We start from the raw sequence: 1153433 nt of genomic DNA on the forward strand, positions 1-1153433 counted from the left end.
GTTTCCCCCACCGCGGACGCTGTTGCGCTCTAACACTCAGCTCACCAGTTAGCGCCCCCTAGCCCCCGGCCGGCGACTGCGGTCCTCCTCCCCAGGCTCCACTCTTCTTCTCGCTACTGCTCTCTCTTCCTCCGACTTTTTCTCCTTTCCTACTTGCCGCCTTGGCTTCCGCCCCTCTATGGGGTAGTTTGGGCCCCGTTGGGCCTTTGGAAAACGTGACACCACTGCCTTTACTCCCACACGCGCCTCCCCCACACAACGTTACAACATCAGCGTGTGATTGCCTTCGGCCATCGTTGCCCCTAAGCCACGCGGCCGGCCCCTCCTGGGGTTGTAGGCTGGGCGCTGTGTTAATACCTCGTCCTCCCCTGGTTCCTTATGCCTATCCATTTTTTTACTGCGCGGCCGGCCCCAGCACGCGGTTGTAGGCTTATCGCTGTGTTCACAATAAAAACAGATTTGAAAAAAAAAAAAAAAAATCAGGTTTAAACATCATGTTATTCTGTCAAATCTCCGGTGCCTACAAACTAATGTGCCCTTATGTAATCTAATCGGTGTTCCTGGCACTCTGGTTTTGTTCAGAAACTAGTGATAAATGAAGGCGTCCAAAGGTATTAATGTAAATTTAAGAAACTTAGAATGTGAGGTCAGTTTTTCATTATTCACCATAGTCCTTTCCCGATGCTGCAAAAGTGCTCCATTTTCCAAAGGCTTCTGCCTTCATTTTATTAGGGACTTTTGCCGAAGTGTAAACCACACCCAGAGCGGGGAAGGTGTCATATTATTTTTTTTTAGACTGGGTGGGCTGCCTGCTCTTCTGTCACTGTAAAATGCTGACTCAGCAAATATAGGAGTCAATAACAAAGGTTTTACAGATCCAAACATTTGCCCATTTTCACATGTTTTAAGCATAGATGATTTAAATGTATGGTTTGCGACGGTGAGAGGTATGCATGTTTGTGTTGTTGTAGCAACTTGTGATGTCATTGGATTTATGTGAGTTCCTACTCTGTGCATATGATGTGGCATGTGTGCGTGATGGTCTGTGTGTATATGAGGGTGCATCTTTATGTGATTATGTATGATGTAGGGTGACCAACCGTCCATAAATTTCACCGTCTGCCCGTAATTTGGACCTCACGTCCGTTGTCCGTGAGGATCCCTTTTGTCCATAATTTTGGGCATTGCAGGGAACAGCACTGTTTCCTGCATGAAGCCTCAACTTCGTGATGGGGCTGCCTTGTACTCCTCCTCAGAGCACAAGAGCAGCCCCACCTGCCCATTGTCATTCTGTATGCCGGTTAATTGCCACATACAGAATGACAATGGTCCAGTCTGGGCTGGTAAAGCATGTGGTGGGTCTCCCCAGCCTCTGTCTAGGGCAGGGCCTTCTGTCAGACAGAACAAATGTGCAAAAACGTCAATATTGTTACATGAGAATCCAGCTCAAGAAAAGGAGCTGGTTAAACAAGTTAAAAAGAAGGGGCTAGAGTTCTTTCACAGTCTCGTCATTTTAGAACTGATGCATTTTCAATACTATATTCAAGGAAGCCATGGTTGCTACTTTTTTAATTTATGCCACTAACAACCTTTGACAAAGCCAATAATTCTGGCTTGTTGCAGGTGTTACGTTACTTGTTTTAACATATCTGGATACACCGACAGAAGAGGCAAAATACCAGTTGGGCGGCACACTATACTAAGCACAGATTTTTAGCTTGGGTGTTTTAACCCTTTAGGTGCTGCCGTCGGCCAACGGTCGTCACGGGCACTACCTCCCCAGTGCTGCGTGCGACCGCTGGACGTCCAGTTCAGCACTGGATAATGGACAGCGCAGCACTGGGGAGGTTTGTTTACGAGCTCCTAAGGTGTTAAGCCACGTCCTTATTTACATCCAACACCCACTTTGGAGAGACTCCCCCAGTTTGTTCATCCCACTTTAAGCCCTGGAAACAACACCATGTCACAGTCACCTCATGGCCTGGCACTGTGCATCATGCATGACTCCTGACTCTGATTGCCTATGTTCAAGGGCATAGTGAGCCCTCCCCCCGCCCCACCCCTTGCTTTAGGAACTACAGAAAGGGTGAAATTCCTGATGGGCCTCTTTTATCTGCAACTCTGCAGACAAAGGCTCAACTCATAATTAATATGAAAAGGTGGACGAGTCAGTAAGTGAAGGGATGGGTGGATGGCTGGATAGATTAGTGAAAGGGTGAATGGATGAATGAAAGGGTGAATGGATGGATAATGAGAGAAAGGATGGATGGATGAGTGAGTGTAAGGATGGATGAGAGAAACTGTAAAAGAATGTATGTATGGGTGGAAGGGTAGATTGATGGATAAACGGGTGGCTGGATGAGTGAAAGGACGGATGGATGAAGTGCATGTCAGATTATAATGAATGTCTTCTGCCTGTGGGTAGAGGATATGAATCTCAATTCATGCTGGTTTTACAGGTCATGCATTTTGCACATCTGAAAAAAAACTTGTGTTCTATGTATCTCTAAAATGACTAGCTTGAAGTGTCTTCTTCAAAGAGTGTGTTTCGCTATTAGTAATAGTGGGATGTTGGTTCAAGCCGCTAATAATATGCCAATGTTTTTAAATGATCCATAATGTCATTTCCCGCCTTCCAATATGTTCATATTATCTTTGGTTGCTGACTTTCAGATCTCTTCTTTTTGCTGAATAAGCATTGCTCTCTAGTTAGTAATTCATTTTTTATTTATTGGTTCCCTTAAAACCTTTTTGTGATGCTCATTTTTTTAAACTCCTCTCCATAGTGCCATTTAATATTTTGTATATAGTAGATGTTCTGCAGCTACGGTTGGCTCCGAGGAGATCACCTTAAGGAATGCACCATTTAAACTTCATAGGCCAAGTACTGGCATGTAAAATGGTATTTCCCACACGCTTTCATGCTGCTAGATATGGTCAGTTTCTGCCTAATACACTAACAAAATGATCCCATGCCAGACTTTTAATGTCTTAGCGAACACTGGTTCATCATTTAAATCTCACCCTGCTGGCAATGAAATATATATATTTTTTCTTTGTTAGACCCTCAACCACTCTAGTAGTGGCATACTTCATCTTCTGACCTCATCCTGGTCCCTAAAAATCAGGATGGGTTCAACAATGTTTCAGGGAGAACTTTAAGTGTTTATTAAGCCAAGGCTTTCACCAGGATACGCAAACAGCCTCGGAGTTTATTCCAGATTAGATACTACATGCAACACTTCCATGCATGCATTGTAAGATAATACTTGCCTAAACTTGCTGCTGTGAGTCTTGATACCTGTATTGAAAGAGAACGTACAACACAAACAGTTGTGAAAAGGTTAATGTAAAAGAACATAAATTTAATTATGGTGAAGTTCATCCAAGAATACATATCATTTATGCCAACTCCACACATCTCAAAAGAACAGGCATACATGCGCTAGAATTTGTATGTAGACAAACATATTAAGTAAACATTTGGGCCAAGGATGCCATCTATAGAACATGCAGTCGTGCTATACATAGCAAACCGTGACTAGTGGGGATATTCTCCCATCCTTTTTTGTGCAAATGTATGTAAATGATGAGGACTTACCTAACTTGGGAATCCTCTATTGCCACATGGGAGGAGGATTGGGGGAGTGGTGTCTCTGTAGTCGCACACTGCATATGCAAGTAGTCAAAAGGAGGAGGTGCCGATGATCCTGTTTAATTACAGGAACCAGAGAGTAAACCACAATAGTTATGAAAGTATGGGCCGATATCAAGTATTCGAGAAGTAAGGGCATAAGACCCCCAGAGTAGTCACTTAATTCATCAATAGTAATATTCCCATGGTTAACCTACTTCCAGTCCCCCACTCCAGCAGTATTTGTAAATTCTGCAGTTTTTTTGTTTAGGCCCCATGCACAGAGACATAATGACGTTATAGCTGCATGCGCTGACAAGGGCACATGGGGTTTGTAGTTATTAAATAATTGTGTCTCGATTAGTTGATGTGGGGGAGTCCACCCTCATCGCCGGGCATTCTATAATGACTTGCATGGTTAAAAGAACAAAAAAGAAAAATGAAAAAGCTTTGTACTCGCTGGGTCTATGTGGAATCATATTTTGATGTTTACGACTAATTGGGCCGTGGATTCCCTCCTTGGTCCTCACCTACTCAGTCGGTCTTTAGACAGACTTCCTTTCATCTCTACGGTTGTATCTTCCCTTATCCTCACACTCTCTCCTCCCCTATCCCCCACTACTTTCTCTCTCCTTTCTCTACTCCGCTAATGTATTGCCGACTGTTTGATTTAATGTTTACTTGTTCTTTTTCTGGTATATTGTTGAACCACATTGTTGCGCTTCCTTTTGTCTCCCCTGTCGTCTCCTCCCGCATCCTCCCTCTATTTATGTCTCTCCTTCCCTCCTCTCTCAATGTATTGAGACTGAACTATTTTGTCTGATGCCCGATGGAGCTACCTGATTTAGCTAAAGGGGAGATGGGCCGTGGACTCCCTCCTTGTTCGTCACCTACCCAGTCGGTCTTTAGAAAGACTTCCTTTCGTCCCTACGGTTTTTCTCTTCCCTTATCCTCACTTTCCCTCCTCCCCTACCCCCACTACGCTCTCTCTCCTTTCTCTCCTCCCCTAATGTATTGCTGATTGTTTGATATATTGTTTACTTGTTGATCTTTTTCTGGTATATTGTTGAACCACATTGTTGCACTTCCTTTCGTCTCTCCTGTCGTCTCCTACCGCATCCTCCCTCTATTTATGTCTCTCCTTCCCTCCTCTCTCAATGTATTGAGACTGAACTATTTTGTCTGATGCCCGATGGAGCTACTTGGTTTAGCTATAGGGGAGATGGGCCTTGGATTCCCTCCTTGGTCGTCACCTACCCAGTCGGTCTTTAGGAAGACTTCTTTTCGTCTCTCCTTATTGTCTCTCCCCTAGCGACTATCCTCTCTCCCCTGAATCTCTCCCCTGCCTGCTACTCAGCCTACCCCCTGTCCTTTGTGCCCTTTGACTAAGCACTCCTCCTCCCCTTGTTGGGGAAAGATACAATATTTATACTCTGGAGTCTCAGCGAACCCGCTGAGTGAGTCCACTGCGCCGAGGGAGCCACTCACACTTGTGGTATGGTATGCCACCCCTTGCCAAAGCACTCTTTCTCCCCTTTTTGGGGAAGGATCCAGTGTGTAGGCCTTGAAGTCTCAGAGACCCCTCTGAGAGAGTCCACTGCGTAAAGGGAGCCTCTCGCAACAGAGATAGGGAAGTGATACCACTTCCCCAGGGATCACAGCTTACTGGACTGGACGTTGCCTTGACTCGTCTACCGGTTTGTGTCCCCGTCACCCTTCCCCTCCTCTTCCCATGCTGTGTCTCTCACCCTCCCCTCCTCTTTCCCGCCTTCATTACCTGTCTACTTCCCCTGCTCCAACCCCCCTCCCCTGAATCTCTCACCTTGCCTGCTGTTTCCCCTTACGTATTTGTGCTTATTGTTTATCTCTACCTTACAAGTAACTATGTTGCCATGCTCTAAGAACTGTGTAACCTTTGTAACGATGTAACCTGTAACTATGATCTGATGCTCATGTAAAGCGCTCTGATACCTCCGGGTCTAGCCAGCGCTATATAAAACTTTAAATAAATAAATAAATGAGTGAACGGATGGATGATGGGTGAGTTAATGGGTGGATGGATGAGTGAAATGATGGATGAATTGATGAGTGAAAGGGTGACTGGATGGATGGATGGATGGATGAGTAAATGGGTGGATGTAAGGATGAATGAGTGAGTGAAAGGGAGGCTAGATGGACAAAAAGATGGATAGATGAGTGAAGGAGTGAACGGGTGGATGGATGGCTGATAGGGTCAATGGATGGATTCATGAGTGGATGAGTAGATGGATGGGTGGAAGGATGGCTAAGTGAAAGGGTCGATGGAGAAAGAGAGGATGGATTGATGACTGAAACGGTGAATGGGTGGAAGGATGAGTGACTGGGTGGATGGATGAGTACGTGAAAGGATGGCTGGATGGGTGAAAGGATAAAAGGCTGGATGGATGAGTGAATGGATGGCTGAATGGAAGAGTGGATGGATGAGTGTACCGATGGATAGGGTGAAAGGGTGGGTGGATGGATGATTGAAAGGGTAGATGGATGGATGAGTGAAATGATGGATGGAAGGATACATGATGGATAGGTTTGCAAATGATTGAATATGTTTGGATATGGATGGGCTAGATTATATTCTATTGCGCGACCTCCTCTGATGTGTCTGTAAAACTTACCTTTTGTCCTTAAGTTTTGTCCTGAATTTTGACCTCCTGTCCTGAAGTTTTGTCCTGAATTTTGACCCTTTGTCCTGAATTTTTACACTCACCGTCCTGAATTCTCACCCATGCCAATTGGTCACCCTAAGTGCGCCATCTAAAAGGTGGCTCACTGTCAGTGCGCCCCCAGGTGGCCGCAGTCTGCAGGGAGTAAAATGAGTCCCATTGACCCCCCCAGACATCCCCTTGCAGTCGTGCAGTCACTCACTGTACCTGACTGCAAGGGGATCTCTAATCTCCCTTCATAGTGCAGGCGAGTTACCGTCTGCACCGTGAAAACACGGAGCTGCTTTAAAGGAGCTACTCTGTTTTTCACCCGAGTGCGCTGACCCCAGGGCAGCACGAGTTCGTGGCAGATGGGGGCGGGTCATTCATCCTAATCCGGCGCATTATCATTGTTTGCCCGGCACAAACAGTGAAAATGCTCCTTTTGTGTAATTCAGCCCCTAGTGTTCCTTGTGGCTCCTGAACCTATACTTACACCTAGTATTCAGCAAATTAATAACAATTATAACCATAATTAGCGTTCAGTTTAGGAAACACATCCATCTTTCATTCTGCCGCTATTAGGGATGTATGCCAAAGAACCCTCTCCCTTCTTTCTCCTATGCAGTCTGCTCAGAATTCTGACATATTGTCTGTGGTGCAAGGTCCATTGCCTTTCTAAACAGTCCCGGTAAAATAATCTTCTGTGTAGCTCTCTAAAACATGAGGATTTTATTCTGTTGTACCGTATAAACCTAGTGAGACTGGCACGGTGTGGTCAGCAATTAGTTGTGAGAATTACAAATGCATGGGAAACGTACACGTGAAAACAAAATGCAATAATGAGAAATCCTTCTTTCACGATGGCTGAACTTAACATCAGTACAGAAGCTTAAATAAATGAAAGTCTGCATAGAGAAATATCAACAGTAAACAAAAAACGCAAAATAAAAAAAAACAGCAACGCATAATAAAAACACAGTAACAAAGTTATATACTGCATTGCACTGAGTGTGCAAGTATTCCAAGAGCTATAAGGTCACAGGTCACGACCATCAAATTATAGGTCCTAAATATGTCTGTATGCCACATGTTGGTAGCTAAGGAAATAAGCTACTGGCTGACAGCTTATATTTTGTGACTGTCACAAACCAGCATGGACAAGGGATCACTGCTGCAAGTACAAAATGCAGAAATGGAGGTCTCCATCCCTGCATTAATCAGCATTTGGCAGAATTCACAAATAGAATCCTGACTCATTAATAATAATTAGGCAGAGGTTCAATGAGTCCCACCGAATGTCTCTTTGGTACTGTGATTGCCAAATTCCAGATGCTGCTCTCACATTGCAACTGTATATAGCCCAAATTAAGGCTGCAGCCACTAATTCATGTTTATGAAAGTATAAAGCAGAGTGAGTCACTTCCTTGACTAACTATATCTTAGGGGTGTTCAACCGAGAACCAGAAGGCTTACCTCCATGCAGGATATTTAGGATATCTATAGGCACATTTGGACACCGATGGTCAGCTGACTGCGAAGGTGCCTTTTGGGCCTTCACAGAAAAATGTTCATAATACTAGTCCAAGCCACCTGCCCGTTAATCTCATTCTTAAAGGGTTGGGAGCAATATTGTCTCAAGGAGGAAAAAAATCTACAAGTCCTGTTGCCTGCGTCTGCCAAAGCATTCAAGAAGGAGAAAAACGACACTGCCCAGAACATTGAAGTCCTTGCCTTGAAACGGCTGTGTTAGAGATGTATGGTGGCAAATTTACCTCAAGGATAGGGAGCAACCTTTTAACCTGTAAAACTACGCCAGTGTCGTCGATTCGAAGGAGAAGATGGCGGCTGACTAAGAAGCTCAGCCGCGAGCTCCTTGTCACAGAACCTTGAATATTGAAACTTCCCACTATAATGCAGGCAAAGTAAAAAAAAATATGTAGCACAATCTAAGGTGCTCTTACCGAGGGTGTTGAGCTGAAAATCACGGAGGAGTCGTCGCGGTGGACTGCGGGACTGCGGGACTGAGGAGAGAGATCTCGACGCTTTGGGAATTGGCGCTCCCTACAGCGGAGGACGAGTCGGAGGACGAGTCGCGGTAAACTTGGGCAGGTCGCCTGGCCGGGAGTAGTGAAGGGCCCTCGGAGGACTAAGAGGCGGCGCTCCTCGAGGAGGTTGTCGTTACCCGCGGGCTTCTGGCTCCGTGCTCGAGTGCTCGCTGTTGTCCCTTGCTGCCCGGAGCAGAGGTGGAGGAGGCGGCTGGAGCAGCCCGGGAGGCTGGTGCTGCCGCTGCCGCTCAAGACCGACGGAGCATAGAGGTGGTGGCGGCGGGTAGAGCGGAGCTGCAAGGGGAACGCTCCACAGCGCCACAGCAGGGGGAAGAATTCACGGGAGGTGCGCTGGAGACACCAGAGTGTCAGAATCCGGCGGAGCCCCTTGGAGCAAAGAGGAGCTCACCAGTGGTATGGGCAGAAGCAGCCCGAGCCCACAGAAAAAACAGAAAAGCTGCCCATCGTGTTGCATCCAGAGGGGGAATAACACCGGACTACAAAACAGGAAAGAGAGGCTGCTTTCCCAGTAATCAAAGCATCATGTTGGCAAGAACTAGGAGCATTGAAGGGGAGAAAAGGCGGAGTGAAGCGGGAAATCCACTGAGACCCCCGGTAAGTGCTACCTCTATTTGCTCTTATACTTCAAGTTGGGAGGCTGGGTGCTCTGGGGGTGATCTAAGGACTGCAGCAGGGAGTACTGAGGGTGAAGGAGTGGGGGAGGAAGCGCCTAACCTGGTAAAACTGGATAGATCCAAAGTGCCCCTCACGGAAAAGAAGTGTCTGAGAGAGGGGAGACCCACTGGGGGGGGGGGGGTACAGTTTGAGAAGTCTGAAAAACAGTCATCAGGAACCCAAGGATACCAGGGGATTAAAAAGCACAAAAGTTATAAATACTCCTGCAAACCTAGCCAGAGACGGTGAAAAGGATAAAGACAAGGACCAAGACCAAGATAAAGATACAGGAAAAGGCAAGACCTACGCCACCCCGAGAGAGTTCAAAAAGAGAAGCAAGAAGTGTGCTGCACCCCTATCACGGGCCACCAGGCTTAGTCTAACAAAGCCAGGAGGTACAAGTGCTCAAAAAATCACCCCATCACTCCGTTCTTTTTAAAAGGTACAGGAGAAGAAGAGCACCAGTGAAGAGAGAAATAGATAACCTGAAATATCAGCTGCTATACAAAAGCGTTCAAATATGGCGGAGAAATCAAAAGAAGGAGGTTATGGAATACCAATGAGTAACCAATATCAAGCTCTCGAAACTCTGGAATCCCAAGATATAGAGTGTGGTGGCGAATCCTCGGAAGTGGCAAACCACCCAAGAGTAACTCAAGGTCTAGCATCTTCCTCTAAAGCAGTACCAGGACTAGAGTCAATTCATATAAACAGGTCTAATACCGATGACACGGGAGGATCTCAAGCAGAAAAAATCTTGGGAGAGATGATGAAAGAATTAAGAGACAAATTCGCGACATCTGAAAGGAACCAGACCAAGATCCAGGAGACGTGTGAAACGTTAGATCAAAAAATTAACACTCTGATTGAAAGGGTCACCCACGTAGAAGGAGAGATAGTAGCCCTGAACAGAAAAACAGAGGCGAACCTGAAAGAAATAAACAAACTCAAAACCAGAGAGGCAGAGATCAGTGAGAGAATGGAGTCCCTGGAGAACCATGCTAGAAGAAATAATCTTAAAATCTTAAATATTCCAGAAGGCTTGGAAGCGGAGGACATAAAGAGATTTACAATCCAGCTCCTGGAAGAACTAATCCCCTGGACCAAATCATCAAATCTAGCCGAAGAGATCCAAAGGATACAACGTGACCCATTCAGGAAAGGCAAACAAAGGAAAAATCCAAGAAAAATACTGATCAACTTCATGACGTACGCACTAAAGGAAAAGATCCTGAGCGAAGGTCTAAAAGCGGCGTCTTTTTCCAAAGATGGATGGACCTGCAGGATTAGATCGGATATTTCTAGAACTACCCAGGATAGGCAGTGGGAGTTGGGCCAATTTATGCCACAGCTTAGGTCACTAGGCGCAAGTGTCCAAATGCGTTTCCCAGCCTCTCTAAGGATCATGTGGAGCAATAAAATGTTCAATATAAGAGACCCAAAGGAAGTGGAAAAACTCATGGAGCAAATCAAGACCCAGCAGGAAGACCGTGCCCATACACACCCTCACCCATAACAAAGCTCACATGTTAAAAATAAAGGGCTGATAACCTTCAGCAGTTTTATAAAGGTGGGAATACAAGGATCACTAAACTAACATTACAAGACTCAAAAATCAAAAATGCCCAGAGGAAGAAAGAAGAGTTAGACTTCTCCAGGGGGGCGGGGGGGGGGGGGGGGGGGGCACCACAGATCTTCTCACCAAAAAAACTCGAAAAAAACTAAAAAAAAAAAAAAAGTCTTCACAGGGTGGGGAGCAAATTGAGGAAAAAAAAAAAAAAGTCCTAAAAGCAAGCCAAGAGGAGTTCAGTGGCCGCCAATTAAGATACAAGAAAATGACCAAGAATGACGAATACAAAAATAGGAGGGAAAGGAAAAAAGCTTAACGTTCTAACATGGAGTGTAAATGGGCTGCGAATTAGAAAACTTAGATCAAGAATCCTGGATTATCTAAAAAACAGTGACTGTTAGATAATAATAATCCAAGAATCTCACTTAACTAAAGAAGAATGGGAGCTTTTGTGTAAAAATCAAAACTGGATAGAGCACTGCATTTGTACAAATCAAGACTGCAATGTTAAAGGATTGGCGATCATATTTAAGAAATCCCTCAAAGCAGTGATTGAGAGATCAGAAGTAGATAAGAAGGGAAGATGGGTATGCGTAAGGGCAAAAATCCATAACAACTTATACACGGTGGTGGGTTATTATGGGCCTAATGTGAACGACCCTGAACCGCTTCAAAACCTGTATTCCCATCTACTGTTAGTTGATTCACCCATAATAATGGGAGGCGATTTCAATATCTTATTAAACCCAAAAGAAGATAGACACCTGATAGGAAAACTACCATCAGCTCCAAAAATGAGAGAGTGGATCGGAAACTGTATGAGGGACCTTGGGATTGTAGATATCTGGAAAGAAAAAGGGAATAAACAGCACAAATTCACGTTTAAAAACAAAAGGCTTGGACACGACTCCAGAATCGACTTTTTTCTAATAAGCAGTGGCATTGCTGAACTTACAATAAATGTGGAACACATTCCGGAACATATCTCAGACCACTCCGCTGTAAAATTAAACCTGATGTTACCTGAATTACCCACTCCACAAAGGTGGACAGCGGATAAGAAGATTCTACTAGATGAATCTTTTGTGGCTAACCTAGTGGAAGAAACTCAGCAGTTCTTTGTTCTAAACAAAGAACGAACAACAAAAAAATGACGTGGGACGCATATAAAGCATATATAAGGGGGACAATTACGAGTATAATGGCCCATAAAAATAAGGAGAAAAAAGCTTTCTTAAAAAAAATTGAAAATGATCTGAAAGGGCTCAATGTAGAAATGAAAAGGGCCACGACTACTCAAGAGAGCGAAGAAATAGGAGAAAAAATAAAAACCAAGAAGATGGAAATGAATGATTCCTGGAAACAATAGTTAGAGAACGATGGGAGGCCAGCAAACTCTCGTACTATGAATACGGTGAAGGATGTGGAAAGATTCTCGCTTGGAAGGCAAGAACGGAGCGAACCAGAAACCGGGTAAACAAAATAGAAAAGGAAGGCCATGAGGGACAGTTCTCAGAAAACCATGAAATAAGGAAAGTATTCGCAGAATTTTTTCAAAGCTGTATAAGGAAAAATCCACCTGTTCCGGCGCACAAATACAGTGCCTGCTTGATAAAATAGAGATTCCTAAAACCTCCCAGGAACACAAAACAGGTCTGAACCAAAAAATAACTGAGAAGGAGGTCCTAGATGCAATAAAATCCTTGAAAAGGGGGAAGACCGCAGGCCCAGACTCCATACCAAATGAATTATATCTGGCTCTCCAAGATAGTGTTTTGACTCCACTAACAGATCTCTTTAACGAAAATTTTGTCAACAATGAAGATCTCTCTAAATCATGGAATGAAGCTACAGTCAGCATTCTATTAAAACCAGGAAAAGACCCAACCAAATGCGAGTCATGTAGACCTATTTCACTCCTGAACTGTGACTACAAGATCCATACACAGATTTTAGCAAAAAAGACTAGGGGCAGTGGCAGGGTCCCTAATCCATTCAAACCAAAAGGGATGTATTAAGGGCAGACAAATATCTGAACTATCTCATGAATTTATAGCTACTATAGACATCGCGACCCAACATAATATACCTTTGGCAGTCATAACATTTGACGCTGCCAAAGCTTTTGACAGGGTCAGTTGGCCATTCCTGAGTGCCACTTTGGCTAAGTTTGATCTAGGGAATAACTTTGAAAATGCGGTTAAGAACATCTATAAAAATCCATCAGCTAGAATATTGGTAAATGAGGCACTTACAGAAAGCTTCCAAATAAAAAGAAGAACCAGACAGGGTTGTCCCTTGTCCCCCCTATTATTTAATTTCTACATAGAACACTTAGCATGTCTTTTAAGAAGTAATGAAGAGATTATTCCTTTCACATATCAAGGATGGGAGATGAGAGTTGCATTGTTTGCAGATGGCCTAATGATATTTACAGGAAACCTAGCCACCTCCCTTCCAAAGATAGATAATATCATAAGTAAATATGGGGTGGTCTCTGGCTACCAGGTAAATCAATTAAAATCTGAAATAATGGAGTGGAATGGCGAGTCTGGGAACCCTCTAATAAAGAACAAAATAAAGTATCTGGGAATTGAGTATATCAAAAACATCGAAGGAGTAGCTAGTTTAAACTTCAAGAGAATACACAAGGAAATAAGCATTCTCTTAAAGGCTTGGTCGGGCCTTAATCTCTCTTTCTTAGGTAAGTCCAACCTAATAAAAATTACAGTATTGCCAAAATGCACTTATCTGTTTAATTCACTCCCTCTAGCGTTTAACAAGGTAGAGGTCAAGAAGCTGCAAGGGGAGATATCTGGTTTTATATGGGCCTCAAAAGGAGTAAGGATTATCTGGAAAAAATTGAGAAGAAGTAAGATGCAAGGTGGCATAGCCAGCCCTGACATATTGGAGTACTATAAAGCCTTCCAGTTCAAAAATATAAGGATTCTGCTAGGCAAAAGTGAAAAGTGGCCTATGCACTGGAGAGTTTTAATCGGATCTGGAAAAGATTACTACCTATACAAATTTGGTCATCCCAAATACTTTAAAAAAATCAAACTAAAAATTATAAGATCAGCAGCAAGAACCTGGTACGATACAAGAAACACCCTGGCAATACCTTATTATAGTAAATCTTCCCCAATCTGGGAATCCCCGGGCACACCGGAATGTCTAAAAGACAGCTCAATAAACCCTCTAAAGGAAGCCAACATAAACTTCTGGGGCCAATTGATAAAAGGCAACGAGATCATAGACTGGGGGATCCTAGATAGAGAAACCCAGGGGAAGCTATCTAGATTTAAATACTTCCAATTAAGCAGCTGGCTTAAAGGAGTATAAGAAGATTTACAAGGAGATTAAATCATCGAACAAAAGCTCTTGAATACAGAACCATTCAAAAAAGAGATATCTTACTGGTATTGGGCTCTGATAAGATCAGGCGAGGAACATTACAAAGTACCTCAAGAAATCTGGGAAAAATCAATGCCAGACCTTGACCTTGCAAACCTTTGGGAATCCTCGAACATCATTGCTAGCAGAGTGGTAAAATCTGCTCCACTGGAAAAAAAACACTTGTTCACAATACACAGAGCGTATTGGACCCCAAAAAAGCTATCAAAATTTTAAAACAGTACAGTAAAGAAGTGTCCAAAGTGTGGAACAGAGAAAGTGGACGACTTACATATGTTCAAAGAGTGCGTGATGTTGGAGGATTACTGGGACCAGATCGGTAAGACTCTTTCTGAGGTACTAAAACAACACATCGAGGTAAGCATTGAATTAATTATCTTTGGGGCCAGAAATAACTTGCATAATATCACAATGTCCAAGGGCCAAGAAAATATCCTTTTTTTAATTTATCCTCTTAGCCAGGAGGGAAATATGTATAAATTGGATAAAACAAACACCTCCATGTCATTCTGAATGATAAACTCAATGTTAAGGGTATACAAACTGGATAAACAAGGGAGGCAGAGCAAGATAAACAAGTTCTGGAGTGTTTGGGAAACATACATTTCGGCAACCGAAAGGGGGTCCAATGATTAAGGCAAAGGCAACATTGATTTCAAGCTGAGTCTTGAACAGACTAGTCATAATGACTAGCTCCCCCCAACAATCATGTGCCTAGATATGGACAAAAGGGGACCCCAGAAAACAAGTTAAACCGCTCCCCCCCCCAGAGAAGAATGGGTCGAAACCAGAAACGGGGCCTCTGACTCCTCCACAATCTAAATCTTTTTTGCTTGATGAGGACTAATATAAATTAAAAAATAAATAAATAAATTTTAAAAAACTATGCCAGTGTCAGGAAAGAGGAACTTATGCCGGGAGCCAGTAATTCTCCACTCCATTGGATACAAATGTAAACCAAAAGGGCATATGTACAAGGACTTAACGCCACCAGAACGTCACTTTTTAAGACATTCTGGTGGCATCAAGTTCATCGACTTAATGTGGCTTAACACTGCCTTGCAAATAAGGCCCCCTTTCAGGCCACACTTATTGTGAAAGGTCCAGGCAATGGGTGTTGCGTTGGGCGTTCCGCCGCAACACCCTTTAATTTTGACGCTGTCCCCTATTTACAAGTGTGGTATAAATATGGGGCAGCCCCAAAATTAAGACAAAAAAAACTGGTCTTAACATAGCGAAATGAGGAGAAATGTTTAATTTCCCCTCGTTTTTTCTGTTTTTATATGTGCGGCATTGTGCAGCACACATAAAAACAGCAAATCACCATGAATGATTGTTTATGTGTAGTAAGGTGACACCTTCCTACACATAAACAATCATTCCCCAAACACAGGCACCCTTGCACTATGGTGCAAGGGTGCTTGTGTTGGCGCTAGGCAGTTTTACTAGCGCTTGCTCTAGAAGAAGCGCAGCGGTCTTCCATATCATTGTAGATATGGAGCATCCCTGCATTTTTTAACTGACAGAGCACTGCGTTACCAATTTTGGAGCTAACCCAAGCTCCGCCAGTTCATTTTTCATATGCCCCAAAATAGGGTATCACTAGGAACTAGATCGATATATCAATACAAACAAATTCCACAAACGCTGTGTACAATATTCACAAGAAAAACGAGCCTCAGATTGTCAAAGTGCTCCTCAAGAACCATCTTCTGCCTGTAGGACAACTGATTGAATTTCCCGAGCAAAACTTACAGCAGCATGGCCAACCGCCTGCTACCAAGAGCACATCAAGTACCTGTGCCTAAGGGGAACCCAGGTCTGATTCCAAATTTCATGGTTTGGCTGAAGCAGAATTTGATAAGGAGAGGTGGACAATATTTCAGGAAGATGTTCCTGTAACACCGAAAACTCTCCCTTCAACTGTCTGGATGCTGGAGCAAAGTCAAGACATTGTATAGCATGATAGTACCCTATTAATGGGCATTTCAGAAGCAGCATACACTATGCCACCTGATCCCCAATTAGGATTGGCACCTGGTCAGGATTTTACCGACATGGCTGGTAAAATATGGCAAAATCAGAAAAAGCGAGAGGAGGAGCTTAGCGCGCATCCAAGATGGTCGCGTGAGCACAGGGCTCCCGAGACCCTCGCCGCCTCCCGCATATATCCTGCCACTAATCCTGCCACAGATGATGGGTTATTGAAGATTTATCCCTGCTGATCTGAATGCTCTTTTCCGAATTTGATTTGGATGCCGGGAACCGGACTTACTCCGTTTGCAAGTTGGCGGCCTACGACGGGGAGCAGCCTGGGACTCAGGTCCCCGAAGCACCCGGGTGGTAATTGAACAACAACGGCCAGTGGAGGTTGTCTTGTGCCCCCGTGGTACTTTCGGTTTCGTTTTCGGACTCTCTGGGCTGAACCCAGCCTCCATCTTACTCCAGTCTCCCGAGGTCTACACTTGGCTTGTGCGCTGGCCCGCCACTCTTCGTGCTTTAGACTTTTCGGAGATTGACCTGAAGAGGAGCCATTCATACCAGGTCTCAAAGGGCCCTCAGGGGCACGTTGCACACTATGGCGGGCAAGCCTGAAGGCGAGAAGCGGATGACCAAGAACACGCACCGAGGGGGTGCCTCTCAATCGAACATCATGGATCGCTACACCCGTCCTAAAGGTTCCCCCAGTGGTGCGTGCAACGCACCGGACGAGACCAGAGATGGTTCTGCGTCGACGGCGGAGCTGACCCTGCGAGACGTCATGGGCGCCATTGCGGAGATCAAGACTTCCGTGGGCCACCAGTATGAGACACTGGCCTTGAAGTTAGACACGGTGGCGATCGACATTAACTTGATCAGGACAGATCTGGCGAAGACCAATGAAAGGGTCAAGTCTTTGGACATCAAGACCGCCAGTCTTACAACCGACATGTCTGATCTTTAAACTGAGGTCCGAAACCTATGCTCCACTAACGACTTGTTCGCCCGCCGGTTGGAAGACTCCGAGAGTCGTGCAAGGCGCAACAATGTCCGCATTATCGGGGTTCCGGAGAAGTCCTCTGAGATGACTACAGATCTCCTTGTGGAGGACCTGATACTGCACCATCTGGCCCCCAAAGGCCTCAGTAACTTTTTTGCAGTTGAGCGAGCCCACCGTGTTCCGGGTGGAACTCATAAGCCAGGCGCTCCGTCGTGACCCCTAATAGCTAGAATTTTCAACTTCAGGGACAGGGACGCTATTCTACAGGCATCACGAACCGGAGGTCCCACGAAATTTGAGAATGCAACCGTCAGCTTTTACCCCGACTTTACCCAAGCAGTTCAGAAGCAGAGAATGGAATTTATGGGGGTCAAGCGGAGGATGCGGGACATGGGAGTGAAGTACTCTATGCTCTTTCCTGCCCGGCTTCGAGTTGAGTACAACGAGCGAACGCTTTTCTTTGATCGGCCTGAGGTCGTCAGTGACTGGCTAGACACTATACCGGCGCGTCCAGATCGCCCGGATCTCTCGGAGGGCGCAGAAGGTGGCCTGCAGGAACAGGAGTGAGAGGTGACTCCGGCACGCCAAGTGAATGGACTTTGCAGCAGTGGTTTGATGATTTCCTATGTGTATACTCTTGTTTGCTGATTCCGGGGGTGGCGGGGGGTACAGAACTCTTCCTCCTCCTGGGGTTTCTTTCTTTTTGTAGACTAGTTTCTGGTGAGGGCGACAGGCACACTGCAAGTTGGGGTGGTTCATTGGACTAGCGCAGGGGTGCAGGGTGGGGGATATGTTTTAGGGGTTTTCTTGGGGGTGGGCTGGGGAACTTTGTTAGGCTTTGTTGGGTTTAGAGGCAATGTTTCACGATTTGTTTTGTTTTTGATGTCTGCTTCGCCGGAAGGGGGAGTCGATCCTTACTGTTGGGATGGGGGGTAGGGGGCTGAGGGTCATCAGTTGGAGCGTCAATGGCCTGGGGGATGGCATCAAACGGGGTATAGTGTTGCAATTCCTGAAACGTTTCTCCCCTGATGTGGTGTTGTTACAAGAAACGCATTTGATTGGGAACACATGTCGTGCAATGAACCGCCGAGGGTATCGTCTGGTCGCCCACTCCCAATTCACCACTGGGTCGAGAGGGGCGGGGATTCTAGTCAGAAGCTCCCTCCCCCTTGCAATAGACGTGACCACTCTAGATGATAGAGGTAGATATGCTGTTGTTTCCGGCAGATGGGAGGGGAAGACGATCTCCATACTTTCTGTTTATGTCCCGCCTGGCTTACAAACTACAATATTTGCAGACCTGGGGGAGGTAATACTGGGACTCTCAGAGGGTATTTTAATTGTGGGCGGGGACTTTAACTCGGTGGTCTGTGGCTCAGAGGATCGTAGCCCCCCTAGAGACCTTACGAAATCACAGTCTTGGTTGAGTAACTTCTTGGAGACGCTGGGTCTTGTGGATTGCTGGAGGTTGATGCACCCTGGGCAGGCACAGTACACCTTTCATTCTGGAGCACACGGGAGCCTCTCCCGACTTGATTACATACTTGTGCCGGCGGCGCAGGCCATCTCGGTTAGGGAAGTTAGACACCTGGCCCGGGGTATATCCGATCACTCCCCAGTGTGGCTCTCCATTGCTGCTCAGTCTGGGGCGGAGGGTAGAGTGGCCCCGATTAATCCCTGGCACTTTCGTAATCCCAAAACCAGGGCGGGTATGGTCAAGTCCATTGATCAGTACTTTGCTGAGAATGTGGGGTCAGTGTCCTCTTCTGTTTCCTTGTGGGAGGCTTTTAAGACTGTGATCCGTGGTCAAGCCCTCTCTCTGATTGCCGATGCTAAGAAAAGGAAGAATGAGGAGGTTGAAAGATTGGAGGCTGACCTCAGTAGCTTGGAGAGAGGGTTGGAGTTGGGTGCGACACAAGAAAGACGGCATGCGCTGCACCTTAAACAGTCGGATTATCGTGCTCTGGTGACAGACGCTGCCAAGGCTATGAGCCGAGAGCAGCGGGGACGATTGTATGATGTGGGAGATAAAGCGGGAACGTTGATTGCCTGGTTGGATAAGAAAGAAAGGGTGAGTCGTGTTGTGCCTGTGATAGAACGTGCTGATGGAGTGCGAGTGGTTGACCCCGTTGACATAGTAGAGAGTTTTGCGTGTTATTTCCAGAAGGTGTATGCACCAGCCTCGGACAGACCGGAGGAAGACTCGCATCTGTTGCTTAGGGATATCACCTTGCCCTGTCTGTCTGATTCGGACAAAGAGCTCATGGAATCGGAATTCTCCAATGATGAGGTGGCGCTCGCTATCCGCTCCATCCGTTCGGGCAAGGCCATGGGCCCGAATGGTATTCCCATCGAGCTGTACAAATTACGTCCGGATAAAATGGCGCCTTATCTCCGCAAGATGTTCCTGGAGTCGCGTGAGAATGGGTCACTCCCACGGGACCAGCGACTTGCATCCATCGTTGTGATTCACAAAGAGGGTAAACCCCGGGATTTATGTGGCTCATATAGACCGATATCACTTTTAAATGCCGAACCCAAAATCTTGGCAAAATTGTTGGCTAATCGCCTCATAAAGGTGATTGGCGACTTGATACACCCGGATCAGTCCGGATTTATTTCGCACCGCAACACAGCGCTCAACTTACGTCGTCTTCATGGCGTCCTGGCCAGGGCGAGGTCCTTACGTGAGCCGGCCATCTTGGTGTCCTTGGATGCCACGATGGCCTTTGACACCGTAGAATGGCCGTATTTGTGGGCCGCCCTCACGAAATTTGGGTTCGGCCCCGGGTTTATCGGTTGGGTTAAACTCCTGTATGCGGAGCCGCTTGCCCAGGTTGTGGTTAATGGTAGGGTCTCGAAGTCCTTTGTGCTTGGGAGGGGTACACGACAGGGATGCCCGTTATCTCCTTTGATGTTCGTGCTCGCCCTGGAACCCCTAGCTGCTTGGCTGCGATGGGAACCGTCACTTAAGGGAATCAGATGGACCCCTGACTTTGAGGACCGCCTATCGTTATACGCAGATGATATTCTGCTATACCTCACCTCCCCACGGAAATCGTTGGGAGTGCTGTTTGATGTCCTCAGCTCATTTGGCAAAAACTCCAGCCTGGTGATTAATTGGGCTAAATCCTGCGTCTATGCACTCACTGGTGATGTGCCCCCGCTGCCGCGCAATTGCCCGATACAGATAACGCAGATTGGATTCAAATATTTAGGGATCTTTATATCATTAGACCCCGCGGTACGTTATGAGCGCAACCTGCTCCCCCCGCTGCTCCGGCTTAGATTTGATGTAGCGGCCTGGAGTGGCCTGCCGTTGTCCCCGCTCGGAAGGGCTGCCCTTTTAAAGATGATGTCCCTGCCCCGGTTCTTATACGCCCATCAGAATACACTTGATCTCGTACCAGCACGATACTTCCGTGAGGTAGAGGAGCTGCAGAGGCAATTAGTTTGGGGCGGGCGTTCTCGTATCGCTTTTGCAAAATTGACACTTCCTTGGTACGACGGGGGCATTGCCGGACATCAGGCGCTACTATTGGGCATCTCAATTGAGTGCCATTAACCATGCCATGTATGGCCCAACGCCGAACCCTGCGTTTGAAATGGACAGATGGCAGTTGCCGGGAGGGAATTATAACAGGGCACTGTATTCTACATCGAATTGCAAAGTACTGTCAGGGCCCACCGCGGTGGCCGTGCGGGTGTGGAGAAGTGCGAACGCAGCCATGGGATGGTCTGACAAATTGACCAGGGCGACCCCGCTTTATGCGGCGGAGAGACTGGGTAACCTGTGGACGACGAAGGGCTTAGAGAAGTGGGACCTTATCGGTATCAGTACGATTGGGGATCTGTGGGTCAAAGATAGGATCAAGACCTTTGAGGAGCTGCAGTCGGAATATGCTCTTAGTAATAGGGAGCATTTTCGCTATATACAGATCCGACATGCGCTCCACTCGGTCTTCCCGACCGGAACTGTCATTTCGGAATCCTCCCCCCTTGAGGATAGAGTGCTTGATGGCTATACTCCTGATAGCACCATATCTCTCATATATAAAAAACTGATTAACGACCGAACGGATCTGCTTCTGCAGCTCCGTGAGGCGTGGACCGGTGATGGACTGGAATTGGACGATGAAGATTGGTAGGCGGCGGTATCCTCCCCGAAAGAGGTCGCGATCCCGGCCCGTCTCCGGCTGGTGCAACTGAAGATCCTACACCGTATCTATGTAACTGGTCCCCGTCTGGTTCGTATGGGTCTCGCTGTGGATGGAATGTGTAGGCGTGGCTGTGGTGTGCTGGGTACCTTCCTACATGTTATATGGGAATGCCCGGCTGTGGCTCTGTTCTGGAACCGTGTGCATGTGATTATGGAGGAGGTTACTGGAGTTTCTCTGCTGCCTGAGGCCCGCCATTGTTTGCTGAATATATGGGAGCCGAATGACTACACTGTGGCACAAACACAATGGGCTACGCTCGGCAACATGGTGGCTAAAAGAAACATAGCACAGTTATGGGGGTCCCAGAGGGCACCTACGACTTCTGTGTGGGAAGAAAATATGGACTGGTGCATGTTCAGGGAAAAAACTGTATATGTTGCACGTGGTAGACCCAAGAAGTGGGGTAAGGTCTGGGACCAATGGAATTCGTATCGTGGGGAGATTTGTGCCCCCCCCCCGTTCGCGGGGGCCCCGGTACTGCCACAGTCCCCGTGACCTGACGTACCTACAAACATTTAGATTTTTGTATTATGTGCCCGATTACCCAGGGCCCCCCCCTCCCGCTTTTCATTTCATCCTTATTTCTATATGTACGTTTGATATGACTCTCCCCCACGAGAAGCATGTTTGCCGCATTGCCTCTTGTTTCGAGTGTTATTGTTGTTTCTTCTTGTTTTCATAAATAATTAAAATAGCAAGACCTTCACTATGTCCTACACCACTATTCTGCTCCTGTCGAAACGATACGTTGAATTGCTGCTGGGCCCCCGGGCTGTCAGATGAAAGCTGTGTAAATTGGCAATACTAACTGCTCTCTATTGTTTTAGCGACTGCCGGCCCCTGTGGTTGTAGGCTCGCAAATGTAATACTGCAATTGAAATAAAGGTTTTAAAAAAAAAAAATCAGAAAAAGCCAGTATTTTCCACCTTTCGAAAAACACTTAAAAAGAAAGCACAGCATAAGTATTTAGCAGCAGTCTACACAGTCCCTGTGGCAATCATAGACGATTGCCAAACGTAAACAGTGCTTCTCTTCACATTTTCACCCAGCATATAGCTACCCTGCTATATCATGTTTAAATATTAGCTCCCGGCACTTCCAGAATCTAAAAACAGAAACAAATGCCTGGCATTGGCCACCTCCCCGTAATCCCAGTTCTTGCTCCAGTGCAGCAACAAGCGCGCCCTCTGGTGGAAAACCTCCACTTTTAAGGGGTGAGTGAGAATGCGCTAGCCCCCTCTTGTGTTCATTTATGACACAACTCGCACCTGTAGAGATGAACTGCTGTGTTCATCACTCATGTACAGTACCCCCTTACTTTTTCGGCAAGGATTGGAAGATTATCTTCCAGGCGAAATAAGCGGGAACATCTACTAGTGCTATCTAGTTGTTAGTTCTAGGAAATCTACAGTTATCAGTTATGTTTCATGGCATCTATTTACATTGACTGTTGTGCATCACTTTCATCCACTGAGGGTGAAGGGTGTCTCACCTGGGGGGTGGGGGTGTATGAGTCCGTTCCTTTCCATGACGTGGGCCGTTGTACTCCAATAGCCCACCTCCTCCTTTAAGTGAAGCTTGGCTCACATTTTTCCAGCGAGGCGCCATGCAAAGCACACGCGCCAGCGAACCCACTGCAGGAGCATGGCTGACTTGCACACTGAAGTCATGTGTATGAGTGGAGCAGTCTACACCGGGCCTCAAGTTAAGCCCCAAGGATTAACTGCTCTCATCTAAGTCCTGCAGGGTTGGAGGAGCACATGGCTGCTGTCATCGTCCTCAACCCTACCCGACACCAAGGCATGTGAAGGGGTTCAAAGGAAGCAGAGGGGACCAGTAGATCTCCTGCCAGGCAGGACAGAGCCGATTGCAGCGCCCCTGGACCAGGGCATGTAGGGGCCAAGAAAGCCTTGCAGTCAGGCTGGATGGGTCGTGTTGCAGCTCCTCTGTCCTACTGCACACCAGTAGGACCAAAAGCAACTTGCATCAGGGCAAGGCAAGACCCCTTCTGCCAGCTGCTTTAAGTTAGGCCACGCATTTATGTATGTGCATTCATATATTTCTTATACGTGCAATTGGTGAAGGGGAGGGTGAAACTGAAAATGTGTACCGATCAATCAATCAAGGGCTTTTAAAGCACGCTACTCACCCGTGAGGGTCTCAAGGCACTGGGTGGATGGTGGGGAGGGATGCAGTAAGTGAAATGAAGCATTAATGGCTATGTGTAGTAACAAGAGTTTTCCAATTTTCTGTAGATAGGCATGCACCACTATTTCCTGCTACACTCCTGGGGGAATCCGGAGAATGAGAAGGGACACCTGCTGCTGGTTCCTCTCTCCATCCTGCCCAGATTTCCTGTCGAGCCATGTCTCTGTATATATGTGTCTGCTTGTGTTTCACCTTGCCAGCCTTTAGCTGCTGATCTGCCTCAGATTGACTGGAAGAATGTTTATACTTTTATGGCCCCAAGTTTGGTGAATCATGCGGGCTGAGCGATAAGGCCTGTGTACTGTGGATTCCTCAGGAGTGTCTAGCCATCACCCCAGGGATGGGCTGAGCTGTTGGATCTTGCTCTTATAGGAACATGGCTAGATTGCTTATGGTTGTATTTGCTTCTTCAGGGGACTTTTGAGTCCTGATACCAGGAAGAATTTCTGTATTGTGAATGTTCTTCCTTTGAACACTGCAAACCTATGCCTACCGTCTGAGATCAATACACAAGCCCCAGAGTTATTATGGCACTCTTAGAATGTGTTTTGCCACCACTGCAGAGTTCATACAGTTGTGATGTGGCCTCACCCGCTTGTCGGCTCACTGAGAGGTGTCAGTGTATTCCTTCCTGGAGGGGAGGGGGAGCTATTTAAACCCTATTGGTCCTACATTGCTTCAAGCTTGGATCATGGGAGTCGCTTCAGCTAGGTCTTGGTATGTTCTTATCACACACCGTCCTGCCACCTAGCACGGGCACTTGTAGGCCCCGCGTTTCAGTGCACCCTTCCAGAGTGCACTTGGGGATGGCACCTCTGGGACTCTGCCCAGGAACCAGGATCTATTTGCACAGCATCCATTAGGTGATATATTTTATTGTATTGTAATTGCATTTATATAGCGCTTACTTCCCCTGACGAGGCGTCGAAGTGTTTTTCCGGCAAGTAGAACGCTACTCCGGGACCCATAGAGGATTAGTGTTGAATTAGTATAGTGAAACATGCAAGTACATTTTAAGTGATGGATAGGTTAGTCAGTTATTTGGATTTGGAATGATAGCAGAAGGATTGAGGAGGACAAAGGTATGTATTTATATAGCGCTTGTTGACGCACGCTATTCAGGAAGCCTTTAAAGGATTAGTGGTGAATTAATATGGTGAAATATGAAGAAATTTCAGTGGTGGATATTAGTCAGTTATTTGGAGTGAGAAGGATAACGGAGGGATAAAAGAGGGAATATATGGTGTAGGTGCGTGAATGTCCTCTCCAGGGCTGAGTAGAGTGTGTACGTCTGCCATTAGTTCCCCTCACTGCAGCCTCTATGGGGCCTTCTGTGAAATAGGTTGAAACAAGTACCGTGCTCTGTGGTGCGGAGGAGCACACTAAGCGCTCCACTCCTGTCTCAGAGTGACTAGTCACTGGGCTGAAAAGAACTGGCAGTGGCTATGACAAATGACAACAGCAGAAGGAGGCGGCCTGTTTTTTCCAGTGCCTTCCAAGAGACTGCTGTGGACTGTCCTCTCCTATTTCAAAAGTTATGCCAGGATCTTTTATGCCAGCTCTTTCGAGCCTTCTATGCTGGAAATGTATGGAGAATGAATGTTTGCGCTGCATATATGAGGCAGCGTTGGTGTGTGCTGTGACTGTGTGAGGCATCACTCTGTGGGACTCGAATCCATTCTGGAACTCCATTGTATGGATTGGCTAGCAACATGGATGCTGGGCAGTGGGGATGCCGCACAGAGATATGATTAGGTGAAAGGCTCCAGAAAATTCCTGGGCATCATTAAAGTGAGTCTGGCTTCTGTGAATGGATAGTGTGGGACACATGCTCCTTTTAAAAAGCAGCGACTATCTTTTCCCAATACAACTTATTTTCCCCCAGAGGTTTACTGCAGACAGTTTTGTGAAGAAGAAGCCATCGCCTCTGTTTTTGTGACATTGATTAATATTTCCTTCTAGAAACACCCAACTGCTCTCCTGTTCCTTCTCAATCGACAGAGCAAAGGGCACGTGCTCTGAGGATCAAGCTACCTCTCTTATCACTCATTGACTGTGGGCGTGCCTTTGTACCAGGTATTGCACTCTGCATATTTTTGGCTAGTTTCATGCTGTACGAATTCCCGAACATACTGGCATACGTACATGCATATATACATACCTTTATATGACAGCCTGTGTTAAAAGCTGTCAAATTCCCTGAAACCAGACATCATCCAAAACAGAGAAGGGCATTGAAATTCACATTTCCATTTTTCACCCAGGGATTAACACAGAGTGAAATTCCCAGTTCAGTGTCAAGATACATTTCAACAAGGAACCATGCAGCAGTGTGCCCAGAGGTATCTTCTCTACTCCAGGACTGGAGCAACGGGCGACCAGCCTACTCACTATGCCAGGGACAAGCCTTGAGAATCATGCACTCTGCTAGCTGTGCTAATCTGATGGAGGAAAGACATTGATGTGGATAGGAGATGCAAGACCGTGCCTCTGCAGGTGGAAGACTGCAGACCAACCAACTGAAATTGGTGGAACCTTTGCAAAGGGATTCAAGACTGTAACGACAGTGAAAGGCCTGTGGGGAGAGGGGTTGTCTCTACCAGGAACTAGCCTTGAAGCTCCAGTGTGTGTGTGTGTGCCCTTGTTCACCCCTGATGTAGAGTCAGCTTTCTCAGTCATGTTCCCAGTACTGGAAAAACCATAGGGCTACCAGCACAGCCAGAACTCTAAATGTACCACAAACGGCATCATATACCAATGAACCAATGAAGAAGTGTGGAAATATCATTCCCAAAGGACCTACTCTGTGGACGCATGTGGCGCCCTGAAACTGTGATCAAAGAGACATAGTTTTAGGGTGGTGGTGGGGGTATTCTTGGTTTAGTACTTGTGTCTGGGGGCCCGAGTCAGGTTTACTATCTTTGTGTCGGTTTTTCTCATCATGAGCTATGAATAAAAGACAAACAGGGATCTTTGATGCAAACGAGAGAGAGACATATATGCTTTCTAGTGGCTGAATTTCGAAATATGAAACCAGATAACCTGTAATAATTACCGGCTTCCAAATTGTGTGATCATAGGCACATATTTTATTTCAAAGAGGATCCTTTTTTTTTTTTTTTATTGACAAATTCATAGTTAATACAGAAATTTAAAAAGAAACAAGATTAAGTATAGCAGTTGATCGCGTAGCTTAATTAACAAAACAATTTATACAGTATCAGGTGGCATAATTACACCAAACTAAGAAATAAATATAGTCAGATAAAACGATCCAGAATCTGAAAAGAAATGTACATTAATTATTGGCAGAATCTAATTGGCGCACCTCATTTGTGTACCATCTAGTAATGGGATCCCAAATCTGTGCTCCTATTACTTTCATTTTTCTACCCCTAGTAGCATATATTGCAATTTCTTGTTTATAGATTGCAAGAAATCGACTTAGCCACATATGAAAAGTAGGGGGGTCCGGGTCTTTCCAGCGGGCTGCCAAAATGATACGAAGTACGGCATACCCCAGGAAGACTACCGCTTGTTCCTCTTTATTATGACCCAGTGAGTCATCATGGCCTAGTATATACAGAGTTAATGAATCTCTTATCTGATGTCCAAAGACCTGGGCCCAAAACTCCAGTATCATGGTCTTTAACCTCATCAGTTCAGAGCATTCTGAGAACATATGTAGCAGATTGGCAAGTGGTTGTTTGCATCTTGGGCAGTTGTCGTCGGCCCGAAGACCCCAAGCAAATAATTTTGCAGGTGTATAGTATAGATTGTATACTATTCTATAATATTGTGCTCTTAAATTGGAGGCTATAAAGTATTTTGCAGATAGTGCTAATGAAAGATCAATATCGACATTAGGATTTGCCAATTTTACAGCCCAAGATTGTTCTGTTCGTTCGATATCATCAGGAAAATTACCTATTAAAATCTGATACAGAGCCCCTATTCTTGTCGTTTTCTTACCAATAGCTTCCAGAAGTGGGAGTTTGTCTCGTATTATTATTGGTAAAGCATTGCGGATACACTACAGAATTTGAAAATATTTAAGAAAATCCTGCGTAGGAACACAGTATTTTTCTTGAAAATATTCAAAAGATATAGGGATATTATGTCCTAGTATGTCACCAACTGTATTGATACCTAGATGTTCCCACCTCTGCGAGGTAGTATCATTAAGAGATGAGGGGATGATCTTACTATGCCACAGAGGAGTATATCTTGCAAAAATGGGAATAGATAAGTATTTAGAGATTGCTTTCCACCCAACCCATGCGTCTAAAACTGTCTTCAATTTGATTTTTTTATAATACGAAGGCTCTACCTGTCTTAAGAAAAGCCCTTTACAATTGTCACCAAGGCTAAGTTCGTAGATCGAAGGAATATATAGATCTGGGGGCGTAGGGGTATTGATTTTTTTATCAGTAAGCAGGGGATCCATAGATTGTATCAGTGTTGCCCATAGATATAATTTTAGATTAGGGATAGCTAGTCCTCCTCTATCCTGTGGAAGCGACATTAAGCGGAAGGATCTTCTTATCTTTCCGTAGCTCCATATAAATTTAGATATAGCAGACTCAATGGTCTTAATGAAGTTATCTCCCGCTAACAACGGGATCGCTCTAAAAAGGTGGAGAACCCTTGGAAAAATATTCATTTTAATATAGTTAGCCCTTCCAATTATAGATAGATGTAAGTTGTCTATTCTTTTAAGGTCTTTTTTGATTTTATCAATGAGGGGAGTATAGTTCAAATGGATAATTTTCTCCACTTTAGTAGTGAGGCGTATACCTAAGTATGTAGCTTCTTTAACTTTAAGAGCACTTTCATATTGGATATTATCAGTAGCTAACACCATGGTTTTCTCCTTATTTAAAGAGTATCCTGAATATGTACCAAAGGCCTGGGTAATTGATTCGATTTCCAGGATTGCATCCGTAGGATTGTTGGATCCTTTTTAGGTCAAGCCTGGGCAGCGCATGCGCTGCTATGCAAGCCATGCTGTATTAAGGTTAGGCATTGAAGCCCCGCCCATTTCAAGCCCATCTTTTCAATTGGCTCCTGTTACTTTCCTTGCGAACTCATTGCTTTTCATTCGTGAATTGGTTTAGTAGTCCCTCCTTGGAACCGGCTTGTTCTTTATTATCACATAGGAGGACACTTTTAAATACTTGAGTTTAGTATGTGCATATATGATCATCTCTCATGTATGATTTAATAGACTGTTATTTTGCTCTATCTATACTAAGAATTTAGGCCACATTTATGGTTTACTTGATAACTGATCTGCCTCTTAGATCGCTAATGGCATCGTTGTTGGAGGGGCGAGCCATGAACGCGTCTAAGTACTATCACGTTTGATAAATGTTTGTCTATGCAGTGAAATAATGTGTGGTACTAAAGTCAAACGCTTCCCAGATATCAAAGACGCAACACTTTTTGAATTTTGAAGAAATTGAATCATATTTTTACATTATGTTTGTTGCACGATATACATGCCAAACGTTTCATGGCTCAGCTCATGCACAGACTCTGATAGCCAAGCCAGACCCATGGCTCAGCTGTGGCTAGGCTCCTCCTATTCATTTGGTTGTGTGCCTGCCTCTAGTTGCAACTTGGGTTTAGAAAACATGGCCATCAGTAACTTGATAAAATGATTTGTAAAAGGCGAGGATTAGAAACAAGGAGCCCTGCCCACATGCACTGATTTGACAACTCTAACACCAAGTCTTCTTGTAGCAGAAACGAAGAAGAGTGCGTAGAGTGAAAATACATTTAAAATAAGTGGTCCTAGGGCAGGGGCTCCAGGCCATTGACCGTACTCATAAGTTCCCATGAAGAACTACCAGCAGGCCAAGGTGGGGTGAATAGGGGTGCAGCTTCAGTAGGGGTGTTTGGGGTGTGATACTCCTCAAATGCATCTTGGTTTGCTAGTTGGGTCTGGGGGCTCTGAGTCAGGTCTGCTATGTTTGTATCAGTTTTTTTCATCATTTTCATTACACTAGGAGGTTTTAACTTGTTCAATTTTTGTATTGGATATTAAATATATATATAGATTGGTTTATTAAAAATTTAGTAAATCTGCACCCATTAAACTACACCTTGAATGCATGCAAATTTACTTTTTAGAATTCACAAGCATTTTCAGTAGTAGGCTGGAAAAGCTGCACCAGTCTCAAGTTTCCAGGCACACCACCCAAAAGTTGATTGGATGAAAGCTTGCAAATAGCCTACCCAGTGGCAATCGCTTGAGGGTAGCATTGCAACCCACAGTTTGTCGCCCAATGTGCCACTCTAGACAGGGTCCTACCTGATGTAAATCAGTATTGAGCCTGTTCCTCATGGAAACAGTGCATCCCAAACCTAAGTGATCTCACCCCTCCACTCTGCAACCCACTTCTCTTTCAGTAGGGAAATTTGTGATTCACACCACTGAATCTCAGTGACTAAGCTACACCCCAGTGTGATCACACAGTCTCAAAGCACTGTGTAGCACCGGCTCCCTGTGTTCTGCGTACTAAAGGTCCTGTGTGCCATTAGACAAATTAGTGTTGGGCCAAGGAAGACAGCATGTGGCATCAATTGCATCATTAGTGCCCCACTATCAGATCCTTTACTTATTGGCAAAAGACAACCATCCCAGGACATTTAATTCTGACAATTGAGATGCCTCAGCTGAAACGAAAGGGAGGGAATCTCTTGTGCTGTGAAGGCAAAAGGAGAAAGAGAGATAGCCGAACAAAAAACAAGCCTTCGTGCCAGGGTGCCTGCTGCCAGAAAGAAATGTAAACTTGTGCAATTGGTTAAGCTGAAAATGAAAATGCTGCTTGGAAGCCGATAGAGGCTTTATTTGATGGAGTCACTTGATACTTTGTGATAAGAAAGATTTATTCTTTTAGAGAGATATTGGAAGGGTATTACAGAGCTGTGAAGTGTGTGCTTTTAATGGACATTTTAACGGTGGCTCTTAGTCCGGAATGAAACTTGAGTACTTTATTTACAAGAACAGCCTCCAAGGAAGGACGAACCATCTCATCTCGTCCTCTGACTCCCTTTCACTCATCCTTCTGAACATCCTGTAGGACTTCACACTCCCAAGCTTCTAGAATGCCTGTTAGGTTTACATCATATCTCTGTACATACACAGTATTAAGTGCAATGTGACTGCATGTAGCCCCCTACACACATTCCCATTTTTGTCTTAAACCAACACCTTGAGGATAAAGAAGAAAGACAAAAAATAAATAATAAAATTAGCTCTAAAATGTTAACATTATCTGTTCATGATGTATTTTTGTAACTTGGCTAGTGTATTTATAATTCAACCACATTTACTGACTTTAAATCAATTAATGAAGCAGGATGATGTAGAGTGGGACTACTCAACCATAAGGGTCTCAATGTGCTGAGAAGGGTGGGGGTGACTGCTGTTCAGTCAAAGAGCCAGATCTTGAGGTCCTTCCTGAATTGAGGCAGAAAGTAATTGCTTGAGATGCAGAGGACAGAAGTTCTAGGCCCTTGCAGTGAGGTAGGAGAAGGATCTTCCTCCAGCAGTGGTCCTGCGGAACCGTGGCTTTAAGTGATGGCGCTGAATTTGAGTGATTGGACTAGACATTCAATCCAGTTTTCTGTAGAGCACTAAACAAATTCCTTTCACTGTTTGTAGAGGTTTCGGAGCAAACTTGTAGAGAGTTTACAAGATTCAAATTATTATTGCATTTAGGAGATTCTGATGGGGACACCATACCACCGTGTACATCCACACAGGCCGTCACAGGTGAATTGCCATCAGCAAAACGTCTAACAACACAATCATCCTCAATGAACCACCCAAAAATCATTTCAGAGAATTTTCCTGTTTTTTAACTCTGTAAGCCCATTCTTGGCTACAGAAATGCAACTGGTGATGCACAGTTCCATCATCTAACACTACAGTGTTTCTGAGTACTTTTGATAACCTGGTTGGCTTTCCTGTATACACGTTCTCCTTTACATACTTTTTCCATGTTTATTTCATCCACTGACCGACAAACATATGTGTCCTTGACACTATGTTGCATGTCATAGTAATTCATATATTTTCTTTGTGCCACTTCAACCAAACATCTAACATCATCTAAACTCCATTTAGCCATAATTTTTCTTTTTGTCCAGCCGGATTCGTTTTGGAATGAGGCATGCACCCTCTCATGAGACTAAAATAACGTAATCCTTTAGAATCTACTATGGTGGTCCTTTATGCCCCTAACTTTCCTCTAGTTCAAGCAATGGATCTTTCATGGCAGCATGCATCCCGCTGGGATGATTTAACAAGGTAAATGTATATTTTATCCTAGAACATTTTTAACATTTTGACATTTCTTGTTTATTTAAATTGCACCCAATTCACAGTTAATGATGCACTGGGACAGTAAATTGTACACAAAGGAGTATTCAAACCGTTCTATGACTTGTCAGATCTTTCACATTCCACGCAAGCTCTCACACATCTTAGCATGTCTATGTCAATTCCTTGCCACAGTATATCTCTTTAATTCAACTTTTAATTTTGATAGTGCAAGAATGGCCTTCGCGTGAGTGCACAATAATATTTCCTCTTACCTCTGGGAGGAATAATCCAATTGTCTCTCATTAAGAAAGCTGTTGTATACACAAAGGCACTTACACGATATATGTAAACAAAGGTTGTATCTTTAGTCCAGTATACAGGAACAGTGGGACCACACTACCATATTCCCAAGCATCAGCTCAGTATCTGACCATGTCAGATTTCACACCTGATGTCATACATTCCAATTCCCCTCTAGAATGGTCAGTCAAGGGACTGCCCAGCCACAAATGAAAAGGTTCAACCATGACACATCTTCCCCCCTATAAAACACAACTAAATATTGAAACAGAAAAATAAAATAACAACTATACAACCCAGAGATATGAGAACCCATAACACAACGTGCTTATAACTGTTTAATTTTTTGCAGCAAAACACATCTTATACACCTCTACCTACCATATAATTTTTCCACCACATAATTCTCATAGTGTACCTTTTCCCACCTTCCCCATCACGGACATGACTTTCTACCTGACCAGATGTGACATGCTCCACACCTCCTCGGAATCCATCACCACCACATTCTTCTTTACTTTCTTTATTCTGAATGCTCCAATGAACCTGGACCTACCCTTCTTGACAAATCCAGGCTTCTTCACCAACACTATGTCCCCAACACTCCACTTCACATTCGTCACCTGCTTTCTCTCATCATACTTTGCCTTGTACGTGTTTTGATAACCTTCGCTTTTTCCTGCAACCACTCGGCTCCTTCTTTTTTCCTGACCCCTCTTGCCTAGCTGCCAACAACATCCATGCGGGTGTGAGTTCTGAACAAGAAACTCTACCGTTCAACATTAGAAAGGGCAATTTTAAAGTGACTGCATTTGGAGTGTTCCTGTGCACCCACCATGTTTCTCTCAAGACTTCTTTCAAGGGGACTTCATATCCACTGCTCCCTGCAAACATGATTTAACTACCCTATTCATTTCTCTGCAAGTCTATTTTCCTGGGGCATAAAAAGGGCTGTTTAATGATGGTAAATAGCCAGGCAGTCAAGAATTCTTTAATCTCTACAGCTGTAAACTATACTCCATTATCTGTGACAATCTCGCCAGGGATACCTTCCCTTTTGAACTCATCTTTTAGGAAATCAATCGCCACCCTAGTGTTAACCTCACGCACAAAATGAGTCACACCCCATTTCGTGTTATAATGTGCCAGCAGAAGAACAGAATGCTCATACAATGACGACAATTCAAACGGGCCAATTATGTCTAAACCCAGTCTCTTCCAGAGTTCCGCAGGTACCTCAACTGGAGAAAGCGGTGCAGCACAGGTTACCTTGCTTTTATCACTCCTAGCACACAACCATGACACAGCACAGGCTCCTGTTAGGCTCCTGTTAGCTCCCACACTACTAGCTTGTTGCTATTTTTAACTCTGCCCGCTGTATTTCATTTTTCTTTGGTGTGTGTGAAGGGAATTTGGGGGGGGAGTGCTTGCCAGTTATCTTTTATTTTTGCACCACTTCGATGTGCTAAATACTGTATTTTAAAGTTTGCCAATACCTTTTGTTGCTCGGCATTGCTCGGGGCTCTATCCTTGCTGCCACGACTCCGTAGCACTCCTGTCCTCATTTTCGTCCGGGTAGCGGCCATATTGGACGTGACACGCGCTCGGCTCGGTCAGCGGTCCAGTCGTTCGACGCATCTCCCCGGCACTGGCCCCACCCTATTTAAATGTGTCTGTGTCCGAACGCGCAGCGGGCGCGCCTAAGGCAAGCCCGTCTGCGCCCGTCAGCGCCAAGGCAGGGCTCAGGGCGAGTCATGCTGCTGGATTCCCCTCCACCTGTCGTAATGGCAAGCTCATTCAGTACTCTAGCACTGTCTTAAGGTCATTGAGAGTTCCGTGCTGCCCCTCCTACTCCACTAGCACTGCCATCCCCGAGATTACCTCTGCTTGCCCGGACTGTGGCTTTTTGTCATCCACACAACTCCCCTTGGCTGCGCAGAGGGCTGACCCCTGCCCCCAGGGCTCTTTCAAAGCCTGCCTCATTAATTCCAGATCCCTGAAGCGGCATCATGCTGACATTGCCGACCTAGTGTTGGACAATGATTTCGATCTATTGTTCATCACGGAGACTTGGCTTGATGAGTTCTCTAATCCCATCGTTGCTCTTGCCACCCCCTCGGGTTATAAAATCCATCGAACTGACTGCCCTCTGGGGAGAGGGGGGGGCGTTTCTATTATTTATAGAGAACGCTGGGCTCTTCAATGTGAGTCCTCCACTATATGGGGAGGCTGTGAGGCTATGGATTTCAATCTCCAATTGTCACCTCACTTCACATTGGGGGGCTCATTACTTTACCGCCCACCGGGCCCAGCGGGCGCCTTTTTGGATGCCTGCGGAGATGCTCTAGCTGATAGAGTATTAAGGTTTTCCAACTACCTTCTCCTGGGGGATTTTAATTTACATCTTGACTCCGTGGAGTCTGCTGACTCCGCGGCCTTCATGGAAAATCTCCAGTTGGCCATGCTCTCCCAATGGGTGACGGATCCGGCTCACAAGGGGGGTCACATTTTTGATCCTATCTGCTCCAACTTCCCGGCGCTGGTCCGAAAGCCTCTCCCGATCACCTGGTCGGACCACTTTCCTATAATCTTTACATGGTCCGCCCTGAGCCAACGGCAATCAGTCAACTGCCACCGCCCCCCCACGGCCAGGAAGTTGGACGCTGGTCTTCTCGGCGCCCATCTGGCGGCCTCTCGTCCAACCCTCTTAGGTGATCTGCAGGACAATCTCACTACATTCTCTAGCTGGATTAATGGTTCAGTGACTGCCCTTTCGACACCGGCTGCCTGCAAACTGGGGAGAGAGACCCCCTCTAAGCCTTGGTTCACACCGGAGCTTAAGGCTCTCAAGCATGCCTGCAAGGTGTTGGAGAGAGCGTGGCGGGTCAGCGGCTATCGCCTCACTGCCAAGCAGGCTCTCAGAGTTAAACAAAAAACCTATTACTCAGCCATCGCCATGGATAAGGGCCAACACTTTGCTACTCGCATCGACCGGGTGAATAACAATTCCAAGGAAATGTTCGCTATCGTGCAGAGTTTCGTAACGCCTCGCGCCCAGGAGGTGGTGGTTCCCCCCTATGACACCTGGTGCAACACCTTGGCAAAACACTTTATGGACATTCAAGAATCTTTTCTGGAAAACCCTACGCCGACCCTCGGAGAGGGCTTTGGTCCATTCTCTTTCGGCTTTTAGCCCTATTGACCCACTGGCCTCCCGCCGAATCCTAGGAGCACTGAAATCGGGGTCCCCTAAGGATCCTTGTGCGGCTAGGTTGTTGGCCGAGCTGTCCGATGTGATTAATCCAGAAGTTAACCTTCTGGTTAATCGGTCGCTCCGCGATGCCTGTGTCCCGCTTTCCTGGAAGCAGGCTCTCATACTGCCCCTCCTCAAGAAGCCCACCTTGGATCCGTCGGTTCCCGCCAACTACCGGCCTATTTCGCTCCTGCCTAGCCTACCGAAGGTCTGCGAAAAAGCAGTTACCTCTCAGCTTACCAACTTTGTTGAGAAGGAGGGTTTGCTGCACCCGGCACAATCGGGGTTCCGTGCTTCTTATAGCACGGAGTCAGCCTTGCTGGAGGTGGTGGAAGCTATACGGGACTGTTTGGATGCCGGTGGGAGAGCAGCCTTGGTGATGCTGGATCTCTCGGCGACATTCGATATGGTGCCCCACTCTCTCCTTCTTGACCGTCTCACTGCTATTGGCATTGTAGGCTCAGCCTGGAGCTGGCTCAGATCCTTTTTAGAGGACAAGCCACAGCAAGTTTGGCTGCCCCCTTGCTCTTCGGCGCCCACGTCCCTATCCACCGGCGTCCCGCAAGGCTCCTCACTTAGCCCCCTACTGTTCAACATCTACGTGACTCCCCTGGTTTATCTGGCGGAGTCATTGGGGGCTAAGGTGATGGCCTATCCGGACGACACACAGCTGTTGTTCTCCTGGAAGCGTGGTGAGGACTTGGTCAGTTCAGCGCAGCACTGTTTGGCAGCTGTGTTTCGCTGACTGGCTAATGCACAGCTAAAGTGCAACGAAGAGAAATCAGAGGTTCTCTTGTTTGGCACGTTCCCGGTGGACTTAAGAGCTAGGCTGTGGCCGCCTGACTTCCTGCCCCCTTTATCCAATAAGGGCCTCGCTGAAAATTTGGAGGTCTGGTTCGAGGAAAATGTAAACTTTGCCGCACATGTCAAGAAGCTAACAGGGACATGTTTTGGCACGCTAAAAATTCGGAGGAAATTCCTTCCCCTCTTGCCAGCCCGTGCTAAAGAGACGGTTGTCCGGGCGCTGATCCTCTCTCGCCTGGACTATGCCAATGCTCTCCTGCTAGGATGCCCTGGCTATCTGACCAGGAAGCTGCAGGTAGTCCAGAATGCGGCGGCGAGACTCCTCCTGGGACTTTCTACCAGGCAGAGCGTGCGGTTCCATCTTCGTCACCTGCACTGGCTCCCAGTTGAGTCCCGTCTCAAATTCAAAATGCTGTCCATTGTCCAACGGGCTGTGTATGGACTGGGCCCGCTCTATCTTCAGAAGCGATTTGCCTTTTATAGACCTTCTAGGCAATTGCGGTCCTCCGACCAACTCCTGATTCAGAACCCTCGGTTCTGTCGCCACAGGCTGGGTGGCTGCTCTTTCACCCGTAAAGCAGGTCTTGCCTGGAATGAGCTCCCTTTGGCCCTTCGGAGGATACCGGGCCCGGTTGTTTTCAAGAAGAAGCTAAAAACTTTGCTTTTTTGAGGGTTTTTTCTTCCTGTCTCTCCTCTGATAGTTATGTGTCTGTGTCTTTCCTGGAATAGTTATGTGGGGGGCTTTCTTGGAAAGCAGCGCCGGGATACTTTGAGTAGCCGTGCGCTTTACAAATATAGTATAACATAACATAACATAACATAACCAACAATCCTTGACCATGTGTTTCACTTGCCTGCTGAAATTCGGCCCCCAATATATCTTCCATATGCGTGACTTTGTTAAGTTCCTCTCCAAGTACCCCTCATGTCCAAAGTTCATAATCCTCCCTTGCAAGTCCGTTGGTGGTTCCAAGCGTGTACCCCTGACCAAATCATCATCAATAAAACTTAGCTCTCCTCTCACATTCCATAAGCAACTTAGTGGGGTGGGAACATCCTTCATTTCCGGCCATCCCTTCACCGCAAATTCTGATAACACCTTCCTGACTTCAGCTGTACTTCTAACCTGTTTTCACTCCTGCTCTGTAATCACACCTTCCTTCACCGATTCCACCTTAGTGACATCCTTGTTCAAAATCAGTTCCTTAAATTCATCACCACCTTCCACAGGCAGCCTCGAGGAGCAGTCTGCTGCAACATTACGCTCCTTGGTAAATATTCCACATAGAAATTATAATTCATCAAACCTTGCATCCACCTTTTAACTCTGGGCGTCACACTCTCCTGATCACGACAGGTAAACACCTACACCAATGGGCAATGATCAGACCTCACCATGAAAGGTATTCCCCACATGTAAAACGTAAAATGTTGTACAGCCCAAGCAAATGCCAACGCTTTGTGCTCTATTACAGAGTATTGCTCTTCTACACCCATTGAAGATCATGATGCAAAAGCCACAATCCTATTTTCACCCTCAACAACCTGTGACAACACCGTGGCTAGTCCCCTCAAACTGGAATCAAGTCAACACAACCGTTTTTTTACAAACATCAAAATGTCCCAGAGTAGGTAGTTTGCCAATTGCCAACTGGAACGCCTCTTTAGATTCAGATGACCATGAAACACTGCCCTTTTCTGAGTAAGTTTTCTCAATGGTTGAACCACACTCGCACATTTTGTTGTGAACTTAGAACAGAATTCAACCAGCACAAAAAAAGACCTGGCCTGATCCCAGTTCACTGGAGTGCGGGCCCCCACTATACCCTTTGCCAGATCCAACTTAGGACTTACACCTTCTCCGGAGATGGTATGTCCAAGCTATGAGACTGCTTTGATTGAAAACCTGCAGTTATTCTTCTTTAAAGTCAGTCCTGATGCCTGAAATCTCTCCAACACCTGCTTCAAAACCTTATCAGGATCATCACTATCCCTGCCGTGCACAAGTATGTCATCCTGGAAAAACAACACCTGTGGAATCCCTTCTAATACCCTTTTCATCACTCTTTGAAAACAGGCAGCCGCAGAAGCTAGTCCGAAGGTCATTCTCAAATCCAGAATGCTCCTAAATGAGGTAAGATGCTGTGACTCTACATGCAATGGAGCCTGGTGGTAAGCAGCGGCCAAATCCATCGTGCTAAATAACTTGCACCCCTAAGGACTCCTAAAGTTTCAGAAATATTGGGCAGAGGTTGACAATCAACCCAAATATATTTGTTGAGCCACCTGAGGTCCACGCACATACAGATATTATTCCATCATCCTTGGGGGTCAACACAACCAGAGCAAGACACTGAGGACTCCATCTCCTCAACACCACCATTTTCAATAGTCTCTCTAGCTCATTCTTCAGGGATTCCCTCTTAAAATTTGGTACCTTCCTTACCGTAAACACATATGGCACTGCATTCCCCTTCAGCACAATTTTGTGCTCAAATCGTCACAACAAACCGAACTCTTCTTCAAACACCTTGGAGAAATTATCAATCAAACTGCACTCATTCCCATTGTTCACCACTAACATGATAGGCTCAGAACAATTACGCCTATGTGTGATCCCATGTCTCCCTGATTCCGCCAACCCAGAAAATTGGCTCCCTGCCATGCAACATACACCTCGCCCACTATCTTTTTATCGCGGAACTGAATATCCAATACTGTGTAACCCAACACATCAATTCTCGCCCCACTGTAACCCACCGGGTTAATATCAGAGGGAATCCATTTAATGCGTTTATACCCAAAGTGTTCATTCCAATGCTGGTCACTCAACAAGGTGTACGGAGACCCAGAACCCATTAGAACCTTCAAGGTTTGACCCCAATGGCCACAGAATCTTTTGGCTTCTTCAATTTCCCCAATCAATGGAACTTCCATCCGTCACTATTAAAACATATTTTCCTCCCATCTCACCCATGTCTTCAGCACTTTTTGACCCTTGCATACCCTGGCATAATGTCCCTCCTTGCCACTGTCTGGCATAGCAATTCAAACTGACGGGCAGATTCGATGTGCTCCCACAACATCTCCTTATTGTCCAAGTTCAATGTCAAAGTTTAACTACCATGATTTGGAGTTGTGTAAGTCACCTCACTGTTTTTTTCTGTCCTATCCTTCATTGCATCTATCACACTAGTGTGCTCCTCAACCTTTGTTTCACTGATCTCACAAATCCACCTGGAAGCATTTTCCATAGCTTCCATCAATGCACCCGCTTCCCTGAAGTCTGGGTCCTTGACTAGTAGTAGCTCTCTTGCACGCTCCGATCATTAGTACACCTTACCAACTGATCCCTAATCAATAAATCAGTTCACTCACCAAAGTCGCATGTGCGAGATAGTGTTCTCAAAGATACAATATAATTAACTACTCTCTCTGTTTTGCTCTGCACCCTCGAAAAAAAAGTGTGCCTTTCCAACACAATATTAAATCTGCTGCCAAAGTGCTTCTCAAGCGTCATTAATGACATATCAGATTCATCCCTCGATTCCCCATCACCTGCACCCACATGTAATTCCTCCAAATTTCGTAAATGTTCCACCCCTCTAAACCAAGATAGTGTAGCTAAACAGCTTGCTTCCTGGCTGAGGAAAACTATTCTTCTCCCATTACTATTAAATAGGAATTAAATACTTCCTTCCATTGTTTCCATAAAAGCAGTGGTTCACCATTCTCTGACAAGAATGATGGAGGATAACACATGTTAGAGGTAGTCATGGTTTCCAACTCTTTTCATGAACACACCCTTTGACTGTTTCTACCACTACAGGACCCCTTAGTCTGTTGTTATGATATGGAATAGTTATTTTCCTCTTCACTTTGTTTTCCCCCAGACCACCCCAAGTCTTGAAACACACTCCAAATCCAAACAAAAATGCGCAAAATTGTAAATACTCCAAATTTTCCCCAGTGTGCGTTTTCCTCCTTGCACACTGCTTCACTCACCATCGAGTCTCACTGGTAGTAGCCAGGGGTTGGTAACAGCTGTTTTCTGTTGGCCGTCTTTGTTAGACCATTTCCATGCCGATGAGAAACTTACCCAAACAAAAATTGGGGCAGCCTGCATAGGACGTCATATGCACGCTACGCACGTGGTGCAGACGTCACAAGGAGCTTCCACCAAATGCGCCGCAGTGCACCACATGCTGGAATCCTAGAGGCGCATTGAATGGCCAGTCACATGCCATAGTTTGAGTATTGAGGGTACAATGACCAGTCGCGTCTGACGGCCTGAAGCAATGCTTGTAGCGGGTAGTAATTTTACAATAGTCAAAGCTGTTAAAGAAAACTAGACAAATTTCACCAATACAGGAGAAACGACTCTCATATTTTCCTCCAGCACATTCAAGATAGTAAAAGTGCATACAGTAGTAATTCCGCTATTCATGCAGCGATCCTTTTCAAACACACTGATATACCATAGCTTTAGCTTGCTTTGTAGCTCAGTCTGATGATCCCCCAAAAGAAACCACCACTTGGTTCACCAGCACCTCCAATACTAGCACGCCAGACACTGTCCACCACATCTGTCTCCTAAAACAAAGGATTTGTCACTGCAACTCACAACAACTCAGCCAGTGGTCCCATAACTGGTTCATAGGACAACTTGTTGCCAACATTTGTGGCGGTGTACCAGCTCAGTATATGACCATGTCAGATTCCACACCTGAAGTCATACATTCCAATGCCCCCCTAGAATGGTCAGTCAAGGGACTGCCTAGCAACTAATGAAAAGGTTAAACCATAACGCATGTACAATCACTTGATTAATTTCTTGCTTCTCAGGATCTGCTAAGGTTCGGATTCACTTTACATTCTAGCGTCAAGCGCTAACTTATGTATTCTTTCACTTTCTTCAAACTGTTATTAGAGTCATATTTCAAATTCCATTCTTGTTCCGAAATCATCTGCTCACATTCTTGCAGATTCATTAGCAACACTGAAATCATTCCATTCATTGTTGTCAAATCCAACTAAAGGTACTAAAATGTGGCTAAAAAAATCAACAATGATATTTTTTACACAATGTACATACAGTACATCATAAATGAAATCTGTAAACACATCATAACCTACCATAATTCTGGGACACCCTACAAGTAACCCGTCAGTGGTAGGTAGTTTCATTAAATGTTTGTGATCTCTGCGAATAGTGAATTTATGTAATTATTCCATGGCCCAAACACATGCAAGAGTTTCCATCCTTATGACAGAGTATCTTTCTTCACAAAATGAGTGTGATTGTAAAACACAGGCTACTATTTTGTTGTCTTTACCTGTCTCATCCAGTTGAGTTAAGACTGCCCTAAGCGCTTTACCAAAGGCATCAGTAGTGAAAACATTAGGTGCAGTAGAATCATACCTGTTGAACTCTACAGGGTCACCCTTCCCCCCCACCCCCAATATTTTCCCTTTACCCTCCATTTTTTTGCTGAGTTAAATTTTGTTGGCCTTAGGCCTCTGTACTTTACCACTGCTTAAGTGCTCTCCTTTAAACGTGGTAAAATTTGTTTACACCTGATTGGCACATTTAATTTACTTATAAGTCCTTTGTAGAGTGGTATAGCATAAACCCAGTGTCAGCATGACAAATCCTCAGGAACGATTCAAGGCTCAAAAATGTCCACCTCTCTATAGCCTCAATTCAGTAATGTCATAATAGCTCAGAAGATTGAGGTGGTCAAGTGAGGGAAGGAATGGGGAGGGAACAGCAGGGAAGGAACCCTGTAGAACAGACAAAAAGATAGCAATTATCATGAAACTTTTTCCTTCCAAACTGTAATGCCCTAATTACTTGTAAAGGGAAAAAAACAGACGTTGTTCCTAGGTGGAATGGAATAAGCCATATTCCTGTCCTGGCTATTTCCACTGATTATTCTCTGCGAAGTCACAAATGGAGAATCATTTAATACTTCAGTATGGCCAGATCCAAGAATTAGACACTCTAAACAGAATGTGTTGCGGAAGTCATTATACCCTACTCAACAACAAAGTCACTAGCCATGCATCACAAGGGAAAAGCTAACTCCTGGACTCTTGAAATCCTCTATTGAATGGCAAATAAATAGTTCAATACGGTTAATACAATCCACCTTGTCACAGTGCTTACTACCTTATTCATATCGCACCAAGCAAGCGTTTAGGAATTAATTTCAAAATGTTATCATATACAAACAAGCATTGGCATAGCCAATAGGTCTCACCTTCGGGATCTTATAAATGTTTAGTCATGCAACAGTTGACGTTGTTGCACCAAGGATATTGTGCTGCATAACTAAATACTTATAAGGTCCCAAAAGCGAGACCTATTGGCTATGCCAATGCTTGTTTACCCATGTGTTTTGGATTGGAGTGGATGTATATGGTGTGGAGTGGAATTATGTGGCTTGGAATTTTTAGTTTGGGAATTGTATGTGGTGGAATTGTGTGCTATGGGTTTGTGTAGTGGAATTATGTGGCATGGTGTGTAATTGAAAAATGTGGATAGTAATTAAGTGGTATTAAGTGTACTTGAATTATGTGGAGTGGGATTGTGTGTTACAGTGTAATTGTGTGAAATGGCATTTTGTGTGGGGGAGTGATATGTTGTGGAGTTTAATTATGTGGTGTGTTGAATTATGTGGCATGATGTGGAATTCTGTGGTGTGGTTTGGATGTATGTAGTCGTGTTGTTGAGTTAAAATATGTGGTCTGTTGTCAAATTATGTGGTTTGGAATGGAAATGTGTAGAGTTAAATTGTGTGGTGTGGAAGTGTGTGGCGCTGAGTGACATTTCTGTTAATACATTTTATGGGGGGCTTGAACAATGCACATTTACAGGGGATATTCTTCCAGTAGGGAACATGTTGGCCTGAGTCTCAAACCAATAAGAAGAGAGTTTGAACTCCTCAGCCAGCAGCCAAGCACACAACCAGATGGTGCTAATGGATGGGAGGGAAAGGAATTAATAAAAACAGATGTGGGAAGTAAGGGGCTAGTTCGAAAAGGCCTTCCCCAATGCTATCCTACTGGGTAAAAAGGGGAAGTGGAGAAAGATGGCCTTTTTTGTCCGTTTGGGAGGCCTTAGAGCTTGTGCTTTTTGCCATAGCAGTATTTTCAAATCCTGGTCAGTATTATAAATGTACGCTTCCCCTAGTTTCTTAGCAGCTATGGGTGCAACAAAGGACAGATGACTGTGTGCAAACCTAGGCTGCTTAGCATACAAAAAGTTAAAACTGGGGGAAACTCCATCAAAAAGAAAGTAGGCTCATGTATTTGTACATGGAAGTTTAAATCCTTCTGACATGCCAAATTTAACATATACATGTGTTTTTCTTATACCTTCAAATTTTAAAGTATGCAGACCTTCCATGTTATTTCCAAATTAATTTCCGTACCTTTATCAAAATATAATTGATTGCTTCAGATAATTTATTGCAGACACACCAGTAGTAGTTTGCGATAAGGTATATTAATTACAGAAAGTCTTTTTAAAAACCATCTGCACATTTGACCTCTATATACAGATAAGCCACTTTCGGTTTATGCTGAAATCATTGAAGGGAAGCATAGTAATTCTTGTTCAAAAGGAGAGAACGAAATACATATCCAATTGCCCTGGGAAGATCCTGGCAAAAATGAGCTTGCTTGAGTTAATTTGCATGTGATGGAAAGCAGGTAGAATGTTCCCGGATATGGTCTGAAAAAAAAACACTTTTGTCACACAAAAAACTGTAACTTTGTAATTAGGCTTTAATGTCCAACTTGGAAGCGTATTAGTAAACAAAAAACATCTTAGGCCCTAATCCTCTGTTTCCGTAGTAACACTTTGAGCAGTAGGATGTATTTTGGAGAACTAATATGGCATATCTACTACACCAGCAAAGAAGGCACAAGTAAGTGTACAATTCGCGAGTCTATGTAAGTCAGTAAGTACATATTTTAAAGAAATATTTAACAAAACCAGTACTCACATGCATCTGGTTCCGGCAGCCACACAACTCGTTCTGGTGTGGTGGGCTGCTAATCAGCTGCTGTAGAGGAGGAGGGAAGGGGGGCAAGTTGGAGCCCGGCACTGCATCTCATTACTATAGGTGGAAGAGGCTTCTGCCGGTGAAGACGTGGGAGTGGCATCAAATGAGCAGGCTGTTTTTGGTGGCTGGAAGGGAAGCAGATGAAGCTGCAAATATAATTAAAGCGAATCGCTTGTAACATCAGCACTGTGCTGATATATATTAAAGCATTTAAAAAAAGGTTGGCAAGCAATTGCGAAAAAAGTGCAGCGCCCGCAGATACAATTAAAGCGCTGCGCTTCGAAGCTGTAAATAAAATTAAGCGATACAAAAGGGGATGATGGACGGAGCGTTTGAGCAAATCAAACACTCACCCCCAGTCAAATGATCTGGGTTTAATCCATCACCATTCTTTAGCTCACTCCGCCACCCCAGTTCAGACATGGCTATGTGCAAATCAGTCTGACCCTGTGCCTCATGGGAACAGTCCAGCCCGAACTGCCAAGCCATATCTTCCCTGGACCGGAAACAAGCATCCTGGGACCAGTTTCGGATTCATAATCCTCATCAGCCAGGCTATCTTGAATTCAGTGACAAAGTGAGCAAGGGACTCACGTCTGAGCATACCCTGCCACACTTAGGGCGAACAAAGCGATACAAAAGGGGATGATGGACGCAGCCTTTGAGCAAATCAAACACTCACCCCCAGTCAAATGAACTGGGTTTAATTCGTCACCATTCTTTAGCTCACTCCGCCACCCCAGTTCAGACATGGCTATATGCAAATCAGTCTGACCCTGAGCATCATGGGAACAGTCCAGCCCGAACTGCTAAGCCATATCTTCCCTGGACCAGAAACAAGCATCCTGGGACCGGTTTCGGATTTATAATCCTCATCAGCCAGGCTATCTTGAGTCCAGTGACAAAGTGAGCAAGGGACTCACGTCTGAGCATACCCTGCCACACTTAGGGCGAACAAAGCGATACAAAAGGGGATGATGGACGGAGCGTTTGAGCAAATCAAACACTCACCCCCAGTCAAATGATCTGGGTTTAATCCATCACCATTCTTTAGCTCACTCCGCCACCCCAGTTCAGACATGGCTATATGCAAATCAGTCTGACCCTGTGCCTCATGGGAACAGTCCAGCCCGAACTGAAAAGCCATATCTTCCCTGGACCGGAAACAAGCATCCTGGGACCGGTTTCGGATTCATAATCCTCATCAGCCAGGCAGTTCGGGCTGGACTGTTCCCATGAGGCACAGGGTCAGACTGATTTGCATATAGCCATGTCTGAACTGGGGTGGCAGAGTGGGCTAAAGAACGGTGATGGATCAAACCCAGATCTTTTGACTGGGTGCGAGTGTTTGATTGATTCAGATGCTCTGTCCATCACCACCCCATTTTGTACCGCTTTGGCCGCCATAAGTGTGGCAGGGTATGCTCAGACGTGAGTCCCTTGCTCACTTAGCCACTGGATTCAAGCAAGCCGGGCTGAAGACGGCTGGAATAGCAGAAACCGGTCCTCGGAAGCTTGTTTCCGGTCCAGGGAAGGCATGGCTTGGCAGTTCGGGCTGGACTGTTCCCATGAGGCACAGGGTCAGACTGATTTGCATATAGCCATGTCTGAACTGGGGTGGCAGAGTGGGCTAAAGAACGGTGATGGATCAAACCCAGATCTTTTGACTGGGTGTGAGTGTTTGATTGATTCAGATGCTCTGTCCATCACCACCCCCTTTTGTACCACTTTGGCTGCCATAAGTGTGGCAGGGTATGCTCAGACGTGAGTCCCTTGCTCACTTTGCCACTGGATTCAAGCAAGCCGGGCTGAAGACGGCTGGAATGCCAGAAACCGGTCCTCGGAAGCTTGTTTCCGGTCCAGGGAAGGCATGGCTTGGCAGTTTGGGCTGGACTGTTCCCATGAGGCACAGGGTCAGACTGATTTGCATATAGCCATGTCTGAACTGGGGTGGCAGAGTGGGCTAAAGAACGGTGATGGATCAAACCCAGATCTTTTGACTGGGTGTGAGTGTTTGATTGATTCAGATGCTCTGTCCATCACCACCCCCTTTTGTACCGCTTTGGCCGCCATAAGTATGGCAGGGTATGCTCAGACGTGAGTCCCTTGCTCACTTTGCCACTGGATTCCAGCAAGCCGGGCTGAAGACGGCTGAAATGCCAGAAACCGGTCCTCGGAAGCTTGTTTCCGGTCCAGGGAAGGCATAGCTTGGCAGTTCGGGCTGGACTGTTCCAATGAGGCACAGGGTCAGACTGATTTGCATATAGACATGTCTGAACTGGGGTGGCAGAGTGGGCTAAAGAACGTGATGGATCAAACCCAGATCTTTTGACTGGGTGTGAGTGTTTGATTGATTCAGATGCTCTGTCCATCACCACCCCCTTTTGTAAATAAAATTAAAGCGCTTATAAAACCAGCGCCACATTGATTTTAAATGAAGCATTTTTAGGTCAAACAGCAATGGTAAACAAGCATTGGTCGTGCGGAATGCATAGATGGGGCTGCAGCGGGAGAAAGGGAGGAGGGAGTTGTGTGCGCAAGCGCTGCGCGCGAAAGCACTTACTTAATGAGCCATGGTGGCTTGTTACTGTAAAACAAGGCTTAATGAGATAAGAAAGGCAGATGGCGGCTGCGCGCGTTCATGCGCACATGCATGCAAGCTTTAGGCCAGGAAAATCTTGTGGGTAGCACTTTGAAAAGCCCCTTACTAAAAGTCGAGCAAGCAGCGCATGCGCTGCTCTAGGCTCGACCTAAAGATAGTCAAGAGCACTCTGTTGCTTAACAGAGCCTTTCTTTCCAGTCAATTTAGAAACAATTCTTTTTGAATGTGGTTCAGAGGATGAAGAAAATCTCTCTTATATCACTGGAACCAGTAGAGGTTTGCCTGACGACCGCAGCGCGAAGGGAGGGAGCGGAAGCTCACATGGATTACTAAATCACAACTTAAGCCGCAGGACAGACACACAAGTGCCCGCTGATAAATACCTAACACCATTGCACGAACAAGCGATGTGGGAGAGGGAGGGGGAGGGGGGCTGGTGTCAAAGCCCAGCTCACCTGAGTTTCTGTTCAGCTCTGATGGAGGTTGAAGACAGTCCGACCCCACCCTGAAACTGCTTGTTCCAGCACACTAGTTTTAGACAGTGAACTAAGAACCAGAAGCTCAAGGGAAGGGGGAAGTGGATAAAATAAAAAAAGAGAGACAACACCGTTCTTGCGTTTCCACTGTTGAAGTGCTGCTAAAATCTGCGGCCCTCACTGACTTCTGTAGAAACTGGTGCCTAATGAAACGTAAACAAAGAACAGGTAAGTGCAACCTATTCCTAAATGTGTTCCTTACTATCCCTTTATCTATTAGAAATTCTCTTCTAAAAGTACCTCTCGGATCCTGGTCTCTAGCTTCCAGGTTTGGAATGTGTTACTGTTCTGGGATGTGCTTTCTATTACTGTAAAGCTTCTATAAAATTAAACGAATACCATTATCAAAATTACCAATATCAAACATTCACCTAAATAGAACTAAAGCCTAAATTCTTAATAGCAAACTCACTTTTCACACATTTCCAGAATTTTTATAAAACGAATACTGTACTTTTACATTAAATAAAGCAGGTGATTTGTGCAAGTCCTTGATTTACTGTTTGCCTTGCTGTCAATGGTTTCCACTGTTCGATTCTTAAAAGTTCCATGTAAAACAATGTTTATTTCACAAAGTTCCACAAAGTATTCTTGTAACAAAGGGTTTGAATCACAATGTTCGTGGGAGGTATCTTGTTCCAAATTGTCTATACACGAATCCAGAAATCGCTGTCAAAGTTCTTTCAGGTAATAAAAAGTTTTGCACTTACTTGTTGCTGGAAAGGGATACTGATCAGTCTAACCTTGTCCTCTTTCTCTTTTGCAGGTCGATTGTATTGGACAGGAGAGGGGCTGAGGCGAGGAGGAGCCGGAAACCAGAAGAAGGAAGAGCCAGCAGCTGCGCCCGTTGAAGCCGATGAAGGTCTGTAGAGAGCAGGAGTGCCAGCGCCGAAGGATCTGTTCTCAGGTAAGCGGGAGGTAGATGAGCACAAGCACTGGGTGAGACTCGGGGGCTGCCTTTTATAGACAGGGCTGGGTGTGGTTCGAAGAGCTGGGTGTGGTTCGAAGAGCTGGGTGTGGTTCGAAGATCTGGGTGTGGTTCTCACATGCTGCACATGTTCTTGAAAGGTGTGCAGAGCTTCAGTTATTATGCAAATGAGTTGAATTAACACATGGCTTAGGGAGGGGTGCTCTAAAGAAGCCTTGGTAAAAGCAAGGTCCAATGTTTAAAAAAGACAGCAATGTCCAAACTTGTGAGTACATTGAGCAACATACACAGAAGCCTAAGGGGGGGCTGAGATAACAAGAAAGGCTTTCAATAGTATGTTTAAAAGAGAGCTATTACAGAGACCACTAGTGCAATGAGAGGGGACATGATCTTTGTTGTGCACAAACCCTAACAGTCGCCCCCCTCAAAGGCCCTCCTACTGGACGGGGTTTCCCTGGATTTTTTAGATAAAACCGTCTAATCAACCGTGGGGCATGTACATAGGACGCTGGTTCCCATGAATTCTCAGTTTCGTCATATCCTTTCCATTCTACTAAATAAAACAGACGTCCATGAATTCTTTTTGCGTCTTTTATGCTTTTCACTTCATATTCTAGATTTTCCTTAATTGGTATGGGTGGAGGTGGTGGTTCGGGTCGGGTTTTTGGGTTGTACGGCTTAAGCAAGGACACATGGAATGTAGTATGTACTGGGTATTCTTTTGGTAAGTCCAATTTTACTGTTACCGGGTTTACTATGGCAGTTATACTAAAGGGTCCAATGAAACGTGGTTGCAGCTTTCGGGATCCCTCTATATGTAGGTTCTTTGTGGAGAGCCATACCTTGTCACCGATATTATACATTGGGGCCTCAGATCTGTGTTTGTCTGCTTGTCTTTTCACGCTTTCTTTGTACTTTAATAAATGTTTCCTGGCCTTGTCTTGTATGTCACTTAATCTCATTAGTCTATCCGTTACTGTAGGCAACAGGGAATCTTCTAACAAAATGGGTATAGCTCTTGGATGATACCCCTGCATGAAATAGAATGGTGAGCAAAGTAGAGCTGCATGCTCAGTATTATTATAAACAAACTCCGCTACAGGGAGAGCTTCCAACCATTCACTAGAATAATCAGCCAATAAACAACGTAGCATTTGAAGTAAGGTTTGGTTCAGTCGTTCAGGTTGTCCATCTGTTTCTGGATGGAAAGCAGTGGATAACGCCATATCTATTTTCAGTTTTCACATAGATTTTTCCAAAATCTAGAGTTGAACTGGCTACCTCGGTCTGACACCACTTTGCTTGGCAAACCATGTAAACGCACAATTTCTCTTATAAAAATATCTGCAAATTCTGGCGCAGTTGGCAATTTCCGTAATGGTACAAAATGTGCCATTTTAGATAAAAAATCCATTATCACTAACACTGTTGTGAAGGATTTTACTGGTGGTAAAACTACAATAAAGTCTACACTCACAGTGTGCCAAGGTTGTTTGGGTGATGGCATTGGTATTAACAAGCCGTCAGGAGCCTTATGAGAAGATTTATGTCTTGCACAAATTGGACAGGTAGTGACAAATTGCTTAATGTCCTTACTCATATTGTCCCACCAAAAGTGTTTTCGCACATTTTCCAGGGTTTTTACCCAGCCAGGATGACCTGCCAACGGTGAGGCGTGATGCCAAATTATCACCTGTGTTTGTAATTCTGTGGTGGGCACTAACAGCATGTTGTCGTGATACAATAAACCACGTTGTATTGTGTTATGGGAATCCTTTAACCAATCTTGAGGTACTATTTGCATGTGTGCATTATATAGATCTGTGATGAAATCCTTCTGTTGTACTGGTGCCAAAGGTTTTTGGGGAGGAATAATGGGTTCTCCTATTTTGTCTTGTTTCATGTCTGAGGTATGTTCGTATCTAGATAACACATCAGATTGAATTTGTTGTGCACCTGGTCTATAGGTTATAACAAAGTCAAATGTACTAAAAAAAAATTAACCAGCGCATCTGCCGTGGTGTTAGTGCTTTAAGTGATCCAAAAAACTGTAGGTTCTTATGGTCAGAAAAGATGGTAACAGGGTACTTGGCTCCCATTAAATGGTGCCTCGATTCAGAAAAGGCTACTTTGATAGCTAATAGTTCTCTTTCAGCCACAGTGTAATTTTATTCAGCTGGTAATAACTTTTTGAAATAGAAGGCTATAGGATGTAATTGGCTATCTACTGCATCTCGTTGAGAGAGAACTCCTCCTGAAGCTACTTGTGAAGCATCCGCTTCAACAAAAAATGGCAAGTCAGGATCAGGATGTTTCAGAATTGGGGCTGAAGTGAACTTTTGTTTCAGGAGTTGAAAGGCGTGTGCCGCCCCATCAGTCCAAAGAAATCGTTGCCCTTTCCGCACCAAGGTGGTTATTGGGGCCGCAATGTCTGCAAAATGAGAAATAAACCTCCTATAAAAATTGGCGAAACCCAGAAATTTCTGAACATCTTTTACAGATGATGGTTCTGGCCAATCAGTAATAGCATTGATTTTCTTTACATCCATAGTTATTCCTTGAGGTGACAGAGAGTATCCTAAAAAGTCCACCTTGCTGACATTAAAAGTAAACTTTTCTAATTTAGCAAAAAGATGATTTTCTTTTAACTTTGATAATACTGCACGAACATGTTGGGTATGTTCTTCCGGGTTCTTAGAGTAAATGAGGATGTCGTCTATGTATACTATGACACAAACGTCCAGGAATTCGTGTAGGACCTCATTTATAAAGAATTGAAAGGCCGCAGGGGCATTACACAACCCAAAGGGCATTACTGTGTACTCAAATAGACCAAACTTTGTCTTGAAAGCTGTCTTCCACTCATCCCCCTCTTTTATTCGGACCAGGTGGTAAGCTCCCCGCAGATCTAGTTTAGTGTATACAGTAGAATGTCTTAATTGATCCAACAACACAGGTATTAGAGGAAGAGGATATTTATTTTTTATCGTAGCCTTATTTAGTCCTCTATAGTCGATACACGCGCGCAGGGATTTATCCGGCTTCGGGATAAAAAAGAGTGGAGATGACACTGAAGATGTGGAATGTTGGATGAACCCAGACTGTAGTAGGTCGTCTAGGTAGGTTCTTAAATATTTGGTCTCTTCGTCAGTCAAAGCATATACTCTGTTATTAGGTAAAGGGGCCCCTGGGATAAGATCTATACGGCAGTCATAAGACCGATGTGGGGGCAGCACACTAGCCTTCACTGGACCAAAGACGTCTTTAAAGTCAGAATATTCAGGAGGGAGACTTGGTTCGTCTTGTGTAACACTAGCACAGTGTATTACTGTGCTCTATTCTGTACCTGCTTCTTGATAGCAATTGGTTCTACAAAAAGAGGAATCCAAAGTAACTGTTCGATTCACCCAATCAATTTTTGGGTTATGAGTTGTTAACCAGGGTACCCCGAGAATCAAGCCAAAATTAGGGATATCTATCAGATCAAAGCTAATCACCTCTGTGTGCCCGTTTTGACAGACCATAACAAGTGGACTTGTTTGTTTTGTGATTAATCCAGAGGTCAATTCTGACCCATCCACTGCACATACTGTTTCTGGACAAGGCTTTAGACACATAGGAAGACCTAATTTTTCAGCTAACTTATTATCCACAAAATTTCCTGTCGCTCCTGAGTCCAGTAGGACAGGGAGAGAATGTCTAACTTGGGTAGTAACAATTAAAAAGATCTGAATAATGAAATGTCTAGGAATGTGCGGTACCATGAAGGCTGCAGAATTAGAGGTTTGATTAAGATGTTTTCTCTAACAAGTAACCTCCCCCCTTGTCGAGCTTAATCGTTTCCCGATTCAGTTGAGGAGGTTGAGGAAACAGCACCCTTTCGTGAAGTTTTAGGTTTTACTGGACATTCTCTGGCAAAGTGACCTGCCTTGCCACAATATAAACATAATTGAAGTTTTCTCCTTCTTTCTTTTTCCTCTGATGTGAGTGGACCTCTGAGTGTCCCTATTTGCATAGGCTCAGGTTCAGGGAGTTTATTATTTGTGTCTTTCTTCTTGTGTCTAATAAAAGTTAACCGTGATTCCAGTTTGGATTTATCGCCCTTTCTTTCTCCTAGTCTGTGTTCCAATTTCAACACTAAATCTACAAAGTCAGAATAGTCTTCTGGCAAATCAACGATATGAGCCAGCGCGTCTTTTAACTCGTCTCTCAAACCTTTATGAAAAAGGGAGATACGCTTTTCTTCTGGCCACTTTGTCTCGGTGAGTAAACGATTAAAACTAGTGAGATAGGTCAATAAATCCTTGTTACCTTGTTTAAGATTTAAAAGCTCATTATCACTTGCCTGCATGAAAGTGTGTTTTGCAAAAAGGCTGGTCATAGTACGTTTAAATTGATTCCAATTATGGAGGATGGGTACATCTCTATCCACGAAAGGAATTGACCAATTGGCTGCTGTGCCACCCAAATAAGACAAGACGAATGCCACTTTCGTAGCATCAGTACGGAACTGTTGCGGCTTACAAACCGAAGTGTAATTGACATTGATTGATAAAAACATGGAATTTGTTACTATCTCCATGAAAACGTTCAGGTGCTGCTAAAGGCACAGCATTAGGAACATTAACAGTAACCTCAACTGGGGGAGGCAAAGTTGTATCTTTTGATCGCGCCCTGTCTCTGAGGAGGTTTTAAACAAAGGCGTAAAAGCTGTGTTCCACTGAGATCCCCTAGGTTTATACCTGCTTAAATCCTGTTTTAAAGAGGTGTTCTCCATCTTTAATTTCTCTATTTCCTCTTGCATATGTTGCAAGATGTCAGACACTGATTGATTATGGGCCAAGTCCTCATTTAGGGCCTGCGCCATATCCGTGGCGTCAATGCCCTCTATTTCTTCCCCGGCATTCATCGTCCAACAGAACTGAATATTTTAAGGCTTGTGCTTCTGTCAAAGCCCAGCTCACCTGAGTTTCTGTTCAGTTCTGATGGAGGTTGAAGACAGTCCGACCCCACCCTGAAACTGCTTGTTCCAGCACACTAGTTTTAGGCAGTGCACTAAGAACCAGAAGCTCAAGGGAAGGGGGAAGTGGATAAAATAAAAAAAGAGAGACAACACCGTTCTTGCGTTTCCACTGTTGAAGTGCTGCTAAAATCTGCGGCCCTCACTGACTTCTGTAGAAACTGGTGCCTAATGAAACATAAACAAAGAACAGGTAAGTGCAACCTATTCCTAAATGTGTTCCTGACTATCCCTTTATCTATTAGAAATTCTCTTCTAAAAGTACCTCTTGGATCCTGGGCTCTAGCTTCCAGGTTTGGAATGTGTTACTGTTCTGGGATGTGCTTTCTATTACTGTAAAGCTTCTATAAAATTAAACGAATACCATTATCAGAATTACCAATATCAAACATTCACCTTAATATAACTAAAGCCTAAATTCTTAATAGCAAACTCACTTTTCACACATTTCCAGAATTTTTATAAAACGAATACTGTACTTTTACATCAAAATACAGCAGGTAATTTGTGCAAGTCCTTGATTTACTGTTTGCCTTGCTGTCAATGGTTTCCACTGTTCGATTCTTAAAAGTTCCATGTAAAACAATGTTTATTTCACAAAGTTCCACAAAGTATTCTTGTAACAAAGGGTTTGAATCACAATGTTCGTGGGAGGTATCTTGTTCCAAATTGGCTATACACGAATCCAAAAATCGCTGTCAAAGTTCTTTCAGGTAATAAAAAGTTTTTCACTTACTTGTTGCTGAAAAGGGATACTGATCAGTCTAACCTTGTCCTCTTTCTCTTTTGCAGGTCGATTGTATTGGACAGGAGAGGGGCTGAGGCAAGGAGGAGCCGGAAACCGGAAGAAGGAAGAGCCAGCAGCCGCGCCCGTTGAAGCAGATGAAGGTCTGTAGAGAGCAGGAGTGCCAGTGCCGAAGGATCTGTTCTCAGGTAAGCGGGAGGTAGACGAGCACAAGCACTGGGTGAGACTCGGGGGCTGCCTTTTATAGACAGGGCTGGGTGTGGTTCGAAGAGCTGGGTGTGGTTCGAAGAGCTGGGTGTGGTTCTCACATGCTGCACATGTTCTTGAAAGGTGTGCAGAGCTTCAGTTATTATGCAAATGAGTTGAATTAACACATGGCTTAGGGAGGGGTGCTCTAAAGAAGCCTTGGTAAAAGCAAGGTCCAATGTGTAAACAAGACAGCAATGTCCAAACTTGTGAGTACTTTGAGCAACATACACAGAAGCCTAAGGGGGGGGGGGCTGAGATAACAAGAAAGGCTTTCAATAGTATGTTTAAAAGAGAGCTATTACAGAGACCACTAGTGCAATGAGAGGGGACATGCTCTTTGCTGTGCACAAACCCTAACAGCTGGTGCTGATGCTTGTGCACCCTTACCGCTCCTGCCAGGGTTGTGGTAACTTTGGTGAAATGCTGGATTCTCCTGAATAATCTGCAGCATGATGCATGCCTCAGTAAGCCTTTTGGCCTGCCGTCCTGCCATCACCCCACTGTTGTGAATGCTGCATGCGAGCAAACACTCGAGCCATTTGTGACATTCAGGGCCTGTAAATTAAATGCTACTAATGTGGCTGCAGCAAAATTTGGGACACCCACTTCAGTAGCCCCTTAAAACATGTCAGAGATCTGCAATTTTCACCTGAATGCAGTTTTATATTGTCAATGCGACTTGGCAATATACCCCCTTGCCAAGCCTAAAACTCTCTTTCTTTTATGTATAAGTCACCCCTAAAGTAGGCCCTACATAGCCCATGGAGCAGGGTGCATTGCATTTAAAATGTTGGACATCTACTTTTGAGTTTTACGTGTCCTGGTAGTTTTTTACTACTGTGAGGCCTACCTGTCCCATAAGATAACATTGGGTTGCCTTATTTCATTCAATCAGTGCCAATGTTGGATGAGGACAGCTAGGCATTTCAAGTTTGGTCTCTATGAAATTGTAATTAAAAAGCCTCTTAAATGATAAGTTGGGATTTAAAATTACAAATTAGAAAATTATACTTTCAGAAGGTTTGCATTTTCCTGCCCGTAGCCATTTGATGCCTACAATCGTCCTGAGTCACATGACTGGGTGTTACTGACAGTTAGACTTTGTGAATTCCGCCTAGACAGTCACACAGTAGAGGGATTAGGTGTGCCTAAATGGGACATCTGCTGGCTGGATGTGGGGCAGAGCTGGGCACAGCCTCACTTGCAACTGAATAGGCTGTGCTCTGCCTTCACACAAAGGGCTTATCCTCTCCACATTGTCTCTGCAGCCAGCTTGGAGTCACAGCAGGAGAGTCAGGAAATTCCAAACACTTCAATCAGAAACCTCTAGAAATTTCTCCCAACTTAAAAGACGTCACAGGCTATAAATATAGGGCCCTCAATCCCACTCTTCATTTCACTTTCAGGACCTGTGAAAGGACTCTCAGAGGACTGCCTGCTGCTGTGGCATACTGTGTACTCCACAAGACTGCTCTGCTGCTCATGGAAATAATTATTTTCTGCCTGTAGCCTGCTTTCAAACCTCAGAGGTCAGCTCTGCTGTTAAATATTAAAAGCCCTGGGCTAGAGGGCGCACAAGCGAAATGGCTGCTTAGTTGAGTAGCTCCCGCTCCTTGGTAATTGATCCGTTAAATATCCTCTACCACAGGGTGAGAAATCATCGGATTCACCCCCCAACTGCAGCAGGGGGGTGCCCTCCACACTCAACCTGAGTTTGGGGCCGCTGTATGATCCGGAACCGGCGTTGGCGCCGATTGAAATTTCACCGCAAGCCTGCACGGAGACCGTGAGCGGAGGTGCCCGGCTGTGGAAGACAACGCGATCCCGCGGCTGGTCACGAGGGGATAGGCCAGACTCGCGGGTGACTGCTCGGAGCCCGGGCGGCCTCTGTGTGGGACCTTGAGGCCGTAGTACGGCGATATTATCCTTCCATGCGCCTCGCCCCCGGATGGAGGACTGACTCGGGGCTCCCTGACTAGAGGTGAGACGCTGCACGGAGCGGGAGAGCTTAGGTTGGTGTGGTAGCCCCTGAGGCTACGGCGGGAGGCCGGACTCGAGCGGCGCCGTCTACGGAGCAGCGCGAGCTGTGAGGTGCCCGAGCCGGGAGGAGACTGCCGCCTCTGCGATCACTGTGGCCTGCGGGGGAGCCGAGGGCGGCCGCGCTTACTGGCCCTCCGGACTGCGGGAGGGCCTCCTGCTGACCCGTTATTTCGCGCGCTCCCTACCTTGCGCTGGAGGTGGCGCTGACCCCCGGGGGCCTTGTGAGCTGCTTCACCCCCTGCTGGCGGATTGTGGAGCCTGGCTGTGTCCCGTGTTTGGACCGCAGGGAGATCTATGACTCTGTTCTAGCTACAGTGGACGCTGCCTTCCAAGCTAGCCACGAGCTGACGGCCTGTGCATCTGCCCTCACGAACTGAGGCTGACTTTGGAGCCTACTTTTCCCACAAGGTGACTGTCTCTTTACCACTGCTGCCACTGGGCCTCGTAACCCATCCCCACCGGAGGGGCTACTGGCGCGAAGGCTGTCGGACGGACTATAACCCCCCCAAGCTGTGCTCATCGTACAATAGAGGTGCCTCGTCCGACACATACCACGCGGCATTGTATCTGCACATTTACGCGCCTCCTTTCTGAGACTGTATCGCTTCCCCCTCGGCGGACATCTTGGCGCACATTAGCGTTCGGGCGCGTGACGGCGAAGAGGCCGCGTCCAGCCACCAACATGGTGCGACCAGAAAATTGCCAACCGAAACTGAGCTTTGATGGTGCCAAAAAAGGCGCAAAATCGGTGCCTGCCGATTCCGGGCCCAGCGATACGTCCTCGAGGGCCGTTGCCACTCCTGCTAAAGACATTGACTTACACAGCCTGTTTCAGGAGATGAGGCAGGGGTTTGCCACTGTGGTGGAAAAGGTTGACGGCGTCACCGCCAGGCTAGATGCCCTGGTTCATAAAGTGGATCGTCACGAGGAGCGGCTGACAGCTACGGAGCAACGCATATCCAACCAATAACGACGATATCACTTCGACTCACACCACACAATTGGCCAGGATGGACAACCTGCTCAGGGTCATAGCTGCCAAGAACGAGGATTTGGAAGCTCGCAGCCGACGCAACAACATACGCGTCACGGGCATTCCAGAATCCACGGACACGGGCAGGATGGAGCTCTATGTTGAAAAACTGCTTAAGGGCTCGATCGGAGAGGACACCTTTTCTCCTCAATTTATCATCGAGAGAGCACACCGCTCATTGGCACCTGTTCCTAAACCCGGACTGCCGCCTAGGCCAATTATTGCTAAATTGTTAAATTATCGGGACCGAGATGTCGCGCTGAGGGCGGCCCGATCTAAGCAGACCCTACAATATAATGGTGTTAACTTCTCCATATATCCGGACTTCACCCACCTGGTGCAGGAGGAGCGACGTAAGTTCAGCCCTGTGAAAAAGAAGCTGCGAGAAGCTCAACTGGACTATGCCCTACTCTACCCGGCAAAGCTGCGAATCACACATCAGGGGAAGCAGCGTTTCTTTACGAACCCTCAAAAAGTTGAAGATTTCCTAAAGTCGATCCGTAAAGCACGTAGGGAGGAACGCAATGATGCGGCGGACCTGGAGGACGAAGACCCATCCTCGGCAGCGGACGGACACTGATCGCTCGTATCTACTGTACTCTTTGTTTCACCTGCGCTGTCATACACTGATTCTTGCTTCGAGAGCACGGAAACAGAGACGACCATACACGATGGACCCACACTGCCTCATCACTCCTGTGGTAACGTAATCCAAGGACCACTCTCCTGACCCGGGCCTCCACCAAGGGCGGTACAGACTTGGAGGCCACGGGCGGATAAAGTGGCTGTGCGTACTTTATGTTGTATCCCTACAGGGTGTTCCCCATGCGAATCTTTATGTTGTTGACGTTGTTGCAGAGGTTGGGGGGAAGGGGGAGGAGGGAGGGACAATGGGTGGGGAAAGGTGGCTACTGGCATGATTGGGATGCTGGGGTGGGAGGGGGGTTGGGCTGGTTCCGAAAGAGGCTCTTATCGCTTGGAATGTTTGTTCGAATTATGCATGGGCATGATTATATATATCGGCTACTTAGAGTGGGCTCTGTCTCATCGCACAGGCTGGAACTGGTATACTTGTTATTCTACTACCTATGGCTGCTTTGAATACTGATGCGCAATTGACCTGTATGTCATGGAATGTTAGAGGTCGCAATGATGCTAGAAAATGTCGCAATGTCCTCGCTTATCTCAATAGACACCGTGTCCAGGTAGCCATGTTGCAGGAAACCCATCTGTCACCACAAGGGAAAAACACATTTGCGAGCAAGTGGGCTGAAGTCCGCACCTTCTCCTCATACTCCACCTATGCGAGAGGAGTCACCATCCTTATAGCACGTAGCGTGCCGTTCCATAAATACGGTGATCTGGTGGATGGTGAGGGGCGGTATGCTTTATTGTGGGGCAGACTGGGCCGGGACACATTCACATTTGTTGTCAGCTATGCCCCTAATGTGGATACACCCACTTTCTTTACCACATTATGGGGAAGGTTCATGGATGTAGGCTCGCGCCACGTTATCTGGGGTGGCGATTTCAATCTAGCGTTGATACCTCATCTAGATAGGGCGGATGGAGTTAGCAGCTATAAGCCCAGGGCGCATGAGGCGCTGGAGGGAGTGATCACGGAGGGCGAACTGATGGACATATGGCGGCACTTACATCCCCATGGGAGGGAAGGCACACACTTTACCTCACACACGGGAACATGGGCGTGACTGGATTACTTTCTCCTTACCAGAGGGATTACCGCAGAAGTGTTACGGGCGACACACTTGCCAAGAACATACTCTGATCACAGTCCGGTTCTACTACACCTCCGCGTTCCTGGGTGGGATAGCCCCAGACCACATTGGAGACTCCGGCCTGAGATCCTGTTAGATAGTCTGTTTCGGACTGAGTTGGGCGAAGAGATAGCTGCCTTTTTCCCCAGGAATAAGGGATCAGTGGATTCCATCGAACACATCTGGGAAGCCTTTAAGGTGACCATTAGAGGATACTGCATCTCCAAAAGCTTTGGGGTACTGAGAGATATTAAAAACACAATTCCACATTAGAGAGGGAACTGCGAACACTGGAACTCCGCATGGCGGCGGACGGTAGCCCTGATTTACACGCTGCTTTTCGGGAAACATTGTCACAGTATGAGGAAGAGGCTGCTAGGGAGGCTAAGTTCCGTGGGAAACACTGGCAGGCCAGAAAATACTGTGAGGGAGATAGGCCTGGAAGGGTCCTTGCTACACTCACGCGTGCCTCACGGGAGCGCAACACCATACTCGAACTTACTGACACGGGACCACGGTCAGGGACTCGGACGAGCTGCTTACTGCCTTTACATCTCACTACCACACACTTTATACCTCTGACACTGTGCCCGATACACCTTATGCTGCCTATCAGAGGGATGTGGCGCTCTGCTGGCTCAGCGATGGTGACAGGGCGTTCCTGGCGGCTCCCTTTGAGCTGGACGAAATTCGCGAGGCCATTATGTCCCTCAAGAACGGCAAGGCCCCCGGCCTCGATGGCATCCCTGCTGAATTCTATAAGGCATACATAGATATTATGGCCCCTGTCCTCCGAGAGGTTTACGAGGAGTCGCTGTGCGATGGCGCTCTCCCTGGCTCTATGCGAGAGGTGGTTATTACTTCCCTCTTGAAACCCGACAAGGATCCCAGCTCCTGCAATTCTTATCGCCCGCTTTCCCTTCTAAATTGCGATGTCAAGTTACTCGCTAAGGTCCTGGCTACCCGTCTCTCACTAATCATGTCCCGGATCGTACTGCCCGATAAATCTGGGTTCGTGGCTGGCCGCTCCACCTCACATAACCTCCGCACTTTATTCTCCCTACTCCGCACTGTGCACTCCGACATGCCGGTCGCAGCCATCTTCCTTGATGCTTCCAAAGCATTCAACTCGGTTGAATGGCCTTACTTATTCTCTGTATTAGATGGTATGGGGTTCCCGACACTCTTCATATCCTGGGTCCGCCTGCTCTATACTCGACCCACGGCGAGAGTACTTATGAATGGCCGTCTTTCGCAGCCCATTGACATCACTAGAGGCACACGCCAGGGATGCCCCCTATCTCCCCTCTTGTTCGCTATAGCCGTTGAGCCTCTTGCATGTCGCTTGCGTCAACTGCACCGGGAGGGGGCGATACAATGCTTGCAGCGGCAAATGGATGTGTCCCTCTACGCGGATGACATCACGCTTTATGTTAAACACCCCGAGGTGCACCTTAACCCCCTACTCCGAGAATTCGTTGTGTTCGGCAGAATGTCAGGTGTACACATTAATTGGTCCAAGTCGCGGTTTTTCCCCTTAACGGAGGCGGTTACAGTTTTTCCCCTTGACTATCCGCTGGAGTGGTGTCGGACCGAACTTCGATACCTGGGGATACAAATTTCCCGAGATAGGAGCGAAACTCTACGATCCAATTACGGAGTAGCCATCACTAAATTAGCTGCCACAGTTGATCGTTGGATAACCCTGCCGCTCTCCATGGCCGGAAGGGCATCCCTTATAAAGATGGTGATTCTCCCCCGCTTCCTATATCTTTTCCTAAATATCCCCTATTATCCTGGGGCTTTCTTCTTCAAAACCCTGTGGTCGGAACTGCGTTGGCTGTTCTGGGGGGGGTAGGAACCCACGGTTGAAATGGTCCACGCTCACCCTTCCATATGACAGGGGAGGCTTTGATGTCCCTGACTTTGAAGCGTACTATCAATGTGCGCAGGCACAATTTGCCTACCACTGGCTGGCCCCTACCCCTTTCATGCCTCACATCGCGGTGGAAGATTGGATTGTACATCCTATTCCACTCAGTGGGCTGCTTCACTGCCCGGAGTCGTCCATACCTACATCGAACACCTCGGTATTGTGTACACTTGACGCGTGGCGTCGTATTGCCAAGAGCCTGTCCTGCCGCCTGCCGTATTCACCCAAGCTACCGCTGACTTTTCATCCTGATCTTGCCCTGCTGCAGGAACAGGGTTTTCGCACCCTTTGTGCGACGGTACGAATTGCTTGCTGGGGTGACCTATTCTCGAACGGTCAGCTTAAATCTGCAGAGTTATTTTTTGCATCTCATAGTCGCACTCCACTTGAAGTTTTCTATTATATACGTCTGCGTGCGGGGATGAGGGACATATTACCTGATTTCCCCAATGAACCCGAAATCCTACTCCCACTTCATTTCCTACTCTGCTTGCAGGATGGGACACATTTGGTCTCTGGCCTATACCATCAGCTTAGGGTTGCAGCTCCAATGCCTGAAACTGGTGCCCGGGAACATTGGAGTGATGAGCTGACTGCTGAACTCACTGATGAGCAATGGCAGTACTGCTGCACCCTCACGTCCCGTATCTCCGCAAGCAGTAGACTGAAAATCATACATTACAAATTCCTACAACGGATATATTAGACACCTGTGCGGAAACACAGATTCGGACTAGCGGACGATGATCGATGTTGGCGCTGCCGCGCCGAACACGCAGACTTTCTGCACTTGGCGTGGGGATGTCCTCAAGTTCTGCATTACTGGCAACAGGTGACGGACGCCCTCGCGGCGATGACGAAGGGCACCGTGCCTATGGACCCCCTGCTGGCACTCCTTGGGCATACTCCGCATATTCCTAAATCTTGTCCGAAATTTGTCGATACTGCATTGCTCTTGGCTAAGAGACGGGTGGCGTGCCGATGGGGCCGAGGCAGAGCGCCTAAATTTAAGGATTGGCTAGCAGACTTGACCTATTGTCAAGAGCAGTATACTACCTTCGCTGAATTGTTGCCGGTCCTGAGTCGGCCTAAGGATATCTGGGGCCCCCTAGTAGGCTACATACTCGCACAGACAGATGGCGACGATGCACCTGAGGGGGAACGTACTAGTAATTAGCGACACTGCGGAGATTCCAAGTGTGACCACAATACCCGTCAATACATGTGCACTTTCCCTCCGTGCTGATGGGGGATATCTCTCTGTTCCCAAACCATGGGTTCCCGCCCTGCTCAGTGCACCACATACGTTGCTTACACCCGCAGACCTCCCCATTGGTAACGCCTGTCCTCCTTGCTCTATCTGGGGTCCTGCCATGCCACCCATGACATATACTCGCCCCTCACATATTCACTGCCACTCCGCGACACCATACATGTTGCTTACTATAGCGTTGATTATATGCTGCCAGGTCTCTTGTTCTATGACTGTTAAGATGAGTACGATCTTGCCTATCTATATCACCCTATTGGCACGGGCCTTCATATCCGAGCTTGACTATAACGCCTCTTAGTTTGTTGAATGTTGGGAAGTTTTTTCAACCTAAACACTAATAACTGAAAACACTGTTCTGCTGCAGTACATCCTCAAATGCTTGACAATGCCGGCTGTGCTGTGACTATTGCCTGATCCTATGTTATGCTGCCGGGCCTCTGGGATGCCGGTCACAAGGCTGTGTTATATTTGATTATCACGCTGCCAGCCTCCGGGTTGTAGGCGCATGAAGCTGTGTACTGTTTTTTTTTTTTTCCTATACAATAAAGCAGTTTTGAACACAAAAAAAAAAAATATATATATATATATATATATATATATATTAAAAGCCCTGGCAGAGAACCTTCAGCCCAGAGGTGGATGACAAGTTCGAAGGACCCTTTCCTACTACGTACACCGAAGATTTGTCAGGGTGCATCTGCAGTCCTGTAAAGTCTCCAAAGATCTGTAATATCTGGAGAGCCTGTGTTCCCAAGTGTGGGAGGTCTATCAGAAAGATCAGCATGTTGTCTGCATACTGGGTTTTTAGTTCCTCAGTCCCGGATTCCCATACAAACCCCTGTAGTTGTGCATCTGTCCTAATCCAGGCAGCCAGGGGCTTGATGACCAGGCAAATAATAGCAGTGAGAGAGGACATCCCTGTCTCATCTCCTGTCTAATCTGGCAAGTTTTTATGACAGAGGCAGGCATGGCTAAACCATGCATGCCTCTACAATGCAGCCCTAACAACAAATTTGTCTGAACAAGGCATTCCTTTACTACGCATACCTTTACCACACAATTTCATGGAAAAGGCATGATGTGTGGTAAAGATTATACCCCAGCCCCTCCACCCTCAGCCCTAAAACCGTGGCCCTTGCCCTATAAACAATCCAACCCCTCCAGCCCTAAAAACAACCCCACCTCTAAAACCTAAAACTATCAGACCACCCCTACACTGATCCCTAAAACCCTGGCCCCTATCCTATAAACAATCCGACCCCCCAAGCCCTAAAACCTACCCCACCCCGAAAACCTAAAACTACCTGACACCCCTGACCTAAACCCTAAAACCTGGCCCCTTGCCCTATAAACAACCTGACCCTCTGGGAGCCATAAAAACTACCTCCACCCCCAAACCCGGCCCCAGCCCCTCTTACCAATCCGCTTCAAGCTTTCTGGACCAACGCTACCTCTTTCTGTTCTTGCCCATCCAGACATCTAGACCCCGCACTGCCTTACCCGCGCATATGCATGGTTATGGCAAGCGTGGTCGTGCTTGCAGGGAAACAGCACGCATGGCTCAACCTACGTTGTAAAGGCTGTTTCCCATGCAGAAGACGGTAACACCACTCCCCCCACTCGCACCTGGGCAAAGAGGTCGGTGTGAAGTAGCCTTACAGAACCATTGAACGAGGTTCAAAGTTCAACTGTTCTAGGAGGGAAAAGAGATTTGGCCAGCTGACAGAGTAGAAGGTCTTGCAGAAATCGACCTGTAACAGAGCGCCATCTTAGTGGTAGTGTCGGGACAAGGCAATTGCATTACACGCCCGGCAATTGCATTACACACTCTTCTGATATTGTGTCGCATAGCCCTATCTGGTATAAAACCGGACTGCTCTGGCTGGACCAATTTAGCAATGAGCTCAAGTAAGCATATGGCCAACACCTTGGCCCACACCTTAACTTCTATGCTCAGAAAAGATATTGGCGGGTATGAGTCACATTGTTCTGGTGACTGCCAGGGCTTAGGGATAGCCATAATGTCTGTGGTTCATAGGTTCAAAGGTAGCGGACGCCTGTCCAGGGCTTCCTGGAAGACTTTCACATATGCGGACCTGTAAGTGCCCAAGTGACCTTGTGAAATTCTGCTGGGAATCTGTATAAGCCTGTGGATTTACCCAGTTAGAGCATCCAGAGTGCTCCCTCCAATACATCCACAGTTATATCGAGATCTAAGTCCAGTATGCCTGCGTTGGAGAAAGAACAGTCCCAGAGGGCCCGCACAAATGTCTACATCTCCCCAGGGAGAGTCCCCTTCTGATGGGCGGATTATGTACTGTCATAGGTCGCAAAGGTCTGGCAATATGTTGGTCTTCTAGCATTTGTTCTCCGCCGTTTGTCCAGGATTATGGAATGGGGTTTCAGGGGGCTGCCCTGGAGCATAGCCAATGCAGACTTTTGCTGGATTTATCTCCCCATTGATAGGTATTGCTTTGGGTGGCGGACCAAGCCAACCGAGTATCATTGAGCATGATCTTGTTCAGGGTAAACCCTCTAAAAAGCGAGTCTCTGAGTATCACAGGCACAGGGAAATCTGAGTATTGTGTATCGGGTGCCAAGAGTCATGTTTCCATCTTTGCTACCTCAGTATCCTCTGGGTTAGGGTGTACTTTGCAATAGCTGTTAATAAAGCTGCATAAAGATACCTTCATCCCAGCCAACAGAGTATCCAGGGAAGACACAGAGTGTACGTTGTGGTGGAGGTATTCTTTGGTAGCCTAGTGGAGGGCTGCCATGAGGTCGGCATCCGCCAGGGTCCCGTAATTGAGGCGCCACCGATAAGGGCCCCCTCTTTTACCAATGGCTATCACCAGTTCAACTGGAGAATGAATAGACAGTCCATGTGCTTGAATGTTTGCTGCTCATATAGAGTGTCCCTGGACCCTGAGAAGGAGGAAGAAGTCCAACCTGGAGGGGGTTTTATGCACTCTGGAAAGGAAGGTGTACCCTCTCTCCAGAGGATGGTGATGGCACCACATGTCAAGCAAGCCCATTTCGTGCATGAAATGGGGCAGGATTGTGTCGTGCAATGTCAGCCCAAACCTTCGGAAGAGCGGTCCATCGGCGTGGAGGCCACACAATTCATATCACCCCCTAAAAGCCATAGGCCTTCTGGGAATTTTAAAATTACACCCTGCAAGACATGTGTGAAGGGCTTCCAAGAAAGCTTTCAAGACGGTCTTCTCTTCACCTTATCAAGTAACCCATTAACATTCCAGGTGAGGAATCTTGGGTATCTCCTGATCCTCCCAGGCCTAGGCCCGTTGGTCACAGGGTCATGTCACTGTGTGCCTGTGGGTCAAGTCAGCGGGCAGTGCAAAAAGACCATTGTGTGATTACGTGAAGTGGGTACAACAAAAAACAATGCAAACAGAAAAACAAAAACCATATTGTCAAAAACCTGAAATACAAACTCCTTCCCCCACCCACCACCCTATACTTCTGAAACTGGAAGTACCTGCCACAGTTCTGGTGTCCCCATCATGGTGTACTGGAGTCCATACCTCTACCAGGCTGCCGGTCCAACATCCCCAAACTAAAACCCTACCCTGAAAGTGGGGAGTGTAGTTCAAGGGTCACTGATGACTGAGTGGCACTAGCCCCACTGAAAAGGAAACATAGCAGGAATTGCAATCTAAGTTAAAAACATACACAGCAGCATGTCATAGGCATGGGATCTGGGAGCTGCAAGAAGAGCAGCATAAAATCACTTACAGTCAGGTAGGGTCATAGCGGGATGGTGTAGCCTGGGCTGGGTCAGGAACCAGAGAAGACTCCCATTCTGATGCGGCCCTGTAGTCTCATATCTCTGCAGATGCCCCCTACCATTTGGCTTTACCCCCACGGGTGCCCCTTTTCCTAGGCCATCTCCTCACCCCCTCAAGTAGGGCTCCATGATCTGATGCTGAGTTCTTGCCAGTCCTTGCTATTCAGTTCCGCAGTCTGGGGCACACCTCTGCCCATTCCCAAGCCACCACCGGAGTATCAAAGAACAAGGAATTACCTCCGACCAGAGCCTTGAAGCGGGCAGGAAAAGTAGCATACACCAAATGTTCAGCCTCCGCAGTTTCGGTTTGACACCCTAGAAGGAGCAAAGCTGTTGTGGGACTTTTAAAGTGTAGTCGGGAAAAATCATGACCTGTGCAGCTTTGCTGTATAAGGAGTCCTGGGTGTGAGAGGCTAGCAATATGGCTTCTTGATCAGCAAAGTTCATTATACAGGCAATGATGGGTCTTGGGGGGGACCACCAGGAGGGGGATGCAAATTCAGGGACTGATGAGCACACTCTACTATAAAGCATGAAGAGACTGCATCCGATGGCAGCCAGGACCGGAACCAGGTGGTGATGAAAGTGGTTGTGTTAGAAACCACTGCTCCCTCAGGAAGTCCCACAACCCTGACCTTGTTCATCTGGGAGCAGCCATCTGTATCTTCTGCCCTCGCCACCAGCTGTGCCACAGTGCCCCGCAGGGTCTTCACCTCAACTTGGCAGGTCTTCAGGGAGTCCTCTGCCTCTGGGAGTCTAGTTTTGTTACTGGTGGCCCTTTCAGCAGCTTTACAGAGATCCTGGTGGATAAGGGACAGGTTGGTATGAAGTTCTCCAATCTTCCACTCTATGGGGGATCAGAGGTCTTGAATAGTTTGGAGGATGGGGATCCCCACGGAGGGGGGGGGGTTGCCTGATGCTGCTTCCGCTCCCAGGGTCATGAATGCCGCCACTGCAGTAGGTTTGGTGAATTTGTTTAGTTTGCCCTGCAGAGAGGCTTGGGTGGCTTGTCCTTCACTCTGGCGGGCAATACTTCAGGAGGCCCTTAGGGAGCCACCCAGCCTGCAGCAAGTGTCAGGAAGGGGTGACCGGTTTACCATTGTTTTAAGTTGGGGCTACCGGTGCATGGGTAAGGGGCGAGGGGGTATGCCAAAAAGGCGAGTTCCTCAAGTCAGGCACAGAATCAATGTGGATCAGGCATCTAGAAAAGGCCCGAAAGTCACCACAAATTTGAGCTTGATATCATGGCCTCGCAGTGGGCCCACAGTCAGGGGCTATGAGGGTACATCATTTTTACAGCACACACTCATCAACAGTCTCTGCCGGGTTTACAATTCCGCTGGGCTGGGCATCGGCGAGCACCTTCCACTCACCTCACAAGCTGTTTACTTGGGATCTGTATTCGTCACGACGAGTGGGTCATCAGCCATGAGTATGGTTTTGAGGATGGGCATAGGTTTTGAAGCAAAGAGGTGTCCTTCTCTACTCACTGCTGTGTGGCGAAAGGTGGCGCCAGAGGCCTGTGGGAATATTCTGGCCTCATAGTGCAGGAAGAGAGCCAGGCCAGATTGCCCACTCTAGTACTGCAGTGGTTTGCTCCTGTATCGGTCCAGCCACAGACCCCGAAGGTGGGCCCCAACAAAACAGGCTTGGGTGGGTGGGCCTCATTTCTTTGTGTGGGCCTGATGAAACCACAGAGGTTATGGGATCCAGAAAAGAGTGTGACACAACCCGCGCCTTCACCTCTTCCCATTGCGCAGACCGACCCAGCCACAGATCGCTTTGGTTATGAGGGTTGGGGCCCCTGTCCCTCCTTTAGGGAATTTTGTGCTGGCACTCATCGGAGGCCATTGGTGATGAGAGGCGGAGTGCAGGTTTCTTGTTTGAGGGCTCCAAGCACCGTCAACAACTCCAACCACACCCGTGGAGATCTGAGCAGGCTGCAACTTGTTGCTTTAAGAAGGGGCCCCATGAGGGTAGGACAATACGGCACACCCTGCTGCAGTCCGGCCCGCATTTAAGTCAGGGTTCCATCCAGTTGCCCGACTCTGCCAATAGGCCCCCACACACTGTTAGGCCCACACTTCTGGACAGTCAGATCTTTTACTCCTCTGGGGCCTGGAAGCGGGCGCTTAAACCCTTCCCCCTCGCGTGGTCCGACACAGCCCCCAATCCATTTGGTTAGTGGTGGACTTCCATCCCTCCTTTAGAGGATTCTGCACTGGCACTCACCTGGGGGCACTTGTGATGAGAGACAACAGGGTGGCTTCTTATTCGAGGACTCCCTGCCCTGTCTCCATCTCCAGCAATGCCCATGGAGGACTGAGCAGGCTGCAGCTCATTGTGGCAAAAAGGGGCTCTGAAGTGGTAAGACAACATGGCTCACTGTGACGCATCAGGCCCACATGGAAACCAGGTGCCCCCACTGTGGCCTGAGAAGGCCACTGGGCATCCCATGCCATCACGTTCACACCTCCAGACGGTCAAATCCTTTTCCAGCTGCTATTATGTCTTATTATGGCCATCCAACCCTCAAACGTCTGTATCTAGGTGCTGCCCAAGCACGCCAAGCTTCTGTGTATCAGCGGGCTATGGGGGCTGCAATTCCTGTTGCATCAGGACGGATAGCTGATTGCGGGGCCACTGGATTTCAAGCAAGAGCAACCTCTATGTTTGGTGGCTAGTCCACACCCCTCTCTTAAAGTATTATTAAGGTTCTTAGCAATTGGGAACTGGCCCATTGCCGGGAAAACCTTGCCACCAGCGTGAAGTTCCAGTTAACCACCTCTTCATGCTACAGCATTGACCGTTCTCTGTGGCTACCAACACGAAGATCCAGCCCCAACCATCTGTGTTGCGCATCTGTGCCCTAAAGCGCCAACCATCCATGATTCCAGGTCTGCTCTTTGTACTACTTCGACGGCCAACCGCATCGCTCTTCCTTCTCCTTGCGGCCTTTTCCACCTCCAATGGAACTCTTTGTGCTGGACTGTGACAGTAACTCTCTCAGCAGGACTAACCTGGTCCCTGTACCCGGCCAAAGCTCCAAAACCATTGGCCTGAACTTGTGCCTTTTACCCAGCCTTGCATGGCTAGATAGCCGCGAGTGGCACTTTGTGCTTTTGAGTGCTATTTTCCCTTAAATCTTTACAAATTCATAACTCTGATTCTACTGATTGGATTTTGTCATTTTGGTGTCAAATAATACATAAAAAATTACTCCATTTGTCTAAATTGGTGTCGTTTTTTTTTTACTGTGTTTTCACCTTATTACTGCTTGTGTGCCTCATAAATATTTTACACATTGCCTCTAAGAAAAGCCTGACTGCGTTTGTGCCAAGCTAATCAGGGTTAAGCGTAGGTTATTAAGTGACTTTTTGTGGTTCACCCTGCCAAGGATTGTGGCTGTTGCTTGACCAGGGCTCCCATCCCAGTCAACCAACAACCAAATTTCGCACAATACCCATGTAGATCAGGGGTGCTAATATTGGCATCTTTCATATATAGAAACATTTTACCACTCAAACATTTGACTTATTTTTAAGTACACCTCATAAATGAAATGTTTTGTTAAATTCATTCTGTACAAATGTAACATAGTATTCTTCCATACCTAGGAAATATCTGACATTATCTTTTGTTTGGGGCGAAGGAGCATTCCTTATTAATTCTACTAACTTTGGGCTAATATCATCCCCACTAATCACATGACCAAGTTAAGTAACTTGTTGTTCAGCAAATTTACACTTAGTGATTTTAGCAGTGAGCCCTTTAACTTTTAACAGGTTTATCACCTTTAATAATTTAGAATCATTTTTTCCTTGGCAAAAAAAAAATGTTATCTTGGAAGCACACTACCCCTGACATATCACAAACTAATTCTCATGGGAGCCTTTGAAAAATGGCCACAGCCAAGGTTAGTCCAAATGACATGTGGTGGACCTGATAACTCCCAAAAGGGGTGATAAATGCGGTCAAAGGTTTACTTTAGGTATGAAGAGGAATTTGGTGACATGCTGAGTAATAAATCAGCTGTGAAAAACCACTTGGCATTTCTAGTCATTTCCCTAATTTCATCTATTCTTGGCAAGGCAAATTGGTCTATCAATGGTATTATCAAAACTCCTAAGATCTATGCATGAGCAAGTTTTGCTACTGGTGTATCGAGTGATGACCAATTGTGAAATCCAGTTGTTTTTGAGCCTCAACTTACCTTTATCCCTGACAATGAATGGAGGTCAATGCTCTGTTTTTATACACGATTGCGGGATGATTTTTTGTAAAAAATCTTTAACTTTTGCTTTTTTTATGGTAGGGAAGTTCTTCATAAGGTAACATTTGGTATCTTCACTGTCACACACTACAAGTACCAGTTCTGGCTGTTAGAATCAAGTCCAATATTTAGAGAATGTTGATCCTTCAAAGTTTGCACAAGATATGTCTGCCTTGGAGGTTGATTAGAGGCATTCTATAGGCAATCATAGTATTAGTAATTTCGGTATAGCTTTCAGGCTTAATATCAAGATGATTCAGATGCTCACCAATTCTTCCTACAAACTTCTGATCCCAGATCTTTTTCCAATAATAGTGTAAGGGTATCCCAAGTCAGCAGCTACTTGTAAAGAAATAACCACAAAAGGTACTCAACACAGAGGTTTGCTGGATTCTCTGCTGGTGATGTTAAGAACAATCCTTTTTTCAAAACTGTCTTTGTTTCTTTAATCACTTGAAGGATAAGTGTTGTCAGTGTCAGTAATGCATTTCACCAGGTGTTTCTTAGCATTCCTTCTCCAGACTCTTGCAAAATCTACCACCATGACACACTCTATGCACTTTATGCTTCTTAATGGCCATTTTGGAAAATTGACTGAATCTTGATCATTACCACATCTGTAGCACTTAACTACAAATGTATTCACTTGTGATAGTTATTTTATGATTCCCTCTTTCTCCTTGTCAGTTCCTGATCAGAAATGTTGATGAAAGATTCTTCTGGAACTTTGTTATTGTCCTGAACTGCAGCTTTAGCACATCTTTCTGATGGTTCGGCTTTTTGCATTAATGCAACAATCTGTTTTAAATCTGCATAACAAATAATCCTTAACTTTTCTTTTATTTCTTGGTCAGTTTGTTATGCACTTGTCCAAATTTACAAGATCTAAAATAAGTTGAATAGCTGATACAAACTCTTCAACATTTTCAGTTTTAAGTTTTTTGAGTTGAAAAAAATGTAATCTTGTGATCACAATGCACATGGTAAGTGAATAATGTTGCTCTAAATCCTTTAGTATTTCAGCAAAAACATCTATATCAACCCCACTTCCTGTTGCCTTCGGTAATCAATTATAAAGAATAAGTAAGGGATTTAGTTGATCCAGAGAGTATTTCGAAATTAAACAGTTTTAAGTTTAAAAGGAAGAATAACACGGAGCAAGGTAGAGGCTGGCAATCCAAATCATTAATGCATTTTCCGTTCCAAAAATTATATTAAAATATTTAAATAATTAAAACCTAGACATAGAGTTTTAAAAAAACAACAACAAAAAACACAATACACTTAGTACAAAAGTCATTATGTCTTAATCTAGTCCATACTTATCCATGATTTTATAAAATTCAACATTAATTCTACATAGGCATACCACTTCCAATAATTTCAAATAGGCACATATTTTTATGCGTCAGACATTTACCTAGAGTAAGAAAGGGAAACATTTACAAAGTGGAAAGACAGGGGGAGAAAAAGACGGAACAAAGTCATAGAGGAAGAGAGCAGGAGTCTTCATGCGTGAGATAATGGGGCTGGTACTAAATTAAACAGGTATGAGGTGGACTCAACACTACGCAGCCTTGGTATCTGGAGGGCTGATATTTAATCGCATTGGCTGTGGGCTTCTGAGAACAGCATTGGGCAATGGCAGTCCTTCTTTTACAAACTAAGCACTGGTCTCTAGCCTCCACCACCTCCTTGAGTCAGCCTTGGTCCTGCTCTGGTCACTTTCCTGAGGATCAAGGGCTACAGGGGTTTACTTGCTTCTCTGTTTTGGAGCAATTATAAGGGCAGAGCTTCAGTAGTAAAATTACCAGGTTGATGCAATCGGAGCCCAAGATCTTCTGTTTTCCCTGTGGCCTGGAATCAGTGTTAAGTACAGTGCACTTTGTCCCATCTAACCTGATTTTACAACCGTAGTAAGTGCAATAAATATTTGTTGTTGGTTACAGACTCCAGGGAGTGGTGCTTGCAGATGATGTGAGTTTCTCTGATTTGCTGCACTTCAGGTTATTTTAGGTGCTAAGGAAGGGTTGTTCATTCCCTTGTGCATGTCTCTGCCCTGCGCTGTCCCACTTGGCTACACTGTTTCTATGAGGGAAGGCAAAATAGAGTCCAGCCCCGGGAAACGGCCTCTACAACGAAGCCGTTTCCACGAAATCATTTACCACGCATGCACTACAACGCATGCGTGGTTACAACTAAAGGCTTTACCACGCATACCTTTACTACGAAATACGTAGTAAAGGCATGTGTGGTAAATGAAAAGAAAAACGAAGGGGGGTTTGGGGGGTCTCCCCCATAAAAAAAAATAATAATAAAGCGCTGGGATAAAAAGGGGGGCCGGGGGGGTCTCCCCCCCCAAAAAACAAAACTAACCTGAGGAGCCGAAGCTAAAGCCGAAGCTGAAGCAATCAACGTCGTTAGGGAGGAAACGGAAAGTAACTTCCGCTTCCTCTTAACGACGTACGACCAACGTAACCAGAGAAGATGGAGGGAAGGCGAGTTAAAAGGTAAAGGGTATTTTAGTAAAATACATAAATATATATATTAAGTGTTAAGGGTAAATATAAGGAATGAGGCTGGGGGAATGTAAGGGGAGAGTTTTAATCTTTATCAAGAGTATGCCCTCACCATGCATACATTTACAACAAAAAACGGTGTAAATGTATGCGTGGTAAAGGAATATTCGAGGTAAAGGTTAAGCGTGGAAAACGAATTCCGTTGTAACGCATGCGTGGTAAAGGCATGCGTTGCAACGGAATTCGTTGTAACGTCATACCTTCCACACGAACTAATGTCTAAGCACCTTTCACTGCAAATCAGCAAATAAGGCAATATATGGGCCATCATGTTTCTTTAAAACATTGAAATATGACTTTCTATACGTGAATAGATCTGTATATGTCTGTTTAAGATGCGCATATGTACATGTATATTTTGTAAATGTATTTGTAAATATATGTATGTGCTTAAGTTAATTAAAACCATTGCATTGCAATAAAATAACATTGTTCGTGAAAGTAAAAGCTCAGATAAGTTGCAATTGTGTTGTGCATGTATATATATTTATAAAAAACACGCAATTCACGATTTCCAGTTATAAGTAGCCCCACCACTTTCATCTGTGTCCCATTGGGTACCCCCATAAAAATCATTACTAGAGACGCCACTGCTCTTCTGGTTGTTTTGCTCGCAGGATTGACTCTATCTACACTAGGGTGGGGACTCCTTTCATCCAACCCACCCCGAATGACAACTTTTCCTCATCACACAACTCCAGCAGTGAATACGAGATGCACAGGCTCCCTTCTCTAAATGTCCGCAGGGAGAGCCAGTAATTTCTACTGGGTATCTGACAGCACCCCTCTGCTACACCTATTACAAGTGTTTATACAATAGTCCTAATTGTATTAGGGGAGGGATTTTATGTCCTACGTAAAGGGAATTGTGTCCCTGTGCGCTCACATACAAAGATGCTTTAATAATAATAATAATAATAATAATAGAGTTTATAAAGCGCCTGGTTACACTTAAAGCAGTGTGTCCCCGCGCTGCAGATACAGACCATAAAAGAGCTTCAACAACTGTCAGGCTGGAGGCAGAAGTGGGGGCCAACTGGACATCGGGCCTACTACTTAGGAAATAGGTGAGTCTTTAATTTCTGACGGAACCTCACCTCAGACGGTTCCATACGGAGCTCAATAGGAAGTGTGTTCCATTGATTACTGGCTAAATATCTAAATGAGCGGCCGCCCATCCGTGCTTTGTAAATACATGGAACCTGGAATTGCATACTTTCTAGGGATCTCAGAAGCCGCTTAGGACGATACATGGTCAGGATATTTTGTAAGTATATAGGTCCCTTTCCCTGCGCAATGCACTGAGCCATACACATAGTTTTAAACAAAATACGTTCCCGGATGGGAAGCCAATGCAAGGTGGCTAAGGCACGGCTCCCAGATGACTTCCGGGGGAGATTCAATGCCAACCTAGCAGCCGCATTCTAAACACATTGGAGTTGATGCAGTCTTTCTTACTCAAACCGATATACAGTGAGTTCCCATAGCCAGATGGGAGGTGACTAGGATGTGTATTAACGTTTTCCTCCTAGTAACGGGGAGTAAGTCTAAAGTTTTGCGAAGACTTTTCAGAATGCCGTAGCATTTGCCTGCAACCCCTCTAATATGATGTTCAAAGGAGAGATTAGCATCCAATCGTACACCCAGGTTTTTCACCTGCTCGGAGGGATTGGGAGTGGGACCTAGTTCAGGTGGCCACCAAGCTGAAGACCAAATTGATGGTGTTTTCCCCATCACTAGAAGCTCTGTTGTGCTACCATTCAGGCGGAGACAGTTATTGTTCATCCAGCCTGCTAATTCCGCTAGACAGGCAGAGAAGTTAGCCGCCGCCTCTTCCAGGAGTTGAGATAGGGTCACCACCAGTTGAGTGTCATCAGCGTAGGACACAATCTCAACCCCATAGGTCCCCACAATCTTCGCAAGGGGTTCCATGTAGAGATGGAATAAAGTAGGGCTCAGAATAGAGCCCTGCGGAACCCCCTGCTTTAGGGACCGAGATTCAGATTTAAAGGGGGGACAGTAGACTTCAAACCTTCTATCCGCAAGGAATGAGCACAGCCAGTCGTGAGCCGGCCCCACAACCCCTGCCTCCCTTAGACGAGCGAGCAGTAAAGGATGCGAGACGGTATCAAATGCCGCACTAAGGTCCGGCAACAGCAAGGCAGCAGTCCGACCTTCATCTACTTTTCTTCGAAGCAGCTCTGTAGAAAAAAGCAGAGCCGATTCCATGGAATGGTTGGCTCTAAAGCCTGATTGTGAGGGGTGGAGAAGTTGACATTCATCCATATATTTCACTATCTGGCATTGACTATTTTCTCCACCTCTTTAGCACAAAAAGGTAGGAGAGAAATAGCGCGAAAATTGTCCAAATGGGACAAGTTCAGATTGGCCTTTTTTTTAATCGGAATTACCTGAGCTATTTTCAAACCACATGGCACATAGCTTGCCTGAAAGGATAGCTCTGCCAAACGTCTTATATGATTTATAAGGAGTTCCAGCTGGTTCCTAAAGATCTTAGGCGGCGCAGCATCCGTTGGGGAGTCTGACTGAATACTCAGTTTTAGGCACTTATCCTCCATCAACCTCATTTTCCCTGCTCGACCTGATTTTACCTCACCGACCCCGTCGGAAAAGACAAATATATAGTCTCAACCTTCTTCACAAAGTAGTCCGGGAGAGCCTCGCAGACCTCTTTGGAGTAGGTGTCCGGAGCCAGTGTTCTGTTAAGTAAAGTAAGCTCCTTATATATGGAGAAAAGTTCCTTAGAGTAATTCTCTGCTAACTCAATTTTCTCATTTAAAAATTCTCTTCTTGAGGGGAGGAGCTATGCGCGCATCCAGGATGGCCGCGTGAGCACAGGGCTCCCGAGTCCCTCGCTGCCCTCCGCATATATCCTGAAAGATATCCTGACTTTGACCACGGGTTCTTGTAGATGAACCTCAGCTGACACCTTAGCTGTTTTCAAAATTTCATTTGGACTTCGGGAACCGCAGATACGCCGACCGGAGTTTTGGAGGCCCGCCCCACGGCGACACCGGGGGCTGGCACACCAAGACGCCGGGGAGTAATTGAACAACAGCGGCCTGAGGGTTTTCCCCTGTTGCCCTGAGTTGACTTTCGGTTTCGTTTCTGGGCCGCTGCCTTCTCCGACTGCGTGATTGCCTCGCTCCTCCATCGGGGTCCAGCCTCACTTTGCTACCTGACTATACGCCAACTGTTCTGAGGGTTTGGGTGTTGGGCTGAGCTGCTGCTTCTGCCCTTTCAGCCCACCTTCGTTATCTGCAGTGGTCTGGGGGTGAGCGGCCATTTTCACCAGGTCTCGCGGGCCCCCTCGGGGCTCACCATTCAACATGACCACCAGGCATGACAACGAGAAGCGGAAGACTAAAACGCCTCTACGCGGGGGACCGATTCAAACCAACGTCATGGATCGCTATACCCAACCCAAGGGGTCCCCCGGTGGTGCCAGTCGAGCTTTTGAGGGCCCCACTGAAGATCCGACTACGTTGGCCGAATTGACTTTGCAGGACGTCATGGGCGCCATTGTCAACATGCAGACTTCCATTGGTCAGCAATATGAGGCTCTCGCTCTCAAAATAGACACTGTAGCAGTTGATGTTACCTTGATCAGAGCTGATTTGTCGAAGACCAATGAAAGGGTCAAGTCTCTGGACCTGAAGACTTCTAGCCTCACGACCAATGTCTCTGATCTGCAGACGGAAGTTGGACGCTTGCGCTCCTCCAACGATCTCATGGTCCATCGCCTGGAGGATTTTGAAAATAGGGCCCGGCGCAACAACATACGCCTTGTCGGGGTCCCTGAAACCTCTGGTGCCTCGGCAACTGATCTTCTTGTGGAAGACATCGTCTTGAATCACCTGGCCCCCACAGGCCTGAGTAAATTCTCCGCTGTGGAGCGTGCCCATCGAGTGCCGGGCGGAAAGCCGAAGTCGGGCGCTACGCCGAGACCTATCATCGCCAGGATCTTCAATTTTAGGAACAGAGACACCATCGTACAGGCCTCGAGAGTAAGTGGCCCCGTCAAATTCGAGAACACAACGGTGAGTTTCTACCCGGACTTCACGCAGCTTGTTCAGAGACAAAGGATGGGGTTTCAAGGAGTGAAACGAAGGCTGAGAGACTTGGGCCTGAAATACGCAATGCTCTTTCCAACCAGGCTGCGTGTCGAATATGAAGACCGGACTTTCTTCTTTGATCGACCTGACGGAGTTAGTGACTGGCTGGATACCCTCCCCAAACAGACTGACTCGACCGGGCATCCGGGTGGAGCCGAGGGCGGCGTATCGGAACAAGAGTGACATTATGTTTCCTGATTTCTGAACATTCACGTACTATTCGGCTGGGTTCGATATTTCTTCTATTACTGTGTCCTATTGCTATGTACCCGAGGGTGGCGGGGGGAGTGGGACTCTTTGGTGGCTTTTGAGTCTAACACAGGGGTGCAGGGTGGGGGGCGTTGTAACGGGTTCTCGTTGGGGGGTGGTGGGGGTTCTTGGGTGTTTGTGGGTTTCTTTCAAGGCAACGTATCGTATTTCTTCTTGATTAGGTCATTGTGTTCGTTGTGGGGTGGACTCTGCACATCTTTTTGGGATGGGGGTTAGTGGGTTGAAACTAATGTGTTGGAATGTCAATGGGTTGTGGGATAGGATAAAACGGGGTGTGGTGTTGCAGCTACTGCGGCGCCTCTCCCCCGATATTGTGTTGTTGCAGGAAACGCATCTGGTTGGGAACACGTGCCATGCCATGAATCGGCGAGGGTATCGTCTGGTGGCACACTCTGGCTTCACCTCTGGTTCTAGGGGTGTGGGTATCCTCGTCAGGTCCTCCCTCCCCTTGGCAATTGATGATGTGCTTTTTGACGATAGGGGGCGCTATGCCGCTCTCACTGGTAGATGGGAGGGGAGGACGATCTCATTTGTCACTGTCTATGTTCCACCGGGTCTACAGACCTCGACTTTTGCTGATCTTGGGCGTGTGGTACTGGGGCTCCCTGAGGGCATTTTGGTGATAGGCGGAGACTTCAATTTGGTTGTCTCCGGTGACATAGATCGCTACCCCCCCAGGGATCTCCCCAAGTCGCAATCCTGGTTAAGTGGGTTCCTGGAGACACTTGGTCTGGTGGACTGTTGGAGGTTGCTGCACCCGAAACAGGCGCAATACACCTTTCACTCTGGGGCCCATGGCAGTCTGTCCAGACTCAACTATATTCTGTTGCCGGCGGTGCTGTCCTCCTCCGTTGGGGAGGTGAGGCACCTCGCCCGGGGCATATCTGACCACTCCCCAGTCTGGCTTAGCATGGATACTACCATGAGTAATGAGGGACGGGTCGCACCTATAAACCCCTGGTTTCTTCGCAATCCCAAGACCCGTTCCGAATTGGTGAAATCCCTTGATCATTATTTTGTAGAAAATGTGGGGTCTGTGTCATCTTCTGTATCGTTGTGGGAGGCGTTTAAGACTGTGATACGTGGGCGGGCTTTATCTTTGATCGCCACCGCTAAGAAACGTAAGAATGAAGAGGTGGAGATAACCGCACTGGAGAGTGACTTGGAGCGCGGTGCATCCCGTGCCAAACTTCATTCCCTCAGCCTCAAACAATTAGATTATAAGGCCCTGGTTACTGATGCTGCGAAGGTCATGAGCAGGGAACAGCAGGGCAGACTGTATGATGTTGGGGATAAGGCGGGTAAATTGATTGCGTGGCTGGACAAGAAAGAAAGGGCGAGTCGTGTAGTTCCTGTGATTGAGAACCTTGATGGAGTGTGCGTGACTGATCCGGCTGCGATTGTTGAATGCTTTGCGGAACACTTCCGAACAGTGTATGCTCCGGTCTCTGACAGACCGGAGGCTGACTCTCATTTGTTGCTTCGCGATATTACTTTGCCCTGCCTGTCTGCGGCTGACAGAGACCTGATGGACGCGGTGCTGTCGGCTGATGAGGTGGCTACTGCCATTCGTTCAATCCGCTCTGGCAAGGCCATGGGCCCTAATGGTCTGCCCATTGAACTGTATAAATTGTGCCCAGACAAACTGGCTCCATATCTTCGTGATATGTTTCTAGAGTCCCGCGACTCTGGCTCCCTCACACGTGACCAGCGTCTCGTTACTATCGTAGTGATCCACAAGGAAGGGAAGCCACGGGACCGCTGTTCATCTTATAGACCGATCTCGCTTCTAAACGCTGAACCAGAAATTCTGGCTAAGGTAGTAGCTAACCGCCTGACGAACGTTATCAGCGACCTGGTCCATCCGGATCAGTCCGGTTTTATCCCGCATCGTAACACGGCGCTTAACCTGCGGCGCTTGCACAGTGTTCTCGCGAGGGTGGCGTCACTTCATGAACCGGCCATCTTGGCTTCCTTGGATGCTACGATGGCCTTCGATACTCTTGAGTGGCCTTATCTCTGGGCCGCTCTTGTGAAATTCGGATTCGGCCCCGGGTCCATCGGCTGGGTGAAACTGTTGTATGCGGAGCCGCTGGCGCAGGTGGTTGTGAATGGTCGGGTCTCAGCGTCTTTTGTTCTCGGGAGGGGCACGCGACAGGGCTGCCCGTTGTCACCACTGCTTTTCGCACTCGCCCTTGAGCCGCTGGCTGCCTGGTTGCGCTGGGAGCCCTCGCTTAAGGGTATCCGGTTGTCCCCGGACTTTGAGGATCGCGTCTCGCTCTACGCGGATGATATTTTCTTGTACCTTACGTCCCCTCGAAAATCTCTTAATGTTTTGTTCGATGTGCTCACTTCGTTTGGGAAAAATTTGGGCCTTGTTATCAACTGGGCTAAATCCTGTGTATACGTGCTCTCGGGCGGTCCCCCTCCCTTCCCTCGCAGATGCCCCATTCGGGTCTCTCCGACGGGCTTTAAGTACCTGGGGATCTTTATATCTTTAGACACTGTGGCTCGCTACGCACATAATCTGCTCCCCCCTTCAAAAGTTGAGACTTGACGTTGAGCGCTGGCGCGGGTTGCCGCTATCGCCGCTCGGGCGCGCAGCCCTTTTTAAAATGATGGCCCTACCGAGGTTTTTGTACGATCTTCAGAATACGTTCGCTATTATTCCGGCGAGGTACTTTAGGGAGGTTGAGAGCCTATAGAGAAGGTTAATTTGGGATGGACGTTCGCGTATTTCCCTCGCTAAACTCACTCTTCCCTGGTATGATGGGGGTATAGCATTGCCGGATATTAGGCGTTACTATTGGGCCTCGCAACTGAGTGCGATCAATCATGCGACATATGCGCCTGCTCCTAACCCGGCGTTCGAGATGGATAAGTATTTGCTACCGGGCGGAGACTACAGGAGGGCGCTCTACTCCAAGGCGGCGGGCAAGGACTTATCTGGACCTACCAAGATTGCTGTACGAGTGTGGCATGCTGTGAATGCGTCTGTGGGTTGGGAAGATCGATTGACTCGTGCGACCCCCTTGTATGCTTCTGAAAGGTTGGGATGTCTCTGTAAAACGAAAGGGTTTGAAAAATGGAATATGATTGGTATTAGCTGCGTGGGAGATCTTCGGGTCAAGGGCAAAATCAAGACCTTTGCGGCACTACAGACAGAATATGAATTGGGTGACAGGGAATTCTTCCAATACACACAGATTCACCATGCCTTGAGTTTGGTTCTCCCTGCAGGTAATGTCGTCCCTGAGGCCTCCCCCCTTGAAGATAGGCTCCTTGACGGCCACGTCCCCGACAGTACCATTTCCCTGATATATAAGAAGTTGATCAACACCCGAGTGGATCTGTTAGTGCGTCTTAGGGAGGTCTGGACCGGCGATGGTTTGGAGCTGGACGACGAGGATTGGCAAGGTGCATTATCCTCGCCTAAGGAAGTCACGATTCCTGCCCGTCTCCGTTTCGTTCAGCTCAAAATCTTACATCGTGTATATATCACTGGTCCGCACTTGATTCGCATGGGTTATTCCTCGGACGGGTTATGTAAGCGTGGTTGTGGGATGCTTGGTACTTTCCTCCATATACTTTGGGAGTGTCCGGAGGTGGTGCAGTTCTGGAATAATGTGCATGCAGTGATGGGTAGAGTCACGGGGGTGGTGCTGCAGCCCGAGGCCAGGCGGTGCCTGTTGAATGTGTGGGAGCCGAATGATTATAGTGTGGCCCAGACGCAGTGGGCGACCCTGGGGAATATGATTGCCAAAAGAGATGTAGCGCAGTTGTGGGGTTCCCAGCGCCCGCCCACGGTATCGGTGTGGAAGGAGAATATGGACTGGTGTATGTTCAGAGAGAAGACTGTGTATGTGGCGCGGGGCAAACCTAGAAAATGGAATAGTATCTGGAGCCAATGGAACGCGTACCGTGGAAATCTATGTGCGCCTCCATTCGTGGACAACCCCTCTGTCCCTCTGTCCCCCTGATCCGGCATTCCATGTCTTGTGTGCTTTTTGTTATCCTTAAATTTGTTTCCCGACTGGCCCCCTCCCCACAATATGTACTATTGATCTGTTGTATAATATTGTGCCTAGGTGTCCTCCTATGTGAACACATGTCCATGTATACTGTCTCCTTTTTGCCTTGTACTTTGTTTTTTCTTCTTTCAATAAAAAATTAAAAAAAAAAAAAATTCTCTTCTTGTTTTCCTTATCAGACCATGGTACTCTTTCATGTTGTTATTATATTCCAGCTTAAGAGTCGTACAGTAGTTTTTACGCCAAGCGCGCTCTAGGCATTTGCATGCAGACTTGGCTACTCTTAATTCATCATTGAACCACGGCGCCGTCTTAGTGCGTCTCGCCAGGGCACTGTTCGTCCACGGCGCCACCCTATCTAGAGCCCTGGTCATCCAGTCCTCATACTCTTTCCAAGCTTCATCCAAATTCTCTCTCAGCGGGGGACAACCTTGCTTCAAGGCAAGCTCCAAGGCTGCCTGAGTAAGTTTCCCCCATTTCCTTTGTTTGTACGCCACCGGTCTAGTTTGTGTTAAAATAGTTACAAGAAGTTCCTACAGCGCTCTCACCATGTACCGAGGTATTAGCCTCACAAATGGATCCATATGTCTCTGCCACCGACAGACCTGTATCCACTGGGTGGATGGTGGTTTGGGATAAATAAACCTAGATTCTCCACTCTTGGACAGTACAGTAGCCACACCCAACCCAGAACTGTGAATGCTTATTAGCATGTGCTGCACCCTGGAATTTGTATAAGACCTCAGGAGGTATTGATGGGCCAGTGCGTCCCCACACTGACCTAACATCAACAAATATGACACTACTTCTAGTTTCTTGTCTCCCTTTCTCTGGTAAAAGGAAAGGCCGTTCCCGTTTTTGCTTCAGTAAAAGAGGTATAATGTTAAAAAAAAAGCTTATTGTAATTGGTATAGCCTCTTTTTCCCCGGTTGGGACATTATTTTCATACCATTTTCTTGTAACTTTTTTGTTTCGATTACAAGTTTTGTTTGTACTGATGTTTTACATTGTTTATTATATTCAATAAAGCTTTTTAAACTTAAAAAGAGGTATAATGTGTTCCGTTTGTCAATATGGGTGAAATCTAGCAGTTTGGCACACATTAAGTGAAACATCAAGATTTTTTAAAACGAGATCCCCTATAAAGCCAATAGTCATCGAGTAATGCTGTGCTCCAGGGTATGAAACATGCTAGGCAGTTCTCCCAGATATTACCAGATATGTATGCTGCCAAACTAGGTGTAATGTACGCATGACTTTCCCTGACTCACAGCAGGAGAGGTCATTCAAGCAAGCGTTCCAAGGCTATGTCCCGCCGCTCCCAGTGATGCCCAGCCGTGGGCGGGACCATGCTGATCTGTCGGCACACAGACCAATCACAGGCGAGCCTGGGCGGGGGGATCTGTCCTGAAGGCTGTCAGCGGCTCTCGCAGCTCTGCGGGTCGGCGGCGGCGCGGCTGGTCTGTGTGTGCTGCTGGTGCGGGCTGCGAGCCGAGCTCCCCTCTGACAGCCTGCCACCCCCACCTCCAGCTTTGTAAACTCGCCCAAGCCCCGCAGAGTGCAGCACGCAACGCCCCGGACAATCACCTGCCGCTTTACCGGGAAAGGGTCACCGGCGCTGCCAGCACAGCCAGAGGGATCCAGTCTCTGGCAGGGGCTGAGGTGAGTGCCACTCCGCTGCTGGGGCTATTTTTGTGGCGTTAGCTAGCTTCAACTACATAATCTGTGCGTATGCAAAATGAGGTCATGGGAGGGATCAGGGCTGCTGGTGCCTGCCTTCAGTCGGTTAATGCACCTGCTGCAGGGCATCCGCATGTAGTCAGCTGTCCATGCGTTCCAATACTACAAAAAACCTAGATGATGTATGGACCTGCTACTCAGGTCTGTTCCTGGCCTGCCGCGCACTGCTTCCATCTTTCTGAGCTCGTTCTCATTGCTGTTGCGGAGAGTAATACTGATAGTTGCCAAAATATGAAATAAAAGAGTTTAATTCGAAAACATTCTAAAAATAGGCGCTTTAAATGGGCGGGTACTGGCTGGACTTCTTTAATTTGAAGGGGAAAGTACCTGCACTTCTCAGCACTGCTGCAATACATTTAATGGGAGAGCACCACTGGAGCAAATACATCATCTGAATAGCGATGGTCCAGCACTTCTGTATTTTCATATAAAGCACTGAAGGAAAGTGCATTCATTTTGGGATCTCTTGTGCTCTGTTTACATTGTACGTGAAGGCGTTCTTTCCCTGTGAATGAATTGGTGCGTCTATCAGCTTTGCAAAATTTCTGTTGCAACATTTTGCCGTCTTAGTAGTGACAAGATTTAGAAGTGCTACCGGCCCTGGAATGTTTTGCTCAAGGCTGTACAAAATATATTTGTGGTGTTGTTGATTCTCGGACACAGTGGCACGTTTTGAGGGGTGTTGGAGGCTCAACTCCATTCCTTAATACTCTGCGTGGGATTGGCACCTGTGTTCTAAGTGTTACCTGTGTGTTTATTGCTGGTGTTTAACTTCCACATACAGCCTGTGTACCCTGTACACTACACGCGCTCCTTTAAGCTCCACAGCCCCCCCCCCTCCACCCCCAAGGGGTGCTGCTACTATTGGTGCAGCAGGTGCAGTGCACCGGGCCCCGATGCGCCATCGAACCATGATGTTTGCAGTATTTACTTCTACAGCAGCAGTCAAAGGGTCCTTTTCCTTGTTTGCGCCATGGGACACGGCACCCAATCCCCTCTCCCCTGGTCCGCCCCCTCCCCGGCTTCTGAAGCTGCTCTCCCCGGTGCACACCCGGACATGCACCGTTCATCCGTCACCAGCTTCCTCCCTCTGCGTGAGCCCCCCCGGTGATTTATCCCTTTCCCTTCAGCCGCTCGCGCATTTAGCAATCCCCCCTGACACAAATGTCATTAATCCGGTGCGTGCCAGCGACGGAAGACTCCGCGATCCCTCTTCAGAGACTTTGCTGACGAGCTGGGCTTTCATGTTTAGCCGCGGGGTTCGGAAGTGTGTGCCTGGCGTGGGTGGGGGCGGCTGCATTTGTATCCCACGGGCCCCCTCCCGTCCCGGTGATGCAGTTTTCAGCCCGCTAGCCGTGGCCGTATTCGTGGTGTTTGCCATTGCACGCGTGTGCCGGTGCTTGTCTTGAGTGCTGGGTGATTTGGGGGCAGGGCCCGCTGCAGTCTCTGCTCTGTTAGTTTTCTTCATTGAAGCCACAGAAGAAAGTCCTCGGTCTTCATGAAATCAGTGTAACATTTTGACATATGGGACGGGGGAGTAGATCTGTATGAGTATTTATTGACAGTGGGTCTGCGTGTTTGCGTGTTTTGGTTATCTCCATTGCAGGTTTTTTTCTGCATTTTCTTGTGTACTGTGTTGCAGGCGGTTTTTGTGCTGGATTTAATTGAGACAGATGTGCCTATTTCTGGATTATGTCGGTGAATACAGATGTCACTGATTCTTGCTTGTGTAGTGGCAGCAGTTGTTGACTGCGCTGTGTGTTGCAGAGCTCTCTACTACAGTGTGTTTGTGTTGTGGGAGCGGTTACTGCCAACTGGAGTGTGTTGCAGGGGTTGTCTGTTCAAGCCTGTGTTGTTATGCTTTGGTTTCTAAGCTAGCTTTGTTTAGGCTGCAGGGGATAATGTTGCTAGTTTGTGCTATAGAGCGGGTGTTTCCGTCTTGTGTGTGTATGTGGTTTGCTGTATACCGTCCCTGTGTGCATTGTAAAAGGCAACATTGCTAGCTTGCTAGGGTTGCTCGTGCTGGCTCTCGCATGTTGCATGGCTGACCTGTGATGGCTCGTGCCAGTTGCTGTGCTTTCAGGTCGTGCGTGCTGTATTGGTGGTCGTTGCTCTTTTGCCATGTGTGAACCCGTGCATCCTGGGCTGTTGTTTAGGCCGCTGTAAAAGTAGATCTATGAATCCCAGAATGCAAAGAATTAAAAAAGCCAGGTTCTGACTGAATGTGTCACACTTGGCACGGACTGCAGGAATGCCACGTGTTGCCTCGTGTTTGCTGGTGATGATGGCTCGTGTGTTGCAGTAGCTGCTGCTAGTGGAAGTTGCATGGCTTGCTGCATATACATATGTGTGGGTTTAGCAGGGGGTTGCTGTTGCTGACTCCTGTATGTGGTTTTTCTTCTTGGAGTTTTATATAGCGCAAACTCGACCCGAAGGTATCACACGCAGCGCTATACATGAGCACCAGTTGCATTACAGGCGGACACATGCATGTTGTCAGGCACGGGACATTAAGTGATTTGCCGCGAATCACAGGATGCTGAGCGTCCCTGCTGGGACTCGAAGCCGGTTCCCCAGCTTCGAGGTCGACCGTTCTAGGCGCCTCTAGTCACTGCACGTTGCTGTCAGTGTGTTATCCGGTTATAAAGTCGTTATTTTTGTACTTCTGCCTCGGCGGCGGATTATAGCGCCGATAATAGCAGCACGCTCTCCAAGCGCCCCGCTTTGACATGCAATGACGTGAAGTGGCCGTGGCTTGGTCCCTTGTCCTGGTGGATGGATGAGGTCGGTTGCTCGTGCGCCACCAGGGGTGTCTCAGGCGGGAGGTCAGCTGCTCACTGTTAAATGGCCAACGATGACTAAAAGGCTGCCTCGGCTAATGGGCCCATTGATTGCCGGGGTGTTTTGCAGAGATTAAGCACTGCGCCCTTAGGCTTTGCAGCGCGAGATAATTTCATCATTGCTTTTAGGCTGACCCGCGGAGGGCGGGGCAGGGGCACCATGCATTAGCTGGCACAGCAGACAGATAAGGGCTTTTGCCGGTGGGAACTTTGCGCCCCCTCCCCCCACCAGTACAGGTTTATCAACGACTGATTATAGAGAGCAGAGTCCAGGCGCACAAGCGGAGGAGGTCAGCAGATTCAGAGATGGGTGTGGGGCAGCAAAGACGCGCCGCAGGTGTCTGTAGGTGCTTTGAATGGTTTGACTTTGCATGCATTCACGTCATTTGCCTGCAGGAGCTGAACGTGCCTGTCGCGCTGGGCCTCTTGCACACAGCACTTCGGAAACGGAGAGCACATGGAGGGTTCACACACTTTCTAAACCTGCACTGCCCTCAAATAATAAGCCAGAGATCTTGGGCTGTAGAGACTGTGTTAGGTTGAAAGTGTGGTTAAGTATGAGTATACGTTCCTTTAGGGCCCGGATCCCCCAGCATGTTCCACGCCCGCCCTACCCACCAATTAGTCAAAACTTTGAGATAAGGTGGGTGTAAAAAAGGCCATGTTTTATGACAACACTCATAAACATGACAATACATGATTAATAGAAAACCCATCAAAACATTAATAACAGCTATTATTGAAGCATATCATCGAAATTGAAATTGCATTGTTCATTATTAAAGCTGCATTTGCTCTTAAAATATTCTTCTTTCCCCCCAGCACCAAGGGGCCCTCTGGTTCGCATCCCCCAGGCCGAGATGCCCACGCAAGGTGCAACCCACCTACGCCCCTGAGTGATGGGCCCCAGCCCTCGGGTCCTTGTCCGCCATTTCCAGGGCCCCACCTCTCATCCACCAGGCTGCCCAGGATCCCAGGAGGCTCGTACCTGTCGCCCTAGCCTCCCCAACCGGTGGCCTCCATCCCCCTGCGGAGAGCTTACCTTCTCTCCCCTCAGTGCTGGCCTAGGGAGTGCGCTAGGCGGACTCCCGTCCATTTTGTAAGTCGATATCAATGGTCCAATGTCTCTTTTCCGCCACAAGGGTGACTAGGGCCCACAGGTCCGTCGCCCTTCCCCCCCTTGCAACAATTTCAGCACAAAAGACCTTAACCCCTTGCTCCATGTATCCGTACTAGTGGCAGATAAATGAACTCCATCATGGTGACACATTGCAGCTCCTGAAATCATCTTTGTGTGGGAGGTGCAGCAAGCGGCCCTTCGCTGAGCACCACTGTGCCATCTCCCCATTGAGACGTCTCACTGACACATTCACACCGTGAAATTCGACGATCTCAGTCACGCTCTGGGTCCATCCTTGTGATAAAACACCTCTCTGGAAACCATTTGGTGTGTGATGCGACACGGTCGGCCCTTCGCTGAGCCCAACCCGGCGCTCCGCCCCGCGAGGTATCATACCTAACCATACAATTTCTATCTGGGGAAATACGCTTCCCAGCCAGGCAAACACGGTTAGCGGCGCCTCTTTGACCGTCAGGGACGAATGCCCCAGCACACCTACCACTTTGGCAGGGCACCCTAATGCACAGGAGAGAAATGGAAAAGTCAGGCACAGTCATGACCAAATTGCAGGCATCATTTAACAGTCACAGCCACCCAGGCTGGATATGAAGATAAAACCAGTGGATCGGCAGTATCCCCCTTTTTCCCCAGCGGTGTCAGACGACGAACCTGCCCCTCATTGCTAAGGCTGACGACCCCAATCTATAGGAAACCCCTGAGGCCGTCCATTCCTTAGTGCAAAATGTTTCGGCACCCACCGATGGAGCACCACCTGCCGCAGTTATACCCGTAGGGCAATCAGGTCGCCCCGACGGCCGGAACTAGCTTGCTCAACTCAAGCGTAAGAAATGCACTGCCACAATCGTAATACTGGTTACATAGTACAATGTATATACGAACAGTACTATAAAGTAGTACTGCACCAGCATTACAAGTTTTCCCTGCCATAAGTTGTCTAAAACATACAAGGCATCAACCGTGCTAAAGGATGACGACCCGTACCCAACTCGTGCAACCACCCTATGTCAACCCAGAACCACCCAACCTAAGCACATTACGAGGGAATGCGTAAGATAGGAGTAGCTCAAGTCGCTCAAGTTTGAGTCATTCTCGGCCACTATCCAAAAATATTTAGGGGTTGATCCAGCTCTGTCCCAATAGATCCCTTGGGTTTTGGAATGAAAGGTACCTCGTAGCTTATCTATGGAACTTGATATCCCAGTCACCCGCAAAGGGGGGGGGGGGGCGTAACCACTGGAGCTGGATGTCTCGAACGGCGAGAAAACAGCCTCCCTCAGTGAGTCAGCTGGAGGGAGCTTCCTTCGGCACTTGTAGCTGCGAGGCATCGGCAAGTAGTAAGTTGACCTGCTTGTCAGGATAAATCTGAACCTATTTAAACTACGGAGGGACCGAGTTAGCTGTGTGATTCTCCTCGCTAATGTCGTATGAGGACTCCCGTCCCAGCCCAAACCCAGATTCCTAGAGAAATTAGCATATAGGCAAGGGGAAGACCCGAGCTGCTGAACGCAGGTTTCTCTACGAAACAGTCATAGATTCTAAGCACTTAGCGTAAGACAGGTAATGCTTTCTGTGGCTCTATGAGGTTAAGATGCCCATATAAGGTGGGGGGGGAATCGTGAAAACTGCACTAAGGGGCCTCGATTCCTTACCCACAACAGTATGTTCCCCTATCCTGTGGGCCCCCCCATCCGGGATGGGCCAGCCTCCAACGGGTGAATCACACCCTCTGGTACCTTTGCAGCGATGACACCCATCCTGCTTGTATGCCTGCCATAAAATACCAACATCCCTGAGGAAGCCACACTGCACCCCTCACTTCTTCATCAGTAAACACAGCATTTTCTTTTCCTTTGGAGCCTTCTATGTTCTAGCAGACGTGTACCTCTCCTTCACACACTTTCACATAACATGGCAATTACCTTTGGAACAAGTGACATTTGCTAAGCGCCCCCTGCCACGAGGCCAATGATTGCATGACAGTCTGAGCGCCTGATTCCCTTACTCACAGGCATTTTTATCGTTACCCTTCAATGTTTTAGCCGTCGTGTACCTCCCCTTCACACTCTTGCACATAAAATGGCAATTACCTTCGGCACATGTGACATTTGTTGTCTATACACACGACATAAAAGGCAACAACTCGGGCTCCGTCACACCTACAGCAGATCGGAAAATAACATGCAGCAAGACTTAACACCATTGCAGCGCTCAAGTTCAGGATAGCTTAGTAATGAGGGTGGCTTCACGATTGCTTTTGCACTGAGTTTTGTATGACTAGCATGTGCAGTTTAAACACCACCCAATGCTCAAATGTTCCTCTCACTGAAGCCCGCAACGAACTTGCTCCCGCCCCCCTGGCCTTGGGTCCAGAGCTAAAGTGCCGGAGAGTGCCCAAACCATTTTTTCGGGACAAAAACCCCCTGGCAGCCACGGGCGGTAGGAGATGCCCTTGCCACTGCGACCTACGCCCTTGCCCCTCCCCGCCTCCCATGGCTGCCCGAGGCCCCTAGGGACACCCGACACCTCACCTCCCGAGCCAGCCTCTCGTTCCAAAACTCCCACTTAAAATCGGCCCTCGCATCCCATCGCCGATCAAAATCCGCGCCGACTGCCCCGGATCTGCTGCAGTCGAAAACACGAGGCGCAGTCCAGGGGTCATTCCGGTGTAGGCGGGGAAAAGTTAACTTCTTAATCTAAGGCGAGGGGTATGGGGTCCGGCAGGGTGAGAGCAGGTCCGGTGCAGGCGAAGGAAGAGGCCGAGATCGCTGTGTTACTGACCTAAATAGGTCACAGCCTCTGCCCCCGCCCCCCACCGGACGTGCGTCACCTCCCGCCCCGGAAGCACTTCCTCTGGCTGGCCTCCCATAGGGCGGCCGGTCACCTACACTGACCAATGGCGTTGCGTGGGCCGGGGGGCCGGGCCCTAAGGCGTGCTCCTCTAGCCTCGCACTTGGTATTCTGTGAGTAGGTGAGTTATTCACGTATAAGGCTAAATCCGTCTTCTCTTCATTGCAATCACCATTCAAATACTAAAAAATCATTCCATCTTCGTTGAATTTATCCAAGAAGTTGCTTTATTAATTCAACAAGGATCTAACAACAGCTGACACGTGTTTCACCCTATGTGGCGAGTAGCGCCAGGGCTTTCTCAAGGCTAAATCAATTTGATTACCTAATTATTTAACTTTTTCCAGTTTTGCCGATGCACAGTAACATCAAAGATTATATTCCACGTTCAATTATTTAGAGGTAAATCTCCAGTAGTAGCGATGTCCTACGAGTAATTCGGTATGCGGCGCGGGTCCCATGTCAACGAAGATGGAATTCATTTTTAGTATTTGAATGGTGATTGCAATGAAGACAAGAAGGATTTAGCCTTATACGTGAATAACTCATCTACTCACAAAAAAGGAACGTATACTCATATTTAACCTTAACTTGAAACTTTGAAGCTGTTAGGGTCCAGAGCTTTGAGTATGGTTCCCTCGCTCCTTCAATAATCACGAAGAAAGATATTGGTCTGGGATCCCTGGACCGTTTTACCCTTGTTGAAATTCTAGGTTGAAAGTGTGTTTGTGGTGTAACCTAGCTCTGTGTGGTCAGGAGTCAGGACATCATGTGTCAAGTCCTGGGCCCTTCATTTAGAAATGATTGTTATCAGGGGGTCTATCTAGTTGGTTATTTTGAAGCTACCCCCGGTGGCCACTCCCAGAGCACATCAACAGAGCACATTATCTGACAAATGAAAGACAACAACTGGATAAATGTTATCCCAACGAGCTAGCAGCACGTGTGTGAGTGTGTTTGTTCTCACCTTTGGCTAACTAATGTGTGTGGATATCTATATGCATAATTCCCCATCATTTTGTGCACTGGTCTGCTGTTCTGCAAATGTTGTGTGTACGCATCTGCTTCTCTGGTTTTTGTGAGCCCCTGTGTGTTTGACTCTACCTGGTTCAGCTGCAAGTTTGCTATTTGAAGTAGTTGCACACAACTGTGAGGTTGTGTTTTTGAGTAGTCAAATGGCTGTGGCAACAGATAAAGAATCTGTATCACCTTATTGTATTCGTTTCTAAGCCACAAGGTCAACTCAATTTACCCTCGGCCTAGGCTACACATAGATATTACAGGTTGGTGCAAAGTTGTAACATTACAAGCAGCAGTAATTTCATTGGTGTTTGTTAATTCTTCTTAGTTTCAATTCACTTTTGCTATTTACTTAAAGCAGGCAATCATTTTGATGCTTTCCTGCTATGCTTTTACCAAACAAGAAGGAAGCAGATCTGTTAAAAGTAAATTCTATCGCAAGTGTGTTGGCATCGTGCTCTGAGAGCAGGCCTTGGTCAGGCGGAAGTGACACAGCTAAGTAAAGAGGCCTGCAGAATGCTGTAAACATGGATGACATCACAAATGTGCAGGGTGCATCTTATGTCATTCTACCAGGCACAGAGAGAATGAATGAGAAGGGTCTTATGTACCTGAAGTCGGTCATTCCGTGTGCGTGGATCCTCATTACCTTTGCTTCGAAGCACAAAATCACAAATCACCAGCCATCTGCATCATGAACATTTATGCTCCTCCAATAAGGAAAGAGGCAGAGTTCAAGTGGAATAAATATACATTACCTTGAACCAAGGTAAAGATCTCTCTTGGTGCGCACCCACATGTGCATTCATATGGCCTCACATGTCAAAGGCAAGTGCTCATAGACCGCTGAATATGGCCCGTAAAGCAGCTGTACTCACCAAGTCATGTGACTGAGCAAAATTTAACTCGAGTACACAAAAGAAAATATTACAGTGGCTCCAAATTATCTTTGAGAGTGGCAGCACTGTGTAGGAGTTCTATAACTTCATTATAGAACACTTACATAGTGCTCTAATCTTCAAATTGTCTCTTGACCTGAATGTACTAAAGACATATTGTAATTCTGTTTTACCAAACCTGTATTACCTAAACCTGTAGAGCACTCTGATACTCTTGGGTCCAGCCAGCGCTATATAAACCTTTTAAATAAAATTGCGTTTCTATGCATCAAACTCATGTCTCTTAGTCAATTGGAATATGTTAGATAAAATCAATACCAACATACATGGTGCTGGTACTGGACAGTTTCCTGCGAAGCACCTTGATACCTTTAAAGGCTAAAAGGACTATCGAAGCACTCAGTTGTTTCTTGGCACGTATGCACGCAGTCACAAGAATACTTGATACGCCTATTTAAAGTGCACACCGATTGCCAACATTTAACTCATGTGTTGCTCAAAAATTTCGTTCATTTACATTTTGGAATGTTTGGTGTTTACTCTGCAGATGAAAATAAAATTAATATTTCTGTAAATTTAAATTAGAGCAGCATTCGTATTGTGCATTTATTGTATTGTACAATCATTGTATTATTTCTGATTTGTGTACTTTTTTTTTCGTTTTCTTCCTGTTTTATGAACCAATGGGGAAATACTGTGGATTGCATCATTTGGATCTGCACCACTCCTGATCTGGGGGCTAATGCGCATCGGTGAGTAAGGGCATTTATGTATTCCTACCGATGATGATATGCTACAAAGAAACTGCAACATGGAGTTATTTTTTATGATCACTTTTGGAAACCAGAAGTAGCAGTAATTGAATGAATTTGCTTAATTTTGGTTTAAGTTATGGTACCAAATGCTGGTTTAAGATTAAGTGAACTGAGGCAAACATTCCTCTATTTGTTTATTTACCTTTCTTTAATGTGTTCATCTTAGGGGACTCAGTATATTACATTTTGATAACAACAATATTGTCAAAGACTTGAGAATGTGATATGCTGTGTCGATGATACTGAATGTAATAATACATTTATTTATAAAAGTGTTTCTAAAGTAAGGAAAATAGGCAAGTGAAACCAGAACCCTGGTGCAAAACATCATTTTGCATCATTCTTGCTGCTTATGTATCAAGGAATGAGGCAAATAGGTTTTGCTGTTGGGCTATGTCATGTAAAGATTCTGCACCATGCAAACTTAAAGATTTTATCTTAGAATGAATCCTTTTTTGGCATTTACAGTGTGAAGTACATTTACCCTTCTATATTTTTAAGCTGTAAAACATTCAAAATCAACTTGCATCATTGTTTGACTCCTTTCCAAATTTGATGAAATTGTTTACAGGCTAAAAATTGGAGCAAAACCTGACAACCACACTACTTATTACATAATTAATGAATATGCACCCTTATAAGTTGGCTCAGTATTTAGTGCTCTAATATACACAAATCATTGCAAATAATATTCCAGTTATTACATGGCCTATTGTTCTTTCATAAAATACCAATGACATACATGGGGCATAGAGATAAACATTAATAAGAAATAATCCTAGTTGCTTTCGTGCCTATAATTTGGTAATACAATTTAAACCGATTAAACAAATTCTACTAGATTGACATACTCAAAATGTTCTATCATAGGAATTGAATTGTAAGTGTTGTAGCGAGTTGAAACTCTGTATTGGTGCTAAGAGCATAATTGTTTAATATCTTGAAAAACCTGGAAGTGCAATGACATTTTTTGTTCACCTGTCTTAAGGTGCTGTCCATACAGTCTCTTTGGGTGAAGTATGGTTGCTGGCAATTACTCACACTTGTACAAGGATGATGGCGGTGCTGACTTGGGTTAGGCTATTGCAAGTTTGTGGCTGTGACAACTTGTGTTAGTTTGTTGAATTCCTGATATTGCATAGGTTCTTTGAAAGGTTATTTGCTTGTACTGGTGCAGTGTTTGGCGGCCTGCGCAATGGAAACCTCCTAGCCTAGTCTTTTCTGGACCATTCACAACGTGGCTGTTGTCATACTTTTTCTTGTTTTGGTGGAATGCTCACAATTTACATACAACAGCAATTTGTTTATGAAGTCTTTTCTTACCTTGTTTGGTAGTAAACAAATGTCGTCTAATGACACAATTACATATCAAGTATTTTCACGGGGGTGGGGGTATGCATGCATGTGTGTATGCACACCACTACGTACCACCCATGTTTTGACCACACTGATCACAAAAAAGGCTCAGAATAATGTCAGCCATCTCTCTGGAAGTCACAGACTTCATTGTTAATTTGCCAGATGAACACTGGCCACTTCCATTGGACTACTTAAAAACCTCAGATCTTGTTTGACACAATGTGTGCCCTTATTGCCCCCTTTAAGGTTACGGATCGTTAGAGCAACCACCAAAGGGCAATCAACTAGCACAGAAACCCTATTCATTTATTTCTCTGTATATGGTCTTAGGCTTCCAGTTGCTCTCAAATGTCCTTCTGAATCATTGGCTATCCTTCTACACTGAATACGATCTGGTTTTACCCATCTACATTAACTCATCTACCCACCTCCCAGCCCTGTGTTGATCTTGGAATAAGACATCACCTGCCACTGCTTTTGCTGAAAATCATTGACTTTAACCAGATTTGTCACATCCCTTCCATTCTTAACATATGTTTCTACAGCAATTCACCCTATGCAGTGTTGCGTAAGGAGCATTGGTGATATTTTTTACACATGGATGCATTACTAGCAACAAATGAAATGGCCTTTTTTGCGGTATAGCTGAACACAGCTTCATGACCACAAGCTATCTTGGAATGTTCTTGAGCGCTAATCTACACACAGTTTTACCAGGATATGTAGATCCAGGCGAATGACATTGTGCAATTGCAGAGGCCAAAACTGTATGTTGTGAATATCTGTTAATAGTTTGCTTGCATACTTAGGTGCATGCAAAAATGCACTTTCAAAATGAGCCTTTTCCTAATATCTGTTTTTGTCTAATTTCTGGGATGAAAATCATAAAAGAGGAAAGAAAAGAAAACAGCTCTCTTAACGCTGCATCATTACTAACCATTAGTTGCCATTTCTGAATTCTCCTTTGTTTGAGGATGTCTTCTTGGGTATTAAGACCTATTGTGACAGTACTCGCCAGATGGACTTTTAAAGGGCAGTTTTTTAGTAGTGTGGTGGGTAGATGATTATGAACAAGGCCTTGCTTCAGCTGCACTTTACAGTGGATTGGTTTGCATAATTTTTGTTATTCTAGATAGCACTGAAATGATGTAGTAACTTGTTTTTAAAAACAATCTAACATACCCACGATAACGTTGTTTTATGGTGTGGTATGAATGTTAAAATGTGTACACGTTGTACTTTTGAAACAAATGTTGTTCAGTGCCTCAATATGGCACTTTAAAGAATTCTAAATACATGGGTATCAATACAGATGAGCATTCATAAATGCATTAATGTAGTAATATGTTTATCTGCAGTGTTGACTTTTCACCAGGTTTAAAGCCCATCAACATGAAACAAAAGTGCTGCTAAGACACAAACATATACCAAGCATTTGTATTTTAAGTATTGGGGAGGGAATGTTAATACTTGAAAAATCAGTTTCTTAGTACCAAATTCACAGAACTAACTTAAGACAAAATCCTAAACTTACTACCATTTTAGTATTCACAGAAGGCACTTACTCATTTCGTTATCCACAGAAGTTAGGACTCCTAACTTTAGGACTCCTAAATGCCTTCTTTGAGTACCAAAAGTTTTAAAGTTAGGATTTTTCTCAGTTTAGGAGTAGTAAAGTTAGGATTCCTAACTTTAGGACTTTTAAATGCCTTCTGTGAATACCGAAAGCCTTAAAGTAAGGATTTTTCTCAGTTTAGGAGTAGTAAAGTTAGGAATCCTAACTTTAGGACTCCTAAACTGAGACAAATCCTAACTTTAAGATTTTCGGTATTCACTGAAGGCATTTAGGAGTCCTAAAGTTAGGAGTCCTAACTTTACTACTCCTAAACTGAGAAAAATCCTAACTTTAAAACTTTTGGTATTCACAGAAGGCATTTAGGAGTCCTAAAGTTAGGAGTCCTAACTTCTCTGAATACCGAAATGAGTAAGTGCCTTCTGTGAATACCAAAATGGTAGTAAGTTAAGGATTTTGTCTTATGTTAGTTCTGTGAATCGGGCCCAGAGATTGCAGGTTGTTTATGTGCCAGAAGGTCCACCACAGATAGGGTTGGCTTTAGGGAGGTGCGACTGGTGCAGCCACACTTGTCACTAAGCTGGAGGGGTAGGGGTTGTGTTTAGAAATAATTATAGGGTTAAAAGCACATGCTTCAGAGTTCTTTGTGTGTCCAGCAGTCTTCAGGAAACAGTAGAAATGTCAAGATAACTCTGGTGATTAACAATCATGCTGGAGAGAGATCAGTTTTGTCTAGAGGCAGTTTTGACTCATCATAAAGTAGCCTGCTGCCTGCTGCAAAGAACATTAACCATGCAAATCACAGAAATGTATTTTGTGTGGATAGCTCAGTGTGTTACTGCTCTTGTCATAAAGATTCTTTGTTACTTGCAATTATTCAGTTACAATCCCAATATAGCACAGTGACCTATCAACTGTTGTCATCAGAGTTGCACGCTAACTGCATGGTATAAGTTATAATGGTGTTTATTTCCCCAATCTTTCATTAATCTAATTTTGCTAAAACGTGTTACTTTGTATAGAAATACATTGTTATGTTTGGCTCTTATAGAGATCCTCTATCGTTATTTCAGTTTCTGTATTTCATAACTCACTGCTATGACATAGCAATAGTTGATAACAAAACTGGTTACCCACTGTTGTGATGTCATATTGGCCTTCCAGGCCACACAACAGGACTCTTTGAAAGGGAGAGTCAGGAGCATTATCTTTCAAACATCCCTTTTGCAGAGTTTTGAAGACAGAATTAATTTACGTACTCTTTCTTCTTTTGTTCCCAAAGTCAATTCCACTTTTCATTAGGAACACGAGATTATTTCACCATCATTTTTTGATTCTACTACCTCCGAAGAGGAGATTAGACTACATCATCTTGATGTTTGGAGAGCTCTCTTGATTAATTTGGATAGAACAGCTTCGCTTCGGCTCTCAGATTCATTGTTTGTGAATTTTAGGTCGGTTAAGAAAAGGCTAAAGCCTTCCACTTCTTCTTTCAGTAGGTGGGTTAGGCCCTTGATCTCCTTAACTTATCAATCGGTAGGTCAGGATTCTCCTTTAGGAGTTCAAGGTAGGTCTACTGTGAGCATGGCTACCTCTGAAGCTGAGCTTCAGGGAGCAACCAAAGCTGAAATATGTAGGGCAGCTACTTGGTTTTCTCCACTAACCTTTACTTCTCACTATAGGATCTCAGTGAAGTTTTTGGTTCTAGAGTTTTATCCACTATGTTGTAATAGTGTTATTTTCTTTCATAGCTGATGTAATTAGAAAAGTTGGACTTGTTAGCAGCAACTTATGGTTGTCCTGATTTAGCTTTGTATATCTCATTTTTAATGAGTGGATGCTAGGGTGAAGGGCGATTAAGCAATGCTCCTATTACTTACCAGTAATTACATTACTCTTGAGTCCTTACCCCTCACTTTCAATTATGACATCCCTTCCCACCCTCCCTGTTGTTTCAGATCAGCCAAAGTTGAGTCGGTCGTAGCATGTGACTAAACAGAAAGAGGGGAGGGGCCTTTTATTCTTCAGAATGTGACACGGTAGTTGATTTCTGTTGAGGCAGAAGGCCTCATTTGTAATGATTGGAAGCCAGGGGGGACTCAGAGTAAAGCAATTACTGGTAAGTAATAAGAGCATTAGTAGAGCCAGCCCCAACCAATATGGTATGTTTTAAATCCTGAGTTTGTGCTCATCCAGAACAAATACTCTTAAAAAATACTGCCTATTAGTATAGATAATATGTGATTCATATACTTTCTAATCCTTATTGTTTTATGGAACATTTCTTATAGACTGCTTTACGCACTTATGATTAGGGCTCCCATTTTTATAGTATTTTTTTTAACATTTCTGTCTGTATTTATCCAAATAAAATTTTTGGTCATTTCATCTGTATTTATCCACATTTATTTTTGGCGCAAGCAAAAGAAGACATTGCAGTTAGTACAACAACAACAACTTTATTCGATTTGATAGACAAACCATAAAAACACATAAATAGCAATCATAAAAAAGGGATATTTCACAGGAATACATTTGGCTAAACCTTGGTTCAAGAAAAATTGTTGTGTACATTATTTCATCTTTTAATGTGAGTCACAGGGGGTAATATAAGTACATCATGGATTCAGTTCCCTCTCGTTAATCGTAGCTGTAGGGCGGCTCTTAAGAAATTGATCACACAAAACAGAGTAAAAACATCAGTTGACAACTTTAAAAACCACAAGGCTACCCGTGCCTGCCTAAATCTGGCTTTCCTTAACAGGTCCTTCAAAAACATTTTCTTGGGGTAGGCATAATACGGGCAGAGTAAAACTAGATGAAGGGTATCCTGTGGAGACCTACTGTCGCAGCCGCAGGGCCCTCTATCTTCCGGGTTTATAATAAAACCTGCCAGAACTGCCAGTAAATGATGGATAACATTTAATCTAAAAAGGGTCATCAAGAACCTTTCATGAGCACTTGTCATTAGAGTTAGATATGGTTCTGTACCCTGAGATGTTTTAAGTACAGCGCTTTAATGTCACCCTTATCTTTTGACCTTATTGTCTCCGGTTTATCAAACAGGTCTGCCTGCGCGCCCTAAATTAACAAAAGAATCCCTGTCATATTTTATCCGTGGAATTTTCTGCGCTTATTCTAAGGAGAGAAAATCCTGCATTACCAGCCTTGTCAAATCCACCTCTGCATTGGTCCAGATATTCAGCCAGCAGACTAAGGTCTTGCAGCTAGTATTTTTTCACATTTATTTAAATAGACAATGCACGCTTGCACTCAGTTATTATAGGTTAAGATATATTTAAATATACGCCAAATTAAGTCAACACAATACATTCATCTGAAAACTGTGTCATTGTAGTTCAAGCACATTTGCATTTCAAGAGAATTCAAGGATATTGAGGAGCTTTCTGGTTTGTTAATTAAATGAAGACCACTGGAATCTCGTTCAATCGTTGCAGATGAATTTCAAACGGCCATGAGATTCAAGGAAAGATTACAAAGTGTTGCCCATTCTTGCTTCTGAAAATGCCAGGATCAGTGGCGTCTGGCATCTACTGAAGGTGAGGTGGTGGGCAAACAAAAGATTTTAAAAAGAAATGCACTGACTACGGTGATGACGTCCTCCTCACTCTGACCTTGCCTGCTGCTGGGATTTCAATGCAGGCCCCAGCAAACTTCCTCGACCAATCCAGGACGGCTCGTGTGCTGATAACAAGCATGTGAGCAGTGCCCTGATTGGTGGGAGCAGCCTCTGTTGCCACTTCCGAGGGTAATGAATGCCTGCACTTGATCTCAACCTAGCTGTCTTTAGAAAGCTGGGTAGGGAGGTTTAAAGTGAGAATGTATGCTAGCCATCTCAAGATGGCCGGCCAAAGACACATGCGCTGTTTAAACAGGCCCCACCCCGTCCTGACGCTCGGTTCAGGACAGGACGATAGTGAATAAAACGGGAATGAATTACCATTTTATTTTTTATCCCTGGGTTTTGAGGGTACATAAGTGCGGCAACACTCCTCCACTTGAATGGAGGAGCTGCCAGTATGTCATTGCACTGATATCTTTTTTGTGAAATATTGTGCATTAAATATTTGTTGAATTATTTTTCAACAACATTCATTATGTCCTCAGAAGCTCCAACCAACCTAAATAAATCTTTTTCATCATTAAAAAGTGTCAAGTGGCATTCTGGGCAAGACAAACAGTTATAATTTTATCTCAACATTATTGTACAATAAAAATACAAGAGAGTAACATAATAACTTAAAGAGAACATGGGCCTAAACCGATCTTGAGTAATTTGCAATAAATAAACCTTAATTGTGGGTCTGTACACCCTGGGACCAGAGGGAATGATAGAACACGCTTTCTGTAAACAGGCCTATAAATCTTGTTCTTTTCTTGTCACATTTTCTGTGCATGCAAAGGCAGAGGTCAAATGTCAAGCTGTGTCTTCAAGGGAGCAACCCTTTCTGTTTTTTTTTCATTGTTGAACAACTGCACTGGGATTATTTAGACATACATAAGAATTCTTTTAGCAGATTTATCTTCTTCTGTTGTTTTAAACAGAGGAGATAATTATTTTCCAGCATACACTAAGATAAATATCTATTTATAAATTGCTAAAATGCAAGTTGAGTGTTCATATTGTTGAGGGCAGGAGGAGGGTGCTAAACGCTTTGTTTCACATCGGAAATATTCTTCCCCCAGAGTGAACAAGAAGAACAATGGAATTAAAGGTCTTTGAGCTCTTTACCTGGGAGCCAGTTACATTTCAACTGGTCATATGCATTGTTAGGAGGCTTGTGGAAATTGAATGATAAGCCCAAAATCACATGATGCTTTCCCAATGCAGCTTTCTAGACTCCCTAATGAAAGCATTTTAATTGATTACCCTGCGAAAGTGTTTCCCCTGCCACAGCACCGCGTCTTGCACGCCAATTAAAGGTAACCTGCAGCCCCTGGTTTCACATCGGCTGTGCAGGCTATTCACAGTAGCGGTCGGTGGTGAGAGTAGCTGCCAGCAGTGACGTGGGGAGGGGCAGGGTGGGGGGTAGTAATTTTTTGATTACGGAGGATTACAGGTAAGTAAACATATAAATAAATAAAACGAATTTTGTTGCGCGCACTGCATCCCCAAATGCGATGCAGTGTACGCAACAGAATTTGTTTTATTTATTTGTATGTTTACTTACCTGTAATCTTCCGTAATCCATAGATTACTACCCCCCCCCCACCCTGCCCCTCCCCATCCCTACGTCACCGCCCGGCAGCTACTCCCACCACCGACCGCTACTGTCTATTCATGAAATTCTAATGTTGCAGCAAACATTAAAAAAACCTTCTTGCCCCGGAGCAGACACGAAGAACAAACGTGCAGCGAAAATGCGCAGCCAAAAAAGCAATGCACAATTTCCCCCCAGGAGCGGACCCAAAAACAATGGGCCGCTGTAAGTGCGGGAACTCCGGTACAGCACTACACATTCAATGTGGGGAGGGCACCCGGACGCAGGAGCGATAGGCTCCAACAACGCACATGGATTGGGGTGGGGGGGCAAAGAAGGCAGCACCTGGACGGGCAAGTATAAAAAGCTGGGCCCCGCGCCTTCCTGGTGCCGGAAGTGACACGAGACGAGCGCCCCGGATGAGGATGAGTTCATCAGGCTCCCCTAGGGGGTCCTGATAAGCGGCCTGCGGGAGAGTGCGCTACTTATAAAGGAATGTAGCACTGAGGGCAACTTCATTCCTTTATGCACCAGAGCAGGCAACCCTGGGCTGGAGCATGGCTGTGAAGCACAATTGTCTGAATCCGTTTTGACAGTATTTTTCTGTTTGTATTTATAGATACATACGAAGGAAAAAAGTTTTCTGTCTGTATTTATATGTAAAAATCTATTTAAACGGAAACCCGGGAGCCTTACTTATGATGTATTGTTTCTGTATAATGGGAGTGTGATTTAAAGTGCTCTGGCATCCTACACTGGTATGAGTAGTGATATAAAACAAATAATACATGTGAGAGAAGGGCTATCGAGAGGTGAGAGGCACTATTGGAGGGTGGTAATGAGGGAATCCTTGGAGACAGAGGTCATCATGGAGGGCTCTAAAAATGATTGTAACACCTGACGCCACCACAGCTAAAGCCTGCCTTGAAAATAGCGCTGCTTACTTAAAAGATGTATTATCCAATATGTTTTCCATTGAAAAGCAAAAGGGAAGCTTTTTTGCCATTAAGTAACTTTTGTTGGTTATGTGCTTTACAAAGATGCTTTAGTCTGCCTGCTGCTGACTGCCTACTTCTCTGTTTCTGCTGTAGTATTTACATTGTTAATATCATGTCATCAAATACATTTTTTGTAAAGGGCCTAAATACTCTACAAGGTACAGGAACACTTTATAAAACTGTTAAATAAGATTGAATGGATTAGAATCTGTAGAATTAAATATCTGCTAACCAAAGGACGAGAAGACCTTCTTGTACGCAAGCTTCACTAATAGCGTTCTACGGACCAAGTCATTCACACTGTATGTGGAAAGTGGTGGCTTTGCTCTTTAGAATGTTTATTTTTTCCACAGCAGATGGATGTTTTTCATACTTCTTTACATGCCAGAATAATGAAAAAATGGGCCCTTGGGGTACATATTGAAGTGATGGTGGTCTTAGGATAATAAAGTTATGTCACAAGAGGTGGCTTTAGAAGTTAAAATGAACTTAGAGGATTGAAGCTAAAAAAGTGAGAATTTGCACTCCAGCAGCTTCCACTAACATCAATTCTAAAAAACAAATTTCTAAGGACAGATATGCATGCTGGTTATCCTGAGAAAAAATGTTTTTCTCCTATGCATGCATTTTTTTTTTTTTTTTTTAGATCTAGTGTTACCCTAGAACTTTTGATTTTACTACTACTTTCTATATATAATATACAAACGCTTGGGGCCTTCGGCCAGTTCTCTTTTGTCCATTGGTCCTTTACAACATTTACATGTTTCTTCTGCCCCTACAGCACATAGCTTGGGGCAATTGATCATCTCACTTTGGCCACTGGCTAACTTCACTCTGAGTGACGTCATTCTGACCTTTCAGGAGCACATCCAAATACAAAGTGGTTCCCTTCAGTGCCAGCCACGTCTATGGCAGTGTGTGCTTTTTGAGACCAAGAACAAAGTTTTAGTGTCAAAATGAGCATGGGCAAAAAAGCAAGACTGTCAGCCAAAACCAGACCTTTGGCTTTTCAATGCTTGTTTTTATTTGCTCTTGCCATTTGCACCTGATAAATAGTTGCGCTTTTTTTTCTCATCGTCCCACATCAGCCTAACATATTTGAAAGGCTGACAAGTCTGCTCTGTAAAGCTCCCTAAAACCAGCGGCGACTTCCCTCCATTGTGGGCTGTTATCAGAGCCGCGCAGTGAGTGTCGTCTGCGGCTTGAATGCGGCCTCGGCCGGCTGGCGGAGACGGTGTGGCATTGTTTCAGCCGCCCTGGCGAGCACTTGTGCGGCTAATTGCGCTGTTTAACGGAGTATTTAGCCAGGCGCGCAGGGGGCTTACTTAGCAGTGGAGAAAATGAGGCGTGTCGAATCACAAAAGCAAAACTTTCCAAATGAGCTTTCATGGCAAGGTGCGCGCGATAAGCGAGCCGTTACACATTCATAGGCTCGGGGAAATCATTACCGACTCGGCCTCTGTTCCAAACGCGTCAGCGGAAGGGGGACGCTTCTCACACGCAAAGGTCAGCGAAGTATTAATGTTTTTTTTGCTGAGAGCAACGTTTCAACAGATTCCTTTTGGTGTAGCCCGAGCTGTACGGCAAAGCAGCAGGTGTCCTTTTTTTTGTTTTTGTTTTAACTAATCCCCTTTTAATTATTTTGTGTATTCAGGAAGAGTTAACATGCGAGGGCTTTCATTTGTGTTTCTTTTAATTTAAAACAGACAGGCTCAAGATATGTTGTCAATTGAGGTAAAACCAGTGCTTAATTTGTAAAATTGTAAGTGCCAGGGCCCTCCCCAAGAAGCGACCACAGACCGCACTACCATTGCCCCTGCCAGTTCATCCAATGACAGTACCAACACAATTACTAACCATCACACACCTACAACTGTGACATTTCAGACTATTCCAGGACCCCCAAGGCTATAAGAATGGCAGCAGGTATTAGTAATATTTAATGTATTTTGAATTAATAAACAACTGTTGTGCTCATCTCTAAATCAGACGAACAGTGCCACCATGTGGCAGACAGTCAGCCGGTACTGACCACCAGAAACCACTGGTGCAAATTAAGTACTGGGTAAAACTTTGAGCCCCTTAGTGAAATAGGCCAAACTTTGCAAAGATTTTGCGGCAGTTGCGCTGCCTTGATGTACTTTGCAGCAAGGGGGCGTTCCATGGTTGGCGCCTGGACGTTCCAGTGGTGACCCTGAGGCAGACACCCTTGCGCTATGATGTCAGGGTGCCTGGACAGAGAGTGTGCAGAACTACACCACTTCTTTGTACTTATAGCGCGGTTCGGCTCTCTCCAGCTCATGCAACTCAGTGCAGCAACTTTGCTTGCTGTTCTATGTTGGGTCTTCTCTTCCCCTTATCAAATCTAGGCCTTTACGTCCTTGTGCTTTCCTTCAACATGGGAGGTGCTTGGAGATCACTCATCAGGGTGGATTTTGGATATTTGCACCCCCCCATGAAGCCCTCCTTTGGAAGGATGTTTCCAGTTCCCAAGCTTGGCATTCACTCTGTTGTTTCTGTAGGCAGGCAGACTTTCGCCCGCTTCCCACCGAGATTTCTCTTGGTTATATGAGAAAATCATGTTGAAATACTGAAATTCAGTTTTACAGCATGCAGGGTGTGTTCTGCTTTGTTTTTTAGCTGAGGGGTTTTGAGTGTTCTATTTGTTTCATAGCCACCACTTTAACACATACCATATTTTTTACATACCCTATGGATTTTTGCTCCTTGCTAAGAAGAGACCAGGACATCATTGTTTTTTTTCGACATCACCTATATATAATAAACGGTTTTTCGAACAACCTATATATACGTTATTCTGAATGTGGGCAAGCACATGGCCAACCAGTGAAGAGACTTCATCAAACATCAAACATGAGGTGAGCTGGAAGTGTGTTTGAAGAGCCTGCCCCATCCCAAATCGCTGCTGGTTTTGGAAGCCCCAAAGGACATGGGAGGCTGCCCCAGATACCTGCTCTGTTGGGAACCACAGGTATTGCCACTCAGGCGGAGCTGATGTTCGAACTTCCAACCCCACTTACCAACATCTTGAAAAACCTTTCGCCATTGTTCCTGGTAGCATCACAGAGTAATAAGCATTGGCAAAGTCAATAATTCAGACTTGCATTTTTATTTCTGCTTAAAAAGTTTAAAACGTTTGTTGCAGTAAAAAACAAACAGGGACAATCAAAAACGGTTGCTCTCTCTTTACAGTGTGTCTATGCAAGCCAAAGCCACTTTATATCTATTTAGAAGTGAATGTAACAGTATGCCTTGGCAACAGCTATACTGTCAAGCCAGGCCTAAACATGATTATAGGGTTAGAAGAGCTAGAGGCTAGAGACTGCTATGAGGCCCATGGCCGTGGCAAAGAAGATTGATCTATCCTTCATCTGATTTTCATAGTTTTGCTGCTCTGTACATTTATCTCTCCACATGTTCAAACTCTTTCTGATCCGAGAACCCCTCATGTGTGTCTGTAAACTGTCAAGGCTATTTATTATGTCACTCTTCCAACCACAACTCTGTTAAGCTGTATAATATTTTATGATATGTCCTCAGTACAAAAAGTTGTGGCAATGATTAAGTGTAGATCCTGGAACTAAATGTTCAGTATTGGTAGAAGCATTCTAGGAAATGGACAGAGTTCAAGGTTGAGTTGTTGTGCAACTACCATTAACCACTTGAGTGCACAAGAAGTGTAGAAACCAGAGTAACACAGGAGATATAACATTGGTGGGTACTAAAATCTATAAAGTATGATAAAGTATTGCTCAAATTCTGCTATTTGGTTACAGAAAGTCATGGTTTGCCTCCTGGTTCTGCAATCGTATTTTGAAAGTACCACTATTTTTACTGGCGGTCCGTGCAGGCAAGCATAGTGGGCGGTGGGGGTGGGGGGGAGTGATACATGACGGAATAGGGCAAATTAAATAAATCCTATTCTGTTATCCGTCAACATGTCCTTCCCCCTGCCCCACCGCGCTTATCTGCACAGACCGCTGCTGACCATTTTCAACATAGTGATGTTCATTGTTCATGAGTTGAAATCAGTAGAAGTTTAATTTCAAATGTATGATGAGGTCACCTTTCAGTATTTTCTCATGTATTACTGCAGGTAGCCTTCAAAAGGTATTGATGTTTTATGTGCTTTCCATACTCAGAATATGATGGAGGCACATATGTGTGCACTTCTTTATAGCTGGGATTTAAGCCACATTTTAGTGAAGGTTAACAAATGTTAGGAGGGTGCTTTTTTAAAAATTTCCTGCTGGAAGGCACTATTTGAGTCTGGCGTGACAGCGCGCATGCTGCTAGACATAAAGTGAGCAACCTAAAAAGAGCTTTCGGTAGTACTATAGGCAGTGACTTTGCCTCCTCCCAGATGTTGGCAGTCAGGAGTACATGTTTTGATTGGGTAGAAATTGTGTGTTTCCATGGAAAAAGTGCTTCCCTTCCATGCAGCTGTGATTTATTATATTTATCCAGCTGCCTGAGCCACCAGCAGTGTAGTTGCCTGAGCTTGAACTTTCAGGTGGACACAAATGACATGGCAATGCTGTTGACGTGTAATAAATAAATAAATAAGATAACTAGATAAATACAGTGTTTATTGTTCTCTGACAGCAGCCCAGATTCCCATCATGGCACTAATGAGGAATGTATTTTACTCCCAGCACCCTCCCCTTCCATTATTACTGTTGGGGCACTACTGGTTGGGAGATGAAGTCCCCTTGCCTCCGGAGGACCTCAGGACTAAAATTGACTTTTTCCTCCCATCCAGTAGTGCACCAGGAGGGGTGTTTGCAGAGTGGTAGAGAAAGGGGGCATGGCCTCCAACAACCTCCTAGCAATCTAGCTGTGTGGGACTTACTGGCGGTAACAGGAGGGGTAATTGGCCCCAAAGGACCCTCAGAAGCAAAGTGGACTTCATCCACCAATCAGTAGTGTGCCAGAAAGCGCGTTTGCAGAGTGGTGGAAATAGGGAGCATGGCCTCCTAAAACCTCTCAGCACTCGCACTGTGTGGGGCTTACTGGAGGTAACAGGAGGGGTAGTTGACCCCCAGAGACCCTCTGGAGCCAAGGGGACATCATCCCCTAGCCAGCAGTGCACCAGGAGGTGCGTTTGCAGAGTGGTGGAGAAAGTGGGTGTAGCCTCCGAAGACCTCGCAGCAATCCCAATGTGTGGGCCTTCCTGGAGGTAACTAGCTTTTTTCTGTCATTGGTTTGCCTGAGTGCCATTTACTTTTGGCTTCCATCCATGATAGTATACTTCTTGGGATAATTGTTCAGCCCTCATGAGTCATTAGGCCTCTTGCCCTCTGAATGCTGACATTTTCTGATCACATGTGTATATCCACTTGAAAATGAATGAGCTTCAGTGGCAGGACAGTCCTTTAGTTTTCAATTTTCTACTTTTATAGTTTCCCTTTCATTTCTTTGCTTCTCCATTTTATAAAAAAGTTTCCTGAGAGGAAACTACTGCTATCCAGGAACAGTTAATGGGTTGCTTACTTGCCACTCATTTCATCTGTAGTGCATCCCATCCAATGTTGCCACTTCCTCTAAACCCGTCGACCATTATGGTATTCTGTTGTCCATATTGTACCGTTGTTATTCCTTTCCAATATGGCAATCATGTTGTTTTCTAAATGTGGCAAGAATGGGCTATTTACAACACCTCTGTAAAACACACCTGGTGCTATAATAAGTTCCATTATTGCAAGCTTATGCCCACCGTTTTTAGATGGGAACATGTTTTCTTTTTTCTACTAGCATTTTTTAAATTTATCTTGCATATGTTCTTGAGTTAGTGTTTATATTATTGTTGTTGTTTCAGATGGCAAATGCAGGAATGAGCCAGTGGATGGGTGAATAGATGCATGATGAGTGACATAGTGCATGTATGAAGTCTCATTGAGTGCCTTAAACCATTCATGACACAAAAGACATTACATTTATAAGCCAGACCTGTTGACATTGGCAATGCTTGTTTATCTTTTAAGGACTAATCTAAACTTTAATACTCGTGAGCCGGCACACCCTAAGTGTTATTGAGTTGGGTTCTAATTAATTCTTGTTTACAAGTGTGAAAGAAAAAAAAACAAATCTATTGTATTGTGTGTTATATATATGTATATACACACATATTATATACATATATACACACACACACACATATATATATATATATATTAAATAGCCATTATTAGTATAATTATTCATATAGACCTCCATACCTATAAAATATTAAATAAATGTGCAATAAGTAGATCATGCTGTTTCTTCGGCTATGGTAAGCATAGCTCACATCTCTCTCTCTCTCTCTCTATCGTTTATCTCCTCCATTATGAAATGGGTACAAATAAAGAAATCACTACTGTACAAGTAGTAGAAAAAAGGCACTCAGGGCTTGGGCTATGGCCAAGTTTTGCAAAGTGTATCCAGTCATGTTCCTTTCATGCAGTAAATGCAGGGCCAAAGGAACACAACTATATGTAGTGTGCTCATGGGCATAGAGGGCATATCCGGCTGCCATGCCTTTTATGTTGCTCAGAAAAGGCAGGAGTACACTTTTAGGACTGAGTTGTATTCCCTACGATGTCAACTGCGATTGCACTTTACTGGCAAGAGCTGAAGTTCCAGCGAGCATTTAGAAAGTTTCAAAGCAGCAGTTTTTGGAATCAAGCAGATAAATATACTCGATGGTTTAGTTTGGTATCCTGTCACGTGCACCACAAACCCACACTAATAGTTCCTGCTGGTGTTTTGGGGAAAAACAGCACCATAAACATCTTTGAAGACAGGCTGTATCCTTGTTCTGTTATGCAAGTCTGCCTTGTAAAAGGATTGCAAATTCAGCAGTACAAGTCCAAAAGTCTAAATTATTGATCAAACACTTGACTTTATCTGCCCAAGCCGGTAATTGCATTGTTTATTTTATTGTTACGCTTTGATTATTTTAATAAATTATCACAAGCCTGGTTCATTGGTTCTTGTATGTATTTTTAAAATGTCCTTCCTTGTGATCTCATTTTTTATCAGACCAGGCAATGTTCCAGATTCCAGAAAGTAGACTGCAATGTAGTATTCACTGGAGAATGAACCTTTTGGCTTTTATAAAGGATGAAACATACCATCAAACTGGCAGAAATTACAAAGAGGCTGAGATATCGCTGATAAGGGTTTTCTGTTACTGTCTCGCTGAGATTTTTCAGAAAATGCTTAGAGACATTTAAGGAAAATGTTTAAAGATCTTACTTGAACAGGTCAGGTGTTTCTTGGCCAAAAAAGGATTGAGCATGCTTTGGTATGTTTTATGCCTATCGCGAGGGACACATTAGACCTTCCCTGACTGTTTACAGTCTGAACTCCCCTACATTGTCATGTGGCCTTTGGACAACCCCTCTATTTAATCGACGGTCTTATGCTGTCACTTGATATGGTTTAGTCCATCCCTGAATTAGGGGGTCATGCTTGGGCAACTAAGTCAAGCGTTGGTGACAGCGCTCCTAAATCGAAAGGCAGGAGCAAATGCCACTCCTGTGTGATTTTATTAAAAAAAATAGATATATTTGGACTGTATTGTACAATAATCCCAAATAAATAAATAAAATAAATAAATATCTGGCCGAGCTGGACCCAGGAAAAGTTAATAGATCAGGCCGACTGTGATTGAGTGAAGAAGGCTGGCTACGAGATCCACACAGGCCCCAGTAAACAAGTTACCCTATCCTGGTCACAACAGTGAAATGCTGGGCACAGACAAGCGATGCTTCGAGAGATGCGTCAATGTCGATTCCTCAGTGGCGGTGATGCGCTGGTTCTGTAGATGCAGTCCTGAGCCGAGAGGCATTGGTTTCGAAGTGCATTTCGTCGGGTCCTCTATACAGTCGATGGATGCATTGATCTCTCCACAGTGCCGCAGCTGCGATTCGCGGTTCTGATGATTTGGGCTCTCAAGGCAATGCATTGGTTCCGAGAGTGATAAACTGATTTTACTCCTACAACCTGGTCGATGCACCGGTTCTGCTACACACAGGCTGGAGATGCGTCAGTTACTGTGATGCAAGAATCTGGGTTCACTTCCAGTGAACCTTGCACAGGAGCAGGGGTGGAAACTTCAATATTCGCAGGCATCAAGCAACAGGAAGCAAGCCAAGAAGCCCTTAGAGATCAATTTGGTAAAAAAGAAAAGTCCAGCTCTCCAAAGCAGAGTCAGAGAGCAGCAGGCAGCAGTGCAGCACTAGAGAAAATCAGGTCAGCAGCCCAGCAGAGTGTCAGTCCTTGATGCAACACAGCAATTCTTCTGACAGAGTCCGTTGTAGGTCCAGATGTGTCTGCCTTGGTAGGGTAAGGGACTCAGTACTTATACCCAATTTGTGCCTTTGAAGTAGGAGTGACTTCAAAGAAGGGTCTCTGAAGTGCACAGAAGCCCTTTCTTCCCAGACCTGGTCTGAGATTATCAGTAGGGGGTAATGACCCCTTTGTGTGGGATCAGGATACTACCTACACAGTTGCAAGTATCAGCTGCTCCCTCACTTCCTTCCCAGGAAGGGCCATTAGAATGCAGATGAGTGCTCAGACACATCAAACGTCCTGTGTTTGTGGCTGTCTAGAGGGAATGCACAAAGTGAAGCTGTCACCCACACGAGAAATTTATTGGAGACAGTCTTCAAGCACAAGGAGCAGGAAGAGCTGAGAAATACCCACTTTCTAATAGCGGCATTTCTAAAATAGTCATGTTAAATCCAACTTCCTTAGTAAAGAGGATTTATCATTACTATTCCAATTGTATAATACTTGAAAAAGCTACTCCTTTCTAATCAGGAATTACATCTTAAAATTGTATTAAGGAAGACATATTGGAGACATGCTGAAAGTTCCCCAAGGAATACATTGAACTCATTGGTTACCATTGGCATGGTAACTCACATTAGCTTGCTTCCTATTTGCTGGCTTTGTTTTAGGCTGTCCAGCATGTCTTTGTCCCTCCCGTGGCACATAGACTTTTTACCATCTCTCTGACTGGCAATTTGTAATCTTCCACAAGTGCTCTCTTTCTGGGAACTCTTTTTTTTCTTTTTTCTGAGGCACTCAATGACAGTACTTGCTTTCAGTTTTCTCCCTTATGCTAGTTCACAGAAGCAAATGTGCTGTATTCCTCTGAAGATGTTCTCCGCCTCCTATCTTCCTGCTCAATTGATTCTCCTTATCTCTGTTACTACCACACATCGACTTCACATACCTAAGGAAAAACGTTCTGCCTACCAGCTTATTTATTTTGGTCAGTGCTCCTTGCTAAATGCCTCATTTAAGAAATCCTCTTCCTTAATTTCACACCGATGCCATAAGCAGGGGGGGGGGCTGCTGAAGTAAGCATGCTGTTCAGAAGTAAATGAGCCATAAACCTTTACATTTTGTTTTTATCTTATCACATTTGCAGTGCATTCAACAACAGAGGTCAAATGTTAGGCTCTGTGGTCTGAGGGAGGTTGATGTTTACTTTTCTTTCTCTGATTCAAAGTGAGAGGATTTATGTGACAATTTTGCTGGGTCCTGGTGGTTGAAAAAAAAGGCAGTGGGGTGTTGTTTTTTTCTTGCCCACAACAACATTTAAATACCAGTAAATTAACTGTAGAAATAATTTCGAATCTATCAGAATTAGGAAATCACAAATGAATCAATGTCAGTTTAGCTTTATTCGATTTTGATTAAAAACCATAAAAGCATACAATTAAAAACACTCAAGACAAAAAATTACATACAAAAGCACAGAATGACAAGAGGATAAAATCATTTGTCTATGCTACATCAATAAACTCCTTTGTTTCATAATCGCAATCATGATTTTCCATACCCATGACCAAAGTACATTGTTTCGGGGTGGTTGAGGGCGGAAAAGCCATGGCCACAGAGTACACGGGTAATTCTGCCCTTCGATTGAGCTGACTCTGTCCTTGATTTTAGGCGAGTGGTATATGCCATACTTGGGTAAAAGTCGCGGAGGTCCCAAACGGATATAGGGCCAACACCTTCACGAGGGTACAAAGTTCGTATGTAGGGAACAACTGAACTGCTTCTAAATTTTATTAAAACAAGGTCACCGTCAATGTCTTTTTTGAGGGGACCTAGCCAGCCCACCCTTCTAACAGCCATGATGGTACCGTCCAATCCTAGGGGCAGGGGCCTGTTTTTAGTTAGCCAGTGCGTGGCTTTGTTACGTAAGTCTTCATCCCGCTCAATTTTCCCACGCTTGAGTACTGGAACTCCCGCAAGAACACACACAAAGGGTGCAGCCTCCGGTGGTAACTCTATGTGTGCTGTATTATTAGGCTCTACTCTTGTAGCAGTATGTTGTATAGGGCCAGATTTGAGGTTAACTTTAGGGGCATTAGGGGGTGAAAGGATAGGGACTACATGATGACCAGGTGGGTTGGGACAGATTGATGTTACAGGTTTTTGGTTGGACTTAATACATTTCTCTATTCCCAGCAACCTATCCTCTAGGGTGGAAATTTTAACAATCAGTGGAGAAATGAGTGAGCCAACCATTTGTTCAATCTGGGACAAAAGGGTTGAATTGAAGATTGTTACCAATTGATCCATTTTTTCTTCCAGTTTCAGAAAGGGGTTAGTTGGAGTCAGTGGGGGGCTAAAACACAGTTTTTGTTGTTTGGATTTGTCCCTGTGGGGTTAACCCCATCCCACTTCCCTTTACTAATTGCAGACTGGGGATAGACTATAGTTGGTGTATTAACATTTTTGGATCGGGGAAGGTGTACCAGAGGACTAACGAGTGGGGTTGACATAACAGGGCAAGGTGAGGGTATTTTAGTTTCGTTTATCGGTACCAGAGTGGCATACCTTGTGTTACAAAGGGAATTTAACTCGTCCAACAACGAGAGTTGTTGCGCTATGCCATTAGTTGGGTCGAGCGGTTGGATGGTGGATATGCTAGACTTTGCAGGTTCACTCGTTTGGGCGGTGGGCGGGGATGGTGTGCAAAGAACTTGTGACCCTGGGTGCAGACCTCTCTGGCTGATGGATTTATTAGTCATTCCCTTGTGAGTCATAGTAAGGTGTGCAAAGTTAGGCTCTAACAAGGCCTGCAGGAAATTCAGAGGGTATAAAAAAAAAAAAAAAAAAAAAAAAAAAATTTGCAACTTAAGTCCAGTGGCTATTCCCTTGCCAGAATGTCAGAGAGATCATACAGTTATTACCTTGGCAATGTAATGGAGTCAAGGGTGATAGGCCCGTCCCGTCCTCCGCGTGCCTCAGAGGGCCTCAGTGGGCCCACCCTTTGCCCGGGCTTCGCCCGGCGCTCACCCGCGTGCGGTCCCGCGTCGCGGAGGCTCTGGCCCGTTTTTGTACGCCTCCAGGCGTGATTAGTGGCGTCAGCGGCCGCAAAGGATGCCGGTAAATGTAGTCTGCAGCCGCGCCTCCCTCCACCCGGCGGCCACAGGATGGTATGCTGCGGCGGCGGGAGGGAGGTCAGGGGACGAGTCTGCTGCCAGGAAAGGTAGGGTGAAGGTTCTCAGGGCCCACCCCAGTGTCCGAACCCAGTTCCGAGGTGACCCGCTCTGCCGAGGCTCTGGCCCGTTTTTGTACGCCTCCAGGCGTGATTAGCGGCGTCAGCGGCCGCAAAGGATGCCGGTAAATGTAGTCTGCAGCCGCGCCTCCAATGAATCACATTTCTGGTAATTCTGAAGCGTGGTGTAAACAAATATTTTAATACAATCAAAACAAATCAATAGACAGGTCAATTTCCACACATTATATTTGTGCGTTCTAAAATATTTTTGGTAATTTCAATTGAAAACCTGTTTTCTGTAATGGCAGTGTGCTACCACACCATGCATGCTCTACTCTATGAAACTCCACTCTAATCCACTCCACTCTACAAAACTCTGCTCCACTCTTCACCACTCTATGTAACTCCACTCTACGACACTCTACTCCACTCTATGCCACTCCACTCTTCAACACTCAATCTATGCCGTTTCGCTCTATGCCACAACCCACACCTCTACTCCACTCTACGCCACTCTACAACACTCAAATCAACTTTGCTCCACTCTACGCCACTCCACTCTATGCTACTCCACAATATTTTGCTGCACTCTAAGCAGCTCCACTCTGCTCCATGCCACTCTACTCTATTTGAGTCTACTCCACTCTGCTCTACTACACCTTACTCTACGACACTCCACTCTGTATCACTCCCCTCTACTATACTCCCCTCTATGATGTTCTACGCCACCCCACTCCACTCAACAGCACACTACACTCTATTCCTCCCTTTGACATTTTCCTCCACTCTATGCCACTCCACTCTGATGCTCTGTTCCAATCTATTCCACTCCACTCTACAACACTCTATGCCACTCTTCTGAACTCCACTCTACAACACTCCACTCCACTTCACTCCACAACACTCTACTCCACTCTATGCCACTCAACTCTATGACACTACCCCTTCTATGCCACTCCACTCTACGACACGACACTCCACAATACCTTACTCTATTCTATGCTGCTCTACGCCCCTCAACGCTATGCCACTCTACTCCACTCCACTCTATTCTACAACACTCTACGCCACCCAACTCTATGACACTCTACTCTATGACACTCCACTCCATTTCACTTTACTCTACTCTACGCCTCTCCACTTTACGCCACTCCACTCTACTTCACTCTAGTCTGTAAAACTCTACTCCATGCCACTCCACTCTAGGACACTCTATGCCACTCTACGCTACTCCACTCTGCGCTGCTCCACTCTACACGACTCCACTCTACTTCATTCTACGTCACTCCATGCCACTTTACTCCACTCCACAGCACTCCACTCTATGACGCTCCACTCTATGCCACTCCAACCTTTAATACTCCACCCTACGCCACGGCATTGTACGCCACTCTACTCCACTCTGTACCACTCCACTCTATGCCACCACACTCTATGACACTCAACTCTACAACAACCCACTCTATGACATTTTACTCTACTCCACTCTGCGTCTCTCGATGTTATGCCTCTCCACTGTATTCCAGTCCACCCTACAACACACCGGCAATCCAGCACTATGCCAATCTACTCTGTGCCACTCAACGCTGCTCCACTCTGCACCACTACACACCACTCTACTCCACTCCAGGCCATTTCACATCAATCTACCCCACTCTATAGCACTACTCTCCAGACTACGACACTCCATTCCACTCTACAACACTCCACTCTGTACCACTCCATCCCACTGTACTTCACTCTACTCTATGCCACCCCATGACACTCTACTCCACTCTACGCCACTTCACTCTACGGCACTCTACAACACTCAACTCTATATCTCTCGACTCTATGCCACTCCAATCTGTGCCACTCTCCAACACTTTACTCCAGTGTATGACGCTCTACTCTACGACACTCCACACCACACCACTCCACACTACTAGCCTCTATGCAACTAGCTTTAAGCCATGTTGAACAGCAGCCACACTGTTATACAAAATGGCTAAAACATATTGGCAAAGCCAATAGCTATTGTATAGGTGACACCTATCTACCTTGAAAATGCTTGTTACTGTTGATTTTCTTAATAGTAAAGTAACCAATGCTTGCAGCAAGCTAAAAGCCATGAAGACTTCAGTATCGTTCAAAACACTTATACAGCATGTCTTAACAAGGTCAACATTAACTCAATTTGTAAACATGAGCCACTTTTCTAGCTATCTAATTCAGTAATGGGGGCCACATTTTTTTGGGGTTCGCAGGCCTATTTTCTGTACCAGTTCGACTCTGTCTACTTACCTCTGCATTCCCATCTCCTTTAGAGCATGGTGGATGATGTTCCTGATTGGGGCCCGGTCACTGACTTCACAATTAGGAACTACTTTTTGGGTCCTTTTTGCTCATAGGAATGGAAAAGGAGGGACACCGTCTCAAGATTACCAGTAAACAGTTCTTTATTTAGACATGTATTATCTGATACTGAGTACCTGTGTAGGAAGGTGGATACCTGACTATGGTTACCCCAGATTTTTTGCCTTGTGTTTAGCTGGTTTTCGACTTAGTTGGCCTGGGATCCTGCTAATCAGGGCCCCAGGCTATCTGCTCTCTCTATAAAATGGACTCCATGTACCTTAGGTACATACCTAATTGGATATTGGGTCACCTTATGAGCCCCTGTATAGTGTACTATAGGTACCCAGGGCATAGGTGCATCCAAGGCCTACCAGGGGCTGCAGCATATCTTTTGCCACCCCTGGCTGGCCATCCAAACTGACACAACTGGCTGATCACTCAGCTGGGGCAAGGTCGTGTAATCACCCCTTGCTTAGATATAGTATTCCTATGTCTAACCCTATACCTGGACACATATACACCTATAAGTCACTCCTATGGCAGGCCTTAACAATCCTGAAGGCAGAGTGCTTGGTTTTATGTGGGATGGTGCTCTAGCATGAGCTGAGACTGTCTGCAGCTTTCGGAACCATGTCCTTATCGCTGTTCTAGGATAATGCCATACCATATACTCTTAAGTGCATTATGAACCTCGCGGTTAAATGCTATCTTTGGTTTGGCTTTATCAAAACATGTTGTGTAAGGTGTCATACGCTTTGGAATACTACCCCCTCGCCAGTTCTGGTGACGGGGGCGGCATTCCACCCTTCTAGAGGGAGAAGACATGTTACTTCCATTAATCCCAGTTAAAGTTAACCAGAGCCACAGCATCGCAAAATGGATGCTGCTGCCACAAGACACAAGTCTGACCTCCTGCTGCTGGGAGTCCTTCCAGCGAGGGAGGCTTGGACAATAGGTTTCCTGTCACAGGGAGGTGCTAGCACCACCCCAGACAGGCTATAGTGTATTGGGGCAGGGAGGGCTGAATGAAAGGAGACACTACCTGGGGCACCCAAGGTGTCCCATGCATAGGCCAGTTCAAACCGGTGCTGGGGCACTCCAGCCCCAGCTCTGGCGCGAAACTGGACAAAGGGAAAGGGGTGTAACCACCCCGTTCCTGGGTCCCACCCATAGGAGGGACCTAGCAGGTAATCCAGCCCCTAGATTTGGTTTATAGGTAGGAGCTGAGTCCCACGACTTTAGATAATCCTGACTGAAACTCTGATACGAAACTCTGGACCCTTCGACATCTTACTCGACGTAGAAGACTGAAGAATCTCCCTTGTGGTCAAGGAGTGACCACCCTGTGCAAGCAGGCACCATCAAGCGCACAACGGTTTGCTTTGTCGTTGCTCCCGCCTGACAAGAACTGGACTTCCAGACATCCAACAGCCCGATCTACAGCCTCAGAAAAGCTGAGACCCGTGGAGGCGACGAGAGACGTGGGACCGGCCATCTTGGAAAGCCAGCAAATTGCTTTCCGTGCAACTTCTGAGGCACCCTCGAAGTTGTGCATTGGGGATTGGGAAGCCCAGCCCCGAGCACCAACTGCACCTAAGATCACCTCTCCACACTCACCGAGTGCTGCGTGGAGCCATTTTGTATTTTCCTGCTTGACGCGTCTGTCCGGTCACTTGCCCGTTGGCTAGTGGCCTCTGTGACGACGAAAACTTGAATTTCCAACACTGGTCTGTTTGCTCCAGACTGGCCCTTGCTCCCCTGAAAAGGAGCAGCCCATCAGACCTTGCTGGTCTGATCCAGAAGCCATCTTTGATTCTTGTGTGGGTTGCATTTTCCAAGGCCTGTTGATTCCGAAGCGAGAACCGACACCGCCGACAGCGAGAGCCTTTGTGGGACAGTCCGTGCCCAGCTCCTGGTTGTCGTCGACACCTCCTGGTTCATGTGGCAGTGGAGACAAGCTCCTCGACATCACCTGATTGCTTCGCGACATCGCGTGGTTCCTTCCTGGTTCCATCCTGGTTACTGGCTAGTGACCCAGAATCTGTCCCCTCTGCTTTCAGATACTCTTCATCCTCGATCCGCCCTTGGATCCAACCGGACTCTTCTCTCCTGGTTGCCTGCAGCATCTTTTCTCCAAGGCTCCATAGAACTCCACGACGAAACCCGACACACTTTGACACCTATGCACCCGCTTCCTGTGGGTGAGGTAACGCGAGTACTGCGGTGCTCCTGTAAAGGTTTACACTCCTAGTTTCAAGTGGTTAGCTTCTAGTCCAGTCGGAAGACTCCTAAAACTTTAACTTTCTAACTTTACGCACCCATTGACTTATATGTGTGCACGCGTGTGCATTTAGACACTGCACCCGCATCCCTTGGGCCTCCTGCTCCCTAACAACTGTTAGTCCAGTGTAGCACCAGTGATTCCCAAGGCCCTAGGCCTTACCATTGTTCGTGACGTGGTTCTTATACCACTATTTTGGTATATGGTTTTACGGGCTACCAGGGCCTATCCATATTTGTGCAACTTTTGTATGTTATATTAAGTTACTTGTTATGCGCTTGTGCTTCTGTGCTCATAAAGAGTTCAGAGGGTTGTTTTAGAAATAAATACATATATATTTTGAATATATAACCTGTGTGGTGTCCTTTCATTTGGTATTAAAAGGTTTGCATATGGTAAAACAGCTGGCTTCACATGCCCTCTTGAGTTTAGCCTAAGACTGCTTTTGTCCATGCTACCCCTAGGATAGCTGGTCTATAAGGTTGACTTTACAACCATCACCATAAGGGTTGTTTGAACTGGTGCAAGGTGCTCACTAGAATAGTGAACATCATATACCAGGCCAACTTCTCACAACCTGCACAACTCTAATTTAAAAGGGAAAGTACCAGCAGTTCTCAGCACTCCTACAATGCATTTAAAGGGAGAGTACCAGCACTTTTTAGGAGTAAGCAGGTACTATAAATAGTGAGTAGCAGCACTTCTATTTTTCCACTTAACCCCTTCCACGCCGATGACGAGCTCAGCTCGTCATGAGGTACACCTCTTGTACGCTCATGACGAGCTGAGCTCGTCATGTAACGCGGTATTTACAAAACTTCAGCGCACAGCGGGAATACCGCTAGCGCTGATGCGGTTACTGCCAGTATTTACCACACAGTCATACCTGCTCTCTAGATATTCCTGCCAATTTAAATCTCAGAACGTATAATTATTAAATACAATATATAACAGATTCGTTTTTGGCATCTGTAAAGACAAAAATTTGAGGCGCGAATAAATGGTTATGCTAATTTATGTTTTTAAGCAGAAACTTGGGAGAAAGGCATATTGTCTTGCTTTGGAGATCTTGCAGAGAGTGAGCCGATTTTAAAAGCCAGCTCTTGAAGTTTGTTCCAGCCTTGCATGATTCTGTCTTGTGGAGTGATATTTTAACATAAATGGCATTGGGCAAATTTGACAGATGAATTGTCCTATGGTTTAAATAGTTCAGATCTTATTGGACACCGATTCACCAAAACACTAGGGTAGCAGCAGTGATATTTTGCTCCTATGGATCTCTGATAAAATCACCTAACTGATCCCATCCGTAGCCTCTCAACAGCATCTTTTTTGCTGCTGAGGATCCGGCAGAAAGACAAGCTGTGGAAAGTATAGAAACTAAACAAAGTCTTGTTTACTTTTTGTTGCTGCCCTTGCCCCTGTGAAGCCCAAGGTACCAGAGGCCAAATGATGGGTGGTAGCTGGTACCGCTAAGGGCTGTCCATGAAATGTCACTCCCTCATCCCACATCCTTGTTCTTACCATATTCCCATTTGAATCAGAATGTTTCAGTATTAAGCTTAAGGCATCGTACAGCATTTTTCCAAACCAGCCCCACTCATATTATGCTCGTAGCAGTCGCGGCCCGTCCCCTGCTAAAGCGGCAGGGCGGGACAAAGGAGGGAGCTGGGGGAGGGGGGATGGGGAGTCAGGGACAAAAGAAAAAAAATATAATAAAATGTTACTTACCTGATGGCCGCCACCTCTGCTGTCTGCTCTATTGCACTCTTCCTGCTACTGAAACAGGCTCCCAGACTGTACTACAGCCAATCATGCTGCTGCAGGAAAGCAGTGTCAGGATTGGCCTGAGCGCTAAGACTTTGCGCTCTCAGGCAGAGTGGAAGCCTGTGCCTGCTTTCTACAGCCCCAGCAACGCTGGGACTGGAGAAAGATTCACTGCGCATCAGACGTTTGGCCGTCCGAACACCACATGCGCAGGGAAGGGACAAGAGTGCACTAACACTCCCCCGCCACAGTGTCATCTCGCTGGACCCGCCCCCAAGACTCGTCATAGTCCTGGGAGCGGGTCAAGGGGGATTAAAATAAAACTATAATAAAACGGGTTTCTAACCTGTATTATTATCATGTTATTTGCAGGTTGTGGTGGGGTGGCGCTCCTCCGCCCTAATGGAGGGGCCGCCGCTGGCTCATAAGTATGAAGTAGAGAACTCAGCATATTCGACTCAGCACTTCTGATATGTTCAGCTACTCAACTTTAATTCTACAGGGGGGGCTACTGTTTTTCTTGCCCTATGCTTGGTAGACCCTGAGTTTAAGATCCTAGTGGTTATGGGAGTGATCTGTGTTTCCAAAGTTCAAGAAACGTAGAACATTCAGGTAATGTTCCACCTAGTAATTAGTCTGCCCAGCACACATGTTAGACATGCCTTAATTTCAAGCAGTACCTCACTTCATACCAGAATCCCCATTTTGATGATGACGGTGAAGCACTGTAGATTGCCTTTCCACACACCTTTGTCATCTGTCCCACTGGTTACCTGATTTCCAGAACAAAGCACTGGTGATTGAAATAGGGGAAAGTTAAGAGTAAGGGCCTGTGTCAAGGGTATGTATCAGCCATGGAAAAACCTATGCTTTTTTTATTCGCTCTGAACCGTCAGTTACTGTTCACACTAGCAGAGGCCATTGGGTTTGTACTACACAGAGCTGCCCTGCAGTATTCCAGTTGACTCTAGCTAAGCCCATAGGCAGCTGTCCTATGTTTAGCTGCATAGTAACAGATTGTTCTTAGTATGTGTCTCGTTTGGTGAAGGGTAGGGTAGGGGTGTTTTCGACATTCCTCTTCTGAGGCGAGTGATGATTGACTGTCAGAATTGTAAATTTGTTGTGGGCACCCTGGGTTATATGATAGCTGATGTAATCCTGCACGCATCTGAAATAGCAAACAGAGCTAGTGCTCTTTGCGCACTAGCAAGAATTTCACACCCCTTGCAGGCCCTATTGTACCAGTTGTCCTTCTAGGGAGAGTAATACCTTATCGGAGAACTGACTCAGAAGTGTTTTCTAAAGCATAATCTGTGCCTAAACTCCTGGGGGGAGATTTACTAAGATTTTACGATGTGCGTTGCACATCGGCGCAAAATCACTTTTCTCTGATTTACTTTTCAGAGCTAAACTTGTTTAGCACTGAAAATAAAGTAAAAGTGACGTGGAGCAGCGCATAGTGTTGCTTTGCATTACTTAGCGCCAAGGGGGCGTACCATGGGTGGAGCTTGGGCGTTCCCTTGCAACCACCCAAGGTTTCTGACGCTTAACCATATTTACTAAATAAAGTAGACAGCGTTTAGCGTCAGAAAACTGTGCCTTTCGAAGTAGGCTCAACGAAGGAAAATGCTTTAATTTCACCTTCCTTTCCGAATTTGTACATGTGCTGCACTTTACAGCACACATAAACGAGGGAGAAGTGTTAAAGTCAGTCAATGCATAGAATTTTGTACTCGAAGGGTACCCTTCCAGTACAAATTATATTCTAGACTCACAGAGACACCCCTGCATTATGGCACAAAGCTGTGTCCATGGCACACGGCGGCTGATTTCATCGCTGGTGCTAGGAAAAGGGGACTAGAGTGCCATATTTCTGTAAATATAGCTCTCTTTTTCATGCAGCGCTCAGGGCCAGACTGGCCATAACGGGCACCGGGCAATCCCCCGGTGCGCCGCACGGGTGGGGGCCGGTTTTGGGCCCCTGGGGGCCGTTTTTGTTACAGGGCCGTTTTTGCAGCATAGCTGCAAAATCGGCCCTGTAACAAAAGCGGCCGAAACCGGCCCCGGCAAGGGCTCGGCGGCACCTCCAACCCCCCGAGTGTGGGGGGGGGGGGGCGGCCGAGGACTTTGCCAGGGCCAGTTGTGGTTCCCAGTCCGGCCCTGGCAGCGCTGCGTGAGTAAGTGGTAAATCTGGCCCTTAGTGCTTTACAGTAGAGCACCAGAACAATGGCTGCCTAAAACCAACAGCAGTACTGTCTAGGCTTAAAAAAAAAAAAAAAAGACACAGCCTAAAGTTTAAAAACTAAAATAAATCTCGTTTCATAAACCAAGCACAACATTGCTCTCAACATTTTTATCAAAATTGTCAAAGAATCATTCAAGTTCACCAATATTGGTAGGGAAGTTTATACTGTCGTGGCTATATGTGTAAATGTGTGCAAAAGTCCTAGGCAGTCTAAATCATAGACAACAAGTAATGGAACCCACTAATGACTAGGAACAGGCGAGCCAAAAATACATAATCATACGTAAAGTACAGACATGTTTTTAATAACGATAATAAAAAAATTTATAAGATACTAACATTGTACAAATCACATGACAATACAAAATTAAAAATATTATATACACTTGTAGTTATTCTTCTTCAATTGTTTTTGGACACCTAGCAACCATCAACTGTGGTGTAATTTTTAATTGGTTGTTATTATGTACAACAAGTGTATATAATATTTTTAATGTTGTATTGTCATGTGATTTGTACAATGTTAGTCTCTTATGAATTTTTTATTATCGTTATTAAAAACATGTCTGTACTTTACGTATGATTATGTATTTTTTGCTCGCCTGTTCCTAGTCATTAGTGGGTTCCATTACTTGTTGTCTATGATTTAGACTGCCTAGGACTTTTGCACACATTTGTTCTTCCCTGCCCTAGGAGTTCTTCATATTTACTACCCAGGGGGTCCTTGTTTCTCTCACAGTGGCTATATGTGTAAACAGCTTTTCTACAGACTGACAATTTAAATCTCTTTGCAGCCAGTCAGCCCTACTAAAAAGTCCTCTGCTTTGATCAAACGGAAATCATCAAGGACAAGCCGAAACCCAAGCAAAGGATTTTGATTAGCCATATCTAGTTCTTCACAGAGCTTGGTCTAGGAGTTTCTTGTGAATGATATCTGCCCATAACCTTGTCGAGGGAGGCAATGAATGGAGCCACATAACCACAGCAAGGGTTAAAGTGCGCACGCCCGTACTTCAGCTGCCAATATTTCACGTTCAGTTTCACGCAAGCTCCAAAGTTTTTACTCATTAAGCTACAGGCCTGATAATGTGTCTGTCAGCGAAAACATCTGCGGATTGGTCAAAGGTGAGCCTTATTTCTGATATCCCTCCGCACGTCCTTTAAGAGGGAGGGGCTGCAGTACTGCAGAGGTTGCAGACTTGGCATTGCTGAGATAGCTGGTGGGTTTGTTATCTGCTAGCTGAGAGTCACAGCCGAGGGAGGGAGGGTTATCGCCGAGCTGTTCCCTGTCGCTCTGGTTCTCCTCAGAGAAGTGGACTCTGACGTCCTATTTTTAACGCCATGTTCATTTCGCCCGAGGAGGTATTTTTAGGGTAATGGCCGTGCTTTAATCGGAGCCTGCTGAGCCTGTTGTGGGTATCTCGATTGATTACAGCTGGCTTATCAGTCGCACATTAGTAAAAGGCTGAGTGTTTGTGCTGCCCGAAGCAGCATCTGTTCGAGTCCAATGAACTTTGGTAATTTATTTGACTAGTTTACAAAAAGACCTCGAACAGGTCTCAGTCAACATGTTCATTTGTTAAGCAGAAGCAGTGATTATATGTGTAAATCAGACGAAACCCTGAGAATTTGGACATTACTACTTTTCATTTGGGGTGAAAGCAGGGCTGTAGCTTCCATTGGTGCAGCAGGTGCAGTGGCCGCGAGGCCAGAGGAGCCCACTAAACTCCGTTTATTGCTGTATTTCATAATTCAAATAGTGGACAAGGAGTCAATTTCCTTCCATCCACTTGGGCCTGTGAAACACTATCTACGTCATTGGTGAAGGTTCATGGGGGGCCTAAAAGACTAATAATGGTTGTGGTCAAACCATCTAGTGCACCTGGGCTAGTGGGCTATTTAGCTAGCTTCCAATTTTGTATATCTAGATCTCTGAATCGCTGTATCTTTGGACTCACAAGTTGCATTTGAAGCAAATTTACTAGGTCATGCTTCTGGGAGAACAGCTGATCTCCGTGAAGGTTGAAGACTTCCTGAATTTTGGGATTGCTTAGACTTTATAAATGATAGCTGAAATGATTCAATGATTCTTGTTTCAGGCCATTGCCTCATAGTGACGGATAGAGTTAGGGCATGTTTGAGCTCCGAACTACAGTTTTCTTAAAAATGATGCAAGGGCAAGTCGTGTGCTGAACCATGGCACAGTCTGGCAAGTCAAGGTGGAGCCTGAAGTCTATCTTGGTACATGCTTCTGTTACACTGACTGGTGGAGTCTCATGCTCATACTGATCCAAATGGAGGATACAGAGTGATGTGTGATGAGAAGGGAATAGTCTCAATGAATGCAGTGGCAATCAGGGACGCAAGGCAGCATGTTCATCAGACACTCTCATATCTGCGGAGTCAGCTCGCCTGCGCTTTGTTGTTGTTGCTGCTCTGTATAATCTCTGGTGAGGGCCTTTAATCTTTAAGGTAGTCTTGGTGGCTCCACTGGTCTTCCTGGACTGCCAGGGAGGGACTTCTATCAGGCAACACTTTCAGACAGGCAGTGGTCAGACAGACTGCACCACAGTTATAGGGAGAACATCAGACTTTTTCCCAGACTGGGAGGACAGTCAGTGTACATCTTTGGTCCAGCAAGCAATAACAGGTTCTTGCAGGTCCTATTCTGGTACAGCTCTTCAGATTATTGGAAAACATTTCCTGCCCAGGCACGGCTGGCACAGCTAAGAGCAGAGGAGCGGGAGGGGGGGGAGTCGACAGACGACGAGATAACTAAAATTAAATAAAAGATAAATAAATACACTTATCTGGCGCTCACTGCATCGCCAAGTTGGTGATGCGGCGAGCGCAAGGCAAGTCGTTTTATTTATTTTAATATTTAATTTAACCTATCCTGTCATCTGTCCACTCGCCCAAGCTCCTTCGCTCTTACCTCTCCCGGCCACGCCTGCCTATTGTCCTAGTTTGCACCACTTCAGCCATGTGATTCGTGATTCGTGATTCGTGGGGGTATTTGTAAAGCGCGGCGGTCGCTCCGGAAGGAGCATCATGGCGCTGAATTTCCAGGTCGAGGAGCAGAAAACAAATCGTGGTGGCCGTGGAATTTAGATGGCTGCCTTGGTGTGGTCATCCGGGAGGTTAAAAATCCACGTTTTTAGCAGTTTTCTGAAGGGTTTTTCATGTTGCACTGCTCACATGGGATAGTTACAAACAATTATGCTGACTACATGTTTGTGGGATTTCTTGAAAAGGTCAAATGTGTTTGGCTAAGTTTCAGACCAGACTAACAGAGCTTGCATGATCTGTTGCTGGCCATCTCAAAAAATGATTTAAGGTTCTGTGGTATTGTAGCTTTGCAGATCAAATAACTTCCTTTCGTAAAAGATTTCTTTTACGAAAAAGTGTTAAATCCTCTCAGAAAGTGGAGAGAAATAATTGAGGTTCCATAGGAATTAACCTGGGTGATTTGTGGACACATAGTTGACTCCACATTTGCAGGGTCAACACACATTTGCAGAGAATGACATGAGAGTTCCTTTACCATAGGGCTAGTAGACAGTTCAAGAGATTTCTGTAGGCCTTGCCACTAGGGTATCTAGGGTATCTCTATGTTTTACTTCCAGAGATGATTTTTGCTATTAGCCAGTAGGCTCATGTACATATTGCACTGGAGTCTATGACTTTGTAACCATGGACAATAACTTTTACAGAGTCCCTCATATAATTCCAGCTGGCTCATAAAACCACCATTACCTCATCGTCTTCCTCATCACATTACTTGTGTGATGAGGAGAGACTCACATATCAGAGACCATCTCCCCAAACAAGGCTTTCTTTTAAACAATACCCCCTTGAAAAAGGAGTTTCACCATCCTTCCTTAGTAGGCCTTACGTGGCCCCTAGAAAGGGGTTGGTGCACAGAACACTTCCTGACCAGCCTGACTGTAAGGCATACCGAAATCCAAGTAATGCAAAACCATATTCATATTAGTACATCACTCACAATAAAAGCCCCATTATATTAAAAATGCCATACACGAGCGACTAGTTTGAAAAAACATTTCCATAGACACCAACCACGTCAAAGCCAAAGTCATGGCACCACCACTTTGTTCACTTCACAAGGTTGGCAATTTGCCTGTGAACTGATTGTGAAAACTTTCAGGAAGAGGTAATCTGGCTTCATAGTCCAGAGATATGACATGTTACATCTAGTGGCCCAGAGTGGGAGAAGGTCTATGACCCTCCAAGAGATATGAAAAATAATTCTTATTTATTGTTTTTTCCGAACTCAGATCACCTACTTAAGTAGGGTCATCCAACACGTAAGATCTTGGAATTTAGTAAAAACAACATCACATTTCTTGGGAAAAGTTAGAAGAAGAACAGATAAACTTCCTTCTTAAGCATTGAAGAGTTAATTAAGGGACTCAAATCTGGACCCAACTTTACTTCGCCCTTCTAGTAAATTTTCCCATAGTAAAAATGCATGCTCTAAACAGAGTTTGTCTTATTCAAAGCATGTGTGTATGATAATAATGATGAAACAGATAAACACTTTAGAGCATAATAACCTCCTCAAAGGTTGCAAAAGAAAATTCCATCAGGCAGAAAGCTGTCAACAAGCGGCAACTTGAAAAAGAAATAGGTCAAATTCTCAGTTGCCTCAAGTGACAAAATTCTTGGAGAAGTATTTAGAATGCCAATGAAGGAATCCCACCCCAAGGATCTTAATCTCAAATAAGCCTCTCAATGTAATCAGAAAAACGAACATTGAAGGCACACCTCAAGAACTCGAGTACTAATAGAGATACACTTACGGCAATGGAGAAGGTAGAAGGGTGATCATATACTCAAACCCTGGTATGTTTCCTTTAAGCTTGAATCATCTATGAATAAAGCATACCCTTCTTCCCTACCTCCGCACACAAAGGCAGGATGTTGACACACTGTTTTTCAGGGGAGTATTGTTAAAAAGAGAGCTTTGCATGAAGTGCTAGTCTTCTCCTCCTCCTCCTTCAGGTAGTGGGAAAGGAAGGAAATATCAGAGTAAAGTATATGACCGATTACCAGTACGTAATATAAACATTCTGCAGTGACACCTGTTTAGGGCTATCAGGACCAGTAGGGAGCCATGAGTTACCAAAGCCCTCCAAACTGCCATGTTAGCCTCTTCTCAAGTCAAGCATACTAGTGCAACCCGCCGATTCTGAGTTTGTGGCTGCAAAAGTGCATTTTCTAAAGAACCAGTCCCATTTTAAGAGTCGGTAATCTTCGACTGGCTCCAACAATGGGATTGTACCCCCATTACAATTCGATATTTTGAAAGTGCATGTTGTGGGCATGGCTTCTAAACACCGAATTGGTATGTAATGTATCAAAGTTTTGCATTTAATCCGGTTGCAAAACACTGAAAAGTTACAGACTCTTAAATTGGGGTGATAACCTATTTCTTTAAACTAAATAGGTCCCCTGGCTACCCTTCCACCTTTAGTAATGTAAAATAAAGTTTGTTGGAGAGCACGTGGTGGTCCAGGGAATCACTTCCAGCTCTCGAACTGTATAGAAAAGTAAACGTCTTTTAAAAACACAGCACTGTTCCCTTCAAGGAAGGTGGACTGCATTTAAAAAAAGATTTAATTTATTTAAAGTCAATCACAGACATGAGGTTTTGCTGACCATAGCAGGGCACCATGCTTATGATCACGATGAATCAGAATAAGTTGCAATTGTTATCCTGAAGTAGGTCTGATTACAACCCGCTTCAGATCGGAATAGCTACAAAGCTGACTTATTAGTACACAGGTCAGTTTGTAAAATTCTATACTTTAGTACACCTGGCTTTAAGAGTTTGAGCTGTTAACCCTTAAGTTTCATATTGTGACATATTTGTGCAGTAAAGTAAATGCTGTGGAATTGAGTAAATTCGCACATGAACTATTCTATGTCAAACAGAAGATTCCCTGGAAGGTAATGGATTGCCAAGCAAACACAACGTACTGGACAAACCTGGTTGTATCTAAGTATGACATGATGCAGTACTCTTTGCATTGGATCTCCTGATTCACATTGTTTGATCACCCAATGTTTTTGTTTAAAAGTCCCTCAAGACATTTAAAACCTGTGTATAGTCTGATCTGTTAACACTTTTAACTTTCATATGTAATTAGAACCTCGAGAACAGGAATCTCCACAGTCAGTCCTGGAGGGCCAGATCCATGCCAGGTTTTTAAGTTAACTACATTTATCTAAATGGGGATATGCTAAAAATCTGGCATAGACCCAGCCCTCCAGGACCGACTTTGTAGAACCCTGCTCCAAAACTTTTAAAGAGATGTTCGAATAATAGGCATTAATAAAATTCATGGTTCTGACTTTTGTTGAGTGGAAACATGGTGTTGAACTAGTAATGACTAAGTTTGGGCTCGAGTTCCAGAGTAGCGTGCTACCCGCCAAAAAAGCGCTTCAAAACCCCATCAGAGGTAGCAAGCGCTATATAAATGCAAACCTTTTTCCATCTTCTATCCTGCTGCTACCTTTCTCTATCCAAATAACTGAATAACATATCCACCACTCAAATTACTTTCATAATTCACTATACTAATTCAACACTAATCCTTTATGGGTTCCCGAGTAGCATGCTACTAACCAAAGAAGCACTTCAACACCCCATCAGGGGTAACAAGCGCTATATAAATGCAAACCTTTTTTCCCTCTTCTATCCCTCCACTATCCTTCTCACTCCAAATAACTGACTAATATCCACCATTCAAATTACTTTCATATTTCACTATACTAATTTAACACTAATCCTTTATGGGTTTCCAGAGAAGCATGCTGCTCGCCAAAAAAAGCGCTTCAACACCCCATCAGGGGTAACAAGCGCTATATAAATACTAACCTTTTTTTCCCTCTCCTGTCCTTCCGCTATCCTTCTGCATCCAAATAATTGACTAACCTATCCACCACTTAAATTACTTTCATATTTCACTATATTAGTTCAACACTAATCCTTTATGGGTTACGGAGTAGCGCGCTACTCGCCAAAAAAGTGCTTCGACACCTCGTCGGGGGTAGTAAGCGCTATATAAATGCAATTACAATTACATTACAATACAATTAAAAGTTGAGTTGTAAAGTTGGTGTGGTCAATAGCTATCAACGTGTCAAGGTTGTCAGCCCCACACTACACAAGACTGCAGCTATAGTGTGATCATGCTTGGGTCTTAGCAGCTCGTCTTGCTCTGAAACCAGCCCCAGAGCCTGCAGCCTACCAGGTAAATGCTAGAGTGGTCAAATGTCCAGCCCGGTCTTGTTCATACTTGAACCCACTGAAAGTCTGCAATTCAGAAGCATTTCTTTGATTAATTTTGGATTTGCTTCCTGGTAACAGTCCAACATCTGCTGTATAATTTTGCAGGTTACAACAAAAAATGTTTTAGCTGAAAGAGTTAAAGCGTTAGCAAATAAAATGTGGCCATTTGGTGCAGTGCAGTGAAAAACACTTTGGAAAAGCTAGCAGGTCACTATTTAGTCCTGTTTGCTCCATTCAGAGCGCCGGGACACTTCTGACTGAGGTAACTGTTCGCGCTTTATAAATGTCGGTATTATTATTATTATTCAGGTACTAAAGAGCTTTTCCAGAAAGAATTAATGCAAGTGGTGTAACACAAAACGTGGGCCACCCTACAGAATATGAGGATAGCCCCCCAAGTCTCCTGTATTCCATACACTCTCAATGGCAGTGAGCTGAATGGGGCCTCTTCGAAAGAGTTGGGGTCCCCTTGCACCAGAAGGGCTGCAGGGGCTGTTTTACGCCCCAGCTTAATGCCCCCAATTCATGGGGTGGAGAAAGACTTGCAATATGAAAAAATCTTTTTCCATTTAAATGAAGTTCAAGTAGGTCGAAAACATGTTTTTATTATTCTTGAATATTCATAGTACACGACATACACTGTCCCCAGGGAGCAGTTATTTTAACACGGTACGCAAAGTTTAAATAAATCCCAATATTTTACTTCTCTTTTCAAGGTCTCTTTTACTGCTCTATTTAAGGTATGATATTTTTAGTCATATGTAATAAAGAAATCATTGCAATTTCCAAATAGCAAATTTGTAGAAATCGCTATTAGGGAATCGTAAAATGTATATGCGAGAGTATTCCACTAATAGCGATTCCTACAAATCCACAAACGCAATAAGAAAATTGGTATTTTGGAAAACACAAAGTACTGGTTTCCAAATAAGACATCACAATTTAGGAAAAGTTTCATTTGATGCAGAATGATGATGCCAGACCAGGAAGTTTAGAAATACAGGGTGTGGCACAACCCAGAAGCCTAGGAAGGCACTGAATGGAAGGAGTGCTTGTGCCTAGCTACTGGCAGTGTTTTGCACAATTCCTAGAGAACACCATGTCCAAGGGTTCTGGCAGCAGGAAGTGCAAAGTCAAATTCTCTGAAAAGGAGATGGAGCTTCAAACTGAAGAATGTGTGGCACGCATGTACCAGCTCTTTGGCAAGGCATCATTAACTGATGCCCAGAGAAACAAGATATGGAACAGCATCATGGAAAACATCACCTTGGTCTCACCTAGAGGATCATACCAGATATCAGGAAACACTGGTATGACTTAAGATCCCGCAAAAAAAGAGAAGGTGGCCAGCAGAATATTTGAGAATTGTCCCTCCCTCGCTTCACCCCTTTGCTATTTTGAGCCCTAATATCGCTATTCGCCACGATGATAATTAATATGGGAACACTGCCTTCTTATATTCACAACAACCGCGGTAGTGCCGGGAGTGGTTTTATCAAATATGTTTTTTTCCTCCTTACAGTTTACAAGAGTACCCCATACTTTCTCTTGTTGCTGTGTTTTCTATCCCGCCCGCTTTTATCGCTATGGCAGATAATACGATAGAAGTTGAGACGTGCCAGTGTTTCTATGTTTATCACTGGGTGTTTACTTCGTCCGCCTTCCCCCATTGGTCGTCCACACGTAAACGCGCCTTTGGCCACGCCCATTCCCGGAAAAGCGCGCCCTGGTGACAGAGCCCCGGCTTCATATACAGCCTGACCCTTCCGCCTCTTGATCGTCGAGACGCGGACGTGAGGGCTGGCCAGGTTTACAAACGGGTGCCTGGCGTTGTGGGCGTGAGTGTGGTTTCGGCTGCATCCTTCTTTTCACCGGCTTGAGCTAAGTACCTTGCGAGGCCTCCCCATTAAGTTTGTCTTGTGTTTGTTTGTCTTTCCTAAATTTTACAGGATGTGCCAAATACGCCGTCACCCCCCCCCCCCGCAGTCTATGGGGTGAAATTTTCTCTCCTTGCAAGTGAGAACCATTAAACGAGCATTTCGTTTTCCTGGTGATACTGGGCACTGGCCCTTGGCCCATTGATTGTTTAGTTCTTACCTAAAAACGCGGTATAGACTGGGATCCGCAGTGTTACGCCCATCCCCCACCATTCCACGCAGTTTCTATGCGCCGCATGAAATGACACATGCTCACTGGTGGGCATCAATGTAGTTCGCCCATCGACACTGGCACTACTTGATAATTATATTACACTGATAATGCTATCATGTTGTTTGATAATAGATAGCCACAGGCAGAACCACACACCTCTGCGATTTAGTCGTGTGTTGTGCACTTGCCTGTACACATGAGCACTAGTCACCACTGTATGTCCGGTGGCCTGCAGAACAATAACTAATTGTGTATTTGTCTGTTCATGTCTGTCTGTACCCTTTATCTTTACAGGTGCATCTAATTTTTGAGTCTCCGAATCTGAGACTAGAAGGGTTGTGCCTCCCGTTTTTTGATCGGTGAAGCCACCTTTTCAGTGCACTTCGACAGATCTTTTTACTTTCACGTCCCTTGGTAGGGTGGGCCTTAGCGCGCTCATACCGCCGGGGTTTAGTCACTCTAGGTCCTGACGAATGCCAGGTTAATTATACCATGCTACGCACAGCTATCAGGCAAACATGCCTCAAAAAATTATAAGTACATCATTTCAACCAGCATTCATGGATGTTGAACATATTCATTATACACATTTATTAGAAAAAATTTCACATGATTAATCTGAAGCAAAATGTAAATCCATTCATAAATATTCAGAATACGACTCTGTGATTCATGAAAGTAAAAGAATAATAATCAAATCAAAAACAACCCAATGCATTTCGGGTTCTACTGAACCCTTTTTCAAGGGTTAATTTTAAACTTTTTCTGTTCTGATTCTCCGGGCTGGTTCAGATGCCGAATCTACAACAAAAATGCACAATATACACATTTCAAAAATATTGCATGCGTGTCACATGTTTAGTAATCTATTCAACTATAACCTTAGGGTTTTGCATTCACCTGTAGTACCATAGTCTCCGTGAAAAGAGAAATGAAAAAAGTCCAACGAACCCAAGCAGGTATCTATATGAGTCCATGTATGTCATAATTAGAACATCTTGTGCAAATGAAAGGTGAAACAGAGCAAAGGCATAGTCCACCGTGAGTAATTCAAAAAGGTGTTTAAAAAGAATCCAATATAAATAACACGTGTAAAATGTAACCATTATAAATGGTCCAAATCAGGAATAACACGAGCCTGTATGTGATACATTGAACCTAATGGTGAATACATATTTAATATACCTAGGTTCTTGTTATTTTTGAATAGTTGGTGACACACGAAGTTCACTTAAGGGTACCTGGCAACATATGAGTTGGAATTCGGCTTTTTACTGTGTTGGTAGGCGCATTACTTTTCATTTCTCATTTTAAGAACCTAGGTATATTAAATATGTATTCACCATTAGGTTCAATGTATCACATACAGGCTCGTGTTATTCCTGATTTGGACCATTTATTCTTCGAGCTAGTACAGCAGAGGCACTCAGGTATTCATTAGTTAAGCACACAATAACTGATTCTTTGAGCACGATAATGGTTACATTTTACACGTGTTATTTATATTGGATTCTTTTTAAACACCTTTTTGAATTACTCACGGTGGACTATGCCTTTGCTCTGTTTCACCTTTCATTTGCACAAGATGTTCTAATTATGACATACATGGACTCATATAGATACCTGCTTGGGTTCGTTGGACTTTTTTCATTTCTCTTTTCACGGAGACTATGGTACTACAGGTGAATGCAAAACCCTAAGGTTATAGTTGAATAGATTACTAAACATGTGACACGCATGCAATATTTTTGAAATGTGTATATTGTGCATTTTTGTTGTAGATTCGGCATCTGAACCAGCCCGGAGAATCAGAACAGAAAAAGTTTAAAATTAACCCTTGAAAAAGGGTTCAGTAGAACCCGAAATGCATTGGGTTGTTTTTGATTTGATTATTATTCTTTTACTTTCATGAATCACAGAGTCGTATTCTGAATATTTATGAATGGATTTACATTTTGCTTCAGATTAATCATGTGAAATTTTTTCTAATAAATGTGTATAATGAATATGTTCAACATCCATGAATGCTGGTTGAAATGATGTACTTATAATTTTTTGAGGCATGTTTGCCTGATAGCTGTGCGTAGCATAGTCCTTGTCTTCAAGTACTCTATTTACACATTATACCTAGGAAGGGTGGTACCCCCTCCCAATGCTTCGCACGCATACACTTTGATAACTTAGTTATAAGTTTGATTATATTGATTACATTTAGGTGTGCAGATCCACCTCTTTTTCAGGTTAATTATACCAACATTTGGCTGAAACATGTTGACCGCTCACATAATGTTATTGGAAACAGGTCATCCAATTTAGTTGACCTTGTTTACCAACACATTTTTTAATATGCCCTTGGTGATCAACCATTAAATGAATTTTTGATACACCCAAGCCATTTTTAAATCACCACCTCACACCATTCACGTAAATCTATCACCTAGCCTTCACATCTTCACATTACCCGCTCCGCAGTAAATCTGGCGTTGAAGCACACTGGGGTGACATTCGGTCACACCCAGTGGGGCCCGATGATGAAGCATGTCACCGACTAGGTCGGTGAGTGAGGGCTTTCTAAAACACACCTAATTGGTGTTGTTGACTTCTAGTGCTCAGCTACCTTTTTGTTTTTCATCAAGTAGCACTCTTTTGTTGTTATTTTTCTATTTGAGAATTGTGGCATAGGTTTTGGTCACTCCAAACACCCCCTCCCACCCCAATGGAATAACTGATTGATGGAACCAGATAGTGTGGTGGGAGTGTCAGATATTGACACCTTCAATTCTGCAGACTCCAGCCAGGGTAAGCCATCTTCCGTTTAATTACTTAACATAATATATTGTTTGTAATTCCTTAAGTATAACATTTTAGCTAGTAAAACTCCAGTGCAATGTATGGCAATGCATTATGGGGTTTGAAGTAGATCTAAGTTACATGCTGTACTGTGTGCTGATATATACACTACACATAGCTGTACATTATATACATACTACAAACACATAAGTCACAGTTTACAACAATATTGTGAACAAACATTATCTGTTTATTTACATTAACTATATATAAAAACATGTCCACAGATCACACAAAGGACATTTAAAAAACAATTGAGGTTGATGAAGTTACTGACACATGTGGAAATGGAGGACAGCACAATTGCAACTCCTACTCCCATTACTCCAACTCCAAACATTAGGACAGCAAATGTGGCACCACTACCAAACTTTGAGGGAGGACCACTGCCCACTCTTAAAAAACGAAAGTAAACCTAAACACGCCCCTTCCTAATACTGAATCACAAACCCTAATTGTGATTGATACATGTGAAAAGCCTTTTCTGCATTCGCAAATTTGCCGATTCTGCGAATCGCCCCGTTTGCGACCTCAAAAAGGCTTCATACATGTGGCCCATAGTGCATTATTGTTAGACACTGAAAGTGTATTTACATTTGTATATTGTAGAATGCTTCAATAACTTACCTGGCAATTGCATTGCTCCAAGTTCTACTTCCTTGCTTCAATTCATTAGGATATGATATGTATGAATTGAAGCGAGGGAGGGACCATGGAGTAATGATATTATCCAGTACATTGTAATAAGGGGAAAGAGTTACATCCAGAAGCCCATGGCGTGAACATGAATACATCTGAAACCCTACAAACTCTGTTAAAATCTTTATGGGAGGCAAACTTTTCAGTAAAAGCTGTGTGAAAATGTAGGTTTGTTTTAACCTAAATGCAACATTGCATATATCATACTCATTATTTTATTCTGGGAGTTAGAAAGGTTGGTGTAAATGAAAGGGTCTTTCTCTGCAAGCCAAAATCATTATTTGTTGGTGAATAACATTTTGAATAGGATCAGCTAAATATTTACAGTGTTTGCGCTTATGAAAACTTTGTATTTCCTGTAAAATTGGAAGTCCTTCTGAATCAATGTCTATTAATATATCAAAATAGCAAGAAGATAATGCCAACGAGTGTTCTGCATAATTTTGCATATAAATGCAAATCCTCTACACACGTGTGATAATTACAAACATGAGTGGTAGATTGATAAAATCACAGTTCGTTTTCTTGAGATTTTTCAGGGTAGTTTATTTGAGTTCTTCTATAAGTGAAGTCCATTCTGCACTTCACTTATCCTGTTTCTTAGCCAACACGTGTTTCGTCGCTCTTACATGGGATTACCCTGCAACTTCTTCAGGGCTATGTGTTGTATCTCAAGGTTTCTTAATTTCGGTGATACTTCCAACCCGAAAGGGTTTCTGTTAGCAGTTGTGTTTTTCAATAGTTGCTAGAGTTGTCGTCATTTATTGTGCTAGTTTCTTCCTATTTTTTGCGATAATCCCATGTTACAGCGACGAAACACGTGTTGGCTAAGAAACAGGATAAGTGAAGTGCAGAATGGACTTCGCTTACAGAAGAACTCAAATAAACTACTTTGAAAAAGCACAAGAAAATGAACTGTAATTAATCTGAAAGTCTGAATATTCCACCTTAAATTCAGATTTCCGATTATTGAGGTAGTAATGGCATCCAACTTCTGCCTTATTCTCAATGAAAATCTACATCAGTTTGTGATCACCAGTATGTAAGGTCGCCTTGGTCTAGGCGATTAAACTTTCATTCCTTGACTTAGTCAATTTAGTGTATATGGAGCACACTGCTTGCACCCAATGATAATGCTGAATCTCCTGACCTTTGATCAGCCTCTCGATGCTAGATGATTAAATTGAAGATTTTGTGTCTCCCAGACAGATACTTTTGGAGAAAAAGACAATTTTTATCTGCAAACACTTTACCCCAGAATCGAGATGTCAAGATCATTGAAAGGAGGTTCAAGCACTTAGATATGAACCGAAAAATGTTCAAACTCATAAGTGCTGTGCATTAGTGAAAGGCATTATTTTGAAGCTGCTGATCTGCTTTTCAATGTGTGGGCGGCAACCTGGCCTCCATTTGAAAGGGGGCATGCCATAGATGCCCCCTGCAGGTGGGTGCATTGAGTGACCGCACCTGCCTGCAAGGAGATGACTGAGGAGTACATGGCACCTGTAGTATGGCACAAGCATAGAGGTGAATTGCTTCCTTAAGTTAGTGGCACCACTCCCGTATGCAAATTATGTAAAGTTCCCTGGAGACCATGTTGGTGCTAAATGTGTGCTGGCCTGATCTGCATTACACACACGGTTGCACAAACATCTGCAGGCCCTTGTGCAATTCCCAAGTGTTCACAACGACTAGTACGAAGCTCCCCCTATCAGAGGGGAAGACTCCTCCGTGCACTGCTGTGGAGACTAAAAAGTCTGTATACAGACTTTTTAGTCTCCACAGCAGTGCACGGAGGAGTCTTCCCCTCTGATAGGGGGAGCTTCGTACTAGTCGTTGTGATCATTTACGCTGTGAGGTTCAGACAGCGATTCCACCAGAGCACGCAAACGAACTAACCTTTTCAGGATAACTAGAGTACACTATAGCGGTGCTAGTCTCACCCTCAACTTTTGTCTACACACAATTCCCAAGTGTTCCGGGGGCTCAAAAAGCCAGCACACACAGTGACAGCCGGTGTAGGTAAGAGCCGTGGGGCAGGTGGAGGGGGTAGTCGGCAAACAATGACCAGGGGGAAACGATATTCACTTACCTTGTGCTCGCTGCATCGCCTTGGCGATAAGGCGAACTCAAGGTAAGTCTTTTTCTTTTTTTGTATTTTCCCTCGTCATCGGTCTACTCCCCGCCCCTCCGCTCTTACCTGCACCGGCCGCAACTGACTGTGCACACACCTAATCCGAACCCCATTACAATTTTGATAATATGGCCTCTGAGTTTAGAAGGTGTCTGAAAAATCTCCTTGCCCGGAGGCTGGATAGTTGGATGTATGAGCACGCTTTAAATGTGTTATGCCACTGCTCTTTTTCTGTTTCAACCCTCCTCCTACCCCTCACGTTTATCTTTGTTCTGTGACCATTTCGAGCCTTGGCCCTGAGGATTTAGAGCACCATTTGAAAATGATACACAGAGGCCTATAGCATGGAGCAGAAAACCTACCTAAAACATAACAACAAAACAGGACACAGCCAAGAGAGGTCGTTTCATCCTTCTGAGGCTGATAAAAGAAGTTTCATTTCCTGTAAATCACCCCCAGCAAACACCAGAGGCAGCATTGTCCAAGGTGCAACTATCCATAATATAGTTAAATTGAATCGTACATACTATTCCAAACCTAAAAAGACCCTTCTATCGTTGTAAGTTTGGTGCTGTTCTTTCAAATAAGCACCTTTGCTTCTGTTTTTTTAAGTTAAATTATTATTGTTAATTGAAGGTCACAGGAGCAGGCCATCGACGGAAGACGCGAGCTGCAGTGTAGACGACGCTTCTCGGCTGCAGATGAGTGGCTAGAAAGATCATTTCTTTCCCACTACCCCTGGCACCTGAGCCCCGGGGCGCATTAATCCGGGGAACGCTTTGCGTGCGAATGCACTGTCTGGGACTGACTTCCCAGCAAGGCCACTCCAGAGAGAGGCACCGCCGAGCGCACAGGATTTTATAGCGCTGAAAGAATGGCAGAAACATTGTCCAATTTATTTTAATGCTTGGTTAAGCTGCTTGAAGGATATTTCAGACCCGAAATATATCTCTTCGTCGACCGGCAGGGCCGCAGTCGTATGCAGTAAGCTCTCGGCGATTGCCTAGCACCTCTGCAGAGACTGACATACACAGGATATTATCGTTGGGGATATTTGAGGCACTGGTTTCTATTAGACTTCCTAATTTGAGTTTTTCGTTTGTCTGTATTAACAAAATTATAACCCCAACTTGTCCCTGGTTGGATTGCTAAATAGGGCAAATTGTCTTTTTGACGAATTTATCAAATGAAGAATTCATCCTGAGGAGAATAGGCTGACGAAACTTCATTTTAAGAGAAAAGTTAAAAGGAAGAAATACTTTTTCCATGAAAAAAAGATTGTTTTTGGTGGAAAAGGTCAATTGTTCGAGTTAAAGGAAAGGAGACAAAGAGGTAAGAAGTAGGTGGGTATACAGGACAGTGGGAGGTGAGAATAAAGTGGAGGTGGTGAGGGGTTTCTAAAACAAAAAAAAAGAGGCTGTAAAGTGGGCGGAGGAATAAGGCATTTGTGAAAAAAAAGTCTAGAGGAAAGTGTAAGTGGAAGTAAGGTGTTGCTAAAAAGGGAGTACAGTGGGATGGGCAGTAAGTGGTTTGTAAAAAAAACAAGCATAAGAAATGCAATCGGGCTCGGATTTATTTGAGTTTGAGCTAATGGCATTGTAAATGCCAATGTCTTTTTGCCATGTGTTATGGAGTGTGTGCATGTGGTGTGTAGTGGAAGTATGTTGGTTGAATTGTAATTTTACCAATGGTGGCATGCTGTGCTTTATATGAATATGTTTAAAAGTAAAGTGTACCATACTGCGATTGCTTGGTGGAAAAGTGCACTGCCGGCTGGAGGTGTGTGTGCCTGGTGGAAGGGTGCACTGACGGCTGGTGGGTGTGTGCTTGGTAAAAGCGTGCACAGATGGATGATGGTTGTTGGTGTTTGTGCATGGTGAAAGCATTCATTGACGGCTGGGGGTGTGTTGTTGTGTGTGTTGTTTTCTGTGTGCTGGTGAGTGTGTGGTGGTGAGTCTGTGGGGGTGAGCCTGGGGAGTGAGTGTGGTGGTGAGTGTGTTGTGTTGAGTGGTGACAAGTGTGTGGTGTTGAGAGACTGAGGTGTGTGGTTTGTGTGTGCGTTATGTGTGTGTGGTGTATGTGTGTGTGGTGTTTTCTGCACACTCACACACTGCCCCTACACATTCACACACTGCTCACCCGCACACTCCCAATTTCACCCTGCATAGTCACACACTGTTTACCCTGCACACTCATTCTGCACACTCACACAATGTGCATCCTGACACACTGTCTCTGCAGTCACTCTGCACTCACTGTCACTCTGCACTCACTGTCACTCTGCACTCACTGTCACTCTGCACTCACTGTCACTCTGCACTCACTGTCACTCTGCTGTCACTCTGCACTCACTGTCACTCTGCACTCACTGTCACTCTGCTGTCACTCTGCACTCACTGTCACTCTGCACTCACTGTCACTCTGCTGTCACTCTGCACTCACTGTCACTCTGCACTCACTGTCACTCTGCACTCACTGTCACTCTGCTGTCACTCTGCACTCACTGTCACTCTGCACTCACTGTCACTCTGCTGTCACTCTGCACTCACTGTCACTCTGCACTCACTGTCACTCTGCACTCACTGTCACTCTGCACTCACTGTCACTCTGCTGTCACTCTGCACTCACTGTCACTCTGCACTCACTGTCACTCTGCACTCACTCTGCACTCACTCTACAGTCACTCTGCACTCACTGTCACTCTGCACTCTACAGTCACTCTGCACTCTACAGTCACTCTGCACTCACTGTCACTCTGCACTCTACAGTCACTCTGCACTCACTGTCACTCTGCACTCACTGTCACTCTGCACTCACTCTGCACTCACTGTCACTCTGCACTCACTCTGCACTCACTCTACAGTCACTCTGCACTCACTGTCACTCTGCACTCACTGTCACTCTGCACTCACTGTCACTCTGCTGTCACTCTGCACTCACTATCACTCTGCTGTCACTCTGCACTCACTGTCACTCTGCACTCACTCACTCTGCTGTCACTCTGCACTCACTGTCACTCTGCTGTCACTCTGCACTCACTGTCACTCTGCACTCACTGTCACTCTGCTGTCACTCTGCACTCACTGTCACTCTGCACTCACTGTCACTCTGCACTCACTGTCACTCTGCACTCACCGCCACTCTGCACCGCCACTCTGCACCGCCACTCTGCACCCCCACTCTGCACTCTGCACCGCCACTCTGCACCGCCACTCTGCACCGCCACTCTGCACTCTGCACCGCCACTCTGCACCGCCACTCTGCACCGCCACTCTGCACCGCCACTCTGCACTGCCACTCTGCACTGCCACTCTGCACCGCCGCACTGCCACTCTGCACCGCCACTCTGCACCGCCACTCTGCACCGCCACTCTGCACTCTGCACTGCCACTCTGCACCGCCGCACCGCCACTCTGCACCGCCACTCTGCACTGCCACTCTGCACCCCCACTCTGCACTCTGCACCGCCACTCTGCACCCCCACTCTGCACCGCCACTCTGCACCGCCACTCTGCACTCTGCACCGCCACTCTGCACTGCCACTCTGCACCGCCACTCTGCACCGCCACTCTGCACCGCCACTCTGCACCGCCACTCTGCACTGCCCCTCTGCACTGCCACTCTGCACTGCCACTCTGCACCGCCACTCTGCACCGCCACTCTGCACTCTGCACCGCCACTCTACACCGCCACTCTGCACCGCCACTCTGCACCGCCACTCTGCACCGCCACTCTGCACCGCCACTCTGCACCACCACTCTGCACCGCCACTCTGCACCGCCACTCTGCACCGCCACTCTGCACTGCCACTCTGCACCACCACTCTGCACCGCCACTATGCACCACCACTCTGCACCGCCACTCTGCACCGCCACTCTGCACTCTGCACCGCCACTCTGCACCGCCACTCTGCACCACCACTCTGCACTGCCACTCTGCACCACCGCACCGCCACTCTGCACTGCCACTCTGCACCGCCACTCTGCACCGCCACTCTGCACCGCCACTCTGCACTCTGCACCGCCACTCTGCACCGTCGCACTGCCACTCTGCACCGCCACTCTGCACCGCCACTCTGCACCGCCACTCTGCACTCTGCACCGCCACTCTGCACCCCCACTCTGCACCCCCACTCTGCACCGCCACTCTGCACCGCCACTCTGCATCGCCACTCTGCACCGCCACTCTGCACCGCCACTCTGCACCGCCACTCTGCACCGCCACTCTGCACCGCCACTATGCACCACCACTCTGCACCGCCACTATGCACCACCAATCTGCACCGCCACTCTGCACCGCCACTCTGCACTCTGCACCGCCACTCTGCACTGCCACTCTGCACCACCGCACTGCCACTCTGCACTGCCACTCTGCACCGCCACTCTGCACCGCCACTCTGCACCGCCACTCTGCACCCCCACTCTGCACCCCCACTCTGCACCGCCACTCTGCACCGCCACTCTGCATCGCCACTCTGCACCGCCACTCTGCACCGCCACTCTGCACCGCCACTCTGCACCGCCACTCTGCACCGCCACTCTGCACCGCCACTATGCACCGCCACTCTGCACCACCACTCTGCACCACCACTCTGCACTCTGCACCGCCACTCTGCACCGCCACTCTGCACTGCCACTCTGCACCACCGCACTGCCACTCTGCACCGCCACTCTGCACCGCCACTCTGCACTCTGCACCGCCACTCTGCACCGCCGCACTGCCACTCTGCACCGCCACTCTGCACCGCCACTCTGCACCACCACTCTGCACTCTGCACCGCCACTCTGCACCGCCACTCTGCACTGCCACTCTGCACCGCCACTCTGCACCGCCACTCTGCACCGCCACTCTGCACTCTGCACCGCCACTCTGCACCGCCACTCTGCACCGCCACTCTGCACCGCCACTCTGCACTCTGCACTGCCACTCTGCACCACCACTCTGCACCGCCGCACTGCCACTCTGCACCGCCACTCTGCACCACCACTCTGCACCGCCTCTCTGCACTCTGCACCGCCACTCTGCACCGCCACTCTGCACCGCCACTCGGCACCACCACTCTGCACCGCCACTCTGCACTCTGCACTGCCACTCTGCACCGCCACTCTGCACCGCCGCACTGCCACTCTGCACCGCCACTCTGCACCACCACTTTGCACCGCCACTCTGCACCGCCACTCTGCACCGCCACTCTGCACCGCCACTCTGCACCGCCACTCTGCACCACTGCACCAACTCTGCACCTCACCGCCACTCTGCACCGCCACTCTGCACCGCCACTCTGCACCACTGCACCGCCACTCTGCACTGCACCGCCACTCTGCACCGCCACTCTGCACCGCCACTCTGCACCGCCACTCTGCACCGCCACTCTGCACCACCGCACCGCCACTCTGCACCGCCACTCTGCACCACCACTCTGCACCGCCACTCTGCACCGCCACTCAGCACCGCCGCACTGCCACTCTGCACCGCCACTCTGCACCGCCACTCTGCACCGCCACTCTGCACTCTGCACCGCCACTCTGCACCGCCGCACCGCCACTCTGCACCGCCACTCTGCACCCCCACTCTGCACTCTGCACCGCCACTCTGCACTCTGCACCGCCACTCTGCACCGCCACTCTGCACCGCCACTCTGCACCGCCACTCTGCACCGCCACTCTGCACTGCCACTCTGCACCGCCACTCTGCACCGCCACTATGCACCACCACTCTGCACCGCCACTCTGCACCGCCACTCTGCACTCTGCACTGCCACTCTGCACCGCCACTCTGCACCACCACACCGCCACTCTGCACTGCCACTCTGCACCGCCACTCTGCACCGCCACTCTGCACCGCCACTCTGCACTCTGCACCGCCACTCTGCACCGCCACTCTGCACCGCCACTCTGCACCACCACTCTGCACCGCCACTCTGCACTCTGCACCGCCACTCTGCACTCTGCACCGCCACTCTGCACCCCCACTCTGCACCCCCACTCTGCACCGCCACTCTGCACTCTGCACCACCACTCTGCACCGCCACTCTGCACCGCCACTCTGCATCGCCACTCTGCATCGCCACTCTGCACCGCCTCTCTGCACCGCCACTCTGCACCGCCACTCTGCACCGCCACTCTGCACTGCCACTCTGCACCGCCACTCTGCACTGCCACTCTGCACCGCCACTCTGCACCGCTACTCTGCACCGCCACTCTGCACTCTGCACCGCCACTCTACACCGCCACTCTGCACCGCCACTCTGCACCGCCACTCTGCACCGCCACTCTGCACCGCCACTCTGCACCGCCACTCTGCACCGCCACTCTGCACCGCCACTCTGCACTGCCACTCTGCACCGCCACCCTGCACCGCCACTCTGCACCGCCACTATGCACCACCACTCTGCACCGCCACTCTGCACCGCCACTCTGCACTCTGCACCGCCACTCTGCACCGCCACTCTGCACTGCCACTCTGCACCACCGCACCGCCACTCTGCACTGCCACTCTGCACCGCCACTCTGCATCGCCACTTTGCACCGCCACTCTGCACTCTGCACCGCCACTCTGCACCGCCGCACTGCCACTCTGCACCGCCACTCTGCACCGCCACTCTGCACCGCCACTCTGCACTCTGCACCGCCACTCTGCAACCCCACTCTGCACCGCCACTCTGCACCGCCACTCTGCACTCTGCACCGCCACTCTGCACCGCCACTCTGCACCGCCACTCTGCACCGCCACTCTGTACCGCCACTCTGCACCGCCACTCTGCACCGCCACTCTGCACCGCTACTCTGCACCGCCACTCTGCACTGCCACTATGCACCACCACTCTGCACCGCCACTCTGCACCGCCACTCTGCACTCTGCACTCTGCACCGCCACTCTGCACCGCCACTCTGCACCGCCACTCTGCACTGCCACTCTGCACCACCGCACCGCCACTCTACACTGCCACTCTGCACCGCCACTCTGCACCGCCACTCTGCACCGCCACTCTGCACTCTGCACCGCCACTCTGCACCGCCGCACTGCCACTCTGCACCGCCACTCTGCACCGCCACTCTGCACCACCACTCTGCACTCTGCACCGCCACTCTGCACCGCCACTCTGCACTCTGCACTGCCACTCTGCACCGCCACTCTGCACCGCCGCACCGCCACTCTGCACCGCCACTCTGCACCGCCACTCTGCACCGCCACTCTACACTCTGCACCGCCACTCTGCACCGCCACTCTCTACCGCCACTCTGCACCGCCACTCTGCACCGCCACTCTGCACTGCCACTCTGCACTGCCACTCTGCACCGCCACTCTGCACCGCCACTCTGTACCGCCACTCTGCACCGCCACTCTGCACCGTCAATCTGCACCGCCACTCTGCACTGCCACTCTGCACCGCCACTCTGCACTCTGCACCGCCACTCTGCACCGCCACTCTGCACCGCCGCACCGCCACTCTGCACCGCCACTCTGCACCGCCACTCTGCACCGCCACTCTGCACCGCCACTCTCTACCGCCACTCTGCACCGCCACTCTGCACCGCCACTCTGCACTGCCACTCTGCACTGCCACTCTGCACCGCCACTCGGCACCGCCACTCTGTACCGCCACTCTGCACCGCCACTCTGCACCGCCACTCTGCAACCCCACTCTGCACCGCCACTCTGCACCGCCACTCTGCACTCTGCACCGCCACTCTGCACCGCCACTCTGCACCGCCACTCTGCACCGCCACTCTGTACCGCCACTCTGCACCGCCACTCTGCACCGCCACTCTGCACTGCCACTCTGCACCACCACTCTGCACCGCCACTCTGCACCGCCACTATGCACCGCCACTCTGCACCGCCACTCTGCAACGCCACTCTGCACTCTGCACCGCCACTCTGCACCGCCACTCTGCACCGCCACTCTGCACCGCCACTCTGCACCGCCACTCTGCACTCTGCACCGCCACTCTGCACCGCCGCACTGCCACTCTGCACCGCCACTCTGCACCGCCACTCTGCACCACCACTCTGCACTGCCACGCTGCACCACCGCACCGCCACTCTGCACTGCCACTCTGCACCGCCACTCTGCATCGCCACTTTGCACCGCCACTCTGCACTCTGCACCGCCACTCTGCACCGCCGCACTGCCACTCTGCACCGCCACTCTGCACCGCCACTCTGCACCGCCACTCTGCACTCTGCACCGCCACTCTGCAACTCCACTCTGCACCGCCACTCTGCACCGCCACTCTGCACTCTGCACCGCCACTCTGCACCGCCACTCTGCACCGCCACTCTGCACCGCCACTCTGTACCGCCACTCTGCACCGCCACTCTGCACCGCCACTCTGCACCGCCACTCTGCACCGCCACTCTGCACCGCCACTATGCACCACCACTCTGCACCGCCACTCTGCACCGCCACTCTGCACTCTGCACTCTGCACCGCCACTCTGCACCGCCACTCTGCACCGCCACTCTGCACTGCCACTCTGCACCACCGCACCGCCACTCTACACTGCCACTCTGCACCGCCACTCTGCACCGCCACTCTGCACCGCCACTCTGCACCGCCACTCTGCACCGCCACTCTGCACTCTGCACCGCCACTCTGCACCGCCGCACTGCCACTCTGCACCGCCACTCTGCACCGCCACTCTGCACCACCACTCTGCACTCTGCACCGCCACTCTGCACCGCCACTCTGCACTCTGCACTGCCACTCTGCACCGCCACTCTGCACCGCCGCACCGCCACTCTGCACCGCCACTCTGCACCGCCACTCTGCACCGCCACTCTGCACTCTGCACCGCCACTCTGCACCGCCACTCTCTACCGCCACTCTGCACCGCCACTCTGCACCGCCACTCTGCACTGCCACTCTGCACTGCCACTCTGCACCGCCACTCTGCACCGCCACTCTGTACCGCCACTCTGCACCGCCACTCTGCACCGTCAATCTGCACCGCCACTCTGCACTGCCACTCTGCACCGCCACTCTGCACTCTGCACCGCCACTCTGCACCGCCACTCTGCACCGCCGCACCGCCACTCTGCACCGCCACTCTGCACCGCCACTCTGCACCGCCACTCTGCACCGCCACTCTCTACCGCCACTCTGCACCGCCACTCTGCACCGCCACTCTGCACTGCCACTCTGCACTGCCACTCTGCACCGCCACTCGGCACCGCCACTCTGTACCGCCACTCTGCACCGCCACTCTGCACCGCCACTCTGCAACCCCACTCTGCACCGCCACTCTGCACCGCCACTCTGCACTCTGCACCGCCACTCTGCACCGCCACTCTGCACCGCCACTCTGCACCGCCACTCTGTACCGCCACTCTGCACCGCCACTCTGCACCGCCACTCTGCACTGCCACTCTGCACCACCACTCTGCACCGCCACTCTGCACCGCCACTATGCACCGCCACTCTGCACCGCCACTCTGCACCGCCACTCTGCAACGCCACTCTGCACTCTGCACCGCCACTCTGCACCGCCACTCTGCACCGCCACTCTGCACCGCCACTCTGCACCGCCACTCTGCACTCTGCACCGCCACTCTGCACCGCCGCACTGCCACTCTGCACCGCCACTCTGCACCGCCACTCTGCACCACCACTCTGCACTCCGCACCGCCACTCTGCACCGCCACTCTGCACTCTGCACTGCCACTCTGCACCGCCACTCTGCACCGCCGCACCGCCACTCTGCACCACCACTCTGCACCGCCACTCTGCACTCTGCACCGCCACTCTGCACCGCCACTCTCTACCGCCACTCTGCACCGCCACTCTGCACCGCCACTCTGCACTGCCACTCTGCACTGCCACTCTGCACCGCCACTCTGCACCACCACTCTGCACTCTGCATCGCCACTCTGCACCGCCACTCTGCACTCTACACCGCCACTCCGCACCGCCACTCTGCACCGCCACTCTGCACCACCACTCTGCACCGCCACTCTGCACCGCCACTCTGCACCGCCACTCTGCACCGCCACTCTGCACCGCCACTATGCACCGCCACTCTGCACCGCCACTCTGCACCGCCACTCTGCACTCTGCACCGCCACTCTGCACTCTGCACCGCCACTCTGCACTGCCACTCTGCACCGCCACTCTGCACTGCCACTCTGCACCACCGCTCTGCCACTCTGCACTGCCACTCTGCACCGCCACTCTGCACCGCCACTCTGCACCGCCACTCTGCACTCTGCACCGCCACTCTGCACCGCCGCACTGCCACTCTGCACCACCACTCTGCACCGCCACTCTGCACTGCCATGAAATTCGCACTCTTTACCTCTTACTGAACTCGCCACCCGTTGAAATAAGTTGAATGTTCAATATCATCCGAAATTGCACTTTCCCACTTATTTTTGTCGCACATCAGTGCTCTAAAACAAACTCGCTTTACATTCCGTGTTCAAACAAGGAGGTGCAAGGTAGCTGAAAACTGTAAACGTTTTATTCCAAACAAACATTTTTAATTTCGGTAAAAGCATTTCAGCTATTCAAACATTGAAATTAGCCGAGTAAACTTGAATGGACTGCCGTGCGCGAAAGGTAAATGTTAAACGCGCACATAATACATGCAATGCTATGGTGAACGCGCTCGCACCATCTGGATTGCATTACACGGGCACTCTGACAGCTCCTAATTAAGATTAATCACTCTGCCGTGCTCGTTCTCGCACAAAATATGCCACATCGGGCACGCGTAAATTACTTACAGCCTATCACATCAACGCTACAAAATACCCAGCACAGCGAAGACGAATCACTAGGCAGATGCCAGAAAACACTAAGGAATGTGTCTGGAATGTGTCTGGCCAGAGCCCTAGAGATACTTTTTTTTTCTCTTTAACATTAGGAGCTCGAAACTCCACCCACTTCGTGGGCGTAGGCCGAGCCCTAAAAAGGGGTAGAGCGGAAGGAGGAGTAAGGGGTTTGGAAAAAAGGAGCAAAGGGGGAGAGGGAGTAAGGGGATTGTAAGAAAGGCAGTAAACTGGGCAGGGAGTGTAGGGTTGTGAGGAGTAGTAGGGTTTGCAAAAAAGAGTAAAACGGGAGTTAGAGTAAGGGGATGTAAAAGGGGAGTAAAGTGCGGAAGTGAGGGGTTTATAAAAGAAAAGAGGAGTAAAGCAGGAGGGTGAGTGAGCAGTTTGTAAAAAAAACAGAATTAACTTGAGAGGGGGAGTGAGGGGGTTGTTAACAGAAGGGGGGGGGCATGAAACCCAGGGAAAGGGGCCTGTAAAAAAGTGAAAAAAGGAACAAGGAAGTAGGTTAGAAACCCTCCCCCTTAAAGGAGCCAAAAAAGGAACTTAAAAATGATTTTTTTCATCAGGGTTGGTTTCATCACTCTGATGAAAAACCCATTCTTGATTAAAAAAATTGTCAACATTGGTTCGATGAACTTTCATTAAGCCAAATTTTCATCCAAAGCACAAACAACCACTAAACATTGGCAGTAGTGTATTAAAGACGCCTTGGTGCTGGAAGAAGCCAGAAATAGTCCAGGTAGAGAAACCAGGGAAAGAGATGCAGAGAGACTGGAGTCAGTGGATGAGGATGTTGCTAAATATTCGGGATTCTAGATTGGCAAGAGACAATCAAAGATTTAAAAAAAAAATTATATCAATATGCAGAATCATAACGAAGGGAAGAACACATCAGAAGCCAACTGATTCCACATCAGGAATTAGAAAAGAGACATGCTTAGTAAAAATCTCCATCCTACCCAAAAAATTAAGGCACCAGATAGGGTGATCAGATGTCCCGTGTTTCCCTGAACAGTCTCATTTTGTGAAAGCCCAGTGCCTGGTTTTTGAGAGAGAGGTGGGTGAGCAGGCACAATAAATACAGTGCTACGTAGGCTAACGCTTTAACCAGCCCTCATCACATCCTGGACGAAAGTTCACTTCTTCAAAACGTCATCTCATGTGCCATGTCCCATCATTGATGCAGCTAGGCAGATTATAACATGGGGTGAATCATCTTACAGTAGCCCACCAGTAGCCCATTAGCGAAGGCCAAGTCTGCCTCTGGGGCTTTCTACAGAATGGGGGTGAGAATGTTGTTTTCTGGATGGTACTGTTGCAGTCTTTCAGCATCCCCGATCAGTGACAACATTTAGCCCTAGTTCTTTCAGTGGCTGTAACGGTTTTTGGTTCTGAAAATATAATCACATTTGAACAAGAGGAAGAGGGAACTATTGTTATGCAGCCTTTCATTGAAAAAATTGAAGTGCTCGCTTCGGAGAGCCCAAGAAAATACTACCAACAAGCATCAGGTTACTGTTGGGCACTGTCAAGCCAGATCTAAAAATCCCTGTAGGTTAATGTGTGTGCCCTTGACAGTTCAAGCTCAGCCCGCTGGATAAATAAATACAATTTTCACAGCTGTGTGGAGGGCAAGCACTTTGTTTGTGGAAGCATACAACTTATGCCCAAACAAAACATGTACTCCTGGCTCCTGACATGTGGGCGGAGCCAAAGTCTTTCTCTAGTGATGCTGACATAATTGTCTGGAAACAGCTGTGCTGTCATTCCAGACCATATAAATAAATGTCTGCAAGCAGCATCATTTTAGGCATGCTATACCACAGAGAGGTGCAGGAGGGCCAGAGCCCTACATTTTGAGCAGCAGCTGGCTAGGTCAATTTTATGGGAAATGTATATTTTCCTCTCCACTTTGAAATGAATTGATTTGGCTTAGCATTATTTTTTTTATACTCGTCACATCATTAAAATGCAAGTGAGACGAAGTGCCACACGTTGGATTATTTGCTCACTGCAAACTCAATCATCAGAGGGCATTTTTTAGAATTCAGGGGGTAAATTTGTTGCTAGTAAAAGATGTCCTGGTGAGAACCTTGCATCCAGATTTTTTTTTTAGCAGCAGCGAGTTCCTGAATTAGAGGCCAGCAATTTAAAATTGATTTGTATTGCACACCTTTGGTCTTGCAGCCTTTCATACCCAAAACTATTTACATGAGTTAGGCTCATTTAAAACAAACATTTGCAATTCAATCGTTCTAGCCTTTGGGACCTTATAAGTGTTTAGTCATGCAGCACATTATCGCACATTACTGCAATGGACTGTGTCGCAGTAATAATGGGTCTGGCAGTAGATTTGGCAGCAGATAAGTGAACATTGAATTTGAGCTCTTAGGGTTGGTTTGAAGACTAATATATTAAATTATTGATACATTTTAATTACATTTGTAAACAAGTGGAGCCTACAAAGAAGTCTGTGTATGTTTCTGTAAATTAAAATGCATATCTTTCAGTGCTTGAGGTGCACACTTATGCCACATGCTCCCCAATCGGGTACGGGAGATCACCCAGCCGAAACGCCGATATCCGTGCAATACTAGAAACCCCTTGGTCGTTGGAATTGCCAGCTGGTTCGGAAAGAAATTACACATGTGAAATCTTTGCCTATGCACCGATTAAGGAGGCCTAACCCGAATGCGGGAGTCTTAGCCTAACCATGATGGACACCAGGTAACTTCTCCACAGTGGTGGCAATTGCAGCCCATCAGAGGAACTGGTGTTCAGTTGCTTGTGTCATGACCAATACAGCCTAGATAGGAAATGAGGGAGTGGAGTTGATTTCGGTTTCGCATATGTCTCTGCGGTGATGGCAACCCTGCCAGCAACCTGCAGCCAGCATGTGGCCAACAGAACACTGCAAGCCTCCGCCATCACCGCACCGTGACCCCAGTTACCCGCAAAAGAAACCACACCGCAATGCTCTGGAGACTGTCCACACAATCAGGTGCGGCCTTAGGCATGTTCACGCTGTGCACCTACACAGGGCCTCCAAACCCCAGGGGCCACCCCGCCAATATATATCCTTAATATAATAATCCTCTGAGGATGGATACATATTTGCGTGGCAGCCCCTGGCCGGGATTTGGCAGCCTCCGGGTCTGTTCCACTTCCAAACACCCTACCCTCCCCCCTCTTCACTGTCCTCCGCGCTCCGCCCCGCCCGGACCCCCTCTTCCAGGGCCCCCTACCTATGCTCCCTGCCCAGGGCCACCATGAGCCTAGAGCCGCCCCTGACACAATGGGCAGCACTAATGATCGCTAAACTTTGAAACATTTGGCAAACACACAGGCCTTTATCTAGGCACAGGAGAGTTGAACCCTTAACATTGTAAATGCAGTCTTTTCCACTGTACAACAAAAACATATCAAACACTTTTTTTCTTTTCAATGCACCTCAAGAAAGTACAGAAGACAAAGTTAAATGTGGACATAAATATTGCTTCAAAAATTGCAAACGCACCTAAGCTTTCTACCTATTTGTTTAGATGGTTCATCAATATTATGTGAAGCCCGAGGCTCGCCTTGCCTCCATGTTGTCTCTGAGTGATTACATTGTAGCATCATTGTTTATCACCTCATCTCTCCCCACATAGGTTACAAGGCATGGCCACTGTGAGAAGGGCAGTTCACATTTAAATGGGTGGCATTTTGCAGTATGTTGTTTTTTTTAAATACACGTAACCACACGTGTTGTCTTGCACCAGTGACTTCACTGCGATTATTTATTTCTGCAATACTGTTGGGGTAATTATTACAGTATGGAGCACTAGAACTGTCTTCTAAGGCTTGATAAGCAGCACAGATGTTTTATATATTTATTTTACCCGCCTGTGCCGATTCAGGACTAATGGGAATATAATTTTGACAGATGCCTGTGATTTATGGACAGTATGGGGATGTTGCGTCTAGACCTACTTGACAGCAGCAAATGAACAGCACACGAGTGCCCAGGGCAATATGATCCATCCTTTTAGAAGTCCAGTTGTAGCGTGAGGTAGGGTACAAGAAAGGTGGGCACCAAGCACCTTTTATCTACGTACCTGGGCTGAATGAATTTACACTCGCAGCACACATGCGAGCTCTGGTGCTACCTACTGCATTCCGCAAAGTACCCAGACTTGCAGTTAAAACAAAGGCTGGCTTCAACTTCCACCACATAGGACGAGGCCTGCAGACTGACTCGATCACCTCCAATGGTGCATCAAAAGAAGGACTGAATTGGACATTCTGTGTTTTGAGTCGGGCACGATTTTGAGTGCCTACCTCCCATTCGCACTTCTGACCTGTGCTAAAGTCAGCGTCTGAGACCCTGCCTGATGTGTGGCCAGCTGATGGTGCATCACAGGGTAGAATGGGAGAGGCATTCCGTGTCCTGAGTCAGACACGATTCTCCCACTCGCGCCGCTGACCGTTGCTAATGTCGGTGCCTAAAACCCCACCTGATGCATGGCCCATGGGAGGCTTACACAGAAGGTGTAAATTGTATTGTTGTGTGGACATCGTGGGGCACAATGTGTGGGTTGAGGTCAAGCACTTACCCTTTGTCACAGCCTGGGTGCCCTGGTTGGTATCAGACCTTAGGTAGGGACTTTGCTCCCCAAACCCTGTTGCCCTACGCTCACCTCCTAACACACGATTCACCACCTCCATGTGACCCGCCGCCCTCTGCAATCACGATACGGTGTCCCTGTGTGTTCAGCTTACCTGGCATGGGTTAATTAACTGAACCTCAAGTAGCATTGTGTGCCAGCGAGCTTCAGGAGGGAAATGAAAGAAAAAGTAGTGCACTCAAACAAAACATATAGACCATATCGATAGGATCCACATAGCAGGGGCAGTAGCCAGGGTGGAAGCAAAACAGCCACACAGCGGGACAGGTGTGTACTAGTCACCAACCAAAACTATGGAATTTGTAAAGGCAGACCAAGCAACCACTGAAAAGTGGTGGGCGTGTTCAATATCCACAGAGGGAATATAGCATGCCTAGCAGAGAAACGCATGGCCTCTGCCTCTAAGCCCAACCTAAAAAAACACAAAAAATTATTGATTACAAAAATGATAAAATATACAGTGGCATCTCCTTTTATTCATTAGTTTGATTAACTTTTCTTAAATAAGCTGTTTTTTCGTCCAAGGCACATACAACTGCTAAACAAAGGCAATGATGTAATGAACACAGAAAATGAAGGAATCCCAAATCAGAAAAGACTAATGTTCTCAAACTAATCATAAATTTATAAATTTACAAAAAACATAATTCAGAAAAACGCCCAAAACGATTAGAATAAATGCTCCACTGTGAGAGACAACATATGGAAAAAAACAGAGAGACAATATAAATGAAAAGGTCTTGTACAGTTTTAACATTCGAGAAGTAGAAGACTTCGATTTCTCGAATGTAAAACTGTACAAACTATGTGATTTTATTGTGATTTTACTCATTGTGTCTCATGATACAAATAAGATTTTGTGTACATTGTATCTGAATAAAACAAAGAAGACCTTTTAACTTATATTTGAAGACATTAGTCTTTTCTGATTTGGGAATCCTTCATTTTCTGTGTATTTTGCCCCTGTCCCACATTGGATTAGTAAGGGGACCTCCCTCCTTTTATTATAAATGATGTAATGAAGACACTTTGGTGCTGAAAAAAACAAACCATCTGTTCCAGTCATGCTTGAAGGAGAATATACACCATTAACATGGGGAGCATTCGTGGTTCTAGGCAAAACCAGCAGTTTATTAATAGGGGGCTAGCAGGAAGAAGGCAAAGATGGAGGCACTACAGAGTGTGGTCATGGTAGGGGCTTGCAGGAATTGACTACTTCAGTGATTGAAAAAGGGGATTGGGTGGTGGTGAAGGCTCCTCGATTGCTGGGGATTATATTTTGAACATTTTTGGGGAAGATGGGAATTTTTACTTTTGTAGGCCTTTAGGAATGTAGTTAATTCAGTAAGGAATATGCAACAATATTGCTCAAAATACTGAAAATTCTGGTCTCAAAAAACAAAGAGCGGGGTAGTTCCCCCTAAAATTTGTACTGCCTTTTTCTTTGGGTGCTAGCTTCTAGAGGTGAACCAACTCCTAAGGTAGTAGGCATTTTACAGATACTCACCTCACTGGTGCTTACATTATTTATGCTAGCAAAACTAAAGACTAATTTGGGGCTGTAATATGTGACCTTCAGACTGCCCTTAGCTTTACCCATAGTAAGGACTATTAAACCCTAAAGGGTATATTTATAAGAGGACTGTGCCACCGGAACGTCATTTTAACAGATGTTCCAGTCTTGCAATGCCCTGCAACATATTTACAAAGTGGCGTGAAGCCACCTTTTGTGGCTTAACGCCGCTTTGTAAATATGGTACCCTTTCAAACAAGTATCTGCGTGAAAAGGACATGCAATGGGTGTTGCTATGAGCGTTTCACCACAACATCCATTGCTTTTTGCCGCTGCCGCAGATTAACAAGGATCTGTAAATCTGAGGCAGCACCAAAAACTAACGCCATGCAATAGCAGGCGTTAGAATGGCACAGCGACAAGATATACTTTTATTTTTCCTCGTTTTTGCTTTTTCTATGTGTGCTGCTCAGGCACATACAAAGAGCAAAACACCATTAATGATTGTTTATATGAAGCAAGGTATTCCTGCACATAAACAATTATTAAATGATGATGATTTGCTACTTCTATGTGTGCTGCATAATGCAGCACACAGAAATAACAACTCGCCATTATCGATTTTTTATGTTTGAGAAGGGACACCTTCCAGCACATAAATAATCATTCCCTGCAATGCAGGCACCCTTGCACTATAGGGCAGGGGTGTCTGTGTTGGTGCTAGGCAGCTATTTTCAGCGCCAGTGCTAGGGTAAACACAGGGGTGTGCCCTATTGTTGTAAATACGGCGCATCCCCGCATTTTGGAAATGATGGGCGTGGCACTCCTAAATTTGCCTCAGCGATCTGCCATTTCCTTTTAAATATGCCCCTAAGCTTTCTCACAAACTATACTCATGGATTCTGCGGGTGCTACGTTTTTTTTACATACTTATGAATTTAATGCATTTAACCAGAGGGGTTGGGGAGAGGGGTTGGCCTAACGGCTAAGGCGCTCGACCTCGGACCTGGAGGAACTGGGTTCGAGTCTCGGTAACGACGCCAAAAACCTCCTGTGATTCTGGGCAAATCACTTAATCTCCCCGTGCCTAAAATGAAAGTGTGTCCTCATGTAACGTAACTGGTGCTATGTAAAGCGCTCTGATAACTGATTCGGTTCGGTTCTAGTTCGCGCTATATAAAAACTCTGCAAAAAAAAAAAACACATATTCTCCTATTTACTGCAGAATGTGGTGATCTTTTCAAAAATGTCGCTGCTAGCTCAAACAGATCATACCTTACCAAAAGGATAACAGGTCACCTTTCAGTAGCTTATTGCTGTATGGTAGTGGTCATTTGTACTAATGGGTTGAAACATTTTCTTGAACAAAATTAGTATGTGTTAAAACGACAAAAGAGCAAAATGATACTGCAAAAGAATGCGTGCATTATTCCACATAATTTGCTTTGTCTGTTCAAATAATTTAGTAAACCGTGCTACATAATTTGGCCCTCCATTGCAACATAATTCCAGTGAGCCTGGCTATACCAACTGGCCAAGGTGTTTGCTAGTACGGTGGCTTATGGTGTTAAACGACTTGCACCAGATACCTGTGTGAGTCTGGCAGCTCTCAGGGTATAACACTTGCAGGATCACCCAGGTGGCTAAAACACTTTCTTGTGTGATCTTCATGTAACTTTAATCAATCTTAAATGTGACCTTCAGGTCATATATTCGAATACTGGTAACAAAGTTCAATGGGTCGCAGAGTTCCTTTGCAGAAATACTTCTTTGAACTGCAGATGACAAGCTCCTTTCCTAGTTTGACGAACAGTGTGACACCTAGAAGGAAAAATTGAATCCCTGCAGATCTGACTCACAATAAAAAATGTGCGAACATTCGTGACAAGAATGTTCAATTCTATTAAGGACACGGAGGTGAGGATTATGATTAAGTTGATCCCACAAAAGCACATATCACTTTGGTCCTGAATATTTTGCCCTCCATCACTACTTCTGGTCTGGTTTACAGGACTGTAAACAACTTTCAGTCAGCCATCTCAGCAGGGCATGATCCAGTGGATGGCAGACCAGTAGAGCATCCCCTGGTGTCCAAACAGCTCAGGGGTATTCCGATGATCAAACCCCCTTGTCCTAAGTATTCTGCATTATGGGATGTGTCTATCGTCCTGAGATTCTTGGAGCCCTGGCCTTCCAATAGGTATTTATCAAGAAAGCAACTATCTGCCAAATTAACCATGTTGCTATGTCTGGTTTCATGCAAGCGAGTCTCGGATGTCCGAGCTTTAGATCTAGCAGGACATAGATTTTCCCCTGCAGGAGTAACATTTGCTATCACAAAATGGATTAAATGCAATATCTCTTTGGTATCATACCCAGCTTTCCCAGAAAACCCTAAGCTGTGTGTTGTGCAATGTATAAAAGAGTATGAGGTAAGTACTGCTGAAATTTGACATAAAAGGCCAATTATTGATTGCCCTGCAAAAACCTTTTTGGCCAGTGACCCAGCCACCTTTTCGAGATGGGTGCAATGGCTCATGGGCGAAACAGGCATTGATGTGACAGAGTTTGGAGCCCACTCAGCTCGAGGGGCTAAGGCATCCAAGTCTTTCTCTTCAGGAGTCAGCCTCACAGATATTATGAATGCAACTGACTGTCCAACAGAGACCACTTTTAAATCATTCTACTATAAGCCTATTGTTGATGTGGCATCTGTGGTGGTGGCTAAGCTTTGAACAAGCATAATCAGAGCATCAGTTTCTGACATAGAATTAAAAATTTGCAAATATTTGTGACAAGAATGTTCAATTCTATTAAGGACACAGAGGGGAGGATTATCCTACCCGACACTGTTGCCTTGGTCAGAGCTTATATAGGGTTATACTCTATGGTTGGTCATGTGACAATGAGGTGTTCACGGGTAATGTACTGTTTTTAACTTTTCTTTTTATTGGCTGCTGTGAATAAACAGTAAAGAAATGAGCAGCATAATCTGAGCCTCCGGTCCTGATATAGAATTTCAGACGCTTGAGGGTGATACACTGAGTGACATTTAGTTCGGTAATATAAGACACCTATTTATAAGTTCAGCTTTTTGCTTCATGACTGATAATTATTGGAATAATTGTAAATGAACACCTGCATACATATGGTGAAATACAGTGAATTTTAATTTAATTTCCTCTGTTGAAAACTCTGTGCAACACGTCTTACAGCAGGCAATTGCTACCGTCTATCTTTGTTCTTCTGGTATGGTAATTTGAGATTCCCTTTGAGTCCCTTTGTATTTTTTACAGATCTGGAAAATGAGATAATTTTCATATCGTGTAAACATAATTTATCTTTGTTTACCCTAGTGTTCTACTGAGTCACTGAATGAGTGCCAAGTACCCTTCTGTTTTCATTTCCCTCAGCTATTTGCGGACACAATTCTTTCTAAAAGAGAAAGGGGCAGCCCATCATTTTATGCAACTTCACAGTCTTTCAATTGCCTTTTTGTTCACTAATTTCTGGTCAGTTTAGGTTCTTATTGTCTGTTAATTATGATAAACATCAATGTTAAAATTCTTTCTAAGATCTCGGCTACTAGATTGAGGGTAGTTATTGGGCAGCTCGCACATTAAGATCAGTGTAGGTTTATCCCACAGAGAAGTCCCCTCATGAACATCTGTAGGCTCACACATGTCATGCACTCCGTGAAGGATTCGAGGTCGGGGATGGTGATGGTAGAACTTGACGTAGAAAAAGCTTTTGACATGGTTAGCTTTCATTGCACATGGGCGGTCTTGTCACATGTAGGATTTGGTGTGAGCCTACTATAATGGACAGCCCTTCTTTACTCGGGCCCTCGGCCAGGGCCCGGACTAGAAGGCATGTCTCCAACCATCTGGGGATACAGAGGGGGACCAGGCAGGGTTGCCTCCGTCCCCTTTCCTGTTTGTACTGACCATAAATCAGCTGGCAGCATAATTATGGACCCCATTGCAAAAGATGGGAATCCAAGTGGGAGACACTGAGCAGATAGTGTCCCTGTATGCTGATGACGCCCTGGTATACTAGCGTAGGCCGATGTGCACGGTTCCGCTCCTTCTGGATGCTCTACCTACCTTTGAGAGGCTGTTGGGTCTCAGGGTAAATGGGGCTAAATTCCTGGTGTTTCCTGTCACAGGGTGGGTCTGGGGTATCGCTAACCACCTTCTGGACCTGGGTTTGAGTTGGGATTTAGATAGCTTAAGGTATCCGGGCATGCAATTGACACATGGGATTGACAATCAGTATAAATAGAATATGGGTAGAGTATTGACTGGCCTGCAGGTCTCGTTGGCATTTTGGAACAAACTAACATTGTCAGTTGCTGGCAGGGTGGCAGTCGCCAAAATGATGTTTTTTCACCGCTGCCTAAGCGTTCTGCAGAACACGCAGTGTCACTCAGGTCTCTTGATGTTTAAATCACTGGACAGCCTCTTGATTGCACTTGTCTGGGCAAGAAAGCGTAGCTGAGTAGCTATCCAAGCCCTTAAACTGGACATGGAGGAGGGAGGATTTGGCGCCAGAAATGGAATTGTACTATATGGCAGCGCAGCCAGCATGCAGAGCAATGGTGGTCAGAGGGTTATGGCAGTGAGAGGCAGATGTTGGCGGGAATGAGAGGAGTAAACAATCACTCCGCAGCCTCATGGAGGGAGCTAATTTAAGTCAAGACTACCCGTACATAGTTTGATGGAAATGCGAGAACATGATAGTTGGTGATTAAAACTATACTATGCCGACCCCCGTTCTCAACACAGCTGCCGCTTTGGTGGTTGAAGCCTTTCTTGCACATCAAACAGGTTATGTCAGCATTGGCTGGGATTGCTGCGGGTTGCAAGACCTTAGGGGACCTTTATCAATTTTCCAGACTTACCAAAACAGACAGTAAAATCTGGACTAGCTTTCCAGAGACCCCCATAGCAACCCACAAGCTGGAAGCTTTTCGGGATGGGGGCTCCACTCAAGGGCGGCTCACCCATTTATATAGCTCACTAAGACGTGACAGGCCTTGTACCCTGATGGCGAGATGCGCTGTGACAATGAACTAGTGGTGCCCTTGACATACAGGAAATGGGAGAAGGCCTGTGCATTCATGCAGGGAGTCTTCTGTAATGTATGCTTCAAAACACTGCTATGTCCTACATCATGCCTATCTTTTGCCAAACATGTTGCCTGGTACATATAGGTCTAGATCTGAAGCTTGTCCTCAGTGCGAAGAGGCTGAAGCAGATTCCTACACATGGCCTGGGGTGCACGGGCTGATGACATACTAGGGCATGATTGTATGCCGCTTTCTGGAGGTGATGGATGTACATATAGATCTTACGGTCCACCTCTGTTTGTTGCACCTCATACCATGCCCTAGCAGGAGTAAGGTAATTATAAATTTGCATTGCTGGTCTAATGTTAGCCAATAGAAGAATTGCCATCAGATGGATGTCATCTAGGGGGTCCATAGATGACCAGTGGAGCACGGACATGGGTGAGTGGGCGCTGGCTGAGGAACTTCGGATGCAGGCAGTCCGGACAAACGGTAGGGTGGAGGAGGACTGTTTTGAGTGGGCAGGAATGTTGTAGGAATTGCTGGCTTTGGTCCTGGAGTGGGGCACAGCTGCTGACTCGGAGATGGATATAATGCTTAGCAGACCTGCAGGCCCTCTGTTTCTGAGTATTTTGTTGTTGGGGCCTGCTCTATGTTGGACACCTGGCGTGGAGATAGGACGGGGAGGCACCTCTGACTGTGCGGGATTTGTGCTTTATTGTTTGTTGTCCTGCCTGAAGTTCTATACTGCCATTACTACTCTGGAAAAATTTAAAATAAAGATATTAATTTCTGGTCTGTTGTCACTTCAATGTTTACAGTAAATTGTACTTCTAGAGCGTTCTTACATCCAAGGGTCTCTTGGCTAGGGTATAACACAGTTTTGCAAGGTGAAGTATATCTTATTTAGTAAACGAAGAGTTTGAACCGCTCTCTAGAAACAACAGAGGAAGATATGGCTTTAATGATCAAGGAAAAGAAATTCCAGAGTCTGGGGTCCAAGAATGAAAACGCTTGATCCCAATTGAGAGTTTGCGAAAAACGTGATCTCTGGGGCAGCTGTGTTGTGCCAGAGATTACGAGGAAGATATCTACCCAGTTTTGCAGACAAATAGTCACTTCTGAACCAAGGAAAGAATCTTAAAACAAACTCCACCCTGAATTGGAAGCTAATGCACATGTGCCAGGATAGGCTTGGCAATAGCCAAAAAAGAAGGAGTGGGGTCTGAAATAGTCAACCGAGCTGCTTGGTTTTGCATTACTTGTATTCAGTGTAGAGATGATTTAGTTATACTAAAGTATTGTAGCATTACAGCAATTCAGTCTAGAGGAGTAAAATAGCTCACTTCAGGCATAAGAAAGAGGAGAATGTGCTTGATCTTGTGCACCTGAAAAGCGCAGAAAGAAATTACATTTGAGGCTTGATGCTCCCTATTTAGCTGGAGGTCTGTTTTAAACTCCTAAACCTTTTGATGGCTACCAGGGTTTTGAAAAGACTAACAAGAAATGAGACAGATATGCACTGACCATAATGAAGGATTTCCATTTACAATCAAGGTTTCAGTTTTATCATGATTCACCTTAAATCATTGCAAGTCCATCCATTCTTTAAAAATTGCAAAGGCACTTTTTAAAGTAGAAGAGTTGGATTGGAAGTCTGTTAAAAGGAAAATCAATCATAAGCATAAGTATAAAAGCTGACTCCACAATCAGCAGCCAATGGTTGGATATACATTTTAAGTTGATGCAGTGACAAAATCGAGCCCTGTGGATCTCCAGTGATTGGTAATAAACATGAAAGTGGCTTAAGATTCTTCTTTGGTATTGATACCTTTGTTTCTTGAAGAAGCGAGTCAAATTTGAAGAATTAGGAATCAGTAGAGCACACAGGATATCCTAGGTGACTGCTTTCTACTACCCAACGGTCAAGTGGCTGGCCTCAAAAAGTCAAAGGTAAAATCATCTTGTACAGCTTCCACTTTGAGAAATCAATGCCTGCCTTGGCCAGGTACTTAAAGTGTAGGAGTTGTTGTAAATATTTGTTTTCATTCACTCGCAGTCTTTTAATATGTGAGTGTATGTATCACACCTATTTCTGATTCCCGAAGAAATGTTTACATATGTTTTTAATCTATAAGAATTGTCTGTTTTCTACATTTGGGCCATGTGGCATATCTTATGCTGCTGTGATTTAGGTTAATGCAGGCAAAGTAATCTGACTGTAGTTGATGAGTACCAAGCTCATCATTCTACCCACTACACACAAACTTATGATTACCATATTATCATTTGTTTCTGGGGTGAATGTATGACATTGTTCTGCATTCTGTCCATCAACTGTTGTTTTTGCATTTGTCACCCCGAGTGGGACGGGTATGCCCAGATGTGGGTCCTGTGCTCCTCATGCCACTGGAATCAAGCTATCCTGGCTGAAGATGGGTGAAACCCCGAAACCGGTTCGTGGATGCTTGTTTCCAGTCCAGGGAGAACCTGTCTTGGCAGTTCGGGCTGGACTGGTCCCATGAGGCACAGGTTCAAGTCTGATTTGCATATGGCTGGGTTCAAACTGGAATGGCATGGTGAGCAAAAAAACGATGGATTTAGGCCCATATCTCTGTACTGGGGTGAATGTATGACATTGTTCTGCATTCTGTCCATTAACTGTTGTTTTTGTAGGCTGTTCTTTCCCCTTGAGTAGAGATAAAGGCCTAGATATAGGTAAATGTGATTTACCGATTCATATATACCGAATTTTACCGATTCGGTATTCATGAATCGGTAAATTATATGTAGGTAGAAATTCAGTAAAAAATACCGAATCGGTATGATTCGGTATTTACCGATTCGGTAATTACCGAATCGGTATTTGCCATTGATTCCTATGGGCCTTGAAGCCCATAGGAATCAATGGCAAATACCGATTCGGTAATTACCGAATCTGTAAAAATACCGAATTGCCAAGGGGGACAGGGTGTCACTTTGGCACCCTGTTGCACCCTTGTTTCTGGCTTGTGTGCCATGTGACACACATACATGCCCTTAGGGCATGTCTGTGTGCCACATGGCACAGGCGTACATGCACAGATGTGCATGTACACTGGAATTCGTTATTTACCATGTAATTGTATTACACGGTAAATACAGAATCGGTAAGTGCCACCTACATATTAATTTACCGATTCTGTAAATTTACAGAATCGGTATTTTACCGAATCAGTAACTTTACCGATTCGGTAAATATACAGATTCTGTAAATTTTAAGGCCCCTACATCTCCATTTGTAAATACCGGTCGGTAACGGCCGAAATCGGCCGTTACCGACCGGTATTTGCCGACCTACATCTGGCCCAAAGAGTCTATCGGAGATATGCTCATTACCTCTAACACAGATTAATTCATCTAAGTTCCTGTCGATCTATCGCTCAGGGCCGTGACAAAGGCCGCAGCAGTTCCTGCGGTGCGGGTGCCCCCCCAGGCTTACCCATAAAGGAGGGAGGGTGCCCCTCCGCCCCTGCTGATGTGAGGGGCCCCTTCGGCATATCTCGCAGGGGGGACCTCTCACGTTTTTAACGCCTCTTCTTTCACTATAAAGAGAGCATTTTAATTTCTGCTTTAGACAATTTTTTAAAGAGATTCTCCCACCCCTCCTGTATTCAAGGTTTCCTTCATATGGTATATTTGTTCACTTTATGAAACACGTTTACATAATCCATGATTCTGGTTCTGACAGGGGGTACATTCATTCATTCAGACATAAAGCATAAGTCAATTCTAGTGACTAGCAACTATTGTTGACTATTTACTCAGTTTGTCCCGTTTATGTAGGTATAATGGATGTGCCCTATTTTAGTTACTCCCTTCTACCCCAGCATTTTTATTGATTCTACCTCTTTTTAACCTAAATTGGGTCGTTGCTGACAATTCTCTTGGTATGTGTGGCCTGCTTTACTTGAGACTGCAGTGGCGCCGGTCACACATTAGGCAGACGTAGTGCAGAATGTGTGCAATGCCAGTTTTTATTATAAAAGTGGACTGACGGCAGCCTGCACCTCTGAGCAATAATAAAACTCTGAAGACACAATAGAGATACAGTAAAAAAAAATGATAATGTGTGTGCGTTATTCATCCACAGTTCAAGGTAACATGAAGGGCTCTTGGCCAACTGCCTGTGTATTTCCTCATCTCGTCTACTTACACACAAAAATATGAGTGAAAGTAGAATTTGTGAATGTACATTTGACTCCAAAAAAGCCATACAGAGTTGGATTATGCATGGTTGATTCTTCATGATCCCAAATTATTTTTCTCTCGGTGAGGTGAAAAACAGCTTTTTTCTGTGTGCACGTCAAAAGGTTCTATTATTTTATGCTAAACGACTGTCTTTACTGATGTATTGCATGTATTCCATTCCCGTGAAATTTGGACCGCAGATGATTTGCCTCAATGTTTCATTTTTCAATCCTTTTCAGTCAACCTCATTCCATTCCTCAACTGGAGATCCTCTAGTTCAAACCTGTTGAAGCAATTTTTAACCGACACATCACAGAATTCGAAATTGTGATTCAAACTGCTCTGTGCCCCTCAAGGAGCTGTAAAACGTATTCTCTGGGAACCAAAGTGACGGAAGCCATCAGCTGCAGTAAGCCATGTTTTGATATGCTCCTGGAGGGATGATAGGGTGACCAAATGTTGAAAAACAAAACCAAGACATTCCACAAACATAGAAGGACTACAATTTTGCACTGACCGAGGACATAGTATGACTAAGTTGACAGTGCTCCAAAAACTAGAAAATAGAGAAACTGTGTCACCATGATACAATGTTTACCGGCGGTATCATCTTTGTTAATTAAAATGCTTCTGCTAAAGGCTTCTGACTAATCTTGTACTGTATCACATGAAAACGTGCCTCTGTGTTCAGCTGACCCGCTCTGGAAACCGGGCTGAACTGTGCCAGGACAGATGGTGAAAAAGCAAATCCAGGACACAGGGTCACCCTGGGTGATGAAGATATGTCTACCAATACCTCCTCCTCCCAGTTTGAGGCAGCTGCAGATCTGCTCATTCAAATGAGGCCACAGTTGTGGCACTCTTGGCACTGCCTTCCAGTCAAGAGGCATAGTCTCACGTTCAACAGTAAGATATGATGGACTCCTGAGACAGATTCGGGTTTCCAGGACTTTTTAGATAATCTGCACTATTGGAACACATCTCCGCTTTACACTACCCACATTTCCTCACCCCTAAACAAACGTGGAAGACTAGCCCAGTGACGGCGTTGTGGAGGGTAGGTGTGGGTACTCATGTACCCAGATACAGCAGTTGCTTCAAAGACCTAGTTACACTATGACCACACCCCACGCAGCACTTTCTTCTCCTCCACTGTCCCATTACACAGTCAAAATTATTCCCAGGTTGGCAGGTGTGCTGTTGTCCAGCAGAGTTTTTTTTTTTTGTCGAGTTTTATATAGCGTGAACCAGACCCGAGACATCGGGTATCAGAGCGCTCTACATAAGCACCAGTTTCGTTACATGAGGACACATTCATTTTTATTAGGCACGGGGCAGATTAAGCGATTTGCCCAGAATCACAAGATGTTGAGCGCAGTTGCCGCGACTCGAACCTGGTCCCCCAGCTTCGAGGTCCACCGCTCTAGCCGTAAGGCTACATCCTCTCCCCAAAGGGTTAGTGCTATTTCATTTCAGAGTGACTTTTCAGATTTCACAAGCAAGAAAGATTCTTGGCATTTTATTGACTTCTAGGTCCCTATAAAAAAATATATATATATATATATATTACCTACTGGCGATAGCCAGTAGGTATATATAGTTAGGATTTTTTTCCTATGGGATTTTTGAAAATTCTATGTCGAATAACTTTGGCGTTTGAGGACAGAATTGGCTGAAATTTTCAGGAAAATGGAACATTTTGTTTCTGAGCAGCCACTGAAAATTTGGGGGGGTTTCGTCAAGGGGGGGCCGAGAAAAAAGGGGATTTACACCAAACTTGGCAAAATTGTAGGGACTGGTAGCCCGATGTGCCTTTGCTATGTCTCAAGATATAGGCTCCAGTGGTTTTTACGAAACTTAACTTTGAAAAATATATACTGGGCTACATTGGGCTATATATATGTTGGAGCCCAAATGTAGCCCAATGTAGCCCAAAGATGGCCACCAGAGACAAAAAAAAACAAATGTAGCCCAAATATCAGCCAGATGTAGCCCAACTAAAGCCCAATGACAGAATGTCCCAGAGTGTTCTAAAGAACAACTAGAGTGCTAACAGTCCTACTTATTACAAAGGTATGGCACACCTGAAGCCATCTTGATTGGAATAAAGTGGTAACTCTTAAAACATTTAATTTAAAAAGGAACAAAATGAGGGGGTTCATTTTGCCATAGAAAGTATGATTAGCGAATATATGACGAAATCCCGCATACCATCAGTCCGCAAAAACAATCCTGCATGTACTATTAGGCCGCAAATTAAAATAACAAAAACTTTTAGAACGAATATGCCTTTAGCATACACTAAACAACTAAACTACCCTAAACCCTAAAACACTACCCCCAGCATGACCCTACACTACGCAAACAGTACAACACTACCCTAAACCCTAAAACACTACCCCCAGCATGACCCTACACTACGCAAACACTACAACACTACCCTAAACCCTAAAACACTACCCCCAGCATGACCCTACACTACGCAAACACTACAACACTACCCTAAACCCTAAAACACTACCCCCAGCATGACCCTACACTACGCAAACACTACAACACTACCCTAAACCCTAAAACACTACCCCCAGCATGACCCTACACTACGCAAACACTACAACACTACCCAAAACCCTAAAACACTACCCCCAGCATGACCCTACACTACGCAAACACTACAACACTACCCTAAACCCTAAAACACTACCCCCAGCATGACCCTACACTACGCAAACACTACAACACTACCCTAAACCCTAAAACACTACACCCAGCATGACCCTACACTACGCAAACACTACAACACTACCCTAAACCCTAAAACACTACCCCCCAGCATGACCCTACACTACGCAAACACTACAACACTACCCTAAACCCTAAAACACTACCCCCAGCATGACCCTACACTACGCAAACACTACAACACTACCCAAAACCCTAAAACACTACACCCCAGCATGACCCTACACTACGCAAACACTACAACACTACCCTAAACCCTAAAACACTACCCCCAGCATGACCCTACACTACGCAAACACTACAACACTACCCTAAACCCTAAAACACTACCCCCAGCATGACCCTACACTACGCAAACACTACAACACTACCCTAAACCCTAAAACACTACCCCCAGCATGACCCTACACTACGCAAACACTACAACACTACCCAAAACTCTAAAACACTACACCCCAGCATGACCCTACACTACGCAAACACTACAACACTACCCTAAACCCTAAAACACTACCCCCAGCATGACCCTACACTACGCAAACACTACAACACTACCCTAAACCCTAAAACACAACCCCCAGCATGACCCTACACTACGCAAACACTACAACACTACCCTAAACCCTAAAACACTACCCCCAGCATGACCCTACACTACGCAAACACTACAACACTACCCTAAACCCTAAAACACTACCCCCAGCATGACCCTACACTACGCAAACACTACAACACTACCCTAAACCCTAAAACACTACACCCCAGCATGACCCTACACTACGCAAACACTACAACACTACCCTACACCCTAAAACACTACCCCCAGCATGACCCTACACTACGCAAACACTACAACACTACCCTAAACCCTAAAACACTACACCCAGCATGACCCTACACTACGCAAACACTACAACACTACCCTAAACCCTAAAACACTACCCCCCAGCATGACCCTACACTACGCAAACACTACAACACTACCCTAAACCCTAAAACACTACCCCCAGCATGACCCTACACTACGCAAACACTACAACACTACCCAAAACCCTAAAACACTACCCCCAGCATGACCCTACACTACGCAAACACTACAACACTACCCTACACCCTAAAACACTACCCCCAGCATGACCCTACACTACAACACTACCCTAAACCCTAAAACACTAGCCCCAGCATGACTCTACACTACGCAAACACTACAACACAATCCTAAACCCTAAAACACTACCCCCAGCATGACCCTACACTAAACAACCACCACAACTCTACACTACACTAACACAACACTACACTACACAACACTACACTACACAATCACTAACCCACGAAAAAATTAACACAAACCCACTTACCTCTCTCGTCATCGTGGTTTTCACAACGCAAATGCATTTACCATACATGCCTTTAAAACGTAATTCTTTGTAAAGGCATGCGCGATAAATGCACATGCGTTTTGAAAAAATGCGGGATAATGGTATGCGAGGTCAATGACCTTGCGGGATAATGGTATGCGGACTGAAAGTCTGCGGGATAAAAAATGCGGGAAAATGGCTGCAAACCATGATTAGCAGCAGACTTCCCTGGTGAGCACTAGCTTTACTACAGTGATCTAATGAGCAACTAGAGTGCTAACATTCAGAATTTATGGCAAATGTGTGACACATCTGAATGCCTTCTTGATAGAACCAAAGTAAACAAGCATTGAAAATGCAATAGATCTCGCCCTCGTTTAAGTTAAAGCCATTCTGTTTGTAATGAGGTGGCTTTTTAGCTTTGCTTTTATTAGTGTTTTTAAAACTTTCATGTAAATAACATGCATATGTATGCATATATGTATATGTATGCATGCAGTTATATTTATATAGATATGCAGATTGTATATGTTTATATATGTATATTACCTACTGGCGATAGCCAGTGGGTATATATAGTTAGGATTTTTTCTCTATGGGATTTCTGAAAATTCTATCTCTAATAACTTTGGCGTTTGTGGACGAAATTGGCTGAAATTTTCAGGAAAATGGCACATTTCGTTTCTGAGCAGCCCCTGAAAATTTGGGGGGGTTTCGTCAAGGGGGGGCTGAGAAAAAAGGGGGGTCCCAAAACGCGTTTTTCACATTCATTTTTCCATAGGGCGGTTGGACTCACTTTTAGCTCGAACGGCTGAATAGATTTACATGAAACTTGGCAAAATTGTAGATATGGTTTGCCCGACGTGCCTTTGCTATGTCTCAATATATGTGCTCCAGTGGATTTTGAGAAATTAACGTTTAAAAAAAAATATATATCTGTGACAGCGCTCCGGTTAGCGCCCCGGTTCGCGTACCTGACGCGTAACGCAACTTCGCGAAGCGAAGCTGATTGGCTCTCTGGTGTCTGTCAACATTCTAAACAGTCCGGAGCGGCCGCCATATTGTCTCTCGGTAGGATCGAGAGACAAGATGTGGTGAAAAACGAAGGGGGAAATGAAGGAAAGGGGGCAAGGTAGACCCCTCCTGACCCCCTAGGATTGATGAGGGGGATATTAAAGTGCCCCGCGGGGCAAAAAATAAAAAAATTTTTTTTTTGCGATTTTACGCCGTAGAGGCGTGTTCCGGTACGCGAACCGGGCAGCTCACCGGGCAGCTAACCGGGCAGCTAACCGGCAGCGTAGCTGTCAACATTGTAAACAGTCCGGAGCGGTCGCCATCTTGTCTCTCGGTAGGTTCGAGAGACAAGATGTGGTGAAAAAAGAAGGGGGAAATGAAGGAAAGGGGGCAAGGTAAACCCCTCCTGACCCCCTAGGATTGATGAGGGGGATATTAAAGTCCCCCGCGATTTTTCGCGGTAGAGACGCTTCCCAGGTACGCGAACCGGGCAGCTAACCGGCAGCGTAACGGGAGTCCGCCATCTTGTGTTTTTGGAGCGTCCGGTTCGCGTACCGGGTAGCGTCCCGGTAAGCGTAACAAGGGGAAAACCAAGAGAAACAGTAAAAAAAAAATGAAGGGAATAGATTTCCAGCAAACTTTGCAAAATTGTAGGGACTGTTTGTTTGATGTGCCTTTGCAAGGCCTCAAGATATGTGCACGTGTGGATTTTGTCTAATTAAGGTTAAAAAAAAATATATATATATCTGTAAGCGTGCTCCGGCACGCTTACGTTATGGGTTTTGTTTGCGCTGCAGAGCCGATACGTCACGGTTATGCGATGCGTCATGAGGCGTCTCACGTGGCTACGTGATACGTCACGTAATAAAGAATATATTTTACAGCTATAGATATTAGCTTTTAAAAAACCAATGAAATTCACTGAAAACACCATAGGTTATAGACCATATATAGTTAGGAATTTGCATTTACAAAACCTTGAAAATTCACTGAAAAAACCATAGGTTAGAGACCATATATAGTTAGCTGGACATTTTATTGACATAAAACCAATGAAATTCCATATATAGTTAGTTGCACTAACTATATATCGCGCACCCGCAATCCACTGCTGATGATGTCACATATTACATCATTCATGACATGGTCAGTGACATCACTGATGACATCACTGATGACATCTCAAATGACATCACTGATGACATCACTGATGACATCTCAAATGACATCACTGATGACATCATGACACACCAATACCAGTTACTACATACGCACTCACTGATTCCTACGTCTACACACACATTCACTCATTCACCCATACAATCACTCATACATACAGTCACTCATTATTACAACACTATCATATGCACTCATACACCTATGCAGACACTCACACACTGCCACTCATCCATGGAGTTACTCACACACCTAGTCAGTCCTGTAAAGAATCAATCACACTTCCATTTCCTCATCTATACAGTTAAACACAGAACACCATACTTCAGTGACATCACTGATGACATCACTGATGATATCTCAAATGACATCACTGATGACATCTCAAATGACATCACTGATGACATCATGACACACCAATACCAGTTACTACATACGCACTCACTGATTCCTACGTCTACACACACATTCACTCATTCACCCATACAATCACTCATACATACAGTCACTCATTATTACAACACTATCATATGCACTCATACACCTAGTCCGTCCTGTGAAGAATCAATCACACTTCGATTTCCTCATCTATACAGTTAAGCACAGAACACCATACTTTTTCACACATATACTAACACATACTTACTCTCTTATACAATCACTGATACAAGTACACATTGATATGCACAGAGTCACACACCTCCCAGCCAGCCACACACACACTCAGTCTTCCATACATCCACTCATTCTTCAATATGTAAAACATATTTAAACTTTACAAAAACACACAGACACTAGATGATGTCATCAGTGATGTCATCATTGATGTCACTGACCATGTCATGAATGATGTAATATGTGACATCATCAGCAGTGGATTGCGGGTGCGCGATATATAGTTAGTGCAACTAACTATATATGGAATTTCATTGGTTTTATGTCAATAAAATGTCCAGCTAACTATATATGGTCTCTAACCTATGGTTTTTTCAGTGAATATATATATATATATATATATATATATATATATATATATATATATATACATGTGTGTGTGTGTGTGTGTGTGTGTGTTGTTTTCCGCACAACCTAGAATCAACTGTTTTCCCTTGAGATTTCTTCATTAGACCCTCTTAGTTTTTGGGGCTGGCTTATCTGAAGCAATCATTGACCAACAACATCTGTAGACGTTTCTGTTACTGTAGTAGCAAGGTGGATGGGTGGACCAGCAAGAAATTCAAAGTCCAAAGAATATCCAATATGTAAATTCCAAATATGCTTATTTATTTTTATGCATCAAGTTCAACAATTTCCAGCCAACGCCTTTCGTTCCAACAACTTTTAGACCTTCGTCAGGGCTTAATGTGATAACATGTAGGTGCTTCCATATAGTGCATAGTAAATTAATGCAATTCCATCCAAGTCATGGTTAAAGGTAACTCATGAGATAGACTATTTCACAATCTATCCCTATAAAAAGGGGAGTACGCCAGGGATGCGTGCTGGCTCCTACACTCTTCTCCCTTTTTGTTAATGACATCCCGTCCTATATGGAGAAGTGTGATAATGATTCACCTAGATTGGGGGGTGAACGGGTTCCCTCATTCCTTTTTGCGGACGACACCATCCTCATTTCACAAACACCGCGGGGTCTCCAGAATCTATTAGAAAGGTTCCAGTCATATTGCAATCTTAAAGGGTTAGAAATTAACATTAAAAAAAACAAAATATATGGCACTGAGCCCGCACAAAAGTGTTAGAAAAAACCTAATGCCAAATGGTCACAAATTAGATCATGAGCAGAATTTGACATATTTAGGTGTATTAATTGATTCAGTACTAGCATGGATACCGCAGCTAGAAAAAACGAAAATAGTGTTCAAACAAAACTGCCTCCCAATTTTAAAAAGACATAATAAATGTCTGAATAAGGCAGTTACCCCAGCTTTAGAGATCTTTAGGTATAAGGTCCAATCAGCAGTACTATATGGAGCAGAATTATGGGGACCAGCATGTAGGAAAACCTTTGAAACTCTTGAGAACAAGTTTTTTAGGGGATTATTAAAAGTGCCCATTAACACCCCACTGACACCACTATTTTTGGATCTGAATATTAAACGTACTGACCAACATGCAATGCTGAGACCATTATTGCTGTGGGTCAGATTATGGACAACCCCCGAACTGAAGGAATATAAAAACGGGTTGAAAGAAGTCATGGATCTAGATAGTGGCAGCAAAATTTACTGGTTAAAGCATGTAAGATCCTGGCTAGTTAAACTAGGACTAGCCCATTTTTGGAGCGAGCCAGAATCGATGAGTGTGGGTTCAAGAAAAATTGTTAAAATGTCTTTCTGGTCCTATATAAGTTATGATTCAGCATACATAAAAATCCATGGCCCCTTAACTGAAAATTTTAATGGTTAAAGATGTGGCACACTTTGAGACATTTTTGGATGAGGTACAGCCGCCACTAGCTAAAACCTTGTATATAAAAAACAGGTATGGAACATTGAGAACTAAAGCCCTTGAGAAAAGTTGGGTGAAGACAAACAGTGATCTCTGCACTCTATGCTCTAACAATGCAAGGGAAGATGTCTTACATATATTATTTTTCTGCCCCAGTTATGCGAAGTCAAGGAAAAAGTGGATAGTGCCGCTATGTCGCATTATTGGTTTGAATTCCTATAAGGAGGCTGGTAGAATCTTAAAAAGAGACACCAATCAAGTAGTTGTGTTTGGCATCAGTAGATTTGTTCTTGCTGCTAATTTTATTAGATTAAAAATGGGTCTTCATTTCTAACCATATAAACTCATGAGGCCCTCTTAAAACTAATATTATCTTGATCATTATATATGCCATAATCAAAGGATGACCGAGTACCCAACTTTATGGTTGGGTATACCAACCATGTATTATTTTTTACCACTTCATTGTAATTTTTAATTATTATGCCATGGTGGTTATAAATGTAATTGTTCTTTTAGCTTGTAAATATGTTGATTACTTTTAATTCTATATTTATTCAAAATGTGCGATGACTTTTTGGCCTTAATACCATGACTCAAATAAGATGATGTATACCGGGATGAACTGAACTGATAATGTAATGTAATTCTGAGCAGACACCCCATATCCCACCTGTGTTTTTGATTATTACAAAATTTTATTTAATGAATTTTAATTGTATATCTTTTATGATGCAATTGCAACGAAATAAAGATTATTGAATTGAATTGACTGTGTCACTATATCCCGACATATAGTGGTCGAGATAATGTAGTTCACGGGTCAATACCGTGATAATTATTTACTCTTCCAGATGGTGACGGAGCATGCCCACGCTGTGTTACTGTAGACTGAAATCTTGTAGCCATAAGCCATATTTTGTGCTTTAGCCCAGATTTAGATTGTGAAATAAGGGATTTGTTCAAAATCTTCAATAAATGCTGAAGGAATCCACTCTTGTAAAACTGCTACTCTGACTTGTTTGAGTGGGAAGTTTCTCAGTTAATTGGGAGACTCGTCAAATTAATGGGCGCTCTATCTTCACATCTTTGATTATAACTTTGCATTACATTTTATCATTGGTACACAATCTCTGCTTTCAGGAATGTACATCTTATTTTAATTGGATAAAAGCATACTTTTGTCTTCTTTATATTCGCTGTTGTAGTTGGTTCCAACATAGTTCATCTGATATATGGCTTTGTGCAAGGGTGGTGATTAGGTCTGCCCAGAGAATGCTTCAGCTGTCAGGGAGTTGTTTCCAGTTCTTTTAAATATAGATAAAGGGACCTTGGCTCTGCCTCAGAGATATATTATTGTCTCGCCTCATGCTATTATCTGATTGGTATCGCTCCACCGCTATGGTGTGCTGCCATTAAACTGAAAGAGATATATTATTTTTCATCACAAAGGTACACTGAACCATCAGATATTAAATTCTTTATCTCATACATGCATTGGATACAGAAGGCATTTATCCTGAATGAATGAATGAATTATATCTTGTACCGCGCTAACTTAGCCCAATGGGCGTCAAGGCGCCTAACATAAAAGGAACAAGCCAGGTCAGACAGCAATATCTCATTGGTAGGCTCTGATGAAGTACAGAGTTTTAAGGGCCTTTTTAAACAGGTCAATGGAGGGAAGGGTTTTGATCTCCACCGGGAGGGAGTTCCAAAGCTGAGGAGCAGCAACAGAAAAAGCTCTCGCTCCCCATCTGGTCAACCTAGCGCGGGGCACTACCAATTGGTGTAGCCCGGCCGATCGTAGGCATCTCGTGGGTACATAGCGGGTGAGCAGGGTACCAAGTGCGTCCGCAGGGCCAGCCGCAAGTGCTCTATATGTGAGACATAGGAGCTTAAAGGAGATTCTAAACTGGACGGGGAGCCAGTGAAGATCTCTCCTGGCAGTGGTGGCAGATGATGCTATGGGAAGGGCCAGGACGAAGCGCGCTGTTTTTCTTTCACTGCCGTAGGCTTTTTTCCTGTTTCAGGGCTCACATGAGCCCGACTATAAGAGGCCCATCCCACAGTTTGTCCATTTCCAATTCAGGACAGCCTGGCCAGTGCTAGCACTGATGGTGCACACTTTATATTTGTACGTACTTCTACTATGACATGTAATAAATAGAATGCATTTGGCGGAACTGGTGCTGACATAACAGCAGCATGCCAGCCACCCCTGTACAAGTTCAATTGCTGCCATATACCCAGTGGCTCCTTTAACCTGCCCAGTTCTCTGCTTCCACCGGTGTGGTGGTCACAGGTGAGCTGTTCTGCCAGCACCTTTCCCCGGCTGCTGATACTCTGCTCACAAAGTGAGCACGCCTGACTTCTTTGCTGTACTATCAAGCTAAAGCATGACCCACCTCATGCATTGCCACTTGTGGAATGCCAGGAGAGCACTAAACTGTCTTCCTCTATTGTCTGTCACCCTAAACTGAACATTCCGTATCAGAAAACCGATTTCATATCAGGGACCACAGGTGTACTTTTTGTTCCCAAGCAATGTTGAAGTTTATTAGCAATTGTGTTATCGCCGACACAATTGTATCATAAAGTGGTGTAACAATAGTCCCAGCAGCCCTGCGGTGTGGGGGGACCAAATTCCTTGGGACCCCAAGAGCACTGTGCACGGATGGGCCTGAGTGCTCCTGACTGGGTCCAGAGTATGGGTTGGGGGCACTTCATGTACTTTGCAGGGGGGGCTCAAGTTTTATTATGCCACTGGTATCATAGCCAATAGGCAAACTTCAAGGAAGACAAGCTAACTACATTGGCTCTGACTGACTTACTCGCCTCAATTCATGTTTCCTATGTAGTACCTTTACCTCTCTTTATTTATCCAAAAAAAGGCCATATTGGGATACGCATGTAGATATTTGACTATCTTTTCAGTGACTTGTTTCGTAGGTGGGATGGCTTGAATGGCAGTGGTGGCTGCTATGGGGCCATGGGGGTGGGAGGCGGGGGGCAAGTGGAAGGGGGCAAAAAAAAGAAAGAAAATGACACTTACCTTCCCGCCACCTCTCCTCCGTTCTTCTTCCGTCGGCAACAAAGGAACAGGAAGCACCCAGGCTCCCAGTCTCTCCCAGCCAATCACAGCGATGCTGATAGCAGTGTCGTGATTGGACTGAGCGTCTGGTTCGGTGCTCAGAGAGGATGTGGGAGCCTGGGCGTGTTCTTCACCCAGGCTTTAATACAGCCTGGGGGAAGAACATGCAAAATGCATATGACGGTTTGGCAGACCCAAGACGGCTGGCTAAATCATCATATACACTTTAGTGCACATACCACTCCTCCCCCTGCAGGATGAAAGCCTTGCCCAGCCCTGTCTCACCCCTTAAACAAAACTGGACCAGTACCATAAAAATAAAATGATAATAACGTTATGTTATTATCATTTTATTTTTTATATGGGGCGCTGCTCCTTCGCCTTATCGAAGGAACCGCCGCTGTTTAATGGCCCAACACATGGAAACAAAAGTATGCATACGGGCGCATTTAGGATGTCTGTGTTTGCCTTCATTGGCATATTAAAACCAGTCATATTGGCGTCCCACTGCTTACTTTTTCTGCAACGTTTTACATTTAAATGGCCTGAAAGGTCCACTGATTGTACAACATGTCTATTTAACAACTTTGCAATTGTGCAAATGGTGTTTAATGCATGTTTAATTTTTGCTGAAAGGGCCTATTTCGCACAAATGTCATCTATATATTAGACTTTTAACACATTTCATTCTGTTATTTATGATTTCGAAATTGCGATGATTTTTATTAATCCTATCAATAACATTTTCGATATGCCCTCATCAGGGTTATGAACCGATCTACAAATGTATAATACGGAAAGATTACCTACTCGACAATCCAGAATGTGCTTTGGGTCTCACAAGGGTTAGGAAAGCTCTATAAATGGCAATAAAATACAATACTTAGCTCTTTTTTATGAGACAGGCCATAAGTTTTTTTCTATGCTGATAGAGGAGCCAGCATCTGGATAGACGGATAGATACACTTTATTGTGTCAAGTTATTTAAAAGCCTCACGATATGAAAACAGCAATCTAGATAAAACAAATACCACAAAGCTAAAAACATAGTGCAACGCAATCAATCTATACATCAAGCAGCACTCAATTCCCTTGTGAAACTGGTCCGCTAAAGTGCAAAAAGCTAAAGTGCCAGCAGCGGAAGGATTTACCAGGATGCGCCGGAATGCTTTGAAGTAGATGGCGGAAAACTTTGCAGGGAGATAGAGATTCTTCTTGTGAGCCCTCCAAGAAACCACCCAGAAAGTGCTGTGTGACTGCAAGTGTGTTTAGGCTATTCTCATGAAATTACCAAGTACCATAGAATGAGATAAACAAACATTTACAATGCAATAGGTCTCGCATTAATTAAGTTTGAGCTATTGGCATTGCTAAATATTGCAACACCAATTGCAACAAAAGTCTATAAATTGTAGGCCCAAAAAATGTGCATTTATTTTTGTAGCAATGGTGGCATGCCGCGCTTTAGATGAACATGTTTAAAAGTAAAGTGCGCCATACTGTGATTGCTACAATAGTTAATTGTGGATGCGTTAACAATTGATGTGTGCACTGATGACTGGTGGTGTGTGTGCCTGTAGAAATTGTGCACTGATGGCTGGTGGTGTGTGTGCCTGGTGGAAGTGTGCACTGCCGGCTGGTGGTGTGTGTGCCTGGTGTAAGCGTGCACTGATGGCTGGTGGTGTGTGTGCCTGGTGTAAGCGTGGACTGACGGCTGGTGGTGTGTTTGCCTGGTGAAAGCGTGCACTGACGGCTGGTGATGTGTGTGTGCCTGGTGAGTGAAAGCGTGCACTGACGGCTGGTGGTGTGTGTGTGCCTGGTTAAAGCATGCACTGACGGCTGGTGGTGTGTGCCTGGTGGAAGCGTGCACTGACGGCTGGTGGTGTTTGTGCCCGGTGAAAGCGTGTACTGATGGCTGGTGGTGTTTATGCCCGTGAAAGCGTGCACTGACGACTGATGGTGTCTGTGCCTGGTGAAAGTGTACACTGATGGTGTGGTTGTGTGTGTGTGGTTGTGTGTGGTTGTATGTGTGGTTGTATGTGTGGTTGTGGTTGTGTGTGTGGTTGTGTGTGTGTTGTGTTGTGTGTGTGGTTGTGTGGTGGTGTGTGTGGTTGTGTGTGTGCCTGTGGTTGTGTTTGTGTATGTGTGTGTGTGTGGTTGTATGTGTGTGCGGTTGTGTGTGTGTAGTTGTGTGTGTGGCTCCTCCCTACACAATGGATCCAATCGCCAGCCCAACTGTCCGCACTGTCTGCTGGCCAAGCCCTGGCGCGCCAGTGATAGGGGAAACCTGGAAGGCAGAAACACAAGCTCACATCCCTGGAGTACCCTACCTCAACCCATACTCACAGGTGCTAAGGACGCCTCTTAAATTAGAATAGATATGTAAACACTGCACAAAAAACAGCTTCCATGGATTGCATTGTGACAAGACTTTACAGCAACTGCACCGAAGTTCCTTTTCTGTGTCATGCCATCTGGGTCCAGTGGTTTTCACCACGCTGAGTGTGAAACTATAGGTTTCGAAAGTGAGCCGCGGCCACATCTGGCCCGAGTTGCTGGTGACTCAAGTCCTCCCTGGCAGCGAGAACTGCAGGGTCAGCCTGTTTGTGAAGAGTCGAGCGGAGAAGTCAACCTGCGGTTGGGCGAAATGACATTAGTGCAATCTGAAACTGAAAGCAACCACTTTTAAATGCATTTTGTAGCAGACAAGCATGACTGCACTCTGAAAAGTCACTTGGGGTGTTTTATTGTGAGCCAGAGATAGAGACATGTGTCGGCCGCAAGGCCCGGCTGCAGAGGCTCCTATCTGGGAGCAGGGCGGTGAGCGGCGTCCCAGCATCTCCCGAGCCCTGCAGAGGCCGGTCCAGCGCGGGGGAGGGGGATAGGAAGGTAGTCCTATGACACAGCGGCAGAGAGGAGGGGGCAGGGGGGAGGGGACCAAAGGGGAGTGGGGAGGGAGGAGAAAGGTGATTGCGAAACCGAATGTGATCACCTTTGTGAAAAACAAAGCCACAAGGGGTGCGCGCGCGCCATATGCTTTCAATTATCGCGACCATGTTTGGGCATGATCATTGAAACCATATGCCGGAAATGCGCGTAATAGACACCAATAGGCCAGGGGCGGAGCTATGCGCCCGCCTCTTACCTATTTCGTGCTCTTTTTAAACCGAACAAGCAGGCAAAGGCCAATAGCAGGCCGCAGAACTAAAAAAACACGCACAAGCGTGTTCATTTCCAGGGTCCATTTCGAAAACCCGGACAAAAGAACTCTCGCTGCGTGAACACTGCTGCGCAGTGTAACGCTAGGCGCGAGACCTAAAAAAGCACAAGAATCAAAAAGACCCACCACTGGCTAGTTGTCAGGCTAGAAATCCTCACAAATTATGCAGCTGAATTTCTCTATATAATGCCAAGGGCTGTTCCACTACACTGTAACACCTTTCTTGGGACATTTTTGCTTATTTTCCAAGAAGCATTAGATACAGGACTGGTAGATTGAAGATTAGTTCCAGAACGGGGCAAGCCGGTTCTAGACCACAGTTCAGTGGCACATAATGTGGACTTTGGTCTTAATTTTGGCCAATAGACATTGAAGGACTGAGAGCAAAGATTGTTAGGATGCTTAGTCTCCCAGAACAATAGGGGTCAAGATGAACTAATCAATCATCAATCATGGACATTTGTATAGCGCGCTACTCACCCGGAAGGGTCTCAAGGCGCTGGGGGGAGGGGTCCGCTACTGCTCGTAGAGCCAGGTCTTGAGGAGCTTCCTGAATGAAAGGTGATCCTGGGTCAGTCGAAGGTGGATGGGGAGGGAGTTCCATGCCTTGGCCGCCAGGTAGGAGAAGGATCTTCCCCCGGCGGTGGCTTTGCGGATGCGTGGTACGGCGGCGAGGGCGAGGCTGGTCGATCGTAGCTGGCGGGTGAGTACGTAGAAGGTCAGGCGGTTGTTGAGGTACTTGGGGCCCAGGTCGTGGAGGGCCTTGTGTGCGTGGGTGAGGAGCCTGAACGTGATCCTCTTGCTGACGGGGAACCAGTGCAGGTCTCTCAGGTGGCCGGAGATGTGGCTGTGTCAGGGGACGTCCAGGAAGAGTCGTGCGGAGGCATTCTGGATGCGCTGGAGTCTTTTCTGAAGTTTGGCTGTGGTTCTGGCGTAGAGGGTGTTTCCGTAGTCCAGTCGGCTGGTGACGAGTGCCTGGGTAACCGTCTTCCTGGTTTCTGTAGGGATCCATCGGAAGATCTTACGGAGCATGCGCAGGGTGTTGAAGCATGATGATGAAACGGCGTTGACTTGTCTGGTCATCGAGAGGGAGGAGTCCAAGATGAAGCCCAGGTTGCGTGCATGGTCCGTTGGCTTGGGAGTGGTGCCCAGGGCAAGGGGCCAGCAGGAGTCATCCCAGGCGGAGGGCGATGATCCCAGGATGAGGACTTCCGTCTTGTCTGAGTTCAGTTTCAGGCGGCTGTTCTTTATCCACTCGGCGACGTCTTTCATCCCTTCGTGTAGGCTGGTTCTGGCGGTGGCGGGGTCGTTGGTGAAGGCATGAGATCTCTTGAAGAGACCAAATCAAAGTAGTCCAGAGATATTATCTCAATTTTTTTTAAATCAGAAACATATAGGAGGTGGACTTTGACAAAATACATGTTGACCCTTTGACATTTTCAGCAAAGTCTGAAGAAAAAGTGTGAAAAAATGCATGAGAACTAAAAATTTGACTAGGAAACTAGTTAAGTCAAGTTGAGGACAACATCACTTCATCCAAAAAGCTAACCTGTTTTTCTGGTCAGATACCCTTGCATCAACAGAAAAAGAGTGGTCATGGTCAGAATGTTGCATCGATTCAAGAACCTTCCATGTTGCTTCGGTCTTAGCAGTGCATTTTGCTGCCTGTAACATTTTCTTCATCTCATGAACTCTTCACCACCAGGTTTATTTCAGGCTGTGGCGGCTCCTCCGCTATGGGGGAGTTGCGTCGCCCCACTGCTTTTAAGCAGTGTGTAGTGTAAACATAAAATGATAATATCTTTGCATTATTATCATATGCTTCGTGCTGCTTTGCAGGTGGGTGGGTGGGCGTGGCTGCTCTGCTCTCGGAGCAGGGCAGGGGAGAAGTGGTTTACCCACTCCTAAGTGCGCAATGACTGTTTGGTCGGTCCTCTTGGGCTTCCCAAACAGTCATGCGCACTTTCCCCGTTCTCCATGCAGGCTGCATTACAGACTGCGTGAAGAACATGCCCAGGCCCCCATTCCATTGCTCAGCGTCGAACTAGGATGCTCAAAACCAATCACAATGCCGCACTGCATTGTTGTGATTGGTATGGGGAGCTTGGGTGCTTACCAATCACAACGCTTCATTGCAGCGTTGTGATTTGTCTGTGGGGGCTGCTGTGCTTTCTGTTCTACGAGGAGAGCAGAGACGAGGGACCTGGCGGCATGGTAAGTTAATTTTTTTTTCTTCATATTCGCTATATTCGCTGCCCCAGCGCGCCCCCTGCCCCCCACGCACCCCCCGAATCCCTCCTTGCCCCGCCACCCGCGAGCCATGCCAGCCACCACAGATTTCAGGAGATCTTGGGCAGTAGAACCCTGTGTTAGCTAAATATGCAACCCCGTACTTTGTAGAAGTTACATTTTTTATGTACAGCTCTCAATCAAAGGACGTATTAGGAGAAAACTAGTGGTGGATGTAGTTTGCGTAATTTCGTATAACGCAATCAATCGGAAGTACTTATGAATTCTACAAGATTATGCAGAATTATGCAAGAAGAGTAATTCTGCATTTATTTTCTCAGTGCAAAAGCCCCCCTCGCATCCAAAATGGACACAAGGATTAATTTACCAGTGCGAGCAGCCACTGATGCTTGCTAAATGTGCTCTTGGCATTTAGAACTAGTTTCATAGCACAAAATGCATCATTATACAATTTTTCACCAAGAATTTTGAGCCAGATGTAAAACAGCACAAACAGCAGCGCAAGGAGCCACTCGTGCTCGTGAAAATAGCAGTTTGTGTGCCAATTCTCCCCTCCCCCAAAATACTCTTAAATACGCGGGCTGGTATAATTGTGCAATTATTGGCAATTCCGCTTTAAAATATACCAGAGAATTACTGAAATTACAAAAACTACTACATGAATCAGACACCCAGGTAATCTGACCTGTGGAGGCACCTTGCCTTTCCTAGAGAGTTTTTAAACTCAAGATAATTTTTAATCAGGGTAGAGACCTCTACATTTAAGTGATTTGAGCTCCAGTTTCTTTTAAGACAGAGGAGGTCTATTGCTGCTGTTGATAGACATTTATTGCTACCCAACATTACTTACGTTATTAGCTTCAGAAGGATGAAAGACTGAGTGAAGCAGCTGGAATTTAAACCTGTGATCATAGGATCAAACCAATAGCGGCTGCTACCAAACAGGGGTGGGGGGCGGGGCTCTGAGAGGGGTGACAGAGGGAGGGGGTGGAAAAGAATAAAATATTTGAAAAAACACTTTTTTATACTGCCTCTTCTTCCTCCTTCCTCCATCCTCCTTCCCAGGAAGCACACAGCCTCCCAGAATCCCCTGACCAATCACAATGCTGCCTTAGCATCATTGTGATTGGTCTGAGCACCGTGGTTTGGCGCTTAGAAAGGGGCTGGTAGGCTGTGCATGTTCTCCACTCAGGCTGTGATACAGCCTTGCATGGAGAACATGCAGAGTGCGCATGATGCTTAGGCCAGCCCAGACAGCCGGCCAAAGTACCATGCGCACTTTAGGTGCTGCCACCACTCCTCCCCTTGTGGCGTGGGGAGCCCAGACCCGCCCCCTGGCTTCAGCTGAAGAACATACGTTATTATAATTTTATTTTCTGTATTTAGCTTGCAGTTCAAGCAGTGGGGAGAGACTCGCGGAGGAGCCGCCTCTGGCATCAAACACAACTCTCAGCAATGGATGCATTAGTCCACTGAGCAACCAGACCCGGCCACTGGGCACAGTCACGTGCACACTGATCACGTGACCGTGAATGCTGTTACCAGAAGGTACATGCTCCTTTAACTGTCAAAGACAAGGCTGTGAACAGAATGTCCCCTGCATGCAAAACTCGCATCTGGCCAATTTATAGTTATGTCTTTAACAAAATCTTGTCATCAGCTGTTACTGGTACAATTTCTTCCCAGGGTGACCTTCTGTCTTTAAATTGAATTATGTTCTTTCAATTGACTATTTTCCAGAAACAGAAAGAAAATATTAACTGAAAGTGTTTTGTTGTCTTGACCTAATCGGTATCCTTGGCTTTCACCAAGAGATTAAATCAGCACCGTTTCTGCTGACAGGAGCAATTTCACTTCGTTTGTTAATTACGGAAGTACATTTTCGAAGGCCCCTTTGGACCGCGAGCGCGCGCGCATCCCTTGCACAACTTTCAGAAGGCAAAGGTAATGGAATAGCCTGGTCACAAGGCCGGAAGTTCAGCACGCTTCGGGTGCACGGGGAGACCGAATTAAAAGTCAAGGGAACATCATTAAATGAAACGCTGATTGCGTTGATGAAAGTTTCATGAAACTCAAATTATATTGATTGCCTGTGTGTGTGTGGTAAATAATAAATCTGCTGGGTTTAACCTTCGACCTCTGAGTCGACACGTCAAGTGCTATTTACTTTCTCGGGCGTATGAAAAACTACAACATAATAAGGACGGACATTGTTAAGAATTGTATATCTAGTCAGAGCAGGGAGAGCATGCAAGCCAGTGGGTGGGCGCAGCAGAGGGAGGAGGGAGAGCATGAAGGCCAGTGGGTGGGTGCAGCAGAGGGAGGAGGGAGAGCATGAAGGCCAGTGGGTGGGTGCAGCAGAGGGAGGAGGGAGAGCATGCAGGCCTGTGGGTGGGAGCAGCAGAGGGGGAAGGGAGAGCATGCAGGCCAGTGGGTGGGTGCATCTGAGGGAGCAGGGAGAGCATGCATGCCAGTGGGTGGGTGCAGCAGAAGTGGAAGGGAGAGCATGCAGGCCAGTGGGTGGGTGCAGCATAGGGAGGAGGGAGAGCATGCAGGCCAGTGGGTGGGTGCATCTGAGGGAGCAGGGAGAGCATGCATGCCAGTGGGTGGGTGCAGCAGAAGTGGAAGGGAGAGCATGCAGGCCAGTGGGTGGGCGCAGCAGAGGTGGAAGCGAGAGCATGCAGGCCAGTGGGTGGGCGCAGCAGAGGGGGAAGAGAGAGCATGCAGGCCAGTGGGTGTGCGCAGCAGAGGTGGAAGGGAGAGCATGCAGGCCAGTGAGTGGGCGCAGCAGAGGTGGAAGCAAGAGCATGCAGGCCAGTGGGTGGGCGCAGCAGAGGAGGAAGGGTGAGCATGCAGGCCAGTGGGTGGGCGCAGCAGAGGAGGAAGGGTGAGCATGCAGGCATGTGGGTGGGCACAGCAGAGGGGGAAGGGAGAGCATGCAGGACTGTGGGTGGGCGCAGCAGAGGGTGATGGGAGAGCATGCAGGCCAGTGGGTGGGCGCAGCAGAGGGAGCAGGGAGAGCATGCAGGACTGTGGGTGGGCGCAACAGAGGGAGACGGGAGAGCATGCAGGCCTGTGGGTGGGAGCAGCAGAGGGGGAAGGGAGAGCATGCAGGCCTGTGGGTGGGCGCAGCAGAGGGAGCAGGGAGAGCATGAAGGCCAGTGGGTGGGTGCAGCAGAGGGAGGAGGGAGAGCATGCAGGCCAGTGGGTGGGTGCATCTGAGGGAGCAGGGAGAGCATACATGCCAGGGGGTGGGTGCAGCAGAAGTGGAAAGGGAGAGCATGCAGGCCTGTGGGTGGGCGCAGCAGAGGGGGAGGTGAGAGAATGCAGGCATGTGGGTGGGCACAGCAGAGGGAGCAGGGAGAGTATGCAGCCCTGTGGGTGGGAGCGGCAGAGGGGGGAGGGAGAGAATGCAGGCATTTATGGTGGGCACTGCAGAGGGAGCAGGGAGAGCATGCAGGCCTGTGGGTGGGAGCAGCAGAGGGAGACGGGAGAGCATGCAGGCCTGTGGGTGGGCACAGCAGAGGGGGAAGGGAGAGCATGCAGGCCAGTGGTGGGCGCAGCAGAGGGGGAAGGGAGAGCATGCAGGCCTGTGGGTGGGCGCAGCAGAGGGAGCAGGGAGAGCATGCAGGCCAGTGGGTGGGCACATCAGAGGGAGCAGGGAGAGCATGCAGGCCTGTAGGTGGGAGCAGCAGAGGGGGAAGGGAGAGCATGCAGGCCTGTGGGTGGGCGCAGCAGAGGGAGGAGGGAGAGCATGCAGGCCTGGGGGTGGGCACAGCAGAGCGAGCAGGGAAAGCATGCATGCCTGTGGGTGAGCGCAGCAAAGGGCGAAGGGAGAGCATGCAGGCCAGTGGGTGGGCACAGCAGAGGGAGCAGGGAGAGCATGCAGGCCAGTGGGTGGGCACATCAGAGGGAGCAGGGAGAGCATACAGGCCTGTGGGTGGGCACAGCAGAGGGAGCAGGGAGAGCATGCAGGCCAGTGGGTGGGCACATCAGAGGGAGCAGGGAGAGCATGCAGGCCTGTGGGTGGGCACAGCAGAGGGAGCAGGGAGAGCATGCAAGCCTGTGGGTGGGAGCAGCAGAGGGGGAAGGGAGAGAATGCAGGCCTGTGAGTGGGCACAGCAGAGGGAGCAGGGAGAGCATGCAAGCCTGTGGGTGGGAGCATCAGAGGGGGAAGGGAGAGCATGCAGGCCTGTGGGTGGGTGCCGCAGGGAGAGCATGCAGGCCTGTGTGTGGGAGCAGCAGAGGGGGAAGGGAGAGCATGCAGGGCAGTGGGTGGGCACAGCAGAGGGAGCAGGGAGAGCATGCAGGCCTGCGTGTGGGAGCAGCAGAGGGGGAAGGGAGAGCATGCAGGGCAGTGGGTGGGCACAGCAGAGGGAGCAGGGAGAGCATGCAGGCCTGTGGGTGGGCACAGCAGAGGGGGAGGGAGAGCATGCAGGCCTGTGGGTGGGCATAGCAGAGGGAGCAGGGAGAGCATGCAGGCCTGTGGTTGGAGCAGCAGAGGGGGAAGGGAGAGCATGCAGGCCTGTGGGTGGGCGCAGCAGAGGGAGCAGGGAGAGCCACGCAACAGGACTCCACTGGACGGACCAAAGCTGCGTCCACTTCACCTTCAGAAGAACGACGATCCACCACCACCAGCAACAGGTTGCCCGAAGAAGCTGGAACAAGATCACAGCCGACCAGCTCACCGCTTCCCTGAGCCAGCACCCTCCCGCCAGCTCAGCGAACCCCAGCCAGGCCGCCGACAACCTCACGAAGTGGATCAACAACTGCGCGGACGAACTCGCCCCTCTGAGAACCCCACCCAGCAGACCCTGCAGCAGAAAAACACCATGGTTCACCGACGAACTCAAGAGCTCCAAGAAGAACTGTCGAGCCCTCGAGAAAGTCTGGAGAAGGGAACCAACTACGGACAACATGACCACCCTCAAGCTCGCCACCCGGAAACACCACCAACTGATCCGCGCCACCAAGAAAAATACATACAAGGACCGACTGGACAACAACGCACACAACTGCAAGGAACTCTTCAACATCGTGAAAGAGCTCTCCAACCCCAACGCCGGAAACAATGACATCACCCCGTCGCAAGACCTCTGCAACTCCCTCGCGTCCTACTTCCACAACAAGATCACGGACATACACAACAGCTTCAGCAACCAACCAACGCAAGCCACAACCGCAACAACGCCACCCACCACCACCCTCCGCACCTGGACTCCGATCAGCACCGAAGACACCATCCGCACAATGAACTCCATCCATTCCGGATCTCCGACTGACCCCTGCCCTCACCACGTCTTCAACAAGGCCGACGCTGTCATCGCACCCCACCTGCGGGACATCATCAACACCTCCTTCGACACCGCCACCTTCCCTGAGAGCTGGAAGCACGCCGAACTCAGCGCTCTTCTCAAGAAACCCACAGCAGACCCCACCGACCTCAAGAACTACCGTCCCATCTCGCTCCTCCCGTTCCCGGCCAAAGTCATCGAGAAGACCGTCAACAAACAGCTGGCCGCCTTCCTCGAGACGAATGGATCCCTCGACCCCTCACAGTCGGGCTACCGAGCGAACCACAGCACCGAGACCGCCCTCATCGCTGCCACCGATGACATTCGAACTCTGATGGACAACGGAGAAACAGCGGCCCTCATCCTCCTGGACCTCTCCGCGGCGTTCGACACTGTCTGCCACCGCACCCTAGTACAGCACCTCGGCAACATCGGAATCCAGGACAAGGCACTGGAATGGATCACCTCCTTCCTCGACGGAAGAACACAGAGAGTCCGCCTACCACCGTACAAGTCAGAGGCCACCAAAGTCATCTGCGGCGTCCCTCAAGGATCCTCACTGAGCCCCACCCTCTTCAACGTCTACATGAGCCCCCTCGCGGCCATCGCACGCCAACACAACCTCAACATAATCTCCTACGCCGACGACACCCAGCTGATCCTCTCCCTGACCAACGACCCCGCCACCGCCAGAGCCAACCTGCACGAAGGGATGAGAGATGTAGCCGAATGGATGACGACCAGCCGCCTGAAACTGAACTCGGACAAAACGGAGGTCCTCATCCTGGGCTCCTCACCCTCCGCCTGGGACGACTCCTGGTGGCCCCCCGCCCTGGGCACCGCACCCAAACCGACGGACCACGCACGCAACCTGGGCTTCATCCTGGACTCCTCCCTCTCCATGACCAGACAAGTAAACGCCGTCTCCTCGTCCTGCTTCAACATCCTGCGCATGCTACGTAAGATCTTCCGGTGGATCCCCACCGAGACGAGGCAGACGGTCACCCAGGCCCTCGTCACCAGCCGACTGGACTACGGCAACGCCCTCTACGCCGGAACCACCGCCAAGCTCCAGAAGAGACTCCAGCGGATCCAGAACGCCTCGGCCAGACTCATCCTCGACATCCCCCGACGCAGCCACATCTCCGGACACCTCAGAGATCTGCACTGGCTCCCGATCAACAAGAGAATCACCTTCCGTCTCCTCACCCACGCGCACAAAGCCCTACACGACCAAGGCCCGAGCTACCTCAACAACCGGATCAACTTCTACACTCCCAAGCGCCTCCTCAGATCAACCAACCACGCCCTCACCGCCGTCCCCCGCATCCGAAGAGCGACAACAGGAGGAAGGTCCTTCTCCTACCTGGCCGCCAAGACCTGGAACTCACTCCCGACCGACCTGCGCCTGACCCAAGACCACCTCTCCTTCAGGAAGAAGCTCAAGACCTGGCTGTTCGAGCAGTAACGGCACCCCCCTCCCACCCAGCGCCTTGAGACCCTACGGGTGAGTAGTGTGCTCTATAAATGACCTGATTGATTGATTGATTGATGCAGGCCAGTGGGTGGGCACATCAGAGGGAGCAGGGAGAGTATACAGCCCTGTGGCTGGGAGCAGCAGAGGGGGAAGGGAGAGCATGGAGGCCTTTGGGTGGGCACAGCAGACGGAGCAGGGAGAGCATGCAGGCCTGTGGTTGGAGCAGCAGAGGGGGAAGGGGCAGCATGCAGGTCAGTGGGTGGGAGCAGCAGACGGGGAACGGGAGAGAATGCAGGCCTGTGTTTGGGAGCAGCAGAGGGGGAAGGGAGAGTGTGCAGGCCTGTGGGTGGGAGCAGCAGAGGGAGACGGGAGAGCATGCAGGCCTGTGGTTGGAGCAGCAGAGGGGGAAGGGAGAGCATGCAGGTCTGTGCGTGGGAGCAGCAGAGGGGGAAGGGAGAGCATGCAGGCCTGTGTGTGGGCGCAGCAGAGGGAGCAGGGAGAGCATGCAGGCCTGTAAATGGGCCCAGCAGAGGGAGCAGGGAGAGCATTCAGGCCTGTGGGTGGGCACAGCAGAGGGAGAAGGGAGAGCATGCAGGGCTGTGGGTGGTAGCGGCAGAGGGGGAAGGGAGAGCATGCAGGCCTGTGGGTGGGCGCAGCAGAGGGAGCAGGGAGAGCATGCAGGTGTGTGGGTGGGAGCAGCAGAGGGGGAAGGGAGAGCATGCAGGCCTGTGGGTGGGCATAGCAGAGGGAGCAGGGAGAGCATGCAGGCCTGTGGGTGGGCGCAGCAGAGGGAGCAGGGGGAGCATGCAGGCCAGTGGATGGGCACATCAGAGGGAGCAGGGAGAGCATGCAGGCCTGTGGGTGGGAGCAGCCGAGGGGGAACTGAGAGCATGCAGGCATGTGGGTGGGCACAGCAGAGGGGGAACTGAGAGCATGCAGGCATGTGGGTGGGCACAGCAGAGGGGGAACTGAGAGCATGCAGGCATGTGGGTGGGCACAGCAGAGGGGGAACTGAGAGCATGCAGGCATGTGGGTGGGCGCAGCAGAGGAGGAAAGGAGAGAATGCAGGCCTGTGGGTGGGCACAGCAGAGGGGGAAGTGAAAGCATACAGGCCTATGGGTGGGTGCAGCAGAGCGAGAAGGGAGACCATGTAGGCCTGTGGGTGGGCACAGCAGAGGGGGAAGTGAGAGCATGCAGGCCAGTGGTTGGGCGCAGCAGAGGGGGAAGTGAGAGCATGCAGGCCTGTGGGTGGGCACAGCAGAGGGGGTAGTGAGAGCATGTAGGCCTGTGGGTGGGCACAGCAGAGGGGGAAGTGAGAGCATGCAGGCCAGTGGGTGGGCGCAGCAAAGGGGGAAGTGAGAGCATGTAGGCCTGTGGGTGGGCACAGCAGAGTGGGTAGTGAGAGCATGTAGGCCTGTGGGTGGGCACAGCAGAGGGGGTAGTGAGAGCATGCAGGCCAGTGGGTGGACGCAGCAGAGGGGGAAGTGAGAGCATGTAGGCCTGTGGGTGGGCACAGCAGAGGGGGTAGTGAGAGCATGTAGGCCTGTGGGTGGGCACAGCAGAGGGGGAAGTGAGCGCATGCAGGCCTGTGGGTGGGCACAGCAGAGGGTGAAGTGAGAGCATGCAGGCCAGTGGGTGGGCGCAGCAAAGGGGGAAGTGAGAGCATGTAGGCCTGTGGGTGGGCACAGCAGAGCGAGAAGGGAGACCATGTAGGCCTGTGGGTGGGCACAGCAGAGGGGGAAGTGAGCGCATGCAGGCCTGTGGGTGGGCACAGCAGTGGGTGAAGTGAGCGCATGCAGGCCAGTGGGTGGGCGCAGCAGAGAGGGTAGTGAGAGCATGTAGGCCTGTGGGTGGGCACAGCAGAGGGGGAAGTGAGAGCATGTAGGCCTGTGGGTGGGCACAGCAGAGGGGGTAGTGAGAGCATGTAGGCCTGTGGGTGGGCACAGCAGAGGGGGAAGTGAGCGCATGTAGGCCAGTGGGTGGGCGCAGCAGAGAGGGTAGTGAGAGCATGTAGGCCTGTGGGTGGGCGCAGCAGAGGGGGAAGTGAGAGCATGTAGGCCTGTGGGTGGGCACAGCAGAGGGGGAAGTGAGCGCATGCAGGCCAGTGGGTGGGCGCAGCAGAGGGGGTAGTGAGAGCATGTAGGCCTGTGGGTGGGCACAGCAGAGGGGGAAGTGAGCGCATGCAGGCCTGTGGGTGGGCACAGCAGAGGGGGAAGTGAGCGCATGCAGGCCAGTGGGTGGGTGCAGCAGAGCGAGAAGGGAGCCCATGTAAGCCTGCGGGTGGGCGCAGCAGAGGGGGTAGTGAGAGCATGTAGGCCTGTGGGTGGGCACAGCAGAGGGGGAAGTGAGCGCATGCAGGCCTGTGGGTGGGCACAGCAGAGGGGGAAGTGAGCGCATGCAGGCCAGTGGGTGGGTGCAGCAGAGCGAGAAGGGAGCCCATGTAAGCCTGCGGGTGGGCACAGCAGAGGGGGAAGTGAGAGCATGCAGGCCAGTAGGTGGGCACCTTAAGACTCTGAGAAGGGGAGTGTGGGAAGAGGTAGTTGAAGGCCACACCCTGAGTGTAGAGTCTGCTAAGCGTGGCAGTAGGCCACGCACTGTTGTTCTTTTCTTTGGCCAGAGGCAAAAGTATATCTATGACAGGGGCAGCTCCGCCACTAAGGTGAATAAGCAACCTCCCACTGCCTTTTAGCACTGCAAAAAAAGGAAAAGAAAATGATAATAACGCAATGTTATTATAATTTTATTTTTCCATGTTGGGGCAGTTTTGCTGGGCGGGGCTGAGCTGGGTAGAGCAGGGGGAGGGAGGAGTGGTGGCACTCTCTAAGTGCACATGACTGTTTGGCCAACCATCTTGGGCTGGCCAAGCAGGAATGCACACTTTGCATGTTCTCCACAAGCTTTATTGTGCAGTCTGGGAGGAGAAGATGCCCAGGCTCCCAGTCTCTGTCTGAGCCCCGAGCCACAGTGCTCAGACTAATCACAATGCTGCATTGCAGTGTTGTGATTGGCTTAGGAGAACCTGGGTGCTTCCTGCTCCCACAGATGGAAGAGGACAGAGGAGAGGTGGTGGCCAGCCAGCCAGCTGGCAGGTAAGTGATCTATTTTTTTAATCTCTTCCACCTCCCTGCCACAGTACTGGTACCCGGGAGCAGCCGTCACTGATCTACAATACTAAAACATGTTTGCTAAAGTGAAATTATGGTGCAATACCGAGATTAGAAAAAGTGCTTATTCTGAGTAACCAATAAATTGAGTTGTAGTGTGGGATGCATGCATACTCTTCTCACTTTGCATTGCTCATGATCTTACATGTGAGGTTACATATGATGTCACACATGAGCATCAGTGTTGTCAGTGAAGCTGCTATGAGGACTGACCTGCATAAGCATAGAAGGCTGTGGGGGAATAGGTGTAGAGTGCATTTCCGGATTGTAGGCTTTGAACCCAGTGAGATTATAAGGGGCTGGAGGTTTAAACTGCAGTGCTTGGACAAAGGCCAGCATCAATACCCAGCGATCACTAGAAATGGTTGGAGGCCATGTGACTGGACTTTGGGAGTATGGATGTTCAGTGCAGGCCCTGGGCAGCGCAGCACCAAGAGTGAGTTGGTCATCACCAGTTAAGCTGTGGAGTCTGCACCTTTTCGCACAATCCACAGAGGCAATGTGAGGCAAGGCCCTACACCCACAGCCTGCTAGGTCTAGAAAGGCAGATCAGGTATTGGCTACTGAGAACTTTCAGTGAAACCAATGCCACTGGCTGGTAATATATTTAGCACCACAAGTGATATCATCAACGTCATTTGTGAGCGTTGTGCATGGGGAAAGATATAGCTGTAGAGCTCACCTTGGTGGGGGCATTTCAGTGGATTGTAGGTTTTAGATCATAACAAGATTTCCTTCAGATTACTTTTTTATGTGTATATCTATGTATTATAACAAACACAATTTTCTCATCTGAGTAATTTTTCATAGTGTGTTGTGGTGCCTCTGTGGTTATGGTTGAGCTCCTTTTTGTATCTGTCAAAAAATGCACTCGCTATAAGTGCAGCAATAGTGTGACGGTTTGGTCCACAAGTACCCGTGGAATTCATTATTCAACTAAGAACTCTAATTCTGATTGGCCAGGAAGAGTAATAATTTTGTGCTGTATACCCTTGTGAAGGTCCACAAATCCCTTACAGAAATGTTTTTCCTGGGGATTATATGATGCAAGTAGTAGGATTAGCAGCTCTTGTCCAATTCAGTGGCAGGGCAAGCTACAAAAGAAAGTATACTGATGACAACAGTATTGGGCACTATTGTTAGGGCTACAGGGCATAGGCCATAGCCAAATGTAACACACTGTTCACTGAGTGCTGCAAGTTTGTGGGAAAATGGTCCTTACTGGTTTCAATTTTCAACTCATCCTTTCTGATTTGAGATTGACCTTAAATGCCTGTTGGTTTTAATCTAGCTGCCCTAAATTCTACGTATACTTATTGGTTTCAAATAGCTCCGACTGGTTTCGAGTGGTTAACGTTGAATAAAATGGTCCATACTGGATTTAATTGGCCCTTACTTGATTTAACTGGTTCTTAACAGTTTTAGTTGGTTCCAGCAGGTTCTTACAATTTCAACTGGTCATACTGCTTTTGACTGTTTTCAGCTGGTGTCTACTAGTTACGGCTGCTGCTTACTATTCTTGGCTTGTGCTTAGTGGTTTTGGCTGGTGTTTACTGGTTCCATACAGTTCATAGTGGTCCCAATGTTTTTTTGCCTAGTATGAAGAAAGGGGCATAAGTTATGGCCAACGATCAGGGCCTGTGACTATTCCCTGAATGGAAAGTCAAAGGTAGTGACATGTGGTTCCTGAGAGAATGTGTTCTACAAGCAGGCCATTACCTTTTGGATAGATTCTCTGCTCAGTACTTAGTAGGTTCTTTTATATGTTTCCAAGGCAGAGGGCTTGACTGAAGGCCTGCTCTGTGTATGCTGGGAGTCACATCATGCTTTATCCAAGATGTACCACAGGCCAGTATTTTTGGAACAGTTGGTGGGCAGTGCATGCCTACACTTAGTGAGCACTTTGGACAGCAGAGGTACAAATTGGGAAGGAAAAGATGAAGGAACATTACAAGACACGCTGTGCTTACAAACTATGCTAGAAAAGCAAACATTTGAGATGAGCAAATTCAGAGTGTTGCTGGTGTTGTAGGTTGCTCTAAACAGATGCTGCTCTCCACATAAACTTGGGAACTACCCAGAGGTCTGTGCTTCTTTTTTGCATTTAAACTGGGTAGTTATAGTTAGGAACCTGTTCCCATAGCAAATGCATTTTTTGTGTCACTAATACCTTTGACACCGTTAGATAAGGGGCCCGTGGAAACAGATCATCATCTTTCGTATCTCACTCATGCTTGCCTTTAGTAACGAAGGAAAGACACAATGAAAGTTTACAATACATTTATTGAAACTATCGTTGTCTAGTATGAAGCAAATGTGCTACAATTAGTAGACCAACACAACTAAGCAAAGTAATCAACATTACTAGCAGACTGTTTAGAATGAGCAGACTGTTTAGAATGAACAACCCAACCATGGCAAATTATCTATCTGTCTAGACCTATTCTTACTGTGTGAGCAAAGGGATATATTAGTGATCTTGTGGATTAGCAATGGACCGCATACTTGGCGTTCCAGGACAGGTCTCTCTGCCGGAATTCTCCTTTCTGACCAGAAATGGAGAAAACACAGTTTAAATGATACAAGTATTCTGTTGGAAAGCTGCAGCTGTGCTGCCGTGCTATGTCTAGAATGTTAAGAGCTGTTGCAAACCAAGCAGAAAACAGTACAACATGGTGTTATGTATGCTATACGAACTTGCACAAGTTCAGACTTAATCCCAAGAAGAAGCACTTAATAGCAAAAAAACACATACAGCATTTTTCTAAGCATAGTTCTAAAATAATGTCACAAAAACAAAAGTGTTTTGTGCCGCAATGCAAGCAGATGCAGCCTAAAACATCTAATATGTTAAACTAAGGGAGAAACAAAGTGGGCTCAAAAGGGACATCACTACACCCCTGATTAGATTCACACCACATTTTGGCAGAAAGCTAAATCTAGGCCAAGAAAGAGTGTATTTTGTGTTTTGGTGTAACTCGGTTCAGTAGTTTTTGAGCAATTAATGCTAAAAGTCTTTGTATATCTAGAGGTGCAGAGGTTCCACAGATCCCGCCAGATCTAAAACAGAGATCTGATTGGCTGCCACCACCTCAACCATGAAATGGTGGCAGCCATCTTAGTATGTCATCAGTGTTATCCGTGATGTCAGTGTCTTGAATGATGTCATTTGAGATGTCATAAATGATGTAATAGAACATGTCATTAGTGATGTCATATACGAGGTCATAAGCAGTGCATAGCGAGGGCGCAAGTTATAGTCAGCGCTGCTAAATATAACGTGAATTTCTATGTTTTTTTGTTCAAAACGTTTATGTTGTCACTGACAAATTCACATAACTATAGCATTACTTAAACCTTTGTTTTTTTCAGTGAATATATATATTGTATTATATCGAGATATTTTAATTGGCAGCAGCAGTCATACGGAGCATCAGAAACAGCAACAACACCCCACATCCCCCATCCATAAAATCAAAACCAAAAAAACGAATCTCTTGAAAACCACCAACAAAAAACAATGAAAGGGCTTGCCTATATTAACTCTTGTTCACTGTATGTGTGCCTGTGTTGGAATGGCTGCAGGGCCTGTCCAAATTCCAGGCCCTGCTTCCAACCCCCACTGAAGAGTGGGCATAGGCAGGAATTGGCCAACTGAGATTGGTGAAGTGGTTGACCTGGCCATATGCTAGGCCCTTTGGCTAACCCCTGATGTGCACAGCTGAAGGCTATATGTAGTTTGGGTTTGTTGTCCATCCATCGTGGATTGGCCGAAGGGCCTGGCCATAGGTCATGTTCTGTGGCCAACGATACTGCACACAGCCAAAGACATGCACAGTGAGGAAGAGACAAAGTTCAAAGATGTTGGATGTAGTAGAGCAACAGGAAAAAACCTGGAAATTCACTGAAAAGGCTACAGTTAAATTGAAGTATTGATTACAGTTGGTTATTACACCTTCTGGACTTTGAACCTTTTTGCATGGTCACCGCTAATTTGTGCTGCATTTTGTTTCAGATTTTTAAACTCAGTACACTGGGATGCTACTGTCTAGTGCACATTGTGTGTGCTCTGACCTCTAAAACATGTACAAAATGGGTAATCCCTGCTAGTGTTTATAGCTATCCTGTCTGGACATGGTTTATGGTGGTTCAGAATTTATTGTGCCATCCACTAGTGTGAGAAATAAAACATGGCTTCAGGCCTACCAATGCAGCCTCACTGCTGTAATTTAAATCTGCAGGCCGACCTGTAAATGGGCCTTGAAGCCCGCAAGGTAGTGTACCTAAAAAAGTGGTGCATGTAGAAATTTTATTTTATCATGTACCTACAGTGACAAGCCCCCAAAAGCTATTTTCTGTATGGAAGGCTTTGGCTGTCCTATGAGGAAAACAAAAGTGCAGATTAATATATTATTTTTGATAACCCAGGTTTGGGACCAACTAGAGAAATGGTTAAACTACATTTAAATATTTAATAAACCTCTAGTTTGATAGCAAAGTTAGACTTTTTATACATTTTTAGGAAAAGTAACTTTTAGAAAGTTACCTTCTCTTGGCCTGAAGCTCCTTGTGGCTAACTTGCATTATGCACAACCAAAGCGGAAAGGAGGAAGTCACCCTCCGGGCAGACCCCATCACTATAATTACATTAAAAAAAAATAGTGCCCAGAGGAAAGTGACAGGGATATCTTGTATGTCCTGTGTGTAAAGAAGCCTGCCAGTTATAAGACAGAAGCCCTCCCCCACCCAGAGGTGACATTATAAACCATATGTCCGAAAGCAAAGTAGTTTGTATGTGTCATCAGAACCCTGCGATTGCTATAGAGATCATGTTACATGTATCCTGTTATGTATTTTTAAATAATTTTTATTTTGGGGGTAGTTAGCTTGAAAACGATTCTTTGTTCAAAGTGTAGCTAACAATGGTCACTGATTAGAATTTGATTATTTAGGTTTTGATTACCTTTCATGACATGTTCATAAAATAGCGGACAGTGGGGAGTGCCAGTGGATTTCTGCAATTCTGTGACCATAGCTTTTACCGCATCATTAGATTTGCCATATAATTTGCAAATGTAAATTGAATTTTTTTTCTAGCTCAAAAGGATCAAAATAATACTGCATAAGGCTGCATCATTTGCATTTTTCATGATGACGAAATCTGTATTTCAGAGAGAACCATGAAATAACACATTTGAAATATGTATTTTATACCACTCCAGTTTGTGAAATGAAAGCACTTAAACATTATATATATATATATATATATATATATATATATATATATATATATATATATATATAGATAACACGAATAAATGTCAGTGCGCCGGGTGTCGAAACGCGTAGCGGTAATCTGGAATAAATTGGTGATTGCTTTACCTTCTCTGAGTGCGCATTGACATTTATTTGTGTTTGGTTGAAATCCATACCGGCGTTGGGGCTATGCCGGTTGTTTGCGCCACCTGACATTGGGAGTGATTCAAGAAGGACCCTGCTCTGTTCGAAATATATATAATATATATATATATTGCCATTTAAGATAATCATTCAAGGAACTGGCACAAACGTGAAGTCACACAACTGTCATTGTGGCATATATTTAGCCCAATGTTTCTACTTTTTCTTTTAATTTTTTTTATTTACTTTAAAGGCCATCATCTATTGCAGATCACAAATGCTTAAACTTTATATGCATTTTCAGCTTGTATCATAAGTGCTAGTTAGTACATACACTATGTATTTGTTCCTGGCTTCAGTGCAGTGAGGGAGCAGTTATAAGTATTATTTTCACGGTCGAAGGTCACCGGTCTGGCTTATGAAAACAGTTATTTCATTTTTCAGAGACGGATAAGTATTCCCTGATGTGTGTACTGAAAAAGACGACTGGTACCCAATTAATATTTATTTTCATTTGTATCGCATTGAATGTTAATGTATGATGACATTAGCGGGGAAAGGTCAGGATATAAACAGACTATTTTAGTCGTAATAGTCGCACTGATATTTGGAGGGTAGGCATGAGTCACCAGATGTATTTGTTGTCATTGCACTCCCAAATTAATAGCTCTTTTACAATAGCACACACCAGCCTAGACTCTAAATTATTGAAAGGCGCATAGAACGCTCTAAATCTCTTGGGTCCAATATGGCGCCGGTAGTTAAGGGCCTCCTCCTTTTGAACTGAGATGAGATGAATTCATCTTTAAGGCATGGCTGGCTGCCCTGCAAGCAGACGTCTATTGATCTGCACTTACAAAGAGATTAAGCCTCGAATTCGACCTCATAAAGTCATCCCCATCTCAAAAGGGAAAACGTTTTGTGCTTTGTCTTTTTTCCTCACCACAAAGATTGGACTTGAACATTACAACAATGAGAAAATGGGAAAGTTCCAAACTACGTTCTTGTTGAGTTTAATTATGAAAAACAATATTCTGCACATGTTTTCCTATTTGCACAATGTATGTGTTTTGTCCATTTTTCTCTTGTGTTAAAATACGCTCATGAAACCCAGTCCTTATGGGCTCTTACATGAAGCGTGCAAAAACGGACTTGGGGCAATTGAATTAAAGTAATGGGTGTATTTTATCATCTGACTATGACCTCCTTGGTACATAGCCATACCATAATCAAAGGTATTTGGTACACGTATCACCCCTGTTATCACCCCTTGCACACAGTTTCCAGTTGGCAGTTACACCTGGAACCGTGTTATATATCAGGCGCACTGTTAATATTTGCGCCATGGCGCACCTTTAAACAGGTGTGTTGGGTGAAGACGTGAACAGTACACCAGAATACAATGAATGCACTGCCCTCACGACAGCCATGAACTCAGGGCTGCCCTGGCGCAGCGCATTTAGTGAAATATGGAGCGGCTGCTTTAATCAGCCACTCTGTGTTCCGCTGTGCAAGCGCACCTGCCTACACTTTTGAGAAGGGGCAGAAATTCCCTTGTAGGCGGGTGCGGTGAGTGACTGCACCCGCTTGCAGGGGGATGTTTGGTGTGTCCATGAGACCCCCTTTTTCCCCTCCAGAAGACTGCCCTCAGGAGGCACACTGACAGTGTGCCAACTTATTGTGGCACACTATGAGTGCGCATCTTGACGGCTTCTTTGTGTATGTGTTCACATCCCTAATATGGCACAGGTGCAAAGGCAAAGAGATTCCCTCGTTTGCATGAGGCCATGCTCCTTGCAAATGAGCGAATGCCCTATCGAGGTAGCTGACTCTACATGTGCACCAGCGCTATCAGTATTACAGAAGGGGCTGCACAAGCTTCTGCCCACCTTTCTGCAATACCAAAGTGCCCTTAGGTCGCACCAGCTGGGCTCACCTGCCCGTTGTGCCCCCATGGTGGTTGTGTAATACCTTCTGAGGGTGGTACATGCAGATGTGAAAACAAGAGCATGTTTGGGCACACTTGCTGTTGCGAGCACATGCATAAGCCATTGCAGAATTTTATTTTCAAAAAGTTTTGTCCTTCATGAATCTACTTAACCTCTTTAGTATGCCTCCTCTTTTATTGGAGTAGTGCACACAGAAGGAGGCAATGTTCCGGTTGCTTTGTTGCCAGAATTAGTCCTTGGTGCATTCTGCTTTTTATATCTTCAAGAGGTTCACGGAATAGTGCTCCGATGTACTTTTGTTGGATTGTATGAAGGCAGTTTAGTCCCCATCCATTAGTAATGTACATCTCTGATTCTGTAGGTGACACGCTGCTTAACTTTCTATTAGTGTTATAATTGAAAATGTTGAAACCCCTCACCACCCCCTAACAAATCTTCATCCTAAATTCTACACCCCAAACTTCTGGAGTCGTGAACTGCTGCCAGTCGACTTTTAAATGGATCTCTTTGGAAAAAGAACTGAGAAACTGCAGTAGTAAATAATTAATGCCCAAACGTTGACCAGCTAATAATAGACACAGAGAACAGAGCAGCAATGATGGAAAAAGCATGAGTAAGCAGACCTATTCATTTACTTGAGTGACTTACGGTTCTAGAGTTCAGGCTTCGCCCTCAAGCAGTCTGAGTTAGGTTGTGGTGATGAGTGGGTCTGGCTGGGAAACGTGGGAGCATGCTCTACTCTTCTGTCCCCGTCTGTGCTTTTTTGGTGCCCGACAGGTACATTTTAGGTCTAGTGTTAGCCAAGGCCTTTTGATTTGACAAAAGTTGCATATATGAGATACTTATTTGTAGGGGCTTTCACCCATATCTCTTCATCCATTGGGCTGTTGTGCCATTCATATTTTTCTTCCACCCACTACAGCATGGAGCAGTGGGTCAGCTGACTTCACTCTGAGTGACTGCATTCTGCTCTTTCAGAGGTGCACATCCACACACAAAGTAGTTCATTCAGTGTTAGAAACTACTAAGGCAAGGCATGATTTTTTTTAACTAAAACAGTATTTTGCTTTTGGCCAAAGTTTTATTTTTATTTTTTGACAACTGTAAGGCCCAGCAGCTGACCAACAAGTTGTTTCCCCCCCAAAAAACAAGCATTGACAAAGCCAAAAGACTGGTACTCAGAGCCAGATCTAGTGGCTTTTCAAGTGTGTCTTTACATTGTTGCACATTTGTCAAGCTGTTAGCTGTTCTATCACCTTGAGTTCAGTAGTATGCTAAAGTGGTTGGTACTTAACTAAATTACCAGTTTACAGGATTGCAGGATTCACCGTACTCCTTCCGTAGTTAGCTTTTGCTTACACTAATTCAAGATAACACAGAGATTATCCTTATAGGGACTCCCCAACTGCAGACATCAAGTTTATAAATCCCTGTTCTAACCTTCGCAGTAAGTGACAGGAACTTCCTTTAATTGCCACTAATTGTGCTCCTCATGATCAATGCATCTGTAAGTAAATTAACCTTTTCACGTTAAGTGGTTGAGGATTGCCAGGGACCCAAAAACAGACCTTGAGAAATGTTTAATACCAGCTAAATCTTGCACAGATCAAATGAGTGCAACAAGTTTTCAAGAGGGGGAAGAGGGTGGGGTCTCCACAGAGAAGTATTTGAAGAGTGGATCCTAGTCCTGCACTTTTCTAAGTATTAGCTAAAAAGCCATTGGCTTTACCAACAGATCTGAAAGTAACTAATGAACTAATCCAATTTACCAGGGTGTGCCACGGCCCACATGAACACTATTACAGCATGTTGTGCTGTGTCTAGAGCAAAGCAGTGCTTAAATTGTAAAAACAAAATAATTGCCAGGGCTCTCCTCAGTAGGCCAATGCAGTTTGCACCACTCTGCTTCTGCCACTACTGTCAATGATAGTAAAAATACACATGCTAACCAGCTATTCCAGACCCCCAAAGCTATAAGAATGGCTGGGACAGCAGGTAAATGTAATTGTTAATGTATATTGAATTAATAATTAACTGTTGTTGTGCTTTCCAAATTAGACAGTGCCACCTTGTGGAAGGCTGTCACAAGCGCCTATGTTGACAAATAAGTGCCGGTGCCGAGCACTGAAAACCACCGGCTCAAATTAAGCACTGGAAGAAAGTGATGTGCCCAACAAACAGCGCTGAAGTTGCAGCATGCAAATATTTGTGCCACAGGAGTAGTGGTGCCTGATGCAATTAAAGAAATGTCCATCAGGAATCTATGCCAAGACACATGCCATCAGATTTAAATTATCTGCTTGTGAGTGTGTTTGTGGGGTCCAAAATCTTTCATTTTTCCAAATACCATTGAAATAATGATCTCAAACAGACAACAATGCTGAGTAAACGTCCAGCAACTGGTGCAGGCATGTAGTGTTTACCTGCATTTGGATCTTTTCCTGGTTTGGTTAGTTCTTGTCTCTCCGTCATTGAGTAAGCAAATCTGAAGAGGCCAATGTGCTGGTAGCTGTGCTGAATATGCCTGAAAATGACTGTGATCACCAAATAGTACTTTGCACTTTGTGGCATGTTGGGGGAGGGTAATTCTATGCAGAGGAGGGGATTACTTCTAGTTTACTAGGGATCTCCTGATGTGGGTACTAGCTATTTTCTAAAAATCACGGCAGAAGAAGTGGGGCAAGGGCATTTCTTGGTACCACACAATGTGAGTCTCACTTCTCCACAAAGCAACAACGATGGAAGGGGGTGCAACGAATGATGATGGAAGAATCAGCAACAACGATAGGAAGGAGCAAAGAACAATGACAGGCGGCCGGTCGTGCAAACAACAACGCGCAAGCAACAACGACAAGGAAACCTCGACACAGCATTAAACAGAGTAAATGTTTTGGGGTTTTCTAAAAAATATTCCTTCTTTTTCATGTTTTCTGATCTTAAATTCTAAAGCACATACAAATTGCAGTTCCTAATTTACCCTGTTCATTCAAGAGAGGGAGAGCAATCCCTGTAAAACAAACAGAAATTGCACAAAGTCAAGCATGTAAAGGAAACTTCAAGGTAATACATAATAAATTGCAGTTAGTAAATAGTAATTACTTGGGGTTGCTGGTGAGGTTGGGGTGTATGGGCGGTTTTCTTGAAAGTATCTTATAGCTTACGGTAACTTTTGATTTGTTTTACTTGGTGTCCAAGGTAGACGCTCCCAAATGTCAGCAATGTCCCTTTCTTCCTTGTATCAAGGGGAATGAATGCCTAGTACTTGTGCTATTACGTAATACAAAATTATTTATTATTATTTTTTCACATGTCGGTCTTATAAGCGGAACAGTTGGCTTTAATTTTGTGTAGACTTTGTCTAGTGCTAAAATCATGAGTTCATCATCATCATCATCATCATCAATTAATGCAAAAAAACAAAGCACATTTCACAATACATTAAAGCATGCTGATGACAAACTGGGTTGTTGTTTGAGTGGGATCTGATCCCCTCTCAGGTAACAGCCCTTGTCCCTTTCAGGGTGAACCAGATAAGTCACTAAATTAACCTGTGCTTAACCGTCTGGTAGCTTGGCACAAAGGCAGTAAGTTTTAACTTGGAAGCAATCCTCCCTTCCACCTCTCTGATCTTTTGCTAGCGCTTTGAGACCTTTGGGTGAAATGTGCGTGTAGTAAAATCTAATGACTTGACTTGACATGGTAAAGTATTTAGGAAGCATTTAAAAAGTAATAAAGAGAAAACATAAAACATAAACAATCACACTAATTTAGAGAAATATACTGGAATTTAATAAACTATTTGAAACCAAAATTACAAAAATCATATCAGTGGAAGTATAGCGCCTAAAAGCACAATGAGCCACTCACAGCTATCTTGTTAAGCACAGCAGGGTGGAAATCACTAGTTCAGGCTCACTGTGATGGAGCAGGGGTCTGGTTAGTCCCGCTAAAAAAACGCAAAGAGATCTATTCACAGTGGAGGAGGCCATGAGGAGCAGGGAAAGCGTTTTGTACGGTCCGAGCAGTAGCGCGAACATCCTGTCAGGCTTGGCAGATGGTTGTGGCTGCAGAGTCACGTTGACGTTCCCCCCGGGCTGCTCATGCTGTAGCACAAAGTGCAGACCTCATGCTGCCGGTCGTAGCACCAAGAATCGCGTTCATCAGAGCTTCGCATTCATGGTTGGCACCGGTTTCAAGATCTTAACACTAGCTGACCCGTTCGCAGTTGCAAAGAGCCCAAAACTTCAGGGTTTCTTCTTTTCTTTGAGGAGAATCTCAACTGGTGCCACGCCAAGCATTCAGGACCCAGGAGGCACCTGTTGGGGAATCACAAACACACTCCAGCAGAGGCCAGCAGGGCTCAGGCAGGTCTAATAATTGGCCCAGGAAGGCCCAGTTGCAGCTGATCAGCTAGGCAGTTGCAGAGAGGCCTCTGGAGCCTGTTATGTCCCTGTAGCTCAAAACAGGAAGTCAGTCAGCTGGCCCTTGAAGTGACTTCTGCCTGGTATGAATGGAGTGGGTCCAGTCTTCCTTCTCAGCAAGCAGAGCAAGCCTCAAGCAGTAGGAAAGCAGGGTGTCCTTATTCTGTAGTATGCACAGGTCCAGGAATGTACTGAAGGGTTGGTTTGAGGGTCCCCTTTTTTATACCTGGTGCCCACTTTAAGGCAGGAAAAGCTTTTGGAGTTTCTCCCTACAGAGATGTCTACAATTTCCTACTTTCCAGCCCTGGTTCCGGTCTGTTTGGGGGCACAGTGGGATAGTGTGAAGTCTTTCTGGAGTGAGCTAAGCTAGAGCCTTTGAAGTGCAAGTGTGTTAGTTGACAGCTCCACCTCCCTCTATTAAGCCAGGGTGGCCCAATCTGCAAAACTCAGCACCTCTATTGTGATGCTGTCTGAGAGGAATACACAAAGGCCAAATGCCAACTACACCTAGTCTTGTGACCCAGGAATAGGCAGCAGGCACCAAAATGGCAACTTTCTAAAAGTGGCTTTTTCAGAATTGTGACTTAAAATATGACATTGCCATTAAAGAGAGCTTTAAATTGCAGTTCTTCATACACCAAACATGATCTTTATACCTGCTCCCAATCAAATGGTATCACTTATAGTAAATTTATTAATGTAACCCAATGTTATACAACAGTAGAGGTAGGCGTTGCAGTAGTGAAAAACAAATGTAGCAGTTTTTCACTACCCGGACATGTAGAACTAAAAAGTACATGTTCAACTTTGAATACAATGCATCTGGCCCTCTGCGCTGTTTAGGGCCCACCCTAGGGGTGACATAACAAGGTCTACGCCTGAGAAAAGGTTTATATTGCCACATAGAAATGACAGTTTGAAAGTGCACACACAGGCAGCAATGGCAGGCCTGGGACATGTTTTAAAATTCTACTTAAGTGGGTGGTACAATCAGCGCTGCCCTCCCACATTATGGATATTGTCCCCAAGCACACTTTTAACTTAATCGGTATTGCTTTGTAGTTTGTACATATCATGGTTGGGACGTTGCAATCCACAATGCCTCTTTCCCTCTCCTTTGTCCATGTACACACAATGATGTTTTCCCCACATTCAAAGCCATTAGCAATATCACAACCATAGTATGATACCAAAGATGATGGTCTACAGTCTTGGTTCCTACAATTAGACGTGTCCAATGTGTTTTACATAGTGGGTGTTAGAAATTGGGTCTCTAGTTGGCAGAGGTATGCACCCGATCCAAGTAGGGGCCACAATCCTAGTCAGATATACACCATAAGTTAACCTGTGCTTGCCCTCTGGTAGCTTGGCAGAGAGCAATCAGGCTTAACTGAAGAAAAAATGTGTAAAGTATTTGTACAACACTTCAAAACACTAAAAGAGAGAAAACACCACACAAAAATAATCCACATCTGGTTAGACGAATACAGCTTAATTTAATGAACAAAACAAGACCAAAATCCAATAATTTGGACTGGAGTTATTAATTTTTCAAGTACATCTGCAAATCTATGCCTCATAAGCTTAAAATGCCAACCGGGGCTATCTAGTCACACTTGGTGGGGTCAACCCCAAAGGTTTAGGCCAACAACTATGGATATCGCGTCAGATGCAGGGAGCAACCTTGACCTGCTGAAAAAGTATCTTGTTGCTCAGTCGACAGAGATCGAGGCTTGGAGCAGCAGAGGTGAGGCATTGTCGTTGATTCCTCTGAAAGTAGGCGATGTTTTGGTTCCAAGCCGCGCAACTTGGGATGCGTCGGCTCCCTTAGATGTAGGCGATGCGTCATCGTCGAGCTGTACAGCCGGCGATGCGATGTATTCATCCTTGGTGGCAGCGACGTACATCAGAATCGAGGAGAGATACTTCGGTTCTGACCAGCACAACGACCGCAATGCACGGATTTTGATGGATACCGCACAGAATCCCCATTTCCAAGGGCCCAGGACTGGATTGGCACCACTTGGCACGGCAAGACTCACAGTTGACAAAGTCCAAGTGCGCTAGCAGGGTTGTTGTAATTTATTGCTGTCCCTGAGACTACAGAATAGGAGGCAAGCCAGCAAGACCTTTGAGTCACTTTGATTCCGGGGTGTAGAGATGCCGACCCAGTCCTTCTCACTCCCTGGCAAGAAGGCAGCAGGCAGATGGGCAGATACAGCAGAACAGAGCAGGAGTCTAGCAATGTCCAGCAGATTCCAGCTGAATGGTAGTCCTCTCAGCAGCACAGCAGTCCTTCTCCCTAGCAGAGTATCCTCAGGTCCAGAAGTGTTTGGAAGTGGTGGTGTTTGAGGTCCAGTGCTTGTATCCAGCTGTGCCTTTGAAGTAGCGGGAACTTCATAGAGAGGCCTTGAAGTGCACATGGTCCCTACCCTTCCTGTCCTGTCTCCAGACTCACTACAGGGGTGTGTAAATCTCTTTGTGTGGGACTGGCACAGCTTATCCAGGTGTAAGTGGCAGTTCCTCCCTCCCATTCTGCCCAGGATGGTCCATCAGTCACACCTAAGCTCACTTTGTGTGTATGGGTGTGTGGAGGGAATGTACAAAGCCCATCTGTCACCCACCCAAGACTTGTATTCAGAGACAGGCAGAAGGCACAGAATGGTTAAAAGTGGCATTTTCAGACTTGCAACTTAAAATCCAACTTTACCATAAGTTGTGATTTTAAATTGTAAGTCCAGAGACACCAAACTTGAAATTTCCATCCTTTCCCAATTGGAAATTACACGTATAAAGTGATATAAGGTAATCCCAATGTTAGCCTACGGAGGATAGGCCTTTCAGAAGTGAAAAATGAATCTAAGAGTTTTTCACTACCAGGGCATGTGAAAATGCAAAGTACATGTCCAGCTTTTTTAATACACTTCACTCTGCCCTTGGGGCTGTCCAGGGCCTACCATAAGTGTGTCTTATATGTATACAAAGGAAGGTTTGGACCTGGCAAGAGGTTTAACTTGCCAGGTCAACATGGTAGTTTGAAACTGCCCATACAGGTCCTGCAGTGGCAGGCCTAATACATGTTTAAAGGGCAACTGAAATGGGTGGCACAATCAGTGCTGCAAGCCCAATAGTAGGGTTTCATGTAGTGCATTTCATTAGGTACTTATAAGTAAATTAAATATGGCAAATGTGGATAAGCCAGTTACCATATTTTAAGTAGAGATCACATGCACTTTACAAAAACAGGAGGTCAGAAGTCAAAAAGTCAGACAAAACCACACCAAGGATGCCAGGTCTAACAATGGACCATTCTACTCTGTTTATTTGCAGCAGAGGGGATATCAATTCAACCTATTTTAGTGGTTCTGATACTTCCTCAGTGACTGAACACAAGTGGTCTTTCTCTCTCCCACCTTTGCACTCATCTGTGATGCCTGGCAACTGTAGAGTCCTGGAGGAGTCCATGATCCTCCTCTATCCAATGTAACCTCTATTTTGAACGTCTCAAGAAGCTCATTTAACCTGTTTACTTCAAGGTCTTCTCTTATATTGATGACAGACAGATTTTGTTGAGATTTGACAATCCGTCTCCCAATCAGACCCTCCAGGATATCGCGATTTCGCGATTTGCCGCGAAATCGGCACTTTTGTAAAAATGCCGCGATTTTTACATAAGTGCCCGCGAAATCGGCACTTATGTAGAAATTGCAGCATTTTTCCAAAAGCCGCTATATCCTGTGGGGTCTGATTAAAGCACTTCACATTGACAGACTCAATGGCATGGAGTAGCAGGAGCGCGCTCGGAAGTACGGAGGACCATTGGACAAAACAAATAAATATTATGGAAAGTCAGTTTTAAAAAACCTGGAGCACATAGATGAAATATGAAACTAAGAACGGTCGTCGTTCTTTGCAGATGGAAGGAACACGACTGGTCAGAAGGTGGTACCCACACCCGCCACAAATGTATAAGTAGTGTTTCTTCTCGGCCTATAACAGCTGCATAATGTGCGTCACAAAAAAACAACAGCCCGAAATACAAGTTGTTTCAGTTATCAGTCAAGCAACTGAACTGCCACCGGCAGGCACACTTCTCAAAAGGGAAACAAATACTTCATGCTCACCCACGTTCAGATTTCCGTTCTCCCCTACAGTCAGAATCTCCCGAAGAAGTACCCTGGGACTCGTAGTTTTCTTCTAAGGATTCCTTCCCTGCGTTATGTGATACAAGCCCCTTTCTTCATGACATAATAGAAGGACTACAAATGAGGAGCCTGCTTAGGCGGCCACCTTTGAATGGGAGGAGATGTGACGGGGCGCTTTCAGTCAAGCAGTGAAAGTTTTAATTGTGTTTGTAGGACAGTCGTGCTGTGTTTGTATTTGCCTTTTTATATTATAATGTTACATACATATTTAAAATCAGCTCAATCACCAGCGTGAGCAAAGCAAGTTCCTACGCCATGCTGTATGTTATGGGACACTCGTCTGGTAGTCAACGTGATGTGTCTTTCTGAATGACATTTCATCATACGTGTAGAACTGTATCTTTCCGTTGCATCGAGAGTAGAGCCACCATCACAGTTTTTCCTGAAGGTTCACGCTGATAAACCATCTGCAATTTTATGTAGCGAAGTCACCAGCGCGTTACAACAGTAGCAGGATAAATTGGTGTATTGTAAGTGCATTTATATAGCGCTTACTACTCCTGAGAAGGCGTCGAAGCACACAGGATTAGTTGGGAATTACTACAGGGGAAATACGAAATTTAATTGAGCAGTGTACATGCGAGTCTTTTGGATTGAAAAGAGTTGTGGAGGGATAGAAGAGGGAAGGGTTTCTTTGGAGATTATAGCAATAGGAGGAGGTTTGGATGAGTAAAGGGGAGATGGAGGGGGAAGAGTCAGAGGGAAGGCTATAGAAAGGCTTGTTTGCCACACGCCTTACGCCTGCTTCAAGCAGGGGCAGGGTTTTGACGCAGCATGGGCCCAAAAGTGACTGAGTGAAATCTTGTAGATTTCACTCAGCCACTTTTAGGAGGCGTTTCTGCGCAGGAACGCCTCCTTCTGGCGCAGGGCTTTACAACGTGACGCATCTCCCAGATGCGTCACGTTGTAAGTACCCCGCACCATGCCGCTGCGTCACAAAAGTGATGCAACGGTGGTGTAAAAGGGGCGCAAGGGGCTTGTAAATCTGCCCCAAAGTGTCTACATTGTAATTAAACCAAATATATATAGCTTCATGTTGTTAATTAACTCAAAAAACAAAGATATCTGTATTTGTTGTAGGAAAAATGGCCAAATAAAATGCCGCAAAATTGCCGCAAAATTTCCATATTTGTGCCGCTAAATTTCCATTTTTGTGCCGCTAAATTTGCTAATCCATGCCGCTATATCCTGGGGGGTCTGCCCAATGTCACTGCCCTGTAGTAGAGCATCTGACTGCTATTTACAAGTGGATGGCAAAGCAATCCATTTTCTTAAAATGAATTGATATAAGACTGGTTTGGTCATTGGGACTGCTGAACCCTGCCGGACTAACAAGCTTTGTAACAAACTGCTAAAACATTTTCAATTTTGGCATTTGAAAACCTCAGTGTCATGTCTGACAAAGGTCCCTCCTTGTCCCCCCAGATTCAAGGATCTGGCTGATTTTATCCCACAATTTCGCCTTTAATGGAAAATATGTCCTTCCATTCCACCACAGATGATGTCCATGGCCATTGTGGGTGTTTTTTCTTGTGCTTGAACTATGGTAATTTCTTGTGCCTCGCCTTCCTAAATTCTTGATTACAGGCTCTAGGGAAATCACCATATGGCTGTTCCACTGGCCCGTGCCCTTTGCACATTGAACCACATGTCAGATGGTCTCCCTGTGAAACTCAGGGTATTTTTCAAACTACTGTATTTGTTCACTGCGTCTATTATAAGTCAATGCCTTTTTTCCGGACTACTGTCTTCACCACAGACACCACAGTAAGGCTGGTAAGTACGGCTTTGCCCTGGCTCTTAAAATTCGTTTCTTCAGTAGCCTTCCAAATACTCCATCTAAGCTATGGATGGTCTGCTGTAACTTCGCCCATGGAAGGTCTCAGTTAGTTTGATAGGGCACTGAAGATTTACCCATTTTGTTACTGCTCTTTAAGTCTTATATTTGTTTTTCCTCCCTGTATGTTTGTTTAGTTTCCTAATTGATTCTTGGCACCATGATTCATGCCTATGGGGGACAGCTGTGCTATATAGGTTAACAAATAAAATGCATTCGGGTTGGTAACAGTATTACAATTGGTCTGGGTTTTATGTAGTATTAGTCTTGTGGCCAAGTAATTCCGATGAATTAAAACACCCTTAAGGAACCATTTTTTACTAAAGAGTAAATGTGGATATTAAGAGGTAATCAGACGACTGATTGTTTGGTCTCTTTTTGTGACTTGTAATCACAAGTAAGCCCTTCCAGAAGAGCTGAATGACAGAGTCACCATAATAGTGGCAAAAGAACAGCTGACTGGCATCTTGGGTAAAATTTCAAAGCCACTTTGGGCAAACGATTTGGTTCCAGAGCTGCAGGAGAAGTCAAGCCCTTAATGATGCGCGTTTTATAACTGCAGACCAAACCTCGTGTAGATAATCGGATAATACTCGGTTTGAATAATCTTAAATATATGTTTGTATTTCTGTTTGCAAGATCTCGGGTTTCCTACATTGAATCAAAAATGTAAATCACTGTTGTGGTCTATTCAACTCCTTTTCCAGTATTCCATTGACAAGCCCTTTTTGGGTTTTTGGGGGGGGGGTTTCTCGGAGAACAGCCGCTTCCTTGGCCTTGTTAAGTGGCTCCCAGTGCAGGACAGTCACTCCTACGAAGTCCTTCTCTTTTTCCAGTATTGCCAAATGTCCAGCCTCTTGGACCAGCCTTGATTATGCCTTTGGTCCCCAGTCTCCCTTTGTACAGCTTAGTTGGCATTGCCATAGCATTTGTACATTAGTAGTAAAATTGTTTAGCAATTCTTTTCTACACCTAAGTCATTGGGCTTGTTTCTTTTAACGGGTGATTTAATTGAAAAATTGACATTGTTCAAAATAACTGAATTTATAGACACAGTCAAGTGGTCATTTATAACTAGTTTTACTGTTCATCATGCAACATCCAGCTTCGGGAGCAACTAAATAGCCCAAGGAGGAAGTGCAGATATTGTGGTGCAAAAACACACAATGAGACATTACGGACATATAGCATAAAAACAACCACTCAGATATATCAGAATGCAATCCCACTGCAGCATGAGGCTTGAGAAGGGGGTTGTAACAGATCTGTCGTTATAACACTAAGAACTGTTCCAAATTTCCAATTATTGTTCCACCTCTTGCTTAGGGCTTATCGCCTGTTACTGAAGCCCAGAATCAAAAAAAGGAGCTCTAACTGGCTTTACTGGCCTCTTCTATTGCCAGGCATGTGGCGTCAACATATTTATGGTACTCCAGGAGACTGTTTAGTAGCATTGTTGAGCGTATGGTTCAAGGATGCAGTAGTCAGCTGTTTGAACTTGATTGACTGTTTGACTTTAGATGTACCTAACTGCCTCAATGCTGTGTTCATCAAAAGACAGTTTGGAAGAGTGTTGTTGACTGGCGTTGAGGGTTAGGGTAGGGGTTGGTGTGGGACAATTTTTCCTGGACTTCTGTCCCTCTAGACATCTTCAACTTGCAGAGAATTCGGAACAATTCATTAATGTTGGCGTAGAAACAATTGTAATGCTCTAGCTGGGCAATATTCAACAACCTGGTAAGTTGCAACCTATGGTGCATTAAAGGAGGGAAAAATTACTTTTTCTGACGGGCTCATTTACTTGTTTCAGCAGACACCAGGGAAATGGCACATGTTACCACAAAATCCTGCATGTTTTTAGGAGGAACAAAGTTACTGCAGATCCCTGAACATAACCAAACCACCAATACTTCCTACTTGGGGCAAGAGTGACCAAGTGGCAAGCAGGCCCATTGTGATAGCTTTCAACCAATTGGGTCCGATATTTAAGGGGTAAGCCAATCAAAATTAATGAAGGACAAACCATTTTTGAAGGGGGGTGCATGTTAAGGAGCGGTCCTATAGATGTCTGTGGAAACATGTTGATTTTTGGTAGGGTGAATATCCTTGAAAAGACTGTGCCACCCGTGAAGAGGGTGAGTAGAATGGCATACATTGCCATTTATTGTCAACAGTTCTCACAGTGATGTCTGAGAAAGAATATTTTAATTGGGCACCATGCCCTGTTATGAAACATGGGGGCATATTATCAAGGACCGGTGTTAAAATTATCGCCGTTTTATCGGCAGGAAACTGCCAATAAAACGGAGATAATGAGCTTGATTATACGCCCTTGTTAATTCCCATAGAAGCCCATGTTAACACCATAACATGGGCTTCTATGGGAATTAACAAGGGCGTATTATCAAGCCCACTATCGCCGTTTAATCGGAAGTTTCCTGCCTATAAAACGGCGATAATTTTAACACCCGTCCTTGATAATATGCCCCACAGAAACAAGTCACATTCGTTAAATAAATTTTTGTTGTGACCCAGAACGCACATCTTCCAACATTGCTTTACATGTATTTTAAAATATTCTGAGAGCCCACATGAAGGCCTGCTCTCTAAAGTGCAGCTTAATGTTAAAATAAAGTCATGTAAGAGCCTATTCGGCTCACAAATGTTTCTTCCTCTGCTTTGCCGTTGAGGTACATTTAGAGGAAAATATTTCCTAGAAAATTCAACTTGTGTGATGGCAGCAGCTTTCCCAAGCTCATTACGCTTGCTGCACTAAAGCGGTTCACTCAGTTCTTAAAATGAAGGGGATGGTAAAAGTGTACGTCCAAAGCTAATCCATTGTTAAGAGTTTTATTTAAAAAAAAGGCATTCGGGGAAATGTATCCGCAGCTTTTCTCTTCTAGCTGTGCAACAATGCTCCAAAATCGGAAGAACAAACTGCTTTGTTTGAAAGGATGAAGAATGCGCCAAACATGTTTGGTGAATCAATTAATAAAACACATACATTTAGCTTTTCAGAGAGAGCACTAAAAGAACCAAAATATGAAAGGCCTGAGACTTTCAAAGGACAGTAATAGCCCTAAGTATAGGTTCTGACTGCTACAAGAGGTAGGAAATTAACTCAGTGGACCATTCTCTTACTGTCATTACTTTGTATTTACAAATCTATTCCCAAATTTACCAAACTTTCACACAACACAATGCAGCAAGGGAACTTGCTGCACTACATTCTGATAAAGGGAGAGAGCTGAAATGTTCTATATTTACTAAGATATGGCCCACCTCAGCTGGTGCACTTGCCGCAGCTCAGTGCCAACGCAGACACGCTTATGTCATGTTGTAAAGATACTTGTGTTGTGGATACCTTCCTGCACAAAAACTATCCTTAGAGGCGTATTCCTCTTTGCATGGGTGTTGTAGGATGCTGCTCACATGCAAGGAGGAAATAATGACGAGATATATAGCTATTTCTCCTCTTTACAACAAGGTTGGGAAGGCGCACTATTTAGGTGCAAATTCAGGTATACTGACTTTAATAATTCTGGGTCTGTGTCAAAATACATGGGTGGATGCACTGCAGCGCCCATGCTCAAACTTATATTATGCCTCCCCGATGCAGGATAATTCAAGGCACCACATGGGACTGCTTTGCATTACTTTGCTGGTGAAAAGTGACGCATGGCCACATACATTTCCATTTGCATGGCTTTGTAAATGTCACTTAAGCACCTGTTACGGCGGGATTTCTGATCTATTGCTATAGGTCTAGATCCCAACTCAGGTCGACTGAACCGTTGATACCTGTCATAGAGTAAAAGGCAATCCACTACTAGGTCAATCGGTTAAGGACTTACACCACTCTAAAGAACCACTTACTACGAATATGTTTTAAAAGTTTATTATAAAGCCAAAGTCAACTGGAGATACAAACATCTCAAAATAAGGTTCAAAAGATATACTGGTATCAATACAAACATACATTTTCTAAATGCTCTTAGTCGACAGAAGAATGTCACCAAAACCAATTCAAAAATCATCAGAGTTGCAAGAATAGACACAAGCTGTAACTTGTGGGTCATTTACAGAAAGGATGAAAATCCAGGTTAGACTGTCCCTACACTAGACTAAGTGACATCCCTACTTAGTAAAATCTTAACCTAAAAAGGTGTCAGCCGTGGTGACTTCCAAAGAAGATCACTCACTTCCCTTAGTCTTCGTTGTGAATCGGTGTCTCGCAGTTACCCTATCTGCCTACCCATCCGCTCTCTTGGGTTCCTCAGACCATCTGCCCTAACTCCACCCAGGGGTGCTGTCCCTAATACAAAAATCACATTTACAATAGAAACGCCCTTTAGAGACGCCCCTCACGTGGTGTCGGGTCTGGCATTTTCCATGCTGATACTCCTCTGGGCCCATCGTTAGCGTTGACCTTGCTTCTCAGGCTCTTCTCCGGCAGGACGGTACCCCCCAGGAAATTCCTGAAGCCTCCTCCAGGCCTGTGCCTGGCTCACTGAACAAAACTCTATTCATCACTCTCTTGATTGGAACCTCCTCGCACCTGCAAACAGACACTTGTACAGTGGGCCCCAAATTCCGGCCTCCACCGTATCTTCTAAGTCGTAAACCTTTGAGCAGGCTCCGCAATTTATGCTTAACATGACATTCCTCTAACTAACACATGCAGATCAAAAGAAATGACCTTATCTATTCAGGCCTATTAGAATTACATGAAACGGGCCTGTGCACTCTGTAAACCTTTAATTTCTTAGTCTAAACAGTATTCTAACTTATTACACACAATGGTTATATGAAACACTTCTATAAAACATATATTTCAGTTCTATGATCAGCAATACTTTGAATTACAACAACGTTAAAAATCCATATCATGTGAGAGTGTAACGGCACCTTTCATTCTCTGTGAACTGCCATGTGGCCTACACATTTCTACGTTTAGCAGCATTACATTCTCCTCTCCAACAGCCACATAACATGGGATTTCAACATCGTTCTAACATCTCTACACACTGCTACATTAGCTTTTCACACTGATATATGCATTCTATTTTAATTAAACACTCTTATGTATTTTCTTTACTAAACTGATGCAACGTGCTTGTAAATATGGTGCACTTCTATTTTTTCTCGATTTGCGCTCTCTCAGTCCCCCCCTTTGATGACTTTTAGTAGTCATCACCATCACAACACCATCCCTGAGGTATGAACTGAATCAAACAGAACTCATTGCAGTACTCTCTCGTTTCATCATCTCTAGAGCCCTCAGACTCCTGTACTGATTATCCTGCATCGCAGCTAATCTCCTCTCCTGCTCTCTCATGGATCTCTGCAACCTATTTGATCTATACCATTGGTACAGCCGCACCAATCCCCACAAGGTGATTATACAAATCACTATTATGATGATAGGTTTCAGTATGTACCAAATGAAACCCTTTCCTAGGTTGGCAAACCAACCTCCAACTTTACCCATTCCATGACCTACTTTTTCCCACACATTTACCTGTGTCAAATCCTCAATCTCATGATGAATTTCAGTGATGTTCTGTATATACTTTTCTAGAGGTTTTGAATTGTCTGGAATGTAAGTACAACATTCCTGAACCTTCAAAGCCTTACAGACTCCTCCCTCTTTGGCTAACAGAACGTCTAGAGCAAGTCGGTTCTGAAGAACCATTGCCCTTATCGATTGCATCTCTCCCTCCACCAGCATTAATGATCTAGCAGTACTGGCGGACAACCTATCTACAACTGTTGCCAATCTTCTAATCTTGACATCATTCAGTGCTATCCCTAAAAGAGGAAATACAGCACCAAATACGTCTCCAACTACCTCCTCATAGTTTACATCCCTTCTTCCCCTAGCTTGAGTTCCTCCCTCTATAATTTCTAAATCCTTAGCATGGTATATTTTGGGGAAGACAATTGCTAAATAACATGATCCATACCAATTATCCGGTAGTTTCACGTATGCATTTCTTCCACAAACAAAATATACATTCGGGATCACCTGCATTCCCTTCAAGAAATCCTTGGTATAATATTCTAATTGGAAAGCATGTTCACAATTTACTTCTCCCACAAACACATTCTCATAATAGGTTTTACCCCTATATATACACAGTTTCCCTTTTTGCTCTCGATCTAAAGCTATTGGACCATTACTACCCTTTCTTTTGTGTGACCTTTCTTCCTCGGTCCAATCTGTTTTCCATTGGCCTGAAGCCTTTAAGATCTTCTGTCTCCTATACCGATCATCCACCTGCCCTATAAACCTTTTCTCAATTTCTGACACTTTACAAGTCAAATTATTTCTTCGGGCATGTGAAGTATCCAACGTTTTCCAAGGAATGAAAAATGTCTTTAATCTATCTTCACTCTTATAATAATCCCACTTGTTCATGTGCTTGTAGTTTGGAACTTCTGGTAAAACAGCATCAAAATTTGAAAAATAATACTCAAAACCATCACGTTCATAAAATATACTAAGCAACAAACTACATGTGATTCCATAAGTCAATGGAAGATGATGATATCTAATACCTTCGTCTACAGAGGCTGGCAATTGCATGCACACGTAGCAATTCTTTGCCTCCATAGCATCAATATATTCATAAAGCAACTTAGCATATGCATTTGATTTGAAATTTCCCTGTGATTCATCCACATGCAACCTACGAGTCTCTGCTGCTAGTAAAGCTTTATCTTTCTCTGTATTGTCCCCCCTTTGACCAGCAGTAGTAGGTTTCTGTATCGATACAATTTTTGCTTCCTTTGTTGCCTTCTCTTCATTTTCATGTCCCACTACATATGATATAGTAACTACTAAAACTATAAGAAAAATTACTCCCACTAAAAGTGTGCCTACTATGCATTTTGTCTTGCGGTTTGGGTTGCCGGCCTCCATGATCTCAAGACAGTGTAGTTCTGATTTCCTTTCACAACATAAAGTCTCTTTTCTTTGCTTATTCAGCCTTTCCGAACCACACCTGGAAGCTGATAATCCCTTCTGCAAGATCAGTCTTTGAGTTCTATAGCAACAGACAACCCTAGCCCTTCTCCGTCTACTAAATAGGAAGTCCCTAAATTTCTTCTTCTTCCACTTGGCGCTAGGTTATCTTTCAATCTGTTTATTTACAAAGTCTTTAGCAATCTGGAATCATACGTGTTCCAGCGGCTCTAATCACGTATTCTAATATTTCTAAACGAAGAATGATCTCCTCAAGTGTTGGCATCGTTGAACAAAAAGTCGGAAATTCTATTCTGTTTCAAACCATTTCTCTTATCCTGCTCAGATAAGGAGGATTGGGGATAGTGAGTGTCAGCAACCCTTCGACCTCCACTCCTGGTACCAACAACACTACTTCCAATGTTATGATTGGGTCAGTACTGGTCACTGTCACTTCCCTCACCCTCCCGGATCTCCGTGCACTGGACATCTGCTGCTAGGTAGGTCCACTCAGGAGTAGCGTACCTTCTGCAGGGCACTCGCACCCTCCTCGATCTTCTCGGACCTTCCTGTTCCTGTCTTTGTGCACCTTCGTCCAGATCCGAGTCTTCAGATATAGGAGCAAGAGTTCTCTCAGGAGTTGGCTTTAAGCTCGGCCTCTTCTTTCTCTCAGGCCAACTAGCTTCTCCACACCCTGTTCTCCTATTTCTTGTCCTCACACTCGGTTCTTGATCACTCTTGTCTTGATCCGTGTCTGAGCCGTATTCACAGCAACTTTCTCCTTCGGTAGCAACTTCAGTTTCACTGTCGTCCTGTCTTTCTTCTGCTGGATCTGTAGCACTCCCAACCTCTTCCGACACCCCCACAGCTTGACTGATCCCCTCTAGTGGTTTGCCGTCCACAGCTGGATTTTCATCTGTGAGAGGAGCTGTTTCTTCTAAGGGTGCTGGAACTCTTCGAGTATGGGAAGCATGAATCCAGTTTGGCAGCCCTCCACACTTTACAGCAGTATTCGTTGTCAGGATTATTTGATAGGGCCCCTTCCAACGCACATCTAGGCAGTTCTTCCGGACGTGTTTTTTCACAAGCACCCAATCACCAGGGCACAATCGTGACATAGGTCTCTTGAAGATGGAACTTCAGCAGCCTGCACCTGAAGAGACACAGAATGAATGACATCAGAAAGTCCCTTGCAATAATCCAGGATCAAGTCATCTGTAATATTCAACAAAGCTGTAGTTGGAACAGATGGAAGCCTCATTGCCCTCCCCATTAAGACCTCATGTGGGGAGAGACCTGTCCTCCTGTCTGGTGTGCTACGCATACTCATGAGTACCAAGGGCAGAGCGTCAGGCCAGCTTAACCGCATGCGTGCGGACGGAATTCCGCTCGCACACTGAGAATTTGTAAAGCGCATGTTACATGACGAGCTGGGCTCGTCATGAGCGTGCGAGGAGGCTACCTCATGACGAGCCCAGCTCGTCATGAGCGTCGAAGGGGTTAAGGACGTCGATGAACATACTTTGGCCATTCGAGACTTTAGAGTTCCGTTTATCTGCTCCACGATACCTGAAGCCTCTGGTCGATAGTTACAGTGCAACTTCTGATCAATGTTTAATGCAGAGCAAAGCATCTTCACAACTTCACTGTTGAAATGAGTTCCTCTGTCTGATTCCAAGGAGGTCGGCACCCCAAAGCGCGGGATCAACTCTCTAAGCAACAACTTTGCTACTGTGAGTTTATCGCACCTGCGTGTAGGGTATGCTTCGACCCATCTGGAAAATATGCATACAACCACCAGAACATACCTGAGGCGGTTGATTTTTGGCATCTCAATAAAATCTAATTGCATTCGGTTGAAAGGCCCCCCAGACCTCCCAATGTGACTCCTTGTAACTGGTGTTCTTTTCCCTACATTCAATTGCTGACATGTGACACATCTTCGACACACTGCTTCTGCTGCAATCCTGAACCTTGGATTATACCAAGTCTGCCTAAATAACCTCAGCATGGCATCTCTTCCTAAGTGTACTGGACCATGTATCTGTCGTGCCATTGGACTCACTAATTCATCAGGTAATACTGCCCTTCCATCTGCTGAAACCCACAAATCCATTTCGCTTTTCACACAACCTGCTGTTTCCCATGCCTTTTTCTCTGAATCAGATGCGTTCTCTTGCATGTCTTTTAAATCCTCCCAAGTATCAACTGTTTCTAGCATCATGTTTAACTCTGTCTTTTCCTGAGTCCCACCTACTTCCACTTCCGTGAAAGAATATCCTTGCTCCGCGCAATAGCGAGCAACTTCGTCTGCATATCGATTACCTTGCGACACAAAATCTGTATTTTTGGTGTGGGCTACACATTTAACAATCGCAATTGCTGCTGGACCTTGTAATGCTTCTAACAACAGTCGCACAAATTCCCCATTTCGAATAGGCGAACCAGAGGAGGTCATGTAACCTCTCTGAGACCACAATTGCCCAAAATCATGAACTACACCAAAACCATATTGGCTATCGGTATAAATGGTGACTCTAATTTTGCTACCTGCTAAACAGGCACGTGTCAATGCAATGATTTCGGCTACCTGTGCGGAGTGTACTCCTTCCAGGCAAGCGGCTTCCACAACTCCAGTAATGGTGCAAACAGCATAAGCTGCTCTCAACCGACCAGTATCGTCTCTTAAACATGAGCCATCAACAAAGAAAATTTCATCAGGGTCAGTCAACGGCTCATCCACAATATCTGGTCTTGGCTTGGTGCATAGTTCAGTCACATCAAGGCAATCGTGATCTTCACATTCTTCGCCTTCTATATCATTAGGAAGTGGCATCAATGTAGCAGGATTCAAAACAGAGCACCTCTTAAGGGTCACGTTCTCCGCAGCAAGAATAACTTGCTCGTAGCGCGTGAGCTTATTATTGGTTAAGTGCTGTGTCTTGGTCCTGGTCATTAACAGTTCTACAGAATGAGGTACATACACCACTAATTGGTGTCCCATTACTATATTTTCACACTTTTCAATGCTGACACCTGTTGCCGCAACGGATTTGAGACATCCGGGCAACGCTGCGGCAACCGGATCTAAAGTAGCCGAAAAGTATGCAACTGGTCTACGGGCATTTTCATGAGTTTGTACTAAAACTGACAAAGCACAACCCTCTCTTTCGCAGCAGTAAAGTGAAAATGGTTTTTCGTAATCAGGCATCCCCAAAGCTGGAGCACGGCACAGGTCCTCTCTCAGCTGTAGGAACGACATCAAACAATCCTTGTCCCATGGTACCGGATCACTCACCTCCTTGTGCGTCAGTTTTTGTAAGGGTTTTGCCTTCAGGGAAAAGTTAGCTATCCACTGTCGGCAATATCCGACCATTCCTATGAATATCCTGACTTCTCTCTGTGTCGTAGGCGAGTTCATCTTCATTATCGCCTCTATCCTATCTGGTGACACCTTGCGCTTTCCTTTTTCTATCCGGTGACCCAAGTACTGTACTTCTGTCAGACAGTACTGCAATTTGCTCGGAGATACCTTATGCCCATTTTCAGCTAAATGGTTCAGCAAGGCGATGGTATCTATCTTACAAGCTTCTTTCGTTCCTGACGCAACAAGTAGGTCGTCTATGTACTGGACCAGAACCGAGTTCTGTGGCAGTACTAGACTTTCAAGATTTTTCTTCAATAGCTGGTTGAAAATTGATGGGCTTTCTGTATACCCCTGTGGGATACGACACCATGTTAGGACACGATTTTCCAGCTTAAAAGCGAAAAGAAACTGGCTCTCCTCATCTAATGGAATTGAAAAGAAAGCCTGACAGAGATCTATCACTGTGAACCACTCAGCTTGGAATGGTATCTGAAACAATATCACTGATGGATTCGGTACCACTGGACAACATGAAACAACTATGTTATTAATCCTTCGAAGATCTTGTACTATTCTAAATTTCCCACTAGGTTTCTGCAAACCCATAATCGGGGAGTTGCATGGACTACCCACGATTTCCTTTAGTATTCCCTGTTGAATCATAGAGTCGATTACGGGTTTTATTCCTGCAATCGTCTCCGGGGTCAATTTGTATTGAGGCGTTCTTGGATATTCAACATTTGGTTTTACCATGATCTTCACTGGTTCTACTCCTTTGATCAATCCTATCTCTTCTCCAGTAAAATCCCATACCTCTGATGACACTGTATCTCGTAAGTCCCAAGGAAGCTCCTCCACAGTCAGGGTAGGATACAGTTCTACGCATACTCTCGAATTTGCAACCTTAAAGGTGGCATCATCGTCTGTAGTCTGTATCTCCACTCCCTGAGGTGTGCAGTATATTGTGCAGTTCAGTTTGCACAATAAGTCTCTTCCTAACAGACACACAGGACTAGAATCACATACTACAAACTGATGTTCATCGGTGTAGTTTCCTATTCTCACTAGCACTGGTTCCGTCAAAGGGTTAGTCATTCTCCTATTTGCGACTCCTACCACTTGAATTGTTTCCCCCGACATTGGTAGATCTGGAACCACTGTCGATCTCAAAGTTGATCGAGTAGCTCCGGTATCTACTAAGAATGTTGTAGGACACCCTGCCACTTCAGCCTCGACAAACGGCCCTCTTTGATCCACCTCTAGAACTGCCCCGAGGGTACAGTCCTCCTCTCTACTTACACGTCGTCCCGTCAATGGATCAACGTAGTAACACTCTTCTTCGTCTATAAAAAGAGGCATTTGTCTATAGATCTTTCCCCCTGTCGTAATCTTTGGTGGCTGCGGGAACTGAGCTCGTGGAGCCGAAGTCCCCCCTTTGGCCACCTTACTCTTTGGCACTGTCACCCCTTGAACTGGAACTTCTTGAACTTCCTCCTCCTCTACTTCTAGGTCTCCGTTCTCAGGGTTATAGGGACACTCGCGTTTCCAATGTCCCACCCGGTGACACTGGTGACACTTTGTCGTTTATTTCAATGTAGCAACGTCTATTCTAGGTCTCGGGTTTTCCTCGTTATCCTTATTCTGACTATTTGATTTCCTTCCCATCGTCCCTGTTCCCTGTTGCTGCTGTCCACCCTTTCCAGCCGACTGCATCTGCACCATCATCAGTTTCTCCTTTAGTTTCTTTGCTTTGGAATCTATTTCATCACTGCAATACCTTGCATATCTCAAAATTTCATCCAATGGTTTGTTTTGCCAACAAATTAAATGTTGCTGAATCATCAAACAAATATCAGGTCTCAACCCCAAAACGAACTTCGATACAAACTGTCCTATCTCTTTGGGATCCATTACATCTAATCCACTGTATTGTTTGAACGTTTTCAGCAATCGCTCATAAAACTCATGAACTGTCTCCTTGGGTTCCTATCTTGTTCGGTCTATTTTTACCCAATCTATATCTTGTGGTGGCACCTTCTCCTTCAGCCATGTCATCACCCTTTCATATTTTAACATTACTATTTCTGACGGTCCATTAGTACGAGCATCCCTTTCTGGTTCTGCAGTTGGCCATTCGACACTAACCTTGCATGCTATCCACAAGTCTCCTGGGACCACAATGTCGAATAAGGTGTTCAAATCAATCCACAATACTTTTGAAATCTTTACAAACCTCTCTACCTGCTTGTACCACTCTACGGGACATTCCCTTAACTTCGAAAATGAGTTAGTAAATGCAGCCAAATCTCCCCTACTCCAGGGCACGTGTACATAACTCCCATTCGCTATTTCTCGCAAAGGGAATGCCTCCATCTGCAGTAGCCTTCCCTCCGGAGACATCACATTCGCGCTCCGCCTAACAGTTCCCTTTTTGGACCACCTCTCTTCCCATTTGTCCAGATCTCTCCATGCTCTTATTCCTGTGATCAGTTCCCTTATGTGTGTCTTTAATCCAGTTGTCCTCCTCTCTTCTAGGTCCTGATCTGAATAGTGCAACCTATGGTTACCCTGCAATGCCTTTGTTGTGGACAAATCTACGATATACTTGTCTGCCAGTTCAGACAGTTTCTCATGAGTTGCTCTTGCCTTTCGAGTAATATCCTTTGCTATAAACAGCAGCTCATCTTGTTCGTACATGTCAATCCTTTCTAAAGGCAACGCACCATCTATTATCTCGTCCAGGTCAGATTTTAAGCTGGTCACATCGAGTCTTTTGGCTTTTATCACAGCTTTCTGTATGCTATCTCTAGAGAGTCCATTTACATCCCTCCCATCACAGCTCTGAGTCCTACGTCTGGGCTCAGGCGTGTTATGGGGAGTCCTCCCATGCTCCCATCTCTCCAGGTCCCATGCAGTTCCATCCTCTCTGGGTGTATAGTGAAACACTTCTCTATTTCCCATAGTCCCACATTTCCCATTCTGCCTGGTTTCTCTAGGTGCATGATAAGACATTCCATTATTCCCCATGCCTTCACAATTTGCCTGTGATCTCTGATTACTCGACGCATGGCAAGATCCTTCGCGGTTCCCCATGTTCCCACGATTCCAGTGCTGTACGTTATCATCCGGTGCGTGGAGAGTGCACTTAAACCTATCCCTGTACTCTTGTGTCCTTCGGTCTCCCTCACTTTGAATGAGACGAGACGTCTCTCCACACTCCGTACTTCTACCTTTTCGCTCCTGCCCATTTCCACCGTCAATATGACGTGTAACTCCTCTACTCTCCTGACTTTTACCGTCCCACTCCTGGCTGCTTTCGCTAGCCCCGCAGTGAGATAATGTCCCATTGCCTCGACTTCCCCATTCAGCTTCTACTCTTGACCTGTTGCTCGGTGCTTCTGTGGACCTATCCCATTCCTTCAAGTCAGCCCTCAACTCTTTATAGGATTTCGGCCGTGGTCCCCTCAGGTCCATCGGTCCTCTCTGACCCCCCTGTTCTGTTACGGGATCCACTGCTGAATCCAATGGGGTGCTCCACGTTATCGGTCCTGGCAATTGTCTCCAGGCATTTGTCGTGTTATTCCTTCTTTCCATCTCAACTCTTTCTCTGTCTAACCGTACCTGTTCTTCCTCTCTCCCTTTCTCTGGGTGATAAACCAACACTATAGGACCTATGGTAACTGGTACTTGAAGAGCATCTGGCAATCCATAAGACTCAACCCTCTCTGTTGCTGGCATCTTCTGCACCACAACCCTTCCGACTACTCTCTGTACAGAACTATGTTGAGGTGTCTCCTCACCTTTGGTAGGTACCCAATTCGTTATAGGGAGTGGCCTATTCCCTTCTGTGTCAACCCTATCTTCCCTTGGGAGCTCAGTACCTTCTATCTCCCTATTGTCCGGAGGTGGTCTATCTATCAACAACCTATTTATTAGGCCATCCTCCGAATCGCTCTCGTCATCCTCTTCTATGGGTCTCTTTTCTCCTGTAACCTCTCTCACTGGGTACAACTTATCCACTTCAATCGTCTGTACCCTCCATTTCTTGGCTTCCGCATCCCATTTGGCATCTTGCACTGCCCTTACTGATCGCCTTACCCTTTCTTGGCGGCTGTTCTGATTCCTGTCGTGCGCCGCCCTAATCCACGCATTAAGGGCCTCAAACTGTGTTGGTCTAGGCAAAGGTCTCAATGAGGACATAACTGCTTTCAGCTGATGCAACACTTCTAGTCTAAACGTTCCGTATTTCGGAAAAGTCAGTTCCTCATTCCCTTCTGTAATCTTACTCCAAGTATCAAGCCACAGTATAGTATGCAACCCAACGTTCGTTGCCATATAATGAGCTGGTGTACCCTCTGGCGGTGCCTCTTCCCCGTAATAGGATTCTCTTATTTTCCTCTTAAAGATCGCTCTCAAACATTTAAAACACTTCATGTTCAAAATTTACAAAATTTCTATTTTCTCCGCGTTCGTTTATTTCCTGATGACAATCCACCAATCTCAGCGCGGTTCTCGCTAACCGGCCTATCACAGCGCGGCTTCACACCAACCGGCCTATCACAGCGTGGCTCTCGCTGACGTCACACCAACCGGCCTATCACAGCGCGGCTTCACACCAACCGGCCTATCACAGCGCGGCTCTCGCTGACGTCACTCGTCTCCCCTTCGCAGCAGTTCCCCTCCTTTCTCAGCTCGTCTCCCGGTCATGCATGCGTCCCATTCATACTCTGAAAAATGATTACTTCCGACCAAGCGATCACTTTCCTTGACTGTACGCCCACAGTCTAACTGTAATTGTCACCTTAACTGACGAAATGTCTTCCCGTATACGTCCAGACAATCGCCTTAACTGATAGGTTACTTACACACGGTAACTTTCGACCTGCGTCCGTTACCCACACACTCACTCTTGCGTTCCCCCTATCTCGGTCCTGCGGGCGATCAATGGTACCTCATGACCCCCTTTACTCTGGTCGACAACTACTCTGGACGTTCGATACACCCGAACCAGTTAAGCTCTTCTCCGAACTTAAGATTTTCACCAGTTCACCGGTTCACCAGTTTGCCCGGTTGCCAGGTTGCGCGCGCTCACAACCCTCTCTCAATCACACTACAGGCATTCAACTCCGCATGACATTACAATACAGATACAACACAAAACACCGCAATCTGTCGACGCATGACCCTTGTTATACTCACTCTCGTCCGGCCCTGCTGCTTTTCTCTCGCACCGTCAGCACCTTCTTCGGCAGGCGATTCTTCCGCTGCTCATCTCTCGATTTCTAGGGACCGTGGGGTAATCTTAACCTAGTCTAGATCACCTTCCTCTAGAAGGTAACCATCCTTCTCTGCTACCAACTGTTACGGCGGGATTTCTGATCTATTGCTGTAGGTCTAGATCCCAACTCAGGTCGACTGAACCGTTGATACCTGTCATAGAGTAAAAGGCAATCCACTACTAGGTCAATCGGTTAAGGACTTACACCACTCTAAAGAACCACTTACTACGAATAAGTTTTAAAAGTTTATTATAAAGCCAAAGTCAACTGGAGATACAAACATCTCAAAATAAGGTTCAAAAGATATACTGGTATCAATACAAACATACATTTTCTAAATGCTCTTAGTCGACAGAAGAATGTCACCAAAACCAATTAAAAAATCATCAGAGTTGCAAGAATAGACACAAGCTGTAACTTGTGGGTCATTTACAGAAAGGAAGAAAATCCAGGTTAGACTGTCCCTACACTAGACTAAGTGACATCCCTACTTAGTAAAATCTTAACCTAACAAGCATTTGCAATGCAATAGGTCTCGCATTAGGAAAGTTTGAGCTATTGGTATTGTAAATCACAAATCTTTTTTTTATGTTTTGGTTTTGAAAATAGCTAAATTAATAGCTTTCTCATTTACAATGCCAATAGTTTTAACTTTCGCAACTGTGACACCTATAGCATTTGTAATGCAATATGTGTTGTATTTACGTGACTTAGATGTATTGATATTACAAATAACAATGGCTTAATAATTCATACTTAAATGAAAGTTATTGTAATTTATAATGGCAATAGCTTAAACTTTTGTAAATAACTTTCCAAAAACCTGGTGAAAGCAAAAAATCTGGGTGGATTAAAAGGATGGAACCCATTTGCATTATGACGTAGTAACAGTTGTTCCTTAGTTTTGTCCTATATACTTTCTAGGTGGTGGTGAAGTTAGCACATCAACATGAATTTGACACTGATTCGACATTGACTGAACTAAACCTCAAGAACTACGGCTTTTAAAAAGTTGTAAGAGTAGGATAGCACAAAGGAGTGATAAAGTTGTGAGACCTTATCCAGGGCAGTGAATAAGTGTGCACTTGAAATACCAAGGACCCACTGAATTCAGAAAAGAAAATCAAAATTCAACAAAGAAGTACCTTCCATCAAATTTTCAAAGCACTTTACAGGTAGGAACAGCAGGCATTATCAACATGTAGGCCGTGCCCTAAACAAAAGAGGGAATGCCCTCTGATGATAGCACTGTTTCTAATTGTGCGCCAGTGCTAGCTGTATTACAGAATGGGCCGCTAAAGGATCTGCGGCCTCTTTTATATTACCAAAAGTGCCTCAGGGCTGCGCAAAGCGAGAGCGAAAACATATTGTGCCCCCACCAGGGCTCTGTGTATAATACGACTCCAGTTGTTCAAGTGTGGCATGAGCATGTTATCTCTACCATTGACCATGACTGGTGTTATTGTAATGCTGTTGTTCACTTTTAGAATGGCTGAATGTGTCATTCCACATGTGAGTGCGCACTTATTAGCTGGATTGTGGTGCCTGGCCCCAAAGAATAAACTTCTTTCAACACCAATAGAAGAAGTCTGTGTGATCTATTGCCATCACATAACATTAGGTAATACTTCAGCTATTAGCATGCTTGCTCTACTCCTTGTTCTCTGCAGCATCTAAAGATGTCCACAAACAGTTCTGAACATTTGCATGTACAAGCATTGCTTCCGTTGAAACGCTTGGAGGTGTGCAAAAACTGATGAAGAACACTACAGAATCCTTATAATAATAATTCATGCCATGTTTAATCACGTGACTGTGCTTTGCAGTTCTTGATGGACCAACATGCATCACCGGGGAAAGTCAATAGATGTAAAGTAGTAAGCAAAAATGTATACATTTAGCATTTTATTTTTTTAGGGCTGGTCGTTTGTTTAGTCTTAATGTACTGGAAATGTACTCATATTTAATATCATCAAGACTCATGACTTTAGGCTGCTTTGCTGAATATTTCTCTTTTGACCTTAATAGAAATGCTGTAATGAATGTTTATATACTATCCATTTACACGTTCAATGTTTTCTTTCATGGGTATGAAAATCCGAATAAAGAATATTTGACTGACTCACTGACTCCAAGAAACCTATGATTAATCTTGGCTTCCTCAGCTCAGTTGAACAAACTGTGTGACCCTAAGCAATATTTAATTTTACTGAACCTCCTTTCCTTTTCCTTCATCAGTGCATTTGGCAGCACCTTGAACTACCTTGGTTTAGGATAAGTGGTCAATAAAATCCTCTCTTGTACGTTGGTTAGAAATAGAAGGCAGATAGATGCCACCTGCCTTTTTGACTTCGTTCTCTACTGGCATCGTCATCAGGGCATGGCAGTGGGTGGCATGAATGCTTCTAAATTCATGTTAACAAATTACCGTTTATAACAAATTACAACAAGGAAATGTTTTGGAAATGTGAAACTTCTGTTTTTTTCTGTGTTTAAATGATGCTCGTTGCACGATTGACTTGCCAATATTTTCCTAGCTCGGCTCGTGCTAGAGTGAAAAAAAATGCATAAATACATGAATAAATAAATACCGCCTTCGGGTAAAGTCCGCGCTATATAAAAATGCATAAATACATAAATAAATAAATACCGCCTTCGGGTAAAGTCCGCGCTATATAAAAATGCATAAATAACTAAATAAATAAATACCGCAAATCACCGCCGTCACTCTGCCGGCCTGCGACCAGGAAGTCAGGCAGGCCGGCGCGACAACCGGAAACAGGAAGTAGGAGGGCGGGAGCCTACCCCGCCTCCCACGGAAGAGCCGGAAGAGCCGCGATTGGTTGCAGCACCGGAGCAGGCAGGAGCCTACCCTGCACCCCGGTGCCGAAGAATGGAGGAAGAGTCCTGCTGCCGGTGAGTGGGGCTTCGCTTTGTGGCTGGCCTGCGAGGGCGGGGGGGGGGCATGTGTGGGCGCGCGCGTGGCGGCGGGCTGTGTATGTGTGTGAGCGTGCGTGTGTCTTGGAGTCTGTGTGTATGCGTGTGTGACTGTGGGGGAGGAGGAGGGGGTTGCCTGTCTGTGTGCCTGCGTGTCTGTGTAAGTGTAAGTGCGTGTGCGCGTGTGTGTGTGTGTGTGTGTCTGTCTGTCTGCGTGCATGCACGCGCGTTAGGCTGGGAGTATGGGAGGGCGGCGCAGGACGGAACGTGCGCGTTCGCGCACACGAATCCAGAAAGAAAAGCTCGTGCACCCTCTTGTCTTCCTTCCCCCCAGAGTGATCGCTATTGGTCTCCAGCTGGACAAATGCATCCTTGCGGATGCATTGCCAGCGAGACCCAAAAAGGTGTCAGCCGTGGTGACTTCCAAAGAAGATCACTCACTTCCCTTAGTCTTCGTTGTGAATCGGTGTCTCGTAGTTACCCTATCTGCCTACCCATCCGCTCTCTTAGGTTCCTCAGACCATCTGCCCTAACTCCACCCAGGGGTGCTGTCCCTAATACAAAAATCACATTTACAATAGAAACGCCCTTTAGAGACGCCCCTCACGTGGTGTCGGGTCTGGCATTTTCCATGCTGATACTCCTCTGGGCCCATCGTTAGCGTTGACCTTGCTTCTCAGGCTCTTCTCCGGCAGGACGGTACCCCCCAGGAAATTCCTGAAGCCTCCTCCAGGCCTGTGCCTGGCTCACTGAACAAAACTCTATTCATCACTCTCTTGATTGGAACCTCCTCGCACCTGCAAACAGACACTTGTACAGTGGGCCCCAAATTCCGGCCTCCACCGTATCTTCTAAGTCGTAAACCTTTGAACAGGCTCCGCAATTTATGCTTAACATGACATTCCTCTAACTAACACATGCAGATCAAAAGAAATGACCTTATCTATTCAGGCCTATTAGAATTACATGAAACGGGCCTGTGCACTCTGTAAACCTTTAATTTCTTAGTCTAAACAGTATTCTAACTTATTACACACAATGGTTATATGAAACACTTCTATAAAACATATATTTCAGTTCTATGATCAGCAATACGAGCGCGGCAATGGCGGTCGCAGCTTCCTAGAGCTCCCGCTTGCCCGAGCCTTATCCGCCCATTTATCCTGTCCCCGAGCCTCTGCCACACTCCCTAAGCGAGGCGATTGCTGCGGGGAGCTCTGGTCATCCTCCGGTGCGGTCACTGGAGACGTCGGCGCCTTGACTGGTGCGGGGCGCTTGAAGACGGAGAGCGGCCTGGTGCGGCGCTGAAGCCGGGTCCTCAATTTTGGCGCCCCCCGCCCGGGAGACACCTGAGTGGCGCGGCGGCCTTGCCGCAGTCCTGGGCTGCTAACGACCCTGCAAGACGAGCGGGGGCGGGTTCGTTCCCCCCCCATGACCCGACTGCGGTGCCACTGCCTTGAAGGGGCGAGGGTCGCCCACAGCCTACGAGGGGCCTAGCGGACCCGGCGGAGCCGGGGCCTCAATTTTCGCGGCTCCCGCCCGGGGTTGGCTGGGTGCAGCTCCTGACCGTGGAGGACACCTGGCTGCTGCCTCTCTGCGTTGGAGGCTCACTTCGCGGCGGGGTGTCGGTCGGCGGACCCTGTGGCGGGCGGAGAGTTGTGGACGCCCCCTCCTGGACCCCCAGACAACGCTGGCAGAGACAACTGGCCCCGGGTGGGCAGCAAGTGGACGGGCCCCATCGATCGCCCTGGGGCCACGAGTGGTGAGGGGGTGTTTCCCGGTGCCTGCTATACCTTGCCTGGACTGAGACGTGAAGGGGGACGCCGACTGCCCGCTTCTGGTGGAGGGTCGTGCCTGGTGGACGGAGTCCCCACTGGAGTGGAAGAAGAGCGTGGGGATCCCCATTGCCACGGCTGTGTCGATTGTTGGAGGCCCGTGGACAGGCGGCGATCATGACCCGAGGTGGGGGCAGCCAATCTAAGCAACCGACCATCGACAAATACACGGGGCCAACTGGGGGACCGGGCCCGTCGGGGGGGGGGTCAGCATCCGCCGCCCCCCCCCGGATAATACCGCGCTCATGGCCGCCATCACCCAATCCCGGGACACGCTGGACGCTAAAATTGGCGCGGTGGGCGCAGATGTTACCCTGATCCGCCAAGACCTGCGGAATGCGGTGGCGCGGATTACTGAGGCGGAGTCCAGAATATCTGTCGTGGAGGACGATGTTGGGTCCCTGAAGAAACGGCTGGCGGTGGTGGAATCGGTGCAGAAGAATCTGGCGCTGCGAGCTGAGGATGCTGAAGGTCGCGCCCGCCGCAACAACCTCCGATTTGTTGGTTTTCCGGAACGGTGCGAGAAGGGGGACATGGCGCAATTCCTTACCCAGTGGCTGCTGAGCTGGATGCCTCCGGAGGGCCTGTCCTCGTGCTTCATCATTGAGCTCGCCCATCGCGCCTTGACCCAACGGCCGCCGGAGGGTGAGCGGCCCAGGGCGGTGATCGCTCGGATACTGAACTACCACGATCGCGACGCTATCCTGAGGGAGGCGAGGTCCAAAGATGCCATCCTCTATGAAAATCACAAGATCATGGTGTTCCCCGACTATACCAGAATCGTACAGCAGAAACGTCAATCCTTCATGAATGCCAAGGCGAAGCTCCGCGGTCTGGGTCTCCAATACTCTCTGCTGTACCCGGCCCGTCTGAGAGTGATTTTCCAGTCCAAGACATTGTTTTTTGATACTCCGGAGGAGTTGTTTCGTTGGACGGATGAAACTGTGGCGCTGCGGCCGCATGACCAGCCGGGATTGAATCCTGGGTCCTCGAGGGGTTCCTCACCGGAACGCAGAGATCACCCTTCCAAGGGCAGTGGCCCGGCGCCTTGGACGCTTTCCTGATGCCTCGATGTCTTCTTGTTTCTAAGTTCGTGAGATTGAGTGGGGTGGTGGGTACTGGCTCGGGTACAGCCGATTGGGGGCTGTCCCACTCCTACCTTGTAGGAGTTTGTTTTTGGGGGGGGGTAGTGAAGATGGGCCTGAGGGAGTTGGGATCCATTGGCATGGTAGGTTCTGTGCCCTCTGTTTTGGGCTCGGGATCGCCCATGCCGCGACAGATGCTTCATGGTTCTGTGAGGTGTAGGGGAGGGGGGTTGGGGGTGTGGGGAGTTGGAAGGGGACTGGCTTTAGCAGCCCCTACAGTTTTTGGGTGTTTGGGTGGCAAGGGGGGGATGCACATGCTTTTTATGAATATGCGACTGCTGTTGAGTGGTGGGTGGTGTGGACACGAGGGGCCCTCCTGGCGGACTCCATCAGACTATGGTTGATACTATGCACAGACTCCCTGTGGAGTCCCTAAGAGTTGTCACGTGGAATGTCAGGGGGTTGTTAGACAAGGTGAAACGGGGGCGGTCTTGCGCTGGGGGAAGAGGGCCTCTGCCGATGTGCTTCTGCTTCAGGAGACTCATATGATGGGGTCGAAAGCACTCAGTTTGCAGCGATTGGGCTATCACCAGGTGTACCATGCCGGCTTTACCCGGGGGTCCAGAGGGGTGGCTGTGCTGATCCACCGCAGGGTGCACTTCGTACATGTGAAGACGTGGGCGGACCCGCAGGGTCGCTATTTGTTTGTCAGGGGCACGGTGGGTACAGAGCCCGTAATTCTTGGGAGTGTGTATGCCCCCCCCCCCTGCAATGGGCCCTGGCTGAGAGGATTTTCCAAGTATGGGGGGATGTCCAAGAGTCCCTGGCGGTGGTTGGGGGTGACTGGAACGAGGTGATGGATGCTTGCATGGACCGCAGGGGGCGCCGAGGACCGGGAGGGCTAGACCCCCCTCTTCCCGTCTCCCCTCCCTCTACGAAGCTGCGAGCGATGTGTGATGCCCTGGGCTGGATGGATGCTTGGCGACATATGCACCCTACTGCACGTGAATATACGTTTGTGTCAGCGGTGCATGGTTCCTTTTCTCGCCTAGATTACTTGTTTGTTCCCCGAGTGTGCATGAGCAGAGTGCTTGCGGTGGAGATTTTGCCTAGGGGGCTGTCTGATCATTCCCCGGTTTCGCTCGACGTAGAACTTTTCAAGCCACGACAGCCCTTTCGATGGAGGATGTCCTCTTGGCATCTCCAGCAACCTGGCTATGTTAAGCACCTCCGGGAAGCTATTGATCACTACTGGCGGGAGAACCTGGTTGATGATATCGACGCGGTCGTAGTGTGGGAGGCCTTGAAGCCCACAATGAGGGGGGTGGATATCGCTTGGGCCTCGGCGGCTCGTCGGGATCGTCGCGAGGCGATCGTGGCAGCTGCGGCACAAGTGGAGTCTTTGGAACGGCGGAGTCGTGGGGGGGGTGACGATACCGGGGTGCGACTGCTACTCCAAGCGCAACAATCCTACGCGTCAGTCCTGCTGGACGAGGCCAGACAGGCGTGGCTGGCCACACGGAGCAGGATTTGCCAGTGGGGTGACAAGTCGAGTTCTATGCTTTATAGACTCTGCCAATATAACATCAACCCTGTCACCCTGCCCGGTCTTCTGGCGGAAGATGGCACAGCCATTACTGACCCTGTCCGCCTAGCGGCGAGTTTTGCCGCCTACTTCGGAGCACAGTATGCCCCATGTGATAAGTTGACGGGTGAGGATGTTGCCAAGTTCATCGATGACCTACCTCCTAAAATGGTGTCGGATGATGTCAGGGAATCTCTGGATGCTCCTCTCACGGCGGAGGAACTTGGGGAGGCCCTGGGACAGCTCAATGCGGGTAAAGCCCCCGGGCCGAGCGGTTATCCCTGTGAATTTTATAAGAAATTCTACACGCAATTGGGACCCCATTTTCGGTGTGCCCTGGAAGCGGCACGTACTCGGGGCAGGCTACCGCCTGATTGGCGCCATGCTGAAATCGTGGTTTTTCCGAAGCCAGGTAAGCCCCCTGATAGTCACGACTCGTATCGCCCCATCTCGCTGCTCAATATAGAAGCCAAGATACTGGCTAAAGCCCTGGCGAATCGGTTGCTTCCTTACATAGTGGACCTGGTACACCCCGACCAATCGGGCTTCATGTCCGGCAGGGCTACACGCCATAATATTCGGCGAGCATGGGCTGCGATCGGGGCCATGGGAGCCATGGGTGAGCAGGCTGCTCTGTTGCTTGCAGACATTAATAAGGCGTTCGACTCGGTGAGCTGGACTTACCTGTTTGCGCTCCTACCCCGTCTCAACCTCGGCCCTGTTTTTCTATCCTATATTAAACTACTGTACACAGACATCACGGCCACTGTGCGTGTTGCAGGGGCTGTCTCGGAGACATTCCGTATTGGCCGGGGTACCCGACAGGGATGCCCTCTCTCCCCCTATCTTTTCGCCCTGGCTATGGAGCCGTTGGCCGCCTGGGTGCGTATAGATGCGCAACTCCGAGGATTTATGTGGCCCCAGGGCCTCTCCGATAGGATCGCGTTGTACGCGGATGACGTCCTTTTCTTCCTGACCGACCTGCGTCGCTCTGGGCCGCGGGTATTGGAAATAATGCGGGTTTTTGGTGACGTATCCGGCTTATACCTCAACCTCAGCAAATCCACCTTGTGGGTCCTGGGTGGTGGTGCAGTATCGGACCCCTGGACGCTGGACCTGCAAGTGGCCACTGGAGGCCTGCAGTACCTAGGGGTGTTCCTGTCTGAATCCGCGACCCTCGCGTGGGAACGCTCGGTGCTGCCGGTATGGGAGCGGGTGCAGACCGACGTTAAAACATGGTCCCGGATGCCTCTTAACATCTTTGGCCGGTCCGCCATCTTTAAGATGGTGGCGCTTCCACGCCTTTTATACCAATTGCAAAATTATCCCCACTCGGTGCCGGCTTCCTGGTTTCGGCGAGTGAACTCGGTCCTGGGGCAATTCCTGTGGGCCGGGGGTTCGGCCAAGGTGGCGTTACGCACGTGCTTCCTCTCTACATACTGTGGGGGACTCGCCACCTCGGACCTTCTGTCCTACTACCAGGCAGCTCATCTCCTCGTCCTTAATGACTGGTGGTATGGTGATAGAGGCGACCCGGCATATGCATTAGAGCGTGCACTTATGGGCGATAATACCCTCCATATGCTTCTCTACTCCGCCCGGCTGCGTCGGGGCTTGCCTAGTGTTACGAAGACAGTCTTCCTTGTTTGGCGTCAGGCATTGCGACGCATGGGCTGGTGGGGTAGGCTGACGGCGGAAACGCCGCTGTGGCGTAATGGTAGGTTGCCAGCCCTGGCCTCCTTGCCGGGTTTTGGTGGCTGGGATGCAATCGGGATATCGTCGCTGGGTGATGTGCTGTCTGGTGCTGCTCTTAAGTCGTTCCAGGTCCTAAGTGAGGAGTTCCACTTGCCGCGGACTCAGTTCTTCCGTTACCTACAGCTGCGGCATGCACTCACACCGTACATTGCCGACCTGGAGTCGCTCCCCGACTTTAGCCCCATTGAGGCGAAGCTGTTCATGGGGGAGATTGGGGAAAAAAAGGTGTCCCGCATTTACCAGACTATGGTCACCCACTGCGCCTCCGACCTTCTTCCCCTGCGGACGGCATGGGAGGCTGATGTCGGGTCACTAGACGAAGATGACTGGCGAGAGGCCCTGGAATCCCCGCGTGGGACGGCGATCGCGATGAGGCTCAGGTTCATCCAATTTAAGGTCCTCCACAGGGCCTACTTTACGCGTGAACGCCTCTGGAAGGCTGGACTGATTGCATCGCCGGAATGCTTGCGTTGTGGTGCGGAGGTTGGCTCGCTGCTCCATACCCTGTGGCTGTGTCCTAGGCTTGCTGGCTTTTGGAGAGGTGTGTGGAGCTGTTTGTCTGAAGTGTTAGGATGGGACTTGCCCCGAACACATCGCTTAGGTTTGCTTCATATTCTCGAGGGGGTGGGAGGGAATCGCTATAAGCGCCACCTACTGCTGTTGGGGTTGGTACTGGCCAAGAGAGACCTAGCGCGGGCGTGGAAGGATGAACGGGCTCCCCCCCTGTGTGTTTGGAGGGCGGGTCTGGACTTTTGCATGGGCCTGGAGCGCCCTATCTTTGAAGCGCGTGGGTGCCCCCGCAAACACTTTCGGATTTGGAAAAGATGGGCTGAGTATAGAGACTTGCCGCTTGACCCCCCCGTTGACCCTGAGGAAGAACTCTGAGCTTCCCCCTTAGTGTAGGCCTGTGTCTGGTGCCGGACCGACCACTCCATACGTCTTTACAGCTGTTTCTTCTTCGCATGTGCATGGGGTTAGGGAGGGATTGCGGGGTGGGATTGGTTGAGGGCGGTTGGGTGTTGGGGATGGGAATGGGTGGGAGTGGGTTGCTTAAAAGCGATTGCAATATGTTTGACTCAGATTCCAATCCTGTTTTATGTGATGTCTTCATCTGCGTGGTGGTTTCTCCTGACTGTGGGGTACCACATTCATTGCCTTGCTTGATTATTCAATAAAATCTGTTGTGAAAAAAAAAAAAAAAATCCATATCATGTGAGAGTGTAACGGCACCTTTCATTCTCTGTGAACTGCCATGTGGCCTACACATTTGTATGTTTAGCAGCATTACATTCTCCTCTCCAACAGCCACATAACATGGGATTTCAACATCGTTCTAACATCTCTACACACTTCTACATTAGCTTTTCACACTGATATATGCATTCTATTTTAATTAAACACTCTTATGTATTTTCTTTACTAAACTGATGCAACGTGCTTGTAAATATGGTGCACTTCTATTTTTTCTCGATTTGCGCTCTCTCACACCTATGTTGTCTTTTATCAACTTGTCTGATGCAGGGGCAATACAAGTGCTTACTACATTTCTCCCTAGTGTATATTCATTTGTTTGTTTACATGTGGCTGTAGACTTAGCTCTGATTTTGATGTTTCAAAAACATTTTGCAGTGATCCATGAAGTGTAACTAGACAGGCATCAACTACCACACGAAGAGACGTGTGTCTACAAAATGTTTGATATAAAATAAGATTCCAGATCATGAATGCCTGCTACCTTTTACTGATTGATTAAAAGGAAGTTATGCACTTTTGCAGTACTAAGCATTTTTCAAAGGTTTGCTTTCTTACTGGGATCTCATTTATTTCTTTGATCTAAAGTGGCCTGGAAGCTCAGTTGCAGATAAAAGCTCAGGCAGTATGGGTAAACATGAAAAATGCTAGATGCGTTAAAGGACGCTTTAATAGACTGGTCAGCAAAGGAACATCTACTGGCATATAGTCTCAGTGACTTACAGAAGCCTCGCTTCAATAATACCCTAATGTCACGACTCCCCTGCCTCACCTTTAAAGTCCCACCATTACTCCATTGTGCACAAGCCTTTAAAACTCTGAACACTACCCCTATTACTACCAGGCCTTATTGACTTCCTCCCTCTTTCAGGGTCTTGCTCCCATCCACCCCCAGCTTACCTCTCTACTCCCCACCCCAGAGCTGGCTTGTCCATCTAGGAACGTAGCCAACCCCTCTACAAACCCGCGACTTGCACTGGATGTGCGTGGGAAGCCTTCTCCTACTAAACCCACTACAGTCTCTTGCTTGCTCCTTTTCTTCTCCTTTTGGACAATAGATTCCCTAAGCAACTTAACAGCCAATACCACCTCCCAAACCACCTGCCAGAAAATCCCAGGGGGTGAGAACAAAGAAGCCCACTTCCCCCAGGCCTCCATGTATAGGTCTGTGGAAATCTGTATGATTACGTGAGGCGAATACGCAGTTCGAAACACGTCTAAACCATTTTCATACCTGGTTGACCTTTTAAAGGCTATCTATACTAGTAGCTGGTCCATGAACATGGAAACAGGATAGGTTGTGTTAATCTGCAGTTTATATTTGCTTTTGTCTCTTAGCGATCTTGTTGACCTCTTGAAGGAAACACCTGCATCCTGCATTTATGACAGCAGTTGTGTTCTGCCATGTAGTGCGTGCATAATCATAGAGCCAGAAACCAAGAAATAATTTTTTTTTTTGTAGAAACTGTTGTGTAATGGCGCTCCCAAAAAATATCCTGAATCTGGTTAGAGACACCCTTTTAAATGATCTTTTCCAGGAACAGTAGCTTGACTAATTAGCTGGTTTTCAATGAGACACCTTCAAGATTTTTTCAGGAGTGGTAAGGACTTAGCAGTCTAGAGAGAAACTTGGAATGTGGCTTACAGAAGGGACAGGTGGATGGGTTGCCAATATTTAGTAGTGGGGTCAGATATTCCCTTGTGTGAAGGAGTCTTTATGAACTGTAGCATAAGCATGTCGCCTGTGGGCAGGTGTTGAAGTGTGGATCACTTAGGAGCTTTTGATGGAATGGTTGTGCAGGGAGCGCGCATGCATGAACGTGTGCTGTTCAATCGTGTCTAACCTGTCCTCGAAGAACGTGTTAATGGCTGAACACTTCTCATTGAACTGCATGGGTGTGGATGTTGTTTGGTTGAAGCAGTCTTTGATGGCCTTGAACAAAGTTCTCCTTGTGTTTGAGGCTTTGCTGATGATGTCTCTTTAATAGGTAGACCTAGCCTGTGCGAGAATCACTGGTGGGTGAAGCAGAGTAGTTTCATGGGTGACAGTAATAACTGGCATCTATATGTGAAACCGGTTTTCTTCCTAACATGTGAGGGCTTATACATTGTCGATGAGCAACCAGCTACAGCCAGGGTGGCAGGGTTTAGCTGACATGGGTGGGGTTTGGATGCAGCTGTGGCCAGCACAGAAAAGTACGGTGGGTCAGGGCGTGGTGGGGGTCGTGGCCGGCAGATGGCTGAATAGGTATTATTTATTTATTTAATTATACCTACTCTGCCGTCTATCGACTTCCCCACCTCCCATCCCGCCCCTGCCCTGCACAACCACCCCACCACGTTTAGCTGTACTGGCCACCGCTCCTCTGTCCTACTTGAAGGGTGCTACTGAATTCACAAAAAAGGTTCTCAACCCCAGTGATTGGATCTGATAAGGCAGCTAGGGCTTTCAGGTGTTCATGTACATTTAAATGAGTCTCCCTTCTAACACATTTTATACACAGCATCAAGTGATACTTTAAGGCAGGTTGAAGATACATTAATCTCAGCTTACTATGATAGTGAGACGAGGGCTCATATACAGATCAACCCCGATTTCTTAATGAACAACTATCTTTTAAATGACCCTTCATTAAATTGACTATTCTGATAAACTAATTAACTATCAGATACATGATATGTCAATTTTCTGCCCTTTTGTGTAATTTATTGTGCAGCTCCTCACCCGTTTACTTACGAGTACACTTTAACATCTTCATCAAATAGCAAACGTATGCATCTGTTTCTGTGCCACAGGTATTTTACAGGCAGATGTTTAACCTGTAAAGCTCAGAGTCCACTGATAGTGAATTTGTAATCAGCCACTTTTGGCAGCAGGGTGCCATCTCCTGTTTCATTGTGCTCAGTGCACTTGCCTAGCCATCTGGGTTTATGCCACACTGTCTGTGCTCTCTCGACTAAAATAGCAACATTGGCAGCAATATTTGTGTTAGGGCCTGGTACACACTGGTTTTCAGCTAATCATTTGTGGTTCTGACAATAAACATTGTTTTCTATTTTGACAGTGGTCTCATAGCTTTTAGTGAGATATATGCCATTTTGTAAACGGCAGCTGTAAAAAGGACTCATTTGTGTGATGATGCTGAAGTATTGTTTTTTATGAATTACATTTAGCTATAGGTGTTTGTTCACCTCTTTGTTTTTGCAGCGAGTCTACTTGTATTATTACTGTGATAATTCCGCCTTCGCCTATTTTGCTCCTCTGGGCACCTGCCCTTATTGAGAATCATAGCTTCTCTCCCAAATGTTCACCCTGTTTTGTCTTTAGTCATAGTTAAAGACACATTTTCCAACAACAAGGGCTAACAGTGCTTAATTTGAGCCAGTGATTCCCGGTGCTCAGCACCAGCAGTTAATAATCAACACCTGCACTTTTTACGAGCACCAGTTAATGTCACATTCATTTATGGGGAGATTAAGTGATTTGCCCAGAATCACAGGATGTTGAGCCAATGCTGAGACTTGAACCTGGTTCCCCAGCTCCGAAGTCGGTAGTTCTGGCCATTACACCACATCCTCTCCCCACTTTCATGGTTAGTAGTTGGTTCTGTTTTAGGCGGCGCTAACAGGAGTTGCAAGCTGCCTCCTGAGGAGAGCCCCAGCACTTATTTTTTACAAATTAATCACTGGCTAAGCATGTCCTTGCAAGAAGATTTGCTGCGCTTGTGCTGTGCTGTATTTGATTCTTGTCAAGGGAACTGTATGCAAACACATATCACAATGAGGCGTCCAGGAGCACTGATATTGCACCATCTTGAGCGGTACTATCATATGTTTTTCAGCTATGTAAAAATCCCTGTAAAAGGACAACCAATGAACCTAGTATGGCTCCCTTATGGTCAATCCATGATGTACAATGTTCCTCCAGCCAACACCCCCTCTCTGTTCCTCAGTTTGTCATATTTATATTACACCTCCACAACCCCTTAAGGTTCTCATTATGAATGGCTCTAGTAATCATGATGGAACCAGAAACAGAAAATCCCACAACTTGTAACAGGGATCAAAGTTGTGTTATTATACCAGCAGACAAAATCTCGCTTTGAAACACCTGGAAACAACACAAAAACACAGATTGTTTATCTCCCAAAAATATGTATTTGCTGTTTTCCACCCCCAGTAATTACAGGGATACAGGGAACCAGGGTAACTGTAATTCTGAGGTTGCCACTGGATAGTTACAGTTAGGACCATGTTTCCATAGAAAAATCATTTTTGGGTTTGCTCTTAACTTTAATGCTGTTTGATGAATACTCACAAAACATTTTTAAAATGTCTCACCCAACTTGGCCCCTTCCTGGAAATGTTCAGAGAGATTCCTCAAGCCGGGGCCGAGGAAAAGGGGGGGTGTCACAAAACATTTGTTCATTTAAAATGGTATGTTTTAACTGACATTTCACATACATTCTCCCCTAACTCTAACGTTCATTTAACCTTATGTATATAAATATATTAACGTACGTGTGTGGTGTGTGTTGTACAGATGTATATTCACGTGTGTTCTTTAATTTGTATGTATCTTTTTGTAGTTCGAATAGCTATTGTTGATATTAGTCTTACTGTTATTCTGTGACTGGAATGCCAGACCCCAACAGATATTTTGGGAATCCCTGAGCCATCTCTCTCAAGGTTTGACTCTGAATGATAGCAGAAATCCTACTTTTTGCGCATTAATGATAGAATTGAGCGGTCTGTCTAGATCTTCTTGTTAGTGTCTCTAAACTCAGAACACCCAGTTCACTGCTGGTTTGTATTGGCTTTGGAATGAAAATATTAACAATTATTAAAAAATAAAAATAAAGGATACACTTGGTTACTCAGGAATTAAAAGATGCCTATATTCATGAGATCGGTGGCTAAGCGGTAGGGAAATGCTAACCTGCACCTAACAATGCTTAAACAACAGTAATATTGAACGGTCGACATTCCATCGTTTCCCATTTTGCGATGGCACAATTAATATTTCTTCGAAACTGTATTTTCACTTAATGGTTTTGAAAGAAAGGTGAACACAGGCAGGTAACTTCAAATAGAACCCTGACGAAGAAAGAAATGGTTTGCTTCTGGAGGGTTTAGCTGCAGACACCAAATGTCGTCAGAAGGTTCTCACTGACAATCAGCTTAGGTGCCCTCTGGGTAAGAGCTTAACCTGAGACAGAATAGCGGAAAGTCACGTTTGCTAAAATGCCTGTTTATGTATTAGGACTCACTGTGAAAATACCTCTAATTGGTTTTAGTGGTATAGATTGTGTCTCAGTGTTTATCCTGAGGAGTATTGACTTGGAGTGCAAAATTGGTGAGCGCCTTACTGTGTAGCGTTTCCAACCAGTGCGGAATAAGCCACTGGCGGAACAATAGGCCTCGCAGCTCCAGCGATGCGGGGAGGCCCCCGACCTCCAGCACTGTGCACAGGTGGTAGGCCCCTGGACTGAGAGCTTCTGACTGGGTCCAGAGCGTGGGGAGCCCCCCCCCCCCATGTCCTTTGCAGAGGGGCCCACTTAAGTTTCGTAACACCACTGCTGTAAGCAGTTATGTAGACCAGCCTGGCCCATTCCGCTATCGTTATTATTCACTACACACATTATGCATTGGTGGTTACAGTATGGAGTGTGTTCCCTCTGGACTGATGAACACCCCAAAGATAAGGAAAGCAAGATGTGGGGGAAGAGCCTTTTCACACCTTGTCCCAAAACTTTGGAATGCAATGGACCCAGCTAAGACTAATCAAGAATGAAAAGTGTTTCAGAAAAAAATCAAAACCTGGCTTTTCCCATGAGACGTCACATTATGTCTGCTCCTCTCGGCAGCCCTGGGAAGCCCGCGGGCAGCCATGCGCTTTATAAATCCCTTAAACAGAAACATAAACCGCGTCACTGTCCTTTTGGCAGTATCTATGAGCTGCAGTTTCACTCTGTTCAACATTTTAACTATTTCTAAGTTCTAACTTAGCATTTAGGAATTTAAGAACTGGTGGTGCCTGTTCCTTAAGGCTCCAAATTTTGGTAGATTCTGGGTATAATTGGAGTTTCTTACACAAGTTGAATGGCTGATTTTTGGGTATGTTTTTGAAAAAAAAAAGTTTGAAAATGCAGTTTAATCTGTAGTATGCAAACATAGGCCCTGTTTTCCTATCTTGGTTTTCATAATATTATTCAGGTTTGGAGTTTAATGTGAAAAGGAGTATCATAGATGGATATCGTGCTACAACAATAAGTGTTACTTATTACAAACACTTTGCACTTGATAGAAATAGTGACACATTTACACTATCTTTATATGCGCCTATTAGCCCTTTGTACTTGGCCAAATAGCCACAGCTATACAGTCACTGTGTTTCTCGTTGCATTATGGGTGCCCCAAATTATGTAATTTTTCCATTTTTAAATTCTTGCTAGAATTACATTTTTTACTCCTATTACACAAGGTCAGCCATCTGTTTGAAAATCCTACAGGAGATACGCCCTCGTGTATAAAAGGCGCATGAGATACTAACTCTGATGTATGGTGCATCTGTTTTCTAAAGTCACATGGTGAATGGCGCTCTGGCAGCTTCGACTTGCATCTGACTTCATGGTTCCTGCAAGACATTATATGCCAAATGACCTGGGGTGGCTGGTGTTAAAGAGCGTAGGGGAGATGAAAAAAAACACTGAGCAGCTGGAAACAAATGACCACTTGCTGCTTGGTAAGAAAGTGGGCCGAATCTTTGTCTTTCTCCTAGGGGAGAAGGAAGACGAATTTTGGACATGTCCTGCTGCTCTTGTGCCAGAAGGGCGACATATTTCTTGACCTGCAGGCACAAGCTATAGCAGTGACATCACATTAGAGGGCGTGGTGAATTCCAGTGCCATCTATAAGGTTCCATTTGGGGAGCACAGACAGAAGCCATGGGAAGAGTTAACAAAACTCCATTCATTTCAATGGGAGGGGCGGGCGGGGCAGGCCGAAGGGGACATAGGGAAGTGGGCTGTCCTCACGAGAGGGGGTAGGCTGTAAGAGAAGTGTCTCGCTTTTGATTAATTTGCTGCATTAATAATGCATGCTTTCCCTTTTGAAAACAACTTTCTAAAACGCAGCCTGAGACTGAGGCTGCTGCTGCTGCTTCAGATGGCGCCTCATCTCGTTTCTTGCAGCAGAGGCCAGAGAGATGGAAGGAGCCAATTGTGGGCAATATATAATAAATGTTGGCAGACATGGGTCACCAGGAGGCTCATTGATCGGTTTCATCTGCCTGCGACACACACTGAACACAGTGTTTCAAATTGTAGCACGCATCAGGTCAGAAGCATCATCACACTTTTTCTAACTGTTATTTTTTTTAGATGGAGGAAAATTATGCAACAAGTACGAGGTGAGAAGATAAAAAGGTGTCTTCAAAACTCCAAAAATCTGTATTTCTTTTACACATTGAAGAATTTCAACCTAATACATCTGATTTTGTGAACGTTATTAAAAGTGTGAGTTTTTAACCTCAACTGAGTACCATCCCTGCACAAGGACCTGCCCTGATGACAATGGCACCAGTGCTTAAGTTATGCCGTTGGCTGCTGGTGGGGGCACTGTCATTTTGAGACAGGCGCTAATTTTAATTTTGCTGAATGCTCAGCCCCAATGTGCATTAGGCTGCCGCTGATATTGGGTAAGGTCTGTTGTCATGCGGCACGGGCACAGACAGTACTGTGCAGTACAAGGAAGTGTTGTACTGCCTGCCCCGCTAGTCTCCCATTACATGCCACCTGAGTCGCCGGTAGCCCCTGACTGCTGTGTCGGACCATGAGCTAAACGATGCCCAGAGACTGGTTTTGGTGCAGTGGCACAGTGGACTCACTGGTGGAGTTGACCCAACCTGTGGATTCAGTCCATTTTGAGCTCAGACTGCATGCTGAGGTGCCTAGTAGCAATAGGCAGTTACAATGGCCATCTCACAGAGGCTCAGACTGTCCCTGAGCTATGCACAGGGACCACAGCAGACTGCATAGAAGTGACTCAGGAGGGGTTATCTACACAAGCAGTCACAAGATATGCTGAAGCGATCCTCTTTGTATGGAAAGAGTGACCTTGCTAACTAATGCCTCTTTCCTGCTCTACTATCACCAAATAAAAACTTGCCATGATGAAAAGGAAATGCTGTCCCGCCTCAGGGCCAGCACCGTCCCTGGCAACAGCACTGAAGCGATTTTCTTTGGCCATAAATCAAATGACATAGACACCTGCTCTGTCCAGGGTTTACCAGATACAGTAAGTTACTTTACTGAGTTCTTAAATACTTCTGGGCATTTTTAATAATTGCGATTTTGTCACATTTTAAATTCTACATGTAAAAAAGAATGTGTTGAAAATCGAATACACGTAAAATTAAAGCCTGTTTTAAAGTCTTTACATTTTCTTCTGAAATTCTTTATCATAATTACGTGTTTTTTCTAGATGTGGAAATGTGCATCTGTAAGATCACTATGATTAAAGGGGGGGCTATTAGAGGATATTTCTTGGTGTATGCTTCTCACTTTCTGGTACATTATTTCATGCCTCCATCTCTTCGTTCTCATCCTCGGAACTAAAGTGCCTAACAGTACAATGATGAGCGATATGAACCACCCTAAAAATTATTTAAAAGTTGAAGAAGGAATCAATGTTTCTGTGGGACTCTTCTATTCAGGCCCTCAGAGTGTTAGTCTATTGACCAGATGAGATGCATAGGCCTGAGAAAGGAGAGCGAGCTGTGGTCAAGGTGAGAGACGAAAGAAGGCAGGCCCAGAAGTGAAAGAGGTGAAAGGAATGTCAACGAGATGAAGGGAAAGAGAGGAGCCACCCAAATATAGCAGGGAAGAGAAGACACACCCAGTGTGAAGGAGCAGTGGCGGCTGGTGACATTTGAAAGAGGTGCGCCGTAAACATTTGGCATTCTTTTGATATAGCAAATGATGTGAAGAAGTTCAATGGACAAACCTGGGGTCCAGGGGGAGTCCCTCTCCTGAGAAAGAAATGAAAAAAAAGTTGGGAAAAAGTGCATTTTAAAGAAAATTCATGTAGCGATAAAGCAAGGCTTATTAAGTAGTGGGAACCTATAGGCTTGAAATATTAAACACATATAAAACTGCCACATATCTTTTTGCATTAATTTGTTCAACGGTTACTGCAATGTGTAAATTGTTCTGCAAGACAACTTTAGCCCTTTAAAAAATGTATGCTTGCCATGTGTCTTGCACTGCATGCAGCATTAATTTGGAAAAATATGCTCTAACCAGACTTCACGAAGCAGCCACAGATACTAGCTGAAACTAGTCATATAGAAATATGTGCAGACAGCTGTGAGATGGAAAAAGTGGGTGCTTTCTATAAAAGAACATGCCATACATTTCTGTGATTCCAATAGTGTGCCATCAGACCAATATTTTGGTTTCTGTCTGAGATGTAATTTTATTTAGATAAATGGCACAGCAACTGACATACTCCTAAAGCCGGTCAGTATGATTGACTTTGTCACTGGGTGTTAGCTGTTTAAGATAAATGAGTAACAACAATGATTTCTTATAAATAATTAACATCGGGAAATATTTAAATTCTGAAATAGTGAGTCTGTGAATTAAATAGCATTGAGGCATGTGGAAGGAGTTTTGGCCTTCAATTATATGCGCTTTATGTTAGATATGTATCCTCCTTTTCTCTGCAAATCTTGTCTATCTGCACTTCTTCAACCCCCTCTCTTTCCTCTTCAGCATCCTCCTTTCACTCTTCCCTGAATGCCCTTCCTCGCATCTCTGTCACTTCACCGCCCCCAACATGCACTGCACTCCCTCAAATTTAAACACTTTAATTTCTCTTACTTTTGCCTTGTACATATTTTGACATCAGTCTACCCCTTCACACACATATCCACAGAATTTCAGTTGCAAATGGAATATACAAACATTGTTCTGTGTGCTCTGCAGAGAGGCCAACCCACTGACCGGCACTTTGTTTAGCTTTAGCCTTAGCTCCTGAGCACTCAATCGAAGCCCATAATAAACACCGGGCATGGCGCAAGCTTCAAAGTATGCGCAGAAAAAAATACAGATAAACAACAACATTATAAAATATTTAACTGGTGGGGAATGCAAGCTTAAGTAAAGCTTGTAAAACAAGCCAGGAACTAAATCGCTGAAATGCATTCCCTCGACGTTTTTAACATTCATTGTTTGCAAGTCAATCCATGTTTTTAGCATCAGTGTTAACTTGGGCATATACACAGGACCAGTTTTAATGCCTACGTCAAATAACTGGCCATTGTAAGCACATGTTACACAGTAGCACATATCTCTCGCTTTGGGCATGATGCGGATATTTGAATCCATTTCGCAAGGGAACAAGAGCGAACCCTGCTCCTTATTTGGACCCATTTCACAAGGGAGCAAATGCCGCAGCTCCACTTCTAAAGGAGGTAGCAATCTGCAGCGAGGGCCTGTGGTGTCACAGTGGGGGTGGCTAGAGTGATGAGGGATCTCGGAACAATATACAGAACACAGCATTAGCTTGCAAACACTTACCATTACCGTCAACAAGGCACCGGATCAGAAGTGCCTCTTTGAAACTATGTTGGTGGGCTGTGTTGTTCTGGCCCTTGTGCTTTCCTTGCCTGTTTTGCTTTGGCAGGCCACTTGGCCACTTCTCGCGGCCCCCGCATCGCGGAAGCCGCTCGTCGGTCCCGAACTTTGTGACTGACACCTGCTGGGACCCCGAGGACTTGCTTCAATCTTTTGCCCCACACACGGACAGAGGCGGGACTGCGAGGACCAGCTTGCTCAGCGGCGCTGATCGACCGCAGCTGGTCCTCTTCCCACCCCCTCCTGCACTAAAGACCTGCGGCGAGTGCATTTGCTGGGAGCCTCTTTGAAGCTACGTTGGTGGGCTGTGTTGTTCTGGCCCTTGTGCTTTCCTTGCCTGTTTTGCTTTGGCAGGCCACTTTGCAACTTCTTGCGGCCCCCGCTTCGCGGGAGCCGCTCGTCGGTCCCGAACTTTGTGACTGACACCTGCTGGGACCCCGAGGACTTGCTTCAATCTTTTGCCCTGCACACAGGCAGAGGCGGGACTGCGAGGACCAGCTTGCTCAGCGGCGCTGATCGGCCTCAGCTGGTCCTCTTCCCGCCCCCTCCTGCACTAAAGACCTGCGGCGAGTGCATTTGCTGGGAGCCTATTTGAAGCTACGTTGGTGGGCTGTGTTGTTCTGGCCCTTGTGCTTTCCTTGCCTGTTTTGCTTTGGCAGGTCACTTTGCTACTTCTCGCGGCCCCCGCTTCGCGGGAGCCGCTCGTCGGTCCCGAACTTTGTGACTGACACCTGCTGGGACCCCGAGGACTTGCTTCAATCTTTTGCCCCGCACACGGACAGAGGCGGGACTGCGAGGACCAGCTTGCTCAGCGGCACTGATCGGCCGCAGCTGGTCCTCTTCCCGCCCCTTCCTGAGTATTCCTTTAAATAGGAGCAACTACGACACGAACGCGGGACACGCGCGGGACTAAGCGCGGGGCTAAGCCCGGGCCAAGGGCGGGCCCGTTTGAGCCCGTTAGAGACCGGGTAAGACCGGACCGGGCTCTCCCTCCAAGTCCTTTGATTTTACGTTATAAGGTCTTGTGTTTATGTTTTTCTATTGTAACATACGTTCTTTGCACATTGCTGTTATATAGTTAGGGGGCTGGTTGTTCCTTTGAGTAACAATGTCCACACGAGGATCCAGGAGCAAAACTGCGGCTGAAGGGTGTCAAATAGTTGGACCCATAGATAATTTTTTAATAAAGGCAAATTCCTTTATCGACCAAGGCATCGCTGATCTTGAACGCAGAGTCTCTCAAGATCTAGCTGTTGCCTACCAAAAACGATCTTCCTTGGGTAACCTAGCTACTGCCAAAACCCCGGATAGGCCTAGAAAATCCTCTCTGATAGAGGTGCGTGCTGATGTACATAGTCTACCAAATGTGGTGGACCTGTCGGCGTCAGTATGCCTCTCAGACTCTCAGATTAGTTTGGAGCTGGAAAAATCTCCAGACTTATCTTTGCATATTACACCAGATGCAACTAGACAGTTGAGAGGTAAGAGGGAGGGGGCCGTTAAGAAAAGAAAGAACCAACGGAAAACTAAAAGGGCAAAAAATTCACATGAGCGCCAGGGAAATAATTCAAATAATCTTGGACAGAAGAAGGGGGGTAATAGAATTCAAAATATATCAGATGAGTTACCGGGAATTATGTCCACTGATATTTTGGCCACCCAAGCAGGGGGAGAAAAGGTAAATGAAACCGATACTGAAAGAGGGATAGATAACCAGCTCTTAACAAGAGTGGGTGAGTTAATTAAATTCCATCTCTTACCGCTAGAAACCAGTTTGCTACGTATTGAAAAACAACTAGTTGAATTATTCAGTGTCTCCAAAAGGAAAGACCCACTACCATCAGGGTTACCAAAATCAGGGGGGGCCAATTTATTAACAAATAAACCTGCTGTTTCGCAGGTAACAAAAGTAGTGGCTGCAGGGCAAATAACTTCGAAATCTCCGGCTGTAGTAGTAGTAGCAGAGAAGAAAACTACTGATAAACCCAACGATCCGGCTGTTCGGGATAAGGTGACCACCAATACCCCCTTAGTTCCCATGAAGAATGATAATAGGGACCTTTATAGGAATACGTCTCATAATAGATTTCCTGCTAATCTCCCCCCTGAGGTAAGTCCCTTTGTGGTAGTATTGACCGGTGTCCCCGTATTGTCGGATACCTCAGACGAACCTCCTTGGGCACTAAGGAATAAAGTCTTACACTGGCTCAATAAGAATCGCCCTCTACCACCTTACTGGCCTAGTCAGATTTTAACAGTTCGTAGAGTCCCTTGGGTGGGTCATGGGAAAAAACTGATTGAGGGAGATTGTATACTGGTTAATTTCAAGGACCCCGGTACAGTGAATCACATTTGCTCATGGGGCCCTCGGTATACCATTGAAGGGATAGACACAAAACGTCTCTCCTTTTTTTATCCCCCTGGGACGCATTACGACTTAGGCCACGAACAAAATTGGCAAAGAGTAGGCCATCGAGCTCCTGATAGAGAGTGGGAGGACTGGGGCAGAAATCCCATCAGACATACTCCTAGGGCCGACTGGGGGGGAAACCCCAATAGAAACCCCAATAGATATCCCACACAGGAACCATCTTTCAGGGACCAGTGGAGAGGAACCCCAACCTCGAATAGATATAGCTGCCTGGAGATGGTGGATTGACCACCAACTCCAACCGGTTGTCAGACAGATGTCTGGAAGCAGAGGGTGGATATTTCACCCCAGGGTGAAAGAAATAGCCCCCGCCAGATAGAATCTACCTCATTGGCTTCAGGTAGTAACTTACAGGCAGTGATACTGAGAGCTGATGAGGTAAATGAGTCACATATTATTACACATATGGAGAACCAGGACGGTAAGATTGATGGCCACCTTTTCCGTTTGATCTCGTGGAATATAGCCGGTCTATCACAGAGATTAGAGGATTCGGTCTGGTTAAAACTTGTGGAATCGTTCGATATAGCCTGTTTTCAGGAGACATGGAGCAGGGGGTCCCCCGGTCTGGATGGCTACCAATCTTTTAATGTTGCAGCAGAACCTTCGCAATTCGGACGAGCTAAGGGTGGTCTTATGACAGCCATTTCTATAAAACATGATAATCTAAAAATTGATTCAATGATGTCGTGCCCTTGGTTCCAACTATTAATTATTAAGGATTTATTCTTAATTCCCTTACTTTTAATCAATTGGTATTACAACATATTTGACCCTCAAACCACAGTGGTTATACAAAAACTACAAGAAGAGATTGTTAAAATAACAAATAGTATATCTCCTCTTTGCATTATGTGGGTAGGCGATTTTAATTGTTGTTTATGTAAGTTTAGTGGTTCTAGAGTCTGTGGCCTGGAAGATCTAAACGGGCAACCGCTTGCACATTTCAAACACTCAAAGCAAGGGGAGGCCCTAAACAATATTATAATTATTAATGATCTTTGTGTTTTAGATATGCTCAGTTTCACAAGACCTGCGAGCATTCCTACCTTTCATGGAGTGGGAGGCCAGACGAGTGTTATAGATTTTGCATTAGCCTCCAGAAAATATATCCATCTTATTAACGACTTTCAGATCCAGGTCAATCCAGCAAGTGACCATAACCCCCTTGTCCTGAGTTTGTCCCCCGCGTTCAAGAGACCACTGGTTGTAGAGCATCCAATTAAGTATAGTAAGAACAAAGGGGTTACCCTAAGATGGGATAGGGTGGATGCAAAACTTTTGGAGATGGTGATCTTTAAGACGAACAAGGAAAAAATAGAAGCTTGCCTAACGCCCCTAAATGAGCCAGACGTAATAATTGACAGCTTCGAAGCTCTTTTAATAAATGTGGCCTCCCATCTTCTGAAACCTATGGGGGGAAAAAGGGCAACACACATAAATGGTTTGACTCCGAATGCTCCAAAGCACAATCTAGCTTAACGAAAGCTTTAAGTCTAGTGCCTCGTGATAGGGGTTTGATTAGAATAGCAAGGAAAACTTATAGAGATGCCATCACCAAACGTAAAAGTGAACTGAAAAGACAGGCATGGGAGGATCTGGGTAGAGCTTCAGATCTAAAGGATAGTCGTTTATTCTGGGAGGTCATAAATCGTCCTTTTTTAAAAAGCGATGAAAAAGACACTTTGCAGACTCACATTCCAGGGGGTATATGGGAGGCTCATTATGGGGGAATTTTTAACCCAAAGGGTTCCTCTTGTAACTTGTCCTGAAGGGCTCCCCGATATAAGGAGGGAATCAGCAGTTACACTTAGCCTCTCACTGACCCTTTCTGAGGTAGAGGCCGCACTTAGAAAGGGTATAGCGCTAAAAGCCCCAGGGCCGGATGCAGTGCCACTGGACTTTTTTAAATATAACACTGATGTATGGGCCCCGCTTTTATTACTCCTGTTCAAAGCAGTTGTGGTTGGTCGCATCCCGAGTTCATGGCAAGAGGCGTTGTTGGTCCCAATATTTAAAAAAGGCAACAAATGTGACCCCAGTTGCTATAGACCAATATCCCTAATAGACGCGTCCTGCAAATTGATGGGTAGAGTAATTTTGGCACGTTTAGAATCCTGGTCCGAATCTAACGGTATTATTGTCGAGTCCCAATACGGTTTCAGGAGGGGAAAGGGCACTAATGAGCAGTGCCTAAATTTGGCGCTGATCATGGGTAAGTACATGAAGGCCAAGCGTGGTTGTATTCACCTGGCTTTCATGGACTTATCTAGTGCCTTTGACACTGTTTGTAGGGGAAAATTATGGCAGATGATGGAGTCCATGGGGTTTGAGGAGCCTTTAGTCACCTTACTTCGTAGACTCCACGCTGCTACCACAGTAAAGGTTAGATTCGGTCCCACTGGCGAGATGACAAAGCCCATCCCTTCGACTGAGGGTGTCCGCCAGGGGTGTATACTGGCTCCTTTTTTGTTCTTGGTTTATACCAACGGGTTGGAAGCCTTTTTGTTGGAAACTGGTGCAGATTTTCCCCAGGTGAATGGTAAACGCATACCGATGTTATCTTATGCGGATGACACGGTTTTAATGGCCCTAACTGCAAATAGCATGCAAATTTGCTTAAATGCTTTTGAAAACTTTATGCAGGGGTTAGACCAAAGGGTAAATTTTGCCAAGTCCTTTGCTATGGTCTGTGGCCCGAAAGGGGTAAAAACCCGCAGGCTTGTGGTAAAGGACTATTGCGAAAGTTGACAGCTTCAATTACCTGGGGAATTTATTCAACAAAACTTTAAACTGGGATCCATTGACATCAACGCGTGCCCAAAAAGCTACTCAAATTGTTGAGGCAATCTTCCGTTTTTCCAGCAAATTGGGGCAGAGACCGGTTGCAGAATTGAAATCCCTATACAATGCAAAATGTATCCTGGTTGTAATATACGGTAAGGGTGTATGGGGTACGCAATTGTGCAACAATATCCAAGTGATAGAAAACAAGTTCATAAAACGCCTCTTATGTGTTCCAACAAGTACTGTCAACACCTTTTGTCACATGGAGGTAGGCTTAGAATTTGTGAGTGACATCATCCATGTCTCCCCTTTACTGCTTTGGATTAAGGTTTGGCGCTCCAATGACCTGAAACTAACTAGGGAAATATTGCTAGACTGTTTTAAGCTTGAGCACTATGAGAAGATCCCATGGTTATCATTTGTTAAGGATACTTTCCATAGGATAGGTTTGGGACAGTTCTTTTCAAATACTGAATCTATTGGCGTCGAAACAAAGCAATTAACCAAAGAGGCCTATCGCTCAAACTTAGGCATGCTGCGAAGCAGTGAGAGTGCGACCTACCATAGGGGGAAGTTGTATCATCAACCTTATCTTACATATATAGGGCAGACACAATGGCAATTTTACTTAACTAGGTTTCGTTTAGAAACATTACATTTTTTATTTGCGTTTCCACAACAGGCGGGTTGGTGTGAGAGTTTACCCTTCTGTGCTTGTAACAATAAAGTCTCCCAAAACACTCTCCATTTAATACTTTTTTGTTCCTTGTACAAAGATTCAAGGAGTAGATTTATTAAACCAATTTTGTTATCTCTTGGATCTCAATATTACAAAGAGGGATACGAACATCTACTCTCACTATCCACCCCAGCAATATGCAATGCTGTTCTTAGTTTTATCAGAGTAGCACTTAGCATCAGAAACCGCTATTAATTAATGTCATGGACTGTTGACCCCCTCAAATGTGATTAGTCTGGAGCTGGGCATTAATATTCATTTATCGTATCTGTATCGATAAATTGTCTCTTTTTATATGAAATTTTTTTAATCGATTTGTAAACCATGTATTGAAATTTATGATGTTTGAAAGATTATTGTACAGTCAAATTGTATTATATGTTATGCCATACTTTTATGATTCTGTTTTTATGAATCGAAATAAAGTTTCATTCGAGTGCTTACATCCACTCTCATGTTTGGCGAAAGGGTGGGATCTATTAAATGACGGACGTCTGAAATAACGCAGGGCTGTAATCTCCTACGCCCGAAACCGTGATGCGTATTGGATCACTGGCCTACAATGTGCATACAATTAGAGACCACAATGGCAATGAAGGGCTTTAAAACAGAAAGCCCTCTGTCATGCGTCAAGTTAAGAAAGTTGATTTACTGCCTGTCTTTCGTCTCCTGTTTCAGAGCGAGGCGGGTCAGGCAGCGTGAAACAGACAACCCAGACTTAAATACATCAATTTATTTAGAGATACAATCATATCTCTAAATAAATCGATCTATTTTATATTTTTTAATGTAAATGTGTAGGAGTTTTCAGAAGGGCGCAGCCCCACAACCCTAATGGAGAAACTGCACCTGTGGAGGAGAGAAAGCGAGAGATAGATGTGACAATAGGGTAACAAAAGCAGGAATGGAGAGAAGCGATCAAAACAGCTGAGAAAGGGTAGAAAGAAAAACGAGAAGAGATAAAGTAGAGAGAACTGATAAGGATTACTATATAGACAGTAAAGAGCTGTGTTAGAGGGGAGAGGGAGCAGGGCATAGACAAAAAGGTCAAAGTGAATAGAATGAAGATGAGGTACAAAACAAGTTATAAATGGTGGGTGACAGGTAACAGATCATGGGAGCACAAAGGAAGGAGAGAAGGATTTCAAAGGAGTGAGGATGGACAGTGGAGCAAGGATAGAGTAGATTAGAGTTGCACGGGTGGAAGCTGTGGCCATTAGGCATCATCACTTCCATAAATTAAGAAACATGGGTCACAGCAGCAGCAATGCCCAGGTGGCTTCTGCAGACAGGGAGAAGCAGGTCACTTGTATGACCAAACTTAGATTGTATTGAGGATCTCAGTAGGAAATGGTTTGTATGAATGGTATAAAACATTGAGAGTGCAATAGATAGGTATTGCAAGCAGTAAGGTATCTCTATTACTGGGGTGTGAGCTTAGTATGAGGGAAGCTTGCTTGTCTGATTCTGGCCTTGATGTCTTTTGAGTTGTGTAAAGGCCAAAATAGACAATAGAACTGTCGAAAGACACTGCTGGCTGAAAGTATTGTATATAAATGCAACTTTTCTACTGTTATCTTAATTGTTCTTAAGGCAGTGCAGACTTGTATTTGTAAGCAGTTATGTCTAGGTGAAAATAACATGCACTGTGCTACTGCTCTACGCGTTACTTTAAAATGCAAAGTTTTACATGACTGGCAGTGTGCTGCAAAATCTATAATATGAATCTGTTTTGTTAAAAAAAAAATCTTTTTTGAGGGTGTATCTCCTCACACCTCTTTTCGAAATTGGCTCGCTCGCAGCACTCACACATTTTCATCAGGTCTACACGTTCCAACTCACCATGTTTAAAATCCACCAGCCACCACTGGCCAAATCAAGTCTCATCTGAGAGTAAGTTAAACCATCAGCATAAGTAAAACAGAAATTAGTCATTCATTCAGTCATGAGTCTTGTATAGCGCAAAAAACAAAACAAAAATGGCAACAACGACCTGGGAAAGAACTTATTTGACCTTTGACGTGCAGAGCCCAAGTGATCAGATTTTCAGCGAGATTACAGTTGCATACATTAAAGACGCACACCAGACACAGATTTAGAGGTGAGAAGCAGACCTAATGACTTTTTCAATCTTTGCCCTTACTGTTCTTACTTTGGGTGACATTACGAATGCAGGCTCTAGTTGAAGTGGCGCTGGCAGCATCCCTGTTTATTTCACACAATGGACACTTAATCAAGAAAAATCAACAGTCTGTTTTCTATGTCCCTCCACGCCAGCCAGCTTCAAGAACAAGAGCTCTTTATTTAGCAGCTCGCGCAGAGCTGATCAGCACCATACTTGAATGCTCGTTAAGGGCGTTTGCCCAGTCTAGGGTCTCTCTCTGTCATGCATGGGATTACAACATCTGGGAAAAGAATAAAATGATAATCACATGTTATTTTTTTAAATCTCTGTATATAATCTGAATATGTTTGAAAGAAGGCCTCTGGACTAGTCAAGAGGCTCTTCCCTCAAGGGCCTTCTGCCAAGGGAGATAGAACAGCTAAGTTCAGATTCAGTGGAGCAGAAATCTAATCTTTGTGCTTGCAATAACGATTCTTGCTAATGTTACTCTAAAAACACAGAATAATATGGCTCTCACAAGCTAGAACCAATCAGGGTGCGGCCCAGTGACGTAACAAAATTCGAGGGGGCCCCTCTGCAAGGTGCATGGAGTGGCCCCCGTTCCAGATTTTATCAGGAGCTCTCGGATGAGAGTACTGTGCTGAGGGGTCCCCTGCAGCTTGGGCCGCCCCGTATAGCGGGAGCAGTGTGGGCCTGTGTTGCGCCACGGATGCGGCCTTTTGCCATAGAAAACTAAACAAGAAATTGTGCAGTGTTATGTCACTGCTCTTATGGCTTCTTACAAGTAATCGCTGATGTAGGGGTTGGACACACAGGCCCTCATTACAAGTTTGTCGAAATAGAGTGAGGTATTTACTACATGTGGTAAAAACCATAACCCCACGGTGATGTATTTATTAAGTGTGGTAAATTCCCCCTATTCCGAGCTTTTAAAAAGTAAATGGGTTATAACATACAGAATTAATTTTTAACATACCAAATTTATTATGTTTTGCCTTTTTTCAAGCCACTGTTTGACCTAATGGAATTTATCAGGGGAAAACTGTGAGAGTGTGATGAAAAGGTGATGAAAAGTACAATACAGGGGCAGAGAGAGGATATTGTTGGATGAAAGAGAAAGGAGGGGAAATAAAGAATAAACAGCCTTGGTATTCAGCCAGCCTGACATTTGTCAGCGGTACTGGCAGGCTTCTTAGGGGTCTGACATTTATTCTTTTACAAATTAAGCACTGGACCAATTTATCAACAATCTTAGAGACAAAATGTACACACCATAATTGAGAGTTTAATATTGTTATAGTAGTCCTTGTTTACGGCTCACTAAACTGAATAATCATAATGACAAATAGGGTGACCTACAGACTGAAAGCCTTGCAAGTCAGCCATCCATCCAACCATCATACGTCAGCAAACGGAGTACCATAAATCGGGTCTTAAAACATCTGGTATTTGCTGTGCTTAGCAATGACTGAAGTGTGGCATGAAAAGTTATATATAAAGAACATTTAGAAAACATATATTACCTACTGGCGGTCTCCACTAGGTAGTTATAGTTAGAACCTAGTTTCCAATATCTTTGGCGCCATTTGGTGAATCCTCACGAAATTTTCAAAATTCGAACAAAGCTCAGTTCAGCTGCTATGTTGAAAGTTTTGAAGTGATCCGTCACGCGGGGTTGAGAAAAGGCGGGGGGCCTTAACACTCCTCACCATGTTAATTCTCATAGAGATTTTAGACACAACTACAGCCCGAACTGCTGATCAGAATTACAACAAATATGGCAGAAAGATAACTCTTGGTCCAGAGAGAGCCCTTTTTCGTTATTTGGTGTAGTAGTTTTGGAGATATTAAATGAAAACCAAATTTGTATAAGCATCTGACAGTCCCTATGCTGATATCTGATTGCCTGCCAACACTTCAACCAGGAAGGGTTGGCAGCCATCTTGAGACTTGGCTTCAGTCGAGTCTCCAAATTAAACGTTAAACCGCCTGGGCAAAAAAGAATTAAAAAACAAAAGTTGCCACAAAATACATGGGGAAAACAAAATAACAAGCCAGGTCTCCCACACCTATTAACTACATAGCCCACTGGTGGGCCAAGTCCCGGGCATGTAAAAAAAAATTAGAGGGACGCATGTGGGTCCCCTCTTACGGCTCTTTTACGCCCCGGGAACCACCACCACCACCCCGGAGCTTTTTGTCAATATGGGAGGTGGGTTGTGCAGACCCTCCTCCTTTGGGCTGATTGAGCCCCGGGGACCACCACCTCCCCAGGGCTTTATTTTTAAAATGAAGGCGGCCGCTCAGAGCCCCTCCTGGGGCTGTTTGAAGCCCGGGGGACCCCAACCTACCCTGGGCTAAAATTAGGCTTTTGTTTCTTTACTGCTGTTATAATCTCTTTATGTATCAACACAACAGAAGAAATACTGGTTTCAACAATAATTCTGAGAAGGTGGTACAACTGAAAAACTATAGAGATGTTTGGAAACTCTCCATGGTGAACATCAGTCAGTAGTTGGCATTGTTACCTTAAGAATTTCCACTTGCTCACTAGCAGCACGCATTTCCTACTAATTACAGGGCAAAAATTACAATACTCTTATGCACGTAAGATAAACTGAGGTGCACAAAAGACAGTTCCTGACTGATAGAATCAGAATCTGTGGACAATTACACCTACAAATCAAAATAATGACAGAGGAAAAACCACAGTCATAAATTCCGAAGCAGAAAATCTTAGGGATTAAAAGAGATGGTATACCAGCCTCAGAGCCAATCACTTTCTGTTCACCTCAGATGCGATGGATCTTTGTTTTTGTTTTAAAGTAGATGAGGATTTATGCAATACATCAAATAATCTTCACAAGAACTATTCTAATTCTTATTCAGTTACAAGAGTTGGTAAAGGCTTAAAGGGTTGTATTAATAAAATCATTTGGTAGATCATTTTTATTTTCTCAACTAGCAGCACGCATTTCCTACTAATTACAGGGCAAAAATTACAATACTTTTATGCACGTAAGATAAACTGATGTACACAAAAGACAGTTCCTGACTGATAGAATCAGAATCTGTGGACAATTACACCTACAAATCAAAATTATGACAGAGAAAAAACCACAGTCATAAATTTCGAAGCAAAACATCTTAGGGATTAAAAGAGATGGTATACCAGCCTCAGAGCTAATCACTTTCTGTTCACCTCAGATGCGATGGATCTTTGTTTTTGTTTTAAAGAAGATGAGGATTTATGCAATACATCAAATAATCTTCACAAGAACTATTCTAATATAGCCTTATAGCCCGCCGTAGAGGGCTATACCAGCTATTAAAGGCCCTCTCCAGCGTTAAAGGCCCCGAGCCGAAGGCGAGGGCCTTTAACAAGGGAGAGGGACTTTATTAGCCGGTATAGCCCAGTTACGAAGGGCTATAAGGCTATTAGAACATTCTGCCACTAGAGGGCAGAATGTTCTAACAAAAAAGAACAAAGCCTTATGGGAGCGTGAGGGGATTGGAATCCCCTCAGGGTCCTTGAAGCCTTTATTTACAGCCAGAGCTCTGAAAAAAGAATCATTGGAATGTTGGAGCTCCAGGCTTATACCAGCCATTATAAGCTCGGAGCACTCCATTGTTTTCAATGGAGCTCCCAACATTCCAATGTTCTAATTCTTATTCAGTTACAAGAGTTGGTAAAGGCTTAAAGGGTTGTATTAATAAAATCATTTGGTAGATCATTTTTATTAGAAATCTCAAGTTAAATTCAGATTAATCTCAATGGTCAGTATATGACTGAAATATAAAATAATTATTGGTTAACCAAATCTTATAATAAATGGATTAAAGCATGTTCCATAAATGAAAGAATCCCTATTCTAAGAATCGGGTGAAAATGGAGTTAATAAGAGTCCATAAAGTGTTCTAGGTGAGAGTGTGAGTGAGAGAAAAGCAAAAGCTTTAGCATTTAAATCAGCTAAAAAAGATCAAAAATATTGAAGCAAAGAACTTCCCATAAAGAGAAGTTTGAGAAACTCAATAGAGTCTCAAAGCAATGTGGCATAAAGTCTGAGTCTGGGTTTAGGGGTCTGAAAAATGGGTGAAGTGGTAACCTACTACAGGAACGCGCAAATTTAGACTACACATTTTGCAAAGATTCATGTTTCTTTTCTCGTCTCCATCAGCTAATCATCGTCTGATGCTTTACTGGGAACAGGATCCATCCTCATCTTCTTACACAAATGCAATAGTCCTTCAACGGCAATGTTATGTTTGCAACTAAATGATATTAACTACGCTCTCATGTGGACTCAGCTCCATTCAGACTTGCTTTCTCACATATATACAAAGTTTTTAACTTTCCAATATTAGTTTTCTAACCAGATAACTATGTAAAAGTCGAAAAATCCATGTTAATGAACAGAAAACATTTCTGCAGGATCATCATTAGGAGGAAAAAACAAGTGGGTTAGAAAGTCTAATTCTCGTTTCAAACTCTTCATTTCAATGAATGAACACTTCATTACTGCGTTAAACTACAGATAAAGTAGTTACGTGCAACAGTGCTCTTTGAGTAGAAACATTCTGCTTGAATAATTGGAACTATAAGTGCAACTTATTAATTATTAGGAAAACAGGTTCATGGGGTGGTAAAAAATCAACCTTTTTATATGCATTCAGCATTTTCTATTCAAGCTTGTTTTTCAAGCAGCATTGATTCAGTCATTCTGACGCCTAGTACAAATAAATAGAACTGCTAACAGTTTTATGCATTCGGAGTACATTTTTCTTTCTAAAGCTTGCACATTAATTCTATATATTTAATTACAACTGAGGTACTGGGTTTTTAAGAACCGGTACAGAACCGGTAACCCAGCGGTGCCAGGGGATCAACACCCAGAGACCTCGGGTTCTCCTGAGTCAGACCTACAGAAACTTCAGAGTCTTCCAGGTGAAGTCAAAGATTAGTTTATTGGCTGCAACCAAGGTGACAGGGTCCTAGAAGTACGATACGAGTATATTCAGGAGACTGCACACTTTCACGAAGTTAGGCTTCTCTTCTTATACATAATATTCAGCCTTGGGCAAAACATTCCTTGGATTCGTGGTATTTCATTTATGGTTACTGATTACAAAAGAAAAGCAGAGTCATGATGACATGTACATATTGCACGTTGTGCTGCCCATAACAAATCATCCGGCAAGGCCCAACATTTCATCAGATATCGCTGGACCCCTAATAAAAATGGTCACCTCCCCATCATAAAGCAAGTGAAGAAAAGGAGTGGAGAAAGATGTGAGCGAGATATGGCAGGTGTGCGCGCTGAAATGGTTTTATGGCTGGTTGGGCCTAGATGCTATCTTGCTCGGCCACTGGGAGGGAACTGACCTAACGAGTTCGGCCTGGGGCAATGGTTCTAACTTGTACTGGGGTCAGGAAGAAGTCGATTAAGGAGTATGTGTCCTTGTGGAATCAAATTCAACTGGATTAAGGCCTATGTAAAGGGCAACATGCAGCTAAGGGTTTAGAAGGTAAATGACGATTTCGAGGTGAAATCGTCACTCGAATATGCCGAAAATACATGTACTTGATGTACTCGTCATTCTCGGTCTTTTGATACCAAATTCGTCCTATTTCAACGAAGTTTTTATTCTCGGGTCCAGAACTATTATGAATCTAGATTTTTCAGAACCACAGACCCTCCTTTTGCCCTTACATAGGCAATTAATCTATCCTCATGTTAATCTGAGTCCAGATCTATATTCCTAAAGTCATTGAGATGTTGCTGCAACATCATTCTAGTGCTGAGCTCATGTCTTGACACAGGCTTCCTTACACATGATGTGACACAGAGGCCACATATTGCAGGAGCACACTGTATGCATAGACAGAACAGGAAAAGAATGGCTAAGACCATCCCAATGACCATCAGAATTTTCCATCCCCAGGCAGATATCAGTCCCCAGAACCATCCCATTAATGACCAATCTCCTTTATCCACATGAATAGAGTCGGAAATTTTATGTAGTTTGGAGATGGCCCCGTATACTGTTGGAGCATTATCTGGAATAAAAATGCAACAACTGGACTGGATCAATTTGCATACTCCACCTCGGTCCGCAAGTATTACATCCAAAGCGACCCGGTTCTGAAGGGTCATCAGTCGATCCGACTGGAGCTCAGCAGTCAGGTTACTAAGGGCACCAGCAGTTTCAATCATGGTGGATTCAACTACCCTTGTCAATTGCCTTATGTTTCTGCTGTTAGCCATGGCTCCCCAGAACGGCAGAACACCCATTGCAAAGTCACCAAATTCCTGACCTGCAGTGTCTTCTTTACTCAAAACACCTCTAACTACCCTTGTCCGATGGTAATCCGCCGCTGCTGTGTAGGTGGGAGGTAACAGGAATGAAACAAAACATGAGCCCGAGAAGTCAGGGGGCAACCATGTATAGGCTCTATCATGGCAGATGAAATAAGTAACCTTAGCGGCTAAAAAGGCAGGGGAAGTCTGGGATCCAAAAACGTACGTTTCTGTACAGACACTCTTCCCTAGCTGAGCTCTGGGATTCCTACCAATACCTTGCAGACACAGGTGACCTTGATGGGGTACGATCCAGATAGGGGACGATCTCTTGGCTTGCTGTTTCTCACTTAATGTAGTGCCATATCCGGTCACATTCCAACCTACATATGCAAGTATCTCATCATCCGGGGTATCTTCGTAAGAAGTTACTTCCTTGATCATGTCAACTATACCCTTGACTAGGGCGCTAGTCTTGAGGTTGTCTTTCACAGAACGTAGGGGTTGGATTTCTCGTGCATATATGAACATTGTCCTATATGCCCATACTGACCCATTGCGACTAAATGGCAGGACCAAATAGGGGATACCTCTATCCGTGGTGTGGGGCATGAGACCACACACCCAACAGTTGGTTGTGTTCATTACAAGTTGGTGTTGGTGCAATAACTGAACGAAGGAGTTATTAATGAACTCTAATCTCCTATTTGATTCGTGGTCAGGCAAAGGGTGGAAAGAATGAGAGGAAACAGTAGGAGGAGGTATGGGTGATGTAGTGGGCGCAAATGTCACATGAAAAGAGAATAAAACATAGCTTATCAAAAAGACCATTACGCTAAATAGCATAAAAATACACATTATTATAAAAATTTTCTTCGTCATTGTTTTCAAAAGTCTCTGCTTAAAGTTCATTTGTTTGGCAGGCCTCTCCACATCAGGAAACTCCATCCTCTCTAAGGTGCTGCCCGCGGCGGTAGGTTGTTTCTGCTAAAGGATGCTTCCGTCAGTCTAGGGCAGCTCCCTTGGACCAACTGGAACCAGCGACCTATCGTCGTCAGCTGCACCCAAAAGTCTTTAATCAACCGCGACCCTAGCAGCGGAACCCGGATGGCGGTTCGAAAAAAACAAAAATAAGCAAGTTACCTAGATGGGAGAATCTGCACTTTCAAAAATAGGATTTGGGGAAAAACACACATTTTTATTAGTCCACAGGTTTCTCTCTCGGATCATAAAATAAATCACTTTTACTTTAGTCTGTTTTTCTTGGACGTAAATTGTAGCGTCTTTTCCCGGGTACTGTCTGGTCCAGAAATAGTAGCTCAGGTTCCACAGAGTTCAATTGTTCTGGTGGTGGCGCAGTTTCTTGAAAAATGTTCCCGCTTTCACAATCAGGATTGGCTTCTTTTACACGTTCATCAGTTGTGCGCTTTGAGTCAGTGCCTCCTTTCCGGACCCATTGGTCATGTGGCAGAGGGAAGGGTATCTTCTTACAATGGATCCCGTGGACCCAATTGGCCTTCCCCTCCACCCTAACAGTCGACCTTGTAGACAGGAGGACGAGGTGAGGCCCGGTCCATCTGGGCTGGTCGTTTCTTGTTCTTCGGAAATTTCGGACAAGCACCCAGGAACCGGGGTCAATGGAGTGACCCGGTGTCTCAGAGACCGGAGGCAAGGTGTTGTGGACCTGTTGATATAAAACACGCAATTTAGCCGTCAATTCATACAAATAGTCAAGCAAAATGGGGTGTTGCAGCTCGCTAAACTTCGTGGGCCTAGGCACTCCCCATATGTTGGCTGGCCGACCAAAGATTATTTCATAGGGGCTGAGTTTCATTCGCAAATGCACAGTCATTCTGGTGGATAGGAGTGCTAAGGGTAGAGCGTCAGGCCATTTAAGACCTGTGCTCGCTTGGATTTTGGCCAATTTAAGTTTAAGCGTGCCATTGTAACATTCCACTAATCCAGCTGATTGGGGGTGATTTGCAGCGTGGAACTTCTGCCTAATGCCAGCCCTTCACACACTCTTTTCATCACACAACCCACAAATTCACTTCCGTTGTCCGACCAGACCATTCTAGGCATTCCGAACCTGGGGAAGAACTCTTTCACAAGGGCTTTCGCTGTGGACAAGGCAGTATTGTCCCTTAGGGGATAGGCTTCTACCCATCTTGAGAAGGCACAAACAACCACGAGCACATATTTTAAGTTGTTGCACCTCTCCATGTGTATGAAATCTAGCTGCAAAACCTCGAACGGATACGTAGGAGGTGCAAAATGACCAGCTGGAGTTGGGGTTACCCTACCAGGATTGTGCTTCAGACATACCATGCAATTCTTGACAACATTCTCTGCACACTTGGGAATCCCTGAATTCTTCCACACTGGGGCCAACAACTCGCAAATCCCTTTCTCGCCGATATGGGCCATCCCATGAGCCATTGTAACCACTGCAGGCACATATGCATCGGGTAACAACCATCTCTGTTGCTCTGTCGATTCAATCCAACAACCATTTGCATCCATTCTCCCTGTACTTTCTCTCCACATGCTTAACTCTTTCTCCGTGGCCTCAGCTTGGATGGACTTCACACTTTCTATCGTGTCTTCACATATTCCAACATCACCAGTCCATCTTTCTGGGCTCACAACATACATTCGGCTCATCATATTCTTTGCAGTTTCCTTAGCAGTTTCATCAGCGAATGCATTTCCACGACCAACATCATCAATCACTTTCTTGTGAGCACTACATTTCACGATCGCTACTTTCAGGGGCAACGTCAGTGATTCAAGAAGCTCATTCACCAACTGACCATGCTGAATCTTAGCTCCATGCGAAGTCAGGAACCCACGTTCTCTCCACAATCGTCCAAAACTGTGAGCCACTCCAAAAGCATACTGACTGTCGGTATAGACAGTCACTTTCATTCCTTTAGATAACACACATGCTCTCGTCAGTGCCACAAGTTCAGCGGCTTGAGCTGAACCATGTGGTATTCGCGCAGTTTCAATGATTGTGTGCAAAGTTGTGACAGCATATGCTGTAGTCACATTACCATTTGGGAGTTTAAAGCATGAACCATCCACCCATAATGTACCATCACATTCAGCAAGAGGAGTGTCGAATAAATCAACTCTCCCTTTCGTCTCTTCCTCTGTTCTGAGGACACAATCGTGCTGTTCTGAAGCATCTGATTCCTCTGTAATTGGTAACAATGTGGCTATGTTCAAGGTACTGCACCTTTTTATGTGCACATGGCTCGCTAGTAGCGTCAATTCATAACTGGACAGTCGAGCACTAGTTAAATGCTGTGTCTTGGTCCTATTTAACAACGTGTCTACTGCATGCGGGACCATCACGATTAGTGTATTATTCATTACTAGACCTGCAGACTGTCGAATAGAAACAGCTGCTGCTGCTGTGGCCCTTAAACAACTTGGCAATGCTCGTGCTACCGGATCCAAAGTTGACGAAAAATAGGCGCATGGCCGCTGTCTATCTCCGTATAACTGAGTCAGTACAGACAATGCACAGCCCTCCTTCTCGTGGACATATAATGTGAAAGGCTTACTGTAGTTGGGGTTACCTAACACAGGGGCCGAACATAATGCTGTGCGTAATTCGAGAAAACTTTTCTGACACTCATCAGACCAAGGAATGGGATTGGGTGTATTTGTACACGTTAGTGCCAATAAGGGTTTGGCTAATAACGAAAAATTTGGAATCCACTGTCTACAGTACGATGTAATGCCCAAGAAAGCACATACTTCTCTCTGCGTTCTTGGCACATTCAATTTAGCTATTGCCTGAATTCTTTCTGGGGTCAGTTTCCTTCCCTCCTTCGATAAGAGATGACCTAAGTAGGTCACTTCTTGTCGGCAATATTGAAGCTTGGAAAGTGACACCTTGTGATGCAGATCACATAGATGGCGCAGTAATGTCAACGTGGCCATTTTACAGATTTTCTCAGTATCCGCAGCGATGAGCAAATCGTCCACGTACTGTACGAGAGTGGCACCTTTGGGCAAAACCATTGTGTCAAGCTGACTTCTCAGAGCTTGACTGTATATTGAGGGGCTTTCACAGTAGCCTTGAGGAGCGCGTTTAAAGCGGAAGCTGCGACCTCCTAAACTAAAGGAAAAAATATCCCTGCTTTCCTCAGCAATCGGGATACTGAAGAAAGCATTCTTCAGGTCAATCACCGAAAACCAGGAGGCAGAGGCTGGAATCATAGTCAATAATGTTGTAATGTCGGGGACAACTGGGAATTGTGGCACCACTATCTTATTTACTTCTCTAAGATCAATCATGAATCTATACACAGGTGGCTGAGAAGGGTCAGTTCGTTTTAAAACAGGCAGAACAGGACTATTGCAAACATTGCCTCGTGTTTCCTCAATTACCTCTTTTTCAATCAACTCGTAAACAATCGCTAGCAAAGCTTTTTCGCCCTCATTGGATATTCTGTATTGGGGAATTCGTGGCATTTTGACATTCGACTTCAATGTTACAACATATGGTGGAATTTCTAAAAGACCTACATCATTCGGACCAGTAGCCCAAAGAATATCTGGAAGAAGTGCCAATTCTGCTGGAAGTGCATTTCTCGACAAATACATGGGAGAAACCACTTTCTTACCTAAAGTAAGTTGTACTCCTGAGGGAGAACAGTACAAAGTCGCATACAATCTTTTTAGCAAATCTAATCCTAGCAAATTTTCACCACAACCTGTTGTCAAAATAAGGGGTGCTTCGAATTCACAAGGACCAACAGAAAGAGATAAAGGGTCAGAAATCGGATTTCTAACCGGGGCGCCAGAAAAACCTACAGAAACGTTCATTTCGCCAGACAAAGGTGCGCCAGGGAGTTTGGAGTGCATAATAGAACTCTTTGTAGCACCAGTATCCAACAGAAAAGGTTCTGACACACCCGATGTAATCACCTCAACGTAAGGTCCACTCTGATCTACTGGAACTGAAACAACTCCCTCTCCTTGTCTAAGGCTGTCCTAGCAATCATTATTCTCCCATTGCTCATTTTCTGTGTAATACTCATCAACGTAGTATTGAGCTGTCCTGTCAGATACGTTATTTTGCTGGTCAAACCTGTTCATGGAGTTTTGTGGTGGAAGGGGACGTGCGTCCTGAGGGGCGTTTCCACGCCCTCTACCTCTAGGCGCATGCTGACTACCACGACCTCTTACGCCAGAAATTCCATTTGCACGTTGTGGCAGGGCAGGACAGTCATAATTGTAATGACCCTCTTGTTTGCAGTATAAACACTGGTTAGGACCTACTCGGTTTTGATTGTAATCGAATCTCTGCAAGTTTCTCTGAGGCTGCTGAAAAGTGTTCTGGTAGTGATTCGGACCATTATTATTTTTATTACCACCACCACGTGGCGGATAGGCTTGCTGTAGCAAAACCTTCATTTTGAGTTCTCTAGTTTTCTTCTCTACTTTATCTTTCTCATCTTTGTCTCTATTCTCGTAGGACTGTGCGGTAGCTAATATCTGAGCTGAAGATGAGACTGCCCAAGAACTTTCCGAATCTTTTAATTTCCTACACAAATCTGGAAGCAGATTGTGGACAAATTTATCGACAAACAATCTCTGGCCACCTTCTGTGGTCATATCTTGACCGCTGTGGTCAATGAATGTTTCTTCAAATCTGGTGAAGAAATCTGAAACAGTTTCTTCTTTCTTTTGCTTGCATGCAGATAACTTATCCCAATTTACGCGTATTGCAGGCATTATCGTTTTCATGTAATCTACTATTCTACCAGGTAGTTCTGCTATCAGAGGCTCAGGCTTGGCACCACCAACTTGTCGCGCATCTGCAGCAGTAATATTAGCCCACGTGTCACCTAATTCCTGGTCATGATCTACATGACGAATTTTTCCCCATAAAGGCTGTGGAACAACGTTCCCGAATAACATATCGATATCGGCCAAATTCATTATACATGACCCAGCAGTTTGCGACAATTCTTTGTAGTACCCTGCAGGATTTTTACGCGGATCTGGTAGTGTTTGTTTGAGTGCTAAAACTTCAGCTCGCTTCCATGGGACATGTACCCATACACGGTGAAAGTGGGGCAGGACAGGTGGGACAGCTGTCGCGTCACCCTCTCTCCATTGTGGGGGAACTTCTCTCATAGGGTATTGTCGTGCTTTTTTCCTACTAGATGCACTAAATTCCGATGGTGACCCAGAACTGCTTCCCTTACTCCGATATGATAATAGCATTTCAACTGCTTTTTCCACATCGGGACCTACAATCATACCCTCTCCAAACTTAAATCGTACACGACACATCTCTAGCGGGATGCATTCTTGATCATTGTCTTCTAAATCCTCGCCAAGAAAGACACACATTTGTTCGAACACATATCTCTGTGTCGCTGCTTCCCATTGATGGAAGACTTCTATGACAGACTAAATCATATTTTGCAGTGTCCATGACCCATTTCCGAGCTAAACTATTCAGGGAATCTCTCTCTTGATAATCAGGCAGTTGACTTTGCAACTGTCTTCTACCTATGTTAGGGGTCGTAGCAGGCGACCCGAAAAGAGGTAAAAGAAGATTAGTAACAGTGCTGGCCATTTTCTGCCGCAGGGAAGGTGAAACTGAAGGACAAACAGATGAAAAAACGGGGTGAGATAAGACGGGGGTAGAGATGGCAGAAGAGGTATCAGGAATAATAGATGTGGTACTAGTCAAAATCATAGAGGGGGCATTAGGAGATGTAGAAAGTACAGTAGGCAAAATCGTAGAAAACATAGGTGAAACAGAAGTGGTCGGTGGGCCTGGAGGAGGCTGCACCGAAGAAGTAGGAGCCAGCTGAAGAACAGCTGGTGGGTGCTGTGGAAGAGCCAGAGGCGCAGCTTGTGCAACTAAAGGTTGCGGGGGTGCTGTAGCATTCTGCGCATAGGGGGGTGGCGAAGTTAATAATTGCGACATTAATGGATCTTTTTCACGCTCTTTTGCTGTCCCTTGCTGAAGAGACGGCAAAACTGGATAACACTTATCTATTGCCATTTTACGTTGCCTGTGCAACTGCTCATTTATCTGCTCTTCCTCATTATCTTTAAACTGCACGGCAGCTTGCATTACTGTAAGTCCCCCTTCTCTCTTATTTTTCTTAGCTAATTTAATTTCTTTTTGTTTGGCTTCTTTGCGCCATAAGCGGAAAGAGTCAAACATCGCCGGCCGGGCTTTCTTTTTGAAGAGCTTAACTTCAAGGTTGTCTAAGATTTCAGAATCGAAGCTACCATACTGGGGCCATTTTAAAACACCATCTTTCCTAGTGTATTTAATCCATACCTCGTTGTAAACGATGGGGCCTACCCCATGTTTAACGTACAGCTCGTAAGTCGGAGTTCCAACTGGAGGAACTGGACATGAGTCCTCCAATCGGGAGTCCCTATTATTACTACCAGGACAAAACCAATTCCCGAGTCTAAGACTAGGCATCCTCGCTCTCTAGTCTAGTTCCAAAACTTCAAAGGATTTATCGATTACGATATTTCTCGTGAATACACGAGTCCTTCGGTTATGGTGCTTGCAAGAACCAATAAAAACCTTATGTATCTCCAAGATACCACAAAGTAAGTCCAACTAAGGACTGGGAGACGCTCCACTTATACTTAACTGAAAATATCGATGGCTTCACCAGAAGACTCGTCTCAGCGTTTCGCTCTACCGAAAATTTCAAGGGTCCAACATCAGGGCGATAGCCAGGGCAGCAGTCCTTGTAGCCGTCGGGAAGCGGGGAACCTCGCAGTAAAGACCTTCGGACCACGTCGACATGCAGGGGTCGATGAGGTGGTGGGTCCTCCTCCGGAATTTTCACACGAAGCTCCTCACGATCTTCAGGCTGATTGGTACCACTGGAATCGCCCCAAACGCTGGGCGCCAATTGAGGTACTGGGTTTTTAAGAACCGGTACAGAACCGGTAACCCAGCGGTGCCAGGGGATCAACACCCAGAGACCTCGGGTTCTCCTGAGTCAGACCTACAGAAACTTCAGAGTCTTCCAGGTGAAGTCAAAGATTAGTTTATTGGCTGCAACCAAGGTGACAGGGTCCTAGAAGTACGATACGAGTATATTCAGGAGACTGCACACTTTCACGAAGTTAGGCTTCTCTTCTTATACATAATATTCAGCCTTGGGCAAAACATTCCTTGGATTCGTGGTATTTCATTTATGGTTACTGATTACAAAAGAAAAGCAGAGTCATGATGACATGTACATATTTCACGTTGTGCTGCCCATAACAAATCATCCGGCAAGGCCCAACATTTCATCAGATATCGCTGGACCCCTAATAAAAATGGTCACCTCCCCATCATAAAGCAAGTGAAGAAAAGGAGTGGAGAAAGATGTGAGCGAGATATGGCAGGTGTGCGCGCTGAAATGGTTTTATGGCTGGTTGGGCCTAGATGCTATCTTGCTCGGCCACTGGGAGGGAACTGACCTAACGAGTTCGGCCTGGGGCAATGGTTCTAACTTGTACTGGGGTCAGGAAGAAGTCGATTAAGGAGTATGTGTCCTTGTGGAATCAAATTCAACTGGATTAAGGCCTATGTAAAGGGCAACATGCAGCTAAGGGTTTAGAAGGTAAATGACGATTTCGAGGTGAAATCGTCACTTGAATATGCCGAAAATACATGTACTTGATGTACTCGTCATTCTCGGTCTTTTGATACCAAATTCGTCCTATTTCGGCGAAGTTTTTATTCTCGGGTCCAGAACTATTATGAATCTAGATTTTTCAGAACCACACAACCACCTGTCATTTCTTGTTCAATCAATCATTCAAGTTGTACTTGTAGAGTGCGGCTTATCACCCTAAAGGGTATCCAGGCACTCAATTCAATTCAATTCAAAAAAGCTTTATTCGATATACACTGTAATATCATAAAAGCATACATTTGTTAAAAAAAACATATATGACCAGAAACAGATATAAGTCACAAAAAGCCAGTACATTGCCATTTTAGTAGGAACAAACATTTTAAAAAAGACAGGGGTAGTATAAAATCACTAGTGCATTTATATAAAAAGAGAATTAAATTTTACATATTTAAAATCTTACGCATGTTAAAAATTTCTAAAATTCATATAAACATTTAATATATTACATCGAGTTCCTAAACTTTACCAAAAGTTTCAAAAATGTGACTAGAGTGTGGATCACTTCCAAGGTTTCCAGCCGTTGTAGTCTAAGGAAAGCATTTCTACAAGACCGGAGGCCCCACTCCTTGAGAATTGGTTTAAGTAGGATCTTTCTTGGAACCTGATAAAACTTGCAGAATAAAATGCAATGCAGATTAGATTGAGGGGCGAGATCATCACAGGGACAAGGCGACATTTCTCTCGACCAGTCATTACAGATTGGGAAAGTGATTAAACGATAAAAAGAACCCAATCTAAACCTTGCGAGAAGCATTCTGGCATAACAATTAGTGTCACTAACAAGGTACAATTGCAGACCCTGTTCCGTTGTAATTTGTTGGTAGGCTAGCACTGATTTTTTCGATTTTTCAGCGGACCATCTTTTATTCGCTAGATGGTCCATAGCCAATTTACGTAACACTTTCCTTGGCATTATTTCCATACTAGATGGATTTTAAAAAAACTCAGGGTGGCCAATCTCGTTCAACATTTTTTCCACAAAAGACAGCCATTTAATTTGCTTTACACCGTCAAGTTGTAAGCAATCAGATATTATTTTACGATTAAAGACTGTCTCTGGGGTTAGCCACAACTTATGCCATAACAGAATGGGCTCGGTCATTATGATATCGGAGATATAGGGGAGACCCAGTTCTATGTGTGCAAAATAACTAGGTGTTGATTTGGGGACCCCCAGGAGGTATCTGAGGAAGCAATTTTCAGTTTGTTGAATTGAAATTGAGGAATCAATCCCCCAGATACCAGATCCATAGGTGGCCGTGGCAACACATTTCGCCTTATATATAACAATCAACTCCTTAACGGGTCTACCCCCAATTTTAGTCGCAAAGTTGTGCATAGGCACTCAGTGGCGTAACGAACCTTGAGGGGGCACCCTTGCAGGGTACGTGAAGGGCCCCCCTCCGGACTCAATCTAGAGCTCCCCAGCAGAAGTGCGGTGCTGACGGGGCCCCCTGGAGGGTGAGGGCCCCCTGCACCGCGGGGGCTGCAGGGGCCTGTGTTACGCCCCTGCAGGCACTGTGCTGCAGTTATCAGTCGAAAAGCCAAGTCTTGAGTCCTTTCTTGAAGTGGGTCAGTGAGGGTGCGGTGTGGAGGTGAAGTGGAAGGGTGTTTCAGACTTTTGCAGCAGGGTGGGAGAAGGAGAGTCCTCCAGAGCATCAGTGGCCAATGCGTAGTGTCTGTCTGATCGTGAGGTGTGTGAAACAGAGATTCCTGGGAGGTCAATGGAAATGCAGGTAGTGGTTCAAGTAGGCGGGTCCTTGGTCGTTTAGGGCTTAGTAGACGTGGGTCAGAAGCTTGAATTGGCATATCTTCTGGAGAGGGAGCCAATGGAGGTCCTTTAGGTGGTGCGTGCTGTGGGTCAGGTTGAGGATCAGTCTAGCAGCTGCGTTCTGGATCATCTGGAGTCTTTGCATGAGTTTGGTGGTGGTGCTTGCATAAAGTGTGTTGTCGTTGTCCAGTCAGCTGGTGAAGAGGGCCTTCATCACTGTTTTCCTGGTGCTGATGGGGAGTCACTTAAAAATCTTGCAGAGCATGCCGAGTGTGTGGAAGCAGGCTGAGGAGACAGCATTGACCTGATGGTTCATGGAGAGTTCATGGTTCAGGATGATGCTGAGGTTGCAGGTGTGATCTTTTGGTGTGGTGGTGTGACCGAGCTCTGACAGCCACCGGAAGTCATTACAGAGGGCAGTGTGTCTGCTGACGATCAGAACTTTGGATTTGTCCATGTTGAGCTTCAGGCAGTTGTCCTTCATCCAGGCTGAGAGTGGTGGAAGTTGGTCTCCATCAAGGTGGGGTTCATTGAGAACAAGAGGACGAGCTGGGTATCATCGGTGTAGGAGATGATGTTGATGTGGTAAGATCTGATGATGTCTGCGAGTGGTGTCATGTAGATGTTGAATAGGGTAGGACTGAGCAATGAGCCTTGAGGTACTCTGCAGATGGGTTCGGTTGAGAGATGAAGGGAGGGAGGTGGACACTCTGGTTGCACCCCATAAGAAAAGGTTTCATCTAGTTGAGCGCATCGTCTGTGATGTCGTGGGAGACTGTGTCGAAGGCTGCAGAGAGGTCAAGCAGGATCAGGGTGGCTGATTCTCCTCTGTCGAGAAAGGTGTCATCTGTTGCCTTGATCAAGGGCTGTCTCAGTGCTCTGGTTGGCCCTGAAACCTGGTTGAGAAGGGTCCAGTAGATTGTTTCTCTCCAGGTGTTCGGTGAGTTGGAGGTTGATGGCCTTCTCCAGGACTTTGGTGGGGAACGGGAGCAGAGAGATGGGACAGTAGTTCTGGAGCTTGCTGAGGTCTGCCAAAGGTTTCTTGAGGAGGGGGTTTCACCTCCACGTGTTTCCAGTTGTCAGGAAAGGTGGATGTGGTTGCGGAGGCATTGAGGATAGTGGTGAGCAGGTGGCTGATCTTGTCTCTGTCGAGGTTGAAAAGTCGCTAGGGGCATGGATCGGTTGGTGCTTCCAAGTTGATGGAGTTCATAAGGGTGGTTGTGTTCGGTGTGCTGAGCTGTTCCCATGCGAGAACGGGTGGTCTGCAATGGTGGTCGATGGGATGCAGAATAGATTGCAGGGTTGAAGATCGAAGTTTCTATAGATGGTTTCTATCTGATTGTATAAGTGGTTGACAATGGGGTTTCAGAGTTCCTGTGAGGAGGGGATCGAGTTTTCAGTTGCTGACTGGCAGGTGAGCTCTCTGATGATGGTGAAGAGTTCCTTGGTTTGGTTGGTGCTGGTCTCAATCTGGAGGGTCAGGGCCTCCTTTTTCGTGGCTTTGAGCTGGCAGTAGTAGTCATTGAGGGTGATTTAAAGGTGTATGGCCGGTGTGGTTCCTGCTGGTGTGCCAACTTCTCTCCAGTTGTTTGCACCTGCGCTTTGTTGTGCTGAGTTCCGAAATGTACTAGCTGGCTGTTTTGGTGAGTTTGTGCACCTGGCTCGTTTAGTAGGAGTGGCTCGGTTGGCAGCACTTGTGATCCAGGGGTTGAATTTCTCTATTGCCTGGTCCAGATTGGTGATGATGTTGGGCTGTGTGTTGCTGGGGGCGTCTGGCCATTGTTGCTGAGTGACTGAGCTGTGGTAGGCAGCACTGTGGTAGGTGGGGGCAGTTAATTTAAACTGCCTTTACATCATTTTACAACTATGGAGGAGAAAATGGGTGTTCCTCTTCTGGAGGGGGCACAGGGGGTAACAATTGAGAAGTAGAGTGGACCCAAAAAGTGTGAACCTATGGGTCTGTTCAAATCACCCCAATCATTTCTCATACTTTGTGCCATTAAAGGCTCAAGTAAGTGTGCAAATTAGCCTCTTATTTTATGGGGATTGTTAGAAATGAGGGTCTCGAATTGGCAGAGGTAGGTACCATTGTCCTAATAGGGACACTTGCTTCTAGTCAGGGTAGGGGGATATACACCTTAGGTAACCTCTACTCATCCCCTGGGTAGCTTGGCACGAGCAGACGTACTTATCCAAAAGGGAATGTGTCAAGTATTTGTACTCACAACACACAGTAATACAGTGATAACACCACACCAGTTTAGAAAAATAAAGTATCTTCATTTAAACTCAAAAAGACCAAAATGATGAAAAATCAACAACATGTAATAGGAATGTGACCTTTCCAATGTTTCAAGTAACTGGATCCATAGAAAAAATGGATGCCTGATTCTACACAAAGTACCTATAGATGGATCAAATTTCACAAGGCCAAACAGCCGCAGAGACGGGAAGAGTCGAGAAACAAAGAGATGTGTCAGTTCCTGAGTCCTTGGGGAGGCGATGGAACAGTTCTGCTGCACGCAGGTGAAGTGATGCGTCAAATCCAGACTGTAGGGGGAAGTGATGCATCTACTCCAAGACGGTTCTGGTCCGTGGGTGATGCATTGGGGAAACTTGCCGCACAGGTGCGATGCTTGGAAATCCGGGATGATTCGGCAACCGATGAGGCAGCAACAGGCAGCGCTGCGTCAGTTTCTTCAGCCATGATCCCACAATATGTTGGTTCCTGCAGCTGCGACTAACGCTGCGACGTCTCAGCAGTGGCGCAGATTTGCATGGAGATTCTTCTTGCACGGCGGTGCTGTGTCGGGAAAAATAATGACAAGAATAGCGATGCATCCATTTTTTCAGTTCTTCAGGTTTCTTCCAGCTCCCAACAGCAGGAACAACCTCCAGAGGCCCAAAACTGGAACAGGCACCTCCTTGCAGGTCAGACCTCTCAGCAGCAGAGTTCAGGGGAGCTGGGAGTGATGTCTTTGTGTCCCTGAGACTTCAGAACAGGAGGCCAGCACACACAGGCCCTTGAAGATTCTTCTTCTAGCAGGTTTACAGCTAAATTCAAGCCTTTGTCCTTTCCTTGACAGAAACAGCAAGTGCAAGCCAACCCCACACAGCACACTGCGAAGGGGCAGTACTCCTCCTCACAGCTCTTCAACTCTTCTTCTTGACAAAGGTTCCTCATGAGTCCAGAAGTGATCTAAAGTTCTGGGGTTTAAGGTCTACTACTTATACCCCATTTTGCCTTTTTTCTCTTTGTGCAAGGGTCTCTGAGCCCAGTCCAGATCAGATCTGTCCTCACTGGTGCAGTATGACCATAGGGAGTGGAGACAGCATAGTGTAAGAAAGACAGGCTCTCTTCAGGTGCAAGGAAATCTCCTCCCACTACTCGAAATGCTGCGAAGCCCCATTCAGCTTATCTCTGAGTCATCCAGGAAGGGCCAGGAACACCTCAACTCCACCAGTGGCTGTCTACAGTGAATGCCCATCCCCAGCCCCTGTCACTACAAAATCGGACAGTAAATCCGCAAACAGGCAGAGGCACACAGAAGGGTTATACAAGCACAGACCTACAAGTGGTATTTTCAAACACACAATTAAAAACCATCTTTATTAAAAGATGTGTTATAAAATTCTGAGTTCAGAGAGCCTAAACGTTATTACTCTATCTTGTCCCAATCCGAAGTTATTTCCCACTAAGCATTTCCCATTCTATCCTATGGGACAGATAGCCTTTCAATAGTGAAAACAAAATTATTTGGCAGTAGTTCACTATCAGGACATGTCACACACACCAGTACTCGTCCTACCTTTCACATACACTGCACCCTGCCAGGGGGTACCTTGGGCCTACAATAGGGGTGTCTTGCATGTAAGAAAAGGGTAGGTTAGGGCCTGGCAAGTGGGTGCACTTACCGGGGCGACATGGCAGTTTAAAACTGCAAGAAGACACAGCAGTGGCAGGTATGAGATACCCTTTCAGGGCTACTGTTGTGGGTGGCACAATGAGTGCTGCAGGCCCACTGGTAGCATTTGAATAACAGGCCCTGGGCACACACACTGCACTGCTCAAGGGACTTGTCAGTTAATCAAACAGCCAATCATAGAAACACTAATCCATAAACACAATTTTACCCAGAGAGAATATGCACTGATCAGCAATGGTAAAGTGCCCAGAGTCCTATAGCCAACAAGCGCAGGGTCAAATACAGGAGTCCAAGCAGCAAAAGGTTTGGGGTGAACCCGTTGAAAAGCCAAGTCAAATAGTATAAAGAAAGTTCCAGACCTGGAAGAATAATTTCTTGGTGTAGAGAAAAAGCCCATGCCCATATGCACACTTTCATTAAACTTTGATCTGTGGATTAACTACCAGTCAATAATACACATGAGTAAGTTTAGGGCAGGAGTATGCATTTAAATATACACATGGTACTGAATTCACTTTTCTAGGCGATTTGTGAATTACATGTTGAGTTTTCGTACTTGTTGCCACCGCGTCTGTGCTTTTGATGATAAATGACCCACCTATGCAAGTGGGCGTGGCCTCTCCTGCTAACCTTCCGGGGAAGGGGTGGTAAGTGACTGAATGGGAAGCTCCCCCCCTTTCTCTGTTTATTCCTTCAGACTAAAAAATCAGACTCCTCAAGACATCTGACCTTTTAATGTGAAATTTACAAGCATAATTCAATAATGTTTTTAAAAAAACAATAAAAAAGGAAAAAGCTACTCGTTTATTTATAAATGTAAAAGCACTGATATTTATGTATGCTAGAGGCAATATGCTGGCTGCGCAGCAGGACGTGATTGTGATTATTAGTTGCAGGCACTTATCTGCCAACCGCCTATGAGAAATACTGCTCAGTGAACAGGAGAATTGACTCTGCTACGCTTCTATTGCAGAAGGAATATTCTCCCCTGTACATTTCCAGAGACTAGTGCCACAAAAGGCTCGCTACAGGCAGAGAAACACACGCACACATCTCGAATATCGAGTAAACCTAATCTTTCTGTCAAGGACCAAAAATTGAAGATGGCTGAGATAGCGTGCAATGCGTTTCACATCATGGCTGAAGAAGCTAAGCTGTCTTTGAGAGTTTCAGGCTCTGTTTTTAGATTGGCTTCATCCATAGACGTGTTGAAGGCTACTTTTTATTGCCAATACTTAGCATATAAAACAAGCATTGGCAAACCAATGGGTGTGATGTTGGTTGTCAGCATTTTGGATTTGTCAGTACTTATGTTTTTTGTCATGGTTTTTGTAAAACATTACTGTTAGAGGAGTTGTCTGGCCCTCACCAGCTGGTTGGTGGGAGTAATGTCTTTATTGTATAGTTCCAAGTTGATGGGAGTAATGTCTTTATTGCATAGTTCTAATGTACTCTGGGGCCGTAAGCAGCCATACACATCTTTTCTTGTAGCTCTCTTTGTAAGCAGCAGCACTTTGCTTCTGTTTACTTTTTGGGGTCGATGACAATGACGATTTAAGGAAATATGGAAGGACAATATAGAAGATGTGTATGCATTTTTGTTGGCATCATTAAAAACGTGAGAATGTATTATAACACTTGATAATACTTATATATACTGATATATAACTGTTGCTTTTGAAACAAATCTTCTATGATGAGTCGAAGTGTGTTTTTCTGATATGTGTTAACTGGGTCTCAGTTTAGAAATAAGCGCCTTCTTTTCCAAGATTAAAATCACCCCTGTTATTCATTTTGCGCCCTCTGTCTATTTCTCTCCTTGTAAACTCTATGGCACAGTCAAGCTGAAATTCACTTGTTAATTTTCATTGTTTCTGTTATTGTGCATTTCCGGGGTCACTCCATTGGTTCATTGTGACTTACTCATTCATATAACATGTTATTGTTCATGTATCCAATTTGCTTCTGCCATCTCTGGACAACATTAGTATAAAGTGTGGTGAACAATCTTTCATTTGTGGGTTAGTGCTTAGATGTTATGGCAAAAAGGCTTTAATTTTCCATAAGCTCTGATTTACTGATGAAATCCTACATTCTCTTACACCAAAGCGAGCCGCAAATCTTTTCATTTCATTTGCGAACATAATATATAAAAAGCCTCGATTTTGGGAGTGTGCTAGAAGACTTTCTTGTTCTATAGTGATGCTGTCTGTTAATCTCTCGTTTATGCAACCACCTTGGGACTTCAAGTAATTTCTGATTTTCCATTTTGTGCAAAATGTTACATCAAGAACCCTCATGACATTAACCCAGTATCACCAATTTTTTGAATTTGTAAAAAGAATCTTGAACTGTTATTTGATCTTGAACTCAGTTATTGACTGGACCGTTTATTGAAGTGACTGGATTCACTGATTTACATGCATTGGAGGTGCCTTAAAGCGGGGACACATTGCCCCATAAAATTAAGGTTAAACACTGTCTCAGATCCAGTAAAATGTGGGCTTTCTGATTGAAGCTATTTTGGGGTGTCTAAAATTTCAAAGTACCTGGCTCGCACAACAGTGTAAGCTTAAGTGAGCCCTTGGAGAAGCACTTCCCAAAGCCCGGGAAATGATAAACAAGAGCTGTGAATATGTTCTAGTTAGGGTTTAATTGAAGGTTTATTGGGATTATGGAGCTGCTGCATTTAAGTCTCATTTCCAATTTAGGTTTAGAAACACGTTTCTCTTCTGAGACACTAATAGAATGAATGTGGAAGCCTCCTGAACAGGCAGAGGAGGTATCGTAAACCAGGATGGCCTGCCCTGAAGCCCTTACATTAGTGAAATTGAGGTAATGGCCCATCCAAGGGTTAGTGATCAAGTCCCCAGACACCATTTGTTGTGCAGAGTCATGAATGTAGCCAGTTTTACAGTCTGTACGTGGAAGTAAAATAAAACTTTTTGACTTCAGGAATCGATTTTCTATAACAACTATATTAGAAGGTGGAATTTCCACAGAGCCTTGTCAGCATAGTGTGTTTTAGGAGACAAGATGTGACTATAAACAACAATATTAATTATGTGTATTTGTCATATAGCCACTCTTCTTATACTTCTCTTGTTTCAAAGCACTGTAAATATTGTATGTAACTATTAACTAACTCATGTTGCAGTGGCGTAACACAGGCCCTGCAGCCCCCGCGGTGCAGCGGGGCCCCGGTGCTGCAGGGGGCCCCTCTGCACAGTATTCAGAACTGAGAGCTCCGGATTAAATCTGGAACGGGGCCCCTCCATGTACTTTGCAAGGGGATCCCTCAAATTTTGTTACGCCACTGTAATGTTGCCCAATTTACCAGTCCCTGAAGGATGGAAAGCAGAGTCTGCCTTGCATGCATTAGAACTCTAAGAGCCTTATTTATGAAGGCCTTACGCTGCCGTTGCGTCAGTGATGCAGTGGCGGCGTAATCAATGCACCATACTGCCCTTATTTACAAAGTGACGCATCAAGGCAGAAACGTTGCTTTGTAAATGCCTGCGCTAAATTATGCCTGCATCAGGAATAATGTTTGCAGGATGGGCGTTCCCACGTAAAAAAGGATCATAGAAGTGGCGCTGTGAATCTATGAGATTTCACTGCGCCACTTCTATGACTTGACTGCGTCAAATCCTTACGCCTGATTCAAGCAGGCGTAAGGGGTGACGCAGAGCCTTTCACATGGGACTCGCCATATGTGTATTGGCATATTGCTGGAGTTTCGTCAGGTAACAACACACTCCAGCAATGCAGTCATTACTGCGCCACCAAACATGTCAGGATTCCTGAAGTATCTGGTACATCCTTGTAACATGGTGCGCCGTAGTTTAAATACAAATCATCCATGGTGTCACAAGGAGGACGCAATGAAACTGTTGCTTTGCTGTTTTTCCTTAGCGATGTGACACTTTCCATAAATGAGGCCCTAGATCTTCAAACTACCGTGTTTTTCAGTGGTGACTGTTCAATTTACAGAGGCATCTTGCCATCTAATGAGTTGTGGTCCGGGAGGTCATTACCTATCTACTTAACCATGATAATGATGATACAAAATGGAATGGCATTGGAAGCAAAAACAATGGATTTAGGCCCAGATCTCTGTCCTGGTGTGAATGTTTGACATTGTTCAACACTGTCCATCAATTATTCTTTTTGCATTTGTCACCCTGACTGGGACGGGAATGTCCAGACTTGGGTCCCGTGCTCTCCATGCCACTGGAGTCAAACTAGCCTTGCTGAAGAGAAGTGAAACCCTGAAACCGGTCCCAGGATGCTTGTTTCCAGTCCAGGGAGGGCCGAGCAGTTCGGGCTGGGCTGTTCCCATGGAGAACAGGTTCAAAACTGATTTGCATATGGCTGAGTTTAATCTGGAATGGCATGGTGAGCAAAAAAACAAGGGATTTAGGCCCAGATATCTGTACTGCGGTGAATGTATGAATTTGTTCAACATTCTGTCCATCAATTGTTCTTTTTACAAAATGTATTCAGAGCACAAGTACTTCAAACTGATGAGTCCCAGCACTCAAGAGAGGGTAAGAGCAGGGGGGCTATCCCAGGCACAGACCTTGACTCAGACCTTAACGTCGATTTAACCATGAAACTGCTTAAAACATGAATACATATAGGACAACTGAATAGGAACATGGGTTATAGCCAATGTGGGTTGGGTTTCAGTACAGTTTTATTATCACACATTTACTACCAGTGCTTATTATACTTCAAAGAACATCCAATAGTTGCAAAGTAAAAAAACAGGAGCTGAGGAATACGTTCAAAAAGTGATTGCCAAAGAACACAGAGTCTGGCAACATGGTGAAGCTGGGATAAAAAAACAAATCTTCATTCTGCAATAACTAGCTTGTTCACAACACTGCACTTTGGATGGGGATGGGTCCATGAGGAAGACCAGTAACTGTCCTCAATGTATATGCCACTGTGTTGCGGGGAGGAGCAGATTTGTAATACAGTGTTTACCACCAGCATATTTCCGCAAAGAGGTAAAGTTAGGATTAGATATCAAGTCTACAAGTACCATGACTAAATCCTACCCACTGGACTGCATCTTGTGGTGGAAGTGGGGTTGCAGAGCCGGTATACCTATGAATTGCCCACCTTGTTGGGAGTCCTGCCTGTGTGTTTGCTTTTGCACTCATTAACCTAATAAAGTTTTCTTCTAAGTACTTTTAACGTTTCAAAGTTAAGAAAATAAGGTTAAAATGTGGTTGTGAGGCTTTTTTCTCCATGGCAGTAGGTGGTTAACATACAGCATTCTTGGAGTATACCATTGCATGCATTGATGTTCCACCACTCCTTAGTTTCAATTGGTCAATCAAGCTCAGGTGCACCTGGAGGAAGCTTTGAGGCATGTAATCTCTTAACAAAGTCCACACGTAACACCCTATCACTGGTCTCCTGGAATGTGGCTTGCTAATAAATTCTTAACCTACCACAATATGAAACCCTGTGTTCAGGTGAGCTAATTCGATATCCAGGGCCACGATGAAGCTTGAAAATATATTTATATTGATACATGCATCAAAAACAAAGAACCCATTATAAAAGTTAATAAAAATAATATTAATGTCACTAGGCCACATCAGAAGAAGTGCTTGGACAGTGGAACTCCCAAGACAAATAAGGGAGATTTTACACCACCGTGTGACTAGAATATATGCAATTAGACCACCCTTGGCTCTGCCAGAGGTAGAAGGAGTTGCTGGGACCATATAGGCAACAAACCCATTGGGTTTATAACTTCTATAACCCAAGTCTCTTGCAAGAATATCAAATCATGGTTTGAAATGAGTGCAGTCCAATCATCGTCATCCATTTTGTTGGCTAACTCAGCGACATTCCAGGAGAGCATTTTCACCTAGTAAGTAGTTAGGCATCATTATCATCATTGTCACTGGGTGCAAATGTGAAAAATGATGGTAGATCAGGGATTTCACACAAGGATATACCACTTATTTCAAGAGGAAGAGAAGTGAGGGGCGGTGAGCTTACCAGAGCTGGTCTCAGGCCGTGCTCAACAGGGTGCCTACCCATGCCCAGCCGGGCCGGTAGTAGGTGTAACTGTAGGGCGGTGACATGGGGAGGGGGAGGGGCAGGGTGGGGGGTAGTAATGTATGGATTACGGACTTTAACAGGTAAGTAAACATATACATAAATAAAACGAATTTCGTTGTGTGCACTGCATCACCAAATGCGATGCAGTGCGTGCAACGAAATTCGTTTTATTTATTTATATGTTTACTTATCTGTTAAAGTCCGTAATCTATACATTACTACCCCCCACCCTGCCCCTCCCCCTCCCCACGTCACCGCCCTGCAGTTACACCTACTACCGGCCGTGGCTGCCCATGCCATCATCCAATAGGGCACAAACATGCTTACACATATCAGGCGCAAGTCAATCCACATCTGTCAACCTCCCCAAGGGCACAAAGCAATTCTGAACCTGGATATTAAAGAGATGTGGATAGTCTTGCTTGAGGCCCTAAGCAGCCCCCGAATTGGCTGTGTTAAGTAGCTTGTTAACCACAGGCCTAAGGGGTATAACCTTACTGGCCTTGTGCCAGTCCTGAGAAAAGAGCCTAATCAAATTCCCTGCTACTCTTGGGTTACGGAAAGTAATTATGATACTCACCTGGGAATTCCTTGTGCAAGTTCCCTACCAAGCCTACTCTTCTGGCAATCAGCACTTTGTTGAAGAGCTTGTCTTAGCACCAGATATTGTCATGAAGCCAGTGGGTAAATCTATTAATTAAATCCATGTTTGACTCCTCTGCACCATGTCGAAGAGTTGGCACATCGGAGTGCACGATGATATAAGGGCAGGCTGCAGGTGGCAAGTCACACCTTGAAGTGGGACCAACAGCGAAACCAAAATTGCAGCTAGGAGTGAAGATATTACAGCATTCAGAGAGATACCCCTCTCAGCACCCCTGTGGTTTTTGGACTGATATTGTACAGTTGGTGCGCCTTCTTCCAAGCCATCACCAAGACCAAAGGATTTGTACGTATTCACTGTCTCAGGAGGGAGGCGATTTTTCTGGGGGCTGGGTGTAGGGTTGTTAGAACATGTGCTAGATGGTCTGCTACACCCAGAATCCTGCTTATGAGCGAGACTAGTAAGTTGCACTTCAATGGACTCCAGGCAATCGAACAGGCCTTCAAGGATTGTTTTAACAATCATGACCAGATTATCTGCCATACTCTCAGTCCACCGCTAAGTGCAAGCTCACTCTCCCTGGGGCCCATTTGTGATCTAGAGTTATATGATTTCCAAGTGATACCTTTTTTGGATTTGAGGCTAAGAGGTTATGCTGGTTTGGGGGAGCTTTAATTGGGCGGGGTTACTTGGAGAGGGCAGAACTATGGGCGATAGGGCCTGTACTTGGGGCGGGCTCCCAACGCTATTGGTCACAGGAACAGCCACATCTGGCTGGCTGGTGGGGGTAGGATGTAAATCAGGTGTAAGATCCGAATTACCGCTGAGGCTGTGGGGAGAAGGGAAAGCCTTTTTCCAACATTCAGAATTTCTTTGTTGAGTTCTCCCACAACCTTATTGATATATCCACCGAGGGTGCTGGTCTTTCTTTTGCCACTTCGGCCATTGAGCCCCCCCATTCTGGAATCTAGTTTCCATTTAGACATCCTTTCAGTCCTCCTTTAGAATGCAGGACAGCAAACCTCGTAGAGCTGAAATTATTTGATTGTTCGCCCCACCTTCCTGGCAGTAGTTTACTGTTGGTTAACCACTCATACCCAATATAAACAGCAATGTGGCAAGGTTATGTCAGTGTGAGATGAAGTGAGGGAAAAACTGAAAAGTTGCTAACACCCAGGCAGCTGGTGTTAGAGAGGTAGCCCAGCCCTCCAGGGCCACCTGCAGAAGCCCTGAAGATGATGAGACTTGTATGTCCCGCTGAAGTTTTCCTCCCCTGGAGCGAGGACTCAGTCACATTAGGACCCCATAATGTATAGGATTCACGCCCCCCCCCCTGCCACTTCAGGGCAACCAAGTAACCAAGTCACCAAGTGCCACTGCGAGTGTTTGCTGGGCGCCTCTTCCTCTGTCATGTCCGACGCTGTGTGTTCTGGCCTTAGGGCCTCCCCTGCTGTGCAGGCCTCAGCCGGCATAAACAGGATCCTATTCTGCACAGGGGTGGTCCAGCGCTGCTCTGAGCCAACTGCCCTGTGGCCTCACATCCAGCCGAGGCCTTGGGGTCCATCAGAGGGTGGCCCCTGCCGTCACCTCGATCTCCGGCCACCACAACAGGGTGGTCCGGGTTACAGCACCAGGACGCCGCACTGCTTCCAGGTGTTCCGCAGTAGCCATGTGATTTTCTTTCATTACCTGTGATAGTCCAAGAACAAATTTTATGAAGAGATTTAGAGGATGTAGAATCCAATATAGTTACAGCAAGAATCTTTGATGGTTCTTTAGTGGGAGAAGCCGGAGAGGGTGATTACAAACTCACTGCATTTTGCAGAATTGCTTTAAGTATGCACACATCCTTTGACCAGAACTCGGCACACTTAGCACTAATTGGTCAACCTCATTCGAGAATGAGACCTCTATGCCATTTATAAGACATCCACCCCTCAGGCTTACTGAGTGATGGTAAGTTTGTAGGTCTTAAAATTGAAAGACAGTTGGTTTTGGTAACCTTATATGCTATGATCCCCATAGCCAAAAGGAGTGATTGTTTTTCACCATATTTTTGTTGACGTAGGAACGGCATACCCAAGATAGACTGTTTCTATCGTTAGATGGTGACTGACTTGCAGTAAAGTCTATCCTTAAGAGATCTTTCTGTTTTAAGCCTTTAAACTCAGGACATGAGGACAATAGTTTTATGATGTTGCATATATTTAGGATGTTTGGTAATCCTTCAGACTAATTCAAGGGAGAAAGATCAGTTTGGGTGATGACCCAGTCTCCAGTCACACACTGGATGGAGCATCAGGATCAAAATTAATGCACTTAATGAATTGGCCACTCAAGCGGGTTGTGGGCTTACGAATAATCCTGAGAACTGTGGAATATGGCAGTTTAGCAAATCCAAGTTGCAATTTATAGGTACTTAGGTCAGCTGATGTATAGCCTTGTCTTGTTTCTTATTTAATGTACGTCTTTGTCTGGAGACCTTACATGCCAAAAAGCACTTTGGAATCAGATTAACTGATTGATCTTCCTCAGGTCTAAGTTTATCACAACTTTCAGTAGTGTTTCCACTGTTGCTGTTAAAATTATAATTAAATATACCATCTTAATTGTGCTTTTCATCTCAGATTCTGTATGAGCCTCATTCTTGGTACTATTGCCATTTTCATGTTAAAATTGAGATAAGATTTAAGAGTTGTGGTGGAAGTGTCATGTTTCAAAGTAAGATCAGTTTTTACCTTGTTTTTTTGCATTTTTAGTTTAATTTTTTAAGCTTTTTTAGTCGGTGTTTACATATACATGGTTTGGCTGAAAAGGACCTAAATCTTCTTGTTCACAGTGAACAAATATCTGTTCTTCCAGTGCAGGTTCTTGTTGCATGCCCCTGCCAAAACTTTTGGAATTTGGGAGATTAATTTCATTCACCTCGTGATTCTCAGGTTGAAGTCTTGGTTGAGGTATAGTTGATTGATCAGTAGCATTACTCAAGTTTATATTATAAGGGCAGAGGTCTTCAGACTGTGGAGCCCGCCCCCATGAGGATCAATGGCTGTATTGCAAGGGGGGTTGCAAATGCCACTGTAAGAACTTGTAAATGAAGATGGCCTGGAAGGGCAAGTTTGTTTATTTGGTGCTTTTCCAGGTAGTCTTCATTAAGCAGCAATTGAAGTGCATACAGAAATTAATGAGAACTGTGATCCTGAACACCGTGGTGACGGGTTCAAAGACATGACAAAAAAGAACAACTATTTTGTTGTCTTCTTTCACCTCCAGGTAACTGCAGACAAATTAACTCACAAATCTTAAATGAAAAATAAATGGAAGTTAAACTAATAAGTAAAAAATGCACCCTTTTATGTTATGAAACCTCATGTGGTTAATTTAATCACTGCAGGTGTCTGCGTGTGAGGTAAGAGAGTCACAGAATTGAATCCTGGTTGGTTTGTTCAGTGGGGAACAGAGGGGTATAGTGTTACGAGGCCCCAGCTTGAACCAGAAAGCACTGTAAATATGTAAGTCTATATTTTAAAAATGTATTATACACAATATAAGATAGGCTGGCACAAAATGATTTAGTGTTTAAAATAAAACAAGTGCTTTCAAAGTATATATGCACCTAGTATAGCCATTAAAATGACACTTTCCAGAACTCAAAACCCTTATGTTATCTTTCAAAAAGGTTAAATATTTTCATAATAAAACTTCAAGTGACTACATGAGATACAGCCTAAGCTGGATCCCACACAGCCTTTGTGTTTGGTGATTAGCCAATTGCACACATTTACATTTCTTCCAGTTAGCAGGCAACTTGGTGAAAAGGCCTATTTCTTCTTTAAATATGCGTCCCTCCCTTGACTGCGCAGCGCATGAGACCCCCATCCCCACCCCTTTAACCCAGTGACACCTCATAGCCCACAAAACCATTCGCGGATGGTTATTTTTTTTAACAAATGTATGAGAACTGTTTTTGTAAAACTAAAAAAGCATGGACAAGGAGGCCTGTAGGGTCAAATTCAGAAACAGAACTTTGATTGCCCGGATCCCTAGATCCTCAGAGTAATTGCTGCGGAAAAACAGGAAAGGATTGGGATCCATGGATAGCGTCAGAGATATGGCCCCATAGGAGGGGATGCTATCTGGGGGGGTTTTCAATAGACGACAATGAGGGAATATTAAATAAATAATTCATTTTCCCTCCTCGTCGTCCCTCTGCCGATCTTACCTGCATTTACCGTGGGTGGCCACTGCAACCTAATTATGGCTGCCTTACTACCAAAAAAGAGACCCATTTTCATTCCTAGTATTAGTCCCAAGTCACCCTTGTTGCACAGGCAAAAGGGCAAAAGCAACAAGGGGAGAGAGAAGATGTGAGGCTTTTTCCCTTTTTTATTACTCAAAGGGACAGACAGACAAATTTGGTTCCTAGGCATAGGAGTGATGGCACTGGGAGTGGGTAAAGGAGGAGCCCTGTTTTGATGACCATGGGTATCATTGGTGTTGCAGGTACAGTGGCCCTTAGGCCGAGGGTTGTGAGGGGCCACCTAAACCCCAAATATGGCTTGCTTGCATTAGGGCAGAGTGCACCTTTGCTGTACCATTGTTGCTTTGGGCCCCGAACCAATGGCCCAAGGTAGGAAAACATTTAAGCACAGAAGACACCTTAGCTTGGATCTCAGAGATATAACATAGAGGGGGGCGGGGCAAGATCATGGGCCATGTTATAAACAAAGAGCGAGGAGACTGCCCGCTTCGCAAAGCAGTAGCTGTCATTAGTGAAGCAGGTAAAAGGGCACTGGTGTCCAGGGATGTGAGGGATCCACTGCATCACAATCATGACTGTCTTACTTTCCAAGAGATGCATGGGGCTTTGCTGGAATTAGAGCTAAGGAAACCCCTGCTACAAAGTAGTGGCAAAACGTGGGGGCTCCTTCTTTCTGAGAGGGACAAAGAGTCAGTTTCAGGATTGGAGGAATGGCCATGCTTGGCGGGGAATGGTGAAAGATAAAGAAAAGAGAGCCTGCTACTCAGGGCTGTAACTGTCATTAGTGCAGCAGGAGCAGTTGCATTGGGGCCCAGGAGTGTAAGGGGCTCATAGCAGCCCAGTTATGTGGGGTACTGTTTTTGATCAATTTGTTTTTGTTTGACATACTTGCTATTTTATAATGCTCATATTTAGTGAAGATTTTGAACTACAGAAAAGTATCCCTGAAATTATATCATAAACCCCACCCCCTGTGCTCACCTTGCCACTCCCCAAGATCTTGCCATTTTTTAGGGAGGCCAGAGCAAAGGGGTTTGAAGGCCTGTGCATTAGAGGGTGGTCTGATGTAATTAAGTTTGAAATTTGTGGATACTTGAATAGATGCCATCGGTCAAATCAGTAATTGAAGATGTCTCTTAGTTGTTTATGATAGAACCAATTTTAATAGGAAAAAGTCATATTTGATCAATTAAATCATGAATATGAATATTAAGAATTGTGCCATTTTATACAGCAGTGTTACTTAACTTCAGACTTTGTTTACGGGTTTTGCACTTGATTTGGTGTCCTTCAAAGAAGTTACTTGGTTATTTAACAGTGAAGTATGATGTAACAAAATGTCACTTGTTTTCGATAAGGTAGCAGAAATAGCTTACATAGCAGTCAGAGTGGAATATGATGGCAGGCGTTTGTCATGACCCAAAATAGGAAGGAAAGTGGTAATTACATTTTGGAGTACTTCCTTCTTTAAGTTTGATATCAGAGTTAGAGGGAAGTTGTGCTAGTTCTTAGAAGAGTCATTCACATCATATTTAAAACTGGATAGTCAGGATTGTCAGAACAAATTGAACATATATTATTAGATCCATCATTTTGAAGATCATCCCAGCCCTAAATGGATTCCAAAGCAGATAATTGATAATCTTGTGTTAAGGGACCAGTAAGCGAATTTGCAGAATTGACTAGTGAAGTCGTAACAATACTACTGTTCGGCTTCGATAAGTCAGGTTTCTGATAAGTGGCCCCTGCAAGACTATTTTTTTTATATTGCAGACTTCTTAACTATATTAGACAAACGCGATTTAATTGTTTGTTGTTTGCAGTGGGAAGTACTGATTGAGAGTTGACTGTTGTCTTGAGTAATTTGTTTTTGATATCTCAGGGGCTGAAGGTATAAATTTGAATTTAAATTTCGTTTTGGAGTTGTAGATTACTCAAAGTAGAAAATGTACACTTCAAGGTTCAAAACCAGACGTTTCCTGGACCTTCAATTGTCTTTCCAACTGTTGCAGTATTTAAAAGCTGCTAATTGGATTTTATGGCCACCACACCTCCAGTGCAGTATAAATACCGTAAAAAACAATGTGATATCGTTGTTCACTTACCTAATCCCCTCAAACAAACTCCAGTTCTGCCATCACTGCTGCCTCCACCCAAAGCTCAAGCAGTGCATTGATTCATATGATCCTTTACTCTTTCCTTTGGTCTTTGCGTTTCCAACTACTCATTCCTTTTTTAAGGTAAAGAAGATGAATATAGCCCGGCTTGAATGTGGAACTTTCAAAAGAGTATTCAAAAGAAATGTTACGTCCTGAAATGTGTAGCGCCACCACTCCAGGCCCAATGAAGAACATGCAAAACATGGACCAGCAGCTCACCCACTCTTGACAACCTGCTGCATGGCCAACCCTCCCTGGCACCCAAGGTGGGAGAGGCACAGTTGAGGGGTGTGAGTACCTGGGGCCAAATTACAGTAAGTGCCCCCGGGGGCACAATGGGCGTTTGTGTCCGCTTTGCGCACCCCCCGGGGCACTTTGGTATTATGGAAGGGGGCACAGACACTTGTGCGTCCCCTTCTATAATACTGATAGCGCTGGTGCACTTAATGTGCCAGCGCTACCTTCAGAGGGTGTTCCCTCATTTGCATTGGGGCGTGCCCTACGCAAATGAGGGAATTCCTTTGACTCTGCACCTATGCCATATTACAGACGTGGGCGCAGAGTCAAGGCAGCTCTCAGGAGGTGCACTGACAGTGCACCATTTAAATGGTGGCACACTGTCAGTGCGCCTCCTGAGAGCAGCCCTCTGCAGGGGGTAAAGGGGGTCCCTTGGACCCCCCCAGACATCCCCTTGCAGGCAGGTGCAGTCACTGACTGCACCCGCCCGCTAAGGGATCTCTAAAAGTAGAGGCGGGTGCTGCCTGCACTGTAAAAACCCAGAGCAGCTGCTCCGTGTTTTCACATGTATGCGCTGCCCCCAGGGCAGCGCGAGTTCACGGCTGCCCTAGGAGTAGCGCATACATCATAATAGGGTGCATTGTTATTGTTTGTGCCAAGCGCACCTTTTCAAAGGTGCGCCGGGCGCAAACAATCACAATGCATAATACGGCCCCGGGTAGGCAAGTAGGCCTGTGAGAATCAGTAATTGAAGGCCAAAGGATCTAGGTTCTCCAACCTGATGGAGCCTGATGGAGGACCTCTATTAGCTGAATCTGTGCCAATGAGGCAACTCACATTTCAAACTCTGGGTGCATCCCATGGCTTCAACCAGTTTCAGACTCCGACGATGTCTAACGTCTTGTAGCAGCATCAAAAGCGCTGCAATTTCTCTCACTGTCGGCTGCTGAGGGCATGCATGAGAATGGTATTGTGTAGTGTAACAGGAAGAGCAACCCATACGCCTCTACCATAGCACTCACCAATATAAAAGACATTTGCTAAAAGCTAAAATATTGTTTTCGGTCTGGAAACATACACATTGCCATAGTTGTCTCTGGCACTGTGTGCAGATTTGCTCCTTGTGAAAGAACAGAATAGTGCCACTTACAGTGAAGTTAGCCAATGGCTGAGGTGGGTTGACATATTTCCACATGCTGTATGCTCTAGTGAGCACAAGAAAAATGTGACTAGCACAACAGACCAATGGATGAAAAGGGCTAGCCAGACCTAACCAAGCATTGGCAAAGCTTCTAGACCTGTTGTTGGACTTTGTCAGAGTTTCTTTTGTTTTTTCATGGTTTTTGCAAAGAATTGTTGTTGAAGAAGCTTCCGGGCCCTCATCAATCTAAAAACCAAATTTGGGGAAAACAGAAATATTTTTTTGTGTCTAAAAGCACACATTTCCATAGAAGTCTCTGGCACTTAACTGAACTACTTTATGGATGAATGTGCTTCTTGTGAAAAGGGAAAATGCAATCACTGGCAGTGAAGTTAACCAGTGGCTGAAATGGGCTGACCCATTGCTTCACCCTACATAATCTAGTGAGCTGATGAGGTTGATGAAGATGGTTGGCTAAAAGTCCCTATAACTAAGACTGTCACACTTATAGTTTTAGTGAAATCAATGACAGACCTAAAAATAACTGCAGTTGTTTAAACTTTTTCCAAGGAAGACTGCAGCCGGGGCTGCGGAACACCAATGCTGCCTAGACTTCATTAAAGCTCCTGCATCTTCCACCCTGCACTATCCTTCTCTTTACCTCACACATGCAGGTGTTTTCTCATCCCTACTTTCTTTATGTCTCAGGTTTTTTTCTCTTTCTCCTACTTTCATCCCTTTTGCCTTTCTGTCTCGAAATCTGGATTCCTCTGATTTTGAAAAATAAGCTGGTGTCCCCAGAAAGGACTGCCAGTGCCCCCTCCCCTCCCCCCCCACATACCGGCATAAGTTAAACACTAGTTTTTGCAACTAACCCTTTGGTTTATGTTATCTCAGTTATTGAGCAACGGGCAGGAATCCCCCATTTCAAGGAGGTGCCACACCAACCAATTCATCTTGCATTCATTTCCTATGTTGGTCTAAATTTCACTTTTTGCATAAGAATACAATTTAAAAAATAGTGCTTGTTTCAACTCTGCTGCTGAATGAAAAGTGTTTTCAATCAGTAAAACAAAATTAATACAAACACGGCCAGAGTCTTTTTGACATAATGGCGCCGTTGGTCAGAGATGACAATCCGAGATCACTGGGTTTTTTCTTTGCTACACCAAAATGTCAAAACTCCTAATTCTTTGTTGCCTAAGGAAATGCCTGGTCTTTGAGATTTGCAGGGGCGGGTCTGGGAGGGATAATGATGGTTTTAAAGTAAATATTCTAAGAATACTGCCTGCGAGCTTCTCACTCTAGGCACAGTCTTAGGCGACGGGACTCTCTTGCCACTGAATATGGTTTAGGGTTAGGTCTGCCTCGAATGCTTCATTCAGAGAGTGGGTATGTTGAGGTGGAGTGATCATGGGTTGGAGCAGAGATATAGCACCTTTTTGACCAACCACAAGGACCGTATCACAGCTATGCTCTCCTCAATGTTCACCAACCTATTTTTAAGGAGATAATATATAAATGTAAATGTTTTTGAGCTTGTAAAGCGCACTGCTACCCGTCCATAGGTCTCCTGGCGCTGTAAAACTCTGGGGAACCCGTCCTGGCTTTCCCTGTGGGATGGTCCCTTGCTGGTAGTCCCCAAGGTGGAGCCAGGCATCCCCAGAATTGGTGGAGCCGTTGTGGAGATTAGGCAAGCTAATGCCCAGAATTGCTGAGAGGAACCCCTGATTAGAGTAAGCACCGAAGCGAGAATTATCGAGTCTGCTGACCAAGGTCCACGACCCTGCCGCGTCGGGAATTGAACCCTGGTCCCGAGCCGACTTCTGCTCTCGGGCCTGCCGCCTCTAACCAGTGAGCCACACTACTCAACATATATGAATGACTTTTCCAATAATTACTGCGCTGTTTGTGGTACCTGTTCACTAATGCTGGTAGATTTACTTTTTGGAATGATGGTTTTTAATATGTCTTTTTATTAGTCTGCAATTATTCACCAATTGGGGGTGGGTAATGGTGATCTTTATTGCTGCCTTATTGTCATCAGTTGGTGAGGGAGAAAGTGTGTGTGATCAAGATTTACCGTTTTTGTAACCCATGCTTCTAAAAAATACTCTAATTGGTGTATAGTCATTTTCATTATATAATCCTGTACAGTGTTTGTTGTAAGGTATAGATGGAACAACAGCTATTTATCCTAATTATTTTGACTGAATCATAGCTCTAGGCTTTATTGATTTATATTTCTACATTATCTGCTCTTTAGACTTTGTGTCTCCCCATCTGTGAATTAAATGCGTGAAGTGCTGCAAGAGATTAGTGCAAATTGTTTTTTGAAAGGCCATCTGCAAATGTGCCATCTCATTGCAGGAAATGATGATTTAAGCTAATCTGCAAGCTTTAGACAAGCACTTTGCATTGCTTGTTTGTACACAGGGCTTTGGATAATTACTGAAATACATTGCTTAGATGCCTTCAAAATGTTCCATTTTAAAGACCTTCTCTGTGATTGGAAAGGAGGAGATCAAGTTTGGGTTGGGTAGCAACATGTGTGTTTAGAGGAGATGAGTGTTTGAGATTCATACCGCCAAAGATGAAAGGCTATCAGTGAAGTATTGAACACCTTTGATTCTCAAGTCACTCCTCCCGGATGATTCACAGACATGTATAACGACAGCACAGATGCATACCGGCTTAGTTATTACAACTTTACTTCTTACAAGTAGGCCCTACGTTTTCTCCCAGAGTTTGGGCATCATTTGTGATCTGTATGTGACTGCCAGGTTTTACCTAGACAGTGATGGACAGAAAAAAAGTAAAGAACGAAACGATTGCCAGTACTGAGCTAAACTCACCAAATATTTATTACTAGACCTTATGAATGAAACATGAAGATCCACTTTTTATTCCACCATTAACTGGTTTATTTCACAGTTTTCTCTAGATTTATTTGATCAGAAAAGGTTTTTTCTGCATGTATAATCATATAATACAAAATGAACGGACAATGTACACTAAATACAAAACATTTACACTAGACACCTATACCCACTGAATGTACACCAACATACGTACCCCTCACAAATTTGGCCAAACACTAATCTCACACACTCTCACACCATACATACAAGACTCTTAATTCCTCAATGAACCAAACACCTGATTTGACAAATCATTGCGGTAATCGAGCAGATTAATGAAGGAATACGCCCGACATTGAATCAAAGAGTTCGAGTAAACACACGGATATAACCAGTCTGCTGCTCGTTTAAGCGGCAGTTCAGACACCAACGGAGACCGAGCCGCCAGCAGGATACTGCTGCTTGCAGCTTTGGAATGCTGGCACATGAGTAATTTTTTCAAGAGGTGTTTGGTTCATTGGGGAATTAAGAGTCTTATGGTCCTGAGGAGAACCCCGAAATCAGCCGGGTACGAAACGCGTCGACCTTGTTTATCTCATGTCAAATATAAATTCATCCAAATTGTGACTAGCTAACAATTTACTGTTTTGTTGTGACTATGGCAAATCATATCTACATTGTATTTGGAATGAATTGTATTTAGTAGTTTAGTTGAAATTGGCATTAGGAAGTTTGATGACCAGGTTGTGGGTTGTGGGTTACGCAACAGCGAGCCTGACCCACACTGGCATGTTTCATTCATAAGGTCTAGTAATAAATGTTTGGTGAGTTTAGCTCAGTACTGGCAATCGTTTTGTTCTTTAGTTATATGGACTCAGCCTTATTGAGTTGAGTCAAGGCCCTTCGGTGTTTTCTCGGACAGAGAAAAAGAACACCAGGCCGTCTGCTCTAAATATGGCAGGTCATCTGATGCCCTTACCCCAATGGACCCTACTCCATTGGACTGTTGGAGTAAGCGTTCCGATGGCCGAGTCAGCAAGGGAGCAACTGTCGGAAAATGACAGTCTGCCTGACTCAAAAAAGTGCACAACGGAGGCCGGCCTAGGTAACGTGGTGTGGAGGGGAAGGGCAGCATGGGGGAAGCCGTCAGACAATGGAATAGCAATTACTTATTCATTTAATTATATCTATTCCGCCGTCTGTCGACTCCCACAACGTCCTGCCCACACCTGCCCACCGCGTTTACCTGTGCAGGCCGCCGCTGGCAGTGCATGCAGATTGAAGATTTGGCGAACAGTGGACACTGTCGCATTAATGAGGCAGTAGCCTGTCCACCGAACTCTAAATCAGGCCCTTTGTTTTATAAAGTGGATACGGAGGTTGAGAGCATGAAAGGGCTAAAGAACTACTATAGAGGTAGAGGAAAAACACATGCTACTACTTTGCTTTGAGCTGTGCAGTGGAAGAAACTTTATGTATGTATGAAAAAACGCCCACCAGCAGAAGAATCATCAGCCTTTGTAGGAGGCCAGTGCTGGAGACATAAAGAGTGGGAGGTGGCAACACGCTTACGGTGTGGTGCGAGAGACCTGGAAAGTAGCAGGATAAATTAAAACACGGGTGAATGCGTGACTGTAGTTAAGCTCCATGAACAGCGCACTGGAGAATCCATTAAAAATAGATGTCGCTCATTGATTGGAACTGGATCATGTTTAAATAATGTAAATTGACTTACTCGATTTAAATGCCTCCAGTGTTGAGAAATCGGGATTCGTAGCACTCGATTACGAAAATGAGCCATGAATAGTGAATTCCCTAGAGGTACCATGGACGCCCTGCCCTCTACATAGCTCTTAGACAGTAGAGTTAGAAACTGGAATGGTTTCTGCCTATCATTAATTTATCAGTTTTCATGACGTTTCGTACATGTTTTGCATGCTTAATAAATATGTAAAATCCTGTCAGGATGCTGGAGCAAGTGAAAAGAGGCGTGTGATAGACTACTTTTGTGAAAATGTAAAGAACGTAAAATATATCCCCTTCTCCGACCCTTCTGGAATATTTGGTCTGTGCATGGCCTTCATTGCTTTCACACCACAAGTCATGCTCGTGCACGCAGAACCTCTGCATTTTGCATTTCATCCTTGTGCACTTCTCCCCAGCAGCATACATAAATATTAACGTTCTAATGGAAGCCGTCAGTGACATTCATACTTATCGGTGCATTCTAGGGTGAATACATTATGCAATCTCAAAATTAATATTTAAGAGCCTCGAGATGAATTATTTGTGCAGGTAAAATAAAATGTAAGTGCAAAAAGGCATTCTATGTTGGGGGCAGCATTTAGGCTTTACGTCCCTCATTATGCCAATATGAGGCCAATGCCTTATCCATGACAATGCTATCGTTAGCAGTACTTCTGTCTGCAATGTGTGAAGTTTGTAACTCAGTACTTTCAGACGATTGGCTGATGCTTAAGTAGTGCACCAAACTATGAACCATCTTGCATTTGGCAATTTACATCAATGTGAAGTACTTTGCTGATGTAAATTCTCTACACACCATACTTGATTTCATTTGATATATTTACCTCTCATGTTTTATCATATCATTTTATTTGAATTATTGTATTTTTTTTAACGTATTTTAGTTCTGGCTCTACGAACGTCCTAAATCTGCATTTGAACTGATGTTGTTGCACGTTTACAAATACATATTACGAGTGTTACTACTTGTACTACAGAAAAACCAGTACAGGTTGTGGTACAGTACTGAGAGGACAAACAGAATTAGTATGCCATGACATATTATCAATATTACTAACAGCACAATTTGTGATGTAAATATGAGGGGAGTGGAGGAAAGGTGGTCATGGCTACAGCAGCTTCGGGGCCTTACAGTAATACAGAAAGGCTGACTGGGCAAATCTAGCTTCTAAAACAGACCCCCTGGTCACCAATGTTACTTGGCAGACCTCTAATTGTCGTTTGTGGTATGCAATTCTTGCTGCCCACTATGTATATAGTCAATATGTATATTCTCTGAAAAAAACGAATGCTAAAGTGATATTATTGTTAGGTGAGATAAAAAGATTTTTTTAGGGGGCGTGGCCAAGATGGCGCCGGAGTAGGACGCTTTCTCGAGCCTCTCCGACGCCGATCCTGCACAGCGGCTTATAGCGGGGTCCTGAGGCGTTCTCCCAGTGCTGCTTGTTCGGCGGGGGCTGCCGCTTGCTTGCGGAGTGTTCCGGTGTCGCCACCTCGGTGAGGGGTGCCCGACAGGAGCTGTCCGGAGGGAGCCGAGCCGAGGCCTGTGAAGCAGCGGCCTCGCGTGCCCGGGAGGCCGGGGACGGCGGAGCGGTCCTGGGCTCCGAAGCGGCTTTGGCGTGCACCCTACTACGCTGAACAGGTGCGGTGGGCCGCGGACCACGCCGGCCGGGGAATACCGGCTGATCGCCGTGTGAAGGTGCTTTGAGGGACCGCACCGGGGACTGGAGCCGCCGGGAGTGGACGGGGAAGCCGGCGACGAGCTTGAGGGCAGCCCCTGAGACCTCCACTGTCGGACACTGTGCACGGACCAGGCGGGGGTAGAGTGAGCGGATTTCCCCCCCCCCTCGGTGAGCCGCGGACTGGTGAACGTGTCGGCGGGGGTGGAACAGCGGAGCACCATAGTGGCGAGGCCCGGTCCCTCCCTGAGCCACGTGCCATACTGAGGCCTTCCATACTTGGGCCGGGGGGCTACGAGTGGCGAGGAGACCGGCGCGAGATCTCTACGCGCCGACATACCGCCAGCTGAATGGGAGGCTGCACCGTGGTGGTAAAGGGGCTTTAATTCATCTGTGGCCTGCTAATGGACCGTGTGGAGTGACCTGCCTGTGCGACTGTGACGCAGCCCCCCGGGGGAAGCCCCGCCGGCGCGGCTGCGACCTTCGACTACACACTGGCGCCAGGGGAAGCGGAGGCCTTGCGGCTCGCTGGCGCGATTCTGGAGGCCGGGGGCGCTTGATCCGCTGGCCCCCCTAGGGTTTGGGCCTCCATAGGGCTTGAGGGCCCCTGAGTACTGGCGGCATCACTGCCTTGCAGAGGCCTGGTGGAAGAAGAACCGCTCTTTGGCCGGTGCTCTCTTATCGGAGAGTGCGAACAGTGTCTTCAGCGGACCGCTCCGGTGCGGTGCATCGCCGGTCCACGTCTCGGCCTCCCGGCTGCGGTTGTCCTGGGCCCAGGTGGCAGTGCGTGGGAGCAGACCGCGACCATGTCCAACTCGCAGCGCAGGGGGGGGAAGGCGGGGAAGGAAGTCGCCCCCAAATCATCGCAGCAACCGGCGTCGCCAGGGGCCGGTGGTCCCTCCAGGTCATCGGACGATGAGGCGCCAGCGACTAAAGCCTTCATGAAGGAACTTTTCGCGACTATCAAAGAGGACATCTCAGAGCTTCGTACCCAGCTGGCCTCGGATCTCAGGGAGGTGCGGAGAGATGTGGATGGGATTGGAGAGAGAGTGGCGACGTTGGAGGACCATGACCTTAGCATTGCGAACGATGTGCACCAACTCCAACAGGATATCATACGCCTCACGGAGCAAAATCTGGACTTGCAATCCCATGCAGAGGATTTGGAGAACCGCTCCAGACGAAATAACATTCGCATCAAGGCAGTGCCATGGGACGGGGAAGCGGGAGACCTGCGTGAGTATGTCCTAGCGCTGTTTCTCCAGATCCTGGAGGACGAGGAGATGCGTGACGTCCAGATGGATAGGGTGCACAGAGTGGGACTGCCCAGGAGGGGAGGGGGTCCACCGCCAGATATCCTCGTCTGCGTACATGATTTCCAATTGAAGGAAAAGATATTGCGGAAAGCGAGAACCACTGCTTCGCTGCACTTCAGGGGCCATCACCCCCAGCTTTACCAGGACCTGGCGGCGTCGACCTTGCAGAAACGACGGGACTTCCGTCCTGTGACCGCCTTTCTCCGGGAGCGTGACATATCCTACTCCTGGGGACATCCTTTCCGGATCATCTTTCGTTGGGAGAATCGGTTGCGTCAGATCCGTTCCCTGCGGGAGGCGACGGAGCTTCTGGGCATTGAGGACACAGAGCCATCACAGGAGCCGCGGGGCTCCCCATTCCGGAGACGGCGTCGTTCTTCCTCGTGGCACAGAGTGGGCCCGTCCCAGGAGCGGCGGCGGCCTGATCCGGCAGCTAGGGAGCAGGAGAGAGGGGAGGCAGTAGCTTCGGTGGCCTCCGTCACTATGACGGAATCTCAGGCGAGCTCTGGAGCAGCGTAACCCCGTTCTTATGGAGTGGCGTCGGAGGGGCTCTTGGCCTAAGGTCCCTGGGGTACTATAGTACTTTTGGAGAAGACACCCCAGACCTTGGACCTGGGGGTCCCTAGAAGGGCCCCCCTGCCCCAACCCCGGACCGACGGGGAACTTTTGGACCTGGACCTTCTGGAACTGAAGATCGCGCTGTTCAGGTTCAATGCATTGACTTGCATTTTGTTTTTCTTTGTTCTTGGGGGGGTTAGGGGTGGGATTGTTGGCGCTCTAACCTTGGGTGCTGTGGTGGGATTTTTTGGGTTGGGGAGGGAAGTTCGGGGAGTGGCGGCGACGGTGTGTGGCGAATGGATGTGGAGAGTGCCTTGGGCAATGGTCTTGGTTTTTTTTTTGTTTGTGACTTGTATATGGCTTAGGGACCCACCCTTGTTACTCCTTGCATTACCTGGGACTATGGGTGACACACGGGACTTGCGGTCTGCACGGACGGGCCTTCTGGGTTGGTCGGGGCTGGGGTTCTTCCCTGGGGTCCCTGTATTTATCTACCTCCTCTGGACTTGGCTTGAGGGGCGCGTGTGGGTCCGATGCGAGCACCGTGGCTGTTTGGCTGTGAGCATGGCGTGGAGTCTGTATACTTCCCTATGTCTGTCAGCATAGGAACATGGAACGTGAAGGGTCTTAACTCTCCGCAGAAGAGACAGAAACTCTGGAAGTACGTCATAGATCACCATTTGGATGTGGTGGCTCTCCAGGAGACCCACCTGGCTAGGAAGGATGAGTTGAGGCTACGACATCGGCAGTTCCCCCTTATCTATAGGGCCTCTGCGGCCACAAAGCACAGGGGGGTGGCCCTACTCTTTCGGGCCTCCCTGCATTTTCAGCCCATGGGAGTGAGTGTGGATAGGGACGGCCGGTGGCTATTGGTGAAGGGATTGTTGCGGGGGCGCGTGTGTACCTTTGCTGTGTTGTATGCCCCTAATGCGGGACAGAATGCCTTTCTGCGGGATCTGTTGGACAGGATGGGGGACTTTGTGGAGGGCCATTTACTCTTGCTAGGCGATTTCAATATGGTGTGGGACAAGGGCTTGGATAGCTCTGGAGGTCATAGAGCGGACGCTGGCATCTTTTCAGACGATACTAAAAAGCAGTTGGGTGACCTAGGGCTGATCGACAGTTGGCGCTTTCTCCACACGCAGACCAGAGACTACACCTTTTTTTCCAACGTACACCACTCGTATTCCCGCATAGATTATATCCTGATGAGTCAGGCCCTTCGAGGGAACGTCCAATTGGCTAGCATTTTCCCACTCTCGTTATCGGATCATAGCCTTGTGGTTCTGGGACTGCATTGGGCCGCCGGGGGGGATGGTTGGCGCAAGTGGTATTTCCCAGCGGCACTAGTGCGAGATGAGGTGTCGTGTAAGGCCTTACGCAAAGCAATTGGTGATTTTTTCCTTCTTAATCCGCCGTCGGACACATCGGTGTATACCACATGGGATGCGTGCAAGGCCTCCTTACGGGGCACGTGCCTCGCTCTCAACGCGAATCTGAACAGGCTGCGCCGCGCAGAGAGGGAGGCTCTGGAATTGGAGTTGGCTACTTTGGAGCAGGCCCACAAGGCGAATCCCTCCAGGGTGACACTTCGCCCTCTAACGGCGGTCCGTGGAAAACTGAGGGCCCATTATAATAACAGGGCGGAATTCACGCTTTTGCGACTCCGACGCACCTCCTATTCCCAGGGCAACAAGATCGGACGCCATCTTGCCCGGCAGCTCCGGGACAAACGCGAGAAGGAATATATCGGGGGCATTCGGGATCCTGCGGGCTCTGTTCAGCATACAGATGCGGAAAAAGCGGCCATCTTCGGGCGCTTTTATGCGGCGCTCTACTCAAGCGATGCTCTCGATCCTGACGCACAATCCAGATTCCTGGAGGGCCTGTCTCTCCCGCAAGTCTCTAGGGAGTGGAACGAGTCTCTATCCTCTCCCATCACTAGGGAGGAAGTTTTGGATGCCATTGGGGGTCTGAAGCTGCACAAGGCCCCCGGGCCTGACGGCTACACGGCCCTTTTTTACAAAACGTTTGCCTCTGAAATATGCGACTACCTAGTCTCCCTCTTCAATGCAATGGCGATTGACGGCAGGACCACGGATTCTATGGCTGAGGCCTTGATCAGTGTTATTCCCAAACCGGGGAAGGACCCTGCTTTTTGTACGTCCTACCGCCCGATAGCACTTCTCAACCTGGACGCCAAATTGTATTCTTCTATCTTGGCGGGCAGGCTGCGGGATCTGATGCCTGCCCTGATTCATCCTGATCAATCGGGATTTATTAAGGGCAGACAGACCCACGATAACCTACGTCGCGTCATACACCTCATCGAAAAGGCGGAGCGCTTACGCATGCCCGCGGTGCTGGTGGGGCTCGACGCAGAGAAGGCTTTCGACCGCGTCGACTGGGGGTTTCTGCACCAGACGCTGTTGGCCTTCGGCTTCTCGCCTTCTTTTGTGAGGATGATTGAGGCTAATTACAGTGGGCCCACGTCCCGTGTGCTTATCAACGGCCATAGGTCCGCGAGTTTTCGCCACTCCCGAGGGACGCGCCAGGGCTGCCCCCTCTCGCCCCTTCTCTTTGCTCTTAGCATTGAGCCATTGGCGTTAGCGGTGCGAGACAACGAGGGGATTCTGGGTCTTCCCTTTACGGGCGAGCAGCACAAAATCTCGCTCTTTGCGGACGATGTCTTACTGTCTATCCAGGAACCGGCACTGTCGCTGCCGCATGTCCACTCTGTGCTTTCTGCTTACGAGGCGGTCGCGGGATTTAAGGTTAATTTTGATAAATCCTTCATCCTGAACCTGACCCTCTCGGCCAGGGAGGTACAGGTGACCAGGCAGCTCACTCCGTTAGCTTGGGCGACGGACTCCTTGATATACCTGGGCGTGCGGTTGACTGCATCCGTGAATGCCCTATTCCCCGCTAATTTCCCCCCGATGCTTTCCTCGATGCGGACTGAGTTGGATCGTTGGAAGCCTAAATTCATCTCGTGGCTGGGCAGGATTCACGCCTTAAAAATGGTGCTCCTTCCCAAACTGTTGTATTTATTTCAGGCCTTGCCTATTCCGATAGGGCTAGACTATTTCCGCCGATTGAAGACCATGATGCTGCGATTTGTCTGGCAGGGAGGCCGAGCACGGCTTCCATTCCACGTCCTGAGGCGCCCACGCTTGGAAGGGGGAGTAGGCTTCCCAGACACGCATCTGTATTACAAGGCTGCTCAACTAAGGATCATTGTGGAGTGGTCCCAACAGGAATCGGAAAAACATTGGCTCCACATGGACCGTAGCGTTGCGGGCCGCTCCGTCTGGGATCTGGTTTGGAAGCCTAAGGCGGACCGCCCCAAGAATGCTTACATTAGCACCCCCACGAGTTCGGTGCTGAAGGTGTGGGACACGGTAAGTGGTGACGATCGTTGGACCACGTTCCCGTCCCCATTCACCCCGATTCACTGCAATCCGGCCTTCCCCCCGGCCCTCGCGGAGGGTCCCTTCGACGTTTGGAGGAAAGGGGGCTGTAGGGCCCTCACCCACCTGTTTCATGGCGCCGTACCCCTCACTTTCCACAACTGTATGAGGGACTACGGTGTCCTCCCGACGGAACGCTTTCGGCATCTCCAACTCCTACATTGGGCGACGTCACCTGCCGTGATAGATGCAGCCACCAGACCCTTGTCGCGATTTGAGTCCTTTCTTCTCCGCACTGCTACCATGAGGGGTACGATTTCTTTTCTGTACAAATTATTATTGGATACTGCCGTGTCTCCGCGTCCCCGTTATCTAGACCATTGGGAAGCCACTCTGGGGAGGGATATCTCTGCTACCGAATGGCGGGCCCTATGGAGAGATGTTACAGCGCACAATCACTCTACTGACCTCAGAGAAGCCCATATGAAACTCATCTTTGATTGGTACATGTACCCCGCCAAATTGCACCGCATATTCCCGGCCACCTCGGATAGATGCTGGCGGGGCTGTGGGATGCTGGGAGACTTTAAGCATATTTGGTGGGATTGCCCCTCCATTCAGCCGTTCTGGGCTGAGATTCTGTCCCACATTAGAGACATTTTGGGGTATCCGGTTCCGAATTCCTTGGACTTTGTCCTATTAGGACTTAGGGATCCACTACTTGAATACCAGACCAGGGCGGATAAGCGTGTCATGTGGTTGTGTTTGGGTGCGGCCAAGGTGACTCTGGCTGCAGCGTGGAAGTCTCCGTCTACCCCGGCTATCTCCTTGTGGCATGCTCGACTGTGGCGTCTGTTGAGCATGGAACGCCTCTCTGACATCTTCCTGGGGAACTACAAGAATTTCATGTACAATTGGGGCTCACTTGTACGATTTCTGTCCCGAGGTTTGCCCTCGGCTGTATGCCCGTCAACGCTGCGGTCTCTCCATCTCTTCCAAATTTGATTTCCAGGATGTCTGGATTGTTTGGTATGTTTGTTGGTCGCCGCCACTGGGGGGTGGGTGATGTTGGGGAGGGACGAGGGTGGGGGGGAGTTGGGGTAAGTGTCTTTCGTTCTTCCTCCTTGCTGCTCTCTTGCGGCGACTAGCTATGCTTTGGGACGGTCACTGGCCGTGAGCGGAGTTCGGGCGGTCTTGTCGACCTGAGAGTGCCTATATTGGACTTGACCTTCTTATTGCTTGCGGACTATGGAACTATACCACCCTTCCTCTTCGGATGAGCCCTCTCCCCCCCTTATTTTTGCACCCCCTGTGTGGGGTTTTGTGGCGGCGTGTCGCCTATCTTTCTTTTCCTTTCTGTTTCCCTTCTTACTGTCTACCCTCCCTTCTATTTTCGATTGATATATTGCAAAAATAAAAATTTTATTAAAAAAAAAGATTTTTTTATTTAAAAAAAAAAACTAAGAAATTCACTGAAAAAATGTTATCGTTTGGTCAATTTGTCAGTGACAACATTAACGTTTTGATCTAAAAAAACACAAATTCTATGACATTCCAAATCCAAATAACTGACTAACCTACCCACCACTTAAAATGTACTTGCATGTTTCACTATACTAATTCAACACTAATCCTCTATGGGTCCCGGAGTAGCGTGCTACCCGCCGAAAAAGCGCTTCGACGCCTCGTCAGGGGTAGTAAGCGCTATATAAATGCAATTACAATACAATACTACATGAACTATAGCTCGCCCTTCCCCCATGCACATTGTTCTCATAAATTATGCCATATGAGATGTCATCAGTTTTGCTATAAATGCTTTGATTTAACATGGTATACATGATGTGATATGTAAGTCTATAAGCAGTGCATGGAGATGGCACGAGTTATAGTTAATATTGTGTTGCTGCCGAGTTCACAACACTGTGAGCGGAGATGTATGGGTTATGGGATGTTTCAGAGGGGGCACAAGTCATAATTGTACGTTATATCTTTAACTTTAGAATTTGTAAGGTTTGTGTAGTTTAAGTTGGTTTTGTATAGAAAGAATAAATGGTGTGTCATACAGAGGAGTGCAATAGAGTGTCATATAATGTAGTAGAGTAGCATAAAGTGGAAGGGCATACAGTGAAGTAGATTGTCGCAGGGTTGCACTGAGTGCAGTAGATTGTTTTGTAAACTGTGTTATCACACGTAACCCTTGTTCTTGGAGGAAGAGAATCTCACAACATGTTCACAAATTGCCTTCCTGAAATATTAAGTTAATAACATGGCTAATATAACATCTCAGTTGAAGGGGTTCCTTCCCTTAACAGTACAGGACGCGGTCTCATCTGCTTCTTTGGTAACAGCACCTAATCAGTGGGAAATGTGGATCCATTCCACGCTGTGTTCAAGGTGTACTGTAAAATGTAAATCCGTATTTGTAAAGCGCAAACTACTCACCCTTACGGGTCTCAATGCGCTGGGGGCCACCGTGGAAATTAAGTGAGCGATTGCCCAGAATCACATGGTGCTGAGCTGCACTGCCGCCTGAGCTGGGGATCGCCCGTGAACCCTGTGCTTCGAAGTCAGCTGCCCTGGCCGCTACACCACACCTCTCTACTCTGTGGTGTGCCCACATAACTGACTAAGGTGATGGTGTGTCAGTTGGTCTTTTGCTTCATTTCATTTCACCTGCAACTGAGCTGTTTATAATAAACTCAAGGATTAACCACTATGTGCGATCACTATCTTCTTCATGATAGCCCATAAAGAGCCCCAATCAACCCAACCAAAAACTTCCTCTCATCGAGAAGCTTTCCCAGGTGGTGGAAGGGATGTTAGATACCAATTTACTAACACATTTTGATTGGGCTTTTTGCTCGAAGTGCCTGGAGCTATTATTGCTAAACCTAAATGGAGCCCTTGTTTACACTACTTCATGAAGTAGTATTATGGGTCATAAAGCGCCCTTATTGATAGTAGCACCTGGTGGGCTCATTGTGCTGGAAATGCTGCATGATGGGTTATGGCCCGGCAAAATTGGATATGTAATAACTACTTTGCAGGATGATTTGCTGTTGTCTGAGTAACGAGGCAAGACACTGTCTTCAATTACTCACGTTTTCAAATAAAATAAATACATATTTGGTTGTAGTCAACCATGCAAGAACGAACCGTTCGTACTATGTAACTTTCTCTTTCAGCTTGTGCTGGCCGTGGTGATTCCCTGTCACTGCGACATATCGCACTTGTATCCAAAATACCTGGAAATAGAGGGGAGGAGTTGAAAATGGAAACATTTTGGTTGTTTTCTTCTAAAGTCATGCAATGAAATTTCCATAAATCCTTGCCGGATTTTAGACATCAATCCCACCAGAATCATTACCACCAATTTCATGCATCCTCCACACTTATTTAGACAATATTTAAACAGTAGTTTGGTCATGTTTGATTGAAATGTTATTGTCTTTGTGCCTTTGATATCACACTAAGGCAGAAATGTTTATATTTTAAAAAGTATACTGTTAAACTTGCAAATGTATGTCTGTCATTGCAAAGAGTAACAGGCAGAAATGATTTAGTTTGTATTGTGTTCTTGACTAGTGCATTCCTTGTGCATTGATAGATGGACAGCCATTCGACCGATGTATGTTATTCTGTGGTGTTGATTATCATATTCCAACCAGCCAACACACTGTGGAGAGTGTTGTCAGCGTTTCAGCGTTAGAGATGACGTACTGTGACGCAGTTCCTCGTGCCTCAGTTTCCTCCTTCCATAAAACAAGGAACAAGCTGACCTCTCACTCCTAAATATTCTTTGCTGACACGAATAATAGTGCCCACGTGTTCCTCTTTCTGAAGAGTGAATGTGCGAGCATTTATTCCTGGGCTGAGGCATCTGTTGCTCTGGCAACCATGACTGTTGTGTTGAAACAGAAGCATCAGTCCCCAAAGTGAACGGTTGCTTGTGTACACCAAACAATTTCCGTACACATGTTGGTGTGAGAAACTCAGTAAAGGGATATTAAACACCAGTACTGTGACTTGAGGTGCCGTAAAGATTTAGGAAATACAGATGTATGACATAGCAAGTATGTGTTCGATGCAAGTAATCACATGAAGTCAAAAGACCAAGGACTCAATTTGTCACAAATGGAGATGACATTCTTAGGGGATCTGTAGCCGTGTAGGTTAGATCAGGTCAGAAAACAACTTAATGTAGGTTTAGGGCCTGGATAGGACATTGAGTTAGACATCGGTGATAGAAGATGGTGGACCGCAGGCATAATTAAATGTTGATGCTGCCATATGTGTTTTATTACAGTGACCAGGTCATTAAAATTCTGTATGTGATTCAGAAGTAAGGAATATAAATGTGATTTAGGATTAAGTACCATGAGTAGTGATGTTTAACTATTATTAGAACATTGGAATGTTGGGAGCTCCTTTTAAGACAATGGAGCGCTCCCTGCTTCTACGAGCCGGTAAAGGCCCACAGAGCAACGTTCCAAAGTTTTACAAAGGCCTCTCGGAGCTCGAGGGGATTTAAATCCCCTCAAGCTTCGAGAAGGCTTTGTTTTATTTGTTAGAACATTGTGCCCTCAAGGGGCAGAATGTTCTAATAGCATTAGAGCCCTCCGTAGCGTACTCTACCGGCCGTTAAAGCCCCACTCCCTTGGTTAAATGCCCTCGCCTTCGGCTCAGGTCTTTAACGCTGGAGCGGGCATTAAATTGCTGGTAGAGCCCGCTACGGTGGGCTCTAAGGCTATATTACAACAATTGAATGTTGAGAGATCCATTGAAGACAATAGAGTTTTTCGGGCTAATAATGGTTGGTATAGGACTTCTGCTCCAACATTCCAATGTTTGTCGCAGTATTTCTGCCCTCAATAGATTACATTTTCTAATAGCCTTTATGTCTCAGGCTACACCGGTTTTTAAATGCCCTCTCCCTTGTCATAGGTTTATTGGGTTCAGGGCCTTTAATAACTGGTATAGCCCTCGGCTACGGGCTGTATGGCTATATTCAGCCCTGGCAACAGCTCTATGAAGCCATTGTAATCCCCCCTTTTGCATAGCAACGGGTGAGCAGAAAGCTCCAGAAAGAGATGTGCACTGTGAGCCTGTCATCTCACCGCCTTACTGTCACTGCACTGGAGTATCCAACTTCTCTGAAGCCAACCCTCTTTTTGAAACTGCACTGGAGATGCTTGTACTGTGGTTAAAAATTGAAGTGACTGTGTATATCAGGTGCCTGGAGTGAGGACAACTGTAATGTCCCTCCTTGCTATAAGGATGGAAATGGCTTCATTTGAAGGGAACCAGCGTATAATACAAAAATGAATAATCAGAGTATAGAAAACCCTAGCCCTGTACAATGTGACCAACTCAACAAGCCAAGAATATCACATCATATTAAAATGAATCACCATGTCTCATTCTTTATGTGGAAAAGCTCAGCAGACCTGGTCGAGGCCTGTCAGCTTGAAGGACTGACAGCTCTACAGAGATAAAGGAAGAAAGTTTATACAAGAAAATCCTAAACATAGCCCTGCTGGATATGAATGTGAAGAGATGGCGGCAGCACAGCTATAATAAAAGATTTCCAGTTGAAATCTATAAAGGTTTTGTGAAGAATTTGTTGAGTTAAGCAAGCAAGGAGGATAGGTAAAGAGATTTCTGAATAGGAAATATGAAGAAATATCAAAATGGAATTCTTCGGATAGTAATGATTAGCTAGTTTACACATGATAAGAACATGTTAAAGAACTTTGCAAACTGTTGTAACACAGGCAACTGTAGCAAATGTATTTTAAAAGTGTACTATTTTTTTTAACTGGTTACATTTATGACAATACATACCCTACTAGACCACATCAGCATATAAAACTCATTTAGTTTTGACTACCCACTAAAGAGAAAGACACCATGATAACATACTAGGCATAACTACAATATTATTCTAATTAAGGCTCTCCATAGTGCTCCTTCCCCTTTACCATTAGTTTAAATTCATTATAATGTCCTACTCCTACTATGTTTAAAGAAAATGTGAATCAGGAGTCCTGCACATACAGTGCCAAGATGTATTCCATAAACATTGTTCCATATATTTTAGCGTCTTTGTGCAAATATGTGACATTTGGCATATTAAAAAACACACTCAAGTTATTGTCGACATATTAAATCAGAAAGTAGTTCTTGAGATTTGTAGTGGTGATAAATGAAGACAACTTAAGTCAGAGAGAGAATTATCTCGCCATCTACCAGCTGTGTTACGGCTCAATTCCAATCCTTGTAGTGACATCAGATAATGGTATCTATTGTCGGTACAAGGTGTGGCAGTCTTTCAAAAGAAACAACTAAGTAGGTTTGTAGAAACTGTACTCTACAGAAAAAACATTAGTTGTATTTTGATTTTGTGAGGTGAAGAAATTGATGAAAGAGTAGCTACAACAACTCAAGCATGCATGTGAGCAATTGTCTGAATTGTTCAACGGCCAACAGTATGGTCCACAGAAATAAGCAGATTTCAATTACGGTAACTTTTGCTCTGCTAGATAACTTATTTTTAACAACGAGGCTACCCTGTAAGTAGGTGCAGTTCTTAATTAACACACATTAGAAATGAATTAATTACCGGTTTTTTAATGAAAAGAATTACATTTATTTAGATAAAGTTGCCCAAAATGAGGCAAAATGAATATGAAATTCAAATGACTTAGGTAAAAGTATAACAACAGCAGTAAACATTTAGTGGAAAACAGTTGTTGCATTCGAATTTAGTAGCAAACCAAAAACAGTGAATCATTAGGAAAGTGTATGTGAAAAATTGTATCAGAGAACATCAGTACAATTTAAAATAATTAATCGATGTCCCCAATGAAAACCCATGGTAACACTAATAATTAAGGGGAATCAACCAAAATTCCCAGTATCCCGGAGGTATACAACTATAACTATGCTGATCTAAAAATCAGCAGGGAAAAAATATGATAACATTTTCCTCACAGACATTTAGGGCCCTAATTATGATGTCGATCGGACTTGAGTCCACCTGACAACATTATGGTGGGGAACTGCCTGACCGTAGGTCAGCGGTCCCAAACACTGTATAGTGATGCGACCCCACATGGTGCAGTTATGTTATGTTATGTTAAATTTAGCTTATAAAGCGCACGTACGCCCGTAGGCTTCATGGCGCTGTAGGAAGTTTTCATAAGCACAACACAACAACAGGAAGACAGTTTAGAACATCTAAGGATAGGCTTCCCTAAAAAGCCAGGTCTTAAAAGCTAGTCTAAAGGCTAGGATATCCTCGTGTGACCTTAAAGAAGCTGGCAAGGAGTTCCAGAGGGAGGCAGCAAGAAAATGAAAGGAGCTGCCGCCCTGACGTAGTTTCCTAACAACCGGCACCGTGAGCAAGCTTTTGTGACCAGAACGGAGGTTGCGAGAGGGGATGTATCTGGCAAGCAGGTTAATGATAAATTTAGGGCCCTTACCTTGTAGTGCCCTAAAGATAATGCAGCCGGTTTTAAAGGCCGCCCTCTGGGCTACCGGCAGCCAATGCAGATCTGCCAGGCCTAGCCTGATGGACTGCCATTTAGGAAGCCCACAGATCAGCCTGGCCGCCTGATTTTGAACCAGCTGCAGCCTCTTGAGCTGCCCGGCTGGAAGGCCCAAATATAAACTGTTTGAGTAGTCCAGCCTAGACAGCACAAGGGCGATGGTCACCTGTATCAGGGCAGAATGGGTAAGGAAATGAGCAATCTTTCTAATCTTGCGCAGCTGAAAGAAGCATGCGGAGACAACTGACCCTACCTGACTTTTCAAGGAGAGGTCTTCACTAAAGGTGACTCCAAGGCTCTTGACCGTGCGGGATTTGGAGGGGGGATTTCCCATCTCCGGAGGCCAAAATTGAGGTCCCCAGCTGAGTTCGCTCTTCCCAGGCAAGATCAGTTCAGTCTTGCCTGGGTTAAGTTTTAGGTGGTTGAGGCCCATCCATCTCTGGATATGAGCCATGGCCTCCCTAAACTCAGTGACAGCATCTGGCGACCCTAGGGGGAAGATCAATTGCAGATCATCTGCGTAGTTAAAGATCCACACTTTGAACTTCCTCAAGGAGTACAAGAGGGGACGCAAGTATAAATTAAATAAAAGGGGAGACAGGGAGGAACCCTGCGGGACGCCACAGTCGTTCTTAATTCTAGGGGCTGTGAAGGTGCCCAGTCTCACTGCTTGAGTTCGGTCAGACAAAAATGATTCCACCCAGCTCAGGGCAGTACCTCTGAGGCCTGCCTGCCCGACACGGCCGACCAAAATAGTGTGGTCGACCGTGTCGAATGCAGCAGACAGGTCAAGAAGCACCAGTGCCTGGTGGACGTCCCTGTCTGCATTACACCGAAGTGTATTCTGGACTGCCAGGGTTACCGTCTCGGTCGAATGGCCTGGACGGAACCCAGCTTGATTTGGCTCCAGAAACCCAGTGGTTTCCACAAAGTTGGAAAGGCAATTGGAGACATGAGCCTCCAATATCTTGGATAAGAACGGCAACAGGGATATGGGACGATAATTTGATGAGTCCCGGGGGTCCAGACCTGGTTTTTTTATTAGAGGGATAAGCAGGGCGTGTTTAAAGCCAGTAGGTACCTTGCCCTGAACCAGTGATTTATTTAATAGGGGTAAAATACCCTGAGGGATGGTCTGACCGATTTCCGAGAAGATATGGGGGGGGCAGATGTCATTGGGGGATCCGGACTTTACCCTCGTCAGAAGTGAAGAAAAGGTTTTATCATCAATGGCCGGGAAGGCATCTAGTACAGAGGGATTATAAAAGACGTCATCCAAAGGAAGTGACGTTGGGGAACTGGCGATACTCGATTTAATAGTGACAATTTTTTCTCTGAAAAAATTATTCAGGGAATCACATAGCTGCTGCGTAGGGGCTATTGAAGGGGCTGTCCTGTCGTTGTCACAGAGTTCGTTGACTATATTAAAAATATCTTTGGACTTGTTAGATGAAGATAAAATTTTTGTGGAAAAGTAATTGAGTTTGTGTTGACTTAAAATTTTTTGATATTTTTTCCTAGTAACACAGAAGGTTTCCCTGTCCTGTGAGGAGTAGGTGGCTCTCCACTGTCTTTCTTTCTGTCGTACCCCTAATTTAAGTGCTCTAAGTTCCTGGGTGAACCATTTGTGGGCATCATTGCCTCTAATGTTAGATAAGTATACAGAGGGGGCGAACAGATCTGCTGCGTGGAGAAGCCAGGAGGACAGTGCCCTCTCATCAACCTCCAGGTCTTCGCCTAATGGGGGAAGGGTGTTGTTCAACGTGTCCATGAACCCAAGGTGGTCCATGGATTTCCATTTACGGAACTCTTTTCCCATAGGAGGTTTGGCCTTATGCTGCCCTTGGATTTCTAGCGGGAACTGGATGAGATAATGGTCTGACCAAATACAAGGGCTTATAATAGGGGAAAATGGTGGTAAGTTATATGTCCAAATTTGGTCCAGGCTATGACCCTTCTGGTGAGTAGGAAAGTGAATATGTTGGACCAGGTTTAGATCTGTAAGCAGATCCTTCAGTTCTCCAGCCTGGGTGTCTGTCTCTGTTCTATCGAACCAATAATTTAAATCCCCGACTAGGACAGTTTTAGAGTACTTTATTACATGGGAGGCCAGTTGTTCTGCCAAAAGTACTGGATAATTGGCCATGTATTGGGGAGGGCGGTATAACAGAATTAGAGTAAGGGCCCCACTCTCTGAGTCTAGTGTAATTACCAAGTTTTCGGTGTTGGGGAGAGTGAGAGAAGGTAATTCCCGGAAATGAAAAGATTTCAAAATGATTGCTGCTACCCCACCTCCAGCCTTCCCTTGTGCACGATTGGCAGTCAAAATATAATAGTCTGAGGGAAGTGATGCCAGAATGTCCGGCAAGGAATGAGGATTGGTCCATGTTTCGGTCAACAACAGAAGATCTGGTTTTTCTTCCGTCAGGAAAAGAAAGATGTTGACCTGGTTCTTAATTAGGGACCTTGTATTGAGGTAGTAGCATCTCATATTATGTGTTAATAAAGGAGCCGATCGAGGTTCATTCGGCAGTGGTGGAATAGACTGAATATCATCAGCCAGCAGGGGAAGGCGGGAGAGCCCCAGTGTTTGAATACGTGAGCAGGTGTGCGAGGGGAGTGAAGAGAGGGCTATTCCTGAGGGGGAGCTAGGTTGTAATGATAATAGATCAAAAGAGGAGTACTTCAAAAAATGGCCAGGGGGTGTGGGCCCGGGTCCCGGTCGGCCGCGGACGGCGTCGCGCCCGCTGCGCTCGTCCGCTGCGCCGACACATATGGACCGTTTAAGTAGGGGCGGGACTCGGGGGTGTGGCGGTGATGTCACTGGCCTCGCCTCCCACCTCACCCGAGCAACCCGGCCCAAGATGGCGGCCCCTGCCGCTGAAAGTCCGCTGAAGCGATCAACGCTCAGTCGAGCGCCGGTGCACTCAGGAGGAGTGATCAGGTAGGTGTCCTGGAGTCCGGGGGAGAGACTAGGATCGCGAGTTGGTTCCAAAGTTAAAAAGCGCTCCTCTGCGCTAAATGCGGCGAAGTGTAGATAAAATGATCCAACAATGTCTTTCCGAGTTATGGATGCTGCTGCTAACCTCCTTAGCTGCAGGCGGAGACCCCCTGCCACAGAGTCGTCAGCCTGTGAATGCCAAGGGTAGATTCCAGTCAGCCCTCCTAAGTAGGGGCGGGACTCGGGGGTGTGGCGGTGATGTCACTGGCCTCGCCTCCCACCTCACCCGAGCAACCCGGCCCAAGATGGCGGCCCCTGCCGCTGAAAGTCCGCTGAAGCGATCAACGCTCAGCCGAGCGCCGGTGCACTCAGGAGGAGTGATCAGGTAGGTGTCCTGGAGTCCGTGGGAGAGACTAGGATCGCGAGTTGGTTCCAAAGTTAAAAAGCGCTCCTCTGCGCTAAATGCGGCGAAGTGTAGATAAAATGATCCAACAATGTCTTTCCGAGTTATGGATGCTGCTGCTAACCTCCTTAGCTGCAGGCGGAGACCCCCTGCCACAGGGTCGTCAGCCTGTGAATGCTGTCACAAACTCCTGTTTCTCTATGGGAGCTGGTGCTGCGGGCGGTTTCTCCCATAGAGAAATTAGAGTTTATGTAAATCCCTGCACCGTGTGGCAGGCATCCAACAGGAGTCCTTTGATAGATGGGAGCCCTGCTAGGGGCCATACGTAAGGGATTATATGGTGGTTTCCAACTGGCCAACGGGCTCCTTGAGCCCCTCAGAAGCCAGCTGGAATGACCGGTCGGTTTAAACTCTGACCACCTATATTGTAATTAGGTGGTTAGAGTTTAAACCATGGATGGCTTTCCAACGGACATGCAGGTCGGAGGCTTTTCCGACCGACATCCTAATGAACCCCTTAATTGTAAAAAAGATCATGTTATAAATCTATGATTCACACTGTAATTAATTTCTGAAAAATAACAATGCAAACAATAATACATTATAACTTAATTTGGTATAAATCAACAGTAGGAAACTACTGAATAAAATTAAAAATAGAAAGTTTATAAAGTCACATGTCACCCAGGCAACCCTTTATACTACGTTTGTGCTCTCTCAATCAGATACAAGTTTGTCTTTGTCCACTGAAGAATTCTTAACATTAAATAATCTCCATGCACTATCCAATTATGGTTCCACCAGCCATGGTAGTTCCAGAGTGAGGTCTTGGTAAACTAATAATTTCAGTCTCAAAATTTCCGATTGGTAAAACTTACAGAAAGGTACAACTTGATTTGGACTCAGCATATTTAGACACTTTTCTCTGGAGCTGTGGGTCAACCAGTGAAGTTGAGGAATAAAGCATTTTGTTTGATCCCAAGTCTACATTCAAGTTGGGATTCTGATTGTTTTCTGTGATTTGATTTTCTGGCTTTACCATGTCCAGATGTTGAGGTTTTAGGTGAATTTTGAAAAAAGGAACAATGGTGTTCTATTTCAAAATGATTTCCCAAATCATTAGAACTAGTGTCCAGTGACCCTGTTCACTCACAAAAACTTGCAAGATGGGTTCATAGCAGTAACCTAGTCCACACAGATAAATTTTACTTCCAACAGCTGGTTGCAGCCTGATTAAGGAATCCAGCACACCAATCAACTGGCCATACAGTTCAGATCAGAAGCTTCCTCTGGGCACACAGGATGGTTACCAAGCCACAGCTTTATTGTTCCAAAAGGATACCAGGTAGGCAGCATACTCTCAGCGTGCATGGAGTCTTGCTCGGGAGATGGGCAAAACAGTCCTGCATGGGTCCTTTCCAACAGAAGATTTCAGTTTCCCATCTAAGCATCCCCACAAATATTTCTTGCCCCAGGGAAATGATAGCTCAGTGCATCCCCTGTTTGAATACTTACACAGGGATCAGTCCATTTTAAGTCAAAATCTATAAGACGTTGGATCAAGGAAACTGGCAAATGTAAAGTAGCTTCCACAAAAGAAACCCCATCTGAAGCTTGGATATTTTTGTGGGATTTACCTTTAACTACTCAAATTCCCAGAGAATTGCAGCATTCTAAATGTTTCAGCTAATTCTTGGAACTATTGTCAAACTTTTAAAATATTTGTCTTTTCATATTTATTACTGTATTAATTTGTATAAATGAAAAATTGTGTTTTTACCTTAAATGCACTCTTCTTAATATTCAGCAATGAATGTGGCCTGTCATAGTTTCCGTTGACTGGAATATAATAGAAGAGTGGTGTAAGAGAGGTATGGACAACTATCTTCAGGCCCGCTGCTCTGTCTACTGTATCATGATTTACTGACTTTTGCTGGGTAAAATTGCCTTCTCTTAGGGAGTAAAACCATCCACCTACCCTAAAGCAATGTTTATCTCACAGCAAGCCATGGCTCTGGCTTGCTTTACTGAGCAACCAATTAGATTTGCCTCTGCCACCAGCTTGGAGGGCTCTACTCTTCTTATGCCAAAGTTTTGTGGTCTTGGCTGCAACTTTTCAAACACTGGCACTAGGCATGACTCACTTGCTGTGTTTATTTTTTATTTTAAATGTTTTCTTTTTTTACTTGTATTTGGTGGTCTCCAGTAATTTGCAAGCAGTCAAACTATCATATAGGTCCAGGGCTACTGAAATGTACATGAACTAAGTGTTCCTGGTAAAATGACTACCATGCATTTAATTAATAGTTAGTGTGCTTCTAGATGGGGCTCTTGCCCACGCTGAAGACGGCCAAGGCCACTGAATATGTGTTATTTAGCGTGTCATGTATCTGGCAGACATTCAGACACTGTTTGTTAGGGCTGACCTTAGTTAAAGGTTGCTTGAGACAAATTAAACGTGGGTAATTTTGAAGTGAGGTAATGTTGAGTCTTTTCTTGAACTTTTGCTTAGGTTTTGCTTGATTTTTCTTTGCATTTTTGGGTCGCAAGCCACAACTCTAAAGAAAAAAAAATGAGCAGAAAGTGAAGGGGAAACATCCTTTACGACGCAACTTTTACCACGCAGTACCTTAACAACGCAGGATTTACAACGCAAGTCATTACAACAACTTGCGCTGGAGGGCGCTGTAGGATAGGTGATAGTTTAATTTACTATCCAAAACCTTCCCTACTATCCACGGGGACTGGAGTTGGAATAGTAAATTAAACTATTCACTATCCAGCGCCCCCCAACCTGCGTTATAAAGGCATGCGTGGTAAAAGCATGCGTTGTAACGACATACATCCAAGTGGAGTATTTCTTTTGTTCGCCTTTATAAGGCATGTTTATGCTTGAACTCTAGCACATTAGACGGTATTCATTTATTTTTGCAGGTTGACCCAACCAGGAACGGCAACAAACATGATTTTCACATTAAATATTTGATTGCAGAAATTCCCCTATTTGGAAATTACACTTGCGAGGAAGAACTTGAAGCAGGCCATACTTGGGAATCGTGATTGGGAATTAGCCCTCACATTTGTTTCTTAGTGCAAACAAGTACCACAAACGTAAGATTAAAAAACAAACACGTTTCCATCTAAACGTGGTGGTCTGATGCTTGTATTAGAAATGTTACATAAAAGAGGACAATTGCTAGCACAAAAATGGGGGGGGGTGGAGGTGCCTACTCTAGCAGCGTGGGGTAAAGATATGGATGCAGCCATGATAGCTGAAAGGGCAATATTCAGTAGGAGGGGGTGCCCTAAAAAGTTGAGTAAAATCTGGGGGGCGTGGAATAAATACAGAGGTGATATTTGTGATCCAACACCGAAACGAGATGAGAGTGATTCGGATTCGGAGGGAGTATGACGACCCAGGAATGAGTAAGGGGAGTTGGGTCTCGATTGTTGAGGAACTGCATAATTGCGACTTTTTAATACTTGAAGGAGTTTATGATAATGATGTGATGTGCTATACTGCTTTTTTATGCTCAAGATTGTTTTCCTGTTTTGCTAGAATGGAAATGAATAAAACGTTTTTTTTTTTTAAAAGAGGACAATTGCATATCTGTTTAATAGCGCAGTACATGTGCTTACCAGAACTGAGATTTGCTTATAACAGGCACAAAACCTTTTTAATATCTAAATGCACAACACAGGAAAATATGATTCTTAATGGTTCAAAGGAAAGGTAGTATTGGCTTTCTATCACTGTAACCTGAACATGCTACAAAAATGTAAGAAAGACTTAAAATATGTAAAATATGACAAAAGAATGGGAGAAAAAGATTTGCTGAGTAAAGTACTGGCAAACGTACTCCTGTGCTAAGGTAAACTGCTGTCACTGACAATGCAAGAAAACCAATAGATATAGTAGGCTTACCCTTTGGTTCATGCTGGAGCGGGCAAAAACAAAATACGAATGACAGTTGTATAGACCAGTAAATGAAGAGACCTGACCCAAAACTCCTCTGTGTAAGTCTACGTATATGCATTTCTTATGATTGTTTTATTACATGAGTATAGTGAATAAAAAAGTTACCTAAATGTGTTTACTTGGAGGTAGAAAAATATGCGCGAGCTACGTCAGTCAGGATAGCATAAATAAAGGGTTCGAATCTAATCGCTCCATCGCCTGCCTAGTAATACAGATCAGCTGCCAAATAAAACTGCGCTCACTGTTCTTCACAGTCAGCTGTCCAGTGAGATGTGTACATTGCAGAAACATCCTAATTTATCATTTGTTCCAGCCTGCCCAATTTATTCAGTAGCATTGCTATAAAACATTATGACACTAACAATTTATGGTTATAGAACATGGCAGTAATATATACAGCAGTTTATATTCAATTACCTGATTATTCAAAGTAGACAAGTTTTCTTAGTCACTCTCAGCACTTACACATGGTTGTTTGATCCACAGTATAGGCTTGTTTTCTGCAGGAGATTGCCCTGCCAGGAGATGGATACACAACTAAATTCTACAAAGGAAATGAATTAACATCTTATTCACACGCATGATGAGAACTATGGTTGTGAGAAGTAGCAAATGTTGCTGTTTAAAGAAAAAAAAATGTTTGTGAATTTCAAATACTTAAACACAAATAGCATGCGTTGACTAGCAAAAATTTGATTTTACAGGGAAAAATTAAAACCGACTTGTAGATTGGAATTTTCATATACATGTTTCTGTGGGAAATGTTTACAGAAATAACTTTTGAGGATTTTATGCCTATAAGTGAAGTTTGGCAAAGTTTACAAAGTGGTGTGTGTCAGTTTCACCAACTTTTTTGGCACATTTTTCATCCCTCATGTAGGAGAGTAGGGTCTGCAATCCTATGATCACCCAGATTTTTGCTTTTTGCTGCACTGGTTTACGACTTTCCCTGGCTGTGGGCCTGCTAATCAGACCCACAGCCTAGCTGTTCTCTCTATCCAAATTGTACTCAGGTACTGAATTGGCACTGGGCCCTCTCCAAGTCCCTGTACCCAGGGCTGAGGTGCACCCAGAAGTCTCCCAGGGGCTGAAGCATGTATTATGCCACCCCTGGATTGACTAACTAAAACTGACACAACTGGCTGCACGACAGCTGGGGCAAGGTGGTGTACTCACCCTTTGCTTTAGATATAGTACACCTATATCTAACCCTAAAATGGACACACAGATCTCCTATCAGTCACTCCTATGGCAGGCCTTAACAATCCTGAAGGCAGAGTGCTTGGAATCGTGTGAGATGGTGCTCTGGCATGAGCTGAGCCTGTCTGCGGCTTTCGGGATCTATCCCTTAGCCGTTTCCATGATATCGCATACCATATACTCTTAAGTGCATTATAATCCTCGCGGTTAAATGCCAACTCTGGTATCGCTTTATCAAAACATGTCGAGTAAGGTGTCATACGAATTGGAATACTAACCCCTCGCCAATTCTGGCGACGGGGTTAGCATTCCACCCTTCTAGAGGGACACGACATGCATGTAACCTATAACCCGGTTAAAAGTCAGACAGAGCCTTAGCATCCACAAAATGGATGCTGCCACCGAGACACAAGTCTGCCCTCCTGCTGCTGGGAGTCCTCCCAGAGCAGGAGATAAGGACAAAGGGTTTCCTGCCAGGGGCGGTGCCAGCACCGTCCCAGACAGGGTTTTGTGTATTGTAGGTAGGCAGGGCTTTAGAGGAAGGTGACTGCACGTGGCACCCCGGTGCTCACTGTGCATAGGCTGGCTGGAACCAGTTCCAGGGGCACTCCAGCCCCTGGCCTGGGGAAAAGCCCGCCAAGGAAGTGGGTGTAACCACCCCCCTCCTGGTCCCACCCATAGGGCAGGACCTAGTCGCGTGCCAGCCCCCTTTTCCCAGATAAAGGTAGAGACTGGCCCCCTTCCAAATCAGATCATCTTTGGAATCAAGACACGACTTTCTGCGAAAGGACTTCAAGATTTCCTTCTTCAAGATTCTCCCTTGTGACTAAGGAGTAGTCACCCTGCATCCGCAGGCACCATCTAAAGAACACTGCGGTCTGCTGTAAGTCCTTCCTCCGGAATCCGACTGCCCAGCTCGACGAGAACCGGCTTCCCTGGCACCTCTGACCTCTACCCGCCTCTACAGCCCAGCTGAGAACCGTGGGTGCGACGAGACCTCAAGGGACCGGCCATCTTCAAGACTGCACGACTTCTTTCCAGCAAGCCCGCCGAGTAATCTACTGGTGAGTGCTTTGGGGTCCGAGAAGCCCCGACTCTGAGCAGCTCCAGCTCCGAAGTGCAGCCCCCCAGCATCTCCACGATCTGCGTGGGGCCCTTCTGCTTTCCGCTGCTCACCGCGTTGTTTGGCTACTAGCCCGTTGGCTTGTGGCCTTCCTGACGACGCCCGACGACATTTCTGCTGCTGGTCTGGTTGCTCCAGACTGGCCCTTGCTCCCTTCCAGAAGAGGAGCACCCCGGACCCTCCTGGTCCACTCAAGACGCCATTTTGAGTCCACCGCGTGGGCTTGAATTAGCCAAGGCTTGTTGCCCAATCCTGGGTAACTTCGACGCCGACGACTTCATCCTTCGTGGGACAGCTCGCACCTCCATCCTGGTCGCCGACAACGCCTCCTGGTCCGAGAGACTGCAGAGCCCAGCAGCGCCCACTCACCTGACTGCGGTGACTTCGCCCGGTGCCATCCTGGTGCCCACTTAATCACTGGCTAGTGATTCAAGAACTTGGTCCCCTCTGCTTTCAGGTTTTCTTCTTCCTTGATCCAGGCTTGGATCCATCGAACTTTTCTTCACTGGTCGCCTGCCAGCAACTTCTTCCTTCCAGGCTCCTGGTCCGGCAACGAGATCCCCGACGTCTTTTCAGACCTATGCAGCTGCAGCCCCTGGGCTAGGTAACTTCGGCACTTCGGTGTCCCAGCATAGCCTCACTATCCAAGGGTCAGGATCCACTGTCGTTTTCTCCCTACCAGGTCGGGTTCGCCCGTGAACACTAACTTTGTGAATTCTAGCTTCCATAGACTTTGTCCCGCATCCCGCGTGAGAGTGCACACTCTGCACCCGAGTCCCCTGGGCCTCCTAGTAGTAATCTAACGATTCCCTAGTCCAGTCCTAGCGATTCCAAAGCCTATTAGAACTGTTACTTACCTGCTAGTAATTCGCATTCCACTTTTAGAGTATATGGTTTTTTTTCGTGCCCCTCGGGCATTTGTGTAACGTGCTAACTTAAAAGTATTTTCGTAAGAGTTGTGTTGTGTGCTTAGCTCCCTGTCTCATAAAGAGCCAGGGTAGTCTTGTTATAAATAAATACACTGTTTATTTTCATAACAACTTGTGTGGTGTCCTTTCACTGGGTGTTCAAGGGGTAATGTGATGGTAAAACAGCTGGCTTAACACGCCCTCTAGAGTCTTAGCCTTAGACTGCTCGTATCCATGCTACTAGGATAGCTGGTCTATAAGGTTGACTTACAACCAATCATCAATAAGGGTTGTTTGGACTGATATATAGTGATCACTAGAATAGTGAGCACTGCACATCAGGCCAACTTCTCACATTGGTGGCAGCGGTGGGATTTGAGCTTGCTGTTGTTTTACCACACATGCCCTAAGAATATCTTGTGAAAGATCACATAAGTACTAAAGGTACATATAACTTAGCTTAGAATACTCTGGGTTCTACTGAACCAGCTGTTGTAGCTCCTAGGGCCTAGCACACCCTAAACTACAACTCTAGCAAGGGATCAGTAGGCAAACATATAGTGTAGGTAAGTGCACCACTTACACCTCACTAGAAAAGCATGTCGACTCAGGGGGACTCTACTGAGACTCCCCTGGTCAGTGTTGACCCTCCACAGGTCACTTCAAGATATGCAGCTCTCAGTTTTCATGAGATGAGGCAAATCTGTGTCTCAAGGAAACTGAAGCAGGGGTCTAACCCCACCATTCCCTTTCTGATAGGTCTCTTAGAGACTTATGATGCGAGAAAGCTTTCTCAGCTAGATGGGAATATGCCAGCCTTAGAGGGTACCTCTGGGGATCCAGACCTCCCCAACATTGCCAATGCAGTTGAGGAGGAGGAGGATCAGGAGGAACTCTCTGGGGATGAGGTAGACAAAGGTCTTGAGGTAGTCAGAAGGCTAACTAGGACCAACTTAGACTTACTTGGGCTAGGATCTGGGGGCCCCCCAGTACTAACCCGAAGTGGGCCTAACCTTGGAGTTAGGAGAGATAGATCTCTTTCTAGGGACTCCAATAGATCTCTGCACTCTAATGCCTCTTCTCAGGGGAGAAGGAATCCTCCACAGAGGAGATTTACTTCCCCTCAGAGAAGGGAGCATGAAGCTAGGATGAGACAAGCTGAACTGAGGATTGAAAGGGAAGAAATTGCCCTGGCCAAAGAGAAGCTTGCCCTGGCAAGAGAGCAGCAGATGAGTGGGCTAGCTCCCACTGGTGGCAGCAATCTCCCAAGAGATAGAGAGAAGGGTTTAGATACTAAACACCTGACTAAAATAGTGCCCCCCTTTAAGCAAGGGGATGACATCCAGAAATGGATGGCTGCTCTGGAGAGGGCCTGCACTGTGCAGGGCATTCCCCAGAGTCAGTGGGCAGCTATACTGTGGCTCTCCTTTGATGGTAAAGGTAGAGATAAGCTCCTCACTACAAGAGTGGAGGATGCTAACAATTACCAGGTCCTGAAGAATACACTGGTTGATGGGTTTGGTTTAACCACTGAGCAGTACAGGTTGCTGTTCAGAGACACCCAGAAAACTCAGTCTCAGGACTGGTCTGATTTTGTGGATTGTGCCACTAAGGCTTTGGAGGGCTGGTTGCTGGGTAGCAAGGTTACAGATTACACAGGATTGTATAATCTAATGATGAGAGAACAAATTTTGAACAATTGTCAGAACCAGTTGCTGCACCAGCACCTTGTTGATTCAGATCTGACCTCTCCCCAAGAATTGGGAAAGAAGGCAGACAAATGGGTCAGGACAAGGATCAAGCAGAACCAGAACCAGAACCAGGGTGGTCAGAAGAAAGCAGACCAGAAGGGTAATGTTAAGAATGAGCAAAATGACCAGAAGTCTTCACCAGGTCCCCAACAAACCAAAGAGGGTGGGGGTCAGGCTTCCCAGAAGAAGAAGACTCAAGAAGGCCAGTCGAAAAGGTGGTGCCAGTACTGCAAAAGTAAATCTCACTGGTTTAGTGAGTGCACCAAAAGAGGAGGACAAACTCCTGCCACTACAGCTCCTAAAGCAACTGCACCCCCTAGTACAGTCAGTAGTGGTAGTGTCACTCCCAAGGCATTAGTTGGGTTAACCTTGGGTACTGAGGGGTCTGACAACTTAGTTGGCACACTCACTCAGGCTGTCCTTGTCTGTACAGGGGATATGGATATGTCCCCTGAAATAAGTCCCAATACTTTGGGCAAATACAGGCAGACACCTTTGATTAATGGCAAAATGGCTCAGGCCTATAGGGACACTTGTGCCAGTGTCACCATGGTGACACCTAACTTTGTGGACCCTGGACAGATCATGCCAGGTACTGATTTCCTGGTGACCAATGCCAGCAATGTCACTACTAGTCATAGTGTGGCAATTGTGGCTTTCTCCTGGGGTGGAGTGAAGGGACAAAAGAAAGTTGTAGTCAGTTCAGACCTCCCAGTTGATTGTTTGTTGGGCAATGATTTGGAGTCATCACGATGGTCAGAAGTGGAGCAGAGGACTCACATGGAGATGTTAGGCTTGCCAGCACATGTGCTTGCTGTGACTAGGTCACAGGCCAGAAGATGCCCCACTGAACAGGTGCTGGATCCTGAAACTATGGACCAGACACCTCCCAAGAAGAAGAGCAGTAAGGGTAAGGCTTTGCCTTCCCCCTTGCCCCAGGTTGAGGATCAAGTCTCTGAGGAGGCTGATCTAGAAGAGCTGAGGGAAACTGAGCCTAAAGAGCTTGAACTTGATCAAGTTGAGTTTCTGGGCTCAGGGGGACCCTCCAGAGCAGACCTGGGGAAGGAACAGTTGAGCTGCCCTTCCCTTGAACCCCTCAGACAGCAGGCTGCTGCTGAGGCTGCAGGGAATGCCACAGGTGCCCACAGGGTATACTGGGAAGATGGACTCCTGTACTCTGAGTCAAGAGACCCCAAGCCTGGTGCAACCAGGAGGCTGGTCATCCCCTTGTCTCTGAGAGGTTTCCTTCTCACCTTGGCCCATGAGATTCCCCTTGCAGGTCATTTAGGTCAGACAAAGACTTGGGACAGGCTTGTCTCACACTTTCACTGGCCAAGCCAGTGGTAAGTCAGGTGGCACAACAAAGGCCCCCCTCATACCACTACCTGTGGTGGGGGTTCCCTTTGAAAGAGTGGGGATTGACATTGTTGGTCCAATGGAACCCCAGACAGCATCAGGACACAAATTTATACTGGTGGTGGTGGACCATGCCACCAGGTATCCTGAGGCTATTCCCCTTAGGACCACTACAGCCCCTGTAGTGGCAAGAGCCCTAGTTGGAGTGTTCTCCAGAGTGGGTTTCCCTAAGGAGGTCGTTTCTGACAGAGGTACAAACTTCATGTCAGGATATCTGACTGCCATGTGGAAAGAGTGTGGTGTGAACTACAAGTTCACCACACCCTATCATCCACAATGCAATGGGCTTGTTGAGAGATTCAACAGGACCCTGAAAGGGATGATTCATGGACTACCTGAACCTCTTAGGAGAAGATGGGATGTCCTGATCCCCTGCCTCTTGTTTGCTTACAGAGAGGTCCCACAGAAGGGGGTTGGCTACAGCCCTTTTGAGCTTCTGTATGGGCATCCTGTAAGGGGACCCCTGTGTTTGGTGAAGGAAGGATGGGAGAGACCTCTCAAAAAGCCTGCAACCAACATAGTGGACTATGTACTTGGTCTCCGCTCCAGGATGGCTGAGTATATGGAAAAGGCATCTAAAAACCTTGAGGCCAGCCAGGAACTTCAAAAAGCTTGGCATGACCAAAAGGCTGTACTGACTGTGTACCAGCCAGGACAGAAGGTGTGGGTGCTGGAGCCAGTGGCCCCAGCAGCTCTGAAAGACAAATGGTCTGGGCCCCACACCATCATTGAGCAAAAGGGAGAGGTTACCTACTTGGTGGACCTTGGAACTCCCAGGAGCCCTCTCAGAGTGCTCCATGTTAACAGGCTCAAGGCATATGTTGACAGGAAGGACATGAGCTTGCTCATGGCCACAGATGAGGGACAGGAGGAAGAGAGTGACCCTCTCCCAGACCTGCTCACTCAGAATCCTGATGATGGGTCAGTTGATGGTGTTGTCTTTTGTGGCAGCCTCACTGAACATCAGCAACAGGATTGCAGGCAAGTTCTGCAATCCTTTCGACATATGTTCTCTCTGACACCCAGCCAAACTGATTGGTGTACCCATGATGTTGACACTGGAGACAGTCTGCCTGTCAAGAGTAAAATCTACAGACAGCCTGATCATGTTAGAGACTGCATCAAAACTGAAGTGCAGAAAATGTTGGAACTGGGAGTCATTGAGCCCTCAGATAGCCCTTGGGCTAGCCCAGTAGTTCTAGTGCCAAAACCTCACACCCAGGGTGGTAAGAGAGAGATGAGGTTTTGCGTAGACTACAGAGGCCTCAATGCAGTCACTAAGACTGATGCCCACCCAATACCAAGAGCAGATGAGCTTATAGATAGATTGGCTTCTGCCAACTTCTTAAGCACATTTGATTTGACAGCTGGGTATTGGCAAATCAGGTTAGCTGAGGAAGCCAAACCCAAGACAGCATTTTCTACCCCTGGAGGGCATTATCAATTTGTGGTAATGCCCTTTGGACTGAAAAATGCACCTGCCACCTTCCAAAGGTTGGTGAATCAAGTCCTCACTGGGCTGGATGACTTCTGTGCAGCTTATCTTGACGATATTGCTGTCTTTAGCTCCACCTGGGAGGATCACCTGGTCCACCTGAGGAAAGTGTTAGAGGCCCTGCAAAAGGCAGGCCTCACTATCAAGGCCACAAAGTGCCAGATAGGGCAGTCACATGTTGTATACCTGGGCCACCTTGTAGGTGGAGGCCAGGTTCAGCCACTGGAGAGTAAGATACAGGCCATCAAGGACTGGACTCCTCCAATCACCCAGACTCAGGTTCGAGCTTTCTTGGGCCTGACTGGGTACTATAGGAAGTTTGTCAGAAATTATGGGTCCATAGTGACCCCCCTTAATGACCTGACAAGCAAGAAGATGCCAAAGAAAGTTCAGTGGACAGCAAGCTGTCAGAAAGCATTCAATGACCTAAAGCAGGCCATGTGCACAGCACCTATCCTCAAGAGTCCAGATTACTCCAAGCCATTCATTGTCCAAACAGATGCTTCTGAGTTGGGTGTGGGAGCTGTTCTGTCTCAACTGAATTTTGATGGTAATGATCAGCCTATTGCTTTCATTAGTAGAAGGTTGACACCCAGAGAGAAAAATTGGTCAGCTATTGAGAGGGAGGCCTTTGCTGTGGTCTGGGCCCTGAAGAAGCTGAGGGCCTACTTGTTTGGCACTCACTTCACCATTCAGACAGACCATAAGCCCCTCTTGTGGCTAAATCAGATGAAGGGTGAAAACCCCAAACTGCTTAGGTGGTCCATTTCCCTACAGGGGATGGATTTTACAGTGGAGCATAGACCTGGGACTGATCACAGCAATGCTGATGGGCTCTCCAGGTATTTCCACTTAGAGCAAGAAGACTCACCTGGTCAAGGTTAGTTTATTGTCCCAAAGTTTGGGGGGGGGGTCATGTAGGAGAGTAGGGTCTGCAATCCTATGATCACCCAGATTTTTGCTTTTTGCTGCACTGGTTTACGACTTTCCCTGGCTGTGGGCCTGCTAATCAGACCCACAGCCTAGCTGTTCTCTCTATCCAAATTGTACTCAGGTACTGAATTGGCACTGGGCCCTCTCCAAGTCCCTGTACCCAGGGCTGAGGTGCACCCAGAAGTCTCCCAGGGGCTGAAGCATGTATTATGCCACCCCTGGATTGACTAACTAAAACTGACACAACTGGCTGCACGACAGCTGGGGCAAGGTGGTGTACTCACCCTTTGCTTTAGATATAGTACACCTATATCTAACCCTAAAATGGACACACAGATCTCCTATCAGTCACTCCTATGGCAGGCCTTAACAATCCTGAAGGCAGAGTGCTTGGAATCGTGTGAGATGGTGCTCTGGCATGAGCTGAGCCTGTCTGCGGCTTTCGGGATCTATCCCTTAGCCGTTTCCATGATATCGCATACCATATACTCTTAAGTGCATTATAATCCTCGCGGTTAAATGCCAACTCTGGTATCGCTTTATCAAAACATGTCGAGTAAGGTGTCATACGAATTGGAATACTAACCCCTCGCCAATTCTGGCGACGGGGTTAGCATTCCACCCTTCTAGAGGGACACGACATGCATGTAACCTATAACCCGGTTAAAAGTCAGACAGAGCCTTAGCATCCACAAAATGGATGCTGCCACCGAGACACAAGTCTGCCCTCCTGCTGCTGGGAGTCCTCCCAGAGCAGGAGATAAGGACAAAGGGTTTCCTGCCAGGGGCGGTGCCAGCACCGTCCCAGACAGGGTTTTGTGTATTGTAGGTAGGCAGGGCTTTAGAGGAAGGTGACTGCACGTGGCACCCCGGTGCTCACTGTGCATAGGCTGGCTGGAACCAGTTCCAGGGGCACTCCAGCCCCTGGCCTGGGGAAAAGCCCGCCAAGGAAGTGGGTGTAACCACCCCCCTCCTGGTCCCACCCATAGGGCAGGACCTAGTCGCGTGCCAGCCCCCTTTTCCCAGATAAAGGTAGAGACTGGCCCCCTTCCAAATCAGATCATCTTTGGAATCAAGACACGACTTTCTGCGAAAGGACTTCAAGATTTCCTTCTTCAAGATTCTCCCTTGTGACTAAGGAGTAGTCACCCTGCATCCGCAGGCACCATCTAAAGAACACTGCGGTCTGCTGTAAGTCCTTCCTCCGGAATCCGACTGCCCAGCTCGACGAGAACCGGCTTCCCTGGCACCTCTGACCTCTACCCGCCTCTACAGCCCAGCTGAGAACCGTGGGTGCGACGAGACCTCAAGGGACCGGCCATCTTCAAGACTGCACTACTTCTTTCCAGCAAGCCCGCCGAGTAATCTACTGGTGAGTGCTTTGGGGTCCGAGAAGCCCCGACTCTGAGCAGCTCCAGCTCCGAAGTGCAGCCCCCCAGCATCTCCACGATCTGCGTGGGGCCCTTCTGCTTTCCGCTGCTCACCGCGTTGTTTGGCTACTAGCCCGTTGGCTTGTGGCCTTCCTGACGACGCCCGACGACATTTCTGCTGCTGGTCTGGTTGCTCCAGACTGGCCCTTGCTCCCTTCCAGAAGAGGAGCACCCCGGACCCTCCTGGTCCACTCAAGACGCCATTTTGAGTCCACCGCGTGGGCTTGAATTAGCCAAGGCTTGTTGCCCAATCCTGGGTAACTTCGACGCCGACGACTTCATCCTTCGTGGGACAGCTCGCACCTCCATCCTGGTCGCCGACAACGCCTCCTGGTCCGAGAGACTGCAGAGCCCAGCAGCGCCCACTCACCTGACTGCGGTGACTTCGCCCGGTGCCATCCTGGTGCCCACTTAATCACTGGCTAGTGATTCAAGAACTTGGTCCCCTCTGCTTTCAGGTTTTCTTCTTCCTTGATCCAGGCTTGGATCCATCGAACTTTTCTTCACTGGTCGCCTGCCAGCAACTTCTTCCTTCCAGGCTCCTGGTCCGGCAACGAGATCCCCGACGTCTTTTCAGACCTATGCAGCTGCAGCCCCTGGGCTAGGTAACTTCGGCACTTCGGTGTCCCAGCATAGCCTCACTATCCAAGGGTCAGGATCCACTGTCGTTTTCTCCCTACCAGGTCGGGTTCGCCCGTGAACACTAACTTTGTGAATTCTAGCTTCCATAGACTTTGTCCCGCATCCCGCGTGAGAGTGCACACTCTGCACCCGAGTCCCCTGGGCCTCCTAGTAGTAATCTAACGATTCCCTAGTCCAGTCCTAGCGATTCCAAAGCCTATTAGAACTGTTACTTACCTGCTAGTAATTCGCATTCCACTTTTAGAGTATATGGTTTTTTTTCGTGCCCCTCGGGCATTTGTGTAACGTGCTAACTTAAAAGTATTTTCGTAAGAGTTGTGTTGTGTGCTTAGCTCCCTGTCTCATAAAGAGCCAGGGTAGTCTTGTTATAAATAAATACACTGTTTATTTTCATAACAACTTGTGTGGTGTCCTTTCACTGGGTGTTCAAGGGGTAATGTGATGGTAAAACAGCTGGCTTAACACGCCCTCTAGAGTCTTAGCCTTAGACTGCTCGTATCCATGCTACTAGGATAGCTGGTCTATAAGGTTGACTTACAACCAATCATCAATAAGGGTTGTTTGGACTGATATATAGTGATCACTAGAATAGTGAGCACTGCACATCAGGCCAACTTCTCACATTGGTGGCAGCGGTGGGATTTGAGCTTGCTGTTGTTTTACCACACATGCCCTAAGAATATCTTGTGAAAGATCACATAAGTACTAAAGGTACATATAACTTAGCTTAGAATACTCTGGGTTCTACTGAACCAGCTGTTGTAGCTCCTAGGGCCTAGCACACCCTAAACTACAACTCTAGCAAGGGATCAGTAGGCAAACATATAGTGTAGGTAAGTGCACCACTTACACCTCACTAGAAAAGCATGTCGACTCAGGGGGACTCTACTGAGACTCCCCTGGTCAGTGTTGACCCTCCACAGGTCACTTCAAGATATGCAGCTCTCAGTTTTCATGAGATGAGGCAAATCTGTGTCTCAAGGAAACTGAAGCAGGGGTCTAACCCCACCATTCCCTTTCTGATAGGTCTCTTAGAGACTTATGATGCGAGAAAGCTTTCTCAGCTAGATGGGAATATGCCAGCCTTAGAGGGTACCTCTGGGGATCCAGACCTCCCCAACATTGCCAATGCAGTTGAGGAGGAGGAGGATCAGGAGGAACTCTCTGGGGATGAGGTAGACAAAGGTCTTGAGGTAGTCAGAAGGCTAACTAGGACCAACTTAGACTTACTTGGGCTAGGATCTGGGGGCCCCCCAGTACTAACCCGAAGTGGGCCTAACCTTGGAGTTAGGAGAGATAGATCTCTTTCTAGGGACTCCAATAGATCTCTGCACTCTAATGCCTCTTCTCAGGGGAGAAGGAATCCTCCACAGAGGAGATTTACTTCCCCTCAGAGAAGGGAGCATGAAGCTAGGATGAGACAAGCTGAACTGAGGATTGAAAGGGAAGAAATTGCCCTGGCCAAAGAGAAGCTTGCCCTGGCAAGAGAGCAGCAGATGAGTGGGCTAGCTCCCACTGGTGGCAGCAATCTCCCAAGAGATAGAGAGAAGGGTTTAGATACTAAACACCTGACTAAAATAGTGCCCCCCTTTAAGCAAGGGGATGACATCCAGAAATGGATGGCTGCTCTGGAGAGGGCCTGCACTGTGCAGGGCATTCCCCAGAGTCAGTGGGCAGCTATACTGTGGCTCTCCTTTGATGGTAAAGGTAGAGATAAGCTCCTCACTACAAGAGTGGAGGATGCTAACAATTACCAGGTCCTGAAGAATACACTGGTTGATGGGTTTGGTTTAACCACTGAGCAGTACAGGTTGCTGTTCAGAGACACCCAGAAAACTCAGTCTCAGGACTGGTCTGATTTTGTGGATTGTGCCACTAAGGCTTTGGAGGGCTGGTTGCTGGGTAGCAAGGTTACAGATTACACAGGATTGTATAATCTAATGATGAGAGAACAAATTTTGAACAATTGTCAGAACCAGTTGCTGCACCAGCACCTTGTTGATTCAGATCTGACCTCTCCCCAAGAATTGGGAAAGAAGGCAGACAAATGGGTCAGGACAAGGATCAAGCAGAACCAGAACCAGAACCAGGGTGGTCAGAAGAAAGCAGACCAGAAGGGTAATGTTAAGAATGAGCAAAATGACCAGAAGTCTTCACCAGGTCCCCAACAAACCAAAGAGGGTGGGGGTCAGGCTTCCCAGAAGAAGAAGACTCAAGAAGGCCAGTCGAAAAGGTGGTGCCAGTACTGCAAAAGTAAATCTCACTGGTTTAGTGAGTGCACCAAAAGAGGAGGACAAACTCCTGCCACTACAGCTCCTAAAGCAACTGCACCCCCTAGTACAGTCAGTAGTGGTAGTGTCACTCCCAAGGCATTAGTTGGGTTAACCTTGGGTACTGAGGGGTCTGACAACTTAGTTGGCACACTCACTCAGGCTGTCCTTGTCTGTACAGGGGATATGGATATGTCCCCTGAAATAAGTCCCAATACTTTGGGCAAATACAGGCAGACACCTTTGATTAATGGCAAAATGGCTCAGGCCTATAGGGACACTTGTGCCAGTGTCACCATGGTGACACCTAACTTTGTGGACCCTGGACAGATCATGCCAGGTACTGATTTCCTGGTGACCAATGCCAGCAATGTCACTACTAGTCATAGTGTGGCAATTGTGGCTTTCTCCTGGGGTGGAGTGAAGGGACAAAAGAAAGTTGTAGTCAGTTCAGACCTCCCAGTTGATTGTTTGTTGGGCAATGATTTGGAGTCATCACGATGGTCAGAAGTGGAGCAGAGGACTCACATGGAGATGTTAGGCTTGCCAGCACATGTGCTTGCTGTGACTAGGTCACAGGCCAGAAGATGCCCCACTGAACAGGTGCTGGATCCTGAAACTATGGACCAGACACCTCCCAAGAAGAAGAGCAGTAAGGGTAAGGCTTTGCCTTCCCCCTTGCCCCAGGTTGAGGATCAAGTCTCTGAGGAGGCTGATCTAGAAGAGCTGAGGGAAACTGAGCCTAAAGAGCTTGAACTTGATCAAGTTGAGTTTCTGGGCTCAGGGGGACCCTCCAGAGCAGACCTGGGGAAGGAACAGTTGAGCTGCCCTTCCCTTGAACCCCTCAGACAGCAGGCTGCTGCTGAGGCTGCAGGGAATGCCACAGGTGCCCACAGGGTATACTGGGAAGATGGACTCCTGTACTCTGAGTCAAGAGACCCCAAGCCTGGTGCAACCAGGAGGCTGGTCATCCCCTTGTCTCTGAGAGGTTTCCTTCTCACCTTGGCCCATGAGATTCCCCTTGCAGGTCATTTAGGTCAGACAAAGACTTGGGACAGGCTTGTCTCACACTTTCACTGGCCAAGCCAGTGGTAAGTCAGGTGGCACAACAAAGGCCCCCCTCATACCACTACCTGTGGTGGGGGTTCCCTTTGAAAGAGTGGGGATTGACATTGTTGGTCCAATGGAACCCCAGACAGCATCAGGACACAAATTTATACTGGTGGTGGTGGACCATGCCACCAGGTATCCTGAGGCTATTCCCCTTAGGACCACTACAGCCCCTGTAGTGGCAAGAGCCCTAGTTGGAGTGTTCTCCAGAGTGGGTTTCCCTAAGGAGGTCGTTTCTGACAGAGGTACAAACTTCATGTCAGGATATCTGACTGCCATGTGGAAAGAGTGTGGTGTGAACTACAAGTTCACCACACCCTATCATCCACAATGCAATGGGCTTGTTGAGAGATTCAACAGGACCCTGAAAGGGATGATTCATGGACTACCTGAACCTCTTAGGAGAAGATGGGATGTCCTGATCCCCTGCCTCTTGTTTGCTTACAGAGAGGTCCCACAGAAGGGGGTTGGCTACAGCCCTTTTGAGCTTCTGTATGGGCATCCTGTAAGGGGACCCCTGTGTTTGGTGAAGGAAGGATGGGAGAGACCTCTCAAAAAGCCTGCAACCAACATAGTGGACTATGTACTTGGTCTCCGCTCCAGGATGGCTGAGTATATGGAAAAGGCATCTAAAAACCTTGAGGCCAGCCAGGAACTTCAAAAAGCTTGGCATGACCAAAAGGCTGTACTGACTGTGTACCAGCCAGGACAGAAGGTGTGGGTGCTGGAGCCAGTGGCCCCAGCAGCTCTGAAAGACAAATGGTCTGGGCCCCACACCATCATTGAGCAAAAGGGAGAGGTTACCTACTTGGTGGACCTTGGAACTCCCAGGAGCCCTCTCAGAGTGCTCCATGTTAACAGGCTCAAGGCATATGTTGACAGGAAGGACATGAGCTTGCTCATGGCCACAGATGAGGGACAGGAGGAAGAGAGTGACCCTCTCCCAGACCTGCTCACTCAGAATCCTGATGATGGGTCAGTTGATGGTGTTGTCTTTTGTGGCAGCCTCACTGAACATCAGCAACAGGATTGCAGGCAAGTTCTGCAATCCTTTCGACATATGTTCTCTCTGACACCCAGCCAAACTGATTGGTGTACCCATGATGTTGACACTGGAGACAGTCTGCCTGTCAAGAGTAAAATCTACAGACAGCCTGATCATGTTAGAGACTGCATCAAAACTGAAGTGCAGAAAATGTTGGAACTGGGAGTCATTGAGCCCTCAGATAGCCCTTGGGCTAGCCCAGTAGTTCTAGTGCCAAAACCTCACACCCAGGGTGGTAAGAGAGAGATGAGGTTTTGCGTAGACTACAGAGGCCTCAATGCAGTCACTAAGACTGATGCCCACCCAATACCAAGAGCAGATGAGCTTATAGATAGATTGGCTTCTGCCAACTTCTTAAGCACATTTGATTTGACAGCTGGGTATTGGCAAATCAGGTTAGCTGAGGAAGCCAAACCCAAGACAGCATTTTCTACCCCTGGAGGGCATTATCAATTTGTGGTAATGCCCTTTGGACTGAAAAATGCACCTGCCACCTTCCAAAGGTTGGTGAATCAAGTCCTCACTGGGCTGGATGACTTCTGTGCAGCTTATCTTGACGATATTGCTGTCTTTAGCTCCACCTGGGAGGATCACCTGGTCCACCTGAGGAAAGTGTTAGAGGCCCTGCAAAAGGCAGGCCTCACTATCAAGGCCACAAAGTGCCAGATAGGGCAGTCACATGTTGTATACCTGGGCCACCTTGTAGGTGGAGGCCAGGTTCAGCCACTGGAGAGTAAGATACAGGCCATCAAGGACTGGACTCCTCCAATCACCCAGACTCAGGTTCGAGCTTTCTTGGGCCTGACTGGGTACTATAGGAAGTTTGTCAGAAATTATGGGTCCATAGTGACCCCCCTTAATGACCTGACAAGCAAGAAGATGCCAAAGAAAGTTCAGTGGACAGCAAGCTGTCAGAAAGCATTCAATGACCTAAAGCAGGCCATGTGCACAGCACCTATCCTCAAGAGTCCAGATTACTCCAAGCCATTCATTGTCCAAACAGATGCTTCTGAGTTGGGTGTGGGAGCTGTTCTGTCTCAACTGAATTTTGATGGTAATGATCAGCCTATTGCTTTCATTAGTAGAAGGTTGACACCCAGAGAGAAAAATTGGTCAGCTATTGAGAGGGAGGCCTTTGCTGTGGTCTGGGCCCTGAAGAAGCTGAGGGCCTACTTGTTTGGCACTCACTTCACCATTCAGACAGACCATAAGCCCCTCTTGTGGCTAAATCAGATGAAGGGTGAAAACCCCAAACTGCTTAGGTGGTCCATTTCCCTACAGGGGATGGATTTTACAGTGGAGCATAGACCTGGGACTGATCACAGCAATGCTGATGGGCTCTCCAGGTATTTCCACTTAGAGCAAGAAGACTCACCTGGTCAAGGTTAGTTTATTGTCCCAAAGTTTGGGGGGGGGGTCATGTAGGAGAGTAGGGTCTGCAATCCTATGATCACCCAGATTTTTGCTTTTTGCTGCACTGGTTTACGACTTTCCCTGGCTGTGGGCCTGCTAATCAGACCCACAGCCTAGCTGTTCTCTCTATCCAAATTGTACTCAGGTACTGAATTGGCACTGGGCCCTCTCCAAGTCCCTGTACCCAGGGCTGAGGTGCACCCAGAAGTCTCCCAGGGGCTGAAGCATGTATTATGCCACCCCTGGATTGACTAACTAAAACTGACACAACTGGCTGCACGACAGCTGGGGCAAGGTGGTGTACTCACCCTTTGCTTTAGATATAGTACACCTATATCTAACCCTAAAATGGACACACAGATCTCCTATCAGTCACTCCTATGGCAGGCCTTAACAATCCTGAAGGCAGAGTGCTTGGAATCGTGTGAGATGGTGCTCTGGCATGAGCTGAGCCTGTCTGCGGCTTTCGGGATCTATCCCTTAGCCGTTTCCATGATATCGCATACCATATACTCTTAAGTGCATTATAATCCTCGCGGTTAAATGCCAACTCTGGTATCGCTTTATCAAAACATGTCGAGTAAGGTGTCATACGAATTGGAATACTAACCCCTCGCCAATTCTGGCGACGGGGTTAGCATTCCACCCTTCTAGAGGGACACGACATGCATGTAACCTATAACCCGGTTAAAAGTCAGACAGAGCCTTAGCATCCACAAAATGGATGCTGCCACCGAGACACAAGTCTGCCCTCCTGCTGCTGGGAGTCCTCCCAGAGCAGGAGATAAGGACAAAGGGTTTCCTGCCAGGGGCGGTGCCAGCACCGTCCCAGACAGGGTTTTGTGTATTGTAGGTAGGCAGGGCTTTAGAGGAAGGTGACTGCACGTGGCACCCCGGTGCTCACTGTGCATAGGCTGGCTGGAACCAGTTCCAGGGGCACTCCAGCCCCTGGCCTGGGGAAAAGCCCGCCAAGGAAGTGGGTGTAACCACCCCCCTCCTGGTCCCACCCATAGGGCAGGACCTAGTCGCGTGCCAGCCCCCTTTTCCCAGATAAAGGTAGAGACTGGCCCCCTTCCAAATCAGATCATCTTTGGAATCAAGACACGACTTTCTGCGAAAGGACTTCAAGATTTCCTTCTTCAAGATTCTCCCTTGTGACTAAGGAGTAGTCACCCTGCATCCGCAGGCACCATCTAAAGAACACTGCGGTCTGCTGTAAGTCCTTCCTCCGGAATCCGACTGCCCAGCTCGACGAGAACCGGCTTCCCTGGCACCTCTGACCTCTACCCGCCTCTACAGCCCAGCTGAGAACCGTGGGTGCGACGAGACCTCAAGGGACCGGCCATCTTCAAGACTGCACTACTTCTTTCCAGCAAGCCCGCCGAGTAATCTACTGGTGAGTGCTTTGGGGTCCGAGAAGCCCCGACTCTGAGCAGCTCCAGCTCCGAAGTGCAGCCCCCCAGCATCTCCACGATCTGCGTGGGGCCCTTCTGCTTTCCGCTGCTCACCGCGTTGTTTGGCTACTAGCCCGTTGGCTTGTGGCCTTCCTGACGACGCCCGACGACATTTCTGCTGCTGGTCTGGTTGCTCCAGACTGGCCCTTGCTCCCTTCCAGAAGAGGAGCACCCCGGACCCTCCTGGTCCACTCAAGACGCCATTTTGAGTCCACCGCGTGGGCTTGAATTAGCCAAGGCTTGTTGCCCAATCCTGGGTAACTTCGACGCCGACGACTTCATCCTTCGTGGGACAGCTCGCACCTCCATCCTGGTCGCCGACAACGCCTCCTGGTCCGAGAGACTGCAGAGCCCAGCAGCGCCCACTCACCTGACTGCGGTGACTTCGCCCGGTGCCATCCTGGTGCCCACTTAATCACTGGCTAGTGATTCAAGAACTTGGTCCCCTCTGCTTTCAGGTTTTCTTCTTCCTTGATCCAGGCTTGGATCCATCGAACTTTTCTTCACTGGTCGCCTGCCAGCAACTTCTTCCTTCCAGGCTCCTGGTCCGGCAACGAGATCCCCGACGTCTTTTCAGACCTATGCAGCTGCAGCCCCTGGGCTAGGTAACTTCGGCACTTCGGTGTCCCAGCATAGCCTCACTATCCAAGGGTCAGGATCCACTGTCGTTTTCTCCCTACCAGGTCGGGTTCGCCCGTGAACACTAACTTTGTGAATTCTAGCTTCCATAGACTTTGTCCCGCATCCCGCGTGAGAGTGCACACTCTGCACCCGAGTCCCCTGGGCCTCCTAGTAGTAATCTAACGATTCCCTAGTCCAGTCCTAGCGATTCCAAAGCCTATTAGAACTGTTACTTACCTGCTAGTAATTCGCATTCCACTTTTAGAGTATATGGTTTTTTTTCGTGCCCCTCGGGCATTTGTGTAACGTGCTAACTTAAAAGTATTTTCGTAAGAGTTGTGTTGTGTGCTTAGCTCCCTGTCTCATAAAGAGCCAGGGTAGTCTTGTTATAAATAAATACACTGTTTATTTTCATAACAACTTGTGTGGTGTCCTTTCACTGGGTGTTCAAGGGGTAATGTGATGGTAAAACAGCTGGCTTAACACGCCCTCTAGAGTCTTAGCCTTAGACTGCTCGTATCCATGCTACTAGGATAGCTGGTCTATAAGGTTGACTTACAACCAATCATCAATAAGGGTTGTTTGGACTGATATATAGTGATCACTAGAATAGTGAGCACTGCACATCAGGCCAACTTCTCACACCTCTCATCTCCAAGTAAAGACCTTGAACATAAGGAATACATATTTTTGATTGCTAAATTCTTTTCACAGCATTTTTTTGCTACACATGGTGATATGGATGCTGGACAACTTCAGCATGTTAATTTCAAAATATAAGCACCACAGAATATCTTTTGAATGTGTGTTAGCATGGTTTTGTCTCAATTTTCGTCTATTAGTCAGACCAGTGTTTTATAATTCGATTTATAGTCTATAGTTTTAATGAGGGGGGTTTCCAGGAGTTCCAAAGTGAACTTGCATCATTGCTTATCATACCACCCAGACGTGGTTAGTCAGCTTTGTCTTTCTTTTGGAGGTCACACTTTTCTTATGGTTGACATCACACATGTGAATCCTTTGGGATTGGAGGTTAGATCCAGCTGTTACAGCTGTTAGATTTTTTTGAGACTATCACTGCCAACAACAGGGCCTTCTTTCAGTAGATGATGATATTAAAGTTTCAAATGTAAAAGTATGTGTGTGCCCGTGTGTGTTTTTATATATTCATTTACTCAAAATATGAGATTGTGAGCACTATAAGAATATAACTCTCTAATTAAAACAATGTTTCCAGGATAATGCATTCAAAGTATTTGTTTATTTTCAATAACCAATCACAGCATAGAACCCAATAACCCTCAACTAGCCAAAATATCTGATGGACTCTGAGAAGATAACAGCCTCTGGGTAATGTACACATAGGAGATGGAACAAAAAGGAAACCTTGCTGACTAGCTCAGACCAGTCCCTATCAATTTAGCGTCACATGAGGTTCACAGGTGGGCTGGCAAAGGGTCCAGGAAGTAATCTTTATAGGATCTACTGCTATTAAATCCTACATCTATTAAAGTAAGATCTTGTGTGCCTTATTGTTGCACACGATCATGGTGAAACGCCAATCTGACATTCATTCAACAGTACCACCTGGAAAGTTTGAAAACTTTCTGTTCTGTAGTAGTAGGCATATTTCCATTCATGAAAAACCCACAAGAGCACAGGTATTGTTTACGGTATAAAAGTCTGACAGCCACAACCAGCGTAGGTATCATTCTGCAGGCACTGAAGAAACTTCAAATTGGCTATTTTTAGACTCTATTATTATTATTATTATTATTATTTGAAAGTTTTATATAGCGAGAACAAGATCTTTGCAGATATCAGAGCGCTTTACAAAGAGAGGGTACGGGCCGATTCACAGCACTAACTTAGAACAAAATCCCAAACTTACTACCATGTTGGCATTCACAGAAGGCACTTACTCATTTTGGTGTTCACAGAAAGCACTTACTCATGTTGGTATTCACAGAATGTACTTACTCATTTTGGTATTCACAGAATACACTTACTCATACTAACTTTATGTCCGCACTCGGGCCGAAGATTCCGGCCCGGTGGTGGAGATTCTGGCCCGGTGGCAGAATCCGCCTCCAGCCGGAATAATTCCGCCACCGACTGTAATCTCCACCACCGGGCCAGAATCTCCACCACAGGGCCTAAATCTCCGGCCCGAGTGCGGACAAAAAGTTAGTATGAGTAAGTGCATTCTGTGAATATCAAAATGAGTAAGTGCATTCTGTGAATACCAAAATGAGTAAGTACCTTCTGTGAATACCAAAATGGTAGTAAGTTTAGGATTTAGTAGTAAGTTAGTTCTGTGATTCGTGCCCGGACACTTTTATATTTCTTCATATTGCTTAACCTGGAGCTAGAACTGGTCAAGATCTGACATCAAAGAAGGTTATTGTAGTGTTATCTCATTTGAGCATGTATGTTACTTTAACTGCTAGACATTCCGTTACAACAACTGAATTCTTTATTCCTAATTGTAATTTAATTGCTTCAGTTTTACAAGTTTATATATCGATCCATAATGCCACAAAACATTTACTTTCGGTGACATAAAGTAATTATTATTTACATCAACGCCCTTGTTTACACCACCTCAAAATTATTATTGGAATTATAATCACTTAATATAAACTTTCATTAATCAACATTGTCTGTAACATGGAAACACTACCTTAGTTTAATCTCCTTTCTCAAAAACGGTGAGGCCTTGCTACTAATATCTGCATTAAACTTGAATATTAAAGTTTTGAACTCCGCAAGGGAGGTACCACTTTTATTTTTTCTACAGTCAATATATGGAGTACCTTGGGATTTTTTGGATAATACCGCCTGTTGTTTGGCAAGTTGTAGTCAAACGTTCTACATAAAAATATTTATATTACTAATAATATCACCATATTGGTATCACTTCAGCGTATTCTAAATTAATTCCTTTCATCTCTGAATTTGTTGCCTCTATTGATGAGACATAGAATTATCTTACACTTCTAATCTGGTACTACATTAATATTATTGTTATTATGTCAAGTGCTTCAGTGCATAGGAAACTTTAACCCACCATAAAATGTGAACGGATGCTCATTTCGTTCTGTACATTGCTTTATTTAATTAGGAAGTATGATGGAACCACGCAAACCATTACCACTCGTGGCTTCACAATGCGGTCATTACAACGATCTCAACACTACCACGCAAGTCTTTACCACCCAAATGCCTTTACCACGCATGCCTTTACAATTAAATGTGCATTCATTGTTAGGCTTGTATGGTAAAGGCACATGCATGGTAAAAACTTACCAGGTAAGTGTAACCCCAAATAATTTTTATGAATATATATTTTTTAATAAATAAACAATTCTATATATAAACACACATATGCATACACCCTTGCCACCCCAAATCCATACCCACCCTAAACCCTAAACACCCTTACCACCCAAAATCCCACACCCACCCTAAACACTAAAACACCCTAGCACCCAAAACCCCATACCCGTCCTAAACCCTAAATATACCCTTGCCATCGAAAAACTTATACCCATCCTAAATCTTACAAACTTTCTTTGCCACCTAAAAACCCATACCTACCGTAAACCTTGCCACCCAAAAGCCCATACCTAACCTAAACCCTAAAAAACCCTTACCATCCAAGAACCCATACCTACCCTGACCCCTAAAAGTAACCTTGCCATCCACAAACCTATACCTACCCTAAACCTTAAAAATACCTTTAACACCCAAAACCCCATGCCCACCCTAAACCCTACAAACAACCTTGCCACCCAAAACCCATACCACCCTAAATGCTAAAACCCTTAGCATCCAAAATCCCAAACCCACCTAAACCCTAAAAATACCCTTGCCACCAAACATCCCAAATGCACCCAGGACCCTAAAATTTCCCTTGCCACCCAAAACCCCAAATTCACCCTAAACCCAAAAAATATCCTTACTACAAATAAACCCATACCCACCATAAACACTAAAAATTACCTTGGCACACAAAAACTCATACCCACCCTAAACCCTAAAAATTCACTTACCATCAAAACACCAATCTCACCCTAAAAACCAAAACCCATATTTTCTTGCCCAACCTAAACCCTAAAAATAATCCTTTCCCATATATATATATATATATATATATATATATATATATATATATATATATATATATATATACACATATGTATACACACAAGAGTGGGTCCATGCAATTTTCAACGTCATCCTCTCAAACAAGGATGACAACGCCGTGTTGTGATGTATTCCTATAGGTTCTGTATCGATCCCCCTATTCCTGACCCTATTCTGGTTAGCAAGCTAACAAGTTAACTAGCAGTCAGCCCATGAGGCAGAAAACCCCCATGATGCAGGAACCGTTATCTGATAAAGCCACACTACGGCACAGGAACGTGTTATCTGATTAGGTCATAACGCTTGCCATCTAATTAGACAAGCGATATTCCTCCAGCCCCTGATAAGGCATACGGAGTTCTCATAACAAATCAAACCTATGACAGACCTGGGAAAAACCCTGCGGCCATTGTTTTGATTTCACCGAGAACTTCAGCAAAAGAATGTGCTAACGACCTGGTCGTATGACATCCTTATTGACGTATCTATGTCCATCCTTACGTCAATCTCGGCACCTTAAAGGTATAAATATTACCGATATTGCCCTATGCAAACACACGCGGTGGTGACGAGGACGGAGCAGCCAGACTTGCCGAAGCCCAGAGCAGAGCAGACCCCGCTGGCGCAGCCCCGCCTTCTTCACGCGCTGAAATCGAGCAGCTGCCTATTTCTCCTGCCGAGAAATCCAGCTCCGGCGTTTCCGGGTAGCCCTCGCAGGCAGCCTGGAATATCGAGACCAGAGACGAGAGATACCATCCCTCATTCATCCTAACTTCCAGGTACAGAACTGAATAACCCCTCACAGAGAATTCTTTAGTCAGTCACTTGGCAAAAACAAACTTAACTTAAACTGTAACTTTCTATTCCCGCCCACGTATTAGGCTTAGGTCAGGTACACGGGGTAGGCGTATCTAGAAACACCAGTTGAGTACGTTTAGTCAAATGTATATGTGTATGTAATATATTTTAATCGTTTTAAACCTTCATATGGCTTAGAAACCATATCAATGTTTTTACAGTATTATTTTATACTTCTGCTTTTAATGTATGCACTTTACTTAACTATAAGTATTGCAATAATATCGATCCATTTCTCTTGTACGAGAAAAGAGACTGATCAATAAATAACATCTTTTATTGAACACGCCCGTCTCTTCCTTTTCTCTACATTCTGATGAGACTAAGAATGCACGTACTGACTGAGTAAAATAAATTGCCTTTTGTTCACACGACTCTCGAGATACACTCTTGATTAGGGGAGAGCAAAGTTGTCATGTTCTATGGTTGTCAGAAACTAAATCCCTTCTTGTCTAATCAGGGAAGTTAATTCCTTCCTGAACATTCGAGAAAGTTTCTAGTGAACTCTGAGCTAGCTGGCAAACCCAAAACTTTAAGTCTAATATCGACAGTAGTAGACCTAGTTAACGTCTGGTCTAGGCCTATACTATTGAAGGTATTATTCCAATGCGCAGAGCCTATTGGGATACTAGGAACTACACTACATGGCGCCCAACGCGTTTGGAAAGGGCGATAAAACTAACGTAAGACATTTAGAGTAACTCAGTCGTGCTTTCTCACTCAGACCCCTTTTCCCCATAATACTCCAAAGACGTCTGGAGTGGGTGAAAGGTAAATATCCGCCAGACCTCGCAGGAGGGAACTCCTATGTATGGTTCTTGGTTTAGTCAACGTTGAAGGATACACTGTTCCAAAATATTGTGCATCTAATCTTTGTTTCCATAAGAAACCTAATCTGTAAACAAAAGAAATAACCATCCTGTCAGTAAAATGGGAGACAGTGATGAAGAAAGAGAGGCAGTTAGATTAGCAGCTGACATAGCAGAAGCTGATACTGCACTACAAAATGCAGACCCGGAGATAATACTCATCCCGGTCATCAAAAGGAAATCTATAACCTTAAAACTTATAGAAAATGGACTGACACCTAGAGGTGGTACAGTCATATTAGTAATTGAGGCACACGAATATCGGCAGACAGAGGTATACTATTCATGGATAAACTTTCCAGCAGCAAATGCTGTAACAAAGTACTTCCACTATTACAAAATAGAGGAACCTCCTGAAACGTACACTCCTTTCGAGGAGGTGGAAGTACCACTCCAATTTCAAGAGCACCTGCTCTTAATTGATGGCGCCCTAAAACATAATAATCACATCACCAGGCTCGGTCCTTTAGGTAGACCAGGAGCAACGTGGCCGGTCCTAGCCGGATACACACCACATCCAGACATCAATGGGATGTCTACAGCAGAGCTGTTAACACAGCTAAAACAATTAATGAAAATACATAGACAATTAGTCCAGTATGTGATGCGGACTTCAACAATTCAGCCAGCGATTAAAATTCCACAGCTGACCCCTCACCAGGGGAACACAAATAAAATTACACCACAGAACATACAGTCCTGCCTAGGTAAAGTACCGGCTAAACAGGAACAAATACCATTCTGGTTGGCACAGAAAATCACCCAAATAGAGGCGGTGTTTCCTGACACCACCCCATTAGAAAAACACAGGATTCTGACTATCTGTCTTCCAATGGGAATCGCACCACACATTGAGGACTGTGACACTTGGGGTACAGTCTTTGCTTCCATCTACACAAAAACGCACGGTGTTCCATCCATTTCGGTAATACCAGATGTGCTAAAACAAATTCAAGACGAATACGGTCCAGAACCCGCTTTAACTCTTGGTATGAAATTACTAAAAGACTTCAAGCAGGTCTCGGCTATATTACTAGCCAACATAAAGGGAGAAGCAGCAAACGTGGCGATCCGCCAGAGGTTAAAAGAGACAGATATAGCAGACCAACCACCTGAAATTGCCAGAATCATAGAAAAATCCTATGAGGAACTAGGTAGAGATAGTTTAGGTGGAATACCAGTAAAACCACAACTGATTGAAAGTCCTGAAAAAATATTTTTTAATAATAATTCAACATCACAGAAAAAGAACTGGGATGGAAACAAACAATCCAATCCTAAAGAAAAGAAATTCCAGTCCAGAGGAAGGTCTCCTAGGCGGAGAGAAAAATCTCCGAACCAAAGACACAGGTCACCCCAGAGTGACCCCTCTGGGAAAAGATATAACCTTAGAAATAGGGATAATATAAAAAAGCCTGATAGATATCAAGACATTGATACACGTCCCTCTCAATCTTTTCAGACTTCCTCGCAGAAATCGGAAAGAAGAGGACGATCAGAACAAAGAGAAGAGCACGCCAAGTCCAAAGACAAGGAACCTGCTCAGCTAAAAAAGAAATTACAATTTCCAAAAAAGAAGGTAGCCAGTATCAAGGTAGTTAACAATGCCGAGAATACTGAGGACACAACTGAAAAACGGAGAATGGGCTCAGACAATGCTAGACAGCGCAGCAGAAGTGAGCATAGCTCGCAAAGTCCTTATGAATCATCTGGAGACAGTGGACACGAATGAATATCTTCAAGTGGAAACTGCAGACACCAGCATTAGCAAACCTCACAAAATATACGAAATAACATTACGTATAGAGGGGGATAAGACTAGAAAAATAAGGGGGCTATTTTGGGATAATCTCTCCAAGGGCTATGATATTCTTCTAGCTGAAAAAGACTGGCCACCAGAGTTTGTCAGGGAGTGCCCTCATGGCGAAGAAATAATTATGCCTGCCTTCTCAAATCACATCCCAATTCATAAAAAATACACACTTGCCAGAAAGTGGGCAGTAGCTCTAGCTCCTGCTTTATATAAAAATCACGTGGGATGGGATGAGGACTCTCCTCCTCACAAAATCCAGTTAAAATCACAACCTACTGCCCAAAGGCAGTACCCAATTAAGCAAGAAGCTAAAAAACAGGTAAAAGAAATTCTAGATCAGCTAGAATACCAGGGGGTGATTGAAACTTGCACCTCACAAATGAACAACCCTTTGTTTCCGGTCTCCAAACCAGACAATTCATATCGTCTAGTTTTGGATTACCGACACCTTAACTCATGTTGCAAAACTTTTGCAGTGCAAAACTCGCATAGTGCTGCACTAATGAATAACATAGTGCGCAAAAAATACAAAACAACATTAGACATCTCTAATGGATTCTTTTGTCAAAACATAGCACCAGAGAGCAGATACTTGTCTGCATTCTCAATAAATGGCACTCAAAAGCAATTCTGTCGGTTAGCCCAGGGGTACAAGAACAGCCCGGGAGTATTCTCAGCGAGAGTAACAGAATTATTACAAATATATGACGACGAAGCATTATCGTATGTCGATGACATATACTTAACAGATGATGACTTGGAGACTCACTTGAAGAGAGTGAACACCATAATACTTGGGTTCGCAGCAGAGGGTTACAAATTCAACTTTAAAAAATCCAGAATTGCCCATCTGACAGTCCTGTTCTTAGGATATGAATTATCAAGTGAAGGCAAAAGCCTGGCTGACACTTTTCTAGAAAAATACGCCGTACTCCAAGCACCTAGAACACTAAAAAATCTACAGTCAATTCTAGGCTTCCTAAATTTCGGAAGAACATACATTGCAAATTACGCAGAAAGGGTCAAACCCCTTTATGATCTAATTAAACCTGATTTTAAAAGAACCAATTGGACTCAAATACACACAGAAATTTTGAGATCCTTACAAACAGACATGCTAATTAAAACAAAATTAGAAACATGTGATTACACACGCAATCTTGTGATTCGAGTCATCCCAGGGAGATGCGGATTCACATACCTGACCTCTAATGAGGGAGAAAAGGTACCAATTGCATTCAAATCACACTTGTACACAGAAGCTGAACAGAAATTCAGCATTAAAGAAAAAATTGTTCATGCAGTTCAAACCGCAATAGCTGGAGAAAAAGATCAAGCGGACGGTAGACACATCACAGTCAGAACAGCTGAATCAGCCTTTGAGGCATTAACAACACCGTGTAATTTACCAACAACAACATTGAATCCGGAATGGATACAATGGGTGAATTCAATCACGACGGACAAAGTGTACTACTACTTTGATCCAGAACTAGAGGATTTAAAAAATCTAGAATATGAAAGAACATTCCCTCTGCCAATCGACATTCTGCCCTTACGACACTACGCCTGTGTAATCTATACAGACGGACATGCTCAACCCTCCGTTTGGGGGGAACAAGCATACAACCCGACATGTGGGATTACAAAAGAAGTGTGGCGCGGAGGTAAACTAAAACCTCTATTAACAAAAACACACTCAGTAGAAACTAATTCAGAACAACAGACTGAAATAATGGCATTGAAAATGGCTCTAGATAATGCGGATCGCGAATTCCCGACACTTATAGTGTCAGATTCATATTACTGCGTCAAATCATATAACAACGATTTGCAGACATGGATTCAAAACGGTTACAAAGATGACACAGATGCAATAATAAAGCTGAAACTGCTCTGGGAACAAATAGCTCTTTTACAAAAAGAACTACCAAAGACTCACGTGATACATTCACTGAGTCATCAGCGTGATGGCGTTCACGTTGCAGGGAATTCATTGGCTGACACAGCCACAGCGGTAGCAACTAAATCGGCTCCCGTAGTTCGAAAAAAGCGTACATTAAAATACATTGACGGTGAAACAGTGCTGGCGGTGAAAACGTCATTAAAAGGCGACTGCTCAGCGCTACCGATCAACTATCCACTCAATTATACATACATAATCGATGCAAACTCCGTCCCTTTTGCTCGAATCCCTGGAGTGGGGGATAGAGTGATTCCAAACATGGACAGGAGAAACTTGTTAATCGCAGACGCACATATGGGCGAGGGTCTCAGACACCTCAAACTAAAAGATTCTCTGGAAGAATTACAATCAAGGTACTGGTAGCCAGGCATGAGCTTGCATCACACCATGTTTGTAAAAAACTGCCCAAACTGCAACAGAAATCGCAGTGGGGAGAGAAACAGTGTAATACCTCGTCGTTTCACTCCAGAAAAAATCAAGAGTAAAAAGCAATGATTGCGATTAACATATACAGGCTAGTTTCCACTTATAATGTAGATCACCAGCACTCGGCTGACGTCTGGACTGTTATACAAAGATTTGCGAGTCTAAATGGCATATACGCTAAGAGCATGCTACGTCTGATCATTGTTTTCACTCTAGCCCTCCAGCCTGATGGGAAACGTGACCAAATGAGCATAGCACAGCGGGAATCTTCTCACTTCCTTCCTGAGGGATACGGGATGGTGTAAAGAAAAAACCAAGGCATAAAGCAATCTATAACAGAAAGGATATTAGGTTCGGGAGCTGGGTGGGTCAAACATCTAATAAGTGTCCAACGTAGTCTAAATAACTTGCCAAGAAATTCTCTGAAGGGATTCAGTCCGTACGAATTATTATTTGGAACTAGGATGTTGATCTCTGACCTTGACAGTCAAACTTCAGTGGTGAAGGAAAAAAGCTTTGATATCAAAGATCGTTTGGCTATTTTGCAGGACTTAAATGAAACAAGAAAAGACCTGAGCAACATAAAGTTGAAACAACAGCCAACAACCACTGAAGAACCACCACCTGTCCCAGCAAGACCTGTCTGGATTCCAAAAGTCGGGGATCTAGTCAGAGAAAAGATCGCGGTAAAGAAGGAATTTGGGCCTTCTTACAGAAAAGCAGTTCCTGTCTTGTCTGTCAACGGGACAAGATCAGTTGTACTACCGCCACTTGCTGGTAAAAAGGAGAACCGAGTTGTATCCATCGACCTGGTAAAACCGCAATCATGTGGCCGATAACAAATAGTAGGCCAAGTGGACTCCCAATAAGTAGCAGAACACCAAGGTTTGCTACCAGTACAGAGGTTCTAACAAAGAGGTTAATCACTTTCGAAACACCTACAGAAGAACAACAAGGACTATGCAACAATGCAATAGAACTTAGACCTCTGAAAACCCAAATAAAAACATTTAGCAGAGACACACCAATCTATAATGAAGTACCAAATGATAATGCAAGAAACATTAATCCTGAAGCAATTGGAACTATTGACAGAACTGTATCTGGCTACTTCATAAACTTCGATGATTCCTCTGAAGGCTTCAGTGAATCAAAGACACAGCCATCATCAAAAACCTTTAAAGATAAAGCTAAAGAACTTTTGAAACAACTGAAAGAAACATATCTGATTTCTCCATGGATCGAATTTTGGGTGGGTTTTGGTGCATTTATCCTCATACTTTGGCTCATCATGATACTAACTTTGGGACGCTTCATTGAGGGAAAATATGCTAAAATGGACACAGCAAGTCAGAAAATCAACTTGATCCTCAAACCACACATATCTTCACACGTCGAGAAAAGAGAACTTTCTTCAGCCAACTTCACAGCCAATCCTATACCGGGTGGGGTAGCATGGGACAACACAGATTACGAAATATATGGTCCGGTTGAAATCCTGAAATATCCACACCAAATTAAGATCTTTTTGAGTGACTTTGTAAAACCGAGCTCATTTGCTGATGATTGGGACTTCGAAAGCATTAATAATATGATGTCTGACTTAGTAATGTCTGCTAAATTTACCAAACATGATTATTTGCAGGGTTCTACAAATTATGATAGTATGTACTGTTATAACCACTATGGTAACCATTTTCTACATAGATCTGCACAACCTAGAAAAGTTTTAAATTATAATCAATGGGAACATTGTGCAACACCTCCAAGAGGAAGCTCAAGAACCGTTTACGACAAATATTCATACTTTTCAGGTTTTAACACAAGTAATGCTGAAACATTTTATTTCAAATTGTCAAACAAGACAGGGACAAAGACCATGATAACCAACACAAAATTGATATATTCAGACTCATTCTTTGAACAAATGAATACTTTTGGTTTTGATTATTGGGACAAAAATGTTGAATTGAAAAGTGTTTGGGGCACAAAAGAATGGCAAGTACAGGGTATAGAATCTTTGTTTAGAGCCTGCATGATCCCAGAACAAATTATATTTTTAAATGACACTGTTCAACAAACTACCTGTCTTGGCCTAGCCAAAATCAAAGATTTAAATAAACCGTCTATTCCAAAGCCAACAATGAACAGCAATAGCTCTACAGATGAGGAGATAGACGTAAACTATGTATTAAACCAAAACAGAACACATCCTGATTGGAAACAGTGGTTGATCTGGCCCACAGATACTAATAACTGTCAAAACAGATTCCTGAACAAAACACAGGGGTTCAAAATGACCAAGCCAGACCCAAGATATCCTCAAAGACATCACCCAGGGATAATAACCACCTACAGTGTGGGCAAATTATGCCTTCATTGGCTACAAACTTCCACACTGGCAGAAATTAAGCAACACCTAACTTTACTTACTGATGGTGCTGACTTGCGTGATTTCACTATGGGACCACGCAAACAGCGTCAAAAGCGTTTCATAGCAGCCTCTGTATATGCAGCATACAATGAGGCCTGGAAGGTTACTCAAATTGAAACAGCAGAGAGAATACGGGAAATTGACCGTATTAATTTGGAAAAATCACTTTCTGTAGTGGACAATGGGTTAATGACTCTGTCCTCCAGAATTTTTTCTTTGGACAGCATTGTGTCTTCAGCAATCGACATATTATCGCAAGACTTACTGTTATTACAACACGGTCAGTCCCAATTGCGTTCTATTGTACAGCTTGGCTGGACGTTACAAAATCTGCGTTCAGGCTATGTGCCTTGGCGTTTAATCAACACAACGTCACTATTCTATATCTTTAACCTTACTGATAGACAAATCAGTATGGCCCAAAAGGGAGCTGATTATACAATCCTGAGCATTGAGAAACTTGAGAGATTACCAGTGACAATGTCAGAACGACCTGTCAGTGAATGGATAATACATGGAATAATAAATATTCCAATATCAACCCTCAGGTTTCAATACTGCCAAAAATATATACAGGCTGGCATGTACGAAAAATTGGGAAAAGGGTACATAAAAACAACATGGAACCTGCCCTATTCACATGCATGTGTCAGTAATAAAGGACAGAAAGTGTTTCTTAGTGGCAATAATTGTGCAATGTCACTAAGCGGTACACTTCTGTGTAACGGAATTAGTTTGCATGGAGCCTGTGAAGGGAACTCAAATAACCTTTCATGTCACCAGCAAGGCGCACCTGCAACAGAGATTGAACCTTTCTTTCAAAGACTCTATAATGGGAGTTACATTCTAATTGTAGATCGCAGATGTTGTAGTCTTATGCCCGGGACTCCTTATCTCGTAACTACGACTGCGAAGGTCAAGTGCTGTGGACACTCATTGTTCCCCAGCTCCTTTCCAGACAGGGAGGCAAGGGCATGGCCCAACTTGAAAATTACTTCTATTCGAATAGATACTTTAAGCAGAATGAAAACAGTGCTTCTTCAGACGCCGACAAGGCTCACGTCATCAAAAGAAACGTATGATCTCCAAGTCGCAAGGACGACTGCAGAGATACATTCATTGTTATCAACTAATTCCCCCATACATTTCGCAGAAATCCTGAATGAAATCTTAAATATTTCTGATACCAGCGGTGTCTCAAAAGTATTTAAGACAGTATTTTCGATGGCATTAACACCATTCAAAGCCATACTGGGTATTTTTCCAGATTTCGTCCATTCGATTTTTGGCGGACTTCCCCTCATTCTAGGACTGATTGCAGGAATCCTATTCCTAGTCCTTATATTTCGTTATGGCAAACCATGTCACAGACAGAACACCTGCGACAAGGGAAGAAACAATCCTAGCCATTGGATACCGGGACCGGATATCAAAAATCCTGGGACTATCCCGGCTTAGAGACCTGAACATGACTTGGTTTCTATCCTTTCGACCAAAGTGGCAACGATGTGTTTTACCTGTATTAAGGTGCCTGCTATGCGGAGAAGAATGCGTGTTAGACACCTGTCTGACGCTACAATCGGATGCGCCAATGGATGCAGAAACATTGTTGAGTCCAATCAAGGCTCACGCTTTGTGCTGCCCTCAAAGGCTACCAATCCTGATGACGGCATTCGTGGAAGCTTCACCACTACGATTAAGGGGTTGTGAAGTACAAGATGAAAGCAGCATCGATCAGGTACGACCTTCTGTCAGCAATCCAAATCAGAATGTCAATGGAGACAATCATGCGCACGAATGCATGGTTACACCTATTTCCGAGTTAGTGGAACTCTCCCAGGAAGCTGTTGACAACTTTTTCGAAAGCCTAAATGATATGATGTTCTCACCAGAGCAGAAATAGAGACTTTTGAACAAACTCGTACACGGCGTTCCCTGAATTTGGCCTTCAACTTTAATAATAAAGTCACATGAACAATTTTCCCTCCAGTTCACGGACAGCAATTTTTTCAGCAGCCCCAAAATATTTTTGCATATTTTTCGGGACACTATCTTCTCCTTAAAGTAAGAACTATTCTTAGAGAACTAAAATTTCTAATTTTAGATAGCTTATAGACATTAGCTGCCCGCTGGTATGTTCATAAATATTTTATTCTGTGATGAAATGGTCTCGAACTTTTTTTCTGTATTAAGAGCCATTTCATGTGTAAATTTTCATATACCAAATAGCAATAATGTATACAAATGCGTGCTTACTTTAGCATTGTTCTACAGCTTGAGTGCATACTATACATATGACTGCATTTTTTCCGTATACTTGATAAATTTCAAAATGCATTTATGTATTTTGGGGTGGTACGGTATACACAATACTCTACAGTATGTTGTACTATGCATAGATTAGTAAATATGACCATAGTTAGCGTGGAGTGGGTGTGATGTATTCCTATAGGTTCTGTATCGATCCCCCTATTCCTGACCCTATTCTGGTTAGCAAGCTAACAAGTTAACTAGCAGTCAGCCCATGAGGCAGAAAACCCCCATGATGCAGGAACCGTTATCTGATAAAGCCACACTACGGCACAGGAACGTGTTATCTGATTAGGTCATAACGCTTGCCATCTAATTAGACAAGCGATATTCCTCCAGCCCCTGATAAGGCATACGGAGTTCTCATAACAAATCAAACCTATGACAGACCTGGGAAAAACCCTGCGGCCATTGTTTTGATTTCACCGAGAACTTCAGCAAAAGAATGTGCTAACGACCTGGTCGTATGACATCCTTATTGACGTATCTATGTCCATCCTTACGTCAATCTCGGCACCTTAAAGGTATAAATATTACCGATATTGCCCTATGCAAACACACGCGGTGGTGACGAGGACGGAGCAGCCAGACTTGCCGAAGCCCAGAGCAGAGCAGACCCCGCTGGCGCAGCCCCGCCTTCTTCACGCGCTGAAATCGAGCAGCTGCCTATTTCTCCTGCCGAGAAATCCAGCTCTGGCGTTTCCGGGTAGCCCTCGCAGGCAGCCTGGAATATCGAGACCAGAGACGAGAGATACCATCCCTCATTCATCCTAACTTCCAGGTACAGAACTGAATAACCCCTCACAGAGAATTCTTTAGTCAGTCACTTGGCAAAAACAAACTTAACTTAAACTGTAACTTTCTATTCCCGCCCACGTATTAGGCTTAGGTCAGGTACACGGGGTAGGCGTATCTAGAAACACCAGTTGAGTACGTTTAGTCAAATGTATATGTGTATGTAATATATTTTAATCGTTTTAAACCTTCATATGGCTTAGAAACCATATCAATGTTTTTACAGTATTATTTTATACTTCTGCTTTTAATGTATGCACTTTACTTAACTATAAGTATTGCAATAATATCGATCCATTTCTCTTGTACGAGAAAAGAGACTGATCAATAAATAACATCTTTTATTGAACACGCCCGTCTCTTCCTTTTCTCTACATTCTGATGAGACTAAGAATGCACGTACTGACTGAGTAAAATAAATTGCCTTTTGTTCACACGACTCTCGAGATACACTCTTGATTAGGAGAGAGCAAAGTTGTCATGTTCTATGGTTGTCAGAAACTAAATCCCTTCTTGTCTAATCAGGGAAGTTAATTCCTTCCTGAACATTCGAGAAAGTTTCTAGTGAACTCTGAGCTAGCTGGCAAACCCAAAACTTTAAGTCTAATATCGACAGTAGTAGACCTAGTTAACGTCTGGTCTAGGCCTATACTATTGAAGGTATTATTCCAATGCGCAGAGCCTATTGGGATAATAGGAACTACACTACAGTGTGCAGTTGAATATTATGTTATTCGGCCACCATCGAACGCGTTTCGGCTGCGCCGCAGCCTTGCTCACCCATAACCGTTTGTTTTGCTTGTAGTTGATGCTCACTGGTTCATAAGTAATGGTTTGCCTTCCTTTTTCTCCCCCTTTTGAATCGCTCAAGGAAAGTGGAAAGAAAGCTGTTAGTCACAAATATATTTATTATTAAATGAAAGGTTTAATGGTCTGGAAAATTAAAATAAAAAAATGTACGAGGCTGCATGAATAGACAGTCACTGTTGGATTTAAACAAGCATTGGCAAAACCTATAGGTGTGGTCTTGGCAAGCTGGTACGATGGTAAATTTTTAAATTTCTTGCTGCGCGCATATGACATAAATATAATATAGGAATAAAAGACAATGTGCCACCTTAAAAATGTGGCAACCGTATTATTGCAATCATTTATAAATTCAGCCATTGCAAATAATTTTAATATAAACACAGTAGACGTGCCTCTTAGCAGGCATGTGTCATTAAAACATAATTTAAACTCCTTTTTAGCTTTAATGCATATAGCATAAAACTATGATTGTTATTCACATAAGGAAAGGTACTCTTGGATTGCAATTACTGTAACCTGAAGATGAATTTCAAACACATAAGCGTCACTAAAAATTGTTATAAAAATGGATATTAAATGGAAAGCAAACATTCATTGTCAAAATAAAGTATTGGCTCATCAGCTCTGGTACTGATGTGTGACAAACATGTGATCAGGCAAAAAAGCTGACACTCACGAAGCAAGAAAGAAATGGATAAAGTGGACTCCCCTGTGTCCTTGCTGTAGTGTGAAGCGCAAAAAGTGGATGACAGTTTAACAGACCAGTAGTTGAAGAAGCTGGCCCAAAGCTCCTCTACAGATGTATAAGTATGTATTTTTGATGTTTTTTTTTATTACATAAGATTTGTAAGACAGTTAAGATTCTTTCTATGCCAGACTTAAAAAGAGGGACAAAAACATGTTTGGCTTCAGTGAGGTGTTTTTTGAGGCCCAATTTTCTGAGATGTATTGGCAATCTTCACTTCTTCTATCAAATGTTTTTTCTTTTTAATTTGGGCATATAACCATTTAAAAATGTATTTTTGTAAGTCGGAAAATCTAAGGGTGAGTCAAAGGTGCAATCCTTTTCATATATCGCAAGTGTTTCTATTGTGAGACCTATGGGTTTTACAGATGTTTTTTATCGAGGGTGTCAAATTACCACCATTTGTTACAAGCGTTAATTAACTCAATTAACTTTCCTCTCTGACGGTCCATTGGTCCTAGGCAAAAGAGGAACATACAGGGTAGATGATGGTGTAAGGAAAACAGGAAATCACATGAGGTACAGGCAGCCCAATCATTTTGGTCTACACAAGATTACACTTAGGGCCTGATTTCGATATATAGGGCAGAATTCCTTCTACCCAACACTGCCTCGGTCCTGGGACCAACCTACGCCAAGTCGTCTGTCTCGACCGCCTCATTAGGATGCGACCGAACACTGTTCGGTCAAATTCCCACATTTCACTATGAGAGCATGCATTATGACCGTAAACCAGCCGTAATGCATGCTCCCATAGTGAAATGGGAGGTGTGGTTCAACACTTGTCAATAATACGCTGCACCACCGGTGGGACTTAAATTCAAGATAACTCTATTTAGTTATAGGAGGAAAGAGAAGATAGTGGGGTTGATGATGCGGGTTCAGGGCAGTGAGACCTGTTTGTAGGTCGCCCGCCTATTTTGTGCAAAATAGTGTAAAAATATGTGGATTGTGACACAGTGATAGGTACTGGTTGGCAAAGACGAGCAGAAGGTTGTAGAGTGTTATTCCTCTGTAATATTTATTTTAGAGCCTTTCAATGGGAGGAGCATTTGCCTTTTCAGGTCAGACATGCTAAGGTTAGGGCCTGCTGCAAGGAGGTTAGGAAGGAAACGCTTTTTGTTTAAAAATAATACTGTACTTCCAATTTACGATCATTAGAAACATTAAAGATGCATACAAATATGCTAAATGCATTGCTGCTTTTCTTTGTTCGCTCTAGATACCTCATACAAAAGTATATCTGTTAATAATTATTAAGATTAAAACCCAGTAAATGTAGCGACCATCTTCAAGTGCACCTCCTGGCGTTTATGTAAAATATATTTTTTCAGAAGGCTTTATTTTATGTGATGCGAGTAGATTCTGCTTTCCCTTGCACGATGAATTTCCTTCTCCACACATTTTCCCCTTTTGACTTTTAGACTTTTAGAGGGCCTAAGGCAGCCAGTAAGCAGCACAGCATGCTATATTTTCAGGTACTGCTTGCAGACTCAACATTTGTTTTGTCAGTGAAAAAAAAAAAAAAGTGGTTTATGGCCTATATTTTTTAAGACTGGTTTGACAGTCCAACTTAAACATACCTGAAATGGGCGGTTGCTCTGTCCAGAGGAGTATCACTTGTTCAACACATACTGTTGAGGTTTGGTGTATTATGTTGCCTTCTATTGACTGCTTTAGAATGCATGAGGGAATACTTTCTATTCTAAAAATACAGTTAGTGCTTTATCACTTACATACATTGTACTCATTACCAAAACTATTATCTCCACAATTATGAGTACCACAGCCACCATTAGCACAATCACTTTTACTACCACCACAATTACAAACATTACAATAACGATCATCATTACCACTACCATTATAACCTCCACCACCAGCATCCCAATTTCCACCATCATTATACTACCACCAGACACACATCCTGCTGTCCTAGCATCGACCAAGAAAACGACTGGACCTCTTAATTAACTGTGCAATTCTCGCTGTAAAGCCTGAGACTGGCCTTAGTGGTACCATTCCACAGCTACTCTTCTTCGCCAGATTAGTTAAAGCCAGACGCAAGGTTTGGTGCAGTGGGTATACACAGATTGATCCCTTCCTCATTTAGCAGTGTAGCTAGTCCAATCCTGCTTACATCTATTTGTCGTGTTTATCATTAGTGGCTTATGAGCCCCAGGAATTTAGAATCCTTGTCTACAATAGACGTTTAACACTGCTTATTGACATTATAGAAAGGACCAACTTTTATATAGTGCTTCATCCTGGAAATTTAGACTCCTGAACAATCAGAGATCACACTACTAGGACAACTGAAATAAAGCACGATCATAAATAAATAAATTGGGAGCCGAAGGAAGTGTTCTTGTTCTACTATTGATTGTTATTTTTGCCCTGTTTCTCTTACTTGTGGATTCATCATGCACTAAACCCACATCACTTCCAGATGCACAGATGGATGAATACTGTATTCATGAACATGAAAAGCTTCCTTTATTATTAGATAGTTGCTTTATTATCAAATGCATGACATGAGTTATGGCATGATCCTCGACTGGAAATATTTTGAGGTATGTATAAGTATATTTAATGTATATTTATCTGGTAGTAAGACCTGTCGAGACAGACTCAGCATCTTAAGACTCTTTGCTGTCTGTTCTTGCTGAATAATTGCATGCTTGTTTGTAATCTTTGATGAAATGCCAAGAAAAACAAATGTAATAAATAAGTTAATAAACTGAGAAATAAAGCACAACATTGATTTTTGTGCTTATGCAAACAATTCAAGACGTTTCTTAAATATTAAATAATGATTCTTGCACTTCTCGGGCCATGAAATCTTGCACGGCGTGCCCTAGAGTACAGTTGGTGGTTGTTTGATGAAGTATCTCTCACAAAAATATAATTGACAAAAATATCACCCAAAAAATATTGAGGACATAAATATCGACTTCACATATTTTGTAAATAGAGCAAAAAATATCAAAAGTAAAATATAGGCCAAACTATTGTCGAAAACTGTGTAAATAAATTGAATTTGAACTATTTTACACTATATTAACTTGAAAATGTATATAAACTTTAAAAATAATATTACATTTTAAAAATGAAACTTCTAAAAAAAATAAAAAATGCATATGTACAAACATTAAATAAAAAACTTTAAAATGGGTGTAAACAATAAATGTAATATTTAAAAAAATAAAATGATTATTTAAACATGAGTGCAAAAATACTATTAAAATTAACTAACTACACACACACTAGATATTACCTTATTTAAAAATATATACGATAACAACATTAAAAATTAAGTTATATATATATATTAAAAATATATATTAAAGCAACCTAAAAAAGGGCTACTCTTTCTCTAATGCAAGCAGTATTAGTAGGGAAAGTGTTGGACTTTGGAGTGGTTAGATTTACTATTCCCACTCCAGCTTAGGTAACAGTAGATAAATGTTAAACTTTACAAAAACTCACATTTCTGATTTTCTAAATAAGCTTAAAATATATTTTCCAAGAACAAATTGAAAACATATTGTTAACATCATATAATTTATTAAAAATCAAAAATATTAAATTAACATAAATTATACAGAAATTGATATTACAAATTATACTAATTAAAAAATAAAAAATATATTGAAAATACTTCCTAACCTATGAACCTAAACTTCCAACAACCACAAAAACAAATGACATTAATGGCAAAATGTAACTATACACATTCCTAAAAAATATAATTATGCTCTAAAATTAATTATTAAACACCAAAATATAAATATAATATAAATATGTAATATCCAAATGATTAGGATTTCTTAATTTGTTTACAGTCTTCTAATTAAACAAATAACAAAAACACATTACAATATTTTTAGTTTTATATATTAAATCACTAAAATAAATTACATGAATATCTAATGAAAAATGTGATCTTATAGAAAACTGTTTTACACAATTAAGATATAATTACTTTATGCAAATTCACACCCTATTCCCCTACAAACTCAACAATCCACCAAATAAATATTGACATAAAATATAAAAACTAAAAGTGTATTACCAAATTAAGAAAACCACACTAAGTAGAATTAAACATGCTTGACATTAAATTAGGAACAGCTCGTAACACGAAAACTAATAAAAATCAACCAAACAGTTAAAAAAAAAAACATTATCTATAACTGGATTTAGAATTATATAAAAAAACGTCGAAATGTATATTCTTACCTTCTGTCTTCTGTCCCATGATATTTTTGACACCACAATATTTTTCACACAATTTTTGTGTCTCATGATATTTTTAAAACAATATTTTGTTGAACTACCATAATTGAAGCAGCTGGAGCAGCACTTAGATCTGGATAGCTAGATGTTTCAATTGCCAGATGGGCACTATGCGGTGCCAAAGAGAATCTGACAGTAGGAGTGTCAGTCTGGAGCTCTAAATATTTGAGTTTCTCATCTAAAGAAACATTCAGGTTGGAAAAGGTGAACTAATGAAAGGCAAGACGGATGCCTGACATTTGAACTAATTCTGTGAGCTCCACTCGTACATGCTGTTTCTCTTTCAAATATTCCATAATGGACAAGTTTATACATGTTCCCTCACTGTCCCAGCCACTCACTCATGCTCTTGCTCACCTCTAATAGTCACTCATGCACTGCACGACACACATGGAGGGAATTCGGCATCACATGTTAAAAGTGAGCACTTTGTGCTCATTCAACACTGCACAGCTATTCCCTATGGCTATAAATGTTCCCAACAACACCCACTAGTAATACAAGATGTGCAATCTGTTCCATCTGACTGGCCCTGGCCAAGAATGCCAGCATAGACTATATTTTAGAAACTGTATAAACCCGTCCAGTCTGATACCATCAGACATCAAGATCATAATCTCACGTCATTAAACAAGTAAGTCACAGTCACCTTACTAAGGAACTGCATATTCACAATACTGGCATCATCATTATTTACTGATTCAGACACTAGTCTGTGATGGAAACCTCAAGAAAAAGTTTGACAGACATCTGAACCTTCGACAGTATGAAAAATTCATAATATTAGTTGCTAGTTGAGTAACTGGGTGGGTTGAGCACATGCTATTGAGATGTGATTGCAACCTGCAAGAAAGAGGGGAATCCTAATAGGGCCTAGCTATGACCAGGAGGTCGACTTAATAAAATCCAGATTTTTTTCCTATAACAAACAAGCTTCAGCAATGCTTTTTGGTCTGGGTTTAATGTGTAGATGCATGCAATATAAGCACATTAAAACCAGACATAAAAATAAAAGGCCGGCTAGGCATACTTGCCTTCTATACAATCCTGGTATCGTTTTTATTTCAAGTAAAGATTGGGTGATCAGAGAGACTTCATTATAATCCTCCTTTAGGTTCTATGACATAACATATGAGAAAGGATAATATTAAAAGTTCCCTTGTCACTCTTCCTTCTATTAACAAAGAAACAAAATAAGAACTGCTTAGAATGATAGCGAGTCTGCAGTACACCCTGGTTTTGGGTTGTATGAAACAGAAACAAATAACAGTTGGTCGCCGGGGAACTTTTGAGAATTGCTGGAGGGAAGAGTGTGTGAGGAAATTAAAGGTGCACAGGGAAACGGTGAACTGGAGGGACACAGAAGAGTGTGGCAGGCGGAGCTAACGAGGAATTCACAGAGGAAAGGGTAAGGCTCAAGAGTGAATATAGGGAAGGCACAAAAAAAGAAAAGAGTGAAACAGATGGAAGCTAGCCAGAAGGGATGGCCGGAGAGGTCCACAATTGAATAGTCCAGTATGCATGTCAATGTAAGCACTCTAGTGAAGGCTGGAGGATTCACTCAAACAACCAATAGGATTAGGTGAGAGGTGTAGTCTCCATTGGGCTGGGAAAATACGTGTTTAACAAAGCTGAAAGATGCTTGGTGAAGCCAGTGGTTGAAAGTGGCAGACCCAGAGTCCACTCTATGGATATTGTTAGCAATAGGTCTGTTTGATAGCTGCACTGTCAAAAAACAAGCTTAAACGTGTAATAAAGAAGATATATAAAATTGCATTCAAATTTCAAACCCCAGAGATTCTACAGTGTTCAAAAAAGAAAGTCAGCCATTACTCAAAAGAAAATAGGTGGTTAATTCTTATCAATAAAACTAAAATGATGATCGTTGGAAGGGTAGCATCAATAAGTAAAGCTAGGGCTGGAGGCCATTGAAGATGTACTTGGCTTTAAGTTCAACGGAGTCGATTTCAGTTTGTCAGAAAGATGGAAGAAGTTCATAAGCATATCAATTACTTAAGTTAGGAATGTGTTGATTGCAGAATTTAGTTCAGCTTTACTAGTGGTAACAACAATATATCACCAGTAAATTTGTATTTTTGTAAGTATGCTTCTGTTGTGCTCTGTGAAGCGCAAACAAGGGGATTCCCATTTTTAAAAATGTTTTGATACATTTTAAATAAATAGTGGTCATTGGAAGTGAGCCTGTTCCAAAATATTCTGAGGGAGGTAATTTGATGAGAGCTGGAGCTTATTCATCTTTTAGGATGAAAGTACTATGGCAGGGGAAAGTATAAAGCAGCTTAAAACCCCTGAGGTCCACATGTATCTATCACTGATATGCTGAAAAGGATTTGGAAAAGAATCAAACAAAAATTACTCTTTTAGATGATACAAATGGATCTGTAATGTTGCCGAATAATGTTAACACCACATATGGTACAACGAAACCACTCCTGTATAGAGTGTTGGGTAAATACGCCGATTTGAAGCAGAGTCATGGTATACTTTTTCACATCTCAAGAGTCCGATCTCTGTATATGATGTTGTACTGAAAGGGCTCATGACACTGAAAGGTATCTAAAGAAAATAATATATGATAACACTGGCGGCACTCAACATTATGAACACCTGCAGTACCGGGGCTGGAATTTGGCAGCATCTAGTGCATGCACATTTAAAACTGTTCTGAAGAGGTTGCCACCTATGGGCCTGTATGTAGCATAGTTAATTAGACTGTGAATGGACTGCTCCAAATAGCAATGACCTGGTATGTAACTGCTACTTCTCAATATGTGGAAATCTTGGGACTTTCAGGATGTTGATGTGGAGTTTCTACTGTAGGGGAAATATCACATTTTTTATCTGCGCACCTTGTGAGGAGAAAGAATTGTGTATCAAAAAGATTGTGGAAATCTGAGCACATCATAGGCGCAGGCAAATTTTTTGAGAATCGATAGTCATTTTCAAAAGTTTACCAGATTCTATTAGCAACTGTAGGGCAAACCAGGCACATACTGTAGCATTTGCGTACTTAAACAACCCAAATTCAGATATTGCTCCTGGCCTATGACATGGTAATACTCAGATTCGTATGACGAGTCAAGTAACAGAATTAAATAATGTTGATTCAAGAAAGGACATTGTTTTTCCAAATTCCTTACTTGACACTAGGCCCATGTAAGCAACAGAACAGGCAGACACACCACAGTGTGCACTGCAGTTGTACACAAGGGCTTTACATCGTGCTTCATGAAGGATCAATAAGATACTTATATTATTAATGTTATATAAATACGTCCAGTGTTTACTAGCGCCCTTAATATTTTAGGCAGCCTGTGTTAATAAAGTTGGTAGACGAGGGAATTAGGACAAGGGGAAGTAACTTGTATTTGCCAAGTCTTGTAAAATGTTGGCCCTGTGACGAAAGCAGGAATATTGTCTGTTTTTTAAGTCAAGAGTCTTGATGCTAGACCACTCCACTTCACCAATGACCGCCGACTCCAATGCTTAGTGTAGAGCTTCATTATTGACTCTGTGACTCTCACCCCCTTTCAAAGTTACTGACCACCCTCTTACAGTGGTAGTTCCTACTATGAGCACCTTGTTTATCAGAATGCCACTTATGAATGGATGGAAGAGTGCTGCACTGAAGTCCCCACTTGTTACAGTTGCTTACTCAGAATGGGAACAATTACCTCGACTCTTGTGGTCAGCTGTGCGCGCTCTCTCTACCTGATTCCCATTTCAAATCAGTTTCATTTTAAAAGGTTTTCTTTCATGTAGACAAAGTAGATCACATCCATTGCTTTTTCCTCATATGTCACTGGGTTGTATCATGAAAGTGTTATTATCTTTGTATGGAAAGCATGCTGGAGTGGCTGTTTAGCCTGCAGTTTTAAAGATTAAGTAAGGACGTTTCCTCTAAAATTGTTCTTTGTCCCGTTCATTTAAGGGCATTGCAGATGATAGTGTTTTGATCAACAGAGACAAAAGCCTCATTCAGTAGATAAGTGCTGTGCCGTCAACAAATTCTTCATAGAGTAGACTGACAAGATAAAACAGTCCACTAACAAGGACAAAGCGAGCCACCAAAACACCACCATTCCCATTATGCAACATACTTAAATGTTCTCCTTCAGACTGCTCTCAGTAGAACCAACAGTGCAGATCTGCAGATAAACATTTACCAAGTTAAACCCTCAGGATGTAGCAAAGTATGGACCAGATACTCACCTATTATACATTGATTGAAATAATCTTAGAAAATTCTGTAACCGTGCAAATACAAGGGGAAATCAACAACCGCACCAACCACTGAGTGCGTGGATGATGCACTTGTTGTCGCTGACAGATGCATCTTGCCGCCATGTTCAATTAACCTCTGTGCTGCCTTTCATACATCATGCATCTTTGATACATTTAAACAGTCTATCTAAACAGAAGGCGAAGCCCCTCCAGAAAGGACGATTAACAACCAGAGAGAGGTTTTGGCCTCATCAGAGAGGTATACCTTAAACATAGACACAGCGAGCCAAGGGACCCATGCCTGGGCATACCCTTAGTCTTTTAGGGCATTACATCACACAAAAGGTAATGGGAGTTATGCTTGCAAAAAGACTATCTACTGGTAATTGGTCGGGGTAGGACCATTGTTTATCATCCGCGGTGCCACTCAAGTCGAGGCCTGCCTTTTCCAAATAAGCACTGACCCTGCTACTCATGGGAACTATCCATCCTCAACTGTCAGCCGATGCCTCCTTCACAAGGGACCAGAAGAAACTCTAGACTGTTTCGGGCCTTGCACCCACCTGACAGTGACTGTCTATTTTACCAGCTTATTAGGGACACTGGACTGTCACAGCAGGTCCATGTCCTACTGATGGCCAGTCTGAGGCTTCCTTTCCCCTGTGCACTCCTCCCGGCCTGTCACAGTCCATGCACGTATTTTGTCTCTTAGATCCAAGCTGTACCCCGGGTTTGGCTCGGAGTCAGTTCTTATGTATTCATTTTGTATTCTATGCACTGCAGTGCACAGGTTTAAAACTACATCCTGCCCCGACTCTTAGAGTATATCCATTTGTATCTCTTCCTTGAGTGACTTTACTTCTTGTCATTTTCAATTTTTTCTGTTTGTACCTTTTATGTAACGCATGTAATCCTAAATCCTTATGTTTTGCAACTGGTTCTTATGTAAAGCCGCTCTGACGCCTTCGGGTAAAGTTCGCGCTATATAAAATCGCATTAAATAAATAAATAAAATGCTCCTCTTAATGTTTCTATGTGTTAGTTTTTCTTGAGGGATTTTTAAAACCTAGACTGAGCCAAATAACAGTATACGTTTTGCTTGCCTCTGCCAAACTGCAAGGCGCTGGCTCCTTAATGGCCAATTGAAATCTGTATATCTGATCATGGTAAACGCGTTTGATGCTGGCATGACCCTAAATAGGACTAGGTTGACGTTTGATGCTCTGGGATGTCGTACCCGGGGATTTATTCTATGCCAGGTATATGTCTAGGTAGGAGGCGACCCCAGGTATTCCGGGCATATCCAAGCGGTGGAAAGGTCACCACCTCCATCGTGCCGCTCTCTGTGCTGCTATTGGCCATCATTTTCCTGCGGGTGGGGTCTGCCGACCCCTCGGCGTCCCCCATTGGTTACACCGGCGGCAGGAGGCGGGCGCAGTGACGTGCGCCCCCGCTGCCAGGGCTGGGCTTCCCGGCGGCTGTAGTAGCGGAGGAGGCGCGGAAGGAGGCGGCGGCTGGCTGGAGCGAGCCCGGCACCAGGTACGCATCCCTGACATGTCCTTGGTGGCGGGTGGAGCGAGGCTGCATCCGTGACACGCACAATGTTGGACTGGCAACGTATATGCGCCCTTGTGGAGGGCGCCATGTTGTGGGTGCCAGAGGTGGGCTGATATATAAAACCGGAGCGGAGAGGAGGCGCGTGCATCGCTGGCTCGTCTTCTTGGCCGTGATTTCCCAGGGGGCAGGGAAGGGTCGCGGTGTGCACGTCTCTTCTGTCTGGGAGCTTGTGCTCACCTTAAATATTTCATTAGACAACCCGAGGTCCATAGTACTAAGGTTGCATTCGTTTGTGTATGTATATGTTAGTATGTTATATGCTTATTATGTATATCCTGTGTATGTCCGTACGCATGTCCATAGGCTGTGCAGGGGGATGGTAGGGCGGCTGGCGTCACTGCGCATCCTGCCTCGCTCGCTCTTGGAGGAGGCCAAGGGAGCATGCTGATGTGATGCATCTGGATGGGGCGTGGGGGAGGGGTGCCCACCTACACTGGCAGACTGCGTGCGTGCGCGCGCTCTGGAGAAGTCAGCACCTGCCTGGTCGAGTGGCACCCCCAGATTGGGTGTGTCGCCATGGCACCGCACATCTGGGCGCGCCCGATCCGAGGCATCCACTAAAGGCTGGCCGTGCCCTCTACATGTGCCCTCCGACCATGGCATACCCCTGGATCGGGGTATGCCATGGTCGGAGGGCATCCCCATACTGATTTCTTGCGCTGGCGTGGCTCTGTGCGGGTTGTAAAGGCAGTGTGCTCTCCCGGCTGCAGATGGCCCGTGTGCATGTGTGTGATGGTTTCCTCCCCTGTTGGATTCTGCAATGCGGTGGGTGTGGTGCCCTGGTACATGCAATACTCAGAGCGCTGCAGCCTCCAGCAGGTCCACTTCCCCGTCTCTCGCCAGACTTTCACCCAAAGTGTCTCCTCGGCTGCAGCAGGCAGGGGTGAAGGGGCTCCAGGCTGAGCCGGGGACTGTGCGGAACATATGGTATGTATTAGAGGTACTAGGGGAGAGCCGAGGAGGGGGAGAGGGCAGGACTTTTGTTTTCCCTTTCTTGTAAAACCATTAGTTCTCTCACGGCAGTCATCTGATGCCGGGTGTTGAGTTACACAGTGCTGGAGTGTTTTTTTTTTCGTTCCGATGTATCATTTTATTTCTGTTTCATTCAAACTAACCGCACACATTTCTCTGGAACTTAATTGTGACGAGGGTGTTAATGTTAACACTTTAACAGACTGAACATTTAAGGGGAGCGTGTTTTAGACCCCGTTTTTACTCTGTTACCGCACCAGCATTGCTTTAATCTCCTGTATTTCTTAGTCAACCCACTCACCCCGGCCTTGTTTTTTTTGTTACAAAGTAATGGAAAAGTTCCCTCTGTACCACGTTTGATGCAACCTTGATTCACTCCGTCTGCTTCACACCGTGGACGTGCAAACATGACTACCGCCCGTGTTTAGGCTGTCGGCGTTTACAGACACACGTAGTATTTATCACTGGGGGTGTCTATGGTGCAAATCTACCACCAAGGGGCAGCGGGGCATTCTGTCTCACAGGGGTCACATCCCAGTGTGTGCGGGTTAGAGAAACACACACTGATGTTTATTTGCACCGGGCTCTGCGGGAAGGCTAGAGTGCACGTGCACACAACGACGCCTCGTCGGGGGTATTAGGCGCTATATAAATGCAATTTAAACAGAAAAGGACACCCGCGAAATGCGTGTTTTGGTTGCTGCATCTGTGCTGAAACGTCTTTACGGGCAGGTAACGTGTGCCCAGAGTAAGAAAACGGTATGCTAATGCTCGAATTAATAGCAACAGGGAAGAGAAAGCTAGATGATGGGGTAAATGCAGAATACGCTTTACCTATGCTCTGAACATTACATAACCAGCAATCTCAATTGCCACATGCCATATTCAAATTTCATTTATTGCATAAATTGTTAACCAAGTTTGTTCTTTAAAATACCCTGAAACTTTTTTCTGAAAATCTGTTTTCAAGTGAATTCGATGTTTGGTAAACGCTCATGCTTTTTTTTTTTTAAATGGTGGTCACAATGATTTAGTTCTACTGCAAGTATCCAGACAGTGGCCAGCCCCGCACAGCCCCCTCAGTGCGCCTGTCTGTCCTGTTTGAGATTCAGATGCACGGCACAGAGGAGGCCCTGCCAGGCCCCACTTCCGCCTCTGTTGCTTCGTTCTTTGGCAGGCCTGAGCCAGAGCTGTTTTCCAGGCAGTTAGCCTTTTGGCTGACTTTCTCCTCTTTGGTGGAAAGAAATGCTGAAATGTGATTTTGTACTGTTTGCAGTACCTCCAAGGCGTATTCATTGCAGCAGAGTGTAGCCAAAGGACAGCACTATGTTCCATTGTGTGTTTGCTCTAATGCTTTTATTAGGAGCAAATAACATAATTGGGTCTTGATATAGTGCTTGCTAGTTGGATGTGCGCTTTGTATCGCTGTACATAGCAAGTGACCCCACCCAGTGGTATTCAGTTTACTGCAGTGCTTTAAATGGGCCTGTACTGCCTGGTACGGAGTACTGGTACTTTTTTATTTTAGAGGGAGAATACCGGCACTTCTCAAGAGGGACGTAATACTTTTCATTCAAGAGTACTGGCACTTCTCAAGAGAGATATAATACTTTTAATTGGAGAGTAGCAGCACTTCTCAGAAACAAGCAGGTACTCTGGCACAGAGTACCTGCACTTCTATTTTTCCATTTCAAGTACTGGTTTACTGGCACTGAAAGCTTTGTTGAGAGATCCGTTTATGTTTACAAGTGGGTCTGCGCAGGCAGTGCTGAACCCGCTGAGCTATCATAAGTTTATTACAGTTGTAGTATTTATCGCATTATTTACAATTGCTGAAGAGAAGTGCTGGTTCTCAATGTCTCAAGAGAATGGGCTAAGATGTGTTTTGGCCCATCAACTGTTTTCACTTTTTATAGCGGACCTAGCCTCAATATTGGGCAAAGCAAAGGGGGCTAGCCCTAAGATAAACGGGGAACATATAGCATGTCTCTTATACGCAGACAATCTGGTAATTTTTTTTTTTTTTTTTTAAAGACCTTTAATGAATGTATTTGCAGAGTTGATAATTACATGTCGGGGCCTACAACCCACCGGGCCGGCCGCTTCAGACATACACATCAATACAACTGTACATTGGTACACAGCCGTATGGCCGACAACCCTGGGGTCCGGCTGCACACCCTAAAATCATCTCCTACATATCATCTTCCAATATGTGTTTATCAGTTGTTAGGTCTTTACCATTTTATATTTTATTTTGTCTTGTCTGTGTCATTAACCATAACTCAAAACTTCGGCCAAGATAATACTCACACTCAGCGGTTATTGCCATGTCTACTTCTGTCCACTGCTTAACGCCATTGTACACAGTGGTTTAATCACGAGCTATGTCACAATCACGGTGTTACACTTAGTCCCTCTTTTGAGCTGTATCACCCACCCGCGCCCTCTAGACACCCTCCTCGTCCTCATCTGAGCTTACTTCATCATTCTCTGGTAAGGGTTCACACAACTCTCCTCTGGATCTGGTATTTTTGGACCAAACAGAGATCGGGTTACAAAGAAAGTTGAACAGTTTCCATGAGTATTGTAAGGCGAAAAAGTTAGTAGTCAACATGGACAAAATAAAGATTTTATGTTTTTGGAGAAGGGAAATAAGATTTAGCTGGTACCTAGGCCCTGAGGAAGTTAGAAAGTGTAGAAGAATACAGGTATCTGGGTATGTGGTTCCAGAAAAACCTTAAATGGACAACCCACCTAGATGCATGTAGAACAAGGACAGCAGCGTCAATAAATGGCCTGAGGAAATTTAATGGAAGTTACGGAGAAAAATCGGAAAGGCCGGTTTTGAGGGCATATCTGGCTATGGTGCCCCCGCAATTCCTATATGGGGCAGAGATATTGTTTCTAGGTGGTAAACATGGTTGGGACGTAGAGGAGGGAAAAGCCTTGAAAAATCTGCTCTCGCTCCCTAAATGTTCAGTGGTGCAAGCTGTAAGGTTAGAAACATGTGTAACCTCATGGAAGATCACAGTCTGCATGGCCCTAGTTAGATTTTGGCAGCGCTTGGGCACCGAGGAAGATCAAAAAATCTCGTAATGGTGTAAGAGGGAAGCCCTGACGAGTGAGCGTTCATGGGCTAAGGGGGTCAGAAATTCTCTCAAGATGGTTGGCAAACTGTTGAGCCTGGGTGTAAGTCCAGTGACCTTCCAAATGGAAGTTACAAGGAAGGCTCTTAGGGAGGTAGGATACGAAGTATCCCGAGCCGAGGACCAAGATTACTTGGCGATGAAAAAATCGGTACAGTTTATGGCCCAGGCCTGGCTAAAAGATACATACTTTCCATATATTGATAGACTACCGAATAGATGGCTGAGGAGAGAAGTTCTAAGACTAAGAACTGGACTGAATCCTTATTATTGTAATTCCAGAGTAAAATCGGAGATGATAGATAGCATTGGAAACTGTAAGTGTATATTGGGAACTACATGCGATATGATGCATATTTTATTGGATTGTACAAAGCTTTTAGAACTACGAAAAGAGATTTTATGTCCCATTTTTAGATTTGCTGCTAGTGTCCTCTTAACAGAAATGGTGAATTTAGATACTACCTGTGCACTGGCGAGATTTATGCAAAAAGTTAAACAAATTATGAATTGTGAGTAGCTCAAGTCGTGTTAACACCCTTTTAATGAGTTATAAGTTATATATGGTTTTTAAGTTTTTATGTAACAATGAATTGTTTTTAAATGTTTTATCTGTTTAAGGACAATGGTCCGAATAAACTCTGATTTTGAACTGAACTAATGCTTTTCTCTGATTAGGAGCAAATAACATAATTGGGTCTTGATATAGTGCTTGCTAGTTAGATGTGCGCTTTGTATCGCTGTACATAGCAAGTGACCCCACCCAGTGGTATTCAGTTTACTGCAGTGCTTTAAATGGGCTTGTTCTGCCTGGTACGGAGTACTGGTACTTTTTTCATATTGAGAGGGAGAATACCGGCACTTCTCAAGAGGGACGTAATACTTTTCATTCAAGAGTACTGGCACTTCTCAAGAGAGATATAATACTTTTAATTGGAGAGTAGCAGCACTTCTCAGAAACAAGCAGGTACTCTGGCACAGAGTACCTGCACTTCTATTTTTTCCATTTCAAGTAGTGGTTTACTTGCACTGAAGGCTTTGTTGAGAGATCCGTTTATGTTTACAAGTGGGTCTGCACAGGCAGTGCTGAACCCGCTGAGCTATCATAAGTTGATTACAGTTGTAGTATTTATCGCATTATTTACAATTGCTGAAGAGAAGTGCTGGTTCTCAATGTCGTCGCCAACCTGCTTCCAGCTGAGAAGTCCAGTATCCTCATGACAGTAATGCCTCCATGTTGAGAAGGGCTGACATTCATCTAGTCATAAACATATCAGTGCATTTAATCAGATCTCAACAGTACCTGCTCATTTAAAGTGCGGGTAAAAAAGCTATGGAAGCTTGTCCAGCGGAACAGCACTTGTGTAGGGCAACTGGCTTAGAAGTACGGGGCATAGCTACCTTTGTTGTAGCAGGTCCAGTGACACTGGGGCCGGGAGCCCTAAGGAGTCCTTTGAGCCCTGCCAGTGCTGTATTCTACTACCCTTGTAGCAGTCATGATGGCCATTTTCCTTGCTTGCACCAGAACCCATGGCATTCTTGCTACCGTACTGCATAGAAGACTGCCCTCCCCATGATGCACCTCCAAAGCCTCCTGAGGTTTGACCTTACCAGAGGGTGCTGGGTTGGATGACGCCTGAATGCTTCTGTCTTTTTTTCCTATATTTAGGAGAGCACTTAGAATTCTGCAGAAACTAAGATCCAAACCAAAGTGGTCTAAGATAACTGTCTAGAGTGGCTCATTGTGGAAACATGGTTCATATTCACATAGATTTTGCTGTGACTTACCCTTGTAGTCAGCGCTTGAAATGGAAAAATAGAAGTGCAGGTACTCTGTACCATAGTAGCTGCTTACTTCTGAGAAGTGCTAGTACTCTCCAATTAAAAGTAATACGTCATTCTTGAGATTTGCTGAGTACTCTTGCTGTCAAAATAAAAAAGTGTAGGTACTTCATACCAGACAGTACTGGCCCATTTAAGCACTGCTTGTAGTACTTCTGGATCTTTCCTGAATTCCGGGAGTAAGTCAGGCATATTCTTGCCTTACTCATGAGGAATACTACAAAAGGAACTCACACTTACTTAAAGCAAATTCTTTGTGAATCGTTCCTTTGTTTAATTAACACCATATGTCACACCTGAACTTAAGTTTCTGCGCTGAGAGGGCTTTTGCTCTGTTTGTCTTTTGTTTAACTTTTGGTAGGAATTTTTTTTGACTTCGAAGGATTTGGACAAAAAGTCCTGAAAATACATCTTGCACAGTTTTGTATGACTCAGTACCTATTTGGCGAAACTAATTTAAGGTGCGCCCCTGTTTATAGTCTCAGACTTTAGTTAAAATGTACACCGCTTTGTGGTGCTGTGATGTAGGAAAGCAGCGGTGGCAGCCCTGCTTTACTCTGCACATTGCTTGTCCCAGTGCCCCTCGAGCGCTCGCAGCTGGCCTTTTCGCGCCGGGCTCCACTGTGTGGGAATTTTTGCCGACCACGATAAATCGTCGTGGTTTCCTTTGACTCAGGGTGTCACGTTTTTGAAAAGATGCCACATCAGCTGCTAATGTTTAGAACGCTGCCCATTTCCCTTTGCCTCTTGGCATGCAGACGCAAGGAAGCCGCGCGCCTTTCCCGCCGAGTTGAGAAGCACTGATTTGCAAATATTTCTTGAATAGTCAGCAGGAAAGTGTGAGTAAATGGTTAGTGGTGCCAGTGTGTGGTGAAATAAGAGGGGCCAATGCTTGCTGCGCGTGCTGTGTTCGAGTTCACCCTCCTTCCTCCTCTTGCTCCATTTCTGCCAGTCATGCACTGCAGTGCAGAAGTAGCTCTGTGGAGAGCGACCATAATGCACCCTGGTATGTGATTGGCTAAAATTTAGTGCATTGGCTTCACTGTGCTTGGAAGCAACTGGGAAGAACTGGATATAGCAAGACTTTTAATGCACTGATCACACAGCTTTGCACGTGCACAGCAGGGTAAGTTTACATGTCTTTGGCATCGCAGAAATTAGGCAGCATCTCCTTCTGAAAACACCTTTTCTATCATAGCTTTGCCTTCCTGACATGCAGTGGTACCCTCTGTACTTGGTATATGCAGGCTGTTGTCTTAGGAACAGGTGCATTCCTGCCCTGTGCAGTGGCTTTGCTGGGGCAGAAGAAAAGAGGGTGTGGCAGTACATACTCAAACATCATCAAAGGTAGAATTTTCCTTTGCTTTTTAGGTGGAGCCTATTAGACAGCTTATGCTCTGTCTGTTGCGAGACTTATTGTGGACTTACCAAGAACAGAGGCGGCTTGGAGCCAGCCCATTGCTTACCATTGGTTGTCATTCCTGTCTCTGCCATTTGCTTCTTATTCAAAGGCTTTCCTTGTATGTATTATGTCTTCCCCCCCTCTTGAGTATTGTCCCTTTACATATATACTTCCACTGCTCTCTTTTAGGGACTTCTTTTTTCTTTTGACTTAAGCAGTCCACATAAATGCATGTATTTTTCAGCTAGCTTCCTCGTGTACTTCTTTTTACTCCTCCCACACCCATGTGCTTCTCTCTGCCTCACTCTCTGAAGTGATTGGCGGTGTATGCTTTTTCCCTGCCATATTGTATTCTGACAGGTGAGAAAGCAGTACACCAGCGATTCCACCCTCTCCTTAGTTCTCTTTCTATATACCTGTTTGCTCCCTTCGTGCTCCACTTTGCTGTATCGTGCCCATTGTCTCCTCTCCCCGCACTGTGTTGCTTCTGCCCCCCCCCCCCCAATGGTACAGCCCTCCCCCGCCCTCCAAGTTGCTTTCTCCAGCCATGTCCTCTTTCTCTCTCTTGCATGTTGCTTCTGAACCCCCAGAAGTGTTTCCTCGCCCATCCTGGCTCCCTGTGTTTCTCGCCCCCCCAACTGGTGCTTCAATTTAAAAAAACACATGCCTCATTATGTAGGCCGATGTATGCATGTGGCATGCCTAAGGAATGATGTAATGTCTGTTTATAGCGCCTTTTAAACATTTTATTGGCTTTAGTCATGCTGCACAGCATGAGGGATGCAGCATGAGTAGAAGCCACTGGCAAAGCCAATAGGCCCCAATAGACTTTGCCAGTGCTTGTTTCTCCTTATTCTTAAAATGTTTGCTTTGATCGCGTAACGATACCCAGACGTAAGGTAAAGTCCATATCAGAAATTCAAGCAATGCTTTTTCACCAAGTAGGCGTTCTTGGGATGTTAATTCTAGTTATTGTATGTCTTTTGACAGTGTCAATATGTACATTTATATTAATGGCCTCTGTTTTATTTCTCATCTTCCTATATTTCACCTAAATGTCAATGTACCACCCAAAGTAGGTACATTCCTTGAGTTCCGTGCACCGATAATGTACGAAATGTTCCTACCTCTCTGCATAGCTGCCAAGGTTTCAGATTGCTATGTGTGACATTTTTGAGTGACGTTTCAACAACTATGAGTGACACTTTCTCACGAGCAAAAACAAGCAATGAAGGCGAGGGAAACATATACTTAGCAAAAATTACACCCTAAACAATTACTCCTGCCAGATGTACCCAGCCTGGTACGCCGACTCATTGGGCCTCCGACTGCTCCCTGTCAGTCAATCAAATAAATGCAGCAGATGAGCATCAGGATTGCAGGCCACTCTCTCTGTCCCACATTGAGACCTAGCCGAGTCTGTATCAGGTTTGAGAGGCCAGGCAGCCTTAGCCTATATCATAATAATTATTGAGTCAGCTGACTTGCGGACTCCAGCCACCGCAGTCAGGACGGCATGATTGGGCAAGCCTTTGGAGAGGCTCTGGCACACATAGCGGTCACAGCCAGGCAGGCAGTATTACTTCAAAAAGAGACACCGAGTCACAGCTCACTATAAAAACAAATATTTTAAGGGAGCGGCCAACGTGCTACCAGCGAGTTGCAATAATGGCTTGTTATTTAAAAAATACTTAGGTCAGTGAGTTACTTATAAAAATGATCAGTAAGGATTTACCTGAGTGAGCGACTGCCCTGGTGTCCGTCCGGTGCACCGATGTACCCGCTATATGTGGGTTCACTAAGTACAGTGTTGGTTTTTTCAATATGGTTGTACTGAATTGACACTGGGTCAGGTTAGCGCGAAGCAAATAAAGTAACAGAACTTTTGTGTAACACGAATACCTATTCAGCAAATATAATTGTAACTGAAATAAATGAATAAATAACCATGTTGAAACTACTAAGTTCAGTAGTTGCATGACAGTGTTCTAAGTGTACCCACCCCCACCACTAGTTAGACTAATGCACTAGTGAGCTCAGCTGTGAGGAGATGGACTGCGCAACTACAGTTCTCGGTATGCTGGTGCACAGTCATGACAGGCAGACTCAGCTCAGAAGACAAATCTATCTCATTCTTTGACGCATGCCAACAAAAACAAATTTCATAGCATTATCAGTGCAGCACTGATTATAGCAAGTTCAGACACTTACATTCCGGAGCCGGCGCTGTTCGTAGTAACACTCAGGCACGCACCCCGTGGTCAGTCTTCTACAACTGGAGGATACGGAGCAGGGCCGGACTGGGAACCAAAACCGGCCCTGGCAAAGTGCTTGGCCGGCCCCCCCGCCCCCCGGGCGGGAGGGGGGCGAGCGCTTTGCCAGGGCAGCTTTTCAGCCGATTTTGTTACAGGGCCGATTTTGCAGCTATGCTGCAAAACCGGCTCTGCAACAAAAACGGCCCCCAGGGCCCAAAACCGGCCCCACCCTTGCGGCCGACCGGGGGATTGCCCGGTGCCCACAACGGCCAGTCCGGGCCAGATACGGAGTCCGGCAGCACAGCAACAGGAACACCACACTTTCTGCTTGCACAGAGCTTCCTCACTGTGACATAAATGGTGAGACAGTACGAACCCCTTCTTCACACTCCAGCAGCATGGCCGACGGTGCTGGCGGGTCCTAGTCGGTTGGCCAGAGGTCTGTGGGATCATACTGCTGCGGCAAAAACGGCAACTTAGTCAGGAGGCTCACGGTGACTGAGGGGGTGAGGACGGCTGAGCTTGAGGGTCGTGCGTCCGTCTAGCAATTAACTTGGAATGCCCGTCAGCTGGCGCCGTGGCGGGAAGTAGGACTGACCCGACACTCACCTATTAAAGTGAGTTGAACAAACTCAGACTCACACTCTTGTCTCCACAATAGTCAGCCATCGGGCAGTGACTGAGACTCCTCCTGACATCACTAGCCGCATGGTGTGTTGTATATTACATTGTAACACATTAGTTGAAGCTAGCGAGCAGATGAGCCAGCAACCTGCTGGGGGCAGCACGCACAGACACTGCAGCCTTCGGGGCATTATAGCAGTGCTCGGCTTGACACCCGATTGCAGAGGCACAATAATGCTAGAGTTTGCATTTCAGTGCGGTGATGTGGACTACCACACTGAATTGCGTTAATGCATGGGACTTCGCAGGGCTGTCTCTGAAAATAAAGTGACATCTTAAAAAAATATATTACTAAAAGTAAATGCAAGGTAATTGCATATTTATGAAATAAGACCTCCCAGATTAATTCTCATCTGCTAGTGTCAGCAGTTTTAAAATTACATTTGAATTTTGTTCATGGACGGTTCTCAGCAACTCCATCTTGTCAGCCACTTTCTTGCACTGACATACAAATCGTTTCCTACATAGAGATCCGCTCCAAGTCTCACTTAATGCTGAAGCAGTTGCTTTCAAGTTTCATTTCACTTATTTACTTGTCTATTCAGTTTATCAAGTGCTATCGTAATATGTAGACAGGTTTACATTTAAAAATGTTGCTCTGGCAGATCTATCTGTTATAAATATATTTTCTCCTTGGCGGGTTTAGAACCCACATTCTTGCAAATTCAGTAAAATCGCCTCATTGTTTGGCTTACTTCTCCATGAATTTGTATTTCTCCGCCAAAACCTTTCCAGGCTTCTTTGCTCTCCTCCATAAGGACCTCACTTACCCTGGGACCTTAAAATGACACACAGGGCTTCTGAGGACCCCCTTACTAACTGTGATAGGTACAGCAAATGTAGAGCTCACCATATCCAGCACCAGCTCACTTGGGTTTTGCAATAATTCTTCATGCTGCTAGCAGCTCATCTCAATCTTCATACTATAAACGCTTTTAGGAGATGTTCCACTTGTGCTCTTGATCTGACTTCTGTGCCACAACAAAGAGCTTACAGCTAGATTCATCAAGCTTAATTGCGCTCGCAAATGGCCAGATTCTGAGAATCTGGCCCTTTGCGAGTGCAATTTTTGCATTTGGGATTCATCATCCCAAATGCAAAATTCGCTAATAAAAAATTCGCACATTTGCGAGGAATTGCATTTAAGGAATCTCTATTTGAGATTACTTAAATGCAATTCATGAACCATTTTGAAATTGCGAAATCGCAATTTAGGACCGCTATTTACCACGAAGTCAAACCTCGTGGTAAATAGCTAAAACTTAGAAAAATGCATTTAAATGCATTTTTCTAAGTTGCATGTTACACACACACATGTCCTTTGGACATGTGTGTGCACAACATCAGTGTAAATTCACATTTCAGGGGTGCTACAGGGTGTCCTTTGGACACCCCTGCACCCTTGAAATCGCATCCTTATTTGCGATTAGCAAATTGCTAATCGCAAATAAGGAATAACTCCCCATTCATTCCTATGGGCCTTTGGAATGTGTAGGAATCGCAATTTATTTAGCAATTCCTACATGAATCCCGTTTTGCAAGTCCTTAATAGCGATTCCTTATGAATCGCTATTAAAGACTCGCAAAACGGCCCTTTCATGAATCTAGCTGTAAGCCTACACCTGTTAGTTGCTTTCTCAATAAACCGTCACAAACTGTGCTCTTGTTGCCATCCAGGCTTTGTAACAGACTCCTTTTATTTAGTATTCAGTGTGTCTCATATTCACCCTTCTAAACAAAATACCAAACAAAATATGTTTGTGAGTAAGCTACTCCACAGTTGTCAGTCACTGTGGCGTCCAACCCCATCCACAGCACGTTTTTCCCATTAATCTCTGCTGGAACATGGGGTTCCGCTCGTCACTTTACTCATCACCTAGAACCCTGCGTACCAATGTCGATGGATCTGTGCTCTCAGCTGAGAAGTGGAAGCTACATCTCAACATAAATCATTACCGATTGTTATTTCTTTACCGCAGTCAATAGAGCTAAGTTGAGTTAAAAGGATTATTTAAATCTATTTGTTGTTCACTCGTTTATTAAAGTGTTATTTGCCAGAGATCATCAACAAAGGTTAGCAATCAATACATCGATGTTCAGTAATAGGATTCAATTTAGTTAATCAAAAATAAGCATTAATACAATAAATGTTAAAAGCGCGGAGAACAACGTTACCTATAGTAATGTAATGACGATGTGCCGGGAAAGGGCTTATCTGTATGTAGTGCAATATGATGTGTTTTAACTAACTACAGATGGAGATGGTTAATGAAGTTTATGATGTTTGTGATTGTATGACTACGAAATGAAAATAAAAAAAATTATAATGAAAATAAAAAAAATGTTAAAAGCTTGTTCCATTAAGAAACATGCCTATTCTAAGCTAGGTAGATATAAATGAGGGAAAAGTTAAAAGTGGTCTGTACAGAAACTCGGAATAGTTCTGATGAGAGATTCAAGCATAAGTGTAAAACATTAACAACATAATTTGGAAAGTATTCTCAGCTCAAATAACAGCAATTCAAGGAATAACTAAGACTTCCCATAAAGAGATGTCGAAGAAACTCAGTGCAGAGTCTCCTCTCAGAGAGTCGGGGAAAAGGGAATCAGTGTGCTGTGCATTGAAGGGTGCCTAACTAGCTAGGAGCATGCACAACTATTAAACACTCAATTTCTCTGTAGCAACATTAATGGTCTTCACCAGAGTACAATCGTCTTTCCACTATGTGCCCTTTAAAGTTGGGTGCACAAACTTTCTTATTTGTGATAATATCCTCTCAAGAATCACCCTACCTGTCGTCTACATGTTCTGTGATGTGAACGTCACTATCAGTCGTGTAATACATCAAAACCTATTCATTAACTAATAAACAGCTGATTCCAAAGTTGCAATGTCAGCAGCAATAAGAAGAAAAACAACTTGCACAATTCTCGGTTAAAGGGAAAAACAAGCATTTCAGTATTAACCGCACGCGTGCGGGCGGAATTCCGCTCGTACGCGGAGATTTTCAAAAGCGCATGTTACGTGACGAGCTGGGCTCGTCATCAGCGTAGCAGGAGGCTACCTCATGACGAGCCAAGCTCGTCATCAGCGTGGAAGGGGTTAATGGGCCTTCACGTTAAAACATGATTTCTTTACATATGTCATCTTAAAAACCCAGGCCGTACTTTTATGTTACAGGCCTAAATATTCTGCTTCGACGCCTCGTCAGGGGTAGTAAGCGCTATACAAACACAACGACAATACAATTTATTTATTTATTTATTTTTTCCATTTGTGAGGCGCACAGCTACCCAAAAAGGGTTTCCCGGCGCCCAGGCACAGCACAAAAGAAGATGGACATAAGGCAGTGTGGTTCGGGTTATTGTTCGAACAACCAGGTTTTGATGTTTTTTCCTGAACCTGGCGTAGTTGTCTTCTTTGCGAATATGTAAAGGGAGGGCATTCCAAAGTTTGGGTCCTAGCTGGGCAAAGGATTTCCCTCCCATTCTTGCAAGTTTAAACCGGGGTACACAGAAATTGGCAGCTGCTTGTGACCATAAACTGCGCTTAGGTATGTAAGGGTGGGCTAGAGCTTGTAGGTATTTGGGAGCGGTGCCTGCCTTGATTTTAAACATGTAACTGAGGGCCTTGAATCTGACCCGGTTTGCTACTCTGAGCCAGTGTAGGTCACGCAGGTATTTAGACACACTGGCAGTTTTTGGAATTTGACAAAGCAGCCTGGCAGCAGCATTTTGAACAAGTTGCAGCCGCTGTACTACCTCTTTGTTTGAACCAAGATACAAGATGTTTCCGTAGTCAAGCTTGGATGTAATGAGGGCATTGACCACGTTTTTTTGGATGGAGGTCGGTAGCATCCACAGGATTTTTTTAAGCCACTTTATGATTGTAAAGCAAAGGCCGGCCACTTTGTTGGCTTGTTGCTTCATTGAGAGTGACCTGTCCAGAGTAAACCCCAGATTACGTACCTGGTCGGTAGGTGACGGGAGATTTCCCATCTGGAAGGCCAGTGGTAGGAGGCCCATAGATCACTTTGTTTATCCAGCAGGAGGATCTCCGTTTTATCCCTGTTCAGTTTCAACTGGTTGGTGGTCATCCAGCTGAAAATGTTATGTAGACCCTGTTTAAGAATGGAAGGGGCTGGTGGGCCAGAATCGGACAACGAGAAAATGATCTGCGAGTCGTCAGCGTAGGTCATAAGGGTGAGTCCAGAACGGTCCGCAAGGTCAGCCAGGGGTCTTAGGTAGAGATTGAAAAACAGCGGGCTGAGTATAGAGCCCTGGGGCACGTTGTGGGGGGCATGGAACACTTCAGAGTGTGCAGCGGAGGATGCAATCTGGAAAGTTCGGTGGGTCAGAAAGGACCTGATCCACTCCAACGCTGCACCACAAATCCCATTATTCTCTAGTGTGGTTAGTAGACCTTCATGGGATATAGTGTCAAAGGCCGCACTCAGATCTAACAGAATGAGTGCGACCGTTTGACCATCATCAAGGAGTTTGCGAATGTTCTCGGTAACTCCCAGCAAAGCTGTCTCAGTTGAAAACCCCGCTCGAAAACCGGACTGTGACGGGTGAAGAAGGGAGTTTACTTCCGTGAAGTGAGTGAGGGAAGCGTGAACATGTCTTTCCAATAACTTGGAAAACGCAGGAAGAAGTGATATAGGCCTGTAGTTAGATAGTATTTCTGGGTTAGCCATGGGTTTCTTCAGAAGTGGTCTGATCATGGCGTGCTTCCAGAGTGCGGGAACAGTAGACAATTCGAGGGAGGAATTTAGCGTGTTAACAATAATATCCAGAGAGGGATCATCCAGTTGCTTCAGTACTTTTATGGGGATAGGATCGCAAGGGGAGCCAGATTTAATTGTTTTGAACATTGATTTAAGTGTGTCGATAGTGATGAGAGGCCAGCGATCCAAGGTGTTTTTAATGGTCGGGACAGAGTCCACGAGATCGTGTGGGGAGGTGTCCAACTTATTGCTATTGATGTCAGTGATTATTTTGTCAATTTTTTCAGAGAAGATCTTGACATTGTTGTTTATTTAAAGGACAGGCAATAGCAATGGTTTGAGCACCAGCTAGTTCCTTCACAGTATTGAACAATGCTTTTGACCTATTCGTTGCATTCATGATAGTGGTGTTTACATACAGGACACGGGCTTTGGTGCAGGCTGCGTGGTATTTATTTCTTGCACTCTGATAGCCCACTTTTTTGTCAGGTGCGTACTCTTTCCTCCACTGTCTCTCTAAATCTTTACATTTAGATTTCTCCATTTTTAATTGGTCATTGAACCATGGGGCTGGGGGGCGGTGGCTGTTTCTTCTAGTGTCGAAGGAAGGAAGACAAGAATCAGCGGCATTATTAAGCCATTGTTGTGTTGTATTAGCAATGCTTTCCATGCTAGTGTCTGGTTTAGGTGGATTCTTGCTGAGGGCTTGATTGAATAGTCCAATATTAAGATTTTTTCAATTTTTCCTCGATGTGGCAGCAGAAACAGACAGCAAGAGAGCTGTTTCTGGTAGTCTAAGACTAACATTTATTAGATAGTGGTCTGACCAACAGGTCGGGGTTGTGTCTTGCCATATTAGTTCGGGGAGATTAGTAATGACCGGGTCTAATAAATGCCCCGCCTCATGGGTAGGTCCAGTGTTTAGAAGTGTCATGTTTAAGGCTGTGAGGTCATCTAGCGTATTGGAACATGTGTAATTAGTAGCGTCGTCCAAGTGCAAATTTAAATCTCCGATTACTGAGATATTTTTGGAGGCAAGGATGAAAGGGGCGATGTTATTCGCCAATGTGGAGGCCCATAGGGTAGAATTCCCGGGAGGTCTGTAAATCAGTATGCCTGATAATGTAAAGTTAGGGTTTATGGTTAATTTAAACAGGCCAGCTTCACAATCGGGAATATCTACGGGCTCAAAACTGCATTTTAGCTCTTCGCTGAAGATGATAGCTATACCGCCACCGATTTTTTTCAATCTATCTTGCCTCACAATCGCATAATTGGAGGGAAGGGCTGTAGCAATACAATATATGCTTGCCTACTACACATTTTGACATTAAACATTTGTCTTTTATAAGCGTAAATTCTGCACATTTGTATTTTTATTAAAGCACGTGGTAAGTCATTACATTTGCGTTAGCATCTCCAGGGTGAGTCTTTGCCCATCCATGGTGCAGTTGGGGTGATCGAGGTGGCTCGGAGGTCCACCACAGGCCACAGCATGATGATGAGTCTAGAAACTTGATTGACCTGATTTTTCTTGCAAGGCCATACTCTGAACAGTACCCGAGCAGTAGCGGCCATGAAAATGTCTTCACTGTCCAAAGAAGTTATTGAGGCTGGGAAATATGGCCGGAGTATGTGGACTTTATCCTCTTCAGTTTTTTTGAGCGATTGCACTGAAGATGATCTTTTGTCCAAAGATGTCTAACCAGAAAGCATAGGTGAATGGCAGAGAACAGGAGAGGATGTAGCCTTACGGCTAGAGCGGACGACCGCGGAGCTGGGGAACGCGGTTTGAGTCTCGGCAACAACGCTCGACATTCTGGGCAAATCACTTAATCTCCCTGTGCCTAACAAAAAATGAACGTGTCCTTCTGTAACGAAACTGGTACTCGTGTAAAGCGCTCTGATACCCGATTCGGGTCTAGTTCGCGCTATATAAAACTCTATAATAAAATTAATCTGAAGCGCTTTAAATTTCAAGTGAAAAACACTGTACTGTTGTTAGCACTTAAAGTGACTCTGAAGGCGAATTCTGCAGGAGCCATCCTAAATTCGGAATTTAGCTTCACTTTTTTAATGAAGAAAATCTTTGGCTTTGGTGGGCTAATCAAAGGTTATAGGTCCTACTGTTCAAGCACTTTGTGGCAGCAGTTGGCAACATTTGCTCCCTCTTGTCCAACCCTTGGTAGCTCGTGGGTGTTCTAGACACTGACTCCCAAACCCTACCAACTTCAGAGGTTTCCTCGCGTCGCTTAACATTTTGTGATCACTGAGTATATTCTAATCTGACTTAGAATACAGCATTTAAATTAAATACGTGGATTAACCACTAGGCATTTTGCTAGAGTCCATTACGTGAAAGATAACTCTCAGCAGGCACTGAGAACTTTCTGACTCTTGACTGTTTAAGTCACTGCAAACATTCGTTCCAGTAACTGCTAATAGTTATGTAATGTCAAGAACCAACGTTTCAGTCACAAGACCTTCCAGGTCAGTGTATAATACTGATGTCATTATTACTTAAGAAAATTGTAGTTGTTAGTTGTTTTAATGTGTAGCAGCTGTTACTTTAAAATCTCTCTTGCAACACAAGTTTGAGGTCTCTATATAAAGAAAGTCACGTACACTTCTTGTTTAACATACGTTCCGCAAAATTTGTACACTACATATCTGTTTTAACATTAGTTTTGTGCATCTTTGCCTGAAATTCTTATATATTAAACCATATTCAGTTAAAGAAATCCATTTGTAATCTATTTTCGCATTTTATGTATGTATTTATTTTCTTCTTTTATCTTGTATGTGATTGGTCGAGCGTGAAACTGAAAAGGGGGTTGCAGTTTCCTGAAGTAATAACTGATCATTTCAAGATTTCCTGCTTAGGTTTTCCAGTTCATACAATGTTTGCTATACTCTATAATTGGCAATCTAGTTCGAACTGTAGTTTATAAACAAAGTTTAAAAAATGATCTGTGACAATAAAAGTGGAACAAGATGATTTACGGGATGGAGGCAAAATCCAGATGTTGAAAATAGTCTATGTGGTTGGAACCAATTACAAAGAACATAAAAGTTCTAAATGTTAGAACCCCATTAAAGGAAACCTGTTTCACAGTACACTTGTCAGTTTCACCAATGGCTCTATCACTCTCTAGCAGACTTGGTTACTGTAAACTGAATATGAGAACTCCTATGGAGCTGTGCTCTCAGTGGATCATGATTCGGCATTCTCTGGTTGCTTGTCCGAAAGGACTTAGTTGAGAGGAATGAAGTCTCTAAAAGGAGTCGAGGAAAACAAGCTTTAGAAGCTCCAAGGGAATGTCAGCCCTCTCTGTATTTTGGTTGGATGCGCAATACTGGTTGCTGCTATCGAACTTTCTCCAAAGGGATTCAGGCGATGGAGTGAGGGGGAAGAATCTCTATGGAGCTACCTTGATGATGATGATGGTGTGCTTTCACTGAATACTGGTGATAATTGCTTCCACTGGACCTGCATGAAAGGATCACAGCAATGAAAATTCATATTACAGCCAGTGTACTGAGCCTGTGTCTAGCCTTTTTCTTAATTCCCACTAGAGCACTGGTTTAGTGTAGCAGCCTGTTATCTTTGGTTTTAACCATCCAACGTCCTTGTTGGTTAGATTTGTTAAATTTTTAAGTGTAACCAGGACAGCTACTTTGTGGGGTTGTGTTACCTGTAAAACCAGAGCTGCCTTAGGTAAGCGTTTTAGGATTGTTGCCAAGACATTCTTGTGCAGTGCTGACATTCACTGACTTGTAAGAGATTTCATTCATTTTTACTTCACATTGTCCAAATCTGGGAGCTTGATTCCCGGAATGTTATCCTCTTTCCCCAATTGTCCTAACTAATGCAGAACAGCCCAGGACTTTGGAACCTTCAGACATTCCTGGGTAAACCAAAAGAATACCAGGCTATTGCTACAAAGATGCCCTATGCAATCCTAGACTCAGGACAGGTCCTTGCAGTTTTAAAATTGCCAATATGGTAGCCCGGATCAAACATCTAGTTCCCTTTATTGGAAAATTGTGGTTTGGGCTTGAATTTTGGCTGACTAAGTATCAATCACGGCTATTAGGTGCAGGAACATGGACAGAGAGATGAAGGGGTGCTCGTTTGGAACACTGAAACATCTCTGAAAAAGTTCCTGTTCTGATTTTTAGACCGGGGAAATAAGACATGGAGATGTGGAGCAGAAAGGTCTAGCTTTAATGACCATGTTGACATGCACACTTCACTCTAGACTTTTGTATGTTGGGGAACTTGTATAGCGCAAACCTACATGGGTAGCAAAGGGCAGTGCACAGAGAGATGTGAGCCTAAGGAACCCTTACAGACAACCAAGTAGAGAAGGGTATCTAACAGTTGCGTTCGCATCGAGCAATGACCTTTTGTATGTATTTCTGTAGAGGGCTTCGTTACCACGCACATTTTACTGCAGCAGAGTGCTGTGCATAAGAAAATAATATAAAGAAGGGGTTTAATAGCTGGGGGGGGGGTCTCTTTAATTGCTCTCTTATAAGAACGGGAGGTTGTGTCCGGGTTATGAAAATTCATCTATAAAACCCAGATCTCAGTGGACCTCCACCACATCTGCATGCCACTAAAATGTTCCCCAGTATACACTCTAACATACAGTAGAAGTTAGACTCTTTTAGTCCTTTCTCCTGACAGATCAAAGATACCCCTTTAGAGATCAAAGATTTGAAACTAAGAAGTAGAGAAGGCAGGATGCCCACTCCAACTTGCCGCAGGTGGGTAAAGATCTAACATAACACCTCTCGCTGCTGGGTCACAGAGAAGCGAGTGAGACTTTCTTTCTGCCGTGTAAAGCTAATGTGGGTAGGTAATCGTTGGGGCTTAACGTGGTAGTAGGAATCAAAGTTAATATCCCTCGAGACACTACATAAATGGCCCTATTGCTTACTGCTTAGATTTATTACTCCTAGTTTAGGGAATCTCACTTTAGTCGTAAACCTCACCTGCCCATTTCCCAGGATGCCCTCCTTCCATGCCCTGGCTGTCTTAGTATTGTACAAGATATAGAAGTTACAGGGTTCCCTGATGTAACCATCACAGGCACCGCTACACAACTTATTTGTGAGTATAAATGTAATTCTCTCTCTGTTATGCAGCCCATCCTCGTAGATTTAGGTTCTGGGAGGAGGAGGACAGGCCAGTATTTTTTGACTGACTGCTGGGGAAGCCATCCTATTTTTGAACCTGTTAAACTATTGGTACCCAGCTGACATTTAATAGGATTGCAACCTTTGCCTGGAGTCTACCTATAGTCTGAACACATATTAAGCCTCATAAATGGTTATGGAACCGTACAAATAATTAAGACATGTTGCAGTTAGAACGACAGGAAGCAGAAGACAGGCTCCTTTGCCAGCCCAGATTCAGATCATGGATGTTGGCTAAGACCTTTTGATTTTGCCAAATTTATATGTATAACTGGGCATCCTTTTGTTCGGAAATGAGAAGGCAATCATACTTTTATGTCTGATGTTTTGTCTGCATTTGATTAAGTGAAATTGAGAATCTGCACATTCAGAGACAAGCCACTCCGTTTTTGTCTTTGCTTTCCAGTGTAAAGCTCTTCATTGTTATGTGAGAAGAACTACTGACTAATGACTCTGTGTTATATTCCCCCAAGCACTCATGTCACGCGTCCCTTTTTCCTATTAGCTATTATGGCTGCCTGCAGTGCTGTTCCAAATTATTTGTTAATTTTTTTAAGTTGCAGAAGCATGCACAAATTAGAATATGCCGTTGAAGAAAAATAGATACTGGATGGATATCTGTGTGCGGGGGCATAGTTAACACACTTACCCAGTTTGACTTGGACTTAAGTGGTTCCTCTAAATGAAATGGAACTCTTAAGCGATGGGTAGTGCCTGCCATAGCTAGAGCCATAACACGCTAAGTTTGCTGCAGGGTGTGATTGCCATGTGTCATTCTTTCTTTCGTCATCTAATCCATCAGTACAAAAGTACATCCTCTTAACCTCACAACGTGGTACTATTTTGGCTGTGCGTGTACCTTGATTACCTTTAAAGCTTTATAGTTTCTGGCCGTTACAAGTTAGTTGCTAGATCTGGCACTAATGGAAGTAAAGCTTGTGAAGCTGTCGTCCACCTTTGTGCCACTGAGACATAGCACCAGTGAGAGGCTAGCAATTAATGGAAGTGTAATTTGAGACACGTATTGGGACTTTAACAGCCAGAGGTTAACACTGTTCTAGCCTGAAATGGTCTCTGGGGGCTAATCAGCTAGTGTAATGTTTCCTCTTAGGAGTACTTTCCAGAGATTTTGAAAATTGAGGTATGTCATTTTCTAAAACGCCACTGCTCTGGGTCCAATAAAAAAGTTCTGTAAAGAAGTTAATCTGTAATTGCAGCTCTTGACATGTCCACCTTTCCCAAACTGGTGCATTTTTGCTTTTTAGGTTTCGCCTGGGGCACGGAGCTTTAGCTCCGCCCCCAGGAGAAATCTTATGTCTCTACCGTGTACTGCTTAGTCCCGCCCTCTGTTCCATTGACTAGCTCCATAAATGGAGGCTAGCCATTGGAACAGAGATCTGTCCGTCATGGCCGGACCAGATTCGTGGGCGTTCCTGCATTTTTTTCGCTCTCCACCCTTTTTGCATCGTCATTGGGCGGTGGGCGGAGTTTCGTTTTCTTTTTTTTTGGTGTTTGTTTTCCTCATTTCATGCCGACCACGGCCGCCGGAAGAAGTCCAGGTGAGTGCGTTCCCCCCCCCCCTCCCGCTGTCCGTGTCTTTCCCGCCCCCCCCCTGTCCGTGTCTTTCCCGCCCCCCCTCCCGCTTCCGTGTCTTTCCCGCCCCCCTCCCGCTGTCCGTTCCTTTCAGGAAGGGAGCAGCAAAAAATAGGCCCATTACAGAGTGGACCTTGAGGGCCACAAATAAATTGAATACATAAAAGCATTAATTTCCATATAAAGAGGTTAGAAGAATCTGCAATTGTGGTTGCATGCATAGAGTGACCTGATCCTTCGTGCAAGATTCTCATTGGATCATTGAAAACTTGCCAAAAAGACTAGCACGCAACCTTCCTGAAAAGCCTCATTTGATCTCACTAAACGTTCGGCCATGCTTGAAAGGCGACACTGTTCAATCATTTCATTGTGATACCCTCAAAGATGTATCATTGGTATAATAGAAAATGTTTTACTTTTTAATATTGCACATATATTCATGGCGAAAAAAATGTGTAACACACTCGGCATTCTTTTATGAAGTGTTTTTAGGTCGAAGCACGACCTGCATTCAATGCGTAAGCATTGATTGCAGTGTGCTTCGACAACTATTGCTACCCGTTTTTGGGAATGTGGACAGGAGAGGGTGCACGAGCGCAGATCTGCTCAGTTTTGACTTCGTGAGCGCGCACGGCGCCGTGCCCCTCTCCTGCCTCATTCCCTTGTGCAAACACTCTACACTCACGCATGCGCACATACACACACTGCATACACACACGCACCCTCCCTTAAACAGACACACGCGCACACAGACAGACAGACGCACGCACAGACACACTCAAACAGACACACACGCGTACACCCCACCCCCACTCACCCCTCCTCTCCTTCAACACACTCACCTGTTCTCGCGGTGCTCGGCGGCGGTTCTGCCTCTCGGGCGGCGGTAGCGCTTTGCGGGGCTCTCTCACCACATGAGAGCCCCGCCTTCCCCATGCGCCAGGCCGCTCTTCACCCGGTCCCCCATCTCGGGACCGGGACTGAATCCGGAGACTTCGTGGCTCTCTCTCGCTCTCTCCGCGATGGGGCGGGACTTCCGGTTGGGGCCGCGATGGGATTCGCCGGCTGCCCAACCGCTTCCGGGTCGTCGCAGGCAGCGCGGCGGCCCGGCGGGGACTTTCTGGACTTCCAGTCAAACGCTGACGTGGCGGGATACATAAGCATATATAGATTTTATTTGCACGTGATAGCAGCGTGTGATGTAACTCGTGAAAGCACGCCGTCGCAGGGTGACCTCATGGGGAGGCCCGGAACAGAGGCACTGCCTTCAGTGGACTATTCGTGTCACTCAGTTCTGTGGCCGCTCGAGGGAGGACGGCAGCGTGACAGCCAGTGCTACCCAGAGACACGTTAAAGACATGGGCAAGTGCTACAGGACGCTTCAGCAGTGGCCCAAATGAGAGTTCTGGCCCCAGGAGACGCGCATCAGCACCGGAGAGTTATGATATGGCATAAGGGCTTGCAGATATGGAAACTATGCATGCTGGGATTGAGGTGCCTTACCAGAGCTGTGCCGTTGCCCCAAGGGCTGCAGGCCAGGGTTGGGGCACACTGGAAGGGCTGCGTGTGGATGCCGTGCTGGACTAACAAGGCTGCTACAGGGTGCGGCTGAGATGCAGTGACAAGAGATGAGTGCACGTTCGCGCGTGCTCTGGGACTGCAGGAGGTGCTTCAGATCAGGACTGGTCTCAGCACTGGAACCGCAAGGGGGGATGCTTTGGCAGGTGCGTATTGGCCCTCAGCTGAGAAACAGCAGGGGGCGCTCTGGTGAGAACTGAGATGCACGTCGATGGCAAGATGCTAGCATAGCAAGTGGTGCTGTAGGACAGACTCGGTTGTAGGGGGGGGCTGGAGAGCGTGTCATTAAACCTATAGGGTGACCCTACAAGTCTTACAGAACCATTCAAGTCCTGCACTGGGCGCACAGGGGGTTTCTCTCTGGAGGATGTCTCCTCTAAATATCTGTGCACAAGTCCGAGGTTGCAAGAATTGCACAGTGTGTAGTACACGATTTGGAAAGCACTGCATACCTGTGGCGAGGCCTCGAGGCGCTGTCCTAGGTATGACCCCTCTCGCGTCGCTTCTGCTATGTACCCACTTTAACAAACACATACAACTCGTCCTCCCTGGTCTCCGGCCCCACCCCGGGCAGTCTCCTGTAGCCATCACCGGTCTGACTACATGGTGCCCCAGGTCATGACCTGATTACACTCTCTCACGTCACGTGGTGAGTACGATGTATCATCCCGAGGACCGAGTCACCACTCTTAATGCAAAGTGATGGGCCTGGCCTGGAAGAGGTGGAACACGCGAGTGAAGGGACACGACGCCACCTGAGCCCCCCTCTATCGCCGGCGACCTTTATCTGCTCCCGGGGACTGCCCTTGATTACCTCGGGCCGCCCGCGCGTGCCGTGTCAGGGCCAGCTCAGCGGCCTGCGATAATGGCGGGAACCGCTCTCCATAACGAGGTGTCAGCAGAGCTGGGAATATATATATATAAATAAAATGGGAGCGAGGCGCGGGAATCTGCTGACCCCGTGGAGAGGCACGACTGAGATAACGAACCATAAATCTGGGCGCGCGCGAGGGTGAAGCCGGATTCTAAATGAAGGGACTGACCCGAGCGCAATGCCACGCGAGTCCAGCAGGGGGAGCCATGCGACGGGAACCAGGCATAGATGGGCAAAGGAGACAGGAAGGCACTGCCAGTGGGAGGAAGGGATCCTGGAAGAGGTAAGCAGGATGAGGGATCCAGGCAAAGAGGAGTATAGGCGGTTTAGTTAGATAGAGGATGTGGCTTAAGGGCTAGAGCGGCCAACTTTGATGGGGGAACCATGTTCCGAGTCTGGCAGGAGGCTCAAACATTATGTGATTCTGGGCAAATCACGTAATCTCCCTGTGCCTGAAAATGAATGTGTCTGTAATTGCAACTAGTGTTCGTGTAAAGCGCTCTGATACCTTTGAGTTGAGTTCGTGCTATATAAAACTGCCAAAAAATGTTTTTTTTAAAAATGAACTAAAGGCCGAGGGGTAATCGGAGCATACGAGTGCAACTGAAGCCAGAGAAAGTGAAATAGGAGGGAGTTAGGTGAATCCCCCGTAGGGTGACCACGGTTATAAGAGCCAGGCACAGAAAAAGAACGGAGGGTAACATGCCCTGCTGCGGGACCCTGGGTATGGGGGGAGCACGAAGAAGCATGGATGTATTGGGAAGCTGGTAAACGCAAGGTGCTTGGTAGAGCTGCTGTTTTAGATATGGACACATTTTATACGTCTATAAAGCAAAGGTTTCATGGTCACTGGACCGTTGACCATGCCATGTGCATAGCAGGCAATGCACGCTGTAAGCAGGGGTACTGAGCACAGGAGATGGGTGCAAACCATATCCAACACCCATTGCCCACTGGACGCAGCTGCAGGAAGTACCAAAAGATAAAGGTGATAGGTTATTGGGACATGCCGTGCCCTCCGTCCAGTGAGATTATCCAAGTCACGGGCATTTTGGCTGCAGATAATGTCTGAACTGCATGAACTGAGAAGGCAAGAAAGAGTATAGAGTACGACCACATACAGCAGTATCACGCAGAATTGTTTTCAGTAGACATTTTCATATTTCAAAATATGCAATACAGCCTAGATAATATTGTGGACTGTTGGTGACCTTTACTTCGAGACTTATTATCACGCCACAATAATCCACATTGACATTACAGAACCAGGTGCGTAAGAATTAAAAACTTGTCCCACATAATTCTCCATTATCGTCTTCCTGTTCGCTGCAGTTGGAAGTTCTGCTGTACATCTGGTCGCTCAGGGCTGGCCCACCTGAATTACTGCAGGGGATACAGTGGGTGCCTCCCAGGAAGCCACACACTCCCCCTTCCCTCATACTGGAACTTTTAGCATGTGGGAAGCCAGAGTATGTGACTCCCCAGAACTGGTAAGGGGCAGCACACTCATGGACTTCTGTGATCGTGGAAATGCACCTTCTGCTGCAGGTACACTGCTCGCCTTTTTTGCTATCCTTTATGTTTTTAGGTCTCGCTGGTACTGCATCCGAAGGATGCGTCCAGCTGGAGACTTATAGCTGCCCTTCTCGGGGTAATGAGGGACAAGAGGGTGCCACGTGCTTCTCTTGTGCTGGATTTGACTGCGTGCACGCGCACCCACACTCACGCATGCGCACATACACAGCCGCACGCATACACAGGCACACCCCCCCCCGTCGCCGCCGCACCTACACACACACTAGCGCACCTACACGCACACACAGAGACCCCCCCACACACACACCAGCGCACCTACACACACGCACGCACACATACAAAGACCCCCCTCCCCCCGCCGCCATCGCACACACACACACACACACACACGAGCGCACCCCCCTCCCCCCTAGAACTAAGCCCCACTTACCGCCATTCAGGACTTCTGTAGCCGGGGCTCTCCCTCGGGCATGGGAGCCCCGCTCTCAGGCACTCCGTGGGCGCGTGTACGGGACTTCCGAAGACGGAAGTCCCGCCCAAAGGAACTGGCTCAAACGTGCATGCGCAGTGACCAGACGCTCCAGCCAAAGCAGCTCTGCGCCTCCACGCACCTGGCCCATACGAAACTTGTCTTTATTGAAGTAAGAGCAAGACAAGAAGATGACTTAATAAAGCAAAATAGCATTGTGTGTCATAAACGCACCGCATTGTCTCAATTGTTTCAAAAGTTTTTCTTGTCTCAGGGTTCAGCCGCCTTCTTCCTCCGTTTTGTCGTGGTTGCTGTGAATCGGGATGGGGTAGAGTAGCTTGTCCTGGACCCGGCTTCCTTGTGCCTCGGTGACACTGATCACTGCACACCATTCAGATCTAGGCTGCTGCGCGCGCTGCTCTGGGCTCTGCTTGTGGGAGGTGTCGGTGGGTGGGGCTGTGCTGCCTTCTAGCGAAGGTGCTTTGCTGTACCACAGCATCACTCAGCACCACCACAGCATCACTCAGCACCACCACAGCATCACTCAGCACCACTACAGCACCACTCAGCACCACCCCAGCATCACTCAGCACCATCCCAGTATAACTCAGCACCACCACAGCACCACTCAGCATCACCACAGCACCACTCAGCACCACCACAGCACCACTCAGCACCACCCCAGCACGACTCAGCACCACCCCAGCATCAATCTGTGCAACCATTCAACAACAACTGGTTCAAATATGTTCTCTCAATGTTTCAAACTTTATTACAAATGTCACAAAAAGATGTTAATATTTCACTTCTGTTCTTGGATTTTCGTCACAATAAAATACACTGAACATAATCTTCACAAACGTTTTGTACAAAAGTTTAAGCTATTGCCATTATAAATTAAAATCACTTTTATTTAAGTATTAATTATTTAAAAAAATTAAAAGCCATTGTAATTTGTAATATCAATACAGCTAAATCACGTAAATACAAAACATGTTGCATTACAAATGCTATAGGTGTCACATTTGTGAAAGTTAAAACTATTGGCATTGTAAATGACAAAGCGATTAATTTAACTATTTTCAAAACCAACACATAAATAAAAAAAATTGTCATTTACAAGACCAATAGCTCAAACTTTCCTAATGCGAGACCTATTGCATTGCAAATGCTTGTTTAAATTTCCCTTTAATTTAATGTTTAAAATAAAAATTATAATAGATTTCAGTGGATCAATAACATACAAATTCGACTAAAATATGGATTCAAGTGACAAGCCTTTTCCCAACCAATGGCCGTGCGGTGTTTCTAACATGGCGGCGCTATGCTCTGCTGAGGCACCGCCATGTGGTGTATCGTCTCTGTCGATGAGACGGGGTGTGCACGCGAGCGATGGTGACGCGCCTCGCGCGCTCTGAAGCAGCTGTTGCGGAGGCCGGGTGCTAGCGGTGCAGGATGTCCTTCTGCAGCCCCGCCATGTCTCTGGAGAGATGCCGGGCGGACTGGGGGGAGTTGGAGGACGAGTTCCAGCAGCTGCAGGTAAAGTCCCTGTCGAGGTTGGGTGGGGGGCAGTGCGGTGCCCCTTGGAATCCTTCCCAACCTGGAGGTCAGAAAGCAACCTGTGTATAAAGTCCGCACATGGCCCATTGTGGTTATTCTGTACAATTAGTTTCATGGTGACCATGTGCAGCCAGCCTCCCCCAGCCCTTATTCGCACTCTGCAGACCATACGCCTAGTGTTCAATGGGTTAGAGGAGTCGCAGGGATTGTGCAAAGTGTAGAGCGCTGCAGTCTAGAATTAATAAATCCGAAAATGTAGCCTGTAATGCAGTTAATCACTTTTTAAGCATATCTATTCAGCGGGCCGCCGTGGATTTGCTGATTACCAAAACCTCTAGTTTTTGCATAGTTGTGTCTAAAGGGATATTCAGCGGGTTAAAGACCTTACAGAGTGTTCATTACCACATGTCGTAGGTTTCAGTGATCTACAGGAGTGAGATAAGATCAAGCCTTGCACGAAAAACAGTAATTCTCCATAATTCCAGATTCTAACCTTACTGTCATGAGAGGCGAACTCGCCTATCCATAAACCAAGAGTAGCCCTGCCTTTTTATCAAAAGCTTAGGAACCCTTTGTAAACCTCATATTGAATTAAATGTGAGTAAAGTGTTGCTGTTTCTCTCGGCAATAGCACCAGCAAAGCAGCTGAGTGCTAATGAAACCCAAGCAAAGCATTTAGTTTTTGAAGACGTCATGAGTGACACTGGTATAGGCTGTCATCGTTGTTGTGGTAGGTGACATCACCTGATAAGCACCTAGATCGAGACTGGCCAGCTTTCTTGCAGCTCTGAAAATATTGCCATGTTAGGTAGGACATGAGCGATCGCCTCTGGCTTGCAGACAGTGCAGAGCAAAACACTGCATTATTTTGCTTTCAACATCTTTATACCAGTATCCCCTTGCCTGCTATATAGTTCCTGATTTTTTTTGTTTGCATGTTAGTTTGTCTGTCTAGAGCAATGCTGGTATTATGTAGTCACTAACAACATGTCGCAATTGCCTGATGAGTGCTTTGGTTGTACAGAAGCATTTCTGCCCCCGCTTTATGTCATGTTCAGGTAATCTGGTTGCGCATGTGAACAATAGAGTGGGCATAAGGCAGTGTTTCTAGGTGGACTCCATATGTTTGGCAGCTTCTCATGTTTGTTGATATTTCATTAAGAGCTGTGGAACTGTTTGCTTAACTGTGTTTTAGCCTTCTAACCATAACAAATAGAAAATACCTGGATGCCTTCTAAGATTGAATGCTCCTCTCTTTAATGGAATTCTCCTGGAAACTGTAGGCAGAATACCACTGTAGGCAGAATACCTGGCTCCCCTACCACCGGCTGGTGTCCACAGATACTAGGCTGTACTGTACGTCTTAACACTGCAGAAATCAGGACAACCAACCCCACTATAATATTAAAAAAGAAAATTAAAAAAGAAGCTGTAAAAAAATACTTAATAATGGTCAGACCTCTCTCCTTCTCTCTTCTTTAGTTCCAGTCACAATAATGTCAGCAGACTTTGCCGGAAATGCTTCATGACATAAGTAACCCTTCACCTCCCACAGACAGTCGAACATCACAGTAAATCTGTGGATCTCTCTTGCTCTTGACTACCACTTGTTTCTTTTCCTGGTCATATTCTTGGCCACCCATATGCACCACTGGAGTGAATGTCAACTCAGTAAATGATCCGGTGGTCTGAATTTCTTATGGTGTCCGTTTTTAACAGTAGACTCAAGAAAGCACTTTAAATACCCCAATTCAAATATCCTTTTCAGAAAATCAGAATGACGAGACGCCAAGACCTCTACTAATAGAAAATTTTTTGTAATCCAGGGCATAACGAATCCGTCCTCTAAGATGTGTAGCTTTTTTTACATTGTGATGTTGTGCAAGTTTATTTTTTTTTAAATACACTATTGGCTGACTGTTGCATTGGATCCGCTGTGAATAACAACATGCAATAGAATGTGAATAATAACATGCAATAAAATGTGTTTTTCTGTACTCTGACACGATGTTTCGTTACAAATACACTTCGAGCTAATTGAAGATATCTTGCTGTCTGTTTGGCGCATCTGACCCTGTTGCATGACATTCTCTAATGCACAACACAATGCTTGCCAGTAGGGTTTTGCACGATGAACACATAAAAGTTACACATGATCGTGCATTTAATGTGATTATAATAGCAGTTGCAAGTGTGTGTGGGGCTCTTGTGTGGTGTGTGTGGGGGGGCTCTTGTGTGGTGTGTGTGGGGGGCTCTTGTGTGGTGTGTGTGGGGGGCTCCTGTGTGGTGTGTGTGTGTGCAAATGCAATACGTCTCGCATTTGCGACAGAGTAAGCTATTGGCATTGTAAATGACAATGCCATTTATTTATCTGTTTTCAAAACCAACACATAAATAAAAAGTTTGTCATTTACAATGCCAATAGCTCTAACTTTTCCGAAGGCGAAACCGTTGCATTGTAAATGCTTGTTTTTTCTTGGGTGGGAAACTACCTTCAAACTTTTGGTACATACCCACAGCCTTGAAGGCGGGTGAATCTTCCACAAGTACAAGTGCTATTCCAGATACTGGGTTTTCCAAAGTCGGAAGCGCAATTTGGGATGTAACAATGATATATATATATATTAATTAACTTGTTTATAAAGAGTTGTGGATAGAGCTGCCACGTCCTTTCTGCCACTTCGGGGTGTTAGAAGGAAACAGAACACAGAAAATAAGCCCACGTCTAAATTGAGGGAGTTTGGCTACAGTCTGGAAAAAGCAAGATCACAGAATATCAGTCACTCACCATGGGATGGGATGTATTTGAATTCTGCCAAGAAAAGTTGAGTTTCCACGAGTTTCTTAAATCAAAGTGGTTACACTGCATTCTCATTCTCAGAGTCGAGGGCTGTGAGTGATGCCCGCCTGGATTCTTGTGGGAGGGCAGGTCGGATATACAGACGCGGAGGCTGAATATATTGTCGAACAGCACTTTTATTATCAGGAATCAAAGTCTTAGGTTTCACAATGGGGACCGCAATTCCTCCCTCAGCAACTGTCTCTTCACTATTGAAAGGGTTGGCCGTGGTACTCAGAGTTGTTTCTCCCTCTTCTGCCAGACGATGTATTTCCTGGGGCGATGAGGGCTCCGTGGCGTTGGTTTACCCGGAGGTACCGAGAGGAAAAGAGAAAAGGGGCCGTCAGTTGGTCTATTCGAAAGTAACCCTTGTTCTTACACCCGGAGGTAGTGCGCGACAGATGGAATGGTGATGGGTTGTGCACAAAGGTTCGGGATGTGAAGGTTGGTGAGAGGGAGTAGATTGGAGACGCCAGGGAGATAAGGTAGGAGATAGGGAATAGCCGTAGACCAAGTACTATTCCCCAGATAGACAACCAGAGTGCCGCTTTTAATCACTACTTTCTAACAACCTGTGTGAATGTGCAGTTCTCTCCCCTTAAGCAATTCCACCCTCCTCCCACGACATACGCACCACCACCCACCACCCGTAACACAGAACAATCCCAGAATGTTCCCCGGACCAGTTTACTCACCGGCCCCGCCGTAACTCTCCTGAGTCACGGCACGCTCTCCAGCCTCCTCCGGGGGACACCACCACTCCTCCGTCCAGCTGTCTTCGGCCTCCCCCGCCTCTTCCTCACGCTCAGCAACGCTGTCTTGACTCTCGGCGTTCAGCTCCGGCTCCCGGCTCCGAGATTCGGCGTCTTCCGCGTGGTCCGTCCCAGGTTCCGCCTCCTCGACGTTCTGCCACCCCTCTTCCGGCGTGGCGTCCGTTTTCACTCGTCCATTCCCTGTAGCTCCTCCTCTCGACGTTGTCCCTCGCTGTGGAAAGAGAGGAGAGACATGGATCGCCGTCCGTGGTTCCTGTATGACGTGACTCATAGGACAGCGTCCTGTTCGTGCAGGGTAGTCTGGGTCCCGTAGTCCGACCCTACGGTGAGTTCCGCCAGGTCCCTTCTCACAATTCCTAAATATGGTCCACTATGTTTTACTCTCAGTTGGGTCAGACATAAAGGTGCTGATCACAACTGCATGAATGGGATTCAGTAGCTGGCCAGTTTTTCCAGGATGTGGAATTTACTAACACAAAAAGATTTGTTTGCACCACGAAGTTTGATTTAATGTAATATCGCTTCTGCAATTGATGTCTCTCAATGTGGGGTGAGTTTATGTTCCTCCAGGCGCTTTAACCTGCATTGCGTATGGTATATTTGTGGTTATTCTCAAAGAGCCCGACAGTCAGCCCAGAAAAGGGTGAGAAATGTCTCATACCTAATATATTCCAAAACTTGTGGGATCAGAAAATACCCAGTGTGATAAATAGCACCTAGTTACAAATACTGTCCTATAAACGACATTTATTGTTCCAAAATCCGCATGTCCCCTTTTTATTGGGAATTTGTGCCCCAGTAAATTTTGTCAGGGTTTACATGCTGAAATTTATGCTTGTGAGGGTGTGTTCGAGATCCATTTCTCGCCTTGTACTATATGCTTTAACAGTTGCTCATATCGCAATTAATCGAGCCATCCGTAATCGGGCCTAAGTGTTGCTTATTAAATTAGTTAATTGCCCATGCCATGATCTGGGAAGGCTGTGCAAATTCTATATTCTCACCACATACAACCACGTTGGCATGGTGAATGATGAGGCACATCTATAATTTTGGTTTGACTCCATTGCTTTTATTAAATGCAGTTTAACGTTGAATATTTTTCCTTCTTATTCCTACAGTGAGCTTCCTTTCAGGGTATCAAAATGTAGAGTTATCCATGATTCAACACCTTTGTCTTTTGAGCTAACCCACTAAACCCACAGCCTTGTTTCCCGCTATTTCCTGTGAGGCATCGGTCCTTTCCTCAAGTGCCCTTACATCTCCAAGGTTTCTTTAACCATTCTTAGTTCTGGGGTGTAACTTGTGTCAAAATTATTTTTGTTGCACCATCTTTATTTCTCGTTAGTAGTCTCAAGTAATTTTCGGTAATCTACCAAAGAGTACACCAGTTAAGCCTCCTCACTATTGCAATATTATTATTGGTATACAATGAAAGTGAGGTTCTGTGGATTGGAGTTTTTTTAACCCTGCATAGTTGCTTCGTGATAATAATCTTGGAAAGTATAGATTCCACTGTCACACAGTCTCTACTGAGTTGTAGAGGTAGCTTGTAGTCTGGCTTCTCCCTGAACTCTATTACAAAACCTCCTTAAGCTTCAGATTTCAAATGAGTCTGAGCATAGCTGTCACATTTTGTATAGAACACCTTTGTATCTGGAAATTATTGTTGAGCCTGAAATGAATACAAATCACATATTCTCTTTATAGGTATGAAATAAGCCAAAGATTTGTATTGTATAAAAAAAGAGTTTAATTACTGAAGATCCATAGCCATGTTCAAGTTCCCTTTTCACCCATTTCAACACAGATATTACATTTTTAATTATGTATTGTTGTTTTAGTACAGAGTTTGAGTTCTTGATCCAAGAATTTCACTGCTGGGGCACCATGATGATTTCCGTTCTCTAGTCTGTTGCTATATCTCAAGTCTGTCATTACCACCCAACTGTGCATCCCTTAAAGGAATGAATGTAACCCCTGCTCTTGCCTCCCGTTTTTCGATCATCCTATCGCTTCACCAACCATTTCCATGATTTCTGCCTAACATTATGTCATCTCTGTGCCTTGTAGTGCCTGTACTGCACATTCCCCCAACACCTTCTTTCTCACACAAATTAAAGCGAATGGTTCCCATAACTGACTGTACCACCTCTTAGGTTACAAATATAACAATGTACAAAAGGCTGACAGTACTATGAAGTATTTCGCCATGTCAGTCTTGCATATCTTTATTGGGCTGCCACTGACATTCCTTGGGCTCCGTAGTATGTTGCAATGATTTGTTAGTCTGGAACAGAGATGTGATGACCATCTTGGCATCATCCAAATAAATCAACCTTAAAACTCCCACCATACCAAATACAATTCAGCTGCTCCCATTCGCCGCCACATCTCAATTCAAAAGGCCCTACCCTGATACTGTTTAAAGAATTGAATGCAGGAATAGTTCATGAATCAGTTCTACCTCCTATAAGTGGATAATTTCCCTCCTGCATCTAGAGTACTTGAACTGGTTCCACTGAAGCTTTCTGAATGAAAGTGGCGCTATTGCCTGCAGACAGGTGTAGCTAACTGGACGTTCACAGAGGTCCAATCACTTCCTGACAAGCTCTGCTAGACCGTAGTGGTTCCCTTGAAATGTCACAGCTGAAGGCTATCAGACCGTAGTTTCAACTTGGACTTGGCAGTGTGTTCCTGACCTGAAAACAAAGCCTTCTTTAAACATGCAATAAAATATGCTAACCATAGTTTGCTACTACAGTTCATAAAGTGCCAGCCAGCCCTGCGCAGGCATCACAAGTCAAACACACAGGTAGTGTTAGACTGGCCTAAATGGAAACAGGCAGTGCCTGATGGGTTGATCTGACAGGTAAGTGTGTTGGCCATTTTTAGGTTTAGCCTGGGCAGCGCATGCGCTGCTCTGTGAGGCATGCTGTATTCGAGTTTAGACCTCAAACCCCGCCCACTCTCCACCCATATTTGTCATTGGCTTATGTCATTGTCCTTCGTAAATGCTGGCTTCTGATTCGTTAATAGGTTTGTTAGTCCCTCCTTAGCAGAGCCTTGTCTTCATTTGTTACCTCTCATGATGACTGGCCCTCTTACTTTTGTTGTTACACGGTATGTCTTATTTAGTCTGCAAACACTATTTTCTTTAATGAGTTTCTCCTACTGCAGGCACGACACGCTGTCCTGCAACACTCAGCGCACCATGTGTGCTTCTTCTTTTATGTGACATAGGTCATGCATTTACAAGAGTTTGAGCTATTGGCATTGTAAGTGACAATTCCTTTAATTCATGTGTTAATTAGCAAAACATAAATAAAAGGCACTGTCATTAACAATGCAAATGGCTTAAACTCTCGCAAATGCGATACCTAGTGCATTGCAAATGCTTGTTTGTCTATTTGTGGGCATGGTTCATGGTTTGGTGGGCCGGTTTTACTATTGATTTCCCTAATATTTGCCACAATCGTTACTTGCAGCAAGCAGAAGTGCATGCACTTTCCACTACCTTGCAGAGCACCTTTACAGCTTGCCTTTACTAGTTCCAAACTTCCCCAATTTGCAAATGCGTGCCACTTTTGTGGCTTTTTGGTTCACTAATGGGGGGCACTTTTATTTTGATGCTCTGCCCTATTTTCTATCCCAGTCCGACTCTGCCACACAGCATCCCTTGCAGTGAGCCAGGCCTCCATCGTAAGAAATCTTTCTGCTTCACCCAGGATTTTCATTTTCAACACCTTAGCTCTCTCCAGTCAGTTTAAGTGGCTTTGTGAAGCACAGCACATCTTGGAAACTTCTCTTTTAAATTGTGAGCTTGGAAGAGAACGCTTTAAGCCCTCGTCTGTTTTTGTAGCACCAGCAGCTGCGGTAATCAAGCGAGCCCCCTCTGACGTGTTTCCACACCCCTGGTGACAGCGGTTCCATGGAATCCGTGCCTCCGTCCCGCCCTCGCGCTGCAGTAATGATACTCTGCCATTGTGCGTGGCTGGCATCGCATGTCCTCCTGCTCGCGCGCAGGCTGTGTTTATCTCCGTGATTGCCGAGCACGCTGTCCCCGGGTGCCGGTTCACCCCCCGCCCCGTTCTTCTGCCTCGGGGGCGTGCCTCTCTGCGAACCTGTCAGGCCTGCGCCACTGAAAACCCTTTCCGGAGTTTGCCAGCTAAAGTTACACGTTTAAAAACAGTTACTTATTGCTTTACGCAGTACACTCATACCGTATTTTTTCATTATTTTATTTAAATCTGTGCAGTAATACTTTTTTATTTTTTTTTATTTTTACTTACGCCGTGTTTTATCTCACTAAAACTATTTTCCAGTGAAAAGGAAATATAACGTCTGCCTATTTTGGAGCTTTGGGTTGAATTCAAAACCGATTTAGCATGACACTGTTTAGCTTAAAAACTGACTTTTTGTTTTATTGACGTTATTAGAACAACGATGCGCCAGACCGGGCTTAAAATAACAGTATTTCCCAAAGTGTTTTGTGTGTTCAGTATTGTAACACAGCTCACTAACATTACTGCAAATAATCTCTGTCACACCCTCCAATTTCTAATATGTGAGGCCCTGTATTGACCTTAAAGAAACTTTTTATATGGAAGTTGCATGAAACAAACACATTTTGTCTGCAAAATGTCGGATAAAGACTTTCACATGTTATTAATAATTGAAAGAAAACGCAATTTACAACAATCTGTTTACAAATTATTTAAGATCATCAGGGCAAGAACATGGCTGTCTATATCAAGGGGGTCTCCTTAAAGGCGGGGGCCCTGGACTAGAGCCCACTTTACCCATGTCTTAAAGCGTCTCTGATTTGGAGGGTCAAAGGCAACCAGAGATCATTACAGCAGCCAATATTTACCTGTCAGTGACTCTTCCATTGTAACCTAGTGAGAGGCTCTGGCTCAAACACCACAGTGAGAATGTGTTTATTTATGTGGGATGGGGGGCGAAGTGTTGTAAAATGCCCCGGCCACCCAAGTTACTAATGGTTCGTAGGGAGGGGTATGAGAAGTTGCCAAGTTTTTCCCTCACAAACTTTGCAAAGTTTTTTATAACTAGATGTCGATAGCTTTTTAACTTCGCAAAATGTGAATTGCGAGCAAAATTAGCATTTGCAATGCCAAAAGGTCTGGCGCTGGCTTCCAGCATTTTTGGCTCTGTTATTCCTTGTTTTACTTGGTTTTTTGAAACTTTATTGCTGGGAGAGCTTCCTGGCCATCACAAATATGAAAAAAAAAAAAATTAAATACATTTTTTTGGTCTTTGAACGCCTTTGCCCTGTAGCATGGAACATGAACACATGATGGCAATAGTTGGCACATGTGAAAAATGTTTATCTATCTGTATATGCATATAGCTGCCTTTTCCTCTTGATAGATAGATTAGATAGATAGATTAGATAGACGAACAGATAGATAGATAGATAGATAGATAGATAGATAGATAGATAGATAGATAGATAGATAGATAGATAGATAGATTCTATTTCATGATTCTGGTACATGTATTTCTTGATATATATATATTTTTTTTTTATGTCCATATCACCACATCTAACTGCTTTCGGCATCATGATCCAATAAGACTGGTATATGCTAAATAGAATTCTTGAGCTTTAAAGATACGTCTAACCTGGAGAGGTAGTTCTGTGAGCTTTACGTGGGCTGGGTCCGTGCGGGTCTCAGTGTTTTAGAAAGGGCATTGAAACGGGTCTCTATCGAGCCCTGTATTCACATTCTTATCTTTACTGAGAAAAAACACTGATGATTTCTGTACAATGAATGTAATAAATGTAAGGTGTTTCCTGTCAGGGATTTAGTTCCTGTTTACATTTCACACTTTACTGAATCTTGCACTTCATTAGTGTGTTAGCTATTTCCAACATGATGTGTTTTTGTATTTTTTTTTTGTTCAGCATATTACTCTTGTATCATGCGTGCTTCAAACAGGTGCAATTGAGAGCTCTGGGGCTCAGCCTTCGTGCAAGTTTCGTGCAGTGCTGGCAAGTAGGTCAAAAAGGTATTTCGAATACATGGTCTTCCAAACCTTTGCCTCTCTGCAGAGCACACAGAGGCAATCATTGACAAAGCCAATAGTCCAGGGTGGTTGTGTATGCATGTCAATTGCTGTGTTATTATATCTGGATGCAATAGCAAAAAAGCTCAGAGAGACACCAAATTACTGGTCGGACGGCTCACTATGAAAATCTCAGAAATTCAGTTTGAGTGTTTAATTCCTATAGACTCTCCCTATTTTTTTCATCCCACTTAACAGCCATGTCGTTAATTGAATTAAATAATATTACCAAAGGATCCTTGGGAGTTGAAGTTCTACTGTGCTTTTTATGGCTGTTTTAGTGATGTGAGCAGTTCAGTACAGTAAACTACGAAGTTGAATTCAATGAAATTATTTTATGTAACATTAATTGGGAAATCATCAATTCACTATTGCGTCCCTTCCAAATGTAGTCTCAGTCCCATTCAAATTACTGGTGTATACTTTGAAGGGGGAGTGTACACAAATGAAAGTATATGGGAAGTAGAAAGTAACTAAGATAGTTTATACATTTAAAAAGACTGAGCAACTACATCACATTTCATATTCAAATAATTTTTATTGGCTACAATGCCTATGATTTTTAGCCTATTCGCCTATTCATTTGTACAATTAGGTTTTCATTTATTTCCCTATTTCCAAATCAATGGAAAGCCCCATAAACACTGCAGGGGAGGGAGATTCAGGCTTGCCAGTAGGCCAAGAGCTGTCACAATATTTGATGAGTGCCATTTTTAACTGCTTGTAAAGCCCATAGATTTATTTGTACAACTGTATTTCAAAAGGAACTATTTGGCCCATTTTTAGGTTTGACACGTAATGGTGCTTGCAGCATTGGTGGCAAACATTTTATTCTATATGTTGTACTCCAAGTAGCTTTGGTTCCGAGTTTTTCAGCCTTTGCCTTCTTCGGATAAGGCAACTTCAACCAGTGTTTTGGAATAACTCACAGTAATTTGTTTTCAACTTTGTTCTATTGGATGTTTTAGTATATCCTTCCACTACCAATGAAATGTGTACGGGCCTATTTCACAATCGAAAAGTACACTCTACTCCCATTTAATTCTTTATTTAGTTCATGCATTATTTTGCATTTGTTTTGCACTGTAGCGTGCAGTTTTGTTTTGCTTTTCTCATCTATTGAGTGAGAACAGCTAAGGTTCTCTACCTTTCTGCTCCTTCCCTTACCATCTGCTCCTGGAAGTTTCTGGGACAGTCAAGTTTCATTCCCAACTTTTTCATAACTCATTGTTGTACTACACTTTTTTTTCCAGGATATTCCACAATACCCAACATGCAATTCTGTTACTTTTCCACTTTTAAATACTAAACATGTTCATAATTTTTTGAGCTTCAGGAAGTAGGATCTTAAAAACTGCTTTAATTTATTTCAATTTGTAAGTTATAAAAGAGTGCACATTTTTAATCTGCTATAGAATTGGAAATCAGGGAACTACGAAGAGTAGATAAATGGAGCCTTAGTATAACATGCATGAGTAACAGTGGTTTAGTACCAGATGAGGCTACAAGGCACATCTGATGCTCTGTTATCAAATTGTTTATTATGATTTTTACCAGTTTTCTCTCCCACAGCTTGAATGTGAATATTGCTCTATTACAGTCTTAGTGTTGCCTAGTTACAGGCATATGTTGGGCACATTTCTACTTACAATATTGGTTCAACGTACTATACATAATGTGGTGGCCTTCCAAACAGTATTAGAGATTCCTTGAAGGCCGCTTTCGTGGTGACTATTGCCTTTGAATATTTTGTTCTCTGCATTCCAACCAGCTGCAATTCACTGAGGGACTACACAAGTGTTTATCTTCAACCACTGGGCACATTTAAAAGTGAGGTTTTTTAAAATACATTATGATGTCAATACCTAAATTATTTTGGAGGTGAATCAAGTATCCAGATCCTCCTTCAGGAGCCTCTTTTTGCTTAGTCTTTGGTAGCCCATGAGTGGGCATTTCAGAGCAACCTGAAATCCACTGTCTAAACATAATGTTTCCATTATCCTGACCCATCCAGCATGTTTTGCATCTTACATTAGATAGCTTTACTTTCTTCCCTTTTCTACAATGGGGAAGAATGTGAGGAATCAGAAGTGACTCCGTACTTTTCAAGTCGTCTGACATTTTCAGCTGTATTCCCATTTGCTACGGTGTGTAATAAAAATGCTTGCGAAATGGGCTCTTTGTGTTTAGGAGAACAAGTCCCATAATTGCGACTCTTTGATCCATTACTGCACTATTACACATATTTTTGATTATTTTTAACATGTTCTTTCTGGCTTGAATTCAAGCAAAGCGTTTGATTTTGTTTGTAGAGCATTGCTACTGTGTAATGCCTCTTTCCCATTTGACGTATGATATTGTTTACATTTAGAGTTTTAGAGATCTGTTCGAGATGTATGAGTTTTTCATGTTTAATGCTCTCCATCTTTTGAAAACGTTTTTTTCAGACTTATGGTAGCTTGTAGAACTTGCCCTGCTTACTTCGGCCCGTTCTTGAATTGATTGTAAGCAAATTCGTGCTGTAAAATCAAGAACAGCAGTAAGTAACTCTGCAGGAAAGTAAAACGTAGGATTGTTGATTTTTATGAGGTCCCCCTTGCTGAGGATGATCGATCGATAGTACTAGATGTGAAAACCACGGATATGTCACATTAGCTGGCCTCATTTCAGAGGATTCATCTGGCTGCACTCTTCAGTAGATAGAGTACTTTTTCAAGCTCCACTCTTCCAACCCTGAGAGATATCGATATAGAGTACCTGTAATATGTAAAGAAAATAAGTACTGGAGCTATTTTCTTATATACAAGCTTGAGGTTTAGGCTCCAATATCTATTATTTTTTAGGTTCAGTGTGACTCATGTACCACTAAAGGGTCTTTGTGACAGTGCTTGTTGAGCTGCCTTTAACTGGGTTAAGTTGGTTAGGTGTTTAGGCTTGGCTTTCAGAGAAGTTTTTACAAACAAGCAACAATCTGCAAAACTCTTGAGTGCAGTGTGGCAGCGCACCTTCCTGACAAACAAAGTGTGCAGCATAGGGTATTCCAAAATCAGGTGACAATGCAGTTTCGAGACAGCCTGCAGCTCTAACAGGACACACTACTGGAAAATGGGTGCTATATATACAATTTAATTTAATTTAATTATAAAGTGTTATATGCTAATGCAGGTGCAAAAAGCGTACTATTAAATAATACTGGGGTTATCATCAGGCTTAATTCCTGAAATATGAATACCAAAAACCGATTGTCGACCTAGGAAAAGGCCAGCCCTGTTTGTGGCACAGCCCCATTGCATTCTTGGGTTCGCTCCTGCACTTTTCTTGTTGCCATTGCAGTTGTACATATTTTTGCCCAGAGACCCTTTTGCCCGAGTGATCGAGGGGAGTAACCATACCCCTCATGTCATAGTCTCAGCTCGCAGGCATCCCGCATTTGAAGACCCTGTCATTATGTGTGGTTAATGAACAATCATTTTGCCACTGTGGAATGTTTGCACTGTCTAAGACCTGTAAATGGACTTGCCATATTAGCCCATCGTTTCTGCGTACAGGATGTTCAGTACACACTTGGGAGGTTAGGCAGCAAACTCATTGACTAGTACAGTGTTCTTGACCAAGCAGCGTTTGATCTTGAACAAGTAGCCATGTGACTCTGGCCCACAAAGATTCTTCATTATTTGATCTCCGCTGTATATATAGAAGCACCTGATCTGGACCAGGAGTGTTTTATTCAGCAGCGACTGCACTGTGCCATAATTCCTATATAAGCCCTGCTGAGAAATGTTCATTTTATGTTGTACACAATATAAATCTATATGAAGAGAGGCATAGCTGTTTCCTGCTTACAAATTCTGAAAGCATCTTAATGGTTGATTTTCTGTGTGTGCATACGGTCTGTGACTGCTCATAGAGCAAAGATATTTCTTGATACTTCATCGCTGTACCGGGCGTAGATAATTGACAACAGTCCTTCCTTCAAGGTGTGTGCTTTTGTATGCACACACACACTTGCACCAATTAAAATGCAAAACTAGTTGGCGTGGTCAGTGCTTGTTAATTTTAAAGGGCAAACAATTTTTTCGCATTTTACAACTCTTGTAACTTTGTTTACTCATTTTTGGAAGTTTAGATTACTACAAATGTGACCCTTAAGTGTTGAAATAGTATTAAATATTTCCATATTTCTCTCTGCTGTTAAATATAAGACCAGCATCTTTGAACATATTAAGCAAGTCATGTATTCGACTGGGCACACGTAATTCATACAGGATCATACGTACCTTTTATGCCTCCAAAAATTAAATTACCTGTTTTAAACCCTTTCCGAAATAATTCCAAGTTTTAATACCGCCTTCCTTCCTCTTATTTAAGAAATGTGTTTACATCTTACTCACTATCAATAGGCGTATTGGAATAGGTGAGCGAAATAAAGGTGAAACATTGGTCTTACTTTAGTTCACATTTACGCAATGAATTAATTAATTTGTGCTACATGCTGTTACTGTTAGAATCCAGGAGTTTACAGAAAAAATGCACATTTAAAATTTCTGCCAAAAAAATTTAATTGGATGCTCCGTATTGTGCATCCAGGGTAAAGTAGCCCATATTGTTGGATATCAGCCTCACAAGAGTGTTTAGTTATTGTAGAAAAGCAGATAACTAAAGGCCTTTGCTATTAGTCTCCACTGAAAAATATGAAGTTTTGTGTGTGTATGAATGGTCATCAGTGTAGTGAGGGCTTGAACCAAACAACGAATTGCTGTGTGAAGAAATAAAATGTTCACCACTTCATGGTATTGGAAACAGGAAATATGTTTTCTCCACTTGGATGTTCTGTACTCATCTTTAATTGCACATCATAGGAGCAAACCTGTATTTTTATTTTTGAGAGGTGTGCTGCTGTAGATAACCCCCTTTATGCTCTTCGTGTGTGTCTCTCGGACGGGCTTCCCTATGTACAGACAAGAAGCCTCCACTGATTTCCCAGCCTTTAATTCAAGCAGCGCTTTCTACATAGCAACTGCAAACATACCTTATACAATGTAAGTCTATGTTTGAGAAGGATCACACAGCTTGCTTCGACTTAAATCTAATGAAACAGTTTGGATGATAATAGATTTTGTCTACTTGGACAACTCGTGTGTTACCAGGAGAGAGAGAGATGCTATGTCACAGGAGTACTGGGTGTTTTCCAGTTTCTGAGAACTTGGAACTTTTTAACCTTGATAATTCATGAAGGTGGACATTTTAGTATTTAGCCAAAGGGATTCATAGATGGGTAAAGGACCATCAATCTAGTTTATTGCGCTGTCAGAGCAGCTGAAATGCTTTCCATCTTTGTAATTCATTACATAAAGGCATGTTCACGTGACTCTTCTTACTCTGAGTAATGTTACTGCATTTCAGAAATACTTTCTTCACGTACCTCGTAGAAGTCCAAATGGAGCACTAAAAAACACAAATTTAAAAGAAGGAAAAATGCTTTTAAATTCGCTATCAGCTCAGAGAGTCTGCAAATATGCCCGTCACATAGTTGCCCTGGTACATCTTTACGCTTTGTTAAATACTTTGATGGGTTATTGTTACTGGTTCTTCAACAGCAGCTTCAGCAAGAAAATTGTTTTAGTCTGTTTCATATGTGTGAACCAGCTGTTTACATTTAGTGGAAGAAGATACAAAACTGTTGAGCTTGTATTTATAATACCAATATTTAACATGTAACATTATGAATAACTATGTGGCAGGATAGCTTTCCCTATTAAGTCCCTCTCCATTCGAGAAACGTAAAGAAACCATAGTGCATTGCAGCATGCTTGCCCTTCTTTGTTTATAGAGGTAAAATGCCTTATTACAAGATGGACGCACCCTTGGTTGTGAGCACTGGAAACTGAATACCACTACATTGTGTATGCTACCTTTAACTGATTGCTCGGCACTTAGTTCACAATCCAGAGTGTAAAATGAAAGAAGAAGCCTCTGTGCTCTTAAATTCATTGGCCTTTAATGGCAGACCGCCATCAAGAGTGCAATGTGCACTACTAGTTTTGTGTAGAAAAGTACAGAGAAAGTATGATCAGTATGGTAGACTGGAAAAAGGAATGGCTATTTTAGTCAAGGAGAAAGGATGAGCTTATGGTGGAAGACCGTGTGAGAGTTAGAGGACCTCAACTTTTGTCAAACTTCCCTATCTAAGATCCATCTGCCGCAGGAATAACGGAAATCCATTGGGTAAGCTGGAAAATGTAGTTACATGCGGACAATATTGATAGGGCATTTCAAAAGCAATTGTGAAGTGAAAATTTGTGAACGAAGAAACACTTTTCCAAAATGTTGTTAGGCTAGATTACCATACATAAAAACTGAAAATAGGAAGGCACAACTGATATATTTCTCCAGAAAGAGTGACTTTCTGGATAATAATCAGCCCAGATGTCAGTGTTTAGGGAGAGTGATCAACTGTTATGTTGAGCTCAGAGCTGGGTCCTAGCAGAAAACCTTAGACTCACTTTGATCACTTTCATCTTATACAGGCACATGTCTTGAGCAAAAGTCTAACCAATGGCAAACGAGTCCCCGTTGGTTGAGATCCCACATTAAGGAAAGTCAGTGAGGACTTCCCTCTGACAATGGTATGATTAAATGGCCTGATCCTAGCCTGACAGGCCAGGATCCCTAAATGGTAGTGCATAACTCAAAGTCAATTACTTGAAGATACTTATTTGAATTTAGGGTAAGGATTGACTGCTTGTGACAGATGATAGATTGAGGAGCGGATCCTGAACTTCTCCATAGCAAACTTCATGCTTACTGTGTTGAATGTCTGCTTCGTGTGCTGTGGGCTGGGCTTTAAGTGGGCCGGGTCTCACCGGTACAGGGCACCAGCAGTTTTTTAAATAGGGGCTCAAAACGGGTCTCTATTGGGATCTGTTTTGGGCCCGGGCCCAGAGGTCCGTTTTTTTCGGACTGCAGTGACAGGCTCCCCGATGTGCACATGCTCACACTGCTCATTTCTAACTAGTGGAGAAGTTACGGAATGATGTCATGCCAGGTGAGCGTTGTATGGGAAGGGAAATCCTTCAAAGAGAGTCATTTTCTCTCTGGAGTACCCTTCTCTTTTTGAAACTCAGGAGCAGGAACATTGTTGTGGTGCCACCAAGGCTTTTTGATGGAAGCTTTTTCAATATTATATACAATCCATACTTGCTGCTTATTTTTCTTGTGCAACCAACTACCATTGAGAAACCCAATAGTCCTGACTTGTTGTAGGTATGATGTTACTTGTATCATATTTCTGGGTGTAATAACAGAAACAGCAAAATACCAGTCGGGGTGTCACATTATGCTGAGCACATATTTTTAGCTTACGTCTTTTAATCCACGCCCTTTATTACAGTGGCCGTGCTCCTTTGAGAGGCCACCACGTTGTTTCATCCCACTTAAGGCCCTGGCTGTGGGTGTTTGTGTTAAAGATTTGTTCACATTCAGTTAAACTTGTGAGCCTTACACACAGTCATGATTTTTCCATTAAGTGGTGTATACCACAAATAAACCTTGCAATTCCTTGTCCTTCACTCATACAAAAAGCCAACTGCTCAATGAACATCTAGTCATGGAAGCCGGGTGCTGTCGTACCATTTATCCAAATGGCCAAGCATGTGAAAGACCCGATTTTCAGGGAAATCCAACAAATGTAGGCGGATGCTGTAGTTGCATTCGAGACTATCATAGAAATGGTCGATTTGGTGTAGTAGTTACTGTGATAAAGGATACAGTCTATCCAGTAGGGATAGAAATTAAAGATATATTCTATCCAACAGGTTTGCGATGAAGGCTTGCTGCTCGATTCATTGGCTAGCCACATTTAAAGAATCAATTCAAAGTTCGAAAAAAGGTTTGCGAGGAAGGCTTGCTGCTGGATTCATTGGCTAGCCAAATTTAAAGAATCAATTCAAAGTTCTAAAAAGTACAGCATTGTTTTTTTATGGTGGTTCAAAATCTTTGAAAATATGGTGCCTAAAAATGGCAGTTGAACAGTAAATAAACTTGGTTGATCTCACCAGCATTTAGTATGTATAGCTTGTGAACTTCTGAATGTTTTTCACTTAGCTTACATCCATAACACTTCTATAAGTATATATAACATACAAAGTTATTCATGCTGCCAGTGTGCAAAATGTATTTGAATTATGTCGACTGTAAATAATTCGGAGCGGCACAGACAAGTGTGTTTACAGGACATTTTACGTGTTCCACCTCAAGTGTGTTAAAATTAACTAACCTTTTGACTTCTGAGGACCCCCATTAAATCATTACTAGAACCTGGGGACCCCCCACTGAATCACTATTCAAATCCAGAGACTGAAAGCCAGGGACACCATGCCTACACACTTTAAAAGATTTAAACCACAAAATAGTAGACCCAATGTACAGAAGAAAGCATTCATCAAACAAATACAAAAATGATGAAATCGTTTAATTCACAAACAAACTTTTAAAAACAAATAACATTTTAATAGGAATGTTAGAGTTTTGTAAATTTATTTGAGGCCACGCCATTCATTATTCAAACTATGTTCTGTTTGATGCATTTGCACTGCTCCTACAAATCATTTTGAGGATACTAACTTAAGTATTAGCCATCAATTTCAAATTCCTTCACATTTGCAGAATGTTTTAAAATTTGCAATTGTACATGTTGCTTCTTTATTTTTATACACTCTATTCATCTGTAAATATTAGGTAATTTTCTGAGCAGTTACAGGCCCCCTAAGTAGGCTTTGTGGACCCCTGGGGTCCACTGACCAAATGTTAAGGACCACTAAACTGAGCAATATGTTAAGAATTGCAAAAACATTTACACTTTTGAGGGGAGGGGCGTCATCTGTAACCTCCATTGTGAAAGTTCGTTGAAGGACATTTGACATGACAATGCTGAATAACACACCTTAAATCGAATTAATGTTTGGAATCTCATCGAAATCTGTATCTTATAACCATGATTCTCTTCTGTTTAAAACCAGAAGTATGAAATTGATCTTTGTAAAAATTAATCTAATCAGATAAAAACAGGAACATTCAAGCGATGGTTTTTCATTGGTCGTTCAATACAGTAATATATTAATTCACATAGTTTACCCTTAGCAAGGAGAGGGGTGGCATTCCTTTCAAGCATAGAAAGCGATTAGCCGAGTAATTACAGAGAAGAAAGCATAACAGACTAACATATCCATAAAAGAAGAAGGGACAAAGCAAAACTACATCACCCAGAGAAGACTGAAGGAATGTAACAGAGGATGTAGTTATCCCTTGCTGTTTTCTTTCATCTGGATTGTTTTCCATTTTCTTCTCTTTCTTATGGAGACAATGCTACAGCTATGCACATGTCATCAGATAATGAGTTTGGGACCTTGAGGCAGACCAGGAGAACACTTGCCATATATTTTTCTTCTTTACTTTCTTTTTGTGAGGTGTTTAGTTACTCCGTACTTCTCATCAGTCACAAACTTATGTCCAAAAGTTTGTCCAGTGGGCACAGAAGAATATTGAAGTAAAGGAACTTGTGCGTAGTAGAGCAGACACATTAAATTGAATGCGCAGTTGGAGGGAAGACAATGGAAATAGGTCTGAAGATGGAATGTTGGTCTGACTTTCAATGCACATTGTAGATTATTTGGAATAGAAGATAAATTATTCTGTTTTAGATTTATTCTAGTTAGACTAAAACATCTCAAGTTTCATATTGGAGAGAATTCTCTACGGTGTTGCTGCCATATTATGAATTCCTCTAGTGGAACTGGGAGACATCCTTGTATATGCAAATTGAAACATTTCAGATATTAAAACCCCCATAAATTCAATACATGGCTGTTCGATGGCCCAGCGGCACATTTTATAAGGGAACACAGGGGAAAACCAAATGAGTCAGTTTTGACATTTTTAGCATATTCAAGAGAAGGAAAGAGATGAGAACCGTTCCATAACTTTGCTGAATAGTGAGGAGTGGCCCATCGTGGGTCTGAGGTCATCTTAAGGTCCAGCGGTATCAGTTAACTGGAGGCACCATCATCTGTTATGGTGAGATCTTCATCTACTGTCACTGCTTCTGTGCTACCTCGTTGCTGGACACCGGCCATGTAAAGATTGAGATGGTTGAGTTAATATGACTTGGGAGTTATGCATCAATATATAGCACAATGGATTAATTTAGCAAGGGTAATGTTTTGATTGGTTTAAGGGCAGCAATGGCCGATCTCTCTAGTTTTGGTTTTTAAGAAATGCATGACTTGACCACCTTTGAGCAATTTACTGAAGCACATTGTTTAATTGGAGTATTCACTGAGTAAAACTGGTGTACTACTTTTGGGAGAGTCACTCCTTTAAATTATTTGTGCATGCAAAATTCTTGAGTTGAGTGACTGCTTCTAGCATAGAAAATATATATTTTATGGCGATAATTGTGCCCTGAAACGTTTTGCTGATGTTAGTGCCAAATTACAGAAAATGAGATTAAGGAGGAATCATTGGGTAGATATAGTGGAGAAGTACATGAAGGTTTAAAGGATGACTTAACCCTATTTTTGAGTTAGATGGGTTCACTGGTTAAAATCAATGATTAGTGATTTGTCCTTGGATGCCGCAAGCTTGGAAATGCTGTCTGACATGTGTGCCACTGTTTCTGTTCTCTAATTGTATTTGATTTTGCTTGCTTCTTATGTTTACTTCAGGGTGATATTTGGTTCTTCCTAATTTTCATTACAAGCAAATATCACTGCTCATGACATTTTTACCTTTTTAGGTTACTTGACTTTGCATGGAGCATGTATGATTGGATTCTTTAAATACATTTTTCGAAGATTTGGTGAACATTTGTAAATGCTGGGTTAAGGAGAACAGGTGGTGAGTGAAGGAGAGTAAAGCAGGCGATGTGGTCTGCTCAAACTGAGCTGATGCGGAAGTGTACATGGAGGATGCTTTTACATGTGAAAATGTAGTCGCCAATTTTTCCATTTGTTAGGGGTTCAACTGATGAGTTAAGTGCATGGGTGTATTAAGAGCTGCAAATATGTTTTAATGTTATGGTTGGTGCAGGTACTTTTATTGTTTTGCAGTGCCAATGGGTTCTTTTCAGGTGGCAGTTTTTTTTTTTTCTGGATTGAGAGTGTAGATGTGTGCAGTACCTATTGTTACTAACACTTTAAAAAAATACTTAGTGTGAGCTTTGACTCCACCTACGGCAGAATTTTCTCTCACTTTATTCTATCGGTGAATCGGTCCCTCTGCTACATAGTGTTGCATTACAATGACTAGAGACTGTTTAACATCTCAGAAGGAAACTGAATCATCACACATGAAGTTCTTTATCTCCTGTGATCCATTGTATATGGAAAATAATTGATATTGCTTTGTTTTTGTCTCTGCAGCATGCTTTATAAAACGTTTTACTCAAAATGCACCCACATGTACTGGCTTTGCAAATGTTTCTTTATTTTGACTACTTCTGTTGAGTATTGAAGTTTAACGAAAGATTATTGAAGTAGTTGAACTTAGTGAACCTGGTAAGGTTAGTGAGTTTCTTTGAACATTCTATCCTCTACAAGTGATTGTAAGAGGAAGTAAATGGATGTATTCGGATATGGTCTGTAGAAAAAAAAAGTTGGTAAAGGGATGAGGGGGCTATGATTGCTCATTTTAAGATATGCAAATTATTGCTATTTCTTTTTTGCTGTTTTGAGGGTCTGTTCAATCAAATTTTGTAGTGACTTGGAGCAAGAATCTCACAATTGTGTGTTGAGACTGTGAGGTCATTAACGTATTAATGTATTATAGTGATAATGTATATATTACTTCTCGGCTTTTGGCTAAGATCAAGTGTAGTATCTGTTCTTGTCAGTTGGATGTCTGGTGTGTCCTCTTGTCTTAGGACCATGTATTGAATTGGTTTTTGAAGCAGGAAGATGGAGTGGGAGCTTGCTCTGTTTACTCCGCGCATAGGCCTGATGTTGCGGTGCCTCCAAAAATTGTGCATCAAAAAAAAAATGTATTACTCATAAAGAGAATATCCATGTTGATCGGAAGTCTGAATCTGAAGATAAGTGCAAGCACTGAACTGTGTTTGTTGCACTTTCTATATAATGCAGTTTGAGTTTGCATACAAGATGGCATGAAACTGAGGGATAAAAGTGAGATGTCCCTGAAGTTGCTGATGACAGGGTTTGGTGGATGTATATTGTTTTTTTTCCTCAATAGATAGTTTGTGGCACGGAGTATATCAGACAAGCATGTGATTGTAGTTTAAAAATTGTACATCAAAACAGTTAAAATATGAAGAGACAGATGTTTTCAAATCCAGAAGAGAAAGTTTGTAAGTTTTCTCCCCAATGGGTAGTATTTCACATCAGTGGCATAACATAAAATGAAGGGGCAGAATATGAGGAGGGTCTCGATACGGCTACATCTTATCACCAGCCATAGGTTCTATACAGTGCTTAATTTGAGCCAGGGGTTTCTGGTTCTCGGCACCAGGACTTAGTTGTCAGCATCAGCTCTAGCGCCAGTCCACCACATGGTGGCACTGACTGTCTTATTTTGATATCAGCACAACAACAGTATTTAATAAATCGATACACATTAACAATTAATAATACCTGCTGCTCTTTTAGTGTTGAAGGCCTAAAAAAGTCTGAATTGTCAAACTTGCAGTATTGTGATGGATAGTAGTTACGTTGATCCTTTCATTGGCAGTGCATCCAGGGACAATGAGTGGTGCAGGCTGCAGTGGCCTTCTGAGAAGGACCCTGTCGCTTACCTTTTCACAAATTAAGCACTGGTTTTAAACTAAGTGGGTGCCCCCTAAAGGGTGGGTGTCCACCTCCACCACAGGGTCCTATGGTACACCCCTGTTTCTCATATATAAAGAAAACGAATATTGAGCAATGACAGAAGTTGCAGTCAGTGTGATGTCGCAGTATCTGTCCAGGGCACCTGAAGATGGCGGCAGGTCACACGAGACCTTTTCTAATAAACGAAAGGGTGGTGAACTGTTTATGCTTTGGTCACTAAGAGTTTATTGTGTACCAGGCACCAAGTTGTATTTTTTGAGAGGCACCCTTGATTTGTTTTTTTGACCTTTTCAAGAGGGAGTTGGAGTGGATGAATGTTGCACTTTCAGGAAATCAGCAGCGAATAGAGAATGACAAAATACCAAGATCAGTGATTACCAGCACGTAAGTACGCATGAGGGGATCCTGTGTTTGAAGGCAGTAATGGCACGTTAGAATGCAGCTTATGAAAACCATGATGCTAAGGCTCCGAGCTGATCAGGAGCATAGGTGGGCATGGGTTCTTTAGTCCAACACACATTTTATTATACAAAGAACAGATGCCACATGGTGGCAGCTACAGCACTTATGCTGAGGCCACCACATGCAGTCTAAACCAGGTTAGGGTGAGGGTGGCCGAGCAATGATCTATATGTTATTACAGAACAAATTGTAGGTATTCATTGAACTGCCGATCACGCTTCATTTTGTGGAACTGTCTTGGACTTGCACACAAAGGTCGAATGTTTCCTGAATCTAAAATGCTAATTAGAGCAATAGTCATGCATGCCTATAACCACACTGAATTTAAGATATTTTGAAGGCAGTTTTAGTGGTGCATGCTACTATGCCCCGTGCAGACTCCTTTGGAAGCCAGCAAAAGATGCTGTGTATTGTCACCATCCTGTTGCCCAATCAATTGCCCTTCAAGGAATGTGGCTCTGTGACGAAGCTGGGCCTTTAAAGTATTCTTTTTGGGGCGTTGTCTATTCCTGAGTCTTAAGTGACAATGTCCACAATCATGAGCAAGGGAGTGATTTTTAAAAAATTGGAATTATAGAATCCTTATTTTGTAGCCTTGAGGTGGGTTTTGATTGCCAGATATAAGATTCCATGTACGTCAAGGGGCTACAAGGTGGTGCAAAGAGAGTAATAGTATTCATACTCAGCAGTGGGAAGCGTGTGTGGTTTTGTGAAGTACCGTGTCGATTTGTTGTCTGTGGGGTGTTTGTGGTTGACAGCAAACCAGCAACGTAAATGCCTAAGTAAGTGCGAGATGACTGGCCGAGGGCTCATGTAAGTGGTGATTCACCAAGATGCATCTTTTTATGTTCACTTTTATAGACAACCATTGGCAAAGTTGATAGGTCTCGGCAATCCGAGGGCTATTGGTGTTGTCAATGTTTTTTTAGCCATGATGACTATAAGCACAGCTGGTGTTTAGCATGGCTGAAAATCTTGCAAAAAAGTCACGGAAAAAACGCAATGGCGCAGCCAGCGCTGGCCGCATGATAGCGCTACTGTTTAACAGCGCTGCTCTTTGACTTGAGAGTAGCTGTGAAGTATAGAACAACTACCAGTGTGAACCCCTGTTTAATGTGCTGCATTGGCGCTTGTACTGCTTGTAGTTTGTGTGTCTGTGGTGGGTGTGTCCTTGCGTTTGTCTTATGTACATTCAGCTGTACTGAGTATAATATGTGCTACGTGACAATGTTGCGAGTGGACAGGATCAGAACTAAGAATGCAACGCTAAGTGCTCATATGGAGTGCTTGAGACAAATAAAAAAAAGTAGCTCCAAAAATGGGAGCAGTGGAAGGAGACAAGTAGTTGGTCTGTGCTCTAGGGTAGGCCCAAACACAAGAGAAAGGCATGACACCTGCGTGCCATGACGAATGCAAAGAAAGCAAATGAGAGTGATGCTGATGTTTTCCACTGGTAAGCTATAGCTGGAAGCCCACTGATTGAAAACAGGTCTCAAAGAGAGCTCATGCCTGTCTAGCCAAGACCTAAAAAGAGAAGCTTTCAAGGAAGGAAGACTTGTATTCACTTCCTCCTTGAAGTTAGTCTGAAGAGGTAGAGAGGTATGAGACAGGCCACTGTGTTCGAGGGGGACCCCCAACAATGGCGCCTGCCTCGGAACACGCGTGGTGAGGCAGGGAGGATGGATTAACACTTAAAAAAAAATCTAACCTCCACCGCACGCCTCTCCCTCTGCAGCACGCCTCTCATCCATTCTTTGTCTGCTGGAAGCCCCGTAGCACCCAGGCTTCCGGACTCTCCCAGCCAATCACGAGGCTGCAGGAGTAGAATCGTGATTGGTCTGAGCGTCCTGTTTGGACGCTCAGCAGTGTCTCGGAGACTGTTCATGTTCTCCAAGGGAAGAAATGCCCAACACAGCCCAATGGAGAACCTACCAAGTGTGCAAGACAGTTAGAGGAGTGCAAACCACTCCCCCCTGCTCTAGTGTCACAGATCCCAGCCCCACCTCAACTCCCGCATAGGAAAAATAAAATCATTTTATTTTTATTTTGTGCACTCCTCCGCCTCAGTGGAGGAGCAGCCACTGCCCCCCAACCTTCAGCCCCCCCCCCTTTTTAGCCCAAGTCTTATGAATATCTGTGAGATATGGGGGAGTTAGGGGTCCCTCGTCACATTATGCATGAGCCCCATCATTTTACGTTACGTCACTGTAAAGAGACCTTTGTGCCTTAAATGAAACAGAACAAAAAACAATATATACGTGTATTTACTAGACTCCGTAAATCACATTTGTGGGAAAATGCAAAAAGACGAATTATGTAGCGTTGCTAAGGACGTCCCCTTAAGGGAACGCTGAGCATCTACGACGGGTAGCAGTTAGAAATATGACTCCGCCTGCAATTATTTTCTTCCACTGCTCTGTCTTGGAAGGGATTCGGCCCAGCATGTGTGGTCCAAAGTGTTATAGGCTCCTCTAAGAGGATTTTCCATAATTATTTATCAGACGTTTCCATTTTTTTCCAGTTGGCAGCATGTTGAGGCGTGTCCACGCTGCGCCCCCACGTGACTCCAGCCCTCCCTTTGTTTTATGTCTGTGTCCTGGTTTGTCCCTGTTGTTAGTGGATTGGAAAGCGTGCTACGAATCCAGCGCACCACGTGTAACCGTTCACACGGTCAGAGAACGCATCCCGCATTCCTCTGGCCCGAAAGATGTCACGTTATGTGTCACCCGAGGACAATATTGAGTCACATTGAAGAGAACAGTTTTCAGCATTGTGCCGTGTGTGGAGGAATGTCGTGCTGCGTCGGCTCGCTGCTGATCAAAAGCGTCTGCCCGCTGCTTCCTGAACCCGGGCAGCCCCACTGGGAGGGGTGGTGGGGGGCCTCAAAGATAGACGTTGAGCTCGTCGCCACTTACATATATAGACAAAGCCTTTGAAGACCAAGGAGCAATAGAAAAAAACAGAAAGAAAATGATATGAATGTGTTAAAAAATAACCGTTCAGCGTTAAAATGCGAAAAGACACACGTTCTGCAAAAATGTAACTTTTATCGAAAACGGAGAGGTTTATGTACGTGGGTCATCGTGGAATGATAAGGGGGGTTTGGGGGGCAGCCGAGCCGCGAGGTCTGCCCCCCGGGCAAATTTGGGAGGGGGAGGGGGGCTAGCCGGACGCGGCCATTTTGGCACTTTGGGCTGCCTGGGAATAGCCCAAAGGCAGCCCAATCTGGCAGGAGGTAGCCCAAAGGCAGCCCAGGTATTTAAGGGCTTGCGACACTCCCCCAGCCACCATTTTAGGTATTACGACCTGGTGGCTGGGGGGAGAGCTTAGGGTTTTTTGTCCCCGCCCACCCTCCCTGTTTCTTGGAGTTTTGGGGAGGCGTTTTTTGGGGGGGGGGGGGTTTGTTTTGGGTGTTAGGAGGCGGTATTGGGCCAGGTGCACTGGGGGAAGATATTTGTACTTTGTCGCTTGGAACAGGTGCAGGCGGAGTTGTTTTGGATGTTGGCCAAGTTTGGCTGGAGTTCGGTATTTTGTCGTTGAGTTGGGGAGCGGGAGCAGGGAAAGGGTAACCAGTTTGGGGGGTTACATTAGAGGGTAGTGGTTACTGTTGCAAGAACAGATAGGAATGGAGGTCTTGGGAGGTTTTTGGAGTAGGAGGGATGGGAGAAAATTGGATACCAAGGAGGGAATGATTTATATATTGCTATGTTATAGGGTGGGGGATTTGAACATGTGGGGATCGTAGGGGTGGGGGGGGGATAAACAAAAGGGGGTCAGGTAACTCGATGTTCAGAGAGGTGTTTAGTTTTGTAAGGCGGTGAGCCAGTTTTAATATATATGTGATGTGCACCTGTTTCAATAAAGCGGCCTTTTACACACAAAATGGTAGTCGGTCGTGCTTGCCACCCCTCACTCCCTCCCAAGAAACAGTTTTGGAAGCGGCGTCTAGATAGGTTGAGATATGCGTCTCGGCTTGAGAGACTTTCTTTGGTGACTTTGCCTATGCCCCGTGGTTGCCATGTGTGGCAGCTGGGAGGTTTAATTATAGGTCGTGCAGCCTTATAGAGATTAAGGGAAATGTAAGCAGAAGGGGAGGCTGCCAGTGACAGCTGCGCGCTTTAGGCACCGAGTGGTTAAAATGCATATAAGGGAAAACGTAAAAATAAGAAGCGCTGAACATAATTTTTGATATACATATTTTAACCCCTGGCCTATTTTCGCTCCGTGAATGGAAGTATATTAGTCCCATGATGATGTATTTGTCGTGTGAAGAGAATAGTTATTAAGGACAAAAGCAGGGAAAAAAATAGCGGCCTCAAATTCTAAAATCATTAAATGTGTATGTCGAAAAGTAGATAAGAGATTGATTGTAGAGAATCCCAACACATTTTAATGTCAGTTGTAAAAAGTGCAGTATTAGTAGGATGCAATGAGGAAACCAGTGTTACATTTGTAAAAAATATAAGTGCCGGGGCTCTCCAGGAGGCCACAGCAGCTTGCACCAGACATTGCTACTGCCAACGCTGCGAATAATAGTAGTTACACCACAATTACTAACCATCACAGTCCTACAGGTGTGACAGTTCTAACTGAGGCCCACATAGCTTTAAGAAGGCGTGATCAGCAGATAATAGTATTTTTTAATCTATACTGAAGTAATAATTACCTGTTGTTGTGGTCCTCTATAGGCAGCGCCACCTTGTGGCAGACTGCCACAAGCGCCAGTGTTGACAATTAAGACCCGTCTCAAATTAAGCCCGGAGGAAGCCCCAATCTTAAGGTTGTGTGTATCCTCAGAATCCTAAAAAACCCTCCTGTTGTGCGCTGCTCAGTTCCCTGCTGCTTCTTAAGCATCCACACCACAGTCTTGGGTAGGAGTGGCAGGTTTCGTGAGTGAAGGTCAGGTGGCTGAGGTGTGCACGGTGCAGGGTTGCAGGTTCAAACCTCAGGCAAGGCTTTTAGATATGTTGAGCTCAGTCAGAAGGCCGATGGATGGTAATTTTGGTCCTTTTTTTTGGTGAGTGGGGGGATCACAGCTCACTACGTTTAAATGTAACACATTTACTAGAGTTTCTTACTTGTCAAGTCTGCTTGGGGCAGGCGTTCTGTTGGTATTAAACTGCACTGGGCCTTCAACAGCACATGGAATGCTGTAAATATGTAAATCCATAATAATCACCTACAGAAGCTGTTAGCATGGTCTTTGGCCAACTTCACCATTTTAGGCTTTTAAAACATAAGGTTGAACATTGAGCTACAACAGTAAATTTTGATTCAAAGTTACGTACAAAGGAATACACAAAGTGTAGTTATTTAGTGGCCTGTGGTCAAAAGGTTCATGAGGTTGCCTAGAGCTGGTGATTCATTCTACCGGTTCAGAAGCGTGGCTATTTAAAATGCATGAACACTCACAAGTGCAAAGATTTGTGGGAATTCAGAAACCTTATGCATTGTCTTTCCTGTAAATGCACTGCAGAAAAAGTGGGAGTATGTTTCCAGGATAGGGTAGTTGAAGCAATATCTCTAAGTATGACAAAGACAGCCTTCCGTAGAATGTATTGGAAATGGAAAAACGTGCTCATCCTGGTGAGTTGAAACAATGTAATCTCAATTTTCCAAGGACACAAGCTGTGTGGTGTAGGTGAATAGAGCGAAAGAATTGAGGGGTCTCAACTACACCACAACTGACGCTGGCTCTTGAAGCGTCTTTGGAAGTAAATACAGAGATGTGGATGAAATATTCCTTTGAGCTCTGTGTTCGTTTTGTGCTTAGGCAGACTCGAGTAAAGTTGTACTTGCAAGTTTAATAACATCTCTTAAAGAGATAAATTAGTCTTTTAGGACTTTGAAGAAGTGCAAGACTATAGGAAGGTGGGAACGCGAATGTTGGTAAAATTGGTTTGACTTTTTGGTGAAGTTAGGATATTATCAGTTTTAACTGTGCCACCAACTTCTCCTTCCCATCCAGTAATAATTTATTTTATTTTAGTTCACTGATAATAGTTGAAGATCAGTACCAGAATTAAAGCCTAATCACAGCCAGTGTCAACCAGTAACCAATTACATTTATGGCTCAATCAAATGCTAGTAAGGTGTTTATAGCAGCGGGCTACCACATCTCAAGATAAAAACCTCAGTGTTAAAAGCATTAGTAAACACGGCTTATATACTATATCAAAGATTGCACTTTCCCCAGTTCTATGCTGAGGCAGCTCAGCTGGTCCATTTTTTCACATTATTGGATTTGTAGATGGGACTACAGGCCCCAGAATTCAAGGACTACACCTAGATTGGGCAAAGGACGAAAGCATTGACGTGCAAAACGTGAGATCTCCGATATAGTAAACAACCTCCTTTCTCTGGCTTTTATGTCTTCCTATCACCTTTTTTAGCTCAAATTGGATAATCAATTGAAGTTTACTCTTTTGCATGTGCCAGCTAGAAAATTAGATTCATGCATTTTCAACAGTTGAGCCAACTGTTTTGATGTGTATAGAGGTCGCTGGAGGTACTAAACAAACAGGAAGTATAAAACACACAGTACAGATACTTCCTGTTTCTCTAGACCACGCACATTGCTCCAAGTTCCTCTGATGATAGTGCACTATGCTGATTTCTGCTGTGAAAACAGCTGCATCTTGATGCATCATGCGAAGAGCAAGTCGACCACGTTGAGTAATGTGAACTGGGACTACCGTAGGCTGTTTTGCATGTCCCGCTCAGAGGCAGAGAGAGAGAGCTCTGCCATACCATTGCCACACACTAAGATCCTCCATGGCTGGGACTGTTAATAGCAGGTCTCGCAACACTAGTCAGTGGTATACAAGGGTGGAGGTATGGTAGTGTTTGTGTGTGTGTCTGTAGACATGTTTGCTATCAGCAGCCTTTTTTGGGGGTCGCAAGATTTACCAGAATTCCAGTTTGCTTGAACAATATTATGCATTACAAGCTTCAACAGAAAAGTTTGGTCAGCAGGACAAATGACAAATATATATATATATATATATATATTTTTTTTTTTAAATCTTGATTTTATATCATACCTACCGCCGTTAAAAGGGGGCATTTAAAAAAGCGAGTTAATGAACAAAGTATACTTTAAACATATCCACTTGAACTGTAACGCTTGGCAAAAAGTTATAATTTTGATGTGTACCCAGTTAGTAATTGCTTAAAACCATGGTTACACATAATTCAAAACCAAAGGAAGTACGGTCAGTACTCCATGTAGAGAACTCGATAGACCCAGTGTGCACGGTGAAGCACAACAACCACATCAAAGGCAAGCGTTTATTGCTTTAAAATATCCGGGTTTTTATATATCTGCTGGAAATTTGTCTATTCACATTAAAGCTACGGCAACAGTAACAAGATGGTAGCTGTGTCACAAACGTGGGAGAGTTGTTCCCAATCCAAGATGTGAAAACCTTGACCGTGCCTGGTCTATCAGATTTATTTTTCCGAGGGACTTTGCTTAGGGTGGGCATTCAAAAGTGCGAAGAGCTGGAAATGAAGAACATATTGAGGCAGATGGCCCAGGTGTGTTAATATTCTAGTTATGCTTCCCTGAAGCTGTTTCCTCTACACACATTCCTGGGATAGCTATTGTTGCATCAAAACTTCCTGCAACCTTACAAATCCTCCCGAAGTTGTGTAAAAGAGAAGACTTCATTAAAAATGACAAATGTTCCTTTTGGAAGTGGGGCATGTAGGATAGTGGACCTTCTTGACCATGCGCTCCTTCAATTAAGTTTTCAAATCTTCGGTTACCTTCTTTATTTAAAAGTTGAACAGTGATGGTTCTGATCAAAAAATGGGGTTAAGAAGCTTGAAGGCGGGGTTGTGTTATAAATCCCATTTTCCTTCTCCTGTAGAGTTGCAGAGCGGTATGGAAAGTCATAGCAGACATGTTTGCATGCTCCAGTGGTCAAATTCTGTGTAGGCTCCAGATTGAAAAAAAACAGTTCTTCAACCTCTCGTCCAGTGGCAGCTTCCAAACAAATCTTGCCTCAAATATAGTCTGTTTAGGCAGTGATTCCAAATCATCAGCTAAAAATCTGTTTTTCTAACCTTTGCTGTTCATGCACTATTTCTTTCTTTCTTGTTTTCTTTCTTTCTTTCTTTCTTTCTTTCTTTCTTTCTTTCTTTCTTTCTTTCTTTCTTTCTTTCTTTCTTTCTTTTTTTCTTTCTTTCCCATAACCCTGCTAAAGAATGTTCTTTTAACTGGGCTAACTATATATTGGTCCTTATAATGGAAGACTCTCCTTCTAATGGAAGACTCTCCGTTTCGTAACACTGCTATCCTCTTTCACTTCTCAGCTAGGATGTTCATGAGCTCGCAGAAATGACACGGGCATTGACATTCCTTTCCGACAGTCGAGAGCTTGGTCTCCTCTCCCTTCCTTACAACGGCAATAGTTTTATTAAGTGTTTTCCATTTTCGAGTATGGGAACAACTGTGAAAAGTGTAGGCACTGATTGTCTCTCGAGGCATTCGCGTTTGCCCTTGGCTCTTAGATCTTTTCGTTGAAGGATTCGTTGACTGAACAGCCTTAGAACAATACAAAGGTACGCAGCTGCCCTTTTAGACATATGGAATTCTAGTCTTATGTGCTTCCGACCAAACATTAGTAGCCCAAGTGATGCAACAATTATACAAGGATGAAACAGAACATTGTAAACAGTGAATAATCACTCACTATGGTAACCGTGCATGCAATTCTACATTGTGCACGCCTGCTATCCAAAACTTAATCTTGCCCATTTACACCTAAAGGTAGATCTTATCTTCTCATTAAGCTTCATATAATGCTTTCATCTAGTGGGTGGAGCAGTAGAAACAAGATTGGAAGCGCCTGAATAAGATACGAGTTTTTACACTCTGCACGACAGTAGAAAGGAGCTGAAGCTGGATTTGTTTTATGAAAGTCGTCTGTTTTGGTTATCTGTGCATGTATCAGTCAAATGAAGACTGATACATTCTCACAAGCAGCATTGATATCACAACAAAATGGCTGACTTGCATTTCTTCATGAAGGTCAAAACCTTTCATATGCCTATTCTGGAATATATTGTAGGCGGTTTGTTTTTCCGTTGAATTAGTTGCTGCAGGTTTTGTCAGTCTGGATTAAGTGATTGAAAGACTAAGGAATTTTTTGGGACTTCCCAATTTTTTTACGCAGTCTGCTAAGCCTCAAGTCACACACCAGTGACCATTGCTACTGACCCGATTACTAATTGCTTTCAAAAACTATCCTCCTACTGTTGAGGACGAGTTGTATAAAGGAGTCCACCAGAATGTATCGTTGCACTTAACTTGCCAGTTTCCTTCCATTTTTTGTAGATAATATTTATTGAAATCACAAGTTAAAATCGGATTAATCTGAATCATCAATAAATGAGAGAAATATAAAATCTATAATGGTTAAGCAATTCAGTTAAATGTTGCATAAAGCACATTCCATAAAGGAATAAATCCCTATTCTAAGAATCAGGCAGAAAATTGCATTAGTCAGAGCCCATAAAGGATCTAACTCGAGGGAGTGAGAGAAAGCATAAGGCTTTAGTGTTTAAATCAGCTCAAATAGATCAAACACATCAAAGCAAGAACTTCAAGAACTTCCTGTAAAGAGTATTTCAAGAACTTCAGCAGAGTTTCAGTGCAATAAGATCCGGGTCTAGCTGGAAAAAAGTATGGAACGGCAGAGGGTAAAAGTGTAGGAAGGGGAACCTACTCTAGGAACACGCACTATTATAGACTTCACATTTCAATACTTTGCAACATGATTCTCTTCTCGTCTCCCGTCAGCCAATCATCATTCGATGCTCTCCTGGGAACAGGATCCACTCCTCATCCTCTCACACGAATAAAATGGCCCTTAGACGTTAATGCTGCACTCTCAATAATATGTTAACACTTATACTTTCACATGGAGTCCTCTAGCTTCAGGCTAGCTTTCTCACGTATGTACAATGTTATTTAATTCTGTAATATCCGCTTCTAACTATTGAATTATGCAAGAGTCAAAACATCTATTTAATAAAAGAAAAACATTTCAGCAGAATCATCATGAAGCGGAAAATAAGTTGGTTAGAAAGTCAAATTCACATTTTAAACTTTGCAATTTAATGCTTCAACTATTCATTACCTCACCAATCGACAAAAAATAGTTATATTTTCCAAGAATCTTTACAGATGTGGAAACATTCTGCTAGAATACTTAAAACTACGTAAGCAACTTATTTGTTCATTAATACAAAAGTTCATGGTGTGGTCAAGAAGCAAACTTTTAATGTACATTCAGCATTTTCTATTCAAGCTTGTTTTCCAAGCCGCATTGCTTTTAGCCATAATTAAAGCCTAGTACGAGAAAATGAGCATTTTACAGTTTTGTGCAGTCTAATTACGTTATTTCATGAAGCTTTGCATATTGTTTCTGTATATTAATTTAGAAACAGTATTCATTTCTTGTTAATTATACATCTGCTCTTCCACATATATCATCCCTGCATTTCCAAATGCACTTTTTTCCACATATGGAAAAAAGTGACTTATTCGTTGACTTAGATATGACTTATTCGTTGAATTGACAGCTATGGAAAGCTGTACTTTGGCGCCTTCTGCTCTGTTTGCAGAGGCTTCAGTGGAAATTGTAGGGTAGTATGGATGTGCAAGCAAGGCTATGTCGATATGGGTTGTTTCTCTATGATGTTTTTGATAAAATGAAGGTGCTCGACTGATTGGACAGTGATTGGTTTGTGACCGAAGTGACAAAGAGCAGAGGCCGATGCAAAGGATATGACGTGCAGTGAACAGTGATGTAACGCAAAGTTATGTGGCCTCCCTGTGGAATGTGATATGGGGCCAGAGTAGCCAATTTATCACTAATATTCATATGCTTTGCGCTGAATAGGGGCCCCCTGAATTGTTGGGGCCTCCCTGCTCCACAGGGGCCTAAAGCACCCCTGGCAGTGAAGCCACCTAAGCTGAGAGCTTTTGTCCCTCAATACTGCCCTCGCTGGCGATTCTCCTCATTGCCCTACCTTTTGCTGGCTGGGCAGTTCCAGTAGTGACTGGTTCCAGATGTCTCTGAGGGTATTGGGGCAATCTGGATATTATGCTAATAGCCCCTGAGCTATTACATGCTTCCCTCAGGGTATGGTGGTCACGTTGTTATTGGAGAAGATGAAACTTGTAAATCCCTTTGATGTGGAACTGTACAAAATGTTATGATCTGGAAGTGCTTATAGAATACAGAATCGTAAAGCAGGCTACTTCAAATATTTCAGACATAGGGATATTTCGAACATAACCCTACTGTAGTCACCCATTTGTCAAACTGACACTCGGTTCTGCCATCCTCTCAAAGTCGTGTTTAATTAATGCTGTGACTTCATCCGAAAGAGGGCCTTTTTGGCATCCAATTATGGGCCTGGATTCACAGCTGTTCAAGAAGTCATGACATGGTTATATTTCAAATGCCTTCAGTTACCATAGCATCCAAATGTCATTTAAGTTTCAACAGCTTAAACCAATGTTCCTTTTGCATTACATTGTTGCCTGGCTTTTTGCATGACATCAAATGGTACCTCACACGAGGTCCTTACCAATCATATCCAGATGTTAGAGTAGTTTATGAAAATCCCATCAGTTAACTTTGCTGCTCTAAAAACATCCACATTTCCTTTTTTTGTCAAAGATGATCGAAATACTATTTTAATGTTTCTGAATAAATATAAAATGATCTTCCCTATGCCAGTATTCCTAATAACTGTTCACAAGTGAAAATAAAAAAGGCATACAACTTTTAAAGGCTGGTTGAAAAGACATTTTGAAATGTATTTTTTTCTGAGAGAGATAGAATGAGGCTGCGGGTCACTTTAGAGGCAGAGAGCAGCTAGACCCATACAAAAATCACAATCTAGACTAGAGCAGAGTAACCAGACAAGCACTGGGAAAGCCAACAGGTCTCACACTGTCGATCAAGGCCAAGGCTATGCAGCAATGGTAAAGGTCAAATTGCTTTCTGCTAATACCATGAAAGAGTACAGATCAGAAAAATCAAAAGCATGGTAAAGAGGTTGTGCTGCAGGGGAGGGGCAAACACAAATAGAGGGAGGCAAGTCAACAAATAAGAAGAAAAGCAAATGAGAGTGACATTAAGACAACCAATGTAATCAAAGGAGGTGGTGGCTCACAGTCCACTGTAAGTTTTTTAGGTTTCGCCTGGCGTCCGCTGCGCAGCAGCGTTCGCGCAGGCGAAATCTGTTGATCTACACTATGTGGCTATGTCCCGCCTCAGTCTACCATTGGCTAGCTCCATAAATGGTGGCTAGCCATTGGAAGACATTGTTGTCCGTCACTCTTTCTCCGTCAGGACGCGAATCGGGGGCGTTCCCGTGCGTTTTTTAAGTCCCGCCCCCTTTTGTCGTCACCCGCCCCTTTTTTCGTCACGGCATTTTGCGATCCATTTGTTTATCATCCCCGTCCCTCACGTTGGCCGTGCCTTCTCCTTCCCTCCAGCCCGCCCACTGTCTGTGCCTCCTCCCTCCCGCCCACTCCTCTCGCAGAGGAGTTATCCCGCCGTCAGTGATCCATTTGTTTGTCCCCACCCTCCCTCCCGTGGTCCGTGCCTTCTCCCTCCCTCCAGCCCGCCCACTGTCTGGGCCGACAAAGGCGGAGACCCAGAGGCGGTGCCGGAAACCCAGCGCAAGCTGTTCAAGGATCCGGGGCTGGTGGACCGACTGCTGCAGGCTGACGGTGTCTGGAGGCGGAGTGACTGGGTCTGCGGCCGCTGTGGCGCTGCCAGAACTCTGGCATAGGCACGCTTCTATGTACAGGAGGCTTCTATGTTTCGTTGCTTGGTGTAGTGAGGGTGGGGGTTTCACGTTTCGTTCACACCTTTATGTCCGAGGGACGTTACGTCCGAAGCCGGGCCTGTGGCGTACTGGGGAATCGCAGCCCTGGTCTCTGCCCCACCTCCCGCAGAGGCTTAGTGATCTTCTGGGTTTTGCAGGTGTTAAAACTCTGTGGTTTCAGACAATTGCGCAGTCGGGTTGTCAAAATGGCGCCCCCCAGTCCGTGGTTTCGCTTTTCCTTTACCTCCCACGGGGTTGGCTTGAGTTGGCGGCGGGGGGGGGGGGGGTTGGCAGAGCGCTCCTGTGGGGGGGCGGGTGTGTGGGGTGTTGGCAGAGCGCTCCGGTGGGGGGGGCGGGTGTGTGCCCCTTCCTTCAGCTGCACTGACCTTGTATCTGACGATTTTACTCATTGGCCGGTTCGCTCGGCTTTTGGTGAAGTTGGTGTTTCTCCCGTTGAGCGCTTTTTAATTCCTTGGCCTTGTGTCCGGCCTGTTTTACCCCTCGGTAAGGTTTGTGCTGGAGTTCGCTATGTCTAGGTCCCCCTCTCTTCTCGAGTGCATCTGCTGGTTCTGTGCCTCTTTGTTTATGCTCTAGCGGTCTTTAAGTGCACCCTTGATTTTTTGATTGCCTCATTGGCTGCGAGTCTCCCCTTGGGGCTTCTCAAAATGGTGGCTCCCTCTTATCGGTTTCGGTTTCAACTTAGCTTACTTCCTTCACGTCCAGTTTTTAGGGGGGTCTGTAGGGCTTCGCTCGAGCGGGCGCTTATTGTTTTCCGAAGCAGCATTTGGTTACCTCTTTAGCTTTTGATGTTTAAAGCCAAAGCGCTGGTGCCGCCATTGTGTATCTACCCCACGAGAGTCAGTGCAAGGTACCTCTGCCTGCCTGTATAAAATGTGTCCATATAACGCCTGCTTAAAATGGGACTGCGGTGCATGTGTAACACGGGTGCCTGCCCCGCGAGGGTCAGGTCTGTGCACTTTCCATCTGGGTAAAATGCATTTCTAACCTACCCTCGTGAATTACACACTAATTCGGCTTGTTTGGCATGCACACACCCGCCGTGCTTGTGTGAAATGTACCTCAAACCTGTATGTGTGACGTGACATTCTGTCCTGTCTGTGTGAAGTGCACCTCTTCCCTGCCTCTGTAAAGTGCACTTCTGCCCTGCCTGTGATGTGCACCTCTGCCCTGCCTGTGATGTGCACCTCTGCCCTGCCTGTGATCTGCACCTCATCCCTGCATGTGTGAAGTTCACCTTTTCCTGTTTGACGTGCATCTCTGGCCAGACTGTAACGTTTACCTCATCCCTGCATGAGTGAAGTGTCCCTCTACCCTGTCTATATGGAATGTATCTGTGTGAAGTGCACCTCTGTCCTGTCTGTGAAGTGCACCCCTGCCCTGGCTCCCTTTCTGTGTGAAGTGCACCTCTGCCCTGCCTCTGTGCGAAGTGCACCTCTGCCCTGTCTGTGAAGTGCATCTCTACCCTGCCTGTGTGAAGTGCAATGTCTGTATAAAATGTGCCTCAGTGCTGCCTGTGTGAAATGAATCTATGTCCTGTCTGTTGAATGTACCTCAGCCCTGCCTATGTGAAATGTTTTTTAAACATTTGTCTGTGAAATATACCCAACCTTACCTGTCTGAAGTGCACCTCTGCCCTGACTGTGTGAAGTTTACTTCTGCATGTCTGTATCAAATGTGCCCAGCCTGTGTTTAGTGCGTCTATGCCCTGTCTGTTAAATGCACCTCTGGCTTGTCTGTGTGAAATGCACACGAGCCCTGTCTGTGGGAAGTAAACCTTTGTCCTGTCTGTTTAATGTCCCGCAGCCCTGCCTTGTGAAAATGTTCTATGTCCCATGTGAAATATACCTCAGCCCTGCCTGTGTGAAATGTACCTCTGCCCTGTCTATTTCAAGTGTACCTCAGCCCTTTCATAGGCCATTGTACAGCAAAAGAATGTACAGCGCCAGACTTCATCCTCCGCTTTCTCATGGGAACGCGTAAAGAAAACTCAACTGGTGGGTGCGCCCTTGCACTGCGAAGTTGGAGAGATCACCTCGGGATCTCCGTTTATTGCGATTTCTCTTGGTTTTGATTCAGGCGACCTCTGCTGTACATCGTCTTGAACGTATAAACGTGTAAAGCAACCAAAAATAGCTGCCAATTTTAAAATGTGCTCAGTATGACATTGCTGTGCCTGCAGAGAGCTTTGTGGCTCTGTGTGTGTGTGTGGCTCTGTGTGTGTGTGTGGCTCTGTGTGTGTGTGTATGTGTGGCTCTGTGTGTGTGGCTCTGTGTGTAGCTCTGTGTGTGTGTGTGTGTGCGAAAATGCAATAGGTCTCACATTTGCGAGAGATTAAGCTATTGGCATTGTAAATAACAATGCCATTTATTTATCTGTTTTCAAAACCAACATATAAATAAAAAGTTTGTCATTTACAATGCCAATAGCTCTAACTGTTGCAAAGGCGAAACCGTTGCATTGTAAATGCTTGTTTAGTTTGGTCCACAAGAGGGTTTCGCCTATAGACAGCTGTCTGCCAGATGAAATTTTAAAAGGTGAATGTGCTCAAACAAGGCTTACAGTGCAACACCATGTTTGTTGTCTCTTAAACCAACTCCTACTGATGCTATGTGTTTTAGGCTTAGATGAAGGGCAGTTTTATTAATGGCAATCTGATCATTCACTGAACCCCATCCGAGGTGCACAAACACGTGGCGGTCGTTCCTAGAAAGCAGCATTTTGTTTAACCTTGAAGCACAATATGTACAGTCAATCTGTGTGTGAATGCCCAGTAGCACACAAAACAAATATAGTGATGCAGTGGTCTGTCTGTGTCCCTGCTTAAGCAAGCACAATATGCGAAGACATTTGTGCAACAATTAAGTGCTTACACTCTGCATGACTGCGTACAGAAAACACATTAGATAAATGCAATAGTTCACTGTGTATAGTCTGTGTATCTGCCTACGCTAAGCACATCATAAATAATAGTGCAATAAGTTCATCTGCCTACACAATTAATTCCAAAGTCAGCAGTTTGCCTTCTGTCTGTGTGTATGTCTACACTATTGGCCTTGAAGCCCATCCTGCCAGAAAAGAGCTACTTGGCTTCTTTAAATACAAAACAAACAGGAAAACAGTGAATGCGAGTGTGGGCTGGAAAGTGCTCACAACACTGTACTGCAAATGCTGGCTGAGTGCTTCCCAACTAACAACACAGCAAGCAGCCCAAAAAAGGTTACTGTAGCCCGATCTCCAAGTCAACGGACAGCATGTGTAATGGCAAAAAGTCATGTACAGATCTACGCTAAAAACAAGAATGGGATTTTCAACTTGTGTGCTATGGCCGAAAAGTTGATGTTTTAACAAATAAGGATGAGACATTTGTGTGATAAAAGACAGGCATAGGGGCGACAGGGGGGAATGGTTGAAAATACTTCAGGCTGCAATAGTGGATTGCAGTGGAGCAGCCTCATAATGTTTCCTATCATTGTATCTGCAATGACAAACCCTTTACAGAGGTAAAGGTGGTTTTGACAATATTGGCTTACAAATGCCACTTATAGAAAGTGTCTATTTCTCTGCTCCATAACTCTTTATGTTCCTTTTTTCTTAGCTCTATTCCACATTGGAGGCTGGGGAGCACATCTGGGCATTCCCTAGTGACTGCTCTGAAACAGTGGGCATGCAACTGGAACAACAGCCCTCTGCCATTTGAGGGCCTGGTCGGATAGATTTGAGGAAGAGGTTGGGACACTTGGCCTCTGGAGCCAGTTTTTGGCCCTACTAAAGATTAAGATCTGCATTCCACTGCCTCATGGCAGACAGTATTGAAATTTAAGGGAGACATCTGTCACCCCAATTTCAAAGGCACGCTACATATAACTACAGGTGCTGTACTTCAGAAGGGGAGAGATCCACTTGTGAGGACGTAGGATAGGAGAACCAGTTACTGCATGGTGCCAGAGGAATCTGTTGTGCACAAGGAGGCTTATTGCCATTTAAAGGGACCAGGTGCTCTTCCTGAATAGTGTCTGGCCTGGGTTGACTACCTGAAGCTGTGTGGCACGCTGTAGTGGGCTCTCCAAGGGCTTGTTTGCTTGCCCCTGTTCCTATGGAAGTCTAAGGGACATTAAAGCTCTCCTACAAGGGACCCACACTGTCTACTTGTGACACCTGGAGAGCAGTGCCCTCTTAAGTGCCCACATTGTCTGCTGAATCTCAACTAGTAGCGCGGCGTGAACGTGGAACTAGGAATTGTGCCTGGAGACCGGATTTCCTTGTGCGGAGCCCCTGAGGTCTTGTACGCATCCAAGGCTTATGGACCCTGCATCGTGGAGACCTCAGTACGCATAAGTGTCTTGTTGGTTGTGAGTGGATTCACCCACCAGTTGTGGGATCCAGGTTGGCTCGCTTCGTCGATCATGCCTTATCACTCTCGTGGCAACACGCCAACTGCATGCTCATTGCGTGTGGTGTCTGATTCACATGTTATGACCCTTAGAAGTGGCGGTGTAACCATTGTAGTGACTTATTCAACCTCATGAGACATGGCTAAACTTGCTCCTGTTTGTGTGACTGTATTTGCCTGGTGCGGCCCATACTAACTCTCACTGGACAGTGTGCCTCATTTTCAGGGAGGTAAGGAATTTATAACTCTTCATTGTGTGTCACTGAAACGAGGCGCGCAACGCCCATTAGGATCAAAGGGCTTCTCTCCCCCCCCCCCGTGTGTGGCAGCCCGGGCTGAGACAGCTTCCCGGGCACACACACACCAGAGCACCGAGTACTTCAAAGGTCTTTAAAATACCATTTGCATGTTAACGAGGCTTTGTTGTTTTTTCACTGCTTCTTAGAGCCCTTGCCTCTCCACACTTCCTACTACTGGAAGAATTAGCCCCCCTGAATTTTTTTCTTAGCCCCCCTCCTACGCCCCCAAATGTTGCTCTTGGTCCGCCTCTGACTGGAACGGTCTGGTGCAACCCGTATCAACACATTCCAGACACTGTGCCCGGATTGCCGGGGTGGGACTCTGATTGACGTGTCCCTGACAGGGTGCCTCATTTTTCCAAGAGGATCCCCTGCTTCCTTCTCCATTCATCGATTGCTGCCTATTTGTCCCTCAGTACAGTGGACCAACTGCGCTCTCCTCACCCGGCCCCTGACAACATTGTGATGCCCGGTGGTATTGCCTGGCTCAGGCTTGTGTACGGAGAGTGATTGACTGGGCTGAAGGAACTCTTCCAAGAGCAATTGGAAGTGGATAAAGAAACCCTGTAACCCCCCCCCCCCCCCCCCCCCCCCCCCCCCCTGCCCGGACTTTGCAGAACTGGGCTGGTGCCGGAAAGCCTTTGTGGAACCCTTTTGAGTGACTGAATATTGCCCTCATCCTGCTTCTGCTCCACATCCTGTGGATGAACTTCTCGAGTGGTGGCAAAACCACCATTTGACGACTGCCTCCTAATTAGTCCTGCTATCTACCTGCTTCCTTGGGGCCCTGATTAGGCGAATCAGTCAAAGTCCAGATTAACCAGAAAAGGCAGAAGAGGGCAGCAGGAGGCAGACAGGGCCAGGAAAAGCCAGTGCAACACTACAGCTGCAAGAGAAGAAGGCTGGCAGCATGCACAAATATGAATCAGGGGCCACAAGCCAGACTGGTTTGACCACAAGACCAAGCTGAAATCAAAAACCCCTAAAAATTCAAGGACAGTGAGAAAGCACAGAGGAACAGGCACGCAGTCTGGAGCTGGAACATTGGAACACTCAGCGACCCCAGCAGAAGGACATTGGCACTAGGACCAGACCACACCCAGCACCAGACCAGGGAGCAAGATACAGATACAACACCCTGCAAAGAGACATCAAACCGAGCTCCGCTGCCAATCACAGGTAGATACAAAAGGGGATGATGGACGGAGCGTTTGAGCAAATCAAACACTCACCCCCAGTCAACTGATCTGGGTTTAATCCATCACCATTCTTTAGCCCACTCAGCCACCCCATTTCAGACATGGCCATATGCAAATCAGTCTGACCCTGTGCCTCATGGGAACAGTCCAGCCCGAACTGCCAAGCCATGTCTTCCATGGACCGGAAACAAGCAACCTGGGAGCGGTTTCGGATTCATAATCCTCATCAGCCAGGCTATATTGAATCCAGTGGCCAAGTGAGCAAGGGACTCACGTCTGAGCATACCCTGCCACACTTAGGGCGAACAAAGCGATACAAAAGGGGATGATGGACGGAGCGTTTGAGCAAATCAAACACTCACCCCCAGTCAACTGATCTGGGTTTAATCCATCACCATTCTATAGCCCACTCAGCCACCCCATTTCAGACATGGCCATATGCAAATCAGTCTGACCCTGTGCCTCATGGGAACAGTCCAGCCCGAACTGCCAAGCCATGTCTTCCATGGACCGGAAACAAGCATCCTGGCACCGGTTTCGGATTCATAATCCTCATCAGCTAGGCTATCTTGAATCCAGTGGCCAAGTGAGCAAGGGACTCACGTCTGAGCATACCCTGCCACACTTAGGGCGAACAAAGCGATACAAAAGGGGATGATGGACGGAGCGTTTGAGCAAATCAAACACTCACCCCCAGTCAACTGATCTGGGTTTAATCCATCACCATTCTTTAGCCCACTCAGCCACCCCATTTCAGACATGGCCATATAAAAATCAGTCTGACCCTGTGCCTCATGGGAACAGTCCAGCCCGAACTGCCAAGCCATGTCTTCCATGGACCGGAAACAAGCATCCTGGGACCGGTTTCGGATTCATAATCCTCATCAGCCAGGCTATCTTGAATCCAGTGACCAAGTGAGCAAGGGACTCACGTCTGAGCATACCCTGCCACACTTAGGGCGAACAAAGCGATACAAAAGGGGATGATGGACGGAGCGTTTGAGCAAATCAAACACTCACCCCCAGTCAACTGATCTGGGTTTAATCCATCACCATTCTTTAGCCCACTCAGCCACCCCATTTCAGACATGGCCATATGCAAATCAGTCTGACCTTGTGCCTCATGGGAACAGTCCAGCCCGAACTGCCAAGCCATGTCTTCCATGGACCGGAAACAAGCATCCTGGGACCGGTTTCGGATTCATAATCCTCATCAGCCAGGCTAATCACAGGTAGGCAGGGTAACCACCAACAGGAAATAAAACAAGGAACTCACTGGGAAAATACAGATGGTTCTGAAGATGCCAGTAAAAGAAAAAGTGCGAAAAGAAGAAACCTGTAGGAGAATCAGCAAAGACGCACAGCGAGCTAAACAGCCACAGAAACAAACAAGCACAAAGCCTGAGACCCAAAGCATAGTCACCCCGTAAGATAAGTGCACAATTAAAGCAGATGGGCAGAGTCCCTAAAGGAACAACCTGGAAAAGTTAAAACATCAAAAAGCTGTGTAGAATTTAGAAACAAGAAGAGCATGACCCGTACATCAAAACAAAACTAACCAGGATTATAAATTAGAATTCCCACCACTGACCAGTGCAGATTGGGGTAGTCTGTCTGTCTTTGGACGGAGACGAACAAAAACAACAAAACAAGCATTTGCAATGCAATAGGTCTCGCATTTACGCGAGTTTGAGCTATTGACATTGCAAATGACAATGCCTTTTATTTTAGTTTTCGTTTTTAAAACATAAATAAAAGGCAGTGTCATTTACAATGTCAATAGCTTAAACTCGGGTAAATGCGAGACCTATTGCATTGCAAATGCTTGTTTTTAGAGGGGGGGGGGGGGAGTCTCCCGGGACAAATCTCTTGTCACATTTTTTCTCTACTAAACTTTCCCTTTGCATTTAATGAAAAGCAAATGTGAGCTGGGAGCAGAGAAGGGGCAGGATTGGGGGAGTGCCCCCTTCTTAGAGGGGCAGCCACTGACTGCCAGGGGTGCACACATGCACACTCCAGTGATACGGTGACATTGGGTACAGACAGTGAATATATTCAACATCTGCATTTCTGCTGGCGAACTAAAGCGAAAATATAATTATAACAGATCGGGAAAGAAAAGCGCAGCGGACCCCGCTCTGCAGCTGGGGCGTGAGATTGTGGAGAAAGTCTGGGGGAGTGACGGGGCGGGACTGCACACTTCATAAGATGGAATGGGGGACTTTTGGGAGTCTCGGAGAGGGACTGGCGGGGAACGCTTTGGTGACACAGGCTCGTTACAAAGCCTCTCTTCAAGAAAAGATTCATTCCCTGCATAACTTGTACACACCATTTAACCTCCTCTCGAGGACACTGTATAGTTCAGTCCAGCTGTGGAAGTACTCACAAGATCGCTGTTTTAATGTGTCTGTCAGTAAAAACGAAAAAAAACAGCCTTTTAACCCAATCTTGGCGCCACCCTCAGAAATCATGAACAAATCATGTCCCTTCCTCTGTGGAGTCTGGCTACGTTTTAAGCATAGCTGTGACGTCATTCACTAGATGCCTTTATTAAACTGTGTCTCTAGTAGCAAGAATGAAAAACAGTTTCCTAACCCAATCCAGAGCCACCAAAGATCAATCAATATGTTTTTCACAAAGTGTTTATTCTTTGATGACGTCTACTTAATGCTAACATATGCCTGCCCTGACGTCATTCGCTAGATGCATCATTTGTTCGGACAGTCTAGTGAAAAAACATGGTTCTTTTAACCCAGTCATTGTTTAGAAAACGTCGGGCCTGTCCCATTAATTGATGAGGTCTGTTAGGGAAATGGATCCTATTGTGATGTCAATCATTAGCGGACCCTGTCATCAGTTCTAAAATACAAGTACCAGTGAGGTCAGGGTGTGCCTCTATGACGTATGCCAGACCTTGACATCATTGTGTCGTAATTGACTTAAGAGCCATTTACTCAATCCTGCATCACCAGCAATCAATAATGGGCATGTTACAGCTGCTGAACGGGCACCGTGCTGCCAGCCGGCACAGGTAAGGATGGGCGCATAGCATCGTACTGGGGAGCGAACCGCTTCTAATCGCTTCTTGCTCGAGGAAATGGAGGGGCGGGCAAAGCCCCTGGGTGAGTGCGTGAGTGAGGAACTGGAGTAATGTCCTTTAAGAAATGTGCCACTTCTAAGCGCTTGGTTCTAAAAGAAGTGCGGGCCGCTTCCAAGCGATTCGTACTGGAAGAAGTGCGGGAACAGGTAAAGCCCCTGGGCGAGTGCGTGAGTGAGGAACTTAAAGGCAGCCGCTTGTTTACATTTGCATCGCACTTTTACTTTACAATAGCTGCTGTCCCACCCCGCAAGTGCCGTGTGGTGCGGCAGCTACTGTAAAGTGGAAGCGTGATGCAAATATAAACACTGTTACCATGTGTAAATACAGCAAGGCACTGAACTGCCAGAGTGCCGTGGTGCGTTATAGCAACAGCTGCAACCACTGCCTAAAAAAGACTTTTGGATAAATAAAAATAAAAAAGATCAGCCTCGGCCGGTGCGGTCGGGTCCGGTCCCGGGTTACCGTGTCCCCCAACAGCAATAACAAAAACGGAAGTCAGGCACTTTTGCCTGAGACGGGGGCGGGGCCTGCAATCCAGCAGGAAGTCCCGCCCGCCGCCACAGCCGCCGCCGCCGAGGAAGAAGTGGAGCGATGAGACACTGAACACGCCGAAAGAGCCCGGTAAGTGGTGGGGATGGGGGTCACGCGCGTGTGTATGTGTCTGGAGTGCGTGTGTGTGACTGTGGGGGAGGGGGGTGTGTGTGAGCGAGTGTCTGCCGTGTGCCTGCGTGTGCATGCGCTCGCCTGTGTGTGCGCATGCAGAGGGGTGGGGGGTGGGGGCTGCCTATATGTGAAGCGCTCTGATACCTGATTCGGTTCGGGGCTGGGAAATAAAAAAATAAAATAAAATAAAAAATGCTGAGTTACTCTGCGCATGCGCGGGTGAGACGCGCGCTCCCGCTGTCAAATCCGACACTGGGAAAGCTCGTGACACTTTGGTGTCCACTCTCCCAAATACGGATAGCATTAGTTGGCGAGCTGACAGCATTCATGCTTCGCATGAATGCTAACGTCAGCTCGCCCTAAAAAGGCGGTCATGTGGAGATTTACGGACTTGAAAGGGTAGGAGCCAAAAGCAGTGAAATTAAAAAAAAAAACTACACGTTCTAGAGGAATGGGATTCTAAAATATACATTGCGTAGGTAGGGGCATTACCTGCCCCGTGGGTCAGGACTCTTCCTCACATGGTTAGGACTGTAACGATGAAGGCCGACATTCGCCCTTCCTTAAAACTGGTTCGGATACCATTGCTGTCTGCATTTGAATACAACAGCGTGTACAGCTGCCAAATGCATTTTATTGTGATGTAAGCACCACAGTCACATGTTTTTGTGAAGTAACGGGAGATCACGCTTCCTTATGAGCTTCTGTCTAAAATACCTGCCTCGTCTCTAAAACCTCACTGTTTTTGTTACACAACAGTAACGCTATAATGGAAGTGTCAGACAGTTTAACTGCCTGTCTCATTGTCTGCATCATTTCTAACGAATCTGTGTCTTCCACGAAATAGTGTTGCCCCATACTGCGCTTCAAAGGCACTCATGCAATTCAGGCTTTAAACCGGAAAATAAATGTATTTCTTTCCCTGAGAAATTCAGCAGTCTCCGAGGTCAGATGGTATGTGCGCGAGAGAATGAAGACGCAAGCCGGGTTCTTACGAGAAATGTTTTTACGAGTCTCCTGGAATCTGAAAGGGTGAGGTAATGCCTGCTGGCACCGCCCGAGTCCATTTTGTTCTATTGATCGAGATGCGCTTTTAGACTCCTGTCCTGACTGCACCCTGGAGCTTGTGACGCAGCCAATGTTTCGGCGCAATGCAGTGAGCCCGTCCAGAGCTGAAGGCGTCAGAAGTGCTCATTTGGATTTGTGCCTGTTGGCAGCAGTGGCGTAACACATCATGATGCCCTACCCAGAATGGGATGAGCGCCCTCCAAGTCTCCCATGCCATGTCTCACAGATATTGATTGGTCTTGGGCTGCAGCCTGCATAGAGCCTCCCTTGAAGGTTTAGGGGTGGGGGTCCCTGGAAGGTTGAACATCCCCCCTCCTCCCCCCGCGCTGCAGGGGCCCTTGTTACACGCCTCAGTGGCACACAACCAGGACTTTTGTGGTGGTCGTCACCTGGAGCTGCATGGATCGCTTGCTGCCTATGCCGGAAGCAGGCTCCTGGAACTCGCTTTTTGTTGTCAATTATTAGTAAGTGTTACAAGTTACTATGCATATTGTTTTGCAAATAAAAGTGTTTTAAAAAGCTTTGCAAGGCTGTCTTCGGCGATAGATGCGCATTACCTGTTTTATTTATTGGCTTTATTGGAATGTCGAATATATATTGTTATTCCACGTGGTTCATGATCGACGAAGAGATATGTATTAGGTCAAGACTGTGCAGTACTGAAAACAACCCGTTTATTTTAGCAGTAACCAGTAATCTGTTTTGAGCTGTAAAACCATGTCGTTGTTTTACAACTCATTTTGAATTTTACACAGACTTCTTTTCCCGGGTAACATAAAACAATCCTCGGAGAGGAGTTTACAAGTTAGTGTCTTTTTTGTCAACACAGAACCTGGTATTGAATGAACCTTGTTGACAGGCTTGAGGTCAGGCATGGAAATGGCGTTGTTTACACAGTCCACCAGTGCATTGCAGCGATTATTGCTCCAGGGATTTGGAGGTTTGTTTTGCTCGTGCCTTGGGGGAGGGGCGTGTGCGGAGTCCGCAGAACATTGTCTGCTCTGCCGCCTGCCACACGTAAACGCGGGAAAGTCAAGTGAGGACTGAATGCGTGGTGTGTGTGCAGGTGTAAAAAAAACACAAAAAAACAAGCTCTCCATCTGGCGCGCTGCTAAGTAGGCCATTATCTGGGACTTGTGGGGAATCTGTCATACTGCTTAACCACCAACATTTGTTCTCCCTTTCTGTTTACATCTCGGACCACGCAGTCAGCATATTTCCCACAGAGGAGGAACCAATTTCCTGTTTTTTTGAGTGACTTTCGTGCAAGACATCTGTAGCTGGTCTGGGCTCATGGTAGATTACAAACCAAGGTTTTATTTAAAGGGAGTGATTGCTAGACAGCTGCACAAGGTATACGACTCCCCTAATTGTTTGCTCTTGGTAAGTGGTAAATTGCGCGATATGCAGACCGGTGAGACTGATAATTATCAAAAAATAATAAGGATGCGAGAGACACCCGTGTAAAATGATAAACATTGCTTGAAGTGTGGTTGAGAAGAACCGATAAGTGCGGTGGCAGAGCAATGGAGGTGGTTGCTGTGCCAGGCCCCATTCATGGATAGCTGCTCTCCTTTACGACATTGCATCATGCCTCTACCTCCCACTAAGAAATTGGGGAGAGGATGTCAAAGTGGGAAAAAGTATGAGGGCAAGGAAAGGGTGACACACAAAGACAAGCAGGCTCACTTTTGAGCCATCCCATAGAGCATGTGAAAGGGTGTCTTTTTCACAGTGAATAGTTCTAGAACTTATCCAGAGGTGTGAGTGGCAAGGATTATAGGTTTGTGGTTTAAGACAACTGTGTAGAACTCCAAGGACACACGCGTCTCCTGCTCCACAATCTCCTCGCCCCAACTGATGCCTGAAAGACCAATCCTAGAGGACCAAGTAGGGTTTGCTTTTGTATCCAAGGCCTGACCAGTAGGCTCAGGCACGAACAGCGGCTATTCATATGAACTTAAAGAGCATCACAGAAACCTGTCCTGTCCAGCTAATTCTAGTTGAACATACATTGCATAGGAGGCAATGACCTCTTGTGGAAAGCAAGCAGGAGTTTATCACAAGTTCACAACATATCTCCTAAGGGATATTGATTCCCTCTTTGCAGTGTCACTGAATCAGAGGGCATGTCAAGTCTTGTAGTCTTGTGTTTCAGATCTTCCCTCTTCGCATGGCTGTGGTGTTTGAGAGATTCAGATCGCTTGCCTACAGGTCTTTCTAAATTGCTGAACTGAGTTATAATGGTTGCTGTCTTTGGTGCTATGTAAAACATTGGAGGCAAAAAAAGTTAAGTGACTGGTCTTCCCAGATGAGCAATGCAGAGGTGTGATATATTTTTAAACATTCCAAATTCTGAAATTGACAGCAAAAAGTTTGTTGATTGTTTGTTAGGAACCCTGACACACGGACTATTGGAGAATTTGCTGACTTTTCCAAGAACAGAGACATTCCTGCTACAACCTGTTCTACATTATGAACAGACCTGGTCATGCGCCTCTGAGTAATCTGTTCTTGTGAGTTATCGTCCCGCTTGCCACAAATCCTGGTGTGAACCTTGGCCAAGATCGTGAAGTGAGGCATTATCTTTAAAGCATTGCTGTCCACCTTCTTCTGGTCTCGTGGAAACATTGCAGCATGAAGACACCAGTATTCAGTTTGTGTCATCTGCATCAGAAATATCCTGCAAGTTTGCCTAATGGGCTTTTCTCCCGTTAGTATATATGTCTCTGATTGTAAGACTTTTAAACAGGGAGAGTGGTGCAATATGACTTTTCTCACCAGATTGTGGCAGGGGTCCTGTTCCAAAACACGTATTACAGGACTTCATAGACTCATTCAGTTCTACAGAATTCTTCTGTTTACAGATATTTTCGATCTTTCTCTGCAAGGAGCTGTTTTTCTCACTCATTTGATTTTTCTTTCCCTTCAGTGAGAAATAAACTTTTTGGCTTCGCCATTTATTATTTTATTCAGGAATGTTTTTTGTATGAATGCACACGAGTCACGAGCGGCCCTGTGGAAGTGTTGGTGCCTGAGTAAAACGAGAATGGTTTAAAAGCCAATACATTTATATTTTTTATTGTAAAAACACACGTTGCACCACTAGTTGCTGGTTCTGAAGGGAACTACTTTTTTTGTGCAGATGTGCACCTTGTGCAAGAGTGCAAGCCGTTACTCAGTCGGTTAAACCAATGGCTGAAATGGGCTGAACCTATGGCCCATGCTGTATGCTATGGTGGGTGGATGCCAAATGTGGATGACAGTAGAGTAGACTTATGTAATCTTGGAGATATATATATATATATATATATATATATATATATATATATATATACATCGCAAATGTCCGAAGCTTTTGACAGGGCACACGACTTCACCCCAGCCATCCGGCATACTTCAGCTCGCCGTGATTCACCTTTTTGATTCATTTTCGCAGACGCGTTTCAGGGCACTGCGGCCCCTTCTTCCTGGGCTGCTTACAATCAAAACTGAGGCTTGTAATTGACTCTTTCCTCGGTTTATTAATACCACATGTCCCTGCAGCGGCCCCTCCCATTTTGTGCTGCTGCAGTGTTTGATGGGACATGTATGCACCGAATTACAAGCAAAATATTCTTTAAGTAAGTTCAGTAATTGTTTGTATATATAAAAGCCCATTACAATCCTTAAGTAGGATGAGGATCCTCTTTGGCGCGCTGTTTTTGTTTAAATTGGGGCGAGGTGCAGACGGCGAAGAACAGTTCCTCTACCTTGCCTCTTCTTGTTCGAGATGGTGCCCCATCCACGGCAGGGACCGGCCGTGTAAAAACATACATCGCAAATGTCCGAAGCTTTTGACAGAGCACACGACTTCACCCCAGCCATCCGGCATACTTCAGCTCGCCGTGATTCACCTTTTTGATTCATTTTCGCCGACGCGTTTCAGGGCACTGCGGCCCCATCTTCCTGGGCTGCTTACAATCAAAACTGAGGCTTGTAATTGACTCTTTCCTCGGTTTATTAATACCACATGTCCCTGCAGCGGCCCCTCCCATCTTGTGCTGCTGCAGTGTTTGATGGGACATGTATGCACCGAATTACAAGCAAAATATTCTTTAAGTAAGTTCAGTAATTGTTTGTATATATAAAAGCACATTGCAATCCTTAAGTAGGATGAGGATCCCCTTTGGCGCGCTGTTTTTGTTTAAATTGGGGCGAGTTGCAGTTTTGATTGTAAGCATCCCAGGAAGAAGGGGCCGCAGTGCCCTGAAACGCGTCGGCGAAAATGAATCAAAAAGGTGAATCACGGCGAGCTGAAGTATGCCGGATGGCTGGGGTGAAGTCGTGTGCCCTGTCAAAAGCTTCGGACATTTGCGATGTATGTTTTTACACGGCCGGTCCCTGCCGTGGATGGGGCACCATCTCGAACAAGAAGAGGCAAGGTAGAGGAACTGTTCTTCGCCGTCTGCACCTCGCCCCAATTTAAACAAAAACAGCGCGCCAAAGAGGATCCTCATCCTACTTAAGGATTGTAATGTGCTTTTATATATACAAACAATTACTGAACTTACTTAAAGAATATTTTGCTTGTAATTCAGTGCAAACATGTCCCATAAAACACTGCAGCAGCACAAGATGGGAGGGGCCGCTGCAGGGACATGTGGTATTAATAAACCGAGGAAAGAGTCAATTACAAGCCTCAGTTTTGATTGTAGGCAGCCCGGGAAGAAGGGGCCGCAGTGCCCTGAAACGCGTCGGCGAAAATGAATCAAAAAGGTGAATCACGGCGAGCTGAAGTATGCCGGATGGCTGAGGTGAAGTCGTGTGCCCTGTCAAAAGCTTCGGACATTTGCGATGTATGTTTTTACACGGCCGGTCCCTGCTGTGGATGGGGCACCATCTCGAACAAGGAGAGGCAAGGTAGAGGAACTGTTCTTCGCCGTCTGCACCTCGCCCCAATTTAAACAAAAACAGCGTGCCAAAGAGGATCCTCATCCTACTTAAGGATTGTAATGTGCTTTTATATATATAAACAATTACTGAACTTACTTAAAGAATATTTTGCTTGTAATTCGGTGCATACATGTCCCATCAAACACTGCAGCAGCACAAGATGGGAGGGGCCGCTGCAGGGACATGTGGTATTAATAAACCAAGGAAAGAGTCAATTACAAGCCTCAGTTTTGATTGTAAGCAGCCCAGGAAGAAGGGGCCGCAGTGCCCTGAAACGCGTCGGCGAAAATGAATCAAAAAGGTGAATCACGGCGAGCTGAAGTATGCCGGATGGCTGGGGTGAAGTCGTGTGCCCTGTCAAAAGCTTCGGACATTTACGATGTGTATATATATATATATATATATATATATATATGTGATCAAGGGCTCAGTGAAACCCGAAACGCGTCATGGCGGCCAATGCACAAATAAAATAATGAAGCACAAAACAAGTGGTGTCCGTTCCGTTTTTCTTTGGGAAATCGACAAGAAAAAGGAGTATAAAAAAAATATATATATATATATATATATTTACAAACTAAAGGTCTTGGCAAACATCAAATCTAAAAGTGCACTACAGAGTTTAGGCTTCGATTGAAAAGTAACCAGTAATATAGAAGGGCCCTCATTACGAGTTTGTCGGAAGAGGGTGGCGTGTTTACCATATGGCCCATATGGGGTTAGTACCTCCTATTTCGAGTTTTTAAAGGAAAATGGAGCATGCTAGAGGAATCTTTTTTCAACACAGTGGTTTCTGTATGCTTTGCCTTTTTTTCCAGGCTTTCTGTCTCCACTACATTTCGACTGGTTTATCAGGACAAAACTGCATGGGTGTTATACTATCAAACAATCATAGTTACGATCCGTATGCAAAAAAACTCGTTTGCACAGGGATCGGAATTAAGTCCTCAACTCGTAATGAGGACCAGGCGCGCAACACCCATTGGGCTCACGGGGCTTCAGCCCCCCCTGTCGTGTGTGTCAGCCCGGGCGGAGACAGCTTCGCGGGCTGGCGAGCATCTAGTTGCAGCCGCACCCGAGTACTTAACAGGTCTTTAAAAGACCATTTACTTGTAAATTAGGTTTTTGTTGTGTGTTCACCCCTTCTTACAGACACTGTCTATGGTTGGAAGAAATAGCCCCCCCAAAATATTTTTCAGCCCCCCTGAAATTTGGCTCTAGTTGCCCGCCTGATGAGGACCATACAGAATTTGAAATGTTGACAAGGACCAACTCCATGGACGCATACCCTTCTGTACGGTTCGCTGCAATAGCTTCAGAGAACTGGAAATCTCAGAGGGGGAAGTCTTCTCTGGCAAGGTTAAAGGTGAGAACTTAGTAGAGCAAACTGCCACAGGAGCCCTGCTGTTATTCGCTGAGCCGCCCCTGCCCTTTTCACTAGATCTTAGATTTCAAGCCCTGTTTTGTCATGTTTCTATACCAGTTTGACTTCCAAACCTTTCAATCTCATTCTGTTAAAGATGAAAAAGGGGGAGAAGGCTCGATGAGCATTGACTTGTTTTACTTTCCTTTTGAATGTTATCCACCTGGGAAAGACTTGTCTAAATTATAGAAGACAAAGAAACTCCTGCATATCATCTTCTGTGCTTTGGAAGTGAAAACTATGCTACAATTTTCAAATCTGTCTCACCTTTGGGTGGTATTTGCTGTTTTGCCGCCTGACTTCTTTAACATAGGCAGAAAATGTGTAGGTGTTTCGTTCTACCTAGGCCAAGTGAAACTGTGCATTTGCATATCTCTATAGATGCAGTCTAGAATTTGTTAGCCCACCCTCCCTTTTAGGTGGACTTGAGCCATTTTGGAATCTGTCAGCTTCCACTTTCAAGTTTGTCAGAGGATTTGTGTCAATTGGGCTGCTTCGCTAGGCTTTGATCAAGTGAACTGGGTTAGTTTGATTACATCTTTGTCACAGGAAGGAGAATAATAAATTTTTGATGACATTGAGTCACTTACAAGATCTATATTTAAATTCTAAGCCTCAAGTCCATGGGTTTAATTTCCACCTCTTGACCATATATTGAAGGCACAGGGTGATAAAGCGACTTGCCCACGATCGTTGTCGAGCTGGCGCTGAGACTTGAAACTTGTTCATCAACTCAAAACCAACAGCTCTGGCAGTTATGCCACATCCTTTCTAACTTCAAGGCATAGCAATATATCCCATATCAAGGCATATTAATAGTCTGAAAGTTTGTTACAGGACCCATAGATTATTTATTTCCTCCATCCTTGATAGATGCCATAATACAAATTATATCTGAGACCCCACTTGCTACCAAGGATAACAAATATTGCTGAGCTTCTCAAAGTGTCTGGCCTGCAGTCAGACAACTAGTCCATCTTTCTGAACGCTCACTGTGCACTCACTGCGATCACACTGTATTTCCAACAATCACCATGTACTCACGTCATTCACCCTCCTCTATCTCTGCACCCACAGTAGCACACCACTCAGCCTGCACTCACATGATACTCCACTCACCTGTCACTCTCACCCTGCAGTCTCATCACTCACCCTGCACTCACAGCGATCACACTGTGCTTGCACCGCTCACCATGCCCTCATGCCATTCACCGTGCACACATTGTGTACCCTGCACTCACATGATACTCCAATCACCTGTCACTCTTACTGCTCACCCTGCAGTCTTACTACTCACCTCTGCACTTTCACCCGCACCCAAACTCAAATGGGCACATCGCTCACCGTGCACTAACATCACTCACTCCTCTCACCCTACTTTTACTCAGGCACATAACTCATCCTGCACTTACATAGACACTCCAGTCACTCACACAGCTTACCCTTCACTCAAATGGACACACACTCACCCTACACTCACAACACTCAAACAGACTCAACACTTGCCCTGAACTCACACCAACCACCCTGTACTCCCTTCTCTCACCCTGCACTCTCACAGGCACACTGTCACCCTGCCTTCACACAGGCACTGCATTCACCCATCACTTATGCAGTTCACTCGTCTTGCACACAGGCACAATAGTTTGCCAGAACTCACAGGGACACACGACTCACCCTACACTAACTTCTCTCACCATGTGCTCAGTATCCCACGTCACCCTTCACTCTTTCCGCTCTCCCGGCACTCACACAGGCACACAGGCCCCCCAGTACACACACAGGCACGTCACTCACTCTGCATTTACACTGCTCACACCACCCACCCTGCACTCATTCCTCTCACTCTATATGCGATTCCTCTCACCCAGCACTCACATGGGCCCTTCTCTCACTTTGCACTCGTGTAGCTCGCCCTGCACTCACATCGGCACACCTTTCACCCTACGCTCTCAATACTCATGCTGCATTCACTCACACTGTTCACAATCACTCAACATTTACATGAGCTCACCTCTTATGCTCCACACATAACAAGCATTGGCAAAGCCCCTTGTTGTATAACATATGTCTTGCAAGCTAGAGTGCATGCGCAGGCAGCAGATACTCTTTCATGGGCAAGACCTAAAAATGACCCAACTGTCTTAAATATAGAAATTTCTACAATGCACCTGCAAAATATCCGTTCTTTCTGCAAAACTAGGGGCCTCTTTTACGAAAAAAATGTGCTGCGCCGCAAGCCATTTTGCTGTGGTGAGCTTTGTCACTGTAAAAGCACAGGGATACGTTGTATTAACAACAATACAATGCATCTGAGTGCTTTCCCCTGCGCTGGAGCACAATTGGCTGCCATGTGCCAGTGCAGGCACCCTTGCGTCTTTTTGCAACGGTGCCTGCATTGTGGCGATGATTGTTTTTGTACAAAAACAATAATTGATGCTTTTTCCTCTTTCTATGCATGCTGCAGAGTGCAGAATGCATAGAAAGAGGAAAGACGATTGCACCACTCCTACACGTTCCCTGGGGAGGCGTAGGATTCTGACGCATTCCCAGCTTTACAAAAATATGTAAATCTGGGAATGTGTCTGGTTCGATGGATGTTGCGTGGTAACACCCACAGCAACACCCATGGAACACCCTTTTCATGCAGAGTAATGTGTGAAATAGGCCCACATTTACAAGGCCATGAAAGGTCTCACAGGGTGACTTTACATGGCCTTGTAAATAGGAACAGGCACACTGCGCTGCCGGTGAGTCTTGAAAAAATGACGCACTGGTGGAGCAATGGCCTTGTAAATGAGGCCCTAGATACGTAGTCAGTCCCATCTATTACTACGTGGCCGGTGCAAGAGGGAAGAGTGGTGTCGAAAGGAGGGAGAACAGGGCTGAGGCTTTAGGGGATGTGAGCGACTGAGGATCAGTCTGAGGCTGTGGGGATAAGCTGGGAGCAAGTGTTCATTTGGTACAGGAGGAGAAAGTAGGCAAATGCTGCAAGGGGGTAGCAGGTACAGGAGACTAAGGATGAAGCAATACGACGAGGCTGTGAGCTAGTGATGGAATAGAGTGGGGACTTAGGTCAACGGTGCATTGCTGGTGGTGAAGTAGCACTTGCTCCTGAGTAAATTTGTAATCCTTCATCTGAGTTCCCTTGGGCTGCAGGGTGAGCAGGTGTTTTCGCTGTAGCTGAAGTCACTGCGTAGATCAGTGTTTGAACCTGTTGGCCTGCGTGGCGGAGGTGTTCTGTGGCTGCAGGTACCACATTGGAGAAGTGTCTGAGGCTGTGCTCACCAGCCCCAGCTTCTTTAACCCCTTCCGTGCTGCCGTCGGCCAACGGCCGACGAAGCCCCGCCCACCCTTTAGAACGCCCACGCAGCGGTGGAAAAACCGCCGCGGTTAAGGCGTTAAGACACATGGGCTCACGTTTCAACAATATTTCAGCTGAGTGGCTGGGGCTTGTGAAAGCACACCAAATTTTAGCTGTGCATGTGAACACAGGCACCAGCATTGAGGTTTTCTGTTTATCTTCTCATGTCAGACACATTCAGTTGCTGTACCATTCAGCATAACCAAAGGGTTGCAAGTGATGGTATACAACTGGTCCAATAGCCCTTGGACCCGTCACTGTGTTCTATGTTCTGTACAAATGACCTGTGGCCTGAAGAGTAGACCGTGGTTGAGAGGCCTAAACATGAGAGAGGCGATCTAAACAGGGGGAGGTGACGATGGGCCGCTAGATGACAGCCCCAATGGAAGTGTTCACAGGTAAAAGGATCGTCAAACCACAGTAACTGAAGTGGCATACCTTAGAAAATCCTGATGCCTTGGCAACACAGTCAAAGGCCTCTGGACCTTCCCTTGCTGTGTGCCTGACACACCTGCATTACTTCAAACCTCCAAATGATTTTAGCCCCCTCCATCCCTCTCCAGTGCTCAATCACAATTCCGACAGTGCTGCAGAGTAGAAAACAAATGATGAAAACAACCATCAGTCACTCACCTTTAACCCCTGACCACACACAACTTCAATAACGCTGCAAAAGCTTGTCAACCAGCACCATCACTGGTAGAAATACGTCCTACTCATATATGCAAGAATATCCTCATTAATAGCTCTGCAACTGATCTAGCCAGAAAAATCAACAACTCCTTGGATAAAGGTTTCTTCTCAAAATAACTCCCTAAAACAAAGCAGCTTTCAAAGAAGGCCTCCTTCCATCTTCTAGAGAGTAACAAACTGTTATTAGGCAAATAGATTGAAAGCTCAGCATCAAGATAAATACCTACATTCATTGAAGAGAGTAACCTTCTCTTAGATTACCAAAACAGATTCTGATATGGCTGTGGCACGAAAGCAGCACTGACTTCCACAGAGGTTGATTTAAACACTGAAATGGATTTAAATGGAGTACGGGCACACCTATTACTTGACCTCTCTCTTGGCTTAGATTTGGTCCATCTCTACAAGGACTTGGAATTGGACAAATCTTCCGAAAAAATAACATTGTATCTGTAGTTATCTAGGCCTCAGCCACTGAGAATGGCACCTCAGCCCATAAAACTCCCAACAAATCAACTTTTCTGCCAGCTCGTCGACAACCGCCTGGTGCATTCACTCTGAATGTGGCTCAATATTTTTACATATATGGGAACTGTTCAATGTGGTGTGCTAACAATAACCATTGTTCTTTTTTTGTGTAGCAGAGGTGTGTGGAAGCGAGCGCATTTACATGCAGTAATATTACCAACTCATCAGGCACTCCCTGCCCCCTTACTTATCTCACTCTGCAGGTTCTTTGTAGTTTTTGCTTTCTTGTTTTGTCATAATTTTTCCATCTTTCCATTTCGCCTTTCCCACTTTTGTGTTTTTCTCTCTCTTGTTCTGGAGCAAAGTTTGATGCAGAAAAATTAGTGCAGGACCCCAAAAATGAGTGCAAGTGGGCTCCACCTGTAACCGCCGGCGCAAATTAGGCACTGCCACTAAGCCTAACATCTTGAGACCTGTACGTAAGGGCAGCCTCTCCCATGAATATTCTGTAACATCCAATAGTAGGGTAAACTAAATTGTGCCTTCAGTCATTTAGGGGGAAAAAGCATATTTCTGGGCTTTGAATTATAAATATTTCACAAGCAAATTGTCCTGCACAGAAGAAATCAGGGAATTGGCAATAAGGGTGCTGTCTTAAAATATCTTTGTGAAAATATGTCTTATGTGCTTTGCATTCAAATTTATAGATGCTGATTGTATTTGTCAATGCACTCAATCGGTTTTTCCAAGATCACTGTAAGTAGCCTAGGAACTGTGTAAAATCTACAAAAACATGCTTTCTATAATATCACGTGTGTCCAATATGTTTAAATTGCAATGTTTGTCACTTGCTATTCTCATATTGGCTATGAGGATAGCTCGGTCCCCACTTATGGAAAATCGTGTCCTGCCCCATTGCTGGAAGTATTAGCGTCCCCCCCTCCCCTCTTCGAAATCTGGCTCTAGTTGCGCCCCTGATGCTTCCTGAACTTTCAGGCTATTGTGTGACATTTCAAACGTCTGTTTTTTTAGTGCTTTGGTTGGTCCAGATCGCAGGCATTTTAGTATATTGTGAATAAAATGAGGCTCTTTTTGGTGTCAGCGAGCAGAGCGAATGGAGAACGCAAGCTCAGCAGATCTTTTTTTTTAAAATGTTATTATTTTATTCGCAGTAAACTCGTCTGTCCCAGTAACTGCATTGTTTTTTGGCTGAACTCTGCTACGCGGGCGGTTTTCTAAACCGACGAAGCTCGGTGAAGTGCTGACATTAGCCTCCACCTTCGTTTGACAAAATCTATTCGTGTTTCTCTTTGAGTGTTTTGTATTACTCAAACAGGAGTGCCTTCAAGGTGACATCGCAGTTAATGCAGACGCCCGGATGTAGTAAACGTTGACAAAGCGCCTACCCAGGAGTTGTGGGGGCCAAGCAAGCAATGGCTTTGGGCACATGCTGATCCGTGGTCGTAATGTCGCAGAAGGCGGCTAGTTGCCTTAGATGCCCTCACCTTTGTCGCAGAGAGATACTATGTTTAGTTACGTACGTCTTTGCCAGTAAGGCAACCTTTGCTAAAACATGCATGGTTTACAGGAACGCTCTTCTGTTTGAGGTTGACATTGGTAGTCAGACCTCTAGCGCAGTCCTTGCTCACAATATTAATACATAGTGATGCTCTTCCATTACGGGGTCTAAGGACCCATCCTGTTCTTGTATTCCCCTTCCTCTCCCGTCACTAACGTTTGCATGCGGTCATTTCTCTGATCAGATTCCATGATTCCTTTCTCTAAATGCCGTTCTGAAAAGATACATGCATTTTCTACTTACTCTAAAATTTTGGGTAAATTCTTCTCCTTTTTTCGAATTCCCCAAAAAGTACAAGAGTACTACTAGAAATCTGCAAATGTTGCAGATTCACAGGAGTTCCTCCAACAAAAACACTTCAGAAATATCATACTGCAAGACATTGGCACTTTCAAACTTTCTTGGGTTTTCCATAAGGAATATTAATTTTCCTTCTGGAAAAGGCCCTTCTATTCATCTGTACTGTAATCTAGGGTGATTTTTCCTCCCATTCCTACCCAGATAACCATTCTGGGTATGCACTTTAAAGGTATACATTTCTGACTGCTTTGAGGTGGGAAACTACTTGGAAAAGGTCTGTGAACTTATACATTTATTGGTAAGTAGTGTGTCCTGGTAATAAATAAAATGATTTGTTGTCCTAAATGTCACTCAGGGGCACAGACACCTTTAAAAACCACCCCCTTCTCTGTTCTGGTTCCAAGGTAGTGGAGTTTGACAGCATGATCTAAATGTCACAAGTCATTAGGTCGAGCCTAGGCAGCGCATGTGCTATCGCAAAACCAGTAGTAAACAGAATATGGAGGGGAATTTCTTCTACCACTTGCTGTTGGTTAACTCTGGCATTGCTCTTCTTATCTGGCTTTTTGTTGGCTGGTGATCTGATACGTCACTTCCGTTTTTGGAGGAAGCAGCATTGACCAATTACAGTTTAGTAACGCTGCTGGGCTGTTATCTTTTCATTTAGGCACTACTTCTTTGTCTCTTACTGCAGGCAGCACATGGGCGCCTGCTTTCACTTAAACGCGTGCAATAGCATTATTTCAATCTCCCACACCCTGGCTGCTTAATGTCTCTTCCTGTACCCATGCTTCTCTGTGCCCTTCTTTCACGCCACCGCTCTTCTAATCCTTTTCTCCTCAGCTCAGGGACTGCTCTCCTTCTGGCTCGCCTTCCCAGCTTCTCACCCAGCACTGCCCTTCCCCCTCCGGCTTGCTTTCTTCTCAGACCCCCGTCCCTCTGCGCCAGGCCATGTCATGCAGCAGCCGGCGCTGGTGGCAGGCCCTGGCCTGGTTGCAGACGGCCTGCCTGTTGATGAGCTTGGTGGCTTGCAATGACGTGCCCCTCCATCCCTGAGGTCTGCCGACTTAGTACACTACCACTACCACAGACGGCACCAAGTTCGACCAGGCCCGGACTGGCCATTGCGGGCACCAGGCAATCCCCCGGTGCGCCGCAAGGGTGGGGGCCGGTTTTGGGCCCCTGGGGGCCGTTTTTGTTACAGGGCCGTTTTTGCAGCGTTGCTGCAAAAACGGCCCTGTAACAAAATCGGCCGAAAATCGGCCCTGGCAACGAGCGCAGGTGCACCCCCTCCCAGGGGGGCGGGGGGGCCGGACGAGCACTTTGCCAGGGCCGGTTTTGGTTCTCAGTCCGGCCCTGAGTTCGACTCTAGGTGAGGAGGGGAAGCGGACATGCTCGGTAAATGAATATGTATTTATAGTCTGATTTCATGAACTGCGTCACAGTGCAAGGGTAAGGACTCAATTAGACATGTAAATTGTTCCCACAGAATCATCCCAGCTATAGGTTGAAGCTGTTAAAACCAACATGATCTCCTCTCCCCATTAATAATTTTGCTGCCACATACCAAGCCCACCCCTATTCCTCTGCCCCCTTCTCATCACCTCATACTCCTGTGCTTCCAGACTGTAGTTAGTCATCAGATAATCATTCTTCTACAATTACAAGCTGCACGCAAACTAAACAGAAAATTGAAAACACTCATTCTGAAATTTAACGACATGCCTTGAATTCATTTAAATAGTGAAACTCATCCGTCCAAACAGACCGTCGTCCGCTCCATGTACACCTAAAAAAAATGCACGTATTCAGACCCCTCTCAACAGCCGGACTCCTAGGCCCTCTTTCGCAATCACTCACATAATTTTCACTTATTAAAACAAAATATGTTTTCTCATTTTAGGTGCTCACAGGGGTACAGCACGCTTCGTTTTGTAAATGACAATGCCTTTTATTTATGTTTTGGTTTTTCACACAAACAAAAACGCATTGTCATTTACAATCCCAATAGCTTAAACTTGTGTAAATGCGAGACCTATTGCATTGCAAATGCTTGTTTTTTCTAGAATTTACTCTCCCAGTCATGTCTAGCCACTTAGCCCACTCTGCCAAAGAAAGTAGCTTTTAAGGGCGTCTTCACACATGAACAGAACAAAGGATAAAAAAACACAGTCCCCTTTGGAGCTATTGCGTATAGTGAAAGTTATGTTAATAATATGCCTTATGTTGCCAAAAGTATGTCCCATTTTGCCCTTTTTATTTGCTTACCAAAAGGGAGAGAGAGTTATCTTATATGGAAAGGTTATTCACATCACCTACACTTTCTTTTTTTCTTTTCCAGATATTGAGCTTATATTGTATGGCAGCATTGAACATCTGTGATAGAAATTATTCTGCCCCTATGCCTCGGTTCTTCTTGGGCTAAAGACCTATATCTGTTCAACTGTAGTCAGGCTAGTTATCAAGGTCTGGTTTGGTGGTGAATCGATTGGAATACCGAATTGTCGATGTAGAAAAGGTGGGGGAGGGCTATCTAATAGAACTCCACTGTGATCGATTCAGTCTGTCATCATGTATGGTTTTGCAGCCGTTTATTATTATTATTGTTTATTTGGCAACCTCTGAATAGTCGGCAAGTGCCCCATATCAAGTTAGCTTAAGATGCTTTCTAGCTTTCTAAGATGATAGTTGACAGCCTGTCAGTCATGAACATATGCAGTTCCTTGAAGAATGAACCACCAAAAAAACAAACTGGCGTATTTGCTTCCTAAAATATCTTGGTTTCTGGTCTTTACTTACATCAGCAGGACTGAAGCTTCTGATGCAGTTGTTGTTGCTGACTTGTACCAGTTAATTGTTGCTTGTTTAGGCTGAGACAATTGTGCTTCATACAAATTGTTGTCAAAGATCTCTTTTGAAGATGGATGAATAGCTGTTCACTTGACCCATGCAGTTAAGGCTTTGTGGCAGGCTGTCTCCATACTTATGAAATCTAACATCAAAGTTGGGCTGCCAATCAAGGAGTTGCTTGCAGCATGTTAAACAGAAGCAATGGAATGCTGATATCTGAGGGACGTAGCATGGAATGTGCTGAGATTGAGCAATATACTCCTTAAAAAATTAGTTCCCCTGGGGTCATATGTATCTGGATTCAGAATAGGTTATGGCAATCAAACTACCTTATACAAAGGACTGGATGATATCCATGGGTTGTTGGATGACTGTGACTCCTGCCTCCTATTTGTGCTCAGCTGCACAACAGTGCCCACTGCAGTTGTCCATAAACGTCTGCTGTCCCTACTTGAACAACTCTGTGAGACTAAGGATATACCACTAAATTAGTATGCCCCATTTTCATCCACATGATCCCAAATTGTAGCAAGCATTGGCAAAGCAAATACGTCTCGCTTGGCTACTGCACAGCATGGCTAAAAGTTGGTGGTGTAGTAGAGTGGAGTGACGTAGAGTACAATGGTGTAGAGTGGCATATACTGGAGTGGCGTATAGTGGCATGGACTAGAGTGGCGTACAGTAGAGTAGCATAGAGTAGAGTGCTGTAGACTGGAGTGGATTGGCATAAAGTGGAGTGGAGTGGTGTAGATTGCGTACAGTAGAGTGGAGCGGCGTAGAGTGGAGTGACATACAGTAGAGTAGAGTGGAGTAGCATAGAGTGGAGTGGCGTAGAGTAGAGTGTAGTGGCCTAGAGTGGAGTGGCGAAGAGTAGAGTGACATAAAGTAGACTGACATAGAGTATAGAGTGGAGTGTCATGGAGTGGTGTAGAGTAGCATGGTGTAGCACTGTATGGATTGAGGTAGAATATAGTGGCAGAGTGTGTAGTGGTGATGAAGGGAGTTGAGTAGAGTAGAGCAGATCGGAGCAGTGTGGAATGGCATAGAGTTCAGTGGAGTGGCGTAGAGTAGAATGGCTTAGAGTGGAGTGACATAGGCTAGAGTTGAATAGAGAGGAGTGGCATTGTGTGATGTTGAGTGGAGTGGCATTGAGTGAAGTGGAGTGACATTGTGTGTCATGGAGTGGAATGGCATTGTGTGGTATGAAAAGTTACCTGAGTTGGTCCTGAATTGACCTATAGCACTGCAAACCCTCATCAGCGCAAGCAAGTTCTATTTAAATGCAATTAGAACGCAATACAATAGTTTACCAATTAGCTCGACCTAGGATGCATCTAAGCATCTGTGCAGGAGCTTGTTAGTATGTACAAGCTTTTGCAAGAACAGCTTTGTTTATAATAAATGCATTTTAGATCAGGCGGGTCTAGTGGATGAGCGAACAAGATATATTGTACCAGTTGGGGATAAAGTGGATGGAGCCAGATGGCAGCAGTGAAAGAAATAGTACCTAAATCACAGCACGATCAGCAACTAATAAAGTTGAATCAATCTGTACCTAATCCATGCTCCACGTAAAGAAAAATAAGTGGCACTCAGCATGCACTGGCCAATTAGGAGGCAGCATAGAAGAGTGACAATGAAGTCTACAAAAGTTATGCAATGGGCAGACTCCAACACTTTATTGTAAATAATGCCCATCCTAAGCACAGTGCATGCTCTGTGCAGGTGAGACCAAAATTTAGAGCAATGGGAGGCAATATCTTTGAGACGGCTCCCATTTTATTTGGGGTCCACCAAGGCTGTATTTTAGCCCTAATAGTTTTCAATTTATACATAGAATTGCACTCAAGAATGTGAAGAAACTGGTGTTTCAATCCATCAGTATGCAAATGACACTCAAACCTACTTCAAAACCTCATCACTGCTTGAAAAACTCACTTTCTTAACTGTACTTCTAGACATTCAGGCATCTATGTCCTATAACTTCTTACTCCCTGATCCCAATAACTGCCTTCATTGTGTTCTAACCTAAACACAGATATTTTGGACTGTCTACTTCAAGCGCCACAAGCTGTAACTTCACTCGAGATCATGCTGGGCTTCTTCTTATCCATGATTTTTCCTATAAATAACATTTCCAGAATTGCAAACTTTCACCTATGAGCCTGTCAGAAAATTCAGTCGTTTTTATCCCCTCTTCTTCTGTAAAAAGCAGCCCATGCCATAATCCGACCATGCCTGAACTTTGGTAACACTGTCCGAGGAGTATCAGTCCTGCCTCTCTTAACATACTTCCTGTTGTCCTTCCTTCTCACTGGTTCCCTCTCTCCCCCACTGTGCTTCTCTCTCTCAGTTGACTTCTACCCTTCCTCATTTCTCTGAACTCCTCTTGATCCCTACACTTCTGTTACTTCATATCCTTCTGCTGAGTTTTCACTCACTCATATTGATTATTATTCGATGTAAGACATTAACGTCTCTGCTATTGGTTTATTGTAAAGCATCCCTATACCTCATGGTGCATGAGTAATATAAATATATGTTAAATAAATATATGTAGAATGGCATCTCTTGTAGAAATAAGCTCCAGCTTGATGTTATGTCACTTTATACCTCACAGTTTTGCCAAGTAGTTAAATATTTAGCAAAAAGTATGTGATTACTATCATGAATGCCAGCTCCCAAAGAGTATAGTGCCATATGTAAGCAAGCATTGGCAATAGCAACAGGTCTGGCTTTAAAAGAATGGTGTATGGTATTGTGAAGCATTACAAGTAAGTAGCATGGGAATGGATATGTATTTGTGTGGAAGCAAAGAACTCTAGGATAAAATTGGTGTAGGTTAAAATGTCATGCGACAGTTACACTGTCAAGCCAGACCTAAACATTTATGTATGTTAATGACTGCCCTTCTCCCATCTGTGCTGCTGCCAGAGAAAAACATCATACATTATGTACTTACCTAAGACACTTTGGGTCTAATTCATACATGGCCTCCACTCTCGTGGCGGAGGCCCCGCAGTCGTGGCGGAGTCTTCGCACTCGGGGCAAAATCTCCACAATGAGAATTCTCATTGCGGAGATTCCGCCTCGAATGCGAAGACTCCGCCCAATACTGAGGGACCTCCACCACGAGTGCGAAGGGTCTTTGTGAATCAGGATTATCAGTCATAGCTGCTCCATGGTTTAATTTCCTTCGCCTATGGACAATTTCCACGGTCCTGGCATGCCTTTCACGCAGGCTTGCAATTTATTTTTCAGGCATTCTATTTCTATACACACATGCTTTCCAATGTGTTTTATCTGTGTGCTAACTATGTATGGATAGCTGTAAAATGCCTTATTCCTAATAATTAGCATCCATTTTCGTTCTGCCTGAATATTTCCATTTTGTTGTATTGTTCTTTTGTTTCTTATGTTTTGGATACAGGAGTGTATCCGACTGTATTCTTTCGCCCTGAAAATTCTTTTATACCATTTACTAAATTAAGTATCGTGTCCGGCTGGACACTTTTTGTCTTATAGCTCACATTGTTGACTATATTTCTTTGAATTACTGCTACTTAATGTGTTAAGGACCATTGTTATGTTCACAAATTGCTACCCCAGGTCCTTAACTACCTAAAGGGTTCCCTTGTTTAACTATAACTGGAGTGTCAAAGCAGCCCGCTCCAGCCAATCCCGGCGCTGCTCTCATGCTGCTCATCTGTAGCATGAGAGCAGTGTTGGGATTTGCAGAAAGGGGGTTCCCTGAGGCTCCATGAGGTGCAGTCGCCAGAAGAATGAAGAAAACAGGGAGAGTGAAACACGGGACGGTACATTATACTTTATTTTTTATTATCTTTTTGCCCCCCAGCCCACTGGGTTTGTCTCTTGGTACAACCCGACGCCCCTCCAGTTTTGAGGTTCACCGCCCCTCACTGCTTTCATAATCTTTTTTAAAGTGTAACACATTTGAAGCTGGGCTTCTTGGACCAGCTGTTGCCTTCCTAAACTTCTTGATTAAATACATGCAACCATTTACCATACAGTGCCATCAATAACCGTAATGCTATTACCTCATCTCCTCTCACTTTCGGATGACTCAGAGCCTCATTTCCTATTTATAGATTGACTTTGAGAGATAATCTCCTTTTACATTTCATGTCCACATTATTGCCCATTCCTCATGAATTTGTTGAGTTCTGAAAAGAACCTGGAAGAAGTCCATGTGCCTCTCTCTGCTGTCGCTCCCAGGTGGGCCAATTATGGCGTACCTGTGCTTCTTTGGTACTCAGGTGGGAAATGGTTACATTTGTGTACAACTCCCCGGCGCGTTATAAGATAACACTTACTGTGGCAAGAGACGTTAGCATAACCCGAGCCATAATTTACCCCCTAGAGGCTACTTAGAGTCTGGGTTTGTAGTTTGTTTTGCTGTTGGAGTCTAAACGAGTTGCAATTGAACTTAAGAAACAAGTGTATTACATATTTATGTGTCACAGTCCCCACGACTGTTCATAATTACTTGTTTTTGTATAGTGTTTCTTGCCTTAGTTCTTTTCCATTGCCCTTCAGGTATGTGTTGCCATTACCGCCGTTTATTAGTACCCAGTTTACCAATCTTGGATGGTTGGAAGGCTGAGGCATCCTTGCTGGAATTTGAACTTGGAACCTCATGATAACTGCATTTGTCAGTGGCGAGCATTCAACTCATTAAGTGATGCTGTCTACCGGCTAGGTTTAGTCAAATAAATAACTTTAAAAACATCTCGTTTAACTTTTGCATGAAGTCAGCTTATTTGACCGTTTTATTATCCTGTATGACTGGGCTGCAATTTATTCAAATGGTTTTATTTATGAAAAATGTGCTTCTTTCATGGTTTCCTTTCGAACCACTCAGAATAGTGATACAAATGCAGGGAAATTAGACATATTTTCCTCACGACCATGTCAACTAAAATTGTGAAAAAAATATATAAATATTTTAGCACGTGGAAATGCCGGTGGCATCTGTCTTATGTATGTGAAGTTAATTCTTGGAACAACTGCATCACACTGTATGTGTGAATGGTCTACCAACCAGCACAGTCAGTCCAGCATTCCACTCCTTGTTTCTTAGAATGAGCCTAATTACAGCTGGTCCATTAAATAGCAAACCCCGAGTAAACACCTCTTTGGTGCAGCAATTTTAGCTATGTGTACAGTAGTGTTAATTGTGTCCAATAATTTCCAAACGAGACTAATTTCACACTATTTGTTACATTTCTCTATGTAGGCCAGTTATTTGTTGATTTTAGTGCAAGAATCGCCAGAATCCTTCTGTTATGTCCCAAAACCTGGAATAATCAATAATTATTGCATCAATATTCTCATAAATGGGTATAACTCTGCATTTCCTTGACCTCACACAAGAAACTGTCAATTTCAGGGTCCTTATTGGAAGGTGGTCATCTGGCTATCTTGTGCTTAGTGGATGTGTAATGGACTTGTGGGTGGTATATGATAACCTCTGCAGATTGGGCGTCTTTCTGGAGGGCTGAATGAGAGTGTCGGCACAGCACTGGCCTGGTTTTTAACCAGCCCCAAATAGTGGGTAAATTAGTAACTGAGTGTGCATGGGGGTAACATGATCTGTTTTGGATCACAAAATAGGATCATTTCGGAAGGTGGGATTTGAACTCTGGTCTCATAGCTTCCCAACCAGTAACCTACTCTGTAGATCACATCTCTGTGAACCGTTGCATGACGCTTGGGAGATCTCATTTGACCTGATATGTACATCTTGTATTTAAAAATGTTTGACCAGAAAATTGACGCAAAATTCCTATTACAACGTTTACCTGCTTTGTGGTTGCTCTTTGCTGTTCACGTTTTTAGGTCGAGCTGACGTTAGCATTCATGCGAAGTATGAATGCTGTCAGCTCGACAACTAATGTGATCCGTATTTAGGAGAGTGGACACCAAAGTGTTACGAGCGTTTTCAGTGTCGGATTTCACCTCGGGAGCGAGCGTCTGGTAGCTGCGCATGCGCAGTGCAAATCCCTTGCTCACACACAGACACAGGCAGCCCCCACCCCTCTGCATGCACGCACGCACGCACACAGGCACGCGCATGCACACGCAGGCATACGGCACACAAACAGGCACACATACAGGCACACTATCCCCTACCTCGCATTCTCTCTCAATCACACACAGTCACGCATGCGCACACACATTCCCTCGCGCACACACGCACGCACATACACTCCCCCCCCCACCCCCAGGCATACACACAGGCACGCACGCACTTCACATCAGCCCTGGGCCCCACTCACCGACTGCGCTCTTCCGGCGGGGCTCCTCTCGTTCTCAGCGTCTCGTCTCCTCTCCTCTCCTCTTCTGAATCGGGGCTCCCTCAGGTCAGAGGAGCCCCACAACAGGCGCCACACTCCTCCTTCTCCCTGGCCCCCTCCTGGGGACCCGGGCTACCCCGGACCGGCAGGGCGCTCCATGCGCCGGCATGCCTGTTCACGGACCTCGGGAGGCGGGACTTCCGGTCGTCCGCGAGCGGATTGGCCGGGCCTGCCCTCAGAAGTGATTGCCGTGTACTGGCTGTGACTGCGCAGGAAGAGGGGGGATCTATGCAGACTGTGTATTTATTATTCCTGGCCTCCCGTGAGGACTCAAACCCCCTTCAGTGCATTGGACCCTCCAGACCATCAAACATAGAATGTCAACAGCTCGGTGCGTCAGCCCTGGGACCCGGCGATAAACAAATTCACATTCGAGACCCTGGCTCACCTGAGAGGGTTCTGGAAGGGGGAGGGGCTTCTTGTTCCCCAGATAGCAGCGGTAGGCCAGCTCAGCGGAGGAAGATGTGCCCCTCTGCACGCGCTGACTCCGAGAGCCGTCTCGAGCGCAGCTGCGGGTGCTTCCTACCGTGTCCTAATGCCCCAATTATCAGCTTATTGTTTTACAGTAGCTGAGAAAAACCTTTTAATATTGCCAAAGGACACGGTGCAGCAGAGAGTCCGCAACAGAGGTTTATACATTTCATTCGAAAACAGTGCTGGGCCGACAGGATAAGCGCCAGGGTGGACAAACTCTTGGTTTATTAAGGATTTCGCTCCTCCTAACCTCTCGCTGCCCTCCAGAGGCGACGGGACCTCAGGACGTCCCCTCGGATTAGCAAACTCCCACTGCGCGCCAAAACTTTGAAAGTAGCAAAAATAACCAGGTTTCGTGTTCCTTGTTAGCTGGCTGACAGGCAGCTGAGGGTGCTAATTCTGAAGGGGCTAACAACCGCGCTAGGGTCCTATCTGGCACGTGCCCTACAGGGCACTTATATGTGGCACTGCTGAGAGCCGAGCCACAGAGATGCTTATCTGCGGATGACACTGATGAGGTGTACCTCGGAGGAAATGAAGAACTGACTCTCCCACCCACTCACTGACTCTCCCACCCACTCACTGACTCTCCCACCCACTCACTGACTCTCCCACCGGCTCACTGACTCTCTCACCAGCTCACTGACTCTCCCACCCACGCACTGACACTCCCACCCACGCACTGACTCTCCCACCCACGCACTGACTCTCCCACCCACTCACTGACTCTCCCTCCCATTCACTGACTCTCCCTCCCACTCACTCTACCTCACACTCACTCTCCCTCCCACTCACTATCCCTCCCACCCACTCACCCTCCCACCCACCCACCCACTCACTCTCCCTCCCACCCACCCACCCACTCACTCTCCCACCCACCCACCCACTCACTCTCCCACCCACCCACCCACTCACTCTCCCACCCACCCACTCACTCTCCCACCCACTCACTGACTCTCCCACCCACTCACTGACTCTCCCACCCACTCACTGACTCTCCCACCCACTCAATAACTCTCCCACCCACTCACTAACTCTCCCACCCACTCACTGACTCTTCCACCCACCCACTCACTGACTCTCCCACCCACCTACTCCACCCACCCACTCACTCACTGACTCTCCCACCCACCCACTCACTGACTCTCCCACTGTCACGCTCTCCCACTCTCAACAATACATATAGTGCATTACAAATGCAATAGGTGTCACATTTGCGAAAGTATAAGCTATTGGCATTGTAAATAACAATGCTATTAATTTATCCATTTTCAAAACCAACACATAAAAAAATATTGTCATTTACAATGCCAATAGCTCAAACTTTCCTAATGCGAGACCTATTGCATTGCAAATGCTTGTTTATTTCTACTAGTTATGACGCACTGCGCTAGACTGTCTGTCTGTTAATTTAAATTGCAGAAGAGTAATCCATGCGGCAGCGCAGAAGAAAGACATCATAAAGGTTTTTTGCATGAGTTTGTAATTGCTCAGTTCCCAAGGTTACCGGATTTGGGAAAATTATGACTTGATAATTGAAAAATATAGGCAAGTGTGATTTTTGTGTGTGACTAGTGTTTGATCAAGATTCAGGAGGGTTGCTAGGCTGTCAGGGGAGGCAGATGTTTCTTCTTTCTTTTCCCGATGCAATCAGCAAAGTTTGTCCGTGTGTAGTTTATCAGATATTTAACAATAACAACTCTCTATGTTCTAGAAAATTGTTCCTGATGAAATAGTTCTTGAGAAAGGGCAATCGAGCTTGATTTGCACTAATCAATATCTAACTTATATTGGTTTGCGTATTGCCACTCATCAATAGTACCACAAGTTTCTTCCTTGTCATAGGTCTAGCTTGACAGCGCAGCTGTCCCCCGACCTTATTTGATAAACAGAAAAAGAGTATTCAGAAGCACCACTGAAAGAATGTCTTTACTCCCCCCTATATCGCTTCCCTTGAGTACAGCATTTGCTTTGGCAGAAGTTGTGGGCTTCAATGGAAAAAGAGTGCTTGCCTTGCACTTTTTGCCATATGGGAAGGCTTGTATTCAGCGTTGCAGAACTAAGATGGTTACAGTGCCAATGAACTTATCAAGGCTTTCTTATTTTACAGCTAAGGGAGTAGACCTGGTGTATTTATTATGAAAAGAATATATTAGATCCTGTAGACATTTAAGAGTGGATTGATTGTCCAGTGTTATAGCCTGTAGGGAGTTATTTTGATACATCTAATATCTCAGACTACCATAGCAGGGAAGGGTTTTGTGCTGGTTACTCCTATCAACATACCCTGTAGGGATAGATGTCCACTGTGGTAATTCCTGTTAGGCCTTCTTAAGGTGGAATGACGACTGTGATTTTGTATATATTTGTACTTTATAACTGTTTCCCCGATGGCTGCCTTGTGGGAAAGTGTATACTCAGTGCAGTAGGCCTGAGATTAATATGGTGACCAAGCAATGATAAAAGCCATAGGCCTAATTGATTGATGTGGAAAAGTTATGTCCAGTGCCAGAAGTCTGATGTGTTAATTGTGAAAAGTTACAGCAAAGGCAGTAGGCCTGAAACATACTGTGAAAAAAATACTTTAAAGCCAGTAGACCTTGGGGAACAGGTGGACATTACACTGTGTTAATGACTGTAGACAGGTGTATTGTTACATGGAATTACACAGATTACCATAGTATGCAATTGTTTCAGTGTTGGTTACTCACTTTTGACAACCTCTGACGATACAAGGGTTTGCACCTTGTACACTCAGAGGTACAAGGTTTTATTTTGTTTTGCCATCTCTATATTTGTAAGTATTTGTAATTTTATGACTGTGTGCCTAAAAGTTGTGTTGTAGGAAAGTGTATGCTCCGGACAGTAGTCCTGAACTCGTTATGATGACAAGCCCATAATAAAGGTTAAAGGCTTGATAGGTTCATTGGAAAAAGGTATGTATGTCAGTTGCCCTAGGGCGGAATGACAAAGGTTCCAGGAGTGATATATTTATTATAAAAATCATTCGTTAAAGCCAATAGGGTTTTACGGGTAGATTAGTATTACACCCTGCAAAAGCCTCTAGAGAGATATTTTATTACATTGAGTCTCATTAATTACCTTAGTAGGCAAGGGTTCTGGTGTCAAGTACCCCCTTTGATAAAAACCTATGGGTAGAGGATTTGCACTGTGATAATCTTTGCTAGAACCTTTTAGAAGAACCTGAAAGGTTTCGTTTTCTCACAGGCTCGGACTTAGAACAAAAACAAGTCAATACAAATATATATGCATACCTATTCATACATAGAGGAGCTTTGCATCAACCATCTTCTACCACTGGTCTATTTGAGTGTCATTCTTCATCCACTTCCATACTTAACCGCATACAGCACCGGACAATGGGTCAGCCCATTTCAGCCGTTGACTCTTTTTCCCTATGATCAGTGGAATTTTGACTGATCACATGTGCCCTGTGCTTGAAAATACATTTGTGTGCTTCAGTGCCATGGCTGGTGGACAGTCCTTTAGTTTTCCATTTTCTCCTTTTATAAACCCGCGTTCAGTTGTTTCTTTCCTTTTATTTTATATGTTGAGTGTACTGCAGCAGCTTAGATGGTGCTACTGGAACAGTATTGTCCACAGTTTCTCATTGTTGATCCTTCTAAGGTGGCCAATGCATTGCTTCTAAACTGGGCAGTCCCATTGGAATTTGAAAACAACAGTACACTTTGTACAATATCATTGCAAGATGGCCCCTTGTACTTTTGTTTAGTGGTACTTTTAATTGTAAGTATACCGTTTAGTATACCGTTTAGTTGGCAGCATCTTTTCTTTTATTTGTTACTTTTAGTCTTCTCATTTATCTTGAATATGCTAGTTGTTATTTTGTGTGTGGTTTATTGTGGATTGGTAAGTTGGTGAATGAAAGAATGAGTCAGTGTATAGATGAATGAATGCACGGATGTGTGACAGAGTGTGCTTATGATGACTTACTGAGTGCCTAAACTCACCAGTGTCTGAAGAGGCTCATTCAGTTTTAAGGTAGACCTTTTGGCATTGCCAGTGTTTGTTTTTAGTTTTCCTCAAATTTTAGATGACTCAGCTCCAGCAGGTCTGGTTTCTATGTGTGCGCAGGGAAGATAAGTTGAAGTAAACAAAAAGAAGAGTGATGGGAGAGATGCTTGAATTATTCTCAGCCACAGGTAATTACTCGGAAACACATCCCAGTCCATCCTTTTTTTGCCCAACATGCCACCTCAGATTAGAGTGAGCCATATGCAAATCAGCCATGATCCTGCTGTAATAGACAGTTCAGCCCAAACTGCAGTGCCAGGTCATCTCGGAACTGGAACACAAGCAACTCAAGATCAGTTTCGCCCATGTTCGGACAGTTTGGTCAGGTGCAGCTCATTTACTGTGGCACATTGAGCACGGGATCCACGTCTTTGCATACCTGATGCACAGGCATTGCACTGAAGTAAAGAAAACATTGTGATGTGTGGAATGCTTGAGTTAATCGCAGCAAATAAGAATTATATGGGTGCCACAACCCAGTCCACTGTTTTGTTGCCCACACTGCCATCTCAGAATAGAAAAACGCCATACGGAAATCAGCCTTGATCCTTCTCCAGTAGGAAAAGTTCAGTCCAAACTCCGACCTGAGTACAAGCAACCAACAACCAGTTTCACCCTAGTTGGAGTTTTTCAGTTGGGTGCAACTTGGTTCCAGTGGCACAGTGAGCACAGGACCTATGTCTGGGCATACCCATCGCAGTTAGGTGAAAGTAGGCAGGAGGAAAAAACTGCTGATGGACTATTATACCTTAGATTGGTTAATGAACAAAGGGGCTTTTAGGTTCTGGTAATCTATTCTCTGCACCACTGTCCTTCTTTGTACAATTGAGTGTCATTCTTCATCCGCTTTCATAGTTAACCGCATACAGCATGAGACAATGGGTCAGCCCACTTCAGCCGTTGACTCTATTTCCCTATGATCAGTCGAAATTTGACTTATCACATGTGCCCTGTGCTTGAAAATACATTTGTGTGCTTTAGTGTCATGGCTGGTGGCCAGTCCTTTCGTTTTCCATGTTCTCCTTTTAAAAACGCGTGTTCAGTTCTTTACTTTTCCTTTTTAGGCTTCGCCTGGCATTCACTGCGCAGCAGTGTCGCGCAGGCGAAATTTTTTGTTTTCCAGTACTGTGGCTTTAACCCGCCTCTCTCTTCCATTGGCTAGCTCCATAAATGGAGGCTAGCCATTGGAAGAGAGATGTGTCAATCATTGTGGGAGCAGATTCGTGGGCGTTTCTGTGTTTTTTAAAGCTCCGCCCCTTTTCTCCGTCATGCAGCGGTGGGCGTTTGTTTATTCATTTTTTCTCCAAGGTTTGTTTTTGTCATTCCCCCGAAGATGGCGCCCGGGCAGTAGCTTACTTGCGAAGCTCCGCAGTGCCGTCTTGAACCAGCGGACGTGGTCGCTCCGGGATGCCGGTTTGAAACTTTCGAGTTCTTCTGTTGTTGTGCGCCATGTGTTTACTTTCTTTTCCACTTTTTATACGAAAATTAACATGGCCAATGCTTGTTCTTTGGAGCTTCAGATGCTGTCTCAAACGCTATTTGGGGTGCCATGCTAACTAACTGTAGACCGTCTCCTCCCATCCACCCGAATCCAGGCGGGTGTATGTGCCCAGAGGGCTGAGGCTTGCTCGCTCCAGACCCGGCGTACACACTTCGACGGGAGACCCGCCGTGCGCTCACATCTGACTCTGCCATTAGAGCCGGTGAAGGGCCGGCTTTTGTCATTTCCGTCTCAAAAGGGAGTGTGGGGATTGCATTTAAGGGAGGGTGTGAGAGGGTGAGTCACCTCTTTTTTTGTGCTGAAGCGGGTAAGGGCCTTTATGAGGGCACATGGGCATTTCAACTCACTTTCATTCAAATTGGGGGGTGCACAGGTGTCTTTATGGAGATCTTACAAAGAGAATCCCTGTGTTTTTGGAGCAGCCTCGAATAGCTGAGGGAAATAGTCCCAAAGGGGTTTTCTTACACAGAATCTATTATGGGGCGGAAATAGCAGTGAGCCACTAACAGTAAGCACTAAACACTCAGATATAATCAAATAATCAGCATAAACAACGGGATAGAAAATCAATTCGTGATTTATTTGGACCTCCCAAATGGGTTACAATCTAAAAATAATTAAAAACAACTAAAACAACCTATTGTGTAGAAGGGTTGAGATATCAAATTCATATGTTAAAAGAAAATCAAAACAATTCAATATACAGAACAAGTCGACGCGGCGTTTCGGTGGCTTTCAATCTTTACACCTTCATCAGGACAAACATATATTTCACAGAATTGTAGTGTATTTATAGATTCGAGTCTAATCCGTATCTTCAAACTTTATTCTCTTAGTGTGGATTCGCTTTTGATGATTACGACACACTGGACAGCTTTTGATTGTGCCTCCACGTTTTCTAATTGCACGGAGGAACCACCGTATAATGGTAAAATCTTTAAAAACTTGTATATTATTGGATCTCCAACTACTAGTGTTTGGATCTGCCGATGTGCTTTCTCAATTATGCACCTCCTTTCTGTGGCTTTGCTATCAGGTCAGGTTTGAATCCAGACGAAGGCGGACGCACGGAGGAACAGGGAGGCCGACCACGAAATCAAAGATTCTGTTGACCTGATAGCAAAGCCACAGAAAGGAGGTGCATAATTGAGAAAGCACATCGGCAGATCCAAACACTAGTAGTTGGAGATCCAATAATATACAAGTTTTTAAAGATTTTACCATTATACGGTGGTTCCTCCGTGCAATTATAAAACGTGGAGGCACAATCAAAAGCTGTCCAGTGTGTCGTAATCATCAAAAGCGAATCCACACTAAGAGAATAAAGTTTGAAGATACGGATTAGACTCGAATCTATAAATACACTACAGATTCTGTGAAATATATGTTTGTCCTGATGAAGGTGTAAAGATTGAAAGCCACCGAAACGCCGCGTCGACTTGTTCTGTATATTGAATTGTTTTGATTTTCTTTTAACATATGAATTTGATATCTCAACCCTTCTACACAATAGGTTGTTTTAGTTGTTTTTAATTATTTTTAGATTGTAACCCATTTGGGAGGTCCAAATAAATCACGAATTGATTTTCTATCCCGTTGTTTATGCTGATTATTTGATTATATCTGAGTGTTTAGTGCTTACTGTTAGTGGCTCACTGCTATTTCCGCCCCATAATAGATTCTGTGTAAGAAAACCCCTTTGGGACTATTTCCCTCAGCTATTCGAGGCTGCTCCAAAAACACAGGGATTCTCTTTGTCAATCTTAACTCCCCCTCCCTGACATCCGTCACCAGGGGATCCTCCATTTGTTTGAAACTTTATGGAGATCTTGCCTTTTCAGGTTATTTTCTGACGGTAATTTATATCACCTCCCTTGTAGTCTTGAGTGGAAAAGTGAAAGCGAACTGAGGTGGTTAACCCCATGTGGCTGAATTGCTTGTAACCACTTTTGTGGCTGGCTGAAAACTACCAGTACTGTTGTGTTTAGCAGTCACCAGTGCCACAGGGCCAGCTCGAACGTGTGTGTGCACTTTTTGTGCCCACCGGACGAAGAGAACGTCACACACAAGTGCCCTTTCAGCAGCACCGAGGCTCTATTGTGGGCATCAGTACTGTCCTCCCGACAGCGCCGGGGATTGGGTGTCCGTGAAGTCCTGACAGCGCCGAGCTTCTGCTGCAGGTGTCTGTGCCGTCGGTCTCCTGAGAGCGGGCCGCTCTGGTACTGTCCCAGGCACGCCTTGGCGGCTTTGCAGACGACCCTAGCACTGTACTATATATAATGTGTGTACCTAGAGCCTGACAGTGGGCCCAGAAGGGTTTGTATGGGGTGGGGGGAGGGAGAGAAATTCTTCACTCTTCAGTTCGTCCTTCACAACAATCAGGCCTTTGTTGTTTCACCTGTTTCTCCGGATTTTGTGCGGCGGGTGGGGGATATAAAAATAAGACATGAAGTGGAGCCGGCACAGCAGGGGCTGGCCCAGGCAGGGAAAGGTTCCTGGCAGCCAGATAAAGAGAGGCTTCTTAGGTGTGAGGCTCCCTCGTTGGACTCCGTTTCCGCAGTCTGTGTCCGGGTCCCTAACCCCCTCCCTCCCCTTCTGCCCCAGCCCTAGTTCTGGGCTCTTGCCTTGTTGGACTCCTCCAGGGAAGCCTGAGTTCCGGGTCCCTAACCCCCCTTCTGCCCCAGGGCTATTTCTGGGCTCTTGGGAGCGAGCCGCTGTTGCAGCCTGCACCTGAATCTCCCAATGGATGCCTTTACTGGGCCCTCAGTTCTTGCGAGTTTTGTTGCTGTGGCCGCCCGTGTTCCCAGCCCTCCTGACACTCCGCAAAGGGACCCTGTGTTCTCGGCTCGCACCTGGGGTTCTTGTCCCTGGTTCCCGTGTGTTCCTTCCGGCTCACGCACGGTCCCAGCGTGTTGCTGGGAATCTCCTGCCAGTGCATTCAGGGTTCTCCCCCCGTTCGACGCCTTAGAGCTGCCCCCCACACACTCTAACTCCACAAAGTGTCTCCCACTCTGTTTAGGGGTGATCCACTGCTCACTCCTTTTTAACCACCCCAACGCCCCCGCCCTTCCCAGCTCGGAGTCTCTGCCCTCGAGCGCGCAATGTCTCCAGTATGCCCCCTCGCTGCACAGCATCAGTACCTCCACGCGCTCCGCTATGCAGCGCCCCTCTGTGGCATTGAGCCCGCTCTCTTGCGCGCCGCCTGTCCCGGTTCGAGCTCTGCCTGTGCCCCGGGCCTCTGCACACTGTGCACGGCGCACCGGCCGCTACCTCCGCACCTAGGCTCAGGAAGCGCGAGCGGCTGCCGGGAGGGAGGGCTAGGAGAGGAGGAGGAGGGGCAGTGAGAGGTCGCGGGGCAGAGCACAGAAGAACACCCAGCCTCCTGCCCTGGCATGGACAGCCGCCGCCTCCGGGCACTGCTGCCGCCCCTGGCGGCCGCCCTGCTCCTGGTGAGTACATGCCTTCTCTTAGAGTGCTGCCCGCCGCTTCAAGGAGCTGTGCCCCCTGCCCCAGCACTGAGAGGAGTGAGTGCTGCGGGCACTTTGTAGGGGGAGTCGTCCTGTCAGGATGGGTGCACGCTGTCACGACGAGTGGAGGACAGCAGCTGTCAGGAGAGTCTCAGGACGGGTGGACGCAATCTGTCCGGAAGAGCTGAAAGTGAATGATGGAGGGTCACCTGACAAGTGACTTGCCATGACAGGTGGCGTGATACATCACGATGGACTGAAAGTGGCATAACAAGCTGGGTGGAAAGTGACCAGTCAAGAAGGGTGGAGAGTGACCTGTCAAGATAGGTGGGAGCTGTCGGTGCCTCCACAGTGCCCCGGATGCTTCTTCACAAGTAATTTTTAAACTACATTGGCTCTTGAAATTATGCTCTGGGGCTCTGCGTATGACTGTGTGGGCGGCTCTGTGTGTGGCTCTGTGTCTGTGTGTGTGGCTCTGTGTCTGTGGCTCTGAGGCTCTGAGTGTGTGCCTGTAATCCCTGACTGCCCTCGGGATTGAGTTGTAAACAGAATTCCAAGACCCTTAATCCAAAATGCATAAATAAGGCAACGAAAGACCCAAGGTATGTTTAACCAGCTTTATGTGAGGCTCAATACTAGCCGGATAATACGCTATAGAGTCCAGCAACCACAACAAGGGTTAACTCCACCCTTACTTGCCCTAGTCGCGTTCACACCGTCCTCAGCATGAGTGCCAGTCCTGACACTCCCCAACGGAGGGCACCGTGCTAAGTAGTGGCCGACAATGCCACTCGAGCCTTCACCTATCCTTAGACGGTCTAGCCAGCCGTCCTAACCGCCCCCCGCAAGAATGCCGGTCCCGACACTCACCAACGAGGGGTACAGGAATGCCTTGATGTGTTGCACCAGTGGTCACTCGAACAAAGGGTCTCAATGTCTAGGATGTCCCACAATCAGTGTTCGATTAGGGTATCCAGGCAAGAATCCACAAGGTGAGCAGTAGTCCTCACAGGCTCCCCAATTATCAAGAGACTAGGAGCCACACGATTTGTGCTATGTGGAGGAGCAGCCGCTCAGTCGCTTCGGTATTCAAGCACAGCAAAGGGACGGCCACCATCCACAAACAAAGACCCCAGATAGCGGACACACTCTGTATTTCCAAACAGAGCGTCCGCTCGAACCACACTCGGAATCCACACACGGGGCTCAGCTGTTGTCATCCAATTAGGAGTGTAGTCTCTTACCTTACGGTGTTTCCCCAGCCCTTAGGTTCGGCACTAAATATCCGACGTGTTCCGTGGGAGCCGCCATGTTTTTATACTTCTCTGTGGTTTGCGCATGCGCCGCACGGGATCTGTAGTTTCTCCTGGGTTCGGCAACCGGGAAATGTAGTTTTTTGCTCGTTCTTTGTCGCGGTGTGGCGTCCTCCTTCCGACAGCTGTTCCTTCATGATCGAGAAACATGACAGTGCCTGTGTGTGTGTGTGTGTGGCTCTGTGTGTGTCTGTGTGTGTGGCTCTGTGTGTGTGTGTGTGGTTCTGGGTGTGTGTGTGGTGCTGTGTGTGGCGCTGTGTGTGTGTGTGGCTCTGTGTGCGTGTGCAAATGCAATAGGTCTCACATTTGCGAGAGATTAAGCTATTGGCAATGTAAATGACAATGCCATTTATTTATCTGTTTTCAAAACCAACACATAAATAAAAATGTTGTCATTTACAATGCCAATAGCTCTAACTTTTGCAAAGGCGAGACCGTTGCATTGTAAATGCTTGTTTATTTTATTTTATATTTTGAGTGTACTGCAGCAGCCTAGATGGTGCTACTGTTACAGTATTGTCCACAGTGTCTCATTGTTGATCGTTCTAAGGTGGCCAATACATTGCTTCTGAACTGGGCAATCCCATTGCAGTTTGAAAACAACAGTACACTATGTACAATATCATTGCAAGATGGCCCCTGCTACTTATGTTTAGTGGCAGTTTTTATTGTTAGTCAACCGTTTAGTGTACCGTTTAGATGGCAGCACGTTTTCTTTTTTTGTTACATTTATTCTTCTCGTTTATTTTGAATATGCTAGTTATTTTGTGTGTGGTTTATTGTGGATTGTAAGTTGTTGAATGAAAGAATGAGTCAGTGTATAGATGAAGCTCGGTTACCACTGTCCTTCTTTGTACAACCCCCCGTCTACCAATCTAATATGGACCTTTTTTGGGCTGCATTTACCTCTCTCTGCTCTAGACAGTCTAGATTGTGTGAGACTGTCTACACTCCAGGCAGTCCAAAGTGCGTGAGATTGTAGCAGAGATCGGCCAGGTACACATGCCAAAAGGATGGCCGGCTCTGCATTTACCACCAGTCATGCCTCTGGTGAATCACAGTTTGATATTATGGGGTTCGTGGAGAAAGAGGTCGACTTCTGCTTTGTTTGCTGCTCTGGATCTGCTGAAGAGGTCGACCTCTGCTTTGTTTGCTTTTCTGGATCTGCTGCGAGCAGCTCCTTGTGAAAGTGTGCTGGTGTAAACGTTCAACATTGGCACATTGTTTTATGACAATACATTTGAAACATCTCAGGGGTTTCCTTTCTCGCCCTCATCTACCCCCAAAGGTCTTGAGTGCTGATGCCAGGGTGGCTGTTGCCTCAGACAACCCTTGGAGTTCAATTCACAATGTGGCGCTTCATTGAACAGAAGAACACTGGTCCTGTTCTCTGTTTCCTAAAACCAATATTGAGTCACTAATGTTTTGAGAAGTATGCAAGTATGTGACTTGTATACTGTTTAGATTTGAGTATTGTCAAGAGAAGATGAACCACAAAAATATTGAATTTCTAAAAAGATTTTTCCAAGAGGTATGTTTATTGGTTGGGCGTTGTACTGTGACGAATTTCTATGCATTTGACAATTTGCTACTATTTGTATTTCAAAGGCGTCAAAAAATATCACTGCACATTAGTGGTATAGGCTGTAAAGGTGTTTTAATTCTTGGAAAGTTTTGCATTATAGTGGTTTTGTTCTCTAGTGGTACCAGAATCGTTTTCTTAATGCCCAAAACCCCCACCATGTTAAATTGTGATTTGAGTCGTCGGCTAACGATTTGACATTTTGGAGATGTCTGCTTTCAAAAGTGGGATTACAGTGGCATCAGGTAGTCTGTGAGTCTTTGCAGGTGCTCTTCACATTTCATTTTATCGACGTGATTTAGTTTGTATTCTTCAAAAGCTGCAAAAGAAATGAATCTAGGCATATTTAAAATGTATTACATTCTTAATTACCATATTTTGATAATTCCTCTGTCACGTGCATATCAGACTTTTAGATACATGCCAAAAATAAATCCGGTCTTGTGCTTCTGTTTGAAATGTGAGTATTACGTTCTTAGTTACCACATTCTTATAATTACCCTTGATGTCTATAAGACTGTTACTGACAGATAAATGTACTAGTGCGGAAAACTTAGTCAGCGACCTGTCATCCTTTTGAGCACATAATGTTGTTTTTATTGTTAGATAACACTTGCATAGCGCTCAATGTGACATTATCAGTGAGATATTGAAGAATTTCTGGCACATATGTTATCAAGTCTCTTTAAGTAGTTCTCATAGATGTGGCAACATATCATTATTATTTTATTTTTTTAGAGTTTTTTATAGCACGAAACGCGAACTCGATGATTAATTATCAGAGTGTTTTACATGAGCACCAGTTACGTTACAGATGGACACATTCATTTTTGGTAGGCACGGGAAGATTAACTGATTTGCCCAGAATCACAAGAAGTTGAGCGGCCCCGCCGAGACTCAAACCCCGTTCCCCAGCTTCGCGGTCGATCGCTCTAGCCGTTAGGCCACATCCTCTCTTAGAAGTTTGGTGGGATACATAATCTTTGTTCTAAACCAACAAAAGCAGGACTTTTAAAATGGGCCAAGTTTCGGTTAGACTTTCAATGGCACTTACGCAATTTACGGCGCAATGGCTAAAATGTTGCATTCTTTATTTAAATAATTTAAGAGGCTTTGGTTCTTCCTTCTTCAGCCATTGGCTTCTTTTGCAATGGAACTTTCATTCCATGACATTAAAAATTGCCAATCGCATCTTGAATGAGCTCTTGGGAGTATGTTAGTATTACCCTCTTTCTATTGGCTGTTCCTGTCTGTTATGGAATGCATGCTATTTTACATCTAAAAAAGTCCGCTGACATCACACATTTAGCTCTTTCTCTGCATTATGTGCACAGAGCAGTCCTTTGTCAATCTTTATTTGCACTGCTTTGCACTTTTGTAGGTGTGGTGTTAGCCACGATCTTTTGATTTTCCTAAAAATATATATATACTATTCCTCAGATTTCACAAGGAATCTTTGACTTGCACAGCTTACAACCCAAAGGATGGAAGTCAAGATTTGTATACCAGAAAATCACTTTTTATTCTATTGTAGTTTAATACCCTTGATTGGGTGGCTGCATATGGTGCCTGGGTAGTCCGTGAATTTGTTTAATCCACAGAGGTAATCTACTCTGCATTCCATGAAAGTTACATATTTCTGTGGTTTGCATAAAGCATGCAACATAGTGTGCCATACATATGCCTTTCCTAATACAAAAATGATCAGTGTGTACAAAAAAAATAGTTAAAACAAACTTATCATAGAAGGTCCTCAGAACAAGTAGAAAATGGTATTTCTTTATAACATACCCTGTAAATGGAACTACCAGCTACAAGGGCAAGTGATTCCTTTATGGTCACCGGCTTCACTCCAAGGAGAATGGATACCCACAGCTTCTGTTGAACTTGGAGTCACAGGCCTTCTCAGTGCTTAATTTGTGCCTTTGCTTTCAGGGACTGGGCATCAGCACTCAATATTGTGGACTAGGATGATTAATTTTTCATCAGACTTTGAGCCAGCACAAGGAAGAGAAAATCAGAAAAGGCAGAAAGAGGAAGGAAAAGAAAGATAGGAAAACATCGACAAAGAGAATAATTAGGGGTGATAAACAGCGTGCAAGAGTATATTAAAGAGACGAGACATAAAGTGGTGGATGAAAAAAAGTATGAGGTTGAATCAACATGTAATAGAGACTAGGAAGCCTTGGTCCTTGGCAAGTCTGGCACTTGGCATTACCGGTGGCAGACTGCTAAGAAAAACTTTGGGCTCTTGGACTTATATATTTTTGTTAATTAAGCAGTGGGCATTCTATTACTAAAGCGTGTGAGGGAATCTGTGTCATATGCCTTTTCAAACCCTTGTGTTCCTTCAAGAAATGGGTTACTAATCAAAGTCTAATTTTGATACGGATTCTAAATGTAATCAAGAAAGATTAAGAGACAGGACCAGACTCAATATTTTCTTTCTAATGCAAGTGTGGTTTTGGTGCACAAAAAAGCATTTTGCGAGCTTATATTTTATATCAAGACATCGGTCAGTATGGTGGATATGCTGCAGTTGTTTGTTTTTATTATTCATGTGTATTCCAGGTAGTTGACTCCTTGGAAACTCTCACGAATATACTTCTGTCAAGGGCAGGCTTAAATGTTTTTCCAGTGTAGGAAATAGAGGAAACATCGCCATGTTTAATGAGAGTGTTGAGTAAAGAGATTCTCCACACGGATCAATATTTTTTCTGCACGGATCAATATTTTCTCGGCAGGGAAAAAAATAGGCATTTTGGCACGTGATTTACGTATATAGTTTTGAACCTGAAGCAAATTCTGCATGCGTACATTTGGTACATTGGGATACTACGGGAAATCAAAGGCTGTCAGATTTTCTGAGTTATTGCTTCGATTATTTGTGAACCTTAATTTGTAAATGTACTCCAAACGTAGGATGAGCCCAACAGGAGCACATTTTTCACTCTTGGGTCTGTAAATCGGGCAAACGGAGCCCCAAAGATGTGTCGAAATGTTCAGTTTATGTCTTCAACTTTGGGCACAACCCTAACCACTTCAGTCCCTCAAAACGTTGTATTACTCTGGTCTGCAGTTGCATGGATTGTTAAACACAACTCTTTTTATTACGATATAAATCACAACATTTCAGTTTGTTTAGTTATAATGTGAATTCTCAAACCTGTTGTTGAATCAGAAATCCCTTTAGAGGGAGAAGTAAGGGGCACTGGCTGTCACAATGATGTGCCTCTGTCTCTTGACAGTCTGTGGCTTTGTGCCCACGGCTGCCCAGGATGAGAGCCTTTCTGAGCCCGGCTTGTTCTTATATCTTGCAGAACAATCCAACATGACTTCGGAATCGGGTTCAGATTCGGAATCTAAGCAGGACCAGGAAAAGGACCAGCGCGGGGCTCCTCACAAGAAGGGCGCCATCAAGCCGCAGCAGCAACCGCCACCCCCGCCAGTTGGTCAAGAACACCAGGACTCCACAGACCAGTTCCCCGCCGCCGCAGCACACAGCACCCCTATCAAAAGTGACAAGGCAAGTATGCGCATGCCATTGGACATGGTTTCCATCCCTCAGCAGCTGACTAGCTTTTTAATCACTCTTGATGGTTTTCTTAAAAGAGAGCTCTAGCTCAGTATGTTGTCTGCCTGCGTTTTTTTCAGGTTCTGGTAAATTAAGAATATACCAGGAGGGCACCACTGTAATGCAGCAGCCAAGCGGTGTTTGCCATGAAAACTGTGTTACAGAGGAAAACCTATTTCCTAAATTTCTACTGAACATGGCAGTCTCATAAGGCTGCTCATACTTAAGGTTTAAAATAATGAATGTTTTCGCAATTAAAGATCATACACGGTTTTGACTTTTACTATTAAATAAGAGTAACATTTTTAATATGAAAATAAAAATTCTGATGGAGTTCTTCTTAAAATATAAGACAATTAAATGAGCACCAATTTAGAAAAGATTCTAAGTTTGAAGATGAATATGGTGACAAATAACAATGCACCAGAATATTCTTTTTTATGTTTTTATTTTAAGTTTAAACATAGTCGGCCTGTCCTACTAATAAAACCATGTAGAGCACACAGGTTTAGATATGAAGAATCTCAATGGTTATAAGTTTTGTCTGCATAAAATTTTGTGATCAAATTATCCCCAACTGGATAACTTCTCTGTTTGTCTGTAACCTCTTACCATCCAAGGTGCGGCCTAACAAGTTCCCAGGCAAAAAGCGAATCCTTAAGAGCAACTCCAGCTAGCGGAACACATTAGCTGCTTTTCTGAACCCAGAATTTGAAAATGTGGTTTTGCACCCCCATAAGAAAACATGTATTGGAATCTGGGTCTAACATGTGATGGCAGTGAGGTTCGATGAGTATGGATTGCCATGTAAATTGCACTAGTGTGAATATTTCTCAGATCTATAATCATGCAACTGGTTCAAAAGAGGTATGTGATTTGCAGTTCAGGGACCTTGGCCTGGAATGCAGTCTTCATCACCGCCTGCAAAAAAATACCAGCCACCTCCCTACCACATTAAGAGGCAAAACCTACCAGCTAGCAGTGCTTTCAGCAGATTCACTTTGCAGGACGGTGTGTGCATTCACTTATACATAGGTCTGACTTCTTCCGTTTGTTTACAAAGGATGCTCTGCAGCATTCGCGCTACTCTTTGTGCAGCCCGCTACTGTGTGCTCCCCTTTACTAGATATGAGTGTTTGAGGCTGCGCATGTGCACACATCTGCAGTGGCCAACGGTGCACAGTGCAAATCTGTACCCGAGAGAGTTTTTGTTTTGTTTTTTTAGACATGAGGACAGCGGAAAACTAAAACTTCTAACAGTATGTAACAATGTTCTTATTTACTTGTATAGCAACCTGAGTGGTAGGTAAAACTTATTTTTGCTTTTTTTAAGAGACATGCATGCAAGGTTTTTGCTCACAGATGGCTGGCAGACTACTTTTAGCCTTTTTTGTCGGTTAATGTAATGTCCAACGTTGCAAAGTGTAACAGAAAATAATGAGGGGGACGTCTAATCAAGCTATTGATGTGTTTTCAGATTTTCTCTATCAGCTCACCATGAGCGGAAATTGGTTATCTATCCCTTCTTGCTATCTAGCACGCAGTGAGGCACCTAAGCGAGTCAAGGTTTCTTTTTCTAGAAAACACTTCATTACAGATTTACCAGTTCGTCCTTTTCTTTTTTTTTAAACAATATTTTTATTGGGATTTTTGCAGACATTTAATACATTACAGATATGCGTGTCTCGCTGTCTGTACAGGGTTATGATATAATAGCCTGGGTTACAATGGTTTGGTATCCCTGTTATCGACATTGTGTGACATACAACATATACCAAGTATACTACGATGTTGAGCGCTGGGGGGGAGCCTGCTAGGTGTGGCTGGTCGACTTGGTTCGTGGGGTACATCTGGCCCCTGACCCCTGGGCTACTCTGTGGTGCGTAGTGGTTGATTGCTAGATAGAGAGAGGAAGAGGGTATCCTTATTTGATCCCTTTGATACATGGACCTGCTTCACTTCTAAATGGAAAAGATCTGTTTGCTGCTGCATATCTAAGCACATAGATCTGTTTTAACCTGTAGCTCAGTACATTATCTGCTATCTATTTCATCTACAGAAATCTGGTCTTGACTATTTGTTTTTACGCCTTCACTTAGCCTCTATCGCGCCTTACATACAGAAAAGGAAACATTCTTCTTTATTTAAAATCCCTGTCATTAAGGCTGTCATTAAGGCTTTCATGGAAGGACACAAATATATTTTTCTGCCCAGGGTGCACCCTACCTCAAACCTTAGTATTATCCTTACCAGACTCATGGGCCCTCTTTTAGAAAGCCTACATTTATGCCCATTATAGTACCTTTCTTGGAAGGTTGCATTCCTTGTCACTATCACTAAGATGAGTTAACCATTTACAGGCTCTCACTCTTGAAGAGCCATTCTTTCAGGTTCATAGGGACAGAATTGAATTTAACACTAACTCCAAATTCCTTCCAAAAGTGGTATCACCCTTCCACCTCAATGAAACAATTGAGCTCCCGGTTTTCTTCCCACAGAGACCGAGAGGGGTCTTCAAACCTTTGATGGCAATCATGCCCTCATGTATTATATTATTAGGACCAATCCCTTTCATAAAACTTAGCAACCTTTAGTTGTTTTCTCCAAGCCACACAAAATACATGTTCTTTCAAAGTTGGGCATAGCTAGATGGATTGCCACATGTATCCAAATCTGCTACATTAAAGGACTTTGTCTGTGTCCCCCAGACGCCAATCCATTTGCAAAAAATGGAACTACTCTGGTTTTCCTCTGCTACTTACCCATAGTTGACACTTGTTATGGAGCTACCTGTTCCACTCCACTCACATTCAGCAAACACTACACTGTTGATATGTTTACCATGCCTACAAGCTAAATTTGGCAAATAACTCTTTCAGCCCTTTGCATCATCCTCCGGCTAGCCACCTCTTAGGGGAGTACTGCTTTACAATCTATGCAGAGCATGAGTATCTACAGCCATGCAATTCTTTGAACAGAATGTTACTTACTTTTAAGCATTTGTTCATAGCGTGTAGTGCTGTAAATCCATATGCTCTCACCCACCTCTCTGGAAGCCATTGGTTGTTGCAGATCTACATTCATAACTTAACACACACACACACACACACACACACATATATATATCTATCTCTCTCTCTCTCTCTCTCTATATATATATATATATATATATATAAAGAAATGGTCTCCGTTGCGGTCTCTCCTTTTCGCTCTTCGCCATGGATGCAGCAAGGAAACAGCAGCACTGCCAAGTTTAGTAGAAACCTTATTTTTATTTAGTAAGTTTCACCATCGGTGTGGACATGAGATCAACGTGTTTCAGCCATAGCCTTCAACAGGGTCTAAGATAAAAAAGGCCATCTTTGTAAAAGGGTTGTTGATGGTTTATTCCTTGTCAGACTGTGCTTGATAATAGTTAAAGGCTATTGTAGAGAGCGCCACTGAAAAGTTTTAATCCTGCTATAGGCCCTGTACATTTTAAGTTTTGTATTAATATATTGCATTTAAGGCCATGCAGTTATTGATTGTGGTGGAGTAGCTATAATCCATATTAAATCTAACTACCTAGGAGTGTCCTCCTTCAATAATATTGCTTACGTCGATGGCTGAACCACCTGCTGCTTTTGCACATTCGATCATCATATTGTAGCGAATATTATGGCCTATGGTTAGCATCTTAATTGTATGTTCATAGTATGTGTGGCTGTAGATACACATGCTGGGCATATTTCTGCCATCTAGTATTGGGCTTGGACTTTGCAAGTTGTTTTTCGAGTCACAAGGCCTCAGTGACTCCTCCTCTGGATGTAGATGCACCTGGTCACCGACACCATTGTTAGATTGTATTTCTCCGCCATCAGGGTTCGGGGGTGGTCCAGTGTGCTTTCAGTCCGACAAGTCCATTGCTTACTATCATGGCCTCGAGTCTGCTGGCTGCCACCCTGTAACGAGAACAATTTGCGGCACATATTTTCTGGACTCCTGCGCCGGTCTATCAATAACGAGTGTCCAGGCCACTACATGCTCCAGACTTCCTTTGGAGAATGAAGATGCGCTCAAGGTGATGGAATGGATACCCATTCCAAAGATGCCCCAATGTAATTTTAAGTATCCCTGGGCCGACCTTCACGCCGTATACAACTTGTGCCTCTCGTCAGTCCATGACGAGAGCCATTGTGATTGTTGTTCTGTAGCAACAAGACTTTACACCAGCACCAAGATCGATGATTAGCACACAGCATCCTTCCCTGTGGCTGTTGGGTGTCTCAGAAGTTGACTGGGCAGTCAACTTCTGAGACACCCAAAATCCTCAGGGAAGCCGATCCCCTGGGTGCCGAAGAAGAGCAACAGGAGGCATTAAGTGAGTCACCTGAACTACCAGCCCAGCCCCGAATATATCTACTCTGATGCCTCCGAGTCTGGTGTAGACTTATCCCAGGAAGAGGAAGAAGATACCCCTGTCTTGTTACTTTAGTTGGCTCTGGTTCACGTGTCAAGATCACACAATATGTGAGTACTGCTGATGCCCCTTCCTAATCACTTCTCATAAGCGGCTGCATGTCAGAGCTGAGTACAGCCCCTCCAGGGGGCGGGCTTCAAGAACACTGCCGAAACCACCGGCATCTTCTGGAGCGCCAGCCCCCTCCAGCACTGGCCGACACCTGAGCAAGGCCTCAGAACCGAAGATAGACTCTACCAAAACCCTTGACCAGATCCCAAAAACTCACATCAGCGCAGACAAAAGAGCAACACCTTCGCAGACAAAAGTCTTATCAGCACTAGCTTCATGTGCAGCCAAAACCATCCATGGCGCTGAAGACCTCCTCGCCTCCTAAACCACCCTTGGTGTCAAAACCATCATCGGTGTCAGAGCCCCTCGACGTTGATGACCATCCCATCATTGAGAGGTTTATAGAGGAGTTGGATGTCAGGAAATGTGCGATTGTTATTCAGCCACAAACTGGAAAGATCAAGGCCTCAGAGAAAGTTTAGCAGCAAAAAAGGAAGGCTGCCACTGAGGATGCTCACCCTTAAGGCTCTCATGGGCTGCCCAAGAGGCCTAAGGACACACTACACCCTCTGCCTCCATCTCCACTACCACCTCCTCTTCCTCCTCAATTCACTCCACCTCTGCTTCATCCATCTTCTTCTCCACCTCTTACACCTCCTTCCCCGTCTTCTCCACATGGCTTTCAGGAGTCTCTTTCTGACACTGGCAGCCCTAGTCCATATTACCTAGGTGAGGACTTTGCCCCTATATTTTCAGGTGATCCCAGGGAGGATTACAAAACGGTGCCTGCCACAGACTCAGATCTAGAACACATCCCTGTCAGGGCCTCTACCCTGGATGACACTGACATATGAAAGGGTCACCCCATGCAATCACTTACCACAAGGTGGACCTTTACACCATACCAGAAGAAGAGGACTTCCTGCTAGAGGTCCTTTCACAAACAGAGCACTCAGTACAATATCTCTCCATGCTTAAGGGCATGGTTAAATCTGCCCCTGAAATACTTAAAGGACGTGTGAAATCACGCATAGAAAAGAAATATAAACGGGCTCCATTAGATCCTCTCTGTATATGGGGCTATGTCCCTCCTGATTCACTGTTAGTCACCACCACCAGGAAAAAGACAGCAGCTCAGGCTACTGGAAATGCTCCACCTCCTGACAAGAAGTAAGAGAATAGATGCTGCAGGTAAAAGAGTTGCCATTGGTGTGGCAGGACCAACTGGGTGGAAATGGAAGGGCTATTTTAGCACCTCCCTGACCAGTACCGAAAGAAAGCAGAACAGTTAGTAAAGGAAGGCAAGGCCACCTCTAACACTAACATCCTATATGCTTAGATGCAGCTGATACTGCTGTGTGGGGAGTCAACACCTCCACCGTAGAGTGTCCGATTTCAAGCCTGAAGTACAACAGCACCTTGTCAACCTGCTGTTCAATGGGAAGGACCTCTTTAGACATTAGGTTGACACAATGCTTGAGAAATTTGAAAAGGACGTGGATAATGCAAAGGCAATCAGCACCATATGTTTGTAAGCAAGACAGCTGTTGCCACATATTTTCTATTCCTAGTCATGTAATATACAGCGCTTGTAGCAGAATACTATAAAGTGTGTATAGAATATGTAGTGGTAATGTTTAAAACTCCAATTTACAGAGCATAGAACATATTCCACTGCATACATACATATATATATACGATGAACATTGTGTTCTCAGATTTTAGTTACTGTTTTTTTTTTTAATAAAACATTGCAAATACATGGTTATTCATTATCCACTTTACCAACTCCTAGCAGGTATAGACCAGCAACGAGAAACACTGCCTAAAACAAACAATTAACAGTAATTTCTTTAAAGCCACAAACGCTTGCCTTATGTATTTACCCGAAGATTTGAGCACCTGATTTAAAATACAGTGAAACTATAATAGATTTCACACGTTATAACATCCTTCTCATAATAGAAGAAGTTGTAATTATTTACCCTGAATCCAATGAAAGAAAACACGTGTTTTGAGAAAACCTTTATATCTGACTGTGCAGCATATGTGAGAACCATTTTCACCCTATTCAGCCTTCTGGTCAGGCAGGAAAGGATTCTGAAGTGACCTTTTCCAACAGCCTGTCGCCCAGTGCTGCTACAGTCTGTAAGCGCGGTGTTTTAACCCACCTGTTATTCCTGGTTCGGTTGTGTCCCCTGCTTCTCGTATCGCGTGCTTGCTTCCGCAGTCTCGCGCCCTCTTTGCTCCGTTCTCTTCTCGTGCCGTAGAGCCATTACAGTGCTTTGATTCACGCGAGACATTTTGATGATGATCTGCGATAAAGCTGACTTCCGGGATGTGTGCCCAGTCTCTTCTTTTAACTGCGGCTCTAAACTTCGGTATTTTGGCGATGGTGTTTACTCACTAATGCATACAAAGCATAGCTGCCAAGGTTTCAGATTGCTATGTGTGACATTTTCATAATTTCAGGGTAATTATGAGTGACATTTAAACAACTATGAGTGACACTTTCTCGCGAGCAAAATCAAGCAATGAACACAAGGGAAACGCTTAAATACCGCATATCAGGGGAAAGACTAACACACATAGCTGTCAGGTTTTCAGCATGCATATGAGTGACATTTTTATGTTTATATTCTACTTATGAGAGGCAATTATGTCTATCACAAGTGACACTTTATCAAGAGAAATTAGGAAGAAAACGTGTATGGGAAAAAATAGCAAATCGTCCATGCATTGTAATACCTAGATTAGATCACCAAATCCAACAGAGGACAGTTTAGGATTTCTAAAGTTGTTGGGCATCAGCTCCCTTATTGCTCTTCTGACCCCCTCCCTTTTTAGGCCTCAAAATAAACAAACCACGGACAGAGCAGAGACCCGAGGAGGGGTCAATAACAGGGTGTCAGAGGAGGCAATAACATAGTAAAGTCCACATTTGTAAAGCGCACAATCACCCGTAAGGGTCTCTAGGCGCTGGGGGCCGTTGGGAAGATTAAGCGAGCTATTGCCCAGAGTCACATGGTGCTGGGCTAACCTGCCGCCGGAGATCGAACCGTGGTCCCCAGATTCCAGCGTCAGTCGCCCTGGCCGTGGCGCCACACCTCTCCCACATGGCCTCATAAAGGGTAATAACTACATCAGAGGGGGCAATAAGAAGGTATGAGAGGGAGTATTAATAGGGAATAGTGAGGGAAATAACAATGCATCAGAGGAGCAATAATGAGGCACCAGAGTAGACATTAATGAGACAGCAGAGGAGGCATTAATGCCACAATAGAGAGGGCAATACTGGCAACAAAGTTGGCATTAATGAGGTATCAGAGGGGGTATAACACTGATAAAGGGCAAGCAATAATGGCATAAGGCAGGACAATAATAGCACATGGAATGGGTTAATAACAGGGCAATAAATAAGGAAATCCTACTACACCAGAGGGGGGTGTTAAGGGAGCAGTTCATATAAGGGAGGGGTTTATATATCATCAGAAAGGACAAAGATGGGCCTCAGATGTGTCCATAACTGAGCACTGTGGCAGGAATAACAGCAAATTCGATAAGGCAATAACAGGGCGTCGTAGAGGACAAACGTGGCGCTTCAGATGGGGTAATATTAGGGCATCATAGGGGCTATAATGTCATCAGAGGGAGTAATAACAAGGCATCAAAGAGGACAAAAATAAGGCTTCTGCGTGGTTAACCGGACACGTCAATCATGTAGCACCAGGAAAGGCAATAAACAGGTATCAGAGACACAGTAACGGGTCGACATAGAGAGCAATAATGTAGTATCAGGAACTGATATAACATGATCTGTCTAATAAACTACACACAGGCTCTGGTTAGTACGTACTTGGTTCGCAGGCCGGCCGCAGATGATTCGAAGGAATAGGACTGTGGTGTTGCAGGCGGTTGGCACTTTCTCTGGCCTGCAAGCACTGCATGCATGCTGAGTTCACTTCAGGCGAGGCCGCTTTTCGAGGACCGTTTTCTGCCTGCTTGCGGCCTCCACACAGTACTCGGGCTGCGGCTGTCCTAACTCCTCGTGAGTTAAGCGGGGGTCCGGTCGGTCAGCTACTAATATTGTCGAGGCCGCAAGGGGTCGACAGACTTTCCCGATCATGATGCCTGTTGCGCGGGCCGGATTGCTGAGACTGTAGTGACAGTCAGACACAGTGAGGGTCACGGCTGGGCGGTAATAATATTTAATTTTATGCGCAGGCTGAGAAGCAGGAGGCACTCAACTCTCTCGAGTCCCCCGCCGCTTCTAACCACCAGGGACCTCACTTCCTGACCAGGCAGCCGGACGTGATGAGGTCACATCAGATTATTACAACCCCCCCCCCCCCCATGCGGGGCCACAGCAGCCAGTAGCGACCTGAGGGCAGGCCCCGCGCCCGGGTCGAGTTGATTTCAGTGTGTGTCTTCAGGATTGACAGCACCGCGGCGGGCGCGCAGCGGGACTGGGAAATTACAGATTGTAACATTGTAGCACCTCACTGACTCTCAGAGACTGAGCCAGAGAGACACATTAGCTGTTTAATATCTGAGTCAGCTCTGCTGGCATGTGAGTCTGTAGTGCAGCGCTGGGGAGCAGAGCCTGCACACAAGTTTCTGAGTACCATTAAATATGCGCGACATTGCATTTCAGTGCGGTGATGCGGACCACCGCACTGAAATGCGTGAGTGTCACACCTGAAGCGTGATACTTGGCAGGACTGACAAAGTTGTGAACTTGCTCCAGCGTTCTGCATGATTGTAAGTATGCCTGACCCGTAGCTCAGGTTTGAGCGATTGCTAGTCAGGGGCTTGATTTAAAACCACACCTCTGTATTCGAATCTCGACACAATGTAGGTGGAGCCTTTGAATGAAAGAAAATGACTTGCATTCTGGTTTCAGGCTTTGGAAGATATAGAAATGCCTATCTCTAACCACTTCTAGGTAGCCGAGTATTTTTCACCTATTAAGCATCCTGTTTGTATGGCACATACAGTGGTCTGGTCCGTGTGTAGCACAGATTCTTAAGGACTGAACGCTTTTGGATGAAAGCCTGGTGTATGATTTGATCCTTTCTCGCTCAGCATGTTTACAATTAATAAACACAGCCTTACCGGATTAGCCTACAAGAAATGATGCTGCTCACTTCTGTTAGCACTGAATCCATTCAGAGGGTGATCGGAAAACAACTATTTCCTTTGTTAGAGAGTCCCATTAGGCAAGGATTAGTTGGACGCGCTGGATAGAATGTGGCTCACTGTTGATAAGTATTCAAAGAGCTCGTCTGAAAATAACTGCATCTCCCTCATTTATTTATTTGTGAGATTTATATAGTGCAAACAAGACCCGAATGTATCAGAGCGCTTTACAGAGTAAGCACAACAATAACATGAGGTACATCGAGATTAGATGAAAATATATAGTAATGGTAAAAAGGGCAAACGGTAAACAATGAGATATGTAGGCAAAGTATCAGCAAGTGCCATCGTTACTTAAAGCATAAGTAAAATATATATATCAACATTATATAAAAGAAGAATCCGATAGATAGAGGGATGTGAGGACTTAAAGTTCTGAGGCAGCTATAGAAGGGAGTTGCGAGGGTAGTGAGAATAGGTGCAGTGTTTTCCTGAGGTAGAATAAAAATAACTTTCCAGCCTAATGTTAAACTCTCTGTCAACTGATCACAAGTGTGTAACAAAGCAATTGTGCTAGCCAAAAAACGAGTGCTACACAGGGCAGCATCTTGCAAAGTGGCCCCGGTCATGAGTATTAAAGAGGTGCACCCTGTTGTGCCCTGGGTGATATTGCGATGATGTGGAAGACAAAGTAGGGTGTTCTGCGGCATTAAAAATACATTGTGCTATGCAACTCTCAGTATTTAATTCATTATTTTTTTTAACCTTTATTTACTGATATAAAAATTAAAAATGGTCGCAAAACCTAAAAGAGGTATAAACCACTTGCAGAAATGATCACATAATAGTGCAACAGTACTGACGAGCATTACAAGTTCCGTGGTGGCAGATGATGGAGAATGTCTTTGTTGCTTGTGGAGATGCCGAGCTATAAGCAGAAACATAATTCATAGTGACTCAGTGCATACGTCATTACAAATATACTGAGCTCGAGATCATAAATGAATGTGTTAAAGAGGGACAAAGGCCTTAATATCTATAGGTAGCAGGTTTGACAATATGTGTTCTCGAAGGGATACCTTTGGGATTGGCTTACAGCGGCTATAATTCGGCATATAGATTGAGTTGTTTGTTACAATAGATAAGGTCCTGTTGCTAGCTGGTCTTGCCCCCAGAGTTTAGCAACAGCTCTCCTTGTCGTCAACACTGCTGGGGTGACTAACTTCCTATTAGTCTTAGGCATCGATTTCACCCAGCCCAGGAGTGCTGTTTTTGGTTCCAGTTGGACACTAGTTCTGATCACTACGGAGATGGTTTCCTCTACCATTCGACTGTATTGGTTTATTCTGAGGCATGCCCAGACTAAATGTAAGAAGATTAACTCCCGCATTCTACAACTTTGGCAGTTAGAGTTTGATTCTGAAACCTTATGTCTACAAGCTCCTGGGATGTGATAGACCTGTGTATATAGTGGAAGTTTATCATACATAGCTAGATTTGTGGTGATAAAATGCCTATTTGCAAGCAACAAAATATATTTTGCTGACAGTGGGAGTGGCAGCTAAGTGTTCCATTTTCCATAGATGTAGGTGAATATATTGTTGCCACTACCTGACAGCTCTACATGAGATGGATAGCAAGCATCTCTTTTAGTGTTTCCCAGACGGTGGGTCATGGCCCACCAGTGGGTCAGTGAGATGATTTATGGTGGGTTGCGAAAGTCCAAGCAATAAATAAAGAGGCCTTTAAATTCTGTATTTATCTCATCACACCTGCTGAGCTTCCAAGACAGATATCAAATGTCAGATGTCAGGGTATGTCTTCAGACAAATTGCTGCTTTTGTAACATGGGCATTGGTGTTTACAAACTTCTCTCACTTTGCTGTCAGAGAAAGCAAATTAAAGTGACTTATGTAACAACCTTGCTGGGGTACAGGGAGTGTGAAAGGGAAGGCTGCAGGATGTCATTTATTTAGTCTGCAGCCTACAAGGCATTACAATTGTCTGGTTTCCTAATGACATCTTGGAAACACTGAGAAAGTTGGCCTAGAAATGCATCCAGCCAGTTGCTTACCATTGTCTCTGTGGTTTGTAACTCACATTTTCTGGCTTTCTATTTGCTGGCTTTATTTGCTTTAGACTGTTCAACTCGAGTTCATCTCTCCCGTTGCCCAAACCTTGTTTACTGTACTCTGCAATACTCCATACTGTGCCAATCCCCTCTGCCTCATTGCACTCTTCTCATCACCACTCCACTCTGACTCCCTGCTCTACACCACTCCGCTTTACTCTGTGCCAAAGCACTCTACCCCACACTACTCTACTCTGCAACATTGCAGTCGTTGCCACTGCACTGTGCGCCAATGAATTCTACTCTGTACCACTCCATTCTACACCAGTGCACTCTACGCTAGTCCCCTGTAAGCCACTCTAATCATTGCACTCTACTCTTGAACAATTACTCTTCGCCACTGCACTCCGTGCCACTGCACTCAGCGCCAATCCACACCACTCTGTGTTGCACTATGCCAGTGCACTCTATGCCAATGCAATCTACACTACTTTACTCAAAACCAATGCACTCTTTGCCAGTCTACTCTGCACCACTGGACTCTCACCACTGTACTATTTTACTGCACTCTAAGCCACTCTATTCTATTCTGCGTACACCACTACACTCTACAACAGTATACTCTGCAACACTGACTCTCTGCCACTCTATGCAAGTCTACACCACAGAACTTTATACCACTAAACTCTACATGGCTTCACTCTACACCACTGCACATTATTCCAACCCACTCGAAACCACTCTAATCTACTCAGCACCACTGCACTGTACGCCACTCTACTCTATGCCAATGCACTCTACACCACTTTACTCAAAACCAAATAACTCTACGACAGTATACTCTGCAACACTGACTCTCTGCCCCTCTACTTTATTTTATGCCAGTCTACACCACTGAACTTTATGCCACTAAACTCTACATCGCTCCACTCTATGCCACTGCACTCTGTCAGTCCACTCTAACCCACACTAATCTACTCTGCACCACTGCACTCTACGCCACTCTACCATATGCCAATGCACTGTACACCACTTTACTCAAAACCAATGCACTCTTTGCCAATCTACTCTGCACCACTGCACTCCTTCACTGCACTCTATGCCACTCTATTCTACTCTGCGTCACTGCATGCCACTCTATTCTACTCTGCACTACTGTACTGTACGCCACTGCTCTCCATGCCACTGCTCTCGACAGCACTCTACTCTGCACCACTACACTCTACGGCACTTTACTCTGTGCCACTGCACTCTACGCCAATCCACTATACATCACTCTATTTTAAACCACTGCACTCTAAGGCTGTATACTCAGCAACACTGACTCTCTGCCACTCTACTTTATGCCCCTCTACTTTATACCACTCTACGCCACTGAACTCTGTGCCATTAAACTCTACATCACTCCAGTCTACGCCACTGCACTGTATTCCAATCCACTCTAAACCACTGCACTCCACACCACTTCACTCCACTCTGAAACAATCCACTCCATGCTGCTGCACTCTATGCCACGCTATTCAACTCTATGCCACTCGACTTCACGCCACTCGACTCTACGCCACTGCATTCAACGCTGCACCACCCTACTCTATGCCACTGCGCTCTACCCTGCACCACTATGCGCCCTGCACTACTCCACTCTGAAACAATTTACTCTACGCCTCTGCACTCTATGCCACTCTACGCCACTGCACTCTGCGCTGCGACACTCTAAGCCTCTGCAGTCTACACTATTCCACTGTACTCTAAGCCACTGCACTCTATGCCAATGCACTCTACACCACTTTGCACCACTACACTTTATACCACTATACTCTACACCAGTATGCTCTATGCCTCTTTATTCTACTCTGCACCACTGCCCCCTGCACCACTCTACTCTGCACCACTCTACGACCCTGCACTCTACAACCCTGCACTGTGACACTCTACTCTGCATGACTGCACTCTATGCCACTGCACTGTATGCAACTGCACTGTATGACCCTGCACTCTACTCTGTACCACTCAAATCTACGCCTCTCTACTCCTCTCTGCGCCACTCCACACCATTGTACTCTACCCCACTGCAATCTACTCTGCACTGCTCTACTCTATGGCACTGCAACCTTATGGTACTCAACGTCACTGCACTGCACGACAATGCACTCTACAACACTTTACTCAAAACCAATGCACTTTCTGCCATTGCACTCTACGCCAATCTAATCTGCAGCACTGTACTTTATGCCACTTCACTCTAGGCCACTCTACTATTCCACAATACTCTCCTCTATGATGCTCTTCTCCATTAAACTCTGTTTCACTGACATTCTACTCCACTTCACTTCACAGCACTATACTACACTCTGTGCCATAGCACTGTACTTTATGCCACTTCACCCTAGGCCACTCTACTACATTCTACTCCATGATACTCTCCTCTATGATGCTCTACTCCATTAAACTCTGTTTCACTGACATTCTACTCCACTTCACAACACTCTACTGCACTCTGTGCCATAGCACTGTACTTTATGCCACTTCACTCTAGGCCACTCTACATTCCACTCCATGATACTCTCCTCTATGATGCTCTACTCCATTACACTCTGTTTCACTGACATTCTACTCCACTTCACAGCACTCTACTACACTCTGTGCCATAGCACTGTACTTTATGCCACTTCACTCTAGGCCACTCTACTACATTCTACTCCATGATACTCTCCTCTATGATGCTCTACTCCATTAAACTCTGTTTCACTGACATTCTACTCCACTTCACAACACTCTACTGCACTCTGTGCCATAGCACTGTACTTTATGCCACTTCACTCTAGGCCACTCTACATTCCACTCCATGATACTCTCCTCTATGATGCTCTACTCCATTACACTCTGTTTCACTGACATTCTACTCCACTTCACAGCACTCTACTACACTCTGTGCTATAGCACTGTACTTTATGCCACTTCACTATAGGCCACTCTACTCCACTCTACTACATTCCACTCCACGATACTCTCCTCTATGATGCTCTACTCTATTAAACTCTGTTTCACTGACATTCTACTCTACTCCACTCCACTTCACAACACTCTGTGCCATTTTATGACACTACCCCACTATGCAGTGCTCTGCGCAGCTCCCTCTATGCCACTCCATGCCACTTTACTCCACTCTCTTCTGTGACACACTACTGCACTTGACTCCACTCTATGATAATCTACTCCTCTCTACGCCAGTCTACTTTACAAAAATTCATTACACTCTACGCCATTCCACAATACGAGACTCTACTCCACTCTGACACTGTATTCCACTCTGCTACATTCCACTCCATGATACTCTCCTCTATGATGCTCTACTCCATTAAACTCTGTTTCACTGACATTCTACTCCACTTCACAACACTCTACTGCACTCTGTGCCATAGCACTGTACTTTATGCCACTTCACTCTAGGCCACTCTACATTCCACTCCATGATACTCTCCTCTATGATGCTCTACTCCATTACACTCTGTTTCACTGACATTCTACTCCACTTCACAGCACTCTACTACACTCTGTGCTATAGCACTGTACTTTATGCCACTTCACTATAGGCCACTCTACTCCACTCTACTACATTCCACTCCACGATACTCTCCTCTATGATGCTCTACTCTATTAAACTCTGTTTCACTGACATTCTACTCTACTCCACTCCACTTCACAACACTCTGTGCCATTTTATGACACTACCCCACTATGCAGTGCTCTGCGCAGCTCCCTCTATGCCACTCCATGCCACTTTACTCCACTCTCTTCTGTGACACACTACTGCACTTGACTCCACTCTATGACAATCTACTCCTCTCTACGCCAGTCTACTTTACAAAAATTCATGACACTCTACGCCATTCCACAATACGAGACTCTACTCCACTCTGACACTGTATTCCACTCTATGCCACTCAGCTCTATGCCCTTTCTTTCTATGACACTCTACTCCCCCACAACGCTGTATGCTAATCCATGACACTTCACTCCTCTCCTTTCCAAGCCACTCAACTCTACTGTACACCATTCCATGCGACACCACTCCATAACACTCCATTCTACTCCACTTTACGCCACTCCACACCACAGTTCTTTACCCCACTAACTTTTAGCCATGCTGAACAGCAGCCACTCTGGTGTACAACATTGCTAAAACATATTGGGAAAGCCAATAGCTCTTGCATATGAGAGACTTATTGACGTTGCCACTGCTTGTTGAAACATGCAAAAAAGATATAAATGTTTGTAACACATTCTGCAGTTAGCACATTTTTAGCGTGGTATGTGGTGGAAACAACTATTTTAATAGGATAAAAACAAATCTAGACATTTTACCTTGTGACGCATAAATGATAAATATTGACTAAAACGATTTCCACACAATATTATTTGTGTGCAGTTTAGTTTTATCAGTAAAACTATAGGTCAGTCCAAATTTAGTGGTCGTTTCAATGGAAAATGTGCTTTCTGTAAATGGCTAGCTCACAATACTTAGTTAAGATTTAAAGCCATTAAAGCTAGGTGGGTCACAAAAGTTTGCCTTTTTAACCTCTTCAATACTCATGACGGCTCCCGGCCATCATGAGTTACGGTGGGCGTGTGCTGATGACGGCCGGGAGCCGTCATGACCACGCCCGCGATTGGAATGTTCAGCACTGCGGCGGAATTCGCGCCGCATTGATGAGGCTAAAAATTGGGCTGTGTTTCTAAAAAGTTTGGGAAGCTCTGATCTACATGTTTTGGCAGCAATCAGTAAATTCAAAGGTTTAAAGCTTGGAGGGTCCTGAGGGAAGGTGGGAGTAAGCGTTTTGGTGGCCACAATGTGTGAGCATTAGTATTTGTGACCTGACACTTCTATGAAAAGCCTTCCCGAGTAAATTACTCCATTTGGTAATTTTAAGTTTCGTGAGCTGGAATACTTTTTAATGTGCACAAGTTGCTGGTAGACCTGGGTGTCGTACTATTGAGATGCCTGGGGCGTCAAATAGTGCAGCCTCAGACCAGGAGTATGCAGTCTGTTGTGTTAATCCCGGGTAGCTAGAAGGAGCTTTGTTCGCAGATTAGTGATTGCAGTTGGACGGTATCTACACACTTTTTGGATCGCCAAGTTGGGCATATATGATTGAGGATGGATCAAAAGTATGGGAGGTGTGCTTGTGCAGATGTGAAGTAAAGCTGTAAACCAGAGGAAGTAAACTCACCCTGTTGGAACAGGAGTGGTAATGTTGCCCATTTGAGAGGAGATTGGTGGTCAGACCATTCCAGCTTAATCATAAATGATTTTAAGTGTTGAAAGAATGTCCTGGTGCGTGGAATAAGGATGTTGACGAAGTACTTCAATAATTCAGGCAACACAACCATGTTCATCGGCACAGTACATCTGCCTTGAATAACAGGAGCGTAATCCATTTGTTAATTTTGGCTTGTAATTTGGTACGTGAAGTACCAAAATTCTTCGCAAGTATGGTATTTTTAGTGATGCTAATCCAGACCCCATAATATTTCATAGTGCTCTCGCACCACTCAACGGGGACGTCGGGCAAGAACCTCCTTCTGTTTGCAGTTAGAGGGATCAGAACGGGTTTACTCCAGGGAACTGTAATGCCAAATTGACTACTGAATGATAGAAACTGTCTGAGGACCGGATTTAGGCTTGGCGAGGTGTCTCATGTGTATTGTCATGTCATCAGTATAGAGTGAAATAAGAATGTTTCGTAATGCAAATCTGAGGGCGGGCGTTGAGTGGTGCTACAGCAGTTTTGAGGTAAGCTTCTCCAGTGCTAGTGTGAAAAGTATAGGGGATAGAGGGCACCCATGGCTGGTGCCTGGTAAAATATTAACAGGTGACCAAATGTGGCCATAATTTCTAACTCAAACTCCTGGAATTGTATATAATAACATAATCCTGTCAGCAAAAGGGAATGGCATCCCCATGCAGTGTAATATATTGAATAGATATGTCCACTCCAAGGGAACAAAAGCGTACATTGCGTCCAAGGACGCGACGGCCACATCTAAGGTTTAATGTGATGTATCGGGGCTAATAATGTTCATAGGCTATGTGCAGTGGACTATCCTGGAATGAATCCGGCTTGGTCCAACAGGGCCAAGTTTGAAGGAGTAGGAGTAGCCTATTCACAATCATTTTAACATTTAATTATGTTTCACGTTAGAAAAGCCAAGAAATTAGAACACATCATTCAGGACTTTGTAAATGAAAATAAATAGAGCAATAAAACCAAACTGACATTAAAATGTTTAACAAGAGAACATATCCGCAGACTAAAATGCAATTTCTTGAAAGCACATTACTGCGTAGAGAGGAATATATCCTGTATACCCTCTGTCTCCAAGCAACCTCGAAAAGATGCTCCAGAGCTCATCATAAAAGTGAAGTTCAGCTTTAGTTAAAAAAAACCCTAAGCACCAAAAGCAAAAAACAATTCCTTAATTCTTCGTGGAGTGGAAGAAAACAGCAAAATTTAAATTGTGTTCAGTGATATGTTATCACATTTATATTTTGTCAGAACGACTCATGCAACCCCAGACATAGAGATATTGATAGCCAAAACGCAGCTGAGAAAAGTGCAGACAAATTATTAGGGTGCAACAACAATCATTTTCAACTCCTTTCAAGAGAAAATAAGATCTTAATCCAGGCCCAGTATGGTTTCCAGCTGGGAAGGGATACTGTGGATCAATGTCTGAACTTAGCATTGACCATAGAAAAATATACTTGAATGAAGGACGGGAAAATATACATGGCATTCATGGACCTGAGTGCGGCGTTCGACTGCGTGGTCCATAATAAGCTATAGACTATAATGGAGATGATGGGGGTCGAACCTACTATATTAAATTTCATCAGGCAATCGTACATAAACGCGACGGCATCAGTGCGTTTTTACCAAAACTGGAGATTGTACACGCTCTTTTAAAATCTCCAGGGGAGTAAGGCAGGGTTGTGTATTGGCCCCATTTTTCTTTTCCTTATACACAAATGGAGTTGAAAATGCACTCACAGTGCCAATCGGTATGTTCCCCTCTTTGAAAATCAAATGCTACCAATACTTCCTTACGCGGACGACGCGGTCTTAATTGCCAGAACGGAGATTGGGTTACAAAGGTTGATAACTGCGTATGTCTCTTTTATAGATTCACTACAGTTGAAAGTGAACCAAACCAAGTCCATTGAAATAATAGCAGGGGCTACAAAAAAAGAAAAAGTGCAGCACTTCCATGTGGATGCAGAAAAAATTGAGGTTGTGGATTCTTTTCCCTACTTTGGCATCCTTTTTTATGAAGATCGGTCATGGGTAAAATTGATGGAAGGAAGAAAGATGGTGATGGAGAGGGGCATCATCACAGTAAAATCCTTTGCTAGAAAACTGGGTGCTAAACCTTTATTACCGATAACAAATATCTATCAGGCCAGAGTAAAAGCACCAGCGACTTATTGAGCTGGGGTTTGGGGTATGGTAGCACCGACACCACTACAAATTATTGAGAATACATTTCTTAAATCTTCAGTGGGTCTCCCTTCCTCTTTTACAAACAGTATCTTACACACGGAATTGGGATTGCACCATATTTCAGATTACCCACAACTAGCCCCACTCCTCCTCTTGTATTCAATCTGGAGGAGAGACACCGTGCCATTGACTCAACCAATAATAAGGAGTTGCCTAGCTATGGACAAGTGGAAGGGGTCTAGGTGGCTTACTTAAGTAGAGTCAGCCCTAAGGGAGACTGGTCTCCATGAACTTTTTAAAGATCCTCTGGTTTGTAAGAAGGCCTCTAAACAGAAAGTTAGTGACATGTTCATGCTGATGTCTGAGTGCAAGCGTAAGGAATACTCTGAACAGAAACACGCAGCCCAGGCATATTGCCTTAACCCACCATTAACTGTGAGAGGTTTCTCTTACCTAGTAAATGTAAATAGGATGCAACACAGATTCGTATTACTGAGGTTTCGCACTAACCTGATTCCTCTCATGTCAGGGTATCCTGAAAAAAACATATAATCACTCTGATCACTCTGATCACTTATCACTACAAACTGAATTGCACCTAGTTTTATTCTGCAGGCTATATGAGAATGAAAGGAATGTCCACCTCAAACCAATTTTAAAGAAAATTAATTTTAAGCAGTGTCGGGTAGCACTATATTTTCTAAAAACACTACCTGACCCTCTTGTTTGTTATTCAGTTGCGTCATTCCTATGGGCCTGCATGAGGAAAAGGAAGGGGATGGCGCGCAGACTATTGAGCCCACTAAATAACAACACAAGTACTTAGACTTAGCATATGAAATGATGTTTTAACGTTTTTAATGCATTCTTTGAATTTATTATAGAATTGCCTCGAAATATTTGTAATCTTATAATTAGAATTTTGTAATAGTTTTATGATGTATTTATGTGTGCTTTTATGATCATTTTTAACTAGATCGAATAAAGATGAATTGATTGATTGAACTCCTTTCAATCTCTGAGTGTGCCCAAAATAGAAAACACGTCTTGGCTGTTTATATCTATCACACGCTACTTTTGTTCATTTGTTTTTCAACCATGAAATATGCTCTGCCAACAAGATTTTTAGAAAAACATGATCGATTGTTTAGGCCCTTAATCCAGGATACACTTTCTAGTTTGGACAAAACTGTTTTGATAAAATCCAGCAGGGTTTTCTAGCAATTTAGGAATGCAAGTGCAGTGTTCGATGATTAAGGCTTGCCTTAGAATTAGACTAGACGGAGAGCCCTTGAAAACAAGGGATATAGGTTTATTTGTATGGAGAGCAGAGGCACAACTCAAGATAAGGCATTCCAGTGCTATAGTAATTGGGACTCCTAAGATATTTAGAAAAATTTGATTTCACGTTAGCTACTGGATCACCAATGCTGTTACCTTAAATTCCACTTCCATATGGCTCAGAATCCCTCGATTTTAACGAAACATTCTCTTGCCTGATGGAATCACTTTGCAGCACTCCATTGGCTTGAGGCAAGACTTGTCCACATCCTTGCGGAGGACAAAAACAGGACACTATGTCCTTAAACAAAAGAGTGACATCGGAACCACTAAAACAAAATCACCCATTGTAAGATACTCTTGGTACAATATAATATTAATCAGGTGTACGGATTAAGATTTTAGACACTTGTAAACCATTGACATGAGAAGGACACAGGAACAAAATGTTATCAGAGAGAATTAATTATATTTGCATTATTTATTTAACTAAAGTGCACCTAAAGCAGCCGTAAGAACGGATCACTGACTAAATATCGAGGGACAAAATATAGACTACCCAAAATATCGATGCCAAAATATCGACGGACAAAATATCGAATTCCTATCTACAAACAGGTAAGTACCAAAATATCGAATCCAAAATATTGTTTAAAAATATATATTTTGTACAAATATCGAATTTCCTTAAAATTAAGTAAAATATAAAAAAAAGTAAAAATAAATAGCTAAAATATACTTAAAAATACTTAAATTACCTTAAAATTATTAAATAATTAATTTAACTTATAAAAAAAACCACAATCATATATGTTAAAACATATATATATATATATATATATATATATATATATATATATATATATATATATATATATATATATATATATATATATATATATATATATTAACATAATATTAATAAAAAATACACAATATTATTACCGTAGGATAGCGGGAGTGTAAAAATTACTATTCCCACTCCTGGAAGTGCAACAGTAGGGAAAGCGTTGGATAGCGTAGGGGTAAAAATTACTATTCCCACTCCAAAGAGTGCAACAGTAGCGAAAGCATTGGATAGCGTAGGGGTAAAAATTACTATTCCCACTCCAGAGAGTGCAACAGTAGGGAAAGCGTTGGATAGCGTAGGGGTAAAAATTACTATTCCCACTCCAGAGAGTGCAACAGTAGGGAAAGCATTGGATAGCGTAGGGGTAAAAATGATTATTCCCACTCCATGAGAGTGCAACAGTAGGGAAAGCATTGGATAGCGTAGGGGTAAAAATTACTATTCCCACTTCAGAGAGTGCAACAGTAGGGAAAGCGTTGGATAGCGTAGGGGTAAAAATTACTATTCCCACTCCAGTGAGTGCAACAGTAGGGAAAGCGTTGGATAGCGTAGGGGTAAAAATTACTATTCCCACTCCAGAGAGTGCAACAGTAGGGAAAATGTTGGATAGCGTAGGGGTACAAATTACTATTCCCACTCCAGAGAGTGCAACAGTAGGGAAAGCGTTGGATAGCGTAGGGGTAAAAATTACTATTCCCACTCCAGAGAGTGCAACAGTAGGGAAAATGTTGGATAGCGTAGGGGTACAGATTACTATTCACACTCCAGAGAGTGCAACAGTAGGGAAAGCGTTGGATAGCGTAGGGGTAAAAATGACTGTTCCCACTCCAGAGAGTGCAACAGTAGGGAAGGCGTTGGATAGCGTAGGGGTAAAAATTACTATTCCCACCTCAGAGAGTGCAACAGTAGGGAAGGCGTTGGATAGCATAGGGGTACATTTTACTATTCCCACTCTAGTGAAAATAAATTGATATAATTCACATAATTATCAATTAATAAAAATTTATAAAAATTAATTACCAATTAAGAATTAATTCATTACCAATTAAAAATTAATTAACAATGTATTTAAAATAAATACCAATAAATAAATTAACATATTTAATTAATTATAATTAAATTACTTCCCACCCTATTCCCCTATAAACCCACAACCAGCTACAGAAAATAAATTCATATTATTGACATAATTATCAATTAATACATTAATAAAAAATAATTATTAATTAAAAATTAATTACAAATTAAAAATTAATTAACAATTTATTCAAAATAAATACCAATAAATAAATTTACATATTTAATTGATTATAATTAAATTACTTCCCACCCTATTTCCCTATAAACCCACAACCCGCTACAGAAAATAAATTAATATTATTCACATAATTATCAATTAATAAAAATTAATTATCAATTAAGAATTAATTAATTACTAATTAAAAATGGATTAACAATTTATTCAAAATAAATACCAATAAATTAATTAACATATTTAATAAATTAGAATTCAATTACTTCCCACCCTATTCCCCTATAAACCCACAACCCGCAACAGAATTTAACTACGCAAAAATTATATAACATAAAATTAATTACTTAAAATGAATTACAAAAAAAATACACTTTTCACACATATACTAACATACAAAACACATTAAAGAATTCGATATTTTTAATAACCTATATAATGTTCTTCGATATTTTGACTTTCTATATTTTTAAAATCGATATTACATTACTTACCTTAAAAACGATATTTTTGAATTCTATATTCTGTCCATTTGCTATTTTGTCCATTCTATATTTTGGAGTCGATATTTGTGTTACTCGATATTTTTGACTCGATATTTTGACCAGGGGCGGCTCTAGGCTCATGGCGGCCCAGGGCAGAGGGCGCAGGTAGGGGCCCCAGGAAGAGGGGGTCCGGGCGGGGCGGAGTGCGGAGGCCAGTGAATGGGGGGGCGGTCAGGGTGTTTGGAAGTAGAATAGAGCCGGAGGCCGCCAAATCCCTGCCAGGGGCAGCCACGCAAATATGTATCCATCCTCAGAGGATTATTATATTAAGGATATATATATTGGTGTGGTGGCCCCCTGGGGTTTGGTGGCCCTGTGCAGGTGCACAGCTTGCACATGCCTAAGGCCGCCCCTGTTTTGACCATATACCGTAAGAACTACAATGGAAAGAGTAAAAAGGTGCGAGATCGCATGATTGGCAACAGACTGGGGAAGGAAAGACACCAACGGAAAGATGAGTCTGTGTCCATGCTGTTAGAGAGGATATATGTTGTGGAGGAACATAAACACGGAATGGAGACATTATTGATGAATTGTGGAAGATATCTGTTCTCATGATGAATGGCTGGATTAAGCCCAACATGCATTCAGTGTTCATCCACAGATTATCCAAACCAAGAGCTAACCTATTATTACGTTTTGACATATTGTCAGAAACCTTAAGGAATAATAAAGAAATATATTTCAAACATTGGATTACATGATGCGTTGATGAACACGAACGTGCGCATATGTAAAGGTTTTGATTTATATTGCTTGGTTCCTATACTTCAGATCTGGAATTGTTTCTTACGGTGTAACTAAAGAGCACACTACACAGGAGGACGATTTTTAAAAGTGCAGGTGTGCCCCACAGAGTTCAGTAATAATACACTGCTGGTCTGCAGAAGCCATAATTTTCTAATGGTGGGTAGCTAGCGGCATGATGTCATACCCTTATTTCGCCACTTTTTATTTTAGTTTTATATAGCACAAACTAGACCCGAAGATATCAGAGTTCTTTACATGAGCATCAGTTATGTTACAGACGGACACATTCATTTTTGTTAGGCACATCAATTAAGCTGGTATGACACAGGTTCAGAATGGTGAGAGATGATGTGCTCCAAATTAAGAAAGATGTGGCCTACTTGTGGTACTGCATTGATGATAGCTGTTTCCGAAATTTCTCAGTACGCCATTACATCATTTATTTATGCAGCGCTGAGTGCTAACAAAGGGATCTGAGCACCTGAACTGACAGAAATGTATGGAGGAACAGGCCATGCACATGAAGATTTTTCACACAGGGAAGTGAGGAAAATTAAGTCTGCCATACCCTGCAGCATGAGTAGTGTCCCATTGTCGGCAGATGGATAGTAGACGTTCACAGTGCATGTTGACGTTTTTTTGTTGCGTGGTGCATATAATGGGTTTGATAGCTCAAGGACCCGGAAGATATATTTTCAAGGGTGTGACTGTATGGACAACAAATCATTGTGTGTTGATTTCTGTATGGCTTAGAAATTGCAGCAAGGCTCTCTGGAATTTAAGATACACTATTGGGCTGATGCAGAAGGGTAATAACAGGAAAGAGGCATGGATGGGTGTGCAATATGCAATAACGTTTTTTGTCACTGTGCTCACAGATGCATTTCCCACCATGACCTGCCACATACTAACATTCAATAAAATACATTGAATAGAACTCCTAACATACATCCAACAAGGCGCGCATAATCCGTATGGTCAACTATGACCACATTCCCCACCAAGAAACACAAGACACAGGAACATCTCTGTGCTCAGATCAGTGGAAATTCATATCAACCCAGAAAATGCTTATGGTATTGGCACAGTCATGCATCCACATACAGCTCAATGAATATGGTGTATCCACATAACTGAGAATATGGCCAGAACACGATTACTCTAAGATGTTTTCTCAACCTGAATCAGGTTCTAGTCTCTGATGCCAGTTTTGGGAATGTGTGTAATGTTACCGCATTGGTGAAAGTGGTACCCAAAGCCATACCAAGCGCATAATGTGCTCTGTTTAAATGCAAGTAATGGAGCAAATATTTAGTTTGAGATAACGTAAAAAGTCTGTTGCATAGTTAATCAATGCCACCTGATGTAAGTGACTATATAGTTAGGTTGCAAGATTGTCATGAGTTCATGACATACTGTTCAGGCCGCAGCCATCCACTGTTGGATTTGGAATTATTTGGAGTATCTTGGATGTCTCTATATTGCCACAATGAGAGACTTCACCCAGCAGTAAGTTTGGTTTCTGGTGGTGCGAAGGAGCCAGTTAGACTCAATCAAAATCAGGAAAGTGGGGGCACAGCCTTCTTTAGAGGAACACACTATGTTTACACTGCATGCACATTCGTAAAAAATAACGGTGAAAGCGTCTCTCTGAGAATTGCTACTGAGCACAGTAACCTGTATCATTATTTGGTTTGTTCACAGGAGAAGGGTAGTGTATGGTATGTAGGACTGCATATTGGAGATGTAGTTTTCTTATTTCCTTTTCTTTTATTGTTCTGTATTTCTCCCCTTCTACAATCATGACCCAATCCCCAACCTACAGCTTATTGGGCAGACTAGGCATCCATCATCCTTCTCCTGTGTCACATGACTGCCTGCCCATACCTGTTTCTCCAAGCCACGCAGGAAAATTATAACCTAGTACAGATATTTAAATCCTATCCTACATTAGCGACCCTTGCGTTCAGGTAAAGGGAGGCTGGTGAATGGCAAATTATTCAGCAACATCACTGTTTTGTTTGGCCCTGTTCCGTCCTGGAAGCCATAGGCCAGATTCCCTGGCCGTCTGGAGTCCTGGAGGCTCTAAACCAGAGTCCCTGGGCTGTTGGCATTTCTTAACAGTGGTGCAGACTGAAAACACTACAGTCCTGCATGCCATTTGGTAGAAGGTAGTTCCATATCCTTCACTTAAATCCCTGCTTATTATCATGCTCTGCTTTGTCCTCTTCTGATTCTCCTGCCCTTCTGTATCTTTTTTCATTCTCTCCGGTGTTGAAAGTTGCATCTTCTTGGATGGCCCACATATATACTGGATTAAACTGTTGTCTTTTTTGTGGATGCTGTGATGAAAGTTGGTGGTACCCACATAGCTCTTCGATGGCCAACTAAGTTTCTCAGTAATATTCCTGCTCTCTTTTATTGAACCTACTTCACTCTTGAGTGGAGTTTATATTCTTTGGTTACTACTGATAGGCTGTCGGATCACACCCATTCTGCTTTGGCTGGACCCCATAGTCATTACGTAATACTTATTTCTGTGTCTTTTTAAGAATCTTTCTTCCTCTTGTTCGACCTTTGCCATTCTAAGTAACTCTGGGCAAAGCACTACGCTACGCTCGCGTAGCTTGCGCTACTTCGCACTACGCGAATTGCACACAGCACAGTCCAAACACGCGTAGCGTAGTGCAGCCGGTATATTTTGCTTGCTCGCGGTCCTCAACGTCAAGTTGGCGACCGTGAGCAAGCAAAATGACATCCCGGCGAGACATTTTCCTCGTTCACGATCAGCAACATCAAGTTGCCTATCGCGAGCGTGGAAAATAAACCTCCCGGCGAGATTCTCAACGCGGGGAGGTCAGGTTTCTCATTGCGAGTGGTCGCGTATGCTCGCGACCGCTCACGATGAGAAACTACCAGTCTGCGTTGAGAAAGCTGCCCCTCGAGTTAAAATCTACTCGAGCGGCAGTAAAAGACAGCTCGCACTGTGCAAGATGCCGTTTTCAATGTTTGCACAGTGCGGACAAGCATCCGGAACTGTGCAATCATCGCGAACAGCGCACAACAGCAGTTCGCGTAGTGCTACGCTAGGCTTGCGAAGTGCACTTCGCGTAGCTACGCGTAGCGTTACTTCACGAACTACACCCAGGGTGTGTGTGTGTGCGTGTGTGTGTGTGTGAGCAGACGAGTCTGATGGAGGTATAACAGTAAATTAATTTTTATTACTTTTGTATATCGTAATGGGGGTGGGGGGAATTACAGATGAAAACATTGTCACCTATTTGTATTTTTTCCTGGTTTCTTTCCTTATTTTTCATTTCAATGATTAGTTTCTTCGGGAAAACTGTGAGCAATCTATACAATTGATCCTATGCTGAATTTGGGACTTTGAGCGTCATCTAAGCTATTTGTTGAGTTTCAGAAATGTTTAGGGTGCACCAAGGGGTTTCACACCTGTCCCCATCACAAATTACAAGTAGGTACAAACGACAGAAATAGCAAAAATCAACTACCACTTAAGAAAATGTAAACACTGTGAAAAAAGTAATTAATTTTTTCGGAAGATGATGATCTTAGCATAGCAAATTTTTTGTTGACGCAAATTTTAGAAAAGAAAAATACTTCCTTGCACAGCATTGTTTTCCCATGTTTCCAAAAAATACCAAACGTTTTCTGTATTTTGACTATTTTCTCAATTCCATCCAGAGGGATCCACACACTAATACAACTTGTCAATATGTGGGCTTAAAAGGAAACACATTTGGCCTGTATATCTTCTGTGAAAATAAAGTTATGAAAGCTAAAGTGCAAAGTGCCCCATCATAAGAGACTGCTGGCTGGGTTGGGGAGAGAGCTAAGCTGTTAAGGGGTTAATAGGCCTCCTCTCGAGCTACCAGCCTATTTTGCTGGCTCAGGTTGATAGGGGAGAGGATTTATATAGACTGGTCTAACCCGAGGCATAGGGCTAGAATAATCCACCCACTGAGGAAGGAATGTTAAATAGGATAAAACAAAAAGACAAACCTTGAAACGTTGGAAAATAATGTTTCTGTCAGCCATTATTGTCCCTTTGCCATTCATGTTTTCAATGCAGCTCTCAATATTCAGTGTTCTAATATAGTATTATAACCACATCTGTGGACCATAACAGTTGTTAAAGGCCCTCAAGTGGAGCTAAAGGCCTGAGCCATAGACGAAAGCTTCTAACGTGAGACGGCCTTCAGCAACCCCTATAGCATGGGGCAGGAGGCCTATATTGCTATTAGAACATTTCACCCACTGAAGGTAGTGTTATAAATTAAAAAGGAGAAATAGAAAGACAGACATTTCAATGTTGGAGCAAAGGTCTAAACTGTCCATTATTAGTCTTGATCTACTCTATCTTCCGCGGACCTCCTAACATTTCCGTGTTCTAATCGATTTAGGAGAAATCAGAGGGCCTGAGTCTAAAATGAGGGACTTACTCTATCCCGGTCAATAACTGCCTGGGAGCATTCTTCCCCCTTGGAAAATATTGCTATTGTCAATGATATTCTCAATCTTTGGGTAGAAACTGGAAGAATTGTTTGTTAGGCAGTGTATTTGTCAGGGAACTGTTTAGGTGGAAGGTAACAGGAAATGTACCAGTGGAGTTTTTGTGGTTGGTAATGCTGTGCCATTTTTGCCCATTGCAATGCTCTGTTAGAAATGTCGGCTTTTGAAGGTCACAAAAAGACCCACAAAGAAATGGTGCTGAAAGATTTTAACCAGAATAGACCTAATTTGTTTCTAATGCCATGCCACTTAAAGTGATTCCCATCCCTCCCCCACCCGACAAATACTGATATACTACTAAAATTTGATCAACCATGTGGGGGGAGAAAACACTTTTCTCTCATGATTTTCTCATCAAAATGATGGTGCATGCTCTACAAGTTGAAATTAGGACATATATTCTATAAAACATCAAATATCTTCCTCTACCATGTGAGAATAACATCTGGCGTGCTGAATAAAATGTATACTTACAACAGAAGCAGCAGGCAATCGTTTGATTCTTCAGTTTTCTACTGCCGATTCCTCGCAGACGTCTAGTGAACAACTAGAACGCTAACATTCTATATTCATGATAAATACCAGGCACACCTGAATGCCAAGTTCCTGGAATAGGAACTGTAGCATTGAAATGATATCCTCCGGAAGAGACAGGATTAGTTGAAACAAATGATGGGTTATCGTTTGCCAATGAAATTATAGTTCCTAGTTTAGAAAGCTAAAAGGAGGACACTTTTTTAAAATATATTTTCAAATGTCTTCATCTACGTAAAAAAAAGTCTAGTTTGCTGAGTGAAATATATATATACAACAGCAGCAGCAGTTTGTCTGCTGGGTTCCAAGTTTGTTATCTAGCTTCTCTACAGAGTTGTAGTGAACAGCTAGAGTTCACATTTTACATTCAAGACAAATGTGAGGGATTACTGAACACCATTTTGCTGGAGTGGGTGTTATTGCATTCAAGGCATTTCCTGTGGAACAGACTGTAATAAAGGAGCATTGAGGTGTTAATGCAGAAATAAAACCAGCTGCTTAAAAAATGTGAGAGCAAGTATGGGTTATTAGTCATTTCAAGGGCTATACATAGTTAATGAAAGAGCTTCCTAAGTCCAGCATCACCTTTCAAGATCTGTTCCCACAGGTTAGCCATACTCTCTTGTTGATTAATACCTCCTTAATTTTAAAATGATACAATTTTGGTAGACTTACGTTTTTAACCCTCCATTTACTTTTATAGGAGTAGATTTTTCAAGGTGCAGGAAGCTGTTGGCAGACTGATATATTTAAAATGAATAGGTATGTGTTCCTACATGTAGTAAGGCTCTTCAAATGTTTTGCTGTTCGGTCTTTCAGATTTACTTTTGACTTTCCCCCACTTCCTTTTATCAGTAGTTTCATCTGTTTGCATGAATAAGCACAGACAACAAAATAATTTTTATTTGCGAGTCAATTTAACCCAAAACACATATAAAAATATATGACTACTTTCAAATGTAATACATTTAAGCGTATTGTATAATACGAAATACATAAATCAGACAAAACAATGAGCCAGCTATTTTAAAACACCATAAAATTGTCATGGACTACACAATTGTTGCAGACTTTGAACACTTTAGCTATACCCTATGGACAAGAAAAAAGGAACGTTTTCAGATACTTGATTATTTTAGTACCTTTTAGCAGCTGAGATAAGAATCATGTTCATGTAGGTATTCAGATTTCTGAACAGAAAAGTGAATGATTCTAAAGCTGCTTTCCCAATAACATATCTCCAAATGTAGGCACTTGCTGTGAGTTAGGGTAACACTTTTTTATTAGAACTCTGCAGTGCTTAATTTGTAAAAGAACAAGTGCCAGGGTCCAACGTTTTACTCCAAAAGCCCGTGACTGGCATTGTTAAATATCGGGATTGCTAAATACCAAGGCTGCATAGTCTTGATTCCACTTCATGCTTCTTTTGTCCACCACCAGACACTTCCTGCCTCTTTATCTCCCGTCTGCAGTACCCTGCTTTGTGCCCTTATCTCAGATGCCTATCGTTATCTTATTCCTTCTTTTCCCTTGTGTAATTTTCCCTCTCTTTGCTAAGTGCCAAAGTTTGATTGAGAAAAATCATCAGTGCTGGTCCAAAAAAATGAGTGCTGGTGGGCTCCACCCACAACCACCAGCACAAATTAAGCTCTGAAACTCCCTGATCTTTACAGACAGATGTTACGGGAAGAGGGCACAGTAATATGTGAGTTGGTGCAATTATTAGGCTTGTCTCAGATACTAGGGATGTATGACGTTACAACGCATGCTATTACAACGCATGCCTTTACGAAGCAAGTTTTACAACGCAAGTCGTTACAACGACTTGCGTTGGGGGGCGCTGGATAGTGAATAGTTTAATTTACTATTCCAACTCCAGTCCCCGTGGATAGTAGGGAAGGTGTTGGAAACTATTCCCTATCCTAGAGCGCGCCCCAGCGCAAGACGTTGTAAAAGTTGCGTTGTAATGGTTGCGTCGTAAAGGTACTTCGTTGTAAAAGTTGCGTTGTAAAGGATGTTCCCCGATACTAGCTGTAAATCTCTTTTGTACATATCAACCATCTAAGAGCCAATCAAAAGGCAGCATTTTAGTAGTCCTCTGCTGCCTGATTTACAATTAAGTATTAATGCCTATTGCTGAGGGCAAGAGTAAGTGTTAAAGGCGGTGAAACTGAGTTATGGAATGAGAACCTATAATGAGGTTGAGGGCGTTTAACAAACATTATAGCCAGAGGCAAGGGAGAAACGCTATAAAGCTCTTGGAAAATGTTCAAAAAATGGCAAAACAGAATAACAAACATTTGAATGCTTGAGGCGAAGGTTTGTACCAGCCATTATTGAACCTCGGCCACTCTATTGTCTTCAGTGGAGCACTCAGCATTCCATCTTTCTAACAGGAAGTAATGAAAACTTGGCCAAATGTTTGAGACACTTGAAAATATAATTCCTGCATGCTCTTTCCACAGCATTTCGGAGTTGCCTTTGTTCTCTTTTGAAGTGCCCATGTTTTCTTCCCAGAATATTATCATGATAACGGCGGAGTTTGTTTGTGCTTATTGTGAATGCGGTAGTAGCTTCTCAGTGCCAGATACTAACTGAATTTTTCTCATATAAACCCCTCATTAATCTCTTCATTTTCCTACACAGCAGAACGGTGGCAACGAGGAGGAGCGAGAGGCTGCTGTCACAAAACAGCTTGAGTATCAGCGGTTTGAAGACGATAAGATTTCACAGAAGTCTGCATCAAGCAAACTCTCCAAATCACCACTGAAATCAGCCAAAAAACCGAAGAACATGCAGGCTAAAGTAACCTTACTGGATGGCTCTGACTACACCTGTGATGTGGAGGTAAAAACAACAACATTTCAGTTGTGCTCTTGGGATGCATGATATGCTTCAAAGTTGAAAGCTTTTGTTCTCTGCTTTCTGATTCCTTCCACAACCAAGATCGCCTGCTGTCTGGTCATGCTTCTCTGCCTTTGTCTGTTGTGGTTTCTAACAGTGGTAGGACAGTGACAACAAGGACTGGAGCTAAAACCAAAATAAACCATGGCAAAAATGTTCGAATCAGTGCCACACTTGGGGGCTAATTACGACTATGGTTGTCCTATGGAATGCCGTCTCAGTGTGGCAGTGCAGGCACCGCCGCATCAGCGGTCCCACTGCCCTGTTCTATTACGAGTTTGGCGGTCCGACTGCCAAAGTACCGCTGCAAACGACTGGGATCCCAGATACCCGGCAGTGCGGTGTGAGGCCCACAACATGCTTGGCGGTGCCACAGTGGCACCACCAAGCATATTGCGAGTTTCCTCAGGCCACAGTTTTCATGGCAGTGAGCCCACCATGAAAGGTTTGGCAGTGAGGAAACAAAGAGGGCCCTCTAGGGCCCCTTGTTGATTCAGGGTCATGGAATGCATGCATTGGGGCACATGATATGCCCCCCCGGTATTCATATACCCTCATTTCCAGCACGGCATGGACCTTACCGTCCATGTCGTGCTGGAACGCGCCCACAACGCTGCCTTTGTAAGGCTCGCATATGAACTTTTGAAAAGCATCGCCCATGGGACCTCTGCCGCAGGGCCGCCATGCCAGGAAAAAAACTCCTAATCTGGTGGGTGGGCAGGAGGGCGGCAGAGGGCTTTGGCAGTATCTCAGCAGGGCGCTGGCTTTCGGCCTGCTGCAAGACTGCCAACGTCGTAATCAGGCTCTTATTAGTAAGGGGCCATCGCAGACCATCCAGCACTGAAAGCAGGTTTCTAGCCTGCACCTGCCTTGAAAATGCTAGGGTGGCAGAAGGGCCAGACTGACACTAGTGGCGCACCGGTACTAACAGATGGTAGCTTTAGAGACCTCATTGATCTCAGTGAATTTTTAAAACACAAATATTCTTAGTGCAAGAGGCAAGAGAAAGACCTCAAGTAGAGAAGGTTACACCTACAAATGTTTATTTGTGCCATTTACAGATCAAGTACCAACAGCAATGTGTTCACATAATTTTTTGTAAATGGGAATCTTCTTAGTAAATGGTAGCATCTCATCGTTTGGTAGTCCAGGGAACCCTGGCACATGGCTTGTTCTTTGGAGCCTGCTGCTGTATGCCAAGGCTGTCCGTTTTTGATTCCATGTCATGTCTCTCTCTTCCACCAACCTACTCTTCCAGTTTATTTTTCTCAGGTTCTGTAGTAACCCTGCTTTGCTACTATTTTTCTATCTTTCGCTTCCTCCTTCCTCTGTTTTCTGGCTTTACTTTTTTAGTCTGGTGATGAAAAATGAGTGTTTGGGGCCAGCACAAGCAACCACTGGCTCAAATTAAGCCACTGGCTACTGTTTTTGCCAGTGGCAACTGCTGATGCCACTCGAGTGGCCACATATATTTAGGAAAATTGTCATATATTTCAGTTTTTTACTTTTTTATGCTTTATGGTATTTGCTTGTTGGTTGTGTGAAATCTTAACAGACCAAGGGCCTGATGTACAAAGCCTTTTAAGGTCACAAATCCTGCAATTACAAAAATCACAAAGTAGTCGACTGAAAGATGTTTTTACAGTGTGCAAAAGCACGTTGACTAGGATGAAAAGTGTTTTCAACTTGTAAAATGATGTTTGCCACTTATTAAATTGCAAAAATGAGAGGATGTGAAAAGTCTCCACACCCATCATTTTTTTAGTTTGAAAAAGGGACGGATCATTTGTTTGTGATTGCAGTTGTGGTTGCAAACCATTGCTCAGTTACCACTCTTTAATTGGGGTGGTGAATGATTTGCGATGAGTTAGCAGGCCAATGGGTGGTGGCAGCAGCCGTAACGATAGGAGGCAGCGGTCTGGGGCACCACACCCTGATCACACTTATGTCTTTCCAAACGAGAACCATCTATATCTATCTATACATATATTTTTGGGGCTGCTTTTGAAAAAAGTTCGCATTTTGGGAACGTAAATGCAAGGATGGTTTCCATCCCTGTATTTGCAGCCACTCAAAGGGTTGCAAAATGCCACTTGCCAAATCATTGTGTTTTAGGCAGGCCATTTTGCCACCCAATGGAAATATACTATTTGCATTATGACTTATTAGTACCTAGGTCCAGGGCTTTAAGTGAGATGAAAAAACTGGCGGGGGGGGGATCTCTCAAAGGGGCGTGGCCGATGTAATTAAGAGCTTGGCTTAAAAACACTTAAACTGAAAATCTGTGCTTAGCATTTTGTGCCTCACGACTGGTATGTTGCTGCTTCTGTCACTGTATACAGGTATATAATACAAGTAACATTACACTTACAATGAGCCAGGACTATTGGCTTTGTCAATGGTTGTTAGTTGCATAAGGTAAATAAGCAACAGCTATGGCTACATTTCTTAGATCATTGAAAATGCTTCTGTTCTGAAATGATGAGACTCTGAAAGAACTATAACAATTCTCTTTAAAGTTACATCAAAGGCAGTGAAGGGTGGTACTGCTGCAGGGTTGAGATTTTTTTTCGCCCTGAGGGTGAGGGCAAAAATGGAGAGCCTGATAGAGACCAGTCTCAGCAGCTGTGTTTTAGAACTGGCAAACCAGTTGGTGTGCAAATTGCAAATTCCTGCTTTACGAATGGGATAGTGCTACAGACCCTAAAAATGTAATTTCGGCATGCAATCAGTGCCGCACCCTGTGCTGTCTTCTTGTTCATGTTTTCTCCTCTGTGATCAAGGAGCCTAGGTGGACGCCGTTGATTTGAAAGTAATTATTACAATGCATTAAAACAATAAATATGGCATCGGGCACTTAAATGACGCACTGCTTCAATTGTGAGCTTAAACCATCACATAACACTTATCATATGAGATGAGTTCCATGAGCAATCTTGGCTAGTTTTTAGTTCCAGGCAAATTATTTTCTCCCCAAACGAATAAATCCTAAACCAATATGAAGACAAATCGTTGGGTGCCACGGGAATAAATTAATTCCGGAGTTTGATTTAATTAACAGCGATGCTGAGAGATGGAAGGCTGAGGGCTGCTGCTCTCTCCTACACGAGCGTTCCCCGGGTAACCGAAGAAGCCTTCTTGCTGGCATTATAAAGTCAAGGCTGCAGTAACTGACAAAATATGGCTTTTCGTTATTTTCCTTCGGCGTGCCTCTTTGCGTCCTTGTTTTCGTGACAGTTTTCAAAAATTAATCCACATTTCTGCAGTTACAAGACTTGTCAGGTCATTGTGCTGCATTTCGGAAGAAGTGTCTGTAATGTTAGACTGGCTGGAATCAGGCCTCAAGATGGCGGACATGCGAGGGAAATGTGATTGCAAATTTCTTCGCAGTGTTGATGCTCTGGAGATGTAGATTCTAGCAAGGGAAAAATGTGCAAAATAAGTGTGCGTTGTTTTTACCAGCAACAGCTGCTTATCGAGTGTGCTAATTAAATCTCAAGCTTGCAATAAGCCATCACTGCTGAAATGTATATTTAGCTTCTAACATAGTTAATTTGGCAGGGCGATGCGGTCCACGAGTCAGAAAAGTTGAAACGCATTAACTGTGCCTTTGTCAACTAACTGCACGTGCGGAATTTATACCTTTGATAAACGTCATTCATACTTTTCAGTAGGCACGTCATTTCCATCACCACACAGTTATGCGCAATAAAGATTATATTTGGGTATATATATATATATATATATATATTTTTTTAGATGTGTGTTGCTCCAAGTAGGGTTGGGTTGGATTGGGAATAAAAATCATCCGGGCACTCTAAAAAAACAGTGGCCCACATTTGCATATTGCCTTTCCTCAAAACACTGCTTCTGCAAAATTGTATTTAAAAAAAAAAATTGGGGTGGGGGTGGGATCAGGGTGAAAAAAATGCACGGATTAGTTTACACTGGTGAAACGAACCTGAAAACAAATGAGGCCACTTCTGCTCAGGCCCCCTGCCCCCGCTCAATATGCATTTATTAATGGGACGGCCCAGTGAGAGAAAGGGAGTGACACGTCTGTCCTTTGATGAAAGGGAGGTAATGGACGTCCATCTGCATCCAGAAAGGCAACTCAGGGCCCCGCTGGCGGCAGCGAAAAGAGCAGCCCACAGCTGGAACTCGGACACCGCCGCATTGCCCGAGTGCCCACGTTACCAATCCGACCCTGGCTCCTAGCCTAAAAGGCCTGTTGAACGTATGGTTGCGAGATGTTGGAAACCAGACACTTTGCTTGGGTATGGTTTCCAGTATGCAGGAGGCTTTCTTTTTAAATATACTCCTTTTTATTTAGGTGTGCTCTGTAGAGAGCTTTAGTGGTTTTGCGACCTCATGTTATAAAAAAAAGTCAATACAAAAATGCATACATGGACGACTTTGGTTCAACCCTTTTCACCCACACGGGGATCTGCCCACTTCATTTATTAGCTCTTCGTGCACTGTGGCTGACAGCATTTTGGCTGGCTACATGTTCACATCAAAGAAAAACCAAAGGTGGTGATGGACGGAGCGTTGACAATGCAAACACTCACCCTCAGTCAACTGATCTGGGTTTAATCCATCACCGTTCTTTAGCTCACTCTGCCACCCTAGTTCAGACATGGCCATATGCAAATCAGTCTGACCCTGTGCCTCATGGGAACAGTCCAGCCCGAACTGCCAAGCCAAGTCTTCCCTGGACCCGGAATCAAGCTTCCCAGGACCGGTTTCTGGCATTACAGCCGTCTTCAGCCGGGCTTGTTTGACTCCAGTGGCAAAGTGAGCAAGGGACTCACGTCTGAGCATACCCTGCCAACTTAGGGCGAACAAAGAAAAACCAAAGGTGGTGATGGACGGAGCGTTGACAATGCAAACACTCACCCCAGTCAACTGATCTGGGTTTAATCCATCACCGTTCTTTAGCTCACTCCGCCACCCCAGTTCAGACATGGCCATATGCAAATCAGTCTGACCCTGTGCCTCATGGGAACAGTCCAGCCCGAACTGCCAAGCCATGTCTTCCCTGGACCGGAATCAAGCTTCCCAGGACCGGTTTCTGGCATTACAGCCATCTTCAGCCGGGCTTGCTTGACTCCAGTGGCAAAGTGAGCAAGGGACTCACGTCTGAGCATACCCTGCCAACTTAGGGCGAACAAAGAAAAACCAAAGGTGGTGATGGACGGAGCGTTGACAATGCAAACACTCACCCCCAGTCAACTGATCTGGGTTTAATCCATCACCGTTCTTTAGCTCACTCCGCCACCCCAGTTCAGAGAGGGCCATATGCAAATCAGTCTGACCCTGTGCCTCACGGGAACAGTCCAGCCCGAACTGCCAAGCCATGTCTTCCCTGGACCGGAATCAAGCTTCCCAGGACCGGTTTCTGGCATTACAGCCGTCTTCAGCCGGGCTTGCTTGACTCCAGTGGCAAAGTGAGCAAGGGACTCACGTCTGAGCATACCCTGCCAACTTAGGGCGAATAAAGAAAAACCAAAGGTGGTGATGGACGGAGCGTTGACAATGCAAACACTCACCCCCAGTCAACTGATCTGGGTTTAATCCATCACCGTTCTGTATGCTCAGACGTGAGTCCCTTGCTCACTTTGCCACTGGATTCAAGCAAGCCGGGCTGAAGACGGCAGGAATGCCAGAAACCGGTCCTCGGAAGCTTGTTTCCGGTCCAGGGAAGGCATGGCTTAGCAGTTCGGGCTGGACTGTTCCCATGAGGCACAGGGTCAGACTGATTTGCATATAGCCATGTCTGAACTGGGGTGGCAGAGTGGGCTAAAGAACAGTGATGGATCAAACCCAGATCTTTTGACTGGGTGTGAGTGTTTGATTGGTTTAGATGCTCCGTCCATCATCACCCCCTTTTGTACCTCTTTTGGCCGCCAAAAGTGTGGCAGGGTATGCTCAGACGTGAGTCCCTTTCTCACTTTGCCACTGGATTCAAGCAAGCCGGGCTGAAGACGGCTGGAATACCAGAAACCGGTCCTCGGAAGCTTGTTTCCGGTCCAGGGAAGGCATGGCTTGGCAGTTCGGGCTGGACTGTTCCCATGAGGCACAGGGTCAGACTGATTTGCAAATAGCCATGTCTGAACTGGGGTGGCAGAGTGGGTTAAAGAACGGTGATGGATCAAACCCAGATATTTTGACTGGGTGTGAGTGTTTGATTGGTTCAGATGCTCTGTCCATCACCACCCCCTTTTGTACCGCTTTGGCCGCCATAAGTGTGGCAGGGTATGCTCAGACGTGAGTCCCTTGCTCACCTTGCCACTGGATTCAAGCAAGCCGGGCTGAAGACGGCTGGAATGCCAGAAACCGGTTCTCGGAAGCTTGTTTCCGGTCCAGGGAAGGCATGGCTTGGCAGTTCGGGCTGGACTGTTCCCATGAGGCACAGGGTCAGACTGATTTGCATATAGCCATGTCTGAACTGGGGTGGCAGAGTGGGCTAAAGAACGGTGATGGATCAAACCCAGACCTTTTGACTTGGTGTGAGTGTTTGATTGGTTTAGATGCTCCGTCCATCACCACCCCCTCTTGTACTGCTACATGTTCACATCAAACTAAAAGCAGCGCTCTTCGGTGCCAGGGCTCATCATTTACTTTGCCCATGCTTTTTTTCTTTCAATTCTTTATCTTTTTTTTCTCATCCTTGTATGTTGTCACCATGTCTTCAGGTTGGAGTAATTGAGAATCAATAGGGCCTATTCTTTGCCCTAGTAACAATTATATTTGCCTGTGATGTGCATTAAAACTAAAAAAGGTTTCTCAGCTTGTTCTAATTGCAACTGCCTTCTAGGAGGTGTACTGATGTATTAACATTCTATGTGATGGTTAATTGTTTTTATATTTCAATTTTGTATTGCAAGATTGTGGGGGCCACGTTAGGCAGCAACACGTTTTTTTCTTTGTTGACTAATCTAGGAATCAGAGTAAAAAAAAAGGCCAATTGCACCAGCTTTTCACAGTGAGACGTAATGGCTTTACCTGTGCTTGCTCCAAAATGCTAACTATTTTTAAATCCTTCGATTGGGGTCTCCACTGTTAGGTGCCATGCGCATCACCTCTTCACCAGGGCTGTCAGCTGAGATGGTGCAAGGCAGAGGAGTGAGCTGTAACAGCACCTGCGCTGGCCACTGCATGCTCAGTCCTCCAGGAGCTAGTGATCCCCTGTGCCTTCATTCCTGATTATCAAGTTGGCTCAGACTGTGATGGTAATAAGGCAGCGGATGCTGTGCTGCTGTTACAGCATGCGGCTCTTTGGAGTCCTGTCGTTGTGCGATTCTGGTTGGCCTGTGATGGGACCTATGGCTTTCGATTCCACCTGCGCATGCGCTGCAGGGGTGCAGCAGCAGACCTAGACTCACTCCTCTCGGAGCTGCTAGCGAGGCTAGTCTTTACTGTCCAGGCCTTTGCCTGCTCTATTCTCTCATATACACAACGCCCTTGTAATCGATCGATGGTTAGGTAGTTCTTAATGGGGTTGCCTGCATCACTCACATCCATCTACCCATTGATAGCTACTGATTCATTTACCTATCATGAGTGATGGCCTTTGTCTTAGTGTTTATTGTAGAATGCTCTTTAAATCTGTCCAAGTCGGCAGAGTCTCTTAGTTCAAGAGAGCGTTCTATCTAGGATCATACAAAGGAGCTTGGATGCATCTCATATACTGTATGTTTTTTTCTTCATGACCTCACAGTTTGCATCTCTCAAATTAATCCTAAACTCCTGCATAATTTAAAAAAAAAACAAAGTTCCTTTGGTCACTCCTGAATCTGAAGTCCATCCAGATCCGAGCATTTTTTAACTGTTTTATACTTCCAAAGTCAGTAGCATAGTTAGATTCGGTGGCCATTATTGTATAAAACAATGTTCTATCTAAAACGATTTACATAAAAGTGCGATATAAAGAACTCACTTTTCTACAAACAAAAAATAGTCATTCTTTGCAGCTTGAAAGTGTGATTCTCTTGCTTCTTGCTGTGTTTTAAGCTCACTTCAGTCAGGTGACTTAACCTGGATACATTTTCCCAGGTCAGTCAGCTGGGCTTTTTGCATGAGGAGGGTGTTAGAGTGAGGGATAGAGTGATGAGGAGGCATTATGAACGCGGTCAAAGAATGACAGCAAAAAAGATACCACAGCTAAGCATCCAGCTACCTTTGTCCAACATATAAGAGTCCTGCAACTTAGCAAATAGGGCTCAAACTTGACAGTCCGCACATTCGGTCTGGAGTGGACTAAGAAGTCTATAAATTTGATTAGAAATCCATTGAGGGCCACAGCGTGCCCTACCAAATTTCTTCGGAGAACCTGTGAATAAGCACAATTGTTAGTTTGGAGCAGGCTTCTATGTGTGACTCCTGCCGGCAAGTATGGATAGTGCCCTTATTGTCACTCAAGTGCCCTAGATGGTTTAGTTGATCTTCCTTTTGAAATAAATTGATTTTCTGGTTGGCAGTACACCTTTTACGACCCCAATGTAGAAGCAATGCCATTATTTTGTTGTCTAAGACACATTAAATCTCAATCTGTACTGCTCTTGTTTTTTTTATTTGCCATGGGGGTAATCTTCGCACAAATTACCAAGATATTACTTCGAAGATTGAAATCCAACTGTCCTGAACGAATACATCACTAAAGACTAGAAGAACTTCTCCTTTTCTGCCATCAACAGGAACAAGTAGAATTGGCCTCCCCTTGTTCACCCTTCGCCCTACTAGTCATAATAAAGTCATAATACAGGGGTCACAGCATCATGTTTCCGTTTAGGCCCACAGTAGAGGAAGCACACAAGCACCATCGAGCCTTTCAGTAGAGCATCACAAGCAGATTGAACATGCCCTCACCTCCAGTAACACTCCTTTTGTCCAGTGAACCCACCCTACTTCTGAATTCCTTCCATTTTAGATGGGCCTAGACCTCCATTTATTCCAGCTTTCTTTGCAAAATGACGGTGCTATGCTAGCCTCCAATTATTGCCTTGGTTTGTAGCGTCTCGCTATAGACAGTAGCAGGTTAATGATACATGGCATTCTAACGAAATCTATACTATTGATTATCCACAACAATTCCACATCATATCTTGGGTTTGTGCTTTGCTTAATTGACCCAATTATGTTACAGGTAAAGTGGCAGCATTTGTTGCTTACAATCTGAGATGCATAGAATTATGGCACCACCATGTGCTCTGCTGTAAGTATTACAGCATTAGTAATGCCAGAACTTGTTATTGTTAATTTTACAGTTGTTCAGTGGTGTCCCCCCCACCCCCTCAATTAGGGTGGAGGAGCGTCGCCCCCTGCTGCCAGTGCAGGAAACGGGAAAAATAAAATGGAATTTAAATGATTTCCCATTTTTTCCCACTGCTCTCAGCTGAGCAGTGTCTGGGGGCAGGGCATTATTCTTGACTGACAGCAGGAGCGTGGTGCTCACATCACCTGTTTACACTGCGCATGTCATTTTGTCCGACTGTGTCGGACTGCCAGCCTGATATGCGCAGTGTAAACATCTCCACCTCCCTGTCTTAGACAGCTGGGTGGAGAGCAGCCGCAGGCACCCAGTGCCTGCTGGAGCGTCGAGGCTGCCCATTCTAGCCAATCCCCATGCTGCTCTCATGCTGATCATCTGCAGCATGAGAATAGCGTGGGGATTTGGAGAGGAGCTGGCTGTATGAGGTGCTGTTACGCTGACTGCAATCAAGACAAGGACGAGCAGCGTGGGTGATTACATTTTTCATTGTATTTTTATCTTTTTGGTCCATTGACAGGCACTGTGAGAAACTCGCATCGACTTCAGCCTTCATTCCACATCTCTCAGGCACGGACCGTTATAAAACCTGTTAACGAGCCATGATTAAGAGCTTTGGAATGTGAGCCTGTAGGCATTGTGATTTATGACAGTGCCTGCCACTGGGTTTGACACTCAGATTGACAACCCTCCACTGTTGAGGGTCACCGCCCACCACTGCAATTGTTATTATTATATGGCGCATTATTTGCCAGATACAGGGGGCAAGGCTTCACACAGTATTAGGTTGTGTGATAACTGGACACCTATCTGCAAGGTTGCCTTCAATCATGTTTTGGACTGAAAATATTGAGATGGGTGATCTTTCTCCGTTCCTGATTATTCTAATGAAAATGTGAAATGTTACTTGGTCCCGCTAACTGGGAGGTGAACAAGGGACCCTTTAGTCTGCTTGAGACGAAAAAACTGAAATTAGTATTTCCTCTACTGTCCCATGAATTCACTGGAAAGCATTTGCGCTAAAGCATGAATAGAATGGTGACAGCAATGTGAACATGCATTGGCACAGTCAATCGTCTTGACTTTGGCAAGCTGGTGTGATTTTTTTTGTTTGTTTGTATTCCAAGCATATGCCTCAAATAAGTGTAAAAAATTTAATCTATGGCGACCTTGTAAATGTGTCCACATTACGCCTGCAATAAAAATGTTAAATAAAAAATGTAACCATAGCATATAATTTTATTAGAACAGGATGAGTGCTTTATAGCAAGAAGGTGCAATTTGAACAAAAACTTTTTTGGGGGTAAATGGACATCCCAGGAAAATATGTTTCTTACTGGTGTAAAGGAAAGCATTACTGTAGCAAAACATAGCTTAAATACACAAGGATGACAACAAAAATGGAAAAGGTTAAAGAATAGATAAACAAAGGATTGACAAAGTATAGTATTTGCCAGGGCTACTGGAAGTATGCAATTTTACAGCAGCTATGTTTTCTGCATACTTATTTATTTGTAGTAATTGCCCAATAATCCATCACCTGAAGCATAATCTGCATATTTGAACAAAAAAGTGTTTCTAGCTGAAACGGTCAATAGTCACAAAAAATGTGCCGACACCAGTTTCCGCATAGTGGTAGGCCCTTCACAAGGTGACCAGTGACTTTTCTGCTTCTTGTTGCTGTATTTGGATGCCAAACTGGTCCTAATGAGGTGAAACCTTTGCCCAGATAGTGTTAACGTGTATAAATGACAAAATCATTAGGTAATACTATCCCCAAATCACCGCATAATTGGCATTTTCTTGCTGAACAATATGTTCTTCCCATTCTGCATAGTATGGTCCATCCCTACCGCATATTTCCAGTGACCCTGGCACAGAAGTGCACTTCTTTCTAGGGAGATGTGCGCATTCTATGAGGAAAAAGGCAGTTACTCACAGTTGACGAGAGCCAATGGCTATAGGGGCCTGACTCACTACCCTTTGCTTTATGTTGTGGTGGGCAGAATCAAAATGTGAATGGCAATTGTAAAACCAGTGGATAAAGAGGGAGTTCACCCCAAACCTCTCTATGTAAGTTATACATGTATGTATTTTTTATTTACAAATATATATATTACATGAGGCTAGCAAGACAGCAACGTGTTCTCTTCCCCAGACCTAAATAGGTTGTATGAATGTGGTTTTGTGAGTTGCAGGATCGACACTTAGTCTAAGGTTTTCCTATTCAAGTATGTCTGTGTTTCCTCACTGTTGCCTGTGTAGGTCGTTGAAGCGTGGCATTTTCTGATTATTCGTTTCCGCATGAAGAGTCCAAGAACCTGGATTCTGTCTGATTGAAGGTGCTGTCCCATCATTTCCCTCGCACCTGCAGCAGGCTTATGCAGCTACCATGCATGCAAGATCTATTCATAAAATATATGCACGTTTTTCCAGTTCTAGAAAAGATTTCATCCCCCATAGATTAAAGAACTGAAATCCAAGCCAATATTGAGGGCAAGCAAGCAGGTTTTTTCTCTTTATTTCATCCATGGGGGATGTTTGTGCAGAGGTACGAGTTTGGATGTATGCCGAAAAAGCAGAGAATGGTCCTCCTGTTTGTTCTGTCATGCTAAGGATAAGTTACTATACTGCCTATCTGATATAAAATAATGATTTATATCTTTTACTGACAATCAACACACTAAATGATTGTGAGGGGTGCGTCAACCAAGTTCCTTGCCATAATGGCCACAGATTGCTCGCATGAGGCTTTTCATAGCACCTAGGCTGCAATTTTTAAGGCAAATTTCTGCAGGGTTTGAGGTTTCTTTATCTGTCAAAATATATACGTCTACCTAAATGTGATGGTCTAGTATGCAGAGTTCTAACAAGATATTTGAATGTTCTGGCTCTCCACCAGGTTTGCAACCTTTCTAGTTCTTGCATTAATGCCCAGTTCTATGGTTGGGTAACTTCCACTGGCACAGTCTCATAAGTTTATTTTATAAGGCAGTTGAGTTGGCTTTTCATGCTTTTTTGTAAGAAATACTACATAGACATGTGCACAATAATGCATCGTTTGGCAAAGGTCTCCTGAAGGCTGTTTCCATATGAGTTTTGTGTAGACGACCCACATTTGTCCCCATTATGATTTCTCATCTTTATCTCCTTAAAAAGATGAGGGCAAAGGTGCTAGTTGCCATAGTATGCACACGTCACTCTCCCTAGAGATTCTTCTACTAAGCCCCTCCACTGACCCGGTCTATCTATCTTAAGTACAGACATGGAGAACAATAACAAAGGTGCAGTGTGCCAGCAGATTCTGTACCTCACTTGCATCTTCCATTTTGATGCTTTTCACTTTGGTGTCTGTAGGAAGTTCCTGGACCAAAGCCTGCAGTGGACTGTCTTTTGAGTCTGAAGAAAGGGTTCATAACCTTATCAGAACAAGCATTTACAATGCAATGGTCTCGGCATTATTAAAGGTAGAGCTATTGGCATTGCTCATGACATTTTTTCATTTTTTTAAAAAAATCATAAATAAATGGCATTGTCATTTACATTTCCAATAGCTTAATCGTTAAATAAATGGCATTGTCATTTATAATGCCAATAGCTTAATAGCTCGCAAATGCATGACCTATTGCATTTACACCCACACAGAGCCACACACACAAAGCCACCCACACACATACAGAGCCACCCACACAGAGCCACACACACACACACAGACAGAGCCACACACACACAGAGCCACACACACACAGAGCCACACACACACACACAGAGCCACACACGCACACACACAGAGCCACACACACACAGATCGAGCCACACACAGAGCCACACACCGACAGCCCCCCACACACACAGAGCCCCCCACACACACAGAGCCCCCCCACACACACACACAGCCCCACACACACACAGCCCCACACACACCCAGAGCCACACACACACACACACCCAGAGCCACACACACACCCAGAGCCACACACACACCCAGAGCCACATACAAACACAGGAGAGCAAGCACAGCGAGGGGGCAGAGAAGCAAGCACAGCGAGGGGGCAGGGAAGCAAGCACAGCGAGGGGCCAGGGAAGCAAGCACAGCCAGGGGAGCAAGCACAGCGAGGGTGCAGGGAAGCAAGCACAGCGAGGAGGCAGGGGAACCTGGGGGCAGGGGAGCAAGCACAGCCAGGGGGCAGGGAAGCAAGCACAGCCAGGGGACAGGGAAGCAAGCACAGCCAGGGGGCAGGGAAGCAAGCACAGCCAGGGGCTGGGAAGCAAGCACAGCCAGGGGGCAGGGAAGCAAGCACAGCCAGGGGGCAGGGAAGCAAGCACAGCCAGGGGGCAGGGAAGCAAGCACAGCCAGGGGGCAGGGAAGCAAGCACAGCCAGGGGCTGGGAAGCAAGCACAGCCAGGGGGCAGGGAAGCAAGCACAGCCAGGGAGCAGGGAAGCAAGCACAGCCAGGGGGCAGGGAAGCAAGCACAGCTAGGGAGCAGGGAAGCAAGCACAGCCAGGGGGCAGGGGAGCAAGCACAGCAGGGGGCAGGGGAGCAAGCACAGCCAGGGGGCAGGGGAGCAAGCACAGCCAGGGGGCAGGGGAGCAAGCACAGCCAGGGGAGCAAGCACAGCCAGGGGGCAGAGAAGCAAGCACAGCCAGGGGGCAGGGGAGCAAGCACATCCAGGGGGCAGGGGAGCAAGCACAGCCAGAGGGCAGGGGAGCAAGCACAGCCAGGGGGCAGGGGAGCAAGCACAGCCAGGGGAGCAAGCACAGCCAGGGGGCAGAGAAGCAAGCACAGCCAGGGGGCAGGGGAGCAAGCACAGCCAGGGGGCAGGGGAGCAAGCACAGCCAGGGGGCAGGGGAGCAAGCACAGCCAGGGGGCAGGGGAGCAAGCACAGCCAGGGGGCAGGGGAGCACTTCCAAGCATCATTTACAGAGGAACTAAATTGGTTCAAATTGTGGAAGTTTTCCCAAAGTTGTATTTGAGACCTGGATAACTGAACCCAATCAGCTGTCTCCCCGGATCAAAGTGGACAACCATGCAAATCCCTGGGGCTCGTATTAGATAAAATAAAATGAGCAGGTAGGCAATTCTCTCAACTAAAACACGTTTCTAAACTGTAAACCCTACAGTCTGAAAACCTAATAATAGTAAATCACTCACTTGCTTTGTCAGGCTTAAATTACAGCAATGCCCTTGCACCAAATTCACATGCACAATTATTTATAGGCATTTCACCCCCTCCAGGGAACATTTTGCAGGTGTTCCCCACCAACATCTATGTAAATGGTGCGATGGTTATTTAACAACTTATTTCAATATACAAATCAGTGACCAATTTAGGGGCCTTGGAGGGGTAAAAAACAGGAAAATTGACACCCCCTGGTCCAGGATTCCATGAAAGAATCCTCCACTTCTCAGGCTTGCTTAAGACACGTGCCTAAATTATGAAACTCTTTACACAGGTAAAGAGTTTCATAACATAAGGGACTGCTTTCTTGAAACGTATATCAACCACCCTTCAAATATCTCTGGCGCCACCGATGAGTGAGAAACTGTATTCACTGAATCCGTTTCAGAAGCTACAGTATATCTGTTAGATCACTCATCTTGTTAGCTTGTTCCAAATATGCTTAATGTGGATAAATAATAGTAACAGTTTATTGAAGGATATACTCTGGACTATGTTCTTGTGTGTTGAAGTGATGGTAAACCCCGCCTCTCGCACTTTGTACATAATGTGCTGATTCTGTGCATTTCCCAAGCACTCTTATGTTATAGGATATGCATATAATTCTTGTGAGGCACTCAGAGAGAGAAAAAAAGAAAGTCTGCCTGGCCAGGTATAACAAGGTGCACTACGGCAGTTCCCCTGCCCCGCCTCTACAAACAGGATGCAGATAAATACTTGTACCGGATCTGCCACAACAACAATGCACATAGCCAGCTCCTCTCAGACAAAAAGCTACCTACGAGCACCAGCAAAAACACCGCACCGCACCGAGAAACTGCTCCCATGAGGAGGCGCATAAGCAAAGTATACAGAGACACACAATGACCGGGTGCTGCAGAAAGCACCCTCTACAAAGTGCCTACACCAGACGAGTCACGTTTCCCGGCTCCATGCATGACTAGCCCATCCAGTCCAGGTTTTATTGCGCATTCTGGGACTTGTAGTCCGAATTATCCCGTTACAAAATCATGACTGCAAGTCTCAGGTTTCAAAGGAAAAAAAAATCTCGCCTGGATGAGCTATTCACGAGTGGACATGAGAAATGTGCGATTTCTGCATATAGTGTGCAGTGTACAAAAAAAGCGCTGTCTAGCCAGGTTGGTGTAAAATGCACACACTGCGAATATAGACAAGAAACGCGAAGCACCAAGAGAGCAGCTACTCACTAAGCATTGTTTTTACACATAGGGGAGGCAATTATCCTCCGCCAGGTAACTGGCCATTAGATGACTAAATGTCTTTAAAAACAAAACAAGCGATAGGATCCAATTGCGCAACAATTCAGCCCACGTTTTGGCGAATGAGTAATACTTCTCACAAGCCCTCGTTTGATTGGGGATTTATTTAACCTCTTAGGGTCAGGTAATAAATACTAAGTGAATTATTCAGCCCATTGGCCAATCAATAGCCTTCGGTGATATATTCTGTGTCTGCCATGAAAGGTTGTACACTACAGGCAGTGAGCAATTATGGAGATTGGACCTCGCGCCACTCAATTCGTCTCCTCCTTGAAGGCCCGGCACCACCATGACAGATAATCGATGGCTGCTCTTCTGGAGCACCTCGCCGACCTCTGACCCCTTCCAGCGCCGGCTGACAGCCAGGAGAGCATTTTTATTCATTTTATTGCATTAACTCCATCGTGCCTGTCTGGAGCGGCGAGCAGGCGCCTCTCTGGTGCTACAGTGGCCTGAACCTGATGGCCACCCGTAACACTCCCAAGCCTGACTGCAGTATTCCTGTATCACGATAATGCACGGTTTTTGCCTTGTCCTGAAGTGGGCAGTGGGCAGAGAGGTGAGGACTCAGCATGAGGTTAGTCCTGGCCATAGAATGAATTCAATATCACTCATAGCTTCTTCTAATAATCCACCCCTATGCCCAATCATCAATACCTTTCTAGTGCTTTACGACTCGGCTCGGTTAGAGCCAGAATTTACTGCTGGTCACCAAGAAGCTTCACTGGCAACAGATTTCGGGCAGAGCAGAAATCATAGATAAAAAGCATTGTAAAACCCAGTAGGTCTGATCGTCAGAAGCTGAAGCGATGTTATATTTGGTTTTTATTGCAAGCATTTCCCACAAAAAGAAAACATGCCACATCGACAACATGGAATGAAAAAAATTAAAAACATCAGCCATCGTATATAATTTTAATAGAACAGTACTGGTGCATCCTAGCGGGCAGGTGTACATAGAGGCATAGACGCTCTTTAGCTTTAACACACTTGACAAAAAACGAAGATTCTTATTGGTGCAAACAAAAGAGTATATTGGCTTTTAATTACTGTATCCTGAAGAAAAAGTTTAAACACAAAAGAATGACAACAAGCACCTTCCTCTCAGTGCCCTCACTGCGTTGCGAAACTTCTCGATGCCGGCCAGGAAGAGAGCAGTGATCGGCGTGTGGCGGGGACGCTGGCGCCGTGAGCGTGCGCGCGACTGAATCCGCGCGTGGCCAGCACTTGTCGCTCCCTCTCCCATTAGGAATGCTGGGCGCGTGCCCAGCTCTTGTCTCCTTTTTGCCGGCTTTGGCGGCTGACATGATCACAATAGTTCTCTGCCGAGAACGCGCTTCGCGCGTCTCTAGGCCGAGACCTAAAAAGGCTCTCCACTTTTGCAAACATAATTTGTTTTCAAAATAGTACACTTTCTGAATCAAAGCAAGCGCTCCTTATGATAACTGGAGTCACACAAACCACCATGTTCTTGACAACAGCTAACTTAGATATTCAAAGATTTGACATAAAACGGATTAAGGCACCTACAGATAATAATTTAACCAAGATCACACACTTGGTATAGCATGGAAACATTAATGGAAACCGATATGTTCTCATTTCAAAGCCAGCATTGTGGCCAGATCACCTCTCCTCTCTTCCTGCTTATGATTACTCTCCTACATTTATTTACTCTCAAGGCCAGCTAATATTGGGGCTGATTCACAAAAGCATTTATGAGTATTGAAAGTAGTACTATGACAGTCCTCTTTAATGTATGTCATATGCCTTTGTGAATTGTTCTCAAAACATCTGATTCAATAAAGGGAAAAGTGCATATCAGGCAGAGTCCTTTCTGTTTGTGCTTACTCTATAAGAATATCCCTAAATATTCACATATGACACATGAGCACTCGTGATCATGCATGCGTGTGCCTATAAAATGACACATTATTGCATGCAATGTATTGGCTATGCCAATGCTTGTTTTATTTTAATGTTTAATACTAGTTTTCTGCCAGTATAAGGTTTCTAAAGTTGGAGCGTTAAGGAACTAATGTAGAAAGAGAAGTAGGTCAAGTGGGGAACTTTGGATTAGAACCGCGATCTTCTAGTTCCACCGTTATTCATGTCTCCTCATGTCCTCATGTCCTTCTCTATATTTTTTCTTTCTTCCAATTATCACCCTTGACCCTCCTGCATTCACCTCATTTCTCTTCTGCCGTTCTTATTTTTTCATGCCCTACCAATGTTTCCTATCCTCCATTTCCTGTTCATCTGCTCTCCTGCCGTTCGTGCTCCTTCCCTCTTTCGTCTCCAACTCCTTGATCCCCACTGCACATATTCCCATCATATTTATTCATGCAGTATTTTCACTTTGTGGGAACCTGCACACCTGTATTTTATATATCTGAGTTTCTTAATGAGATCTTGTTCGTGGCTTTCCTTGAGTGCTCCTAGGATTGTTGGTGCTTCTCACAAAAGTCTTAAAGTTACTTGAAACATAGTCAAAGTACTGCTGGAGCAATGTTTGGAATTCTAAAACCAGAGGTTTGTGAACCAGACCCCAGAGTTGTATTGTGTTCATGATTTCGTTCATAGTAATATGGTTAACCCTGGGCGTAGTTCGCGTAGTAGCAATACGCGTAGCTACGTGACGTGCACTTTGCACTAGGCGAGCTACGCGTTGCTACGCGAACTGCGTAGTACACTGTGTAAAATGCTGTTCACACTGATTGCACAGTGCCGGATGCTTGTCCACACTGTGCAGTCAGTGCAAACCGCATCTTGCACAGTGCAAGATGTCATTTTCTGCCTTTCGAGTAGATTTCTACTCGAGCTGCAGCTTTCTCAACGCGGACTGGTAGTTTCTCATCGCGAGCGGTCGCGAGCATACATGACAACTCGCAATGAGAAACCTGACCTCCCCGCGTTGAGAATCTCGCCGGGAGGTTTATTTTCCACGCTCGCGATCGGCAACTTGATGTTGCTGATCGCGAATGGGGAAAAAGTCTCGCCGGGATGTCATTTTGCTCGCTAATTTGACGTTGAGGACTGCGAGCAAGCAAAAAATTACCAGTGCGCTATGCTATGTGTGTTAGCACTGTGCTACGTGCAATTCGCATAGTGCGAAGTTGCGCAAACTTCGCAAACTACACGAGCGTAGCGCAGTACTTCGCCTAGGGTTAAATATGGTCCCTTGTCTACTGTTGCTTGTTACATCCTGGCCGACTACATCACAGCAGTGGCAAAGAAAAGTTAATCAGTGTAGCGAGAATGGGAGGAGGAGGAGGAGGAGGTACAGTCATGAAACCTCACTTGGCTTTCCTTAAATCGCAGACTAATCAGCAATTTTCATTGTGTCCCCGGTAGATGCTTTGAGGGACCAGGGTGAGAAAATGCAACTGATCAGTCGTTTGTCACAGAACTTTGTAATTTTTGTTTCCAAATCAAATTTTTATAATTGATTCAATTTTTTTTGCAATCATTCATTTGATGAAAAAATTGCCTGTGATATCGAGTAATTACTAATGCCGTGTTACCAAAACCAGATTGTTAATTGCCACCAAGAAAGAACACCATATGAAAGATACTCTTATGTTCATTAACTCGTGCGCGTGGGATGAATGACACCCAATGAAGAAAAAAGACCCATGAAATAATCCATTAATTTCCTCCCATAAGAAGGACACCACATTTTCAATCGATTTTCATGTATTTCACTACAATGTTTATGAATCATTGTTTCTCTTTGTGACTCAGTAGAGTTGTTTTATAAGTTGCACTTGCAGTTTTAAAATGTACTGGATATGTGTGTCGCCACTCTGCGTTGTTATCCAGGATGCACAGGAGAGCTGCTTCTGACCCTTCATTTTTTAACCTCTTAAACATTGTCGGGCTTTAGTAGAAAAATGAACATATCTGGATTGAGCATCATTGTTTTTTGAAAATTATTTTTCAAAGCTCATTCCACTGCCCGTCAGTTTTGGAATGTAATCATTTGTGCATTAAATAAGGCGCCTGGTTTTTGTGTTTTCAAAGGTCAGAAAGAGATAGTTTACCTCGCAGAGATTGAGTGTTTGGTAAATTCATTACAGTGGACTACCTTTCTTGTTTCTTTGACATTTACGTTTCTTACAGTAATAAAGTTGTCCTAAGGTTCCTTGAAGCCTATTCTACTGTTTTGTTGCATTCCTTATTCAGCACGTTTTGCAGGAAAAACCACTGGATGTGTAATTGAAATGTTTTTTTTTTTATATATGTACACGCGCTGTCTCTTTCTCTTTCACTCTGTGTCTACGACTGTCTCTCTATTATTAAAAGCATCGTAATTGTTTGCTTTGATTGGTCGCTTCCATGCCAGTACAGATTCCAGCGGTAGGACCAGTCGTTCAAGGGAATGACATGTTCGACTTTATTTAGGCAGGAGCATCGACATTAAACACCTGCAGCTTGCTGATAAGGGCGCTGACTTGTGTACATTGACATTAGGGACCATTTTTGAAGGAATTGACAGACTGACTGATAAGAAATTGTTGCCTTTCATGATGTCTGCAGAATCTGATATGATTTCCTTCTGCTGGAGTCTGACTGGGAAATTGCTGGCCTCTACTGTTGTTCTCGCGTGCTGCTTGTTAATTCGGATGTCCACCAAATATTGCAGATAACATGCTAATTCTTTTACAAATGTGACAGTCAATCAAAATAGGAGACCTTTGGAAGTGGGGGAGCATGCCTGTAGTGTATAAAAAGATGGCGTTTGTGATCTTCACTGCATAAGTATGTCTATGTGACTTTAGATTGAAGTCTGCATTGCATAGACATTGGAGGGGAAGGCAAATTGATTGCGCAAGTTTGGTTTGTCAGCATTTCAGATGTGCAGCCTTCAAAAGGCGGGGAGTGCTTGAATATGTACGGCCGGATTCACAAACAGAAATGTGCACTTTTGTGTACGTTTACGTGCTTGCTATTCACATAGGTATTTTATTAGTAATAGTAGTGTCTTTACGACTACAGAGTCTCTACACATAAAAAGATAGGACAGTCCGCCGTCATAAAGATACTACTAGCAAAATACTTTTGCGAATTTCAAAAAATCGTAAACTTAACACAAAGTGTAAGTTTCCTTTTGTGAATCAGGCCCATAGTGTTTCATAGTATATTACACATGCTAATGTGGCAGCTACAGTCACAGCACAACCCTACCATGTCCTATCTTTGATTGGCAGCACAATGTCATTGAGTTAGGCATAGGTTGTTAGTTGGAGCAGAGTGGAGCATCTGTCCTATAAAACGTCTGTTTAGCATGGAGGACCTTAAAATGTAAGGGAAGGAGTTGGAAACAGAGCTTATATTATTTGAGTAGAAGGCACTTAATGGCTGTCTTTGATGGGGGAAAGCCATGCAACTTTTAAGCTTTTCTAGGATAGCGTTGTCTTGCCTCTCACTCTCTGTACTGTTTTCATGTTACCAAGACATGTAATCAAGATGATTATGGGGAACTGAGGAATTCTCTTTTGAAAAGATTTGCTTTTTTGTTTACTTTAATGTCTATCCCGTAATATGGCATGGGCACCTACTCTTTGTTTCCTAATTGCACAGTGGTTTGGAGTTGTTGGTTCAGTTGCGGTCTTTAATGCACAGATTAGTTTAAGACTGAAAATGCTGTACTTTAATAACAAAAGAGCAATTTCAATACTAATTTCAACATCCTTCGAAGTCAATTATTGCCGATGGAACCCGGCTCGGCATCGGGGTGTGACGGAATAGATCAAAACATTTGAGGCTCTGTCTCTGGATATGAATGACATGAGTTCATGAAGGTAATGTATTTTGATCAATACGTGGAGACCTCCATTGAAGAACAGACGTCATCACGTCTATACCATTCCTCCGTCTTTTAGGATTAAATCAGAAATGACTAAATTAACCTCATTGAGTGTGTTCCGGCACTAGTAGGGTATGAAAAGATATTCTCCCATGTACCGATTTGTCCAACTACAGTATAACCTTTGTGGCAGATAACATAAAAGCTTTTTAAAATAAAGTGTTTTCTCTGATGAAATTGAAGCAAGTAATAAAGGAGAACTGAGAAGGTAGAAAGGTAACCCCGCAACTGGAGACGTGTGCCAGAAGTTCCTTTTTAAACTGATAAAATAAGACACCTCCCATAAAATGACTTAATTACTGTAGGTTTTCAACTTGTAATGAATATAAAAATATTTTAAATACAGTTGTTTGTCAAACAGCGGCAGTTGTTGAAACCTGTTCATCAATAAAGAGTGGCCAATAGCAGAAAATGTTTGGTAATAACAAAATATTAACTGTGACAATTAAGCTTATAAAAATATTAGTATTAACAATGGTCATATCAACTTAGAAGGCCCTGAGCTGTTCACCTGCAGCTAGGCGCATCTCCTACTGTGGACCTCTGCCTTGTGCATCAGGTAATCCAGGGCCAATGCTAAAACGTCATGCACCTTAGACTTCCAACCTATCTGCCGAGAAAGAAGCAGAAAACAAAGGCCGCATCTTAATGACATTTCAAAGCACCAAAATGTCTTGCATGCATGGTGCAACTTCTTTGGTGTAGACCGCTGAGCTCTCGGACATCTGCAATTTAATAAGGAAGCTCGCAACTGACTTCAAATTCTGAAGAGTGATAAAGACGTTGCTGTTCCATCACTCTTACTGCATGAACCACGTCATACTATTATTGACGAGCAGGAACTTGACTGGTACTGGAGCGTTTTAGGCAGGATCCCTTGCCTCGTGAAGTACCATTACAGGAATTATAAAACATATGTGTGAGAAAGTTCTAATGCCCAAAGATTGATCCAGTAAAGGTGTTGACTTCAAACTCCATTGGGATACAAACACACCTACTCAACGTGCCTAGTTCACAGCAACAAGAAGTAAGCACCCCTCAGTTCCTCATGCACAACACCTAAAGCTTTCCACATTGGTCACGCAACAACCGTAACACTCTACCAACCTAGTCTGCAAACTCAGACTTGTAGAGAGTGTATAAGAATTGCACTGCTTTTTGGGGCCCTTACCAGTGGTCGCAAGCGCTACACGTATTCTCAGTGTGATACAGTGAACCAGGTTGGTGCATTAAAATACCATCATTAAGTTACACTTTTCAACAGAATTAAAAGCCGAGTTTCTTTTTCTGTTGACAGACTTGCTGAAGTGGGGGACACTGCTGCTGTCAAGGGATCTAAGACCCTGCTTGCATCTTGCCATAGAAACTTGTATTTTCATAAAGAAAGTTTAATTAGCAGGTGCGCAGGTTAGTTGTCCAGTACATAGTGAAGGCAAAGGGTCAAGGTGTGTCTCTGACATCTAGTGAACACACTACAGCACAATCTAATATTGGCCTCTTGAATTCTGAGTGAACGTTGTAGACATGGAATTGACCTTTCTTTCTCAGAGCTCTGCACTCCAAGATGTGTTGCCCTTAACTCCCATGGTATTCCTGTAATTTGTGGATTTTTGGATCATGGGAGATTATCATTTTGCTTTTCTATCCATGTGCTCTCGGCTAAGCACATAATTTACTACCTACCTTGCAGCACTTGAGAAGTGCTCATTTTGCCTACTTTCTCATTGGTTAATCTCTTGAAGCAGAAATTCCTTTATTATATATGTCACAACTAGTTTTACTTCTCCTTTTTAGGTCGAGCGTAGCGAACCGACCTCGTGTATACTTTAGTATACTTTTAGTATTTGTAAATGGGGGGGTGCACGCGCTGGGACTGGGGAGGTGCACGCGCTTTCCGTCGTGGCTCTCGGATTTGACCTCGTGAGCGCGCATGTGGCTCTTAGGTTTCGTTTTCCTAAGCGCATGGCAGAGTCGCGCTCGCACACATGCGCGCTCACGAGGTCAAATCCGAGACGCCGAGCCTCGGTAATGCCAGCATGAACGTGAGATTTCAACGAGTGGGAGCTGGGCCTGGACACGAAGCGCCGAGGGACAGCGGCAGCAAGTCGGAGCAGGGGCCCGTGAAGGCGGAGAAGAGGACCAGGGTGCGGGAGCCGAGGGGTGCCGAGGACAGCAGACCCAGGTACACAACACTTCATGGACGGGCAGCGGGAGCGGGTTGAGCTTCTAGCGTCATCCAGGACGAAGTTTGAAACAGGCGAACTTTCTAGTTCTCTCTAGTCTTGTTAGTTAAGGAAAAGGCTAGATACCTACGCCGAGGCTTCAAAATGTTTAATTCAAGCGAATTGAATAGGGAAACACTGCTGCCTACTTGCTGTTTTCACGTGCGACACCTACTAGTAAAAAAAACTATAAAAAAAGAGGGAATTTTGAGAACATGACTTGACTTTCCTGAACTTGTAAGTCGGAACAAAAATGTCAAGCTGGACAGTCTTGTTAGCCGAAAACGAGCCGGGCAAATTTTTTTTATTACGCAAGCAGAATTTCACATGCATAATTCGTACTTTCTTGCACTGCGCGCAGCCTGCCTGGCGACAGACATTTTCTGCTGGAACCAGAGCAGTGACGTCGGAAGGATGCAGTCACCCATCGAGAGGCCGGCGAGACAATCGCACCGGATTCCTGCCACGTTCTGTCCCAGATCCAATCCAGGTCCCAACACTCAAGACAGTGAACCACCACAGGCGGCCGCGTGGGCTTTGCCACATCTCAGGCACATACTAAACAAGGCAGCTCATCTTCCTGGCCTTTTCCCCCCGTGGAAGGCTCCACAGGTAGATGTTTTTTCTTTTAGGTGGAACCCACTCAACCTGCCAGGTAGAGGGACCACTGCAGCTTCAGGAAACAAATAAAACCCAGCAAATATTGCTGTTTTCCGTCTCCCCTTCCGTGTGCTTCGGTGTCAGCCTCTTGTCGCATGAAACAATACTACATGAGCTTGCCCAACACTAAAAGTCAACTAAGCACTTAACACACAATCAAAAAGTAAATAAATGTGGGCCGCTGTGTGAGGAGCTATAGTGATAAAAGTACAGCCATACACTTGGTATTCCATGATTGTAGAGCCAACCGTAGCTGAGAAATGGCATAATGTTCACTTACTCTGGCCTACCTATTACGATTTCCATCTCACTAAATTTAATCTCATTTCCTACCTTGGGTTAAATCTATTTAATTACAATTAATACACATAGAAGAACAGCATGGCATAACTTGTAATTGCACACCAGACTAGTTGAATATGAGGTTTATTAATTTTGTTGGGGGATAAATGAAGGCCATCATTTTGATCCACCACGGAATTTATTTATTTAATAATGGGTTTTTATATAGCGCGGACTTTACCCAAAGGCGTCAGAGCGCTTCACAGTAGGAACAGAACTGATACATGAGAACATTACAAGTGAACAAATTACAAAAGCAAAAATTACATTACATGAGGCAAAAGTGACAATCGTGAGTGAACAAAGTACAAGAGGTAGCAAACGGTGCAATACATGAGGAAAAAAGTGACATGTGTGCAGGTTACAAGAGCGTACAAAGTACAAGTGGGGGTATAATACTGCAATAAATGGAGGACTCTCAAACGCAAGAACAAACGTTACATAGGCAATGGTGGCACTTGTGGAAGTATCGAAAGCAAACAAAAAGCAAGAGGTAGAAAACAGTGTGTTACAAGAGAAAAGTGACGTGTGCATGTTACAAAAGAGTACCAAACACAGGTAAAGGGTAGTACTGCAATAAATGGCAGTCTATCAAACCACAAAAACACACTGGGAAGGCACTTCCATAGTCATGGAGAATAGAAATGTTCTAAACTAAAAAGGTCTTCCTTCAGATAATAGAGGGCATGAATTAACTTTAGAAGTGTCTTTGAAGGAGGAGAACTTTGAGGTCATTTTGAAGGCCTGGGAGGAGGTAGTGGTCCGGAGCGGAGGCGGAAGTGAGTTCCAGATTCTCACTTCGTTGCCTGAAAAGGATTGGGCCATTGATCTTTCCTTCTTGAAAGTGGGAGGTTCAAGCAGTAGCTTTTCCGCATTTTGAGATGGTCTTATGAGTCGCGGCCCCTCACCACAGCCAAGAATGGTAATAAATGACATATTACGCCAAGCACATAAGCTAATACGATACAAATGAAGTAAAAACCTTAAAGTTGATTACCCATTTAAGGCTATAATGGAAAGAGGGAGAAATGGAGTTGAACCTCCCAAACTTGGGGAGAATCCGAGAGGTCAGAGGACGACGTGTGTGTTACAGAAGTGTAAGTTACGATCGGCCAGGGAGTTTGAAGGGGCTCAGCTACAACCAGTAAGCACAAAACAAAAAGCAAAGAGAGAAAAATAATGGCTAAAAGAAAGATGGAGGTAGTCATAGCACGAAATACCTTCCGTTTAACATGCCACAGTACTTGTTAAAGAGAATACTACAGTCACATCCAAAACAGTACAGTAATGCCAAACTCTAGTATCAGTGTGTGTAACACTACTCGCAAACACAAAACACGTTCCTACAAGGTGTTCACCAGAACGCACACACTCACAGATCTGAAACACACTTTTGTTTAGCAGTGGGTTCCCCATCCTGCGTGAACTCAGGCGAGGTATGCGCTGTTGTGCTCAACGCCGCAGGAGGAGTACAAGCCTGACACTTTTAATTAAGTATTAATTATCATGTTCTCAAAAAAATATCTTAAAAAAACTAAAGCACTATTGCAAAGTTTGCACAATATATTTGTGATGTTTCCAATTACCTCGTTTGGAAATCGCATGTACATATCAAATTTATTTCTATCTATCATTAAAATTTGATACTTTTGTACAAGCCATATTTTATATGTTCCTTTTTATACAAACAAAACTTACCTACTGCAAAAATAAAAAGACATTGCCATTTACAATACTAAAAGCTCAAACTTACCTAATGCGAGACCTATTGCATTGCAAATGCTTGTTTCAATATACCATAGTATGTACATCCTCCTTTTCCACATGCTCTCAGGACGTTGAATTGTTTCCTCGTCAGCTTTTCGATTGCACTTCTTACCCGCATTTTCATTGTTTCACCTTCACCTTGCTTTTCCTCAGTCTGTAAGTTTGTCCAATTTCTGACATTTCAGTTTTTAACTGTTTACTGTCTCACTGGCTCCGAAATGGCACCCAATTATGAACAGGGCTGAAACAATTTGACAACATAAATTAGCATACAAGTCTATAAATTGTCAAATTCTTACTAGAGTGTAAAAGGTTTTAAAAGAATATATTGAGTTTGTGTATAATTTTTTTGAAGCATGTGAAATTCTTTAAAAAAAATTGCCTCTGATGCACACAATAACACAAGCCGACACTATGGTACTCGCAGGCTAATTGATAGGTCTATAATTGCCACTCTTTTAAAAAAGTAATACAATATTGTAGTTATCTCTGTAAATGAGCACATTTATGAATTGATCAGTGAGAGAGTTAATTCAGCATGAAAGGGGAAGGGGAGATGGATGATCAATACTGCAAGCATGTTTTTCATGTAAAAAAAAGCACAATTCCTATGCCAAAGATTTCTAATGTCCATGGCAGTGACTTTAGAAAAAAAAATACTTCACATGCAAGGAAAGCTCTACAATCCTGCACTTGTTCAACTTAGAGAGCTCCATGATTTTCTTACATTTTCCAGAAGAACACAGAATCTCTTAACTTGCTTATGTATGGCAGCAAAGTCTGCTATCAGAGCCACAGACAATTTGCCAGTCTCCCAAGTGGAAAGGAGTGATCCAGGCCACCTTCATGTACTCATTGAACTACACCTTTAATATGCTCTTATCGTTCCCTAGGTGTTGCATGTTACTTGTGTAGTTTCATTTTTTTATTTTTTTGATGGGCCACCATTTTTTGGCTTTGTTGGTTCTTCAGTTTGACCTTCAAAGTTGTGTGCCTTTTCAGTTTCTGTGGGCATGACATGCACAATTCAGTTGCCCTTAGAGCCTTGGCTAAGACATCGAGTGGTAGCCTAAGTGAACTGGAGACTACACACACAATTCCTGCACAACAATACTTTAGCTTTCATTTTCCTATGGTTTGGGCTGGAGCTTGTTTAGCAACAGAGAGACATGGCTTGGAGTGTGTCAACAGAGCAACAGAGAGACATGGCTTGGAGTGTGTCAACAGAGCAACAGAGAGACATGGCTTGGAGTGTGTCAACAGAGCAACAGAGAGACATGGCTTGGAGTGTGTCAACGCTCTGTGGAATCCAGAATGGTACATTTGTAATCTGTCTTGCAAATCCTGCCAATAATGGCATCAAAAATTCAAATGGCTTGTGCTGCCTGGGATTTCAAACTTCAGAGATGGTATCTAATTTAGTTGGCTCTGGCTTTCCATCAGTGCCTCCACATTAGTTTCAAACGAAGCTCAAATGCCCCAGCATAAGGATTCCTTCACAGGAACACACAAGCCAGACTTGAGAAAACCAAAGGACATAGAGAAGCACTATTGTTTCAACCTGCTTTTAAGTAGAGGTAATTAAACTGTTTGGTGTGGTAAATCTAAGATGCTTCACCGGGACACAAGAGCTAGCACTAGCAAATGGAGACTTGTATGGAGGTATATCTTGAGGCAGTGAGTGGCAGAAAGCCATGAGAACTTTGCAGCCGAGCTAGCCAGAGTGGGAATTGAAGCACATGTTAGAGTCAAGAGGATTGAGAACCTGCAGAGAGTGCCCCAGGAATGTGAGTATGCAGCATCTCCAATCCACTTTGTACCTTTCCCTTAAAACAGTATTTACCTACCCTGAAGGGAGACACTGGGTAGTGGTTTTTGGCTATGGCTGGTAACTCTGACTCTGGCATCAAGTCAACTTTCTGAGTAAGACTTAAGAATGCAGACATACTGCAGTTTGGAGTCATGGTTGGTTGGATCATCGCCCAGAATCCCCGTTCTGCCTTTAGGAATGGAGAAAAAATGGGCACAAAAGGTGCCTTTGGTCCCTAGAGGTGCCCACGCGAAACACAAATTGAAACTGTTTGGTTTGCTTCTAGATTAAGACTTGTGAACTATGGTAGCCCACTTTAAGCCCTAGGAACCACCTTCCTAAACTTTGACTCCTGAAAACCATTTAGGAGTTTGAAATGTTTCATGTGCCCTAGATACAGATCATCAGAGTTTGGTGGGGCTGCTAACGAGACATTTGTTAGTCACTTAGCAAACTCAAATCTAAAAAGCTTGTATGATATTTTGGCAGGCTCACAGTAGCAAATACCCAAATACTCTGAGTTGTTTTTCTTACACACAGGTCTGTTAACTATGCAGGGAAAAGTTCAGGTGAATGACAGCCACTGTTGACAAGTAGTTGCATTCTATTTGGCATCATTGATCGAATGTCAAGTACTTATAAACGTTGCAATATTTAAAGACATGACCTTGAGGATTTGTGAACCAATTTGGGAACTGCTGACCCTCCTGCGCATGCCCCTTCCCACAAAGCATAACTTTGCTTATAGGCCCGAATGTTATTTGACCTGTAACACCACACCCCTAAAACCCTGCCATTGTTTTTTGGGCTTGTGTCTTCCCCACAGAAGCTGCCAGACCTTCTGGTTTGTTTTACGGCAGTCTCTCTTTTTCACTGTCTTACTGAGACACCATTGTCAACTTGCAACAGCAGCCACTAAAACCTCCCTAGAACCACTGCCTAGCTGAGGGTCCCGTAAAACAGCCTCATAGTAAGCACCATCTCAGATGCTTTTGTGCGTTAATCTCCACAAAAATGCTCTTGCAATATTAGCAGTGTGGCCCCAGGTTTTTTCCTCTTAATATAGCTTGGGAGGTCCATGAGTGGAAACGCACCACTAGAGAAGGGAGTGACTGGTAAGACATGCTGAAATGTGAGACAAGTCTACAATAACGGTGCTGGGGCATAGAAAGGCAGGAGCGAGCTTTTAAAGCATTGGAGTGTGCTTCTAAGGTAGGACTCCTAAGTGGGGGCCAGGAAGTGCAAAAGACTCTCTGGGGCATATTTACTAGAAAGCGGGGAGCTGTGCCAAATTCGGCAGCACCGCGTTCCAACATTCAGGGATGCGCCGTATTCACAAGAATATGTCACACCCCTGTGTTTTGCCTAGTGCTGGCATAACATTTTGCTGTCTAGCACCAACGCAGACACCCTTGCACCATAGTGCAGTGGTGCCTGCGTTGCAGGAAATGATTGTTTATTTGCAGGAAGGTGTCCCTTCCTGCTCATTAACAATCACTAATGGCGATTTATTACTTCTATTCGTGCTGCATTCTGCATCACACATAGAATTAGCAAATTATCATTATTTAATGATTGTTAATGGGCAGGTAGGAACACCTTTCTTCAATTAAGCAATCATTAATGGCATTTTGCTCGTTTTATGTGTGCTGCATGCAGAACACATTTCGCAGAGAAAAAGCAGAAATAAGGAGAAATAAAAGTATTGCTCCTCGTTGCACTATTCTAACGCCTGCTCTTGCATGGTGTTAGTTTTTGGCGCTGCCTCAGATGTACACATCCTTGTAATGGAGGCAGCGTCAAAAGCAATGGGTGTTCCGGTGGAACGCCCACAGCAACACCCATTGCAAGTCCCTTTCATGCTAATTATGCATGTAAATGGGCCTTATTTACCTGGCGTTCTTAAGCCACAAAACGTGGCTTAACACTGCTTTGTAAATATGGATTAGGGCATATTGCCACCAGAACATTGCTACAAGTGGCTTCTGGTGGCTATATCCCCATGTAAATATGCCCCATGTAAATATGCCCCTCTGTGTCAAAGCTGGAAATCGGGCCCTGCTGTAGATGTGCACCACCTATGCTCATGACGTTCACTGTTCAAACAATAGCGTCTATAACGCTCCACTTTTCCTTAGGGCTAACTTTCCATATTTTTAATGGCTTGGTTGTTGAAATGGCTGTTTAGTTAATTTAGTAAAAGCACCGTATACATAAAAATAAGTAAAAACATAAATAATTATATACACCCATGCCTGCCAACACGCGCTTTTAAAAGCCGAAAGGGAGTATCGGCCATGTACCATTACATTTATGAATATTTTGCAACAGAATGCTGCACAGACGGTAGACTGCATCCAACAATTATTCACTGGATCCAAAAACTATAACATTCCCGCCAGAAAGGTTCGCCATGTTTGCTGGCCGCGTGCTGCTGTTGTGCTGCACCAAACAAAATCCCTCATTTGGTGCTATTCCAATACTAGGCCGAGGCCGCCAATCTACTTAACGAGGTTTAGCTTTTTTTTCTTTTAGATTAGTGTGTGTTTTTTTAGGATTGAAAGCTCAAACGGAATTAGAATACGTTGTCCTCGTTACAGAGGATGTCGCAGGTTATGTAATGTCCCTGACGTGTGGTCTGTTTGTTGTTACTATGCAAGCCCGTGCGCTTCCGCGTACTGGATGTTCGTTACATGCATATTCAACACGAGGAATATTATTAAAATGAAAATGGAAAGAAAGGATAGGAAACGTAGACTTGTTATACTTAAGATTAACATTTTTTTTCTATCTGGCTTAGAGACTCCTTTAGCTGTTTTGCCAGCCTCTTGTAATGTAAAAAATAAATAAACAATTAAATATAATTAATAAAAAAATACCCACATCTGTACACATATAGAGGGGGTTTTGGGTCAGTCGTATTAATTCACTGGTCTGTTAAAATGTTATCCACATTTTGCTTCAGCCTGCTACACACTAAAGCATGGATCAGTGGTCATCCCCCATCACACTGGCTGCCTGCCACTGTAGGATCCGCCTAAAAAGAAGTGCAATTCAGTGCAAGTGCTGCTAGGCTAATTCTTTATTTTGCCAATACTTTTTTCTATTCTTCATTTATGTTTTTTAATAACATTTGAGTTTAAACTATGCCCTCAGGGTATATTAATTCAAAGTTAATAGAACATTTTCTTTGCACCGCTAAGAATCGTATTTTCCTGTGACATACGTGAAAACTAAAACATGTTTCTGTGCCTGTTCTAAGTGCACCTACCTGCTAGTAAGCATCCATACTGGTTTATTAAAATAATATGTGATTTGAATGAAAAATGTAATCGCAAGCATATTACAACCACGTTAAGGTCAAGGCATGTGTACTTTTTTTCCTTTTTTTATTTTTGTGTCATAGACCTGCAATAAAAAATTAGGGGAAAAGTATCATCATACAAGCTTGAAAAGGCCAGACTTCTTGGCTGTGCCAGTGCTTGTTTCTGTTTTTGATTGTGTTAATATACGCCTCCGAGCCAGCTGTGGATTGCAATAGCATGCGGCTATCTGTGTAGGTAGGTGTTGAGGTACAACAGAAGATATGGTAGAGTTATATAGTTTTATTATGATACTATCTGATTGCTCTTTCCCATCAGAGTGAAGTCGGGTAGACGTAAAACTCATTTTTTTAAACTTGAAACATGCTCCCTTTTGAAAACGATATTAGAAAAGAAATTGGATGCAACTGGGTTTCGTGAGGTGAAATTGAAGCGGCTGAGCCAGAAGGTGGGACTCCAGGTGCACTGTAAAGTCCAACAGATTATGACTGATGATGGAAGTTTACAGTGGCTCTGACCTACAAATTGTGCTCATTCTACGTCCTTTTCATCAGAAGTATTTTGCCCTTGAAAACCGTTAAAGAATAGCATGAGTTCCAATGTTCCTTTGCTCATTTCCATGAAATGAGTTGTTTATAACGGTTTTGATGCAGAGCTGTCCTCAGTGAGGATATACTCGCCTTCTTTTCAGAAGATGTGAGAAGTGCCCCAATGGATCACGCCTGTTCATCGAAAAGGGTAGGCTGATCTTTTGTTTCCAAAGCGAGGACTTTGTAGACCTCAGTGGAGCAATTGGTTTAGCTTTCTGTCCAGTCAAAGACGCAAACCTTTTCTTAGGGATTTATGACAAAGCAGAAATGTTGTCGAAAGTGTGCTTCTGATGTGTAACGATCTACTATTGCCTCCATCGCCCAAACTTCCTTTCATGTGCGATGGGGAGGGCCACCAACCTTGCTTTACCGCTCCACACCCCTATACTTCATAGGGAGGTGAGGCATTCAGACTTGCCGGTTCCCAAACCTGTAAGAAACACTCAAATAGAGGAAGCGAACATCATCACTTGTGTCCACGTTGACCAGAAAAGTTTGGGGGAGTTAAAATTCCTTCCGAATGAGAGAAAGTTAAAGACATAATCCTTCAAAAGTAGCGGTGGATCTCTAATGTTATTGAATAAACAGAGAAAATGTGAGACTGCCCCGTTGAGTAAGGACAGAATTATCAACTGCATGTCTTTTATTTACCTTAATGGAAAGTGATTGCAAACTAAGGTTGGTAATAAATATGTAAATGATACTGCTTTAGGTGGTCAATTGTCTATTACTTCTTAAACTATCACAGGCAAGCCATTATTAATTGCTGAAATCCTTAGTTGTCCACAATGACCTCTAACTTACCAATTTGCCACTTGAGGTGAGGGGTGGGGCCAAGCCATCACGCAGGAATCACGTTTCAACGACTTTCAGATATTTGTAGCCTAACATGTCTGCCTATTAGCTTTGGATCAGTGCTTGCTCTTCTGGGGACACTTCAGTGATTCAACCATTTCATCACCTAATAATTTCAACTAAGTACTCTTACTAATGTTCTGCTTGACTATCCAGACACTGCTATTTGGAAAGCTTTTAATTAAAATCAAACTATTAATGTAAGGAAAAAATAGGTTGCACAGAAGTTACTGAATTTTGGAGGACATAAATAAGATTGGAAATGCTAGGAACAATAATAACATGGACGCGTATTAGTCTAAGAAGAAATGCTGAAAGATGAGATGCCAATTTCCTTTATGCGCAAACTGATTATGACTACATTCACTGCATGTGAATGGCCAGCATTGATTTGTGCAAGATTAATCAGCCGTACCACTGCATAAACAGTATTCCAAAAAGGCAAAATGTGATTACCACAGTATTAAAAATTGGCAACATGCACAGTTTTTTTTCACACCACAGTCAATACACAACGCAAACCGAGAAAATTGATGTACTGATTACAGAGTCACACAGAAACTATTTGTTGGCAGGAATTGCTTCATTAATCTTATCCTTTTGTGATTTTTCTTGGCACGTTCCATAGCACCATTTGCTAGTTCACAAGTGCCACTTTACCAACTAGTTAAATGCAAGCGATACAAACCAAACAGAACTTAGTGCAGCAGGCTTGTACTATTTATCATCATGCCACGTTACCATAAGAAATACGTAGGCGGCACTGCTTCCTCAGTGCAAGCTGAGCTCTGAAACTCATTACCAGCTAGCATCAGATGTACCCAGGATCATTTGCACTCCTGAAGACTGTTGAAAAACATGGCATTTTCCTGGGTAACTGCACCACCCCACATCCTGGCAACAGAGCCCAGAAAACAGTAGAACCCTCGAGTGTAATCCTCAGCTTACAACCCACAGACTGGAAACAACCCAACTAGCAAACTACTTTTGATATGCAGGTAAGCTAAGTAGGCCTGGGCAATAGTTTGCTGTGGTATTATATAGTTATGTACTTGCTTATATAACAGTTGTGGTGGCCCACAATAATACTACGACCAGCATCAAATTGTAATGTATTTTTTATATATACATTTTTATTAGCATTTTATCATAAGCAATATTACAAGGCTACCATAGTAATGGAGTACATTTCAACTATTAGTTTTAACTGGAAACCACCCCAGAGCTCTAGTGTATCACAATTTATGACCAAGCACCTAACAATTAGCATCAGGTAGACAAGATTCATGTATACCATTCACCTCTCCTCTGTCTGTCTGCACAGTTTTCACAACTTATAACCACATGCCTTTCTACGCAGGTAGTGTGCCTGGAGGCTCCAAGAGCTTGGTGAGCATTGCTCTTCAGGCCTGCAAGTCTGTAGGTTTATTGTCTCTGCGTGGCTGTGCACATGTGACTCTCCTCATCATTCGACCATTCAGCCATATCTCTCACCTATTCTGTAATTTTGGATGCAGTTGGGGACATGGGCATATGGCAATTCTACACTTGGCCTAGACCAGACCCAGCAGAAGGAACCTCCTACTGAGTTTCCTTTTTCTTGACCAGGATCAGTCGCAACAGACATTGTCCTACCTACCTAGGAATAAACCACCCCATTGCTGTGACAAGGGACTTCAGGGTCGCCTCCCAATAATCAGCTATCTTTGAGTCCCTCTTCACCCCCCCAAAAAAATGTGTAGGAAGACCGCCTCCTGTCCGGAGCAGCGGGGCTTGAAGGCGGCCGCGCTGGGTATATAGCGTGTAGTGTGAATGGGGTACGCTAAACCTGATGCACCACGTTATACTGGGGAAGTTTAAACCATGCATTAGTGGGAGTGGTTTTCACCCCCTTATGAATCCTATCCCAGTTTTTAGCTGATAGGGACGCCGCAAGCACTTCTCGCCAATTGGCCTGCACCGGCAGCGCACCTCAAGCTATATCTTCCCTCAGTGACCTGTATATGCGTTAGATCTGTCTCCGGCCCCCAGCCATGTGCTACAGAGTTCCCTAGAACTGGGACGCCTGGGGGACATCGGGGAAGGTAGGCCAAATCCCATGAGCCGTCACCACAATTTGTCCGAACTACAGGAACTGTCCCTTTCCCAGCTGAAATGTTTCTGTGAGATCGTCAATGTGATGAATCTATCATTTGGGTAGAGGTCTCGCAAGAGTTCGCATCTGCCTTCACACCATCGGTCTATTGACCTAGTCTGAGCAATGAGTTTAAACAATAGTGAGGTATCCGACGCAAAGGTGCTGGTTTGAGCACAAGCCTGACCACCCTCTCCCACACTCCGCACACCTAGCATGCTACTCATGGCAGCGTGTCTGGGACTCCCGCCCCCATCATATTGCGTTCGGGCAGAGGGACGTCCTTACAGGTACCTTTCAGTAGCCGACTCTCCAAGTTCTCATAATCATCTCGCCAGTGAACTGTGTGTTACAGCTGTGCTGCCAGATACATTTTTTTAGGTTGGGCAACTTGAGTCCTCCCTTGCGCCAAGTGCACTTGAGGACAGCTAGGCTAAACCTTTTCCTCCCTGAGGCCCACAGAAGTTCAACTACCAGTTTATCTACTTCCGCAAAATATTTCCTGTGGATTTCACTCATGGTCCCCTGGAAAACATACAGGCATCGAGGCAGTATAAACATTTTCCCCATCAAGGAGACATGGAGAGACTTCCAAAATGTAGCCACAGGTTTCAGACCCTCCAACACGCTGCCAATATTTGCAGCTCCATGTAGAAGTCTTATCTGACCATCTTCCTTTCCCACGGGAGATCTAGTTGCTGCAAGTCCTGCTCTCGTCTACCGGCCATCTGTTCGAATTGTAACTTATACCTCTTACATTCACACAAGACATCTCTGCTACAAGGGTTGTCCATCACCAGCACTGTACATCCAAAAAAACAGACATCACCAAATGAACAGACATGGAGTAACTGAAGAGATCTGTCACACACTGGTGGACAACTCAAAGGATTTTAATATAGTCCACCACTGCAAATCCCAAATATCTATACACTCTACAAAGACAAAATTCTTCCAGTCTCACACCTTACCCAGTGTAGCATGCTACCCATGTAGGCAAGTGCTTCAGCACCCACATAGGGGTAGTAAGCGATATGTAAATGCTGCAATACAATACAATTACAGAAGTGGTCTGACTTTATGCAAATCAGCCTTGGTCCGGCTCTAGCTGGAATCCAAACTGATAGGCCGCGTCCCCTCTGAATGCGAACGTAAGCAACCAGAGAATCATTTCAGCCTTATTAGGCATTATCAGTTGGAGCAGATTGATTCCCTAAGAACAGCGAGCAAGTTATAATAGCATGGGGTGCTTACTAATATTGGATTGTTCTTACCCGCTGAGAAAAGATAACAGACAGCACATAGCGAGTTGATTAAGTGTTTTTGCAAGCTGCGATAAAGAAAGGGAGTGCTTTCATCAGGGGTTAACTCATTTGACTACACCGAGCAAGAGCACGTCTGTGCAAACCAACACCACTCAGGCAACACACTTCGACGCTAAACACGTAAGAAGGTTGTGCACAAATATGGGTCCGGTAGCTTACCATGCTGATGCCCACTAATAGACACCAAAACTGATGGCTGTAAACATTTGTGGTCGGGCAGGCATGTCGCGCTTTCTCCAATACACTTATCCTTGACAATGACGCTGAGGTCCTAGTGGCCATGGAGCTGCAGGTTTATTTATAATCTCTGCTTGAATGAGTGTGCTAACATTAAAGACTTTAACACAGATGCTGACAGCCTCTCCACCCCATTGGACTACTTCTATAGTGACCTCTTCCTGGCAAAGTCCACACTTACAGTACTCGCCTCTACCTCATGTAGCCTAGTTTGACATTGCACATTGTAAGTGTTTCTGCCCATCAATTAGTAGTGCAGATACTGCCATAACTACACATTAAGTGGGGTGTCTTTATTGAAAAGTCAGTTGCAGGTCTTTGGAGGATTATACATAGTCCTAAAGGTATTAGGAGCGACAGTGCTGCATTTGTTCTCTCTATAAAGAAACCTATAACCTGATATTTGTAAAGCGCAAACGAATCACCCGTAAGGGTCTTAAGGCGCTGGGGGCAGTCAGGGTGATTAAGTGAGCTGTTGCCCAGAGTCACATGATTTTGAGCTGGTGCCGGGGATTAAACTTTGAACCCCGTCCTGCAGAGTCAGCCTCCCTGGCCGCTGCGCCACACCTCACCCTTGTGCGGGTGCTTTTGATGACCTGCTGTGATTCCATTGTCTAAAGTGGGCTGTAATGAACATGAGTGTCAGGAGAATTTCTATGCAATATTTTTTGTGCTTGTGGACTCTGAGCTGTTTCTTTTCAAAAGACTTTATAGTCAAGTGGAAGGATCAAGATTTCCAAGCAGCATTTGTCCTAGTTCAAGTAGTTGAGACTGATGTAAGCATAGGAAGCAGGCAGATCGCCTCAGGAAAACAATCCCATAGAGGACTAGCTAGATTGGTCTTCAGTTTTGATGCATGACAAGAACTATATTTTCATAAAGTGCAGACTACTGTTCAAAGTGGTTGACATACAACAACTTCACTAAGAGAAATTGCCACTGGCTCTACGGTTTCCAGTGACATGAGGGGGTGGGAGGTGGCTGCTGTCTCTCTTGGGTTTAATCAGACCTAAGAGAGGCAGGTGGATGGTGGGTGGCACTCTTGCACCTCCATTCACCTGTGCTGATAGGTGATTTATTCTGTGCTGGCTGGGGCTCAAGAGATGTGCTGCAGCACAGCACCTGTCCCTAAGCCTCTCATTGCGGAGAGTGCTCAGTACTGATGGGGCAACAGAGAGAAGGGTGGTAGGATAAAATAGATTTCACCTATTTTAAATTGTCCCAGTTGAGTAATCCCTAGGTCTCACGTATGAATATCCGAAAGGCCCACTGGGTCAGTAAACGGAGTATCATCCAGGTAGGTAATAGTAACACCTGTTGCGTATAGCACTTACAGGCAGCCACACAAAGCACTATAAAATAACCTTAAACCCGTAAATGGGGTCACTATCAATGACATGGAGTTTACTGAGGAGTCCGTCTATTCTTCTCAGATGGTACTTGACCACTCAGTGCATAGCGCATATGAAGTTGTTTTTTATGTTCTTTATAGCACCCCATCTTTCTCCACGAAGTTCTCGTCCAACTACCGCCAATCCAACCCTTTTAAACCCCTCAAGTTTGAACGTGCCTATAGACAGTCATATGAAGCACTACATAAGCAACATAAAGGTGTAGATGGGATCGCTATTTGGAGTTTAGTGAAGAGGCCGGGTACATAGCTCCAAAGTTACTGGACCGCACAACGTGTAGTTTATGTTAGGTTGTATCCAGTATACTGCCCCATCCAACAGCTTTCTCAAGAAAGATCCCTTCAGATTTCCACCATTCCAGCCCCAGCACTCTCCAATGTCTAAACGTCTGGAACAATCCGGAGATAAATACAGCATAAAAGTTCCACACATCTCTCCTTCTAAACAAACTAGACAAGTCTAAACTACAAACGCAGCCAGAAAAAAGACCATGCACAAGGAAAACACGGAAAATAAAAAACTCACACACATGCTTGACTTCAAGAACCTTCATAGCTGCTTTCCTACTTCTACAACACTTCTAGAAATGTATTTTTCAGTTACAGGTTCCACATGCCTTGCACAGTGCAGGTCGCATCTTGCTGGCCATGTTTCCTACCAACCAACATCTTTAACATACTTCTTTGAATGTAGGCTTCTCAACATTCATCCCTGGTTTTAACATCAAAAACCTGAACACTCCATTTAAAAGGTGCTTCCTCTCTTTAACACAATGACCCAGGCCAACGATCGCCGAATCCTCTTAGCAACTCCTAAGACCTTATTTAAAGCTACGCTCTTCCCTTGATATTTCACATCTGCACCTGAGTGCAAACTGATCCCTGATTCTTTCATTTGCACTCGCAACAAACTTACAGGAGTAACAAAACCCTCAACAGTGCCTGCTTCCTGCTGCGCTCTCATCCCAAAATGGTACCTTCCAGGCACTATCCTGACTTTAGATGAATAGTGCTTAGCATGTTTTTTATGCACAGCTCATATAAATGTAGACCCTTATCTTCTTCACCCAAATCTAATTAAGTTGTTGAAGTTTTCTTGTCCCTCACCACCAAATTGCACATTAACAGAAGCTTTCTTTTTTAGCATTTAGGTTAACTCCTTACATTTTCTTCAATTAGAGATTGCTTTTGTCTATTTCACTTATTAATAGGAGGTTCTCTGAGTGGAATCAAGTAAATAAGGAGGTGGTGTTACATTCCCTACTATGACACGAATGCACATAGGTACACAAAGAGAAAGCCTCTAGAGCATCTGTACTCAAACTGATACCCATTTTACAACAAAGTCATCATAAGTTAACTCAATGCTGCTGATTGATGCAGAAAAATGCTTTGGAATTTCAAGAACAGGTTCTACAGGATGCTGGAATTATGGCTTTAGGCCACCCATATTTAAAGATATATACAACACCTATGGTCAAAATTATGTAAAGGTTAGAAAATGTTCTGCGCTGATATACAGTTTGCCGATATAATGCACTGTCAGTGATTTGATTTGATTTGAATAAAATTTATAACGCGCAGACAATAACCCGAAGGCATCAAGGCGCCTAACAAAACATATCATTAACATAGGCATGACACCGTTACAGGTAAGCCTGCACAAAGAGATGCGTCTTCAGAGCGCTTCTGAATGCCTGAAGAGTAGGTAGGGATCTTAGTTCCAGTGGAAGTGCATTCCACTCCTTGGGCGCCAAAGTGGAGAAAGCCCTGCCACCCCATTTAGCTCTTCTGACTCGAGGGACTGATAGGAGAAGTCTACTAGAGGAACGCAAGTCCCTGGAGGGCATATAGCGGGACAGGATAGATCCTACACCAGTGGAACTGTTTTTGGAAAGGGCCCTATAAGTCATGCATAGGGTCTTGAAAAGGATACGGTCCTCAACAGGGAGCCAGTGTAGCAATTTTCTGGCCACTGTGGCCGAGGCACGCTTGGGGAGGTCCAGCACAAACCTGGCAGCAGCGTTCTGGACTACCTGCAAGCGCTGCAATAGACTCTTATTCAGTCCCATATACAGCGCATTGCAGTAGTCCAGCCGGGAACCAATGAGTGCAACTGCAAGCTGTTTTCTTGCCTGCAGAGATAGATAATGCCTGATTCTCCTCAGAATGTGGATGATGCCCCAACAGGTAGAGATAGTTCTACTGACCTGTTTGTCTAAGTTGAGGGCAGGATCAATCATGACCCCCAGATTTTTTGCAGAGGAGGTAGGGGAGGGGCAAACTCCTAATGAGTCTGGCCACCAGCAAGTATTCAATTTGAATCTCTTTTAATAGTATTTGCGTATATTGAAAACAACAATTGCAATGCCACCAGGTCTTGCTTTAAAGGAATATTGTATGGTAATATGAAGCATTACATGTAGATAGCATGGGAATGGAGATGTATTTCTGTGGAAGCAAAGAAATGTAGAATAATATTGGTGTAGATTGAATGATCAGGTGCCATTTTCACTGTCAAGCCAGACCTAAAAATCCATGTAGGTTAATGACTGCCCTCCTTCCATCCATGCTGCTTCCAGAGGAAAACACCATAAATTATCTAGTTATCTAAGAAAATTATATTTGCTTTACAGTGTCATGTGTACACTGAAAGGTCAAGCACAGGCAGCTGGATTGCTGAATAAATACACAAAATGATCACAGCTGTGTAGAGGGCATGCACTTTTTTGTGGAAGCACACAACTGTTGCCCAATCAAAACATGTACCTCTGACTCCCAACATGTGGGAGGAGCATCTTTAGTGATGCTCCCATAATTGTGTAGTAACAGCTGCAATGTCAATCCAGACCATTAGTACTCCGCATAGAAACCCAAAACAAAGGGGATATATACTACAAAAGTGGCAGAGTGAGGCGTTAGCCATCATGGCTTAACGCCTCACTCCGCCACTTCAGAAAAGCGAGGCTGCACCATATTTACAACAATATGGTGCAGCCTTGCGTTTCCCCCGTGCTAGCGCTACAATTAGCAGTGTAGCGCCAACACAGGCAACCTTGAACCATCTTTGCATCATAGTGTCTTCCTTTACATAAACAATCTTGAAATGCCATTGTGTAACTTCTATGGTTGCTGCTTAATGCAGCACACATGGAAGTCACAAAATGTCATTTTTTTTAAGCATTGTTTTTGTGCAGGAAGGAATACCTTCCTGTACATAAACAATAAAAGGCTTTTTGCTTTTTCCTTGTGTGCTGCACAAAGCCGACACATGTTAAAAGCAAAAACAAGGAGAAATGTAGCAATTCTGCTCATTATGCCAACTTAAGACCAGGTTTCCCCTGGTCTTAATTTTGGCGCTGCCTCCTATTTACGCTGCCCTTGTAAATAGGGGCAGCCTCAAAATCAGTGGGTGTTGCGGTGGAATGGCCACCACAACACCCACTGCCCACCCCTTTCACGTGAAAGGGGGCCTTATTTTACAAGACACTGTTAAGTGCCTTGTAAATAAGGCAAAGCCATTATCCCCATGGAAATGTCACTAAAAGTGATTTTTACTGTGGCGATAGGGGCTTGTAAATATACCTCACTACAGAAAGCTGAAAGTTCTTACAGACACATGAGCTAACCTACTTGATGAACCACCCTGACCGGATCTGCATACAACTGAACCCTCCAGAATTTAATAAAATCTGGCGTATTAGAGATGTTGGCCTGTAACATATGAGAATGCACCACATCTGTGCCGACTCCAGTAATTATGGGTCCATGAAACATGGTCACCTAAATTAAATCTAAATGTCCAAATTGTGATGACATCTAAGTACACAACAAGTCTCAAAAGTAGATTCAAGCAATGCTTGATGAACATGCATGGTGAAAATCAAGACGATCACCGATGCAGATGTGAATGAAACAGTGAATTGTAGATGTGGCCAGTGATTCCACCAGTTAATTGCTGCCACATTCCTGTAGTAAAGTTGATTTCATGTGACGGCGAACCAGTGTTAATCCAGTCAGTGGTCACATATCAATAAACTGCCTCTTGAGGCACTGCGGATGCCCAAACGGCTTGTCACCAGTGTGAAAAAGCTAGGCACTCTCCTCAGAAGTCTCCTGAGTCCAACCTTCTGGAAGCCTCAGTAGAGGAATGGACCATACAGAGAAGATACCACAAGTTTCAATCTCAGAGTTCCAGTGATTTCATAAAGTTCACACGTTGCGAACATCTAAACCTCCCTTTTCATCTATGTACTTTATACAATCCAAAAGCCGTCTGCATGTCATGTAGCATGTTGTTCAGATGAATGTTAGAATGTGTATATCATAGGTGCTTTGTATAAGTAGTTCTTTTCCAAGCTTTCCATAGAATGCTAGAACAACTCTGTATGATCAAACTTTTTGTACTTTATATAATTAATGCATCAGTGAAAGTTACAGCTTGCTGTATTGAAAGCAAAACACCCAATATTATCATCCAGTGTATGCCAAGGAGGTGGTGCGAATGCAAATAGAGCATGCATGCACACCAAGTCTCCCTCCTAGCATTTCATCGCCTTGGATTTTCAGTCATTAATTTGACTGTTAGAAGCGCTAATGACAAACATTGGCAAAGCCAATAGCTCTCACCTTTGGGACCTGTTGTCTTTTCCAGTGGTTTCAAGCCATGCTGTACTGCCTCCCTGATGTACAGCATGGCTAAAAGAGATCAAAAGCCTACGACACGAACAACTGCACCATTTTGTAGGTGCCCACACCAAGTACGCGCATGCATACAAAATAAAGCAAGCAATTTCTTTTTGTTTACGGATCTGAGGTTAATCAGTAAGTAAAGAGGGAAAAAACCCAGAGTGGGTTGAGGGGAAGGAGCATGGGTGAATACAAAACACTGAGTGCAGGGGGATGCAGTATCACAGAGGAGGAAAAGAGAAAAGCAGTAGGAGGGCTTGGGGAATCAATACGGGGAGAGTTAATTAGGAAAGCAACATGCATGGCAAGGGGAGGACAGCAAACTGGGAGCGAGCAAGGGGGAGCTAGCTGGTAGGGAGAAGCAGACAGCTCAGAAAGCAAGTGTGGGGTAGAAGCACACGAGGAAGAGCGCATCACGGAGGGGGTGGGGGAGAAGCACATGTGCGAGAGAGCAACACAAGCGAAGCAGATGAGGGCAAATACCTGAGGGAGACAGCTGGAAAATGCATGCACTGTCGTTGGGTACCTATAAAAAAGAAACAAGTACCACTCGAAAAATAAGCAATGAAAGGGCACAAGTGTGCATGCTCCGGGGGAGGAATAAACACAAGAGGAGGAACTAAAGCCCAGATAAAGTAATGAATAAGCAGCAAGCGAATGCGAGTACCAATGAAGCCATCCAATGATAAATAATGGGTGGGAGAGTAAGAAGAAAGAAAAGAAAAACTGTGATGAAACGAGTAAACAGACTTCAAGTCAGCTAGTGTTAACTATAAGTGCCACAAATATTTCAGTGGAAAGAGACCCATTGTGTGAGAGGAAGAATGTGTCTCCTAGACCCAGAAGATAAAAAGATCTATTAGATGGTTTTGAACAAGGTGATAGGGCGTGAGTACCAGGATTAGTAGTTACTACGACCCAGATAACTGAGACGTTTTGTCCTAGAACAACTGTCAGCAAGAATTGAGACTGCTAGAGTATAACGACTGGGCAGAGGGCGAACAGTATACCAGGATAAGACAAGAAGAGGAAGAAGGACCCAGAAAGAACAGATCTGGAAAGCAAAACCAGGATTTTTGATCTTGAGGAGGAACCCAAAGAGGAGAAAGTCAGGAAGGCTAGAAAAGCAAGTGAGAAAAGCAAAGAGGTGATGGTATAGGAGAAAAGAAGTAGTGATAATTAACTGTGCATGATGTAAAGCAATGGAGATGTTTAAAGACGCACAGAAGAGGTAAAATCCATTTTCAAAAACTATGTGACAAAATTGACTTGAATATAATAGAATTTGAATGTAACAGTGAAAACTCAAGATCAAAGTATTAATTTTTGCTGCAGCCGTCATTCCTCAGATTAAGCTCCTCCTAGATGTAAAAAGTGATCCTCATAGATTTATCAGTGGATTCAATGATGAGGGTCCAGAATATGTTTGATGGTGCACGAATTACTCGACTTCCCATCAATGGTGGTGATGAAAAAAGATCTTTGTAAGCAGAAGGTGCAGGGATGTGCTTTGTCTTTTAATGATGTGGCCACCAGTCCTCAAGCGACATTCTTTCATTTCTGTTGGTGTTACTAGTGAATGACTTTAAAAGTTTGGTAAAATATACACAGGGTTGTCTTTTCTTCTGCTGCTTTTTTTGTCTGATTGAAAAAATCAGTAGGCAAGAGCGTTGCTACTATAGATCCGTTTTGCAGTTGAGTGTGGAGCCACGGAGAGCTCCTCAGCGGGTATGTCCAGATACATATACTTTACATAAGGCTGCATTTACAAATATATTTCACACACAGTTGTGCACTATACGATTAATTTTGGAGGCAGAGTTTCTAATCTTGACTCAGAGAATCTGGACACAGACTTTTCAGTCTGCAAATTTTTCTTATTAATGGAGAAAATCTGCTTGTCTGGTGTAGTTTACAAAATATTAAATGTAGGAATGAAATGAATGAATAAAAAAGCTTTTATTGTTCGATTATTTAAAATCATTACAATATGCTAACAGTATAAAAAAAATTGTTATCTTAAAAGAAACATGAGTTATATTCCCTAATTTTTTTCTCCAATCAGTTCAACGTAAGACCTTCATAAAATGTCATATTCTAACTATGCAGTTTAAAAACAAGATGCATTAATGTTTTTAAATGGGAGGTATGTCCACTTCTCCCCTCCTTCCAGACCTACAGTTTTCTTTTTGCGGGTCTGTGTTTACGGACAGTCCTACACGAATTAGGTCTGTGAATTTCCCCAGCCGTGCTACTATTTGACTTGCTGTAGACGAAAAACACAAGTCCGAAATTTCGCAGCATCGGTTGAGGCCCTGAGCTTTGCAGATTGGAATGACCAAGCGTTGCCTCTCTCTGGCTAACTTTGGGCAGTAACACAACAAATGATGCCAGGATTCCTGGTGATAATCACAAAGTCTGCATGCTACTGTTTTATCCACTCGGGCCCAGCTGTGGTTGAACTCCACTATGGGTAGTGCCAGGAGCCTCATATAAGTGATCTTTTTTCGGGTTTGAACGGATAGAGCTTGCTCAAATTACGGCTGTGCGTTACCCACTTTATAAGAGGCATCCAGTGAGGAGAGATTTGGGTGATGATGCAGACTGGCGAGATCTCTTGCGAATGATATTTGCTTAACCTGTCGGTTCACTGCTCTTTTCCATGCTGCAATTGAAATATTCATATTGGCCAGGTTTTGCACCTCTATTTCCAGCAATTGATTGGCTGCTGCCAATTGCACTTGCCATGGGGATCCGCTTTCTTCGAAGATTGTTTTAATTTGCGCTTTCAATGCCTTTGCTGGGGCACGCAGGGTGCTAATGTAATATTTTATTGTGTCTCCCAGGCAAGAGATGTCGGGGCGAGAAAGGCCCAGCTGCAGCCTTAGTCTGGCTCTCCTGGCCTGTCGTGGGATGCCCAGCACTTTCTTATATGCGGCAACTTGAAAACTCATATAAAAGTTGGTAAGGGCTCCAGGGAAAATTAAATGGCCATAGTTGACTGAGGGCACTATTTTTGCTTTTTTAAGACTTTCAAGATGGGATTAGTAGTGTAAACATGGGTAGTCTCAAAAGAGTGACAGAGGGGTGGTCATGCTAGATAGCTCCATCACCCAAAGAGTCATTACTTGATGGTCTTTAACTAATATTTATAGGGTTTTAGGAACATGCATGGAAATCTAGTACTTGAATAGGTTTGCACACTTTTAATAGGTAATATTGTGAATCCCAAGAAAAAGCTGGAAGATATGAAAGTCATAGTAAATGTATAAATCAGCTACTTAAACTTTGGAATTCAATTTGAGAAATCATTCAGGCTAATGGTGCACACGTTTTGTACTTCTGTGACTGCTTCTTCTTGGGGCATTTCTGTTTAAGTTCACCTTTCTTTAGGTTATCTGTAGCTTTATAGCCTTGTTAGTAATGCATTTGAAACTGAAAAACAACAGTTGTTACTGCTTTTTGTGCGTCAAAGACAACTTAGGTAATCTATTTCCCTTAAGGACCAGGACACAACTGCTGGAGGTTGTGGCCTAGAAAAGTAGATTCACACATATATGCATGCACCTAGCAAATTTTGACTGACTGATGTGTCATAAAGAGTTGTCTCAAGCACAACCTAGAGTAATGTTGCACCATAGTCCTTTTGACTTGGTTTCACTCTTTGTGCCCACACAATTGTAGCATTGCACAAAGTTCAGTTGGGTGAAAAACTGGGAATTTGATCCAGCATTAAGCTAGCCATGCTGTATGTATGCTGCTTTGAACATTTGCAGCAGCTGGTTGATGTTGTGTAGCAGTGTTCTCATCAACAGTGGAGATCATTATTTTCTCACTCATGTCTCATGCACAAATATGTGAAACTTGAACTTGCATGTGATGCCTTTTGTAATGGAATGTCTGCTCATTATCTCTGCCTTGCAGCACAGAGAAGTGCATCCGGCAGAGCTGGTCCTGTTTCATGGTTAGAGACAGCTTTATATGTTTGCCAGGGTTAATGTGATGAACAAAAAAACACACGCAGAGGGAGTGGTCCTTCCTTGTCTGCTTGAGGAATGTCATTCCACTTTACAGTCATGCTGTAATTGCATTAGCTATTATGTGCACCAACCCATCAAAGGAACTTCTCGTTGCAATGCACAGAGGATGGATGGTGTGGACATCCATGCACTGTAATAGAGGTACGACAGCAGTCAGCAGTCCTGGGATGTGATATCTGGATGCGCACTTCTGAAGCTCCTGAATCCTCTTCTGCCGCCAATATCTCAAGTAACGGGGCTCTGGCTTTGCAGTCCCTCAGTTGTCTGCCTGCTGATTGGGTGGGCAGCACATGGGTTTCACTGATGCGATGGATGATGCGCAGTAGACTGGCGGCCATCTTAGTATGAGAGTAAAAGCAGCTCATGTCCGATAGCAAAATGTGGCTGGCAGTAGGTCTGCAGGAAAGAGGTGTGCACGAGGGCAGTGACAGCCAATAGCTGGTGCTAATCTCTTGCAGCCACCGCCTTGACATAGGCTAGAAGACATCACCAGAACAGAGGAGAGAACACAGCTCTTTATCAAGTCAGAGTATGGAATGTGTTAGAATGATGTTAAAGGAGTGCAGCTCTACATTGACTTGAGGGGTAATGACCTGCATTGGTAAATTGATGGACTTTGAAGTCTATGCTGCAATCCTGGTCAGATATGGGTGCTACCTTATTGTTTCAGGGCCTTAGGCTTGATCAACTTGTTTGACCTCAGTGTTGATAGACCTGTTTTAGATTACATTTTTCTCTTGGCTGGGCACTTGAAGCTCTCCCCACTGTCCTCTCATTATAGGGCTAAGGCATGGATTGCAGTTCTTTGCCTCTACTGTATTGTAGCCATAGAGTAAATTTCAGTTTATATGATAAATTGAATGTATGCATGACCTGCATCATATATGCACTCGCATAATGGTGGTAACTTGACAGTAAGGGATCCTGGCATCATAATGTCAGGAGACGGGCATTCTCTTACTTCGCTCCTAAAGCATGGAATTACTTCCTACTCCGCATAGGGGTTTCCTCCTCTCTTCTTGAATTCAGCAAGAAGCTGAAGAACTGGCTTTTCAATTCACCAACCTGCCATAGGCAGGGGTATTCACATACAACATCAGAGCCAGGATACCCTTGTGGGTGATAGTGCCCTTTAACATTGCATACTGCCCACTCCAGATGTAATGCTTGCACTGGCATAATGGCAGTAATTGTTTATATGTTAGTGAATTTTAGTGACCATCCTTAGTGTAATATTTCACATTGATATAATGTTGATATTGATGTTTTTATAACATTATCCTTACTGTTGTCTGGGCCTCCATCTGTAATGTTGTTGTAGTCTGTTTGTATTCATCCATGCTCTTACTGACCCATTCATCCATCCATCCTTCCATCCATTAATGGCATGATGCCTTTCATCCATCCATCATTAATGTACTCACCCATGTATCCATCCATCTATACACTCTTATGCAATCATTTAGCTGTGCACTCATTCATTCATCATTTGGAAAAAGAAAAGGAAAAGAGGGTAGAGTTGATCTCTTCCTTTCAATCTCTTGACATCGAGACCCTACGATGCATTGCAACAAAAATGAAATCTGACTCACCTGCAGATCCCTGCCCTCCGAGGATCTTCAGACTTGCTCTTCCTGAGATTTTGGGAGCTACCCTCGCCTTGTTGAACCTCTCTCTGGAAACTGGCAAGGTCCCCAGATACTTTAAAGAAGCCAGAGTAATCCCTCTACTGAAAAAGACAGGTACGGACATTTCCAATATGAAAAATTACAGACCCATATCCCAATTCCCATTTCTGGCCAAAACCATAGAACAATATGTCCTGCAAACTCTATCCAGGTTCATGTAGGACCACCCGCTCCTAGGAGAAAGGCAGTCTGGTTTCCGAGCACATCACAGCACGGAATTAGTGATGTTGTCAGTAGTCGACAATATCAGGATCACAGCTGACAACAAGAAGCTATGTGTTCTTGTCCTCCTAGAACTGTCGGCAGCGTTCGACACGGATGTATGATGTTACAACTCGATCAAATTGATCGCGGTACATCACAACGCATCTTTTACAACGCAAGTCGTTTCCACGACTTGCGCTGTAGGGTGCTGGACTTAGGAATAGTAAGATTTACTATTCCAACTCCAGCCTACGTACAGTAGGGAAGGTGTTGGAATAGTAAATCTACTATTCCTTAGTCTAGAGCGCCCTCCAGCGCAAGTCGTGGTAACGGCTTGCGTTGTAAAAGACGCGTCATAATGGCACCGCGGTGTTTTGACCGCATTGTGAAGGATGTTTACCGTTCGACACGGTCAACCACGCCCAGCTCCAGGAAAGATTACGGGTTAATTGGGATTGGTGAGCCAATCCTCCAATGGATTACTTCATTCCTGACCAACCGCACCCAAAGAATTCAGATGGGCGATTGGGTTTCTGAGAGGGGGCCTATTTCTTGCGGAGTCCCACAAGTGTTGGCCCTCTCCTGTTTAACATATACCTCTGACCTCTGATAAAGGCCCTCGCTTTGATGGACTGCCAGGTATTCAACTATGCGGATGACATGCAAATCATCCTTCAAATAGAAAACACCCCTCAGGCCCACTCCTGGGCGAAAGACGTACTGCGATTTGCGGTTAACTGGATGACGGCCAATTCACTTAAGATTAATCTGGACAAAACGGAGGTCCTGGCCGTGACCAATGATAGCAACCCTTGGAACTCCCTCTACTGGCCTCACGAGCTGAGTAATGCCCCAGCCTCGGTGGTAAAAAGTTTAGGAATAAAAATAGACGCCAAACTTTCATTGGCCAATCAAGTTTCCCCCGTGTTTGGAACTTGTGTGGGCCTACTCAGGCTATTGAGGAGACCCTCCCCTATTCTCTCCTTCTCAACCATGAGGACAGTTGTAGGCGCCCTGATCTTGGCCCGCCCGGACTATGGTAATTCGCTTTACCTCGGATTGCCATACTCAGGGGTGGGCAAACTCCAGGTAGTGATGAATGATGCCGCCAGGCTAATCTTCAAGCTACCTAGGCGCACGCGGGCATCACCCCTACTGCAACAACTTCACTAGCTGCCCATAAACCAGAGGGCCAAATTCAAAGGCCTCTGCATCACACACAAAGCCCTTTATGGTCAGGCACCCAGCTACATCCAGGAATGCCTGGAGAAATATGCCCCAGGCCACTCGCTAAGGTCCTTTACTGAGGGCCTCCTAAAATGCCCACGATTCAATTACTCCTCTAAAGAGGGCCAAGCTTTCTCGGTCCTCATACCTACCCTCTGGAACAGGCTGCCTGGCCAGCTTCGTGCAGAAAGTCGCCTGCTCCCATTCAGGAAAACACTTAAGACACTTCTATTCACAGAAGCCTGGGCCTAACCATGCTCTCGGATACTACTCTCTCTGGAACTGACGCTGATCTTCTTGAAGCGCTTTGAGACCTACTGGTATCAAGCGCTTTACAAATCAAAATTAACAATAACAATTTCAGACATGCACATACTCAGCCATTAGTTGGGCAAGCACATACCCACCCAGCCAACTGTTCACTCGCCTTCACTTTAACCTAGTCACTTCCCCACTAAACCACACACAAACGTGCCTTACAATGAAGAAGCACTATCACATGTAAAATAGACAGTCTCCGTGGATTTGCTCATGGTTGTTTTCTGGCCGTGGTGAATAAGCACGATTTACAGAATTAGAGTTCCAACTAAAACAAGAAAAAGTACAATGGAAAGAAATTAAAGCTGCATTGGCTTTGCTAAGTCCCGCCCAGGGGGTTATTAGACTTCAGTCACCTAAATCTCGTACCCAAGGTGAAATTATGTCACTGTTACTTTCTGTATTCATTACATGTACTCTGTCCAATTGCGTAGCTCAGTTTCACATAACCAGGCAGTAAATGTTCTAACACAGGAAGTACACTTAAACTTATAACATCGTAAGTCACTTTTATTGTTTTGCTATTGCTGGAGCTCAGTCCTATGTACTTCACTTATGACCATGATTATGATGAATTATGATGAACGTCACGCTTCACATAATTATTTTGCATATTTCTGCACTTTATCTACTTATTGAATGGTGTGGCCCTCATTAATATTGCCTGAGGCTAATCAACATAGAAGCCAATCTCACCGAAACATATTTCAAGGCCGCCTCTGCAGTTTAATAATCGCCAGCCTTCGTTGTTCCTCGTTCGCGATACTGTGTTTTTTTACCATACAAACGGTGTGCTTTCACTCTGTGTTAGTGCCACTCCAAGCTATTTATTCACATTTTTATAATGGAGAATGCCCACAGATCACTTATGAATACATGCATGTCAAAGCATACCTTCATTTAACAAGAATTTCACAAGATAAGGATTCTGCTTGAGACGCTTAATATAACTTGAATTAAGCACCCAGAGAAAAACCCGGTAATTGCAAGATGGCAGCCTGTCCTGACAGCGTGAACATTATGATCCTTGAATAGGTTCACTGAAAAGAACCTTCCATATTATTAAACAGCCTGTGAAAATTAAGTTGACAGCAGCCTTGAAGTTGCCCTGCTTCCAATTCTGCGATGCAACTTGAATTAATAATTTTTTACAGTTGTAACCCTGTGTTATAGTTGCGGGTACAAATATTTCTTTGTATAGTGCAGCACCATTTAGGCCCTCAGTATTTATACTGTTTAACTACAAAGCCTGGATACCTCTGTATCTGCAGGAAAGGAAAATTAATACCAGCCCCGGAAGCCCTCTGTTGGCAGCCATTGAACTCCAGAACCAGCTTCAATACACTCTGCCTCATGTACAAGACCTACTGAAACAAACATTTCTGCATCAACACTGTAGTGTCTTTTGACTTAGAGATGATGAGATACTTTTGTTTTCTGCAGTTTCTGAGGTACTGTGCCACAAGCAATACAGAATGATAATGCTAAAGGCGGCAAAAACCACATACAAAGAAAGAATAGTCATATACCGAGAGTAAAATTATACTTACCGGAAACTGTGTAAAGGTAGCCATCCTACCGCAGCAGAGGGCGAAGCGACCCAAGTGAATGCACAGGGGTTGTACTTACAGAGCCGATGGTCCTCGAAACGACCACTAAAGAAGGGAAGGGTGCTTTCCACACAACTCAAACGTCATCAAGAAGCTAGAAGGCTCCAATGACCACACAAAATCAGTATGGCCGCAATTACATAAATGTCAGCACACTGCTAGTGCTTGACAAAGATGACGGTCCAAGTGGGCAGCCAACATCCCCGGAGGGGGCTCTGCTTTCTAGACAGCAGGAAGTTCCACAGGTTATGATTCCGCCTTCCTGAAACCACCGCTTCCATTCGATGCCACCGGAAAGCTGAATAATGGCACAAGAATACTGCCTGAATTGAAACTTCTGATGATTTCTTCGATGCATTGAAAAAAGCAGATAACAAAAAGATCATCAAATATCTCAAGAATCTTGCAGGTGAAAGAGTAAAGGAAGTAATAAAGAAAATACCACAGGCAATAAAGTCTCATACTGTCAAATCAAAGAGGTGCAAAATATCAAGTTCAATCCAATGCCGAATGTTGATTACAAAATAAACGTTTTCAACCAATAAAGGCAGAAAGCTGGTGAAATGAATAACAAGTTTGTTGAAAGTCTTGATACACTCATCAAACATTTTAAGTTCAGTGAATTCAATGATGAAGAAGCCAAATGTCTCAGTGTCCTAGATGGTTGCTTTTCCAATTCATTCAAATGATGAATGCTGAGAGAAACGCTTAGGACCTGATTTCAATCTTGGCGGATGGGTTACTCTGTCATAACGGTCACAGATATCCTGTCCACCAAAGTATTAAGCCCTTAGGATATAATGGAATTCATTTTTCGGCAGACGGAATATCCATCACCTATGTGACGGAGTAACCTGTCCACCAAGATCTTAATCAGGCCCTTAGCTGGAGTGGGTATTCATGACTGCAAGAGCGGATGAACGTGCAGAACGACAATCTGCTAACATGGAGGCTGGAGGAGCCCAGAGTGAGTCAGTCATGAAGGTGAAAAGTAAGCAGAGATACAAGGTTGAGGGGCACAAATTGATGTCTTCAAAGAAAACGAAACTGTGCTTCAGATAGAGATTTTTTTTCCACATGAACGTAAATGTCTTGTCATTGGACAAGTGTGTAAGGGCTGCGGGAAAAAGAACCAGTTTGTAACAGTTTGCAAAGCAAAGGAAAAACTAAGGGCATTGCGTTGAGAAAACAAAATGGATGCCCAAACGTTCCAGAAGCAATGTTCTACTCACTCCCACAAAGCAAAACATTCACATCAGGAAGAGCCATGAAGACTAAGTTGCCACAGTGGGCCACTAAAAGAGGGATTGATGATGATGAACTTCTTCAAACAGATTAATTTCAAAAATACAAAATGAAGGCGATTGGAGACAAACGCCGTTGTGTAAGGGACCTGTCTTTAGAGAAAGAGATCGAGTTCTAGCTTTTTGCATGTATTAGGAGCAACATTGATGGTAAAGGTGCATGAAAGTGCTTTCGCTTCAGTGATCCATTTTCTGTGTATTGCATGGAGCTTTTTCAAGACATTATGGTTTTATTGAAGATGATTGTTTGCCCTTGTTACTCTTGCCTTAAGATAGTGCACTCTTGGAAGTGACTTGGGTTTCAAAGGTTGTATTTCATTGGTGTGTGGATTTTGTTAGGTTAGGGTGCGATACCAGACAGTATTTCTGCCCCCATGGAGAGGCGGAATGGGGCGTTTACTCCCTCTCTGCCAGCCCATATGTCAAAACTAGACCCCAAAATAAATCACCATTTCCTCTCATTTCCCATAGTGAATGGCTGCACTATTGAGGCTGTGGGGCCACTGACTGGTAGGGAACCCTGCCAGCTGTGGATTTGGAAAAACTAAAGGCCCAAGTGAATGCAGATTGGTGTGGTTTGCATGGATGCCAGCACTTTGAAATTTGTGTGACGTTCTGCATACAACAAAGTACGGATCAAAAAGGGCTATTTTTACCATATTTAGCTCACAGAAAACTCAGCCACTTCCAGCCAATGGCAAGCATATTACCACCTTTGCATTGCCACACTTCTCCTGATTGAAATGCTGCATCCCAGGTGTGGGTGGACCTAATGCATTTAATTGGAACATACCAACACCATAACCACGTGAAGACCTCATTGCTACCACAGTGACATCACACCGTCCAAGTTTTGACCGGTTCCTTTTGCAAGCGATAGACCCAGTCACACAAGTGGGGTATTGTTTTTATCAGAAGAAGTATGAAAACACTGGCTATTGGGAATTTTGTGGATCGCTGGAGATTCAGGAACTTTCCTTGACAGAAACGTGAGAAACAGCCTTGATTTTAGCCAAAGATTGATGTTTGTAGGACATTCCCAGTAATAAAACTTTGCAGAACACCTCCATGAATTACAATGGGTGTCTAGTTTTTAGAAATGTCTGACTTTGGTATAAGTTCATGGGTGCTGGCTGAGCGCTGTGCCCATATACCCCAGCTATTCACATTGCCAGATTGAGACAGTCCATTTGCAAGCAAATTCTTGATATTTCAATGTTGGTTTTGGGGCATTTTCTTCTTGCGGGGGATATGCCCAACCACACAAGTGTGTTCCATTTTTATCAGGAGATGTGTGGGAGCACAGAATAGGGGAACTTTTGCTATTATCAATTGAATTTCTTTTCATTTTTGTCTTTCCAATGCATTCGAATGTGCAAGAAAGCATGTTGTAAAATGGTCACATACACATGACAGTACAGCTAACCCCAACTACATAATAGTACAAATAACCACTATTCCTAACCTCAATATCTTGGGTATATTTACAAAATAGATAGGTTTCCTTCGCACCCATTTTCATTCCTTAAATTTTCCCATATTCATTTATGCATGGTCGATACATAATGAAAGATCATTATGAGCTGCAGCTCAGCTGCTGGTTCTGGTCATTTTGTGTTTTAGAACAACAAACAAACACTATATTTCCTTGCAACCAGAAGTGACAGATTGACTGAAAGATATATTACTTTTGTAAATTGGCCATTGGGGGGAAAATACAGATGAATTTGTACCTATTTCTAGTTTTTCCTACTTATTTTCATGATTTTTCTATGCCAATGATTAATTTCGGTGGGAAAACCATGAGCAATCTGCACAAATGATCTCCTTCTGAATTCTGAATGTTCTCTACCTTTCAGAAATGTATAGCTTTCCAGGTTCACCCCCGGGTTTCACATCTGTTTCCGCGACAAACTGCAAGTAGGTAAAAATCACAAATAATAGGTAAAATCAGCAACCACTAAAAACAAGCATTTACAATGCAACGGTTTCGCCTTTGTTCGAGTATCCTCCTTGCTGAGAGCTATCTGAAGCCTAACATCAAGATGCCAAAACAAAGGAGGAAAACAAAGGCCCACAGCTTTGTTCATCCCATGTATGAGAGAGTTAAGAACACACTGTATAAACGTAAGATGTATCTATCTGCATGAGTAATTGCACTAAAGACGATTTAAATGGCACTTTTTTTCTACTCAATTTCTTTTACAGTGCTAATCATCCTAAATTTAGGTTGTTACAGCACTTTACATCGAACACAATATGCAGAGGCAATAACTCACAAAAGTGAGTAAAACAATGCACTGAAAATGTTCCATGAGACAATGAGGGTTATAAGATGCAGTAGTCGCAAATCGTCCATGCAGGTGGGCATGACAGGTTAAGAACGAATAGCCTGGAGAAACACAAACTCGGGATTTTAAAAGTAACTCTGTGGTTTGGGTTTACATTTACTAATAAGACTTTATTAGAACCCAAAGGAATCATTTTTAGCAAAGCATAGACTAATAAAACAAGAACTACAACACCACAGCTTTCCAAGGTCCATATATAGTTCACCTTTCTCAAGCAGAACAATCTACATGAAACCCTGACGCTCTCATGCTCACAACACGTGAATGCACAACACTGCACCATAGGCATACATTTGGAAAACACAGCCTACTTAACAGCACTTCCATCACCATACCAACATTCATCTTAGAACTTTTCAGGAAAAGTTGCTTTAAACATTCTAGCCCTTTACAAGAGCAACTAAGCACAACAGCTATATGCTTGGCTAGCAATGTATATTTACCAACTAAACTGCACATGCAGATCGACGGGGGTACACTCAGACCGCTAATGACAATGAACAACCCTTTGTGGAGGTCCCGGCAGAGACCTGGTTACAGAACCAAGGGTATGTGGTTGGGCCAAGTTCGTGCTATATAAAAAGCCAAAAAAGTTTACTGTTGCCACTGTGCCCGGCCTGACTACAGGTCCTATTTGTAGGGAGAAAGAGTGGGCATTCCCATACAGATGTATAACGTTTTTCTAATGCTTAGCTGGCGTGCCTAGTGACTACCACGTGACCCTGGACCTAGAGTCCTGGCTTCTAGTCCAATATTTGGCGCTTGCTGTAACCTGACGCCGACTCAAAAATCGAAAGACAAATATGACAGGTTGTGACTTGCAAGTACCAGAAAGGGCTGAGGAGCTCTTGTCTCAAAAACAGCCACACCTTAACGTCATGCTTGCACACGTGATCAAAAAGTGTACAGTGTGTTTCCACCCAGCGGCATTACAACGCTACGTGAGCGCCAGAATACATGCGCACGGCCCCATACATTTTTTTCGTTATATGCATTCACGAAAATGAGATTTCTAGGCACTCCCAGGCAAGAAACTGCTTGCTAAAAGACACACAGTGGACAAACGGTGAGCTAGGATTATAAACCACTTGCCGGAACCCCACTCATAGGACCACCAGGCAGACATCTTAGAGGGAAACGGGAGAGGGTTTAAGCTTTTTTTCCCCAGTAATAGACTTAAGTGCGTTATATTTCCAGTTTACAAGCGAATGTCGTGGCTGAAAAAGCATGTCTGAGATTTTACACCCTCAACTTCGCCGGAGTGTGCCAGGGTTCAGGTGTTCTAAATTCTACCGTGGTGGAAACTCCAGTTGACCAGTGGAGGTACACCACTAAAGTTTAAACGTACTACTGCAACCAACTGGTTTCACCTGCCCCTACTCTGTACTTGGCAGAGATGTCAACTTATTCCCGGAACCTAAAATCTACGAACACCTACATCACAGCATGGCTTCGAGCTAACAACAACACTCGGTAGTCTGCGCAGCGTGAGGGTGTCACTTTTATTGCTTTCTACAATCAGGCAGACATATTGTGATCTGAAAAAAAAAAACTCACGAGGCAAGGGGAAAAAAATATAATTGCTAAAATACTAAACTAAGGCAGCGATTTCCTTGTACGGACTTCAAACACCGCTGTCCAGATGACACCCAGGTATCAGCTTTCTGGCTGCAGAGTAAACAGAGCAGGTAAGGCGCGGAGGGCAAACATCCGGGCCTGCGGCGGGAGCAGGGCGCAGCCGCCCATTCCCAGCCAATTAACCACTTAGGGAGCAGCTGTGAAGGCACCCCCGGGGAGCCGCCGGCACCAGAGGCCGCAGGTAGCGCTGCAGGGCGCCAAGGCGGAGACTGGCACCGACCCGCCCGCTCCAGTATGATCTGCCCTGGGGTATAATGTGTCCCCAAGGAATCCCCCCTCCCAGCCCCTTAAAGTGTACTTTGCTCTCAGAGGGGGGGCCTTTTAGCGAGCAGGAGGCATGCGCCTCGAAGGAGCAGCGTCCTCGCTGCAAGTAGCGCTTTAGGGCCATTCATTTAATCCGAAACTTGGGAAGCGAGAGAGCTACCTTACAAAAGTGATTTCACGAGCTACATGAGCTAGACGGCAAACAACCCTGTCTTTATTTCAACTTTCTGGTGTAAAATCTGTGCAGGAAGCTACACATTAAACAGTGACGCAAGCATCGCATGGCAGGATTCAATACAATCTACATAAGAAGCCGAATATGATCATTCTCACATATGCTCCACATACGGAGAGTTGGGAAACACGTGTACTGGAGGGGGTTGGTGATCAGAAATCAAACCACCTAAAGTCCATTCGTGGCACCGACGCTTGAAAAGTGGTTCACACGAGGGCTCGAGGCCCAATCAGTCCGCGGCCATAAACCTGAGACTACTGTCCTGGTTTCATCAGCGGGAGGGACACGGGACAGGCAACCTGAACACGTTCCGTCCCCCCTGCTGAGAAGGCATCCCATGAAACCAGGCGGGGGACCCCGCTCCGCCCCTCCCCCTCTCTAGCATGAGCGCTGCAAACACCGGGAGTTTCCAACTTTACCGCTCCCTTCCCCCCAGCGTGTCTCCACACAACACGAGGATGAGTGCGCTCCGCGGGACTTACTGCACATGCCAGCGAGAGGAAGAGGAGCATTGCTGCTGCTGCCACCGCTGTCCTGGCCATGGTGAGGAGTCCCGGTCTGTGGCGCCCCTTCTGCTGTCTGGAGCGGCTCCTCGCGAGGCTCGGTGTCTGCTGGGAGTTAGGAAAGGGCACTGGATTCTAATACATTTTATCCAACCTTCACCTTTAGCTCCCCGGTGAGCGCTCCTCCCCCGGCCCCGCCCTCCGCCCAATCCCAGGAGCGCCACAGCGGGCACTCCCTCCCTCCCTCCCGGCCCTCGCCCTCATTAAAGCAAACCCCTGTCTGCAGCGTGCCTGGGCCACGCGTGCCCCCGCCGCGGGAAGCGGAGGCGGCAGCGCTCCTGGGTGGCAGACGTAGAGCCTGAAACAAAGAGCGCATGTTATGGAAACCAAAAATTACTCAGAGCCGCACTTCGTAAACATCTGAGATTTCCTCAACTTTACTTTTACTCCCGTTGAGAGGAGTTTACAGGGATTTCATAACACGGCACCCGAGCCATATTTAAATACAATTAAATTACCCCACCTCTGCACTTCTTCACCGAGCTCTCTTTTGTTAAAGTATTAGGCTTGGGGATCCATTACCATATTCTGTGACGACGCGAGGTGACGCTGACGCCACACAACCTCTGAGAAAAACAAAACAAGTCAGGTCCCGGGCCGCGCTGTGATTGGCTGACGTCACGGGGGTGTCCCGGGCCGGCAGCCAATCACAGCGCGGCCCGGGAATGACGTCACGGGGGTGTCCCGGGCCGGCAGCCAATCGCAGCGCGGCCCGGGACAAAGGGGCGGGGCTTAAAAAAAGCACCAGAAACGCCCCCGAATCGCGTTTTCAAGAGAAAGCGCGATTGACAGCCTCTGCCTCCCAATGGCTAGCCTCCATTTATGGAGCTATCCAATGAGAGGCAGAGGCGGTTCTAACCCCACTATTAAAAACAACAGATTTCGATCTGGGAGGGGCTTCGCCCCTCGCCAGGTTACGAAACCTAAAAAGGTATAAGCTGTGGTAGAAAAAAACCTAAAAACAGTTCCAGTTCCTGGAAGCTGGGAAGAGGGTGATCTTTGCACAGCAAAGCTTTTGTTGATGCCATTGTCTGAGGGGGAAACATACACTTTCTTGCCCTGTACTTTTTTCCAAAATAAGCCAAACTTTTTCAAAATGTCAGTAATTTTCTTGGTTCCCTCCAAGGGAATCCACAAACCCTGGGTGACTTAAGACTCCCCACCATGTGGGGAAAAAGGATGCAAATTTAACCCCAGTAACTTTTTTGTAAAAAAAGTTATGAAGGCTTAAGCGTGAAGTGCTGCAGACATTAAAATAAGTTCTTGAGGAGAAGAACTAACTACTGTGATTTTTCCTTACTCTCTTGTACTGCGAACACAAGCACTAGCTTTTGAATTGCCCTTTATATGATAGTAGTCATTTTAATTTGCATCCTTGTATGGTCAGTAACACTTGCTATCTCCCACTCAATTTATTGTGATGTAATGCATGTGGTCTACAGTTTGGGCTAGAAAGAACATTTAGGACAACAACATAAATCACACAAAGAGAGGAAAAGAAGCATATGCATCATGTAATATAATCATCAATATAAAGATGTCTGCAAGGATGGTTTTTGAGAGCTGTCACATGAAAGACGAAGTTATTCTAGGGAAGTTCTGGCAAATACAAGATCAACATTTACTTTCAAGAAGGGTCGTATGTTCTGGACTCGGACAGAGTGTGAGTGGTACTTGTGTTGTGATAAAATGCTGTCTTGAGCCCTTAGCAATTGACACACTTAGAATGCCGATATAGAACACAGATTAATTCACTAAGCACCGTGTTAACGGACAGCAGTGTCAGACGCACAGGCCAACACAAGTGACAACATATTGTTATGTGTAGTTGTAAAGCGCACTATCACCCATGAGGGACTCCTGGCACTGAAAAGGTGTGTGCACTGATTCTATCTATGGTCGGTTGGTTAATTGAAAAGCTAGGCCTTCTGCTTCTTGGAGAATTCAAGGAGAGAGGAGGAGGCTCCGATGGGAGTAGGAGTCCTGCTGAGCGGACGTGTCCGGGTGGTTGGTGGAAGGAGATGTGACTTTTCAGGTCACTGGAGCCTAAGTTGTGTAGTGCCTTACATGTGTGTGTGAGGAGTTTAAAATCTGTGTGCTTGTGTATAGGGAGCCAATGGAGTTCCCTGGGGTGGGATATGATGTGGGTTCCGTGTCAGAGGTTGAGGATTAGCCTGGTTGCCACATTCTGGATGATTTGTAGTTTTCTAGTTTCTTGGTGATGTGGGGGCGGAAGGTGTTCCAGTAGTCCAACTTGCTTGTGACTAGGGCGTGAGTGACAATTTTTCTAGTGCTGCCTGGGAGCCATTTGAAGACCTTCCTCTGTATCTTTAGGGTGTGGAAGCAGGATTCAATGACTGCATTGACTTGGGTGATCATGTCCTGTTTGTTGTTGATGATTATTCTGAGGTTCCCTGCATGGGTCATGGGTATAGGTGTGGGCTCGAGTTTGAGTGGCCCCCAGTTTGAGTCCCTTACTGAGGTGTTCTTGCCGAAGATCACTACTTCTGTTGTATCAGTGTTGACTTTTAAACAGATGGCTTTTATCCATTTAGCAACTTTGGGCATGCATGCTGTGAACTTCTTTCATGTGTTGGGATTTGTGTCCTTCAGAAAGCATACCACCTCCATTAGTTAGCATTTTATTCATCTCATTAGTGTTGCGGATATCAAATTCATACTCTTACCAGAATAAGTTATTTCACGAGTAAACATTTCAACAATCTGTTAAGATGGATAGACACTCAACAGTGTAGGTTCACATTGCCACAACACTATTGCTGTTGAAATGGCAGGATTTTATTTTAGGACTTGTGACTTTCCTAAGCCAATTTTGTAGATCTGAGCCCAGCAAAAGGTTTTACATGTTGTAGGAAAGTAGGATCTGCATACATGGTTACCCCCCTTTTTTTCTGCTGGTGTCATACTGTTTTCTGACTAGTCTGACTCGATCCTGCTAATCAGGACACCAATCACTGTGCTTCCACCCTAAATTGTGTATGGTGAGTACCTTGGTACATTCCTATTTGGCTGCTGGTATACCCTAGCAAGTCCCTAGTATATGGTACTAAGGTACCTAGGGACTAGGTACACCAGGGGCCCCCCATGGGCTGCAGCATGTGTTATGCCACCTGTAGGTGACCCTCCAAACTATGACTACAGGCCTGCCGTTGCAGCCTGTGTGAGTTGGTGCATGCGCCTCTCACAAAAGACATGTCTCCTTTTATCTAATACCACTGCACATGAAACCTATAATTCATCCCTCTAGCAGGCCTTCAGTCCCGAAGGCAGGGTGCTTGGTTCCGAGGGAGAGGGTGGCCCTGCATGAGCAGACCACCCCTACAAACCCCGGAGTCCATTCTCCAGGCTTTGTGAGTGAATCAGCAGTTACGATATAGAGGGGCCATGCATCATAAAGTGATGACCAGCTCTAAATTGGCTGGGAACGAACATGGGCATGTTTGGTATCAAACATGTTGGAATCATACCCCAACACTGTATCCGATGTTGGATGTAGGATTTCATCCATGGTAGGCCCCCCTAGGGAGCCATCCATGCTCCTGGAACCGATCTTACAGAGCCTGACAGCAACCTAGGGCTGCTGCCGACCACAGACATGATTCTGCCCTCCATCTGCTGGGCCAAGACCGAGCAGAGAAAGGTAGGACTATAGGTTTCCTGTCACAGGGAGGTGTGACCAGCTCCCAGATAGGACTTAGTGTATTAGGCCTGAGGGGTGGGGGTGCTTGCCAGTGTATTATAGTCTGCAGGAAGGGCAGATTTGGTGCCGCCCTTGCATACTCCAGTTCAAACCAGATCAGGGAGCCATTGGCTCCCCACTCTGACGAGAAACTAGACAAAGGGCATGGGAGAATCCTCCCCACTGGCTGACCCCTCCTCTGGGAGGGACCCCATAATCGTCCCAACCCTCACCTTTGGGTACTTAAGGGCTTACCTGTGGTTGGGTCCCAAGATTCGATGTGGGACTCATTTCAGATCCAACTCCACTTCTACTTCAACCGTTTGGGTACACCGAACTCTGCGGTACCTCTCTCTGGGCATTGAGACCGCACCTGGGAAGATCCCTGCTGCTCCTGGCCTCGTCATCCAGCAAGCTCGCTGCAACGTCTGTGCCTGTGCTCCGTACTGGTCCTCCCAAGGCCTGTGGACAACAAAGACAATGGAAAGAAACTCCCTTGGAGTGAAGAAGTTACTCCCCTACATCCGCAGGCACCACAACGCAACTGACAAGTCTGCCGATCCTGGGCTCCCACATACTCCACAAGACTCAGCAACACAGGTGGTGGTCTTGTTTTCCTTCGAGGCCTGAGCTGTGCTCTCATGAAGATGAGGCCAGTATTCCTTGCTGTGGTCTCTACAACCGAACCCAGGTGCACAGCATCGTTGCATTGCTTCACCGCACGACAACCACATCGGTTGTCCCGACCAACTTGTGCCAACAGAGTCAGACGCATCGAAAGGTTCTGTCAACAAGTCTGTCCCCCTATTACTGATTGCCGCTGACTCGTTTGGGTGGAATGGACGGACTCTGTCGTCTTCAGCGTCACGGTAGCTCGGGCAGAGCTACCGACTCGGTGCAACAGTGCTTGAAGCCCATCATCACCTTTTGACCTGCATCCTTGAACTTGATGGGCCTTCGTCTCCCATGCCTCCTGGTCACTCCTGAATGGCATAGGCTCTGTCCCCTCTGCTTTCAGGTACTCTTCGACTCGAACTCACGTGTGGGTTCCAACCAACTCTTTTCATCCTCCTGTGGTAAGACTGCAACCACGACGTACCCATTGAGTAATATTGAGTACGCTGTTATGTATATGACCGTCGTGGGGTTGCTAGACTCTCACCGGGTAGTGGTTCCTTGGGTCCCAACTCCATGTCCCCTGACTCCTGTCTCAACTTAGGATGTGGTTCGCCTCCCTCTATTTTGATATATGATCTGGCTTCCCCCCAGGGACCACTGTGTATTGTGCTACTTGCTATTCTATATCCAAAGTATTGTGTGCATTGTGATTATATCTCTGGGTAGGAGATATTGTAATGTGTTAGTGAGTGATTGTAATAAGTATCCATGTTTATAAATACACTGTGTGGTTATTTTTCATTTAGCCTATAATAAAAGATTCCCCTTGCTGTGCAATCTCTTTAGATGATTTTGTGGTGCAAGATATCAATTAGGAGCATTCATGCGACGAAAGTTAAGGGAAAGGCAGATCCTTGTTGTGCTTTGTGCAGGCATGATATCTTACTGCTAGTGTTCTTGTAAAGACTCCTTTGAGAATGTGTGGTTATGGCTCAGTGAATCACATGGTCATGGTAGATCTTTTAAGGATAGGATTGTACAGGAAATACTGCCTGTGAATGTCTTTTTTAAAGCGTGAGACAGCGCCTCCCTCTTTCATACACGGTTCAACGCCTCCTTCATTCTGATTATGCAACGGTCTGTTACAAAACCAATTATGAAGAAAACAATGGCCATACTTGTGCATCCATTTGTTCAGATGTTTCACATCTATTAGTTAGATAGTTGTTTGCTCAGATGACAGGTGAAGGAAGAGTCGACAAACTCCCTTGAAGTATTGGGAGTTTCTTTTGTAGCCCCTTCCATAAACCAAATGAAAATTTGTGTCCACACCTTACTGCTTTATATAAACAAGGGAGCGGCAAAGCCCTCTTTTCTCATTTGTACAGGGTGCTGGCCCACCTAAAAAAAGAGATCCTGCATCTAAGGCAGGGTATTCAATAGTTTAGTTAATCTTGGGTATATTCACTCATATTAACTGCTGCTTCTCAGTAATCTCAAAACATTGTAATTTTCCATGTTGCTATGGCTGGCAAGAAACGGTGTCTTGCAGGCTCCTGATGGTTTTACAGCATAGCAACCAAGAGGTCTGTTTTTGGTGCTTCATGTTGTTCAGTTATGGTGGCTTCTTATGCTTCAGATTAAGATTAAGGACTGTCTTCTCTACTGTTATCTAAATTTGCATGGCCATCTAGAAAGTAATTCATTATTTGTATTGCCCCTGAGCAGTCCAGTCACTGTTCTCGGAATACCTCAAGCTGCTGCACTGTTACACTGCTGCAGATACATCACAAGAATTTGCCATTCATAAAGATATGCTATTAAGGTTGATAAGATAATTCTCACCCCCAGACACAGAATGCAGGTTTGGCAGCTTAGCTCAATATGTCCTACAGTAAGCTGCTTAACTCTTACTCTGGAAAGCATGTAAAAGCAATGACACATTCAACTGGAGCCTTAACGCATTTGAATTAAAAGCTATGTATTGCATTTGTAGATCATGATGTGCATGACATTTGTCAGCAATTAGAGCTATCCAAAAGAGAACCATTTGATACAATTCTAGCTTTATGGTGTTCAAAAGCCTGTATCGTCTTGGGAGATCAACGTACGTTTAACCAATCTGATGGGCCTATCAATCAATGTATGCTTTAAATTCCTTCAGTGGGATGTTGCTGAAGCCTTTTAAAGGAAAGTTCCACACTCTTTCCCTGTTGATATCTCAGTATTAATTTTTCTTAGTTTCCTTGTTTACACATCTGCTTTGGGAATGCATCTACAGTTTCTTCTCAAATTTGTGTTCAAAGAAACATTTCCCTAAATATCTCTTAACCTAAAAAAATAAACATTCTAAGCTAAAGTTTGATTGGAAAAAACATTTAAAAGATTTTTTTTTGTGTCTTGTAGCATATTTACTTAAAGAGTGCAAGGTTTAAAATGGGGTACCTGTATCAGAAAAATGGCATCATTTGTGGCAGCAGATCCTTCTCTACCACATTACCATATTCTTTCCAATCACCATGCTACCCAAGGGAATGGAAGCTCAAACTTTGGCTTCTTTTATGACAGTTGTGTAACATCTCATAACATATCAAGTGTCCTCTTAGTGACACCTCCATCAAAGCCTCCATGTAAAAAGCTATAGACTATTTGAGCAAAGTTGAACATATGGCAAACTATATAATGGTATGAAGTAGATAACAAACCGATTAAATGCTTCAAAGTATGGGTTATCACAAAAGATATGCCTGGACCCTCATGGAAAGCAGTTATGGAGTTACCCATTGAAGCCAGTTCAATAAGTCATTACAAAATGAGTAATGTTGAAAATGTAGGTAGCAGTCTGTCCAACAGGTGTTCCTAAAAGAAAAGGGTTCACATCCATACAATATTTGAGGTTTTAGGTGCAGGTGCCCATTTATTAAATTTGAACAAAATGTTAGAATTTTTTTTAACTTCACTGACTGTTATAGGATGAAGGTTTTGCAGTAACATTTTGTCAACAATGTTTACATGATTTTTTCAGTAAAGTGTGAATATGATTACTTTTTTGTGATCTACACGATGGAATCCATTCAGTTGTAATCCATGCAATTTTTTCAGTTTGTTTGAGTGTCCTGAATTTCAGCCCCGCGGCCTTCAGTAACCCTGGTGTTACATTATTGTCTTCAGTGGATTAAAGATTATCGGTATTTGAATATTGTAAATAAAGTACCTGGTTTAGAATGTATCTAGCGTTTTCCTTAGCTGGACTGCAGCAAAGTGATCTAATATAGCTACAGCAGTAGGGCGATGTACTGCCACTATTTAAAATATGTTAATCTACAAAAAGTTAAATGAAGAAAGAAAGTCTATTTGACCAGTTTATGATTAATTTTCAGCATCATGTACAGTTTGTAACAATCACGCTGAATAAAAAGTAATCAACTTGGAAGGTTTTTCAGTTATTGTTGATTTTTTCTACTTTTATAGTCGTAATAAATTCACCTTTATTTTATTTATGTGAATCTTTGTGGGAATCAGATTGCTCACCATCAGTACTTGTAAGTGACATATATTAGTATGTGCAACGATATTTTTAACCTTGTGAATAATAAGTGAAAGTACATTTTTAAGATCTTGCTAATTTTTTTAAAATTTGATCTAGTAACTGGTCTCATGAATGTTAAACTAGATGGTATTCTTCTTTCAGAAGCGCTCCAGAGGCCAAATGCTGTTTGACAAAGTGTGTGAACACCTAAACCTTCTAGAAAAAGATTACTTTGGGCTGACATACCGTGATTCGGAGAACCAAAAGGTAAATCACAAACTATTTTAGTTTTTATTACAATATAAAAATAATTGTGAATTCTAGGTACTGATATACTGTCTTGCCCATTGGCTATTTGATGAAGTAGATATTTTTGACCAAAAGGACAAGTATTTTTATTGCATATTTAGGAACGCCAGAAGCACCAATATTTTAATTTTGCAAAAACAAAAGTCTGTAAATCTAATAACTGCGACGACAACATGAAGGCAAAATGGTACTCTGTCTTTGAGAGGCTAATACATTCAAGAAGCACACACTTCCTCAACAAAAAATGTCTTAAATCTGCAATAAAAACGCCCTTGTGTCAGCAAAGCGAATACATAAAAGAGCACACACACAGGATTTCAAATGTGGCATGTTTTGTTTAATTTGGACTACTCTAACCAAAGGAGTTTTTGATGCCCGATCACAAGAACCTAATGGGAACACAAGTGGAACAATGTAACCATCCTCAAAATGCCAATGGCTTGATGGACAGCTCATCCACACATTGGTAAAGCTTAAAAAACACATGCAAGCCAATGGTCGAAGATGGCTAAAAGAAGATTTGCTGTGGATGATCGCAAGACTGTAGACGGAGCATAAGATTTAAATTTCCTTATAAGAAACCGAGGACCTATCTTATGAACTGCCCTAAACATGATGCACATAGCCTTTAAAAGGACTCTTCCAGGGACAGGAGGTCAATGTCAAGGCCTGAGAAGTTGAGGAGAATCTGAGCCGGGCTAAGACTAATATAGCAGCAGCTTCCTAGATTCACACCAAACGCTTCAGTAGGTAGGCCGGAGACACCAAGAATAATGCATTGCGGTAATCAAGGTGGCTAAGAACAGTGCTCTGACCCACAAATAAACAAGTCACCAAAAGAGAAAAGGGCAAGACTTTGCAGAGCAGTCTTATTAAGTCAAAGCTGTAGGAAGAGTTCTTGTTCGTGGAAAGGCGAGAGATCACTGTCTACATGAACCTCCAGATTATTCACCAATGGTGCCACTATGCTGTCAATCAGAGGCCAACAGCAGATGGTAAAAGAAGGTGCTGGTTTTCCTGCAGAACAGCAGAGTATCTCGGTTTTATCAACATTGAATTTCAGAGCATTGTTACTCACTCAATCAATCAATCAATCAGGACATTTGTAAAGCGCACTACTTACCCCTGAGGTTCTCAAGGCGCTGGAGGGGGGGATGTTGCTACTGCTTGAATAGCCAGGTTTTGAGGAGTCTTCTGAAGGTTAGCAGGTCCTGGGTCTGCCGTAGGAGGAGGGGGAGGGTGTTCCAGGTCTTGGCAGCGAGGTAGGAGAATGATCTGCCGCCGGAGGTCGCTCTTCAGATGCGCAGGACTGTGGCGAGGGCGAGGTCGGCAGAGCGGAGCTGGGGGTTGGGGGTGTAGAAGCTGAGTCTTCTGTTGAGGTATGCTGGTCCGATGTTTTGGAGTGCCTTGTGTGCGTGGGTGAGGAGCTTGCAGGTGATCCTCTTGTTGACGGGGAGCCAGTGCAGGTCTCTCAGGTGGGGTGTGATGTGACTGCGGCGAGGGATGTTGAGGATCAGGCGTGCAGAGGGGTTCTGAATGTGCTGGAGTCGTTTCAGGAGTTTGGCCGAGGCTTCAGCATTGAGGGCGTTTCCGTAGTCCAACCTGCTGGTGACGAGGGCCTGGGTGACCGTTCTTCTTGTACAAACAAACCATGTCCAACAAGTGAGTCTCAAACTCGCGTCTGGCAGCAGCAGCAAGCTGGGGGGGGGGGCGCTCACAATTGGTGTAGCTGTTGCGGCGGCGAGGGAAGCGACCTGCCTGAAAGCAGGGTCAAGGGTCACTTCTGTCACCGTGCAGCGGCCGCGATATAAGGGGAGGTGGGAGGGAGAGCCATCTGGGAGGCGGGAGGGGGCGGCGAATGGGCGAGCAGAAGGGTGGGGCCGCAGGGACGCAGCGGCGGGAATAAAACGGGTGAGGAACGGCGGAGGGAAAACAGAGGGCAAAGCAGGGCACAGAAATTACAGGAGGGGGAAGGAGTAGAAGCAATACAGATGGAAAACAGTCCAAGACAATACAAAAGCCAAATACAGGGCACAGAACCACAGGAGGGAGTAAAGGAGATGAGGGAAAATGCAGGTGTCAATAACAGTCAAGAGACAAACAAACCAAGTCTAGTGAGCGAGTCTCAAACTCTCGTCTGGCAGCAGCAGTAAGCTGGGGGGGTGGGGGGGGGGCGCTGCTCACAACCGGTGGAGCTGTTGCGGCGGCCAGGGAATATCCTTTAGACAGTTATGGAAAGAATCCATAACTGATTTTTGGAATAGTCCAAAGTCAAGATGAGCTAAGTATCATCAGCATAGTTCATGAAATTAATACCATGGGATCTAGTATATAAGGACAATGGGCCTAGGTATACAATAAACATGTTTGGGCTTAAAGCCAAGCCTTGGGGCGCCGCTGAGCTACTGACCTAAAGTTGGACCAATTTGATTGGAACTGAAAGGCTTGCGATCTATCTGCAAGGTGTGATTGAAACCATCCCAAGGCTCTGTAGATCACACCTATCTCTGATAGTCTGGAGGCAACATTTTGTTAATTATGGTGTCAAAAGTGACAGACAGATATAACAATACCAGTCCAATATCAATTGTCATTCTTAGATCTCCAAAGCAGAAATCACTTCAGACTGTTCCACGAGGCGGACTAAAGTCTGCTTGGCCATCATCCAAAAGACGTAGTCCAGAGTTTTGTCCGCTCCACGCGGATTTCCCCAAAACTCAGCGAAGAGACGCGGAGCAGTTTTTTCTCTCTTGCTGCTAGACCTCCTCCCGGTGAGATTTCTCAACACGGGCAATCACGGCAGGTCGCAACTGCTTGCGTTGAGGAATCTGCCTCTCGTGTTGAGAAAGTTGCTGCTCGAGTAGAATGTCTATTTGAGCTGCAGAAAGCAGCAGCACCCTCTGGTGTGACGCATAGTGCCATTCATTCGGATTTTACAGCGTGGGACAAACTCTTGGCGCTAAAAATCAGTGTGAGCAGTGCGCCTTAATAGACTTGGCCACTGGCGGAACTCCACGTTCCATTGTAAGAAAGAAACCCAGGAGTGTATTTAGTATAATTTGTCATTCCTAAACACTAAGGGTCCAATTAACAAAGGTAAACTTAGACCTGAAGTCCAAGTTCAGACTTGAAGTCTGAGGGCCCACTTCACTAATGTAAACTTAACCTTAATTCTAAGTTTAGACTTGCGGTCTAAGACCTGAAGTCTAAGTTTAGCTCTGTGAATCTAATTGTTTTAAAGTTGTAAACAAATTCACCAAGATTCCCATGCTAAAAAGAGAATGCTTTCCTTGCAACAGTAGACACGGATGAAACTTTTTACATCCTCATGATTTCCATGCAACAATGGACTTCAAGGATGCATACGTTCACATCCTAATGCATTCAACCCACAGAAAATATCTATAGTTTGTAACAAAAGGGGTACATTACCAATTCAGAGTACTGCCTTCTGGCTTCAAGTTTGCCCTGAAAGTGTTCCCAAAGAGGTTTGGAATATTAGTAGCATACATGAGACATCAGACAATTCATGTATACCCTTATTTACCTGGTTGGTAAGGGAGAGTTCAGCAGTGCATAAAGCACAAAGACACAGTGGTGCATGTGCATGTCTGTCGGGCTTCATGATCAACACAACGTAATCATCGCCATCCTCGGAGGAAGTGAAGCCTTTCCTAGGGGTGACAGTAGATACCACACCCTGCATTATCAAACCATTTTTAAGGAAAGTTAAGTCCATTGCAGAGCTTGATTCCCCTTTACCATAATTTTTAATTTCTGATAGTGAGTAATATGAGGAAATCGTTGGGAATCATGGCTTCATGTATTCAGTTGATTCCAAATGCACAGTTGGTATGTATGTCAGCACAACGCGGGCTATTACCACGCGTGCCATTACAACGCTCTTTTTACAACGCAAGTCGTTACAACGACTTGTGCTGTAAGCGCTGGATAGTGGAATAGTTTAATTTTCTATTCCAACTCCAGTCCACGTTACAGTAGGGAAGGTGTTGGAATAGAAAATTAAACTATTCCTTGTCCAACAGCGCCCTCCAGCGCAAGTCGTTGAAACGACTTGCGTTGTAAAAGCAGCTTAGTAATGGCAGCACGTGGTAATGCCCGGGTTGTAAAGGCTGTTCCCCCACAGTTGCATATGAGGGCCTTTAAGGAATGGTTGAAAAAAACATGATCTCAAGCTCAGGTGGATTGGGATAATTTAGTGGTTGTCCCAAATAGGGAACCGAAACAAAATGCAGCAGCACAAGCCATCATAATAACAGGGAATCACACTAGGGATGAAGTGAACACATCGACCAGATAAACATCAGGGTCCAATGGTCAGAAACAGATATAGTAATGCACATTAATTAGTGCTAGAAACAGTTTTCATAGCTCTTAAGGCTTTCCAAAGTCACATCCAAATGAGGTTGTGCACATTTTTGCAGGCAATAACACCACAAAGTTTTGCCTAAACAGACAGGAGAGAACAGACTTATTTATCCTGTTGAAAGTAGCAGAGGAGATTGGGAACTGAGCATTTTCACAAAACATAACACTGATAACGCAGCACATGTCAAGTGCAGAAAATCTTCGTGTTGGCAGCATAAGCAGACAGATGGGAACCACACAGGAATAGGAGTTGAAGTAGAAGGCCATAGATCACATATTTGGTATGTGGAGAAAACCCGACATAGACTTGCTCGCAGCAATCAAATAGTTTCACATCCAGGCATTGCCTTTCACATTCAGTGGAGAATGCACTGTTTATAAGTTGGTATAGGAAATGCGCATACACATTTCCTCTGAGACCATTAATCCTGACAGTGATAATCAGATTCAAAACTTCAAACTGGTATTGATATTGATAGCACCCAGGTGGCCAAGATATATTTGGTATTCACGAAGATACCTCACCAAAACAATATTGCATTACCACTGTGCAAAGGCCTACTAACATTACAGATGCAGAAAATATTTCACACGAAATCTCGCACCCTACAAACGTGGAGCTTTACTCCTGAAATCAGTGAGTTTGGGTATTTAAAATTACCAGCTAAACAGATGTATATTATCAAGGAAGAAAGAAAATACTGTACTAAAAGATGTTATGGGTCAAAGTGTTGTAAATGTTATAACTGGTGCAAAAGAATAATTTGCTTGCCTTAACTGGCAAAACAGTAACTATATCTTACTAAACATATTTGTTAAAAAGTGGCCTCAGTTGTGTGCATCAATAAAAGTTCACCTATCAACTATTACAGCTTATGCTGAAGGTGTTCAACAAAAGCAAATCGTTGTAGTACCAGTTCTAATTTTTTTTTACTAGAATGAGCAAAAAAAGTCCAACCAACACTTAGGATAAAACTACCAAAATTGGCAGGGTTAATGAAATCACTATTTGAAAAGAGTTAACGTTGAAATCACAGTTTTTTTGCAATAGTGAGTACTAGTGGCGTAACTGATGGGGCCTCCTGCAGAAAGTGAAAAGGACCCCCCCCCCCATTAGTTCCCCTTACACACATGCCAACAGGTCCGATTCAGTCCAAAATATGTGTTACTTTAGCTCTATTCCACCTAAAGCTGCCTCTTTTTCAATGTTAGTCAATGAGGAAAATAAATTCCCCCAATTTCTTTTCACTATCTTCCTCTTTCTTGTTTCAATATGTTGGAATATATATGCCCATATCTCACAGATATTCATTGATCTTCAGCTAAATGGGGCCCCTTTAAGGCTTGAGGTGGTTCCCCTGCACCGCAGGAGCTGTTGCTGACTGTCTTATGCCCCCCTAATTACATCATTACCTAGGGTTAATGAGTTACAGCCTTTAACAGAGGATAAACATACCTAATTTTCCAGAGGGACAAAGTTGGCATGAGAACACTTCCTGCATTTTTACCAAAAGTGGTGTCACCGTTACATGCCAGTCAATCCATGCAGCTACCATCACTCTTTCAGAATCTGCCCAAGGCAGCAGAAAGAGCTCAACATACATTAGATGCAAGATGGGCAATAATGTACTACATCAAGGGAACATTAAAGGAAGATCGGAAAAAACAATCAGTTCGTGTAGAAGATGTCCTATAAGTCAGGGGCACCAGCCACAAAATGTACTATGGCAAGATGTGTAACCAATACAAATATGATAACAGTTAGCAGGCAAAACACACATTAGGCCTAGAGCACATGCCTCGAGAAAAAGTGGCTCAATTAGCCTGTCCGTGCAATGTCTCATTAAAAGGCATTTACAGTACGGAATCATAGTCAACAAAGCATATGTTATCAAAGCTTTCATGTGTATATATTTTTAGAAAAAATGAAATTCTAATAGGACAAATGATTTAAAAAAACATTTTTGCAACAACTCTCTCATCAAGCCCTCCTCCACGGTGGGGGAAGGGGGTGAAACATAATTTATGCACAGCATATTAATCTGGAAGAGAATTAACTCTGCAAATAATACCGGTTACTTAATTGTTGGTATACATTGCACCTGGAGATGCTTCTCAATTCACATGCAACCCCCTCCCCGACCTTTCCGATTATGGAGGAAGTAATATAAAAAAAACTAAGCTAGTGGTCACGCATAGAGGCATTGTGTGATTACAGTTGATATACGGAGCCATTCAAGTCCACCCATCCACCCAAGTCGATCCCCAGTGGATATAAATATACTACTACACACAATTCTTCTACACCAAACAACTAGATGGCGTAATAATGCACATCATACAAATCCAGAACAGTCTCATGCTTGTACAATACTTGCTGATAAGACAAGTATCTGGTATTGTTGTAAAGTTATCCTGTGCCCTGGGCACCACCCAACTATTTGCTGTTTGGTACTGGTGGTAACTGACTCTGACTGGCTCTGGGTCAGGACTAGGGCTATGCTGAAAGAGACACGTAGAATACAGTGAAAACACCTACATATAGTAGGGTAAACTGTGTGCTAGGGTACTCCTGTGATTGGCATGTCCTCCCTTATAAGGCCCTAGTACATGATAGGTCAGGGGGATTGAAACTACCTTTAAGTCCCTAGTAAAAAATAGGACAGGACAGTTTACAGGCCAGCAGCCTGTTCTGCACTTGCCTGTGTGCACTGCTGGAGTCTGAGGCCAGTTTAAAAACAGGCCTGGGTTGCAGGACTGTTTTTAAAGTTCAAATTGTCCCCAAAATTGACTTTGGTGTTTGTGCACTTAAAAATTAATAAACTAAAATGTTTGGGCATGGTAGATGCCCCCAGGGTTATTCATAGGTGTCCCAGCGGTGGAGGGGGGGGGGTGGAAGGGGGGGACAGGTACTTTTAAGGAGAAACCTTATAAAAAGGTTTTTATATGCCCTGGGGTTAGTGAAATTGCATAACGCACTCCCCTCATTGTAGTAAAGTGCTTCCTAATTTCAACGCTTGTGCTAGGAGCACTGTGAAATGAGGATCTGCGATATTTTGATATATATAAGGAGCCTCTACACCCTTTCCGATGTGTTCCAGGGGTGAGGGGGGTCCTGTTGTTATCAGCAGGGTCCTTATAAAACCTGTTTTATATGGCCTGGTATTGGAGAAATTGCCCACATCATTTTTCCATTACAGATCCCCAGCCTATAGGTTATCATTGGAAGAGCTTATTTAGTTAATAACTGGAGAAATAAAAGCCCTAAAACTAGGATTAAAGGACTCAGTACAATAGTAATGATAAATCCGCCAATATGGTATAGTTGAATTTGTTCCAAAATGTACAGACAAGAAGTTATACAACTTTCTGTCTGTAAGCCACAATTCAGCCCTCTAGTGCTCTGCCTTGATTGGAGAAAAGTGGGTTAGCTTGGCTGCTTTGAAGAGGTGATAAATGACCCCTGAGGTTAGGAAGCCTTTCTGGGAGGATAGGTTGCTGGGCTTAGGAATGCAAGAGCCAGGGGGAGGGGCAGTAAATAATACCCTTCAATGGAAGGAGGAGGCAAGCTAAAGACACCACTTTCATTCACAACTTTCCTCTTTGAACTAAGTCAGATGCTAGGCTTAAGGAAGGAATGAGCAGATGCAAGGGGGAGAGTCTATGGAATTTAGCCATCCTGGAGGTGGGTTTAGCTAGCTCTTCTATCCCTGCTGAAAACATAGAATTTTGAGGAATAGTACTTTCTTGGATATCATTGTGCCACACTTTGAGGAAGTTGTCATACTCTGGGGTGTTGCCCTGCATCTCATTGGATATGAGTACCCTCCTGATTGACCCCAGAGAATACTGAATAAGTGTATGAGAGGGGCAGTGCCTCTCAGATCTGCTGATTAAAACCTAAGAGTACAAGAAGGGCCCACGCTGAGGAGTTTGATGTGCATTAACAGGCTCTGCACTCTGAAGATTGTGCCTCTTGCACCACCTGATACTACAGCCCTGTGGATCAAACCTGCTTCAAAAGGACTAAAGTGTGGAGTCCCTGCAAGCGGCAGGTTAACAGAGCTCACTTGGACCATCACCACAAAGAATCCTCAGCCTGGAGTACTACCATTGGATTTGGAAGGGTTTTGTCCATGTGGATTGTGGGAACTGAAGTCCCAAACTTTCAAGGACCCTCTTGGAGATTCCAGACTCTTGGATTGCGTTTTGGACCCGCAAGAGGAACTTCAGGAAGGAATTCCTAACAGAAGTAAGCCTGCTGGATGAGGCTGCACAACGTCTGGTGAGAAATCCTCCAGAAACTTGCAAAATGTGAATTTGTCCCTGTCAGAGGCAACAAAATGTCCAAAAGTGGCACTGTTGGTTTCTAAGCACTAGAAAGTGTCTAATCTTTAACAATTCTCATCTCTGGTTCCCTACAGTGGATATTTTTCATTTTGGTGTCATTTTAAACATAAAAATATTTCTTTCTTTTTTTTTACTAATTGATGTTGGATTTTTATTGTGTGTTGTGTCTTAAATTTGTACTGAAATTGGGGTTTAAATGCTTTACATACCTGTCTTTGAAGTTAACCTCATCCCTGCTTGAGATATTTTCCTGCTGTGCTGGACAGCAATAAAAACGGGTGTGGTCATGACGAGCTCAGCTCATCATGAGCACAGGAGCACTGTACTGCATGACGAGCTGAGCTCGTCATGAGCATCGAAGGGGTTAAGCTTGCCTGCCCGCAGCCAGGTTACTAAGGGTTGAGCATGGGAATAACTTTCTAAGACCTTTTTTGATCCCTATAGCGTGTAAGTGGTGTTATTGCAATTGGTAAATGCATATCTACCATTACTAATTATCCACTTTCCAACAGGTATCTTGTACAATTATGGTTCCCAAAACTACTTCAGTAGACCAGCATTGTTGTTGTTGTTATTACTTTATTCCCAGAGGTCTGTTTTGGCGTTAGCTCCTTTTGAATACTGGCTCTATGCTGGAGAAAATCGTAGGTCATTTGATTTGGGGGATATTTTGGGTAATTTACCATCCATCTGGTGAATTTTAATGTGTTTTCTGATTTATATATGAAGGCTTTATATATATTTATTTACACCCTGTTTTAGTGGTTGCTTTTCTGAATTGGAGAGAATAGCCAGGGTCATTTACTAAAAGGCGAATTGTCATGTGTTTTGTGATTTTTATATGTTTTATATCATGAATTGGTATATATTTATTGATACTCTTTTAGGGGTTTTGTCCATGCATTTGATGAATTGGTATATATCTATTGTTACTAGGTTTTATAAATATGTCCTTTGAGGATGATTTCTAATGATTGAATAAAGTTGACATTCATTAATTCAAACTTCATTTGAGGTAACTTGCCTGTATCAGCAAAATTTATATAATCGTGTGACTCGTGTATAAATCTCCAGACACCTTCCAGAATTTACCTTCTCAGAGCGGGTTGCATTGTAGTGTTTGAGTGCATTTCAAGCAGAATAGGACGGGGGAAAAAATTCTTTCCTGAGTGACATTTCAGCCGATTCTGAACTATTGGCTGGCGCCTTTGGGGTATTGACAACCCACAATTCAATTTATAAATAAGCGAGCCAAAATAAACAGACCTGCACTTTTTGAGGAAATGCACCTCACAGTATTGATTAAAGTTAAAGGGTCGATAACATTTATAAATGGAAGAAACAGAAAACCAAGCTGACTGTTGTGATTGTTTTAGATGTGACTGCAGTTTTGTCTTGGGGTCTGAGAAAGATTGTTAATGAAGTGCTGATCTTCCAGAGTGATTTCTTGACAGTAAAGTTCATTGATATTATTTACGTTTTCAGAACTGGCTAGATCCTGCAAAGGAAATCAAGAAGCAAATCCGAAGTAAGTTCCAATTTCATTCTGATATTGTGGCATTGTTACACGGGAAACAAGGATGATAAAGAATGTTTTTTTAATCAGATTCAAAAGACAAAATGTCTCTTAAATTAGCTATAAACTATGAAATGGTATGTGAAGCGTCGCTCCTTCAGGAAAGCGACCTGGTGGTGCTTCCTGAGGGAGAAAACTCTCGAGGCAAAGAACTTTTAGACGTGTTGCATATTTTGTGAAGTACTGCTAACCAATGTATGCTTGTTGAGATGAATGCGTTTGATTCATGGAGCACTTAGTTGTTCCAGACTGAAATAACGCAACGAAAAAAGAACAAAACCCTGCCAGGGCTTATATCTAGGTCCTACAAGAGGATCCTTCAGATAGAAACTGAGGTGACTAATTAATGAACATCAGAGCCAATTACTACTCAACAGTCATTCATTTCCTTTTTTTTAATAAAATATATGAATTTATTGATTTGTCAAATACATAGACATTTATTGAATATAGATACACTTAATGTTATGATAATAAATAAACACGTTTTTTTCTCATATCAATTTCAGAAACGCTGTTTTAGGCATGTGGACGTCCCATACACTCCCAACCATTACAACAAACTACACACTCTATTACACACCATAAATAGATACCGTTCATTCATACTTAGTCAATACAACACTATCACTTTCATACTGGTACAACAGGGCCTACAGTCAGAATGGAAATAAAGCTGTATGGAAAAATATCTTTCAGAGGAGGTGAGATGGCAAAGACAGAAAGACAATATTCAAGCCGGAATAACACAGCTTCTGCCGCTCACAGGAACAACGCCAACGCGCGTTTCGGTGTGAGGTTCTTTTCAGGCCACACCTTCATCAGGGCAATGATGTACCAAGGGGTGGGGGACACACGACTGAAAGTACAAAAATATATATATATATGTAGGGTCTGATAAATGTATACATAACGTGTGTCATTTAACAACATCACATTTTATTACATAAAGAATAGAAAGAACTGGCTCTGATGTCAAAACTTCACTCTATTCGACCGCCTTTATGCTGAGTCCTGAATATTCCCCCCCGACATCTAAAAATCCAAACCTGTCTATGAAGCCAGTTTATTTATTTATTTATTTATGTTCTTATAACGCGCCTGAATCAGCCCCGAAGGGGTATCTCCGCGCGTAGCTTCTGTGAGGGTTGAGAAACATATTAGGTGATGACAGTGTAGGGAAGCAGGAGAAAATTAATCTAGGGTGAAAAGGTATGTTTTTAATTTTTTTCTAAAAGAAAGGAGGTTAGGGATTTGTCTCAGCTGTGGGGGCAAGGAGTTCCATAGCAAGGGACCTTTGAGTGAGGGTGCCCGGCCTCCCTGTCTTGCTCTGGTCACTCTGGGCACCTGCATCAGCATGGTGTTACTGGAGCGCAAGGCACGTCCAGGAGAATAAGGGACAAAAATGTCTCTTAGGTATTTGGGCCCAGTCCCATAAATACACTTGTGCATAATGCAACATAGTTTGAAGTTGACGCGTTGTCTCACCGGGAGCCAATGGAGGTGAGAAAAGAGTGGACGTGAAGGGGTTCTGGGGGGAGCATTCAAGATGAGTCTTGCTGCAGTGTTCTGCACCACTTGCAATCTGCACAGTTGTTCTTGATTGGCAGAGATGAGTAGACCATTACAGTAGTCTACCCGCCCGATAACTAGTGCTTGTACCAGTGTTTTTCTGTGGATATTGGGCAGGAAGGGGAAGAAGCGTCGTAGGAGACCAATTACTCGGAAACAAGTTCCCGTGACTTGACTGACATGGTCTTTTAATATCAGTGTTTGGTCTAGGCGCACTCCCAAATTTTTAATGGTCTGTTTTGGCGCAGGGACAGGTCCTAGCTCAAGTGGCCACCAATCCGGGGACCAGAGCAGGGTGGCCCCTCCAAACAACATGACTTCAGTTTTAGTCACGTTGCATTGGAGGAAGTTCTGGGCCATCCAACCTGCCACAGCTCTCATACCATTTTGAAAGGATTGCATGACTGCAGGTGTGATGATTTGGAAGGGAAACAACAGCTGGGTGTCATCAGCGTAGGAGATTGGGGAGAACCCACGAGATCTTATGATGTCCGCCAGGGGGGCCACATATACGTTAAATAACGTGGGGCTTAGGCATGAGCCCTGTGGCACTCCCTTGGTGAGCTTCCTACAGATAGATTTGTGGGAGCCTAATTTGACACCTTGTTGCCTATCCGCAAGAAAGCTTTCAAGCCACGCAAGGGCGATCCCTTTTACTCCTACCTCCCTCAAGCGGCCGAGAAGAATTTTGTGCGACACCGTGTCGAAGGCAGCGGACAAATCCAATAGCACCAGAATCACTGAGCTCCCCCTGTCAAGTGACATCCTGATGTTATCAGTTACCGACAGGAGGGCTGATTCGGTGCTATGGTTTGGCCTAAAACCAGATTGAGAGTGGTCTAGGCCGCCCGCTGCCTCGATGTAATTAGACAGGTGCGCGTTGACATGTTTCTCGGCCAGCTTGCTCAAATATGGTAGGAGGGAGATGGGCCGGAGGTTGGAGAGCTCCGTCCAGGGGAGAGCAGCATTCTTACGGATGGGGTTCACTACCGCTCTCTTCCATTCGGTTGGTACATAACCCTTCTTCAAAGACTGATTGATTACATCTTGAATGTGAGGGCCTAACAAAGTACTGAGGGAGGTTAAAATTTTAGCAGGAATAAGGTCATCCGGGGACCCGGATTTTACGTGGGTCATTAATGTTAGAAGCTCTCTGTTATTGATAGGAGGGAAAGTGGTCAGCATAAAGTTAGTATTTTCAATGGGGAGGGGGGCGGCCAGAGTGCCATTACCAGTTTGAGATGCTAAGATTTTATCATAAATGGATTCTATTTTGTTTTCAAAATACAGGGAGACATCCTCACATAGGTTTTGTGAGAAGTCGTCCGGACTTACACATGCCATAGGCTTGACAAATGTCTCAAGAATCCTATAAAGTTCTTTTGGGGAGTTGCCAGCTTCCATGAGCTGTTGGGCTATGTTGTTTTTGCGGGCAGCTTTAACGTGCTTATAATAGTTTGTTTGGGCTGCACGATGTGCCTTCTTGTTATCCTCAGAGTGGGATTTTCTCCACCTCTTCTCTATCCTCCTACATTCTTGCTTCTCTTTTCTGAGAGCCTCGGTATACCATTTTTCCTGTTTGGCCACAGCAAATTGCTTGAAAGCTTTGTCCTGTGAGTGAGGTGGGCCTCTTTTAAAATTTTTAATGTAACATGGCATGCATGAGATATGTCGAGCAGGGCTTCCTTACTTCCGCGTGGTCCAATCCTATGACCTTGTTCTCTCTAATTGAGGGAGAATATCCATGATGAGTGACGTTTTGACATCAGAGCCAGTTCTTTCTATTCTTTATGTAATAAAATGCGATGTTGTTAAATGACACATGTTATGTATAAATATATCAGACCCTACATATATATATATATATATCTATATTTTTGTATTTTCAGTCACTTTGTTGTAAAACCAATACAAGTCAAAAAGGTTTCCAGCCTGCTGCTAAGGGAGAAAAGGAGGCAAAGCCATTCAGATACACTCTGGAGATCCAGCCCACAAGGTTATGGAAGCAGTGCCTAAATTGATCTCGGGCACTCTTGACATCTAGGTGGTTACAGGCCATAATTCTTCACCCACTTTGGCACTCTAAGCAGGCACTACATCAGTCCTGCCGAACTGCTATCCACCCCCCACCCCCACCCCCCAGGAACAAAAGCAACCAGACTGCGTTCCCGCTGCTTATGCCTGCTGCTCGAGTCCTGTTATACAGTCCATCTCTTTTGCCTAGTATGTCACTCCTGACAGAGATCAGCTCTATACAACTTAGTTTTGATCCTGCTCAATAGGTTTTGGGCTGGTCATCTCCAGACAGGAACAAAAGCAACAAGCAGCAATGTTTTTGGGGGTTGATGGAGATATCTCTTCCGCTTAGCACAACCAGGTTAGTAATTTTTCTGCTATGGCCAGGGAGAGATGCGAGGTTGAAATAGGCAGTGGATGTGGGGCTGGCAGCACCCAGGAGCAGAATATTTTGCTTTTGCCCAATAAAGCAAATGCAGTTTTTTTTTACATCCAGTATTGTCCTTAGGATAGAGTCAGTGAGATAGGCAGGTTCCCAGATCCATCATCCACCTACAGGTGAAAGTTTATCAACATGTGATTATTGATCTTAAGAGTGTCTTGATGAATTGTAAGCATGTAGTTGTTGAAAAGTGCTGGTGACAAAGCTGAGCAGTTTTTGAGAGGAATAGGTCTAGTTGGGTCTGGAGGCTAACCAGGGTCTGGTGGCTTAGTAGACTAATGTGTGCACTGCAGGGGCCTGTGCTCGACCTCATGGTCACTGGTTTAAATCCTATTAAGTCCACTCAGCCTTTCATCCTTCTGAGGTCGATAAAATGAATACCATTGAGTTGGGTAACAATAAACATCTGTTATTCTGCGCCCAGATGCCCTTGGGTGAACATGTGCTTTACAAATACACGTCATCTTATGTTATATAGTTAGTCATTGCAGTTGAAAAGGAAAGATGCATACCATGCCAAGGTCAGTTTTATTGATGCTGGCCAAAGATGCTAGTCTGTCATTGAACACCTGATGGTCCGTGATATCATATACCACCGAGAGATACATTAGAATCATGGCACAGGAGATGCCTTGATCATGGAAAATAAGGTGTTCCACGAGGTCCGGTCAGAGGCTACGCGCAGGTATCGAGCGGGTGCCAGGCGTTGCGGGCGGTGTGCCATTGTCGCCTCCACCCCCCTCCCGTGACCTATGGGGCGTGGATCTTTTACATAACGAACTATACAGGTTCCTCCTATTTTTGAGGTCGCTTACCCCACAAAAACCTGGTGGCTTGTTTTTCTCTTTGCACCCTTTTTTCACAATTTCTTTTAACTTTCACGCCCTCTGGTAAGGGTGGGCCTTAGCGTGCCCATACCGCCGAGGTACACTCCCCATGGTCCTGACGAATGCCCAGTAATCACACATAGACGGGCAGAAACATGTTGACCCCACTTTAAGTAGAAATAACCAAACAATTAATTTGGTAGTTTCCACACATACTGTTTTTAGTATGTCAGATTGGCCACAGAATAACATTTAATTTTTATGTGAGACACAATCTGTACATTTTTAACCCTTCACAACAACACCTTTCTCACAAAAACCAGCTCCGCAGTAAATCTGGCGTTGAAGCACACCGGGGAGGCATTCGGCTTCTCCCGGTGGGCCCGATAATGAAGCATGTTACCATCCAGGATGGTGAGTGGGGGCTTTCTAAGCAAATCTAATTGATTTGTTTTTTCACCCATCCTCTTCCCTTTGTGCTTCTACACATGTATTGATTTACACTCTTTTGTTGTTTATAATTGATTCCCAGGGGGACTGAGAGTGTACTTCTACTTCCCTCCCTCTCCTGTTGTTAATTAGTAATGTTATATAGTTAGTCATTGCAGTTGAAAAAGAAAGATGCATACCATGCCAAGGTCAGTTTTATTGATGCTGGCCAAAGATGCTAGTCTGTCATTAAACACCTGATGGTCCGTGATATCATATACCACCGAGAGATACATTAGAATCATGGCACAGGAGATGCCTTGATCATGGCAAATAAGGTGTTCCCATGAGTCCTGATGTTTAGTAGTTTTGACTCCACGCCATATCACGATCTTTAGCATGACTGGGAATCTGTTTTTAAGGCTTTTGACTCTGGGTGGGTAGACAGGTAACGATTGAGGACCGTTAGAAGTATTTCTGAAACATAGGACAGGTCTGAGATTGTGCTATGGCTGGAAAGATTGTCAGGATCAGCACATAGTTTCTTTAAGTTAGGATTGTTGATAGAATATTTTGGGACATGTGGGGTGGCTGTAGTTGTGAGAGGCATTGAATAGCCTGGTCATGTTTGGTGTACGAGTTGTAAGACAGTGAGTGATCATTTTGGTAAAGGGAATCTGTGCAAAAACAATTATAAACGTGATCTACATCTGCCTTTCTGGTTTCTGAAATGTGTGGATGATAGAGCTGACAGTTTTACATGAAAGCCTGTTTACCAGCTCAAGGACACTATACATTTAGCAGGACAGAAGGTGCAGGGTGAGAAGTGCCTTGCACAATATCCACATGCAACCAGTGTATTTCTGGTGCTCGAGATTAGTGTCACAAGTCCCTTGGTGAGCGCTCCATATGTTACTCCCCGACACAGCCCTAGACTCTTACAGTTTTTGAGGACCACCCAAAATTGCACTTATTTTAGTGTGTGGTAACTTTCGTCCCCATGCCCAGGGTGTGACCCTACTAACAGTTGGTGGCAGCGGGTTCTGGGACTTAGATGGAGGCCTTTGTACCTGCTCCTTAATGTGTGGATTGCCTACTGCCTCTCCTGGTAAATCTGTGTAGTAGGTAATAACTGCCCCCACTCCACCTGAGTATGTGTTGCATGCAAGTACATGGGAGGGGATATGTATGCTGGGAGATCCGAATATATACCTTTGCATAGCATGAGTTACATCACATGCTTTTACAATTTGTTAGTTACAATGACAGCGTTGTTACAATGCGAGCCATTACATCGCAAGTCGTTTCAACGACTTGCTGTAGGGGGCGCGATGGATTTAGGAATAGTATAATTTACTCTTCATACTCCAGTTTGTGCAACAGCAGGGAAGGTGTTGGATTGTAAATCCAAAACCAGTGCGCCCACTACAGCAAGTCATTGAAACGATTTGCGATGTAATGTCTTGCTTTGTAACAACGAGGACGTTGTAACAACTGCGTTGTAAAAAGCATGCGATGTAAGGCATGCGATGTTATGGCTGTTTCCCGGGAGATTCCCATGTATGAATAAAACCCCAAAGTTTGAAGGTCACTTTATACACTGTATACGACTAATGACAGTCAGAGATGGTGGTCATTAATTTACTTCGTATCCCATTTTGCTGCCCATTTAAATGTCTCTATCTACCTGTGATTGGCTGTAAAGCCACATCCACTGTCTCACTTTAAATACAGATTCTTAGAAAGAACTTTCCTTACTCAGCTGGAAACTATGATCCAGTTCCATAGGTCAAGGTGTGACATGGGAAAGAACACAATGATACGGAGACTTTGACTGGTGGCTTGGCCAAATGACCACACCTCAGAGAAAAGACTGGGTCGATGCTCTTATCATTTTGCTTAGTGCCGAGTGCATAGACTGTCAACATAGAACACATCAGTGGCAAGGTCGCCATTTCACCCTCCTGTAGCTGCGTTGGAGATGTGGCTACTTGAAAGACAAATGAAGGATTAGCTGCCTAGGACATCTGGAGTGATTTTTTGATTTTGACTCAGCATTTGGAAATGCCAGTTAGACTCTCGTGCCTATCCAGGGTTCACTTCACCTTTTGGCTCGCTGAGGCACTATACACCTATGGAGACCAACCACCCGTACTTTTCATGGACTGTCCCTGATTTGGATCTCACATTCGTTGTCCATGATGATCCCTTTTGCGGACACCTTTTGTCTATAATTTTGGGCATTGAGGGGAGCCCTGCAAGAAGCATCAGATCCCTGATAGGGCCGCCTCACACGCTTCCTCTGAGCACAAGAGCAACCCCACCTCTCCCAATGTCATTCTGTATGCCGGCTGATTGTCACATACAGAATGGCAATGGGCCAATCTGGCGATGAGGAAGAGGTTATCAGATGTCTTCAGAGTTACACCATATTCTAAAGAGGAGGCGCCCTCATGAAGCTGATGGGATAACTCAGTGGGTTCAGTGCAAGGGCTTGAACAAGTCTCAGATTCGAAAATTGGTGGGATCAATTCAATCATTACACGTGATGTATGGACACAAACTGCTTTCAAGTCTTAAATATATTATTGCATGCCCCTTTTACATTTGCTCATAATACACATTCTCTAAGTGAGTAATATTTGGTAATATACATACAAGGTTCGCAGTTATACATTTTCACGTATGCTTCTCCAAAAAAGGTGAAACATCTGCCTTCCCATTTGAATTTATTTTTCAAATGGAAATAAAATTAAGTCCATCTCTCTGGCTAATACTTGTGCAGATTCAGAACAGGAAGAGTTGAAAAAAGTTAAAGATTATAGCTTCAGACAAGCGCATTTTATACATCAGTATTAATGTTTTCACATTGTATGTGACTGCTTTTATCAGTAAACCTCGAAAGCTTCTAAGCAAATTCCTCTGTTAATCTGTTAAAGAAGTCTGGAATTCACTCATTGCATTTTCATTTTTCACAGACCACAACATGAATATGATAAAAAGACAGAAGATGAACAAAAAATAAATGATTAAATACCAACTCAAATACCATAAAATACATTTTGTAAACCAGAAGTACTATATTCAATATAATAATTACCCACTAATAACATTTGACATGGTGACAGCTGCCAGAACCCATTAGACAATGTGTTCACCGCTCATAGACTGGCAGAGTGAACGGCCAGGAATGTAGACAGTGTCCACCAGCCCAGCATGACCACAGAAAGAGAGTGTAAGGCATCATGCATAGCCAGGAGGGTAGACATTGTCCGCCATCCCTATGATCCCACAGCCAGAGGGTGTAAGGCAGAGTGTACAGCAAGGACTGTGGTGTCCACCGTTCTAGCGTCCCCAATGCCCTCAGAGTGTAATACTGGGACTATACTCACACAGTAAAGTTGTGCACCTAGGCTGCCCTCGCCGCCCTCTCGCTTCCTCTGCTCTCATCGTGACCTTAGGCTCCAACTTTCACTCTCTGGGAAACAAACAGCTTTCTTATGAAACAGACTCCACATGACTACTTGTGACAGTTTCTCTTAGGGGAGGTACTGCTAGCAAGGGTGTGGAAAATAAAGAGCTCCATAGGTGCTGGGACGGCTGACTCCGTCGTGCAGCGGCGTATCGCAGCTTCCCCGCTCACGGCGCCACACCCCTGGGTGACTCAACCTGCCGTGCCAAAACGACACATGGTGTCAATCAGCAAGCGCGGAAATCAGGCTAGAAATGTTCCTTTTGTCTGCCAAAAAGCAGTAAACGATTTCCTTTTACGGCAGTGGTACCACAAGAGACGTTCTGCTGTTTTGCCGCAGGGTGTCGCTGCTGCCGATGCCACCCGGAGGCGGTGCAAGCAGCCCTCCACCTGCCGTGAAGCCGCGAGAGATGTGTAAGGCAAGGCTTTGTGCAGCCCTCTGTGGGGGAAACAAAAACAATGGCCGGGCAGATTGAGTTATTATAACAATGCACCACCTAGTGAAATCAATTGCTAGGTTGGACAACCATTTGTATTGAGTTAATTCTTATTTTATAGAGTTTTTTAGAAAGTTTATTGGCATCAAAATACAACACGATATTTACACAAATACATAAATACATTCAATCCACTGAAAAAACATATCAAACAGAATGATTAAACAAAAGAATTGTCACAGAGGTGTTCACATGGACAACTGTACTATGCCTCAAATAGATCAATTGATGAGGCACCAGTCCTGAATGAAAATAAACAAGTGGACTAGCGGATTGTTACATTGGCCTACTTGTTAACACCAACACAAGATACACAATGAAGTTCATCACAGAGTGCTATGACTAGGAATAACACATAAACTGCTGGATAATTTACAAGTGTATTAATTGATTCCTATCAAGCCCCATCTATTTTGTATCTTGGAGGTAAGAACGTCGACGCGTTTCGAACCCAATATGATTCTGCGGGTTCTCCTCAGGACTCGGACTGGGGGGTCGCTGTCACTTATTGATGAGGGGTTCGGGTCGCTCCCTCGTTAAATGCGCATACAATGCGGGAGGCGGGTGCCGGTACACGTAAGTTTATCAATGTTCAGATCTTTGTGGCTTCGTGTTTGGGCCAAGTTCGTTGTGACTGCACGCGTGTGGAATCCGCTAGTCCACTTGTTTATTTTCATTCAGGACTGGTGCCTCATCAATTGATCTATTTGAGGCATAGTACAGTTGTCCATGTGAACACCTCTGTGACAATTCTTTTGTTTAATCATTCTGTTTGATATGTTTTTTCAGTGGATTGAATGTATTTATGTATTTGTGTAAATATCGTGTTGTATTTTGATGCCCAAAAACTTTCTAAAAAAACTCTATAAAATAAGAATTAACTCAATACAAATGGTTGTCCAACCTAGCAATTGATTTCACTAGGTGGTGCATTGTTATAATAACTCAATCTGCCCGGCCATTGTTTTTGTTTACTTCATAGTAGTGGTCCAGGCCGGACAGTGACAGGACCCAAGCCTTTCCTTGTTTTCCTCTGTGGGGGAAGGCAGGCAAGACAACATAATCGGCACTTGCAGACAACAGCACCAAAGTTACTTCTGAGTCCTTTCCACCACAATTATTTTGTCTTTTAAAATGTTGCACCCCTAAGAATATTGCACCTGAGGGAACTGCCCCTGTGGCCCCGCCCATGCAACGCCAATGCCTACCAGTATGGATGACATCTGACTCTTAGACCTTGTAACCCTCATTGTCTTAAGTAATATTCCTATACATTGACTTTAACTTTTATATGAGTCATTGTATCTATATTATATGTGTGTGATGTAACGCTCTCCGACACCCTGCCCCCACATACTTGGGATGAGTAGCACTATGAAAGAAATTAAACACACATGAGAGAGGGTCTATGGGAAGATGAGGGGCACCATTGGAGGGTGGTATCATGGACGGACTGGCCATACCAGAAATCAGGTGCCCCTGGAAGGCTGGAAGGATGGGGGCCTGGTTTGTTTTGTTACTGGGGACTGGCACAGCCAAGTTCCTTGTATATCCAGCAGTTTTTGGTCAACAATAAAAGTGTCACAATAACTCTGGTGGCTAATGTACCTGCTGGGGTGAGATGAGAGTTTTGTCTAGTGGCAGTTTTGAATCATGTAAGGTAGTGTTGATGGTTAATATGCCTGCTTCAAAGAATGTGTACCATGCATATCAAAGAACAGAATTTTATGTGCAGAGCTCAGTGGGTTACTGCTTTTGTCACTGATATTTTTTTGTTACTGTGCAGTTCATAAGTAACATTCGTAATCTAGCACAGTGAGCTATGAACTGCCATCAAAAGGTACATGCAAGCTGCATGGCACTGGTTAGAACGTTATATTTCCTTCCCAGTCTTTCATTATCCTGATGTTGCTAAAAAGGTTTATTTGGATAGAAATAAATTCTTCTCATTAAAGTCATCCCTAACCACGGTGGTATGTTCTGAATCCTGAGTTTGTGCTTCTTCAGACCAAGCACTATTAAAAAAATGCCCACCAGAATCGGTGACGTGCATCCTACATCTTGTAGCGCCCTTTGCCTTATGTAACATTTTCTATACACTGATTTACACACTTATGATTCATTGCCTCTGTATTTGTGTGTGATGTAAAGTGCTCCGACATCTGATGTATGACGTTACAACGCATGCTTTTACAACGCATGCCATTACGACGCAGGTTTTACGACGCAAGTCGTTACAACGACTTGCGTTGGGGGGCGCTGCATAGTGAATAGTTTAATTTACTATTCCAACTCCAGTCCCCATGGATAGTAGGGAAGGTGTTGGATAGTAATGAAACTATTCCCTATCCTAGAGCGCCCTCCAGCGCAATTTGTTGTAATGACTTGCGTTGTAAAAGTTGCGTCGTAATGGTAGTGCGTTGTAAAAGTTGCGTTGTAAAGGATGTTTCCCCCGACATCATATACTGGGCGGGAAGGACTATATAACAAATGAAATACATGTGAGGGAGGGGCTGTGGAGAGATGAGAGGCACTGTTGGTGATAGTGATGGAATTATTGAAGAGCCCCATCAAAGAATTTTGTGTCCTGGGGCTCAGTAAGGTCATCATTTACTATGCTTTAGAAGCTAATACAATTGAATAAATAATGACAAAGGTGTTATAGAATGCACCATGTATTCACACATTTTCTTTAGGGTGCGAAAACAAAGGCTGTAAGCTGTCAGTTTGTTTGTAACACACAACAACTTTTAAATATCTGTAAATAAACAGTGCAAATGTTTCCAGACATATCAGCAGTTAGGAAACCACAAATGGACCACTTGTTTGTTATTTAGAAGTGTGCTGGTAACAGAGTTTTAATATGGTAAAAACAATCAAGACCGTTTGCTTGGTGATGTTCAAATGATACATATTTGCTGAAACCACATTTCCACACATTAGTCTGTGTGTGCCATGTTGTTTCATCAGTAAAACTGCATGTTGGCATTTTGCCTCCATTTGAATAGAAAATGTTCTGCATGTAAAAGAAAGTGCCTCCTTCTGCCCTACAATAACGTCTCAGCAGCGTATACAGTTTCTAATCTGTAGCACACTTCTGTACATCAATGAGAATGAAACAGCCCAATCAGTATAATATTCCCAATATATAGGTAAAATAATGAGGGCTGATATATGGCGAGCCAGGGCATTATATGGCAATGTCAGCTACTATCTAACCATTCTGGCCCACAATAATACCATAACACTCAGCAGTGTATACTCAATAATAGCTCATGGAGTCTGGTTAATAGCTCCCTTTTCCTGCTTAATGCTCTTACCGTCACACAAGACCTGTCCGCTATGGCTCTTATCCATCACTCAGTACTGTACCAGCCCCTATACCTGTCATCACCAGCTGAACAGAAATGGAATACCTGAAGTGCTTACAGCTGCCCACTCAGAGGATTGCACTCTAGTCCTGCAATGCATGTCCCAATTAGCTACATCCTATGCTTGCCGCTTTACGTCTCACAATGGCACTCAGATATGAGATGCTAGTAACAAAGTCTATCTGAGCAGATTTTCTGACCACTTCTCTCACCAAACATGCCTGCTCAGGACCATGAACTGTAAACAAAATATCAGACTGAACAGCCCAGCGCAGTAACCTTATAAATAGATAATGATTGCATGAAAGACCACAAAAAGACCTGCATAGTTGTTCCAAGCTGCCCAAATACTGAAAAAACGCAAAGTGCACGATTTTCTCGCCCTAATATAAACTTATTTTAACTTGTACTTATTTGGTTATCTATTTACTTACTTATATACTATTGCACAATTTCCTCTGAAGTGTTTGTAAAACGTACCTTTTGTCCCAAAGATTTGTCCTCAATTTTGACCTTTTGTCCTGAATGTTTGTCCTGAATTTTGACTCTTTCCCCTGAATTTTTAAACTCACTGTCCTGAATTTGAACCCACACCCATTGGTTACCCTATTAATACACCTATGTATAGAAAGGACTGAATCATAGACAGAATCTATGGCTGTGTTGAAGTCCAGAAGCAAATCCCCGGACTATATGATAAAAGCAAGCAACTGAACCTGTCTGGGATAGCAGACTGTCTTATGTGCTTGGAGCCTGCCTTGCTCCACCAGAGCCTGGAAGCCCAACTGCTCTGATGTGCTCAGTGCTGCTAAATGTGCCGGTCTTTGACCTCCCCCACATACATAGTGAGGTCCATATCTGATCTGATGAGAGGCAACCCATTTTGTGGCCCATCATCATTATGAACCCCAGCACCCTATCGGTGGCATGCTTGCCTGTGACCCTGCAGTCAGAGACATTTTAAGACATGGGCAAAGTGGGCTGTATTACCAGGGCCCCAACCTTTCAGGGAGCCTGCTGATAGAGCCAGCTCTGTTCTGCAGAGACTTCTGCCCTGGTGGCCTTCAATAATTCTTGAGCAAATGGTTTCAAATATCGTTTTCCTTTACTTTATTTTTAAAGTGGATGATGGGTGACAGTCTGTAACAGACATTTTGCAGAGAAATGTTGTGTTTATGTTTCATGCAACATCCATAAAAAGGTTTCCTTTAGATCAAAACGGGACCTCACATAGTCATATGTCACAGAGATTATTTTCAGTAATATTAGCAAGTTGCTGCTGTGTTACAATATCGAAAACACAAGTCACTATCTCTAAATATTAGATTTAGACACATTTAGAATTTGGATCACTGTGCCTGTCTGTGCTCTGTCAGTGACCTGGCCAAAGAGGGCAAGAAAGAGCTGGAAATTGATCATAACTTCAAAGCTGTTCAGAACAGGGGCCCCCAAAATACGTTTGGCTCAGGACCCCCAAAATCCTTAAAGATGTCCCTGACTGCAGTAGGCATCGAGGTAGCACAACTGTTGTGAGCCCCTGTCGCCTCACAAACGTTATGCCCATTTATGACCCTCCAAGTGGCAATCCATGTGGGGGCCAAAGCTGTGCCTGAGAGGCAGCATGCCCAAGCGCAGACCTCAAGCTACCATGATAACACCACCTCCTCTGCCTGTCCGTAACTGTCATTGAGGCCAGCGCAACTCTCCGCTTGCAGATGCACTTTACCCCTGCAGTCCTCCATCACTGCTTTTACAGCACACAATTCCGCCCTGCTGAAGGAGTGAGTATCTGGGTCTGGTGGTTTAGTGGACTAATGCATTATCCACTGCGGGGCCTGTGAGATCACAGCAGGGCCGGACTGGCTACCGGGCGTTATGGAATGCTGCTGACCTGAGGGCAGATTTCGTTGATGGGGACCTGCGTGTAATGAACGAAATTTGTTTTGCTTGAATTATTTTGAAGTACACGCAGGTCTCCATAAATGAAATCAGCCCTCAGTGCAGTGAACTCTGCCCCCAGCTCGGCAGAATTCCAAATCTCCCGATAATCAGTTCGGCCCTGGGTCACAGGTTCAAATAACGGCGGGTCCTCTCATCCTTTATGAGGTCGATAAAATGAGTACCATTGAGTTGGGTAACAATAAACATCTGTTATTCAGCGCCAAGATACCCCGTTGGGTGAACGTGCGCTTTACAAATACACGTTATGTTATACGCACCTGTCGTCCCGCTATAAATCTGGGGCCCCCCCAACACCACAGAGAAACTGAATTCTGTCTGGGGGCTAATGCAGTCATCGGACACTACCAAGTGCAAGACACTTCTTTGCAAGACGTCGGGTTGTTAAATCATTGGTTATGTTCTCACAACTGTAACCCTGATTTTTTCCACGCCCCCACCCGCGTTGCTCTCCATTGAAGCCTATCGAACTTTCAAGATTAATATAGTAATGGACGTATTACGATTTATAAAAAAAAATAATAACACACACTGTTTATTTGGGGTGATGATGCCAATGTTGCCAAACTATCCCTACCCTCACACCAACCTACGACTACACAACCACTAAGCACGGGCCTTACAGTATACCCTCATACGCCTGAAAGTCGAAGCCTAAACGTATGTCCTCAGCCTTGCAGTAGTTTGGCAGTATCTGATTTCTGCATTTCCAAGTGAGTCGTGCAGGCCTAGGAGATGCAGCCGGAGAGAATCAACCAGGTGACTCCCGAGCCCCAGCACTTCATAATGCATGAATATATTGCCAGATGACATAAAAAAATCTAAATGCATTGATTGGAAAGAGGGACCTAATGAGTACAATAAATGTAGTATTATCCTTCCTGCAGGTGGTGCGTGGCAGTTTTCGTTTAATGTGAAATTCTACCCACCGGATCCGTCACAGCTGTCAGAAGATATCACCAGGTAACTTACAAGTGTAGTCTACTTGCCACATTTCTTTTCAGTTTTTGCATTACATAAAGTGATCACAGAAACGTTGAAATTCAAGAGAGCGCGCGCTGTGTTTGATGCCTGTACCTGTGGCTGCCGTTGTGCTTTAATTTCCTCAAAAACCTTTGAGTATGTTTTTTTAATGATTGACCTATAATTATATTGTAAAGAAGATCTTATATAGCACGTACTACCCATATGTGGGGCACTGACGCACTTACCACACGCGGACTGCAGGCTACGATGTGTAAGGTGTGTGGTTGGAAATCAGGGGCCAGATGTAGGTAACTCATTTTTACCGACTCTAAAATACCGATTTTTACCGAATCGGTATTTTAGAAAAGGGAAATGAGATGTAGCTCAAAATTCGGTAAAAAATACCGAATCGGTAAAATTCGGAAACCCCGACTCGGTATTTACCGATTAGGAAATATTACCGATTCGGATTATTTACCGAGCCGGAAATCTACCGATTCGGTATTTTTTCCGAATCTGTAGATTTTGGACGAGCTACATGTCCAAATACCGGTCGGTAACGGCCGAAATTACCGATTTTCGGCCATTACCGACCGGTATTAGGCTACCTACATCTGGCCCGTGGTGTTTTTGTTTTGCGCTCATGTGGAAAGTGTATTCATGTCGTTGTTTTTGTGGCTCTCGGGCTGTGGATGGTATAGATGACCCGGGCTTTGTTACTGCCAGGCGAATTTCAGCTCCCTCCCTAAAGATGGAAGCACTTCTTTACAATGACATAGTTGTTGACATAAGATACATCATTAGCACAACGTGTCGGTCTCCTCAAGGCCACATGATTTCAACTTGTCATCCTTTGCAAAACAGCACTACATTTTGCTCACTAGAGCTGGTTTCACACCACGGAGACTGCGACACTGGAGGCTGACTTTGCTGTAATCCCTTTATCTCCGCTGAAAATTCACCAACGGCTTTTCATTCTCCTTCAAAGAAAAAATTGTTGTTTCGGGCTGAGCTGCAATTTGTTATGCTTTGTTTCAATGTACACTTGTACATGCGCACAGTAGCAGGACTAATTTTGTCTACGCTCAATGAATATTTAGAAGGTCACGGAGTTCTGTATACACGACTTACTTTTCAAATTCATGCATGGATTGTTTCCTTCTGAAATGTATTATGTTTTCGGCATTTGCAGAGCGCATTTTACCATCAACTTTTTTGATCTGAGCGTCCTTTTCGTAAGGTTCTGTATATTTCCATTGATTGGTAATGTATGCTAGTTTGATAGGGTGTGTTTATGTTCAGTTAGTAGATTTGAGGATTGTGGTGTTTTATAAGCTGTGGTTGTGCGACCTTACCAAATAATACACTCACAAAACGGGCTTGGTTCACTCCGGCTGGTTTGTAAAACCTTTAGCTCTACCCAGGGTAGCTGTAGCTTCGATCAGCAAACATAAACAAAGGACCTAGTGTTTAGAAGCACCAAACAAAATAATAAGAAAGTTGCTTCAACACAAAACAAATCTGACACCAATTTATAAAAATCGATTATATTTTTATAACGTTTTAGACGCCAAGACGAGAAATATCCATTGGAGGGTTTCCGGAGATATAGATTTTTAAGTAAAACGTAAATCACATGTTTTATTTAAAAGGGCAAACAGGCTTGGGTAACCGGAAAGTTTAGAAACTTTTGAAAAGTTTGGAAGAGTTGTGATTGGCTATTCTGGCTCGAGTGGGGTGACCAAATCCATCACGGAAGGGCATGGGTCGGCCACTAAGGAGTATTTGGACAGTTACTTGGTCACCAAAGCAATCTCATGTACAGTTCCATACTTTACATCAAGACTGCCATGGACTTCAATAAAGTGGTCCTGATACTGGGGATGCAGGGTGCTGAGGATGCTGAAAGATGCTCTGGGTGCTGTGTAGTGGACAGGGGTTTCCTTGCGGTCATTCCTCAGTCCAAGGATAAGGTGGGGCAACTTTGGCCACAGGTATTGATGTCCCTCAAAGAAAGTGGCTACTGTCTGGCTGGAATGGGCTTCTTCAGCTTTGATCGCTCTGGTGTTGGTTTCTGGAGGTCAGCCGACAAACATCCTGAGTGGCTTCCTGTTTTCCACTGTAAAGTCCTTACCCTATAGGGAAATGGACTAACTCAGCAGTTGGTTGTTCTCTTCTCTCATCTGCATCAACCACTTGAGAGGTCTGTGGTCAGTGTACATTCTGAAGTGTGTCCCAAACAGGAAGGGTCTCGGCTTCTTCAGGGACCAACCACAGCAAACGCTTCCCTTTCAGTGGTACTGTAATAGTACTGCCCCAAGCCCATGTTCTGAAGCATCAGTTTGGACAACAAACTCTTTGCTAAAATCAGTTGCCTTTACGACAGGTGCTGAGCACAAAGTTACCCTTGGGGCGTCAAAGTCCTTTTGACATTGGTCACTCCAGATGATTTTTCTGTGCTGTTTCTTGGAGGTTAGCGTGGTCAAATGTGCCACTATGTTACCATAACCTTTGACAAATCTTTTGTAGTACCCAGTCAGCCGAAGAAAGGCTCTGACTTGAGTTTGTCTTAGGAGCTTCCTAGGCTAAAAGTGTCTGGATTTTGGCCTGGTGAGGTTTTGCACGGCCAACACCTACTTAGTGGCACAGATACAAACAGCACTTTGCCCTATCTGGTGTTTGTTTGCCTTGATAGACCGCCCTGCCTGTTAAAGGGCTTGAAGCACTTTACTGAGGGTGACCAGGTGATCCTCCTAGGTGGTAATAAATGCAGCAATATCATTCTGTTATGCTGCACTAAAGTCTTCCAGATCTGAGAGTACTCTATTCATCAACCTCTTTAAGGAGGCAGATGTATTTTTCAGCCCAAAGGGCATCCATTTGAATTGAAAGTGGCCTTCAGAATTTGAAAAAGCAGATCTCTCCTTGGATCTTAGTGGGAGGGCTACATGCCAATATCCTGAAAGTCAGGTTCAAGGTCCTCAGATATTTAGCATCTCCCAATTTGTCAGTGAGCCCCCTAGTTCTTTGCATCAGGTGGCTATCGGTCTTGGTGACTGCATTTAAGCCTCTGACTTCCATACTAAATCTAATTTCTGGTTTTCCTCCCTTGAAGTGGGGATTGGGCACCAGAAGTTCCTGGCTAGCCCATGGACTTTTATAGAGGGCTCAATCACCCCCAACTCTAGCATCTTTGTAGTTTGAGCTCTAATGCTAGTTTTGACCTGGTATGACAGTCTGTAAATGTTACTTTTGACAGGCAAGCTGTCACCTGTGTCCACATCATGGATACACCTTGTTGCTAGACCTGGGGACAGTGAAAAAGACTAGCAAACTGACTGGGAGGGTTATAAACTGGTCTGTCTGCTGTTGTTCTGTTAAAGTAGAAGGGATAACTACTCCCCCCAGTGAGCCAACTTTGACATTTGTAGACAGTGGGTAAGGAAAAAGTTCACTTTCCTCCTCTTTTCCCCATCTGTCACCATGAGGATTGTGCTAATTGCTATGTCATGATGGAGCTGAGTCTATTCACGTGTATCGCCCTGTGAGGGTGTCCCTAAATCCACCAAATATGTGACTTCACTCTTCTTTTCCAAGATAGGGTGAGGCCCAGTCCATATGTTTCTGAGAGCCATGGAGGCCACAGGCTCTAAAACCCACAACAGTTGTCCAGGTTGGTACTCAACAATGGAGGACTTCTGGTCATACCAGTGCTTGACCAGCTCCTGGCTGGCCTCCACATTTCTGTTTGCTTTCTCCACATTCTTAGCCTTTCTGGAGCAGAGGCCTAGCACATAGTCCAATATATGTTGCTTGGGTTCTTTGAGAGAATTCTCCCAACTTTCTCTCACCAAACTTGAGGTATCTTTTACAAGGTGTCCAAAGAGTAGTTTAAACGAACGAAAACCTACTCCTCTCTGAGGAACTTCCCTGTATACATACAGTAGGCATGGTTGGAGAACATCCCATTTTATTCTGAGTTTCTCAGGTAAACCCATAGTCATACTCTACTTGGTCTTATTGAATCCCTCCATGTGACCATTCACTTGGGGATGGTAAGGGGTAGTGAACTTATAAGTTACTCCACATTCATCCCACATGGCTTTTACATATGCAGACATTGTGCCCCTATCTTAAATGATGTTCTTAGGAAGCGGTACAAAAGGGGGTGGTGATGGACGGAGCATCCAAATCAATCAAACTCTCACACCCAGTCAAAAGATCTGGGTTTAATCCATCACCGTTCTTTAGCCCACTCTGCCACCCCAGTTCAGACATGGCTATATACAAATCAGTCTGACCCTCTGCCTCATGGGAACAGTCCAGCACGAACTGCCAAGCCATGCCTTCCCTGGACCGGAAACAAGCTTCCTAGGACCGGTTTTCTGGCATTTCAGCCGTCTCAGCCAGGCTTGCTTGAATCCAGTGGCAAAGTGAGCAAGGGACTCACGTCTGAGCATACCCTGCCATCGAGCTGAGTATCAAGAGCAGACTGCTGACTCTCCGCCAACAGCACATTGCAGCTGCTGCCCACGCATACCTGCGGCCTTAATCTCTGACCGCACCCTTCACTAAAGAAAACCCTGGAGACCATCTCCGCTGCCCGCATTACCCGGACGGGTACACCCTAAAGGTTGTACTAAGCTACTGCGGTATTGGTTCCTGCCCGTAAGCGTTAAACCCAGCGAGGAAAGAACTGATCCTCGTCTTCCATAACGCACGATATTGCCTCACTTTGGAGGCGTTATTAGTATATACCAGGCAAATATTATGTTTATGTCCTGATGATGATCCCGCATAATTTTGAGCAAGGGATCGAAACGTCGACCTCTTCTAGTGGTTTCACAATTGACCATTGTGTATAATTTGTTGTGTCTTCCACTGTGGCTATACTTACTGATACTGATTGACAAGTGGCCATTTTGCTCAGTCTTTGCCTGTAAACCCTTATCTGTTGTTTGTCCTTCCCTTCCTAATCCCCCCACAGTATGGTACAGGATTGTGCCCTACTACAACTGTTGTTGTTCAGATATCCATGATTCTATCCTTTTGAATATCTTCCAAAATAAAATCCATGTCCGGCTGGACATTGGAACTATATAGTAGCCTATTGTGTTCTATATGCTATTTTCTTACTGATTTTTCTAAATGCTAAGGACCTCTGTTCTTATAAAGTATTGAAACCCGTGGTCCTCAGCCATTAATTCGGGTCCCCTTGTTCTATTGAAACTAGGTACTGCAGCAGCAGTAACTGCTCTATGGGGAATAGCTTCAGGGTATCTGGTGACATGGTCTACTGCCACCAAAATTAACTTATTGCCAAAGGCAGTAGGTGGGTCTAGGAGAGCAGAAACGTTAATACACACCCTCTCAAAGGGGGTCCTCACCACAGGCAGCAATATAAGGGGAGCCTTTGGCTTGCCACCTGTCTTGCCATTGGTGTTAGAGGTGACACAGAAGCAACAAAACTCCTTCACCTTTCCTCACAATTCGGGACAGTCGAAGGGATTGACTGAGAAATTATTATTTATTTTTTTTAGAAAGTTTGAGGTTTACACAGGATTCTGGGATCCTGTTGAGAGCCACACATGTCACCCATCCTGGATTCCCCTGGGTGTCTACTTAAAAACAAAGTATAGGTTTCCTAGGTTTCCTTATGTTCCCTCAGAGCTCGGGTGCAAAATACATAGCTAGGCACATTGTGAAAAAAGGGTCAGTTTTCATTGGAAAATGTGATGTATCCACGTTGCGTTTTAGGCCATTTCTTGTCGCAGATACTAGGCCTACCCACACAAATGAGGTTCCATTTTTATTGGGAGACTTCTGGGAATGCTATGTGGGCAGAAGTGTGTGGCTCCCCACACGTTCCAGAACCTTTCATCACAGAAATGTGAGGAAAATATGTTTTTTTGGGGATAAAGTTTGAGGTTTGCAAGGGATTCTGGGTAACAGAACCTGCAGAGAGCCACACAAATCACCCCATTCGGGATTCTCCTGAGTGCCTAGTTTTAAAAAATGTGTATGTTTTCTAGGTTTCCTTATGTTCCGGCAGAGCTGGGGTGCAAAATACATAGCTAGGCTGTCAGTGACTTTCCAGGACTATGTCAGGAACACAGTCAGGGATTTGGGCAAGGACTAGGAATGGGGTGGAAAACGTACACAGAGAGGAGTACAGCGCTGCCCAGAATCATATAAGAAGTCAGAGGAGGAAAAGGGATCCAAAGGAGAAGCCTGTACAAGTGAACAAGATGGCTAAGACCCAGACAGGACAGGCACTTATGAAGTAATTTGGCATTTAGAAAAACTACAACCAGGACGAATGTGCAAGACATTTATATGAAACAAGATTAAAAAATAAGGGGAGTGTGGGGTAAAGCACTTAGGAGCTCCACACGGTAAGACTGAAGCTCAGTAAGTTTCTCACCCACAATTGCTGTTTCAGATACTGACTGCAAATATCCACATATATGATATGCATGCAAAGGCAGGGTCTGTGGAGCTTATACCTATGGTGATGTTATGAATGCAACTCAAAGACAATACTCACAGTGAACAAGAAACACCACCTAGGTAGTCAGCTGCACCCACTGATCCTGGCGATCAAACAGGAACACGCAAGGCAGTAACAGCAAGGGGGTAGAACTAAACACAAGCACAATAGACAAGGAGCTAGTAAGGAGGAGTGCTTAACAGGAAAGGAAGGAAATCACTGCACACTTGGCAGAAAGCAGGTAACAAACATACAAGGCAACAGAAGCAAGACAGCAGAATAGAAAGCAAACTAGGAACTGGAACCAAGGAAATGGGAAGAAAGGCAGGGACTGGAAAAGGATATACAGAAGGGGAGGCTACACAGGTATACTAGAATAGTGCAGGTTCAGGAATCAAGAAAACAAAGTCGCATTGAAGGCAGTGCTGGGGCAGGAACAAGAATTGAGCTAAGGCTCAGGAGTTAATGTAGCACTGCAGACAGTACTAGTTTAGGAGGAGGGAAGCTGCTGCAGTTCAGGAACAAGGGATGCTAAGGCTCAGAAGTCAAGGGAGCACTGCAGGCAGTGCTAATTCAGGAATAAGGAAAACAGGAGGAGCTCAAAAACAAGGAATAACTAAATCTCAGGAACACTGGTAACAAGGATATCAAAGGCTCAGGAAACACTTGAACAAGGATTGGTCTCAACGGGATACAGCTACAATGACCAACACTGGGCTGAAGGGAGCTGGGGCTTAAAAGAGCTCACAGTACTCATGCGTATCAGGTGTGAGCAGGGTAGCAGCTGCCAGCCACAAGTGAGCTGAATTCCTCCACCCATCCTTGGCCTGCAGGGCTAGAGACAAAGCAGTGAGCAGGAGATTATAGGTAATGGAGTTTCCAGCATGAGCAGACTGACTTCCACAAAACCCGGCATGGATTGGGAATGAAAGTTAATTCGTAAATGATGTCCAACTGCCTGGAAGTCAGGATATGCAAACAGGGGTGTGTCTGAAAGCATTTTAGAATACTGGAAAGCCCCACATTTCGGCCCCTGGTGGTGGGAACGAGAGCACAGGGAGTGAATCGTGACAAAGGGTCAGTTGTCATTGGAAAAATATGATGTGTCCACGTTGCGTTTTGGACCGTTTTCTGTCGCAAGTACTAGACCTACCCACACAAGTGAGGTACCAATATTATTGGGAAACTTTAGGGAATGCTGGGTGGGTGGAAGTGTGTGGCTCCCCACAGATTCCAGAACTTTCCATCACAGAAATGTGAGTTTTTTTTTTTTTTTTTACAAACTTTGAAATTTGCAAGGGATTCTGGGTAACAGAACCTAGTGAGAGCCACACAAATCACGTCATTCTGGAGTTCCCTGGGTGTCTAGTTTCAAAAAATGTATAGGTTTGCTAGGTTTCCCCATATGCCGGCTGAGCTAGGGTCCAAAATCCACAGCTAGGGGTGTCCACGTTGCGTGTTGGGTCGTTTCCTGTCTTAGGCACTAGGCCTACCCGCATAAGTGAGGTACCATTTTTGTCAGGAGATATAGGGAGCACACAATAGTAGAACAAGTGTTATCCCAATCAACTTTATTTGCATTTCTGCCTTTCAAATGTAAGACAATGTGTGAAAAAGAAGTAATTTTCACATGCTTGTATAGGTACCCACAATTTCGGATATGTGCAAATAACCACTGCTTCTAACCCTTACATTTTGTTCCCATTTTGGAAATAAATAGGTTTCCTTGGTACCTATTTTCCACTATTTATAGTTTACCAAATAAATTGCTATATATTCGGTACACAATGAAAAACCATTGCAAAACACAGCTCAATTATTGGCTCTGGGTACTTCTGATTCTTGGTGAACCTCCTATATATCCCTGCACCCAGAACGGTCCAACAAATGTAATGCAGGGGTGTGGAATTTGATAAAATATCTACTTGTCCTTGGGGCAGGTTGCTTCATAAATCTACTTGTCCGGTAACAAAATCCACTTGTCCCTTTTGTGCCATGCAATGCAGCAACAAATCATGGCAGCAATCTCATTGTATAAGAGCTCTGAAATAACCTCTGTGATTATGCCAGGACTCCTTCCATAGTAGAGTTTGAATACTAGCAATTCCCTTATGTTGCCACATTTCCGCAGATCTACAGACTGGGGCTGAAGGTAATGGTAAGCAACAGTTCCAGGGTTGGAATGCCCGTTTGTGTCTGTGTAAGCCTATTAAATTGCATGTTTTAAGGGTTTCCCCAACTGTTCACTAATTTTTCCCCAGAATGAGAAAGGCTGGAAATGTATTCCTGAGAATGGCAGACATAAAACTTTTTCGAGGGTTGGGAAAAAAGTGGTTTAAGGGAAAGTGAACTTGCGAAGACTCAGGTTTTTGCATGAGCAAATCTACACCTGCATATTTCCTCATGCTAAAATGCAGTTCACAAATATTTTCTAGTAGTACTATTTTCTTGGCCTACTTCTGTAAAGTCTTGTGAATTCCCGAAAGCTGTATTCTGCACTTAATGCAAGGACACGGGTGCACTTTTGAGAATTTATTTAATAATTGGTCCCCTAATAAGGTCTGGTGTTACATATGACCTCTTGTGTTCATTAAAATTATGTCTGTCTATCGGCTAGCTTCACTGTGAGTGACTGCATTGTGCTCTTTCACAAGGAGCATATCGACACACACTCATTTGTTCAGTGCCAGGAACTACTGTGGCAATGTGTTCTTTTTGATACCAAAACAATTTTTGCTTTTGCCAATGTTTGTTATAATGGTGAGGGCCAGGCAGGTCCCACACTAATAAGGCTTTACAAAAACCAATCCAAAACAAGTCACGCATTGGCAAAACCAAAAGGCTGCACAACAATTTTAGACCTACTGGCTTTACCAATGCTTGTTTATTTTTATGTTTTCATAATCTTCTCAAAACTGCTTACACTGATTTTCTATTATGAATATTTTTAGGAAATACTATCATACATCAACACATCTTACTAAATGATGCTGCAAAGAGATGGTACCAAAAAGTTGCTAGTGGTTTAGCGAAATGTTTTTACCTTTTTTTTGTGAACATTTTATTTTGAAAGCAAAGAATCCTCAATCTTGCTTTCAAGCTTCCGCAAATATTTGCATCTAACCAGAGAGCATTCTGGGAGCATTATACTTAGCCTCATTTTGCTAAACCTTGAAAGCGTGTGTACACATTTTTGTACTGGAACCACTGTCATTAGTGCAGTCTGTTCTTACAACATTTACTTAGAGCGCTCACCCTAATAATAAAGGCTTTGCATTAATAAACCATAAATACAAGTTCTACCAGCATTAACACTTGGACACAAATATTACCTTAACTGCAGGCAATGCCTTTCTCTGATCTGTATTTTGGTACTGTAAACTAGCAGCCAAAGGGATTGTGTTGTAGGGGGTTGGGCATACTTGCCCTGAGGACAAAGTACACATGAAAACTTGTTGCCTTGACCCCAAACAATATGTCCCGGGCATTGGGCTATAGGAATTCCACATCCCTGAGTAACGCTATATTGCTTTCAAAAGTCATACTTAAAAGAAGTTACAGGTGAATACGTTGGCACAAATGGCTGTTTTTTCAACTCAATTTCAATATGTTTTTATTTCATTTGTTGGTTTCTATAGAAAAACCTGGAAGGATCTGCACAAATGACCACTTGCTGAATTTAGAATTTTGCCTACTTTTCAGAAATCTATAGTTTTCTGGGGTCCATTTTTGTTTTCATACCCATCCCTGCCACTAACGGGAAGGAGGTTGAAAGCACAAAAAATAGGAAAAATAGGCAATTTCCTAGGAAAGTGCCAAAACTGTGTAGAAAATCTTGGTTTTCTGACAAAAGTCTGCCTGTTCCTGAAAGCTGGGAGGGTGGTTATTTTAGCACCACAATCCATATGTTGATACCTTTTGCAGGGTAAAAAACCAGACGCTTTCTACTGCAGCACTTTTTTCCCCATTTAATAAAAAAAAAAATTGCTGTATTCTGGCTTATTTCTCGGTTCTCTCCAGGGTAATCCACAAACCTTAAGTACCTTTAGAATCCTCAAGATGTTGGAAGAAAAGGACGGAAATTGGGCGTGGATACCTTAGGTAGACAACAAGTTACAGGGGACGAAGCATGAACTACCCTGAATAACAGGGTGAGGCCTAGCAGCGAAGGAGTTAAATGCCAAAACAGCAACTTAGTGGGCTAAATATAGCTACAAAGTGATCAATACATAAGAGGCTAATTTGTCAGCCTTAGCGAAAAGAAACGCAGATTTTTGTCCCTGTTGTATCATAATCAGTTGCTTATGGTCTATTATACCGAGCAGAAGAAATGTGTTCTTTGATACATCGGTTTCTAGAAAGAGATTCACTGCCACGCGGGTAGCTCTAGTTCTTTGAATCTTTATACCTTTAGGTTTAAAGTTTATGATTGATACATGGATTCTTTATCCGTATAACAGATGAGTGACAACATTCTAAGATTAAATCATTCTTTTTTAAAGTAAATAGTATCTTTTGTTAGGTAGAGCCTCTGATAGCTCATGCGCAGCCCGTGCTCTTGCTTGCAAGAGTATTGTTGACAATAAAGGGCTTGGATTCCACCCAATGCTTACTATATGTTGGTTTCAGGCTCACTCTTGTTTACTGCCTCCTAATTGACCAGTCCAGGTCAAACACCACTTCCTTTCCTTTCTAAGGTGCGCGGACTAAGTACAGATCGATTTAACTTGATTAGTGCCAGTGCACTGCTCAGCTGTGATTGAGGTACTATTTTTTTCTGATACCTCCTCCCTTGCATTTTTGTTTTAACAATTAGCAGAGAATGCTCCATGCAACATGCCTTAAAAAGCACTATTGCGCGGTCAAGGCTGGTCGCATCAGTTTTTTTTCCTTGTTTGTAAATGTTAGCATGTGTCATGATGCTCCCTAGTTATGCCAAACAATCTCCTTTCCTTCTCAACTGGGACGCACATAATAACTTTATGGGTAAAAAGTAGATATGACCGGTTTTTACTAACTAGGTTCCGGCTAGACCTTTTTGCCTTTCTTTTAGCTTACCCTAGTGGGATGAATAGGGGCCATACTTTCTTGCTCTGTGGCTGCGACGGTAAGTCTCCACAGGACATACTGCATTGAATCATAATCTGTAGTTTTTTTGTTGTGCCCAGGAAGATTTATATTCATCCCATTTTAAAAAGGGCTAACTTCCCCCTGGTCTGCCCAGCTTTGGTCTTCTTACAAATGCTCTCTGGTGATATTGTTCTTAACGTTCCTAGCTTTCAAAAGTCGCTGCTAGGCTTAGAAAAAGTTGAGATTACCAATACCAGCCTCTGGAGCACTGATTCACAGCCAGTTTATGCAAAAAAAAAATTATTAGGATCTATTTATTTTACATTTTTACTTGTAGCTGTTTTACGGGATCTCAGGTTGAATTTTTACTAATTTAACTGATGTGTATATTGTGATCTGTTGTACTTTTATGGTTTTTCTCAAAAGTCGAATAAAGTTCATATTGATTGAATAACTTTTTATGAATATGGTTTGATTTCCCCAATGCATCCATCTCCAGGCCTACGTTCTGCACTCATCCTGCCCTGACCCAGCAACTTCTACTTAAGAAGCGTCATTTGGTACAAGAGAAGGGACTGTGTAGCGACGTCACCTTTAGCTGGTGTGAGTTCCAAGCTCACATGGGCCCCATCACTTCAGGGGACAGCAGATGACTTCAAAATGAATAGCAGATACACCACTAAGCTGTCTCCATTTCCCCATAATGATGCAAACCCCAGTCAACAAATAAACACATCCCTCTAATATATTTGAAAATCCTTTTGAAAGCAGCTGGCATTCGCTGCAGAACTGTCAATGAACTTCCAGCCCAAATTAATTCATTTACAATGTTCTTGTGGACGATGTCCCTGGAGACTTCAGGCCGGCTTATCATGTTTTTTTTAACACTGCTCAAACCTGATGGCAGAAATTTTCGTTGGCTGTTTTTGTCGGCAGAAAAGAAAGTCAAGGGATAACAATGAGAATTTTACCAATAACCTTTCTCACCCAACCTGGTTTAGGCTTCCTAGAAAGTGCTTTAAATGGGCCGGTACTGTCCAGTACTGAGTACCGACACGTTTTCATTTTGAGAAGGAGAGTACCTGCACTTTTCAAGAGTGACGTAATACTTTTTCATTGGAGAGTACTGGCACTTCTCAGGAACAAGCATGTATTCTGGTACAGGATACCTACCCTTCTATTTTCCCAATTCAAGCACTGTTCCTAGGTGACCATTTTCTTCCTTGTCTTTATATATTTGTTTTAATTGTTAAACCATCACTTTCCGAACCAAAAAAAAGAAATAGTTAAACATGAGTTTTTCAGTCTAAGGCCTTTTTGTAATACTCTGATTACATCATTTTTCTTTTCTCAGGAATTGAAGAAACACATTTAAACATTAAAAAAAAAATGTTAAAATTCAAACCCCGGATCTATTACAGGCCAATTACCCCTTTTGCAAAGGTTTTTCTGCGAGTGGTTCTTACTCCTGGAAATTAAAAACAAGCACTTAAGTTGTTTAGTAGGGATGGTTTCAACTTTTTTTTTTCTTGGGACATTTTTGGATTCCTACAGGGGAAAACTACATGAAAAAAAGTGTAAGTGCCTGAGGAGCACAGTTATGCAAATACAATTATGCATATGCCTGTAACCCAAACTATGAGAATTAAGCAGGATACATTGATGTATTATACATTTCAGTCGGCCTTGCTCGGAATAAGGCACAACGTCTCACAGAAGAATATTTATTTAGGGTCTACTGATGCGCACACTGGTCAAATCCATTTATTTGTGTAATGTAGATTTCTGTTATTTGATATAAAAAAGACAATGGCCTTTTTCATTACTGCGTTACTAAGTTTTATTCTGTGAAAGGTCAAAAGTTAGGTTAAACATGAACACAAATGTAATTTTACCTACTCTTTTGGAAGATATAACATACAGATCTGTTTAGCAAATCATATGATTTTATTCCGACATCCCCAGACAACCAGATGTGTAAATTGGTGGGAGTCACCACCCTGTTGGATGCCTACAAGTTGATCAAACCCACAGACTACCAACAATCCCCCAAACCTCCAAAATATTACCCAAGCAAAATTAAATTTTGCTAGCTAGAGCTCTTCCCAAATCCTGAAAAGGCAATTTCAGGCGTTTGTTTTTCATTAATTTGATGTCACACTAGCGGGTAACCTTAGGCTACTTACTGCCTTACTTTGCATTATGAAAGGGGGGGCCTTTTAATGACCTTCTGTCCACTACATTGGCCAAAACCAAGTCAAAATGCCGGCTGAGTATTGAGCATAGCCTAGTAGATATGTGGACTATTCAAACTATCGCACAGCGCGCACATAGCCATCCCCTGTTCTATACTCTTTGCATGGGATGTGGTTACAAAGAGGCATTGTTTTATCACTAAATAAATACGTGATATGAAAACCAAGTGCTGAAGTAAAAAAACTCCTTCCATACGTTTCTGGCATTGCTCAATTCACACAGATCTCCATAAAGACATTTATTCATTAACCTTATTTTCCAGCTTCAATGTGCATTATGTGTGCACCAGATGATAAAGGGCACAAGATTTGTAAGCAGTGGTTTTCAAAGATCAATTCTGGCATCCCGAATTAGCTGCATTTTAGGAATTTGCTATAGTTGTGAGCTGCTTAACAAGCGATCAAGTAGAACATAAGCAGCATGCCTAGATAAAGATAGCAGCAGGGGTTTAGTTGCATTTAATAGCACTCCTCACCCATTGGCGACACATCGCAGAACATTTTCTCTAAATATTCTAGTTTGTGTAAGTTCTATGGATCGACAAATGTGTGTACATCATCTGAAAGCTATGCAGGGCCAATGGAATTAAGCGGCAGGAGAGGACCAAATTATGCAGTACAGTTGACTAAACTATGTGTCAAGAAAAGGTAAATTATGCAGCCTGATGCAGCACAATTTGTGATGGCATTAAATATTTTGTGAGTTTTAGGTATCGCCTGCTGGCAGCGCATACGCTGACTTAGCTAGGGGTATTGTTTACTGTGAAGGGCTTGGAGCCCAGCCATTACTTACCATTTGTTGGCTTCATTGTCATTCATCTAATTGGGCAGTGTGTGCCAGCGTCACTTCCTTTTCTTTCTGTAGAGCAGGAACCAAGCAGTGTCCGTCTAATGCTCGCACTGTGAATGAGGTACTATTTCTTCTTCTCCCACTGTTACTTGTCCATAGTTCATCTTCCCCCTCCCACCCACCCATTCTCCCAGCCGCATCTTCCTCTCCCACCCTCTCTTTCTATGTGTTGCTGCCCCCCACCCCTTGTTGTCGTGTCTGCCCATATCCGCACCCTCTTCCCTAGTCCTTGCTTGCCCATCCTCCCCCCCTCCAAAAAGTGCTATGATGCGGGGCAAGTGCTGGCTGCGTTATGGCATTTTTTAGATCATTACTTTTAGCCATGCAGCACAGCCACACTGCTGCACAACATTGATAAAAGACATTAGCAAAAAAAAAGCTCTTGCATAGGCATGACCTGTTGTCTTTGCCAGTGCTTGTTCATTATGGTCACTAATTATCCATTCTAAATTTGGATTGATGTTGGTTGCCCGTCTGCTGCCTTTGCGGATTAACAGCTATAACTGCTGCTTTAAATAAAGCCATTTGTGAGTAGTATCATGAAGATGTTCTTCCTTGACACTGCTACTTTTAATTGCACTGAAGCTGCTGACGCTTAAATGCCCAGAAGCCGGCATTTTCAGACTCTTAACGAAACAATCAATGTAAAAAAGTAGGAGCGTCTGTCAAATTGTATGGATGGGATATAACTTGTCAGCTAATTTATGAAGATTTGTCGTAGACATGCGGTGAGCTCCGAATTTAGTCTGTGAATCTCCATTTGAGCTTCTCTTTTCAGCCTCAGTAGGCATAGACTCTGCGAGTTACCACCCCGCTCCAGTTGGAGAACTTCAAATGCATAAGTAAATGGGACCTGGATTTGGCAGAACAAGATCCAAAGTATGGCCAGCTTGATGAGTCTGTTCCCGGACATATTATTGAATCCCAACAGATACCAAATGACCTAAAAATCCTGTCCATTGGCTTCCTTCACGTTACCGAGCAATAAATGATAAAATGTTAACTTGACTATTTGCAAGGACCAGATGAGAAATAAACTATGGTGATTGTCCGTTAAAATTACCATCCTATGCAGGCCCATTGCATACAGTTATCAAATCGAGAGATTTTAGAGAAGTCGCTCCCTTCACCACCATTCACACCCAACCTTTTGTCTAGTTAATTGTACGTTGAGAACATCTTTGCTCTGCCAGCACGGGAACCTTGGGAGGAAATCAGAATTAGGACCCTCATTTGGATGAAGACAAACATGGCACTCGGAATTGTTTGGCACCAGGAGCCGACAGCTCTGAAAATAATTAAGGCCACATGATAGGACTTCGCAAATGCTTGCTTTTCCAGCCGCCAATAAAAATAATGCAATCCCCTGACAACTCTGTGATCCTTTTGGTCCAGGAGAAAATTTTTCTTTCCTTCTCCATTCTCAGCTCTGGGTTTCTCCTTTTATTACCCTCCCGTGCCAGTGTTTAACAGTATGTCAACCTTCAAATTATTCTGATTATGGCCCATTTTAGTACAACATTATCCTTTCCCTTTCTGTGTTTTTTATGCCATTTATGTATAGGTTTGAACCAGTTTTTTTATAAATCTGATGTGCACTAAAGACTTACTAGGTCAAATTGTGTTGAAATAATGTGAAACTTTGCTGCCAGAGCAATAACACCACCAGTGGTCTTTACTAAAATGATTATAGTTTTACCGAAAAGGCCAGAGAAATTAACTGGGTCCGTGTTTCAAGACTGACGATTATATCTAAATTTAAATTCAATATCGCACATTCTGGCTTTTTCTCTCGCCTTCTCTTTCTCGCTGAGCAGGTAAAATAACTGAAATTAATCAAAAGAGCAAGACACCTAAAAATACACTTGAAGTCTAGCATGCAAGACCTGACGGCTGCTGAAACCAACTTCAATTATATGACAGACAAAAGCCTTATTTTCATGCAGCCCAAGTGCCGCCTGCCAATTTATTTCGTAGTGTGAAAGAAAGTCTTTCCATTACTCAAGTTCTCCTGACTGACTCAGTGATAAGGGTTCTTGTCGATCTCGGGGAGTGTCCTTGTAGTCTCCTCCCCGCAGGCAGTTCGAAATGTGTGGACATGGGGAGAACGACTCGGGCCCGATTGGGGTTCTTCAAAAATCCAGGGATTTAGTGTTCCATCGGTCTGTCATTTGTTATAGAAATGTGTTTGGAATATGCGGCACTGGCGCAGAAGGAAGGGCCTGAGAATGATCGGGACATATTGCTGTTTGGGGTGTTATTAATGAATGGTTCTGCGGGTTTTCATTTCAAAATGAAGAAAAAACGCACTGAGCTCGACTAAAGTAAAAGACGTAGAAGCACAAGAGGAGAAGTCTGCTTCAAAGTACTTTTCCATGATTTCTTCAGTTCATAAGAAATTCCTTGCAGTCTGCTGAAAAGGTGCACGAGGTGCAGATTTCCACGTGTATTTCTAGAAATGTCATGTGACATCTCTCTCAAATCAACGCCCCGGCAAAATCTATGTAGTGTAACATAGGGAAATGGAGCCCGCTGTGGAAATGCACATTTTTATGCTTGGCGTAAGCCAAGACTATTTGGGGCTGTCTGACAGGTTTCTTCATCCTTTGGTCTGTTGTTGTTTCATTCACATTTTCCTTCCTCCCAAACCTAGCTGGTGGCACTGGGTCAGCCAACTTCAGCCATTGGCTGACGTCAGTGTGAGTGATGGCATTCTGCTTTTTCACAAGGAGCACATCTATCCTCAAAGTAGTTCCCTTCAGTGCCAGCCAGGGATTAATTACTATTGCAATTAGGGATTTTTGCGCCCACAAACTATTGTTTCTTTTAATTTCTGGGTTTTTTTAGGTCTCGGCTAGACAGCGCAGGTGCTGTCTCTTCCAGACATCTTGTTTACAGTTAGTGGGCTACAGCCTGCCCACAGGCTTACCATTTGTTAGCTGCAATGTAGCTCTCATATCCTTAGTTGCAGTTTGCCAAGGCATGCATGCGTCATGCCTCTTCTTCTGTTAGACCATTCCCATAGCATGGACCAAGTACTTGTGTACATCCACTGCTCTTGTTTTTAGGAGCTACTTTTCTAGGCTTGAGCCTCTGAGAGCGTGCGCTAGGGCACGTGTCTCGCTTGCGAATCTGTTTGATTAACAAAAAGGGCTTGGAGCATGCGTATTCCTTACCATTTGTTGACTACCGTGGGTCTCTACTTGTAATTCGTGAAGGCAGGGCTACCATCATGGCTGTATCTCACTGTGGAGCATGGACCAAGCACTGATTGATTGAACTTAATCAGTGCCCATTTGCTGCTCCTGACGTGATTGAGTTAGTATTTTGTTTGGTTTAACTTTTAGTGCCTAGAAATCTGAAGGCATGTGACTGGCAAAAACTTGCCCAACTATACAAACAATATTGTAAATATTTATTTTCTATAGTTAACTTTTTTTTATTTTGCTAAGTCTTTTCTCACTTTTCATGTAAGTTTTGTTTTGTTTTTGCTTTTGGGGGCTTTATCAAAAGATGAGGATTATTTTACTGCACAGCTACCTTGTTTCTTTCTTATGTGTTGTTTCTGAAATTATGCTTTAGCACATAATGGTGCAGTATACCCTAATTCACCCGACCCAATCCGCCCCACTCCAATCCACGCTAATCTACCCCACCTCACTCCACACCAATCAGGCCCACTCAATCGAATCCACCACAGACCAATCCAATCCACTCCAATCTTCTCCAGTTTAATTCGCACCACTCCAATCCGAAACAATCTGCCCCACTCTAATCTTCTGCAATCTATATTCTGCCCCACTCCAATCTCCAAACAATCTGTTCCACTCCAAAACAATCTGTCTCACTTCAATCTGCCCCATTCCAATCCAAAACAATCTGCCCCACTCCATCCAAACAATCTTCCCCACTCCAGTCCAAAACAGTCTGCGCCACTAAAATCTGCCCTACTCCAATCTACCCCACTTCAATCATCCTCACTCCAGTCCTAAACAATCTCCCCACTCCATTCTTCCCCATTCCAGTCTGCCCCACTCCAATCCAATCTTCCCCACTCCAATCTGCCCCACTCTAATCCGCCCCACTCCAATCCAAAACAATCTGCCCGCTCCAATCTGTCCCACTCCAATCCAAATCAATTGGCCCACTCCAATTCATCCCACTCAAACCTTCCCCACTCCAATTCAAAACAATCTACCCCACTCTAATCCAAAACAATATGCCACCCTCCATTCTTCCCCACTTCAATTCGCACTACTACAATCCAAAACAATATGCCCACGCCAATCTTCTGCACTCTAATTTGCCCCACTCCAATCTCCAAACAATCTGCCCCACTCCAAAACAATCTGTCCCACTTCAATTTGCCCTACTCTAAAATGCACCATTCCGATCAAAAACAACCTGCCCCACTCAATCCAAACAATCTTCCCCACTCCAGTCCAAAACAATCTGCCCACTCCAATCTGCCCCACTCCAATCCAAAACAACTGGCCCACTCCAATTCATCCCACTCAAACCTCCCCCACCCCAATTCAAAACAATCTGCCCCACTCTAATCCAAAACAATATGCCCACTCCATTCTGCCTCACTCATCCCCACTCCAATCTGACCACTCCAATACAGTCCACTTCATCCCAATCCAATCTGCCCACTCCAATCTAAAACAATCAGCCCCACTCAAATATTCCCCGCTCCAATCCAAAACAAGCTGCCGCACTGTAATCTGCCCCCACTCCAATATACCCCAATCCAAAACAATGTGTCCCACTCCAATCTGCCCTATTTCAATCTTCCCCACTCCAACCTGCCCCACTCCAACTGCCCTACTCCAATCCAGTCCACCTCAACCCAATCAACCAACTTCATCCCGATTCACCCCACTCCAATCCACCACAATCAACCCCAATCCTATCCACCCCACACAATCCAATCCATCCGAATCCAGCCCAATTCAATCCACTTCACCCCAATCCAATTCACCACACTCCAATCCAAAATTATCTGCCACACTCCAGTCTGCCCCATTCCAATCCAAAACAATCTGCCCCACTCCAATACAAAACAATCTGCCCCACTTTACTCAGCCCCACTCCAAATCGCAACAACATACCCCCCTCCAATCAGACCCACTCCAATCCAAAGCAATCTGCTCCTCTCTAATCTACCCTACTCTAATCCATATAAATCTGCCCCACTCCAGTCCACCCCACTCAAATCCACCTGACCCCAATCCAATCTACCCCAATCCAATCCACACACCTAGTTCACCCCAATCCAATTCACCCACTCCAGTCCACAACAATTCACCCAGTCCTATCCATCCCACACATTCCAATCCATCCAAATCCAGCAAAATCCAATCCACCTCGCCCCAATCCAATTCACCACACTCCATTCCAAAATAATCTGCCCACTCCAGTCTGCCCTATTCACCCCACTCCTATCCATCCCACACATTCCAATCCATCCGAATCCAGCACAATCCAATCCACCTCGCCCCAATCCAATTCACCACACTCCATTCCAAAATAATCTGCCCCACTCCAGTCTGCCCTATTCCAATCCAAAACAATCTGCCCCACTCCTATCCAAAACAATCTGCCCCACTTTACTCAGCCCCACTCCAAATCAACACAACCTGCCCCCCCTCCTATCAGACCCACTCCAATCCAGAGTATCTGCTCCTCTCCAATCTACCTGCTCCAATCCAAATTAAGTTGCCCCACTTCAGTCCACCCCATTCAAATCCACCTGACCTCACCCCAATCCAATTCAATCAACCCCAATCCAATCCACACACCCAATCCACCCCACCCCAATCCACTTCACCACACCCCAATTCAGTCCACCTCCATCCAATTCACCGCAAACCAAACCAATTCAATTCTCCAACTCCAATTCTACCCACTCCATTCCACCTCACTCCATTATACCCGCTTCACTGCAGTTCAATCCACTTCACCCCACTCTAATCCAATTCATTTAGACCAGCACACTTATTCCACGCACCCACTCCATTGCAGTCCACCCCACGCAACTCCAGTCCAATCCAACTCAACCCATTCAATCTGCCCCAATTCAATCTACTCCACTACACCCACTCCAATCTACCCAACTCCCGTCCACCCCACTTCAATCTAATCCACTCCCATTTCAGTCCACTACTCAATCCATTCCATCCAGTCCACCAAACTCAGTCCATCCCAACCCACTCCAATCCAGTCCAATCCAACACACTCCACCACACTCCTTTAGACTTCACTCTGTCCCACTCTAGTCCGCTTGACCCCATTTCAATCCACCCCATTCAGTCCACCCCACCCAAATCCACCCCACTTTACCCAATCCAGTCCATGCCATTTCATCCCATCCAACTCAATCCAATCAGCCCACCGCACTCAATCCACCCACCCCCTATAGTCAAGTCTAATCCAATCCACACCCCTCCACACCACCTTACTATAATCCAATCCACCCCACCCCACCCCGATCTACACCATCCAATCCAATCCAATCTAATCTAATCTGATCTAATCCACTCCAATCCAATCCACCCCAACACCACTAACTCTGTATTCCATGTTGCTACTGCTTCTCCATCTTCATGGCACTGCTTTCCCCTTTCCTTCACACGCTACTGCTCCCTTTCTTCATTGCATTGCACTTCACCCAACTCCAATCTACCCTACTCCACCCCAGTGCAATTTACCCCACCCATTCTAGTTCATCCAGTCCACCTCCATCTGCCCACATTTGCCCCAATCTACCCACCCCAACTACCCCAATCTATTCCACCCCAATCTACCTTGCCGCAATCTACTCTAATCTACCTCACCCCAATCTACACCATACCAATTTATTACACTTGTCCTAGCTCAATCTACCACACTCCAGTCTACCACATCTGCAACATTCGAATCTACCCCACTCCAATGTACCATGATCTGCCCCACTTCAATGTACCATAATCCAATCTACTCCACTCCAGTGTACCCCAATCTACCTCACTCTACTGTACCCCACTCCAATTTAGCCCAAACTACCCTACTCCAATCCGCCCCACCTACCCCAGTCTACTCCAATCCAGTCTACCCCACCCAACCCACTCAAATCGGCCACAATATGTCCCACTCCAGTTTACCCCAACCTACCCCTCTCCAAACCACCACACTCCAATCTATCCAAATCTACCATATTCTACCCCACCCCAGTCTACTCTATGGAAATCTACTCCACACCAATTTACCCCAACCTACCCTCTCCAATCTACTCATATCTAACCCATTCTACTCCACTCAAACTACTCTAATCTACCCAATTTACGTCAATTTAAACCTTTTCAATGTACCCCACTCCAATCTACTCCAATGTACCCTGTTTCAATCTACCTCACCCAACCTGTCACAGTCTTCCCCACTCCAATCTACCCACCCCAATATACCCCAACCTGCCCCAATCTAATCAACTCTACTGTACCCCACTCAAATTTAGCCCAAACTACCCCACCCAACCTACCCCAACTCCAATTTACCACATTTTATACCACTCCTGTATACTCCAAACTACCCCACTCCAATTTACCACATTTTATTCCACTCCAGAATACCACAACCTATCCCACTCCAATCCACCACACTCCAATATATCCCAATCTACCACATTCTACCCCACTCCAAACTACTCTATGGCAATCTACCCCCTCCAATCTACCCCTAACTACTCCAATACAACTACTTCAATCTACCTCACTTTAATCACCCTCAACATAAACCTGCTCCAAAGTACCCCACTCGAATCTACTCCAATGTACCCCACTTCACCCACCCAAATGCCCCTTAATCTGTCCACCCCAATCTACCACACTTCAATCTACTCACTTTTAGCCATGCTAAACAGGAGACATACTGGTGTACAACATAGATAAACAAATTGCCATAGCCAATAGCTCTCGCACAGGGGAGACCTCTTTTCTATTCCAGTATTTGCTTTATATATTGCAGAGGGCTCAGCAGTTCCCCCAAAATTCAATTATTACAAAACCCTTGACAAAACAAAATAAGCATTAATAAAGCTAGACATAACTGAGTGGGAAGTGGCTGAAGAGAGCTGCATGTGTAAATGCCACAGGGATAACAAACTAGCTGATGATTTACAGGCCTGGAACGCCATGCTTGCGGACCTACTGGAGCCTCCTGATGCTAGGCCTTCTTAGGCAAGTTGGCCGGTGTCCTGATATGAACATTGCTTCTATTCGATGGTAGGGACAGACAAAGGGTGTTTTAGCTGGTCACCATTGTGCAGATGCCTCAGGTGTGTGCGCAACTGTGATGCCTGAGTTGGGTTAGGCACCCTTGTGGAGTGTCTCTCGCTACTTCTACTTCCACACTTTTCCTGCTCCATAAATGATCGTAAGCAAGAAGCAAGGGGGTGCTGAGGTCTGGGGTGTTATGGAGATGTAACTGTTTGCCTCTATCGTTCTGTATTGTATACCAATATGCCAATAAAAATTATACCAAAAAAAAGCATTCACAAAGCTAAAAGGCTGACAGTCAACTCTAGGGCTATTGGCTTTGCCAATACTTGTTTTTAAGATGTTTTTTTAAATTATTTTTCCCATGGAGAATGCGCTTTGCGCACACTTCACAAAATCTGGGGTATATCATTTTCCCTTCCATCTTGGAAAAAAAACTATTCCAGCTACTGAATGGGGCAAATCTACAAACATTTCCATGGTGGCACAGGGTTGAATCAAAGTTTGCGAATCCTGACAAATATGCATGTTTGTGACATTCACAGACTGACATGGCAAACCACAACTTGTAACTGTCACTCCATTTACTACAGCAGACTTCTCCGCAGACATGGTGAGGAAATCCACAGTAGTAAACCCATAAACGCTTGCCAGGCATGTTTTTCTTTATTAAAAGTAAAGCGAACTCTCACTTGAGTGACTGTGTGCACTACCAAGTGCAGTTTTCGTGAAGATCAACAACCTATACTAGCTGCTATTGAAATTATTCGTGTTCAACCTAGTTAGACAATAACAATTTTCAACACACGATTGATGTTAAGTCAATATTGCTTGTTATTACACAATTTGCATGTGAAGAACCTCTATGTACATCACATAATTATAAGTACATCATGAGACAAGCATTTTTTTCGAAAACTGACATTACAATTTAACATGTGTACAAAACTACGAAGCATTCCATTCCAGGGTGGCCCGATGCATTTCGGGACACCACGTCCCTTCTTCAGGGGCCACTACGCTGAAAAAACAAAACGAAAGTTTGTATATATGCAACTCATAATACAAGAATTATATCATGCTGTTATATCACATGCATGATTAGCTACCATAAATGAGGGACAGCACAGGTTATAAACAAGACGTAACCCCTCTTAATGATGCAGAGGTACCATCATAAATGTGAAACGTGAAAAGGGTGAAAACAAGGGACTGACAAGTGGTGCACACCCCAAGTGGTGAACAAGAGAATGAAGAAAAATACCTAAATAACGAAGCAACAGGTAGATGTGAACTGAAATGCACAGGTACACAATACTGAAAACATAAACGAAAGACATGATTAGGATCTCATGAAACCACCAAACGTACAAAGAGAGAAGGAAACCTGAATACCTGTTGAATGTCAGAGAGGGAGGTATCTGAAAGGAACAGGGGACACCCCCGCGCCGCACGGCCGCCAGCTGCTGCGTGTGCCCCTCCGCTGTGCCCTCTGCCTCGCTGCTTGCCTCGCTGCCGGCTGACCCTGCTGCCGGTTGCTCTGTTGTGTTTTGACAACCATTTGTGCTTGTTTTTATTTTTCTTAGTTTCGGCCCGTGTCAAGCGTCTTTGACTGTCATTTGTGCTTGTTTGTATCTCTCTGTTTTTGTCCGTGTTTAGCGTTTTTTCTGTAACTTGTGCCTGTTTTATTGGTTTTGACCGGCCTGTTTCCCGCCTCCCTCGCCGCTTCCCGCCACCACCGCCGACCCCGCCCCTTTTTTTCTTCTGTTCCCTCCCCGCCTCCCAGCTGCTCCGCCCACCCGCGCACTTGGCCTTAAATGGCGACCGTGCGACACAGGTGAGTGTGACCCACTTGTGGGACACCCCCGCGCCGCACGGCCACCAGCTGCTGCGTGTGCCCCTCCGCTGTGCCCTCTGCCTCGCTGCTTGCCTCGCTGCCGGCTGACCCTGCTGCCGGTTGCTCTGTTGTGTTTTGACAACCATTTGTGCTTGTTTTTATTTTTCTTCGTTTCGGCCCGTGTCAAGCGTCTTTGACTGTCATTTGTGCTTGTTTGTATCTCTCTCTGTTTTTGCCCGTGTTTAGCGTTTTTTCTGTAACTTGTGCCTGTTTTATTGGTTTTGACCGTCCTCCGGCCTGTTTCCCGCCTCCCTCGCCGCCCCCCGCTTCCCGCCGACCCCGCCCCTTTTTTTTTTTTCTTCTGTTCCCTCCCCGCTCCCGCCTCCCAGCTGCTCCGCCCACCCGCGCACTTGGCCTTAAATGGCGACCGTGCGACACAGGTGAGTGTGACCCACTTGTGGGACACTCCCGCGCCGCACGGCCACCAGCTGCTGCGTGTGCCCCTCCGCTGTGCCCTCTGCCTCGCTGCTTGCCTCACTGCCGGCTGACCCTGCTGCCGGTTGCTCTGTTGTGTTTTGACAACCATTTGTGCTTGTTTTTATTTTTCTTAGTTTCGGCCCGTGTCAAGCGTCTTTGACTGTCATTTGTGCTTGTTTGTATCTCTCTCTGTTTTTGCCCGTGTTTAGCGTTTTTTTCTGTAACTTGTGCCTGTTTTATTGGTTTTGACCGTCCTCCGGCCTGTTTCCCGCCTCCCTCGCCGCCCCCCGCTTCCCGCCACCACCGCCGACCCCGCCCCTTTTTTTCTTCTGTTCCCTCCCCGCTCCCGCCTCCCAGCTGCTGCGCCCACCCGCGCACTTCGCCTTAAATGGCGACCGTGCGAACGCGCAGCGTTGACGCGCAGCGGGCGCGCCGATTGTGCGCCGAAGGCGCGCCAAAGGTAAGCCCGTCTGCGCCCGTCCGCGACCGGAACGCGCCCAGCGCCAGGACCCCTGGCCCCCACCGACGGAAGCCGACCCGACGAACCTACACCGCCGCCGATCTCATCGCACTCAACACCGGCCGCATCCCGGGATGTCACCGAGCCGCCCCGAAGCACACCCACGGACCCTTCAGCTGCCACGCCTGCAAGTTCACCTGCATCCGGACCTTCCCTGCACCCGCCAAGCCGAACACCAGCAGCAACCACCTCAAGTGCATCCTGCTCAACACCCGCTCCGTCCACAGACACGCCGTAGAACTCTGGAACCTCCTCGACACCACCGCCCCTGACGTTGCCTTCCTCACCGAGACCTGTATGAACGCCTCCTCAGCCCCCGACATCGCCATCGCCATCCCAGAGGGCTACAAGATCATCCGGAGGGACCGCACCGCCAACCAGACGGGAGGAGGCATCGCCATCATCCACAGAGACACCATCCGCATCACGACCAACACCGACGACACCCCAACCACCGCTGAACACCTGCACTTCCAGATCCACACCAACCCGAAGACCACCCTCAGAGGCACCCTGATCTACCGACCCCCGGGTCCACGCACACGATTCAGCGAGGACATCGCCGACTTCATCAGCCCGCACGCCCTCCCCTCCGCCGACTACATCCTCCTGGGGGACCTCAACTTCCACCTGGAGAACAACAGCGACCGCAACACCATCAGCCTGCTCGACAACCTCGCCAACCTCGGACTCAAGCAGCTGGTATCCACCCCCACCCACCTCGCCGGACACACACTCGACGCCGTCTTCTCATCCAGCAAAGACGTCACCTTCAGCCACGCAACAGGACTCCACTGGACGGACCACAGCTGCGTCCACTTCACCTTCAGAAGAACGACGATCCACCACCACCAGCAACAGGTTGCCCGAAGAAGCTGGAACAAGATCACAGCCGACCAGCTCACCGCTTCCCTGAGCCAGCACCCTCCCGCCAGCTCAGCGAACCCCAGCCAGGCCGCCGACAACCTCACGAAGTGGATCAACAACTGCGCGGACGAACTCGCCCCTCTGAGAACCCCACCCAGCAGACCCTGCAGCAGAAAAACACCATGGTTCACCGACGAACTCAAGAGCTCCAAGAAGACCTGTCGAGCCCTCGAGAAAGTCTGGAGAAGGGAACCAACTACGGACAACATGACCACCCTCAAGCTCGCCACCCGGAAACACCACCAACTGATCCGCGCCACCAAGAAAAATACATACAAGGACCGACTGGACAACAACGCACACAACTGCAAGGAACTCTTCAACATCGTGAAAGAGCTCTCCAACCCCAACGCCGGAAACAATGACATCACCCCGTCGCAAGACCTCTGCAACTCCCTCGCGTCCTACTTCCACAACAAGATCACGGACATACACAACAGCTTCAGCAACTAACCAACGCAAGCCACAACCGCAACAACGCCACCCACCACCACCCTCCGCACCTGGACTCCGATCAGCACCGAAGACACCATCCGCACAATGAACTCCATCCATTCCGGGTCTCCGACTGACCCCTGCCCTCACCACGTCTTCAACAAAGCCGACGCTGTCATCGCACCCCACCTGCGGGACATCATCAACACCTCCTTCGACACCGCCACCTTCCCTGAGAGCTGGAAGCACGCCGAACTCAGCGCTCCTCTCAAGAAACCCACAGCAGACCCCACCGACCTCAAGAACTACCGTCCCATCTCGCTCCTCCCGTTCCCGGCCAAAGTCATCGAGAAGACCGTCAACAAACAGCTGGCCGCCTTCCTCGAGACGAATGGATCCCTCGACCCCTCACAGTCGGGCTTCCGAGCGAACCACAGCACCGAGACCGCCCTCATCGCTGCCACCGATGACATTCGAACTCTGATGGACAACGGAGAAACAGCGGCCCTCATCCTCCTGGACCTCTCCGCGGCTTTCGACGCTGTCTGCCACCGCACCCTAGTACAGCGCCTCGGCAACATCGGAATCCAGGACAAGGCACTGGAATGGATCACCTCCTTCCTCGACGGAAGAACACAGAGAGTCCGCCTACCACCGTACAAGTCAGAGGCCACCAAAGTCATCTGCGGCGTCCCTCAAGGATCCTCACTGAGCCCCACCCTCTTCAACGTCTACATGAGCCCCCTCGCGGCCATCGCACGCCAACACAACCTCAACATAATCTCCTACGCCGACGACACCCAGCTGATCCTCTCCCTGACCAACGACCCCGCCACCGCCAGAGCCAACCTGCACGAAGGGATGAGAGATGTAGCCGAATGGATGACGACCAGCCCCCTGAAACTGAACTCGGACAAGACGGAGGTCCTCATCCTGGGCTCCTCGCCCTCCGCCTGGGACGACTCCTGGTGGCCCCCCGCCCTGGGCACCGCACCCAAACCGACGGACCACGCACGCAACCTGGGCTTCATCCTGGACTCCTCCCTCTCCATGACCAGACAAGTAAACGCCGTCTCCTCGTCTTGCTTCAACATCCTGCGCATGCTACGTAAGATCTTCCGGTGGATCCCCACCGAGACAAGGCAGACAGTCACCCAGGCCCTCGTCACCAGCCGACTGGACTACGGCAACGCCCTCTACGCCGGAACCACCGCCAAGCTCCAGAAGAGACTCCAGCGGATCCAGAACGCCTCGGCCAGACTCATCCTCGACATCCCCCGACGCAGCCACATCTCCGGACACCTGAGAGATCTGCACTGGCTCCCGATCAACAAGAGAATCACCTTCCGGCTCCTCACCCACGCACACAAAGCCCTACACGACCAAGGCCCGAGCTACCTCAACAACCGGATCAACTTCTACACTCCCAAGCGCCTCCTCATATCAACCAGCCTCGCCCTCGCCGCCGTCCCCCGCATCCGAAGAGCGACAACAGGAGGAAGGTCCTTCTCCTACCTGGCCGCCAAGACCTGGAACTCACTCCCGACCGACCTGCGCCTGACCCAAGACCACCTCTCCTTCAGGAAGAAGCTCAAGACCTGGCTGTTCGAGCAGTAGCGGCACCCCCCCCCCACCCAGCGCCTTGAGACCCTACGGGTGAGTAGTGCGCTCGATAAATGACCTGATTGATTGATTGATTGAAAAATGCAACACGATGAAATACAGGATGCTGGGAGCTCAACAATAATAGCCTAATGCCAGGCGGTACAACTACGTACCTGCTAGGGACTATAGTGGTAACATGAGGCGATTGTGGCGAACCTGGAAGGCAATAGAAGATCGATGCGTTACTAATTGCTGGAAACACAGCCTGAAAAAAGAGCTGAGTGCCCAAGGAGAAGGAGGAGGCTTACCGTGCGCTGCAATACGCGGAGCAGAGTCCCGAAGTTCAAGCTCAGAGGCTCGCCGGTGAACCGAGATAAGAGGACTCCGGCGGGTACACGTGATCAAATGCAACAAAGTGGCCGCCATATTGGAACAGAGGAAACTAAATAATAAAACAAACAGACTCGATAGAGCGTAGAAAGTGAGTCGCCATATTAGAACAGAAAACGCTAAAGCGTAGCAATGACCTACCAGTAAAAATAGAGGAACTGGAGCGTAAACGAGCGGGGTAAAGTATGGAAGATGAAAAACTAGGAGAGAAAGAAAATTGAAAAAGTGAAAGGTCTGAAACAACTAGAAAAAACGCAACCGGTGTGCTCACACGAAGCAGACTGTCATGGAAAACAGACTCCTAAAATAGATAATCCAGACAAAAAAGTCAGAAAAGAAACACCTTAAACAGACAAGCAAAGAGGATGAAGGGACCTGTACATAAAACTAGTGACAAAATACCACCACCGTGTAAAGAAATGGTGTGACGAAAGTAGAAACCAAAAAAGAGGACAGGGTTAAAATTGTCGAAATATCTGACAAAGTTAAATGCACATACTGTTAGTAACAAAACCAATTGACACATAATGAATCTGCAGAGAAAACTGATACTAATCTAAGTGTTTGTGTAGGTTGTGAGCAGATGTTGTGAAGGAGTGTGAAAGGAGGGGTTATGATTGGAAGGAAACAAATGACTGTTGTTTACAAAAAACAACTGAAGTCAATTTTATCGTTCAAGCCATCTGGCATCGTAGTCTGCAACTTGTGAATCCAAAATACTACTCTTTGAGAAAGGTTCTTACTTTTGTCCATTCCTTCTTTAATTAGCACCTTCTCTATTACTGTAAAGCGAACCTGGGAGATGTTGTGCCCCAGTTCAATTGAAAAACAGAAGAGGGGCCCTGAATCTAAAGTTAGATGTCAAGGAAGGGAACAACCCGCCAGGGCGAGAATACTAACGAGAAAAACATGAGAAGGGTGTTCCCTAAATACCAGGAGAACAAATTTCTATTTTCACTTTCAGCTTGCCCACACAATCACAACAGAAGCAAATTTATTCAAAAGATATTTAGTTTTATTTTTTATATATATATATATATATAGATCATTTTCATAGAAAAATAATTTCATTTAGACAGTGTAATGACATCTGCAAAACATTTCTCAATCATATACGAAGTTACAATATAAAAACTAGGACACACAGTAATAATTAAAGAAGGCACAAAGTACATTCACTCATTTACTCAAGCATACCTATTGTACCATCAGATACATGCACAAACATTCCCATACATATCACCACACACAAAGAAGCGCCGACGCGCGTTTCGGACAAGTGCCAATACAGGCTTCCTTCATCAGGGCGCACTTGGAATAGAACATGCAGACACAATGAATGTCGTATGACAAAGGGTTCTGGGAGGCGGTCCTAGTAACAGCAAAGGTGGATATTCAAAAGGCCCTCAAGAACGGGACCACTGTGAGGTTACAGGCGATAACCAGGAGAATAGCCGCAAGGACATGGATGGAAATCCAGTACATAAATAAACTTGATAGGCAGTCAGGATCCCGGACATCAGAATTTGGAGGGCTTGTTGAGGATCCGGAAGGAGCTCAGGGAGGGAGCTGCAGTGCCCAATGCGGGTCAAGTAGGAAATGAAACAGAAATGAGTCTAAAAGATAGGCTAAAGAAAAAAAGTACAGAAACAACTTTAATAAGCTAATGCAGAAGGACTGCATTGCCAGAATATCAGGGTCTTCAATACTTAAGAATGTGAGAAGAAATGGACAAAGCCCGCACGATATACAGACAAGGGATGCAGGCAGTGACGACGTGCATGGTATGTAAAGAGGAGAACACAGAGTAGGTTCAAACCATGGCTGTGAACTCAGTGCTCATGAGGTGATACATGCAAGGAGTTTGGGCGGAATACAAAGTCTATACCACCCGGTATTTGGCATTAGACATAATTAAGGAAAAAAGGGGGGGGGCGGGTATTAACAAAAAAACAACTAGTAATCGGGATGAAGAGGGTGGCAATACACGCAGCATGCATGGGGCGGCAGCACATGATAGTTAAGGAGCCAGCTAAAGAAATTAGGCGGGGTCTACCTCTAAGATGTTCCGATAAAGCCTGATGACCAAGCTTCAGGAGGCCAAAGTAACACGTGGATGGTCAGGAAACAATATTAGACAAACCTGAAATAATAAATACCGTAGGATTACTAGCTGAAAAAAAATAATCAAAGGGAATGATGAAAGAAACAAAAACACAACCCAGGAATACCTTACGTAAACGGTCGGCGTCATCCCTCTGAAAACGTGGAAGAAACACCGGGGTGAACGGACTCGGGATAACAGCTTCAGCGAAATGAACGGCGGTGAGCCTGGAGAGGAACAAGCGGAAGGTCAGGGTACGAAAGAAGGGGTTCTGTAGTAGGGGATCTCTGTGTATAGTCATAATCTAGGGAATAGTCCCGCCCATGTGCGTGGACCCCGGAGCAATCAAAAATAATCTCTTACAGTGTCAAAAAATGCAGAAAATGCATAGACACTTAAGAGAGAATTTAAAGACAGATAATGCAGCCAAAAAGGCTACACTGTCCAGTACTTCAACTAGAAATTCCACCATAAAATCCACAAAACAGCAAAGCCTGTACAGATTTCCCTTGCTTAACAGCAAAATCCCTCAGGAATGATAGAGAGAAGAACCTGGACAGACAAGCCCCATAGGCTGCCATTATGTGGCTTAATTAGGATACTGTGCCTTTAAGGAACCTTCCAGAACCTTCTCTCAGTATCCCAGAATGCATAGCAGGTCCAACTTAGCCTCAGTTCTTTTTTCCGGCTCCTGCAAGCAGGACCCTGGAGCATTGAGCTCTCCCTTTTCAAGGGTTTTTGTTAGTGTTTTACACTAATTTCGATTTTTGGTGCTTTTAAAGTACTTTGGTGACTTTCTTTCTGTGTTTCTGCACTCTTTTTTGTCCATAATGCCTGCATTATTCGACAAATGCCCTGAGTGCTCAAGAAAGAAGGCCAGGACAGACTCCCATGAGGTCTGTATTCTCTGCCTTCCCTCTTCCCACATTCCTGAGGAGTGTAGGATCTGCAGAAGCTTCTCTGGAAGGACCCTGAAGGAGAGGAAGAAGATCAGGCTTCAGGGACTTGAGGAGAGAAAGCTGAAGGCACGAGGTGGGTCAGGAGGGGCTCCTTCTACCCATGCTGAGGCCTCTGGGGGGCTCCCCAGGGGCAGGAAGACCAGCCCTCGCCCAAGGTCTCCGTCTGGGTCAGTTGCGCTGACCACGACGTCGAGGGGACGGTCAACGGCCAGTTCCAGGTCTCCCCAGGGCTCTGGGTCGAGAATACGTCGCCCGTCGACGTCGAGGAACGTGTTCCGGCCGCCGTCGAAGCCGGTGTCGATATCCTCGTCGTCGCTGTCGGCGTCGAGTGGTCGACATCGGAGGGCCCGGCGTCGGCGCTCGCCGTCGAGGCGACACCGCCGTTCGCCGTCGAGGACATCGTCGTCGAGGGGATCCTCGTCTTCGAGGTCGCCGTCGAGACGGAAGGCGTCTCCGGCGCCGAAGAGGTCGACGTCGAAGCATTCCAAAAGACCGACGTCGAGACGGTCTAGGAGATCGACGTCGAGAAGGTCAGAGAGGTCGACGTCGAGAAGGTCCAAAGTGTCGCCGTCGAAGCGACCCGAGAAGTCGACGTCGAGGCCGGCGAAGAGGTCGAGGTCGCCGTCGAGGCACCATCGCCCGTCGTCGAGGTTTCGTGGCTCGTCGATCTGGTCGGGGTCGACGTCGAGACGGAGACACGGTTCGACGTCGAGAAGTGTGATTCGGTCGACGCCGAAGGGCCGTTCGACGTCGAGGGGACATCGGTCGTCGTCTGGACACCGGTCTTCAGCGTCTGGAGGTCCTAAGGACAGGCCCAGGACTGTGGGGGGCTCCCCACGCTCTGGAAGAGGTGATGGCTCGCCGGGACCGGCGCATTCCGGGGTGGATACTCCGATGAAGCCGTCTACACCTCCTCCGCGGCCTGCTGTGCCGAAGGGTCCTCCTCCGAAGGCCCCTACCCCGCCTCCGAAGCCGGCTCCGCGGGACCCGCGTCCGGTTGCTCCTCCACCCCCGATCCCACCGAGGGAGGTGTCGATGCCTAAGTTTCCGACGCCTCCGAAGAAGACTCCTAAGAAGCCTGGAGCTCCTGACCCTGGGAGGCCGAAGGAGCGTCCGAGGCCCAAGAGGTCGAGGTCTCGCTCGGGGAGACGGGACAAATCGAGGAGTGGCCGCGGATCTTCATCACGATCCAGGCATCATCACAAGAGACGTCGGTCCAGGTCACGTTCTCCATCTGGGACCCGTTCCTACTCGCCCACGCTGTCCGATTCGCCGGAGACTAGGGTGTCTCCGATAGACGATATAAGCACGTTTCAGGAGGTTCTCCTGCGTGGTGCGGCGAAGTTGGGCATTGAGGTTGAAGCACCTACGGCTTCTACCTCGGTGATATTTGAGACTTTACACAAAAGGCACTTGTCTCGCCCCCTGTTACCTCTGGTGCCGGGGCTCCTTGAACCCGCCGAACAGCTATTCCTGACGCCGGCGACGGTGAAATCTGTGCCTTCCAGGATCCTAAAGAAGTACAGGGCTCCGGACTCAGACCCAGCCTTCTTGAGGAAGGACCCGGTACCGGATTCAGTCATCGTGACTGCTGCTCGGAAGCTTCATGCCACCTCCCCTGCGTCCACGGTGCCTCCGGACAAGGAGAGCCGGTGGATCGATTCTGCTGGTCGCAAGGCGTGTGGGACATCCGCCTCGTCCATGAAGGCCGCCAGTGACTCGGCGTTGCTGGGACGTTACGACCGGTCCCTGTGGGACTCGATGGAGCAGTTCGCAGACCTCGTCCCTCGAGACCGCAAGGAGGACTTTGTGGAGATCGTCAAGGAGGGGATGCTGGTCTCTAATCAGGCCATCGGCGCCGCAGCGGACATATCATTGCTGTCCGCGCACGGATATTGCCACGGGATTCACCAGAGACGCCACGCTTGGCTCAGGTTGACGTCCTTGAAACCGGAAGCACAGCAACGCGTGGCGAATCTCCCGTTTTCCGGAGATACCCTCTTCGGGAAACACGCGGATGATGAGATGGCCAGGATGAAGGCCGAAGCGGAGACCCTGACGGCAGTGGGCTTGGAGAAGCCCAAGGAAAAGAAACCCTTCCGACAGTACCAACGTCGGTTTGGGTCGCAGGGTCGTGGAAGGGGGCAGTCTGCTGGACAACATCAACAGCAGCAGCAGCAGCAGCCGTACAGGCGGCCCTTCCAGAAGCGACAGGGTGGTAGAGGTCGTCAACAGTCCTCTACCGCGACCAAGGGCCCGGCCGGGTCCCGTCCCTGAGCTGTTACTTCCCCCTCGTCCGTTACCCGCTCCGGTGGGGGGAAGCGTTCAATTTTTTCTGGCAGAGTGGAGAAAAATTACTCAGGACAAGTGGGTGCTGAATATTGTTTGCAATGGATACAGTCTACGTTTCACCAGCCCTCCTCCATCGATTCCTCCCGTCAGCTCGCAGTATCAACTGCGCGAGCTTCAGGCGGAGGCGGACATTCTGCTAAGGAAAAGGGCGATCGAAGACGTACCTCTGTCTCAAAGAGGAAGAGGTCTTTACTCTCGGTTCTTTCTTGTCCGCAAGAAGGACAAGAACGAGTTCAGGCCCATTCTGGATTTGCGGCAGGCAAACAAGTGGATTCGCAGAGAAAAGTTTCGCATGCTGTCGTTGCATCAGATCTACCCTCAGCTGCAACGCGGAGATTGGATGTGTGCCATAGATCTACAGGACGCATACTTCCACGTGCCCATTGCATGCAAACACAGGAAATTTCTGCGCTTTCAAGTCGGCACCAATCACTATCAGTACACGGTGCTACCCTTCGGACTGAAGTCGGCACCCAGGACATTCTCAAAATGTATGGCAGTGGTAGCGGCGCACCTGAGGAAGAACAAGGTGTTTGTCTACCCGTACCTGGACGATTGGTTGATCAAAGCCTCCTCCTTCTCGGAAGCTCAAGCACACTTCCAGAAGACGTGCGTTCTCTTGAACAAGCTGGGGTTGCACATCAACATGTCCAAGTCGGTCCCGATTCCGGTGCAGTGCATCCAGTACTTGGGGGCCTCCATCAATACGCTGTCAGCAAGCGTGTCTCCTTCGGAAGAGCGACGTTTATCACTCGTTCGGAAGGCTCAGGCTCTCATGAGAACTCCGTCTACGACTGTGAGGACGGTGTCTTCTCTACTGGGATCGATGGCCTCTTGCATCTTTCTCACTCCTCACGCACGGCTACAGATGAGACCTCTGCAGGAGTGCTTGGAGGATCAGTGGGACCAGAGGAGAGGTTCTTGGGACGACAGGGTACGACTGTCTCTACATGCTCTTCAGTCTCTGAAGTGGTGGTGCTCGAAGGAGAATCTCCTCAGAGGCGTTCCCTTCCACAAGGACATTCCCACACAGACCATCGTGACGGATGCGTCTCTCCTAGGTTGGGGGGCGCATTCCGGAGACCTGCAGATTCAAGGGACGTGGTCCCCGACGGAGTCCACGTACCACATCAATTTCCTGGAACTGAGAGCTGTCCACTTGGCACTGAAGGCCTTTCATCCGTCCTTTCAGACCAACTCTCTGCTTGTTCAGACGGACAAAACCACCACGATGTATTACCTCAACAAGCAGGGGGGCTCGAGATCGCGCACTCTGTCGCAGGAGGCGCAGGCGATCTGGCACTGGCTTCTGGCTCGAGGACTGTCGATAACGGCCACCCATCTGCCAGGTGTGCAGAATGTTCAGGCAGACGAACTGAGCAGATTCGTGCAGGAAAACCACGAATGGGTCATAAACGACGTAGTACTAGGAGAAGTCTTCGCAAGGTGGGGAACTCCAGACGTAGATCTGTTTGCCACCGCCGAAAACAGCAAATGCCGAGGCTTCGCCTCCAGGTACTACCAGCCAGGGACGCTGGGGAACGCGTTATGGATCAACTGGTCGAACAGCTTTCTGTACGCTTTTCCACCAATTCCCCTGATTCCGGCGGTTCTCATCAAGCTGTCTCAATCCAGGGCGAGGATGATTCTGATTGCCCCGGAATGGCCCAGACAGTGGTGGTTCACGGACCTACTTCACCGATCTCTCCTTCCTCACATGAAGCTGCCGTGCAGGCCGGACCTTCTCACGAAGTTCGGGGGGCGGATGGTGCACCCCAACCTCTCGTCTTTGAGTTTGGCGGCATGGCTCCTGAAATAGTGCAATATGGCCATCTGAATCTCCCAGAGGATTGTATGGGCATACTGAAGGAGGCTAAGCGACCTTCCACTAGGACTTCCTATGCTTACAAGTGGAAGAGGTTTTGCATCTGGTGCAAGTCTAAGAACTATGACCCTACGTCATGCAAGGAAGATGTCATCCTTCCATATCTGCTTCATCTGGCGCAGTCGGGCCTTAATGTCCATTCCATTAAGGTTCATCTGGCTGCTTTGACTGCCTACAGAAAAGGGCCTTCACAGACTTCCTTTTTCCAGATCCCTGTGATCAAAGATTTTTTGGAAGGCTTGAAGAAAGTGTTCCCTCCTGTCAGGCTTCCTTCGCCTTCATGGGACTTGAATGTGGTGCTGTCCAGATTGATGAAGGAGCCTTTTGAACCCATTCATAAGGCTTCGTTGCAGCACCTGTCCTGGAAGGCGGCGTTCCTCGTGGCCATTACATCGGCCCGCAGGGTGAGTGAGATTCAGGCATTGTGTTGCCAAGAACCTTATACTGTATTTCATAATGCTAAAGTTGTTATGCGTACTCACCCTAAGTTTCTTCCCAAGGTTGTTTCTGATTTTCATATCAATCAGACTATCACTTTGCCTACGTTCTTTCAGAATCCTTCATCTCCGGCGGAAAGGTCTTTACATTCCCTGGATGTGCGGAGGGTGCTGAAGTTTTATCTTGATAAGACTAAAGATATTCGTAGGTCAGACCAATTGTTCATCAATTATGGCTCAGTCAGGACGGGTCTTGCTACCTCTAAACAGTCCATCTCTAGGTGGATTGTGTCCTGCATTCAGTTGTGTTACTGCAAAGCTAATAAGACCTTAGGGGGCAAACCTAAGGCTCATTCCACCAGGGGCAAGGCTGCTACGACAGCTATGCTCCGTAATGTTCCCATTGCAGAGATCTGCAAGGCGGCCACTTGGAAGTCGGTCCATACCTTTGCTAAGCATTACTGCCTGGACACTGATGCCAGGGCAGACGCTCAGGTTGGGCAGGCTTCGCTGCGGAATCTGTTCGCACAGTAGTGGCGTTATTTTATTCTCCACCGCCGCTTGGTGTGGGGATGGGCTTGCCATTCTATTCACTAGATTATGACTATACACAGAGATCCCCTACTACAGAAGGAGTAGTTTCTGTCCTGTAACTCCAGTTCTGTAGTAGGGGTATCTCTGTTATAGTCATAAGCGCCCTCCCGCCTCCCCGGTGGAGTGTTGTTCATGATCATAATGCTACAGGTCTGGCGTTTTCTACGCCTTCGAAAAGAACTGAGGCTAAGTTGGACCTGCTATGCATTCTGGGATACTGAGAGAAGGTTCTGGAAGGTTCCTTAAAGGCACAGTATCCTAATTAAGCCACATAATGGCAGCCTATGGGGCTTGTCTGTCCAGGTTCTTCTCTCTATCATTCCTGAGGGATTTTGCTGTTAAGCAAGGGAAATCTGTACAGGCTTTGCTGTTTTGTGGATTTTATGGTGGAATTTCTAGTTGAAGTACTGGACAGTGTAGCCTTTTTGGCTGCATTATCTGTCTTTAAATTCTCTCTTAAGTGTCTATGCATTTTCTGCATTTTTTGACACTGTAAGAGATTATTTTTGATTGCTCCGGGGTCCACGCACATGGGCGGGACTATTCCCTAGATTATGACTATAACAGAGATACCCCTACTACAGAACTGGAGTTACAGGACAGAAACTACTCCATATCAGGGTTTTAAATCAAACGGTCGGGGACCCAAATTACCTTAGATGACGGGAAGATTCGCCTGGTCCGGACGCGATGAAAAAGGCAGAGTGACTCCTTCTCCCTGCAGCGGCAAGATACGCCGATAAAGACGGTTGGTAGGTGAGAGGAATATATAGTGCGCGCAAGTGCCAAAATTGGCAGCACCTGCACGCGCAGAGCAATAGAGAACGGACTCCGTATGAAGATGGAGAGTCAGTGGCAGAAATAGAGGCTGGACTAGCAAGCTTGGACCGCATACAGTGATACGAAGTATAATGAAACTCGAACATAGGCTACTTCTCAAGTATACAAATGACACGAGGGGTAATGTAACTAAATTAGCCAACAAAATATAAAGAAAGTAAATAAAATAAAAGGGACAAAACTGCTACGAAACAGAAGGGCACGATCGAGGGCCAAAGCAAGGATTAAGGGATACTGGGAAGAGAACACCAATAATGACAGAAAGGAGGGTAGAATACTGCCCGAAAATAACCTCCAGGACAATTCAGTGGATGGCGTTTTCCCACGGAATAGAATCGTTAAAACCTGAGACAGCCGTCTCAAGGTAAAACATCCAGAAGACTTCTCTTTTGGCCCTTATGGCATCAGTGTTGCCATCCTTAGGGTGGTGTATTTTTTCAAGAATCAGCCACTTCAGGTCTTCCAAGGTATGGTTCAGGGCTTTCCAATGGGCAACTAAGGGGGCTCCCGGGCGTAGGTTTCTGATGCATGATTTGTGTTCTGACAGCCTCGTTCTAAATTCCCTTCCTGTTTCTCCCACGTATCCCCTGGAACAAGGACATATGATGAGGTAAATGACATTGCTTGTTCGGCAATTTGTCATTTCTTTCAACGTAATTCGTTTCTTGCCCCAGTTGAATTCGGGTACAGTCATAACATTATCGCAAGCATGGCATCCGCCACATCTGTGGCTCCCCGTGATTGGATTGGTTCCTTTGATGCTTCGTTGGCTACCAGTTCAAGCCAATGAACCACCAAGTTAGAATTTATATTTTTGTTTCTAATCATGCTTTTATGCTCACCAATTTGAATTTCAATCTTTCTTCCTGTTTTTCCTACGTATAGCAGGCCACACGGACATTTGATGCAATATATTACATTGGTGGTATTGCAGTCAGACGAATGATTAAGATGAATTTTGGCTCTTGTTCTTGGATGATTAATAGATGTTTGTTGTATGACGTTGTTACAATGTACGCAATTATGGAATTTTTTCATGCCTGTGTGGGTTGTTTCAATGACAGCCTGCTTTCTATTCAGTAGTTCTTTGAGATTTAGACTCCTGTTGTATGCAAATAGTGGAGGTTGTAGGAATGAAGACCCAAAATCCGGTTCTTGTGTAAGTAATTCCCATCTCTTGAGAATGATTTTTTGATGTTGTTCGACTTGGTGGAAAATTTGGATACAAAAACGGTACGATTAATCTGCATTTTTTGTTTGGTGGCAAGGAGAGTGTTTTTGTTTGGTGGAATGCTTTGTAGTTTTGTACACATGTTAAATTGTAATGTCAGTTTTCGAAAAAAATGCTTGCCTTATAATCTCATGATGTACATAGAGGTTCTTCACATGCAAATTGTGTAATAACAAGCAAAATTGACTTAACATCAATCGTGTGTTGAAAATTGTTATTGCCTAACTAGGTTGAACAGGAATAATTTAAATAGCAGCTAGTATAGGTTGTTGATATTCACGAAAACTGCACATGGTTGTGCACACAGTCACTCAAGTGAGAGTTCGCTTGAATTTTAATGACTGATACAGACGTGAGACAGGCAGCCGACAGACAGTGTGTAGGACACAGAAAATATTCATAACAAATCAACCATTTGTTCAAACATTTTCTAACCAAGGTTTAAACAAATATACAAAGGTATGCACCGCATACCTCATTTTCTCATGTTTTTCTTCATACCTGGCAGAAATAAATGGCGGAATTTGGGGATGTTAATGTATGTTTATGGCGAAAAAACTTTTTTTAAATTAATGCCCTGGGTTCTTGGTAATGTCTGGAGAAACAGTGATTTCCAAATATCTCATCACAGTGAAATATGTATTTTTATACACCTGCATTTTGTTTGATAAAAGTACCCACATATACAATAAACAACTGCAAGGATCAGATGACCTTAGTGAATGATTTACATACTTTATGTGGAATGTTGGAGGATTGGGCTCTGCATCCAAGTGTCATAAGATTCATGCCTATCTGAAACGATGAACAATGCAAGTGATTTTCCTACAGGAGAAACATCTGACCAGCTTGGAAGTGACTCAACTATAGCATAGGCGGAGAGGGTAAATATTTGACACAATCTAGGATATGCCAGAGGGCCTTTTATTTGGGTTCATTATGTGATACCCTTCATGGTAGTACAAGCTGAAATAGACACACGGTTGCTATGTGATGGTGCACAGGAACCTTATTGGCCTGGAAGTGACACTAGAAAGTCTTTATGCTCCTACCAGTGGTCAATTTCAATTTTTGGACAGTGTCTGTACCATATCAAAAATTGGGCTGAGACTCCCAGAGTGACCGGAGAAGATACCAATTATGTCCCAAAGGTAGATTTAGACAGATATTTATTTTCTTAATTGATCTCCTGTCCCCTGGGAGTGGCTAAAGGCTGTTCAAAATGGTGGACTTATGGTGACACATTGACCCACAAGCTAGAAAATATTCCTTCTATCCCCCAGTGCCGATGTGACCACATTGTGAGTTCTCTGAATATCTCTCTATAAAGCTTTGGCTGCACACCATGCGGAGTACCTGGGGTTAATCCTGTCCGACCACAGCCCTTTGATCCTTAAAGTCAAATGAAGGAGGCAGAACCCACCGTTCCCCACTTGTACCTGTAGGGCAGTGCTTTGGAGGAACCAGCGTTTACAAAATCTCTCTGCAAGGCAATCATTAATTACCTTATTGAAAATGAGGGAACAGTTGTGACTTCTCTTTTTGAGTGGGAAGCTTTTAAAACAGTAATTAGGTGTCATTGCATAGGATGAGTCGTTTGGCAGCGCCAGTCACGGTCTAGCAACTTGAACAAAATGGGCGAGTCTTTACGAAAATTGATAACAGAAGTAGTGGGTAACACAGGCAAGAAAGAAGAGCTCTTAAACCTACAGAGGGATTATGCCATGATGGTTGAGAGGCTGCAGGGCCTCAACTATAGAAGGTACTTGGTACGTAGGCACCTGGAGTGCGGGAGATCGGGGCACCTCTTGGCGGGGTCGTCTAGCTCAATCTCTCACTGTTCTTTAGTTACCAAAATTAGTGATATTTCAGGGCAGATAATTCAAGACCAAATTAGCATTAACTCGTCTTCAGAGTACTATAGCGACTTCTATAAAGCTGTTGTGGAGTCCTTAACACCCTAAACAGAGGATTGCTTAGGCACATGGATGCTCTTGAGGGTTTTGTGGGAGGCATCTCAATTTCTGGGGAATCCTATTACTGAAGGGAAGAAGAAATTAGCATGCCCTGGAGACAATAGCTAGAGTGAAGACCCCTGCCAGATATATAGATAGACTTGGCACTGATTCCAGCCACATATCGATGTCCTGGAAGTCTAGGACAATCCCTTCCATTAATAAATGGTGGTTAGACATTGGGAGATGGGCCAAATCTGAAAGCCTTGCTTGCACACTGAGGTAGGGATGGGCCTGCAGTGGGAAGTACAAGTAGAACATGCTGCTGAATAACCCACCCATCCTGCTTTGCTATTAAAATCTATGATTCTAGCCTACGCAGAACGTCCTTGAAATATTTAGGAATAAAGTTGAGTGTTGGTTTGAAGGTAGTTGGTATATTTTCTAAATCTGTAGCTATTTTAATGCCGATTCTCTTTTTTTATTGCTTGCTATTGTTTGCTACAAATTAACAACATGTAACTGGACTGACCGGTATACGTACGCACTCAGACGCGGCTGACGTGTAACATAAAAATGTTTGTGTTATATTAGAAACTATAAGGTCTTTGTACTTGTATGCTTAAAACTTTTTTGCAGGCTGGTGTTAAGAAACCCACAATGGACTTCGGAAGCACAGAGTCTCAGGCCCGTGTTCTGAATATTAAGGTTCCCTCTTGGGACAGAGAGAACAGAATTAATAAATTGTTCACAACATAGAAAAGTCATTAGGGCAACAAACTGCCGGAGATGCATGTTGCAAGCAGAGGGGACGCTGTAACTAGCCCTCGAAGGAGACAACCGGTCAAGAAGTAATGAGGTAGGAATGAGATGCCAAGGGGAGGTATACTATAGAACAGAAGGTACCTGACCAAGGGAGAAAACAACAAAGGTGAAGGGTTGCACGAGCTGAGTGCGAACTGTAGTGAAAAGCGAAGAGTCACAGAACCCGCAGTTTCCAGATAAGGAAACTCAGTTCAGGTGGGGTTGAAACACTTGGTTTGCCAATATTGACCCAGAAATGTGCTTGATTGTGTCAGTCCGCTTGTGGCTGGAGCTGTGCAACTTAGTCTAGGAAATGTGCTCTTTTGAGTTCGAGTGTGTATGTTCCAATGTGTTGTTCACCATTTCTTTCAAGTTCCTAGTCTCCTGTGTCTAAATGTGTGTTGGGGTTAGACACCTGCACACGTCTTCTATTTGGGCACACATAATACTATATGAATTGTTTTGCAGCGTGAATCTTTCTGGATTCACTATGCTGTGCATTATTCCGCGGTCTTGTGGTTGGGTCCGGATTCGTAGTCTTTTCTTTGTTTTTTTTTTTTTTTTTGGCGTGTATTTCCGGTGACGTCGGCATGCTTCCTGCGGAAGCTCCCACTCTTGGGCGCCATCTTCAGATTCTTTTTTTCCGCGGTCGGGTCTGGATCGTTCCCGTTTGGGCTCCAGACATTTTTGGAGAAAGAAGAAAGAAAATACAGAAAAGACGAGAAGAAGTCATCTGAGGACTCCAGGCGACTTCATCGACGAAAAACCAGCAAGGAGAAGGCGTTTTTCATCGAGATCCTCGACGACCGTCGACGAACACGCGACCAGGGAGGCCCTGGACGCTCGATGATGGACAACACGCTGTTCAAGTTCTGCCGTAACTGCCACCACAAGTACGCGCAGAAGGACCAGCACCCGGTATGCAACCTTTGCCTACCGGTGAACCACGAAAGCGGAGACTGCAACGCCTGTTCCGCCTTCGCCCCGAAGACCCTTCGTGTGAGAGAGAGGCAGAGGGTAGCACACGCCACCCTGCAGGGGAAGGCCCCGACTCCGTCACTCTACGAGCTGGGGATGTCCTCCGAGGAAGAAGACAACGCTGCCGCCGAAGACGACAGCTACACGGTCGTAGAGACCGATTACACGAAGACTTCTGACAAGGTAGGAGACTCTTCGGCCCCCAAGAACCCGAGAGACTCTGAGTCTAGAAAAATCGAGGGCAAGACCCCGAAAGCGCCGACGCCAAAAAAGGCGGCGTCCGCGACTACTCCCAGGCCCAGCGGATCCTCCGAGAAGGAGTCCCCGGCGCCGAGAGCTGCTGATCAGCAGAAAACGTCGAAAATCGTCCCCGAAAAGGATCGATCGACGCCGAGGGAGAAAGACCCAAAACTGACGACGACGACCAGAGACCCAAAATCCGGTTCGACGTCGACGTCGAAAACTTCGACACCGAAAGGCACGGCGACGAGCCATCTGCCGAAAAGAACGGCCGACCCATCCGACGCGGAACACGCGGCCGAGATGGAGAAGAAGAGAAGGCGCCTCGAGGCAGAAATGGAGAACATCATGCAGCGGAAGAAAGATTTCGACGCAAAGATGAAAGCCTTCACAATCCCTCACAAGACCAAGCCACCGGTGATGGAGGCGGTCGAGGAGGAAGATGAGATAGCCGAAGTCGCCGAGGAACAAGACCAGGACGTCGAGGTGATCGACGACCAGGAGGAGTACGAGAACCCCTACGATAGTTACAACTATGGGGAGGAAGAGGAAAGCAGGACGGACGCAGAGTCGGCACCCTCTGACCTACAGGAGGTAGATTACATAGATGTCGACACCGACAGCCCGGAGGAGGTGGTCGACACTTACCCTTCGAGGCCCTCGCCGCCGGACGACATCGGGGCCTACAACTCGGTGATACAATCTGCCGCAGCAGCTTTCAAACTCAAGCTCGACGAAGAGAAGCAAAAAGCAGACTTCCTTCTAGAAACATTGCTCCCAACACAAACGAGGAGCCAATTCCTTCCAATGCTCGAAAGCATCTTGGCTCAGGGGAAAGAAGCATTCAGGGAGCCCGCAACATGCAAGGCAGTAACTCCCAGAACTGAGAAGAAGTACAAACATTCCACAAAGGACCCGGCCTACATTCAGGGCACGGTCTCCGCAGACTCCATTATCACGGCCACAGCAAGGAGGAGGGCTAACGTACCCACTACCTCGGGCCCGCCACCGGATAAGGAGAGCAAAAGGATGGATCTGGTGGGCAGAAGGATCGAACGGAATGCCGCGACCCACTGGCGCATGGCTAATTCCAACGCCCTGATAAACAGGCACATGTACCAGATCATGGAGGGGCTGGGGCAGTTGGTGAAGGACCTGCCCCAGGATGCCAGGCAGAAAGCCGAAAAACTGGTTGAAGAGGGGAAAAACGCGGCAAATTCTTGCCTTAAGACGGCCCTGGATGGGGCAGACACAGCCAGCAGGCTCATGATGATGGGTGTCACGGAAAGGAGGCACGCCTGGCTCAGGATCTCAGGTTTCAAACCGGAGGTGCAACACAGCATCCTGAACACACCGTTCAACGGCAACACGCTTTTCGGAACAACAGTTAATGAAACGCTCAGTCAACTGAAAAAAGATAACGAAACAGCAAGATCCATGGGAGCATTGCAGTTCAGAGGGAACAAGAGGGGCACCCCGTCACTGAGGCCCGGCGGGAGAGGCGGAAACCAGCCAGGTACATCACACCAGGCTTTCCAGCAAACGCACCAGGCAGACTCGCAGGCTCAGCATGGTCAGCAGAAGCAGTCCTGGCAGTACCAACAAAGAGGCCAGTCCTTTCGAGGGAGAAATGGACGGGGACAAAATAGAAGAGGGGGCCAGCAGCCCGCCTCTAAGTGACTTCAAAAAAACTCCGTGTGCCCGCCCACAAAAAGGATCCCAGGGGGCAGCACGTACAGATGGGTCAAGACAAACTAGACACCTACGACCACATGACACCAGTGGGAGGAAGATTAAGATTTTACCTACGAGAGTGGAGAGGCATCACATCAAACAAATGGATCCTCAACATTATCCAATTCGGATACTGCATAGAGTTGGAGGGGAGGCCAACAAGCAGAAAACCAAAAAGAAAAGCACTAGCAAGCAAGCAGCTGCAGTGTCTTCAGGAAGAGGCAAAGGAACTCCTGCGGAAGCAGGCCATAGAACGGGTACCCTTGAAGGAAAGAAACACAGGAATATACTCAACGTACTGCCTGGTACCAAAGGTAGACGAGACAATGAGACCCATTCTAGACTTACGGTTCCTGAACAAATTCATAAGAACGCAAAAATTCAAAATGACATCCCTGCAAGAAGTACTCCCACAATTGCAGACCGGGGACTTCATGGTCACAATAGACCTCAAAGACGCCTACCTGCACATCCCAATGAACAGAAAGCACAAGCACATGCTCAGGTTCACCATTGGAGAAAGCCACTACCAGTTCACGACACTGGCCTTCGGACTAAAATCAGCACCAAGAGTTTTCACAAAGTGCCTCGCAGCAGTCGCAGCGCACCTACGAAGGCAAGGAATACACGTATACCCTTACCTGGACGACTGGCTGGTGAAAGCAAACTCATACCAGAAATGCAAGCAGCATGCACAAACAGTGACAAGCACGCTCATGAGCCTGGGGTTCTCCATCCATTGGAAAAAATCATCAATGGAGCCGGAACAAGTGAAGATCTTCCTGCGGGCACAGATCAACACCTTACAGGGCAAGGTGTTCCCCAGCGAGAAGAGGGCGAGGGCGCTGGTGAAGGAAACTCGCCTCTACCGGAAGGGACAAGCTCGGACAGTGAGGACTGCGAGCAAGATCATGGGCATGATGGCATCATGCATCCACCTGGTACCAAATGTACGACTCCACATGAGACCCATTCAAGAATGGCTACAGGAACAATGGTCACAAGCTACAGGCGGTTGGGAGGATCTAGTGGTTGTAACGCAAGCAGTGCAGAAGGAGATGGCATGGTGGACCATGAAGAACATAACAAGGGGAAAGCCTCTAAGGCCACAACGCCAACAGTGACCATCACCACAGACGCATCCCTGAAGGGATGGGGCGCTCACATGGAGGAGCTCAAGGTGAGGGGACTGTGGACGACAACAGATGCGGCAAAGCACATCAATTACCTAGAACTGAAGACAATCTTCCTTGCACTGAAAGCCTTTCAAACAAGACTGTACAAACACAAGGTATTGATACAAACAGACAACACCACTGCGATGTTCTACATCAACAAGCAGGGGGGCACACAGTCAGCACTGCTTTCAACGCTGGCGCAGGAGATATGGAGATGGGCCATCCCTCTCAAGATAGACCTGCTAGCCATACACCTACCAGGGAAGGACAACATACAGGCCGATTGGCTCAGCAGGCAGACATCGGCATCCCACGAGTGGGAGCTCAATGCTCAGGAGACAAGGTACCTGTTCGACAGTTGGGGGACACCATCGGTGGACCTGTTTGCCACAAGCCAAAATGCAAAATGCCAAAACTTCGCATCCAGGCAGCCCGAGGAGGGGTCACTGGGGAATGCCCTAGGGATAGATTGGTCAAGGACATTTGCTTACGCCTTTCCCCCGATACCACTGATGCACAGAGTGCTGAGCAAGTGCAGAGCGAGCAACATGACACTGATACTGGTCGCACCGCAGTGGGCGAGGCAGACATGGTACTCGCAGATCATGGAGATGACACAGTGTGCACCCCACAGATTCAGCAGGAGGAAAGACCTACTCTCCATGCAGAATGGAGAGGTACTACATCCAGAGCCAGAGAGCATGAGCCTAGTAGCGTGGCTCCTGAGGACATAGAGTTCGCACATTTGAGACTACCAGAAAGCACCCTGAGGGTGCTTCGGGAGGCACGAAGGCCCAGCACTCGAAAGTGCTACGTTGCGAAATGGAAAAGATTCACAATATGGTGCAGACAGGAAAGACTCCACAATAAAATGAAGCGGGACTCCACAGTGCTAAGGTACCTGACGCCCTTGCTGGAGAAGAACCTTAGCTCATCCTCTTTAAGAGTTCACTTGGCAGCGATAGTCGCCTACACAAGGGGAGAAACGTGCAGGAGCTTCTTCACATCACAGGTGGTGAAGAGATTCCGAGAAGGAGCGAAAAGGATTGCACCACCCAAGCAGGTGCCGCCACCTGCATGGAACTTGAACACAGTCCTAACGGAACTCATGAAAGAGCCCTTTGAACCACTTCACAAGGCCTCCCTAAAGATGCTAACTATGAAAACAGCTTTCCTGGTTGCAATAACGTCCTTACGCAGAGTAAGCGAGCTTCAAGCGCTGACGCTACAAGAACCCTACATACAAATACACAATGATAGAGTTGTGATGAGGACTGACCCACACTTCATGCCGAAGGTGGTATCCAAATTTCACATGAACCAGTCTATACAGATACCGAGTTTTTTCCAAAAACCATCGACTAGCGCAGAGCGAGCTCTGCACACCCTGGACGCCAGAAGGGCAGTCATGCACTACATTGAAAGAACAAAGGGACACAGGAAAACAAAACAGTTTTTTGTGTCATTCGCAAACAGCTTCATGGGGAAAGCAGTAACGAAAAAGACCATTGCACGATGGATCGCACAGACGATTCAACTCTGCCACAAGCGTGCAGGACAAGAACTGGCAGAGGGGACACGTGCCCACTCCACCAGGAAGAAGGGCGCTACAATAGCCTTCCTGGCTAACACGCCCATAGAGGACATATGCCTGGCGGCAACATGGGCTTCGGTGCACACGTTCACAAAGCACTACTGTGTGGACATACAAATGAACAAGGAAGCTCAAGTTGGACAGAAGGTGCTACAGCACATATTCAACACCCAACGCTCATCTTCCACCCAGCCGCCACAGAGATGAGAAACCGCTACAAAATCTATGCACAGCATAGTGAATCCAGAAAGATTCACGCTGCAAAACGAATAGTTTTCTTACCTGTCGGTGTAGTTTTGCAGCTTGAAGATCTTTCTGGATTCACTAGCGAACCCACCCACCTCCGCCAGAAAGATGAGGCTGGAGAGAGAAGAGGTGGTTAACTAAAGAAAGGACTTTAAAAGTACAAAGCGGTAAATACCAACTGAATAGAACATTGCCATTACTTCGGAAACGAAAGAAACACGGAAAAAAAGAACCCGAAGATGGCGCCCAAGAGTGGGAGCTTCCGCAGGAAGCATGCCGACGTCACCGGAAATACACCCAAGGGGGTGTGACGCCGACGCCCACCTGGGCTAAGAAAAAAAAAACAAAAAAAAAACTACGAATCCGGACCCAACCACAAGACCGCGGAATAATGCACAGCATAGTGAATCCAGAAAGATCTTCAAGCTGCAAAACTACACCGACAGGTAAGAAAACTGTTCGTTACAGGTAACTAACGTAAGGCCTGATTTTTAGGTTTCGCCTGGCCGTAGCACTGCGCAGCAGTGCTATCGCAGGCGAAATCTTATGATCCTACAGTGTGGGATTTTGTCCCGCCTTCTCTTCCATTGGCTAGCCCTATAAATGGAGGCTAGCCATTGGAAGAGATGGTTGTCAATCACTCTTTCCCCCGTCACAACGCGATTCGGGGGCGTTTCCGTGTCTTTTTTTAAGTCCCGCCCTCTCCTCTTCCCATTGGCTGGAATTTTACCTTCCAGTCAATGGGAAGGGGAGAGCACGAAAAACACGCCCTCTGAATCCCAAAATGACCTTGTGTTTGTATTCCGTTCCATGCACTTCGTTGCTTTGGTTTAGTTGTGAGAAAGTGTCACTATATTAGTGTAACACTTTTGGCAGTTCAATGTCACTTATCAGTACAATTAAACTGCCTAAATGTCACACCTAAGAACTCTGAAAACTACGAAACGAGAATGTTTTAAGCATATTGTAGTTTTGACTTAATTTTACTAAACAAATGCGCTTTAAAAAAGTAAATTTCACCTCAAAAACTAATCTAAAATACAACCACCCTCATTTCGTTCGTTTTTAAGAATTCACAGGTAAATTGCGAAGGACTGCGTCGCACACGTGAGCCTTGTTTTATTTCAGCTAAAAAGTTATCCTTCTGCAGGAATCGTCTTTCCATTGCCAAATGCACAATTCGAAGTGCGGCATTAGTAGTTCTCTGGTTTTAGCAGCTGCTATGTCCGCTTTCTATGCCTACTGTAAACATCCCTCGATTGCGCGTCTCTTTTCTTCCTTTTCTCGCGAGAGGTCCTCAGAGCTATGTGAATTCTCTGGGCGGAAGTTCTTTCTCTTTCCGGCGGCGGATCTCAGGCGAGCTGCGAGATGAAGGTGAGCAGCCGGCCCTGGCAGCCAAGACTCTTATGGAATCGGGAAATGTGGTGGTCAGCGGGTTGAGTTGGTCTTGGGGGTGATAACCGAGAGCCTTCGGGGACCTAAAGCGCTACGCTGAGTAGGAAGGAGGCGGATGGCGTGAGGGAGCAAGAAAAGCCGGGCTCCCTCTCCAAGATGGCGGCCTCCTGCAGTTTGAGGCACGGGCTACAGACATCCCTTGGCAGGAGCAGACGGTTCAACAGGAGGCCTCAGTATTGGACAGTATGGCTAGGGGAACTACAGATCGTGCGCTTAATGCAGCAAGGTGCTTTGGTATCCTGTACTGTACACATTTACCTGTAGGCAACGCTTGTGGTAGACCCAATCTGCCACGGAGGTAACGGTGTGTAATCCTGCTTTTTAAGCAGACGTTCTGCTCTTAGAACAGGTACTTGTCTAGGTTATAATCTCTGCTTGTGACTTGACACTGTAGTTTTTTCAGAACTGCTTTGTTATATCGGTGAAGAATGGTAACGTTAGGGCGAGTGCCAAATTATAGTGTAGATACCTCTTCGTTTCCCCTGGAGCTGTCAAGTCCATGTTTTCTTTTTTTGGTGTTCGGCCAAAGTATTGCTCTTTTTAACACCCAAAGGCAAGCGATTCTCTCATCTACAAAAGCAATTGGGCGTGTTATATACGCACGCTGTTGGTCTCGGCTGGACATGTGAACATCTGTCAGATGTACACACCAGGGCGCGTTTGTTTGCCACAGCTTGATTATTGTAAGCAGTAGACGTGGAGGGCCCGTCATCTTAGCTGTCATGCTATTTAAGCACGTGGCAGTTGAATGCCACGTGTTTTTAAGTTTCAGAACCGAATGCATTCTCCATTTGTTTTTCTGTGACAGTTGTGAGGCCAAGGCTCCTCGTAGGATTGTGGTGAAACTGCATGGAATTGGGGTTGGCGTGAACTACGAGTAAGTCAGTACACTCGGTAAAACTTTGTTAATGATGTGTCTTTTGTGTGCATTAGCTCAACATCTCCTTTCCGGCCACTGGCTGCCAGAGCTCATCGAAGTTGACGATGAGCGCAAACTCCGAACTTTCTATGAGAAGCGCATGGCCACCAAAGTTCCTGCTGATCCCTTGTTTTGTGAGGTGTGGAGGGTGGGGTTCCAGTGCCTCGAACAAAGAGGCAGGAGGCGCACAAAAGGGGTGTTGCAAACTCCAGCATCTGTTCCTAGGCCTGGCAGCCCCAAGCCGGGAGAAGGTGGCAGTGACGTTAGCGTACTTCTTATGTTTGCTTTATTTCCGTGGAATTTTTTTCAAGTACCTATATTTTTGCAAAGAAATGAAGCAAAGGGAAACTTTTCACTCCCATCTCTTTTGTAAATGGTAATTTATCCCTTTTTTAAACCCTTAGTTTAAGAAGTGTTTGTTAAAGAGTAACACCACTCACCTTTTTATCGAATTGTCTAAAACTATTTAAATATTCATTAAGCATTGTAGATCGTAACATTGGGATTCATGTTTAAATCTTCTCTTCTTTGGAATACTGAACATGGTGGGGTAACAGTTCAATGTTTCTGAAGAAGTCAACAATGATGTCATGTGGCAACCCAATGACCCAGCTCTGATGTAGAATAATGTATGACGTTGATGGTGGCTAGGGGGTGAAAGGACAATCCTAATACAAATGGTGGCGCCAGCACCTCACCCTGGAAGCCACATCTCCAAAAGTTTAGGGTACATTGGTGTTAGGAAGATGCGTGGGCACAGAGTTTGAACAAGTCTTAAGATGAAAAACGCAAAGTGAAGCTCTGCATATTACATATATTATTGCTTTATAAGGGCAAAGTGTCGTTTTAGTGTAAAATTGGCGTTTTCTGTTTGGAAGAGGTAATTGAAGTAAATCATATGTTTATTTAGATTGATGTCCTCTTTGAAGGAATGGTAGAAGCCATTTTGTTTGCCATATAATTCCTTGGGTCTATTTTAATTTCTTTACAGGATGTAGTGGGCGAACTGTTGAGTAGGTGCCACCTGGTGGAAGCTGCACTTTCCAAAATTCCAGGAGCATGCGCAATGTCACTATAAATAAGCTAATGGCACTGGCCATCACATGTTGCACCACTTTTAACATTTTGACATTACATTTTTTTGTGTGAATTCGGCCTAATTTATATTTTTACATATGTTGAGTTGTGGTGGTTTTGAGAGTGGGTGTGTGTGTGTGTGGCTCTGGGTGTGGGTGTGTGTGTGTGGCTCTGTGTGTGTGTGTGTGTGTGGCTCTGGGTGTGTGTGTGGCTCTGGGTGTGTGTGTGGCTCTGGGTGTGTGTGTGTGTGGCTCTGGGTGTGTGTGTGTGTGTGGCTCTGTGTGTGTGTGTGTGGCTCTGGGTGTGTGTGTGTGTGTGGCTCTGGGTGTGTGTGTGGCTCTGGGTGTGTATGTGTGTGGCTCTGGGTGTGTGTGTGTGGCTCTGTGTGTGTGCGTTGCTCTGGGTGTGTGTGTGTGAGGCTCTGGGTGTGTGTGGCTGGCTCTGGGTGTGTGTGTGTGGCTCTGGGTGTGCGTGTGTGGTAGTAATTGCTGTCTGCTGAGCTCTTCCGTAGGGTAAAATAGGTCTCACATTTGCGAGAGATTAAGCTATTGGCAATGTAAATGACAATGCCATTTATTTATCTGTTTTCAAAACCAACACATAAATACAAATTTTGTCATTTACAATGCCAATAGCTCGAACTTTTGCAAAGCCGAAACCTTGCATTGTAAATGCTTGTTAGTTGTTGAGAGGAAGCTGTCAACCTGTCAGGGTGCCGGCGGACAATATTTTCTCCATTCTAGCTGAACTCCACCTGCTATATTTATGAAACACCAACGACCCAGTGCTGACGTCTGTGCTTTCAGTGGAACCGCCATCACATGTGTGGGAGTCATTGTATCTTTTTGTTTGTGTGTCCAATATTTCCAAGCTTTCATGCATTGACTTACAAAAAACCGCATCAGAATTCCTGCTCTAGATAGGGTGAGCGGTCTGAGGTCCTCACTCGGATGGTCCCTTACTCCAAAGGGCCTCTGAAGGCAGCTTTTAGTTAGCGGAATCAGCGACGGTACTGCAATAGGAAAGATGACTGTCCGCCTGACTCTAGGACCAGCAGGCCACCGGGTTAGTGGACATGATATTCAACCACATATGTGATGGAGTACCCTGTCCGCTTATATCTGAATCAGGCGCTTATTTCTTTTTCAGTGTGAATCTGTTGAAGATTTTTATGTTTTGCATAGGGGGAGTTCTTTGTATTCCACCAATAACAGACGACAACGAGATGCTGAAGCAGTGCTGAGTATTCTAGTAAATACTGGGTGCTCACTTTGACATCTTGTCCTAAGTCCAAGTCAGTGGAAGAATGCTTCATAAATATGTGTATGGAGAGTTTATAGCAGCTCCGAATATTTCTTGAAATTGGACTTTTCTCGGGAGAATGACATGGTAAGCTTTCCTCCAGTGGGATGGAGGCTTCCAAATGCACTGTGTGTGTATCTGTCCTTTGGTAGCATGCCTCGCTGTGACATTTGTTACAGATAAGTAATTTGTTTCTTTCCTAGTCAGCCACAAACTGGCAGGAAGTTCCTAACCATTGGCCTCAAGATAGAAAACAGGCATACTTAATTTACCAGCAACACAAACTCATTTGTTTACCAAGTGCTGTGCATTACAAACCCACCACATTTTTTTAAGTTAGCAATTTTTTTTCATCCCAACCAGCACAAATAACTAAAGGATCTCAAATTCATGTATAGTTCCCACAGTACAGTATTGAACTTAGATCATTGCCTACCTTGGTAAATTAATATTTACTCCTTTAGTATTGTTAGTGCCAATGTGTTATGTAAATACCTACGGTTAGTGGCAATACAATAATAACACATTTATCCATTGCCAAGTGACAATTCAGTGCCTATCTGTAGTATAATAGGTGACGAATGCCATTGAGAATACAGTAGGTGAAGTTGGTAGCAAAAAACGAGAAAGAAGGTACATTATTTGTTCTATTTAAAATGAGTGAGTAACTCAGTTAAAAAAGCATAAAAAAGAGACAAGATCAACTTTGGCCAATTTATTTCAGTGGCCTGGATCTGGGCGAATATTTGACTGTAATAGCAATGGAAGATTAAAAAAGGTTTTGCTAAGTCTTTTCAGTATATTTCGAAAAATAAAAAGATATTTCCACGGCAACAAATGATGAAAGTAATCTGATAACATCTCTTCATGAGATCTTTACCAAAATGCTTAAAAGCTTAGTTCCACCAATGACATGTTTCTTAGAGAACTCATTCTGCCTGATCTTAAAGAAGTTCACGGAGACGTCATGAGCTACCTATCATGGCTCCCTATTGCCTAGACTCTTGTGACCCATCTGTGGCCACTTCCAATTCACCAATACGTTTTTACGGGCTCGGCGACGTCACCACGAAGTGGGGAGGAGCTGCGATCCGTATTGTAGCGGGTTTCTCGTTCGTGCTGGATACATTTTTCTTTGCTCGTGCATTTTCAGTGCGCTATTTTATTATCTGAATACTGATTGGTCGTCGCGGTGCTGTTTTTTTAGTAGTCTTCATGTGATAGGGCATATGTAATGTTAGTCGGCCATTTTTGGCATATTCTGTGCGGTTACGCGCACGGCAGACCATTAATTTTAATTAGGAGCTGTCAGAGTGCCCTTGTAATGCAATCCAGATGGTGGGAGCGCGTTCACCATTCTGCATTGCATGTATAGGGCGCGCGTTCGTCTGCAGCGTTTTTGGGGCTGAGAAATGTGGACGTCTATTGTATTGAACTTTTATGTGATTTATCATTGCTCTTTTATTAGCAGCCTTGGTTACACTAATTATGATAAGAGTCCGAGTGCCTAGAACATTGTCAGGGCTAATTTTGTTGTTTCCAGTAGCTATCTTAGTTCTGAGTTAGAATATTAATCTCGTGACACCTTGTGGCAGATAGGGGCTACTGCAGGGATTCGGTGCAAAGCAAGTACCACTCTCGACGAGTATAGTTTTTTTTCCAGCCGGCTTTAGCTTAACGGCTTTGTATTCGTGAAAAACGGCAGTGTTAAGTGCACATTAGCGGACTCCCAGCTTTTCATCCTGAACCACACCTCATAGAATGCCTGGTGAATGAAGTGTGCGCAGTGTGTCACGAAGACGGCCAGAGGGACTGGTCCACGTTTTAAAAAGTGAATGGTGACGCAGTTAGACTATGCACACACAATCTAAGGGGAAGACAGAAGGTGAAAGAACTTGGGTATCGTACCGGCGGCATCAGAGCTAGGAGCGAGTTGGTGAGATACGCGTGTTTAGATTGTACTTGTAATCAGTTCAGTTTTGTATGCTTGTTAAACTTTTGGTTATAAAAACTGTTTGCAGTACCCTTGCTGCCTTCAGTGACAAACCACAGGATGTCTGTACTCGCCATAGAGAGATAATAATGAACAGCTTTGATAGATGTTATGCGCTATAATTGTCATGGAAATGAAGCAATATTTTATGGCAGGAAAGAAAGCACTTGCGAAGGAAGAGTATGAAGAATTACTGGCACGTTAAAAACAATTCACAGACGCATTTCCTGTGGGCGGGAGGGCACGACTCCTTAGACTAAACAACGTGAGAATATATTTCAAATGTTTAACCGCTTCATGACATAATAACCATTATAAACACTAAACTGCCTGCATTAATCCCTCCCCCAGATGTGGATGGGCTGACCTTAACGTGCGCCACTCTTGCGGATTCCATAACAGTTTTCTTTGTTTACTTGCCATAATTTATACGAGCCTGGCAACGGATTACTTTCCGTAATTGATTAGATTGTACGTGGTTAACGATCACAGCCACACTGGTTTAGTTACAGGTTTGTGAACCGCATCCCCAGGCCTGCTGCACCCTAAAAAGATTAATGTTGGCTAACCTTTCCATTTTACAGTAAATATGTGGAAGAGAACTGTGAGTTTAAGAGCCTGATTTCTTCTTGGCACGCCGTGTTCACAGACAACCAGTACTACCACTACCAGTACCACCACCACCACCAGTACTACCAGTACTACAGCCATCAGTACTACCTCTACCACCACCACCAGTACTACCAGTACCACGACCACCAGTACTACCACTACCAGTACTACCACTACCAGTACCACTACCACCACCAGTACTACCACCACCAGTACCACCACCAGCAGTACTACCAGTACTACCACCATCAGTACTACCAGTACTACCACCACCAGTACTACCACTACCAGTACCACTACCAACAGTACTACCACTACCAGTACCACCACCACCACCAGTACTACCAGTACTACAGCCACCAGTACTACCACTACCACCACCACCAGTACTACCAGTACCACGACCACCAGTACTACCACTACCAGTACTACCACTACCAGTACCACCACCACCACCAGTACTACCACCACCAGTACCACCACCACCAGTACTACCAGTACTACCACCATCAGTACTACCAGTACAACTACCTCCACCAGTACTACCACCACCAGTACCACCACCACCAGTACTACTAGTACTACCACCATCAGTACTACCAGTACTACCACCACCAGTACTACCACTACCTGTACCACCACCACCAGTACTACCACTACCAGTACCACCACCACCACCAGTACTACCAGTAGTACCACCATCAGTACTACCAGTACTACCACCACCAGTACTACCACTACTACAGCCACCAGTACTACCACTACTACAGCCACCAGTACTACCAATACCACCACCAACAGTACTACCACCACCACCAGTACTACCAGTACCACCACCACCAATACTACCACTACCAGTACTACCACTACCAGTACTACCAGTACCACTACCACCACCAGTACTACCACCATCAGTACTACCAGTACTACCACCACCGGTACTACCACTACTACAGCTACCAGTACTACCACTACTTTAGCCACCAGTACTACCACTACCACCACCACCACTACCACCACCACCAGTACTACCACCACCAGTACTATCACTACCAGTACCACCACCACCAGTACCACCACCACCAGTACTACCACCACCAGTACCACCACCACCAGTACTACCACTACCAGTACTACCAGTACCACCACCACCACCAGTACTACCACTACCAGTACCACCACCACCAGTACTACCAGTACTACAGCCACCAGTACTACCACTACCACCACAAACAGTACTACCAGTACCACGACCACCAGTACTACCACTACCAGTACTACCAATACCAGTACCACTACCACCACCAGTACTACCACCACCAGTACCACCACCACCAGTACTACCACTACCAGTACTACGGGCAGCAGTACCACCACCAGTAGCACTACCACTACCGGTACCACCACCAGTACTACCACTACCAGTACCACCACCACCAGTACTACCACTACCAGTACCACCACCAGTACCACCACTACCAGTACCACCACTACCAGTACTACCACCACCAGTACTACCACCACCAGTACTACCACTACCTGTACCACCACCTCCAGTACTACCACTACTACCACTACCAGTACCACCACCACCAGTACTACCAGTAACACCACCACCAGTACTACCACTGCCAGTACCACCACCACCAGTACTACCACTACCAGTACCACCACCACCAGTACTACCACTACCAGTACCACCACCACCACCAGTACTACCAGTACTACCATCAGTACTACCAGTACTACCACCACCAGTACTACCACTACTACAGCCACCAGTACTACCACTACTACAGCCACCAGTACTACCACTACCACCACCACCAGTACTACCACCACCACCAGTACTACCAGTACCACCACCACCAGTACTACCACAACCAGTACTACCAGTACCACCACCACCACCACCACCAGTACCACCATCACCAGTACTACCACCACCAGTACTACCAGTACCACCACCACCACCAGTACTACCACTACCAGTAACACCACCACCACCAGTACTACCAGTAGTACAGCCACCAGTACTACCACTACCACCACCACCACCACCAGTTCTACCAGTGCCACGACCACCAGTACTACCACTACCAGTACTACCACTACCAGTACCACTACCACCACCAGTACTACCACCACCAGTACCACCACCACCAGTACTACCACTACCAGTACTACGGCCAGCAGTACCACCACCACTAGCACTACCACTACTGGTACCACCACCAGTACTACCACTACCATTACCACCACCAGCAGTACTACCACTACCAGTACCACCACCAGTACCACCACTACCAGTACTAACACCACCAGTACTACCACCACCAGTACTACCATTACCAGTACCACCACCTCCAGTACTACCACTACTACCACTACCAGTACCACCACCACCAGTACTACCAGTAACACCACCACCAGTACTACCACTACCAGTACCACCACCACCAGCACCACCACTACCAGTACTACCACTACCAGTACTACCAGTACCACTATCACCACCACCAGTACCACCATCACCAGTACTACCACCACCAGTACTACCAGTACCACCACCACCACCAGTACTGCCACTACCTGTACCACCACCACCACCAGTACTACCAGTACTACAGGCACCAGTACTACCACTACCACCACCACCAGTACTACCAGTACCACGACCACCAGTACTACCACTACCAGTACTACCACTACCAATACCACTACCACCACCAGTACTACCACCACCAGTACCACCACCACCAGTACTACCACTACCAGTACTACGGCCAGCAGTACCACCACCACCAATGCTACTGCTCACCACCAGCCATCAGTGCACAATTTCTACAGGCAGTCACGGCCATCAGTACATGCATCGATTGTTACACATCCACAATTAAGTATTGTAGCAATCTCAGTATGGTACACTTTAGTTTTAAACATATTCATGTAAAAACACAGCATGCCACCATTGCTACAATTACTATCTAACACACATAATTCCACTACACACCACATTAACACACTCCATAACACTTAGCAAAAATACATTACCATTTACTATGCCATTAGCTCAAACTCAAATAAATCCGAGCCCGATTGCATTTCTAATGCTTGTTATGAGTGGCATTCACAACAGAACATAACATTCTAAAATATTGCAAACGGGGTAGTGCTCAGTGCAGGGTGCTTTTACCAGCGTTGTATGAAATGGTGTGCTCATGTTTAGCTTTAGTTCATTGAGTACTTACTCGAACATTTTCTTGGCTTGTTCCTTAATGGGCTTCCCATGACTTACGCCAAGGCTGGGCTAGAGTACATATAAGCCTGCTTAGTCAGATGTGCCATTATAGTAGACTTAAATGTCGACTTTGTGAATTGCAGTTGTCTTGCGCCTATGTGCATGTTTCTTTTGTGTTGTTCCTTTTTAAATCCCTCATTCAATTTTCTTTATTTCCACCAATTTTTTAGTAATTATTGCTCATTTTTGCACTTCTTCCTCTTGTCCCTCCAACATTTACAAATGAATTTGATACTTATGTGTGCAGAGATCTCTTGCCAGCAGGGCGATGATCTCCATACAGAAAAGATAGGAAATTCAGTGATCTCCAGCCAGATGTTCATAGAATCCATTTTTATAAGTGGTACTACTTTACATACTCCAAAATAGCTTTTGTTAATATGCCTCTTCCTGTGGTCTGAATGCATTAACAAATCACGTGTCCACATTCATCCATAACTTTTATTGTCAAGCCTATGTCAGGTTTCGAGATCGCCGACATTCTGGTGCCGTTCCCGACATACAAGGGAGGACGAATGTAGACGTGCATGCTGGCTAATGAATGTAGTTTGGGGGTTATATATGTCCGGTTAACTATTGAGCTGAACGGCCGTCATTCCAAGTTGTGATTCACCCTCTATTTGATAGTGAGTTACTTATGCCCCATTATTTCTGAAAAATAGCATATTGGGCTTACTACGTTCCTGACACGAGAATTGCTTGAATTCTAAGGTGAATTTCCTAATTTTTTCAAGTGCCCACTAAATTATGGAGGTAAATACAATTAGTCTATGCTCTATTGGAACTCTCTCTGACTCTGGAGAAAGAAGGTTGCTTATACATAAAGTTGTACATATTCATTCTAGATGAAGAACAAGAGATATATATATAAGAATGTGTGTTTTCCTTGAGAATTATTCTATCCCTCTGATCGCTGTGTTGGAACCTTAAGAGATTATTGAGCCCTGAGGAAGTTCCGAAAGGAACGAAACGTGTTGGCTGATGCTTTTTAGAGTATGAAAAATAGAGGACTTAATTTTGGCAAAATTGGAAGCTTTCTGGACTTTTATCTTTGATGCACCATCCTTGTTTCTAAAAGTTTGTATCTGTCTCTACAGTGGAGCATTTGTGTGGCAAGCTCCGGATGCATTGTGCACAAACTACATATTAACAGATGTACTTTGAAACTGAGGTGCCTAACAGTGGTCAGCCACACAGTTTGTATTTTAGAATCTATGTCCAGGTGCCTTTTAAATTCCTTTGGGGGTACTGCCCTTTCGTATATTCAACTTTTCCTCAGTTTTGCTTTATCCACAAATACAAAAATATTTCACATTACTTCCCTGTGTAAGTGGCAGTTATTGCATTTCCGGTTGGCTGGTCACTCTATGTGTGAAATAACTTAAACGTCAGTGTCCCGAGCATGTTTGTAGTTCCTAATGATCTTTGTCAGGTTTACCCCAAGAGTGTGCTTGTTCTAGAAAATACCTCAATTAAAAATGTATTAAGTGGGGTTGGGGAAAGGAAATGCAGTATTAAAGTGTATACGTGTGAATGATCAAAACATCAGTTCATTATACCGGATGGTCTGTTATGCTGAGGTAACCGAGATTTTAAAATTAACAACAAGTTTCTCTTGATCATTCCTGTTTTCTGACATCCTTCAAAACCCAGTGATTACAAGATGGTCTGCTTTGCTCGTTTTTTGTAGACTGCCAATGTCAGTATTATATATTGCCGCTAAGTATTAGTCTTTAAAGTAGAACCACAGAGAGAAAATATAGCCATCAAAGAGGTTGATGGCCTGCTACAAAAGTGGTGACATAGTAGTTAAGATAGTAATCTAGCTGTTGTAGAATTCTTAAATGTTTTCAACTGGAGAAAAAAAATCATTAACACTAATAACTGTTGAAATATAAAGCTTTTGTTGGTGTCATCTGATGAAAGTGATGCCCTTACAGTTTATCATAGGATTTAATCTGTCCCATGTTGATGGAATTTTTGGCAAATGTGTTAAAAGAAACTAGAAAACTATGGTTGATTTTATCAATGCCTTATGGCATAAAATAATGTAAATGAGTGAAGATGCCACATGTAAAGCAGCAAAAAATAATATTTGGCTTCAAACTCACAAAAACTTCAAGCAGGGCTGGGCAATAAACAGAAGAGGCCTAACATTTAAAGTGCTGTGTTGACTCCACTGTCCTCCGTTTTCATTGTATTCTATTTAAGATTTCTTCTCATTCCCTCTCACAGGTACTATCTCTGCCTGCAGCTTCGAGATGACATAGTCAGTGGGCGCCTTCCATGCTCTTTTGTGACAGTGGCTCTCTTGGGGGCTTACACAGTTCAGTCAGAACTGGGAGACTATGAGACCGATGAATATGGGAGTGATTACGTTAGTGAATTTCATTTTGCACCAAACCAGACTAAGGAACTTGAGGACAAAGTAATTGAGCTACACAAAAGCCACAGGTAAGTTAATTTTGTAAGATAGAATCTTAAAATATAATTAGGTAGGGCAGCTCTGGCATTTAAGATATTGTTTAAGGGTTCTTCCCAAATGGTGCAGATCAAGTTTGTAAAACATGTGTCGTAGAACAGAACCGATACATTGTTTGGAAAGCTGAATGTAGGCACTTATAAAAGGTTTTATTTAGAACTTGCTGGCTGGGAATGGCTGCCCTGTGGCCGTTTTATCAGGGAAAGCAGGGCAAATATGACCTTGACAGATGGTGTCTTAATGTTAAACTGGTCTTTTCCGGTGTGGCTCGAATTAGTTAAGGTGGACATTACGTATTTCGAGCTGTGCTTCTGGATAGCCATAGTAGAAAGACTTGTGGATCTGAAGCAAAGTCCACTCAGTTGAACAACATATTTTGATGTATTCCATTCCTATTCTCAGGATGACATTCTAGCTAAATGTTTCTGAGTCTGATTTTCAAGGATGTACACTTCAAAGCTCTGTGGTTCTGTCTGATATGGTGAACTTTGTGGAAATGCCTACTTTTCATGTTGTTTTTGATTTATGATTACAATGTGCACCCCTTTTTGGGGGGATTCGGCAGAGGAGATGGGGTCTCCAGGGCCTATTAAGGCACATGGAGGGGTGCTGTGCGCCTCCCTCCCCATTATATACAATTTGCCCCAGAGGGATGGGGTCCCTGGGGCCTATTAACACTCAGTGAAGGGATCCATGCTCCCCTCCCCTCTTTTAACATGATGGCCCTGGGGGTTAGGGTCACCAGGGCTCCCAAGGTCTCGGAGGTTACGACTATAAGCCCACATCCCCAAATCCAATGTTTTGCACCGCGCCTGGGCTCTGGCTCACCCATTGGCAGAGGGCTCAATTGTAGCGCTGGAGCCTTCACATTTGTTAATTTTTCTGCGTATTTATGAATCCTCTGTGTATAAATGGCAAAATTAAAAAATATTGTGGTCTCAGGCGTGGTCCTTCTGGGTGCCCATCACCAGACCAAGGTGGTCAAGATATCCTTACTCTGCCTCCATATATCTTATGTTTACCTTTTTTTAGGTCGCAGACCTGAGTCCTGCGATGGATGCCGCCACATCCTTGTTGATGTGGTGGCAGCCAATCAGATTGCATGAGAAAAACAAGGACCCCCTGGGTAGTGGTTATTGAAACTCCTAGGGCAGGGTAAGTAAAGTGTATGTAAAAAATTCCTAGGCAGTCTCAACGGTAGACAGCAATTTGTGTGGACCCAGCGGTAATAGGACAAGGCAAACAATTTAAAAACAATAGAACAATCATTAATTAAAAATTAACATGTTTTTAATATACTTGATAAAAATCATATAAAGAACAGGGCAGTTCAAATTATATGACAGTACAATAAAATTATATGCAGTTAATACATACACTAACACATTATATAATCTTTATACATAAGGAAGACACCATGTAATAGTCAGTGGTGCCCACAACCAGGGTGAAGAAACAGTACTCGACGCGCGTTTCGGCGAAAACGCCTTCTTCAGGAGCCACAAGATTAAAATCTGTAATTACATATAAGGAAAGTTATAAAAACACAATACTAAATTGGCCCATATTATCAAATTAAATACTTTATATATGCAATTTATAAAAACAATGCAATGTTTTAACACATGTAGTTACATCACATATTACCTATATCCTAGAACAAGAAGGCCCAACATACATATTTTGTGTCTAACAAGCTGAGTGATCCACATTTATCAAGACAAGAGATTGTTAAGTACTCAAAGGTTCGTTGATTTTTAAGGATACATCTCTGTATAAACAGATTATTTTTAACGACTGCATTGGTCAGATATATAACATACGATATTGTTATAAGAGAAAATAGTATCAACTTACTACTGACCACAGGAAAAAGCAACACACTGATATCTTCTAGTGGGTGGCAAGAACACAATGTACCTAGAGAACGAATAATCTCTATGTCAAAAGTACGTACAAATTAGTGTGACGTATCATATGAATACAGAAAATTGCATACATATCAGAATTGTTGACACGATGAGAAAAATTTATAATAAGTCACATGAACACAAAAAAGCTGCCGTACCGACACAGAGACATGTAGAATACTGACACTTAATCTGGGATGAAAAACACACATTCTATTTAAAAAGATCTATTTACCTTCTGTGATCTCTCACGGGATTTAATTCTTCGTATTAATACCATGTAAATCCATCATCAATCATCAATGGTAATAGCAGGCGTTAGTGACATATGTAGCGATTGACCATTGATGATTAATAACTCTCGTCAATCGCTACATATGTCTAATTTGAGTGCCCCTCTATTTACAAGCGCCGTATATTTCTAATTCGAGCGCTTCTTTATTTTTAGCCACTATCCCGTGAATTACAGAAATCCCACTATTTTATCATTCAACGTTTGGTCTCCGAAGAATACCGACCACGTTCTTTGGCTTCAGGTAGCTATTCACATTTACATCCTCGAGCAATACCAATAGCTTTCAAGCAGTGAGTGCAGATATTGACTTCTGGTCATTACTCTTTTTACCCTTTAGATCCTGTATAGCACCATTTCTTGCCGCTTTCAACTGGATTTACACGGTATTAATACTAAGAATTAAATCCCGTGAGAGATCACAGAAGGTAAATAGTCCTTTACTAGCTGCCATAGGATCATAAGTAAACCTGTTTCAGCTATTAAACCAGATCTGTCTATATTTATCGACCATAGATATAATTACATTTCTGTAGTAGGGGAATCTCTGTTATAGTCATAATCTAGTGAATAGTCCCGCCCATGTGCGTGGACCCCGGAGCAATCAAAAATAATCTCTTACAGTGTCAAAAAATGCAGAAATGCATAGACACTTAAGAGAGAATTTAAAGACAGATAATGCAGCCAAAAAGGCTACACTGTCCAGTACTTCAACTAGAAATTCCACCACAAAATCCACAAAACAGCAAAGCCTGTACAGATTTCCCTTGCTTAACAGCAAAATCCCTCAGGAATGATAGAGAGAAGAACCTGGACAGACAAGCCCCATAGGCTGCCATTATGTGGCTTAAATAGGATACTGTGCCTTTAAGGAACCTTCCAGAACCTTCTCCCAGTATCCCAGAATGCATAGCAGGTCCAACTTAGTTTCAGTTCTTTTTTCCGGCTCCTGCAAGCAGGACCCTGGAGCATTGAGCTCTCCCTTTTCAAGGGTTTTGTTGGTGTTTTTACACTAAATTCGATTTTTGGTGCTTTTAAAGTACTTTAGTGACTTTCTTCTTGGGTTCCTGCACTCTTTTATTGTCCATAATGCCAGCATTATTTGACAAATGTCCGGAGTGCTCCAGGAAGAAGGCCAAGTCAGACCCCCATGAGGTCTGTATCCTCTGCCTTCCCTCTTCCCACATCCCTGAGGAGTGTGTGATCTGTAGAGGCTTCTCCGGAAGGACCCTGAAGGACAGGCGAAAAATCAGACTTCAGGGACTTGAAGAAAGAAGATTGAAGGCACGAGGTGGGTCAGGAGGGGCTCCTTCTGCCCATGCTGAGGCCTCTGGGGGGCTCCCCAGGGGCAGGAAGTCCAGCCCGCGCCCAAGATCTCCGTCTGGGTCAGTTGCGATGACCACGACGTCGAGGGGAAGGTCCACGACCAGTTCCCGGTCTCCCCAGGGCTCTGGGTTGAGAAAACGTCGCCCGTCGACGTCGAGGGACGTGTTCCGGCCGCCGTCGAAGCCGGTGTCGATGTCGTCGCCGTCGGCGTCGAGTGGTCGACATCGGAGGACCCGGCGTCGGCGCTCGCCGTCGAGGCGACACCGCCGTTCCCACGTCGAGGACATCGTCGTCGAGGGGATCCTCGTCGTCGAGGCCGCCGTCGAGACGGAAGAAGTCTCCGGCGCGAAAGACGTCGACGTCGAGACATTCCAAGAGATCGACGTCTAAACGTTCCAAGAGGTCGACGTCGAGACGATCCAGGTCGACGTCGAGACGTCCGAAGAGGTCGAGGTCGCCGTCGAGGCACCATCGCCCGTCGTCAAGATTCCGTGGCTCGTCCATCTGGTCGGGGTCGATGTCGAGACGTCGACACTGTTCGACGTCGAGGAGTGAGAGGCGGTCGACGCCGAAGGGCCGTTCGACGTCTAGGGACCCAGGCTCGCCGTCTGGGCACCGATCTTCGGCGTCAGGAGGTCGAAAAGACAGGCCCAGGACTGTGGGGGGCTCCCCACATTCCGGACAGGATGATGGCTCGCCGGCAACGGCGTATTCCGAGGTATATACCCCGAAGAAGCCTTCAGCGCCTCCTTCACTGCCTCCTTTACCAAGGGGTCCGCCTCCGAAGGCTCCAACCCCCCCTCCATTGCCTGCTCGACCGGCTCCGCAGGCCCCGCTTCCAGTGACTCCCCCACCCCCGGTTCCACCGCGGGCGGTGTCGATGCCCAAGTTTCCGACGCCGCCGAAGAAGACTCCTAAGTCGAAGCCGAAGCCTCGGACTCCGGAACCGGGGAGGCCGGCGGACCGTCCCAGGCCCAAGAGATCGAGGTCTCGCTCGGGGAGACGGGACAAGTCTAGGAGTGGACGCGGATCTTCATCGAGATCCAGGCATCGCCATAGGAGGCGTCGGTCCAGGTCACGCTCATCTGGGACCCGTTCTTACTCGCCCACGCTGTCTGATTCGCCAGAGACTAGGGTGTCCCCGATCGACGATATCGGCACATTCCAAGAGGTTCTCCTGCGCTGAGCGGCGAAGTTGGGGATCAAAGTTGAAGCGCCTACGCCTTCGACTTCTGTCATCTTTGAGACGTTACACAAGACACACCTGTCTCGCCCCCTACTGCCTCTGGTGCCGGGGCTCCTCGAGCCGGCTGAACAGCTTTTCCTGACGCCGGCGGTTGTGAAGTCTGCGCCTTCCAGGCTCCTCAAGAAATACAGAGCTCCGGACTCGGACCCAGCCTTCTTGAGAAAGGACCCGGCGCCGGATTCGGTCATTGTGACGGCGGCCCGGAAGCTTCATGCCACCTCCCCTGCGTCCACGGTGCCTCCGGACAAGGAGAGCCGCTGGATCGACTCTGCTGGGCGAAAAGCGTGTGGTACATCCTCCTCGTCAATGAAGGCTGCCAGTGACTCTGCGTTGTTGGGACGATACGACCGTGCACTGTGGGACTCAATGGAGCAGTTTGCGGACCTCGTTCCTCGAGACCGCAAAGAGGACTTCATGGAGATCGTCCAGGAGGGGATGCTGGTCTCTAACCAGGCCATTAGCGCCGCGGCGGATATTTCCTTGCTGTCTGCGCACGGACACTGCCACGGGATTAACCAGAGGCGCCATGCTTGGCTCCGGTTGACGTCTCTTAAGCCAGAAGCACAACAACGTGTGGCGAATCTCCCGTTTTCCGGAGATACCCTCTTCGGAAAACACGCGGATGACGAGATGGCCAGGATGAAGGCCGAGGCGGAGACCCTGACGGCGGTGGGCTTGGAGAAGCCCAAGGAGAAGAAACCCTACCGTCAGTTCCAACGGCGGTTCGGGTCGCAGGGTCGTGGAAGAGGGCAGTCTGCCGGACAACAGCAGCAGCAGCAACAGCAACAGCAGCAGCAGTACAGACGGCCCTTCCAGAAACGCCAGGGGGGTAGAGGTAGACAGCAGTCCTCTACCGCTTCCAAGGGCCCGGCCGGGCCTCGACCCTGAGCTGTTACTTCCCCCTCGTCCGTTACCCGCTCCGGTGGGGGGAAGCGTTCAATTTTTTCTGGCAGAGTGGAGAAAAATTACTCAGGACAAGTGGGTGCTGAATATTGTTTGCAATGGATACAGTCTGCGTTTCACCAGCCCTCCTCCATCGATTCCTCCCGTCAGCTCGCAGTATCAACTGCGCGAGCTTCAGGCGGAGGCAGACATTCTGCTAAGGAAAAGGGCGATCGAAGACGTACCTCTGTCTCAAAGAGGAAGAGGTCTTTACTCTCGGTTCTTTCTTGTCCGCAAGAAGGACAAAAACGAGTTCAGGCCCATTCTGGATTTGCGACAGGCAAACAAGTGGATTCGCAGAGAAAAGTTTCGCATGCTGGTGTTCCATCAGATCTACCCTCAGCTGCAACGAGGAGATTGGATGTGTGCCATAGATCTACAGGACGCATACTTCCACGTGCCCATTGCATGCAAACACAGGAAGTTTCTGCGCTTTCAAGTCGGCACCAATCACTATCAGTACACAGTACTACCCTTCGGGCTGAAGTCTGCACCCAGGACATTCTCGAAATGTATGGCAGTGGTAGCAGCACACCTGCGGAAGAACAAGGTGTTTGTCTACCCGTACCTGGACGATTGGTTGATCAAGGCCTCCTCCTTCTCGGAAGCTCAAGCACACTTCCAGAAGACGTGCGTTCTCTTGAACAAGCTGGGGTTGCACATCAACATGTCCAAGTCGGTCCCGATTCCGGTCCAGTGCATCCAGTACTTGGGAGCCTCCATCAATAAACTGTCGGCAAGCGTGTCTCCTTCGGAAGAGCGACGTTTATCACTTCTTCGGAAGGCTCAGGCTCTCATGTCTACTCCGTCCACGACAGTGAGGACGGTGTCTTCTCTGCTGGGATCGATGGCCTCGTGTATCTTCCTGACGCCACATGCGCGGCTGCACATGAGACCGCTGCAGGAGTGCTTGGAGGATCAGTGGGACCAGAGGAGAGGATCTTGGGACGACAAGATACGACTGTCTCTGCATGCTCTTCAGTCTCTGAAGTGGTGGTGCTCGAAGGAGAATCTCCTCAGAGGGGTTCCCTTCCACAAGGATATTCCCACACAGACTATCGTGACGGATGCTTCTCTCCAGGGCTGGGGAGCGCACTCCGGAGACCTACAAATTCAAGGGACGTGGTCCCAGATGGAGGCCACGTACCACATCAATTTCCTGGAACTCAGGGCTGTGCACTTGGCACTGAAGGCTTTTCACCCGTCCTTTCAGACCAACTCTCTGCTTGTTCAGACGGACAACACGACAACGATGTATTACCTCAACAAGCAGGGGGGCTCGAGATCGCGCACTCTGTCGCAGGAGGCGCAGGCGATCTGGCACTGGCTTCTGGCTCGAGGACTGTCTATAACGGCCACCCATCTGCCAGGTGTGCAGAATGTTCAGGCAGACGAACTGAGCAGACTCATTCAAGAAAACCACGAATGGGTCTTAAACGACGAAGTACTAGGAGAAGTCTTCGCAAGGTGGGGAACTCCAGACGTGGATCTGTTCGCCACCGCCGAAAACAGCAAATGCCGAGGCTTCACCTCCAGGTACTACCAGCCGGGGACGCTGGGGAACGCGTTATGGATCAACTGGTCGAACAGCTTTCTGTACGCTTTTCCACCAATTCCCCTGATTCCGGCGGTTCTCATCAAGCTGTCCCAGTCCAGGGCGCGGATGATCCTGATTGCCCCGGAATGGCCCAGACAGTGGTGGTTCACGGACCTGCTTCACCGCTCTCTCCTTCCTCACATGAAGCTGCCGTGCAGGCCGGACCTTCTCACGAAGTTCGGGGGGCGGATGGTACACCCCAACCTCTCGTCTTTGAGTTTGGCGGCATGGCTCCTGAAATAGTTCAATATGGCCATCTGAATCTCCCAGAGGATTGTATGGACATACTGAAGGAGGCTAAGCGACCTTCCACTAGGACTTCTTATGCTTACAAGTGGAAGAGGTTTTGCATCTGGTGCAAGTCTAAGAACTATGACCCTACGACATGCAAGGAAGATGTCATCCTTCCGTATCTGCTGCATCTGGCGCAGTCGGGCCTTAATGTCCATTCCATTAAGGTTCATCTGGCTGCTTTGACTGCCTACAGGAAAGGCCCTTCACAGACTTCCTTCTTCCAGATCCCTGTGATCAAAGATTTTTTGGAAGGCTTGAAGAAAGTGTTCCCTCCTGTCAGGCTTCCTTCGCCTTCGTGGGACTTGAATGTGGTGCTGTCCAGATTGATGAAGGAGCCTTTTGAACCCATTCATAAGGCTTCGTTGCAGCACCTGTCCTGGAAGGCGGCGTTCCTCGTGGCCATTACATCGGCCCGCAGGGTGAGTGAGATTCAGGCGTTGTGTTGCCAAGAACCTTATACTGTGTTTCATGCTGCTAAGGTTGTTATGCGTACTCACCCTAAGTTTCTTCCCAAGGTTGTTTCTGATTTTCATATCAATCAGACTATCACTTTGCCTACGTTCTTTCAGAATCCGTCATCTCCAGCGGAAAGGTCTTTCATTCCCTGGATGTGAGGAGGGTGCTGAAGTTTTATCTTGATAAGACTAAAGATATTCGTAGGTCAGACCAATTGTTCATTAATTATGGCTCAGTCAGGACAGGTCTTTCTACCTCTAAACAGTCCATCTCGAGGTGGATTGTGTCCTGCATACAATTGTGTTACTGCAAAGCTAATAAGACCTTAGGGGGTAAGCCTAAGGCTCATTCCACCAGAGGCAAAGCTGCCACGACAGCTATGCTTCGTAATGTTCCCTTTGCAGAGATCTGCAAGGCGGCCACTTGGAAGTCGGTCCATACCTTTGCTAAGCATTACTGCCTGGACACTGATGCCAGGGCAGACGCTCAGGTTGGGCAGGCTTCACTGCGGAATTTGTTCGCACAATAGTGGCGTGATTTTCATATTCTCCACCGCCGCTTGATGTGGGGATGGGCTTGCCATTCTATTCACTAGATTATGACTATACACAGAGATCCCCTACTACAGAAGGAGTAGTTTCCGTCCTGTAACTCCAGTTCTGTAGTAGGGGTATCTCTGTTATAGTCATAAGCGCCCTCCCGCCTCCCCGGTGGAGATTTGTTCAGGTACATAATGCTACAGGTCTGGCGTTGTTTACGCCTTCAAAAAGAACTGTAACTAAGTTGGACCTGCTATGCATTCTGGGATACTGGGAGAAGGTTCTGGAAGGTTCCTTAAAGGCACAGTATCCTATTTAAGCCACATAATGGCAGCCTATGGGGCTTGTCTGTCCAGGTTCTTCTCTCTATCATTCCTGAGGGATTTTGCTGTTAAGCAAAGGAAATCTGTACAGGCTTTGCTGTTTTGTGGATTTTGTGGTGGAATTTCTAGTTGAAGTACTGGACAGTGTAGCCTTTTTGGCTGCATTATCTGTCTTTAAATTCTCTCTTAAGTGTATATGCATTTCTGCATTTTTTGACACTGTAAGAGATTATTTTTGATTGCTCCGGGGTCCACGCACATGGGCGGGACTATTCACTAGATTATGACTATAACAGAGATACCCCTACTACAGAACTGGAGTTACAGGACAGAAACTACTCCATTTTGCAGGTCTCTATCAGACACAACTAAGAAACTCGTGACAATTATATGTCTTTATTCTGTACCACTTCAATCAAGAACATTGTGCACCTACTCTAACAGGTACTACAGTTTTGCCCGTAACAGAGCATATTCAGTTCTGTCTTTACACTAATATGGTCTGATTTATCAGAATATAGAAACAACATATTGATCTAAAGATCTTTTTAAATAGAATGTGTGTTTTTCATCCCAGATTAAGTGTCAGTATTCTACATGTCTCTGTGTCGGTACGGCAGCTTTTTTGTGTTCATGTGACTTATTATAAATTTTTCTCATTGTGTCAATAATTCTGATATGTATGCAATTTTCTGTATTCATATGATACGTCACACTAATTTGTACGTACTGTTGACATAGAGATTATTCGTTCTCTAGGTACATTGTGTTCTTGCCACCCTCTAGAAGATATCAGTGTGTTGCTTTTTCCTATGGTCAGTAGTGAGTTGATACTATTTTCTCTTATAACAATATCGTATGTTATATATCTGACCAATGCAGTAGTTAAAAATAATCTGTTTATACAGAGATGTATCCTTAAAAATCAACGAACCTTTGAGTACTTAACAATCACTTGTCTTGATAAATGTGGATCACTCAGCTTGTTAGACACAAAATATGTATGTTGGGCCTTCTTGTTCTAGGATATAGGCAATATGTGATGTAACTACATGTATTAAAACATTGCATTGTTTTTAAAAATTGCATATATTAAGTATTTAATTTGATAATATGGGCCAATTTAGTATTGTGTTTTTATAACTTTCCTTATATGTAATTACAGATTTTGATCTTGTGGCTCCTGAAGAAGGCGTTTTCGCCGAAACGCGCATCGAGTACTGTTTCTTCACCCTGGTTGTGGGCACCACTGACTATTACATGGTGTCTTCCTTATGTATAAAGATTATATAATGTGTTAGTGTATGTATTAACTGCATATAATTTTATTGTACTGTCATATAATTTGAACTGCCCTGTTCTTTATATGATTTTTATCATGTATATTAAAAACATGTTAATTTTTAATTAATGATTGTTCTATTGTTTTTAAATTGTTTGCCTTGTCCTATTACCGCTGGGTCCACACAAATTGCTGTCTACCGTTGAGACTGCCTAGGAATTTTTTACATACACAGCCAATCAGATTGCACCATGGATCCTTTGTGGCTTGAACTATAAAATTAGTTGTCCCTTAATTGCTCAAAAACTACTGAACGGATTCACATCAAATCACAATAAGCATTCTTACTGGACAAAAATGGGCTTTCTACCAAATGTGTTGCAAATCTGTTTAGCTATTTGGGCTAAAATTGTGTCTAAAGTTCCTATGGAAAAATGAATAGGGATAACTTTTTTTTTGTTATCTCCCATTTTCTCGGCTCCACCTTGAAAGATCTCCCTGAAATTTGGCAAAAAGGAGTACTTTTTGGCAAACTTTTGTGAAGAGTCATCAAATGACGCCAAAGTTATAAGCATCGGAATAGGGAATTGTCTATGAAAACTCAATCCTAATTGTAATTCCCCAGTGGCGACCGCCTCTGGGTAATATATATATATTATTGGCACCCGCTTGACAGATCACCCGAAGCTTTCCATGCACAAGCTAATCAAAAATAGCTCTTTTTTGAAAGGTTTGTGAAGATTTGTTGAATGGTGCCAACGTTATAAGTGAAAACAAAAAAGGCATTTCCTATAGAAATACTGACCTAACTATAACTACCCTGTGGCAACTGTCAGTGAGTAATATAGATTACTCAGTGACGTCACTGGGGCCTATACAGCTGAGGGAGGAGGGACACCCTCCCTTTTAAATCACAATAGGGCCCCAGGGCCTTTAGAGGCTCGGGAGAGGGCACAGCCCCGCCCCTTTTTATTTATTGATCGGCCCCAGGGGATGGGGTCCCCAGGGCCTTTAAAGTCTCTGCAGGGGGGCCACCTCCCAGGCCCTATTGCCAACACCCTACTGTACACGGCCAAAGGCAGTGTGCAGCATACGATTGGCTGCCTTGGGGGGTTTGAAGCCAGGCCCTAAAGGCCTAATATAATTTGAGATGTCCTCGGTGATGTCATACATGATGTCATGGAACATGTCTGAATGATATAATGTTTGAGGTTATATATATGTTGATTCTCACTCTACAGGCATCCATATTTACACATTCTCTTCTGTCACCACCTATTATGAAATAACCAACCAGGAAGACTATCTTTCAGCCTGAGCTGGTAGATGCTGGTGCCGAAGCAAAGTTCCTGTTACTTCTGAAATACGTAGCCAGTCAATCTCTTATATTATTCTTGTGGCATTTCAATTGAAACTTCAGTGATACAAGTGATTGTATGAGTTTTAACAAACCCTGATAAAATATCCTAATAGTCTACGGGTATGGTGAATTGTCCCAAATGTTGAGCTCCAGTGGTGGACTGAGTTTGCTGAATGCAACATTACTGTTTCCAGTATACAACTTTGAGTTGTAAGTTTCAAATGCAGGTTCTTGACCTGGCCCTGATACAGAGATTCTGGATTTTGGCTCCAACCATCTAAGTTCAGAAAAAAAGTCTCTCTAACCCGGAATAAGTTAATTATTTCTCGAAATTGGTGACAATCTAACACTCTCCTCTTTAAGGACTCGAGGAAAAAAATGTTGGATGTTTAAGCCTTGGATTTCGGGGTCACCATAAATCAGAATAGCCTAATTCTGTATTACAGTATCTGGGCTTCAAAAATCTGGTTCTTAAATTGTCTAATTGTTCACCTTACCCACCTCTATCGCTGTGTGCTATCTGAAGGTGCTGTATGGACAATTGGTATAGCAATCTTTAATTATCCCATATTTCTCTTAATAAAAACTCTTGTCCTACTAAACTACCCATGAATATGGTCACCACGTGCAGTCTTCTTCTGTGTGGAAGACCAGATACTTTCTTGTCGGACTCAGACCTCTACATTGCAAGGGCTCAAATCTCAAAGTCCTTATCACAACTACTATGACTCAAGAGCATTTTTTGAGATTTCTACTTCCTCTATTCTTAGCTTGAAGATTTTTATCATTCCTTTTCACCCAACCATCCGTAAATTGATCTGACTCGTGAGACCATTTTCTGAACTTCCTGTTATGAAAACAGCATGACAGCTGCACAATCAGGTGGATCTTTTTTCACCCAGGAAACAATGCTCACAAACCTCAATTTATTATTAAATTATAAGTTAAATTCCTAACTCTGAGGCAATAATCTGTGGCTCATGCCTTGGGCCATCTGTTTTAGGGTCCTCTGCCCATCAATCCTCCCACAGTGCTTTGCCACCAAAATACAACACAATAGTCCTTTATTAAAAACCCAAATAGATTAGACCCTCTCAGCTGTTGAAATCATGACCCTCGAACATACTTAAAGTTCTTACATTATATCTTGTGTTTCTGTTCTCAAGTAGATTACACCGCCAGTACTGTAAAGACCTTGAATTGATGCAGTTTGTTTTCTAGATCATGATCATCTCTTTCTCATCTGTCAGCAGTGGTCATAAAAGATATATTGTTGACTTCCAAGCACAGTTTGGAGTCCTTATTTTTGTTACAGAGTTTGGGGTATATTCCTTTCCCCAGAGTGTGCATGACAGACAATGCTGATTTATAAATTAAATTGATGGTACTGTAACAAAACTAAAATTTGTGCAGTCAGTTGAGAAGGCTGTAGGGTAATTCTTATTGCATAGTTTTTGTTTTACCAAAAATGTTTAGCTCAACCAACATGTTAGCCTGCAAGTAGATGCCAGCAAAACCGTTGCTCACCCTCAATGTTTAGTTGCTATTTGCTTGTAGGAGCAGCTTAGAGTAGCAGACCACACCTGACCCTAAAACGAAAGATTGTTACCAAGAAAAATGGAGAACTCAAAGCTCTGAATGATTACATTGGTAATGGTAAACAATAACAGCCTTCATTTTTAGATTTGGCTGAACAGTACCTGCACAAAAAAAAGCTTAAAAGGGGTTCGGAGTCCGCCTCTTACTTACCATTATTTACCACTGGTTGGTTTGCATGTCGCTCTTGTTTCCCTGCATCTTATTGGTCAGCGGCTGCTTAGGCTTCCTGCTTCCTCCAGGGTTTCAAGTTTCTGTCTGTTCTGTGGAGCCTGGACCAGCTACAATTTCCTGGCTGGCTGCAGGCTCCTGCAGTCACTTTTTATTTTAGTTTTGGATATGTACTTTCCAAGAGTGCATGTCTCTGCAGTGTGTGCACCGCCCTCCTCCTGCTCCCTCTTATATCTTTCCCCACCTACCCCCTTCTCCTCCCACGGTCCATTGTTGGTGCTCCCGCCCACCTTCCACTGTTTGTTGTTGCTCCTCACACTTCTCTTACATTTGTTTACCACTCCACTCCCACTGTTTCTTGCTTCTTCCCCCACCCTCCTCCCCCCAATTCATTTACGTTGCTTATTAAAGATATTCTTGTTTTTAATGCCCCCACCCTTATGCCACAAATAAAAAAGAATTACAGCTAATGGCTTTCGCAGAGCTATTTGACTTTGCTATACTTTAAAAAAATGTCGCAAAGCAGCTTGGACTGTTGGGCAACATGACTTAATGTAAACAAAAAAGCAATATGTCATTGTCAACACTGGCTGCACCATAGCACTATTTATTTTTAACCATGTTTTAACCATGTTGCACTGCCGGCCGTTCAACAGGTCTTAAAAGACATTGACAGCGCCAGTAGGTCTTGCATAGGTGAAACCTATGTGCTTTGCCAATGCTTGTAGGTCTGGCATTAGCCAGGACCTCTTGAGTTTACTAAATATTCTTACTGAAGGGGCTTTCAGTCAACCCTCTTCGTCCATTGTTCTGTTATTGTGTAATTTACATTTTTTGTCTGCCCTCTACTGCATATAGCATGGGCCAGTCAGCCTACTTCAGCTATTGGCTTACTTCCCTGTGAACCAATAAACTAGTTTCCTTCAGTGCTATAGATTCCTTTGGAAATGTGTATTTTTGAGACAAAAAAATAAATTTTCTTTTAGCCAACAATGTCTTTATGAATGACAAAGACCCAACTGCTTTCCCAACAATAAAGGTTTGCAAAACCATGACAAAGCAATCACTGACTAAGACAAAAGACTGGCAGTCGATGCCAGATCAACTGACTTTGCCAATGTTTATTAAAAGTGGAATGTAAGCATTGGTGTGCCGAAACGCATAATGGAAATTTATATTATAAGAATGAACTCCAAGTGGGCAAACTCCAATTAATATGTTGTCTACTCAGTTAGACCCTAAAGATATTGTGAACATGTTCATAAATAAAGCACAGTACATAGAGCACACTTCTTAAATAAAGTCATCAGTAAGTCGTTAGCAAGTAGATCTAAAGTTAAAGATGGGTGAGAGCTGTTTACATGTGTGATTTACACGCAGTATTCAAAACTATGTCATTTGCACACGGCCAAATTCCAAAATGTGCTTCTTGTTTTTACTAGAACAGAGGTTATTCTACTCTCAGTTTAGCAAAAGAGCACATAGTTAGGGGCTTAATTGTCAGATGAGTAGAGAAGCAGAATGAGCATAAAGCAGAGTGTAAGTAGGTTCTGCATAGTGCAAATCAGATAAAACACAGTTAAATCTTTAGTTAATGGGCAATCCATGAAAATGGTGGAAAACATTTAGATTAAAAACAAAAATAAGAGTGGAATAAAACTAACTTTCTGAACAAATTGCAGAGGACTTGAAGCAAACCGTAAAAAAAACAAGAAGCATTTTTTTCTTTTTACTTTTTTCTATTTTATTGAGCAATACATATAACACAGTCCAGTACAATCAGCAAAAAAAAGACAAAGAAAGAGAAATAAGTAAGACATAGATTGCACTTAAATTAAACCATGGCGTAGGAAGTGTTAGCTTCACATAGTATCAATCCTTGGATGCCTATGGAATGAGGGGAATCACTGTAGAAATAGAAGTACACCAGATATTGAAGCAGAGATCAAATACTAAAGTATAAGAAAAGACAACAACAACAATTCTCCATGTTATAGAGTTAATCTTTAGGAGTTGAAATGTGAAGGAAGAAAAAACACATGTATAAAGTAATAGTGCATCATTAATCCCATTGGAGACTAGCCCAAATCCTGTTACATTTACAAGGCCCTCTGGCTAATTCCATCTCGTATACCTGCAGAAGCAGAGCTCAAACTTCGCTACTCTTTAGACCAATATTGTTAATCCAAACTCTAGCTATACATAATCAGGCACATACTACAATGATAGTAGCTAACAGACTTGCATACCTTGCCTCATCACATTTGGTCCCCAAGAATATTTCCTTCTCAGTAAGCTGAAAGTTTTGGCCGAGAAGTGAAATAAGAATATTAGAGACCTCACTCTAAAACCTTTGAAGCCCAGGGCAGACAATAAACATGTGCGTCAGGTCTGCCGCAAAGAGTTGGCATTTTGGACAGAATGACTTTATAGAGGGTCGGAATGCAGCCCAATTAGCAGCGATCGCCGGTGTATAATACAGCATATAGATTGTTCGATATTGTTGTAATTTTAAATTAACAGAGGTTATGCCCTTATCCAATACACCCATAGATTCCTGTATTTCGTCAGCCGTTATATCAACCCTAAAAGTTAGACTTAGTTTGGTAGCTATCTGTATGCAATCATCATTAGATACAGCAAGAAGTTTCTGTGAAGCAGTGCCAATTGCGCCTCTGCCGGAACTCGTATATATTCTCGTCAGTATTTCCGACGGATTTGGCATGGCTAATAACTTCTGGCCCTGCCAATAGTCCCAGTCTATTGAAATGCTAGCAGTACCCAGATTGTTGTTTAAGTAATCCTTCAGAACCCCTCTGATGTGAACCATGTATTCAGGATTGCTAAGTAAGTGTCTGGGAAGGGAAATATCCTGAGATTCCTTTCTGCCACCAAGTTGTTTCTGTAATGTTAGCGTTATTAGGTTATGGTCCGATGTAATTTTAGGACATACTTCTACACGAGCATATTGCAACAGTGACATCTTGATAAAAATCATGTCAATCCGGGAATATTGTTTGTGCAGGTGAGAGTAGTATACCCTGGAAGCATCGGAAAGAGTGTCCTCCAGCCATCATCCAGCTGGTGTATGTGTAATAATGCTGACAAAGCTGCCCTAGTCTTGACCATTCTGGCCAGTGCGTTACTATTGGTAGTATCTATTTTGCTATTCATTATGCAATTAAAATCACCCATGATGATCAGATCCCCGGCCCAACCTAGTAATTCAGAACTTAAATAATCAGAGACATCAGGACTATCTGAGTTAGGGCCTTACACTACACAAATCGTAGGCTTACGTCCTGCTATCACCAGCTGAGCTATTGCCCACCTACCCTTAGTATCAGCTAATGGACGTAGAACAGTAACTGTGAAATTCCTAGCCTTCAATATAGCAACCCCGTGGATAGCAACATCTTGTGAACTACATATTAATGTGTCATACCCAAATTGTCTCAGCAGTGATCTGTCCTTATATGCAAGATGAGTCTCGTTAAAAACTAGAAGCATCACCTGCATTATACATTATGATAGAACTGTTCATGCTTTGCTGAACACCCATCAAAGACATGAGTTCCAGTTCCGAGTTAACACTCAAAACGTTTCCACCAATTGAAATATGTACACAATGGATCGCTTCCTCTGGACCATCGTCCTTCCACCAATATGTGCTTTTCGGCACATGCCTCAATATTGGAGGCAGAGGACCTTGCCATGCTGAACAGTTGGGCCATTCAAGACGGTGCCTGCAGAAGAAAAAGTATGGTATACTAATTCCTTTTATTCTTTCCCCTCAAGAAGGATGGGGATGCAAGAATAAAAGAACTCTGATTTCTGAATTAGTTTATTCAGCTGGAAAAGTTCAGGATGCTGCCTCTAAAGCAGATCTTTTTGGTCATGGATGTGTAAGATTGGTTGGTGTCCCTGGATTTCGAGGACACACATTTTCATCTTCCAAATCATTGCGCCCACAGACCTTACCTGAGGTTCAGTGTGGGTCTCATGTACTATCACTTCATGGTGTCACAGTTTGGTTTGACAACCACATCACGGATCTTAAGAAAAACAGTCGGAAGTAGTGTCAGCTACGTTTCAATGCTCAGTAATCCCCCACCTCCCGAACTGGTCAAGGAGCTCATCTAGCGAATTATATCTCTGCTCCGCAACTAGGGCTTTGCCATCAATGCTCAAAAGTCTACCCCTCTCTTCCACAGTAGAGGCTAACTTTCGTTGAAGCAGTAGTGGACATCACCTGCATGAAGGCTTTTCCTCCTCCATATACCAAAAATAGTGGGGGTAATGAGTAGTAATGTGGAGTTTCTCTTGCCTACCCTATGCCTGACTATCAAAAACAATGAGAAGGACCCTTCACATAATCTGTCTATCCCTCTTCTTCACCTTTCTTGGGAGAATCCCCTAAGGTGTTTGAAAGGACTCTCACCCACTGGATTCCCAGTGGCATGCTTTATCATTGAGTCCTCATCCAGATAGCATGTATATCTTGACAGATCCAACCTTGTCAATCAAGGGAGCTCTTCGATTGTTAAAGCTATCACAAAATTAAAATTGTCTAAGCTGTGCTCAATAAAATTTTGATTGTTAGGAGCACCTAGTATCCTCCATATCCCTTGGTTAACATGTTTCAGCCATCACACCGATGCCTCACCTGACTAGTTGGGTTTCTTCAGGACCTCGCGAATAACCCAATTATGTGCTCACTGTTATTCATGCACAGCAAAATGTGAAATACTCAGTCCCCAGAATCCAGCAGTTCATAAATACCGTCCTACTTAGTCAAGTCTTTGTGTTTCTTTTCAAACGCTCGGTTCCCTGCTCCAGGGGTATAAAGAGGCAGGTGGACCCTATACTCACACATTTGTCGAAGCAACTCATCCCAGCTCGGAACTTATTCCATTCCTCTTTTCCCCGCATCGTTTTTTCTGTTCATGAGGGGATGGCAGCTATTCGGGAGTTAATTTCGAATTTTGCAACTTTGACTTGGATCCTCGTTCTCCAGATCTTCAATTTGTTTCTCATGTCTCATGAATCCAGTCAGTGCCTCAGGCCAGGTGGCAGATGGAGGCCCTTCATTGGTGACTGGGCCCCATTAGCTTCAGCATCAGGACAGCCTCACAGGTCAAGAGCAGATCTTCCAGTATGTTCTTCCTGGATCTGCACTCATAGATTGTCCTTCTCCAAATTTCATGTGACTCATTCTTTCAGACGTCCATAGACTCTGGCTACCATGGTCATGGACGCCTCTTCGCTAGGCTGAGGTGCCAATCTGACAAGATGACAGCATGAGACCATTGGTCTGCGTTAGAGTAGTGTCTCCATATAAATCTGCTAGATCTGCAAGTAGTCTGCTTTGCTGTGAATGCATTTCTCTCTTCCAGCTCAGGTAGCTCAATTCATATAGTGTTGGAGAACACCGCCACCGTCCATAACATTAAGAGACAGTGGTGAGTGGGTCATGGATCTTGTTAGCTCGGAGAGGTGAGGCATACTGTGGGCTTGAAGCTAGGGGGATATACCATCATATATCGTTATATGCGGACGATCTCTTGCTATTCTTAGATAACACAGAAGAGGCGATTAGTGGCGCGGAGAGACTGCTGCTGAGATTTGGGGCGCTATCAGGCCTAAAGGTGAATTGGGCGAAGACTTGCCTTTTCCCGCTCCGAAAGCGGGAGACACAACCACCTCCGAACATTGGCATGCGTTGGGAACCAGATTGCCTACACTACCTTGGGGTTTACATCTATCACGATCCCACCAACCTGCTTGACGGGAACATTGGTCGCTGTATCCGATCGCTGAAGGGCAACATGGCCTTCTGGGCTACCCTCCCCCTGTCAATGACGGGACGGGTGTCCCTCCTCAAAATGGTGGCACTTCCGCGTTTATTATACCTCTTTAGGACCCTTCCGGTATGGATACCGGGAGAAGTATTCCGGCGATTAAAATCAAATGTGGTGTCATTCCTCTGGGGAGAAGGTAGGCGGCGAATAGCGTTGGCGACTCTCATGCGCCCCAAGGACCAGGGAGGGCTTGCAGTCCCGGACTTCGAGCTCTATTATCTAGCGGCACAACTTCAATTCTTTACGCAGGAGGTGGCGAGGGTGTACAGGGGACCCGACCAGGAGAGGGATACGGGCACCCCCCGCCACATACTGGCATATATAGCCCTGCAACAGAAGTTGTTAGTGAAGGGGTTGACCCTGGAGGAAAGGACTCTACGTATGTGCTGGAATCGCATGCAGCGGCGTGCGGGTCCGGGACGCCCATACGCACCCGAGATTCCGTTAGGAATGGTGACGGCGCTTCCGCACGGAGGGGACTGGTCGAACCTTCAACTATGGGAGGAAGCGGGCCTCCACGTGATAGGAGACTTATACGCCGACGGAGTCTTGACGGACTTCCAGACTCTGCAAGAACAGTATGGCCTCCCACGTGGGGACTACTTATTGCATGCGGCAGTGGTGGGGGCACTTCAGAAACACTGGGGGGCGGGACTGGCAGAACCTAAATTGTCATTGGCGTGCCAATACACGATGATGACAGCTGGCACTTTCAAGGCGGTCTCATGTCTCTACTCCCGCATGAGCACCGAAAACATTCTGCCGTTAACACGCCTCAAAAACCACTGGGAAAATGACCTGCAAAAAGAGATCCCGGACGCGACGTGGTCCCATCTTATCCAACGAGCCAGGAAAAGCACCAGAAATGCCCGTTTCCAATTAATACACCTCTACATCCTGCATAGGATAGGGCCTACCTCACTCCGAGTAAAATAATACAATACTTTGGCGCGACGGATGCAGCATGCCCCAGGTGCGCGCTACTAGGTGCCGACTTACTACACATGCTCAGGGACTGTCCACAATTGCGGGATTATTGGGAGGGGATCGGAGACACCCTAAATGAAGTCACAGAACGATCCCTGCATTACGATAGCGCGGTCACCCTCCTGCACTGGTTCCCACACACACGCAAAACGAAAATATCGAGCAAATTCATAGACATGGGCCTACTGATTGCGAAGAGGGAACTCACTAGGGGGTGGAAATCCAAAACAGCACCAACACACCATAAATGGCTGCATGAATTTCTAAAGTGGGCAACTGCAGAGAGCACACTCCGGTACCAGCTAGCTAGGCGCACGGCGAACGAGAAAGCGCAAGAAGCGGCACTAGCATGGGAGACCCTAGTCCAGGAACTGAGGGACAGTGTAGAAACGAGGGAGGAAGAAGGGGAAGTACCACGCGGGGGAGACCCCTGAGGAGGCAGGATAGGGCACCGCACTAACACCAGACACACAAACTTGAACTCTGTTTCCAAGATCCTACATACACCGACTCACCCGAGTTCGCAACCATGGCGCTTTGGTTCAGACACCAGGGACACAGGGAGGGGGGTGGGAGAAAATGTTTAAACAGAGCACTACTGCGTAGGGAGCATATACATCACCATGGAACGAGAGGACACACCGAGGGGCAGAACACCCAAAAGCAGAGGGGGTTGATTCACTGACCCATTTGGGACTGGAGATTATACGGCATGATAAGTGATTAGCTGCCGCCCAGCCTCCGGGATGTGGGTTGTAAGGCTGTGTAAATAATTGGCGAAAGCACAAATGTGGAAGCGATACTAAGTCCTAACTGGTGTATGAATGATATGACCCGCATTACCTCTGCAATAAAAATTGTTTTACAAAAAAAAAAGAGTGGGTCATGGATCTTAAGTTGGGAGGCGATTTGTCAGTGGGCACAGCAATGGGGAATTTTTCTCTGTAGTTGCTCATCAGGGCTTGTTGTGTGCAGTGCTGGAGATCCTGCTTCTGTCAAAAAGTATTGCAGTGGGTGTGGGAGGATGAATTGAAGCTGATCCTGATTGCCACTATTTGGGCAGAGAGTATCTGGAATGCCGATCTGTTAGCACTTGATGTCTTCTTCCTCTCCTGTGCAGAGTGGACCTGCTCTAACACCAGGATGGTCAGTCCTCAACTACAATTTTTGTTTTGCTGTGGCTGCACTTGTGGAGATAGAGCAATGCCAGTTACTGTTCTTCTGCCATCCGTTGAGGTCAGCCAGGAAGCTCACCACCAAATACATCTAAGCAGGTCGCGGGGCTAGATTCGTCCAATGGTGTAAGTCGAGAAGCATCAACCCCTTTAGGTCTCACCTTACTGATTTTTCATGATTTTTATTGTTCATTGCACAGCTAGGCCTAAAGGTGGAACAGTAAAGGGCTATCTGGTGGCCCTGTTTGCATTGATGCGTTTGCCTTATCAACCTTCTATGTTTAGATCAGCACTATTGGTGCATTTTCTGGAAGGTATACTTTGTTTGTTCCCACCCACTCCTTTCATTGTTCTTCAGTGAAATTTGAACTTCGAGTTGGATTTCTTGAGGTCATCCTCATGTGAGCCAGTGCACAGTTGCCTAGTTCAACTTTTTACCATAAATACAGTTTTGTATGTAGCAGCAATAGCTTTGAGGGCGTAGGGTCGTAGAACTTCAGGCCCTATTAGTCCATTCATTCTCTATGGTTTTCTATCTTGATATGTTGGGTTTTCACACCTGCCCATCCTAACCCATGGTAGTTTCTGTATTTAGTATGGCTCACTCTTAAACTCTTTTCTTCTTTCTTCCCTCCTCTGCATCCAACCAAGGAGGAGGAGCAACTCCATGGTGTGGACCTCAGAGATTCTGTGTCGTACTACATAGATGGCACTCATCATTAAAGAGTGCACAATCAGCTCTTCACATGCTTAGCAGAAGCTAAGAAAGAAAAGATGGGAACTAAACACACCTTTTGAAGTGGGCCATCCTGTGTATCAATATTTGTTAAGTGAGCCCTTCCAAAGGGCATTAGAGCCTACTCCATTGGAGCCATGGAATTATTGCGTACATTTGTCAACCATTAATGCATCACATTGCTGGCTGGCATTGACAGATTCTTTCCCTGAGTTATGTTGTATTATTTCCGTGTTTACTTGGCACTACTCCACCCTACCTCCCAGAAAGGTATTAGTTTGGGGACTCGTTCATAAGGTCAAGAATCTGCGAGAAGACGTATCGATCAGAAGAAAAATTACATTCCTTTGATAATAATATTTTTGGTGTTACATAATCTTTTACCTGATTCGTAACTTCCTGCCCTTATTCCCTGAGGCACTAGCACAGTCACAAATGAGATCCCAAAGTATGCAAACAGGATATGTGCTGTATTTGTTACTGTTGTTACTCTCTTAGTTGCTTCCAGCCTGCCTTACTAAGACTGAAAGAAACATAGGAACTGATGTTTGCATGCAGGTTAGCACCTAATATACTGTGGTGAAATCATGTCAGGAGGCAGAGCCATGGCCGGAGCTACGTGACACCACTTGGTGACCAGTCTGGGGCCTTGGGACATAGGGCCTGATTCAGAGTTCAGTGGACGGGTTACTCCGTCACAAAGGATACGGATATCCTTTCCGTCGTATTACAAGTGCCATAGTATATAATGCACGGCGGACGGAATATCTGTCAGGTTTATGACAGAGTAACTTGTCCGCCGAACTCTAAATTAGGCACATAATTCATAAGGTGTTGAAAGATTATGGGCCCACCAGAGGTATTCATACTGAAGTTAAGCAACCTTCTCTTTAATCATCAAGTATAGTTTTTTTGTCATTGACTTTTCTCTTGCTTTCATTCTCTGCTTCCACCATTAATTCAATTGTCAGTGGAGTAGGAACAGTACTCCTATCGCTGTAAAGCAGACATTGTAGAAGACTTTTCTGCCTTAAATAAAAGATGGAGTGAATAAATGCATGGGGCGCTTGTGAAGCGCAGGCAGTCACCGTAAAACATGTCCTGGGGCTAACTCTTCCATATAGGAGAAAGGACCCGAACAAGAAAAGGCAAACATTAGAGTGTAAAAAGACACACGTTTAACTGTTTCCTGAAGTCTCAGTGTGAGGTAGCAAGTCTTAGCTGTTAAAATGGCCGAAAGAGGACCTCCAAGTCTTTGGTCCTGAGGATAAGGAACTAAATTAAAAGCTTAGAAGAAGCTCATTGAAAAAAAGCACATGGGACTGAATTGTTTAAAGAACAATCCAGGATGCAGCTGGGGTCTGGGGGCCTGATTTAGAGTTTAGTGGATGTGATGCTCCATCACAAACGTGGTAAATGTCATGGCAGCCACATTACAAGAGCATTATAGCGTATGGCATTTATAATACAGAAGATGACATATCCATTACGTTTGACTTAGTATCTCGTCTACAAACCTTTAATTAAAGCCCTAAATTGTTCATAGCCCAATAGCAGTAACAGAGAGCTTTAAACATTCATTTCCCCTCAACATTAAGGCAGTGCAGATTTTTTAGATGTTGCAGCACCCATGCTGTAACATTTTGTGCTTGTGTATTTTTTGAAGTCCCTGAAAAACTGCATTACAAGAAGCTAAGGTAGGGACAATACTGGCTCGGAGGACATTTTCTCTTTTGCTGTGGGTGAACGGGGGAATTTTCTGTAACGTTTTTAGAAGACAAAAGGTGATTGTAATGGTTTCTGAGATGTATTCCTAAAAAGATAAACTGGTGTTGATAATGACTCCCAAACTTCTTGCCGAAGAAACAGAGGAAGGTCGGGAGGCAAGCTCATTCCAGATTGTTAGTCACCAAATAAAATTATTTCAGAAACCTGGAATTCATCCAGCCGGCGATGGATGTCATGCATTGTTTAAAATTTGTTTTAAGTGCAGTCATATCTCTTTCTAACCTATGGATGATGTGGGTGTCATCTATGTAGGAGAAAAAGGTGAGGCCAGAAGACCAAATAATGTTGGCTGGTGGTGTCACATATAGATTGATTAATATAGTGATTGCTGCTGAACTTTGGGGGACCGCACATATAGTTTCCGAAACTTAGATTGAAAATGTGGCATGAAAACAGCAACAAAAGAAGAGAACCATTTTAGGACACAACCTCCCACACCCACTGTCTCGAGGCTGGGCAGTAGAATATTGGGAGTGTCTGTCAACAGCTGAAGATAGGTTCAGCAAAATTAGAACCACAGTGCTAGCAGTGGCTAAACAAGACTAGATGTCTATAAGGACTGACTGATTCAGTACTGAAACCCTGTCCAGAACCGGAGTGAACTGGGTCAAAATGTTTAGTACTCTCTAAATATGAGGAATGTGTACCATTCACATGGGTATCAATATTTGTAGCAGGACCCAGTAGTAGAGAGATTGTCCTATCAAAGTCAAAATAAGGGGGTCTTGAGACGAGTTAGGACTATAGCCTGGTTTCAAAATTTGAAACTTAGTATTTAAAAATATGTTAACAAAGTATTTAAAAATATGTTAAAAAATTGTGTAAGAATATGAGGAAGAGTAGTTGTCCAGAGTCCAAGACTTTTGGCAGAATAAAATAAAATCCTGAGTTGAGAGAGCCAACAAACACTTCTTCCGTGAGGGGCAAATTACTTAGGGCTTGGGCATGTATCATATGCTAGAAGAAATGTGTGTGCAGTGTTACCAACATAATAATCTTGAGATATAGTAGAATCAAATGTTTTAGGACATTGGTGTGATTGCTGTATGACAAATATGTCTTTTGTATTTTTGAAACTCAAATAGTTTACAGGACTGTGTTTCATCTCTGAGGGACTGCAAGAAGCAAGGAGATGCTGATTTCTTACACATCTCCTTGCATTGCTACATCGGTATGGTAGAATGGAGTGCTTTTTCTGTCCCATCATAGAAGAGGGTGGTACTCTCCTCAATGTTTCAATACAATTGGCTGCCCAGCTCCACCCAAATTACAGTCATCTACGAATTTCATACCTTTACTAACTGCCACCAAAACAAGTTTAAGGTGTCATCAGTAATGTGTTTTGTGATTTCATGAGCAGTACATGGTGGGGTGCTAAGTTATAATTTGGGCTGCTTAATGTAATTGGGCAGTTACATTGGTTGTAGGCTTTGTATTGTAACTCTAGTGTGAGTTTAATTGCAGATTTTATTGGAATTTCTGAGGTTCTCATAAACCTTAATTTAATTATACAATTTGCCTTGGTCACTAATCTCCATCCTACCCAAGGCCAGATACACCTGACCTTTGGCTGTGTGTGGCTAGCCCACAGTTCATCGAATTGTTCCAAGAAACAAGCTTTGCTTAGTTTTTGGTCTCACACAGCAACCTCCAGCCCTTGTATCACCCAATAAATCTGTAGATGGCCAAGGCTGTCAGCTGTGGGAGCAGGTCTTGACCTTTTGCCCCACTCGGCAGCCATGTCCCATCCCAGCAAACCAACTTTGCCATTGCCCAGCAAGTTCTGCGGTTTGAAGGCTCGGCATATTGAACTGTGCTCAAGAACCGTCCTCCACTTAATCAGCTGCCCGCAGTCCTTGGCATTGGGCAGTGACCCTTGGTAATGCAGCCGGGCCCTATCTTTGTAGCAGTTTCCTGTCATATCAAACACCTGCATATGGCCATCACCGGTTCTGCCACTAGTTTCTTTCAAGAACCCAGTTGCCCCATCCTTAATGTAGCGGTTCATGCCAGTCCTCCTCTCCATCACCTTTCCACTAAAATGGTAGTCTGATGCACTTTTTAGCTGTCCAGTGTACATTTCCCTTTCTATCCTGTGCAGTACTTGGGCTCAGCCAAATCGGAATGAGATGTTTTTGTGCCATGTCCTAATTTCTGGGACCGCCATTCACTGTTATAAAAAGATTCTGTAATAGATATATTTCACATACTATTTGCAGTTTTTTCCACCTATGTATGCTTTGAAACCCATTGTTGCTCTTTTTTGCACTTTTAAACCATATTGCTCTGATATCACTATCATATCTCCCTTTTCCTATTGGGGTATTTGGTGGTGATGATTTAAAATCTTACTGTTTTTACCGGTCTTTTCTGCAATAGAGCCATACTGCACATAGTTATGTTTTGTTACAGGGATTTACACAATTCTATTGAAATATTATCGGCCTCTGAAGAAGGGCATTCCCTTAAATTCATTGATGCTTTGGCTATGAATTGTTCCCAGTATGAGGCAAACCTCCCTGTCAGTATGCATAAAAGTTGTGTGCAGATAGAATGGGCTTCCAGTACAGAAACCACAGTGATTCATAGTCAAAAACAAAAAAGTAGAACTGATTTTAAAAAATTTCAAATTTGCCAGCAGAGACTAGCATCTAGTTCCTGCAGGAAGTCTCCACATGTTCTGGAGAGAGGCAGAGGTGACTTGTGATGATCTCTCCAGGGGTATTTCATGTTACACTTAGGTTAGAACTGGAATGGAATTTTATTTGTTTCATTTTCACCCCTGAGGCGGAAGCCGGGGGTTCTCTGCCTATCTTGTGCACTAATCTCGCTGTGATATGCAATAGCGTGTTAGACATTTAAGCTGTCATTCATAGGAGCGTGTTAGAAAATTCATGCTGTGATTAACAATAGCGTGTTTTTAAAATCTGTAAATATTTTAAACTGCCCGTTTTTAATATTCGCGCTCACCTCGGAGCGAGAGTAAAGTCGCCTCGAGGTCCCAGACAGGCTCCAGTAACATACAGTCCTCAGCGCTGTGTCACGCGCTGACACCTTACTTCACCCACCTCAGCAGCCATCTTGAGCGAGGTAAGGGTGGCGGTCTAGTCGTTCAAACCCTCCCGCCCTCCCAGCCTTCTTAAGGGGTGGAGAGTTCAGCAACTAGCAAGTTTATTTGTTTCATTTTCACCCCTGAGGCGGAAGCCGGGGGTTCTCTGCCTATCTTGTGCACTAATCTCGCTGTGATATGCAATAGCGTGTTAGACATTTAAGCTGTCATTCATAGGAGCGTGTTAGAAAATTCATGCTGTGATTAACAATAGCGTGTTTTTAAAATCTGTAAATATTTTAAACTGCCCGTTTTTAATATTCGCGCTCACCTCGGAGCGAGAGTAAAGTCGCCTCGAGGTCCCAGACAGGCTCCAGTAACATACAGTCCTCAGCGCTGTGTCACGCGCTGACACCTTACTTCACCCACCTCAGCAGCCATCTTGAGCGAGGTAAGGGTGGCGGTCTAGTCGTTCAAACCCTCCCGCCCTCCTCCCATTATTTCATGTATAAGAGTAACAGCTTTTCCCGTCCGCGCAGCGGGCGCGCCGAAGGCGCGTCAAAAGCAAGCCCGTCTGCGCCCGTCCGCGCCGGGACCGGGCCGAGGGCCATACCCCCTGGCCGATTGCTTTGTACTACAGACCTAGCTTACTCGCAAACAAAGCTGTTAGAACTTAGACCACCGACCAACGCGCTCTGTCTACGACGGGATCTCTCTAACGGTAGACACGACCTTGGTGCAACCTGCCCACATTGCAGTTATTTTATCCCTCTATATATGGCCACTGAGCACTCTAAACCCTTGACCATTACTAAAGAGCACTCATTCCTAATAGCACTTATCAACGCCCGCTCACTATGTAAACAGAGCCAAGAAGTAGCTGACCTTATCACGGATAACAAACTTGACATTCTTTTTGTGACCGAAACCTGGACCAATGAGTCATCAGAGCCAGACTTAGTTACCGCGGTGCCCAGCGGTTATAAAGCCTATCGGCAGGATAGAGCTAGGAAAAAAGGAGGTGGTCTAGCTATTATAGCTAGAGACTGCCTTACCGTTACCATTACCCCCATTCCTGCTACCCATTGTGACGCTCTACAGTTCAGAATAAAGCTCTGCTCACTATCCAGTTTTAAGGGAGTATTGATTTATCGTCCCCCTGGGACAAAAACTGGCTTCCTCGCCAATCTCACCACCATGATGGAAACGTTAGCTACAGAAAAAACGCTAATGGTTTTAGGAGACTTTAACTTTCATCTAGACCAGGCTGATCAAACAGATACAGCCTTTCTTATAGCGGACATGGCAACCTTGGGGCTGAAACAATTAGTCGCCAAGGCCACACATGTAGCGGGCCACATTTTAGACGCCATATTTTCCAATCTGGACGACCTCCAAATAACGGACATCCGCCCAATGCCGTGGACTGATCACTACGCCATTTTTGGTAAAATTACCACTAATTCCCTACAAAACAGGAATCCTGCCACAATAGTCCATGCTCCTTTTAAAGACTGGAAGAATATTAATCCAACTGAACTGAAAACACAGTTGGACAATACCAGTCCAGTAATTTCCACCGACCCTAACGTAGCCACACAACAATTTTATACATGGATTGCTCAGGCCACCGAGAACACAGCTCCCATTAAATCTGTGTCTAAGAATAGGTCAAAACCAACTGCCCCATGGTATTCCAATGAGCTAAGACAACAAAAGCAAACTAATAGGAACTTGGAAAGATGCTGGAGAAAATCATATGATACAGCAAGTAAGAAAGTTTATAAAGATGCTCTAGGACTTTATAAAGACATGGTCATTAAAGCAAAAAAGGTATATTATACCAACCAAATTGAGCATGCCAAAAACTCCAGTAAACGACTTTATGAAATCACCAAGACATTGGCAGGTAACGCCCCTGACATTATCCCCCTTCCTTCCCAAGCCCTCTGCGAGGACCTGGCAACATTCTTTTTTACCAAGGTGGATGATATTTATCAAGCCTTCACAACTAAATCATCTAGGATGAACGGCGCGCCATCATGTCCGCATCAGATTACCGTTTTCTCTAATTTTCAGAAATTATCAGATGACCATATAACAAGCATAGTCTCTACAATTAAATCAGGCTCTGCTTTGGACCCCTGCCCCCTGTCAGTGCTACCACCAGTCTGGGACTCGATTACACCAACGCTGACACAAGTCTGCAATTCCATCCTGTCCTCAGGGAACTACCCCAATTTATTAAAGAAAACTTTACTGAAACCCCTATTAAAAAAACCTGGCCTCGACAAAAAGGAACTCAAAAACTACAGACCTATAGCGAGCTTACCGTTTCTGGCCAAATTGACCGAAAAGGTTATGAATGCCCAACTCTCGGACTACGTCGAGAAACATCGATTGTTGGATGACTCGCAATATGGCTTTAGGAGATTCCATGGGACAGAGACCGCCCTTATTAAGGCTGCTGACGACGTTAGAGCTATAAGGGACCAAGGTGGGACTGCTATCTTAGTCCTACTTGATCTGTCAGCAGCTTTCGACACGGTCGATCACAACACCTTGATCGATCGTGTCGGAAGGCTAGGCATCAGTCACTCTGCTAAAGACCTGCTTGCCTCTTTTCTTGCTGAGAGAACTCAAGTGGTCACTCTCGGACCATTTCAGTCGGCTCAATTTACGTTGCCATGCGGTGTCCCCCAAGGCTCATCCCTTAGTCCGACACTATTTAATATCTACGTGTCGGACCTTGCAAATGTCATCAGAGCATACGGGATGAGCCTAACATCATACGCGGATGACACGCAGCTGGTCCTGGCCATTAAAGGGGATGGAAGACAGGTGGCCCATAATTTTAAAAACGGAATGGCGGAAATAAGTGCATGGATGGCCACAAATTGTTTAAAACTCAACTCGGAGAAGACTGAGGTAGTCATCTTCGGTCCTCTTCTCCCAGAATGGTCATCTTGTTGGTGGCCACCGGCCTTTGGATCACCCCCCATCCCAACTGCAAAGGTCAGGAATCTGGGAGTCATTTTTGACAATGGGCTAAGCTTTATGGACCATGCAAATAAAGTTGCTACAACGGCTCATTACAAATTAAAAATGATAAGGAAGATCTGCCCTTTTCTCCCAGAAGTATTAATTAAAACACTGGTATGTTCCTTGGTCTTGTCCTCATTGGACTATTGCAATGGACTCTTTCTTGACGCACAGGTCAGGGTCATAAACAAGCTTCAGTCCATTCAGAATGCGGCGACACGCCTGCTCTCTGGGACTGCCAAATTTCACCCCATCGCAGAAACAATAAGGCGATATCACTGGCTCACCATTAAAAATCGCATAAAGTTCAAGTCCTTATGCATAGTCTACAAAACCCTTAATAACCAAGGACCTCACACCTTGAAGGATCAATTAAAACCTTATATTCCCCGCAGACATCTGCGATCCTCGGAACAACATCAATTAGTTGTGCCGCGTTCAAAGACGGTGTCATGGGGAGATCGCCGTTTTCTTGTAGCCGCACCCAAGCTATGGAATGCACTTCCTCAATATATTAAGATGAGTTCCTCTCTCCTCCAGTTTAGAAAACAGGTAAAGACATGGCTGTTCAACCAATGAAATTATCTGCACAACTAGGAAACAAATGAATGGTCTAGCGCCAAGACGCCTCAGGGTATTTGTCGCGCTCAATAAATGTCAAAAAATAAATAAATAAATAAATGGTGTGCATTCCATACCCTTGCACTTGGTGCAGTCTCCAAGAAGCAACTATGAAGAGTCGAGAATAGTAAAGATTGGTAAATGATGTTTGTGATGCGTCAAAGCTTAAAGGGTTGGAGGCCTTCAGATCTGAAGTCCCGGCATCATGGACATCTATATTCTTGTAGCACCATAATTTTCATCATGGTCCGAAGGTGAACTACTGGAAATGAGAAGAAAGAACCCGTGTTTTACCACATTCATGCTGGTGCAACTTTCCTGAAAGTTCAACCCCAATAAAAAAGAAAACAATCTGAGGTTGATCCAGTGTGATGGAGCATTTTAGACCAAGGTTAGAGCCACAAGAGGACTCGTGACTCAGACATCTCAGAAGGAAAAAAGATGCTGAGCTGGATTGCACCATCCCGTAAAGAAAGGAGAGGCTGCGAGGTGGGAACGATTCCGCTCCCGATATGTAGCGCTGCTGTTGTGTCTTAGAAGAATGAACACTCGATCCGGACTCCTACTAAGGATTTTTAATTGCTTTACAGAATGCCTGCAGAATTCACTGCGGATCTAAAATACTCCTGTAAATGAACTACAGACCCCAGCATGCACCTACATGAGGACTAACAATTCCGTACTTGGCAATACCCACTATGGGTGGGGAAAATAATGGCATGCAGAAAATGGTTCCTCAAGTGGGAGGTCTCTGTCGGATATTCATTGGCCTGCCCAGGAAGAAGAGATTGTTACCTCGAAACTCGTTGGCATAAGGGGCACAAGAAATAATGACCGGATTGAATTGACTTCTTTGCCTTGATTAAATAAACGGCAAGGTTTCAACAGCAGTCGAGTGCGTCCAAGAATGCTTTTGGGCTGTAGTAATAAAAAAAAAATATATATATATATATGCTTCAATCCGTGATGCCGCTGCAGCAATCAGTTCGTCGCATTTGCTTTAGCCAACACAGACCGTCCTCCTTGTCTGCACGATGGTGTTATGAAATTAAAAATTCAATTTACCTGAAATTGAGTCTTGGACCCTGTTTGTGCTGTGGTGTATCCGGACTTCCTGGCTACGCACTGGAGCTGGGTTGGGTTCGTTTCCTGCTTGGAAGAATATATATATATTACCTACTGGCGGTCGCCAGTAGGTATATATAGTTAGGATTTTTTCCCTATGGGTTTTTTGAAAATTCTATGTCTAATAACTTTGGCGTTTGTGGACGGAATTGGCTGAAATTTTCAGGAAAATGGCACATTTTGTTTCTGAGCAGCCCCTGAAAATTTTGGGGGGGTTCGTCAAGGGGGGGCCGAGAAAAAAGGGGGGTCCCAAAACGCGTTTTTCCCATGTTAATTTCCATAGGGCGGTTGGCCTCACTTTTAGCGCGAACGGCTGAATGGATTTGCACGAAACTTGGCAAAATTGTAGGGACTGGTAGCCCGATGTGCCTTTTGTAGGTCTCAATATATGTGCTCCAGTGGATTTTGAGAAATTAACGTTTAAAAAAAGATATATATCTGTAACAGCGGACTGGGCAGCGGCCCAGGACGCGTACTTTTCGCGCAACGGAGCTTTGTGAAGCGAAGCTGATTGGTTCTCCGGCGTCTGTCAACATTCCAAACAGTCCGTAGCGGCCGCCATCTTGTCTCTCGGTAGGATCGAGAGACAAGAGGAGGCCAAAGCGAAGGGGCAAATGACCATAAGGGGGCATAGTACATTGTCGCTGACCCCCTAGGTTTGATGTGGAGGTTTTAAAAGGGCCCCGCGGGGCAAAAAAAAATAAAAATAATAATAATCGAACAGCTGAATGGATTTGCACGAAACTTGGCAAAATTGTAGGGACTGGTAGCCCGATGTGCCTTTGCTAGATCTCAATATATGTGCTCCAGTGGATTTTGAGAAATTAACGTTCAAAAAAAGATATATATCTGTAACACCGCACCGCTTCGCGTACTTTTCGCGTTACGGAGCTTTGCGAAGCGAAGCTGATTGGCTCTCCGGTGTCTGTAAACATTCCAAACAGTCCGTAGCGGCCGCCATCTTGTCTCTCGGTAGGATCGAACAGCTGAATGGATTTGCACGAAACTTGGCAAAATTGTAGGGACTGGTAGCCCGATGTGCCTTTGCTAGGTCTCAATATATGTGCTTCAGTGCATTTTGAGAAATTAACGTTCAAAAACAAGATATATATCTGTAACAGCGCTCCGCTTCGCGGAGATAAAAATATATGTGTATTACCTAGCTGTTGCTAACACCAGTTAGCGACGGCTAGGAGAAGATAGCGACCATCTTGGGCCCCACTTTGCATGTGAGTGATATTTATCACTAATGACATGCAAAGTGGGCATGCCAAGATGTTAGCGACTGGAAACAGTCGCTAACATCGCTATCTCCTATTATCAACTTTTGGAAATATTCGAGATAAGCGCGAATATCTCCAAAAGCTACCACCTGCCCTGAGCAGTTCTTAGCCATGTTATCCAATGGGAGGTGGATAACATGGCTAAGAGCATTAGCTCGGTAATGCATGAATATCGCTGAGTTTTCAGCGATATTAATGCATTGCGGTCGTTTTTTATCGTATTTCCGATAAACCTTGATAATAGCAAGGTTTATCTGCGATAATTTCTGACGGTAAAACAATCGTTGCTAAGCATCGTTAGGGATAAATATCGCTTAACTTTGGTAATATGCCCCAACGTCTGTTAACGTTCGATTCGAAGGAAATCAGGAAGTGTTGAAAAACATTGTCTGCGCCATCTTGTCTTTTTTCAAATGCCACACTTTTGTCGTGCACGGCAGCCATTTTAGATGCCTTGACCAGACCCACTCTGTGCACGCTGTCGATCCTTAGCATGGCTCCCCACCCTCGCAAGCATCTCCCCCAGGCAGTGGTCACCCCCGATCTCTGTCTTATGCATGGGTAATAAACCTCCCCCCATCTGCGCTGCTCTTCCCTGAGAATCACACCCTGTGCCCGCCCGACACCTCCCTTTCGCCCTATTCACTACCGCACCCTCTGACACTCCTTTTCCTCTGTGTCCGATTGTCCAGGCTGGTCCTAGGGTATCAGCTAGCCCTGCAGATGTAGTTTATGGCCACAGCTGTAAAGAATCACCCCTCTTCAAAGGAGTTATAGTAGATCAAGGCCCACACTCGATGAGATCCGTCACAGCAGAAGCGTTGCTATTATCTGAAAACCATCCTGTATTGTGATTGGGGAGGGGACCGAGCCTGAAGCGGAAGATTCCAGGGATGACTCTTTGTACATCAAAGTTTTTACAATTATGTGTCACATTAAATATATATAGCACTCCGACAAAGTAGTAAGATTATAAAACTTTAATAATTTATAAATATATACAACAAAACAAAAATAGTAATAACATATAAACATTTTTAGGGAAAAACAACGAAGTAGCGGTCGGCTGTGCGAATAGTCCCAACGCAGCACAACGTCCAGATTTCCGGCGTGGGGCGTCGCGGGGGGTGGGTCATCAGTAGCAAACTGTTGTGCGAATAGTTCCAAGGCAGCAGAACGCGCCGAAATCTAGATGACACGAAAGTGATGTCTAGTAAGTTGCCACCCAGCAAATAACGGCATGGGGCGTCGCGGGGGGTGGGTCATCAGTAGCAAACTGTTGCGCGAATAGTTCCAAGGCAGCAGAACGATGGCACCAAGGTGATGTCCAGTAAGTTGCCGCACTGGTTTTGGTATCCTACAATGCTGCTCCGAATAACGGCGTGGGGCGCCCCGGGGGAGGCGGCGTGAACGGGCCTCTCCAGGTGGAGTGTCATCTGTTGTAGTGGGGCGCCCCTTTACCGTTTCAGTTGCCATTCCGTCCGTTTTTGGTCCACTGTGTCAAATGCCGCAATTCAGCTGAGTTGCGCCCACTCTTGCGGTGCAGCGATAGGCGGCTGTCACAGGAGTCTCAAAATGGCGGCAGGCTGTTTCCTTTTTGGGCCTGGTCCACTGAAATGGCCCTGGGACACCTTGGAAATCGGACGCTTGTCTGCTAGGTCTTGGACGAAAGCGTCCCCTCCGCCTTGAGAATTCATCAAAAGTTTTGGGGGCTCCGACTCCTGCAGGCTTCTGGTGGGGAGCGGCTGCCATGATTGCTCGCGGAATGACCACGACTGAGCTACGAGATGGTGGTGCTCTCATGCTGACGCCAGCTTCAGTCTGAAATATCCAGAAACAAGGTGCGGCTTTCATCGTTTGGGGAAAAAAAAAAGTTTTCATCCAATGAAAAGTGTTGTTTTTAGGTCACATGATCAAGCCTTCCATCATTAGGAAACCAAAAGTAAAATGAACCAATGAAAAGTTTTATAAACAAGTCACATGACCTGTTATGCGGCATAGGGTGTAAAATGCGGAGAAAATACGTTGGCACGTGAGGCGGCGTCAGTAGCGGACCGATGTGCGAATAGGCCGAAGGCAATACAACGCGCCAAGATCCGGATGGCACCGAGGTGGTGTCCAGCAAGTTGCAGCACTGGTGTGGCCATCCTACAATGCTGAAAGTCGGCGTGGGGCGCCCCGTTGGCCTGTGAGTTTGCGTCAGTAGCGAACCGATGTGCGAATAGGCCAAAGGCAGCACAACGCGCCAAGATCCGGATGGCACCGAGGTGGTGTCTAGTAAGTTGCCGCACTGGTGTGGCCATCCAACAATGCTGAAAGTCGGCGTGGGGCGCCCCGTTGGCCTGTGAGTTTGCGTCAGTAGCGGACCGATGTGCGAATAGGCCGAAGGCAGCACAACGCGCCAAGATCCGGATGGCACCGAGGTGGTGTCTAGTAAGTTGCCGCACTGGTGTGGCCATCCTACAATGCTGAAAGTCGGCGTGGGGCGCCCCGTTGTCCTGTGAGATGGCGTCAGTAGCGGACCGATGTGTGAATGGGGCCGAAGGCAGCGCAACAATATTTTCGGAATAGAAGACACCACTAGGCGCTGAGATGCCAAGATCCGGATGGCACCGAGGTGGTGTGTAGCAAGTTGCCGCACTGGTGTGGCCATCCTACAATGCTGAAAGTCGGCGTGGGGCGCCCCGTTGGCCTGTGAGTTTGCGTCAGTAGCGGACCGATGTGCGAATAGGCCGAAGGCAGCACAACGCGCCAAGATCCGGATGGCACCGAGGTGGTGTCTAGTAAGTTGTCGCACTTCTGTGGCCATCCTACAATGTTGAAAGTCGGCGTGGGGCGCCCCGTTGGCCTGTGAGATGGCGTCAGTAGCGGACCGATGTGCGAATGGGGCCAAAGGCAGCGCAACAATATTTTCTGATTTGAAGACACCACAAGGCGCTGAGATGCCAAGATCCGGATGGCACCGAGGTGGTGTCTAGCAAGTTGTGGCACTGGTGTGGCCATCGTACAATGGTAAAAGTCGGCGTGGGGCGCCCTGTTGGCCTGTGAGATGGTGTCAGTAGCGGACTGATGTGTGAATGGGGCCAAAGGCAGCGCAACAATATTTTCTACAATATTTTCGGAGTAGAAGACACCACAAGGCGCTGAGATGCCAAGATCCGGATGGCACCGAGGTGATGTCTAAGTTGCGGACCGATGTGCGAATGGGGCCAAAGGTAGCGTAACAAGATTTTCTGTATGGAAGATACCACTAGGCGCTGAGATGCCAAGATTCGGATGGCACCGAGGTGATGTCTAGCAAGTTGTGCCACTGGTGTGGCCATCGTACAATGGTAAAAGTCGGCGTGGGGCGCCCTATTGGCCTGTGAGATGGTGTCAGTAGCGGACTGATGTGCGAATGGGGCCAAAGGCAGCGCAACAATAGTTTCTGACTGACACCACAAGGCGCTGAGATGCCAAGATCCGGATGGCACCGAGGTGATGTCTAAGTTGCGGACTGATGTGCGAATGGGGCAAAGGCAGCGTAACAATATTTTCTGTATGGAAGATACCACTAGGCGTTGAGATGCCAAGATTCGGATGGCACCGAGGTGATGTCTAGCAAGTTGGTGTGGTCATCCTACAATGCTGAAACTCGGCGTGGGTCACCCCATTAGCCTGTGAGATGGCGTCAGTAGCGGACCGATGTGCGAATAGGCCGAAGGCAGCACAACGCGCCAAGATCCGGATGTCACCGTGGTGGTTTCATAGTTGAGAGGCACTTCATCTGCAGTGGGGCGCCGAGATCCGGATGGCATCGAGGTGATGTCTAGCAAGTTGCTGTACTGGTGTGGTCATCCTACAATGCTGAAATGTAGTGGGGCGCCCATTTACCGTTTCAGTTGCCATTCAGCTGAGTTTCGGCTGCTCTTGATGCTACAGCGACAGGCGGCTGCAAGAGGACTCTCAAAATGGCGGCCTGTTCTTTGGATTTGGGCCTGGTCCACTAAAATGGCCCTGGGACACCTTAGAACTCGGACGCTCGATTTTTTTTTCCTTTCCTGTACATGCAAAAAAAGGTAAATGCCCGGTACGTTACACGCTTCATCTGCCACGATGAACTCTCCAGAGGAACCGAAAAAAAATATAGTTGTGGTAACTATACCATGCATCGTCATATGGAGAGGTGGCACCAATTAATTATAGTGCTGCATAAAAGAGAGATTTGGAGGAGAACCCCTGACCTGCTAGTACATTCATCAAAGAAGTGGCACTGAGAGCTTCAGAGGCAAGGGAAACGGTCCCAAATATTTAGAAGAACTTTGGAAAGATTAAAATGACATGTTTAGATTGTGGTAAATTAATTTCATGTGGACAGATGAGTGTTACTCTAATAAATACAGCATATGAACATCATCATAGTCGATGGTTGGTAGAGACATTTTGACTATATCCTGGACCTGCCCGTCCTCGCCCAAAATGGCGCCGGAATAAATGGGACTCGTAACTCCTTGTTGTGTACTGGTTGCAGAACCTTGAAATCACGAGATACGTATGCAGTTTTGAAGCACATGGCGGGCGGGGACGAGAATTGATTGAATATTTCGACATCCCTATTGATATTAAGTTCTGATGTGTTATTGATTACTGTACTGTTGAAAATTCGAATTAACGTCACCCATGGTACTTGCCCGCAAATGTATATCTAGATAATTTTATTGTAACTGGCCCTGTCGTATTTTAATTATAAAATGTACGTCCACCGATTCCGTAACTGTTAGACACCTTAGTTCTTGCAACCTAATGGCCCGCCCGTTACGTTCCTCTACAGTGTAAATGTCTATTCATCATATACGATTACAGTTTGCTCCGTGGCAGGCCCACGTGGTTATAGGCTCGTATTTGTATAATGAAATTTTCACAATAAAGGTTTTTAAAAGAAAACATGGTAGTAGTATATACATTGGTAAAGTTTTTAATAATAGTCACTGTTTTAGAATCATTAAAAGGCAAGTGAAATAAAGCAGACCAATTACATGAAGGGTAAAAGGTATAATACGAAGGAACGCAGTAAAGATAAATGGTCAAGGGCTGTTGTGTTTTCTATTCCTGCAACATAAAGTGATCGATAAGAATCTCATATTCAGGCGTATCGGCGACTAAGACAGCAGGTCGACCCTCTTTTGCTCAACGGCTCCGTCATGGGACGAAGAAACGCTCTTTTTCTCGAAAAAAGAATATATTTTACTTGCAGGACAGTTGTAAAATTTCCGGGAAAGTACATTAGCCTGGAACATTATAACATATATTTAAGAAAAAATAATGTTCGGAAGTAATTAAAAGCGTAATTTTTAGGTGATATGACCAAGGCTTTCATCATTAGAATAAGAAAAGTAAAATGAACCAATGAAAAGTTTTATTAACAAGTCACATGACTTGTTATGCTTACGTTACGCGCTGCGCGTCGCGCCCCGGATGACTTCCGGATGCGCTAACGCGGCGCGTCATATGACGCATTACGCGACAACGCAGGTCCAGAATATAGTCAAAATGTCTCCACCAACCAGCGGTCGGAACACAACCCCTTTCAGCAGGCTAAATAGTTCTGTTAAATGACAACAGAAGGGACAGGCAACAAGAACCATCAGTCAAAGAGGGGAGGGCTAGTTCTTCTCTACCGGGTTACATTGGGGCGCTACCGGAACTGATCGAATTGGTAGTCTACAGTGTTTCTGGATGTTTCAGACTGAAGCTGGGGTTAGCATGAGAGCACCACCATTTCGTAGCTCCGTTGTGGCCATTCCGCAACCAATCATGGCAGCCGCTCTTTATCGTTATTTTGGGCGGGGTGGGTGGCGGAGCCGAGCTGTTTTGCAGCCATCATTGTGTGGAGTTCAGTTCATCTCACTAGTTTTGTATTTGTCATGAGGGGTTGTTCCTAATGTTTCTATTTTAGCGAGGTCAAAAAGAGATCCCATTAGTGGCCTACTGATTTTACTCGATTCCTTTTCTTTTTTTTTACACGATTTTTCGTTATCTGCAAAGACTAAACAGAGTATTGCGACTCTGTGTTTGTTTGTAAATAGAGAATGAACCAAAGAGAACTAATTCTAAAACAGTAAATACTTGGATAACAATCAATCAAATGGAGAGAGAAGCAGGCACGACGGATTACAACGGGGGCAAAGGCCTGCGTTAACTACCTTTCACTATCTGCAAAGAGAGAGTACTCCTAATAGAAATGAGGGGGGGGGCACCATTCAAAGCAGATCAGTGTGCATAAACACGAAAATGTTTTCACTTACCACGTACTTGACATTCGACAGCTTATGATATTTGCTATTAAAAAACCATTGAAATTCACTGAAAAAACCATAGGTTATAGACCATATATAGTTAGGAATTAGCATTTACAAAACCTTGAAAATTCACTGAAAAAACCATAGGTTATAGACCATATATAGTTAGGAATTAGCATTTAAAAAACCTTATTTTACTCACACAAAACCATTGAAATTCCATATATAGTTAGTTGCACTAACTATATATCGCGCACCCGCAATCCACTGCTGATGATGTCACATATTACATCATTCATGACATGGTCAGTGACATCACTGATGACATCACTGATGACATCTCAAATGACATCACTGATGACATCACTGATGACATCTCATTTGACATCAATGACCACATCACTGATGATATCATTCATGTGACAATACAATGCATCTCCTCACATTTTAATATAACCTCTGTTTCACCCAGTGTTAAAAACAGAGTATAATTTTTGAAACCATTGACACACCAATACTAGTTACTACATACGTACTCACTGATTCCTACGTCTACACACACATTCACTCATTCACCCATACAATCATTCATACATACAATCACTCATCTTTACAACACTATCATATGCACTCATACACCTATACAGACACTCACACTCTGCCACTCATCCATGGAGTTACTCACACACCTAGTCAGTCCTGTAAAGAATCAATCACACTTCCATTTTCTACTCTATACAGTTAAACATAGAGCACCTTACGTTTTCAACCATATACTAACACATACTTACTCTCTTATACAATCATTGATACAAGTACACATTGATCTGTACAGAGTCACACACCGCCCAGCCAGCCACACACACACTCAGTCTCCCATGCAAATACTTGGGCAATCAATCAATAACCCATATAGTTACTCATATAGCTACTGATCAACACATGCAGCAGTTTACAGAACAACAGACATAATGATGCACAAATTAAGACAGTTTAGTCACTAACCCATGCACTCAGTGAGACACATTTAATCACTCACTCATACATTCAGTCATGCACCTACTAAATCCTTCGTCCAGACACTTATACATCCACTCATTCTTCAATATGTAAGACATATTTTAACTTTACAGAATTATACAGTCACTGGATGTAGTCATCAGTGATGTCATTTGAGATGTCATCAGTGATGTCATCAGTGATGTCATTTGAGATGTCATCAGTGATGTCATCAGTGATGTCACTGACCATGTCATGAATGATGTAATATGTGACATCATCAGCAGTGGATTGCGGGTGCGCGATATATAGTTAGTGCAACTAACTATATATGGAATTTCAATGGTTTTGTGTGAGTAAAATAAGGTTTTTTAAATGCTAATTCCTAACTATATATGGTCTATAACCTATGGTTTTTTCAGTGAATATATATATGCTTCAATCCGTGATGCCGCTGCAGCAATCAGTTCGTCGCATTTGCTTTAGCCAACACAGACACGGACCAGAAAATTCGATGCGTAGTTTTCTTTATTGCGTGCTACTGAGTCGCCATACATTTTCATAGCTGCAGCCTCCCGCTCCTTCACGTTGTCAGACGACATGATTTAGAGCACTCTAAGCAAATGTTTGTTTGGCCAGTTGGTTATAAATTAGTTTTAAATCAACCACACACAACCGCACTGCGTCAGCAGCACTGTTTTATAAATTGTAAATAGCACTAGTGCACAATAAGAATGTTCTAACTTTTCACGTTATTTGTTTATATATAAAAAAAAACTGCACTGCGCAGACCAGAAAGCTTTACAAAGCTATTGATAGGAAATGCTTGTGAAACTGAGATAAAAAATGTCTGGTTTCTACCGGTTGATGTTAAACTTCCCTTGATCAAGGTACGAGACGTGAACCGAAACACGTTGGGCATGACTACGGCTGCTTATTTGCAATAAAGCAATTTGAATTCAAAAGGATTTCGAGAGAGTGCATTTTTCGACAACCTCTAAACTCAGGGGTTATTTGTTGTGATAATTATCGTCTGCCCTGCCGGAGAAAATTTCGCACCGCACCAAAGGAGGAGCGCTGGCGTTCTAACCAAGGGCGTTAGAGTCTCATATATAAATATATAAATATATATATATATATATATATATATATATATATAATATATATATAATATATATATATATATCGCAATGCACAATGTAGGTCCTTCCGCGATCAATCCCTCAGTCAGTTGGCGCAAATCCGGCCGGAACCAAAGCCGGTACGGTGATTGAAACTTCTCCTTCGAGTGCGCAATCTAATTCTTTGCAACTGTGAATATATATATATATATATATATATATATATATGTAGCTTGCAGGTTTGTTTCTTCTGATTTTTCTTTTTTTGACTCATGAGAAGTTTGCACTAATGGCAATATAAAACAAACATTTGTGGCATTGTACAGTTCCTTTGCTCTTTTCACCATAGAATTGTCAAACATATCCTTACTTCTTTATCATTTAAAGCTAGTAATATGAACATTAATAGGAATAGTTTATCAAGATTCATATTTACTTTTAGGAGCATTCATCACTACAGTACATAGGAAACTAATCCTCTACAAGTCTTGAATAATAATGCTCGTTTAGCCCCTTCTTGGACCTACTATGCAGACAGATCACATTTTACAGAAAATAGACCTTAGGATTCACACGAGCGAAACGAAGAAAATGTACTTGCTGATAAAGAAAACATAACACCAGATAACCTCCACAGGGACCATAAACAGCAACATCAGGCAACCTGAATATTTAATGAAACGTCATCACCATCTCCATGCTACAACTTTGATCCAGCATCATAAACTAAACAAATACTGAGAGGATCTAGCATTTTATAACCAGCTTTAGGCAAAGCCAACAAAACCTTTATGAAGCATATGTATGCACTTCAAAATAAGTCCTCTCCAGATGCCATTTTTACTGATAATAAAAGAGCTGTCAGAATATTGAATGAATTGTAGGAAGACATTAAGCAGTTAAAAAAGTAAATAGCAGCAAAACCGGAACAGGAGAAGTGTTAAAAAAACCACATTGGAAGTCACAAACAAAGAAATGTAATCCCACTCCAAAGAGATTAGTGAATGGAAAATATGGAAATATGGAAATTTAAACTTTATGTGGTTTGCACATTGGCGGGAATATATGCCCCCAAAAGGAGCAGTAGAGACCCTTCCGCAGAAAATAGTACTTAGGATGGAGAATGTTCAGGAAAACACAAATGATTGAGGGGACATATACAAGTAAAACCAGACACCTCTAACAATCAATCTCTTTTAACCATAACAGTATCCAATGAACAATCTGGCACCAATGAAAACTCGTCTTACAAGGAGAGAAAATAGTGTTGTGCACCCAAGTTGAAACTATTGTGATCAACATTTCAGAAAACAATTTAATCAGATTGAAATGAAAGCCCTTGAAAAAGTTGCTTACTCTGTACCCACATATATATATATAATACACTTTTAAACTTGATAGAAACTGAGGTGTCATTATTTTTATGTATGCAGAACCTGAAATGTTAACAATGTAGTCGAAGACCCTGGGACTATGCAAGCACCAGTATACAAGGAGTTAAAACCCCAAACTACTTGCATGTTCTCAGTTTGTCACAAATTACTTGAGAATTTTGAGTAATTGATCTTGGGTGAAGAGCGATAATTTAATAATAAAAGACACTGCAATTTCACCATTAAAGACGGGTTGGAGTAAAAATATTAGTGGAAAAATTAGACTGTAAAAAGTTCTGTCAAAATGTCATATGGAAAATGTGTTGAAAAAGGCTGTGGTTACAAAAAATGATGTGCCCCATTGGGCAACTGTATGTGTCTGGGGGGCAATGGCGAGGGGATATTGTCCTACTAAAGCAGAGTTTAGCATTTAAGTGAGGTGTAGAGGTAGGCAGGGGCTAGTGAGGGTTTTTTAGGATTCAGAGATGGGTAGTTTTAAGGGTAGTAATGGATTAGTATAGTTCGGGGATTGGTAGTGTTAGGTGGAAGTTGGGGGTTTTAGAGTTTGTAGAAGGTAGCGTTAAAGAGTATTAAGGCTTTGTTAGGGTTCAAGGAAGAGTAGTGTTGACAGGTAGTAGGAGGTTTTTTAGGAATCAGAGAGAGATAGTTTTAAGAGGTTTTAAGGTTTTTAGAGTTCAGAAAAAGATAGCATGAAGGGCTGTAATTGTTCAGGGAAGGGTAGCATTAAGGCATAGTAAGGGATTTAAGGGTTCAGGGAAGGGTAACGTATGAGGATAGTAAAGTGTTTTTAAGATTCATGGAAGGGTTTGAGGAAGGTTAATTTAAGGGATACTAAGGGTTTTTAGGGATTAGGGTAGGGTAGCGCTTAGGGGTAGTAAAATTGTTTTTTCAGGTTAAAGGGAAGGATCGTGTTGGGGTAGTAAGGGGTTTTTAAGGTTTAGGGAAGGGTAGTATTAAGGGGTAGTAAGATCTTTTAGGGTTCAAGGAAGGATGCGTAAAGTTATAGTAAAGGTTTTCAGGGTTCAGTGAATGGTATCCTAAGGGACGGCAAGATGCTGCCAAGGCTCAGGGATTGATAGCACGAAGGAGTAGTTAGTGACTTCTTAGTGTTCATGTATTAGTCTCATTAAGGAATAGTAAGGGGTTTTTAGGGTTCAAGGAAGAGTAATGTTAAAGCTGAAGTAAGGAGATTCTAGGGCTCAAGGATGGGTAGAATTGAGTGATATTTAAGAGATTTTAGCAAGGATAGGGTGAAGGGGTAGCAAGAGTTTTCAGGAAGCAGGGAAAGGAACCATTAAACGGGTGGTTCAGGGTTTTCTAGGGTTCAGAGATGTTAACGTAACAGAGTAGTTAGGGATTTTCAGGGTTCAAGGAAGGGTAGAAATATGGGAAGGGTAGCAATATGGGAATGTTCAGGCAATTTTACCATTAATGGGATAGGAAGGGATTTTATTGTTAAGGGAAGGATAGCTTTAGGGGTTAGTAAGTTTTTTTAATTCATGGAAGAGTGCATAAAGGGGTAGCAAGAGGTTTTTAGGGTGCATAGAAAAGTAGCACTTAGGGCTAGTAAGGTGTTTTAGGGTTGAAGGAATGGTTTTAGTGAGGGGCAGTAAGTGGTTTTAGGGTTCATGGATTGGTAGAGTTAAGGGGTAGATGTCGTTTTTAAGGTTCAGGGAATGGCAGCATTACAAGTAGTTATTTGGTTTGTGGGCTCAGAGAAGATTAGCATTAAGCGGACGTTTGGGGTTTTAAGAGTTATGGGATGGGAAGAATTGAGGGGTACTAAGGGTTTGTTAGGGCATAGTTAGATACATTAAATAATTCATGTGATAACATTCTACATTTTTGGAATTGTTGTGGGTAATAATGAAGGACACAAGGTTAGTACCTAAACAATTTCAACTCAACTTTAATATAGTCAGTATTTTAAAAGTCAACTTTATTACATACAACTGTAACAAGGGAAGAGCATTACAAAGTCTTAACAACGACAGTGGAACTTTGCTGAAAATAGCATACAAAGGAGGAACACTAGTGGGGATGGTTTTCGATTCCAGCAGAAACAGCACAGCAACTGTAATGCATGAGATCAAATATTTGAAATTACAGGAGAATCTGACAAATTAATTTCAATCCATTCTTAATGCACTTTTGGAGACTGCTTTAAGAAGAGGGTGGATTACTAGAAAAATCACTGTTTAGTTGTAGTAACTGACTGTAAATCAATACATGAGCCTTTTAGAAAGTGTATTCATAAACTTTTACAGATTATTGTCCAGCAGGTTCACGCAGCCATCACAGATGCTACAGATTTTCTGCAAATGCTATCCATTAGAGCAGTCAACAGAAAGTCATGCTATAAACAAGGACATCTCTTTTATAGATCTATCCATGACAATAACATCCAAACAACTCCATACTAATGTTTAACTTAAGCCTACAGATTTTACATATTCATGGTTCATGAGAACTGAAAGCGTATATGCTGAAGAAACAAACAAAGAGAAAGAACAGGAATTCTTTAATATACTCAGGAATAGGGGTTACACCGAAGAGGTCATCCACCCAATTATGGAACACATTGACTACAAGATAAAGTTTCTAAATAAACCAAGAAAGAAAAAAGCTCACCCAATTGTGTTTCTGTCATAGGAATCAGCCAGTAAAGGTTTGGAGATGCTCCATGTAGAACCAGACTCCAAGGCAGTTTGACTCCTTTAAAGGTCCTCCTATTAAACTAAACTCCGAATTGGATCTCAGAAAAACTCAGGTGCAATAGAAATATGTTGAAAAAGCTGTTTTAAAACATACAAGTTAGGGCACTCAATGACAGGGTTGAAATTACCTGTTTTTATGAATGAGTTTCTAGACTGTTTTAACTTAGTGGGTCAAAAACACATTTGGTCGATTTGATATATTTTAGTAATTGTTCAGGGTTCAGAGTGACTATTTACTTTTCAGACATACTTTTCACTCATCGTCTGTCCCTTTCAGACATATATATCTTCACCCAAAAACGTTGTAGTGCATCTTTTATTTAGTGGCTGGTATTTTGTTCGTGTGTATACATTCCTGTTTCTGTTGTGTCTTGTGGTACCTGGCACACACGCATGGATGTTTGGGGGGGGCACCACATGTGCCCCTCAGGTCCCGTAGTCTAGGCTCACGGGGACCCTGCTAGGGGCCCCAAAGTCCCTTTCCATCTGCCTTTACATGGGTGTTGGACCGCCATGTAAAGGCAGAGGGAGAAGGGACATCATAATCTCTATGGCGGTGCCTCTGCATTCACCGCCTCCATTGTCGGAATTACGGTTAGACCAACCCCCTGACGGCTCCTTGAGCCTGTCTGAGGCGCCGGTCGATTGCTGCGCTCCTACTGACCGCATCATAATGCGGTGGTCGGACCGCCATTTTGGCTGTCAGGCGGAGAGCAACCACCGGCCTGTTGTGGAAGCCCGACCACCCGCCATCATAATCGGGCCCATAGTATTTGACATGCTTTATTCCATGATAGTGAATTCTTACCACTAATCTTTAAAAAATGATTGCTAGGATGTTTTGTAAGTTTGATTTTGTTTGTTGTTTAAAAATACCTCTTTGGAGTGTTACATTTGTAATTTCAATTTAGAGGCTGCATTTATTAGAAAGGTATATCTTAACATGGTGTGTCTGTTCCACAGCAACATTGGCATTCTAGAAGGGAAATAGTTACAATCAAGATGGACTTAACCAGTCCACATGTACATTACTGCATAGACAATATGGTGCGTAGCAGCATGGAGTATATGTCTTGGCGGACACATCGTCAGCGCTTCATAGATCCTGTGTGGATTTTAGATTGTGCAGGTTATAGTCTCATATGAACGTAAAGTTCTTTTTTGTTTCCTTTTTTAATTTATACCTTTTGTATTTCAATTCTTTATTTCTGCAGTAATTAATACGATATTAATATGATATTTCAGTTTTCCACTGAAAAGGACCTTGAGGAGGTCTGAAGTGCTTTGGGAAAATAAATTAATTGCAGACCCTCAATGAATTACAGTTCATGTAAATGGGTGGAAACAATGATTATGGAAGGGTCCCAATGGAGCATGAAGGATTTATTTGATGAAATAGAGAGTCCTTTTGATTCAAATGAGGATTATGCAATATGGATTACAGATTACTCTGAAATTAATGGAAATCTTTTCACACTTTTTACTGTTGTGCATGTGGAGTAACCCCTCTATGACGGGAGTTCATGGAGGGTTAGTCACGCAGTCGTAGAAGAACCAGATGAGGCAAGAGCGCTGGCTTCTGATACTTAGATATGTTCCCACAACATATTTTTGGAACCAGGAGATTTGATAATGGTTTAAAATGCTTGGCTGTGTAGACTTTTTGAGAAGGATAGCTAGCCATAAGTATTTATTTTTGGCAATGATTGTTCTCTCTCATGAATAGTTGCTTGCATCTTACCAAACGTTATTTGTTCACATTCACAGCTGCTTCCTTGCAAGTATTGCAGCACCAGCAAACATTTTTTATCATACCAAAGCAGTTATTTTTGTAGGGTGCTGAGATGGAATAATATTTCTTTTTTTTATGTCCTCATTTTTCATCAGAGAGGCCAGGGCACACTGAGGCTGTAACGAAAGTCCCACACCTCCTTCACCAGAGTAGAAAGAGCCAAGGGGTAATATGCTCCCCACTAGTTGAAATCCTATGCCCCAAACACAGTTTGAAAATAGGAGCTCCAAACGTGAGCACCGAGGCAACTCCCTTTCAACTTTTGTTGCATTGATGTTTAATCATTGGACAACCGCATTTTGAAAACAGAAAGGTGGTTAAGGTATCCTAGTAAAAGAATGGGATGTATGCCAATCTTCCCAAATGCCCCAAAAATGTTGTTCTTTTGGAAGGGTGACCACTACGAGATAAACTGTAAACTCTTTGAGCTGACATGAACTATTCTCACACCAAAGGGGGGCAGGGGAGAATCCACTTTAGACATATCTCTCTTTGTGCAAGCAGGATTATTTCAAAGATGAGAGATTTTTGTGTCTTGAAAAGATTCAAGGGATCCCCCCCCCACACCCCACTGGCATCTCCAAAAATTACCAGTACCAAACTTACCTTGATCTCGTGACCATTATGTCTGAGAGCACCTTACCGACTTCTTGCTTGAAGATCCCAGTCAAGGGACACTACCAGAACGTATGAACATCGTCCGCTTTTTCCTCACCACACTTGGGGCACTTCCTTGCCTCCCGGCTTCCCAACTTCGACAACTTCCTTGGCATGCAGTAAGCCTTGTGCACAGTAAATAAATGATTTTCCCTGAGAGGCTCAGATTTAATAGAGGGCCAAAGAAAAGACATTGATACTTGCCACAGGGTTTCAACGTCCAGATTTGGCAGGTCCCTCTTCCAGATCTCTGCAGGCAAGGTGAACTCTTCCTCTCCAGCTTGGACAACATGCAATACCACTCCAAGATTTCCTTCAGGTGGAGCGATCTTGTATCTTATCTTTTCTGTATGGAATAGTATTCTGTTGTTGCACCAAAATCGAAAGAAGCAGCAACCCACTTCAGATGAGAAATTGTGTGCATCTTCATATCATTCTTTTTATTTAAGAAATCTTTTTTATTGTATAAACAAAAACAAAAGCAACACAGACACAGAATAATAAAGTGCAGTGCAATCATTTTCAACAATCTCATTGCATTAGTACAACAATTGTCATAGCGAATCCGCGGAACTATAATATGGTCACATATTACATGCTTGTCGCCGTTAGCAAAACATTACTCGACATCGTGGTCAGCTAACCCTGGGGAGGCATCATTACAAGGAGTACATATCATCCCTCTGCTTGAGTTCCAGGGCCCCCAGGTTCTAGTCCATTTCTGTGGGCATCCTCTACCATCATAAATTACTCTCTCTGCCTGCATGCACCAATCCATGTCAGATTCCCAGTCCGTAAACTGTGGCTTCGTCACTCCTTTCCAAGTTCTGGCTAAGCTGCGTTTTTCCAACCATACAGCCAAGGGAGACCCACATTCTCTCAGTTCTGGATATGTCGGTAGCCTCCCAAATGTTCAGAAGACAAAGGCGGGGTGAAAATTCGATAGGCTTCCTATCATTCTTGCAGTGAATTCTAGCCCATTAAGTGTATTTTTCATATAATGTGTTTTGCTTTTATTTGATAATTAACACATTTGCAGACTTGCGTAGTGGCTCAAATAAACTAATATGTCAGGATTTAAAATTAGAATAAGATGGCTTCTTGGAATTTCCTGCAGATAATTAGAGGTTTGTGAAATGTGCGCACCACTGCATGTAAAATGTGGATAATTTAAAAAAAAAATCCGTGTATGAGTTTTCTTCTCTCTGTCAGGCTGTACATTGCAGAATAAAAGTCACTCAAGATGCAGGCAGGAGTCTGATTTGAAGAGAATTATGTCTGCTTTGAGGATAAAATGTATCTCTGAGTGACGACTCAAAGCAGTGTCAACGTGCAAAAGTAACTTTAAATTTGCTGACGTAACAAAAAAGCACAGGCCTAAAGTACGTATTATTTGTCATGTGACCATTTGTACAAATAGCATCATCAATTTATGATTGCCAGATTCTGATTTTGCTCTTAATTACTGTGAGAAAATAATTTTAAATTCAGTTTGGGACAGCGGGGGATGGCTAAGTTTACAATTGACTGTCATCTTTGCTAAGAGATACTGATTATGAATATATTGTTGATTTTCTTTGTCTAGGGGAATGACACCCGCAGAAGCCGAGGTGCACTTCTTGGAAAACGCCAAAAAACTGTCTATGTATGGAGTAGATCTGCACCATGCCAAGGTATGCAGGTTTCTTCTTCATTTGATTTGATTCTTGTGAATATAACTTTTTTTTTCTCGACTAAGTTCTTATTTTGTAGCAGAAATTTAAATGTGATTTGGTACCCTGGAGGGTCTATGTATTATCAATCTTAGAAGAACACAATTGAGTTTAAAAGGTTGGATACAAAGTAACTATAAAGTCGGCTATAGGTTGCCTTTCAAGATGCATATCCAGTGCAAGGACCGCAATGTCATACGTAGATATCACTGAAAAAAAGGCAGGCTGTATCTTAAATTTAACTTCTAGGCACAAGATGGTGATTAATTCAGTTGAAGAAATTGGCGTCAATTTAGCCATATATTTCTTGATTCACCGGCTAGTTGTCGCTTTTTTGTCTTACAGAGTTGTGAGAGATCCTATTAATTCCATCTGGCTAGATGTTTTAGGAGGGCATTATGTATTTTTGAAGAAAAAATAAATAAAAACTCTCTTTCCCAAAAATAACCGCCAAATTATAACAGACAAAATGTACTTTTCGGATGAAGACCACTTTGCGGAAATACCAAAATCATTTTGAGATAGAAGGAAAAGATGCAGGGAATATGCTTCAGAGTTTTACTGTGAGGATGGGCTTGGAAATTTGCACTTTTATCAATACAAACAAGAATACTGAAATAAAAGACCACCGTGTTTGCATGTCAGTGTTTCAAAGGAGTTCTAGTGGAAGCCATTAGAAAATGGGAAGTGACAGAATCCAAATGATACTCAATGAAGACAACAAGGACGTGATTGTAGCTCAGGGGTCTCCACAGTTTCAGTGCTACGTTTTTTGAGAAAACATGCTTTGACATATATGTTCAACAAAACAAGATTTGTCAAGAAAGAAATATATTTTGGGAGATATATGGTTATGTGGGGGGGTCTGTCTAACAAGTCGTACAAGATGGCTGCTTGGTAAAGCGGCTCTCATCCTAATCCATCCATAATATATTCTCTGCAGCCCCTGTGGTAAGGTTTTAAACCGCAGAGGTGGAGGGGAATCTTTAGAACCATTGTGGAGGAGCAACAACCATGGTTTGAAACAGTGTGTAGCCTAAAGTGGCCTTCTGCAGTGTGTTGTGCCACGGCCTTGTGCAGCGGGGTCAGGCTGCAAGATCGGCTGGGGACGAGAGAGTGAAGATAGGTGGAGGTGGCCTCTCCCAATAGAGCCCAACCGACCCTCTGATACAGCAGGATGCAGAGAGTCCATGTGGGGGCGGTAGAGCGCAGACCTAGCGGTGAGATGGAGGTGACCCCCAGAGCAAGGTTGTATGTTGGCCTGGCGAGGCAGGAGCACTGAAAGCAATGCCTCGAGATAACTCCTTCCCATCCAGACCCAGCGTGCCACCACCACTGACAACGCTTACAGTTGTGGGCTGGGAGAGGTGATGCAGGGCTCACGGCTCATATCTGACTGCCAGGGGATCCGGTGCAGGAGCTTCGGACATGGAATGGGCATCCAAGAGGGGTACATTGGGTCCATTGAACTGCAGTGCGTGGAGCCGGACTGGGACCATGAAACGGCGAGGGGGAGATGGGCTTCCCCTGGGCCCACCCGGCAACACAGGATTATCAACCCCTCCAACTCTTTGAGGAGCATAAAGCATCAATAAGCCTGCTACGCCCGGGTCCAGTGGTGTGACGTGGGTGGCGCCAGGGGCCTAACTGTACTACAGTCCAGCACAGTAGGAAGGCTGGAGGAGAGTTGCCTGCTCACAATACTGCCAGTTTTAAATACTCAGAGCTGCCCAGGTACCCCAGCAGGCAGTAACGGTGGAACCCAGTCGAAGACTCTGAGAGGCAAGTGGGGACACTCTGCATGACTTTGGGGCCCCTTACCCAGTGGAGCATCATCTGTGCCCAGTCAGCAGCCCCCGCCTCCCCATCCCTCACCCCAAGCAAAGGATATGGTGCTGGGTGGGGTGCTTAGACTAGTAGGACAAGGTGACTGGCCAGGAGAGAGCACAGACACCAGTGAAGGCCAGATGCCCAAACCTACACCACCCTGATCACGCACTGCCACTGTGAACTGGAGAGGGAGGCTCTCCAGGACCCGGTGCACACTAGGTCCCTGCCGTCTGAACCTTTGCAACATTGACCGAGGAAGCAGCGAGTGGCAGCATGCAGCTGTCGCTTGGAGGGTCCACTCTGGTAGTGCGGCCCAGTATTTCTCCCCATGCAAACTGCTTCTGAACTTGGACACAGGTGCAGACATCAATTGCCTCAGGATTTGGTGGAGACCTGGAACAGCTGCACGAAGGGCAGTGGGAAACCCAACAGGCCACAGGGAGGACTCCTCACTGGAGGGTGCACTTAGCAGGTGTCGGCGACTACAGCTGTGACCAAAACTGCGGCTTTAATGTGTGAGGCCAACGGCGATGACTGGAAGCAGGAAAGCCCCAGCCTCACACCAGCTAAAACTGGATACCATTGCACTCCCCAAAGATGGTGCAGGGAACGCAGTGGGAAACCCAACAGGCCACAGGGAGGACTCCTCACTGGAGGGTGCAGTTAGCAGGTGTTGGCGACTGCCGCTGTGACCATAGCTGCGACTGCCATGTGTGCGGCCAACGGCGATGACTGGGGGCAGGGGAGCCCGAGCCTCACACCAGATGAAAGTGGATAAATTTGCACTCCCCAAAGATGTTGCAGGGAACGCAGCACTGGAAGCTGCGCAGATGTCAGCGTGGCAGCCCGCTACCCCCCCTAGGACGGAGAGATGCTTACACTCGAAGACATTATGGAGCCCATTCAGGGGGTCCGGAGAGCCCTAGAAACAAAAATAGACACAACCTCCATGGAGGCCACACTGGTTAGGGCAGACCTCCACAACTTGAGTGCGAAAGTAAAGGAGGTGGAAAACTCCATCTCTGCCCTCAAAACAGAAACAGCGAGCTGGCGGAAACAAGTTGACGAACTACGTGCCAGTGCTGATGTACTGGGGGCCAAACTGGAATACTTTGAAAGCCGTTTTAGGATAAATAACATCTGAGTGGTTGGGGTCCTGGAGAGGGCGGAGGGATCAGCAGTTGATCTATTTTTAGATGACCTCATTCTCAAAGTACTCCAGCCACGAGGCCTGTCTAATTACTTCTCTGTTTAACATGTTCACAGAGTGGCAGGGCCCCCACCAAGGCGTGCCACCACGCACCATAACTGCCCGTATCATCAGTTATAGAGCTCACGATGTAATGCTTCAGGCAGCGAGTTGCACCCCGCCACTCAAATACAAGAACGGCAGCATTAGTTTCGTCCCAGACGTTACACTCCGAGCTCAACAGCTACACAGCAATATTGACAAAGTGAAAAAGACACTGAGTGTGCAAGAACTGAAATATTCCACAATGTTCCCGGTGAAGCTGCAAGTGATATCAGAGGGCAAAACCAGGTACTTTGCAACCCCAGACAAAGTATGAAACTGGCTAGATGGCTGGAGGCCAGCGAAAGGAGCGCGAACCACGAACCGATCCAGATGGCAGCAATGTTACCAGACGTTTTAGTTGATGGTGCCGGGTCTAGAATCAGATGCCCCGCTCCTAACGCTGTAGCGTTTTAATGCTCTGACGATTTTTTTACTTCATGCTGCATGATTACGATGTTGCATGTGAAATGTTAAATTTTAAAACTGGTTAATTTTAAAATTGCAAATACTGGGATTGACACTGTGTGTTAAAGCCGCGCTCTTGACCTTACCTACGCCGCCCTTGCCAGCGCCCCGTTCCACCACGGGATCTCCCGTTTGTTGTGGAGGGCGCTGGCATATATTTGTTTCTCCTGCCCGGACTGGCTGCTTAGGGTCACGCGGGCTTCGTCTCGTAGGTCCTCCCCTATTTAACCCGGATGTTTAGAATTACCTCTGTTTAGTTGATGGTGCCGGGTCTAGAATCAGATGCCCCGCTCCTAACGCTGTAGCGTTTTAATGCTCTGACGATTTTTTAACTTTATGCTGCATGATTACGATGTTGCATGTGAAATGTTAAATTGTATAACTGGTTAATTTTAAAATTGCAAATACTGGCATTGACACTGTGTGTTAAAGCCGCGCTCTTGCCCTTACTTACGCCGCCCTTGCAAGCGCCCCGATCCACCACGGGATCTCCCGTTTGTGTTGGAGGGCGCCGGCGTATATTTGTTTCTCCTGCCCGGACTGGCTGCTTAGGGTCATGCGGGCTTCGTCTCGTAGGTCCTCCCCTATTTAACCCGGATGTCTTTCTCCGCGTTCAGCGGACGCGAACAGCGGGCGCGCGCAAAGTCGCACCTAAGTCTAGCCCATCTGCGCCCGTCCGCGCTGAGGATGCGCTGGATGCGCTGGGGGCTGGAGAAGAGGCTGCTATCTCTGTAGGCACTCGAGTAAGTTTCATCTACTCGCGTCAGGACTTGGCTGCACTTAAACCCTCCAAACTTCCCTGCCACCATAAGTTTGCCCCTGAGGTATTTCGGAGGTCTCCCCACTGTTGCTGCTATACTGGATTTAGTGAGCCCATAATTTCAGACACCTTACACACGCGGTCTCCTGCTGTTACGGCGACCCTTAACACCACCTCCGAACGGGGCTTTCTTATCAATGCTAGATCTTTAGTAAAGAACAATATAGCATTTTATGATTTTGTCGCTGCCAGGAAACCCTCATGGGTCTTTATTACTGAAACATGGGCCTCTGTCTCCTCTGGTCCCGAACTGGTTAACGCTATTCCAGAGGGTTATGCACTGGCCAGAATGGACAGAGTTGGTCGTAGGGGAGGAGGACTGGGTATCCTCTATAAGACCTCTGCAACCTGACGTATTACAACTCTTTCCTCTCCCTCAGATTCCTTTCAGGCCATCTTTTTCTCTTTAACTTCTTCCCCCCCGGTTGCCTTTTCTGGCCTCCTGATTTACAGGCCCCCGGGTCCCAGATCGGGTTTTGGTCATAATTTGCTTAATATTTTAGAGCCCTATTTTGGTAGATCACATCTGACGGTTATGGGTGATTTGAACTTCCATTTGGAAGATTCAGGCTCTAGTGACACCTGTTCCCTGGTGGACTCCCTAGCCTCATGTGGTCTCCTGCAACTGGTGGATAGCCTTACTCATCAAGCGGGTCACACATTGGACGGGGTTTTTTCCAACAATCCCAGATTAACAACGGGCCTCCCTATTCCTCTTGTGTGGTCAGACCATCTGGCTGTCCCCCTTGGAATTAAAAACCCCCTCTTTTTCCACGCTGCCGTGCTACTCAAGGAGAAGGGAACCTAAGCGGAACTATAGGAAAATTTCCAATGATACCCTGGCCCCTCTCATGGCCAACACCAGGACTGCACCCTTGGGAGAGGTTAATGCCGCTGCGTTAGATCTTTCTAACGCCATCACAAGAGCGGTGGGTTTCCTGGCCCCTGCCTCTTACGGCTATTCTGCCAGAAAGAGACCCTCGGCCCCCTGGTTCTCAGAGACACTTAGGCTTTTAAGGTAGGACTGCAGGAAACAGGAAAGGCTCTGGCGAACAACCTGGGGTCACAGAGAAAGAGAAAAGCACAAAATCTTGCTTAGAGAGTACACAATGAAGATAATTGAGGAAAAGCAGGCCCACTTTTCAAATTTAATGGCCTCCCTCACTTCCCCAAGGGAATTGTTTAAGAATGTTGATTCCCTGTATACCTTGCAAACACCTGACCCTGTAATAGTGTCCCAAGAATTGTGCGATAAGATCTCGCTGTTTTTTCATTAAAAAATAGCTGATATTTATACCTCTCTGGAATCACAAATGGACCTATTGGGCTCCCCCCTTCTCCAGCCTTCATCTCCCATTGACTGCTGGCCAAAGGATTCCCTTAATAGTTTGTCCAATTTTCCTCTTCTTACTTTCCAGCAGTTAGACTAGCTTCTGAACAGAATTAAATCGGGATCTCCTTTGGACCCTTGCCCCCTCAGGATTCTGAAGGACTGTAGGGAAGTTTTGTTGCCCTATCACCTATAAGTAATAAACCATGCTATAATGGAAGGCATTTTCCTGGCTTCTTGGAAAATGGCAGTGGTCAAGCCTCTGCTGAAAAAGCCGACATTAGACCCGGAGACATTAAAAAAAAATTCGCCCAATATCACTTCTGCCGGCCCCAGCAAAGATGCTTGAGACACATCTTAATCAACATCTAACGGCCTTTCTTGATTCCTCCGGACTTCTTGATCCGTCACAACATGGTTTCCGGAAGCACCACAGTACTGAGTCGGCTCTTACTGTGGTCGTAAATAACATCCGCTCAAAGGTCGATCGGGGCCAGTCTACTCTACTGGTCTTGCTAGACCTGACAGCAGCTTTCGACACCCTGTCTCCCTCCATCTTAACAGCTCGTCTTAGGGAGATAGGGGTGGAGGGCCCAGCGATGAGCCTGCTGACCTCTTTTCTCAATCACAGGGAGCAGAGAGTCAAGTTAGGAGAGTTCCTGTCCCTCCCTAAACCTGTGCAGTGTGGGGTCCCACAGGGGTCGGCGTTAAGCCCCACTCTTTTTAACATATATGTGGCCCCTCCTACCAGATTAGTAAGATCTTTTGGGATGGAGGTGGTATCATACGCCGATGATACCCAAATTATCGTTTCTCTCTCCCATTCGGTGAGTACCTCCGCTTTCAGCTTTAGGAACTGCATGGAGGCAGTTTCACAGTGGATGATTCTTAATTCACTAAAGCTGAACGGAGAGAAACCCGAAGTCTTGATCTTCGGTGGAGACCAGGATGTCTGGTCAAGCGATTGGTGGCCTCCATCTCTTGGAGTTTGTCCACGGCCCACGAAATCCGCTCGGAACTTGGGCGTGATGATTGACACCTCGCTTGCTATGGCTCAGCAGGTAAATAGAACGGTCTCCACCTGCTGGGGCGTTATTAGTACCTTGAGGAAAATTACGCACTATCTTTCCTTGAAAGCCCGTAAACAGACTGTGGTGGCCCTAGTTACATCCCGTTTAGATTACTGCAATGCGCTCTACTCGGGCATTAACATAGGCTTGGCATAACGTTTGCAGACTGTGCAAAACGCCGCAGCTAGGTTTATCCTAGATGTCCCCAGTCGCTCTTCTGCCACTTTAGCTAGGAAGAATTTGCACTGGCTCCCGATTCAGGCCAGGATCTCTTTTAAGATCCTGTGCCTTGTACACGGGGCTTTATTCGGAGAAAGCTCTGAGGGTATACGTTCTCTGCTGGTTCCTTACACTCCCAGCAGAAACCTACGTTCCTCCAGCAAGAATCTCCTGATTGTTCCTCGAGTTCGTAGAGTCAGATGGGGAGGAAGGGCCTTCTCAGTTTTGGCCCCTAAATTGTGGAATACCCTCCCCCCGGAATTAAAAACTCAACCCTCAATCGGACCTTTCAGGAAGGCATTAAAAACCTGGCTTTTCGCAGAGGCGTATTTGTAACCTGGTTCTCGGCTGCCATATTATGTTTTTGTTAGGCGCCTTGATGCCCTTGGGCTAAGTTTGCGCAATATAAGACTGCCTTCATTCATTCATTCACTGACCCAGACCGTGGAGCGGAGACGGAGGACAAGGAACGGGACCAACAGACCATGTACTAGCAGACCTCGCAGGGCGCCGCGCATCAAGGATCCCAACATGACATGTTCGATGGGGTGGCAGGAAGCTGCAAAAACCAGACAGTAATACAGGAGCCGTGCAGAGTCTAGGCATCCTGACGAACAACGGACTTTTAGTAGATACAGTGGTTGGCAGTACACAGTAAGATGCGTGGGGGTGAGGAGGGAGATTGTTGTGAATTTCACTGGCCCCACCTTCTTGAGTTCTGTTTTGGGGCAACAGGCACTCTGCACTGTTGGGAGGGGTTGGCAGTTCTAAGTCCACCGTGGATGGAGACGAGGGGTTCCACAGGGGGAATATTAGCTTAAGTTTGCTGTTATTTAAGTTTTTGTTGGCTCACACTGCACTGTCGCTGCGGACTGAAGCATTTGTCCGTCTTCATCGACACACCCAACTCCTAGGTCCGGAAGGTAGCCTACATAGGTTTGGGGAGCTCATCTCCTGAATGACAGAGCAGATTACAAGGTGGAAATGGTTTACATGAAAATAATGTCCTGGAATGTAAATGTTCTAGGGGACAAAATAAAGAGGTGCATCATTCTGCAATATATTAAGCTTAGGGCCCCAGTCGTGGTCCTCTTCAGGACACCCATATGATGGGGAAAAAATATCATGCTCTTGATTCGGATATAGAGTGGTAGCCCATGCGGGATATTCAACAGGCTTAAGAGAGGTGGGGATTCTAGTAAAACATGCACTTCCTCTTACTATCCAACACTTTTGGTCTGACAAACCAGGGAGATCCGTGCCCTTGTTGGGGAGATGGGTGGGACTGACCCTTCACTTCTATCGATCTACATCCCACCACGTCTATATGACATCACTTTCTCTGATCTGAGCACTACGTTGCTGCAACAGCCTGATGCCAAATTACTTATCGGGGGAGATTTAAACCTTGTGCTCATCGACAAACATGATCGATTGACCCCCTCCTCCACCAAACGGTGGGAACTACCCACCAACTGCTCTCGGATTTCCTGATTCCCTTGGGTTGATGGACATATGGTGAGCACACAAACCCAGGGAAAACCAACACCAATACACTTTACATTCAGGGGCACACTTGGCATATGGTATATGAGAGCATTCTCCAACATGGGCAGTGTTCGGTTTGGTCCACAGAGGCGGAGTGGGGAGGGTGATATGGCTATAAACTCCTGGTATCTCAAACTATCTCTCATTAGAGCCGGCTGTTGTAGTATGAAAGTTCACTGGTCTTTTAGAAACAAAAGAAAAATACTTTAACAAGAACGTGTCCTCTGTTCAGTCTTATGTCTATTGGTTATGCACTTTTTCTATTACGATTTTAACTGACTGTTGTTATATTGAAAAACACCCATAAGATAAGAAAAGAAAAGAGAAAAGAAAAACAAAAATAAGAATATAAATATGTATACCCTTAAACAAATGATAAATATATATAATATATACCAATAAAATCAAATGTGAAATTTTCAATTGTTGAGGTTTTCTGTATACAGTTGGACTCCTTATTCCCACTTTCATATTCCAGGGTATATCATTTATGAATTTTACATAAATAGAGATTGATTGTGTCACTTGGCTATAGACCTTCCTTAACCTAGTCTGTTCCCTATGTATAGCAAGTGGAATAGTAGTATAGAGGGGTCCCCTTTTTCCAAAATACGTGTCCTCTGTGGACTCCACACAAATTCTTTGGGAGGCTTACAAAACTGTACTTAGAGGACAGGTCATCTCCCTTATAGAGGGGAAAAAAAGGTCAAGTTAGAAGAGCTCAAGAGGGAGATTTGTTCCCTGGAGCAGAGCCTCATCACTTTACAGAGCCCAGAGACCAAGCACACGTTAACCTTAAAACATAGAGAGTATAAAGACCTAGGGGCATATGTATGAAAATCAGTTTTTGCGATTTTCAAATAGCGATTTTTTGAGAATCGCTATTTGAGAATTGCAAAACGGGATGTATTTAAAAATTAGCAATTTTTTGGCGATTTCTTAGTATTCCTTAATTGCGAATAGCAAATTGCGAAATCGCAATTAAGGAATACCTTCCCATTCATTCCTTTGGGCCAGGAGGCCCATAGGAATGAATGGGAAGTCATTCTCAATTTGCGATTCGCAATTTGAGAATCGCAAATTGAGAATAATTTCAAGGGTGCAAGGCTGTCATTAGGACACCCTGATGCACCCCTGAAATGAACATGTGTGCGCATATGGCGCCTTGAAAAATGCCAAAAAGTGAATTTTTCAAAGAAATTGCAAATTACCACCAATTTGAAGTTGGTGGTAATTTGCGATTTCTTAAGGAATCGCAAATTTTGCGATTCCTTAATATTGCGATGCGATTTTGCTCATACATTGTGTTTTGCAATTTTTTTGTCGCAAACGTTTTTTGCGATTTGCAGAGTTTGCGACTAAAAATTTGTTTCATACATATGCCCCTGACTACGGGGAGCAGCCAAAATTAACCACTGGGCTACTAAACATCGTCTCTACGAGAAAGGGAATAAAACAGGCAAGCTACTGGCTTGGCTAGATAAAATGGAACAGTCCCGACGCTGGGTGTTGGAAGTTAAGACACAGGAAGGGTGATGGTGAGGAAGAGACAGCATATGGCTGAAACCTTTGCTGACTTGTAAGCTCAGATTTACTCCCCGGCAGTGACCACCACAGCTAATGATACTCGGGAGTTTATCTGCGATATCCGCATGCCAGATCTCTCAGTTCAGATAGAGACCTACTAGATGCAGACATTATTGCCGCAGAGCTTGTGAGAGCAATACAAGAGCTCCGAGTAGGCAAGGCAGTGGGCCCCAATGGAGTTCCGATTAAACAGATGGCTTCTGCATTGGGCCCTCACATCTTGAAAATATTTAAAGAAAGCAAGCAAAGGGATGCGTTGCAGAAAGATCAGGGATTGGCCACCATTGTGATCATCCATATAGACTGAAAACCCCAAACGAATGTGCCTCATATATCGATTTTAAATGCTGAGGTTAAAATACTAGCTAAGGTGCTCGCACTGTGCCTGGTCAAAGTGATCCCAAACTTAGTCCACCCAAATCAATCGGGCTTCATGATCCAGTGGAGCATGACCCTAAACATTCGATGTTTGCATAGAATGCTAGGCCAAGCGGCCAACCTACAGGAGCAGGCTCTAGTCCTGTCGCTAGACGCCAGGATGGCATTTGACACAGTAGAATGGGACTATATTTTCAAAGTGTTGAACAAACCGGGCTTTGGCCAGACTTTCATACAGTGGATACCGCCTTTATACTCTGGTCCGCTGGCACTGGTTAAAGTTAATGGGATCTGTATCAAGAATTCCGGCTCCAGGGGGCTATCAGGCATATCACCCCTAATTTTTGCCCTGGCGGCATGGATCCAATGAGACCCAATGGTTTGATGCTTATACAGGGATGAGCTGCAGGGATGACCAGTGGAAAGATCACATATCTTTATATGTGGAGGGTGTGCTGCTGTACATAACAGATCCGGAAAACACACAGAACAGACAGACGAAGATTATCGCCATTTTTGGCCGCTATTCTGGCTATACAATCAGTTAGCGCAAGTCCTTGACATATCCACTTAGAGGACAGGTAACACGGCTTCCGTGTGACGTTTGCGTGTGCGTGGTGATGGTTGTCACTACGGGGTTCTGCTACCTCAGGATTTATATCACCCAGACTCAGACCTCTTCTTCCACAGTAACTTAGCCCCGTTGCTAGAGAGGTTTAAAAAAGATGTGCAACATAGGAGGTCCCTACTGCTGTTAATCCTGGGCAGGGCTGCAATATTTATAATGATGTTCCTGCCCCGTTTCCTAAATGCCCTTCACAATACGCCATGCACAAAACACAGATCATACTTTGAAGCGATTGAGGGGGAAGTTTAAACGCTGCTCTGCAATATGGAGAAAGGGACGGTGCACAAAGTAACAAAATTCTGAGAGCTTCCAGTTTAGCCAAAATTAAGTCCTTTATTCTTTTCAGTCTTTAAAAAGCCTCAGCCAATGTGTTTCATTCCATTGGAACGTCGTCAGGGCTCGGTAATCTCTTGTGGTTCCAGAAAAAAGGTCCTAAACCAGATATTCCAAACGCTTTCAGGCCTCGTTCTCATAAACAGTCTTTTATACAAATAGGCGAGGACATTTTTCTCAAAGATCAGAGGCGGTTCAAGTGGCCCGAGTACTGGCACACGTACCTCTCGAACAGTCTTTCTATAGATAAACAAGGAAAATTATTTCTCAAAGATCAGAGGAGGTCTTAGTGGCCCAGAGTCTTGGCATATGAAATATATGAAATAACATTACGTATAGAGGGGGATAAGACTAGAAAAATAAGGGGTCTATTTTGGGATAATCTCTCCGAGGGCTATGACATCCTTCTAGCTGAAAAAGACTGGCCACCCGAGTTTGTCAGGGAGTGCCCACATGACGAGGAAATAATTATGCCTGCCTTCTCAAATCATATTCCAATTCATAAAAAATATACACTTGCAAGGAAGTGGGCAGTAGCTCAAGCTCCTGCTTTATATAAAAATCATGTAGGATGGGATGAGGACTCTCCTCCTCACAAAATCCAGGTAAAATCACAACCTACTGCACAGAGACAGTACCCAATTAAGCAAGAAGCTAAAAAACAGGTAAAAGAGATCCTAGATCAACTTGAATACCAGGGGGTGATTGAAACTTGCACCTCACAAATGAACAATCCTTTGTTTCCTGTCTCCAAACCAGACAACTCTTATCGTCTTGTTTTGGACTACAGACATCTTAACTCATGTTGCAAAACTTTTGCAGTGCAAAACTCGCATAGTGCTGCACTAATGAATAACATAGTGCACAAAAAATACAAAACAACATTAGACATCTCTAATGGATTCTTTTGTCAAAATATAGCACCAGAGAGCAGATATTTGACTGCGTTCTCGGTAAATGGCTCGTAAAAAAGTTTCTGCCGTTTACCCCAGGGGCACAAGAACAGCCCAGGGTTATTCTCAGCGAGAGTAACAGAGTTACTACAAACATATGATGACGAGGCATTATCCTATGTCGACGACATTTACCTAACAGATGATGACTTGGATACTCACTTGAAGAGAGTGAACACCATAATACTTGGGTTCGCAGCAGAGGGTTACAAATTCAACTTTAAAAAGTCAAGAATTGCCCATCTAACAGTCCTGTTTTTAGGATATGAATTATCAAGTGAAGGCAAAAGCCTGGCTGACAATTTCCTAGAGAAATGTGCTGTAATCCAAGCACCTAGAACACTAAAAAAGTAGGCTTCCTAAATTTCGGAAGAACTTACATTATAAATTACGCAGAAAGGGTTAAACCCCTTTATGATCTAATAAAACCAGATTTTAAAAGAATCAACTGGACTCAAAAACACACAGAGATTTTGAGATCCTTACAAACAGACATGTTAATTAAAACAAAATTAGAAACACGTGATAACACACGCAACCTTGTGATTAGAGTCATCCCAGGAAGATGCGGATTCACATACCTGACCTCTAATGAGGGAGAAAAGGTACAGATTGCATACAAATCACACTTATACACAGAAGCTGAAAAGAAGTTCAGTATTAAAGAAAATATTGTTCATGCAGTTCAAACGGCAATAGCTAGAGAAAAAGACAAAGCTGACGGTAGACGTATCACAGTCAGAACAGCAGAATCAGCCTTTGAGGCATTAACAACCCCATGTAATTTACCAACAACAGCATTGAATCCGGAATGGATACAATGGGTGAATTCTATTACAACGGACAAAGTAAAATACTACTTTGATCCAGAATTAAAGGAATTAAAATATTTAGAATATGAAAGAACATACCCTCTGCCAACCGACATTCTGCCCTTACGACAGTACGCCTGTGTAATATATACAGACGGCCATGCTCAACCACCAGGGTGGGGAGAACAAGCATACAACCCCACATGTAAAAGTACAAAAGAAGTGTGGCGCGGAGGGAAACTGAGACCTCTGCTAATAAAAACACACTCAGTAGAAACTAATTCAGAACAACAGACTGAAATAATAGCATTGAAAATGGCGCTAGATAATGCCGATTGCGAATTCCCGACACTTATAGTGTCCGATTCGTATTACTGCGTCAAATTATACAACAACGATTTGCAAAAAAGGATTCAAAACGGTTACAAAGATGACACAGGTGCAACAATAAAGCAAAAAGTGCTTTGGAAACAAATAGTTCTTTTACAGAAAGAACTGCCAAAGACGCACTTGATACACTCACTGAGTCATCAGCGTGATGGCGTTCACGTTGCAGGGAATTCATTGGCTGAGAAAGCCACAGCGGTAGCAACTGAATCGGCTTCCGTAGCTAGAAAAAAGCGTACAGTAAAATACATTGACGGTGAAACAGTGCTGGCGGTGAAAACGTCATCAAAAGGCGACTGCTCAGCGCTACCGATCAACTATCCACTCAATTATACATACATAATAGATGCAAACTCCGTTCCTTTTGCTCGAATCCCTGGAGTGGGGGATAGAGTAATTCCAAACACGGACAGGAGAAGCATGTTAATAGCAGGCGCACATAGGGGTGAGGGTCTTAGTCACCTCAAACTAAAAGATTCTCTGGAAGAATTACAATCAGTGTACTGGTGGCCAGGCATGAACCTGCATCATCACATTTTTGTAAAAAACTGCCCAGACTGCAACAGAGATCACAGCGGCGAGAGAAACGGTATACTACCATGGCGTTTCACTCCAGAAGGGCTAAACAATAACCAATAAAACCAGTATGAACAATGCGTCAAATTAACATATAAAGACTAGTTTCCACTTGTAATGTAGACCCCAGCGCTCGGCTGACGTCTGGACTGTTATAAAAAGATTTGCGAGTCTATAATGGCATATACGCTAGAAGCCTGCTACGTTTGGCTTCAGTATTCCTTTAAGCCCTAAAGCTTGTAGGGATGCATGGCCAAATGAGCATTGCATAGCGGGACTCATCTCACTTCCTTCCTGAGGGATACGGGATGGTGTAAAGAAAAAACCAAGGCATAAAGCTATCTATAACGGAAAAGGTATTAGGTTCGGGAGCTGGGTGGGTCAAACATCTAATAAGTGTCCAACGTAGTCTAAACAACCTGCCAAGAAATTCTCTGAAAGGATTCAGTCCGTACGAATTATTGTTTGGGACTAGAATGATGATCTTAGATCTTGACAGTCAGACTTCGGTGGTTAAAGAAAAAAGCTTTGATATCAAAGATCGTATGGCTATTTTGCAGGACTTAAACGAAACAAGGAAAGACCTGAGCAACATAAAGTTGAAACAACAGCCAACAACCACTGAAGAAAAACCACCTGTCCCAGCAAGGCCTGTCTGGATTCCAAAAGTCGGGGATCTAGTCAGAGAAAAGATCGCGGTAAAGAAGGAATTTGGGCCTTCTTACAGAAAAGCAGTTCCTGTCTTGTCTATAAACGGGACAAGATCAGTAGTACTACCGCCCCTTGCTGGTAAAAAGGAGAACAGAGTTGTATCAATCGACCTGGTAAAACCACAATCATGTGGCCGATAACAAACAGTAGGCCAAGTGGACTCCCGATAAGTAGTAGAACACCAAAGTTTGCTACAAATACAGAGGTTCAAACTAAGAGGCTAATCACATTCGAAATGCCTACAGGAAATCAACAAGGACTATGCAACAAAGCAATGGAACTTAAACCTCTAACAACCCAAATAAAAACATTTAGTCGAGACACACCAACCTGTAATGAAGTAACATATGACTATGCTGATGAAACAAAGGAAACTTCTAGAACAAAAAGTAATCCAGAAGCAATTGGAACAATAGACAGAACAGCATCCGGCTACTTCATTAACTTCGATGATTCATCTGAAGATCTGAGTGAATCTAAGAAACAGCCTTCAACAAAAACTTTTAAAGATAAAGCTAAGGAACTTTTTAAACAGCTGAAAGAAACCTACCTGATTTCTCCATGGATTGAATTTTGGGTGGCCGTAGGTGCATTTATCCTCATACTTTGGCTCATCATGGTACTATGTTTGGGACATTTCATTGAGGGAAAATATGCTAAAATGGACACAGCAAGCCAGAAAATCAACTTGGTCCTCAAACCACACACATCTTCACACGTCGAGAAAAGAGAACTTTCTTCAGTCAACTTCACAGCCAATCCTATACCCGGCGGGGTAGCATGGGACAATACTGATTATGAAATCTATGGTCCGGTCGAGATCCTGAAGTATCCACATCAAATTAAGATCTCATTGAGTGACTTTGTAAAACCAAGCTCATTTGCTGATGATTGGGACTTTGAAAGTATTAATGATATGATGTCTGACCTAGTGATGTCTGCTAAATTTACAGAACATGATTATTTGCAGGGTTCGTCTAATTATGATGAGATGTTCTGCTACAACCACTATGGTAACCATTATCTACATAAATCTGCACAACCTAGAAATGTTTTAAATTATAATCAATGGAAACATTGTGCAACCCCTCCAAAAGGAAGCTCAAAAACTTTTTATGACAAATATTCATATTTTTCAGGGTTCAACACAAGTAATGCGGAAACATTTTATTTCAAATTGTCAAATAAGACAGGTACAAAGACCATGTTTACAAACACAAAATTGATATATTCAGATTCATTTTTTGAGCAAATGAATACATTTGGTTTTGATTTCTGGAACAAAAATGTTGAAGCAAAAACTGTTTGGGGTACAAAAGAATGGCAAGTACAAGGTATAGAATCATTGTTTAGAGACTGCATGATCCCAGAACAGATTATATTTTTGAATGACACTATTCACCAAACCACCTGTTTTGGCCTAGCCAAAATCAAAGATTTAAACAAACCATCTATTCCAAAGCCAACAATGAACAGTAATAGCTCTATAGATGATGAGATAGACATAAACCATATATTAAATCAAAACAGAACACATCCTGATTGGAAACAATGGTTGATCTGGCCCACAGATACAAATAACTGTCAAGACAGATTCCTGAACAAAATACAGGGGTTCACATTGACCAGGCCAGACCCTAGATATTCCCAGAGACAACACCCAGGGCTAATTACCACGTACAGTGTGGGCAAGCTCTGCCTTCAATGGCTTCAAACATCCACACTGGCAGAAATTAAGCAACACCTAACTTTACTTACTGAAGGTGCTGACTTGCGTGATTTCATCATGGGACCACGCAAACAGCGTCCAAAACGTTTCATAGCGGCCTCTGTATATGCAGCTTATAACGAAGCCTGGAAAATAACTCAAATTGAGACAGCAGAAAAGATACGGGAAATTGACCGCATTAATTTGGAAAAATCACTTTCTGTAGTGGACAATGGGTTAATGACTCTGTCCTCCATAATATATTCTTTGGACAGCATTGTGTCTTCAGCAATCGACATAATATCACAAGACTTACTGTTGTTACAACACGGTCAGTCCCAATTGCGTTCTATTGTACAGCTTGGCTGGACGTTACAAAATCTGCGTTCAGGCTATGTGCCTTGGCGTTTAATCAACACAACGTCACTATTCAATATCTTTAACCTTACTGATAAACAAATCAGTATGGCACAGAAGGGTGCTGATTATACAATCCTGAGCATTGAGAAACTCGAGAGATTACCATTGACAATGTCAGAACGACCTGTCATTGAATGGATAATACATGGGATAATTAATATTCCAATATCTACTTTCAGGTTTCAATACTGCCAAAAACATATACAGGCAGGCCAGTATGAAAAGATGGGTAAAGGGTACATTAAGTCAGCATGGACCTTGCCCTATACACATGCTTGTGTCAGTAATAAAGGCCAGAAAGTGTTTCTTAGTGTCAATAATTGTGCGATGTCACTAAGTGGTACACTTCTGTGTCAAGGTATTAGTTTACATGGAGCCTGTGAAGGGTCTTCAAATAACCTTTCATGTCACCAGCTAGGCACACCTGCAACACAAATAGAACCATTCTTTAGGAGACTATCGAACGGGAGTTACATTCTAATAGTAGATCGCAGATGTTGTAGTTTGCTGCCCGGAAAAGCTTATCTCATAACTACGACTGCGAAGGTCATGTGCTGTGAACGGGTATTGTTCCCCAGCGCTTCACCAGACAGGGAGGCAAGGTTATGGCCCAAATTGAAAATTACTTCTATTCGAATTGATACTTTAAGCAGAATGAAGACAGTGCTCCTCCAGACGCCGACCAGGCTAACGTCATCAAAAGAAACGTATGATCTCCAAGTTGCAAGGACAACGGCAGAGATTCATTCACTGTTATAAACTAATTCCCCAATACATTTCGCAGAAATACTGAACGAAATCCTAAATATTTCTGATACCACTGGTATCTCCAGTGTATTTAAAGCAGTGTTTTCAGGTGCTTTAACTCCATTCAAAGCCATCCTGGGTATTTTTCCAGACTTTGTCCACTCCATTTTTGGCGTACTTCCTCTCCTTTTGGGACTAGTGGCAGGAATCCTATTTTTGATCCTGTTATTTCGCTATGGCAAACCGTGTCACAGACAAAACACCTGCGACAAGGGAAGAAACAATCCTAGCCATTGGATACCGGGACCGGATATCTAAAATCCTTGGACTATCCCGGCTTAGAGACCTAAACATGACTTGGTTTCTTTCATTTAGACCGATGTGGCAACGATGTGTTTTACCTGTATTAAGGTGCTTGCTATGCGGAGAAGAATGCGTGTTGGACACCTGTCTGACACTACAATCGGATGTGCCAATGGACGCAGAAACCTTGTTGGGTCCGGTAACGGCTCATGCATTGTGCTGTCCCCAGCGGCTACCAATCCTGATGACGGCATTCGTGGAGACTTCACCACTACGATTGAGGGGTGGTGAAGTACGAGATGAAAGCAGCATCGATCAGGTACGACCTTCTGTCAGCTATGCTGATCGAAACATCAATGAAGGCAATCATGCTCATGAATGCATGGTAACCACCTTTTCCGAGTTAGTGGAACTTTCACAGGAAGCTGTTAACAGCTTTTTCGACAGTCTAAATGATATGATGTTCTCACCAGAGCAGAAATAAGGACTTTTGAGCAAGCTAGCACACGGCGTTCCCAACACCCTGAATTTGGCCTTCAACTTTGATAATAAAGTATCATGAACAATTTTTTCTGCAGTTTACAGACAGCGGAACATAATTTTTTCAGCGACACTTATCTTCTGCTTAAAGTAGAAACTATTCTTAGAGAACTAAAATTCTATTCTATTCTATTCTATTTTAGGAACTTTAGAGACATTAGCTGCCCTCTGGCATGTTCATAAATATTTTATTTTGTGATGAAATGGACTCGCACCTTTTCTTCTGTATTAAGAGCCATTTCATGTGTTATTTTCCTATTTTATTAATAATGATGTATGAATATGCGTAATAGATTTAGCATTATTATACTGCTTGAGTGCATATAATGCATATAATTATCTTTTCGTATATTTCATGGTTTCAAAATGCATATGAATGTATTTTGGGGTGGTACGGTATACACGTACTCTACTAGTATATTTACTATGCCTAGATTTGTAAATATGGACATAGTCTGCGTGGAGTGGGTGTGATGTATTCCTATAGGTTCTGTATTGATCCCCCTATTCCTGACCCTGGTCTGGTTAATAATTAACTAGCAGCCATCCCACGGTGCAAAAACCGTTCTCTGATTAAGCCACACCACGGCACAGGAACGCGTTATCTGATTAGGTCATAACGCTTGCCATCTAATTAGGCAAGCACTATTCCTCCAGCCCCTGATAAGGCATACGGAGTTCTCAAAACAAATCAAACCTATGACAACCTGGGAAAATCCCTACAGCCATTGTTTTGATTTCACCGAGAACTTCAGTAAAGAATGTGCTAACGACCAGTTCGTATGACATCCTTATTGACGTATATATGTCCATCCTTACGTCAATCTCGGCACCTTACAGGTATAAATATTACCGACATTGCCTTAAGCAAACACACGCGGTGGTGACGAGATCGGAGCAGCGAGACTTGCCGAGGAGCCCAGCAGAGAGCGAAGCCCACTGGCGCTGCCCCGCCTTCCTGATGCGCTGAGAAGGAGACGCTGCCTTTCTCCTGCCGAGAAATCCAGCTCCGGCGCTTCCAAGCAGCCCTTGCAGGCAGCTGGAATATCAAGACCAAAGACGAGAGATACCAGCCCTCAACCATTCTAGATCTCAGGTACAGAACTGAATAACCCCTTGCAGAGAATTCTTGAGTCAGTCCCTTGGCAAAACAAACGTAACTTAAACTGCTACTTATCTACTCCCGCCCACGTATTAGGCTTAGGTCAGGTACACCGGGGTAGGCGTAGTTAGAAGCACCAGTTGAGTACGATTAGTCAGATGTATATATGTATGTATCTATTTTATCCATTTTAAACAATCATATGGCTTAGAAACCATATCAATGCTTTTACAGTATTATTTTATAATTCTGCTTTTACTGTATGCACTTTACTTAACCATAAGTATTACAATAATATCGATTCATTTCTCTTGTACGAGAAAAGAGACTGATCAATAAATAACATCTCTTATTGAACACTCCCGTCTCTTCCTTTTCTCTACAATCTGGTGAAACTAAGAATGCACTGAACTGACTGAGTAAAATAAGTTGTCTTTTGTTTTCACACGACTCTAGAGATACACTCTTGATTAGGGGAGAGCAAAGTTGTCATGTTCTATGTATTGTCAGAAACTAAATCCCTTCTTGTCTATCCAGGGAGGTTAAAATCCTCCTTGCCTATTCGAGAAAGTTTCTAGTGAACTCTGAGCTAGCTGGCAAACACAAAACTTTAAGTCTAATATCGTCAGTAGAAGACCTAGTTAACCTCTGCCCTAGGTCTATACTATTGAAGATATTATTCCAATGCGCAGAGCCTATTGGGATAATAGGAACTACACTACAGCTCTGCAACCCAGAGGGTACCTCACGGCTCTTTATAGAAGGCCTAGGCTCACCAACTTACCTGACCCCACGTGGACTGTAGTTGCCATCTGGCAAGCAGCAACACTGGCCCTGAGATGGAAAGATAAGATCTTGCAAGCTACACCACTCTGGGACACTGACATCCTGAGGAAACAACCAGGGTTTGATAAATGGGACCTCATCAAATTTCCAGGGAGGAAGACCTTTTGGATCCAAAGGGATGTTATCCCCCCATCTGATCTACAGTGCGACTGTGTGAAAGAGCCTCTTTTGACATTGTTAGACCCCCCATTTTGCATGGGAAATGATGTGGTTTCGATTGTAAGTGCACAGGGTCCTTGTCAACCAGGTCTCCTGTGCCAGTGCTCCTTCCTTAAAACTGTACCACGATTCATTCAACTTAAGACCCCCTGAAAGTCCTTGGTAAATGGTATCCTTGGTCCCTAGGGCATGGGGACTGAAGAGGGTCCCCTAGGGACCCTTCACCAAGGCCATGCCACTGCAGTTTGCATGCCTTGGTGCCATGGAAAAACGGCAACGTTGACATGGCACACTGTCTGTGTTCCATGTACAGCAGTACTGCCTAATGTATAAGTAAGTCACCCTCTAGAAGGCCTTACAAGTTCTAAGGCAAGGTGTACTATATCTCAGGTGTGGGCATATCTGCATGAGCAGATATACCCCTTCAACATCTATGTCTATTCTTAATATTTAGTGCCAGTGAAGCCACAGAGAGTGCACCAGCTGGAAACTTGACAACTATAGGGTGTACATTTGGTGCTGCCTTGTGCCTCCCTGTACTTACCTTAACCCCAGGAGATCGATCACTGACACTAGTTTACTCACCTGTCAGCAGCACATCTTCAATCACCCCCAGTCTCCATTGATTAACAATGGGCACCCGACCCCGAATTTGACCTCTGCACACCGCCGACCCTGTGCCACAGGTGGTGCATCCTTGGTACTGATTTGAACCTTGCCTGGTGTTGACCACAGACCTCAAAGACTGAATTTGTAAGTTGTGTAATTTCCTTCAAAACTGCATTCTTGTTTCTTTCAAGAGGTTAACATAGCTGAACTGAAAAATTGCACTGTGTTCACTTTTTAGAGTGATAAGTATTTTTTTTATTGAAAACGTACTTACCTTTTAACGTACATATTGGTCTAAAAAATAAATCTTGAAGGAAGCGTATTTTTATAAAATTGGTGTGGCTCTCATTTTTTAGTCATATATCATTTATTGATCACTGTCTGTATAACAAATGACTTACACTCCTCTGTGTTAGGCCTAAGGCTGCTCAACCGCACTACCACAAATAGAGCACTTTGGATTTACATGGAGCCCTGTACACTTCTGGGGGAATCTCTGGACTCTTTGCACAATTTAAACACTTAGTGGTATATCATATAAAGAGACAGCTTCCTACAGTAACTATCAGCTAGCGCCCACTGAAACCTATCATTACATACAACTCCAGAATGCACTTAGAGCGGTGTTGACCAAGAAGAACTAATCTCCCAGAATCCTCGCCTCTAGAGGATAGGCTACTAGATGAGCATATGCCCCGTAAGGCCACCTCATTGACATACAAAAAGCTGCTGAACAATATACCTGATGCACTACAAATCCTACAGGAGCAATGGGCTCAGGACCTAGAGAGGACAGTGAGTGGGCCGAGGCTTTTGCGTCTCCTAGGGAGGTGGCCATAATGGCAGGTTTCCGCCTGGTTCAATCGAAGGTCCTCCATAGCTCGTACTATGTCCGAACAATGATGGTAAAGATGGGAAGGACAGGAGATGGGCATTGTTTGCTGGGTGGGCTGACGGGTACGTTTTTCCACATCCTTTGGGAGTGCCCCAGGATGCAAGGATACTGGACAGTGGTAGTTGAATGCATGGGGGCTGTTAGTAGAGGACCTATGGAGGTCTCAGCCAGGTGGTGTGTGTTATTGTCTGGGGAGAAAGAGATGCAACAAATATATGAGTGACACTGGGTTTGGCAGTGGCTAAGAGAAATATAGCGCAACTATGGAGAGCTGATCAGACCTCGCTGCTTGAAGATTGGAAACAACATAAGGACCGGTGCATGCTGGTGGAGTAGGTGGTTTATGAGGGCAGAGGATGCCCCCAAAAGTGGGGTAAAATTTAGAACCAATGGAACGCCTACAGGAGCAATATTTGTAGTGAACCCAGTTTACTCAATATTAATGAGACTTTACCAGGAATTATCGCCCATGCAGGCCATGTACGGAGGGAAGAGGAGGGGTCTGGGGTGTAGGAGGGAGAGGAGATTGTCACAGTATAAGCAATCAAGATGTACGACATTGCAGTTACAAAATGTATGTGTTGTTTAAAATGCCAATAAAAAAAAAAATATATATATATATATATTTTTTAAAGAAATAGTTATAAAAGCAAATCACAAATCTAATAAGAGATGTATGCATCTTCCACGTCAAAGATTTGAGTCGTGGGTCTTCCACTCAACAGATCTTCCTAAAGAGACCATCCTGCATGTGGTTTATCTTGGCAGTTATTATATTTAGCAATATTGCATCTAGGTTGCTGTACACTGAACAATTCTCAGTGCTCCCTGTCTCTCATCTTCACATCTATTCTGGGATTGAGTGACCCGGAGACCATTGTCTTAACTAGGTATCCAACTGGGTGATTTTTGGGATAAGACTGTCGCCTGCATGTTTTACAGTCATGTTTCCCTGTCCATGTGCCCGACTGTGAGTATCTGCTGTCCTGTCACTAGCCTCATACTCATTTAGCAGAGGCATTAGTCTGTTTCCTGACCAGAGTTTCGCCCTGGGTCTATCCTATAACCTGGAGGTGCATTCCCAGTGTGCCCTCCTTTTTCTGACAGTTGACTACCGTCTGTGCCAGGTGTTTAGCTTCCACAGTGGTGGTGGCAGCGGATTGTGATTCGTGAATCTATAATTGTGAGCTGACCTTTTTATCTGTGTCACTGGAATTGTGGCCTGATGGCTATCTCCTCTAAAGTTTTGCTTGCATGTACTAACCCAGATCTGAAAGCTATGGTTCCAAGTGGATTATGTGTGTTTGTGGCCTGGTACATTCATTGTATGTATGAGTGAGCCAAAGTAATGGTGGTCTGTTTGTTCCATTTTGGAAGCACCTGGCCTGTTCCTGTGGATATGATGGAGGTGAGATTGTTTTCCCAGACAGTGGAAGTGTGTACCCTACGTTCCTTAAGCTGGAGGGGGACACCTTGACACTGAACTGGGAAAGAGGAGAAAAGGCTCCTTTAGAAACCCCATTAGGTCTTTTTCTGAGATGAGCTGCTGATTAGTCCTGTAACACTGCCGTCTGGTAGATGGTGGTGGTGAAGAATTGGATTGCAGGCTTTGTTGCTTAAGGTGAAAGGGACATCTTTAGGCGAGGCCAGCCTTTTGTCTCTTCCTTGATCATTCTTCACTGTGGCTGCTGAGAGCCAGGTGCAGAAAGCTCACATCTCTTTGCACCTTTTTGTGGGTGTTCCAGGCGGGAGATTACCCTGCTGTGAGGAGAATCACTCTACACAAAGGCTGTATCTGTAGAGCAGCCTGGCAGGGACACTTGAAATGAGAACCACCCCAACAATATTCTGAAAGTGCAGACAGTGAACCCACATCTCCTGTCTGCTTTGACTGTATATAGGTGGGAGCTGCTGTCCCTTATGTTGCTCCAGTTCCGAGTTCTTATATATTAAGGAAGGGAGTACTCTTATTGCTGTGAAGCTTGTGCGGGGGGTTGCCTACCATGTGACTTCCTAGAAGTGAGGGGACATCACCTGAAGGCTTGTTTCTCTATAAGCCACTGTTCTTGAAACCTGACCACCTATATGACTAGCCTCCATGCTGAAAAAAGGAAGGATCCTGCTAACCTTGCCGGAGGTATAACTGTTAAGAGACTACAACTGTCCAGTAAGTCCCAGCGACAGCTTAACCCTTCACTTATGGCATGAGGGCCTGCCAGAAGAAGGAAGACTGTGGAGAGTTTTTGCCCTTTGCCGAGAATTTCGGGCAAAGGCACTCAGTTTTGTATTCCACATCAAAAGTCAGACATACTGCTGGCACCTCTCCTCACAGAAATGGGAGAAAAGAGAGAGGCATGATACAGGTCTCCACTAAACACCAAAAGGAAACACTAAGACCCGTGTTTTGGAGACTCTGAACTAAAAGGGAACTGCGTGCTACCATACTGAAAAGTGTAATCTGAACCAGACCCATGATACATTCCTAAAGGACTCTCTAAAGATAAAGGAAGACCAGCTAAAGTCACTGGGGGGGTTCAACCCAGGAAGGGGGTGAGGTGGGCAGAATCCAAGGTGCAGTAACCCAAGTGCCCAATTGTTTAGGTATCTGGAATCAATTATTGTGCAGTATTGTGTTTTAAGTGTGTGGATTACAGTATATGTACAGTATGTTCTAAACCACTGTGCTGAACAATGAGTTAATATGCTGCTGGGTGATTGTTGAGTTCTGAGTTTATGCATCCACACACTACCGCCCTGTGATTCCTGGGACTGCTCCCCATTGCTTCCAGGGCTTGTGCTTGTACCAGCTTGCAGAGCCATAATAGGACTGACCCGGGACATCATAGGCAAACGTCCCAGCCTCCCATGACTGAGGAGTCCCTGCTTGCCATGAGGCTTTCCAAACGTGGTCTGAAAATTGTCAAGTCCAAAGCACGTGTCCACTCTTTAGAAATAAACAGTGAGTAAACGCTACTCAAGCTTTCCCTCAAATGCAACACACGGATCTCTGGAATTTGATTAACCTTGTGTATTCTTCCATAATGCATCAAAGTCATCTCACAGAAAATGTTCTATATATGGAAACACGAAACCTAAGCAGTTCTCGGTGTTCACTCTTTTCTCTATGTCTATTCTGGGTCTATAGTAAGTATCTCCATTCCTTGAAAATAGCGTTTCCGTTTATACTCATTCGAGCCTGCTATGTTGTTATGAAACACATGGAACCTGAATAATTATCAGCTATCCTACTATTCTGTCATTTAATTCTATCTTGGAAGAACAGATTTGTTCTGCGCTCCCCATAAATCATACAAGGGTTGCCCTTTTGGGGTTTCATGTATGTAGTGTTGCAAACGAGTGTCCTGGAGTCAGAGCGGTTCACAGAAATTCTTGAATATCACATCTGATCTTCTATTAGAGGGCCTATTTTTTCTATATATATTCATAAATTTAGTTATGGAATCCGACTAACTTCTAGATTATACTTTACTCTCACTTCTAGATCTCTCGAGGGGTCTATGCCCTACGGTCCGTGCTTGTTGAATCTGAAGTGACCTTGTCGTGGGTGAGGACTACTGCTTGGAACGTACTCCCATTCCCTTTTTGATGACTCGGATATTTATCTCAGAATCCTGCTGGGAAACTACAACAGGGACCCTCATTGCAATTACCACTTGCTGTTACACATCTAGCACCTACCCATCTGTCTATTGTTTGTAGCATGTGTAAGGGCTGATAATGTGCCACCTAACTCAAGCCGCGTTGCATTGACACAACCCGGACCAAGCAAATATATTGCTTAAATATAATGTGCAATTATACTTCTAATGTAATATAACTTTCTTAAAGGTATGCAGTAACAGAATGTATAACATTAATAATAATGATACCCAGTGCCAGCAAAATAAGGTGATTCTGTGGCTGTGGTGTTTTCTTATGATTGTAGATTGGTTGCATTTGTCGCACAGTCCACCATCTAATGCATGATTTGCAGATTTCAATAAAAATAATTTTTTTTCTGGCTCAAACTGATCAAAAGTTACAAAAAATGCTACCACATGTGTCTTGTCGCATAGTAGCTGGCCCTTTACTGTGTAGTGGCAGGGTAGCTTTCACTTGCTAATTGCTGTGTTACTAAAGAAGTGATTGATACCTTTGCCTTACAGTGTTAACATATGACAAATGTCAAAAAAGTGAAGTAATACTGCCACAAAGCGCGCTACTTAACCCCACGTAATTTGCCTTTTATTGCCGCATAATTTAGTCAGCCCTGACATATGGTCCTCCCCTGCCACCTAATTCCAGTGAACCTGACTATACCAGGGCCGGCCTTAGGCATGTGCAAGCTGTGCACCTGCACAGGGCCACCAAACCCCAGGGGCCACCACACCAATATATATCCTTAATATATTTATCCTCTGAGGATGGATACATATTTGTGTGGCGGCCCCTGGCAGGGATTTGGCGGCCTCCGGCTCTGTTCCAGTTCTAAACACCCTGACCCCCCCCCCCTCTTTACTGGCCTCCGCGCTCTACCCTGCCCGGACCCCCTCTTCCTGGGCCCCCTACCTACGCTCCCTGCCCAGGGCCACCATAACCCTAGAGCCGCCCCTGACTATACTATTGCAAAGCAACAACTAACTGTATTAACATTTCAGTCTGATAAACCTCATGTGCTCTATCAGTCCACTACACCCCCCCATAGACACGCTGAAAAATCTCATCAAGACATTTTTGTAGAAACCATCTTTCCACATACCCTGTCACCATAACTAGAGCCAACAAGATCCTACAGATCCGCGTGAAGAGGCTCTTCAGATAATACTGATTAAATATAGACCTCAGATACCTTGGCAGAATTAATTCACATTGGAACTTATTTGAACTTGAACTGGCAGTGACTTTGAATTTGGTCTTATTGTGGATATTACTCCTAAAATGGTGGGGTAAAACGTATTTAATTTTAAGGGGCTGTCGCTGAAAAGTTTTCTGACTTTTTGTTTCCTTTCCCAGGACTCTGAAGGAGTGGAAATTATGCTAGGCGTGTGCGCCAGTGGTCTCCTCATATATCGCGACAGACTCAGAATAAACCGATTTGCCTGGCCGAAAGTTCTAAAGATTTCATACAAAAGGAACAATTTCTACATTAAAATTCGACCGGGAGAAGTAAGTGTACTCCAGTGTGAATACTTTACCTCATTTTTTTCAGCTTACAAATCAATGGAAAGTTCATCTACGAGTATATAGCAAAGGAGGTTTAACTAGAGACCTGTCAAACGTGCACAGCGATTGCACAGGATCCACTGTCCCCGCTTTTAATCAGAAAATCACTGCAAGTCTCCAAGCTTTTTCTTTTGTTTAAAGCGGAGGCGGCGAATTAGCTAGCCTGGGTGTTATTGTGATCCTTTGTTTATTATACAAGCAGGGGAAACATAAGACTTCCCCTGTCGCCATTCTTATTTCACCCCCACATTCTCCATAATTGAGAGACCATCTTAAATAATGATACTAAACCAAAGTTAATTCATATTTGCTGCAAAAGCTAAACTCTCAACATTGAAAGGTTTCAGCCCTGGGTTTAGTTGTGCAGTGCTTTCTTATGCCATGTGGTTGAAAGCACTCAGAGTGAGGTGCATACAGTCGTACCTTGGACTGTTAGTCTGATAAACATGCCTTTTCCCTGTTTTGTTCAGCCATGTAGCCTTAAAATGACTTCCAAATTGCCACAAAATGAATTGATCTTAGTTTGAGAGTGTCAATCAGCAACTATGCATTCTGGAGACTAACAGCATTGTGGTGCACAACTTCCCAAGATCATACCTACTGTCATATAATCCAGGAGCTTCTGGTTCATTCAGTGAGATGGAGAGAATTGCTAGACACCCCCAAGTAGTTTGTCAGAAGATTTACTTTGAATTTTATGAAGGAGAATTGTTTTTGGAATTTCAGAGACTGTAATTGACCCTAGTGGCTTCCTCCTTGATCATCGATTAGCTCAAAGGAAACAATTTGATCATCAAATGATTTTCCATGTTAGAACGTATGCAGTACCTAACTTTATTTTGCACCGCATGCTAGGCTGTCCCGTCAGTTATTCACTCCAGAGTCACAATATGTAGTCGTTCTGTAATTTAGATATCTGAAATCACACATCACCTTCTCTACATTTGCAGTCTTCTATTGTTTCTTGAAACTCTAGATAGCCTACACCTACCTATATACCTTGTAACGTCATTTGAAGCTTGTTCCGTTCTGGTTTTTTATGCGTCATCAAAAATAACCTGTAATTGATAACCTAAATCTAGGAGAGTATTCATTGCTTAATATTTTTATTTTATGGAAGACGCGATTTTAGTGATCAAATGGTGGATGGCAAATCCTTTACAAACATGACAAAATAAATCATGAAATTACTCGCTGTTGGAAAATGGGAGCTGCTTGTTCACTTATGCAAGATGAGCAGCATATTGAGATGGTTGACCGACCAGGTCAAATTTCAAATTGACCTTTTCCAAATCTTTTTTAATCAATTTTTGCGGTTTATAAAGTGTCATTACAAACATATAGCAATACATGTATTTTTTCGCATTATCCATTACAGGTCCCCCACAAGACTGTGGAAAGCAAATAATATAGACCATTTATCATTATCGAAAGGTCACTCCTCACATACCAAGCTGGTTATACCTTTCAATAATCAGAAACATATAATGAAAAATTTCCATTTTACGAAAATCAGCTGCGGCATAAATCTGATTATCACAATCACACATTTACAGTTGTTTGTCTACTACAAATGAACGTTCGCCATCTCTTTTTCCAACTAAATAATTTGCTCTTTTCTCTACGTACATTTCCAATTACCATTCACAGGCACTCAGAATAAAATTGTCTGCCCACGTTTTCTAAAGCGTAATAGAAGCAATTGTGTAATTCCATCAAGGAAGCACTTATTCACTGCAAATCCACCTAGAACATATCCAAAGGAGGAAAAACATTGCTTACAAATCAGTGCAGTATAATGGCCAGACAAAAACGGCATAAAAAAATAATGTAGAAACTGGTGATGATGGTAAGGGGCTTCACCCCACCTGCTCTGCTGCCACCTAAAGGCAGGACTACTTGATGGGGAAGCATCGTTTTGGATTTTTTTTTAGCTATCTACAGTGGAAAGCATTGTGTGAGAAGATAACTGGTACAGTTCTGCCAGGTAATGGCAAATGTCGCATCTGAAAAGTAAATGAGAAAATTATGAAAAACCTTAAAATAGACTGCAATGAGCTCTGTAATTTAAAACAAGGTCAGTATATTTTTGCTGCGTTTGAGTGGTGAATTGTTAAATAATAAAAGGTAGCTTGAATCGTTTTATTTGACGAATTACATTATTTTGAAATGAAACTGCATACACATTTTCTTTACCTAATTTGCTATTTGATGGTCTCACCATGCACATGTAATTCCTTTACCCCATTTGATACTTGGTGGTCACAGCTTGAATCCGAGCCTCTTCACCAGATGTGAACAAGAGAGTTTACAAACCAGCACTCAATGCATTCATTTGCTTCTGACGAGATGCTGTTGAGCCTTATTCACAAACTAGTTTTTACAAACCTAAGTACAACTTAGGAGAACAAAAAAGTCATCGTAAATTGCAAATACAGTGAAAAATCTAGCACTATGATCATCTGCAATGCTAAGATCAAGGAAGGGGTGAAAATGTTTGTGCCTTGGTGAGGAGTGTGTCTCGTGGGCTGAGAAGGCAGAAAAAAAAATACACAATTGTGTAGGTTTCCTGGAATTAATAACCCTTTCTGTTGTATTTTGCCTCCTAATTAACACAGTTTAAGTTAGTAACAGCAAAGGCTGACGTGCATTTCAAATGGAAGTACATAACACACAAACAAATGCAGACTTCATGAAGTTCAAAGACAAAAAAGACAAAACAATTAAGGGGTAGTTTTATCTCATATGAAAATGTAATCTGGTAGATTTTACCTTTGCAGAATATCTACTAGTAAGGAGTTAGACCTTTGCATAGAAGTGTACATGTTTGCAGCATGAATCTTTCTACATAACAAAATGGCTACTTACTGGTAGGAGTAGTTTTGCAGCGTGAACAATTTTTAGGATTCACATGTTGTGCATTATTTTGCACCCTAGAGTTTGGGTGTGGAACTCTCATCTTGTAATAGCCTTATCTCTTGCTCCTATTTCTATTTTTGTTGGACGTCAACTGTTTTCACAATTTAGTGCCTAGTCCAACATTCTTCTGATGTCATTCGCCTGCCCTTTATGCCCCTTTGTGTGGTTGCCATATTCACATTCCTTTGTCCACCATTAGGTCTGGAAGCATTACTGAAAGCTGTCTAAATGTTAAAAGATAGAAAACGAGGGATTGTCTAAGCAAATTTAAGATTATAGAGGGAAACACATAATTGTACCAGAAGGAAGGGGGACTTGTAGAAGAAATCCATGGCTTTTGACCAAAAGACACCAAAGTAAGTGGGACACTTGAGCGGCCAACGAGAGAAGGCCGGAGAATGTGCAGGCCGGTGCCCCCCTACTCTGAGACAGATAGAGAACACACTTTTCTGATTCTACCCTGAGTGCCACCACAAGTGTGCCTAGATGGACAAAGTAATCTCTGTCTACTTAGAGACCACAACACTGAGGGCTGCAAGTCTTGCATAGAGTTTAATCCCAAAATGCTAAGAGCAAGGGAAAAGTAAATGCAGGCACAGTACGCCACGTAAGGGGAGAAGGAAACCCCATCCCTGAGAGACCTTAGGCTGTCGAGCGAGAAGGAGGACAACATCGTCGTAAGAGCCGAGGGACAGGTCTTGGACATCAGAAAGGAGGTAATCTGCGTTGAGCGGCAGAACAAGAAACACAAAGAAAAGGGTGAACAGGTAAGGATAAAAAAACAAGGGGTAAACAAGCCAAGAACATCCGACTGAAGAACTCAAAGGACTATCTAAGTTCTGAAATCTTGCTTACCGAAGGCAAGTCGAGCTACAAAGAGCCCCTCTTGTCCCACCCAAAGGACACCACAGGAGGTCGAGACTCTAAAGACGCTGGCGTTTGAAGGGTAACAGAAGTCGAGACAAGTCTATGAAGACCACGTCCGAAACACTAGCGGCCGAGATGCCGATGACAAAAAAAAGACAGGAAACCATGCTGGAGACAGAAGAACACACACTCAAAATCAAGAGCAAAATGAGACAGCTTGAGTCCGAAATCGCAGTGATCTTTCAAAAGATGGGCATCAACAACTCCTTTAGACAATTCCATATCCTGTAAAGACCTTGACGGAAAAATTATAGGAGGAGAAAGACTCTGGGAGCCCCCAATGACTCCAGAGACACAGGAGGAAGAGGAAAAATAAATCTATGATGAAGATGACCCTAAATCACAAGGCATGTTCCACAGCTTAGAGAGCTCGGAAATACATTGAAAACAAAGGTAGTACCTCAAGGCCGAATACCTGGAAGATGGAGCAAACACATATCTGTCGAGGCCTTCACCTCTGGATGACATTGCCATGCACAATCAAATTGTCAAGAGGGTAGCAGGCCAGCTGAAGGAAGAAAAGTCACAGGATTGTTTTCTGCTCGAGACACTCCTACCCTCACAAAGCAAAAGCCAGAACCTGCCAATTCTTCTGAGCATTCTTGACCAGAGAGAAATGGTAGGGTGGAAGGTCGAAAGGGGTATGCAAAGGCACATCACGAATTCTACTCCTATGCTTAACAGATATGTCCATCAACACTGGGAGGAGATGGCAGAACTGATGAAAAACCTACCAGAGCAGTACTAGAGGAGGACGAGCTTCTTCGTGGAGGAGGAAAAGAATATTGCAAACACGTGCTTAAAATCAGCACTGCACACTGCTGCCACAGGAAGTACAAAACTGATGTCAGGAACAACATTGAGGAGGCATGCCTGGCTGCAAGTTTCAGGCTTCCAACGATGAGTGCAGGCCAACATCATTAACACACCATTCAGTAAGGAAAACCTGTTTGGTGGTGCAATGTTCGACACACTGCAGTGACTAAAAAAGGACATTACAGCAAAGTCAATGGGAGCCCTGCAGTTTAAAGGTCAACTGAGAAGGAGGGATACTCCCACAAGAAGACTTGCGGGTAGAGTGGCTTCTATGCCATCACACCACATCATTTTCCAGCATGCAAGTTATGCACAGATACAGACGCAACATTGGCGATACCAAATGACACAGAGGCAGCCTTTTTGCAGATGAGCAAGAAGCAGGGGACAGCCAGCCAGAGAAGAGGCACCAGCAAGCAAGTTACTTACAAAGCCAGAGCTCTCCGCCACACACAACACCAGTGGGGGGAGGAATAGTCGTCTTCCTTCCGGACTGGAGGGAAGTCACATCAGGCAGATGGCTACTCAACATCACCCAGCACGGCTATTGCATGGATCTAGTAAAACACCTGCCAAAACGGGGTCCAAAGAAAACATTCCTATGCCAGGAACTGAGAGAATTGTTGCAAAAACAATTAAATTACCCCTGAAGGAGATCAACCAGAGAAACTACTCAACATATTTCCTGATACCAAAACTAGATAAATCAATACGGGCAACACTAAACCTTCACTTCCTAAACAACTTTATAAAGACATTGAAATTCGAGTTAACTACAGTACAAAAGGTTGTTCCACAAGTCTGGAAGGAGGATTGCATGGCAACAATAGACCTGAAAGATGCCTATATGCACATCCTAATGAACCGCAGATACAAGCAATTTCAAAACTTGATAATAGACAAGATTCACTACCAATTCAGGGTGCTACCATTCAGAATAAAACTAGCCGCCAGGTTGTTAAAAAAAATGCTTAGCGGCTGTAGCGGCATGCCTATGGAGGGGTATACACGTGTATCCCGACCTAGACAAGTGACTTGTAATGGCAAGTTCCTTGCACAAATGCAAAGACAGAATAAACACAATGATGGAAGAATCCACACCAGCAAGATCGTATCCCTGCGAAAAGAAAGTACTGGTGATGACACAAGAAGCTCACCGCTACCAGAAAGGTTAGTCTCTGACAATGTGGACTGTGGAGAAGTTGCTGGGAATGAGGGTCTCCTGCATCCCACTCATCCCACATGCAAGTCTACACTTACAAACGATCCAGGAATGGATCCAGAACCAATGGTCTCAAGCAAGGGGAGTTGGGATAATCTAGTGGTGGAAAAGTACAGGAAGAGGTTGCGTGGTTGAACAGAGTGAACATAACAGTTGGAAGACGCTTCATGCTACCAACTTCTATAGTGACCATCTTCATAGACGCTGCTCATATGGGATGTGGATCACACATGGAGAAGCTCAACATCAGAGGAGCCAGGAAATAGAAGAAGCAATATAACACATTAACTTATTGGAACCAAAGGCAGTGTTCCTAGCCTTAAAAGCCTTTCAGTAGCAGCTATGGGGAAATCAATAGAAGTTCAGATAGACAACACAGCAACAATGTTCTGCCTCACCAAGCAAAGGAGAACAAAATCTTTCATCCTATCAAAACCGGAGGCCGACCATCCAAAAACAGATAACCATAAAAACACTACATCTACCAGGCTAGACAATGTGGAAGCAGGCAAACTGAGCAGACATGCATCCATCTAGGAACTGAATCAGTGGTTGAACGAGTTTTACAATGGTGGAGAACACCAGAGATAGACCTGTTTGGAAAACCAGAGAAGGCAAAATGCCAGTCCATCGCATCCAGGCACACACACCACAATTCACTGGGGAATGCACTTTTGATAGACTGGTTAGAGTAATTTACATACGCTTTTCCCCCAAGCCCACTGTTACCACTAGTGATCAACAAGTGCACACAATCACAGATGATGTTAATACTCATCGCTCCCCAGTGGACAAGACAAACCTGATTCTCAGAACTGATGGGGATGGCACACAACAACGCACAAAGACTGCCAGCGTCTCACAATCTATTTTCCATGCAAGGGAAAAAGCTCACCAAACACTCTCAGCCTAGCAGCATGTTTTGCGAAGGCATAGAATTTGGAGATTTAGGCCTCCCGGAGAAAGCTATGGCAGTCCTCTTGGAAGCAAGAAAACCAACAACCAAGAAATGCTACACAGTAAAAAAAGGAGAGATACACAAGGTGGTGCCAGAATTCGGGTTTCTTTCAAGACAGGATACAAGATACCACAGTAATCAGATACCTGACACATCTCCTAGACACCAATCTAACCTGTGCGTCACTAAAGGTACATTTGTCAGCGATAATGGCCTATATAATGGGGAAACGTAGGGAGAAGCTTCTTCACTATGCCAGTGATCAAGCAGTTCTTAGAAAGGGCCAAAAGGATAGCTCCAACAAGTAACTCACCAACACCCTTGTGGAACCTAAATGTGGTGCTTACACAACTGATGACGGACCCATTTCAGCCACTCCACATGTCAATATTAAAATGTATCATGCTGAAGACAATGTTTCTAATTGCAAAGACATTGCTTAGCAGGGCAAGTGGGCTGCAGGCACTCACTATACAGGAGCCATACCTGCAAAAACACAATGACAGGGTAGTCATGAGGACCAACCCACAATCCCCTCCAAAGATCCTATCTTGCTTTCATATACAGCAGACACTCCAGATACCTCATTGTTTGCAAGGACCATAGACCCAGGCCTAAAGAACTCCACATACACTGGACGCGCACAGGGAAATAATGTACTACCTGTGGAGAACAAAGCCAACCAAGAAGGGGAAACCGTTCTTTGTATCATTTGCAGACAATAACAAAGGAATGCCAAGAACACCACCTCAAGGTGGATATCTCAGACAATACAAATGTGTCACAAGGAGGCTGGCATGCAATTGAAACTAAGCCAGGAGCACATTCAACAAGAAAGAAGGGAGCCACTTTAGCTTTCCTGGCAAATGTCTCTCTGAGTGACAGATGTATAGCAGCTACATGGTCATCAGTCCACATGTTCACAAAACAATTCTGCATCAACATCCAAGTGTACAGGGAGGCACAGGTGGGACAGTGAGCACTGAAGCATTTATTTGCACGCTCAGGTTCCTTTCCAACCCAAGCACCACAGTGAGCAAACCAAAACGAAATTAATACACAGCATGTGAATCCAGAAATTATTCATGCTGCAAAATTATACGTTTGCTTACCGATAAAAATTTTCTGGATTTACATGGAACCCAAGTAAAATGAGGAAAGGAAAAGTTAACAGGCGCAAAGGGAAATACAAGTCTAGAGGAAGCCTACCAGACACTAAAGTGGTCATACAATCAACAGAAAAGAATCTGAATTTGGTGACCATGAACAGGGGCTTCCCCAATGATCATCTGATGTCAAGAGAAGGGTGGACTAGGCATCCAATGGTGCCAACAATCAACGCCCAACACCAAAGAAAAAACAAGCATTTGCAAAGCAATAGTCGCATGTACCCGAGTTTAGGCTATTGGTATTGTAAATAACAATGCGTTTTATTTATGTTTCAAAAACCAAAAGATAAATAAAATACATTGTGATTTACAATGCCAATAGCTGAAACTCTTGTAAATGTGAGACATGTTGCATTGCAAATGCTTGTTTTATAACTTGTCATTGCATACTGTCTGTTTCATTATCACACAGTGTAGACCCACTTGAGCAAATGTCAATTATCTTGCCCAATGTGCATTGAATGCCTTCCATTATTGCATTGATCAGTGCAGGATTTCTGTCTGAATATAAAAATGTTCTCATAGTGATAGACGTGCTGAGGCCACTCTGATGCCGATAGCTATCTCTAGCATTAAAGTTAGATTTCTGTTGAATTATTATGCAGTAACTACACTCGTGCAAGCGCTGCTGTCACTGTGCATGCTTCGCCTGTATTTATAGATCACAATTACATTAGAATTGTATCTGATCTTCATGCATGGTGCTCTTTTTCCTCATGGAAACAAGGCTGACACGTACATTATGCATTATCTGCATTGCTGATAAAAATGCAGTCTATCCGTTTGATTACAATACAGTGTGCTCGCTGCGCCCCATATGTGCTGATGACAGCCATGCCTCCTTGTGAGCCAGCATGACCTGTGTTTATTCTGAATATTAATGTTTGATAACTATCTGATTGATGTTGTCGTTTGACATTTATGTACATCACACGTGGGCTCACCACAACCCAGCAGACACCGGTCTGTCTCTTCATGCATGCTTTACCTCCCTGCTGTATGTTTATCATGTAACATGCTCTCCTGATACATATAATATGCATTGATGCACCCATGCCGCCTCCTATGTCTGCATTACCTGTATTTGTTCTGAATATTCATTTTGTATTTCAATCTGAATATCAGCCATGGCGCCCTCCTCGCTCCTGTGCACAATTATGTCACTGATACAGAAAAGGGGGTGGTGATGAACAGAGTGCCTGAATTAAGCAGACCACTCTTACCCAGTCCAAAGATCAGGGCTTGATCCATCACCGTTATTTATCTCACTGCCCCATCCCAGCTCAGAACCTGGCTATATGCAAATTAGTCTGTCCCTGGCCCAGTGCATCATGGGAACAGGGCAGACCAAACTACCAAGCCAATTCTTCACCAGAAAGGAGACAAGCTACAACTACAATTATGTCACTGTGCATGCTTTACCAGATGGTAATGCGTTTGTGAGGGCAGGCTTTCTGTTTGACTTCCTTGAAGCATGCTTTCCTCGCTCCTATGAAATCAGCTGCCACTCATGCCCCCTCCTGCATGTCTGTCAAATATCCATGATTACATGTATGTGTGCTCCCCCTTGCACCTACAGTGGTCTCCCTCCATGCGTGGCCTGTATTTATCGCTGACATTGCGCAACCCTTTCAAATCACTAATGTAAAAAATGCAGCGTGCCCCCCTCGCTATAGGAGGGCTGATGTCATAGTAGCTGCAGCTTAATATGAATATGATAATAATTCTGCATTATCCCATCGGTCCTTAAACGATGATGTCCCTGTAACTGCGCCGCAAGCACTTCCAATGAACATTACTGTTAAATCTGGGTTTGGTTGCACCGTAGTGCGCTCCTCTCGCCCCTTAAGCACTGATGTGTGCATGACCTGCATTTATTCAGAGTATTAATAAAGGATTTATATTTGGGTACACAGTAGTGTGCCCCCAATACTATTTACAGCCATGTCAGCCAGTCTGCACGGCATGCAGTTCTTATAAACTGTTTTAATTGGTACAACACAACGTGTTCCCTTATAAACTGTGATGTCAGTATGCCTTCACCACCTACTTTTATTCTGAATATGACTGGCACTTTTGCTTTATTCTAATACAGCGTGGCCTGCCTCGCTATACAAACACTGGTGTGAGTATGGGGGCAAGACCTGAGTTTACTCTGCATGCTAATGGTCGATTTCTGCCTGGTTCTATCACAGCATCCATGCTACACCTCGCTCAACAGTCGGCGGTCATTGTGCCCACATGCCCCTATGCATTGTGATGATTCCTAGTGGATTTCGGGTTTTAATGCAACTTGTTTCGCTTGCTCTAGAAACACTGCCGTGAATTTCTGTTTAGTCGTAATGCAGCTGATGTGTCTGGGTCGGCATACCTGCACAGCCTGCATTTATTCGGAATGTTACCATTTTAATGTTACATTTCTGTGTGGCTCTAGTGCAGTGTGCACCCTTTAATGTATAAATATTAGCACGCGCGTTCATGCACCAATTCTGGGCGTTACTGGTAGAGTTGTTTGGCTATAATGCAGCTTGTTCTCCACGCTCTACAAACATTGACGTCACCCTGGCTGGAAGACCGGCGCCTGCACGACCTTCATCTATTCTTTATATTAATGGTACATTTCCCTTCCTTCTAATGCAGCTGCTGCCACTATGCTGGCATGCCTGCACGAACCGCATGTTTTCTGGCGATTCATTTTACATTTCTATTTGGCTCTGACGCAGCGTTCTCACCTCGCTCTATAAACACTGACGTCACCGCTCCGCCATTACCTGTTGGTATTGCTGGGGCAGGTGATGCTGCAGCTGGTGCTACTGTATTTCTTGCTCCTCATCCTCCGCTGTTTTTGGTGCTGGGGGTTGGGACTCTGCAGGGAAGGGAAGGTCGAGGCATAGCCATGTTCACATTGAACAAAAAAAAACACAATAACAAACCCAAATAAAATATTAATAAATGTAAACACCCTAAAGAAAAGGACACACACACACTCAGCACCGGAAGGAGGGTGGGGGTCTGGGGGGGGGGGGGGGATGTCAAAAAGGGGAGATGAGCACCTCTTACCTCCTCACTTAGGAGCAGAGAAGATGCTAGGGCAGCCTTCTCTCCCATACAGTCTACAGTGCTCAGGTCTCGTCACATTTCGATAGTTACGCAGAACCAGTTTGAATTCGAAACAAGCACTTGCAATGCAATAGGACTCGCATTTACTGACCTATTGCAATGCATCACGGACAACCCAAGTGCGGGCGGTGGAGGGGGAGAAAGGGGTGAGGAGGCACGGACAAAGTAGTGCTCACAGTCTAAATAACACAAACCCTACTGTGTAGCACTCTAAGTAAAGGGGCCAGTAGCTATGGGAGGGTACAAATGATGACATGGCCATAATAAGGAGGGACTAACAAGCCTCATAATCAATTAGATGGCAGCATTTACGAAATACAGTGACAAATGCCAATTAAAAACATAGGCAGAGAGTGGGCAGAGCTTCCACGGAGCTTCCACTCCATACTCCATTACTGCATGCCTCGCAGAGAGAGCAGCGCACGCGTGCTGCCGCTATTGGCTCGACCTAAAAAGGAGAAAGAGAAAAAGAAACTACTACTACAAGTGGAGAGTTCTGGGTCAGTCACTAGATGGCAGAATAATGCATAGCATGTGAATCCAGAATATTTTTCAAGCTGCAAAACTACTCCTACTGGCAAGTAACCATTTTGTTATTTACATTTCCATGCATACTTGCACCTCATTACAGAGAATATATGCAAATCTCCAGAGGAAGTCTGTAAATTGAACATTTTGCACTTAAACATGAATTTGATGTCCAATGTGTTATACCATATAATGAAGTGTTGCAATTAAAGCTATGTAGCTAACGCTTGTGATGGTTACGAGGTGCAATGTTAATTGATAACAAACAAAAGCTGTATGTTCTCTTGGTGATACTGTGCTCTACCTGTTTTCTAAATGTTGGCCTTAAGAAGTACTAAAAATGATTGCTAATAATCATCTAGAAGGGCCCGCCTGTAGTGACACTATGTAATAACTAGATATTCACATTCAGTCATTTTGATGATTACCCATAATGTCTCCTGAAAGGCACAGTGATTCACTTATGCAGTGAAAGTTTCATTCCAGACCTCCTCCGCTTAAAGCATTTGATTGGTAACTTTAATATCATTGCGGCTAATATGGCTTGTGTATTGCTGGTGTTGTAGTCAATGGTAGTTTTGTTTTAGTGGCTATGAAGACTATCCCAATTAGATTCAAGTCCAGAAATGATACATTTGATGTAGTAATTGATGAAGTATATATAAAGTAACTTGTATTCTCTCTTTCTATAGTTTGAACAGTTTGAAAGCACCATTGGGTTTAAACTGCCAAACCACCGAGCAGCGAAACGTTTATGGAAAGTATGTGTGGAGCATCATACGTTTTTCAGGTATTCATTCTTATTATTGAGTTTCAGCCAAAAGACGTGCAATAGTTAAAAATAGTGCATGAATATTTTTACTCTTTTTAAGTCTGCTTTCTTAGCTGTACTTCCCTCCACTGGCAGGGATTCATATGCAGTTTATTTCAGGTCATGCAAGACATACTGTTTACAATAAAGGGCGCAGAGCCTGCCCATTGCTTACTATTCGTTAACTTCAGTGTTACTCTTCCTTGCTGCTTCTTAATTGGCAGGCACAGGCCAAGCATCACTTCCGTTTATTTCTATCAAGCATGGGCCAAGCACAGAATGATTCAACTTCATTAGTGCCTGCCCTCTGCTCTTGCTGAGGTTGAGGTACAAGTTCTTCTCCTCCCATCCCACTCCGCCCTACCTCTGACTGGTACTCCCTCCCTCCCCCCCGTACCTCCCTCTTTCTGCTTTTTTTAACACATTGCACAGCAGCACAGACTGCTGTGCAACATGAATTCTTAAAAATGTGCTGTGACGCGGTCAGTGCCGGCCGCATCATAGTACATTTTTTTAATTGACTTCAAGAGTCTCCCAAAGCTCAAAGGTTTTTATTTTCATGGTCAGAGAAGGCGTACACAAAACCTCCAAATTTCAATCTTGCTCAAACTCACTAAATCAGCGCTTCTCCTTTATGCTAAAAATATTAATATGACCGTCAGTGCAATGACTGTGAAGCCAAAATGTGCTTATTTTGCCTGGTTGGTAGTCGTTGGATAAAGAAGCATCATTGCTGCCTCCGTGTGTCATTGGGAAGGTCGTATGACCTAAGATCTGGGTCTCAGTATGTAGTGGGGAGGGGCTCCAAGCCTTCAGGCTCCCTGGGGCTGCTCTGCTCTTTCTCAAGCTGTTCCTGTGGATCTCAGCTATGTCTGTGCTGCCAAGGCATACTGACCTACTTTTGAGAGGCTGAGGGAAGAAGAAAGACAGGGGGGCGGAGGACAACAGAGAGAGAGAGAGCGGGGGGGAGAGAGGAAAAAGGTATGCAGCACGCTATTAGTAGATGGTCACATCAAAACAAAAGGCCTACTTTAGTAAACCCCACCACAGATGCTTCAGAATCGACCAGCTTGTCTTGCACCTCCTTATTGTGTAGCGGAAAATCCGCCTGGGCCTTGGTGCGTTTCATGGCAATAATTATTACCTATGTAGAAACCGGAGAAATCAGGCAGCTTTTTTTCAGAACAACTCCCAAGAATCGTGTAAAATGCCACCAAACTCTCCCTTTTGATAGATACAGTTTGGTTTAGCAGACAGTCCAGACACAGGATTTAAGGGGGTTACCGCCAGGCAGTAAAATGCACAAGAAACGAGCATTGGCAAATCCAGTAGGTCTCACCAATGCAGGATCTATTGGCTTTGTCAATGCTTTTTAAGACATGTTGTACAGCAGCACGTGGTGCTGTGCAACATGGCTTAAAGTCTAGAAAACAAGCGCAATGACGCGGTCTATGCTGACTGCGTCATATCGTTTTTTTCTTGACGTTAATCCATGTTGCACAGCCGCTCATGCTACTTACTGTGCAACATGTCACAAACAAATGACAAGGCCAATAGATCTCGTATATGTGAGACCTGTTGGGTTTGTAAATGTTTGCAAAAGGTTAAAATCAAACTATGCCCATACATTATTCAGCATGAGCCCTTCCCGTGTTCTGTGTGGAGCCTGTTCCACTTACTTTTGGTATCAGAAAGAATTTGACTCTTTGCTTCATTAACCCCTTCGCTGCGGCAGCAATTCCGCCGCAGCGCTAAGGGGGTGGGGCGGCCGCACGGCGCTCGCGTACTCGTGACGGAAGCGCTCCATCACGAGACGCGGTTGCGCTGTGCTTGTTCCGTCACCAGCAGGGTAGGGGTTAAGCAATGTTTTTCCTTGAGTTTACCGAGAAATCTGAAGACACGTTTTGTCTACATTTTAAATGTACTGAATAACTGTCGGTGCAAAACATTCACTATATCTGGGAAAATGTAAACGCTCCATACAGAACTGTAGGTACAAACTAACACGATTTAAGAATTATATTGCAGTGTCTAAAACACCAGCATTCTTGTTTACAAAGCATTGCATTTTAAATGCCACTTTGTGCACTCCACGGACCAGAACCCTAATCTTACTGGCTTACCTTTGGGGTGGGAATGTTCCCTGTATGGTGTACAGTCATCTACTCTGCACTGCGTGCCCAACTCTGGATATATCTAGTACCTCTGTTTGTGGAGCCAGCCTCATGCTTATCTAGCATGTGTGCCAAGACCTGCGCTTGACCTTGACCCGAGACAGGTCTTGGGTCTGACTTGGAGGGGCGCACCATGCAAGACCTTGGAAGTGACAGGATTACTGATCTTGTCACCGGTTCATACGTGAAGCGCAGTGTTGGCAGCTTACCATGTTTTGAATTGTCCTATAATAACCAGGTCTTTTTTGTGTCAGCAGGGTGGAATTATATTGTCTTTTTCCTGCCCCGTTACTAAGCCTTTCTCCTTTTGGGTGGTTAAAAGTTCTATTGACTACTCAAATTTCCCTCTCCTGTGTAGGATATTCTGTCCACAGGGTAGCCTCCTTATTTTCAAAGGTGCTTCCATTTCTCCTTTATTGTTGCTCTTTGTTTAACTTAAGACTACCACTTAGTACCCCAGTAGCACCTGATGTGCAGGCACTTCTATCCGATATCGATGAACTGGCTCGATACATTCCAGGGTTGCAACAACAGCCCCTGGCAGATCTTGTTGCAGGGCTAAGTACACCATCAGGCTTACTTTCTGTTAAACCCCCCTTTTCTTTGCCAGCCCCACTGCATGAGAGACCAAGGGTCAAGACAGTCTGACAGTGGTCACAGATGAGGAGAGATGCTGCCTTGGCAACCGAGAAACAGAACTTGGAATGGGGCTGAGCATTGCACACCTTGAAACACCTCGGGGGAAAAAATCCTCAAATTAGGGCGTTTCCATACTTTTTATCTGAAACTTAATACATTTTAGAGATTCCCTAAAATGATGTTGCTCTTTGTCACTAAACATCTACCAACACAGCCTGTGGTGGTGATAGATGCACGTTTAATCAGAAAATGTGCACTGTTATCCCATTCACTGCAGAACGATGCAGCCCAGGGTCCTTCTCTATGGAGAGGCAATTTCAACAACAATGTAGCAGCTTTTATCCTCAAATCTTTATGTGTTGTTAATTGGAATAATTTCCCTGACATGGCTGATTAAATTAGCCTTTTTTTGCTGACAAAGAATTCAACCAATCTATACAGCAGCAATTGCTCGTCATTCCGGATCTCATTGATGCTTCCACAAGAGCAGTGTCCTTGGTTTTTCCCTGTCCTTTATGTCTATGTCTGCCTCCCTTCTTCAAAACGTGCTGGACCAGGTGATTGATATTACTCAGGAAGTCATTTTGAATTATGAAACAATGACGTTCCTATTATATTCTCTATCTATATCAGGGGAGTAAAATGTACACATATTCCAGAGCATTTCCACATTCCCTTGAGAATTATTGCGACATGACTTAGTTGATATCTGTCTTGGCAGGATGCGGGTCACTTCTCGTCTGCTCCTTTTAGAAGAATAACTCTTCTTTTCAAGCTCAACTCTTCGTTTTAATTTCTTCACATTGGTGACAATTGGGAACATCCGAACAGATTGGAGTTGAGCCGAAGCCCTAAAGACTGTAGAGGCTGCATTTAGAGCCAACATCAAGCTTCAGGAGAGGACTGACTCAAATAGATTTAAAAAAAATGTGCTACCCTTGGAGAATTCTGGCAATATTGATGTTTTTTTAATATGATGTGAGGCAATTGAATATAAGTTATGGGAAAAAGTGAATATAGTATTTAAAAGATTTGCATCGTATTCACAAGCACAAAGTAATGACGAGACCTTTGAGGAATATGTTTTAGCTTTAATCGCTTTAGCAGTGTCATGCACATTTGAGACTATAATTTGTGACAAGATTTTGAGGGGCCAGGAAATGATGAAAACAAAAAGTTGAAAATGTAAAAAAGACTTGGATGGGCATGGAGGCAACTCTGAATGCTACTAAGAATGCTGCTGAGAGCATTGAACAATTTGGAAAACAATCATGACACCGAAGGTCACGGATATTCCTCTTTAAATAATGCTAGGACATTACTAGATGGCAGTGTTGTGAAAAGTCATTAGCAACAATGGCAAGAGGGACAAAGCGACTAATGGATAAGAGGAAAACCATCTGCATCATGTTACATGCATGGCAGTTTTATCATGTAGGAAACTTTGAAGGGTGTCCTGCTACAGACAAATCTGTCATTGTGGCAAAAAATGGGGTCACTTTGAAAGGGTGTACAAGTGAACGTAGAAAACAAATGTATTGTGTCATAGAAAGTAGTGCGGATGTCTCAGTGGTTTTATGTGTGAGTGATAACAAACCAAGAGAGTTTCCTAAATGTATTTATTTATTTATAAATGTTTTGTATGCGTGGATGCACAGTAGGGGGAGATGATGGTAGATGTGTGCTCTTGTTTTAGTGAACTGGGGAAATAGTTGATATTGGAAACATGGGGTAAAAATGATCAGTTACCACCTGATGTTCCACCAGGTGGTTTATGAGGCATACGATTGAATCGTTTGGCTATTTCTGTGTGGATATGGAATTTTGAAGTACAAAATGGAAGATTTATGTGGCCGAAAAGGAAGGTCCCATGCGTGGATGGCCACACTAGCAGGAAATGGGCATTTCTTCAGACAAAAATGCAATGCCGCCCGTGTATGCTATTTGTGAAAGTGATAATAATTGTCAATATGTACTCCTGTTGAGGCAAAATATTTCTAAAGTATTTTAAGAGGAATTAGGAAAATATGCAGAATTTGAATACAAACTCCTACTGATAAAGAATGCAGTGCTTTCTAGAGACAAAGTTTGCAATGTTTCTCTAACACACAGAGGGAAACTCAAAGAAATGCTAGAAGTTGTGTGTGCCAGGGGCATAACTGAATCCATAGAACCTTCACCCAAGGTTGCCTCATGGTAATTTAAAAAAAATGTGTTTGGGAATTAAGATTGTGTATAGATTTATGCAGTCTTAATGAATTGGTCTCTAACCTCATGGGGGCTACTCTATTCTCCACCGTTAATCATGCAAGCAAGATAAAGCTAAAGTTTTAACAGCATTTGTTAACACCTGCGTGACAGTTTCACTTTTGCAGTATGCCTTTCTGACTAATGAGCACATTGTAAGTCTTAAAGAGTTTTTAATGAAGGAAACCTTAGAGGGAGTGACTTCACTGTTCGTTCCCGCATGGTAAATTGTTGGTTGAGTGAGTTGGAAAAAAAGACCTGACTTTGAAATTGATGAAATGAAATTTGTACTTGTAAAGTGCCCTTAAACCCCAACTGGGGTGTCCTGGCGCTGTACGCATACCGCTGTGGAACCCTTCCTGGCTTTTCCCTGTGAAATGTCCACTCCTTGGCACCCCCAAGGTGAAGCCAGGCATCCCAGCGCTGTTGGAGCCATTGTGGAGATTAAGCAAGCTATTGCCCAGAGTTGCGGAGTGAGACCCATGATTAGAATAGGCACCGAGGCGAGAATTATCAGGTCTGAGGAAATTGAGCCCAAGACCCGCCGAGGCAGGGATTGAACCCTGGTCCCGGGCCAGACCTCTGCATCAGGGTCTGCCGCTCTAACCATTGAGCCACACTTCACCACAAGCAATTCTAGAGAAGCAATTGTTTTCTTTCTTTGGTTCCACAGAATTCAACGCTAAATTTGTGAAGAATTACACCATCTAAACTGAACGGATGAGATGCTTGCCAAAGAAAAGATGAGAATGGAATGTGTGAGAGAGATTTAGCAACAACAGGCAGTTGAGAAGCTAAAGAATTAAATGGTGTGTGCTTATTGATTGAGATCGTTTGAAAGTGGTAAAGATTTTGTGGTGGCAGTTGATGGAAGTAGTTTTGGGTTAGGTGCTTTTGTATTACTGCAGGGTGAAGGTGACAAGTGGGTAGTATCATATACCTATGAAACCTCAAGAGTGTCATAACAGAACTGTTCCATCATTAAAAGTGATCTCCTGGTATGTATATGGGCAACAGACACTTCAGGAAATTGGTAGACAATTTGTTCTGAGGAAAGATCACAAACCACTTGTCAGCATGTTTACTCCCAGAAATGGGAGTTCCTTACCAGCTAGATTGGCATGTTTGGATGCCAAGTTCCTGTCCTATCAGTTTACAAATAGAGTATGTTCCAGGAATGATTATTGTGCCTACAGAATGTATGACACATTGTTAATTTCTTCAACTGGGTCAATGCACTAACATAGCTGTGAAGTGTCTTTCACCTTATAAGATGATAATGCATGGAATGGAGTACAGAAGTCATTATTTAGAATATCCAAGGAAATATGGCATATTTAATTGAAGTCAACAACAAGGAGGGACATCGGGGGGACAATATTTATAGGGGTCCAGTGTGCGGTCCCAACAATCTATATAACAAATAGTTGCACACAGTTCCCCTGGGAATGGTGGTTGCGTAGTGCAGGGTGTTGTCTTCCTCTCTTCCTAGGGTGCAACAGGGAAGGGTATCCCTTGTCGGAACTAGGGATGCCTCACACAACAGGCTGGTTTAACGGCTGTTGTCATGTCACCAGCTAGTCGTATCGTGTCATCATCGGCTCCCTGCTCCAACGTCAAGCCGGCGCTGCAATGCCTGACGGGTAGCACGGGGTGCTACACTCTTGTGGAGATCTTTTGTTCCTTGCCGGTGGATGTAAGGGTGTGAGGGCCCTAGTGAGTGAAGTTGTGAGCGTGGGTGAGGTGAGTTAAAAAAGGTTGGTGTGGTCTACTGCTTTGTCTTTAATCGTGTAGTTCACCACCTTAATAAAAAGTGAGGGGCAATGGGACTGCAGTAGTTACGAGAAGTCAGTCCCGTTCAACCCTCAATCGTGAATAGGTCGACATGTTTCATGCCCTATTGGCAATTCTTCAGGACCAAAACAGTGCTCATAAACTTAGTGAGATGCCCCGTATCAGGCTGAGGCATCTAAAGGATACAACCTGTGTGGTTGCCGGATCCGGCCAGAGAGGGGTTCCTGCATCAAGAGGATGCCCTGTGGGGAGAGAAGAAGACTTCAACTTTTGATTCAGTTCCCCACGTTGCCCATTCAGGGGGATGCTACTAGATTACGGTGAAGTAATATATGGTAATAGGCAGAGGAGAGGGGGAAGACACAGGTTGGATACTACGCATAAAAGGGTTAGTGGGGTTCACTTAAAAACAAACAAAGCTGGGTAAGGACTGCCAGCAGACATTAGGTGTCTTAACGTACACGTAGTGTTTAAAAATGAGGAAGGATCTAACGCTAGCCAGCGTTATTGCTGCAACTAGGGTGAAAGCACAACGTACAGAGTATGGCAACGACTTACCCTTTATGGCGGTCGTCAGTGCCCCAAAGCTGCTCCCGTGGGGTCTGCGGAAATGGGGTAGTTATCTGGAGGGTATAAGGACATGACGTCAGGGGTGAATAGCCCCAGCGGGGGGGTGTGTTTTTGGGTGGGTAAGTGTGCATGTCCCGTCTCGTAGGACAGAAAAAGGGGGGAGGAGTCAGCGGCCTAGGTTAGGTCCGCGGAGGTCCCACCGGGTCCCAGTGGGTCCAGGACGATCACACCACCCTGGGGGGTCGCCGCAGCCAGGAGGGGCACCAGAGGCAAGGAGCGGCGGTGATCCGCTGCTCTCAAAGGGCGATGGATGGTGGGATGGTCGCCCCTGGCCACCAGCCGCGTCAGCCCTCACGAGGAGCACTCACGGTAGTGCAAGTCAGCTCTCATCCTAGCGGTCGGAAAGCCCGCACGCTCAAGAACCCGGTGCCCCAACTCTGTAGACGGCCTCGGAGGGGGCCGATGCCAGTGGTCCCTAGGGGGTGGAGGGAACACGCCGGGGGCCCAACCAGGGCGTCAGGGCTCCTAGCGGTGCAGGCGCCCGTTTCGCAACCAACAAACGACCCGTGCCCAACACCTTACCTCAGCAGAGCGGGCGGGTGACATCTGCACCTAGACCCACGTCCCAGCGCGGAGAGTCGCCAAAAAAGCAGCCGTGGCTGGTTGCTCAAGGCGCTCGCTGTTAAGAGTTCTGGTGAATGCCGGGGGCGTGTCAGGTCAGCTGCCCAGTGTCCGCGGCGCCCCGACAATACGTCAGAGCGTCTAGGTGTCGGTGCCCGCCGCCATCTTGGAGAGGGGAGAGTTGAGAGAACGGAAGGCAGTGCAGTCGGCAACATGACTGTCTCCTATGAGCCGAGGCAACCATTATGCAATGTTACAGGTACTGAAGTTATATCATGGCTCTGAGGAGTTTGACCAGCCAGGGTCGTGAGAGAATGGAGAAAATCAAGGTGCAGTCATGTGTGCTGGGTGGCTGAAAGGGCTGAGTGGCGCCCCGTCAGCAGTTGGAACGGGGAGTCCTAGTGGTATTAGGGGGTCATTGACCAGAGAAGCAATAGTGCAAGCCTACAAATGATCACCAAGTCATCAAGATGATGTATACCCGGGAGGTAGATGCCTAGGTGGATCCCGCTGGGGGTGTGAGTGGGCAAATGTGGGATTAGGGAATTAGCTGTACAACCCAAGTGTGGTATTGCATAGGTCATAGCAGCAGGCTGGAAGGTTGACAAGCACGCATGTACACAGCTGGAGAGCAAGAGTCTATCTAGCTAGAGTGTTCCACGGGACGGAGTCATTCAAGCCCTCAGTATCTAAGTGTAGACGGTGCACCCATCTTTGTTCCATCCTAAAGAGAGCCTGTTGGTTTAATGAAGGATGCCATTCTAGCACGACCCATTGGATGCCCTCAGCTGCATGCTCCTTTTCATGGCAATGTGCATATAGGCGAGTTTGTGTCTTTTTGCAGCGAATGTTGCTGTTATGTTCCATAACTCGTATTTTTACTGGGCGGGTCGTCATCCCAATGTACTTAAGTCCGCAAGGACAGGTCAGCATGTAAATACAGTTACTGCTGTTGCAATTGGTGTGTCGGTTCAGGCACCAAGTGAACGTATCAGAGAGTCGGACTGATTTAGTTGGTGTTGTTTGTGGACACACCACACAGTTGCCACATCGATAATGTCCCATGACAGGGGGCAGGTCCCACAGAGTGTTCTGCGGACGAATAGGAGTTTTCTTTGGTCGGGTGTGGACAAGTTGGTCCTTCAGGCTGCTGGTTCTTTTGAAAGCGAACCGAGGACGAGGGATGTCCAAAGACACAGAGTTCAGAATACCCCAGTGTGCGTTTACTGTTCTCTTGATGTAGGGCGAATTTTTCGTGAAGGATGTCACGCAAGTGATGATGTCCTCGCTTTCTTTGCTGTGAGTTTCCAGAAGGGATTCCCTGTTGTTGTTCTGGGCTCTCTTCATGGATCGTTTCAATAGCTTGGTCGGGTAACCCCTGTCTTGGAGTTTGTGTTGTAGGGATTGCGCCTCCCGCTGGTAATCGGAGATGGCGGTACAGTTTCTCCGGAGTCTAAGAAATTGTCCAAACGGTAGACTGTCCCTCAATGCCTTGGTGTGGTGGCTATTGTAGAGCAAGAGACTGTTCCTATCGGTCTCTTTTTTGTAGAGAGTGGTGGTTATGCCCGTGGGGCCCAACAGAATTCTTAGATCCAGGAACGGTATGGAGTGCTCAGCGATCGTCCCACTGAACTTCAGAAAGGGGTCCTGTTGGTTGATCCAGGAGCAGAAGGCGTCGCAGCTCGTGCGGTCCCCCTTCCAGAAGATCAGGATGTCGTCTATATAGCGGCGCCACAGGGACAGATTCTCCAGGAACGGGTTGCGTTCTGGGGAGTAGATGAAATGGTTCTCGAATGTTGCCATGTATATACAGGCAACGCTCGGCGCGAAGGTCGAACCCATCGATGTCCCCCGGACCTGGTGGTACAGCTGGGTGTCGTACCGGAAGAAGTTTTCCGTTAGAGCTATGTTGGCCAGTTCCATAACAAATGAGATGGGGGTGTGAGATGTCCATTCCTCCAGTCTCAGGGTGGACTCGACTGCCTCTAGAGTAGCCTGTTGTGGGATGTTCGTATACAACGCTTCCACGTCTAGGGTCAGGAGTAGGTCCACATCAGTGCTGCCGTCCATCTCATCAATTAAGCGAAGGACATCCCTGGTGTCTTGAAGATATGAGGGTATTTTCTTCACTACCGGCTGAAAGAAAGTGTCACAAAACTGAGACAGGGGTTCCAGCAGGGAGCCGATGCCGGAGACTATCGGTCTACCAGGGACAGGGGTGGTGCCTTTGTGGATTTTGGGGAGGGTGTAAAAATACGGTGTAATGGGTTCCGGAGTCGTGAGGAAGTCAGCTTCTCTCTTGGTGATCCATTCATTGACCTCCCCTTCAATCACTAGACTCATAATGGAAGTGGCCAAGCGTTTGGTCGGATCCACAGAGAGGGGCCTGTAATGAGTCGTGTTCGAGAGCTGTCGTCTGCATTCCAGGTCGTAGTCGTGGCGATCCTGTAGGACTGTGGCTCCCCCTTTGTCTGCTGGTTTTATCACAATCGCACCATCATTACCCAAGGTGGCTGAGGCTTGTCTTTCCGCATTTGACAAATTGTGGAATTGGTTAATATGTGGTTTTTGTTTGAGGCTGGAGAGCACCGCTCGCTCAAAAGTTAGGACTTCTGGAGGGACCATCCCATCAGTGGGGGTGAAGGTAGACGGTTTCCTGAGGCCGGAATCCAGTGCGGGGGGTTGTGTTGTCCCATCGAAGAAAGCTCGTAAACGTATCTTCCTGTATATACATGGCAACATTCGAGAACCATTTCATCTACTCCCCAGAACGCAACCCGTTCCTGGAGAATCTGTCCCTGTGGCGCCGCTATATAGACGACATCCTGATCTTCTGGAAGGGGGACCGCACGAGCTGCGACGCCTTCTGCTCCTGGATCAACCAACAGGACCCCTTTCTGAAGTTCAGTGGGACGATCGCTGAGCACTCCATACCGTTCCTGGATCTAAGAATTCTGTTGGGCCCCACGGGCATAACCACCACTCTCTACAAAAAAGAGACCGATAGGAACAGTCTCTTGCTCTACAATAGCCACCACACCAAGGCATTGAGGGACAGTCTACCGTTTGGACAATTTCTTAGACTCCGGAGAAACTGTACCGCCATCTCCGATTACCAGCGGGAGGCGCAATCCCTACAACACAAACTCCAAGACAGGGGTTACCCGACCAAGCTATTGAAACGATCCATGAAGAGAGCCCAGAACAACAACAGGGAATCCCTTCTGGAAACTCACAGCAAAGAAAGCGAGGACATCATCACTTGCGTGACATCCTTCACGAAAAATTCGCCCTACATCAAGAGAACAGTAAACGCACACTGGGGTATTCTGAACTCTGTGTCTTTGGACATCCCTCGTCCTCGGTTCGCTTTCAAAAGAACCAGCAGCCTGAAGGACCAACTTGTCCACACCCGACCAAAGAAAACTCCTATTCGTCCGCAGAACACTCTGTGGGACCTGCCCCCTGTCATGGGACATTATCGATGTGGCAACTGTGTGGTGTGTCCACAAACAACACCAACTAAATCAGTCCGACTCTCTGATACGTTCACTTGGTGCCTGAACCGACACACCAATTGCAACAGCAGTAACTGTATTTACATGCTGACCTGTCCTTGCGGACTTAAGTACATTGGGATGACGACCCGCCCAGTAAAAATACGAGTTATGGAACATAACAGCAACATTCGCTGCAAAAAGACACAAACTCGCCTATATGCACATTGCCATGAAAAGGAGCATGCAGCTGAGGGCATCCAATGGGTCGTGCTAGAATGGCATCCTTCATTAAACCAACAGGCTCTCTTTAGGATGGAACAAAGATGGGTGCACCGTCTACACTTAGATACTGAGGGCTTGAATGACTCCGTCCCGTGGAACACTCTAGCTAGATAGACTCTTGCTCTCCAGCTGTGTACATGCGTGCTTGTCAACCTTCCAGCCTGCTGCTATGACCTATGCAATACCACACTTGGGTTGTACAGCTAATTCCCTAATCCCACATTTGCCCACTCACACCCCCAGCGGGATCCACCTAGGCATCTACCTCCCGGGTATACATCATCTTGATGACTTGGTGATCATTTGTAGGCTTGCACTATTGCTTCTCTGGTCAATGACCCCCTAATACCACTAGGACTCCCCGTTCCAACTGCTGACGGGGCGCCACTCAGCCCTTTCAGCCACCCAGCACACATGACTGCACCTTGATTTTCTCCATTCTCTCACGACCCTGGCTGGTCAAACTCCTCAGAGCCATGATATAACTTCAGTACCTGTAACATTGCATAATGGTTGCCTCGGCTCATAGGAGACAGTCATGTTGCCGACTGCACTGCCTTCCGTTCTCTCAACTCTCCCCTCTCCAAGATGGCGGCGGGCACCGACACCTAGACGCTCTGACGTATTGTCGGGGCGCCGCGGACACTGGGCAGCTGACCTGACACGCCCCCGGCATTCACCAGAACTCTTAACAGCGAGCGCCTTGAGCAACCAGCCACGGCTGCTTTTTTGGCGACTCTCCGCGCTGGGACGTGGGTCTAGGTGCAGATGTCACCCGCCCGCTCTGCTGAGGTAAGGTGTTGGGCACGGGTCGTTTGTTGGTTGCGAAACGGGCGCCTGCACCGCTAGGAGCCCTGACGCCCTGGTTGGGCCCCCGGCGTGTTCCCTCCACCCCCTAGGGACCACTGGCATCGGCCCCCTCCGAGGCCGTCTACAGAGTTGGGGCACCGGGTTCTTGAGCGTGCGGGCTTTCCGACCGCTAGGATGAGAGCTGACTTGCACTACCGTGAGTGCTCCTCGTGAGGGCTGACGCGGCTGGTGGCCAGGGGCGACCATCCCACCATCCATCGCCCTTTGAGAGCAGCGGATCACCGCCGCTCCTTGCCTCTGGTGCCCCTCCTGGCTGCGGCGACCCCCCAGGGTGGTGTGATCGTCCTGGACCCACTGGGACCCGGTGGGACCTCCGCGGACCTAACCTAGGCCGCTGACTCCTCCCCCCTTTTTCTGTCCTACGAGACGGGACATGCACACTTACCCACCCAAAAACACACCCCCCCGCTGGGGCTATTCACCCCTGACGTCATGTCCTTATACCCTCCAGATAACTACCCCATTTCCGCAGACCCCACGGGAGCAGCTTTGGGGCACTGACGACCGCCATAAAGGGTAAGTCGTTGCCATACTCTGTACGTTGTGCTTTCACCCTAGTTGCAGCAATAACGCTGGCTAGCGTTAGATCCTTCCTCATTTTTAAACACTACGTGTACGTTAAGACACCTAATGTCTGCTGGCAGTCCTTACCCAGCTTTGTTTGTTTTTAAGTGAACCCCACTAACCCTTTTATGCGTAGTATCCAACCTGTGTCTTCCCCCTCTCCTCTCCCTATTACCATATATTACTTCACCGTAATCTAGTAGCATCCCCCTGAATGGGCAACGTGGGGAACTGAATCAAAAGTTGAAGTCTTCTTCTCTCCCCACAGGGCATCCTCTTGATGCAGGAACCCCTCTCTGGCCGGATCCGGCAACCACACAGGTTGTATCCTTTAGATGCCTCAGCCTGATACGGGGCATCTCACTAAGTTTATGAGCACTGTTTTGGTCCTGAAGAATTGCCAATAGGGCATGAAACATGTCGACCTATTCACGATTGAGGGTTGAACGGGACTGACTTCTCGTAACTACTGCAGTCCCATTGCCCCTCACTTTTTATTAAGGTGGTGAACTACACGATTAAAGACAAAGCAGTAGACCACACCAACCTTTTTTAACTCACCTCACCCACGCTCACAACTTCACTCACTAGGGCCCTCACACCCTTACATCCACCGGCAAGGAACAAAAGATCTCCACAAGAGTGTAGCACCCCGTGCTACCCGTCAGGCATTGCAGCGCCGGCTTGACGTTGGAGCAGGGAGCCGATGATGACACGATACGACTAGCTGGTGACATGACAACAGCCGTTAAACCAGCCTGTTGTGTGAGGCATCCCTAGTTCCGACAAGGGATACCCTTCCCTGTTGCACCCTAGGAAGAGAGGAAGACAACACCCTGCACTACGCAACCACCATTCCCAGGGGAACTGTGTGCAACTATTTGTTATATATATTTAATTGAAGGAAAATGTGTAAAATAATTTGGTGCTTGGATATCTGGCTAAAGGTTGGCACGAAGAGCATAAACTAAGTGCAGAACTATGTGCTATTTTAAAGTGAAAGATTAGCTGATGTAATGTGATGGTCTTTACGGTGAGAGGGATATAAGGTTGCCCCTACAGTGAATTTAAATAAGATTTTCAATATAGGGCATGAAGAATGCTTGGGGAAACCTGACAGGAAGATGTGGCTTAGAGAATTATACTGGTGCCGGGTATTGATTGATTAATGGATGAATGGAAGAGGGAATGTGCCATCTGTGAAAGCAGTGATTTGTCAAGCCTTTTATTAAGAATATTCTGCAGTGAAATGTGCCCCTGGCCAATAAAGGAAGCTAGAAATTGATGCCTTGCTCCTATTTTATGTAATTCATAGAGGAGAAGCTTTTGCGTTTGTATTAGTGGATTACTTGAAAGTGGCCAGAGGTAAGTAAGTGTTTTGTAGTGAAGGATCGCCGGGAGAATTTGTTTTGGAAAGTTGTTCCCAATTTTCGAGTCGGGAATTAAAGTAGTATTTAACCAGGTGTGGTATAGTGTACAAGAAAGCAGCAGATTAATACCCGCAGTCAAACTGTCAAGATGATGGATTGAATACATTAGTAATATAATCTAATTAGATGGCAGTGTAGTGTGGATTGGAGGAAAGCACTCTAGCCCACCCTGTTGACCTACTGGACTGTACCCAATTCTCTACCTGGTGTTATGAGTTTTGAATTTCTGTGAGGAAGAAAACACAGTTCCAAATGTATTTCATGGTGACTCAAAGAGTGCATTACGGGAAGTGGTCGAGCAGATTTAAAAAAGGATATGGAACATGCTGAGAAATGTCAGGATAAGGAAGTATGTGAATAAAAAGAGAGGAAAGCTACAAGGTATTGCTACAAAACGAGTGAGTTCATTCAAATTACGTTTCCTGTTGACCAAGGAAGAGGTTTACCTAGGAGACCTGACCTGATAGAGTTGGAGAGGAAGTTAGTTCTGAAATTTGAATAGACATCACTGTTTTATGTAGCTTGTTGGGTAGATAGTAATGTATTTTAGGATGGGCCATTAGGTGCTGCTCAAGATACATGGTATGGGGTTCTTGACAAACTTGTTCCAGTAATGGCAGTGAGGCAATAGGTGCCTAGATCTAAGATTTGTGAGATGTCTAGTTCCAGACCCAATGATATCAGGGAGAGTGTTCGCATTCGACGTATGACTGATAAGCTCAGTGAGTTTAACCGTTTTGTTAGTGTGCTATTGTGACTGATTTTAGTGTTAGTGTGTTTTGATGTTGATTTGTGCCTGGTGTAGTGTGTCAGCGGGTTATTTTCTGTTGTTTTTGTTGCGAGGGAAGTTTTTTGTATTTTCTGTCTGTATCAGTGTCATGAAGTTGGGGGAGTAGAATGTACATATATTCTACAGTGCTTCCACATTCCATTCAGAATTATTGTGATATAACTCCTAATCGGTGGATATCTGTCTGAGCAGGCTCCTGGTTACTTCTGATCTGCTCCTGTTGGAAGAATGAACACATCTTTTCTAATTAGCTCCTTGTTGTAATTTCTTTACAGCTCCCCATCAGTGTAAACCAGAAGCCATTGTGGTGTTGGGTAGTGCTTTGAGACGTGTAAGGAAGAATATGAGAGGGCTAGGCAAGAAAAGGAGAGTGGTGTTGGACATTAAAGTGGAAACAGTTAATACACAGATCAGGAGAGAGACGTGGGGTGTGATAAGGAAGGGGGAGCAAGGCAGTACATAGAGAGAGGGCAAAGAAAAACTACAATGAGGAGTTGGTCGAAAGCTGTTTGAGAGAGGCTTGCAGAGAGGAAAACTAAACTGATTACTCTCTTGTCTGATTCCATCCTACTCATTATGCAGATCTGAGCAAGGCCATGAATTGAACTTTTCTGTATACATTAGCTATTATGACCCTGAAGCAGTTTCAGCTACTCCTATTCCATACACTACTTGGCGATCTCAATGAAGCTGCCAAGCTTAAGCATCTAAACCTGGCTCCCATTCATGCAACCATTCTGCAAAATAATTGGTTAAGCTCTTGGTCTCCTGAGGCACAGTATGAGCAAGAGACCCAATGCACCAGTTCCAAAGGCAAAGATTCACCAACTCTTTGTATAGAATTCTGTTTTTTATCAGTAGGTTTTAGAGGAGAATATTACCACCCTACATGCCACGTTAATGATGTTCCTTATTTAATTATCAAAGAGATTAAGGCTATTCGCCTGTGATTGGCACCTTTTACCCACTCCTCATTAGACATCTGCTGTGTTGACATAGAAGCAACTTGAGGACATTTTGATATTTTGCTACAGTTGTTGCCAGAATAGGAGTTGCACATAGCTGTATCACTGTTGGTAATCTCACCTTTTGAAATACTAGCTTGTAGTGCAGTAGAGGCTTGCACGTAAGAGCGGTAAGGCGGGGGCGGAATGGGGGTGTTGGAAGGCGACAGATTAAGTAATATTAAAATAAATAAATAAAACCACTTCCTTTGCGTTTGCCGCATTGCCACGTCGGTGATGCGGCGAGCGCAAAGGAAGTGATTTTATTTATTTAATATTACTTATCCTGTCTGTCAACTTCCACCATTCTTCAACCCGCCCGCCCACAGCTCTTACCGGTGCGAGCTACCATTGCTGAAGTGTACCACTTGTTGCCTATCACATCTTTTATTTCTAGATTTTGATTTAGGTTTCCCACATTAACCAAGCTATCAGTGGTGGCTGGTGACATTTCAAAGTGGTGGGGCGAGCAAACATGCTGTACAGAAACACCCAGGCTGGTGCTGTTGAGGCAGGTTCCTTTTCTGCACGCACAATGCTTCCAAACCTTTCCTTGTGTTTTAAAATCCACAAGTCTCCTGTGTACATAAAATGGCCCACCTGCAGATCGCCAAGTCATTCTCTGATGGTCATGCCTGTCTTGCTCTGTGTGCTCCCTCTATGTGCGGCTCAGTGACACACTGGCCTATGGTGTCCTACATCCACGGTCACTTAGTCAGGGCCTATAACAAGTGAGTGTTGTTGCAGGACAGGAATGCGTGCGTCCTGTAAAATATTTCACTGTGAATTGATTTGCTGCAGAAATGGAGCAGTCATTGCTGCTCGAGATCACAATGCTGGGGAAGTCAGCACCGGAAATCCTGATCTTTGGGTTCACATTCAGAAAATATCCTAATGCACCTTCTTGTCTGCTATAGAAATATTGAGGAGCCTTTAGCTGACCAAACTGCAGGTATATTTCATTCACGATGTGATTTTTAAATTATGAAATAGTACGTAGACATGCCAAATCACAGTTGCGGCAGGCATGACAGGCGGTGGGGGGTGGGGGATTGGGGGTGGAAATGTGGTCATTGCGGGGGGGAGGGCTTTAATTAAAAAAAAAATTCTTACCATCCCGCGCCACCTCAGCTTCTAGATGGTTCCGACTCCGGCCGTCCTGCGTGTTTGAATTCCATTTCCTGCAGCTCTCATCATCATCACAGGAAAGGCAGCCTCGCTCCCTCCCTCCCCACCACCAATCACAAAGCTGCAAAAGCAGCATTGTGATTGGTGAGACACAGCGGAGAGCCCCCACGCCGGGCCATTTTCTCTATGTTGGCTGCTGCATGCAGCAGCCTACATAAAGAAAAAGGGAGAGTGGGCGGTCCTGCTCGAGGGCACTGGGGGAGTGGTTTTCCCACTGTTGTGGGTACTGACTATTTGGTCAGCCCCAGTGGGCAAGCCACTCCCCCCCTGCCCTCGAGCAGGACTGCCCACCCCCAACCAGGAACTTCTACTTTCTCGCAGTGCGAGAAGCTGAAACATAAATGGTGGTAGTTATTACCATTTATGTTTCTGCCTTCTCGCACTGCGAGAAAGCAGTGGGACGATGCCCCCACGCCCCATTGGGGTCCCCGCCACTGCAAGCTATACATTTGGAAAGCCCTTTATCTTTTCAAAATGTTATTATAGCTGAATTTCCGTTTATAAGACAAATGTAATCCTATTGTTTTAAACGCTTTATGGAAATAATTACAAATTTGTTCGTTTTGGTATAATGTTTGAATTTTTTTTGTGGTTTAGACTCCTGTTGCCAGAGACACCGCCAAAGAAATTCCTCACATTGGGTTCCAAATTCCGCTACAGTGGAAGGACGCAGGCCCAGACGAGAAGAGCCAGTGCACTGATAGACCGGCCAGCCCCTTATTTTGAACGTTCCTCCAGCAAACGTTACACTATGTCCCGCAGTTTGGATGGAGGTAAGATGGTTTGAGTACCATAAACAAGTTTGGTTGAAAGATATGGTCAGGTGGCTGATTGTTTTCCAAATTAGCGTGTAAATACTCTGTATACAGGCTAATCCCTTTTTTTATTGTGAATACATATTCTGTGTTGTTGCTTAGAATAGTTCATTTACTGTGAGCAAATATTTTTGCTGATGTTCTGTGTATTTACCCCCCCCCCCCTAGAACAAACAAAAAATCCATACCAAAATATGTATACAGGACTGAACAATTTCTATTGACTGTCCGTGCAATTCAAAAACATAACAGGCATACATAAATAATGGAAATTTTGTGTTAATGTGCATCTCAGAAATCTAATTGAAAGCATTTAACTTTACTGTGGTCCTTTGCAACCTGTGATAAATACATTTTATAATTAATCTTTTGCATTTTGACTTCCTAGTGTTCAAAAGAATAGTGCCCCTGAGGCTTAGTGGCCTTTTTATTCTAATCCAGCTGGATGAGGAGCACAGGGTGGTCCGTTTGTACACCATCTCATCTCAAGTGTGTGGATAGGTTTCATGTGAGAGGTTTTATTTTGACATATGACAATATCTGTTGTGTAGATGACTCTTATAAGATGAGTAGTGGCTTCTCTAGAGGTGGGTCAGATGCGGCTCATGCTCAAGCACTATTTGTTCTGCACCGCTTGCACCCCTCCACCACGGTTGCTGAATGTACCATGAGGTGGCACAGCAAAACACAAACAATCACTACACCTTACCACACACATTATTTTGTCCAACCACCTCTCATTGCAATGCAGTGTTGTTTGCTTAAAATCTTTGAATCTGCCTTGGTTTGTATGTGTGTATATATATCATATCAAAATGTAAATATATAGTTTTAATAAATTGGCTTACTGGTTGGGGGGGTGAAACCCTACTCAACCGGGAAACACAATCGTTGTCAGGATGCAGCCACAAGCAAATCCTAAATTCACCTGTGCTCACCCTTCGGGTAGCTTGGCATAGAGCAGTCACAAAGCTTAACTCAGACGCAATGTCTAAAGCATTTGGCAACACTTCACACAATAACACAGTGAAATCACACCACACAGAACCTCACTTCAGATTACAAAAATAGAGCAATTTGTAATAAATAAAACAAGACCAAAACGTCAGAATTCCAATCAGTAGATCTGGAGCTATGCAATTTTAAAGATTTCAGTGAAAATTTCACCAAAAAAGCACCCAGCAGCAACTTTGGATAGCTGGTTGCACCGGAATTGGACAAGATCACACATTCAGTCCAACCGCGATCGAGTGCGGGCCGGCTGCAGGGACCCAGATAAGCCAGCTGAACAAGAGTATGTTAAATCCTGGTTGCGGAGCCTTGCTAGGTACTGCCCAAGGATGCGTTGCACAGCAGAGCCTATACATCAGTCCCAAGGTACGAAGGGCGGTCCTATGTCATTGTTGAAGATCCAGCCGACGAAGGCTTGCGATGCAAATTATGGCATCAAGGATGTGTCCTGCTATTGAGGCGATGCATTGGTTCTGATGAGCTGAGAGGCTGCAATGCGAGAACCTGCGTCATTATCGATGCTACCATCAAAGAGCGGTTTGCGATGTGAGGACCTGCATCAGTGAAACTTCGTACAGTGGTCGTTCTGATGCGGGCTGCTAGGTCAATGTGGCATCCTCGCATCAGTGGCGATTTCTCGGTTCTGTTCAGGGTTGCTCCGGGCAGCAGAGGAGATGCGTTGGTTCTGCTGGATCTCCAGATGAGCTGGCAGAGCACCTTAAGGTCCACTTCCAAGGGTCCAGGGCTGAAGTAGCACACCTTGGCAGGGTTGAACTCACAGATGGGGGAGTCCAGGAGCGGTTCAGCGTTGTTGAAGCATTCTGTCCCTGCGGCTCCAGTCCGGAGTCCAACCAACTAGCCCTTTGAGTCACTTTGGGGTCCTGGGTTCAACAGATGCAGGCCCAGTTCTTCTCACCGAGGCAAGCGGTAGCAGATCTGCACAGCAGGGCAGCAGTCCTTCAGAGCAGCAGTCCAGCAGAATGGCAATCTTCTCAGCAACACAGCAGTCTTTCTTCATGGCAGAGTATCTACAAAACAAAAGTGTTCTCAAGAGTTGATGTCTGAGGTCCAATATTTATACCAAGTTCTGCCTTTGAAGTTTGAGAGACTTCTAGAGGTTTCCCCTTGAAGTCCCCAGGCATCCTGCCTTCCCTGTCCTGGCTCTAGACTAGGTACAGGAGATATGCAGCACCTTGTGTGCAGGTAAGACACAGGCAATTCAAGTGTAAGGGCTGTGCCCAGTTTCGCCCTCCCTTCCTGCCAGTGATGCCCTATCCAGGTACACCTAAGCACTGTTTTGTGTGTGGCTGCCTAGGAGGATTATACAAAATCCAACTGTTGGCTAGACCCAGCCATGTGGCCCGGAGAAGTCTACAAGCTAAGGCAGCAAAATGTTAACTTTCTAAAAGTGAAGTAGGTGGGGCATGCACTTCAAGATAATCCAAAAATTAAAGAAGTTTAAGTGAAAAGTAGGTCAGCTTTCCACGTGCAAACAGGGTATCGCTTACTAAGCCAAAATTGTAACTCAAAAGTATTAAACAAGGCACCACCGCTGGGTAACGTTCCCTGACTGCACAGCAAGGTATTCAAGGAAATGGAGTAATCTGAGTTAGTCAACTATAATCAAAAATTCAAATTGCAAATTCAATTTAATTCATTTGTTGTGGTTGATCAATCATCAAAATCAAGATTTCACCTAATTGAATATCATAACAATGACTTTGGTATATCATATTGATTCAAATCTAATGCAATTCGGGCAATCATAGCCCTTCATCAGGGGGATATGCGCCTGAAAATAATGAAGCAGAAGGACATCAATCACTCAAAGGTATATATGCAAACAAATTGAAATGTGCAATTCCCAGTCATAAAAACGTGATACTTCATGCGTAACTTAAATTAAACCAGAGCAGTGATAAAATTGGCCCAAATTAGATTATAGCGTAAACAAAATGTACATCAATGAGCAAGCCTGTTCAGATATTCAGGTTCAGGCGAGACTGTTTCGAAAAGATGAAGATATGTGCAACGTGTTTCTAAGGGTGAATATTTGTGACCAAACTAGCAATTAAAAAATAAACTAATTAACGGTGCGCCAATAAAAACAAACGATAACTTCAGCCCTTGTAAAAATCTTACCATTGTGAGTAGACAAACAAGCATTTGCGTCTTAGTCAGACGTCAGACGGAAGTGAAGCGAATGCCGATTATGGGTTGGAACAAATACACTTGGTTAGAAGAAGGACCACATAGAAAGGAAACGAAAGTGTAGAAGAAAAAAAGGTACCATCTTCAAATGAAGAAATGGACATGAATAGAGAATGTTAATTGTATGTGTGAAACGGAAAATGAAATATGATAGGTATGAATACTCATCAAATCACGTACAGAACATCAATGAATTATCAGAAAAAAATAAGAGCAGACCAGTAAATAAGCTAGTAGTGAACGAAAATATCATTAAAAAAGAACAATAAGTAGTGACGACTCTAACACAGATCAAGGGCGTATAGACAGATCTTGCAAAGATAATTAGCTAGAAACCTTTCAAATCGATATAACGTATATCACAGAAAACAACTCTATTCCAAATGATCATTAAGTCCATTAGGCATAAGACTGTCCAGTAGTTTAATTCAGTAGATTTCCCTCTGTAAAAGATGTTTACGATTGTTTCTGCCTTCACACGGGATTACAGTGCGCAATATCAAGATAACGGGCTGACTAATATTGTGTTTCAACATCATGAAATGTGAGTCTATAACTGATTTTGTATTGTTAGTCCTGATGTTGCTTTTGTGTTCATTCAATCTAATTTTTATTTTATGTTCGGTTTTGCCTACATATGCCATGCCACAGGATAATTTTAATAAGTACACTACATTCTTAATGTCACAATTAGCAGTCACTCGTAATTTGAATTTGCTGCCTTTGCGAGGGTGAGTTATGTACTTTCCTTTTATGATGTTGTTACAGTTATTGCAATTCGTGCTTGGAACAGTGCCTTTATAGGGATGGTGAACATTTTTTGTTGTGTGTGTAGACAACATTTCTTTGATGCTTTTGCTGCGTTCATAAGCGAAAAAGGGAAATTCTGCAAAAATACCATTGAAGTCAGATTCAGTTTGTATCATTGGCCAATATTTAAGAATTAATCTTTTGAATTTCAAACTTTGTGTAGAAAATTAAGACACTAACACAGTACAGTTCTTTTTGTCTGGTTTCTTTGTAGGCATCTAGAGTTGTTCACTTGATTTATAAGAGGAACACTGCAAAGCACTCTCCAGTATTCCAGAGGGGTATCCTCTGTCACTGAATCTTTGAACCATGTCAGTTAGGTTTGTTGAGAGTCTGTCAGAGTTAGATACAATTCTTTTGACTCGAAGTAGATGAGAATATGGCCAGTGATTTTTTAGGGAAGACTGGTGACAGCTGTGATAGTGCAATAGGTTGTTATGGTCAGTCTCTTTCCTGTAAATATCAGTTTCCAGTCGATTCCCACTTTTTGAGACTGACGCATCCAAGAAACTAATCATGGTGTCACTGGAATTGTGTGTGAATTCAATATGGTTGTTAATGGAATTCAAGTGCTCGATGGCTAATGATAGCTCCTTGCTAGATCCCTTCCATAGCATGAACATTTCATCAATGTATCTAACAAACATAACAAGAGTGTTAGTCCATGAGTAATTAGTCAAAATGTGATCATGTTCTAACTTATGCATAAATAGATTAGAATAGCAAGGTGCTGCATAATTGCCCATGGAAGTACCAGTAAGCTGCAAAAAGTACTTGATAGTCCAACAAAAGTAGCTGAGATACAATGTGCTATGCGTCATCCAACTCGGTTTTGGTCAAAAAGTATTCAACAGCCTCCAAACCTAGATCGTGTAGAATAGATGTGTAAAGTGACTTGACATCAATAGTACATAATAAGTTATTTTGATCCTTTTCAAGATCAATGGTTTGGATTTTCAAAATGAAATCAGTGGTGTCTTTGATGTAGGTTGTCATTTGTTGTACCAAAGGTTGCAAGTACAGATCAACATTTTTTCCAATGGGTTCATGGGTGGATCCACGTGTCAAAACTATGGGTCTGAAAGGAGGTTTAGTTGGATTTTTATGAATTTTTGCCAACATATCGATTCTACGGCTTCTTGGATCATCTTTTAAACGATAACTCCTGTCATCATCAATGATGGTCCTTCTAAGACAGCGGTGCCTAATATGGTTTTAAAAATTTTGACAAATTCACCAAGGTATTATTGTCGAGTTTCATGTTGGTTGATGGCTCAAAAACATGTTTGTTAACGATTTGTAGATACAACGATGAATCCATTATTAGCAATGCTCCTTCCAAGGTCAGTCTTACTTTCTTCAAGTGATTTGCGGGTTATTAGCAATGTGTTCAAGAATGCCACGATCTTTGATGTTAAGGTTCAAATGTTTTGTCCTCTTCCCTTTGTATAGATTTTGGATGCCATTTTAATTATAGTATCAAACGAATCCAAAATTTTGTGACTAATTGGAGTCAGGAATGTACTCTTAGATTTCAACCCTTTTAATGTACCTTCATTCCTCAAAGGTCGATTATCCCTGATGTTTGTAAAGAAATGTTTGAGCTGAAGCGTACGCATGAAAACTCACTTCTAGTTCCAAAGGGTTTTAATGATAAGTGGTAACAAAAGATGTCCCTTTTCTTACAAAGTGTTGATTTCTGGTTTGCTGAGTTGAAGGGAGGAAATATTATCACTATTCATTAACCGCTTCGGCGCTGCGCGAATTCTCCCGTTGTGCGGGAGAATTAATGAGCTGGCGCGGTTTGGATGGCCCACGGCCGTCCTCTGCACACGCCCACCGTGACGCATGATGGCCAGGGGACGTCCTGAGCACCGAAGGGGTTACGTTTTGTGGCTCCTGCTTATTCTTTTCATAATTCTCAAGTCTGTTGTTGTGTCTTGTCCTGTTTTTCCCCCACCAGGTTTGTTGTTTATTGGTGGGCCTTGTCCTGAAAAAGGAACCTGAGAGGTGCTGTCACCCTGTTGTCCTAAGTTTAAAGAGAAACTTGTTTGGTTGGTGCTTCGGCAGTCATATTGCACCCATTGGTTCTCCTATTTGAAAAGTTTGATTCACTATATGTTGATGATGTCGTGGTATCAGAAGTTCTATAAATGGTTTGTTTTGTCGTCGTTTGGCGTAAAATTCTGCCCAACTTTAAACTTCTCTGAATTTGTAATCAATGGTATCCCGTTTGAATTCCTGTATCTTACATTTGTTGATTTCTTAATTGTGTCTTTCAAGTTGGTTATTAATGTCATTCAGAAATTTTGACTTTTCATCTGCATCAATTTTGGTGGATAATTTATGCTTCAGTAAATTAATCTTGCTGTTCTAAAGGTGACATTGTCAAAATTGAAACCTAAATTCCGACTTCACCATGAGCGAGGAAATGTTATTACAATTCCAAAGACAGCGAACTTGAAATGGGTGCCTGCTCTCATATGGAAATTACAGCCTATTTAAGATAATAAAGTAACACAAATGTTATCCTGTGGGAGAGGTTGGCCTTACAGTAGTAACAAGCATTAGAAATGCAATAGGTCTCGGATTTATTTGAGTTAGAGCTAATATCATTGTAAATGGCAATGTCTTTTAGCCATGTGTTATCGAGTGTATGCATGTGGTGTGTAGTGGAATTATGTGGGTTGGATTGGAATTGTAGCAATGGTGGCATGCTGCGCTTTAGATGAATATGTTTAAAAGTAAAGTGCACCATACTGCGATTGCTACAATAGTTAATTGTGGATGCGTTAATAATTGATGTGTGCACTGATGGCGTGTGTGCTTGGTGGAAGCTTGCACTGCCGGCTGGAGGTGTTTGTGCTTGATGGAAGCGTGCACTGATGGCTGGTGGTGTGTGTGCCTGGTAAAAGCGTGCACAGACGGCTGGAGGTGTGTGTGCCTGGTGAGAGCGTGCACTGATGTCTGGTGTTGTGTGCCTGGTGGAAGCCTGCGCTGACAGCTGATGGTGTTTGTCCCCGGTGAAAGCGTGCACTGACGGCTGGTGGTGTTTGTGCCCGGTGAAAGTGTGCAGTGACGGCTGGTGGTGTGTGTGTGTGTGTGTGTGTGGTTGTGTGTGTGGTTGTGTGTGTGGTTGCGTGTGTGGTGGTGAGTTTGTGGTGGTGAGTGAGTGGTGGTGTGTGGTGGTGAGAGTGGTGTGTGTGTGTGTGTGTGTGTGGTCTTATGTGTGTGGTTTTATGTGTGTGGTTTTATGTATGTGGTTTTATGTGTGTGGTCTTATGTGTGTGGTCTTATGTGTGTGGTCTTATCCTGCACACTCACTCTCACTCTGCAGTCATTCTGCACTCAGTCTGCACTCACTCTGCAGTTATTCTGCACTCACTCTCACTCTGCACTTATTCTGCACTCATTCTGCACTCACTCACACTCTGCACTCACTCTGCACTCACTCTCACTCTGCACTCATTCTGCATTCACTCTGCACTCACTCTCACTCTGCACTCACTCTGCACTCTCACTCTGCACTCATTCTGCACTCACTCTAAATCTGCACTCTGCACTCTGATTCTGCACGCTGATTCTGCACTCTGATTCTGCACTCTGATTCTGCACTCTGAATCTGCACTCTGAATCTGCACGCTGAATCTGCACTCTGATTCTGCACTTGCACTCTGAATCTGCACTCTGAATTCTGAATCTGCACTCTGAATCTGCACTCTGAATCTGCACTCTGAATCTGCACTCTGAATCTGCACTCTGAAACTGCACTCTGAAAATGCACTCTGAATCTGCACTCTGAATCTGCACTCTGAATCTGCACTCTGAAACTGCACTCTGCACTCCTAATCTGCACTCTGCACTCTTAATCTGCACTCTGAATCTGCACTCTGCACTCAGAATCTGCACTCTGCACTCTGAATCTGCACTCTGAAACTGCACTCTGAATCTGCACTCTGAATCTGCACTCTGAATCTGCACTCTGAAACTGCACTCTGAATCTGCACGCTGAATCTGCACTCTGAATCTGCACTCTGAATCTGCACTCTGAATCTGCACTCTGAATCCACACTCTGAATCTGCACTCTGAAACTGTACTCTGATTCTGCACTCTGCACTCTTAATCTGCACTCTGCACTCTTAATCTGCACTCTGAATCTGCACTCTGAATCTGCACTCTGAAACTGCACTCTGAATCTGCACTCTGAAACTGCACTCTGAATCTGCACTCTGCACTCTGAATCTGCACTCTGAAACTGCACTCTGAATCTACACTCTGATTCTGCACTCTGATTCTGCACTCTGCACTTTGATTCTGCAGTCTGCACTCTGCACTCTGAATCTGCACTCTGCACTCTCACACTACACTCTCACACTCACTCACACTCTGCACTCACTCACACTCTGCACTCTCTGCACTCTCTCACACTCTGCACTCTCTCACACTCTGCACTCTCTGCACTCTCTCACACTCTGCACTCTCTCACACTCTGCACTCCCTCACACTCTGCACTCTCTCACACTCTGCACTCACTCACACGCTGCACTCACTCACACGCTGCACTCACACTCTGCACTCACACACACTCTGCACTCAAACACACTCTGCACTCACACACACTCTGCACTCACAAAGTCATCTATCTGGCAGCTTCCTACTGTAACAAACGCGTAGGCCCTTCAGGACGGCACTCAAATTGCCTGCGGTCCCTCCTAGAGTGTAGAGCGACAAGCAGCATGAGATGTGTATGCGGCCCAAAGTTGATGATTACTCAAAACAGTCTGGAATGAGTCCACGGGACATCTTGTAGCACAATCAAGCGCTGCTCCATTATGGTCGGCGACAGTCCGGGGCTTCTCTTCCCTATGACAGCGATGCATCACGGGATGAAGACGGAGCAGCTCTGCAGCTAATTAGACAAGGAAACTTACAAGGAACTACATGCATGGCTAAATAGTCTGGAGTGCAGGGAGTGTCGGCGCGATCCATCTCTTTCCCCGTCCCATACACCTATGACTGTAGCGGGTTGAACATTAACTCACTGGGTTGGCACTTTTCTCGTCCGTATCCTGGCACATGCAGAGAGGCGACTGAGGAGGAACTGGTATTTTTCAAACGCAGTTCCTCACTGCATTATCCGCCAGGGCATCAATCTTCAGCTCAATTGTTGCGAAGAACAGCAAAAGATGTTTAAGCATTTAGATGATAAAATGCACTGTGCGCGCGCTTTCCATATCTATGTGGCCATTTCTTCTCTCGCGGCTGTATTTGTTTTCAAAGGGGAGGACTGGGAAGGCGTTTTTAAAGGACGCGAAGGAAATGGTCATAGAATTGCAGTAGAATGGATTCCTCGTCAGGAAATGTGCTTTGAGCTGCAGTCTGATAGAAACGTGCCCGATAAACAGATTCCGTACGTGCTCTATGGACGCCATAGCGCCGAGTGCACTGTCAATGTGCCTCACAACGTTTAGTAACATATATACAGCATGGATGGGTCTAGGAGGAATGAAATAATGACCTGAGACACATATTTGGAAAACTTTCAGGGTCGGACTGTTGTTTAAACAAGCAGTACATAGACGATACCGCGGCCGTCGCACTGACACATGAAAGGAAGCAGAAACCAGTCCTTCTGAAACGAGCAGTGGTGCGCGCCCGTAGCCCCGAGCCCTAAAAACTCGAGACTGGTGCACGCGCGCCCAGCATCTGTCTTCAATTACCGCGGGCCCTGACAGCCGCGATAATTGAAGAAATATGCCCTTCTGCTGCGCGTGTCGGCACGGAATATGCAATAGGCGGAGCTACTCTACCGCCTATGGCCTATTGCGTGCTCTCTTCCGAAAACACACTCACGAGAAGGCCAATCGGAATGCAACTGGCAAAAAAAAGGACGAAAAATCACGAGCAGCCAGGAATTTGTTAGGTAGCTTTTCGGAGACTCTCTAACAAAAGGACTCTTGGGCTCCGCCCACACTGCTACGCAGTGTGACGTAGGCCCGAGCCCTAAAAAACAAATGTAGGAGATTTTCACTATAAGGGCATGTAAAACTTGATAGTACATGTCCAATTTTTTTAATACCCTGCACTCTGCCCTCTGGGCTGTCCAAGGCAACCCTAGGAGTGACTTATTTGTATTAAAAAGAAGTTTGGGCCCTGAAGAAGGTTTGTTTTGCCAGATCAAAATGGCAACTTAAAACTGTGCACACAAGCTGCAATGCCAGGCATGACACTTGCTTAGAGGGCTACTTAAGTGGGTGGCACAATAGGTCCTCCAGGTCCACTAGTAGCATTTAATTTATAGGTACTGGGTACATGTAGTAATATTTGACTAAAGACTTATATGTAAACTAAATACGCCGATTGTAGGTAAACCAATGTTAATATTCTTAAAGGAATGAGCACATGCACTTTAGCACTGGGTACATAGGTACATAACTTCCGGAAGCCAACGCGAGACGATATTGGACAAGGCTACAGCCTAGGAGAGATAGCGGAGGATATTTCTGGTGATCATGTTGTGTTTAAAAGAAATTTAAAAAGTTGAAGGACTAATTTGATGCTTATTATTTGGAAGCCCTGAAGAAGTGAGCAACTTGCGAAGCATGTGTTGGCTTGGCTGTGAAAGTTATGTACCTATATGGGAATCTTTGAATAATGTTGAAATGAAGAGAAACCTTTGAAACAAAGACTATATTTGTACCTACTCACTGCTACGTGGGTCCTTCTCAGACCATGAAATAAAGTGGACCATGTAGACTATTCCCAGTGGGGGAAATGGGGATCTGAGAAACAGCGCTGGGCTAAAATCTATTTTCCCTGTGTGAATTTATATATATATATATATATATATATATATATATATATATATGTATATATATATATGGTCCAAAAGTCCTGAATTGCGGCCCCAGTCGCAGAAACTTCCTACAGGTATAGATCACTCAGACGCAAGTAGTTACCACCAGCAAGACGCGTTTTGGCTACGTCACGGCAGCCTTGATCACATGACAGAAAAGGGCCAATGGTGGTTTTTAAATACTGTGAAACTGCAATCAACACCAGGCATCAGATGTATAGACATAGAGGAAACACTTAAGGTTATGGAATATCAGTGGAAAACAGACAATTGTGCAAAAAATCGCAATAAATATTACAATAAATAAAGCTCTTGTAAAAATGTAAACATTGATAAATACATTTAAAAAATGGAGAGACTTGAACATAAATAAATGACAACCTTTCTACTACCATTTATGTAATTATAGTGATAAAGTTGCATGAGCATATAATAGCCCACTAATATCCTAGTACTCCACCACTATTTTTCTTAAGCCTCATATCAAGAGATTGTGCCTGTATTTCCAAAATTAATTACTTCAGTCCTCAAACAGCCCTCTATTACATTCTGATGCATTCTGTGACAGAAATTTCTTTGACATTTAAAGTGCAAGTGCAAATGTAAATAAAGTGCAAGTTACATAAAGAAATGCAAGTTTCTAAAACCAATCTTGGATACAAGGATATTAAAATGTCATATCAAAATACCAAGTTAGAAAAACGCATTAAAATGGTGCAAAGTTTCAGTAAAAAAAACACACATACGTGGATGACATGTTTCAAGTAATGTTCATGGCATAATGCCTCAATATTTCAATGAAATTACCATCGCAACCATCTAACAGTGAAAATCCCTATGTTGCTATTTCCCTAACACTAGGAACCAACAGTTTGCTTACTAAAAGTGCAAGTGCCTTATGTGCAAAGTGCAAAGCGCAAACTCATAACTGGACAACAATCTGACTAGATAAAATCAACAGTACATGCAGTCAAGGGGATAACACAGAGGCTACTATCTACACTGAACCTCAGTGCTACATATAATCCAAAGTTCCTATATATGGAAAACTTCTTTATATTATCTGCAGCCTCTAGGTTTTAACCAGGGAGTAAACAGATTAACCACACACAGACTAGCTGGAACACAGTAGACAAATCAATGAAGAATTTCTAAGGTGGTTAACCCTCTATAAAAAACTGTATAAATCCTCCCCTGTATTCATCCCATTGGGAATCCTCGTATCTAGTAAGAGAATATATTTGCTCTCTAGCTGCCTCAGTTGTTTCTCCCTGTTACCTCCACTTATGTTCTTAGGTACTGCATCAATTATAAAGTATTTTAAGTCATTGAGTTTTTTAGCATGGACTAACTCAAAATGGCGGGCAACCGGATCATTAGCATCTGAATTAACAATAGCCCTCAGATGCTGAAGGATACGATTGAAGGCCTGGAGCTTCGTGCTGCCAATATATTTGAGCCCACAGGTGCATTCTAGTACGTACACTGCATAGTCTGTACGGCATGTGTACAGCCCTTTGATTTGGATCGGGTTAGGGTCAAATGCAGAGCAGTATTCACTGGTATTAATACCGAATTTACATGCCCTGCATGAAATACACCTGTGGAAACCTGTTTTATTTGATAGCCAGTTCTTAACCGTCACTACTTCAGGGCTAGATTTCACAAGGGCATCCCTCACAGAAGGGGCCCTCCTGAAGGTGATGGATGGCTCATCAGGTATCAGTGGGGCTAGACTGATATCTGTTTTAAGTAGCGGCCAGTGTTTTTTTAGTATCCCTCTTATTTTCCTCTCTTCGGTATTCAAGGTCGTGGCAAGGCTCATTCTCTCTCCTTCCTTATCAAGATCTGGGTTAATTGTAGTACGTCTACTGCCAATGCTACCAGACAGACATTCTTCTCTGCTCTTACTGTTAGCTCTCTCCCTGGATTGTTTAAGTTGTTGGGGTGCGTAACCACGGGCCAGAAATCTCTTATATGCCTCAATTTGGCAGGCCTCTAACTCAGACTCAGAGCTACATATTCTGCGCATCCTGATGAACTCCCCATAGGGGATACTTTTAATGAGATGACCAGGTTGGGCACTCCTAGCATGTAAAATTGCGTTGCCCGCTGTGATCTTCCTATGTAGTCTGGTTTCTAGTTTATTTTCATTGACATAGACTTCTACATCTGAAAACTGGATGTGGGTTGTACTTATTTGCGACGTGAATTTGAGGTTGAGCTCATTCTCGTTTATCACATTGACAAACTCCATGGCTGATTCTTGAGACCCTTTCCAAACTATGCAAATGTCATCTATGAACCTCCAGAAATGAAGTATGCTGTCAGAAAATCTAAGTTTGTGAGTACCCCAGAGGACATGCTTCTCCCACCACCCAACATGCAAGCATTCATAGGTTGGGGAGAAGCATGCCCCCATAGCCACCCCTCTCTGCTGCTGGTAAACTTCCTTATTGAAAAGAAAATAATTATTCATTAAACAGAGTTGAATCATTTTCAGTAACATGGCATTATGTTGTCTAAATATGATGTTACGTTGGTCCAAGAAGTACTTGACAGCATTGAGTTCATCTGCATGTTGGATACTCGTATACAGAGTACTGATGTCAAGGGCAATGAGTACGAGACCTGGTTCCCATTCCACTTCCTTAAGTTTAGTGAGAAAATGCCCCGTGTCCTTAATAAAAGAAGGAAGGTTCTCTACAAATTCATAGAGAAAATAGTCCACATACTTGGAGACTGCTTCCAACAAGCTCCCCTGGGCCGAAATAATGGGTCGCCCCGGTACCGGGTTCATCAACTTGTGGATCTTGGGAATGAGATAAAAAGTCGGTGTGACTGGAAAATCATTTTTTTGAAGAGCAAGTTCATGTTTACTAAGGAGACCTTCTATTTTCCATTGGTTGAGCTCCTTATGTACTGTGTCTTTCAGACATCTAATGTCGTTAAAGTTCCCCTTTCTGTAACAGGTTACATCACCTAGGTGTCTTTGAGCTTCTTCCATGTAGAGGGTTCAAGGCCAAATTACAATATTACCTCCCTTATCTGCTTTGTTGATAATAAGGTTGGAATTATCTCTGAGCTTCTTCATGAGACTATTGTATTGTTTTTCCATATATTTGAGTTTTTTGGTCTTCCTAGAGACGTTGGTTTGTAACCCCTTTAGATCTTCAATTACCATATCACTGAAGGTATCTAAAGGAATGAAGGTGGAAGGAGCTTTGAAATGTGTGACACAGGGTTGATTGATGTTAATACCCATTGCCTGTTGATTGACCTGCGTTGACATTTCTCCCAAATCTTCCTCCAAAGCCAATTTATGCACGACTTTAAGTGCTCCAGTATCAGACACTTGGAATACTTGAGAAGGTTGCGACGTTGTTATGATGCCTGCGGCTTGATCCTGAACATTCGTTAGTTTAAAATGTTTTTTTAATTTGAGTTTGCGGATAAACTTAAATACGTCAATCCGGGTTTGTACATAGTTGAAGGTGTTTTTAGGACAGAAAGACAGGCCCAAAGATAGTAGTTGCGTTTCAGCTTTGGAGAGAGTGACATCGGAAAGGTTCACCACTGTATTGTCCTCTGATAAACCATGGTTAAGTCCTATCTCGGGTTCAATTATCCCCGAATCACTCACATTGGTGATTACACGGACCGTGCCTACCATTTCTTCCCTCTGCCCCTCTTTGTGAAGCCTCTCCCTCCTGCGTTTCCTCCTTTCGTTACTTCTTTTGTTTCTACGCTTTCGTTTACTTTCCGCTGCAGCTGTGTCTTTGGTCGCAAAGTTTTGAATCTGTCCTCTATTAAAAAACCCAACTCCTCGGATGGCGCATAATGAGTTGGAATTTGAGCTTGATTAGAAGTCCCTGCCATTTCATCATCAGAGTTAACACTGCTTGTGGTGGAACTTAGTTCTGTCTCGGAGATCCCAACTTCTAGTCCATCATTTGTGGTTTGTTATATATATATATATATATTATACATATGTACGGATATATATATATATATATATATAATATCTAAGTTAAACCTTTGTAAGTGACCTCACCAGTTTAATCTGCGGTTCAGTGTGTGCCACCCCCCCCACTCCTAAATTCCGGTGTAGAAACACCACTGATGAACAGCTATCCTTTAGCAAGAGCCAGGCATACATTTAGGAAAGGTTTCCCAGTCGTTGACTACAGCGGGGTGTGATTGAGTTGGAGCCAGAGCTACTTGTCTAGTGAAGAGGCCCAGAAACTTGTGCAGTCAGCCCTCGAATGACATCCAACCTTTGAACAAACCTGATGCTAGTTTTTCTTGTCATTCTCTTAATGTGGTCTCTGCTAGTTCCAGTGTGCACTCGTTCATTGCCAAGCAACCCTATCTGCGCTGCGGAGCATGTCTGCAGCAGCTCTTGTGCTCTGTTTTGTTTTCCTTTCTTTCTGCTAAGGAGAAAGCAACTGGCCGAAGAAAAACGTTTTTTTCTCTCCGAGGAGCAGAGGCCTTTTTAACGGCTGTTTACAATAAGCCGTTCAGGGGCTTTGTGATTCAGAAATCCGTATTTAAACTTGCACGTGGTGTTTAGAAATTCTTCGAAATGCTTCCGTTCTTCTTAGACCAGGAAGCCAATGGTTGTTCTGCAGTATGGATCAGCCACCCCTTGCTCTGCTAGTTGCAGATCATTTCAAAAGTTCACTTTATCATTAAGGATTCAGCAGCAATGCAATTTTTCCAAACCTTTACAGAAAAAGTATACAAAATCTAAAGCACAGAGTTATATAATACATCCTTCAGACACAGTACTGTTGAGCATAAATCAATAAAGGCTGTCCAGTTCTTACTGTCCGCTGCTTCCTTTGCAACATAATTTTTTTATACTCACTAGGCAACGACATGTCACAAATGCCATTTTCCGCACATGAGAAGGTTTTAGATTTGCATACATTATGTATGTGAGTTTTATTCCCCAAAGTATGCCTGGAGTTTACAAAGGGTGGCGTTACAGTAAATGTGATACACTTATCATAACGTTTAATAGAGCCAAACTGAGGTCTGTTTATGGTTTTGCCTACCTCTCTATAAAGTCACCCAAAAGTCTAAAACTAAAAATTAGGGGGCAGATTTAAAAGCCCCTTGCGCCACTTTTGCGTCACTTTTAACATGGTAAAAGTGACGCAAAAGTGGCGCAAGTGGCTTGTAAATCTGCCCCAATGTTCTTAACATGTGTTGATATATATATACACATGCTCAGCATACTCCTGCTATCTAGTATTGGGCTCGCACATTTGCAGCTGGTTATCTTTGAAAAAATCTCTGAAGTCACGAGGTGTAGTGACTTCTCCCCTAGTTGGCGATGCACCTGGGCATCTACTTTACGTTGGATTGCTTGTTTTCCACCATCAGGTTCGTATGTGTACTGGTGGGGCTCCAAGTTAGGCGCTTGTAATGTTTTCCTTCTGGGCCATTCGGTTGATTTTCAACTCCAGTTGCACTGGAAGTAACTACACTCCAAACTTCTGTTTACTGATCACCATCATGTCTTCACTCTCTGCCTCTCCCCAACCACGAAGACACCCCATATGAGGCCTGCATCACCTTCCGCTCCAAAAAGACCCTTTGGTACCGACATGAGAGGAGGTGAGATTATTGGAGATTGCAGAGACAGAAGTCATACAACACCATCGCCATCTTCAGGGAACATGCCACTGAGGCAGAGGAAGAAGAAGCTGGCCCCTCGGATGTGCAGCTGATCCAGTCTTCTTCGTACCCAGCGGCAACCTTTTCTTCCATATCCAAAGAGGAAGAAGAACCAGACACAGTTGCCTCACACACATAGGAGAAGACACCAACTGTGAGCACCATTGTCTCCGAGGCATCACCAGATCTGCACAGCGGCCCTAAGTCGAGGCTGAGCACCGCCCAATGCGGTCTGGTTGTCGAGCCCTACGTACAACAAACAGCCATCCTGGCCACCACTTGCCTAGTGCCAAGGACGGTACTGATCTAAGCCTTCGGAGGCAAACTGCGCTCCTTCTTTCAAGTGTGGATTCAACACATCTCTCAAGGCCGAATATTCTTCAGTAGAATTCGAAGCCAAGAGGACTTTCGGCACCAGCACCAAAGCTTGCTTCAGCTCAGAAACCCACGTCAACACTAATACCAGCCTCAATGTTGAAAACATAATCGGCTCGAGAGTACCTTCGGCTCAATGGCTGGCTCTGAGGAGTTGAAACAACCCATCCTCCAGTGGCGGCAGGAAGCACTGGATGCTTGCCAAAAAAGCCTGTTCATCCATCCTCGGACAGGCACAATTACTACCAAACTGCCTCCAAAGCCGACAGACGTTGCCATGTAAGAGGAAGCTAACTTTGAGGAATAAATTGTTTTGGAGCCACCTCTGAAGCAGGAGTCGTAAGGACATGGGCACCAGCACTCTAACTGTTCCACCTCCACTTCCTTTCTCTCTACTTACTCTACCAACACAGCCTCTGCCACACTTCCTTTACCCGATACTCAGCAGAGGCTTCATCTCACTCATCCTACAGGAAAGGAAGCCCACTCCACCCTGCAGACTCCTATGATGCACCTTACTATCCGGTACCTAGACAAGCTATGGGACGACTACAACATTGATCGCTCGGGTGACAGAGACCCAGATCTGTACTCAGCTAGGCCTTCCCCAGATAAAGCTACATCCTACCACAAAGTCATCCAGAGGACGGCTACCTATCGTAAGGTTCACATGCATTTCCTTAAGGAATACAACAATTTCTAACACACTGTCCAATTCCTCCCTATGCTTAAGACCACCACAAAAACGTTTAAGTAGCCTGTGAAGGAAAGGATAGTCGCACCACAGGTTGGCAAGAAATACAATCTCTCTCTTAATGACCCACCCTATAGATGTGGCAGGTTCCCCCTGATTCCCTGGTGGTCCACATTGCCTGAACTCACAGTGACATGAGGTGTTTTCTCCAAGTAATAATAGCAATAACAGATATACAATACAAAACATACAGAATTTAATACTTAATACATAATGGTTTCAAGATAGCAAAAGTCTAAGAACAGTCTGCATTACCGATATAAAACCTCTCTAGGTGATGAACAACCAAAAAGGTACCTGTGCATAGCCATCATCTGGGGGTAACCGCTTGTGTGCGTCGGACGGCTCCCAGCCGTCTGACGTCACGGTGGGCATGTGCAGAGGACGGCCGGGGACAGTCCGAACCGCGCATACGTAGAATTCTCCTGCATGGCGGGGGAATTCCGGTTGCAGCGAAGCGGCTAAAGTGTTGCCGGCCGAAATTACATCTAATTAAACGTCCAAAAATCATCTAGAACAAATTCACTAATATAGTGCATCTCAAAATGTCATGTCCCTACAACTTTCCGTAGTTTCTGACAAATGCAATACAACAGTTATAGTAAAAAAATGAAAATTAAGAGACCTGTAGTGGCATAGTTAATGCAATTGTCTGTTTGCTCTCCAGGCCACATATACGTGTGAGGAGACCTGGTTAAGAATTTGCTCAGACTCAGTACACATACACAGAGTCATAGCATCCTTACAGTTTCTTATCACATGAGCATTAAAAGTCAGGAAGAGGTAATCTTTTCTTACTTTCCAATTAAAAGTACAAAACAACATAAAGTGCATTATAGATTCTGTCCCCCACCTCCCCCCGAGCTCACATCCGCAGATAGATGTGTAACGCCCGTCCTTTTTCCATGAACTAGTATACCATTTCACTAGCAGAGTGCCTAGTCTGGAATTAATATACAGTGATCTTTTGAGGGGTGTGTTAAGCATATACAGGTATGGTTCAAAGATGGGTATAGTCGGGGCGTGGCCTAGCAACATGGCCGACAGGACGTGAGCCCCACCAGCTCCGTCCCGAAGACCGACAAAATCCTGCACTAACCTCCTGCCCGGGCGGTCACGACAACTGGAACCTGTGTCGGAACTCCCCCTGACCCACCTGAGGCCGTTGAGCTGGAGACGCGGTCCTGAACTCCTTGGTGTTCGGGGATAAAAACATTGCCGGAGGTGGTGGAGGCGCGCTGCGCTACGCAACACCGTGGATTGGGCCTACACGGCGGGCCTGATGCTGGCGGGCAGGGCGGACCCCTGACGGGCCTCGGCGTTCTCCTGGGCTCCTGGAGGCGGCCTTGACTGGGGAAGAGGCGGCGGCTTTCCACCTCGGCGATCGGAGGTGAGCGACGGGGTGGAGCGGAGGTGCCGTCCATCTTGGCCGGGCTCCGGAGGCGGGGCCCTGCCCTGGTCGAAGCGGCTGCCGGTGTTCGCCTGGGGGGCCGCCGGAGAGCTTTCCCTTGTGACGAGGGCCGTGAGTACTGCTGCCCGGACCCTCCGTGTGCAACCACGGCTGGAGTGGGGGTCCCGCCTGCATTAGTACCTGACCTCGGAGGCGGCGGCCGATAGGAGCAGCGCGCCGGCCCCCCTCTGCCCCCCCTGATTGCAGAACTGTGTTTGGCTTCTGTGCATTACCACCCTGCTGCCCTGGGGGGACATGGAAACGGGCGCCCACGTGGCTACAGTGGTCCTGCGCCGCCTCCCCCACAAGTCCGCCATTTTCACTGCGCCTGGGGTGAGGCAGTGAAGCAGCGTAGCGAGGTGTGCCTGTCCATCGGCCGGCTTGCCACTGTAGACCCCTGTTGGGGGGGGCGATCTAGGAGACTCGCTGACTGCTGGCTGTTGACTGGAGGTGAGCATCCTCGGGCTGCGAGGGAAGTGTCTGAGCCCGTGCTGTTGCCTGCCCGGACCCCTGCTCCCATGAGGGGGGGGCCAGTTATGGACTCCATTGTACTACTGGAGTCGTGAGGAGCTGTGCCTACTTTGTCTCTGTCCTGCGCTGCCTCCTGGGTTGGCTGATCTACTTCGGAGGCTGCTTGTACCGAGTTGCCTGTGACTTTGTGTGCGATTCTGCGCCGCCTATTATCCTTGTCCTGAACTTGATTGGGAGGCTCCCCCAGGAACGGTGGGACCCGGGTGTGGCGCCTTGGAGTGCGTTGCTGGGGCTCTATTACCATCAATATGACGGGCCGCACAGGCCGTTCTGCGAAGGCCACCCAGCCAAACACGATAGTGCAATACACTACCCCGCGCCTCCAGTCGCAGAGAATCACGCGGCAGACTGGAGCGGAGGATGGTGGAGAGGGGGCGGCGGAGCCATCCAGAGCTGAACTCCTTAAAGCTATCCAGGGGTCCCACTCTGCCCTGGAGCGCCAAATAGAGACAGTCTCCGTGGATGTCAATCTCTTGCGGACAGACCTTCGCAAAGTAGCGGATAAAGTTTCGGATGCAGAGGGCAATATCACTCAGCTGCAGGGGGAAGTTGCATCTTTGAGGAAGTCGCTTGCCCAAATCACTTCTACTACCCGTGGAACGACGTGCTGAAGATGCGGAAGGGAGGGTGCGCCGGAGTAATATCAGGGTCCTGGGGGTTCCGGAACGACTTGAGGCGGGGAACCCTGAACGATTCCTAGAAACGTGGATTCGTGAACGGCTGTGTCCGACTGGATTGTCCAGTGTCTTCATAGTGGAGCGGGCGCATAGAGCCCTTGTGCCCCCTCCGCGACCGGGTGAGGCTCCTAGAGCTCTCATCGCGAAGATCCTGAATTACAAAGACCGGGATTGTATCCTTAAAGCGGCAAGAGAATCAGAGTCCCTCATGATCGAGAATAGCCGAATCTCAATTTATCCTGACTATACCCAACAAGTACAGGAGCAGAGGAAATCTTATCTGGGGGTCAAACAGAAGCTACGCGATATGCAGCTGCAGTACATGCTGTTGTACCCTGCCAAACTGAAGGTTCTGGCCCAGGGTCGTGCACACTTTTTCGAGACGCCAGCGGAGGTGTGGGAGTGGCTTGAGATCAGGGGAGATGATTTGCCCCCAGGGGAACGAGGTGGCCCGCGTGAGACTTGGGGGACCAGGCCGCAGAGGAGACGTCGTGGTCGACGAGGACGACGATCTGGATCCCGGGGTCCCCCTGAGTCTAGACCCACGGTGGGAGCTGATGGGGCTATCCGTATGGAATCCTCGCCGGAGAGGGCGGGTCCAAGGTCGCCTGGAGCTCATAATCCTGGTGAGATGTTGGTGCCGGACACTTTGCAAAAGACGCCCCTGAGTGCGGACACGGCGGCTCCGGTGATCCCGGAAACGGCTCTGACTGACACGAGGTTGGAATAATCCTTTCCCTTTCCTTTGCTCTTGCTCATCTTGTTCCTTTGCTTTGCGCTCAATGTGCCCGTCTGTACGGAGGTCCTCGGCCTGAGTGGCCGCCTGCTAATGGTGTACTGAGCTGCCTCGTCCCCTCCTTGCTGTTGGGGCTCCCCTGGATATTGGACCATGTTTTGGGACTGGTGCTCTGGTGGCCTGGGGTGTGGGGAGAGGGGCAGGGGAACTGGCTGGGGCTCAGAATGATGTTATGTCCATCTTGCTGACAGTATTGTGGGGACATGCCCGGGTATTTTTACTTGGGTTGCATGGGTCTTTCGGGGAGCTGGGAGGGGAGGTGGGTGGGTCTGGTTTGGTGTGTGTGAGTGTGGGGTGTGTGGTCTGTATGGGGTGGCTGCGCACGTCCTGGCACTGGCGGGGGAAGGGCGGGGTGGCGTTTTTGGTTGTTGCTATCCTATTGCTCGTGGGTGGGGGGCGGAGATGGGGTTTTGCGACAGTTTTGAGTTTTAGGAGTGTTGGGGGGTGGGGTGGGGTTCACGACAGAGGTTACATTGGCATCTTGTACACGTTGATTCAGCATTGTGGGGGGCTCATACTCTGGGATACGCCTCCAGGTTCATGTATGGTGGGGGCCGGGAGGTACCGGTTCACGATGTTCCTACGATATGGCCCGTGTGGGCACACTAATATGACATGGGTTTCAAGTTTTTAACGTGGAATGTACGTGGCCTGGGCACCTGTACTAAACGACATAGAGTCCTCACCTTCCTTAAACGTCATGGGGTCTCGGTCGCCTGCTTGCAGGAGACCCATCTGGATGATGATGGTGCACAGCGATTGTCCAGGAAATGGAGAGGTCAGATTTTCCACTCCTCCTTCTCTACGTATGCTAGGGGGGTTCTCATCTGGGTGGCCCCGGGGATACCCTGTACTGTACAATATATTGACGCAGATGTTGAAGGCAGGTACATATTGGCGAGGCTTCGGCTTGACGATAGGGAACTCCTGCTTCTTAACACATATGCCCCGAATACCGATGACCCGACCTTTTTCTCTCAGGTGCAAGATCTACTAGCTCCTAGCTTAGACGCGCCCCTCCTCTGGTTTGGGTATTTCAATTGTATACTGGATCATGAGCTGGACCGCCATCCACCTAGGGCGGGCACTAAGGCCCGTATGACGGCGCGTCTGGCAAGGGACGTGTGGCGCACTTGCCACCCCACCCAGAAGCTGTACACGCGCTACACTCCGACCCACGGTACGCATAGTAGGCTGGACCGCGTACTCGCGGCTAACTTCACCACCTCCATTGCCCTATCCGTCACTCACCAGGCTTGGTATTTATCGGATCATGCCCCGGTGACGTGTGTGGCGCAGTGGCCTGATCGAGCCGCGCGTCCGCGGACGTGGACATTGCCGACCGACCTGCTGCAGGATCAAGTGGCCAGGGAACATGTGGCGGAGTCACTGACAGGTTATTTGGAGCTCAACTGGGAGGGGGGGGACTTGCCTTACTCCACTAAGTGGGAAGCGTTAAAAGCAGTGGTGCGGGGCGCGTGTATGGGCCTCTCCTATGGGGTCCGGAAACAATTGTTGTCTGACTTGCGAGATGCGGAGCTGGTGCTCCAACGAGCCCAGACTTGTGCGGATCCGGGAGCACTGGATCCCCGGACTGAGAGTGAGGCCTTGGTGTCGATCCATGACATACTCACCCGGCTTGATAAATTCACGCTGGGTCAATATAGGCAACGTCTTTACCGCGAGGGGGATAAGTCCGGGCGCTTATTGGCCTGGATTCTAAAGCGGGAATTCACACCCGAAAGGATAGTAGCCCTACGAAGCCCTGCTGGAACTATGGTCCACTCTGAAATTGATGTTCTTGAGGTTCTTCAGGGCCATCTGCAAACTGTCTATGAAGCTGACCCATTACTCTCAGAGGATGGCAGTCAGTCGTATCTCGAACCCCTCAACCACCTCCATGAGGAGTATAGGCAGATTGGACAGGAATTGATGTTGGAGGGGAAAACAATTTCCAACTCCACCATTCGCTGTACCCTAGATGCCTTTGATACTGCAACCTGTGCAATTAATACTAGCATACTGGTGAGGCGCCTCGCTTTGCTTTGTATCTCTGGTTTTAAACCATAAGTTTAGCAGCATCTGCTCAACCTGCCCTTCAATAGCATAACCTCTTCAGCCTACAGGCTAACCAGCAGCTTGAAAAGCTGAAGAAGGACAAGGACAGAAGTGTGGCTCACTGCTTAGAGCGGCAGTCCCTGGTGTAGAGGCCTGGCCCGGGACCAGGGTTCAAATCCCGCCTCGGATGATCTCGGTTATCTCGGCGGTTCTTGGGCTCATAATTCCTCAGAGCTGATTTCTCGCCTCGGTGCCTACTCTGAGCACAAGTCCCACGCTGCAACTCTGGGCAATAGCTTGCTTAGTCTCCACAACGGCCCCCTACAGCGCTGGGGATGCCTGGTTGCACCCCGGGGATGCCCAGGAGTGGGCATTTCACGGGGAAAAAGCCAGGATGGGTTCCCTAGCGGTATGAGTACAGCGCCAGGACACTCCTCAGTATCAGTGCGCTCTATAAATACGCCTACATTTACATTTACATTTACACTGCTAAGGCTTCGAATAACCAATCCAAGGGGATCATTTCAAAGACATCAGTGCAAGACCACCTCCTCAGACATCCCTTCCTCCTATCAGAGACATTAGCAGGCCTATAACCATCAGTCTCCACTGGAGTGCTCTGTTGTTCCAGAGCGTACAGGAACATGAATGACAGGTTTATGAGAAGGATGATCTGGAGAAGGGCACCCACCTCTAAGCAGTGGCTCCCTTTTCCTCTCACCCGATCACAGTACACCTGTTAGGGGAAGACTTCACAATTTCCTCCCTCACTGGCAGGTAATCACATCAGACAAGTGAATAGTGTGCATAGTTCTGCACTGCTATTGCCTAGACCGTCTCACACCCCGCCCAACCTTTCATTCCTGCTAACACCTTCTCAGTAAGGAACATCTGCAGCTGTTAAAGGAAGAGGTCCATTAGCACCTTCAAAAGGGTACCATTGAGCCAGTGCCCACATACCCCCAAGACACGGAGGTGCACTCACTTTATTTCCTTAGCCATAAAAAGTGCAGCTCTCTCAGGCCTATTCTGGACCTTAGCCTCCGAAACAGATATGTTCTCACTGAACATTTATCTATCCATGGTGATGCTGCAGTATGTGATACATCTACTCCAACAAGGGTACTACTTGGCAGCATTAAACTTCATGCACTATAGCTTCCACATTCCCATCCATCCCGCCCACTGATGCTACCTGCATTTCATGGTAAGTGGCTGGCATTATCAGTTCAAGATACTCACCTTCAGTGTCACCACTGCTCCAAGGATTATCACCAAGTGCCTGGCAGTAGTGGCCACTCTGTTAAGGAGAATGAGCATCCATGTTTCCCCTATCTCGATGATTTGGCTGATTAAGACCAAAAACAGCCCGCAGTGCGAACATCATACACAGGCGACCATCTCCGTTCTTCAAAGTCTTCGGTTTACCATAAACTTGGACTTGTCCCACCCCACTTGGTGCAGGTCTCGCCCTTCATGGGAGTGTTCTAAATTTGGTCACAGGCAAGGCCTAACCAAGCAATTCAAATTTTGCGACTTTTAGCCAGCTTGAACTACTTTTTTGGCCACAAATTCACCTCACAGTAAGATCTGTAAGCTCTGTTGGGCATAAAGCACTCATGCATCGCTATCGTGCCCCAAGTCCAGCTACATATGTGCCTGTTGACACAGTGCCTCTCAGCACAATGGTCACCACCGAAGGGACAGATGTATGATGTAATATTGGTAATGGCCAACGCCCATTGCTGTCCTCGATAGTGGAACAGCAACAACTTGTTGCACGGCAGGCCTTTCCTAGACCCCATTCCACAAGCCACCATTACAACAAACACCTACCAATCCTGGTGGGGAGCTCACCTCGACTACAACACTGCAGAATGTGTGGATTCCATAACGGCAGAGCCACCACTTCAATTACCTTGAGTTTCTGCCCATCCTCCTCGACCTCAAATCCTCCCTAGTGCTTATTTGAGTTTAAGTAGGCTGGGTCAGGACAGACAATATGACTGCAAGTACTACCTACAGAAGCAGGGGAACTCACTCGCTGCCCCTCTCCCTGCTTGCTCATACAATCAGTGGGCCTTTCACCACGCCCCTCACTTGATGGCAGAGTACCTTTCGGTGGTTGACAATGACCTAGTGGACTTGTTAATCAGGATCCATCAACAAGTCTACGAAAGGAAACCCCACCTGCAGGTGCTCACCAGTAAGTCCAGAACTGGGACACTTCCGGCCTGTTTGCCACCCCTGAGAATGCAAAATGCCCAAACTTCTTCTCTAGGCACCCGCACCCTCTGTACAGGAGCAGTGCACTATTGATGAACTGGTCAGGGATAGTTGCCTACCCATTTCCTCCTCTCCTGCTCCTTCCACTGGTGATGCGGAAGATGCAGCAGACATCGCTAACCCTCATTCTGGTAGCCCCCACCTGGACCCGGCAGCCATGATATTCACCCAGAGATGTCAATCAGCCCCAAGAAAATGCTCCCCAACTAAATAGACTTTCTCATAAGGAACCAAGGCCAGATCAGGCACATAGATTCCAAGCATCTCAATCTAGTGATCTGGCACCTGAGGTCCTAGAAACTGAGTAAGTGGTGTGAGTGTTGGTGGTGTGAATCCTTTAGACCTACCACAGAGGCATGATATGCCGCAAAGTGGAAAAGATTTGTCTACTACTGATTTGCCAAGAAGCTAGACCCTGTAAGACCTGCAGTCAAGCTATCATCAGCTACCAGCTTTACCTCAAGAAGTCAGGCTTTTGCTACACTTCAGTAAGCCTTCACTTAGTGGATATAGCCTTATACTTGCAAAACTCATCCACATCCTTCTAATCAAGGCGTTCATGGAACTCCTCAAGAGAGTAGTTCCTCCTAGGGTTCCCCCCAACGCCAGTGTTGAACCTTAACATTGGACTTACCAGGATCATGGGTCCCCCATGTGAAGCCTTACTTTCTTTTCTGCTTATCATCCATATTTGGAAAGCACAAACATATCACCCCTTAAGATTTCAAGGTGCTGAGGCCGTCGGGGACATTAAGTGAGCTATTGCCCAGATTCACATGATGCTGAACTGAGCTGCCGCCGGTGATCAAACCGTGAGACCTGCGTTCCGGAGTCAGCCACTCTGGCCACTGTACCGCACCTCTCCCTCGCCTGCTTCAGTACCTCTCCTGGAAGGTAGACTTCATGGTTGTGATAACCTCTATACTCCACATTAGTGAGCTGTAGGCCCTCATACTGCAAGAAAATAACCCTTCATAGAAATTCACAAGGACATGATAGTGCTAAAAAACAAACCCTAAGTTCCTTCTGGAGATGGTTATGTCATTCTTAAGCAGACTATGGAGCTCCCAGTCTTCTTTATCTAACCAGACTCGGTAGTAGAAGTGCATACCATACCATAGACGTAATGCGTGCTCTCATGTATTGCATAGACAGCACACATATTCCCAAGGCAGACCAATTGTTCATGGCCTTTGCAGAACCTCACAAAGAGCAATCAATTTTAAATCAGAGACTGCTAGATAAAAAGTTAAGTGCATTCAGACTTGCTATCAGAAAGCCAAGAGACTCTTTTCCATTACACCTTGGGCCCACTCTCCTTGAAAGAAGCCTGCTACCACTGCCTTAGGAAATATTCCCCTTGCCATCATATGTAAGGTGGCTAGATGGTGTACCCATACACGTTTACTCAGCACTACTGTGTGGATGATCTAGCCAGACAGCAGGCAATGGTTGGCCAGATGGTTCTATGAACTTAATTCCAGACATCTGCATCATCCACTTCCTAGTTACCTATTATTGGTGGGTAGTTCTTTACAGTCTATACAGTGCTACGCAAACAAATGATGGACGATATGTTGACTAAATCATACATTCACCCCCAGTCAAGAGATCTGGGTTACATCCATCGTTTTTTTGCTCACCATGCCACTCCTGTTTAGACCCAGCCATATGCAAATCAGTCTTGACCCTGTGCCTCATGGGAACAGTCCAGATCAAACTGCCAAGCCAGGTCCTCCCTGGACCGGAAACAAGTATACTGGGACCGGTTTCTGGTTATTACCCTTCATCAGCCAGGCTAGTTTGAATCCAGTGGCACAGTGAGCAAGGGACCAACGTCTAGGCATACCCATCCCACTTAGGGTGAAAAGTGCTACGCAGACAAAAGATGTACGGAATGTTGAATAAATCATACTTTCACCCCCAGTAAAGAGATCTGGGTTAAATCCTTCGTTCTTTTGCTCACCATGCCGCCCAGTTTAGACCAAGCCATATGCAAATCAGTCTTGACACTGTGCCTCATGGGAACAGTCCAGACCGAACTGCCAAGCCAGGTCCTCCCTGGACCAGAAACAAGCATCCTGGGACCGTGTTGTATAAAGGATCAGGAACAAAATATATATCTGAAGAAATCCTTTTAATGAAGCGGCACAGCAACAGATTATAAACTGCTTGGCAGGCAGAACAGTACAACTGAACTGATGCCTAGCTAGCAGCACTAGGGTTCTACATGGAATACATAATCATCATGAAAGATGCACTGCTATTAAAGAACCAGTACTAATAATAAATAAACAAATGAAAGATGTAACACATCTTCCTTTTTAACAGAAATATGAAAATACAATACAATCAAAACAAATAATCATGAGATATAATCATTAAATTTCCTAGGAAAACTTCTAGGTCGAACCGAAGTTTTAACTCTAGATGCTAAAGTTTCTTGTGGCACAAAATGTACATCCGGGACACCAGAATCATGAACATAAGGACACTTGGCAACTCGTTTGATGTTCCACAACTTGCCATCCTGAGTGATAACACTGTTACTAAAAACTTTGACCACTTTCATTGGTTTACCAAACTTGTTAGAACATTTAGCGAGAAAACGTGGTCTCCTAATTCTCCCCCAATCCCCAACAGGAAAGTTCGGGGTCCTGACCTTCCATTTATTATCATACCATACTTTTGTTTTATTCTGTTTAGACTCTACTTTTTGCAAAGCATCCCTTACTAAATCTTTTTTTTAAAAGACTTGCTTAAACACCTATCCTTGAACCACCACGGACAAATTGTGGAAGTAGGATCACGCCCCTTTAAAAGGCGGAAAGAGCTAACTTCAGTTGTTGAATGTGGTGTAATTCGATAAAGCCAAAGCTTTTCCCTTAATAGATTTCTCCAATCACCACCAGACTTGATAACATCAGAAACAAAACCTTTCAAAACTCTGTTAAATCTTCCTACTAAACCATTTTCATGAGGTTCATATACAGACACAGTTTGATGTTTGCTATTCTGAAGTTTCAAAAATTCCTCCATTTCTAGTGATGTAAGTTGTACCCCGTTGTCGGTAACCAGTACCGACGGACAGCCTTCTCTTGAAAACACCTCTTTAAAGAATTCTATAACCATGTTGGTTGAGGCCGAAGATACAAATTTGACCTCAGGCCATTTAGAGTGGTAGTCTACAAGCACAAACGCATAACGGGAATCATTTGGAAGACACATGAAAGGACCGGAAATATCAAATGCTATTTTCTTCCAAGGTTCCGTGGGCCAGATTGCATTCTTCAAAGGGGGAACATTTACCTTCAACATTTTTTCACTTCCCATACAAACCTCACACTCTCTTACCTTGCAATCCACCATCCGATCTAAACCTGGCCACCAAAAATAATTCCTTACTAATCGTTTCATAGCAGACATGCCTGGATGTAATTTATGTGCCAGCTCCAAAATAGCTTTCTGTATACCAAAAGGTGCAACACATTTTCCAGCTTTAAAAATTAAACCATTTTCCAATTTTCAATTCATTATACACATTATACATTGGCATAAAAATAGTGGTCATGGGGCAGCCTAAAAAAGAAATTCTAAGATACGAAGAATGTTTTGCGGAGAGGCGACAAGCGAACAATAAGATCTGAGTGAGACAGACTTTACGGATGATCATGAGACACTTTGACCCCTCACTACTTGTTTTCTTAAAGAAGATTTTCAAAGAGTTGAAGATGTGCCCATTTCATTTCATCCTGCCAGTAGGTACCTGTTGTATCAGTTTTGATTCAAAGACACACGCCAATTACAATCTCGTTAGGAAACTCTTCCAACCAAATTGTTTCGTAATTGTTTCCGAACGAATCGGGTTCTGCCAGTCTGACCGACCAATTAAGATGCTTCTGTAAATCGTTCGGTCAGACTCCCATTGACTTAAATAGGAGCCTCTGTTCTGAACGAGAACAAAGGCTCCCATTGAAAAAAGGGTTGCTGGGGAAAACCATGCACCCTGTGACGGGCACCCCATGGTGCATGCCACACTTTGCATGGTGGTAAAGAGGGGTCCCATGGGTACCCCAACGGGCCCCACCTGGAAGCCTATGGGTGAAAGGGGGCCTGCTACGTGCCCCCAAAGGCAGATTCCAACAGCCGTTTTGTGTCGGGGAGACCGAATCAGAACGGCTGTCCGAATCGGTCATCGTAATCGCTCGTTCGGAAACCGTGTCTATAGGGCTGTACAATTCGGCTCCGAACTACTTGGATTGTCCGAATGCCACTCAGAACCGATTTGGACAGCCCGAACGGTTTCCTTGCATTGTGATCGGTCGTTAGGAAATGTGTCCGATTCGGTCGGAAAGATAGGTTCCGAATCGTATTCGCCAAATCCTATTCAGAGCCTTTCCGCACGGCATCGTAATCGGCCCCATAGTCCGTAAGCCCCAAAACAAGCTTGGTTTACATTTTACTTGGTTTACATTTTACTTGCAGGAAAGAGGGTGTGCATCCAATGGGGTAAGCCCATTGGGTAGACCCAACTACCAAAAAATAGTGCCCAGTCGTGTCTTCTTTTGAATCAATTGTGCTCAGTGCAGCCCAAATGTATGAAGAGTGTGATGCATTTACTAGTAGGTAACGTTCTATCTCAACATTGCCTTCTTTCTCGCCTCAGGATATGTGCGATATAATTTGCTTACAATTGCCTTTGAATATGATTTAAAAAATGTGAGACCAGTGGGGGTGCCTAGACCTGTAGCATTAGGTAAGGAGTAAGGCGCAGAGGGGCTTACTTAGGATATGCAGTACAGGGGTCAGATGGGTTTTCTTTTAAAGGAACACAAATCTTTTATCAGCTATCTGATAATGAGGTCCAATTTCAGGCAATGTACCCCATGCAGCTTGCAGGCTTTGGAATATTTTGTTGCACAAACTATTTGTTATCACTTGTCTTTGCCACACTGATTATAGGGTTCACTGTTAATCACTTGGGCACTTCTACGTGTTAAGCAGCAGCAGTGCTAAATTGCAGCCTGTGCTTTCCGGTGGTCAGCACCGGCACTTAATTGGCCAGTGCTCTGCACCGGCACCTAATTGTCAACACTGTCGCATTTACATGCGAGAGGGATGGTTAGTAGTTATTTTGGCAGCAATGACAAGTGCGATGGGTGGTGCAAGCTGCAGTGGCCTGCTGGTCAGAGCCCTGGCACTTAATATTGTACAAAGAAAGCACTGAGCAGCACCCATCAATGTCATGTAGGGTTCTGTGACAAATGTATGCAGCTGTCCCTCAGTAATTTATGTTGAAGCACATAGGTTTATAATTTAACACACTCTGTATGCCGTGTCGCAGGGCGACTGACGCTGGAATCTGGGGTTCAGGGTTCGATCCCCGGCTCCGGCGGCAGGTTAGCCCAGCACCATGTGACTCTGGGCAATAGCTCGCTTAATCTTCCCGACGGCCCCCAGCGCCTAGAGACCTCTAACGGGTGATTGTGCGCTTTACAAATGTGGATTATTATTATTATTATTATTATTATTACGTCCTGTTCTGTTGTTTCATCCGCACTCCGAATAGCAGAGCTAAATGCTGTGTTGCTGCGTCTGCAGAGTTTGACGTGAGACAGCCTGTTCGCCGCTTTTGTTGACTGACTGTCTTTGCTTTTAGCCTCCGTGAATGAAAACCATGACATGTACATGAAGGATTCTGTGTCTGCTGCAGAGGTTGGCACTGGCCCGTACAGCACAACAAAGGGCATCTCTCAAACCAACTTGATCACCACTGTGACTCCAGAGAAGAAAGCTGAGGAGGAAAGAGACGAGGAAGAGGAGCCGAGCAGAAAAGAGACGCCCATCCCAGTCCCAGCATCCCGGCCTGACACCAAGGTACATCGTCGCGGGTTCCTGTTTTAATTTGGGTGCATAATGGGCGGGGCAGAGGAGAAAAGGAGTGACGCGCTGCCTTGGGTGTTAAGGTACTCGTCAGAACTATGCATGCACTCGTGGACTGGCATGCTATATGTACATTGTTTTCTTTATTCTGTGCCCTTTATTTTCCAGTATTTCATTGTATCGGAAGGAAACTGCATGCACAGTGGTGTTACTGCATGCAATTCTGTTTGCACAAGATATGAAAGCAACAATGAATGGGGTGTGTTTCTGCAAGGCAGCTGTTTTCAGTTGTATTGGCAAAGGTGCCATCTTGATTGAAAAATACTATTATATTACGTTTAATAGTTAAAAATATAAAAGCAATCGAGTCTTCTTTGTAGGTATGGGGGTACCGATCGGGAAGGTTGTGTGTGCATGTGCTTGTTTTCAAATGAAGGGCACGAGGGCAAAGCTGTAATGGACCACCCTGAGCCATGTACGCTCCAACAGGATTTTTGTTTAGCACAGTTCAGAAATTGCGATTCTGTCTTGTCACAGTATTGTGAAAAATAGTTTTGCTTTTTTATTTTAATCAATTTTAATCAGCGATTGGTTTAGCTTAATTTTCGTGATTTCATCAGAAAATAATTTTCTTTACTCACAGGAAAGTTCGAAACATCAGGAACACATGTTAGCATTCAGTCACTTCTGTGGAGTAGCCACCCAGTGTCCGCATAGGTACCTGTGCATTTGTTATGCCGTGTACAATTTTGTTGCAGTCAGCCATTAGTGTGTCTCCGTGGTGCTGTCAGACGTGCAGTTGTGCCTTTCAAGCCTTTTCTGAGGATTTCAATGCAGTCTGGAATCTGAGTCACCCTTTGATGGCATGTTTCGGTTAGTAACTTCTAGCCTAGTGATATGTGACCAGAACATCATAACCAAAATTTCATCTTACTTAAGTATTGTGTGCTTATTCTTCTGTACTAAAATATTGCTCCATTCGAGTTAATAATACAAACAGAACAACTAGTAGCCAATGGGATAATCTTTTTGTAACAAATATTTAGAACATGATATTTCTCTCAGACGATATTAATGCTGATAATATCCTGACATACAATCTCACCAATACTGTGTATTGTAAAAGTGTACGATCTGAGTTTATAAATGTCCCTTACCATAGTTCTCTGCTCCTCTAGTTAGCTGGAAAAAGACTCACCCCCTTTATAGGATGGGTTAAAACAGTGTTGCATCCAATAGCCTGTGAGAATTTGTGACAACAATTTTTTTCCAAAGTTTTCACTTAATCACTTTCTATTCTGCAAGGCTGGATTCTAAGTCATTTTTTCCCTATTATTTCTTGACTCTTTGAGATAAGCGCACCAACAAGCAACAAGAATAGCTCGCCTTTTTTAATGAACTTAAATCCTAAGTAATTAATATAAAATGCATGTTAAGTTGTCCATGTGGCTGCCTATCAATTTAAGCAACACAAGGAGATGATGGATGGAGCGCTCCATCTCTGAACTGGTGTAGCGAAGTGAGCTAAAGAACAATGATGGATTCAGCCCACATCTGTGACTGAGGGTGAATATCTTCACATCTGTGACTGAGGGTGAATATCTGAAAAGTTTTAGCGCTCCGTCCATCGTCTCCTTGTTTTTGCTTTGTTCGCCCTAAGTTGGGAGGGTATGCCCAGATGTGGGTCCCTTGCTCACTTTGCCACTGGATTCAAGCTAGCCTGGCTGATGAGGGATGTTACTCCGAAACTGGTCCCAGGATGCTTGATTCTGGTCCAGGGAAGACCTGGATTGGCAGTTCGGGCTGGACTGTTCCCATCAGGTACAGGGTCACGACTTATTTGCAAAAACTGGGTCTGAAGTGTGGTGGTGAAGTGATCTAAAGAATGAATATGGATTCAACACAGATTTATGACTCGTGGTGAGTGTCTGAAAAGTTTCCGTCCATCATCTCCTTGTGTTTGCATTGATTTACTAGATGCCACTATTTTTGCCTTGGCTCTGGCTAGTTAAACATGGACTGCCTTTGGAAAAGGAATCCTCCAATTATGTGGACCATTGACAGGGACAGGGCTTGATACAGCCTGCTGGTTGCATTCTTTAAAAAAGGTGACAAAGTCTGAGAGATCTCCGTTAGTCTCTTGCTTGCTAAGCAGATGTACATCAGCTAAGGAAGTATTGTTGGAAAAGTAGCTCTTTTGTTTCACTCTTCAAGCTTTTGTGAAAGAAAAATGTTCTGATAGCGGGAGAGATGGATGTCCACAGCTAAGGAGCAGTCCTGAGAAGGAGTGTTTAAGGATCCATTTCTTTCTGCAGACTAATGTTTCAAGCATAAGTGTGATGGAGTTGTTAAGTTGGCATAGTCTACTTTAGAAAACCAATTTCTTAGGTAGTTAAAGTCTCTGAGCATACTGTTTAGTAGGTAATGTAAGCTAGTTTCAGGGTACATCTAGCTTCAATCGGAAGCCAGTTCCTGAAGATCAGAATTGTGTGATAGCCTCATATTTCCACAAATTCAAGACCAATCTCACTGTAGAATGTAGAGCCACTTTAAGAAAACAAAATATAACTTTGGCATTCTAGTAAGCAAGCAAGCAAGCAAATGTGGTAATCTAAAATGTGGTAATCTAATCTTGACAAGATTGAGGATTGGACAGCTTGTTAAAAATCTCCACTGTCAATTTTAATTCCACTTAGCATTCTTATTTATAATTGTGCTCCTTTTGGTCTGTAGTTTATTTTTATGAGGCACAAAGCCCTAGAATTTTGCTCACTCAGTGAAGGAAGTGGGACAATTTAATATGTTCTATGATACCTTTGTGATATGATTGTAAAGGGGTTGCATATTTGGGGGAGAAACAAATGAATATTTTTTTCCCAAGCAGGGTTGTTTGAGGTGGTCGTGGGTCATCCATGGCTGAATTGTATCCAGAATCTAAACAAGAAAGGTAATATCTTCAGGGGATCCCACCTTCAAGTACAGCTGTTTGTCATCAGCATAGAAGGGGTTGTTGATTTTACATTTTTTGTAGAGGAAAAGAAAAGTGGTTTAATGTATAGACTGAAGCAAGCAGGTGAGAGTATGGAATCTTAAAGTACTCTCTGTTTGAGAGAGGGGTGCTGGAACAGGAATTCAGTATTTTAATGGACTTGCACCGGTTATCCAGACAATATTAACTCAGCTTTAGACCACCCCTCAGAAATAGAAATTCAATTATCTCATTAAAGTTCTTTTTGAGCCTGGAGTGGTTGTCTGTGTCGGAAGCCACATAGGACTCTAAAAGGGTGAGCGGGCAAACATATCCTAAATCAAGGATTAGGAGTTCACATCTATAATTTGAAGCAGTGCCATCTGTTTCCTGCATCTCAGATAGAAAGAGGATTGGAAGTCACTGCGGCGTTTGTTTTAGCTATAACTTGTTTGAGGTGGTTCTCAAAGCAGCTTTCCTGGACATTGGACAGGAATGGCAGGTTAAACAACTGTCTGTAGTTATTAACACATTTAGCATCAGCTCCTGTCTTTTTCAAAAAAGGTTTGTAATTTCAGATTTTAATTTTATGCTGGAGTTTTCACTGAATTCAGATCAGGTGGATTCAGTTTTCAGAATAGGTTTCAAGTATCCAATGGTAATCGGAATCTATTTAAATGATAGCTCAATCTTGTCTACTTTCTCTTTGAAGAACATAGCACCGTTTTTGCAGTTTATATAAGGATGATGATTAGGCACGGAACTGACATTGGGTTCAGTTGGTTATTTGAGTTGTGATTATGTTCGAATTAATTCGTTTTTTTCTTGTATTTTTTTACAAGTTTTGGTGTAAGCACCATTCCACTGTTCAGATGAGTTTTCTAACCTTGTTAATGAGCATTGCGAGCCACTGTACTGAGGACTTGCATTTCTGCTTTGGGTCTTATAAGGTCTTTCTGGGACCTACGAGTTTGGTTGGTATATCTAGGAGGGTTGAGGAAATTGTGCCTGAAATAGAGCCTAAATAAACGCCTTTGAAATCTCTTATCAGTTGTTTCGTTCTCCCAACTTGGCCTTTGGTTATTAATCTATAGAAGGGGAGGGATAATTGAATCAGGAAGTGTTCTACTTCGTCTACAGAGAACTAACTCATAGTCCATCTCTTTAGTTTAGTGAAAAGATGTCTCTAGAAGTATCAGGATTATTAAATGGGTAACTACTACTTGACAAATCCTTGTGGATTTGGAATGTCCAGTCAGCTTCTTCAGTATCTGACTGTGCCCAGGAGCACCTTCTAGATTCCTTTTGATATTGTGTGTTTTTCTACTGCGATGATTTTTGTTTTTTCCTCTTCTGTTTTTGAAAATTCGAAATTCAGAGCAGTGGAAGATTGAGAATGAAGCATTACGTGGTAATTGACCAGGAGGCATTTGAAGGAGATGATTTTGCAAGCTTTAATATTTTTGATTGTTATTTGTTATTTCAGTGCATTGCCTCCTGCTGTTAGATTTGCCTAGTTGTTTTCTTTCACGTAAAATATGCTTCATAGAGTGACAATGTAGTTTGCTTTGCTTCTGTCTGTAAATTCATTGTGTAAAAGATTTAAGTGTTCACCAATTGCAAGTTAGATATTTGCTCGATTATAGTTAATGCTATATTTGAGCAAATTTCCCTCTTTCGCAAATTCACAAAGAATTCCCCATGGTGACATATACACCTGTTGCATTTTCCTACCTAGAAAGTAACTGACATTCGAGGAATAATAACAGGTGTGCATTTCTTCATGAGTAAATGTGAAGTGAAAGTGAATTTGCACTTGAAAACGCTCTTTTTTTTCTCTAGCGGTAAAATATTTCAACCCTTTTAGAAACTCCTTGCGTCCACTCCCATCAATTTTAGTTAATTCCCTCCCAATTCCCACCCGGAAAATTTATTGAATCCAGTAAAATTGATTGTAGATGTTCACCATATTTCGTAGCTAGACCCATGCAGGAAGTTTCACAATCCTACCTCTAGCACATGATTTGTTGGAACAGCAATTCCACCATCCATGCAGAATTCCCCATGTGAGCAACTACCATTTGCGAGGGAAAAATCCCCAAATTTTGCATTTTTTAAATATGGAGTGAGATTTCAACCTAGCAAAGTTGAACTAAATCTCACAAAACCTTGGAAAATGGTGACCCATGTCTCTTTCCAAGAAAGAAAAATGTTAGTTTTTTTTTTACATTAAAAGACTGCTACAGGTGACTAAAATCTTTTAGATAATATAAAAATGCGAGGGGGGCTGAATGCTGTAAAATATACAGGGAAGAACATATTCAAAAGTTTGGCTTTGCCCATGTGGGTTAAGAAACCATTGCACAACCACCTAAGGGACATACATTTATTTACAAGACGTTTCTAATTCTTTTGTTCCATACTTAATATTGCTGTTGCATGCGATTTAAAATCTTATTTCTACAATTAAAGTTTGTGTTTTTTAATTTCTGGTTGCTGTGTGCATGTTTACTGCATGGTCTTTTTGCTTTCGAAATATCAATGTTTTTGCAAAACGTTTTTTAAGGCACTTTAAGGGATGTGGGGCTTATAGTTTTTTGCAAGGACGCTTGGATATAAATGTTTAAAACCTAGCTTTTTTTGATTGGCAAAATATGCCTTGATATTGATTTAGATTTGCAGCCCTATTGACTAATAACCTTTTTCTTTTTGTCCTTCTGCTTTTGCACCTCATTTGCTGTTCTCTTTCCTCTGTCCTCCATCTTTATTTGCACCACCTCATTTCAGTCCTCCCCCTCCTCCCATTCAGGCCCGTTGTCATCTTCCACCATGTTGCGTAGAAGGTGCAAGGAGAACGATCAAAAAATTGTGCCCTGCGATCCATCAACATTTTTTAACCAAATGGGCTGTGAGTCGGACTTTGACTCTGAGCGAGCAGGAATGGTTCTCTCCGAGGAGCGAGACCTGCCAATGAGCTATGCCCAACAAGTTCACAAAGGCGGAACCATGTTTTCCTTCTCCTTGCATCTTCCTGATGCATTCAATTCCCTCCTTGATGACGACGGCTACCTTTCCTTCCCCAATGTGACTGAAACCAACTTCCTGCCTGAAAGCTTGCAGCATTATCTCCCAATCCGCTCCCCGTCGCTCGTCCCCTGCTTCCTGTTCATATTTTTCTTTCTGCTCTCCGCCTCTTTCTCAGTACCATATGCCCTCACTCTCTCCTTTCCTCTGGCAATGTGCCTCTGCTACCTGGAGCCCAAGGCGGCCTCCTTGAGTGCCTCACTTGACAATGACCTGAGTGACAGCTCAGACGATGAGGTGTGTACCTCAGCATAGAACACACACCTCTCTTTCTTGTGTTCAGTGCTTCGTTCCTTACTGCTGTTAGAATGCTGCCATACGGGCCCTACTTTCAGAGCCTCATTTCAGTCTGTCTGCTGGTAGTTTTCGAGTTTGTCTTTGGGAGGTGCAGCTTGGCACACGGGTCAGCTACAACACTGTGCATTTATGAAGATTATGTCTCAAAACCATGCATTTACCAGTTACCACCATATAGTAAAATACAGCCTTTATTGAAAATGAGTTTGAAGTAGCTCACTACAGTGTAGTTTTTACCACAGCATCAAAGCGGTTCCTGTAACCTAATTTATTACACCATTTGGCACAGAAACTACACTGTCTATTATTGTGATTTTAGACCTGACAACATGGCGGCAAAGTACTCAGTTTAACACACGGGTGCTGTTCCAATTGGGCAGTGTGCATGAGGGAATGCTAAAAATACACCATGAGCCGCATACATACTCATTAAATGCACCAGTGAAGAAGTTTATTACACTCAGTTGTAGAGAAAATTACAGCCTGTGACCGTGACTGATAAAAAGATTGGGGTTTTTTGGTAAGAGTAAGCCCTACCCATTAGAATTGCCATGTATTTGTTCTGTAATGAAGGAACATTTACCTCAATCTCATTTTAACCAAAAAAGCACTTGTATTGGGTCAGTGCTTACCACTTTTAGAAATGTGTTGATAAGCCACACTTTCGAAGAAAGCTACACAAGCCAGTGCTACCTATTGTGACAGATGTTAAGGTATTTTTTTGCATTGATCTATTGTTACTGTCATTTCGCAACTCGACATTTGCAGTGGTACATCAGGTTAAATCCGTATCGATTCCAAAGGTTTTCTCAAATTATAACCTAATGGGTGCTGCCGATTTCTTACGTGGACCCTCTCCTCAGCCACTAAACTTGTTCCGGAAAATGTTTCAGCAATAGCTATTTGTAGATGCCAGGTGGCGCCACACAACATTGACTGGATTTGCCACAACACTAAAAGTGACGACTGTGCAGTACATAGATTGCCACAGAAGCCAGTACACCAGTGCCTTTTTTCTCCTCCTGCACCCTCACAATTAAGGAATGGGCAGCAGAACATAGTTCTAGTTTATTTTTCAATATTTGTTTAGAACTTTCCTTAAAATTTTGAGTAGCATATATCCTACCCAGTATTGTGGAATAAAATGTGGGGTTATTGGCAAAAACAAACAACATGACTGGCTCTCCTACTGACTGCCTTCAAAGTCCATAAAGCTCTCAGCGGATGAATATGTTACTCCATTAATCCCATCCTACTCTCCCTGTAAAATGTAAGAATGTTGCTGCCTGTGTCTCCTACTAGGAGACACAGTTGATGGGCCACATCATAGCGCTATCTGCGCCCTCCCTCAATACAGTTTTCTCCTTTTCTATGGGGGAGGGGTGAGCTTGAGGGCGGCCTGGGCAATCACTCTATAGGCATCTTTTACACCTCCACTGGTGAGGTTACTTGCAGGATGCTTCATTGGACTTCTCAGCCAGAACTCTAGTTGTGTGGTATCAGTGATTCTACATTGACGTGTCTTCACAGGTTGGTGAAGTGCGCAGTAAATAAAGTTATTTTCTGGGATGGCCTTGCTCTTTATGTGTTTCAGATTGTTGGGTCCATTATGCTCTCAGCATTTAAAAAAATGAAACTTGATGTAGAAAAAATTGAAAGGGGTGTGGTTTTCGACAGATGAAATCATCTTTACGTTTCTGGTAGTAATGCTGCTTTAATTTGCCAAGGCCTGTTTACTTTCCAGAAAATGTACTGATTTAACTAAATGTTTCTAACTTAATTGCACTATATAACTCTGTTCTAGAAGGGAGGAAATATATGAACAGTGGTGTCTTGTTGTCACTTTCATTTCTGTCAGATTCAGCAGAATCATTACACAACAGAATGGTTGCATAAAGTTTCCATTGATTTAAACACTTGTATTTCAAAATTGCAAGGCACAACAAAGATACGCATGGCTCACACACCAGTAATATAGTTACTTTTCCTGCATTCATTGCAAAGTATCTGAAATCCTTACTGTTTAACATGCGTATTCATCTGGCTAACAACAGTTCTAAAGAAAAGGACTCATTTTCTTTGCCAAACATGTGATGTGAGTGATGAGAAAATGCCTCTTGCTCTTTTTGGTTAGTCATCCTCTGTCCCTTCTGCTGCCAGTGGTGAGAGCATGCTCATTTTTATGGTGTGGCTTGACAGGGCATCTGTCGCCCGACAATTCTGTAAGCATCTCAATTCAGGAGTTCATGTTTTGACTGGGCAATAGTTGGGCAATAGTTGTGTGCTTCCACAAAAAAGTGCTTGCCCTCCAGGCAGCTGTGATGATTTTGTTTATTCAGCCAGCTGCCTAAGGTTGAACTTTCAGGGGCATACACATAACACTGGAATGCTTTTAAAGTGTCTTAGATAACTAGATCATTCATGTTGTTTTTCTCTGACAGCCCGACAGTAAATAGGGCAACCCACTATTCCCCAAGGAAATGGGTATATACAATTCAATAGACAGCAATCCTTGAGGAATCATTTATCACAAGCCATTTCTTATTTAAATATCGTCATAGACATGAACGAATAATTCAATATAACACAGGACAAGGTTGTATCGATAACATTTCTTTTATCGAAAATCTTTGTTTTTTTAGTTGCAAGTTTCCAAATTTATAATGCAAAACATAAATATATATACAATTCATATACGGCAACCAAAAACACTGTTGTTATAATTTTTGTGTCACAACAGTATCATACACCCTCTGCACATTCGTATGGACCAGATAACATAAATTGCCATACAGTATCGCCAATTCAAAGCATTTTTGATTTCTTCAGTTTTCATGAATGTATTCTTGAAACAACAAAAGGTGTAATGGCGGACAGCAGCACAGATAGGAAGAGGTCAGTCATTGTCAATGTTTGTCTCAGTTAGGCATAACAGAACTCAAGAACCAAGCAGCAGTCTCCGGACACCTTAATTCTTTTAAGTAGCTTCTAAGGTGTCAAAATATCCTTGTCAAAGAATTGTTAGGAAAAAGGCAGGATCAGATACCTCAAACAGGGTAGGCATCGGGGTGCCACCTTTTCCAAGTCGAGCCTCGGCAAACACCAATATCAAGAGAAAGACTTACAGATGTGACGTCAGCATTGAAAGACTTGTGGCTGCCCCTGTAAGCATTTACACATTAGCACATAAAATGAAGTAAAGTTCCCATGTTACAACTTCTCCAAATTGTGGCAAAGTAATGTGGATTTGTAGTTCCAGATGAAGGTTTTGTAATAATCTTAAGGATAAAAACATGATTTCGAACAGAACCTATAACTATAATAATTATATTTCAGCTATAGTGACTAGTTTCCTATTATAGTATTCAAGTAGTGTACAGAATTTTTATGTTAGGTGCATTAGAGTTCCATAGTCAAAATATTGAAACTTCGGCTTAACAATATCATACATGACGCATTGTAACTCAACTCAGAACATTGTGAGATGCAGTTTATGAAAAAGAGGCACACTCAGTGGCTTGTTTAGCACTCCCATAAATCAACAAGTGTGTAGTTAGTTTTACCAACAGTATTTTGAAGTGAAGTTTTAACAATGATAGTTGTGGTCACTGGTAAATGCTAAAGGGCAAGACACATTCTGTAACATTAAGTCTCTCACTTCACGATTGCAAGAAAATCTTCTCTGTTCCGCAACACGCAAGGTGGTCGAGGATGAGACTTGAGCTGGGCCTGACAAGTGCAAACCTCTACTGCCTGGGAGACCTAATTAAATTCTACATACACACCTTACGAGCACCAGGACAATCTTTGAAAGAGCAATTACAAGCTGCCTTCAAGGACGAACATTCCCCTTGGCATAAACAGTTGCACCTCGCCATTTCCACACTAAAGATTGAACCAACCTCTCTCACTAACCCAACTATCCCCATGTCAATGTGGAAAAAAACAATAACAAATCAAATCCTTTCAGTTTCATTCCAGACAGACGTTGCCGGGCTATGTAAAAATTTACTTTTCACTGCTTTGAATGAATCATATATCAAGGGGAAACCTCCACTATATTTCAACTATACCCTCAATCCCCAGACTCGCAACAAAATAATATACATGAGGCTGCTAGCCCTACCAATCTTTGACTTTAACCCGCAGTGGGCCTGGTGGAACGAGCAGCCCATCTGCAGGCTTTGTAATTACATACACGAGTCCTGGCTCCACCTGTTATGCTGCTGCCCATTCTTTGCTACCGACCGACGCCGCTTACTGATTCCTGTCTTCCGGGAACAGTCACTGAGACATTGTAGGGAAGCATCGGCTTTGTGTTTTAGCAACAATTCAGCCCAGGCCCTAGCAAGAGCTGGGAAGTTTGTTAACATTATTTTAACCGCACTGCATAATGCTTAGCACCAAGAATCTCATCATGATTTTATACATTTTAAAATTGTATTCTATCATGCATTGTTATGTTTGTACATTACGGTTTTTATTAACTGTATAATAAAAGTAAAGTAAAGTAGTATTCAAGTAGTGTACAGAATTTTTATGTTAGGTGCATTAGATTTCCATAGTCACAATATTGCAACTTCGGCTTAACAATATCATACATGACGCATTGTAACTCAACTCAGAACATTGTGAGATGCAGTTTATGAAAAAGAGGCACACTCAGTGGCTTGTTTAGCACTCCCATAAATAAACAAGTGTGTAGTTAGTTTTACCAACAGTATTTTGAAGTGAAGTTTTAACAATGATAGTTGTGGTCACTGGTAAATGCTAAAGGGCGAGACACATTCTGTAACATTAAGTCTCTCACTTCACGATTGCAGAATGTACACATATCTTCTTACTAATCCAAGCTGGTCCTCTTGTTCTATGCAGTGCATGTGCATTATCATGGTCTACTGTCGGGCATGTCTGCATTATACTGAATATAAAATGGCAGTGGTTTGTTTTGGAAGCCGCCTAAAATAAGATCCTGGAATTCATCTGTATGCAGTTTTATTTGTATTTTAAATCCCATTGCCTATCAATTAGTGCCAGCAGACCTAACTATATTTTAAGCATTTTAGCCTCGATAAAACTTTAAAAAAATTATTTTCATACTGAAAAACATATTTGCTTTAATGTATTTGAAAATTCGAAATCTATTCTTTTGATAGCATAGTATTTGCCAAAAATGCAGCATTCCATACCTCTTTTTTTTAAAAAAAGGGAAAGATGGAATCTGCACTTGTTGAAATCAAACTTTTAGTGCTAGTTCTCATTGAAGTTCCTGATGTTTGTGTGTCAAGACTTTAAGTGAACAGGATTGTGTTATAATCAGGGCCACTGGAATTATGCGACAGGGAAGGACAAAAAAATGTGGCAGGGTTGACTGAATAATGCAGCACGAAAAGGCAAATTATGTGGTGTAACGTTGCACATTTTGTGTCAGTGCTTCCTTTTGTTGTCATCTTACGCAGGTTGACCGTGTCTGGGCTAAGGCTTAACTCCTAAATACACAATAGGCAATAGAAAGGGGACTAGTCAACTTTTGCAGAGGGCCTTCCACTGCACGGCCAAAATGTGTTGCCATGCTTTTAGTAACTTTTGATCCAATCAAGCTTGAAACCATCTTTTGATAACATTTGAAGATTATGCAGCAGATGATGGATTGTGTGGAAATGCAGCAAATGATGCGGAAAAAACACCACAGCTGCAAAAAACACATAATTCCAGTGGGCCAGATTATAATGGCTTCACATTGAAAATGGCACCAGAAACACTTTCTTCATTAGATGGTATTGGATATTCTGAGATTGTATTCCTATTTGTGCTTCATTATAATAATAGTAGCAATATATTTGCAGCACAGTTGTGTGGTTTTGGGATTACTGCCTGCAGTAGTGTTTATTACTTGTTGCCCACATCACCGGCTTTGCAGTGTTGTATTCATTTACCATACTCACACTAAATGCAGTGTTTTAGAAATGTATCAGATGTTTTTTTTTCAAACCGTTCAGTGCTGGCTGAAAGCAAAAGTGCTTAGTGAGAACTCCACTCTGAGTTGTTTGTATACAACACCACTTCAACACCGTACAAGTTAAAACATGGAGACTATTTCTGATAAAACTCGGTATGTCTCCATTACAAAACAAAACAAGGAATCGTTTAATTAGACTCGAAAACAGTCAAGATAGCTCTCCTGATACTTCTGTCTTGAGTCAAACTTCCTTCATACGCTTGAGGCATCTAATCTCTGTGATTATCAGGATCACCACAGCACAAGTGAAGCCTAGCAAACGTCCTGTGTCATAATCAAAACATCCTCCACCATCCACTTTGGCTAACCACCTCAATAGTCTTGTGGTTGTCCATTGAAATCAAATATATGGCCTCCTCTGTCTACCCACATATTCCATGCAACTTTCTTTTTATATGTTTAGGCTTTTCACAAGCAGCGTCTGTCACTCTCTTTGCTGCAAGGACAAAGCTTGCTTCATGCTAGAGAAGTCAGGCTTTCGCTCTCTGAACACGAGTCTCACAGACAACCCTCTCTTGATACATTGTCTAGTTTGCCTCTTAGTTCCGCTGGCATTTAGGAGATTTTGTCATGAAACACAAATGTGTGTGTGGGCATACTTTTGCCAAGATTGAATTCTATGCATGTTTGTTAGAGTGAGGGACTGTTAGGAGGCTCAGAGTGCAGGGGTAGAGGGGCAAGTGAGAGGTGGACTAAACTCTAAGATTCTTTTCTTTCTGCATACATTTTGAGAAGCCACAGTGCCTTGGACTAATACCTGCGGGAAAAACTATGGTTCCTCTGACCGATGCTAACGCCACAGAAGTTGTGCATCGTAATCCAACCTAGAACAATCTAAGTCCCTATTCCATCCTACAAATACTTGCTGTCCATTAATGCTTTTGTAGGAGAGTTCCTTATAGGCATGCTGATAGGGTCCTGACATTATTTGGCCCAAAGCATGATACGTGAATGTGTTTTTAATCAAATAATCAGTGGAGTGGTTTATAACTGGTGGCCTATTGGAGAGAGATTCATTATGAACTCAAAACCCCTCTTTGAATTCCCATGCTGAGTGTGATCGTCAGATGAGCAGACTGCCCTGATGGTAACAGCGTGTCCTTCTACACCATCTTACCATCCATTTTAGCGTGATTCATTTCTAGTGTCCTTTTGGCCTGGGGTCATTGATTCTCGAGGATATAGGTGAAGATTCAGCCCTCAGGCCCATCACATTTCCCTAGCTTCCGAATCATGGAGAAATTCAGATATTCGTTTTGAGTTATGCTCATTCCAAATGAAACATCACTGGTTATGATTTTGGATTATGATTCTCTCTGGTATTCCCTGTGCTTCACTTAACTAAACATCTTCACTAGTTTCGCGAGTGGAAAAGATTTAGGCACACAGTAAAGTCATTGACTGCACTTTGTTTGACAGAAAATGAAGTACTCAGATGACAGGACCATGAGGCATCTGGGGACACCAACAGAGCCATGGCGTCGGTTGGGGCCATGCTTATAAATGTGATGTGAGAGGATCCCTTCCGCGCCACGCTCCCATTGCTCAGGCCAACTGGATGTCCCAGGCGTGTGAAGGAAAGGAGGAGTAGACACATGCACACTTCATAAGTTACAGTGTTGAATAACTTACTCAGGGGGGCACAGCTTATGCAGCAACTGGTTTTACAGATTAATGCAAATGTTGGATTTTAGTCTTGCTATTCTCGCTATGTTTATTAAAACTCAGGTGTGGGTATTCACTAAGCATCTTTTCACTCCCCATACCAAATAGGCATATAGTGTACATTTTACGTTCGCCTATTTATAGTATTTTACAAGTCCCTTGCTTAGTATGACACTTTTGTGCTGCCTTGTGTAACATCAGGTGCTGGAAGTTTCTCATTTTCCTTCCACCAAATGGCTACATAGATGTATTAGGCATGCTTCCCCCATTTACGTGTATTATATCTGCTACATGTCATTAATGTTGAAGATGACGTTTGCTGAGCAATACGTTTCTGTAAACAGCAAAACATTATATTTTGTTTAAAGAAGCTTGCATGAACCTTCATTCTTAGCACATTGTCATTTATGCTATTCCAAAAGCTACAAAAAAGCATTTTCGTGTATTCAGTTCATAACAATCAGCACATATTGGACTAGTGCTTCTGTGAACTCGCTGGTAATGCAGACAAACCTGACAGTACAAAATTGAGTGGAAATGAAATCGATTAAACAAATGAGGTGATGAAAGCCAGGTGACTGTTATAGTAGCTCTCAAAATGTATTTGATTTAATATGTGTTGCCCCTAAAGGATTACATATACATTAGTGATAAAAAGAAAATAATAAAACACGAACAGAATCTTCACGTGCTATGATCTGTTGAACATAGTTGGTGGTAAAAATAAATCTATTTGTTTACAAAGCTACCTGGCAATTCCAATAGTGGACATAACTACGGAAATATTATCGCTATTTTCAACACAGCTTTTGGCTAATACCATCTTTCCAGTGGAACATCATGTTTGTGTCCCGAGTCTTCCTCCGAGTCTGTCCTGTTTGATAGATGTAGCTTTCACTTTTATTTCGCTTTTGACTCTGTCTGTGGTTTGTAAAATGTTAGAGCTTTACAGACTCAGAAACATTCGCTTCAGCTGCTTATGATGCAAATGATATCACTGACAACATGGGTTTGTTCTTTATTACTGCTTGCCTTTTGGAAACTGGGTTGCTTATGTTACCAAATAGACTGACAGTGAACGGACAGACACTGCAGCGGACGGTGAAACCACAGCCACAGAGGTTTGTACAAACGCCATTGTATGTCTCGTGAGGAAAGGTAGTGAGTTTGCATTGCCGCCATCTTGCATCCTTCCTTGGCTTGAAGATAATTGGTTGTGTGTCAGATATCTCGCAGACTTCATGTCTGTGACTTGTGTTTTTAATCCATACCCCCTCAGTAGTGTGTGCATGCATTATCTTACCATCCCTTCATGGCGTGATACTGGTTGCGGGTGCCTGTGAAAAATGTAAAACAAGCTGTTCCATTCTTCAGTAGACAAACTAATAACATTCCAGATTGGGATCTAGGTTCTTGCTGAACACTGTCAATTTGCTATTGATTAATAGCAATTCGTTTCTTTGGTTTATAGCCCAAGATATCCCCCTGTGTATGACCACGCCTATGCACACTGACAGCTTTTAGATTTTGATGACATTCAATGCTTTTAATGAAATATAACCTTTGTCTGTGTATATGAAGGCCAGGCATCTTTGGCGATAACAGAAAGCCAAGCAACAGGGGTTATCTGAGTGCATTTATGTGAATTGACATAGACATGCTCTATGCAGCATAACCTGATAGGTTAATAGAAAGGGCAGAATAGAACAATAAGTGGCATGAAGTACTTGTTTAATTTACCCCACTATAGGATAATTGATGAAGCTTAATTTGCAAGCCATTTTTTGCAGTCCTTCCTTATTTTAGGCTATCATACGCATATCAGCTTTGGCTCAGTTGCAAGGAAACCTTTTTGATAGGTCACCAGGCCAAGTCAACAAAATGGTTGGAATCAGTCTCTCCCTAATAAGGGTGCCTAGGAAGATCCTCTCAATGCTACCAGAAGCAACAAGGTAACAAATAGTCAGAAGCGTGTCCTGAGCCGGTTGGATTACTGCAACGCCTTGTTGCTGGAGGCCCGAAGTACCTAATAGAGAGACTTTAGAGAAGTCAGACGATGGCGGCCAAGTTAGCCCTTAGGAAATCGCGCCGATCATCAGCCTCCCTGGCCTTCAAGGAACTTCACTGGCTCCCCGTGGACAGAGCATTCAGTTTAAGTCACTGTGTGTAGTCTTCAAGGCCCTTCACGGAATGGGGCCTAAACCATTGCAGCTCACGTTTAGCTGGCATATTCCTACCAGACATTTGTGCTTATCCTCAGCCAAACTAATAAAAGTACCCAAGTTTAAAAGAACTAAACTAGGAGGAAGAGCCTTCAGCGTGGCAGCCAAGTTGTGGAATGCACTACCAAATAGCCTCAGATCTTTTGCAATATAGGAAAAAATTAAAGACCTGGCTTTTTCCTAATGGTGTTGCATAGACCTTTTCTGCCATCAATTGCTTTTTATTTCAAAGTAGTACCGGAGGTGGACAGCGGTCTGCGCCAGGGAACCATCGTACCCTGGTGGTGGCGCGGCTGAGGTCCAATGTAACATGCAAAGCGGGACTGGCGCAGTCCAGCTGAGCATATTAGGAGTTCCTCCACTGCCAGCCATTTCATGGTGGGCTCACCACCATGAAAAGACTGGCGGTGGAGGAACTAAGGGTGCCCTATAGGGCCCCCATTCCCCAAGCCATGGGGATGCATTATTGGAGGCACAACACGTGCCCTCCTGTTTGCTTGCACCCCTAGTTCCAGCATGGCATGGACATCACCATCCAAGCCGCGCTGGAACATTTTTGCCGTTCCCATTGCGATGCCTGTTTTTCTGGCACCGCCATGGGAATGGCAAAAAGACCGTCCTCCTGCACAATAAAAACTCGTAATCAGGCAGCTGGTCTTTGCACAGCTTTGGCACAGCCGTGCCAGCGAAGAGCCGGCACAGCTGCACCAAAGTCGTAATTAGCCCCTATGTGTCTTCGAGGACCCAAGGCTAATGTGAGGTCAGCCTCTAACGTCACAGTTTTTTGTGATTTTATTTCCTTTATTAGTGTCGAATGTAACCATTCACAAAAGGTTTGGGCTAAATTTAACAGAGTAACAAATTTGCGATTTCACTATACTGACAGCTAATATTACCATCTGCTACGTCTGTTAAAGGGAGGAAACCTCGTGATTAACACATGTTCAATAGGTAAATTCACAGGAATAAATTGTCAGAAAGGGCAATGCTGACCACATGCAGTGTGCTCAAGACAAAGTTGCTGTTGACTTATAGTCTTGCAGTTTGCTTCCACTTTCCCTTGACTCTGATACTTGTGTGTATCGCTCTCTTGTTGCTGCACAGCCCACGCCAATTTTGCTGGACAAGTATCACAGAATTGACATCCAAGGGCCTTGTGTGTTTTTCCAATAGAAACCAGCGCTGCTTGCAGTCCAACTGGGTGCAAGAGATGTATGGCTACAGTATGCAATGTATGGCCTGGAGTGTCAATCTAGGGGGGAAAAGGACAAGTTGACAACCTGATTAAAAACTCTTCCCATTTAGATGTGTAAAGATTGGTGGTGTGGATGGAGCCATCCAGCAACACCGTGACTTGATCGGTATTTCAAATATCTGCGGCCTTGAATTTGTGGCACTTCTGGATTTGGATTAGTTAACAATGTATTTAAATACATATTTTCAACTATCTCAGACATAGTTAGTCTTTTGCTCCCGGCCACAAACTCAACTTCGTGAGTCTTCCTTAAACTCTTGTTCGCGTATTGACATTTTCAGCGTGGAACTATGCAAATGTTTTATGCTTCTGCCATTTTGGTTGCCTAAATGTACTGATGGGCAATGCCCCAAGTTAAGTATGTGACAGGATGCGTTGGCAGTGAGATTGGTGTAGCCAGCATAATTATGCTTTAGGACATTTTGGCAAATTGAGCGTAAGAGATGCACATTGGGTCTGTTTGGGCTGCAAGGTTTACAACTCCACTTTTGCTTTATGTGGACGTGCATGCCGAGAGAACACAGTTCAGCCCATGTGCATCTGGAAGGTGTTGTGATAAGACATTGTTTTCATATTTTTTCCCTATGCTGCCAGTCGGATCAGGAGGAGGATACAGATGTGAAAGCACAGGTACAAATTAAAGAAAGTCTTTGTGCTGCACATTGATCCTCAGCGCTAGGTGTTTCTGGTGTTACCAGCACACGTCTTGGCAGTTACAGTGTAAAGTAATGCGTAGAACATTGTTGGTGTCCGCTTTATTGTGTGTCCCTTACCTTTCCTCTTTTTTTCACTTTTTTCAGAGTAGTCTGATTAAGCGAATAAAGGGTGAAAATGTTTATGTCAAACATAGTAATCTTATGTTAGAGGTTGGTATTGGTACATAGTAATGCATGCACATATGTGTTGATTTCCTGTTGGCAAACCCGTTGCCCTCCAGCTGATGCATGAAATGTGTTACCCAACCTGCTTTTGAAAATGATCAAAAGGTATATTGTTTTAGCTTGTTATTATTTTTTTATCTCTTTATTTAACAGATGTTCTTCTGACTTTGTGTTTGAGTTGATTAATACTTTTGTCCGTGCACATAACACTTTTTATTTGGTTAGCTCCAGTGCACACACAGCACACGTTTGCACACAGACCTCCTGTACACATGCTATTGGAATTGCCACATTATCACAAGTGTTGTGTTAGTGCTGTGAACCCGGTTGCAGATACCTTTCCCCTACCAAGTATAGCTTTACCTCTTTCTGACTAACCAGATGACGCACTTTCATTGGAAAGAATGCTAATTTGTTCAAAAACTAATCTAAAACATATGTCTCCCTCTGCGTCTGATATCTAGGAACTTGACAAAACTCAAGAAGAGTTGTTGAAGCACCAAACTAATATAAGTGAGTTGAAGCGGACGTTCCTGGAGACCTCTGCTGACTCTACCAACGAGTGGGAGAAGAGACTGTCCTCGTCACCAGTCCGGCTCGTAAGGCATGAAGATGCCCCGATGATTGAGCCACTTGTTCCCGATGAGGTAAGGGCAGTGGGGAGTGATTGCCTCTCCTTTCAATGTTTGCTTTCACAGTAGCAATCATGAATGCGAGGAGCTATGGTTGCCCTCTGCACACAGAGACAAGGATGTGAAAGCTCCTCAGGCTTGCTTTGATATCAGGTATCTGCATGAACACCTGACCCAGTTTTCTAGATTAGTGGAGGGTATAATCTGTTGTAACTAGTGCTTTGTGAATAAAATAAATCTGTGTAACATTTTGTACAGCCAGTAGGGCGGAGTCTTCATAAATGCAAGTTTTTTTAAAATCTCTTCTATCATTATTTAATAGTCACCTTTGTGCACCCAGTAACACCCCAGAGTTACACATATACTAAGGCCCCATTCGAAGAAAGCGCTCCAAGGTGGTCTACTGAGAAAAAGTGCAATAGCGAAAGAACAGTGATCTCAGAAGTTGTATTCTTGCAAGTTAATAATAGATGTTTAACATAATATTGCACTTTTAGACCATGCAAACATTTCCCCCTATTAGCCCTTTTTCTTGACAATGCCTCCTACATACCACAGACAGTCTAATTTAACTAGCAGTCTTAATAAATATTTCTTTAAATAACCAGACGAGCCTTTTTTGACCTCATAGAAGTCATGTGTAATGATTTTGTTTCAAACATGCTTTATCATTCCAAATGATTACTGTCGGATCATGTTTTATTAGAAAAAAAGTATTCAAATACATTTTTGAAGTATCTGCCCTTATTCCATGAACTTCTTATTTAACAAGCAGCGATGTAGAGCATGATTAAGAGATTGGCATAACTGTCTTGTAATAAGGTGGAAGGGATCTCCGTCACATTTACGATGGTGTAAAGAGCGTGCCAAACTCAACAAACACTAAATACAAGTTAGTAATCGATTAGCACATTTTGCCTTCAGTTTGTTCCAGGATATGCTTGTGAAGATGCGATTTTAATTTTTGCTTACATTTTTAAGAGCTTTGTGGTAGAGTTGGCATCCATGGGTCACTTTAAAAGACAATGCTTAAATAATTTTTTTGTTGGCTACCAATGCTGTATTTATTCAATTTAGTAGACCCCTTGTAATCCATAATTGTGCTTAGATATAGTACTGTAGGAATAACCTTGGCATATAACCGTTTCCCAGAGAATCCACAGAGAGACCGCCATATTCCTTGTTTAACTTGGCTGGACCCATAATAACTGTGATAGTTCAGAAGGTCATCTGTTCTCATTGTTTTGGTTAATGTAATGCCTGGGTAAAACACCCAAACATTGGTATACCTAACTATTTTAAGGCCTTAGATACAACAATGCCTGGACAATTTAGTGTATCATTTCCAAAATACCAGCACTTCTATTTGATTAGTGATAATCACTAACTGGTTGATGTTGAGGTATGCACTAAAATGTATTTGCTGCTTTAATACTATAGCATTACACAATAGCAGGACTAAACTATAGCCCTTGTCTCTTCACGGCGGGACTACTGTAATGGACTTTACCTTAATATGAACATCTCCTCCCTGGACAAACTTCAGGTTGTACAGAATGTAGCAGCCGCCTTATTCTGAACATTCCCAAATGGCACTCAGTTAGAGATGGGATTCCTTCCCTTCATTGGCTTCCAATCAAGAGGCCAGTTTCCTTCAAGGCCCAGTGCCTAGCTTTTTAGGCTCTTCACCAGAGGGGCCCCAGCTTATTGAAGGCTCTTTTTCCTGTGGTACACTCCTGGTAGACCACTTAGAGCCTCATACTGAAAAAACTGAGGATCCCCAGATTTCGGAACACTAGATAGGGTGGCCGTTCCTTCTCGGTGGCAGCTGCCAAACTATGGAACACTATGCCAACCTATATTTCTGGAGCAGATTCTTTTATGTCCTTCATAAAACATCCGAAAACCTTGCTTTGTTCATCTCAAAAGCCCTGATTCTTTGCTGCTCTGCTCTTGTTGATCTATGTGTCCGTCTTTAGCACTTTGGCTCCTAATATATATATATCTCTGCTCCATTGCACCTTGCCAGCGCACTCTCGGGCGTGTGCTTCAATCGCGGAGGTGCGTCCGTGAAATTAAATAACCGCTTCACTTCTCCTCACATCCGTTTTGAAGAAAAAAGGCACTCACGGGGGTTCCTTTTTACAAAATCCGTCTATGTTTATTCAGGGAGGCAAAGAAAAACCAAAGGAAATGATGGACAGAGCGTTGACAATACAAGCACTCACCCCCAGTCAACTGATCTGGGTTTAATCCATCACCGTTCTTTAGCCCACTCTGCCACCCCAGTTCAGACATGGCCATATGTAAATCAGTCTGACCCTGTGCCTCATGGGAACAGTCCAGCCCGAACTGCCAAGCCATGCCTTCCCTGGACCGGAAACAAGCTACCGAGGACCGGTTTCTGGCATTTCAGCCGTCTTCAGCCCGGCTTGCTTGAAACCAGTGGCAAAGTGAGCAAGGGACTCACGTCTGAGCATACCCTGCCAACTTATGGCGAACAAAGAAAAACCAAAGGAAATGATGGACGGAGCGTTGACAATGCAAGCACTCACCCCCAGTCAACTGATCTGGGTTTAATCCATCACCGTTCTTTAGCCCACTCTGCCACCCCAGTTCAGACATGGCCATATGCAAATCAGTCTGACCCTGTGCCTCATGGGAACAGTCCAGCCCGAACTGCCAAGCCATGCCTTCCCTGGACAGGAAACAAGCTACCGAGGACCGGTTTCTGGCATTTCAGCTGTCTTCAGCCCGGCTTGCTTGAATCCAGTGGCAAAGTGAGCAAGGGACTCACGTCTGAGCATACCCTGCCAACTTATGGCGAACAAAGAAAAACCAAAGGAAATGATGGACGGAGCGTTGACAATACAAGCACTCACCCCCAGTCAACTGATCTGGGTTTAATCCATCACCGTTCTTTAGCCCACTCTGCCACCCCAGTTCAGACATGGCCATATGCTAATCAGTCTGACCCTGTGCCTCATGGGAACAGTCCAGCCCGAACTGCCAAGCCATGCCTTCCCTGGACAGGAAACAAGCTACCGAGGACCGGTTTCTGGCATTTCAGCCGTCTTCAGCCTGGCTTGCTTGAATCCAGTGGCAAAGTGAGCAAGGGACTCACGTCTGAGCATACCCTGCCAACTTATGGCGAATAAAGAAAAACCAAAGGAAATAATGGACGGAGCGTTGACAATACAAGCACTCACCCCCAGTCAACTGATCTGGGTTTAATCCATCACCGTTCTTTTATTCGTTTATTCAGGGAGCCAAACATGACGCGTTTCGGCATCCGCCTTAATCTAATGTTTGCAAGTTTTTAAAGCAAATAATTTCTTGAGTTTGAGCTTTCTAATGAAACAATATACATCAGTGCGAGTGCGCGCATAGTTAAAACCCACTTCTTGACAGAAATTCAACCCAAGCGCAAGTTGTTGTTCCTCCGCTTTCGTTAGCTCCACTGATGACAAATTGATAATGGTATTGTCATTTAGCGCCGTTTTCTCTACCATTGTGTTTTTGTTTCCACCTTTTGCGCCTTTCGCATTTTCTTTTGTTTCTGCGTTTTCTATTGGCCTCCTTTGCTGCCTCGGCTGCAGTGTTTGCAGTCTTTCCTCCACTAAAAAATCGAGCTCTTGTCCCACACTTAGTTTAGTTTTCTTTAGGTTGGGTCGGTCCATTTCTACACTTGATTCACTTGTCAATGATATAGTATCCACACTGGAGGAATCATTGTTTGTATCAACATGAGTGTGTATACTGGTTACGTTGCTCTTTATTTTCTCACTATATTGTTGCCTTCTCGCTGTGTCAAACTTGCGGGCAAAAGTAAAGATTTGTCCATTTTCATAGTCCGCTAAATCTCGAGCGAACTTATGTGCCTTTCTAAATTTTATTTTCTTCTCATGTTTTTTCAGTCTCTCTTTTATAGCCTCTTTAGTTTTGGTAATGTATTCCGTTGTTTCAAGTTTGCTCAATTCATTGTTTATTTTGTCAATTTCTTGGAATATTTCCGGCGATCAGTGTTTGTATACTTAATTAAAATGTTAACCAGCTTCATGGAAGCAGCCAAGTTGCTCTCTCCCCACTCACGCAGAATGTTGGAGTTTGGTTTATCAAAACTGTGTGCCTGGAGGATTCTCAACCCCCGTGGAACCCTTCCCACTTCAGCATACTTGGAAAGTGACTTATGCTCCCACCACTTAGTGGTCTCCAATTTCATTTTTTTCTCCAAGTTCCTTAGCAGCAACTTTGCATCTGTGTCTTTATCATTCCCCATGTTTGGCTGTTGTGCTGGATTAGTCCAGGAGCTTGGCAGGCTTCCAATCACCTCCTCTGCCGCCATTTCCCTCTCTCGTACCATTTCCACAGACATTGTGGGTTGTTTGATATTGTGTATGCTGTGCAAGTCAACGATCACTAGACTTGTCGTTTCACTGCCTTATATACTGTCTCTCCCCACCTACATTTCTTGCGAATATTACTCACTGGCGAACGACGCTTTCATGCGAGTCCTCCGACCCTGCCAATAACATCCTCAAACCAGTGCTTGCTTTCTTCGGCAATAGTAGGGGGCGGCTGCCAAAATTCCACCACGGACCCACTCTTCGTTTCGGTCGAGGGCGGCCACCCACTTGCGGGAGGGGGTCTGGTAACAGAGGCAACCGACCTCCGTAACGATATCGCAAGATGCCAACTCCCACCACTTCCGACCTTCACACGGCGGCGGCGAAGAAGGAGACTCAGACCCCGCAGTATTTCTGGCACAATGTTTATTCTTCAGTCAACAACCCACACACAACGCGTTTCGGGCCTCAAGATCCCTTGATCACATGCGGTTTGCAGATCGCCATTGCATTTTTTAAGTGTTTGTTTGGTATCCACCCACCTCCACCACTCCGTGTCACATGATGATTAACATGGAAGAAAGTCTTGCTTGTATGGCGACTTGTGTGAAGCGCTTTACAAATATACATTTTAAATTCTTGCTGGGTGATTACACATTGCCAGTAAAAACCACATATTTGACATACATATTATTAAAATATATACGCTAATGCTTCAAACATATATAAATATATTGTACATGTGCAAAAATATTACGGGATAAATCCTCATACAATGCATTTATTTTAGCAGCACATCTTAAGTACCATTGGTAAAAGACCTCATTTTCGGATGAATCCAGTAAAAAGATCGGGAGTAAAGTGCATATGTGTTTATATATATATCCCACAGTTGTGGCACTATTTCAGGCACACTGCACTCTTTGATGGTGCGTTTCGTGGAGACAAAGCCAGCCGTTATTGAATTTCAGTAAGTTTTCTTTTCAGAAAATACCACACTCACTCACGGGTAATCTCGTGTTGCACTTTCTGTTTTATTAAGGCAACAACATTTTCAACGACAAGCCCAGCAGCCCTATGCGTTTCTGTCTGTCTACAGACCTTGATCACTGGGTTTGTCGTTTAAAATGTTGTTGCCTTAATAAAACAGAAAGTGCAACACGAGATTACCTGTGAGTGCATCTGGAATTTTCTGAAAAGAATACCTTGTAAAATACATATATATGTGAACAAGAGTACATGGTACTCGAAACGCGTCATTTGAAAGGTCTTAAATAAATCCAACATCCTGCCTGAAAACTTGGGGTCTGTTCTCTTCTTTCGCTACGCCGCCGGCGTGGAGGTTCGAGGATTCGCTTTGCAAATATATATATATATATATATATATATATATATATATATATATATATATATATATATATATATTTCCTTGAAATGCCTCCACATGAGCCCCAAAGATACTGCTGACAAACAAGCATATGTAGCAGGGTAAGGAAGACAGCAGCACAGCTCGGGTTCCCGAAATCCTTTTTATTTCACATTTTCTCGGGTGCAAACACGGATACCAATGCGTTTCAGCTGTAGCTCTCAACAGGGTCATATAGTATATAACAAAACAAATATATATATATATATATATATATATATATATATATATTATGTGGCAATGTCTCCACACAAGAAACAAGGCTGCGCACTCAGGCGCGATATCTTCAGTTCAGTTTATTACAGCTCCAGAAAGTGAAAGACTAACACACGCGTTCCAGCCACCTGGCCTTCGTCAGTGTTAGTTAAGTCATAAAACACAACCCTTAAATAATAGGTTATTTCATTTGTCAAGAAAATGCATAGAAATAAACAAAGGACTTTCAAAGAATACAACTTGTTTGAGTGCATTTACATGGCAGCCGTCTTGGCCGGGATGCTGTATTAATCTTACATGAAGATGCGCAATAGATTTGCAGCTTATCAAATGAATCTACAAACTCGTATCTGTCACATTAACTTGCCAATTTCAACATGCTGCTTTCCACAGTTGGTACATGGAGAATTCATCCTCAACCCACTTATTTTACTAATTCATTATGGGGTACTGTCAATAACACAGTTTGAGAACATTGGTCCTCAATTAGTTCACATCCATCATTTCAGATTCAATAATAATTCAAAATTCAAAATTGAACCCTGAATGGGCAAAGCCTCCAACAGTGACCACAAAATCCATTAATCACAATGTATCTAATATACAAATATGGAGGATTTACCAGATTAAACCCCTCAACATAGGCAAGCTGGTCACATCCATCAAATTTCAGATTCAATAACAATTTATCTAATATACAATTTTGGAGGATTTAGCAAATGTAACCCCTCAAAAGAGGCACATTTGTTGTATTGGACAATCCTAGAAATATTGTGACTGCCTCAATTCTGAATCCACAGTCTAACCATATTCCATCGTGACTAGCCACCAAACAGTGCAAATATATATGATTAAATTGGTAGTGTTTACAAAAATAGAAACAATTGTGTTATGCATTTTAATTTCCCAAAACCTATCATCCCTACAATCACTCATGATTCTCCCCTAATAATAAGAGAGGAAGGTCATGGGAGAAAAATGATCTAAAACAGAATATAGGAAATGAGGGAGATTAGGAAAGGAAGGTAAAGGAAAGGAAGGAGAACTCAAAGTGGCCACCCAAAAAAAAAAAATATATATATAGATATATATATATATATATATATAAGTAAAGGACACATTTTTTAAAGAGGGGGTGTACAAAAGCAAATATCTGGATAATATTATTCAAGGGTAAAAAGGGCTGGGGGTGTACTCCCCCAAAAGCAGATTTTTGGGTAATATTCTTTAATGGGTAAAAAGAGGGGATGTATGACGTTACAAAGCATACTTTTACAACGCCTACCTTTACAACGCGGTTTTTACCACGCATACCATTACAACGCATAGCGCTTTGGGGTGCTGGATAGTGAATAGTTTAATTTACTATTCCAACTCCAGTCCCCGTGGATAGTAGGGAAGGTTATTGGATAGTAAATTAACCTATTCCCTATCCTAAAGCGCCCCCCAGCGCAATGCGTTGTAATAGTTTGCGTTGTAAAAGTTGCGTTGTAATGGTAGGTCGTTGTAAAAGTTTCGTTGTAAAGGTTGTATACCAAAAAGAGGGGTTGGTGGGTTAACCCCAAGGCAATTTTTCAGTAATAAAGAGTAATGCGTAAAGGGGAGGAGAGGTAGTGGGGTCGACCACGTCAAAAGTAAATGTTTTGGGTAATTTAGTTTTTTGGGGTAAATTGGGAGGCATGGGAGGGATTTAATTCCCCTGATACACATGTTTAAGTAATATTTGCTGTATAAAACGGATGGTTGGGGGTTTACCTCCCCAGTACAAATAGGTAACTTTAATTTAGTAGTAATAAGTAATAGATACACTAAGGGGTATATTTTTGGGTAATATGTTTTTGGGATATCAATGTTTTATGTTCAGAATGGTATCTTTAGGTCTCGTGGCGTTTAACAGCGCATAAGCGCTGTGTCCGCCAGAGATCTATTGTCGCTGGGTCTGCTTCCCAGGACCTGGCCGCGCGCATCTCGCAAAAGGCGATCGGCGCAGGCCACGCGCGCGCGAACGCGCTCGCCGTGGCTGCCTCCTGGGAAGCGCAAACATACACAGGCACACCTCCCCCTGCACGCATGCGCACACACAGAGACACACATACACAAGCGCACATACACGCACGGAGAGACTTCCCCCCCTACCCCCCCACCCCCGCCGTCACACACAGAGACACACACACACACGCACACATACAGACATCACCCTTCCCCGCTCACTGGCACTCCGGACTTGTGCAGCCTCCGCGGGGCTCTCCCTCGAGCATGGGAGCACCGCGTCACCACTGCTCCTCCAGGCAATCCGTGGGCGCGGGCTTCACAAAACGTAAGTCCCGCCCCACGATAGGTTTCGTTTTGCACGCGCACATCTTGTTTACCACCCTTACTGGGAAGAACGCTGCCTCGTCGGTTGGGTAACATTTCTGTTATGAACATTTAAATATTCTTGAAGACGTATTAAAATATTTTCCTTAGCAGGGAAGAAAAGCCTACAATTTTTTTTTTAAAAACCATCAATTCCACTGCCCAGAAACTGGAGCACGTTACTAATTAACATATGCTATGGGTGAACGACGGCTCATACACAGACGAGTTTATTTATGCTGTTTATTACAGCAAATACATTTATACAGTGGGAAAGACCTGCACGTGAAATGGAACACGATTGGGTGGGGGTGTAAAGGAACGGTCGCGAGCAGGACTTCGCAGCTCCACTTTATAAACAAAGCGCGCTCGTGACCCGCGAGTATTGAGTGCTTCAGATCAGGCACCGAGGGGTCTCTGTCTCTAAGGCCTGAGGTGTCCTGGTCCATCCACAATGGCGTCCAACGGCTTCCCGGACCTGAAGGCCGAGGTCACCTGCTGCATCTGCCTGGACTTTTTCCGCGACCCGTGGACTGCGGGCACAACTTCTGCCGCTCCTGCGTGGAGGTCTGTGAGCAGGGCCCCGGCGGCTGCCTGCCCTGCCCCCGCTGCCGCCGGGCCTCCTACAAGAGGGACCTGCGGCCCAACTGGGAGCTCGGGAACATCGGGAACCTGGTGAAGCGGCCCTGCCTGTCCGATGAGGCCCGCTGAGAGAAGCACGGGCAGCCGCTGCAGCTCTTCTGCGAGGAAGACGAAGCGCTGGTCTGCGCCGGGTGCGTGCGGTGCCGGGAGCACCGGTCCCACTGCGTGCGCCCTGTGGGCGAGGCGGCCAGGGTCTACAAGGTAACGAGGGTGGCAGTATAAGCCAGGGGGTCCAGTGCGGGCGTGAGAGGGCCGGGCTCCCCTAAGGAATGGCCTACCGCATTTTTTTCGATGTATCTTGTAAAGAGGTTATGAAAACATGGAGTATCCGAGCCTTTGCATGAACAACCGGCCTACGTGCCACAATTCTGTGCATGATTGCTCTGCACTAGATGTAGAGTAAAACGGCAGAATATTCGTATTCCTGGTCCAATCCCGCACGGACGCTCGTTAACTTGTGCTTGGATAGCCACAAGCTAGCACCAACAGATCCATGCCTTATACTTGTCTCCAACACTTGTAGGTATCCAGGTGACTGCAATACTTTCGGGGGAGCGACACGCATCGACTATACATGTAAACTATGCGAGATCATATGGGAATAATTAACAGAAGTTTCAAACGAGACACCTGCGATTCTCGAATGGCTTAGTTAGTTCTCCAAACTTACAAATGGGGAGAAAGTTGTCTTTTCAACTACCATGGAGCTGAACATGTGTATTATAGAGAGTTTACACAGCAGCAATGTGCTGAATATACATGGAACCAGCCAAACTGCCCAAAAACGGGACGAGCACTGACAAACTCAATGGTCCTCGCCATTCTAACAGGTAGGCTATGGTGTGTAGCCGTTCGGATCAGCTTTGGCGATACCCCTTACTTAAAGTTAAATACATCCCCCCAGTTATTTCGTAGGCGCTCGCATCGCTCCTATAAACTAACACAACTACTTTTTATTTTTTTTATGTTGGCTACTCTGCACGCTAGCTTTTTTTTGTTACCGATCCGAGTTTGTTCGGACACTAAAAGAAGAATTTTGCGAGAGAGAAACGGATGAAATGGGGGACTGGGTGTCACATTGGGTAACATGCTAAGACGGGTGGGGGCGAAAGCAACAGGGGTTGGACCACCAAGTAACAGCAGGAGGGAAGGGGACAACACGACAGACAGCGCTGGAGATAACGGGGAGAAATACAGTGGAGTAGTGCACAGGCGAGCACAGAAAGGTGGGCTGCGGGAGGAGAGGCCTGCATACTGGAAACGGCAAAAAACGTCCTCAAGGAGTGCCTTGCACAAAGTTCAGCTTGAAAAGCAAGCAGGGAAAGCAGAAATGCCAGTCAAATTGATGGTAAAGAGGCAATGTTCCACGGGAGGGTCAGCCCAAAATTGACGACTTAGGGCACTAAAGAAACGGGGAAATAAGTGACAAAGAAAGCCAACCAAAGGGGAGTAGTCGGTGGGCTCCAATGCACTCTATGTTTTTGGTACGCCACAATACGTCCTGCTCAAACCCGTGTAGTAGACTCGGCCTAAAAGAAGAGTTTAAAAGGGAACCATTGTCTGACTGGGAGCCGGTGCTAATCTTTCAGAATAGAGGCATAAGATCATGCAGGTGACATCACTCTGGGCCATCTGTAGCTGATTGACCAGGTAGGAGGGTAGTCCCGGATATAGTTCCAGTAATCTATTCTTCTCTGTAATGACCCACTAACTATAGAATGATTCGACACGGTTACGAGAAAGCAGTTCATGAAGATGTTAGACTCAATTCGTGCACTTTAGGAGCCCCTTTTAACATAGCGAATGACACGACAAAGGAATTCACACTACTGCTTTTCTGTGCTTCATAAAGACTTGCAGTAAATATCTATGGAGCAAACAAAATACTTTTTTTATATCGTTGTTATTATCCATTATCACTTTACATCGTTTTAATTGTGATTCCACTTGATTTTCATCGAAGCGAAATGTTTCTTATCTATTGAAAGTGGAATATTTAAACTAAAGTGCTGCTATGGGACACTGACTAGGTGGTTTGTTTTTTCTTAGAACATTTTGGAAGACAGGATGCAATTTAGAGTATTTTAGATTTACTTTTATCTCTGGTTGTAATTGTTTTAAAAGAAACATTAAAATGAATGCACTGGAGAGCCGTAACACTAACACTAAAAATATGAGTAGTGCATTCAGGATGAGCCAGCCAATAAAATTGAACGAGCTAGCAGAAAAAGTATTTTCGTAACGTTGCGTCATTAAATGAAGTTGAGCGCATGCTTTACCTGGTTGACTTTTAGCGTCAGATTTCTCAGTAGGCATTGGAGTACATATATTGACTCGCTAGAAAGAAGTATAGTTCAGGAGGATTTTTTTCTTGAATTGTTACCATGTTCTTGACGACCCATCTATTTTTCACATAGGGTACCCCCCTTTTTAGGTCGAGCGTAGACAGCACTTGCACTGTTTGGAAGATCTGTTGTAAAGTACATAAAGTGTCATCTGGAGATTATCCCTAGGACTGGTCTGCTTCCACTTTAGCTTAGGGATTTTTTTTCTGTTCAACTGCTTCTATTTAACTTTCTTGATAGACAACGACCAGTAAAGGTCAGTACAATACCAGGAACACTTTAGCATTCCCTAGATTCCAGGCCATATCAACTTGTATTCAATGAGCACCCATAGACAATAAATTGTTTCCCCAAATCTTGTATTTTCTGTGATGTGACCAATGAAGGGGCTGCTTTTTATATTAAAAATAGAGCTTTGGACATTACAATTTCCTGCTAATAAGCAGTATTTCTCTCAGTGTTCCCATACCTGGCGTGTTCTGCTGTTTGGTGCGTACTTTCCCTCCATTTTAAAGAGCAGTAAATATTTCAGCACCCAGGATAATGTGCTGCATAGCTTAATACATATACGGTCCCAAAGACTAGACTGATTGCATTGCTAATGCTTGTTCTGATATAGTTACCAGCTGTCATAGCCACTAGAATTAGACTGCACATTTGCAAAAGTTATAACTATTGACATTGTCATACACAATGCCAATAACTCAAACTTTAATGCTGCGAGACCTATTGCATTGTAAATGCTTGTTTTAAATACCTAATGGGTAGTTTAAGAGTTACATTTGTGTACATAGTGTTTTTATATTTGTTTGTAATTATTATTGTATTGTTTTTAAAAAACAATTGATTTGAATATTTAGGACTGGGATGTTAGTGGTGTATGGGCATAGGGTGGAAGTAATTTAAATTTGGATGTAATATTTTTATGTTTAGAATGGAATTTGTTATAAAATAATATGTGATAGGTACTCTAAGGGGTACAATTTTTGTAATATTGAAAAAATATATAGGTTTAGGAGCATAGGGTGGTGAGTAGTTTGAATTTCAACACAATAGTCCCAGGTAGAGGGTTACATCGAGCATCAATTGTTTGTAAAGGCCAGCAACCTTTGTTCTCTGCAGTGGTGGAACAGCAATAACTTGTACCCTTCTCCCAAAGCTCTGTGCATCTGATACTGAAGGGCACAAAATTCCTGGTATGCCACATTGATTGAAAATGCTCTTCACAGCTTCTGGGTAGGGGGACAGTGGCAGTGTTTCCCGGACCCGCTGGCTCGCCTGGTATTATCAAGCCTGCATTATCAGCCTTGTGCGTGTTGCGACAAAAGTGATTTTTAAATATAGGAAACTGTGGAATTGTTTTTAATGTGACATCTGTGACATCAGAAATTTAAAACTTGCACACACTCGCACATACACGCCGATATCACCTGTGGCACTAGCTTTGTAAGCGCTCGCTTCCCCGTGATTTTGCTACGGGGAGGGAGGACACCACTTCCGGTTTCGCTGAGCGGTTAGCGCTCTAGCGGCCAGGGCTGACGGGGCTATTTAGGCTGAGCATTTCTTTTCCGCGCTGCGGTAGGGGGACAGTGGCAGTTTTTCCCGGACCCGCTGGCTCGCCTGGTATTATCAAGCCTGCATTATCAGCCTTGTGCGTGTTGCGACAAAAGTGATTTTTAAATATAGGAAACTGTGGAATTGTTTTTAATGTGACATCTGTGACATCAGAAATTTAAAACTTGCACACACTCGCACATACACGCCGATATCACCTGTGGCACTAGCTTTGTAAGCGCTCGCTTCCCCGTGATTTTGCTACAGGGAGGGAGGACACCACTTCCGGTTTCGCTGAGCGGTTAGCGCTCTAGCGGCCAGGGCTGACGGGGCTATTTAGGCTGAGCATTTCTTTTCCGCGCTGCGGTAGGGGGACAGTGGCAGTTTTTCCCGGACCCGCTGGCTCGCCTGGTATTATCAAGCCTGCATTATCAGCCTTGTGCGTGTTGCGACAAAAGTGATTTTTAAATATAGGAAACTGTGGAATTGTTTTTAATGTGACATCTGTGACATCAGAAATTTAAAACTTGCACACACTCGCACATACACGCCGATATCACCTGTGGCACTAGCTTTGTAAGCGCTCGCTTCCCCGTGATTTTGCTACGGGGAGGGAGGACACCACTTCCGGTTTCGCTGAGCAGTTAGCGCTCTAGCGGCCAGGGCTGACGGGGCTATTTAGCCCTCGCCCCCTCCTGAGCGCGCAGCGATCGCGCGCAGGAGAGCCGAAGACAACGCTGAAGACTAGCCAAAGAGTGGCCCGTCTGCGCCCGTCCGCGACTGGACGGGACCAGGGGCTAGCCACTCTGCCCCTACGCATCATGGATGGCCCCGCGACTGCTCCTAGTATCAGGTATTCACCTCCTACTCTTCTTGCCCTACAACCCCAGGGCAGATATAGATGCATTAATAGAACGCCAATATGTCCTGATGGCCCCTTCTCTTGCATCATATGCGGATTTCAAGCCACTCATTCCAACATCATTTCTGGATACCTCAGTGACAATATAGATACCCAGGGAGGCTGGAAAAGCTTTTTGTTAAATGTAAGATCCCTCCCAAAGCACTATATGCAACTTTGGGACTCTATACATAGTATTCAGCCTGAGATCTGTTTCTTAACTGAAACCTGGCTTAAACCCCATACTATCCCCACTATCATCTTAGGGATACCTATGGGGTATAAAATCCTGCGTCAAGATCGCCCTGAGAAAGTAGGATGCGGGATCGCCAAAATATATAAAGACACCCTGAATATTAGGGCCATAGAACAAGTAATGTTACCCACCATGGAAGTACTGATCTTTCATTTAAAAATTAGCCCTAAGGTACACTGGAAAGGGGCATTAGTCTATCGCCCACCTGGTCCCAATACTGGGTTTTCTCTCGCTTTAACCGAACTTTTAGCCCCCTACATGAAAGCAAATGAAAATTTTATTTTACTTGGAGATTTTAATTTTCATATTGATGTTGCTGATCACCCCGATACGAAAGCGTTTTTGACAGAACTTGCTCTACTAGGCCTACATCTTCGAAATAGTGGACCTACTCACTCGGGGGGTCACACTCTGGATTTGATTTTCACTACCCATCCTAATGTTTATTGTCATCCCCCTAAACATATCCATTGGTCCGATCATAAAATGTTAGATTTTTCCCTGCTCCATTTACCCAAATTAACAAATCGTGCTACTACGCAGCCCATTTCGCGTAGACCATGGCATAAAGTCACTCCTGCCAAGCTTACACAGATCTGGAAAGAGCCAGCACTGTTAAACTCGGATAACATCAACACTGCTCTCTCCAAGTTTAACTCCACACTGATGATAGCCATTGACACTCTGGCTCCTCAGAAAATTGTCAAGAAACCTACCATAGCCAAAAGGGAAATATGGTATACGGAGGCCCTCAAAGTAGAAAAGCAGGGGTGTAGGAAGTTGGAGAAACTTTGGAGACGAACACGCAATGGAGAAGATAAAGACCGATATCTGATGGCTATGACCGCCTATTATAAAAACATCAAAAAAGCGAGGAAAATAAGCCTCACCTCTCAAATTGTAGAGGCGGGCAATTCTACTAGAGAGCTATTTAAAATCATTCAGGCCTTCACCAACCCTGTGATATGTGAGAGTCCAGATATTTTCACTCAAGACCTCTGTAATGAAATATCTCAGTTTTTCGATGATAAAATAGAAGGGATATATAAGAAAATCATCTCAGTCTCAGGTCCCTTGGATGTTGAGGTCTTTGAAATCTCTCCTATGGTGACTCCTGGGAAAACCCTTCATGCAATCCCTGAAATAACTATCAAAGATCTGACTGCACTTATCAACAAAATGAAGACCGGCTCTCCTACTGACCTGATTCCCGCTAAATTGGTCTCCCCCTTGAATGAGATATTAGGTCCCTCAATTCAAAAACTGTTGAACCTCTCCTTTGCCGAGGGACAACTCCCACAATCCTGGAAAGAAGCGGTAGTGAACCCTATACGCAAAAATTCCACCTTGCCCTGGTCAGAGCTCTCCAACCTTCGCCCTATTTCTCTCCTCCCTTTCATTAGCAAACTGGCAGAGAAACACGTTAATACCACCATTTCCAGCTTTATCGAGGCAACAGGGGGCCTGGACCAATCTCAATCTGGGTTCAGGCCCAACCACAGCACTGAGTCGGCCCTTCTCTCTGTGACTGATAAGATCAAAATGTCACAGGATAGTGGAGGCTCCATGATTCTAGTGCTGTTGGACCTGTCTGCGGCCTTTGATACCGTGTCCCAAACATCCTTCTCAGCCGTTTGCAGGGAGTAGGAATTGGAGGCTTAGTACTATCTTGGTTGGAGAGCTTTCTCACCGGGAGGTCACAATCTATCAGCTTGGGCCCCTATCGTTCCACCTCGAGGGTGCTCACGAAGGGGGTGCCACAAGGCTCATGTCTTAGCCCTACATTGTTCAATGTATATGTAGCCCCCCTTGCTGAGATTGTGCGGAAGTATGGGTTCACTCCAGTTTCCTATGCTGACAATACCCAGCTCCTCTACCCTTTCAGCTCCCTTGGCCCTAAAGTCAAGGAGAATTTTGCTGAGGGTATGAGGGCAGTGTCACATTGGATGGTTGTAAATTGCCTCCAATGTAATGTGGGAAAAACAGAGGTTATGCTCTTTGGCAAGGCGAGTCTCCTCTGGTCCCCAGACTGGTGGCCATCAGATCTGGGCCCAGCACCTTCCTTAAAACCTCATGTTAAAAACCTAGGGGTGAAGTTGGACCAAAAACTGACTTTAAAGGAACATACCAACTACATCGCAGGGCTGTGTTTCCACACCATCGGCTTTCTCAGACGTGTCTTCCCGTATCTTCCTGCCACCTATAGGAAGACACTTGTACAGGCCTTGGTTACTAGCCGCCTGGACTACTGCAACGGCCTGCTGACTCTAGCGAATGCAGATGCAGTGGGTCGTTTGCAGGTAGTCCAGAATACAGTCGCAAGACTGGTCATGAGTGTACCGGCCAGGACTCCCTCTAAGCCCTTGTTGGAAGAGCTGCATTGGCTCCCGATGCGGCAGCGTATCAATTTTAAGATCTGCTGTACGGTCCACAAGTGCTTGTATGGGGCTAGCCCTAAATACCTATCACAATCTCTGGAGCTGTACCAACCTGGCCGGTCACTCCGCTCAAGTAACCAAGCCCTCTTAAAACCACCTGTAACAAAAAAATCCAGACAAGGAGACCGTGCATTCTCTTCGGTTGGTCCTGCCCTATGGAATAAACTCCCTACTGATGTCAGAATGACTACTAACCACCTGTCTTTCAGAAAGGCACTAAAAACCCTCCTCTTCCAAGAAGCTTTTCGGCCCCTTTAATATTTTGTCTCACACAACCTGATGACTCTATGGCTGCCAAAGCGCGGAGATACCCTTACGGGATTGATTCCAGCGCAATATAAGAAATTAAAATAAATAAATAAATGGGTGGAGATGCCACTCGTGGTTGGCTAGATGACGTCAACTCAGATTGTCGGCCATGGTGTCAGCCAAGGTGTTTATAGAGCTGGCTAAATGATACTCCACCATCCAAACGTCTTATTGGTGTGCCCAAAACAGAGTCTCAGTGCCTCCGGACAGAGATTGGGGCCCCATTCCCCTTATTTGTTAATAGGACTGACAGACTGCAAAACGAAGGGAGGATTGCCTTCATCACCAGGTGAATCACCCTCAGTTTGAGCTGATATTCATGTTCAGCCTTGACAGAGGCCAGTATGGACCACAAGGGAGTCAGGAGGTACCAGGCATCCTAATGGACACGTTTTCCTTCACGCCCCATCAGGAAAAATATGATGTAGCATCCCTTAGATCATTATGGAGTCTGACAGATCTTCCTTTCATTGGAGTAACTGTCAATGGGCATGTGTGACCATAAAGATGCAAGAGGTCTGCACATCAAGCAGGCTTAGGAGACACAGGACTGAAACATAAGAATCTTGCTTAAAGCTCCAGTGCAGATCATGGATGTTTTGAGCAGGTGGACATGTTATCATCAGGGTGGTGTTCTGTACTGCTCTCATGATGGGACGACTCCAGGTAAGATTTGGACATATTGATGAATAAACCCAGGTTCAGCACCAGAGATGCTGCAGGTACAACCAAACCATCAGCGGAGTCCTGGTTTCTGGAGCCAGTAATCCAGGTAGTAGAATATTGTAATCCTGGACCTACTGAGTTGGGGAGAAACCACTGCTAGCACATTTTGAGTCCAAATAGTGACTGCTAGCATGGGCCCAATACGGAGTGCTTAGAAGAGGCAGATTTTGGACACCTGTGAACTAAAGTCAGAGGCTAAAAATCCAGTATGACGGGCAGATCAGACCAAGCCTTCTTCTATTAATCATGCAACCCACTGTTGTAGCCAAGTTACCTCTGCCTCGGAGGAATTTTGCAGCGAGCCAAAGACTTTGCATGATAAAGTTTGCCAACAACAGGCAGCACAATTCATAAGGCAAGCAACAAGACCATCTTCTATCCCAACTAGGTCTCCCGTGGAAAATGGGACCTTCTAAGTAGAGAGAATGTTATTTAACTTTGTTCCCATCTTCCTATCCTGGAACTCTTCTGCTATAAGAACTCTGTATCCGTTGCCTTCAATCCTCCTGGTATAGCTGAAGATGAGTGTTCAGAAATCACCTTCACCAGCCCATCCACAGTGCAAGCCTTAGAGGAAAATCATTCATAATAAGCTCAGTGAGGCAAAAAAATAGTGAAGCTCATCGAAAAGAAATATCCAGTAATTTTAATGCAAGAGGGCCCCCCAGCAGGCAGGAGCCTGTAGACTGGGGCCGGACCCACAGATTAAAAATGAAAAGTCATCCCTCTGTTCTTTTCAACGCTAATAGAGACTCTCAAAAGCCCCTTGTGACCACAGGCAAATGAACAATTGAGGCCCACATGTCCGGTAAGCATTTGTACAGCCAACCAGCCAAAAAAACATGGAATGGGCATGGCTCCTGTGAGCCTTAACTCAGCGGCAGCTCTAGTCAATGCCTCACCAAATATTCGTATTGCATATTGTTCAATGATCAGAAGATGGCTGTCGGTAGCAGATGGAAAAACAGAGACTATTTTAAATCTTAGGCAGATGGATATCGTCTCACTTCAAGAAACCTGGGCACTTGACTCATTTCCCTGGCCTGGTTTTGCAATCTTTGAATCTCCCGCCAATGAATCAAAGGTGATGAACCATGCCGCAGGCTGGAGTATATAGTGGCCATCACATCTCACTGATAGGGCCACTACTGTCGCTGTGGGAAAGGGCAATTTCATCATTGTCAAAAGCAACCCTGTAAATATAAATAACCACAATAGACTATCGATCCTTACTGTTGGTGCATCTATCTTCATCTCTCCAAATAAAAGGTCCAACTCACTAGCACATTTGATGCCCTTATTGAGAACACAAAAAATTGAATACCTAAAGGACGTATGGCTATTCATGGGTGATTATAATGCCAATCTAATAGATGTAGACCCAAGCACTATATAGCATGATGCTGACAACCAATGTTAAACTATTCCCCTTAATACAAATGTAATTCTAAAGACTAGATTAGCATGGACAAAGAAATAAACATTGTACTCAATGACATGGGTCTTCGACTAAAGACTGGTAGATTCACAATTGGTTCATTACCGCCCTACACCCATTTCTCGCCCAGGAGGTTGGCCACGCTTGATTACATTTAGATATCAATTGTGAATTGCCATTAAATAGGGCCCTTAAAGTATTGCCTACACTCGTCAGTGATCACGCTATGCTGATGTGCACAATGGATGTGCTAAGCTCCCATCTGCCAAATCTGTGCCCAGTCAGTGCTCATGAGCATTTAGAACTAATCAGACGGATTAGATGGTCAGTGGAGGCCTTGGTTAGTTTAACCCCCCCTGTTGAAGCACTGTTTGGAGACATTTTTAGCTGAGGCCAGAATGGCCCCTGTGATGTCGCATGCCATGGTGATACAACTTGACGAGGTCACCAGAGCAGAATCTGCATTAGTTAATCTCCGACAAAGTGCCTGTCAGTATGCCCAGCTAGAAGAGGAAAAGAGGTGCCTGAAAACAAAACTGCCTAATTTCTTGAGAGTACAATGCCACAACAAATGAGGCGATTTGTCCATCAAAAATAACATCTGATCTTTAAGAACTGAATACAGGAGGACGTTTGTCTAATTGATTTGGAACTCTGCCTATCAGCGGGCCCAATCAGCGCTGCAAAGTTCCTGCGCTGGGTGACTGACCTGACCTGGGAGGCTCGCTACTTTCTCGCCGACGGGCTGCTGGGCTGCCATGGGTTCTGTGACCCGCAAAGAAAACACTTCCCAGCATCCCCCACTGGCGCCCGCTAACGGCATCATCTACAAGCGCCGGCAGGCACTTAAAATCGCCCTGGGACCTCCGCAATGCGGGACGTTTGTCTAATTGATTTGGAACTCTGCCTATCAGCGGGCCCAATCAGCACTGCAAAGGTCCTGTGCTGGGTGACTTACCTGACCTGGGAGGCTCGCTACTTTCTCGCCGACGGGCTGCTGGGCTGCCACGGGTGCTGTGACCCGCAAAGACCACACTTTCCAGCATCCTCCACTGGCGCCTGCTTACGGCGTCATCTACAAGCGCCGGCAGGCGCTTAAAAACGCCCTGGGACCTCCGCAATGCGGGACGTTTGTCTAATTGATTTGGAACTCTGCCTACCAGCGGGCCCAATCAGCGCTGCAAAGTTCCTGCGCTGGGTGACTGACCTGACCTGGGAGGCTCGCTACTTTCTCGCCGACGGGCTACTGGACTGCCACGGGTGCTGTGACCCGCAAAGACCACACGTCCCAGCATCCTCCACTGGCCCCTGCTAACGACGACATCTACAAGCGCCGGCAGGCACTTAAAATCTATAAAAACTTGTAGAGCTCCCGCGTCGCGGGACGCGCGTGGGCGGCGCCGGGCTAAGTCCGGGACAAGGGTGTGGCCGTCAGTGGCAGGTAGAGGCTGGGCTGGGCCACCCCCCTTTTCAGCACTGGACTGGACACATTTAGACCTAGTTAGTCTAACTGCTATGTAGCTACTTTGGCTATTGTGGTAATAAGTGTACAAACTAGTTTATAATTGCATTTAGATATGGTTGCCCATTCCACCATGAGTAGGGGTATTCGCAAGGGGGCAGGGGGTCTAGGGATTGTAGGTACTCTGGATGCATTTCTACTACGGGCTGAGTCTGTTTTAAACCATGAATTTCAGCTTACACAAAGGAGATTATCCTTGGAACCTCGTTTTGCCCTCATAGCTGATCCCCCTTTCAATCCCCCATTACCAATTGATTCAACCCTCACCAGTAGTATGCACGATGATGATAGGTCATTACCGATTGTTGTCGAAGTGGCAGTTCACAACGATCTTAACCCCCATCCCTCCACCCCTTCTCCTCCTAGACAGGTCTGCACCCTTAAGCAATTGCAGGTGCAGGCGAAGGAAAGGGTTTGTGCTATTCCAAGCAAAAAGAGGAAAGCGGCCACTTTACCAACAGCGACTTCCCAAGCTAATAAAATAGCTAAAAAGAGGGGGTCGTCAAGGGCAATGAAAAATAAGACCCCATTGCCAACCACAGGTAATACTTCTTGCCACTTGGGCAAAAATCCCCAGGCCCCTCTTATTCCAACAGTGGATGATCAAGCGGTTCATATCCTTGGTAAATTGGAGGCAAGGCTAGCGATCTTGCTTGAGCCCGTATTAAATAAACTTTCAGATATAGATGCAAGGCTTAAGTTAATTGAGCAAAACACTTCTCGCCCCAACCATTCACCCAGTACTGAGGGTGGCAACGTTCCCAATGATATAAGACCAACTGTAGTGCGTCCCAAACCCCAAACCCCCAAACCCGCAGCATATTCAGTAGATGGAGCTAGCACTACCAAAACAGTGTGCCCACCCACAGCCATTTCCACAAATTCTCAAATTATAGTAGAGAAGGCAGGGACTATGAGAGAGCACACTGAGGGTTGTGATCCGGTCAACACGGGAGTGTGAATGCCATATAGGAGTGAATCTTTAAAGTTACCACCAGAATCCACACCGTACACAGTAATTCTTACTAATGTCCCTACACTTAATACAAACGCTGTGGAACACTGGTCCTCCCTCATAAACAAGGCTCTTCACTTACTACACAACAGAACTGGTTTAGGCATGCACCTCTTTCAAGATTTCAAAATGATACGTAGAACCCCGTGGGTTGGGTTGTCATCCAAAGGATGCAGTGGTGATTGTGTGGTTCCTAATTTTGGGTCCATGAACCTTGTAAGAACGATCCTAGAGAGGGCAGGGGCTAGGCATTTGACTAGAGACTCTATATCTATCATGCCACTCGGGTTTTTCTACCGTAAATCGTTTGTACCCATTTCTAAATCGAGCAGCCAATTGAGTGGACAGCTGGCCCAGAACCACTATGACTATAATGTGCCCGTATCCAATAGATTTGACCCTTTTTCTTGTTTAGAGGAAATTGACTGACTAAATCACTCACCTCTATCACAGCATATTTCCCACACCGAATCCGAGACGGGAAAAGGTGGTGTAGTGCAAGTCGCAACATCAGTAGTTGCTTCCCCTCTGTGTACTCTCGATACGTATATCATTCATAGCCATTTACCTGTTCAGGATTTCATGAGTTCTTTGCTCAACCCTGGTGACTCAGTGGAGCTCGCCCGAAACAATGTTGGAAACCCTCACTTATCAGGGTGTGGTCCAAACTCTATAATAAGAGTGGACCATTGCGTTAAACTTATCTCCTGGAATATAGCGGGCCTAGTGAGTAAAACAGGCTCTACCGAATGGTCTGCTTTTATTAAAACACAAGACATTGCTTTCATGCAGGAGACCTGGGCTACTGAGAAGATTTTTCGCACGGGTTATTTACATTTTTCCAAATCTGCTGAGCAGGGTCAACGAGGTCGGCCTAAAGGAGGACTGACCATATGGGTAAGACAGTCTCTCCAACTCAGGCTGGAGGAGATCCATATTGAATCTAGGGATATCCTTATTATAAATATGTTCAAGGGATGTCTCCCAGGCATGCTATTAATCAACGTGTATTCCAGAGGAAATCAGGGGGGTAAAGCCTCTGAAACGGTTGCCATTCTAGACTCTTTTTTGACTAAGAACCAGGGGAAAGACCCAGTCCTCATAGTGGGAGATTTCAATTGTACTTTTTATCCTCTCGATATCTATGATATGTACTTTTGCGCTGAAGAGGATGATTTGTGGTCTATTCCCACACTTGATCTCCCTCCTATAAAAAAAATTGTCTAGCGCGGCATTACAATTGAATATTTTTTGTATGGAACATGGGGTGAGAGCAGCTAACTCAGATAAATCAGGGATGGCAACCTTCGTAAGTAGGCAACGTGCAAGTAGGATAGACTTATTTTTGCTTACCAAAGAACTCCGGCAGTGTTTAATGGACATGGAGGTAATAGTCTGTGTTGAAAGTGATCACAATCCTTTGCTCCTTTCATTACACCGCAATGACTCATGCATGTAGATGGTTTGGTAGGTAGTCCAGCACATGTAGAGGCTCACGCGACCAATGATTCACGTCGCCTCAAATGGTCGAAGGTGGCGCTAGATGCTAAGACTGGGTCCCATATCAATACGTTGGCTTCCAGTGCTGTAGCAACCCTTAAGGCAGAGGCAGCACAAGATGTACAAAGTGATAGAGCAGTGGACGTTCACGAGCACCTTTTTAATGATCTTAAAATGTTTTTCATTGCTAAAAATAAAATATCGAATAAACTGCCACGTTCCAAAGCAGCAGAATGGTACAATTCATCTTGTCGGACAGCTTACAGATTGTTAGCTGCGGCAATAAGATCCAAAGATAGGGCTTTAATAAACAAAAGTAGGGCTTTATATAAGGCAGCGCAAGTAGCAGCCAAAAGGGACTGGGAGGAGGAGCATTGGGCAGCCCTGTTGGAGGCAAGTACAAGGAGAGACATGACCGCATTTTGGCACCTGGTGAAGTGGGGCAATGGCGCTTTGGCCAATGTACCATCTAATCATGTGGAGCCGCAGCAGTGGGTCTCCTACTTTGGAGGCCAATTTACTTGTGACTCAGTTACTAGTGTCAACACAGGTATCCCTCCAGATAGCCCAGTTCTTGAGATAACTAAGCTGGAAGTTGAGAATGCCCTGCTCAGGGTTCCCAAGGGCTGGGCGCCGGGGCTCGATTCTATACCCGCAGACTTGTTTCTTCAAGATACAGGATTATGGGCTGAATACATCCGGCTCATAGCGAATGCCATTGCCAAAGGAGCTCGCTTACCAAGTACCTGGGCGGGAGCAGTGATCTTGCCCATTCATAAAAAAGGGGATAGATCCCTACCTGCTAACGATAGGCCCATCAGCCTAATAGATTGTATCCAAAAAGTTGTTGCCAGGGTTGTGCTGTGCAGAATCCAGTCTTGGCTGGATGATTCTGCTATTCTCTCGAATCTCCAGGCAGGATTCCGGCAATGCACAAGCACTGTGGACCAGGTTATGAGGTTCACTTTGTTATACATGCGCACTGTGACCATAGGGAAGGGTACTATCTACGCAGTGGTTCGTGGACCTTAAGTCTGCGTGCGACTTGGTCCCGTGCAATAAGATGTGGAGCACACTACAACAACTGGGCATGCCGGCTGACCTGTTGGGTTTTGTGGTGAAACTATACTCTAATAGTTTCACTCAGGTTAGATGGGATGAGAGGGGCAATACCACACAAAAATTCCCGGTTGATAGAGGGGTGAGACAAGGGTGTGTCCTAGCTCCCACCCTCTTTTCTATATATATAAACGGGGTGGTAAATTACTTCATGGATTTCCCCACAGATGCACCCACATTAGCGGGGAACAAGGTACCACTATTAATGTTCGCGGACGACACCCTCATACTTTCTAAGACCAGACAGGGCCTTCAGCGTGCCCTGGCCAGATTCGAGGAGTTCTGTCTGGAACATGAACTTGTTGTCAATGTTGACAAGACCAAGTACATGGTACTGACGAACTCCCCCAAAGCTGTTGGTGCTGTCCGCATGAATGACGGAACCCTTGAACAAACCGAAACCTTCTCCTACCTGGGCATCTTAGTAGATAGGAATGTCACCTGGAAACCACAGGTCACTCAACAAGCGGTTAGACATGCTCAACTCGCGGGTGCCCTACTGAAGGAACACAGGCAGTCCCACACGAAACCCATTGCACCGGTGCTGCTGCTTTACAAATCTAAAATCGGTGCTTCGATACTTTATGGAGCTGAGCTGTGGGGCTATGCCAATGTTGACAGTCTAGTCATGGGTCAGAATACATTTCTATGCTCTATAACTGGTCTTCCACAATCAACCCCCTTAGTCCCCCTGTTTTTGGATCTAGGATGTAACTCCTTTAGAGAAGTGGCACACTACAGGTTGGTGGCTTATTGGAGAAGATTATGGGTTACCCCCGAACTCATCCACTATGCCAAAGCATTGCAGGAAGTCAAGGACTTGGATGTCAACAAGAAACTGGGGTGGTTTAGGACAGTTCACAACATACTGTCAGATATGGGTTTGGTCCACTTGTCGACTTCCCCCAGCTGATAGTATATTTCCTTCAAAATCGGAGTTCAAAGCTGTCTACTGGGCCATGGTTAATATGAAACGTGTCAAGTCCTCCTCTGGCACTTCTCTTTCTAGTGCCTGTTTGGATATTAAGCAGGAGCCCAAACTAGAGGAGTACTGGGATATCATTTCATTGACCCGTGATAGGAAGCTGTTCCACCAGTTCAGAGTGGGGACGCTCCCTACCAACAAGTTTACGAACAAGTGGGCCAATACACAATCTAGTAACTGCCCGTTCTGTGTTGACACTGTAGAAACTATAGGTCATATTTTCTTTGCTTGCCCTGCTTATAGCAAACCAAGGAGGAGGTGGCTGAAACCAACCTGTGCTAATATGGGTATTAGGTCCAGTATGGAGGTCCTTCGAATTTTCAAATCTTCTGTGGTTGTTCCAGTTGTGGTAGCCGTGGCAAAGTTTCTAGGTGGGTATGGGTGCTTCGCTGGAAAGAGAAAAATGTAGAAGCTAAGGCTCACTCCCAGTGAGGCCCCTTAAAACCTGAATTATTTTTCAGTGTTAATTTCCCAGTTTAATTGTACCATTCATTATAGCTTTGAGCTAAACTTAAGCAATGAACTATGTCTCTTTTAGTTGTTTTTTAAAAATGTCTCAATGTTTTTAATTAATTTATACACACTCAGTTTCAAATTTTTTAAATTAGGTGCTAGACTGTATATACTGCTTTTTTTATATAACTACTTGAGCTGCCCAGTCACTGTTTTTAATATGTATTTGGTACATGTGCTTTAACTTTTGTGATTTTATATGAATCGAAATAAAGGTATAAATGAAATAAAATGAATACAGGAGGAAGATACAGACAAAAAACAGAGAAGCAGAAATAAAATGGGCACCAATTCACGTAACTATAAGAACAAAAGACTTCCAGATGTTTTGGCACCTACACAATAGCATGACTGTAGACAAGTCTTACTCAGCCGCGGTCAACATCATTCCCTTCAGCTGGCTGAATTACACGGGAAAGGATATGTCTAATGAACCCAAAAAAACACTGAGAGATAAAGGGTCAAAGGGATATTTAACGACCAGCCTTGGTTCACTTCCCCAAATACTTAATCACAACATTCAAATTGAACCGGGGGTCTCAAAGAAAAGGACCAGACACACGAGTGAAAAATAGAAGTACTGTATAATCCCTCGTAGCAATTGAAAAGAGAAATGAAATTAAAAGGACCCTTAATAAGAGATTGGATTCCCATCAATTACCTTGGTGATCAGTATCATCATCTGGGTATCCTTCCAACCAAACGATGTACCTCTTGATCATAGAGGCTATCTCCTTGGAATAAATCTCAAGTGGGTTGAAAATGGGGAGAACCACAGAGAAGAATCAAAAAAGATTTCTTAATATATAAGAAACTTGATCACAGATGGTTTCCCAAGTAACCATGAGAAAAGTGCAGTGCAGAAAAAGTGAGTGCAAAGTTAAAAAAGAATTGAAAAGAGAGAAAAAATCTTTATTTTAGATACCTCTTAGCATTCTCCATAAAAACAGTGCAAAAAGCAGTTTTCAAAAATAGCTGCTTTCTATTAAGGTCGACATGTATCAGCCATTTCGGTAAAATCACCCGAGGCTTTCTTCAGGACCTGTCTCTATTAATAGTTTGCTACTGCATCGGAAAAAGGTGACCAAACTTGTGTACACTCAAAACCAGAATTTATCAAATTTCAGGTTGGAATAAATACAACCTTATACAGATCCTCCGCTTCAAGAGATGCTGATGGCACCCGTCTTGAACGAGGAATGGATCTCACCTCGCCTGGTAACCACTCAGGACTACGAGGCCCCGCTCTGACCGTCGTTGCCTCCGGTTGTGCCCGAGTCGGGGATCCCCGACTCAGGCACAACTGGAGGATTGTAACCGCAAGATTGTAACTAGCAAGTTAATGCCATTAATAGAATATGGTGTGCTGGTCTTCAAAAATAGGCTGGTCAACATGCTGGGCAGAGTCCAAGTCAGCTGCTTCACAAAAATCTTCTCCTTAAAGGATTGCCCACACAAGTCCAAGTCCGAATAGATTTTAACTTACCAAGACAGCACCTGCTATTGAATGCAAAGCCATGGCCAGGACTTTAAAACATCTACTTTGGCTGTCTATAGCACAGGAGAACTCTCAATGGCTAAAATACTTGAATGTTTCATTGAATAACTTAGCAACACACAACACGTGGTCTGCTACTCTCCTACTGAAGCAGACTTGGAAACACATATCAAAGCAAGCAAAACTCATCTCAGCAGATCTCGACAGGAAGGAACTGAAGGAGAAATTTCATGTCAGTTGGGCTGCCAGTTTATATCATCATTGGGCACTACTAATGTTCTTGTCTGAGCGCCTTGCAAAGGGCCTGAAGAAAAGCCTATTGGTACGGGAGGAGGTACAGTGACAAGGACGAACAGTGCACATTGTGTTACACAGGATCAGTCTCTTATGCACATAGTGTGCATTTGCAAACTGCTTTTTCCCCATAATTTCTTTTGGTTACAACCTATTTTAATGTCACAAAATATCCGCACAGACAATAAGGCAATTGAATGCTGCTTAACCAATTTACTGCGGTGCTAATTCCCCTGCTGTGCTGGGGGGAGGGGGGGCGCGCGCAGCGCCCAGGTGCTCATGACGAGCTCAGCTCGTCATGAGCCACGGGGGCCGTGTGCATATGACGAGCTCAGCTTGTCATGACCACGCCCGTTCCAATGGAGCGCCCAGCAGAGCAGGGGAATTATCCCCACGTGGGCGCGGCGCAACGGTGATGACGAGCTCAACTCGTCATGAGCACACGGCCACCGTGGCTCATGACGAGCTGAGATCGTCATGAGCATGGGAGGGGTTAAAGAGGGAATATACTCAGTTGTCCGCCAGTTTCTTGAAGTTTCTAAAAGTAGCCATTTTGCCCAGCCCAATAGTACTGTGTTCCTCAGGAGTCTCAAACACTTGTGTGGTACCGATTCCCCATAACACAGGGGGAACGGGCAATGACCATTAGCACTTAGACATCCCTTCTAATCTGCCACGGGATACAAGGTTGACATTTATAGTATTTTAAACAGCACTTTGAATAGCATTCTTATTAGCAGGGCATACAGCAGCCATCCACCCGTTTGCTGCTGAGTGCAGCACATGTCTATTTTGAACCACGTTGTAAATATAGCACTTCTAAAATCTCCACAGCAGCCGTTGCGTGGTCTCCCATCCCTTTGATATATGGAACAGCTCTTTTCCACTGCTCCTGGAGTTGTTTTTAGGTTTTAGATCTGTTTTACTATTTTTATATGAAAAGAAGTTGATACAATAATTAACCACCTACATCCACTGGCCGGTGGTGAAACATCAATTAGCGGGCTGTGCATGCATCACAAAGGATAAAGCAAGAAAAGGAAGGAATGAAGAGGGGGTTGGGGGGAAGGAGTTCAGTATGAAGAGACAATGTTATTTCAGGCCTGAACTAGCAATCTCATGTACAAAGGTAGTCTCAAATTGTTCAGTTTGTGTCAGGATCATCTACTGGGGTTAAGCGGAGTATCCACAGGTAGTGTGGACAGGACAGTTCCCTGAATTCTGCAGACAGATAGTTAAGACATGGTTGTCACATCTAATCAAATAGGGGGAAGCTGTGTGTGGCTACTGCAGTTAGCTTTTCCATCCCCGATATTTCCCATAATTTGCGTAACCAGTCTAAATGTGTAGGAATGACCTCGGTGCCCCATCTAGTAAGAAGGATCTGCTTGGCCGCGCCCAATGCTAAGGCAATCCCACAACCTCTACTGGACCGCAATGGGTAGCTAAGCGGGTTGGGAGACCCAGGAGGACATAAGTGGGAAACCTAGGAATCTCAGTATCAGAAATGGCATTCACTGCATCAAGGCCCCCCAAATGAATTCCAATTTAGGGCACTGCCATAGAAGGTGGGTAAGGGTGCCCTGTTGGCCACACTGGCGCCAGCAGCATTTCTATACTAGCGGTGTTAAGAGCTGAGGTTTGTGCGTGGTGTAGGATGTTGTTCCACTCCCCGTCTGTAAAAGGGCACCCACATTCCCCCTCCCATCTGGCCCATGCGTTAGATTGCAAAAGAGTCTGGGGTATGACGAGGAAAGCATGAATATCGGTGTGAAAGTCTGGAATTTCTGCTGAGGCCAGCTTCAAATGCTCTCAGCAAACTACAAATTGAGGCTGATACACTTTAAGTACCTACATCGGTTCTACAGGACTCCCAACTGCACCACATAGGACTAAGGCCTGATGACCGTTGGTGGAGGTGTGGCTATGCCCCTGCCACCTTTCTACATATGTTCTGGTATTGCCCACCCATAGCAGCCTTCTGGGCAGACATATTTAGCAAAATCCAGGAGATACTTGGGACCTCAAGTGAACCAAGACCGCTTGTTGGTTTATTAGGATATGTCAGGGACACCAAGGCTGAAAACCGCAAATTACATGCCATGTTGCTCTTACTCGCCAAACGCCGAATATCTATACACTGGTGCAAAAAGTATGCCCACACAGGTGAGTCGTGGATACACGATGTAACTTTTACTCACACTCAATGGACCACCTTTTGGGATTAATGCCAATGGTCTCACGCCCTGAAGACATTTGGGGTCCTTTTATAGACTGCCTCAGGACACTACAAGATGGAAATGCTCCATCCCACGTAAGAACCCCACCTGCTAAGACCGCAAAGGTATGAATAAGATACTAAGCAGTCGTGTTGATAGATCATGCTGACCAGAAGTGTAGGTGCGGTCCGCCTGTGGGGCCATATACGGAAATAACACATGTGCTGCACTGTTACGATACATTGAGAACTAGGCATTGTTTATAGATGATATCTGACAAGGTAATGGAATGGAATGTTTCCTTACTGTTTTGTTATGTTTTGTGTTTATGCATTCGGCTCACCATTATACCCAATCATATGGACCATGCTGTAACTTAGAATGCTACCTGTTGGTTTTTTGTTTGTCAAAAATCAATAAACAAATTAAAAAAAAAAATTGGTGTGAGAAGCTGGGTTTCTGTTGCAGTAACCCCACCACTTTTTGCCAGACTACTGATGCACTTTGACTCGATGTGCCCTGGGTCCCTGCCAATCAGGTTCCCAGGGCCTGTGTTCCTTCCCCAAAATGAACCCAATTGGCAGCTCTAGCCACATGTCAGACCCCTGGTAAATGGTACTGCTGGTACCCAGGGCACTGTGACCAGGGAAGACCTCTAAGGGCTGCAGCACTTATTGTGCCCCCCTTAGAGGCCCTGTACCTTTACACACACACACACTGACTTTTTAGGCCACGTGTTTTAGTGCAGAACAAATTGAAGAGTCGACATGGCACACATCCCTGTATTCCATGCCTGCAACTGACTGCCCTGGCATAGATCAGTCACCTCTCTAGCTGGGTGCCCTATACCTGTGGTGGGGGTACAGGTGCATGAGCTCTGTACCCCTACAGTGTCTGAGTCCATTTTTAGAGAGTGTAAGAGTATATGGTGCTGGGAGCTTGTCGTTACGAACTCCACAGCACCATAATGGCTACACTGAAAACTGAGAAGTTTAGTATCAAACCTCTCAGCACATTAAACCCACACTGATGCCAGTGTGGGGTTTAATGAAAAATGCACACAGAGGGCAACTTAGAGATGGCCCCTGAAAAACGACCAGCCTCTGGTGGGTTCCCTGACTGTTACACAGCAGCCTGCCACCAAAAGACATGTTTCTGGACCCCCTAGGGTGGGAGCCCTCGCTCCCTGGGCCCAGAAACAAAGCCTTTACCGGGCGGAGGTGGTCACACCTCCCCCAGGCTAGGAAGAGACATCTGTGGTAGGGGAGCTTCAAAGGCCTGGCACCCTTTGTAATGTGACCCCAGCCTCTCCTGCTATCAGGAGCAGGCCCCCTTCCTGTCTCCCCTCCTTTTTGGGCAGGAAGACAGGCGGGACAAACTAGCCAACCCAGAGGGTGTGCCCACCTCTGCCAACTCCACCCCTCAAGTGGGGGAGGCGAGGTGAAGCCCACTCTTCAGTTCCCGCCATCTTGCAGATGGCAGGCACTCCCCAATCAGGATTAGGGATTGTGCTCACTCCCACATGTGGGGTGAGCACTCCAAGGGTGTAGTCACCCTAAGGTCAGTAGCCCATTGGCTACTGACCTCGAGACCCCTAAAACCGCCCCCTAAATACAATATATAAGGGGCAGCCCTGAACCAAGAAAGCAGGCAAGAAGAAACTACAAGAGAAAAAGAAGAAGCTGTGCAGAAGCTAACAAAAGGAAGACGCCCATTGACTTGGCCCTAGCCCAGCCGGCCTGTCTTCACCTCGAACCTGTTCCTGCGAAATCCTGGTGTGTCCTGCAGCCAGCAACCTCGAAAACCCCGGACAACCTGCCTACCTTAAACCTCAAAGACTGTGTTTCCCGTGAACACCAGATTTGTTCATCTGTGACCTCTGGTTCTGGCCAGACACCGTGGATCCACCCCACTCTGCACCCGCCGTCCACGTTCCGAGCTCGAGTGGGCAACCACCACAAAGAGGTCCCCCCGGCGATCCTAACCCGAGATCCAGCAACCCCCTGACTTGCCTCAAGCCTCCAGCCGATGCCTGCAGCCTAAATCTGGAAGGTCCTCCCAACCGCGACCAGGAGCTGGTAAGAAGATCCGACCCCAAAAGGCACCCCGGCACCTGATGCCCCACTGCCTTGGGTGGCTAAACCGACAGTGCCTACCCAACCCCCAGCTTCCTAACTTACCTCTCGAAGTGGTGGTCGCACCCAGAAGACCTTTGTCCCAAAGCCTACAGTGCCTTTGCAAACCAGAGGTTCCCCATTGCAAAGAACAGGGCGCCCGATGTTGAAACAGCAACCTGCACCCGGCCGCCCTAGTGCTGCTGAGGGTGCACCTTTGGTGCTACTTTGTTTCCCCATTTGTCCTGAGCTAAAGTCTAGGAGCTTTGCTCCCACAACCAAGTGACCTGCTCATTATAAGCCACCAACCAGAGGCCCCCTATCCCCCATTGGATAACATTTGGCCTCAGCACTCTGCACCCGGCTGCCCTAGTGCCGCTGAGGGTGCAACTAGAGTGCATCCCTGACCCTGGGGGGCCCCCAAGTCTACCCCCAGAACCTCAACTCCCACTACCAAATACTTACCTCAAAACCATTAACACTATTTTCCTACATAGGATAACATTGACTGTTTTTCTTGGAAATGTTTCTGTGTGGTGTTTGAAAACCTAAAGAAATTCTTTAAAATTGTACTGTTTAACAAAAACGATTTTACTTACCTGATATTACAGGATATGTCCCAGAGTAGTATCCAGATATACTACTCTGTTTAAGAAAATGTATCTAAAAAGTAATTTACCTGGTATTTTACTGAAAACCTCATTCATGTCTATGTACTGTATTTACAAAGTATTGCATTTCTCTGCAACCTTACTGTAAGTCAAAACAAAGTGCATATACAATTACCGTTCAAACTATTTACAAACAGCATTACTACTGTAAAGTATTTATTGCTTACCTGTGCCAGGTTTGCTTGGTTCTAGAAAATAAAATAACTAAAAGAACATTTTTATACTAAAACAATTGATCTGAAGTTCTGTCTTTTAGTGTGTGAATTCATTTGCTGACTGAGTGTGTTCAACAAATTCTTAACACTGTCCTCTGATACTGCCTTACTGCTCGACCACACTACCACAAATAGAGTGTGAGGTGCTATCTAACTTTACCTCTGCCTACCTTTGGGGTTTCATTGGACTTTGTGCACACTATACCTCACTTTGGTATAGTATATACAGAGCCAGCTACCTATAATCGGACACAAGTTTTGTGTCAGTGGCGCGTGTAAGGAGCCACTTCTCAAAAGACGTGAGCAGCCGACTGACGTGTGGTTGGAGCCTGGGCTGTGTCACCCAATGTGCCACTGTCAAGTACTGCCATTGTGTCGTGTGGGTAATGTTATAAGCCAACTGTAATGTTGGGGAGTCCATTAGTCCTTCTGCATCGAACAGATCCCCAATTCGCTTGCAGTTGGCTTCTTGCCAGGCCTGAAATGCCCCTGCAGTTGTTTTTAGACATAGTTTTATTCACTGTTGCCAGCTCACCGTGCACACCCATACTGCATGAACTCTGGGGACCCACTCAGTTAGTATAATATGAACCGTTTGCTGGCTAACCCTCGGAGTAAGCACCTATTTTTAATTTCCTCCTCAAATCTTTGTGTGTCCATATCCTTCAGATTAAAATCGATAATGTAGCAGGTGTAACATTAACACCAGTGCTTTAAGTCTTTCGATTGAACATTTGCTAAATGACATTGCAGTAACCATTCATATTTGTCAGGCATTTGTGTTCTTGCAGTCAAATGATACCCCTCTGTTGCAGCATATTGAACGTTAGTACTGTGATTCTGCAATTGACCCACATCATATAGTGACAACTGATTTGCATTGGAGTTTTGTAATGTTTTTAACCAAATGTTTAATTTTATCTGAATTCCTTTAATGGTAGTGACGTGGCATTATAATGATTTAAAAAACGTTACAATTTATTAATGATAAAATTCAAACTTTCCGTTATAAGTTAAACATAGTAAGTGTCTGCCTGGAATTGTGCAGATATGTAAAATTGTGAGATGCCTCCACTGGGCTTAATGTGCAAACAGCCTATCAATGCACATTCATTAAAAGAACCAAAGTAATTTACACATGAAAACGTATTTGCTTTCTTACAAACTATGCTACTGCTTGATGGGTCTGGTCTGCCCAAAACTTGCTATACTCATTGAAGACTAAACATGGTAAATGTCTACATTGACTGTAACTTACGTCTTCTCCATGCACTGCTTATACGGTTTTATATTCTATGAGTTATTCTATCTAAAATAATAGCATTTACTATAATACTTATAACACTGCAAATCAGATGGTTTGTGAGAACACATTGCATGTCAGAGTGGCGAATTATAGTTAATGTAGTATGTCTAACGAGTTGCATACACTGTGTAAGGAGGTGCGCAAGTTAAAATAATTTGATGGTGTTGTGTAAATTATAAATCAAAGGTACAAGTTTAGCAAATAAACGTTTTGTATAGTTTGGTTTGTTTGCAGTTTAAGAATAAATAAAGTTATATTGATTAAAAGGGGTGCATAATTTATCAATTTAAGGTGTAACTATAACTTTTTGTATTTTAACTTTGGTTTGCTTAGAAAGAATAAGTAAAGTTTTCCTAACTGCAACAAAGGATTAAACCTTGTTTTTTTTCATTACATTTCATATGTATATATGCTGTCCAATGACACTGGTGTTTACCTAACAAGAAATGAAATAAACTTAAATGTAGAATGCTAGTCTGCCCAAAAACTGTTTAAAAATCTCAAGCAAATGAGTAATTTCTCTGCCTCCTAAATGTAGATGGTGCATCATCCTTGACATCACCATGTGTCCAACAGTAATTGCAGTTTTGAATGAAACATAGTGTTGAGTACACTGCCGAACAGCATCCAGAAGACTCTTCCTTGTCCACAACATTGTTCTCATCCACTACTTGACGTGCATTGCAAACAGAACTCACCCTATCCTGGTCTGACAAAAAAGACTGTCTGTAATCAGAAAATCATACCTTTATTTCTGCTTACCTTATGAACTTTGTGCACCATCTTCACCCCAATTATGATGACTTATGCCAATAGTGGCTTCACTCAGTTTTTACATTCCACCTTTCGGGTTCAGAAAGAAGGTCCCTTTAGTAGGTCAAAAAATTCAGTCATGTTTGAGAGTGGTGGTATGTATGTCAAAAATTACACATTCGCAAGGCGAACAGCAACGGCCAATACACTTGTCATATTGCTCTACTTGATGAATTTGAGAGTCCGGCACTTGTAGGTTACTTAGTAATCTGAAATCAGAAACGTTTAGCTTCATTTCGTTTTTTTTTCTGACCATGCAAACTTTCTCCACACATATTCAGTGGGGCTACACAGAATTTACCTCGAGCCGTCCTAGTCACTCAGGACCTCGAATAGGCCATTAAATCCAGGAATGTTCCAGAACCGATACTTTTGCTAGAAATGTATATTATAGTGCTCACTTCCTTCCACCCCTCTGATACTGCTGTGCACGAAGAACTTAAAAACCTGTATCTGGAGGCCATTATTTTGCTATTCGATATACAGCATAACATGGGCGCGTCTGTGTCCAAATTCCTTCAAATGAAGAATCAAATTTCACACCATAATATACTACTAGTATGACGTGAATTAGGTACCAGAGGTGCTGTAGAATACAGAGTGTCTGATTACCAAAGCCATTCATTTCTGCAAGAAATGAAGAGAATCTTAAAATGAAAGTTGATGCCTTGTAGCTTATACCCAGATTAGAAATAATTGTCAGTATTGTCTCTGCAAGAATATACATTTTCAGCCTTTGTTATATGTTGTTTCAGCTAAGTGTTATTTTCTTCTTTTCTCCTATGTGACAGACCAAAGAAGACACCGAAAAGGCTGAAAAAATTGCAGCTTTGGAGCAGGCAAGCTCTACAATTATCAGATCCCAGCAGGTACAAATGACTTTGAATCTTCTCAATTGCCCAGAATCTACAGGGTTTAATTTCCTTTTTGTAAGCAAGTCCTTTGTCATGCTCTGTTTCCATTTGTAAGCTATTGCAGAGAGGTAGGTATATGATAGTCTGTTTTTGTTCAGCAAGAAGAATGAAGGGGAACCACCTCGATTGTTAGCCTGTCATTGGTTTCTCTCCAAAATGCCCAATTGATTTGGTCCTTTTAGAGAAGCTTGAAAAAGGCTTTATAAAAACACTAGTTTGCTATTTTCTCAAATCGTACCATATAAAATAAATACATTTTTTGCTCACACATGGAGACAAATCAAGCAGTTACAAAACGTGACACACAAGAATACTCTGTTTTATGATTCAAGATACCTACAGTGCACCTCTGGAGTGCATTTTTAAGTAGTCGTGAAGGGTGTTGATAAAAGAACTCTTATTGGTTTTTCCTTTAGCCATGGGGCATAGAGAAGAGGCTGCAAGAGGGGACATCTGCTGGCTCTGTTGTTACTTCTCAACAAGTCACTGTCCAGAAAACTATCTCATCTTCTCCAGAGGTTATTTTTGTTTCATTTCATACAAACTAATGCAACTGCTTAACTATCTGCTTAACTTATCTACCTTATTTCAAGTGAACCAGTCCTTAAACGCTTTAGCTCATACTTAATGTAAAGCTGTCTGACATATTTCATATCCATGTCTGTTGTAAATATATTAGACATAAATGTTGGTCTTCATAGTCATGTTCGTTTATGATGTAGTACTGTTTTTACATAGTGCATGGTCCGACCCTGTCACAAAACTTGTTTTGAGGTGCACTCTGACTTAAAACAAAGCAACTCTGCCATTTTCCACTAAGGGCTATGTGTTTTTGACCAGACATTTTACGCACATCCTACAGGTGTAGCACTTGACAGAAATGCCTATTTACATTTAAATGCCAGTGGCTAAATTTAAAAAACTTGTTAATATTGATGAATGGTTTAGGAAATCAATATTAGGCACAGTCAGTAAGGTTCATGATCCTTTTGACACAAAGACTATAATGTACTGGAATGTATCCATGGTTTTCATATTGTGTTTTTATCACTTGAATTGGGCATCGAATGTGTGACCAAGATTTAAGAACACAAGAAACTGGTGCTTCAACTTCTGGCCCAACTTCAAGGAGGAGGGGACAGGAGCCAAATATGTGCAGAGCACATATCTGATACGGATAATGAAGTCTAGTGCTGTGGATACCTGCATCATTTGTAATGAACCATGAAAGCAAGACACATACAATGACCCCTAAATCTGTTTTATGTTTGCATTTTGACTGAGTGGTTGGGGTTTGTTATGGACAGGACTCAATTTAAGCTCTAGCAGGAGTTTCAGTGTTGGTATCAATGGGAGAAAGTCCTGAACAAGCTGCAGTTGGTTCAGAACTCAGCGGCCAGAATTTTGTCCGGCACCCCCAGGTTCAAATCAATCTCACCGGTTATAAGTCAACTCCATTGGCTGCCTATTAGAAGCCGAACCAAGTTTAAGGCACTGTGTATTGCCTACAAAGCGATCAACAGCACAGGGCCAGAGTTTTTTTAAAAAAAAGCACTATGCCCATACACCCCGAACAGACCTTTGCGCTCCTCCATAGCACACCTACTTACTGTCCCCCGTACTAAGAAAACCTCATGGGGAGATCGACGCTTCACAGTTGCCACAGCCAGACTTTGGAACACCCTTCCCCTCCATATTAAAACCAGTCCCACCCTCATGACATTCAGGAAGCTGGTAAAAACTTGGCCCTTCAATCAGTAGTAACTACAATCAGATGCTTTCCTCTTGATTTACTCCGCAGCGCGGAGACACCCCAGGGTATTTGCGCGCTATATAAATCGCATTAATAAATAAACAAACTTGCCTAGAAGTGTGTGTCCCTCTCTGGACCACAACAACACTTGCTACCAGGCGTGAGTAGCTTTCCAGCCAAAAACCCTAAAAACACAAATAAAACGCTGGGCATTTCATGCATTTGCTTCTGCTTACATAATACATCTGTTGGAGCAGATGTCACCAGATGAGCTTTGGCACAGGCAACAAAACATCTAGTGCTGAAGAGATAGTTCCCATACTCTTTCTGGTGACAAAAAGCAAACGGATGCTTAGGCCATTGGCCAAGCAAAAGCTGCTCCTAAAATAACTTTGAATTTTACTGGAGCCAAAAGATTCCTATTTCCCAAAAAGATTGGACAAAAGACAGAACACAGCAAAAGTGGCAGAGAAACGCCTCAGTTCCTTGTTGATGCCTTTGACTCGAAGCAAAGAAATGATTTGTGGCATTCGGCACAGAAACATTGAAAACATAGGGCTTAATCGCATTGTGGCCAAAAAATAAAGAAGGCTCAGCCACATACAGAAACAACATTCTTTCTGTGCCCAAAACATCTGGATTAACAACTCAGCCTCTTTACAGTGTAACCAGGAAATTCAGTCAGAAAGGTACAAACTAATATTCTGCTCTACAGATTGTCCTTGGTCCAGACCAATAAAGGATTTACATCCACCAGAACCACAGAATAATGTGGACAATAGATCTGTTCCACAGCAAATGCCTGTGGATAATCAGAAATATTCACAGGTAGGTGAAAGTTGGAGATGGAGATGAGGAGGAGGAGATTTGGCAAAACCACTCCTTTGGAAGATTTTTTAAGTCTTTTTTATTGTGGCTGTTTCCACCTTATCAAGTGGGCACATACTACACAGTGCTGGTGAAGGCAGCCAGAAGATTAAGAGGGCAATTGAGGAAGAAGCAGAAGATGTCTTTTTTTTAGATGTAAACGGTAATGCCAATACAGCACACAAACCAGTACCTCTCTTGGCCTACCTAAGCCTGTTACACCCAGAATAGGAAGTGAATATTACTCTGCCCGCCACAATTCGGTATATAATAAACCCCTCGGGATTCAGGATCCCCTCATTGTAGCCAAAGTAATGAATTGATCAGTAACCATCAGAGTTATGACTTGTCCAGGGAATAGTTACATGTATTGCATAAGAGAATTGGGTTCTAAACTCCTGCTCTGTGTTATATGCCAAATTCCACTAACAATTTTAATCTGCAAAGTCATCAGCAATGGAACAAAATTGAAGAACTGATACAGCATTTCCCCGAGGATCATAGTTGGGGGCTTAAGGAGCTCACTATAGCAATCTTTCGGAAAGGAAAGCTGATTGTAAATGCGTGCTGATGGCCTCCCTTGATTCCATAGTCTGCTTTTTTTTTGTTAAACTCTGGCTTGTGGGTGGAGGGTCACTTTGTGGCACTGATGGCAGATTAGGCTGTAGGTTTGATGCTATTCGACCGCTTCTGGCAAGATCTGCCGCCTTGGTTCTCAAGGAAATCATGGCTACCCCACTCATTAGATAGGTAAGCCTAACCTCATAATCAGTGTTTAACCCCTTCGACGCTCATGACGAGCTGGGCTCGTCATGAGGTAGCCTCCTCGCACGCTCATGACGAGCCCAGCTCGTCATGAATAATGGGTTTTTGCATATTCCAGCACAGCAGGGGAAAATGTGCCGCAACGATGCGGCTAAGGGGATGCCCAATATATTCTCATCACTGAGGGTATAAATCTGCAAGCTCTTTCTTGGAAGACATTTGCGTATTTGAAGTGGTGTACTGTACTCTGTGTGGACAATAACCGTGAATCCTCATTATTGCTAGCCAAAGGTGTTCAACAAACACTTTGCAAACACAAGGAGATGATGGACAGAGCGCTGAAACTACTTTCCAGACACTCATCCCAATCACAGATCTGGGTTGAATCCCTCATCGTACTTTAGCGCCGTTTGCCACCCCAGTTCAGACACAGCTATATGCAAATCAGTCTTGACCCTGTGCCTCATGGGAACAGTCCAGCCCGAACTGCCAAACCATGTCTTCCCTGGACCGGAAACAAGCTTCCTGGGACCGGTTTCAAAACAAACATTTTGCACAGGCACAGATTCTGCTTGTCCACCAACCAGCATAAATGATGTACTAAAATGATTGAAGTGTCCTGGATGCTGTAGGTTTTCATTCCGATATGGCTCTGCTAAAGACACAAATGCTTTTCGTTCAAATAAGAATTAATGTTTATTGGGGAGGGACACAGATATACATGTTGAGATTGTGGAATGTGGTCATTTTGGGTTCTTGGAGAACCCACAAGTCCTATATATCCCCACATGAGAAGGGTTCAGCATATGTAACGGTATATTGCTTTTGAAAATCTGCCGTAGTTAGAAGAAGTTACAGATGAAAACGTAGACACAAATGGCTGGGGGGGTTTTTTCAACTCAGTTTTAATATTCTTTTATTTCAACAGTATTTGGCTTTTGCATTCATCTTCAGTGACATTTTCCCTTTTGTCATTGTGGGCCAGAAACCACTTTCAGGTGAAAATCCAGATAGGTACAATCTATGAACAATACACCATTACACTATTCACAATTTTTAGGTAGTGTATTTATATCAGATAGGCTAAGAAAAATAATTGTCCACATGAAAGAGTAAAGCATTTTTTATCTAAAGATCTAAAGAAGAAGAGTTGCTTTTTTTGAGTCAGAATTCCCTTTTATCAAAATTGAATTCTTGCATTCCTTAAAGAGAGACCACCATTCAGTTATTCTAACGTAGCTTTTATTTCAAATATAGGGCTCAGAGGATTGGGTTATTGTAGACAAACTGCCCACTAAGATAGTTGATGAGCCGAAAAACGTTGTGACATACAAACTGACGATGGTGACCAGTAAAACCGGTGAGCGTCCAACTGAAATCACCACATCCAGGGAATTTCAGAGCCATGATGCCTTCCGCAGTGAAAGGCACTCAGCGGAAGAGGAGCTCAAGCAGCAAATGTTCACATTTGGGAAATCGTATGATGCAGTATCAGGGAAAATTGTAACAATGGCAAGTACGGAAAAGGAGGATGAAAAAAAATTGACTTCCCCATCACATGAACTGCTCCAGAAATCAGAAAAGGAGGTAGCTGAAATTGTCAAGATTATTCCAGTGATTGGCCAGTATGAGGTTCGTGAACCTCACATTGAGGAAAAGGCCAGAAAAGTCTCAGAAGGGCAGACAACAATAAGAAGATTATCAGAAACGTTGTCAACTATCAAAGAGTTGGATTCACTTCTGCCAAGTCCAGAAGAGGAAGTTCAGAAGAAAGGGCAAAAGGTGGATCAAGAAGTCCATGGTATAGTGGTAGGAGGAGCAGCGAAAACCACAACAGTTGGAGAAAAAATTGAGCATCAAGCTATCAAAATAGACACACCTGTTTGGAAAGACAAGAAGTTATCTGAGTGGCGATATTCCAGAGAACCAACCTATACCGTTGCTACTGCTCACTATGTAACTGAGTCATCTACTTCTAGAATCGTGGTAACAAGAAGCTTGACTTTATGCTCCACAGCTTTAAGATCAAGCATGAATATCCTGCAAATCCTTGCTTCATTGCACCTTTGAGTTCATGTCCCGCTTAGCTTTGTATTCACAGCTAAACCCAGCTTTTAAACTGTTATTTTGTTACCTCTGCTAAGTTAGCTTAACCGTCCAAAGCAGGCATCAGTGCAACAGAGTTTTATTATTGCTGAACCAGCGTACAAAAACTGCCCTAACAATTCTCTTTAATACACCCAAATCCATTTTCTAACATGCATGGGCCCTACTGAACAAATGCTTAGCGTGAGTTCAAGAAGTACTCAAGTCCATGCATGGCCTAATCTTAAGATTAGGGCTGCAGGAGCTGCATTTTGTATGTGACTTTTCAGTTGACCCATGCTTGACATCTTCCCTGGCTGTCAAATTTCATGGGATCATTGTGACATTCACGTCAACACTGTACATGATGGCCAGGAAATAGGTTGACTAGTAGGACAGTCAGCTGGCATCCTTCAAGACTGTTTTCAAAAGAATGTCACAAGCATTGCTCTGAACACATAATTGATTACTTGCACAAATGGAGCATGTTATGCTGTGCAACAATGTATGAGGGGTTGAACTCTCTTTTTGTTCTTCCAAACCAAATAATAAATATGTAGTCTTTTGTTTAGGTTTCTGTAAACCCTTTGTATTACCTATATAAAAAAATTCAGATTTGGCTATTTTAGTTGTTCAGTGGGGCTCACTGCTTTATGAGTACTTACAGCTATAAACGGATTCGTTTTTCCCTTTTCTTTTCATGTCTCTAACCTTACCTTCACACTTTTATGCCTGTCCCTGCATTGCAATATACAGTTTTGTCTTGTAACTCAGATGTTTTGTGTCTGTCTGTCTTTTTTATGTGTATGACTCTATATTTCTCTGTCTGTGTAGAAAAAAGAAATCTCTGGCGAAGTGACAGTGGATGGTTCTGATATCTACAGTGTCATAGAAACTTCTCGGAAACCCACTGAGTTTTTAGGCGGGGTTGCTTCTTCTTCACCTAGCTGGGCTCAGGTGTTAACATTTTTCTATATATTAATTCCTTACTTTATAACCTCCTAATGTTTTGTACTGTTTAATTTTTCTTCTCAGTTTCTTGTTTATATTTAGAATGCCCATAAGGTGCTATTAGGAAGAACACTAGTTATTTTTCGATTACCTTCATCGGACAGTTTAATAGTCCTGAGGCAGGGCTGAGCCTGATTTAGGGTTTGGCAGACTGGACACTTCGACACCGGTTCCCCCAACTGTCAGGCCTATGCCTACTCGCTTTTCCATCAACACCAGAGATTGACAGATACATAGGGTAATGGAACGTATGTGCTTTAAAAAGTGTCCTCAGTGTCACTCGAAGTATCCCTGGAAAGACTTACATACAGTCTGTAATCTATGCCTTTCCCCAGATCACAGACACAATGACTGTGCCTTATGCTTGGCATGTCACTGCAAGAAGACTTTTAGGCAGCATAGAGATTGATGTCCATTTAAATAGATAAAAATATAAGTTAATGTTAATATGTATAGATAAATAGTACATATTTGTTATTTCATTATACAATATTGAATAACCTATTTATAATAGGTTTACATGTTTCCTCACTTAAAGCAGAACCCTCAATTCCTTTTAAACTAGAATCAGCCGCTGTTTAGTTGGTATTCACAATCAACTGAAAAAAAATCATCCTCATCACTAGAGATGAAGAAGACATTCTCGGGGTCAGAATAATTCACATTGAGGGCAACTGCCTACCCAACATTGAGAACGGTACAAGCTTTGCAGGATTATATTCACCTTTACAGACATCTCAGTCTTTTGCAGTGAGGACTGTTATGACATTATTGGGCATAATGGCTTCATTTATTTACTTGGTCCTGAACAAAACACTACAATTGAGACCCATACAGGAATGGCTGTGTAACCAGTGGTCACAAACGCAGGAGGAGTGGGAGGATCCTAGTGCTTGTAACTTACAGAGTCATCAGGGAGCTGAAATGATGGATAAAAGCAAATATATTTAAAGGGAGATATTTCAAGACAAAAGTCCCGCAAGCAAACATGACAACAGATATGGCACACTTCAATTGGTGTGCTCACATGGGACAACTCAAAATAAGGAGACTGTGGCAATCCCAAGAGGCAATGATACATATAAACTAATTGGAACTCGAAAATATCTTTCCAGCACTAGAAGCCTTTTAAAGTTAGATCATAAGTAAAAGGGTTGAGAATTTGAAAGACAAAAAGTGCAATGATTTACCTAAACAAAGGTGGGGGTTTGACTGTCTCTTACCAACTTTTAAAACCAGTGCAGTAGATTGCAGGTGGACTATTGAAAAAAGCATTTACATTGTCACCAATTGTACCAGTAAAAAACTTTCACACATGGGGGACGTGGCTTGAAAGCATGGCGGACTAGTCTGGTCTGCCTTTGCTCCCGCCGGTGCCTCCTAATCCGTCAGTATACTGATCTCTCCAGCAGTCGGAATACTCTGTTCTGGTAGCAGAGCAGCAGGGGGCCCCGCTGGGCTTGGTGGCGGTACCATTGAGAGGTCCCTGAAGAAGTCGAGAGGCGCGAAAGTTGTGGGGCTGACGAAAGATGTTGGCTGCCATCGTGGACCAGACCCGGCCGGGCGTGGAGGAACCGGCAGCCTTGATTGAACTGCAGACTGGCGTGAAGGAGCCCATTGGTGAGAGTGTACGGGGGCAGGTCCGGGTGCAGATCATCCCAGAGAGGTTAGTGTCGGGACCTGGTTATTAGTGAGTGCGTCGGCTGGCGCGGATCCCGGATGCAGCGAGGGGCGATATTTGACATTGCCCTCATCCGAATGCAGAGTGGAGTTAGGGCGGATATGAATAGAGAGCCACCGCACCCGTGCCTTTCAAGCGGAACCTGCGATGGCGGTGGGGGGCCAAGACAGTGAACACCCTTAGAGAGGAGGCATCAGGGGAACTCCTCCCTCTCCTCTCATACAGCCATTCATTTCAGGGCCTGACAGATATCTGTGGAGGGGCAGGAAAGCGGGGAACATCCTTTACGACGTGGATGTTACCCTGCGCTACCATTATGACGCGTCTCTTACAACGCAAGTCGTAACCACGACTTGCGCTGGAGGGCGCTCAAGGACAAGCAATAGTTAATTTACTATTCCAACACCTTCCCTACTATCCACGGGGACTGGTGTTGGAATAGTACATTAAACTATTCCTAAGTCCGCACCCTACAGCGCAAGTAGTGGTAACGACTTGCTTTGTAAAACACGCGTTGTAATGGAACGCGTGGTAATAGCCCGCGTCGTACCGTCAAACATCCCAGGAAAGCTCCAAAGTTGAGCAGAGGCTGGAGATATATTGAGGTGACACCTGAAGTCACTGCATAAAGCAGTGGAGGGTGTGCAGACGGATTTGCATACAGCCTGCATAGGAAGGACCTACTCTGGTGGAATTGAAGGTACAGGCAAGCACAGTAAAGAGCCGCTGCCCAGAGAAAACGAAGGTGGATCAGGATGAGACAGCCCACAGCAAGTTTAGCCTGAAGGCCCATGCCCATGTAAAATAACAAGTGTGCAGCAGAAGAAAAGGGGTGTGACGTGTCTTGCTGGGGTCCGAGACATTGGTACGTTTGGTGACTGGCTTTGAGGGGGACAGTGGAGGAGGCCCACAGCTGGTAATCGTCTGGAGAAGAGGTCGTTTGGATAACGAGGGAGAGACCCAAGGGGTTGCGACCCTTGACAAGATAGGCCTTATACTTCACGGGGAATATCGGACCTGCAGTCTCGCAGAGATGGCACAGGACAAGTCAAGCAAGGTGCAGTCCAATAAGATATCCAGTTACGCACAGTCGTGCCCATTGGAACCGGTCAGTACGGCCGCAAACAAAGAGGAGCAGGTAGACACAACAAATCATCCTCCCGATACGTCCCCATCTCTGTCGGATTATGGCAGCGATTCATTCGTGCTGGGAGGACGTAGTTCAAAGAATTGATGCTGTGGCCATAGAGGTGAACCTGTTACGGTCTTCTTAAGATCTTGGCCAGGGTGTCCGCTACATAAACAATGCAGTGAGAAGTACGATCGCTCAGTACAGCCTGCTATATCCTGCTAAACTAGAGTTGGAGCATAAAGGAAGATCCAACTTCTTCATGTCAGCAGAGGCGGTGTCGACATGGATGGACTAGTCCGGTCTAGCGGACATGGGGTTGGGGTTGGGCACACAAGGAAGTATTGATGGAACATGGCGTAGGGGAAGACGAGCAAATGGCAAACTCCGAACTGCCAGGAACACACAAGGAGGCTGTGAGGTCAGCCCTGGAACAATAAGGGTACAAACTGACAGAACTTTGCAGCAAGAGGATTCCCAGAACTCGGACTCTGAGTCACAAGATATAGTTCCGGACACCCTCCTAGCAGATGTGGAGGCATCTTGAATGGGGACACTGAACTCTAGAGACGTTGTTTCAGATAAGTGTTTACACTGCGAGCATCGTAAGGGTTTTGCAATATGGGGAGAGTGGAGATGTTGGTTGGGGGGGGCCGGCGAGGGGGAAGGGTCCTTCTCACTCCCTGCAGGGACCGGATCGGGGTTAGGATGTTTGAGGCCGCGTCTCACTCCTGACTTACTGTTTGGTCACTAGTAGCTCACAAGGAGAGTGGTTTCCTATTTTTATCTGCAATCTAGGTGTTAAAGTTATTTAGGGAGGTTTGGGTCGGCCACGGCGAGCTCCGTCTGGGTGTCACAGGGTAGCTTGGAGTGTAGATGGGTTGCCCATGGGGTGGGGGGTGGGGTTTGTTTGTTCCGTTTTCATAGTTGGTGTATGTTGGATGTCCTTGAGAATATTAAGTCTTCTGGTTCAGGTGGGAGTGAAGGTATTCGTAACACGCAAATGGTCTGTGAGGGAGGAGGCCGCTTCTGGGAGGCGGTGATGATATAGAACACTGGTGGATATGCAGGGTTAACGTTAAAAGTGCTCATGTGGAATGTCCGGGAGTTGGCTTCCTATGAGAAGCGTAGAAGGGTGTATGCATATCTGAAGAGGTACAAAGTGTTGATTGCATGTCTACAAGAAACTCATGTGTGGGAAGACACACTCCCGTGTATGAGACGCAGATAGATTCCTTGCTAACAGAACTGCTGTTGGGCAATAAACGCAAGCGTATTAGCCTCTCAACTCTACAGAGACCATGGCAGTTGGGAGGGGTGGAGGTACCCTGTATTGAATGTTACTACATGGCGGCACAGCTACAATGTGCAGTCCATTGGTTAGATGACCAAGACAATTGGAAAAAAAGGCTCAGGGAGGGGCGTTATACCGAAGGTTCATTGCCAGAGCTATTAATGCTAGGGAAAGGGATCCCATGCTAGGGAAAGGGATCCCAGAGACAGTCGTATAGATTTTTAGGCACGTGCCAGAGTCTTGGGAAAATACAGTGAGAAAAGTGGTGAAACATACACCATATGCGCCCGACGCACCAGTGTGGGTGGTTCCGGGATTCACCAAAATTGCGGAGTCAATATCGGTACGCAAATGGAAGGCAGGTGGTTGCATGTTAATGGGCGACTTATACTATAATAGCCAGTTTACTACATATGAGCTGGGAGCAGAGCAATTCTTACAATACTCTAAGATTTCACAAGTGCCAGAGAGATCTGGCCATGATCCCAAGAAGAGCCCCCGATAATGAGAAGCCTACAAGTAATGCTGAAAATGGCACCAGGTCGCCACGTGATAACATATCTATATAGGGAACTTAGGGAGGACTTGCCGAGTCCCCCACTTCCATTACAAGGCAAATTGGAGGAAGCGACGGGCAGACAAATCACATAAAAAGAATGGGAAAATATATATCAAGGGGTAAAACTGAGCTGCTCCAATGCACGTTTCAAATGTATGCAATATAGTTACATTCACCAGGCTTACCTCACATCTATGGGCCTCAGGAAAATTTATCCAGAGCGGTCCGGCGAGTGCCACAGATGTAGGCAAACAGAGGCTGATTTCATACATGTAGTTTGGGCATGCCCACAGGGGACAACCTTCTGGGAGGAAGTGTAGCAAACAATAAAAACGGCATCGGGGTTGGATGTCCCAAGAGAAATACGCGCAGTTTTACAGCGTCTGCTTCCCTCACCTAAAAAGAAGTTAAGAAGCAAATTTGCTCTGCTAGCTTTACTCCTTGCAAAAAGAAGCATTGCGATTGCATGGCAAAAACCAAGGCCCCCAACGCTAGACAGTTGGTTAACAGATATGCGTTAATGGGCTACTGCTGAGCGAGTAAGAATTAAACTAGTTAGGAAGGATGATAGACTGGCAGACGACCTGCTAGCATGGTCACTGATGATAAACGACTTACAGTCTAAGTCGAACTTGAACTCACAGACCGAGACCATTGACTCACAAACCTCATATAATGTACAACAGGAACTATACCAATGACAGCATGATATTCCTCAAATTTCAGAAGACGTCCAAATTGGGGGGAGGGGGTGTTGAGGGAGATAAGTTACAATAAAAGGCATGTTTAAGTAGTCGATCACTAAATATTGTATTAATCTGTGCAAATCCCACAAAGCTTTGTAAGCTATACTGTTGTAAAAGTATGGTTAAGAAGGTATATTCTGGGGGACACAAACCCACTGCACTCATGTACACTATTGTCGTTGGAACATTGTATTGCCATTTTTTATGAAATGGCAGTGTAAAAAAAATAAAACGTTCACACAGATGAACTAAGGGGACAGACCGTCACTTCTCAAGAATGGGAGTTAAGACAATCATTGGTAGACCTCCTGTTTCTCCAAAAGGCCTCACCTCATATTTAATGTGCAACCGTAGAAACAAAAATGCATTAATGCATTGCCATCCCCAATCTAAAGGGCACTGTCGTTAAGCTGGTATAGGAAATTAGTGTAAGCCTTTCCTCTGATACTGATGATTCCAATAATTATAGAGAAGTTTCAAATCTCCAGCATCATTTTGATCTTGGTGGCCTCCAACTTGATCAACACTCCAGTACACATACATTCTAACAATGCAAGGGGCAGAAGGTGTTCCATCCAAACCCAAAGGAGATACAACTGACCGCTTGATTCATGAAAAAGACTCATTCGGTCATTTATTCCTCTCCCTGAAAACCTTTGAATATTATAAAGGAAGCACATAAACCCCTTCACTTTTAAGTGAAACAATTTGCAACAAAGTCTTAACAAGCAAATGTGTTATAAATATTAATCTGAGATATTTTACAAAGCTACTAGACTACAAACTTACTTATGGTTTCTTGCAAATACATTTATTAACTGTTGCAGCTTAGAATGGGGGATTAAACAAAAAACAGGTTTTCTCTATCCCAGTAATTAACTGTTTTTAAAGGAAGAAAAGGGTATACCCTTCACATGCAGATCCACCTCCTCAGTGAAACCAAAGCCCAGTCCTCGCAGGACTCATGAAACCACTGTTCAAGCCCATGAAACAGGTCTCATTAAAGTGCCTCAGACTTAAGATAATCCTTTTAGTTGCTACCACATCGATAAGAAGCATAAGCTAGCCATAAGCGCTCAACTAATAAAAACATACTTGGACATTTCTAAGGATAAGGTTAGCCCAAGAATGCATCCTCAAATTCTTACCTAAAGTGGTTTCAGCGTTTCATATTAACCTAACTATAACCTATTGTCTTTCTTCCAAAAGCAAAGGAAACCATTGAAAAGTCTACGTAAAATTTGTACAAAATACCTTGCAAGCACTAGCTCCAGCTGTCATGAAAGGTACGCTTTGCAAGATGGCTAGTACAAATATCACTGTGTACTGGTATAAGTTAGTGAACTCAGTAGTAGAAGTCAAATTAGGGGCACCTTCTACTAGAATGAAAGGAGGAAATACCTTTTATGTCTATTGTCTCTCTACACAATATTTGTGTGGCAGCAACACGGCCATTTAAACATACGTTCACTAAACACTATTGTACGAATGTAGAAACACGCAAAGGAGCAGTAGTGAGTTAGTGATCGTTGAGGCATTTATTTAGTTCCACTCCCTCTTCAGACCCCACTCCTCAGGAGACCTAAATTGCTAAACAATTGATACACAGCATGTGAACCTTGAAGAGAATTCACTCTGCAAAAGAATCTTGCTACTTACCTGTAAGAATGGTTTTGCTCCTTGATGCTGTTTTAGAGTCCCATGTGATACTCGTATCTCCCCAATGAAGGTGGAAGTGGTACATAATAAAAAAATAACTACATCTAAAATGGAGGTTTATGTTAAGGAGCATTGTGGGCTCATGGTTAACTTGACTGTGAGTCCTATAGATTCTGCCTATGTTGATGCCCATCACAGAGGAAAAAAGTTCTTCTGGCCCAAACCACTTGATAGCCAAATAATGCACATCATGGGAGTTTAGAAGAGCTCCAAGCTGCAAAACCATTCAGGAAAGTAACTGGTTTCTTATCTTGTGTTTTGTAGGACAGAAATCTAAACCAATGGTGCCATGAAGGTCCTTTATGGTTTTTAAAGACACGAAAAAAGATGAGACTGCCCATTAAAAAACGGGTTCTAATGGATTATGGTCACTGCTAATTTATCCAAGCAATTTCACCTGTGTCCATCAGAAACATTTCAATGCTGTAGATTAGTAAATACTCTTCTAGGATCTTGAAGGCATATGTTTTTCCTATTTTGAAAGCAATTTTATACTTTTGTTTAGGAAAATATCAGAAATGTGTAACACTGCAAATTGAACAGAATGTGTTTTGCTAAACAGGAATCTTGATTTGATATACTTGTTGCATGCAAGGCTGTTCATGAACTATATATATTCAGCTGCGGCATCTGAGGAAGGCTCATGGGAGCCGAAATGCATTCAAATCTAATAGGCGGAGAGTTGATCTCAGCCCACACGACAAATGTGAAAGAGCCCTCCATCAGAAATTCATCTGTTTAATGGCATTTTGTTAATATTAGTGCTGTTGCTTTGGGAAATGTTGAAGGTCTGCTAAAATGATATACAATAAAGTAAGATTTTACACACAACTTTCAACATGTTGTGTTCAAGATATTACTAAATTGAGGGTAAAGCCACCCCCTCTCGGCCCACCCTAAGCTTCTCACGTTTTGGCGAGAGGCAGGCATAGTTCAGTCAATTCTCATTTTGAATGAGGCATTGAAGTAAAAGCGATCTGTCTCTTCTGGAGGATTTGTAACCTGGTGTTGCCACACTGAGTGGATGTACGATGAGACTGATGTATTTTCATTAAACTATTGTATGCTAAAACACCTTCTGTTTTAATCAGCAGTACAAGATATCTTGCATACATGGCATAAATTATGTGTATAACAATATACATTTCCCTTGATCATATATTAAAATAAGAAGTGGCCCTCATTTGGAGCTTGTCGGAAATTGGGAACACTATGTGAAAAGCGGGTTTAGTTTAATTTAACATGATTTTTGTATTTAAAGAAAAGCCCTAGTGCAGCTTACAAATGAGGTAATAATGTTTTTCAAAGCAGGAAGGTGCTAATGTGTTACCTTTGAATGCAGACACACAGGTGGAAATACTGCTTGTTTCCGCCCATTTCTTTTTAATTCACCTTAAAATTATGATTACTGTTTGTAGAAATGCAGTTGCCAGCATCATATAACTGTGAAGTCCTCAGTGAACGTTTGTGACAAGGGACAGATTTTATAGTTGCTACTGTTCAGATTTGTTACAGATAATGTTTTACAATGTCCTCACTTCCTGGCCTTACATGCATACAAAAGCATTACAAGTGTTAGGTCTGGTGTTAGCCTAGACCTTTTCATTTTAGTAAAATTATACATATAATATACTAATACTAGCATAGATTTCACCTAGCCATCATTATCCATTAGTCTCTTGTGCCATTCACATTTTGCTTTCGACCATCACTTTATATGGCATGGAATAATGGGTCAGCCCACCTGAGCTATTGCACTTTTCACTGTCATTGTCTGCCTATACTCAAAGTGCACTTCCACCAAAAAAGCAGTCTCCTTGAGTTCTGGGAGTATAGTTGTAGGAAGGTGGCTACCTGACTATGGTTACCCCGGATTTTTTGCCTGTGTTTAGCTGGTTTTTTGACTTAGTTGACCTGGTTCCCTGCTAATCAGGGCCCCAGGCCATCTGCTCTCTCTGTAAAATGGATTCCATGTACCCTAGGTACATACCACAATTGGAAATGGACTCCTTGTCAGCCCCTGTAGAATGCACTATAGGTGCACAGGGCATAGGAGCCACTAAGGCCTACCAGGGGCTGCAGCATATCTTTTGCCACCCCTGGCTGGTTCTTAAATTGACACAACTGGCTGATCACTCAGCTGGGGTAAGGTGGTGTACACACCCCTTGCTTAGATATAGTATACCTATGTCTAAACCTATATCTGGACACATGTAAACCTGTGAGCCACTCCTATAGACAGGCCTCACCAATCCTGGAGGCTGGGTGCATGGTTTTTATGTGAGATGGAGCTCTAGCATGAGCTGAGCCTGTCTGCAGCCGTCGGGAACAAATCCCTAAGCTGTTTCAGGATAATGCCATACCATATACTATTAAGTGCCTTATAATCCTCGCGGTTATTTAGCAACTCTGGTTTGGCTTTATCAAAACATGTCGTGTAAGGTGTCATACGCTTTGGAATACCATCCCCTCGCCAGTTCTGGCGACGGGGATGGCATTCCACCCCTCTAGAGGGGTAAGACATGTTACTTCACTTTAATGCGGTTGATTTCTCCAAAGGCCTTAAGATCCACAAAATGGATGCCTCTGCCACAGACAAATGTCTGGACCCCTGGAGCTGACCGAAACCCAGTCAAGGGGGTCCTGGACAAAGGGTTTCCTGTCACAGGAGGGTGTCACCGCCCTCCAGACAGGAGATAGTGTATTGTAGCAGGGAGGTTTGAAAGAAACCAGACACTGCCTGGGGCGCACAAGGCTGCCCCTTGCATAATCCGGCCAAACCGGTTCTGGGGCACTCCAGCCCTCGTGCCAGGGCGGCCTGGATCAAAGGAAGGGGGTGTATCCACCCACTTCCTGGGTCCCACCCATAGGAGGGGACCTAGCAGGTAATCACGCCCACCAGATTCGAATAAGAGTGGGAGCAGTGCCAATGCACAGGAGATTTCCTGGAAGAAACATTTGAAACGATATTCTGGACCCTTCGCCCTCCATCTCAACGTGGAAGCCCGAAGAATCTCCCTTGTGGTCAAGGAGTGACCACCCTGCAGCAGCAGGCACCATCCAGCCCTCGACGTCTACTTAGTTGCAGTTCCCGCCGGAACTCGAGCGACTGAGATCGACGAGATCAAGCCTGCCCAGCTTCTAACAGCCCGATCCACAGTCCCTGCAAAGCTGAGACCCGTGGAGGCGACCGGAAGCGTGGGGCACGCCATCTTGAAGTGACCACGAGACGCTGACCGTGCAGCCCACGAGTGACCCTCGAAGCTGTACACCGGGGTTTGAGAAGCCCCCACCCTGAGCTACTCCTGAGCCGAAGTTCAGCCCTCCACACTCGACGAGTGCTGCGTGGGGCCCTTTGGCACGATTTGGCTCAACGCGTTGGCCCGGTCACTTGCCAGCTGGCTTGTGGTCCCTGTGCCGACGAACTACAAAAGAAGACTCGTGATTCTGGTTGCTCCAGATCCACACCAGCTCCCCTGAAAGGGAGCCCCGACTCTGACCTTCCTGGTCCGAGTGAGACGCCATCTTCCAATCCCGCGTGGATTGCTCTTACCAAGGCTTGTTTGCTCCAAACCGGAAGCCGACTGCACCGACGGTGAGAGCCTGCGTGGGACAGATCGTGACCTGCTCCTGGACGTCGCAGATGCCCCAGAGCCCACGTGACAGCGAAGAGAAGCGCCTCGACGACCACCTGATTGCGCCCGACATTGCCTGGTTCCGTCCTGGTTCCACCCTGGTCACTGCTGAGTGACCCAGACTCTGTCCCCTCTGCTTTCAGGTACTCTACAACTTGAGTCCACCCTTGGATTCCACCGGACACTTCGTCTTCACCCTGCCTGCAGCCCTTTCAGCTTCAAGCACCAAGAGCCTGCGTGTCAAAACCCGACGCCACTTCGACCCTGTGCACCCACTTCCTGTGGGTGAGGTAACTTTGCTCCGCCGGTGTTCCCACACTGGTGCACACCTCTAGGGTCTGTGTGTTAAGTTTTGTTCCTCTAGGTTCAGCGGAAGTGTCCTTAAACTTTAACTATTTGACTTTTACGCACCATTGGTTAACATTGGTGCATGCGTGCGCTTTCCGCACATCTCCCGAATCCCGAGGGCCATTCCCGACTTCAGCATTGCTTGTCCTGACTGCTCCCAGCGATTCCCTAGGCCCTAGGCCTAACCACTGTTCGAGTGGCCTCTCTTATACCACTTGTTTAGTATATGGTTTGAGTGGCCCCCTGCCCTCATCCATAATTGTGCAACTTTGTATGTTTAAACAGTGCTTTTGATTTAACGCTTGTGCCCCTTTATTCATAAAGAATACTGGGGATTGTTTTTAGTAATAAACACATATATTTTTATAATATATACTTGTGTGGTGTCCTTTCATTTGGTATTACAGGATTGTATGTGGTAAAACAGCTCGCTTAACACGACCTCTTAAGTTAAGCCTTTAGGCTGCTTAGTCCATGCTACCCCTAGGATAGCTTGTCTAATAAGGTTGACTTACAACCAGACACCATAAGGGGATTGTTTGGTCAGGTAGTAGGTGGTTCCAGAATTGGAAACATCCCCTACCAGGCCAACTTCTCACATTGGTGAGCAGCGGTGCGGATTTGAGCTTGCTGTTGTTTTACCATTGCAATCTTTATATCAAATTGAAAGATCACATCAAGTACCTCTAGGTACATATAAAATCAAAAGCTTAGCATATTAAGTTCTACTGAACTTAGTAGTTGTAGGTTGAAGGGAGTAGCACACCCCTGACTACAACTCACTAGCAAGGTCCAGTAGGAAAACACTTAGTGTAGGTAAGTGCACCACTTACACCTCACTAGTAACCATGTCTGACACAGGAAAGGCCTCAGGGTCTAGTCCTGTGACAGTTGACCCTACCCAGGCAACTTTTGGATATGACAAACTAACCCGCAGAGACTTGATTGCCTTGTGCAAAGCAAGAGGGTTAAAAAGGGGCAGAAGCCCCACCTGCCTAATCCTGGTAGAAATCCTAGAACAGGATGACTTAGAGAAGGCAAAAGCAGCTTCCCTAGATACAGGAACTGGAGGGAACCCCCCTGTAGTTGATCCCCCTGAAGAGGAGGATGATGATGACTTGGATGAGGACTCAGATGGTGGGGACTCACAAGTACAGGATCAGGGTAGCCAGGTTCCAGTTGGTAGGCTTAGCCAGGCCAACTTGGACCTACTGGGGAATGGAGAGGGCCAGCACCTCCCCAGAACCCAACATGTGATTCTCCCAGGCAACAGAAGAGTGAGATCTCCCTCAGGGGACTCTCATCATTCTAGTGCCTCCAGAGAATCAGAGAGAGGCATGAGTGCTTCTCAGAAAGCTGAGCATAGGGCTAGAATGAGGGCTGTCAGACTCCAGATAGAGAGAGAGGAGGTAGCCCTGAGTCAAGCTAAGCTTACCTTAGCTCAAGCTAAACTTGCCTTGGCAAGAGAGAAAAAATTGTGTGGCTTAGATGCCACTGGTGGCAGCAATATTCCTAAAGAGAAACCCAGGTCCTATGATAGTAGAAACCTGACAAAGATTGTGCCCCCCTTCAAAGAAGGGGATGACATCCACAAGTGGATGACTGCTCTTGAGAGAGCCTGCATGGTACAGCAGGTTCCTGAGGAACAGTGGGCAGCAATCTTATGGTACTCCTTTTCAGAGAAAGGGAGAGATAAGCTCCTCACTGTCAGACATGAGGATGCAAACAATTACAAAGTCCTGAAGAGTGTTCTGATAGATGGGTTTGGCTTAACCACTGAACAGTACAGGTTGAAGTTCAGAGACACCCAGAAGACACAGACTCAGGACTGGACTGATTTTGTTGATTGTGCAACTAAGGCTCTGGAGGGTTGGCTACATGGCAGCAAAGTACATGACTTTACAGGATTGTATAATTTGATTATGAGGGAGCAGATCCTAAGTAATTGTCAGAACCAGCTCTTACACCAGCACCTGGTAGACTCTGATCTGACCTCTCCCCAAGAATTGGGAAAGAAGGCAGACAAATGGGTCAGAACCAGGATTAGGCCTAAGAATCAGGACAATAACCAGAAGAAGGAGTCTACCAAGCCTCAAGATAAGGGTGGGGATAAAAGTAAAGAAAAGACTTCCCCAGGGCCCCAAAACTCCAAGGATGGGGGTGGGTCCCAAGACACTTCTTCAACTGAGAAAAAACCCTATTGTTATCCCTGTAAACAGGTGGGGCATTACAAAACAGACAGCTGTTGTCCCAAGAATAACAATAAAGAAAATATACCTCCAAAGCCAGCTTCAACACCTCCTGTTACTGTCAGCAGTAATCCCCCAGGAAGTGGAAGCACACCCAGGAATCTGGGTGGGTTTACTTTTGGAAATCAGGTGGACCCTGGCCTATCCAGGTCCCCATCACCCAATGATCTTGTTTATGAGGCTGGCATGGGGTTTGCCAACTTCTCTGCTTGCCCAAATACTTTGAGCAAGTATAGACAAGAACCCATCATCAATGGTTTAAGAGTTGAAGCTTTTAGAGACACAGGGGCTAGCATCACCATGGTGGCTGATGGCATAGTCCCCTCTAAGCAACTTTTACCTGGTGCCACATACCAGGTAATAAACATTGATGGCATCCAAACAAATCATCCCATGGCAGTAGTAAGTCTCAGCTGGGGAGGTGTCACTGGCCCAAAGAGAGTGGCAGTGTCCCCAAACTTGCCTGTAGACTGTCTACTGGGTAATGATTTAGAAATCTCAGCCTGGGCTGGGGTTGAACAGGAAATCCATTCTAGAATGGTAAATTCCAATGGAAAGGTTAGTGGGGCTGTAATGGCTACAGCCCCAATTCAAGATGTCCTTCCTGAAAAGGTTGGTAGGGCGGAGATACTCCCTGCCCCATCTTTAGCAAAAGCTCTTCCTGAACAGAATAGCAAAGCTGTTATGATAACAGCAGAAACCCAAACTGAGTCTCCTCCTGAAAAGGTTGGTGGGGCTGTGATGGCCACAGCCCAAACTCAAACTGACACGTGTGTTGTGAAACCTGAAATGATGGATAACTCCACACAAACTGAGAGCATGGAGGAGGAAGAGAAATCTCCCCCTCACCAGACTTTAGGACAGGATCAGCCTCCTCAGGGAACTGATCTTACCCCTGATGAAGGAACTGCCCCAGAGGTGGTTGGGCCTAGCCTGACAGAACCTCTGATGTCAGTGGACCCTTCTCAGGTGGGACCCAGTCTGGAGCAGGTAACCTGCCCCTCTCTCCCTTGCCTTAGCCAGCCCAGGGCTGCAGAGGACAAGAAGGACAGTGAGACCCAGAGGGCCCCCTGTCAAATAAAGCACCCCCATCAAAAGATTAGGTGCACCAAAACTAGTAGCCCTAGTAAGGTGAAAACTTTAAAAACTCCTAAGGGAGCCCCCTTAAAAACAGTTAGGGACCTCCCACAGATGGATTCTGTTGGGCACAGCCAAACCTGGGACCCAAAGGGCCCAAACCTGAACTGTCCCTCCAGCAAGCCAAACAGAGGGACCCAGCCTCCAGCTTTAGGTAGCCAGAGGTTGACCCTGAGAGCACAGTGCAACTCAGTTAAAGAAAGAAAGGCACACATGGTGGAAGATAATTGGAGGAAGCCAAGCCCTAACTTAGTAGAGCCTCACTTCAAAACTCCATATCCAAACCAGCCTTTAACTTTGCATAAACACACCCAAGGTAGTGATTCCCTATGGTGGAGACCCTCTAATACCCAAAGGGTGAGGGACTGCTTAGTGGACCATGAGACAGGGGGTACCCATGCTAGTGCAGGTACTTCCTTATATGGCCACTCAGGCAATATAGGCTTACCTGGCCAAGGATAGCCTTATCTCCTTTCGTTTGGGGGGGGGTTATGTAGGAAGGTGGCTACCTGACTATGGTTACCCCGGATTTTTTGCCTGTGTTTAGCTGGTTTTTTGACTTAGTTGACCTGGTTCCCTGCTAATCAGGGCCCCAGGCCATCTGCTCTCTCTGTAAAATGGATTCCATGTACCCTAGGTACATACCACAATTGGAAATGGACTCCTTGTCAGCCCCTGTAGAATGCACTATAGGTGCACAGGGCATAGGAGCCACTAAGGCCTACCAGGGGCTGCAGCATATCTTTTGCCACCCCTGGCTGGTTCTTAAATTGACACAACTGGCTGATCACTCAGCTGGGGTAAGGTGGTGTACACACCCCTTGCTTAGATATAGTATACCTATGTCTAAACCTATATCTGGACACATGTAAACCTGTGAGCCACTCCTATAGACAGGCCTCACCAATCCTGGAGGCTGGGTGCATGGTTTTTATGTGAGATGGAGCTCTAGCATGAGCTGAGCCTGTCTGCAGCCGTCGGGAACAAATCCCTAAGCTGTTTCAGGATAATGCCATACCATATACTATTAAGTGCCTTATAATCCTCGCGGTTATTTAGCAACTCTGGTTTGGCTTTATCAAAACATGTCGTGTAAGGTGTCATACGCTTTGGAATACCATCCCCTCGCCAGTTCTGGCGACGGGGATGGCATTCCACCCCTCTAGAGGGGTAAGACATGTTACTTCACTTTAATGCGGTTGATTTCTCCAAAGGCCTTAAGATCCACAAAATGGATGCCTCTGCCACACACAAATGTCTGGACCCCTGGAGCTGACCGAAACCCAGTCAAGGGGGTCCTGGACAAAGGGTTTCCTGTCACAGGAGGGTGTCACCGCCCTCCAGACAGGAGATAGTGTATTGTAGCAGGGAGGTTTGAAAGAAACCAGACACTGCCTGGGGCGCACAAGGCTGCCCCTTGCATAATCCGGCCAAACCGGTTCTGGGGCACTCCAGCCCTCGTGCCAGGGCGGCCTGGATCAAAGGAAGGGGGTGTATCCACCCACTTCCTGGGTCCCACCCATAGGAGGGGACCTAGCAGGTAATCACGCCCACCAGATTCGAATAAGAGTGGGAGCAGTGCCAATGCACAGGAGATTTCCTGGAAGAAACATTTGAAACGATATTCTGGACCCTTCGCCCTCCATCTCAACGTGGAAGCCCGAAGAATCTCCCTTGTGGTCAAGGAGTGACCACCCTGCAGCAGCAGGCACCATCCAGCCCTCGACGTCTACTTAGTTGCAGTTCCCGCCGGAACTCGAGCGACTGAGATCGACGAGATCAAGCCTGCCCAGCTTCTAACAGCCCGATCCACAGTCCCTGCAAAGCTGAGACCCGTGGAGGCGACCGGAAGCGTGGGGCACGCCATCTTGAAGTGACCACGAGACGCTGACCGTGCAGCCCACGAGTGACCCTCGAAGCTGTACACCGGGGTTTGAGAAGCCCCCACCCTGAGCTACTCCTGAGCCGAAGTTCAGCCCTCCACACTCGACGAGTGCTGCGTGGGGCCCTTTGGCACGATTTGGCTCAACGCGTTGGCCCGGTCACTTGCCAGCTGGCTTGTGGTCCCTGTGCCGACGAACTACAAAAGAAGACTCGTGATTCTGGTTGCTCCAGATCCACACCAGCTCCCCTGAAAGGGAGCCCCGACTCTGACCTTCCTGGTCCGAGTGAGACGCCATCTTCCAATCCCGCGTGGATTGCTCTTACCAAGGCTTGTTTGCTCCAAACCGGAAGCCGACTGCACCGACGGTGAGAGCCTGCGTGGGACAGATCGTGACCTGCTCCTGGACGTCGCAGATGCCCCAGAGCCCACGTGACAGCGAAGAGAAGCGCCTCGACGACCACCTGATTGCGCCCGACATTGCCTGGTTCCGTCCTGGTTCCACCCTGGTCACTGCTGAGTGACCCAGACTCTGTCCCCTCTGCTTTCAGGTACTCTACAACTTGAGTCCACCCTTGGATTCCACCGGACACTTCGTCTTCACCCTGCCTGCAGCCCTTTCAGCTTCAAGCACCAAGAGCCTGCGTGTCAAAACCCGACGCCACTTCGACCCTGTGCACCCACTTCCTGTGGGTGAGGTAACTTTGCTCCGCCGGTGTTCCCACACTGGTGCACACCTCTAGGGTCTGTGTGTTAAGTTTTGTTCCTCTAGGTTCAGCGGAAGTGTCCTTAAACTTTAACTATTTGACTTTTACGCACCATTGGTTAACATTGGTGCATGCGTGCGCTTTCCGCACATCTCCCGAATCCCGAGGGCCATTCCCGACTTCAGCATTGCTTGTCCTGACTGCTCCCAGCGATTCCCTAGGCCCTAGGCCTAACCACTGTTCGAGTGGCCTCTCTTATACCACTTGTTTAGTATATGGTTTGAGTGGCCCCCTGCCCTCATCCATAATTGTGCAACTTTGTATGTTTAAACAGTGCTTTTGATTTAACGCTTGTGCCCCTTTATTCATAAAGAATACTGGGGATTGTTTTTAGTAATAAACACATATATTTTTATAATATATACTTGTGTGGTGTCCTTTCATTTGGTATTACAGGATTGTATGTGGTAAAACAGCTCGCTTAACACGACCTCTTAAGTTAAGCCTTTAGGCTGCTTAGTCCATGCTACCCCTAGGATAGCTTGTCTAATAAGGTTGACTTACAACCAGACACCATAAGGGGATTGTTTGGTCAGGTAGTAGGTGGTTCCAGAATTGGAAACATCCCCTACCAGGCCAACTTCTCACAATAGTGCTAATACTTATGCTTAAATTGATATCTAGATAGATAGATAGGTAGATAGATACATGGATAGATAGATAGATAGATAGATAGATAGATAGATAGATAGATAGATAGATAGATAGATAGATAGATAGATAGATAGATAGATAGATAGATAGATAGATAGATAGATAGATAGATAGATAGATAGATAGATAGATAGATAGATAGATAGATAGATAGATAGAGTCTGCTAGGGCCCACCATCTTTCCAAACACTGCTCCAGAAACCTTATTACCAAAATATTCAGACACTGCCTTCTGTGGGTGCGCATCAGTGACATCTATTTAATAATAAACATTACAAAAACTTTAGAAACAAAACCAAGGAGCTGGCAACCGACAAGCCCGACACTAGACCTTTTGGCATTCCCACAATTGGGATCATAATTGATGGTAGATGTAGAAAAACCACAAACCCATAGTTTGGCGTCTATCATAGATGCACCTGCCCCATATTGCCATTTGCTTTCTGAGTCTATGGCCACCTGTGGTTTCAATGTCACGTAGATGAGCACTTTTAAATATAGAAATACATAAACAACATTGGCCAACATTAATCATAAGATGTTCAACTGTGCATCAGACTCACGTGCATGCCTGGAGTTAGGCACAGGATCTTGTATTGTAAATGTTTGCATATATTACGATTGTACAGTAATTTTGAATAGTAGTTATTTGCAGCTCTTAGAAATTAGAGAAGTGTGGTTTGAAGCTCTTTATAAAAAACAATTGACACTGTTATCTACCCACAATTATTTTTGACCTTCTTGTTTCCATTCTCGGACAGAAAATTGAGTCAAAGAGTGCCACGGAGTCCAGTGCCGGCGAACTGAAGCAGGAGGGTTGGCAAGAAACACAGGACAAGGCCTTGCAGGTTGTTCATGAAACTGATCTGGTGGAGGAGAGCCGTGTGGTGAATGTGCATGCTTGTGACTATGCTGCTGGGCAGTGGAATACTTCATTGCAGGCTGTACCTGATTGTAGTGTAAAAGGGATTGAGGGCTCTGCTTTCAGCGAGGAAACCATAGGCAAAGGGGGACTTCTTGCTCAAACTGTTACCAATCTGGAGAAGACCACAGCTGTTTTTCCTCACACACAAGAGGAGCAGCAGGATTCTCACCCCCAGGCTTTTGAGCCTGTAGATGGGAGTCTTCACTTTGAGGTAACTAGCTGCTCATTATTTTTGACTGAATGCACATTCTGTAGTGCATCATTTACACTTGAAAGTAAGTTAAAGTTTAATTGGTTTATTCAAGTTGTTTCTTCTTTGCTGTGCTTTGCCTATAGCTGGATTGGGGCTTTGGGTGCTGCTTTCGGGTTTTTATTAGAGCAGTGCTTCTTGTGCAGTACTGTCTTTGCTTTGGGTATGGCTGCCTCGCAAATTTGCTTTCTATAAATCCTGCACAATAGTAATAAGCTATCAATTAACCATTAAAAAAATACATCATCTGATTATCTATGCTGATGATTTTGGTCCAGAATTAGGTGAATGGCGGGTGGACAGGCATCCAAACGTAGTGCTTCTCTTGCGTTTTGTACAGAACTCACTAAAGTTACTTTTCCTATGTGCTTTTGTCTTCCTGGTTTGTTTTCGCTGACATAGTTACGGAATGCTCGTGGAATAAGTTAAAAATAATATTATCCGGATGTATAGGAATACTTCTTGATATAAACGCTTTGAAACTAATATCCTCAGACTTAATTGTGGCCTATCGTAAATCATTTTGCAGTCCTGCCAAGTATCACGCATCAGGTGTGACACTCACGCATTTCAGTGCGGTGTTCCACATCACCGCACTGAAAAGCATTTTCACGCATTTTGCCGACTTGCCAGCTCGCGCCACTGGCGGCGCCTGTGCACGGCTCTGCCCAGTGCCAGCAGCTGTTGGGCTCTAGTTCATAAATAATTAATCACCATCTGCTCCCAGCTCTGGTGGCTGAGAGCGCTAGGCTACAATGTAACAATCGTGCCAGGCTCCAGGCTGCTATATTATTCCTGCCACCCGCCGCGCTGCTTAGTTTGACACACACTCAATATTTAGAGATTGGGTGGGGGGGGTGGGCCGCCCTCTCAGCAGTCAATGGCCGGCCGGTACGAGTTTTGTTGCAAAACACTTTAATAGGCGCTGCAGGAAGTGACTTCCGGCGGCTGCAGTTGAATAAAGTTTTGGCAATCTCATGGCTGCGATGATTGACATTAAGATGATGATCCGGCGGATGAGTCAACTACCTGCAGCGGCCGCGATGCTAGACTGATTCGGAGCCCATCTTTGTCTCTTCATGAAGAAGCTGAGCTCATATGCGGGCCGGTGATTGCCGCGAGAGTCATTGCGCCCACGATGAGACGATCATGAGACCGCCTATACGAATTGTCTGTGTCACTCATCTCACCTCAAAGCAAAGTAAGTGAGTGCCTCAATTCTTCCTCTTTTGGAGCTAAAAATCTCCATTAAATGAATAGCGCTAGCGCGCGCAGACCATACTAGTGCTGGTCCAATACATTATTTTCAGCACGGCCAGTGGCGTCAGTTAAGCCAGTCTGGTGGTCTGGTGTCATCTGGTGCCGTGTTGCAGCCTGAAGGGCTGGGCAGGTAGCGGCGCGCCGACCAGGGCGGACACTGCTCAGATGCTCTGTAGTCCTTTTTATTAGGGTTGAACACTACTACTACTGGTCGACATGAGGAGGGAGGTGAGGGGGAAGGTTTCAGACTCCTCTGTGCTGCTCGCGGAAGAGAGCAGGGCGGGAAGCAGCAGTTTTGTTGTCGGCAGAGCTGTGTCTTTTCTTTGTTCGGTGCTTGGTTTAGGCTTCTTTGCTGATTTTGTGAAAAGTTCATGCAATGGCAGTTGTTTGCCGAGGCAGCAAGTAGTGCTATGGTGTACTATTTGGAGGTGTTTACATGGCACCACCAAATGACAGTTCTGGTTCCTCTGCAGTGTCGTGAACTGTTTATCTCTTCCATTGCGCATTCATTGAAAAACACATGCACCTATATTTACACCATATTGCTGGTAATTACAATGTTAGTCATGGTAAACGTTTCATTTGCCAGAGCTTTGATTGCCCATACACAAAGCTGCACTTCACAGCCGCATATGCCCAGCTACTTTGAGCTACCCAATTTGTTAAGGCTTTTTGGAAGCTGTTCTCAGTATAACCGTATTCCATTGGATCCTGCAGACCTTTCAGGGGTCTCACGTGGCGTGTATTTAGTAGCACAAAATCAGTGGCAGCAATTAAGCTTTCTCACACCGCCTGCTTCTCTCGAAAACCCTGAATCTGGGGCCTGGCTTCAGAGACACAGACTCCAGGCAGCAGGCCCATGTGTGTAGCCTTCTCACACCCCCCCCCCGCTTCCCTCACAAACCCTGAATCTGGGGCCTGGCCACAGTGACACACAGGCTCCAGGCAGCCCCCCAATCTTAGGGCTTATTGCCCTTCCATTTCTGGTGCTCTTTCCTCGCTCAAATGGTTGTTATTTCTGATATTTATATGTTTCCCTCGTTTTCATTGCATGTTTTTACCTGCGAGAAAGTGTCACTCATAGTCGTTGAATGTCACTCATAATTACACTGAAATTATGAAAATGTCACACGTAAGCAATCTGAAACCTTGCCAGCTATGTTTTTCACTAATGTCTCCCTTTTTTGTAAACATGATCGTCCAAAGCAGATTTGCCAATTCCTTTCTTAATCATGTGCTGGTTTATGTGGAACTTTGGAAACGTGAATAATAACATCTTGTTCGAGGCATATGAGCTGGAGATATCACACTGAGCATTAGATCACCACCTGGTGTTGGGCTCGAAAGATTGCATGTTGTTGTCATCTTGGAAGAAGTCTTTGTAGTCACCAGATAGGTGACTCCTCCCTTGGACGATAGTGCGCATGGGCATCGACTCCATCCTTAGATTGTTTTTTCCACCACTGGGTTCTGATGTAACTCTTCCGCTCCGGTTCGACATCTACTCTCTAAGTAGTTTGACACGTCGAAAACTTACTTAAACTCTTCTAAGCAACTTTCGACATCAAGAACCATCGACTCGATCCCATCAGCTCGATTCCGGTTGTCGACGCGGGCCGTTGGGCCTATCCACGCCCTGAGGTCTACATCTCATGGAATGGATGCCGTTCAAGAAATGCCCCCAGTGTAGAGCAAAATTCCTGCACAGTGATCATCACAAGGTCTGTAACCTGTGCTTATCACCACAACACGAAGAGTCCAGCTGTCCAGCCTGCGCATCCTTTCGATCCAAGAAGACCATTCGAGATCGGAGGGCCCGTCGACACATCATGCAGAGATCAGCTCTGGAACCGGAGGACATCTTCGATGAGGGTCCAGATATCCCAGACGAAGATTCCGAAGGTCTCCAAATCGTATCTGGGGCAGACGACTCCGAAGACTCTATACCTTCGGGTCAACGCGTGAGTACTACTGCCCCTGCCCCAACCCCAACACCTAAATCGAAGGCAAAGGTCAATACTCCGCCTCCGGGGCCCAGTTGAGACCGAAAAACTACTTCAGAAGCCCCGCCTTCGAGCACGGCTCCGAAGAAAATACAAAAGCCTTCCAGTAGCTCGGAACCGAGCAAACCACATGTTCCGATACCACCAGCTCCCTCAGCACCGAAACCAAAAGAAGTCCCGGTTCCGAAAACCATTCTGAAACCGTCGACTTCGAGAGACAAACCGGCTCCGAACATTATAAAGCCTGCTTTCAACGCTTCCAAGCCGATGAAACCAGTTTCGGCTCCAAAGCCAAGGTCTTCGGAGCCAAGACCTACGCCAAAAGTTTCTGCCACAACTCCTAAGGCTAAGGACAAAGAAAAAAGACAACCACGCTCGGAACCCAAAAAATCGGCACCAAAAGCAGTTCCTGAAGAAGAAGAGCTTTTTCACCCTGATCCTACAAGAAAAAGATCTGTATTGACCCAAGAATAGGACATGTCTCTACTGTACCAGACAGGAAGAAGAAGTTAGATGCAGCACCTCCACCTCCAGTGCCTGTAAAGAAGAAGGACTGTGCAACATCACCTATGCGCCCTTTTTCTCCTATACCTCCCTCTATTTCACCTCCTCTTCCTTTACCTCCTCAAAATTCTCCTACAAATTTTTCACCACAACATACACCTCCTTATAATAATGATGATGATGATATTATGGGGAGAGGAGACGACTCAAATGACCCTTTTAACTACCCAACAGATCCACCGGACTGGGAGTACCCAATCCCACCAGATGTCACACCAGATGTACCAGATATCCCTGACCCATATACATACCCATCCAAACCATCTCCTCCAGAAGATAATATTGGGTTTGGACACTTAATCAATAGAGCTGCCATCCATCATGGGGTCACAATGCACTTGGATGAGGCAGAAGAAGATTTTCTACTTGACAATTTTAACAATCCCAAAAGTCGGTTCAGATGTTACCTATGATCAAAGGGGTTATTAAGCATGATTTCCAACCAAAGGGCAGTAAGGTATTTCTGCGCAATGTCTGATGGTTTAGGTGTTATTCTATGAATTATTTTGTAATCTGCTACTAAGGGAGTCCAGACAGTCACCACCCTATACTGCCAAATTGCAATTTATGAAAATTGCAATGATAAAGTCTCAATTTGGTAGGTCCCCCTGAGCAAGAAGTATATAACCCTTCTTGTATCGTTTCACAGTACTTCAGAAATTAATCAGTTCAGCCTATAATAAATGTCCAGAATAGAATATCCGTGATTTTTTAATTCTTCTTCAGTTCTTTTTCTTCACATGAACTCGTGAGACAATGTTCTTCACACAAATGTATCTTGTTTTTTAAATCTCCACACAACAGCCAACATGCATGTTTCGTCTTTGGCGCATCACCACCATAAAGACTTCCTCAGGGCTAGAGCAACAATCTGTATTTCAATAATTTCCTTTTAAATATTAAGGCGAGTAAGCACAACTTAAACGTAACTCAAAACGAAGCATATTATTAATTTCCTCATCTGATTATGTTCACACGTAATAGTATTATTCTCCTTAAGTATAGTAGTGCCTCTCGCCCATGGAAACAGTAAAAACGCTACCTACCAAATTGAGGGTTATTAAGCATGCACCAGAAGTGTTTAAAGATCCTGTACGTGCTAGGATCATAAACACCAGAATAGAAAAGAAATATAGGCCTGCTCCTGGGGATCCTGCCTACATTAAGGGACAACTACCTTTAGATTCCCTAGTAGTTTCAAACGCAAGAAAACGAGCAAACTCCCAAACATCAGGTGAAGCGCCACCTCCTGATAAAGAGTCAAAGATGATAGATGCTTCAGGCAAGAGAATAGCTGCCCAAGCAAGTAACACATGGCACATAGCTAATACACAAGCCCTCCTCGCAAGATACGACAGGGCTCATTATGAGCAGCTAGAAACACTATTACAGCATCTACCTGACCATTATAAAGCACAAGCTAATGACCTTATCCAAGAAGGAAAGCTAATTTATAATGCTTCTATCAAGTGCGCACTTGATGCAGCAGACATTGCTTCTAGAGCAATAAACACTAGTGTCCTCCTTAGATGCCATGCATGGCTACGCATCTCAGGCTTTAAGCAAGAGGTGCAAACCACCATATTAAATCAGCCATTTAACCAACAACAGCTTTTTAGCCCAGCTGTAGACAGCACTTGAAAAAATGAAAAAGGACACTGATACTGCCAAATCTATGGGAGCTTTGCAGTCTACACAAACAAGAGGCTCCTTTTGTCGCTCCTTCTATAGAGGAGGCTCCAAACAAGCTGGAGCAGACAATTCCGCTTCCTTTAAAAGCAATACGCAAACATCCTCCAATAGGGCATATTTTAGCGGAGGCTACAGAGGCAAAACCAAACAAGGGTATAGGTCGAGATAATAACAACAATCAAACCTCTCCCACCACAATACAGTGACTTCCTTACGCTCCTCCAACATCATTCCACTCCTGTAGGGTGGAGACTAACACAGTTCCTACCTGTCTGGAATTCCATCACCACAGACAAGTGGGTAAGACAGATTATCCAGTATGGCTACTGCCTAGAACTTACAGCTACCCCTCCACATATACCACCCAGACAGCGTTCAATGTCTACAGAACATCTTACGCTGCTCAAACACGAGGTTCTATCATTGCTTCAAAAGGACGCAATAGAAATAGTTCCATTACAACATCAAGGAACAGGGGTTTTACTCGCTGTATTTCCTAATACCCAAGAAGGACGGGACACTAAGACCAATTCTCGACCTCAGGCCCCTCAATCTGTATATACACGCAGATCATTTCCATATGATCACTTTACAACATGTGCTCCCATTGTTGCAACAAGGCGATTTCCTTACTACACTTGATCTCAAGGACGCCAACTTCCACATTCCCATACATCCTTCTCACAGGAAGTATCTAAGGTTTGTACTAGAAGGACAACACTATCAGTTCAGAGTCCTTCCATTCGGGGTCACAACTGCACCAAGAGTGTTTACAAAGTGCCTAGCAGTAGTAGCAGCACATCTCAAAATGCAACACATTCATGTCTTCCCATACCTGGAAGATTGGCTCATAAAAGCCAAGTCATTCAACCAGTGTGTCTGAAACACATCTCAGACAATTCAAACATTTCACAACTTGGGGTTTACAATCAACTACACCAAGTCGCATCTCCAGCCCTCTCATGTACATCAATACCTAGGGGCTACAATAAACACGTCTACAGCTCTGGCTTTTCCCAGTCCAGCCAGGATACAGAGCATTCAAGCCTTAGTCACAAGGTTTCAAGACCAACACTCTCTCCCAGCCAGAGTGTTCATGCAACTAATAGGCATGATGGCATCTTGCATTTTTATTGTACCATATACAAGACTGCAAATGCGCCCATTGCAAGAATGTCTAGCACATCAGTGGAACCAGGCTCAAACACAACTTACAGACCTGGTGTTGGTAGACAGCCGCACACATTGCTCTCTGCGGTGGTGGAACACCAAAACTTGTCCAGAAGGCGGCAGTTCCTCGACCCTGTTCCACAAATAGTACTTACAACAGACGCATCCCTGACAGGATGGGGAGCCCATCTCCTACGCCATACAACTCCGGGAAAATGGACCACTCAACAAAAAGTGCTCCATATCAATCACCTGGAGCTGCTAGCAATATTCCTAGCACTGAAGTCCTTTCAAGTACATGTACAGAACAAATGTATTGTACTACATTCAATAACAAGGAGGCACACATTCTCCGCAACTGTCTCAGCTTGCACAGAACATTTGGAGATGAGCCATTCCACAAAACATATATCTACTAGCAGAACACCTTCCAGGGGTTCACAATACGATTGCAGATCTGTTAAGTCGACAGACACAACAGATTCACGAATGGGAACTACATCCGCAAGTTCTTCTACCATTCTTTCACAAGTGGGGTCACTCAGACATAGATCTGTTCGCCACACACGAAAACGCAAAATGCCCAACCTTCGCCGCCAGGTTTCCACACCCGCTGTCCAAGGGCAATGCGATATGGATGAACTGGTCAGGCAGATTTGCGTATGCTTTTCCGCCACTAATACCACTAGTAGTGCGCAAGCTAAGACAACAGTCTCTCAAAATGATCTTAGGAGCTCCCACATGGGCACGCCAACTGTGGTTCACAACGCTGCTAGAACTCTCTCTAGATCCACACCAAAGACTGTGTCTGACACCATCCATGCTAATGCAGAACCATGGAGACATCAGACATCCAGATCCAAGTCAACTGAATCTGGTGATCTGGCTCCTGAAGTCTTAGAGTTTGGTTACCTTAACCTGCCACCAGACTGTATGAATATCATTAAAGAAGCCAGAGAATCTACTACTAGAGTTTACTATGCGGAACAATTGAAAAGATTTGCTATTTACTGCACCAATAGTAAAGTTGATCCCCTGGATGCTTCCATCCAGAATATCATCTGCTACCTTCTACACTTACAAAGATGTAATCTAGCATATTCATCTATAAGGCTACATCTTGCAGCCATTGCTGTGTACCTACAAAATAGACAACATCTGTCATTATTTAGAATTCCCTGCAATTAAAGCATTTATGGAAGGATTAAAAAGAATCATTCCTCCTAGGTTACCACCCTCGCCAGTGTGGAACCTAAACATTGTTCTTACAAGGCTCATGGGACCCCCTTTCGAACCTTTATACAAGTATGAACTGCAATTCTTCACATGGAAAACAGCTTTCCTTATTGCTATTACCTCTCTTAGGAGAGTGAGTGAGATTCAAGCTTTCACTAAAGAGGAACCATTTTTACAATTACACCATAACAAAGTGGTCTTAAGAACAAATCCCAAATTCCTTCCTAAAGTCATTACTCCATTTCATCTAAACCAATCAGTAGAGTTGCCAGTGTTTTTTTCAAAACCCAGACTCAGTAGCAGAAAGAGCTCTACACACCCTAGACGTGAAAAGAGCCCTTCTCTATTACATTGACAGGACCAAATCCTTTCGCAAGACAAAACAATTGTAGCTTTCTCGCCACCACATAAAGGCAACCCCATCTCTAAAGCTGGGATTGCAACGTGGATTGTAAATTGCATACAAATATGCTATCAAAAAGCAAAACGTACATTAACAATTCCTCCTAGAGCGCACTCCACACGCAAACTAGGAGCCTCTATGGCTTTCTTAGGGAACGTCCCCCTAGAAGACATCTGCAAGGCAGCAACACGGTCTACAACACATACCTTCACTAAACACTATTGTGTTGATGTGCAAGCCAATCAGCAAGCTGAGGTAGGCCAAGCTGTCCTCAAAACTCTTTTTCAAACTACTGCAACAGATACAGGGGACCACCACTAGGGGAGACACTGCTGTATAATCGATGCTCAGTGTGAGATCGCAGCTCATATGCCTCGAACAGAAAATGCTACTCGCCAGTATGCATCTGTTCTTGGCATGTAGAGCTGCAGAGTCTCACACGCCCCCGCGCCTCCCTGGGACCTGTATCTGTTCCAGTTCTATCTTACTTAGATATACACGCTTGGACATCCTTTTTTCTTTCTACTAATTCCATCATTTCCCATCATGGCGAAAAACAATCTAAGGATGGAGTCGATGCCCATGCGCACTATCGTCCAAGGGAGGAGTCACCTATCTTGTGACTACAAAGACTTCGTCCAAGACGACAACAAATGCAAACATCTGAACCCAACCCCAGCTGGCGATCTGATGCTCAGTGTGAGACTCTGCAGCTCTACATGCCAAGAACAGATGCATACTGCTAAGTAGCATTTTTCTTTTTGTGTTTCCACCAACAGTCGTAGTAAACATGATTGTGTAACCACCGATTCTAAAATAACACAAACTGAATATGTCACCTAAGCTTAAAATATTCATATTCCCTAAAACCTCCTTGCCTTTTAAAACGTCAGCGCTCTGAGCTTTTACATTTATAATGACTAAATGTGTTTGTCTTTGCTCCTCTAACCAATCGTTAATTAACTCAAATGCGCTATTTATTTAAATAAAATGTACTTATTCCGAAATATCCATGGGTGTATGTCTTGAAGTAAAATGTCGAGTGAATGTAGTATTGAATGTAAATGCAAGGTTGCAAACTTGGAGAAGCAGTGACACAATTCTTAGCATAGAGGTGAAATGCACTGTCCATAGTCTGCCATGAAATTTCCTTTTTTTCAACAACAAAAAATGTCTTTTTATTAAACTAGTGTCAGCATTTCCAAACTGTTACACATTCATATATTGAGGTACATGTTTCCCCGGTGGTTTACACATTCTGGAATGCACAAAGTTGTAGTAATCATGGTGTCAGTGGTGTCTACCTGTAAAATTCGCTCTCATCCCATCCCCTCCCCACCTAACTATTCAATGCCACCCGAACCCCCTATAGTCTACCCATAGCTGCCAAATTTTCTCCCATTTATTGGGACAGCCCCTGCTCTCATAAATAGTCCTTTCTGCCGCACAGCACCAGTCCATGTCTCTTTCCCATTGTTCCATTGGGATTCTTTTGGCGATTGAGTGCCACCCCCCCCCCCCCCTTGACCCTGCCACATTTCGCTTGGCGACCATTGCCGCCACCTGTAACCAGACTTTTTGATATTTGGGCCAGTTCTGTTCCCCAGAGATACACAATATACGCCACCTACCATCCTGGGGTACTTCCTGTACTACCACTTCCGACATTATCTGAACCCCCTTCTTCCAGTAATTCTGTATGATCAGGCAGTCCCACAGAATATGGAAAAATGTTCCCGTCGGAGTGCAGCCCTCTACATTCCGCCATTAAGATGTGCCCTAGGAAATTTGCTTTCTTAATAGCAAAAATGGTTCATGTAATCTTCAGTCCTAAATAGGAATCCTCATCCTTTATAGACCGAGAATTTTGAACAGCATTATCTCTTTTTAAGGAAATATAGAATCATATTTTTCCATCTATGTTCCTAGGAACTTATTTTATTTTACTCAATTTATTAGAACCAAAACTACATTTGGATCAAAATTGGTTAGTAAGAGGTTGTGCAGAATCAGTTTCCTCTACTTTTGTGTGACTTAACATTTTACAAACCAGACAACAGTATTATAGGCCAGGATGTGAGTTCTAATGTAAGGGTGATTGGCCACTCCTAGGTTAGTGGGCAATATGCTATGTCGGTATGATCGTTTATCACTGATTTTGCAGGACCCACAACACTATTTCACTCCATTTGGATAACCAAGTTACTCTCATTAGGCACTTGACTCTTTAAAGGTAGTGAAAACAGTAAGTCAAAGCTTTGCCTATGTGGTGGGCTGGCTATAAACAAGATTTAAGCAAAAATAGTCAAGTGCTAACTGGGGTAAACCTGGACTGGAATTCAGGCTACACATTAAAGGCCCAATTTAGATTTCGGCGGACATGTTAAGCAGTCACAACAGTGATGGATATCCCATCCCCCGAAATATAAATCCCATAGAAAATAATGGCATTTAGATTTTGTCTCATGGGATATCCAACACCGTTGTGACACAGTAACCCATCCACCGAAATCTAAGTTAGGCCCTAAGTACATATCTTTTTCAATGGGGAAACTAATGACTTATTTATTTATTTATTTATTTATTCAAAGTTTTATATAGCGCGAACAAGATCTTTACAGATATCAGAGCGCTTCACAGAGACAGGGGTAGGGGCAACAAGAGTGAACAGAAATAATGGGAGCAGTATAATAGTCAATAACATAATAGTAAAACAATAGTGTACAGAAAACATGCCAATATACAATCAGGTAACAAGTAATATAAGACGGCGCAAAGTCATTGATCCCGTTACAATAGAGTTCAGGTAAACTTTGGATGTAGGGATGGCTTATACCAAATTCTAAGGATAGAGAGAGCAAGGGGTGGAGGCATCAGGCGGGTGATTCAGCAAACTAAAGTGTATTATATAGTGGTCGGTAGTAGGAGAGTAGCATAATAGTGTCACAATCAAATAAAAATATAGTGCCAAGAATCTGTCAGGAGGTCAAAATACCAAACGATGCAGAGTCTCTTATCCAACAACTATAAAGTTCAGGTGAACTTGGCCATAAGGATGGTTTTCACCTCTTTCTTGAAGAATGCAGTGGAGGAGATAAGCCTGGTTTCAGGAGGGAGTGCATTCCAGATCCTGGGAGCCATTCCTGAGAAGGAGCGTTTGTATGTTTTTTCCTTCCGGAATCTACGAGGTTTCAGGAGTAGATTTTTTGTGCTTCTATTGGATCTCGAACCTCCTGATATAGACAACTTTTGAGCGAGGTAGTTGGGTGCCTTGTGATGCACGGCCGAGTGAGTCATAACGGCAATTTTTAGCTGTATTCTGGCTTCAAAAGGCAACCAGTTTAGAGATTTTAAGTCTGGGGATATATGCGAATGTTTTCTTGAGCCAGTAATGAGTCTCGCGGCAGCGTTCAGGGAGGCTCTTAGGGGTGCTGTTGTGGATAGCGGGAGTCCGCTGAGGGCCACAATTCCATAGTCTATGCGAGGGATGACTAACGCTTGTACAGCAGTTTGGAAGTCCTTGGCTGGGAGGAAGGGTTTAAGTTTCCTCAGTGTGTTGATTTGGAAATTAGCTCCTTTTGTTGCTTTGCTAACGTGCTGTTGCATGTTGAGCTTGGCGTCGAGTGTGATGCCTAGGGATTTCGCAGAATCCACGATGGTAGGTTGGACATTGAGTGCTGTTAGGTTATTGAGCCAGGTTTGGGTGGTGGTAATTTTCGCCGGAGGTGAGATGAGTAGGAACTCAGTTTTCAGAGCATTTAGTTTGAGGTGATTAACGGCCAACCAAGATTGAGTGCTACTAAGTGTGGAATTCAGAATTTTGATATCTTCCGGGGATCGTAGCTTTAGGTAAAGTTGTGGAGCAAGGTGGCGAGCGGTTCCATGACGAGGTTGAACAGTGTGGGGGAGAGGGAAGATCCTTGTGGGACACCTAGATCTGCTGGCACAGGTGTAGATAGCACATTGTCGATCTTGAACTTCTGAGACCGGTTATGAAGGAAGGAAGTAAACCATTTGAGAACAGTTCCCGATAGACCCATTCTAGTGCTTAGCAGCTCCAGTAAGTTCTCGTGTTTGACTGTCAAATGCTGAAGAGAGCTCAAGAAGGATGAGGAGGCAAGACTCATTCCGATCTAGAATTTGGAGGGCGTCATCAATTATGTGCGTCATAGCCGTTTCCGTGCTATGTTTCGCTCGGAAGCCTGATTGATGAGGGTTGAGGAGGTTAAATTGGTCAATGTGTTTTGTTAGTTGGAGTTGGACACATTTTTCCAGCAATTTGGCCAGGGTGGGGATATTGGTGATAGGGCGATAGTTGTTCAGGTCAGACGGGTCAGCTGTAGGTTTCTTGAGTATAGGCGTGACTTGCCCCACCTTGAGGGCGTCTGGGATGAGACCTTGTTGAAGGGAGCTGTTGATGATTTTGGTCCAAAGTGGGAGGAGCAGGGGGATGAAGTCTTTTACAGCATTAGCAGGTAGGGGGTCTATGAGGTGATTAGAGGGCTTCAGGGTGCCGAGCAGTTTGCGTATTGCTTCTTCCGAGTATGTGTCGAAGGACAACCATGATGCATTATTTTTAGGTTGAGTGTTAGTCATTCTGGTGTGACTGGGGAATCGGCTTACATCCATGATGAGGTCATTTCTTATGTTGTCCGTCTTTAGCTTAAAGAAAGCAGAGAAGGCTTCACAGTGTGGGGTATCGACTGTTGTGCTGTTTGATTGTAAGGGTTGTGTCTTTGTTTGAGTTTTGATTAGTTCGAACAGCTTTTTTGGCCTGTTTTTTGCTTGGTCCAGCTGGCGGCTAAAGAAGTCAGACTTTGCGCGCTTTATTTTCCTAAAGTAGGCATTTCTCTTGTTCTTAAGCGTTTTCAGATGCAGTGATGAGGGGTCAGATCTCCAGGTGCGCTCTGCCATTCGCATAGCACGCCTGTCATCATTAAGTCTGCCGTCATACCAAGGGTTAGAGATCTTGGTGGAGACTCTCTTCAGTTGCAATGGGGCGGCTTCGTTGACTGTTGAATTCATAGAGTCAAGGTAGTGATCGGTCAGTGATTGAACATCCGAGGTACCTGAAGGGGGAAGGAGGAGACTGCCGATGTGGGGAGGCAGGGAATTGGGGTTAAGATTCGTCATGTCCCTTTTCCAGGTCTTGGATTTGGTAGGTTGAGCCGCGTTAAGTTTAACTTTTTCGTTGATAAAGAATGTGATAATGTGGTGGTCTGACCAGTCACAGGGTTGGACCGCCTCCAGTTGGATAAAGTCCTCTTTGGCGATGATGAGATCGAGTATCGAGCCTTTGTCGTGTGTTGGTCTATCGCATAATTGGGTGAGGTCAAGCGCATTAAGGAAAGTTTTGAGGCTATTCACCACTGCGTCTTTCTGATCGTTCCAGTGGAGATTAAAGTCACCCAGGTAGACTTGGTTGGTCTGCCGACCGGCATTGGATGTGATCGTGTCCATGAGTTGCTGAGTGAATGTGAGGTTGTCACCAGGCGGGTGATAGATGAGATGTAAGGCACAAACTTGTTTGCCCTCGCTGGTGATATCGAGGCAGAGGAGTTCACAGGAAGAAAAGGAGGGGGAGGTGGCTTTAGAACGGAGAGGTTGCTCCTGAAAATGACTTCACTTGTATATCTTCTGTACAAAAATCTTCATATCTGTCTATGTCTATGTAGGGGTATTTATAAACTGCAGTTGCTACTCCAAGGAATGTCCTGGCGCTGAATGACGAAACATAGCGATGGGAGCAGGAAGGAGATTATGGACTGGTGAAAAGCCATGTTTTCAGCTTCTTCTGGAACACAGAGGTTGACTTAGTGCTTCTAAGGGTCAGAGGAAGTTTGTTTCAAAGGGACAGACTCAGGAAGGAAAGGGACTTTCCACCTGACTAGCCTTTTTAGGTTGAGGCTACCGTCGCACTGCGAAGCAGTGGGCGGAGCCGAAGATCTTATGATCTTACAGTGTGGGGCTTTGTCCCGCCTTCTCTTCAATTGGCTAGCTCCATAAATGGAGGCTAGCCATTGGAAGAGATGTTTGTCATTTGCTCTTTCCTCCTCAAAACGCGAATCGGGGGCGTTTCTGTCTCTTTTTTTAAGTCCCGCCCTCCACACCCTCCCTCTCGCCGAGGTCCGTGGCTTGATGCGATCCATGGGCGTTTCTGTCTCTTTTTCCTAAGTCCCGCCCCCCACACCCTCCCTCTCGCCGAGGTCCGCGCTGAGGAGCGCTTCTTTTAATTTACTTAGTCCCGTTATTTATTTATTTCGAGGGAGCCCACCCCTCATCTGTTGCCGTGTGAAAATCACCGCCGGTCGGCCCGGGACAACCCCCTGACGTCCTTCCCCGGGCCGCGCAGTGATTGGCTGCCGCCCGGGACACCCCCATGACGTCATTCCCTGACTTGTTGTCTACTTGGATACACTCCGATACAATATTTTCACCTAACATGTAGCTCAGCTGTCATTTACTATGATCTAAATTGACCTAATCTCATCACACCATGTTTATCATGGCAGATTGGGAACAAAGCAACTCTGGACTCGATACTGCGCCGGCTGCATCCTTTGCTTCCCCTCCACCAAAGCCCATTTAGCCGCCCTTAACTATTAATGAAGAGAGTCTATTGGTAGTGTGTTTATTACATACTTATTTAGTTATTCGTGTATTTATTCATATATGTATGCAGTTTTATATAGCGCGAACTCGACCCGATGGTTTTGGAGCGCTTTACATAAGCACCAGTTACATAACACAAGTTCGCGTTCATTTTGTAGGCACGAGTGCTTGTGTAATGCAACTGGTGCTAATGTAAAGCGCTAAAATAACTTCATGTATGTATCTGAATAAATACACAGATCGCCTTTAGAAATAGAACTCAAACTACGTGGAAGAGGAAATACAAAGGATCGTTCGGCTGGACCGGCACTGCTGTGTGTTTTCGTGTCGCACATCCATGCTGAAACTGACACCTCCTATCAAAAGCTAATTCACTATCGGCTGCAGTGTGGAAACACAGGCCATTCTGCGGTGACTCCGCAAGCGGTGCCAGAGGTACGGCGCGCAAACCTGCCCTTTGAATTAAAGAGTTTGAAACTCGGCCTGGCTGTGGAAAGGGAGCGCCTGGCACCAGCCAGGCCTGGCCACCGGTGCCTTCATCTCGTCTTCAGTGGAGTGAGATGGCTCGCCTCTGTGTTTGATCAGTGGGCCAACAGCTGACTCGAAAAGTGTGCCAGTCGGCCGGGCTTCAAAGCACGCCTTCCCATTGATTTGGGATAACATGTGTGGCTGGCTTTGATGCCAAACCTCTGAAAATGGTCAAATCCTTTGATCTCCTGGACAAACGCTTTGAAGCAACGGTGTGAATAGGGAGTAAGACTTTAAACCAACACAGACACATGTCACCCGAGCCCACGAGTACACACGGGAGCGCGCGCAGGCTGAGGTCAAGTGGAAGAAGGGAAAGTGGGAAGCGGGCACTCACTTGTCTCGCACTGCTCTCCCTCGAAGCCGGGGGTGCAAACACACTTTCTGGGGTAAAAGCAGGTCCCGCCATTCAAACAGGTTGCTGTGCAGTTTGCTGTAAATAAAACACAACACACATATTTAATAGAAAGAAGGGGGGTTTCTTTTTAAAGCACTTGTACTTATGATCATGCGAAGGACACTGCGTCCGTTTCTCCTTTTACACCCCCTGTCCTCCCGAACGTCCTGGCAATTTACAAATCTTTCGACGAGAATATCAGTAAATAATAATTATCACACCCGAAGCATCACGCTTGGAATATCAAAACGCTAAATTGATTGATCTACCCGGATTTGAACCCACAGGACTCATGTTACACACAGATATCAGCTGCATGTGCATTCACAGCGTTAACTTTACGTTTTTTTATGACAGAAAAGAAATAGAGCTTTATTGTTTTTTCACGTATTTCCATTTATTTTATTTCTGTATTTGGTGCCTTACATGCTTTCAAATAAAAAACGGATAGGCGCAAGCCATTTATATGCATCCCTATATTGTTGTAACTTTGTGAAAATTTGCATTGAAACTAGGTGCACCAGGAAAGGTCCTGACGCCGTGGTGCAGGAGTGCCAAATTCACTAAACCAGGGCTCGCCTGTTTGTGATGCAGGAAGCAGCTCCTGGCGCATATTGCGGGTAGGGGCTGAAGATCTAAATTGCTACCGCACTTGGGAGGCAGGTGCAGAGCCACTGAAATACTCACCGCCACACTAATCATCAAATGCTTGACGACAGGTCTCCACCTGTGAACCCCCATCTCTTCAGATCACATCATCCCCACAGCATCTCAGCAGATTCGAGAAATCATGTCCAAAACATGTCCTCAGATCTCGGAGAGCAGCTCCACATTTTTAATTAGCATGCTGAAGGCATCTCCACAATTCAGACAGGCATGGCCATTGCCTCTCCACATTCTGAAACAGCATATCGACAGCGTCGCAACAGTCCTGAGGATGCCCAGAGGGTCTGCACAGTTGTTTGATAGCATGTCTCTGGCCTCTTCATAGTTCTTAGAGAGCATGGCCACCGCATCTTCAAAGTCCAGCAAAAGCATGTTCCCATTTTCACACATCATAGGGAGCATGGGTGCCGTATCCCCGCATTCCTGGGATAGCTTCCGCATTCCTGGGATAGCTTTCCATCGGTATCCTAAATGTTCGTACGGAGCATGCCATCGTTCTGAGGAGCAGCTCCTCAACATCTCCATATTTCTCAGAAAGCATGTCTACCACCCACCACTGGCTCTAGAGTGCATGTCCTGTCATCTCCATTCCTTAACATAAGAATGCCCGTGACACTTCCACCTTTATGGAAGATCATCTCCAAAGCTTCTTTAAAATTCAGAGAGAGCTTGGCATTGGCATCATTATAGTTCTGAAAGAGCATGCCCACATCATATCAACAGATTTGAGAAAACATGCATCTCTATGTCTTACCGGAGCATGCACCCAGCATGTCCAAAGTTAGTACAAAGCATGCCCACACAATCCTCACAGGGTTGAGAGAGGATTACCACAGAAACATGACCGTTTTGGGAAAGCATGCCCACAACCCCTAATTTGTCATGCCTTCAGCAATCTAACTGCCTGGTAGTGTCTGTTAGGTGCATGCCCACAGCAAAGGCGGCACAAGGAATCTCTACAGAATGCGGATAGCACGGTCTCACCATTTACACACATGGGTGATAGCGGGCCAGATGTACGACCATTTGCTTTTGCGACTCGCAAACTGAGAAAAACATGGGAAGGGGTCCCCTAGGGACCCCTTCCCGTTTGTGAATGCTTTACTGCCTACTTGAAGTAAGTGGTAAGTTGTGACAGTTCTGCGACCGCAATTGCGTTTGAAAATCAGTCATACATAGGGCTCAGACTCGCTATTAGGAAGGGACGCCCTTGAAATGCCCCTTCCTAATAGCGAGTCGCAAATCCTAATTAGCGAGTCACAAATAAATTGCGACTCACTAATTAGGGTTGGTATAGGGCCCTTAGGTACTTTTGCATGTGCAATCGGGTCGCAAATTCGTTTGTGCATGCAAAAATACATCGTACATCTGGCTCAGCATGTCCAAAGCATCCTCAGAGTTCTAAACAATCTTTCTGACATCTCCAGATTTTTACGGATACATGCATGCAGAACCACAAGCTCTAAGGGAGAATGACATGTGGTCTCTCCATGGCTTAAAAAACATTCTGAAAACACCTTTACAATCCTGCACAGTTCTTGGAGAGCATGTCCACAACATCTCCACAGTTCATAGAAAGCTTATTCACAACATCTACACTGTTGTGAGACCAAAAGCCCAAGGCATCTCCCAGACCTGGAAGAGTGTGCCTATGAGAGCTCCACACTGAGGAACATGCCCAGAGTACTTCCACAGTTCGGAGACAGCATGCTGACCCAGAGATTGATAGTCGCCAGGGCACAAGTCCAAAGCTTCTCCATGACCCTGACAGTTCATTCCCAACAGAATGTTGACAGTCTTAAGGAGTATGCATACTGCATTGCAATAGGTTTCGAGAGAATGCCTGCAGCATTTCCACAGTTTTGAGTCTGCATACCCACTATATCACAGTTTTTGCTGTTTCTAAGTGCTGAAATAACAGGCTTTATCACTACTCAATACATGTTTTAATAATTGTATTGGTCCATAAGAAAGCACCATACTAGAGTATTCTACAAAAATACATTACAAGATAACAAGCTAAAGGTTCGGCAATGCTGCTTCATGCTCCCGAAAAGAAACCACATACTTTTCACTTGCATGCTTCACCACATTAGAACACCTAGATATTAGTACTCACCGAAGGGGCAAGTGGATAACTTTCTCTCCATGATAAAAAAAATATATCTGTCACATAAGAAACATTACACAGGAGAGAATGGCAGCGCCTGCTTACAAACAACTCGCTACATATAGCGGCACAAGACAAGGTACCCACCCTCACGGGAGCCCCAGGGGAGGATTCAAGTAGGTTCCAGGCGTGGATGAAGGCGATTGGAGATGAATTGGCTCCAGTTGGTCGTCCAGCGGGTCAAAGACAAAGTAAAAGGAAACTGCATAAAGATCCCTGGTTCTCTAAAGAACTAGAAGAACTCCATCTGCAGTACAAGAAGTTGGAACGTAGATGGAGAAAGGGTATGAGGAGTCCAATCGCCTGGTCTTTAAAAAGTTCAGGAAATCATACCATGCAGCCATTAAATTAGCAAAAAAGTCCTATTTTTACGATAAAATCGCTAGGGCCAAACATAATCAAAAATATATTTTTGCTATTGTAAAATCATTCATTGACCCTAATGGATTGCATGTCGAAATTCCTTCCTCTCAAAAGTTATATGATGATATTGCAATCCATTTTGACCAAAAAATCAAAAAGATTCAAAAGAACTTTGTCAACCATGACCATTTGGAGCACATAGTGACAAAGGGGACTTATAACAGCAATGAAAGAATAGATCTCCAAGGGTTTGAACCGGCCACCCTCGCCCAGACAAAAGAAGCTGTAAATCAGGCTCCCCAATGGCTGCCTGCCCTCCGCTGCTGCTACATCACTTAATAGATATCTTTGCCCCAGTGATAAAGGAGATTGTGAACTCCTCTCTGGCCACAGGGACAGTCCCAGATGAATGGAAGTTCGCTATAGTAAAGCCACTTAAGAAAAAAACGAATATTGATTCCTTAGATCTCACTAACTACAGACCAATATCTCTGTTACCCGTACTGGGGAAAATTACAGAGAAAATTGTATATAAGGAATTGGCGGATTACTTAGAGACGACAAAGGCTCTCCATCCTCGTCAGTCTGGCTTCAGACCAAAATATTCCACTGAGTCAGCCTTGTTGGAGATAGCAGATACCATCAAATTTATTCTGGATGAGGGAAAGAAGGCAGTTCTGATCTTGTTGGATCTGTCAGCTGCGTTTGACTCGATTTCGCATAAAATCCTGCTCGCCAGATTAAGTGCATGTGGAATATCAGATCAAGCCCTGTCATAGATAACATCTTTCCTGACTATCAGGACCCAATCGATTATGCTGGGGCCCTTCAAATCATCAGTCCAAGTCATCTCTACAGGGGGGCCGCAGGGGGCTTCTTTGAGCCCTTTGTTGTTCAATGTATATATGGCCCCTCTACTTTCACTGATATCTGACTATGGGATCGAGACAACATCGTATTCTGATGACAGCCAATTGATCCTCTCCCTGGATAAGTCCACCTGTAAGGCAGAGGGGAATTTTAAAAACTGTCTGACGGCAGTGCTGCAATGGATGAGGGAAAATCATCTCTGTTGTAACAATAGCATGACAAAAATTTTACCAATTGGGAAAGACAATCTTTTTAATCCAAATGATTGGTGGCCAGATGACACCACAGCACCACCATCAACTGTGGAAGTGGCCAGAAACCTAGGCGTATGGTTTGACTCTAGTCTGTCCTTTAAGCCTTATGTCTCGAAACTGATTGGGACCTGCTTTGGACTCATAAAAACCTTGAGGAAATTTCTTAATCTGATTCCCCTGGTGGCAAAAAAGACAGTGGCAGTGGCCCTCATATCATCAAGGTTAGACTACTGTAATAGTCTCCTTGTGGGAATTAATGAAACAATCCTAAGGAGATTAGAGGTAGTCCAGAACGCAGCTGCCAGATTGGTGTTGGGCCTTCCACGTTGGGCATCGGCCACAGTGGCATTGAATACCCTCCACTGGCTACCGGTGTGTAAGAGAATCCTGTTTAAACTGTTACTAACAACTTTCAGAGCCTTTCATCAACTTGGGCCAGGTTATCTCTCAGCAAGATTTAAGCCATACACAACGACAAGAACACTAAGGTCAACTATGGCTAACTTGATTAGAGTCCCAGCATTCAGGCTAGTCACCAGAGGCGGAAGGTCAGCAACCGTTCTGGGAGCTAAAGCTTGGAACAGTATGCCCAACACACTTAGGTCCATCAAACAAGAGGGGCCGTTCAGAAAGCAGTTGAAAACATAGATTTTCGGGTTGTCAGTGGATTGCTACCAAAAGCTTATTTAGGCTCATATCACATTCTGCTAGTTGTTGTTCAGTGCCAGGAGACTTCATTAGGAGTGACATATGCGCTTTATACATTGTCATTTCATTTCATTCATTTCATTTCATTTCATTCATTTCATGCTCCAACCCTAACAAGGAAGGAACATTTCCAGAAGACCATTATTCATTTACAAACTCTTCTATATCTAGTCGTAACAATGGTGTTCCAACTGGAGCCATGTTGGGTATCCAGAACCTCCTCTACAGAATATGATCTCAAAAGTCAAGTCATGTCAAGTCTTACTCACCTTAACAAGCCGCAATAGTTAACCCTCCTTTTGCACTGTAGGATCTTCTTTGATAGTAACATATGCAAATAATTTGACACAATCTGCAGGGACTCCGAAACACATCTGATATATATAATTGAGAGTGAAAGAAGGAATCTGCACGACGGAATGCAGCATATCTATCGTCCACATAAAGTAGAAATGTGAAAAATCTTGATGCTGATACTTGCACCGTGAAATGAGACCTTGACGTTTTCCGTTGCAGGGAGGTTGAGACAGTGAATGCAACAGTGTGTACTTGACTGTTGGGAATGAAGCTGGCTTTGTACTGTCAGCACCAGTAGTGGCTCTGTGCACAACAGAGAATAAGTGAACGCTTCTCTCATTCTCCCTCTGTGGGAGTTCTTAGTGAAGGAAGGCGCAGCAACAGTAGAAGCAGATGCCTTGCCACCTTTCTCTTCTTTCTTTGGTGCCATGGTCTTCTGGGTTGCTTCCCAGCCTGACGCATTCTTTATTTTTTAAAGTTTGCTTTTTTTAAGCAAAACTCATGCTCCTTGACCGGTTGTGAAGCTGGCCAGGACCAGGGCCAGAAATGCTTCCCAATATACATACTTCCTTTATGCAACTATATACTTTCAGTGTACTTATGTATCTAGATATTTATCACTTTCTTCTAACTTAGCATTTCCAATGCACTTCCCTATTTCTCAGCCTATACTTCGCTCAATATATCCTCTAACCCAACCTTCTGACTCATCTCAAACTTCTTTCTACTACTATTTCCAATGCACTACCCTATCTCTCATCCTATATATCTATCAATATATCCTCTACATCCACTCTCTCATTTATCCCAAACTCCATACCACTACTATGATCCCCAAAATAACCCTTTCTAGATTCTCTCCTACTCTACCCCTCCTTGCATCATCTGACACCTCTTTTACTATACCGATCCCCCAAAACAAACCTTTCTAAACTCTTCCCTCTTTTCTACCCCTCCCCAACCCTTCTCAATCGAAATAGCTGACTAACATATCCACCACTAAAATTACTTTCATGTTTCACCATACTTAATTCAACACTAATCCTGATGGGTTCGGGAGTGGCATGCTACTCGCCAGAAAAGTGCTAAATGAATGCAAACCTTTCTTCCCCTTTTATCCCTCCGCTATCCTTCTCACTCCAAATAACTGACTAATATCCACCACTGAAATTACTTTCATATTTCACTATATTAATTCACCACTAATCCTTTATGGGCTTCCTAAATAGCGTGCTTCAACACCCCATCAGGGGTAACAAGCGCTATATAAATACAAACCTTTTTTCCTCCTCTATCCTTCTGCTATCATTCCAAATCTAAATAACTGACTAACCTATCCACCACTTAAAATGTACTTGCATGTTTCACTATACTAATTCAACATGAATCCTCTATGGGTCCTGGAGTAGTGTGCTACTCGCCGAAAAAGCGCTTTGACGCCTCGTCAGGGGTAGTAAGCGCTATATAAATGCAATTACAATACAATACAATACTCAGCCTAGATGGGAACCACCTTTTGCAAGTAAATCTTTCTTGAACATTGAGCAGCTGCAGGTCTTATCTCTTCTCTAATGTTGCATGCCTCAGGTCTCGAAACAAGTGTACCCATTGGCCATGAAAGCGAAATTCGGGACTCTTGGCAGAACTTCTGGTAAGCAACTCTATTCTTTGCACTAGAAAGTTCCTCTAGCAGATACCCCACTCCAGCATCACCTCACAGAGGGTCCTTAGAGGGGATCCTGTTAATCCTCAGGACCTCTATGTGTTGTTTTAGCCTAATACTGCATCCAACTGAAAGGTTTCAATTGTTGTCTTCTTTTTAGGTTTCGCCTGTCGAAAGCTGCGCAAGCAGCGTTTTGCGCAGGCGAAAGCTTTTGTTAGAGTATGGAGTGTAGTCCCGCCCCTCTGTTCCATTGGCTAGCTCCATAAATGGAGGCTAGCCATTGGAACAGAGATCTGTCCGTCAAAGCCGGAGCAGATTCGTGGGCGTTCCCGAGACTTTTAGGCTTTTGCCTACGTCATGCGGCTGTGGGCGGTGCTTTTTTTTGTTTGGGGGGAGGTTTGTTTTGGTCATTGCAGGCCGACCGCCGCCGGAAGAAGTCCAGGTGAGTGCTTTTTCTTGACTTCTCTTTCTTGCCGTTTGCCGTTCCCGCTGTCCGTGCCTTTCCCGCCCCTCCTCCCACTGTCCGTGCCTTTCCCGCCCCCCCCTCCCACTGTCCGTGCTGAGCTGGCAGTTTTAGTTGTGTGCCAGGCTCTTTTGTCCCTCCGTGCGTGCCCACGCTGCCTTCCCCGCTAGCCGCCGCTGCCAGTAACGGCTGTTCGCGGTGGTGGCTCGATGATGGGGTGATTCCTCGTGGCGTTAATGCGCATTGCTGCTGTGCCGCGGCGTTTCTCCGCCTGAGCCGCCCTGCAGGAGGACTCCTGCCCATGTACCGGCTTAAGGGCCTCCTGGCTACAAATTAACGGTTTGTGAGAACACATGCCTCATCACCAAACACGATAGCTTTGCGTGCGAGGCTCTAATGGCGGGAGTTAACCGTTAACTGCCGCTTTAGCTACGAGGTTTGCAGTTTTCTGCAGCAGTTGTATGTCGTTTTGACGCTGGGGGAGGGTGACCTATTTGTGTTTGACAAATGGCATGCAAAAATTTGCTTTCAGCTGCACCTGTGCATTAAATCAATATACGGTCCTAGTTTTGAAATCGGCTGTTAGGCAGATTTGCTCTTTAGAGAGACTTGCTGTTTGTGTAACAGAAGAATAACATCTGACAAAGTGGTTTATTGCACCGCTGTCCGTGCCTTTCCCGCCCCCCTCCCGCTGTCCGTACCTTTCCCGCCCCCCCCCTCCCGCTGTCCGTGCCTTTCCCGCCCCCCCTCCCGCTGTCCGTGCCGAGCTGGCAGTTTTAGTCGTGTGCCAGGCTCTTTTAATTAATCCAACAAAAAAAAATTAAATCCCGCTCACGCAATCTTTTTCGACAGGTTTTATTTCCCTGCCGTGTTTGTAGGGACCTTGACGTAAGCAGCTATGATAATAAAAGCGGCGCCGCCTCCCATTCATTTCCTTCCAGGCCGACCTGCGCTTTCTTCATCCGGACATTTCACCTCACGCGGGCCCAGGAGGTTTGTTTTACAAACCAGAGGCTTCTGTGATGATAGTATGTCTCCTTAATTGTTCACTTTGTAAACCCAGCAGTCCTCCCGGGGAGATCAAAGCGACTCTCGGATAAAGGGACACCCCCTGGGCCATCTGATAATGGGGAGCCCCGAGCCGCCCCCCTGGGGGCGCAGGCGTGCGCGCACCGACACCTTGATATCAAGCTGGTCCTCCCGGGTCCCTTGAGACATTGTTTTACTGCTTCAGGTTGGTCAGCATTTTGATTTTAAACATGACGTTCATGTTGGCACTTTAAAACAACAGCACACAATGTACAATGTTGTTACCAGGTGGCATCCATTACTTTGTTAAATTCATTTTTTTATTGCATGTTTATTCCAGTTATTTTAAGACAGCTGCAAGTTTTCTTAATTCTACTTTTGTTCATTTAATTTATCTTCCATGTACTTCTGGTGTTTGTGTTTACAATGCCAATAGCTCTAACTTTTGAAAAGGCGAAACCGTTGCATTGTAAATGCTTGTTAATTTGTGGGGGACAGGCCAGGAAAAAAATTAGAGGAGTGAAGATTTCTCTGTGGGACATAGAACGAGATCCTGTATTTTAGGTAGCCAGGGCCCATTCCATATAAGGCTTTCTGAGTCACAAGTAGTGTTTTACAGATAATCTCACCTCTGCTACTATCATTTCCACTGTTACTTTAGGGTCTGATAGTAGGGAAACCTAAGTTATATCTCTGACAACTTTAAAGTATCATGTCGGGACAGCTAGTCCATCATGTCCTGCTTCTCTTATGGCTCGTGCAGGTGATGTTTCTCATTCACTTCACACTCCTGATACTTTGAGGCCATCAGATCCTAGGTAGAGGTCCTCTTTGAAAAAAACTCTTTTACTGCAGGAACAATAATCAACACAAGCTTGAAGGAGCCTCTACCCTCCCCTAAAAAGAAAGTGTCTTGGCATGCCCAGGAGGAAGCAAGAGTGATGCTGAATCCTGTGTTGGAAATGGTTTATCTGGTTTCCAAAATTCTAGTCTTAGTCACAGTTATGCCTGTATTCATGAACAAAAGGTTTAGATTGCTAATTTATGAGAACATGTGTAAAGGTATCCATCTATATGGACCATCAACAGTAATGTTGTTTCCCTTACACAGATAAAAATAAGACTATTGTTTTGGGCGTTATTTCAGTGGACAAACAAGAGGATACATGCAGACATTGGAGGAAACTCAGTATTTTCTCTCTGACAGCCAATTTTCTAATGGCATTACAATGATTTTCTCTTTCAAAATAGAGCCAGCTATGTCGTGGACTATCATTTTAGTAAGGTACTGCCTGAACTTGTTGGACCACCTTTGAAACACATGCATGATTGTAACAATACAGAAATTCAAGGATGTGCTATTTATTATGACAATTATCCTATCTTGCAGAGCCAGTGACCTGTAAGCTGTGTCGGATGGGCTATTCACAATCCCCAGTAGGCTTAAACAGATTGTTTGCCTGCATCATTCATTCCTTGATAATGTTATTTCTGAATTCCACATTAATTAAGCCATTAAATTGCTGCTACGCATCCCCACAGAGCATATGGGAATCAGCACCATGTTATGATGACTGAACTGCATTTATTAAAACATATATCAGTTATAACATACATCTGTTATTTGGAGATTTCTGCTGTGGAGGTAAAGGACAAACTGTTGTGAAGATTTCCACATTAGACTGTGGCATGATTTGTCAACTGTTATCAACTGGCAGATACAGATTTGCTGAATGTGTTGTTTTTAGATTTGACGTTAGTCAAGGCCCTTTTATAGTACCAAAATGACATGTATAATATTTACTGTTAGGAGTTTTCAGCCAGCCCTTTTTATTATTTGGTTATTGTGTTGATTACATTTGGTCTTCCGCCTGGTATAGCATACAGCATGCGGAAGTGTGTTAGCCATTCAGCTACTGGCTAACTTCATTGTGATTGACAGTATTCTACTCTTTCACAGGGAGCACATTCCCACACAAAGTAGTTTCGTTCAGTGCCAGGGACCACTTTCGTAATAGGTACATTCGAATAACAAAAAAATACTTTTTATCAACCACTCACTTTTTTTTTGGATTGACGAGACCTACCAGCTACGACAACAATAGAGTGTTGCAAAACCCATGACAAAACTAAACGCACATTGACAAAGCCAAAAGGCTAGCAAAACACCACACCAACATTTTCCAATGCTTGTTTAAATGTATAGTCATGAATAATGCACTGCTGCCTGTATTGGTAATTCTAAAATGAACTGGACAGTGCATTAATTTCCCAAACATTACTTTGTGGCTTTAATATTAATCAGAATGGGAAAGTTTTAGATAATATTTTAAAGGCTTCTTCTTCTTCCTCAAAACCTCCACCTTAACTGAGTACTTCTGCTACTCTTCTTATATTGGTGAATCTGTAACCTGTTCATGCTTGTTAGATATTGGGTTACTGGTTGACTGGGTTGTGAACCCTGGTCAAGCAGGAACCACAATCCTAGTCAGGGTAAGACACAAGCAAACCCTAAATTAACCTGTGCTCACCACCTGGTAGCTTGGCACAGAGCAGTCAGGCTTAACTTAGAGGCACTATGTAAAGCATTTGTGCAACACTTCATACAGTAAAACAGTGAAAACACCACACCCAAATTTCCCACACCAGGTTAGAAAAATGGATCTGAATCTAATGACTAGAACAAGACCAAAATAATAACAATTGAACCATTAGAGCCGAAGGTATGGGTTTATAAAGAATAAACTGTAAAATAGCACCTAAAAGCTGAAAGTGCCAACCGTGGCAATCTGATTGTGCTGGACCAAGTCAAAGCCAAAAGTCCAGGCAGACCGTGATAGACCATGTATTGGATACAGTCCCAGATCAGTCTCGCTGAAGTTTTACCTACCCACGTTTTGTGCCAAGGGCCCGTTCACATTGGAAAAGCGCTGAAGCTCTGAGCAATAAAAGCATCGCGGGCAGTGGTTGGCATGGCGCAAAGGTCAGGCTGGGTGCTGATGACAGACGGGCTAGATGTTCGCGGTGGCAGTCCTCCGTGGGCGATCGATGCTTGCTATGCCAAGAGGCAGGCTGTCAGAGCTTGTGCTGCATTTTGGTGCACGCGGCTCTGTTTCAGTTTGACCAGGCCCATTCACGGTCAGAAAGAGCCTAAATCTTAATACCAAGAGCCAGTGAGCCACACCAAGGGTCAAGGAACTCACTGAAGATGGGTCCAGGAGCTGTTGGGCTGCCTTTTATGTCCCTGAGCCTCAGATCCAGCAGAGGGCCAGAAGACTAACCTTTTGAGTCACTCTGGGGTCCTTGATTCAATATGACATTGCAGGTCCAGTTCTTCTTTCGCAGGCAAGAGAGTAGTAGGGCAGCAGTTCCTTTAGAGCAGATGCCCAGCGGAGTGGCTGTCCTTGTAGCAGCGCAGCAGTGCATCTTCCTGGCAGAGAATCAACAGGTCCAGAAGTGTACTGAAGAGTTGGTGCCTGAGGACCTTCTTTTATAACCTGGTTCCCTGGTTCTGGAAGGTTGGAGATTCTTCTAGACAGGGGAGGCATTTAATTCCCTGCCTCCCATCCCCTGGCTCCAAGATGGCTGAAGTGACATTGCAGATGTGCTAGGTCCTTTGTGTGAAGGCAGAGCACAGGCTTTTCAGATGAAAATGGATCTGTACTCTGCTCTGGCCCCCATCCTGCAAGCAGATGGCTAATCTAGGCACAACTAATCCCTCTATTTTGTAACTATCTGGGACAAATTCACAAAGTCTGTCACGTACACCAAGTTATGTGAGTCAGGCCAGGTCACAAAATGACTAAGGGCAGAAACATGCCAACTACCTAAAAGTGTCATTTTTAAAATTATGATCAAAGTGCAGCTTTCCGTACTAGGTGCATCCCCTCCACCCCGGCCAAGGGACAGACCCCACCGCCACAAGAGTGTGCGCTTTTTTACCAGCACTCGCATTCCTGACAATAAGATACTAGCAAGGCGCGTTCTCCCACCCCAGCCAAGGGACAGACCCCACCACCACAAGAGTGCGCGCTTCTTTTTCCAGCACACGCATTTCATCTATCTCGGCACTCTCTTCCTACACCTATCTCTTTGTATTAGTATGTTATTGTCAAGACATTTGCTGTGCTCTGTAGTTTGCCTCTGTAGTTGGCCTCTATAGTCGTCTCTTTTTCGGTACCATCTTAAAAATTGACCGCCCCTTTTAACATTAGCGTTTTTTCATCACCGTGGTGCGCGCTTCTTTTCACACCTCCTTGCAGCTGTTGTGCGTGCTACTGTTGACATCTCTGCATAGTGCACAGCTGTGGTGCTTGTTTCCTTTCCCCACATTGCTTTTGGTGCTCGCTCGATCCAGGGGCCTTGCTGGGGGCTTAACTTGAGCCGGTGTCTGCCGGTGGGCACATGGGCACTTAATTATTAGCACTTGCTTTTTGTGTGTGCTTGCTGGCACGGGCTGCTAAATAATGCCTCTGCTTAGCTGTGGCGCGTGCTACCTCTCACATCTATGCACAGTGTACAGCTGTGGTGCGTGCTTCCTTTCCCCCATTGCACAGTACACAGCTTAAAATGGACCGCACCTTTTAACAGTCACATTTTTTCATCACTGTGGTGCGTGCTTCCTATCACATCTCTGCGCATCTGTGGTGCATGCTACCTTTGACATTTCTCCACAGTGCACAGCTGTGGTGCGTTCTTCCTTTCCCCCATTGCACAGTACACAGCTGTGGCGAGTGCTTCCTTTCACCCCACTTCACAGTAGTGGCGCATGCTTCCTTTCACAACACTGCACAGTTCAGATATGTGGTGTGTGCCTCCTTTTACCCCATTGCACAGCTTTGGTGCGTGCTTCCTTTCACCGTAATGCACATTGCACAGCTGTGGTGCGTGCTTCCTTTCAACCCACTGCACAGTGCACAGTTGTGGTGCGTGTTTCCTTCACCCCACTGCACGTGCCGCCTCCATCACACCCACGTGGTTCTCTTGTTTTCTGTTTAATAAACAAATTTTACACACAGATGCCCAGGTTTCCGATGTTAGCATTTGTGAACTCACTGGACCTCGCAGCTTTTCTTACAAGGCGCGTCCCCATCACCCCAGCCAAGGGACAGACCCCATGGCCACAAGCTGGATTATAAAGCACCCTGACAGAAGCACCAGGGTGCTGGACCTTGCAGCTTTCCTTACAAGGCACGTCCTCTCCACAGAGGGACAAACTCCTCCGCCAAAAGCTGCTGTGATAGTATGATAATATTATTAATGTTTATTATTCCTAGCAACTTTGGCATTCACATTATTGCCCTTTATTACACTATTTGCTAGTTTTTAATTCATCGGCAGCAACATTAGTGCCCCTGTGCTGCGCAGACAGGAAGCACACCAGTACCGCCACTGTAACAGGAGGCAGATTCACCACCCCTCCCACACTTAAAATAGACGGCTGTACAGTAAACAGTCTGTGTATTGTTTCTTATTGTTGCAATTTATCTCCCTTCACTGGCTCCTCATCCGCCCCCTTTACTCTTCCCCTCTCTCCCTCCCACTGTCTCCTCCCCGAGATTGGTGCAACAGACGTAATTGTTTAGGCTCTGTTAATCTGCATGAACGTTAATTCAGGCCCTCGCTGCTACCGTTATTTTATTTTTCAGCTACACTGATTATATTGATATGCCAAAACCATAGAAATATCCAACAAGGTGCCTCCTATACAAAATAAAGGACACAGAGCATTAAAAGATGTTTTGTTTTTGGGCATATTGTTAAATAAAGAGTTTTCCGTGGAAGTCCTGCACACGGGGACAGTTCATAAGCACCAGTTCAGCTACACAACATTGGTATAACTCATCACCACATCACTTAGCACCACCTCAGCATCACCCAGTACCACCTATGTACCATTCAGCATCACATAAGGATCACCTCAGAACCAGCTCACCACCAATTCAGCATCACCTCAATATCATTTCGGATCACCTGAGCATCACCTCCGGCACTACTCACAACCACCTCAGCATCACTCCACACCTCATCAGTTTGGCATAAAAATGTGACATCTATTAGTTCTCCACAAATAACTCTCCACTAATCCTATCTAATTAAAATACTATTTCACAACATCCACCCTCCCGTTGTTTATATGCCACACCTAACAATAAAAACCATAACAAAAATTAATTACAACTAGCAAGGAAAATTTGACAGCATTGCATAAACAAATAAACTCGAACACATTTTTTGTATTAATTTTGTTTTTTAGTACAATACTTCAGTTGTATATAATGTTTTTTCGGTTAGATATAAGGTGACAGAAATAGTTATAACACTTTTTTTTATTATAACAGCTGCACATATTTGTAATATGTGCTCTACAACACATATTAAAAACGTTAAGAAAGCCAATAGTGCGGTCTAAACACTTATAAAGCCCCGAAGACAAGACCTATTGGCTATGCCAATGCTGGTCTCTCTCCTAGGTTCTTTGTGGCCTTCCCATGTCCATATCTTGGCATGGATGGCCATCTCGGCCACCCTATCTCTTCTATGCCTCTGCATGGCCTGTTTTTCCTTTGTTTCTGCCTTGAGTGAAGCTGCGGTTACTTTAACTTTTTTGATTGGTGCCATTTCCATGAAACCTCCATGGCCAACCTCAAAGTTTCATTACTGGCCTGGCTGTTCTTCAGATGTGCCTTCTGTCCTTTTTGGGCATACATGGCAAATGGTCCTCTTCTGTTCTTCTCTGACATGGGTTCCTTATCCATCCACTCCCGGGTGGATCGTACGGAGGTTGTAATCCCCTAGGATTCTTTTCCGGGGACTTTCGTCCACTTCGTCCGTGCGAGGTTGCTCGTTTCCCTTGTGCTACTAGGCTACAGAGAATGATCTTGGGTGGCGTCGGGATCCTCACCCACGTTGTTCACTGGCTTTTTGGTTGGGCATGGGTTGGTCCATGCATACGGGGACTTTCCCTTCCTTCTGGCCTTTTACGCTTCCTCAGCTGTGGGCACTGCCTTACTATCGAATCCTTCACTTCTTTACATTGGCCCATTGGTTGGGCTTTTGTTTCTGGCGTTGGGTCTTCTGATACTATTTCTTATACGCTGCTGCCTGGTTGTCAGCCTGGTTGTCTGCATAGACCTCCCAGGTGTTGGCCCCGTCCACCTCGTCCCTTTTTCCAGAGCTTCATTGTGGGCTTTCTTTCAATATTCTATCAGGGTTGGTTCTCCCCAGCTGTTTTCTTTTCAAATAGTCTCTCAACTGCCTATTTGTACCATTCTGTCTGTATCGCTTTTCTGTCTGCTGCCTTGTACTAAGTTCACACAAGTTGTTGCAACCACAGAGTAATACTTCTAATGCTGCATGATTAAATTCAAATTGAAGCCTAAAGTATTCTGAAATACCACTGCTCAGCAAGTTTCAGTTCATTACTCTTTTCTGTAAGTTGCTATGTTTGTGTTCACAAATGACTGAAATATGAAAATTATGACATTGTTGTTATTTCTCCCTTTGAAGCAGTCGCCAGTTGTGAAGATTGCAACTGTGAGTTTTGGTGGCATGTCTCAAGACGAGAGGCATGATATTTCTACCAAGGAAGTTCCAGTAGTACACACGGAAACGAAAACCATTACTTATGAGTCAGCAGAGGTAAATATATTTTGAAAGAGGTTTCTCTATATACCCATTCCATCCCAGTGGTTAATAACTTGAGACAGTATGCTGTAAACTACATTTGTAGTACATAGAAATGTAAGTAATATACGAACGCAAAAAGCAGTAGAACTTTCCAAAAGTAAATTATTAGGCAAGGCCACTGGAATTAAGCAATTATGTGGCAAGAAAGGGCATAATATGTGGCTTAATGCAGCACAGCTTGTGATACTATAATGTTTGTGCATTTTAAGCCGGTCTTGGCAAAAGCTTCACTTCATTAATATCTGTTTAACACCAAAATACAGCAACAGGCAACTGGAAGGCGACAGTCAACCTGTGCAAATGGCCTTCCAGAATATACCCCCAGATGCATCAAGCATCCATTTTGCGATTCCTTATTAGCGAAAAATAAGGAATCGCTAATAAGTAATAGCAAATTGGTATGCAAGAAGAAATCACTTTAAAAATAGCGAATTCTTAAAATTCCTTAATTGCGATTCGCAAATTGCGAGTCGCAATTAAGGAATACCAATTTGCGAATCGCAAAATGAGAATGCGATTTCAAGGGTGCAGGGGTGTCCAAAGGACCCTGTTGCACCCCTGAAATTGATCTGTGCACATCTGTTGCGCACACAAATGCCCTTAGGGCATGTGTGTGCGCAACATGAAACTTTGAAAAATGCACTTTAGTGCATTTTTCAAAGTTTTTGCAAATTGCCATGAAGTTGTACTTCATGGTAATTTGCGAGCACTATTAGCGAAATCGCTATTTTTTAAACTTCAGTGCATTACATTTAAGGAATCTCAATTTTAGATTCCTTCAATGCAAGTAATCGCAATATAGCGAATTCTCAATTTGCAATTTTTGCATTTGGGATGATGCATCCCAAATGCAAAAATACCGGTCGCAGAGGGGCAGATTCTGAGAATCTGCCCCTTTGCGAGCGGTTTTTAGCTTCATGCATCTGGGCCATAGCTCCTTACAACGCATGCAATTACAATGAGGTCGTTACAACAACAGCATTGTTAGTACGCAATACCATTACATCACAAGTCATTACAACGACATTGCAGTAGGGGGGCGCTCGATTTAGGAATACTATTATTTACTATTCCTACTCCAGTTTGCGTAACAGCAGGGAAGGTGTTGGATTTTAAATCCAATACCAGTGCGCCCCCTACAGCAAGTCGTATTGACTTGCGATGTGATGGTATTGCGTGCTAACAATACTGTTGTTGTAACGACCACGTCGTAGTGGCATTGCGTTGTGGAAACAGTGTTGCAAACGCTGTTTCCCGGCCTTCCACTGTGCAGCGACATGTTTTGAGGTGTTTTTAGAAACTTTAGAAGGTCTGAGCTAGAAGCAAACCTTATTTTAAAAATCTGGAAATTATGCAGTAGATGATGGATTATGTGACAAAGACGGCAAATCCATAAGCATGCGTAAAACTCCACAGCTTTAGAAAGGTATAATTCCAATGACCCTGACTATAAGTAAAAACGTCTTTAGGCATCAAGCTGTTATGTACTTATTTAAGCAGCCTCACAGTATCCTTTAATGAAAAATCAGTCTCCCGTTTTTAAGTCGCAAAATTTGAAATCATTTAACATGAACACAACAGTCCATGAAAATCCGGCTGCAGTAAAATGGCATTTATTTGTTGACCTCCTGTCATTAAGCATTGCATTGCATATTGTGTAATCATGACACCAACAAATATATAATTCCTATTTTAAACTATAATCACATATTTCAAGACGGTCGTCCTGGTGCAGAGAGTCAGTGGATGAATAGGAGGAATAGGAGTAAGAGTAAGTCCATAGCTGTTGTAGAGGGTAGAGGGATGCTCACGAGAGCTCTGTGTGGCATGCATGGATGGTTTCCTCCCATATTCTCAATTTATATTGACATTTTAGCCATTGCCCGCCAAGTACACCCTTAAAATTAAACACGGACTCAACCATAAAACAGTGTTTCTTTAAACTATAGTGTGTATAATAAGGGAACCACGAATTTGAGATTACTGTTTTGCATCACAAAGTAAGCAATTTTGTGAAACATGATATTTTCAGTGAAAAAGAGTCTGTTTGGTAGAGCGGTAACTCTCCATCCTACATATAGGAAGTGAAGACAAGTGTCAGGAGCCAGTTCATACCAATCAATACCTTTTTGGAATTTAAAGTTTTAATTATGTTTTTAACATAGCATTGGATGCCTGTTCTTGAATAGATAATTTAATGTATACATATTTTATGCAGAAATGCATTTATATACCAAGTTTATTCGATACTGAAGCGACTGATACTTCTGTTTGTCAGTGTGTGTATTTTCAAATAGGGGGTAAAAGTTAGGAAAGAAATAATGTGGTCAGGGCTAGATAGCTCAGGATGTCTAATCCATCCTCTCTTAGACAGGGGATGTATTATGAAGCCTCACCTGTTGTTTAAAACTTAACCATCCACTTTGCTTTCTTTCTTAAGGTGGATCCTAATGCTGACACAGATCCTGGGATCCTTATGAGTGCGCAGACCATCACGTCCGAAACAAGCAGCACCACAACTACCACACATATCACCAAAGTAAGTTGTCCTGTATTACTGAGGTTGATGTCAGTGGACCTGTATGTTTAAATACACACCACTTTCCAGAAGAAAATATCATATATCTGATCAGCTGAAAAGGACATACCGCTCATATGGAGATGGACAGAAGAAAATTAACTGCTGGAAATCATAGTTAAAATCAGTGCCACAAAGAGTAGGCCCTAGAGCCAACATTGAATTTAGAGGCGTGGATATAGGCTGCTAATTGTTTTCTCTGAGCATCTCAATGTTTATTTTCAATTCTTTTAAGCCATGCAAAAGAATATATTTTATGGGACTGTACATGAAATATATTATTTTGATGAAGGTTAGATATTTATTCCTCCACCATCCCCCTCTACGATTCCTTTTCATTCTCACTATTCAGCAAGACACAACATACATTTCTGCTAAAAAAGATGTCCTTTTAATGCTTATAAATGTACCATGCATTTCCTAGAGGCATCTGTGTCACTGTACCACCCGGTACGTTCCCGGTACAGCCAATTCAGCAGCATTCATTCTTTCACCATGAAACAAGGGCACCACAAAATATGATAGTGCAGACAGTCGAGCTGGAAGGAAGGGAACAATTTTTATCACTTTAATAACCTAGTGGGGGAGCCCGTGGTTGGTGGGTATATGTAGACAGCCACTGAAGAGATTTGCGGAAAATAACTTTCTGCTCTTCTGTGAGCTGTTCTAGGAATGGAACGGATGACAGTGGTTGAATTATACTGTCTGGAGAAAGATCCGATGGAATTGCCAAAGTGAAATGGGGAGTTTACACACTGCTGTAACAGTCCCTTTTCACAGCAAAAAATTGGGGAGAGAAACCCATGTATCCATAATGGAGGCTACCACATACTCAGAAGAGGCTCCTTAAAGATTTCAAAGGACCATCTCTGTTTTGAGTGTTAGAACAAAAATCCTCTGCATGGTTTAAAAATAGGAGTGCCGTTGTGCACTCTAATTGTTGTTTTCTGAGTAGCATTGTATTCCGGAACTGGAAATGTTTCACCAGTGGCCCAGCTGCTATTTGGCAGTCGATAAATGTGTACCTAAGGCTGTTCGGACGTACATTTGTCCTGTTTTGACTGTTAGGCAAAGCCTGTCGATCACAGACAGGACACCAAAGAAATGACCCCCATGATCTGGGAGAAGACACCTGGTGTTTCAGGGACATTTCTTTTTATTGTTTTTCAATGAAGCTCCTGTTTTTTTGGGGGTTTTTTTTAACAGAAAACTTTGCTGAGCGGGCATATTAAACATGATGCCCAGCATAACTTCAGTGCCTTCAGTAAAACTATCACAACTGTTGTTATGCTGAAGGCATAGACATCTCTACCAGGCAGCCAAAATCTCTAAGGATGACAATGGGTCTTGATCAGATCATCAAAGTATATCCCTTCAATTCGCTGACAGACCAGCCATCATACTCTAAATGAGGGATTTACTACCTATTGAAATGTGTTCTGCTTGGCTGCAGAGCACATGCAATTCCAATGTAAAATGTGACCTTTTGAGCTGGAAGTGAGAAGCATGTGTTCCTCACTGCAGTTTCCCATGTCTAACACTCTGTACAACTGAGCAGGAGTTCAGTGTGAAAGAGTTTTTTAACAGAATGATAGTTATGGTGATTTGTAATAAAAACAGTGGTCCAGTTATAGAAAAGACACGGTTAAGGCCTGATTAGCAAGTCTCCAGCAGAGGTAAAAAACTGTAAAGGTCTTGACAAAAGAAATTGGCTTGAAACCGAAAAAAAGATGGGGTTTTCTATAAATACAAAGGGGCTGATTCTGATGCGGGTTGGAAATGCTTCCCGACTGAATCGGGTTGGAAATAGTTTCCAACCCACTCGGATCGGGACAGTCCGACTGAGGGAGTACAATGCATCCGGATGCTTCCCGATACGATTTGGTTGGACTACCATTGACTTCAATGGGAACATATGTTCCTAACCGCATCATAATTGGGCCCTGGGTCGTTCCCGGTCCGATTTGGAAGGAGCAAATGCCATTAGGAGGCCTTCCTAACCGCATCAGAATCAGGCCCTAGGAGGGAAACCTTTCTGACCCACATCAGAATCAGGCCCTAAGTGTTCAGGAAACTAATTGAAAGTTTACCACAATGCCATGTAGAATTTAAACAGTGAAATAGATAGTTTCTTGGACAGTATTAGTGCATTGCCTCCAGAAATAGTTTACAACGAACGGAAGAGTGTTACATAGAGATTAAGAATGTATTTGTGAGTTCCACACAGATGTGGTTTAAATGGAATACATAGAAGTATTCAGTTTGCAGGAAATAATGTGTGAGGTGTAGCTAGATACGCTACAACAGGAATGCAGAGAGTTTCTCAAGTACCAGTCAGTGTTTTTGAGGTCTACTCGGATACAGTTTTGCAAGGAACAGTGGTAAATATATAGTTCCCATGAAATTTGTAAAGTCCATCAACCTTAACAGGATTGCAAAATATATTGGGTGTTTTTGAAGTCCAATTGCATTTTAACAAGGAACACAGCAAATTACTTAATTCCCAAGGAATTATTAGTCTGGTCCAGCCACATGAGCTTTAGCAGTAACGACAACATTAACTTTGTTAACAGAAAATGTATTTCAGAGGTCTACCCAGATATGATGCTATAGGGATATTACAGATTATAAAGTGAATTTAATAGTTAAATTCTTGGAGAGGGGATTGTGGGTTTCACTCAGATCTGATGTAACAAGGCAATTACAAATAGTCAAATCCAAGGCAGATATTTATGATAAAAGTATGGCTGTGTTTATCTCAAAGCTTAGGGAGTCCTTTAGAAATTGTGATTGTCCACCAACCTTGTGGTTCGTCCACCCATTTTAGAGGAGGGGAACCACAGAGTTTCCGCCTGTGGAGCCTCATCCGACTCAAGTGGTGGAAACCCTTGACCCATCAATCTATCATCCAAAGGCCTACTGTGTCACAGTGACACTCTTTGGATTTGCCTTCCTGGTTTCGCAATCCAAGTCATAGCAGTCCCAGGGAGAAAAGCAAGCAACAGCTCAGAAACACACAATGGCCGCTGGTGAAGTTAAAAAATGGGAGAGCAAATACCTCTCTTGAATTTGGTCAAAAGGTTCATCCTACAGGGTAAGTGTGTCATGTTTGTCATAAGTTGCCTAAACACTAATGATATATTCCTAACCTGTTGAGTGACAGGCATGATGTACTTCCCCACCCATTCAGGGCTCACCCTTGGTACGAACATTTTGCAACAATGGTGGGAAAACTGTGGATTTGCAAAAAAATGTCAGTGAAAAGTTGGCTAAGTGTCTATACATAGTACAGGGAGTCAAGAAAATCTGGTTATGGAAGATCACATGGACATACGTTTTAGAAAATATTTTCAGCATACTTGTGACTTTACTTTTCCATCCAGCCCTTCCAGAAATAATCTCAGTCTTACATGAGTCAGGCCAGATATGGAAGGGCAGCATGTATAAAACGTACACATTTCACATTGCTGGCTGTAGACAGCAGTGCTAGATAATCTTGCTGGCTCATAAAGCAACGCCACTTCTCAGTTACATAGAGCTCACAGAATTATACAGCAGCAGATAACACTGTATTTACATGCCCAGGGCTGAGGCAGTAGTAGTGATATAAAAAAAGCTTTATCAACATAGATGGCAAAAGGCTTCCACGCAAGCCATAATTAATACTGGTAGCAATTAATAAAAACCTACAATAATTCTCCTACACTCAACAAATGCCGAAATATTTGCTTTATATTTGGATAATCCACAGGGCACCAACCACTAGTAATTAGGAAAAGACCCCAGAGGTCACTATAGCCCCATTCCGACGACAGTCCAACCCTTAAAACATGTATGTACATGAGATAGTTTGTCCGTGGGGCGATAGTCGTCATGGCTTACTGCTGGAAACAGCAGCCTAGGCGTGAACACACAGATCTGCTGCAGGAGGCTCCCTCCTCTCATTTTTAGCCTTGCAGAGTTGCTTGTTGCAAACAAAGCTGCCCTCAATTTACAGGACAATATTTTCAATGCTTTGGCTCTAAGGGGAGAGCCGGATTCTGTCAGCAGCTGTCTATGAATTTGCTGTATTGATCATCCCCAGCCTGTATGAGCTGTCACCTTGAGTGTGTTGTTTTGTAGTTCAACCACAGCTTTTTGTCTTCCTAAAATTATTAGCAATGTTCTTATTTACGCCATTGAGAGCTGAATGTGCACTTATAAATTTTCAGAATGGGAGTTGCCACAGGTAATACTAATAGATTTCCATTGCACATTATCAAAAATACATGTGTAAGTAGTGCACTTTTCCATATGCAAAGGTTTGTGCCTCTATCTGCAGCGTCACAGCCATTCTATCAAATATCTAACCTCACAGAATGAAATTGGCCAGTGACATTCTATACTGTAATGGCCTCACAACAAGTGACACTATGCAAGAAAAAGAGCCTGTACGTTCTAAGCCATGTTTCCATTCTGGAAGGACTGTTAGAAGCTGTTTCACAAATAATGAGCTTGGTCACTACAGCTTCCAGTGACTACATACATCCTGATATACTGGCTCATTACTTCTACCCTCCACAAGACACAATTAAGAAATACCAAGCTCATATACCTCACAAAGGACAGTTGCAATTGTTTAGTTCCCGTATAATGTGCCCCCCCCCCATTCTGCACTGCTTACCTCTAGGTGGTAGCAATGAATTCATCCTGGTTTCATGCTGTTCTTCAGGATCCTGCACAAACATATGATGGATGGGATGTTGAACAAATAAAACATTTACCCCAAGTCAAGAGATCTGGGTTAAATCCATTGGTTCGAGGCATGTGGGCTGCTGAATTCATATCTATAGCATAGATCGCCGCCTAGTGTTGGGCCCGGATGATTGCACATTGTTGTCCTGGAAGAGTCTTCGAAGTATCACGAGATAGGTGGCTCCTCCCCTGGACTACAGTGCGCATGGGCATCGACTCCATCCTCAGATTGTTTTTTTCCGCCATTGGGTTCAGATGTCATTTCGTTATCTCCAGTTCGGAATCAACTTAATCTTTTCGAGGCCAAAATGCCTTTTTTTCTATACGTCGGTATTTTTCGCGTTCGGTGCCCCGGTTCGATTCCGACTCAGTTCCCGAGTTGGATTTCCAGGGAGTCGAGTTACTCTTCGGTGATCGAGGCCCAGTCGACGCAGCAAGACCCTCGACAACACGACATGGAACGGAGCCCGTTCAAGAAGTGTCCCGTGTGTGGATCGAAGTACCCACACATCGACGTCCACCCGGTGTGCAACAAGTGCCTGTCGCCGGACCACAATGAAGCCAGCTGTATGGCTTGTTCAAAGTTTCGTTCAACGAAGACTCTTCGGCTTCGGCGCGTGGCGCGCATGGCGGCCCGGCAGTCGGCCCCAGCACCGGTGGACATCTTCGACGACGAAGAAGCGGACGAACAAGAGGTTCAACTGCAGATTTCACCTCCTACGGTGGACATCGAATGCGAATACGACGCGGATGTCGAAGGCCTCGATGTAGAAGGAGTCGTCGACGAGGTAGGAGACGACGATGAGGCCTATGGGGCCATGGAAGATAGCTCAGAGGAAGAGCTATGCCCCGTTCGAACATTTACAAAGGCTCAGGTCGAGGGATCGCCACGCGGCCTTACCCAAGACCTTATACCAGCATCCACGGCCCCGCCTTCTGGCCCTGCTACGGACACCTCGGCGGAGCCGCCATTGTCGAAACCGAAACTGAAACCATCGGTGTCGACAACAACTAAAATGGCCGAAGCGCCATCGAAACCGAAGACGTCTGCTCCCCCATCGACGCAGTCATCTTCCGAGGTGTCGAAGCGGTCGACGCCGAAAAAAGCTGTCGACCCGGTGAAGGTGCCGAAAGTGGTCAAGGTCGTCGAGCCGAAGCCAAAGAAGGCCGCCGACTCGGAGCCGAGAAAGACCGTCGAGCCAAAGCCCAAGAAGGCCATCGAGCCGACATCAGACAAGGGCGTCGAGCCGAAGACCGGAACCCCGACGCCAGTGGTCAAGGCCGCCGATCCGAAGCCGTCGCCGTCCGCGTCTGCGGCCAAGGACAAGAGTCGTGGCGCCCCTAAGGAGGATGCTCCGACGCCTCGCTCCGAGAAGCAGAAGTCATCGACGCTCATGTCTTCCCCTGGGGGTGGACAAAAGTTGTCTGTCGGGTCGACGAAACCGTCCGCTTCCTTTACGAAGCAGGCCTCGGACTCCCTGAAGCGAATTACGGACAAAGCTTCAACGTCGGTTCCGAAGACACCCTCCGCCCCGACGCCCGTTGTCTCGACGCCAAAGACTTCGACGCCGATCCTCTTCACGCTGCCGCCGAAGGTGGCGCCAAAGGCCTTCGCACCCCGCTCGGTGCCCAAGGACTCTGTGGTATCGAAGCCGACTCGCCCGGCTGGAAGTTTGCTGCCTCAACAACACTTGCTGGAGGAGCAAAGAGAGCATTTAATCGATGCCGACACCGGGAAGCTTACGCTTCACAATAGGAAGGTCACGGCGACGCAACCTTTGGAGTCGTATACCATTCCTCTAAAGCGCAAAAGGCCTGCTCCAGATTCCATGGTCTTGGTCGAACCAATTGTTCCACAGTCTCAAAGGATTGCGACACCCTCACCCACCTATTCTGATGGGGAGGATGCTGGGGAGCAAGACGAGGAATATAATTTCCCAGCCAACACAGAGCCTGATGAGCAACAGGACTCCTGGATAGGGGCAGGTGACCAAGGGGATCAGCACACCATCCAAGACCCTCAGGTGTACAATGTTAAAACCTCTCCCACAGAGGATTCAGCGGCATTTAATGCCTTAATTGAAAGGGCAGCCAAGAACCACGATGTAGAACTCCATGCTGACCCTGTGGATGTGGACTTCCTTTTTGACACTTTCTCCGCTGCTGAAAAGACTGTCAAGACTCTTCCTATGCTAAAGGGGGTCCTGAAACATGCTGCTGACATCTTTAAGGAGCCCACACGGTCAAGGGTGGTCAACCCTAGAATCGAGAAGAAATACAGAGCGGCACCTGGCGATCCCACCTATATCAAGGGCCAGCTGCTGTTGGATTCTTTGGTGGTTTCTAATGCCCGCAAAAGGGCGAATTCGCAGACCACCGGTGAAGCTCCTCCCCCAGACAAAGAATCGAAAGTGCTGGAGGCATCAGGGGAGAGAGTAGCAGCTCAAGCTGCCAATATCTGGCGTATATCAAACACGCAGGCGCTCTTGGCACGTTATGACAGGGCACACTATGACACACTAGAGACCCTATTGCAACATCTACCAGACCAATATAAAGAGGCAGGGGAGATGCTTATCCAGGAAGGGAAGCTCATCACAAACGCTTCCATTAAGTGCGCCCTAGACGTTGCGGACACTGCGGCCAGAGCAATTAATACCAGTGTAATGCTCAGACGGCAAGCATGGCTCAGAATCTCAGGTTTTAAACCAGAAATCCAAACTACCATCCTTAACCAGCCAGTAAACCCTGACAGGTTATTTGGTCCAGAGGTGGATACCACCCTGGAAAAAATAAAGAAAGATACTGAGACTGCCAAATCCATGGGAGCTCTCCAGTCCCAACAGTTTCGAGGGAACACTTTTCGTCGCTCAGGCAATCGAGGTGTTAACAGACGCCAAATGTCACAGCAGACACAGTTCAATAAAGGTGGGGAGCAATCCTCGTACACCAAGCAAAGTAGAGGAGGATACCGGGGCAACAGCGCCAAGGGCAGAGGCAGAGGCAACAACAACTCCCGTTCCTCTGCCACCAACAAGCAGTGACTCCCTGTCACTGCCCCCCGACCATCAAACACCTGTCGGGGGGAGACTCCAGCAGTTCCTGCCAGTCTGGAACTCCATCACCACAGACAGGTGGGTCAGGAAACTTAACCAGTTCGGCTATTGTTTGGAGCTAACATCCACTCCACCCAACATACCACCAAAGCACCGTCCTATGTCAGCAGAGCATTTGCACTTATTGCAGCAGGAGGTTCTTGTCATGCTGCAAAAAGGCGCAATAGAGCTCGTGCCAGTGGAGGAAGAAGGCACAGGGGTGTATTCCCTGTACTTCTTAATCCCAAAAAAGGACGGGTCCCTCAGACCTATTCTGGACCTGAGGCCCCTAAACCAGTACATTCTCTCAGAACACTTCCACATGCTAACACTGCAGTAGGTTCTTCCATTGCTCACTCAGGGAGACTTCCTCGCAACCTTGGATCTCAAGGATGCCTACTTTCACATCCCACTCCATCCATCCCACAGGAAATACCTCAGGTTCACCATTCAGAATCGGCATTACCAATTCAAGGTCCTTCCTTTCGGGGTGACCACAGCCCCCAGAGTGTTCACGAAATGTCTGGCGACAGTGGCGGCGCACCTCAGGAGACAAAACGTCCATGTCTATCCTTATCTGGACGACTGGCTGGTTCAGGCAAAATCAGCCCAGCAGTGCGCCGCCGACATGTCCCACACCATTCATCTCCTTCACGGTTTGGGCTTCTCACTAAACTATCCGAAGTCGCACCTTCAGCCGGCACATGTGCGGCAGTACCTGGGAGCGACCATAGATACTCTGGCAGCCACGGCTCAGCCAAATTCAGTGAGGATCGACAACATCCAGTCGCTGATACAAAAGTTCAGACCGCAACACTCACTTCCAGCGAGAGTGTTCATGCAGTTGATAGGCATGATGGCCTCCTGCATCTTCATAGTCCCGCATGCGAGGTTACATATGCGTCCGCTCCAAGAATGCTTGGCACATCAGTGGGCTCAGGGACAGTTGAAAGACCTAGTGTTGGTGACCGGTCGGGCGTACAACTCTCTGCATTGGTGGAATCCACACAACCTTTGCAAGGGCCGACCGTTCCAAGAGCCTGTGCCACAGATTGTCATGACGACGGACGCATCTCTCCAGGGATGGGGAGCTCATGTACTCCACTACACGGTGCAGGGACTATGGTTGACGCAGCAAAGGAAGATGCACATCAACTACTTGGAACTGATGGCAATCTTCATGGCACTGAAGTCCTTCAAAGTACATCTGTGCAACAAGGTCGTGTTGATCCGGACGGACAACATGACGGCAATGTACTATATCCAGAAGCAGGGAGGTACACACTCTCCACAGCTGTCTCACCTGGCTCAGAGCATGTGGAAGTAGGCCATTCAGAGGAACATCTTCCTCATGGCGGAACACCTCCCGGGCAAGGACAATCAGATGACGGATCTGCTCAGCAGGTACAGCCACCAGGTGCACGAGTGGGAGTTACACCCATCAGTACTCCGCCCGTACTTCCAGCAGTGGGGTCATCCAGAGATAGACCTGTTTGCCACAAGGGAAAACGCAAAATGCCAAAGCTTTGCCGCCAGGTTCCCTCACCCACAGTCGCAGGGCAATGCGATATGGATGAACTGGTCAGGCAGATTTGCGTACGCTTTTTCCCCATCACCTCTCATACCGCTGGTGGCAAGAAAGCTAAAGCAACACTCGATGACACTCATCCTGGTTGCTCCAACGTGGGCACGCCAACCATGGTACACCACGTTTCTAGAACTCTCCGTGGTACCGCATCAAAGGCTGCGTCTCACACCCACTCACACCCAGGCTCTTGACGCAGAAACATGGCGACATTCAGCACCCAGATCCGCAACAGCTCAACCTGGCGATCTGGCTCCTGAGGTCTTAGAATTTGGCTACCTTGACTTGCCCCCTGAATGCATGGACATCATCCGGGAGGCAAGAAAGCCCACTACCAGAGCTTGCTATGCGGCGAAATGGAAGCGGTTTGTCATTTACTGTACAGAACACAACATCAACCCGCTAGATGCATCCATTCCTAATATCATCTGCTATTTGTTACATCTTTACAAATGCAATCTAGCATATGCTTCCATTCGGATACACTTATCCGCCATAGCGGCTTATCTCCAAAACAGGCAGCACCTCTCTGTTTTCAGGGTGCCTGCCATTAAAGCCTTCCTAGAAGGGCTGAAGCGGGTCATCCCTCCCAAGACCCCGCCAGCTCCTGTGTGGAACCTCAACGTGGTCCTCACCAGGTTGATGGGCTCACCTTTTGAGCCTCTCCATTCCTGTGAGATTCAATTCTTAACATGGAAAGTGGCTTTTCTCATTGCCATTACCTCTCTACGACGTGTTACTGAGCTACAGGCGCTCACTGTACAAGAGCCATTTATTCAAATTCATTCCAACAGGGTGGTGCTGCGCACTAACCCTAAATTCCTTCCTAAGGTGGTTTCGCAGTTTCATGTTAATCAAACCATCGAACTGCCCGCATTCTTTCAGAACCCTGAAACAGTAGCAGAAAGGATGCTCCACACTCTTGATGTCAAAAGAGCGTTGATGTACTACATCGATAGGACAAAAGACTTTAGAAAGACACAACAGCTCTTTGTTGCCTTCTCAGCCCAGCACAAAGGCAACCCCATTTCCAAAGCAGGTATAGCCAGGTGGATCGTTAAGTGTATTCAGATTTGCTATCACAAGGCTAAGCGCACTTTAACGGTCCCCCCCAGAGCCCACTCCACCCGCAAGTTGGGGGCCTCTATGGCTTTCCTTGGTAATATCCCTTTGGAAGATATTTGTAGAGCAGCCACATGGTCTACACCACATACCTTTACCAAACATTACTGTGTAGATGTGCACTCCAAGCAGCATGCAGCTGTAGGGCAGGCTGTTCTTAAGACACTATTTCAGACTTCTGCAGCTGGCACAGGCGGCCGCCGTTAATGGAGGGACTGCTATGTATTCCATGCTATAGATATGAATTCAGCAGCCCACATGCCTCGAACTGAATATGCTACTTACCAGTATGCATCTGTTCTTGGCATGTAGGGCTGCTGACATTCATATCGCCCGCCCTCCTCCCCGGCGCCTGTAGCGGCTGCAGACTTTTCTTGCATTTACTCTTCGGCATGGCCATCGCTTACACTATTACACTCCATCTTTGCCACAATGGCTAAAAACAATCTGAGGATGGAGTCGATGCCCATGCGCACTGTAGTCCAGGGGAGGAGCCACCTATCTCGTGATACTTCGAAGACTCTTCCAGGACAACAATGTGCAATCATCCGGACCCAACACTAGGCGGCAATCTATGCTATAGATATGAATGTCAGCAGCCCTACATGCCAAGAACAGATGCATACTGGTAAGTAGCATATTCATTCTTTTGCTCAACATGCCAACCCAGTTTGGACCCAGCCAGATGCAAATCAGCCTTGACCCTGCTCCTCATGGCAATAGTCCAGCCTGCACTGCCAAGCCAGGTCCTCCCTGGACTGAAACAATCATCCTGGAACTGGTTTTGGGGTATCAACCCTCATCAGCCTGGCTAGCTTGAATTCAGTGGCACAGCAATCAAGGGACCTACGTCTGTTCATACCCATCCAACTTAGGGCGAAAAAAGCTGTGCAAACAAATAATGGACGGAATGCTGAGCAAATCAAACATTCACCCTCAGTCAAAAGATCTAGGTTCAATTAATTGATCTTTTGCCAACCATGCCGCCCCAGTTTGGGCCCAATCATATGCAAATCAGTCTTGACCCTTATCCTCATGGGAACTGTCCAGCCCAAACTGCCAAGTCAGGTCCTCTCTAGACTGCAAACCAGCATTCTGGGTCCAGTTTCCGGACATCACCCCTGAACAGCCAGGCTAGCTTGAATCCAGTGGCACAGCAAGCAAGGGACCCACGTCTGGGCATACCAATCTCACTTAGGGTGAAAAATGCTGCACAAACAAATGATGGGCAGAATACTGAACAAATCAAACATTCACCCCTCAGCCAAGAGATCTGAGTTAAATCCATTCCTAGTTTGCTTACCATGCAACTCCAGTTTTGACCCAGCATTCCATTCCGTCCATCATCTATTCTCATTTGTCGCTCTAGGTGGGAAGGGTATGCCCAGACATGGGTCCCATGCTCGCTATGCCACCGGATGATAGCTAGACAGGCTGATGAGGGGTGATACCCCGAAACCGATTCCAGAAAAGGGCGGAAAAACCTGTGCAAACAAATGACGGATTGAATGCTGAACAAATCAAACATTCACCGCAGTCAAGGGATCTGGGTTAATTCCATCATTCTTTTGCTCAGCATGTCACACCAGTTTGGACCCAGCAGTATCTAAATCAGTCTTGCACCTGATCCTCGTGGCAACAGTCCAGCTCTAACTGCAAGCAGGTCTCCCTGGACCAGAAACAAGCATCCTGTGACCGGTTTCGGTGTATCACAAGTCATCAGCCAGGTTAGCGTGAGTCCAGTGGCACAGCAAGCAAGGGACTCACGTCTGGCATAACCCATCCCACTTAGGGTGAAAAATGCTGCACAAACAAATGATGGACAGAATGCTAAACAAATCAAACATTCACCCCAGTCAAGAGATCTGGGTTAAATCCATTGCAATTTTGGTTACCACGTCACACCAGTTTGGACCCAGCAGTATCTAAATCAGTCTTGACCCTGCTCCTCTTGGGAACAGTCCAGCTCTAACTGCCAATCCAGGTGCTCCCTGGACTGGAAGCAAGTATTGTGGAACCAGTTTCGGGGTATCACACTTCATCAGCCAGGCTAGCTTGAATCCAGTGGTACTGCTGGCAAGGGACCCACATTTGGCATACACATACTACTTAGGGCGAAAAATGCTGTGCAAACAAATGATGGATGAATGATGAACAAATCAAACATTCACCTCCAGCCAAGAGATCTGGGTTAAATCCATCATTATTTTGCTCACCATGCAACCCCAGTTTGGATCCAGCATTCTGTTTAACATCTGTTCTTTTTGCATTTGTCGCCCTAAGTGGAAAGGGTATGCCCAGACATGAGTCTCGTCCTTGCAATGCCACCGGATTCAAGCTAGCCTTGCTGATGAGGGGGGATTCCCCAAAACCAGTCCCAGGTTGCTTGTTTCTGGGCCAGGGAGGACCTGGCCTGGCAGTTCGGGCTGGACTTTTCCCGGGTGGAGCAGGGTAAAGACGGATTTCCATATGACTGGGTGCAAACTGGAATGGCATGGTGAGAAAAATTAAACAATGGATTTAACCCAGAACTATGACTGGGGTGAATATTTTATTTGTTCAGCATTCCGCCCATCATCTGTTCTTTCTTAAGGATGTATCATTGTTGGCAAATGCAACTGTGAACAGGAGAAGCTAGAAACTGGTCACGTAGAAGCCACATGGCTCATTGCTACCACTACCTGGTGCTAGGTCGACCCATACCTCAGGGAACAGAGAGGGACCCAATGCAGCTCTCTGTCTCTGGAGGCATGGTGAGAGCGAACACCTGACCTGCATCTGTAGTGGCAGAATAACCAGGGACAAGAAGGGTCTGGGGGCCAAAAACCTAGGGTTTAATGAAGGATGGTGGAAAACTTACACCGGCTGGAGCTTCGCAAGACACTGTCTTGGGCCAGTGGTGGATGGAGCTGGATACTTTGACTCTGATTCCACCTATGCTACCTTGTCATATACTGTGGTAAGATCAAGCAACTCACTAATACCACCCAAGTCTGTGACCAAGTGGTAAAGGTGGAATCATAGTAGAGGGAGAAATCGCAGACAGGCCTCCGGTTTCAGCCCAGGCTTCAGAGACCCATGCATAAAGCAAAATTGAAATATTCACCTCTTGCCTTGTGTGCTTTCTGAACCTATGTGGAGTTAAGACTGCTCCAGCCACATCCCAATACATGTGCAGAGGGTTTCTCAGCTTTGGGCCTGGAAAGGCTGGCGGTAGGGATAAGAAACAGTGAGTGACATACAGTCCCATTATCTTTGAGTGAACAATGTAGCAATCCTTTGCTCTGGTTACTCAACACTAATAAAATGTCAGTAAACCCTTTCACTGCTAGGCCTCCCTCCCCCGTGCTAAGCCTTTTTTGGAGTATTTGGGATAGTTTCTGCTTAGGCCTCCATAACGTTTTTTTTGTACACATAAGCTATCCCCACCAAATTTGCATCCAGTTTTTCCAGCATCCTGGGGATTCTAGAAGTACCCAGGGTTTGTGGATTCCTCTGGAGGGTACTGAGAAATTAGCCAAAATATAGCTAAAGTTTGTTTGCTGGGCTAAAATCACTGTATTTCTCGCTTTCAGGAACAGGCAGACTTGATTCAGAAAACTACATTTGTTTTACCACTGTATTGATATTTTACTGGGAGATTGCCAATTTTTCCTATTTTTTGTGCTTTCAAACTCTTCCAGTTTGTGATGGAAACGGGTGTGAAACCAATGGTGGATCCCAGAAAACAATACATTTCTGAAAACTATACAACATTCTAACTTCAGCATGCATTCATTTGTGTAGACCCTTCAAGGTTTTCCCAAAGAAACATAAGTGTATTTTGGGGGGAGAGGATATGGCCTAACAGCTAGGGCAGTCGACCATGAAGCTGGGGGACCCGGTTCGAGTCTCTGCAGGGACGCTCAACATCCTGTGATTCTGGGAAAATCACGTAATTTCCCCATGATAAAAATGAATGCATCCATCTGTAACGCAACAGGTGCTCATGTAAAGCGCTCATTTAAAGTGCTCTGATACCTTCGGAAATAGTTTGCACTGTATGGTAAAAAAGTGCTCCATTAAAAAAAATTGAAAATTATTCTGAAAAAACATCCATTTGTGACAACATTTTCAGCTGTAACTTCTCGTCACGATGGCTAATTTACAAAAGGAGTACACCATTACATCTGCTAGACCCTTCTGGTTGCGGAGGTATACAAGAATTGTGGGTTTTCCAAACCTCGAGGTTCCCAGAGCCAAAAATGTAACAGCACCTTGTAATGGTTTTTCGTTGTATACATGATATAGAGCAATTCATATAGTAAAATATTCAAAGTGAAAAATAGGTATTGAGGAAACCTATGTATTTCCGAAATGGGCACAAGATATGGAGTTTAAAAGCAGTGGTTATAGTCACATCTCTGAATTTGTGTGTACCCCTACTAGCATGTGAATTGGAGGGAATTCTCAAAATGTCTTCTTTCTTACTCACTTACTTACATTTGGAGGGCACAAATGCAGAGAAATACAATTGGCAATGACACTTGTTCTACTACTCTTCGTTCCCCTAAGTCTCCCTATACAAATGGTACCACACTTGTGTGAGTAGGCCTAGGTCCCATGATAAGAAAGGGCCCAAAAAACAAAATGGACACACCACATTTTTCCACTGAAAACTTGCATTTTTTGCAATGTGCCTAGCTGTGAACTGTGACCCATAAATGAGCCGGCACATAGGGAAACCTAGTAGACCTGTACCTTTTTTTTAAACTAGACGCCTAGGAGAAGCTAGAGTTGGGTGGCTCCCACCAGGTTTTCTTACCCAGAAGCCATTGCAAGCCTCAAACTTTGACTTAAAAAGCAAACTGTCCCCACATTTCTGTAATGGAAAGTACTGGATTCTGCAAGGAGCAACTCATTTCCTACCATTATTACTATTCCCCCCACATCTCCCCATAAAAATGTTACCTCACTTGTGTGGGTATGGGCTAGTGGCTGTGACAGGTAGGGCGCCAAAACTCAACATGGACACAACACTTTTCCACTGAAAATTGGCATTTTTTTGTGCAATGGGCCGAGCCACAGATTTTGGGCCCTAGCTCAGCCAGCACCTAGGGGTACCTAATAAAAATTTACATTTTTAAAAACTAGACACCTAGGAGAATCCAGGGTGAGGTGACTTGTGATACTCCCATCAGGTTTTCCTACCCAGAACCTGTTGCAAACATCCAACTGTGACTAAAAAATAAATGTTTCCTCACATATCTGAAATGGTAAGTTCTGGAATCTACAGGGAGCAACACATTTCCTACCACCTACCATTTCCCCAAGTCTCCGATAAAAATGGTACCTCACTTGTGTGGCTGGGTCTAGTGCCTGCGACAGGAACAGAACAAACTGAGGTCAATGAGTGACCCTTGGCGAGGACTCCCATTGAGGTTAGTTTGTTCCGTTCCTATCACAAGCACTAGCCCCAGCCACACAATTGGGGAAATGCTGGATGGTAGGAATTGTGTGGATTCCTTCTGATTCTGGAAGAATACCTCACAGAAATGCAAGGAAAATATGAGATTTTAGCCAAATGATGAGGTTTGCAAGGCATTGTGGGTAAGAAAACTGTGAAGGATCCACAGGAGGCACACCACCCTGTACACCCCTGGTGTCTAGTTTTCAGAAATGCATGGATACTAGGCTTTCATGGGTGGACACCGAACCCAGGCCCAAAATGTTGGTGTTGACACAATGCGTCTTGGACCCCACCCTTTTGCAGGCACTAGGCCCACCCACACAGGTGAGGTACCATTTTTTTCAGGAGATATGTGGGAACTCTGGGTGGCAGCAGAGTCCAGTACTTTGAGGGATCCACACATCCCACCTTGGAGTCACCCTGGTGTCTAGTTTACAATAATATCTAGAGTTGGTAGATTTTTCATAGACAGTGTACACCCTGGTAGAGAAAGACAAATATTATTGCACCAATATGTACACACACATGCTAGTTGGATTTGGCACGAGGATGAATGAAAAGTTCAAAATATAAACTTTATTACCAAAAGATTTAACAAAAATGTAATTCACTTGTTAATAATATAATTGAAAGTTGAGAAGACTGAACCAATGACTCACCACTCATAAGCTTTAAATCCACAACAAGACACCAACCGCTTTCCAGGCCATTCACACTCCTTTCATACATCACATACACAAAACCATTCACCCTACAGGCGTGGGCCCACCACATTGCAACACTCACATCAACAAACAACGCCATTCAATGGACCATTACTTTCATATGGCCACAGGACTGGCACAGCAATCACACCACCTCGCAGCTCACTGGGTGTGTGGGATGGCAGTTGGCTGGTAATGTGTGTGTAGTGACCAGCAGCAAATCACTACACACACACCACCAGCCAAAGACCAACCACACAAACTGCCAGTGTGCACACCACTAGCCAGATAGTTCAGACACAATAATTACACTGCCTGGAAGGTGGTGGAATGTGTGGAGTGGCGTTTTGGTGATTGTGTGTGTGTGTGTGTGTGTGTGTGTGTATAGTGACTTGCTGCTGGTCACAACATACATACATGGCAGCCAAACGCCAGTCCACACACACCGCCAGCCAAGTGCAAGTCCACACACACTGCCAGCTAAACACCAGTACACACATGCACAGCCAGCCAAATCCCAGTCCATGCAAACAGCAGCCAAGTACCCGTCCACGCACACTGGCAGCTAGATGCCAGTCTATACACACCGGCAGCCAAGCTCCAGTCTACACACACCGTCAGCCTAGCTCCAGTCTACACACACCGCTCGCCAAGCAATAGTCTATACACATAATCAGCCAAGCACCGGTCCACACACGCCACCAGCCAAGTGCCAGTCTACACATACCGCCAGCCAAGCGCCAGTCTACATACACCATCAGCCAAGCTCCAGCCTACACACACCATCAGCCAAGCTCCAGTCTACACACACCATCAGCCAAACGCCAGTCTACACACACCGCCAGCCTAGCAATAGTCTATACACACCATCATCCAAGCACCGGTCGACACACACAACAAGCCAAGTGCCAGTCTACACACACCACCATCACAAACACAAAAACACAAACTAATTTGAAGGAGATGAAAAAACAACTATGACTACAAACACAACAGGTCTAACTAAATGCATCAAACAACCGCCAACTGTGAAACTGAACAAAAAGTATAAAACGATACACACTAGTCACTGCACTCTTACTCTCACGGTTGCTCCCAATACTTAAGTCGCGCTTGGTACGATTTAGAACATGCTGGCACACACAGCCCAGGATTAGAATGACTCTCGAAGCCTCACATATGACTCTCCTTTTCCAGGCCTCTTTGGAGACAGACTCTACATCTCCTACAGGGAAAAGTATTTTTGAGTGTGGGAAGAATGTAATCAGGAAAGTAGGGATCTTTCAATCTAGCCACATCCTCCACCACTCCACATCTAGGAACACTTCCCTGCTCCACTACAACAAGGATGCCTATTACATACTGCTGCACTGAACAAAAGTCATCTTTGAATCTGGAGAACAATCCTTAAACACAACAAAAGCATTGAAGGTTTCCAAATGAAATGAATGAACAGTTATTTTTTTCTTCCAAATGTATGACTTACGAACAGCACTGTAAGGCTCCATCCAACCTCTGATCTACACTACCCATGTGCTTATTTGAATTTAAAATGCAGACAGGTTTGCACACTTCAGCAACCTCACCCTAAATAGTCCCAGGTGAAGTACTTTCATCATGAACGGTTATCAGCATGTGGACATTACTCCTGTCTGAAACTTTCACAGCTAGGCGCTCATCACTGCGCAAGGCACTGCAGTGTCCCCTCTGAAGATTTTTTACCTACAAGCTTTTTAGCGTAACCTTAACAGTTAGAGCAGATTGTGCCACAAGGAACAGTGTTCACTCCGTCGTCTGACTGATCTGCAAAAACTCCCCCCCGTAAGTAGAAGGACTTACCCTAATGAGGTCCTCTCTCCTAAATGCCTTCAAGTGCGTCCCCGGAGGAATCTAATGACTTCAGCACGCTCTGACATCATCAGATTGCCGGGGCGTGGGGGGGGGGAGCACTTCTGTTGCTACCACCAATGGAGGCATGCTGCGGGGCATGTTGGGAGCGCCAGCACTTCCATCGTGGGTGTGTGGAGGACGGGTTGGAGCCATCCTCAGCACATGACCACTATGGCTGAGGATGGCTATAGGCCGTCCTGAGCACCGAAGGGCCTAAATGACAGGGTGTAGAAACAAAGTCCCAGTTTAGGAGTATGTTTCAGAAAGAACAAAAACAGAATGCCAAACGGGTTAAAAAAGTAACATGGAGCACACAAGGCATTCTGCTCGGCCTTCAGTATATTAAATACACCACTGGCCTAGCCATAAAATATGTCATTTCTAATGATTGTTACCAGTACGAAATATATAACTGATGGTAATGCTATTACTTACTAGTAATCTTCATTACCCTGAGTCATAGTGCTTCTTGTCTCAGTAGTTATGTTGTGAGGTGACTGTCAAAGGTGTATCACCTGTTGTGAAGCAATTAAAGAATGATAAAAAATAAATTAAAGATGAAAGTCGGGTAAAACTACTGTAATGTCTCATGAGTGTTTGGTGTGCAAAAAAAATAACACTGCATTCAATAAAACTTAGTCAGCTTTCTAACAATGAGTCAGGGAACAAATAATGGCTGTCCAGCTCTACCAAAACTGTTTTAAGAGTGCCTGTTGCAACGCCCAGTGTTATATGCCCATATAAGAGGTACTAGGAAAAGTGCGAAGTCGCTACCCCTCATGTTGAACTATCCCTCAAACAGGCCCACGAACTTCATTCAAAGATAATATAAACAGATTTTAGACAGTATGCTTTGCTTTAAAACAGATTCTTCATAGGTTTGTACAGTGCCATGTGATATCACTGTGTGCCACAGCCCCTTCACACGAGGAAGGGTTAGATGTTTCCTACTGGTCTTGATTCCAGTTGTTGCTGTTGTCTTCTTACTGAGTCCTTGGAGAGGCGTGTATCCCAAAGCCGTCCAAAGCCAAAGCAGACTCAACCGATAAATCGCTACAGGGACTTGCCTTTTCTATCAGACACCCTTAACCAGATGGTGCTGAAGCAAGGATGCCCAGTTGGTATTTATGACAAATTCCTGTTTTTCACAAGAGTAAGGACATTTTTAGAGACGTTATTACAGCTTTGGCATTGAATATGTAGAATGTGCAGCAGCTAGAGCAATTCTCTCATGCTGTAGACATAGGCTATACATGTGCCATGTGCCAAGAACTGTCCACAGCATTTGAAGCAGAGCTTGTTTCTGATCATTAACGGTAAGCCCAAATCTGCAGCATTGGGAAGGCCATTGTAGGTGAATCGAAGTGTCTTTTTTTAAAACACTGCATATGGGGGTTCCACACACACAATAAAGGAAATGCCTTAGAAAATGAACTTTCCACGTTTTTGCGGGTTGTAAATTTTCAGAGACCTTACCCTATTTTCTGAGCTCTTACGCTAGATGAAAATGGTACAGGAGAACGTACCGAGTTGTCTGAAAGAAAGGGACTGGTGTGCATCAACTGGGTCACACCGGATGAGAAGAGGAAGGCGTTATGATGGAAGCAGGCTCAATGCATCTTGCCAAGAGTACTTTATATTCCGAATTGCAAAGCAGGAGGGTACCTTAGAAGATGGGAACGTGCTACAAAAGTGTTAAAATAATTTTATTATCCTGGTTGTGTTTAAAATTAAGTATTTTTCCTCCTAATGAAAAACATATATACTGTGCATCAACTGAAGGCTATTTTTGTTTCCGTTTGTTTGATTAGACTGTGAAAGGAGGCATATCGGAGACGAGAATCGAAAAAAGAATAGTCATTACAGGGGACGCAGACATCGACCACGATCAGGTAGAGCATTACATCACTTCCAGACCCCTCCCCGCCTATGGCAGAAGAGCCATTAACCTTCTCCTTTTAATTTTTAAAAACAATTCTGACATGCCTGAAATTGCGTTATGTAACCTAATGAAATAATTCAAACGTATTTCATGTTTTAATCATTCTTCATTTGTAAATTGTGTACTTTTTCATGAATCTTCACCTTGCTATTGATCATGCATGTTCCACCTCCTTCTTGTTTTTGCCCTTCCGTGATTTCCTTGGGCTAGGCGCTGGCTCAGGCAATTAAAGAAGCCAAAGAGCAGCACCCTGACATGTCAGTGACCAAAGTAGTGGTACATAAAGAAACAGAGATCACACCGGAAGATGGGGAGGCCTGACCACAGGTAAGAGGAGAAGGTGATTCTCCTGGGCAACTCTGTAAGCTGGCATGTGGCAAAGGGCATTTTCCTTTCATATTCCACCTCTAAGACCTCCTCCCTTTCCGTCTCTCTTTCTCTCCCTGGCACTGAAGTCTAAGTAATAAATTTGCCTCAAACAAGCATGCTTGAGGCACATCCTGATTTGGAATAGATGCTTTTCATACCATGCCAGTGAGAGAATGAACCACTCACTGTTTGCTCCCTTTGGATTGTTGGATGCTGCTTATATTTCCAGGCTTGGACGGCCGTGTCCGTTTCCTTCTTCTTAACCTATGTGTGCTTTAATAGTAGTAAGTGTCCAGACTATTAACAATGCGTTTGTGCAAGATAACACTGGCTGTGAGTCCTGTCTTGGGCGTAACTGTGTCAATGCTTTAGTTTTTTGGGGGAAATAGCTTTTAATGTAGGGTACGTGCTGCTCTATTCCCTTACTTTTTATAGATGCTTCTTATGTTTTTTATTTTAATTGTTTCCTTTGTGGCTTGGCATTGTTCCTTAGGCAACGAATAATGCAGCCTTTTTGTATCCACTTTTGTCCAAAAAGGTATATCCCGATTGTTCTGATCATAAACCTAAACGTAATTTCCTTCCCCTACCCGTTGGAAGCATATCATTCATACTAACGTGCTGTGCAAGAGCTTATAGTGCTGTGTTGTGCATAGGCTGCTTTGAATAATAGTTGCAACTTAGTGGCTGCCTGTTTGATTCACAATAAATGCAAAAACCTCTTTGTAACTCCAGCGTATTTTTTCTTACCCCTATGTTTATCTTTGTGGCTTTTGTTTTGGAGCAAAAAAATATAAATTTTAAAAGAAAATGTGTGCAGTACTCACCTGGTTGTTACAGCAAATGTAGAATGAGTACTTGCATTTCCAGAGGTTTCCTCTAAATTTTGACTGGGCGTAATTGGGAAACATTATTAAAATTAATTAAAAAAAAAAAGTCAGAAGCATTTAGTAGCCATAGATGTGGTGATGGATAAACAGTAGGGAAATGGCAAATTATTTTCACATTTGGTAATGTATTTGTTGCGGTAAGGTCCCTGGAAGAAATGCATCCCTTAATGTTTTGACTCAGGGTAAGGATACAATTGGCCTCTACTTAAATCGTATCCAAGATACAGTTTGAGATGCATTGTTTGCAGACCAAATAGTAGGCGAGATTATGTAAATAAGGAGCCTGTCTGCTTTCCAGTGAATCAATTAAAAAAGTTACGGTTATACACATATTCGTGTCTTCATGGTTAGCACAGTCCTGTAGGATGCAGAAATGCTCTTTGAAGAGCAGTGTTGGACAGTTGTATTGAGAAATTTGTAATCGAGTAAAAATAGATAGCATTATAATACTTTTCAGGAGGGAATGTCTCCTCTTTGAATATTTTTTATTTCCCATGGCTCTATACAAGGTATCACGATAGTATAACAAGTATGCCTCTAAATGAGGAGGCCCTGTTTCTTGTTTGTAAAAACTGAAAGGCCATTAAACAGGATATTGTGACTCCCGAAATAGCTCTAAGAACGTAAATAAATTGTCACTCTGCGACTATCCGGTCAATCCTAACGCAGGAGTCCACATCACAACATCACCACTAACTACCTCTTTGCACATCACACATGTCCAGTTTGCTTTTGGCTTTTAGATACTCTTAGATAGAATTCACTGGACTAAGATCTTGAGGGCAGTTAAATAGATATATCCTTGGACTACATTTGTTGTATCCTCTCAGAACAGGCAAGCCAGTTTTCTCCTACCTCTGTCTCATTCCCACTTCACTTGACTAGTACCTTTACCACCTGCTATTTTACTTTCTCGTTGTTCCACATACCTGCCTATCAAAATTATTCTCGTGACACGTTTCTGCGTGTTATTCCTTAGGTTACAGGTGCATAGGTCATTTTACTATTTTCCTTTGTTTGAGGAAGCGCATAAAACCATCTCTTATGATCCTTCATTCTATAATAGAATCATTTTAGTTAAATTATTTAATCTAATCTCTTCTCTTTCTATGCTCCTACTATCGTATTGGATATGTGTTGCCCATTGCCAATTCCTGACACTACTGTCTTCGCTGTTTTAGAGATACTGTCTGGCAAGTGTGTCTCCATCACCAAGACTCTATACTTTTTATTACAACCAAAGTACTTATAGGAAGAATTTATTAATATTTTGTACCTTTTAGCAATCATTGTAACGCACAAATGCATTGCAATCCTTATTTAATTTTGGAGATAGTCAATGCTTAGTAAAATTATACTCTAGCATTATTTTTTGTTCAATCCTGTTCCTGTAGCTTAATTTACTCTGTCACTGTATTGCATATGTACTATAAAATAAAAGAATACCAAGTTTTCATATTTTGCACCTTTGAAAGATAAATGAAAGTTGTTTTTTCCATAGCAACATTCATGTCTTGGCACCCGGCCCCTTTCTATTTTTTTGTTAAACTTCATTAATGTTTTAATATATTGGACACACAGTCCGTCCCAAGATACGTTCATAACTTAGTGCACTCCAGAGAAAAAAATATAACCACAACAGTGTGTAAATATATTTGTGTGCATCAACAGAAGTTCTCTATGGAAGTTGTTACAGGAGGGCAGTGGTACAGATGGTATATATGAAAGTCATCGTCAATATGGATAAATATTAAATTAGAATTTGGAGGAAATGGAGAAGAGGGGGCAGAGAAGTGAAAGACAAAGAAACCTCAAGGGATATTTAAGGTGTGATAGCCATATGTCTTGAGCCCGAGGGCTATGTATAAGAGGTGGACTCTAAAAAGGGGACATGAAGGGGGACAAATACATCCTCTATATTGGTTTTACAGCCTCAGGTTAGGCCAAATAGGTCAAAACACGATTCCAATGGAAAGTCGGGTGGTAGATTAAAGAGGATACATTCTCCAACTACTTCAAAACAGGTAGCCTCAAGAGATCACACTTAGGGGGCTGATTTAGTAACCTTTTGCACAAAGTAACACAGCACGGCAACTTGCTGAGCTGATTCGTGTGAAAGGGCGAGAGCAGAAATGCAGCAAATCTACAGAGACATGGCAAACCTCTACTCTCTTATAGCACTGGTGCACTTCAGGTAGCCTAACTCCAACCAGGCACCATTGCATCATGGTGCAGGTGAGTCTGTGTTACAGGCAGGATTGTTTTTGTACAGAAAGGCATACTTTCTGGCATAAAAACAATCTATAGTCATATTCCTTTTTTATGGTTGCTGCACAATGCAGCACACATAGAAAGAGGAACTACCAAGAAGAAATTAAGATATTTCTTCTTGTTATGCCAGCCTTGGGTAGGATCACTATTGCCTTTAGTAAATCTTGGTTTGTGCCAAAATCTATGGGTGTATGCATGGGAATCTTATGCACTACTCATGGAAGGCCTCTCTGACCCAAAGTAGCATGAGCAGCATTGTATGCTGCATTTCTTCATTTTGTTTTTTTCCTAAGCCACACAAATTGCATGGCTTAGTAGATCCAGAAATACATTTTGCGTCGGGCTACGTTAAAAAGTGAGATAAACCAGACTTAAAATGGTAGTAAATCTGGGCCTTTCAGTCTTAATACTGCTGCCGCAGTGCGGGTATAGTCCCATCCGACCTCCTTACTCCAAATGTCTAAGAGACTAGGTGGATTGCTGCAGCATGCACCCTGGCAGACACTGTCACTTTATCTCCTACTTTTATCTTCAACAATGTAGGGAACAGGGCAGAGGCAACGGCACCGATCTTCACCATCTCCTTCTGGTGATGGTCATAGTCATAGTGCTCAGGTCCAAGAATAGGAGAATCTGATTCCTGGTGGCACAATTCTATTCACGCTGCCACTTCTCTAAGAATATTTCTTGCATGTTCTCCTCGCCCAGAGTGACCAGGTTTAAACCCCCTATCATCCCATCTAGGGTTCTTTGTTGGAATTAGGTTTGACACAAAGGGGTTGGGGGGTAGGGTCATCTGTGACTAAGAAAGAATCTCCTGTCAAGAAATTATAGAAATGTCTTGATAAATCTACCTCGTTGACAACTGGGGGACGTCCGAGGCCCATGATAGTCTTGTATCCCTCCAGATTTTCTAGTCAGCCTGCACCATCATCAAAACAAGGTACATAATTTACAAAGCTATCAAAACCCGCACCTCCACTTATCTTGCAGACAAGCCCACCATCTCTGGCAGTGCTCTGCACACCCACAGCCTTGACACCATCAGACTCACGTCTAAGCAGTGCAAAAAAGTAAAAAACAAGGCAACAGGCTTTTTCCATCTATGCACTGAGGATCTGAAACCACATCCCTGTAGCCATCAGGACCGCCCCAATTTAAGTAAGAGTTGAAGACTCACCTCTTTAAAGAACACTACGTAATAATGTGTTACCCTCCACAACTCAGCGTCCTCTCCTATTACTCATAGATTTTAGGCTTGCCTTTGACCATGTACAGTGTTCCACCGCCTTTTGTCTAGGTCCACTATAGAAATACCGTATTCGGACATACATACATAGCCTTTCTACTTGATGCTTTAGGTGATCATTTGAAGCCAGTGGATACACCTGGAACATGAACATACTTGAGAAAACTTTTTTTTACTTGTAACACCATTAGTTCCATCTTTTCCAACTTTCCCTCTGCAGCACCAGCCCTCTTCTTAAACTCTATACATCGACATTCAGCACTCTGATTTGGCCACATAAACAGCTATCCCTTGATGTATCTCATTCAAGTTGTCATGCACATTTCCAATGGAGCAACTCAAAGTACACGCTTTGTAAGAGTGGTAAGGTCTTCCTACATCTCCCCAGATCGTTGAAATGCAGGAGTGGGGCCACCACTGGCAAAATTGGCCATTTGGTGTAAGGCCTTTCACTTGCTTTTTGTCCCTGCTCTTAGACTTGAAGAGTCCTTCTCACTTTTTCTTTCCCATGTTTCCCAGGTTCCTTCAGTCCGTTGTTACTGCACCCATATCTTTTGCAAGGGCCTGTTGATCTTTGCACTAACCCGACAACAGGTCTCATAGGGATACTGCAAATTGCCCATGGAACTCACGCTGTCATGGACTGAGGTCATGGGCACTACACCTGAAAGATAACAAGTTTAAATGTATACCACATTAAAAAAAATCCTGTATCTGCCCCATTCCCCATTTCTGTGTCAATATCTTTCTAATAGTTATATATTTTCTTTCCATACAAGTGGGGTAAAGGGTTAAAATATAAAATGGATAAACAAAGGCGATTTACACTGCTGCGCATAAGCTCCATAAAGCAAGCTTTCCCAGTTCCTTTAGGCATATGTACGTGGTACATATGGAACAAATCAGAACATGGAATTCACATTCTTAGGGAAATACGGTTCAGGTGCTTAAACCCACCTCTTGCTAATAAAAAGCCATTAAGAGCGCGCTGGAGGTGCTCTGCCTGATAACAGCACCATTAGTCAGTAGCTCTAGTTGTGTTATTGGTCTGTGAAGAGGAAGTAAACCCAAAAGTCCTAGTTCGACTTTTTCTCACTGGGCTTGTCCCGATTTGGAAACAATTGTTTAGGTTGATACTTAAAGAAGGAACATTTGGTGGGTAATTGGTCTCTATATGAAATCTGATTGAGTGAAATGAAGCAGACTATTTTTACTATCTGATAGACATGCTGATCTTTTAAGGAGCCTTCAATCTAAGTAAGAGTCTAATATGGTTTTAACAATATTAATCATTGCCGATATGACATACAACTGTTAATCTGAAAGTGAGATCTCCATTTCTTGCTGCTTTGTGCTGTGAGCCAAAAAGGATTGACTGGAGTGCAGCCCGAGTAATTACCAGTGGATGAATTACCGTGGCTTAACACTGCCTTGTAAATAGGGCCCCATTTCACGCTGTACTTAGCGTGAAAGGGGAGAGCAATTGGTGTTGCATGGGCGTTCACAGGAACACCCATTGATTTTGACACTGTCCCCTATTTACAAGGGTGGCGTAAATAGGAGGCAGCGCCAAAAATAAGACCAGGGAAAACCTGGTCTTAAATAGGTGAAACGAGAAGAAATGCTTGATTTTTCCTCGTTTTTGCTGTTTCCATGTGTGCTGCAAAATGCATCACACATAGAAACAGCAAATTGCCTTTAATTGTTTATGTGCAGGAAGGAGTCCTTTCCTGCACATAAACAATCTTTTTTTAAAAAAAAGAAATTTTGTAGACATTTTGTAACTTCTGTGTGAGCTGCATTAAGCAGCACACATAGAAGTGATAAAACGTCATTTAAAGCTTGTTTACGTGCAGGAAGGCACACCTTCCTGCACATGAAAAATCTTCCCTTCAACGAAGACACCCTTGCACCATGGAGCAAGGGTGCCTCTGTTGCTGCTAGGCTGCAACATTTAGCGCCAGCACATAGGGAAACTCAGGGCTGCATCATACTGATGTAAATATGGCACAGCCTGCGTTTCAGAAGTGGCAGAACGTGGCATTAAGCCAAAGAGGCTAACTCCATGATCCGCCACTTCACTGTAAACATGCCCCTTAGTCCCTTTAAGTCAGACTAAACTGAGGGTTTCTCCCTGATCTGCCCACCTAACCCAACCAACCAACCAACCAGTCTTGGGTTGCTTGTGTTCCAGTTCAGGGAGGACCTGGCTTGGCAGGTTGGGCTGTAGCAGGGCCAAGACTGATTTGCATATAGCTGGGTCCAAACTAAGATGATACAGTGTGCAAAATAACAATGAATTGGGATTCAGCCCGCGTAATTTCCAGTGGCTGAGATTAATTTAAGCATTCCATCCATCACTTTTTTTGTACACCTCGAGAAGCCCAGCACCTAACAGAACAATGACTCATTTTTATATAAATAGTTTTTTTTTAATTTCAAGCAAATCTCTGCTTTCTAGGTCTCGATAAACAAAACTCGAGGGGGTGCGGGAAACGGGGCATCAACCCTTTTCCATAATTACCCAGACAGTTGTGAGGGAATCAAGGCATGTCAAGTATGCTTTTTATCCTTAAGTTCCGGGTTGCACATGCACCCATGGTGTTCTTAGCTAGAAGCTATTTTAAATGGTTTGGCTAGCAAACAAGGATGGATCTTGACTAATTCAGCCACTGCAGACGTGTTATTTGTTAAGAATCATTGTGCAAACAACCCCAAGACACCTAACTGGAGTTTCCAGCTTGTCTACTTTCCAGATGTGCCATACTCCCCCAAATGCCTCTCTAGGGGTAAGCCCATTTACAATGTGAGCGAGCCCCACTTGTAGTTTCTGCTTACTTTAAATTTGATAGGGCTGCAGTTCCTTCTCTCTGCCACATTGTCTGAGGACCCTTAACCCCTTCCGAGTTACAGCGCTCGTACGCTCATGACGAGCTGAGCTCGTCATGTAACGCGGCTTTTTGAAAAACGCAGCGCACAGCGGGAAAACAGCTAGCGCGCATGCGGTTAAAAGAGTATCGTGTTTTCAATGTAAATTAATCACCTTAACATTAATGATTGGGAATTAATGTCGGACCCCGTTTTTAAAAAAGTGTTCTGCAATAACCATAGGCTTTTAATTGGAGAATTACATCATTTTTATTTGTTGCCATGCTTTATTTATTTATTTAGTTACAGTCTTATTTTACATGGGACCTAAATTTACCCCAGCCACTCTTACTTACTGTTTTCACTAGGAAGAATGTGAACGTATATACTGTCACACATTTATATTTAAACAAAACGTCGCTATTTTCTGAAATGAGACAAAGGGAAATTCCAACTTGTAGACAATTTGTTTATCTTCTAGGCAAAATATGTTTGCCGTCAGTTTCTTTTATATTAAAACAACGTTATAAATGTTCCACGATATATGTTTATAACCTGCCTAAACAGCAAACATGGCTTAGCACTGTAGTTGGGTACCCATTGAAACTAAAGAGACTAAATGGATTCCAGGGAAGGCATAGCAATGCACATTCTTAGTAAGGTTCGTGTTCAGTTTTTTCTACATTGCTAATACACCCCTTTTATATAGCAGGGTTTTTTGAGTACTGTTGCTGGTTATGCCTCACTACCTTGTGGGAGCGCAAATCCATTCCTTTAACACCTTCTGTGAAGAATTAGATTATGTTATTCCCCCAGCTCCGAGTTTCCTTTGCCAGGACCCCGAAAGTGACATAATAATCCCACAACTCTGCTCGAATAGGCATGCCTTTTATTAATTTAATTTCCCCTGAATTTCAGAGAAACTATACTTACTCCCTTGTAATAGAAGACGCCTCCACCCTTCTTCTATTCCTTTTGCTCGTCTTGTTCCTTCTGTTACTTCTTTCATCACTGACATTGGGGTTTTTGTATGATCAAAAAATACATACTGAATTCTTTTCCTTTCTCCACAGGAATAAAATAGCTTGCTTTTGAATCCAGTCATGCCAATCATTAGGAGGAAGAAAGCCTGCGTGGAGTAACAATATTCATCCGACTGACCTGCATCTGTCCATGGAGAATCACTCCAGAAGAGCGATCGTTCTTGGTCAAAGCACTATTTATTAAAGACACCTCAGAAAGCCTTTCCCATTCAAAGCAATCAGATTCCGCATCTGTAAAGCAGTATTGCATGGCGCAACTATACGAAGACAAAGCTGCACTTTTAGGTTTCCATAAAACGTCTGTTTTCCCGCAATACCTGCACGACCATCAACGACTGTCATATAAACAGTGATTTTGTACCACGCAAAGAGCTCATGCCTGCGATACCTTTACAAAAGTCTCAACAAAGTGACATTTGTTAGATGAGTCAAAGCCTTTTGTTTACAGAAAACGACCCTAAACGCTAGAAGCTGTATAGGTACTGTGTATAATGTTTTACCACACCTTAGATGTGCCAATAACACATTTTATTCAGTTAAAAAACTTGAATATTGTATTTGTTTTATCTGGTTTTATTCCTATTACCTGATAAACAACGATGAGTCATTAATCTTGTGCTTCGTATACCTAATTTATTACCATATAAGGTAGTAATAATTTTAGTCTTTTAACTTGACATTTTAATTTGGATGTTCATGTCGTTTTCAATTTTGAAATCGGTGTACTCTTATCCACCCTTCACAAACCTAACCCTGTAAATTATGTGGTTGTCATTTGAGAGGCCCTGGAGGGAATGTCTGCATTTTTTTCCTTGGCTTACCACAATGCAAAACTATAACTCTGGAATAATCATGTTGATTGTTTTTGTAATATTATTATTATTGCTGATTTTGTTCTCATTCGCAAGTAAATCTGTTTCATTTCAAAACCTGCTCAGCATTGATTAATTAGTTCAGAAAGCCAAGCCTTAATCTGTACAGAAATGCCACTGTACCCTATGTAGTGTTCCCGATGTATACACATTCTTCCACAAGCATATGTTCTCTACAGCACTGTCACTTGCATCACAGCACATGGTGAGTGTGTGTTTCGGCATTGTCAAATAAAAGTGGTAAATGCGTTAACAATGGCATTGTCCTCTGTGTACACAATGTAACAAGTGTATCTTCACCGTAAAAGTGACCCAGCCACCTAGATCCCGCCGGGGGTGGCTAGTGGAGGGGGGATGTCATAGGGTAAGCAGGGGATACTGATTCTCAGTCATGGGTGCTGGAGTCGTTTGGCTCTGATGTTGTGGGGTCCGTCCTACTGTGGCTTTGCAAACTGGGCTTGGGGCAACCCCTTACACACATGACTGTCAGTGGTTGCAGTGACAAGCATGCACAGGCTTCTCCGGTAGGTAGTGTTGGGATACGGAAGCTCAGAACTCAACAACCACCCAGCAGCACAATAATAGATTTCCCAAAGCAGTGCTTTATTTACAAAAAGCAGTTTAACCAATTGAAAGAGGTGAACAAACTGTTCATGTCTACCGGATTACCTACATAGTGCGGAGGACATGGACACTTCATCCACCACATGGAATGAGAAAATCTTTCTGGTGCAATCATCAGAAGGATTTGTTTTCTAAAATAAAGCTGGGATGCTAGGAAAAAGCTTCCCTTGCATCCCGAGTTTTTATTTTTGTTATGTTACCCGTCAGCAAACAACATGCTGATGTAATTCAAGCGAAACCAAAAGCCATCTGTTGCACTAGGTGCCAACGACTTTCAGTCTGATTAGTGCTCGGGGGCCTTACTTAGCCTCCAGAATACTGATCAAAGTGGGAAAGGTACCGCTGGAAACTGGACAATGTCCAATTTCCAGCAATATCTTTTCCTAGTGGACCAATGCTTCTGGAACGGTCCAGGGGCCTACTCTCTAGGTATCAAAGATTCCTCCCTCAGGGGAGGCAGATTATTTATTTAAAAAAAGAATGGAGTGGGAGTGGCCTACTCGAGCATTGGCCATTACCCCTCTCACCTCAGATGGTACAAAAGACCCTTTTTGCAATCACTGGGAGGCAAAATGGGGAGAGGCTCACCATCAATTGGCACCCAGGGAGTCAGAAAGCTCACTACACACCAGGCAAGATTTTTTTTTGTAAAGCAGTACCTGTCCCACTTTGATCTGCATTCAGGTGGCTAAGTTATGCTTCAAGCTGTGGCTAAAATCACATATTTTCTATATGTTTCTGTGAATGAAAGCTCCGGAAACTGCAGGAGTCTGCAAAATTCCAACCACAGAGAGTGTCTTCACTTCTGATAAAAACTTGGCAGTGACATGATAAGCTACAAAACACAATATGGAGACATGAAGTGCTCACAACGAAAACTGATAGTGATTTTCATGGAAAATGTGTGATTTTTGCTAAATTTGAGGTTTGCAGGGCATTCTGAGTAAGAAACCTAGCAGGATTTATGTAAGTCACACCACCCGGGAATTCTACAGCTGTCTAGTTTTTTTAAATGTCTTAGTTTGGTATTTTTTCCTGGATGGCGGCCAAGCCCCTGCCCAAATATGGCAGCGTCCCAGATTGCTGAAATTGGTCAGTGTTGAGGATGAAATCTTAATGTCTCCACTTTCTGTATTGGGACCTTTCCTTTTGCGGGCATTAGGCCTACCCACACAAGTGTGATATCTGTTTTATCAGTAGATTGTGGGAACACAGAATCATAGTACAATTGGTATCAAATTAATTTTAATTATTAATTGAATTTCTCTCCATTTTTGGCTTCCAAATGTAAACCACTGTGCAAGAAACAACACATTTTTCAGAATGCCCTCTGAATCACTTGATAGTATGGGTAACCCAAAACCCAGAGCTGTACAATAAGCACTGTTCCTTAACTCAGTATTTATCATACACATTTTTTATTAATTTCATTTTACCTTACAAATTGATGCATTGGTCAATACATAATAAAAAATCCTTATAAGCTGCAGCTCAGTTGTTGACGTGAGTATTGCTTGTTTTTGGACAGCCAACAAACACTACATATTTCTGCAACCAGAACGGTCTGACGGACCAAATGATATATTAGTTTTGTAATTGGGCCATTGGTCCAAAAATTTAAAGACATTGTCACCTTTTGCTATTTTTGTCTACTTATTGTCATTATTGCTTTATTTCAATGATCAGTTCCTTTGGGAGATCCACCAACGAACTACATAAATCTTTCCTTGCTGAATTCTGAATATGGTCTTCTTTTCAAAAATGCATTGCTAGTTTTGCGTTCACCCATGGATTTTACACTTCTGCCTACCATAAACTGCAAGTAGGTAGAAATCACAAAACAATAGAACAATTGGCTACAACTTAGAAAAAACTCAAAAACTGTGGAATAAAAATTGATCTTTTTTACAACTCTGCTTGTTCCTGAAAGCTGGAAAGATGCTAACCTTTTGTTGATATAATGTTTTAGAAAAGGAACCTATACACTTTCTTACGCAACACTTTTTCTCATTTTTCAATTAAAAGCCCCAAAATGTTGCTATATTTGAGCTATTTTCTCAGTTCTTCTACTTCTATGGGAATCCATAGTTCAAGCTGGTGTTTGGCTGAATATAAATATATTAACCCCATCAAATGGTGCACAACTTAAATCTACCTGGAGTTGTAAATGGCATAATGTAGGTCAGTGTAGCATAACTCAATGCCATGAATCAAACAGTATCAGAGGATAAACTTTACTCTAAGTTCATAGTTTATGTCTGCAGGCGTAAGGTTGGGAGATGTGTCTCCACAGGTCTCCCTTAGGTCAGACGTACCTTCAGTCGCATATCCTGTAGGGTACTGTAGTGATCAAGTCCACGCAGGTAGAGGTGGTTCAGAGAGGTTTTTTCAAGATAGTTACAAGATCACATCGAGATCATATCAAAAACCCACTAGGAGCAGCCAGCGTGCTGCTCAGCCCAGCCAACTGTGCCTATTTGACTCCCAACATTCCATGTTATGTCATTACAGCAAAATCCCATTGGCAGGGCAAGAATAACATTAGAGTCAGTATACAACTTATCCCCCTTTCTTCTATATATGAATAAAACAACAATGAGGGAACAAGAAAGAAGAACCAAAAATGAGGAGAAGCTGAGAAAAGCAGAAACAAGAAACAATTGAAAAGAAAATCAGAAACAAGAAACATATTGAAAGAAGAGAGGAAAACCAAAACAGAAGAACCAAATATAGGAACTATCCTCCCTTCTACACACAACAACAAAGGAAAGAAACAACATGATAAGAGAAGAGAAGAAAGAGAAGCATGAACAACTGCCCCAAAACACACCCACTGGCCAGAACAGGAATGTAAGAAGGCAGAAAAGGAAAGAATCAACAAAACTCTGAACTACAGGACGTGGAAAACACAAGAGAACTAATGTTATGCCATTACAGAAAGATTCCATTGGCAGGGCAAGAATAACAGAATCAGGATACAACAGGTCCACTATCTGGGAGTGTGGGCTTGCAGCATTGGTTGTTGCCAGGTATTTCATGAGAGGGTCCCAAATCTCCTTGGGCTGCGATGCGAGAGGCTGTAATATGACATTTGTCCCAGATTGGTCATTGCATGTAACTGCATCCTTCAGCAAATTCTCTTTCTTAGGTGCAGCCTGTCTATACCAGTTTATGGTGACTCTGCAGTTAGCCAGAAATAGCACAAGTGCAGCGAAACTTTGAGCATATTGTGGAATAGGGTTGACATCTTAGTAGAGGCACGCCTGGCAACAATCTAATCTAATTCCGATCATATTATTGCTAGTGGAGGTTATCTCACCAAAAAACAAGAATGTGCGCACAGCACCAGGCTGAGAGTGGAAACCCTGATTGATGAGTATGACATCGTGGACAATGATGTGGTCTATAAAAGTCTATTTTTTGTTGTATTCCTGGGGTAAAGTAAGCTCTGTGTGTGAAGCTGAAGTGAAGCAGCTTATGTTTATAATTCATGGATATCATTTTAGTCGGAGAAAGACTAGGCCCATTTAGCGTCTGCAATTTGGACCTAGTGTCTAATTCCCAGGCTTGTTTGCTCTATTTGGGACCAACTTCTCTCAGAGTAGATATAGCAGTATAAACCTAGATACCCATCTTGTAGATTCAGGGAATCTGATTATCTGAGTTAGTGGTACGAATTTCGGTTGCTCTTCATGGAACCTCAAAATTCCATCACAAACCGTGTCTCTCAGTGGAATACATATACACATACACCCTGAGGGGTGGGGTTGCATATATGTTTATATTGCTCCAATGGAAGGAATATTCCTTCCTTATATTAGTGGCCCAGCGTAGTCAGGTTGACCCTGGACAGTGTTGGCAACAATCCTTTGTGAGTGTAAGAATTGGGTTCTGAGCTAAGGGAATCATAGGAGAATACGGAAAAACCAGTTCGCCCTCAAGGGGCATTGTTCTCCAAGCCCAAAATGTGGAGGTCACTAGACCTTCTCTTTTCTGGGTTTTGCAGGAAGACCACTCGGCAGAAGGGATTCCTATGGAGTGTGTTCTCTAATTGGAACAAGAAAGTATAGTCTGGCATGTAGAGGATACAAATGCCCCTTAAAAAGGCACTGTGCCTCTAAATGATATATTTATAGATCAAGTACCTCAAACCCCTCTTTCTCGTATGGAAGTGTCATGAACTTCCAGTGTCTACTGGGCTGTTTATCTTTATCTGCCCTGACTAGTCTGATCAGCAGTATTCTTAGAGTTTGTAAAAAACTCTTGCTTAATGAGTGGGCTATGTTTGTGACACAAGAGGGGTACAAAGTTCCCCGAAAGGAATGTGAAGAACAGTGTGAGTGTAGCATAGAGAACATAAAAGGGCAGATTCCCTTTTTGGAACTAAAACCCTCACACACCCAGCAAGCTAGGTGTCATGCTTCATCATATGGGTTCTGCTCCTCGTCAGACTGGCGCTGCAATGTCTGACGGGCTCCCATAAAGGGGCTCTTTATCTGAGATCTTTTGTTCCAGCCATATGGTGCATGCGTGTGAGAGGGCAGTGGGAGGTGTAGTCGTGAAGGTAGGTAAAAAAGGTGAGTCAGTCCACAATGAACTTTATTAGCGTGGTTGACTCCCTTGATTAAAAGGGTTGAGAGGGGAGATATATAACGGGGAGATTCACAGCAAAATATCTACAACCCTCAGGTCAGGTCAACATGTTTCTTGCCATCATGGCAATTCTTCAGGACCTAAGTGATAAGTACTACACAGTGAAACAATTAATTAATTACAACCTCATCTTGTAGGTCAGTAAACGGGCAGGCCAATTGGTCCTACTCTAGTGATGCGACCATAGGAGGTTCCCTAAGGTGCCCCGCAGACTGCTCCCGTGGGACCGGCACAATTGGGTATGGTACCTTCGGCGGCGCGCGGTCCAAGCCGTATAAACCTACCCCCACGAACAGCGCCTGGTCAGGGGGCTATGTTTGTACCTAGATACAAAACTTTATGAAAGACCACCATACGAGTGCCATTCAACAAGCAATTGATAGGGGCAGTTTAATCCAGGTATCAATCTGGTGTGTCACTTTTATCGCTGGGCCATAGTTCAGCCTGATCATGGACATAATGTCTTTGTACAGGATGACTCATTATTTAAATAAACGTTCTACCAAATTGATAGGATATTCTAGGGCCATCTTGGTCATGGAAGCAGTGAAGGGAAACACTTCCGTTTTGTCCCATAGGATGGAGATGCCATGAAATCTGTCAAATTTGAATATCTCTGGGAGAGAGGTTGTTGGACTGGTCCAGACAAATAGTAGGATACTGTCCGTGTACATAGATGGGAATAAACAGAGGGGTAAAAAGAGCTATATGTGTGAATGATAGTCCTGGATTCTGTGAGCCAGGGGTCTATCCCTAGGGGTGAAAGAGGGCCACCCTGCCTGGTGCCCCTAGCCACTGGAAAAGTCTCTGATGTCAGACAATTAACACTGACCCTGCACACCGGTTTGGAATTTAGCAAAGATACCAGCTGCTGTATATGACCATATATGCCGAACCATTGGAGCATGGCCATAAAAAGTGATGATTTAAATGATTCAAAGGTCTTCTCCATGACTAGAACTACACCTGCGGCATTCAGCTTGGGGTATGACTGGTGAACAACTGCATATACTATATGTACATTTACCATAGTGGACCTATGTGGTACGAAACCTTGCAGGGAAGGCTAGACTATGTTCTTCAGCAGGGGCAGGCGGTTTACGATCACTTCCCTAGTGGTTTCTTATCTAAACTGTGCAGCGATAATGGCCAGAATGATGTACATTTGGTCAAATTCCTGATGGGTTTCGGGAGCACCACAATTATGGCTTCCTGTAATGCGGGGGTAATGCGCTCTCACTCCACGCTTCCATGTAGACTTCAAGCAAAATGAAGGGCCAATATATCTTATACATCCTATAAAACTCTGGAGATAAGCGATCTGAGCCTGGAGATTTGGGTCCGGCAAGTTTTTGAATGGACACTTTTATTTCCTCTAAGGATATGGGTACATTTAAAAATTGTCTGTGGCTTGAGAAAATATGGGGAGGATGGAAGGGGAATGAGGAATGAACGTAGTGGGAATGATCGCAAACAGGGATGGGCCCGCTCCGGTCACCCTGCTATCAGGAAGGGAGAAAATGGGGAAAATCCCGTTGGACATTTGCGAACTGAATAATGACTCCGGAGCAAATGGCAATCCAGCCATTGTAGAACTGGTGGTTGTAGCTGTCATGATAGTGTTTGTTTATTATTTTGTCATAAAAACAAAAGCAAATACAAATTATTTTACAAGGAAACAATGTCTGTGACAATCTTCCCACCTTAATAGGGCAATGTCATCTAGGTATTTCTCAGTATTGTCTGTATCAACACTCACTTGGGTTGCACATAGCTATTCACACTATCCTACTAATTCTCCTGGTATGTTCTTACTAGTACAGATAGGCTAGGATTTTCCCAGAATGCAAACATTCTCCATATTGCTTGGCCAGCACATGAAGCCCCAGAAAGAAAATATCAGTCTGCTCTTGGAATCTCTACAGAAGGTCATTCACCTAAATCTCCTCCGGGCCATATCTGGGGATTTTTCCTTTATGGTCTTAATGTCTTGTTCCGTGTATTTCGATTCTATGTAAATAGAATACCTGCCTGTCTGGTTATGATTATGCTGGGTATGTAAACTTTAAAGGCTTCCCACATTGTGGCCCATTTGGGAACTGACCCTGTGTTGAATTGAAAGAATATCTGTAATGGCAGTGCCTAGTTCAACCCAGACATCTCATCCAGGAGAGACTGCGATGGGATCCTCTATGTGGGGCAGAGTAGCCTAGAGCAAGGCAGGAACAGATGTAAATTTAGTGGAGAAATAGTCTGAGACTGTACAGGGGGAGGGTATGCAGTTTCCAGCACCCATGACACGATCGCCTGTGACATGAGCTAATGTATACACAGAAGCACTCCGAGTGGACAAGAATAAAATGAGTACTCAAGCTTCTCGATGTCGTGATCTCCATATGCCATCAGATCAAGTGTTCCCATGATGTCAGACAGGTGTCCGCCATACTTTTTCTGAACCTGTCTAGTTATGGGGTCAATGTTAAGCTGAAATCTCCTCTCCTAATCACTACCTCTGTATCTAGGCTTTTGATTAATTAAGAATGTCAGTGAAATAATCTGGTGTGCCTTTGTATAAAGGGACCTGAGTGGCACTATGAATCTACTTTCTGAGCCTTCGAATTTGGTAATTAATCTGACATCAATTAAATTTATACTAGGATGTATGCTCCTCTCAAATAAATTCTAAATGATGAGAAGAATCTGTATTGGCCTCATTTCCCAGCAAAGGTGGTAGTGCATTGTGGGTCTAGGTGTGTCTTCTGTAACATTACCAGCTCCACACCTTGTCTGTCAAGGTATGCTGAGAATTGTTTAAGTCTCTGAAATTCCAGGATATCAATGTCACTGCTTTCCTACAAAGGGTTACCCATCCTCATATCTATGGAAGCAACATTATAGCCATGCACTGTACATTTACATACACGCTCTAATGCAAGCATTAGTAAAGAAAACTTAAAAAGTTGAAGTGTCCCTCAACTGCCCCCCTGCCCCACTCCCACACTGATTTCCGCGACTATCAACACCAATTTCTCCCAACTACTAATATACACAGTCACTAAGCTGGCATGGTGGTGATACACATAGGGGCCTGGTGTGCCAAGCAGCCTCTGTAGGATTGTATAGGACTGTGTAAAAGGGATGGTGCTCATTATGTGTTGCGGGCAGTGGTCGAAGTGGAGAAAAAAAAGAAGGGGATCTCTGGGCAGAGAATCGGAGGGCAGGAATCACCTGAAGATTGGATCAGTGGGCGGAGTCAGAGGTATGGCCAGAATGCACAAAACATCCACATTTTTAGTATTTGTTTGGCATTTTAGGGACCAGTTACAGCTTATTGCAGAGCTGTGGTACACATTTAGTTTACCAATCCACCCAACAATCAGGCATTGCAGTACCTCCAGGATTGGTGCACTTCCCCACCTGGGGACAACAATAGTGTTCAAAGAAAGACAAGAAAACAAAAGTAGCGCTTCACTGGCAAACTCTGTAAAGTGCTGCTAATGTGTTTGATTGTAAATAAATTCAATCCGGTCACTTTCAACCACTCTGTCTTGCTTTATTTTATTATTTATTTATATTTTATATTTTGAACCTTTTATTCCCGAGGCTCCACTTCGGAAAAGAAAAATGTTAGAAATAGACGACATTTCCATCAAAAGTGTTTTTCTTTTTTTGGATCCATTTCACATGGGAACAAATAAATTAAAGGAGGAAAGGAAGGGTGAGAACTGTTTCTTTTAGTCACGATTTTCAGTATGTGAGGAGGAGCTAGACGGAAAGAGAGGGAATTAGAGGAAGAAAGGGGGCCGGCTGCCAGCGGCGTAGCCCAAGTGGGCACTGTCCTTGTCTTCTCTGGGCAAACTTCTCTGCCCGTGGCCACGAATGCCGAGCCTTATCAGTAGACCATGGCTATATCTGCCGTCCTGGGACCCATGTTTAAAATAAAAAAAGTAGGGAAACGGAATCTGGTAAATAAAAGAAGTAGGGCAACCCGTGCCCTCCCGATCCTGGCTACTTCGACCACTGGTTTAGGGCTAGGTCTTGAAGCATTTGATGGACTGTGCAGCAGTTCTTACTATAGTAGGAGGCTTGCTGGATTAGTAGTGTAGCAGCATTCTCTTGAGCTTTGCTAAGGAGTAAAGTTCACAGAAACAATTGTGACGCCTTCTACTCTACAATATTCGGTCCTGTCCCCTTGGTTCACCCCGCTTGCAGAGGATGGAGACTGCTCTATGCAGGGTCCTCCAAATGTTGCAGAGTCTCTCGCAGAAATTATCCGCTGTCACTATGTCGGAAAATAGTTTGGTTCTCCCATCTAGGTCTATTGTACATTTGGCAGGGTATAACATTGTGCATTTTAGGCCCTTGATCTGGAGGACTTTTTTTTTACTTTTGAAAACGTCTGAAAATTAGCATCTGGCTTCTTGGGCCTCTAGAGTGAAATCAGGATAGATCGCTATGGTCATGCCATGATAGTGTAGTGAACTCTTCTCTCTCATCATTTGGAGGATCGCATCTCGATCTCTGAAGTTGAGGTGTTTTGCTATAATTGGGTAAGGGGGAGCCCCAGGTGGTGGTCTGGGGCCAAATGATCGATTAACCCTCTCAACCAGGAATATATTAGAGAAGCAGGACCAGTCACATAGCGACATTTTTGATGAAGGAGTCTGTGCGGCCAATATTCGTGGACTCGGCAACACAAATAACATGTCTGTTACCGCATCAGCAGAGTATCCCCAAATCTTAATTTTCCACTTCAACAATATTCAAATGTTTTTTATTTGTAGCAGTTTTTCTGAAGTGGCAGTGGAATCATCCTCTAAGTCAGAACTCCAGTGCTCTGAGCCATCAATCCTGACCTTTGGTGGTCAGTGCTCTCTATAAGAGGATCTAGGTGAGATGTGGCCATATTTATTTGATTGATAATTGATCTCAGGCTAGCCTTAAGTTCCAGAAGGGGGCAGTCATGTCTCCGTGAGAACTTGGTTGGTGTGCTATTCCAATTTCCCCATCTGAGAAGTATTCCCACGTCCCTGCGGAATGCCCTGTTTAAAACCCAGTGTACTCTCTTAGTGGTCACCTTTGCCCACTACTGCATCATTTTGGGCATCTCACATAGTGCCCATTGCAGGCCTCAAAAAAGCAGAAACATTTTCCAAACCTGTAGGTCTAGTGACTTGAATAATCTCAACCTACCTGTAATGAGCTTGACTCATGAACTTGCCTCAAATTATGTGTGATCCTAGGCAAATATTTTATTTCACTGAGTCTCCTTTTTCTTCATTATGACATACAAGAGCACCTTAAAATATCTGAGTTCAGCATGTCTGTCACATACTTTCCCACTGGCATGCATTTTTACTGCTAAAACTACATAGCGTACAAACGGTAATGTGTGGACATATATTTATAAATCACCAAGAAAAGTATTCTCACTTGGTTTGACCCTTTCGTTCCCATCTCACTTTAGACTTAGAAAATGTTTTTTCCTAAAACATGCTTCTCCACTTACTACCACTCCTGGAAAAAATGTGGTAGTTGCAGGAGCAGCCGTCAACCCAGGTATATCGCAGCAGGGTTTGACAGCAGGACCCGCTGCAGATGTACTTCAGTGAACACAGGTAATGGGCATTACCGGGGACCACAGCAGGCATTATTTACACTTCGGGGTCACATGGCGATTCGTAGCTGATGGGTTGTCACACAGACGGAGGTCACAGTGGCACGAAGCAGCCTTGGAGTGCTCTTTAGGAATGTGGCAGTGCTAAAGTCTGCCACAGGAACAGTTCTTGGTACAGTTGGCAAAGTCTGTCATGAATAGGGCTCTTGGTCATGGCGGAGAAGTCTGCCATGTACGCATGTTCTTGGTCTTGGTAGCGAGACCGGCTGCCTTTGCTTTTCTTGCACAGCAATGAGGTCAGCTGCTGATCTGCGATTCCAGAATGGTACTGCGATTCTGTGGCGACTGCCCATCCTTTCCATGATTCACAGATCAATCTCTGCAGTTTTCCTTCTCCTGGTAGATCCTATCAGCGATGAGGTCTTGCAGCTTGTGAGGTGGCTGGTTCCTTCTCACTCTCTTTAGGTAGACAGCCTACTAGGTGCTTCAGGTCAGAGGAAGACATTACTTCAGCAAGGTTAGAATGGAAACAAGCTGTCAGGGAGACACCAGCTCTCGTTGCACAGCAGCCCAGTGAGTAATTTGCAGAGCACTCCCTTACATGGTCAAAGAATGAATGAATGAATGAAAAGTATTAATTAGGCGCAAACTTTTGCCCGGAGGCGTCTTGGTGCTGCAGAACCAGACCAGGGGTGAAACTTGAACCACTTCCTAGCTTGAAACAAAAAGCCAGGTTTTGAGGGGCCTCCTGTAAACTTGTAGCGAAGGGGAAAATTTGCGTTCCTAAGGCAAGGAATTCCAAAGCACAGCTGTAGATCTGAAATAACTTTTCCCACCCCATGTGGTGTTTGTGAAGGGAGCAACTAGAAGACTCTTAGCCATACTTGAGCGAAGAGACCTGCTCGAAGTGTACCACCAGAGATGTTTTCTAAAATAGGCAGGTCCATTCCCATGGAGGGTCCTAAAGGCTGTGCATAGGGATTTGAAAATGGTGGGCTGTTTTACCTGAAGCCAATGAAGTGTACTAATGGCTCTCTTAGCAGATTCAAATCTAGGCACTTTTATAAGAAAGCGTGCTGATGCATCCTGCAGAATATGAAGCTTCTTTAAAACCTCAACCAAGATATTGAGGTAAAGACTATTACAATAGTTACGCCTTGTCAGAACTAATGAAATGACCACCGTTTTCAAGAATTCGAAAGGCAGATGTCTCTCAATTGTTTTTAATCAGTCTTAGAAAGTAGAAAGAGACTGAGGTGAACTTGGTGACTTGATCCTTCAGCTTCAATTCATTATCTATCTTTATCCCTAGGTTTTTTACTTTTGATACCACAATAGGAAGTGGACCCAGATCCAAAGGTCACACACTTGTGTGTCCAGAATGAGGGGTTATTTCTAAATAGAATAAGCTCCGTTTTGGATTAATTTAGTTTTAGACTGTTCTTATCCATCCACTTCCAACATACATTCCCTGAGGGAGTCCCTGGTATTAATAGCATTTTTAGCCGGTGACATGACAATCTGAGTGTCATCTGCGTGGAATGCCAGAGACAGTGAAAAGGACTTGATAAGTTTGGCAAGTGGGGTGACATAAAGATTGAACATAGTAGGGATGTAACCCCACAGAGCAGGATGTAGGATTTAAAGGAAAAATCGATTAGTCAAAAATGATTGCAGAAGATTAAGTGCTGGGCCCCTAATTCCTAGGTTCAGCAGATAGTAAACCAACACCAGGTGGTTGACCATGTCAAAAGCCACAGAGAGATCCGATAGCACCAGAGAAGCATTCCCTCCTTTATCCAGGGTGGCTCTCATTTCTTCTGTTGCTACCACCAATGCAGATTAGGTAGTGTGATGTTTTCTAAAACCGAACTGGCTATCATCCAGCAGGTGGTTAGTGTCAATAAATGACGTTAATTGCTGATTGAGTACTTCCTCTTTTTTTTTATTCTCTCACCGGGAACCTTCACTGACTGCAAGACACGTACCGCTACACAGCTGTGTACTTAGCAGGGTACCCCTAAGGCTGAAGAGAATGTATTGGAATTCATCTATCAGATGCTATGGTGTACCTACCTCTGGGACATTGCTAGCATGGTCTGGCGACTGTAGTACTATTGCCAGTATTCACACATATACAACTGTTTGTATGTTATTCTAATATTTTGATTGCAGAGTGAATAACCTTCTATTGTCCTGAAGAATGCCTTTGAACCCCAACTGGAGTACCAAATATGCAGAAACATGTTGACCTAACCCAGAGGTATATTTGTTGATAACCACTAGTCCTCTTTCCTTTTAACCCTGTCCTGGGAGACCGCATAATAAAGACATTTGGTCCCCCAGAGCCAGTTTTAATTCAAAGGATTTTGATGCACTCGACCCCTCACTTTCCCACATAAAACACCTCAGCTTCTCTTCTAGTTTAGAAGAGTTGTAGCCCACAACAGGGACCTTGCAACCCTAGTGTGAGGAGGTAACCCTATGATGAAGCATGTCACCCTTGGGTGAATGAGGGGTTTTGTCCTAAGGCCTCTTCCCATTTTCTCCCAAGATTAGGACACACATTCCCTTTTTAGGCTCTAACATTAATAGTACCATATGAGTAGGGACATTTTCCCTCCTCATATTCAGGATTTTTCGAGATCGTATTTTTAGTGAGTATATATGACTACTTTCTCTACCAGCTTAGACGAGTAAGGAAGCCTAGAGATTGATCTGTAGTTGTTCAGCTCTCTAGTGTTAAGGTTGGCTTTTTTTTAGAGAGGGAGAACTGATGCTGACTTCCAATAGTTCGGAAAGACTCTCTGTTTGAACATTACTGCCATAATATCAGCCAGTAGGAGCGCAAATGGTTCTGGTGCCGTATGGATTATCTTGGGTGGACACGGAAAATAAGGGGAACCTGATTTGATAATGGGGATCAATTTCTTTATTAGCTCTACTGAGGGTAGATTAAAGTTATTGAATGTTATGCTCTCTTGCTCTAAATAAGGACACTGTGTTTTAGCTGGAGAAGTTAAGTTATTGTTCGTAAACAGATTAAAGATGTTCATAACTTTCTCTTGAATGAAGCATGCCACAGTCGCAAAACTCTTGGTTATTAGTTACTGCATTGAAGATATCAGACACTACATTTTTTTATTATCGGAAAAAGGGTTTATTCACATCGCAAGCTGCTCTAATTTTCTCTGCATATTATCCTGATTTAGTAGCTAGAATTAGCTTTTTATGCTCAGCTAGTTTAGCTTTGTACAGATTCCTCTAATTTTCTTCATGACTTTTTTTGCCATTTACGCGCCAGTCTACGACATTCTTGTCTTGAATTTTTTTATGGACTCCTAATTCCATGGCTGAGAGATTTTTTCTCTATTCTAGGTTTGTATTTAATGAGAGCCAAGGTTTATAAAGACTCATGTATCCATGTAGGGAGATTCTCCACCATTTGATCAACATTTTCAGTAGTAGGCGCCGAATTAGTAAACAATAAATGTAATTCATGTGCTAGGATTTTATGCCATGCTCTGTTAGAAGACGAGGAGTTCCTGGGGGCTTGTGATAATATAGCCTGAGTGGATATCTGCCATTTAACTTCAAAATGGTCTGTCCAGATTAGTGGAATATTAACTGGGTCATTGGTATAGGGGTTATTAGAGTAAACTGCATCTAACGTGGGTTGGCGTGCAGCTGGTAGACCCTCCCGCCTGCACTTAAGTCGCGCCTCTGGATCTCGCGCGCTGACAAGACTTAGACTCCACAACTCCTGAGGCGGAAAGCCGGAAGTAGGTCATTTTTTTAATTCGTGAATTTTAAAACTTTGCTTGTCACTCACCCTCTTTCCTCCACCCCTCCTCACCTCACTCCGTTTCAGCCGCCATCTTGCAGGGAGGGAGTCGTGGGTTGGCGGTGCAGCTGGTAGACCCTCCCGCCTGCACTTAAGTCGCACCCCTGGATCTCGCGCGCTGACAAGACTTAGACTCCACAACTCCTGAGGCGGAAAGCCGGGAGTAGGTCATTTTTTTAATTCGTGATTTTTAAAATTTTGCTTTTCACTACCCTCTTTCCTCCACCCCTCCTCACCTCGCTCCGTTTCCCCGCACAGCCGATTTGGGGCTGCAGCAGGGGATCGGGTACAGCGAGAACAGCCGCCATCTTGGAGGGAGGGAGTCGTGGGTTGGCGGTGCAGCTGGTAGACCCTCCCGCCTCCCACCTGCACTTAAGTTGTGCCCCTGGATCTCGCGCGCTGACAAGACTTAGACTCCACAACTCCTGAGGCGGAAAGCCGGGAGTAGGTCATTTTTCAATTCGTGATTTTTAAAACTTTGCTTTTCACTCAAGTTCTTTCCTCCACCCCTCCTCACCTCGCTCCGTTTCCCCGCACAGCCGATTTGGGGCTGCAGCAGGGGATCGGGTACAGCGAGAACAGCCGCCATCTTGGAGGGAGGGAGTCGTGAGTTGGCGGTGCAGCTGGTAGACCCTCCCGCCTGCACTTAAGTCGCGCTCCTGGATCTTGCGCGCTGACAAGACTTAGACTCCACAACTCCTGAGGTGGAAAGCCGGGAGTAGGTAATTTTTTAATTTGTGATTTTTAAAACTTTGCTTTTCACTGACCCTCTTTCCTCCACCCCTCCTCACCTCGCTCCGTTTCCCCCGCATAACCGATGTGGGGCTGCAACAGGGGATCGGGTACAGTGAGGACAGCCGCCATCTTGGAGGGAGGGAGTCGTGGGTTGGCGGTGCAGCTGGTAGACCCTCCCGCCTCCCGCCTGCACTTAAGTCGCGCCCCTGGATCTCGCGCGCTGACAAGACTTAGACTCCACAACTCCTGAGGCGGAAAGCCGGGAGTAGGTCATTTTTTAATTCATGATTTTCAAAACTTTGCTTTTCACTGACCCTCTTTCCTCCACCACTCCTCACCTCGCTCCGTTTCCCCCGCATAACCGATTTGGGGCTGCAACAGGGGATCGGGTACAGTGAGGACAGCCGCCATCTTGGAGGGAGGGAGTCGTGGGTTGGCGGTGCAGCTGGTAGACCCTCCCGCCTCCCACCTGTACTTAAGTCGCGCCCCTGGATCTCGCGCGCTGACAAGACTTAGACTCCACAACTCCTGAGGCGGAAAGCCGGGAGTAGGTCATTTTTTAATTCGTGATTTTCAAAACTTTGCTTTTCACTCACCCTCTTTCCTCCACCCCTCCTCACCTCGCTCCGTTTCCCCGCACAGCCAATTTGGGGCTGTAGCAGGGGATCGGGTACAGCGAGAACAGCCGCCATCTTGGAGGGAGGGAGTCGTGGGTTGGCGGTGCCGCTAGTAGACCCTCCCGCCTCCCGTCTGCACTTAAGTCACGCCCCTGGATCTCGCGCGCTGACAAGACTTAGACTCCACAACTCCTGAGGCGGAAAGCCGGGAGTAGGTCATTTTTTAATTCGTGATTTTCAAAACTTTGCTTTTCACTCACCCTCTTTCCTCCACCCCTCCTCACCTCGCTCCGTTTCCCCGCACAGCCAATTTGGGGCTGCAGCAGGGGATCGGGTACAGCGAGAACAGCCGCCATCTTGGAGGGAGGGATTCGTGGGTTGGCGGTGCAGCTGGTAGACCCTCCCACCTCCCTACAGTATAATATGCCTCCTCACTCCCGGCCGCGCGCCAAAGGCAAGCCCGTCTGCGCCCGTCCGCGACCGGCCATGGCCTGGGGCCTGTCGTAATGCCCAAACCATATCCTATTCATCGGCCCAACTCCGGGCCTGCCAGGGTGACTGGTGCATCAGCCCCTTCACCCAGGCACGTATCAGCAATCTTGGAATCTCATCACTTATCCTGACACCAGCGCAATTACTTGCGCTTTCAGAGCATCCCCCGCAGCCTTCCGTGATCCCCTCCCCGCCCTGGCTAGCGCCATACTCTGAACACCCGCTCGGCGGTTAAGCACCAACTCAAACTGTTCAACCTTCTGACCTCTGCAAAACCTGAATTCCTATTCCTTACTGAAACCTGGAACTCCCCTGATTCGCTGCCTGACGTTCTGGCGACTCTCCCCGAATCTTACTATGCCCTCCGCGCTGACCGACCGGATGGGAAAGTTGGTGGCGGAGTGGCCATGATAGTCCACTCTAAATTCCAGTTCCAACTCCTGCCCCACCCCCCTATTGCTTCAGTTGCCTTCCTGGTGGCCCGCTCAGTCAACCTCACCTGCGTATTACTCTATCGTCCCCCTCAGGCTATGCCTCACTTTATCACAGCTATTTAGGAACTGTTGGCCACTCTTGTGGTCAACAATTCCTCCGTGTTAATCCAGGGAGACTTTAACTTCTGGCCCCATGACCCCCGGGAAGATCTCATGTCCAAAGATTTCACTGAATCTCTTGGCTGTCTTAACCTCACTCCCCTGATCCACCTCCCCACCCACTCAGGTGGCCACATCCTGGACCAGATCTGGTCTGCCAACCTCTCCACCTCGTCTCTGTCCATTTCCCCTTGTATTTGGTCCGACCACTCGCTTATTTCATTTTCCCTCAACCTTGGGGCTGTCAATAAATGTTCCCCCCAAAAAAATACTTGGTTTCGCAACTGGAACCGTGTGGACATGCCCGCTTTGTGTTCCTCCCTTGCGGCCTCACCCCTCACTTGGAGGACACCTCCCCGGACTCACAGGTAGCCGCCGTTAACAACTGGCTTTCGGCATCCTGCGACTCAGCTGCTCCTCCCAAGTTAGTCAGGTCCTGCCGTTCCCATGAGGCCAATAGATGGTTTACTGACGATCTTAATACCCTCAAACTCTCATTAAGACAAGCCGAACGTCACTGGAGGCGCAGGTACTGCCCCATCCTTAAGTCTCAATATTCCGCCCTCCTTCGTGAATTTAAAACAGCTATTCTTCTGGCCAAAACTGAGCACTTCTCGGCTAAAATCCACCTTGCTAGCAACAAACCCAAGGAGATCTTCTCCATCGTACACAATTTAGCAGCCGCAGATAGAGTTTCCCCCAAACCGGTTCCCTCTCAATCTCTCTGTAACTCCCTAAACAGCTACTTCACAGAGAAGATAGCTGTCATCAAGCACAACGTACCCTTGCCTCCCCCCTCCTTCCTCCCCCCCTCCTTCTGTTTTTCTTGACAAGTTTCCTTTAAATTCTAAGGAGACCTTTCTTACCTTACTGAAGAAAGTTAAATCAGGGTCCCCCTTGGATTACTGTCCTGTCCGCATACTGAAGGAGGTCCTCTCTAATTGCCCCGAACCCCCGCTTACCCTCCTCAACACATACATCCAACAGGGTACCGTCCCGGTTGCTTTCAAATCGGCCATCATCACACCCATCCTGAAAAAAACTGGGACTGACCCATCTTCTCCTTCCAATTTCCGCCCCATTTCTTTACTCCCGTTCTTGGGAAAGATTCTCGAGAGCTATATCACCTCCTGCCTCTCGACCTTCATTGAGGATAACCATCTCTTGGCCTCTCATCAGGCCGGCTTCCGTCCAGTCCATTCGACGGAATCCGTGGTCCTCTCTGTCTTGGACGAGCTTAGGCAGAGTGCGGACACCAACTTCTCCCAGGCCTTGGTTCTCCTTGACTTGTCCGCCGCCTTCGACACGGTCGACCATTCCACTCTTCTCGACCGTGTCGGAGGCACCGGCATCCGGGGGACTGCTCTGGCCTGGCTTACTTCTTTCCTAAGAGATCGGACACAAGCCATTCACCTGGATGGCTTCTCTGCTTCTCCCTGCCCGGTCACTTGTGGAGTTCCCCAGGGTTCTTCTCTTTCCCCTCTTCTTTTTAATCTTTATATCCACCCTCTCATATCTGCCTCACAAAACATGGAGGTGTCAGTTTACAATTATGCTGACGACCTCCAGCTTATCTTCAATCTTTCCCCTTCCCACGACTCTAGGTCTAACCTCTGTACTGTCCTCACTTTCATCTTCGACTGGATGAACTATAACCATTTAAAATTAAATCCGGACAAAACAGAACTGATACTCACTGGTAGCCTCCCCAGCCCTTGGTCCCCTGCTTTCTGGCCCCCTGCTCTTGGTCCTCCTCCCTCACCTTCCACCAAAGCAAAAACCCTGGGTATCCTAATTAGCCAAGACCTAACGATGTGCCCCCAGATCAGCGCCGCTGTCTCGTCCTGTTTTTTGTCCCTCCGCATCATCCGCAAAATCTCTCGATTTTATTCTGCTGATGCCCTCAAGCTCATCATCATGGCCATGATTGTCTCCCGCCTGGACTACGGCAATAGCCTTTATGTAGGGATCCCGGCGTACGAGCTCCGGGGCCTCCAACTCATCCTGAATCAGGCTGCACGCCTTATCTATAGGCTCCCTAAGTGTCATCGCGTAACCCCTCTTTTCAAATCCCTCCACTGGCTCCCCATTTCCCAGCGTTCCCTTTTTAAGCTGGGCTGCCTTACTTTCATGGCCCTTGCAGGCACTGCTCCTGGGTTTGTTAACTCAAAAATCCGGGCCTATCTTCCTAACAGGAGCCTTCGCTTCTCTACCCAAGCTCTCTTGGTGGTCCCTCGCTTTAAGAAGAAAAAACAGGGTGGCCTACGCTTTTCCATTCTTACCCCCAGCTTCTGGAACGCCCTTCCTTTCACCATCCGGTCCCTTCCTAGCTATATGGACTTCCGTAAAGCTCTAAAAACTCATCTCTTTTCTTTAGCCTTTCCTTTGCAATAACCGTTCGCGCTTCACCCTCATTTTTCACCCTCTTTTCCTCTCTAGGTCAAGTCATAGCGCCATGAAACCGCTTGGTGTTAGCGCGCTCAATAAATTCTTTTAACTTCAACTTCAACGTGTCCTGCTTGATGGGTGGGGCCCTTTGTTTTCAACAGGTGTCCCAAACCATTTATTGGCTCTATAAATCTGATGGAATCCCTTTCAGAGCTAGACTCCAAATGAAAGTTAATGTCTCCCAGATCTAAAAAGTCAGCGTTCAGCACAGAAGATTCCAATAGGGCACATAGTCTGTCCCCAAAGCTGGCTCTTGGACCCGGAGGCCGATACACCAGTAAACCACTGAAAGACTGTGTTTTCCAAAATTCAATAGAAAAAAACAGCGCTTCAAAACCCTCCCCATACGCCGGCGTGAAATGCGTCCAGAAGTGATTACGGTAAAGCACCGTCCGCCCTCTTCCTCTTTTCTCCCATTGTCTATCTAAACGAAATATATTGAACCCTGGAGGAATGACAGCAGCCATTTCTGGACCGGAGTTAAGATCTGCATAAGTTTCAGTAATAAAAATCAGATCCGCATGGTGCATCATAACAAAGTCCTGAAATTCGATATGATGCTTAATTAGGGATCTGATATTCAATAAGATACATTTTTAACTATTGCGGATGGGGGAATTCTTCGAATCAGGTTCATCTCTAGAAACCTTTCTTATGTAAGGTGGCTGTAATGGTTCAGATAAAACAGAGCATGGAACTGGAATTAGACGGCTAGTAGCTTGCACACTTATAAATTCAAAGCACACAAAAGATGTGTATCCACTGTCTGCACTTTCAGAACCAGCTCGGGCAGTTCACCTTTCAAGTGTCTTTTACAGACTGCTCTCCAGACACAGCCTTTGTGTAGAGTGGATCTCCTCACAGCAGAGCAGTCTCCAATGTGGAGCACCCACAACAGAGGCACAAACGTTTGTGAGCTTTCTGCACCTAGCTATCTACAGCCACAGTGATCGGGGAAACTATCTACAGCCACAGTGATCGGGGAAATCACAAAAGGCTAGTCTCACCTAGAGTCGCTTCCTTCCAACTTCAACAGAAACCAGCCTTTATGGAACACTATCATTTCATAGTTGTGGGTGTGAAGGACTGGAATCAACAGCTCCATTCAGCAAAAGCTTGAATTGCATTCCGAAAGGAGTCTTGTCTCCTCCTTCCCCACTTCATTGTCAAGGTCTCTCAACTCCAGCTTTAGCAATGTTAGCAATACATTTCCACTGCCTGGGAAAACAATCTCATCTCCATTCGAAAATGGAACCCACATGCCTCCATTACTCTGGCTGACTCATACATCCTGCATGTACCACACAAGTCATATACACAAACACACACAAAATACACTTGAGATATCAGCATTGGGTTCTGGGTTAGCACAAGTGTAATTTTTCATGAGTGGACAGTAGGCCCTTTACTCCAATGACAAAAGGAATGTCCATAAGTATGGATTTATATAACACATTGCACTGCGACACCTGCCAAACATAGTAAACCCATGACAACAGTCCACTGCTATAAAAATGAGCGGACTCTTGGTGCTTCTTCCAGGTCACAGGACAGATGTAAGCCTTCACTCAAGGAATCATGACAATCTGATCACTCCTATAACGGTCAGGACAGCAAAGGGGTCATGGAGGAGCTATACTCCTTCATAACCCCTTCTGACACTTCCTCTGATATCTCTGGAAATACCCCTCACATGTGTCTTCTTGCAGCTCCAAGTGCCCTCAATGGCATGGAAAGTTCATTAACGCCATGGGAGGGGGGCCTCAACTTCATGGGGAGGCCCTCTACATCGTGGATGAGCCCTTGAAGCCCAGGAGCAGCTCTACACATCAATTAGTGTGGGTAAGGACCACAAGGTATAAGTGTGGATCTTGACATCAAGGCCGGCTCCATGGCGGTGCAACCGGTGCCACCGCACCGGGTGCGGTCTTCAGGGAGCACCGAGTTTGCAAGTTTATTTTGGTTTTAAAACACCTGCTGCTGCATTCCTTGCCTCTAGCAATTTCCAGACAACAACAATAAAAATGTCAAGATAACTCTGGTGATTAATTTTTTTCTCGGAGTTGTGTCTAGACGAGGTTTTGACTGATCATAAAAAGCACAGAGGGTTAATATGCCTTCTGCAATGAATGTGTGCCATGCAGATCAAAAGGTGCATATAATGTTAATAGGTCAGTGAGTAACTGCTTTTCTGAGAAACATCCTTTTGTTACTTGCTGTTTATAAATTAAAATCTTAATATAGAACAGTGACTTATTAACTGTCATCAAATAACTGCATGCACACTGCAAAGTTTAGATTAGATAATAGATTAATGTTGCAAAAAGGGTAGAAATCGTTTCTTATTATTAAAAAGAACCCTCAACTATGGTGTTCCGTTTTAAATTCTGAGTTGTGTTTCTCCGGACCAAGCACTCTTAAACTATATTGCTTACACTAGTATAGATGGCAAGTCACTACTACGCCAAGTAGTTCTCTGGCTAATCTACCATTTCCTGTACACTGATTTACACATGTATAATTGATTGTGTGTAATGTTTGTATGATGAGTGTATGATGCAAAGTGCTCTGACACCCTACACAGGTATGAGGGGCGCTATATAACAAATGTAATGCATCTGAAAGGGAGTGATAATGGAAACTTGAGGGGCACTATTAAAAGACAGAGTGAGGGAATTTGTGATGGAGGTGATCACCACCTCCACCACAGATGAGGGGGCCCAACAAATATTGTCGCACCGGGTGCCACCAGCGCTAAAGCCAGCCCTACTTGACATCCAGATGTCAGTGGACCAGCTGGGTGAATTTGGGATAAGATTGGCATACAGAGGGTGTGTGCGAAAGAGGTTGGGAAACAAGGGAGGACAGAAGCTGAGAGCTGGAGTAGGCAGGAACAAGCTTTGATCAGGAAATGTAAAATGTTTGAAGGGATACTATAAGATAACACGGGTCCTACAACAAAGAGAGACAACAAACTATCATAAATGATAGCCTGTATGCTCTTTGAATAGTTGTCTCTCTGTGAGATGAAAATCAAGATTATAATATAAACAGACAAGAAGACAAAGAAAAACAGTGGAGGGAACACAGAAACAGGAACTGGGATCAGAAAGGAAAGACTGGAATAAAAGTCAGGTTCAGCACTGGAATAAAATTCAGGTGCAGAACTGGAATACACAGAACATAAGGCAGGGAGATTTCATGTAACAGGACAAATCCGGAAAAGTGCTGACTAGACATGGAAGAATGAAAATCATAGAAACAGAGAGGCAGGAAAACAAGAGATAGGAACTGAATAAAAAGCTTAGCCTGGAAAGCCGACACAGCAGGGATGCGCCAGACTACAAGGAGGCCCAACAATCAAGCTGTTTGCGAGCCACTGCACTCTGGGCTCACAGAGCAGAAATAGATGGAAGCTCTGGAGAGGAGCACAGGTGCATGGAGAGAGCCAGGTGCAATGTATAAACCAGGCTCAAGACTCAGAAAACCACCAATGAAGTAAAGGCTGAACTGGGGCTTGTAAAAGGAAAGACCAAGGAAACCATCAGACATAAGACAGGGAATAGGACCGCCTGGAACGAAGTTTGATCAGAGCAGAGAGAGGGAGTTCCAAAATGCATATATAAAAGATTAAGGGCCCGATGTAGGTCACCAAATACCGGTCGGTAACGGCTGAATTCGGCCGTTACCGACCGGTATTTGGTGATTGAGATGTAGGGGCCAATATTTTGCACAATAGGTAAATTTACAGAATCGGTAAATTTACCGATTCTGTAAAATACCGAATCGGTAATTTTACCGATTCGGTAAATTCCAGATGTAGGTCGCACTGTTTACAGTGCTAAAGGCCTTCAGAATTCGGTATGTTACCACCCAATCCAATTGGGTGGTGAAATACCGAATCCAGGTGTGCATGCACATGTGTGCATACACACCTATGCCATGTGACAGACAGACATGCCCTTAGGGCATGTCTGTGTGCTACATGGCACACATGCCTGTATTTGGGGTGCTAGAGGGTGTCAAAGTGACACCCCCTGCACCCTTGCTGCAATCGGTATTTACCGAATCGGTAAATACCGATTCGGTTAATGCCCATTGATTCCTATGGGCTTCAATGCCCATAGGAATCAATGGGCATTACCGAATCGGAATTTACAGAATCGGTAAATACCGAATCTCAACGAATCGGTATTTACCGATTCTGAAATACCTACATCCCCCCCTCCATTTTACCACTCCTTAAATACCGAATCGGTATGATTCGGTATTTAAGAAGTGGTAAAATTAAATTACCTACATCGGGCCCTAAGTATACCATAAGGTCCAGGACCAAGCTAGGGAACAGAGACCCACGACCAGTACATGAAAGGGTCTCATAACAGATGGAACTACAGGGACAAAAATGTATCTGGTATGTGGTACAGAAACCCTTAACTGAAATGTGAACAGAAGCTGTATTTGTTAAGTGAAAATGTTTATAATGTCCTATAAATGCTGTTTTCCAAAAGGCCCTTTTGAGTGACACCCAATGACAAGATGACATAATTCCAACAAAGCGAGGCTTTCGACATAGGATGCTTGCAGACTCATGAAATGGTCACCATGAAGAGGTCTATTGCAGAGTGGCATCCAGGCCACACAATTGGCATCAACACCATGTTGTAGAAGGCATGCCCAATATTGAGGCTCACTCTGTAGAGCATACTTTTACTTTCTGGAGGCATGTGTTGGGAAGTCACATGACGACTGTAAATTATACCTCTCTGCTGGCAAGTTTTATTCAGTTCTTTTATAAGAAAAAAACCTTGTACAAAAATGTTAATCATGGGTCGACATTACAAGGAGTGAATCCCAATGGTGGTTCTAGGTTATGTTGTGGATGTCATACTCTCAGCATGAAGACTGACTGAAATATTATTGTTATTAGCAAAACCTAGCATGGCGATTGATAGAAATGGGGGTCTCTAGTTGTCAATGGCTGGCCACTGTCCAAGTAGGGACCCTTCTTCCTAATTCAGAGAAAGGGGGCTACACCCTTTGATAACCCCTGCTCAACCCTTTGGTAACGTAGCACGAGCAGCTAGGCTTATCTCAGAGGCAGTGTGTAAAGCATTTATGATCATACACAGTAACACAGTGAGGAACACTCAAAGGGACACCACACAAGTAGTTATAAAAAAATAGGTATCTTTATATATAGACTTAACACAAGACCAATAACGGTAAAAAGCCACAATACTGTAAAGTAGGATTATTCTTGAACTGCTGTAAAAATAGTTCAGAGTGTGCAAATAGGAGTTCAGTTCAAGGCAGTGGTCTCTGCGACCCTTTTACTTACAAAGTACCTGGATTTCGTGGCATAACTAACAAAATGTCGCAAACGAGCTGTAGCGATGATTTTCCTCACGCGAGGCCGGCGATGCGTTGAATCCTTGCCGCAAGGGAGGATGTTGCGCAGGTCTGCGGATGCGTGTGGGACAAAGCAACAAACTTCTTCACGCTAGGCCAGCGATGCGTTGAATCCTTGCAACAAGGGGAGCTGATTCGCTGGGCCTGTTGCGTGTGCGATCCTGTTGCAATAAAAAAAAATGGCGCTCCTCGAGGGAGTGACGCTCCAGGCGTGATGCGAGGAAAATGGCAGACGAACGGCGCCCGCACTGCGAAGCAATGATCTCGATGCGATGATCCGCGGTTAGCGAGCACTCAAAAGCCCGCAAACTTGCGATGCGATGATCTCTGGGTGTTAGCGAGCACTTGGTGGCCCGCAAGCGTGCAATACGATGGTTTCAGGTTTGCGAGCGCTCGGCGGCAGCAGCGCTGTGAGTTTTCTGACGCTCTTCAGCTGCGGCGCCTCGCAAATGTGCGTTACCGACGATTTCAGCACTCTCTTCTCTGGAGTAGAACTAGAGGCCCTGGAACTCACGGGGGCCTCACCTTCAGACAGAAATCCTCGCAGGGAGGAATCAGGAGACTGGTGGGGGAGTCAGATGCGCCTGTGACTCCAGCAGGAGGCTAGCTCTCTTCTAGCCCTTGGGTGATTGCTTCAGCAAAATAAAAGTCTCTCAAAAGCCCTTTTCCCTCTTCTTCCAAGTCCAGGGGAAACTACTGCAGGCCAATCCAAGAAATAGCATACAAGCACAAGGACAGTCCTCTCCTGCAGAGTCCTTCAGTGAAACGGACAGAGGTTCTTCTTGACATCCAGGAGCAATATCAAATACAGGGGTTTGGGCACAGATATTTATACCCCAAAAGTCTTTGTTCTCAAAAGTCTCTAGTCACTGAACCCAACCACAACCAGTTCTGGTCAGGCCTGGAGCACTTTGTTTACCAGGCTGCATACTTCCTTTCAGAAAGAGGGGGTCTGCCATCAGATGCACAGTACGAGGTGTAGCCAGCATTCACCTTGCCAGGCACAGCCCTATTCAGGGCAAGGAGCTACACCTCCCCAGTACTCAATGCAGATCTCTCTATTCAACCCATGTCTGACTCAGCCTGCCTTGCCCCTCTAAACCCAGACAGTCAATACACATAACAGCAGAGCACACTGGAAGGCTTAGGCAAGAAAATACCTACTTTCTAAAAGTAGTATTTTCGAAAACAGAATATAAAAACCAACTTTGCTAAAAGATGTATTTTATTATTCTGAGCTCAGGTATACCAAACTCTAATTTCTACCATGTTCCCTGAGTAAGTTAGGACTATAAGATGTAATAGTCAGACATTCTACACAGAAAATATTCCCTCTAGACCTCAGGTACTTTCACAAATTACAGTTAACTCCGGACACTAGTCTGTAACAAGATGACAGCAGATACTATTTCATTTTCTGTTTTTTATTAGTTTTTTATTTTAGAAAGAAATTATTTCTCATCATTTTCAATATATTTTTTTAAATTCAAGATTATCACTTTACAAAACAAACATGTAATTCATCATTCAACACTTTAAAATCTAAATGTCATACAGAGAAAGAAAAAGAAAACAATACAATCTCACGTTTTACTCATACATACTCTTCCACACATTCCACATTCACTCTCTATTCTGTGTCCGAGGGGTCACAGGTTGTTGTGTGATCACTTTATGTTCGGTCGACGCATTTCGGTGGGATGGGACCACCTTCCTCAGGACCTTTATCAGAACCAAACAATCTATCCCAAGAAAATTATGAACTCTGTATGAGAATCTGTAACAAAGAATAATAACAAATCATGTATCAAAACCACATTTTCTGTTCATCATTATAATATTCTTTCAATTGTAATCATTATTCGTCATCTTGTAGAAAAGTCACAAACAGCACTATATCCAGATACTATAATTACACTATATAATTGCTTTACACCTTTTGTCAGAGCTTCATCCTTAAGACAACCCAGCACAAGGGTCCATGACCATATGTTACAATACAGTAGAGCTTGTATAAAGATAACTGAAGAAGAAACAGAGAGATTTAAATGCTAAGTCACACAAATATGGAGAGAAGATAGATGTAATTATCATGCCTCGTAGACCCTCATTTGTTTTCTTCTCAAGGACCTAACTAGAACAACATTAAACCTACCCTAGAAATCTATTCTAAGGTTTGAACTGTATTAAAGATGCACAGTATTCTTACCCTAATGCCAGGAATAAGACCCATAAGACTGCCAGTTGTCACCTCTTGTCATATGCTTCTATGTTGTAGGGTCTGCCTCCAAAAATATCTAAAAGGTACATCACTAATATTAATATCCATATCTCTAGGAGTAATTGCTAAATATACCTGCCTTTGAATGGTTTACAGCTTACCTAAGTATCTATACTCCCATGCCAATTATTCCAATTCTGGTGGAGTTTGATGTAGAAAATACCTTCACTGTTTTAAAATGGTGTCCATTAGTTTCTAAAAGGAGAATACAGGTAAATTTTAGTTTAAAGAGGACTCACTTGGCTACCTGATCGTGAACATACAACATAAAGCGAAACGAACTAACCTTCAAATAAATGGCAACAATATGGCAACGCTCATTTGATGTTTTTCGACTGAGATTTCACTTGTCTCATTCAATACGTAACATCTCATTGTTTATAAGTCTTGCAGCTGAAAGGAAATAATCCAAAAACAGGATCAGTAGGAATTTATCCCATGTGTGTTTACAGTTAAATTGTACTATGGCTGCTAGACTAATTCGGTTTCCATTTCTTACGATAAATCGAAGTTTACTTACGAAAGCGAATCAAATGGACTAGCCTCTTAGCAATCACAAGCCATATGTGTATTAATGCACTATATGTTATCAAAAATATATAATAGGGTTTCCACCGTGCCCCTTACGATGAGTGGCTCCTATAGATTTACGATTGTAATGCAAGCTCCCTTCAACACGACCCGTGCTAAGTTTACTCGATAGGTGTGAGCCGCTTTTAGCGCAAAGGCACAATGCCCGAGATTAAATAAAGCCACCGTAGTATTTCTCTATTACACCCCTCTGCAGAGCTCAGGGAGGTCTACACGCACAGGCATGGTCCTAACTGCTCGGGTAGTTTGCTTACCTTCGGTATTTCAAAAAAGTGGACATCCCCGCGACTTCGCTCAAATTGCCGTAGGTGAAGGAGGACATCTGTTCAGTCCTTCTTTTAAATATCGAGTTCTCGCGCCGATCGTCTAGTCACGCGATAGGACTGTGGCGTACTGTTTGGGCGCCATTTCCCAGTGTCGTATTCTCAGTATTATTTTCGTATTTACAAAGTGTGTTGTTTTTTATCAAAACCATTATATCATTCTTTTAATTAATTAGTTCAACAAAGCGAGTCATCTAACATCTGAGTTTTCATTGAACTATCAAAGTGAATACTTCAAAATGACGTATGTGCTGAATCTTTACCGATTGACGACTAAAGATGAGCGCCATCTTTGAATGGGTTATAATTGTTGTAAAGTCTAACACTTCTCTATGGGGGAATTTTCCCAGATGTACTGTAATACTTAAATAAACCCAAATACAAAGGAGTACAATATTTTATGAGGGAATATTAAGAACCCCCTATATACTTGACTTGATCAATTATAGTGTCATTCACAAAACAAATACTTGGTGAAAATTGCACGAATGATGACAATAACGTGGGTTGTTTTGCCTACCTACTCCTTTCAGTAAATAATCGTGTAATGACAATATCTCTAATATATTTCTAATATATTACGAAGTTGGTATCTGAAAATCAGATGTCATGCAGAAGAAAGTCTCTTAGTCCCCACCATAGCCTGCAAAGATACTCCAAGTTTTGTATAAGATTCATGGTGCAAAATTATAAGAATGTTAGAAACGGAGGATCACAAATGCTTAAGAAACCTGGTATAGAACGTGCTAAGGTCCAGGTATGTTTGAGTTGATTATTACGTTACATACCAGGAAATATTTTCATTCAAACCTCGTCTAACACTATCCATACGGTAAATCCAGTAGCTTTCACGTTTCCTCCTGGTTTTTTCCAGTGCTTCGCCATCCCTATGTTGAACTTTCTCTAATATACTCCATCTAAGTTCAGATTCATTGTGATTGAAATCTACACAATGTTGAGTTAGAGGTGCTGTCAGTTTATTCGTTCTTACCGATGATTTATGCTCACTATATCTCTGTCTGAATTCCCGTCCTGTTTCACCTATATAGGCAAGGCCACATGGACAGATAATATAGTAAACAACGTTTTTACTTCTGCAATTGGTGAACGACTTTAGTATTACATTCACATTGTTGTGCTGAATGGTGTCACTTACTATGGCTGCTTCACAGGCATGACAATTGCCACACCTGTGGTTACCTCGAACTGTGTCAAAGCTGGTCAAAGTTGTCTGTGTCTCACCTGGACGACGTCTGTTGCGTGTATGTACCAAACGATCTCTAAGGTTCCTATTACGTCTGTAAGTTATTAGGGGTTTCTCCAATTGAATCTCATTTTCCACCTCAAGAATTCTCCAGTTCTTGTTAGTTCTTGTTGTTCACATTTTTTATTTTGTAATTGAGTGTGGAATGATTTATTACACAGGTAATCTTATCTTGAGACTTCTGTCTTTTGTATTTAAGCAATGTGTCTTTATCATAGTACTTAGCTCTTTTAAAAGCTTGACGAACCAAGCGATGAGGGTAACCTCTTTCGATTAGTCGATCTTTCAAAGAAGCACTATGAGTATTGTAGTCGATGAGAGAAGTGCAATTCCGGCGAATTCGAAGAAATTCCCCGAAGGGAATCGAGTCTTTCTGACAATGGGGGTGAGGAAGGTGGTCCCATCCCACCGAAACGCGTCGACCTAACATAAAGTGATCACACAACAACCTGTGACCCCTCGGACACAGAATAGAGAGTGAATGTGGAATGTGTGGAAAAGTATGTATGAGTAAAACGTGAGATTGTATTGTTTTCTTTTTATTTCTCTGTATGACATTTAGATTTTAAAGTGTTGAATGATGAATTACATGTTTGTTTTGTAAAGTGATAATCTTGAATTTAAAAAAATATATTGAAAATGATGAGAAATAATTTCTTTCTAAAATAAAAAACTAATAAAAAACAGAAAATGAAATAGTATCTGCTGTCATCTTGTTACAGACTAGTGTCCGGAGTTAACTGTAATTTGTGAAAGTACCTGAGGTCTAGAGGGAATATTTTCTGTGTATTGTACTGTAATCCTCTCTTTCCCTGACCTTAAAAGTATATTTAGAGGGGGTCCCATATTCATGTATAAATAGTCAGACATTCTAACCTATGGAGAACAGGTAGCCTTGCAGCAGTGAAAAACAAAATGGAGGGTAATTCACTACCAGGACATGCTACACAGATCAAGCCATGTCCTGCCTTACACATACAATGCATCTACCATAGGGGTGACTGACATGATGCCAAGGGAAGGTTGAGGGGCTGGGAAGTGTGGGCACTTCACAGCCAAGACGGCAGTTCTGGACTGCACACAGACACTGCAGCGGCAGCTCTGAGGTACCATTTACAAGCTGCTTCTGTGGGTGGCGCAAACCAGTGCTGCAGGCCCACCAGCAGCATTTGGGTCACCAGCTCTGGGCACACACAGGCCACACGACTAGGGACTAACAAGTAACCCAAATAAGCCAATCAGGGATATACCAATTCACAGTTACATTTACACAGGGAGCATTTGCGCTGTGGCACTGAATGGCAGTGGCACAGCGCCCAGAGCATCTAATACCAGCAAAAACAGAGGAGACAACAGCGAAACATGGAAAGGAGACCCACGCAAATGGTGCCAGGTCTAACAGCGATGGCTTGGCTAAGGAATTCCGTGCCTAGATTCAGGAAGCAGTATAGTGGCATGAGGTAGCTGACTGCCTCGCTTTGCAACAACCCATACAAATTACACCTCAAGATATATGGGGTCCGGTAAGGGGATACTTAGATTGAAAGACTCAACCTGGTGCCTATATAGCTTGCTTATCAATTGGAAATTACACAGTGTAAGGGCATCATGGAGGAGCTGGTGTCCCACCGCAACCATGTAGCTCATTATACTATATTAATGTTATGGAATGTTGAAAGTGCCTTTGCGTGGGAGGTATGGAAGGTCGATTGCCACTGCTCCAGATAATGGGCTCCTGTTCTAATGGTATGGTGCTTGATGTGCCCTGGAAATCAGGCACTATGCACATACCTATATTCTGTAACCAGTCTTCTATATATTGCAAACTGAAAGCTGCACACTGTTGGTGAGTATGTTATGTTATTATTTTTTCCCTTTTATGTTTCCTGTCTAAATATCTCTAAATAAAGACTTTCAAAATGTTTTTTATCATGGATGACTTCTCTCCCTCTGTAAGAGGTGTGCAGAGTTTTGCGCTTTTTTCCAGGCAATTTTTTGATTCAGTACAATGGATGCCACGCTAAAGGGAGTAACATGTCCAAAGACTTGAATGAAAGTACGATGGCTGGTGTATCAACATCAAACAAACCTTGGCAGTGCAAAGCAAAATTGGGTAAATCTATTATGACAGAGGACTAAAGCATCTAACTGTCTTTTCTTAAGGGACACCCTTCAGTATCTGGACTGGCTGCCTATTTAGAAGGGTTGCCATGCAGCCATGTCAATAATTCCCATGGTCACAACAGAAGCATGTTCTTTGGATTTCAGTGGTTCCGTTTTTAGGTCGAGGCCTCGTCCACACTGCGGTAAGCAGTGGGCGGAGCCGAAGATTTAATGTTGTCCAGTATGGGGGCTTGAACCCGCCCCTCTTCACCATTGGCTGGCCTCGTAAATGCTGGCCAGCCATTAGAGGAGAGGGGCGTCACTGGGTTCAGGCCCCGTCTTTAGCAGATTCGGGGCGTGTTTTTTTGCAGTTTTTAAGCTGTGACGTCATCCGTCACTCAACTGCAAAAACACGCCCCGAATCCGAAAATGGCCGTGTGTTTCTTCGAGGTATTTCCGCCTCGACTCGGAGAAACGTGGTGGTGTTTCCGGAGCTGCTCGCCTCCCTTCCCTTCTGCTTTCAGGAGCTGCTCGGCTCCGCTTGCCTCCCCCCCTTCCCTCTGCCCTCCTCCGTCGCGCTCTGCCACTCCCCCGGACCCCCTCCCCTCCCTCCCTCTCCAGCGGCCATGCTGCCTCGGCTTGTTTGTGCTAGGAGTTCTCTGTTAGTTCGAGCCGACGAGTCGTATTTACAACGCCTCCACAATCATTTCTTAAGATTCAGTGGACATATTTTAGTTTTTTTCCTTTCAAACTTTTATAGCGTGCGGACAGAAATGGCGATTTTGAGTAAGAATCCCGAGGTTGGAAGAATGCGTGTGGGGCTGGGGCGGGCGGAGTGGCGGTCTGAGCATGTTCACCCCCTACACCCGACAGACAGACAGACAGACACCACAGCAGGGTGGCCCGGACACTTCAGAGGTGTCCCCCCTTTATCAGAAGATTATGCGCCCATAAATGTCTGTTTTCTTTAAAATTCACCTAGCGCCTCGACGCCACTTCTTAGCGCTTTGGAAAAACCCTAACAGACAAGGGTGACACGCACATGTAATGTGCGACGTTTGACTCCGGTTCGCATTATGTCTGCATCAAGACAAGGTGCCCGGGGAGGGGGGGGCATAAGTCGATGCGGGTCCCGGGGGCTGGGGAGAGAAATTGCAGCCTGCAGGCTCCGCCAGGGGTCACCACGAACGCACGCATCTCTCACGCACACACATGCCCTTCCCATTCACACGCACTCGTGCAACGCCCCAGGGTCCAGGCTAACGAGCCCGTGTGCCTCTGTGGACCTGAGCACCCCGTGCAGCACCTAGCAGAAGCCCCGCCGAGCAGAGGCACCAGGCGCTATATTACACGTCTACTGATAGACACCGTGTTCATGAACTAAAGCATCACAACGACCAAGTCACCACAATTCTGCGCCACAACACTACCACCTGCGTGCATTGAGGGTTGTGTTCGTCAGTGCACGCGTGTCCTTGTCAGAAGAAGCCGCAGCTGTCACCAGACACTGAGCTTGCACCATTAGATGTGTCTGAGAGTAGATTGTGTCTAGTAGGCGCAGACAGTGTCAGTGTGAGGTAGTGTACTCTGTGTGTCAGTGCGTGCTATTTGTGCCTCAATAGATACTGTGTGTTTGCATCACTTGACGTGTCTGTGAGTAGATGTCTGTGTGTCACAGGTTACTGTGTGTTTGTATCACTCCCTTGACGTGTATGTGAGTAGATGTCTGTGTCTGTGTGTCACAAGTTACTGTGTGTTTGTATCACTTGATGTGTCTGTGAGAAGATGTCTGTGTGTCACAAGTTACTGTGTGTTTGTATCACTTGACGTGTCTGTGAGTAGATGTCTGTGTGTCTCAAGTTACTGTGTGTTTGTACCACTTGACGTGTCTGTGAGTAGATGTCTGTGTGTCACAAGTTACTGTGTGTCTGTATCACTTGTGTCTGTGAGTAGATGTCTGTGTGTCACAAGTTACTGTGTGTTTGTATCACTTATGTGTCTGTGTCCGTGTGTCACAAGTTACTGTGTTTGTATCACTTGATGTGTCTGTGAGTAGATGTCTGTGTGTCACAAGCTACAGTGTATGTGTATGGCTCTCTGTGTGTGTGGGGCTCTCTGTGTGTGGGGGGGGGCACTCTGTGTGTGGGGGGCTCTGTGTGTGTGGGGGTCTCTGTGTGTCTGTGGGGGGCTCGCTGTGTGTGGGGGGCTCTCTGTGTGTGGGAGGGGCTCTCTGTGTGTCTGTGGGGGGCTCTCTGTGTGTGTGGGGGGCTCTGTGTGTGTGGGGGCTCTGTGTGTGTGGGGGGCTCTGTGTGTGTGTGTGTGTGTGTGTGTGTGTGCAAATGCAATAGGTCTCGCATTTGCGAGAGATTAAGCTATTGACATTGTAAATGACAATGCCATTTATTTATCTGTTTTCAAAACCAAAACATAAATAAAAATGTTGTCATTTACAATGCCAATAGCTCTAACTTTTACAAAGGCGAGACCGTTGCATTGTAAATGCTTGTTAAGCTAGCCATCCAAGGTGTAACGGTTACAGATCAGTGTACCCTAAAAAGTAATTCAAACATTACATTTCCTGTGGAGCGACAGCCAGAATAGACATTAAAAGTCCCTTATGGATTTTTTAATGCACATGCGTCATACGTTGTTTAATTCTGGAACTTAACTGGTTAGTTGTTCTGCAGGGCATTGAAGATACACTTTTGGAGTTCTTCAGTACATGGTATAGTTTAAAACATGGCTATTAAATGGTGTGGTTTATACAATATACATATATTTGATGCTTTGAAATGTGTGATGTCTGCTCCCTTAGTTACTCAGCTATAGGGTATAGTGTAGACAACTATATTATTTTCCAGATATCCTATGGCATCAGATGGATTTTCCACCCTGAAGGGGTTTGTTGAGTCTCTACAACTCTGTTTACTTTTGCGTACTAAACATCTCACAATATGTATTCCTAGATTTGTGGCAGATATCTAACTGTCAAAAGCCTAAACAATTTGAGATCAAACTTATCTGACAAACAAGTCTTTTTTACTGCTCATATTAATCCTGTTTATATTTCAAAGAAGATAAATAAATGTCCAAGTGGTACTTTTGTGAAATAGTTTTACGTTCTCATACAGCATCTATTTATTCCTAGCCCTCTCAGATGCCTTCTTCAACAGCACAAGTATTAATGTACGAACGATAACAATGGTAAGTTTTTAACTGATGGGCATATTTACAGGGATGGTGGCACAGAGCAGTACAGCAACCCAGCGCCACAGGGAAAGGGCAGAAATGCACCGTATTTATCCAATACAGTGCATTTCTGTCAATTCCCCCCTGTGCTGGTGCCGTTTAAGCAGCCTAGCGCCAACACAGGCACCCTTGCACCAAGGAGCTAGGGTACCTGCATTACAGGCAGGATTGTTTTTGTGTCGGAGGGGCATCTTTCTGCACAAAAACAATCCATAGAGTTGCTTACTTCTTTCTGTGTGCTGCAGAATTAATTGAAAGAAGAAAAAAGTGAGAAATAAAAATGTTTCTCCTCTTCACGCCTCCCTTGGGGAGGCGTGAGATTTTTACGGATTCCCGGGAATACAAGTCCCTGTAAATCTCAGAATGCATCAAAAAGGGAAACAGAATTAACCATGTGGACTAAGTTACACATGCTGCTTCCATGCAAGTGGAACACTGCTTGCCTCAACCAAGCATATGCATGGTTAAGGCAGTCAGCAGGCAGCGGTCTAGTTGCAGAGACTGGATGGGCATGCGGAGGAACTGGAAGGATCTGGAGAGGAAGGACCATGCCGCAACTTGGTAAGTATGACTTGGGGAGGGGGGGGGGCGGGATTTTGTGGCGAAGGGGATAATTTTCAGGGGTAGTTTTAGGACTCAGGGTGCGAAAGGAGCAGTTTTCAGGAATGGCAGCCGTTTAAGTACTCAGGGCGGGGGGCTGGGGTTGGGTTGTTTTTTAGGTTGTGGTTGTTTAAGGGCTCAGGGCGGGGGTTGGGGCGGTTTTTGGGCTGAGGGCCATTTAAGGGATCAGGGTGGGGGCTGGGGTAGATTTTTGGCCTGGGGTGGGGTGGAAAGCAGGGCTGGGAGCCAGTTTTTAGGGCTCTTAGTGTTTAGGTCTGGGAAGGGGGTAATAGCAGTATTGTTAGCTGGTTTTTAGGTCTCAGGGCAACTGGGGCTGGTGTGTGATATTTACCATGTAGGCTTTTAGAAATCATACTTTTACAACATAATTTGTGATGAATGCATGAGTGGTAAAGACGCGGTCCTGGTTGAGACCAAGTTGTTTAGGCACGTTATTGAGGCATGCACTGTTATATCATACAACCAGTCAAAACCATGGGAGCAGTGTGGGAACACCCACCCAAATGCCCATGGAACGCCTCCCTTGTGCAAAGTAAGGCAACACAGCAATTTGCACTGCATTGCATTACTCCATTTTTGTTAAGCCATTCAAAGCCACTCAATGTGGCTTTGCGTAGCTTCATAAATATGGCTGATAGGTTTGCGTCGTGCATGTTTCATGTTGCGTGGTGCAAGCATGACACAAAGTCCTCTCAAATATGCACCTGAATGTCTTTCGTAGGCCCTTTAAAGGCATTTTTTAGTTGTGGCAACTCTTATTTAGCTTGCCATGTCTTACACTGCTTAGTTTTCTTATTAGGTATAATGATTTGGACATTTCTGGCATATATACTTGTGCTTCAGACTTCAGAATGTCAGTGGAGTTGTTTTTGCGAGGTGCAGATTCACTGTATACTCTTTAAAAAAACTAAAGTAAATTTTAAGAGGCTTTCTGCGATATATTCTTGTTTTAGGATTTAGCAAACAGATTATGCAACTGTCTCTTCAGCCGGATAGAGGCACATGATGCAGTTATATGCTACATACTTTGTCTTCCTATGGTGTGAGAGGTAAAAGTCTCTTCTTTGGAAAGCCTATATTTTATGATTAAGGCTCCCAGTTTTCCATTTTTACTCTTTATTACAGATAAATACAGACAGAACACAATATGTCTACTTATTTTAAAAAGCGGAAAAAATTAAACACTGTGTTACCTGTGAGATATACTTCATGTTGTGTTTCATGAATTCCAGGAAAAAGCTGGGCAGATAGACTGCATAGGTAGTTAAAAATCCAGATGGGATTTCCTTAAATACCGGCATATGTTAACAGTTAACATATATTTGTATTATAACGCTAGTATGTACCAGTGGGCATAGGATTTTGTTATACGTGGCTCTTTAATTTGCTAAAACGCAACAGGCATCCACATATGATTGACATCTAAGAGTTAAGTAAATGTTTAAATATACAATTTTATTACTCCATTTATTATCAAACACAAAATAAATATGGTTGAATACCAAAAAATAAATATGCTTAAATACAGACAGAAATGTTTAAAAAACATACATACAACTGGATGCCCTATTTATAGTTACCTCTTTATTCTTCAGTCATTTGCATATTAGTTTGTGCTTCTATATTTAAATGTTATGCATTCCTTTAACAAAAGACAAAAAGCACATTTTCTATCCCGATGTTAAGATGTAATTTAAGATATATTTTTCTGATGTTTTTTTCGATTGCTTTAGAAACAATATGAGCCACTTAGGGTTTAATTTTTAGTTTCTTTCTGCTTGCCAATTTGCTGTGCTTGGAAACTATTTTCGGAGAGACTTTATAAAATAATTACTTAATATTTAATACATAAAAACTATACTGGAGTTGTTACCATCAGACTTGTCATTCATATGTATTTGAGTCTATATCCCTATTTAAATTAGTATCTATTATGTTTGTAGACCCACGCATGTTTTTTAGACTTGAGTCAGGACCATTTGAGCAAATTATTTGTTTTTTATGAATCATTCTCAATTGTTATGTTATGTTATAAAATGTTTTGTAGCGCGCTCTGCTACTGCAAAGTATCCTGGCGCGATATGTGAGTTTGACCAGCGGCACCAATCCAGGGAGAAATTAAATACTGAGATTAAATAGATGGGTTTTGAGCCATTTTTGAATCCCGCCAGTGTGGGTGCTGTTCTCAAAGAAAGCGGCAGGGAATTCCATGATCGAGCTGTTTGAACAGAAATAGACTGACCGCCCAATCTTGCGTATCTGACTTTGGGGATAGTTATCAGATGCAGATTAGCCGATCGGAGAGCACAGCGAGGGGTATACCGAGTGAACCTTTTATGCAGGTATTGTGGCCCCAGTTGGTGCAGGGCACGATAGGCCAGGACCAACGATTTAAACAAAATGCGATGGGCCACTGGGAGCCAGTGAAGCTTACGGAGATGGGCATGCACACTGGTTCTTCTCGGGAGGTGAAACAAAAGTCGCACAGCCGCATTTTGAATGATCTGCAATCTTTTTATGAGGTATGCGGGGAGACCACTGAACAGTGCATTGGCATAGTCAAGCCTTGACAGGATCAGAGCCCGCAAAACAGTCTCTTTCGCCTCCCTATGGAGAAGCGGAAAGAACCTCTTGAGTGACTTGAGGGTAGCGAAGCAGGTCCCAGTAAGTTTTTTTAAATGGACTTCAAACTTAAGGTCCTGCCCGACCCATACGCCCAAGTTTTTTGCCGGGCCTCCGAAGGAGCTAGGGCACCGGAAATCATTTGGCCAGATAAGATCTCTGAAATTGGCCGGAAAGTTACCATAGAATAAAATCTCCGACTTGTCCTCGTTACATTTAAGGTGAGCTGAGGCAAGCCACCGAAAGACGTGAGACAGACAAGTACGGACCAAAAAGGCATCCAGACAATCCTTAGGCCAGGTGAACAGCAGCTGCGTGTCATCAGCGTACGCCATTATTTTTGCTCCCCACTGCTCAGCCAGATAGATTAAGGGGGTCATGTAGACATTGAATAGCAGAGGACTCAAAGTCGAGCCCTGCGGCACCCCAGTGGTGAGCTTCTTGGGTAGCGAGGCGTGTGGAGGCATCCATACTTGCTGCATCCGATCCGACAGAAACGACGACAACCAGGCAAGGACCGTGCCAGACAGGCCCACCTCTGCCAGCCTCGTCAGCAGCTGAGTATGGGGCACCGTATCGAAGGCGGCAGATAGGTCAAACAGAACCAGGACCGCCCTGCCGCCCCCATCCAGACACTCCCTAATGGCCTCTGATACTTCCACCAGGGCCGTCTCAGTGCTAAAAGCAGCCCTGAACCCCGATTGTGCCGGGTGCAGGACCTGGGAGGACTCAATAAAATTGTTCAGTTGCCTGAATACGACCTTTTCGCATACTTTCGCAAGTGCCGGGAGCAGCGATATCGGACGATAACTGGAAGTGGCTTGGGGATCCAGGCCAGGCTTCTTTAACAGGGGAAGAAGTTTTGCCTGTTTCCAGCAAAGGGGCACAGAAGCAGAGGCCAGAGACAGATTAACAATCTCGGTAACCTCCTGATAAACAAGGCTCGCCACTCCCCCTAAGACCCTTGCAGGGCACGGGTCAGAGGGAGATCCTGACTTTAGCGCTTCGAGAACAGCCAACACATCGGCTTGCTGAGCTGGCTCAAAGGTGGAGAATTGAATGGCAGGTAGATTCGCCCCAAGGGTAATGGGGGCAGGTAGAGGCTGGAGGGGACCACAGGAGTTTTGAAGCTCCTCTTGGATTTTGGCAATCTTACTGTAAAAAAAACAAGACAATTCCTCACACCAGAGATCAGACGCCGGGAGAACTGGTAGAGCAGCACACGGTGAGAGGAGAGGAGGTGTTGTCCGCCTTCTCAATCCTCCCTGAGAAATATCTACTTTTAGCAGCCTTAATTTCGGCATAATACACCTTCTGAGCCCTTCGCAGATTACTCTTCAATTCAGGCCGGAACTCACAGCGCCAGGCTCGCTCCAGCTTTTTACAGCCGGATTTGAGTTCCCTAAGAGCATGGGAAAACCAGGGTTTAGAGGGGGAGGACCTAGTCCGCCTGCTACAACCTTTATTATTATGCAAGGCTGCACCTAGTTCAACCCAAACATTAAAGGCCTCCACCGCAGAATCTAGATCCGACGACAAAGTCGGGCGATTAAGCACAAGGGAGTCCGAAAAGGAGGCCAGATTGATCCTCTGAGAGTGCACTTGAGGGGAGGGCAATCCCCTCGACCCTTTTGTGCTAAGGGGCCAAGTGAACAAAATTAAAGCATGGTCAGACCAAGTAACCCTCCTAGGGGGAGACATAGTGATCTCAAAATTCGAGCACACCAAGTCTAACCAATGACCGGCCGCATGGGTGGAAAAATTCACCCATTGCGTGAGGTGAGCCAGCGAGAAGGCTTCAACTAAGCCCACCGCTTCTGATGAATCCACCGCGTCCATATGAATATTAAAATCCCCCAAAAGGAGATATCGAGTGAATTTCAGGGCGCGGGGAACGATGACCTCCTCAATATTGGCAACAAAACTTCCCGCATATCCCGGAGGGCGGTAAAGAAGGGTACATCCCAGGGTAAAGTGAGGGGAAAGGACCACTACAAAATGTAACATTTCCGTCTCGCCCAAAAAGTCGGGAGGCTCACTCACAACTACCCAGTGATCTCGATGAATCACTGCCAGGCCGCCACCCCTACCGGAAGGTCGGTCACTCCTAGTAATCCTGAAGCCACGAGGTATAGCAAGTTCCACCACTGGCATACAGGACTCGGAAAGCCAGGTTTCGGTGATGAAAAGGAGATCAAACTCATTCTCATCCAGCAGCTCGAATATATCGGCCGCGTGTCTGACCATTGATCTGGCATTAATCAGGCTTGCTTTTATAACCTCTAAGCTGATCCTAGTCACGTCGCCTGAGGGCTGCGGGATCGAAAAACTGAACCCGCATGCAGGGCACCGATGGAACAAAGCATCTAACACCTCCCAGTGTTTGGCGGCATCGTAGCTGCAGGTGTTGAGGGCAAGAAGCTCCTCAGACGAATACCTCAGAGAGCCAGCCTGAGAGCAGCAAGGGAGGTAAGGGGGTGCCATGGCCCTGGGCCCGTCCGGGACACGGACGGGCACAGACGGGCCCTCCTTAGGCGCGCAGACGGCGCGCCCGCAGCGCGCGTCCGCTGCGCGCTCGTCTCATTAATGCGTTAAATAGGGGCGGGCGAGGCAGGAGACTAGAGCGCCAACCCCGGTGCAATGCGGTCCCGCCTCACTTCCGGGAACCGCTGGGGCCGAGCGCTGAGGGCGGCGCTAACAATAAATGTGCAAATACGCGAAGAAAAAGTGCAGAGTGCAATGAACGTAAGCAGTGAAGGTCATCGCAATTGATAAAGGCACGCACTGAGGCGGCAGTACAATTTAAGAGAATAATTTAAAAAGGCTAAATAAAAAAGGTTAAAACAGCAAAGTTACAGTGCAAGGCTGGGGGCTGAATAATACTCACATAGACCAGCACTCGCCTCCCAGCTCCAAATAAATAGGGGCGGGTGAGGCAGGAGACTAGAGCGCCAACCCCGGTGCAATGCGGTCCCGCCTCACTTCCGGGAACCGCTGGGGCCGAGCGCTGAGGGCGGCGCTAACAATAAATGTGCAAATACGCGAAGAAAAAGTGCAGAGTGCAATAAACCTAAGCAGTGAAGTTCAGCGCAATTGATAAAGGCACGCACTGAGGCGGCAGTACAATTTAAGAGAATAATTTAAAAAGGCTAAATAAAAAAGGTTAGAACAGCAAAGTTACAGTGCAAGGCTGGGGGCTGAATAATACTCACATAGACCAGCACTCGCCTCCCAGCTCAAAATAAATAGGTGCGGGCGAGGCAGGAGACTAGAGCGCCAACCCCGGTGCAATGCGCTCCCGCCTCCCTTCCGGGAACCGCTGGGGCCGAGCGCTGAGGGCGGCGCTAACAATAAATGTGCAAATGCGCGAAGAAAAAGTGCAGAGTGCAATGAACCTAAGCAGTGAAGGTCAGCGCAATTGATAAAGGCACGCACTGAGGCGGCAGTACAATTTAAGAGAATAATTTAAAAAGGCTAAATAAAAAAGGTTAAAACAGCAAAGTTACAGTGCAAGGCTGGGGGCTGAATAATACTCACATAGACCAGCACTCGCCTCCCAGCTCCAAATAAATAGGGGCGGGTGAGGCAGGAGACTAGAGCGCCAACCCCGGTGCAATGCGGTCCCGCCTCCCTTCCGGGAACCGCTGGGGCCGAGCGCTGAGGGCGGCGCTAACAATAAATGTGCAAATGCGCGAAGAAAAAGTGCAGAGTGCAATGAACCTAAGCAGTGAAGGTCAGCGCAATTGATAAAGGCACGCACTGAGGCGGCAGTACAATTTAAGAGAATAATTTAAAAAGGCTAAATAAAAAAGGTTAAAACAGCAAAGTTACAGTGCAAGGCTGGGGGCTGAATAATACTCACAATTGCAACCCACTTGTAAGTTTGGTGCTCATCATGCAACTCATTTTAAATGATCATAATGTATTTTTTTACCAAAGATTCTAATTCTTATAAAGATGCATTTCATTTGCTCCACGTGGAATTCTAACATGCACTGGTGAGACCAGCAGAATATGTTATATAGCTGCTCCCTCTCATTTGTTCAGGTATGATGATGATTTAAATGACTGATCATAGGAACCGAACAGAATACCTATGAAATAAATAACAATGGAGGTAAAGAATCCGCTACTATGTTGTAAACATTGTCATGGACAATTATCCGTATCTTCTTTATTTTCAGGCTGCCTTTTCAAGAAGCCAGATGAAAGATTAGCTGGTCAACTAATTCTGAAAGCTCAGTTTTGTCTGGAATTTCATAGCAACTCGAACTGCTGGTTGGCTCATTTTCTTTTCAAGAGAGAAATATTAGGAACGTGCACCTTTTGCAAGGTCAGAGTAGAAATTATGGCATTTGAAGAGATGGTGTTGCAGCTAAAAGATGTGGGACTTGTGATAGAGCGCTCAAGTCATCTGACTATATTTTTACCATACTCACCTGGACCCATATACAATAAGCATATATTTTTAATCAGGTAACCTTAGCTTTACTACCAGATATTTTTCCCTACTAGGTCCTGTACCATTAACTTACCAACCCTTGTTGCTGGTACCTGTAAACCTATTGGATCAGGGAGTTAGTTTAAAATAGGCAGCGAAAATTAACATTGCACTCATATAATAACCACACACTCGGGAACGTTTTAACTCTTTATCTAAGTTTCTTAAATGGTCATGATCCAAAGATTAAACACCAAAAGATCAGAATCAAAATGTAACTATGCAAAAGATGTAATAAACTAATTTCAATCATTTAGCAATAGGGTGGGTAAAGAAAAGGAACATAAAATACTATCAAAATGTTTAGGCATTTAAAAGAAAAGGGAGGGTAAAAAGGGAACATGTCAAATTTTAACAGTAGGAAGGGTAAAGAGAAGGAACATGAAATGCAAATATGCAGCAATTAAACATATAACAATTAGGAAGGGTAAGAGAGGGAAAAAAATCAATGACGAACCCACATAGATTTTATATTTACCTAGAATGGTGTGAAGAACTAACCCTGGCCACAGGTCAGTTAAAGGACAGAACCCCGAATGTTGCAATCGCCAGTAGGCTAGCAGGTGCAGATTAGAATCAGGACAGGTAAAGCCGAATTAGATCAAGACAGGACCACCAAAGGTTGAGACTGGCACCCGCAGTTAAGTTGCAACGCCTGCGCTACTCCCTTTCTGCAGCCAACAGCCAGAACCCCGATTGGGTTATCGATTTCCCCGACAAAGTGCTTCGCCAGCACTTAGCTCCCAGAACCTCAATTGGGTTATCAAATCTTCTGACAGAGTGCTCCGCAGCCCTCTGCTCTTGGTCACCTATTGAGTGCGTTGGGTCAGTGACAGGTCAGCTATTCGGACAAGTCAGACAAATTAACTAGCTAAGCCTACCCTAGTTATACTATTTTCCAGGTCAGTGTACCACCCCCCAATGTTGCAAGTGTAAGGATCCCCAATTTTGATTGGATAAGAAATGAGGAGAGGTCATCACACCATACCAAATTGAAACTTTCTGCATCTCATATTTAAATTTTCGTCCCCAATTTTCACATGACATCTTTATTCCACCCAACAATGAATGTTTTATTATTTGCTACATTTTAGTTCATTTTAGAATTCTGTTTCCTTTGTAAAGTTCAGGAGGTGAGGTTCCCAGGCGCATCTTGGTCAAGACTGTCCCTGGCACTCATCAAATGCCATGACTCGATGGATTTTAGACTCTAGTGCGCAGGCTCAAAGGTTTCAACATTGAGTTCAGCGACAGGCGTCAGGCCCAAAATTGATTTACATGTAAGAATAGAAAAGAAGTAGTTTAAGAACACAGAATAAAAGAATGCACTTTATACCACTTATCTCTACTCTATTCCCATTACTCTATATTTAACTATTGTGTTAAGGTTAAGCAGAACGAACAGCTTAGCAAAAGCAGCAGTGCAAGCTTCATGCATGCTGTAACACAGATCATCTTTGTGGCAGAAATTGTCCTTCTATGACTTAAATATCAAGAAACTAAAGATCATTTTTTTACTTTAAATCCCTGTGAATAAGTGTCTCCTTTTTCTGACCGTTGTAATGCATTGTGCATGCAATATAAATTGCCTTTCCATTCATACCTGTTGGGATACTGTTATTCCTTTATACCTTTGAACCCCAATCCAGATTGGTTTATGGGTCACACTCCTGTTCTTATCTACAAGTAACACAGATCAGCCATTTTTAATCTAGTGCGCAGAAGCGAAAGTTTCCCTCCAAAGCAAAGAGTACGTCATGTCACGTGAGTATGACAGTCGCATGCGCAATAGAAAAATCCCGCATAGCAGCAGCAATTTTGATGCAAGCAGAATATTGTTAATAAAAGCACATATGCAAGCTTCCCTCGGATGTTGTGTAATGCGATATTAGTAATACAAACATGTTGGTTAGTTTATTAACGTTATCTCGAGAGGACTGAATACAAGCAAGTCATGTTACGTACGAATCCTTGCTCCATCAATCCCCTCTTTGATGATATTTTATATCATCACCAATTAATAAAAGAGATGCCAACTTTCACAATTCACCCAATTCATTTGCTTTAATCTTTCTTCTAGGATTTTTATCATTATTTAAATGAAAAGTTTTCATCTTTTTATAAATTTTGTCATTTAATTCTTCAAGTTCTATTTCATTGCAGTTACTTTTCTTCCCTCTTTCATTTACTGTATATCTCTTTCCGTGTTTATGACATTTGCAACATATTATTATCCCTAAAATCAGTAGGCCTATTCCCACCATTGGCATCAGTATTCTTCCTACAAAACTTTTCCCTACGTTAGAAATCCAACTACCTATTGAAGAGAGACCATCAGTCAGTCTCTTCCATGCACTATCAACCTCCAGTGGTTTGAGCTCTTTTTCCAAATGTGTAATATTTCTTACATACCCTTTAATTTCAATACTTTTGTCAGGTATGTAAGTGCAACAATGATGCGCTTTCAACATTCTACAGACTCCGCCCTCTTTTGCTAATAATGTATCAAGAGCAAGTTGATTTTGTAAAACCATTGATCTGATCGCAACCAATTTGGTATTGACCATCAAGAACCCTCCAGCAGTGTCAGCTGATAACCGATCCACTACTGTTGACAATTTGCAAATTATTTGTGTATTCAGAGCCACCCCCACTGTAGGTATCAATGCACTAAATATATCACCTACTATTTCTCCAAAACTAGCTCTTTTGCTACGTATTAATCCATTAGTTTCTTCATTGTTTCCAGTGATTTTATTTACATGATATATCTTTGGGAAGACTATTCCAAAATAACAGCTCCCATACCAATGATCTGGCAATTTGTAATAAGCCTTGTTTCCGCATATAAAATAAATTCCAGGAAACACAGGTTCAGTTCCGTCTTTGAAACCCCAACTCCCGATTACTTTATAATTGTGTTCACATTCACTGGAACCAATGAATATATTGTTATAATAACTAGTTCTTTCCCTATGGGGACAGAGCTTCCCCTTCTTTTTGAAATCCAGCAACATAGCAGCATGAGTTTTGCCATTTGGGGTGAACCCTATATTCTCAGCCCATTTAGGAATTTTATGATTCTTGTCATTTGCTTTTCTTTGGAAACTCTCACTCCTTTTCTCAACCATATTCAAAAATATTTTCTCTTTTTCTTGTAATAAGCATGTTAAATTATTCTTGTGTGTTTCAGCTATATCGATTGTACCTATAGTTAGAAAATATTCACCCATATAACATGTAACATCACTCTTAGTATGTACAGGATTCAGGTTACTACAAATAGGAAGTTCAGAAAATATCACATCTGAATTAGAATAGTAATACTGCAAAGGTCCTCTCTTATAGAATAGACTAGCTAAAATACTACATGAAATACCATATGTTAGTGGTAAATGGTGGTAGGTAACACCTTCGGCTACTGAAGTAGGTAATTTCATGCAAACATAGCAATCTTCTATTTCCATAGCTTCTACATAGTGTACTAATAAGTTTGCAAATACATTTAAGTGAGTTCTGTTACTAATCCCGGTATAATGTAGTCCTTCTTCATCTGATGCTTCTAAATCTAACTTCTTTTGTTTAATGCTAAGTGCTTTTTCTTGTGTATCTATCCTTCTAGGTGTATCTATCGTGTGTGGCTTATTAGTATCATTCTTCATGTCTCTACTCATTATGTAAGGAATAGCTATTGTCAGTCCTAACCATACTATGTGTACTATCGCTATACTACATGTGCATATTCTACAGCATGTTTTCAAGCAGTTTCTTTTCGGTCTTCCATTAACAGTACGATCAGCCATTTCTGACAAAGGAGATTTAACCCCTCTTTGTAACTTCCACACAGTCTTTTTACCCTGTGAACATTTCAAGTGGGTCTCACTTCTCCGTCTGTCTGATCAGCAATAAATTCATCATCACTTTCATCACTTATTTCTAGATTTTCAAAATCTTCAAGAACAATGTAAGTCCATTCAGGGCCTCTGAATTTATTATTCAGCCTTTTCAGATGTGTACGTCTCCTTCTTGGTTGTATTTCATATTGTTCAGTTTGACTTGTTATTTGATTAACTTGTTCAGGTTCTTCATTAATGGTCTTTAGACGGAATTTCAGCCTTTTGACAAACCCAGGCCATTTGTCTCCTTTTCTGAGTCTTTTAGCTGGCACTGTGCTCTGGCCTTCTTCCAATGCTCTTTTATTGTCATTCAGTTGTGGAACATCTATTTCAATGCTGTCTTCTGTATCCCTCTCTATCTGACTAGGACCAGGTCTTATTACTGTTTCTTCTGCCTGGTTACTAATCTGGCCTTGTTCAGGTGTTTGCTGAATTTGACTTTGACTTTGTTTTGATTCACCTTCTTCTTCCTGAACACCTTTTTTTTACACCTATCTGGTCTTTCTCTATCGGCCCCTGCTCTGACCGACCTCTCTGTGGAAAATCAGGCGGATGCCATTCACACCTGGCTTTCCTCGGCTTGCGATCAGGCCGCTCCTCTTAAAAAGATTCGATCGGCCCGTCTTCACGACGCCCACAGGTGGTTCTCCGATGACCTTAGATCCCTGAAGCTCGAGCTCAGACAGTCGGAACGTCGCTGGCGTCGCACCTATTGCCCCACTCTCCGCCTGAAATATAGGGCCCTTCTCAATAATTACAAATCGGCTATTTTAGCAGCCAAATCCAAATACTTCTCGGACCGTGTTGCCTTTCGGCTAACAAAACTCGTGAGATCTTTTCTCTGGTCCGTAGCCTTGCCACTTCTGACCGTGCTGGTCTTTCCCCCGCTCCTTCGCAATCCCTCTGCCACTCGCTGAACACCTATTTCATCAACAAAATAACCACCATTAAGGCCAACATCCCGACTGTTCCTCACCTTGATTTACCGGACCTTCCTCCTCTCTCTTCCCCCGGTTTTGATCACTTCACACCCATCTCACCCGAGCTTTTTCTCGACCTCCTTGCTAAGGTCAAGTCCGGCTCCCCGGTGGACTGCGCACCTGCTCGTATCCTCAGAACTTTATTCACTAGCTGTCCTACCCCCCCCCCCTAACCTTTCTCAACTCCTGTTTGGCTCTGGGTTCTGTCCCTTCTTTCTTTAAGTCTGCCATTGTGCTTCCCATCCTGAAGAAAGCTGGCCTGGACCCCTCCCTTCCATCGAACTTCAGGCCGATCTCCCTCCTCCCCTATCTAGGGAAGATTCTGGAGAGCCATGTAACATCTTGTCTCTCTTCTTACATCGAGGAGAACAACATCTTGGCCTCCCGCCAGGCCGGCTTTCGACCGGGCCATTCCACTGAGGGCGTGGTCCTTGCGGTCCTTGACGAACTGAAGGGCAAGGCCGATGGCAACCTTCCTCAGGCCTTAGTCCTTTTGGATCTGTCCGCTGCGTTTGACACGGTCGATCATGCTATTCTTCTTGACCGTGTCAGCGCAGCGGGCATCCAGGGCGTTGCCCTCTCTTGGATCGCGTCCTTTCTGCAGGGACGCTCACAGGCAGTCCACCTCTCCTCCTTCTCTGCTCCTCCCCTTCCGGTCACGTGTGGGGTACCCCAAGGCTCCTCTCTTTCCCCCCTTCTCTTCAACCTCTATATCCACCCCCTCATTTCCTCGCTTCTTGAGCTGGGGGTCTCAGTGTATAATTACGCTGATGACCTCCAGCTCGTCTTCGATCTATCTTCCCCCACTCACTCTCTTACCAAGCTCAGGTCGACTCTTGTCTTTATTTCTCAGTGGATGAGCTTCAATCACTTGAAGCTCAACCCTGACAAGACAGAGCTTGTCCTCACTGGTGGCCCCTCCAATCCTTGGTCCTCTGTCCACTGGCCCCTTTCTTTTGGTCCTCCACCTTCCCCGGTTCCCTCTGTTCGGACCTTGGGCATCAAGGTCAGCAATGATCTCTCGATGCACGCGCACATTAGTTCTGTTGTATCCTCTTGTTTTCTTTCCCTCCGCCTCATCCGTAAGATCTCCCGGTTTTTTTCTGTTGATGCCCTCAAAGTTATCATCACTGCCCTTATTACATCCCGCCTGGATTATGGCAATGGCCTGTATGTAGGCATTCCTGCCTACGAGACCCGTCGTCTCCAGGCCATCCAGAACCAGGCGGCCCGTCTTGTCCTTCGTCTTCCGAAGTTCTCTCACATCACTCCCGCCCTAAAAACCCTTCACTGGCTCCCCGTTCAGTTCAGGTCCCAGTTCAAACTTGCCTGCCTGGCCTTTCGGGCACAGGCCCGGTCCGCTCCTCTCTTCATCAACTCTCTGATCTCCTCCCATGCCCCTCCCCGCTCCCTCCGATCTTCCTCCCTCTCTCTCCTTCACGTTCCCCGCTTCCGTAAGTCCCGCACAGGGGGCACCCGCTTCTCTGTGCGCGCTCCGCAGATCTGGAACTCTCTTCCCCTCCCTATCCGCTCCATTCCCATTTTTTCCCACTTTCGGAAAGCCCTCAAAACTTTTTTCTTCCTCCAGGCTTTCCCGGGCTAATACTCTCCCGCACCTGTTAGGCAGACACTGATGTGTTCCTCAGCGCCAGGAAGCCGCTTGGCCACAGAGCGCTTTATAAGTTTCTTTTTCATTTCATTTCATTTCCTCCTCGGGCTCTTCGAATTCTTGATTTTCTTCCGCCTGAGCTTCCGCCCTAGTACCTGTCTGTCCCTCCTCAGACTCTGGAGTTCTTGGTGGGGTGTCAGTTATCTGAGTATTCTGATCTGTCCCTATCTGGTCCTCCTCAGAATCACTTTTGACTTGTATTTCTATGATCTAAGTACCTTCTTCTATTCCTCTCTCATCCTCACTTTCACTCTGACTGTCTCGATAAGTTTGACTTCTGGTTTTCACGTATTCTGCAGGTATCTCAACTACTGGAATCCAATCATCTTGACTGGTGCTCGGTTGTTCCTCTTCAGCTACTTCAGGATCAATATCTTGTGACCCCTCAGCTGCACAACCTTCAACTTCAGTTTCATCAGGTTCAGTCACTCGTTTTGTATGACTGGCATGGATCCAGTGTGGAACTCCTTCGCACTTTACAGCTGTGGAAGTAACTAAAATCACTTGACGTGGTTTTCCCCACCTCGGTGTAAGGCAAGATTTTCAAGTGTGTTTCTTTAGCACTACTCAATCACCTGGGTTCAGGTCATGTGCTGGAGTGGCTTGTCTGTCGACAGCGTCTTCCCCAACCTGGTGAGAGATAGAACGCACTTGGTCAGCCAGTTCTTTGCAGTACTCCAGTACTAAATCACTTGTGTCCTGGCACCCATGCTTGCCTCATTGCTCTTCCCATTAGTATTTCATGAGGACTCAAGCCTGTGTTCCGGTCTGAAATACTTCTGAGTGAACAAGAAGTAAGGCATCTGGCCACAGTGCAGTTTTTGTTTTACATTGAATGCTTTACAGATTAGGCCAATTATTTCATTATTAAAATGGCAGCCTCGGTCTGATTCAATTGTTACTGGAAAACTGAACCTTGGGATGAGTTCTCTGAGTAGGAGTTTGGCTACAGTAATGCTATCATTCCTACGTGTGGGGTAAGCTTCCACCCATTTTGAAAACAGGCAGACAATGACATGAATGTATTTTAGTCCTCAACAAGGGGGTAACTGAATGAAATCAATCTTTAATCATATGAAGGGACCCTCTGCCTTCCCAATCTTTCCTGGTAACACTACAGTTTTCTTTCCAGGATTCATCTGTTGACAAATTAAACATATTTGGCAAAGTACTTCTGCTATGTTCCTGAATTTCGCATTGAACCAACTCTGTCTGAACAATCTTATCATAGCATCTCTTCCCAAGTGGGAATCTCCGTGGAACATCCTAGCCATAGGAGCAAGCATACAGTCTGGTAACACAGGCCTACCATCAAGGTAAACAATGAAACCATCTTCAACCCTTCTCTGACAACCTATCTTTCTCCATTCTTCCCTTTTCTTTGATTCTGCTTCATTTTGCAAGTCTCTCACTTCTTCCCACGTTCTCACACCTTCAAGCAACATAAGTTGGCAGCTGTTTTCACCTACTTCAATTTTCTTGTTTACAGCCATTTTAAATTTGGCACAATGTTGGGCTAACTGGTCTGCATATCTGTTACCAGCTGTCACTTTGTCATTTCCTGATTTGTGAGCAGCACACTTGACCACAGCCACTTCTTTTGGAAATTAAATCACTTTGAGTAAATCTTTTACATAATGATAATTTTTTAAAAGTGTTTTTATTAAGAACAATAAGGCATCTGATAGACAGTTGGTACATACCGCATGATGGCAATTCAATGTAAGAAGCAGTATCAGTACAATTATGAAAATATTCGAATACCATTGCATCATATCCATTGGTACATTCCCTAGCCCCCCCCCCCGCCTAAAGTTCAGAATCACTTTCTTCATCCGGTCTTGGTGGATCACACAGATGCCCCCTGTATTCGTTCCAGGCACCCCAAATCTTATCCCATTTTCGGGGACAGCCCCGGTGCAGGTACACCACTCTCTCTGCCATCATGGCAGCATCTACATCCTTGCACCAGTCTCTCAACGTGGGTACCTCTTCAGCGCCCCAGTATTTGGCGATATTGCGTTTGGCAAACATTATACCCAACGTCACCCAGTCTTGAGCAGGGTGGGTAAGGTCGTTCAGGACCCAGACGTTTAATAAACAGCACCGTGGCTCAGGTAACACAGATGCATTCACCACCTGCGACATCATCCTCATTACCTTAGCCCAGTATGCAGCGATCCGGGGGCATTGCCATATGGTATGGAAGAACGTTCCCTCCTCCCCGCAACCTCTTAGACAAATACGGTGTGTGGTACGCCCTATAGCGTGCAGAGTAGTCCTAGTGTAATACACACGATGAAGTATTTTTAACTGTATCAGGCGGAGCCTAGAGGGTATGGCCACTTCTCGCGGGGAAGATAGTGCTGTCTGCCAGTCCGTCTCATCAAATTCCCCCAAGTCTCCAGACCAACTGTGCCTTAATTTCAGGGTGGGATCTGGTAAAGTATTAACTAGCTTGCAATACGTAAATGACGTCGCTTCTTTACACATATGCTCCGTAAGCAACCTGTCTTCCAGCGGAGTTTATTCAGGCAGATCAGTATTTGTCGGGATAACCGAACATAGGGCATGGCTGACCTGCAAATATCTAAATCTTTCAGTGCGCGCTAAATCGTATTGAGTTTGAAGCTGGTCAAATGGTATGATTGCACCCCTCTTCCATAGGTCACCTACCGTGGAGATTCCTATCAGGCCCCACCCTCTAAACCCTTTACTGTTGCAGAGTTTACCTAGTCTGCGTGTGGTCCATAGTGGAGTCATTTGAGTAATTGTGTCTTTGCACTTGAGCCGAGTCTGTGCGGCGTAGCATATGCCCACTGTGTGTGCTGTTGGGCAGAGGAGGGACGATGTGCCCTTTTTGTCATACAGTACAGAAAGAACCCCTTCCTCCCCAATCTCATATCGGTCAGCTTGGAATGCCGGTTCCGCCCGTGACGCGTGTAGCCATTGGTTTATTATTTTTAAATGGGCAGCCCAATAATACAACTGGATATCCGGGAGAGCGATGCCTCCGTCATACCAGCTCCTTATTAACTGGCCACGTGATATCCGTGCCGTCTTATTCCCCCAAAGTAGACCTGAAACTAGGGTATCTATTTGTTTGAAATACTTTACTGGAACAGGGAAAGGGGTGTTTTCCAGTATATATAACAGTCGTGGAAGTGTCATCATCTTGTAAAGAGCCGCCCAGAAGTGTCAAAGGCAGGGTATGCCAGTGCTTTACATCGGAACGGAACCGCTCAAGGGGAGGGTCTAGATTTTTAAGGAGGAACGCACTAGGATTGGGTGTTACCCATACCCCCAAGTATTTAAAGGACTCCTCTGTAACCCTTAGGGGGCATTCCGCCAGAAGTTGTGGAGGCGGGCCTTTAAGGACAAATAGGATAGACTTAGACCAATTAATAGTATAGCCAGACACCCGTCCGAAAATCTCACAATTATTTAAAAGTGCCATGATAGACCGTTTTGGTGATGTTAAGTATAGAAAGATATAATCCGCATACAAGGAAATGCGGTCTTCCCACGTTGCGGTCCAGTGTAGCCCCCTAATCACGTAGTCCCATTGAATCCAGGCCACCAGCGGCTCCAACGCCAGAGCAAATAGCAATGGAGACAATGGGCAGCCCTGGCGAGTGCCACGACCTAGCTTAAAGTCCCTGGAAATATGGCCATTGGCCACTACGTGAGCCAGGGGGGGTAAATATAATAATTTCACCCATGCACAGAACTTGGGGCCAAAGCCCAGATGTTCGAGGACTGCAAATAAGTAAGTGCACTCCACCATGTCGAATGCCATTTGAGCATCTAAGGAAAGAACGACTGCCGGCTCCTGGAAACAGGGTATGCGTGCCATAACCGCATGGACTCTCAGCAGGTTAAGTGCAGTACTTCTATTGGGCATAAACCTGGATTGATCCGGATGGATAAGCATTTCAAGGTGTGGGGTTAACCGTGCAGCTATCATCTTGGCCAATATCTTTGCCTCAGCGTTAAGTAGAGATATTAGTCGGTAAGAAGAGCATTCATCTGGGTGTTTTCCCGGTTTAGGCACTGTAACTATAGTGGCCCTTCGCTGGTCACGTGGCAGTGCACCGGCCTCCAAGCTGTGTAGAAACATGGTCAAGAAATACGGGGCAGTGGAATCGGACAAGCGCTTGTATAGTTCAATGGGGATGCCATTAGGCCCCCCAGCCTTTCCGGACTGCAGAGCATGGATGGCAGTTTTAACCTCGTCAACCGTGAAGTCAGCCTCAAGAGTTGATGCTGCTTCCTCTGTAAGAGTCGGCATTCGAATAACTTTTATGTACGTACAAGCTTCTTCCACTGTCATAGGGGAATTAGAGGTGTATACTTTCTCAAAATAGTCAGCCAAGGTGCATACTATGTCTTCAGGGGCAGTGACTATGGAACCACTCGAAGTGTGAAGTTGAGCTATCGTTCTCTGCGTTCTGTCCCTCCTGTCTAACCATGCCAAGAGCTTGCCTGTCTTGTCACCAACCTGGTATATGGTATGTCTAGTAGCTAGGAGTCGTAGTTTAACCTGCCCACTCTGGTATTCTCTAAGTGCAAACTCTTTAAGACGCAGGCTTTGCGCTGTGTCCGGTGAGGGGTTCTGTTCATGTTGTTCCTGAAGTAGTGCCAGGTCAGCCTCCAGGGCTTCTAACTCTCCCCTCGCTTCTCGCCTATAGACCGTTATAGAGGCAATAGCTTGCCCTCGAACCACTGTCTTATACGCCTCCCATAAAATGCCCGGGGACTGTACAGAGTTTTCATTTTGTGGAAGTAGTGCTTAGTAGCCCTCCCTATGTCTTTACGGATCTTGGGGACTTGGAGGTAACAAGGGGGAATAGGGAAAATACGCTTCCTTGTTTTGTTATGTAGTGTATAAGTCAGGTGCACTGGTGAGTGGTCTGATATTCCTCGAGGGCGTATCTCAACGTCAGTTACATGGGGGAGGCCTTCTGCAGGGAGGAGAAAGTAGTCAATACGGGAGAGACCATTATGTACCCCAGATTGATAAGTGTACTGTAGGGCTGTAGGGTGTCTATATCTCCAGGTGTCTGTGAGACCTAAGGCATCAAGGAACCCGGTCACGTGGGAACCACCCGCCCCCGTGGGCCTACTAGGGTAGCGATCCCTGGTACCATCAACCACTGCATTAAAATCGCCCCCTATAAGAAGTTCTCCGTCAGGCAGGTCCAATAGGAAGGCGCTGAGCGCTGGGAAACCTAGAGAATAAAGAGCGGGGGGATATACACTGACACTATATTAAATCTTTTCCCTTCCCACTGGCACGAGACGGCCGCAAACCGCCCGTGAGAATCTGACCAGGTGCGATGTATAATCAACGGGAATTGTTTACGAACCAAAATGCCTACTCCTCTCGAGCCCGACGTGAGCTCCGAGTGCACCAGCATTCTGAACCCCCAGCGGTCCATAGCTTTGCATGCCAAACCCACCAAATGCGTTTCCTGTAACAGCACCACTGCTGGCGCAAAGTGCTTCAGATATTGCAACACTAGACCTCTCTTGATTTTATCCCCCAAACCATGCACGTTCCAAGTAAGCACTGTCAAAGGGGACACTGGGGCCATAGCGGGAACATCAGTACCAATTTCAGAACACACTGACACCGTCTCTCCTGCCATAAATAACACATAGTTGTAAATTGCTGCGAAGGCAGTGCAGCCACCCAGCAGCATCATGTACATTAGTCTTCAGATTATGCCCTAAAACTAGAACTGGAAAAACTAAAACATTATGCAAAAAAAAACCTTCTCCCCCTTCCCCCCTCCCTGCTTGATGGTACTAGAACTGCCCGCCACCCCAACAAAGCAGAGTGCTTAATACCCATTCCCAGTCCTGAAAGGTGAAGGCGAGAGACAGTTGCTCCGGTCCTCCACAGTATTACATCAATGTTAATGACCCCACATCACATTCGAGTGGCAGCAGAGATTGAAAGACTGTAGTAAAGTTGTCCTGCGATTGTTATTAAAGCGCAGTCAGGGCAGACCATCCCTCACGGTAAGACCTCCCCCCTCACTCGTACCAAACATTGACCCAGAATGCGTATCCTATACTCAGTGTACTCTCCAACACTTCTAGTCAAACCGAGTTACCAAATCAGGTGCAGCTCCACAGGGCCTCAGTTCAGGTCAGTATCGCAGCCGCCGTGCGGGCATCCCGCCCTTAATGTTTCTGTTGTATGCGATTCTTATTCATGTTCGGCCCACAGTGCATTAGTGCTCGTCTCGTTGTTGGTCCCGGTGATCATTGCGGTCCTGTCTCCCCACCTTCCGCCATCCGTCTAGCCAATACTGGGCCTCGTCAGGTGTGAGAAAAAACCACACCTTTCTCCCATCCTCCACTCTCAACTTGGCTGGGAATAGCATAGAATACTTTATCTACCGCTCACGGAGAGCCCTCTTCACCTCGAGGAACCCTCTGCATTGTTTTGAGACTGCCGCGGTGTAGTCCGGGAAAATTGTGATGCTGGCGTTTTCAATGGCAATCGGTGGAGCCTTTCTGGCCGCTTGTAGAATGGCATCACAGTCTCAAAAGTTAAAAATCTTCACCAGGATCGGGCGTGGGGGTGCCCCGGGCTTGGGCCTGCCCCCCAGGACCCGGTGAGCCCGCTCCACTGAGTAAAAGTTGGATAACCCCCGAGGCTGAAGATGAGTCGTTACCAGGTCCTCTACAAAGAGATCAAGGGCCGGCTCTCCCATTTTCTCTGGCACACCAACTAAGCGGATATTGTTCCTCCTCGAGCGTCCTTCCTGGTCCTCGAGGCGGGCCTTTAGAAATTTATTGTCCTCCTCCAACTGGTGCACTTGTTGTTTGAGGGTGGAGGTGTCCGTAACAAGGGTCTCAGTAGTGGTCTCGACATCTGAAATCTTGGAGGACAGTTTATTGAAATCCGCCCGGATTAGAGCCAGGTCGACTGCAAGCGTCCCAATCCTGGTGTCCACTTTATTTAACGTTACCATTATGTCCTTCAGGGTGATGTCCTGCCCTGCCCCGCTCGGCTCCCCCGCAGGCTTAGAAGCATCCTTATCCTGTGCTGCATCCTGCGACGTGGCGAAGGCAAATTTGTCGAACCGTCCCTGGGTGGCCTCTCTTGAGTTTCTACCACTCATGGCGATAGTAGATTAGAGAAGTGTCCTAGGGGCAGGATATCAGGGTGATGTGACCTCAGGGCAGGAAGCAGCAGCTCTTACAGGTCATGAAGGTCAGAGGTGCCCCACCGAAGGAGGCAGTTCACACACATGTGGCTTTTCCGCAGAGCAGAGTACCTGGAAGAATGGAGGAAACCAGGATTATCGGCGATGTCGATCTGCCCCACAGAGTACCGCAATGGCCCGATCGAGCGTCAGCTCCCTGGTCAATTCAAGCAGATGGTATTGCAGCATGATCCAGAAGCGGCAAAAAGGGGGGGCGTCAGTATGGCTGAAGGAGTCTCCTCGGGTATCGCAGACAATCTCTTGGTCCAGCGCTATTACTCGTAGAGGTCCCCTTGGGGCCCTAACACACACCTGCAAGCGGGGGCCAGGGAAAGGCAAACAGTGCAGATCAACAGAGGGGGAGGGTGGATTTCCGGCTTTCCCGCCTCAGCTCCGACAGCCAAAAGGGCGGCAAGCAACTGGGCAAAATGGCGGTCGGGGCGGGGGGCGGAGCTCTATCGGCCCCCCTCTCCAGTTAGCTCCGCCGGGCCCCCAGTCTCAGCATCCCAACCGGCTCTTGCAGCCTTGAGGAGGTCAATATTCCCTACTTTGCCGCAGTGTCCCACGCAGGCTATCAGCACACTTCGTCCGGTAATGGCGGTAGGGCAGTCTCCTCTACTCCGCCACAGATCGTTAGCCCGATTGTACGGGGAACCACGCCAGTCCTCGCCCCGGGCCGTCAACCACTCCCGCGAAGTCTCCGATGTCGCCGCCTGTCCGCGCCCAGGAGATCCGGCGCAGGGCTTCTTCTCGGGCACCTCCGTCACTGTGGGTCCCGGTCTGTACACGCTGGTAGGCCCTAGCCTTTCCGCGACAACCACTGCCGCAGGCAAGGTCGCAGGCTCTGGCGATCAGCACCAGACGGCTCCAGACAGGTTCTGCCGCGATCCCACAAACTTTGGGGTCAAGGAGATTACGGATAATTTATCTGATTAGCCGGGCTCCGTGTTAGTTGCTCGGAGCCTCTCTAGGCTGCGGACATATTCCTCGGCTGCTAGCCACGCCTCCCCATAATGACCATTTTTGATTGGAGTACCTGAAGAAGTCAGAAACTCCCTTTGCATCCATAATTGGCCATAGTCATGCACAACCCCGTAACCATACTGGCTATCAGTGTATATGGTTACTTTCCAATTTTACCCAAATTTGCAAGCTTTTGTCAATGCAATCAATTTGGCTACTTGTGCAGACTTGACTCCAGGTAAATTGGATGCTTCAATTGGACCCCCCCCCAACGTGCACACTGCATAGGCAGCACTTAAACCTCTTTCCTCATGTCTCATGCATGAGCCATCTACAAATAGCTCATATTCAGAATCAATTAGTGGCTCTTCTATTATGTCAGGATGTGGTTTTGTACTGTACAATCATGTTCGACTTCTTCCTTTACTTCAGCAAAGTGTGAATTAGGTAGCAATGTTGCTGGGTTCAAAATATTACACCAGGCAATAGTTACATTTCCTGCACCTATAAGAATACGCTCGTACTTAGTCAGCCGACTAGGAGTCAAGTATTGAGTTTTTGTTCTGGTCATTAATATCACAACTGCATGTGGAACATACACTGTTACAGGATGTCCCATAATGATTGACTCGCTTTGCTCAAGACTCATGCAAGTTGCAGCTACTGCTTTAAGACAACCTGGCAATGCAGATGCTACTGGGTCTAGTGTGGAAGAAAAGTATGCCACAGGACGTCTCATCAGACCATGAGTTTGGGTCAAAACTGAAAGTGCACAATTATCTTGTGTGTCACAGAATAATGCTAAATCTTGCAAATAGTCAGGCATCCCTAATGCTGGAGCTGTACACAAACATTCTCGTAATTTCAGAAAAGCAGTCATGCTTTCATCATCCCATTCTACTGGGTATTTTGCTCTTTTCTTTGTCATTTGTATCAATGGCTTTGCTAGGACTGCAAATCCCACAATCCATTGCCTGCAGTAACCTACTACTCCAAGAAACATTCTGATCTCTTTCTGGGTTTGGGATAAATTCATGTTTCCGATTATTCTGATTCTTTCTGAGGTAACCCTTCTGACACCTCTTTCTATCTGTTGCCCCAGATATTTCACTGATGTGGTGCAAAACTGTAATTTTTCAGGTGACACTTTATGCTCCCCTTCAACTAGATGGTTCAGTAAGGCAATGGTATCAACAACACTGTCATTTCGAGTTTTAGACGCCACCAATAGATCGTCTATATACTGAACTCGGACTGACTGTCCTGGCAGCACTAAAGACTCAAGGCACTTTTTCAGAATCTGATTAAAAATCGATGGACTTTCTGTGTACCCCTGAGGAACGTAATTCCAGACCTACACATGACTGTCAAATTTAAAAGAAAAAAGAAATTTGCTATCTGGGTGCAATGGAATAGAGAAAAATGTGTGACACAAATCAATTACGGTGAACCATCCAGACTCCCACGGTATCTGATACAGAATCACTGCAGGATTTGGCACAACTGGACAACATGGGACAACAATCTTATTAATCTTGCGGAGGTCTTGCACGACCCTATACTTGCCACTTGGCTTCTTGATTCCAATTAAGGGCGAATTACATGGACTGCTCATTATTTCTTGTAGAATGCCTGTTTCAACCAAACGTTTTATTTCTGCTGCAACACCTGCTTTTATTTCTGGGCTCATTTTGTACTGTCGAGTATTTGGGTAAACTGCACCTTCCTTCACTGTCACTTTTATCGGATCGACATTTGCCATTAATCCTACATCTTTTCCAGTAAAATCCCACACTTTAGGATCTACAGTCTCTCGTAATTCTTCTGGTAAGTCTTCTATAGTTAACTTTTTATTTTCAGTTTCCTGTTTCGCTAACATTAATTTATAAACTCCATCTTCGTCTGGGGTTTGAATTTGAACAACACTTGGTGAGCAAAAGATAGTGCAATTCATTTTGCACAACAAGTCTCGGCCTAACAAATTTACTGGACTTGAATCACATACAACAAATCTACGCATTTCTTTAAAATTGCCTATTCTAACTTCCATTGGTTCTGTAACTGGGGTACTAATTTGTTTATTAGAAATGCCCACTACTTGGATCTCTTCTCCCGAGAGGGGTAGGTTTGGAACGTCTGCTGTTCTCACAGTAGAACGGGTAGCACCAATGTCCAATAAAAAGGTGATGTCATTTCCTTCAACCTTTCCTTCAATGTATGGACCTGACTGATCTACCGACAAAGAGGCGCCAAGTACGCACCCCTAGTCCTCCCCTCTCAGGCACTGTCAGTAGGTGTCCTCCTCACTGAAAAACGTGTCACTCAAAAGAAATTGTGATGTCGCTGTATCTCTCCTTTCACTTCCCTCCCAATTTGTGGTGTCCACACTCTGTTGTGCTTTGCTCCTATAATTTGGCATAGGTGCTAGGGGTAACTAGTTTTGTATTACCTGCTGCTATTGCTTCCGTGGTACCTCATTCTGCGTCTGTGGATTCAAATCATTAGTTTGCATATTACCATTTTGCATAGCCTTACACTCGTTCTTCCAGTGCCCTAACTTGCCACACCTGTGACAAGGAAACTTCTTCTTTGCTTCTTTTCTATTGAATTTTCCCCTTGGCTTACCCCCATTTCCATAATTTTGATTCTGATTATTGTTTATTTGACTCAATTAAAGCTCTTGTTGCTCTGCTAATTTCACTTGTGCCCACATTACCTTTTCTTTTAACTCTGTTTGTTTATTGTCAAGTTCATCCTCACAATACTTTGCGTATTTAAGGATTTCATCAATCGGTTTGGCCTGCCAACAAATTTTATGGTCCTTTATCCGTTGCGAGATTTCTGGCCTTAATCCTGACACAAACCAATAGATGAAATGCATCATATCCTTCATATCAATATTGTCCAAACCACTGTACTGTTTAAAAACCTGCAACAAACGTTCATAATACACATGCACAGATCCATCTTTATTCTGAGCGGTTCTATCTATTCTAGTCCAATCAGTCTCCTTAGCTGGCACCTTTCCTTTGAGGTAGAGTATTACCTGGTTGTATTTCTTCATCACTTCATCAGAAGGTGCCCCTGTCTTTGGGTCTCTAGGGTACTCATCACTAGGCCAATCAATAGCTATTTTGCATTCTGTCCACAGATCTACAGGTACAACAATGTCAAATAATCCATCTAAATCTTTTAAGAGACATTTTGAAACCTTTACAAATCTCTCAACTTGTCTATACCATTCTACAGGTTTTTCTCGAAGTTTTGGGAAATCAATTGTAAATGACAAAATATCCTGTCTGGACCATGCGACATGTACATAACCTCTAACTGGTACTTCTCTCATAGGACACAACCTTTCTACTTTTTCTGTTTCTTTTAGAACATATTCAGATGTGATGACAAAAGCGCCCTAATTTGTACTTTTCTTCCTGACACATTCATATTTTCCAAATCTTTGTCAGAAAATTCAGCTCAATATGGTTTCTGTAACACTTTAGACTTACGAATGTCAATTCACATATTAGCAGCCATATCTGATAGTTTTTCATGCACCACTCTGGTGTTTCTAGCAATGCTTTTACATATGAATAATAATTCATCTTTACTGAGTGTATTTAATCTGTCCAATCCCACATTCCCAGCCATCAATTCTTCTAATTCGACTCTTAGTTTATATATGTCTAATACTCTTGGCTGTGATTTGGGTTTCTCTATTTCTCGTTACCATCTCTCTATTTCCTCTGGAGTTACTACTGTGGCACTACCTGAAGATGTCTCAATCTGTACTTCTCTAGAAGTTGTAGGAGTGATTTTCCTAACCAAGTCACTCACTGGTTCTCTTATTGGTAAATCCATCAGGGAAATCACTGATTCACATTCACTTGCCTGATCATTGACTATTAAAGGTTCTTTTCTTGGCTGAACTACAGGTGCAGTCATAACGGGAGTTTTAGGACTAGCTAGCTCATCTCCGTACAAAGGAACAACTGGGCCAATAGTTACCGGAATTGTCAGGGCTTCAGGACTTGTATTTAATTGGGAGATTTTCTGAATCAACTCACTTCTTTGTTTATTTAATGCTTCTCTTTCCCTGTCTTGCATTACTTTTTCTAACAAAGTCTCATGTACCACTTGCGGAATCAGAAGAGGTTTCAGAAACGGAGCACTAGGATTACTTGTGCTTGGCTCCTCATTATACGGTGGTGGATTTTTCATTAACAAATATTCCAAATAATCATCTTCTGAATTATCACTAATCATTAGATTTCCTGCTTTGTCTGTGCTTTTACTTCCTGACGGTTTTTCTTGTGTAAATACAGGATACAACCCTTCCACCATCATAGATTGTTTCCATTGCTTCATTTGTTTATCTCTAGTTTCTCATGGAAACTTAGGGTAGAACTTACTAAACCCTTTGTCACTTCTGGGTTTGTCTCGTTCAAAAGCTTCAATCTCCCACTCTTCTAGTGCCTCATACTGCGTTAATCTTGGTCTGGGATTTAAGTCATTCATACGTGTCCTTAAATTAAATTAAATTCTGCTATTGAAAGTACCATATTTGGGAAATGCCAAAACTCCATCATCTTTAGTGTATTCCACCCAATTTTCTAACCATACACAAGTGTGGTAGCCTCTGTCAAACATCATGTATGATGCGGGCGTATTCGGTGGTGGAATAATAATTCCTTCTCTGGTTTTAATCGGTTTATCTTTCTTAAAGAAATTTTTAACTCTCTTAACAAATGACATTTTTCTTTCACCTCCGTACATGATATAAGGTCTGCCCCTTATCATATGTTCTCTAGCAAAACCTAAGTATCTTCTATCAGGTCGATTGGCTATAATTCCTGGATCTAAATGCCACATATAATTTTTGAAATTCTAACCTTTACGATAGCACTCAATTGTTTACAAAATACTTCCAGTACCAGCGCATCTTTTATTTTTTTTTCAGGGGAAACTTACCTCTCTGCTGGCCATCTGAAGCAGCTTCCCTGATTCTGGTCTCCCTCCGCCGCTGCAGCTCCTCGCCATCACAGCGCGGTGCGGTCAGGATGGGGACTACTATATATGGGAGCCTCTGCGGCGGAAGCCGCCACCGCCCAGTCCGCGCCTGCAGGCGCTACAAAACAGAGGAGAGCCCCCGCGTCGCGGGACCGCGCGCGGGCTGCGCCTGGCTAAGCCCGGCCAAGGGCGGGCCCGTTTGAGCCTGTTCGAGGCCTGAGAGGCTGGGCTGGGCTACCCCCCTAACATCGGTGATTGACACATAAAACAGTAAATGCACTTACTTCTATTAATACCTCCTACCAGTATCTATTTTAACCCGAAATGGCTGACCACCGAGGAAGAGGGAAAATTGCTACATATGGAGGCTCCGTGGCTGGAACCTTAGACAATTTCATTATAAGAGCTGCTTCAGTATTAGCCTGTGAAATTGATCTAACCGAACGTCGCCTTCCCTAGATACGGCATTTAATAAGCGGTCTTCCTTGGGTAATATCGTTCTGTCTAAAAGCCCAGAAAACAGTGTAAATATCAATACCACCGCTGATTCGGCTGCTATAAGTCTATGCAGTGATACAACTGTAGATTCTTCAACTACTAGAGCTGATGGAACAACTAAAATACAGACGGTGAATATAAAAGATCCAGTGATAAACTTGTCCGATGGAGTATCTACCGGTGCTCAAACATTGGCTGAGAAGGGAGGTATCATTCATTCGGTGGATCATACTTCAGGAGCAATACCTAAACAGAAGAAGGTGATGGCCACCAAAAGAGGAAGACAACGTAAAGTTACAACACTAAATAAAGATTGCCCCCCACTTGTTGTACAAACTACCGCCGATATACATAAAACGTGAACAAGTCCTACTTCGGCTAATACATCGGATTGCCCTTTGACTTTTATGGGGGAAGGCTTCTGGGCAAAATTAGGTGAGATTTTAACATCCTCTATCCGGCCCATCACAGATAGATTAAAATTCATGGAAGAGAGACTGAAAAAATTCGAGCAACTGACTTTATCGAATCTCGAGCTTAATAAAAAGACAAACTCGATAATGCTAACAGCGACTCAGGAGAAACCTGTCCCACCAAAAGAGACAAGGAAAGCCCCGGTGTCATCTGCTACACCTCAGACATCTAGCTGTGATCCAACGACAGGAACATCACAGAAAAGAGCGGAAGGAGTTCTGTGTACAAAGGACGTTGAAATTATTCCGGGAAAAAGGGACTCAAATCACATGGTGGCTGGGGGGAAAACTAAAACCACACCGAAGGGGGGAAACGAACTGATACAATTAATGATCAAGGTCGTTTGTTACCAGGCATAAATTTGCCCCCAGAATCCACTCCCTATGTTATTGTTTTGACAGGAGTCCCTGAATTAGGGAAAGGTATTTTGGAATCTTATGTGGAACTGAAAAACAAGACCATACACTGGCTTAACGCTAACAGACCCCTACCCCCGTACATTCATAGTAAGATTCTGCTTGTACGGAGGGTCAGCTGGGTGGGGAGAAGTAGGAAAAACCTCCAAGGAGATTGCATTATCATAAATTTCAGAGACACGCAAGCTCCCCAGTATATCTGTGATGGGTGGCCTTATATGACAAATACAACTATACAGCCATTTGATCTTGCCTACTTCTATAGCCTTGAAATGGGCAGACCAAATTATGCTTCACAGGGAAATTTCATGGAGGGGAATACAGGAGTAAAATATCCCAGAAACAGAAGAGCTCTTGAGGGCTATGCGCAGGAGATGGGTTTTCCAACCAACAACAGATTTAGCAGGGGGGCGTGGCTTGGACGCGAGGCGGAATGGCTGCTTGATCCCGCAGCTCCGCCGACCGAGCACATCAATCCGCAATTTATTCATTAACCTGATGTGATACCCCGGACCTTTCCCCCTCAGAAGTACTGCATGTTACAGGGAGTCTTGCCGGTGGTGAAAAATCAGCGTGGACGGAGAGCCTGACTCCTCTTAAGGCGGACTACTTACGAGCGGAGCGGCGGCCTGGTAACACAACGGAAGCCGGGACCTCGCGTGAGTCCGGGCCCGGACGAGAGCGGCGAGGTGAAGAGGGTATCGGGCGCCGTACGCAAGGGGTCGGAGCGTGAGCGCCACAATTGCGGACCAGGCTGCGAGAGATATCGTGGTGCGAGACTGCGCGCTTCACAGATCCGGAGAGGAGATACCGGGCGGGACTGTCCCGAGGCGGAGGCACAAAAAGTAGACGAGCGGCCGGGAAGCAGCTCTGACGGTCCGCTCGGCGGCCAGCCTGGTGAGGTTTATAACGGGGAAGGCTGGATGCGGGACTAAAACCTGACGGGCCCAGAGTGGTTGTGCCAGTGTTACCGTCTGGGTGCGGAGCCCGACATAGTGGCAGGGCAGGCGGCTGTACTTAGTGCCAGCGGAGACTGCACACAACCGGATCCCTAAAAGAATACTAACCCGCCCGCCGCCCCCTGGGGATACAGTTCGCCCGCGGAGGCGGAAAGCGGACAGTGTCGGAGCCTCAGTCCTGGCCATCGAAAACAGTGGGACGGGACAAAGTGTTGAGGCGCAGGACGCCATTTTGTGCTGCTGAAGCCCCAGTGCGCTATCCCACAGTCACGGCCTATATGCAAGTGGGAACGCCGGGGGTTGAATCGACCCTGCACCACTGAATCGACGACCATTTCCACTGTGTAACCCTGCAGAGGCGTTGGAGAAGGGTCGGATTGGCGCTAAATCTCTGGCTGCTGTCCCCCCGGACGACGAGGGGAGGCTTGGTGAATCGCGTCTGCCTTTGCTAGTGACCTGCGGTGAAACTTAAGCTCCCCCTATCGAGGTTGGCAGCCGCGATGGGGAAACCTGACACGAGGCAGCCGAAGATCACATTCGACAAGACCAAACAGAAGACGACCGGCCAGGAGCAGTCGGAAGAGGAGGCCGCGAAGAGCGATCAGGGGGGCACGCAAGCATCCGAAATAAAGTCCATGTTTCAGGAACTGAAAACGAGTCTCCAAGGGATAGATCACAAGATGGACGACTTGGCAGCCCGCATGGACGGTCTGACCAGGCGGATGGACAAACAGGACGGTAGAGTGGATGTGCTGGAAACGCGTGTGACCGAAACGGAGGAGGGTCACACCGCCATGGAAAGGAAATTACGCGGCATGGATAAGGTCCTGACGCTGATCCAGCAAAAGAACGAGGATTTGGAGGCCCGCTCGAGACGCAACAACGTCCGCATCACGGGTGTGGCGGAATCGACCAATATCGTAAAAATGGAAGTATATGTAGAGACCATGATGACGGAACTCTTCGGGACGGGCCTCTCTCAAATGTTCCTGGTCGAAAGGGCGCACAGGACATTGGGCCCCCAGCCCAAGCCGGGCGCACTGCCAAGAGCAATAATAGCGCGCATCCTGAATTATAGGGACCGAGATACCATTCTACGCATGGCGAGGGATGTGAAAGATCTTCAGTATCAGGGCAATCACATATCGATCTTCCCGGACTTCACCATGCAGGTCCAGGCAGCAAGGAGAGAATTTGTCCCGGCCAAGAAGATATTCCAGCAAATTGGAACCAAACATTCACTAATCTACCCTGCTAAACTGAGGGTGCAGGGTCCGGGCAAACCTTCCTTTTTTGTGGACGCTAAGGCAGCGTTGAAATATGCGAAGCAACTGTCACGGGACCAGAAAAATCAGTCACCACCCGGCGAATCGGAAGCGCACGCCGGACTGAGTGACATTGAATGACAGAGATACGGACTTCGACTTAACTGCGGTGCCAACACCGATGTGGAAGCCGGAAGGGCCAGCTGCCGAATTGAGACACTGCTAACCTTCCCTGTACAGATAAGTGGACCTATGTAGTTGCTTATGGGGAGCGGGGGGGGTCCTTGCGGGATCACTGTCAGGCTGGCGCTCGGTCGCCCTGGCAAAAGTACAGGGTTAGTGAGCGTACGACCCGCGTTCCCCGAGGGATGATTCCCACTGGACTGGTACTATTGAGATGCCCTACAGGGTGCTTGTTGTTTGGGTGGGAGGGGAGGGATGGAACTGCACGACCTGATTGGGGGGTTGGAGCGGGAGGGCGTTGGAGGGGTTTGGGATTGAATTGCACTGTTGCTTTTTGTTTTGTTGAAAGCGTGGAGACACATGCAGCGAATACCAACACAGTTGAACACACTTGGCCCCGGTGGTCACTTGTTGACCGGAGGTGTCAGGTGACTGATCGCACTAGATTGTACTCTGTCCTGAAGTATAAAAAGCCGCAGGGAGTAAACTTACCAACTTGTCATTGCAGATATGGCTCACATTAAACTGTTAACCTGGAATGTGCGCGGATTGAATAACAGACGAAAGGTCAGGCTGGTCCAGGCCTTCTTGCTGCGGAAGGCTATAGACATATGTTTTCTGCAAGAGACCCACCTAACTGCTAATGCTAATGCGCTGCTCCGACATAGTAGGTGGGGGGAGGTTATACATGCACACTACTCCAACTACTCTCGTGGGGTGGCGATCCTGGTTAGGAGAGGCCTCCACTGGACAACATCTGAGGTGGTACTGGATGCTGAGGGGAGGTATATATTACTGATGGGGAATTACTGTGGCATGCGGATGATATTGGTGAATGTGTATGGACCTAATGATGACAACCCTGAGTTCTATAGTGACCTTTGGTACAAAATACAGGCCCGAGGGCAGGCCGCGGTTGTGTGGGGAGGTGATTACAATGTGGTACTATCGGATACATTAGACAGACAGGGAACGACCAGGGAACATCACCCCAAGGCGGCGGCAACGCTCTGGGACATAATCTCTGAAGCTAAGCTGGTCGACTCATGGAGGGTACTGCACCCAGGGGCCCGAGAGGGCACATGTCTAACAATGCATAGAGCCGCGTGGTCTAGACTGGACTACTGGCTGCTATCCGGGGATGTCCACACACTTACGACTGATGTGACACACCTGCCAAGGTCACTCTCTGACCATGCGCCAGTCTGTCTTACACTATCCACCCCAGCGCAGTACATCCAGCCCTTCAGCTGGAGATTCCCCTACCGGGCGCTCCGAGACCAGGTATTCAAGCAGGAATTGAGGGAAAAACTGGAGGAATACTTTGAACTAAATGAGGGCTCGGTGGACTCCCCAGGCACACTCTGGGAGGCATGTAAAGTGGTGACGAGGGGATGCTGCATGTCACTAAAAACAGGGGTACTCCGTTCCATTAGGGGCACCTTACAAACATTAGAAACAGAATTGGCAGCGCTTGAGGCAATACTCCAGGAGGCACCTACAGACAGGGTCAAGGCCGAGTTTCGTACGAAACTCACGCAATACCAGGAAGAGGCAGACAGGGAGGTGGCCTTTCTAGCGAAAGATGGTCAGGCCCGAAGATACGGGGAGGGAGACAGGGCAGGCCGGACACTGGCCAACATGCTTAGACCACCAAAGGGAGCGACCTATGTACTGGAACTAAGAGATGAGGGAGGGGACATGGTGAGGGAACCCCAGGCCATCCTCAAGGTCATGACTGACTACTACCGCACACTCTACACGTCCAAGATCACGCCGGACGACCAAACACTTACAGACTACCTAGACACAATCGCTCTGGCTTGGTTTAACAATGGGGCCAGACAGTACATGGACCTACCGTTCTCACAGGAGGACATACGGGTAATAATAGCAAGTATGCCGCCTGGTAAAGCACCGGGCCCAGACGGTTTGACGTCAGAATTCTACAAGGAGTATGCCGATATTTTGGTACCTAGACTATACAAGGTCTTCGAGGAGGCGGTTGAAACGGAGATACTTCCGCAATCAATGCGTGAGGCATTGATCATTACCTTACTCAAGCCCGGTAAGGACCCCACCGAGCCAGACTCCTACCGTCCCCTTTCGCTCATCAACGTAGACGCCAAGATTTATGCGAAACTGTTGGCGGACCGGCTCAAATATATGCTGCCACAAATAGCACTTTCAGACCAGTCGGGTTTCGTCCTAGAGAGATCCACATCGCATAACCTGAGAGTTCTGTTCGGGTTACTCCACTATCTGGACCCCAAGGTGAAGGCCGCTGCTGCGCTACTCGATGCGACTAAAGCATTCGACTCCCTCGAATGGAAGTTCCTGCACGCCCTCTTTACCCGAATGGGATTTAGCCCACTGTTTGCCAGGCGCATAGGCATTCTATATAATAGCCCGACTGCAAGGGTGCGAGTGAACGGTCAAACTTCAGACTCTATCCAGATTACGAGAGGGACGAGGCAGGGATGTCCGCTCTCTCCCTTACTATTTGCCATAGCTACTGAACCACTTGCGGCACGAATGCGGCAACACCATGCCCAGAGAAGCATCGGCTTCACGTCGCGCGGTCTGCTTATCTCCCTATACGCGGACAACGTTACAATTTATATGATAGATCCGGAGGAAAATTTTGACCCACTGATGAGGGAGGTCCTTAGATATAGCGGCCTCACTGGGATCAATATTAACTGGTCGAAGTCAACCATGTTACCACTAACAGACAGCACGGTCAAGTGCCATACTGAATTTCCGATTGACTGGGTCATGGAGGACGTCAAATACTTGGGTATTAGAGTGAGCCGCACTATACATGACATCTGGCTATCAAATTTTGGCGTGGCGATGGACTGGCTAGAGGGCAAAGTTAAAAAGTGGAAGACGCTTCCGCTTTCGCTGAGGGGTCGCATTGCTATAGCAAAAATGGTGGTGGTCCCCAAATTTCTATATCTATTCATAAATATACCCCTGCCGCTAACGATGGCATTTTTTGCAGACTTCGGTCTGCTATCATAGAACTGGTCTGGGCAGGTAGGCAACCTAGAGTGGCCTGGAACCTCCTTACTCTCCCGTTCCGCCAAGGGGGTCTGGCTGCGCCAGACTTTGAGCTTTATGCGTATAGTGCGCAGGCCCAGTATCTATATTACTGGCACCACCCGATCCCGTACCAACCACACGTGGCCATAGAGACGGACGTGGCAACCCCCTGCCCCCTCAAGGCGGCAGTGTACAAAAAGTACAAACGATCCCAGGAGGACGTCGACACTGTGGAGGTGGTGCGCTGGGCATGGGCGGGTATTGCCAAACGTGCGGGCGTGAGCGAGCTGTATGCACCGAGCATGCCACTAGACGGCAACCCCCTACTGGAACCGCTCACGGACGCGGCAATAGTCCGCAGGGCGAGTGAGAGAGGCCTGAAGGTGGCGGGCGATCTATACCCGGATGACATTTTTATAGCGCTACAAGACATGACTGCATCCACGAACCCGACGGCTTCGGAGCTCTTACTATATTACCAACTGCGGGCTGCGTGCAAGCGTAGATACCCGGTCTTCCCGGAGGCCCCGCCGATACTAGCGGCATTGGAGGATGTCCTATCGAATGCCTACTCGCATAAATTGATAACGAGGATCTACAAGGCTACGCAAAACGCGACACCTGTCCTTCACACTGACTCGAGGATGGCCTGGGAGAGGGAGGCGGGTATCAATATATCGGAAAAACAATGGACGTTTTGTTGCACGCAACTAGAACACCTATCGCCCAACTACAGGCTGAGGCTCATACACTTTAATTATTTGCACAGAACGTACCGCACACCCATACAACTGGTTCGGATGGGACTGACGGCTGATGCCTCTTGCTGGAGATGTGGTGAGAGAGAGGCTACATTCTTTCACTTGTCTTGGGACTGTGGCCAAATACGCACATACTGGGAGAACGTTTTTCGTAATATAGGTCAGATGGTGGATATACCCATGGGCCTCGACCCACTCGTGGGGCTACTGGGATTTGTGCTGCCTGTGCCGGGCACGTCCAGAAAGCTGGTGGCACTATTGCTCCTACTTGCCAAGCGACAGATAGCACTTAAATGGAAACAGAAGTCCCCGCCTACGATATCTGGTTGGATAAAATCTGCAATGTACTGCAAAGACCAGCTGTCGGCGTATTGGGAATTGATGCCACTCCGCTCTAGGCCCGCCGATATCTGGCAACCAATGGTGGACTGGCTAGCACGTTCAGGAGGTGATGAGAGCGACTGAGGGTGGAAATTGGGGCACCTATAGATGAAGAGATGGGGGGTGGAGGGAAAGGCTCCATGCATAGTACCAGAGACTGCGGGCAACGGGACTTAGGGACAATTAATCGAAACTGAGTATGCTGACTTGTGATAATCTCTCACGTATGTTATTGTTAATTGTTGAATAGGAGTAATGAGTCAATTATCTGCGAAAGTGTACACGAATTGATAACTTGCTGTGTTCAGATGTAACCTATGCTGCCTGCCTCCGGGTTTTTGGCTGAATAGCGGTGTACTCTTTAAGGACACAAATAAAGGTTTTAAAAAAAATAAAAATAAAAATAAAAAAAACCAACAGATTTAGCACACTCGATATGGTGGATTGACTGTCGCCAAATACTGCCATATCGAACAACCTCGGGCAAAAGAAGAAAGAAATAAGAGTTAATGGCAATAAACAAGAAAAATCACTTTTTAGTAGGAGCCTCCCAGTTAGTAGGACTTTGGATGAGCTGGAAACCACCACTGCACTGAGTAAAAGAAATGAGATAGATAAAGGGCCTCACCCCGATACCATCTTAGAAAATAATTAATACTCACAAAATAAAGCTGAAACTCCACTCAAGCCAGATTCGATTACAAATGCTATAGTAAGGGAAGCACCCTTGGTAACCCACAAACAGGTTATGGATCTAAACAAGTACGAACTGACATGCCAAAGTAAAACTGGAGGCATGTCAGCTGATACACCTTTACACCTTGCTATCTGGCAGGCTCGGGGATTCTGGCTGCCTATCATTTATGCAAGAATACTCAATCATTTGCTTGCAGGAATGTTGGGTTACGGAGCCTATTCACATAAATGGTTATCGCACTTTTCATACACCTGCTAAGCATATGGCCAAGGGAAGAAATAAGGGGGGTCTTTGCACTTACATATCAAATCTTTTAACTGGTGTAGTAGTAAAATTTGAACCCGCCTCTGAATACTATCAGATACTGCAGATGACGGATGGGAGAAACCCAAAAATACTCTTGATACATTTTTATAATAATATTCCTAAAGCAGAGATAAGTAACATCTTAGAGGATATGTCCCAAACTCTAAAGTGTATAGAAGAAAATCAGATAGGTGATATATGTGTTATATGGGTGGGCGACTTCAACTGCCTTCTATTCCCACATAGCCACTTGAACATCTGTGGCTTGGGCTTAGGCAGAGAAGATACTAGAGCACATTTTTCCCATACGACCCTGGGTAATCTTTTTAATGATTTAATTTTTTATTTAGACCTGGGCTTTATAAATGAATTATGCTCACCTCCGGTTCCATTTAAACCAACATTTATTGGGAGGGGATGTAAATCTGTCATAGACTTTGCCTTAATATCTAAGCGGCATTCTAGTCACGTTCTCACTTATAATACATGTGAGATAGTAATGAGCGATCATTACCCAAATGGCCTATCCCTCTCCTTTGCAATGATACAAGGAAAAGCAAATAACCTAACTGAGAACTTATATAATTATAAAATAAGCCTTGGATATACCATAAAATGGAATAAAGTAGAGCCAACAGCCTTTTTTGCAAACCTCATTAAAAATAAACAGAGAGAATTCGAAACATGTCTCACTGCGGAAATAGGGGATGCTAAAATTAGTGAGGCTTTCCTCATAATCACAGAGGAAATTCGACAGCTTCTCAAAAGACCACAGACACATGATATAATAAAGGCGCGGAGATGGTTCAACTCGGAGTGCAGCAAGTCACATGCACACTTAATGTTAACACTAAAAAGTAACCAAGAAATCATATTGAAATAAGATCCGCCAGAACTGCTTACCAACATGCAGTAAAAAATCGTAAAAGAGAGCTGAAGCAGGAAGCCTGGCAGGCGTTACATCGAGCCTGTCTGATTAAAGATAATACTGGGTTTTGGAAGGCCGTAAATGCCCCTTTTTTCGCAGAGAAAGAAACCAATACAATAGAAGTGGCAATTACTGAAGATATATGGGTAACCTATTTCAGTGAGCTCTATCGGGCAGATGCCTTAAATGAGGCAGCGAGCTCAGAACAATTAGACGGAGTTCTTGATGTGGCCCAAAAAACCTTCCCTATAAATGTTGAATTTTCATTAATAGAAGTTCAAACGGCTATTAATAGTGCCGCAGGGAAAGCGCCAGGACCGGTTGGGGTACCGGTAGATGTATACAAATCCAACATAGAATTATGGGCCCCACTTTTAACAAATGTCTTAAACAGCTGTAACAAACATGGGTTTTTTCGTACATGGCAAGAGGCCATTGTCATTGCCATTTTTAAATAAGGTGACCGTAGTGATCCAAAATGCTATAGACCAATTTCTTTATTGGATTCACTTATGAAGGTCGCTGGGAGGGTTATACTTAATAGATTGCAGTCCTGGGCAGAAGACCAAGGTATATTCTCACCTTTTCAATACGGGTTTAGAGCAGGACTTGGTACAACAGAGCAAGGCCTGAACTTAGCATTGATAATAGCCAAGTACGTAACGGCTAAAAAAGAACATTAATTTTTAACCTTTGTAGACCTAAGTTCGGCCTTTGATTGTCTGAACCATGACAAATTATGGTCCATATTATTGCAACTGGGTGTTGAACCGAAACTGCTAGATTTTATAAAGGAACTATATCGGGGGCTGGGGCAAGGGTACGGTATGGGAACAAGGGTGAATGCACTTCCAAATAGGATATAAAAAAGGGAGTGAGGCAGGGATGCATACTTGCACCATTCCTGTTCAATTTATAAATGAATAGTGTAGCCTCCCACCTCACGGAAGATCAACATGATTACCCCAGAATTAGAAACACCCCAGTCCCCATCTTACTATACGCAGATGATGCAGTAATTATGGCACGGACACAAGTCGGCCTCCAAAGATCACTTACTAAATGTTCACGGTACATGAGTGATAGAGGTCTAAAGCTAAACATAAGCAAGACTTTCACTATGTGCTGTACTACAAAGAAGACCCTAAAATGTAAAATCTTTCTTTCAGACTCAAAAATAGCTATGACCGACACCTTCTCTTATCTGGGCATTAATTTTGACAAAGGGGGACTTGGTCTTCGGCAGCTCAGGCTAGAAAAATGGCCTTTTCACGAGCAATAGGGGCTGTCCGAAACTTTGCTAATAAACTCGGGCCGCCCAGTACTAGTGGACATATATAAATCTAAATGCGGGTCCACGGCGATGTATGGTGCAGGGATATGGGGGATAAAAGAAGCTCACACCTTACAGCTCTGTGAGAATGCATTCCTCCGTTATCTACTAGCTGTCCCGCAGTCCACTTCTACTTTCGTGTGCCATCAAGAATTAGGCATACATTACATCTCAGACCTCACTAAAGTTGATCCCATCTTATTGTGGCATAAAGTGTGGTCAACTGATGAGGCAGGCTTGAATAGGGATATAATACAGGATTGCCTTAGACTTGAGGGGGTCTCAAGAATCCCCTGGATTATGTATGTAAAGAGATTTTTGGCTGATATTGGGCATATGGAATATTTTGACTCCCCGAGCTGCTTAGTGACTGTATCTAGGAAGAAGCTGAAACAAACTTGCCTGCACTTTTTAGAGAACAAACAATGGATGGATGAGAAATGTAAGACATCAGTCATGGAGAATCATCTGATTCTCCAAGGGCAGGGAATCTAGCCATATTTGATCATGGTGCGAAGCTGCTACTCTCGCATGCTACTGACACGATTCAGGGGGGGACCTTCTTTAGATTGATTACGTTTCCAGACTCAAATTGTTGGTCCAAAAACCTGATATTATGCCCCTGTGATGATGTTTCTGAACAGTCCACTCTACATTGTACTCTTTTCTGCAAATTTTACACCCTGCCAAGGAAAATATTTCTAATGCCAATTTTAAGAAACTGGGGTTTGAGGCAATGTAGGACAGCGTTAATGAGACTGAAAATATTGGAAGACGAATTGATCATGTACCTTGTGTCATCATTTCTAAAATCTTTAATTAGATCTAGGACTTCAATGAATTAATTTAATATAACTTCTGAAATCATTGTAAATCTTCCCTTTTAAATGTTTTTTACTCTAAGTGTTGTTATACACTTAAATGAATTAAGATTTAAATGACTATTTATTGTTTTATTGTGCTTTTATGATTTTTATTATAAAAATCGAATAAAGCTGTTTTTGACTTTGACAGTGACCAATCAAAATTTTGAATTCAAATAAATCCAACCAATAGTTGCGCTGCTTTTCTCTCGTGACTAGTTTTCACGCTCCTGTACTCACCCCTCCTTTACAATTATTACCTCAGCTATACACCTGCTGTTTCAACCAATACCAGCGTGGCTCTGAGTGACGTCAGCGCAGCTCCGCAACTGACTCCCTCCTTTGCAAGGTAATAGGAAAACTTAACTCCTTTCACTTTTAAATGCAAATTTTATTATTTAACAACGTAAAAACATTAGCCAAATCTTGTGACCCAATTGACTGCACCCAGCACTGGCATTTTAACCCACTGTTTTACCCAATCCAAAAATACCTATAAATTTGAATCTTTTTTGGATTTTATCTATCCGGTCGCAGCTAGGAAGCTCTTTTTACAGTGGCGGTTCGGAACCCTCCCCCTTAAATCCTTCACGAGTAAATGGACCAATGGAGGGGACAAACTATGTCCTGGTTGCAATTCCTGTGATGAGGAGGAAATCCACGTCCTGTTTTTCTGCTCCACCTATAGGTCTCCAAGGAAGTATTGGTTGGTGCCTTTATGCAGAAACATGGCAATAAGAAACTGTTCAACTTCTTACAGAATATTGAAATCTGATTCCTCTCCTCACATTGTTTTTGCAGTCTCTAAATATCTGTTCGCCATGTGGCGTATTAGGTCCAAGTTGATCAAGGCTTTACCAACATAGGATGATAGTTCCGGCCACTGTCTTAAACCAAATTTTAGCCCCTATGGCAAAGTTCTTAAATCATGTTATTTTAAACTCAATTAATATAACTGTGATGTATCTTTCTTATTCATTTTTATCTCATTTAACTCTTACTTCCAAAACTTGTATCCATTTGTATAACATGTATCAAATGTTGATTTAAATGTTGTATGTCTTTTTATGTATCTTTTATGGTCTCAACGGCCGAAATAAAGATTTTTTGGATTGGATTGGATTGGATTGGATTGGATTAGCCACTGTACCTGAGTGACTAGTTCAAAGGAAAGATAAATTTCACTGCGAGTAAATCCCTTCCGCTTACTCTTCATATACTACAAGTAGATCCCTTCCGTCTACCCTTCACGCAAGCATTAGAGAACCTGCTACTTCTTTAGACTTATCCCTTCTGGGCTTTACTAAGACCAAAGTTTCACCAGCGAACCCCTTTGCTATCAATCAAGCTCGGACGAACCTGCTACTCCTTCCGTGTGACCCTTTCTAGGTGATGTCACACCAAATGTTTTGCTAGCGAACTCTTTGCTATCATTTATTCATACATTCATACAGAAAGTCCCCAATTAGTGCTTCCGGTTTTACCTAACCATGCACTTATTTCCTACAGGTAAGTGACCTCACTGCAGTGTGGCTTCCATTTATCACCCGCTATTCTGCCCCCGGGGATTCAAGACAAAACATGTAACAGGTACGAAAATTTTTGGATAATACATAAAATCAATACAATCAATAATACAGTTCAAATATGCAAAAATATGTTTCCTTAACCAACTAACTAACTACATATTTTAACTAAACCCTAACCATACTGCTGCTACCAAAAGAATATACTGATAGAGCGCAGGTCACCTGACTATATTTTTACCATACTCACCTGGGCCCATATACAATAAACATATAATTTAATCAGGTAACCTTAGCTTTACTACCAGATATTTTTCCCTACTAGGTCCTGTACCATTAACTTACCAACCCTTGTTGCTGGTACCTGTAAACCTATTGGACCAGGGAGTTACTTTAAAATAGGCAGCGAAAATTAACATTGCATTCATATAATAACCACAGACTCTGGAACGTTTTAACTCTTTATCTAAGTTTCTTAAATGGTCATGATCCAAAGATTAAACACCAAAAGACTTTCAATTATGAAGATCAGAATCAAAATGTAACTATGCAAAAGATGTATTAAACTAATTTCAATCATTTAGCAATAGGGTGGGTAAAGAAAAGGAACATAAAATACTATCAAAATGTTTAGGCATTTAAAGAAAAAGGGAGGGTAAAAAGGGAACATGTCAAATTTTAACAGTAGGAAGGGTAAAGAGAAGGAACATGAAATGCAAATATGCAGCAATTAAACATATAACAATTAGGAAGGGTAAGAGAGGGAAAAAAATCAATGACGAACCCACATGGATTTTTTATTTACCTAGAATGATGTGAAGAACTAACCCTGGCTGCAGGTCAGTTAAAGGACAGAACCCCGAAAGTTGCAATCGCCAGTAGGCTAGCAGGTGCAGATTAGAATCTGGACAGGTAAAGCCGAATTGGATCAGGACAGGACCACCAAAGGTTGAGACTGGCACCCGCAGTTAAGTTGCAACGCCTGCGCTACTCCCTTACTGCAGCCAACAGCCAGAACCCCGATTGGGTTATCGATTTCCCCGACAAAGTGCTTCGCCAGCACTTTAGCTCCCAGAACCCCGATTGGGTTTTCGAACCTTCTGACAAGGGTGCTCCGCAGCCCTCTGCTCTTGGTCACCTATTGAGTGAGTTGGGTCAGTGACAGGTCAGCTATTCGGACAAGTCGGACAAATTAACTTGCTAAGCCTACCCTAGTTATACTATTTTCGTGGTCATTGTACCACCCCCCAATGTTGCATGTGCAAGGATCCCCAATTTTGATCGGACAAGAAATGAGGAGAGGTCATCACACCGTACCAAATTTAAACTTTCTGCATCTCATATTTAAATTTTCGTCCCCACCCATCAATTTTATTTCCACATGACATCTTTATTTCACCCAACAATGAATGTTCTATTATTTGTTACATTTTAGTTCATATTAGAATTCTGTTTCCTTCGTAAAGTTAAAGAGGTGAGGTTCCCAGGCGCATCTTGGTCAAGACTGTCCCTGGCACTCATTTAATGCCATGACTCTATGGGTTTTAGACTCTAGTGCGCAGTCTCAAAGGTTTCAACATGGAGTTCAGCGACAGGCGTCAGGCCCAAAATTGATTTACATGTAAGAATAGAAAAGAAGCAGTTTAAGAACACAGAATAAAAGAATGCACTGTATACCACTTATCTCTACTCTATATTTAACTATTGTGTTAAGGTTAAGCAGAACGAACAGCTTAGCAAAAGCAGCAGTGCCAGCTTCATGCATGCTGTAACACAAATCAGCCATTTTAATTCTAGTGTGCAGAAGCGAAAGTTTCCCTCCAAAGCAAAGAGTACGTCATGTCACGTGAGTATGACAGACGCATGCGCCATAGCAAAATCCCTCGTAGCAGCAGCCATTTTAATGCAAGCGGATTATAGTTAATAAAAGCACATATGCAAGCTTCCCTCGGATGTTGTGTAATGCGATATTAGTAATACAAGCATGTTGGTTAGTTTATTAACGTTATGTCGAGAGGACTGAATACAAGCAAGTTGCGTTACGTGCGAATCCTTGCTCCATCACTTGCCTGTCCATCTAATTATTAACGGCAACACAAGACCCTTTTACAGCTTTAACAATAGTCAATGTGATAGTTGTGGCCTACCTGAGTGCAACAATGACTGTCATCTGGTTTTCTCTTTTTTTCTGGAAAACTCATCAACCTTATCCGACGACCGTAGTTTATCATTTAACTGGAAGATGGTGTACTAGTATTAGTGTGCTTTGCTTCGTAACAACTGCAGAGCTACTGGCACGCACCGTTCTTTCATCTCCAGCGCGCGGTTTGTCATGCACTTACTAAAAATTTACTGCAGGTTCAACCCTTCTACTTTATTACTGTTGTTGCAGTGTGAAGCAGTGCGTAAAATTCAATGATTGTATGCTTACTCTCCTTACACCTCTAATTGTACTGGGCCCTTTACAATTGGACAATCTAAAGCACTTCCATTTCCCACAGGGGCAATGATCCTCTGATGAATCTTTCTCTGCTGATAGGAGGAGTGGAAATTAGGGTGACCAAGTCTATGTTACCTGTGCAATGAGGACCATTATTTGACGGGCAACTTACAGGTTTGAAATCATATTTAGATCGACAACGTCAAGACAATGCTGTAAAAATAAAGAATAGCAACTGGAGACCCAACCTCCTAAACAAGCTAAATCGAGTTAGAATTATGCGAACCAAGAACTCAGGAACTGCAAAATAAAACCCGACGTTCTGATTGGGCTCGCTGAGTCACTCTACAATGCATTTAAACACTAATCACAGTCAAAATGGAAAAATCAACAGGACTTAATAATAGGCTCAGACAAATTTAGATAAATTAGGTTATTGCATTTGGGGATCAAAATTCTTCAGAAAGAACAGGTTCTTAAGGACTTCACTCAAGAATATCACATCTTGCATTAAATTATCTAGCATTTAGGCAAATATTTGGAGGATGGTTATTAAATTCAGAGTACAAAGTCCCACTACCCCTATGGCAGCAAAATGGTTTGAATTTCTAGCAGCTCAGGCCCGATGGGCCAAAGGGAGATGGTCATCTTTAAAGTCCAGTAGGGGCAAGTCCATTACCTTAAATTTTAAACGTAAAATAGGAATTTGAAAAAGTTGAAAGGTTCAGCAAAGAAGGTCTCAGCCCATCAGCTGCTCAGTCCATTAGCTACTGATAGTAAAATTGAGAAAAGTAAAGATCGATCAGCATAGCTCCTGGATCTCAAGTAAGAAAAATTAGACTGGCGGTTGCTGTCCCTCCTTTGGGGTTTCTTCTTTCATAGAACTTTAGCCAAGTCCAATGCGAGTCCTCATAGGCCTAACTTGGTAGAGAAGAAATACAAAGTTGCGACTTATATCCATAGCTGAAATTCTATTCCCACAGAAATATTTCACTGTGAACGTTGTAGAAACATTAAAGACTGTCAGGGTGTAGAAGGGCACAGGACAATATGTGACATTTTACTTGCAAAGAATGATCCATTGTATTAAATCAGGGGAAAGGTCAGCATTAGAAAAACAACATTTTGTGAAGGCCTTTAACCCTTTGGATGCTGATGACGGAACCGCTCCGTCATCAGCTGCGGTGGCGCTGTGCTGATGACGGAGCGGTTCCTTCATGGCCTGGCCGCCGTGCCTGCGCGGCGCGGATTCTGCGCCTGCGCTGGGCGTTCTATTGAGCAGGCAGGGCCATGACGGAACCGCTCCGTCATGAGCACAGCCCAACCGCGGCTGATGACGGAGCGGTTCCGTCACCAGCATGCGGCCGCCCCGCCTCCTTAGCGCTGCGGTGGAATAGCCGCCGCAGCGATGCGGTTAAGTTAGCATTGTACGTTTAAATGAAATGAGCTCTGACTTTACTTAAAAAATAATGAAATTAAATATTTTCAAATGAAGAATGTATAAATGTCAGGCAATATTATTACATAAAACAACTAATGTTTGAAATACCCTACTACCACAAACTTTTACAATATTAATATAAATGCATGTTTTTAAATTTCATTCTACTAAAGTAATTTTTCATATTTCATAAACAACAGTCTCTAGTATCAATGTGCAAAATCTCAAGCCTCTACTTCATTGCTACACATTTTTTGCACCAACGTTTTTAACTGGTGCATTCTCAAAAAAAAGCATAAAAATCTCTAGGCCACTTCACATAGTATTACAATTCTCATCAATGTACATCTATAAGGAACATATGCGTTAGAAATCATCACAACTCATTTATGTGTAACAACATTATCTGATGACTGTGTTTTCATCTCACATTTTAAAGCACACTTTTTTGGTGCCACTTTCACACTTCTCTGTTTTCTATGTCACCATGTCTATAGTGTGCAACGTATACTTTCTGCCTGTCGTGTCTTCTGTGTTTTGTTGTGTATTACGAATTATTTGTTTTTAATCCTGCCGGATCACTGTCTTTGGAATTTGGACAACAGTCGGGTCTTGTGGTAATTACAATCAACGGAAAGCAGTTAGTGTTCCTGCAAAAACAGTGACTATAATTAATCGCCACTTAACAGCCGTGACCAGCTTGTCTCACATTGAAAGCTCTTGTTTTCGCAACGTCATTAAGCATCGCCATCTTTTAGGATGGCTGTAAGCACCAACGATAATGAACAGCAGGCAGCCCTACCACGCTTAAAATTAGTTAGGAGGATGCACTGTCCGCTTATCCGACGTCAGAAAGTCGCGTCGCCAGCACAGAACTACTTGAGCAAGCGCGCGAGAGCTGGAGGCCGCGCTCGAGCATCGGCAAGCGCAGGCGCGCGAGCATTAGACCCTAGGAGGCTTCACTACACTGCACGCGCAGGCGCGCGAGACTAGACTCGCCTTTGGCGCTGTCGCGAGGCGGAGTGCACGGTGGGCGTGCCCGCTGCGTCATGCACTGCGGGGCCTAGTTGCTTTACTGACCGGGGTGCGCGATTCCGCCTTTCAACAAGGAATAATTAAACACATTACATTTATTTCAACACGGGTAGTACTTCGGCTGTAAAAAGTGCATCTTTAGCGTTCTATTTCTGAAAACAGAACCTACACGCCAATAAAACTTGTCAGCACCCCTGTGGTGTGTTACTTGTGCCCTCCTCCCTCCCCCCTTTGTGCTGTGTCCCGTGCTTGCGCGTCCTACACCGCGCATGCACAGAGAGGAAAGCTCGTGCCAGATGGATCAGAGAGACGTGCACGACCCGAACCCCCGAAAACGTATGAGCGCCCCAAAATAAGAATTAGGCCCCGTGCACCACCCGTCTGCGCCACTTCTAACTACCTAGCGCTCCACCGGAGGTAAGGTGCCGCCCTATATTAAGGAGGGGGCCTGGCGACGGAACCGGCACGCGCCCGTCTCTGCTGAGGGCCGGCGCGCTCTCGCGGACGCATCGGGAGGAGAGTGCATGGTGGCTGCCGCCTCTTCCTGTTCAGGGCCGTTCCATCGCCGCCGCGCAGCGCGAGAATGGGGAGCGGACTGTGCATGACTCGGGCACCTGCAGCCGCCGCGGCTTCTCGTGCCTGTGCCCCAAGCGCGAGGCCGTTTGATCGGGAACCATAGCGCGAGCACACAGCCTGATCTCCTTCCAGCGCTCTCTCTCGAGGGTGGGGTGACCGCGCAGTTCCCCCATTTTGGATCACGATACACTAGGACTGACCAAATTTTTTTTTTTAATCAAAATAATTTTGCGAGTTTGAATGCGTGTGTTTTACGCGTGTGTACACTAGGAATGTCCTAATGTATTTTTTAATCAAAATAATTTTGCGAACTTAAATACGTGTGTTCTACGCGTGTTACTGTTAGCCCAATGACGTTTATTTTTAATGATTTAGTGGAAAGAGGCAATTCGAGCAGTTTATTGTGTCACTTTTCTCGATTACATATGTACGTAAATAAACCTCGGTTTTTTTGGTAGAGGGAGGAAATTACATAAACAAATGCATCCGCGTCTGAATGCTGAAATAAGGTGCAGGCTTCATGGGACTTTTTTCCATTTATTTTCAGATAGATAAAACTAGTACATTGAAACAGATTGAACGAAACATAACAGTTTTACCTATTTGGAAAGAGGCAAATGTAAAAGTGAAGTAGGGAGGTGTGAGTAACACACACATTGTTATATTAGAAAAGAGGAAGGTAGATGTACATATGGAGCTTGGTAGCTGGCATGTTTCACACATACAGTTTATTTTGGCTGGTGTTGGCGAGATATCAAAGTTTAGTGCTAGAATGCCCAGTGGCAGTATAGACTTTTAGGGGGACTTCGATAGCAAGTAGGCAGTGGTGGTTAAATGTCTCTGTTGCCATTTTAAGTATCACTCGGTATTGAATTGTAATTGGGTTTTATGTTGTGCTCGATCCCCCTGAGGAGGTTTTTAAGCACCATTTATGATGGGTAGCATTCTAATACATGGCTACAACGGCTTATGTCACTGGAGCCAGGTGGATGAACGAAGGTAGAGATGTGACCAGTTGTCATAAACTGGGCCTCTAGAAGTATGGCGCATGGTTGAGTAAATATGCGGACCCCCCTCCCCCAAATATGCGGTCTAATGAGGCACATTTTGTGATAGTATGACTTCATTATTTTGTCATTTTGAAACTCAACTGTGTGGGCATTGTTTGCATCAAATTAGTACCAGTTTAATACATAAATATATCAATAAGCAACGGAAAGTAGACCAGTCAACCTCTGCAAAGTACCTTCCACAATGTGGCAACATGTGTTGCTGTGCTTTTAATAACTTTTCAACTTTTTGAGCTAGAAACAATTTTTTTTAAAAACCTGCCGATTGTGTGGCAGATGATGTATTATTTGGTAGATGCGCAAATCTACAGAAATTCGAAAATAGCCGCAAGAGCACAATCCCATAATAACTGTGGCCTGGTCTTAATACATTAGCCTTGCGTGGTTCAGTGTTTTCTGACCCCTACACAAACTCCTGTTTGAACAGGGACCGAAATTCTGGGTTTCGTGTTATATGACACACCCTGTAATTACTGGGTGCATTAAGTATCTCACCCTTGATTACATTTTTATCAGGGTAAGCCTGTCAAATTTAACAGGAAAAAAGTGTACAAAATGTAGAGTATTATGCATATTTTGGTGTTTTAAGCATAAAAATTAGCATCTTCTCCAAAAGCTCAGAATAGAGGTTATTTATCGACCCAGATACATAACGGTTCCTGGGGGTGTCGTTATTTAGGAGGTACGATAAATACCATCTTGCTTCTGTCAAACTCAGAATCATGGCCTTAGTGTACGTACCCTCCGTTTTGAATTTGAGTAGCGATGGCAGAGTAAGTTTATTAAAAAGGTATAAACAATTGGCTATAATAGCTCACGATGATAGGACGTTTTTGGAAACAGTCATGCTTAGAAACAATATGGTGAAGGATTGTGCCTTTTCCTTCAGTAGGTTTACCACAGTGTTGCACAAAATCAATGGCTTAGAGGAAAGATGCTCGTTCAGACGTGGTGGAGCCGAGGATTTTTTCCAATTGTTATTGAAATTCCCTAGAAGGATAGTGCCAAATGGGAGCAAGAGGTCGGAGGTGATTAGTTCAGTAAGTTTAACCACATTGGTGCTAAGGCAATTCCCGCTGGGTGCTGAACTCTCCAGATTTCCATTGTTCATGACAAGGTCAGCTTGTCATCAGCACAGGAGCAGTGCACAGCATGACGAGCTGACCTTGTCATGAGCATGGAAGGGGTTAAGAAAGTGGGATCTATATATGATAGAAGGGAGGAAAGACATGGTCTTGCTAGCATGTGGATAACTACCAGTTTTAGATTGTTCTATATCATACAGCTTAAACCACAAGGGCAGAGAACACGCTAAGTGGTGAAATATTGCACCCTTAGTGGTGCAGTCTTGCATCAACTTTTGTGTATGTTGTATGGACCACATATTAGGGTCATTTCGAGCAATCCATAAAAATGGACATTACACAACCAGCCTGGCTAACTACTGTGGAGAATCCTCCCGATAGTAGCAGTAAAATCACGACAGATTGGCATTATGCAATCACCAGGGCGGCAGCCTTCTAATATACTCTGATGAACCTCCTTGGACTTCGAGGAGCATACATTATGTTATCCACCACAGGAGGTGGCAGAGAATGAACACAGGTGTGATAAGTATATACTCATAGGAATGTGCAATGTACAACATTTACTGCATATTATTTTTGGGTTGAAAGTGGAGTGATAAAGAGGCAATCCTTATCGACCCAGCCATGTTAGATGTGTGAGAAGCCCTCCCGAGTGTGGCCACTAGGTACTGTTAGTAACACATTATTAGAACCCTTCATTGCTGGAATTGTATTTTGTATGTTCACTATTGGGATAACTTCTAGGAGGTAGTAGGGGACCCTATGTTGAAGCAAAACCGGTGTTCCTTTATGGATCATCGGTGTCGACAAATCTTTCTGTACAGTACAAGAAAATCCACCGATAAGTGTGGCAGTATGCTTCTTTGCTTAGCTAAGTGAATTTTAGTTTCTATAGAGCACTTACTATTGTATCCAGAAGTTTCTAAATGGTTGTAAGGTCTGGATCAGAAGTAGTTGCAGGTCTAGGGAGTACCATGGCCCAACGATATTGAAGGTGATTTCTGTTATCAACCTAATGGTATTGAGAGAGCAGCAAGACACATATGCTTCCCCCCCTTGGATCACTTTTTTCTGTAGATAAATATATTTTCCTTTGTAGTGTCTAAACTTAATGCCTTTCCGCATTTGAATGATCACTTACCCCCGGGCTGCAACTAGCATCTTAATACACACATTTCACATCAACTACTTTGAGCCAAACCCATGAAGTACAGGATCTTACCTTTCTTTAGTATGTGTGATGCCATTGATTGTCTCAACTCTAAATCACCTTCCTGTAATTCTGTTCTGATGTCTCAATGCATCCTCACTCATTCATATTGCCTCTTAATGTAGCCTCTTGCCCAGCAGAAGAATTTCAAAGGAGCAAGAGCACAAAAACCATGTTCAGATCCTGCTGGGCCCTACAGTACGCCTTTCTCTAAAACTGCCTAGTCTTCACTGTATGACTTTATACATTTACATCAGCTCTGATGCTTGGATTAGTGTTTCCTGTCTGTCTTGATCTCCTAGTCCAGACAGAGACAAATCTACAACTCTTCACATTACATTATGAACTTACTTCTCCCCGATTAATCTATTAGCTACAAACCGGAGGGAAGATGTGCTGTAGGAGTTGCAGTTATCTATAAGAAGTATATTCAGTGCAAACACATCCAATGACTTATGTTCTTCTTTTAAATGAATGCCTCCGATGTTTACTCCTAGAGATGAAATCATTAAATGTGCTCCCCATCAGATTAAATTTGATCTACCACTTTAATAGTGAGAGTGTAACTTTTATTGAGCAATGCTTGGAGCGTTGCACAAATCAGCGAATAGTTTCTAATTCATACATATTCGTAGGAATTTTAAGCTTCACCAAGATGACTCTTAACTACACTGCTTTCAGTTTGTTCACCTCTTTCTTATTAGTCAATTTGGTTGTGCAAAAATTGCTTCAGATATTCCCTCTCCAAAGGCTCTACTGTCGCTTAAGTCATCTATAAACGGCACTTGCTCACTATTGAAGACCTTCTGCAGACGTATTGATTTGACCACTATGAGGCACATTTGTCATTTGTTTATGCTAGCTACATGACTTCCACAGAAGATAATCTGGTTTTGTGATCATAAACATATCACTCCGTCCCTCAAAGAAGGGGGACTAGAGGGCTGTTTAAAGAGGTCCAGTAACCGAGCCCTATTGGTTCAATAATATCAAAAAGCGGGTGCTGTTCCTCTATTGGTGGGGCCTGAGCAGTAGGGGGTACACCATCCATCAAAGGGCGATGGTGGTAACGGTGTGATACTAGGTGTAGTTAGGAATCACAGGGGATCCCGCTTTTGCGGAACTAGGGTCCTCACACACCCAGCAAGCTAGGTTTCATGCTTCATCATCTGGACCTGCTCCTCGTTGGGTCGGCGCTGCAATACCCAACGGGCACCTGCAAAGGGACTCTTTGTCGAAGATCTTTTGTTCCTTTGCCGTTCGATGAAGTGGGGGTGTGTGGCCCGTGAAAGTGTAGATACAGTGAAGTGTAGTGAGTGTGTTAAAAAAGGTTGGATATTCCAAAGGATAATTTTATTCAGGTTGGTTATCCACCTTATTAAAATGTGTGAAGAGTGGCAGCTCCCCTGACGTGAGGGTGCAGTTGAAGCTATGCTCATCTCTCTGGTCAACATGTTTCTATGCTCGTGGTTAAAAATACTGTGGCAATTCATCAGGACCTTAGAAGTGAAAAACTATCTACACTATGTGGTGCTGCTAATTGCTAACTACCACTATGGAAGAACACTATCTCGAGACTCTCCAGTAGTGTTGTTTGAGGACCTCCCTGTAGCTGGAGTGTCTCCTCAGCCGGTGTTGTTAGTCAAAAAGACACCCCGGAGGATGGTGTCATGTCCGTCGTGGGATCACGGCGATTCACCTACCCTCTGCGTGGGGTTCTATTTTTCTAAATTGGCGTGGAATTATTAATGTGGTGTGTTATTACTTTATTACTGTTTGTGTGCTGCATAAATACTTTAAACATTGACTCGAAGTTAAGCCTGGCTGCTTTGTGCCAAGCTACCAGAGGGTTAAGCACAATTTAATTTAGTGACTTTTTGTAGTTCACCTTGACAAGGATTGTGGTTGTTGCCTGACTGGGGCTTCCATCAACCAATTACCCAATTTCTTATATCACTTTTTAACCTATTGGATAAACCTTGTGAAAGTATCACTGGAGGAAGGTGTTTTCCCAGCAGGATTTAACAAGTCTTGCCCATGCTGAAGAAAGAAACCCTTTGCTCATACTGGGGATCTTATGAATCCCAGGTCTTCCTTTGCTCACAAATGTTATTGACAATTGTTTAGCTTCTCATTTAAATAACATATCTATGACAAAAGCGTGTAGTATCATTTCATTTGGCTTTAAAAACATATTGCTGTTTTCTACAAGTTGTTGTAGAAGTGATCTGTATTCTTGATAGTAAGGTAAATACATTTATTGTGTATGGTTAATCAAAACCTTTACAATATTACAAGAATTAAAAATGAATTCAAACTGACATTGAATAAAAGTGCGGTTACATTCTATAAGGTCCTTATACTTTGAAAGAAAAAAGATAAAAACATTATTGCTTAGTCTATGTTCTTGGCCATTAATTGTAGTTCATGCCTTCTGTTTTGTGCCATTGGTCACTGTTTTTTCGGTTTTCAGTATTAGAAGGCTCACCTTTTGTAAGAATCTGGATTTGGAGTAAACTAAATATGTACAATAAGTAATGACGTCTCAAGTTGGCCAAAGATGGACAAATGCACAATATATGAGTCAATGTTTCATCTGGTTGGCCACAGAGTCTACAGAGTGATGTCGGCCATGTTTGCTTCCATGCAGGGGTTTAATCTTTTGAAATGTAGGTTCCCATCCGGACTCTTAGAAGCGTTTGTTGGACGGCTGCAGTTATGTGGGTGACTAAATAAGGTTGCGGAGCACATCTCTCATACGAACCGAGCACCATCCAGCCATGTTTTTTCTTTGCTAGGGCGGGTTTATCTATCGTCCAGGATTTTAGTTTTGCTGCACTGTTGGCTACTTTTTTTAAATGGCGCAAATGTGTGGTTGGTGTTCCATGCCTCTTGCATGTTGAGATTTGTCAGTGCTTCTTCAAGTGCTAATTTCCAAGCTTTTCTTGCATTTGTTTGGTGGTTTATTTCAGACCAGCAAAAAGCCATCAGCGTGTCCTCTTGTGCTGCTGTTAGTTTCCAGCTCGTTTTCAGTAAGGCAGCTTGTCTGACTGGTTGCTGATTTAGTAACCCAAATTCGAGCCGTACTTGCGCTTGAGATGCAAACCTCGGGATCTGAAAGATGTTTTTAAACCGCTCCGACTGTTGTAAGTTCAGAAAGTTTGCGTCTTTGACTCTATATAGATCAGAGCCATACGTAAGGGATGGTAAAAACTTTGGCGCAATCACCTTCAGTAGGTGTGAGTTGGATGGACATTTCAGTTTTGTTTTTAATAAGTTTAGAGCGGACCGTAGTTTATTAGACTGGGCTTTTCTGTGCTGTTGATGTTCTTTTAGTGTCCACCTTGAATCAACGACTATTCCCAGGTACTTGTAAGAGAGGGTTTGCTGTATGGTGTTGCCTGCTATGTGCCATTTAAATGATCGCTGCTCTGACCGAGATCCGAAGTAGACGATCTTCGTTTTGTTATAGTTGAATGACAATCCATGCGCGCCGATATATTCGTGCAGCCTTGTGATGGAACGTTGTAGACCCACTGGGGTCTGGCTGCAAAGTACGATGTCATCTGCATACTGTATACTCCTTATTTTATATTGCGCTAACTTTGGAGGGTCGGTTTGTGTCTCGGAGATATACTTATCAAGGTCCGCAGTGAAGATGTTAAAAAGAGTGGGGGCGAGTACGCATCCCTGCTTGAGGCCCACATGGGTGGGGATTTTTGCTGTTGTTCTGTCACCATTGCCTATTTTTATTTTGACCCAGGTTGATGTGTATAGGTTTATGATGGCCATTAGCAGCTTCGATTGTATCCCCCAATTGGCCATCTTTTGCCATAAGATCTCCCTTGGGACTGTGTCAAAAGCCGCTTTTAGGTCGACGAAACAGGTTTACAGTTTTGTTGACTTTGCCTTAGCTCTGTCGACAAGGAGGTTTAATGCAAGCAGATTGCATGACGTGTTGGTTCCGGGCCTAAACCCTGTCTGGGTGATTGAAAGAATCTTGTTCGTTTCGTGGAAATTCTGTTATGCTTGCTTTGTTTTGCCTGTCATTTCACCCATATTAATAGCATTGTCTTTAATGGAGTTGTTTGTAACTGGTTAATATCATATTAGATCAATTGATCTTAGCAGATCAGAATTGACAACTGCTTTTCCAATTCTATTAACTTGCTAAAGTAAGTACCGAAAGGCTCAACATAAGCTTCTGCGCTCCCTAGTCTCAATTTCTAATCGATTGGAGTTATTGTTACGGAATTACAGTTCTTGTGCCACCAAGATACTGATATAATAATACACAATTTTATCTCAAGATCTCTTCACCAAACGTTACACTTTTCCCATATTGATTGGATAACCTTTCAGCACTTGAAGCTCAATCTTGTAAACAAAAAAAAATCTCTTAACTTGTCCTTCATATTCCAAAGTATTTGTTCTCTTTTGGATTGCTTGCAATAATATTCTTGAATGTTATCCGGTGAGCATCAATATCTTTAAATTGCTGGCTGTTACTGTGGATAAAAGGAAGAATCTTACATTAATGGTATGACCAAGAGCGTTTGTTTCCACTTTTGACCGTTGTGTGGACCTTAGAGTTTATCCCAGAAGAAGCTCTCAAGACCATAGTACATAGTACCTTTCTCTTTATAGCGAGACTTATTGTGCCAGCTCTCCAAAAACTACTCTCCTCGGATAGCTGACCTCAGAGCTCAGACGGCGGCGTTACATGTTGCTGCTCATTTTGCCACTAAAATCCAAAATGTTATTATATCCCCCCACACTATCCTGCATTTATCAAGTGGGTTCCCAAGGAGACCAGATTTCTTTTTAAAACAGCATATACTATCGTAAAGTCTTACATCTAGATACCTGCTTTTTCTGTCCAACAGACTGAAAATGTTTGCAAGACCACAGGCGTTATGCTAATCTGAAATTCTTCTGTTAGAGCCATCGTCCTGTAAGAGCGACTTCTTGCTTAGTCTTTTTGTGGAAGTGTAAAATCCCACACCTCAGAGGTAACACATACAAAAACGCTACATACTTGCCCTTCTACTCTTCACAGGTTTGCAATCATGTTTCTTCGTTGTGGCTGTTACTCATGTAACTCTGTTTTTCAATTATAAGCTGATCTAACGCTCCAAGGCAATGTTGACACTATCCATATACAACAGTAAATAATTAAACAAAGAAATAATAGGTTCAATATTCACAGGGAAAACAGAGCCAGGGTATTAAGTAAAACTAACTTTACTTGTAAGGAGTTGCTGGTTGCCCTAGAAGGGTTAACCAATTAAAGAAAAGTCTGCCTTTTGAGTTTTTGGCAAGCAGAGGGTAAAGAAAATTGTAGGCCTCCTCACAAAGTCTAAATTTCAGGATTTTGTGTGGCAAACTTTCAGCAATGGGAAATGCATTTGTCCATACTTTCAGTTCAAATGTGTTGTTAAGGAGGGGCGTGGTCTGGCCACGCAGGAAGATGGCCGCCTGCTAGAGGGGCTCCGCCGAGGGACGGACCCCTGACAAGCTCCTGAGGCTTACCAGCTCGAGTGGGGATTCCCTTTTGTGCCTGGAGGTTTCCTGACATCATGGGGGTCGCAGCGATGGTCTCTCCTGGCGGCTGGTGGCTCCTTCTCCCGGCATGACGGTATGACAAGCTGGCTCTTCAGACGCCCGCCTCGACACTCGTGCGCTTTTGAAGCCGCGCCTCTCCACAGCGTAGGCGGCGCCCTTGCTACTACAGGGCCGCGCCTCTCTGGTATCTAGGCCGCGCCTCTTTGGACTTTGAGCCGCGCCTCCTTCGACGGTAGGAGTGTGCTTTCTATCGCCTGAAAATACATTTTGCCTGCCATAGTGCTGCATTTGTGGTGTACGCTGCCCTCTCCAGGATCATTTGGGAAAAGGTCTTCCTCAGTATTCCTGGTAATATTCTTCGAGGGAATTTCTTCACGCACATTATTGCTGCCTTAACAGTGCTTAATGATTAAACTGTAGGGTTATAAGCACTGCTCCGTTTCCCCCCCTTTTATGTGACATTAGGGGCAGAGCCAATTGACACTATTATATTATCCATCTCATTCATCTACATGACTTTTCTGCCAGTTATGCCTACCAGTGTTGGAATTTCAGCCACAAGTACCACTTTCTGCATCTATGTTATGTGCTCATGCTGGTTTTGTTTAATGTAGCTATGAGTGGATTATGTTTTCACATGTATTGCTTTCCTATATGCCTAATACTTTATTCATGAAAGGTCATCTGTAGGATTGGCGCACCCGTCATTCCCATGAAGTGCGCTTTTTCTAGTCAAATGTGTGCCAGTGCTCAGTTGAAATAGCAATATTTGCAGGGCTAAAGTTGCATAACTAATTATTTCATAATAATTGCCATTACATGCAGAAACAGGATATGAATGTCCCTTGAAAAGTCAATATTAACGGTACGGGCAGATTTACTTGCAGACGTACTGTTTCATCTACCTCCTTGACTTTCACCACCTGGCTTTGGTACTGTTATTCTGCCGCCTTAAGAGTTATATATTGCTCTTATCTTGAACCTGTTTCATATTGTACTGCTTACTATTTTGTAGAAGTGTGCTAATGATTCTTTAACTTGTTGCATTGATGTTATGTTGCATATGATGGTCACTGCTTTATTGCATATACTTCTCTACCTTTGATTATCTGTCATACTCTTGCTTTCATCATTGCTTCACACTCCAATATCTTATCAATCCGGTTTTGTAGACCACCTCTACAACGGTGCGCTGCAATGTCCACTAACAGAAATGGGGGTCGTGGCCCCAAACCGCCACTTTTTACTGAAGTACTGAAACAAAGTTCCAATTCACTGGTGAAAGGAAATGGCTCCGCATCGTCCCCCTCATCGACAGATACATCCTCTCAGAGTGACAAATCTTTGTCCGATACTATGCAACGTATCCTGCTCGAGCTTTCTGGTGTCAACCGCAGACTGGAGGGGCTGGACATCACAATGACATCCTTGGCTACTGAGACTAAGTCTATTCGTGCTGAACTTACTACCTTCCATACACAAATTGATGCTATTGACTCTAAGATATCGGATATGGAAACTCGACTGGATATTGTCCATGGCTCAGATCAAGATTTATTATTTTTACATAGTAAAATTATTGATTTGGAAGATCATAGTCGTAGAGACAATATTCGATTTTTTGGATTTCCGGAAAATGTTGAAAAGCAAGACATGAAGCTTTTTCTATGTGAGACTCTTCCCATGTTGACTGGTATTTCTTTTACTCTTCCTCTCGAAATACAACGTGCTCATAGACTAGGGCCTCCACGTTCTGGTGCCTCTGCTCGACCTCGACCAATTATTGCTTGCTTCCTTCGACATGAGCATACTCGACAGATCTTGTCAATGGCTCGTTCCCGTGGCTCCTTCTTATTTCAAGGCCATACTATTCACATGGCGGCGGACTTCTCCAAAGAGACAAATGAAAGGCGGAAGGCGTTCCTTTCTCTACGGCCTCAGCTGCGCAGACTGGACATCAAGTATGGATTATTCGAACCCGCACGCTTTCGAATAACCAGGAATGGAGACTCCCAAGGATTTTTACGATCCTGCTCTTCTTCAGCAATTTTTGGATACTATCACGACGGTCGATATGGACACTCAATCTTCCTCATGTGCTCAGACCTCTCAGTCCAAGGTGTCATCTGCAGGTCTCACAGCGTCCTCTTTGAGTTCCTCTAGTGACCCTCGACAACGGGGCAGGGATATTACCCGTCTGCCTCGTTCTCAGGATGATAAGGCCTCGGCACTGCATTCAGTTTCCTCCCTAACTAATATGCCACAAAGGAACAAGTCCAGGTCTCCTCTTAAGCAGCCTTCAGACGCTGACTGATTTTTCGGCTTCATGGTATTTTTGCTATTTTATGGTTTAGGATAGTTCCTATTATCTGAAGCTTTACCTGTTCACTTAACTGCCTATTGGTCTCTAGTATTATAAAATATGCATATTGTGGCACTGCTTTATTTGGTGCTCTATGTCTTATTGTTATCCTGTGAGTTCTCAACAAATTTTGCGTTTTATCATAGGCTTTTTAGGAGTATTTACGCATTTTAGGTCTCGTTTATTATATGCTGCATATCTATTACCTATTACATGCGGGACTTGCTTCTTATTCATTCCCTTCTTCATGTTGTTGTTACTGTGGTTTAGAAATCACACTGTTCATTTACTTCACATGATACTTTGTTTTTGACATAATGTAATTTTATTTTATTATTCCACTCATTTATATATATGCTTTCTCTATTCATATTCTCATGTTTTCCTATGGGGCTTTTCTTCTTTTGTTTCTTATTTCTTTCTCTTTCTCTCTACTTGACATTATCGATTCTGTTCCTTTCTATGTATTATTTCACATGCTTCTTTATTATCTTATCTGTTTCTTTTAGTGTATGCTATGGGGGTTCCTTCATTTACTTCTTCTCCTTTAGTCTTTATTTTTCTTTCCTTATCAAGCTATTATTTACTGTATGGTAATTGTACCACGCATTTAATCATTCTCTTTATTCATTGACTGTGCTTTATGATAGTATCTCATGTTTTTCCACGACTTTTGATTATGTTACCCTGCTCTATTGTGTCTCGTATATTCCATATTATCCTTTGTTCTTTAGATTCCCACTCTTCTTTCCTCGGACGGGGTCCGGTTACCCCTTGGCGCTGCTTTTAGTGCGCCCAGACCCGTAGATAACAGTTTAGGTTCTCTTCTCTTTTTCTATCTTCGTATTTGTTTTACTTTAGTTTCTACCTGTTTTGTCTCTTTTAGATATTCACTTTGTTTTTCTAAATTACTTCTGTATTTCCTTTTCCTTCTCTCTTCCTTTCTTCTTTTCTTTTTCTCCATTTTATTAGTTTTCCTCTTCTTCGACACATTTTGTATCTTGCTTCCCAGAGCAACATTTTTCTTCTCTATTTTCTGTCCAATTGCCTTCCTTTCTTTCTCTTTACCTCTTGAATTCTCCTATCATGTCCTTTCCTAATTAGCTGTCAGTGATTTCCTGGAATGTTCATGGCCTCACTCATTATATCAAGCGTAAAAAGGTACTCACATACCTGCGCTCTAAACATGTGGACGTTGCTTTATTGCAGAAAACGCACTTAGATGATATTGAATCTAGTAAACTCAGCAGAGACTGGGTTGGTAAAGTGATTCACAGTAGCGTCTCCAAGCTTGATCCTACCAACCCTAATCCTGTTCGCAAGTGTGGGGTTGCTATACTTTTTCGTAAGTCACTCCCCTTCACAATTCTCAAAACATGGTCTGACCCGGAAGGTCGATATGTGTTTGTCAAGTTGAAAATTGGGAACTCTTTCATTTGCCTTGGTTCTATTTATGCCCCTTTAGGCTCCAAAAAACAGTTTTTTCTCCGTCTGAACCGCCTTTTCACGGAAATCGATGCCTCCCAGTTTCTCATTGGAGGGGACTGGAATTTGGCACCAGATCCTACTTTGGATAGAACAGGTTGCTTTGACACCGTTAACGCTCCAGATAGAGCCATTCTTAGGGACATTCTTGCTGATACTGGTCTAGTTGATCATTGGAGACTGAGTCATCCTCAGGACAAAGAATATACGTTCTTCTCATCTACACATGGTACATTTTCGCGTCTTGATTATTTCCTTCTTTCGCAACAGGCAGTCCAATTGGTTACACAGTCCCAGATCTTGGAAGCAGCCATATCCGACCATTCCCCTGTTTTTTTATCTCTTGATTTGGGTCTCTCCAAACCAGGACGTAAACCATGGCGCTTGAATATAGCCAGGTATAGAGCTCCAGCAGGTAAACTTCTTTTGCAATCACATCTCCAGGATTACCTTACTCTCAATGATACATCAGTCTCTTCTAAGAGAATAGTTTGGGCTGCGGCCAAGGCAACAATTAGGGGTAAACTCATGCGGGACGCTGCCTTACGCAATAAGGAAAATGCAGTCAAACAGACTGCTTTGGAGGACGACATTCGCCGACTCTCTCAATCGTATATCTCAAAACCAACTCTTCAGGCTCGTAAATCACTGGAGAAAGCGAGAATGTCTCTTAATAGTCTCTTTACTTCTAAAGCCGAATACGCTTTGCAAAAGATGAAAGGACGGCATTACGAGCAGGGGGAAAAGGCTTGTCGGTTATTGGCTGCGCAATTGAGACAGAGGGAGGCCGCTATGGCAATTCCAGCTATCAAATCAAGTGGTGGTGACGTACTTACTCGACCACGGGAAATTGTTGAGGAATTCGCTTCATTTTATAGATCTCTTTATTCTCCAAGCACTCATACAGATACACTTGCGATGAACACATTTTTAGATGCAGTTCATATTCCTAAACTCTCGGATGAGGGTAGAACCCTACTGGATGGTGTTATTACGAAGGATGAAATTTCTTCAGCGATAGCTGCCTTGCCATATCATAAAGCTCCGGGGGATGATGGTTTTCCTCCTGAATTTTTTAAATGGACCGGTCAGGATATGATTGACACTTTACATGCTGCATTTGGTGAGGCGGTGGAGGAGTCTTCTCTTGGTCCTCTGTCCAACAAGGCCGTTATAGCTGTCTTGCCAAAACCTGGCAAGGATCCTTTGTTATGCAGTAGTTATAGGCCCATATCTCTTTTAAATTCAGATGTTAAGATACTTGCTAGCATCCTTGCATCACGTCTTCGTAAAGTTTTACCTTCTTTAATCCACAACTCGCAGGTAGGTTTTGTCCCAGGTAGGTCATCTCGCAACCATTTACGCACCTTATCTCACACTTTATGGTCAGCTAAACATCTCACTGATGATGCATTACTTCTCTCTCTGGATGCTGAAAAAGCGTTTGATCGCATTGAGTGGGAATACCTTTTTTAGGTCTCGGCTAGAAGCGAGCGAAGCTCGCTCTCGCCAGAGACCTTATTGTTAACGGCTCAGCTTCCCAGGAGGACAGCACTGGCCGCGCGCGCCGATTTGTTAAGGCCACGCGCACGAGAACGCGCTCGCGGCCAGGTGCTGTCCTCCTCGAAAGCTGCCTCCCTTCCCCGTGCAGGGCGGGCCGCTGCGGCGACCCGGAAGGATTGCCGGCCAAACCGGAAGTAGGTGCTGTCCTGCACGGGTCCTCCGCCTCCTTACATTTGAAGGGCGACTTTGGGTGAGGGGGACCGCGGAGGATTTCGAAGCGGCTAGCGGCTGCCTCCTGAGACCACCGCCGGCCATACCCCAGGTACGGTGCGCGTCGCTGTCCTTCTGTCCGGCTCCCCTCTCCCCAAAAGTCCTGTAGCAGTTGATAGGGGTGGGGGTTCTTTTTCCGGGTACAGTGCCCCCGCCTGCCCAGTGCCCCAGGCACAGGTGCGTAGGCAGGTAGGCATTGTGCTGAGTATATTAGTGGCTAATGGACCATTCAAGCGCAATAGCCTGGGCCGGCAAGTAGCCGCGGTTAACAATGCATAGATGTTAAAGACAATTTATGGAGGTGGTTTGGGGTTTATTCTCCCAGAGAGAGGATGTTTACGAAAGGTGCTGGCATTTCATATCACTTTGAACCAGTGCAACTGTGTAAAACTAGGCTTTGCATTGCATTTGTTTGTGGTTGGTGGTGAAATATTTATTAGGTAAGGTCTCTCAAGTTTTTTTTCCTGACACATAGTTGCGAACTGGGGTTTTACGGTGCATTGCCAGCAACAGGATTCTCAAATAATTTTATCTGCAGCTCCGTGAGTCTCCAAAGAGGAACTTATCATTTTCTTTAAATACACTATTTGAAGGTCGCCAAATGCTTTAGAATGTGCAGAAGCGCTGTGTGTGGTGGTTGTACTTGTTGCTGCTGACAGGAGGTGGCTGACTGATTTTAGAATTATGTAAATTGGACATCTGAGATGTAACAGAGAACCTGCTCATTTACAGAACAATGCTCATCGCCTGGACTGGAGGATGAATAACGTCATTAAGTAAGGATTTAGTGCAGTGAGATCGGTAAAGTTATGGACCAGGCTCCTGACATATGAGGGGCTAGCGGAGTCAGTCAGTGTATTGAATATCAAAGTACACTGCTCGGACGGCCCGGGACCAGGGTTCGATTCCCGGCGTGGCAGGTTTCTGGACCAGGGTCAGCGGACTCGATAATTCTCTCGCCTCGGTGCCCACTCTGATCAGCGATCACACTCGGCAACTCTGGGCATTAGCTTGCCTCATCTTCACTAACGGCCCCGCCAGACCGCCGGGGATGCCTGGTCTCACCCTGGAGATACCCAATAAGGGACCATCTCTCAGGGAAGCCAGGAAGGGTTTCGCAGCGGTCGAAGCGCCTTGGGACCCTACGGGTAAGTAGTGCGCTATATAAATGCCTATACATACATTTACATCTGGTTCTACCCTAGGTACAGTCCTATGTAGGAGAGATTGGTTGAGGTGCATGAGTTTCGAAATCATGCTCCAAATAGGGTTCGGCTTATCTCATGGCGCATACATGTGGAAGGTTGCGGTGTGTGTGAGAGGAGATGCAGCCATGCATTTACGCTTGCCGTTTGTTTGAGTATCGGGTCAGTAGCTCAGAGGTGGGGAGAAGCAAGTCCGAAGTGCTTTTCGAAATTGGGGGTGGTTGTCAATCTTCTTATTCGAGCAGTGAATTGAATTCCACACTTTAGCTTCTTAGACAGAAAGGAGTTCCCCCGAGTTGGAGCCTTACTGAGTGGAGGTACCATCAATAATGGGTTAAGCCTGGAGTGCAGGGATCTTGTTAAGCAATATGTGTGGAGTTTTTAGGTCTCGGCTAGATGCAGAGTAGTGCGTGCAGAGTAGTGAGTGCAGAGTAGTGAGTGCAGAGTAGTGAGTGCAGAGTAGTGAGTGCAGAGTAGTGAGTAGTGAGTGCAGAGTAGTGAGTGCAGAGTAGTGAGTAGTGAGTGCAGAGTAGTGAGTGCAGAGTAGTGAGTGCAGAGTAGTGAGTGCAGAGTAGTGAGTGCAGAGTAGTGAGTGCAGAGTGAGTGTGCAGAATGCAGAGTAGTGAGTAGTGAGTGCAGAGTAGTGAGTAGTGAGTGCAGAGTAGTGAGTAGTGAGTGCAGAGTAGTGAGTGCAGAGTGCAGAGTAGTGAGTGCAGAGTGCAGAGTAGTGAGTGCAGAGTAGTGAGTGCAGAGTAGTGAGTGCAGAGTAGTGAGTGCAGAGTGAGTGTGCAGAATGCAGAGTAGTGAGTAGTGAGTAGTGAGTGCAGAGTAGTGAGTAGTGAGTGCAGAGTAGTGAGTAGTGAGTGCAGAGTAGTGAGTAGTGAGTGCAGAGTAGTGAGTAGTGAGTGCAGAGTAGTGAGTGCAGAGTGGTGAGTGCAGAGTGGTGAGTGCAGAGTGGTGAGTGCAGAGTGGTGAGTGCAGAGTGGTGAGAGTGCAGAGTGGTGAGAGTGCAGAGTGGTGAGAGTGCAGAGTGGTGAGAGTGCAGAGTGGTGAGAGTGCAGAGTGGTGAGAGTGCAGAGTGGTGAGAGTGCAGAGTGGTGAGAGTGCAGAGTGGTGAGAGTGCAGAGTGGTGAGAGTGCAGAGTGGTGAGAGTGCAGAGTGGTGAGAGTGCAGAGTGGTGAGTGCAGAGTGGTGAGTGCAGAGTGGTGAGTGCAGAGTGGTGAGTGCAGAGTGGTGAGTGCAGAGTGGTGAGTGCAGAGTGGTGAGTGCAGAGTAGTGAGTGCAGAGTGGTGAGTGCAGAGTAGTGAGTAGTGAGTGCAGAGTAGTGAGTAGTGAGTGCAGAGTAGTGAGTGCAGAGTAGTGAGTGCAGAGTAGTGAGTGCAGAGTAGTGAGTGCAGAGTAGTGAGTGCAGAGTAGTGAGTGCAGAGTAGTGAGTGCAGAGTGAGTGTGCAGAATGCAGAGTAGTGAGTAGTGAGTGCAGAGTAGTGAGTAGTGAGTGCAGAGTAGTGAGTAGTGAGTGCAGAGTAGTGAGTAGTGAGTGCAGAGTAGTGAGTAGTGAGTGCAGAGTAGTGAGTGCAGAGTGGTGAGTGCAGAGTGGTGAGTGCAGAGTGGTGAGTGCAGAGTGGTGAGAGTGCAGAGTGGTGAGAGTGCAGAGTGGTGAGAGTGCAGAGTGGTGAGAGTGCAGAGTGGTGAGAGTGCAGAGTGGTGAGAGTGCAGAGTGGTGAGAGTGCAGAGTGGTGAGAGTGCAGAGTGGTGAGTGCAGAGTGGTGAGTGCAGAGTGGTGAGTGCAGAGTGGTGAGTGCAGAGTGGTGAGTGCAGAGTGGTGAGTGCAGAGTGGTGAGTGCAGAGTGGTGAGTGCAGAGTAGTGAGTGCAGAGTAGTGAGTAGTGAGTGCAGAGTAGTGAGTAGTGAGTGCAGAGTAGTGAGTAGTGAGTGCAGAGTAGTGAGTAGTGAGTGCAGAGTAGTGAGTGCAGAGTAGTGAGTGCAGAGTAGTGAGTGCAGAGTAGTGAGTGCAGAGTAGTGAGTGCAGAGTAGTGAGTGCAGAGTAGTGAGTGCAGAATGCAGAGTAGTGAGTGCAGAATGCAGAGTAGTGAGTGCAGAATGCAGAGTAGTGCGTGCAGAATGCAGAGTAGTGAGTGCAGAATGCAGAGTAGTGAGTGCAGAATGCAGAGTAGTGAGTGCAGAATGCAGAGTAGTGCGTGCAGAATGCAGAGTAGTGCGTGCAGAGTGAGTGTGCAGAATGCAGAGTAGTGCGTGCAGAGTAGTGCGTGCAGAGTAGTGCGTGCAGAGTAGTGCGTGCAGAGTAGTGCGTGCAGAGTAGTGCGTGCAGAGTAGTGCGTGCAGAGTAGTGAGTGCAGGTGCAGAGTGGTGTGTGCTGTTGAGTGCAGAGTGCTGTGTATTGGCAATGTAAATGACAATGCCATTTATTTATGATTTAAAGAAAAAAAAAGAAATGTCATGAGCAATGCCAATAGCTCTACCTTTAATGATGCCGAGACCATTGCATTGCAAATGCTTGTTCTATCATGCAAAGGTTTGGGTCTAGGCGACCAGTTTATAGATAAAGTGCGCCTGCTTTATGATGATCCATCGGCTCAGGTCAATTGCGGCGGTTTTCTTTCTACCCCATTTCCAATTAGACGAGGTACTCGTCAGGGATGTCCACTCTCCCCTCTTCTCTTTCTTCTCGCAATGGAGCCTTTAGCTGCTGCGATACGTCAATCTACTAATGTGGTAGGTGTCCCCCTTCCAATTGGTCACTCTAAAATTTATTTATATGCAGATGATATTCTCCTTACACTCACTGATCTTCCCCGCTCCCTTCCTGCTCTCCTCCGCATCATCAATGATTTCTCTTCTTTTTCTGGCTACAAGATAAATTGGGATAAGAGTGAAGCATTACCCATGACCATTGGTACAACGAAAGATGTGATTTCTGATTTCCCTTTCCAATGGCAACCATCCCGACTTAAATATTTAGGAATCTTAATTAATAGAGGGTTGGATAATATGGTCACGGACAATTTGACTCCTTTAATCATACAAATGCAAAGAGACTTTGATAAATGGAAGGCTTTGGGTTTATCCTTATGGGGGCGGGTTCAGGCGGTCAAGATGGTTACTCTTCTTCGATTTCTTTATGTCTTGGGTATGCTTCCTCTTCACATCCCCTTGACAACTCTGAGATCCATTGACTCCAAAATTAAACTTTTTGTCTGGGGTACTGCTAAACCGCGTCTTTCCTTTGCAAAACTAAAATCTCAAGTTACAAGGGGGTTTGGGTCTTCCTTCTATCGAGCATTACTCGCTCGCTCTTCATCTTTCACAACTTGTTTTTTTTCTACCCAAATCTAAAGACATGCCTCAATGGGTCCCCCTTGAACGTCACTTATTAACTTCTGGTCTTGATTTGTCCCTTTTATATGGTAAAGGGGTCAGTTCTTCTGATCCTAAAAACCCTATCTTATCTGCAATGCACAAATCCTGGCAGAGAAGTCATCGTATACTTAAATCTAATTCACGTATCCATTTTAAAGCCCCTTTATGGACTAACTCTGCCGTTCGTATTGGGGGTCGCATTCTGTCCTGGTCTGTATGGTAGGACGCTGGTATTCAGACTATAGATCAATTATTTCATAAAAACTCTTTTAAATCTTTTTCTCAACTCTGTGAGGAATTTCATCTGCCATCCACACAATCCTGCAAATACACTCAGCTTCAACAAGTTCTCACAAAACATTTAGATTCTCCGCCTGACTTAATATCTATATCTCCTATTTTGTCTTACCTACAGTCTTGGGGGAATCTTAAAGGTGTGACTTCTGGTCTTTATAAAACTTTTTTGCATCCTTTATTTTCACAGCCTCTCTCGCAAGCTCTCCAGTTAAAATGGCAATCTCGCCTATCGGTTGCATATTCCAATATTCAATGGGACCAAATCTTGGAAGGGTTGCATAATGGAGTCCGTGAAGCCCGTCTTAAATTTTGCATTTTCAAAATTATACATGAATGGCATTGGTCTCCAGTCAAATTGCATCATGCTAAATTGTTATCACATACTTTGTGTTGGAGGTGTTCAGCTTCTGGTTGTGATATTACGCATATTGTTTGTGAATGTCCTCATACGACACCTTTTTGGCGTTTTGTACGGGAGACATTGGGCAATACCATGTCACTCCCTCTGCCCCTTACTCCTCTGAATATTATTTTGCATGATTTTCGTAGCCTTCCGAAGTTTTCTAGGCCGCAAACTCGTCTTCTCCACACAGCTTTGGCCACGGCAAAAATTTGTATACTGCGGCACTGGAAATCGCCTCTGCCTCCTTCGCAGGAAGAGTGGTTGGTGGCAATGATGCAAACAGCTCTACATGAACGTACAATTTATAATTTGCAGGATCAAACTTCCATTTTTCTCCAGGTGTGGTCTCCTTTTTTGGAAGCCACTGTGCATAGTGACTCTGTTTCCACTCCTCCTTCTCCTTTGACTGTTCCACCTTCTTAATTCTCTTCTTTTAGGTTCTCTATTTTCGTACTGCTCAGTTTTACATTTTTTCTCCTTTACCTCTTGTGCTTACTCATGTTGCTCTGGGATTCTTGCTTATTCTTTTCCTTTTCTTTTTCTCTTCCTTTTCCTTTTATTCATTTTCTTCCTTTTCCTCCTGTTTCCTTTTCTTTATTCTTCTTCTATAATGTACTTATTTTACTATTTTCTCATTATTATTGTATTTAAGATTATGAAATATACTATATTTTTATGTCCTTATATTTATCATACTTCGTGTAATACCTTTCCTCATTTGAATATTTTACTTGTCAAAGATATTATCCTGCTTTAACTTTTGTATCTGTACTTTTATCTGAAAATTTCCAATAAAAAATTTCAACACAAAAAAAAAAAATGTGTTGTTAAGGAGCCTACTCCGTGATCATGATTAGCTGCTTGACATGCTCAGGTCCTTTGTGCACAAGAAGGTATTCTGCTTCCCTAGATTATGTGACTATATGGCAGCTGTGTTTCCTGTTAGGTTTTTGATTCTGGTAGTAGCTAGACACTTATGAAATAAATTAAAGCCATAAAATTATTAGTAGTGGTGTCTCTCCATTGCAAAGTTCAACTTATTTATCTCTATGCTGTCATTCTTCTCTCTTCACTCCTTTGTCTTCCTTCTGTAGGCCATCCCCCATTAACTGTCTCAAGTCGCCCTTTCCTTCTCTTGCTCTCTCCCTTACCATACTCCCTAACTACTGCTGTCCAACTTTCCCTACGCATATCCTCCTCTACCATTTTCTTCTCTGCTCACTTAACTTTCTATGTCTTCCGCTAGACTTTTTTTCCTCTTTCCAATCAAGAGTTTCCTGATTTTCTTCTCATACACCATATCTATCCAGCCTTTGCAATCTGATGCTCTTTCACATGGGGCTATAATTATCAATTCTGTACAAATCTGCCCAACTATTCAGTAAGCAAACGTATCACATCTTCCAAGTCACATGAGAGGAGATCTCAAGTTGCAGCAGATCCGTTCCTGTTTTTTTTCTTCTTAGTATGGCATTTTCGTGTTTGTAAGCCGCGTAAAAATGTAGGTAAAAAAGTATTACATTGAAAAGAAAACTAGCTATGGAGAGGTCACTCAAGTGTGGTTTGTGGCAGTTTGATGAAGCATGTGGTTAGTTATGCTATCTTAAGCATTTTTTATAGTGCTCAAACCACAGACGCAGTTTTAAAAAAAGATTCATAAGTGCCGACATTAAAATTAAAAATGCGGATTTTTAATTGTTTACTGAAAGAAAGCACTTTACTGAAGAAGAGCATCCCCGAGGTTTGCCTTTATGAAGAGAAAAATGTTGATCATACTAGGTGATCTGCATGTGCAAATCTGAGGGATTTCCAACTAGAGTTCTGTACACCGTGCGCAAGACAGTAAAGAAGATATTAGAAAGATTAGGAGTCAGTACAGCCAAATTCGGGTGGCGTGCCTAAATCTAGTAGCATTCACCACCTGTCTTGCTGAGAATTTGGCGTAGGTTTACACATGCTTTTTCTCTACTTACCACAAGGGTGATGGTCTAATCTATCCTTCATCTAATTAATTTTGAAACCTCAGAACTGTGTACTTGAGAGGTTAGTTACGACTTGAATAGTACAGGCAGAGACTATTGTAGAAGAGTGTTTTGGAAGCTGGGGAGAAAAGTACATTTTGATACCAAAGTTATTGTCCATACTGTTTGGAACAGGGACCATTTGCGACCAGTGTAAGGGGTTATAGAGGTCCTTGTTCCTTCCAACAATGAGGCTCAATGTTGTGTTGGAATGAAGTTTGATCCAACCCCTTCCCCTCCACTCTTTGACACATATTATGCACTGATGTAGGCTATAGAGTTGTTGCTCTTGCAGTCAAAAATGCTGTAAATTAGAGGACACGTGACTGGTTAAGGGCAGCTGATGGGCCAAAATTATTTTTAAATAGCTAGGCATTATGATTGGGCCCAATGGGAATCCATAGGAGGAGTGAAAAGCCTTGAAGTTAAATTATAGCAGGAAAACTATTGTCATGCGACCTGACAGAAACTGCCCTAATTAGCTGGGTCTCTTAAGCTCAACCTCGTGGAGTGTGTCAGAGGTCAAGATTAAGAGTGTCAGATTTTGCAAATTGATCTTTAAAAATCAGTGGATTGACCCTGTTGTAATTGTTGCCCACACGTAAAGCTCCCATCACGTTCACTGGCCTATGTGTTGGAGCCAGGCGCAAACTTCTATAGAATTTTCAGGTGTTTGGCTGTCACGTTTCCCTATAAACATGCATCGTAGTTTTGCGCAGTTGTTTTTCCAGCAGATGATAAGAAAAAAAGATTGGATGGTCGTTCACTGGATTAGCTGGGTGTAGATTGTTATCAGAAGAGATATATCTGCTTACCTAAAGGTTTTAAGAACGACCACTTGCTCAGATAAATTTCTCTCAAAGGGAGGAGATGATATAACAGAGCCTGATTGGTTAAGCAGACTCACTGGAAATGGATCCAGCTGAGGACCAGATTTAATGGAGGGATTTGTGCACATACGGTCAGATTCACTTACAGGCAAGTGTTTGTGTTGTTGGGAAGATGGAGTAGAGCAAGTGATCAGTGGTGGCTTTTGTCCTTTGTTTCCAGTTGCGACCCCTGATATTCTTTAGCTGTGAGGAAAATAGCTACACAGACCTGCACACTGTACTGCAGAAGGAACTATTTGATGTCTAACTCTTAGAGTGCCTGACACATCAGAGTGGAGAAGCCATTGTATTGCAGCATGCAACAACTTCATGTAGGAGTCGATGGGTGCTTCAACTAAACAACCAGAGTTTAGGAGGATTCACCTCCTTTTGTTCGGGCAAAAACTAGCAGACATTGCAGCTGTCTGGTTTGCTTCAGACTTCTTGTGGGCATTCTGAAAGCTTCCCAGAGAATGCATTTTGCCCATTGCTTACTGTCAGCTTTGTGGTTTCTGTTTGCTGACTTTATTTGCTTTATACTGTTTAGCTTGAGTTCATCCCTCCCGTGAGCATTTCTTGTTTACTGTATCCTTCTGCGTACTCAATTTCTGTAAATAGACCTTTACATTTTGTCCTTATCTTGTCACATTTGCTGTGCATTCAAAGACAGAGGTCTTTGAATTCACACCAAATGTCAGCAGGCACTCTCTTCTGAGCGAGTTTGGTGTTTACTTTTCTTTCTCTGACTTCAAAGTGAAATAATTTATGTGCCAATCCTGCTGAATACCAATGTGAGAAGAGATGTTGCAGGATGTCAGTTTTTCTAGCTTACATCAAAATTAACTGCACTGATGTTTCAGAATATAGCACAATTAGGAAAGTACGAGGGAAGCACATTTTTTGTAATTCTGGAGTGTGGTTGAAACAAATATTTGAATATGATCAAAACACATCAATACACTAGCTGATGCCATTTGCACACACTATCTTTTGTGCGCAGTAAAACTGTATGTCAGTGCAAATACAATAGTCATCTGAATTGAACATTTGTTGTCTGTAATGGCAATTCGATACCACACCATGCAGACTTCACACTGCACTGTACAACACTCTTTTCCACTGCACAAAGCAACCTCCATTGTATGACACTCTACGACATGCCACTCCACGCCCCTTCACTCTAAGACACTAGGACACATCACACCTCTTGACTCCATACCACTCCACTCAACCCTCTCCATGACCCAACACGCCATGCTACGCCATTCTATGCCTTTCCACTCCACATCACTTACCCCACTCAGTCTACCCCTATCCTCTCTACTCCCATCTACCCCACTTCACTATACTCAACCCTAATCTTCTCCACTCTACCTCAATCCACTCCAAATGTACCCTACTCCACGTCACTGCCATCTACTCCACTCCAATCTATTGTATCCTACGCCGTCCACACCCAGCTTATCCTCTCGCTCGCGAAGAATCCCGAAGACACTAAACTCTGTTTCCAGGAAGGTAAGAAGAACTTAGCAGCCTAGATGAAAGACAGCTGCCTGAAGATAAACTCAGAGAAGACCGAGGTCCTCATCCTTGGTCCCTGCACCTCTGCCTGGGACAACACCTGGTGGCCCTCCGCCCTCGGGAGCCCACCCACCCCTACAGACCACGCTCGAAACCTCAGAATCATCCTAGACTCTTCCCTCTCCATGAACCGCAAGATCAACGCCGTCGCTTCTAATAGTTTCAACTGCCTTCGCATCCTCCGTACGACTTTCAAGTGGATCCTGATGGACTAAGGAGAAACAGCCGCCCTCATCCTCCTGGACCTATCAGCAGCCTTTGACACAGTCTGCCACCGCACCCTATCAGCATGTCTCCATGACGCCAGTATTCAAGAGAAGGCCCTGGCCTGGACCCCATCCTTCCTGTCCAGCAGAACCCAGAGCGTCCGCCTCCCACCCTTTCGCTCAAAAACCACCAAGATCATCTGCGGCGTCCCTCAGGGATCCTCCCTCAGCCCGACGCTCTTCAATATCTACATGGCTCCTCTCGCCCACGTCGCACGACAACATAACCCCAACATCATCTCCTACGCCAGGGGTACTCATAGTACAGCCCGCGGGCCGGTGGCGGCCCGGCAAGCCTTCCTGGGCGGCCCGCGGACATTGCAGACACCTGTGTTTAAGAATAAATAAAGTAAAAAGTGTTCGCAAATACAGCCGCAGCAGCGGACTCAGACTCTGCTCTGTGGGGGCCGGGGGATTCCAGTGATTGTCAGAGGGGAGCTGCAGGGGCCTAAGAGGTGAAATGCAACAAACCCCCATTACCATGTAAATGGTCTTTTAAAGACCCATGAAGTACTTGCTGGGGATGTGTGCGCGCGGCCGGGGAAGCTGTCTCAGCCCGGACTGAGGGCTGACACACACACACACAGGTGAGAGGACAGAGAGGGAGGGAGACACAGAGGGAGGGAGGGAAACAGAGAGTGGGAGACAGGGAGGGAGACACAGAGGGAGGGAGGGAGACACGGAGGGAGGGAGACACAGGAAGGGAGGGTAGAAGACACAGAGGGAGGGAGGGAAACAGGGAGGGAGACACAGAGGGATGGAGGAAGACAGAGAGAGGGAGTGAGACAGGGAGAGAGGGAGACACAGAGGGAGGGAGGGAAACAGAGAGTGGGAGACAGGGAGGGAGACACAGAGGGAGGGAGGGAGACACAGAGGGAGGGAGGGAAACAGAGAGTGGGAGTCAGGGAGGGAGACACAGAGGGAGAGTGGGAGACTGGGAGGGAAACACAGAGGGAGAGTAGGAGACTGGAAGGGAGACACAAAGGGAGAGTGGGAGACTGGAAGGGAGACACAGAGGGAGAGTGGGAGACGGAGGGAGACACAGAGGGAGAGTGGGAGACTGGAAGGGAGACACAAAGGGAGAGTGGGAGACTGGAAGGGAGGCACAAAGGGAGAGTGGGACACTGGAAGGGAGACACAGAGGGAGAGTGGGAGACTGGGAGGGAGACACAGGGAGAGTGGGAGACTGGGAGGGAGACAGAGGGGGAGTGGGAGACACAGGGAGAGTGGGAGACAGGGAGGGAGACACAGAGGGAGAGTGGGAGACAGGGAGGGAGACACAGAGGGAGAGTGGGAGACAGGGAGGGAGACACAGAGGGAGAGTGGGAGACAGGGAGGGAGACACAGAGGGAGGGAGAGGGAGGGAGGGAGAGAGGGAGCGAGAGAGAGAAGGAGGGAGAGAGAGAAAGATGTGTGTATGACGGCTCTGGTGGCTCAGTGGACGAAGGTGTCTGCTGCAGGGATCTGTGTTTAACCTCATGGTCACAATTTTTGTTTGCTTTAGCCCCGCCCCCTCCCCCTCTGACCCCGCCCCCACCGGTGCGGCCCTCAGCCACAAACCACACTGTAAATTTGGCCACCCGAGAGAAAGTTTGTGAGTACCCATGTCCTACGCCGACGACACCCAGCTGATCATTTCCCTCACCGAAGACCCCCACACCGCCAAAGCCAACCTCCACAGAGGAATGAGGGCCGTAGCCGACTGGATGAAGGACAGCAGACTGAAGCTGAACTCAGGCAAGACGGAGGTCCTCATCCTCTGACCCTCCCCATCAGCCTGGAACGACTCCTGGCGGCCCACCTCGCTTGGCACAGCCCCGGAACCCACGGACCGCGCACGGAACCTGGGGGTCGTCCTCGACTCCTCCCTCTCCATGACCAGGCAAGTCAACGCTGTCTCCGCATCCTGCTTCAACACCCTCCGAATGCTCCGCAGAATCTTCAAATGGATCCCTACCGACACTAGAAAAACCGTCACCCAGGCCCTCATCACCAGCAGACTAGACTACGGGAACGCCCTCTACTCAGGAACTATAAACAAGCTCCTGGGACGACTACAACGAATCCAGAGCACCTCGGCTCGACAGATCCTCGACGTCCCCCGCCACAGCCACATCACACCCCACCTGAGAGGCCTGCACTGGCTCCCCGTCAACAAGAGGATCACCTTCAAACTCCTCATCCACTCACACAAAGCACTACACAGCACCGGACCCACCTACCTCAACAACCGACTCAGCTTCCACACCCCCACCCGAAGCCTCCGCTCAGCCAACCTCCCCCTCGCCACAGTCCCTCGGATCTGGAAAACCACAGCCGGCGGAAGATCCTTCTCCTACCCCGCCGCCAAGACCTGGAACACTCTCCCAACCAACCTACGACAGACTCAGGACCTACTGGCCTTCAGAAGACTCCTCAAGACCTGGCTCTTCGATCAGTAGCGCCCTCCCCCAGCGCCTTGAGACCCTCACGGGTATGTAGCGCGCTTTATAAATGTAATGACTGATTGACCCCCCCTGACTGCAGAAGGACTGTCACCCACACACATTACCAGTAGACTGGACTACGGCAACGCCCTCTACGCCGTAATCAACAAAGCTCTTCTGCACAGTCTCCAGACCATCCAGAATGCCGCAGCCAGACTCGTCCTCGGGACACCGCGCCATGAGCACATGACCCAACACTTACGAGGCCTCCACTGGCTCCCCATCGAAAAGAGGGTCACCTTCAAACTCCTCACCCACGCCTACAAATCCCTCCACAACATCTGACCCAAATACCTCAACAAGAGAGTATCCTTCCACGTACCCAAGATGAACCTCCGCTCCGCCGACCTCGCCCTGGCAGAGGTCCCCAGCATCCGCCGAAAGAGAACCGGTGGGAGAGCTTTCTCCTACATCGCAGCCAAAACCAGGAACGAGCTCCATGTGAACATCAGACGCTCCCCAATCCTGCACACGTTCAGGAAGGACCTCAATATCTGGCTCTTCGACTGATCCAGAGCCGCCCCCCCTCCACCCCCCCCCCCCCCAGCGCCTTGAGACCCTCACGGGTGAGCAGCGTGCTGTATAAAACCCTGATTGATTGATTGAATCTACCTCACTACACTCCATAACCAACACTCCACTCAAATACTGTCTAACCCTTCAACACCAATCCACCCCACTCTACCCCCAGTCGATCCCACTTCACTCCATCCCTCTCCACTACAAACTAATTCACCCCACTCTAATCTACCCCATTTAAGTCCACCCCAGCCTACCCCACTCCAGTCCACTCCAGCATACCCCACTCTAGTCCACTCCACTGCAATCTAATCCGCTCCTCTCCAATCTGCCCCACTCCACTCAGTCGAACACAATCAACCCCACCCCACTCTAACCCTTTCCACTCTACCCCAATCTAATCTATCCCATTCTAGTCTACTCCACTCAAATCTACCCCACTCCAAATAACCCGCTCAAATGTATCCCCGTCCAGTCTACTCTATTCCATCGCAATATACCCTACTCTTATACACCCAGTGTACTCCACTCCACTCCATTTTTTTAGGTCTACATTTCTGTTGTCGATATTCTGTCTGTGATCCAATTTTCAGTGCATTTAAATATAATGTGAGGAATGAAAAAATTAACAAAGAAAACATACACGTCGAGGAAGTCATCTTAGACGTCCCGGTATTGGAAGTCCATTGAAAACAATATGCAATTGGCAACTGTATACTATTCTTCTCTAAAATTCGGTTTCTTAATTTCACAATCCAAAAGTAAGCAACTGTACAAATTGAACATACAAAATGTATATCCACAATCCTGCCCAAGTGTGCAAAACTATGCCTAATCAAATGAATTGTATAACCTGTAATTTTGTTAGGCCTGCATACTATCCGGATCATCAATAATAATGATGTTCAAGTGAATATAAAAATATCAACGATATTTCAACAAGTATGCATACAATGAATAATATGGAAAGCACTGATGATCAAGGCTCTGATATATCAGCTCTTTGGTATCTTCTCATTAACTTCAAGTACAGTCCAATCGAAAAAACGGAAAATACCATCGGACATGCACAAGAGTTCATTCTAACATAAAGTAAATACAATAAAAAACTTGTATGAGTTTTGAAAAGGTTATACTTGAATAAAAAAGGATTTGTGGTCTTGAATTGAAGGTCAGGAACACTATTTTTAGGTCTAGTATTTGCCAAGAAGTTTTGATTGTATTAACATTTTGTAAACAGATCTGTTGTTGTAATTCATGTTGTTTTCACTCTATACAACTTATGAGATCATAAAACAAAATATGATGCCAGCACTGCCTTTTGTGCTAAACCAAATACAGGAACAGTAGTCCTCTGTCGGGCACCCTGCAAGTCACAGGACAGAAGCTGGATCATGCATGGTCATGGACGGGTCTAGGCGTCTGCCACACACTAGATTAGCATAACACAGTTGCCAAAACAAAAGTTGGGATATCAGATGCTCAGGATGTCAGGTCCTTCGGACAGGGGTACTTACCTGTATACCGGGGTCGCCAATGTTTTCTGTAGGGAGAGGTACTTGTGCTCAAGGAAAGTTCTTCTGAGCTACTAGCATATTTTATCACTGAAAATGCTGATGATATGTATCAACATTAAATTATGACGATCCTAAGCACGATTATCAGTGGGAACCACCCAAACATTCCAGGTGATTTTTTCAGCAGAATGCTAGGATAACATTTAAAATAATCAATGCATCCACCTGAGTAATCCAGTAACATTCAAATCACCAAGTGCCACAAAGGGCATAACCACAGCAGTAAGTCTCCTCAACTCAAATTAATTTATCATTCAGCTAACAATTTTAAATGTGTTTTAGAATTGCAGTATTTTGTCTTCATTAGCTTATTCGTTTTTGCAAATACACTCATTTTTCTATCAAATACCACTTTCCACTTGGAATCAAACAACATTCCCCCCCCCAAAAAACTTTTCTGAAAAAACATTTTTATTGTTAGGAAATACATAGTCCCCTAATTTCTGCTTGTCGTTTACATTGAGTACCGCCGTGTAAAAATGTCTCTCATGGACAGATTCTGCATCAAATACCCAGGTATTGCAATCATAGTCCACGCATGCTCACCATAACAGTAAGAATGCCTGTATTTTGCCAATAATGCCCACCATTAAACCATATCTGTTTTTTCCCAAGTAACCACATTGGAGATTCTTTAGTCGCAGGCTCCCTTCCTTTAAGAGCAACAAAAGGAGAAACACCTCATTCGGTAACATATCATAACCCTCCCATGACTTAAACACCACCGAAACGTCTAGGAAGCACAATACGTTTTGCATACCCTTGAAAATGCAATGCATTATTCTTTGAAAGACTGCCGAGGCTGACGCCAATCCAAACGGCATCCTACAATAACGATAAGCACCCAGGGGGGGTCATAAAATATGCACTGATCTGGATTCAGGATGCAAATTTACTTGATGGTATGCTGCCGACATGTCCAATACACTGAACACCTTTCCCCCTCCCATTCCACTCAACATTTTTGCGATATAAGGTAATGGTTGGCGATCAACCCATATATTTTTATTTAAATCACGCAAATCAATGCAAAGGCGAAATCTTGTTCCCCTCCTTAGGAGCAACTACAATGGGAGCAAGCCACCCGGATGATTCCATAGGCTCGATAATCTTTTCACTCAACAACTTATCCAATTCTAGTTGAAGTTGCTCTCTTATGAGAATGGGTACAGGTCTCACTTTATGTACAGTAGGAATGGCGTTCTTTTTTAGAATTATTTGGTGAGTAAATCTTTTCAATAATCCCAATTTGTCAGAGAATACATGTGGAAATGACATTACTAACTTCTTACCCCAATCTGTCTCCGTATCAAGTTTAGGCAAAGCATTTTCATTCACTGGTTCAATACATATTTCTGGCTCCACAGCATTGGGTTCGAGAACAATGTTCAAATCTTTCTGGTGGCGCCACCCTAAATGATTTGAGCTTTCCTCTCTTACGTACATTCTCCCATGGACACTATTTTACTTAAAATGAATATGCATCCACCTCATACCTATGATATTAATCCTTCAACCACCATATCCCACCTTTTTGACATCTGCATACTACAAGTCATTAATCCGACCCTTAATGTCATCAATATACGTGTCTTTAGAAATGAAAGTGAACAAACTTCCTGAGTGTGCCAGGACTTTGACTTGAGCAGTCCCTAAGATGATATTACAATATGGTTTTTCTAATAGCCCTGAGCTTTCAATCATTAGGCTTGACATGTTATCGTTCTCCACAACTACAGAATTTTTTATTTCATTTATTGTCACTATAATTTCTTCTTGGAGTTCTTCTGAACCCTCTACAACTTTTATACTAGCATCTTGCATTCTCCCTTTTGACCTACAGAATTTAGCCAAATGACCTCTTCTCCAACAAGCCCTGCATGTGACATTCCTTGCACCACATGCAAGACTGGAAGCAATATGACCGGGACATCCGCATCTGTAACAAGTTATTTTTCTCCTATCTTCTTTTAACTACCCCCAAATTCTGCAGTTTTGAAGGGTTGCTTGAACTTAACTTCTTTCACTTCCGCAGTAGCTGTCTCTTTCTCAGTATTCTTAACACTGGGCTTAGTCATATCTATCCCCTTCATCAAAACCGCGGTATGCTCCACGCTTCTTGCTATTTGTATAGATTCTTCCAAGGTAGGATCAATAGAAAAGAGCTTTTCTTTCACTTTTCTATTATTAGTACACCTTACAATTTGATCACGAATTAAGGACTCAGTCAAATTTTGAAACACACATGCTACTGCCAAGCTCCTTTAGGCAGCAACATATGTCATAATGTCTTCATCGTGGCTTTGTGTAGGACAGGAAAATGTATGTCTCTCGAAGACTACACTTACTTTAGGAGAATTTTTTCCCCCAACATTTGCAGAGACATTTCATACACATTTATGTTATGTCCATCCCATGTACCTACAGAAACATCTGGTAAGTCATCTTAAATCCTCCCTCCTTCAGTACCTAAGTGATGAAGCAAAATTGCTTGTCTCCTTAGTGGCCCATATTTATCTCCACCAATCACCAACATATACGTAAAGAAGATGTTTTTCCAGCGTTTCCACGGTATGAGAGGGTCCCCAGGTGAAACCAAAAAACTAGGCGGAGCAGCCATGCCTTGATCACCCATTCCTAAAAAGGAAGAGAAAATAACAAGCTACCACAATATACTAAAATAAAAAGCTACAAAAACAAACCAAAACAACAAATCTAAAATATTTATCTAAAATAATTATTGAAGATGTATGCTCATGTAGAGTCTTTCTTCCACTGTAAATTCAGTCAAATACTTTCTTTGCAGTCCCATCTCTATTCTTCTTCCCAGGCAGAGAGTGTAATGTGGCAGTCCTATCGCTATGCTGATTGCCCTCCTCTCTTCATGATTTATGGTGTGCCAAGGCTGGATGCACACCATATATCAGTTATGGCCATTATTATGTGATAAGCAGTTGCCATTCTTTCGGGGATTGCTAAAAGCAGGCCACTAATGCGCTTAATATTTTAATGATGGCAGCAAGTATGGAACAACTAGACCAAAATGCCCATAAAAGATGAAAAAATTATGGCTTTGGCACAATTATACTTTGAACGGGCACAATTGCACCAGAGATAAAATTCTTATGTTGGGGACCGGCATACATATTTGGCAGTCCTTGACACTAGGAGTAGCTTCAAGGAATCAACACTGTTTATTTGGGAAGGCCCTAATGTCACACACCCACAAATAAATTAATGAATATGCTTCTAATTTTCCCTGCCCTAGATACTAACTCTCTTCTCCTCAGCTTTTGGGTTGATCGTGCTCCCAACTAACACATTTTCACTCTAGTTTTTGCAGTCACACACTTTGGTGAGTCAGCACTGGTTACTACTGCCACTATTATTTGATGTCACACATGGTGCGGCTGATAGAAAAGGATGTATAACATGGTCTATCTCCTTCTTAGGTAGATTTTAAGTGGCTAAAGATGGTTCATGTGGCTGATCCATATGTCAACAAAGTGTGTGTTTGAGTGTTATCATGGGGCCCTGCTATTGGTTTAGCTGACTATAACTCTTGAGGATAATAAAATGAGCAGTGCTGCCTTCTTTAATATGCACAGACTCCGAGATCGGCTTGGTTTGGCTTCACGCCTGAAAGCTACTTTGATGGTGCTGGTGAGCTACTAGTAGCCTGCAAGCTACTTGTTGGAGACCCCTGTTGTATACCATGCTGGGGGCATTCATGTTTAAACAGAAATCAGTCATAGCTGCAGACCGATCAGATTGTTCACCTGATTCTGGTGCCTATCAAAATACTTCATACCATTATCTCACATGCAAATTATGTTGTTTTCTTCCTACAGTTTCGTACTAGGGGTGAACAAAATTCACAAATGTGTGTCCGCAAAACTACACATGATTATGCATAATGTGAATCCATCATTTTGTGGTATATTTTAGAGTGAAATGCGTCATTCCCTCAAATGTTTGATGCAAAAACACATATTGCCCGTAGAAAATATTGCAAAAATGCATTGCAAACAACAGCTGGGTCCCTTTTTCTTGCTGTGTAATGCTTTTGTGGTAAATATTTGTCACATGTGACATGTAGTTACACATAGTGGTGTAATGGCATCATTTTGAGAATTTAGCACAGCAAATGTAACACGAAGTTCCTAAAATAACACAAAAACACTATCGCAATTAAAATTTCACCCAAGCCTATTTCTTACTATAATTCGAAATCCTCAGATTGTATGCCATTTTAAAAAGCCTCCCACGTTGTAGTCTAAAACCTTCATAAAAATCTGACCTTGACTTTCAATAGTTCCCTCTTCTTTCTTTTCCCTTACCTCCATCCGCCTTATACGCCTTTCATAAACCATAACCTCCCTTTCTTTGAAACCATGTCTATGCAATCTAAGAATACATGTATCCTCTTTTTTATCTATTAATCCCACCAATCATTTCCAATGACTCACATAGCCCCGACCAATAAGCACACCTAACTCATGTTAATCGAATTTACCACAAAGAAACGAGTAAATGTATATGAACCCAATTAAATGCAGCAAATTGGTTAGGCCGCTTCAGCTATTGCTAAATTAATTATGAATAACCTCTTTCTATTCTTTCTCAAGCACACAAAGAAGTTCCCTTAATTCTAGAGGCTACAATGGAAATATCTGCTTTTGAACAGAATTTATTTTATTTCAGGCATGTTTTTATGTGTGCAGGGGTACAGGAGCTCCCGCAGCAATTAACTTTTGCAAAAGCAATGACAAGACAAAAACGAGCATTGGCAAAAGCCAAAAAGCCTGTAGCCAACTCCATTCCTTTTGAGACTGCCAATGCTTGCTAGTAATATCATCCAATTTAATTTCAGGACTAAAATAGTGAGAGTTACAAGAAATGTGCATGTTGGCGAAGTTTCTCCTGAGTGAAAACACGCATATATGTGCACACTTAATGTTATACATGTGCGTATGCCGGTTATGTTTTAGAACTGATCTTCTAATTTGCGTTTAGTCTATGTTCACACTTGGACATTTAACAGCACAGTTTACATTAAAAAAGCCATGCAAAACAGTGTTGTCTATTTAATATCTATAATGTAAGTGTCCCAGCAGGAGGCGTTGTTTCATTAACCCCTCACACGCTCCTGACGAGCTGAGCTCGTCATGAGCCACGATGCTCGTGTGCTCATGACGAGCTGAGCTCGACTTAACGGTCCGAATGCTCGCACGCGGGGCTAATTCCCCCGCTGTGCTGAACGTTCTTAAAAACAGGTGTGGCCGTGACGAGCTCAGCTCGTCATGAGCACACGAGCACCATGGCTCATGACGAGCTGAGTTCGTCATGAGCACCAGGGCGCTGTGTGCGCCCCCCGCCCCCCAGCACAGCGGGGGAATTAGCCCGGCAGGCAAGGGGTTAAAGATATCAGAACTTTAAAAAAAGAAGTAAAATGGTATATGGTTGTACTCTGAGTGGCCTTTTGAAATGACTCCTGCTCTGAGAGCAGTTTCTTTGCATTAACACGAATTTGCAGTTTTGAAACGACCCATCTTTATGACAAAGAATGGTTCCTTACTTTCACACTTTATGAATTAAAGCTAAACATTATTGGTTATTTTTTTGATAGAGGCAAAAGTCCTGTCTCAGTACATCAATTAGGGATAGTAACAATGTGCGGTAATAGTTTTACCTAGATAGTACAGTTTAACCCCTCACTCTAGCAATCAAAGACTGATAGTTGATCTGCTAACTTTTGCAGCGTCTCCACTGCTGCATTGCACCGCAAATGCCATCTTTCTTATGTAGCATATGTAAGTGTATGTGGAATATGTGGCAGGTACAACATCTACCGTTAAGCAAAACCAGAATTAGCCGCATAATTACCCTATCTATATCACCCTCGTGTACGGATTCTTCACCCTCGAAGAGAGACAAAAATTACCTTGCTCCCTAAACTAGACGGGAAACACGTTTAGAGTTAACAGTGCACTTAGTTTACCAGTTCAACATATATAGAAAGAGGCCTACTGCTCTTAACTACAACATTGCTTCACACACTCCCTCATCTGGAATGGTTTCTGTTCCCCCTTGCAAAATGTTTCATCCTTGTTCTGTCAAAATTGATGTGTCTGATAGATAACTTTGAGCAGTGCCTAAACTGTAAATTTGCCTTCAATTCCATACGATGCCATCCATCCCCATTATGTTAAGAAATGCTGCATTACACATGCTCTGCTTCAAACGTTGTCAATGTATTGCAGTGGCAAGAGGACCGATTAATTTTTACGTTTATTAGATTTACTTCGTCATTACTTTTGACAATGTGTACTTGACAACATATTTTGCTGTAGAGAAATAGATTTCAGCACTCTCTGTTATGCCCAGTCTTCATTGACTTTTTGGTGAATAGTTAATTTAATTGTTGAGTGTTGCATGACCTTCCCATTGGGTGACATTGATTATTTTCCTGCATGTAAATAACCTCAATGGCACAACACTTCAGATGGCCACAAGTGCCTGAAACTAAAATATCGAAATACGTTCACTTTGAAATGGAAGACACGTGCAAAGGTATTTTATTATATTGTTTAGTTTTAACGTAACCCTGCCTTTACTTTCAGCACAATTTGGGATACATATAAATTCCACTGATATCCTTTCTTTTTGATCTGAGTTTAATTTAAGTCTAACATTCTACAATGCTGATCCCACAGCTTCCACCACTGTACTCATAAGAAAGAAAAATCTTCCTTTAAATCCCAAATTCCCTGGTTCGCACTGTGAACACTGGCCCCGTATATCCACACCTGGAAAAACCACGGCTCAGTTGCAGGATGCATACACACCCAGCTCCCCGCCCACTCCCTCCAGCACTATAAGGAGGGAAGACAATGCTCCCTCCAGAGACCACACCTTAAGACGTCATCCTTCCCAACACACCATGGAGTGCTCATGTCCCAATGCAGATATTTTCTGCTTTCTCAGTGCATGTGGTAAAAATCTACATAAAACTCCTTGCAATCAGGAAAATCCGCACAAAAGGACCATGGGTCTGCCTGGGTATTCCCCATTGAGGGGACTCATAATCCCTGTTACCTCAGGGATATATTCGCTTGAATCGTTCATTCGGTTGTGAGTGTTTCTCTGTGGAGATAGCAATGAACTCAAAGTGGGGGCCTGGGTGTTCACCATCATCACCATTCTAACCTCCACATCTACGTACCTGCGATGTAGTGATAAAGTCAATGTAGTGGATGCAATACTATTGTCATATGACATAAAACATATAGAGGTTTATTATGATGTCGATCGGAATTGCCTTCGACCGACACTGTCAGACTCTGGATCGACCGACCTGAGGTCAGCAGTTCCGACCGCCTGATTACGATGCAAATGAAAGCTGTTCAGTTGGATTCCCACTGTTTGCTATGGGAGTTTGTGTCACGGCAGTATTCCAGCCATAATACAGGCTCCTATAGTGAAATAGGTGTGTGTGTAAATCCTTGCATCCTGTGGCAGGCACCCCATTGTGCCTGCCACACAGTGCAGGGTTTTACAGGGGGGTACCCTAGGTACCTCCTCGACCCCCAGCTGTAAACCGCAGAGGCAAGGGGGCCCTGCTAGGGGCCCCAGGGTCGATTTCCGACAGCCTTTCTATGTCGGAAAGGCCGGCACGGAAAGGCTATGAGAAACCGACATCGTAATCCTGATGGCGAAAGCGCTGTCCATAGCGGATTCCGGTGCGGTTCTGACCGACAAGAAGACCCTGAGAGCTGATTGGACCGCAGACCAACAGAGTCGATCAGAAAGCCTCTGACTAGCAGCCGGAGGCTTTTCAACCGACATCGTAATATACATCTTAGTGAGGGTATGCCAATGTAATTACATAATTCTTGAGAATTTCACAATTCAGTCATACACCTCTACAAATTCAAAACCTCTACCACCAACTAACTTTACAAAACGACTAACATTTTTAACCCACGGAATTTAAAAATTGGTTCCCACAAATATTTTGGGCGAAAGTTTCTGACACGTTTTCTTAGTTAAATACATTGTGCGGTAAAGACTAATAAGACTTTCATTTGAACCTGTGGACTTCATCCATTGGGCCATAGTGAAAAGTCAGGAATATTATTAGAACCATGCTAGTAAGCCGCATTTGAAGCATTTTTTTAACCCAATTCTTGCCATATGTCTACCTATACTGTTTTTATCCATCGACCTGTATTATGATGGACTTTTTAAGCATGTGTGGGGTACAGCTGCGAACCCAGGCGTGACAAACTAACTAATGTATTGTGTAAGATAAATATTCCTTTCGGGATGTATCAGAAATATTAGTTGTATATGTCACCAAATAGTTTCTTCCAACTTTTTCAATTATGTAGACATACGCCTCACGCCGCGGCCAGGGCGACTGACGCTGGAATCTGGGGACCACGGTTCGATCCCCGGCTCCGGCGGCAGGTTAGCCCAGCACCATGTGACTCTGGGCAATAGCTCGCTTAATCTTCCCGACGGCCCCCCAGCGCCTAGAGACCCTTACGGGTGATTGTGCGCTTTACAAATGTGGACTTTTTACTTTACCTTTATAGCTAACAGGCTGCAGTAGCCTTTCCATCAGTTAATATTTAGTGCGGTCTCAAACTTGAAAGCCACCATGAGCTCAACCCATACCTATATTCGAGAATAAAGTCTTAGCTTTTGTAATGATGCCTCCATTCACATCATGGGGCAGTACACCAGAATCCGTGAGATGAGCTCCAAACTGGATACAGCACTTACATCTAATATGTCTCTGTCCAAATGCCTTCTCTAAGATCACTAACGTATCAGCATAAAGTAAGTTATATAATACAATGCTGTGCTGTAACTTAATAGACCAGTAGAACTATGATGAAAGCATACATTTTATGACTATGAATGTCCTTCACCTTTGTCAGTAGTACTCGTTTCCGAAGTGGAAGTGTTTTGTTTGATTCCGCTAATTAAATGAACTTTTTATACAATTTTTATAATGTTATATGGATTGTATCGATATGTCAGTACAATTCCTACAGTGCTCTATGTCCTGAAAATGTATCTGAATGCTAATCCTTTGTGGACGGTCATAGGCTCGATATCTCTGTTACTGACACACCAATCACTGGTTGTTCTGCCTATGTCATCAATATTGTTTTTTTTCTTGTTAATTAAAAAATGTAGCAAAAAATCGGTTTTCAGTAGAGGCGAGAGAGCTTAAGGTGCAGAGGTGGAGTAGTGTATGACACACTGCAGTCTCTCGATATAGTCAGCCTCCTAAGACATTGTGATTGGAGAGCAAGAGTTTAAGTGCCACCTGTCCATGAGACTAGCAGTTTGACTTGCTACTTAATAAAATCACACAAGGCCAGAACACAACTTCAGCAACATCCATCAAATGTTCACCTTTCATGTTATTATACATGCTTTCTAGGGTAGGTATACTTTAGTAAACATATGAATGCTTCCTCACTAGTCAGCATCAAAAATTGTTCCTCCATACAATATACACACACAACGCAGATGCTCATTTATACATTCATAGGTATCCCCAACCTATACCAAAAACAAATCATGCACTCTGTCTGTACCTCAGGATGTTACTCACGTGAATTGTCATGTTTTGTTACTTCTGACTTGCATTCATATTTCTATTTTCTTTTTCAATGTCTAGATTTGTCGTTACCCCACCTCAAAATATTGGACTCATCAAAATATATTTATCTGATTCCAAGGCTAGAAGTTCGACAATCTGCTGATATTTGAGAAGAACAAACTCCATTGTTCATGGTATAGTATGGCATTTTCTGAATAACATGTTATTTAATGACAGTATGGAATTTAATACAAAGCCACCTAAAAGTGATTAAATAAATCTGAAAGCGACATGCGTTTTTCACATAAACAGCATTTATTCCATATTTTTTTCAGTGCATCTAGTTGTAGTAATAATGAACCGATGCATGCTAAAAATGACATGGGTAAGTGAAGTCAGCCTCAAAAATGTTGCAGCTTATAAAATATATCATAGCATCGTGTGGTCAACGAGAACCTACGGACCAATAGACTGAACAGTTTATGGTTGCTAGTAAAATGCTCACAGCAGACGGGTAATTATACCATGTAAATGTCTGCATCAATTGTGACAGTCATATCAGGGCAATAGAATCATAATTCCCCATTTCTCCTCCTATGTTAACAGTGTACGGGGACAATACATCCTCTTCCTACACAGTGATAGTTTGACTTATACAAGTAACCACCTCTCATATTTTCAGAGTTCTCAGAGTAAAACGTTATACCACACCTGTCAAGTTACTCTATGATTGGAAAGTTCCTATTTTTGACCTTCAGTCTGAATTCATCCCATATTGTGTAGATCATCTCGCCGCATTGCTGTCCCCGCCTCATTTACAACAAATCCATTTCCACAACTACCTATTTTTGCAGTTCACATAACCCATCAGTGAGACTTCGGGAATCTGGTCTTCTCCACTACTGCGCTTCCCTATGTTACACCAATCCCAAACCCAATGCCAAGAACACAAAAAAATCAGCTTGCTCTTCTTTGCCAGGACCAGGCAATTAGGGGTAAATATTTTTTCAATTAAAACGACTAACTTGTAGTACACTCGGTCAGAAAGGACTGACTTGGCACACACCCCAATGTAGTCAAAAATAATATGTCTGTCCATGCATCTTGGAACGGTAGGGGGCTTATTCTAATCTATTATGTGCTTCACAGCAAGGTGATTTAAGCAAGTGTGAGGCCTGTGCTGTAGCAACTTAAAATAGCTACTTCAGAAAAACTCTGGTGTGTGAGTAGAAGCTCCTCCAGTATGTCATTTAAGAGGAACTCTATATATCTCCCTATTAGTTACTGTAGGAATTAATGTTCTAAATCAGGCCTTATAGTTCCAAAATACTATTTCTCCTTCTTGCCCCCAGATGTCTATTTGCCTTAGAGGCAACATGCTCTTATGGTAGTTTTATCAATAAGGCGGTCAAGTCTCTTTGAAAAAAAGTTTCCATTTACATTGTAGGAACCAGGAAATAATGGAAGATGACTGAGACCTCAGTCATTTGGGACAGTTGGCCTGCCCATCAAGGAAGGGATTCATTATATAGAATTCTGTGCACTTCCCCAGCCTACTCAGCACTGTCTGCATTATGGAAAAATCACCTCTTTATTCTTCTCCAAATGTCTGAACCTGTCATTATACATTTTAAGTGGAAAATGTGTCAATGTGATGGGCTCACTTGCTGCATTTGAGTCCAGTATCAACCCCAGGACCCTCATTATGATGGCAGTCGGACGAGCGTCCGCCTGCCATCGTATCAGGATGGAGACTTAACGACATGTAGTCAAAGGCTCCACCTGCCATATTATGATCCGACCACCGTGAAGGCGTTTGAAAACATGCCTTTTTCAATTGCAGCTTGTGCTGCAGCCTAGAAAACGGCCGCTGCACAACCCGCAAATGAAAAATGCATGTTTGTAAACATCCATGCACCGTGTGCCAGGCACCATGTGGTGCCTGGCCCACAATGCATGAATGTTGGGGGGGCACCATATCTGCCCCGGTCCCATAGTGGACGCCCACGGGGGAAGTCCCTGTCCATCTGCCTTTACATAGCTGTCGGACCGCCATGTAAAGGCAGAGAGAAAGGAACATTCTAATCCCTATGATAGTGCCTCTGCAGACACCGCCACCATTGTAGGGTGTGGCATAAGGCTCCAACCTCCCTCGAATGGCACCTTGAGCCTGTCTTAGGCGGCAGTCTTTCCCCCAACCAAGTCGCTCTGACTGCTGGCATTATAATCCGGCGATCTAACCGATACTCTGGATGTCGGATGAACTGCCACCGACGGCCTGTCGGTGGCGGTCCGCCCAACATCCAAATCAGGCCCCAGTTAAACCATTAGGCCTTTTGCATAGCTGCGGTTTCCTTCGTAGAAGGTAGCCCAACATCAAAGATAATGTGTTATGATCAATTCAACGAGAAATTAGGCACATGCTAGAATAAAAAACGCATGAAAATGCTATAAATTCCAGTTTTGAGACTGTTTCATACCTTAAAACCATTGCAGGTGCAATTTTGTCCAGCTTCTTTCCCTCCTGACACATTGTCAAACTTGTGTTTTGATTTGTCATCCTCTTTATCTCAGCATATATCATAACTGCCATAAATAAATTTCCCCAGCCTTCCGTAATCCTTAAACAAACATTTATGGTATGAAGCCTGTCTAACTGGATGTCCAGGGGAACTTTATGTGCTCTAGGCTGACCATGTCATGCATCAGATATGGGCGTTGTTGCATGATCATTGACATATCTATCCAAGTAGTTTGAGTGATGAAGGAGGATGTCTTTGTGATGACCAAATATATGTGTAAGAAAGCCTGCAACTGTATCTTCCGTATATCCCTACTGCACCCTGCATCTCAGCACTAACACAAAGCCTCCAGAATCTGAATTACAAATTTGCACATTAAGCCCCCAAATCTGCCACCCATCATAGGTTTGTAAAACTCCTTATACTGAACACAGTTAAACATCCCAGTCTTCCATGAGTGGTTATTTTCTGGAAAAAAAGAGCAATCTTCACCATCAATACTTTGGAGTTTTGAGGATGTGTGACAAATGGCAGATGTTCCTCTATTTAGAATGTGCAGAGGCCCAATACACTTCAAATAGGGATGACAGGAGGTCTGTAACTTTTTGGTGAATGTACTTCATCTGTAAAATTCTAAAAAGGTCCTCTGTCAGGTTCAGCCATTGTAAAAATCTTGATGATTATGTACTCCTTTTATTAGTCTGAAGCGAGTCTCTTCTCTGTAAGATTGAAGAGCAGGGTACCTTTATGAAGCATAAAGTAAAATTTAGATGTGTGGATCCCAATAGCAGGTTGCCAGCTTCCTTCTCAGGCAATTCTTTTTCTCCGCTCAAGGAGAGGAGACAGAAATGTTCCCTTTACCTTTAACGTATTGGCATTTTTCCTGGGTTCCACACATGCTGCAAGTGACTAGCTTCAAGGAATTTAAGTTCGGCACATTGAAATCATTGAAAAATTGACCATGCGGGTTTGTCCTTCACAACCTAGAGCTTTAATGTCCCATGTGTTTATGTTTTATGGGTGACTGCTGTCTGAATTAGTGAAGAATTGTCTGCACGTTCATCAGACGCTTTACCATTGAACATTTCTCTAGAGATTTGGGACTTTGTTGCTGAGAATTTGAAAATATTCAGAAAATGTTTTGCATCTCATCTCCATATGGAGCTTGACAAGCAAAATTAGCAACTACCTTCCAGTATTCTCCCTCTCTTTCCAACATTAAAGGCAGATTGGTCATCAAGTATGGACGAAATCCCATATCATGCCTGTTCCTCTCCTTCACCTTTTCTCACCGAGGCATAGAGACCTTGAGCTGGTATCTGTAGAACTTGTGTCGCAAACAGAACACACTCATAATTTTTACATCCCTTTTTTTCCCCAAGGATGTGCCTTTCTACACCGTACCATTTCAGCGTCTCTGATGACTGCACCCTCACAGTGATTCCTAGAGATATTGATTTTGGCATAGATCATGCTTTTTGTGCGGTAAGCAAATGTCTGTGCACTCCGGACCACAATGATGACTATTTCTGTATGTGGCATGTATCTCAGGTATTCTCCTGTGTACACTATCAGTAATCAGTACATATGTTTCCTTTCTGAGGTAATTTTATCACACAATTCTTTGCCGCGTTTATGTAGGTGGAACTGTCTATTTGAGATTTTGGAACACACCCATGTATGACCCTTCTTTGCACAGATGGCAATTGATTGTTTCGATGGCATGTGTGGCTGTAGATACACATGCTCTGCATACTCCTGCCATCTAGTGTTGGGTTCTGAGTTGTGCATCTCGTTTTTTAGGTCGAGCAGACCTGCATTCAATGCGAAGCATTGATTGCTGTCTGCTTCGACAACTATTGTCAGCCGTTTTTGGGTATGTAGACACGAGTCAGACGCGCGCTTTTGCAGTCTCAGTTTTGAGACGCGCTTGCGCAGACGAACACGCAGCCCCTGCTTTCGCTTGGCTCGCATGCACTAACGGCGCACACACACAGACACAGCCAGCCCCCACCCCTCTGCACGCACACACACACACACACAGGCGCGCGCACACATACACACGGTGCCGCCCCCACCCCCCTGCACACACAGACACGCACGCATACACACGCCGCCGCCCTCTACCGTCCCCCCCCACACACACACACACACCCCGCCCCCCTTACAACTAAGCCCCACTCACCGCTTCGCCGCCACTCCTGACTTCTGCAGCCACCGCGGGGCATCAACTCCGTGGGCGGGCTTCGCGGAAAACGGAAGTCCCGCCCCACCACAGGCGTGCCGCTCCCGAACTTCCGTTTTCAGGATGCGCACGCTCGCGGCTTGTTTTTGTTGCAGTCATGTCTTGTGGTCCTAGGGCTGTGTGGGAGTGCCGAGGCGATCGGGACACGCGCATTCACCACGTCCAGTTACGCACTGTGCCCATCTCCTATCTCCCTTCTCGCTACTGCCAGCATGCACACGGTCCGTGACAATGGCGAGGCGGACAGCACCTCACTCTTTCACTATTACACACGCAGCTGTACAAGTGCATGCTGACAACTCCCGGACCCAACAACATACGGTCCCTAACAACAGTGTGGCGGGCAGCGCTTAACGCTTTCATATTCACATTGCCAGCAGCCCCACTCACCGGGCTGCTGTGCATAGACTCCGTTCCTCTACTCCCTTGCGCCCACGCTCTCTATTTACCATGCACTCAAGAATTGCCAGAAACACCGGGTTTGCTTGAAAACTCTCTGCTTCTCACCGTCGTACACAATCGCAAGGTGTACTGCACGCTCACTACCTTACCCTCTAACACGGACTTGCCCACTCACTTTCTCTGCTCTACTTCTCACAAATTGCTTTCCAAACCAGCACGCCGCTCTCCACACGCTCGTAGTATGCCAAGCTCTGCAGTGAACTCTCACACTGTGCCTTGCACTGTCTTAGCCTGTCACATTCGCCGCCGTGCATATTTATAATACAGTACTTGTTTGTTTTATTTTCATTTCGCGGCCGAATTTTTTTTTTTTTTGCTGCCGCCAATGCTTTTTTGACTCGTTTTCCCGAGGTAAGGAGCAATAAATCAGCGACTACGGTGGTTTGGGGCATTTCCGCTCCAATCTTTGCGTTGATTTTTAATTTTGTCACACCGTGTGTGCAGTACATTCAACTAACGTGTGTGGAAACTAAATACCTAGTTGTACATGTTCTTCCTTAAAACGAATTAATTTTTTTACAGACTAAACGAAGGTACATAAAATGCTGTTTAAAGTGTCTAAATATTGAAGTATATCCTGTGCGCAGCGCACTGTTCCCATATGTAAAGATATTTCTGTGTTTAGACTCTTTTAACAGATTTGATTTTCTTTTCTTAACGGTTCTGCCTATTTTAGCGAAGTCAACCTATGCTTCTTTTTAAGAAATTGTTAAGAAGTAGCCACAGCAGAAAAGCAGTTTGTCTTGCAACAAAACAATATAAAACAAAGTCTAGACACATTTCGGCTGGTTGCATTAAAAAATAATTTGGTTATTAGGTCCTAAGCATTGCGAGCAGTTCAATAAATCTATTAAATTTTGGGCATTTCAAAATGTAAATTGCATCTTTCCTTGCTCTCGGTTTTAGTTAATTTTATTTTTCGATTGTTCCCCTTCCAAAGAGTTTGCTTTACATGCTCATGTATAATCCGCACATACCAGGGTAATCAATCGTACACTAGTGTTTTCCACCTCCCATATGCCTGTGATGATGACAGTTATATCAAGAATTGACATAATATGTCATTATTCGGGTACCATTGTGCCACTGCCACCATGCCAGGCATGCTCATTTTATTATAGGAATGCTATGCAATAAGCTTGTTGTGCCCTGTAGCACATTATGCCAGCAGTGGGCCCCATAATTCCAAAGATGCAGAACATACATAAGTCAAGAAGGACTACCTGTATTCCATGGACTAGATATTGCCAGTGATGGGTTCCATTATTCCTAGTAGGAGCATAGTTCCAGCATGACCACCTTTATCCCTGGGGTGCCCTCATCCAGCAGGACGTGTAAAGACTTTTTACAAATTAATACTGTTCTACCAGGGTTTGGCTCATTCTTCCCATAAGCATTAATAGTCTGCCTAGAGTTCTCACAATTAAACCATGGGTGCTCCAAAACAAGTTCTAAAAACCTGCAGTCTGCCAAGAATTGTGACCATTATGCCAGGAGTACCCGCATCATAATAGAAGTGCCTGCTCTTACTAACTTTGCCTCAGGGGTGGCACCAGGGATGCCATAGTTGGCTTCCGCATGCTTTGTCTGGAGGTAAAAGTAAATTTTATCTGACATCACACGAGGCGCAGATGCACTTACACATAGATGCGCATGCACGCTTCCACACGTAGATACACTCATTCATGAGCACACACAAAACACACACTCCCTCCCAGTGCAGCAGCCTCTTAGGATCCTGCCATTATAGACCCTATACTGATACAACCAAACATGACAATGTACATCCAGCAGTATATGGCCAATTGGTTAAAGAAACCTGATTATGATTGGTCATTTGTTTCGAACACTGCATTGTCAATCAGGCTGCAACTGTGACAATGGTGCTTGCTGGAGCAGCATGATTGAGACGTGAGAAGGGTTACCACCTTTCCAATAGAAAAATACCTGCCATTTATTGTTATTTTAACAGTCTACAAAGGCACGGACATGATACTAAACATAACGTTAAACAAAATCATATGTGTTGATTTGTAACATTACATTTTTTCTTTCGTTCACTTTGTCAGCCAAGAATTGATAATGCAGCACTAGAACACATTTTTAGGTCTCGTCCTATTAATCGCGCAAGCGATAATAGGACGAGAGTATAGGAGGCCAAATAAGCTTTGAAATCATTGCGGATTTCGTCGAGTGCATGTGCTCATGCACGCGTTTGCCATTTGCTCCCCGAGCCGCCTGCCTGCTTCACACTTCAAAGGAATGTGACCCCCCGCCCACGCAATGCCGAGAGCCAGCACTTCCCTCCCACTCGCTCGCACATCAAATGCTGCTGCTCCCCCGCCAATGCGCTCCCGCCCCGCCCCCCCACCCACAGCAATGCCAAGAGCTTGTTTGTCTCACCATTCTTTTCTCCGATTTTATACAATTTCGTGTTGTTCCTTCACTCTGCTTCCTTCCTTACTAGTATTGGCTTCCCATTTTGGCCCTCTCCTTTTTGTTTAATCTTCTTCTTTTCCCCTCTCGTCCTTGTATCGACATCCTCATCTCTTTATACGAGTTAACTTTGTTTCTTAATTTTCTTTCCCACTTTACAAGCTCCTCCTTAATCTTCCTCTTCATTTCTCGCTCAGACTCCCTCTTTATCTGCAGCATCTCCTTCCAGCCCCTGCCTTTTCTCATCTCTCCCTGTTTCTCTCTGATCCGAGAAGATGAAGTATGTGCTGAAGACAAATGACATTTTCCATCAGCTTGATCCCAAAATAATGGTTATAATAATATACTTCATTCTAGTGTGCTGGGCTCAGTGTAAAATTGCCCCTCTTATCTGTTAGTTCCGCTGATTTACCTGTGGGCTCTGTGATTGCGCTTGCTACCAGGGAGGTGCGTGCACTGTGCTCGGGGTAGGCGGGAGGTGCCACAGACAGACCCCCATCCAGTGAGCATTGGGCCTGCACAGGCTGCGGATGGTCACACATGCTGTGCTGGCCCCAGACAAGTAACAATATCACCGCTCTTGGAGTGAGTGCCCTGTGGCAGCACATGCTGCCAAGGTCACAGCCGCCATGTTAGTAACAGGCAAGCAATGACAGTACGTATACCCTGCTGAAGACAGCTACGTCACATTAGCTCGAGCGCCTGTGAGCACTGGGCCCGCCTGCTCCCGGATAGTCACAGGCTCTCTACTGCAGTCAGGCAAGCAGTGATGGACCAACATCCTGTCGTCCTGCCTCCACCGGTGTCCAGAGTGACATAAACTGTACTGGTCATGGGCAACAGTACTGTCACTGCACACACAACCACACACACACAACCACACACACAACCACACACACACAACCACACACACACAACCACACACACACACACACACACAACCACACACGCAACCACCCAGAACCACACACACAACCACAACCACACACACAACCATCTATCTATCTATCTATCTATCTATCTATCTATCTATCTATCTATCTATCTATCTATCTATCTATCTATCTATCTATCTATCTATCTATCTATCTATCTATCTATCTATCGCACTCACTCTATCTCTCTACCTATCGCCCTCAGTCTATCTATCTATCTATCTATCTATCTATCTATCTATCTATCTATCTATCTATCTATCTATCTATCTATCTATCTATCTATCTATCTATCGCACTCACTCTATCTCTCTACCTATCGCCCTCAGTCTATCTATCTATCTATCTATCTATCTATCTATCTATCTATTGCCCTCACTCTATCTATCTATCGCCCTCACTCTATCTATCTATCTATCCCCCTCACTCTATCTATCTATCGCCCTCACTCTATCTATCTATCGCCCTCACTCTATCTATCTATCACCCTCACTCTATCTATCTATCACCCTCACTCTATCTATCACCCTCACTCTATCGCCCTCACTCTATCACCCTCACTCTATCTATCTATCGCCCTCACTCTATCCATCGCCCTCACTCTATCCATCGCCCTCACTCTATCCATCGCCCTCACTCTATCACCCTCACTCTATCTGTCTTATCTATCGCACTCACTCTATCTATCATTATCACTCTGTCTGTCTATCTATCTATCTATCTATCTATCTATCTATCTATCTATCTATCTATCTATCGCCCTCTATCGCCCTCCGTCAATCTATCTATAGCCCTCACTCTATCTATCTATTGCACTCACTCTATCTATCGCACTCACTCTATCACATCACCACATCATCACTCAGCACCACCACAGCATCACTCAGGGGCACCACAACATCACTATGCGCTACCACAGCATCACTGAACGGCACAGCATCCCTCGTCGCCACTACAACATCACTCAGCGCCACCACAGCATCAATCTGTGCAACAGTTCAACAACAACTAGTTCAAATATGTTCTCTATATGTTTCAAGCTTTATTACAAATGTCACAAAAAGATGTTAATATTTCACTTCTGTTCTTGGATTTTCGTCAGAATAAAATAAACTGAACATAATCTTCACAAAAGTTATTTACAAAAGTTTAAGCTATTGCCATTATAAATTACAATAACTTTTATTTAAGTATTAATTATTAAAAAAAATTAAAAGCCATTGTTATTTGTAATAGCAATACATCTAAGTCACGTAAATACAACACATATTGCAATACAAATGCTTTAGGTGTCACATTTGCGAAAGTTATAACTATTGGCATTGTAAATGACAAAGCTATTAATTTCGCTATTTTCAAAACTAACACATAAATAAAAAATGTGTCATTTACAATACCAATCGCTCAAACTTTCCTAATGCGAGACCTATTGCATTGCAAATGCTTGTCTTTGAAGAAGTCTTTAGAGTCAAGCTGTAGGATGACGCCGCCTCTCGGTGATATTGAGCATGGGCATTGAGTCCTTTATTAGATTGTTTTCTCTCCACCGTCGGGGTTGGAAGTGTGTGCCTCTCCTTTGTGTTCAACTCCGTTCGGTATGAGTCTTTGGTCCTATCCTGTCTTCGGCAGTATAGTGTATCTCGATTGCACTTTTCTAATCCGCTGCCGCTCAATAATCTTCGTCGGGTCGGATATCGACTGATCGCCCTTTGAGAAGCTGCCCATCTCAGGCCAACCTTTCCACGTCCACCGTCAGTACGGAAATTGTGTTCTTGAGAAGATGGCAAACACAAGGCGATGATGGACAGAGCGCTAAAACTTTTTAGACACTAACTCCCAGTCACAGATCTTGGTTTTTTAACTCACTTCACCACCCCAGTTCAGTCCCAGCGATATGCAAATCAGTCTTCACCCTGTGCCTCATGTGAACAGTCTAGCCCAAACTTCTAAGCCAGGTCTTCCCTGGACCAGATGAGGGGTGTTACCCCAAAACCGGTCCCAGGAGGCTTGTTTGCAGTCGAGGGAAGGCCTGCATTGGCAGTTCCGGCTGAACTGTTCCCATAAGTAACAGGGTCATGACTGATTTGCATATAGCTTAGTCTGAACTGGGGGTGGCGAAGTCAGCTAAAGAACGATGATGGATTCAACCCAGATCTGTGACTGGGGGTGAGTGTCTGAAAAGTTTAGGCGCTTCGTCCATCATCTCCTTGTTTTTTTTGAGAAGATGGACAGAGAAAAATCCACATTCAGGAAGGCACAGGGTGAAAGCCTCTCCTCCTCCTAAGAGGCAGTTAACATTTGAGGAGGACTTGGACATTCCTGTACCTCAAGAGAAGAGGACAAAAGACAAGGCTACCAGCCCTGCACATCATCCTCCATCACCTACACTACACTACACTACCTCCTTCAGCTTTGCCACCTCCACCATCTTCTCCACATCAGGACCCTCTAGATAACACACCTCCAGGTTCACTTACAAGGTGTTTAGGAGAACCATTAGGGGACCCAGATCCACGGGACATTTATGACATGGACTCCGTAACTACCAATGACCTAGACCTTTACCCAGTTCGCTCTTCACCTGAAGATACTAGTGCAACTTCATAGGGAGTCTCTGGAACAAGACTTCCTCTTTGGCATACTGTCATCCACCCACGAGGACACACAGTTTCTGCCCATGCTTCCAGGCATGTTATGGCATGCTGATGACATATTCAAAGTGGGAAGGGTAGGCCCAGACGTGGGTCCCTTGCTCAGTACGCTACTGAAGTCAAGCTATCCTGGCTGATGAGGGCTGAAAGCCCGAAACCGGTGCTAGGATGCTTGATTCCTGTCCAGGGAAGACATGGCCTGGCAGTTCGGTCTGTACTGTTCCCATGAGGCACAGGGTCAAGACTGATTTGCATATGGCTATGTCTGAACTGGGGTGGCGTGGTGAGCAAAATAACGATGGATTAAACCCAGATCTGTGACTGGGGGTGAATGTTTGACAATGTTCAACATTCCGTCCATCATCTTTTTGTGTTGCAACAACATATTCAAAGAGCCAATATGTGCCGGAGTGATATCCCCACGGGTTGTTAAGAAATATATAGCGACTTCTTCAGACCCACTTTTTATATGTAGCCAGGTTCCAGCAGATTCCATTGTTGCTCCCACAGCTCGTAAATGAGCAAATGGTCAAGCAACTGGAGATACTCCACCTCCTGAGAAGGAGAGCAAATGCATTGATGCTACTGGGTAACATGTTGCCACTCAAGCAGCCAATCATTGGCGTATTGCCAACTCCCAAGCCCTACTTCCATGTTACAGTAGGGCCCACTGAGATGAAATGGAAGAACTTCTGCAGTATCTACCAGAAGAACACAAAAAGGAGGTCAACAATTTGTTAACTAAGGGCATGCCATCACTAATAATTCTATTATATATGCCTTAGATGCAGCAGACACAGCTGCTCAGGGCATTAACACCAGTATACTGCTTGAGAGACATGCCTGGCTCAGGTGATCAAGTTTTAAACCTGAAGTTCAACAGACGGTTTTAAACATGACTTTTGATAAGGAACATTTATTTGGCCCTCAAGTGGACTCCACTTTAGATTAGATGAAAAAGGATACTGACACCGCAAAAGCAGTGGGAACCCTACAGACTCCTACACTTCATTGTTCCTTTCGCTGCTCAGGCTACAAGGGTGGGTACAAATCCTTTGCCACAGATGTCTCCTCTTCCCAGCAAAAGCAGGGACCTACCCTAAAGGATTTTACAGATGTTCCATTAGAGGCAATAAAGACAGAGGTAAAGGTAGAGGTGCTTCAACACGTTGCACAGTCTCCGCTCCCAACCAGTGTCTGGCCAACGGTAAACCATCAAAACAGACCAATGGGTACTAGCTATTATCGAACATGGCTTCTGTCTGGAGCTCATTACTACACCACCCAACATCCCACGTCGCTGTCACAGATTGTTATTACATCACCTAATGCTTCTGAAACAAGAGGTCCAAGCCCTTCTTCTCAAAGGGTATATGGAACCAGTTCCCCTTCATCAGCAAGGCACAGGGGTGTATTCCCTGCCCTTTCTAATTCCAAAGAAAGACGACCACTGAGAAAAGACCTAGATCCCCAGACTTCTCAACTACTACACTTTCATATGCTCACTCTACAAGATGTCATTCCACTTCTACAGATGGGTGACTCTATGGCTACTTTGGACCAAAAAGACTCCTATTTCAATATACCCATTCACCCTGCTCATCACAACTGCCTCAGGTTTGTGATAGCAGGAAAACACTACCAATTCAAGGTTCTCCTCTTCTGTGTCGCTACTGCACCAAGGGTCTTTACAAAGTGCCTAGCAGTAGTATCAGCACATCTATGTTGACAAAACATTCATGTATTCCCATACTTGGATGATTGGCTAATCAGAGCAAACCCCCATCTGCAGTGTCAGCAACACATACAGCTGCCAATAGATGGAGGTTTACCATCAGTGTCCCCAAGTCTCACTTTCAACCTCTTCAACTTCAACCATACCTAGGAGCAATCCTCAACACACAGTTAGGGCTAGCTTAAACTAATCCCACTCGGATAGAACATTTTCAGACACTTCTACCTCAATTTCAGCCAAACAGGACACTCACAGTTTAGACTGTCATGCTTCTACTAGGTATGAAGGCATCTTGCATTGCCATAGTGTCCAACGCAAGACTAAGCATGCACCCACTACAATAATGTCTCTCTTGTCAGTGGTCTCAGTCACAGGGTCCCCTTCGAGGATCTAGTGTTGATAGACCATCAAAGTCACTGTTCTCTGAAATGGTGGAACCCCAACAATCTGTTGAAGCGGTGGCCTTTTTTGGACGCTGTACCTTAAATCACTGACTTCAGACACTTCAGAGACGGGTTAGGATGCACATCTCAAAAACCACACAATACAAGGTCGGTGGGATGCCAAACAGCAATCTCTACACATCAACTACTTGGCACTATCCCTTGCACTGGAAGTGTTCCTTCCCTACCTATCTCACAAGGTTGTCCTAGTCCGGATGGACAATATGACAGCCATGTACTATCTACAAAAACAGAAGGGGCACACTGTTATCTCAGTTGTCCCACCTCTCTCAGACCATATGGAATTGGGCTCTTCACCATCACATTAATTTGTTGGCAGAATATTTGCTAGGGACGAACAACGATCTTGCGGACCTGCTCAGAAGGAAACACCACAGACTCACGAATAGGAACTCAGCTCACCAGTCCTCCGTCCCTTCATAGACTTGTTTGCCACAAATAAAAAACCAAAATGCCTAGACTTTGCATCCATGTTCCCACACCCACGATCCAAGTGCAACGCAGTATTGATGAGTTGGTCTTAGAGGTTTGCCTATTCTTTTCTACCTCTCCCTCTCAATCTGTTTCTGGTTCGGAGACTCTGGCACACATCTCTCACCATGATCCTTCTAGCTCCCCCCGGGCATGCCAGTCATGGTTCACGATGCTCCTGGATCTCTCAGTAGTACCACACAAGAAGCTCCCCATCGGGCCAGACCTTCTCACTCAGATCAAGGACAAATCAGCACCCAGATCTCAAGATGCTTAACCTAGCAATTTGTCTCAGGAGGTCTTAGAGTTTGGTTATTTAAACTTACCACCATGATGTTTGGACATTCTCCAACAGGCACACAGACCCACAACTAGAGCCTGTTACGCTGATAATTGGAAGTGTTTCATTTGCTACTGCCAGCCTAAACCCATTAATCCTATCAAGGCCACTGTGCAGGACATTATTTGCAACTTACTTCATTTGCAAAAGTCAAACTTTGCATACACTTCCATTTGAATGTAACTTGCTGCAGTAGCTGCCTATCTCCATAATAGCATCTATCACTGTTCAAAATTCCTGCCATTAAAGTATTCATTGAAGGAATCAAGAGTCATTCCACCTGGTGTACCTCCAGCAAACTCCTGGAACCTAAACATTGTGCTTACTAGGCTCAAGGGCCTCACTTTTGAGCCATCACACTCATGCCCACTTCAATTTATATCATGGAATGTGTAATTTCTAGTTGCCATTACTTCACTCAGGTATATTAGCGAGCTCAAGTCATTAACCTTAGAAGAACCAATTTTTCAAATACATAAAGAAAAATGTGTACTTCTGAATAATCCAAAATTCAAACCAAAGGTAGTTTCTCAATTTAATCTCAATCAATCCATTGAGCTACGTGTTTTTTCCCTAACCCAGATTATGTGGTTGAAAGAGCTTTTCACACCTCAGATGTAAAAAGAGCACTCATGTTTTACATAGATAGAACTAAAACTTTCAGGTAAACAAAGCAACAAAGCATGGTCTACACCACATACATTTATTAAACACTACTGTGTAGACATGTTAGCACGCCAACAAGTCAATGTAGGTCAGGCAGTGCTACGTACCCTTTTTCAAACTTCTGCAACTTCCACACTTTAGCCACGCTTCTTAAAAAAGACTGCTTTACAGTCTATGCAGAGCATGTGTATCTACAGTCACACATGCAATCAAACAGATTATGTTACTTGCCCTGTAAGCATCTGTTTGTGTGGATTCGCATGCACCCTCCCTCCTCCCCAGAAGTTTGTGGCTGTTGCATTGACATTTTACATACTTCTCTTGGCATGGAGATCTTTATTCTCACGCTTTCCTTACACTTTTTTCTCACCCGCCTGCGGGAAATCAATCTAACAAAGGAGTTTATGCCCATGCACATTAGCACCGATAGGAGGAGTCACTCTACCTCGTGTTTTGATAGACTTCTTTGAAGAAAAACAAGTTGCACAACTCCAAACCCAACACTAGATGGCAGGAGTATACAGACCATGTGAATCTACAGCACTACATGCCACAAACAGATGCTTACAGGGTAAGTAACCTAATCCTTGCCCTGCATCAGGTAGCACACCGCTTTTGGTATGTTCACTCTCTATGCCTTCAACATATATAGAAGGCACTTGGGTTGATATTATGCTATGCACTAATGCAGTACAGTTAGCAACCCAGGATGTTTCAAAGCAGGGGCGACACTGAACATTAATCTTATGATTTGAAAAGGTATAATTTATGTCTGTGTTTTAATATATAAAAAATATACCTCAGATCGTCGAGAGGTATGAAAGTATTTCAAAGCATAGTCTCATAAGATCTCAGTGAGTTAACTCCAATAGAGAATAGTTTGCAAGAAGTGGGAGTCGCCAAATTCTTATTTACAATGTGCATGATAAGAGGCAGTAATTTTATCCCAAAAGTAACTAGGCACTGTTTTGTGCGAACATTCATGAATTATATTTATTCTCTGCAAGTGAACCTTCATCTCTCCCAGGGACCATTGCAGCTCCATTTCTGGTGAAGAAGACATAGGGCCTGATTTAAGACTTGGTGGAAGAATAACTCTGTCACATTGGTGACAGATATTCTGTCTGCCGATATGTACATCCCATTATATCCTATGGGATTTATGTTTCAGCGTACGGGATATTCATCACCGTTGTAACCCATGTGCCAAGATCTAAATGAGGCCCCTAGTTTCTTCTTCTCAATCTCTGGAGCAGGGGAAATTGTGGGCTATTTGCAGTGGAGCGATAATAGATTTAGCCATACGCAGGGGCAGTATGTAACAGTAGTCCATTTAGGAGTTAACAAAGGCACCAATAAGAATAACTCGCCTCATTAATGGGATAAGATTGATGATATTTCTTATCAAGAAAGACTATGATTTTCCTTTGTTAGTCACCAGATTTGAAGTGTTTAGAAAGATTACAGTGATATTGAAAAATAGTAAGATCCTGTAAAGCTTAAAAGGCTTCCAAAAAGCAATTGCTTTCATTTAGGTTCCATTTAGACGTAGCCAGCTCTTAGCCACCCAGGATTCCATCTCCTGTGTGCATGTCAAAAGTGTGTTAAACCAGCTTGCTGCCCTTGTATCTTTACCAAAAAACCTGGGTATCATCAGTATATGTTTGATATTAGGGACAATATGCTGAGATGATATTTAGCAGCAACTACATATACACACTATAAAAAGACAAGCTGTCAAAATAGAAGGGTGGGGGGTTCTTTTGTAGATTAAAAAAAAATGTGGCCCTAAGGTGTAGGTTTTCTGTGTGTCCGTGAATGGCCTTGATTTTTCATGCTCTGATTTTTCCTGCACAATTTCGCATTGTGGTTTGGGCAGGAAAAAAGGGAGTTGAAAGGCACGCCGTAAATAGAACAGGCCTAATGACATTCACAGACTAGTGCCCTAGTGGCAGATGGGCCACCAGTCGAAGGTATGTGACGGCAGAGCCAGCTGTGCCTCTGCTGTTGAAAACAGAGCAGTTTCCCCACCTCTAAATCAGGCGAAGGAACTGTGCTTAGTTTATTACAGGGCTCCCATCCTACCATGCACTAAATGAGACCCCTACTCATGCCTTTGTGTTCCTTGATATACGTGACCAAAGGCGTTTTTAACTTGGCCAAAAAAGTTTCGTATGAAGCGGTAAAGGTCCTGACAGCTTAGATACGCCTGCAAGAAATGAGACTGAGTAACATTGTTTATTTCCTAACATTGTTCATTTCCCTGAAAACTTCTTCATTGGCAATTGGTTGTTATCAGGCCATTTAAGCACCATGTGAACACCTTATTAACTTTTCACTTGGGAGCCCAGAGGAGGAGGAGGGTGCGGTTTGCTGCTTCACATTTCTTAAGTACCCCATGATTCAATCTTTTTAGGCCTTGTCAAGGGCACCAAAAATGTCATGGTACTGTGAGCTATGAGGCCCATGTTCTGAGTGTTTTTTTTAGCGGGCGAACAGGACAGACCTGGATGAGATATGGGCTTTATGACCTAGTATAAATGGACAGCTGCAGAATTACTGACCAGACCGGTGCAAGGCAGAGGAGCTCTGTCAGATGCACTCCTTGATCCCTAACATGAATAATTGATTGACAGGGAGACATAGAAACCAACAGAAAGTTATGGTCTTACACATATGACATAAACAGGTACTTTACGATAAGGTTGGACGGGCAGGGACTGGGGAAACTATCCCACTAAACTAAGACAGACGAGGAAGCTAATAGACACAGCAGAACAGCTTTATTTGGTTTAATGAAAAGCAGGATGTCTACCTTTGTGTCGATGCATTAGACATGTATATAGGCATAAATACTGATGTTTATTGCTACATACTTTTTATTACTTTTGAAACCAACAAAAAGATGTAAAACAATGGGAAGGCATAGCACTTACCTGTAGTTTGCAGGGCTTTCTCTGGCTTATTTTGTCTGATACTCACTGTTCTAGTCCCAGTTCTAATCTACAACACTGCAACATGACCGATCTGGTACTTTTGAGAGGCTAGTTTATGCAGGTAGTGTGACCATGACAGAAGATAAGCGGCCCTCTTAAGACTAGAGGTGGAACATTTGGAATGCCAATGGGAAACAGTGACTCTGTTGGTTTAGATATTGCAGGTTGAGGATCCTACTGTTTGTGTTTGTTAGTTTGTACACTCATGGTGGGCCCTGGTTTAGGAAAAAAATATTGGCTTCGTAGTTGTGTCACATAGTGTGATAAAAGATGAGGAAGGTTGGATGGGATTTATGGGATCTTTGGTAATGAGGTATAGTCTCTCTTTGACCCATTAAACTATGTCAAAATACTTCTGCTTTAAAACTGTATTTGCACCATGCTTTTGTCCGGATCTTAAAACAGGAAACAAACTTTTCAACTAAGCCGACTTTGCATGCCTTTACCACGCATGCTTGACCACGTTTGCAACACTACCACACAGGTCTTTATTACATAGCATTTTACAACGAATTTGCCTTCACCACACATGCCGAATCTCATTGTAAAGACTTGAATGGTAAAGGCATATTCGTTGTAAAGGTTTTAAAGATCAGTATATGTAAGTAATAATGCGTTTAAGTGTTTTTTTACAAATATTTATATGTTCGACAGTTATAGTTTCCCTTTATAGCCACAGGTTCTGAACTAAATGGTGTGGTATAACGGGTGGTGTTAACACCAAATTTGCACGCCCTACAAGAACTACATTAAAAAAAAACTTTCTGCGGTGTAAGCCAAGTGGTGGTAAAACGTATCAGAGGGCTGCTCTTAACTAGTTGTTTTTTATGGAGGGAGCTCGCCTGAAGGCAAGAGTCGGTCTAATTGGTCATTTTTCCCCAGAACAGCATCTGTTGGTACAATCGGCCAGTTTTTGTTCACTATTGCCCTCAGCTTGCTCTCCTGTCAGCTATAGGTGTTTATAAGCCTAATCTTTGAGCCCTCATTGTTTCTTGTTTTTATATCTCAATTCCCAGGTACGAGACTCCCTTGTCTTGCCCCGGCATAGTTTCCCTTGGTACTGAATGTGCTTTAGAGATTGCCTGTTTGATTATTTTGTCGCTATAACCTCTCTCCAAAACCTCACCCTAGCTTCTTGTTGACATTTCTCCAGGTCCTTCGTAGCGCTGCATATCTTTCTTTGTCTTAAAAATTCACCATAGGGAATGCTATTAATATGGTGCTTCGGGTGAAAACTGGTCGCATATAGTGTTGAATTACCTGCGGTATTTTTGCATTGCAACGCTGTCTCAAGCTTGTTTCCTGACACATACATTTTTACATCCAAAAAATCTATGGACTGTTTATCGATGTGTGAGGTGAACTCTAAATTGAGTGGGTTATTGTTCATCTTATACATAAAAGCCTCTGCACTCTCTTTGGTACCTTTCCACACAATAAAATAACATTGATAAATCTCATTCAATAAATCTCATCTATGTATATAAATATACGTCAAAACAATACCCTTTCAGGTATAGAGTAGCGCATAAATTATGCAAAAAAAGAAGCAGAGAACTCTGGGTAGTTCTCAATTTTAGGTGGAAAGCAGCTCCTGTATAGAGCACCCCCAACAGCAGCAACTTTCTTGATCTGCTCACCTCAAATGTCTGCTTTTCTATCAAAGTTTTTAAGCATAGTATTAGTACAGAGCCATTCACGCAGAGATCGAAAGGGACAAAGTCTTTTGCCATTCCTACATCCATTTATATATATACATATACAAGACTCATTTCAGACATCCTGGATAATGTACATCTGTCTCCTATTCAGCAGGATCCCCATAGCTCTGTGATAATATATACTAATTCTTCATTTCATTATTAATTTTCCTCTTCTTGATGTGTGCAGAAACAATGAATTAGAAGGCATAATCAATGAAAATGAATGACAGAAAATCATGTAGTATTTGCTTTAAGATGGCCACCGTGTTTACTATACTATCTAATGGCGGGGTCCGGCTTAGTCCTCTTTTTATGTTACATGAAATGTACTGCTGAACCAATGAAATGTAGGTTTCTAAGGGGGTCCTTCACTTTGATTAACTGACATCGACGAAGGCCAGAAGGCCAAAACGCCTCTGCCAGTCTGCTTCACAATGGGTTGCTTATAAAATAAATAACCAGTAATTTTAAATGCCTGGAGTGCTCAGCGCTTTTCTCTTGTATCATTGAATGCTGACGCAAGGTTGCTCTCACATGCTGAGGCACCCGCTGTGAGGAGTTCTTTCAATGACAACAAAGGCCCCCTCGATCCGAGGGCGTAGAAGAGAAGCAGCACAGCCAGGCAACAGCAGGGTCTAAGTAGTCCTTTTTAGGTCGACCTCTGCCAATGCGCTTGCGCATTGCAGATGTCGATCTAATGTAGGCGAAACAAACTCTTGAAACCAGCGAGGATTGTCTCCAATGCATGTGAGGTACTCAAGCGCGACGCTTCCCCAGCCCGCGCTTGGCCTCACTTCTGAATCACACCCCACATGGTCGTTCCCTCCCACTCGCTCGCACATCAAAGGCTGCTGCTCCCCCGCCCCCCCCCCTCCACAGCAATGCCGAGTGCTTGTTATAATAGCAATTGCTTTCGCGATCGCTTTCAGTGCCGCTTTTTTTTTATTTGCTGCTCAACACCTCAGTGTGCCTTCCTCAATGCTTTGCCCCACTACGCCTGTGTCTTGCCACATGTTCTGGCGCTCTGCCCACATCCCTAGCTAACCTTTTAAGAACAGCGATTTCATCTTGCTCATTCCTAGTCACTCCTTGTTCACCCTCGTAATTATTTAAATCTTCCTCTGCAGGGCTCCAAGTGCCCTCGGCAGTTATCCGGGTTCCTTCAGACTTCAGAAATGCTCTTCTGCCTTCATCTGTGCTTATCATAACCCAGACGCGGGCTGTGCGTGCGCTCAGCTGCTCTCTACGGTCTCGCTCTCACTCACCCAACTGCCACCTCACCCGAGCCTGGCTCTTCATACCCTCAGCTGTACATGTAGCCAAGCTGTGCACTCATTTTACTTAATTCCCTCATCGGTACTCTGCATCACCTCAGGTGAATTCTGCGCTCATTTCATGTCTGCTGCTGTCAATCACCTCAGGTGAGAGGAGGGCGGCACGTCTACAGTTCGCCCACGTAGCCACGTCCTGCGTGCCCGGTGCATGCTCTCTGGGACCCGGGGTCACTCACCTGCGCTCTCCAAGCCTCCCCCTCCTTACGGCACACGGTCATCTAAGCCCTGCATGCCCACATTTTACAGTGAGCACTCCATCTGTCCTCTCTTGCACCCATACAGTTGCACCTCACACTTCCTCCCTGGCCGTTTTATACACAGACACATGAACACACCCATGATGTGTGCAGACACAAACACATGCTCTGCACTACCACAGCTGGGTTCTGTATGACCTATCGTGCATCATCAGTCGTAAAAAAAAAGTTTGTGAAGGATTGTACAAAAAGAAAACAGTTGTCGATTTTATTTTGACACTCCCAGAGTCTGCCTTTGAGCTGCTCGGCGGTTACAGGTGTCTTGACGCATCTTCCTGTGTACACAAATGCTTAAAACCTGCTACGCCGTACAATCGACTACTTCTAATTTTGAATCCCTGGTTCTCGAATCAGAACTAAACTATCTTGATGGACCCTTATATTTTTTATGTTCTTGCAATATATACTTAAAATTGTTTGCAAAGCTGAATATTCTGGAAACACGTGACAAGAACGTTCTTAAAATATATTCTAACAGAAAATGTACTGCTTGTTCGCCCCATTAGCATACATCTCTTAACATGAAAACATCTCACAATGTCGGCGATCATATTACAATGAAAATTATCGGCCCACCGTGCCCAGATGCAAAATATCACACTGTAAGCTACTAGAAGGGCACAAAAGCAGTTCTCCATTATTCCTTAATTGAGGTTATTCAGGAAACTAAACAATGAATCAATCATGCACAAGACAGACGCTCCACCCTCTAACTCTACCCTCTAACTCTACCCTCCAACTCCACCCTCCAAGTCCACCCTCCAAGTCCACCCTCCAAGTCCACCCTCCAAGTCCACCCTCCAAGTCCACCCTCCAAGTCCACCCTCCAAGTCCACCCTCCAAGTCCACCCTCCAAGTCCACTCTCCAAGTCCACCCTCCAAGTCCACCCTCCAAGTCCACCCTCCAAGTCCACCCTCCAAGTCCACCCTCCAAGTCCACCCTCCAACTCCACCCTCCAAGTCCACCCTCCAAGTCCACCCTCCACCCTCCAAGTCCACCCTCCACCCTCCAAGTCCACCCTCCAAGTCCACCCTCCAAGTCCACCCTCCAAGTCCACCCTCCAAGTCCACCCTCCACCCTCCAAGTCCACCAAGTCCACCCTCCACCCTCCAAGTCCACCCTCCACCCTCCAAGTCCACCCTCCAAGTCCACCCTCCAAGTCCACCCTCCAAGTCCACTCTCCAAGTCCACCCTCCAAGTCCACCCTCCAAGTCCACCCTCCAAGTCCACCCTCCAAGTCCACCGTCCACCCTCCAAGTCCACCCTCCAAGTCCACCCTCTAAATCCACCGTCCACCCTCCAAGTCCACCCTCCACCCACCAAGTCCACCCTCCAAGTCCACCCTTCAAGTCCACCCTCCACCCTCCAAGTCCACCATCCAAGCCCGCCCTCCACCTTCCAAGTCCACCCTCCAAATCCACCCTCCAAGTCCACCATCCACCCTCCAAGTCCACCCTCCAAGTCCACCCTCCAAGTCCACCCTCCAAGTCCACCCTCCAAGTCCACCCTCCAAGTCCACCGTCCACCCTCCAAGTCCACCATCCAAGTCCACCCTCTAAATCCACCGTCCACCCTCCAAGTCCACCCTCCACCCACCAAGTCCACCCTCCAAGTCCACCCTTCAAGTCCACCCTCCACCCTCCAAGTCCACCATCCAAGCCCGCCCTCCACCTTCCAAGTCCACCCTCCAAATCCACCCTCCAAGTCCACCCTCCACCCTCCAAGTCCACCATCCAAGCCCGCCCTCCACCCTCCAAGTCCACCCTCCAAGTCCACCCTCCAAGTCCACCCTCCAAGTCCACCCTCCAAGTCCACCCTCCAAGTCCACCCTCCAAGTCCACCCTCCAAGTCCACCCTCCAAGTCCACCCTCCAAGTCCACCCTCCACCCTCCAAGTCCACCCATCACCCTCCAAGTCCACCATCCAAGTCCACCCTCCAAGTCCACCCTCCACCCTCCAAGTCCACCCTCCAAGTCCACCCTCCAAGTCCACCCTCCAAGTCCACCCTCCAAGTCCACCCTCCACGTCCACCCTCCAAGTCCACCCTCCACCCTCCACATTCAAACCAGTGTTTGTAATATCAATACATGTAAGTCACATTAATACAACACATAGGGCCAGATGTAGGTAAATTTTATTTACCGACCTCTTAAATACCGAGTCATACCGACTCGGTATTTAAGAGGTCGGAAAATAAAAATACCGAGATGTAGGTAATTGCAGATGTGCAATTACCGAATCGGAAACAGTCGGTAATTTCCGATGTGGTAAATACCGACCAGTTAATGCCCATGCATTCCTACGGGCTTTGAAGCCCATAGGATTGATTGGGCATTTACCGGTCGGTATTTACCACATCGGAAAATACCGACTGTCACAAGGGTGCAGGGGGTGTCACTTTGACACCCTCTGGCACCCCCAAAAGAGGCTCGGGTGCCATGTGGCAGGCATACCTGCCCTAAGGGCAGGTCTGCCTGTCATATGGCATAGGTGTGCATGCACACATGTGCATGCACACCAGAAACGGTATTTTACCATCAAGTAGTATTTGATGGTAAAATACCGATGTTGTACTGCTTGTGGGACTCAGAAGAGTCCCACCTACATACCAATTTTCCGGAATCAGTAATGATACCGACTCGGTATTTTACATACTCGGTAAATTTACCTATCGGTAAATTTACCGAGTCTGTAAATTACAGGGACCTACATGTCAAATTGCTTTTACCGGGTGGTAACGGCCGAATTCGGCCGTTACCACCCGGTAAAAGCCTACCTACATCTGGCCCTTATTGCATTACAAATGCTATAGGTGTCACATTTGCAGAAGTTATAACTATTAGCGTTGTAAATGACAAAGCAATTATTTTCACTATTTTCCACAACAAAACATTAAAATAAAATTGGTCATTTACAATAGCAATAGCTCAAACTTTCCAAATGAGAAACATATTGCATTGCATTTTAACTCCCTGTTAACTTCTGCTGATCTGATGCTCACTTTCACCACACCTCCTTCTCTAACTCCCTATTCTATTCTCTTCTCCTGTGCTGATCTGCTGCTCTCCTCCACCCCACCTCCTTCTTTAACTCCCTGTTCTCTTCTGCTGTGCTGATCTGTTCCTCTCGTTCAACAAACTCCTTCTCTAAGTCCCTGTTCTCTTCTCTTCTCCCGTGCAGAACTGCTGACTCTTCCACGCTGCCTCCTTCTCTAACTCCATGTTCTCTTCTCTTCTCATGTGCTGATCTGCTGCTCTCTTCCAACCCGCCTCCTTCTTTAACTCCCTGTTTTTTTCACCTATGCTAATCTGCTGTTCTCTTCCACTCGCCTCTTTCTCAAGCGCCCTGTTCTATTTTCCTGTGCTGATCTGCTGCTCTCTACCACCCAACTACTTCTCTAACTCCCTGTTCACTTCTCTTCTCCAGAGCTGATCTGCAGCTCTCTTCAACCCGCCTCCTTCTCTACCTCCCTGTTCTCTTCTCCCGTCCTGTTCTGCTGCTCTCTTCAACACCACCTCCTTCTTTAACTCCATGTTCTCTTCGCCTGTGCTAATCTGCTGCTCTCTCCCACCCACCTCCTTCTGTAACTTCCTGTTCTTTTATGCTGTGCTGATCTGATGCTCTCTTCCACCCACCTCCTTCCGTAACTCCCTGTTCTCTTATGCTGTGCTGATCTGATACTCCCTTCCACCCACCTCCTTCTCTAACTCCCTGTTCTCTTCTTTTAGCCCTCTGCTGACCTGCTGCTCTCTTCCACCCCACCTCCTTCTTTAACTCCCTGTTCTCTTTTGCTGCGCTGATCTGACGCTCTCATCCAACCACCTCCTTCTCTAATTATCTGTTCTCTTCTATTCTCCCGTACTAATCTTCTGCTCTATTGCACCGCCTCATTCTCTAACTCCCTGTTCTCTTCTTTTAGCCCTCTGCTGACCTGCTGCTCTCTTCCACCCCGCCTCCTTCTTTAACTCCCTGTTCTCTTATGCTGATCTGCTGCTCTCTTCCACATCGCATCCTTCTCTAACTCACTGTTCTCTTCTGTGCTAATCTGCTGCTCTCTTCCACCCCACCTCCTTCTTTAACTCCCTGTTCTCTTCTGCTGTGCTGATTTGCTCATCTCTTCCACCCACCTTCTTCTCTAACTCCCTGTTCTCTTCTCTTCTCCCATGCTGATCTGCTGCTCTCTTCCACTCTGCCTCCTTCTCTAAATCACTGTTTTCTTCTCCTGTGCTAATCTGCTGCTCTCTCCCACCCCGCCTCCTTCTTTAACTCACTGTTTTCTTCTCCTGTGCTAAATTGCTGTTCTCTTTCACCCGCCTCTTTCTCTAACTCCCTGTTCTCTTCTCCTGTGCCGATCTGCTGTTCTCTTCCACCCGCCTCCTTCTTTAACTCCATGTTCTCTTCTGCTGTGATGTTATGCTGCTCTCTGCCACCCACCCCCTTCTCCAACTCCCTAGTCTCTTCTCTTCTCCCGAGCTGAACTGATGCTCTCTTCCAACTGCCTTCTCTAGCTCCCAGTTCTCTTCTCTTCTCCTGTGCTGATCTGCTGCTATCTTATACCCGCCTCCCTCTTTAACTCCCTGTTCTCTTCTCCTGTACTAATCTGCTGCTCTCTTCCACCCGCCTCAGTCTTTAACTCCCTGGTCTCTTCTCCTGGGCTGATCTGCTACTCTCTTCCACCCCACCTCCTTCTTTAACTCCCTGGTCTCTTCTCTTCTCCTGTGCTGATCTGCTGCTCTTGTCCACCCCAAATCCTTCTTTAAATCCTGGTTCGCTTCTCTTCTCCTGTGCTGATCTGCTCCTCTCTTCCACTCCACCTCATCCATTAACTCCCTGTTTTGTTCTCCTGTGCTGATCTGCTGTTCCTTTCCACAACCTCCTTCTCTAACTCCCTGTTCTCTTCTCACATGCGGATCTGCTGCTCTCTTCCTCCAGCATCATTCACTAACTCCCTGTTCTCTTCTCCTGTGATAATCTTTAAGCTATCTTCCATCCGCCTACTTCTCTAACTCCCAGTTTTTTTCTCCCGTGCTGATCTGCTGTTCTCTTTCACCCGCCTTCTTCTCTAACTCCCTTTTCTCTTCTCCTGTGCTGATCTGCTGTTCTCTTTCACCCGCCTCCTTCTCTAACTCCCTTTTCTCTTCTCCTGTGCTAAACTTCTATTCTCTTTCACCCCGCCCCCTTCTCTAACTCACTGTTCTCTTCTCCTGTGCTAATATGTTGTTCTCTTCCACCCGCTTCCTTACTTAACTCCCTGTTCTCTTCTCATGTGCTGATCTGCTGCTCTCTTCCACCCGCCTCCTTCTTTAACTCCATGTTCTCTTCTCCTGTGCTGATCTGATGTTCTCTAAAACCCGCCTCCTTCTTTAACTCCATATTCTCTTCTCCTGTGCTGATCTGCTGCTCTCTTCCACCCGCTTCCTTATTTAACTCCATGTTCTCTTCACCTCAGCTGATCTGCTGTTCTCAAACACCACGCCTCCTTCTTTAACTCTGTTATTTTCTCTTGTGCTAATCTGCAGTTCTCTTCCACCCGCCTCCTTCTTTAACTCCCTGTTCTGTTCTCCCATCCTGATCTGCTGCTCTCTTCCACCCCGCCCTCTTCTCCAAAACCCTGTTCTCTTCTCCCGTGCTGATCTGCTGTTCCCTACCACCGCCTACTTCTCTAACTCCCTGTTCTCTTCTCTTCTTCTGTGCTGATCTGCTGCTCTCTTCCACCCGCCTCCTTCTTTAACTCCCTGTTCTGTTCTCCCATCCTGATCTGCTGTCTTCCACCCCACCCCCTTCTCCAAAACCCTGTTCTCTTCTCCCTTGCTGATCTGCTGTTCCCTTCCAACGCCAACTTCTCTAACTGCCTGTTCTCTTCTCCTGTGCTGAACTGCTGATCTCTTCAACACGCATCCTTCTTTAACTCCCTGTTCTCTTATAATATGCTGATCTGCTGCTCTCTTCCACATACATACAACCATGCACGCACGCACACACATACAACCACACACATACAACCACACACATACAACCACACACACAACCACACACATCTATCTATCGCCCTCACTCTATCGCCCCCACTCTATCTATCGCCACCACTCTATCGCCCTCACTCAATCTATCGCCCTCACTATATATAGCCTCTATCTATCTATCCCCCTCACTCCATCTATCTATCGCCCTCACTCCATCTATCTATCACCCTCACTCCATCTATCTATCGCCCTCACTCTATCTATCTATCGCACAACAACAGCATCACTCAGGGGCACCACAACATCATTATGCACTACCACTGCATCACTGAAAGCCACAGCATCACTTGTCGCCACCAAAACATCACACAGCGCCACCACAGTATCAATGTGTGCAAACATTCAACAACAACTGGTTCAAATATGTTCTCTCAGTGTTTCAAGCTTTATTACAAACGTCACAAAAAATTTTGATATTTCGCTTCTGTTCTTATATTTTAGTCACGATAAAATACACTGAACATAATCGTCACAAAAGTTATTTACAAAAGTTTAAGCTATTGCCATTATAAATTACAATAACTTTTATTTAAGTATTAATTAATTTTTTTTATAAAAAACATTGTTATTTGTAAAATCAATACTTCTAAGTCACGTAAATATAAAACATGTTGCATTAAAAATGCTATAGGTGTCACATTTTCAAAAAATAAAAGAATTACCATTGTAAATGACAAAGCTATTAATTTCACGATTTTCAAAAATAACACATAAATAACAAATTTGTCATGTACAGGACAAATAACTCAAACTTTCCTAATGCGAGACCTTTTGCATTGCAAATGCTTGTTATTTCTTTAAACCACCAGTGCAACGGAGAGACCTACGCGTGTCGGGTGTATATATATATATATATATATATATATATATATATATATATATAAATTCACTGAAAAAACCATAGGTTTCACACACGTTATAGTTAGGAATTAGCATTTAAAAAACCTTAGAAATTCACTGAAAAAACCATTTATACACCTGTTATAGTTAGCTGGACATTTTACTCATACGAAACCATTGAAATTCCCCCTTTATAGTTAGTTGTACTCACTATAACTCGCGCGCCCGCAGTGAATTTCGAAGGTTTTTTCAATGCTAATTCCTAACTATAACGTGTGTTAAATGTATGGTTTTTTCAGTAAATTTCCAAGGTTTTTTAAATGCTAATTTCTAACTATGACATGTGTGAAACACAGAGGGGGAGATAGTGAAGACAGAGATAAAATGGTACACGCAGAGGGTGCGAGACTACAGGCAAAGAAAGAAAAGATTTAACATGGTAGAGCAGTGTAATAACCACCAGCAGCCATATCATAATAAGCCTCTGCAGATGTACATCAGAGGGTGCAGGCAGAAGATGCACCCAGAGAGAGAGGGATGGTGCAGACAGAAAATACATTTCCAATTTACAGCACTATCTCTATACCAGCATTTAATCAAAACATGGACACAATATCAAAACAGACAGGGGACATTATAGAAAAAGGTGCAAATATAATTCTTTAATTTACACAGGCACTCAGTGTGATCCTGGACAAAAAATGTAAAACCAAACATTTTACCAAAACACATTTACCACACGAAAAAGTTTAAGAGACAGAATACAGCCTATCTATTTCAGCACTACAATACAGTGCAGAAACCTGAGTCATTTTCAAAATACATTTCCAATTTGCAGCATTACTTTTTTTGCCAGCATTACATCCAAACATGAAACACAATATCAGAAGAAAGAAGACAGTATAAGCAGAGAGAGGTAGACTGTGAGGAGAGACAGGGGAGATTATAGAAAAAGGTGCAAATATAATTCTTTAATTTACACAGGCACTCAGTGTGATCCTGGACAAAAAGTTTAAAACCAAACATTTAACAAAACACATTTACCACACGAAAATGTTTAAGAGACAGAACACAGCCTATCTATTTCAGCACTACAATACAGTGCAGAAACCCGAGTCATTTTCAAAATACATTTCCAATTTGCAGCATTACTTTTTTTGCCAGCATTATATCCAAACATGAGACACAATATCAGAAGAAAGAAGACAGTATAAGCAGAGAGAGGTAGACTGTGAGGAGAGACAGGGGAGATTATAGAAAAAGGTGCAAATATAATTCTTTAATTTACACAGGCACTCAGTGTGATCCTGGACAAAAAAATTTAAAACCATAAATTTTACCAAAACACATTTACAACACTAATACGTTTAAGAGACTACATTACAGTGCAGAAACCTGAGTCATTTTCAAAATACATTTCCAATTTACAGCATTACTTTTTTGCCAGCATTACATCCAAACATGAGACTCACACTGTGACCTTAGACACATAACAGAAATCCTTCAATTCAGTCAAATGATTACTACAGTGAAAGGGGGGAGGAGGGGGTCTTGCTAGTAGTGTTGTATAAAGAGAGCACGGGTGAGGGAGAGAGAAAGAGAGAGACAATGAGAGGGAAAAAATAAACAAAAGGAAGTAAATCACATGAGAGAGGGAGTTAGAAAACAGTAGTAAAGGAAAGGGATAATGACAGTGAGGAAAAAGATATGAGAGTAAGGAAAGGAGAGTGATAAAAAAAGCATATTAAGAAAAAGGAAAAAGGAGTAAGTGAAACAGAAGGATTTATAGAAAAAGAGAGGAAGGAAAAAGAACAGTGGTGGAGAGAAAGGAAGACAGTGAGACAGAGTGAAAGAGAGAGAAAGTGAGTAACTTCCACATTAGAACACATTTATATTATTAACTTACACTGCACAACATATATCCCCTTACAAATTAATAACTCACCTTTAAAAATGTTTTTGAAGATTTAGAACAGTGTCAATCACACACCAGATTTTCTTAAGCAGAATCTCTGAAATGTACCTCAGACACTGCAACCACAAAATGACCCTGATTCTCTCTCATTTTTCACACACATTTCTGTACATGACCAATTAAATTTCTTCCCACACTAATTCAAAACCAAACTAACATTTTAATTGGTTGTACATTTCAACACTATCATCCTTCCCCCACTGCTCTCTCTGCCTGTTACCACGGTAACTCTCCATAGAACACCTTACAGAACTCAAAAGGTGAAAAGTTCATCTCTCAATGTTGCAAACCAAAGCAGCAAGTGTGTTTGACTTCTCAATATTCCAGCTTATCCTGTGCAATGTTCTTTTCAATGACTTTTTCTAAACCAATAGTATTATTCCTTTTAAAAAACAGTAGTATGCACCCTAGTTTTCAATGTTAAATGATCAGAAACCACCAATCATTTCTTTGTTTTTCAAGTGCACTGAATCTCATCCACATTTTTTTCTAAACTCCAAGTTTTCAAACTGCCATTTCATTTCCAGAGCCCATCTGAGTACAACCAGATCTGCCTTCAAGATGCTTAGAGTGTGGATTGTAGGACACAGTTTTATATTCTGGAGTAAAAGGTATGCAGCAAATAGATGCTTTCTCAACCTTGATTTACCAAATGTGGATATTATGTGGATTGGCCAGAGAGGATTAAGATGTCACCAATTGATGCCATTGGTAAAATCCTTTTTGCATCTCCCACGCCCTGACCTCATAATTGTGCACTGTGGTGGAAATGACCTAGGCACTTTGACTGGGGTAGGTCTGGAAATGCTTTTAAAGGACACCTTGGGCAATTGATGTCACTTTTTCCACAAACTGCCTTGGTATATTCTAATATATGCCAAAGGCAAAAATGGAACTGGTCCAACCAATATTGTCCGCAGATTGAGAAAGCAAGGAAACATGTGAATAAGTCTGTTTCTGCTTTCCTCAGAGACTATGGTTTGGGTTCTATATACCACAACAACTTGCGTTACAACATGCAAGGCATCTATAGGAAAGATGGTGTACATTTCACAGATGACGGTAACAGAGTCTTCCTTTTAAACTTAAGACTCTGCATTGGTACTTACTTGTACGTACAAAAAACACTCAATGAACACAACGGCTCTTTTTAGAGGCACCCAACATCTAAACACTCAAACGTTTTATTAAACTGTATTTTTTTTGCTTTTTTTTTGTCGACGTGCGCCCTTCGTGGTCCTTTAGGTTACCCCCTGAGAAGGCCTAGGGGGTCAGGGAGACTCTACCCTGCCCCCATTTCACGTTCTCGACTTTTGTTTTTCACTCTCTTCTGCCTCATACACAAAATAGCGGCTAAAGGGTGCGAGCACCGTGCGCGCACCTCGCAATTTAAAAAAAAAAGTTTTTTTGCCCTTCGTGGTCCTTTAGGGACCCCCTGAGAAGGCCTAGAGGGTAAGGGAGACTCTACCCTACCCCCTTTTCACGTTCTCCACTTTTAATTTTCACTCTGTTTTGCCTCGGGAGGTGCGAGCACCGTGCGATTAAAAAAAATAATAATAAATTTTGGGGCCTTCGGGGTCCCCCTGAGAAAGCCTAGGGGGTCAGGGACTCTCTACCCTGCCCCCTTTTCATGTTCTTCACCTTTATTTTACCCTCTTTGTTGCCTCGCACTGACAAAATGGCGGCCAACACTTCCTGGTTTCCACCGATTCGAATGTTGACAGACGTCTTACAGCAAATCAGAATTCTGCTCACACACAATGGTGCGCGCATGGGTGCGCGCACAGTGCGCGGTTATATATATATATATATACATTTTTTCAAATTCGATTTTCTCAACAACTACTGGAGGGATTTACACCATTTAAACCAAAGGGCGATCTAACATTTTGCCAAATTTCTTGTAATTCCGTTCAGCCGTTCGGGCTGTAGCCGTGTCTAATCGTCCTATTGAAAATAACATGGGGAAAACACGTTTTGGGACCCCCCTTTTTTCTCAGCCCCCACTTGATGAATCACTACAAAACTTTCAGGGAAGGAGCGGAGCGGGCCATCTTCTTCGAGAAATACACAAAGATTCATCCACCGGTGCCAAAGTTATTCCCAATAGAATGTTGCGGATTTCCTATGGAAACTAGGTCCTAACTATACCTACCTACTGGCGACCGCCAGTAGGTAATATATATATATATATATCTAGATATATATATATATATAATTTAATTTGGGGTTATATTTACCTAGTAAGTTGTTACCATACATATGCCTTCTACATACATGCCTTAACAACGCAAACTTCATTGTCAAGGCATGTGTGGTAAAGGCATATGCATGGTAAAGACATCCATCGTAAAGACTTGTGTGGTAGTGTTGCAGTTGTAATGACCAGTTTATAAAGCCATGCATTGTAATGGCTTTCATGGTTCTGTTATGCATCCCTTAAAACTGCCCTACCTCGCGACCAGGGGATATTGTCATCGGCCCACAAGTGAACTTGGATATTGTGGCCCCAATGATTTACATTAGGAATTGAAAACATGCATTACATAAATGATGTGGGAGCTTACAATATACTGTGCATGTGGGTTAGTTTAAACATTAATTAAGATCTGTTTGTTTGGGGAGTGGGTGTTTTAGGCAACGATGGATGAGAACAGAGGAGGACTCATTTTCAGATTTACTTTGTATTCTCAGATTGCCGGATGTTCTCTTCGGAATCGGATCAATTGTGTGAGAAAAAATTTACACAACCCAGTCCCTCATGAATCCATGGAATTCTCCTACCATTGCAGAGGTGAGTTGGAGTTGGCAGTAATGCCGTTCTCATGTTGGCATCAACTTTGGAACTTGCTGGAAAGTGACATGTTCACATTCATGGGGTCCCCTTCCTCATGAAATACGTGCTATTTCAATGGTTGAAAGATAAATTCTTTAGAGTCAAAAAAATACTATGACCAGAACTTTTTCTGAGCCTGGGATTAGCTTTTAGGTGTCTTACAGAAGGTGTTCTTTATTCTATAAACTTCCCTGTACTCTTTCTTAGGTAACTGTTTCGGCATCTGTAAACTAATGTTTAAGCTGTTAACAGTATTCAAAAATCTATTGTATATACTTGGAACTGAAAGGTATCCACAGGAAAATAAATATCAGTAATGTGCATAGGCCTAAGGAAGAAACGGGGTATTTATGATACAGAGTGAGAAGCACGCACCGGTAATATTGTCCAAGGCCTTGCAGTAACACAAACGGATTGTTAGGTTGTGCTTTTTTGGCAGATCATCAGTTGATATAATGTAATAAGTAGGGTACTCAATTCCTATACCTGAAAAGTGAAATTGTGTGATGACCAGGTTAGTCAAGTCTGTGGGTCAGTGGGGAGCACACCTTCTTAGGAGCAAGCGCCTCCGCACACCCAGAATGTTGTCATGCTTTATCATAGGGGGAGCTCCACGTTGGGCCGGCCTTGCAAAGCCCGGCGGGCACCCACAAGGGGGCTCTTTACCGGAAACCTTTTTCGGTATGCTGTTTTCAAATGTATGAAGCTTCGGTGTGGGCTGATAAGGGTAGATTGGTGTGAATAATTATGTCAGCTATTATGTACTTGATAAGTGCCAGTAAAAAATAGGTCAGATGGTCCTCTAAAAATTGTTTTAATGGATGAGTCCCCTAGCCCATATTAAAAACCTGTGTGCGCTATTATCAGAAATTATGATCTATGTTATCCGTTGGGTCGACATGTTTCTTGCCTCAATCAGTCTACTAGGATCTGGTGGCAATTCTTCAGGACCGGTAAATCCTAATCTACACAAGCGCTTGTGATCGGTAACAACTCAATGACCCGATTTCCAATCACCATGCAATTTAGTATATCTATAAAAATTCCGTACAAAGTGTAAAAACTGACCTGTAAAAATGTGTTTGGTGCGGCATGCGTGGCACTGCAAAACATGCCGTTAAATTGTGTGTTATAAAAGATTGTACACATATACGAATTAAACACAAGATGTGTCAAACACCACATACATATTCCAACCACTGTGCCCCCAAGGGTTGTCAACTCACCCACTTGCCGTGCAGTTGGGCTTCCTTGAGTAGGAGCATGGCTACACACTAATTATGCATGCTGAAAAACAAATCCCCAAAATTTGGGATAGCAGTACCATTCACTCTCCATCTAATACAAAGCACCCCACCCGGGGAACTACAAAGTACTTACGAGGTCCGCAGCCAAGTTGCGCAGGATGACCTACCCAGGCTCAGCTCCCACGGAATTGAGGGAGCTGGTTGGGCGACCTTTATAGGACCTACCCCCTTTTTCGGGGACATTACCTATGTGGAACATGTTCTGTTTTCAAATTCACCGCAATCATAAAAGAAATCCAGCTGGATACCACTTTTATCTGTGTACAAATGACACACACACACAAACAGCAATTCGGAAAACAGTGTCTACATGGTTACTTGTCCTTGTGACGGGTTTTCCAAAAAACAACTTTTGGCAAATTACCCGGCATCGCAGCTTAGGACCTTCCAACTAAGCAAATTTTTAACATAATTTTGAGATGAGGGATATTTTAGCCTTCGCATCCATGGTGATCGGATTGTCTAATCAGAATGTATATAAGATAAAATGGCACCCGCAATAATTCTCTGACCGGGATCAGTGAGCGTTCTAGTTGCCTGCACCTCACTAAGAAAAATGGCACCCACAATAGATCTGCGACCGGGGTCAGTGAGCGTTCAAGAGGACAGGGCCCACTGCACCAGAAACCGGTTGATACCGTGAGCTTGGTACTTAATGGCGGTCCCCCAACCGGCTCGCTCACTTCTGAGGGAGCTGAGCCCGGGTAGGTTGTCCTGCGCACCTTCGCTGCGGACTCTGTAAGTACTTTGTATTTCCTAAAAGTCCCTGGCTGGGGTGCTTTGTATGAGACGGAGGGTGTACTGTACTGCCATCCTAAATTTTGGGGATTTGTCTTTTAGCACACATAATTAGCGTGTTGCGTTGCTCCTACTCGAAGAAGCCGAACTGCACCGCAATAGGGTGAATTGACAATCCTTGGTGGTATAGTGGTTAGCATCTGTATGTGGTGTTTGTCACATCTTGTTTTTCATTAACCTCATCGCTGCGGCGCGAATGCTGAGATTCCAATCGCGGGCGTGGTCATGACGGCTCCCGGCTGTCATCAGCATAAGCCCACCGTTACTCATGACGGCCGGGAGCCGTCATCAGCATGGAAGAGGTTAATACATGTGCAGTATTTTGTATAATGAGTACAGTTTTACGGCATGTTTTGCAGTGCCACGCATGTCGCCCAAACAAATTTGACACTGTTTACTTAGTAAACCGTTTCTGTATCTTGATTGCAGGTCGTTTTTTACATTTTGTCAATTCTTTTAGCCATTACATCTTTATTTCTTTACTATAAAAATACTTTTTACACACTTTTCTATTTCACAAAATATGGTTTACTTCGCTTTTATACATTGTTTATTAAAACCAACTGCAGTACACATTGTTTTAGCCTCCTACCCTCAACCCACTCGCTCATTCATTCACCGGAACCACATTCTCTCATGTATACATCTCATTCCAATCTCAGCCACACTCCACATACACCACGGTATACAATTGGAAAAGATCATCAATTTCTGCTGTTGTTGTGTTGCACGCTCAGATCTGTCACAAAGGCAATCAGGTAAAATCAGAACCTATCGACGGCAGAATAAAAGCCAGACTGAAGAAGTGAAAAAGATGGCGTTAACCACATATTGTAATGGGCTGCAAGGAAGACAGATTTGTGCAGCCTAGGACAGGATATGAACAGATCAGTACAGGAATCATGGAGTTTAGGGCCCTATCCATCAAAGAACCAATTAAAACCAGGGGAAACAGCAAGGCTGACAGTCAAGTAAGTGCTAATCCCTTTTCGGTTGCTGACAACATCAGGGATGGGGAAATAGACTTAGACGATATGGTCAAAATGTCACCATTCTCATGATAGGTCGCTTACTCTATTAAAAGGTTAACGTTGCAGTGAGGAATAGAGCACTTAGCTGGTATAAAGATCCTCAGAATCAAAGAGACATTAACAACTCTAACAAAACAATTAAATATATTTTTTTTAATACAGCACTAAAACTTTATGCTCCCTGCAGACACCTTTTACCTGAATACTTTTTGTACCATGAACCCGATCAGACCTAGCAGGAAACATTGGGCCGCCTCGATCTTTATAAATTCCCCCAAACAATCAGACCCAATCACAAACTATGTGTTAAAGAACTATTTATAGAGCATTGTATGAATAAATGTGTGGCCGCTGCTCAGAACAAAGAATCAATTGTAAACTATGTCACAAATAAACTATGCCACAGTTTCATCAACTTGTGGTGTAGAGCCTTACTTGAGGTGGTGCGTTTTTCCAACATATCGTCCCTGGCTGACTCTGTTTATACTATACACTTTGCACATTGAATTTGCTTTTCCATTCCCAGGGGCACGGCAGCTGGATATATCCGTGTGTTACAACTTTTCGATCCAAAGCACTATTCATTTATTTTTGTTTTGCCCATTGTATCAAGATCTAAGACATAGTTTTTTGGTGTCGTTGCTGTGCAAGGCCAATGTGAAGCGACATAAGGATGGTTTAATTTTCATGCAGTTTTCAGTCTCACCTTAAATCTGATTTGCAGTTTAAATGTTTTATAAAATCAGTGTTTTACACCAGGAAGAGATATGAATTGTAACGTCTATTTTTTATGTTTTAGACATGATTTACTTTATCTGACTTGGCTCTTTAAAATATTGTATCTCAGAATTGTCATTTGAAAATGTGGTATTGTCTATAATTCTGTACCAGACGACATTTTTAATCTAGGTCTATTTATTTTATGTATGCTTTTATGACCTATGGCCGAATAAAGTTAACTTTGACTTAACTTGACTGAGTAAATCGATTACCAAACAGTAAATGATGCCCAAGTGTAAATACAGACAGAAATAAATGTATTCCATAGTGCCAGCAATGACATTTAACTCTAATGATTATACAAACAATGCCTACAGTAATAAACAGTCATGAATTCAGAGGAACTTTGAAGAGATATAAATAATATTAAAGATTATTAGAGCAGGAACAGTGGAATCTCTCTTCCCTAGTATTGCTACCAACGAAGGTAGGGAATTAGAAAAGACAGGCAGGTGCCATATTCTGAGACTCCACACACAGGGCTCCGTAACATGTAATTTGGAGTGCTGCATTAATATACCCGATCCTGTAATTACGAATAGCACAGGTATCACTAATATTAGGATGCAAAAATACCTCTGTATTCATGGATTCCCAGAGTGCCCTAAAAAAGGAAATTTAGTGCATGTATTGAAATTGCCACACTTGGGGCTAGATGTACTAACATCCTGATTTTCTCAAAATTGCAATTAGGAAATGGGTATTCCTAATGTATGAAACTCTTTTGAGTTTGATTAGCAATTCCTAGTGGGTCACAAATAGACCTGCCTCATGTATATTAATAAGATAGTTCACAATTTGCAACCCATCAGGAAATGCAGCCATAACAGGGAGGTCACCAGACCACCATATCTGTGATTGCTTTTTGATAGGGCAATCATTCTCTTTTTTTTTAAATGCAGCCTGTTTTCCTTAAAAATTAAACTTTGCAGTTTCATTTTTTAACCGTGGCAGTGGTCTGTGGAAGCACTGCCTGCTCTTAAAAAATGTTTTCTTTGCGTTCTTCCTCTCTGTGAATGGGTTACCAACAGTTTTAAACTGGTGGTAAAGTATTACTGTTTTGCGACTCGAATTTGGTCGCAAAACAGAAATACATACCATACCTATTCAGTATTTGGAGGCGACACCCTAAACACACCCCTTCCAAATACCAAATTTGAAATGGGAAATATGATTCAGTAACAAGTTACAGTTTTGCATTTGGTAAATTTCAAAAAGCGTTTTTCTGATCTGTTCTGCCGTTTGCGACTAGAAAAATACTTTTTACATCTGGCTCTTAATTCCCACAGCAAGTAACCATCACTGTTTTCCCTACCTGAAGATTTCACCAGATGAACTGACCAGAAAGGGGAGGAGAATAATAGTTTGAGAGTGCAGAATTCTTGCATCTCTTTTAATTCTTGATTTAGCCAAAAACATCATGAGAAATACTACATTCATGTAATGGAGCACATAGTCAGTATTTCACCCAACCTCTATAAAACGCCCCAGATATACATCCCAAGAAATGAGATCAACACCAGATTAATGACACTTGATGAAAGTTACCAGTGAACATGGGTATAGGTCTGCTCCCCACAAATGGAATTGTAGTAAGCATGGAGGCCTCCAAGAACAGCAAAATAAGGTCACATCTTTTCATTGTGTGAGGTTGAGCAGTCTAAGAAAGCTAAGTTCCCCACAACTAGAGAACATTTAAGTGAAAAAAAATTATTACGCAGGGCATAACACATAGAGATCAAAAATATGCTGTGCTGACTACTACATGTTCGTATGAAGCCCCAGCATGTCCTCTGGTGACCAGGAGCACCCGAGGCACAGTGAAAGCAAAATATCTGGAGGAATGAACAGGAGCCATTAGACGCTCTCCCTTTCAAAAGTTGTATTCTTTCCTGTTCCAACATTATTCAGGGACTCGCCTCCAACACCATAATAAACACACAATAGAAAAGTCTATAAGCTATTTAGATGTAGGCTGCTTAGAGGGAGCCACAACTGAGGTATACGTCACACTCTCCTCAGTTGGTTACCTTGGAATTGCTATCTCAGAGAAGGTCAGAGACTCTGAAAAGAACCAGCGGCTAACCCCTTGTACCTGAAACCCGAGGTAGGATGAAAGAGATATCCCCTCTTTAAACTCAGCCAGCCGCAAAACCCCTGTGAGCATTAGATAAGTCTGTCTGTTCCAGTAAGATTGTATCTCTCTGGTCTACAAACATTCACTCAATGTCCAAGAGCTGATTGTCAGTTGTAGTTGCAAAATCATGGTCATCACTAAAATCTGGTTTATGGGCACCTCAATCACTGTCCTTTATACTCTTTTCATCAAGATCTTGGCTTTTGCCTTAAAATTATTTCCTTCATTGCAGCATGGGCAGTACAACACATTACAGTAGCTACTTTCTGGATGGAATTATTGACGGGACGCTAGATCTGTTGCATGCGGTTTCCAATACCCATAATCTATCACCACAGCAAGGAGCAGGTGGAGGAGACAGACTGCACATGTGACTTTTGTCTAAGCGCTATGTAACGGGAGAGGTTCTCCCTCTGCGTGGGAGGCGAGATCTGTTGCCTGGGGACTCCAATCCCCATATTCCATTACCAGGACAAGGAGGGGACAGAGGAGGCAGGCCCTACATGTGGCACATCACAGAGTGCTATATATTGTGAGAGGATCCCCTGCTGTGTGGGAGGCGCTGGCTGTTCCCAGGCCAAAGGCTGGCCTGTCATGGCCTGGAGGAGGCTGGACCACCCCCCCCATGGCTCTACATCTAGCCAACTAATCCTTGCTTGGCTGCTCCTTCCTTGACTAAATTGACTTGACTAAATTGGTGTTCTTAAAACATGTGTCCCTGAGCACTGTTCGCGCCCCTCAGGTTGGTGTGTGGTGATCCTGCTTAAGCACTTAAGCCTTTACAACATAGGGAAGAGGAAAGTTGCTTCAAGCCCTAGGGTGTAAAAAGCAACAACATGTCTGCTAAGCACACAGCAGAGAACTGCATTATATTAGGCATTGGTAACCTAATAGAGGAAGTAGAATCATGGTGATCGATAGATGCCTGGTTGAAGGGAGAAATTGTTGACCAAGAAAGCTGGGCAAAATGTTTGCGAGCAAGTGAAGATGTCTTCCAGATTTACCATCCACTTTTATTTCCCGAAAGCTTACTGACTGCAACAAATTGCAGAGGACTGTCCGTATGGAAACCAGTGATTCTACCAACTTACTGCCATTAGTCACTTGCAAGAACAAGTTCAAACCTCTTCAGCTGGCTGATAGGAGTACCAAAGGCCCAAATCCAGTAAACTCCCCAGAGAGACGTAAACAAATACTGTGGCACAGCAGTGCCCCTCCATTAATTCTGAATTCTGCAGAAGTTGGTGAACTGATTTCATCCATGAGATCTTAAGTATGAGAGTTAAAGCAGATGGTATTGAAGCTAACAGATCTTTATGCAATCACATCACAGGAGCACACCTAGAGGCCCCATCCAAAACTCAAACAAGCACTGGCAATAGCCCTGAACTTACATGAATATTTATAGATAGACTATAGAGAGATATTGATTAAGAGGGCCCACCCAAAGGGCCACTTATCCCTTCTACCTGATATCGATTTGTTTTGTCAGACAGGAAAGAGAGCCAACCGCCAAGAGTGCTACCTACAGAAACTCACTGAGGTGGTGGTCAATTTGCTTTCATGGTGGTAGACTGGAAAGAGACATATTACGTCACAAAAGTTAGCAACCCATTCAACCTCTAGGTTACCCCATCTTGAACTCAATATCTATACTAATATCTAGGATTTCACCTCACAAACAGTTGCAGACTGGTTTAATCCCCTTGATGAGAAAGAGCTCCTTATGACTAAACTATGTAAACAGAAACGAGGCACCTATGACAATCTCGCATCACTTAAAAAGAAGGTCATCCACTGGATTAAGAACTGTTATTCCATCATTTGGACGTCAAGTGCTACGTACACTCAAACGGTGAAAAGGATTGTATTAAAGTTACTCTAACAGGCACCGCAGTAACTAGGGCCCTTATAATGCTGGGCTTAGATTCGACCCCCGACAATGGGGACCAGAAATCCAACTCAAGCCAATCATCCCCTTACACATAAAAGCCAAAGAGGTTTAAAGATATCATCTCACTAACACTGAGAAGCCAGCTTGCAAATCTACCAGTGGTTTAGATCATCCATTAAAGAGGGCCTACTGAGTCAAACTAGAAGAGAGCTTTAAATCTGATCAAATTCCAGGTGCTTCTAAAGGATGTCTAGGGATCATGTGATCAGGGTCATAAACCTGGATAGCTTAGCTAGTGACAAGACTGGTAACTCAAATACAACTCCCAATCCCCATCCTACTTCAACTTTAACTAGGTCTCCAAACATCTTGTCCTATTACACCCTTACTCCCACTAGTCCCACTAGCAATACAGCAAGCTCTGCAAATCATCCATGTGCATCAGAAGCTGTAGTGGCATCTGGAGCTTTTAAACTTGGAAACCTTTCTGTGGTTAGGTGGAACCTCAAAGGCCTAAAACCAAAAATGTATGACAATCATTGGGGACTCTTTATTGATGCTTTTAACGTGTGCCTACTGCAAGAGACTCGGTCGACCAGCTGCGGATTCAGACTAGGTTACAGAAGCTTTCAAACTATGGCCAAAAACTCTGTTGTTGGTGAGCTTCTGGAAGTCTATGCACATGGGTAAAATATCTTTACAATGTACAGTAACAGAAATCTGCAGCACCTCCCAGGACATACTTGCTGTAAAGATATTCCAACAAAATGCAAAGGCCTTCCTCTTATTCAATCTGTACGATAGGCCAGTTAACAAGACAGCAGAATCTTAATCCTTAAGTTACCTTGATAGCCTGCTAAAATTACACAGCAATGATTGTGCCATTGTTATTGGGAGTGATTTTAGTGTATGCATCGAACCATCTGTGCTTGCAAGGCACCTAGCAAGTCATGAGGACGCATATTGGCAACACCACCCACAGCTGTAAACCTACATTCCAACACCACCCACAGCTGTAAACTTACATTCACACTCCCTAACCGCCCCAAACATAGCGGTAACACCTCTGTAACCATCTACACTAACGGCACGGTCATGATCCAAGCCAATAACGACAACCTAGAAGCGTTCCCCTCCCTCTTCCCCACGCTTCGCAACGCCCCACCTCATTCTCACAGCGCCCACCTGCCCACTCTCGTATTCCCTGATAGCCCTCCCCTCCCTGTGATTGCACAAGAAATTCACAAGACATCTGCCATGCGAATCATCCTCCCCCATCCAGATATCTACCGACACTCCGTCCACCCTTTCTCGAGAGGTCTCAACTCTCTCCCACCCCCCCCTATTGCACGAGAGCTCGGTCTCAGGTGAGGCTCTGCAACCTCATACTGGCCAACACCCACGCCCCCTTCCACAACCCTCCACCCCCACAAGGCCCCTGACACGCAAGCCAGCCTCTTCTCCCCAAACATACACCTCGGCAACTGCGCCAAATTCTCTCCCACCCACCAAATCTATTCAGAACTCTGACGCAGATGAGGCTCTCCAACCCCACGACCAACACCCTCCCCCGCCTTCCTCAATCCCCACTCTCGACAGACAACCTGCGATCACATGGCGCCTCCCTCGACGCCTAGCTATTTCCCTCCACTGCCACACAAGAGATGGCAGAGGGAACCATGTCGAGACCCCACACCCTCAATATCTAGGACTCTCCATAGAGATAATTGGAGGAACTCCAACACCAAAAGCCAACTCAGAGAGTCCATTCCACACCCATACCCGACACCCTCATTTACTGACACCTCACTCGCAAATCCACCCAAAATCAAACAGACTAGCTCTACAACATCCCCCAACACGGCCCAGTCTCGATACTCAGTTACAAAAGAGCCACAACACCCTCACGAGACTCCTCTTCCCTTCCCTACGTAAAGACGAACCAGTGACTGCCCCTGCTCGAAAGCCACCTTGAAACGGTAATTCTGGGCCTTTCCGAAATATTATGGAACCTCACCACACTCAGAAACCCCCTTCATCATCCACATCTGACACTCAGGCTCAGTTGGAACACAACCCACCTCCCAACACAGGCTCAGAGACCCAAAAGAACAAAAGCCACCATGTCCACAAAGGAAGCAATGGATCTTGCCTCCACATCCACTAATGTCGCCTCTAGCTCCAGGATTCAGGTGATCACGGGTATGGGCAAAGACTGCCCCCCCCTCCAGACCCTCAAGGCCGCCAGCCCTCCTCACCAATATCCCTAGGGCTCCTGTAATGAAGATTTTGCAGCGTGAATCTTTCTGGATTCACTATGCTGTGCATATTCTGCAATCTGGTGGTTGGGTCCGGAATCGTAGTCTTTTTTCTTTTTTTTTTTTGTAGCCCAGGTGGGCGTCGACGTCCCACCATTTGGTGTACCTTCGGTGACGTCGGCATGCTTCCGGCGGAAGCTACCACCCTTGGGCGCCATCTTCAGATTCTTTTTTCCACCGTTGGGTCTGGATCGTCGCGTGAAGCTCCAGAAGTTTTGGAGGAGAAAAGAAGGAACTACAGCAACTCTTCGACGGTAAAGACCGGAGAAGATCGGGAGAAGAGGACCATCAGAGAAGAGACGACGAAGAAAGGAAAGAACTTTGAGATCTTCGACGTCCTTGGAGGAATGCGCACACAGGCGGCCCCCTGAGCGCAGGGATGTACAAGACACCCTTTAAATTCTGCAAAAACTGCCACCACAAGTTCGCGCAGAAGGACCAGCACCCGGTCTGCAACCTCTGCCTGCCAATCGACCACGAGAGCAGAGACTGCAACGCCTGCTCCGTCTTCAAGCCGAAGACACTCCGAGTTCGAGAGAGACAGAGGACAGCTCACCACATGATGCAGGGCAAGGGCCAGGCCCCGACGCTTTACGAACTGGGCCTCTCCACCGACGACGAGGACAACATCGCCGAAGGTCCAGATGACTTCACGGTCGCAGAGACCGATAAGAAAACGCCTGACAAGGTAGGAGAGTCTACGACCCCGAAAACCCCCACAGGGTCTCGAAAGCCAGAGGCAGACTCTCGAAAGTCAGAGCCCAGAGCCTCGAAAGGAGCACCGGCGCCGAAGACTTCGACGACTGAAGCTGCATCCTCCTAAAAAGAGCCCAGCGGATCCTTCGAGAAGGACTCCCGGAGGCCGAAGACCAGCGAAAAGCATAGGTCATCGAAGCAAGCCCCCGAAAAAGGGTCTTCGACTTCGACCTCGACTTCGAAGGAAAAGGAGGCGAAGAAAGTTTCGGCGTCGACGCCGCCGCCGAAAAGAGCAGCCGAAACGCTCGACGACGAGCAGGCCGCAGAGATGCAGAGAAAGAAAAGAAGGATCAAGGCCGAAATGGAGAATATCCTTCAGAGAAAGAAGGACTTCGACGAAAAAATGAAAAGTTACAGGATCCCCTCGAAGCCGGCACCAACCGTCGCTGAAGTACAGGAGCACGAGGAATTCGCGTCGAAGAGACGCCGAAAACTCCGGACCCCACGGAGCACGAAGAGGAAGAAGACCTCTACTACACAGAAGGGGATTACGGGGAGCAGCAGTCAAGCTATGGCTCAGGTTCCTCGACGGCCCAAGACCAGGAATGGCAGGACATCGAGGCCGAAAACCCGGAGGAGGCTGTGGAGACATACCCCTCGAGGCCTTCACCACCGGACGACATTGGGGCATACAATGAGGTGGTCAGGAAGGCGGCAGCAGCCTATGGAGTTAAGCTGGAGGAGGAGAAGCCAAAAGCAGATTTCCTGCTGGAGACATTGCTCCCCACACAGACAAGAAGCCAGTTCTTGCCCATGCTAAAGAGTGTCACAGACCAGGGGAAGTAAGCCTTCAAGGAACCGGCTACATGCAGATCAGTAACGTCGAGGACGGAGAAGAAATATAAATTCTCCTCCCAGGACCCAGCTTACATCAAGGGATCCGTCACAGCAGACTCAATAATCGCTGCAACGGCCAGAAAAAGGGCAAACGTCCCAACTACATCTGGACCTCCACCTGACAAAGAAAGCAGGAGGATGGATCTAACTGGCAGGAAAATAGAGAGGAACGCCGCAACGCACTGGCGTATGGCGAACTCCAATGCCCTCCTGAACAGACATCAATACCAGCATTGGGATGAGATGGGCCAATTGCTCAAGCACCTCCCGGAACAATACCGTGACGGGGCATCACACCTTGTGGAAGAGGGGAAAAGCATCGCTAACTCGTGCCTCAAGACAGCCTTGGATGGGGCAGAAACAGCCAGCAGACTGATGGCTATAGGCATCACAGAGAGAAGGCAAGCCTGGCTCAGGATCTCAGGCTTCAAGGCTGAGGTTCAGAACAACATCCTGAGCACACCCTTTAACGGTGAAACACTGTTCGGAGCCCCAGTTGATGAGAAGCTCACCCAACTGAAGAAGGACAACGAGACGGCAAGGTCCATGGGGGCCCTGCAATTCAGGGGGATGAGAAGGGGCACTCCTACACGGAGGCCTAACGGCAGGGGTGGAAGCCAGCAAGGGCAATCACACCAGACATTCCACCAGGGACAACAGAGTGACAACCAAAGTCACCAGGGCCAGCAGAGGCAAAACTGGAACTACCAGGGCAGGGGCCAGTCCTTTCGATCAAGAGGAAATGGACGGGGCCAGAGAAGGAGAGGCGGTGAACAACCCCCCTCTAAGTGTCTTCACACGGAAAAAGGTGCTCTCCCACTCGAACCCTCCGGGGAAGGAGCACGGGAAAACAAACAGGAGAGGGCTACTCGGACAAGACACAAAGGAACATGTGACGCCAGTAGGAGGAAGATTGAGATTTTTTTCTCCAGGAGTGGAGAAAAATAACAACACAAGTGGATACTCAACATTATGCAGTTCGGATACTGCATAGAGTTGGAAAAGAGACCACCAAACAGAAAGCCAAAGAAAAGAGAGCACTCTGGAAGAGAGCTGCGATTACTCCAAGAGGAAGCTCAAGAACTCCTCCTCAAAGCGGCCATCGAACGGGTTCCATTCAAAGAACGGAACAGGGGAGTGTACTCCAAACTACTTCCTGGTGCCAAAAGTGGACGAAAGTCTAAGACCCATCCAGGCCCTTCGGTTCCTAAACAAATACGTAAAGACTCAAAAATTCAAGATGACTTCTTGTCCACCATAGACCTCAAAGATGCGTACCTGCACATCCCCATGAACAGGCAGCACAAGCACATGCTAAGATTCACAGTGAACAAGGATCACTACCAATTCACGACCCTGGCGTTCGGCCTAAAGTCCGCACCAAGGGTGTTCACCAAATGCCTCGCGGCAGTAGCTGCACATCTAAGAAGAAAGGGGATACACGTGTACCCCTACCTCGACGACTGGCTCGTAAAGGCAAGCTCTTACAGGACATGCAAGGATCATGCAGTGCAGGTCACAAGAACGCTAGCAAGCCTGGGATTCTCCATACACTGGGGAAAATGCTCAATGGAACCAGAGCAAGTGAAAATCTTCCTGGGAGCTCAAATCGACACCGTCCAATGCAGGGTGTTACCCAGCGAGAAGAGAACACTCAGCCTACTGAGGGAGAAACGTCACTACCAGAAGGGGCGAGCTCTGACAGTGAGGACTGTGAGCAAGATCTTGGGGATGATGGCGTCATGCATACACCTGGTCCCCAATGTACGCCTACAAATGAGACCACTCCAAGAGTGGCTGCAACAGCAATGGTCACAAGCTACAGGAAGTTGGGAGGATCTAGTGGTTGTAACGCACAGGGTGGAGGAAGAAATAAGGTGGTGGACCAAGGAAAGAATAACAGTAGGGAAGCCTCTAACACCACCGGACCCAACAGTGACCATCACCACAGACGCATCCCAGAAGGGATGGGGCGCACACATGAACAGGCTCAGAGTGAGGGGTCTGTGGAGCCCTACAGATGCAGTCAGACACATCAATTACCTGGAACTGAAAACAGTGTTGCTAGCCCTCAAGGCCTTTCAGAAACACCTGTACAGCCAGAAGGTGCTGATACAAACAGACAACACCACAACAATGTTTTACATAAACAAACGGGGGGAACTCAATCATTCCCTCTGTCAAGCCTCGCACAGGAAATCTGGAGATGGGCAATACCACTCAAAATAGACCTGCTAGCCATACACCTGCCAGGGAAGGACAATGTAGAAGCGGATTGGCTCAGCAGGCAGACTTCAGCGTCCCACGAGTGGGAACTCAATATTCAGGAAACAGAGAGACTATTCAGGAGATGGGGCATACCAACAATAGACTTGTTTGCAACACGCCGGAATGCAAAATGCCAATACTTTGCATCCAGGCAACCAGAGGCACTATCACAGGGGAATGCCCTATGGATAAGCTGGTCAAAAACATTTGCCTACGCTTTTCCCCCGATACCACTGATCCCGAGGGTTCTCAACAAATGCATGACGAGCAACATGACGGTACCACAATGGGCCAGGCAGACCTGGTACTCTCAGATAATGGAGATGGCGCAGGCCCCCCCCCCCCCCCCCACAAGTTCTCAAAAAGAAGAGACCTACTCTCCATGGAAAACTGAGAAGTTCTACACCCTCAAATATAACTCTTTTGAATGTCTTTCTACAACCATTAAAATGAGTGACAACAAATCACTACTTTGTCATCTCCTCTACCATCCGCCGAGAAACATCGCCTCTTTCGGAGAACATCTCTCCGACCTATTAACTCACTCTTCACTCCAGGACTCAAACAACATAATTCTAGGCGACCTCAACTTAAACTGGAAAGATGAAAACATTGCGCTAATCAAATCCCTAAATGATCACCTAAGCAACCTCGATCTCACACAACACTACACAGAGAAAAACCCAAAGGCTCCACCCTCGACGCCATTATAGCTCGTGCAGATACTATCTCCATCAACCTCACCTTGCCTGTGGACTTGTCGGATCACTATATCATTCTGTTCCACCTAAACCAGAAGATTCAAGACCAACCCTGCGCTCGGGACCTTCTGCGCTTGGTGAAAAATCTAACTCAAATTCCACTTGTAAACCTGGAGGAGAGGGTAAGCTCCCTTTTCCCCTCCCACGCGGGTGATCTCTCAGTAACAGAACTCACTTCTCAGTACAAAACCACGATGACTTCCATTATGGACAAAATAGCCCCCTGAAACTAAAAAGATCAAGAAACATTCCATCCAGATCATGGTTCAATACAGACTTAAACTCAGAATGAAGAGAACTAAGAGCGGCAGAAAGACTGTGGCGAAACAACCCACCCACAATCCTACGAGCTAGACTCAAAGCAGTAAGAGGGAGATACAATAAACACATAAAAAATGTAAAAACGTCCTTTTGCAACGCCCTTGACAAAGCCAAAAACAGACCTAAGGAACTTTTCAGCCTCATCAGGCAGCAAACCTCCAAACCTCCCATGATACAAGTTATGGCCTCCAAAGACTTGTGTGACAACTTTGCCAATTTCTTCATTGACAGAATGTCCAAGATTGAACTCTCCTTGGACATACAAAGCAGTCCTCACGACAGTAAAGCGTCCACTGAGTTAGATGTTTTCACTCCCAAGCAACCTCCTAACTTATGGAAATCCTTCAACCCCATCTCTGAAGCAGAGGTCATCAAATTGATCTCCAACACCAAACCCTCAGCACACATCATGGATCCATTACCGACCCAACTAGCAAAAAAACTTACATTATGCCTAGCCCCGCACTGGACTAAGATTATGAACAGCTACTTGAGTACTGGAGTCATGCCAGACTGTCTCAAAATCGGGCAATCACTCCTCTACTGAAAAAACCTGGCTCGGACACAATCGATCTGAACAACTTCAGACCCGTCTCCAATCTCCCTCTCCTAGAGAAAATTATGGAAAGATGTGTTCTCCTCCAACTCACTCAACACCAACCTTCGTGATCCTCATCAATCGGGGTTCAGAAGGTTACAGTACAGAGTCTGCAATCCTAAATGTAATAGACAACATGCACAAATCTCTTGACAAAGGCCAGTGCTGCCTACTCATACTCCTGGATCTATCGGCAGCCTTCAACATGGTTGACCACAAACTACTCATCAAAACACTTCAAGAAAGAGTAGGAGCAGAGGAGGTGGTCCTACAGTGGTTCACCTCTTTCCTACAGAACCGCACACAGAGTATAAAAATCAAGAACTTTTCGTCTGACCCACTCCCCGTGGGTAGGATTGTCCCCCAAGGATCAATACTCTCCCCACAACTTTTTAACATCTAAATGGAGCCTCTTACCTCCATACTAAAAAGAAACAACATTCCCTTCCACCTCTATGCAGACGATACACAAATCTATCTGGAAACCTCCTCCATCAAAGATATCAAGAGACTGAACGACACTTTACTAGATGTCCAGCACTGGCTCTCTCGCAACCATTTAAAGCTAAATCAGGGCAAGACGGAAATCCTCCTCATCTCCAACAAAGAGGAGAACCCCCAAATCACAGAATGGATAAAAGCCATCGAGGCTCTCAACCACAACCTCACCCTAGCCGATTCTGCAAAATCGTTGGGAATTACTCTGGACCCCAAACTAGATATGAACAAACACATCAAAAACTCTGCAAAGAGCGCCTTCCTAAACCTTAAACTACTCAAAAAATAAAACCATTCATCCCTAAGAGTGGCCTCAAACAAGCTACACAATCCCTGGTACTGTCCAGACTGGACTACGGGATTGCAACCCTCACAGGAGCAGCACAATCCCATCTTGCTCCACTCAGATCAACTCTGAACGCAGAAGCCAGAATGGTCACTGGAGTAAAGAAATATGATCACATCTCGCCTGCACTAAGAGAGGTAAAATGCTTCCTGTTGAAATGCATGCCAATTTCAGAACCGCCTGCCTCACGCACAAAGTGTTGCACACAGGGAAACCCGCCTACCTGGCTGCTAAACTTCAGAAGGCCGGTCAGTCAAGAACCCTAAGGAGCTCAAACACTCTACTCCTTATCCCACCGAAATCTCGCAGACAAAAAACCGCATCTCGATCCTTCGCAGGAAGTGCGCCGAAAATATGGAACTCCCTTCCAGTTCATATCAGGATTAACCCCTCCTACAGAAAATTCAAAAGGCAGCTCAAGGACCTCCTCCTCACCCGATCTCTCTCAAATGGATAGCTACAAACCACAGTAGTACATGGACACTCTTGTCATCAATGACCTCTACCTCACCCCCCACATGACTACCTCCTGCAGGATTAAGACCAAAGCACAATCAACCAGCCTTTTTTATTTCTTTTGATCAGGTGCAAGGTTGTAAACATAAGTCTGTAGCTTATATGTAGCTTTTGTTGACCTGCAGGCAGCGTGCAACACAGTCCCAAGAGATAAGCTGTGGCAAGAGTCTTCTGAGCTGATGATTCCCTCTTATCTTTTAACCATAGTTAGGCACTTGCACGCTGATAATTTCGCACAGGTATATTGTGTTCTACATAGGGAACTTTCAGGAAGAAAAGAGATTAAAAACGTTGGTCGACAGTGATGCGTTTTATCACCAACTCTTTTTCTTTCTTTAATTAACGGCTGTGCAAACTTGCTGACAAACTGCAAGAATGATTCACTTGTATTAGCAGGGCTGAAGGTGCCCGCGCATTTCTTTGCAGACAGCACTTTGTTAATCCCCAAACGCAGAGAGAACTCCAGTTAGTAATCAAGAACTTTGATCAGTTTTGTAGCGACCATAGGCTAGAGATAAATGAGCAAAAAAATCAAACTTATGGGAATTAACCCCAACAGGAAGTCACGACGCAGGATAACCTTGCATGGTAACACTCTAGAAAGAGATAAGGAATCTAACTACTAGGGTGTAAGATTATTTGACACCAACTTGTGGCATGAACAAACTGCAAAGAGCACGCTTTTGTTAAATCACAGGGCAGCTGCCATTGCCAAGTTTGTTAGACGAGTCTCACATTATCCTGTGATCTACAGGGCTCCGCTCAGGATCTTAGTGCTGTCCTGTACGGTGTAGAATCATAGGGTCACTGTGGAGTCGAAAACTTCGGGAGAGCTGAGAACAACTTAATAAGATCTTTGTTGAGGCTGTCACTGCGAGTAGATCTAGCCGTAAGCCTATCGCTGAGTATGCGAGGCTAATGCCTATGTTGTATTGGACAGGAATCTGGCCCACAAAAGAACTAGATCATTCTAGAATGGGGTCACGACATGTCATCGGCAGACCACAAGCGCCCATTATCCCTTGGCTGAGGTATGTTAAATCTTCACTGGCCTACCTGGGGCTAGGGTGTTGTTGGTCAAACACAGTGTCAGTTTCACCAGGCGCCTCTTATTGTGAAGAGGAGATTCCGGGACATACAAACAAACTCGGCGTCATTGGGTAGATTAACTTGTATTATATTAAATATGAAAACTTATTATAACTTTGAAGAAAACTGTATGTGAAGTTCAGACTGCAGGCTTCAAATGATACCTTTTGCAAGCTGTTGCTAACATCTGACTCTGGATCTGAATTGTGCCCTATCTGTAATATTCCTGATGAAACTGAAGAGCATGTGTTATTCTTTTACCGAGTATATAAACAGTCCAGGGCCAGCTGGATTAAAGCTCTCCGCTTATTTGGGAGTAAGGCAATACGGCAAAGCGTTAAGTGTATGCAAATCCGATACCAGAATGCGGATACTGCTTTTGTCCCTCTTTACGCTTTTATATCATGTTATGCTACACAAAACTATGACTCTACACATGTCAAAGATTGGAGCTAGTATTTGTGACTATAAGTATTGTTCCTTATTTCATCTAAGCTATGTTTCAAGGTTGACTGATGTACAGATTCGTTTTTCTCATTGCAGCATTTATTGCAGAACTGCGTAGTGGGAATGTATGTGCCTGACTGTTGCACTTATCAAAAAACAGGGAGGTCTCCTTTTGAATCAAATAGGGGACAAGGAGTAATGGAATAGAAATACAGAGGAGTCCCTAACTTGCCAAAAATTGGGAAAACACATCCACAAGATAATGCAGAAGGAAGACCTCACAACCCCTGTTCTTCATGTGGATCGACACATTTTTAACAGTTTTAAATGGCACTGAAAGAATTTTTTATTAATGTATTTTCTTTTGAATAAATTGTACAATTTTCTATAAATCATTTTAATAGTTTTTTTGATCTCATTTCTTCTATTATTGTGAATTATTATACATGTGGTTATGGCATCAAAGGGGTTGTGAGGTCTTCCTTCTTCATTATCTTGTGGATGGGTTTTCCCGACCTGACTGTTGCACACCATTTGGTAATTTCAATCGCTGAGTGGCAAGGGAATGACTGGGATACAGCCTTACTAAGAAATAACTTTTCTGCATCTCCCTTCCATTTTCTGTCCAATTCTCTCTTTTTCCTCTCATTTAATCTTTTAATCAATCTGTTTCTCTTTTATTATACATTGCTCCCTTTCAAAGCGATTTTATGTGTTGGAATTCCTATTTTGTATTGTAGTATGATATTATTTATAGCTTGTGTTACTGAAGTAATTCTTGCCTTTTATTCTGCAGGATTTCTTCATCAGTATGACTGAAACTATAAAATACAATGACGATGACCACAAAACTATCTTCTTGAAAACATTAAATGAGCAACGCCTTGAAGGCGAGTTTTGTGACATTGCTATTGTGGTGGAAGATGTCAAATTTAGAGCACATCGGTGTGTACTTGCTGCTTGCAGTACATACTTCAAGAAGCTTTTCAAGAAACTGGAGGTGGACAGTTCTTCAGTGATAGAGATAGATTTCCTCCGGTCTGACATTTTTGAAGAGGTTCTGAATTATATGTACACTTCAAAGATTGCTGTCAAAAAAGAAGATGTAAATTTGATGATGTCTTCTGGCCAGATACTTGGAATACGATTTTTGGATAAGCTCTGCACTCAGAAACGTGACCTCTCCAGTTCTGAAGATACCACGACAGATCCAAAGAATAAGTATTCGTATGACACAAGCTTAAAAACTAATATTGCTGTTGTAGTGTCGAATGACACCCAAGACGATGATGTAGAGGAAATTGGAGATCCGGAAGATAGTCCATCAGATGACACAGTTGACGGAACCACCCCAAGTCATGAAGAGGAGAAATCACCAACTTCCACACTGAGAGTACAAGAGGCCATCCTGAAAGAACTGGGAAGTGAAGAGGTTCGGAAAGTAAACTGCTATGGTCAGGACGTGGAAGCAATGGACACCACCGAGCCTAAGGACTTGGGATCCCCAACCCCTCAGACGCTGACATTTAACGACAGCATGAGCGAAGTCAAAGATGAGCAAACACCAGCATGGACAACGGCTGCCACTGACATGAAATTTGAGTATTTGCTTTACGGTCATAGGGAACAATTTGCCTGTCAAGCGTGTGGGAAAACATTCACTGACGAAGCACGGCTGAGAAAGCACGAAAAACTCCACACTGCAGACAGGCCATTTGTGTGTCAAATGTGCACTAAAGCCTTCACAACACAGGCTCATCTGAAAGAGCATTTGAAAATCCACACAGGTTACAAACCTTATAGTTGTGAGGTGTGCGGAAAGTCTTTTATTCGGGCACCAGACTTGAAGAAGCACGAAAGGGTGCACAGCAATGAAAGACCCTTTGCATGCCACATGTGTGACAAGGCCTTTAAGCACAAGTCTCATCTGAAGGACCACGAAAGGAGGCATAGAGGAGAGAAGCCTTTCATCTGTGCCTCTTGTACTAAAGCATTTGCCAAAGCCTCCGACCTAAAGCGACACGAGAACAATATGCATAGTGAGAGAAAGCAAGTGCCTGGTGTCATTCCGAGTGAAACAGAGCAGCTGCAAGCAGCAGCAATGGCTGCTGAAGCCGAGCAGCAACTCGAAAGTATAGCTTGCAGTTAACATGTCAGCTTGTCTTTCAAACATTGCCTTGCAGCTTACAAAGCTAAATTCCATTTAAAAATGTGGAAAATATGCCAGTGAAATGATGGGTATAGAACATTTTTTCTTTTTTACTGTACTGATGACTTTTTGATAAATACTTTATAGAACTTTGCTGCTGACGTGTTCCATTTTTATAAGAAAAGGTTTTCTTAAAAGAAGTCGAGATGTTTCTTATTTACTTTTCTTGAGCATCAAGATAATACTGTCTAATTCTTTCATTGCAATTAAATAAACGTCAGGTACTCAGTGCATTTGTTTTACGTGAAAGCAAAAATCAAGGCTTAAAATGGGGGCAGTGAGTGCTCTTAATCATAGAACGCTAATTTTGTAACTATTTTTTAGAGAAAGCAAATCATCAGTGTACACAGACTGTAGTTTATCTCAGAGAAGAACGTTTTTGGTAAGATAACTAACTTTGGATAATTTAATGTACTAGTTCCGTAGCTACAGAAAAGCAACGAGAAACCTACTTCCTTTTTAAAATTTGCCGTTTTTAATTTTCTACAACGAAATTGTTTTTGATTTATTTCCTTATTTAATCCCAAAATCTCTTTTCGTAAACTAATATTTGTTTACTGTCTGCATTTATGTGACTGATCTTGCAAACCCTTGACTTGAGGCGTATGAGGCTATACATTCTATAGCCACACGACTTGACCATATCAGAACTAAGCACTTGCACGATTTGTCAACCGTGTGTCCCAGAAACACAGCCGTTTTTAAGTTTTTCTCAGTAAGTTGGACACCTGTTTAAATTTAGCTTCCTGGTTGCTTCACTATTTTCGGTATACACCCCAGTGTACAGGTGTGTGTGTGTCTGCGCATGTGTACAACCTACTTGCGCTTTAAGTGATGGAGGGCTTCCGTTTTTGGGGGCATAATAGAAATATACCAACATTGAGGAAATCAGTTCTACATTCACATCACAGTAGAACATATGTATGGCCTTTCTTTGTTTTCAATTTCCAACAAAATACATTTTCATACTCCACATATACCTGATTGCTTTACTGTAAGGACTTTTCAGTCACTATGGAAAACAGGTTGTTTGTGATACACCCTCTATTGGGTGATAATCATTTAAAATTAGTTTAATAAAATATGTATATAAGCTCAAGATTTTCTACATGCTGTGTGTATTTGTATGTTTGCACATTTATTTGTTAATAAATGTCCCCATATATTTATTAAATACTTACTAATTCGTTTTTATTTCAGATGAGTGCTACACAGTTCATCTGGGAAAACAGGACAACTGAATATACCATTTATATTTAAACACATTGTTTGCCCGAAAAAAAGGAAAAGTCCATCCCCCCGTGTCATTATAGGGTCAAACGCTGTCATTATTGTATTTTATAGTGTTGATTTCATAAGGCAGCTTTAATACATTTTTACTGGGGATTGGCTGGTAAAACATTTGATTTGGATGTGGGCTTGTAGCTCTGAATGATTCATTCCCATGGATGGGCTGGGTGATGACGGGCATCAGCATTGATAATTCGAGGGTGACGATTTCACACTGTCTATGGAATGATTTCATGCTGTTGGTTGAAAGCAAAAACATAGTCTTTAGCCCGCAGCTAAAATGATGAGGGTGAGATTCTGCCGTGTATTCCACATACACAGTAATTGATTGATTTCAAATATAAAACATGTATATCACAACCAAAATCTACAATGGGATAGTGAACGTTGCAGACCCTAGTCACGTTTTAGCCTGTGCGTTTCTGCCTAGAGAACTATCCACAGACCCATTAACCACTAGAATGAGTTTGTCAATGTCCCATCGTGTACAGGAAAGACAGGATCTTTGTGTCCCTAATATGTGGAAATTACACCCGTCTAATTTTAGGCTCTAATTATTACATGTAGCGAACAAGAGAATTGTTGTGATCAGGAATCATCACCGCCACCCCACCCCACCCCTCCCCCACAAATGCCAGTTGTTAGAACTGGGATTTCTGGTTGGCTAAGGCTTGCGCCAAAGCCAGGCAGAAACCACCATTCTAGTCAGGGCAAGGGAGTCACACGCCAAGATAACCCCTGCTCACCCCATTGGTAGCTTGGCACGAGCAGACAGGCTTATCCCGGAGGCGATGTCTAAAGCATTTGCGCACGCACACAACAGCAACAACATCCTAGGCACACCACAAAAGGAACTCCACACAAGGTTATATAAGAATAACTTTTGTATTGTCAGAACACATCAGATAGTAATCACACAATATACATTGTGCCAACTGGCAGGGGTAATATTCACAAGGGATTATTTACACCAGGACAGGGCCACGTGGGCCACTGTCAGAATCAGCACTTAGTAGAACTAGCACTTAGAAAACTGTCACACTAAATCACAATTATAGATCACAACCAGTAACCACTGGTAACAGGTAGGTACACACTACGCAATACTAATAACCATAGGCATAGATCACGCATGGACACATACTCACTAGTATAACATACTAGGCAAAGCAAACTTCTAAGCATGAACACCTTTAGAAGTATAACACAAGCATAAAGGCAAAGCACATTACGCAGCAATCACATTTAGGCCTAACCAGTAAAAATACAGTAGGCAATCTCCTCACTAGTCTAAACACATTAGACCCTCCCCCTAAGAATAAATCACATTTAGGGGCGTAACTCACAGTGAAACCTAATCTCACTTTCATCAACCTCCATAGGTAAAATCATCTCTAGAGGGATCAATACAGGGTGCGTAAAACATACTAAATGCATTACATTACCTAGCACCACATCACTCTAGCCCATAAAACACATTAGGCAATTACCATCATAACATAGTAAAATCACATTGCGCACAAATCACATACCCGCCCCCTGGCCATCTCAAGGAGGGGCTCAAATGCCCCGTGTCCAGAATGTCAGGGCGCGCTGCCAGGCATGCGCCAGTCAGGGGTGCGCCACCGGTTCATACCTAAACGTTGCAGCTGCCCACTACTTGCTGGGCAGCTGGGAACAATCCCAAGGGCCTAAACGCTGCAGCTGGCACAAAGTGCTGCGCAGCTGTGGAAGGCCTGGCACCTCTGTGCCATCTCCGTCCCTCCCAGGACTCTCTCTTTCACATTGCGCCTAAACGGTGCAGCTGCCCACTACTTGCTGGGCAGCTGTAAATCCACTGGGGCCTGGCACCACTGTGCCGCCTCTGTCCCTCTCAGGGACTCTCTTCAAACATGGCACCACTGTGCCACACCACCGGGGGGAATATAGCCCCTCTGGGCTCAGCAAGAAATGATTGCCCCCTCGTTGGAGTCCCTCGTGGACTCGAAATACACAAATGTCCCCAGGAGCCATCTGGCTCCGAAAACGAAGGGGGCGGGGAGCCACCTCGGCTCCTTAAGGCAAACATGCCCTTGAGCCTCTCAGGCTCTTAAAACAAATATGGCCCCCTTTAGAGCTTCGCGGGCTCTAACAGCACAAATGCCCTTCTCGTTGGAGTCCCTCTCGGGGACTCGCAGCGACCAAATGCCCCCGAAGCCTCTCAGGCTTGAAGAATGAATGGCCGCAGAGTGTTGGAGCCTCAGGGCCGTGAAGAAATGCCCCCAAGAGCTGCCAAGACGCCCGCATTCACCGGGGGTACTCCGTGGGACTCCGACGCCTCTCTATCTAGTGCCGGTCTTTGGACGGTTCCGCTCACGGTCTTGGCCGCAGACGGGACTTGGCAGCGGGGCTCTCCCTTCCAGTTGGGAACCCCGTGGGAGGCGCCGGCTGCGGGCTTCTTCTAGCGGCAGCGCGAGGCCCTCCTGTAACACCGGAGCCCCGCCTGCCCCTCCAGCCGCCCTGCTTCACTTCTCGGGCTGCGGGGGCGGGACTTCCGGTTTGGGCCTGCAGCACTTCCGGGTCGCCGCGGGCAGCGCAGCGGCCCTTTTCTCGCAATCACCAGCGGCGCTTCGGCAAGATGAGGGGTAGGCTCCTTCGAGAAGCGCACAACAACTGGGGCAAATGCCCGGTGGGCACCGGCTCCATTGCAATAAACAATAAATCGAGGTGGGCACTCAGAATATAAAATATTACAGAAGCGGGGTGACACCCGCAACGAGCCCACGAGGAGAGGGGAATTCCCTCAGCCAGGGCTACAGCGCCACGCTGCTCGGCCCCCAGGCTCTCTCTTTTTTCAGGGAAGTTAAATCCAAGCGCCCAAGCCCAAATAAATAAGGCGCAGGAAGGCTGTAATAAGCCTTGGTAAAATCCAGAATGGAGGCAATAGGGCCCAGGACTAAGGCAGAGTCCTCCAGTATCCTGGGGCTGGGCAGGGCCCAGGGAGGCAAGCCTTCCCCTGGGCCCCAGCAGCAGCACGCCCCTGGCAGATTCCAGTTAAAAACAAGAACCTCTTCAGGGTGTCACAGCACCCTTTTTATACAGCACAATCCTTTGTCTAAAAGTACAGGGTGGGGGCAAAACCAGGCGCAGCTGGTTTGGGAGCACTCGTGATGTGCTCAGCCACCTGTCCCATTCACTAGTCAGGCAAGGGTCATCAGTCGCACCACAGGGGGCGGAGCCAGCATTGTGTGGGGGAAAGCCCAGCCCTATTCAGGTCCCAGGTGCACCCCTCCCTCACATCAGCATGTTAATCTCTCCCCTCACCATGTGGAAAATTAGTACGGTTTGGTAAACATTATCTGCGCCATCTTGCCTTTTTTCCCCGATGCCACACTTTTTGTCGTGCGCATCCGCCATTTTAGGTGCCTCGATCAGAACCACCCTTTTGCATGCCACTGGCCCCCAGCATAGCCCTTCGCCCTCACAAAAGCCCGCACACTGGCAACCCCCGCTCGCACATGCCTTGGGTCATAAACCCCCTTCAGCGCAGCTCTGCTTCAGAACCCCATCCTGTTCCCAGCGCGACACCTCCCTTCATTCCTTTCATGGTCCCAGGCCCTTTTTGATACAAACCCTTTTCCTGTGTGCCCGTTTGTCTCCCTCGTTCCCAGGCCGACACCTAGCTCTGCCGATACTGTTTATTGCCCCTCCCCGTACAGTAGAAAGCTTCCCTCATCAAAAGACCCCCGAGTTGATCAAAGCCCCCACCCTATGAGATCCGATCAAACCCCCACATTCCATGAATAGGCGGAATGTCCAGCTGCGCGATAATCATCACCTGTTGTGACCGGGGTGGGGACTTCAACTGTAAATGTGTGTGGGAACGGGCCTGAAGTAGAGATTCGGAGGATATCCTTTCGTACTTTAAAGCATTACAAGACTGTGTTACCTGCAATAAAATTCATTTAACTCTGTATAAGAGGCCAGGCCTCAGAGATGCGGTTAGAGCACCTCAGAACGATACCTGCTGTTTGAACTGATGTGTTCTCCTCCGGAGAGAATAAACCTTGTTTCCTGCCTTCCCGTCTCCAGCGCCTGCCTCTTCATTGATTAATATTTCGTGGGTTAAAGAGGCGATACCGCCGGGCAAATATCGACTGTCCCTGACCTTAGTTTCAACAATTGGCGTCCCAAGCGTGGGGCCCATCAGCGACTCGTGGATCCAGTGGGAGAGGTCCTGACGACAGAGTGAACGACTGCAACGATCGGGAGAGCTCTTGCCCAATAGACCCTCGTCTGGCAGCCGATCATCCGAACTTCACTGGTTCCGAACAGACCTCTCTCGAGTGATCTACGGTCCTGACTGGGAACCATCAGGAGTGCTGCGAGGAATACGAGGAAAAGAGGACGATCGGGCGCTGGATTCGGAAGACAAGAAACTGTCCATACGGTCCGGGTAAGGTCGTGTAGACACGACGAATCACGAAATAATTGTTTAATTGTTCAGAAAATACTAGTATTACTCTTTTTTGACCTATTTGGAGATTCACTGTCTGCAAACGGAGAAACAGTAGGCTATTTCTCCTTTGAAAACAGTGAAGGATAGGTAACGCAGCCGTCGCGCCTATCTTTCTCCCCCACTGAATTGATTATTTATTAACGGCCACTGATTAACTGTTTTTGACCCCGAGCTACTGTTCGCGGATCGTTTTCTGGAGATTCTCTGTCTACAAACAGGAAAGAACAGGTTCCCCTTTGCAGATAGTGAAAGGGTAGAGGACGCAGACCTTTTGCGAACCTACTTATTCTTCCCACTGGTCGTTTTATTGTTCATTTGATATTGGTTCATGAGGTATTCACTGCCTGCAAACAACGTAGAGTAGAAATATTCTGTCTAGTCTTTGCACACAGTGATAAGATAGGCAGTGCTGACTTTTTGTCCCTCGTTGTGAGCTGTCATGTCTGTCTTCTCCCCACTGGTCGATAGCTGGTTCAGCCCGGACCGTTTATTAGAGGTGGATCATCTAGCTCCGCTGGAAGGCACCCCTAATAAAGACATGTTCATAAACTATGGATTAGTTACCATAGCCTATAGTAAACTATGGCACAGGTATACCAAAGAAAATCAAGAGAAACAGTGGCCACTGATAGGATCCTTCGAGCTTGATAAAATAGAAACGTTAGAAATAGCCCTTCGTGATAATAAGACAACGCCTATTATGCTCGACTGTCTCGGTATGTGGCGCAAAGAAGCAATGCAACGAAAGAAAAGAGACGAGGACAGAGCAGGTAAAGGAATATATCGACAGGACGACCCCGGGACACAACGTCCCGAAAGTAATCCCCCGACACTACGCACAGGACGACCAGACATAGGGCAAAACCAATGTGCTTTTTGTAGATATGCCGGGCACTGGAAAGCCCAATGCCCGACTCTACTGAACGGGAGTAGGAGCAGAGGGCCGACAGGAATAACAGGCCGGCAGAAAGGGAAAAGGCGCGAGACAAGGATGAATCAGACTGACATGGACAGGCCAGATAGAACCACCACGTTCGATTATGCCCGATGGCACAGATTTCGCCAGGCCGATTTCAGCGACATGTTCGAGTCCTCATAGATCAAACACCGCTAAGACGAGAAACCCAGTCTAGCTCTAAATTAACAGACGACAAACCCCGAATAAAGCAAAAAGAATAATGTACACACATGATCAAGCATTCTTACGTTTAGCCAAGTAGGGAAAAGTTTAGGGTATTTCGAGGTAAGGGTTACACAAGTATCCTTCGCCGAGAGGACTAGGGATATTGCCAATGTTTGAAAACCTACTACCTCCTTTTTCCGCATCCTAATAGGCATATAAAAAAAACTGCCCCATTGCTCTAGCGATAAGTATGCGCAGAATACAGAAAAAGATAATTATGGCCAATAACTGTTTTATGTTTGTCTTGGGTCTTCGTATATAATACTTGTACTGTCTCCCCGTCTGAGTTTGTGTGTACGTGATGCATGAATCTACGTCAACCCTCTGCCTGTGTTTCCGTGTTACTTAACTTCTGTTAACAGAGGCTGTAGCATGAAACAACCTGGAAAGAAAGGAATGGGAAAACGAAATCCGTAGGCCACTGATGAACTTGAACTTTTATTTAACATAACGAACAAGAAACAAATAACAATACGTAATAATAACACCTATTAATGCCCTAACAACAGAAAACGTTAGAAACAAGAACGGTAAACTGTAGAAAATGAAAGTCAGCAGAACCTCCCCCCCCCCCACTCTGGAACCTTCCAAGGTAGGGCAGGGTTACGGCTACGCCCAGCCGGCAGCAACCCATATAAGGCGGGTCCTGCTGCCAACGGTCGGCCAGGAAATCGTAACATAGGGTGGAGCCGGAGGAGAGACAGGGGCCAGCGGGACCCAGCCAGGGGATCACCTTGACCACACCGGAGAGTTGTAGGGGGGGGAATGTCTATGTCCTCGACCCCCCTCTCTCTCTCCCCCAGTCCGGCCGCGGTGGCGCGTGGGAGTTTCAGGTAGTCCCGCCACATGTCCTCCCGGTCCGGCCACCAATGGCCAGGGACTGGGGCCAACTGGATCCGGCTGCAGCCGATAAACCAAGGAACCCGTTCATGGGGCCAGAGCCAGAGGCGTCCGGCCGACATCCACCGGAAGCCCGGCCCAGAGAAGGACGGGACACTTCTTTCTTTTCTCCTCCGTAATGGCAGCAGCAGCACGCCAGGCGCCACTTGAATAATGGCTGCGACAACTCTGGGGGGGAGGAATGTCTTGTACATACCTCCACGAAAATTAGTCCAGTTCGGGCTGGGAGGGAGAGGCGACGCGGACGAGCCTCTCCCACCTCCACGGATAGGAGGTTTCCCAGCCCCCGGCCCGGCGCCGAACTCCTCCAGCCAGGCGGTGGTGCCAATACCTGCGTAGCACCGAACATACCATGGTGGCGCCCCAGTACTTGCGCAGCACCGAACATGCGCCGCAGGTGGCCATACTTCCGCAGCACTGGGCATGGGACTTGTGGAGCACGGGGTGTGGAGAGGCCATCGTGCATGCCCATGAAAGAGAGCGGCATGGAGTGCACCGGGAGAGGGAGACGGCGCGAACAAGTCTCCCTCGCCCCCCCCAGGTGGGGGGCACCACAGCTGCACCCTAGCCGAATGTCCTGCTTCCACAACACGGAGTTCTATTTCCTTTTTGTCCCCAAAAGGGTCTCTTCCACTCTTGCAGACTCGACGAGGGGGGCTGCTGCAGGGCCTCAAAATGGCGTCTGGGTCCGCTGGAAGGCGGGTCTAGGCCGCTAGAGTAACCTTGACCAGCAATGAAACTCGGGCGCTTGCCCACCGGGGCACGAGCCCCCACCTCCGACAGCACCCCCACAGCCTTGAAGATTCTACAAAAGTCCCAGGAGCCCTCGGCCCCTGCAGGTTTCCGGTGAGGGACAACTGCCTTGATCGCTAACGAAATAAGCATGACATAGCCACTCCTTCTGTTAGCATGAATTCTTGAACTGCCGAAAAGGACTCTGGTCCAACTGCCGGCTGTAGGAAACATTTTTTCCTTGATACTACTTCCGGACTAACCCGGCCCCGCCCAAAATGGCGCCGGTAACAATAGGAACTTACGAACGCCTCGTGGTGTTTTCCTTTACTAAAAAGACTCGATGTTCTGAGATACGTTATGATCCTTTGTACACTTGACGGAAAAGAAGGAGGATTCACTCGACGAACATGTAACAGGATCACGTGAAAAAAAAAATGTTTTTCAATGTACGATTCATTATGATATTATCATGTCTGACATGTAACCTCGCTTATGACACACTCCCATGGTATACCTATAGGAATTTGATTACAACTAGTCCAACTGTGTTTCCAATTATGAAATGAATGCCCCTTGATCCCTCAACTATTCGATAGACGTTTTTAGTTCCCTGCAAATAAATGAATGAACCTTTTTAACATGTTTTTAATCCTACAAAATAGCCCCCCCCTACTGTATGCACTTTAGCCATTGCCGTATCCGGCCAACCCCGATCACACTGTCATATCAACATGCTGAACGATTGTGCAAATAAAGGTTTTCGAAACTATGAACGGGTATTACATGCTTTATTTAAAATGTGGGATCGGCGGGAGAATTTTTTCTGTGCACCCTACTCTGCTCTCTCTTTAAGGTTATTAGAAGATGGTTGCCCAGCCCCGGATGGAGGATCGAATCTAAGACACGATACTCTGCCGTCAAGTATGCGACTGACCCAGGGACTCGCGCATGGAGAAAGACCTCGACTTCTGAGGATGGGTAAAGCGAAACGGTGTGAATGATGGAATATAAAGGATGGGTAAAGTGAAACGATGTAAATGATAGAATATTATAAAAATACGACACTAAAAGGTACTAGGGAACAGAGGTGTCCGAAGAACTGATAAACCTTAGAACAATCACAGCGTTGTGAGAGATTTAAGGACCCCGATAGCAAATACACCTACCAACTAGAAACCTCGCGCTAAGTGCTTCTGATTCTCTAACGTTTCCCTACTCACAGCCTATAAGGACACACTGCCCCCCCCCTTGACTCCAGAAACCATTCTATCACGAGGAGATAAGACGAGTATGAGGTAAGTAAAAGACTTTCGTACCCGTGCTTTTGATATGCTCGAATGTTGTCCCCCCTCCCCTCCCCTCTTTTTCTCCCCCTACAGGCCACATCGGAATCACGACCGAGGTATGGTGAAGATCTGAAGCCTCGCCATGTCTGATACACGAAGCGGACTAACACTGCCAGGTGGCACCTAAGCACACCCACAAACTGCTCTTGTACCAAAAGAGCCAATAAATTGTATGACATGCTGAAAACGATCACCCTTAATCCGTGTAGCGTGAATGGACACATGTCACGTATGTCTGAAACAATGAGAGAATGTTTGTGTATGACAAGCGTTGACTTGACTGGTCAAAGGACCGAGAATGCAAGAAATGCGACACAATGGTGCCCTTTTTACTCGATGCATGTCCCCTGTACCCGGCCTAATGCTCGTCCATCCCAAACTGCATGCTTTCAAAAATTCTAACACAGATCCGTAATGTCTTATGTTGTGTAATGCACTGAATAGCCTATCTTAATACACGGCCACTCCCCATGTCACACGTGTACTATTTAGCCTGTTGTTGCACCTCTCTCTCTCTCTCTCTCTCTCTCTCTCTCTCTCTCTCTCTCTCTCTCTCGCGCTCTTCCGAACGACTAGCACCTAAATTAGCAAACCGCCACCCCTAGTACACCCCCCGATTGGCTCCAAATACCACAAGTATTTACACAAAATGTATCCTAAATAAAATCACCCTGACGCCGTGTCACTACCTCTCCTTTCTGCTAAAAATTGATGAAACCGAGAATTGACCATAAGGGAAAGGACAGGTAAGACGACTGAGGTTCCCTAATCTGACCCGAAATAAGGCAACTACATGTCAGCGGCTCCTGTGTTATAAAAAGATGCCTCAGATAACGCGACCTTCCCCGTCCCGAATTGTCACAATACCCAAACAGTAAAGGTGATCGAAACATCCCCATGTTCCCGGAACGCCCCAAGTTTCGTATCAGCTGCCCCAGACGAGAGTTTTAAACCTGTCCCTCACCCCCGGTTGTAAGAGATGTGTCGATTTACGCCCTTACCACAGTTTTCTATGTCCCTAGTTGTTTTCCATAAGACCCTTTTTTTATTTTAATTAAGTAGTCAGGTCGTAAGAGGCTATGTAGGAACCAGAATGATGTTTACAAAGTTAAAGATTAGACCGAAGTGAAGAAATCATTGCAATGAACCCTGTTGAAAGCGAAAATGTTTAGTTGAAAGGCAGGATGCATTGATAGAATGAAAAATGTTTAGCCTATGTTCGTCCCTCAGAAAGATACCTAGGAGACCATGGTGATAGCACACAGCACCCTTTTTTTAAATATAAAACCCTGGAGAACGGTATAGCTTTGTAAGGCTCGTATTAGGAAGGTCGGTCTCCGTCAGAAGAACTGACGTAACTGTAATGCAATAAAAGGTACCAGATCTCGTACCACGACCAACAAACACCAAAGTAATAGTTGTGAAGGAAAGTTATAGTAAATCCGGCAAGCCCATCATCAATCATTTATATGTTAATTGTGAACCCCAATATAACGTACGTTTCCCATTTGCCTGGAGCTGGGAGAGAAATAGACTTATGTGATTACCTTCCTCTGCCAATTCTCTAAAGACTGTCTTTTCAAACTCATTTAAGGGTACGACTGTCGGAGGAAAGAAGGACCGGATGTGGGAGCACGTGGCCTGACTACAGATTATGGAACATCTGCGACATTGGCCAAGGCGAGACCGCGACAGTAAGGAGCTGCAGGACGAGGCACTGTTTCCGACAAAATGAGAGGAAAGGGCTGACCTGATGCCCCTGCTCGATGTTCAACGTATGCCGAAAAGTCCCCGCTCTCTGAACTCGGTCATGAGCTCGCCTACCTGAAACTTTCCGTCCCCCTAGTCTGCTCCCGATCTGGCCCTGCTCCATCCCCCTTTTTCTCCGACCTACCCTAAAGGACTGCTCACACGCACATTTCTTCCATCTGAACTTTTTTGACAATCAACTCAAAGGACACAGGGCGAAAAGGACCTTTTTGACCAGAAACGCGAGGAAAAGGTCGTGCCCTGCAACGCGGGACCTAGAATAGAGCCGGACCTGTGGCTCCACCGCCGGTGCTCCACAGTGCCAACAAAAGACGACAAAGAATGCTGAGAACTCACTAACTTCGAACATTGACACCCTTAATTATCGTTTCTACTATGTCTCATTTCTCTCCCAGCCACCATTGTATTGATTATGCTCCAACCAAATATGAACAGAACTCACATATGTAATGACCTTTCAATTTACATTCCGAACGACTATAAGTAGCTATGAAATGTACTCAATGCTCTCACTACAGAATCATTTTTGTCCGATATTGCATTACTATGACTTTCCTGCAAACGAGTTTTTATCAATAGACCCGCCTCCTAAGATGAAAGATTTTAAAATGTAATGTTTATAGCCCCTTCACCTGGGTACCTACTTCTTTTCTTATGACCACCACAGTAGACATGAATAGGAAATAGGCCAGCAAGATGTCTTGGATATGTTAAAGGGAGGACTGTGGAAAATTAGTACGGTTTGGTAAACATTATCTGCGCCATCTTGCCTTTTTTCCCCGATGCCACACTTTTTGTCGTGCGCATCCGCCATTTTAGGTGCCTCGATCAGAACCACCCTTTTGCATGCCACTGGCCCCCAGCATAGCCCTTCGCCCTCACAAAAGCCCGCACACTGGCAACCCCCGCTCGCACATGCCTTGGGTCATAAACCCCCTTCAGCGCAGCTCTGCTTCAGAACCCCATCCTGTTCCCAGCGCGACACCTCCCTTCATTCCTTTCATGGTCCCAGGCCCTTTTTGATACAAACCCTTTTCCTGTGTGCCCGTTTGTCTCCCTCGTTCCCAGGCCGACACCTAGCTCTGCCGATACTGTTTATTGCCCCTCCCCGTACAGTAGAAAGCTTCCCTCATCAAAGGACCCCCGAGTTGATCAAAGCCCCCACCCTATGAGATCCGATCAAACCCCCACATTCCATGAATCGGCGGAATGTCCAGCTGCGCGATAATCATCACCTGTTGTGACCGGGGTGGGGACTTCAACTGTAAATGTGTGTGGGAACGGGCCTGAAGGGGAGATTCGGAGGATATCCTTTCGTACTTCAAAGCATTACAAGACTGTGTTACCTGCAATAAAATTCATTTAACTCTGTATAAGAGGCCAGGCCTCAGAGATGCGGTTAGAGCACCTCAGAACGATACCTGCTGTTTGAACTGATGTGTTCTCCTCCGGAGAGAATAAACCTTGTTTCCTGCCTTCCCGTCTCCAGCGCCTGCCTCTTCATTGATTAATATTTCGTGGGTTAAAGAGGCGATACCGCCGGGCAAATATCGACTGTCCCTGACCTTAGTTTCAACAACCACCGGGGCAGACCCATCCAGACTCCTGGTGCCAGGCTCACCAGCCAGCTCCAGCCAATCACGTGCCCGCACACTCACTACACACGCACACCCATGTCTAGAAGTGGCACTTCCACACCAGGCACATTCACGCTGCACACATCATCGCGCAGCATTCAATCTCACGAGTTCGCACGTACCAAACTCGACCCTGCACTCCCCACACACCAGGAACTACCATGGTCACACATATTCCCCATGCATTCCTATGGGAGGGCAGGTCTTTCTTAAACATACACAGAGCTCACGCACTTTACACTGTACCACAGTGAAAAAGTGCGAAGATGCCTAAAATCACCAACAGCAGGTTACAGAAATAGGCCAGGAAAAAGCAAAAAGTTTCGGGGTGAACCTGCCAAAAAAGGGCCAGGTCCAACACAACCCCCTTCCAGCCAAAACGCAGGGTAGACCAATCCTTCCCTTGATGGGCTTCCCTGCTTTGGGCAACAAAGCACGGACACGGGCCCGCACGGCAGGGACACCCTCCGGTTCTACGCCACTCTGAACCCACATGGATTTCTCTCAACAAGTGCTCTCTGGCCCAACTAGGATACCCCACTGGCACTCCCTAGTCATCCACAGCCTTGACCAGGCCCTAGGCCATCCAAATGTCACAGGTCCTGACCACTTCACAGATTGGGGGGCAGTAAACCCTGGCACATAATAGCCATTCTCCACTCTCCCTCTCAGTGTAGCTACAACTACCACTGATCCTTCAACCTAGGGACCATACCCTCAGGCTGACCAGAGGTCACGGGCAAGAATGCCCCACCCTACCTCTACTTCTGGGGTTCTGCACCCTCCCAGGGAAGCACCCACCAGAACACAACTCTCCCACCAGATCAGGACCTCTCTCCATCAACTGGTCTACCACCTGGGATCTGGAAACTATTTCACTTCGGAGATACAAAGCACACAGCACAGTCCCTCTTCAAGCAGGTGGGGGGACACAGCACACAGCAAAGTCCCCTTTCCTCTACCTTAGTGGAAACAACAAACTGCAGGTGAGCCCCAGAACACACAGCAAGGTCAGCCCTCTCAGTCTCTTCAGCTGATCTACTTTGGCAGAGATTCCTTCTTGACCTGGAAGTTTCCTAATCTCCCAACCTAGGATCTAAACCCTCAGGTTGCACCGGGGTCAGAGGTAAGGACACCGTCCCTCTGCACCCCCTTCCAGAGTTCTGCACCCTCCCACCTTGGAGCGGTACCCCTGGAAGCAAAACCGGTCAGGACACTGATTACAGATGCCCTTCCCTCCAGGTCAGGCTGAACCTGGCCTCCCCCCTCCTCGGGGAACGACCTCCAGAGGCCCCACAAATGGCCAAGCACTCTAGACGGTCAAATGCCCAGCGAACCAGGACTTCTGCACCCTCCACTTAGGAGCGGTACTTCCCAACACCAGGACCGCCGGAGTTCTGGTTACAGACAGTCCCCGTCCTCTAGACACAGGAAGATCCTCCTCAAATGACCTGTAAGTGCAGCCTAGGCCCCTGACCTGGCGCTCCCTTAGGGAACCCTCCAGGCCTTGAGACAGGGTTTCGGGCCAACGTGGGACACACCGTCCCACACTCACTCCGCCTCCACTGAGACAGGACGTGAGCCCCTACACCCCTCCCATTCTACTGGGACCTAGCTGGGCTACACATGAACCTCTTCCCCTACACAGGATCATCAGATACACAAGCCACTCCTTTTGGAATCACTCCCCAATGCCTCTGCAAGACATCTAGCACACCACCAGACGTCCACCTTCTCGTCCAGTGCCTCGGCAGGACCTCCTGCACACCACCAGAGGTACACCTCCCGAGCAAGCTCCTTTTATCACAAAAAAAAACCTCACACCAACTCCTCCAGTTCAACACACCACTCATCCACACACTCCCCCTCCAGACTGGTGAGACAGTTCCTCCCTGCCTCTGACTCTCAACCTGTACCCCTCTTACTTAGCACCAGGCACCATACTCTGGGAACTGGGAATGGGACTTCACGCACTTGACACATTTTAGCTGCCACCCCTGGATCCTACCATACTGGGGAATCCAGACACACACACTACACTCGGGGGATAACCACCCTACTGAGCAAGCCATTCCTCCTCCACACTCCCTCTCTTCCATCTACCCACACAGGGACAGGAACAGGGATTGGGCACTGGACCCAGCAAGGGATTCCATATCTATGGGAACCTCCCCCTCTACTGGCGTCTCGCCCTGTCATTTTCTCTCTTCTGCCAATATACATAAAAGCGCAGGAACACCATTTGAAAATGACACTCTTGAGGAAAAACAAAATCAAAAACGATAATCCCAAACATGTGACTATCTAAAAAATGCAGAGTTTTGTAATGTAGCCAGCTGTCGCTGTGGTACTGCGCAAACACAAGTTCTAATCCCACTGCTGCCACCAATGTTAGAACTGGGATTTCTGGTTGGCTAAGGCTTGCGCCAAAGCCAGGCAGAAACCACCATTCTAGTCAGGGCAAGGGAGTCACACGCCAAGATAACCCCTGCTCACCTCCTTGGTAGCTTGGCACGAGCAGACAGGCTTATCCCGGAGGTGATGTGTAAAGCATTTGCGCACGCACACAACAGCAACAACATCCTAGGCACACCACAAAGGAACTCCACTCAAGGTTATATAAAAATAACTTTTGTATTGTCAAAACACATCAGATAGTAATCACACAATATACATTGTGCCAACTGGCACAGGCAATATTCACAAGGGATTATTTACACCAGGACAGGGCCACGTATGCCACTGTCAGAATCAGCACTTAGTAGAACTAGCACTTGAATAACTGTCACACTAAATCACAATTATAGATCACAACCAGTAACCACTGGTAACAGTACGCAATACTAATAACCATACTAATAACCATAGGCATAGATCACGCATGGACACATACTCACTAGTATAACATACTAGGCAAAGCAAACTTCTAAGCATGAACACCTTTAGAAGTATAACACAAGCATAAAGGCAAAGCACATTACGCAGCAATCACATTTAGGCCTAACCAGTAAAAATACAGTAGGCAATCTCCTCACTAGTCTAAACACATTAGACCCTCCCCCTAAGAATAAATCACATTTAGGGGCGTAACTCACAGTGAAACCTAATCTCACTAACATCAACCTCCATAGGTAAAACCATCTCTAGAGGTATCAATACAGGGTGCGTAAAACATACTAAATGCATTATATTACCTAGCACCACATCACTCTAGCCCATAAAACACATTAGGCAATTACCATCATAACATAGTAAAATCACATTGCGCAAAAATCACATACCCGCCCCCTGGCCAGCTGGCCATCTCAAGGAGGGGCTCAAATGCCCCGTGGCCAGAATGTCAGGAGCCCCTCTCACATTCAGAAGAATCACCAAACCAAGAACATCCAATTGTTAAATTTCTTTCTGAATTGTGGATGGTTGTCAATAAGATGGAGATCCAGAGGTAAGGACGTCCACTGGACTTCTGCCAGGTGCAAAAATGCGTGTCTGACTGTCCTGGACTTCTGAATTCGTGTGGACCTCGCTAGAGCCAAATTGCGGGATCTCAAATTTCATGCCGGTCTGTTAAATTCAACCCTGGCCCAAAGAATTTTGGGTCAGATGTTATACAGGGCCTTGTGAGATCGGGATAGGAGTTTGAATCTAGCTCATTTCCGAACTGGACGCCATTGTAGTGCTATCAGACAAGCTGATGCTGAGCTAAATTTGTCCATGTTACAAATTAACTTATGCGCCTCCAAATTCTCACTTATAGACCTGAGAGCTTACTGTAGAATAGCCCTTCTTCATATCCAGCTGCAAAATGACCAGTTTCCTTCCCTTCAGCTTATACCTGGAAATTCTGATGAAATTCTTCCAGTCAGACACGCTGAATGAGCTTTTATTACCCAGCTTTGCTCGGGCCTCCAGCATAAGCAAGCCATTTCTAAGTTAACCGTGTCAATTTCATGCAATCTCTTTGCATCTTCCTGTTGAGAGATTTTCCAAACTTCGTTGTTTGTAGCGTATAAGAAGTTTTTTTCAAAGTGGTTTTCGAGGGCCAAACAAAAAATCCCTTAGATCCATGTCATCTGAAAGGAGGGATAAGTGTTGTTTCACCTGGGACAGTGTTGAGGTTTTTAACCAATCTAGCATAACTTCCCAACACTTTAGCATGTCACCACTCCCGGATTTTCCTGTTGTACATAGCATGAACAGGCCTATGGATACTAAACCCTTCGGTGGTGTTACCCCATAATCTTGACTGACACCTATTCGTGTCTGTAGGCCAAACCAACCATCCCTTCCAATTGGGGTCTGAGGAATTTTATGAACCATCATGTATAATGTCATCTAGCTTATCCCCACTATGCTGTGTATAATTTTGCTACCCCTCAAAGTGTGATGGCGAGGGAATCCGAGGTGTGTTCAAGTCCTTGATCTTGGCTAGTCCAAGACAGGAAGTTAGTTGCACTGTATTGTTCAGGAAGACAATCTGTTGTGGTACGAAAAACTCTCTAAATAACGCCTGCCACTCTTTAGTGTCCCAGACTGATTTTGTGTCTATTGTGTCCCTCCAAAAGTCGAACCCTTGTAAAGACAGCTGGGAAATAAAGGATACAGAATATATCTGTTTCGTGTTAGTAAGCATACTTTTCCATGCAGGAGTAGGTGCAACCTTGTAATAATATGAGGTCGGGTCTGAAGTGTTAAACCCAGAAAAATAAGCAAACTTGTGGGCAAACATTTGTGAACTACCTTTCAGGGGTGTCTGGCAATGTTCCCATTGATGATAAGTAAACATATTACGTAGGATGCTTGCTTTGTGCAAACATTGATGACCATAATGTGGATAACAATGCATGGTGTTAAAATCAGATGCATCATGATCCAATTCATTTTTGGAAAAAGCAGCACTTTGTTCTAAATCAGACAGCATGCTCTTCACAGTTTCAAAGTCCCAATTATCAGAGAATGTACTGGAGGTGATGAAATCAATCAAATACATTTTAAATACATGTGGTATTTTCAAACGTTCAGTGGGACCAAATAAATCATATGAAACCCTATCACAAACTATCCCTTCAGGAATTGGACCTGCTGTAATGTTCACAAAGGACAGGTCTCTTTGTTCATGATGAGATGATGTATGTGGTTTCCGGACCATGTTCACAAGTGGTACTGCAGAGCGTTCTGGGAGATAATGTCCATTTAGGAGTAAGAAAAAGACAGTCACTACACCTATCCAGAATATTTGGAACAGTAGACCAATTGCAATTCAGAGCTATGTCTAGGGAGACAAAAAGTAAGTCTTTTTCAGCCACAGGTAGATATTATAAAATTGGACTTTTCGGGAAACAGGAGCTTGCAGCGACTCAGGTCACTCTGATCCTGTGAGAAGGTATCACAATTGATGAAGTAGCCACGCTGTTCGATCTATCTTTGGTAGCTCAGCAGGTTTAGTTGAAGTGGCAGTTCACTCATTTTGAGGCACATTCACATGGATATCGGTATTAGGCCGAATTGCAATCTGAGTTCCACGTGAATTTTGTTGTTCATTTTCAATAGGCACAAGTTCCATTGGATTGTTGGCAACTCCGTTACTTCATAGAGTAGAATCTTTGAATGGTATTAGTCTTTGTGTCTGAACTTCCTGTATGGTAGCGAGAGGAGATCGACGGCTACCCGGGAGCCCACTTTGCCTGCTATTCATTATCGGCCACATAGTGAGGTTTGAGCAGGTACTGTTCTTGTTCCTTTGACCGGTAGGACAGGTTCAGGCGTTCTGTAAGCTGGCCCAAATTATTTTTTGTTTTTTGATAAAGAATATAACATTTTGCCACTATTTTAAATTTATGTCTACTTTTTGATTGTATATGATTGAAATAATTTGAAATGTATTCTGCATTGTGTTATTAACACAATTTTTAAACAAAAGTATTTATACAAACTTATTAAAAGTCAATGTTTTTTACATAATCTTTGTTTATTTGATTCTCCCTTATACATATATATGTACATGACTGATTTAAATTGCCTAGGAGTTATTTCTCACTTGAATTTATTTTATTTTCCTTGGCCTAGGAATTGAAAAATATTTGCTATTCAGGGGGTCCTTGATTTTCACATCCAAATTCTTTTTTGTCCACAATCTTTTCTCAGGTCCCTGGTCTCTGAGACCCAGGCAGGTCTTGCCAGACAGCTTGAACTTCCCCAGTGGCGGTGCGTTTTACTTGGACATTGCTGTAAAACAGCCAAACTATAATTTATGTCAAATCCCTTTTCATCCGCCACTGTGCTGCCACGATCGAGGTCGGGTACCCACATTCTCGTACCAAACAGGACCTCCTTTGGAGTACAGCCTCCCAGGGAATGTTATTAAGTGCCCTCTGGACCCCATACAGGTGATTGACCCAACTGCCACCTGAGCCTAATACCCTTGCTTTTAAGGATTGCTTTAAGGCCCGGTTTTTCCTTTCCACAATTGAAATTTCCTCGGGATGATATGGAGAGGAGTACCACAATGCTACACTCAAACTTCCAATGGCTTCCTTGTAAGCCTAAGAGCTAAACGCGGGGCCATGGTCAGAATGTAATGCGGAATTTGCATATGTCCCTATGAAGACTTGCAAATCCTTTATAACAGTTCGGACATCAGTGAGCGCTGAGGCCAAACCCAAAGGAATCTAGAGCATGAATCCACTGCCACCAAGATATACTTGTAAGCCCAATCAGATTGTAGGGGACTGCAGTGGTCCAAATAGACACATGCGAGTGGACTGTCTGATATCAGTAAAGGGGACTGTGGTGGGCGTGCTACAGTGGAACCCTTCATCTGCTGGCAGATGTTGCAGTTAAGGACAAAATCCTTGGTCCGTTTAGTAAGACCTGCCCACCAATAACGTTTCAGTAATGAAACTGTCGCAGTGATACCTGCATGTGCTGAGCCCAGACCCTCTTGTGCAGCTAGAATTAAATCTACCCTTCGATACATGTTCAATATTACTGTATTCCCCATTCCTGGAATTTGAGCATACAGTAGATTTTGTGCATCTAACTTGTAGGAGTACTTGTGTGGAAAACCTTTTGGCAAGGTTCTGGTGTTTGCAAAGTGATGACATCTACCATTATCTGTCTGTCTATTCTTGTGCAAGAACGAGTGATTGCAGCAATGGCAGCAGTTCGCAATGTTGCCTTGGCAGCTTCATCAGCCAATGAATTCTCTTGAACGTGCACGCCAACTCATTGATAACTCAGTTTATGACTCACGTGAGCCCGCAGCAAGCCTTTTTTCAGATCTGTCACTTGTCCCCAAAGCAGTTTATACTTTATTGTGCAAACATTTGAATCTTCCAACCCAGTCTGCCCTCAATAGTCAAGATATTCATTGTATGCGTAGACACAATAAAATGAATCACACAAAATGAGTGTAGGGAATACTCGATCTGTATTTTTTAGTGCCTGTACGAGGGCTTTCAGTTCTGACAACTGAGCCATGCAGTCTCCTAGAGACTGTGTCTGTGTATTGCTAGGGCACAAAATACCATCCCCCATACGTCCCTAAACAATCGCACAAGCTACGCTGTATTGCTGTTTCTTTCCTACGGCAGGCTGAACAGAACCATCAGTGTAAATATTTTATTCATACTGATCTAGAGGCATTATTTCCTTTGGGAGAGGATAGTCTTGTTTGTACTGCAGAAATGCCTGTGTTTTCAATGTGGAGTCAAATATGTAGTCTACATCTGTTGCAATGTGATAATTAGCCCATTGTATCCATTGTGGATGTAATGCTTTAGCATTTGGAACTCTAGCTTTCGTAACAGCTGCTAAGGTTGGTACCGGAGTTATGACAATTATTTGTTTCCCCTGAGCCAGTGCTCTTTCTCTCACTACAGCAGTCTGTACCACTGTTTAAAAAATGTCAGTTGATGCAAAACGCATCTCAGTGTTTGTGTTCAAAAGAAATTTATATGCAATTGGTACAGATTTGCCTTCACTGAAGGTGAGGTAAGTGTACCCATATAGACCTGCGATTAAACGGATCACCAAATTTGTCATGTTTACACGTGTGTGTAAGTGTTTGGAAGATATCATGTCAGCTTGTAGGGAACATAGTATTCCTGTGTCCAGTGTTGAACTGTGAAATCAGGTCTGATTAAATTGTAGACCGGTTTTACTTTTTCTGCTTAATGTAAAATGTATGTTCTGCCAGAATTTAGGAATCCTAAAATGGATTGTAAGTTTTTTAGAGTCTTTGGAGGTTGGAGCAGCGCACACCTTTCTAACAAGTTAACTGCTAGGCTTTTTCCTTCACTTGAAAGCTCATATCCTAAAAATAGGACATTGAGGTGGGCAATTTTTTATTTTTTTAAATTAAATTTGTGGCCCTCGGAGGCGAACACCACTATTATGTTGTTCACTCTGGTCAAATGATCGAATAATCCATTGTTCATCAGATAGATGTCATCTGCATAGGATAATGCTTCCTCATCAAAATTTGGAAGCAACTCTGTTACTTTTGCTGAGAACAGACCGGGGCTATTTTTCATATCCTTGGGGCAGGCGACAAAAGTGACCCTGAGAGCCTAGGGCTGAAAATGCTGTCAAATATCTGCTTTCAGGTGCTATATTTTGGCAAAAGAATCCATTTGAGATATCTAGTGTTGTTCTATATTTTTTCCGCACAATGTTATTCATTAATGCGGCACTGTGTGCATTTTTGTACAGCAAATGTCTTTGTGCATGTGTTCAAATACCTGTAGTCTAAAACAAGACAATATGAATTATCAGGTTTCATCATGGGAAACAAAGGATTATTCATGGAGAAGGTGCAATTTTCTATTTCACCTTGATAGTCAAGTTGATCTACAATCTCCGACTTGCTTTTTTGCGTCATGATTTATTAAGTATTGACTCTGTGGAGTTGGAGTAGTTTTCACTGGGATTACATGTTGAAGTGACTCAGCGTCCCACCCTCATGATTGCTGTATAATGCAGGAGCTAGTGCCACCGCCTACTCCTCTACGTATGAATGTTTCAGTGATTCTGGTACGAGGTCAGAGAAGGCTGGTAAAATTACTGTATCTTCTTTTGGGCAATCCTTAAAAAACTCAGGTGGCCAATCTTTTACTACAAAAAGAATGTCGTATCTAAAGGACAGGGGTGAATGGATGACATTGTTCTGCATTCTGTCCATCAATTGTTCTTTTTGCATTTGTCACCCCGAATGGCACGGGTATGCTCAGACGTGAGTCCCGTGCTCTCTATGCCACTCGAGTCAAGCTATCGTGGCTGATGAGGGCTGAAAGCCTGAAACAGGTCCTAGGATGCTTGTTTCCAGTCCAGGGAGGACCTGGCCTGGCAGTCAGAACTGGACTGTTCCTATTGGGCACAGGGTCAAGACTGATTTGCATATGGCTAGGTCCAAACTGGAATGGCATGGTGAGCAAAAAAACTATGGATTTAGGGCCAAATCTCTGTACTGGTGTGAATGTATGACATTGTTCTGCATTCTATCCATTAATTGTTCTTTTTGCAAGTATCCATAGGACAAGTTCTCCCAAAAGAGACCTTTAACCTTCCTAGGTATGTCCCCCTCCATATGAAGTAGTGTTATTTCATATAACTGGTGTGGGACACTTACCCTAGTACCTGGTGTATCCACCGTGAAATGTTCATTCAACACCCCTGTCGCCAGAAATTCTATCAGGTTCTGGCGAGCTATTGTTACATCTGCTGCGCAATCTAGCATCGTAAGAGCCCATTCCCCATTCAGAACAGAGTCCTCAGTAGCCTGGGCATTTCTTATTTTAAGGCCTGCTATCTTCTTCCTCTTTAATTGAGGTTTGATTTTGGTTTATCTTCTTTTTTGATATTAAAGTCTGAACTGCGATGCATGTCTCTAGACTTTGTTCGCTCTTCTGATTTGTGCTCCCTGTGTCCTTCTCTCTTGCAGTTTTTTGATGAACCCTGAAAGGAATGAGAGGAACGTGTATCAGTATCCTGGTACCTGTCTGTTTTTTAATGTTGTCAAGATTTCTACGGTTATACCTCCTATCCGAGGGCTCCTACTGAGGAGACCCACCCCTTAATTGTGATATATTCTCTCTATTTGTTTTGTTTTTTACTATCCCATTTCTTCTTAAAAGAATCAGGTGCTTGCTTGGTGTTAACCTTCTCAGGACTACCCATTAATTGTGGTTTTCATAGCTCTGGCTCCCAAATTATCTCTACCTAATTCAGCGTATGTATCTTCAATATGTTTTGCTAATGATTGCTTCTGTTGTGCAGAAGTGCACTCCCTCAAGCAGTGGCGTATAGCCATTGCTGCTGCCTCCCCTTTTATGTTTCCTAATATAATTGTAGATACCTGGGAAAATGTAACTAATAATGTCATCCCCAAGTTCAGAGCAGATTCTGCTCCATACTCATTATGTATTTGTCTTAATACATCTGGTATCACTTCTATTGAAGGGATACCTTGAGTTCTGGTATAGATAGCAGCCAAAACTGTACCCCAAGTGGTACAATCCTCTATCGGGGAGCTATCCCCATTGGCAGGCAGATTGACAGTATTCTGTTTTTCTCTTGTGGGCCTGTGTGTGTGGAAACACTGCCTCTAACTGTGCTATTTTCTGTGCGACCCAGAATGACATTTGCTCACGTTTAGTAGGCATTCTTCTCATGACTGCGTTCAGTGTTTGTGGGTTCATTTTAGTTGCAGTTCCTGTAGTTGACCTGCTGGAGTAATTTTAGCTAGTTGAAGTGTGAGTGTTCTTATTACATACTGTGTCAGGTTTCTGTAAAGTTTTATTATTTCGTTGTGAAGTGGTATTGGCAATGTGTCAATGTCTAGATGCGGTCTATAAGCAGCTAGGACTGGTCAAATTGCTCCGTCTCTTCTGAGCGGACCGAGTCTCACTTTTTCTGTGGTGTGTGTAAGGTCGCCTTAAAACCAGTTTATATGCTCATGGTAACTGAGCAGAACTTCAATATCCTCATATGGACAATATTCTTCCAGTGTATCATCTGGGGTGTAAGAATGAAATGTATTTGTGTGTGCATCTGCAGGTGGGAATTTGACTCATGAATAGAATACCTCTGTCCTGAATAACTCATGTGTCTCAATCATGAACGTTACAGTCCCTCCAAACTCTGCTAATTATAAAGTAAGTGCATTTCTGACATTTTCCGAAGTGTTTATAGCACCTTCCTGCTCTCCTTCCCCTGCTGCATTCGCATGTAATGCTGTTGCTGCGTTTTCTTCAATAGACATTGTTGAAAAGAGTGTCCAGGACAGTGAGATAAGGTTTTATGCAAAATATAGGGAACTATAATCCTTTAATCTTGAATTTAACTATAGCCAATTCATAGGAAATGCCTACTCAGCTGTGGCAGATTGTTCCCTTCCCACTTCAGACATCTCTGGGTATATGTGAGCACGGGTCTCTGAGCAAGCACAACTGAAGTACTCAGATTTGACCATTAAATAAGAACCAAACCAAAGTTAGCTGCACCATGTTGTTTAGTTCCTACAAATCTATATAGGATCTGCGCGTTTAGACAACATAAACTAAGGGATTGGTGTCCAGACTGATTCCAGACACCCCCAACGGATATTTTAGTCTGCAGACCAGCTAGCTCACAGTGCCACTATGAGCCCCTCTTACCAAGGACTGAATAGTTTCTGGCATCTATTGAACATGGCAACCTTGACCCCTCAGGGATCGTGGAAACAGTACAGTACTTTTCACTCGGTCACTTGTGCTTACTTTGTCTCAGCGAGATATACAGAATAAACGGTAGGGACGTTTTCAAAAAGTATTCATTGAACAAGCGTCATTCTAGTATAAAGTACGTGTGCTGCAACAACCATTAGACACAAATAGATATATATACGGTTATGCGAACCAATGGAGTAAAGAAAAGGTAGAATTCTACCATAGTGCTAAAACAATGAATATATGCAGGCATATATGTACATAACAGTAATAATGCGTACTCCTATAAAGCAAAGCCTAACTAAGTGTGCCTAAATGCACCTAGCATGTATTTGGGTGTATAGCCAATAATCCCCTTAGGATAGAGCCAACCCCATTACCTGACGTGGAACACCAAAGGACCCTGTCTTGGTCTCGAGATGAACACCCTGCAAGGGATGTCAGACCACTGCGTGCTGGAGTGTCTGTGTACAGGGACCTCAGCGTCTCATGTCAGCATCGAAGTCTCTACTCTGCTTTGCCCAGTGCAGATGTGGTGCTTATATACCCAAAAGGTACCCTCAGGGGTCCTACCTTGCTGTGTCATGTCGGCCCAGGATAACGATAGTGATGAACCTTATGCACCGTTATTATGCAGAAGATGGTAATCCTGCTGTGATTCTGAGAAACCTCATACATAATAAATGAGGCTAGTTTTCCGAGAAAACCTCATGATATTTATGCAGCACCTTACCAGGTAAAAGGTCAGCATCAAAAACATTTATTTGGTACAATGGCAGGGTAAGTGTAGGTGAAATTTTAGGAGACTTCCCAGGCCTATATTGGGGTACATCGGGGTTCATAACAATACATTAGAGACAAATTAAGCACCTTGAACCCCCATCTTCTCTGTCCAGGAGACTCACATTACCATTGGCGAGCTTCATTAACTGAGGAGCATTGGTTGTCGTACCCTTGTAGCAACTGGGACTGATGTCCCAAAGAGGGGAATGGTGCTACTTTCCAGGGAGAAGGAGCGGGTTACTTATCAGGTAAAGCTTGAAAAGTCAGGGAGATGGCTGGTTGCTCATACAGGGAATGGCAGCGTACAACTAACAGTCTGCGTACTGTATGCTTCTAATGCAAACAATCAAAAAAACATTTTTGGGCAAGGTGAACCTGTGGCAGGACCCAATTCTCATGTGCGTTGACATTAACTCAACTGTTCACCCAGGGGTGGCGAAAACAGCTTCTCAACAATCAAGTCAGTTGGGTATGAGGACGTCTAGAGCAGTCCTGAAACAAATTCTTGATACTCATGCCCTGATTGGCTAGGCTTGCTGTGGGGGGAACATGGCTTTCTTATCATTCCTAGGACATCTTTCTTCCTAGATATGTGCTTCGCAAGTCACAGCATTATATATCCACCCTGCCAAGGACAGCAAAACCAAGGATTGTGTCGGACCACAATCTATTATTATTGTATGCAAAGTCAATCAAACTGGGTAATACTTCATCCCTACATCGCTGGACCTTTGGCCACCCATTATTGAGGACCCTACGTATTTCAGCTTCATCTGTTCATGTATAAGCAAATTTGTCAGTATGGATAGAGGTTCTGCAAAGCCAACAGTTCCTTGGGATGCCCCAAAAGCTTTTGTTCATGGCCAGACTTTGAGTTACATTATAAGAAAGGGCAAAGAATACCAGACTACTGAGGTATAGTTACGAGAAAAACTTCTTCAACTGGAATACCTCCTTCAGACATAGGCACCATCATTCGGATGGTGTATCTAAAATATTTGGACAACTGACTATTTTGTGAATGCAATTAAAGTACCAGACGAAACACTAGGTCTCCAGTCTCCAGATTCCCTCCCCTCCGTCCCCTCCACTCCACATCCCTCCTCCCCCCCCCCCCAGGAATGACTATCCCAACACCATCCAGGTTCACCCACACCCAGGTTCCCTGCATCCTCGCACTAAGGGCCTGACGGAACCACGAACAATCGTTCCCAGAAGAACTACCAACTCCCTCTCTCCCCAGGAAGTGAGCGCACTCGTCGCCTCGTACGAACTCCCCCCGAACCAGTCAGCCCAGGCTCCACTCACGAACTCGACTCTCACTTCTTCGATACAATTCATCACCGGAGTAGGTAGAACCCCCCCCCCCCACAGCAGAGCCACGAGACCTCCACCGTTTCTTTCCTCCATACCCAGAGCCAAACCCGACAAGATAAAAGCGAAAGAAGACCCCCCCATGAACTGTATGCTTATCAACAGCCGGTCCGCAGTCAAACATGCAACGGAAATAGCCGAAGCCATCCTCTCCCATGACCTGGATGTAGCCTTCATCACGGAAACATGGCTAAACACCATATCTCTCCCCATTCTGGACATGCTGGTCCCTCCCGGTTTCTCAATCATCCGTAAAGATAGACCCCTACATAAAGGTGGGGGCATAGCAATTATCCACAAAAATGACCTCTCCATCTCCGAAGCTGCCTCCGGCCTGAACAGTTCCTTTGAATGCCTGTCGGTCAACATCAAATCTCAATGTCAGAGCTCACGTCAATGCCATCTCCTATACCATCCCCCAGGCAACTCCAACAAATTTAGAACTCAACTGTCGGATCTCATCACCCAATCAGCTCTTAACAGCGACGACAATCTAATTCTAGGCGACCTCAACCTCAGATGGAACGAATCCAATAATCCGCTGATTCAATCTCTCAACTCCCTTCTGCAAGCCAATGATCTGATCCAACACTGCTCAGAGGAAACCCACTACAGAGGAGCGACCCTGGATGCCATCATTGCGAACAAAAATGCAATCTCGATTGATCACATCATCCTGGTGGACTGATCAGACCACCACATCATTCTCTTTCATATTACTCAGCCGGCCCTATCCCTCCCACCCACCCAAGCCCCCCCCCAAGTGGGTCAGGAACACTTCCAGAATCCCCCGAGACAAGCTAGAACAAGGTCTCAGCTCACTCCTCCAGAACACGAAGGAGTCCCTCTCAACCTCAGATCTCACCTCACTCTACCATTCCAACCTTGAGCTCGCCCTGGATCAGCTGGCACCTCTGAAACTGAAAAAAACCCAGAAGCATCCCCTCCAGGTCTTGGTTCTAGACTGACATTAATGAGTAAAGAAGACATCTAAGGTCCTTGGAAAGAACCTGGAGGACCAACCCTACCGCCCTCCATCGGGACCAACTCAAGACAGCTCGCAAAAACTATTATACCCACATCAAAAGCAAAAAGTCATCCTTCTTCTGCTCCGCCCTAGATAACGCCAAAAACCGCCCCAAAGAACTCTTCGTCATCATCAGGAATCAAACTTCCATCCCTAAGGCAGCCAACCTAGTAGCATCCAAGACCCTGTGCGAAAACTTTGCTAGTTTCTTCAATGAAAAAATCGCCAAAATTGATCGCTCATTCAGCACGAATCCTACACCCAACCTCAACCCCCCAGTAACCCCGTCTATCCGTTGGTCATCCTTCCAGCCGATTAAGGAAGAATTGATAAGCAATCTTATCGCTGCCGCTAAACCCTCATCTCATTCCCTCGATCAACTGCCCTGGAGACTGACAAAGGATATGAAACTCACTCTAGCCCCAATCTGGGACAAGATCATCAACAGCTCCTTGAAAGAGGGCTTCATCCCCGACTGGCTCAAACTAAGGCAAGTCACACCTCTTCTAAAAAAACCTGGCCTTGATCTCACTGAGCTGAACAACTTCCGCCCGGTCTCAAACCTTCCGTTCCTAGCCAAAATTCTTGAAAGATGCGTGCTTGCTAAATTAACCCAACATCTGGAGATTTCCAATCTATTGGACCCGCACCAATCAGGGTTCACGAAGGGCTGCAGCACCGAAACCGCAATCCTAAATGTCCTAGATGATCTGCACATGTCACTCGACTCCAACCAATGCAGCCTTCTCATCCTCCTTGACCTCTCGGCTGCGTTCGACACTGTGGATCATTCCCTCCTACTTAATGCCCTCTGAGAGAGAGCGGGCATCGAAAAGACAGTCTTAAAATGGTTCTCCTCTTTTCTTATCAACCGCACCCAAAAAATAAAGATCAACAGCTTCGAATCTGACCCCCTCCCCGTCAGCAGAGGAGTCCCCCAAGGGTCAGTACTCTCTCCACAACTCTTCAACATCTACATGGAACCCCTCACCTCACTTCTAAGGAACTCCAACATCCCATTCAACCTCTACGCAGATGACACTCAACTATATTTGAAAACCACCTCGATAGCAGACATTCACAGACTAAATGCGACACTCATGGAGGTCCAACAGTGGCTCACAGCCAACCACCTCAAACTGAATGAAGAAAAAACAGAAGTTCTCCTAATATCGAACAAAGATGAAAACCCACAAATAGTGGAATGGCTCAAAGCCTTAAATGCTCTCAATGTCTCTCTGACACCAACAAACTCCGCAAAATCCTTAGGAATCACCCTCGACTCCAAACTGGACATGAACAAACACATCTCTAAAACCGCCAAAAGCGCATTCCTGAACCTGAAACTCCTATACAAAATGAAACCCTTCCTCCCCCCAAAGACCTGAAACAGGCCACCCAGGCACTTGTGCTTTCCAGAATAGACTATGGCATCGCAGTGCTGACGGGAACTGCCAAGGCGCACCTGGGACCTCTCACCTCCACCCTCAACGCAGCAGCAAGAATGGTCACAGGAACAAAGAAATTTGACCACATCTCCCCAGCACTCAAAGAACTGAAATGGCTCCCGATTGTCCAACGAGCCAACTTCCGCACAGCTTGCCTCACTCATAAAGCCCTGCATACAGGCAAACCGGAATACCTGGCTTCCAAACTCAAAAGGGCGGGTCAGTCCAGGAACCTCAGAAGCTCCAACACACTTTTACTCATCCCTCTGAAATCATAGAAACGAAAAACCTGAAATAAATCCTTTGCGGGGAATGCCCCCAGGATCTGGAACTCCATCCCCCCCCATATCAGAATGACTGCCTCCTTCCCGCAATTCAAATTGCTACTCAAAGCCTTCTTCCTTGAACACTCTGGTGCCTAAGGAGAACCTCATACGTGACGGTGGAAGTCCGCTTTCTATCGGAACCCAAAACCGGTTGATTCACTCCAGATCACCGTCTCTTATTCCGCTCAAGTTACTGTTGCACAGACTCTATTTCCTGCTTGTTGTTTTATCTGTATTTGCTGTGAAGCGCTCTGATACCTCCGGGTCCAGCTAGCGCTATACAAAACTTCAATAAATAAATAAAAAAATAAAAGCTTGTCATGTTTTGGAAATACCAAGGAGAGGGGCCATCTACTAACTTTTCAAATGAAGGCTATTTAAAATTTTTATAAAATCTTTTCAAATAAACAATGCTGTTGAAAGCAGTTCATTATAATCCATCATGCCTATTACTCATCAAGAAAGTTGGGTAAAATGTATCGAGATTTAATTTTAAGAATACACGTTTTCTTCTCTGTGTTTAAAATAGCATTCAATATCTGCAAAATTTAAGTGAGGAAAAATAAAATAAAGGTTTTCCAGTTACCCACCCTTCCAAACTCAAAAGGGCGGGTCAGTCCAGGAACCTCAGAAGCTCCAACACACTTTTACTCATCCCTCTGAAATCATAGAAACGAAAAACCTCAAATAAATCCTTTGCGGGGAATGCCCCCAGGATCTGGAACTCCACCCCCCCCCCATATCAGAATGACTGCCTCCTTCCCGCAATTCAAATTGCTACTCAAAGCCTTCTTCCTTGAACACTCTGGTGCCTAAGGAGAACCTCATACGTGACGGTGGAAGTCCGCTTTCTATCGGAACCCAGAACCGGTTGATTCACTCCAGATCACCGTCCCTTATTCCGCTCAAGTTACTGTTGCACAGACTCTATTTCCTGCTTGTTGTTGTTTTATCTGTATTTGCTGTGAAGCGCTCTGATACCTCCGGGTCCAGCTAGCGCTATACAAAACTTCAATAAATAAATAAAAAAATAAAAGCTTGTCATGTTTTGGAAATACCAAGGAGAGGGGCCATCTACTAACTTTTCAAATGAAGGCTATTTTTAAATTTTATAAAAATCTTTTCAAATAAACAATGCTGTTGAAAGCAGTTCATTATAATCCATCATGCCTATTACTCATCAAGAAAGTTGGGTAAAATGTATTGAGATTTAATTTTAAGAATACACGTTTTCTTCTCTGTGTTTAAAATAGCATTCAATATCTGCAAAATTTAAGTGAGGAAAAATAAAATAAAGGTTTTCCAGTCACCGAGCGCTAGGGAAATGACCATGTTATGTAAAACATTAAAAGGAGACTCGCATTATATGCAAGCCTAAAGCCTCTGCAGCCCAAGATATGAACTTAACTTGCCAAAACATTTTAAGGAAATGTGAACTGTTAGAAATGGGATTTCTGGTTGGCTAAGGCTTGCGCCAAAGCCAGGCAGAAACCACCACTCTAGTCAGGGCAAGGGAGTTACACGCTGAAGATATCCCCTGCTCACCCCCTTGGTAGCTTGGCATGAGCAGTCAGGCTTATCTCCGAGGCAATGTGTAAAGCGTTTGTGCAACACACACACACACAGCAGCAACACACTATGCACACTCCAAAAGGAACTCCACACAAGGTTATATAAAAAAATAGCCTTTGTATTGTCATAAACACATTAGAAAAGTAAGCACACATTTACACTGTGCCAACTGGCACTGGCAATATTCACAGGGATTATATACAGGACCGGGCCAATTGGGCCACGGTCAGAACGATCAGAACAGGTAAGTAAATGTAAAACACAACAAGTAACTATGGGTACAATAATGACCTAAGCATTATCACAGTCACATTAGACACCATCCTAAAATATCATAGCCTACCATTGGGCACACCCACATTAGCATAAGACACCCTCCTAAGCATAAACACCTTACCCACTAGGACATCAGCAGTCCAAACACATTAGGCACTAATCATGGGGGCATAAACACATTACGCAATGGGCCTTACCAGCATAACCACCGTATGCACTAACCTCCTAAGCATAAATAGGGTATGCAATCACTGTAGGCCTGAACATTTATGAATTGGTCATCACGTTAGGGCCCGGCGCCCTAACAACACTCTCAACTGCCCCCCAGGCCAACTGGCCTTTCTCTAGGGCTCAAATGCCCTCTGTCCAGGATGTCAAGGCTCTAAGCCACCACTTGCAGCTAAAGCAAAAAATGTGCAATGCGCTGGCACCACTGTGCCTCCTGGGTCCCCTTCTGGTACTCCTCAATACACCCTGGCCTAAACATTGCAACTGCCGCTAATTGCGGTGCAGCTGTGCAACAAAAGGTGGTTACTAGCACTCACTGGGCTCTCTGTCCCCCACTGGGACTCTAAAACCCAAATGTGCCCAAACGTTGCAGCTGCCTGCGCTCTCGCAGGGCAGTTGGGGAAAGTAAACACGCACTGGGCAAGTTGGAGCCCCCTCTGGGGCTCGAGAACACCAGAATGTGCCACACGTTGCAGCTGTCCGCGACTCTGCGGTGCAGCTGTGGAGCACAACCAGGTCAGTGCACGACAGTGCCTCTGGAATCCAACCCGGGGACTCCTAGAACATTGCCCCTTCAGAACGGGGCGTCTGCACTGGGCCTCAACTTGGCCCAAAAAGAACTCAGCCCTGGCACCAACTGGGGAAAGTAGAGCCTCACTGGGACTCCTAACCAACGTGCCCCCTTGTGCACAAGACCTCCCTCAGTCTCGGTCGCCAATCTGGGGGAGGGGCAACACCTTGCTCCCCCTCCCTGCCTCACAGCAATCAGAGCCCAGCCCCACTCACCACTCCTTGGGGGCTGGGTAAGGGGAGTCACAGCCATCTGCTGCAATGGATGGCCTGGAGGTTCCTCTCGCAACAGTGCTCTGCAGGCCCTACTCACCGGGGGCTCCTGTCCTCCTCCGGTGTAATTGGGGATGTCCTCACAGGGCCCGTGAGGCTCTTTTCTCACCCCATGCCTTCGGTAGTTCTCCACTGTCCCGGTGTGTGGAGCGCGGTCTGGTGTAGCTCCGCCCACCACCAGGTAATCTCGGCCGGACTTCCTCCATCTCTCTCTGCTTCTCTGATGTGGCGTCCTGCAGGGCAATGGCAAGAAGCGGCTTCACTTCCTGATTTCTGGGCCAGGAACCGCCCCGATCAGGCAATCTTTGCCTGTCTTCGCATTGCATGCTAGATGCGGCGTTGCTGTTCTCCGGGGCAATGCGGGGTGGGCTCCCGCCTTCCGAAAACCACCAATGTGGGGTGGGCACCTGCCAGAGGCATTAAACAGCTGGATGAACTCCCTCTGATCCACAAAAAGCAGGGTGGGCTCCTGCTAAACAAATGGCAAAACGTGGGGTGGGCACCCGCTCCAGGCAACATCACGGAGGAATCCCTACATCGGGATTCCCTTTCCAGGCCTCTTGGCAGCAGCACACTGCAGATGCCAGCTCCTCTGTCCTGGGGATTAAAAATCAGAGCGGTCACGAGGCGCTAGGAGCCCCAGCAAAAGTCCTGGATCTTAAAGAGGAACAAAAGGTCCAAGCAGAAGAGTTCTTCTAGGTCTGTGGGGCATAGCTGGACCCAGATAGGCCAGCACACAGGGCCCTCCAGCAGGGAGGTAAGCCCCCATGGCGGTTCCTCCTGAGCCCCAGCAGCAGCAAGCCCCCAGCATAGAACAGAACAAGCCACCTGCATGGGGTCACAGCCCCTATATTTATATCACCTTGTCCCTTTGTCTGCACCAGCCCCGGGCTTGGGGAACCAGCAAAAACTGGTTCAGGAGGGAATTGGAGCACTCTGTTGACAGGGCTCCTCTTCCCCATTGTTAGTTGGGGGCTCGTCATTATACCATCCTATTCAGGGACTTCTCCTCCCACCTACTCCAAATCCAGATGTCCCATTCAGCCTGGCGCTGACTCACCCTGCCCCTCCTGGAGATACACACACCTCCCAGCCCCTGTCACTCACAAGCCAGACATGCAATTCACATCAGGCAGGCATACACATAGCACAAAGAAATGCCAACTTCTAAAAGTGGCATTTCTCCCATAGTCATAATAAATCTGCGCACACCATTGCGCAGCATTTTTTCTCACCATTTCATACATACTAGACTTGATCACACTGCTCCTTTCATATCAGGAATTACCACTGACACACCTTCTCAGGGAATCCCCATTGCATTCCTATGGGAGGGCAGACCAGTCTCACCACACGTACACAGAGAGCGCACGCACTTTACACTGAACCACAGTGCTAAAGTGCCTAGAGTCCTAAAACCACCAACACCAGGTTACAGACAAGGCACAAAGTTTAGGGGTGAACCTGCCAAAAAGGGACAAGTCCAACATAAACTTACAGTACTGATAGAAGACTTGTGTCTCCTCTGGTGCTTGTGCTATGTATATCCACAGACACATGACTCTTCCTCTGATGTCATCGTTGCTTGAATGCACTACTCCCACTTTGCCCTGAATGATGTTTTCCAATGATACCAGCTTCTTCCATGAGCAGGCAGCTGTAGATGTGAATAAATGTAAAACCTTCATTTGTGTAGGTTATGCACGTATCACAAAGGTTTAACTGCAGTAGTCAATGTATGGACAACATATGAATTAATTACTTGTGTGTATAAATTATGTGTGTATATTCCTAGTTGTGGGCATGGCCAGAGGTATGTTCAGTGACCAATAGAAACAAACCCTCTTTAAATGTGGTCAACACCCATTTAGGTGACACCAAGTCAGTATTTGCAAACAACTGCAAATGCATTTTGACACTTTTTAGCACAGGTACACACACAGATTAAATCGGTTAAGTGGAAGAAGATGATGGAAGGCGAGAATTTGTATAGACAAATATTTTGATCTGAGAAGTACATTTTTAAATACGAAAAAAAAGATTTCTGGTTATGTTTAAAATTTGGAAATGCGATTCTGACAAAAATTGTAGCAAAGCACTTATTGGCTCTAATGTTTATGAAACTATGTCTTGAAGATTTTAGCAAACCTGGACACAAAGAAGGCCTTTAATTACTTGAAATGGCCCTTTGTAATTGAGGTCCTAATAGAACGAGGTTTCAAGGCTAAGGACCTCATTTAGGCTGACCTGTGCCCCCTGATGAAAGAACACCATCCCTAGCCTACCTTACTGCCACGGATCAAGCAGCGAAAGTGCATCAGCTGGTGCAGCAGATGCGCTTGTGGCCTAGCAGAATGCAGAGCAGGCAGCAATTTGGATCTGCTTTATTGCCATTCTTTTTTCTGTCCCAGCAACAAACATTGATTTGGAAAAATCAGGAGTAGATGCCATTAATTGGGGTATCTCTCCCTGTGACCTAACAACCTTCAGGTGAAGAGAGCTGCAGGAAACATGGTCGTTCTTCAAATTCTAAATGGGATGTGGCGTTAGTTGTGTGGGAGCACCACTGGTATACATAGGGAACACTCAATGACCCCATTTATTTGAATGCCTCTGCATGAAAATACAGACAGAAAGCGGTCTGTTTCAATTGATGTTTTAAAACTGGACTCATGGATAGTAGGTTTTCTTCTGAGTGGCATTCTCTCACTCCTGACTGCCACATTGTGCATTTACGGTACAAAAGGGGGTGGTGATGGAGTCAGCACCCCAACTAATCAAACACTCACACCCAGTCAACAGATCTGAGTTTAATCCATTACCGTACTTTAGCCCACTCTGCCACCCCAGTACAGACATGGCCATATGCAAATCAGTCTGACCCTGTGCCTCATGGGAACAGTCCAGTCCGAACTGCCAAGCCATGCCTT

The 1153433-nt window shown here is 44.9% G+C and overlaps 2 protein-coding genes and 1 non-coding gene across 23 annotated transcripts; all 3 read left to right on the forward strand.

The window, feature by feature from the left end:
* The first annotated feature begins 82809 nt into the window (after positions 1-82809).
* EPB41L3 (erythrocyte membrane protein band 4.1 like 3) lies at positions 82810-943778 on the forward strand. Of its 18 annotated transcripts, XM_078687542.1 has the most exons (27): positions 82855-83087; positions 182168-182322; positions 473255-473460; positions 505122-505322; positions 571797-571901; positions 582168-582210; positions 597731-597806; positions 658946-659164; positions 708737-708824; positions 736147-736299; positions 748708-748805; positions 767097-767272; positions 798475-798692; positions 813799-813852; positions 816803-816838; positions 817009-817074; positions 817554-817736; positions 853249-853326; positions 853788-853889; positions 858014-858742; positions 859676-859798; positions 878414-878539; positions 910685-910816; positions 913305-913403; positions 933833-933913; positions 934174-934290; positions 942684-943778. In XM_078687542.1, exons 2-26 carry the CDS (start codon positions 182307-182309, stop codon positions 934282-934284), a joined length of 3519 nt encoding a protein of 1172 aa, XP_078543668.1. In that variant the 5' UTR covers positions 82855-83087; positions 182168-182306; the 3' UTR covers positions 934285-934290; positions 942684-943778. The 18 variants fall into 18 exon arrangements, with proteins under 18 accessions (XP_078543675.1, XP_078543678.1, XP_078543684.1 ...); XM_078687549.1 differs by lacking the exon at positions 182168-182322 and having other exon boundaries at positions 82810-83087; positions 473288-473460; XM_078687550.1 differs by lacking the exon at positions 182168-182322 and having other exon boundaries at positions 82861-83087; positions 473288-473460; positions 505125-505322.
* LOC144829834 (U2 spliceosomal RNA) lies at positions 410493-410683 on the forward strand. The gene has a single exon (XR_013610840.1). It is a non-coding gene; the product is annotated as a U2 spliceosomal RNA (small nuclear RNA).
* An 80894-nt stretch (positions 943779-1024672) lies between the features above and the next one.
* Positions 1024673-1118734, forward strand: ZBTB14 (zinc finger and BTB domain containing 14). Of its 4 annotated transcripts, XM_078687564.1 has the most exons (5): positions 1024686-1024824; positions 1063838-1063953; positions 1067664-1067766; positions 1096510-1096609; positions 1116150-1118734. In XM_078687564.1, exons 4-5 carry the CDS (start codon positions 1096577-1096579, stop codon positions 1117500-1117502), a joined length of 1386 nt encoding a protein of 461 aa, XP_078543690.1. In that variant the 5' UTR covers positions 1024686-1024824; positions 1063838-1063953; positions 1067664-1067766; positions 1096510-1096576; the 3' UTR covers positions 1117503-1118734. The 4 variants fall into 4 exon arrangements, with proteins under 4 accessions (XP_078543687.1, XP_078543690.1, XP_078543689.1 ...); XM_078687561.1 differs by lacking the exon at positions 1067664-1067766 and having other exon boundaries at positions 1024673-1024824; XM_078687563.1 differs by lacking the exons at positions 1024686-1024824; positions 1067664-1067766 and adding an exon at positions 1024993-1025130.
* The last annotated feature ends 34699 nt before the right edge of the window (positions 1118735-1153433 follow it).

Source organism: Lissotriton helveticus, chromosome 4_1, assembly GCF_964261635.1.
Source record: "Lissotriton helveticus chromosome 4_1, aLisHel1.1, whole genome shotgun sequence".
NCBI lineage: Eukaryota > Metazoa > Chordata > Amphibia > Caudata > Salamandridae > Lissotriton > Lissotriton helveticus.

Excerpts from the sequence above, each read along its gene's own strand:
- EPB41L3 (XM_078687542.1), top strand. Across the intron at positions 582,211-597,730 it reads AATCAAGAAGCAAATCCGAA|GTGGTGCGTGGCAGTTTTCG; the intron begins GTAAGTTCCAAT and ends TCCTTCCTGCAG. Across the intron at positions 816,839-817,008 it reads ATACAGATGTGAAAGCACAG|AGTAGTCTGATTAAGCGAAT; the intron begins GTACAAATTAAA and ends CACTTTTTTCAG.
- ZBTB14 (XM_078687561.1), top strand. The coding sequence starts at position 1,096,577 with ATGAATCCATGGAATTCTCCTACCATTGCAGAG. Across the intron at positions 1,096,610-1,116,149 it reads ATTCTCCTACCATTGCAGAG|GATTTCTTCATCAGTATGAC; the intron begins GTGAGTTGGAGT and ends TTTATTCTGCAG.